At 37.0% G+C, this 835,052-nt stretch overlaps 2 protein-coding genes and 1 long non-coding RNA gene across 18 annotated transcripts; 1 reads left to right on the top strand and 2 right to left on the bottom strand.

Moving 5' to 3' along the window:
- Positions 1-15,663: 15,663 nt before the first annotated feature.
- LOC144283985 (uncharacterized) lies at positions 15,664-236,653 on the bottom strand. Its single transcript, XR_013352468.1, has 4 exons — positions 236,175-236,653; positions 72,223-72,325; positions 38,079-38,176; positions 15,664-16,432 (listed from the first exon to the last, which is right to left on the bottom strand). It is a non-coding gene; the product is annotated as an uncharacterized LOC144283985 (long non-coding RNA).
- A 60,255-nt stretch (positions 236,654-296,908) lies between these two features.
- C15H8orf48 (chromosome 15 C8orf48 homolog) lies at positions 296,909-330,080 on the bottom strand. Of its 3 annotated transcripts, none has more exons than XR_013352788.1 (3): positions 329,098-330,080; positions 302,261-302,463; positions 296,909-297,061 (listed from the first exon to the last, which is right to left on the bottom strand). XR_013352788.1 is itself a non-coding variant. In XM_077848968.1 (3 exons), exons 1-2 carry the CDS (start codon positions 329,862-329,864, stop codon positions 326,428-326,430), a joined length of 933 nt encoding a protein of 310 aa, XP_077705094.1. In that variant the 5' UTR covers positions 329,865-330,080; the 3' UTR covers positions 308,571-308,833; positions 326,425-326,427. The 3 variants fall into 3 exon arrangements, 2 of the variants coding, with proteins under 2 accessions (XP_077705094.1, XP_077705095.1); XM_077848968.1 differs by lacking the exons at positions 296,909-297,061; positions 302,261-302,463 and adding exons at positions 308,571-308,833; positions 326,425-326,593; XM_077848969.1 differs by lacking the exons at positions 296,909-297,061; positions 302,261-302,463 and adding an exon at positions 308,571-308,833 and having other exon boundaries at positions 329,098-330,079.
- Positions 299,047-795,006, top strand: DLC1 (DLC1 Rho GTPase activating protein). 14 transcript variants are annotated; one of them, XM_077848956.1, is made up of 19 exons: positions 299,055-299,161; positions 329,133-329,199; positions 399,153-400,292; positions 489,785-489,934; positions 501,116-501,256; positions 589,334-589,367; positions 764,836-764,907; positions 769,944-770,025; positions 776,573-776,636; positions 779,295-780,718; positions 781,176-781,352; positions 784,465-784,624; positions 784,739-784,937; positions 786,637-786,850; positions 788,355-788,469; positions 789,050-789,268; positions 790,275-790,492; positions 791,480-791,653; positions 792,412-795,006. In XM_077848956.1, the coding sequence occupies exons 3-19, from the start codon at positions 399,276-399,278 to the stop codon at positions 792,530-792,532; spliced, it is 4,581 nt and encodes a 1,526-aa protein (XP_077705082.1). In that variant the 5' UTR covers positions 299,055-299,161; positions 329,133-329,199; positions 399,153-399,275; the 3' UTR covers positions 792,533-795,006. The 14 variants fall into 14 exon arrangements, 12 of the variants coding, with proteins under 12 accessions (XP_077705084.1, XP_077705082.1, XP_077705083.1 ...); XM_077848958.1 differs by lacking the exon at positions 329,133-329,199 and having other exon boundaries at positions 299,047-299,161; XM_077848957.1 differs by lacking the exons at positions 299,055-299,161; positions 329,133-329,199 and adding an exon at positions 383,447-383,813.
- The last annotated feature ends 40,046 nt before the right edge of the window (positions 795,007-835,052 follow it).

An 835,052-nucleotide genomic window follows, 5' to 3' on the forward strand; every position in this document is an offset into this window, starting at 1 on the left:
CACAGCTTTAAAAATCTCAGAAAGGTAGCTCTCAAAATGTACAACTTGCTAACAAGCATAAAAATGAAGGATATGCTAAAAGGTCATTTCCACTATAAGCTTTCATCTGTTCAAAGACTAGCCCTGTGGGAACATGGGGTGTCTTAAAAGACAATAATATTTTGATGATTCCAGGAGTTAGACTGGAAAGGCAAAAAACCTAGGAAACTGCAGTTTCACACCAAATTCACATGGAAGAGGAATTAGAGACATGTTTCAGAACCAATGCAATGTCCTTAAAGCATGGAGATACAAGTTTATTAATAACACTAGGGGCTCATATTTTCCAGTATGTGGAAAGAAAGTCAATTTAGAGGAATGTTCAACAAAGTGATCAACCAATGGCTGATTTACTGCATTTCAAATCTATTTGATCAAGAAAGAATTTGGCACAAGACTAATGTGTGCATGTGTGTGCATGCCTGTTTAAGCTGGCTAACTAATTCATTTATTTTTATGTTGGAATATTTTCATTTGACTCTATTTAAGCCAGGGAAGGAAGGAGACATAAAAAGAAATGGAACTCTTCAAAAGCAGTGATAGTTATTTTTTTTGAATCCCCCTACAATATCATTTTTCCAGTAAATAGAAATGAGAATGTACCAGCTGAGGGTTTCTGTAGCCTGGGTAGAGAAAACTTAAATGAAAAAGTATTGAGTCACCTTCCTTTGAGTTGTATGTTGAAGTTATTTATGTTCAGTTACTGCCCTGTATTCAGAATCAGCCTTTTATTTGAACTGTATTCATCACAGAATTGTGATGGCCAAAGTTTTCTTTTTGTATCAAAAATGGCATGGGGCAGGGAGAGACCATAGAGGAAAGTGTATTCTTCCAGGGCAAAAAATATCTACTCTACAGGAGGAAATCCCACCATGGGTTATTTATGGTTTTCCATTTAGCATTTCTCTGCACTCTTCTTTTAAAAACCTATATATCCCTAGATAGAGTTACTCATGCAGACTATAAAATCTGAGAGTGGATGAATTTATGGGATCTGTGTGGGGCAGCATTGGAACACAGAACTAAAACACATAGGAACAAATGACAAAAACAGGGGGAAAATGTCAGAAATAGAAAGTAGAAAAGCAGTAGACAAGAATTTTATTATTCCTAATCCTGGCATGTATCATTTCTTTAATTAACTCATTGTATAAACTCATGAATGTCCACATTTCCCCCTCCCCCAAAATGAAAGGTGAGATCTCTGTAACCCCAAAGATCATTTTCAGCCAAAAATGTTATGAAATCAGTTTACTTCCTTATATTTCCTGGTTTGAATTCTGCACTGCTCTAATTCACTCTATGAGTTCAGGATGGATGGTTATGTGTGTTCAGGTGTTGCCCTGAAGACAGAGCCTGGAGCAGATAGCCCACCAGAGAAGAAAGGTACAGAAATGGCTCCTTACCTCTAAAACTGAATGACTTAAATTTTGTTACTTTACTAAGAAGAAAGGAATATATCATTTAGAGTCTACTAATAAGCAGGAAGACATACCCTTCAAGCATGTAAAAATTCCCTAGTGGCCTGAAAAAGTTACTGCAGGGTCTAAAGACAGTTTGATACAAGAATATAACATATACACAAGAAGAGCTTGACTCACCGCTTTGTGAAAGGCTGATCAGCATATTTACACAGAGTGCACAAGTGTAAACTAGCTGATTTTAGCTTTTTTCAGTTTTATTGACACAGTTTTCTCCAGGTTTTTCCTTACTATCACCAATTAGAAAACAACAACAACTTGTTCATATCTCTGAAAAATATAGTTTCGTGTTATAAGGGCAAGTTAAGATTGAGCAGGGTAATGATGACTTTCTGTAAAGCAAAACTTGGGCTAGATAAAGTTAAATAGGAAAGGAAGTTTTTTTTTCTTTAATTTATGATAGTCACACACAGAGAGAGAGGCGCAGAGACACAGGCAGAGGGAGAAGCAGGCTCCATGCACCGGGAACCTGACGTGGGATTCGATTCTGGATCTCCAGGATCGCGCCCTGGGCCAAAGGCAGGCCAAACCGCTGCACCACCCAGGGATCCCCAGGAAAGGATGATTTTATTGAAGGCTATTCCAGTAGGGTAGAGAAGCCAAAGCTCTGTCTGAGCTCAGTTCCACTAAAACAAGGATTGGAGAGCTTTTAAGGCATGAGGTAGGGAGGGGTGGGTGGGGAAAATTGTAGGCCATCTATATTTGCTAGTTGATCTTACCCCCAAAAAAGTAATTTTTTCATATTTTCATGACAATAGATAGTTTTTACAACTTAGAGCAAGGTACAGTGGGCTAGGGTTCTACTGGCCACAGAAGATATGAGAAAGGGTCAAGAAACTTCCTTGATAATTACTTGTGAAAGAGGTAGTTCCTAGTCCTTGAGAAAGACAACCTCAAGTTTTAAAACTGGCAGGAGATGGGGTACTTGGTAGCTCATTCGGTTAAGCCTCTGACTCATGATTTCAGCTCAGGGTCATGGGATTGAGCCCCAAGATGAGCTCCAGGCTCAGTACAGAATCTGCTTCTCTTTCTCTCTGCTCCTCCCCACCCCCAACCACCCTGCTCTGTCTCTCTCTCAAATAAATAAATAAATAAAATCTTAAAAAATAAATAAAATAAAATTGGTAGGTGGCTTTTAAAATTATTTCCATCTGGGGGCAGCCCTGGTGGCACAGCGGTTTAGCGCCACCTGAAGCCCGGGATGTGATCCTGGAGACCCGGGATCGAGTCCCACGTCAGGCTCCCTGCATGGAGCCTGCTTCTCCCTCTGCCTGTGTCTCTGCCTCTCTCTCATTCTGTGTGTGTATCTCAAGAATAAATAAATAAAATTCTTTAAAAAAATAAATAAAAAATAAAATAAAATAATAAAATAAAATAAATAAAATAAAATAAAATAAAATAAAATGATTTCCATCTCAAAGGGGCAGAGAAAGAATTTACGATTATTACTTCCCTAAAGTAAATGATCTAAGAGAAGAGAGATCAGGGTTTAGGGGCAGGAAGAAGCCTGTTGATTAGTTGAGCTGAAGGTATTGGAATCTAGTTCAGTCAAACTCCAGATTTTTTCCAATAATGTCTTTTTTCAAAATCTTAGAGTCATAATCATCACTAACATCAGAAACTAGCAAGCTCAGGGGGTTTAGTAAATGCTAGATACTGTACTATGATTTGGATGTGAATAAGTATAAAGTGTGGTTGCTCTTCTCAAGAGGCTTTTAGTCTAGAGCATCAGGGGGAAATTAAAAGATTAAATGATCAATACAAGGTAAGTTGGTATATTTTAAATACCTAATAAGAACATTGAGGGTCAACTATAGCCAAATTAAAAAAAAATAAAGAAAGAAAAAGAAAAAAGAAGTATGGCTAGAAAAATCTCTGAGAACTCAACAAGGAAGAGGTGAGTCAGGCATGGAAGTGAGATTGTATACATGTGAGGTTATGTTGAATTAAGCTTTGAAAGGGTATTATTTATGATGTCATAGGCTCTTTATAAATATATACTCAACAACAACAAAAACGGGCCAGATATTCTGGATGTAAGTATAACTGACTCGATTATGGGTTTCAAACTGAGTTCCTGGAACCCTGGAGTTCCATGGAGTACCAGAGCGTCACAGAGGAATTCAGATGGAAAAGAGAACATGGAGTTTTAGTGCTCCTTCCTCACAACATAGTGGCTCTGTTTTCATGTCTTCTACTTGGGGGTGATAAATTTCTCTGGAAAAAAACAGATTTCAATGCTTTAAGAAGGAGCTGAAAGCTGTAGAAAACAAAACAAAACAAAACATTCCACGTTGAGGAACAATTATGTGTAAAAATAATCTTTGTGGAGATGTTCACATTTGTAATTATGAACCTCTGCTCTACCTCTTTTGCACAATCCTTGCCTTAGGCTGAATAACTAAACATTTTTCCTTAATAATTCATGTCCTACCATGGTATGATGATGCTGTCTTTGGTGGTCTTCTGAGAGGCAGGGATGTGGATAGAGAATGAAAGATATAAGCACAGAGTCTGAAAAATATCAGAGTTATACCTGTAAGTGGGTCATATCCTCAGAGACTTCCAACCCTTATTGGTACAATAAAAGGCAATGGGACCTAGAGAGACCTAGAGGACCTAGAAGTATCGTAATTTAGCAGCTGCCACCCCACCAGCAACAATTCACAACTGATGTATACTCATACACACTTCATATATGAATTGTGCTGCCAAATAAACTGAATATAGTAGAAATGTAGGTTAGTACGATGGGAAGCTGTGATGACAGGGCTGGGGCCCTTGGGTCCATGTGCACTTCTCTAGAAATAAAACTTGATTTTCAAAATTCTCAGTGAGATCTAAAGTTATAGGTAAAGGTTTTTAAAAATAGGGTTGGGTTGTTAATAAATCTACTTATTTTACAATGGTATTTTACTGATATGTCCCAGGGCAAGCAGATTTTGAATATAAGAAGAATTTAGAGAAGAAGAAAAAAAGAATAATGTGGACTCATTGAACATCCCATTGAAAAACTTTACACCTATCCTGACACTCAGACGTTCTCTTAGGGTTTAGGAGAGAAGAGATAAGCCAGGGGCAAGGAAGCAAGTTAATCTTCTTTTACAACTTTTCTTTGGGCAGACACGTGACTGCTTTTGGTTTGAATAAGAACCCAGACAAACTGACAAAAACCCATCTAGAAAAATGATCTCAGGCTAGTTTTATTTTCTAAATTCCTTTCTGTTTTTCTGATTTCTAGTATATTGTTCCTTTCTCCAAAAAAGAGAATGTAAAGCACTAGCTATTTACCAGGAGGCAAAATGAGCAGGTTAATCTCCTTTCTCTCCTGCTTCCCTCCCTTATCCCCAGACTCCTTCACTTTACCTCGCTTCTTTTGTGGGAGGTGGTATATTCCTCAAGCAAACTCCAGGCTAGAGTTTCTGCACTGTCTTCATTTAAGTACCGAGGAATGAAAGGAACACACGCCCCAGGAAGTTTAGCATTTTGCCTCTCTTGCTACCAAATATAATTCAAAGCAATGACTGATTCCTAAAGCCTCAGAAGTGCAGAAGCTTTTCAAACTTATGGGTGGCATCTTTCTCTCTGCATCATCATAAACTTCGAACTTTTGCTAAAATTGCTCACATCTCTTGATTAGAGAACTTGAAACTACAGGGCAAATTATGCTTTATCATATCAGTTTGGCAAAGCCCAGACCCCCTTACATTCATTCAGAAGGGGGTTTCAGACAACTCTTTTGTAAACAATCTATTTTATAGGTGATTTCAATACTATTTGATGTTGCTGGTTTTGTTTCATGGGTCCTTTTTAATTGGTAGTATTTGGCGTCCTGCATTAATTTCCTAATGAAGGTTGCCACTTAAGAAAAATCCAATAAATAATTAACTGGCTGAAATGCAGTTGAGATCTCATTATCTATATGTATTTCAATGGTGCCAGAATTTAGCTTCTGTACAGTGTTCACTTTCAGCAATGCCTTTAAAGGACCCAAGGTGCTTTTCATTTCGGAGTGCTCATAAATGAAGGACATAGTACCCCTCCCTCTGATTTTCTGAAGCATGGAAAAGACAGCACTTTATGTGTGGAGGTAAAATTATACATTCAGAAACAGGATCTTCTCCAACACAAAAGGCATCACTAAAAGAAAAGTCATCCCCTGTGGCCTTTTCATTTTGGATGATTGGATCATGTGGTGTTAACCCTCATTTACTGTCTTTGTAGTGGTCTGGTGGGGTTAGGAATATGCAAGAGATGACTTAAAATAGAAGAAAACAATATTGCTGGTTAATATCTACTTCCTCCAAGTTCCTTTTTGGGTAGGAGATTCTCACAACCTTAAACCCAGGTAATACAAACTTATATAAGAAGTAAGAGAACAGTGAAGAAATTATGAAGGAGCTAAAATAGTAGCAGGCTTTATTAAGCTAAGTCTTTCTTCTTTTTAATGTAATTTTTTAAAGATTTTATTTATTTATTCATGAGAGACACACAGAGAGAGAGAGGCAGAGACACAAGCAGAGGGAGAAGCAGGCTCCATGCAAGGAGCCTGATGTGGGACTCAAAACTGGGAACCCAGGATCATGCCTTGTCCCAAAGGCAGACGCTCAACTACCAAGCCACCCAGGCATCCCTAGCTAAGTCTTTCTTTTTAGAAATGGAAGAATCAGGGATGCTTGGGTGGCTCAGCGGAGGTGGAAGGTGGAAGAGTGGATGTTACTGTTGAAGTCACAGGCGACACCTTCGACGTGGGGGCTGGCATTGCCCTCAATGACCACTTCGTAAAGCTCATTTCCTGGTATGAGAATGAATTCAGCTACAGCAACCGGATGGTGGACCTCATGGTCCACATGGCCTCCAAGGAGTAAAAGCCTCCTGGACCACCAGCCCCAGCAAGAACAAGAGGAAGAGAGAGGCCCTCAGCTGCTGGGGAGTCCCTGCCCCAACTTAATCCCCCAACACACTGAGAATCTCCTGACCTCCAATTTACATCCTAGACCCCGAGGAAGGGGAGGGGCTTGCGGAGCCCTACCTTGTCATGTACCATCAATAAAGTATACGGTACCCAGCCAAAAAAAAAAAAAAAAAGAGAGAGAGCTTAATAAAGCCTGCTACTATTTTAGCTCCTTCATAATTTCTTCACTGTTCTCTTACTTCTTATATAAGTTTATATTACCTGGGTTTAAGGTTGTGAGAATCTCCTACCCAAAAAAAGGAACTTGGAGGAAGGAGATATTAACCAGCAATATTGTTTTCTTCTATTTTAAGTCATCTCTTGTATATTCCTAACCCCCCCAGACCACTACAAAAACCTGAAAATTTTAATACTGTTAGGATAAATACAAATGAAAACTAAGAGGCTTAATTCTCTTTTTTTAAAACAAGGGAAGATATTTCCTTCCCTTCCCTATTCTTAGTAAAGTCTCTTCTCTTTTAAATACATAAATCTTTTTGAAAACTAGATAGGCCTTTCATCAGCTTTATGACCTAAGAATGTCTTTCTCAAGGACTTTGGAGCCACTTCTTTGAAATATAAATACCAAGGGAGATAGCACCCCTACCTTCCAGTTTCTCTGGCAGGGTAGGAGCCTAATTTTAGTAAATATGTTGCTCCAAGTTACAAAACTACCCCGGGATCCCTGGGTGGCGCAGCAGTTTGGCGCCTGCCTTTGGCCCAGGGCGCAATCCTGGAGACCCGGGATCGAATCCCACGTCTTGCTCCCGGTGCATGGAGCCTGCTTCTCCCTCTGCCTGTGTCTCTGCCTCTCTCTCTCTCTCTCTGTGACTATCATAAATAAATAAAAATTTTAAAAAAATTAAATTAAAAACAAAACAAAACAAAACAAAACAAAAAAAAATACCCCTGTCATAAAGGTGTAAAGAGTTTGTTTTAACTCTGGATAAAGTCAATTAGCCAATGCAGATAGTCACTTTAATTACCAGGTGAATTTAGAATAAACTATACATGACAAATGGTGCTATCAACTTCACTTACTAGAAAACTAGTTATCTTGAAAATATCTATATAGTAGGTTGTATCTGCTTGACTATATTAAAAGATGAGATTTCTTTCTGTCTTTGCAATGTTTTAGCTGATTTCTTGACATACATCATATTCTGATCTAATACTTATTCAATAATAATACTGTTTTCTTTTTCTGCTAGCTTTTGGAGAGGTTTTCTGGATAGGTTGAAGATTTTATTTTGGATTATATTTCCCCAACAATGCTAACCCATAGTTTATATGAATGGAGATAACTAAAAGAGTCATCAATCATTTGTTTCCCATTGACTAGAGAAGGCAATACTTGGAATTTACCAGCATTCTTATCTTTTGGGATGTTTTCTCACATTTAATTATTTCCTAACATATTTAGGCTACAATGTGTCTTTTTATGCATATATTGAAGTTCATCAAACTATGTGGAGACATTTTCATAGTCAACTGAAGTTGGGTTAGTAATTTTCCTTTGTGACACAATGACATTTAAATCCTAACTGAAACATAAACATAACACTAGAGGTAAACACCATTCTTTTAATCACTACTAATTAACTCTACTCTGTCATTTTCTGAAAAAGATGAATTACTGAAAGTACATCCCGAATTCCAATTAATTTTGTGACTAATTGTTGTTATAACTCTGGATAAATTATGGTTCTGCAGTAAATAGTTATGATTTACAAAATTAAAAGACACTATTGAAAGTGGAGACATAAAAAATAGGCAGAAATTTAAAACTATGAAATATTTCATGAATTTCTAGTATACAGATGCTTTATTTACCTAAGTTGTTAAGGTGCTAATCATAATTAATATTAATTGGGTATCCGTGGTATATAGCCTTGCATTGCTTTCTTTTATATTTTCAGCATAATTGTAATATTAGTGATACTTTAAAAAATTCAGTGTTTTTTTCAATGTTATTATGAATATATACATTTCTCCCAAAAGATGTTGCCATCATGTGAAAGAGTTTTAGAATTCTATAGAACCCACCACACATTCTCTTTTGGTATTATCTTTTAACTGATGATGCTCTGGAATCAACTGCTCGTTTGTTAAAGCCAAATTAGTCTTTGGGGAACACAAATTCAATGAGGACCACATCTGGCCTATCAGGGGAAACACGGTACAGAATATTACTATTCATTTAAAACTCTTTTGAGTGATACTAAATAATAACACTTTTTAAAAAATCATGTGATTCTTTGACTCTGAAACTGGTAATTCTAATTGAAGACACATAATATCTATGAGTTAGGCTCCCCAGAAGTAAGTTGCAGCTATTTTTTTTTTTTTTTGGAGTAGAATGAAGAAATAAATAAAAGGAAAAAATTTAAGAGCTGCAAAGAAAATGGCAGAGTAATCTTGGTCTTCATGTTCAGACATTTGGAAAACGTATATACACATTTGTACAAAATCATATTAAAGAATCCTATGTGCTCCTTATCCAGCATATAAGGAGCTTGCAAGAAGTCATTCCATTCTAACAATAAACAAAAATCTATTGAGTGGGGAAAAAAAATAAGCAATTTGTCTCAGAACTGTAAGAGAAGGGATAGGTCAAACCAGTGCTTGCAAAATGGTAGAGACAAATAGGCAGATTCAGGGAATCACAACTTGATGGAGTAAAATCCTACATGGAAAAAACTCAATGAGAGTGAGTACCAGAATAGGAAACTCTAAACTGTAGATGAGGAATTGCTGAAAGCTTAGTATGGATGAGTAGAAGAGGTAAAAACTCCAGAGGTGCCCAGTCATGCCAGGATGCCCACACACTTTTGTGACTATTACCTCTAGAAAGTTCTACAAGGTTCTCACATTAAATAATGGAAAAAATCCCCTTGGCTTCCAGAAGCAGGGGAGGAAAAAGTAAGTCATTTTGAAATATGCTATAGCATTCTGTTATTCTTAACAAGGCCTGCCCTCAAGAAAAAAACTGGTTTACCAGAGACTAATTTTTTGTGGTTTTCTCCAAGCCTAACCAACCTGGGAGAAAGGAAATACTTAATTCTATTCCATTTTAGCCATCCCATCCCACATAGGGGGTTGAGAGAAAAGCACTGGGAAGTATGTATAAAGTTCACAGTCCGGAAGACAGTCTTACTAAGACATGGAGGCCCAATTATGATATTAAAAATGTGTTCCCTCCCCCACACCTTACAATGATATCCCTAAAGGCCAGTTTACTGGAGTTTCTTTTTCCCAGTACATCATGTCTGGCTTCTAGCATATATTACAAAGCATACTTAAAGACAATGAACACAGGTATAAGATGCAGAGCAGGCATTAAAACTAGACTCAGATATGGCAAGGAAGTTAGAATTAGCAGACTGAAAATTTAAATTATAAGTGTCATGCCAACGGCACTAAAAGAAAAAGTAGACACTATGCCAGAACTGATTTGTAATGCTAGCAAAGAGGCAGAAATTTTTTTTTTAAGGGCAGAAAATCTAAGAAAGAAACAAAAAGAAATGCTGGAGATCAAAAATACAGTAACAGAAACGAAGAAGGATTTTGATGGGCTCATTACTGATCATAACTGAAGAAGGAATCTCTGAGTTTGGGGAAATGTCAAGAGAAACTTCTAGGACTGAAAATCAAAGAGAAAAAAAATAAAATGGAGAAATTCAAGCATTATACAACAACTACAGAAGGGTACATTCCTAATGGGAATACCAAAAGGAGAAATGCAAAAAGAACAGAAAAAGTATTTGAAGCAATAATAACTGAGAATTTCCCAAATTAATGTCAGACATCAACCACAGATCCCGGAAGCCTAGAAAAGCACCAAGAAATCTTGGTTATATATATATATATTTATATTTATATTTATATTTATATTTATATTTATATTTATATACACACACACACATCTTATATTCAAATTTGTCAAAAATGACAAAGACAAATCTTGGAGAAGTCAGAAGAAAAAGACAACTTACTTATAAAGGAACAAAGATGAAATTATATCTAGCTTTTCTTTGGAAGCTATGTATACAGAAGAGAGTGGAGGTGAATTTTTTTAAATGTTGAAGAAAAAAACCTCCACCAATCTAGAATTCTGTATCCTGTGAAATTATCCACCAAAAGTAATGGAAAATAAAGTCTTTCTCAGAAAAATAAAAGTTGAGAGAATTTGTTCTTCAAAAAAATGTATCTGCCTTATAAGAAATATTACGATTTTAATATTTTAGTTAAACCTGCCTTGCAAAAAATACTAAAAGTTTTTCTGAGAGAGGGAAAATTATATAGGTCAGAAACTCAAATATATTTACAGAAAAACCATTAGAGAAGATGTAAGTAAAAGTAACAACTTTTACTTCATTTTATTTTTCCCATTCTTAATCAATATAACAGATAATAGTTTACTTAAAATAATAATAGCAACAATTTATTTGATGATTATCACATATATAAGTGAAATGAACTACAGAAATGATACCAAAGATTATAGGGAGGAATTAGGAATTCTTTGTTTTATGAGCTACATATACCACCTGTGAGTTAACATATTATTATTTGAATCTGGACTTGAATTAGTTACAAATATATATTGCACACTCTAGGACAACTACTAAAAATTTTTAAGTATAATTTATATGCTAAGAGAGAGAAAATAAATAATATAAAATACTCAAAATGACAAAATGCATTAAAAAGCATGGAAGATAAAAATAGAAACAGAAGAGGACAATGAACAGAAAACAGTAATAAATGTGGTAAAGATTAATCCAATTATATCAATAATTAGCTTTAACAACAATGCCTGAAAACACCAATTAAGAGACAGGGGCTGTCAGTAAATCAAAAAACAAGTCCAACTTTATGTGTCTATAGGAAATACACTTTAAAAGCACAAGCAAGTGAAAAATATAGGGATGGAGAAAACCATCCCATGCTAACAATAAACAAAAGAAGAGTAGACATATTAATTGCAAACACAGCAGATTTTAGAGCAAAAAAAAAAAAAAAAAAAACAAAAAACAAAAAAAAAGAAAAGAAAAGAAAAGAAAACCTATCATGAATAAAGAGGAACATTAAATAATGATAAAGGGGCCAATTAATCAAGAAGACAGCAATCTTTAATGTGTATGAGTCTCAGAATGTTGAAATATTTGAGACAACTGATAGAACTGCAAAGGGAAATGGATAAGTCTACTCTTATAGCTGGAGACTTCAACATCTCTCCATTAGAAATAGCCAGATTCAGCAGGCAGAAAATTTGTAAGGGTATAGTTGAAATCACCAACATCATTAATCAATGGCATATAATTGACATGTATAGGCTACTTCATCCAAGGACAGCAGAACACATTCTTCTCAGTGTCACATAAAATATTTATCAAGAGAGGCACATTCTAGGCCAAAAAACACACCTTAACACATTTAAAATAATAGAAATCATATGATATATGTTCTCAGACTAAAAGAGAATTAAACTAGAAATCAATTAGCAGAAAGATAGCTAGGAAATCCCCCAATATTTAGAGATTAGATAACAAATAGGTCAAAGTAAAAATCTCAAGGAAATTAAAAACTATGTTCAACTACATTAAAATGAAAATATAATAATGAAACTTGTGGGATGCAGTGAAGGCAATGTTTAGAGGAAAATTTATTACACTGAATGCTTATCAGAAAGGAAAAAAGACTTTAAATCAATACGCCTCCACCTTAAGAAACTAGAAAAAGTGATAGCAAATTAAATCCAAAGTGAGCAGAAGGGAAGAAATAATAAAATAAGAACAGAAATCAATACAATAAAAAAAAATCAATAGAGAAATCCAGCAAAATCAAAAGCTAGTTCTTTGAAAAGATCAATAAAATTGATAAGCAAGTGTCCAGGCTAATTAGGAAAAAGAAGAGACAGAGACAAATAGTAATATCAGAAATTAGAGAAGAGACATCACTACAGATTCCACAGATATCATAAGGATAATACATAATAAAATAAATGACTCTATACCCATAAATATGATAATCTAGATGAAATGGATCAATTCCTTAAAAGACACAATCTCCCACAAGTCACATTAAAAAGAAATAGATAATTTGAGTAGGCTTGTATCTATTAAATAAATTGAGTTGCTGACATGTTCCAAAACAGAATGCATTAAGCCCAGATGGGTTCACTGATGAGTTCTACCAAACATCAGAAGATAAATGCAGAGGGAATACTACCTAACTCATTTCATGAGGCCAGCTTACTCTCATGCCAAAACCAGGCAAAAACATTGCAAGAAAAGAAAACCATAGGCCAGTAGAGCTCATGAGATAAATGTAAAAATCCTCAACAAAATATGAGCAAATTGAGCCCAACAATATATAAAAAGAATTATACACCACAACCAAATGAAATTTAGTCCAAGTATGCAAATTTTGTTCAATATGAATATTGGTCAAAATAATCCATCACATTAACAAGCTAAAGAAGAAAAATCACATGTTTGTATCAGGAGAGTAGAAAAAGTATTCAACAAATTTTAATACCTATTTGTGATAAAAGCTCTCAGTAGAGTAAGAATAGAGGGGAACTTAGTAAACTTGGTAAAGAATATCTGCAAAAAACCTATAGCTTATGTCATAGTGAATAGTGAGAAACCAGAGCTTTTTATTAAGATCAGGTACAAGACAAGAAAATCCCCTTTCTCTCTTCTTTTTGTCATCATATGAGAAGTCATAGCTAATGCAATAAGATAGGAAGCGCAAATAACAGATACATGGATTTAGAAGGAAAAAATAAATCTGTAGATGAAATGATCATCTATATACAATGTCTAAAAAGAAATATGAAAGAACCAACAAAAGACTCCTGGAGTTAATAAATGATTACAAGAAGGCTGCAGAATACAAAGTTAATATACACAATACCATTTATATTAGCACCCCCCAAAATGAAATACTTAGGTGTGAATGTAACAAAATTTGCAACAAAAAAATGCAACAGAATAGGGATGCCTGAGTAGCTCAGTGGTTAAGCATCCGACTTGGGGTCAGGGCATGATCCTGGAGTCCTGGGATCGAGTCCCACATCAAACTCCCTGCATGGAGCCTACTTCTCCCTCTGACTATGTCTCTGCCTCTCTCTCTCTCTCTGTGTTTCTCATGAATAAATAAATAAAATCTTTTTTTTTTAAATGCAATAGAATAGAGAGCCCAGAAATAGATCTACACAAATATAGTGATTTTTGACAAAGGATCAAAAACAATACAGTGAAGCAAGGTAGTTTTTCAACAAATTGTACTGGAACTACCAGATATCCAGAAGCAAACAAACAAATAAAATAATGAAAGGAAAGGAAGTAAATCTAGACACAAATCTTGCACCCTTCACAAAAATTAGCTGAAAGTAGAGAATAGGCCTAATTATAAAATTCAAAACCATAAAACTTCTAGAAGGTAACTAACATAAGATAAAACCTAGATGACCTTGAGTATGGGTATGACTTTTTAGATATAACACCAAAGTATGATCTATATAAGAAATAATTGATTGGCTAGACTTCATTAAAATTAAAAACATTTACTCATGAGAAAACAGAGGCAACCAGGATGTCCTTCATGGAGCGAACAGATGGATAGACTGGGGTATATCTAGACAATGGAGTATTGTTCAACAAAAGGGAGAGGTGAGCTATCAAGTCAGAGAGGAACCTTGGATGCACATTGCTAGGTGGGAAAGGCCAGGCTGAATGGGCTGCATATTATGGGTTTCCAACTATGTGACATTCCTAAGAGGATAAGGTTATGAGAACAGTGAGGATTGGTTGCCAGGGCTTGCAGGGAAGGGATGAATAGACTAAGCACAGAAGATGTAGGGGAAAGTGAAGCTCTTCTGTAGGATTCTTTAAGAGCAAATGCATGTTATTGTGTATTTGTTGAGACCTATAGAATGTGCAGCATTGGAAGTGAACTTTAGGTGGTGATGATGTGTCAGCCTCAGTTCAGCAGTTATAACAAAGCTACTGCTCTAATGTCGGCATTTGAACGTGGGGCAGGCTGCACATGTGTGGAGGTAGGAGGGCGGATGGGAAATCTCTGTTCCTTCTGCTCCATTTTGCTACCAAGCAAGAATAGCTCTAAAAAATAGTCTATTTAAAATTAAAAATCATATATATGGCCTTCTAAAAGTTCAACTTGCTCCAGAATAAGAGAAACGATGCTTTATCCAAGGAATATATATATAAGTACATGTATATGTATATATACATATATATATATTCCTTAAAATCACTAAGACAATGTTTCAAATAATAATTTCAAATAATAAATTAACTGGAAAAATAAAAAAGTCTAACATTATGCCTTATAATTAGTATTATATTTCAGAGTACAAAATTCAAAAGCACTAGTTTCCAATATCATCTCTTTTTGTTGAGCCATTAAAATTAGATCCTAAATTTATTGCCAGTATGCACAAATTACTCAAAACAGGTATAGGCTTTCTGAAATGTTTGAACAGAAGTTGCTTAAAGGATTTGATTTTCAGTCATGCTGCTGGATAAAATCTCTGACTTTTAAAATGGAATATTAGAAGTCTTTGATCCTCAGAGAATAGAATTTAATCAGATTGAAGCAAGATAACTGTGATGGACAGTTATTTATTTAAGAGCAATATGACTTTTTGGTTTTGATAAGCAGAGTTCCCTCTTTTAATATTAAAGTTGACAACTGAAGTGAACCTACTTTTAAGTTCAGAAGGTAAGATAATGCATTTTTATAGAACCCTAGCAAAGATTTTATGTTTCATACTGGGAGAAAAAAAAAAAAGTAACTAGACCACTTGAATACCAATAAGACCCTATCATGGAGTTGTTTTTAGGGAATTTTAAAACCACTCATTGAGCACCCTGAGGCCCACCAACCTATTTTAACCCTACTTGGTTTCTCAGTATCTCATGAAACACTTGGCTCACAGGATGTGGTCAAGAAATAATTGTTAACAGAAAACAGAGCAAACCAGCAAAAATACAGAGTAGCTGTAGGACATGCCATCTCACAGGGATATATTTTTGTCACTAGAGGTAATAATGAAGCCACAGTTAGGATAAATAAAAAGGTCTGAAAGCAAATACAAATATCAGGTATATCATCCTATGAATAGGAAGGAAAAAAATGGAGAAACAATAAACTATATACTTTTTAAAAAAGATTTTATTTATTTACTCATGAGCGATACAGAGAGAGGCAGAGACATAGGCAGAAGAAGAGGTAGGCTCTCTGAGGGGAGCCTGATGTGGGATTCGATCCGGGACCTGAACCAAAGGCAGATGATCAACCACTGAGCCACCCAGGTGCCCCTCTTTTAAGCTTTCTATGACGACCGTCCAAGACTGCTTTCCGTAAGGTTTCTGTCTCTCAACAAATAAAGTTGGGCTGAAAGAATCCCCACCAAAGGGACAATTTATAGTTTTTATTTTCCTGATATAACCATAATAACAAAAGTAGTTAAATGGTGATATTTTGCAATATTTTCCTTCCACGTCCCCCAAAAGTAGTATGTGGAAAGGTGTATATATAAGCTGGAGATGAAGGAAACACTGAGGCTCTAGCAAAGAGAAGCCCTGCGTGGCAGCTGGAGGTTGAAGGTAGGACTCTCTCTGGTCTTCCAGCAGCTTTGATGTCATGTGCAAGGTGAAGCTTTTAGAGCTGATTAATGAAAGCCACTTTTGTCAATGCCGCAGTTGTGCTCTCTGGAATATTGAAGACATGTTGGTAAATGAGAGATGAGTCTCCAAATGTGCATACCTAACGCTGTGCATGCAAATGGGTCTGATGTGCCAGGGAGTCTCTTTATGTTTTGTAGTTCTGAAAAATGCCATGCCCACTTTGTACAGAGCTGTCAAGACTGGTTCTTCCAATTAGGCTTTCTAGTTCCACTTCTTCCTCTGAAACTCTCATATCCCTGGAAAATAGAGAAACTAGGTCATGAAAAGTTAAGATTAATAAGTGTATAGTCCAGACTTCTTTTCCACCTCTGATAAATGAGAAATGCAAAGAACATAGCATTAGAAACCTGAATGTGTTCTTTTGTACAAGTTGAGTCATTTACTTCTTCACAAGGAAAATGCAGTCAGTGGCCTGGTTTAGCTCTGTCTCCTACTATATTAAACTGTCTATGGTTCTAGATGTTCTTCACTTTATAAGCTTTTCTTTCAGCTTCATATTGTAAGTCATTTCAACCATCATCTACTACTCTCTCCAAAGTGAGTGTATGTCTGAGATAATATTAACCAGGTTCTCTAAACTCTACATTATATTTACGCCTCACTCCTGCCTTAGTCTTTATATTTATGAAGCTTTCTGTCTATATGAATCAGAAATGTCATAAATGTAGAGAATAGTATTAATTTTGCATGGGATGATAAGGTTCTTTAGAAATATTTAAGAAAGTATCAAGAAACTTCAAGATTAAATCATCGGAATATCTTAGCTATAATTTTACTCTGTAGGGTTTGAATATATTTGTATTTATAAATACATCAAAATTTATTGATTTGTTTTTTCCCCTTTATTATTCCCCTTCAACAAAAATTAAACAGCCCTCAGTCTCATTTCTAATGTTTTGTACTTACTTTTTAGAAATCACAGATTTCTGATTCCCCCAGATGGTTTTACAATATTTCATATTATAGCTAATGTAAAAAAAAGTATATGTATGTATATGCAATTAGAACATACTCTACTATCCTGCTGTCATTTTGTTTGACAGAATTTGGGTTGAGATGGATAGTTGTTTTATGTCACTTCTAAAATTCTCAGTAACATATCACTAAATATCACAGTTTGCTAGAAATTTAATAGTGACTTCAGAATAGACAACATAAATATTCTGTTTCAAGAGTATTTTATTTTAAAACTGAAAAAAAAATTATACCACCCCTCGCATTCTCACCTTGACATCTCTAAACAAAGCCAATAACACAAGGCTGCTTTATTTACTAGTGACATTCCCAGAAGAGTAAGCATTGGCAAGGTAATTGAGTTCTTCAACTAAAGACAGATTCTGTAGACAAGCGCATATACTCTGTATAATAAATAACTTTTAAAAACAAAAATTGTTTTTTAAATTATATATATATAAATATTATGTAAAAAATTACCTTTGTAGTCAAATAACCTTTGCATGCATTTTTCTAAGACTACTCTTTTAGAGAAGTTTAAGGGTAACATCAAAATTGATAGGAAGATATAGAAATTTCTCACATGTAACTTTTATTCCACACATGCATAGTCTCTCTTAATATCAACATCCCCCACCAGAATGAAACTGTTACATTAGTGAATTGCACCTACATTAATTCATCATAATCACCCCAAATCCACAATTTATATTACTGTTTATTCTTGATCTTGTACATTCTGTGGATCTGGACAAATATATAGTGATATGTATATACATATGTATATGCAAGTTCTATTGGTTTCTATTAATATTGGTTATATTTTATTTTTCCTTAGAAGGTCAATGCTATTATGATTTAAGAGTTTTTATAATCTTCTCTTGATTCTCAGTGCTCAGAAATTTTTGTTATCCCACCCTCTCTTTTTTTCTTACATTTTAAAGTTTGCTTCTATTTCTTGTTGTGCTTCCATTTTTCTAACTTATTTTGTTTTTTCCTATTAGCTATAGTCTCTGTACTTAATTTTGGAGGCTTTCCTCTTTTTCTTAGTCTCCTTGAAACTTTATTCATAGTTAAGAGTAATGCATTTAAAATGTTAATAAAGAAATTGATTCCATGTCTACCACAGCAAAACAGAGATGAAGGACCCAGGCTCTCTAGATGATTCTATACAAAATATCGATAGAAGGCTAAATCACAACATTTATGTAAACATTTAAAATTATAAAATTTAAGGATAAGAACACCAGAGATTGTGGCTTAAAGATTGTGAAGATGTGGGAGTAGCCTTTTGTTGAAGAACTAGGGGCATACTCAGAAATGCCATGAGCCAGTTAAAATGATTTTCATTTTAATGTAAAATAATACAAATCCTGTTTGTAAAAAAGATAATAAAAATTCTGATGCAGTATTTAAAATGTGTGATACTTTTGATGACAAAGGAAAGAGCAATTATAGAATAGCCTGAAATTACTGCAAGGAAGAAGCCTGGTCAGGGAACACCAAATTTAGTTTTCACTAAGGAAATTCAACATAAAATTTCTAAGTTTCTTATTACTTCCCAAACTAGATTTTATTTACTAATCACTTACAAGAAAAAACTAATGAGGGATACCTGGATGGCTCAGTTGTTGAGCGTCTTCCTTTGGCTCAGGGCATGATGCCGGGATCCTGGGATCAAGTGCCATATCAGGCTCCCTGTGAGGAGCCTGCTTCTCCCTCTGTCTGTGTCTCTGACTCTCTTTGTTTCTCATGAATAAATACATAAAATATTAAACAAAGAAAAAAGAAAAAAAAACCTAATGAGATGGGGTTATCTATACTGTTTTATTCAGTTGTTTGTTTTTTTATTTTTTATTTTTTTATTTATGATAGTCACACAGAGAGAGAGGCAGAGACACAGGCAGAGGGAGAAGCAGGCTCCATGCACCGGGAGCCCGACGTGGGACTCAATCCCGGGTCTCCAGGATCGCGCCCCGGGCCAAAGGCAGGCACTAAACCGCTGCGCCACCCAGGAATCCCAAGTTGTTTGGTTTCAAACAAATGCATATATTTGTTGCCTTGGAGATATGAAATTCATTTCACTGATTTTGAAAATGATAGTTTAAATTTGGCAATTTAAAATCACATAATTTTATGCTTCTTAAACAAAGATCACTGATGCCAAGAAGTAACATTTAATATTAGTCTTATATATTGGCTTGGGGTTTTGATAAAATCTAGTCCAGATATTTTGTTAATATTTTGAGGGTAAAGTGAAAGTAAATATTTTACTTTAACTTTAATGTATTCTGAAAATAAAAGCCTTAATCTTATTATAATGAAAATATTACTTCTGTTTTACAGGGAAAAAATAAGATTTTCAATAAATTTCTCCTTATGACTATGACCACTAGCTTTTTTATATAAAATATAAAACACATATTTTTGAAGACAAGGTAAAGCTACCATGACAACAAGAATTTGATGAAGGATAGAAAAACAATGAAGAAAAAGAAATACCAAAGAGGTAAGTTCAACAGATGGCTGAAAGTCTGAGAAGCTGATGAGAGATTTCAACAATCTCATGAGGCTATAGAAATAAAACTTAGATTTCAAAGCCTTCTAAGGAGAAGAAACTTTGGTAAAAAGTTTATTTGGCCAAATGAAGGGATATCCCTTAGGAGTAAGGATAAACTAAAAGTAAACGTATCCTCCTGAAGGCTAAAAATCAGGTATGAATCAATTTAATCTTAGAGCTGCTGAAGATATTTTGTATATATTTTAAATAGTACTAGAAGCAAAAGTAAATTCTCTCTGGAGCAAAGTAGCAGTATCCACAGCCTCAAATTATCTATAGAATATTTCATACCTGATATGAAAAAGAAAATAACTAAACATACCAGGAGACCTAACCAGAAGACTAAAATTAAAATGAACAAATGTTAAAGCAGAGGCCGACAGTTAATAACATAACTTTGTGATCAAAGTTTTTTAGATATGTTCAGGATATACAGAATATACAAAACAGTATGTATAACTGCAATATTTTATATATAAACAGATGGTAGAAATAGATAAGTAGACAGATATATACACATCATGAGAACTCTACACATGAAAAATAATTAATGCAATAAAGATATCAATAGATTAGTTTCACATATTAGACACAGCTGAAGAAAAACTTAGGAAGCCAGAAGAAAATATCTGTGATTATATCTAATGTAATGCTACACCAAAAACTTTTATTATTTTTTTAAAGATTTTATTTATATATTCATGAGAGACACAGAGGAGAAGAGAGAGAGAGACAGAGACAGAGACACAGGCAGAGGGAGAAGCAGGCTCCATGCATAGAGCCTGACGTGGGATTCAATCCCGGGACTCCAGGATTACGCCCTGGACTGAAGGCGGCGCTAAACTACTGACCAACCCGGGCTGCCCTAAAAACTTTTATTAAAAATGAATATTGTTTGGTTGTTGAAGACATGTTACTATGAATTACTTATAAGAGCTACCCCTTTTATATTTTTAGATATGCTGAAAGATTGTGTCTTAGCTAGGCTGCCATAACAGAATACCATTGACTGGGTAGTCTAAACAGCAGAATATTATTTTCTCATAGTTTTGGAGGCTAGAAATCTGAAATCTGGATGCCAGCATGGTTGGATCCTGGTGAAGATTCTCTTCCTGCCTCACACACAACTGAATCCACACATAGCAGAGAGATCAAGCTCTCTGGTCTCATCTTATAAGGGCACCAACCTTCATAACCTCATCTAAACCTAATTATCTCCTCAAAACCCCAGCTCCTAATACCATCACATTGTGGGGTAGGGCTTCAATATAGTAGCTTGCGGGGGTGGGGGGGGGGCATTCAGTCCATAGAAGAATGCAAGTAAAATGATGGAAACTATATCAATATATGCCCCAAATAGAGCTTATATAACTATCCTAACAATAGATAAAAATAGACTTTAAAAATATATTTTATAATGATAGGATAATCACTCTACCAGGAAGATATAATTATTATAATTTTGAACATAGTTAATTAAATACATAACAACTTCAAAATGTATAAAGTACAAAATTATGGAAATAAAATAATAATACAATAAATTCACAATTAGAAATAAAGAAGTAATATTGAGCAAGTCATTTTTTACAAGGCCAGAAAGATCTAAGTGATAACACTGCAAAAAGGAAAAATTACAAGGTTATTTCTTTCATAAACATAAAACTTCTAAAAATAATATTTGCTAGACCTACTACATATAAAAAATGCATCTGTTATGACCAAGGTTATTGTTTCCTTAAAGTTAGGATGGTATAACTTAGAAAATCAATCAATGTAATTCCTTATAGTAACAAAATAAATGAAGAAATCTTATAATGACTTCAAATAGATGTAGAGAAATGTAAGATAAAATTTATATATAATTCATGAAAAAAAATCTCAAAAAAATAGAAATTGAAGCAAACTTCCTCAATCTGATTTTAAAATACCCTTTTACACTAAACCTATAGAAAATATTATACTTAATGACCAAATATGAAAAACTTTCCCCCCTAGATCAAGAACAGAGAAGAATGTCTGCTATAACCACTATTATAAACACTGTACTATAGTGAGAAAAAATGATAAAAGATTCAAATGGAAAAGTAAAACTGTCATTATTTACAGACAATATTATGCATGTTGAATGTCTAAAAGGATCTACGGATTATATTAGAATGAATAAGTACATTTACCAATGATCTATATATGCATGTGTATATGCATATGTATATATCAGCAATAATTTAAAAATAAACATTTTAAATTCAATTTACAATAACAAAACAATCATAAAATACTCTGGAATTCATTTAATGATAGATATGTAAGACTTCTACATAGAAAACTATAAAACATTTTGGAGATAAATTATTAAAGATCTAAATATTTTAATTTTTTAATAAAGAGAAAAAGGAGGAAGAAGCTTTATAATTCATGGACTGGAAAGGCTCAGTATTGAAAAGTTAGGAATACTCCCAAAATTTATTACAAATTTATTGCAATTCTAATCAAATTCCAGTTTATTTTGTGGTAATCAACAAGCCTATTTCAAAGTTTTAATGTAATAAAAGTGCCCAAACAATCTTGAATAAGAAGAACAAAATTGAATCCAAGATGACACAAGAGGCACAGAGTACTAATTTAAAAGGTCATAGTCCATTAGCTTGTTAAATAATAATTTAAAATATCGACCATTGTATAAAATCAGAGATGTCCCTATTATGAGAGGATGTGACAGAAATGAAAAAAGGGAAAGCATTCAGAGATGTTTACCTGGTGAAGAAAAGTAGGCTTATGGTTTATTTGATATAGGGCGGAGAGATTCTACTGGTTATTTATGCCTGATAACTATCATTTCCAACTCTTCTATGCCTATACATACCAATGTGAAATATTGAGTATAAGCTTTGAAGGAAGAAATATAGGTAAAAGTATAATTTTAAGTGTAGTGTCAAAAATATGAAGGTCACCACTAAAACAACTGAAACGGGTTGAATTTCAAGAGGAAGAAGAGAAAAGTATGAAATAGAAAACCTGGTCTAACAGAAGGCAAGAGCAGTGCAGAAATCAACAGGAAATATGGTTTAATTCGCATATGATGGTACGAATAAACCCACACATATCAGTTATTATAATAACTGCGAATATGTTACATTAATCCTGAGAGAGTGTTGGAAAGAGATATTCTAAATAGAGGCTTGTATAGGCATAGAAACAAAGCCTTTTCCTAACCAAGCTTAGCCCTGAAAGATAATGAGTGTCTACACTGACAATAGCAAAACATTATTTTTCAGGCCTACCAAAAAGCTGTAATTGAGGGACCCCTGGATAGCTCAGCCTTTCACTCAGGGCGTGATCCTGGGATCCCAGATCTAGTCCCACATCCGGCTCCCTGCAGGGAACCTGGTTCTCCCTCTGCCTGTGTCTCTGCCTCACTGTGTGTCTCTCATGAATAAATAAATAAATCTTAAGAAACAAAAACAAAATAAAGAGCCATAGCTAAAAAAATAAACATTCTTTTCCAAAAACTTTTAGTTTATGAATGTGGAATTAATGGCAGAATTATAAAACCATGATTTTTAATCTATGAAATAATTAAGGATATGCTGAAAAAGCAGGTCTCAAGAAGAAAAGCTCTGATTTGCAAGATTTGCTCGTTTTTGTGTAAATTCTCCCATCATAGCCAATTTTAAGCCATCAACAAGAAGTCTTTGAACACGGAGTTGCAAAGAAATGTACATAATTGGTTCTTATGAGATAATGGATGTTGGCCCTAGCACAACACTAGAAATAACTGATTTAGGTAAATTTTTACCAGTGGATGAAACCATTAGAAGACATTCATAGAGAATTTTATAATGAATACTTAGGATTTCACCACCTAAAACTTCTGATCTGTGTCAGCATTGCTAAGAATGCTACCACCAGATACTAAGTACCTTCTGATAAGCCTATGAGGTACATAGGACCTCCTTGCTATTGACTATTTTGCCAAAAAAAAATTGAACTGGGTCTAATAAAACCTTTAGAACTAATTGGAAGATTACAAGACAAACAGAAAAAAAAGGAACACAGTAAATAGGTGAATACATCCAGACTATGGAACATTCTATAGGTTAGTTGGCCTGGCTTCTTCAACAAATAAAAAATATGAATTAGAAAAATTAAGTTGTGAGCACTATTTAGAAAAAAGGAGGATAAGGAGACATGATTTTCTAATACAAAGGATTGATCTTGTTTGGATCTTGAATCACACAACAGATGATAAAATAACATTTTTTAGATTACTGAGGAAATCTGAATTATTTAGGTACTGAATGACATCAGTTATTATAGGTGTTGCTAATATTTTTGTTGTGATAATAGCATTTTGGGGTTATTTAAGAATGTTCATATTTTTAAATATGGCATAATATCTGGACTTTTCTTTAAAACAATTCAGAAAAAGGAAAATATATAATTTTGGCAAATGAGTGGCAGGCAAATTGAGGTTAGTTATGTTTTGCAGTCTCCCTATGTGCATGTTTGAAATGTTTCATAATTAAACTTTACTGCAATTGAGCAAAAGTAATAAATAGTATAAACCTCAAACGTAGGAATAAATCTGAAAAGTTGTAATACTTATATCATGACAATAATAACCTTTTTATTTTTTAAATTTTTATTATTTTATTCTAATTCCAGTGTAGTTAACATACAGTGTTGTATTAGTTTCAGGTGTACCTATAGTGATTCAACATTTTCATACAGTACTCAGTGCTCATTATGATAAGTGTACTCACAATCCCCTTCACCTATTTCACCCAACCCTCCACCCACCTCCCCTCTGGTAACCATGAGTTTACCAGTTCTCTTACATAGTTATGAGTCTGTTTTTTGGTTTTTCTCTATTATTTGTTCATTTGTTTTGTTTCTGAAATTCCACATGTGAGTGAAATCATATGGTATTTGTCTTTCTCTGACTGACTTATTTCACTTAGAATTATACTCTGTGGATCCATCCGTGTTGTTGCAAATCACAAATTTTGTTCTTTTTTATGGCTGAATAATATTCTGTTATTCATCCAATATTCCACTATTCCATAATGGAATGAATATTATATATATATATTATATATATATATATAATATATATATGTATATATACACACACACACATATAAATAGGATTTCACCACCTGAAATTTCTGATCTGTGTCAGCATTACTAAGAATGATACCATTTTATACACACACACACACACACACACACACACACACACACTGCATCTTCTTTAACTATTCATCTATTGGTGGACACTTAGGCTGTTTCCATAGTTGGCTATTGTATGTAATGCTGCAACAAACATAGGAGTGCATATATCCCTTCAAATTAATGTTTTCTTTTTTAAAATATCTTATTTATTTATGAGAGAGAGAGAGAGAGAGAGAGAGAGAGAGGCAGGCAGAGACACAAGCAGAGGGAGAAGCAGGCTCCATGCCGGGAGCCTGGTGCGGGACTCCATCCCCGGACTCCAGGATGATGCCCTGGGCTAAAGGCAGGCCCTAAACTGCTGAACCACCCAGGGATCCCTAATTAATGCTTTCATATTCTCTGGGTAAATACCCAGTAGTTCGATTACTAGATCATAAGGTAGTCCTGTTTTTAATTTTTGAGGAACTTCCATACTATCTTCTACAGTGGCTGTCCCAGTTTGGATTCCTACTAATGACACATGAGAGTTCCTTTTTCTCCACATACTCAACAACACTTATCACTTCTTGGGTTTTTTATTTTAGCCATTCTGACAGGTTTGAGGTGATAGCATTAAAAAAATACTTAAGAGTAAATATAAATAGTGAGAAATACTACATCTCCTTATGGGCATAGTCAGTAGTAGTTAGTTCTAGGAAACAGAAGTGGTTGGTGTTCAGGAAGAATAAGACAGAAAAATAAAACCAAATGCATGCTTGCATTACTGAAGTTGCTACTTTGGAAAATAGAAACATACTAGGGATTGATGAATGGCACCCCGACAACACTTTGTAATGAGATCCTCACTACTACTTCTTCAGCCTTCTAATAAATTATTTCCATTGCATACCCTGGAGATAGGTAGTTAAGTATTAAGTTTCCATAATTGATTTCTTACTCTCTAAATATGTCTTACATATGTCATCTGGCAGCTACTTTAATAACCTCTGTCCAAACTCTAAGAAAATAAGAAAAAAAGCTCTTATCATCCTATTCTGTTGTATTTCTAGTAATTCATATCAAAATACTAATAGCGAATTTGGTAAGTTGAAGTCTACTAAGGCTGTTTCTGATGGAAAGGCCCAATTTCAACCAGTTTTGTACTAAGTTTTAACTTGATGGCCCACTGACTTTTTCCAGCAGTAATTAAAAATTTAGGAAACTGGAAAATATTGAGTATGCTGGGCTCAAGTGATCCAATATCATTATAAAATACAGTATGACATCCAATTAGTGTTGTAATATCTTAGTCAACTGTGCAATCCTAAAAGAATTTGACATCTATTGTTTACACAGTATATTGAAGTTACTTCAAATTATTTATAGCAGTGCATAGAATATGCAAAATATTAAAATAAACCGTTTATCTGTGAATCTCTTTATTCTGTTTATTCCATTATTGAGCTAACCTTCAGTTAAGCAATCTCTTTAACTGTATTTCCCAACAATGCTGGGGAACTGTGGTGTTCTTATATCTTTAACTTAGTAATATCTTCTATGTAAGTTCATAAACTATGTAAGTTTATTCCAAACTCTTCCAAGTGATGGAAATGAAATCTAGAATAAATATTCCTTTGATTTGGCCTGCTTTATAACTATATCAATATAGGCTAGACTTTATCAGGCTGCCTGAGAAAGAATATTATAATGCCTAAACTTTAGATTATTTTATCTACTCTTCCGCAGGCCAATTTAGATTGTACCATTTCTATCTTAAATGATTGAGGTATTTCTGACTTTTCAATTGCTCCCTAACATGAAACACATAATCTGTTCAAACTGTTTTGGAGTGCTTTTGTCAACCGCCAAACTGCTGAGGAGGCTTGAGTGCAGATTTTAATTAACGTGCTTTATTGAAGTCTTTCAGAGCAATCAACTTTCCTGTGGTTATTTGACATAGGTCCCTTGTTGTTTCAAATATCTTTCTCATTTCAGAAGTCTGGAGTTGGTCCTGTAATTCAAATTCAGCGATATGTAAACCAAATTATAACTCATTTTTCATTTTTGAGGTAATGGATTTCCCTGCTAGGTTTTACTGGGAAGAAGAGAGAGATAAAAAGACAAAGTATGAATTGTGGGTGCAATAAGATGTTTGAAATAGTTTCTCTTTTACAGAAATAGTTGGTACTGTTAGTCGCTGAAATTTCAATTAAATATGTTGCTGTAAGGTTTAATTTGAATGATGATGCTATCTCAGGAGGTAAACGAGAGGGAAAATTAAGTTTAATCATATGAGGGACTCTAATGAGAAAACATTGAAGGAAATTAAAGGGAACTTTGGAATAATCATAAACTAAGCTTTGTGACAGTTAGATGGTTATATTGCCACTCATGTTCTCTGGTGATATAAGACCCATAATTAGGGACTTTTCAAGTACCAGGTAAATAGAAGAGCACAATATAAGAAAGTAGCTGAAAAGTCATGTTGGGGAACTCATTGCACTATTGCCTCTTAAATTCACGGACAGCCTTTTCCTAGGTGTTTGAGGATGGGGCTGAGTGAGAAATAAAGTCAATAAATCTGTACACTTGGCTATAGAGTGCAGGTGAATGTGTGGAAGAGTAGCAATTCATATTTTATGATCACTTATTAAGAGCCAAACACCGTCCTGAAAGTTTTGCATGCATCATCACATTTAATCCTTGCCACAAGTTTATACATTAGGATCTATTAATTTCCCTATATAGGGATAAAGACATTGAAGCAGGAGAACTGGGCATGGTAACCCAGGTAACCTCTGTACTAGCACAGGACCTTACCGGTCTCATGTACACCAAAGCAATAGTTATTAAAACAGTGCAGTATTACTATAAAATCTCTCCTTTTATAACCACAAACCAACATGTAATTCAGAAAATTTAATTTTTTTTTCCCTTGGATGTATTTCAAGAGCTTGTCCAGGAGATTGGAAGCTGTCAGACAAATGAATGCTTTTCCAGGAGCACACATTAGGATCACCACCTTCACTATTCCAGCCATCGCATCTAGATCTGTTTTACAAAGTTCCTAAAAAAACAAATTAAATAAACATATCTGGGAGAAAATGTCTGAAGATTGTTAGAATCACTCTGCTGACAGGGATTCTCTCATTATCGATTGACCTGTCCATTTGGATCTCAGCAGAAAATGAAAAGCACACTCAAGATCACTAAGATAATTTAATAAAAGGTGTGGGAAGGTTTAAAGTAACCAAGCAAAGATGTTGCTGAACCCAGGGACTAGCAACAGCAGGAAGTTATTACCATCATTAGACTTCTGTGTGGCGAAGAGAAGAGTGTTTCTGAGGGTAAGCTGGACAGTGAATGAGGGGATGCTCACCAGAACCTAAAGATATAAAGGCAGTCACTACCAGGACTGTGACTTCTGTGGCCAGTCACTGCCAGAAATGAGGAAGGATGTAGAGAAAAAGCACTCTCACCACTCTTTTTTTCCCACTCTATAATCTCTGCTGCTGCCCTCAATTGGCTGAATCCAACATGAAGCCAGAGGGCAAGAAAATCCAGGTAATGCAGTCCACAGGGGTCCATGCCTTAGAACACAGAACAGACAAAAGAATAGCAGAAAATAGATATGCTGTGTCAGAAAATGGTAAGGGACAGCAACACAACAAATTACTACAGCTTAAAAATTAATCCTCTCATTTGCTTGTCGGTTCTGTAGAAGAAGAGTTCAAAATGTCCAGCTAGCAGTCTCATCTTCCAGTTTAATGGAATCATGGCCTTGGCCTAGGCATCTCTCTCTGGATAGTAGGACTGCCAATCCAAGTGAACTCAAATTTATGTGGATAGGAAGAAAAATATTATGAATGGATTATTAGGTATTATAGTGAGAGGGCCCTCTTCTCTCCACCTATTGGTGTGATGACTATGAGGAAAATAGCAAATATATAGTATACTACTCTAAGGCACATGTCACAACCTATAATATAGGACTTCCCAGATGGCACTGCAATTGTGTCATCAGTTGGCCATTTCTACCATTTTATCAGGTCAGCTGATTTTGAGTGATGGGCACATAGTAAGCTCCATGAATTCTGTGGCATGATCTCTGGCACACTTTGTAAGTGGTAAAATTAATTTCTTAATTAGAAATTGACTAAGTGGCAAGGGTTAGGCATTCTATAAGTACATGAATGGTGACACTGGCAGAAGTAGTATCGGAAAGGATTGTTAGTCTGTGTCCAGAATAACTCTTTTTATGTGAGAACAAGCTATTCCCTTTCATGACAGATTTTGTATAATCAATCTTCACTTGAGTGGCTGGTTAGTCCATTGGAAGATGGTGCCAAATAGGCTCAGCATTATCCTTTTATTAGTCACATGGGCACAAAATAGATCAGCCTTGATGAGGGAAAGTCCATGTTATTGAGCTCGTGAACAGTCCCCATCCTTGCCAACAGAGCTACTTGGTATATTGGTCCACTGAATAAGAAGCAAGAATCTGAAAACAAATATTACTTGTTACAAGTACACATAGAACAAGACCATAAATGGGTCATCTTGTCTGATTATTGAGATTCTCCTCTAATGGATGCCCTTTAGGATATTTAAATATGACACACCTATCTGCACTTTGTTCCTATTTTGATAAATCAATCCACAGAATTTCCTTCACCCCCAATTTCCTTGTCAGCAATCTACCAATCTTGTCCTTTCTAAGTCCTTGACAAGTCAGCCAATCAATCCATTAGGCATTGCTCAGAAATTAGTATAGAATTGGACCTTTCCAAAAAGTGAACAGTCAAATTTACAGCTCAAATTGCTGCCAACTGGAAAGATTTCCCTTCTATCCAACAGGACTATCCCTGTGTGAAGCTAAAATGCAGCTGCCTACTTCCAGCTGGTGATTGCTGCACACTGTGCAGACCCATTGGCAAACCAGGCCTTCCTGAAATCTTCATCTGTTAATTGGTTAATTGTGTCCTCTTCTGTAGTTGAAAACTGATCATGATTCCATAGATAGGAGGTTGGAGAAGTGACAGTAAAGCAGTAAGGAAATACAATAAGCCACGTGCTATGCAATTTACTTGTGTCCTCTAAAGCTGCTCAGGCCTGATGTTATGTATAGCATTCCCACTAATAATGGAATGCTGTTGCACATCATTAGCTTTGTGATTTGATAGATTGAAAATACTGGATTATTTGATAAATTGTGGTTGCCAGTTACTCCGGTAACTTGATTTTCCATGGTCAGGGGCCCAGTAGCAAGCTAGGAGCTGCTTTTTGAATAGAGAATAGTTGTAGGCAGAAGAGATTCTCATAGCTTGCTTCAAACTTCCAGGGGTGTGCATTGCAATTTCTCTTTAGAGGTTCCATACTGCTCCCCATCTGTCACAGATACTCCAAATATCACTGAATGCTCAGCCGTAAGACCCAGACCTTAAGACAGCTTGCACCACACATGGATGGACCTTATGTTAAGTCCTCTTTTCTCCTGATTCCCACACAAAACCGAATCCCTTCTAAGTTATCCAGTAAATCGGTAGGAGAACCACACTCAAATTTGGTGTATGTTGTCTTCAAAATCCAAATAGTTATACAAAACATATTGCCTCTTCATGGTAGTTGGTGAAAACTTCAGCTAATGTTTCTAAACTTTAGAGGATATATACCCACATATATCAGACAGCTGAATGATTAGAAACTTCTTTATAGGACAGCTTTCCATTTCGTAGCGTTTTTATTTCACCCTCTAGCACACCTATATCTTATTGAATCCTGGATTCTCATTCCCTCTCTGTCATCAGATTCAGTGAACAAAACATCATTAATGTAATGGACCTGTGGTGATGTTCTGTGGGACATACGATGTTTAAGGACACTCATCATTACAATGTAGGATAGCAGGTTATAGCCATAAAATAAGACATTAAATATCTTCTACTCTATCACATAAAGGTGAACCACTTCTGAATATATATATATATGCTCATTTATACTCATAAATATATATATATATATTCAGAATATATTAGTATATATATACACTCATATATATACTCATATATATACTAATATATTCTGAATATATATGAGTATAATATATACTGATATATTCTGAATATATATGAATATATACTCATATATATGAGTATATTAGTATATATATATGAGTGTGTGTATATATACACACACACAAACACACATACACACACACACACACACACACTTACACACTAAACTGATTTCTTGTGTATTTGGTACCAAGGAATGTGGCTTATTTTCTCCAGTAAAGATACCACATAGTCATCAAAACCACTTAAAATGTATAATCCACAATAATTCCAAGAACCATCTGAGTTTTGCCCTGGCCAAATATGTGAGTTAATCAGAAATATGATCAGTATTTATCAAGTCTCTAATTTTGGTATGGGATTAAATTCTGCTCTTGTTTATTTGCCTGAGGATGACAGTTCTACAGACTCTCACTTGGTTCTTCTTACCAATGTGCCAGGAAACCACTCTGTGGACTCCACCAGTTACTAAGTACTTTTATTCCAAGTGTACATTCAGGGACTGGGGAATAACCACAGTTTTTCATTCAAACTGTGAAATTGGCTGATCTCCACTCATCGCCAGATTTCCATAGCTCCTTCCCCTCCAAATCCAACCTCAGGACAATAGTGGAATTGTGGGCTTCTGGGATTTAGTGCCAAATTTCAAATAGCATCTAATGGCCTCTGGAATGCCTAGATATTCTCCCTTTTTAAAGGATACATTCAACCCATTATATGAAAGCAGGTTTCCTGGGAAAACTTTAAAGGAAAATGTGTAGTATACAAGGTGGTCAACTTTCAAGTTTCTTCTATTATAAGGATATGACCCCTCTTCAATAAAGGGGTGATAGGTCTGAATGGACTAAGCTGAGAACTAGGTAAATAGTCATGAATAACTACTACGTAGATAATAATCAGATTTCTGACAACTGGAAAAATAATTATACAGATCAAGTAATTATTCCATAGACTATTCATTATGGATAGAAGCTTATTAATCAACTAGCTGTGACAATAGATCCCTGTGGGTCAAAACATATTACTTCATACTACTCCACATCATGCTTATTATGGTATTGCACCCACTCTGTCTCTGAAGATTAAACACCACTATTCCAGGATCTAATTCCATTGAAATCATTAGTTTAATTCCATGGTAGCATCTCCTAGAGTTTTTCTAGGATGTTAGTACTCCCTTCATCAATGTGTGTTTTTATTGCTTGGTAAAAAGAATGCCCTCAAAGAGGGCCCCCTTGAATGCTATGATTAGCATATGGCTAACAGTTTGCACATAGTAGATGAGCTTGAGCATTCTCATATTTCTGAGACTTTGTACTCTTTCCTCTGTAGTATGCCATGAATGTCCCAACATCTGAACCTTATTGAGTGAAGGAGAACTCTGAATCTGGGCTTCAATCAATCAGCCTTTCAAAATATTAATATTGCTCCAAGGACTTGAAACAATATATTACAACAAATTCTGATTAAGTGCATCCAAAATGATAAAATCAGCCAGATGAGGCTTTATATTTAGCTGTTTTAGTCTAAAACCATTAGAACCCATTCAACACATTTCTTCATTTATTTGTTTGTTTTTTGGTCACTTGGTGATCAAATTTGGCACGATCTTTCAACCTCATTAACTGTGTCCTTTCTTTCCTAAGAAGGGGTTTTGCAATTCTTTTTCTGGTCCTTGGAGAATAATTAGAAAAGTTAGATGAAAAAGTACCTGGTGGGGATCCCTGGGTATCTCAGCAGTTTAGTGCCTGCCTTCTGCCAAGGGTATGATCCTGGAGTCCTGGGATCGAGTATAACGTCAGGCTCCCTGTATAGAGCCTGCTTCTCCCTCTGCCTTTGTCTCTGCCTCTCTTCTCTCTCTCTCTCTCTCTCTCTCTCTGTGTGTGTGTCTCATAAATAAATATTTTTATTTATTCTTTTAAAAATTTTTTAAAGATTTTTTTTAAAAAGAAAGAAAAAGTACCTGGTAAAACTACAAGATTCCTTGTAATGATCACATTGACTCATGTAACTCAAGAGATTCAGCAGAGAAATTGACAACCAGTTAATGTAGCAGATGACTAGCCACTTACCTATCTTTCTCTGGGTGGATATCCTCCACTGATCCAATTGACTATAGTACTCTATTCCTTCTGTTTTCTGGAAATTGTATGACATAGGCTCAGGGCCTAAACATTGTTTAATATTATGCCATCAATCAAGCATAACCCACAGTTTTTGCTGTTACTGCATACGACTTGCACTAATATTTAATGAATGTTTTTCTTTAAATTTATTCTTATTTTTTACAGATACACATATTCTGGCCTTATCCTGAACAGTCCTATCCTTGAATCTTGGTTTTGTTCACTAACTATTATATTTTTTTCTATCAAATAGAAGTGAAAATAAATACCTATTATTTTCAAATTAATCCATTTTCTACTGAAAATTCCATTATGCATAAAGCAGTGACAATATATTAGGTTTAGATGCCTCATATGGAAAAATGTCACAAGTGCTAAAGAAGTAAAAGGAACTACACACAAAAGAGTTACAGTAGACTGAATGTTTGTTTTCCCACAAAACTCTTATGTTGAAAATCTAATGCCCAATGTGATAATATGAGCAGGTGGAGCTTTTGGGAGGTGATTAGGTCATGAGACCCCTCATGAAAGTAATTAGTGCCCTCATAAAGGGAACCTGAGAGAGCTTCTTTGCCCTTTCAGCATGTTGAGGTCACAGAGAAAACATAGCAGGCCAGCAAGCAAGACTTTCTCACCAGAAACCAATCTTCCAATACCATAATCTTGTACTTTCCAGTCTCCAGAAGCATGAGAAATAAATGTTTGTTGTCTATAAACCATCCAGTTTATGGTATTTCTGTTTCTAACAGCCCAAATAGGCTAAAATAAGCATGTATTGTAAGATTACATCTTATATATTAGCATTTATATAGAGAACAAAAATACGCAAAATCAATCTAGGCTTTTAGAAGTTGGGTTATTGGCTATCTTTGGTTGGGAGAGACTTGTATCAGTCATGAGAATAAGGACTACTTTTTCTTAATCTAGGTGATGGTTTCCACAAGTGCATTCAGTTTATGAAAAATCATCAAATTGTGTACTTAAGATCTATGCATTCCACTGCCTTTTCCTTTGTTTCTAATATTGCTGATTTTTCCCCTGATCTTTCTACATTTCAAATGCAGGATGGTCTTATTTCCTTGTGCACTGTCCCTTTGCATACCCAATAATATGCTAAGTGCCATCACCATCAGTTATAGCATGTTAAAAAGGCAATAAAGCAAGAGTGCTTTGCACTTTCAACCTAGGGTTATTAATATTTTACAAAGATTTTAGAGAAAAAATCTTTACTTAGACCTTTTAATTTCCACCTGTCTCTAAAATTCTCACATAAGATCTTGGCTAAGACATACACACAATTCAATTCTTTTCTTTTTCTGTTCCTGGTCCAGGTTGCTTGGATCATACACATGTATCTTGATATTCTCTCCACTTTTTCTCTGAACTTTCTCAGAATTTTTGTTCCTTTATTTATTTGATTTCCATTCTCCTTTCACTAAGGTGAAAGTGTTATATTCTCAAATAAGAACTGCCACTTCTACCACACATGTGATTTGGATGAATTTAATGACTACCTTAGCTATATTCCAATTCTAAAAGTTAATGAAGTACCATTAATATATTTAAGAGTTTGTTAACTAAGTATTACTTATTTGATCAAAGCTTTGCTGACTCTTTACTCTTTTGTCAAAAGCATAGTAAGCTCCCTGCAAGTATTTGATAAATAATTACTCAAGTGATGTCACTTGAGTAATTAATTTTAAAGGATTCTTTAAAGAGTTGCAATGGTGGCAATTTTATACTCATTGCTGACTATTTATTTTTAAGTACCATTTAAGTAAATTGTGCAAATCAAATTGGTCCTGTGTGTGTATTAACACAGTTCAGGAATTCAGGAATTAATCATAGTTAATTCAATGATGACAAGACCACAGTGATTATTAGAATTAAATCTATATGCTAATTTGTATCTTATGTGTCCTAGCAACTTTTGCATTCTGCTTTATTATAAAGAAAATTGTGAAGAAAAGAATATGCTTAAACCTGAAGTTTCCATATACCTAGAAAGTTTAGGAATGATAGCACATATTAGAGTTGGTTCAACTACGTGATTAACCTGATAAGTATGCGGAAGAGAACTCTGAAATTGAATGGAGAGACACCTGGGTGGATCAGCAGTTGGGTGTCTGCCTTTGGCTCAGGGTGTGATCCCAGTTCATAGATAGAGTCAGGCATCAGGCTCCCTGTGAGGAGCCTGCTTTTCCCTCTGCCTCCCTTTCTGTGTCTCTCATGAATAAATAAATAAAATCTTAAAAAAAATAAAATTAAATGGAAAAAAAGAGATTTGATTCAAAGACAAGTATTGATGAGCCCAGGATTCTAATGGTTATAAAATTAATTTTAAAAAGAGTATACATAATATTCTTACTAGAGATCTTCCAGATACTTCTCTAGGCAAGGTCAGTTTAAAGGTGGTTTTTGATAATGTGTCATTTGAGACTAGTGTTGATTCTCAAACGACAGATGTAATTGGCTATTTTTTTAGCACGATCATGATTTTTGTCCATTTGAGCCATTTGAGAGACTAGATCTATTTTGTGACATTTTGAACATTTTATTGTTGTGTTTCAAAGGAAATTTTTGGATACTCATGTGAACCCCTTGATGACAGGATCTAGTTCTCATTCAACTCTGTGATATAGGCCTAGTCACTTATAAATACACAGCAATGTTTAATGTCTGACCTCTAGAGTATGGGAATCTACATAACGATTACTACGATCTGATGAGGCTCGGATATAATGTGCAGACAAGTTTCGTGACTTTTTCTAGCACTGTTTGCTTGTTAAATTTTACCACAGTTCTCAAGTTTTTTGCATCATGACAAGATTCCAAGTCTAAAGTTTTTGGCAAAATGACATAAATAAAAAAATTTAAATTGAAAAACACTCAACCTATCCTTTTTATGTTACATATATATTTTCCTTTTTAAGTGAAGGAGCTGACAATTTTGTGATTTATAAGTATTTAAGCTGTCACTGGCCACCCAGTGTCTTGCTAATGATTTTTCCCCTTTAGATGACAAATCCAACTGATTAACTGTCCTAATTGCAACTGTGCGTATCTTTCCTTAGCAGGAGTCTGAGTAATTTGGAAGACATTTTTTAACTAGAAATTTGCTTGAAACTTTAAAATGTAGACAGAAAATGTATTTACAAATATAATCATAATACTTAAATATACTATGTGGCTGAGTTAAAAGGACAAGTAAACTTGGATGTGCTCAGCAATTTATTGGAATAGTATGAGTGTGTTGAACTGACCAGAAAAATGTCTATAATATGGTAGAACTCATTAAAAACAAACATTTTTGAAGAATGACTAAAGATATAACAAAAAGATGTATTACTCTAAAGAAAAATTAACTTAGACATATTTAAAAATTAGTTTCATGGATGTAAATTCTATATAGTATATCTCTAACATTTGTCAATTCATACAACACACTGCAAAAATTGCATCGATTAATTAAAGGGGGTGTACATGACCAAAAAGAGGATTATTGAAATTTTATGTATCATCTTATTTTTACAACTAAATTAAATAGTAGATAATTCTCTTTCCTTTTTTTTAAGATTTTATTTATTTATTCATGAGAGACAGAGAGAGAGACAGAGACAGAGACAGAGACACAGACAGAGGGAGAAGCAGGCTCCCTGCAAGGAGCCCGATGTGGGACTCGATCCCGTGGCTCCAGGATCAGGCCCTGAGCAAGATATGAAAGCAACCCAGTGTCTACTGAGAGATTAATGGGTAAGGAAAATGAGGTATTGTGCTCACTTTGGCAGCACATATACTAGGAAAATGAGGTATCTATTAAATATAGTATATTATATATTTGAAAATTATTCAGGCTTTAAAAAGGAGATCCTACTATTTGTGATGACATGGGTGAACCTGAAGGACATTATGCTACATGAAATAAGTCATAGGAAGTTAAACATTATATGATCTTGTTTTTTGTACAATCTGAAAAAGTCAAGTGCATAGAAGCAGAGAGTAGAATGCTGATTGCCAGAGACTGGGTGGTGGGGGAAATGATGAGATGTTGGCCAAAGGATACCAACGTTTACTTTGCAGGATGAATAAATTCTAGAGATCTAACATAGAGCACAGTAACTATAGTTGATAATACTGTATTATATACTTGAATTTTGCCTGAAGAGTAGATATTAAGTGTTCTTAACACACACACACACACACACACACACACACACACACACAGAGTTATAACCATGGGAGGTATATATTTGCTGGTTAGCTTGATAATGGTTATTATTTCACAATATACACAGAAATCAAAATGTCAGGTTGTATACCTTAAAAATATGTAATTTTTAATTGTCAATTATACCTAATAAAGCTGGAAAAAGAAAGACAAAAAAGAAAGGAAGGAAAGGAAATGCAGATTCCTTCCATGTGTTAAATGGCAGAGCCAATAGGTATTTCTCTACCTTCTACTTTTAGCAGTTATACTTTTAAGGTCATGTCCTAGAAGCTTTCTCCTGCCACCATAAATGATTAGGGCAACAAAATTAAATTCTTATGGAGATAAATAGTTGTATGTTTTTGTAGGCCAGAATTCATGAATCGCTAAAAGGTTTATCTAAATTACTCTAATTTATACTAATTTACTCTTTATATCTAATTTATTACATCTAATTTATTCTAATAAATGCTGTCTCTATTGATATCCTAAGACCTCACCCAAACTCTGACATTCACATCAAAACAGCTTAGTTTATGGATTTGTAAGCTAGTGTTATTTTTATTTAAACATCTCCTCTGCTGACAACTCAAACTGACTCATGCCATAGAAATTTCAGTAAGGTCTCACACAGCAAGGTCTTCTCCAACTCTGGAAAACAGTCTAGAAATTTTACGCTTGTCCCAGGCAGTTGTTAAATAATTCTGTATTTTGGCATAGAGAACATAGTGTGTTACTGAGAATATAACACAGAAATTATTTTTTTTTATTTTTTAACACAGAAATTATTACAGATTTAATTACCTTCAAATTGAAGAAAAATAAGTCACTTTATTTTCTCAGATCCAGGAGTTTCTGATGTTAATTTGTTTTCTTTCCTTTGTAGTCCTTCAAATTCTCTCCTGGGAAAAAAAACAAGAGCCTCATGTGTGGCAGTGATCCTCATGATCCTCCTTTTATCCTGGCTATGATATGGTATGTCTTTAATTAGTCTGAATTTATTAAATGAATTTCTTCACCTATAATGAGCCTATCCTTTTTAAATAGTACAACAAAACAATATTGGCAAAAGCAATATTAGATACTTAATTGATGATAATGTAGCATTGTTGCTGAGATGTTTAATACATATAATGAATACATATTTATCCCAGTTTTGAATCAACATTACAATAAAAAGTCTTTACACTATAATCATCCCTCCAAGTAATAGGCAGATATTTTAGGTGGGTAATTTGATATTTTGGACAAATAAATTCTTCAAAGACCCAATGAACCAAACAATTCCATATATTATATCTATGGAATCCATATCCATATATATAATTTCATATACATTAATAAATAAATATAATATTTCATACACATTAATTAAAGTAAAGAAATTGGCTCAAGTGATGGGGGGATTGGCAAATCCAACTTCTAGAGGGTATGGCAGACGGGACTGGAACTTCAGGCAAGAATTGATGTTGATATTTTGAATCTGCAATCTGTAAGGCAGGCTGGAAACTCAAGCAGGCATTCTTGGAGTTTTTGAGGCAGAATTCCTTCTTTGCCAGGTAATCTGTTTTTATTCTTAAAGCCTTCAGCTGATTGGATGAGACTCAACCTTATTACTGAAGGTAATCTCCTTTCCCTATAACCAACTGATTATAGGTGTTAATCTGATATACAAAATACCTTCACAGTAAAATCTAGATTAGTATTTGACCAAACAACTGGTGCCATAGCCTAGCTGAGTTTATCTGTAACATTAACCATTACAGACATATATTTCACTTGCAAAAATTTGACAAATATTAAAGGTGATATAAATGATAGTGCTGTTAAACTGTCTTATGGTCACTAAAGTCAATGCCTAACCTCATTCTTCCCTTTGAAGGGTTCTGAACTCAATTTTGGGACTCTCTGACATTTACAAACAATACATATATTCACAAACCTGTTTCTTCACCACATTCATCATGTAGCAGTGACCCTTGACTCTATTGACTATTCTGGATCTCATGTGCACTGTCCACAAAGTCACTTATAGAAATGGTAGCAATGCCATTGTCCATGAGGAAAATGTGAATGTTTAAGCAGATATCAAAGCTTAACTATAAAACTGGAGAACACTCTTTGTCTAGAGGGTATAAAGTCAAGCACTTTGTCATCTTAAGAGCCTCATACTGTACCAACTGAGGTAGCAGGGCACTTTTGTCATCTTAAACTTACAACATTGGTCTCAAAATATTTGATCTAGTCAAAACAATGAATTAAAAAAAATTCATGCTTCACTTAGTTGACAGTATCTAGATTAGCTCTTAAATCTGTTTTTATATATGCAACAGTCACAAGACAAGAGTGAAATTAAAGTTGAAAAGGGGGGCAGTCAAAAAACTTTCATTTCAGATTTTGAATAACTGTTCAGAGAAACACATCTGTGAGCTAATAACTTCTGGAAGAGAAGGCTATTACATAGACCATATGTAGATTTTGACTGTCTTTTCCTGAGAAAGTAGGGGAATTTACAACTTACAACTTATCTGCCTCAGATGGTGATTGTATTTCTATGTAATGATAACAAAATAGTCATTAGTCCAATCTGTGAAATAATAATAAAATTGTTATTAATCCAACCCTATCATCCATATTTGACAATTGCTCTAATTGTCCAAGATTGAAATTATGTTCTGGCAGTATATATGTATATCCACTAAGAGGAGATAAAAGGGAGGGAACAATCAGAATTCTCTCCTTTCAACCTAATTAATTATGAAAAATCTTTCATAACAAATGCTGTATGTCTACATCTTACTGTTAACAATTTACTCATTAATGGCTTTGAAAACATTTATGGTTGGATAGAAATTGTCCATTTAAAAAGCAATAAGAAAAATATATCAAGCATATTGACAGGTTGTTTTTAGAGACTTTTTTTTTTTTTTCACTGAAAAGAAAGTGAAAACAGTTCATTCTAATGGGGAAAAAATTCTGTAGTCTGATTTGCATGTTAACTCTTTTAAAGTACCATTATCTCAAACAGTTGCTATCAGTTGCTAAAACAAACAAGCAAACAAATAAAAATCGGTTGCTACTATATTTCAAAAGGTTCTGGCAGCTTTTTGAGTTTTATTGTTATTTTGGTGTTTGCACTACAAAGAGTTGCAACTGGGAATTTAATGGTGCTTTTTAACAAATACTTCTGAGCACATTCTAACTTCTCAGAGACACCTATATCTTAGCTGTGGGAAGAAAGCAATTCTAAAATCACGGAGAATTTTGGCAAAGGCAACTCTCAGTGCTCATGTGCCACCTCCATTCAGCGTGTTCCTTATGCGTCAAGTCTCAGAACACCAGACTAAAAATTTGGAGTTCTCTTTTGTAGTTCATATATTTGATTTAAGAAAAAAATATTTATATAATAGTCCAGAACTAAATTTTGGTAATTACGGCGGCAAAAACACCTAGATTGAACAGCTTTGTATTTGTCATTGAATTATCTCTACTGTCAAATGAATGACTCCTAGGAAATGAAGGCTAGCCAGTTATCTGGGGGACATATTAAAAAAATAAGTATAGATGTATATATATGTGTGTGTGTGTGTGTGTGTGTGTGTGTGTGTAATAAGACTACTATTCTTTATATATAACTACTATTATTATTTTAATTATAGTGATGGTAATTATTGAGTCAAAACTATTAATGAACAAAATGGAATTTTAATCTAAATACCTGGTTTTGAATACCAGTTTCAAATTTTGTAACAAGGCAAATTAGTCTATCTCTATACTGTTCAATTATTCATTTATCAAACTGTACTTCCCACATAAGGTGTTGTCAACAAGAAAAGTATCCCTTGCTTCTCATATTGGTTTCCATGATTGGATAAAGTACAGACTTTACTGGCAAACTGAATGGATAAAAACTGCAAATGGTTCTCTACTTATATCAGGGTAATAGCAACTATCATTTAACATGTTTGTTTACAAACACATTACTTGTAAAATTACTGCTCTGGCTCTGTCTCTCATTTTATACATATCCAGCAGTCTTTTTGGTTTTTAGACATATATACTGGATAGCTCGATAAAAACCTAATTTTTCCCATTTAGCTGTTTTATGCATATATAAAATTTATTGAGAAAAAAATGAATAGGTTCCAGTATGAAAGTAATATTTAAGTAAAAGTGATTTTTTACCAATTCATATAGTAAATGGATTCAACTTTGAATCAAATATCTATGTAAGTTCTTTCTTCTAAATGCTTAGTATTTTGAATTAAGCATATTTAATTCTGCCTATTTTCAGATTGAATAAAATGATAAATTTTCTTTGGATGATATTAATCAAATCTAGAATTTGACACTATAGGTGGGGAACCTAACTCCTAATAAAGTCACTTTTAACTTCTACTTAAAGAAAAAAATATTGATAAGTGAAATTATTTTTTTAACAAAAGAAACTATAAATTTCTAATAAGTATTAAAATTCATTTAATTAAAAAAAATTCATTTAATTTAATAGCATGTTGTGTCACATGCTATGCACATAATTTTTATGAACAGGTTATAAATCAATGAATAAAACAGAACTGATTGTTACATGAGTAATAAGTAAATTTTGTATGTGTGCTTTAAAGTGACTTTTTACTAATTGATATCTGATATTATCAAAATTTTAAATAATATAGAAATCTGAATAACCTTTTATCTTATCCAAATGAAAAATATATAAATTAAAATAATTTTCTGAATGTATATACATTCTTTTTTGTAATAATATATATGTCATTGTTTTCATAATATATAACATAGGCATATGAACAAATATTATTTATATTTTTGCTTAAACACTCTGCCAGTTCTGAGCAAATAGCATAGCATAAACATAGTTAAAGTTTATTTCACAAATGTAACCAAAATACATTCATATATCTAAATCAAATGAAGACAATTTTCCATGAAAACTTTGAAAGTGGAAAAAAATTGGTTTGAATTCCCTGTATACACAGAAAGGGCTACAGGATGCTCTGAGCATTTAATGGCCACCTTCCAGATGGATGGAAATATTTGAATAGACAAAAATTTTAAGTTGTATTAAAGTGGATAAATGCTTATATTGGTTAGAAATTTCTCTCTTGCAAGCACTGGACCCAAATAATAAAATGGTATACTTATATGAGCCTTAGAATGAGGGCAATTTCAGGCACATATAGCTAAAAGTGGAAAAGTCTAGACGCTGAGAAGGCTTCAGTCAGGCTTGAGCATCTTCAAAAACTACAATTTGTTCCAATTTGTCTTCTCTGTAGTTTATTTGTCTGCTTCATGCTAAGGCTAGAAACCTTATAGTCATGGACTTCCAAAGCTATAGTCTTTTTCATTCAATTCCAGCTAATGAAATGATTCTCTCCAAATAACTTTTGTTTAAATTTAGACTGCTTATTCCCAAGAATCATGTATAGAGAATATATACTCTACTTATATGTCATTGACTTTAATGGGATCATGAGTCAATCCCTGAACAAAACACTAATGAACATCTTGGAGGGATGTGGATAGATGGGAAGAAAGATTTGTGGATGGGGATCCCTGGGTAGCTCAGCGGTTTAGCACCTGCCTTTGGCCAAGGGTGTGATCCTGGAGTCCTGGGATCTGGTCCTGTGTCGGGTTCCCTGCATGGAGCCTGCTTCTCCCTCTGCCTGTGTCTCTGCCTCTCTCTCTCTCTGTGTCTCTCATGAATAAATAAATAAAATCTTAAAAAAAAAAAAAAAGAAAGATTTGTGGATAGGGTCAGTTTCCACAGTTACATGGACTGCCTGGGGAGGGACTGAATGTCTGGAAAGCAATTCAGAAAGTATTACCAAAAAGAAGGGAGAAAGGATGATGGTCAGCCAAAACCAATAAGTGACTTTTTCTAAATATTTTTTTAAATATTAGTATGTCTATAATTCTTAATGGAGAAGATATAGATAGTATTATGAGTCTACATGAAAGTAATAAAAAATGCTATAGGTATTCATTTCAAATAGGAAAAGTATATACTAGAGCAGAAGTAATGGGTTTTACCCATCAATAGTTCTTCCCCTTAACATTCTAAACAACGATAGAAAAATTAGATCAGTAGAAAAAATACACTAGAAAATTGTTGGTGTAAATTTGAAGGAATAAATCCACCATATAAGATTTTAATGTAACTAGATATTTTTCTAAGCTAATCTGAATTGAACAAGGGATCCTCATGAAGCCTGAAATTTATGGTGTTCAGCAGGACTGTTTACAACCAGAAATTAAGCTCATTTTGGTGTAAGGAGCTTTGCATATAAGCTGATTTTAGGGACTGTTGAAATTCAAAATGTAAATGCGTTTAATCTAATGGTGTCCCTGCTTTGTAATACATGCAGTCCAGCCTGGCATCTTCATTTCCCATTAATCATTGATGTTTTCAATTTACTTTGTTAAGTCCCAAACTAGCCAATATATTGGACTACATACATTTCTCAACTCCTTGGCTCACAGGAGTTTAATTCCTTTATGGTAAAGATATCTGTGTGGATGTGGTGATAACTCTAAATTAAAAAAAAAAAAGAAAAAAGAAAGAAAGAAAAAGAACTGTGTCTTAGTTCACATACCTGGCTGGTGGTTACACATTTCCTATCAGATATCAGGTACATAAATAAATCTGTCTTCTTTTTTAGGATTCTAAGAATTATTAAAGATGTTTTAAGAATTTATTTCTAAATTTCTTCAAGGATCTTCATTCATCTTTTAGACACCTAAATCAATATTTTCTCTCTTACTTCTATGACTATGCTATTAATAATCCTTTCCAATTACTCGGTGCCTAATATGTTCCAGAAACCATGCCAGGAGCATTATCTACTTTATCTATAATAATAGCAATTTTTGTTCAAGTTAGGGATTATAGTCTTCATTTTAATTATGGAGAAACAGAGACTCAGGGAATTTTTTTTTAAATCTAGTCAATAAAGCTAAAAAGAGGCAAAGCCTCAATTTGATTTTAAGAATGTGAAATTATTTTCTGGACTATAACCTTTCTATCTGATTATACTTTTTGCTTTTCTTTGTCATATATGTAGGTCAAAAATGAATGCTAAGAGGGAAGAATGCCTCTTGCCTCTCGGTATTGTTTTAGAGATGTAGTTCTCTAAGTATCTTATATGGAAAAGTAAGCAAAAGGGAAAATATTCACAATTTTCATAAACATCAGCCCTCTGATATGGAAGACTAAAATATTTGGGAATAAAAGAGCTTATTTTCTTAGAAAAGAATAGAATCAACAAGTAATGTTGAACATCATTGTATATATAGAAGAGGAAGAAACCCATGAGGAGCATAGAAGAAAAATATTAAGATACTAGAGCTTGCTCTATTTTTTGTCCTTTTGGGCTAGTACCTACACTAGGTATTTTGTGTTTGCCCCGCTAGAAACACTCTCTAGACTTTTCCTGCTGTGTCATGGGAAGCTGACCTGTATGGACTGTATCTCCTTCCTCTTACATATTTAAGCTTCTGTTTGGGTTCAGCCAATGAAATGGAAAGTCCTGACTGAAAATGAAAAGATAGGAAGAGGGAACCCTGGGTGGCGCAGCGGTTTAGCGCCTGGATCCAGGGCGCGATCCTGGAGACCCGGGATGGAATCCCATGTCGGGCTCCCGGTGCATGGAGCCTGCTTCTGCCTATGTCTCTGCCTCTCTCTCTCTCTCTCTCTCTCTCTCTCTCTCTATCATAAATAAATGAAAATTAAAAAAAAAAGACAGGAAGAGATTGAGGTTAGTTGTTTGTATACAGATTCCCATCTTTTAGGGTCATTGTTGGACACCTGCATCCCTGTAATAGAGTCGTTCTTTTGAAAGAATCCCCTCAGAACATCTACTTACCCTGGGTTTAGATAACTGATGTCCCTTCTGTCATTTGAGATCAAAATATGAAAAGGCTATCCACTTTTGCTAGCTTCAGGGTACTACAGTATTCCTCAATGACTTCTTTATATGCTGCCCACACTTTAGTACAACATCCACTTATTAGACTTTCCTCAGTCACTCACTGTGAGTGTTCCATCTTTTTCCCACCAAGACATTAGCTAAAACAGTAATTGGCTTTTGTAACAGCTTTAAGAGAAAGATCTCTCCACTTTTCAGGGTTACAGAGTCATATCAAAATAAGATTCCATGATTGAGCTGCTCATATATTTGAGAAAAGAAGAAATAGTCTCTTTTCTGGGAGTAATGGACCAATGGTAATTCTGTGGCATGTGGTGATATCATGATAACTCAAATTATCCCCACTGGTAGCATGGGATGAAGGATGTTGTACAGATGGAGGTCAAGTGGCTGACACACTTGGTAACTATGGTAATGATCATAATTATAAGACTGTGGAGTCAGTTGGCTTTTTCTCACAAGCCTAGAAAGCATAAATACTGAAAAGGACAAACTGAAGTCTTTAAATGCCCAACTATGAACAAATTGAGGAAAAAAGTCAGAAAATCTTTAGGGCCATTTTGAAGAGGCTCTCATCTCCTAGAGTTGCCACAAATGTATGCTGAAAGCTGCTAATTTACAGCAACAAGTAAATATCAAATCTTGAAAGAATTTTATGCTAAATTAAAGTCACGAATGAGAAAGAAAATAAACCCTGAAACAAGGTGGGGACATTTGAGAAGAGGCAGGCAGTGCTAAAATCCAAACGGCCAAATATCTCTGAATCCACTTTGCCAGCAAAAATATCCTCCCTCCATGCCCACACCCACCCAATACACACACACATACACACACATAAATGCACATATACACACATTGAAGAGACTAGCATCCTTCTGCATAAAGATTTTATGGTTGATCCTTGTATTAGCAATGTCTTTTATTTTCTATATTCTGACGTTTTGATGTTTTAACATTTGGAATCTTGTTGCCCCTGGAGAGACTGCCTTCCCACAGTTAGCCAGTTCCTAGAGATAGTAAATAATTCAAATGTGAGTGTACTTTTTGATACAAATCAACTAATCCAAAGCCCACATTGGAACCACCTCCTTCTTTGGGCTTTCCCACCTGCCCTAATCACCCCAAGTGCCATGTACCAGACAACTAGCAACAGTGGGTATACCCAAGAAATTACTGAAACTATTCCAACTGGCCAATCTTAAGCCTGCTTATTCTGCTTCACCAATTCCTTCCTATGAAAAGCCCAACAGAGGTTCTTGTACACAGTTCCCCTTTTCCCTCTGCCTTGTGACTCACCCTGTTGCTTCCCCCATTTGATCCCTCATAACATAGCAAATCCCCTCCTTTTAGGAACTATGGGTTATAAGCTGTCTTTTTAAATGATAACCATTTCCTGATCTTTTGGCCTTTACTCTCACTCAAATTTTCTCATAATATACTATAATATAAAATAGTCCTCATGCTGTTTCCGCAGAAGAGGTCGTTGACTCATCTCAGGGCATAACTTCACCTCACCGTTTGGCCTTCAAGTCCATAAAATATTAGATATTCATAGGCTAGATGGCTGTAATGATAGAAAAGACCAAGTAGAAGCCCTTGGATCTGTGCATTCCTGCCAAGAGAGTAAATGAAAAACCAACCCAATCTGGGACAGATTTGCAGAGATTAGTACCAACTACAAATATTTTGAAGATGTAGGGATAGCAGTTGCTACCACATCCTCATTTACTTGCTTGTTAACCAGTGTGAAACAGAAGGTCTAAGGAAAAACTATAGATTAGAACAAAATCAATCTGATGGGGACAATCACAGCTAAGTCACTGAAGGTAGTGTATGTATTAGAGTCGGCCAGCACACCCACTCTCTTGTGCATATGAGCTTTCTTTTTCCCATGCCTGTCAATAAAATTAAACCTAAAACATTTTAAACTTCATCAGCAGTGATGTCAGCATACACTTAATCTCCTGACTTAGGGCTATGTCGTAATAAATTTGAGAGATTTCTTGTTCATGCTATCTCATTACTGTTATTCTATATTGATGACGGTGTTCTAATTGGATCTGATTATGAGAAATTAATAAACCTTCTATACAAAAGAATGGGTTTAGATCTTGCAAAATTTAAAAGATTTGCAACCTCAGGGAAGTTTCCATAGATTCAGTAATGTAGAGAATATCTCAGAATATCCTCATTAAAGCACAAGCAAGTTGTTTCACCCTGCACTGCCCACCATAAAGAGTTTCAGTGCTCTTTGGGACTCTTTGGATTCTGAGACAATATGTGTCATTTATACATGTACTTCCATGACCCATTACTGGAAAACCCATAAATCTGCCAGGTTTTTTTTATAAAGATTTTATTTATTCATGAGAGACACAGAAAGAGAGGCAGAGACACAGGCAGAGGGAGGAGAAGCAGGCTCCATGTAGGAGCCTGACGTGGGACTCAAGCCCAGGAATCTGGGATCAGGCCCTGAGCCAAAGGCAGACACTCAACCACTGAGCCAACCCAGGTGTCCCAATCTGCCAGTTTTTAATGGTGCCTAGAATAAGAAAAGACTACAGCAGAAAAAAAATGCCCTGAATTTGGATTCAGTCAGCAGAACTGATGGTATGAATTTGGATTCAGTCAGCAGAACTGATGGTATCAAAAATGTTTACAGCAGACAGAGATGCTCTGCGGAACCCTTGGAAAGCCTCAACAGGTGAATTAGCACAGACCCCTCAGATATGAAGGTAAGTCCTGGCCCTCTCAATCACTAACTCTTCTCCATCTGAAAAGCAACCTGTGACTTTGTGCTGGCCCACATAGGAACAAAATATCTGACGATGAGAAAATGAGCAATCATGCTCCCTACCTGCTCATAATCAACAGGATGTTAGCTGATCTACTGAATCATAAAATTGGATGACTATGGTAGTATGCCATTCTGTAATGGAAAGGGGATTTATGAGACTGGACCTAAGCAGGTCTGGAATCCACAGATAAACTGCAGAAGAATTAGACTCAGGTGCACATATTTTTGCTGTTTTACCATCTCCCTCTCAACCTATATCTATGATTAATGTGACCATATAGTTAACATCCAAGTCAGGACACTTTTGAGAGTAAAAAAGTGGCACTGTTAATAATTAAGATGGGACAGCAGGTGTAAATCAGAAGTGTCCTGGCAAACCAGGATCTATCATCACTTTACTTATGACCATTCTACAGAGAAATAAGGGAAAGAGAGCAAATGTGAAGGTTTAGTTTAATAGAATAATGTTTACTTTGTGCAAGAAACAGAAATGGATAGTTCCTACAATACAGCCCCATTCAGGAATATCATTGAAAGGCTATAGTGTAGCCTTTTCCCTCTAATCAGCAGATTTTTGGGATGTGGGAGTATGCTGCTTCATATTAAAGGAAAGGTAGCCTGGGAAATAGATCTCCTTCATATTAAAGGAAAGATAGCCTGGGAAATAGCCTGGGAAATTATTCATGGACAATGGTTAATGGGTTGGTGGACTAATCAGGGACTTGAAAAAAACAAAACTGGAAGATTAGAGACAAGAAATTTGGGATGAGGTACAAACCTCTCAAAACAAGCAAAGAGTATAAAAATAGTTTTGACCCCTGTGAAAACCTTCCAGTGGGCTCCCACTATGAACAAAGCTCTTGAAAATGAGGTGGAGCATGCAAAGCACCCTGTGACTGTCAGCCCTCCAGGTGCTTTCTCAATGGGACTATTTACAAAGTGGCTATTGACGGTGGAAATGGGGGGTTTGAACAAGAAGTGTTTCCTCTCCCAGGCTGATTTGGCTATGACTACTGTGCTCAACCTGCCAAAAGTAAATGCCAGTGTTTCATTCCTAATTTTATTTCATTCCCTGGAGGTACTAACTGGCCACCTGGTGACATGTTGATTAGCTTGAATACCTCATAACATGGAGGTGTTTATTAGGTAGACTTTGTTACAGTAAAAATCAATCTCAAACTATCAGTGGCTTAAAACAGTAACAGCAGCAGCAAAAACTATTTCTTGTTCACGTTACGTGTGTTGACTGCAGGTCTGCTCCATTTGGCTTCTGTTCCATTATTCTAATTTGGAACCCATGGTGAAGGAGCAACTCCAATTTGGTTTATCCTACTATTATGACATAGGGAAAAATCAGAAGAGGTTGAAACAAATCAATCACATAATTCATTAAAAGTCTCTACTTTCCATGTGCAAATGGCATAAATAACATCCACTCATTTTCTTCTGACCAAAACAATCTATATGACTAAGCCTAGCAATGGGGAGAGGGAAAGTATGCTCCTTTGGCCATTTACCAGAAGGATGGGCAAATCACATAAGTGAAAGGCATTAGAATATAATCTTCTAATAAGGGAAAGAGCTGATATCTGTGACGGTAATGCAGTCTGCCACAAAATGAGAAGAAACCACTCCACCCCACCCTGTACATACACACAGGAATAGACATAGATTCCAGAAACATATTTACTATATATACAGACAATTCTTCTGTGAGGCTAGCATATATGTGATCATAGAATATCTGATCAATTGTCCTGGTATTCCATTAAAAATATCATTTGAACAAGAGATATATGGTATAGCAATGCAAAGGTGACACACAGAATTCAAAGGTCTTACTATATCTTCCATACCCACAATATGTTTGATAACATATTTAATGGAATATAAAATTGGGATGTCAATCAAAAGGATTAATATATGCCTTAAATCAGTGGTCAATCTATAGTGCAATCTCTGCCAGAGATGGGATGAATGTATTTAAGAACTAGAGTAGAAGTGAGGCTGATTTCTCTCAGTATTAAAATCATAACCTATTAGAAGGACTTCATCTCCCATCCCCATTAATAAGGGTTTTCTTGGTATTTATATTTCTGTGCTCACAAAAGAAATACTTCCACCAGGAAACACCATCATGACTTCACTAAACTGGAAGTTGAGACTACGCTCTGATCAGTTTGTGTTTACTCCTATTGAACTCACAGGTAGAGAAGGGATCACTGTATTGTATTACCTGAACTGATTATCTTGATTTCCAAAGAGAACATGTCCTGATGCAACAGAGTGGGGTAAAGAAGTACAACGTCAGGAACCCAAGTAATTCGTGATCCAGAGGCTCCCCTTTGTAGTGTTTTGACTAATAGTTGGGGTCAGTGGGAAAATGCAGGAAGATAAATAACACCTTAAATACTGTAGGAATAAGGATTTGAGTTATTCCACCAGATAATAATGTTATTCGATTGGGAATATGACTAAAAGACAAACTATGGCAGAAAACACCTGTAATTACCAGCTTGAGTGTCATGACTAATAAAGTATGAACTACAGCATCTATATTTATGGTAATTGTTTCTTTACTTTACTTTTCTTTTCTTTTTTTGGTGGTAGCTAGTATTTCACATTCCATATTGCTTCTAGAATTTTGTATGTCCTTTGTATTGTGGTCTCTATTTTTCCTTTTTATTTTTTTTAAGAAAGGCTGTTAGTGTACCTATTTTTATTTTTTTTTTATTTATTTATTCATGAGAGAGAGAGAGAGAAGCAGAGAGAGAAGCAGGCTCCATGCAGGGAGCCTGACATGAGACTTGATCCCAGGTCTCCAGGATCGGGCCTGGGCTGAAGGCAGCGCTAAACCACTGAGCCACCCAGGCTGCCCTAGATTTTTCATTTGCCATTTCCAATATACTATCCATTCCTTCCATTCCTCCTCAGTGACAAGATGTAGATTTATGAGAGTAAACACAAGGGTAGAGATCTTGTAATTGCATTTTAACACTTACCAGTGAATATCTTCCACCAAGGAGGCATTAAATAATTCAGTAGACAAAAAAAAACCAGCCAGTTGGTATCAAACGGCCTCAATCATCAGTCACGGCCAGCACTGGCAAGTCGCCCTTATATGGATCAGCCATGGTGTACTGATGTGGATGGAAGTTAGGCATGGACTGAACAGTATGGCTCACTCACCACGGCTGCACCAGCTATTACCACTGCTAACTGTCCAAACCTCTAGCAACTGGAATCAGTTCTGAGGTCTCAACAAGACAACACCCCCGGAGACCATCTGGAGTAGTGAGTGTTGTAGTTTGTCATACTTACCTTTCTCTAGTTATTTTCCCAAAGAAAGAGACTAAACTATTGTTAGGTTGATTTCTGAGAATAGTATGTTATGTTCAATTTGGTGTAATTATATTAAGAATTTTTGCCTCCATGTATATGCATTGACTATAATATTTTTCTTATTATTTTTTTCTCTCTGAAAGGTTTTACTGTATTTTATTTATCCTGATGTTGAGAAAACATTAAAGTTATATGACCTAATATGGGTTTTTCTTCATTTATGGTAGAGATTTAGCAGATCATTTCCTTTTAAAGATTAATATTTTTCCATTCTGTGGAACTTTCTCGTTACACTTCTTGGATAATGTCTTCTTATAATTTCCTCTTTTTCTTTATGGAATTTATACCACTTGGGTAGCGATTACTTTTCTATTTTCCATCTCTATCTTTTTCTCATTTTTCCAATGGAAAGTTGGTAGTTGTAAAGTAAAAGGTTTAATTAATAGAGCCAAATTTAAGAAATTTAATATATAACTGGGCTTTGGAAATAAAAATTGTCAGTATTACCAAATAATAAGATTTTAGTTTTTAAGAACTGTTTAGATGCTTTATTGATGCATTGGCTGACATAAATAATGGTGGGGAAAAATAAGGATGCCAATTGAATCACCAATTCAATACTCCATTTATTATTACAAGGTTACATATTTAAATTTTGTTCCTGTATCTCATTATTTTTTACTGTGAAATACAGCATACACACAAAAAAATGTAAGAAATGTTTGTGCGTGCTCTAAAGAACAATAATGAGAATATATGTATAAGTAAGACCCTGGACAGAAATGAAACAGCATGGTGTCTGAGAAATCATTCTACCCATCATAACTTTACTTTTTTTCTCTATGAAAAGCAAACCTATGATAATCATGAGTTCAGTCCACCAAATATTTTAGATTCTTCTCTAAGCAGATGGTAGGATTTCTTATACCATTCCCTTGATGTTAGGTGTGGCTTTAGCCAGTGAAATGGGTACACAAGTAATGTGTATTCTTATAGGCAGAAGCTTTAAGAGCCAATGTACAATTCAGTATCTCCTCTTTCCTTCTACATCAACCACCGATGTTCAAAATACTGGGGGGTTTATCATTTTGCTGAGATTGAGGGCAATATGATACAAAACTTCTCTGTCCTTTCCAATAGAGCATAAATGAGAAATAAACTTTTGTTCTTTGATATCCTTGAAATTTGACATTGTATGTCCAGGGCCATCCAAAATGATCAGGAATGACCATTATTAAATGAAGTTGAGGTTTTGGGTACTTGTTGCAAAAGGGAGACCACACAGATGAAAACCATGGGGAATGTCAGTGCAGGGATTTTGGAGAGACAACTTTATAGGATTTGGACTTATATTAGGTAATTTGGAGAAGGTTTCAAGTAAGCAAGCTCATCTTGCTCCGGATTGGGTGTTCTCAGTAAGCATAGTTAATTCTGATGATTTGACTGTGATTTAGTATATCAATACCTTTTATTTAGAAGGCAATAAGAAAAGAGGGAAGCTGTAATTGGAAAAAAAGCAATGGTTATGTAGCTAACCAAATGGAGGAGGGTGGAAGTTGTTTGGGTATAGTCATGATTTGCATCGAGTTCTTCTTCTTCTTCTTCTTCTTTTTTTTTTTTTTCTTTCCTGTGCCCAGGCATGACCTCTGAGTGGTTTTATTTTCACCTTGCTTTAGCCTGGTTAGAATAACCTTGTCTCATGTTGGTGTTCTGTGAAATTGTTTATGCTCAACCAGAGAACACTAAATCCTAGCTATTAGAGTCAGGCCAGCTTCCAGTTGAGAACAGTCATGGGCTATTTTTAACCTTTTCCTTTTCTAGTCCTCTCTTTTGTCCAAGGCCAAAGTCAGGAGGCAGGACATTAATTCAAGCTATCTATGTCTGTATCGTTGCCAAAATTTTATTGATGAAGAGTTTGACTAAATAATGTGTCTGTTGTTGGCATGGAGTTTCCCTCCTGCTCCTTATTTTGAGGGATAAGCTGTCTAATCATATGACTTGACTGGCTGAGTAGTTGCATTTAAGCCTCTGTATAAGATGCACAGACTAACTGCAACACAGGCAAATACTAGAAATAAAATTGTTATGTTAGTTATTGTTAAAAAGCCACAAAGTGAAGGAACTATATTATTTTAAAAAATGAAAACATGTCTGGAAATCTGGCTAGTTTCCTCTAGACATGGATTTCTCCTGGACCCTAGTCATGAACTATTTTATTTGACATATATTATTTAAATATATTAGCAAAAAGTGTTTGCTATAGCACAACCTTGCCCTCCTTGACAAGCTAAGAGGCACTCATGTGATTATATGGACCCTTGCAACTATATTGGATCCACTCAGACAATCCAAAACAATCTCCAATTTCAAAATCCTTAATCATATCTGTGAGTCCCTTTTATCACATAAGGTAACATATTCATAGGTATCAGGGATAAGGAATTGGACATTTTTGAGGGCCTGGGGAGGCCATTGTTTAACCTGCCACCATCTGCCTTCTGGCCCTCAAGTAATCACATCCATTTCATATACAGTATACATTTGTCCCATCCTGAAGTCCTGAGTAATTGGGACACATTACAATATTAGATCAAGTCCAAAATCTCATGTAACTATCATTAGTTCAAAATCTCTAAACTTCATTATCTCAACCATCTAAATTAGTTAGGTGGGCTCTGGGTATATTGCATCCTGAGGAAAAATTTCTCTCCATCTGTCAGTGAAACTGGAAAATAAGTTATTTACTTCCCAAATAAAAGTATGAAATAGGGATAGAATAATAGTAATAGATATTCTTATTCAAAAAAGGAGAAGATGAAAAGAATAATGGAATCATCAGCCCCAAGAAATTTCAGAATCTAACAGGGATAATTATATTATATTTCAAGGCTTGGGAATAACCCTCTGTGACCCATGGCTCCACCCTCTGTGCCCATGGCCCTGCCTCCGAGTCATCCTTCTCTTTGCAGAAAGCTAACATGTATTTGCAGCTCATTAGCTTTAAGAACTCCATGTATATTATATGAACATGTGTACACTATAAAAATGCAAACAATAAGAAGTGTGTGATTAAAGATCTAATATACTTATTATTTGTACCACCCCAATAGCAGCTGCTTCCCCTAAGGAAACACTGAAGCTATGAGTTTGATTCTCTTTATATCACTTTATGTATACATATGTAAAATGTGTATAGATAAAGAGAGACAGAAAGAAAAAGACAATTAGCTCTGATACTTTAGATACTATAGGAAGATAGCATTCAACCAGTTTATTTGCTAATGTGTTCCCTATGATCCATAAGAATATGAATTTCCACAGAATATGTCAAGATAACTAGTTAAGAATTGTTAATTTTTTAGGATGTTCTGTAGAAAAAGGTCAAGATTTCCATATTTATAAAGTGCTTCAAAATAATTCAAAGCATCCTATTTTTCCAGCTCAGTCTTCTTTGTGCAATAATCATACTTTAACCCTATTTTGCCAACATCTCACCTGTTTATTTATCTCTAGTCCAAGGACAATTTCTAGTATCACTCAGGGGTGGTATATATCATAGATATATCAACTCCTGACAACATGGAAGACTGCAATATTCATGATGCTTTCCATATATATATTTTTTTAACAGCTGAGACCCAATAATTTAAAATAGAATTGGCAGCTATGGAGTGTGAAATCAGTGTTGGCATCAACACAAGAATTTTTCATATTGCTTTTTAGTCACAGTCCTGGTTTTCCCTCTTACTGCTCTGGTGTAAAATATTCTCTCTCTCTCTCTTTTTTTTTTTTTTTCTTTAACAGGTGTTACTAAGAGTCAATTTTCATGCTATATTCTTTGTTGAATTTTTGAAAGATGTTTAACCTGAACAGGGATTTTGAAGAAAGGCTTCTCTGTGGAAACTAAATGTTATTTTACATTAGCTGCATCAGGATTCTTATGGTTATTTTCCATTTTGTGCAATTGTAGAGGTCTTAAGCAGCAGAAAGTAGAAGGGCCGTGTATTCTAACAATGCCGGCTGTTTAAATTGCCATTTCCACTACATTCATATTCTTCAACACTATCGAATATAACTTGGTACAAATTGTCATAAATGGAGTGTGCTGTGTTGAAAGAAGTTTAATCAGAAGGAGTAAAACATCTCTGTTATTCTTCATGCATTTATTCTGTTGTGTGAGAAATACTGAACTTGAGGGACAGAGGAATTTATTGGAAGAAAGAATCTCTGTATCAAATTTAGTGAGTAGAAATACAAGCAGATGTATTAGTAAATTCAAAAGAATCATATATTTCTGTTACAAACTTATGGAGAGAAAGAAAGACTCAAGAAGGAGAAAACACATAGAACCAAGGATGGCCCTCTTAGTCTCTAAAGTAAGAGGAATCAACAACACTAAAATTTAAACAAATGGAATTACATTCCCTAACATCTGCACTAATACACATAAGTGAATTAAATAATACTTAGACTGAGGAGACTCATACACAGTCCAGGAAGCTCCACACCCGAGAATATGGCAAATTTAAGTGATACATAAAATGTATGCTTGAGAGAGCTTTGGGATACTCCAGACCCATGATTCTCCCTTATTTGATTAATATCATCATAGGCTATAAATTATATAAGTGCTTATTCATGTCTTAACTGTTCAAATTCCTCACACTAAAAATCCACAGAAGGTATAAGGGATGAAGTTACTGTCCTGATGACTTGTATAAGGTGGTCTAGAATTGGAATGGTTTGGGCAGCTTACCACTTAGATTTCTATTCGTGCCCCAACTAATACCAAGGAAACTAGATGCTAACACGGAGACTCACCTATTTCAATCATTTATTCCTTTATTCAAGAAATACTACTATGTGACTATAATAGTAGCACTTTCTATTTACTAATTAAACTGGACATTTATTTTCATTAATAAAGCTATACCGGTTATTCTTCATAATAAAAACTAGAAAAAAAAATACACAGTGGAAGCAGAAAACAACATAATGATAACAGGAGAAAACTAAATAGGTGAATTAAAAGAAAAACTTGGAAAAATCCACAGAGCCATGAAAAAGGGACAGAAATTAAAATATGAGGAAAATATATTTTAAAAGAATAGATATAAGAATTCCAAAATACATGTAAGAACAACAGATATAGGAGGATAAAATATTTTTGGGGTTGACAAAAGGCAAGTTTTCAAACCAAGTGATTCAATTTCCTGGGTGAACTATTATTCTAGTTTTACCCTAAGAAAGTCAAACTTCAATAAGAAAAAAATCTTATCAAAATTCAGTTGGGGGAAAATATCACACACACACACACACACACACACACACACACACACACTATATTCATATAAGAAGTAATCAGCCAGGCTGGCTTAATACTTCCCTTATAACACAGGAAAATCAGAAGATTATTCAGCAACATAGGATGAGTTTTGAGTGGAAAAAAATTGCTACTCAAAAAAAGAATCCATACAATAGAAAATCACTTAACCTTCTTGAAGAATTTCATATAAAATTCACTTCAAGATGAAATTCATAACCTAACATAGGCCCAATCACTTCCTACCAACTTGGCTGCAATATCCATGTACCAAGCCATCACTATCCTTTACCTGGATTAGCACAAACACCTCTTGACTGGTTTCTCTGCCTATAGACTTTTATGTCTGTGGTCTATTCTCAACAAGTATTCAGTGATCCTGTTGAAATGTAAGTTAAAATGTGTCACTCAAGTATTCAAAGCCTTGTAATAGGACTATGTCTCAGAGTATAATCCAAGTTTCTCAAGTTCTCCACTGTCTCCACCTCCCAGAAGCAGGGTCTGGTTCCACTTCTGTTCCTTTACCTCATCTACTCTTCACCCCCTCTCCTTTCCAGCCTAAGCCTGCTAGCCTTCTTGAACATGCCAGATCTAAACTGCCTCCATGCCTTTCTATTTGTTCTTCCCTCTGTTTGAAATATTCTTTACTCAAAATCCCCTTATTCGCCCTTATTCACCTCGGGTTTTACTATAATGTCACCAGGCTGGACTCTCAGTTTACCTTTCCAGACATTCTCTGTCTCCTTTCCTTCTTGTATTTTCACTATATGTATTTCCTCTTAACCTACTGTATATTATATTTAAGTATTGATTTTACCCAAATGTTAGTATGTTAGTCTCGGAGGAACAGGGACTGTTGTGGCTTTTGTTCACTACAGTATATAAATGCTTTCAATTTTAACTAAATATTCATTAAAAGCATGAAATTTAAAAAACTAACATCTAATTCTCATACATTAATTAGAAAAGTAGGATAGATATGGCCTTAACGTGATAAAAAAAATTCCTATCTCAAACTAACAAAGTCATCATATTTAGTAGAAAAAATGGTAGTTAGATTCTAAACTTAGTGATTACAAACTCCAATCTGGAAATATGATAGTCAAATTAGTGGTCTTATTATCATTGGTATTCAGATTTTACACTAAGATTTATAACAGATGTAACTAGATAAAGAAATAATAAAATTTCTATAAAAAGGAGAAAATACCTTCTTTTGTGCATATGGTGATCATCTTCCTTGAAAAAAACTAGTGAGATGTGTAAATAGAGAAAATGATCAAAAATAAACACTCTGAGGACTCCCAGAGCAATTTGGGATGAATTTGAGAGAGGCTAAAGTTTCTGAAGAGAAGGCATAAGTGTAAATAGTAAAGTATTTTATTCTGTATTTTTATTTAATTATAATTGACATTGAACTATAATTGACATAAACTAATATTATATATATTAGTTTCAAGTATACAAAATAGTGACTTGATATTTTCATACATTATGGAATGATCCCCGCAATACTTTACCATCTGTCACCACACAAAAAAGTTACTGCAGTATTGTTCCCTATGCTGTACATGATATCCTCATGACTTATTTATTTTATAGCTAAAAGTTTGTACCTCTTAGTCCTCTTAGCCTATTTCACCTATGCCTGTGTTCCCCTACCCTCTGGCACCAGTTTATTCTCTGTATCATGAGTCTGTTTCTGTTACATTTTTTGTGCATTTGTTTTATTTTTTTAGATTTCACATGTAAGTGAAGTCACACAGCATTTATTTTTCTGTGGCTCAATTCACTTAGCATAATACTGTCTAGGTCCATCCATGTTGTTGCAGATGGCAAAATTTCATTATTTTTTATGGCTGAGTAATATTCCATTATATATACCACATCATATTTATTCATTTATGTATTTATGGATACTTAGATTTCTTCTGGTTGTTTTTGCTATCCTTTCAAAACACATCTCCCGGTAGAAGTAGCCTGGGAAGTGTTGGTTATTCTATATGATCTTTTATGGTATACTTTAGTTTTTCTGATTTTCCTCACACAAAGCCCTCTGATTTCTTGGGGTTTTTTTTGGTGTTAGTTCTCCTTTGAAAAACTTAGTTTTCCTTTCCCTTGTGCATTAATCAGAATTTCAGACAATATCAGGACATTGTGGTTGTATGGGGCATGTGCAAACTCAGAGCAAGGAGCAATCTCTTTGTCAGAATGTAGTAATAATGTATTTCACTCAATGTTGGGTGAATAAGATCCCTACTTAGTCACATGAAATGAATTATTTTCAGAAGTCAATGATTAACAGGTTAGAGAGAAGTTAAACTGAATTCAGTTAAACTACATCAAACTTAGCAACCAAAATCAGATTACTCTGATATCCTACTGGGTAGTTTTGTTTGTTTGTTTGTTTGTTTGTTTGTTTGGAAAACAAATACTTGCTTTTATTGTATTTTTCTTTACACTTAGATCTTATCGATTAAATTATTTTCTCTGGGAGACACCTGGGTGGCTCAGTGGTTGGGCGTCTGCCTTTGGCTCAGGCTGTGATCCCAGGGTCCAGGATCCAGTCCTGCATCAGGCTCTCTGTGGGGAGCCTGCTTCTCCCTCTGCCTGTGTCTCTGTCTGTGTGTGTGTGTGCGTCTCTCATGAATAAATAAATAAATCTTTAAAAAAATTATTTTCTTTGGAATGCTTTAGAGGGAGTATCTTCTCTATTAGAAAGCTGACTTTAAATATGATAATATATTATACACTGATTTACAAACACAACTTTCATTACTAAATAGTCACTGCTCATGACCAAATTGCATGCATTTCCTTTTGTATAGATTCCAATTTGCTCTAAGAAGTTAATTCACTATGTTCTGTTCGTGATTCATTCCCTCAAAACTGTTTCTAATTATACCTCCTTGATTTATTATTATTGCTTTGACTGATATGTATATAGCTCTACTTACCTTTGGCCTATCAGTTCTGTGGTTTGAATTGTATTTTTCTTTTCTAAAGTAATTGCAGTCCTATTTCCCAACATAAGTAGTTACACAGGTTTAATGATGAACTGATCATTCTGTTTTGCTGTATTAATTTTTTAAATGAATCTTAAATTTAAAATGTGCTTATTGATGCCAAAAAAACCACAATGTAAATTGGAGTGTACTAATTTATTAATTTCATCTCTTCCTTAAATGTAAGCTCATTTTCACAAATTCAAGCTACCGCTTTCTTACAGTCCCATGCATGTACACACAAACACACAAACATAGATAAAGGCATGATGTGTCATATATTTTGGCTAAAATTTTTAAAAATACTAAACATCATATACCTATGTTAAGTTAAAATAATGTGATTGGGAATATAATTGGAATAAGATAAATTTTAATTATTGCAAAAAAATACAATTGTATATCATCATCTAAGGAATTGGCTACAAAAATCTAAGTGACTCATGATGGAGTCTAAAATTTATGTGTCATCAAAAAATAATATAAGTAAAAATATCAAGAGCGATGTTAAACATTTAAATTCCTTAACAGTTAAAATTCACAAAAATAACTTCAAAAAGTATTTCAAAATATATTTGAAAGTTATGTACAGTATTTTTCCTTTCATTGAGATATATTTTGAACACATTTATTGCTAGTATATTTAAAAGCAGAGTTGTAAGAGAAGAAGAGAAATTAAATCAGTGTACTGCAGAAATTCAGTGCACTATATGAAGAGTACACTATAATACAGTACACAGTAATCTCAGAGTGACACAGTAATGTCAACTGTAAAACCAGGTCAGCATAGAGGTGCCTGGGTGGCTCAATCTGTTAAGTGACCAACTCTTGATTTCAGCTCTGGTCATGATCTCAAGGTCATGAGATTGAGCCCTGTGTCAGCTCTGCACTGGATATGGAGACTGCTTAAGATTCTCTCTCTCCTTCTCCTTCCTCCCCTCTCTAAAACAAAACAAAACAAAACAAACAAACAAACAAAAAGAATAGATCAACATACATTTCTCCTTTCTTTTTCTCCTGTTTCCTATAACTATCTTCTTGTCTGTCTTAACCTCTATTCCTTTCTATTATAGACCATTAAAAAAGTTAAGAATGGAGGCTTTGGTGTCACACTAATACTCATGTAAATTTTGTATTATCATCTTAAATATTTCTTTTCTATAACCTCAAAATAAGTATTGTAATTCATATGTGGTAAAAAATGTAAAGAAAAAAAATTAGTAAAAATATGAAAGTCTAACCAACCTGAGATGAAGAAAATGTTCTGTTGACATGACTGACTCATAAATGCATGTATTGATTGTACAACTGTATTTTTATTCTAAGATCAGAGAAAATATTCTTTCTCAAATATAGCCCAGCTAGTTGATATCACTGCTTAATATGCAAAATTAGGTAGAATTCCTTAATACTTCTTTTTTTAATTTTTAAACTTTTTTTTAAAGATTTTTTATTTATTTATTCATGAGAGACACAGAGAGAGAGAGAGAGAGAGACAGGCAGAGGGAAAAGCAGGCTCCATGCAGGGAGTCCGACGTGGGACTCTATCCCAGGTGTCCAGGATCATGCCCTGGGCTGAAGGCAGCACTAAACCTCTGAGTCACCCGGGCTGTTCATCCTTAATACTTTCTGATGAGATTTTCTTTGCTAAGAAATAAAATTCAATATTAAAATTTAAAAATTAAAAACTACTAAAATTTCAAGGATGAAATTTTTAAAAATGTAAATAAATGGAGATATTTGCCAAGTTCCTAGATTAGAAGATTAAATGTTTTTAAAATGTCAATTGTTAATTATTAATCTAGAAATTTATAAACTGTTTCTAAAATACACATGGAAAATAAAAAAATGAGATTCAATGACAAATGAATCTTGAAATAAAAGGATAAATCAATCTTGAAAAAAAGAGATAGTAATCTCTGAACTTAAAGCTATAGTAGCCAAAGCAGACATATATGGCGAATAAATTTTTGACAAAGGTGACAAGGAAATTTGATGAGAAAAGGCTAGTTTTTTGTGAAAAAAAAATTAATTCATAAAAACGAAGTATCATATAGAAAAGAAATTAATTAAAAAAAAAAAGAAAAGAAATTAATTATGATCCTTACCTCATGACATACACACAAGTCAATTCGAGATGGATAGCATAACATAAAGATTAAAACTTTAACTTTTGGGGAAAAAGCATAAAATCTTTGCCATTTTTGAAATAGGGAAAGATCTTTTAAAGGTACAGAAAAAGCAGTGACCATAAAAAAAATCATTTTAGAATTCTTCAAAATTAAAACTTTATCATAGTCAGACCTTAAAAAATGAAAAAGACATAGAGTAGAAGAGTAGAAAAAATATTTGAGATTATAATTATATATATATATATATGTATGTATCAGTGTTCTTGTCTTATACTCAGAATATATAAAGAATTTATACAACTGAATAATAAAATAAGAAGTAGTTCAATTAATAAGGGGGACCAGGGGAATCCCTGGGTGGCTCAGCGGTTTAGTGCCTGCCTTTGGCCCAGGGTGTGATCCTGGAGTCCTGGGATCAAGTCCCACTTCACGCTCCCTGCATGGAGCCTGCTTCTCCCTCTGCCTGTGTCTCTGCCTCTTTCTCTCTGTGTCTTTCATGAATAAATAAATAAAATCTTAAAAAAAAAAAAAAAAGAGGGACCAAAGACTTGACAGATGCATTACAAAGAAGATGCACAAATAGCCAGCAAATAAGCATATGAAAAGGTGACATCATTAGCTAACTGGTAAAGAAAAAAATTTTAAATGCAACACCAAAAAGTTCAAACTGTAAGTATGGTTAAATTTGAAAAGATTGATAATATCAAACTTTGTCAATATGAACCACTGGTGAAGCAATTGGTACTCCTGTGTATTGGGTGGGAATATAAAATAGTAGAGCCACTTAGGAAAAATTCAATGCAATCCTACTCTATAGCTTAACACCTCTACTTCTACAGAAATACACCACCAAAATTTTTGTACAACAGTGTTCATTGTAGCTATTCATCCTAACCCCAGACTAGAAACAATTCAAATGTCCTTCAAATGCTGATTGGATGTATAAATACAAATAACCCGGCAGTCATATAATACAATACTATTTGGCAAACAAAAGAAACAAATTAGTGTTACACTTCAGAAGATGCATGAATTGATACAACATACTTAGTGAAAGAAGCCAAATCCAAAAGAGGATAAACTGTCTGATTTCCATTCACTCACAGTTAAGAGCATACAGAAGTAACTTATGATAGCAGTAGACCTGGGAGTAGAGGTTGCCACTAGGGCCAAAAAAAAAAAAAAAAACAAAAGACCTCAAAAAGACAAATGGAAACTTTCTTGGGTGACAGAAATGTGTATATTAACTCAAGTGAAAGTTTCACAGACTATTACATTCGTTGCAACTCTAAACCTCTAAACCATATTTTTTTAAATTTGAATTTTATTGCATATAAATTAATAGAGAATAGGATTCAATGGAAAAGGGAGAATGCAAACACACAGGGACTTGCATGCAACATGAGAAAACACTGTGTCCAAAAAAAATATTTAAAATGAAAAAGAACACAATATCTATTGTTGATAAAGAAATAGAGTAATGGAATTTCTCAAATAAGGCTGGTACCAATGTAAATTGCTAAAAGCCCTTTGAAAAACTGGCAGTCGAATACCTTCATTTCTATAACCAAGCAGTTTTACTCCTGGTTATATTTCCAACAGGAATGTGTACACATTTTTACCACGAGTCATTTGCTAGAAGATTTATGGCACCACTATTGGTAAAAGCCGAAAGTTAGAAAATAACCAAATGCACCCAACAGTAGCATGCATAAGCAAATTATGATATATTTATACAATAAAACTTTACATAATAATGAGATAAATGATTTACAGCAACTACATAATGGGCAAATTTCCCAAAAATAATTTTGAGCAAAGTCAGTCCGAAGGAAGAGTATATGTCCTATATGTATATAGCAAAATAGCATATATAATGCACAAAACAAAACAAAACAAATCAAGCCAATCTACACTCTAAAGAGGCAAGTAGGGACACCTGGGTGGCTCAGTGGTTGAGCACCTGCCTTCCACTTGGGGCGTGATCCCACGGTCCTGGGATCAAGTCCCACATCAGGCTCTCTATGTGTAGCCTACTTCTCCCTCTGCCTGTGTCTCTGCCTCTCTCTCTGTGTCTCTCACGAATAAATAAATAAAATATTTAAAAAAGATAGAGGTAAGTAGTGACTTGGGGCAAAGAAGGAAAGAGATTGACTATATGTGTGTAAAGGAGATTCCAAGTGCCGAACAGCAAGGAATCTCTCATTGGTCTAGCCCTGGACAAATGGGCAGCCCCAGTGGCGCAGCAGTTTAGCGCCGCCTGCAGCCCAGGGCGTGAGCTGGAGACCCTGGATTGAGTCCCACGTCAGGCTCCCTGCATGGAGCCTGCTTTTCTCCCTCTGCCTGTGTCTCTGCCTCTCTCTCTCTCTCTCTCTCTCTCTGCATCTCTATGAATAAGTAAATAAAATCTTAAAAAAAAAAAAAAAAAGAGTAGTCAGCACATGGAAATTTATCAGGCTCTTTGACCTTAATCCAGTCTTTAAAAAAATACTTTTTGTGAAGTTACATATTGAATAATGCAAAGGGATAGTCAACACCCTAACCCAGAAAAAAAGCAAACGTCACAGGAATGATTTTAACATGTTAATTGGTTCAGAAATCCTACCACAGAGTCTTGGAGGCAACGTGGTTTTTGTTGTTGTTGTTGTTGTTGTTGTTGTTGTTGTTAAATTCTGCACCTGGGCTCAGAAGCCATTAGATTCCTGACTGATTCTAGTTAAAATGAAATTTTTTATCTGATTAATATTTTTAAGCATTAGCATTTCCACCCATGAAGTGAGAGTATTATGTTTGCTCATCTATATGATTATTTCTACCTGTAAAATTCTTTGAATCTGTTGTACAAGATAGATACAGTAGTTTAAAATATTTTAACTTTTCATGCAATTAAAATACAGAATGTTAATATTGTAATGTTTTTATTTAATTATAAATAATCTCTTAAATATTTACTAAAAGAGAAAAATAATTTGTTGAATTCTTCATCCCATTGGCCTTGGCAGTAGCTGACACTGATTAAATCGTAAATGAAGTCTATTGAAAAGCAAAGGATCTTAAGAGTTGCTTAATGCCAGCAGCATTTGTTGGGTCCACGTTTCTCTAAATTTCACTGTGATTTCATTATATGGAGTTTAAAATGTGCATGTAAGGCTTCTGTTAAGGGGTACAATTATCCCATCTTTATTTTTATGATTTCTAAATGCCACATTAACTGCATTGGTATCGATTCAGATAATAAAATGGCAATCAGTATTCAATGAATTGGATAATTTTCTTATGAACGTGAGGACATAGTGTCTATCTACTTTTATATTCATGTTTTTATTTCAGCTCCCAGGACACCTTTCTTTCACAACTCATTAAGTCTCTCAGTGTGTGGAAGCTTTTGGATTATTTAGCTTCTAATAAAATACTCCATTCAATATAATCCCTAGAAAAGGTAGACCACATCTAAAATGATTTTTATTTATTCCTCCTTTTTATAGTAATAAAATGATGTCCTCTGGTTCTACAAATGCACGAATAAACATTTTTAGGAAAAATTTTTAGGCATCATGACTTTTAATTTTTGTTCTCATTCTCGAACCAATAAATTTATATAGTAGGATTCTTCTCACTGCCAAAAAGACAAAACAAAACAAAAATTAAAGGTCTCATACCCAAAACTACAAATGTTAGGAAAACAATAAACTTCATGGAACAAGAACTATTAAAATTTATAGCAGGCATCCATCATGAATTTTCACTCTTGAAATCGACTAACCATTCTTTTAAGCAGAGGATTGCTGTTTCCACTAATTTAATTTCTTGGCTGCTATGGGCCTGAGTTGGTGGATTAGAAAAAATAACCATTGAGGGACCCATTCTTACCCTGTCCTGTCATTTCCTAAGGCAGGTTTTAAAAATCCAGGGTCACATGGAACTGTAAACTTGGAGCCATATATTCATCTTTTTTACCAACACCTGTACTTTAAAAGTTTCATGGTCACAAATCTAATGTGCACAAAACAGAACTCATCTTCTCAAATCCGTTTATACTGTGTTCACAAAGGACTCAATTTGCCTGAGTTCACGTTTCCACGAGAAAGGACCAAACTAGGGTTCATACTTCTGCTTCTCTCTTTCTGCTTCTTATATAATTGCTGTATTTGCAAGAAACCAGATACACTTGGTTGAGCTCCTTCAGGGCATCTGTTTTATTCAATCTCCCTGCAGGGAAGATGCTCTCAGATTTGCTTTCCCACAATACACCTCTGAGGGAGATGTCCCAATAGCAATTCTGCTTATGATTGCTTGGGTAAATCTGTTTAATTCAGGGGTAGAGATTAGAAGTGCCCACATATGTAATTGCACACTTCATTTCAGCCTTATCTACAGTATAATTACTATTTTGAACTCCAGTCACTCTATTCTTATCTTTCTATTTTAGGGAGAGAGGAGAATGTTAGGCAAACAGCAGGTTTACCATATCTGTGTGTATGTGTGTGTGTGTACCTTTTTTTTAAGATTTTATTTATTTATTCATGAGACACAGAGAGAGAGAGAGAGAGAGAGGCAGAGACACAGGCAGAGGGAGAAGCAGGCTCCATGCAGGGAGCCCGACGTGGGACTCGATTCCGGGTCTCCAGGATCACGCCCTGGGCTGAAGGCGGCGCTAAACCGCTGAGCCACCCGGGCTGCCCTGTGTGTGTACTTTTAATGAGATAAATCAAATACCTGATATATCACAAAGTTGTGCAACGATCACCACTACAGAATTCTAGAACATTTTCATCATCCTGCAAAAGACATGCTATACCCATTAGCACTTATCCTCCTGCCTTCTCCTCTGCAGCCTGTTAACTAATCTACTGTCTGACTGGATGGATTTGCTTATTCTAGACATTTCATAAAAGCAGAATCATACACTCTGTGGCCTTTTAGGTCTGGCTTCTTTTACTTAGCATCATGTTTTCCTTTTTTTTTTTTTTTTTTTTTTAAGATTTTATTTATTTATTTATTTATTTATTTATTTATTTATGAGAGACACAGGCAGAGAGACACAGGCAGAAGGAGAAGCAGGCTTCTCGCAGGGAGCCTGATGCAGGCCTCGATCCCTGCACTGGGATCACGCCCAGAGCTGAAGGCAGAAGCTCAACCACTGAGCCACCCAGGCATCCCAGCATCATGTTTTCAAAGTTCATCCAGGTTGTGGCATGAATCTGTACTTCATTCCTTTTTATGTCAAAAAATATTTCATCATTTCATCATATCATTCATAGATATACTCATTTTGTCAGTCCATCAGTTGACATATATCTGTCTCTATTTTGGATTTTATGAATAATGCTATGAATATTTGCATACAAGTTTTTTCATGGACATATATTTTCATTTATCTTGGGGGTATATATATATATATATATATATGGAATTTTTAGGCTATGTGGTAACTCTATATTTAATTTTTGAGAATTTTGAGAAACTACCAAACTCCTTTCCAAAGTGGCTATGCCATTTTACTTTCAAGATACAATATTTGATGGTTCTAATTTTTCCACATATTCACTAATGCTTGTCCATCTTTTTATTATAGCCATTCTAGTGGGTGCGAAGTAGTTTCTCATCATGGTTTTGACTTCTATTTCCCCAATGATGTTAAGGATCATTTATGATCCTTACCACCACCATTTTTATCTTCCTTGGGGAAATCACTATTCAAACTGTTTGCCAATTTTTATTTTGAATTATCTGGATTTTTTATTGTTAAGCTGTGATGATTTTTATAATTTTTTAGATATCAGATGTAGCATTGGCCATTATTTTCTCTCCTGTGCATTTTTTACTTTCTTGACTGTGTGCTTTGAAGTACAAAAGATATTATTTTAGATGAAGTATGATGTATCTATTTGTTGTTTGATTGCTTGTAGCTTTTAGACCATATCTAAGAAATCATTATTTAATGCAAGGTCATAAAGATGTACACTTAAGTATTCTTCTAAGAATGTTATATTCTGATCTCTTACATTTAGGCCATTGGTCCATTTAGAGTCAATTTTTGTATATGGTGGGGGAAAGGAGTCCTTTTTTGTTTTTAAAGATTCTTTTTATTTGAGAGACTAAAAGAGAGAGAAGGAGAGAGCATAAGCACATGAATGGGGGCAGGAGCAAAGGCAGAGGGAGAATCAGACTCGCTACTGAGCAGGGAGCTGGATGCTGGGCTCAAACCCAGGATCCTGAGATCATGACCTGAGCCGAAGGTAGATGCTTAACTGATAGAGCTACACAGGTGCCCTGAGAAAGGAGTCCAATACCTGTATTTTAATCATTTTCAACTTGAGAGAGAAAGAAAGGGCTATTATTCACCGGTCTCCTGTAAATTCAACAATTACAATATTAATGCTAATGACTACAACTTTTTTGCTTTAGTAAATCCAGTCTTCAACTCTCCTCTAAGTTCCTGTTGTTTCTATGTAACTTCATACTTACATCCTTCATTGGCTATTGGATGCTTTCTATACCTTTCAGTAAATCATATGGCCAAATTCTAGGAATACTTTCAAACACATTTTGAGTTAAATACCCTATTAACAAGCCCTGTAGTCCATCACACCACATTTTCCCCTGGGGGACTGATGTTGCCTCTGAACTGGGTCCATATTATCTTCTTATAGCTCATTCTCCAGAAAAGCCAAATCAACACTTTTTAAACACACAGCAAATCAAATAACTCTACTCTGTTAATTACTCCATGACTTCCTCCCTGGAGAGTGATTTTGTCTCTAAGGGGAAATGTGTCAATGTTTGGAGATGTTTTTTATAGTCACAGTGAAGGGAAGGTGCTATGGGTGTCTCATATGTAAAAGATAAGTATGCTGCTAAACATCCTAAACATCCATTTTCTGGCCTCAAATTTTGGTAATACCAAGCTTGAGATGCCCTGTATTTCACTTAGAATAAAACCTGAAATCATTACTGTGCACTAGAGAACTCTACATAAGCCTTGCCTACCTTTTAGATCTTACCTCCCATTTGCCACCTCACACAGTATACTTTAACCACATATCGTGTTTCTTTAAAATACAAAGCTATTTTCTGAATCAAAGTCCTTAAAGTCTTTGCTCTGCATGGAATACTCTCCCTCTAGATTTTTTGCCTGGTTGACCCCTTGCTATCACCCAGGCCTCTGTTCAAACATAACCTCCTTAGATTCAAGCCCTCAGAGCCACAAAGATAGCATTTTAGAAGCGGGGATTTTAAGGGGATCACAGGAAGAGAAACTCATGATGAAGAAAATGGAAGAATTATAGACTGTCTTTATAAATAGCATAGGTTGAATAGCTGAAATATGTAGTGAATGCAGCTGAAAGTTCAGTTGCCTGAGATGGGCAATGACATACCTAAATAAATGTTAACTGAGGCACCTGGCTTAGTAGGGGTAATTGTCCAATTCTTGATTTTGGCTCAGGTTGTGAGATCTGGCCCTGTGTCATAGGGCTCCACACTGGGCATGAAACCTGCTTAAGATTCTCTTTCTTGCTCTCCCTCTGCCCCTCTCTTAAATGAATGAATGAATCAACATGTGTATGTATGTACATATGTATGTATTATGTTTGTTAACTCATGGCTGGGAATTGCTGGGTAGGCATGATAGAATGCCAATAGGAAAAAAGATTGAGATTCCCATTAGGATCCAAATTGGATTGGAGGAAGGGTGAGGGGAAGTGAAGAAGGTGCTTATGGAGTGTAAGAATTATGAAAAGGGGGTCATTGAGAGGACTATTGAAGGTAACAAGTAGGGCAGGAAAATGTTTCATAAAAGCAAAGGGATACAGGCTGTGGACAGATAATTATTTCAAAGATTCAGATCTTAAAGGCAGTAATTCCCACTGATAATTAGATACAATGGTAGCTATCCCAGTGAAGACAAAAATAGAATTACATGGAAATCCTTGGAGCCTAAATGATTAAAAAAAAAAAAAAAGCAAACAAACATAAAAACTATGTGCAGGAGTGGCAGAGGAGTTAACACATAAATATCCAATTCTCCAACTATAAGGACAAGAGATCAAGGTGAGAAGACTTCAGATTTTAAGCTGAAGTCAATCAAGAAGGTATTAATTGGGACCGGAAGTTCTTGTTACAAAGTCACATCAATTAATAGTTGCTGCCTGGAACACTCATTGTAATGAGAATGATAGGACAATTTTAAGGCTGGACCAAGTTCAGCAGGAAAGAGGGTCCTTAAGAATAGAGGGAAGGAAGAAGTGGTGGCATCTCTTCCGGGTGTTCCTAGTTGTTATTATAAGAAAGACCTCAGCAACTGAAAGAGTACAAAGGTATAATAATAGGGAATGAAAATCCTAGACTGTAAGAAGTGGGGAGCTAATCATCAGGCAATAACATGTGAAAGAAAGTGGAGAGGAGAACAAAGAATGTTGATTCTCTTTTCTGAAATGTATGCAGTGTGTTCTGAGATGCAGGGCTTCTGTATGAGCGAATTGCTGGGGAATTGATCAAAGTGGGGTTGGAGAAGTGGAGGAAGACTTGGATTCAAGTGACAAGGAGAGGTAAAACTTTTGAGTACATAGGTTAAATAAGATTGACCCTTTGGACAACATATAACCCAGAGCCTTTTATGAGAGTGAGTTTTGGTGTGAAAAGCCAGGCCTCTTTCTTGTCATAATGTAATGTGACCATGTGTCAGAGAGATTCTTTTCTTCTCCACATTCTCCTCAAAGGGCGAAAGAAGGATTTTGTTTGTTTGTTTAATTGCAATACAATATCTCCCCCAGACATCCTTACCCTCTGAGTCAAAGTTGGGTTTGACACATAAGTTATCATTAAGCCCCATTACTTTTTTAAGCTGTTTTTAAGTTGTTTTGTGTTGCTTTCCATTACATAAATACTATCAAAGAAAAGACGTAGGATTTGATTATCAGTTAAAATGTCAGTTGAACTGAAAATCAGTGGGTGGAAAAGCTCAAGAGCCACTTACGATTTTAAAACTGAACAGACAAAGCTAGTTGAGTAAATAAATGTTGCTTTTAAACATCACATTAATTTTGCTATCTAGACTAAGGGAAATGATATTATGGATGGTCCTTCTAGTACTGAAATTACTGTTGTTCATAATTTTGACATGTCTTTCTAAAACACATGATGCACTTTAGAGAGAATCCAGCCTGGATGTACTTCCAGTATCTTACATCGATATAAAAAGGTCATAAAGGACCTCCACATTTGTATTCACAGATATGTAGCTAGCTTCATACCATATAAACCATTGGCACCTACAGGACAACGATAACAAATACCTTTGGTGAAATTCACTTATGATATGATTGGCATTATTTTTCCAGACAGATCTCGTAGAATGAGGCCACTCTCTACTATAGAGAATTTCCATTGGTAATATTAGTTGTTTGCAAAGTTTTTCCTAAAGTTGAGTCAGATTCACATATTTTTCTATCATACAGACAATTACTTCCAAGCTCCTGGGAGTGTTGTCACTAAGCACTTTCTCTCATGCCCACACTTCATGAATTCCTAGGGAAGCCTCATGTTTATTTGACCATAGAAGAAATATATTTAGCCATAATAGAAGTTATATTTTCAATTCCCAAGAGGTAAAAAAGATAAGTCTATCATTACTAGCAGCTTTCTCATCTCTGCATACTACTCAAACACATAGCATTACCAAGATACATGGTTGTAATTTTCAAAGAAATAAAGCATTATATAACATGTAGAGATAAAACAACATTAACATACGATACAATAAAATATGAACTATGTAAATAAATTTTACATGACATTGCTTATCATTTTATTATTTAGCATCTCTTCAGAACGGTTAGTGAGGTAGGAGTTATCTGTCTCAATGGAATACTACACACTCACATCTATTTTCACTAGGAATTTATATGTAAAATAATCTAAGGAAGGCAATTTTGAAAATTCAAAGCATATTGGATTTGGCACACACATATAATAAATATGCATCTTATAATACTGGAGATTCATTTAAAATTTTAGGACCTCATTAAAATGAACAAAGTAGAGATTCTAGCAGAAAAGATCAAAATCACAAGTCACATGTATTATGCTTCAGTTACACATCAAACATTAGGGAAGAACTGTGGATTTACTCAGAGTACCCAATCTGAAGGACACAAAAGCCACTTATATGTAAATGTGTAAATTCATATCTTAGTTGTTCAGCTAATGATAGGTATCAGATGGGAAAGATAAGTATTAGATTCCTGAGTTGTGTGTACTTTAAATTTCCATTTTCAAAGTTAACAAAGTACTTTTTTCTACCTTGTTTAAGATCCTACTCAGTGCAGCCTAAAAATGATGCAATAACAGTTGGCAACAACATTTCAGTGGCTTACAGTAACATGCACACACTTGTCACTCACGCTGCATGGCCATGCACACTGGCTCTGGCTCTCCTCCTAGTTACTGCCATTCTAGGGCTCAGCCTGAACTGGAGGCCCCTCCTTCTGGGCTCATGTAGGTCTCCTGGAAGACAGAAGAGAGGGTGGGGAAGGAAATGGCTGTGAAAAACAAGACCTTAGTGTGATAGGGAAAAGATCCTCTCATGGGGAGACCTCATAAAGTGAAAGTAGATCTATAAACAGTAAATCAACCTAGCCCAATATATTCATATAATTTTTACTTGAGCCCTATTCTGAGTAGGGAGGCAGAGAATTTGGACAGAGTAACTAAAATGGACAAATTTTAACTGTTTATTTTTAACCTTGTCTGGCCCATCTCCTCGGTTTTTAAGTTGTCTTCTTATTTACTGCCTCGGTTTTTCAATGAAATCCCTCATCTCTGTGTTTATGCCTTTTTCTGATAAACTGGCTGTTTTCTGTGTATGTCCTCAGGGTAGGGATTTGACTTCACTGTGGTTACTCTGATAAATCTACCTAAAACTTCTCAGGAAGAAAGGGCAGAGATTCTCTTTTTGGCATATGAATGTGTTTCAGTATTATACTACAAACTTTGTGGTTTTTCTCTTAAGGTCCATTTATAAAAATAAAAAAGATCCATTTATAGAATTATTAGGAAATATTTTTTTTCTGAAACAAATATAATCTAGAGTGAAAAATCTCTCTATTGTAATGTCATCTATCATAAGTTTACACAGATAAGCTGTGGAGCTGACCTATTTTGTTGGTCCCAATGGATAGACTTTCACAAGCAAACTTAGAGCTCTATACCAAATCGGTAGGAAGCATTCTTTTATTTAAAAATTGAGTATTGACTAATACATCTGGAACAGATACTTTCCAAGAGTTACAGTACTGGCAGGTATTTTTGCAATAGGACAAATTAAGGAATATCAAAAACTAAAATGGAGTATGACTAAAAATGGCCTTTTTTGTACACAACTGAATTATTGTACTTAGGTTATTTTTGTAATGAGAACACATAAAATAATTTAAGCAAAGAAAAATGAGGAGCTCCTGGGTAGCTCAGTTGCTTAAGCCTCCAACTCTTGATTTCAGCTCAGGTCATGATCTCAGGGTTGTGAGATCCAGCCTCACCCCACCCCACTGTCCCCCCAACCCCCACCCCCACATCCAACTACACACTGGATATGGAGCCTGTTTAGGATTTCTCTTTCTCTGCCTCTCCCCACACTCCCTGCCCCAGCTCGCATGCACATGCTCTTTCCCTCTCTCTTAAGAAAAGAAAAAATAAGTAACCTGACTCATGACCTACATAGTGTACCTTTTTATCTGACCAATAGTGTTTCTCTAGGAACCCTGGTGACAGGCAAGGACTGTTATGGGGCAGGAATTACCCTTATTCCTCCTGTAGCTTCTTTGTTCTCAGAAATCAGAAGCTTCATTTTTTTTTTTTTTTCTGTACTCCAGTGTATGTTATTCACAACGTAAAGTAACTATTACCTATCAAAGTTATTTTCAGCTGGTTAGAATGGCCATGTGCTGTGGATCCCAGGTGGGAGGAATTGGGATGCAATGGATAGAAGACACTGATGACCTCTTCACTATAAGTGTCGGTGTAATTTTCCCTAAAATTTCCTATAAATTTAGGCACATTGCTCAATGGACAAATAAAACTTATGGTCTCCTCAGTTTCATTACCCTGTTCATTTTTCCCCCTTTGCAGAACTAGAATGTATTGATTTGCAAAGTGACCCTCAGTATATGGAGGGCAAGGAGAGATCTAAGAAAGAGGCAGTCCCTTCCAAATTAGTAGGGGGCAGGTTTAACACGGGAGAGAACTTGCATGAGGTTTGTCTTGGGCAGCTATGAGATGAGTAGATCCCTACACCTGCTAGCCAAGGTCTGTCTCTCTCTCTTTCTCTCTCTCTCTCAAGGTTATGACCCTAAAAATGGCTCTGATTGTGGGAATGGTGGGAAGACATACATTCCAAGGACAGGAAGGGAGATAAGGAGCCTCCAATCGCCAGGATCCAGCTCCCAGGGCATGGATAGCCACATTCTTTCAATGCCTTCCTCCAGCAGAATGTTTTGAGTTAAAGGGCCATCTGTTTCCGTCACAATCCTGAGTTATAACGCAAACTAATGTAAGTTCTATTATCTTGAGATAATGTCTGTATCCAGTGCTTCCTTCTCTAAATTTGATCTCCATTCAACAATTTCATTTAAAATATCTTTAGGATCCTATAATGTACAGGCACACTTCTGTACATTGGGGATATAAAATAGAAGCCAGAAAAAAAATAAAAACAAAACAAAACAAAATAGAAGCCAGCAACATTCCTCATCTTTATCTTCTGTTTGGGAGTAGTGGTAGGGAGCAGGAACAGTGTCAAGAAAGAAGTGTAGTTCTGCTATAGTTCAAATGGAATTTCTGAGAGACCATTCTGGCTAAGAAGAAAGAGGGTGAGCATGGGGGGAGTACCTTTGACCCTTGAACAGTGGAAGTTAGGGGCACCAACCCCCTCCCCCCCACACAGTTGAAAATCTGCATTTAACTTGATTCCCCCCATATTTACCTACTAACAGCCAACCGTTGATCAGAAGCCTTACCAATGACATGTACAGGCAATTAACACATATTGGTTATGTTATATGTATTATATAATATATTCTTACAATAAAATAAGCTGAAGAAAGAAATGTAGAGAAAATACATTTATAGTACTGTATTTATGAAAAGAAAACACATATATGTGGACCTGCCCAGCTCAAAAATGTACTGTTCAAGGCTCAATAATATTTTACTGAAGAGAAGAAGACTGAAATGGTTTTAGTAGATTTACTTCTATCACAGAAACTATTTTCATCTGTCCTATTATTTTTAGTCCAATAGCATTCTCTGAGGATTTTCCATACAAATTCCACCAAAGCTAATTTACTCATTAGTCTCATAAAATGCACATTCATTTGTGCCTTGACTCATCACTTCATACTCACTCTCCACACACACAGTCTCACCTCCACTGGTTACTTCTTTCTCCAGAGATTGGTTCATATCCCCAGTTCCTTCATTAAAGCTCCCCTGGGCATTTCCACTCATGTTTATCTCTTCCCATTCATTACAATCAATAGCACCTCACACTTTTACGTAAATACTGGAGTATCTGACTTACACATTTTCCATCCTTACTAAGGCAACAGAGTAGGTCTCATATTTCTGGGGGTTTTTTGTTTTTTGTTTCTATCTGATAATGCCTTTGAAATATCAAATAACAACTTAGTATCACTGTGCAGGTCAACCCAATATGAAACACCTGCTCAGCAAAGTCACCAATAAAATGTCTCCCCAATGCATATGGCATCTGCCTGCCACTGGTGGAGGTGGTCTGTCTAACCTGTGACTGCGTGATTTAAAAATACATTGAACATTATGTCGTTTACGAATAATATGTCTACAAAAACAACAAAGTGAAATGCCAAAAAATTTTAAGTTAATTCCCAGTCATAAATTTTCCCTCTATTATCAAAACCCAGATGACCAGAGTAAATAACTTATATACATTTTAGCAAGTGCATCTGCTGTTTTACTTGCAGTTGTTTAGGAATGATAATAATGATAAATTTTAACCATTACTACTACTGATGACAGTGATAGCAAATGCTAGTACAGTACTTACTCTTCTAAGTACTTTATATACATTATCACATGTCATCCTTTCAACAACCTTACTATTCCCATTTTACAGAGAGGAAAAGGAAGGATAACAAAGTAAAATAAGTGACCCATGGCCACACAGCAGCCAAGGTTGGAAGGGGAACTCACGAACCAGGTTCTAGAGCCCATTTTCTGAAACTACTAGGTCATATGGCCTCTCTTATTACTCCAAGTCTCCTAATTGTAGAAATGTGTGTCAGCTCTACTCAATGTCATTTCAAAAGTCAACAGGAGCTATTCGGAGAAGCATCTATTTGGCCCCTTTATTATGAGTAACTATACGTGCACTTGGTTACACACTTGAGTGGGTGAAGGCAAACACTTAGGATGGTGACAAATTCACACAGGCATCTGAAGAAATATAACCATCTACAGAAAGGAGGAAAAGCAAGTATTAATGCTAGCACACATAATTCACCTTCTCTGCATATATTTTTATATAATGCAATGGAATAAAACATAAATATCATTGCTTAGTGGACACTAGCTATAATGTGACACTTTTTAACAACGTGGACAAAATTATCACATTTGGCAGTAAAAGTTGCCAATATGGTTCTGAGGCATTTATAGACTACTTATGAGGTGTTTTGGGAAGGTGATAAGCGAAAGTGTACTTAAATCAATAGAAGTAAACATAAAAGTATGGTTGTGGGCCTCAGAAATTACAAAAGAACTAAACATAATTGAATTCTTGCTATTTTTTTCAGATGAAAATGGCTATGCTTACTAAGACATCCAGTTATTGAACAGAAAACTAAAAAACTAAAGTTATCAGTATACCACATATTTCATTATAATAAGCAATGGAAGAATGTTATTGGTCCCACAAATCAAAAGAAGAGTTGATTCCATCCTGTCTCAGGTGCCAGGAAAACAACAGTCAATTTTTCTAATTTTTCTTCAGTAAAGTGGGAAGGGTTTTATTTTTTTGTCTATAAAGCAAGTAAAAAAATTCCCCCCATCCTTGTTTTTATTTTCTTGAAATTGAATGTCTTGCTACATTTACTTTCATCCTGTTTTAGACTTCAAAATTCTTAATATAAAATTTTCTTCAGTTCGGTCTGATTTGCCAAAAGCATTTATTTCTGTTCTGTTGTTGTTTTAATTCTTGGGATACTCCTGCACTTTTTTCTAGAATTTCTTGCTTTCTCTCAGTGTCTCTATCTCCCTCTACTTCTCCCTTTCTCTTTATTTCCCTCTTTCTCTTCCCTCTCTCTTCTCAGAACACTGGATTCCAAAGGACATTTGTCCCTTAATTATTCCTCTCTAATTCTTCTTTATTTTAAATAGGTAACAGAGTAAAGAGCATACTCTCCCAACTCACAGACTACCCCCTAAATGATCAGTTTCCATCCTGGTACCATACACCCTTACTAGTTTTTATGTACTTTTTCAGATTTTAAAAATTTTATCCTTTGAAAATTTAAAAACACATAGTTCTGTATTTTTTAAAAAATATAAGTAAAATATAATATTTTGGACCTTGCACTTTTTGAGAATCTACCTTAGAGCTTTGTCTGTGTCAGCCCATTTATATATTCTCATTTTTAATCTTTCTTTTTCACTGGTACTATATTTAAAAAAAAATTATAATCATGTAATATTATACAAATTATATATATAAAATACTTATTTTTTTAAGATTTTATTTATTTATTCATAGAAATGCAGAGAGAGAGAGAGGCAGAGACACACGCAGAGGGAGGGAGAAGCAGGCTCCATGCAGGGAGCCTGACGTGGGACTCGATCCAGGGCCTCCAGGATCACACCCTGGGCTGCAGGTGGCGCTAAACCGCTGCGCCACCGGGGCTGCCCATAAAATACTTGTAAGTAAATTCCCATGAACTTTCTGTCATACGTAGTAATAAAATGTTACATATAGCATTCCATCTACTAATGGGCTCCTTCCTTATCCTCTCCCATTTCTCCCCAGAGAGAATTATTCTCTTCATCTTTGTGTTATAGTCATTGTGCTTTTGAAATTTTGTTCTAATTTGTTTTTACTCAGAAACAATATTTTTCAGTTTTTAAAGCTTTATTTTATTTTATTTTATTTAAAGATTTTATTTATTCATGAGAGACACAGAGAGAGAGAGGCAGAGACACAGGAGAGGGAGAAGCAGGCTCCATGCAGGGAGGCCAACGCAGGACTGGATCCCGGGACTCCAGGATCACATCCTGGACTGAAGACAGTGCTAAACCGCTGAGCCACCCGGGCTGCCCCTCAGTTTTTAAAGCTTTATAAAAATAATATTATATTGTAAACAGTATTCTAAAATTTACTTTTCCACTCAATACCACATTGATACTAATAGTTTTAATTAATTTACTCTAATTGATTATGAAATTCCATCCTGTGAATATACCACAACTGATTTATTGACCTTTCTGTTGATTGACTTTGAATTGTTTCTCTTTTTTTTTTTTTTCCTACAATGGGCAAAGCTGCTTTTAAATTCTTACATGTCTCTAGGAAACATCAGACTTTATATAAGGTATTTGAGGCATTTGCCTATATGAGAAAGAATTGCTGACTTAGCATGAGAATGCTCAACTTTAAAAGATAATGCCATTTTTTTATTCAAAATGGTTGTACAGGTTTATACTGCAAATGTATAAAAGGGATTCCTTTCATTCATATCCATTTCAACACTTGGTATTGCCAAAACTCTTATATCTGTGTCCATTCCTCTTAGATGTATATTTAAGAGTGAATTTATGAAGTCACAGGTTGTTGTATATTTAACTTTAATGGAAATCACCAGTTTTCCAAAGCTGTTATCTATCTTCTTTTCCCTGAAAAAAGTAATATTGTATAATCTATCTCTCTGCTTCTATTCCTCTAATTTCTTTCGTGTGTGTGTGTGTGTGTGTGTGTGAAAAATGATGTTATTATAAAGTATTTATGTCAAACTATATTGACTCCAGGGATTATGACTTTGTTGTGAATCAATGATTCAATGATTTTGATAAATAATTTTGAGATCTCCAGCTGTGTAGGCACAGGGTAGAGCTGCAAATCATGTGACCTGATTTGCGTTGTAGTCAATTTTATAGAAACTCTTAAAATAAGACATTCCCCACTCCAATTCAGCTTCCTTTTTAGTAATTTGTGAGGATTTCAGTCAATGGTCCGAGAGCTCTTATATACTATAATGGGAGCTTTTTTCATGTTGTTTCTCTCAGGATTCATCATAGCATTGTAATATCACTCCTCCCCTTCCTAATTTAGCTGTTATCACTGAAAATGCATTTTCTATAAAACTTAAAAGTAAATAATTTTATCAAGTGTTAAAGAAAAAAAGTTTTCCAAGCTATTTAAGACAAAAATGTATGCTGAACATAGAAATGCGAGAAGTTCAGGAAACAAAAAAAAGAATCAGATAAAAAAGTCAATTGATATAAGTAAATTCAACAGAAAAAAAAAATGATGGGAATATTTAATGATTTTTTTGTATGTTAGGAAATATTGTTGATCATTAGCCATTTTAATAGAAGGAAAATAAAGCCTTTTTCTACGATTATAGTGTCTCTGAACCATTCTCTCTTCTTCTCTCTGCTTATTTATATACTTAAGACAATTGGCAAGCACTAATTTGATCTTAACAATATATTCACATTTACTGTTTTAATCTACTTCTCTGACTTCTCTGAATTTATTTCCATTTGTCCTGTCTTTTAGGGAAAACAACTTCGAGAAATGACTGTGTATTTCAGACACTGTTTTACCTCTACTATATGCACTAGAACTTTTGCTCCCTACTTACGTGCAACCTGATTCTTTTCAAGACCTATGACGTTGCAAAAAGGTGTCTGGATGTTACTTTCTGTGGTCATCAGGCACCTATATAAAACACATGAGCAAGGAAGTTTGTTGTGGTAATGGATAGTTGTTTTTCCCAAAGATATAGTAGCACAATTCTAAGAAGTCTTCTTTTAAATTATTGTAACTTACCTTACTACTGATTCTGTATTAATATATGGGGAATTCATTATTAAGTGCCCATCCAACTGAACATAATATATGAGCATTACACTCTATAGAAACTATATCCAATGCAGTTGACTTAGTAATAAATGGTGTTCCTCAAGATATCTATGAAGCTCTGCAGGCAACCTTTGTGTTGGTTATAGAAGGCACAATTGAGACACCTCTATATACCTGACAAGTCTGCAAACCAGCAAACTTTTTGAAACTATTTTATTATACAATATAGGACAATGATCATCTTGAGTTCTTGTTCTGCATGGCACTGAAACATGATTTTATTATTTAGCATTTATTTACTTGTCTGACTCACATACCTACTTTCTTGTTAAATTTTAATCATAGGAGAGCAGGGATATTATCTGCCTCATTATATTATCCCTAGCACCCAGAACATAGAAGATGTTCAATAAATGCTTGTCAAATTATTAGTAGAATGGAATAAGGAAGGAGCAGAAAGATAGTAAAACATTCATGTCTATCTTTGACACCAAAATTGTAAATGTGTTGCCTTAAAATATAGGAACTATGTTTTGTACATCCATAAAACCACAACATGCAGTCATCTGGTGGATTCTACTTATAATATCCTTAACCAGTGCTACTCTTACTTAGCTAACGAGTTAATTAAATATATGGCTATCTTTCGTGAGGGCTACAATTTCCCCAGTTTATAATGGTGTACATATTTATTTTAATACAAAAGTAATGAGGGACAGTGGATATGGGAAAACAAATATTTAAAGACATTTTGAAGATACATTAGCAGTTAAAATGGAGAGAAATTTACATAAATGAAAAAAATCTAGTGGCAAATTGGTAAGACAAAATAATGGATCTGAACTTGAGATAATGTTGAAGTATCAAGGATACAACCAGAACAACTTCTCATTTGTTCTCTGTATAAATGGCTAATGACTAAAAAATATAGGTCACGCTGAGAAAATCAGGTGAATTGGTCAAAAGAATTGCTTTTCAAAATTTGAAATTCTCATAGTTCACACCTGGACTAAGTTGATAACTGGAAAGTGTGGGATTTCTGTGGCTACTCCCCTTCTTATTTCTTTTTAGAAATTAGCATCTCAGTAGTCAAGATGAGGAACTGATACTATTTTATAAGAAACACTATCCTTGGGGCAGCCCTGGTGGCTCAGCAGTTTAGTGCTGCCTTCAACCCAGGGTGTGATCCTGGAGACCCAGGATTCCGTCCCATGTCAGGCTCCCTGTATGGAGCCTGCTTCTCCCTCTGCCTGTGTCTGGACCTCTCTCTCTGTTTCTTTCTTGAATAAATAAATAAATCTTAAAAAAAATAAAAAAAGAAACACTCTCCTTACTAGATGTATATATCTTCTAATGACATTAATAATTTTAACTTTGTCATCCTATTTTTACATCTGTAATATATTTCCTAAAAAATTTTGAGTATCTAATTAGCTTTCTAAATTAACTATAATTTTGGTTTTTCTAACATGAAAGTATTTTTGATTAATTATTCAGTTCTTGTCAATTTATCACTATACTTTTTTCCATTTTTTAAAACATTTGACAGCAAGCCTATCAACTTAGGATTTTACATATTAAAAAACTGTATTCTTATTCTTACTGAACTGGAAATACTATTCCAATTTTCAAAGTAAGACATTTTTGTACATTTAGGTCCAGTAGGAATCGTTTTTGACTTGTGATATGTTGTCACTGGTGTAAAATATAAAGCTGATTCGATATTTTTTTATTCATGTCCCTAATATCTTTGCAAGTTTTCCTGAAAATGTGGCCAGGCCTAAAATCATTACTCTTTCAGTCTCACTTGGGATATAAAAAGCAGCTTCATGAGTTGCAAATCATTAAAACATACATATTTCTTCTAGAGTATTTGCTAAGTCAAAGAAATTTTTAAGCCAGGTAAACTCTTTCAAAAGGTGTTAAAAATGACAGTGAGTGCCATACTGTGAATATAACACAGTAAAAAAAAATGCGGATCTTGCTGAGAGAGTTGCAGTCAGAAAAACTAAACAAGAACCTAAATGAATAAAAACCTTCACATCTTATCATTTATTTCCTAATCAGCCAAATCTTCCTATTGACAAAAAAAAAAATTTCCCTTACATTCAGTAACATTAAGAGATTTAGCAAATGTGATAACTCATGGATGTGCATCTTGTTAACTCTGAACTTTGAAATCTGTTTTTGTTGTTATTGTTTTCACCTGTTTGACAAAGTCTGGGACTCTTAGCCTACTCACATATACTGGGGGACAATTAAGCCAAAAAACAGTGACAAATTAGGGTCTTTGTTTGGTCTCTTTGTAATGTATTTTTATAATGTAACTAAACTTAGGTATAATCATATTTCCCACAACATCTTCATACCCCTTGCAATAGATTGAGTTGTGTCCTTCAAAAAGATATGTCTGAGTCCCAACCCCCAGTACTTGAGGATATAGTATTAGGAAAAGGAAACATGCAGGTGTGATTAAGTTAAAGATCTCAAGAAGAAATCATCTTTGATTTAGAGAGGGGCCTCCATTCAATGACAGTTATCTTTATAAGGAAAGGGTAAGAGACAGACAGACACAGAGAGGTCTGAAAACCATGCTGAGGATTGCTGGCAGTTACCAGAAATTAGGACAAATTCTCCCTCAGGGCCTTCAGAAGAAACTAACCCTACCAACAACTTGACTTTGGACTTGTGGCCTCCAGAATTTTGAGAGAAAACATTTCTTTCTTTCTTTTTTTTTTTTTTTTAACATTTCTGTTTTAAAGCCACCAACTTTGTGGCAATCTGTTATAGCAGTCCTAAAAAACTAACACATCCTGTTATGACTTCTATGATGCATTAATTTTTTTGTTGTTGTTTAAATCCACTAGAAGCACTATAAAACATGGTAAAGGTTGGGACACCTGGGTGACTCAGTGGTTGAGCAACTACCTTTGGCTGAGGGCATGATCCTAGATTCCTGGGATCGAGTCCCACATTGGGCTCCTTGCATGGAGACTGCTTCTCTTCCCTCTGCCTGTGTCTCTGCCTCTCATTCTGTGTCTCTCATGAATAAATAAATAAATAAATTATATTTTTAAAAAGAACATGGTAAAGGAAATATGCTTTGGAGAATATTTTTCTAGTTGCAATCCTGGCTTAGTTGCTTACTAGCCTAAAAAATATACATATTTAATGTTCCAAAAAATAGTACAAATGTCATTGGGTTTGTATTCAGATTAGGTAGAAAAAGTACCTAAAGCTGCTCACAGATATAAAGGAATTACACAATAAATATTGTTAACAGCAAATATTCCCTAGAGAATATTGATGGTCCTATAACTGCATTATTCATCCTTAATTCAATTTACTTCATCTATTACATTAATGAGAGGCCTCTCATTAGTCTTAAAATTCCACCATTCCTAAATTTTTTAATGATGTGGTTTTAGGCTACAATAGAGAAGTGTGGATGGACTTCCCTTTGCTTAGAAGCCTTTAACACAGGCTTTAACATGTGGATTAATTCTTTTCTCTAGAATGTCAATATACTAAAAGAGGAATCACTGAGCTTTCCAAAGGGAATTATAATTTCCTGAGACACTCATATTGTTATTACAACACACCAAATAGGTTTTAAGGACTAAGATGTCATGTGGTTCTGTCCCTAGGGAACCAGATAGGTTAATTTATCTTCTCCAGGATCCACTGGACACCTGTCCTCATGTGTCTGAACTGTGTCAGACCACTCCTATGGAGGAGGACTCTAATATCTTTGTCTTCTCCCTCATAAAAAATAGTTCTAATTAGAATGCCAAATTATTTTATTTTTGTTTTCTGTTTTAAAATATTTCAGAAAACAATTGGTAACTGTGGCTTTAAAAAGACCAGGATAAGGGTATTAGGGATCTGCTAAAGGATTACATAAGTCAAATATTTGAAGGACAGTTAAAGTACTCTAAAAAGTTAAAATGATTTCCAAGAGAAGTTACTGTATTTGAAGGGACAGTATATACTACACTAGAGGATGAAAGATTCACTCATTTAAGGGAACTCTTATACTTATAGCAGCAGGAAGACTTAGGCAGATTTTTTTTTCCCCCTGTAAATCTAGTTCTTGGGAATTTATTTAAAATGTCATTATATTTAAGAAATAAAACAAATGAGCCAGGGTGGGGGGGGGGGCAGTAAAAAAGAGAGGCAAACTGAGAAACAGATTCTGAACTATAGAAGACAAACTCATGGTTATCAGAGGGAGGTGGGTGGAAGAATGGGCTAAATTGATGATCAGGCTTAAGGAGGGCACTAGTTGTGATGAGCACTGTGTGTTGTATGGAAATGTGAAATCACTATATTGTACACTTAAAACTAACATTATATTGTATGTTAACCAATTGGAATTCAAAGAAATTTTTTTAAAAAATCCATTATTGAGTAATTACTATGTGTCACACTGTGCTACATACACAATACTAAGTATAAGTTTTATATGGGTCTGGAACATATTGCAACTCATCTCAGGAAAAAATATGCCTACACAAAAAGCAAGTATCTATACAGACAATGTATATGTGTTTGTTGATGTATAATTGAGGTGAAGAGAGATACACAAGCTTTGATTTCCAATTAAAATTCATTATTTGCTATAATAACAATCTCAGTAAAACATATGCCTTATGTTATCCATTCAATAAATGCATCTTCTTCATATGTTTGTGTGTGTCAGCCATGACTTTTAAATGCTGGAGATAAGTGAGATAAACTGGATATAGTCTTCTGGGGAAGATAGATAAAATAGTTAAAGTAAATTGAGTGTTCAGTACAGATTTATCAAATGTATATATTATTATTCATTTGTTGAGCAATTACTAATAAACAGGCTAGTGATTAGGGATACACAATATAAACGTATTACAGTTCTATCCTTAAGGACCTCATAGTTTAACTTTAGAAAAAAAGGACATGCATGTGGTAAAACATGGTAATATATGTAGTGATTCCTTGATGGACTATGCAAACACTGGCAGTAGAGCAGAGAGAAGGATACAAAGCCCAAATACAAAAGAAGTCAGGAACTTTCGTTAAAATGAGGCTAGAGAGGGGCACCTGCCTTTGACTCAGGTCATGATCTCAACATGCTGGGATGGAGCCCCATATCTGGCTGCCTGCTCAGCAGGGAGTCAGCTTGTTCCTCTCCATCTGTTCCCCCCACCATGCTCTCTCCCTCCCTCTCTTTCTCTCAAATAAGTAAATAAAATTTTTAAAAAATAAATGAGACTAAAGAAATAAATAGTAGCCAGATTGTTGATGGATTTAAATATCATGTTAAGGAATTTAAACATTGCTTTGTGCTAATGGGGAGCCACTAAAAGGAACTAAGCTCAGATGTGACATGGCCTGATTGTGTTTTGAACAAAGTATCCTGGCTATAGTGTAAAAGAATGAACTTAAGGGAAAAAGGCAGAAAGGCCAATTAAGAAACTGTTGCTATGGTCTACATGAGGGGAGATAAAGACCCAATCAAAGAAATGGTAGTAGGATAAAGAATGGGTGCAAAAGTCAGCTAAGTACTCAGAAGGGATTGTTAACTGAACACAGAATGAAATTTTGACTGAGAGAAGAATAAAAATGATGAGTATGTATGGCTGGAGCAAAATCAATTAAGAAAGGACATGATGAAGTATACTTGGAAACAGAAAAACAGAGTGAATGTATTTTCCACGTGTTAATTTTTGTGGAACATATAAAATAACCATGTGGATGATATGCAACAGAAGAAAAATATGTCTAAAGTGAAAAGAAAAAAATTCTGACTTACTGGTATAAATTTAGGAGTTGACACAAGATCACAAGAAAGAAAGGTTATTAACTGGGAGAATTGTTCCTAAATATCAACATGTAGGGGTAGGAAGAGAAAGAGAAGGCCATCAAGGAAGTGGAGGACAATGAGAAATTAAGTGACCAGAAGAATACAATATCATACAATGAAAGGAATTAAGAAAGAGAGAGTAAACAATAATGCTTTAGCAGTTAGGGTTCATGCCGTGGAAGGACAGAAAACATCATTAAGTCTTTTAAGCAGGAAAGTACTTAAACTGATAATAGGGTTTTTACAAAATTGTTAGAAATCTTGAAGGTTCCAGTTCAGTTTAGGTTATCTAGAAAGATACTCAAAAATAAATAGTATCTCCCAAACCATCAGAATTATGGAGAAAACAAGTAGGGACTGGAAAACTTTCACAATGGGAATGCTAGAAAATGGGTACACAAAGCTCAGATCACTCTATGGCCTAGAAAATTAGATCAAGAGTTTGTTGCTGATGCCAGTTCTTGACAACAGGATGTGAGACAAGGGGCCCTGGGACACAAGTGAAAGCAACCATCCCTTTCCCAAATATTGTTTGCCAGCAGCATAACCACAGGCCATGAGGACAGTTTTCCACTTATTCTTTCCTAACCTTGCTTGAGTGCATCTAAATGGAAAAACCCAATTCATAACCAAAATCATAGCTGTAAGAGAGCTAGTGAAAAGAAAGTTTTTACTTTCCTGCTTTTCTAAATAATAATGTGAGGAGTTTCAGAAAGCCACTCTGAAGAATACATCCACAAGTCTCAAAAACAACATAACCTTCCACCAAGAAAAATATCAATTGAGTATATCGATTAAACATCATCAGTGGCATAGTAAAAAGAGCTTCCTGAGGCATGTGGGTGGCTCAGTTGGTTAAGCATCTGCCTTTGGCTCAGGTCATGATCTCAGGGTCCTAGGATTGAGACCCTTATTAAGATCCATGCTCAGTGAAGAGTCTGCTTAAGATTCTCTCTCTTCCTCTTCCTCTGCCCCTCCTCCCACCTAGAGCACACACTCTCTCTAAAATAAATAAACCTTTTAGAAAAAAACCCACGAAGATATTAAAGCATATCTGTGCATTGATGGAAAGTTACCTATAGAGATAAAGGAGATTCAAGATAAAATAGTTGAAAGAAGAAACTATTGAGTCGGCAAGTCACTCATGGGAGTGAAAGGATATTAAATTAAGGGAACCTATAAAGGTGTTTATATCAACAGAAACAAGAAAAACTTATCTTTAAGACTGATGGAGAAAAGAATAATGAATATGGAATAGATATGTTTCCAGGTGTGTGTAAGAGGAATGAGACTGTCACTAATGGCTCCAAACTTTTCTTGTTCGATTGTTTTGTTTTTTTTCTCAGTAAGAATTAAGATCATCCAGAAAGAATGAGAGAGAAGGGAATTGAGCTAAGTATATAGGAAAGTAATGAAAGTTTAGAATAATCATTGAGAGAAAACAGAGATAGAGCTAACAAAGAGCAAAGCTTGTTGAGGTCCTAATCAGGCTTACTGACTTTTTATTATCATTGGTATGTTATTTGTCTCAGCAACACTTACTCTACTAGGAATTTGAGCAGAGATTGTAGATCATAGCATCGATTCAATGCTGGTTTTGATGGATGAAAGTGGCAAGGGATACATTTACAGGAATCTGGGTTACTGAAGGAGGTATTCAGATACTTGACCCGAGATTCAGAAAGGTTAGTGAGAGAAGAGTGATACAGCATCTGTCAGATTATAGAAGTAAGATAGCAAGGCTTGGGAAACTTTGATGTGCTAAAGTGAAGGAAATAAAAATAAAATTGCTGAAAAAAAAAAATAAGTCATGATCTGAGAATAAGCACATGATGTTTTCAAGTTCTGAGCTTGAGTAGTTCAGGTTAGGATCTGGCCTGGTAGGGAGGATGCTTAATGTGATGATGCTAAAGGCCATCTGAATAATGAAATGATGTTGTATAAATCTGAAGTATGTGATCCACATATAAAAACCTACAATCAATGTAGAAGATGACCATAATAGCTGTAAATAATACATGAAGAGGGTAATATAATGCTCAAAGGAGTTGTAGTTTTATCATGGAGTGGGATACTTATCTGTAAGTATTGTTGGAAAGCTAAAGAATAACAACCTTATTTCTGACACTGGTGAGTGCAGATAAGCACCTGAGTGGCTTAGTGGTTGAGTGTCTGCCTTTGGCTTGGGTGGTGATCCCATGGTCCTGGGATTAAGCCCCACATAGGGCTCCCCACAGGGAGCCTGCTTCTCCCTCTGCCTATGTCTCTGCTTCTCTCTGTGTGTTTCTCATGAATAAATAAATAAAATCTTAAAAAAAAAAATTTCAATGTGATGATTTTGATGACAATGCCAAAAACAAGAAAGAAAGAGAATCAATTTTAAATATTGGGCAGGAATAGATTCTAAACTGGTATAATTCTACAAAGAAGTATATTTTTACAATTTTTACTAATATTAAAAAGAATTAAAATTTTAATAGATATAACATTGTGATTTGTTTCATGAAGTTGATTTTTATCTTCTTAGTAATATACATCCAAGATTTTTGGAGTTCAAGTTTTTTTTGTTTTTGTTTTTTTGTTTTTTTTTTAATTTTCTGAATGGTAGCAATAATAGGAGATGATGATAGCTTTGCAGAAATTCTTTCCTAAAAAACATGTTAACCTCAAAATGTTTTGTGAAATTTTACTCATTTGTGGTATCCAGCATTCTGAAAGCCACTTGCAGAAGAAAACTCTTTCATAGCATCTTGGTTCACAATGAGCCCCCTGTATTTCTTTGTCTTCCAGAGCTATTCACTCTCATTATGTAAATTTTGTAAATTTGTAAATCTTACAAATCTCATTATGTAAGATGTGGCCACAGACTCTGTCCACTTGATTAAACAAGGTTTGACACCTGTCTCTGGTTGGTTCCCAGGCAGTAGACTCTAAGATGAGCTTATCATGTAGGCAAGGGGAGGAGAAATGGTTGGACAGAGTATGACATGAAGCCATGATGTGGCCCCAATAGAGGACTCAGTGGGTCCCCCTGAGAGCTTTGAGATTGGAAGGGCCACAGAATTGTTTTGAGTTGGAGATAAGAAGGCCAGGCCTCTATATCCCTTTATTAGTGAGTCACTGGATGCAGTCTACCCTCAAGGGAGGCATGACTTTGGGCAAGGTAATGTTCTTCAACTAAGATCATCTCAAAAGAGGGGTAAAGCTGAAAAACCATCTTTTACAACCTTCTTGACATCTGGAAGAAAATAAATCCTACATTTCTGAGAGGGAATCTGGATGACACATTATAACCTCTTCAGAGTACCTGAAAAACCCAAGTTAATCTAAGGCCATTTCCAAAGGATTTAGTATTAGAACCAGTTCTGTCAACTAGGTAGCTGTATCAGATATTCTTAACTAATACAATCTCCCTATTATTTATTATATTCAGCTGATATGGATTTGGAAGGTTCTGGCCAAAGGTATGAATAGGACTATGTGAAGTACATACAAAAGTTGAGTAAGTTTAAAAAAAAAAAAAAGTTTAGTAAGTTTAAATACTGAGGACTTAATTTTTTTCTTTTTTTGTAGCAAGAACTTAAAAATAACTGCCTAATACATGATACATGCTCAATATGTACTTGTGAAGTGTATAGCAAATGATTATAAGGATTAAGTCTAAATTGTTGCAGCCTATTTAGAATTATTTTGGATGAGTCAAATTAAACTTTAATTTACATTATAGCCAATATATAAATCTATTTTAACTATTATTAAATACAATGGCCAAAACTTTTGAGTGACTCCTAATGTATGATAATGCATATCAAATCAAATGACTTTTTCTTTGCCCTTCAAAATCATTAAAGCAAAGATGCCAAGGCCTAACTAAATAGGTTTTCAAAATAGCTTCTATTTGTTCTCTTTACAAGGGAACTTTCCTTTTGACATTTAAGTTTTATATATCTTCAAACTGATAGATTTCTTCACAAGGTGTATCAACTGTTATTTGCAAAGCTTTTATCCAGGGACTTTATGGGTAATTCTCTACAGATTTTTTTATCCTCTTAATGAGTCAACAAACAGGCTCTGTAAAAGAAAATGAAAATGTGCACATTAGATTTGGTGTCTCTATAAAAGGCAACATTACAGGGTGAGGAAATCAGACTTTCTGGTTTTAAATAACTAGAGATAGTTGTACATTAAATTGTTAACAACAAGAAGTTTTACATTTCTAAAGGCCTATTAGGAAAAGAATTTCATCTTTCATTACCATAAACTGTCAGTTGATTCTCTCAAAACACCATATATAAATTAACCATTGTAAATATTGTGAAAATCATAGTCTGAATAGTCTTATAAATCATATATATTATAAAACTGCTTCATATATTGGCAAAAAAAATGTTAAAGAAAGCTCCTGGTGTCTGGTGTTTAACAAAAGATTTATTTCAAAGACTACAAATCAAAGTGTTTATTTCTATGCCTGTTTATATAAAAACACACATCATGCTGTTCTAGGGAAAGTATGATTATTCCATATTTCTAATAACTGTAATTTTATTTAATAGTACTACATATTTTTCATAGCCTCTTTGTGTCACTTATATAGGAAGAAGTAATATTAACAACATGAAGTTTTCTAGATTCTATTTTAAATATATTTTAAAAGATAGAGAAAAATTGTGAAAAGAAAAATTGTATTTCAGAGTAGTGTGACTTTTGGAATGGTAGTGTGAAGAGCCCCTTAGGTAACCAGCAAATGAAAAAATATTCAAGGAAATTTGCAACATCTCTGTAAGAATAGGGACTCTGGGAGTCTGCAGCCTTCAAGCCATAACCCATTCTATCCCCACTTCCCCCTCATCAGCTCAACATTGCATAAGCTCTAATACAGAGTGGGAATGATCAAGAAATAGGTCTCTCTCTTCCCCCAGCTTTCCCAACCTTCCTCATCCTCCTGGCAATGTGTTGTTGAGTCTAAATTCTAAGCAAGTGTCAAGGACAAGTTTTATCTTCCACCACCTAGTTCCTAGTCAGAAGGCAGCAGCTCTACCCGAGTCATGTTATGCCAAGTATATCAAATGGCTAGATTTTTCCAGATCATTTATATAGGGAAGGTGCAAAATTGGGACAAGCAAGTTGCAAAGATGATAGGATAGCACCCCAACACAGTTTTCTGCTTACAAAGCAGGAGCAACTCTTCCAGAGACATGGGTCACTGTTGCTATCCCAGCTTTGGAGATAAATTTAGGGATTTTGCAGAGGGGAAAGGCAAGCCTTAACAAAAGGGAGCTCTGAAGATATCTCCAAAGGAACTGACTTTTTGTAAAACAGAATATGGGGAGGTTTGAGCCCAAGGATGCTTTTAAAAATAAATAATGGCAACTTTAGTAGTAGATATTTAAGTGGAGGGAGTCTGGTAGTTCCATTAGATCAACAGGCTAAAAACCATAGGCCAGCTAGTTTAGTAGAGAGAATCAAGAACACAGCTAAGAAGAGTAGTCCTGAGATCAGAACTAACTTCAAACGCTGGCCCTTGCAACATGGCATGCATTTAATGCATCAGACCTTAGAAAAAGGTACCCTAGGTCATTGTCAAGAGCAATTGAACAATCAGCAGGCAATCAGTGAAAGCTAATAGCTATGTCTGATACCAATAGAAGCAGACAGAATTTAGCAGAGAGATTAAGAGAAAGACTTAGTAAGTGACAGCCCTACCAAAATCACCATCATCTCAAGGTGATTGTCTGAATTCCCAAGGCTGTACCTCTGAGTAAGGACACCAAACACTTCACACTTCAAGGAAAATAGACTTAACTAAAATAATCCAGGAAGTCACTAAACAAAGAAGCAAACAACAATAGCAATTCCTGGAAGGGTTGGGAAAGGGGGCAGTACTGCTATAATGTATTTTCTAAAATAGCCATTTAAAAAAACTTATGTGACATACAAAGAAACGGTGGAATGTGACTTATATATAAGAAGAAAAGCAGATGACAGAAACTGCTTGTGAGAGCCACCATATGTCAAATTTAACAGACAGTAGCTATTGCAAATATGCTCAAAGAACTAAAGGAAACCACGATTAAAGAAGTCAAGTAAGGCATGATGACAATATTGCATAAAATAAAGAATATTAACACATATAACTTATTTTTTGAAGAACAAAATGGAAATTCTAGATTTGAAGAACAAAATAACTGAAGTAAAAATGCATTAGGGGATCCCTGGGTGGCTCAGTGGTTTAACGGCTGCCTTTGGCCCAGGGGGCAATCCTGGAGTCCAGGATTGAGTCCCGTGTCGGGCTCCTGGCATGGAGCCTACTTCTCCCTCTGCCTGTGTCTCTGCCTCTCTCTCTCTGTCTATCATAAATAAATAAAATCTTTAAAACAAAGTTTAAAAAATGCATTAGAGAGGCTGAGTGGTACATGTGAGCAGAAGAAAAATAATAGTGAACTTCAAGATAGATAAAGATTATGCATTCCAAAGAACAGAGGGAAAAGAGAAGAATGGAAAAAGAAAATGAAGAGTTTCAGGGAAATGTGGGATACTATTTAACATACTGACATACACACAATGAGAATGCCAAAAGAATAGAGAATAGAGCAGAAAAAATTCAAAGTAGCAATGGCTGAAAATTTCCAAATTTAATAAAAACATTGTGTATATGTCCCAAGTAAGATAAACGCAAATAGAACCACACACAGGGGAGTCATTGTACAAATGCTAGAAGCCAAAGATAAGAAGAAAATATTGAAAGCAGCAAAAATTAAACAAAATAAATAAATAATGTGTCACAAGAGAATACATAGTACAAATGCTAGAAGCCAAAGATAAGAAGAAAATATTGAAAGCAGCAGCAAAAATTAAACAAAATAAAAAAATAATGTGTCACAAGAGAATACTAATAAGATTAGCAGCTGATTTATCGTAAGAAGTAATGAAAGCCAGAAGGCAATAGGACAATATATTCAAAGGGCTCAAAGAAAAAATTGTCAACCAAGAATACTGTATCAGCAAATCTATCTTTCACAAAAGATGAGTAAAAATTTCCCAGATAAACAAAAACCAAAAGAATGTGTTGTTAGAAGACCCATCTTATAAGAAATGCAAAAGGAAGTTATTCAGGTCGAAAGCAAGTAACCACATATACTTCCAATCCCCAGAAAAAAAGCAAAGAGCACTATTAACAGTGCAAGAAGTAATTATATAATATAAAAAACATCATAAATGTATATTTCCCTTCTTCATTTTAGCTAACTTTAAAAGCAGATGTACAAAACAATTTGTATGCAATTGTATATACATTACATGACATAAATAGAAATATGTAGAATATAAATGTTTTATATGAATATGATTATATAGTCATACAATATAAATATACTATTGGACCTATCACATATGGAAATGTAATGTATTTACCAGTAGTAGCATGAAAAAGATGAGTGGAAGCAAAGCTATATTTTGACCAAGTGGGTCAAATTAAGAGAAACAAAAATGGTAAATTATACTAGTTGAACACTTATTATAAATATATACTTTCTCTATTTTTCCCTCATTTTTTAAATTTTTTTTTTATTTATGATAGTCACACAGAGAGAGAGAGAGGCAGAGACACAGGCAGAGGGAGAAGCAGGCTCCATGCACCGGGAGCCCGACGTGGGATTCGATCCCAGGTCTCCAGGATCGCGCCCTGGGCCAAAGGCAGGTGCCAAACCACTGCACCACCCAGGGATCCCTCCCTCATTTTTTTAAAAGAAAAAAATTGCAAAACAATAATCATAGTAACTTTTGTTATATGCTAGCTTAAAACATATAGCAATAGTAACACCAAAAAGGAGCAAACAGAATAAAGTTATTAGGAGCAATATTTTCAAGTCTCACTGGAACTAAATTGGTATAAATCTGAAAAGATTTTGATAAATTGAGTACATAGTAACTGCAAGAGGAACTAATAAAAAATATCTCTAAACAATGTAGTGAAACAATTATTAAATGTATTCAAATTGGAAAGGAAGAATTAAAGCTATCTGTATTTGCAAATGGCATAATCCTATATGCAGAAAAATCCTAAAACACACACACACACACACACACACACACACACGTTTGGAGCTAAAAATGGAGTCCAATAATGTGCAGAATACAAAATCAATACATAACAATCAAATATCTTTCTACACACTGGCAATGAACAACTCGAAATTAAGAACTTATTTCTGTTTATAATAGTATCAGAAGAAATAAGATACTTGGGAATTAATTTAACCAAAGAAGTATAAGAATTATATTCTGGAAACGGGATCCCTGGGTGGCGCAGCGGTTTGGCGCCTGCCTTTGGCCCAGGGAGTGATCCTGGAGACCCGGGATCGAATCCCACGTCAGGCTCCCGGTGCATGGAGCCTGCTTCTCCCTCTGCCTGTGTCTCCGCCTCTCTCTCTCTCTCTCTCTCTCTCTCTCTCTGTGACTATCATAAATAAATAAAAATTTAAAAAAAAGAATTATATTCTGGAAATGTGTCAATTTTGTATTTGAAAATACAAAACATTGTTGAAAAAACTTCAAGAATATCTAAATAAATGAAGATAGAGCCCATGTTTGTGGATTGTTAGATTTACTATTATAAAGATGGCAATATTCCCCAAATTGATCTATAGATTCAACAGAATCTCAATTACAGTCCCAGTCAACATCGTCATAGAAATTGACAAGCCAACCCTAAAATTAATATGCAAACTTAACGGGACAAAAATAGTCAAAACATTTTGAAAAGAACAAAATTGGAGAACTCACACTTCCTAATTTCAAAATTTACTACAAATTTATAGTAACTGTGTGGTACTGGCATAAGGTTAGACACATAGGAAATAGAATGAAACTGGGAGTCCAGAAATTAGTTCTAACATTTATGATCAATTGTCTTTTGACAAGGGGCCAAGACATTTCAATGGAGAAAGAATAATTTCAACAAATGCTCCTGGAACAATTAGATACCGATATAAAAAGAATGAAGTCTGACCTCTACTCACATCTTATATACAAAAATTTACTTAAAATGCAAGAGGTGAAGTTATTAACAATCTTAAAGGAAAACATAAGAGCAAATATTTGTGACCTTTAGTTTGGGAAACCCTTATTAGATGTAACACTAAATCTTAGATAAGCAACAAAGGAAAAATAGAATAATTTGACTTCATCAAAAGGAAAAATTTCCGTGTTCAAAGAATAACATCAAGGAAGTAGTAAGAAGATGCACCTGCATGGCTCAGTTGGTTAAGTGGCTGCCTTTGGCTCAGGTCATGATCACAGGGTCCTGGGATGGATACCCTGTGTTGGGCTTCCCTGCTCAGTGGGGAATCTGCTACCCTCTCTGCCCCTCCTCCCTGCTCATGGTCTCTCTCTCTCTCTCTCTCTCACTGTCTCTCATTCTCAAATATATAAATAAAATATTTTTTAAAAAGGTAATAAGAAAATCCACAGAATAGTAGAAAATATCTACAAATGATTTATCTGTTAAGGGACTAGTGTGAAGAATACATAATGAACTGTTACCACCCAGCAATAGCAAATGACTGAATTCCAAAGTGGACAAAGAATATCAATAGACGTTTCTCCAAATAAGATACGCTAGAAATAGTAAGTACATGAAAAGATACTCCATATGACTGGTCATTAAAGAAATGCAAATCATAACCAACTAAAAGGAGATATCACTTCAATACCCACAAAGATAGCTATAAATAAGACTGACAATAATTAGTGTTGGCGAGAATGCAGAAATATTAGAACCTTCAAATGCTTCTGTTTGAAATGCAAGATGGCTCAAGTGCTTTGAAAAACAGCCTAGCAGTTCATAAAAGGGTTAAACATAGAGCTATCATATGACGAAGCAGTTTCACTCCTAGTTATATACTCAGGAAATTGAAAATGTTTATCTAAACAAAAGCTTATACACAAATGTTCATAGCAGTATTACAATAGCCAAAAGTGGAAATAACCTAAATGTCCATCAACTGGTGAATGTATAATTAAATATATTTAGAATTAGTACATCATCATAGCATGACTCAATCCCTCATGACTTATTTAAAATCCAAATATAAAACTATAATTCACAAATTCAGAAATATAATTAACAATTACCCAATACGACCTGTTAAAAATAGATGTGCAAATTAAAAGAAGGCATTTTAATTTATTATTTAACACCTTTAAAAAAATCATCACACCCATATCTAACTAGGTGTGATAAAATCAACAATCTACCATTGCTGCCAAAAAGATAAATTTTGGGGGGATTTTTCATTAAAAACATTTATAGTTTTGGCCTGCTGTGTACACTTTTCATAATCAAGACCAAAAGGAATCAAAAGCTACAGAGAAGCTTTATACAATATATGTTTTATATACATATATATGTGTGTGTATATATATATATTTACACAATGAGCTACCATTCATCCATAAAAAAACAATGAAGTGCTGATTCATGCTGCAGTATATACAACCTTGAAAACATGATGCTAAATAAACCAGACACGAAAAATCATATATTGTATGGTATCATTTATATAACATGTCTAGAATATGAGAATCTATGAAGACAGAGCACAGGTGAATGATTGCTTAGGGCTAGGGTGAAGGGGTGGGATGCAGTAGGGAATGATGTAATGGCTATTGCATTTCTTTGGGGATAATGAAAATGTTCTAAAATTGATTGTGGTGATGGTTGCACAACTCTGTGAATACACTAAGTGCCACTGAATTGTATGCTTAAATGGGTGAATTCTACAGTATATGAATTATATGCCAATAAAGCTGCTATTAGGAAAATGATTTAAGAAAACTACTCATAAGTTAACTTTGAAAAATTATTTTATTGCTATAATATCCTCTTCTACTCTAATTTTTCATATTTCAATTATATGGTTGTATAGTTTATCTCTTAATTTAGGTCATTTTAAAAAGGCCAATGAATTATGTGAATGAGCCTAGAGATTATTACTCTCCTAAACAAATAAAAAATTCTACCACGAATTTTCCATCATTGTTATTACTTTTCACTGTGCATCCTGTTATTAGCATGCTGTGGCACTTTATTTAATAACTTTGAATATGAAGAGAAAATAAAATAGAAACTGATCATCACTTTTTAAGTTCCATGTGACTTCTGGTAGCTTTCACCACTTTAAAAGTCTTAGTTTTTGGTTTTGTTTTATGGACCATATAGTTAGAAATTTTTCTTTAAGTAAGTAACTAATGATGTTACAATGTGGAAAATATTTTTAAATCCCAATATTAATAGCATAGTAAATATGATTCCTGTCAGTTCTATAGAAATAAGGTGATTTATTAAAATAATACCAAAATTTGGTGGAATATTTATTACAAAAATGATTTTAAGGAAATAATCTAAAAATAAGATTTGAAGGTAAATAAACTTATAAAGTTGTTACTTTACCTATTATTGGAACTAGAATAATTTTATTAATTTACATTTGGGATTATACCATCTATATCATATCGGAGGTCTGGCACTGCCCCGTAGTACAACGGCTTTCTTACATCACCACCATCCTTCTCTTTCTTCTTTCAGGTATGCCAACCTCCTAGCTTACATAGCTTCCTCACAACATACTAAGAACTAAAAGCACTGTTGCTCACTGGTTTGTTTTATCTGACTATAAAGATGGTCACCTACATGGGCATACCTGCCACTCCTTCAGGTCCAGTCTGCTTGACAGTTGCCTCTCTGGAATAAGCTATAGTGGAGAACAGGAGTCGCGCATAGCAGAGCAAATAGGATGGTATGAGGTACAGTTAGAGAACAGAAATGAGTGGACCTAGCAACAGAACTTGGCTTCTGGGCTCCCGTGTCTGTCTTTGTGAGCAGTCCTAGGAAATCTGTTGGTTTCCTTGCCTCTGGATGAATTTCCATGGGGCTATGGAGAAAGCCTAACTGTCTCTGTCTCTTTGGTTGGTCAATAAGGGGCTACACCTCATAATTTATGAGAGAACAAAGAACCTTTTTCCTGGTGCTTTGATAATAAACTGGCAACTTATCATTGATACATTAACACCCAATAGGATCAGAGACTGCTCACCTATTACTTTTTGTAGATTTGCTCAAGATGTCCTCAATGATCTCAAGAAATAACAGATCCATGAAGAACAAAACTTATAAATATCTCTCGAAGTCCATTCCCTAACGTCTTCTTTTGGCAACAAAGCCCCCAAAATTTAGCTGTATAATGATAATCATCCATAATGCTTGGGCTTGTTTGAGCTTAGTGTGCCCAAGGGACTAGTGATATAACAGCATATGAGCAGAAATGATGTGTAACTTTCAGGTCATTTCCTTAAAACAAACTTCTTTCTCTGGACTACCACAAAAACATACTAATCCTGGAGGAAACTGTCAAGAAAAAAATCAAAGATTGCTTGTGGATGCCCTCAACTGTTCCAACCAGTAGGAAAAAACTAATTTCTGCCTTGTTCAAGCCACTCATGTTGGGTACCCTTGCAAAAGCAGCTTGGGCTATACTCCAATTAATATATTAGACAGAGGAGATAACAATGCACCTACAATAACTAAGCTATCAAAGAAACAGAAAAGAAACAAAATACAGGTGGAGTACTCCTAGATAATCAAAATTACTGGTCTAGGAAGATTTCAACTTATACCAAACATGGACAATCGTACTTCCTATAGCCAAAATGCAAAAGTTTATTTTATTTTATTTTTTTTAGTGGAGGGGCACCTGGGTGGCTCAGTTGGTTAAGTGTCTGACACTTGATTTCGGCTCAGGTCATAATCTCAGGGTTGTCATATTGAGCACTGCATGGTGCTCAGCAGAGTGTTTTTCTCTTTTTCTCTGCTCCTCCCCTCAGTCATGCTCTCTTTCTCTCAAATAAATATAAATAAAATATTTTAAAACATTTTTAAGTGGAGTAAATGAATTAAGAAGTTGATGGTTCCTGCCATGACTTGAGTTAGAAGTCTGCATGAAGAGGAAATAATGGGTCATACTACTGAGAATATAGATTCCAAATTGAAGGAGAAAAAAGTGGGAAAAGCAGTAAACATTGTAATAGATAAATATAAATTGATAAAGATGGTGCAACTGAAAGTTTTAATCTACATGCCACATAAATATTCTATGATAAGATTCTATAAAAGCTTAATTAAGACACCTATATCATCTTAGTAAATCCTTGGAGTTTGTCTAGAGAAGGGACAGCAGACATATTTTAAAAGCTTCATTTTACATAAAAGTGAGGTCAACACGTAGAGATCAGTGCACCTTGGTAGAAGGGCAGATGGCATTTTGCTTATACTTGTTATTTTTTAAAAGTATTTGTACAAAAGAAGAACAATGAATTAATAGCAACAGATAGGACATCAAAGAAAAAGGAAAATGAAGAAGAAGATGTTATAAAACAAAGAATAAACCCAAAAGATGGAATGAATTTAAGACATCTATGTTAACTGAGTATTAAGTTCAATGTCATTCAATTCTATTGGATTAAAAATCAAAATCCATCTATGTTGCTTAAAATACTTCTGGAAGGTCTTTCGGCAGCTTAAATATAAAGATAGTTTGACATTTAAAAAAATGGGAAAAGATATATCATGAAAGAGTGCCAAGAGAAGGCTTGAGTGACTATATTACTGAGAAAAATAAATTTTAAGACCTATTATTATAGAAAAAGAGAACATTTTATCCAACTCAAAAATCCCAATTCAATGTTTGTAGAAATTGCTATCCTTATTCCAAAATTTATATGGAAATGACAAAAGATATATAATGACCAAAACAATTTTTTGGTAGAGGATCAAAGGAGATTTTCATTACCCAATTTCAAATTCTAATATAAAGCTAAAGTCATCAGGATTGTGTGGTGTTCACATAAGGTAAACAGATCAATGGAACAAACTACAGTTAAACAGCAAATGCATAAATTGTTTTTCAACAAAGGTATCAAGGTGATTTGTGGGGAAATAGTATTCTTTTAAAAAGAATTTGCTGGAACAAATGAATTATGTGGAGAGAAAAAGTTGGCCCTTATTTCACACCATACACAAATATTTTAAAAATAAAGACTTGTCCTAAAAGTAAAATTGAAAACTAAATGCCAGATAGATTATGTTTTCACTTTTTTTCATTTCAAATATATATTTAACTTCCTTTGTTATTCAATAGCTCATGGGTTATTTGGAAGAGTATTGCTAATTTCCAAATGTTCATTGTTCTAGATATCTTTGTCACTAATTTTTTAAAACATTTTTTAAAGATTTTATTTACTTAACCCAGAGAGAGAGAACAAGTAGGGACAGAGGAAAGGGAGAAGCAGCCTCCCCACTGAGCTAGGATCCCGATGCGGGGCTCGATCTCAGGGCCCTGGGATCAGGACCCAAGTTGAAGGCAGATACAACCGACTGAGCTACCCAGGTGCCCTCTGTTACTAATTTCTAACTTAATTCTGTCAGAGAATATGTCCCATAAGATTCCATTTGTTTAAAATTTCGGAGACTTGTTTATGGCTCAGAAATTGGTCCATTTTTGTTAGTGATCCTTGAGAGCTTTAAAAATATATAAAATATTTATATACATACACATACACTGTGGTTTTTGTGTTTCTTTTTATTTGAGTATAGTTGACACACCATATTTGTTTCAGGTGTAGAGCTTAGTGATTCCACAAGTGTATACATTATGCTATGTTCACCACAAGTATAGCTACCATCTGTCCTATTGTATCACGATTACAATATCATTGACTCTATTCTTGATGCTCTGTTTTGTTGTTTTTTTGTTTGTTTTTTTCTTTTTTTTGGTTTTTGTTTGTTTGTTTGTTTATTCCCATGACTTACTCATTCACTAACTGCTCGTCCCTTCACCAATTTTGTCCAACTTCCCATATCTCTCCTCTCTGGCAACTATTAGTTTGTTCTCTGTATTTATAGTTCTGATTCTGCTTTTCGTTTGTTTATTCATTTTGTGGTTCCATTTATGAGTGGAATGATATTTCTCTTTCTCAGTTTGGTATATTTCACTTTGCATAATACCCTCTAGGTCCATCATGTTGTCTCAAGTGGCACAATTTCATCTTTTTATGGCTATGTAATATTCCATTGTGGGGATCCCTGGGTGGCGCAGCGGTTTGGCGCCTGCCTTTGGCTCAGGGCGCGATCCTGGAGACCCGGGATCGAATCCCACGTCGGGCTCCCGGTGCATGGAGCCTGCCTCTCTCTCTGCCTGTGTCTCTGCCTCTCTCTCTCTCTGTGTGACTATCATAAAAAAAAAAAAAATTCCATTTATAGATCCCCTATTTTCCTTATCCATTCATCTATTGATGCACACTTAATTTGCTTCCATGTCTTTACTATAGTAAATAATGCTGTAATAAACATAAATCTTTGCATATATATTTTCAAATTAGTGTTTTTGTTTTCCCTAAGCACCCAATAATGGAATTAATTGAATCATATAGTATTTCTATTTTTAATATTTAAAGGAAGTTCCATACTGTTCCACAGCGACTGGATCAATTTTCATTCCCACCAACAATGCATGAGGGTTCCTTTTTCTCCACAGCTTCACCAACACTCGCTGTTTCCTGTCTTCTTGATTTTAGCTATTCTAACAGGTATGAGGTCATAGTTCATTGTGGCTTTGATTTGCATTTCTCTGATGATGAGTGATTTTGAATATCTTTTCAGGTGTCTTCTGACCATTTGTATATCTTCTTTGGAGAAATGTCTTTTTTAGGTCTTCTGCCTGGTTTTTAATCATATTGTTTGTGTTTTTGTTTTTTTTTTTTTGATGATGAGTTGTATAAACTCTTTATATTTTTTGGATATTCACCCCTTATCAAGTATATCATTTACAAATATCTCCTCCCATTCAGTTGGTTGTCTTTTCATTTTCTTCATGGTTTTCTTTGCTATTCAAAAGCTTTTTATTTTGATATAGTCCTAATAGCTTATTTTTGCTTTTGTTTCTCTTGCCTCAGAAAACATATCTAGAAAAATGTTCCTCTGGCTGCTATCCAAGAAATTACTTTCAGTGATTACTTCTAGGATTTTTATGGTTTAAACTTTGTGATTTATGTCTTTAATACATTTTGAGTATATTTTTATCTATAGTGTTATAAAGTGATCCAGTTTCATTTTTTTACATGTAGTTGTCTAGTTTTCCTGGCACTGTTTATTGAAAGGATTATCTTTTCCCCATTGCGTGTTCTTCCCTCCTTTTTGTCATAGACTAATTGATCATATAAATTTGAGTTTATTTCTGGGGTTTCTATTCTGTTACATTGATCTATGTGTCTATTTTTGTGACAGTACCATACTCTTTTGATCACTAAAGCTTTGTAGTATATCTTAACATCTAGAAATGTGATAGTTTTAGCTTTCTTCTTTCTCAGGATAGCTTTGGCTAGTCAGAACTTTCTGTGGTTCCATACAAATTTCAGCATTATATGTCCTAGTTTTGTGAAGAATGCTGTTGGTATTTTGATAGGGATTGCACTAAATCTCTAGATTACTTTGGGTAATATGGACATTTTGATAATATTAATTATTCCAATCCATGAGCATATATACTGTTTTTGCGCACATGAAAATAACATAGGATTATATGTCAACTAGACTTCAAAAGTAAATTTTAAAATTATATAGGTATAAATATATATATAATATATATAAAATCAGACATTGTGTGAAATGTCTGATGATTATTGATTAATGCCATTGTTAGAGTTGCTGTAGTCCTCTATAGTCTTACAAACTACTGGTTTTCAGTCTAATACTTTAAATAATTATGGAATGAGGAGATGGGAGAGAAAAGGATATATATCATGTAAACATGTATCAGAAAAATGTGGTGTTACGTTAGTAACCTAGTCATACCACTTTTCTTAGGATTAGTGTTTACTTGATGTATATTTTTCCATTCTTTCACCTTTGACCTCTTTGTATTTTTTACTTAAAATGTGTTTTCTGTGTACAATATAAAGTTGAGTGTTGCTTTTTTATTTAGCCTGACAGAGTCTCCTGTTCCTTTGGAGTATGACTTTTCATGTTTAATGAAATTATTGATTTTGTTGGACTTAAATCTACCACCTTGCTGTTTGTATTCTATTCCCACTATTTTTTTGTTATTTTTTCCCAGTTTTTCTTGTCTTTTGGATTAACTTACCACTTTTACTATTTAATTTTATTTCCACTATTGCCTCATAAACTGTATTTCTTTTTTTTTTTCAAGAGAATATTAAATCATTTATTGATTACACATGATAATGGACGATACACAAGCTTTAATCCCATCTGTAATTTTATCTGATACCATAATTCAATTTAGATATATTGCATAGGATGTGCCAACAATCATAATAACCAAATAAACTCCAGGACTTTGCTTGGGTGACACTTTTAACGGTGAACTCCAGGTCACAACACATTAACTGTCAGTTCAACCACACCAAGGTTTGTGGAGACAATGGCTTCTGTGCCCAAGCAGGTTGCAAATAAATTTCGAGTGGAACCTGGCATCACCCTGAAGGAATTCTAACTTCACACTGTTGGGGTAGTTTACCAAGATGGCTTCAGAGTAGACTAACTTTACACAGCACATTTAAAAAAAGACACATTTATTCAGCGTCATGATCAGACTATTACATTTAGCAATCAACAGCATGGGTGCAAAAAAAAAAATCTACATTAAAACCCTTTGTTGGAATGCTTTACACTTTCCACAGAACAGAAACTAAAATAACCTGTTATACGATTAGTCACAAATACAGTCCTCGAGTTTTTTGCCCATACACATGAGTATTGTCTAAAACATGTCTTCTTTGTAGCAGCTAGGCCCTGCCACCACTGTGCTTGGCTGAGTTCACAAATCTGTTGTAACCTGTAGCTTCCCTGTCACTTCTCTGGCTCTCCTCTCCTGCTAAGCTTTGTTTCCTGGCAGTAATTAAAACCTTCTGCCACTGCCATAGCTGCTGCTGCTGCTGGAACCGCCATAACCACCTTGGTTTTCTTTTTTAAAAAAATTTTCGTAGTTTATTCTAAAGTTTACTATATGCATCCTTAACTTATCACTATCAAATTTTAAATAATATAATACATCATGAATAATATAGTGATATAATACTATAATCCATGTCTCTCCTTTCATCCATCTTACAGTTGTCATTCATTTTAATTGTATGTATGTTTATAGAATGCACCTAATGTTTCGTTTTTCATTCAATGATTTGTAATAACTTTTAAAAATTGAAAAAAATTGTTCATATTTACCGTCATATTTGGTATTTCTAGCACTTTCCATTCCATGACATAGATACTGATACCTGGTATTATTTTCTTCCTCCTAAAGAACTAGAAATTCCCTCAGTGTGGATTGTTATGAAGATGTCTTTATTCCATCCTCTCGTTTTTTTTAGTTTTTCCCCACTGACTATAGACAGAGTTTTTTGGTTTTGTGTGTGTTTTTTTGTTTGTTCGGTTTTTAGAATTTGGATTTTTTTTTTTTTTTTAACTTTCAACATTTTAAGGATTTCGTCCTGTTGCTTTTTGGATTTATGTTGAGAAGTGTGGCATTTTTTTTCTCTTTGTTGTCATAAAATTGATTCCTGGGGTTGTTTTTAAAACTTGTTCTTTGTAGTTATCTTGCTTAATATTTTGAACATCTTGGATCTATGAGTTTGTAGTTTTTCTCAAATTTAGTAAAAACTTCAATCTTTATTTCTCATATTTTTGTTCCAATTATCCACATTATAGAACTCCTAATATTAACTTAGATTTCACTTTTTAAATTTAATTTTACTCTGTCATTTAGTCTAAATAGTTTCTATAGCTAGTATTCAAGTTCACTAACTTCTTCTGTAATGTTTAATATGCTCTTGATTCCACCCAGTGGATTTTTTATTGCAAAATTGTATTTTTCTGCTCTGCAAGTTACACATTTCTACTTTGTATTTTCCTTTTCCCTTTTCTTCATTTTCATAGTTTTTAAAAATTCCTGAATATATTTCTAATAGCCTTCTTCATTCCTTTTCTGATCTAACTGTAAGTATGTCTGCCATTTCTGCATCTATTTCTATTGATTATTTTTCCCTGTTTATGTCTCACATTCTCCTGCTTCTTCAAATGTGTCATAAATTTCAATTGGATGCTGGACATTTTGAATTTTGCATTGTTGAGTGTTAGATATTACTGGCTTCCTTTAATGGGTGTTGGACTTTGACCTTTCCAGCAGGTATACTGCTTACAGATCAATTTAATTATTTCAAGCTTTTATAAAAAAAAATTGTTACATCTACAGAGATTTTTAATATTTGTTTAATTAAGTGATCTGTATGCCCAACATTAGGCTTGAACTCAAGATCAAGAGTTAATGCTCAACTGAGTGAGCCAGCCAGGAGCCCTATAGTATGCCTACAGTGATATTTACTTTAGGACTACTTTAGTTCTATTACTAAGGTGACATATCTACATTGTACCAAATGGCTTGTGAATTCAATGATCCTCCTCTAGCTGGTTGGAACTCAGTCCTATATGAGCTCTGGGAATTGGTCAGAGTATAGCTTCATGGTCATACTTTACCTAATCTTGTGATATTTCACCCTAATAAATACATTGTTTAGTATTCAGCAATGAACAGTAGAGTTTCCAATCTGATTTCTGGAACTCCTAATTTACATAGCAACCTCTTTTCCAGTTTTGCCTCTGTGATCTCTTATCTCAATCTCCCCAATTCAATAAGACTGCCACTTCACATGGGTTTACTGCCCTTGCAGAAAGTCCTCCAGGCAGAAATCTGCATGATTATAAGATTCACTATAATTGTTTCTTATCCCAGGGGCCACAGTCCCATATAGAAGTTCCCCCTTATCCATGGGGATACATTCCAGGACCCTCAGTGAATGCTTGAAACAATGGATAGTAGTGAACCCTGTATTGATTATGCTTATATATATATATATATATATATATATATACACACACACACACACACATATATAGAAAAGCATAATTTTCTTCAGCAAGGGCTTTTTTTTAATATGCAAGTGAAGTTTTAGTAAAACTGTTTCATAAAATATGATAGTAAAAAGGCAGTATTTCTAATTTAAGACATTTTTGAGGGGCCTCTAGCGTCTGAGTGGTTCAGTCGGTTAAGCAGCAGACTCCTGGTCTCAGGTCAGGTCATGGTTCCAGGGTTGTAGGATTGAGCCTCATGTCGGACTCCCTCCTCCAGGGAGTCTGCTTGTCTCTCTCTCTGCTCCACCCCCTACTCGCCCTCTTTCTTCCTCAATAATCCTGTCATGAATTTGCAGGCCTCCGTCCTTGGCTGTGGGCCCACTGTCAACTATTTTGGATACAAAGATTCCTTCAGCGGACGATCCATCTTGGTTGTCCACACAAGGCCGGCCACCAATAATATTGAATCCCAGGGAGCCAGAGTCCCAATATAGCACGAGTCAGACTTATATATTCAGCATATATATTTTCTATATATATATATATATACAGATATATATTAACTGTATAATATAATATATATTTATAATATATAATATAGTAAATAGTATATATAATATATATACACTTAATATATATAATAAATATATATATACCTATATATGATGAAGTTTAATTTATGAATTAGGCACAGTAAGAGATTAACAACAATAATAAAATAAAACAATTATAAAATTACATTGTAATAAAAGTTATGTGAATGTGTTCTCTTTCTCTTGAAATATCTTATTGTATTGCACCCTTACTGTTCTTGTGATGATGTGAGGTGATAAAAAGCCTTTTGTGAAGAGAAAGTTAGGTGAATGATGTAGGTATTGTGATCTAGTATTAGGCTACTGCAGACCTTATGATAATGCATGAGATGGAGGATAATCTGCTTCCAGACTGTGGTTGACTTGGGTAACTGACACTCTGGAAATTGAGACAGTGAGTAGGGGGAACTACTGTAGTGCCTCTTGTACATTCTATAAAAATATTTACTTTATCTATTTTTTCCATTTCTGCAATTACTTACAGTAGAAAGGGCAAGATCGTTTCACTTACTCCATTTCAAAACGTGGATTTTCTGAAATAAACTCTCCAAAGACATCATGGATATAATACATTCTGAGATTAGGATATTGTCCTTCAAAATGCATTTTATACTTAAAATTAAAAGTTATTAAATGATTCTGTGTTCCTAAAATAGGTAGAACACATGCATCTTAGAACTGAGAAGTAGAACAGTCCTTTCCATTTTTCTGCTACTGATCCTCTTGGGAAATTTGTTCACCTTGTTTCTGAATATAAGTCTCTGCTAGAATAGATGTCTGGTTTCAGAGGTGTGCTGTGCTTCTACTAAAAAAACATAGAAGGAGTTGTACTAAACCTCTATTTTTATGATTTAGGTTAGACTTCTGCTAACTTCTTGTCTGTTTATACAGATTAAGTAAGAATTCAGTAGACTTCCTATTAATTTCACTTATAGGAAAACCATCACCACCTTGCCAACATCATAAGTCTGATGAGTCAGAGTATTCTGTTTGTTGTTTTGACTCTGTTATCCACTATGGTGTGTGCAAAACCTGATACATGACATTGAAGAACAGTAGAGAAAGTATAGAATTTTCAGTTAGCTGTGCTAGGACAGTTAAACATCACTTAAGAGAAAAGAAAAGGTATCTAATGCTGCAAAAAAATCAATTACAAATGAATGAAAGATTTAACTGGAAATATAAAATCTTGAAAAATGCAAAAGGAGAATATAAGAGAATATTGTTTTTACAGGGAAAGGGTAAAAGATATTTTCTAGACAGATGCAAATCTTAAAAATCAAAAGGAAAATATTATTATGCTCATACCAGAAGAGATTTGTAATACAAAATTAGTTATCGGAATACATTAATAATTCAAGTAAGTTAGTAAGAAAAAAAAATCCAAGAGAAAAATGGGCAAAAACACCTCACAAAACAATGTTGTCTTGGAAGTTAAGTAAGAAGCACCAGTATTTAACATACCCAACCTAAATCCTACCCCAATACAATCCTACCCCAATACCCCAATTTAATGTTTTAAATCCAGTGTTGTCTGTCTTGAATTCTTTCTTTTTTGAATATTAGCTGAAAACTTTAGGAGTATATGAGATTCAACAATATAGACTGACTTTGTGGAAATTACATAGTAGGAATAGTAGGAGAATATTTCTGTTTTGTAAAGTGACATGTATCTCAAAGTTTTTTAATTGTTGAATATAGTTATTTCCAAATGAAAAAATTATCAAAAATGCAATGCATATTCTGATAGAAAATAAAATGGTACTTAGATAAAACTCAGTGATAGAAATATCTGTTGTCATAATGGAAAGTAAAATATTCAGCTATCAGAATCTTGTTTTTTACATATGTGGCTAGCTCTTCATCTTTGATATAATATCCCTAGGTATATATTTTTGCTTTCATTTTCTTGTGAGCATTTCATCTTACCTATCCTTTGATAGTTAATGACTACTTTGAATTGATAGTAGTATACTGTCTGATCTTTCAGATAAAGATTATGTCTTTCTATCTCAGATAAACTCATACATTAATTTAATGATTTGAATTAAAAACAACATTACTATAAAGTTTAAGCAATTTTAATTTTAATCCCTGAAAACAAATCCCTAAATTCTTGTTTTAAAACATAAGTGAGATATTTACAATATGCATTATAAAATCATAATCACCCCTATCATTTTAGGGGACAAATTCCAACACATTTTTAATATCTCATTTATGTTTCTCTGGGTTGGGGAATGTTATCAATCCAACCTCATCAGTAGAACAATGTAACTAAAATAGAACGGCAGATGAGGTCAAGTAAAGAGTCTGTTGCAAAGCTACAACTTCCTCTCTAATCTTATGGCATTTAGCAGCAACTTCTTGTCAAAGAGTTGGCTTTGTTTGTTTTCTTGGCTGTTTTTTGGAGGAGAGGTGTTTTCAACTCTTTATGCTTTGAAAATCTTTATCTTGATGTCTTAGACATTACCCAAGAAGCTCTAAACCAAAATTGCATACAGCAACTTCACCTGCCCTAATTTGGAGAACTATATACACTAAAGTTATTTTAAGAGATTTTGGTGGGTTGCAGACTTTATGCAACAAACAGTTTAATGCCAGATCAAATTGTCCTGTGTGGCTCTAAATTTCAGGTTCATGATGTTGTTCCTCAATTAGATCATGTAAATCTCCAAGGAGTGGTTGTAGAAAACTAAGCCTGGATTTAAGAACTACCACCTGCCCAGATAATCTGTGTTGCACTCCTGGTGCCACAAGATGTTTTGGAGTTTGGAAGGCAATTATTTTGTTAGCCTAGAACTGGCTCAACCATAAGTTGTATTTTTATCTGCACTTCAAAAGTTTCAAGGTGCATACAGCTTAATATATTTGTTTTATAATTATTATATAAAGTGTAATTAGTGAGACACCTGGGTAACGCAGCAGTTGAGTGTCTGCCTTCATTCCAGGGTGTGATCCCCATTCCAGGGATCGAGTCCCACATTGAGCTCCCTGGGAGGAGCCTGCTTCTCTTTCTGTCTATGTCTCTCTCTCTCTCTCTGTGTGTCTCTCATAATAAATAAATAAATAAATAAATAAATAAATAAATAAATAAATAAATAAATAAATAAAATCTTAAAAAAATAAAGTGTAATTAGTAAAATTGTAATTATACATTAATATGTATACTTCCCTTCATTTAAAAAAATAGTAGAAAGCCAAGAAATAGTATCCTAGACTATTCAGTTAATAAAGAGATGGCAATATATGTGGATGCATTTTTGAAAATAATTTTGTATTTAATTTGAAAGATTTTGAACTGCTTGAAATTTCTAAAATGTGATCATTCAAATTAAAAGAAAATGTCCAACACTTCATATTTCTTTGGTACTATATATATTTTTTTAGACTGAAAACTTATCTGCTTGAGATGACAAGCATCTCACATTATTCTGAGTTGTGATAACTATAAAACGGCAGATTCAGTCAACCTATAAGATGTAATAGGATTACTGCAGAAATTTTATCCCCCTAAAGAATATACATTTCCAAAATTGAGCAAATATTATTGATCAGAAAGCATAGAATGTTATAGCAGGAAGAAACCTGTCATTTAAAAACTGAGAAACTGCAGTCCATGGAGGGACTTCATTCTCCTCCCTGATGCTATTTCCTTGTAAGTTCTGCCCTTCTAATACATACTTTTCATATGTGAAAGCCAAAAATATTTATTGAAAATTATCTTTGTCTATTACAAGATGCTGAACACACAGAGGAAAACAAAATAAGTAGAGCAGCTGTCCCTTAGAGCTTCATAGGGAAAAGGGACATAACATTAATGAGTATTTGTAATGACAAACTATGGCAAGCTATAAAGGAAAAGAATATACTGCGATGTCTCAGTTGAGATCAGAGAATGAGTGAATGGGAGTAAAATAGGGAACAAGAGAGGAGAGAGGTAGGAAAACATGCTGGGGAGAGCCTGAAGTACAAATGAGCACAATAGACTAAAGGAACTAAAAAATAAGTCATTAAAAAAAAAAATCCTAACAGGCAAAAAGTACAGACTAATGGGGAAGGTGATATGAGATTATGTGCAGCCTTGGTCTTTATCTAAAAGCCAAAAGAAGCCAACAAAAGATGTAAAGCAGTGAGACTCTATCATTAGATTTGCATTTTATTAAGTTGAGGAACAGAGTTGACACAGGGAGGACTGGCTATAGGGGAGATGAGTTAGGGGACTGCTGTAATATTCTAGAAAAAGGTGTTGGTAGATTGTAGACCTACTGAAAGGAACATAGGAGAGAGAGATGAAAAAAAATGTAAGAGGAAATCAGCTCTTAGTAATTAGTGATTAGAAATGAGTGAGGAGGGATCCCTGGGTGGCGCAGCGGTTTAGTGCCTGCCTCTGGCCCAGGGCGCGATCCTGGAGACCCGGGATCGAATCCCACGTCAGGCTCCCGGTGCATGGAGCCTGCTTCTCCCTCTGCCTATGTCTCTGCCTCTCTCTCTCTCTCTCTGTGTGACTATAATAAATAAATAAAAATTTAAAAAAAAAAAAAAGAAATGAGTCAGGAGAGGATATCAAGGAAGGACCTGATGAGCTTTTATTTTGCAATGACAAAGACTAAGCAACAGAATTTGGAAGACTATGGGATAAGTTACAAAATTCTGTGCAAAAAAAAAAAATCAATTTGAGATGCATTTGCAACTTCTTAGTAGAAATATCAAAAAAAATGCAGTTAAACCTGCATGTCTACATATTAAAGGAAAAAAATCTACACAGGAAATAGAAATCTGAGAACTATTAGTACAGAGATATTTGAAGCCATAGGGATAAATGAGATAACCTGTTGAGAAAGTACTAAGTAAGAGGAGAATGGAAAGTCCCATATTGGATGTTTAAAAAATAAATATGAATCAGCAATGAGATTCAACACAGTAGCCAGGCAAATAGGCAGAAAGATAAGCATGTGGTGAAATGTAAGTGAAATTCAGTATTTCAAAAAGGAGAAAGGAATTAATTGTGTCAAATTTTGCTAAGAGAAAAAGGGATTGAGTTTGGAAGTTATCCATAGAAGTTAAATGGAAGTCTACTTCCTTCTTGAGTCTATCCTTATGTTCTTTATGACTTCTAATCAAAGTAATTTATCATATGTATTATTGGATATGATTTTGGAAATTTTCCCTCTCAATGAATGTGACATGGCAAAGTTGACATTATACTTTTAATCTGTCCTTTCAATTGGTAAAAATTCCCAAATGAAACTTCTTCATTGAAGGACTCATGACCTAATAATAATGAAGTTCAGTTTTTATAAGTTTGTTTTGTTAAGAATAACAGTCTATCCAACAGTTTGATGCAAATTTGAACTGGTCATCTGAAATCATCTATGCTTTATTTTTATTGTCTTTATTACCATTTAACCTTTTAAACTTGGTGAACATTCGCTCAAAAAGGAAATGCTATTTTCCTACAATTTTTGGCTTATCTAGTGTCTCTATGAATATACATATATATGTGTGTATATGTATATGTACACACACACATATACATCTTTTGTCAATCTATTTTCTAGTTTAACTACTTGAAAGTTTGTAATCACATTTATACCTAAAACTATTAGTCTTCACAATCACCACTAATTTTTGCACCCTCTTATACCTGCAATAATAAATAAACATTTGGAGTACATTTGACTAATAGAACTTCAAAACCTAAAGCACATAAGAATATTTTCTCTCTTAATTATATCTAAAAAGTTTACATAAAACTGGAGGTAAATAATTAGATATTAATAAAAAGTGAATGACATGCATCATTCAGGTTTGATTAGGCATGATGTTAACCTATGTGTTCACTGTTGGCCAGTAAGATACAAGTTAAAGGATGTGAAAAATGACACAGGAGTAGTTATTCAAATATTTGGCTTTCCACTAGCCAAGACTGATCCAGAGCTTAATAGCAGACTTCTGTTAAACTCAAAACCAAAGTCAAATTTTGGTGCTTAACATCGAGATAGTTACATAGTAGAAGAGATGTTGTATAAATACATGATAGCAAGCTGGTTAGATAGATAATACTCTATGATTAGAAAAACTCTGACTACATATCTAAGTGTACTTTAGTATGACTACAGTTGCCTATGAGACAGAAATGAGAATGGAAGGCAAAGTGTACTTTTAGTTTTCTACTCATATCTTTTTTATTGTTTGATTTTTTTATAATAAATATATTTTATATAAGGAAGGTATGGAAAATGCTAGCCAATAACTCACATTTGGTAGTTTTCTATATTCAGGGTGGGTATATGTGTATATATGTGTGTGTATAAGTGTATAATACATATACTTAAAAAGTTCTAAGTAAATATATAAATTATCACTGAAGATCTTCAGAGAGAAGAAATTAAAAGAATATAACTTCCATATTTAAATCAGATTAAAATCTCAAAATTTTATCATATAAAAGAAAAATATCATTTGTGGAAGGGCAATCAAAAAATTTACCGACCTATCTTGGTCTTTTAAACAAAAAGGCTATTTTGTTTAAAGAGATGGAGGACTTCCATAAGCATAGTTAAGACCTCATCCCCTCAAGAAGAAGGAATAGAAAAGGTATAGAAAAAGTACTGACATTATTTCTCTTTTAAGAATTCCACGGGAAAAAAAGGAGTATTCCATAATCATCAGTAAATTGTATTACTATGCCAATTTTAAGCACTCTCAAAGAAATTAAAAATCCACAAATAGACATACAACTACTTGATAAATGATGTGACATTTCATCATTGCTCCCATTGGAAGGCTCAAGGTGATATTTTCTAGTTTTATGTGTTAGCCCAATCAGTACATGAATGTTATTTGAAAGATAATTGTTATTGAAAAAAGTAGATGTAACCTCAGATTTTGGCATGATGTGGTAGTTATATTTCATTCTATACCTAGGTACTAAATTAATCATACTTGTGAACTGGCCCTCTTAGGATTTAGTTTATATAACATCATTGATCTCTCTTGCTCCTACTCATCAATAATTTGCATTTGTAGGCATGAAGCCATTCCAGAAGTCTGGTTCCACAGAGCTTTGCATTTAGCTTCCTGATCCAAGTGCTTGGTAAGCAAAACATTTTCATTCAAACGCTAAGCTTAAGTCAAATAAATGCTACATTCATTCAGATATACCCTTTAATAAAATTCCAATAGTTACCTCTTAGACCCTTTAACTAAATATTATCACTGTGTACTTAAGTGTTTTCAAACATATTAGTTCAACTTGTGACAGAGTTTCACTTTTATCACACCAGCTATTGATGCTGTTCAATAAATGCACAGTGAACCTGTAGGGCATTTTTCTCTGTTCACAGTAGCATATTCCATTTCCATCTTTTCACCACTTTAAAAAACTATTACAATGTCTACAACTGAGAATTCCTAGTTGCATGAAACAGATGTGGGAGTTAGAACCATCCAAGTCATGGGAAGGTAGCATAAGTGCCTGCAACTGAAGTCCGATGTTGTAGTTTAGGTTTTATTACAATAATAGGAGAACCTTAAGGATTTTTCAAAAGCAAGTTTAAATTGCTAGACCACTGAAACCTATGCCAGATATGCCCTTGAAAAAGCAGTTAATGAAATCTTTTGGAGCGTGTACATTCAGGTTATGATTAACCTCTGTAGTGGAGAGCACAAGTGCTTTAGATCTGCCTCCAGCAATGGTAACTGGGGCAAATCTCATCACTTTAGACCATCTAGAATTCTCTTTATGCCCTTGTAGTTCTGCAGTGAAGCTCTAAACCTTCCACGCTCACATTCTCATCAGAAGTCGAAATTGCATCCTCTCTTCAGCAAAATTATACTATGGGTCTTCATAATAGTTAAAGAAGGAAGGGAGAAAGGGAAGAAGAGAGTAAAGGAGGAAGGAAAGAAGAGAGGGAGGAAGAGAGACCTGGGAATGAGACCTAAAACAGATCCTTAATGCCACTTTATTAGCCATATGACCTTGTGCATTTTGTTTCTGTGACTGAGAACTTTTCAGGATGTCCTCCTTTGCAGTCACTATTATGCAATCTCTTCCTTTTCTGGTTTTGGATATATGCATCTCTTATTATTTCTTAACTAGCACTCTAGCATCAGTGAAACTAAATGTAGACGGGAGAGAACAAGAGGACAGATGGGCCTTTCTAGTTTTCTGGCCATCTGTCATAGAGTGACAGAGCAGAAACAACTATGGTGAACTTCGGAGTGGAGGGACAATGTGGTACATATTTGACTAAACACAAATTAAAATCTGACCTAATGAAATGGCTTCATCTGTGGAATATAAAACTCCTACCTTCCCCTGTTCTGCAATGGGAGAGTTTGGGAAAATTTACAGAATTGGGAAAGGCATGGGATGAAAGACAGAGTTTGTTTCTAAAACATAACCACATTTTGTTTAATTTGCAAAATAATGCACTGCTCTCCACACAGCTTTCTCCTCTGAAAAGCTATTTGCCAAACAACCTCAATGGTTCTAAATAAGTCTCTTAGATTTAAGAGATAATTGTTTAAAATTCTTTTTATCTTTTTAAAATTTTGAATAAACATTTGTTTAACTACAGTAATTGAAAAGCTGTTTTTCAGCAACCCTCTTTAAAGCCCTAGTGCCAAGATATGAATATAAAAATTTACATTATAGTGAACTAAAGGTGAGGTTATCTTAAAAAGCTTTGTGTGAGCTTGAACATTAGCTTCTCACTTTCTCTCACTCTATTTGGTAGTGGGTGGAGGGAGATAAAGTACACAGGTTCAGGCCTGAGTCAACAGCCAATGGCTGGTTCTCTCTATACTTCCAGCTGCCAGCTAGGCTGCCCTCCCTCAATGCTGGTCACCTCCAGGATGTCCTGGATGCAGTCTCTCCATATATATCTCATTTTACACGTTTACCAACATTAGAGTAAATAAAGAACAAGCCATGATTATCTTAACTTTCCTACTACTTTATTGTCCACACAAATGCTATGATATATTGCCTGGATATATCAGACTCTACTAAAGGACTAGTCAACTTTAAGGGAATAAAAATAAGAGAAAAAAGTTCTTTATGTAGGTCCCATCATAGGCACACTCCAATTTCCCAGCTAAGCTTTAAAGGCATACTAGAATCTCAGAAGGAAAATGTCAAGGAGGGATATTTTAATATTGGGGAGTCTGGCTCAAATGGTGAAAGGCAGGCCTTTCAAACACAAGAACTTGGTTGAGATTGGGCCAAGTTTCTGATATAGTAGTGAAGCTCCTAAAACAATTCATTGACTGCTAAGCAAGCTAAGCAAGCGATTTTCCAGGTGAACAAGATGTTTGCCCCCGGCATCAGTTTGCAAACATTTGCCTATGCGGACGCTAAAATAATTTATTGGTTTACATCTTTATCTTCCTGGGGAAATATTTCCCGGCTTTGAGAGTCAACCCATGTGGACACAGATGATCTCAGTTCTCAATCCCAATAATTCTGTTTTACTGATGTAGTGTGTCTTAGTTCTGAGATCTGTCTGCTTCTGAGAAAGGACTTTCTCACAGCTTCTGGAATGCAAATCGCCATCCCATCCTCTTTAGAGGGGTACACACCCTGTTAAACACTGAACCTGTTTTGCCTTAAGATCTTTGCAGTACCATTTTCCAAGTCAGAATTGCTTTATTAAGAGTGATGAGAACTTTTTGTGGGAGGGCAAGGATGGCTGAAGGTAGGCATCAGAAGGGTTCAAAAGAGGTGTCTAGGGTAGAATTCAGTAGTCCAAGCCATACTTCTTTGACATTTCCCCACAGATGTGGGGTGCTTTCTTTTTTTTTAAGATTTCATTTATTTATTCATGAGAGACACACAGAGAGAGAGAGGCAGAGACACAGGTAGAGGGAGTAGCAGGCCTCATGCAGGGAGCCCAACGTGAGACTCAATGCAGAGACTCATGATCACACCCTGAGCTGAAGGTGGCATTAAAACACTGAGCCACCCAGGCTGCCCTTGGGGTGCTTTCTTGTAACCCAGTGGAGGCACCAGTCAGTACTGTCCTCAGACTTTGGCAAAAGTGTTACTGATCTGGACCAGTGCACCTGGTCCCATGTAATAAGGAGTTTGAGAGGGGTCTCACTTTCACAGAGCTCACACTCCTCCTTTCCGATCACCTTTGGGTCAGAGAACTTGGGGAATTCTTGACCCAATAGTCCCTAAGCCTATTCTAGGGTTTGCATAGCTTCTCTGAATATGTCCTGCTGAAGTCAAAAATCATGCAGCCAGTTTATATACTCTTAGGTTTAAGGTGAAGGTAAACGGTGGCTTTTTGAGAGGAAAATGAAGAAGGAAGAGGAACGTGAGCAAGATGGTTGTGGACAGTTAAGAATCATGGCTACTGCATCTAAATATAAGGTTTCTGAGACACCTGTGGTATGCCAGAGGGGAGGAAGAGAAAAGTGGGCTGCAGGCTGGGCGTAGGAGTGGCTTTCCCTATTTGCCAGGTTTAATCCTGATCTTCAAGAGCTCTGAAAAATCTAAATTTGAACCTGGTTATCCAGGTATCTAGGAAGTTTTATTTGGTAAGATATGAAGATAGAATATATTTTTTAAGAGTTTAGTGACTTTATATATAGCTTAGAATATGTAGACATAGGCACATAGTCATGTGAGCCTCCATTTGTACCCAGTTCCTGATCCATAAATGTTAAAGGTAGCTCGGTCTTAGTTCAAATATATTCATGCACATGTGCAAATGTAAGCACACAGATACACCCCCACACAGGATGGTCTAGACCAGAGCTTCCACAGCATATTAACATTCTTTAAATAGGAGGACTGGAGTGCCTACATATAGATCCCACAGCTCCCCGACTGGCAGGGTCCAGTCTGCAAACTCTCCTGGCCAGTTCCCTGAAACAGCAAGCAGCTTCATCCCATTTGGCCAGTCATCACCATATACACTTCCCTTTTCTAAATGTACTGGAATGTAAAGCTCACAAAGAAAAAGATCTTTGTTTTGTTCACAAATGTATCTCAAGGTCTTAGAACAATGACCACCAGACACTAGGTTCTCAATGATCATTTGTTAAATTAATGAATGATATGAAAAAGTTGGGAAACACTGGTCTACTATCAATAGCAAGAAAAAAAAAAAAACTCTCAATGAAAACTTTTCCCCACATCCTTACCCTTGTGGAATAGTGCTTAATATATCTACATGAAGCAATATATGTGCCTCTACCCAACAGGTATTAATTACCACACTACAGCCTCTGCCTTCCGGGCTGGCTTTTAGCTTGCACTACAACTAGTCCTGGAGCAGGACAGTCTGCCCATCTGCCAAAAGAAGTCCCAAAATTATTTAAAGAAAGATTATTTTAAAAATACTTTGTTTTGGGGCACCCAAGTTGCTCAGTTGGTTGAGCAACTGACTTATTTCAGCTTAGGTCATGACCTCAGGGTTGTGGGATTGAACCCCATGTCTGGCTCTGCACTCAGTGGGGAGTCTCCTAGAGATTTTCTCTCTCACCCTCTCCCTCTGCTGGTCCCTCAATTTGTATACACTGTGTCTCAAATAAATAAATAAATATTTTAAAAACTACTTTGATATTAAGTAGTAATGTTACTGTATCTCGGGCCAGACCTCCCTGTGAAGGCACCCGCCACTATTCTCTATACATAGATTCAAGGAAGCATAGGGGCCCTCAAATCCTTTTCTTTTCTAAACTGAGTTTTTCTCTCTATGCTCAGATTTTACTTTCTTCTTTCATACAGTCCAAAACATATTCCTTCATGTATCATTATTCCATTTTCTTCTTTAGACTTCATATACTTAAACATATGAAATAAAATATTTTATTTTATTTTACTTTATTTTATTTTATTTTATTTGAGAGAGAGCATAAGCAAGGGATGGGGAGGAGCAGAGGGAGAGGGAAAGAAAAGCCCAAGGAGACTCCTCCAAGCCCAGTGCAGAGCCCTAGGATGAGCTCAATCTCAGAACCCAGAGATCATGGCCTAAGCCAAAATCAGCCCCTCTGAAATAAATTATTTTGAAAGTCATAATTATACTTCTCTCCCATTCCCAAACACCTTTCTCTTTCTGAAATATGCAGGGTTAATTATGGCCAAGTCATACCTTCTTAGTATATTGCAAGATATTTTTGAAAATCATTTTCTGTTTAGCTGTATTGCCCTTTCAGTGTCCAGTCCAGAGTAGATGCTTAATAAATAGAAAAGGGAACACGGAGGGAAAGAGAAGTAAAGAAATATGGAAGCCATGGAAGTTATGCATCTTCTCCTTTTATCCTCCTCACATGCCAGGAATCTTTCCTTGTCTGAGTCCATTGGGAGAACTCTCATGTCCTACAGTCCACTCTCTAACAAGTATCCTTTTGAACTACTTCTTTCATCTTGTGTGTGTGAGAGAGAGAGAGAGAGAAAGAGAGAGAAGAAGGAGGAGGAGGAAGAGGAAGAAAAATGAGGAAACACAAACATGCTTATAAGTAAATCTAACCAATCAGACAGATTCTTCCAGTAACCCCAATAGATAAAAGAAAGTGATAAAAGCATAAAGTGTGGGAAGAATATCTTCCTCTTTGGCCCAGCCATATAGTTTTAGCCAAAACACTGATGTTACTGCAAATAGCTGCAAGAAAAGATTCCTTGAGTGGCTGATTCCATGATGGGAGTTGCTTCTCCTATTGGCAGAGTACAATTTGGAAACTCCAAATTTAAAACATAAGAACTAGGTAGTGATGTCATGTATCTTTTCTAGCTGCAAACTCAATTATCCCTGCGCAGCCAAAATTTCTTTTCCTTTAGGATTGGAAGGTACAGGAAGATCCAGAAGCACATAAAAAAATTATTCTTCCTTTCTTATCTGTAAGAAAGCTCTATCTGGAAACCACTAGGTCAAATGCAAATTGAGGTCATGGATGTCTCCTCAATAATGGCTTTTCTCATCCTAACAAATGACCTAGGAGGGAGAAAACTGAACTGCTAACTGCCACACTTAAAAATCTCATGGTTGTCCAATTATATTAAGCCACAACATATGCAAGCTTATTATTGTTTTCCCATTATTATTCATGACAGGAGCCTCAGCAAATATGTTCCTAAAACAATCAGGTTCTTAAAGAATTCATATTTCTGACAGCCAGAAGATATTGGACACTGGTGAATAGATAATGCTACGGTGGGTAACTTAGATATTTGCTGTTAGTGATGAACTGCATTTTTTACCTTTTACCTTCTATTTATTAATGCATTGTGCTACATTCCTGTGAAGGAGTGTTCCAGGACTACTAGGATTTTTTTTTTTTAATGAGTAGTAAAAGAACCTCTGTATTTCTTCTTCCAATTTGTTTTCTTGTTATTCAGACAACAGCATGGGAATGAGTCACAGCACTGTTTCTTCTGCTTTTTCGTCTGACCTTTGGAATTATCCTTGGGATGCTAACTAAGCTATCAGCAAGATGCCAGCAGACAGAAGTGAACTTAGCACTTGTGTGTCCTTCCTTTCTTCCAGCAGTCAAGTACAGTCCTTTTTTGAAATTGCAGAAGTCTTTCATGCATATAATTCGTGGCTTCCAATGAGTTTGAACTTCATGCTTGAAGTGATGCACAAGTAAGTGATTTAATTCATGCACCTGTATCTGGATTTTTTCCAGACATAATGAAATGGGTAACCACTTCAGGATTTACCTAATAAGCATTGCAGCAAGACATCAGAAAGGCACTGATTGGCATATTTGGGCAGGAAAAGGAACAACAAGCTTCCAGTCGAGCTGTGATAGACATCTGGGTTCAGCCCTTGGGATAAAAGCTGAGCATTTCTTGGCTCCCAAGGCCAAGCCCTTTGACTTCAATGATGTACAATTTTCTCATTACAAATACTATTGTACCCAGAGGAATTCCTGTCAGGTTTCTAATTATTTTCTCAGTTTGAAGTAAGACCTTGTCTTTAATGAGAAAGAAGTTTTGTCATGTGATTGTTTTCGGCATCGACACACAGTGCAGAGAACAAGACCACAAGGGGAAATAACAACAAAGCCTCAGAAAAGGAAGAGAAAGACCTTTTCAAAAATAAGTGCAAATCATTTTTCCCACTGATTATCAAAATATACACAACTGTGCTGCCATCAAGTACAGTAGTCTTTGGCTGGAGACTTAAAAAGTAAAAATAGTTGCTACTGGTAGGGTTACATAAACCCTAATCAAGATGCTTTGGATTTTGAATCCATAGTCAGTATATCCACATCACACATCTTCCATGCAATCTATAGTCTCCATATATTCTAATTCACATAGAAAATCATCTTTGCAGAGATTATAATTATTCTTAAGTATTTTTAGAGATTTTATTTATTTGAGGGAAAGAGAATGAGAGAATATGAGTGTATGTGTTGGGGGGGGGGGGCAGAGGCAGAGGGATAGGGTAAGGTAGACCCTCCACTGAGCAGGGAGCCCAATGTGGGAGTTCAATCCCAGGACCCTGAGATCATGACCTGAGCTGAAGGTAGACGATTAACTGACTGAGACGCCCAGGCACCCCTGTTTCTTGTTAAGTATTTTTTATGGTCAATATTTTAACAATGATCCCAGGCTGGTTAAAAACTGTATTTGCTTATTTTGTATTTTGCTATATTAAAAATTATATTTCACTCATGCTTCCTCTTCCTCAAAAAAAAAAATTATCAACAGGATTTAGTATTGCAATCCTGGAAATGGATCCAAACTGAGAAAATAAGATGTTAAGGAACAGAAGTGAGGAGGTCATGGGTAATATATCACTAATGTTTAATTTAATATAAAGATTCACTGGGTAAGAGAACCCAAATGATAGCATGTTGGAAATTCTGGCAACAGAACCCTACTAGCTAGGAGTCCCTCTAGCATCTTTATGTTTCTTTCATAGCATCTATTGAGAAGTCACAAAACTTCAAGACTTCAATTTCCTTGTTATGAGCAGAGGGATAAAGGCATGGCTCTGTCTCATCATAGCATATGACCAAAGGAAAAACAGTTGATTAATCTGGAAAATAAAGTTAAGGTTTTCATTCACCAAAATATATTGACCATGAGTGCCAAATATTGAATAAGTGATAAAAAAAAAAGTGAATAGAGAATGTGGGAGAGATTTGAACAAGAAGATAATAGACTTACGAGGGATATGGTGAAGAAAGATCTATTTGAGAAACTATCATATAAATTGAGACCTGAAGAATGAGCCAGCTGGGTGAGAGTGAGCTGGTAATATTCCAGGTAAAGTAACAATGTTTGAAGATCCTGAGCTAAAGCAGAGTATGATACGTGAGAGGAACTCAGAGATGAGTACATGTGTGCACAGTCATAGAAGGCAGTGCTTACGTTGGGGGTTTTATTTTAAAAGCAACAGGAATCCATTGAAGAGGCTCAAGGAAAAAAAGTAATAGAATTAGGTTTATTTTTGAAAAATATTTTGGAGTAAGTGTAGAGAAAGATGGGAACAGATCAAGAGTAGAGCTGACAATTATGGATCACTGCAATAACTAAGATTGACTTGACTTGGAGATTGCCTAGGTGTAGGCATGATAACAGGGTAAACTCCAGTTTTCTTTTCATATAGCTGAGTGGATGATGGTGTGGCTGACATAGTTAGGGAAGGCTGAAAGATAAGAAGATGATTTGCATGTTTGGGGGAAGATGTAAAAAATCCCTGTTCAGTTTTAGAGATATTTGTTTCAATCATAAGAGTCTAGGCAGAAAATTAAAAAATAAAAATAAAAAAGGACCTGGAATACCTCAGTGTATAAACAGAAGTTTAATCCAAAAGAATAGAATCCAAGGATGTACTGAGTGTAAAGAAGGAGCAGTGTCAAAGGAGACTGAGAAGTTGCTCTGAGGCAGAAAGAAGTGTGGCAGCAGGAAAGCTAAGGAAAGGATATATTTTGAAAAGCAATAAGTAGTCAAGAGTGTTGAATCCTGCTAATAGAACAAGTAGGATAATGGAAAAATATCCATTGAGTTCAGCAACACGAAGACCATGGTGACATTATCTAGAGTAACTTGATAGCCAAATGTGAGTAGCGAAGCTGAGGAACTAAACTCTTAATTTTTGAAAATCTAATGAGCACAAATCACATCTGATGAGTGGCTACATATTGGACAGGACAAATGGGCCGTCGGGAAAATGGCAGAATTTAGTAGATTGACAAATGAAACTAGTCATTATATACAACTTGTTCATGAAGTTTGCTTCCAAAGCAGAAGAGTGTAAAGAGCAGATTGTGGAAGGGAGTAGGAGATCGAAAAAGGGTTATTTTAAGTTAGACCAACTTTAGAATTTCAAATGACAAGGAGCCAGTGGAGAGGGAGAAGTTGAAAGTACACGAGAGTGAGAGGCAATGATCTTAAATTACATTATACCCAAAGGAAAGAACAAATTCATACGAATGAATAAAGTCAATTTTTATATTTGGTGGTAGAAAATTAAGGTAATTTCTCTTTGTAGTCTTCTATTTACTCTGTAAAGTAGGAGAAGAGGTCATTGGCTAAGGGAGCAGAGGAAAGTTATAGGACTGAGGGAATCTGTGATGCACATCCAGAGAATTATATGTCCTCCAGGCTGGCTCACACATTTGTAGCAGAGATATTTGATTATAAGGTATGATGTGAGGAGCAATGAAGATCTACCTGCCTAAAAATATCTCACTGATGGGGCATCTGGGTGGTTTAGTCAGTTGGGTATAGGCTCTTGATTTCTGCTCAAGTCATGATCTCAGAGTCGGGGTGGAAGTTGCTTGAGATTCTCTCTCTCCCTCTCATTCTGCACCCCCTCCCCACTCGCATACTCTCTTAAAAAAAAATCTCACTGAAGAAACCTCAATCCATCCTGTATTTCCTACAGGAATCCCTGTGCCACTTTTTGGGAAAACACCTATTTCAATTAGGATAATACACCAAATGAAAAGTGTAGGCATTCACATCATATTGAGACCCACTAGTTTATCTGATGAACTCTTTAGGAGATAGTATGGAAAAATTCAAATCAAGGAAGAAGTAAGAAAAATTTCTTTTTTTTTTTTTTTTTTTGTAAGAAAAAAATTTCTGATCATGGAAACCACTAAATCCTAAGCTTCTGGGTGGCCAGGAAGAAGTCCTGATCTTGAGACAAATAGACTGGGATGGTGCCAAAAGGACAGACAGACAATACTAAAACTAAAACTTGGCCCATAATTCTTCTTAAGGACCATCTTCAGCACTGAAGGGCACATTCTTATATCCAGTGTCTAATCCCCATAAAGCGCCCTCTGCGGTGGATTGGTCGACTTGGAACTAAATTCACAGATAATAGATGTGGCAGGCTGAGGAGAAAATGTGTAGCTCTTCTTGCAGTGGCTTGGAAGCACCGCTGTGGAAGAATGTCAAACTGATGCCATGACTTTTACAAGGTTAAATGCAAGGATAAAGATTGTGGAAGGAGCGAGAACCGGGCATCTAGTAAACAAGTTAGAGTGAGAGTGAAGCAATGACCTCGGTCGGTGACAGATTCTGAGAGCCTTGGAAGTAGGAGTGACTATTAAAGTTGCAATGTAACAGGAAGAGCACAAGAGGATAAACGTGGAGCCCCCACAGAACACTACCCTGTAATTCAGTTCAGGTTCAGTTGCCATTTATTTTCGCTTAGTCTCAGCATGGCATAATTCTCGGCTTCTTATGGGAACTATGGCAGCTTTTGACACCAACACGAGAAATAGAAGCAATATCCGTGCTGCTCAGGTGCAATAAGTGCATGTTATTTTCCTTGGAGTGATGCTGTGTAACATATTCAAGAGCGGGAAAAGAAAAGAAAACAAAACAAAACAAAAAAATCAACAAATGACCTTTGGACCCAGAATAATTTTAACAGTCCTAAACCTGAACATGAACACATAGCCCCCAAAACTCTTGTGACAAAATGTAATGCTATTAAAACATTAAATTCTAGTTAGTTAATATTTTCTTATTAGATACAGTTAGAATCTTTCTTATTAGATTATCCTAGTTCAATAACAGAGACTATAATTATTCACCAGAGTTCACCAAAGCTTAAAATATGCTTCTCCTTCACTTTACAACTGCCCTGGTCCTAATTTCAGCTTTCTCTCATTTTTTAATTCTACTTTCTACTTTTTATGACAGAAATTGAAGACAATTGTGTTTGAAACTTTGTTTTAAGAATATCATCCTTAGATATTAACAACAAGCCCATGTACTTAATATTCTAGAAGCTGAAAAGAGAAACTATAAGCAACATTTTTTCTCATACTCACTGAGAACCCAAAGATTCATGTCCAAAACCAATGGCCATGATGAATGCTTTCAAGCATACTCTTTAATGAGTAAGTCATAAAACTCTTTATTGGTCCATGTGTTTTTAAATTCTTCCCTATTTTCAACCTGATTAATGATGATGAGCATGCTAATAAAATCACCAGCCTGTAGAAATATAGTAATAATTTTGTATGATTCAGAGTCAATATGTGTCTAATTCAGTGGTCTTGACACAGCTTCCATAAGTCACAAGCCTAGTGGCCCATTACAAAAGTTTTCTCTCCTACAAGAAATTTGCTGAATATGACATTTTGAGTTTAGCCCATACTCAAGCACTTAGGTATTAATCTACTTCTTACCTAGGCAAACTTTATGTGCATTAAGGTTTCATTGGGATGAAATATGTTAACTAATCATGAACATTTACGGAAACATCCCTACATTTATTATTTCTGGTTGGTTATAAAGTGATTATTACTATTTATAAATTAATATTTGTAAATTTCTTTATAGTTACCACATCTACAGTGTCCTCATTCCATAATATTTCTCAGTTGACTATTTTGGCCAATTATCTCAAAGTCTTCCCGTGAAAATTTTTGCTTTACTAGGGCAGTAATGTTTAATTTGCAAGTGTTTATCTTTTTTGATGGAAATCCTCACTTCCATAATGGTTTGCCTCCAGAATATAATTGCCTATAAATGTGTTAATTACCCACTTGTAGGGGTGCCAGGTTTAGCAAATAAAAATATTGCATGGCACATACATATACCAAAAAAGTTATTCATCATTTATATGAAATTCAAGTTTAAATGAGATTCCTGTATTTATCTGTCGACCCTCTATATTTGATCATTTTTATGAATAACATGCGTGAATTTCCCTTTGAGAGTTTTTAGTGGTTTCCTTCCAGAGGATTACCAAAAGAATAAATCACTACAGTTTTAAGTTACTGCAATCTTCCCTGGAAGGGTTAAGTCAGAGGGATCTTACATATAGAAACTGAAGTAGGGTGCACCTGGGTGGCTCAGTCAGTTAGGAATTTGACTCTTGATTTCAGCTCAGGACATGATCTCAGGGTCATGAGATAGAGCCCTGTGTTGTCCTCCATGCTCAGCAGGGAGTCTGCTTTAGATTCTCTTCCTCTCCCTCTATCCCTCCCCTCCTTTTGCTCTCTCGCTCTCTAAAATAAATAAATAAATCTTTTTTCAAAAAGAAATTGACGTAGAAATATTTCTCCATTCTTCAAAGTGATGCAAGTCACACTGTTCCCTCTAACCTTTCTCTTGAACAGAGCTCTATTCTCAACTATTTAGTTGGTTACTTTTCCCTAGGTGTTCTGAACTGAATGCTTTCCTCTCTCAAAATATATACGTTGAAATCCTACCCCTCAGTGTCATGATTTTTGGAGGTAGGACTTTGGGGAAGTTTTTAGGGTTGCATGAAGTCATGAAGGAACCTTGTAATGGGGAACAGGATCTCTCTCCCCTCTCTACCATGTGAGGATACAAGTAATAGATGGCTGTCTGTAAACTAGGACTTCACCAAAACCTCAACCATGCTGGCACCCTGATCTCAGACTTCCAGCTTCCAAAACTGTGAGAAGTCAATGTTTGCTGTTCAAACCACCCAGAGTATGGTATTCGGTTCTTGCAGCCTGAGCTAAGACACCAGGCTTAACAATAGGAAATTCACTTATTTCCTCAATATTTGTGACTTATATCCTTGAAGATTACTAATCAAGATTTCATGGAAATATCCTAAGGACATTCAGATTTATACAGTTCTACCACATGTCCATTTTGGGCACACTTCTTTGAGAGTGTTCAGGCATGTCTTAGTCTTCTGGGGAGGGAGATGGGACAGAATAATCTTTTAGTGTCACTGCCAGAAAGAGAAAAATTGTAGAGAGAATAAATTCTCTCTATAAATTATTGTAGAATAAATTGTATTTATTCAAAATAAATTCTAATAGCCTTGCTCTTCAAAAGCATATTTGACAATATGCTGAGGACGAAAAGCAGGAGAAGAGGTACAGCTGACCCAGTAGTGATTTATTTAATTATGCTAAAGCTATAAACCTTCTTGAACATATATCCACTGCTATATGACATATATGTCCATCTTACATACAGTCAAAGCTGTGCATGTTTCTTGGGTTTGTGTGTGCTTATGAGTCATCACTGGGTCTGCCTGTGGTATATACATGCTCCCAAAAATGGTGTGTAAATGAATAAACACATATATGTATACATACATACATATATCCACAGCCTCCTTATTATTCGTGCCATGCAATTTAACAATTATTTATACATTATTTAGACTTTGCAAATTGGTATATTAAGTCAATTTAAATTCCAAACTCCTAAGTAGTTAGACCTGTCACAGTCACACAGAAGAATGAAGCCACTTAAGCAAGTGGTAAAGATGGGAACAACCAAATAAAATCAAGGTCCAGGGGTGCCTGGGTGGCTCAGTGGGTTCAGTGACTGGTTCTATCAAGAACGAGGTCAGCTCAGGTCGTGATCTCAGGGTAGTGAGATTGAGCCCTACATTGGGGCTCCACATGCAGCAAGGAGTCTGCTTTTTCCTCTCCCTGTCCCTCCCCCTGCTGTCTCAAATAAATAAATAAGTAGATGATGATGATAGATGATAGATAGATAGATAGATAGATAGATAGATAGATAGATAGATAGATGATAGATAGATGATAGATAATTTATCTTAAGAAAAGAGGGGACTGGACACAAAGAAGTTGGCAAAGTGGGAAAATCAGTTTCATGAGACAGATGGAACTGGGCACACAAGATCCATGCACAAAAGTAATGGGAAAGTAGATTTCAAATGCAAATAGAGGCCAATAGGAGACTGAAAGCTCATGGGCAAACCTGACACCACGTGAGCCAGAACTACAAAGCCAGAAGGCAGGGCTTAGTTGTAGGCCTGAAAATGGCAGACACTAACTCGTGTGACTGGTCACTAGTTACCATGAAGAAAATTAGGCCTAGCGTTCTGCTTCTGGACAGATTTCTGTCATTTTAAAGACACACTCTTTTGCACAGCAATTTACTCTTCTTTACACTCCACCACGCCCAGCCCAGGGCTAGTGCATTAACTAAATGTTGGCTGTTAGAGTCACGTTAACATTTGGGTTCTCAGTATATGCTGTTTCCACACATTATTTTCAGTGACTTTTGGAATTTATATTGTAACAATAATTCTCATAAAAACTTTAATGCATTACCTCTGTGCTTTGTCTGAAATACAAAGTCTAATTGGACAATAAACAGGATGCAAAAAAATCATGTTAAGGCACATATCTATAACAATAAATACAAAAGGTCATATTTGCTTCTAGTTGGATTAATCTCTACATGTTACTCTGATAACTGTTCATAACATATGAAAGAAAAATGACAACCCTTTCTGATATATTGAGGGGCCTGATAAAAAACATTTGCTTTATTTCAATAAAATATACTGCACATTGGGTAGTTTGACTATTTCATAGGCCTGGGAAATATGCATAAATATTCAAAAATAAAACTGAAATAAACATGGACATAATCCTATCCAACCTGGAATATATTCCAGTCAGACAATAATGTTCTTGCTGTTTCTAATTTGATGCTGGTTTTTAATTATTGGTTGAATTTCAAAGCATAAAAATCCTGAAATTAGAAGAACTTTGAGGTACTAAGAATTGGTTATTTGACATCCACAGGAAACCTGGCTTAATTTGACAACAGAATGTCACCAACTGCACATTAAGTGATGATGGTCCTCACAAGTCCCATACAGTACTCCCCATAATAAAAGGGAGCATCTGCTCACTTTAGGAGGCAGAGAGGTTTTGGAGCTTTTCCATATACCTCTCTATATCTGTTTAGGTATGTTTTAAATATATTTATACTCCTCAGTGAGGCAAGTTTGGTTAGATGGATCCTTTGGAGAAAATAGAAAGTTTAGGATAATGGTCAAAAGTTTCTTCCAGATAAGGAATATATCACCTTTCATGAGCCATAAATGTGAATAATCTTAGATTCAAACCCATAATGATCAAGTCATAGTATGATTTGTCATTTACAAACAGTGCAGTTTCATAGCATTTGAAACTATGAAAGCCAGAGCAGGAACGGAGGTCAATAATAACATAGCACAGGAAACTAGTCTTTGAATGACTAATACAAATAATGCTAGTGAACATTTTTTAAGCTGTCAGGTATGATGCCGTGTGTCAGGTACTGAGTTTAGGAAGAATTTATTCAAACCTCAAAACAACCCTACAAAATAAAATGGCTATTGAAATTTCCATTGGGAAAGGCATGTTAAAAGAGATGAACTAATTTGCTTTGTCACATACTCATAAAGTGGTAAAGTCTAGATCAAACTTAGGTCAGAGACTCCAGAAGTCTGTGTTCCTCAGCATTAAATGGTTGTTTTATTATCACCTGGGCTACTGACTACATGCAGGCACTAGCTCTTATTTCATTTATTTCTTCTTGCCGCCTACTTAGAGGAACCCAGTATGCCAATTTTCATAAGCAATGTAAAAGATGTTTAAAAACTGAGTCATTTCACCCTCTTCTGGATAAGATGAGAAAACTAGCAAGGCCCATTTGTCATTCATACAATTTTTCTCTAAAACTGCTTGTGATGTTGGGTAATAATCCCCAGATGGAAGTCATTAAATTTTAATTTGTATGCATATGTGACATCTTGCTTTTCAAAATCTTTCTGACTTTACTCTTTCCATTACTGAAACTAATTGATACATATATGAGAAATAACTAATTAAAATGAGTGTAAAGCAGTTTTCTCAAATATAAAACATGCTATAAAATGCTAATAAAACCATAAAAAATATATGGAAAAATCTGTCAATTACAAAATTAACTTTGGATGGGAAGGCAAATATCATTTATCCTTTATAATGTCCAAATAAGTGGCTTGTTTGGCAGCTAAATGCCTTTTTGCTAATATTAATAAAAATCTCAAGAATAAGAGTGGTTTTTCTTTCATAATGCCCACAAGAATAAAATTTTGGAGACAGTCATTGTAGTTATAAATTAAAGTTGAAAAAAAAAAAAAACCTCTAAATGGCTATTTGCTGGGACCAGATCTTATGATTAAATCAGTGTAAATCACTGGCTGGCAAATCACATCACAGTGGAAGAAGTTTTTTCCTCATCTTTATGAGTGACTTACAGCTGGGTGATGGGGTAGAGACAGGATGCTACATAGAGGAGAGATCACTCAGTGGAAGCAGACACACTGCATCAAGTGGGCAGGACTAATGCTGCCAGATGGCCCGGGCTGTAAAGAATCAGAGGAGGCAGGCTTGGGAGGCCACTGTTCTTAACTGAAAAAGATGCAGCTAACATTCACCTATAGACGCAAATTAACAAAGAAACTGGCTTGATTTATGTACATCCTTGAAAAGAAAGATTAGGGAGCACGTGGGTGACTCCGTCTGTTAAGTGTTTGCCTTCAGCTCCGGTCATGATCCCAGGGTCCTGGGATGAAGCCTGAAGATGCATCCAGACTCCCTGTTCGGGGAGCCTGTTGCTCCCTCTCCCTCTGCCATTCCTCAGACCCCCATGCCCACCCACCCCCATTCCCATTGTGCGTGCCCGCGCTCTCACACCCGCTCTCTCTCCCTCTTGCTCTCGCTCTTGCTCTATCTCAAATAAATACATAAAATCTTAAAAAAAAAAAAAAAAAAAGAAAGAAAGAAAATTAGAAAATGCAGCCCTGGAATGTATCAGTACTTTAAATAGAATTCATTCAAGCTATCTGCTGTATTTCTGAACTTTTTCATAACTTGTTTTAAATTAGGGGGTTTCTTGTATCAATGACCTTCTGCGTTTATTTCTTCATCTTTTTTTTTTTTTTTTTAAAGATTACATTTATTTATTCATGACACAGAGAGAGAGGCAGAGACACAGGCATTGGGAGAAGCAGGCTCCATGCACCGGGAGCCCGACGTGGGATCCGATCCCGGGTCTCCAGGATCACGCCCTAGGCCAAAGGCAGGCGCCAAACCGCTGCGCCACCCAGGGATCCCAATTTCTTCATCTTTTTTTATTCACTCATTTATTCATTCTCCTACAAATATCCATTGAATGTAGGTTATATGCCAAGTAAATAATATTGTAATTAGCCCCCCCCCCCATTCTCTCCATGGTACCTGCTCTCATGTTGAATGCAAAACACAAGTATTTCACATATAATTATTTAAGCAATGATTTGAATATAATTTTGATGAGTTCAAAAATAGGGTGATGCACAATTCTAAGGTAACAACCCTGATCCAGCCTAAAGTCACCCTTTAGTAAGAGCAAGACTCAAGTCAGGAAGCTGTTTGGACCATGAAGCCTGTGTCACTGAGTGGAATTTCTGGGTCATGGAGATTGCAATTCAGGGGAAGAAATTTTCCAGGTGATTCTAAGGATAAGAGCCATCAAAATTTATTTTAGTTTCCTTGTTCCTTACATAAGATTCTTAGCTGGAAGTAAGATTTACTTATAAGATTACTTATAAAAACTCTGTTTTTCCCACTATTAGGAAAATACATCAAAAGTAATGTTGTTGGGGAAAGACTACCATTTTTTAAAATTTCAGTTTCAGTATAATTAACATACAGTGTATCAATTCGAGCTGTACAGTACAGTGATTTAACAATGCTATACATTATTCAATGCTCTTTGTGATAAGTGTACTCTTAATCCCCTCACCTATTTCACCAATCTCCCCACCCACCTTCCCTCTGGTAACCACCAGATTGTTCTCTGTATTTAAGATTCTGTTTTTGTTTTTTCTTCTTTTATCTTTGTTTATTTCATTTTTTAAATTCCACATGTGAATGAAATCGTATGGTATTTGCCTTTCTCTGACTGACTTATTTCACTTAGCATTATACCCTCTAGATCCATCCAAGCTGTTGTAAATGGCAAGGTTTCATTCTTTTTTATAACTAATATTTCATTGTATGTATATGTGTGTGGATAGATATAGATATAGATACAGATATAGATAGATAGATGATAGATAGATAGATGATAACCTCACTTCTTCATCATTCATTCATCTATCAATGGATACTTGGGTTGCTTCCATAATTTGGCTATGTAAATATGGTACAATAAACATAGGGATGCATATATCTTTTCAGATTAGTGTTTTTGTATTCTTTGGTTAAATGCCCAATAGTGAAATTACTGGATCATAGGGTAGTTCTACTTTTAATTTTTTGAAGACCCTCCATACTGTTTTCCACAGTGGGCGCACCAGTTTACATTCCCACCAACAGTGCATGAGGGATCCTTTGCTCCATATCCTTGTCAACACTTATTTCTCATGTTTTCGAATTTAGCCATTCTGACTGTAAACTGAAGTCTCATTGTGGTTTTGATTTGCATTTCCTTAATGATGAGTGATGTTGGAATTTTTTTCATGTGTCTGTTGGCCATCTGTACATCTCTTTTGGATAGATTTCTGCTTATGTCTTCTGCCCATTTTAATTGGATGGTTTTTCAGATGTAGAGTTTCATACTTTTTTTATATATATTTTGGATATCTGCCCTTTATCAGATATGTCATTTGCAAATATCTTCTCCCACTTAGTAGGTTGCCTTTTTGTTTTGTTGTTTCCTTTGTTGTGCAGAAGATTTTTATTTTCATGCAGCCTCAATAGTTTATTTTTTCTTTTGTTTACTTTGTCTATAGGGGATATATTTAGAAAAATGTTACTACTTCTGATGTCAGTGAAATTACTGCCTGTTCTCTCTTTTAGGATTTTTACAGTTTCAGGTGTCACATTTTAGTCCTTAATCCATTTTGAGTTTATTTTTGTGTATGGTATAAGAATTATGTGCAATTTCATTCTTTTGCATATAGCTGTCTAGTTTTCCCAACGCCATTTATTGAATAGACTATCTTTTTCCCTTTGCATATTCTTGCCTTGTTTGTTGAAGATTAATTGAGAATTTAATCATGGGTTTATTTCTAGGCTTTCTATTCTGTCCTGTTGATTTATGTGTCTATTTTTGTATCAGTACCATACTGTTTTGATTACCATAAATTTGTAGTATAAATTGAAATCTGGGCTTATGATACCTCCAGTTTTGTTCTTCTTTTACAAGATTGCTATTCAGGACCTTCTGTGGTTCCATACAGTTTTAAGATTATTTGTTCTAGTTCTGTAGAAAATGCTTTTGGTATTTTGATAGAGATTGCATTAAATCTGTAGATTGCTTTGAGTAGTATGAACATTTTAACAATATTCTCCTAATCTATGAACATTAAATATCTCTCCATTTGCATGTGTCACCTTCAATTTCTTTTATCAATGTTTTATAGTTTTCAGTTTACAGGTCTTTCACCTCCTTGGTTAAGTTTATTCTGAAGTATGTTATTATTTTGGGTGCAGTTGTAAATAGGACTGTTTTTGTAATTTCTCTGCCACTTCATTATTAGTGTAGAAAAATGCAACATATTTCTGTATAGTGACTTTGTATCCTGCAACCTTAGTTAATTCTTTGTCAGTTCTAGTACTTTTTTTTTTTTTTTAGTAGAGTCTTTAGGTTTTTCTATATATGGTATGATGTCATCTGTAAATAGTGAATTTTTTACATCTTCCTTACCAATTTAGGTGTCTTTATTTCTTTTTCCTATCTGATTGCTATGGCTAGAACTTCCAGTACTATGTTAAATAAAAATGGTAAGCATGGACTTCCCTGTCTTGTTCCTGATCTTAGGGGAAAAGATTTTAGTTTTCCCCCACTGAGAATGATATTAGCTGTGAGTTGTTCATATAAGGCCTTTATTGTGTTGAGGTAAGTTCCCCCTAAATCTACTTTGTTGAGTGCTTATTATTAATGAATGTTGTACTTGGTAGAATGCTTTTTTTGCATCTATCAAAATGATCATTTGATTTTTATCCTTTCTCTAATTTGTGTGATGAATCACATTGACTGATTTGTGAATATTGAACCATGCTTGCATCCCAGAAATAAATCCCACTCGACTGGGTGAGTGATTTTTTTAAGGTATTTTCTTTCAGATTTGATTTTCTAATATTTTGTTGAAGATATTGGCAGCTATTCATCAGAAATATTGTCCCGGGATTATCTTCTTTTATAATGTCTTTATCTGGTTTGGGTATCTGGGTAATGCTGACCTCATAAAATGTATTGGAAGATTTCCTGCTTCTTCTATGTTTTGGAATACTTTGAGAAGAATAGGTATTAACTCTTTTTTAAATGTTTGGTAGAATTCACCTATGAAGTCATCTGGTCCTGAACTTTTGTTTTTTGAGTGTTTTTCGATTGTGGCTCAATTTCATTGCTGGTAATTGGTCTGTTAAAATTTTCTACTTAGTTCTGGGAATTATTACTAAGTTTCTAGGAATTTTTCCATTTCTTCTAGGTTGTTTGATTTGTTGGCATATGGTTTTTTTTTTTTTTAATTTTTATTTATTTATGATAGTTACAGAGAGAAAGAGAGGCAGAGACACAGGCAGAGGGAGAAGCAGGCTCCATGCACCGGGAGCCTGATGTGGGATTCGATCCTGGGTCTCCAGGATCGCGCCCTGGGCCAAAGGCAGGCGCCAAACCGCTGCGCCACTCAGGGATCCCAAGCATATGGTTTTTCATAATATTCTCCTACAATCTTTTGTATTACAGTGGTGTTATTTGTTATTTCTCCTCTTTCATTTCTGATTTTGTTGAGCCAGGCTAAATAAAGGTTTATTGATTTTGTTGACCTTTTCAAAGAGGCAACTCCTAGTTGTATCAATCTCTTCTATTGCTTTTAGTTTCTATTTCATTTATTTCGGATCCTATATTTATTATTTCCTTTTTTTTACTGGTTTTGCATTTTGTAGATTATCTTCTTTTTGCACCTTTAGGTATAAGGTTAGATTGTGTATTTAAGATTTTTCTTGCATCTTGAACTAGGCCTATATTGCTATAAACTTCCTTTTATTTATTTATTTATTTATTTATTTATTATTTATTTATTTATTTATTGTAGTCACTAGTCATAGAGAGAGAGAGAGAGAGAGGCAGAGACATAGGCAGAGGGAGAAGCAGGCTCCATGCACCGGGAGCCCGATGTGGGATTCGATCCCAGGTCTCCAGGATCGCGCCCTGGGCCAAAGGCAGGCGCCAAACCACTGCACCACCCAGGGATCCCTATAAACTTCCTTCTTAGAACAGCTTTTGCTGCATCTCAGAGTTATTGGATGGTTTTCATTTTCATTTTTCTCCATGTAATTTTTTAAAATTTCTTCTTTGATTTCTTGGCTGACATTTAATTGTCTAGTGGCATGTTATTTAATTTCCATGCACATGTGTTCTTTCCAGATTCTTCTTGTGGTTGATTTCTAGGTTCATAGCATTGTGGTTAGAAAAGATGCATGGTATATCTTCAGTCTTTTTTAATTCATTGAGGCTTGTTTGAGGCCTAATATGTAACTATTCTGGAGAATATTTCATACGCACTTGAAAAGAATATGTATTCTGCTGTTTTAGGATAGAATGCTCTGAATATATCTATTATATCCATTTGGTCCAATATGTCATTCTAAGCCACTGTTTCCTTGTTGATGTGCTATTTGGATGATCCATCCATTAACATAAGTGAGGTGTTAAAGTTGCCTACCATTATTGATTGTACCTATCTATTACTTCCGTTATGGTTGTTATCACCTGCTTTTATATATTTTGGTGCTCTCATGTTGGGTGCATAAATAGTTATAATTGTTATATGTTATATGAATTGTTATATGCTATATGTATATAATTGTTATAAAGGGATTTTTCCCTTTGTGATTATATAGTACCCTCTTTGTCCTTCGTTATAGTCTTTGTTTTAGAATCTATTTTGCCTGTATAGTATAAGTGTTGCTATCCCAACTTTCTTTTCACTTCCATTTGCATAATAAATTATTCTTTTATCCCTTCACTTCCAATCAGCATGCATTTAGGTCTGAAGTAAGTCTCTTGCAGGCAGCATATAGAGTCTGTCTCTTCTATCCATTCTGTTACCCTATGCCTTTGATTGGAGAATTTAGTCCATTTATATTCAAAATAATTATCAGTAAGTATGTACTTCTTGCCATTTTGTTACTTGTTTTATGGTGGGTTTTTTTGTTTTTGTTTTTTTTTGTTTTGTTTTGTTTTAGTTTTTGTTTTTGTTTTTGCAGTTCTTCTCTGTTCCTTTCCTCTCTTGCTTTCTTTTCAGTGTGCTGGCCTTCTTTAGTGACATACTTGGGTTCCTTTCTCTTAATTTTTTACATCTCTATTACTGATTTTTGTTATTTGTGGTTACCATTAGGTTTAATATAACATGTTATACATATAACAGTCTATATTAAGTTGACGGTCGCTTAAGTTTGAACCCATTTTACAAGCACTTTTGTTCTTCTCCCCCCTCACATTTTAGATATATGGTTTCATAATTTACAAATTCTTATTTTGTAAACCCTTGACTGATTTTTATAGATATATTTAATTTTACTGTTTTTGTACTTCATACTTTTTTTACTCTTGCTTATGGTTTTTCCTTTTTTTTTTTATTTTTTTTTATTTTTTATTTTTTTTTATTTATTTATTTATGATAGTCACACAGAGAGAGAGAGAGAGGCAGAGACATAGGCAGAGGGAGAAGCAGGCTCCATGCACCGGGAGCCTGATGTGGGATTCGATCCCGGGTCTCCAGGATCGCGCCCTGGGCCAAAGGCAGGCGCCAAACCGCTGCGCCACCCAGGGATCCCTGGTTTTTCCTTTTTTAATGAGTCCCCTTATTTATTTCCCTAAGGCTGGTTTAGTAATAATGAATTTCTTTAATGTTTGTTTTTCTGGGCAATTTTTTATTTCTTCTATTCTGAATGATAGCTTTACTGGTAGAACATTCTTGTCTGGCATGTTTTTTTTTTCTTTCAGCAATTTGAATGTATAATGCCATTTTCTTCTGGCCTGCAAAGTTTCTGCTGAAAAAAATAAATCATCTGATAGCATCATGGGGTTTCCCTTGTATATAACTCTTTTGTTTTTTCTAACTGCTATAAATATTCTCTCTTAGGATCCCTGGGTGGCGCAGCGGTTTGGCGCCTGCCTTTGGCCCAGGGCGCGATCCTGGAGACCCGGGATCGAATCCCACATCAGGCTCCCAGTGCATGGAGCCTGCTTCTCCCTCTGCCTATGTCTCTGCCTCTCTCTCTCTCTCTGTGACTATCATAAATAAATAAAAATTAAATATTCTCTCTTTGTCACTACTTTTTGCCATTTTAATTACTATGTGTCTACATGTGGACCTCTTTGGGTTGATTTGGGGGGGCGGGGGCTCTGTGCCACCTGGCTCTTTATTTTTTTTTGTTGCCTTCTCCAGATTTATGAAGTTGTGAGCTATCAATTCTTCAAACAAATTTTCTGATTCTTTTTCTCTCTTCTTCTTCTTCTGAGATCCCTATAATGCAAATGTTTTTATACTTGATGTCACTGAGTTCTCTTAATCTTTTTTCTTCTTTTATTATTCATTTTTTCCTCTCTCAAGTTGAATGCTTTCCATTGCTTTGTCCTCCAGTTCACTGAACTGTACTTCTGCTTCCTCTAGGCTACGATTTATCCCCTCTAGTATATTTTTAATTTTACTTATTCAGTTCTTCATCTCGGATTGGCTCCTTTTTATGCTTTCTATCTCTTTGTTGAGGGTCTCCATATTTTCTCAAGTCCACTGAATATTTTTATGACCATTATTTTAAATTTTTTATCAGGAGTGAAGTGTGTGGTGTTAGCAAGGTTTTTCCTGGTTTCCTGCAGGAGGGGATCTGCAATTGCCTGGAAAAACTCCGCTCAGGCCTAGATGGCAGAAATATCTTCAGAAAAATGGGAGTGGGGAAGCATGCTGTTAGCCAGCTGGGTGGAGAATGCTCATGCTGTGCTGATTCCAGGTGTTGTCAGTGTATGGAGGCTAAGTGCTGGGAATGGGAAATGGTGCACGTAAGCTCTTTCGTTGTTGTTGAAGTCTTCCAAAGATCTGTTCCTCCAGTACATGCTCTGAGATTAGTAAACACATCTCCCTCCAGTATACCTCAGGCGTTTACAAAGTGCTGCTTCTATTCTGTATCTCAGCAGAGCTGTTTGTCATGCTGTCTCTTTAAGGGTAGAGTCTCAGTTTCCTATCACCCTCAGGCTCTCCCAGAGCTTTGCCTGCTGATTTTTTTTTTTTTTTTTTGAGGTTCTATGTGTTAAGCTTCACTTCCTATAGGAATTCCTGACATTCAGCCCCTCTAGTTTTCAAAGCTAAATGTTAGAGGAATTTGCCTTCCTCATGCAGGGTCCATATACTTGGGGTGCCTGGCATGAGATGTGCTCCTCTCCTCTCCCTGTGTCAGCAGCATCCCTCCCTGTTCTGGATAGTCCTGTAGATCAGTTTGGTTCCTAACCATCTCTCTGTACTTTCTACCCTTTTCAGTATAGCCTCTTGTTTACATTTACCTGTGGAAAGTCTGTTCTGCCATTCTTTTGGTTGTTTTCTGAGTTCTTTGCACTGATGTAAGTGTTATCTAGTTGTATCCATGGAAGGAGGTGAGCCTAGATCCTCCTCCTCCACCATCTTCCCCGGAAGTCCAAGAATAATATTCTTGTATTCTCCTTGGGATCATGGGTCCCTATCTTTTCTTTGTGGAGGACATTGCACTTTTGTAGCACATCATCACTATTAATGAGTATATTTATGTGTTTGCTAACAATAATGCCCAAGAGACAATGAGACAAAATGGGACACAAGAGAAAAGTGAGACTGCTGAGTAGAATGTAGTTAGGAACATTACAGTCAGTTATAATTCTCTCTTCCTTGAGAGGCCAGGAAATCATGAGAAGGATGACAGATATTTTATAATAACTATCATAGAGTTTTTAAAAATATTCCTTAAGCATATGCAAACTACCATTTGAGATCCCTCTGTTATGGGCTGAATGCTTGTGTCCCCACAAAATTTATATATTGAAACCCTAATCCCCAATATGATGGCATTTTGGAGATGAGGTCTTCAGAATATAATTAGATTTAGATGAGGTCATGAAGGTGGGTCCCTCATGATGGGATTAGGAATTATAAGAAAATAAAGAAATACCAGACATCTCTCTATACCGTATGAGCACACAGTGAGAAGGTTGTCCACACGTCAGAAAGTGGGCCCTCCCCAGACACTGGATCTGCCAGTACCTTTATCTTAGACTTCCTAACCTCTAGAACTTTAAGAAATAAGTGTTTGTTTAAGCCTCCAGTTGATAGTAATTTGTTAAAGCAGCCTGAACTCCTGATCCTGATATTCTCATAGAATTTTATTAGTATTCAGAGCAGTAGCCAACTTTCCTAGTACAATAAAAGTTATTTTATATTGCTTTGCAAAGCCACTATATTCATTTATTTTTAGGACCAGATCAAATATGAAATTATATTACAATATTCTAAATCCAGAAACTGTTTCCCAAAATATCTGGTTTCTTATTTTATGCATAAGCAGGCATTATACCCTTAGTAAGAGTTCAAATAGTTCTAAATAATCAACTTGTTTGGGGGGAATTAATGAATCAGGACAATTAGGGACTCTGGGCTACAGGAATGTGTAAGCAAATCAAAGATAAAAGTTTCTTGTCATGTAAGTTTTCTTGTCACTCTTTGTCATCATGACCCAAAATTAAAAAATAAAATAAAAAATAAAAGTTTATCAAGAATGATTTCCTTCAAGTCAAAAGCTAAAGAAGAAAACATAAATATATGGTTATGAGTAGAACCCATTGGAAATTTATTATTAATAAACACTCTAGCTTTTCATTAAGACTTAGGCTAATGAACACCAAAGAGAAATGTTGATGACAGAAGAAAATATGGAAATGTAGAAAATTCTATTTCTTTAGAGATGAATAAATGGGAAAGTTCACTTTAAATTTATCTGAGCTTCAGACAGAGAAGTAAAGAAGATGTTGCCAATACTTTTCTTAATTATTTATAAACCTAGTAAATTTTTTTCACCCTATTGCACCAATTTGGGAGTGTCCTTTGCTGCATAACCCTGGTTTCTGTGCCACCATGGGAATAGCAGCTATGCATCTCTGTTTCCTCCCAGCCCACTCCCAATCCACCTAAACATGGAACTTCTTGTGACTTTTGAAGTTCAAAGAAAGAGATATTGAACTTCCCAGCTATGAAGAATTCAGTGCTCACTCTGCTCACATCCCATGGTGGTCATCTTCAGAAGAAAGTTTCCATTTGCCTCCTAGCCTTAATAGCTCTTAAAAACTGAATTCGAGAGCATTAGTGAAAGATATTTTACAAATTCAGCTCCATTCAAATTCCTTTCCTCCAAGAGCAAGGTATCCTGAAGGGGATCTGCCCTGAGCACCAAAAGACTATCATCAAATTTATATTTTATTGCTCTTTTCTTATATTCTTTGGACTACAAATTCTTATCATGACACTGCAATAAGTAGGTATCCGATGTTAGTCTTTTAGCACCTAATCAAAATCATAAGTGTTGATCCTTATTTTCCCCCTCTCTGGCTGACAAATTCTAGATCAGGGGAAATGGACTTTTAAAAACAAACTGTTTCTCTGTGTTTATAGGTTGCTGTCAAGAAAAAGTCATAAGTCTCCCAAATCCTAATTCCTCTTCAGTAAAATAAATATTTGTTAGCCATTTTCTGTACATGAGGCCTTGTATAAGAAAACAAAATTTTCTCAAAAATTTGCATTATGAAAATGGTAATATTTCCTGAGTGCATATCACATGTCAAGACTTGTACTAAGCAATGGATTACTTATTTCATCCTCTGAATATAAGGAGGTGGATACTTTTCTTTTCCCCATTCTGAAAAGGAGGCTAGAGAGGTAAGGAGAGGTGTCCTATGTCAACAAACTTAAGATGCTATAAATTTTACATTACACATTAATTTTATGTATAAATAAGAAAAATGTCAACATACCATGAAATACCACTTATTTTTTCATGCACCCTAATTAGAAATGTGACAAAATGTGAAAAATGTTTATCTTATAATCAGTGAAATAAAGTAACTTGTTCAAGGTCAAGTATCTCCAGACTTAGGGGACTAAGATGAGAATTCTCAAGTGAAAAACTTACACAGTTTGAGACAATGCAAAGGACCATAACTAGAGAAGGTGGGCTGCCTTCCAAAACAGATTCCCAGAATAAGCATTTATCTTCCAGAATTTGCCACAGTTGTGGGTCTAGCATCTGCCCTAACAACTCAAAAATTTTATTTTATTGATGTTCCAGAGTTGATTGGCAAGTAAATGCTGATTTATGTAACCAAAACACACAAGAGACTTTCTAGAAAGCCAATTTTATTAATTTGTCATAAGAAATATATCTGCCAAGTCTGTCTAATTGAGTGAACCTGATCAATTTATTTTTCTCCAAAAGTAAGTTATATAGGAAGACAAGTTCTCAAGAAATTGCTTGGTGAGCAAATGTTATAAGCTGAATTATGCTCCCTTTGTCTAATTCATATGTTGAAGTCCTAACTCTCAGGGCCTCACAATGTGACTGTATTTGGACAGAGGATGTTTAAAGAGGTAATTAAGTTAAAAATGAGGCCTAAGGGTGGACTCTGATCCAATCTAACACATGTCCTTATAAGAAAGGAATAAACACACAGAAAGACTCTAGGGATGTGAGGACATGGCAAGAAGGTAGCTAGCTCTCTGCAAGCCAATGAGAGAGACCTCAGAGGAAGGCAAATCTGCTGACACTTTGATCTTGGTCTTCTAGCCTCCAGATCTATAAAAAAAAATAAATTTCTCCTGTTTAAATCACCTAGTCAATGATATTTTGTTACAGCAGTACTAGCAAACTAATACAGAAAGAAAAAAGAAAAGATACTGTAATTAGACATATAAATCAAATTTTAATGGACTCAAATTCTATGAGTTAGACATTTTTCCAGTGAGGCTATTACTGAAACTCATACCAAGGATGCAACCTATCTTATTAGTAAAGGAGAAAACTTATCCTGTCAGAAGTTATTTGAATGGATCTTCAAGTAGAAATCTCTCAAAAAAGAGACATCAAAAAACGTTAATGTTTGCAGAACGCTAAATAAACACAGTGCATCTACATTCACTCCACTTCATGAAAACCCTTAGGAAGCTCTCACTGAGGGTATTTTGCTAATGTCTAATGATCCACTATATCTTGGTTTCTAATATTTACTCTCAGGCATCATGTTTTCTTTATGATTCATCTCTTATATGCATGTACAATCTGTAAGACAAGCATGGTTACCAAACAGCATAAGTGTCAAACAATCAAAGAACTACATAAAGCCTTCAGAAAGACAAACTTCAAAAGACACAGAAAAAGATTCCTGGAAAATAGTCTTGACAAATGGGTTAAATTTCAATAAGATGGAGATTAGGGGACAAGTTATTTAACACTGGAAGAAGCCTTATAAAAAGAAAAAGGAAGTAGTTAATATAATGACTTAACAGAACACAGTCATTCTGATTGAAATCATACAAGGAAGAGAGCCAAGGGAACCATGGCTACAAGTGGAAAACATATTGTAATGGCCCTTGAATAGCAGAGTATGAAAGGTTCATGCATTACGGGAGATGATGAAGTAAATGGAAGTACATCGTTTCATGGATATACTACTCAACATTAAAAAGAAAGAAATTACTGATACTTGCTACAACTTGGATGGATCTCAAAGGTATTCTCCCGAGTGAAAGAAACCAGTTCCAAAGGATTGTATATTGTAGGATTTCTTTTATGGCATTCAAAAGAAGACAACTGTGCAGCCTGGGTGGCTCAGCGGTTTAGCGCCGCCTTCAGCCCAGGGCATGATCCTGGAGACCCAGGATCGAGTCCCACATCAGGCTCCCTGCATGGAGCCTGCTTCTCCCTCTGCCTGTGTCTCTGTCTCTCTCTCTCTCATTCTGTTTCAAATAAATAAATAAATAAATAAATAAATAAATAAATAAATAAATAAAATCTTAAAGAGAGAACAACACTTTGAATAGAAAACAGATAAATAGTTCTTAGGGGTTAGAAATAGGGCAAGGGTGTGATTTCTAAGAAGTAGCATTAAGGGTTTTTTTTTTGGAGTGATGGAACTGTTCTGAATGTTGATGATGATTTTTACACAAATCTATACACGTGCTAGAATTTGCAGAACTGTACACTAGATGGACAAAATCTATTGTTACAGTATTTTCTTTAAAAATTACTATAATGTGTGAATTAGAACGATAACTTTCATAAAGGAAAGAAAAACAGATGTGAATACAATATTTGAAAATAAATTACTGGGTTAAACTAGTCGGTTCAGCATAAAGGAAGAGGGAAAAAGAAATTAAGATTATTCAAGATTATTCCTGCCTAGGTTGAAACCTAGGCAGGAAGGTAAGTATTTCTCGTGATGTTAATAAACAAAAATAGTGAACTCAGAAGGGATTGCCCTGGGTACAAGGAAAAGGATAATTTTGAACTTAGCATTTTTGCCTGCCAGAAAATGGTCTAGAGATTATCATCCATCAGGTGGAAATATGAATCTGGAATGTAAAAGAGAATTTTAACAGAGAAGTCAAGTTAAGGACATAGAATTTAGAGTCTACCTGCTTGAAAGTGCTAATTGAATCTATAGTTATGGAAAAGGACACTTTGCAAAGACCATAAAGGAGCATGATGAAGTTTTGGAGATGTCAACTTAATAGGAGAAAAGCGGTGCTAATGAAAACTTCCCTGAAAGCACCAGCCTAGCATGTGCTCTTTTCGAATGTCTTGTTATTCATTTGGCATTAGGTATCAGTTTAATGTTTTTTAAAACCAGTATGTGCTCACTTTAACAAATTGTATTTGAACTTGAGGACTTACCCAATATGTGTACACAGCACACCTACAATGTACAAGACAGTGCCAGATGATTTAAGTGACTATTTATGACTTGGAGACAGGCCTAGATTTTTTATTAAACTCTGAGCATCTAAACAGAACAAATTATCCAGGTTTTCGAGCTCTTAGCTCATTCTTGCACTGAACAGAGGTGATAAATTGAAGTGCTGAGTGTGGGAGTGAAGATGCAGGGTGTAATGTCTCATCGATTGGATTTTGGGCAGATGGAACTGTAGACTCCTTTACTATAGTACTATATTTTTTTGCAGAAAATGTGCCCTAAACTTCACTAACATTTCATTACTTTTGTTATAAATAATCCCTAAGAGCTCCTCTATTCTTATAATATGAATCTTTAGGAGAAGCCTGCATCTTATTTTCTTGTTTCTCCATTGCTCCTGTGCATTTTAATGAGTCATGCTGGCTACAAAGTCAGGTTGAATTCCCCAGTCAGACTCATGCAATTTCCAAGAATGTATACATGCTGTAAACTATCTAAACATTTAAGAATGGATTTACTTTTCATGTCGATGCCTTTTTGTATAGGAAGCCTAAGAAACAACTAGAAAAGCTCCTCTTCTGAGTTGTGATCAAAACCTCCAAAACTGCACGTTGGGGGTAACTTTAGGACAGAGTAAGTTACAGGAAACAATTATAGAGATACACCGTTGTGTTCCTGCTTATAAAAACACAATAAATTTTATGAAACAAATCTTGTTTAATGACACCAGGAGCTCCAAAATGGAAGGAAAATGAAGTGGTGTAACAAATCCTAAAGTATTTGGAAGATGATAGAAATAACACGTATAGATTCCCATAGAATTGTTCTTCCCCTTTTTGCAAAGAACTGTTGGATACTATAGATGGGTTTATTCAACCTGCATTTCACTAATCTTCTCACTGAGGACTTTAGAAATGAAAACAAATAGGAAGAACACATTTTCCAGATTCCATTGAAGGAAGGGTTCTGGAGGCAAATTAGATCTGCCAATCACCTACATGGCAGGAGACTTGGAAGGCAAAATTGAGGCAGAAACCTCACATCTTGTCTGCTTCTGCTTAGAAATACTTGGGGGAAACAAAGATTTCTCTCTAGCAGTAGAGCAGCGTCCTCACCCAACCCTGCATAGCTCAGTAGTCTGTGGCCCCATGTGGCTACTGAGCACTCAAATTGAAGCTAGTCCAAATGAAGATGTTCTGTAACTGAAAAACACACAGTGGGTTTTGAAGTTCTTAAAAAAGAAAAAAAAAAAGTGAGCGAGAGAGAGGGAATAACGTATTCCATAAATTTTTATGACAGATTATATTTTGAAGTGCTTCAATTTTGGTTAAATAAAACAAGTTAAAATTAATTTCGCTCTTTCATTTTACCTTTTAAAAAATCAGGCTACTAGAAAATTTAAAATGAGAAATGTGCCTCTCATTATATTTCTTAAACAGCACTGCTCCAGCTTCCTGTGTATAGACAAAGTTATGTGGCTTCTCTACCTATCTGTCTGGTCCGGGGGTGGCAGCTATGATATCAGTTCTCTAGCTCCCGGGCTGTTCAGAGGCTGTGGGAGTAGGCTCCAGATTCTGGCTTAGCTTCAGTAACAACCTCAGAAGTGGCTTTCCTGGATGAGTCTGATGTAGTTTTGGAATCCTGGTGAGGTTTGGTAGGGAGAGGTCAGGAGCCCATGGTCTAGAAAGAATTCTTGAGGGATCTTTGGTGCCGAATGGTGGTTTTAGTAAAGCACGGGGACAGGTCCCTTGAGCAGAAAGAGATGCTGCTGCCTGCTACTCCCTGCTGCTCTCTGTTCCCTCATCATGTCTATTCTGAACTGTTCTAGAAGTCATCCCTACGGGTCCTGCTTAGGTCCTTTCCTTCAGCCCTTCTTCCTATTTTGTAAACAGCCACTTCTTTGTACAGTAGTCCTCTTTATTTTAGATTTCTTATTTCTTCTTGCTTAAAATCCTAAATGTGTTTTCTATTTCTTAAAAGGAACTTTAATAAAAAGGGAGCAGCTTGCAAAGTAGGAATAATTTCTGGAATGGAGTTTCTTTGGTTTAATTTTTTAAGTTTCTGAGGAAAAAATATATTCTAATGGCAAACTTTCTAAAGCTATGGGAATGTTCCAAGTATGTGATATTGGGAAAGGTAAGTCCATCTTTCTTGCCTAAATATAGTATGTATAAAATATACCTATATTTGCATATTCCAAACAAGGTACTAGCCTTGAAAACCCTACAAATGATTGAAAGGAGATGCCTCCTCAAGTAACACTGCTTTTGGAAAAGAAAGTTTAAAGAGAAGGCTGCAATAAAGGGAGACAAAATCAGATGGCCTCAATCTGAGACCGTGAACCATTCTCTGGTCACATCTGATTTCCATGATAAGGGTTTACAAAATTACTTGCCATTTTTCTCATTTTCAGCATATCTTGAGGTCATCAAAATGCTGACCTCCCTTCCCATGTTCCTGTGTTTCTATTGTAAAAGTGATTTATTAATCTGCCTGGTTATCACTGGGATCATTCTATTTTATATAGAGGTTGTTGCCTATTTCCCATACAGGCGTCTCCTTGCAGTATTACTAGGCATTCAGTGATGATATCACAGCCTCGGAAAATTGCTGCCCTCACTAGTGTATCTCTCTAGGTTGCTTTGGCAGTTGGAGGAAGTGCATGTGTTATCCCCAGCTGTGCAAGGTTTTAGATGTAAATTAATAAAGCACCAGCCTCTACCTGTCACAGTGGGGAAATACAGGAGTAGTTTAAAGCCAAAGGCAGTATAATAATCATTTCGCCATATAGTTGCACGCATACAGGCACAGAAATGCACACACTCACTTATGCACACATACACACACGTATACGCATACACACACAGGCTGTATTCATTGAAGACAAGTTCATTTTTCACCTGGCTTATCATATCACACATTTGGCAGTGCACTATGATTTTTCAACCAGGATTTGGGAGAAAAGGACTGGGAATTGCTGAATAGAGTTTTCAGGTTTGATGGTGCTACTTTGTAATCTCACATTTTAGGTTGAATTAGCTTAGTCTTTCTTTGGTTTTGGGGTTTTTTTTTTCTTTAAGATTTTATTTATTTGACAGAGAGAGCTAGTGACAGAACACAAGCAAGAGGAGCAGCAGAGGGAGCAGAAGGAGCAGACTCCCTGCTGAGCAGCTCGTTAGGGTGCTCAATCCCAGAACCCAGGGATCATGACCTGAGCCAAAGGCAGATGCTTAACCGAGTGAATCACCCAGGTGCCCCTAGCTTAGTCTTTAGCTACATTTCTTGGCATGCCTTCCAGCTAATGGATTATATGAGCACAGACACAGAGTAAAAAGCTATGTTGCAGTTGGCAGGAAAGGGGCTGTGGTCACCTTCAGGGCTGGGCTCAGCAGAGTGTTAGGCTAGGAAGCTCTCCAGATCTCTGATTGATCTAGAGACATATCTATTTTTGCATTAGGTATTTTATTTAAAAAATACAACTATAAGTCTGAAATAAAGGCATCGATTTCCTTGTATATGGAAGGAGGGAGAAAACAGGAAGGAAGATATAGAAAAAAAGGGAAAGAGGAAGATGATGGAATGCAGAAAAGTGAGAGGGAGATAAGAAAGGAAGGAGGATTAAATAGTGGAAATAAGAATGCAAACAAGGAAGGGAGAAGGGGAAAGAACAGAATAGAAAATGAAGAGAGAGTGTGCCAAGACAGTCGTGAGGAACTCGTCTTTGTTAAATTAAGGATTCAAGTGCTGTGTTCTTTTCCTCTGTGACTACTCTTTGGACAAATAAAAACAGAAACAACAAATTCTTGAAGTCTATCACTCCCCCAGGAGGCACAGAATATTGACAAGGAAGCAGGACACAACAAATTCCATTTCATTCCATCTGCCCCTCATAATACTGTACCCTGGACTCATGGGAGACCTGAGTGGAGGAGAAGGACCTCCAGACAGGACTCCAGCACCAGTTGCTTATAACCTGGGACAAGGAGGGAATTTCAAGATTGCAGAGTGGAGTGGATTTCATCTAATGGGCTGGAGGAGGGTTTGAAAAAGCTGTAGCTCTACTACAGTGCCTCGTGTAACTGGGCGTGAAAAGTGACTAAAGATAAAGTGAAACCAAAAAAAAAACAAAGCAATTTCATGTATGTAGACCCCAAAGGGCCAAATCCTCACTTCCTCACATGTGTTAACCACAGCTGACTTGTGGCAGAGAAAATATTTGTGATTTGCAAGAGTCCCCGGGAGTCCACAGAGTGAGAGGCACAGGTTCCTGCAGGGTGAAGGGATGTGCAATAGAGGAGACTTTTGAATAACTTACAAAAGGTGAAGGAGGATGAGACTGTCTCAAAGTTTTTTAAATTTGAGAAGGAAGAAAGCAATACGTGTGTTTGAACATTTATTAAGTACGTTCACATTTAATTCTCACAATGGCCCTGTAATTAGGATATTATCATTCCAATTTTCTGTTGAGCAAACATAGATTTACCCAAGATAACTCAGTTGATGTTTATTAACGTGGAATGTAAGCACAGGATTAGCTGATTGCCTATTGCACTTGTAATACTCCATGCTGCTCCATGTTCCATTATTATTTGCTAAGTGTTCATTCCAAAATATTGAGTTCCCATCATGTGTCAATGTTGTGCTAGATAGTTATCAGGACAAACATCATTTTTTTAAAACGATTTTATTTATTTATGAGAAAGAGAGAACACAAGTTGGGGGAGGAGCAGAGGGACAAGAAGACTCCCTGCTGAGTGTGGAGGGAACAGGGCTTGATCCTAGGACTCTGAGATCATGGCCTATGCTGAAGTCAGATGTTTAAAAACAGCCACCCGGGCACCCCAGGACAAACATTTTTAGTTAGTTAGTTAGTTAGTTTTGAACATTATTTTTAAATCATGGAGCCTGTGATCTAATGAGGAAGACAGATATTAAATAAATATCCATGCTGCATTTTATGAGAATGTGTAAGAAGTGAAACCTAAATTAGTCTGAAAAGACTAGGGAGGAGGTAATATTTAAGCTGGAATTTGAAAAGTGAGGGATTGGATAGACTAAGAAATAGAGTTGCCAAATAAAATGCAAGCCACCCAGATATAACTTGGGATAGGCTTACACTAAAAAAAAAAAAAAAATGATTTGCTATTTATCTGAAATGCAAATTCAATAGAATATCCTGTATATTTTTCCTAAATCTGGTAACTTCACTAAAGAGGAGCAGAGAATATGTTCCAAGAATAAAAAGAGTGCATATGGAAAGTTTAAGTACAATACACATGGCAATTTGAGGAAATAAGAGAAGGCCAGTGCAGCTGGAGCAGAGATTATGGAAGGGAGGATGGGTTAAGATGACGATTCTGCAAAATGACCTGATGCATTGCCTTGTTAGCCACTTAAAGATTTTAGGTTATATCCTAAGGACAAGAGGAAGCAATTGCATAGCTTTAACCAAGAGAACGAAATGATCAAATTTTAACTTGTAAGATATTACATTGGCTGAAATGTGAATAATAATGGATTTGTAGAAAGCAAAAGGCTAATTGAGTGTGATCTGGTGGAGAAATGATGATTTGAATTCAGTTGCAAGCAGCCAGAACACGGAGAATTAAATGAGTTTTAGAAATATTTTGGAAGTGGGATGGGCAAAACTAGATGTGTGTATGAGGGACATCTATTCTGGTATGACTCTGGATTCATGGCTTGAGCAACAGCATGCAAGATGGCACCCTTTACCAAGATATGGGGTACGGACAACAGACAGTTGTGCTTGACAAGGGGGTGGGAGTAGGTCACTTTAGACCATATTGAGAACAGAACATCTCAGAGATGGCTTGTGATACCCCACAAAACTTTCCCTCAGGCCCTCCTGGAAATCTAGCTTCTCTCTGTTATGATCTGTTACCACCCAGGCTCTCAATGCCAGACCTCTGCCTCCAACTCTGACATGGTCTCCCACTCTCTCCTGTTAGCAATACTTCCCTTCTTCAGAAACTTCTCTTTCTGATGAGCAAACTATTCCATCCTTAGTCTTTGCTTAGAAGTGCCCTTTAAGTGTTCTTGCCTTGAATGACACTTAACTAATCCTTGAGACAATTTCAAGTGGAATTTTTTTCCCTGAAATTCTGCACAGCTATTTTTCAGCCATGGCTCCTCTTCTCTTTAGCAAACCGGATTAGCCCTTTGAAATTCACATCCTTCAGATAGGATATCACCCCTCCTCACTGTTACCATCTATTGATCTCCTGGTCACTACTTATTCAGCTCTTGTCAGTATTATCAGTGTCTTTTGTTCATGTTCTATTTTTTTTTTTAATTTTGCTGTTGAGTTTGAGAGGTCTTTATATGTCCTAGATACTAATCCTTGGTCAGATACGTGATTTGCCAACATTTTCTACCACTCTATAGCTTTTCATCGCTTTAACAATGTTTCTAGCAGAGCACAAGTTTTTAATGTTGATGAGGTTCAATCCATCAATTTTATGAATTTCATGAATTTTAATTTTGTTGTCAGTAGTAAGAACTCCTAGTCCAACATCCTATATTTTCTTCTAAAAGTTTTATAGTTTTACATTTACATTTAAGTCTGTGATGTATTTTGAATGTTTTTGTTTTGTTATTTTAAAGATTTTATTTATTTATTTGACAGAGAGATAGAGCCAGAGAGCACAAATTGGGGGGATTGGAAGAGGGAGAAGAAGTAGGATCCCTCCTCAGCAGATAGACCAATTTGGGGCTTGATCCCAGGACCCTGGGATCATAACATGAGCCAAAGGCAGATGCTTAACCAACTGAGTCACCCAGGCGCCCCTCGCCCCTTGAGTGTTTTTTTTTTTTTTATAAGAAATGAGGCTTAAGTTGTGGCTATTCCTTTTTTGCCTGGAGATGTACACTTCCTCCTTTATCAAAAAGTCTTGGGGCATATTTGTGTGAGAAATGTGTATTCTTTGAAATAAAGATTTTAATGCCTCTGTTTCCATGAAGGAAATATCAAGTGGACAATATCTTGAGAGTAGATAGATGAAGTATAGAACAAGTTGTGTGTAAAAAAGGGAATCACTGAATCAAAAGCCTGAGTCTATGGTGGCAGGGAGTGATTATCCATAAGGATTTTTTTAAGATTTTTTTTTATTTATTCATAAGAGACACCGAGAGAGGCAGAGACATAGGCAGAGAGAGAAGCAGGTTCCCTCTAGGAAGCCAGAGGTGAGACTCGATTCCAGGATCCTGGGATCGCAACCTGAGCCAAAGGCAGACACTCAACCACTGAGCCATCCAGGCATCCCTATCCATAAGGATTTTAAGGGTAAGTATGATAGATGAAAGAAGAGCAAGAAAGTAGAAGTCATTATTTCCCAGAGAGGAATTACAATAATAATGCTTTATATAATTTAGACTGGTAAAGGTGGCAATGTGAATGAGAGAGTAGTGGGGTTTATAAATATAATATCTCAATTATTAGTAATTGTGACTCCCATTGAGCTCTCCGCTCAGTGGGGAGTCTGCTTCTCCCTCTCCTTTGCCTGTCCCCCCAACTCATGTGAGCATTCTCTCTCTCTCTTTTTCTCTCAGATAAATTAAATACTTTTAAAAAGAAGAAATCCAGAAAAAATACACCATGTTTTCTCTCTTTTCTCCAGAAACTCTGAACATTACTAGAAAACACACACACACACACACACACACACACACACACACACACGCTATTTTTACTTTAAATTTATGATAATAAGTTTAAGAGCACAATACCACATGGCAGTCTTGTTATAGATATAGATACCCCAGAAATATTAATTTTATGCCTCCTTTCCCAAAAATCTCTCACAACCCTCCTACAACTCTCACAATCCACTGAAAATGTCACATCATATTCAATGAGGTAAGAGAACTACCTGATCTGAACTCCCTCATCTTCCCACCATTGCATCCAAACCTACCTGCACACCCCCTCATCCTCTTCTCCATTTCTTTGAAAGGCCAGACTCAACCTGACCTCTTTATCCCATCTACTTTCACATCATCTCTCATCTCTCATCTCTCATCATCTCTCTCTACATCATCAATCTCTTTGACCATGGATCATTCACATAAGCCTAGATTCATGTTCTAATGCTTTCCACATTTCAGCAAGGCCAGGTATAAACCCTTACTTGCTTTCACATCCTCTCCCTTATACCCACCTGCCTCCCTTCTTACAAAACACTTTGAGAGAGTTCTCTGCTGAATCAATCTCACTTTCTTACCTAGATCCATGCCAATCTGCCTGTAACTTCTATGTACACACGCCACATTCTTGGGGCGCCTGGGTGGCCCAGTCAGTTATATGTTCGACTCTTGATTTCAGCTCAGGTCATGCTCTCAGGGTTGTGAGATCAAGCCCCATGTGCGCTCTTCACCCAGCAGGGAGTCTGCTTGAGATTCTCTCCCTCCCTTTCCTTTTGCCCCTTCCCCCACTCTCTCTCTCTCTCTCAAATGAATAAATCTTTAACAAGAAATGTCTTGTCAAAGCGTCTCCTGCCTCTATCTTTGCTAATTGTTACATATAGACTGTCTCTGTCATTTTTCAGCAGCATTCAGTTGCTTGCTGATTCTTTCTCTTGAAACATTACCCTCCTCCTACCCCATTCCTGGTCCTTTTGGTTTCCATGATACCTTAATTTCAGAGTATTCCACCTTGGGTTTTTGTTTATTCTTGTCTTCTGTTCCTGTAACCAGTATGTATCTAAGTGCTGATGCTCTGCTAGATGCCCCTTTGATGCTCTTTCCTCTCTAACACTAATTTCTCTCTTGATGATGCCTTCCATTGCTATGGCCTTCTTTGCCATGCATATCAGTAGCTCTGAATACTGACTCTACATTGCAATTACCTGGGACTTTACAAAATACCCATGACTGAGCCTCTCTACCTCATGACAATTCAATCCAAATGTTCAGGGAAGGGTTCTAGGAATCTGTGTGTGTGTGTGTGTGTGTGTGTGTGTGTGGTGTGTGTGTGTGTGTGTGTGTGTTGAGGGAGGAGACATTGCTTTTTCATTTTGTTCTCTGTTGTTCTTGTTTGTCTGTTTCTCCATTCTAATGGCAGTCAGGGTTCAGACACACTATACTATACCATATGGCAGCTTTCACATTTGTGTTGCCAATTCATACTTCTCTTCTCATCTACAGATGTTTTCTTTCCTTCCCAACCTATATCCAATCCATCTGCAATTGCATTTAGTTCCTCCATGAACATATATCTAAAATATGTCAATGGCACATCTGTCTCTCAGCTACCACTCCTGGGTGAGCATTAACATTTCTTGTCTCAACTAGTAGAGCACCCTCCTAACTGATCTACCCTTCTGCTCCTTAACCTTTTCCTCAAAACACAGAGTATTCTCCTTAAAATCTATACCAGATCATATTATTTCCTCTTAGAAACTTCCAGTGATGTCTCCTAGTTAGAGAATGGAAATCTTTGTAGCTGCTCTGAAAATAAAAGTCACTATTAAAGCTTTGACAGCAGGAAATCCAATCTACAGTTTTCCTCCTTAGCTATGGGAGACATGGTATTAATGGGCGAGCTAGACAAATGGAGGCAAGGGATGCATATATTGCCCATGTCAACTTTAGTGCAATTGAGGGCAAATGATTATTTATGCCCTGCCATATTTCTGTTCACAACCATATGACATGATTCACAAAGACCTGAATTATAATAATTCTTCCATTGTCAATTTCCGATATTCTTCCAGATAATAAAACTGTAACTTTTTATACAGTTTTGACACAGAACACAATTAAAAGCCATATTCAAAAGTTACAGCAAAGAGTGGAGATGAATTTGGATGTCAAAGTTTTCAATGCTATGTTGAGGATATAGAGTATCAACAATGAGGTTTGAATGTTTAATACATTATGTGTATGCAGTAGTACCTTACTGTGTTAAGTTGCAATTTCCTGATAACTAATACAACAGAGAAATAATATATTTATTCTCATTTGTTTATCCTCTTGTATGAGGACCTATTCTACTTTTTTTCATTTTCTATAGGATATTTATTTATTTATTTACTGATAGGGGTTCTTTTTTTTATTCAGCATGTAAGGCTTTTGTTAGATCTATGATTTATGAACATCTTTCACTCTTTGTACCTTTCCTCTTTCTCTTGATGTCTTTTGGTGAACAGAAGTCCATTCTTTTATGTATTGCAATTTACCAGTCTTTAGCTTTATGGTTAAAACTCTTTCCCTGTTCAAGAAATGACTCCTCCTCCAAGGTCATGTACATATTCTTAGGTATTTTGTTCTAGAAATATTAGTATCTTAAATTTCACATGTATATCAATGAATCATCTGAAATTATTTTGTTAAGGGTGTGAAAAATGATTTTTTTAAAACTAAATGGACATCCACCTGGTTAAAGCAATTTATTGAAAAGACCATCATTTTCCAGTTGACTAAAGAGTCACCTTTATTTAAATCAAGTGATATGCGGATCCTCTATTCTGTACACTGGTTTTGAATTTTCTATTCCTGCACTATTAACTTTAACTAGAGCTATGTCTTAATATATGGTTGTCTAAGTCTTTCAACTTTGTGATTATTTTTCTAGATTGTCTGGTCATTGCTGGTGCTTTTATTTAATATGAAATTTTTACAACAGATTGTAAATTTTCAAAAACTGCAGCTGAAGTTTTTCATGGTAATGTGTTGAATCTCTAGACTGATGTGGAGAGAACTGACATCATAAAAAATTGGTTCTTCCTATTGGTTGTGTATCACATCATTCCTTAGACCTTTTATAATGTCTCTTGATAATTGGTATTTCTTTTCTGTGTAAAGGTTTTCTCATCTAGGTAATGATTATTTTTAAGAGCATTCCTTTTTTAAAAAAAGATTTTATTTACTTGAGAGAGAGAGTGAATGAGACAGAGAGAGCACACAGTGGGGGGTAGGAGCAGAGGGAGCACAGATTGGGGCTTGATCCCAGGACCCTAAGATCATGACCTGAACCAAAGGCAGATAAATGCTTAACTGACTGAGCCACCCAGACACCCATATATCAAAAGGTTTGAGATATGTATATGCCCATGAACTCAAGATAATGAACATATCCATCATCTCTAAAAGTTTCCTCAGATCTCTTTGGTCCTTCCCTTCTACCCATTGCTCCCACTCCTTCCCCATTCATAAGGACCACCTTAATTCCCTTAATTAATAACTATGAATTTTTCCAATTTTATATAAAAGCCACCAGATTAATTGGTATTCTTTTATGTCTTCCTTCTTTTATTCAGCATAATTATTTTAAGATTCATTCACATTATGCATTTATTAATACTTCATTTTTTTAGTATTTATTATGTAAATATATCACTGTTCATCCATTCACCTATTAGTGGACATTTGTCCACATTTAGTGGACATTAGTTGCTTCCAGTTTGTGGCTATTACAATGAAAGTTACTATGAACATTACTTACAAGCCTTTATATAGTTATATATTTTAATATATAATAAATATTAGTATATACATTTGTAATATATAAAACATAATAATATTTATCTTAAGTAAATATGTAGGAATGGAAGAGATGGACCATATGGTAGATGTATGTAATATTTGTATTTTATATTATATTTTAATTTTTTTAAAGATTTTATTTGTTTGATACAGAGACAGAAGAGAGCAAACACAAGCAGGGAGAGGGACAAATGGTGAGGGAGAAGCAGACTCCCCACTAAGCAGGAGCAGGAAGTAAGGCTGGATCTCAGGACCCCGAGATCATGACGGGAACCAAAGCAGATGCTTAACCAACTGAGCCACCCAGATGCCCCATATCTAGCATTTTTAAAATACCAACTTGTTTTTGAAGGTGGCTGTACTAATTAGCTTGTAAATTATGCTGTTGTTGTTGTTTTTGCTCTTTTAATGTTTCTCTGTGATAACTTGACTTATCGCCATGTTGTAAGAACTAACAAATTCATTCTCTTCTAAGACAATGTAAGACCTTCAACTCTACCCACTTCCTGGCTTCTTCTTCTTATGTTTAATTATACGTATGTATTTAAACCAAACAAGACCTTATATATAACTGCTTGGTAGGGTTATAACTCACTCAGATCTGGTGATGCCTTCACTCTCTATTCCTCCTCATTCCTCCCTGTCTTTCCTTGTTTCTTTAGGGATTATTGTCCCTCTGGCTTAGAAATTCCTGTAGTTTTCCTTTTAGTGAAGGTCTCCTAGGAACAAATTCTCTCAATCTTTCCTTTTTAACTTGTAAATGAGTTTATATAGCCTTCACTTTAAGGGATACTTTCTCTACTAAAGAAGTCTAGATAGGTATTTGTTTATTTGGGGGAATTTTTTTCAGCATTTTGCAGCTATCTTTCCATTTTTCTCTGGACTCTTGGGAAGTCACTCTTTGTGAATGCATTCCATCTCTTTTCCCTAATCACTTTTAATATTTTTCTGTTGGTTTTTTTTTTTCCAGATTTTTACCCTAATGTATCTGCTTCACTCATGGCTTTCAACATTTGTTGTTTTCATAGCTTAACGTTTATTTGGTTTTAGAGACATTTAGTTGTTTCTCTTCAAATCTAGATTATGCTACATCCTCTCCTTTCTGTTTGGGCTTCCAATTCCACATATTTGCCTCCTATACCCTTATCTGTATGCCACATCTTCATTTGTTCTCTGTGCTTCTTACTGGACATTTTTAACATTACCCCATTATCAGGCTCATGAATCTTTTTCTTCTTTCAGTATGTGGTTAGTATTATCTATTGATTAAGTGCAGTTAATGTATTATTTAATTTTAGAATTTCCATTTGATCCTGAATTGTATATTCCTATTCTCTGAGACTCTGTATCTTGAATATCCATACTCTTAAACATGTTAACATGTTAAACATGAATCTCCATCATAGCTAGAAAGTGGTATCCTCCACTAAACTAAAATTATAACTTAGAAAAAGCCAGATGGCAATTTTTTTTTTATTTTGAAAAGTCAAGAATTGACCTCTAAGGAATTTTTTTTTTTTTTTAGAATTCTTAAATATTAGTTGACCATAAAGTTCAGGGTCCACTTCTGGGTTCTCTATTCTGTTCCATTGATCTATGTGTCTGTTTTTGTGCCAGTACCACACTGTCTTGATGACCACAGCTTTGTAGTACAACCTGAAATCTGGCATTGTGATGCCCCCAGATATGGTTCTCTTTTTTAAAATTCCCCTGGCTATTCGGGGTCTTTTCTGATTCCACACAAATCTTAAAATAATTTGTTCTAACTCTCTGAAGAAAGTCCATGGTATTTTGATAGGGATTGCATTAAACGTGTATATTGCCCTGGGTAACATTGACATTTTCACAATATTAATTCTGCCAATCCATGAGCATGGAATATTTTTCCATCTCTTTGTGTCTTCCTCAATTACTTTCAGAAGTGTTCTATAGTTTTTAGGGTATAGATCCTTTACATCTTTGGTTAGGTGTATTCCTAGGTATCTTATGCTTTTGGGTGCAATTGTAAATGGGATTGACTCCTTAATTTCTCTTTCTTCAGTCTCATTGTTAGTGTATAGAAATGCCACTGACTTCTGGACATTGATTTGTATCCTGCCACGCTACCAAATTGCTGTATGAGTTCTAGCAATCTTGGGGTGGAGACTTTTGGGTTTTCTATGTAGAGTATCATGTCATCGGCGAAGAGGGAGAGTTTGACTTCTTCTTTGCCAATTTGAATGCCTTTAATGTCTTTTTGTTGTCTGATTGCTGAGGCTAGGACTTCCAGTACTATGTTGAATAGTAGTGGTGAGAGTGGACATCCCTGTCTTGTTCCTGATCTTAGGGGAAAGGCTCCCAGTGCTTCCCCATTGAGAATGATATTTGCTGTGGGCTTTTCATAGATGGCTTTTAAGATGTTGAGGAATGTTCCCTCTATCCCTACACTCTGAAGAGTTTTGATCAGAAATGGATGCTGTATTTTGTCAAATGCTTTCTCTGCATCTAATGAGAGGATCATATGGTTCTTGGTTTTTCTCTTGCTGATATGATGAATCACATTGATTGTTTTAGGAGTGTTGAACCAGCCTTGTGTTCCGGGGATAAATCCTACTTGGTCATGGTGAATAATTTTCTTAATGTGCTGTTGGATCCTATTGGCTAGTATCTTGTTGAGAATTTGTGCATCCATGTTCATCAGGGATATTGGTCTGTAATTCTCCTTTTTGGTGGGGTCTTTGTCTGGTTTTGGAATTAAGGTGATGCTGGCCTCATAGAACGAATTTGGAAGTACTCCATCTCTTTCTATCTTTCCAAACAGCTTTAGGAGAATAGGTACGATTTCTTCTTTAAACGTTTGATAGAATTCCCCTGGGAAGCCATCTGGCCCTGGACTCTTGTGTCTTGGGAGGTTTTTGATGACTGCTTCAATTTCCTCCCTGGTTATTGGCCTGTTCAGGTTTTCTATTTCTTCCTGTTCCAGTTTTGATAGTTTGTGGCTTTCCAGGGATGCGTCCATTTCTTCTAGATTGCCTAATGTATTGGCGTATAGCTGTTCATAATATGTTTTTAAAATCGTTTGTATTTCCTTGGTGTTGGTAGTGATCTCTCCTTTCTCATTCATGATTTTATTAATTTGAGTCTTCTCTCTCTTCTTTTTAATAAGACTGGCTAATGGTTTATCTATCTTATTAATTCTTTCAAAGAACCAACTCCTGGTTCTGTTGATCTGTTCCACGGTTCTTCTGGTCTCGATTTCGTTGAGTTCTGCTCGAATCTTTATTAACTCTCATCTTCTCCTGGGTGTAGGATCTATCTGCTGTTTTTTTCTCTAGCTCCTTTATGTGTAAGGTTAGCTTTTGTATTTGAGTTCTTTCCAGTTTTGAATGGATGCTTGTATTGCAATGTATTTCCCCCTTAGGACTGCTTTTGCTGCATTCCAAAGATTTTGAACAGTTGTATCTTCATTCTCATTAGTTTCCATGAATCTTTTTAATTCTCTCTTAATTTCCTGGTTGACCCTTTCATCTTTCAGCAGGATGCTCCTTAACCTCCACGTGTTTGAGGTCCTTCCAAACTTCTTGTTGTGATTTAGTTCTAATTTCAAGGCATTATGGTCTGAGAATATGCAGGGGATGATTCGATAAAGGAGGAAAGACTATCCATTGGAAGAAAGACAGTCTCTTCCATAAATGGTGCTGGGAAAATTGGACATCCACATGCAGAAGAATGAAACTAGACCACTCTCTTTCACCATACACAAAGATAAACTCAAAATGGATGAAAGATCTAAATGTGAGACAAAATTCCATCAAAATCCTAGAGAAGAATACAGGCAACCCTTTTTGAACTCAGCCACAGTAACTTCTTGCAAGATACATCCACGAAGGCAAAAGAAACAAAAGCAAAAATGAACTATTGGGACTTCATCAAGATAAGAAGCTTTTGCACAGCAAAGGATACAGTCAACAAAACTCAAAGACAACCTACAGAATGGGAGAAGATATTTGCAAATGACATATCAGATAAAGGGCTAGTTTCCAAGATCTGTAAAGAACTTATTAAACTCAACACCAAAGAAACAAACAATCCAATCATGAAATGGGCAAAAGACATGAAGAGAAATCTCACATAGGAAGACATAGACATGTCCAACATGCACATGAGAAAATGCTCTGCATCACTTGCCATCAGGGAAATACAAATCAAAACCACAATGAGATACCACCTCCCCCCAGTGAGAATGGGGAACATTAACAAGGCAGGAAACCACAAATGTTGGAGAGGATGCGGAGAAAAGGGAACCCTCTTACACTGTTGGTGGGAATGTGAACTGGTGCAGCCACTCTGGAAAACTGTGTGGAGGTTCCTCAAAGAGTTAAAAATAGACCTGCCCTACGACCCAGCAATTGCACTCTTGGGGATTTACCCCAAAGATACAGATGCAGAGAAACGCAGGGACACCTGCACCCCGATGTTTATAGCAGCAATGGCCACAATAGCCAAACTGTGGAAGGAGCCTCTGTGTCCATCGAAAGATGAATGGATAAAGAAGATGTGGTCTATGTATACAATGGAATATTCCTCAGCCATTAGAAATGACAAATACCCACCATTTGCTTCAACCTGGATGGAACTGGAGGGTATCATGCTGAGTGAAGTAAGTCAATCGGAGAAGGACAAACATTATATGTTCTCATTCATTTGGGGAATATAAATAATAGTGAAAGGAAATATAAGGGAAGGGAGAAGAAATGTGTGGGAAATATCAGAAAGGGAGACAGAACGTAAAGACTGCTAACTCTGGGAAACGAACTAGGGGTGGTAGAAGGGGAGGAGGGCAGGGGGTGGGAGTGAATGGGTGATGGGCACTGGGGGTTATTCTGTATGTTGGTAAATTGAACACCAATAAAAAATAAATTTAAAAAAAAAGAGCCAGATTACATGTAGCTTTGTAAGTATTAAAAAAAATAGAATTCTTAAATATATGCTCAATTTTACTGATTTTCTCTGTTTATTGAGTAAATTCCCCAATGCAGTGTCATGAAGAACTTAAGCATAAGAAATATGAGACTAAATAAAATTTAAAAATGCATAACTTCTTTGGTTAGGTTTGTTCCCAGGTATCATATTACTTTTGGTGCAATTGTAAATGGGATTATTTTCTTAATTTCTCTTTCTGCTTTATTATTATTATTATTATTATTTAAAAATGTGACACATTTCTGTATATTGATTTTGTATCCTACACTCTTACTGAATTCACTTATCAGTTCCAGCAGTTTTTTGGTGGAGTCTTTAGGATTTTCTATATATAATATCCTATCATCTGCAAATACTGAAAGTTTTACTTCTTCCTTACCAGTTTGGGTGTTTTTAATTTCCTTTTCTTGTCTTATATCTGTGAGTAGGACTTCCAGTACTATGTTAAATGAAAGTGGTGAGAGTGGACATCCTTGTCTTATTCCTGACCTTAGGGAGAAAGCTCTCAGTTTTTTGCCTTTGAGAATGATGATAGCAGTAGATTTTTCATAATGGCTTTTATTATGTTGAGGCCATATATGGCCTTTATTATGTTGAGGTCCCTATAAACCTGCTTTGTTGAGTTCTTTTGTCACGAATGGATGTTGTACTTTGTCAAATGTTTTTTCCACATCTACTGAAATGATCATATGTTTTTATCCTTTCTCTTATTGATGTGATGTATTACACTGATTGATTTGTGAATATTGAACCACCCTTGCATTCCAGGAGTAAATCCCACTTGATTGTGGCAAATGATTTTTTTTTTTTAATGTATTGTTAGGTTTGCTAATAATGTGTTGAGGATTTTTGTATCTATGTAGTTTTATTTTTTGGTAGTGTCTTTATCTAATTTTGGTACCAGGATAATGATGGTTGCTTAAAATGAATTTGGAATATCTCCTTCCTCTTCTATTTTTTTAATACCTTGAGAAGAATAATTATTAAATCTTCTTTCAATGTTTAGTAGAATTTACCTATGAAGTCATTTGGTTCTGGATTTTTGGTTTTTTGAGTTTTTTTATTACTAATTCAATTTCATTGCTGATCATTGGTCTGGTCAAATTCTCTAGCTCTTCTTGATTCAGATTTGAAGGTTATATGTTTTTAGGAATTTACCCATTTTTTTCTAGATTGTTCAGTTTATTGGCATATGATTTCTCATAGTATTCTCTTTCTTTTTTTTATTTTAAAGATTTATTTTTATTTATTTATGATAGACATGACATAGAGAGAGAGAGAGAGAGAGAGAGAGAGAGAGGCAGAGACACAGGCAGAGGGAGAAGCAGGCTCCATGCCGGGAGCCTGATGCGGGACTCGATCCCGGGGCTCCAGGATCGTGCCCTGGGCCAAAGGCAGGCACCAAACCGCTGAGCCACCCAGGGATCCCCCTCATAGTATTCTCTTATAACTCCTTGTATCTCTGTAATGTCAGTCGTTATTTCTCCTCTTTTATTTCTGATTTTGTTATTTGAGTTCTCTCCCCCCCCTTTTATTTTGAGGAATATGGGTAAGGTTTATCAATTTTGTCCATTTTTTCAAAAAATCAGCTCCTGGTTTCATTGATTTGTTCTTTGTTTCTGTTTATTTCTGCTCTAGTCTGTATTACTTTTTTCCTTCCACTGTACTGGGATTTTGTTGGTACTTCTTTTTCTGGTTTCTTTTTTCTGGTACTGTTAGGTTGTATTTGAGATTTTTCTTGCTTCTTGATCTAGGCCTGTATTGCTATAAACTTCCCTCTTAAAGCAGCTTTTGCTGCATTCCAAAGATTTTGGACCATTGTGTTGTCATTTTCCTTTGTTTTCATGTAATTTTTTATTTCTCCCTTGATTTCCTGGTTGACCAATTCATTCTTTAGTAGCATATTATTTAACTTCCATGTATTTGTGTTTTTCCCAGATCTTTTCTGGGGATTGATTTCTAGTTTCATAGTGGTGTGGTTGGAAAAGGTGCATGATATAGCTTCAATCTTTCTGATTGTTGAAATTTGTTTTGTGGCCTAATATATGATCTATTCTGGAGCATGTTCCATGTACACTTGAAAAGAATGTATAATCTGGTGTTTTAAGATGAAGTGTTCTGAATATATCCATTATATCCATCTGGTCCAATGTGTCATTCAAAGCCACTGTTTCCTTGTTGATTTTCTGTTTGGATGATCTATTCATTGGTATGTGGGGTGTTAGTGCCTTACTATTATTATATTACTATCAATTACTTCCTTTATGTTTGTTAATGGTTGATTTATACATTTGGGTACACTCACGTTGGGTGCATAAATAAATAAAATTCTTCTTCTCGGATTGTTCCCTTTATGATTATAGTGTCCTTCTTTTCTCTTGTTAAAGACTTTGTTTCGAGCACCTAGGTGGCCAAGTGGTTGAGCATCTGCCTTTGGCTTGGGTTGTGATCCTGGGGTCTGGGATTGAGTCCGGCATCAGGATCCCCACAGGGAGACTGCTTCTCCCTCTGCCTGTGTCTCTGCTTCTCTCTGTGCCTCTCATGAATAAATAAATAAAATCTTCAAAAAAATACTGTTCATAGTTTATTTTGTGTGATATAAGTATTGCTATTCGAGCTTTCTTTTTGCTTCCATTTGCATGGCATGACAAATGCTTTCTCTGTCTCTTCACTTTCAATCTGCATGTGTATAGGTCTGAAATGAGTCTCTTATAGGGAACATTGAGATGGGTTTTGCTTTTTAATCTATTCTGTCACCTATATGTTTGATTGGAGCATTTAGTCCATTTATATTCAAAGTAATTATTGATATGTATGTACTTACTGTCAGTTTGTTACTTATTACTTCTCTGTTCCTTTCCTTTCTTGCCCTCTTCTCTCTCAGTGTGCTGGCTTTCTTTAGTGCTAATTTGGATTCTTTTCTCTTTATTTTTTATTTATCTATTCCTAGATTAATTTGTTAGATTTATATATAACATGTTATGCATACAGCAGTTTATGTTAAGTTGATGATCACTTATGTTTGAATTGAGTCTTTACTCCTCTCCTCTCCTCTCCACATTTCAGGTGTATGGTGCCATACTTTACATCCTTTTATTTGCATATCTCTTAAATTATTTTTATAGATCTACCCAATTTTACTGATTTTGTGCTTCCTACTTTTCTTATTCCTACTTATGGTCTTTCCTTTCCTCTCATGAAGTCTCCTTTAGCATTTCATTAAGGCTGCTTTAGTGATGATGAGTTTCTTTAATGTTTGTTTGTCTGGGAAACTCCTTATATCCCCTTCTATTTTGAATGATAGCCATACTGGATAGAGTATATTTGTTGCAGGTTTTTTCTTTCAGTAATTTGAATATATCATGCCACTCTCTCTGGTCTGCAGTGTTTCTGCTGAAAAATCATCTAATAGCCTTAAGGGGTTTCCCTTGTGTGTAACTGTTTTCTTTTGCTGCTTTTAATATTTTCTCTTTATCACTACTTTTTGCCATGTTAATTACTATGTGTCTTAATGTGAACCTCTTTGAATCACTTTTATTGGGGGCTCTCTGTGCCTGCTGCATCTGGATTTTGGTTTCCTTCTTCAGATTCAGGGAGTTTTCAACTATAATTTCTTTAAATAAATGTTCTGCCCCTTTTCTCTCTCTTCTCCTTTTGGGATCCCTAAAATGCAAACATTATTATTCTTGATGCTGTCACTGAATTCTCTTAATTTATTTTCATTTTTAATTTTTTCTACTCTCTTCTGTTCATCTTGATTGCTTTCCATTACTCTGTCCTCATGTCACTGGTCTGTTCCTCTTCTTCCTCCAGCCTATTTATTCCATCTGGTGTTTGAATTTCAGTTATTGAGTACTTCATCTCTGATTGGTTCTTTTTTATGTTTTCTATTTCTTTGTTAAGGGTCTCACTGAGGTCTTTCATCCTTATGTCCAGTGAGTATCTTTTATGACCTTTATTTTAAATTCTCTCTGAGACATATGTATCTCCATTTTGTTTGGCTCTTTTGCTGTGATTTGTCTTATTCTTTCATCTGGGACATATTCTTTTGTCTCCTTCTTTTGCCTAACTCTCTGTGTCTTTTTCTATGTGTTAGGAAAGGCAGTTACATCTCCTGCTCTTGAAAGTAGTGGTTTATTAAGAAGAGGTCCTTTAGCATCTTAAAGTATAACGCCCCTTGTTCATCAGGAACTGGCACTTCTGGGGTATCTCCTTATGTGCTTCCTGCATCCTGCTACTGTGGCTGAGCTTTTTCCTTCAGTTCAGACATCTGCAATGGCTCTCTTTACATGTTGTGGGCAGGGCATGGTCCCTGGTTGCTAGCGGACCAGTCTGGGGCCACCATGAGCTTGAGTTGAATCAGAACAGTTGTTTAACAGAGATGTAGTACCACTGAACTGCAGGGTCTTTCTCTGTGTTGTCCTCTGAGAAGCTTTCATTGACAGGTGGGGCCTGCAATCAGATCAGATGTCTGCCCCCAACTCACTACTGGGTCCTCAGTGGGACTGGTGTGTGTGATTGTCTCCTCCTCTCCCACCAGCAGGTGTCACTTAGGAGTGGTGCTGGTCCCTATTGGGACTTCTTGCACACTGCCAGTTTTGTGGCACTACTTTGGATGGGCTCTATCCAAGGGCTTATTGAAGGGGTCTTAGCTGAGAGGTGGCAGAGGGATCGCATTATCTGATTTACTGATAGTGATGATTCTAGCACATGTGAGGTGATATTTCTCTGGTTTTGATTTGCATTTCACTGATAACTAGTGATGTTGAACATCTTTTCATATGCTTTCTGGCCATTTTTTTTTCTTTCTGGCCATTTGTATATCTTATTTGGACAAATGTCTATTTAAGTCCTTTGCTCATTTTGTAGATTCAGGATATTTCTTTTTCTGTTGTTGAGTTGTCTTTCTCTATAAATTCTGGATATTAATGCCTTGCATAGTTTGTCTTTGAATTTATTGTGTATTGTCTAGTTTCTCTGAAATGTGATTACTTTTTATGTAAGTCTTTTGCCTCCTTGGTTAATTTATTCATAACTACCTTGTTCTTTTTGAACCTATTTTACATGGGATTATTTTCTGAATTATCTTTTTGGATTATTTGTTGTTAATTTATAGAAATACAACTGACATGTGTGTGTTAGTTTTTTTTTTAACTCACAAATGTGCTAAATTAGTTTAATAGTTCCAACAATGTTCTCATAGAATCTTTAGGGTTTTCTACGTATAACATTATGTTATCTATGAACAGAGATCATTTTACTTCTTTTCTCATTTGTATGCCTTTTTTTTTTCTTGCTAAATTATCCTTGTTAGGATTTCCAGGACCATGTTGATTAGTAATGGCAAAAGCAGGTAATTGCAATATAAATGTATCAAATCATTATTTTCTTTACATTAAATTTACATCATGCTACATGCCAAATATATCCCAATTGAAAATAAAATTAAAGACAAGATGTAGCCAAACAGATCCATCCTCATACCTACCACCAGATCACCCATCACCACACAATCCAAATACCATGGAAAGGGCAGGATCCAGGATTGACAGATGAGGCTCTCCAGCTTTTTGTTGGTTCTGCTAGCCATCACCCCACAAAAGCAAGGAACAGCTGCCCAGGGGAGACTTTCAGACCCTCCCCACTGTGCTTCCAAACCTTCAACCAGTGGATCAAAGGGGACCTAGATGATGGGGAAGCAAAGAAGTGGGAAAGGTCTTCAGCTCAGCAGCCCCCAGAAAAAGAAAGAAAGAAAGAAGAAAGAAAGAAAGAAAGAAAGAAAGAAAGAAAGAAAGAAAGAGAAAGAAAGAAAGAAAAAAGAAAGAAAGAAAGAAAGAAAGAAAGAAAGAAAGAAAGAGAAAGAAAGAAAGAAAAAAGAAAGAAAGAAAGAAAGAAAGAAAGAAAGAAAGAAAGAAAGAAAGAAAGAAAGAAGAAAGAAAGATCTTTGCCTTGTTCTTGATCTTAGTTGAAAACTTTCAGATTTTCATCATTGATTTGTATGTTAGCTATGGGCTTTCCATATTATGGCCTTTATCATGATGAGGTAATTTCCTTTTTTCCTACTTTGTTGAGTTTTATAGTTACCATGAAGATTACATAATATTTTATGGTTATAACAATCTATTTTAAACTGATAACAACTTAACTTCAGTCATAAACAAAAACTCCTACTTTACATCTCCCTCCCCACTGATGTTATCAATATCACAAACTTATATCTTTTTAGTATTCTGTACCCATTCATTCGTGGTTCTTTTGTTTTGTCTTTGTTTTTTTTTTGTTTTGTTTTTCATTTAAATGCGGCTGTTCTTGGTTCTGTGCTTGTCTGGGGTACTGAAAATTCTAAACTGCTTTATGGTGTTCTCATTAAGGTTTTTGGACTATACAGTGTTGTTACATCATTGTCTCTGGGGTATGAGGCCCAGAGATTCCTATTCCATTCTCTTTCTGATGTCACTCCTATAAGTCTGCTTTGAAACATACTTTTATTCTTGATAAAAATCAGGGGATAAAAAAAAAAGTCGGGGGATAAAATTTTGTATATTTTCCAGCAAAAACATATGTTATACTGCTGTATCAAATTAACTGCAAAATGTCACATGTTTAAGACTGCAAATGTTTATTTCTCATTTTACAACATGTTTATTGTATGTTAGTTGATGACAGCAAGGAGAGTAAGAGGTGAATGGTTTCACCTACTGATTTAAAACCTAGGCTGATAGAATTTTGGACCAATTGTAATGCTGACAATAAAACATATGGCTTCTCTGGTCACCAGAATATGAGAGAAGAGTACCAGCAAACTCAAATATATTTTCAACTGCCCCCAGTTGGAAGTACCACATATAATTTTGCTTACAGCGTAAGACCCAGAATTAACAACCTCAAACTAACTCTATATGAATATAGGAAACATGTGCCAATATATATTTAAATGTATTTGATTTAGAATATTGCTAATTAGCAAGCTAAGGATTTAACTCAAGTAATTGGTGTGTGTGCATGTGTGTGGGAGGGAGTGGCTAACATATCAAATTATAGCTCCCTGCAGAAGAAGAAGAAGAAGAAGAAGAAGAAGAAGAAGAAGAAGGAAGAAGAAGAAGAAGAAGAAGAAGAAGAAGAAGAAGAAGAAGAAGAAGAAGAAGAGACATAAAAGAAACTAGTGAAATATAAAAAAGAATTAAGAGAAACTGCAATAAAATTAAAACCTGGCTTTCTATAGAGGCTAAACAAATAGATACACCTATTTCAAGTTTGAGCGAGAAACTCATTAGGGATGAAAATGGCCATAGTTAAAGACAGAGAAGAAATTTTAAAAGTCATAAGCTGTACTTAAAGAGAACATAATCTAATAATTTAGAATTTTAGATGTGACAAAGAAACTATGCTTTGTATTCTATAAATCATAAGCAGGATGAAGTATAGTCTTACCCTAAATGAACTGACCACTTCTGGGGGAAAATTACTTTGTCTCTATTCAGAGTCAATATTTTGGATGGGCAAAGAAATGAATCAATAATAAAACCAATGCATCGGTGATGACATTTTCAATATGTATAAATAAAAATGCATATATTTTATTGACACTGTTTTTTTAAAAAATGATGTATTTTTTCAGATACCAAAATATTTCTTCCAGTTTAGATGGAAAAATGTTGCATTGCAATAAACTTCCACTTTCAGGTATGATGAATAAACAGGATCCAGAATAAACCCTATACTCCAAAACCCAGAAAATTTGACAAAATATGCTTTACCAAATGATTTTAAGACATTGGAAAACAGGCAACATAGGACTGTAATCTAAGAAAAAGAGAAACACACAAGATGAGAAATATGACTGATGGCCTTAAATTTCTGCCTAGAGGCAATTTCTAGACTGTAGTGCAGAGAGGTGAAACTCAAGCAGAGTCTAATAGTCTCACTGAGTTAAGGAGATAAACATCAGAGTTGTGAAAACAAAGGCAGCTAAGAATATGCAGGAAATAGTATGGAGAAAAAGGAGTTAAACAAAGAAAGAGCTCCAGAAATTAGAATTCCACAGATTTCCATTCAGTCTTTGAACACTAATCTGTGCATGCCTAGAGTGAACACCCACAACATGGAACAAAAAACAACTTCTGGGAAAAGAACACATATGGGTGAGCTATAAATTGAGTAACTCCTGGAACTCATACAAGACTAGAAAACTAGAAAAAAATTCAAGTTTCCAACAGACAGAATGGAAAAAACTTGATAAATAAATACAGGAGGTGTTCATTAGTAATGTGTTAGTAGCATAGCTAAATTAACCTGAGAACATGGGCTACTCTGAACCCACCCCTTAAGGAGCTTAACAAGTCTTAAAACTAATCAAACCAATACACATGTAACTTAACTCCCTAACAGGACAAAATCCAATGCCCCTTAAAAGAAAACAACCATATCAAGCGCTCAATAACCTTAAAATTGGGATGTCTGACATCTACTCAATAATCTCAACAATAACCGAGAAGCAGAAAATCTGATTCATAGCCAGAAAAAAAATTGGTCAATAGAAATGGACCCCAAAATGTCAGCGAGGATAAAATGGCATAAAAGAACTTTAAAACAGCTATTATAAATATGCTAGACACAGACTTTATATCTATCACAAAAATTAGGTCAAAATAGGTCACAGAACTAATGTAAAACACAAAAGTGTAAAATCCTTAGAAGACAGCATAGGAAAAAATCTCTTGGGATTGATGATGACCTTTTATATACAACACCAAAGGTACAATCTATGAAAGAAAGGATTGATAAACTGCATTACATGAAAAAAAATTTATTCTTTGTCTGCAAAAGACACTGTCAAGAGAATGAAAAGACAAGCTACAGACTCAGAGAACATATTTGTAAAAGATAAATCCAATAAAAGACTGTTATCTAAAATATACTAAGAACTCTTAAAACTCAGAAATAAGAGAGCAAACAACTTGATTAAAAATGAACCAAAGATGGGATGCCTGGGTGGCTCAGCAGTTGAGCGTCTGCCTTTAGCTCAGGGCATGATCCCGGGTCTGGGGATTGAGTCCCACATTGGGCTTCCTGCAGGCACAGCTCCCTGCCTGTGTCTCTGCCTCTCTCTGTGTGTCTCTAGTGAATAAATAAATAATTCTTAAAAAAAAAATGAACCAAAGATCCCAACTAACACCTCACCAAAGGAGATATACAGATGGCAAATAAGCATATAAAAAATGTTCCTTATCATATGTCATCAGAGAAATCCAAATTACAATGAGATACCACTATGTACCTATTAGAATGGCTGAAATCTGGAACACTGATAGTACCAAATGCTATGCAGGACATAGAAGAATAGGAATTCTATTCATTTTTGGTGGGAATACAATACAGTACACCTACTTTGGAAGATAATTAATGTCTTACAAAACTAAATATACTCTTACTATATGATCCATATCAGTATTTACCTAAAAGAACTGAACACACTTACATGTATATTTATACTGACTCTATTCATAATTGCTAAAACTTAAAAGCAATCAAAACGATCATTAGGTAAATGGATAAACTGTGGCATACCAGGCAATAAAATATTATCCAGCGCTGAAAAACAATGAGCTTATAAGCCATGAAAAGCCATGGAAGAAACTTCAATATATATTACTAAGTGAAAGAAGCCAATCTACAAATGCTGTATGCTGTATGATTCCTGCTGTATGACATTCTGGGAAAGGGAAAACTATGGGGACAATAGAAAGATCAGTGGTTTCCAGGAATTAAGGGAGAGGAAGGGATGAATAGGCCAAGCACAGAGGTTCTTTTTAGGGCACTAAAACTATTATAATGGCGGATACATATCATTATACATTTATCCAAACCCATAGAATGTACAGCACTAAGAATGAACCCTAATGTAAACTATGGACTTCAGATGATAATAATGTGTCAATGCAGGTTCATGAAATTTAATGAATACACCGTTCTGGCAGGAGATGTTGATAATCGAAGAAATTATGCAGGTGTGGAAGCAGGGAGTATATGGGGACATCTCTGTGCCTTGCTCTCAATTTTGCTGTGAACCTAAAACTGCTCTAAAGAATAAGTATTATTTTTTAAAGTTTATATGATTAAATATTATAGAGTAACTAAACTGATTTAATTAGAACCACACAAATCAACAGGGATGAGTCTTAAAGCATAGAGTCAAATTATGAATAAAAACAGTTGCAGAAGTATAGAGTATGACACCAACTCTACAAGGTAAACTAAACTCAAATAATAATGTTTTATATACAGATATATCCATCTGAGGAAAATCATAATGATGAAAATGAAATGAATGAATGCAAAATAACGAAAGGCACAAAATGTAACTGAAGAATTACTTCAGGGGGAAAAAGTAGATTGGCTTTGTCAGGGGCTAGAGAGAACATTAGCTGCATAGATAAGGCTCAGTAGACGTTTTACAAGTGCTAATTTCATTGTCTGTTTCAATGTGTGTTATGCTAATTTGTATAAATGAACATGTTATACCCACTAGATATGCAAAATAATATGATTTCTAATACTTTATAAAACATATTTTAGAAAACCAATTACAAAAGAAAACAAAAAAAGATTAAATTGTAGATGCTTAAGATAGCTTTACTAAATCAAATGTGTCCTCATTTCTTTTCTGAAAGAATTCACAATTATCCTACAGTTGTGTAATAAAGTAGAGCATAGTTAAATTTAACCTCTGTTGGGAACTTATTTCAAACTGATTAATCAACTAAGTAAACTCCTTTATTTAACCACAGATTTCTTAACAGCTCATAGTGAGACCTCTCAAAGTATACCAGCTGTAAAATGTTTGTTCTCAGAAAATTTCTTTTTTGTGTGTGCCTAAGGCTTTTGTCTTCTCCTATTAATCAAGTTGAGGAGAACTGGGGAACACAGTGTCTTTAATTTTTATTTTACCTTTGTCTTAATAAAAGGAAGACATATCTCTTGTTTCACAATGTTCCCTGGGTGATTTTTAGCACCACCCTTTTTCAAAATTAGTTCTGTAGGGGATAGTTTCATTCTACTTTGATCCCCTTTTCAACTTTTTCCAACTACACATTATATGATACTTGTCCAGATTAGTGAGATGAGCCTCTTTTCATTTTATTAACAATGCTATTTTATTAGCATTATAGATACTATGTGCTAGGTGTGTTTCCAGTCCATGATTATAGGTTCAGTCCATGATCATATATGTATTTTAGGATTTTTACTTTTAATGACTAATCACACCATAGTTAGATTTTAAATATCTGGAATATATAGCATTTTTTTCCAGTGCATGTATACCATTTATTTCCAATTAGACTACACATCCATAGTTTCTAACCAGGATAAAATTCAGAATCTTTTTTTCAGATTTGTTTTTACTGAAGTTCAATTTGCCAACATATAGTATAACACCCAATGCTCATCCCATCAAGTGCCCTCCTTAGTGCCCATCACCCAGTTATTACTATTCTATAAAACCTATTGTTCTGTTAGTCAAATTTACTTTGTAATTTATAATAAAGTATTGATTGTACTAATTTTGACTAGCTCTAAAATGTAAGCCAAATATCTAATTTCCAAATTTAATTGGGTTATTTTACATGTTGCGAAAGTCATAGTCACAAACTGATCCAATGCAGTTATGCCATACAGCTTGTGTTCCATTTCATTATGAATAATCATTAGAAATTTCTGGTATCGGAGACTTCAAATTTAGAGCTTTGAAGTATATGAGAGCATGTACCACATACAAACATTTAAGTGTTCTGGATTCTCTTTTATTCTGAATTCCAAGACAGAGACGTCATGTAGGAACTTTATTGGGGAGTCTACTAGAGACAACTGTAGAGCAATGAGGAAAGCAGGACTGAATAAATGGAGAAGCTGAGACCTGCATGGGAAACACTGACGTGAAGGACACCCATATTTTTAATAGAGTTTATTGCCCAACCTTTAGAATGTCTGTATCTTCACAAGATCTCCAATGTACTTTCCACTTCTTGCTGATCCAAAATTAAGAGAACGTCACTGATAAACTGGACTAGTATTGTACGGAAAATCTAGCTGGGCCAGTTCCTTTCAGATAATAATTATTAAATAATTATTAATTAATAATTATTAAAATATTAAATACTTTAAAAAGGCAGGAGAATCAATACAGTTCTAAATAAGACTATAAATAGCTAATTACATAGTATGCAAAACTCTTCAAATGCTCCTTCCTGATGGGTATGGCAAAAACTCTGACAGGTTCTTAAATGCATCGTCATACACTTAAGGCTTTGTTATCCAGTCTAGCAGATGCCATATCTGTCATCCTGAGTACACATGGGGCTACTACTTGTTTAAATTTGCATTGGTCCACTGTTATTACCCAGAAACCAGGATCCAGACTGGCGAATTAAGTGGAGATATAGTGGGGTGCCTGGGTGGCTCAGTCAGTTAAGTATCTGCCTTCAGCTCAGGTCACGATGTTGAGTTCCTGGGATCAAGTCCCACAACAGGCTCCCTGCTCCATGGGGAGCCTGCTTTTCCCTTGTCTCTGTCTCTCTGTCTGTCTGTCTCTCTCTCTAATGAATAGATAAAATCTTTTTTAAAAAGTGGAGATATAGTGAAGACCATTAACCTGCATTATTTACATCATTAAAGGGAAGAACACTAATATCTGCCATTCTTCCTGGGATGCAATACTGGTTTTGATTTACCAGTTTGGCCAGACTTATAATACCACTACAATTGGTCTTACGCCACAGGCCAAAAAACAGTTGTGATGTTCCATCGAGTGCATGATTTGTCCATTCCACCTATGCATTGGACTAAAGAAATGTCCACTCCATAGGTGCACAAACCCAATGAACCTGTGAACCAGACTTTCTAGGATTCCATTTATTATCTGGATCCCATAATTCCAGTGTTTAATAATAAGGCTATAACAATGCTTTGATTCCCACAGTTAACACCTCATACTCCATATCTAAAAGTTTTGGAAATGACTGGGTATTCTTCTTTCCCTGCTATAGTTATCCAAATTAATTCTGTACTTCCTTTAGGGAGGTACTGGGGAATCATTTTAGCATATATTTGCTGTGTTACAGGGTTCTTCCTGAGGGCAATGGTTCCAGGTATGAAAACTGGTTCAGGTCCAGAAACTAAGCAATAAATTCTGACTTTTTATTGGAGCAGTGGACTTAAGATTACCGACATTGATCTATTCTGCATCCTAAATGTTTTTGATGTGCATTTTTAGCAACTCTTACATTGTCTGTCCATCTCTCTTGCTCCCAGGTATACCATAATCTGAGACCTATCTCCAGAACTTGCAGCAAGTCAATTTTCTTGGTCTGTGACTTTGACATTCATATTATATGTGTGTCCACCTCATTACCTGATGATTAAGTATCACTGCCTAGACTTTATTATTTAAAGATTCCATTGTCCACAGTTCTGTAACAGCATTTCCTATCATCAGGTCCAATCTAAAAACAATAGTCACCACTGAGCTTCTTAAAATCCTGGTAGCACTCTCACCAGCATATAACTTAAAATGTTGGTAACTGTAGGTTTTTCTAGGCCCTCCTATATGCAGCATAGTTGACTGATAAATTTTCTTGTTTTAGGTTGTATATCTACTCTAGTCTGCCTATTTCTCTGAAATATTGATGTCTTATTCCACCATCTACCATGGCATGCCTTATCTTTCTACTTCATTAAGTGTGTCTTTATTTTTTGTAAGCTTTAAAGGGCCATCATAGCAACATGTTATCACTTTCTCTTAAGTTCTCTTCCCTAGGTATTAAGTGGAGTGTCACTCCACTCCAGTGGAGTGTCTTCCTGTCAATAAATTCTTCCTTATCGAAGCGCACATCAAATCCCAGTTGACCTCACATCCTCATGTTTCAATACCATGCATTAGTCTTCTAATTTCTGCTGACACATGTTAGCTAGGTCCTACAACTCTTTTAGAGCATAGCTTCCTTCTTTCCATAGCTGATCTAGTACTTCATCAATTGTCACTGTCATTTGACCTTAACTATCATTCTGGTGACCAGGAAGAAATCTAAGGGTAGGTCACAATGTTTTGCAAAGCAGAAGCTCCTATGTTGTTTTACATTAATGGGGGAAGTGTTAGCCTTCAACATAAAACAGGCCCAGTGGTCTCAGATTCAAGGTTCAATGTACTTAAGTACATTGACCTGGATATCCCAATTCCAAATTTGTTTCCCACTCCATCCAAATTAAGGTCTTGACCCTGTACACAAGCTTGCTGAAACTGATAATTAAATTTTTTCTTGAGCTCAGCTACCTTTAAAATCAAGCCCTGGGCCTAATCCTCTGCTTTTTCTTTCCTCTGAATGAAAAAGATCAGGTTCTCTTTATATACTGCCAAAAGGTCTTTTGACTTTCACATTTTTCCTTAAATTGGTGATTAATCATATTCAGCTTTTCATTGTCTTTTTTTAGTGCATTGATCTTAACCATCTGCTTTCTTAATTCTTAGAATTATGTCTTCCCCCATACTTCTCAAAAAAAATGAGTGATTATATTCCATTCAGTTAAAAAAAAATAGTGAGAATTTTAACAATTGCACACTAAGGCAATTGTTTGGGAAACACCAAAGATCAGGTCTTTATTGCTATCTAACTGGTGAGTGATCCATTTAGCAAATCTTATTTTATGCCTACTTTCTAGGATAACTTCTGATACCAACTATCTTAGATAAGTTTCCCTGGAGAGTCTAAGAAAATACTTGTTTGCATTGGAAAGCACATTCAGGAACAATGTATATAAGAAAACAGTGACAGCAGCATTGGGCAAAGGGGAAATTTGAACTCTGCTATAGTTATAACAGAGGCCTTAAAACATACCTTGGGTAAATTAGGATCTGGTATGGCCCTTCAGATTATGGCAAGGTCTTTGCACCCACTGTATCAACCAGTCATTGGCTATGACTGTCCTGGGAAAAAAAGACATGAACATGGATGAAGTAGCTTTCTCTGGCTGAGGACCATTCCTGATGGCAGAAGGTATCTGTCAACCCTTAGCATCTACTAGAGTGCCTCACATCACAGCATCTTCTTCAATACCAATATGAAAATTAAATGGACATATTTTCCTTTTGTCATGAGTATGGACAAACAAGACATTAATGGTAACTAGATTTGAACTCTTACCTTGGGATCAATCTTAATCAGTTTATATTGACAAATCTTTGGTTTCATGTGAAAGCCATTGATGGCATACAAAAGGAAAGGGGAAATGATGGAAAGAGTAAAGTATGGTTAATGATGGAAAAAGTATGGTTAACATTCTTCTTCACTCTATGAAGAAGAATGCTAAACAAAATATCTATACCAGAGAGACATTTATATTCATATATTCATATACTAAAAACCTCAGTCTATTATTTGATAGATTTTCTTTTTTGACAGAGCTGATTCCTAGAATGATTATCCTATATTTATGCTATAAGGTTATTAATATAATGAAAAATGGTTAATAAATCACACAGGGATGACCGGTACAATCACAAAATATTCAAAAGACTGGTGTACCTAGAAAAGAAAAAAACAAAAGTCAAGTAGTAAGAAATGAGGTGAGAAGTAATGAAAGTGTACAAAGCATAAAAACAAAACAAATGTACAAATTGCCTTTGGGAAAACAGTTTTCTTTGCTGATTCATATTCCTGAGTTCTGATTTTCCCTTCAATTTCATACAATTTCATGTAAATCTGTCAGGTCTTTGTTTCTGCAAAGGAAGTATTTAAAATTTATTTCATCTGAAGAGTTCTTGTTTACAACAGGACATTTGGTATGAATAACCTATTTGACCATCTTGGAAATGGAAGTCACAACAGTTCATTTTTCAAAATCATGACTTGTCATTCTACTGTCCCAGCTGACTCTGGCTGATGTATGTAGTGAATGTGTAGTTGACTGTCTAAGGTGTGACAAACTTCTTTTGTAAATTGATATTTAAACTGAGTACATATGGGGATCCCAAACAGTTGTGGTTTTGTTTTTTTTTTTTGACATTGACCATGTTAGCCTGTACTTCTGAGTAAACTAAATACAATTCTGAAACTCTCATGTAGTTATGAAAACAGATTAATATGAACAACCTTTCTTTTCTGGATGAAATCCAAATATATATTTATAAAATGCAATTTAGAATGGAAATTGATCTGCCTTTCTTTTCTTTACAAAATAATCTACCTTATGCGTTTACCAAATTGGGCTAGACTGACAATTCTATTGAGCCATGTTAGAAGATTGGAAGCATACAAATTACATTTTATTATTTCTATCATTTCTCTTTGCTCTTGTATGTCATTCAGTGATTTCTATGAGTGAAGAGGAGGAGAATATCCTTAGGTGACCTATACAGTTCTTCAAGGGTCATAAAAGTGATTTGTTACAAAGAGTTTCTTTTAGTCTCTGAAAAATTCTCTAAGCATGGGGCCTGACCTTTCAGGAAAAAGATAATTTATTTTTTATGCACAGGATAGTTGTTCAGGAGTGGCAGCCTTCATTCAAGTAAAAGAGGCTTAACAAATAAGGCATGTCTCAAGATCTCTCCATGACAATAACTATCCCTGCTCAGAATGCTGGGCACTTCTGAATTTATTAATGTCTTGTGACTATGGAAGGCAAAAGGTATTTTGTGTCATAAGAAGCAAACTTAGGATTTTCTTAAGTGTAGTTTTGTTTCAGAATCTCTATGATCTCTTCAGGTTAGAGAAAAAAATGAAATAAAGGCATCTTGTTTATAAGCCTCTTTTGAAAAAAATGCTAGTGGAAGATTAATAAATATATAAGGACAGAATAACAAGAAGCATTATATCATCCACATCTCTTTGAGGATTTGAAAGAGAAAAAGGACTTTCTATGTGGCCTTGTAGTGCAAGTATCCTGGAAGCTTTGATATGAAAAATAAAATGAAACAAATAAAAATCTGCTAGTAGGATGAGATGAGGCAAACTAAAAGATGGAACATAAATCTACAATTGTGAAATAGTAGTAGGTACGATGCATAAAAAACATAAAAGCTAGATCAGGGACAAATAGACGAGAAGGCAATATTACTTCATTTAGTGCCCAGAGCTGTTACACAAATAAAATATGTTTTTAATTAATCATAGGGGTATTGCAATGGCTCCTCATCATAACTGTCTTTTTTACAAGAGAAATTGGATTTACATGCTGAATGTTTTCCTGTTCCGTTAGCCACAAAGGATATTGGAGCAACTTGGGAAAGGAGTCTGAAATATTTAGTCTGGTGATCACTGAATGAACAACCTCATAATCCAACCATATAAGCACAATGAAACAAACTAATAGGAGATATAAAAGTCAAGCATGGGGCCTGACTTTCATTGTCACTAGGGCAATAAACCGTGGGTATGGACTCCGTTAAGGAAGCAAGCTTTGAGAATTTTTACTGAAAATTTCAGTATATTTCATCTCACATCTAAAAGATGGTGGCCAAACTTATAAACACAGCCTTGTCCTTTTTGTAATGGGTAGCAAGCAATCAAGAAAGAAAGTATTCAGTAAAACGCGCACTTGTAGGGCAAAAGACAAAATGTGTATGTCATGAAAAACTTCAGTTAACAAGGAAAGGCTAGGGAATCTTTATTTCTAAGAATGGAATGTCTTGCATTGTGTTGATACTAAAATGTGTGTTAGTAGCATGCAAGAATGTAAAGCCTCAATTGTTCTAACAGCCATGATGGAGCAGAGATGAAATTGAAACTCTCTAGAATATGCTAATCAAGAATAGAAAGTGGGAGTTCAATTTGGGCATTTGGCCTATCAGAGAAGTTAGGTCTGGGAGCTTCCCTCCTCCTGTGTTTGCCCTCATAACCCTTCTGTGGTCTCAAAGAATTTGGGTTTTAGAGCTCTGAGTTCGGTCTTATTTTCTTTTTCTTATCATGGCAATCCCTGCCAGTTAAAGTAGGTTATGATATTAACATCAGTTGATGGGGTTTTCTTGCCAACTGATATAGATGGATCATAACATTCTTGAGTCTTTAGTGGTGAACTGTATTCCAAGAGAGCTACTGTTGCTTCAAAAATACTTTCAAAAACATCATCTATGCCAAATTGTTTTAATTAGAAATTGCTTTTACTCTTGTCTTACAGTAAATTGTCTTTTCTTATTTTGTTTACATCAATAATTTTTGTTGAATCAGCCCTTTTAGAGCATTTTCTTTCTCCAGCATCTCATAAGCAGCTTTAGCCTAAATAAATGATCCTGTGGTAAGGTCAGTGGAGAGAGGGACCTCTCTTCCAAGATTCTGAGATCTCCTCTGTGAGACTAGAACAAGCTGACATGGTCTCCAGGGCTTCATAACATATTTTAGAGCAGTTCAAGGTGTTGCAAAATAGATCTATGAATATCTTCTTTCTCTAGATGCCCATGGAGCTGGAGAGAGGCTGTCAGAAGGCCTAGCACCTTGGTGTCTAGGGTGCTGGTGATTGCTTTGGATTTAAAGTGTATTTGACTCTTGAGATCATGATTCCCAGGCAGGTAGGTTAAACTGAAAAGGCAGCATGACATGATTTCTCCATTCAAGGATCAGGGAGCAACTCAAGTGTTCTAATCCTTATAGCAAAAGCCAATACAGCCCAGCAAGGACAGCACACTGGACCATCATAATTGTTAAGGTAGATGACTTCCAAATAATAGAATTGAAACACAGCCACTTTACCCTTCTGTCTTCTGTTCTTATTAACTAAATGTAGTCATTTTGAGATATAGATCAGTTGGAGTAGGGATTGTTTGGAAGAAAAAAATACTTTCATTTAAGGATTATAACTTTATAACTTTTTCCTAGAAGTCTTGAGACTCCTCCTTGTTCACTATTCATGTGGGTATTACAGAGCTCCTCCTTCATAAACTGAAGCAGAGGATTGAACCAGATGCATTTTATTTTATACTTTTGAGATTGTTAGTTTTATCTAATGCTACACACTGCTTATCTACATAACTCTGAGTTGCCAACTTATTTCTCAAGGAATTTAAAAATACTGTGACCATAGTATATTCACATGTAAGTAGGGATCCACATGGATGGCATATATACTTGCTAGCAGATTTTCTCCATATTTCAGTTGAATCTTACACACACACATTCACTAGCATCTATAAATATATCATTTTTTCACTGAAGGAACTTGGACAGGGAAACAATTATATTCATTTAACAGGAGGCCTGGAATTCTTGCTCAGAATAAACTCACAGGGCATTTCTTATTGTTCTAAGGTTATTTTTAAAAGACATTTAAATAATAGGAAAAACCTGTGTTTTGTTATTGGTTGAATTGTATTAAATAATAGGAAAAACCTATGTTTTGTATTTGGTTGAATTGTATCCCACAAAATAATATGTTGAAATCTGAATATCTAGTACCTTAGAATGTGACTTTCTTTGGAAATAGAGTCATTACAGATGTAATTCAATAAAATAAGGTCATACTGGAGCAGAGAGAGCCCTTAAGCCAATATGCCTGGTGTCCTTCTTAGGAGAAGAGACACAGGGATGCAGAGATGCAGAGACATAGTCACACAAGAGAGACACCATGTGAGAGGTTGAGCGATGCACCCACAAACCAAGGAACACCGAGTACTGTCAGGGAAGCACCAAGCCAGGAAGAGGCCGGGGAGAATGCTTCTTTACAGGTTTCAGAGAGAGTATGACTCTGGGATATGTCAATTTTGGACTTCTAGCCTCCAGAACTGAGAGACAATCAAGTGGTGTTTTAAGCCACTCTGTGGTGCTTTGTTAGGATGCTCCCGGCAAACAAACACATGGATTTACTCATGTGCTTGCAATTTCCCATGGTCTTCATTTTGGGAGTCAGGGGTGGGTAGATCCTTATTTCAACTGGTGTCCTTTTCCTTTGGTCTGAAGGGTTTCCTTTAACATTTCTCATAACATGCGTCTGCTGGTGAAGAATCACCAGCATTTCAGTTTTTGAATTTCTGAAAAAAAGCCCTTATTTGCCTTCATTTTTGTAAGGTGTTTTGCTAAAGATAGAATTCTATGATGATGACTTTTTTTTCCTCCCAGTACTCTAAGATGTTACAGATCTCTCTTTTTCACTTGCATTGTTCCTGACAGAAATTCTGCCACAGTTTTAGGTCTCTTCCTCTGTACATAATGTGTCATTTTCTGTTTGCTTTCAGATTTCCCTTTATCACTGGTTTTGAGCAATTTGGTGATTATATGTATTGGTGCCATTTTCTTCATTTTCTTGTGCTTGGATTTTATCGAGCCTCTTGTATGTATGGATATACTTTTCTATAAATTCAGAAACAGTTCAGAGATGACTTCTTCAATATGTTTTCTGTCCACCTCCTCTACTTCCTTTGTGGACTCCATTTTTATGTGTATTATGTTGCTCTGTTCAATTACCTAATTAGTGTTTCATTTTGGATAATTGCTATGGCCATGTTCTCATCCAGTGTATTTTTTTTATTATTATTATTATTCATTGTGCTTTGCCAAGTCAGTTTTAATTGATTGGGGTTTATTTGCCCTCCTCTTTATGGTTTGTATTTTCCTACTTCTGTGGGTGCCTGGTCTTTTTTTTTTATTGAATGTCAAATACTTTGAACTTTAACATCTTAAGTGGAAGATATTTTTATATTCCTGTAAATACTCTTGAGTTTGTTCTGAGTTGCAGTTACTTGGAAGATTTTGAAAACTTGGTGTTTTGTTTTTAAGATTTGTTAGGTATGACTGGAGTGGTGTTCAGCTTAGTGTTGATTCTTCTTCACTACTAAGCCAAGAGCTTTACAGGTGCTCTATGAATCATGCTCTCCAGGGCTCCATGAATCGTGAGGTTTCCATATCAGTCTGCTAGGGACAAGCTCTCCTCCTGACCCTATGTGAAAGCCAAGGATAATTACTTCTAATCTTTTCAATATTATTCTTTCCCCAGTCAGGGGTAGTTTCCTTACCTGAATGCACCCATTGGTACTTAGCTGAATTCTCCAGGGAGATGTCTGGAGGTCTCTAGTTTTCTATCAACATACCTCTTTCTTTGGTATTTGGTCCTGTCTATGCTAGCTACCTTAATCTCCATAAACTCTGAACCCCATCAGCTCAATTCAGGAAATCTTCTGGGATATATTTGGGATTTCCCTCCCTGCTCTGTGTCTCAGAAACTCTCAATGCATAAGTTAGGCCAATCATTGGGCTTCCTTCATTTGTTTCCCATAACATAGAAATGCCTGTCATTCACTGTTAATGTTCAGTGTCTTTAAAACTTAAAATTGGGTTGGGTATTCTTCTTTGAGTTTATTTTTGCTTCCAGTGTGAGATTTACAGAATATTAACCCCCCAAAGATGCCCACATCCTAATTCCCAGGATCTGTGAATATGTTATGCTAATGTTAAAGAAGAACTAAGATTTCAGATGAAATTAAAGCTGTTAATTAGGTGACCTTAAAATAAGAAAGTTTTCCTGGATTATCTGGGTGGGCCCATGTGCTCACAAGTAAAGAGTGAAAAAAGAGTATAGTAAGAAAGGCTTGGTCAGCCATTACTTGTTTTAAAGATGGAAAAGGACCATGAAAAAAGAAAGTGAGGAGCCTCTGTAGGGTAGCAAAGGCAAGGAAAGAATACTTCCCTAGAACTTCCAAAAAGGAATGCAGCCCTACCGAGATTTGATTTTAAGTCAATAAGACTCATTTAAAGTTTCTGATCCCTAGAATTGTAGTAAATTAAATTTCTGAAGTTTTAAGCCACTAAATTTGTGGCAATTTGTTAGAGCACCAACAGGAAATTAACAAAAGGAGGAAAGTTAATTCAACCCCTGCTACTTTATAATGGATAAACAGTGAAGTCTAAAACATGATTTTTAAATTAAAAAAATGTATTAAAACCTTTTAGAACAAATTAATTATCTATAACATTAATAGTTTAAAAAATATTTTGGGTTGCTGGGGTGGCTTAGTTGGTTAGACATCCAGCTCTTGATTTTTGGCTCAGGTCATGATCTCAAAGTTGTGAGATCGTGCTTCACACTGGTCACGGAGCCTGCTTAAGTTTTTCTCTCTCCCACCCCTTTTGCCCCTCTCCCCCTCAATCCTTTTCTAAAATGAATAAATAAACTTAAAAATTAAAAAAAAAATATTTTAAGACTATAAACCACCAGCAACAAAGTTGAATAGATACAGATAGTAATGTATAATCTTTTCATCAATAGATAATAACTACAAAAATCTAAAATGTGCCTAACAAAACTAAAAAAGGAGAAGTAAAATATTTGTGGTGATTGTCACACAATTTTACTGAACGATGTCTTAGATTGGATTCACAGAAACAGTCCCTGAGATGGAGACCTGTGTGCAAGACAGTTTCTAGAGTATATTCATAGGATCAACAACTTTACATTTGTGAGGACAGGAAGACCCCATAGAGGAAATCTTGTGATGCAGCTGTAAAAAACAACTCAATCAACTATGAGCAGTTCTCCTGCTGGAACAGTCCTTCAGAGATTTCCCAGAGTGTGGCAAAAAAGAACATACTATGTACCCACTGGTTTACCAGTAATTGGATATGCACTTTCTCTGAGAAGGAAGCATAGCATTTGGTGAAGCAGCTCTCTTAAACTGAGGGCATTGCCTTGAGAGAGACATTAGCATGCAATCCATTAGCTCGAATCCATTCACATCCCAACCTGCTGACAGTTTGGGGAATGAGTGCTTCAATTCTTGAATAGGGGATGTACTCAGTGTCCTATAGTATCCACCAAAATCACTCCCTTTGGCGTCTCCTGTTCACTTCCTTGGGATAGTAAGTTCACCTAACCTGGAATAGGTCTCTGGGATTCTGGTTTATTCTTTTCCTGAAAAAATTATAAGAAAAAAGATTGCCTGAATGAATTCATCCCTCCTCCTGCAGCTGGTCACAGAGATGCAACTGATCCTCACTTCCTCCCTCCTCTATTATCCATTCTAGAAGCTCTCCAGCCTTGCTAGTCCAGATGGCTTGCTGCTGACGTATCTGACTCTCTGGTCATAATGCCTTCTCAGTTTGTGATTTCTGCACTTCTCCAAACAGATGCCAAATATATTTTTTCCTGAGCTAGTTGAATACCCACAGTCCTACATCATTCTGATAAGAGCCAATTACCCTGATAATTGGGTGACACCTATTTTCTTGACAGTAAAATGCTCTTCTCTTGGAATTAAAAAGCCTTAAGTAGAGAAGCAATGATCTTAGCTTAAAACTTAATATTATTTCTGTCCCAGCTATGGTAAAGTAGTGATATTAGAATAACTGTCCTATGCATAAAAATTACAAAACTGTGGACAATATATAAAAATCATCTATCTAAAGGTATTAAATAACACCAGTGGGATGCCTGGGTGGCTCAGCAGTTGGGCACCTGCATTCAGCTCAAGACATGATCCCAGAATCTGGGATCTAGTCCCACACTGGGCTCCCCGAGAGAAGCCTGCTTCTCCCTCTGCCTATGTCTCTGCCTCTCTCTGTCTTTCTCTGTGTCTCTCATGAATATTTTTTTTTTTAAAAAGAACACCAGCAAGGAATCTGGAGTGGGAAATGCACCAAGTGAGAAAAAACATGTATGATTTTTCTTGAAGTAATTCTGCAATCTTTATCAAGCAAGGCAGATAGAACTGAATCAGAAAAACTTCAGTCTTATTGGCTTGATGTGTCAGAGAACAGACTAAGGCATTGCAGAAGAACTGTAAATCAAAGAGAAAATGCCAGAGAGAATGGGAACAACAAAAGGATTCCCAAATCAGAATATAAACAAATATAAGTCCTCCTCCAAAATTTTCCTGAACTCTGAATTATGTATGGGAGAGAGTCCATGTATCCCAGGAGACTCAACAGTTTAAAGGCTGAAGGAATTGAAGAGCGACTCACACTGTAGGAGAGACAAAGTTTGGAGTTTAAGTTATATCACATTATAGACATTTAGTAAATACCTCAGACTTTTTACAAATTCACACTAACAAGTGTAAAATCAAAACTATAAATTCAAGGATCTCAGTAATTTAACTGCTTGCTAGAAAAGAGCATTATATAGAGAAAAAGAAATCTCCATAATCTATAATACTTAGTATAGAATTTTTTAAAATACTAGACTTGAAAAAATATGGAAATGTGAATTTTAAAAAGCCAATGAAAATAGATCCTGACATGACACAGATGTTAGAAGTGACAGATCAGAATCTTAAAGCAACTCTTTCAAACATATTCAAGGACTTTAAAGAAAAGGTACTCAGATGAGTGATGGTGAACCTCAGCAGAGAAATTGAAACAATAAAAAAGTAAAATTTGAGACATGAAATTCTGAAATAAAAATGAATTATTTTAACTCTGAAATCAACAGAAGAAAGGGCCAGTTGACTAAAGACAATCTATGTGAATCTAAAACATTATAAAATTAAAAACAAAACAAAGCCTCAGTGAGGTGTGGAAAAAGTGTTATGCATTCTAATTTGAATAAATTGATTTTCAAAGGGAGAAGTGAAAAAGAATGGAATGGAATTTTATTTATAAAAAATGGCCAGAAGTCTCCCAAAATTATTGAAAAGCAACAACTTAAAAATTGAGGAAGCTCAACAGACAACAAGCAGGTGAAATAAAAAAATAAACTACACTTAGGCATATACTCACCAAACCACTGAAAACCAAAATTAGAGGGAAAAACATTAAAGCAGTCGGTGAAAAATTAAGCCTTACATTTTGAGAAGCAATGACAAGAATGGTACCTGATGTCTAATCAGAAAATAATGAGGCAATGGGCTACCTGCAGACTCAGGTAAGCTTCTGACTCTTGATTTCAACTCAGGTCATGATCTCAGAGTCTAGGGATCAAGCCCCACATGAGGCTCCATGCTGAGCATATAGCCTACTTAAGATTGTCTCTCTCCTTCTCCCTCTCCCCAGTTTATGCACACTCTCCCTCTCTCTCTAAAAAAAAAGAAAGAAAGAAAGAAAAGAAAGAAAAGAAAAGAAAAAAGAAAAGAAAAGAAAAGAAAAAAGAAAAGAAAAGAAAAGAAAAGAAAAGAAAAGAAAGAAAAAAGGAGGCAAGTAGACATAGATCATCTTTAAAAGTGCTAAAAGGAAAAGAAATAGAGATCAAACAATGCGATTTCCAGTAAAAAATATCTTTCAAAATAAGAATGAAATAAAATGTTTTTGTTTACTATTTATTATTTTTTGAAGATTTTTACATTTTTATTTATCTGAGAGAGAGAGAGAGAGAGAGAGAAAGAGAGCACATATGCACATGCGGGAAAGCAAGAAGCAGGTTCCCTGCCGTACCTGGAGCCTAGGGTAGGGCTCAATCCCAGGACCCTGGGATCATGACCTGAGCTGAAGGCAGATGCTTAACCAACTGAGCCACCCAAGCATCACAACAAAATGTTCTTGTTGTGATAGCTGGGGTAATTCATTGCTAGCAGTCCTGCATTGCATTAAATGCTAAAATCTTCCTTCAGACTAAAGGTAAATGACTCTAGAGGAAACTAAGAACAACTGAGGGAATGATGGTGTTTTGACTGTGGGTAAGTGTAAAATGCTCTTCTCTTTTCCATTCTCCTAATTTCTCTAAAAATTAACACATTGTTTAAAATAAAACTATTTTGTACTAGAAGTTTTAAATGTATGGAAATCTAAAGTATATAACACAAAAACATCAAAGAAGAAACATGCTATTGGAATTTTTAGAAACTTCTAGATTCTATATGAGGTAACACAACACTAACAAGTTAGAGCATAATGGCTGGGTAAATACAATGGCTAAAATTCTAAAAGAGAAACTAAAATAAAGAAATTAGGTTTATTTTTAGTAAGCAGAATCATCATATTAAGTGAAATAAATAGTGTATTTAATTAAATATGCTTAAACAAAAAGAAGGAAGAAATTTAAAAACATAGGAGATGAAGGAAAAATAAATTGCATCACAATAGTCTTAAATATAAACATGAATAATTCATTAAAAGAAAAAGTAGTCAATGGTGCTCCTAGGTGGTGCAGGTGGGTTAAGCATACAACCTTTGGTTTTGGTTCAGGTTGTGATCTCAAGGTTGTGAGATCAGGCCCCGGATCAGGCTCTCCTTGTAGCATATGCTTGAGATTCTCTCTCCCTCTCCCTCTGTCCCTTCTGCTCATGCTCTCTCTTGCTCTCTCTCAAATAATCTTTTAAAAAAATAAAATGTAAGAATCACAATTAAGGGATAATCTGAATAAAAATATAAATGTAACTAATCTGCTATGTATAGAAAACATGGCTTAAATATGCAGACATATATCTTGATTAAAAGTAAAAGAATGTGCCATGTAAACATTAATTATGAGAAATTAATCAAAGGAAAATTATAAACCAATATCACACATGAATACAGATATTAAAAAATCCTTAACAAAACATTAATTCGAGAGTGATATTTAAAAGATAATAATAATACATAATGACAAAGTGGATTTTATACAAGAATACAAAGTCCGTCTATCATTTGGGAATCAGTCATTCTAATTCCATAGTAAAAAAAATAAATGAGAAAAAAATCACATGGTATTGTCGATAAACATAAAAAAATTACTCAACAAAATCCAACAGTCATTTATGTTATACACTTCAATAAACTGAGAAGAGAAAGAGAAACAGCCTCAGTCTGAAAAGAAGCATCTATGAAAAATAGATCTGACATCATCTTTAATGACAAAGTAGTCAACACTTTGCTTCTCAGATTAGGAAAGAAAAAAAAAAAAAGAATGTCTTGTTTTCACACCTCTATCAAGCATTTTCCTGGAGATCAAGTCCAGTCCAAAAAATCAAGATAAAAAAAAAATGGTACATAAAAATTTTTAAAAAGAAGTTAAAGAAACCTATAGATATTCCAAAAGCTAGCATTAAGTGAATATAGGAAGATTATGAGACACAAAGTATAAAAATAAATTGTATGGAAAGGAAGAATATGATACATAAAATTAAGAATAATTTCACTTAAAATATTATTGAAAATTGAAAATATTTTAGGAATATATCATACAAAAAACATGTAAGAACTTTGAAAACAAAAAACTGCTGAAAATTTAAAGAAATCATAAAAAATCCATCTTTCATGGATTGGAAGATTCAGTAATGTTGAAAGTTTCACTCTTTCAATATTTATGTATAGGTTTGGCTGAATCCCAATAAAAATCATGCCAGTAAGTTGACATCTTAGAAAAAATGGGGGGAGGGGGGCGTCTAGGTAAGCTCAATTAAGCTTCTGCCGTTTGGCTCAGGTCATGATCTGGGATGGAGCCCTGCATTGGGCTTCCTGCTCAGTGGGGAGTCTGTTTCTCCCTCTCCCTCTGCTCCTCACCCCTGCTCCTGCTCTCTCCCTCTATCAAATAAATAAAGAACCTTTAAATAAAGAAAAGACTAGAAAAAAAAATGAAATGGAAAAATTTCTTAAACATGCAAGACTTTTGTAGAAACTAACAGGATATTTCTGTTTTTAACAAAACCTCGAAAGATCTAGAAGAGCCAAAACAATTTTGAAGCAGAATAAAGTTAGGGGACATACACTTCCAATTTCAATAATAAATTGCAGTAATCATGATCATGTGGTATTGCCGTAAGGATAGACGTATAGATCAGTGGAACAGAATAGAGAGTGCAGAAATAGATATGTGCACATATGGTCAACTGAATTTCAACAATGGTGAATAAAAGATTGCTTTTCAATATACTTACACTTTTTCTGGAACAACTGGATATCCACACAGAAACAATAAACTTTGACCTTTAACTCATAATATGAACAAAAAAATAACTAGAAATATACTTAAATATAAAACTCTATAAGTTAATGACCAAATATTTAAAAAGATATTTTGCCAAATAAGATACTTGAAATAAACTCATAAAAGATCATTCAACATCAATAACATTGGTGTTGATGAGGGTAAGAAGCATCTGGAACTCTCATATATTATTGGTGACAATGTAAAATAGTACGACCATTTTAGAATATTCTTTGGGTTTTTCTTTTAAGGTTAAATAGGGATGCCTGAGTGGCTCAGTGGTTAAGCATCTGCATTCGGCTCAGATTGTGATCCTGGAGTTCCAGGATCAAATCCCACATTGGGCTCCCTCTGTGGAGCCTGCTTCTCCCTCCGCCCATGTCTCTGCCTCTCTCTGTCTGTGTCTCTCATTAATAAATAAATAAAATCTTAAATAAAATAAATAAAGGTTAAACATATACTTGCCATATGGTATAGTCATCCTTCTCCTAAGTATTAACAGAAATAAAAACAAAAATAAAGAAAATAAAAACATGTCGAAAGAATTTGTATACATAATATCTATATTAGCTTTATTAACATAGCTAAAAAGTGAAACCAACCAACATGTCAATCAACAGATGAATAGACAAAGACATTTTAATGTTGCATAAAATGGAACTTTACCTAGAAGCAAAAGGGGATGAACGATTTATACATGTGACAACCTGGATGAATGTCATAAACATTATGTTGAGTGAAATAAGACAGACAAATTTGAGTACATATTGTATGATTTCCTTTTTTTGTTTGTTTGTTTAACTCTAAGGGGAAAACAATAGGTCTTCATTGAGAGAAAGCAGATCAGATTTTGTTAAACCAGTGGTGGTGGGTATGAGGTGCTGAGTGAGGAAGAGGTTCCAGATACCTTGTTGGGGTGATTTGAATGTCCCATATCTTCATTGTGACAGTTGTTTCAAAGCAGTTATACGTTTGACAAAACTCATCAAACTCTTAAAAATAGTCTGGTTCTCTTAGATCTCCACAGTCTGTAAGATATACTGGAACAGGTGCCAGTCCTGGGTCCCAAGAGCTTAGGGTCACCCATGGGCCTGAATCTGTCACTTCTCTGGGAGGTGGGGTGAATATGTTTGCTAGCCTTGAGCCCAGTTAAGACCTCTCTAGCCCAGTGGTGTTCTCTGAATTTTGAGGAAGCATGAGTGTAGGGACTGTACCTGCAAAGGACTCCAGGAACTGAGCTCCCACAGCTGGGTCAGTCAGCTGCCTCCCTTCTCTGCCCAGTGCTTCAAGCATAGAGCACTTGATGTCCCAAGCAGGGAGGTAGTGGTCCCATTCCACGGTCTCTCTTGCCCATCCCATAATCTAGGGACCCAAGACCCAACCCCAGGAAGGTGTAATTTTTTTGCAAACAAATTATACTTCCAAGAGAACTGACAAAAATAACTTAACATTTCATGCCCATCAAATTTACAAGCATATTGCCAAGGATGTTAGGATATTGGAAAGCTTACACACTGCTAGCAAGATTATAAAATGGTACAACCAACAGAAAAATTTCCCAATATCCCATATGTCTAAATTTGTCACATCTTATGACCTAACAATCCCACTTCTATTTATTATAGTTGTGTGAATCTCTCATTCATATCATACCAAATAAAATAAAATACTTGAATAAAAATCAAGTATTTTCATTGAAGCTTTCTAAGTACAAACAAATAAGTGGGTATTAATCTGGTTTTCAATAGTGAAATGAGTAAATAAAGCTATGGTATTTCCATACAAAGGAACACCACACAGCAGTTGAAATGAGTGCTCTAAATCTTCAAAATGAATAGATCTTGAAAAATATAATATTGAGTATTAAAGAACACAGCATAAAATGCTAGATAAAATGAAGGCAGCAGAAAGAACCAGACAATCAAATAGAGTAAGGGGAATTTTGTTTTGATAGGGCTATTATAATTTCTTTATATCAGGGTGATATCGATCCAAAAGAAAGGGAAAAAAATTTAATGTTGCAGAAATGACAGTGAAGGGAGGGGCAATTTTCAGTATGGATTCAATGTATAAAAGGCAAGCAAGGTTGTCATAAACCTAAATGGTGATATCTTTTTTATGTCGTGCATATAAAACCATTAAATTAGAAAAGAAATTTAAATTGAAAAATGTAAAAATTAATGTTCAAGTAAGCAAATATCATTTTGGTTGAAGATACATTCAAAATGAGAGATGAGACAAAAAATGGGATGGCTCATTGAAGGAAATTTTTACTAGATATCAGTATTTGGATTTCACAAGTGCAGTAATAAGGAGCCATTGTAGATTACTGCCACAGTAAAAGTATTGCTTTTAAATATCCTCCTAGGTTATATCCTTCCAATTAAAAATTTTGCAGACTCAGGTTTATGAAAATACCTGAGGCAAAGCTTTTGCAATCATAATCCATTTAAGACTCAGTTTTGAGTCCTTCCCACGTTGGTCTAAACTTGCATGATTTAAAATACAGAAAAATCAAGACTATTAGCGAATAGTTTTAGCTCTGTGGGGATATGTATGGTTAAATTAGGATAATCAGGCTGACTACTAGTACATTTAGATTCTCAACTTATTGATATGTGATTAATTAAGAAAGCTTCACCTTCAATTAGTTCTCGGATATAACCTAATGTAGAGGTAGAAACATTGCTTAAGTAATTAGGAAAATCCAGTTTTACTTCTGATCTCACATTATTCGATAAGCTTGTAAAAAAAAAGTTGGGCACATGCATAAGAACTATAGATACATTTACACAAGATGATAAAATGAAACAGTAATTTTACATTTAAGAGGCCAATAATCCACACATTTTAGTGTTTCCTTTATATAAAATAAAGCTTATTTCAAGTAATTCCTTTAACGTTTATTTTTATATTGTTTTACATAATAAATCCCAAAGGTTTGGAAGAGAAAGATTAATAGCTAAATATATAATATATTATTTTAATTTTGTTTCAAAACGTATCAAAATATACATTTACATGGCAAACTATGAGAGTGCTGAAGAAACCATTATATGCTACTGAAATGGACTAATGTTGCTTTTCTCAAGGGTTTCCAAAAGGATTACTTGTGAGAAGAAAATAGCTTTTATTCTGTAACACAAAGACCCCTTTGGGCACTATACAGAAACTATGAATCCATGTGAGCACCACACTTTGTCCATAAGCTGATCCACTCTATCTTGCACACTTTTACATACTGCTGTTTTTTTCCCCAATTATCTAGGAACTATAAGATTAGTAAAATGAAATTTTAAAATACTTGTAGGTTTTAGTAAGTCATTTATCCCCAAAACGCATAGCCTTAAAATGCAATTGCTATCAACTGGAGGGTTTTAAAATTTATTTTTAAATTTTATAATGGGGATTGCAACTACTCTAAATCATATAATCTCAGTTAAGTTTGCATCATAATAAGACTGAGCACTAGTATTGCCTTCTCCCACAGGCGTATGACCATGTTAATAAACCTTATTTACTCTCTTCCATGACCAAATGGTCACCAATCCCAAATGTCTCTTAAATTCATGTCTCATGTTCCTTTTCTACTGGATTTGCCCTAAAGATCCTTTATATATCTCACTTAGGGATTCTACCTGTTATGTATTCCTCTCATGCAACATACACTAGATGAATCTAACACAATGATTCTCTATAGTCAGTAAGAAAAAATCAAACATGAGAGTATTTAATGTTTGGTACGATTATCTTCTGTTTCATTAGTTAGAATCAATCAAATTTTTGCTGTGTGTGTAAGGTATTTTTCAACAGGCTTTATCTGCTTTACAAATACCTGAAGGATTTTTAAAAAATAGCATCTCTCTTGGTGAGTGAGTGGCCTGTGTTAGTTACAGCCTACCTGTATTCATTCATCAAATATGCATCGATTTTTTATTAGTTAACATATTTCAAGAGTAGTCTGGTTATTAGGAATACAAAGCGAATAAGATAGTTCCTGTTCTTATAAACAATGAAACATACACTTTCAATATAGTTCGATAACATACATATGGGAAAATTTTAAAAATTACTTAGAGCACAGAGTACTTTTGAGATAGAGAAGAGAGAAGTTTTCTCTGTGTGTCTCTCATGAATAAGTAAACAAAATCTTAAGAAAAAGGGGAGGTTATAGGGTGAAGAAATATTAGCCTTGTAGTAGACAATTGGGGGAACAACATTCGAGGTAGACAGAAATAGTTTATGTAAAGGCATAGAAGATAAAGGGCAAATTATAGTTATCCCACCTTATCCACGGAGGAGATGCTACAAGACTGCCAGTGGATGCCTGAAACCATGGGTAGTACTGAATCCCATATATGCTATGTTTTTTCCTATACTTAATGTTTAAGTGATAAATTAAATGATAAAGTTTAGTTTATAAGTTAGCACAGTAAGAGATTAACAATAACTAATAATAGAACAGTTATATCAATATACTGTAATAAAAGTTATGTGAATATGATCTCTTTCAAAACATCGTATTGTACTGTACTTGCCTTTTTTCTCCTTGTGTTGTATGAGATGATAAAATACTTATGTGATGAGATCGAGTGAGGTAAAGCACCGTGACATACTATTAGGTTACTATTTGACCTTCTAATGATATGTCAGAAATGAACCATCTGTTCCCAGACCAAGGTTGACCATGGGTATCTGAAACTTCAGAAAGCAAAATCATGAATCAGGGGGATGACTGTATAAGTGCTTTGATATGGCTAGAATGGGGCAGGGGGGTGAGCTTTACCGGGGCAGTTGGCAAAGTTGGAAAAATTGGCAAGGACCAGGTATAGAAACACATTTATGCCATCATGAAAATTGGATATTATACTGATGGCAAGAAGGAACCATTAAATGATTTTAAATTGATGACTGATGTGGTTAGATTTGTTTTTGTTTTGGCTTTTTAAGAATATTCTGGTTGTGTTTTGAAATGTGGATTTGAGGAAGAAAAGCTGAAGGCAGTGAAGCCTGTGAGGAAGCTACCATGGGAAACACAAGAACAATAATAAGGGGATCCCTGAATGGATCAGCGGTTTAGCGCCTGCCTTCAGCCCAGAGCATGATCCTGGAGTCCCCGGATCGAGTCCTGCATCAGGCTCCCTGCATGGGGCCTGCTTCTCCCTCTGCCTGTGTCTCTGCCTTTCTCTTTCTCTCTCTGTCTCTCCTGAATAAATAAATAAAATCTTAAAAAAAAAACAAGAACAATAATACAAAATTATCATAAAATAGATGCAGAGGAGATAGTGTTCATAAAACCGGATACTCAACTGGAGGCAGGAGCATTTACTGATATAAATTGGGGAGCAGATTTTAAAGCATTAGATCAGTGAACAAAGTGTACGTTTTGGTGGTAGACATGTGAATTTTAAGTGCCAATGATAACCTAAATGAAAGGCAATTAAATTAATTAATTAGCAATTAAATATGCAGATCTAAAATCAAAATAGGGACTATTCACCAACTCAACCCAAATGTGCACTGGCCCATGTCTAACGCAGCATCACCAAGCTGGTAGGGGAATAAATCCAACAAGGATTGCTATTTCTGGCCATCTCTCCATTTCAAGGGGGCAGCTTACAACTGCTGCCAGAAGGGTCAGCATTCCACTGACTTCTCAATGTTTCCATTTCTTTGGCACCACAAATTTCTCTACCTTAAATCATCAGACACATTAATCTCTAAGGCTGCTTCTTTCACTGCCGCATTATTCTTTCAGTTTTGGCAACTGCAGGAGCTGTCCCTGATAATGCCAAGTAACAGACAAGCATTTTAACAATGTGTTCTAATACACATTTCATTTGTACAAATGAAGAAGCAGGTTTGTGGTGATAATTTGTTTAGACAGCATTAAAAAAAAATACATCAAAATAAGGGTAATGGATTTTATAAGTCTGAAAGGTATGATGACCTTGATGAAAGATTGAGCTAGAATCTCTTTGTTGGTGTTTTAGGGAAGTGATGACCATTTGATGTAGCCAGGGGATGATTTAATGCATCGCTAATGTATTTAACCCTGGTGAAACCAATCCATATTCCCCCAGTATCTGTTATTAGGAAAACTTTAGCAAAAACAAAACATTCTTCTCTGAAGAGCTTTGGTAATATAACAGGATAATTTGATAAGTACTGAGTTGATAATATTAGCATATGGAGACCCTCTTACATATCTTTGACTCAACCTGAATTTCTAAAGTATCTGGTCATAATAGCATCCCTTGTTATATTAGACACAGACTGAATCAAACCCAGCTTTCTCTGCCAAGTTTTCAAATCCTTTCATGATCTGCCCCACTCAGAGGCAGATTTACCATGAGGGTAATGAAGTTTAATATTCAGGGCTCCCCACCTGCACATGAAGACTCCCCAAGTCTGTGCGTTCACAGTATCAAACATGAAATTGACAAAAACAAATGATCTTTTTTACATAGTTAGGATCCCTGTCCTTTCTGTCCCTCGCTCCCATTTGTCACACTTGCCCTCATGTCAAGTGGTATTGAAATGACTAGGAATTTGGGGAACTCAGCTAAAGGGAAGGTGAGCCGACAGCAGGACATTAACTTTGTGTTTACTGGGCTGTTTCTGTGCAATTCAAAGTCACTATAGTGCATAACCAACATTGCCAGCTACCAAGAAAGAGAATGGCCTCCAGGAATACTTCTGCCACCCACTGTCCCAACTTACCCAATGTCACGACAAGAAATGCAGGGCCAGACGATACATAGATATCCTACAGTGCCTGCAATCAAAATATGAGTGCAGTGGAGGAGACACAAGGTTGAAATGTACCAAGGAACATTATGTGTAGGAATTTCCAATCCTCAGTAATTTACAACTGTAAGCAGAGGGTTTATTTCTCATGGGCTCCTAATCTAACTCATCAATAGTGACAAACAAAATGTTCAGGCTAAAGGAAAGGCAAAACTATCTTTCTACTTTTCCTATACAAAATGATACTTCAAAATCACTATCATTTGAAGAGGTGATTCTAGAGAATTAAGCCAAATCATGTAGGAAAAAAGTGTCATAGAGGCATGTCTGGCTCTAAGTAACAAAAAAATCATACCATTTTTCTGGATTTTCACTAGCTTTTCAGATTTGTGGTTTGTTGTGGTTACTTTTCTTAATCTAAGTAAATATTTCATGTTATAACTGAGACAATATACCATCGTTTTGTCACATTCGACTCCTAGAATTCAGATATCACACCTCACAAATAATTTTGTAGATTAAGCAGTCGTGAAGCAGAGACAAAGCAGAGAAATATCCAGGACTTCTAATGCAGCTCCCCAGGGGCTTTGTTCTTCCATCTGGGTCCAAGTTAATGAGGATAACAATAAGCAAAGTGTGCAATCCCTCACATATAGAGAAACTCATTTGATCCTAACATATTTCCATTTTATGCATAAATACACAGTTCATGAGACATTTTCCAGTAAATTCGTAGACTCCACGTTTATTTGCTGTAAGGGCTCTATAAAATCAACTTCCTTATGCATGTGGTTAATCCCTCCCAGTGACTTTCCACCCTTAGAAAGTTTTTGAATACACCACTGCCACTTTATCACTGATTTGCTGGCTTCTCCATCCTTATTCAAATTGCTTTGACATCACCCAAGATATGATGGGTATTTCTCACCTAAGACTTCTCTGACATGGGTAGTGTTCACCACTGCCTGGTGATAAGCTGACAACTGTTTTCTAAGGGTCTACAATGAACAGCTGCTTCAGGCAGCTGAAAGGCAAAACCCAAGCTGTCTGCTATATTTGATTTCTGCCAAAGTTTTGGTCTATGTATAATTCATATGTAGTTATGGTTCATAACAACCAAATGGGACTGCCTGCACCATCTTCTCTAATTATTTAATCCTTACTTCTGTTCATGACCCTCTTCTTGCCTTTTTTCTTCCTTCCTTCCATCTTTCTTCCATCTTTCTTCTTTCTTTCTTTCTTTCTTTCTTTCTTTCTTTCTTTCTTTCTTTCTTTCTTTCTTCTTTCTTTTCTACTGATTTTGTGAAGATGGGCCATCAGGATACTAGAAGAGGAATATTTTGCCAAAATCTGAATAGTCCTACTGGCCTTCTAAGGTCTCCCTTATTGGCAGGGTTTGAGAACTTGTCAGTTACAAGCAAGAATGTCCTCAGTTGCTCCAGGCTACATAATTCCCAGGAATTTCACAGACTAAGCCAAATCTTGAACTTTAGCTGGATATGTCAGCCAGCCTCTACTTGTCCTCCAGAGCCTCTTCAACTGAAGCATCAGTGATAATCATGTCATCAGTGCAGCATACTTACTTTCTCTAATGGTTATCAAGTTCAAGTCCTACCTCATTAAATTGTGGCCAGATGCCTAAGAATTCAAATTTCCCTGTATCAAAACAGTGAATGCATGCTGGTTTCCATGCCACAAGACTGCAAATTGCACCTGGCTGGCCTCCAAATCTGGTATGAAAAGAATACATCAGCCAAGTAGGTAACATCATATCCGTCCCCACTGGCCTACTGCACATCCTGGATAGTCTCTACTATATCAAAGACAGCTGAAGCAATCAAAGGAGCCACCCTGGCTAATGTTCAGTAGTCTAGTATTAACTTCTAAACACTGTCTTCCATAAGTACTGGCCAGACAAGACTATTAAAAAAGGGAGATAGAAGGATTAAAACTCCCACCCCAACCATTTCTTAATGAGAGTAGCAATTTCATTTCCCTCTTAGAATTCTCCATAGCTTACCGTTTATTACAAGGAAGGCTTGGTTCCAGAGATTCCCATTTACCATGGCCAATTAAAAACACATGAAAGATGAGTTTAGCACAGTTTTGTTTTGTTGTTTGGTAAAGAGTAACATGCCCGATTTGTACCTAATACCCATCCCAAGCATACATTCAGGAAAAGGGAAAGAAATTATCCTGTCCAGTCACATTTTCCAAATGTGGAAATTTTCCAATTCCACCCTCGCTTGGTTCCCTCCAGCTATACCTCTAGCATACCATTTGGAGCACAGTTCCTACACCCTTTCCCCTACCCAATCCCAACATAGGAATTACTTTATACTGGGCACCCATATCTAATATTCCTAAGAAAGTTTTGCTTACCAGCTCCAGGCCACTTGACCTAATCATTGTGCATAGTTTAAAATGCCTTACCAGGGATTAAGCAAGCAGATCTTAGCCTTTTAGTCAATGTTTTTCAGTATTTATGGTTTAGCCTTTGACAGAGGGATTAAATTTCCCCAGACAGGACACGTAGAGAAAATTTACCGTAACCCTTTAAGAGGTAAGAGTAAAGTTGAGTAAGCTCTCTCACCTTCATTCACTACAGCTTGTTGGTTGCAGACCATCCAGATACATTTGCTCATAAAAGTTCTCAGTCGCTTAAGCATCAGCCATAACCTAAATAATCACTTACATTCAGCATTATACATTGTCAGTTGCACACCTCCTCATTGCTATTTATTTATTTATTTATTTATTTATTTATTTATTTATAGCACGAGTTGGGGGAAGGGCAGAGGGAGAGGGAAAAAGAATCTCAACCAGACCCAAGTGCTAAGTGCTGAACGTTTGCAGGGTTGGATCTCATGATGCTGAGATCACAACCCAAGCTGAAATCAAGAATCCCACACTTAACTGACTGCGACATTGCTATTAGCCAATTGCTATTTTTAAGTAAATGTGCCAATAATTATTCTCCGGGCCTTTATATTAGTTTGCTTTATTATTATTATTATTACTATTATTATTATTATTATTATTATTATTAGTTTGCTTTTAATTGTTCTAATGCTTGAACAGAAGGAATGCCCTTTGGATTCTGCAGTTACTAAACCTGGTCTTAGACACATATACAATTTTTTAATTAATCAATGGCCCTGAGTTACATTGCAAATGAAAGAAACATGTATCCTGATTATAGAAGAAACATGAGAAGCTTTCTAGAACTAAAAAAAATCTGATCTTATCCATTTCATTTTTTCTCACTGCCCATCTACTCTTCTTTCATAAGTCTAGCTTTTACCAAGGCTGCAGATAATGGCCAGGAATAGAATATTTAATTAATTTGCCTTTTTCCTGTTATCCCTTGTTTGCTCATTTAATCATCTCCACCACATCTAGAAGGATTTCCTACAAATTCCACTGATAAGATCTATCCCACTAATATGCTTTGGGTTTTCACCATTTCATATAAAGATCAATAGGCAGTTAATGTGGCATCAAGTTCTCATCATATTTTCCCCTTTTTTTTGACAAAATAATAATAAATGGCTATTGTGATTGGTGGATCTGAAACATAACCCTGTTTAATGCACAAATCTGAAATAACTTGAAGGATCACATTGTCAAATTAGACTCACACAAAAAGGGATGTTACCTGGTATCAAGCTTTACTAATAAAGAATTTGAGTAAACATGAAGCTCAGACAAGCAAGGAAATCTAAGGCCACCAATACAGCTGCCCATATGTGTTCTGGGCCTATATTAATAAATGAGAACTCCAGGTGATGTGTGTAGTCACACCTCTTACACAGGAGGCATTCTTGGCATTAAAATATCTCCATTTTACATTCAGATAGCTACATTCAGACAGCTTTCCCCCAAAGCCATCCCATAAAATTCAAACTTCCATTTCTGTTGACCACAAGCAATCCTAGAGAACAAACTTTATCCTTTAAAAAAGCATTCCAGGGCACCTGGGTGGCTCAGTCGGTTAAGCATCAGACTCTTGATCTCTGTCTAGGTCATGATCTCAGGGTCCTGAGATAGGGTCCAGCTTTGGGTTTTACATGCAGCAGGGAGTCTGCTTGAGATTCTCTCTCTCCCTCTCCTTCTTCCCCTCTGCCTGCTTGTGCTCTCTCTCTCTCTCTCTCTAAATAAGTAAAATCTTAAAAAAATATAAAAAGAATAAAAGAGCATCCCAAACCTAGTAACTCTCCTGCTAGCAAATACCACTGGTTTGCTTTCTAAGAGACATGCCATTAGTAAGTTTCCAGTGAAATCTGTTGAAGTCACCATCTTTCTTTCCTAGAAGCAGCCCTTTGCCCTAGAAAGGGGATAGAATGGATTCTAGACCTGCTGCTTACCATTTACTTGACTGTGCCTAAATTTGTATCTTGAAGGGTGTTTTTTTCCCTAGAAAAGGAGCTCCCAAATGATATCTTTCAAATCCCGCCAAAATAGGATTGATCCCCAGTTCTGCTATATGCAAGAGAAGAGTTAAGATACATTCCCATCCTCTGTCTCAACTCTGTTCTGATATTCCTTTCCTGCTACACTCCATCCAGCCTCCTCCATGCTTCGTTCACCCCATATGCACTTCACCTTGTGCTCCCACATACTAATTGCCTGCAGCTATCTCCTTTCCTGGGGAAAATCATTTATAGCTTTCAAACTTCAGTTTTCTTCCCAGTTTTCCCTACACAAACTTTATTTCTGCTGTGCCTTAAAAAAAATGTATTCTTTCTTTGAAATTGCATTGCTTATGCAAACTATTTGGAAATAATACTAATAAAAGCAATATCAGGACAACTAGGTGGCTCAGTCAGTTAAGCACCTGACTCTTAATTTTGGCTGAGGTCATTATCTCAGGGTTGTGGCCAAGAGCCCCCTATTGGCTCTATGCTGAACATAGAGGCTGATTAAGATTCTCTCCCTCTGCCCCTACCTGCTCCCCACTCATGTTCATGTGTGTGCACTCTCTCTTTCTCTCTAAATTAATTAATTAGCTAATTAATTAATTAAAAATGTAAAAATCTACATCAATTGAGTGCCTATGATTTGCCAAAACTTCTCTAGGCAACTTACAGGATTGATAATAACTATATCAACTGTACAAAACAGTAATATTATGCATTTTATAGTCACCCAACATCATACCATCAGCAGGTCGTGTGCTCTAAATGCAGATCTCACTTTGTGTTTAACTACCTTCAAAGCACAAGATCCTTTCACCATTCCACGGTGTATTGACCTTATCCTGCTTTGCCATTTTCTCTAAAGGCTTTATTTTCATATTTCCTAACTTTCCTATTAAATAGTATACACAATCCCAGCAGTATCATGCATTTTTTCTTAATATCCCTCTTCACATTTGATAATGTCCTATCCATGTTATAATAATTTAGTAATATCTATCGAATATATACATGAATAAATGAATTAGATAGTAAAAGTAAAGGCTACTTTTTTTGCTTATTTTGCCATCTCTGGAGAAGAATATAGTATAAATATATCTATAACTTCTTGTTGGCCTATTGATTACATGTTTAGATCAATATGTTTATTATTTATATTTACATATGTGATACATATGTTGTATAGTTATTTTTGTTTACTACATCAGTAAACACCCCAAAAATGCAGGGACTTGAAAAATATAGAAGTTTTATTTCTGTCTCATATAAAGCACTGATCTAGTAGGCTGCATTTTACCTTTGGTCAATTAAGTCATCCATGGACCAAAGATATGAGGTAAGCTCTGTCATCTTTTACATGAGGTTTTCACACTTACTGTAGACATCACCATTTCTACCCAGGATTGAGGTAAAAACAGTAGCCCAGAGAAACAAATACCTTTCAAATAAGCAATATGGAAATTGAATACATCAATTCTTTTCCCATTCTCTTGGAAAAAACATAGTCCTATGACTATATGGACAGAATGGAAAACGTAACCCCTGGCATCTCTAGGTGACAATATGCCAGGCCAAAACTTCATCATTATGTGTAGGCTAGAATAAGTCATGTTATCCTCAACTCTGAGTGGCTCAGAAGAACAGTTTTATTTTTTACCCATTCTCCATATTCATCAGTCAACTGGGAGCTCTGCTTAATATTTTCTCTCTGTCCTTACTCTGAAATCCTCACTGCTTATACAACTGTTTTTTGGATCTATGCAAGATACTGAAATAGGACAAAAAAATCTTAAGTCTTTCATTTATATGCTCTGGCCTAATAGTGATGGATCTTACTTGCATTAATAGATCACTGGCTGGGATGCCTGGGTAGCTCAGCAGTTGAGTGTCTGCCTTTGGCTCAGGGCATGATCCTGAGATCTGGGATCGAGTTCCACATCAGGCTCCCTGCATGGAGCTTGCTTCTTCTTTCTATGTCTCTGCTTCTCTGTGTGTGTGTCTCTCATGAATAAATAAATAAAATCTTAAAAAAATATATCACTGGCAAAAAAAAAAAAAAAGAAAGAAAGAAGAAGAAAGAAAGAAAGAAGAAAGAAAGAAAGAAAGAAAGAAAGAGAAAGAAAGAAAGAAAGAAAGAAAGAAAGAAAGAAAGAAAGAAAGAAAGAATCCAACTATTGGGCAGAACTAGTCTCAAGTTCTTTGCACCCAGAAGATAGAGAGCTGTTGATATTCATTAAGCAGCAATGATGTTTACCACAGTTTCGAAAAGGTGAAAAATGGATTTGGTTTATAACTGACAATATTCAACACTGCCTATTCCTGCATCTGAAAGAGGTTATTTTTTTTTTAAGTTATATGTAAAGCATAGGCTTTCACATTTTAGAATTCATATGGTTGACAAGAAGACTTTTATATGGGATAGTTGGTAATTGCTAGTCTTTTCTTCAATATCATATCAGCCTGAAGATTTTCATTAGGGAATAAACTTCCACTATACTGAACCATATGGTTTAGATGTATTGAGTATTTACTCATATCCAATGGTAGACATTTACTGGTCTAAATCAAGTCAGCATAATCTTATCCTCTTGATCATAGTGATTTGATTCAGAAGTGGGCATGTAACAAATAATTCCAATTACCATAAAATAAAAATTTTAATTTTAAAGTTGAAGGAAGACATACTTTCCCATTATAGACAAGATAGAGGTAGCTTTGGCAAATGTTGAGGATCCATCTTTTTTGAAAGGGGCCACCGACACATAGAAATTAATATTTTTAACATTCTTCAGCTACTAAATTAAATCAACCTTAAAGTTTCATTACTTTATAGACTTTATGTCGAGTATTCTGTTACAACATAAAGTCCTAAGCAACCAATTTGGCCTTCAAAGCTTTAGCAACTTGCATTGATATAATCATAAGAAAATAAGGGTTTAAAAAGTCAAAATAGAAGAATATTACTTACAAAGAAGTGACACCAGAGCTTCTCTTAGCAACAGTGTTGAAAAATAATTTGATGAAATAAACCAACCACTGCTTTTAACCTGTATCTCTCTGTTTTGGCAAGTTTTTCTATAGGAGAACTAAATGACTCTACTAATTACAGAGGAGAGCATTTAGAATTCTTAAGATAATCTGAGATAAAGATAACAAAAAGAAATAGAACATAGAAAGATAGAGGATGGCAAAAATTGCAAAAATCTATGGGCTCTGCAACAGGCTCTTTACTGTAAACAGCTGACCCCTCCACAAATTATATTCGATAAACTCCTCTAACCGGATAAATATATCCTATCAGATATTTATTTCTGTAATTGAGTTCCTTCTCATGGTTTAGGTAGTGTATTAGCAAAGCTCCACGTAGAGAAGCCAGAGAGAGCCCAGGAAGCAGAGAAGGCCAAGAAAACACAATTGTACCTCAATCTGAAGAATTAACAAAAGTTTGTGTGAGGGCTTTGGACTGAGGCATGAGAAAAGCTGGAAAGAGAGGAGTTTGGGTCCTACAAGAAATTAAAACCTCAAGGAAACATCTAGATTACTTTGTAAGTTACATGAGTAGAATGATTTTACTTTCTCCACATTCTTCATTCCCAGAATCAACATAAGGGAGTGAAGAGCATTAAAATCAGCAGTGGTTGTTCATAAAGCCAAATGCATGCAGTGTGTAAACACTGATGAGAAGTAGTGGTCCAGAAGTATGCTTTCAATGAGCAAGGGCAGGAGTCAGGAGTCTTAAATACTCTCCAGGTTTGCCATTAATTAGCACAGGGAGTCTTCCTGGGCCTTACGTGTGAGGGCGCGATATAAAGTCCCCTTTGGCTCTACAAATCTATGAATATAAATAACTTGAATATGTGACTTTTAAAATTTATCTCACGCTTACTATCAATGCCAGTTACTTCGCTAGCCCTACCATATACTATTAACCCATTTGTATATAGCATTCTAATTTTCAAATCCCTTCCCATATACCCAGGATCTTCCTTGTAGAAAATCTTGTGCAATAGAATGATGAATTAATATCATGCCCATTTCCCTGATAAAGAAATTGAGCTCGAGTGAGCACAAGGGATTTGTTAGCAATAAATTAACATTAGCAATAAATGGCTGAGCCAAACTAGAAGCCAAGACTTTTTACTCCAATTTAGGATGTTGGAACAACAATAACAAAGTACCAAAATGCTTTTTATTGCCCCAGAAAGAATAATGAGTGATAGAGAGAATAAATGCCCTGTGATGCTCTGAACCAAAATGGAGTTATCCTGAAGGAGCAAAAATGCTTAAAAGAAGAATAATTTTGTCCAGGCAGGCAAGTTTGCAACACATATATGCCAGCATTTTTATGAAGGAATAATATCTCCAGTCTGACTGAAGTAAACCACCGTCATAAATTACAGTGCCTGAACTTCAGTGAATTTTTAAAAATATATCACCGACCATAGATTAATCCCCAAGGTCAACAAGCACTGTTTGAAACATAGGAGAGCAGTCCAGAGACAGATAACTCAAGGAGAGCAAGCACTTCAAGACTTTGAATGGTGATGGGTAAGGTGTCAGGAGGATCAATATGAAGACCACTTTGGCTCACTTTTTATTTCAAAGACTGGGGAAAAAGTGAGAAGTAAAAACAAAGTTTACAAATGCTAAAAAAGAAAAGAGAAAAGAAATCCTGAAGTGAAGGGATAAGCTAAGAGAGCATACCTGAATTCAGAATAACTTTAACAGAACTGGAGCCCAGAGAAATAATTTACTGACTAATGTAACTCAGCATGAGTAAACAAATATGAAAAGATAAGGCTAGTGACAAATATAGCATAACAAGCAAGACATAGCAATTATGTACAGAATCTGTATCCTCTTGAGGTTTTCAGGTACCCAGAGAGAGCACTATAGTAAATAATCCAGACACTGAGAGCAGAGGTATCAATGCATCAATATTGACTGTTTGGGACACAGAATGAAAAGTGGCATGGTTCTGGAACTCTATTGCATAGTCTAAAATTTCCTTGTTTTATTTTTGCCAGCTTTTCATTTTTGCCCACTGTATCCTTTCATCTGTAAAATATTTTTTTATTTTATAAAAGTCACAATGGAAATTTAAGGAAATTAACTTTTATCAAGTCCAACAGCATTGCTTTATATGTGGAGGAGATTGAGGTTCCAAATCAATTCTCTGTAAATTTAGGAGATAGATTAGATAGTCACTTTGGTCCTATCAGGATCTCTGAAACTTTCAAGAATCAGTGACTATCATGCCACATGCCTGTCTAGGACTATAACCTAGTCGTAGAAGGCAGTAACCAGGGAGTACATTCCATAATATGGATGCTTAATCTGTGCTACAGGGAATCCTAGATTTATTCCAAGGGTCTATCATACAAATGCTATGTCTACATTCTTAACTGTAATGAACATTAGTTTTGTACCTATATTCAGTAAATGGAATTAACATTTCACCTGGAATTAGAAATGTCAGATTTGATAGCTTCCTCAAGAATATACTATTTGCTATAATTCAAAAGTTTCCTTACAATTTACCATGATGCTCATTACAACCATGCTATGTCTAATCCCATTTCTGTGTCAAAGCTACTTCTGCTAAATAAAAATAAAATCACATTTTGTCCATTTCAATGAGGAAGAGGACAGCCATCCTTGGAGGTGACTACAGCAGGAGCAGAAATCCAAAAGCACTGAGAAAATAGCTCTATTTTATCCTTGTGACAGCAGCACCTCCTAAAGAGTTATTCTAGGTGAAAGGGCAATGGGAAGTGGAAGTTTGGGGGGAACTATGGAGAAGGATGTGGGAGATGAGATTGTGCATTATTGGAAATCTCTATAAAGAGTAGGCTTAGGGATGCCTGAGTGGCTGAGCAGTTGAGCATCTGCCTTTGGCTCAGGTTGTGGTCCCAGGGTCCCAGGATCAAGTTCTGCATTGGGCTTCCTGCATGGAGCCTGCTTCTTCCTCTGCATGTGTCTCTGCCTCTCTTTTTGTGTCTCTCATGAATAAATTTAAAAGATCTTAAAAAAAAAAAAGTAGGCTAAGCTGAAAATTTGTTTGCCTTCCAGTCTCTCTGGTACCCTCCAAATCCACTGAAACTCCATCAAGTAGTCCTATATCTAGTCAGATGGGGAATACCTGACAACAAGAAGAGACCAGTAGGGCTACCTCGGTGACTCAGTCAGTTAGGTGTCAGACTTGATTTCAGCTCAGATCATGATCTCAGGGTCATGGGATTAAGCCCTGCTTTGGGCTCTGTGCCCAGCACAGTCTGGAATTCTCTCCCTCTCCCTCTGCCCCTCTGCTGGCTCTCTTAAGCATTCACTATCTCTCTAAATAAATAAATAGATCTCTAAAAATAAACAATAAGAGTCCAGTATAAGCAAACTGAGCCAAAACAGGTCCCCTTTACCCCGTAAAAGGGAGCCCTCTATGGTAACTCACATGGCAATGGGGACCTCACATGACCAAACCTTAACCTTTATATTTTATTTTATTTTTTGTTTTTATTTATAAATTTATTTTTTATTGGTGTTTAATTTGTCAACATATAGAATAAAACCCAGTGCTCATCCCGTCAAGTGCCCACCTCGAAAAGCTGCAAATATGATTCTTTAATATAACATATATAATTTTTAAGACATCAGCAACCAGTTCAGTCTTATTTTTAAGGTATTATATTGGCCAAATGGCATGTTTCTGTAAGACACTTGTGGTCCATGTGGAAATGTATGCTAGCCCAAATTCTAACTTATAATATAAAAATATATCTACTTCAAGCCAGAATGTGTTAAGAGAATCTTTTTCCTTTATTTTTTTTTTAAATCTTATGATGGTCTCCTCAATGGGGAGTCTGCTTGAGATTTTCTCTCTTCTCCCTGTGCCCCTCCCCTTGCTCATTCTGTCTCCCTCAAAAATTAATAAATAAATATTTGAATAAATAAATAAAGATTTACTTTTTTTAATTTTTTTTATTTATTTATGATAGTCACAGAGAGAGAGAGAGGCAGAGACACAGGCAGAGGGAGAAGCAAGCTCCATGCACCGGGAGCCTGATGTGGGATTCGATCCCGGGTCTCCAGGATCGCGCCCTGGGCCAAAGGCAGGCACCAAACCGCTGCGCCACCCAGGGATCCCAGAAGATTTACTTTTAAATATTATTTTAGAACTTAGCTGGAATAACATTTCTTCATTTGACACTTGTATTAATGTTTGAATTAAAATCAACACTATGAAAGCTAGGTTTTTAAATTTTATTTTATCATTTTGTACCTTTTTTCCATTTCTTACATACTCAAGTCAAAGAGAAATATTTGGGTGTAGAATATTTACTTTTTTCTGTTCTTGGAACATCTCTTTTAAAAAGAGTATCAAAGTAAAGTTTAAGAGTAAGAAGGACAATAATTGTCAATATCTAATTTTAAATTTACCCCTGAAATTAGTATCATTATACTAGTTATTGCATTTGCATGATACCATAGGCTTACAGTCCAAAGAAAATTAGTTTGAAGTCAGAAAAATCAGCTTTCAGAGATAAATGTTATAATAAAAATGTAGTTTGACTTGCAGTATAGATAGTTTTTAAATTGTTGTCATTTCTTACTGTGATTTCTCATAGTAACTGGAAGGAAAGTAGGGAAGATATTGCAGGTCTTCTTGAAGGTCTTTCCATGTGGCAAATCTGCTCAATGAGATGTGATCACAAGTGATTTGTGCCACTTTTGAGCCACACCATTAAAACTAAGTGTTGCCTTCTTTTTTATCTCTTCACCATTTCTTTAGGTAGATTGCAGACAAAGTTATGGGCCACCCTGAACTCTGTGATAAAAGGCACTGCCTTAAAGATGCTGTCATAATGACGTAGAATGAACGTGAATTCCTGGTACAAGGCCATCTTTATGCCACCCACCCTCGCCTAGGTGTAGCCAGACCACATATGAAAGAGAATGCAGTGCAAATTTAGGTCTTTTTTTACAGTAACTGAGTACCCTAACAAATACAAAATTTGGTTATAAAAAATTCAAGAATATCTAGCAATTATCATCTAGAGGTCAGTTGTAACAACAGAAACTGCAAAAAAAAAAAAAAAAGAAAGAAAAAAGAAAAGAAAACCAGTGTCCCTATTATGTCATGGGGAAGCATTTGGGGGAAATTATCTGAAATTGTTGGGAGGCAGACCATGTGTCTCTAAATTCAGAGAGATGATGTGGGAAATCACAAAATTGGTATGTATTCTTTTTTTTTTCTTGGCACCTTCAACAAAGTTGAACAAGAATGACTAAGATTAATGCAACCAAATGTATGTGTTGAAACTGAAAGGAATTCAACTCTTTTCTAGAGAGATTTTCTCAGCCCTGCTGTCTGAAATCTAAGGTGACTAAGAATCTGGGAATCTGGGGCATTGCAGAATTAATAAAGCCAACTGCAATAATTTTAAGAAGTGGCTCTGAAAGATAGTTTTAGGAAGAGATAGGTCTGTGGCCCAGACCATACAGGCCAAACAATGTGAGCTAATTGAACAGCTAAAATTCAGATTAAGATTACTTCTTTATCACTCCCTTATTACTCAGTCTATTTTCAGATGGCTGATTCTTTATTTATGTTCACTTTGAGTGTGACTTGTGCAGATTCATTGACAAGGAAAAACATTCCAGACAACAGTATCTGGGATCACAGAGAGCAAAGAGCAAAATAGATTCTTCCAAGAAGCAAACCAGATGGCCTAACCAAGGAATTTACTCAACTGCTAGCTCAGGGCTCTTCTATTCCTGTCCAGTAGTCTGGGATATTTTATATGGATCATTGATTGCTGGTATTTTCCATTCTTGCCTTTTCCAAGTAGGAGCTTATAGTGTGGTTTTCCTATTCCATCATCATTATATATTGGATGTGTTGGTGGTGGGGGGGGGGCAGATAGCTTGTCATTTAATTTAACAGTGATGCACTTGGTGGAGCACCTCTCTCAAATATCTAACACTTTTAGTTGAAGATGGCCCTGGTACAGAAATTTGAATTGTATTTCTTGGGGAGGAGTGACTTTACACGGGAAGAAAAGAGTGCATCGTTATTTGTGTAGTCAAAAGAATGCATTATGGTAAAGACTATTTGTTTCCAAATACCTGTCCTACCCTTATCTGAGGGTAATAGATAATTAGATTTATTAATAGATTTTTAGCTGCCATTTTTAGTTGCCATAATCTTTCTAAAGTTTCTCAATATCCCCAATATCATTATGATGAAGCCTGAGCCAATGATGTATGAGAAAAAAGTAATATGAACCCTTCAGAAAGCTCAACATTAAGGTACCATATGGCCAAGCAATTGCACTTTTATGTATATATCGGAAAGAATTGAAAACATGTCCACACAAAAATGTGCACATGTTTGTTCAGAGCAACATTATTCATAATAGCCAAAAAGTAAAAGCAATCTAAATGCCCCTTGACTAGTGAATGGATAGATAAAATGCAAGCGCATTCATATAATGGAATACTATCTTGCAATAAAAATGAATAAGGTCCCAATATATACTACAACATAGACAAATCTTGAAAACCTTCTGCCAAGTGGAAGAAGGAAGTCATATTAATATAACTCCATTTATATAAAATGTCCAAAATAGGCAAACCCATAGAAAAAGAAAGTAAATCAATTCTAGAGCTATTAAAAAAAAGCAGAAATCAAAAAATAAAAGTAATAATTTCATTTCTGGGGAAGAAGGTGGTGGTTTTTGGTGAGAGATGATGGAATAGCCTGCAATTAGGTGATGGTTGCACAACTCTGTGCATATACCAAAACCCATCGAATTACACATTCTACATTTTTTAAAAGATTTTATTCATTTATTTGAGAAAGAGAAAAAGCACAAGCAAGGAGAGGGGCAGAGGCAGAGGGAAAAGCAGACTCGCTACTGAGCAGGAGCCCTAGTCAGGACTCAATCCCAGGACCCCTGGGATCATGACCTGAGCCGAAGGCAGACGTTTAACGAACAGAGCCACCCAGGCTCTCCACATTCTACAATTTTTTTTTTAATGTAACTTGTATGTTATGTGAATTGTATCTAAATTTTAAAAAGAAGAAGAAGAAATACAGGCAACTTCCAAGGTCTCTGTTTGTTTTCCCTGCAGCTACCTGGCTGGAATGTAGACATGCTGCTAGGATTCTCTTGGGTATAAAGATGAAGGCAACTCACTAAGCAGAGAGTAAGACAGAAGCAGCTTTAGGTCTGTAAGCACTGCGTTAACCAAGCAGTTGTAGACTGCTCCCTAGACGGCCAGGTGGAAGATAATTATGATTAAGTTTAGCGTAAGCCTTTGATTTTAGGGTGCCTGTTATAGACCACAAACCTTTGTTGGGAATTAAAAGGAAAATTACATAACTTTCTGAATTGCTAGTAAATTATCACTATTATCTTTTAATTTCTGTCCAACTGTCCATACAGAGGTTGTGATGCTAAATGGAAAGCATTTCATGGAGGCAGAGTAGTGCTGTGTCTGGTGGGGAAGCTTCTACATCAGACAACACTACACCAGAGTCCAGCTCTGACACTCACTCCCCATACGACTAAGTTACTTAATTCCCCTCAACTATATCTTTTTCACCTGGAAAAGAAAAATAATAATAACATCAGCTTTATATCTAACAGAGACCAAGGGCTCAATTAGTAGTAGATTTTTAGAAACAGCACTCGCTTGGGGTATTGTTCGGGGCTTTGATTTTTCTTACTATATGCAAATTTTTCTCCAGGGAAATTGTTACTTTTATTTATCTTCTGCTTTTCAAATTCTCCATAGCTCTAAAATTGATTGCTGACCATACAATGAAAAACAGCTTTTTGATTAATATTCAATATTTCCGATTAGGAAATGAATAGTAGTCAACAGTTACGATTTGCTATGGTTAATTATATTAGTAACTAAATGAACAGGTAGAATAAATCAGATATATTTATAATAAGCTATTTTTTCACATGACTCAAATTAGATAGCTTTTTGTATACACCGTCTGGGGATAACAGTGCTCTTGAAAAGTTGTTATTCGTGCCCATGAGACTTGCAGAAACCAAACTGCAGTCTCCAAAAACCTGTGTCATTCAGCCTGATGCATGATGCCAAGTCACAGTTGGCAGTCAGGGGGAAAAAGTGCTAAATTACTGTACTGTCTGACACTTTTAAATGAACCTTAAATGAACAATTCATCTCTTGAGCTCAATATGCTGTAAGCATGTTACAAAAAGAAACCTAAGGAAATACTGTCTAATCAAGAAATTTTCCTAGCCCAAATAATAAGAATTATTTCAAATATGCATTAAACTAATGTATAAGCTCAACATCTTATGAGACACCAATTATTCAGATGGAATCTTGTCTATTCTAATTCATTACAATATTGTTAAGCCATTTTGTGTATCTGGAGGTTCTGACTTTAAGATTTGGATTTCTATAGATTATTTTTGCATAAATATCATAAATTGCACTATCATATTGAATATAAGGAGGAGTAGTGGAGAAACAGAAAACAAATTTAGGTGGTTTCCCACTTCCTCAAACTCTGAATGAAAAGTAGGGTAGGTTCATGGCTCCTTAAGTCACTGTTTGGTTCAAAGCACTTCCCATCACCGTGGTCATTCAAAACACAGACTCAGCTCAGTAATTAGAAAGTGAAAGTCAGTGTAATAACTTATAAATTGCAATTTCATTTAAACATGTAGCTTGTTAACGAAGCACAAACAAAGAATAGATTCAATTTGTCCCCCTTACTCCTTTCTTCACTTTTATTAATGATGGCTCCTTGGCCCTTCCTGACGGAGGAGTGGGAAGGAACAGGGAGAAACCAGAAAAATGATGAGCATTTCTTCTTTGGCTTCTTTGGATGTAATAGTGATCTCCACTGGTGCCTTCTAGACCAGAGGTCTTCAAAGTGGGTGCTTCCCTTCTGAGGGATCAGTCATTTGAAGTTTTCTTGATCCATGCAATTGTATATTTATTCCAGTTGGCCACATGTCTATACCTTCTCAGAACTTAGATAGCTGATGGTGCTTCTATTTTTTTTTTTTTTTTCTGCTAAGGTCTTTTGCTTCTCAAGGCTGCTCCCCTTAGAAAATAAGACAATTCTATTCCATGTATTTCACATCTAAGGCCCTCACAAAGTGCATAGGAGGGACCAGAGCATCCTGTGCTCTATCACTCTCAAGATTAATGGGAAACACTCTCCTTCTGCTATCAGAACAACTAACCAATCATGTGTTTTCACCCTTTTGATTTGTGAAGCATGAATTATACATGAGTTTAGTGTGTCCTCCAAGCTCCAGGGACATACATCAAACTTTTTGAGTGATCTCCTTAGCTCCCTGTCCCCAGTCTGGAGGTGAAAGGGTCTGACACTCAGCACACTGACAGAGGTCTCCCAAGGCTTCCTTAAGTTCCCATTTTTTTCTCCAAATTATTGCATAGACTGTAAGTTAGTGTACAGCTGTGATAGCACAAGCAATTAGGAAATTGCCTTGAAAGTTCTGCGGGAAGCCCCACACCTCACCTTGAAATAAAACAGCTATGGCCTGGAGACCTTCACTGGAACTATAACTAAACTAGTTCCAGTCTAACATTATTTTTACAAATGCTTTTCTTTCTCTCTTCCTTCTTATTTTTTATCAGTCCAGTTAATTTTCACGGTTAGATTCTATATTCTAGGTGACCTACTAGTACTACTCCTACTACTTCTGTGGCTAGAGAGAAGGTAGGCTGGTATTGAGAAGTGGGACATAGGTCAGTGAAATATAGCCTCAACATCATGTAGCTCTTCATGGGAAATATATTGTACTATCTATCTTGTACTATCATTAAAAAGTACCAAAGCTTGGGTGCCTTAAAACACAGAAACTTATTTTATCACAATTCTAGGGTCTAGAAGTCTGAGATCAAGTGCTGGCATGGTTGGTTTCTTTGGAAGCCTCTCCTTGGCTTGGAAATGGCTATTTTCTCCCTGAGTCTTCACCTGGTCTTAACTCTGGGCTTATCTATCTCCAAATTTCCTCTTCTTATAGTCAGATTAGATTAAGGCCCACCCTAATGACTTTATTTTAACTTAACCCTTTTAAAGATCCTAATTCCAAAGACATTTATATTTTGAGGCACTGGGAGCTAAGACTTCAACAATATCAGTTTTTATGGGATGCAATTCAGCCCATAACTAATAGCAAAATAGCCATCTTTTAACTGAGATTGATTACTATTTAGAATATCATAACTTTTAAGAATTATCACCCCAAATCATCTTGAGCCAAATGCATCATTAATATATATACAGCACACACATATATACCTACATATCCTATGTGTATATATCATATCCTTCCTTATCTTCATAAACAAGAGTTCATTTTTCTGAGTTTTACTTTCTGTTGATACAGAAAGGATTAGATAGCTAGTTCTTCTCATAGTCTTTTCAAGCAAATAGTTTTTAAGTATATAATAAGCCCATAACTACCCCCACCATTATCCCATCCACCCCTACCCACCCAAAAAAAGAAAACGGTTAAAAATTGGCTTAAATATATTTGGCTTTTATTAATATCATTAAGTCTTGGTTTTCCCCATTACCACATTGGTATTATAATGCCTAAACCTTGCTGTGAGCCTTAAAAGAAACTACTATGTAAGAAAAGTGTTTAGCCTCATATCCAGCACATAAGAGGTTGCTCAATAAATACTACTTATTTTTATTATCAATATCACATACCCTTTTGACCATGACATTTACTTTAATAATAAAAATATTTGAATTTTAAAGTATTAAATAGTATAAAATATTTAAAAACAATTTGAAATACAAGCCATGCAAAAACTAGGCAATAGAAAACACTTGACACAGGACACCTTAGTTGAGTAGTTCCTATTGCAGACATATTTACTGCCCTCTGGTGGCCATTGTCCTAACAACAGAACTATTACTTAAAAATTTTTGAAACATGAGCTTTCAGAAAATATGAACAATCAAAAGGATCATTATATATAAGCAATTATACCCTTCCATTTGATCTGAAAAACTAAAAATCTCTACCTTATCAAAACATGGTAATAGAAATTTGCTTGTAAAACAATGCATTTGGGGAACTTTCAAATTAAAGAGTCAGGATACTTTGACAAGACTGCAGTTTTGCTATCATCTGAACACTTTCCCAACTGAGATTTGAAAAAAGGGCTGAATTAGGTCAGTGTTTTCATAAAGGTTGTTTTCTTTACACATCTGGCCAAAGTTTCATGGCTGCTTTTAAGGATCCATATGCCAGTCTTACTTTACATCATCATTATCATCTTTTCTCAAGTGCACTTCTAGCCTACTTTCAGCCCAATAGTAAATCACACTGTTTCCATAAAATTTTCATATTACTGTCAATATCCCATACTTGAAGAGATTAAAGAAAAAACCTTAAAATATGACTTTGTGTTTTCCATTAAGGCAAATCCATCAGTCTTGGTAATTTTAAAAAATACAAAAAATATAGAGAGATATGTAGAATATTGGATTTAAGAGTTAACTAATTTTAAACGAACTAGGGGTGGTAGAAGGGGAGGAGGGCGGGGGGTGGGAGTGAATGGGTGACGGGCACTGGGTGTTATTCTGTATGTTAGTAAATTGAACACCAATAAAAAAAAAAAAAAAAAAAAAAAAAAAAGGAGACACAAAAAAAAAAAAAAAGAGTTACCTAATTTTTAACTAATCCTAGAAAGCTTCTTTAAAAAAATATTGAACTTAGGTATCAGGAAAAACCTGATACACTCTAGGGAACTTTCTTTTAATTAATCTAAAGAAATCTTTATCTTGCAATTTTCTTAAATATTTTATTTATTTATTCATGGGAGACATATAGAGACAGGAAGAGACACAGGGAGAGGGAGAAGCAGGCTCCCTGTGGAGAGCCTGGTATGGAGACTGGATCCCAGGACCCCAGGATCATGCCCTGAACCAAAGGCAGATGCTCAACCACTGAGCCACCCAGGTGTCCCTATCTTGCAATTTCTAATCAAGTAGTTTCTATTATGAATTTTAAATATTATTGTTTAATGATGTTTTTAATTTATATAATTGAAGAGTTTCAGTGGAGATTTTCTAAAAATATTCTTATACAAAAAAAAATATTCTTATACTATTGGTATGGTTTAAATGAACACCTCCTAAAGGTTAAGAAACACGTACTAAATAATCTGGCCAGGCTTTCAAAACCTGATTTTTTCTTTAAACTAAAAAGATTTACATTTTTTGTGTTTCCTATATAGAATCCAGTTCATATATTTTTCTTAATGACAATTTTATACAGACCATATTGAAAGCAACAGTGTTTACTGTAATGGCTGAGCTCTCTTGTTTGCAGTTAATCTCTTCAATCTCTGTTTCTTCAATCTCTCTCCTTTTGTAATGTGAACTACTGTTATAAAGGTATAAACATAAATCAGATAAGTTTTTAAAGCTCTTGCACGTTTATAAAACTTTTTAATAATAAAAAATAAATGAGCAGAACGCACAAAACTAATTCAAATTCAAATTAATCTCACAATGATCACTAAACTGCTAGTTGAAAATCAATATAATACTGTTTAGAGACAGGTCCTTTGAAAGACAGCTGGTCTACCCCACTGTAAATTGGTTAAGGACTTAATTTTCTTACTTTCCCTATCCAAACCCTTTTCAAACCCCTAAGAAAATTTGTTTCATGTTAAAAATCTCAGCATTCCTTAAAACTTTGTTGACAGATAGATACTATGTTTTGTCTACATTCATTTTCTTATCCTTTCCTCTGAACTATTATCTCACCTATAATATCTCCACTGATAAGACTCTGATGAGTAATGAATTAACTAGAACGCCATCTCTGTGTGTATCAATCTGTATGTTTATGCTGAGATGCCATGGTTGGCTTCTTACTAAAATTACAATGTTGATGATGCAAGTTAATTATTATACCTCATGACCCATTTGGTAAATATATATATCTTACCTGTAGCAGTTTTAAAATATACTCACAAATTCTTTGATAACTCATTCCATTAAGTTACGGTGCCTATATCCCCTCCCTCTGAATCTAGGCTAGCCAGTCACTCAGTAGAATAGAATCATAGAATTCAGTAGACGTAACATCGTGTGACTTCCAAAGCTGGGCCACAAAAGATGCGCTACTTTTCTTCTCTAGTCACTGGAATACTCTTGGTCTCTGGGATTCTCATACTTGGAGCCATGAGCCACCATAAGAACTGCCTTGATGCTGCCGTGCTTTGAAGAACTCCAATCTACCAGAGAAACCATGGATTTTTCAACCATGCTCTGGTTGAAAGATCCAATTGCTCAATTTATTCACATTAACTTTTGCACATTAAATTTTATTTTAGAGTCACATAGCTTAGTATTGTATTGTTAAATCCTTCCCCTGTTGGTCAATGCACTTTCTGAGACTTCATCAGGAAAAATAGTTGACCACAAAAGAACAATTTTTCTGAAATTCCAGGGTGGCTAATTACTAATAGAGTAAATTCAAGAGTGTTAACAAAACACAATCTGGTATAGAACATTGCCCAGGGGCCTTTCACACCCTCTGGAGGACAACTTGGAGAATCCAAACAAAAATCTTTTAAAAAGCTGATATACTATTGTGTGGTATGTTTAATGCTAAATATGTGTCTTTATCTAAAAAGGATTGGAGACTGAAGGGAAGTTTTTTGTTTGATACTTTTGACATGCATTATTAACTTAGTCATTTGGACTTCTATGTGTTTAGCAACTCACCAAGGAAAACTTCTTGTGGGAATTACTATATCCAAACAGCTATAATTTGACTGAATTAAAAAGAAGATAAACTTGGAAGAGATGTAACCATTCCACTTTCCCAAACTACTTAAACCTAGGTAGTTAAAAATCATTATGCAGGCTTTCATTATAATACTTAATGAGAATAGAATGTTGGAATAAGCAAATTGTTCTATACTAAAATTATGAGAGAAGATATTCTGAATCACTTTTGGCATCTGGTAGCCTTTTTAAACTTTCAAAATATGATTACACACATGCTGCCTTTCTTCAGGAGGCCAAAATTCCAAAAAGGAAGAATAAAATAAAATTATTCTCCTTAAAGCAAATGGATGTTAATTGATTGATTATAATTGAAAACACCTTCCCTCTGTTTGTCTAATCAAATGTTTTATTCTTTTCATCATCCAAACATCATCCAAACATCCAACTAAATTTGTCTTCAAAGTACATGGATTATGTTATATATATATATATAGTTTTGTCTAGTAATGGTATAAAGTCATCTGTAAGCAAATGTAGTCCTAAAAACTTTGCTTCTGTGGGATTGGTGTAAACACGTCTCCAGTGGCACCAGTGACCCCAAGCACAGGGCTGAGAGGCAGATGGTGCCAATCCAGTGACATTCTCTCAGACGGAGAAAACCAATACCCTGAAGCACTGGTCAGCCCCCAGTATGAGGTGTGCAGGTTGGAACTTCAGGCTTCTGTATATGCTTGCGTGTCTGTATGTGTGTGTGTGTGTGTGTGTGTGTGTGTGTGTTTAAACAAGCATCAGTGCAGTGTCTTGACTTCTCCTTTCTCCTGCTCAGCACGAACATGATCATGAGAAGCAAACATTTCTGATATTTTGTTCTGATATTTTGTTCTTCATGATTATTATTATTAAAGACAGACATGTCAAGTGTTATTTACTTAGTATCATGTATGCACTTCTGTGATACTGGACTAACCATTTTAGATAAAGCTCAATCGATCCTGAAAACCCCAATTTTGCAAAAAAAAGAAAGTAAGCTTTGCTGAGATTACATGAATTGTCTTTATATAATAATGATGTGATGTGACAAAAAGAGAAGTTTGAACCTCGCTCTTTCTGATCTCTGCCACATTACACTATAAAATAATTTTAATATGCAGTATTGGTCATGGTGACAGCCTTTTGTTTGCATCAACAAAAATGTAACAGAGGAGCCTGCGTGGCTTAGTGTGTTAAGAGTCTGAGATTCTTGATTTTGGCTCAGGTCTTGATCTCAGAGTCATAAGATCCAGCCCAATTAGAACTCTGTGCTCAGCAGGGAATCTGCTGGAGATTCTCTCTCCCTTCCTCTCTCCCTCTGCCCTCTCCCCACTCATGCTCTCTCTATCTTAAATAAGTAAATAAATCTTTTTTTAAAAATGTAACAATCTCTCTGAAAAAGGTTCTATCAATACTGTATTTTACTTAAATATGAAACAGTTTACCTTGCTAAGTCCTCCTGGGTTCATGCACCCCAACTTAATTCTTCTCTGTAAAATCCATCAATGTGTAGTTTTTCTGTCAGTTTCTTACCTAGGCTGGTCTATTTCAGGTGCCGAGGCTCTAAAGCTTCATACTGAAAATATTATTCATACATATTATTTATCCATATTTCTGTTGTCTTGTGAATTAATCTTGTCAATATGACTTCACTTACAACTGAAGGTTTTTTTTTTCATTTCGTTTTGAAATTTTCACAAGACAACAGAAAGTTGGGGTGCATCAACCTAGGAGGACTTAGTAAGGTAAAATATTTCATATTTAAATAAAATATAGTATTGATGGAACTTTCTTCAGAGATTTTCTGCTAGATTTTTTAAAAGATTTATTTATTTATTTGAGATAGAGAGCATGAGTTGGGGGGGGCAGAGGAGGAAGGAGAAAGAAGGGAGAGAGAATCTCCAGTAGATTCCCTGCTGAGTGCAGAGCTCTAATTGGACTTGATCTTACTACTTATTGAACAGGAATATGCAAAGAAAATCCATTTTTATAAATCCAGTGACAAATTTTCCTAAATTAAGGCTGAAAAACAGAAACTTTAATATTATCCATTATTATGACAGATTAATATATAGAAAATAACTTTTTAATTTTTAAAGAAATGTATTGATATAGTTTACAAGTATCACTTGATCACTTTCCCCTTTTCATATTTTAATATGTATCTAATTTTTAATTGTGATTTAAAAAAATTTTACTGGCATTATTATATGTTAAAGAGTCAGTAAAAAAGATTTGTCTGCTTTTTTTTCTGGCCATAATTATTATTTATTTCATCCCATAATTTTTTTTAAAGATTTATTTATTTGAGAGAGAGATATTGAGAAGCAGACTCCCTTGGGACGCCTGGGTGGCTCAGGGATTTAATGCCTGCCTTCAGTCCAGGGCGTGATCCTGGAGTTCCAGAATCGAGTCCCACATTGGCCTCCCTGCATGGAACCTGCTTCTCCCTCTACTTGTGTCTCTACCTCTCTTTCTCTCTCTGTGTGTGTCTCTCATGAATAAATAAATAAAATCTTTAAAAAAGAGAGAGAGAGAAGCAGACTCCCTGCTAATCAGGGAGCTCCAGGCAGAGCTTGACCTCAGGACTAAAATCATGAACTGAGCCAAAATCAAGAGTCAGGCACTTAATTGACTGAGCCACCCTGGCATTTCTCCTATTACAATTATTATTGTAAGTAATCATGTCATAGAGTAAAAGAAACACCAACTTCATTAAACATACCACTTCTGTGAGGTATAAAACATGCTTTTAATAAAATCTTTTTTATATTTAAAGTAGTCAGAATGGATTCTGTTATTTGCAAATATGAACTCCAATCTATATGAAAGGATAATGAAAGGGATTTGTTTAAAAGAGATTTCAAAGACCCAGAAGACACTCCAGAACTGCCCTAACAGTAGGAAATAAAGGAATGGCAAGAGTCTTGTATAATTATGCTTTGTCTCTAAGACTCAAATAATATTACAATTCCACCTCACATTTACTTTTAAATGCTAGCAAATACTTCAGAGTCTACCCTTTCCAAATTTCCCTTTATCTGGAAGACCTCTATCCAACCAAGTATTGATAGTTATGCTAAGTATATTGAGTCTCATTTGTGTGTCATATGTTAAAGCAGATACTGAGTTCAGAAACAGAAATAAAGCATACATTTTTGCCTTCCAGGGATTTACTAAGAATTTGTGCAGGAACACATATATTAAAAAGCAAATTTAAAGTTGCATGGCTCAGAGGGTAATACACAAATTTGATAGGATTGTTCTAAATGTATTAAAATATTGAAAATTTTAAAAATATATTATTATTAACTTTCCCATTATTCAACATGCAGTTTTGCCATTAGGCACAAAGTTCTATGGATATTTGTTTTGTATTATAAATAATAATAATAATGATAATAGCTAATATTAATTGGCTTTCTTTTTTGCTACATACTCTTCTGAGTGCTGCAAATGCTTGACTTTATGAACTCAGATTATTTTGAACCTTGAGGTAGCTTTCAATCTTAAAAAAAAAAAATCAAATCAATCAAACAAAAAATACAACCCAAAATCATGGGAGTATAATTGATTAGGGGTAAATAAACTTATATTTCTTGTGCTTTATAAGCTTGATAAAAAATAATTTGTTTAAAATATAATGTTCTTTAACTTTATTTCTCCTTTTCTTATGTTTCTGTTTCGCAAATACATTCCACATTTTTTTATTGAGCATCAAAACACTCTCCCTTTTACAGACATCACATTCTGGATGTACACCATCACACATTGACCCTATAAAGCCCTGTATATGGCATGATTCCCTGTTTCCCTGGGTTGTCTCCATCATTTGTGAAACAGTATGGATTATTATAAAATGCCCAGGATATAAACTGCCTTAAATAGGAATGGACAAAAGTGTCATCTGCATTTTAAAAATCACTTTCACCAGGTGGAAGGTAAGAGTTTCTTTCCATAATCGATTTTACTTAATAGTTCATTTTTTTCTCCACCATGGTTATTAAATAAAGAAGCTCATAAAATTTAAATAAATGAATAAGTGCATTGACAATCCTCTCAAACAAATGCTCTTTAAAGGTAACACCTTTTATAATCAATATTATTAACTTCCTAACTTCTGTGGATAGCTTTATGCATTATGAATTCATTTGATGTTAATGTAGGTGCTAGTTTTTCTGTAGGGCAATGATAAACAGGCAATAACAAAATAAGGAGGTATGCTTTTGAAGAGACAAAGAGATCACAGCTTTAATAAAAACAATGCATTCATTTGGTAACCAACAAAAGTGGGAATATTAAATGCTGAAAGGCCCACCAATATTTAGAAATAACTAAGAAAGCAAATATCCAATCTTTGAGTATCTCTGTTCATTCTCTCAAAGAGGCTCAAAAAGGGCTTATATAGGAGATCAAAGTTTGGAAGTAAAATGCACTGAAATATGCTCTTTAGCAATTCTTGTGTCTGCTTCTTGAGCATTTTGCCACCCCTCCTATCCTTCTCCATGCAGACACCTAAGTGCCTTTGAACTCCCAGCTCTGCTCTTCCCCTCAAAGCCTCCCATCATAAAGCAACAGATCAATTTGTTTACTCAAATAATAAAATAAATAATAACACAAGTGTATGTATATGCATTCCCCCTTTCATATTAAGTGCTTACATTTTTTTAAGTTATCCACATAAGTCCGGTCCATTGAAATTTTTCCAAACCAAAATTACAAGGTAAATTTCACAAGAAAACTTTTAAGAAAATTCTAAAATTCAAAGTTCAGAAAATAGCAGCTGAGTTTCTGCTCTTGTGAAAATATGACCTTCACCTTGTTGGGATCCCTGGGTGGCGCAGTGGTTTAGCTCCTGCCTTTGGCCCGGGGCGCGATGCTGGAGACCCGGGATCGAATCCCACGTCGGGCTCCCGGTGCATGGAGCCTGCTTCTCCTTCTGCCTGTGTCTCTGCCTCTCTCTCTCTCTCTCTCTGTGACTACCATAAATTAAAAAAAAACAAAAAACAAAAAAAACAAATCCCACTCTCTCTTCAACCTCAAATATATCAATTACCTTGAAGCTTCAGTATTCCCCATAAGCAACAGGAAGACAAATCCCCTCATGTCAGCCACTGCTACTTCCAGTTATTCCTCTTCAATCTAAGTTAAATTCTTGCTACTTTGAGACTCGTATTACTCATGCAACAGCTTTTATCCTCCCTCCTTAGCACTAGCATCCATATCATTGAAAGCAATATTCTTTTTCTTTAATTTCTAGCATTATCGTCAGTGACTTCAATATCCAAATTAATGGCCAATACATAATCCTGACCTTGCAATCCTATGCTCTCATCTCCTATGGCCTTTAACTGTTCTCTATCCTGTCTCCTATTCACATGGACACTCTCTAGTTACAGCTTTCAAGGTAACTCTACCTCTATAATCCAGACCTACAGCTGTCTGGCCAAAATTTCCATTCTTCCCAGTATTGTTAATCAGTTATTCTCATTTTATGTCATATTTTACCTATTTAGTTCTTTTATACTTCTTACTTTATTTATATTTGGCAGCCCTTACCTATCTTAACCTTTTTTCCTATAGAGCAAAAATTCCACACCCGATCCCTTTAATAGAGCTCCCTCTACACAATTTCTTCAACTTCCTTGCCCCATTGGACCTCTGCCACTCCATTTAAAGGCCAACCCTGTCTAATTGCCTGGTTTCTTTGTTTACGCCTGCATTTCTGGGAGCTGCTGGAGAATATGTCAGATAGATAGTTCTGTGCCTCTGTAAATTTGTGGTCACTGACCTCACCAAAAGAAAACACTTCCCAGAAACACTTATTTCCGACTTGGAATCTCTTTAAAGTTCCCATCTTCATCACGTTTCCATCAGTCTCAATTTTATCTGACTTATTACTCTAAAATACACAACATAATAAAGTACCTTCTAAAATTCTGGCAATAAATATATACATTCAATTATCTCTTCCTGCCCTCTGCTTTTATAAGAGAGCCTCTTTCTGTCCAAAATTTTCATCTCATGCTTATGATCCTATTTCCTCCCAAGTCCCCATGCACATATTCAGCTCCTTAGAGACTTCACTTTTCAACCACCCATTTCCTCTCTTCACTGGCTCCTTATTTCCTCTCAGATCTACTCAGTTCTTCCTCCAATCAAAAATGAAACAAAATTTATCCTGCAGTCCCCATCTCCCTCCTCCCTTCAATAATCAAAGTCTCTAAAGGATTTTCTACATGTACTCTTTGTAATTTCTCATTGCTCCTGCTTCCAATTTTCCATTTCTCCTTCCAAGTTTCCCAGTGACATAATAGAAGCAGATCCACTGATTCAAGAGAGCCAGTATGTGTTTCTCTTCCCAGTCATACCAGGATGTAATACTGGTGGCTCAAATATTTATAATAGTGGAAAGGTTTACCCCAGAAAAACTGGCAAATTGCTATAAACCTATGAATCAATTTTGTTTCTTTGTTTACTACAGCTTTGTTAACTGCGGTTTGTCGTCTTCTACCACCTTCCAAATGCCATTTCTCAGCATTTATCAGATGTTACTGTATATATGCTAACTTTTCGTTCTTTCTTTTCATTCTCAGAAAATCAACAGCTCACAATGTACCACCAGCCCCAAACTCACTCACAAATCCAATCCAAATTCCCAATGTTCCTTCCCATTTAAATGGCTTGGGCACATGTTAATCAACTTTGATATTTCCAAAATGGAGTTCATATCGTTTCTTTTATAAGATTGGTCCCCTCTGTAGGCCTTCTTTCAGTAAATGACTCAGTTTTTCATGCAAGCATTTGTGTTTTATCATTGATTCTTTGATCTTCATCCACCTATCAGTGTAATCTACCTCCTAAGCATTTTGGACTTCTTTTCAACCCTACTACGGTTGTCCTATAGACATTAGCTATAATCTGAATTACTTCAACAAGCTTTTATCTCGTTTATTTTCATCCAGAATTATTGCAACCCGATCTATTACCTTCACTAGAAGATTGATGTTTTTTAAAAACAAATATAAAGATCATGTCAGTCTCCTACTTAATACCCTAAAATGTTTGAGATAAAGTTCAAAATCCTTTCATAGTTCATAAAATATCATTTACTCTGGCCCCTAATTACCAGATGCTTGGGTTCATCTCTCTTTTAGTTCAGTATATGTACGTCCCAAATGTTGACATACATTTGCCTCTTGCACTGCTTTTCTGCTTGTTTTATGCCATTGCTCTTTACCTCCCAAAGTCCTCTGCTGCCTTATGTCATTACTCATTGCCTCTGACTTTTAATCCACTAATAGCTCTTCTTTCTAAACTGTTATATATGAATCCTGTGTTAACTTTCTATTGCTGCTAATTTCCACAAATTTAATGGCTCTAAATAACACAATTGATTGCCTCACAGTCCAGTAGGTCAGAAGTCTGACACAGGTCTCCCTGGACAAAAATCAAAGTGTCAGCAGGGCTACGCTCCTTTCCTTAGGCTAGAGGGGAGAATCCATTGCTTTGCCTTTTATAGATTCTAGGAGGCAGCCTTGGCTTGTGGTCTCCTGCCCATCTTCAGAGTCAGCCACAGAATACAGAATCATTCTCACATAGTATCACCTGATCTTGCTTCTTTCAACATCTCTTCTTTCCTGACTGACTTTTCTGTCTCCATTTTCCACGTTTTGTTAATATACTGTTGGATTCAGCTTGCTAGTAGTTTGTTGATGATTTTTGTTGGTCAGAGATAATGGTTGGCAGTTTTCTTTTTTTTTTGGAGTATCTTGGGCTTTGGTACCAGAGTAACACTGGCCTCATGGAAGGAATTTGTAAGTTTTCCTTTCTCTCCTATTTTTTGGAATAGTTTGAGAAGGGTAAGTATTCTCTTCTTTAAATGTTTGGTAGAATTAACCAATGAAGCCATCTACTCCTGGACCTTTATTTGTTAGGAGTTTTTTTATTCCCGATTCAATTTCATTGCTAGTAATCAGCCTGTTCGAAATTATTTCTTCTTGATTCAGTTTTAGAAGGTTATATGTTTCTAAGAATTCATGCATTTCTTCTAGGTGGTTCAATGTATTGTCTAGGTTGTTCAACTTTTTGGCATGTAAGTTTTCATAATATTCTCTTTTAATCCTTTGTATTTATGTGGTGTTGGTTCTATCTTCTACTTCTGAGGACTTTGTGATTACATTGGGCCTACCCAAATCATCCAAACTAACCTTCCATTTTAAGGTGTTCAATTTAATGACTTCTGTCAAGGCCTTTTAACTATGCAATGTAATATATTTATAGGTTTTAAGGATTAGATTATGCACATCTTTAGAAGCCTACTACAGTGCCTCAACTATATCTTCTCACCAAAGTTCTGTGTGCCGAGGATATGTTTGTGAATATTCTACAACAGTACTTTCTCACCTAATTTAAGGTAAAACCCTACAAAAACTCTAAATAGTTTGTAAATACCTAGGCTTACAGCTAGAGACACAAAATATCGCAGTTCATCATTTTTATTATCATTAGTAGATTACCCACGGCCATAGAGAGCTGGAACAATGTCCAGAGGGTATGGTCTACACAGGGCTGTTGCATCTATGCTTGCCTAGATTGACCAGAGAAGAGAGAAAATGTCCTCTGAAAATCTTCTAAAATGAGTAGTACTTTTAGTTGTTTTTTTTTTTTTTCTAGCTGTATTGAGCTATAATTGACATACACATTCTGTGTCTACATCATGTTTCTTATGTGTGAAATTTCAGACTTCATTAAAGTGAGTGAACAGAAGACATAAATTAGAAGTTGTTTTTTGTTTTTCTTTTTAAGATTTTATTTATTTATTCATGAGAGACACAGAGAGAGAGAGGGGCAGAGAAACAGGCAGAGGGAGAAGCAGGCTCCATGTAGGGAGCCTGACATAGGACTCGATCCCAGGTCTCCAGGATCAGGCCCTGGGCTGAAGGTGGTGCTCAACGGCTGAGTCACCCAGGCTTCCCCATAAATTAGAAGTTTTCAATTAACAAAACTTGTTTCCTTAAAAAAAGCAGGGGAGGAGGGAGGGTAAATTTTAATCTGCTTACTATGGCTCAATGAAGGAGCTCCTAGTTCTAGAATTCAAATATTTAAATGGTACTTTTTTTAAATGTACCACTGTCAAAGCAATTTAATATGAGATTGGATTTTAGGGATTCTTAATATCAGAATCCAAATGTTCATTCATTATTTTCTGATCATTTTTGCAATGTCTTTCATATTTATTAGAAACTCCTAAATTTGATCTACAAGGGTTATATAGAGCCATATTTTATTTTAATAAAAATTTGTATTAAGATGTATTAGTGACTTTAATAAATATGAAATTCTCAAAGTGTTATTTTTTTCTAGAAGGAGGAACTTTCACAGTTATTCCTGAATGTCACTAAAATATGTTTTTAAAATTTACTTCTACTGTTACCAGTACCAAAAAAATGCCTTTCAAAACAACCTGGAAAAAAATATATATATAGTTTGGAAATAGTTGTTCGATACCAAAATGAAGGATAGTCACTGAAATATTTACACACTTGATGCATGCTTTTTCTTAAATTGCCTAAAGGCAAATGTGGTACTTGAAACAGAGTCTGGAGGTAATCTGAGTGAGGTAACTAAGTTATTGTGCTTGTTAAGAAAGTGTATATTTATATCACTGGAAAATATTCAACTTCATTCAAATGACTCTACCATTCACATTCCCTTTTCAATGATAAATTTTGTCTATAAATTATTAGGTTTATATTTTGTTTCCTGGTGATAGAAATTGTCCAAATTAGAACCAGAGTTTGAATCTAGTTACACTATGATAGTCTATGTCCTTTTCAGACAGTGAAATATGATAAGCAGACATGACAAGAGTGTAGTGCTGCTATCTGTTGAGCAAGCTTTTATTTCTTGAGATTTTTTTTTTTTTGCTTTTGTCTTGAATGGTACAAAGTTTAGAATAAACCTTTAATAATGATGTCACTTCTTCACTTACACTTGACGGCATAAAATTTGTGTAAATAGTCACAAGGCAGGAAATGCTGTAGCTATCAAGGTAATATGTTCCAAAATTCAGGAAATGGTAAAGTAATAATCAATGGCTAAATCAAAAGCTAGGAAGAAAACACTATGGACTGAAAAAAAAATGATGTTAACTTTGTCAATTCATTAGAAAATCTGCAAAATGGCAATACTGGGTAAATTCATTATTTTGCAGAATATTGCTTATAGAAATGAGATTTCTTTACAATTTTTAACTCCATTAAGTGAGTATAGCTTGAGGTCTTTAATTATTTTTTACTGAAACTTGCAGTTTCTAGTTTGTGAATTCTCCTCAAGTTATAAAACATTAATGATCATTACAAGCACTATTTCACAAAATACAAATTAAAGTTCTATAGCATTTTTAAAAAGCCTAAGTGCTTACATTTCCAATTACAAAGCAGCTATTTCAAACAGTTATTACATGAGAAGTTTCTAAGTAAAATTACAATGGAAAAAAGGTAAAAATTAGCCATATGATTCCAGCATCCCTGAAAAATGTCTGAGATGTGCTGACATCCAAATCTTTCCATGGAAAGTGGTCTTTATGTCTCCCAGTATCAGATTTTGTTCCTTGTTTCTCAAATAATCTTTCAGAATCAATATGTTACTAAGAGGAGGAACACCACCACCACCACCCCCTCCCAAGAAACTGGAGAAGTTGCTTTTGGCAAAATTCTGTCAAATAATAAAAAGAAATGTTTCTTTTTGCATTCTGCATCCGTTCGTGAAGGTTGCAAGCATTCAAATGACACTTGAGATACAAAGCTACAGTAGGGTATAATTTAGAGTTATAAAACTGAGGGGTTTTTCCTATTATCTTCCTTTTCCTTTTTGAAAATGCAACTGGAAATTGAGTCTGTATTTCCTGTCTTAAAGAGGGCTATCGCAAGAGAGAAAAGCAAAAGGGGCTTCCAAATATTTCCATTTCTGCCTCTCACAGTAAAATATGCAATTAATTATGTGTCTATATGATGCTTTAAATTAAATTTTCAGAAAAAGGATCAGTTTTTTAAAATGAGATTACTTACATGGATCAGTTTGCCATGAACTAAATATTGAAAAAAATAAATATTTATGTAAATGTATGAAAGATGTTTATGTAAATATGAAGAATATTTCCTATTTTCATGTGGAAAATGACCACTCTTACCTTTTTCATTAAGTGTCTAATAAAATGTTATCTGTATCAATCAGGGCTTAGTTAGGAAATAGCAACAAAGCCAGTCATTTATCCATGAAAGACTGAATATGAAGAATTATTAGTTTATAAGAAGGAGTTAATAATAAGAAGGTCAGAGAGACTCCAAAGAATAAAGCAATAGTAGATCCAAATGGCAGTCACTTCTAGGGCTGAAAGGGAGTATCCACAAGAGAGAATCTCAGAAGAGAACCACATCAAGTCTGATAATATTCAGAACTGGTTGGTGCCACCTGATGGCAGAGAATTTTGCTGAGGAATTGCACTTCTCGCCTGGCAAGCAGACACTACCCAAATGAATTCCAGCAACATTCACTGGGAAGTCACCCGCTGGGGAGGACCGGCTGGGGTAAGAACACTTGCCAGGAAGCCACCTCTGGAATGAGAACAAACCTCACTAGAAAGCTACCTCTAGGGTTCTAGCAAAACTTGCTAAGAAGCCAGCAGCAGGGATGCCCACCACCCACAAGCGAGTGGCCCGCCTGCTAGTGGCAGTTTGGTGGCAATATCAGCAAAGCAAAAGGGAAAATCCACTAGATTCAAGAAGGGAAAACCCTTTTTACCTGTGGTACCCTTCCAGAATCTTCTACCATAATGCTTGACATTTGCAACCTATTAAAGAACTGTTTACAGAGTCCAACTCCAGTATCACAAAGCAGGACAGAGAAGGATGGTTTGGAGGCAGAGAAGAACTCATTGATGACAAGCACACTATACTTCCAAATCACTTCCATTGTGATTCTGTAGCCATAAAAGAAGACGAGCCAAAACTCTGCATGCCCATCTACCATTTATACGTATTTTTGTGCTGTGCTGTGTGTGTGTGTGTGTGAGTGTGGTTAGTATCAAAGAATGTATGCTTTAGGCCTTCTCATTTCTAGGATGAAGCTGCATGTCAATAAACAACAATAGATAATAAAAAGCAGTAGATACTATAGTTGATAAACACTGAAAATCAGGATAAAAGAATGACTGCAAGCTTTTTTCATGTGATAACAGAACACTATTTAACAACGCCACCTATGAATCATCTGAGCCTCTAGTGGAAAACATTCTATGTGCTATTAATTAAGGCCTACACTATGGAGTTAGATATGAAATTGAAAAACACTGATGAGATTCAAATAATTTTTGCCTTGTAGAAATGATTTTTGTATGGTAAAGTAGACAAACGCAGACTCGATGGCTTTATTTTCCTCTATAGGCCATTGTATCAGTTTGGTATCTGAGGAAACTTATTCTGTATACACATATATGCATTTTTTAAAAAATCCTTTTGCCTTATTCATATTTCAAGATGAATTTTTACACAGACTAGGTAAGTTTTTTTTTGAAAACCAACATATGAATTATACATTTTGAAAATGATTTAAAATGTTTCCTCAACATTTTCAGAAAAACAATTTATTTTGTAGTCTTAGCCCAAATTCACTGAATTTCTGTCACTGAATTCATCCAGGATTCTTAAATTTTTTTTTCCATACATTGAATTTCTAAAAAATTAATGAACTGGATTTCTGGTAGGATTTCAGGTAAGATGTGCTTAAAGCCAGAGCTCTTCCTCAGTGTTTCATTTTTTCCAATATATTTCTTCAATACAGATAGGTGCTGCGTTTATATCTACTGGTTTAAGTTCTGTCACATTTCACTTTTAGACTTTTAATAAGGCACATCGTGTTTTGCTTTCAATTAAACATCGGTAATTTGCAGTATCTGGTCAGAGCCAGGAAATAGTTTTGTAACTTAGCAACCAATATTTGTGTATAGTTTCCTGTTCTTAGGATGTTTTTGTTTGGTTTGGGTATCAGGGTAACACTGGCCCCATAGAATAAATTAAGAAGTGCTCCCTCCTTTCCAATTTTGGAAAAACTTGTGAAGGATTAGCACCGACTCTTGTTTAAATGTTCGGTAGAATTCACAGTGAAGACCTTTGGACCTGGGCTTTTCTTTGTGGGCAGCTTTTGTTTATTTTGTTTTGTTTTGTCTATATTAGTTCATTATGTTTATTTGTGATAGATCTAATCAGAATTTTTATTTCTTCTTGAGTTTGCTTCAGTAGTTGGTCTTGTAGGAATTTATTCATTCCTTCTAAATTGTCTCATTTATTATCATGTAACTGTTCACAATGATTGTTTAAATCATTTGATTATGATTAGGTACATAGTAATATTACCTCTTCATTTTTGGTAATTTTAGTCTTCTTAGTCCATTTAGCTAAAGATTTATCAGTTTTCTTGATCTTATTTGAATATAGTTTTGTTTTCACTTATTTTCTTTTGGTTTCTTTTATTTTCTCTACTATTTTTTTTATGATCTCATAAACTTCTGTTCTAAACTGTGTTATTTCCTTTCTTTTCTCTTTGAATTTATTTGCCTTCTTTTTCTGATGTCCTAAGGTAGAAAGTAGTTAGGTTGTTAATTTGAGATTTTTTTTCTTTAGGCATTTTAAGCTATAAATTTCCCACCAGGCATGGTGCTACCTGCAACTCATAAGTTTTGATGTACTATGTATTCATTTTTACCCAGGTTAAAGCTTTTCTTTAACCCATTAGCTATGTAGGAGCATGCTGTTTATTTTCCACACATTTTTGAGTTTACCAAATTTAGATTAGTTTCTAGTTTTATTCCATTGTCTTTGAAGAACATACTTGGTATTATGTCAATTCTCTTACATTTTCTGGGGCTTATTTATGGTCCAGGATATCATCAATCCTGGAGAATGTGGACTTGAAAAGAGTATCTGTCATGCTATTATTGGGTGGAGGATCACAGTCATCTGTCCAGTCTGATTTGTTTATAGTTGTGCAAGTCTTCTATTTCCTTGTTGATCTTCTACCTCCTTGTCTATTATTATTAAAAGTGGGATATTGGGCAGCCCTGGTGGCACAGTGGTTTAGCGCCGCCTGCAACCTGGTGTATGATCTTGGAGACCCAGAATCGAGTCCCATGTCAGGCTTCCTGCATGGAACCTGCTTCTCCCCTTGCCTGTGTCTCTGCCTCTCTCTCTCTCTCTCTCTCTCTCTCTCCCCCTCTCTCTTCCTGTGTTTATATGAATAAACAAAATCTTTAAAAAATAAAAAAATAAAAGTGGGATATTGTTGAATTTCTATTTCTCCCTTTGTCAGTTTTTGTTTTATATTATTTTGTTTGTTTATTTTATGTTACTGTCAATTTTTGTTTTATATGTTTTAAAGCTCTGTTTTTAGGTGTGTACATATTTTTAAGTGTTTTGCCTCTCTAATTAATTAACCTTACTATCATCATAAAATATTCCTTTCTATCTGTAGCAATACTTTTTGTATTTGTATTCCTCCTTTACTCTGAGTATTTTTTCATTAAATGAGTATTTCGGTGTAAGATTTTAATTTCTTTAATGATTTTTTTTTTACTTTGAAAAAATTGTTTCCTCAGTGGCTGTTCTACGCATTTTTAAATATGTCTTAACCTATTAGAATCTAGGTTAGACTTATATTATTAAATTAATTCCATTGAGCTATAGAAACATTTTTCCTATGTAGATTGATGTCTTCCCCCTTTTTGTAGAATTATTGTTTTACATATTATACCTACATGTGACACAAACCCACTTATACATTGTCATATCACTTTATATAATTTTATTTATTTTAAAGAAGTTGAGGGAAGAAAAGAGAGCAAGTATATATTTATAGCATTTATAGTGTATGTATTCATATCTTCCTATATACCATTTCTGGTCTTTTTGTCCCTGTGGTTTCAGGCTACCATCTGGGATCTTTTCCTTAGCCCAATGCAACTTTGCCTTTATTCATTTCATTTGTGTAAATAACATTTCTGTCTATTATAGATTAAACAATATGATTATATACATACTATTTTATATGATTTTTTTTAAAATCAAGTAAGAGAAGAAGAAATAATTCTTCACCACTTTTAGACTTCCTTAACCTTCAAGAATGAAACCAAATTTTGTCTAAGCCTTGAATTATGGGTCTGACTGACTCACCAGTTGAGAATTCATACTTAGATGTTTATAAAGTAAGACCAACTTGAACAAATGAGAATTCAAAATAAATGCAACCATCTCCATTTGTCCTCAAATCATGAAGTAACTTGCAATTTGAACGTGTTAAGGAGTCATGTCAGTTAATATTTTTCAGTAAGAAAAAACAAAACAAAACTTCTGTACACTGAAGGTCCAATGACTTCAGTATAATTAAAAGTCTAAATCAATACCTTCACAATGTTGTGTGTTGAATAAGAAGCATTAGATTTTGATGTCACAGAGCAGCATAGAGATTTCAGACCCATTTCCCTGGCTGATTTAACAGCAAATTTATTTGACTGTAGAGGGAGAAAGTAAATGATCTGTAAATGCATCATCTAGTCATGTATTTCTGTGACTTCCATAGTCACAAATATTACTGCTTTGTCTCCTCAGTTTTATTCTATATTTTGTTGAAATGTTAAAATCAGATAGTATGTGTGAAAGAATAAAGCTTTTATGGAAAGGTAAAAAGAGGTTTTATCTGAAATAAGCAGCACTTCTCATTTTACAACCATGATATCAAAAGAGACTTACACCCTGACCTTGCATTTGAAAGGAAGCTGTCTGTAGTGTGATAAAAAGTCATGGAAAAATTTAGCAGGCTTGTAGGTTCAGGCACTTGAGTCCAAGGGTAAAAGATGCAAAAGTAAAAATATTTAAAAAAAAAATCCTGCCAAAGTAGAATGACTCCTTCCCTCTGGCAAAATCATTGCCGCCCTGAAATAAAATGTAACATCCCAATTCTTTCAGGGGAGACCCTCTGATTTTTCCTCACCATAGCCCTGGGGCCGTACCTAAAGCCATCCTCCTCTTAATAAGGTATCATCGTTACAATTTCTACTTGAGGAGCAGAAATACAAATGGGAATCCCTCTAAGTTAGAAAAGACTGGTGAGGAGGTCTACAAAGGAAGGCTTAAAAAGCCAAAAAAATAAATGCGGTGCAACTTAGACCAAACAGAAAGATATAAATTCAATATATTAGAAAAAAAACAAAATATGTTTCCTTAATTTTTGACACTTCCTAACCTATAGCTGAGGAGAATCTGAGAGCTCATCTAATCTCACTCCTCAGTTTTCCAGGTAAAGAAATTTGAGCCTAGAAAGGTTAAGTATTTTCCCATGTATATTATTTGAGATTCTTCTGAACCTACAGTTTCAGAAAGAGTAGCAACTAAATAGAAAACTAACACAATTGAACGGGTAGAGGCAGAAGTTCAAGAGAAAAAGGTGTTTTAAGAATAAAACAAATTTAAATCTCTATTACTTTTAGATATATCCCAATTTACTAAAAGAAAAAAGAAACATCAAACATTAATTTTTTAGATGTTTATTGTGGCTTATAAAAGTGTTTATAGACTAGAAAAGGTCACAATATCATTTTAGGAAAGGACTACTTGGTTAATGTAAAAATACTGCATTTTATTTTTGATGTGGTTTGTATGCATAGTACCAGAAAATTTCCACTAAGGAAGCAGGATTACTTTGCAATATCTTTTTTTTTTTTAATGGACAAATGATAACTGTTTATTTCTGACAGCTAAAATTGAAGAGGTTGATGACGAATTTGAAGAAGATTCAACAATTTTAATAACATAAAATCACACCTACTAAGATGGCTAAACCTAAGGAGATTATTCAGCTTTATTTATTTATTATTTTTTTTGATTATTCAGCTTTAAAAAAGGAAAATAGGTCTTCAATTTTCTAAAGGGATTTTACACGGAGGATGACTTAGTATCTCTTTACCATTAAAGAAAACACAACAACAGAATTGCTGTTTACAAGATAATAGAAAATACAGGGTGACTATAAGGAGCATGTATTAAAAAGGTCACTTTCATGGATCCCTGAGTGGCTCAGTGGTTTAGCGCCTGCCTTTGGCCCAGGGCATGATCCTGGGGTCCTGGGATGGAGTCCCACGTCAGGCTCCCTGCATGGAGCCTGCTTCTCCTCCTGCCTGTGTCTCTGCCTCCCTCTCTCTCTCTCTCTCTCTCTCATGAATAAATAAATAGAATCTTAAAAAATAAAATAAAAATTAAAAGCTCACTTTCTGTACCTCATCTCACAGTGTATTATAGATATTTTCAGTTAAAAACCAAACAATACAGGCAGGTACATACATGTAGGCAGAAGTATTGTGTTAGTGCCTACACTTAAAAAAACCCTACAAATTCTAAATTATTGTTTTCCCCTGGAGATATGCAGAAGTAATGTCAATAAGAGGAATCAGGTGGTAATTATCTTTCCCAGGATATTTACTGGTATATGATGATTAAAATGTATGATGGTATAGGGATGCCTGGGTGGCTCCTCGGTTGAGTATCTACCTTCGGCTCAGGGCATGATCCTGGTCCCGGGATCGAGTCCCACACTGGGCTCCCCACAGGGAGCCTGCTTCTCCTCTGCCTGTGTCTCTTTCAATCTCTGTCTCTCATGAATAAATAATATATATATATGTATATATATATGATAAATAATATATATAAGATTGTATATTATTTAAGCACTAAAAGTTAAACCTCAAAAATGTGACTTATGACACTCCTAGATGGATTTTCCTATGCCCTCAGCTATCTCTTAAAAGTATAAAATCTTCTCAAAAATCAATGGGAATTTATTCACATCTTTAAAATCTAGGCTGGCACACCATGTTCTAGATGTGTAATGACTAGGACATATTAGAGATTCCATAAATATTAGATGAAGTCCTGGGCCACGCAGAATTATTCTTTGTCTATTTTGAAGGGATAAAAGGCCCTATTTAGCTGCAAGGAACGCAGCAAATGTGTTATTATAGCTGCACATTAACACTCCCGCTAAGAATGGAGTTCAGTTAGAAAATCAGGAGACCATGCACATTAGATAAGCTGCTAACATAGCCTCTGACACATGCCTCATTGTAATAACAGCAATACCCACTTCCTCACCGGCAACGCCACCTAAATTGGGTCACTCCTTTATGTTTTTATTAATATTACTACTATTCATACCAAAATAAATCAAGTTCACACTCCTCTTTCCTGAAATTCTAAGACTTTTTTTCCAGTTGCTGCTTCACAATCCACATCACTGTGGCAAATAACATTTGCATTTTAAGAATTTTTATCTGAGAACAGAAGCCAAAATAATGTCTCTAATTAGAACAACACTGGATTCTGAACTATTAAATTAGAATGCCCTATGATTTCAGAAATTGTCTCAAACGGTTCTGAAAAGAATGAACAAGGGACATAAGGGATTAGAACTAGTCATTTGATTTGTTTATATAAAGTCCTTTGGTTAATTTAATTCTGCTTTTGCAATCACAACAAAATCCACTGTTGCACATACATACATTGTATTATGTACACCTCTAAATTTCATAGAAAGTTAATAGGGAGAAAGTCAGATCAGCCTACATTCTAGCTTTAATGGTTATTCAGCAAATAGGCAGACTTATTTTCAGCATCTCCAAAAGATATAACAATACCTGGGTGATTTTAGGTTGGTATACACCAATACGCCCCTCCGTGTTGTTTATAGCCAGCATCATTTCTGATTGGTCAGTGCTCATGTCATTTACATTTTGGAATATTTTGAATTGTTTGAGAAATTAAATAGATTTTATCTATATAGTTTGAATAATTAATTAATTTCCTCCTTTGAACCACATTTATTAGGTAATATGTAACATGTACTAAATTAACATTGCACTTGCAATACAAATTGTATATTCTTTTCTTTAAGATATGAATGTTGGAAGAAAATAATCATATCACTCTGAATATCTTTTTTTAATATTTTAAAATATATTAGAGAGAGAGAGAGCCAAGGGAGGAGCAGAGGGAGAGAAATCTCAGGCAGACTCCCCACCAAGCCCAGAGCCTGACACGGGACTTGATCCCACCACTCCCAGATCACAACCTGAGCTGAAATCAAGAGTCTGTGGCCTAACCAACTGAGCCACCTAGATGTCTCTCACTCGAGTATCTTAAAGCAGTAACTATCCTCTTACAAATATATAAGAATGAAAGTTCAGTCAATGCCTCTCTAAAGAAACCTAAGTGGCTACTTAGACTTAGGGCTATGAAAAGAAACCACATTTTAATATATTCTTTACTGGGTAAATATTAAGTAAAATAGATTCTTTTTCTACTTTATTTATTACATTACTTGAAACGCTCATGATAACTCATAAATTAGAATTGTAACAAACATATTTCAAATCCAATTGCTTTAGAAGTACTATCCTATTAGATATCATACTTCTCTATATTTTTGGTTTTCCAAAGGTCTTATACAGTGCCCCTGAAATGGCTGTGATTTAATAATTCAGACATATTGCAAAATAATGAGAACTGTAAAGTACATTGGCTTTTTAAAACTCAGAATACTTTCCAAAGATAGCCATCAGCAGTAACAAGCAGAAAATTGTAATTCATTATTTAGAGTTTGACTGCCACCTACAGGGCTATTTTAGTCTTGTTTTCTGCCATTTGGCCAACCAATATGATTAAATCTTCTCTAATTAGATAAGTTTGGGGGTGAGGGGGAGACTTGTGAATGAAGTCATTCATTCCATTTAAAGACTGCTCTTAAGAAAATTTAAATGATCACTCTTAAAGCTCTCTCTATATATACTTCTACATTGATTTAGTGTTTATTGAGATGTGGACTAATGAATCTCTTTTACATGATAACATGCTTTAAAAGTTCATTTTAGGACCACAGTACAAAACCTACCTATCAAGTGACCCCAGTTCAGTGCGACTTATTCCTGTAAACCTTGAAAATCTTAATTTTAATAAAGCTTCAAAATGCTTTAACCAAGGGTATTGATAGGCAGCGGACGAAACACAGTTATACAAGATAAATCACAAATTGTTTGAAGAGGAATAATAAGAAAATACTTCCTAGGAAATATAATAATGTCATCATGACCTGGAATAAATCAAGTCTATTATACATACTGCATTTGTCGAGGCACAGCTAAAGCCACTGTGCAAACCACAAGAATATCAAACATCCTCCTATGGAGGCTAATATGTGCCACTGCTGTTTCTTTACCAATTACAGCTGTGGCCTTTCTGTAGTCCTCCCTTCTAGACAAGGTTTATTGAGATACCTGGTTTCCTGGCAGCATCCAATGCAGAGCCCAGCATCTCTTCCTTGCGCTGTCCTCCAAACACATCCTTTCTAACATCCACTGATTGAGATGCTCCAACGGCTCCTCTTGGTGGGTGTTTCCTTTGCTGCAACTGAATAATAAGCCTACACTGATTCCAGATCACAGAAGGTTTCACTTTTCAATAAATCACATACTCTGGTATGCTAAAAAGTAAACTATATTCTTTATTCAGGAGATCCCCTACTATCTTTTCTTCAATACCTATGCTTTCACCCATTTCTAATTATTGCACTATAATTTCCATTGGACCGATTTGTCACTGTGGTAGAATTTTACAAAAAATAACCACAATTATTCACCTCCCTGAATATGAGCTCCTGTACAATGTGACTTTTCAGCTCCTCCTATCAAGAGGTAGAGTTTATTAAATGTCCGCTGTGTCTTGTGATTTGCTTTGACCTCTAAAATGTGTCAGAGTGCTGCTGCCAGTCCCAAGCCCAGCCTTCCCAAACCGCAAGTTGCACATTGGCGTTCTCTGGCTTGGAACACTCTGCTGCCATGAAATCAGCTCTGACTCGGTAGTGAATCAAAGACCAGGAGGAAAAAAAAAAAAAAAAACAAGACGAGTAGAAGTAGAAACAAGCCATCAGGCCATGACCCAGCCAAACTGGCTACTGACTGCAGATGTGTAAATAAGCTTAAACAACATAGAGGCAGCCAGACCCAATGAGCCCAACCCCAAATTCCAATCCCCCACACCCATGCAATAAAAGGTTGATTCTCAGCCACTAAATTTTGTGGTGATGTGTCAGATAACAAAAGTTATTTGCTATAGTCTCGGCAACCAGTTTCTAGTTTGCTAAATTTGTGATTTCACTTTTATCAAATTCACAATTTATATCTACTTCCTTGGTAATGTATCACGTATTAGTTCAAACAGAGTCAACAACAGAAAGCAAAGGAAAAATGCCATACATATCACATGTCCTATCAGTTGACCTTGTGTCAAATAGTCAACATGAAAAGTTAAAATTAACATACTTCTAAAGAAAAGGATTAGCTATCTCTGGAAACTGAGTAGCATGGGAAATAGCCAGTTGCAGTAATTTACTCATTTGCTTACTTAGAATAACCTATAACTGATGCTTCTTTCAGATGTACCATTGTGATTTGCTTCATATCTTTTGGTATTTTTATTTTAACTTATAAATAGAAATGTATGGTTTATAAATAGTAATAAGCAAAATGGTGCATTGATACCATGGTGGCACTACTTTTAATCTCAAAATTGTAGCTAATCTGGAATTACCAAGCCACATTTCAAAAACGTTTATACCTTTGACACACAGCATTATGATGCTGACAATAACTCACTTCCCACAACCTACTGTGAAGCCCAAACATGGCACAAAGTGTGATGCACACAATTATTCTTTGCTGAGCAGGTGGAGATCATGGAGAATGGAAAACATAAAGTCTAGTGAATCTAAATGCTTTAAACACATCTGAAAAAAATAAGAGTTGTTATGTTAAAACCAGTGACTCACTGAAATCTGTTCTTTCAATGTCAGATGAACAAAAACGATGTGGTTGTTTTAGGAGCACAAGTTTGTCTACTTGAGGGAATCAACCAAATGTTCCACTCTTCTTTCACTTGTACTCTCTCCTTAGAAGTCCAACATTTGGGGTCCCTGGGTTGTACGGTCCGTTAAGCTCCCATATCTTGGTTTAGGCTCAGGTCATGGTCTCAGGATCTTGAGATCAAGACCCACCTCAGGCTCCGGGTTCAGCAGGATGTCTCCTTAAGACTCTCCTTCTCCCTCTTCCCCTCCTTCAACTGTTTCTCTCTCTAAAATAAATGAATAAACTTAAAAAAAAAAAAAAAAAAAAGCCCAACACCTGCTCTCTTCTCCTCACTCTCAGGTAAAGATTTGCTCCCTATTGAAATAAGATTTCCAGAAGGTCTCACCATCACATCTTATCTCTCCTTGAAGCTGTGCCCATACATTCGGCCTTCTCAATTACTGTGAATGAGCTCCTATCCCAAATCACCTCCTCTAACTTCTACATTCCTTCTGTGAATTTCTGCTAGAATTTCTTCATTATCTAGAACTCACTCCTCTGACATGGAGGAAAATAGTCTTAGGCCACGTTCTTAGGCACAGTAATAGTGAAATGTTGGCCCTCACAGCTGCAACAACAGTAGCAGCCATTTCTCTGAGCAATTTGTAAAGAATGCAGATGGATGACCTTACCCCGCCCCCCCAGGCTTATAAATTGGAAACTCCATGATGAAGCCCAGCAATTAACAAGCCCTCCAAGGGATTCTAATGTACCCTAAGGTTTGAGAACAATTGTTCTCAATGGGCAATTGGAAGCAACAGGCTTCCATCTATCCCATAACAATTGCCCTCTCTCCACTAGGTCATACCATCAGCACAGAATCTTGTTTTCTTCTCTCCTATCCTCATCTTAAATAGTATCACTCCTGACCCCATGTACTATGCCTCCTATACTCATCATTTTTTTCTTCTCATATAGAAAAATCTTAAAATTACTAACTAGAACCAACTTTTCTCCTTTCATTTCTATAGAATTCACTCTAGTGAGGCTCCTATTGATCCCACCCCACTGAAACATTTAACAAGTTCTCCAGTGACCATACGTCATCCAATCTAGTGGACTAATCTCAGTCCTCAGTTTCTTTGGCCTATGGCAAGATTTAACGCTGTCAAATTCTCTCTTTCTTGGAATACTTTTTGATCTCTCCCCACTTGGCTTACAGGACATCACTCTTGATTCATTTCCATAATTCAGTGGCTTTTCCGTTTGTGCCCTTTGCTGTTTCCAAAGCAGCTCATCAACCACTAAATATTTAAATGTTCCGGGGCTTAGCTCTAGGATCTCTTTTTTATATATACTCACTTCTTGGATGGACTTATTTCGTTTCATGGCTTTAAATGCTGGCTGTGTGCCAACATCTTCCATATTGTTTTTTAACCTGGATCTTTCACCTTTGAATGATGATATTTGATTAATGTATTGCATAAAGCATATTCTAATTACAAATTTTTTTTAAAGCATGATGTTTTGTGACTTAAAATATCATTATGAGCTCTGATTTCATGCAACTATGAAGGTGGATGGAAGTGTCAAAGGCAATCATTCTAGCATTTGGGAAACACTTTGCCAAACAGAATCGTTTACTCAAGTAAACTACTGAGCCTCAGAAAAAAAAAAAAACAAAAACAAAAAAAAAACTACTGAGCCTCAGGTAAGAATAGCATTAGTGTCTGGAGTTCTTAGCTGGGGCTCCCAGGCCTCCCACTCCCCTCAGGCTCTGTCAAGGCAACAGTTTAACCAAGACAGAGCAAGCCATGAAAACCAACAGATTTGCAACCTCTGCAGAGCTTACCTGATTTAGCTTACTTCTTACCTATTTAGTAACAATCTCAGTGACAAGTGAACAGGAAGGCCCAATGGCTCTGCTAGCCTAAGGTTATCATCTACTTTGGGACAAGCAGCTAACCAGTTAGCATTATGCCAACATAGTGGGGTGCTGTTCAGCAATAAAAAAGAATAAAATGTACGGGGGTATCTGGGTGGCTCTGTCAGTTAAGTCTTCCTTCAGCTCAGGTCATGATTTCAGGGTCCTGGGATCCAGCCCCATGTTGGGCTTCCTGCTCAGGAGGGAGTCTGCTTATTCAGCTCCCAACCCCCTCCCCACCCACTTATGCTCATGTTTGCACGTTCTCTCTCAAATAAATAAATAAATAAATAAATAAATAAATAAATAAATAAATAGAATCTTTAAATAAAAAAAGAATAAAATGCATGTTAACAGGGATGAATCTAGAAAACATTATGTTAATGAAAGAATATGTATGCAAAAGAGTATATACTGCATGGCTCCATTTTTTGTGTAATGCCCAGAAAAAACAAATTTATAGAAACAGAGAGCAGACTGGCAGTTGCTTAAGGCTGAGGGTAGGACTGAGAATTGACTGATTGGGAACAGAGGAATTTTTTTCAGTGATGAAATGTGCTCATGTTCAATTGTGCTTTTAGAAAACAAGCACAAATACTTTTTTAACTCAGTGGCTTTCAAAATGAGCTGCTTAGTTATCTCCTAAAAGAATTCTGGAGATCTCTATACTGCATCATACATTTTTAAGTTAATACCTACAATTCTTTATCATAAACTTAAATCAGTTCAAAGGACTTCTGAGGTAAGGGAAATGCTGGCATTTTAAAATAAAACGGATATCTCACTCCTTTAAACTTTATCCACTGGACTCTAAATTCAGTTTAATTATACATTTGGCAGAACTAGAATAGCACATCAACAGCTGTAAGAGAAGAATTAATCCCCATTAAACGAAGCCAATTTTTTAAAGTTCAGGGGCATTATGCTTAACATTGCATTAGGGAACATTTTGCTCCGTATCTCTTCACAAGCAGCAGTTCTGATTTTATGAATGCAGTTTAATCTACCTTGTGGAAATTAACAGCAAAACAAGGGAAAGCATCAGCCCATGAGTAAGAGAGGGGCTAAGCAAACGGTGTGTTGATAGTTGTTGCTAAGTGCATTGTTTTAAATATTATTCACAATGTATTCTCTTAAGGTTAATATAAATCTAGTAAGTGCACAGAAGGGATGAAGCACTAAGTAGAGAAACTGTTGATGGTTGACAGCAAGCAGAAAACTTGCACCCAAATAAAACATAAATGTGGATTTCATGTCTGCAGCAATCTCTTGGAAAAGGTAATGAAGAAATATGTCCAGGAACTAAACAAATTTTTAAGAATACAACTGATTAATTTATAATCTGTGTTATTTCTGTCTGAAGAAATAACATTGATCTGTCATAACTGACATGGAACATCTCCTCTTCTATTTCGTGAAATAATTTGTAGTCTGAAATTGAGATCCAGACAAAGTCTCACCAAGTGCTTCCTTACTATGAATATGATAAAAATGCAGGGAGTGCACTTGAAACAGATGGGATATCTTGCATCATACTGTGTTTTTTTTTTTTTTTCAGATCTTGAAGTTTGTAGGATAGACAAATGGATGATTCATGGAACCTTGAAGTCAGTTTGCTTCCTAGAAGAAATAAGATACTTCTAGTCTTTTACTATTTTTTAAATGACATTCTCTTTGCTTTTCTCAGAGAGAGAGAGAGAGGAAGAGAGGTGGAGGTAGAAAAAGCCAGACTGGGTGAAGAGGGACACTGGACTGCAATTTAGCCCCAGCTGAACACACGGGGAATCTGGAACTAAATTTCTTGTCAGTCTTGGGATGGGCATGACCTTGAGTAGGGAACTTGATGGCTAAAGACACTCTACCAGAAGCCCTCCCAGATGCTAGGGCTCATCTTTCTCTCATTGAAAATCGGAGTAACTCATCATGTTCATCACTCTATACATGGAACCCCTTTGAAAGTTCTTGGTAGCCCTAACAATACATGTACTCCATTTGTGAATGCTATTAACACCTCATTTCTTTTTTTACAGTAAGGAAGTCATTTTATCTAACTATGCACATAGGTTCCTGGATCTGGAGACAGACAAGATTAAATGTGGTAGAAAAAGGAGGGCCAGTGTGAGAAAGAGGACAATTACTGACTCTCTGATTGTTTCTCCATGTTTCTCTCTGTCTCTTTTTTTCTCATTATCTCCTCTATAAAACAAAAGTTTAAATAGCAGAAATCTGCCCTTAGAAAAAGACCAAGACTAGAGTTGGAGAATACAGTGTGGGGCCTTGCCAATAAGACAAAGTGTTCTTTTGAGAAGGTGGTGCAAGAGTGAATTCAGATGTCAGAGACTGCTGAGAAGAAAGGATGTACTGATGGGATTCTATCTGGGGGAACAGAGATAAATTTTGAAAACTCCAGGAGTCAGGTACAACCTAGTTATTTGAAGATTTTATTCTGAGCATGATCTTATTCAAATTATATAGGTTTAAAAATAAACTTTTCAGTAGTGTTAAAGATGGATTGAAAAAGACAGAGTAAGAGCAGAAAAACCATTAGGATGCCAGTGTCAGGATTCAGGGGAGCAGATGAGGGCAATGAGGGTAGCCAAGAAGATATATTAAAATCAGTAAGACATCATGATCTTTTGGAAATGAGAGGGATGAATAAAAGGGATGAAAAGTCAAAGGAGATCTAAAATTTCAAATCAAACAGAGGAAATGGAAGAAGAATACCCTTTTGGAGGGAAATAGGATATGTCTAATTTTAGACATACTGAAATTTGAGTAAAACAAGTCAACTGCAAACTAGGCATAGATCAGGGCTTAGAAGAGGACAGGTCTGAAGAAAGATGTCTTAATAAATAGTAATCACATTGAATTATTCAGTGGTTGAGCATTTGCCTTAGGCTCAGGTCATGATTCCGGGGTCCTGGGATCAAGTCCTGAATCAGGCTCCCCAAAGGGAGCCTGCTTCTCCCTCTGCCTATGTCTCTGCCTCTCTTTTTGTGTCTCTCATGAATAAATAAATAAAATCTTTAAAAAAAAAGAAACAGTAAGTTTTTAAAATATACATTTCAAAGTACTTTATTTTTCCAATTTATACTGAAGGAAAGATAATGGACCCATAGAGATGCCATTAATAATGCTTCATTAAAAAAGCTCTAGCCAAGCTCACTTCTCTTCTAGTCTTTCAATCCTTAAACTTCAACTATCAGTATCTTAATTAACCATAACTTAATTATTATTCCACATTAGAATTAGTCATGTTTTGTAATTATACTTTCATGCGTAATAAATCAAAATAGGTATAAAATACAATCTTTAACTTATAACTTTGATGCATTACAAGGTGGGAATATAAATTTTTGAAATTTGACAAGTGATTATAGATTTTAATATTAATTCCATTTAATACATTCTTGTTAACTATAGTACCATAAATTTGCTCTTACCCTGATGTTCAACAATTAATAAACAATGAATATAATGAGTTTAACTTTGGAATTAAAGGTCTTTTGGGCATTATATGTGTATCAAATTCTGACTGCAGACACATAAAAAATACTTTCAATTATTTTTTAAGTAGAGATAATCCTCTATATGCATCCTATACACTTGATTAAAGCAACACACTTGATGAGAGATTTTAATCATTCTCAAAGATAAAGAATTATTTTCATTATAAAGGGGTAATTTCACTAATTGATTTATTCTGCAAGTAAGGACTGCCCTTGATTGAAGTCACATGGAATTCGGAAATATAAAAGTGTTACTTCTAGAAATGAAAAAACGCTTTTTTGAGAAAGAATCTAAATATCCATCAAAGTCCAATGATGGATTTATTAATGGGTTTATCTTATACTGCAAAGCTAACATTGATTTGCTAACCCATATGCACAGATGTGGCCTTCTCTAAAGGAAATCTGGTTGAGCAGAGAGAATTTTAGTGGTTGCTCAGTACTCTTCACCCCCTTTCCTCTATAAAACAAAAGTTTTGCTGAAGTCTGATCAGGTAAATAATAAATGGGTACGAAATGTTCACTTGTAAAATATGAGTGCTGTATTTTATTTTATTTTTTAAGACTTTATTTATTTGAGAGAGAGAAAATGAACATGAAGAACGTGAGGCAGAGAGGGAGAGAAAGAAGCCAACTTCCAGCTGAGCAGAGAGCCAGATGTGGGGCTTGAACTCAGGACTCTGAGACCATGCCTGAGCGGAAGGTGGGTGCTTATCTAACTGAGCCACCAAGGCACTCTTAAGTGCTGTATTTTAGCTCAGGGGAAATAATATAAGATGGATGTGTAGTGTCAATGTCTGAGAAGCTAGAGAGAAAATGCTGGGACTTCTACAATCCCTATATCCATGTCAAAAAAAAAAAAACAAAAAACTTGCACTTAAAATCATACAGAAAATAATTCCAGATGAACTGTAGCTCTCAGTAAGGAAAGGAATAGAACAAAACTTCCGGAAGATAGTATAGGAAATATCTCCGTTGCTTGGTATAGGAGGACTTTTTAAAATATATATACAAGAAGCATTAACCTGGAGGGAGGAAATCCATGACACGAACCACATTAAAATTAAGAACATCTGTTCATCAAAATATATCATACAAAATACTTCATGCAACATAAATAATCAAGGAAAGCCTCATATCAATGCCGTTTGAAAAAACTCCTATGAATCAATAAGAAAATGTATAGCCAACATTACAGAAAAATGGACAAGAGGTGCAAAGAGACAATTGAAAATGTGTTCAAACTTCATTAGTCATTAGGAAATTCCAATTAAAACGTAAATGAGATATCAGTTCATAAGCACCAGTGTGGCTGAAACTGCACAGAATGGCACCACCAATCATGCTGACAACTTGGAACAATAGAGACTCAATATTCCTTGCAGGAGAGTGGAGGGGTATAGCTATTTGAAAAGAGCATTTTATTCACTGCAAATGTGAACAGACACATAGCACCATAGCACACAGATCCCACAATCTACTGCTAGGTATATTTCCAACAGAAATAGACGTATCTACATCTACACATGTATGTATACATGATAACTCCAATTAAATATGTTTCCAAGGCAGAGAAAATGAAACTGTTCTATTAGAAGTCAAGATAATGGCTACATCTGGGAAGCAAAAGGGTTTAACATTTGGGAGGGGTCTTAAGAGGTGTCTCTAGACTGTTGTCAACATTCTATTTTGACTGGGGCAGTGGTTACATGGGTGTTCATTTCATGGGAATTTATCAAACCGTACATGTATATTTTTGTGTACTTTGCTATCCTGAGGAAAGGTATTTCCAAACTAGAAAATATGTTTAAAATTTAACAATTTTTCTTTTAATAAATTTGGATCTCTCCATTTGCAAATAAAGATGAAGTTTTCTTGCCTGAATGGCGGATATTTCAGGTTTACAAAATACAGAATTCTTTCAGAGTCTTTTTTTTTTTTTTTAGATTTTATTTATTTATTTATTCATGAGAGACACATAGAGAGAAGCAGAGACACAGGCAGAGGGAGAAGCAGGCTCCACACAGGGAGCCCAACATGGGACTCAATCCCGGGACTCCAGGATTACACCCTGGGCTGAAATCAGGCACTAAACCGATGAGCCACCCAGGGATCCCTCTTTCAGGGTCTTAAGTGGAATATAGGAACCCATGTCATCTCACAAAACAGAGACCTATCTTCTGAATTTCACTAATTAAAAGGGTAAGTCTGACATCAACAAGACAGAGTAAAAAGAATTCCCATGCCAGTTGGAGATCATCTGAGCCCTTAACCATATCTTATCTCCTTCATCGAAATTTGTTTAATTCTGTGAAGACTGTTAATTCCAAAAATGAAGGATCTCCAGAGTCTTCAACCTCAATGCTGCATTGTTTTTGGAAACTTTTATTAAGAAAGTTATTTTTCCCTTGTACTGTTTGATATAAATCCTGCTCTTAAAAAAAAAAAAATTAAGGCCTTGGAGTCCAGTTCCTTTGAGAAACACAAATTAATATTTTTAGAGGCCAAATTCATTTCATGTCAGAGCATACTGCTGATAAGCAGCAGATAGGCAGCCTGAAAGTTTGTGTTTAGTAGATTAACCCGAGTCCTCCAAAGTGCCACATGCCTCTGAAACATTTCGTGAGGTGAGCTGAGAGCTATTAGTTTTTGGTGATGCAATTGGACGCATCAGGACCTATACTTGTCTCTGAAGTAAGACCAAAGACTGAATTCTGCTCTGAGCAAAGCAAATCAATGTGAAAGCAGTCCCTTTATTTTGTTTTATACCCCATGGGTAATGGTAAAATGTTGAGTGAAAGCAATGATGAAAACCCTTCGAGGTTATTAAACTGCCTATATTGCCCTTGAAACATGGGTCCCAAAGTCAGTTATTTCTGTAGGACAGAAAGTAAAGTCTGGGCTTTGAATTTGGGGCTTAATAGAGCATTAAGAAATAAGGTAAGTGAAGAGCCAGCCAGTTCTTGAGCATGAGCCAGAATGGTTATTGGAAGAAATCAGACCCTGTCCGTAGGAAGTATTCAAACCAGAATGAAACCAAATTGACTTCCCAGACCGGCCCAGCCCAGCCCAGCATTGCAAAGAAGCAGAAGTCATTGCACTCTCCAACGCAGGTCACAACCAAAGCAGCCAGCCAAAAAATAGATTCCGTGACCTTTTCTGCCCATAAAATGTAGTCTGCTATGGTGCTGAATTGCATAAAACATAAAGAGAAATCTATTTTTTTTTTTTGAGAAATCTATTTAAATTAAAGAAAACCCCGAAGTGGTGAGAGAATGCTTGTTCTGGTTTGTAATCCCATTCTTAGTTATTATCAGGCAGGCCATTCACACGTGAAATTTTTCTCCAATTCAGAAGTTACCTCACCGTCCAGCTGCCTCTCTGGAAAGAAAGGATGTAAAACTGAGGAAAGAAGCTCCCTTTGAGACCCCTCCCAAATAATCAGGATTAGGTACCTCCTCAGTACGTCAACCCACTTGGGGCTTGCACTTTCCTGTCTGAAGGCAAAATATGGTTGCAATTTGCTTTAGGAGTCTTAAAGAAGAAACTCGGCAACATGTCCAGTGCTTCTCTGGATATAGCAAATTGCAGGAGATTTTGTTTCCCTGAATTACTCCCAGACAATTGCCGGAAATCTCTACTGCGGAAATACAAGCAGGGCTTTAGTGTACAAACTCATAACCATCTGCTGTCATTGTTACCATAAGTGGAGGTCTATTTAATATACTGCAATGTATACCCCTGAAATTATATCTCCTGCTGTTGAAGATTTTTAAAATTTATTAATTTAGAGAAAGAGAGAGAGCATGCACACACATATACATGAGTGAGGGGGGGTGAGGGAGGGGCAGAGGGAGCAGATCTCAAGCAGACTCCCCACTGAGTGCCCAGCCCAATGCAGGGCTCGATCCCACAACCCATGAGATGACCACCTGAGCCGAAACCAAGAGTCTGGTGCTCAACGGAATGAACCACCCAGGAGTCCCAGCCTGCTGCTGAAGATTTTAAATCTCTCTCTTTTTTAACTTCACCAACTAGATGTGTTATTATCAATCTATATAGTTAATATTCGTTTAGTTTATACCCACAGGTCTACCATTTTCAGAGCTCACTATTCTTCTCAAATCTTCCTGCAGGGATCCTTTGTCTCCTTCATGGACTACGTTGGTTAAACATTCCTTCAGTAGAGTCTATTGATAATAAACTTTCTCAGTTTGTATTCATCTGGAACTGTCCCTCATTCTTGAAACATTTGTCCCAAGTCTATAATTCTAGATTGATATTTTCCCTCACTCTTTTAAATCTATTATTCCACAGCCTCTGGCTTCTTTTGTTGCTACTGAAAAGAAAGGCATCAGCTTCACTACCACTCATTTCTGTGTAACCCATTTTTCATTCTGACAGCTTTTAAGATCTTTAATTTGTTTTCTGCAGTATTTGTTTTACATAGATGGCATTTATCTTAATTTTACTTGGTATACATTTTTCTTCCCAAATTTGGAGCTTATTATCTTTAAGCAGTCCTGGATATTTACCCATTTTTATGTTTGTATTTTTACATGTTATATATTTTTCATTGTGTTTCTTCTGTCATTTATTCTCAGAATTCAGATGATACCCATATTAGCCTGTCTCACTCTACCTTCCAGTTCTCTTTATCCTGATGGAAAACAAGAAATAAATGGCTCACTCAAATTAGAAAAATTCAAAGAAGACAAGGCTGTATATAAAATATCTATTTTGGGAATCCCTGGGTGGCTCAGCGGTTTAGCGTCACCTTCGGCCCAGGTCATGGTTCTTGAGACCCGGGATCAGGTCCCATGTAGGGTTCCCTGCATGAAGCCTGCTTCTCCCTCTGCCTCTCTCTCTCTGCGTCTCTCATGAATAAATACATAAAATCTTTAAAAAAATAAATAAAAAATAAAATAAAATAAAATAAAATATCTATTTAAAAGCTGGACAGAGATGCCTGTCGGGATCAGAGAAGCATGGGACTCTTGATCTCAGTGTTATAAAGTTTGAGCCCCATGTTGGGTGTAGAGATTATTTAAAAACAAAATATTTTAAAATTTAAAATTTAAATTTAAAAAAACTGGTTAGAAAAAATAAAAATTAAAAAATTAAAAATCTGGTTAGATAAAGGGGGACCAGGAGACAGGCAGCAGCCAAATCCAGCAGTAGCAGACCTAGTAACATTGTAGGTCCTAATGAACAAGGAGATGGAGTAGTTTCCAACACTCAGAAAAACAAGAAGCTTTGTGTTGCAGTCCACCTTGTGATAAGCAATGACTTTCTGTGGAAAAATAAAGTTAGACTGAGTCACCCTGCTAGGAGAAGTCAGAGGATTAACTCTCATTCCATCTTTTTTCTCCCCCCCTACCATCCTCTGCCAAGGCTCCACCCTGATTGGCTCCAACTAAAAGCAGAGGGCATGGAATATAGTCCTTACAAGTCATCCTGGCACAGATACAAGGGTGGAGTGTGTCCTGACTTTCTCGTGCTTGTGTTTTTGTGTGTGGGTTTTTTTAAATTTTTTTTGTGGGCTTTTTATTCCTTGAAATATTAACTATAGGAGTTGTTTAAGCCTGCATTCAAATTCCTTTCTTCTAGATTAAGTGTGCCCTTGCTTTACCCAGGACGATCTTATCTTTTTTGGGTAACTGCTGTGGTCTGAATATTTGTATCCTCTCCAAATCTATATGCTGAAATCTTAACTTCCAAAGGTCTTGGTATTAGTAGATGGGGCCTTTTGTTTGGGAGGTGTTTAAGTTAGGAGAGTAGAACATTCATAAATGGGATTAGTGCCTTATCAAAAAGGTCCCAAAGAGATACCTTGACTCCTTTTGCCATGTGAGGCTACAATGAGGAGTCTATGACTGGAAGATGGCCTTCACCCAATCATGCCAGCACCCTGATCTCAGACTTCTAGCTTCCAGAACCGTGAGTAGTAAATTTCTGCTGTTGATAAGCCACCCAATCGGTGGTATTTGGCTATTGTAGCTCAAACAGACTAAGACAGAAAATTGGTACCGAGAGTGTGGTGCCACTTTCACAAATAGCTAAAAAATGTAGAAGTGGCTCTGGCATTGGATTATGGGCAGAGCCTGAAGAAGCATGCTTGAAAAACACTGCGCTGCTTTGAATAAACTGTTAAAGGCCAAGCTGACAAAGGCTCTGAAAAGTAGATCTCTAGAGAAGGCCTCCATCTACTAAAGAGAGTAACTAAGATGTCATGAACGGGATGTTGGGAGAAATATTAAAAGCTATTCTGATGAGGTCTCAGAAGGAGATAAAGAACATGTTATTGGCAACTGGAGGAAAGACGATCCTTGTTATGAAGTGGCAAGAAGCTTGGCTGAATTGCACTTGTGTCCTAGTGTTTTGTGGAAGGTGAAACTGTGAGCAATGAAATTGGATATTTGGCTGAAACTACTTCCACGCAAAGTGTTGAAGGAACAGCTTGGCTTCTTTTGAATGCTTACAGTAAAATTCAAGAAAAGAGAAATGATTCTGAGACAGAATGATTCATCAAAAAGGAAACAGAATTTAAATATTTGGAAAAATTTCAGCCTCTTCCTATTGAAAGAAATAAGAAACTGTGTTCATTAGAAAATGCAAAGGTTGTGGCCAAATTTGACAGAGATTGGTATAGATTGATCATCTCAAAAGAAACTAGGAGCTATTCATCAAGATGGTAGGGAGACTGGTCAGCCATTTAAACAAGTCAAAATCTATTTTCTAAGCCAATGAAAGAATGACCCAGAAGGCATTTCAGAGATCTTTAGGGCTCACCCTCTCATCACCCATCAGTGGAGCAGAGTAAAATGAACCCACAGGGGAAAAAAATTAAAAAGAAGAGCCTCTGTGGCCCCTAGAGCCACCTCACATCCCTGGGTTCAGCTCTAGAATTCCAATTCTGGCACCACAATCCTCAACTGTCCAGATCTGGTCTAGTGATGTGGCTGCTCCTCCAGAGGGCACCTTCTCCGCCAGCTTACAAAGTGTAAGGGCCATGAAGGCACAGCTGCCTCCAACTAGATTTTAAAGAATATCCTCAAGACAGCCTCCATCCATGTAGAGGGCTCCTGTAGGAGCCAGACGGCTGCAGAGTCCCCTGTGGGGCATTGCCCAGTGGGGCCATGGGAGCAGGGAATGGTCATCACAAACCCCACACTAATAGATCTGCTGGTAGGTGATTCCAAGCCCAACTGTGAGAATTGCAGCATGAGCTGGGCCTAGAAGAATCCCAGGGGCAGTCTCCCAGAGCTTTGGGGGCTCAACTGCACCCCCAGTGAGTCAAGAGTGTGGGGCACAGAGTCAAGGTGGACTGCTCTCAAGCCTTGGGGTTTAATGTTTTTTGCCTTGTTAGGTTTTGGTCTTGCTCTGGACCTGTTGCTGCAATCCCCCTTATCAGTGACTCCTCTGTACTTGTGGTTTTGCTTTCTGCAGTTTCATCATGAACTACAGCTGGAAGCAGTGCTCCTTTTTCTGACAAATCATCAGAAGGTCAATAGTCCCCTAACTTTACGTCACAATGTGTCACTTACCTCACTTCTCATCACTTGGGCATTTTATCATCACACGGAATCACAAGAATGGTGAGTGAAGTACAATTTGTTGTACAATTTTATTATTAGTTATCTTTATTAATCTTTCACTGGGCTTAGTTTACAAACTAAAGTTTATTGTAGGTAGGTAGGTTTGTATGTATGTAAGGAAAATACATGGTGCGTAAGGAGTTTGGTACTAGCTGGGGTTTCAGGTATCCACTGGGGGTCTTGGAACAGATCTTCCGAGTAAAAGGAACTGCTGTACTCCAGCTTTCTTTCCTATTTCTCCCTTTAGAATGGGAACGTCCATCCTCTGCCTGGCCACTGTTATCTTTGGAAGCACATAATATTTTTATCTGAGTCAATAGTTTCATAGCTAGAGAGCAATTTGCCTTAGAATGAATGGTATTTTGAGTCTCCCTCATATCTACTTTCAAGGATATGTAGATGAGACTGGATGTAAACTTTTGAGTTGATCCTAGAACAAGATAAGACTTTGGGTGCTCTAGGGAGGAAATGAATGTATTTTACATGTGAGAAGGACATGAGTTTTGAGAGGCCAGGGGCAGAATGCTATGGTTTAAATATTTATGTCTCCCTCCATCAAATTCCTGTGTTGATATCCTAATGCCAAATGTGATGGTATTAGTAGGTGGAGTCTTTGGGAATTAAGTCTTTAGGTAGAACCCTAATAAATGGGATTAGTCTTCTATAAGAGAGGCTCCAGAAAGATCCCTAGCCCCTTCCACCATATAAGGATTCAGCAAGACAACTCTGGCTATGAATCAGAAAGAGAATCCTCATCAAAAGGATACCATTCTGACATCTTGACTTTGGAATTTCCAGCCTCCGCAACTGTGAGAAATAAAAGTCTGTTGTGTATAAGCCATCCAGTCAGTGATGTCTTGTCATAGCAGCCCAAATAGATGAAGACAGGAACACCAAGCAGTCCAGCTTGAGTTTGTTCAGGCCATACAGCAGTTATGAAATTTGACTCCAAATATACATATGGATGGGAATTCTGAGGGAATAGTTCCATTTTTTACTACTCCACTCAGAGACGAGGCTGGGATATGCAAATACTCATACCACTTCCCTCTGTAGGACAGACTTACTTTACTACATGTTTATGTTTCCTTTTGGGGACTCCAGCTTATTTGCAAATCCTTGATTCCTCATCCCAATCTACTTATACCCAAGCTTGGTACCCACTGCCTTATTTGTCACACCAACGTTTGACAAATATTTTCAAGACTAAAGCTGCTGTCTTCTTATTTTTTTTTCATCTTTCTTGGGATATAATTGATAATGGAAATTGTGTATTTTTAAGATATACAACCTGATGTTTTGATGGATGTGTACACTGCAAAATGATGTCACAGTCAAGCTAGTTAACATATCCATCACCTCATCTAAGTACTTTGTGTGTGTGTGTGTGTGTGTGTGTGTCTTTGTGTGTCTTTGTGTGAGGTGAGGACACTTGAGATTTACCCTCTTGGCAAATTTCAAGTATACACTACAATTTTGTTAACTGCAGTCACTATGTTGTATTTTGGCCCTCTGAACTCCATGTTTGGAAACCTGTTAGAATTTATACTTTCTCACTATTTCTGTCTATAAGGAATTCTCTTACATTCCTGCCCTGCTCACCTATGCTCTTGGTTTTGTTGTTTGTTTATCTCTGTGTTCAACACTTGTAGGAACACTGAGGTGTGACAGTTTCTCTGAACATCCAGTTTGCCATATGGCTTGAAATAAAACTCCACATTCACCTTTGAAACTTAGTAAATGTATTTGATAAACATACTTTGAAAAAAAATGCCTGCATTCTCATTTCTATTATGAGAATTATATATATTTACTATACATAATGGCCAAAGGGAAAGTATTTTTTACTTTTTTTAGTCCATAGTTCTTTCCTTGTTTCTCATGTTGATCCTATTTTGCAATGTCTGGACTGTCCTGACAAAGAATCACAGACAGTCATAGTGATGGCTTATTCACCCCAATCACAAGAAGGCTGTGGCTCTCACTATCACCCACAGTCTGTGGTGGACGGCTCCACCTTCCTGGTGGTGGTAACTTTCAAAATGTGGTCAGGAGACCATCTGGTTCACAATTACCTGGGATCTTTATATAAGTGTAGATCCAGGGTCATAAAAGCTGATAAGGATCTTTACATTTAGGAATAGGTCCAGAAATCTTCATATGAATTCAGTCTCCATATAATCAAGATGAGTCACTGAATTATAGGATAAGAATTATATGCAAGCACCTTCATTCTCTTTCCTACTAGGTGCCTTGGAAAGGACTTAAATATTATTAGGTGGCAGCAATCATGACTTTCTACGGAAAATAAGAACTTCTAAGAATCCCGTGACTCTCCTGTGGAAAATGATTAAAGGCTCATTTCCAAATTCATCTCTCTCTCTCTCCCTTTTGATAAAGCATATAGGTATTGTTCACACTCTAAAATTAAAAAGCTATGAAAATATCACTTATTTAATGTGGTAACCTATCAATACATTTTTAAAATCTAAAAATCAATGTGACAGAGACCAGGGGAGAAGGTTTCATGAGGCAAGTGGGACTTGAATCAATCATAAGTGAGGATGGGTGAGAAAGGGTGTCAAGGAGGGGGATCAGACACATGCTGCAGAGGCAGGGATACTCATGCAGCATCTGAAGAACAATGAATGATCCCAACTGGAGTAAAGAATCCTGTTGGATGAAATAGAAAATCAGATAAGGCTGGACTATGGAGGACCTTAAATACTAGTTTGGCATTGCACTTTGGAATTTTAGTGTCTGGCAGATTCTGTAGATTAGCTGAACCACACCCAATCCCAACCTTCTCATTCTTTGCTCACTTCCAATGTAGAGGAGTATCAAAGATGCACACTTACTTCCCAGAATCATGGTTAGAGGTGGTCAGGTGAATTCAAGTTCTTGGTAATGAGGTATAAGTAGAAATCACCAGGAGGCTTCCAGAACAGCCTCTGATTTCCTAAGAAAGGAGAAGAAGGAGGGGACACAGCCGCCTTTTCCTCTTCTTCTTGCTCCAAACACAGACAATATGTATCCATCGTGACCCACCTTGTGACCATAATATTGAAAACATTGACATGAAGATAGAGCCATCCTGCTAATTTTGATGGGCAGACATTGGAGATCCGCTGAACCAGTACCAGCAGCTGACCTCTGAACTTGATATCATGTGAGAAAAACACACCCTTATGTCTAAACCTCCCTTGGTTGAGTTATCTGTTATATGCAGCCAGACACATTCCTAAATCATACTTTATGAATGCTGAGAGTCTGACTTAATCTATGACACCAGTGGGAAAGAAATGTCACTTTCTTCTTATTTTTCAAAATGGAATTTAACCTGCTTCAATCTCCCAGATGCCTGACTGGTAGAAAATTTAATGTCAGCTATGTTTAGGGGATTCCAACTTTTACTTTAAGTCTTGTAAATAGTTATAAACATTAAAAGAAATAACTTATATATTCCTTTCTCAGTAGTTGTCAATAGTATGCTTCACATACATGCCTCAATGGTAACCTTGGCCTTGAAATCTTCTATTGTAGCTCTAAGGGCACAGGTCCTACTCTTCATTGTCTTCGACATCTTGCAACAACACTAGAAATATTGTCATGAAACACTGCGTGAGATCAGGGAGTTGTACTTAGGTGCTCACAAAATCCATAGAAGTCTCATGTGACTTCTAAGCTGAGGAAAGGTCTCCTACTATCAGCCAAACTATTTCAGATCTCCACCCAAATAATACTTGCCTCCAACCCATCCCTTCTGGAATGATTGTCCCTAAAACCGCCTCAGTATGCAGAAGCTTTGAAGACTTGGCTATTGGTAGCATTTAGCTTCCTAGCAACTTCATTTTGGCCCCACAACATAAAATCTTCTAAAGTCCAGGCCAAAGGAAATTTCAGTTACCTTCTGGAGATGAGGCAAATAGTGGTGGGAAGAAAAATTAAAGAGAAGAAAACATACTCCACTATCTTAAAAAGTTATTGAGTCACACCCAGGTCACGCAGATTCATCAAAGATGTTTTAAGCAAGTTAGTAACATTTTAAGGATGATTAACCTGGTGGTAAGTAATAGCATGAAATCAGGAAGGCTAACTCAGCCTTTCTGATTTGTAAATGTGTGTTTTTGTAAATGTGTGCTTCTATTGGAGCAAAAGAAGATTATTAGTTACACACAAAAAGAATATCCGAATATGATCATCTACAAGTGCTGTGATACACCATAGAAAAAAATGGGAAACCACCCAAAAGTCCATCTATAGGAGAAGGGATGAGCAACATGTGGCATGCCCACACACTGCACTATTGCTCAGGATTTTAGAAAAGGAACAAGCTAGTATATGTTACAACATAGATGGATTTAAAAATAAATATGTTGAATGAAAGAACGTAAACAAAAAAGAAAGTACATGCTGTCTAGTGGCATATATATGAAATTCTAGATTATACAAGGTAAATTATAGTGACAAAAAGCCTATCAGTGGGGCACGTAGGAGATAAAGCTAGTTACACCATAACATTCTAAAACTGGTGGAACTTTTTACATTCAGATATAAATTCATGCATGTAACAACCTGCTGTATTTTTAGATGAAGTTAATAATACACACTCTGTTGGAAGGCTTATAACAGTGATTTCATAAAAAATGCATAAGTAAACAAATAAAGCCTGTAGTTAAAAGATAACTCATGTGGAAAAATATGTGGGGTATAAAATTCAAATTTGGAAAGGGTCACCCTCACATCCTAATTTCTCTTGATACTTAGATCTTATTTTTCAAGCAGTTCTCTCTGAAACTCTTAGGAATTTAATTCGGAGTTATTATTACCAGCATATATTAGTACCATACATTAGTATTTAGTATATATTAGTAAAATATTGTGAAAATTTATTAGTAGTAATAAAATAATTATATATTTATTTATTGTTTTTTTCTATTAGCATAATTAGTATGTAATGTATGCTGCTAGTTCTGAGGAGCTGAGGATGAATAAGACCTGAGCCCTGAAACTTCAAAGTAGGGAAAGTGACAGAAACACACAACACATACACAACAATCACATGCACATGATCTTAGTAACTATGAATACTGGGTACTTCATATGTGCTTCCTGACCTATAAGCTTCAGAAACACAAGATCAATAATGTTATCTTCATTATACAAATAATAAACTGAACCCTAGATGTTAAGTAATTTTCTCCAAGGTCACATAGCTAGTAGCAAAGCCTGTGACTATGAGCTACCTACTATAATTGCAAGAAAGAAGTGTCCAAGTCTAAAAACTACACAAGAAATTGTTGAGGACAAAAGGACAGCATATTTGAAATCATGGGTTTTTTCTTGGAAAATGTAGGATATGTTGTTATAGTAACTATGCTGGAGCCAAATTAACATAAGTAGTATAAAATAAATACAGACAGAATGTGAGAGGAGCATAAAGAAAGGAGTTAATAATACCTTAAAAACACATTTACTAACATAATTTTTAAATATGGGCAAATATAGAAGTGAAGCAAATGGCCTCCAAGTCAATGTATATAACACCAATTATTTTATTAAAAATAAAATAAAGTAAAAGTAATAAAGGTACAAGGTAGAAATTCAAACAATATAGACATTTTTAAAATAACAAACCTTTACTTCCACTAAGCCTTTTGCTCCGAAACAGACAGTGGTAAGAGTTAAAATCTCAACATGTATAATGTCTTCTACTAATGCAAATATATGCACTTACATACACTTTTTGCATTGGAACTCAAACTGTAATGCAATAATAATGTTCTGTATCTTGTTTCTTAGATTTTCTAATCTTAAAACAACTATCATTTCAGAGTTATTTCACTGCTTTAAATACTACAGTGTCTTGCTGCATGGGTATGTCATGATATATAAAGAGAATGAATCATTATTTCAAAAGCAAGCTGATACTTCCTTGTAACTCCTAAGAGCGTAATTATACATCTCGGGTCCGCTTCAAGTCTTTAGTGCCAACCTTCTGAAGTTCCAGCAGATGGCGCCCTGACAACATGCTAGGAAATGGGACTTGGCTAACAGGATGCCAAACTATTTAGAAGTCAGCCAAAGGACCGTCTCCTTTCCAAAACAAAAACAAAAACAAACAAAAAAACAATTTCACAAATGCTATTCTTTCATAATTTGAGGGTAATTCTGAACACAGTAGCATAACAATCTGTGCTTCAATCGTTTGTTAGTTTAAAAGCCTTGTAGGGGAGCCTGGGTGGCTCAATCAGTCAAGCATCCAACTGGGTTTCAGCTCAATCCTGATCTCTGGGACATGGGATGGAGCCCCGCATAGAGCTCCAGGCTCCGTGGGAGTCTACTTGGATATTCTCTCCTTCTGCCCCCTTCAAATAAATAAGTAAATCTCGTTTAAAAATATAATAAAAACCTTGGAAGGGGGTCCTAACAACAGGGAATGGCTCAGCTGAAGGATCTGAGCACCTGTAGTGAAAGTAGTAGTGGTTTTTAACGGCTCACTATTAGTGACAAATCATTTCTACTTGCAATATCCCAATTGATCCTTGTAAAGACCCATGAGGCAGAAACTCAAAAGTTATCTTTATTATACAGACCAGAAAACTGAAGTTCTTCTGCTTTGCAAAGCCTTAGTCCTGAAACAGGGCTCAATGAGATTCTTCTTTTTTAAGATTTTAATTACTTATTCAGGAGAGACACAGAGAGAAGCAGAGACGCAGGCAGAGGGAGAAGCAGGCTCCATGCAGGGAGCCCGATGTCTGACTTGATCCTGGGGCTGCAGGATCACACCCTGAGCTGAAGCCAGATGCTCAACTGCTGAGCCACACAGGCATCCCTCTAATTTTTTAAAAAATATATATTTTATTTTATTCATGAGAGCACACAGAGAGAGAGGCAGAAACATAGGCAGAGGGAGAAGCAGGCTCTCCTAGGGGAGCCTGATGCAAGACTTGATCCCAGGACCTGAGATCATGACCTGAGCCAAAGGCAGATACTCAACCACTGAGCCATCTAGGTGTCCCTTTAATTCTTTTCTTTAAAGAATTATTTATTTATTTGAGAGAAAGGGAGAGAGAGAGAGAGAGAGAGAGAGAGAGAGAGAGACCAAGCATGAGCAGGGGGAAAGGCAAAGGGAAAGAAAGACAATCTCAAGCAGACTCCCCAACTGGATCCTCAGTTTCAAGACCCAAGATCATGACCCGAGTCAGAATCGAGCTGGGTGCTCAACTGAATGAACCACCCAGGCACCCTGTAACTGCTCTAATTCTTCAGTGTTTTTATGTAGATGATATGTGGTGTGTGTGTATATCCAATGTTTGACAGGTATATATTTAATATTTTAAGTTAATGTCACTTAAAAATGGGCAGACAGAACTGGGTTCTTCACCAGATTTTGCCACTATGAAGTGAAGGTGAACAATTTAATCCTCTTAAATCCTATTCCTCATCTGCAAAACTGAGACTTTGCAAATATACACTGGTTGTAAGTCCTAAATGAGATCGTCATGTAGCAGGTGTGCAAATGCTCCTCTTAGTCTGGCTGATACACAACACCCATATATTTTGGTATTAAAACCCTAAGCCTGTGCGATCTGGCCCTTGTTTGTTTCTCCAGCCTTATCTTGTCCCAAGATCATTCCAAATTTGAATACTAATTCTTGGTTGCATCCTAGAAAATCTCGAAGCTTGCTTTAATAAACAGAAAGTCACCTTGTAATTTGATGCTTATCATTGTTTAATATGAAATTTCTGCCATGTTCCTTGATGTTGGAAAGAAAAGGAATGAGCAAAGCCTCCATGTCGATTATCAATCTGTTTTTTATCCCAACCCTCTCTCTCTCTAATGTTTCCACTTGGATTGCAGCATTCCCAAACAGTACATGAGGCGTAGAGCTACAGTGTGGCTGCCTTACATTCCCATCAGTTAAACCGGAAAGAATAATGAATACAAACTGAGGCACAGGATAGATTTTCCTTGCCCTGAAATATGTAGGGATTCTAATTATGACCAGCATTCCAAGACTGTAGTTGTTTTCTCTATCTTTAATAGAATGTTACTTTATTTTGGGTTCACAAATTAAAAAAATATGCAAGGGATAAAATGCAAATACATTAGCACACTTTTGTAAAACCTTCCTAAGGCAGGAGTGTCCGTGGTATAAAACTTACCACAAGGTGGCACTCGTTCTTAACGTAAACTTTTTTGAAACCCCAATGCACATACACACATCCTTAAGGCTAACATGTGCCTCGCCTGTCTCTATTTTTGACAAATTTTTTTATTCTCTGTGATAAAAATTACAGTAATTTGCTTAAGCTTTTTTAGTCGAAACCTTTTCTTTGGATTATCAAACCAAGGGAAAAATATATATAATATTTAGGATATTAGGAAAATCTATCTCATATTTAGTCTAACATCTATTGAGTGCTTACCATAAGCCGGACACCTATATTCTGTATGCTTAAGAAATACCAGTGAACAGAGAACAGTATCTACACTAACAGGGATCAGATAATAAATATGTAAATAGAGAAAATAAGGTAGTGTGGAAACCAAATAGTATAGAGTGGTTAAGAAGGCTTCTTTAATGGGTGATATTTGATTTAAACCTAAATATTAAGAAAAAGACAAGCTTGCCCAGATCTGAGGGAAGAGAATTACAAGAATAAGGAGCAGCAAAAGTCCTGACAGAGCAAATCTCTTGAATGGACTGAAGGCAGGAAAGAAGCTAATGTGATGAATCAATGAGATAGTAGAGGGAGAAAGATTGAAAATGCGGGAAAAGACTGGATCATGTAGGGAATTGAAGATTTTATTCTGAGTTGAGATGTCTCTGATTCTAAACTGAAGAGTAATTTAATCTTATTATTTCATGTATATTTCAAATTCATAAACATGATATAAATAATAAATGATTAGCTTGCAATGCTTAGTTATATGGCTTAATAATTCCCAAATCAAAGTATGTTTGTAACCAAGAGAACCAAAAGCATCATACCTTCTGAACATTTATGAAGAATAAACATTTGATCCTATGGGTTCAATATAAAGAGTTATGAGGAAACACTTTTCAGACCATGAAGAAAACATTGTAAATACTTCACAATGGCATTAATATTCCTCCCACACTATACATTTTCTCTACTCACCAGTAGAATGTAAGTCGAAGTGACATTTGTCTCTTCTGAGCCAGGGCCTGTAGGTAGCTGATGAGTTTTCTCCATCCTGTTTTTTCCTCTTCTTAAACCAGAAAACAAAGGTCTCCTTAGACCTGAAAGGCTGGGGGAGCCGTAAGATGGAATGACTCATTTCTCTGAATTGCTGGATAGAAGAAAGCACCACACCAAACTGGAACACAGTTCATGAAGCTGTTTCTTTACTCCAACTTCTCCCTTCCCTCACTTTTCTGCTATAAAGATATTTTTCTTCCATGAAGTTCTATTCATTGCCTGTAAGATAACTACCACCCTCCATGAGCCACTGTTCATAATCATTCTACTCTGTCAAATCTTAGCTTTCTTATGTGTCCTGCATTTCATCTCAGAACCCTTTGCCTCTCTTTCCTGCCCTAGAGAGTTGAGGATGGTGAGGATCTAAGAGTTTTGTGATTTTGCCTGAGGGATTCTTTTTTCCTCCCTTTAGGGATCAAATGCCATTCTTTTCTCCTGTCTTATGCCTGCTAGCAAGGGAGTCACATCTGCTTTTGTCATGAAACAAATAACTAAAACTGACTGACAAGTTGCAGACAATTCTGGGGCTGATAGAAATCCCGTCAACTTGGGATAACTCCGTGGTTGAGCATCTGCCTTTGGCTCAGGTCATGATCCCAGGGTCCTAGGAGGGGAGACTGCTTCTCCCTCTATGTCTTTCATGAATAAATAAGATCTTAAAAAAACAAACAAACAAACAAAAAACAAAGAAGTCCCATCAATTTTTGTAGGATATCTCCGCTATCACTGCTAAAGCAGGAGGTCAGGTGATGAGAGTTGTACAAAAACTACGATGGATGTTCTTTTACTTGTTGAAAGAGATATTCATATCAGGAAATCCAATGTTGAATCAGATATGTAATAAGGACATCAAATGAGCATCTGAGAATTTAGAAATACAATGAAGTCATCTCCTTGAAGAAACCCAATATTTGACCACAAACTGAGGTGAATAAAAGAAATCATACAGATTATTGCAGATTAAGGCAGATTCCAGATATTTCCCACATATCCCTGCTAGAAGGAGTCTATTCTAATCTTCAAGGTCCTAGACTGGATCTCTGAATAGACCAAAGTTCTCTGCTCATGTTTTAACATGTTCAAGGGGGAAAAAAGATTAATTGGAGGAAAGATCAAGGAAGATATTAGAGAAACACTCGAAGGGGAAGAGATTTCATTAGTGGTTAGTAATAGTAGATGGTAAGATTTATGAATCCCCGCTATCATATTTAATACTCAAATTACCATAATGTCTGGCACTTAATCGATACTGAATATATGAGTGTTGTGTGAGTAAATGGGTGGATGGATGGATAAGTGGATGAATCAGAGATGACTGAGTGAATTAATAAGTCAAAATTTATATTGTGAGCTCGCCAGCTATCAACATGGCAGAGAGAAGGAAATGGAGCTACTCAGATTCAACCAATCATCCTCACTTAAAGATTTGGATATTCCTCTGTCCTCGTGCACCGTCCTACTTCTTTTGAGAATCAGTCTTCACAATTCATGTTGAAATGTTAGGGAATGAAAGCAGAACACCGACAGGTTTAAGATTACCAATGTGGAAGGAGAAGGAAGTGTGAAGTAGCATCTTAAGTCATCCGGATCCAAGGTTCTAGATAGGTAATGAGGACTAAGACATAAAGAAAGAAAATATATATAATTTAGCCTCAAAAAAATGAAAACTGAAAAGAAGTTTTTGAAAATATGCAAAACTATATTTGATGTTAAATAAAAACCCATTTCCAATTCAGTGCCTACTTTACATCCAACTCTGCCTTTGTGAACCACCTATGCATCAAGACTGCATTCGTTTTTCTCCACTAGAAATATTAAGCATTTCAACACAATAGTATGGTAAAAAAAAAAAAATGGCCTATGACTTCCTATTAAGAATAGCTGTCTTTCAAAAGAAAAGTATGCTTCTACAACCACTTAAATAATTTTTGGAACACAGCCAATAACTAGATAATTGAAAATTGGCTTATAAATACTTGCTTAACAAATGCAAATTTGATCATCCTAGATATATGAAGTGCTAATCTTAGGAGAAAACAATGCAAATCAAATAGTGAATATTTTTTTTACAAAAGAAAAAATTTAATAAATTTAAAATGTATATGTGGCCAGAATATTTTAAAAATAACCTTTTTTTTTTTTTTTTTTTTGAGAGAGAGAGTGTGTGTATGTTTGTGGTGGTAGAGGGAGGGCAGAGGGAAAGGGGGAAAGAATCTTAAGCAGACTCCACACCCAACACAGAGCCCCACTTGGGGCTCGATCTCACAACCTAAGATCGTGGCTTGAGTGGCAATCAAGAGTCTGATGCCTTACCAACTGAGCCACCTAGGTGCTTTCTTAAATAGTGAGTTTAACCCTTTCTTAAATAGTGAGTTAAAGAGTCCTTAGCAATACTTCCAGGCAACTTATCTGGTGTATATTACGTACAATGATGTACTTAAGGAATATATTTTTAATTTACTTTCCTTTAATATAATAATATGTGTAAATGCCTACCCTGAATCTAGACGTTGGCTTGGCGATGTTGATCAATTCTCTAGATTACCCCTAGATGGCGATATCTAATTGAAATTATAATAGTAGTCACAAGGTTTCTATCTGCAGTAGACCCTGATCCCAAAAATCCTATTGAATTAAAGTGCCAGATATGTAACCTCTGTCTATATAATTTGTCTCTTAAAAGACTGAAAGAAAGGCAGATCCTACCTAACCAGCGAATTAAAATGGAATGCTCACTCTGAGTCCAGGTTGACCAGCTATGGATGGTTCACTCATGAAATTTCACAATGAATTTTCAGTCATTGATTTGACCACACTTGGGCTTACCAAGCTTTTAGTTCAATTTTCTTTTTGTTCTTTGCAGTAAAAACTAAACGTCCGTTTTAAGATTGTATTTCCCTTTGGATCCCCAAGACTGATTTTAGGTTTTCTGGTAGTCTGTGGATTGTATAGCCAAAGTGAATGACCTCCTTGATCATAGGACACCAGACAAAAGTGGATTGGAACCTTTGTGACCTGAAGCTACTTACTGAACCTTTCTAAGTTTGGTTTCCTTATTAGTAAAATCGGAATAATAATATCTAATTTGAAACAGTAATGGTGAAAATTAATGAAGTAGTGCATGTAAAGCAGTAAACAGTGTCTCGTACATTAAATAGTAGCTCTTATATCTCTTACTAATTTTCAGTGTGACTCTTGCCTAATTGCCACCAAAGAACTAATCTAACTGAATAGCATGGGATGCTCCTCTTACTCCTCATCATTTTACCTGTCACCTTACATCTCCATTCATTCTGCGGGAATCAGCTATAGTTTTTCTGTTGAAAATTTTCTGAATTCCATAATCAAATTGAGCTGTCCATTCCCATTGCTCCAACCAAACTCTGTTGATACTTCTGTTGCAACCTTGCCATGGTATATTGTTATTTAACCTCTTTGCACATCAGTGCCTTCCAACTGACCATGAACTTTGCAAAGTCAGAAACTATATTTTATTTATCTTTGCCTTCCCAGTGCATAGTACATAGTATGGCACATAGTAGGCTCTCAGTAAAGGTTTGCACGAGTGAGTGAATGAATACCCTTTCACAGACCCCATCTTGACCATGTTTCATATCTCATAATTCCCACAGTCCTTTTTGAGTGGATTGCAAAATCAGTCTGCTCTGCACTTTTCCCAGGATAGTGGGAGGAATTGCTTATCTAGTCCCTTTGATTTGGGGCCAGAAGGAATTACTTTTGGGAAGATTGCCCTGCTGGAAACAGTAAACCTTTTACTTTTTTTTTTTTTTTCTTGATTTCCCTTTCAAACCCCCTTTGTCCTATCAGGCTGAAAAGGATGTAAGCCATGTTTCTGTGCCCATTAAATGTTCCTGCCAAAGATAAGAAAGGAATAGACAAAATTGGAATAGCCTTGTTAGATTTCTGGCATTATGAATAATTGAGCTTTTTGTGATATGATTTAATTTTTGCAATTAAAAAACAAAGAAGAGAACTGCCAGGAGTTGAAAAATCCCCACTTCTCTATTAAAACCTATTTTCTACTCTGCCAAAAATAATCTGACCAATAATGTGTTGAAAAAAAAAAAAAAGATGTGGAAGTTACCTGGCATTTTGGAGATTAAAAGATTTGATTGGTCGACTGTTTCATTTGTTTGCTTTTTCTTTTTTTCACTTTTCAAGTAGACGTTGTATGTTTCACCTAATAAGATTCAGTCATTTGGCTAACTACAGAAATACAGTCAGCCTTTCTGTGTTCAAATAACATCATTAATCATAGCTTTTTAACTGGTTGAGATGTTAATTATTTCCTATACCTCATACCTTCCTGATTGTAATCCAAATCTATTATCTGGTGGAATGGGTCATGCCATAGTACATCTTGGCCAACATTTTAGAGTGGCTTGGATATATTGGAGTGGTTTCACAGGAACTTCCTCTGTCTAACAGTGTTGCAAAAATAATTTATTAAAGGAAATTTCAAAAGTTAGAATTAATTCCAAATGGAAAAGAGATTTTAAGAGTAATGTGGCATAATAAGAAATTCTTAAGTGTACACCTAAAGTAACAAGTATACAGGGGTTGGTAGCCAGCTTCAATTCCATAGGGAAGGCTACCTGACTACAGATCATCATGACCTAGGCAAAGGCACAGAGCACGCATTTCCTGCAAGGATGTAGTTCATTCCAGCAGTTGTCTCAGAGTACGCCTGCAAATAGATGTCCCATAAGGAGTGATTGTTTAACCTTTTAAAGATTATGTTCTATTTTTTTAAATTGACTCTAAGTGGTTTGGAGGCACCTCCCTCTGTACTCACTTTACTTGCCAAGCCATCCTAATTCTAAGTTACAAACACACATGTCATGCATAGAAAAAAAATTTAGGAAGTAAAAAACTTTATCTTCAAACAAAGGGTTGACTTCTAAGGATCTTGTCTAGGGTGTTCAGAAAGTAAGCACATTATCATATTTGATAATCTAAGCAGATTATGCACATGGTCTTATTCTCTCCTCTTTTTGAGTTCTCAATGTTTTTTACTTCTGCATGTCTTACAATTTGGAAGTTACTAGTATGTAGCTATGTGAGAAAGGCAATATATTTCCCAGTAATTGGCTCTAATTGATATTATTCTAGATTATGCTTCTCCCTAAGACAAAAAAAAAATTGGCAATTTGATGCAACTTAACTGAAGAGAAAAAAGAATACAGAAAGTAAGTGTTAGTCTAGGCCAGTTTCCTAGAGCAAACATTCCTTTCCCCATACCCCAACCATTTGGTGTTTTTGTGACTTTCACAAATTTTGGGGTCATATACAATTATCTTCTATGCAATGGAAGTATGTTGTATTAAAATGCTAAAACAAATTGAAAGAATAACTTACTCAGAAAGTACCCTTGAGTAAGTGCATGGTGGTAAGTACTTCATAGTTAATCACTAAGAAGATTAGTTGAGATTTGAATAATACAAGTTTTATATATAGAGATGAAAAACAGTAATTGGGTCACAGGTCAGAGAAAAAACAAGGAAGTCACAATAGAGAGAATCAACCTGAAGCATCAATTTCATAATGCTTTCCCAAGGCAACTTAACCAAAATTAATTTCCAACTATATCCTGATTTGAGAGCATGTTTTAAATGTCTAGAAACTAGATAAAAACAGAAGTTTAATAAAAATTTACATTTTTTAAAAAAAGTAAATATCTCTGATCAGAATTTGCCTGTTCCTTTCCTTGGTCCGTCAGAGATGTAAAACCTCTTGGATTGCTTTCAAGTTCATGCTTCAACAGTCACATGCCAAGGAAGTTATTATTAGTTAAGAAATAAGAACAGGACAATCCATTTTGTGCAATCCATTTTGTGCTCCAGAATATAAAGATTGCCAACCATATGGACATATTGCTACAAATAAGATTATATTTTTTCGAATTTATACAAGTTATTTCAATTAAAAATCATTCAGAGGTTAATGGATAATCTGACATCAAGAAAATGCAACACATCAAACTTCATTGATTATTACACTTAATAATATAAATTATTGCTATGTGATTTATCACTACCAACTATTGAGTATTTCTAATATATGGTGAATTGAAACCTCATGCTACTGAATAATTATTTGATGTTAACAAAGAACAGATTATATTCAGATCTTGTGCAATTTATAGTACATGTGATTTTTATTAGTGCTTGGCTTGTTGCATCCAAAATTCTTCCAATTTTTTTTATTAAAATTGTTCTGAATTGAGTTTAGTGAGCAAGATGAGTTCTCATTTTATAATCAAAGTATCCAGCACATAATAATAAAAATCTGTGATGTAATTGTATAAATATCTCCATTGCCTGGCAATGAGAAAGAACATACAAATAAGATAAATAATTATCAACTGAAACTCACTCCAGAAAATTATCACAGTGTTTTTCTTTTATCAATTCTGAATCCATTACTTTTTTTTTCACCAAAGGTAATAGAAAATTTCTATTTGGATACAGATATATGTTTTATCATATATTTAAAATATGTGATATTAAAAATATATTTAAAATATCACATTGATATTTTTAATACTACCGAGAAATTATTGGACAGACATGTTAGAGATGTTAGGAAAAACAATTCATGACAATTAGAAGTTTTTCAACATACCTTATTTTTTAGAAATTATGTTATTAATTAGCAATAATAGATCTTTAATGAAAAAAATGTTTATCCAAGAAATATATGAAATATACATGTGCTTTAAAAATGTAAATATTTCTGAAAACCTTAGGATGAAAACAACTATCTGCCTAATCGCTATTTCCCTCTTGGCTTTCAGAGGCAAAAACTCTTTGTTGTTCTGAATTCTAGTAGTTCTCTTCATTTCTGAATCATTGTTCTTATTGATGCTCTTAATTTATTGACTGGAGACATTGTTTATTGACTTTCTGATAGGAGATGGGAGAGTTTAGCTCATATGAGCTACATTTTTCTGCTCTTTCCTTCATCGTGACTTCATTGCTTACAGATGCTTCCCTGATTACTGTTGAAGTTTAAGTAATCACCTTGAACCACCTATTATTGATCCATTAATCACAGCACCACTTCATGCCTCACCTGATAGAACATCACTCCTACCCTTCTACCCCTGCCCATTCCACATCTGATGTCAGCTATGCATTTACTTTCTTTATATCATCAGAGTTGAAATATTCATGTCCTATCGTGTCCAGTTAATCACTGAAATGGATCAATTAGTGGAGTTGAAAACAAAAATTTTCCCGATTGCCACTTAACCTTAATTACATTCTCAAGTTTTTCTAAAATTTCCATCACAATTTAGATTACACTGTTTTCTCAGAGAGGTGATTCTTAGATCATTTCATTAACCTCTCTTGTTCTTGCTTGCTGGACCAACGACCTAACTACCATCTAGGAGTCCCATTACTTTGGGCTGGAGTTATTACTTCCTGAATTCCGAATCTTTCATGTTTAGCTACAGGTCATTCTCCAAAACTCTAAGGAGATAGTATAAAGTAAATTTACTGAGATTACACATATCTAAAAGTGACTTTATTTCACTCTCATATTTGATTAGTAGTTTGTCTGGGTATAGAATTCTAGGCTGGAAATAATTTTCTCAGAATTTTAGGCACTGTTGCATTATCATATAATAGTCTATACTACACATGAGACTGATATTGTCTGAGTTTTGTTTCTTTCTAAATTATCTGCATTTTCCCTTACAAAATTATAAGTATAGAACACTATTTTATATCACTTGTACTTGTCAGTTTTTAAATTTTTAATTTTTAAATTTTTAAAAATAATTTGAGATTATAGTGATGCTGGCTGGCAATTATTTCTAGTCTTTGTCTTGCACTCTGGATGTACCACAATTTATTTCCAAAGACTTCATTTTTATCTTGCTAGTTGTACTTTTATTACCCAGGAGATTTCTTATTTCCTAATTGTGCTCCCTCAAAAACATAGCTGAGAGTACATACATGTGTCAAAACACATGGAACTTCAAATGTGTGCATTTCATTGCATGTAATTTATACTTCAATAAAGATAATTTTTATTAGGAGGAAACTATCCAATTAACTCTATTTCCATCGTTAATCTCTCTTGCTTTCTCATTCTTCTGAAATCTTTTTCTTAGTGATCTCTTTGCTTCTACCTTTATCAATCTTGAAAATATCCTCCCCATTTAGTAGTAAACAACTTTTAACACTTCACCCAGATCATGTTAGGCTTTGGAGTGGACACAGAATAGTATCTAGAAAACTTAGCATAGACCAGGAGGTCTATTGTCTCCCCTTTCTCTCTGACTTCATTTCATGGATTATCTCTCTTATTCACTAAGTTCTGATAATAGAGGTTTTTGATTTTTGTTTTGTTTTGTTTGAGGATGGGTTGTGGTGTTTTGTTTTGTTTGCATGTCTCTCAAAATGCTAAACCTGTTACTTCAACCTGGAACTCATTCCTTTCAGTTGTCTGCATACCTGGCTCCTTCTCATCATTTAGGTCTCATTATATCTCACTTCTTCAAGGAGGCCTTACCTGACCACCTTATGTGAAGGTTTCCTCCATTTACCACTCTACATTTACATTTTCTTTATAGCCCTTAGCACTATCTAAATTAAACTAGCTTTTGGCAGCCTCCCAGCAGAAGAAAGCTTCATGATTGGTAGTGTTCTTTATTTACACATATCTAACATTTTGTGACATGCTGTGTATCTGCATCTAATCAGCATCCACCCCTATATTACCTATATTAACCAAAAGATCATAGACAGAGTATGCATAGTTTTGGAGCCAGAAAGATCTTTGGAGGAATTCTGGGTCTCCACTTATTTTGTGACCTTTGACTGAGTTTGCTTTGTCTAATCAGCAAAATGAAAATGAAAAATTATACTTGCTGTGGAAAGCATTATTTGAAGAAATCATACAACTCTTTTCCTAGGTAGAAATAGAGCAGGTGCTTAATAAATTTAAATAGCCATCCCTATCTGCACTTATCCATTCCCAAATATTGATAGAATACCTATTTGCCCTTGGAGTTTCAAGTCTTCATGATCATCCCTAGTGCAGGAAACTTACAACTCTCCAATAAAAAGTGTCCCATTTTGAATCAATATTAATGTTAGGATGTTTCCATTTATGTTAATGGGAAATTTGACCCTTATTATCTTCGCAGATTCGTCCATATGGCAGGCTTGTGACAATGCTCTGCTTCTTCTAACTCCTCTTTGCCCCTGCTTAAATATTCCCAATTGCAATAAGCATTCCCCATATGATGCAGCTGCTATTTTCTGGATGAATTCCTGTTTATCATTTTTCCATGTAGTGCTTATTGCCTAGAACTTCACAAAATTCCCCATGTGTTTTCACACTAGGGCATACTGGAACAAGACTGTCATCTCCTGAATTTATTTTACTCGTCATCACATTAACTTTTATTTTTTCAAGTGGCATCATATGAAGTCTCATGTTGAGAGGCTCCTAAATCTTTCCACATATGTTTCTGTTAAATAATGTCATATTAATGTTGCACTTTTGCAGATGACTTTTTGTGCCTCAATTCAAGATTTACAATTTCCTTAATACACTTCAGGCAAAAAGATTTTACCTATATCCTATCCTATCTAATTTTCTATGATTTTAAATGAGCAACAAGTGTAATAGTGGAGAACATTCTCAGCTTTTCCCCAGAATTTGAATAATGTTGAATGCCAACCATTATGTAATACATATGTGTGTTCATCTCCACTCACTAAAAATGAAGTTTTGAAAATATTGACATCTGGGCTTTATGCGTGTGTACTTGTACCATCTGGTGGATGTTATTTCCTTCTGGAATAAAAGAATTACATAGTATTCTAGGAAGGCAAGTTTGGCACACATAACCATAAATATAGAACAAAATGAAAGGAACAAATTGGTCAGTAAATTTTAAATCTGTATTTATTAACAAGCAAGTAATAAATGTAAACATCTGGAATGTGTAACCACCGAAACAAATTTACATCTAATTCTTAAATGCATCCTTATTTTATTTTCATTAAAATCAATATTTTTGTGGTATAAACTGTTGTATTTTATGTTCATATTACAAATTCAGAGCATTCATTGGGATAGTTTTATGTTCAAATAGATTATTTTTATTCAGTGTCTTTAAAAGCAGCAATTGCTCTAAGGTACTTGATAAACAATATTTTTATGTTTACCAATACCTTTATTTTTTTTTCTTTCCAAGTTTTTATTTAAATATCAGTAACATAGAGTGTAATATTAGTTTCAGGTGAAGAATTTAGTCACTTATACAAGACTCGGTGCTTATCACAAGTGCCCTTCTTAATCCCCATCACCTTAACCCATCCCCCTAGACACCACCTCTTTGGTAACCGACAATTTATTCTCTGAGGTAAGAGTCTGTTTTTTTATTTTCCTCTCCTTCTTTTCCCCACCCACTATGTTCATTTGTTTTGTTTCTTTTTTTAAAATTTTTTAAAATGTATTTATTCATGAGCAACACAGCACAAGAGAGAGAGGCAGAGACACAGGCAGAGGGAGAAGCAGGCTCCATGTAGGGAGCCAGACGCGGGACTTGATCCCAGGTCTCCAGGATCACAACCTGGGCTGAAGGTGGAGCTAAACCGCTAAGCCACCCGGGCTGCCCTGTTTTGTTTCTTAAATGCTGCACATGAGTAAAATCATGTGGTATTTGTCTTTCTCTGACTAACATATTTTGCTTAGCATAATACTCTCGAGCTCCATCTACATCACTACAAATGGCAAAATTTCATTCTATTTTATGGCTGAGTAATATTCCACTGTATATACATACCACATCTTCTTTATCTATTCATCAGTCAGTGGATACTTAGACTCTTTCAACAATTTGGCTATTGTTGAAATGCTTCTACAAACATTGAGGTACAAATATCTCTTCAAATTAGTACTTTTGTATCCTTTGGATAAATACCTAGTACTGTGATTGCTGGATAGTAGGGTAGTTCTATTTTTAACTTTTTGAGGAACCTCCATACTGTTTTCCAGAGTGATTGCACCAGCTTGCATCCCCACCACCAGTGAAAGAGGATTCCCTTTTCTCTACATCCTCACCAACACCTGTTGTTTCCTGTGTTGTTAATTTTAGCCCTTCTGACTGATGTGAAGTGATACCTCATTGTAGTTTTGGTGTGCATTTCACTGGTGATGAGTGATGTTAAGCATTTTTTCATGTGTCTGTTGGCCTTCAAAATGTCTATTCATGCCTACTGCCCATTTTTTAATTGGATTGTTTCTTGGGTGTTGAGTTTGATAAGTTCTTTATATAGTTTGGATACTAACTCTTCATCAGATATGTCATTTGCAAATATCTTCTCCTATTCTGTAGGTTGCCTTTTAGTTTTGTGGATTGTTTCCTTTCCTGTGCAGAAGCTTTTTATTTTGATGTAGTCCCAATAGTTTATTTTTGCTTTTGTTTCCCTTGCCTTGGGAGATATACCTATTAAGAAGTTGCCATGCCTATGAAAAAGAGGTTACTGCCTGTGTTCTTCTCTAGGATTTTAATGGCTTCCAGTTTCACATTTAGATTAATAAACATTTTTTAAAGGTTTATTTATTTACTTTAGAGAGAGAAAGAAGAGGGGGCAGAGGGACAGAAAGAATCTCAAGAAGACTCCTTGCTGAGTGTGGAGCCTGATGCTCAATTCCATGATCCTGAAATCATGGCCTGGGTTGAAATCCTGAGTTGGATACTCAACTCTAGGGATGAAACTCAACTTTATACAAATTTTTGTTGTTTTCCCTATCTCCTAACCCTGAAGGAGTCATATATGAGTTGCTGAATATATATTCACCTAAAGTTTATTGGAAAATTATGAAAAATAAATTTTAAGTTTTGGTATATGGTTGACATCTGTTTTTTTTTTCCTCACCTATTACATATTTCATCAATTTCTGCTAATAGCTTGATTTTCCTTTCGTTAACCTCATCCACCTCAGTTTAAGTCCATACAGATATGTTGGGAACACCTCATCCAGGCTCAGTTTCAGTCCATACAGATTTGTTGGGACCAAACCTATCCCATATTCAAAGTATAGGAAGGTGATGTACACCTGGACAAAGAGTTTATCCCATCCTCTTAGCTATCATGTATAAGGAATAAGCCTTTGATAGAAGTTAGAAAAATAAGCATCATTCCTACAACTTTTGCTGAAATAGGGAGAGAAGATCCACGTGTTTACTGAAATTACCAAGGAAGTAGGATATAAGCACAGGCATGTTGGAGAGTATTTTTGAAATCATGGAAATTATACCTACATATGAAAGACCACAAACAGAAAAATGTAGTTGAGAGATGGAGAGATATTTCTAAAGATATTGTTTCATCATTCAAATCTTGCTATACCTGAAAATCTATTTCTGTACTCTCCAGTTATGTGAGCCAATAAAGGTCCTTTTTTTCTCCTTAAACCATTTTTAAATTGGATATCTGCCCATTTTTAATGGAAAGGTGCTGATTAAAACACATTGTCGCTCTCCAAACATTCACAGTTTTCCCCAGGCCCCAGCCACACATCGGACAGGCATTTCCAGGATAGACAGTTTATTTGCTATGCTAATTATGTGTGGCTTTCAATACTTGTCCCCACTCCAGAAAAATATAGTTAGAGTATATCAAGATAAAAACCAATTTCACGACATTAAATTAGTTACACTAACAATTAGAAAAAGCTGCAATCCTCATGAGCAGGAGACAACAGAAGCCATCTATAAATGAATATTTCAGCTTAATATGGTGGTCAAAAAACTATGGACCATGAACAAATCTAGCCCACCACCTATTTCTGTAAATAGCTTTATTAGAATATATCCTCAACCTCCTGTAGGACTGTTTTTGTGCCTCAATGGGTGAGTTGAATAGTAAAGACAGACACTCTATAATCTGCAAACCTGCAATATTTACTATCAGGCCCTTTATGGAAAAAGTTTGTAGATACCTCTCCTGGTGGATCACCAGCTGCACTAAAAAGGGATCAAATGTGACCTTTATGAGCTCATAAGTAGCATTTGTATGATCTCTGCAGCCCAGAATACAAAACTATGCTGAAAATGTGTGAAGCTCAAACAGTGGTCAGTTATCTGCATTCATATTTTAATAATCACAACAAAATCAGTTCATCGGAAAACTAAAGGGATGGAAATGGTTTTGCTTATAGCACAGAATATAAAAAAGTAATAATGTATGTTATTTCAACAATTGCATCCAGATCATTAAATAACCGATAGTCTAAAATGGGAGTTTTTATGGTGTCCATATCTGGCAGAGGAACATTCAGTGCCAGCCATTTTAAATGGTTTTTATGACTCCCAGAAGAAAAAGGAAAAAAAATAATTTATGTAAAACTATGTTGGAGTTATATGTGCAGTTACACAATGTAGGACTTCCCACATTTTTAGTATGCAGGGGGAAAGAAATACTGGAAATAAATTTCTTATGATATAAAGGTATCTAGAAATTGAGATCCCTGAGTATTTTAGCCCAGGACTTCATTCATCTGGCTTCTGTCCTGCCAGTAAATCTGTCTATGGTTGCAAGAATACAACATGATTTTAGAACCCTCTATTTACAGAATATAAAACAAACAAGACCATGAAAATCTAGTGTGGTTTTTCTTCTCTGTGACTCTTATGCTTTTTCTGCTTATGGAAATCTATCAAAAAGGACAATTTATGAGATCTCCAAAAAAAATGTCTCATTGATACTTCTCTTGGGAAATTTTCTGCTACCACCTCCTAGGGGGAAAAAAAACATCTCCAGATTTCCAGTCTAATGATTAGGAATTTTCAAATTTTAATGTCTATAATAATTACCGGGTTCTATGTCCATTTTCAGGTACCTTCCCCCAAAGATTCTGATTCAGTGGGTCTGAGATGTGACTTAGCCATCTGCATCCTAACAAGACACTGAAACAATTCTGACGTAGGCGCTGGAAAGCCTCTGTTTTGAAAAACTACTGTGTAAACTTTCCTGCTTCCAAACTAATGAGGTTTCATATGTAGTTGTATTAGTTAATTTTTGCTGTTTAACAATAAAATGCAAAATCTCAGTGGCACATAGCAAGAAGCATCTATTGTTTGAATGGCTGGAATCAGCTGGGTGTCTCTGGGTAGCTCTGTGTATGAAGGCTGGGCTTGCTTGTGTGTCTGGGGTGGTCCGGCCAATCTGCTTACCCAGACCGACCTCAGCTGACGTGACTGGGCACCTCTCATCCCCCAGCAGACTAGCTCAGAGATGGCCCCATGGTGATGCAGAGATGCTGAAGAGCAAGTAGAAGTACTGTAGGTTTGTAGGCCTGGGTTCAGAACAGACTTGCTGCCACTTCCACCTAAACACTATTAGACAAAGCAAGTGACACAGTCAAACTCAGAATAACAGACTAGAAAAGTCTTTTTTGACACTTTAGTGGGAAGAATTGCAAAGTAACCTGACAGAGGGTATGGCTACAGAGAGAGGTGAAAAATTGAGGCCATTATTGCAATCAGCCCCTAAGAAGTACTGAAAAAAATTCGGGGCTAGAAGTGAGTAGTGAACCATGAATTTTATTTAGGGGGACCTGGGTTTGTGGATATGCTGATTCAAGGACATTTCTAGAATTTTATATACAATGGAAATGGAGCTACTTCATCTCTTCCTATCAAAATACTTACAAAAGCCTATGCCGTCTTTTTTTTTCTACTATACAGTTTTGTATAAACTGCTGTGCAAGTTCACATTGACTATAAATACCTTGAGTATTATATTAACCTTGAGTTTATATTAACATAATGTAGTACTACATGTCTGACATGTTTGAGTTCATGAAGCCATCCAAGGAATCCAAGCAAATAAATAGAGTTTTGTATGAAATATTAAGAGTCTCAAGCAATAGGTGTGAACATTTTAAAATACCAGCCATTTGAAAATCAATGACTTCTTATTGTGAAAAATCTTAAGATTACACATTTTAGAATGCATAATATCCTGGGATAACATGAGCTGAAGCTCAAAGCTGCAACTGGGGCACCTGGGAGGCTCAGTCAGTTAAGCGTCTGCCTTGGGCTCAGGTCATGATCCCAGAATCTGGGGATCAAGCCCTACATTGGGATCCTTTTTCAGCAGAAGCCTGCTTCTCCTTCTCCCTCTGCCTGCCACTCTGCCTGCTTGTACTCTCTCTCCCTCTCTCTCTGTCAAATAAATAAATAAAATCTTAAAAGAAACCCAAAGAGCTCAAAGCTATGATATTTTCAAAGCAGGATGTGAAATGCTAACAACACATTATTTTAGAATTTTTCTTGAATTATTTGTATACTCCAGATAGATATTAACTGTAGATCACCTTACCTATTAAGCTACATCATCTCGAGGCTTTGATCCCTGATAATTGTATTCCTTCTATGTAAAGGCATATTAAAATCATAAGGCTGGTTTTCTTTTTCTTTTTTTTTTTTTAAGGCTGGTTTTCTTTAAACATTTCCTGAAATCGATGTATCTAAATTCAGTCTGGTTTTTGTTTTTGTTTTAACTAATGTGGATTAATGGAATTTTGCATTATAAAAATACCAATATATCTTTATTTTAATGAATTACCCCAGTACTCTGAAAATTGAAGCTTCTGTGTACATAACATGTAAATATTTAACAGAAATCATTTTGACACAGACATAAATCAGTACTGGGAGAGTCACTGTTCTCAAAGTAAATACAGAGAGTGAAAAGATAAATTCTGATTCTTGTGCCTGCTCTTGTCGTGGGAGAACATGAGGACCTCATTATCATAAATAGACAACTCTTTCTTGTAAACTCACAAGATTTCAGACATTTATAAAAATAGAAATTACCGGTGATAAATACTCTTGACTTGGAATGCCACCAGAGACCTCCTGCTTAGGATTTCTTTTTCCAAAGTGCTAAGTTCTACTAATCAAGGAAGTTTCTAAGAACAAACTTGGGAAGGGTCAGAAGGTCTGATAGGACTGGATGATGTAAAATCAAAGTTTTCATTTTAAGAATGTGCCCATTGTTAATAAGAATACAGCATCCTTACCTCATTTCTGTCACCTGGCTGGAGGTTTTACTAGCATTCCAAAAATGCCAAGGGCATCCCCAAGGGTATGATAAATTCATTGATTTGTTATTATGGACTCAGTAACATCACAAACAAAGTGAACAATGTAAGAAGGCCCCTATTAATTTGGAGCTATTTCATAATGGATTACCTAAGGCAGGTCCCTAAACCAAAAATGACAACCACAAACTCCCTATCAAATCACCATTTTACTTTACTTCTTAATGATTTTGAAAGGCTTTATGATTTTTTTTTTTGTTATTTAGAAAAGTTACTTTAAAAATCTAACAGCTCCTACGGATCTGTCCTTGAAGCTTTTTATGGAATTACATTTGATACTTAAATTAATATGCTGATACAGGATAGATTCCAGGCTAAAATGAAGAGATTTCCAAAGAGATGTGTGAGAACAACAAAAAACACATCCAATCTTAACTAGAACCAAATGCAGACTCTCCAGCAGGAGGCTCTTCTGCTGTTTGGACAATAAAAAGACTGACCTCAGGTTTATGTGCCATTCATATTGGACACCTTTTTTTTTTTTTTTTAAGATTGTATTTATTCATGAGATACAGAGAGAAAGAAAGAGAGAAGGAGGCAGAGGCAGGGAGAAGCAGGTTCCCCGTGGAGCTGGGAGCCTGATGTGGAATGGAACTCGATCTCAGGACCCTGGGATCATGACCTGAGCTGAAGGCAGATGCTTAATGGATTGGGCCACTCAGGTGCCCTGTATTGAGCACCCTTAAATGTATATGTTCCCCAAAGGAGACTAGGACAGTGTGCTTTTGCACTGGTTGGCTTATAAGCAGTAAATGATAAGTTCCATGAAGCTGAGAATTTGCTTGTTCACTTCTATATCAACAAGACCCAAAATTCTCTTGGCAAATAGTTTGGGCATGATAAATAATTGAATGAAGAATTACAAATTTTACTTTTTTTTTAAGTTCTCTATAAAATTGGTGATTTTATAATAAATGTAAAGTTCTCATTTAGAGTTGTGCTATGATTGTATAGTTATTGGTTTGAGACAAAGATTTAAGGCATTTATAACAGGACCCTCTTAGAAATAGGGTTTACATTTAATCTTGACAGCGTGAACATTTGCTCTTCCTCCACCCACCATCACCAAGAAAATATATTTTCCATTTTTTATATCATTATTGATTAGAAGGAAAACAAATCAAAGCCATCTGACCAGTTTAATAATAATGTTGTCTAACATTCTCTACTGACTTAGTGTATTCCTGGGTCTGAGTAATGCAGCTCCGTATATATAAGCATATCCTATAATTGATCCTTCATTAAAGCAATGTTAAGAATACATGGAGGGCTAAGGCTGCCCAGAGAAATTAACATGTACTTAGGACAGACATTAATGCTTCTAAAAATCCTTTTATACTTCTAAACCATACCCAAAAAAGCACATGTGGACCTCAAGAGAGCCATCCCCCATAGGGCAGTTTCACTGGTGACTTCAAAAATAAAAGCCCCTTGAAGGTCACTTCTCCTTTCTATTCATCTTCCTGTGGTCCAGAATCCATGATCCTTACCCATATCTCCTTAAGGGCTCTATTCTTCCATATGCTAAGTGAGTCAATGGCTAGTAAAGACTCAGTAGACTTCCCTGGAGTTCTGTATCCACACTCCACTTCCCCACTTCTCCTTGCCCTCTACAATCTAGGTTTTCCTATCTACTTATACTTCTCTAGGTAAACAACAGCTGGAAGTGGGGAAAATAGTTAATCTCCTTTGAAAGATTTTACCTCTTTTTTCCTCTATTTTCCATTTGTCCCTAAACAGCCCCAAGCGAAATATCTCCATTATCGAAAAAACAAAACAAAACAAAACAAATTAATAACTTTAATTAAGAGTTTTAAAACTCAAACTTGACACAGCTTTGATTTTTAGATCACTTTATTGAGGTACGATTGACATACAAAAAGTTGTAGATATCTAATGTGTATAACTTGATGAGTTTGGAAATAGTGTACACCATGGAACCATCACCACAATCTATGTCATAAACATTTGTCACCTCCAGAGGTTTCCTCCCTCCTTATTGGTTGTTGTTGTTGTTGTTATTATTATTATTATTACTAGAAACAAAAAGTATAATGGTGATCTCCAGGGACAAGGAGGCAGGGAATATATAGATGCATTAGTCAACGGATACAAAGTTTCCATTACGTAGGATGAATAAGCAAGTCCTAGAGATCTTCTGTACCACATAGTGCCTATAGGTAACAACACTGTATTGTATACTTAAAAATTCAATAGATGAATAGATCTTTTTTATATAAATATTTTATTTATTTATTCATGAGAGACAGAGACAGAGAGAGGCAGAGACACAGGCAGAGGGAGAAGCAGGCTCCATGCAGGGAGCCTGACATGGGACTCAATCCGGGGTCTCCAGGATCACACCCTGGGCTGAAGGCGGCGCTAAACAGCTGAGCCACCCGGGCTGCCCAAGATAGATCTTTTATTAAGTGCTCTTACTATACACAAAAAAATTAACTGTGATTTGTATCAATTCTTTAGTACAGCTCTGTCATGATTTTTAAGTGAACAAACTGCAATGAATAATACTAGAAATGTTTGCTTAAAAAACACTAAGAAATGTTGGCCTGTGTTTATTCTTTTTTATTTGGCCATTCCTTCAAGAAAAATGTGTACTAATTTAGAAAGGGAATTTGATCCTCAGAGGAAATACATAAGGATGCTGAGGGAGAAATGAGCCAGGCACTTGGATTAACTTAGCAAAATCTAGAAAATCTGTAGTGTGGGAAAACTAACAAGCAAAGAAAAACACATGCTCTGAATATTTTACAAGTTTAAAAGCCAATTGTTGACTGTGAAGGACTCAGTGCTGGCTGGTAAATCTCCAAGCTTCTCTGCTTTCCATTTCTTCAGGATAAATTTAACAAAACAAAACAAAACATGAACTTAAAAACTCTGACATCATGTTATTTTCTACAATCTAGTATCATACTTTTATTCTACATATCATTAATATTGTAGAGTTTCTATCACATATTTTACACTATACCATAGTGTGTTCACTTCTTTGTACTTTTCTAATATTATGAATTGAAATACATTTACATTTTCCTGGTCGTGAACATATTTCTAGTCTTACAGATCTAGTTATTCGTTGCCATTGTCTAGATAGCTGACTGGTCCTTTTGATTTTCCTTGAATGGAGAAAATTCTCTATGTATGCATAAAGAAAAGAGCATCAGTCCATCTGGGGCATTCCTATGTTTCTCTGTTTTACTAGATCTTCTATCCACACACCCCCAACTCCCCAATCCACTCTTCTCCTTCAGCTCAGTGTGGATGTCAGAGAAAGATCCCTAACTTTCTGATTCCAGTTTCATTGGAGAGAAGAACATGAGCAAGAGGATAAAGGAAGGGAAGAAAATAAGGGTAGGGATTTAATCTCCCTTTTCCCTTTCCCGGAGGGTCACCTTGGAGACTAGCAACTTCTTTCAACTAAAGAGATCATAGTTAATGTCAGGACCCCTTTTCACCCAAGCCTCTCCACATCTGTGTCTCTCCCCTCTTCCCTCCCTTCCCCTATCTTTCTCCCTCTTCCTTCCTCCTACCTGACCTCCTTCTCAATACCATCATCTTAGGTATCTTAATGGCCCTGGGTTTCTCACATGCTCTAAGTTCCCTTACACCTAACATCTCTTTGAAAGTAAGCTAAATATGCCTCTCCCCTAGTTCTCCAGCCACCACTCTTCTTCCTTGCTCTAACAATCAGTAAGAGACATTTACTTATTATTTTTTAAAGATTTATTTATTTGAGAGAGTGGGGGTGGGGGTGGTGGCTGAAGAGGAGAAAGAGAGGGAGAGAGAATCTCAAGTAGACTCTCAGCTGAGCATGGAGCCCAATGTGAGGCTCAATCTCAGGACCCCAAGATCATGACCTGAGCTGAAATCAAGAGTTGAATGCTTAACTGAGCTACCTAGGCTCCCCAAGAGCCATTTACTTATATTTTAAAGATTTTATCTATTTATTTATGAGAGACAGAGAGAGAGAGAGACAGAGACAGAGACATAGGCAGAAGGAGAAGTAGGCTCCTGGCTGGGAACCCGATGCAGGATTTGCTTCCAGGACTCCTGAGCCAAAGGCAGATGCTCAACCACTGAACCACCCAAGTGCCCCAAGAGCCATTTACTTATTGAAAAAATAATCTACTTCCTCTACCTGCAAGTCCTCACTGCCCATCACTGCCCCTCTGACCTGCTGTCAGTGGTTGTGCTTAGCCTCTACAGGTTTAATCCTCTAAAAATAGCCTTCTTTATACTACTTGTGCCCTTTGAAGCTATGGAGAACATTATTCATGCATTGTTTTACATATTTTTGGTTCAGCTTCCAGCATAACACTTTCTTCTTCCATCTCCTTAGATGCTTGTATCTGATCCTCCTAGCTTGGATGCTGCTGTGCTGTAGTCATTGCCCTAATTCTATATGATTGCAGTGGAAACTATGGTTTTTAACTACCTCTTACATTCTGAGGCTTCATAAATTTCTAATTCCAGGTGTTTTTGCTAATTCAAGGCCCATGTATTCATTGGTTTCATGGTCAGTTCTGATTTGATACTTTGGATACCACAAATCAAACATGTCTCTTTTTTAACCCATCTTTATCCTCAACCTATCTCTTCTCCCGAATCCTCTAACATTAAGTCAATATGAGAACCATCTGCCCGAGGAACAGAAGATGAGAAGGCAAGAAGAATGGATTCTGGGATGTGTCATCCAGATCCTCCTTTTAAGACCAAGATATGTGTTTCCCTTGTTGCTACAAGAATGTGGATAGCTTATTGATAAATCCCTCTCCGGAAAGTGCCCTTAGCTAAAGGGAGCTCATTTGCCCAAACGTATAGCCCTTTCCCAGGAATAGCCCATATCCAGGAATTGTTAAGTGTGGAGGAACAAACAACAAAAAAAATGAGGATGACTCTGATGGGCTATCCCAGCCCCATATCACCAGTAGGCTCAGTGAAGTCCTCTACTGCAAACACATCAGAATTCAACTCTCACTCTGCCCAATCCTGTTTTCTTCCATCTCTTGCAAGCATTATTCCTGAGAGCACTCCCCACTAAACTGCTTGCACAAATCTCACCTCAGTGTCTCTCTCCCAGGAGACCAAACCGAAGGTAGCAGGAAGCCAGTGCCAGTCTTCATGACCCCATCTTCCTTATCTCCTTCCTGCAATGGGCCACACAGTCTGTGAATACACTCTTCTGAATACTCACCCTTTCTTTGAATCGGCCTTAGTTTAGATCTCCATCATTTATTATCAGTATTGCCACGATTATCTGCTAACGGTCTGCCTGACTCCAGCTTCTCTTTCTTCCATCTTATCTCCACTCTGCTGCCATTGATAAACTTTGCAAATCATAAATTCCATTACATCACTCTGGTTAAATTCCGCCAGAGTCTCCTATAATGAACTGAATTGACTACTTGCCTACATCTGCAGCATCAAATTCTTTACTTATCTTGCTACCACCGTTGTTCCTACCACTACTATTACTACTACTACTATTGACGTGGTTTCTACTACCACCATTCCCACATGTACACACTCACTCAGAATTTAAAAAATGTCTTGTAGCTCTGCTTTTCCAAATAGTTCATGCTACTTTGTGCTTTGATGTTTTTGAAACGCTATTTCTCCTCCCTGGAGTGTCTCCTTTAGTGTACCCTATACTCCATCCTTCACATATATTTTCTCTAGTTCTCAAAGTTTCATATGTGGCTCTTGTTTGAAATGTAGGGGCTGCAAAGTTGATGCTGCTAGTGAGGGCCCTACAATAAGGTCAAGTTAACTCTTACTCATTTGTTAGAAAGCAGACATGTAGAGCTATTGTTCTGTAGTAGTGACATCTGAGGAGGAGCCTTTACCCTGATATAATGAGTTACTGGATACTATTCACATTCTCCTATAGTCCATTGACAGGGAACTTGTTCAGCCATAGGGGAATATATCAAGAGTTTCTGAGATGCCTCTTTGTAGCTGGTCATAGTTCTCCCTGCTGGCAACACCATTGGTTGTTAATTATTTTATGATGGCTGGAAGTGGTCTCTAGAAGATCACTCTCTATCAGCATCACCTATGAAGCATCACTAGTAACAAAAAAAGAAAATCAATATGCAAGCAAAAAAACAAACAAACAAACCTAGCATTAATTAAAAATATCTCAGGCTGGTTAGAGGGATATAGCTGCAACCTGTCCCAAGTTAAATGAATATCAGAATTAAGCAGCCTGTAAGGGATACCAAACCACATCTCTTCTAGAAATTAGTGACCATTACCTTAAAAATGTCTTGTCTTATTAATATGACATCAGACAAGGTACTAGACTAATGCTGTCATCTTTGGAAATTAATGAAGTCTGAATTACAGATTTAAGTTCTTTTAATAGTTCCAATAACACTCATATATGTCATCTTAGTAAAACCATCATATATTTGCTAGTGAGGTTTTTGCAGTAGGTGTTCCAAGGAGAAGATGGAAAAAGGATAGATCACAGAAAGACTAAACTGGAAAAATAAATCAAATTTATAATAATAATAATCATCATCAAAATACTATTATTATAAAAATATTAGAAATAAAAATAACTATGGCAAAAGAAATAATTCACCAGGGCTATATGATGATTCTGAATCTGTATGCATTTGAAAACATATACCCCAAACACATAATAGAGTAAGAACCAATAAAAATCACCATGAGAAATGGATAAATTCATTGTCATAGTTAGAGATTTTAGGATCTTTAGATTGTCAGAAATGTAAAGGTCAAGTAAAGAAAAAAGAGGAATATTGAATCGGTTTTAGTAACTTTGGGCTATATCTTGCGAAATCTCCCTCTTTTGTTAACAGTACTGTGGTGGTGACAATTGGTTGGTGTAATGTAGAATCCTCAGAGGCCCCTGGAGTGAGTCTGTCTGCTAGTGGTGGACCTAAAGAGATTTTCGGTGGTTGTTTTGAAATAAAACCATCTGTAACTTTAGCTGGGGCCCAGCTGGGTGCATTTGGCCTTCAGCCAATTAATATGGCTATTAGAAGTTTTTCCAGTTCATCTTTACTTGACTCATTCCTTGAATTTAACTAGACTTTGACTTTTTTTTTTTTTTTAATACCAAAAATTGACCTTTTGAGGATGGCCCTGAATAATTGGTTTAAATCTTGAATGGACAGAGCAAATTGCTTTCCAAATGAGGGCTTCCTCTGTTTTTTGAGTGGGGCTCAAGCTAAGAGGCAGCAACTAAAAGAGGATTTTTTTTTTCTGAGTCTTTTCTCTGTCAAGTTAGGAGATCAGTGAGAAGCGCCCTTCCTCCAGGATACTCCTAGTGCCTGCCCTATTACTGACATCGACTCTACCATATGACCCTAAGACATACCCTTGTCAGGTACCCAATAAAGGGGGACCTCCACTTGGAGAGGTATTTCTTTCTATTTACACCACCTGTTACATATGAATTACCAGTGTTTTTAAAAGTTATGGGGTGTTCTCCCTTGAATAGAACCCCCTCTCATCTATTTTACTAGAGATTTTGTTACAATAACTGTTTGTATGGTCTTTGGATATTACTATTCTTCATTTTCTCTACCAGGCTAAGGCCATGTAGCTTTTCTCCATAGACCAGTAGGCACCTAAAGGCAAGTTGATTTTATTCCATATTTATTGAGGTACAATCAACAAATAAAATTGTGCAAATTTAAGGTGTATGACACAATGATTATATATATGTAGTGAAATAGTCACCATAATAAAATTATTTAACATATCCATCACGTAGTTATCTTTTTCCCTTTGTGATGAGAACATTTAAGATCTACTCTATTAGCATATTTTGAGTATATAACACCATATTATTAAAAAGAACCACCATGACATATGTTAGATCTTCAGAACTTCTTCATTTGACCAACATCTCCCTATTTTTCTCATCTGCCCCAACCCCTGGCAGCCAATGGAAAGAAGATACAGTGGAAAGAAGACCACTCAGATGTAAAGATAAATCTGAATAGGTTTGTAGGATTTGTAAGAAGATGCAAAATAGCTATTCTACATCACAAAGATTATCAAAGTGGAAGGTATTTCAGTGAAGCTGCTCAGCTCTTAAAATGTTCCATTCTCTCACCTGGACATTGACTGATGGTTTAAATAGTAGATGAACCCCTGGACTACTGGCACCAACTATTATATACTAATCTACAATGGGAGCCCATTTTCTCATTTATCTGTGGGTCATACTATACCGTCTTCGGCACTCCAGACTCCTGCCTTGACAGGTAGATTTTGCTCAGTACTCTAAATCTGCCATCCTCTCTCCCAATACTCCCTAAGCCCCCTTAAATTGAATATTTAAAGCTAATGCCCTTCTCTGCCATCAACTTAGAAAATCTATATAAAGGCAAGCACACAAATACACAGACCTCACATGAATACAACTAATCTACTTTATATGTGCATGGCACTAGCACATAAACAACAACTGAAATATTTTTATAGCTCCTCTGAACTGAAGGTGAAGTCATTGTTCAATCTCATGGGTAGAAATATTTCCCCCTAAGCCCTTTCTCACATTGGCAGAGGGAAATAATATATCAGAAGCAGCTAGTGGAAACTTTTACATCTGGAAATCCAGATATATCATCCTTACCTTTAACCCAATTTAAAATTCATAGCCACTTATGCCACTTTTGTTGAAGAACATAACATGTTTATTGATTATGTTAGGACAGGAAAAGACACTGTTCTATTTTCTGATTCTGTCATCCTAAAGCAGTCAATTAAACTTTTCTCAGAATTAATTCTCCTAATTACAAAAAGGAGCTAAACATTTTATTTTCTAATGTTGCTTAACAATAAGAATTATGAGGGGATCCATGGGTGGCTCAGCGGTTTAGCGCATGCCTTTGGCCCAGGGTGCAATCCTGGAGTCCCGGATCGAGTCCCACGTTGGGCTCCTTGAATGGAGCCTGCTTCTCCCTCCTCCTGTGTCTCTGCCTCTCTCTCTCTCTCCACGTCTATCATGAATAAATAAATAAATAAATAAATAAATAAATAAATAAATAAATAAATATTTAAAAAAATGAATTATGAAAGCACTGCAGTTTGAGTCAGATATATGATTTTTAGTCTTGAATCTGTATTACCTAGTTAGATAGTATTGATCAAGTTATTTCCTTCCTCTGACCCTCCATGACCACTCAACATACAGACAGGAATATATAAAAGTATCAGACTAGATTTTTTATTGTTCATTTCACAATCTCAATCCATTTGAGAAGAAAGTCATTAAATCATTCTGACATACAAAAGGCACAAATGACAGTAACATAACCAACTATGTACTTAATACCCATGTTAGAAACACAGTTGAGGTCTCCTGTGAACATCCTCCCAAAACATTCCCCAGCCTCCGCCATAGAGTTATCCCTATCATGGATTTACTTTTCATCATTCTCAAGCATTTCTTGGTCCTTTACCATATATGTATGTATCCTAAACCATCACTTCCTATGAATCATAGCTTACTGGTAAATCCCTTAACAATTCACTGTTTCCTTCTTAACATAATATTTGTGAGCCCCATCCAAGAGTATATATTAAGTCATAAATAAGTCATATTGACTCATTTTTCACTGATGTTTGTATTACTTTTGGTGGACATACCACGATTTATCTGCCCCTTCCCCTATTGATAACATTTCATTTTTCTGATTTGCTAAGACTCACAATACTACAATGATCACTGTGGTATAAGTCCCCTGAATGTGTTGTACATGTGTCTAGGGATGAAATTTCTGGGATATATATATATATATATATATATATATATATATATAAAATCTACCAGATTATGACCAGCTGCTCTCCAGCCTGGTTAAAACTATTTATATTTCCTCATCAGTAAGAAAAAATCCTGTTGCTCCATATCCCCACTATAACATTTGTTATTGTTGGACTATTTAGATTTTTCCCAGTCTGAGGGCTGAGGAATGTCATCTCTTTGTGACTAATTTGCATCTCACTGATTTCTCATGAGGCTGAGCATTTTTTCATGTGTTTATTGGCCATTCGTGTTTCCTCTTCTGTGAATCACCTTTTATATCTTTCTCTGTTTTTCTACTTCATTGTTTTCTTTTCATGTTTGATTTGTAGCTTCAAAAGCCTATTTTGAATACTAATCTTCAGTAATTTTTTGCATTCCAAGTATCTTCCCCCAGACTGCCCCGGTTTTTTTCATTTTTTGTTGTGTCTGTTGCTACCCAGACATTTTTAGTTTTAACGAATTTACTAATCATTTTCTTTAGCATTTTTACTTCGTTCGTCGTTTAAGAAATCCTTCTCTTCACCCCATGTTTTCGTAAATGGTCTACTTTCCTTTATTCTAAAAGCTTTCAAAATTTTTTTCTTTTTTCATTCTTTCTTTGTTTCTTTTTTTTTTTTTTTTTTTTTTGGAGGAGGTGGGTATTTGCAATGTGAATCTTGTCATTTATAAAGTTTCTATATATGTCAGAGCCAATTCATGGGATTCTTATTTCTCTCCTATTGGTCTATTTGTCTCTTTTGTCTAATATGGTCTTATTCAATAAAACTTCATAAGTCTTGCTACCATAGGACAAGTACACCCACTAGGTTTTTCTTTTTTAAAAGTATCTTATCTCTTTTGAGCTCTTTGATCTTTTTAAATGTGTTTTTAAAGTCATCCTGTCAAATGCCAATCAAACCCCTATCAAGATTTCTATTAGAATCACATTACCGTGTGGCACCTGGGTGGCTCAGTCGATTAAGCCTTTGGCTCAGGTCATGGTCTCAGGGTCCTGGGATAGAGCTTGCTTCTCCCTCTCCCTCTGCGTGCCTCTCCCCCTGCTTGTGCTCTCTCTTTCTCTGTCGAATAAATGAATTAAAATTAAAAAAAAAAAAGAAAAAAAGAATTGCATTACCTTTACAGAGAGAATTGGTAAAGAATTAACATTGTTATGAACTTGGTTGTTTTTCACCAGGAACATAGAATATCTCCATTAATTTTGAATTCTTTATATATGTTTATTTTCTTCCATAAATTTTAGTAAAATATTATACTCTTGTCCAGGTTGTTTCTCTGATCGTATGACTGATTTTTCTCTAGGTACTTTATTTTTTTGTTGCTATTATGAATCATATATTGTGAAGTTTATGTTTTCAATTTTTTTCCTTGAATGTAGTAGATTGTTTTTGTAGATTGAATATCTAGCAAATTTAATACATACATAAATATATATCACTAATTTATATTTCATTTTAAGAATTCTAATATTATCTCTGCATTCTCTTTTTCTTTTCCTTTGAAAAAAATCTTCCATATTTGACTACTTTTTGAGTCTCTTTAAAGAGCCAACTTTGGCTTTGTTAATCCTCTGTTGTAAATTCTATTTCATTAATCTCACACTCATTTGTTATTATTATCTTTTTTTCTACCACTTCAGGTCTATTTTGTTTCTTCTATAATTTCTTGACTTGGATTTTTATATCACCAATTTTTAGATAACCTTCATTTCTAATATTTGCATTCATGGAAATATATTTTTCTACATTTACTACATTTAATATGTGTTAAAAACAAAATTCAGCTGAGTAAATTTGAAGATCTAATTCACCTTATTAGTGACTTATGTATTTGGAAGCATACCATCTGGCAAGTAGAGGGGACCTCTGAGAAGTTGTAAAAAATAGAAATTTTGGTTAGGAAGGAGGATGGGCAAGGGGTTATCAGTAAATGGAAAGGAAAGGATTATTTTAGGCAAGGTTACTTTCCATTATTAATGGGAGTGGTATGGGGGCTTTTATGCAGAGTGCCCCATCTTCCTTTGGGGATGTAGAGGGTCCAAGTAAAAGATTACCTCATTGGTACTTACCAGACAAATCCAGAATCATTGGCTTAAAATTCCACTCTAGGAGAGGTTAAAACTACAATTAAGCCTTGATTTGCTGTCCTGGGGGCAAGGGACTCAACCTTTGGGACTGTGGTTTTCTTTTTAACATAATGCAATAATTTACTATTATTTAATCAGAAGCATATTATGTAAATAGGCATATTTACATAATGATATTTTGTTTGTGAATAGTTTAAGAGAATATGCTTTTCTTTTTTTCCAGTTATGTCTGTTTCATAAGCTTGTTAATTGTGCTGTTCTAATTTTCCTTATGCATTTTTAACTGCAGTGTCTATCATTATTGAGAGGTGGATGTTACTTAGCTAAAGAAGAATTTTCCAATATTTTCTTACAGTTCTAACAATTCTGCCTATAAATATTGTGATTGATAACTACAATCTAGATTGTAGTTATTATATTTCTTAGTGAGGTTGAACTTTTTATGATTATGTAATAACCCTTTTAATTAATTAATTAATTAATTAATTAATATTTATTCATGAGAGAGGCAGAGCCATAGGCAGAGGGAGAAGCAGGCTCCTTGTGGAGGGGCAGATGCAGGACTTGATCTCAGAACCCTGGGATCACGACCTGAGCCAAAGGCATATGCTTAACCACTGACACACCCAGGTGCCCCATAATATCCCTTTTAATACCCATTTTACTTTTTTGTCCTAAAGTCTATTTCCTTACACAAATCAGTCAGTCCAGTTTTCCTTTGTTAGTATTCACCTGACTTATCATTGTGCCCTTACTATCAACCTTTCTCATCCTTTAGTTTTACCTGGATATTATGTATTCAATCTAACAATCTCTCTCATAACTGACAGGTGTAGTCCATTCATATTTACAGAGATTATTGATATTTTTGGATTTATTTCTACTGTCATTACATCCAGCTTAGTTTTTTCACTATTGTCTATTTCCTAATACATATTTTGTTAATTTTTTTAGTGTTATTTTCTTTATTCTTTATTTTGGTCTCTTGGCCCACTGATTCTTTAGCCTTAGAAGCTTCACCCACTTCATCTGTGGCTTGTATGGATTTATCTTACTTTTTAAAAAAATACATGTAATGTGAACTCAGCTATGCACTTGACTTTTTAAATTTTTATTTTATAAACAATATTTGGGGGTTTTTTTGTTTTGTTTTGTTTTGTTTTGTTTTTGTTTTGTTTTTTTTTTTTTTTTACTGTTTTGTTTGTTTGTTTTTTCATTGGGAGGGCTTTTCCTCCATACCAATCCATTCTGTTAGAAGAAAATCTTCACCTTGTATTCCATTTCCTGTTAATGTCTCCTTCAAACTGACCAGTTAAATAATGAGGAGGATAACTTCCACAACCAGATAATGGGAATTTTCAACGATTATTAAAGACCGAAGGGGGAGAGTAAACTTTTCCTGTCTTCTGACCATCTATACTGATAGCAGTAATCAAAGCTTATATGGCAAAGTAGCTCTCTAAAACATTTTGCTCAACTCCTGTCAAAAATGTTGGTCACAATACCCTCTAATAGACCCTGCTTCTCCAAAAGAAATGAAAATATGTCCTAGGGGTGTCTGGGTGGCTCAATTGATTAAACATCTAAATCTTAGGCGTCTGGGTATCTTGGACGATTAAGCATCTGCTCAGCTCATGATTTCAGAGTCCTGGGATCAAGCCCTGCATGAGGCGCTCTGTTCAGTGGGGAACCTGTTTCTCCCTCTCTGCTAGCTTTCTCTCACTCTTTCAAATCAATCAATCAATCAATCAATCAATCAATCTTTAAAAAGATTCAACTCTTGATCTCAGCTCCGGTTGAGATCAAGGTTGTGAGTTCAAGTCTTGCATTGGGCCCATGCTGGGTGTGAAGCCTACTTAGAAATTAATTAATTAATTAATTAATAGCTTAGATGACTTATAAAAGTTGCTCATCTCTCAATTATGTTAAGTTGAAAAAAAGAATTATTTTATGTACTTTTTCTGAAAAATCATTTTTAGAAACTGTTCTTGGATTCTAGGGCATAGAGAAATGATATTTTCTCCACTTTGCAGCCACCTACCATATGTCAGCATCCCTACTGTCTTTCCAACAGTTTGAAATCTATGCTTGGAGGGCTGATGGTGGTGGCAGAGACAGCTGACTGCCAAAGTTTCATGTTCCCTCGCATAGTATAGAATAAGCTCTTGGAAGTGGCTGAGCAATGGGGAGCTATATTCTCTCAAGTTCTCTCTCCTTTGTAGGTAGGTCAGAGAATTGAATCTGTTTCTTGTCAATAGAATATGAGTGAAAGTGATAGATATCCATTTCTAGGCTCAGGTAGTTAGGTATCAAATGTGGGAGATTCTGCACTCTTTCTGCCTTCTAGAATGTTGATGGTGCCAGGGTTATCTTGAAATTATAAAATGATAAGATCACAGGAGGGAACTCTGAATCATTGCTTGGAGGAGAGCCATCTAACTTACCCTTGACTGTGATAGATACAAGAAACAAACATTTTTTTATATTAATCCACTGAGATTTGAGAGATGTTTATGATAGCAGTTGCCTAATCTAGCTTGTACCGTGACATTTTTTTTTCAGCAGGAACCTAATACCGTAAGCCTCCAAAATTAATTACCATTGCTAGATGTTTTTGGGTAAATATCCCCACACAGTAGGTGCAATAGTAGAATGTGTTCTTAGTGAAATATTTAGTATTTTTTAGCTTTCGGAGTTGTTTTTTTATGAGATCCCTTCAAGTGTAATACACACACACACCCATATGTTTGGAGCTGTGTTTGGAGTTAGAAGTATTTTTTAGTGTATTTGGATATCGAAGAAAGTAAATTTGTTATTTGCATTAAATTTAAATTTGCTCTGAGTTAATAATAGAGTAAATTAAATTATTGTTCAACGTGGTGGTAAGTAGAGCCAATTTCATTATTTTAAGTGGTACTTAAAATGCTTCTAAGTCTTTAATCATTTATTATCTGAGACAGCAGATAAAAATATGCTAGTTTTTCTTTTTTTCCTGTCAATGCTTGGAAAAGTAAGGGACAACTGTGTGTAAGAAATTAGCTTTAAAATAGTCTAATAACTGTAATTTTACTTTTTAACAGTTGGATAAAAATTAACTTCACATTTAAATAAATGCATGAAAATTTTCTCAGTTATGTAATAATATTCTAATTATTTTATAGTTAGAATTTTATGTGACTAAGAAAACTATTTAAAAAATGATTTAGTCTATTAAGCTGCTGGTGCAAACCTCCCTCTGGGCTCACTCGATATTCTAAAAAGGAATGTGTGAAGATTTTTCCAGCCCTATGCTAGGTGAGGGTGTAACTTATACCACATACTACTCAAAATAAAACTGTTTACCTCTCTACCAAGGTCATGTTTAGAAACTATATTTTCCTATCAGATTTGAGGCCTATTTTACAATATCAGGATATAATATCCATAGTGCTTACTTCCATTGTTTATTGTAAGTGGAGCCACAAGGATGGATCATATGGCTGTTGCTTAGAAATCCTGCTTTTGTTTTATTTTTATTTTTTTAAAGATGTATTCATTTATTTTAGAGTAAGAGAACAAGAGAGAGCACAAGTGAGAAGGGCAGAGGGAAAGAGAGAGAATCCCCAAGCAGGCCCCACTCTAAGCCTGAGACCCACACAGGGCTCAATCTCACCAACCTGGAATCACCACCTAAGCTGAAACCAAAAGTCAGTCACTTAACTGCACCACCCAGGCACCCCACAAGCCTACTTTTAATAGCAAGCAAGTATAGAATTCACTTACCGTATTAATACACCAGATCCTTAATACACAGGATGCTAAACCCCTATAAGTGATGATTTGTCTGCCTTAATGAGAGTATTATAATGGAAAGCTAGGCATTTTACAGATGGAACATGTACACCCTTAGAAACATATAAGATCATAAGGTTTTGTTATGATGAAATGAGTATATTAGAGCATAAATTAAGGAGTTACTGTCATTTATTAGGCAGCTTGATATGTCAGGAGTTGTGATATATGATTTTTAAGCATAATCTCATTTGGTGTTCAGAGAACCCTGCAAGTTGAATTCCTATTTTATGTACACAAATGGAGTTTCTAAAAGGATAAACAAATTTCCAAAGGTAACAAGGTTAGTTAACAGCAGAATTAAAATTTGAACATTGATATCAAAGCTGTTGCATTTTCCACAAAAGCACACTGCATGCTTTTCCAAGTATTCAATACATTCCTATTATGAACTGCATATTTTATATTTTATTTGCAGAGTTTAAGTATTTTTTGTACTGGTGTACTGATCCTATCCCAAATTGATGGAAAAGGGAAATACTATAATCATTACTGTTGTTCCAGAAGCTGTTAACTATAGTGTTCTGGGGGATTATATATTAAACTATTACAAGACAAAATTATAAATCTGCCTCCCAGTAGAAAGAATCCTAAGCAGGGAGTCCCATCTGATGTGACACCTCTGACATCGGCCATTGCCAACCAGTATCAATCCTCTTCTCTTTCTCTGCTCACAATTCCACTGGTGGAGATTCCTTAATTTTAGAGATCAAAGTGGTCACTACTTGAGCCCCTAGGGATGAATCATTAGTACTGTAAGCCAATTCTAGTAACTTCTTTCTTTTTGAGAAGTGGTTGGACTCAGTCAAGTCTTCCAGAAGGGCTTCGCTTTCCTCAAGTCCATGTGATTTCTTCAGATGCTGAGATCTTGGGGTGGGTATGAGAATGGACAGCATCTAAGGATGGCCTCACGGAAGGTGGAAAGAACAGCTTCAGGCAGATTGATAAAACTGTGTAATCTTTCTCTGCTCCAGTGTTCAGATAAGTAGTCAAAACTGGCAATACTAATTATTTTAAATTCACAGATACCATACACACACACAGCTGTTCAGAAGATAAAATTAGAAAATAATCCACTTGCATATTTAGACATCAAAATACACATTTTATAGACTTAATTTTCATTGTTATTTTAATATTTCAAACAAAAAAATCAGCAAAATAAAGTGAGATTTTTCCTGGACCCACATTAAAATATGAGGACCAAAAGCAACATTTTCAATTCATTCTTCTGCCTTGGGGCTTTCTCAGTATGTCTCTCTAGGACCTCAATAAATAAAATGTATGCTGTTCTCATATATAACAGCTCCTTTCTGCCAGCTGAAATTCAACACAGTGCAAAAGTCACTTGTCCCCTTCCCCCTCTACCCACCCTGGTCCCCTCTACCCAGTGAAGCCAGACTAGCATTAGAAATGAAGAGGGTAACTGGATAATAAGGAACAAAGTAGAGAGGAGATTTCTAAGACAGTGGGCTTAGAAATTGGGCTAAAGGAACTCTTTACCATACTTTTAACATCCAGATAACTCTTTAAATCCAATTTTAAATAATATCATTAATCCTGTGGCTTAGTCCAGAAGGGGCACAAAAGATCCCTAAGATAATAGGCTTTATTCTAGCCTTTAGACACAAAGGGCTTCTAACAAACCCAACACCATGTGGAAAGCATTCTGATATTCTTTTTTCATAAAGAGAAACTAAAGACACAATCACATACTTATAATCCTCAAAGCACTTTAAAGTAAAGGTACTGTGAAATATAAATTGTCATTTTTAATTTCTCAGTATTCAGAGAAAACGGCTTGATTTCAGACCTCCAAAAAAATAAAGTTCACTTGCCAAATATAAAATGAGCCTTCCCCCAGGTAGAGAAATGAGTGCAGTTTTTTTCTGGGACACAGTCTCAATTATGCAGTACGTGGTCTTTTCTATCATACTGCAGACTACATCTGAAGTTAGAATGACAGCTGCTAACCATGCAAAAAAGATTTTCCATTTTCAAGGAGAAGGCATATTTTATGAATTTAATTTTCTCTAACAGAAAACATAATCCACCTACAAAATGGAATATGATGATTAAATTAACATCTAACTATACCTTGGCCACTAATGGATACAATGTTCCTTAACCAGTGTCAAATTCAGAAAATGCTCCTGCCAGATTAAACCTCTCTAAAGGAGATTAAGAAAATATATGTATCTAATTCATTTATATCAGGAGAAATGACCTGGGGCAGTAATGTTATTTTCTATTAAGGTAATCTGGAAAGTGGATGGGAACCAGTTGGACAGTAATTTAATAGAAGCACAACACAGAACTCAGAAATGAACAAATTTATTCCTTTACTGAAGAATAGTTAAATGGTACCTTAAGCTTGCATTTGATCTGAAAAAATTATTTTCAAAGCCTGGAACATAGTAATTTTATGAACACTATTTCAAAGGTTACTGAGAAAGTATTCCAAAACAAATATAAAGGACATAGTTCCTCTTTAGCGATGATAAAAGTCATTAGGTAAAAAAAGAGTCATTAGAAAGCCATCACTTAAACTTATATATTTACAGTTAAAAAAAATTTTAAGTAAGTTTAAGAGACTTTTACTAGGAATCAAATATCTGTGTGGTCGGGAGAGGAACACATTTGATCTGAGCTACTCAAGAGCTCTGAATGCCCTCATGCAGCTCAGCACCTACACTGTGACTCTGTCTCTGTAATCCATGAAATCAGAGTAAGCAAACTCCAGGACCCTGCTCCAAGGATTGTGGCCAACATTCATTCCAATTAGTTATTGCTTCAAACCTGCTGCTAAATATTCTGAATATATCTCCTTTATCTAAATATATGATTAGTAGATGATAGATGATAGATAGGTAGATAGATGATAGATAGATAGATAGATAGATAGATAGATAGATAGATAGACAGATGATATAGAGAGATAGAGATATAGAGACATAGAGACATAGACACATGGACAAATATGCTAAAATCCTTGTTGTGATACAAAGCAAAAATATTTGGAAACAGTTTGTTTTAAAAACAACCAGGATTCTGGTATTGTTTACTCTCTGGTTGGCTTACCAAATTTATAGCTACTTCCATATACTAACATGTATGTATATAAATATCTATATATAAACATTTGGGCCATTCTGCAACTATCCCAATCCTAAGCTTTCTACATCCCTGACTTCTAACACAATAGCTTTCATATCACCTCCTATATCTTGATATATGACCTATCAGAACTTTTAAAACTTTTACAAATTGATAGAGGTCTTTTACAAATTGGGAGGTACGTGTGGGTGGCATCACTTTCCTCACATTGTCTGGAAATAACCATTAGAATTAACTGAAGGTGGAATGAGAAAGTGAAGTCTCACTTTAAACAGAGACATTTTTATTTGCGTGCTTTTCACAAAAATGACACCTCATATTTTAGATTTAGCTTTTAATAGAAATGTAGAGATTTTCCTGAAATGAATACAGAGATAATTTGATTGTGAGACAGATATAAATTGAGACCTGTAGTAAATTAGTGCTTCAGAAAAACCTTTGCATTAAAAAAATTAAATAAAAAAGGCCTGTTAAGAGCTTCTCAGAATCTCCTGAGAGACTGTTTGTAGAAAGAAACCAATACTTATGCAGGGAATATTTTCTTATAATAAAGGCAATTAAGCCAACTGAATAGGAGATCAAGAAAAAAGTATCCATAAGTTCAGTGCAGTCCTGCCTGGTAACAGAAGATGAATGAATGGTGAATGTTATGAGTTCTTCAGGTTCTAAGATTTTAGGATATGTTTGATGGTTGGTTTACAAGCCACACAAGCCATTACAGTAAACCCCCACCCCCTTATCCACAGGGCATACATTCCAAGACTCCCAGTGGATGCTTGAAAGTACAGATACTACTGAACTGTATATATACTGTGTTTTTTCCTATACATACATACCTATGATCAAGTTTTTTTTTTTAATTTTTATTTATTTATGATAGTCCCACACAGAGAGAGAGAGAGGCAGAGACACAGGCAGAGGGAGAAGCAGGCTCCATGCACCAGGAGCCCGACGTGGGATTCGATCCCAGGTCTCCAGGATCCCTATGATCAAGTTTTAATGTATGAATAGACACAGCAGGAGATTAGTAACAATAACTAGTAATGAAATAGAACAATTATAACAGCATACTATTATAAAAGTTATATGAATGTGATCTGTCTTTCCAAATACCCTATTGTACTGTACTCACTCACCTCCTGATAAGTGAAATGATAAAATGCCTACATGATGAGATGAAGTGAGGTGAACGAATAAGCCCTGGGATGTAGTGTTAGGCTACTACTGACCTTCGACAATTCAGCAGAAGGAGGATCATCTGCTTCTGGACTGAGGTTGACTGTGGGTAATAAAAACCTCAGAAACCAGAAAGTGAAACCATGGATAAGGAGGCACTACAGGCATACCTTGTCTTATCATGCTTTGCTTCATTACACTTACAGATCATTGTTTAAGGTTTGTTGCAACCCTTTGTGGAGCAAGACTATTGACACCATTTTCCCATCAGGATTTGCTTAACTTTGTGTCTCTGTGTCATACTTCAGTAATCCTCACAATGTTGCAATTTTGTCATTATTATATTTGTTATGTGATCTGTGGTCAGTGATTACAACTCGCTGAAAGCTGAGATGATGGTGAGCAGTTTTTAGCAATACAGTATTTTTAAATTAAGATATGTACTTTTTTTAAGCGTAACACTATGGCACAGCTAATGGACTAACATGTAATGTAAATATAATTTTTATGTGCACTGGGGAATCAAAAAATCATGTTATTATGATATTGATTTTATTGCAGTGGTCTGGAATCAAATCCTCAATATCTCTGAGATATACCTGTACTGTAGATTGATATTTTGTTTATTCCATCAGATTTTATTGATTAGAACACTGTATGAAATGGAGAAGGAAGTAAAGCTTAAACATACATTCACTTAAGAAATATTTTTTCCAAGGTCCCTGGAGGGCACAGTCATTTAAATGGCAGACAGTCAGTTTTGACTCAGGTCCTGATCACGAGATTGTGAGATGGAGCCCCATGATAGGCTGTGTGCTCAGTGTGGGGTCTCCTTGAGATTCTCTGTTCCTCTTCCTCTGCTTACTCTCTCTCTCTCTCTCTAAAATAAATCAATACATCTTTATTTTTTTAAAAAAGTAAATACTTTTTCAATGCCGACTCATTGCAAAGCCCTGTTTAGGATATTAAGATACATCAGCAAATAAAACAAAATCCTCTTTCTCATGGAGTTTATATTCTATTGGATGAGATAACTAGTAAACAAACACATAAATAAATGCTATCAAGAATAAATAAAGCAAAGTAAGAAGGGTATGATGAAAGGTGTATTTGCGATTTCCATGGGTGGTCAAAGAAGATCCCACAGTATAGCTGACTTTTGTTTGTTTGTTTTTTTTTTTTAATAATAAATTTATTTTTTATTGGTGTTCAATTTGCCAACATACAGAATAACACCCAGTGCTCATCCCATCAAGTGCCCCCCTAGTGCTCATCACCCATTCACCCCCACCCCCTGCCCTCCTCCCCTTCCACCACCCCTAGTTCGTTTCCCAGAGTTAGGAGTCTTCATGTTCTGTCTCCCTTTCTGATATTTCCTACCCATTGCTTCTCCCTTCCCTTCTATTCCCTTTCACTATTATTTATATTCCCCAAATGAATGAGACCAGATAATGTTTGTCTTTCTCTGATTGACTCATTTCACTGAGCATAATACCCTCCAGTTCCACCCACGTTGAAGCAAATGGTGTATTTGTCATTTCTAATGGCTGAGTAATATTCCATTGTATCCATAGACCACATCTTCTTTATCCATTCATCTTTCGATGGACACCGAGGCTCCTTCCACAGTTTGGCTATTGTGGACATTGCTGCTATAAATGAAACGCCGGGACACCTGCACCCCGATGTTTATATAGCTGACTTTTGAACTGAGAACTGAATGCAAAAAAATCCATGTGGGGGAGGGTTACTCCAGGACAGTAGTCAGGTCAAGTTCCTGAGGCAGGTGTGCAATTGACACCTTCCAGGAATGACCGGAAGGCCAATGTACCCACAGAGTGCCAGGAGCAAGTAGGGAAGTGGAAGAGAAGAAAAAAGAGTTAAGTGAGGTAGAGAACTGGGCTGAGAGACCAGGCTGCTCTAAGCCATCTACGAGATTTGTACTTTATTTTAAATGAGGTTAGAAGGTATTAGAGAGATTTTAAGATCACTTATTAGAGTAGGATGCCATTTGGAGGGTCAGGAGATGAATATGATCTGACTCCTCTTTTAAAGGATTGGCCAGTCTGCTCTATGGAGCATAGACTGCAGGTCAGCAGTGTAGAAAAAGGGAAGCCAGTTAGGAAAGTTAGCCAATGGTCAGCTGTGCTAGGCAGTCCTGGTCCAAGTGTTGAGAAGTTGGATTAAAGCTATATGCTTAAAAGAAATTGACAGAACTAGGTGAAGAAAGTGTGTCAAAACAAGTTAGAACTACAAAACTGGAAAATGCAACTCCCGGATAAATCAAACAAAACTATCTGATTTGTAATATAGACGTAAGATGTATAAATTTATATACACTTTTGTTGAAAATATTATGCATCAATAACCATAGTATAAAGAAATGTCTCACAGGTGACACTGTCCTGAGTTGAATAAGGTAGTTCCAAAAATAGTGAGCTACTCCCATAATTAAAAGTTTCAAGGCGGAGACTATGTGCATCCCTCCACAGTGGTGTTCTAGAGGGCTCCGGTAGCATCACATGAGAGATTATATTTCTTGGATTTAAGCCTTTTTTATGATTTTCATTCTACCGGGGGGGGGGGGATTAGGAGAAATGAACATACAATGGAAAAACTTCAAAGAAATGAAAGATAAGTTTTATTTTCCTGTAATCTTTCTTTCAAAATATCCTTAATACCATAAGCTTCAGTGAAATATATGTTGGTTCCTTCACTGATGCATGAATACACCCACAGCAGATTGTACATACAAAACCTCCGTCAACAAATAGAGAATGGTTTCATTGTCTGCAATAGCATTCCCTGATTGGAAGCAGTCCCTTGGGTATTCATTACTGAAGATAAATCCCACCCCCTTGAAACTGCGGCTGCCCTTAGCCCTTGAAACTGCGGCCACCACTCATGATTATCAGACAAGACATAGCTGGTGAATCCATTTGTTCTATTCAGCTTTAGACCAACACAGGTGATTAACCAGGTAAAACTCTTATTCTTCTTCTTGTATTCAATATCATATATAGCAATATATCTATATGCTAATGCTATTATGGGAGAGGTTTGCATATTAACACATTTCTGAAAATGTAGTCCTGATACTTTACTCATAAAGGAAAGTTCTCTAAGGGGAGAAAAATGCCTATACTTAAGTATACATTTTTTTTTAAAAAATTGAAATGCATAGGGTCACTCTCTTATATTATTTGAAGTTGCATTCATCTAAAAATGTAATGCTTTCTTGTGGAAGTATAAATTTTGAACAATAATTGATAGTTGCAATGCTCTGATGTAACTATCTGAAAATATGATTTTTGCTGCATAGTTCAAAGTGAAATATTTTTTCAGTTTAACGCAGACGATGTGGGATTTGCATTTTCATTTTTGTTTCCATCTCATCATTTTATTGAATAATTTCAGTACACAATATCATAAAGTTAGCATTGCATTTTGAAGTAATCTTTATGAATGCTTATAGTCATTTCAATTAGAAAAATTAATTTTATAGTGTTCTTTTTATCAGAACTTTTTCATAGAATTTGATCAAAAGCTATTAAATAAATCATGTGTGTCTCCTGACAATTAACTAATGTGCCAAATAGATCCAAGCATTCCCAGAGAAATATGTTAGCAAGGCTATATTTTCTAAAGGCATAGCTTTTTCAAAATGCAGAGCTGCTTGATCAACAATGTTATAAATGAAATGATTGGTTGCCTTGAGGTTGAGAGCTAATTGAATGAACAGAGTGTTTCTCCTTACAGCAACCTATAACACTAATGGATAAGCTAATTCTTTCTTCCCTAAAGTAATTGCACAGTCATCCTTAATTTAAAATCACTTGCATTTACTCAGTTGTTTTCAAACAGGGCAAAGGTCCTGAACAGTTGTACTGGAGAGATTTAAATTGTCAATATGACGTAGAGTGTAGGACCTTTCAGTGTAAGTAATTAAAATTTACTGTGCATCTTTTTTTTAATGTTATGTTGAATACACTATCTACTATGATTAGCAAGAAAGCTAATATTTCTACAAATTGACCTTATAAAACCCTAATTATGATCTTATTAGGTCTCTGGTTGATTCAATTGCCTTTCTGTTTCCGCATCATGTAGGAAATTCTGAATAAAATATTGAAGAAAAATTTCAGAGATTCTTATCAGTCAAACTCTGCCTAGATTAGTGAATTGTATTTATTATTTTTAAAAATATTGCTAAGATTCCTAAACCAGTGAATGATGTTAGAAACATTATATAGATATGTGTGACAGTAAAAGTCAGTACCTTAATGTCTACATGAGAAAACCAAGCCCATATTTCCATTACTGTCTTCATGCACAAGAGTAAATGATTACAAGCTAAGTATTACTCCATGTTTTTAGTATTTCATATTATAGACAGTGTACAGAGCAAGATTATTTTTTGAATTTTATTAAACATAACTTCATTTTTCAAACCATTTATTAATGTTCTTAAATTTAGCTATCTTAAAATTTAGCATGTTTGCTTTATTTTATTTTAATAGCTATGCTATCTAAAGTATTGCCACCCAAAACTCCTAAGAAATCTTAATTTCTAGAGTCTTAAAATAAGTTGAAAATAAGTTTTCAACATACCTAGCAAAAAGGCCTATGCCTTAAAATCCAATTATATTATTATGTATGGTGACAGATGGTAACTACACTTAGCATGGTGAGTGTAACAATGTATACAGAATTGTCAAATCACTATGTTGTAACACCTGAAACTAAAATAATATTTTATGTCATCTATACTTCAATTAAAAAATTCAATTATATTATCAGTACAAGTAGAAATGGCTTGATGACAGAAAATTAATTGCTGCAGATGCTTTTATCTAAACAGATTTTTAAAATACAGGAGAATACAAAGGCCTTACGTTGAAACCTTCACAGAATTGGAAAGTATAAAAAGCCAAAATTCTTAGAAATAGTAGGAATTTGAGATAAAAGTGGTTTTATTTTTGTTTCTTTGTTCAGTAGCCTGGAAAAGGCTTGATTTTGCCACAACTTAAAAAAAAAAAATCTATGAAGAATTTTGAGCAGACACAAAAACAGGCAGAGTAGCATAATGAACTTCTAGGTAGCCTGGACTAAGTGTTAGTAATTAACATATAGGTGCATCCTTGCCTCATACATCACCCTTCAATCCGTCCTAGTTCCTCTTTTATTTTGAAGTAAATTCTAGGCATCATATAATTTCATCTGTAGGTATTTCAGCATGCATTGCTAACAAACATTTTTCTTTAAAATGCAATTGACCCTTGAAGAAAATGGGTTTGAACTACATGGGTCCACTTATATGTGGATTTTTAAAAATAAAAACAGTACAGTAATGTATTTTCCTTATGATTTTCTTTTTTTAAAAAGATTTTATTTATTTATTCATGAGAGACACAGAGAGAGAGGCAGAGACACAGGCAGAGGGAGAAGCAGGCTTCATGCAGGGAGCCAGACGTGGGACTCGATCCCAGGGTCTCCAGGATCAGGCCCTGGGCTGGAGGTGATGCTAAATCATTGAGCCACCCGGGCTGCTCAGATTATGATTTTCTTAACATTTTCTCTTCTTTACCTTACATATAGGAATACATTATATAATACATATTATGAAATATATGTTAAGCTACTGTTTATGTTATTGTTAAGGTTTCTGATCAATAGTCAGCTATTAGTTTTGAGGGAATCAAAAGTTATATTTAGATTGATTTTCAACCATGGGACAGGTTGGCATCCCTAAATCCCAAGTTGTTCAAGGATCAACTATACTACAACAGCATGATCACATTTTTAAAAAAATAAGCATCCTTAGTTATCACTACGTATATATTAAATGTATAACTATCCTGTAGCCTCCTAAATGTCATTTTTCAAACATTTGTTTAAATCAGGATCTAAATAAAGCTCACACATGGCAATTAGTTGATTTTTTTTTAATCTATAAATTTTCCTATCTCTTTTTTTACCCTTGCACTTTGTTGAAATATCTCTAGATTTTTGTCTTGTAGAATATCCATCTGGACTTTCTAACTATCGTATTGTGGCATGACTTAGCATGTTTCTTTACCTTCCACGTTGTATGCTGTCATTTGCGTCTAGAGAATCGCTCAGATTCAGTTTCCATTTTTGGCCAGGAACTTCAGGGTTAGTTTTGTGTTCCTCCATCAGGAGACACTGAGCGTGTGGTTGTTTTCCTTTTGGTGATACCAGCAGGCATGAGTGTTCGATGTTGTATATTTCGTTTTGAAATGTAAAAGCATACAGTGAATTCTGAAAAATGAAAATTGAAGATATTTAATGAAAAACAACCCAAAATGAAGTATGAATATCACTTCTGGGTTACTTGGCTGGCAAAATCTGGTGATTTTGCCCAGAACTGCAGTTTCTAGAGCTTGAAATTCGTATACAGTAAAAATTAAATATTTTATATTTCTTAGAAATTGCACACTCAATTCCTTCCTTCTATTCCCTTTTCTCTGTTTTGTTTGTTTGTTTGTTTGTTTCTTTGTCCTACTACTCCAGCTCTTCAGGGGACACTCAAACAAGTTACTTAAGTTGTCATTTCATGCATGATCTTTATTGTTGCCATCTCATATACTGATAATTCTAACAATTACTTGCCTATAAATATTAACTTGGTTATATAATAGTTATGTTTCTAGGAATCAAAAAGAGGGCATGTAGCCTGAAAAGTAATATTTGCTCTACTTTTACTTACCTAAGAAATATGACTCACATGTTAAAATGACAACTTTTAAAAAAATTTTTTGACAACTTTTAAAAAAAGATTTATTTATTTATTAGAGAGAGAGTCAGGAGTGGGAGGAGGGGCAGAGGGAGAGAGAGAGGAAAGCAGACTCCCCACTGAGTTGGGATCCCCATGAGCATGGGACTCCATTTTAGGACCCTGAGGTCATGACCTGAGCTGAAACCAAGAGTCAGATGCTCAACTGGCTGAGCCACCCAGGCGCTCCAAAGCACCAGCTGTTTTTTTTTTTTGTTTTTTTTTAAGTTATATTTATGGGATCAAATGGCAGAATAATTTTTGATAATTTTCTCAGACAGGAACTTATGCATTAAAGTATAAGAAAGCATCTGCTTATTGGAAAATGGGAATCAGAGCTCAAGAGCTAGTCAGAAACCTGATTCCTGGAAATAAAACATGGGAAGCCAGTCCTAGAGCAAAGCTAACTTATTGGTGGAAGGCTAGGCATTATATTAGCACTGCTTGAAGCTGTCCCCGAGAATAACATTAAATGGGGCACAAGGGCATCTTTCACGTGGGATTTATATGAGTTTATCTTAAGAGATTAGATGATAGGGCATCTGGGTTGCTCAGTAGGTTAAGTGTGCCTTCAGCTCAGGTCATGCTTCTGGAGTCCTGGGAGTCTGGGATCAAGCCCCTCATTGGGCTCCCTGCTCAGCAGAGAGTCTGCTTCTCCCCTGCCCCTCACCCTGCTCATGTTCTGTCTCTCTAATAAATAAATAATCTTAAAAAAGAGAGAGATAGATGAGATGAAAGTGGAGTTCCAATTTTAAAAGTGTGTAAGACCCCAAATAAATAAATATGTATTTATCAGGAAGTACTGAACAAGCAAAAAATGAAATACAAGTTAAATCAGAAAAAATATCCATGATGGTTTTACAAAATGGATTTTACATATAGAAAGAATATATTCCATTTAGAGTAGTTAAATGAGTTTACACTGCAAATAGGCAAATGCATACAAATAATGGCCCTGATCAATTGATGCTTATAAATGTCTATATGTATATAATATGAAAATAAAATAAGGAAAAAAAACTTCATTTTGGGTGCTGTTTATGCCAATTCCATTATTTTATGCAAAAAAAATGTATTTACTTTGAATGAAAAAGAATTCTTCAACTACCTAAGATTTTGAAAGGCAGAAAAATAAAAGGAAATCTTTATTGGGAATAAAGATAATCATACTTTACATATGATTATATAGTTTTATATTGTCACTTTTCCTTTGTTTTAACTCTATCTGTACTTTCTGATTTGAGTCGAGATGATTTGCTTGAGAGTTGCCTAGTAATTGACAAAATACGTAAAATTTCTTAATGTTGAGTAATTTTTACACTTCCTTGGATATCCCATTATAGCTAATTTTCTAAGATTTAGATAATGTGAGTGACTGTAGAGGTATACCTCATTTTATTGTGCTTCACTTCATTGTGCTTTGCAGGGAACACATTTTTTTGCAAATTGAATGTTTATGGCAACCCTGTGTTAGGCAAGTCTATCGTGCCATTTTTCTAACAGCATTCACTCACCTTGTGCCCATCATATTTTGGTAATTCTGCAATATATCAAACTTTTTAATTATTATTTTATTTACTATGGTGATCTATGATTAGTAGATAAGACTATTGTAATTGTTTGGGGTACTATGAAAGGAAGAGTCTCACATCTCTCACTTTAAATCCAAAGCTAGAAATGATTAAGCTTAGTTTCGAAGACTTGTCAAAAGCTGAGATAGGCTGAAAGCTAAGCCCCTTGTGCCAAACAGTTAACCAAGCTGTGAATGCAAAGGAAAAACTCTTGAAGGAAATTAAAACTGTCATTCCAGTCAACACAGGAATGATAAGAAAGTGAAAATGCCTTCATGCTGATAGGAAAAAAGTTTGAGTAGTCTGGATAGAAGATCAAACTAACCATGTTTCCTTAAGTCAAAGCCTAATCCAGAGCAAGGCCATAATTCTCTTCAATTCTATGAGGGCTGAGAGAGATGAGGAAGCTGTAGAAGGAAGTTTAAAGCTAGCTGGGGTTGATTCATGATGTTTAAGAACAGAAGACATCTCCATAACATAAAAATGCAGGGCGAAGCAGCAAATGCTGTTGTAGAAGCTGTAGCAAGTTATTCAGAAGACATAGCTCAGATAAATTGTGACGGTGACTACACTAAACAGATTTTTAGTGTAGACAAAAGAGCTGTATTTTGGAAGATGATGCCACCTAGGACTTTCATAGCTAGAGAGGAGAAGTCAGTGCCTGGCTTCAAAGATTTAAAGTGCGGGCTGACTCTCTTGTTAGGGGCTAATGCAGCTAGTGACTTTAAGTTGAAGCCAGTGCTCATTTACTATTCTGAATATTTTAGAGCCCTTAAGAATTTTGCTAAATCTACTCTGCCTGTGCTCTGGAAAAACAATGCCTGGAGGATAGCACGTCTGCTTATGGCATGGTTTATGGGATATTTTAAGCCCACTGTTGAGATCTATAGATCAGAAAAGATTACTTTCAAGATACCCACTGCTTATTGACAATGTATGTGGTCATCCAAGAACTCTGATAGAGATGTATAATGAGATTAATGGTGTCTTCATGCCTGTGAACATAAAATATATTCTGCAGCCCATGAATCAATGAGGAATTTTGACTTTCAAGGCTTATTATTTAATATAAGACCACTGCCATAAAGAGTGATTCCTCTGATGGATTTAAGCAAAGTAAATAAAAAAATCTGGAAAGGACTCACCATTTGTGATGCCATTAAGGGTATTCATGACTCAAAGGAAGAGGTCAAAATATTAACATGTACAGGAGTTTGGATGAAGTTGATTCCAACCCTCATGGATGACTTTGAGGAGTTCAAGACTTCAGTGGAGGAAGTTAACTGCAGATGTGTTGGAAATAATAAGGGAATGAGGATTAGAAGTGGAGTCTAAATATGGGACTGAGAATTGCTGCAAGCTCATGATCAAACTTGAGTAGATGAGGGTTGCTTCCTTCCTTCCTTCCGTTTTTATTTTTCTTTCCTTTTTAAGTAGGCTCCATGCCTAGTGCAGAGCCCAACATGGGGCTTAAATTCATGACCCTGAGATCAAGACCTGAGCTCAAGAGTCAGATGCTTAATTGACTGAGCTACTCAGATGCCCCAAAAGTGTTTTTTTGGTTTTTGTTTTTCTTTCTTTCTTTCTTTCTTTCTTTCTTTCTTTCTTTCTTTCTTTCTTTCTTTCTCTCTTTCTTTTGATGGAATCTACTCCTAGAGAAGAGGCTGTGGAGATTATTGAAATGACAACAAAAAATTGAGAATATTCCATAAACTTAGCTGATAAAGCAGAGGCAGGGTTTGAGAAAATTGACTCCAATTTTGAAAGAAGCTCTACTATGGGTAATATCTATTAAACAGCAATCTATTTTGCAGAGAAATAGTTTGGGAAAGGAAGAGTCAATCAATGAGCGAACATCATTGTTGTCTTATTTTAAGAAATTACTGCAACCACCACCCCAATCTTCAGCAACCACCACCCTGATCAGTCAGCAGCCATTAGCGTCAAGGTCAGGTCCTTCACCAAAAAAAAAGATGATGACTTATTGAAACTTACATGATGGGTAGGATTTTTTTAGCAATAAAGTACTATTAATTAAAATATGTACATTTTTTAGCTATAATGTAGAGCATATTTAATATACTACAGTATAGTGCAAACATAACTTTTATATGCATTAAGAACCAAAAAATTCATTTGACTCGCCTTATGGCAATATTTGCTTTATTGCTCTGGTCTGGTACTGAACCTGTAATATCTCTGAGGTATGCTGATATACTTCTTTAGTGGAAATGTTGAGCCTCACTGAGACATTTTAATTACTTTAGGTTTTAATTTCCCACAAGAATTCCCTAATTTATTTCCTCTTACTTAAGTTTTCAATCAGTGAATCCTATCCAATCTATGCCTTAAGAGAGTTTGTAAATTAATTGAAAGGTTATCAGAGGAACAGACATGTCTCCTCATAGTACACTTACTTAAATATAAGTCCATAAAGAAATAATTGAGAATTACATGATTTGGAGCCCCTTGCAGCCTGAGTTTTTGGCACAACTCCTAAAAGAAGAGAAGCATTTTTTTTTTTATTGCCTTCTAATGACAAGGCTTAAGGGTTCTTGAGATATGGCCATCTGGATGAGTGCCTCCAACTAATAAAACTGGGTAGTGCCTCCAATTCAGGCTAGGCTCATTTGCGAATGGTGCACATGATAAGGACGCTAAACCTGATCAGATGTCCAATAGGTCCGTAACTTACACAAGCTGATATGTACATAGTAAGTTTGAGCTTTGTTTTGCTTTCTCAACTGTATTTTAGTTATTATTTAAGGACATTATAACACTTTTTCTTTCTTCAGAATTGTACTAGCTATTCAAGGACCTTTATATTTCCCAGTTGAGAATCAGGTTGTCGAGGTCTATCAAACAAAGAGATTTTTTTTTTATTGGGACTAAACGTAAGTATAAATTGGCTAGAATTGACATTGCAATATTAAGTCTTCCAATCTATATACTTAGTACATGAATCCATTTACTTAGATCTTTGTTAATGTCTCTCAATAATGTTTTATAATTTTCAGGGTAAATTATTTCTGCAAATTCTGTAGTTTATTACTAGATATTTATGTCCTTGGTTATCCTTAGTTCTTACCTTCTTCATCAGAATTTGGCAATAAATTTATAAAAGAAGATGTTCTCCATCTTTTTGTCATCTAGAATAATTTGACTAATAGAACAATGTTAGTAAAAACCACCTGAGCCCAGCTTGTATTTAGTGATAAGCAATTAACAAAATTTTCCTCATCAATCTGGATTTGTTTTATTGTATCCAACTCACTTTTAGTAGTTTATTATTTTTCTAGGACATTATTCTTTTTATATGAATGTATAAAATTATTTATAAGAGATTGGCCTAATGATTTTTACAATTCTTTAATTTCTCCTGCTCTGGTGAATGTATCTGCTTTATTACTTCTAATGTCATATTTTTCTTTTCTTTCTTTTTGTTTTGCTCACACATGACAGGTGAATTTTTATTATTGGTATTTTTTATATAAACAGATCTTTTCAGTCCATATGCTTGTTTTCTAATTCACAATTTTTTTTTTTTAATTCACAATTTTTAAAAAGTATCATCTGTGTTAATTTAGTTTGCCTACTTATTTTAGCCTCATTTCTTGTACTTAAGTTAAATGTTTAGTTTAACTTATTTTCAATTATATCTTAGTTACAGAAAGTTATAATTTTCTTAGAGTGTAACTAAACATGAATTATTTTTTACATTTATATTCTATACAGAATTTTATATTTTCTTATCCAGAATAATTAAAATGCTAGTTTTGCAACCATTCCCAATGGCAAAAAAAGTTTATTTCTCAAAATTCCAGCTTATTCATGGTGTGAGGCAAAGTTGATATAAACATATATATATGCAAAGAAGTTGACTTGGGGTTGATAGGTCATTTGTAAGATCACTGCCTAAACTGATTTATTGCATACTGGTTATTAAAGCAGAGTAACAAAAATAATAATGCAATGATAATAAAGTTTACTTTGAGTCATTTGAAGAAAAATACAAATGTGTATTTTGTTTGCAAATGTAAATTTATTAATATCAGCATATGAATTGAAGAATAATAACTCACTTTATGTTTTATTTAGCCATGAAACTCTTTCTTCACAGAAAATAGGTATTGAATATATAATAATAAAAATAAACAAAGCAGAACTACTGTTGAGTGGGCTCATCAGAGGTGGGGAGGGATGGGTTTGTCCAGATCTCCCCTCTGCCTACCCAGGAGAAGGCAGCTCTTGACAGGTTTCTTAGCAGCATGCAGAAAACACTCATCTATTTGAAAAATGATATGAGGGGAAAAACAGTAAAATTTTAGTTGGATTTCATTTTCTTTGTTATACTTCTCTGGAGTATCATACTTATTCTCATTTGACATTGTAATAATTCTAATTCTACATAAAAATCTGAACTAACACTCCAAAAACTCGAGAAAGTAACCTCTATAAAATAAGAAAGTGGAAGCCTAGTAAGAGATTTGTTTAGACAGAGGCCAGACCATTGCTGATGGCAGAGTAAAATTAGTAGTCAGACTCTTGATAGTTCTTTACTTTTTCTATATAAACATCTCTAACTCCTGATAATTTATTTAAGTCTGCATTCCATGCAAAGTTAGCTAAATTTAGTTGCCTTGTGGCTTTCTTATTCCATATATGATGTAATTTCAAATCTTGCATATAACAATTCAAATTAAAATAGATCAGAATGTGTCTATAAGTGTTTTCTCAGTCCTTCTATATAGTTATGAAGTGTATTTTGAGTAGAGACTTCTAAGAGAGCAAGATGTTGATTTTGAATAAAAATGTATCCCTTAAATATATATACTTCATGTATCATGATATCATTTCTTCTAGCCTCATCAATGTCTCTCATGTTTGTACATACTACAATTCCATTCAAGCTTTTATCTATCACACATGTATATGCACATACAATGATCGTTATCCTATTGTAGATATGTAAAATAAGATTTACTCGCTAAAATGAGTAAAATATTTCAATTTATCAATATACTGAAAAGAATAGCCCCCCAAAATAGGATGATGTTTCAGGAAAATTGTTTTAGCTTTACCATGGTATTAAAACTCGTGCAAGTGGCTACAATTAGCAGTCTTAACAAACATTGCATGATTAATTCTCGTAAGTAATGGGAGAAGCAAAGCAGATGGCCCCATCATTTTTTATGTCATTCCTCTAGTTTAAAAATTGTCCAAAGTCAGCTATAATAAAAAGCCAAGATATAAGCTGGAAGTGCATCCATCATTCCTCTGATTTTTCTTTACAAATTAAGTGTGGATAATTTGTTTCATAGTGTTCAAAAATAATATCAATAAATTTGGTAAGAACTTTGGATCCAATAAAGCAACTATAACAGTATTAAATTTTTGGCTAACAGAAGTCCAAGGGAGCATATAATATGGAAAATCTAAATTTTCCTGGTCCTTGCTGGACTTTTTATGAAAAACAAGATGGCACCATTCTTCTAATCTTTTCTTCAAACAACTGAACATTGAAAAAAAGAAGAGAGTGTATTTACATCTGAATTTAGAGTTCAGAGTTCTAGAAGCACGCTTTGGCTCTCTTCTCAATAAGGAACAAAGTTTGTGCTGAAGCAGCCACCCAATCACTGACTATAAAATGTGATACTATTGAAATTAATTTATTTACTATTTTAACTTCCCCCCACAGTCTTTACCATTTGAATCTCAAAAGAACTTATGCAAAGTGGACCATTTACTATAGGTATATTTAAAAATATGTATTTATATATTTTAATATTTATTCATTTATTTGAGAGGAGAGAGAGCTAGAGACCATGTGCAAAGAAGGAGGAGGGGCTGAGGGAGAGAGAGAATCTCAAATAGACTCCAGGCTGAGCACAGAACCCAACTTAGGGCTCAATCTCTCGACCGTTAGGTGATGACCTGAGCTGAAATCAAGAGTCAGACACTTAAACAACTGAGCCACCCAGGCACCCCTAAGTATATTAAGAATATTTAACTCAGGAGGGACTCCTAGGTGGCTCAGTGGTTGAGCTACTGCCTTTGGCTCACGGCACAATCCCAGAGTCCCAGGATCAAGTCCCATTTCAGGCTCGCTGCAGGGAGCCAGCCTCTCCTTCTGCCTATATCTCTGCCTCTATTTCTGTGTGTCTCTCATGAATAAATAAACAAAATCTTTTAAAAAAAGAATATTTAATTCAGGAAATTATTAAACTTATCAGATATATGTCTAGAAGATGTACGTGTACATACATGTAAGAGTAGCATATATAAAAAGAAGAGATTTCCTAAAGTTGTATTTTTCTGGATAATTTTTGAGTGACATATTTTGAAATAAAAAGTCCAGTGCCATAATATGCCATGATCCTGGGTTTCTCACAATATTAAGTGAAACCATTTTATTTAGGTTGATTTAACATTTGTGAATCTACAGAGAAAAAAGTACAGTTCTATTTAAAGATCTTTAAGATACAGAAATACAACAAACCTCAGGCAATGTTTGGCACTGTGTTAATGACACATATTTTCACAATTGGTAATCTTTCTCTACTTGAGAGGATGTTTATGTTTAATATGTATCTCTAATAGTTACCAGCATTATCTTTCACCAAGATTTCTTCAACTCAACAAGAGTCAAAACTGTTAAACAAAGTCAATGTGTTTCTTACTTTTTTCCTTAATCACTTCTTTGATGATTGTAAAGTATCTTTGAAGACTTCAAGATTAAAGATAAATTTTGATATTTATTTAATATTCATGTCATTCATGCCAGGCTATTCAAAATGCCAAAGGTGGGACATTTTGATGCATTTCTCTTTATCAAATTCCAAATATGACTTTTGAAATACTGAAGTATATGGTATTTCTGTTTACCTAACTGTTATATCTATTATTCCAAGTATTCACTGATGTTGGTTTCATAGTTAATATACTTTCATGAAACTGAAAACATTTATGATAAAACAGTCAGGAGGATTGCCACCTGACATCTAGAACACTACTCTCTTTCAAAAAGAACATGCTTGTGATTTTTACTAGCAAAAAAAAATGTAAGTTACTAAATGTGTCTTTGATTGGGGAAGAGGGGCTAGAAGCATCTCTATCATTTCTTTCTTAGTGATCTTAATGCCTATGACTGCAAAAGAAAAATGACGATTTCACCAATGACCTTTAGTCATTCCACTCAGATTCTCTATGTGTCTGAAGAGATAGTCTGTGATTCAGACTATCCCATTTTTGCACAAGAAAGATAAAAAGACACAATAAAATAGGAATCAAAAATTGAGAGTCAATCAAATGTTAAATTTGAAAGGAGTTTTCACAGTGCACAAGACCGAATGTGATGGTGACATGAATTGTTGACTTATACATCCTGTGTATGAAATTTTAAAAAATAATAAAATAAGAGAAACCTGAAATCAATCATTGCTCCTAACTTGTTTGAAAACCTGAAACAATCTCTAGATTGCAAGTATATGTTTTAAAGGTGGTCAGAATATTGTTTTGAAAAGCCAATGATAGGGAACGCCTAGGTGGCTCAGTGGTTGAGTGTCTGCCTTTGGCCCAGGGCATGATCCTGGGATCAGGGATCAAGTCCCGCATCGGGCTCCTTGCAGGGAGCCTGCTTCTCCCTCAGCCTATGTCTCTACCTCTCTCTGTGTGTCTCTCATGAATAAATAAATAAAATCTTTAAAAAAAAAAGAAAAGTTGATGATAGGAGAGGTAAAGACCCTGGGTTTAGAAAAAGGGAAATGTATCATGTGCAATGAAAATGAGGATTATAGACACTTAAGAAGTATTGAGTAAAAAATTGAAGAGCTCTGTGAAACACAGACTTGTGAAATTCTCTCAGAATGCAGGCAAGAAGGTGGAAGTGACTTGAGAGAGAATTTGATACAATGATAGAACAGACAGTAGTGACAGAAGCAATGTTCCTTCAAAATAAATTGAAACATTGGCTATAGAATAAACAATTACAGAAAACTCTTCTAAACTGAATACAGGCCTAAGTAAAGCCAAATCACTCTCAGCAAAATCAGTAAAACAGGCCTATACCTCAGAAGGTCATGAGGATTTTATTTGTTTAAGTCAGGAAGTCTTATATTTGGGTTTCATGTTTATTTTTATTCAAGTTTTATTATTATCATATGGTGAGAGAATCTTTACATGAGTATTTTCTTTCCATTTCTTGGCTTGTGCTTCTCACAATATGACGATTTCACCCTGGTGTACAACAATGTAACCATCATGAGCACACACACATGGATGAAGCTCTTTGTCCCCAGAACAGCCTTTCCTCATGGTTGTGCAGGACTGACTTCCTAATCAATTTTTACTGTGTCCCTTCTAAGTCTATCTAAGAGCACCAAGTCTTCTTTTCTAAAATCGTCAAATCAGGTTAGTCCCATAGAAGTCCACTTTGAGAAACTCAGTTTTGCCTCAGTCAGGAGGTGCCCCATGAGACTCTAATAGTAAATAGCCTTCAGGGCACCTGGGTGGCTCAGTCAGTTAAGTGTCTGACTCTTGGTTCTGCTCAGATCATGATCACATGGGTTGGAAGATGGTGCCTGGGAGTCTGGGGCTGGCTCCCAGCAGGGAGTCTGATTGAAAAGTCTTTCCCTCTGCCCCTTTCCCCTCAAATAAATAAATCTTTAAAAAACAAAAACAAAAACAAAACAAAACAAAAAAACCTTCTTAGGTAAGTGACTTAAAACAGCAAAAGGTTTATTTCTCATCGAAGGCACATATCTATTGCTCTCTCTCTTTTAAAGATTTTATTTATTTGAGAGAGAGAGAGAATAATCAGTAGGGAGGGGCAGAGGGGGAGAGAGAGAGAGAGAAGCAGACTCCTCGCTGAGAAGGAAGCCCAATGTAGGGCTCATCCCAGGACCCCAGGATCATGACCTGAGCCTAAGGCAGTCGCTTAACCAACTGAGCTTTTGCTCTCCTTTATGTTGGCCCATCGCCAGTATCCAAGCTGGCAGGGCAGCCACTATATAGAAATGGCAGGTTGGTAAAGAGTGAACCGATACTTAAAGCTTCCATCCAGAAGGGACACACATCACTTCCATTCAACATTTCACCGAAGAGCACAAATCAGATGGTCACAATAGTTTCAGGGGAGCAAAGAACTGCAATCCTACCATGTACCTAGAAGGAAAACTGGAAATATTTGATGGACAGAGCTAATGGCTACCACATGTTCCCAGCTGAATTTAAGCAGTTAAATTCTCTGGTGCTCCTAAAGTGGGTATGCTGATAAAAACAACTAAGATCCAGGCATTTGGAATTAAGGATGCCAGATTCCCTCTCCAAAACACCTTTGCTTGGCCTGCTGCTCACGAAATTGATGATGGCTCTTATTAAAAATCACATCCAACTGGAACATGGATTGGGTGAGGCACAGTAGAGGATACCATAGTGAAATGCAGAGAAATGTGAACAACTTTGCTACCTCAGGCCATAATATCTTATTCATATACTGAAGCTAAATCTCTTAAACAGAAATAAAAAGAAATAGCACTCAGGCTTGAAATATTTGGAAGGAAAAGGGGGGGCCAAGGGTGTGACCCTATTTAAAAAGCATAACTCAATGAGATTTCCGGGATTAATTATAAGCAACAGATTCCAATAGAATAGTTGGGAATCTAACATGACCAAACCTGGTTAACAGAGATTGATCATTGCGTAGCCACTAAAAACAAACAAACACACGAATAAATAAAACCTAAAGCCCCCCAAACTATACCGTTCAGAGCTGCAGTTTCAGGCAGTAGAGTCTTCTGCTGAACTTGCTCCCAGGGCCCTCTTACAAGTAGTACTCAGAGACTTCATGAGAGAAATCTCCTCAGTGGGAAGAACCTTGGCCACAAGATTGGCTAGCCACGATTCATTTCAGAGTTTCAGCATATGTCTACTGAGTTACTACAAATGCACCTCAGATGAATTTAAAGAGCCAAAGTTTTTTATGACTTTATAAAAATTGAGTAAAATATATTGGTCAAAATTGAAAAACATGTATTTTGGATGGACAAGAGCACTTAAAGCAAAAGAAAAGAAGCAATGAGTTATATACTACCTTAAAAAACTAGTAAGATTGGGGAGCGCCTAGGTAGCTCAGTTGGTTAAGTGTCCCACTCTTGATTTCCGCTCAGGTCATGATCTCAGGATTGTGACACTAAGCCCCAAGTGGGCTCCATGCTGAGTGTGGAGCCTGCTTGAGATTCTCTCTCTCCCTCTTCCTCTGCCTATCCCCACCCCCACTCACAATCTCTGTCTCTCTCTCTCTCAAAAAGAAAAATTCAATAAAAGCTAATAAATTTGACTGCAAACAATGAGGGAGGTATCATAATATAAGTGAAACAAACAAAAGACAAATAGTGATATGGAATTCAAGCATTATAACAAAGTCTCTATGTCACTGAAGTATGAAAAGTTTTTATAGTTCAATAAAAAAAATCATAAAATCACTCAATAGAAAAAAGCAGGAGGAGGCAGACCTACTTGAATTAAAATTTTCTTTTTTTTTAAATGATTTTATTTATTTGACAGAGGGAGAGATAGAGAACAAGAAGGGGGAGCAGCAGGCAGAGGGAGAGGGAGAAGAGGGCTGGGCAGGAGCCCAATGAGGGCTCCATCCCAGGACCCTGGGATCATGACCTGAGCCAGAGGCAGATGTTGAACAGACTGAGCCACCCAGGTGCCCTTTGAATTAAAATTTTCTGAAAGTCATTCCGAAAGTCAATAAATATCAGACCTTTTGCCCCACATGACTGGTTTTTGGGTTTTGTTTTTGTTTTTGTGTTTGTTTTTCATTCTAAGTGCTTGGTCTCCTTCCTCTATTTGGCTTCTGTTGGATTACCCAGGGGCCTTACCCTTGGCCCGTTTGTTCTATCAATAGGCGCTCTCTTTGAAACATCATCCAATTGTAAGGCTTTAATCCCCATTTGCCAATGAATCGATATCTGATCTCTCCCTCCAAAGTCCAGATATTTATATCAAACTGCTGATTTTAGATCTCCACAAATATATTCCAAAGAAGCATGCATAAGCCTCTGGACTCAGAACAGTTAAGTTTTATAAACTAACACCAGCCTGTTGTTTAGACAGATGAAGGATGGCCTAATGAAGAATATGGATCATGTGGTTAAAATACAAAGAAAAACTTGGCAAGGACTAGCTTTGGTATTTGACTTCTCACTGTGCACTAGCAACCCATAATTGTTATCAGATTCTGTTTTATGTTGAGTGGATATGGTCCAGAACTGTGAAAAATATCTTCTCTTATAGGAATGTGAGGGCAATCTGACTCCATCTGTCACCTGGTCGACTGCCCTGGGGTAAACTAGCTTGTTAGGCAGGTGACCCTCTCCTTTCTTACTTATCTTAAAACTATGTGCTTGGTCACAAAACAAAAGAATTTCCCTAATGTGGAGCAAAAGAGTAGCCATGACCCCTCCTACCCCCCCCCCATATTTCTCCTAGTCTAATAAATATCACTTAAGCATGAAACCCAAGTCCATATCTTTAGTCTGTGAAAACAGCTGCTGAGATAGTCAAGTAGCCATAATTTCTGAATCATTTGTACATTGAGCCAAAAGTTCAAGGTAAATGGTACGGAGATTTTTATTTGAACTTTTGTTTAATACTGTTTCTGTCATTTTTATGGAAAATACTTTAATTTTATTGCTTTATTATCCAATAAAATTGGGGGTTTTAAATATGCTATACCCCTAGGCTATATTTTTTGTAGCACAGTGAATTTATATTTAATAGTCTTATGTTGGTTGAACATGGCAATTATAATTTTTTACTGTCTGCAAACCTTTTATCTTTCCCTCTCCTCTCTTTCCCTGACTCTCAACAACTATGGAGTAAATATATTCACCTAGATGTCATACACAAAATTCAAAATAATGATTTCTTCCTTGTTATGCCAAACCTCTCTCTTTCCTGGATTCTCTCTCTCTCTCTCTCTCTCTCTCTCTCGAGTAATCCACACAGTAGCTAAATGTAGATATCATACTTGATACCAGTTTCTCTCTTTTAATCAATTGGTCACCAAAATTTACCCATTCAATGATCCCTATTATTTTTCCATTTTTCATCTATTTTCTCTGCTATCACCTGACTTCAGACCCTCATAGCTCATCAGTTAGTCTAGAACAATGAGTCTTTGCAAAATATACTTGTAACTGGAAGAAATGCCATTTGAATTAAAGACTGAAAATCTGGGATCAAAGTCATACCTATATGCTGAAGGTCAAGGATTTTGGATTTTAGTCTCCACACAATAGGAGTGATGTTACCAAAGCAGTTTTAAAATGTTAACCTAGAATGATAGAGATGTATTGAAATAAAAGCATACTGCAGTCAGAGAAAGAATGAAAAAGTTATTCTAGTAATTAGGGCATGATGAGATAAGGGTCTAGCTATTGGAGTTTCAACTGGAAAAGTTAAGGAAAAGGATGAATTAGAAAATTACAGAAACTTAAAAGGTTGACTAGCACATTATTTGTCTACTTATTTTATTTAAATATCAACATATAATAAAAGATTTCATTTTACTTCCCATGTAAATAGGGCCTAGTGATTAAAGAATCTTCATTGTAGTTCACAATATCATCCAATTTCAAATATAAAGTCACTGCCACATCAGCCATCAAAAGCAAACTCTATTTGTGATGTTCAAAGGTTTAGTTTTATGTTTGAAAAACACCCCAATGCTTTGAATTCTATAAAGCTCTTTAAGCAAAAAAAGAACATACATGTCTCTTCCACATTTATCATTTTGTTCAGCAGAGTTTTGTTTGGAAAATGTCTGTGATATCCAATAACAAAGTTCCAGATGGAGGAGGTGAAAATAGACATATGTTCCAGCTGTTTTTAATCTCTCATTTTTTTTGGCTGTAGTTAAAATGAAACACACCCTTTAAAAGACAGAATTGTCACTTCAAATGTGAGGGGTTCATATAGTGGCCACTCACAAACTTCTGAATCTTCTATTTTGTATCTGTGCTTGTACATTCTTGTGGCATATATGTGCATGCATGTGTGAGTATGTGTGTGTAAACAATTTGCCTGAGTAGATCTTGTTCTCCAGGTGGAACTACATGCACTGCTAACACTCTGCTAGACATAAAATCTCCAGTGTAAATTCCTGGGGCACCTGAATGGTGCAGGTGGTTAAACCTCTGACTCTTGGTTTCATCTCAGGATGTGATCTCAGGGTCATGAGATCCAGCTCCATGCTCAGCGCAGAGTCTGCTTGACACTCTCTCTCCCTCTCCTTCTGCCCCTCCTGCTCATGTTCTCTCACTCTCTAAATAAACAAACAAATAAATCTTAAAAAATTCCCTTGTGTACTATTACATTAAGGTACCTGATATAGGTGGATCTTACTTAGCTTTGGCAGATTTCTGGTACCAAGGAGTGATCAAAACTAGGTTCAGAACAGTTATTTATGGAGTTCCACCTTAACGAGTCTTATTTGACCAGTATCTACAGGCATCTCAAAGTCAGTGTACCCTTGTGGTAATAGAACTGTTCTGTGTCTCCACTGATCAGTGTCAACATCCAGCTGTGATACTGTATTATAGTTTTGCAAGATGTTACCACTAAAAGAAACATCAAATCTCTCCGTGAATCTACAATTATCTCAGAATAACAAATTTGTTAAAAACTTAGTCATTTCAATTATCATGCTCTGCCCCAAGAAAACAAATGTCTTTTATCTTTAAAATCTGCTGGTGACACCGGACATGTACCTGATGGGAACGTAGGCATCAACTTTGTTCTTGCCTACCACCCCCCATATTCAATCAGTAAATCCTGCTGATTTACTTCCTGTTTCTAGAAACCATCTATCTCTTCCTCTTTCTCTTTCCCACTACCTATGCCATGTTTCAGAGCATTTTTAATACTTTCCTTGATTAACAAAACAGCCTCCATTGGTCTTCATGCCTCAAGTCTTATTATTTCAGAAAAGTAATTCTAAATGCAGCTGCATATTATACTTTCCGGGAAGCTTTTTAAGAATAAAAACACAAACAAAAACAAAACTATTCCCAGGGGCACCTGGATGGCTGAGTCGGTAAAGTGTCTGACTTTGGCTCAGGTCAAGATCTCAGGGTCCTGGGTGTGTCCTTCTCCATCTTGCTCTCTCCCTGCCTCACTCCACTCTAACTTGTACTCCCACTCTTTCTCTCTCTCTCTCAAATAAATAATAAAATAAAATAAAATAAAATAAAATAAAATAAAATAAAATAAAATACTATTGCCAGATATCTCAGATATCTACCCCACAACAATTAAAGGAAAGTCTGGACATTGGTTTACTTTGAAAGCTTCTCAGGTAATCTTTATGTGTAGCATGGTTGAAATTATTACCTTGAATATCTGTCTTCAACTTAAGATTCTAGAATGATTTAACTAAAATGAAATTCTGGGCATTTCATTCTTCAGCTTTGCCACTCCAAAGCCAGGGTTTAATTTGTGTCCCACCCCAAATTCACATATTGAAGTCCTAATTGAAGTACCTCAGAATGTGACTTTATTGGGAGATAGGGTCTTTAAAGAGACAGTCAAGTTAAAATGAGATCATGGGCTGTGCCAGTATGATCAGCATCCTTATAAAAAGGGGAAATTTGGACACAGACATGCACACAGGAGGATGATATGAAGGCAAGGATTGAGGTGATGTGTCTAGACGCCAAGGAACATAAAAAAAAAAATGTCAGCAAACCACGGAAAATGAGTCAAGAGGCAGAGACAGATTCTCTCACACAGCCTTACCCCTTTTTTCCCCTAAAGAATCAATATTTTGCTAAAGAATTAATAAGTTTATCTACATCGGCAATACTGTCAAAATGAAAATATTAAATATCTTATTTATGGTGTTATCTTGAAGATAAATTTGTGCAAATGTTTTGTTTTTGTCTCTCTCTTTTTTAAGATTTTATGTATTTATTCATGAGAGACACAGAGAGGCAGAGACATAAGTAGAAGGAGAAGCAGGCGCCTCTTAGGGAGCCCGATGCGGAACTTGATCCCAGGACACTGGGATCACGACCTGACCTGAAGGCAGATGCTCAACCACTAAGCCAGTCAGGCATCCCTCTTTTGTTTTTGTCTTAACACGACTTCATTGAAGAAAATCTCTCCGGGGTATGTACAAATCATACATCCTGACTTGGGAAAAGCTGCTATCCTAGAGCAACCTGTGATGACCTCTAGAGGCTATAGAAACTTTTTTCATTTAAGAAATGAAGTTAAATGAATGGGGTGCTTTCCCCAAATCTTTCTCCTGCATGGGGCCTAGAATTTTTTCCATCTGTTCTACCTACTTCACGTGTGTGTGCGTGCACACACACACACACACACACACAGATGGTGGTTATTTTTTTTCTTAAAGATTTTATTTATTTATTCATGAGACACACACACACACACACACAGAGGCAGAGACACAGACTCCATACAGGGAGCCCGATGTGGGACTCCATTCCAGGACTCCAGAATCACGCCCTGGGCCAAAGGCAGGCACCAAACCACTGAGCCACCCAGGGAGTCCTCTGGTGGTTGTTTTTTAATAAATTAAATTTTTTCTAGGTGGCTTTGTTGTGTGTACTCCAAATTGCACAAAATATAATATTTTTTAAGATAAGGGGACAAAATTAAAGACAAAAAAAATAAGGAAGAAAAGAGGGAGCTCAAAGAGGAAAATAGGCATTTCAAGGCCCAGCACCCCTGGTTAAATTCTTGAAAATTATTCCTTAGGCTGATGGCTTTACACTTTAACACTGTCAAGAAGCAGCAGTTGCCACTCTCTGTAGCCACAGTGTTAGAACAAAGCCCAAGATCTTTTAGGCCTTTTTGGGATTTGAAGACCACAGAGTCCTAATCTACAAATTTTACTTAAGTCTATTATGCTGTCATTTACAAATTGGCCCATCTCAAATTGGGAGCCCTCTATAACAAAGAGCTCTAGAATCTGTTCAAATTGCAATAGAGCAGTCATTCCATTAGTGGTCCCTCTCACTGCCCCAGAGAATTATTTACTGAAGAGGCTTTAGTAAGCTCCTTTCATACTTCTCATACTTCCTAAAATTTCTGGGCCACCCATAGATTTTTGGTGGGGGGGGAAGAACTCCCTTCTAAGTTCCATGACAGTGGCAACTGCATACCAAGCTCTTCTGGAAACAGAGGTTCTCACAGGCCCTGAGCCTGTGAATCTCCATATCTTTCTGATCGTGGAGGCAGCGTTCTACAGTCTCTGCACAGATAGCATGGCCTCCTTGTTAAGACAGAAATGTTACCTATAAGATACAGTGAAGTCTGGACCCTTTGGAGTATTCCACCTATAGGAAAGGGAGGCTCTTCTGTCCTCAGTGGCTTGCCAGTTGATAGGTGCTAGAGGAAGCTACTTCTCCCTCGAATCCCTAGCTATTTGGGTAACCCTTTGATCAAATGAGTGAACAGCAATGGGAATATGTATCCTTTATGGACTGCATCAAAACTACCCACAATGGAGCATACTGGAAAGCTGCTGCTTTTAATTCCTCAACATGAACACCCTTGGTAAAGAAGGGTAGCAAAATTAGCTGAACTTTAGGTAGTCCTGTTACCCTGGTCAACAATTAGCTCCATCTGTGCATATTTACAGATTCTTGGGCCACTACCAGTGGTTCCACCAATGGTAGCAACAGCAATTACTTTTCCAAAGTTTCTCTCTTTGCTGAACATAATTATGGGAATCTCTTGCCTTACAGATAATGTAAATCAAGGTTACATATTAAAGCCATGGTAGAGGCCTCACTTTATCCACTTTGGAGCTCTGAACATTGTTAAAAGTGACTATTTCACTTCTAAAAAATAAACAATGCAGGGCTCTTGAACAAGGTATCCAGTGGAACTTCCACTGCCCTCACCTGGCAGGCTATAGGCTTCATGCTGTCATTATGTATGCTTTAGCAAAATAAAATTCAAGTAAATGTAATCTAGTGTATTTGCATATACCATACACCAGTCAGATATCACGGATGGATTATAATAGAGTCTGATTCTATTTTTGATGTTTGATAGTCAAGTTTCAAGCCCTACCCTTCTGCCCTGAGTTTGGGCTAGCTAATATGGAAGCCCAGGTGTTCCCTCATTTGTTACTGGCAGGAAATTCAAACCATGCTAGTCCCAGCCCACAGGTGGGAATCCTTACCTCAGTCCCACTCTAATCACTAGAAAAACCAAGCCAGTTTCTTCTCTCTTTTGGAGCCATTTTTAGATCTGCTTGGGAGCCTGCCCTATGTGCCCTCAAAAATCCCTCATTGTGTGAATAATAAACCTTTTCATCCCCTCTCAGACATTGTGTGGGGTCATCAATCTTGACATCCAAAGAGAGTTTTTGGTAGGGTGATCCACAGCGTACTTTCTCCTAAACCTCGGTTATTAACTCAACAGAGAGCTCAACAAAACTAGGCTTTAGGATTATTTGAGTCACTCTGATAGATTTTTGCATTTTACCCGTAATTTGAGTCTGTTGCAAATTGGAAAATCTCTGAATTCTTTATTCCAAAGGGTATTATCAACTAAGAATAAAAGTTCAGCTGTCTTTTCCTTTTCTGTTTCTTAAATTAACTATTTGTGTGTGTAATTTTCATCTGTCAATTCCAGACAAAATTAGGGGAGTACCCACACCTACATAGAGCCACAATTCCTATTTCCTTGCAAGTTGTTAAACTATGCTGCTGCAGAAACAACTAAGTTACTATATTAGGTTTCAACATGAAATAAACGAATATGTTTAAAACTGGAGGTATTCTGAGCTGGGTGTCCCAAACATTCCTAAACAGTTCTGAGATTGGAATTCAAATGACTCAGATGTTCAGAACTGAACTTTCTTTCCTCTCAAGTCTGGCACATCATTTACTTCTGTTTCAAGAATTTCATTATTATAATGTTTGTTATATGCATAGAGATTTGCAGATGCAGAATTTTTTGATAAAAGTTCTAGACGACAAAACATAAACTAAATAGATGCATATTTATATAATCTGTATATTACAACTACATAAATTCCATATTTGTATAATCCTCTCCAAGTTGCTGGATACATTTTTAGTGCATTGGGGAAATATGTGGTTTCTTAGCATTTGATCTGATGGACTTTCCTTTCCAGCTGTACTGGATTCTCTTGAGTGCAGCTATAAAGAGTTTGGAAAAAGGATATTCATTCCTTTTGAATTTATTCAGAGACAATAAAATATTTTGTTCAAGCTTAGCAGCAAGAATTTTTACCACCCTTCAAAATTGCAGAGAGTCATGAATTATCTTTAAAATTAATAATTCAGATGATTTTTGTCTATCCGAAAATGTGGATTCCAAAGAAATATTTTTATATTCTATAAAATGAATTCTGTATTAATTGGTCACATACTTCTGGAAAGATGTCTTATTAAAAACATTCTGCTAATTTGCCACTGGGAAAATATATGTATATTCATGATAAAAGGGAATAAAAAAAAAAAACAACAACAAAAAGGGGGAATCCAATCCATGAAAAGAGAAAGAAAAATTATAGAAAACAACAACACAAAAGCAAAATGTTGACACGAAAGAATATGCCAGCAGATTATTTTTCTTATTTTGTGCAAAAGACCTTAAATCTCCTGATTTTGATGTATTTATTTTTTCATCCATAAAACTTTTGTTTTACACCATCATGCTCTACTGTGCTAAGTACCATAGACACAGTAGAAGTCTCTACACTTGAGATGCTCACAATCAAGTAAGGAAGTAAAATACATTAAGGCTCAAGCATCATAATGTGAAGCTGTATTAATGCCTTAGGAGCGTAATTAATTCTGACTAGTCATTATTTTAGGGTTATGAGATGAATGTGATGAAGATAAGGTTTGAGGTCAAAGAGTACACCACACAATGATCATCTCAATGATACAGAAAAAAAAAAAAACCCAATCATTTGACAAAATCCAACTTTTTTATGGTAAAAACATTTGATACATTTAGAAGGGAATTTCCTCAAGATAAGAAGTCGTTTATTAAAAAACACAAAACAAAAACAAGAAACCCCACAACTAATATCATACTCAATGGTAAAAGATTGAAAGGTTTTCCCCTAACACCTGGGACAAGGCAAGGATGCCTGCTTTTACAACTTCTAATCATTATAGTACTGGAAGTTAGAGCTAGGGCAATTAGGCAAGAGGAAAAGAAAAAGTATCCAAATTAGAAGACAGAAGTGAAACTATCTCTGTTCACAGATGACATAATCTTACAGCTAGGAAGCCCTAAAGAATCCATTTTTTAAAATGTTAGAGCAAATAAATGAATTCCAGCAAACTTTCAGGATATGAAATCAATGTACAAAAATCAGTTGTATTTTTCTGCACTAGCAGTGGACATCCAAAAAGACACTGGATTAGAAAAAAATTCATTTACAATAGAAAACAAGGGAATAAAATATAGTATTTGGGAATAAATTCAACAAAGGAAGCACACAACTTACACACTGAAAACTATAAAACATTGCTGAGAGAAATTAAAGAAGACCTAAATTAATGAAAAGACATCTTGGACATGGATTGGAAGACTTTATATAGTTAAGATGACAATATTATCACAGCAATTTACACACTAAGTGTAGTCCCTATCAAAATTCCAATAATGTTTATGACAAAAATAGAAAAACCCCCATCCTAAAATTTATATGGAATCTTAAGAGTACAGAATAGCCAAAACAGTCTTGAAAAAGAATAACAGAGATGAAGATTTCACACTTACTGATTTCAAAACTAACTACAAAGCACAGTAATGAAACATTGTGGCACCATGATAAAGGTAGACATATAGATCAATGGGATGGAACTGAGTGCAGAAAAAAAACCCTCACATTTATGGTGAACTGATTTTTTACAAGAATGCCAAGACTTTGCAATGGGGAAGAACAGTCCCTTCAATAATTGCGCTGGAAAGACTGGATATTCACATGCAAAAGAATGAAGACTTATTTCACACCATAAATTAAAAAAAATAACTTAAAGTGGATTAAAGACCTAAGAATAATACCTAAGACCATTAGAACACTTAGAAGAAAACACAGGGACAAATATACATTGCCTATTAGCAATGGTTTCTTAAATATGATACCAAAAGCACAAACGGCAAAAGAAAAAATAGACAAATTTGACTTTGTTAAAATTAAAAACTTTTATGCAGCAAAGAATACTATTATGAGACTGAAAAGGCAGCCCACAAAATAGGAGACAATACTTGCAAATCAGATATCTGATAAGAGTTTCATATTCAGAATATACAAATGACCCTTGCAAGTCAACAAAATAGTCAACCCAATTGATAAACAGGCAGAGGTCTTTGAATAGACATTGTTCCAAAGATGACACATACATATGGCCTATAAGCACATGAAATGATGCTCAACCTCAGTAGCAAAATGCAAATCCAAGTAAAATGAGATATAGTTCACACCTACTTGGATGGTTATAATTCTTAAAAAATGGAAAATAACAAGTGTTGACAAAGCCACAGAAAACCTGGAACTCTTATACGTTGCTGGTGGAGATGTAAAGTGCTGTAACTGCTGTGGAGACAATTTGGCAATTCTTCAAAAAGTTAAACAGAATTACCATGTGACTCAGCAATTCTACTTTTAGGTATGGACCCTAAAGAATTGAAAATAGGTGTTCAAACAGGTATTTGTATGCCAATATTCATAGCAGCATTATTCACAATAACCCAAAGTGGAAACAACCCAAGAGTCCATCAGCTGATGAACAAATAAATATACATGTAATGTACATGCACACAATGGTATAATTCAGCCATAAAAAAGAATGAAATTCTAATACATGGTACAATATGGAAGAAACTTAAAAACAATTTTCAGTAAATAAGCCAGACACAAAAGAACAAATATGATTTTATTTATGTGGAATATCAAGAATGAGCAAATTCATAGACACAGAAGTACATTAGAGGTTACCAGGGACTGGGAGGAGGATAGAATAGGGAAGGAGGTTATTGCTTAATGGATCTGGAGTTTCTGTTTGGGGTGGTAAGAAACTTTTTGCACAACATTGTAAATGTAAATAATGCCACTGAATAGTACAATTAGCCATGGCTAAAAATAGCAAACCTTATGATTTATATGATTTATATACACATATATTATCACAAAAATAAACCAAGGTACAAAAGAGAGTATATCATAAATTATCTTTGGTGTTTATATTTACATAAACACTGGAAAGATATAAGAAACTAATATAAGTGCCTACTTAGAGTTACCATGAATATTCAGCTCATACACACTAGTTAGGTTGTATTGGCTAAAATATAAGAATACTCTGTCCTGGGACACTTGGATGGCTCAGATGTTGAGCATCTGCCTTTGACTCAGGTCATGATCCTGGGGTCCTGGGATCAAGTCCCACATCAGGTTCCCCACAGGGAGTCTGCTTCTCCCTCTGGCTGTGTCTCTGCCTCTCTCTCTGTGTCTCTCATGAATAAATACATAAAATCTCAAAATAAAAAAAAAAAAAAAAAAAAAAAGAGAATACCCTGTCCCAATTGGTAAGTGGCCACTCCCCAATTCCCTGAATTTCTTCTACCTCTGCTCTCATCCTGGGATGCCTGATTGTCTCATGATCCAGCAGGAAAAGAGTTAACTCAAGCAGGCAGGGATCTGGCAGGCCAGCCTAGAAGTGCAATGGTTATAGGGTGGCAGGGAAAGTACACACTAAACCTTGAAACATCCCTTTGATTTTTGAATCATGTGACTGTATTACCTATTTACTATGATGAAATATAAAAAAAAATTAAAAAGTATACCAGCTATAAAAGACGATTAAGGGATCCCTGGGTGGCGCAGCGGTTTGGCGCCTGCCTTTGGCCCAGGGCGTGATCCTGGAGCCCCGGGATCGAATCCCACGTCGGGCTCTCGGTGCATGGAGCCTGCTTCTCCCTCTGCCTGTGTCTCTGCCTCTCTCTCTCTCTGTGACTATCATAAATAAATAAAAATTAAAAAAAAAAAAAGACGATTAAGAGAATTTGAGCAAAACAAATGCATACTTGTAAACCCTAGTGGCACAAAAAAAGAAAAAAAACAAGATTGCTCGGGGAAGTGCAAATTTCGTGTAGAGGCTCAAATATGGGGGCAACAGGGGACAGGTACAGAATGAGTTTAGATAAATGAACATGGACCAGATACGAAGGAACATATGGCATTAATTATTTCATATGGCATTAATTAATTCAAGCTATTTCTATTGCACTGATAAATCATTTCTTATTTTTTTAATCAAGGGACTAACTTGAACAAGTCTGTGTGTTAGAAAAACAGTTCCGACAACCGTATAGGTAATGGAGTGAAGAGGAAAGAAGCCAGGAACAAGAGGGCTGAGATGATGAGGAAAGTGGTAACAAGATGGAAATAAAAAGTCATGGCCAGAAGATACTCAAAAGGAATGATCCAATGGTCTTGCCGGAAAAGTTAGCTTGGGCAATAAATAAAAAAGAGGAGAAACAAATAATGATTCTAAAATTTCTAGCTTAGTTGACAAAGAGGGGTGGATTATGACCTTTAATGGGGAATCCTAAACAGGAAATTATTTAGAATTTTGGTTATGTGAAATGTGAATATACTGAGATGGCAAAGATAAGGCATTACATTAAGGTGGATTTCAAATAAAAAGTTACTATGAAAATGGTAATATTTTCTATTTTATTTAGGAATGATTTACTAAGAGGAAATATGCTAAATTCTACAGGACAGAACAGTATCTTTGTATATAAATGAAGGTCTAAACTCAAAGAGTACAATTGGAATATGATACAAAAATATTTTGTGATTTTTACAAATTTATTTTTGACTGCGAAAGCTTCGGTGTTAGACATGTAGAACAATGACCTCCAGACACTGTCGCTAATTCTAGGATTCATATTTTTTATACAGAAATAACAGAGATGGGGATCCCTGGGTGGCACAGCGGTTTGGCGCCTGCCTTTGGCCCAGGGCGCGATCCTGGAGACCCGGGATCGAATCCCACATCGGGCTCCCTGTGCATGGAGCCTGCTTCTCCCTCTGCCTGTGTCTCTGCGCCTCTCTCTCTCTCTGTGACTATCATAAATAAATAAAAATTAAAAAAAAATGTTTAAAAAAAAAAAAAAAGAAATAACAGAGATGACTTCTCAGAATGCCGTTTAACACTTTCCCCATAAATGTATTTTCAAAATATCACGGTATTTTCCAGGGGGTAATATTGTTTCATTAGACGAACAAGAAAAGTTCCATAAAACCTTTACGAACAAAATCACTTTTTAGAGTATTCTCTTCAAGCTTTCTTCCCTCAATTCTGTATCTACCTCCAGCTACCCCCTCTCTCCCTGCACAGCTAATCTTCTAGTAGTGTGTATTCATAGTCCTCTCCTTACATTCACTCCTCAGTCCACTTTGCTCAGTTTCCGAAATAAGTGAAGTGGCTGTTGTTGCTAAAGCCAACAGAGTCCAACGCGTAACTAACTTATCTCACAGGAACTCTCTGTTGCATTAGCATACTTAGCCCATCCTTTCTGGAATGTTCTCCTTCTTTGATCTCTGTAACACACACTTCTGGTTTCCTTTACCCTTCTCTGATCATTTCTTCTCAACCTCCCTTGCTGGTTGATTCTCTTCCACCCAGCCAGGAGTTGCTGAATTTCTAGAAGGTTACTCCTAGCCCCTCCTCTCTCAATCTGCTCTCTTCTAGGAAAGCTTATCATATCCATGACTTCAATTTTCAACTATAGATCAGGGATTCTGCCCCATGCTTTATCTCAAATCTCTAGGCTTGCCCTCTTCTCTAGACTGCAACCACAAATACCCAACCTCAACCTTTGTTTCTCAACCTGTCAGTGTGGATGTCTCAAATATACCTTAAACTAACCATCCAAATAATCACATTCTCAATCACTACCATCAAACGAGATCCTTTTCCAATGCTCCTATCTTAATGACAAGATATCTTTCACCCAAGGGCACAAGTCAGAAACTCAGTCACATTCTTAACATTTACCTTTTATTAAATCCCATATCCATTTCCTCACCAGACATTGTTAATCATTACTCCCCAAATACCTCTTACATCTCCGAACTTCTTTCTACCTGTGTTGTCAAAACCCTAGTCTCCACTGCCAACATCTCTCTCCTGGGTTGTTGTAAGAACGTGGTAGTACACCAACCACGGCGTTGCCATCTATAATCTGGGGGGGGGGGGGGGGGGAAATGTACTGAGTGGCAAGTTTTTAGTCCAGTTATCTGAGAAGGAAGCAAAGTAAAGCCTTCGTTTCCAAAGTGCCTGCAAAAATGAGGATTATTCAAAGACACAACAGAAACATGTATATCCACATTACACATTATCATGAATAAATACTATCTCCCGGTTGGAGTGGTTTGGTCAAGTGGTGGAGAAAAGGTTTAGGTGACAAGCACGTGTCTCATTCCTCCACACCTGCTCTGTATCTGACCTTTCTGAGTGTCTGATCTGACTTTGCTCATTCAGTCTCTTCCAGATTATTCTGGGGTCATCTGAAAGCCTGGGAAGACCTCGATGGGCGTCTCCAATAAGGGTAAGAAGGTCTTTGGTGTAAAGATGCTTGTCTATTTTGTCTTGGAGCAGAAGGGACTCCAGGAGAGTCTTTTTTTGTCTCAGAAAGGCAGCTTGCGCCAGTTCTGCTCGTTTTCTGTTGCAATGGAGACACCGCCAAGAAATGTGTTGCTTGGCTGTCGCCCCCTGTTTGGGTGCTGTCCTCATGTTTTTTAAGTAGATTCTGTTCACGAGTTCATCGGGGACCGTACAGGTTAAGGCATCTCCCTCTGAGGCCCCGGCCTCCAATCTAAGCTGTGGCTTTTGGCGTCCGCTGCTCTTTTTCTCCTTAGAGTTCGCTCTATGCTGGATCAGGTTTATCTTAACGGCACAGAAAGACTGGAGGGCATTCAGTTCCTCATCAGGCACCCGCGTGCTTTCTGCTTGGCGTCGAGCGTCTGATCCGTACTGTCTGGAGCTCGTTTCTTGGCCCCTGAGATAGCGGATCCACTTTCTAATGAACGTCGTTTCATTCTTTTTGGAGCCCGAGAGCTCGGCTTGTTGGTCTCCATGTTCCACGTGCGCGGCCCTTCCCCGCTCAGGCTGGCTCCCAGAGGCCCGGGCCCGGGGCTGCGGTCCTCCGGGGGAGCTGGAGGAGCTGGATCTCTGCGCCCCATCAGCAACGGGCCCGTCAGGAAGGTCGGCCATCGCCCCGACGTCCGTGTGCACCAGTTCCCCTTGCTCTTGTCAAGCCGGGGCTTCCAGGCGGCGGGCTATCGCTCTGCATCACGCTCCGCTTCTCAGCTTTGATCCAGGCAGGCTCCCGAACCAGTTAGGCCGGAGCCCCCCGCGCTCGCGGCTCCCCGCAGACGCAGCGGGGCTCCTCTTCCGGGCCACGCCTTCCCGGCTGCCTTGGCAACGAGGGCGGTCATGCGCAGTGGACGCCGGCGCGGCGCTCCTCCTCTCCTCCCCGCCCCGCCCCCCGGGCAGGCTCTGTGTGCGCAGGCGCAGAGCTCGCTGGGGTTGCAAAGCGCAGGCTCCGTTCGCTCTGCGGCGGCTCCTTCGTGCTATTTTAAGTCCAAAAATCTGACCATCCTTGAGAAAAGCGAGCAAACTGCTTTTCTTCAGGGATCACACAGGAGAACGTTTGTGAGGCCGATGGGAATAGGCGGCCATTTAATTCCAGAATGTATGCCCCGCCTAAATTAAAAAAAAAAAAAATGCTGCCCAAAAAGCGCAAGCAAGAAATGCATCTGCAGATCACCTCTTCGTAGACCCTGTCTTAGAATAAATATCGGACTACCGAAAGCATCCTACAACACTTCGCATGCACATCTTGCTCACATTTTTTGTGCTCCAGTATTGGGACCACATTCTGTGCTCTGGTTTTTCCAGACACGGGTTCTCAGGTCTTTGGTTCAGGCAGGTCCCCTCTGGCTGGCGCGTCAACCCCCCTTCTCCTGCAGGATTTATTACTGTTGCTCTCTCTCTCTCTCTCTTTCTTTTTAATGGAGTTCAATTTGCCAACGTATACTATAACACCCAGTGCTCATCCCACCAAGTGCCCCCTCAGTGCCCGTCACCCAGTCACCCCGTCCCCCTGCCCAGCTCCCCTTCCACCACCCCTACTTCGTTTCCCAGAGTTAGGAGTCTCTCATGTTCTGTCTTCCTCTCTGATAATTTCCCACTCATTTTCTCTCCTTTCCCCTTTATTCCCTTTCACTATTTTTTATATTCCCCAAATGAATGAGACCATATGATGTTTGTCCTTCTCCGATTGACTTACTTCACTCAGCATAATACTCTCCGGATCCATCCACGTCGAAGCAAATGGTGGGTATTGGTCATTTCTAATAGCTGAGGAATATTCCATTGTACACATAGACCACATCTTCTTTATCCATTCATCTTTCGATGGACACCGAGGCTCCTTCCACAGTGTGGCTATTGTGGCCATTGCTGCTAGAAACATCGGGGTGCAGGTGTCCCGGCGTTTCATTGCATCTGTATCTTTGGGGTAAATCCCCAGCAGTGCAATTGCTGGGTCGTAGGGCAGGTCTATTTTTAACTCTTTGAGGAACCTCCACACAGTTTTCCAGAGTGGCTGCACCAGCTCACATTCCCACCAACAGTGCAAGAGGGTTCCCCTTTCTCCACATCCTCTCCAACAGTTGTTGTTTCCTGCCTTGTTAATTTTCCCCATTCTCACTGGGGTGAGGTGGTATCTCGTTGTGGTTTTGATTTGTATTTCCCGGATGGCCAGTGATGCGGAGCATTTTCCCATGTGCATGTTGGCCATGTCTATGTCTTCCTCTGTGAGGTTTCTCTTCATGTCTTTTGCCCATTTCATGATTGGATTGTTTGTTTCTTTGCTGTTGAGTCTGCAAGTCCTACTCCCTCGGGAAGAGCTTCACAGCCATCCTGCCCCAAATTCCTTAGAGCCTTCTTACCTGGTTTGCAGAGATCTGATAACGTTCCCACCATCACCCCACTAGATTAAAAACTCCATAAGGGCAGAAACCATGCCTGTGTTGCCCAGTGCTCCCCAGGTATCTGACACATAAGAAGGGTTGGATAAATCAGTGAAGCAAATGCATTGGATGATTGTGAAAACAGAAACATAACCTCACACAGATCCAGTGTAACCAGCCGAAGGAACTTTAATCTTTATCTTTCTGAACGTGCCCCGCCTGGCCCCCATTTACTCTTTAACCCATGGCATGTCCCTTTAAAAGAGCCTTTTAAAAAAACATGGTAGAATTTTATTAATAACTGTTGAATTATAATATGTTGACTCCAAAGATTGACTTTTTCTAGTCTTAATAAATATTTGAGTCTAGATCTTAGTAAATAAATATCTGAGATAATTTCAGGAGAATGGGCTCCCTTGGTCAGTTCCCTTCCTCCATGTGTGTTGTTATTAAAGTCCAGAGAGATATATTTATAATGTTATTCCAAAAAAATGAACATGTTTTGGCAAAGAGTCAAAAGTCTGAAATGTTCATAAAGCATCTCCCAAATATAAACCAGCCTCTCAAAGTCTCAAAGTATCACACTGTTGATACTTCACTTTGCAACTTCATTTATTCAACCCAGATAATATTTTATCAAGTAATGTTAGTCTTTAAAAAAAAAAAAAGGTAGCAAAAAAAAAAGTAGCAGATAATTGATGGGTAGCTCCAAGTGATTTCCAACATCTCAAAGGCTCAAGATATTCATTTTTTTAATTTTCATTTTAAAAACCTTCCTTATTCTCTGAATATTTATACATAATTCATTATAACCCACATTTTCCCCAAAAACATTGATCAAAGAAGCTATACTTTCAATAAAGTATAATCATATCTTCTAATATGCTAAATATTTTTAAGAACCTAATACTAGAGGATCCCTGGGTGGCTCAGCGGTTTAGTGCCTGCCTTTGGTCCAGGGCACGATCCTGGAGTCCCTGGATCGAGTCCCACGTCAGGCTCCCGGCATGGAGCCTGCTTCTCCCTCTGCTTCTCCCTCTGCCTGTGTCTCTGCCTCTCTCTCTCTCTCTCTCTCTCTCTCTACGTCTATCATGAATTAAAAAAAAAAAAACAAACAAACAAACAAAAAAAAAACTAATACTAGAAGCAGATACATTGGGGGAAAATATCCTGTAATTAACTTTTTTTTTTTTTTGTAATAAGCAGCATGTAATAATCAGTAAATTGTTTAATACTCTTAACATGATGTTTTCCAAGGTACAGCCAGTCATATTCCTTCTAGGGTCTTGACAAAATCCAAGGTTGGTGGAACTTGTCAAAACCTCTCCTGGCTACTTTGCCTGTGCTTTGGGCATCCTTGGGTACCTGGGCCGCCTCCTATAGGTTGGCTCTTTTTCTTTCAAAAGCATGCTTGAGAAGTGCCAGGGAGAAAGTGCTTTGGCACATGCAGCAAAACACTATCACTCAGGTGACTTCCTCTGGTAAGTTTTTCCTCCAGAAACGTCAGGCATCTCTTAGGGCTGATGGGAATGTTGGAGTTCTCTACAGATGGAATTGTGGCTGAAGACTGGCTGGAGTGGGGTGGGAGGAGTAGGAAGTAAAGAGATAAATCAAATGCTCCTGGCTTAACCATGTGATGGCACTACTTTTATTACCTTGCGGACACTGTCTCTTCCTTCAAAGTTCTTAATGGGAGGAGGGCAAAACTCTTTTTTCCAGCTTTTCTTCAACAATCAAATATGCTTTATAGCTATGGGGCTTAACCCCAGAGAGAGGAGGTCAAAATAAATTAGTCTTCCTGTCTGATTCTTTTTCTCTCTTGTTTCTCTTCTCTTGGAGGGAAAAGGACACTCTCTCAGTTTCTTCCTGTTTGGCAAGCACTTCTCCCCCCAGGTATCATAGCTCTTCCTTCCCAGGTGGCATTTGGCCTGCACCCCTTCCTGGAGCCATGGTGGTGTACAGGGTACCAGGAGGGAATCTAGTTTATGAATAGGGGAAATTAAGTTGACAAATCTTTCAACAATATCCTACGCTTTACATAAACCTCCCAGCCCTGTACTTGGTTCTATGGATCAAGCAAAATGAAATATTATTTCTTCTCCTAAGGGTCTAAGATCAATGAGTCAGAAATCTCACAGTGAGAAACGATTTTTGCAGAGTAAAGAATCTTACATCACTCATGTTAAAAAATTATTTCAATTTACAGGACAGTACTGGTTCTTCATTTCTTTAAAATGTTTTTCCCTCACAAATATCTCAATCTTTCCATTCTTTTTTCCATTCTTCTATAATTTTTCAGACATTGATTGCCTTACACAGAGTTGCCTTTTTCTTTAATAATTATTGTTTTGCAAAGGTAACATATGTACTTTAAAAGATACGGATAAGCCACCAGTATTGATTTTAAGTAAAAGTTACCTAAATTCTGACCTCCCAAAGATTATACTACAAACACTTATAAAACATTTTCTATTTTTCCTAAATAATTTTTGTTAACAAAAATGTGGGTTATATTATTATTTTATAAACTATTTTCTTCAATTAGTAATAATGTGACTTTTCCATTCAATTTATAAAAATTCTTTTTCAACATAATTTCAGCATATTTGATTTATTTAATTAATTAAGTTATTTAGGCACAAGGTATTTCCAGGTATTTGTGCTTCTAAAAATTATCAGAATAAATGTTTCTCTAGTTAAATCTTTATATACATTCATAGGTATACATTTATGATACATTCCAGAATGTAATTGATGGTCATATGTGTGTATAATTTGAAGGCTTTTAAGATATCAATTCTTCCCTTTTCACTTTTTACCCCTTACTGCAATATGCAAAATCCAAGATATAATATTATTTTTCCATAAATACTTCAGTTTATAACTTCAGTAGGTGAGGCATTTCTAAAAATAAAAACCACATTATGATGATTGTCACATCCAAAACATAATAATTCCTTAATATCATCTAATAACTCTTCTGTATTCAAATTTCTCTGTGTCAAAAATACCTTTTTGCAAGTTGCAGCACTTGTATTGAGATCTGTTCACCACATTTAGCTGATAGGGCTCACAAGGCTCTTTTACTCCACAATTCTTCACAAGTACAAACAATCTTAAAAAAAGGAAAAAGAAAAAAAATAAGCAGCCATAAATTTATTTTTCTTCTTTGTATCTACTATTATGTTCCCTATAGACAATCATTAAAGTTTTTTTATTTATTCTTCCAAGTTTCTTGTTGAAATTACACATCAATATACATTTGTACACCCTTTCTTAGAAAAAAAATGTATCCAACATATGCTGGTTGGACCACAGTTATTCCCACATTTTGATGAGCAATTTGGTCTTATAAGGAATCAAATTTTTCTTTGTATATGTAGAGGTATATCTCCAATAAGATTTCTAGGAGTAAGATTAACAAATCAAAAATTTAGACATATGTAGTTGTTGAGTTTTGGGGGAGTTCTGTTTTGTTTTGTTTTTTACATATTTCCAAATTCCCCTCTATAGGGGGGTGTACATTTTGCATTCCTGTCAGCAATGTATAAGAACAATGGTTCCCAAGAGCCTGGCCATCAGGATATGTACTCAGATTTATGAATTTTTGTGAATGTAATGGATGAGAAATGGTATCTCAGTGTAATTTTACATTGAATTCCTGTTATTATAAGTGAGATTGAACACCATTTTATGTATATAAAGGCCTTTTACATTTATTTTTGTATGCGCTATTTATTTTGCCCATTTTTCCACAAGACTTTTTAATTTATTCTTCTGAATTCTTAAAAAGTACTTAAAATCACTTTAATATTGGAAATATTAACCATTTGTCCATGAGATAAGTCCCAAACAATTTTCCCACTTTGTCTTTTTATTTGCTTGTGCTGTTTGCCATGCAAAAGTTGGATCTTTCATTTCATATGATAAATTTATCAATCTGTTTCCTTAGTGTTCTAGAATTCTTAATCATATTTAGAAAAATTTTGTCCACTCCCATGTTATAAACTCACACATGTTTTCTTACAATATTTGTGATCCTTTTTCTTCTCTGTGTTAACACTCTAATCCTTTTATAGTTTTCTTTTTTTCTAATGTGAAGAATGAACCTACTTTTTATATATTTTTGTATGGCTATCCAGTGATTCCAATAATACTTACCAAAATGTTCTTGTTTACTCCACTGCTTTTAGATACTGACTTTATCAGAAATTCCCATACATAGTTTTGCTGTGTTTTTTTTTTCCTGGAATTTCAAATGTAGTATATTGGTCTGTCTTTCTATTTCTATATACCAATACTATACTGTTTTAACAGACTTTATATTATATGTTTTAATTTCTCATAGGGCCAGACCTCTCTTCTTTGTTATCAGGAATTTCTTGTATGTTCTTATTTCTTTATTTTTCCAAATGAACTTTATAACCAATTTGTCTTGCTTCAGGATAAAAGTAAAAAAAACAATAGTCTTGGAATATGCTAAATTTATAAATATTGAGGATTTTTTAAATTGGACCTTCCTATTCAGAAATATGGCATTCTTTACAAGTACTCAGGTGTACTTTGGCATCTTGCATGTAGTTTCCAATATAGGTTCTGTCTACCTCTCTTTTTCTTAAGCTTATGGATTTTATTTTGTTTTATGTTATATACTTTATGCTAGTCATCATAAAGGAAGTTACTTCTTCCACTATATCTTGCAACTGATTATTATTTGTATACTAGAATGCTGTAGACACCAGTATTTTTATTTTATAGCCTGCTACTTTAGTAAATGTTTATTGTTTAGAGTAGTTGTATCTTTGTCTTAGATTTGTAAAACATATATAAAATTTCTGATAGTTTAGAATTGTTTTTGATGATGAAAAACAAAAGTCGGAATGATCTGCATGACATATAATTGTCCTATAAAATGCTACTATAACAAAGCTCTGATAGGTAAATAGATAGAAAGATAAAATATTGAGGGAATTTATCAATTAATTTTTTATTTATGTGGTGTATTAGTTTGCTAGGGCTGCTGTAATAAAATGCCACAAATTAGTGGTTTAAACAACAGAGAATGCCTCACAGCCTGGAAACTAGAAATCTGAAATCAGGGCATGGATGGGATTGGTTCCTTCTTAAGGCTGTGAGGGAAGACTCTGTTCCAGGGCTCTCTCTTTGACTAGGAGATTGCTGTCTTCATGTTCATATGGTGTTCTCCCTGTATGCATGTCTGTATGTTCAAATTTAACCTTTTATAAGGGTACCAGCCATATTTGTGTCCAATATTGGATCCCACCCTAATGACCTCATTTTAACTTGCTTACCTGTGTCAGAGACATCTCTAAAGGGATACACATTCTGAAATACTGGGGGTTAGGACTTCAACATAAGAATTTGGTAGGGATGCAATTGAACCCATGGCATGTGGTTTTTATGAAAAACAGATTAAAGGTAAATTCGATAGTCTGCCTGCAGGATAGACTTTTACTGTTAAACTGCTTGTGATCTGCTAAGTGAGAAAAATGGAGTAGTTAAATACAGGGACTTAAAGAAAGACAAACTGCTTTATAGGTGTACATAGAGCTACATTCTGTGAGTAGTTTCAACTTTATTTGTCTGTTAATAAAGAAGTATTTTTGTTTTAGATGAAGGCCCTTGAGGACCTTGTGAATACAATTTATATTCTCTGACACTACTATAAATGTGACTGGCCAGGCTTTAGAGATATTGCTCACATTTAGTGTTTTAAGTAAGAAATTATTGTTCTTCCTGGAATATGAGAAAATTTAAATTTTTAATTTTAAACAGATCTTTTAAAATATTTTTATTAAAAAAAATAAAATAAGAGTGCCTGTGTGGCTCATGTGGTTAAGCGTCCACTTTCAGCTCAGGTCATGATCTCAGAGTCCTGGATTAGGCCTACCCCTACCCCCCTGCTCACGTGCTCTCTCTCTCTCTCTCTAATAAATAAATAAATAAAATCATTTTTAAAAAGAAAAAATAAAATATTTTGATTGGTTTATTTTAGAGTTTTTAATGTCTTTAAGCAGTTATTTCCCACTGTTCCATTTGAGTATCTGGTGAAATTCCAAACAAGTATAGGGCAGAATTTGTTATTTTATAAATAAGTATCTCTAATATATTTAAGTGTATCAATGGTGATATTCTTCACAACAAATAATGCCAAGCATGAATTTGAATTGTATGATCTCTTTTGTTATTTTTCTTGAAAATTCTATGATAACAACATAATATATAGGTTTTCTAGTCTTATTTACTTCACCTTCACTATACTTCAAATTGAGAACCATTCTCAGCATCTTTACGCAATTTTATAAAGTTAAGTCCCTGGGCCTTTGGGCAATACTACTTAATACTGACATTGACATCTAGGAAATTAATATAAATCAGAACCTAATTGTAATACATTTCTCTTCAAAGCACAGAGGATGTATGAAATGAATCCAGAAATGGGTTTTCTTGAGGGACAGAGGTCTGTGACTCTGGATGTTGGGGGAAAAGATTGGAATTCACAGTGGTTTTCCTGAAAACTACTACATAGAATGATTTTTTCTTCTACTCAATATCTTTGCAAAACATTTTACTGTAATTTTCCTACTTACAAAGTAAGCTTTCACTGTAAAATGAATATTCATATGATTGCATAGGGTTGGATGACATAGAAATTGCAAATAATTTCATTTGAGACCAATATTTCCATAGAACTATTTTATTGAAGTGTTCAAAGCAATCATAAAAATCTCACTATGCTCTGGAAAGACATCTAATGTAATAAATTGAGTTCACAGACTCAACTTATTTTATCTCCTTATTTTAGATAGGCATTTTCCAAAAACAAACTCTATCACTCAAGAATGTAAGACTGTTTCTTTAGAGCCTTCCATGCTTAACTTGAAAGCTGTCAACCCAGGAGGCTGAAACAGAGCAAGATTATGAAACCTGAGTGAATAGCTCATTCTTTGCGCCCATGCCCTTGCTGCGTGCTGCCCCGTGGTACAAGCCTGAGAGGTATGCACTATGATAGCTAATGAAGCACTTCCTTTATGTCTCACTGACCAGAACTCTTATTTGAAGCCTGTATATTATGCCACTGAAATCTCACAATATCAGCCTTTGTTCTAGCTAGCAGAGACTGTTTCTTGTCTTTCTGTGGCTAAATTTCATGCATCAAACTTGTTAGGCCCTTTACTAATAAGTGTGGCTATATGCCATTAAGCTAGTTCTTGCTGTTTATAAAGTTGTAAAGTTTATTTTACTTTGTTTTTATTTGACCTTTTTTATTACCACACCCCCCACAAAGCCAAGAATTATAATTTTGAGATTATGTGGAGATAAAAACTTGGAGGTGAAAGCCACTGAGCCTCCTGTAAGTTCCTCTTCTTTGTTAAATATCATGATAACAATGAACATTATAAGAACAAGAATATGAATAAAATTCATCCAGAATGAAGAGAATGGCATTAAATGGATCAAAACTAATCGGATTACCTAATCCTAAATAAGAAGTATTAAAAATTGTCCCCTTGTTATGTTTTAACATATTTTTTTCATACTTTGTTATCTGATTGGGCATCTTCCTTCTCTCAACTACTATTACATCAATAGGCCCCAATGCAAGCTTTGATAAAGTGACCTAAAGGAAAATGGGAGTGACTGCCACAGCTGCTTATAGAATATGGGCTTCAGTTAACCTAAATACAAACAAGAAATGTTAAAAGATTCCTTAGAGCTTGTAAATTTTAGGAAGAAACAATTATGAACCTCTTCTCCAAACTCAAGGTGTATCAGCTCCTTCATTTTTGTTTCTTGTAATATAATAGGGATAATAGACACCATCTCTTGGGTGCCATTTAATACCCATAACTTGGCTATTAAATAAGGTAACATGGGGGTCCCTGGGTGGCGCAGCGGTTTGGTGCCTGCCTTTGGCCCAGGGCGCGATCCTGGAGTCCCAGGATCGAATCCCACATCAGGCTCCCGGTGCATGGAGCCTGCTTCTCCCTCTGCCTGTGTCTCTGCCTCTCTCTCTCTCTGTGACTATAATAAATAAATAAAAATTAAAAAAAAATAAGGTAACATACACAAGAGCTTGTTACCCAATACAGAGTTCTTATCACCATCCTTGCAATTGCAGGATAGATTTAATAGGGAACTAAATACTGAGATCCTTTTTCTTAATATTTTATTTATTTATTCATGAGAGACACAGAGAGAGAGAGGCAGAGATACAGGCAGAAGGAGAAGCAGGCTCCATGCAGGGAGCCCAATGTAGGACTCGATTCCGGGTCTCCAGGATCACACCCTAGGCTGCAGGCGGCGCTAAACCGCTGCGCCACCAGGGCTGCCCACTGAAATCCTTCTAATGGGCTTCTTCTTATGAGTACACTAATTTTTACCAAGCATTCTACTTTCCTGATTTTGTTTTTTTGCATTTGTATTCTATCTACCCAATAAGACTTCTCCAAAGCACTAAAACAATAAATGTGTAAAAAGACTTTGAAGAGCAAATAACCACAAACACACAAGTTACTTCCTCAATAATAAAAGTAGAAGTAATTAAAACACAGAAACTTTTGGGGTGCCTAGGTAGCTCAGTTGATTGGGCATCCAACTCTTGATTTCAGCTCAGATCATGATCTTAGGGTTGTGAGATTGAGCCTTGTGTCAGACTCTGCACTGAACATGGAACCTATTTAAGATTCTCTCTCCTCAGCTCCTCCCCACGTAAACAACAACAACAAAACTGGAACACCTTGAGCTACTATCTCAACATTTCTATCGTCTTCATATTTTTTCTGGTTGTCTGATCTCCCAATTTTAGTGGGATTATCAAACTTTTCAGGTCAACAGAATATAAATGTGAGAAAAGTTTATCTCATAATGCCAGCCATTGTTCTAGCTAGTAGAAGCTGAATTATTTTCTTTACTAAAATGCATGTACCAAATTTGTTTAACTCTTTAAGTGTGTATATGTTTCCCCACATAGAATTTATTTTGCTTTCCTCCTCTCCTCTCTTCATATTTTTATTTTTAAATGTTTTCTCTTCATATTTTTGGTTTAAAAAAATGTTTTCTATCAAATTAAAAATTAAAATCAATTTATTTTGAAGTGGCAATTATTTGGAGTGGGAGTTGAAAATTACAATTATGTTTTCTACCAACTTTTTAAAGATTGTATGTAGATCTTCATTTCTAAGTATTTCACTATCATAGAAAAAGATATCTAGGTGTCTATTTAATACTTGACAAATAAATCTTAACAAAATTATTAACCAAGGTAAAGACAAATTCCATGACATTGTCATGGTATTTTGTCAATATTTTTGGCAAGTTATGTTTGAGGATTTTTTTGTTTTGTTTTTTGTTTTTTTGTTTTTTGTTTTTTTGTTTGTTTTTTTTTTTTAGATTTGACTTATTTATTCATGAGAGATACACAGAGAGAAGCAGAGGAGAGGGAGAGGGAGAAGTAGGCTCTTTGCAGGAAGCCCAATGTGGAACTCGATTCCAGGACCTGGGATCATGACCTGGGGTGAAGGCAGACTATTAACCAGTGAGCCACCCAGGTGCTCCAACGTTTGAGTTTTAAATTTTTATCTTGATTGGATTTTTTTAAAGTAGGTACTATTTTTTCCATCTATTTTCATGTCCACCCTACCCCCATCTCCCAGCATCAAGCTTCTCACAGTCAGTTCTGCTATGGCCCAGTGACCCATCAACATTGTATTCTAAGGCACACAGAACAAAAAGAATGCCCACCGACATACTTCCACTTATGTAGTATTCTATTTCCCATAAAAAGACAGTAGATTTTTTTAAATCAAATAATTTTATTTCCTACACTTTTTCCTACTAAGTATTTAGAGATACTTATGCCATCAAAAGTCTAGAATTACTAGATACTAATTAGACAATAACAGAAATTGAGTAATAGGAGTATGGCCAAAAAATGATGGGTATGAGATTAGAAACTTATGAAACTCAGGGAAGAAACCTACAAATGAGCCAAGGAGTCTGAAGCCTTGGAATCATTCACAAATCCTTACTCTCCCCAGATCCCTCCAGTCACAAAATCCTGTAATGACACACCCTGACCCCCAACACACTGCTTCTCTTCAGTCACATCCCCAGTATTGGACACAGATATCCTTCACTGGATCCAGAGCACCTGTCTTCAAGTTGACCTCACAACCTCTAGAATTTTCCCAAACCCTTCACTTCCTTTCTCCCTTCCTTCCACTCCAACTCCTTTCCAAATAACTATCCACATTGCAACTAGAGTAGAAAACAGCTCCCCTGTTTCATGTTTCTTATTTCTTCTCAACAGTTTGGTCAGGAACAGACATAAGTGACAGAGTGACTCTTTCAGATTGAAAACAAAACAGAACAGTGAAATATTTAGGTATTAGTTACTAAAGTCTTTATGTAAAAATACTTGAGGAAGAAGGAGAAAGGAAATTGTTTAAGCAGCTGAAAATCCCCCTGAGAAAGAGCCTAACACTTAGTATTAAACAGCAGCTTTTCCATTCTCCTTCTCAGCCTACCCATTCTCCTCACTGATTATTACTCATCCTTCAGGTCTTAGATTATCCATCATTTGAGACAAATCTTTCCCTTAGACATCTACTACTCTTGCTTTCAAGAAGCAGAACATGCATGCAGCAAATGACACATTATAAATAAGTCTAGAATGGTGTTAAGTGGTTCGTGGTAGGTCATACTGATAGACTGTAAGCCCTACCAGGACTGGAAAAAGCCTGTTTTCTTCACCATTAAGTTACATGTCTTGTACCGTCAATACATTTTGAAAATAATAGATGAATTAAATAATCAAATAATTGATTTGAGACTGAAGAAAGAGAAATTAAGGAGTCAGTCCCATTTACAATTGCACCCAAAAGCATAAAATACCTAGGAATAAACCTAACCAAAGAGGTAAAGGATCTATACCCTAAAAACTACGGAACACTTCTGAAAGAAATTGAGGAAGACACAAAGAGATGGAAAAATATTCCATGCTCATGGATTAGAAGAATTAATATTGTGAAAATGTCAATGTCACCCAGGGCAATATACACGTTTAATGCAATCCCTATCAAAATCCTTGGACTTTCTTCAGAGAGTTGGAACAAATTATTTTAAGATTTGTGTGGAACCAGAAAAGACCCCGAATAGCCAGGGGAATTGTAAAAAAGAAAGCCATAGCTATCACAATGCCAGATTTCAGGTTGTACTACAAAACTGTGGTCATCAAGACAGTGTGGTACTGGCTCAAAAACAGACACATAGATCAATGGAACAGAATAGAGAATCCAGAAGTGGACCCTCAACTTTATGGTCAACTAATATTCAATAAAGCAGGAAAGATTATCCACTGGAAAAAAGACAATAAATGGTGCTGCGAAAATTGGACATCCACATGCAGAAGAATGAAACTAGACCACTCTCTTGCACCATACACAAAGATAAACTCAAAATGGATGAAAGATCTAAATGTGAGTCAAGATTCCATCAAAATCCTAGAGGAGAACACGGGCAACACCCTTTTTAAACTTGGCCACAGTAACTTCTTGCAAGATACATCCACGAAGGCAAGAGAAACAAAAGCAAAAATGAACTATTGGGACTTCATCAAGATAAAAAGCTTTTGCATAGCAAAGGATACAGTCAACAAAACTAAAAGACAACCTATAGAATGGGAGAAGATATTTGCAAATGACATATCAGATAAAGGGCTAGTTTCCAAGATCTATAAAGAACTTCTTAAACTCAACAGCAAAGAAACAAACAATCCAATCATGAAATGGGCAAAAGACATGAAGAGAAATCTCACAGAGGAAGACATAGACATGGCCAACGTGCACATGAGAAAATGCTCCGCATCACTTGCCATCAGGGAAATACAAATCAAAACCACAATGAGATACCACCTCACACCAGTGAGAATGGGGATAATTAACAAGGCAGGAAACCACAAATGTTGGAGAGAATGTGGAGAAAGGGGAACCCTCCTGCACTGTTGGTGGGAATGTGAACTGGTGCAGCCACTCTGGAAAACTGTGTGGAGGTTCCTCAAAGAGTTAAAAATAGATCTGCCCTAAGATCCAGCAATTGCACTGCTGGGGATTTACCCTAAAGATACAGATGCAGTGAAACGCCACGACACCTGCACCCCAAATGTTTATAGCAGCAATGGCCACAATAGCCAAACTGTGGAAGGAGGCTCGGTGTCCATCGAAAGATGAGTGAATAAAGAAGATGTGGTTTATGTGTTCAATGGGATATTACTCAGCCACTAGAAATGACAAGTACCCACCATTTGCTTCAACATGGATGGAACTGGAGGGTATTATGCTGAGTGAAATAAGCCAATCGGAGAAGGACAAACATTATATGGTCTCATTCATTTGGGGAATATAAAAAATAGTGAAAGGGAATAAAGGGGGAAGGAGAAAAAATGGGTGGGAAATATCAGAAAGGGAGACAAAACATGAAAGAGTCCTAACTCTGGGAAACAAAGTAGGGGTGGTAGAAGGGGAGGTGAGCGGGGGGTGGGGGTGACTGGGTGATGGGCACTGAGGGGGGCACTTGATGGGATGAGCACTGGGTGTTATTCTATATGTTGGGAAATTGAACACCAATAAAAAATAAATTTATAAAAAAAAATAATAATTGATTTGATGGTCTACCTACAGATGGCAGCATCTCTGATAGTTTCCTCCTCAGAAGTAAGCACAGGTTTCCCTACTTCTCTATTGCATATTATGTTGGTCAGGTACTTGAAATAATTGACCAGCCAGGCCTCATTCAGTAAAAAGCATATCAGTTAAATGTCCACCCTTTGTCTGCATTTGAGTCCTAATCTTTGGCATGTGGTCTGGCCTGAGCAGCAGCAGCAGCAAATGTTACAGCCCAGTGACCTCTGCCCCAAAATCCCTCAGAAGGAGACCACAGGAAACAGACATCCTGAGGGAGTCCACAGAAGAGACAGTGTGCCAGGAAGGCACCAGATCTGGAATCCCCCTATAGTTCTTCTCAAATTCTGCTGTGCTTTAAAATCATCTTTTAAAATATTGGGTGGTATCCAGGCCACCTCCAATGATAATTAAATCAGAAACTTTGGGGGTTGGACCCAGACATCAGTATTTTCTATAATGCTCTTGGGGATTCCACTGTGCAGCCACAGCAGAGATCCCACATTTCAGGATCCTGTTATCAGTGCTTTAAGACCAGGAGCATTGGCATGACCTAGCAGGAACACACTCCTCTCAAACCAAGTGAATTTGCATATTAAAATAAATCCTTCCATTATTCCTATGCATGCTGAGGCATGAGTAGCACTACTTTATGACATCTGTCCTAAATAGCCTTTTATAAAATAGCTATACTTCCCATTATTACCTAATACCTGGTCAATACTCTTTTTCTTCTTTCTTTTTACCATTTGCCCCATCTGTGCTCCAACCATTCAGACCTACAGTTGCCTGATGTACCACCCTCTTTCATTCTTTGTAAATTGGTATTTTTAACATTATAAAATATTTTAAACATTCAGAAAGTTCAGAGGACAGACACAACTAGAACCCTTGTACCTACTATTAACATGTAACAAAAATGACTGGATCCTTTATCATTAAAAAAAAAAATGCTACAAATAATAAAATTAAAACCACCTGGTCATCCCTATATAGTTTTATTCCTTACCATTCCTCCCCAAATGTGTTCACCATTCTGAAACTGGTATAGTTTTTTAAAGATTTTATTTATTCATGAGACACACACACATACACACACACAGAGAGAGAGAGAGAGAGAGAGGAAAGAGAGCAAGAGAGAGACAGAGATAGAGACACAGGCAGAAAGAGAAGTAGGCTCCATGCAGGAAGCCCGATGTGGGGTCCTGGAACTCCAGGATCACACCCTGAGCCAAAGCCAGATGCTTAAACCGCTGGGCCACTCGGCCGTGCTGAAACTGGTATATTTTGTATTTTTCCAAACATGCTTTATTCTCCCCATTTGGAATAACATAAATAAAACACAAGCTTGACCTCAGACAGCTTATATTCTACTGTGTGAGGATGTATTATACACATAATAAATAAATGAATTACACTAGAATTTTACACTAGAAGGTGGTATGTGACATGAAGAAAAATAAGGCATGAAGAGTGTGAGGAAGCTCTGAGGAGTTTTATAGTTTTGGGAAGATCTTTTAGTTTTGTTTAGCATTTTCTCATATGCTTGTTGGCCATGTCTATGTCTTCCTCTGTGAGATTTCTGTTCATGTCTTTTGCCCATTTCATGATTGGATTGTTTGTTTCTTTGCTGTTGAGTTTGAGTTTAATAAGTTCTTTTTTTTTAATTTTTATTTATTTATGATAGTCACACACACAGAGAGAGAGGCAGAGTCATAGGCAGAGGGAGAGCAGGCTCCAAGCACTGGGAGCCCGACGTGGGATTCGATCCCGGGTCTCCAGGTTCGCGCCCTGGGCCAAAGGCAGGCGCTAAACCGCTGCGCCACCCAGGGATCCCAATAAGTTCTTTATAGATCTTGGAAACTAGCCCTTTATCTGATATGTCATTTGCAAATATCTCCTCCCATTCTGTAGGTTGTCTTTGAGTTTTGTTGATGGTATCTTTTGCTGTGCAAAAGCTTCTTATCTTGATGAAGTCCCGGTAGTTCATTTTTGCTTTTGTTTCCCTTGCCTTCATACATGTATCTTGCAAGAAGTTACTGTGGCCGAGTTCAAAAAGGGTGTTGCCTGTGTTCTCCTCTAGGATTTTGATGGATTCTTGTCTCACATTTAGATCTTTCATCCATTTTGAGTTTATCTTTGTGTGTGGTGTAAGAGAATGGTCTAGTTTCATTCTTCTGCATGTGGTTGTCCAATTTTCGCAACACCATTTATTGAAGAGACTGCTCCAAAGATATGAAATTTGAACAGACATGAAGAAGGTAAGGGAATGAGCCATGAACTTGTTGAGGAAAAGTATTACAGACTGAGGGAACAGGAGAGTAAATGTCCTCCATTGAGAGTAGTCTGGCATGAGGAAAGACCAGCAAAAGTGCTTGGGCTGGCTGGAGCAGGTTAATGGAATTGAAGTTTAATAGTGGAGCACAAATTGAGAACCTAATCTTCTAGGGCCTTCTCAGCTATTGTAAACTCTTTGATATTTTCTGTAAGATAAATAGCCATTAGAATATTTTGAGCAGACATTTTAACAAGATATCCCTGGCTGCTGTGATAGATTTTAGATGAGGAATGGGGAAATGTTATGGTGTGGAGTACAAAGATAGAAGCATAAGTCCAAGCAAGAGATTATGTATATCGAACCAGAATGGTAGCAGTGAGAGTGGTAAGAAATAGTTCTAGTTTGGAGACATTTTGAAATTTGAACTTAAAAGATTTCTCAATGGCATTGGGCATGGGATATGAGGAATAGATGAGTCAAGAATGAGAAACTGGGGGCAGCCCCGGTGGCTCAGCAGTTTGGTGCCGCCTTTAGCCCAGGGCCTGATCCTGGAGCCCCAGGATCGAGTCCCGCGTTGGGCTCCCTGCATGGAGCCTGCTTCTCCCTCTGCTTGTGTCTCTGCCTCTCTGTCTCTCTTTCTCTCTCTCGAATAAATAAAATATTAAAAAAAAAAAAAGAATGAGAAACTGGAAGGATTGAGTTATCAGTAATGCAAATAGAAAAGACTAAAAGACAACCATTTGGAAGGGAAGACTGGAAGAGCAATGTTTGAGATGCCTTTCAGATACCTAAGTGGAGACGTCGAGCAGCTAATCCAGTATATAAGGCTGGAAACTGAGAAGAAGCCGGATGGTAATATAGAAGTTTGAAAGTCATGTGTGTATAGATAGTGTTTAAAGAGGCTAGATGAGATCATAAGAAGAGTGTTTATAGATGAGACGATAAATAAGTTCTGTGTACTCTAATATCAAGAATAGGGATGTGAGGAAGATCCAGCAAAGAACACCGAGAGGAGCAGCAAGGGAGATACAAAGAAAACCAGGAGAAGGTAGTGTTCTGGAAGTCCTGTAAAGAAAGTACTTCAAACAGAAGGAAGTTGTCAACCATATCAAATGTCCTTAAGTAAGATAAAGGCTGAGAATAAATAAAAATCTTTATTAAAAAAAAGAAATGCTTTGCTATAAAGGGAAACAAAAAAGTTGAGAAATAATTGGAGGTACAAGTGGACTCAAGAAAGGATTGCTTTTAATATGAAAGAGAAATAGTACGCAAGCATGCTGGTGAGAAATCCAATCAAATGGGAAAATATGCAGTTGCAGGAAACAGGAAAAGAAAGGCAAAAATGATGTTCTACCTACAGCAGGTGAGAAAGGAAGGGATTTAATACATGCATGGAAAGGTCAGCCTTAGAAAGATGCACAGATATTTCATCAAAATAACAGAAAGAAAGGTGTTGTACACATATATAAAAGCTGCTATTATGCAGCTTTGCATTTGTATATTGATTTGCAATATAATGATTTATAAAGGTTACTTCATTGATCATTAAAAATCAGTGGCACATTAGTAGCTACTGCTATGAAAACTTACTATGTTAAAGTTCTGTGAGTACTGATAGCTATTTGCATTAATGAGATTGATATCGTGAGCTGAAATAACAAGATTTTAGTTTGCTGTTCTTATTCCTAACTCTTGGCATAGCCAATGACAGCCAACTAAATTCCCTAACAACATACTGCTTTTCCCTAAATGGAAATCTTTCCTCCAATATACCATTGTATCCCTCATTGCAGAAGGGGATGTAGGAAAGGAGGGAGTAGCCCTGCCCCCATGACCAACCCCCAGACTTATTTGTAGACAAATCAACTTTAAGAAAGAAATATGAAACCTAGATTTCCTTAAAACTCTCTGTGCCTACATATGTTTAGAAAATCTTTCTGTGCTTCCAGAGATTGTGTGCGAATTGAAGACCATTGTTTGGAGGAATGAGTGCTAAATTGAAAAACTAAGAGCTCAGTTCTGAGGTGCCTGGGTGGAGCAGTCATTTAAATGTCCAAATCTTGGTTTCTGTTCAGGTCCTGATCTCAGGGTCATGAAGTCACATCCTGTTTTGGGCTCTGCGTTCAGAGCCTGCTTGAGAGCCTCCCTCTTCCTCTCCCACTCATGGTCTCTCTCTCTCTCTCTCTCAAATAAATAATCTTTAAAACTCAGTTCTTAGTCTTAGCTTACTATAACTGACTGTGTGACTCACTTAACTCACTGAATCTTAATTCTATCTATGCAAAGTAAATGAGTAGGGCTAACACAATATTTTCCAAAGAGTTTTCAAATTAAAATTCCCCATGAAGTATTCTTAATCAAAGAATTTTGGGCAGTACTATGAACTGCGCCGTTTTTGCAGAAAACACAATGCACATTGGTAGAATAAATCCACTGAGAATTCCTGCAGGAGAAAAACTTGTTTATCTTCATTTAATCTATTGATTTCTAGACTATTTGACCATAAAAATGTGGTTTTTTTTTTTTTTTTTTTTTTTGCATTAAAGAACAGACTTCAAGGATCTCTGAACCAGAGTTTTCTGTGATTCTTTTTCTAACTGTATAGTTGATTTTTTTTTCAAAAAATATTTTTTTATTCAAGTGTAATTGAAATACAGTGTTATTATATTAGTCTCAGGTGTTCATATAATGAGTCAACAATTCTATACATTCCTTAGTGCTCATAATGATAAGTGAACTCTTAATTCACTTTACCTACCTCACCTGCCCCTTGCCCCCAACCTCCCCTCTGGCAACCACCAATTTGTTCTCTATATTTAAGAGTCTGGGGTTTTTTTTGTTTGCCTCTTAATTCTTTGCTCATTTGTTTCGCTTCTTAAATTCCACATATAAGTAAAATCATATGGTATTTGTCTTTCTCTGAGTGACTTATTTCACTTAGTGTTATATCCTTTAGATCCATCCATGTTGTTGCAAATGGCAAGATTGTACTCTTCTTTATGGCTCTATGGCTCCATGATTAGACATGACACATGCAGCTAGATTCAAGTCATAACTGTAGACACCAATCTGATTAAATGGCTTATCTACTCTATAGAGTTTAAGCTAATTTTAAGATAGCCGAAGCTGCTCTAGAAATAACTAAAGGAATGTACATAATATTTTGCTTTAAGATTCTATTATTTCATTTATTTTCTCTTTCTACAAAGTACTTCTGCAGAAAACCATATGCCTCCATATATTTATTTCTTCACAGTGGGACAGCCATGAAGATTATCCTCAAATTTAATATTAAAATTCAAATTTCCCTTAAACATTTCAAGCAGATCATGCAAAACCTTAGTCTGGGTTACTGTTTCTCTATCGTATGGTCAGGGTAGCTGTCTGGCTCTCAGATTAGATTCTGGAGTCTCAGGGATGAAGATACATCACTTGTTTCTCTAATCTCAGTACCTGCCTGGCACTAGAAGGCACAAATATTTCCTCCATGGATATAGCTGTTTCTGCCTATCCATATGTATTTTAAAAAGATGCTAGATGGCCCTCTTTGAAAACAATGGAAAGAAAAAAATTAAGTATAATGTACTGCTAGACTGACTTTAAGCTCCAGTACTTTCCTGTGATCCTTGAAAATGTGAATATATTACATCCCTGAATTGCCTTTGTCTATTTTGGCAGTAATACTCTCAGAGTTCTTTTGGAGATTAGTTTAATATGACCTTCCATTCCTGAAACCACGCAGGCCTATTTCAATCAACCTGTTCTTTTCCAGATGTTTCTCTACCACATCCTTTAACATGGTTTAAAAATTTAATTCCTCTGATGTTTAAAGTATCAACCTTTTTAGACTAATTGTATCACATACATGAACCAAGTGTGTTAGCTACACAGTAATGATTCTGCATGATTTCACTGGATTACTTCATGGGTGTGTGGAAGCACAGATAGTGGAAATGTAATTATAGGGTTAAAACAGTTAAATGTGCTTACCTTACTTAGTTCTTCGTGGTATGTTTTAAAGAATTTTCAACTCAGATGGAAGTACTTTCTAATACAGTTTGTAATTTTGTGCAGGATAATGAGCTCCTAAAGAAAAGACTTTTGAAAAAGGTATTAACTTTCCTATAATACAATTTTGTTACCTGACCTTCAGTGTTTTCTCCTTATACTCACAGACTTCAAATCCCACTAAGACTGATTATTGAACATAACACACTTTAGAAGATTTGACTTAATTTCTACTTAAGATGTTTATTTCCTTGCTGAGTTTTTACTGCTAATTTTTACCAGCCCTAGAGTAAGAAAATCAGTCTTTTTTTTAAATAAGTGGAGACTTATTTCTTAATTTTTAATATAGTTATTCAATTACAACTAAATTTAAAGGAAGGGGAAAAGTTCAAAAAATAAAATAGACTTCTTATATTTTATTATTGGAATAATAAGGTATAAAAGAACAAAGAGTTCTTTTACTGAAATTTAATAATTACAAGTGTCACTCAATACATTCCAATATTTTTCCGGAGCACAAAATAATATTTCCTGAAAACAGATATTCTTCTGTCAAAAACTTGGAAGATGCTCCCTATAACTAACCTAAAAAATTAATCAACAATAATATCAACCCAAATAAGCTAGATTGTGTTGGTTACTACCTGTCTTGTTGTTTACCAATATATTATCATAGAAATATACCATATTTCAAAAAAATTAATTAATAAAAGAAATATATCATATTTCTATGCTATTTAGAAGTGGAATCCTTTTAAGATACGTATTATCTAAAGTTATAGTATTACTAAATCCATATAAAAGCTGACAAGAGTGAGTATGGTTTCCTATACTTCTACTATAATTTTTATATATCAAACTTATTTTTCCAGAAGTGGTAATATTTATGCATATTTTTATAATTCTATTATTGTGCTTAAGGCAAATATTTGACATCATTTAAGCATCAATGATATGCTAGGTGATTACACTAAAAAAGAATTACCTCAGATTTAAATGAGATCTTCTTTCTCATTTCTAAACAAAGCACATTAACTTTGAAGAAAAATGTCTTAGCAGTAGATATAAGGCAGTTGAATATCTCTAATGGAACTGGAGTAAAGGGATGGAGTTTAACTCATTAATTTAATAATTATCTACCATTTTCAGATGAATAATCCTTTGGGACATCTAAGTAAATGTCTCAAATATCCTTTCTTTTACTTTTCTAAATATTTATTTTATATTCCTTATATCTTTTTACATTTCCTCTTAAAAATTCTTAATGTGCTCCATCATCTTCACACTTACTTTTGTATTCCAGGCCTTTATATATCTCTCCAAATCTCACCTTTTATTTTCCCAGTTTAATACTGGATGTTTGGCTTACAAGAATGAATAAGATAGTCCCAGAAAGACAAATATTAGTCAAGTTGGGTGAGTGTTAAAAATGGCCAATATGGGAGTACAGAATGCTCTGGAAACATATAATAGTGATAGCTAATCTAATGTGTGATAGGGGGACGGTATTTAGGGAGGGGATAGTTAAGCTTAATATGAACTAATAACAACAGCAAACATTTTGAACTCTATGTCCTAGTTACTATGTCAATATATATATTAGCACTTAATTTTTAGCATTCCATGTTTGGGGACCTCATATTAGCATTTCATATTTTAAGTGTTTTTTAATCAATCTATATTGAAGTGTGGGGTGCTTGAGAAAATTTTAAGGAAGTATTAACAATTGAATAGAATCTTGAGTATGACAAAGTTTCATTTACAAGACATAGGAGAGATATTCCAAGAAAGGAAGCAACCAGTGAGAAATGAAAGAGATATAAGGATGTTTTGGGAAATGGCAAGTATTTCAAATGGGTAAAATGTCTATCGAGGTAGGCTCTGGGAGCAGAGGTTAGCTAGAGTAAGATATATGAAGGTGAGAATTGAGGCAAGGATACAAGTAGAGGCTAAACATTTAAAAATTTTAAGTCAAGCTAATAAATACCTAAACTATGTTATATTTCCCAACCTCAACAAATATGCCTTCTTAATTCATGAGCTACATCTGTCTCTGCTACCAGCAGAGACAAAACCCATAAACTTTTGTGACATTGAGAGCAATAGGATATAACCACCTTTTTCTGGAGGATAGAGATAACAGATGGAAAGAAATATTTCCTTGGTGCCTGAAGACTATTAGTCAAGAGAGTGATATTTACAATTACAGGTTATACTATATCACTGATGGAAGTTCCCATTTTTTTCTTTGTTAAATTTAATAAATGTGACTTGTGATATGAGTAGCCCTTTAAATTTTCAGTCCATGGCAAGAGAGCTCCTCTCACTCAGGGCTATATGAGGACAATTTCATATAGTTCTGAGGGTTTTGAGTTCTATTTGTAAAGCCATGGGAAGATCAATATTGATCAATAATAATGGTTAAGAATCTCCAGAAGGTTATAAAAAATCTGTTCAGTTGTTTTTCATGGGTTCTGAATTAAAAATACTATTATTTCCCAACTAAACTGCTTTTGATAAAAGGTAATACTTCTGTCATTATATCATCAAATTTCTGTCAGATAATGTAAAATTTCTCTCATTATTTAAGTGAAATAGTCATATGCAATAAAAGCACTTGATTCATCAAAGGCTTTTAAGAAATTACATGTCATAGGCATTTAACATACGATTATTATTAAGCTAAGAGTATGTTTTTTTCTATAGAATTTAATTCAAGAAGAAAGACCTTCTCCCAAGACTTTTTCACTCTAGGATACATAGAGTGTCTATTTCAGGAAATGGAGGGTTGTTTTAACAATATACAGCATTCCAGAGACTCTTGCCAAGTTATGACAGAAACCATGATTGATGAATAAAATATGGAAGATGGAAAGAAGCCTAAACCCAGGATATAATATTCCAAAGTGATTAGGGCCAATTACTAAGATGTCGATTCCATTGGAAGCATGGTCTATCTTCTAATGCTGGCTTTCATTATCAAAAGGCAGTACAGACTGAGTGGATCCTACAATAAAAGACCCAAGAGAACAGAGGGCTTTGGTATTTCCTTGGTTTGCGTGAAACTTCAATGCGGAAGCAGAATGACACGCTGGTGATTCATGGATGAACCAGTCATAATCTATAAATGAGACATCTGGAAGGTGATTTCAAGTTGCACCTTAAGCATAATCTGGTAAAACTTTGCAGCTAAATATGGCTTTTTAAAAAGTTCCTCTGTTGATTCCAATATAAAGGATGTAATTCAATCCTGTTATGGCTTTTTAAAGTGTTCCAAAATACTTCATCATATTAAAATAGTTTTTCAAGATTGAGATTCATAAACATTTTACATTGCAACTGATTAAAAGAAAACAAATTCTTGAATTCTTGGTCTATTTTTAATGTTAGAGCATTAAATTGCAGAATAATTTCAGACCATGAAATTCCATGGGTATTTAGAATTTATGGTGGTCTGCAATTATTGCTGAAACAAAGATTAATGACCAATATGAGAAAACCATTACATCTGACAAGCTGACCATGGGCCTATAAATAGCACATCCTTTATAGGATTTTCAAAACTATTTTTGACTTTATAGAAGATAAGAATTCCAAGATACCATAAAAAATTGTTTTCTTAATCCCTTCCCCTATTCTCTTCAACATATCTTCGAAGCCAATGCACACATCTAATGACTGTGTATGAAGTATTGTGCTTGGCTGGTATCCCAATGTGTCTTTTATAAAAATTAATAAAGTTGTGAAAATGGTTAATTTTTAATATGTTTAACAGGGTTTGTAGCATTTTATTCATCATAAAGTATGGAAACACTGGATTCTAAATTACTTATTTACTATCCAAGATAGCATAATAATTCTAAAGTACTTTTAACCTCATAGACAAAAGATACCAGGCAAATAGTCTTTTTTTTTTTCAAATGTGATATCATTTATCTTAGCATAAATGGTTCAGCCAGATGTAGAATTTTAATCTGCAGATTCCAAATTCAGTGTCTTGTCATCATTAGTATCATCATCTGGCTAAATGCTCTCTATATATGGTATGAAACTAGAACTGACAAAGTGTATTAAATAGATAGAGTCCAACACTACCACAAAGCCGACTGAGGTTTTAAGAGAAGAGAATGAGAAGGATAAACCTTGTCCATGCCAAGTCCTGTGATCGAATCCTGAGGAGGCAGGAAGCCACTCTGGGCCTCACTTTTGGCCAGGAAAGAAAGAACTGGCAAGCAAAGGCAACTTAGAAAAAAACTCTAAGCTTTCCTCCATGGCATTCATAAAGTTGAAGCTTTCCTAGTTCTTTCCTTTATAGGTACATGCCTATTACCTTTTAGTCAAAGTTTCTGTTCTGATTTAAACAGGATATCTGGAAAATTTTTATCATCTTATAAATGGGCACTTAATGAAATCTTAGCTCAAATATTTTGTTTCTAAACAAGTATATGTAACTACATTGGCAAATTCAATGTAGTTACATATGCTTACATTCATGATCAATAAGAAAATGTTATTAAGTGCCTACTATGTGTCACAGGTTGTCCTAGTACTGGAGATACAATAGTGAACAGAATAGAGACTTTAAATCCTAGCCCATGAGGACAGGACCGCAGTCCCGCACGATTCCAGGGGGAGTGCTGTTCAACTGTAAATCTATGTGAATAACATCCCCTGAAGTCGGCACTGTACTGACCATGTGGCCCTTATGTGTGACTTCTCTGCTTGTGGATACATCACATTCCTTGTTTAGGCAGCATTACTGAACAAAGAGACGGTGAAGCATATTGTCCAAGTCAATCTCCCAAAAGAAATAAAGCTTACTCCAAAAAGTGCCAAAATATTTTTAACTCTTTTAATGGACAGCTTTTTAAAATGGATTGTACAATTCCATGCCTTGTTAAACAGAATAGACTGATTAAACTTAACTTATTCTTAATGACTCCATTTCATCATCTTGAACATAGGCTATTAGACTGTGCTAAAATTCAGTGATTATTCTCAGGGGTATGAATCATGCACAATAGTATGCAATCACTGAGCAGCCCCAGCTGCTACACTTTTCAGTTATTTTGTCTGCTTTCTGTAATCTCTCCCTTTATGCTGTTGGCTCTCAGATCCTCCCACCTCTGCACCTAATGCAAGTTTCATTTTCTCATACGAAAGTACTGTGTTTAATCTACTTTGTAGAGATAAGCCACAAAATCAAACTTGGTCCAAGCAATTATATATACCATATACCAATTATTTTTTTAGACTTTTAAAGGAGATTTTATTTATTGAGAGAGAGAGAGAGAAAGAGAGCATGCATGAGTGGGGTGAGGAGCAGAGAGAGAGAGAGAGAGAGAGAGAGAGAATTCCAAACAGACTCCTCACTGAGTGCTTAGCCCAACCCAGGGCTCTATCTCAGTACCCTGAGATCATGAACTGAACTGAAACCAATTGAGCCACCAGGAGACCCTACCATGTATCAATTATTAAGACCATGAGGAAATACGTAAGGAAAATTACTGATAAAAGTTTTTCAATCTGGCTACTCCAAGACCTTAATAGTATTACTGAGTTGCAGATTTTTGGGTTTGTCAGTTAAATGCCCAATGTATTAAGGCACTTCCTATTTGCATGTGTGTGTGTGTGTGTGTGTGTGTGTGTGTGTTCATCTGTATAAAAGAGAGTCATAGAGACGATGATAGACAAGAGCAAAATTGACTAATTTGTGTGCATATTTACAATTTATGTATCTACTATACATGAGCAGCAAATGATATAAAATAACAAAATAATTGTATTTGCCACCCTAAAATTATCTATTGATGATATTGATTACTGCATTAGCTGTTTGATCTAAATTATCTATTTCTGAAGTTAAGTAAGTTTACAAAACAAAATATCACAATTCTACAAGGTATTACTTCAGGAAAGAATACAAAGTTATATTTTCTCTAAGTCCAACCTTTCAAAAATATTTTCCTGATTTTCATTTATTTTTTCAATTACGTATATTTAAAAATAAGTTTTCATTAAAAACTAGTCATATGCAATTATTAGAACAAGCAATATTAGTTGCTGCTTCTTTAATTTAAAACATCATTGCCAAGTAGAATTTATCCACATGTAAATCTAGTTTTTTTTTTAAGGTTTTATTTATTCATGAGAGACAGAGAGAGAGAGAGGCAGAGACACAGGCAGGCAGAGGGAGAAGCAGGCTCTATGCAGGGAGTCCGATGTGGGACTTGATCCCAGGTCTCCAGGATCACGCCCTGGGCCAAAGGCAGGTGCTAAACTGCTGAGCCACCCAGGGATCCCTAAATTTAGTTTATGATTAGAAAATTGATCCATGTAATTTATATTAAGAGCAAAAAGAAGAAAAACCATTTAGAATTATGATAAATGTAGAAATATTTGACATATGTTGAGTAAAGCTGTATTAATAGAAAATTCTTAACAATACTCAAAAAGCTATTAGAATTAGTAATTGATATAATCATGTATCAAATTATATTAATATACAAAAATCAGTTGTGTTTTATATATTAGCAACAATCAATGGAACTATAAAGAACAGCATCAAGAATATAAATACTTATGAATAAATTTAACCAAAAAATGCACGCCTTATAACCTGAAAGCTATAAAACATTGCTGAATGTTTAAAAAGACCTAAATAAGTCTAAAGACATCCCAAGTTTATTGATTGAGAAATCAAATGTTATAGAGGTATATTTTCCTCAAATTAATGTACAAATCAAAATTACAGAAGACTTTGTTTTCAAGAAATTAATAGACTGCTTCTAAAATTTATATGAAAATTCAAAGGACCTAGAATAGTCAAAACAAGTTTTTTTGGGAAAAAAGACATTATAAAGTTACTATAGTAAGGGCAGTATGGATTGTTGAGAAAGGTAGGATAATAGACCAATGGACCAAAATACAAAGTGCAGAAAGAGACCCACACATATATGGTCCACTTAATGTTAACAAAAGTACAAAATCAATTCAGTAGTCTTTTCAACAATCCTTTATTACTAAAAAAAACCCTGTATATCTATATGTGATATAGATAGATAGGGTAAATAGATAGATATAGAGAGAGAGATTGATCTTGGCCCTCACACAATACACAATAATTACCTCTAGATAGATTATAGATTTAAATATAAGAGTTAAAGCTATAAAACTTCTAAAAAGGAAACACATGAAAAAATGTTAGTGATCTTAAATAAATATTTATTATATAAGATGGAAAAATCTCAAACCAAAAAAGAAAGAAAAAAAAGAACTTCATCATAATTAAAAACATTTGCCCATCAAAAGATACCCAAGAAATAAAAGGAAAGACACAGGCTGGGAGAAAATGCTATGAAATATATGCCAATAGAGGATTTATATTCATAATATATTAGAGAGTTATACTCAGTAATAAAAAAAAAAACAACACCCAAGTAAAAAATGGGCAAAAGATTTGAATGTATAATATTTGAATATACTATATACACTTTACCAAAGAATATCCATGTCAGATAAGTACATGAAAATTTAGAAATATGAAAATTTAGAAATATGAAAATTAAAATCAAAACTAGCTACCACTACACATCAATTAGAATGACTCAAATTTATAAATCTGGCCATACTAAGTGCTTTCCAAATATAGAGCAACTGGCTCTCTAAGTGATTGTTGTATAAGCAAAATAGTTCAGCCACATTGAAGAATAGTTTTACCGTTTTTAAAAATAATTAAACACACACTTAATATATGATCCAGGGATGCTATTGTTACTTATGTAACAGAAGGAAAATATATTTTTACACAAAGACTTGTGTATAATGTTTGTATTAGCTTTGTTATAACTAAAAACTGGAAACAATCCAAATGTCTATCAACTTGTAAATAAATTGTGGTATATCTATATAATGTGATACTCGGAAATAAAAAAGGTTGAACTACTGCCATGTACAATGATCTAGATGTCAAAACATTATCCTGAATGAGAGAAATCAGATCCAAAAGAAAATATAATGTATGATTTCATTTATATGAAATTCCAGAAAAAGTAAAATTCTTTCTGACAGAAAGAAGACCAATAACTGCCAGAGCCAAAGATTGAGAGAAAAGAATTACTATTTACTAAGGGAACTTTCTGGTGTGAATGAGACATTCTATAGCATGTTTTTGGTGATTATTATAGGAATTTAAATATTTATTAACACTCATTAATTATACACTTGAAATTGGTGACTTTAATACTATGCAAATCATACTTCAACAAAGCTAATAATAACAATAAAGAATTAGCCTATTAAATTGTTCACTTGATAGCACAGTGTGACATGGAATATAGGTTAGAGAATTGTGATGTTCTAAACAGTTAATATCCTGCATTTATTATATAAAAATCAATAGCATGGATTTGCTAATCCTGAGAGGACTATCTGAACTCCTGTCCTGGTTTTCATCTGTGATCAGTGTCTCTCCTGACATTCAAAACTTGTCTTTAGATTGCTATTTGAACAAATCCCCAGATGAGTGATTGGCATCTCCAAGGCTTCATTGGTTAACTAGTTCAGGTTTCTTATCTTGTCTTAGCCTCATTGCTAGCCTCCAGGATAATTAGTATAATACTTCAAGCCTACAAGCATTTGGGGATAAGAGGAATTGATTGACTTGAATGCATGCTTTTTGATCAATACTTGCAGAGGAAACATGTGACATGTCCAAAGCCTATGATTTGTCCAAGACACCCACTTTGTGAAGGATGGTGCTTATCTGGTTTATTTAGTTCAAGAATTGGAATGTTGAGTGGGATTTTCTGTTTAGTAACAAAGTACAATCACCTCGCTTTAATCATATCTAGAGAGCTTCATTAAACTTGGGATTTCATAAAGACCACAAAAGCTGTTTGCTTACAAGAATTGAAATTTTACTGTTGGAGTAGAATGTATGGATGAAAAGTTTAAGTGTAAACCTATTTTTAATTGTAGCAATCCTTTACTGAGATAGTAGTGAAATGCTTACCTGAGGCCATGGATATGTAAAGTGTGTCTCCCACAGAGTTTTAAAAATGTGCTAGTGGCTAGTGTTATAAAAATATCTTTCTTCTCCTTACTGCTGCATTGGAAAAGATTTGAAAGTTTATCATAGCTTTTGTCAAGAAAATAAAAATAATTTCTAAATCAGCACTTTATCACTCCATCCCTCCCCAATACTTAGAAATCATTTACTCTGTGGAGTCTTTCAATATTTAAATTTTAAAATACACCCCCACATCCACCCTGCCACTCTTCAAGAATACCTCATCTCCAGGAACAGAAACAAAGAATAAAATCTATCACCGGCTGACCTGCAGAGGTTGTGATAGTTAAACTGAAAGGCATTTCCTTGGCGCTCTGCATCAGTCACTGGCTAGGGGAAGAAGGCTCCCACCTTAAAGGGGCAGATTGGAGGGAGGTCATTGAACCTGCTCCTCTTAAAAGTAGCACTCAGCTTGCTGATCTCATCTGAGTTTTCACCAAAATACAATTAAGAGATGTATTGAACAAAAGCAGAACTAAATGTTACCAATAATCAATATAAATGATGACTCTGACCAAATATGATAGTAAGATGTGAAATTATTCAAAAAAATGATATTTTAAAGATAAAGACCTATATGAAGAATGAAACAAATATAAGTGACTAAGTACAAAGCACAAGGGCAGTGTTTAATCGGCCTTATATTTTAAGTCTGAGAAGCAAATGTAAAAACAGGAAAGATTTTATGAGATGAAATTATCTTTTGAAGACAAAAAAAAAAAAAAAGTATATTGTGATCTGTGTAGCTGGGCCACAGAGGGAAGTATGTACTTTTAAGCAGTATGTACTTTCTAAACACTGGAGTCGGGATCCCTGGGTGGCCCAGCGGTTTGGCGCCTGCCTTTGGCCCAGGGCGCGATCCTGGAGACCGAGGATCGAATCCCATGTCGGGCTCCCGGTGCATGGAGCCTGCTTCTCCCTCTGCCTGTGTCTCTGCCTCTCTCTCTCTCTCTCTCTCTGTGACTATCATAAATAAATAAAAATTAAAAAAAAAAAAAAAAAAAAAACTAAACACTGGAGTCAGCCAGCCTGAGGTTGAAACCTGTCTCTACTACTTACTACCTGAATAATGTTAGGTAAACTGTAGAGTGACACTAAGTCTCTGGCTCTCCATCTGTAAAATGGGATATTCATCTCACCTGCTGCAGTGTTTGGGGAGGAGTACTGATTGAAGACAGCAGATAGTCACACCCACTGATACACCCCACATACACACCCCTGGAGTGAGTGCCTCACTTAACTGGCCAGGGACACACTTCTAAAGCAAAAATGCCACACAGCAGTAAAAGCAGCCACACTGACTTTAGTATCATAGGTGCCTTCAGATTTCCTAACAAGGACACAGCACTGTTCCTGACACCAGCTGCAAAGAGTAGGGTCTTACCAGATCTGGAAATCCTGATTCTTGATATGCTTCTGTCCTATGCTCGGTGTTTATCTCACCATTCCAGCAGTGCCTACCCAAGATAGATGTCTTCCTACTTACAGAAATGTTTATAAACCTTGGGTCCTCCAGGCTCTTAAGCCATCTCAGCAAATCCCCTTCCTCACCTGGAGGGAGAAAGCAGTCCCAAGGCTCAGGAGCAATATCTCTGCTCCCACTTGCCAGCATTTCACACTGTGGTTTATAATACTGTACTGCATATTCGAAGGTTGCTAAGTGAGTAGATGCTGAAAGGTCTCATCACAAGAAAAAAAAAAATTTGTAACTCTGTAGTGACAGATGTTAACAAGGCTTAATTGGTCGGTCATTTCACAATACAAATTTCAAATCATTATATTGCGAACCTGAAACTAATATAATGTTATATGTCAATCAAGAAAAAAAAATTCTTCCCAGGGAAGGTTGGAAGATTTATGAGGATTACATGACATAATCCCATAAAGCCTTAGGCACAGAGTAAGTACTCAATATCAGTTATTTCATAATAATTATTAAATAATCATTCAAATTATACTTAAAGTAATATTAACTATTTTAAATTTTACTTCATGGAGTCTTTATGAAATTTAAATGAGCTAATTAATGTAATGCACCGAGCCCAAAGCACGGAACACACTCAACTTTCAAGAGTTAGCTATTACTACCATTATGGTTAGTACTCTTCTTGCCGCTGTTGTCATCAGTACAAGCCCTCACCCCGCACGGATCCTCTGCCTAATGTGTCTCAGTCTCATACCCTGGGTGCACTTTTTCACTAAAACTTGACTCAAGACTTGAGATTGTTTTGCAGCATTAACAACTTCTACTATTTTTGATTGAGGAACTGAGTGGGATCCTCAGCTTGCATTTCAGACATGTTCAGTGTTGCATTATGCTCTGGAGGAGGACAGGAGAAAAATTGGTGTGATTCAGCAGTGCTGTTCATACTATTTTACAGCACTGTGATTAAGCCTGCCTGACGCTGAATGTACCATGTGATCACAGTTTACTCTGGAAGGTATAATGACAGAACCAGAACACAGGTACACAAAGTGATGTGTTAATGGAAAGAGAGTGTTTATCTTCCTTGATTTTGTTCTCTTGATCTAAAAACAAGTGAGACCTTCTAGCTTGAGTTTGTGTATGTATTTTCCATTATGATTTTTGCCTAAGGATTTAATGTGCTTGAAGACTCAGAAATATACTACCTTATTAACTGCATCACTCCCAATTTTTATAGATTCTGTCAAAGGATATTGAGGACTTTATAATAAAGATGCTAATTATTTAAATTCCCTTATCTGATAATACCCAAAATGATGTGTTTTCCAAAAATATTGTAACTTTGGGACTGATTATTACTTACGTGTGTGGAAACCATTTTTGACATGCAGATGGTCTAGTACTTCATAGTTACAAAGGATTGATAAGAAGAATGATGATGCTCTAAATATGTGATTTATTTCAGCATGTTATATAGATATGCAATATCCCTTCTCCAAAAGTTGCCATTGGCTTATGGCTCTAGGTCACTGTGCAAAGTTGCCTTGTGATTTTGCAATTCAAAGGCCACCCAGAACAGTAGGAGAAAGCTATGACCATGAGCAGTGTAACCTGGGTTAGTCCTGCCTTGTAAGTCACTAACTGCCTGTCAGGGTGCAGGGCATTTAATCTGTCAGGGCCCCACTCTGATCATTTATAAAATAGGGAATGGGTGGAACTGACTTGCTTCTTTACTTAGGTAGCAAGAAATGCCAACTAAGCAACTCAAAGAAACTTGTATCTTAAAACTTTTAGGGATGCCTGAGTGGCTCAGTGCTTAAAGTGTCTGCCTTTGGCTCAGGGTGTGATCCCAGGATCCTGGGATCGAATCCTGCATCAAGCTCCCTGCATGGAGCCAGCTTCTCCCTCTGCCTCTCTTTCTGTGTCTCTCATGAATAAATAAATATTTTTTAAAAAACTATTTTTATTCCTCCTTCATTATAGTTTCTCCTAAAAATATGCATATCTTTTATCTATCTCTCTGTACATTAAACCAAAGACTTGAAGTTCATAATTCTGCCCTATTTATCACTTCTAATCCTTAGAATTCTCTGCTACTCCTAATTTCACTTATCATTTCTCATGATAGAGCATCCTGACCACATTTGCTTCTGTGCAGTCAGATTCTCCTGCCCTCCATGTTATATAGTACATGTACCTCTCATTCTTCATCAATCAGTAGCTACAACTTACTTAGTTGGACATCACTAGTGTATAAAGAGAGATACTGTTTATTTTCCTTTGCTCTTAGTTTCGGGGGTAAAATGAATCTCCTTTCCTCCAAAATCAGTTTGTAAGCTACAAGAGAGCCAGGCTCACTTGCAACCTCTATGCATACATAGTATTTTGGGTTTTAGGGACCCCAAAAGATCTTATTATACTGATGTAAATCTGCACCTCATCCACACAAGTAAACATATAGCTGGTTCTATAAGGAACCATATAGAATGTTGAGTTCTCAAAATCTAGTGACCAGATAAGCAGAATTATACAAACCAATAGACACTGTATAATTATTAATAACATACTTCAAAATACAGCATACTGCTTTGTATAATAATCCCTAAGATTTGTCTCACAACATATAGCTTTTTGGTTGGTTTGTTTTATGCCCACTGCCTCATTTAAATCTTACTACAACCCACTTTGATAGTTTCAGGTGACAAAAGCCATGTCCCTGAGGCTTACTTTCTGAAGGAAATTATTGTTTAGACATATACTCTAATGCTTAGATGTTAAAATTTGCTCTTATAAGCATTTTCTTGAGAAAGCCTACTCCATTTCCTTATAAAACAGTAAACAATGTAGCACAGGAGACTCAATTTGTGTCTAAGATTTGTCCACCCTGAATTTCAGGTCTTCTTCTCTGGTGGCATTTATAGTTCCTTCTCCCTTATTGTGAACCCCTTTCCCCAGCTTTTGTTCAAATGCCACTTTCACATGGGCTTCCTTCCTGATGACCTATCTAAGATAGCACTCAAGTGCACCCACACAGACATACACATAGTGCACATGTATACAGCACTATTTAGTCCCTTGCTCTAACTTATTTTTGTTTATATCAACAGCTTTTGTAATTAATATGTACCTACATGTCTAATGTCTGTGTTCTTCTTTAGAATATAAATTCCAAGGGGAAAGGAGCTTTGTCTTATTATTGATCTGTGACCAAAACCTAGGTCAACGCCTAGCCCCTAATGAATTTTCAATAAGTGTATTGAATAATTGAATGGATGATTATGAAGAAATAAGGCAGCTCCTGTAATATATATGAGTGGGAGTCAGATAGATTAGGTCAGTTAGAAAAGGGTGAGCAGCATTGCAGGGGGTAGATGAGATGTTTGGTGTAAAATCACTCAGATTTTCCTTCGTTACAATCCCCAAAATTCATAAAGGACTGCACTAACAAAACTATTTTAATAAAAATGAGACTCTGTGTAAGACTAAAGGAACAAAATACTGGAAGAATCAGTCTTACAGTTTTCACCACTGAGAGAGGAGTGGCTTTGGGGTTGACCATGGCTAGCTCTGGCTGTGACAGTGACTGGTAGATATCCCCATGAGCATGTTCCATGCCAGGTCGGTGGGAGTAGTAGTGCCTTTCCTGGAGATCAGTACCTTAACGTCCACTTAGGATCTGTAGGACAAAGAGCCACCTCATAGCCTTATTTGAAGCGGGAAAGGAAACAAATGGTACTTGCCCTATGGGAACCAAGAGTTTGCAGGAAATCCACACCACTTTCTAGAGACTTCCACAACAGTATATTCTAATTGTGTCCCCAAATTGATGTACTCTGCAAAATCCAAGTTACAATGTGCTGAACCTTCTATTGAATTGCAATTGGTGAAGTGCATATGTTTGTGTTTAAGAAAAAAGAGGAGAAAAATACAATCAAGAGAAGATATCGTCTTTATCATTAATGAAGTATAGCAGTACAAATACATAAGGTCTTAATATCTTCATTGTGTGTATCAAAAATGGCAAAGAGACACAGTCAACAAGGCTCATCAGGAAAGGTTTTTGGAGACATGGATGATAAATATTCTGGGAGTGCTAGCATAAATGGGAGTCAACTAAACAAGAGCTAAAAAGCTTGGAAGGAGTTTGGAGACAATCTCAAAAGGATGACATTAAGAAAAGGAGTCATAAATAATCAGAATTATACAAACATAGTATATGAAATAATTGTGATGGAGGAGATTTTTAAAATCCTCCTTAGAAATACATGGTGTTGGTTCTTGGTTCTCACCACCTACAGTTTTTTTTTTCTTAAGTATTCAGAAATGCAACTTTCTTATCCACAAAGAATAAGCTAATTCCATTTTTTCATGATTACTTGGAAGATTTAAGAAGCTAAAGGAAATGAAAGTTACAATATGATATGTGGGAGTTATTAATATTTAGACCCTGCCACTAATTTTACAAATGCGGAAATCGATTAAGTTAACTCTTTATAAATACAATTTCCACTACATTTCAGATATATTTTGTCCTCTCTTTACTATGTACTAACTATAGAAAGCAGAAACTACTAAAAATTAGAAAATATAGAAAAATATAAGCAAAATTCTATTGATCAAAGAGAATCACTGTTATATTTTTGATAGATTTTTCCAGTGTTGCTCTCTATGGATAGATTTTTGCGAGTTTTTGTTTTTACTTTGTGATGGTTTTATTGGCTAGTACTCCTGTTTAGAGTAATCGGCATTCTAAAATAAGTATTATTAAAGGTGCAGAGCCTTTCAACTAATGTATATTTCAAGTTTCTCTGACAATAATTCAACAGATTCTTTCCAAATTTCACATGGAATTGTGCTGCTGTAAACAACTTTGGATATAATTTGGAAATAATTGGCATTTTTGGTATTTATTCCTTCTATTTACTTTTATTACTTTAAATTTATAAAATTGAAAATTTTCATTAATATATTCCAAAGACCTTTGTAAATGATTGAGAACAGTAGTTTAGAGATGGGGAGATGAGGGCCAGTCAAGAGGGTGAGGAAGTATAGTGAGGAGTAAACACAAACATGTGGAAAGGCAGAGCCTGCAACTTAGAGTCTGACACTCTTCCCCATGTAACAACTTTGACAAGTTCAGCCTCAGTTACCTTGTCTACATAGGAGCATATTAAAAGATCCTAGTTCCTAGGATTGTTGTCAGGTTTAAATAGCAACTCCATACAGCCCTGAGAATAGGGCCTGACTATTAATGAGCTCTCAATACTAATCTGTTATGATTCCCAATGTTTTAGTAACAAAAAACAGAGTCAGGGCTTACAGGTCCAAGTGGAGACAAGATTGAATGATGGCTTCCTCATTTTAGAAGTTGACGTATATATACTAAGTACAGAAGGAAAGAAACAAATAAAGAGGGACACTCAGAGATGAGTTATCCTTAAACTATTTTTTAGTTTGGCAAAGTTGTGTTCAGAAAAAAACATTTTCACCAGTATTCTCTTTCCCTTTCATTTTCCTATTTCAGTAAGTGAATAGTTCAGTGCTTCTTGTCTCAAGGGAGGTGTGAGGAGAATGCAGGAAAAAGAAGCCTCCTTTGGCTTTTGCAAGAAGCCCCCCAAATCTTGTTTTCTTTTATTTTATTTGGCCTCTTTGGGCACTAGTTAGGGGAATCTTAATGAATTCAGAGCATAGGCAAAAGATCTTGGAGAAAAATATCACAGACTAGAGCTAGGTGTCTTCCCTGAGACAAGAAGAGCTTTTCTTGGACTGGGAGGAAGGTGTCATGTCACTAACCAGCTGAGCAACTGGACTAGTCACCTAACCTCATTGAAGTTCCATAAATGGATGTATTTTTTAAATACCCGAAATATACAGAGCTTTTTCCCTTTGTAATATATGATATGTCTTTATAAAAATAAGTGGGCAAAATATTTTGATCTTCCTTAGAGATAGCAGAGCTGAGAATGGTTTATGTGTTCACTATATATAGCACCGATATTTAAGATTAGAGAGAGGATAAAAATCTCATCCACATCTTAATTTTCTCCCAGGGATTTTAGCACGAGAGAAGTAATAACTCATTAAATTCCAACCATTATTATTAATATTACCACTACCACCACCAGCAGCAGTGCCACCACTTCTACTACTAAAGATACTAGAAAATTGAGTTTCTAGTATCAAGTTTTACTTTAAATGTAGCTAAATGAACATCTCAAACTTGTGAAATGCTGGCTAGTTTTCTTGAGCCGCTGTCACAAAATACCATAGGCTGGAAAGCTTAACAACAGACTTTTATGTCTCAAACTTCTAGAGGCTGGGAAGTCCAAGATCAAGGTGTTGGATGGTCAGGTTAGAACACTATTCCTGATGTACAAATGACTACTTTGTGTCTGTGTCCTCACATGGAAGAGAGAGAGCTCTGGTGTCTCTTCATTTTCTCATAAGGGTACTGATCCCATTGTTGGGCTATGAAGAGCCCCATCTTTGTGGCCTCATCTAAACCTAATTCTCTCCAAAAGGCCCCCTCTCCAAATACCGTCACATCAGGGGTCAGGGATCCAACACATGGATTTGAGGTTGGGGTGGGTGGGGACTCAATTTAGTCCATAGCAAATGCCAAAATATGTACATATCAAGTTTTTTTTTTTTAAAGCAAACTGCATTTGGTGACTCCAATATTAAATTCTGTAATAGGTTGGATCTGAAACTAGATTTTGTTTGTATTCAAAAATCTTGATAGAACACACTCTTCCTTTCCTTATTAAAATATGAGTACTAATGTAAAATTGGAACAATATGTCATCTGATTTACTATATTTTGGGTCAAGTGGTGAAAGAACTATTCAGACAACCTGCCAGGTTCTGTTAGGTTACACCCAGAGCTTCACGGTTTAAGACAAATGCAGGCTGAAATATTGACTCATAGACATGTGGTCTGGCTGAAGTTGTGCTACATGTTTCTGGAAACACACACACACACACACACACACACACACACACACACATATACACACACAGCCAAGAAACACAGAAATGCCTTCAGAGAATGAAAGCAAAAATCTGAAACTGAGTATCTTGTCCTACCAATTTCCACCATCTCTTAGAGAAGCAATTAGGTATTTCCTTTGTGGTTTGCATTTCAAGGAATTTTTAAAATCAGCAGTAAGCGAGTTTCTTTCTCTATCATCTCATAATTCCATTTTTCTTGAGAAATGGATGTGTTAGCCTTATGGCACCAGCAGTTGGTAGATAAGCATAGAGCACTTAGAGAAAGCATATGAACATGATATGGGAAGAGAAAAATAACACATTGGTCAAGTCCAAGTAAAGTTGCAAAACAGCCCTCATCTCTTGGCTTTTGCCTTCATTCCCTCAGATGCCATAATGTTTCCTCTCAGTTTCCCATCAGTCCCCAAAGTGTCTTATAGAACAAATGCTCAGGCCCTTGGTGCACAGATGTGCCCCTTGCTCTAAATTACCCCTGCTTCTCTCCTAGCCCCTCCCTCTCCACCATCTGCACTGATCAAAATTCCTGTTCTTTCCAATGTATGGACAGGAGAAAATGATCTAATTAAATTAATGCTCAAATGTGATTTCCTGATAGTCTTCCGTCCCCTCCTTCCCTAGCTCTTAACTGTGTGGTGTTAAGATTAGAACTATAAATAAGACACAGCCTTATGGGATGCTTGGATGGCTCAGCTGTGTGGCTGCCTTCAGCTCAGGGTGTGATTCCAAGGTCCTGGGATGGAGTCCCACATCAGGCTCCCCCTGGGGAGCCTGCTTCTCACTCTGCTTATGTCCCCCCCTCTCTCTGTGTCTCTCATGAATAAATCTTAAAAAAAAATACGTGGCCTTGCACTCATAGTCACAGAGTCAGATGGGATTCAACCTAGCATGCAAGCCAGTAACACATATTTACAATACAGGAAAAACCAGGACCCTGGCAGTGACATCCCCATTGATTTATAGGATTTAGTGGTTTCATCCTTCCGGCAAGATAAATATTCCTTTTATTCTTCTCTATTTGCCTTCTTTTGCCCCGAAATTCTTCTCCTCCTTGCAGGGAATGGCCTTTCTAACTGTGAATATTCAGCTCTGGTTTAGGACACTCCACTCATAATTCTTCTTGATGATAGTCCCCAAGCAAAAGGCATGCCTGAATGGAGGTATAAAGCGTGAGGAGAAAAACATAAAAGATAGTAACTAAGTATAATTTTTGGATCATCTGGGAAGGCATTCACAGAAAAGAGTGAGGCCTTAGGCAAACAAAGATCTGAAATGGATTTTTTAAAAAGATTTTAGTTATTTATTCATGAGAAACACAGAGGGAGAGGCAGAGACAAAGGCAGAGGGAGAAGCAGGCTCCTTGCAAGGAGCCAGAAGCAGGACTCGATCTCAGTACCTCAGGATCACGCCCTGAGCCACAGGCAGATGCTCAACTACTGGGCCACCCAGGCATCCCTGAAATGGAATTTTAAAACAATGTTTACTTAAAATGGAAAATAAGACAATGCCAAATTTTTATAGGGTGCCATGCATGTCTATGTATTTATACAAATATCAGATTGTAAAGTAATCAGTGCAGTTAACTTTAAAGGATCACAGTGCTCTTCAAAATCTTTAACAATACTGAGTCTTGTAGGTGTTCGAAAACATTCTTTGTGTTTAATTGATCATCTTTATTCTAATAAACATTTGAAAAAAATAGATTAATGCTAACCAAACCACTTGGCCCACTTGAAGAAAAATATGTCTTCTAATTCACTTATTTCATTCACTTACATATCTTGCACAGTCTGTGTTTTCTATCTTCTTGGTGCTTAGCAATAATTATCATTATTATTATCTTCCCAACTAGAAGAGAAGCAAACAATCATCTTCTCATGGCTCTTCAGACATAAGCTAAAACAATTTTTCTTACATGCAAATTTGAGGGCATACATGCCAATAATAGCAGGATCTTTTCTCGAGAGCTTCAGTACCATCAGACTGGCTTCCCTGACACATAGCCCAAAGGAAACAGAGAGACCATCGCTCAGGGGATTCCATTTCAAGTTCAGTAAGTCTGTTGCTCAAAATGACTTTGCATGTGGAGTTGTTTTTGTCCTAAACTTTAAAGTCAAATGTCTGTGTTTTTGATAGTTCACACTTTCTACTCAAAACCCAAAATATTATTTTAACTCATTAAAAATCTTGCAGCTCAGCAAGGTCCCAAATAAAATAGCTACTGTGTTCCTGTGATTCATTTGTCTACATAGGAACTTGGCAACCATAATCGACACTCTACTTTGGCCCACGAGTAACTAATATAAGTAGAGGAAACCCTGCTATATTTTATTCCACAATAGGATTATTTTGGTAGTGAAATTCAACCTTCCAACATAAGGATAGAAGAAACCTATTATGACACATGTTTTACAAACTCTTTCAAACTGTGTTTCTAACATTTGAATTTTGGCAAAGCTTTAACTACATTCTGCCCAAAATATTTTTCTCCAACTTAAAATAAGATAATGTAATTTCACAAAAGCTTTCATTTTAAAGACTTTTGCAAGTTTTCATTTTTCATACTAAATGGAAAACTCATCATTGAAATTCATAAAAAAAACACTATTGTGTATTGTTTTATCCAAGAAAATAATAAAGACTAGGATATAGAAGTGATACTATATAAATATATATACATCCTACTGGCTATTGAATAGAATATCAACATTTTTCAAGAGTTTAACAAAGAATTGTTTCCATAGTTTCATTAAAAGGCAGTTCTGGGCAGCCCAGGTGGCTTAGTGGTTTAGCGCCGCCTTCAGCCCAGGGCGTGATCCTGGAGACCCGGGATCAAGTCCCACATCGGGCTCCCTGCATGAAGCCTGCATCTCCCTCTGCCTACCTCTGGGCTCTTTCTCTCTCTGTGTGTCTCTCATGAATAAATAAATAAAATCTTTAAAAAAAGGCAGTTCTAATTGTGTTCTTTATTTTTAATGGTTAACATACCACTTCTATCAAGGCTGATAATTTATAAGCAAAATAGTGATTATTATTGGATGTCCAAGTAGGCATATGTACTGATATGCTTACACTTAAAAATGGGTTGAATTTAATTGTCAAAAATTTAACTAATATCGAGTTAATATTCATTTCAAATATAAATGATTATCCTACTGGTATGAAGAGTTTAAATTAGATAATGCTTAAAAATTCCAAGACCAGGGCGACCTCTGTTCCAGGAAATATTAGGTTGCTCAATAGGAATCCATTGGAACTAAGGACTATCTAAAGATATGCTTCCAGTTTATATAGAATAGGTACTATTTCTTCCTTCTTGGAAGATAGTGGTGAACGTTTTTCAATTCTCTGGACCTTGATCAGATATTTCATCTATGAAAACATAATGCAAAAAATAATGCACATTCTTTTTGAAGGTATTTGCCACAATGGACCATGTGTTTAGCCATAAAAGAAGTCTCAATAAATTCAAAAATTCAAATTATCCATAGTATGTTTTCCAGCTATAATGGAATTAAAATCGAAATCAATAGCAAAGTAACAAGAAGATAGCAAACCATTATTTATTTTGAACACAGGATGCAAAAAATCTTAACAAAAATTTCGCAAATTCAATTCAATAATGTTTAAAAGATAATACATCATATCATATATCATATGAAAGATAATTATACACCGTGACAAAGTATCTTGGGAATAGAAAATTTGTTTAACATTTGAAAATCAGTCAGTGAAATGTGCCATTATTAACAAACTAAAAAAGAAAAACTTTATACCACTTTAAAGAAAAATCTTATTCATAAAAAATTGAGAGGGCATCCCAATACCTTTCATGATTAAAAAAAATATTCCTAGCAAACTAGAAATATAGCAGATTAGGATTTCTCAACCTCATCATTGTCAACTTTTTGAGTCAAATAATTATTTGTTGTGTGAGAAGCTATCTTGTGAATTACAGTATGTTTTGCAGCCAGGAACACCACTCTGCTCCAGTTGTGATGACCAAAAATATTTCCAAACATCTCCAAATATCCCTGGGGAACAAAATTTCTTCCACTGGAATTGAGGGAACTTCCTTAATCTGATAAAGACATCTACCAAAAAAACCTTGCAGCTAATATCATAATTAATGGTAAAAGACCAAATGCTTTTTCCCTTAGATCCAAGAAAAGGCAGGAACATCCACTTCACCAATGTTATTCAACATTGCAATGCAGATTCTAATCCATGGAATAAAGCAACAAACAAAAACAAAAAATAAATAAAAAGTATTCAGGTTGGAAAAGAGCAAGCAAAACTGTCTTTATTCACATAAGACATAACCAATTAGGCAGAAAAGCTTAGCAATTTTCAAAAAGCTACTAGAACTACTTAGTGAAGTTTGCAAGTTTTCAGGATATTAATCAATATACAAAAAAAATAGATGTGTTCTATATAACAGTAATAAACAACTAGAAATGGAAATTTTAAGACCATTTACAGTAGCATCAAAATAAGAAATATGTATAAAGAAATCTGTCAAAAATGTGCAAGACTGTTACAGAGTAAAACATAAAACACTGACAAGAGGAATTAAAAACCTCAGTAAAATGTGAGATACATTATGCTCATGGAACAGAAGAGTCAATATTATTAAGATGTTAATTCTTTCTCATTTAATCTATATACCAAATTGAACAAGATCCGGACGGGCTTTTTTTGGTAGAAATGAACAAGCTGCTTCTAAAATTTGTGTAGGATTTATCCCTGGGACACAAGGCTGGTTCAACACCCGTAAAACAATCAATGTGATTCATCATATCAGCAAGAGAAAAACCAAGAACCATATGATCCTCTCATTGGATGCAGAGAAAGCATTTGACAAAATACAGCATCCATTCCTGATCAAAACTCTTCAGAGTGTAGGGATAGAGGGAACATTCCTCGACATCTTAAAAGCCATCTATGAAAAGCCCACAGCAAATATCATTCTCAATGGGGAAGCACTGGGAGCCTTTCCCCTAAGATCAGGAACAAGACAGGGATGTCCACTCTCACCACTGCTATTCAACATAGTACTGGAAGTCCTAGCCTCAGCAATCAGACAACAAAAAGACATTAAAGGCATTCAAATTGGCAAAGAAGAAGTCAAACTCTCCCTCTTCGCCGATGACATGATACTCTACATAGAAAACCCAAAAGTCTCCACCCCAAGATTGCTAGAACTCATACAGCAATTCGGTAGCGTGGCAGGATACAAAATCAATGCCCAGAAGTCAGTGGCATTTCTATACACTAACAATGAGACTGAAGAAAGAGAAATTAAGGAGTCAATCCCATTTACAATTGCACCCAAAAGCATAAGATACCTAGGAATAAACCTCACCAAAGATGTAAAGGATCTATACCCTCAAAACTATAGAACACTTCTGAAAGAAATTGAGGAAGACACAAAGAGATGGAAAAATATTCCATGCTCATGGATTGGCAGAATTAATATTGTGAAAATGTCAATGTTACCCAGGGCAATATACACGTTTAATGCAATCCCTATCAAAATACCATGGACTTTCTTCAGAGAGTTAGAACAAATTATTTTAAGATTTGTGTGGAATCAGAAAAGACCCCGAATAGCCAGGGGAATTTTAAAAAAGAAAACCATATCTGGGGGCATCACAATGCCAGATTTCAGGTTGTACTACAAAGCTGTGGTCATCAAGACAGTGTGGTACTGGCACAAAAACAGACACATAGATCAGTGGAACAGAATAGAGAATCCAGAAGTGGACCCTGAACTTTATGGGCAACTAATATTCGATAAAGGAGGAAAGACTATCCATTGGAAGAAAGACAGTCTCTTCAATAAATGGTGCTGGGAAAATTGGACATCCACATGCAGAAGAATGAAACTAGACCACTCTCTTTCACCATACACAAAGATAAACTCAAAATGGATGAAAGATCTAAATGTGAGACAAGATTCCATCAAAATCCTAGAGAAGAACACAGGCAACACCCTTTTTGAACTCGGCCATAGTAACTTCTTGCAAGATACATCCACGAAGGCAAAAGAAACAAAAGCAAAAATGAACTATTGGGACTTCATCAAGATAAGAAGCTTTTGCACAGCAAAGGATACAGTCAACAAAACTCAAAGACAACCTACAGAATGGGAGAAGATATTTGCAAATGACATATCAGATAAAGGGCTAGTTTCCAAGATCTATAAAGAACTTATTAAACTCAACACCAAAGAAACAAACAATCCAATCATGAAATGGGCAAAAGACATGAACAGAAATCTCACAGAAGAAGACATAGACATGGCCAACATGCACATGAGAAAATGCTCTGCATCACTTGCCATCAGGGAAATACAAATCAAAACCACAATGAGATACCACCTCACACCAGTGAGAATGGGAAAAATTAACAAGGCAGGAAACAACAAATGTTGGAGAGGATGTGGAGAAAAGGGAACCCTCTTACACTGTTGGTGGGAATGTGAACTGGTGCAGCCACTGTGGAAAACTGTGTGGAGGTTCCTCAAACAGTTAAAAATATACCTGCCCTACGACCCAGCAATTGCACTGTTGGGGATTTACCCCAAAGATACAAATGCAATGAAATGCTGGGACACCTGCACCCCGATGTTTCTAGCAGCAATGGCCACGATAGCCAAACTGTGGAAGGAGCCTCGGTGTCCAACGAAAGATGAATGGATAAAGAAGATGTGGTTTATGTATACAATGGAATATTACTCAGCTATTAGAAATGACAAATACCCACCATTTGCTTCAACGTGGATGGAACTGGAGGGTATTATGCTGAGTGAAGTAAGTCAGTCGGAGAAGGACAAACATTATATGTTCTCATTCATTTGGGGAATATAAATAATAGTGAAAGGGAAAATAAGGGAAGGGAGAAGAAATGTGTGGGAAATATCAGAAAGGGAGACAGAACATAAAGACTGCTAACTCTGGGAAACGAACTAGGGGTGGTAGAAGGGGAGGAGGGCGGGGGGTGGGAGTGAATGGGTGACGGGCACTGGGTGTTATTCTGTATGTTAGTAAATTGAACACCAATAAAAAAAAAAAAAGAAAGAAATAAAATTCAAACTAAAAGCAAAAAAAAAAAAAATAAAATTTGTGTAGAAGTGCAAATGATCTAGATTATCCAAAACAACTTTGAAAAGGAAGAACAAAGTAGGAATATTTACAATACTTGAGTTCAAAACTTATTGTAAAGCTACAATAGTCAATACAATGTGATATAAAAGAAATAAACAGGTCAATGAGACAGAGTTTAAAAATAAACCATACTTCGTGGTCAATTGATTCTTGTAAGAGGGACAAAGACAATTCTTTGGAAAAGGATTATCACAAAAAAAAAAAAAAGAAAAGGAAAAGGATTATCACAAATGGTGCTAGGATAATTGGATATCCATATTTTTTTAAAAAAGAAAAAAAAACCCTTTGCTCTATACTCTCGCCATATAAAGAAATTAAATGTTATTATGAAATTTATAGCACAAAATATAAAAGAAAATCTTTGTGATCTTAAGAAACCTAATTTCTTTATCATGAGACTGGAAGCATAATCCATAAAAGGAGAAAACTGGTAACTTTTTAATTTATCAAAACTAAGAACTTCTATCTCCAAAAGACACTTAAAAATGAAAGACAAAAAAAAAATGAAAGACAATCTAGACTTGGAGAAAATATTTTCAATTACCTGATAAAGGACTTTCATGAAGAATATATAGAGATTTCTCATGACTGAATAATAAGGAAACCAACAAACCAAATTTCTTTCATGAACAAAGTATTTGAACAAACACTTCTCTGAAGATATACTGTTGTTAAAGAAGCATAGGAAAAGATACTCAGGATCAATCATTAGGAAAATGCTAAGGAGATACAACTATACCTATATAAGAAGGGCTAAAATTAAAGAAATGAAGCATACCAAGTGTCAGCACACACGTGGATCAACAAAAATTCTCAGAAACTTCTAATGGAAATATGAAATGGAACATCTACCTTAGAAAACAGTATGGCAGTTCCTAAGAAAGTTAAAAATCTGCCTACCAAATGAATCTACCATTCACTCCTAGGTATTTATCCAAGGAAATGAAAGACCATGTGCATACGAAGACTTGTACATGAATTTTCATAGCAGTTTTCTGTGTAATAGTCAAAAAAACTATGTCTCAATGATATTGTCCCAAATGTGCATTAGCAGATGAATGGATAAACTGTGATTGATAAATGCTTGCAATTAAATACTATTCACCAGTGAAAAGGAATGGGTCATTGATACATGCAACAGCATGGACAGATCTCAAATGATGATGTCAAGTGAAGAATAAATCCAGAATATATCCAGAAATAAATCCAGACATATGATTTCATGGAAATAAATACCTAGGCAATTTAAACTACTCTGCAGTGACAAAAAGCAGATCAGTGGTTGCTTGGTGGTAGAGAGGGAGAAAGTGGCAAAAGGGCAGGATAACAGGCACAAGGAAACTTGGAGGTGATGGATACAATGTATTCATTATTTTCATGGTGGTGACTGCATCATAGGCATCTGCATTTGTCAAAACCATCAGTTTGCAGGTTTTAAATATGCAGAGTTTATTGTGTGTCCATTATATCTCAATAAAGGTAAGAAGAAAAACACAAGACAAATGCCAAAAGCAACAAAAATCTAGAAAAATTGAGAGATGAATTGAGAAATAGATATGAAGAAATTAGCAAAAGGACTCAGCACTGGAAAACAACAGCAGAAATACACTCTCTGAAGATGAGACACAAAAGCAGGACCTTTGTTTGCAGCTTTAAGGGCCAGAGATGGATTGTGGGGTGTCGGGGGGAAAAGTGCTCCTTCACCTGCTAGTACCATGTTCCATTAGAGAAATGCAGGAGGTGGGATTATACTATTGTGGAGACAAGCATATTTGCAAAATTTTCGTAGCTTTTGCTCATCAGTTACACCTATGAGGCAACTCTCTTATGGGTATAATTTTTATGAGACTAAGAACAACAAAAAAATAATTTTAAGTTGAATAACAATGAAAGCCATAATAGTGGCTCACTGGAGTATGCCAAATGACTAACTGAATCACAGCCACTAACGTTTTCCCCTGTATCACCTTCCCCTGTAAAATCAGTCTCTGGGCCCTTAGATCCCAAGTTCTCAAAAGTCCACCTCCAATATTTCTCCACTCCTCTCATCATCAGCTTTTCCCTCCCATTGGGAAGATAGCATACTGATAAAAACAACAACATAAAACAAAAATTGAAAACATCCTATTAATTTTCCCATCCTAATGGAAGCTTCTCATGGCCCCACATCATTACTGATACTGTGTTTGCTTTCTTCTGCAGGGAAACTTCAAAAACATTGACTCAACTTGTATCTCCATTTCCTTTCCTCAAATTCTCTTTTAAAACCTGCTAATTGGGATGCCTGGGTGGCTTAGCTGATTAAGCATCTGCATTTGGCTCAGGTTGTGATCCCAGGACCCCTGGGATCCACCCTTGCACCCTTGGGCTCCCTCCCTTAAGGGGAGTCGGCTTGTAGCCTCTCCTTCTGCAAAATTTGCCCTACCTACTCACCCTTGAGTTTCGCAAGAAGCTTTTCCATCTCCTCTTTTCTTCTTATGTAACAAATTTAATTCTTCATGAAGTACTTTTGGGGCTAACTACCGAAGAATAATTTTATACCTGAACTTTCTCACCTCCATTTGAGCCACCATCCATGTCTCTCACCTGGATCATCATAGTGACCTCCTAACTGGCCTCCCCACTGTGGCCATCAGTTCCTTTCAGCCTATTCTTAATGCAACAGCCAAAGTAACCATATTAAAATGTAGAGCAGACCTTACACTCCTTTGCTCAAAACGTGACAAGGACTCTACTTCCTAGTCAGTCGAAGTCAATGTCACTACAGGACACTACCTCCTCCTTACCTCCTCAAGTGCATCTTCTAGCTCTCTACCCCTTTCTTCTTCTATTCCAGCCACATTGATCCCCTTGCTATTTTTTGGAAATGACCAGGCACACTTTTCCTTGAGACCTGTCTACTCTGCCTGAAATTCTGTGATGCCTAGATACCTGTATACCCATCTCCCTCATCTTTTAAATATATTTGCTGAGAAGTTCTTCAGTGATCCCTACCCTGATATCTTTCATTTCATGCTATAACACTATTGTCCCTCAACCTTCACTCCCTGTATTCTTTTTTTTTTTTAAGATTCTATTAATTTATTCATGAGAGACACAAAGACAGAGAGAGGCAGAGACACAGGCAGAGGAAGAAACAGGCTTCATGCAGGGAACCCGATGTGGGATCCGATCCCGGGACTCCAGGACCACACCCTGGGCCAAAGAAGTGCTAAGCCACAGAGCCACTCAGAGATCCCCACTCCCTATTTTCTTTATCACACTCTATATTTTCCTCTCTCCATAGTAATTATCCATATACTAGATAATTTGCTTATTTATTATGTTGATTGCTGATCGTCAACCTCCTACTTCCCATTTAAGCTCCTTGAGGTCAAAGTTCTTTCTTTTTTCTTTTTTTCTTTTTCTTTTTGGTCTGATTGTTTTTAATGATGTATCCCAAATATAGAACAGTATCATGAATATAATAAGTGCAAGGAAATATTGAATGTGTGGATGGATATTAAGTGTATTTCCTTGTTGTGTATCCTGAATCTCTCAAATGGTTCTATTTTAAAGGGAAAAATAGAAGAGTATATTTATATTTTTATAGATATGGAACAGATATTCCTTCAAAGACACAAGCCTTTGTAACAACTTCATGACCTCCCCACCTTCCTCCACTGGAAGGCTGAGGATGTGGCCTGGACTCTAGACCAGGGTATGGTATAAACAGTGAGGTAGAATGACTCCCAAAGGACAGAGGTTTAACTGGACCTTATTTTATTGAGGAGGAGGGACTTGAACAGAGGCAGTTTCACCTCTTTCCCAGGTGAACAGAGCATGTAAGAGGCAACGCCTGGCCGGGTTTGAGAGCACGGTGAGACAAGTTAGAAGAGTGTGAGCTCTGGCCCAAAGGTAAAGAGGGAACTTTTTTTTTTTTTTTCCTTTGGAATAGACTGAAGTTACAGGGACATTTTTAGCCATGAAATGAGAATTTCGGAGAATGTTATCATAATGATAAACAAGGATGCTGAAGTGTGCTGTATGGTGATATTAATAAGTTTTCATAGAGAACAAATTCTTTATAAGACATAAGAGCCTCAGCCTCTACTGGGTAGGTACACTCAGGCCTTTCTAAAACAAGTCATGATTGGCATGCACCCTTCATGCTTCTGAGAGTATCCTGGCCCTACCAGACAGGCAAGGAGAATTATCGGTTTCGAAAACCAAATATACTATTGGGTTTGTGCCAATTTTTTAAATTATAATTAAAATTATAAATAAATTTAATTATAATTTAAAAATTATATTTTTTAATACTTGCTAAGGTTTTTTTCCAAGTTATTTAAAATTTATCAAGAGACTTTATAGTTATTCTTGGATTGTAATAATTTTCAATGGAGGGAAGCAATGAACATAATAATCCAAGAAACAGGTACAATTAGTTTTGGAGAATTTATAGACTTTGATCCTTTCCATTAGTTTATCATCAAACTTAATTGTGTTCCTTTAATAAATACTTCTGAATGAATACTTAATGTTTAGTTAAAGTGGAGTATCACAAGTTTGACAAAATTGATTTTAAAGAACTAATAATGTACATTCAGATTTTTATATGCAAACTACAAAATTGTATTTTTTTTTCCTAAGTGGGTGTATATCTATCCTAATGAACCTATTGGAAGAAAGTACACATAAAAAATAATCTTAAAAATTAACTAGAAATCCTGTCAAATATATTCAATTTTTATTGCTTTGACATACATGTGGTAACTCTAATAAGCTGCAGGCTAAAGTTGTTAAATACAGATTTTTAAAATTTAATTTAATTTTTTTTAGAAAGACATTGTGTCTTCACCGATCAGAAGTCTTTTTTTTTTTTTTTAAGATCTTATTTATTCATTCATTAGAGACAGAGAGAGAGAGGCAGAGACACAGGCAGAGGGGAAGCAGGCTCCATTCAGGGAGCCTGATATAGGACTCGATCCTGGGACTCCAGGATCACACCCCCAGCCAACGCAGGCACTCAACTGCTGAATCACCCAGGCGTCCCTAAATACAGATTTTTAAAGGATTAATTTTCATAGACAAAATACTCGTACATTTATTACACTAAGTGTACATGTTTGGTACTTCAAAAGTGCCTTAAAGACATTCATTCTCCCCTTGTGTGTATTAATTACCAGTTCATCATTCTAATGATGCTATTCCTTCCTAAAAATGGAAAGAATCAGAGCCTACTTGCACTCACAAATGTTAAAAGTGGATGCTGAGCTAATGACATTTGCTACTCAATATTTTTTTTAAGATTTTATTTATTTATCCATGAGAGACACAGAGAGAGGGAGAGAGATAGGCAGAGGGAGAAGCAGACTCCATGCAGTGAGCCCAATGTGGGACTCGATGCTGGCACTCCAGGATCATACCCTGAGCCGAAGGCAGATGCTTAACCGCTGAGCCACCCAGGTGTCCCTGAAACTCAACTTTTAAGAGTAAAACATTCTTTCCCCAGTGTGTATCTCACTTTGCACAGCTGAGGGGTTGTTGGACTATGTGAGAGTCTTTGAACAATCCTGTAGAAGAAGTCCAGGTACAGATTTACTGAAGATGACAGGGAATTGGCAGGTCTGTCATAGCTGATGTGTATTATTTAGATTATAGTACCTGGGAAGAAAGTTGATCTTCATAATAACTTCTAAGCCTTATTCTGCTAGCCTCCTTTTTAAAAAGTACATAATTCTTCCACCAAAAAAATGGTTCCAAATGCATACATTTAACTCAGAGCTCAAAAGATTAATAGATTTTTTTTTTAGTTATCACAGAAGAGCAATATATGAATGGGAGAGGAAGATAATTTGAATATCAAAAAAAATGTAGTTAAAAATGAATACTGCATCAGCCATAATGTCTAGTGGCTTTATGTGGACTATCATCTCTAATTTTGGAAAATCCTTATATCCAGAGGCTAAAACTGAGGCTTACACAGCTTAAGTAACTTGCATGGGCTCATCACAGTGTTGGAGTCAGACTCCTATCCTGATCCTCTACTTTCAGCTTTCTAACTGCCTCTATGCCTTATTTTATTAGTTTATCTAGCATAGAGTCAGAAGCAAACATTTAAGGAAGTGATGTACTTAGATTTACATGCAGAGAGGAGAAGGGGACAAATACTTGGGACCCTTTCTATGTGCCTGACACCATGCTAAATATTTAAGAAATTATCTCAGTATTTATCTTTATACTCATATTTGGTAAAGCCTTTATGAGAATGTAAGTTCTGAGATTTGTTTGGAGTCAGGCAACTGAAGGATGAAAAATAAATAAGAGTGATTAAAGATTTGGGAAGTAATCCTTCTAATAATAGAAGAAAGCAGGAAGTCTTATTTGTTTAGAGAAGAGAACATTAAGGAGAAAATTACTATTAAGAGTGTCTAGATGTCTATAAACGCATTTATAAATGCATGTGAATAGGGTTTTGTTGTTACCTCGGGCCAATGTAAACAGGAAGGAGGCTAGATTGCATGAGGGGAGATTATAGCACTCATGAGGAGAATCTAGCTGAGAATTAGCAGTGAGTTAATATTTATTGAGCGCCTACTATCTACTAGAAGACCAGAAGACTAGGGGCAGAGATAGAGATGGAGATAAACAAGTTATTTTAGGAAAGAACTTACATCAATTCTCATTCCATTCTGCTCCAGTGTTTTCCTCAGGGAAATAAATACAAATTTATAAATATATGTGTATATAAAGCAAATTCTGCATTCCAATCTGTGAGTTATGTGGAGTTGTCCCTATTTTTAAAGGGGTATTCAAAACTCAGAAAGTTTAAGAAGTCTCCCCAATTTCACACAGCAATTACGTGTGAGTCAAGAGAGGCAGGCGAACTCTCAGAGGGAAGGAAAAGACACAAAATTGAGAGTTAAAATCTGAGTTCTGGTGTGGACTTGGCCACTTTCCGTCATGTGATTGTAAGAAAAACAATTCCACAAACTTCAGGTGCTTTATTTTTAATATAAAATAAGAGCACACACACCCAGATTATTGGGAAGCTTAAATGGCATGGTTTCAGTGAAAGTATTTTCAATCAATATGAATATAGTAGCTCTTTAAAGGATTTATGAAAGTGTGGACTTCCTTCTTGCCATATGGTTGTAGGTTAAATTAAAGGAATCTAAGTGCTCATTTTTAAATCAGTAACGTTTTGATAAAAAATTTTTAAAACTTGCTTCTGCCCACATGTTTTTGTGTGAATGCTTCTCATCTTCATATTCACATGCAATATGTTAATCTTGCCATTTCCTATTTCTCTAGTAGTCCATACTTTGCATTAATTTTGAGAGATTTTAGTTATCTAATAAGAAAAGAAATAGTAGGTGTCACATTATACTGCATCGAATCACCACCTACCCAGCATTCTTTGAGGATATGAAAAAGATGGCCATTGTGATATCCAGGTATCTGTCCGTCTTTATAAAAATGAGTCAACTGAAAATAAAAGTGAACAACGAAAACTACTTACAATGTCAGAGACGTACAGGGTGGGTCTTGGGCTAAAAACTTTAATATCTCTTGTAGCTCTATGTTATTCATTTATCATATTGAAATTAGAATTGTTCTTGTAACTCCCATTATGGGAAATCCCTAAGAATTTGTAAACTGCGCATAGACCCAATAATCAGATTAATCTAATCACCAGTCACACACAAAAAAAATGCTTAAGTCATAAATAGCAAGAGAATCCATTGATTGTAAATAAAGTAGAAGGGAGACATTACAGAGCAATTTCACCCAAGCAAGATAATTAAACTCAGAGATACTGTTTCCTGTTTCCCTGGTATAAACAACAAAGCTGCTCCACTGGCCTCTGCACAACCTGGATGTCCCAAGGCCACATCCCTCTTCTTTCCTTCCACTTTCCCTCAGGAGAATTCTGGGTCATAAAGAAATGAGAATTGGTATAACTTCTTTCCTGAAAGGACTTGAGCTTCCTCTGTGTTGACATTTGTGTCATCTTATTATAAGACGAGCTAACATCTATTATTAATTGATGCACTAATTAAAGCCATACTTGCAGTTTCCATTAGCTTATTCCCTAAATTCTCCAGAGTTGGCTGTCTGGTTTTAATCAAAACCAAATGGTAGTCCAAGTTCCCAGCCTGGAGCAGCTAGGAGGAAGTCATTCAGTGGAGGCACAAGAAAGCAGAAAAGATAAACAGATGATAGTTCACAAAATTTGTGTCGGACAAAGGATGCAGATACCGTGAGCCGCTTTGGAGATGTGATTCAGGGACTCTGTCATGCTAGATGGAAGAAGTTGCAAGTGGTTAATGTCAGCAGGACTGTAATAGGATCAAGATGGAGTCTGTCTTCTGCTTTCCCAGCCCTGTGTTTGTGTAACTGGAGGATTCTGACTGGAGGTAACGCTGCATGTGCCATGACATGAACTACTTTAATTCTTTGAAGGATTCCTGGGATTGGAGAGATTTGAAGACAATGTTCTATCTCCTGGCTTCTTGGGATTTTACTTACAGATCCTCTCAGGTACTGTATGTGGGGCTGCAGCATTGTAGATTGTAAGTAGAGTAAAAAAAAAAAAAAAAAAAAAGGTGTTCCTCTTTGGGGGATGACAGTTTTAAAACTCTAAATTCATCTCCCTCTCCTAAGAGATCTTTTGAAAGGAGAACGGGCAAGGGTATTTTGAGTAAGCTGTGCATATACATTTAATACAGTGGGGAAGCTGTAAAGGAGGGAGAAAATTGTTTTCCCCACCCCACCCCCCTTTTTTTTTTTTTAATTCATCAGCAGTGGGGGATAGAGAAAGCTCTAGGACTTTATGACTCTCCAGCTAATCACCTCAAGAGCTTTGACAAACTCACTTCAGTTCTGTGTAAAATCAGAGCTCCTCAATCGCCCAGGCGGGCTCTGCTCTGCCCCCCTCCCTCTGCTTCGTGCACTCTTTCTCACATGCACTACTCAGAGGCAGGAAATGCTTCCCAGGCAATCTGGGCCTGCTTGTGGAGGCCCCTTTCGCAAAACATCAGTCTGAATTTAGTGGACAGAAGTCACCAGGAACGCCTTGACAGGCTCCTGCTTTAGCCAAGGCTCCCTCCAGCTGCAGAGGGTGTTTTTGTTAGAATCACACTCTGCGTAGAACTGCTTAGAATAGAGCCATGATCTCAACCACGAAAATGTGAACGTATATTTTGGAGGACCTAACGGGGACGGACTTCTCTCCTAGCCTGAGTGTTGAGCGATGTCATGCCTGGGCGTTTCAGCTCCTCGTTGTCTAGGTAAGACGCTGTGGACTCTCTGCTTTATATTTCCAGGCAGGCTTTGAAGAGGCAGAAAGTTGGACAGAAATGTTAGCATCTTGCAAGGAGTGGTGGTTTCCTAAGTCTGGGAGCTAAGCTCTGAAATTAGAAGTGGAAAATGTGTAGGGAGGAGAAAACTGCGAGTCAAATTGTTTTAGCACAATGTCAGTTCTAAAACAGGCTCCAGAGAGATTTTACTCTTTTCCTCCATAAACTACGATTTTATTGTGATCCCTTTTTATCTTTACTTTCCTTTTTTTTTTTTTTTTTTTTTTTTTTATGAATTAGACCAGGTTTCCTATTCCAGGGCATAATACAAAACAAATACATATTCTCACACTTAAGTGCGAGGTGTAAATGATTTCTTTCGATCCCCCCCTTCCTTTGCCAACAGGGAGAGTCGATGGCACCAGAGTGGCTTTTCTTTATAATGAATCTCCAAAGAATATTCTATGTGTCATGTAAAATATGAAGATTGGACTCCTCAGTGTTTCCCTAAACCAGTTTCAATCACAGTGCAGGCTGCTAATGTACAGCTTAAATGTTTCATTTAAAAAAAAAAAAGAGTCAACACATGAAACTTCAAAAATTATTTCTAGCCTATATAGTAGTTAACTTGATTTTCAAAAATTTAAATATTAGAATCCAATTTACTTTATATTTACTTTCCTGGATTTACTTCTCATGTTATACTTGTGTTGAACATTTTTGAAGAATTGAAGTAAATCTCAATGACAGCAACATTCAGTTATTATTATTTTAAGGCAGCTGGAAATCACTGCAATCACATGAAAAACCAATCGTATATTCATAATTCATATAATCATAAAATTAGATTTCCACTGGGCTCTAATCTCTTTAAGGTATCTTAAATGTTTAAATGTGCTATCTATGAAGAAAGAAATCTAGCAATGACTGAAATAAAATGGACTTTTTAATGCATAACATACTGTTGCATTTATATTTCTGAAGATTTAAAAATGAAAATAATTATTTTATAGAAATTATGTGGAATGGTATGTGAAAGGGATAAATATTCATGTGTATTTCCAAATCAATTAGATGAACACAAAATATAATAAATGAAAGATGAGAGCTGTTTGACAGTTGGATCATAAGAAATCAAATGTTTTAATTCTAAACTTTTACACAGTACAAGGTGACCATTTGTGGTATTAGCCAACTTACTATTGAATTCTATGCTAGAATAAGTTATTTTAGTATATTTTTAACTATTCACTAACAATTTAAGATGTCTTAAAACTTTTAAATATGATAAAAAATCTTTTGTTCAGCACATGCAAAATAAAATGCTGACTTATCTAAATTATGATTTGGTAAAATCCCTGAAAAGAATTTCAAGGAAGGAAAGAATATAAGAGATCACTTCTTCAAACACTGTCCTGAGGTTGACACAAGGCAGCTGAAAAATGACATTCAAAAGTGACCTGTCCAAGGTCACACCACTAGCTAGTGGAAGAGATCACAGTGGAGTGCTCCTTCATAATTCAGATATCTTTATACTACTTCATCTTGTTCTCAAATAATAATTATGCAGAATGAATTATGAATATATCCAGTGGAAGGCTAGTTTTAGACAGAAACTGTAGTACTTCTTTAAAAAATAAGAAAGGCTCAAAGCTACTACCCATGTACAGTATGGAGGGAAAAATCATGATTTAAAAAAAAAAAAGAGCCAAATTCACTAAGTAATGAAGTTTTCTCAAATGTAAAACTTTTCTTACGCCTTTGACAAACACTTCAGTGGGGTAACTTGTTGGTGACTGTTTTATTTCATGTTTATGCCAAGAAAATCAATCCACATGCTAATAATTATAATAATTTTAAACTGATGTGTCTTAAAAATGTAGGGCTAGAAAGGAGCTTGTCCGATTGATATATTCAAATGCTATCATAACAAATCTATCCTGACCAGCGACGTTCAGAGATTTTACTACCCCACCTCAGAATCGGTTTAAGGATCTCATGTACCCAGACATTCTTTCTTTTATATAACCTAAATCTCTATTGCTCTAGCCTATTTCCAGTTTTATGGGATTTTCCTCGGTGGAAATATGGAAAATCTAAATGAACATATGAAAACATAAGTATACATTTGTGGGCCAAATAAAGCCAATGCCTTTCATCTTCCCTTGTACAGCTTATTTTCAATCCTTTAATTGGTTCATATATCTACTCTGAGCCTTCTACAAAGTTTTTTAGTTGTAGAATATAGAATTTCTTACAGTATATAAATAAATGTCTGACTGGTAGAGTGTAAAATGAGAGAGTTGGCTGCTTAAGCTGTATCATACTTCATATATGACAACATATGTTGCTATGCAACCTGAATACTGCCCTTTCCAAGGCAAGAAGCTTTCTCATAAAACTAATATATGTCATTTCTACTATATGCCATTTCTTAGACAGAATGTGTGTCATGATCCTTTCTTTTCCCCATTTTTATGAACTAGATTGAATTTCCTGATGTTATTACATTTAAAAGACACTTCAACACTTTCAGTGTCACCATCCTACACAATATTGGAATGAGGAGTAAATTCAGTAAAGCAGTAGCCTATGTAACTGACTGCATGGTTACTTAGAGAACCTAGCAAAAGAGAATACATCATTTTATTTTTTTTTCTTAAGGATCTTATCATTTCAAAGGATGATTTTTCTGACCACGTTTAAACCTGCCCATACCATACACCTAACTCTAAAGATTTAGGCATACTTTAATCTCACTCATAGAGGATTGGGTCTTCTAGGCTTTAAACAAGTTTACATTTGGGACATTTTAACTTAATCCTTTGTTTTGATCTTGTTTCTTCTTGAAGAATGAATGAATTAGTGTATTATCTTACAATAAGAATCTTTCTGTAGAAATCACCACAGTACAACAAATTTCCAAAAAGATAACCTAGATCTGGATCAGAGAATTTTATTATGAAAATAGAGAAATGCCAGTAATTGTACATGCGAATTTAAAGAGGATGAGAGATTTGAAGGAGTTGGCATGACTGTTGTACCCTCTTTCCCCATATGAATGATAAGCACCCTAATCCCACAACTTAAACCAAACAAGACTCCAGATTGATTTTGGTGTTAATATAGGAATGCAGCATTTATTCCATAGTTCTATTTTAACATTAAGTTGCTAGTCAGTTCACAGAGTTTTGAGAAATAGATGGACTTAGTTTAATTGAAATTAAACAGAATAATGGTGAAGTGTGGACCTTGAGACCTAGTTAAAAGAGATTATTGATTTTAATTCAGTAGATTATAGAGTTTGTAAATCAATTGGAAAAGATTAAATAAGGGCAGCCTGGGTGGCTCAGCGGTTTAGCGCCGCCTGCAGCCCAGGGCCTGATCCTGGGGACCTGGGATCGAGTCCCACGTTGGGCTCCCTGCATGGAGCCTGCTTCTCCCTCTGCCTGGGTCTCTGTCTCTCTTTCTCTCTCTCTGTGTCTCTCGTGAATAAATAAATAAAATCATTTTTTTAAAGAAAAGATTAAATAAGGACTCCATACAAAAAATAGTGGGAAGGCGCTGTAAACACAGTACATATGAATGTGCTCATTAATTAAGATAGATGGGTAGAAAAAAATTACCATACTAGTTATATATGTAAAAAGGTTGTTTTGTATTAGACTGGATTAACCAAGTGTTCTAGCAATACAGTTCAAATAATTCAAAGAGAACATCAGTCCAATAATGGAAATGAGATAGAAAGGAAGTAGGAGGATCAGAGAAGTTTAGAAATTCAATTGTTTCTTTTTATTCTCAGTTATCAATTATCAAGATAGCCTAACACATCAGATGCTCTCCATACCTGTTTGTCAATAAATGTTTGTGGACTAAATCAGTAGGAAAGAGGAAAGAAAGGAAAGCAAAACTGGTCATAAAGAGTGGGATTGTGGGACTTTTTTTTTTTTTTAATTTTCCAGACATCCTGTGATGATAGAATATTTTTTACAGGGGAAAGAAAATAAGAGGTTGTCAAGAATCGTCAGAGCCTGAGGCCAAAGGTTAACAACATTCTCATAAGATGACATTACAAATTCATTAAAAGCCAGAAGGAAGCATGAGCATCCAGAAATAGTTTAAAATTAAAATTTACATGAAGCCAGTGACAGCAGAGCACTAGTGAATTTTCCACTGTTTAAATAGTATGGTGTACTGAAAAGCTCATAAGCAGAGTCAAAGAACCAGCTCTGATCTGCATCTTTGCCACTTGATGTTCTGTGATTTGAAAGATGCCCCATAATTACTTTGCGCTTCTGCATTTTATCAGTAAAGTGAGGAAGATAATGAAAACAGTTATATCCCTGGATCATTTTGAGCATCACATGAGATTTTATATAGGCAAATTGTTTGCAAATTGTATAACAGACAAATCTGTTTCAAAAAGCATAGGTCGGGGGATCCCTGGGTGGCTCAGCAGTCTAGTGCCTGCCTTTGGCCCAGGGCACGATCCTGGAGACCCGGGATCGAATCCCACATCAGGCTCCCAGTGCATGGAGCCTGCTTCTCCCTCTGCCTATGTCTCTGCCTCTCTCTCTCTCTCTGTGTGACTATCATAAATAAATTAAAAAAAAAAAAGCATAGGTCAATTAGTCAAGGAAGAAAGACTCATGGTGTTTCATATTTTGGCCAAGTCACTCATCTATATTGAAACAACATGGGCATGCAAGGCATAGTGCCAGCTCATACTCAGCCATGGATTCTGCAACTAAGATCAATGAAAACCAAAATAGTCATCGTTGTCAGCAAGAGCAGCATCACCATTAGCATCATCATTATGTCCCTGAACATCTATCTAGTGAATTCTACAAGATGCGATGGATTAAATGTTCTACACGTATCATTAGCTTAGTTTTATTATTTTAGCTTAGTATTATTATTTTCCTTTCAATAACTTTTCACTCTTCCCTTTATAGAGGTGAGAAAACTGAGGAAAACAAAATTTAGGTGACTAATCCAAATTACTGGCGGGGGGCGGGGAACAATGGTTCTCTAATAGCCATCTTACCTTCACAAAAAAATGGAGATAACTTTTGCCCACTAGTAGGTATTTGACCTTGAGCTAGTTACTAAGTTCTGCCAAAATTATCCCTATAAAATTAGGGCAATGATAGCAACTACTCCATGGAGTATTTATGAGTACTATTACCAAGGGAGATAGTATAAATACAGTACCTGACCCACAGTAAATGCTTAGTAAATAGAAGTCCTTTATTACTATTACTATTATCATGATCATCAAAAGTTTTCAATGTGCCTGCTGTTAGTTGGGTATAGAGAAGAACATGTGGTAATAAAAAGCAAGCTCAACTGTACATAGATAGGAGGCAAAATAAGATGAGGATTATAGATATTAAGCACAGCAGGAAAAGTTGATGTCAGAGGCATCAACCCCTGGTAGGATGCTGACCTAACAGAAGTAGCTAAGTTCCCAGTGATTTCGTGTTCCCAATTTCAGTGAAAGTCATACTTATTTGAATCAGTGAAATCTCAGTATCCTGTTGGCACCTAGGAATCCAAGCACCTGTGTGGTTGTAGCCATATCTCTTATTTGCAGTTGGTGATTACTGTGTCTACCGTTAGAGGGTTCTTAGAAATGATAGCAAAGCTAAAAATAGAAAGTGACCACTTAAAGCAGAGACACATCTCACCATGCTGATGATAAAGCAATATAATCCATGTCCCTTGTTGAATAGAAATGTTGCTCTGCCATTTAAAAAAAAAAAAAAGCAACCAAGCTCTTGATGACAAATTTAACTCTAAGCTATTTCCTATTGCTTGAAAAATTTCAACTGAAACAAGTTCAGAGCAAAGGCAATACTTTTCTTTGGTTATGAGGGGTTTTACAGGAAAAAGATAGGAGGGCAAAAACCCAAATGGTTAATTATTAATAAATGTATTTGCAGAAATATCTAAGATTCAGTGCAGCTCTAAAGGCTCAAAGGATTCTGCATAGGATTGAACACTGTCATTGAGAATACAGTGTACTTTTAAAAAGCAAAATAGAAAAACCCAAAGAAAATACACATACCTAGAAATTATTGTACCATGATGCAATATTATTCCCCATGACTGTGTTAATTTTGGGATCTTTTGGAATCCAGTTATCCCCAAAAAGGTCTTAGTGATATCTGGCAAATATTATGAAGTATTCCAAGATTTCCTCAAATTACATGTGGGTTACTTAAGAAAATGTTAAGAGAATCTGCAGACCTCGCTGACCTAAGCTATAAAGTGGTAGTAAGTCAAACACTGCCAGTACCTGGGCTCCTCCCTGCAAAAAAAATTAGAAATTACTGAGGCTGCATTACATAGCAAGAACCTGATGATAAAAATAGAGCACCACAGAAATAATAATTTATAATTTTAGAAATCTTTTTAATAATGAGCTGACTTCTAATGAATGACAGAGTTAATTTTCAGGTTTGTCTAATTCCTGGAATCTTTGACTCTGAAAGCTAAGTATAAGAAAAAAATTTACCAAGCTTAGTAAAGCTGAGATATACATAAAAATAGATAAGTCTTAAAAGAATATTTTTAAATTGGGTACCTGCTTCTTCCTTTTTCTTCTAAAGACCAAAAATGATGGAAGCTTGGCTGTGTCTTTGGAGAAAGTAATATACTTCTTATTCCGCTTAGTTCATTATAGGCAGTTTATCCTATGATTTACTATTTTTTTTTGATATCCAGAAAGCCTAAATACATGGAAGCTATTTCATATATATTATTTTAAGCTTCACTAAACAATTTGCCAATAAAGAATTTCAATAAGAGTTTGTTTTCCACAGACAGCTAATGAGGCATAATGAGTAAATTCCAACACCTGACAAAATATGTGAAAGTAGATGGATGATGATTTTGTGAAGAATCAGGACACAGACTGCTACGAAAGAAAGAAAATCTGCGTGAAATCATATGAAGAAAAATTCACGCATCATATTATTAAGATCTCTCCCTCCTAAAGACTATTTCTAGCCCTGTCCAATTTGGATTAGACAGCATGAGTGTTTTAAAGGAAAAGCGCCAGTTATCTTCTACTAAAAGTTGGCTACTCTGACCCCTGACTAGACTCATAGAAATGCTTTTTAAAATGTGTTATCTTTTTGTGGCTATTTGTTCATACATTTACATAAAGGAATTAAGAAAAGTCATATCTGCCTATGCTTTCTTAGTGCTCCTGAGCATCTTGAATATGAGACATCAGTCTGGCAATGAAAAGCATTCCTTTTCATGTTATTATTGAGCTGGGGAACAGTGGGAAGTTGCCCAAATGTGCACAGTTTGGTTTGCTTGGTAATTTGTTCCTTGACAGCTCCATCAAGAAAATGAATTTCATTTTGGCCTCTGCAAATGCTCACTGTAATGAAGATTTCCTTTGAAACTAGTGAGCCTACATTTGAAGAACTGTATTAAGTTGTGGTCATGTCAATGTTGTTGTTTCTGTTCCAGTTGTCTAATTCAGTTCATAAGTGGTTTGGGGGCACTTTCTACTTGCAAATGTGACTCCTTGAGAGTAGGCTAAGACACATTAAGATTTCAAATCCTGATAGGGTGTTCAGATTCCCAATGTCTCCGTTTCACTGACTTACCATATTAGCAACAAAGTGGGTCAATGTGGAAATGTTCTTTTCTTGGTTCAAATGCATTCTTTCTTCTTGCAAGAGTGCATTTTAGAGAGCTGAAACTTTTGAATTAAAAGGAGATTATTTTCCCCATATCTTCTCTTCTTTCCCACAGTGTCTGAGAATATGCCATGTGGTAGATATTCCACATATATATGCTTTAAAGCAGTTGTAGAAGGAAAACATGACCTAGAAATTTAATGTGGGATGGGTAATTAAGAAGAAAGACCCTCAAGGAAACCAAAACAACTGTGGCCACCTAAGGAAAGGGAAAAATAAAGTGGCAGTACTATTATGTTTTCATTTTCCCTTCCATTAAATACATAGAACCTGTATGAAGGTGTTTAAAAACAGCCTACGAGCCAATCACGTGTGTGTGTGCATATATACTTATTTTTCAAATTTTTATCTATGTATATGTATGCATATGTATGTCTATGTATGTCACCTGTGTTCTGAAAGGATAAAATGAGATATCTACACTTAAAGTTTTAAGGGGTTGAATGAGAAAAGTTGCCATCTTTCCAAGTACTATGATGAGGTGTCCAGGAGAAGTTGCAATATAATGCAATGGAGAATTCCTCTTTTCATATTCATTTACTCAATTAAGGTTATTTGCATCTAATTTTCTGTATCCTAAAACTTCTGTTAAGATAATATTTTAGAAGGCTATAGCTAAGAGGATTACCAAGAATATTTATCTTGACTTGCAGGAGTTCCTAAAAGGGTCAGGGGAGGAAAAAGAGCCATTAAAAAAAAAATCACTGAAGAATCTGATAGAAAACTACAGGACATTTTTGGCCCAAAAATAAATACCCAAACTGGCACCTTTATTGTGCTAATAGAAGGAAGAAGATATATGTGTACTTGTCAGGGGGTGATATAGTGAGTGGGGAAGAGAATACAGGGAATATTTAGGTCCTATTGGATATATTGCAGAGGAAATGCAGACATATTTACATATCAACTTAATCTTAAAATTACTTCTCTGGAACATATTAAAATTTAGATTAAATGTAGGTTATTATTTAAGATGCTTTCTGAGATTCAGAAATTTTTCTTTATCTCAAGCAAATAACACAGAATTATAATAATTTAAGTTTTTTAGCTATTTCTATTATTTCCATATTTCTAAACAATGATTACACTATTTTTTTTCCATTTTAGACATTTTCTGTTAAATTTCTATTATAGAAAATGAAGAGTTAGCTCTCTGAGACTATTCTTCCCAGCATCCCTAACCCTATCCCCTATAAAAATTTTATGCTTCAAAAAATAGTTGCTTTCATAATTTTTTTATTAAGTCCATATTTACTGCTTGCAGTATTTGGCTATCCAAAAATTTCGTAGCTAAGCCAGATAGTGTACTATGATTATATTTCCTTTCTTTTACAAGCCTGTTTCTTGTAGATAATAATTGATTTTTAGTTTTCTATATAATTATTACTACTTCTTTCATCTAATATCATCCAACTTTATTATAAATTCTTCTCAATGTGGTCATATACCTCATATAATCAATTATTTACATGTGTGGGTTTTTTTTTTCCTTAGAGACATTTCTTGTAGAGAACTTTAGGGTTTATGTGAAATGATTGCCCACTAAGTCTGTAACATAAATTTTATCCTGGAAAGCCCATTCCCTGGTTTTTGTGTTGAATTGCTGAGTCCCTTGTTGCCATGTCTTCTTCATTTTATTTATTCTCTTATTTGGGTGGAACTATACTTCCAGCAGCTTCTTCAGCAGATGAGAAAAATTTTTAAGGCTCTTCACATAATTTTAAGGTAGAAATAATTTCCCATCAGAATTTTGAAGATATATTTGACTGTCTTGTTTCCAATTTTGCTATTAAAAAATCCAATAATATTGAGATTTGTAATAAATAATATATAACCTCTTTTCTTTCTCTCTCTGATAACATTTACATTCATTTGCTTACCTCTAAAGTTCTGAAATTTCATAATAATGTTTCTTAGTGTGTTCTATTTTTATTTCTTGTATCACTGCATACTACACAGATTCCCTTGAATCTGAAGACAAGTCTGTGAAAATCTGAAAAAAAAAATTCTTTTTAGGGACACCTGAGTGGCTCAGTGGTTGAGCATCTGCCTTTGGCTCAGATCGTGATCTGGAAGCCTGGGATCGAGTCCTGCATCAGGCTCCCTAAAGGGAGCCTGCTTCTCCCTCTGCTTATGTCTTTGCCTCTTTCTCTGTGTCTCTCATGAGTAAATAAGTAAAATCTTTTTAAAAAATTTCTTCTTAAATCTCTCCCCTCAACTTTCTCTGAATGCATTCAAGAAATGTGATTCCTCTCCAAGATGTCAAATGGGTTTTCAAGTTGCAGTAATTCTCTGGAGTTTATTGTTGCCTCTGCTATCTTTCCCAAACAGGTGATTTAGAACAGTGAAACTCTGAACCTCAGCTCTCATTTGATCTAGAAGTCATGGAGGCAGGAAATTTACCACAGAGGACTTTATTTAGGGGTTTTCTCCTCTGAAGCATTACCTAATGTTTCCATCATCCCACACCACTCACTGTTTAAAAAGAAGGAAGGAAGGAAGGAAGGAAGGAAGGAAGGAAAGGAGCAGAAGGAATGCTGGAGGGAGGAAGGGAGGGAGAGGAGGAAGGAGGATGAAAGATGGAGGGAAGAAAAAAGGGAGAGAGGGAGAAAAGGAAGGAAGGAAAAGAAAGAGAAAGAAAAGACAAAAAGAAGGAAGGGAAAGAGAGAAAGAAAGGAGAGAGAAATTGATGACCATCTGCTTTATGTTAAACTTTACATGGTATTTGTGGCATGAGAAGACTTTTATTTTTCTCTACATGAGTTTCTCCTTTTTAAAAAGATTTTATTTATTTATTCATAAGAGACACACAGAGACAGAGGCAGAGACAGAGGCAGAGAGAGAAGCAGGCTCCATGCAGGGAGCCCAGGGCAGGACTTGATTCTGGGACTCCAGGATCACGCCCTGAGCCAAAGGCAGGTGCTCAACTGCTGAGCCACCCAGGCGCCCCTACATGAGTTTCTCCTATAAAACTGTAAGCTCCTTTAGGAAAGGTGGAATACATTATTTAGATTTTTATTCCTAATGTTTAGCAGAGTCTTTGAAGAAACAAGTATTGAAGAATTGATCTTGGCCAGGCAATGTTGCTGCCAGTTCTTCAATACCGCCCATTCGATTTCAGCCACAAGTGCTTTATTTGCATCATGTTCTCTCAGACTATAGAATGAGCAGTGGTGGGATGCCTGGGTAGCTCAGAGGTTAAGCGTCTGCCTTTGGCTCAGGGTGAGATCCTGAAGTCCTGGGATCGAGTCCCCCCGTCAGGCTCCCTGCATGGAGCCTGCTTCTCCCTCTGCCTGAGTCTCTGCCTCTGTCTGTGTCTCTCATGAATGAATAGATAAAATCTTAAAAAAAAAAAAAAAGAAAAGAAAAGAAGGCAATGGTGATTATCATTGGGATCTCCTTCTCTAAGGACAATTACCAAGCCAAAGTACATAGTATGTGTTTATTTCAGAAACAGGTGCAAAGGAAAGCATGATTGTTTGATATGAGATATAGGTCAGTGATTCTCAAACTAGAATGTCTCCAGATATTGTCATTTAGCATAATAATGTTTAATTTCATTTAAGTTTAAAATACTGGGGCAGCCCAGGTGGCTCAACAGTTTAGCGCCGCCTTCGGCCCAGGGCCTGATCCTGGGGACCCGGGTCGAGTCCCACATCTGGCTCCCTGCATGGAGCCTGCTTCTCTCCCTGCCTGTGTCTCTGCCTCTCTCTCTCTCAGTCTCTCATGAATAAATAAATAAAATCTTTAAAAATATATACTGTTTAGCATAAAATGCCAATGTTAAGGAATGGTGTTACAAAATGAACTCAAGTAATAAACTTGAAATTCATTCGTGTTTAAACATTTTATGCACTAATATTACAAAAAGCAAATTTGGACATTTTACAAACATTTTCCAGGACTGTTACATAATTAGAGGTATATAGAGTCTCTTGTAATATTAATATAGTGGTGTTTGAACACATGCATTTAAGAAGTGAAAAATCCCCATGGAAATTCACTTCATAAAATCAACACCCCACAATGACCTACACTTTTCCAGATCCTTCATCCAAATCCTCAGGAGCTGAGCTCATTCTGAATGAAAATGCACAAAAGGATTATCAAAAAAATGTAATGGAAATTTGCAAAATAGTCAATAGTTAGAAGTACAGTTAGAAAGAGAGCAATCTGGTGAGGAGACTGATAGGGAAAAATCAGGTCTTTTACAAAGACATCTCAATATTATAGGATGGATTATAATCAATTCAGATGATTTAGAAAATGACGCCAATATGCTCAGATGCAACTGACAATTATCCAGTACTCCTTCTTAATACTCTGTTCAGCCATTAGATCGTGGAGGCAGATTTTATCTTATAAATAGAATTTAAATAGGAAGTGTGAATAACGAAGTTTGGAGAGAGAACATTTTTAAAAATCTGTCAGACCATAGGATATGGAATGAGCACTGAAAATGTAGAGGTGATGGTCAGAAAGATAATCAGGATAATTATGTCTTTAAAAATATAGACACTATGCATTTACAGGAATGATTTGGAAGTGTTCAAAGAACCTAAATGAGCAGGACAGAAGGAGTTAATGCTTCAGTGTGTACACTCTACCTAATTTACAATCTCCCTTTGCAACTAGATGGCTTCAGAACTTGTTGAAGTGTCTTCCTTTGACATTATAAAAACACTAACCTATTTGCCAAAGTGGAGTGAAATAAATTAATATGGGAAGGTCCTAAGGGTAAAACTTTTATGTAATCTGTCCCCCAAGGAGTTAATAAAACTCCATTTCTTTTTAGTAAAAAAAAAAAATGAATCCAGAATTTAATCTCAACTTAAATGTAAATGTGGCTTAGGAATTACACAGTAATACCACTTGGCATTTCTTAAGTTAGCCTGCTCTCTCTCTATACTGGATAAAAATAAAGAAAAGAAAGCATCTAAAACAGAACCGCCCTATTACAACCCAAATTTGCCCATGAAAGCAGAAATTTTCTGGCCTGCGTCTATGCGTTTTTTCCACTTTCCGTAGCCTCCCACACTATAATGACTTATGCATGGAATTCAGGGACTTTATATTTTCTTTTGAGTGCAAAATGAATGCCAACATGGAAAATGTGCAGGCTGACCATTTTCAAATGGTCACAGACCTTTGAGGGAACCAGATAGCATCCAGAAAGATATTTGGTCAGGCTAGGGTACCAAATTCTAGTACATGCCTTAACTCCGCTGGTCTTCACAGGATGGGAATATTTACCTTTCTGGCAAGTGCTTAGTCAGAATAGCTTGAAATTTTTGGTAGGGATTCAGAAGCCTTTTCAATAGACTGAAGTGACCCAAAACCAGCATAGCAGTTCATCTTGTTTATGGCTGAGATCAATAAGCCAATCCATTTTTGTGCTGACATTTCTTGTGTAGAGGAAAAACTAGAAGTGTCTGCTCTTTGAATGGGATTTTTCTTTTATGGTCCAATAATTTGGTTTCATTATGGAACAACATTTGGTTAGTCCTTTTTTTAAAGTTCAGTTTACCTTGGTATAATTTGTTTCCTTGAACTAAGGGTTTGAATAATTCAAGGCAAAAAAAGGAGAAGGCTACCTGGAATGTGTTTATAATCTACCTTATCTTAGGGCCTGGTTTCCTGGTTTACTTAGATTTTTATGGCCAAATTCTAATAGACGTATACAAACTAAACGCCTTAGAAGCGAAAAAGAATGCTACTGAAATTTCTGAAGAATTGTACCAATTATTTTTACCATGTTCACATCTTCTTTTTGGTTCACTGAATTCCTGCATGAGGAGTTCACATTTTATACATACTTAAAGCTATGTGGAGCAGGGCACCGGGGTGGCTCAGTGGTTGAGCGTCTGTCTGCCTTTGGCTCAGTTCATGATCCCGGGTCCTGGGATGGTGTCCCACATTGGGCTCCCTGCAGGGAGACTGCTTCTCCTTCGGCCTGTCTCTGCCTCTCTCTGTGTCTCTCATGAATAAATAAACAAATAAAAATCTTTAAGCTAGGTGGAGGGGAGGGGCACAAGTAGAAACTCATTCCATGGAGACAGTGAAGTTTGTTGGCTACCTAGTTAGAAACAGGACCTGGTTTGAATCCTGGTTTACTTCCGGGATATATGACCTTAGGCAACTTATTCAATGTCTCTGAGCTTCAACAAAATGAGCTTGCTAGCTAGTGGTAGCAGTGATCCATGAATGCAAATGTATTTATCCTAAGGCATGGTCAATGGTGTGTGTTATACTTTCTTGTGAATTGTGTGTTAATAGGAGCTAAACTAGATTATTCCATGTTTCTTAGTCACTCCCTGGAGTAAATACATCCTGGTAGTTTGGGATCTGTATTAGCTCTTTCCAAACTAAGACATGTGCTGTCTCTATAGCTCATGTCGTGCATGAACAGTTCCCTGGTGGCCTCTGCTGTGATTCAAACCAAACAGCAAATAGATCTTTGTAAGATCTTGTGTTCACAAAAGTGGAGCAGGAAAGCATGTATGCGAGAGCAACAGGTTTCTTCTGGTGAATTTTGTTAAGTACTGCAATGCAAATGTGTTCTTAATGGAGTTTCACACATTCAGTACTTGGATCGTCATTCATTAATAGGTCAATCAATTCAGCTGCATTTCAAGTGTTGTCAGTGTTTTTGACCAGAAATATTAAATGCAAAATTTTGTTCTAATACTATGCTACTTCTTAAAGAAGTAACATCATTAAAGCTAAGGAATAGAAGCTTTTAAAATCTCTTACTTAATCTGTTCATAGCACAGATTAAATGTGCTCTTTTCTAAGATGTATTTTGGTTTGTTAATGATTATCTTGAACTATATACATATATTTTTTTAAAAATTTAATAGGTGGTGAAATGACAAAACGCTCTCTTCTTCGACCAGTGGATATGAAGTCATCTTTCATCAAGTCCCATCTCCTTTAGTCTCATATGGAACATATCTCTCTATCTGTTGTCAAACTACGATGACATGTCTGTAGCTATCAGAAAGAGAAGCTGGGAAGAACATGTGACCCAATGGATTGGGCAGCCTTTTAATTCTGATGATCATAACCCAGCATGTCATCATGGACTAGTAGCTGACAGCTTGCAGGCAAGTATGGAAAAAGATGCAACTTTAAATGTGGATCGTAAAGAGAAGTGTGTTTCACTACCAGACTGCTGCCATGGTTCAGAGATGAGAGACTTTCCTGGGAGGCCAATGGGTCACATTTCAAAGGAGGTGGATGAAAATGACAGCCATGAAGATGAAGATCAGTTTCTTTCTCTGGAGGCCAGCACAGAAACACTAGTACATGTTTCTGATGAGGATGCCGATTCTGATCCATATATTACAGATGATAAGCAGATTTTAACTACCCAAGGACATAAAATATCAGACCAACATAGCAGCAGAGGAGCAGGCTCCTTAATAAAGACACTGCCCATCATGGAAGGTAACCAAAGTAACTCCTGGAGAATGGCTGGTGGAGCTGACTTAGGACTGGTAGAAGAAAGGGGAGAGAAAAAAGTTACTGACATTGTAAGCAAAAGCCTGGAGCTTTGTAATGATATAGGTTTAAGTGAAATAAAAGATGCACCTCACATAAGTGCATGTGACTCTTTGACTGTGAAAGATATTGTGCCTGAGAAACAATTGTTTAATTCTGCTGTGATTGCTCAGCAACGGAGGAAACTTGACTTCCCTAAAGATGAACATGAAAGAAACACCTGCAGTGTAGTACAGGATGAGTTCTTGGCTGCTCCTTGCACGGACAGAGGACTGCCGTTATTAAAAGCAGATTCTGGAAGCTGCCTTCTGCAACCTCCTTCCTGCCCTAGTGGAATGTCAGCTGAAAATGGCCTAGAGAAGAGTGGTTTCTCAGAACATCAAAACAAAAGTCTCCCAAAGGTCAACTCAGGAGATGGCATGCAGTGTTTACACTTAAAGGAAACTCTGGCCACCCAAGAACCCACAGATAACCCAGTCAGGCTTCGCAAAAGAAAGGTAAGACACATGCACAGATTATCTGGCTTTTGGGATTTTATAAATATCCTTGTTGCCATCACTTAGTATTTTGCAAGGATTAATGACATGTAAATGCTTCTTTTGCCTTATATTGTAGCTGTATAATTCAAAGAATATCTTATTGTACAAATCATCAAAATATACAAAAACTAAAATTTATTAATAACCTATTCAGTTCACTAATAGAATTTATAATAGTTTGTGAACATTGTATTTTGGAATTGTGTTGATGACAAAATTGGTTTCATTTCCTCCTTTTGAAATTAAATAGCCACCAGATAGCTCATAGGTCAAGGCATATCAGAAGAGTGTTCTCTAACTTTTAGAAAGACAGAAAGTCACAGTATTTACTTTATTTAATGTCAATTATTTGGGATTTTTTTTCCCTTTTTTGTTTTTTTTTTATTTTTTTCCCTTTAAAAGTATGTTTTATCATAATTAAAGTGCTATGAATCACTGTGAATAATGACTCTTTTCACATACAAAGGCAACAATATCTCAAAATATGCTGATAAAATTTGAAATAATATCTTGACACATTTGCCATCAATAGATGTATCAATCTTTCTGTAACTCTTAACCAAAAAGAGCCAATAGCTGAAATTATTTTTTCATGCCAAACTCCCTTTGACTAATCCTGTAGATGCCATACTCCTCTAAAAAGTTTCTAAGTGAGAGAAGCAAAGACTGGGGTTACATGAAGCATGGTTTAGCTAGGAGACTTGGCCAAAGTTTTCTTATCTTTGGGATTTTCTCCAAATTTTTCCAACAATGTAGTGCTTTTGAATCCTAATGTAAATACAAATATAATTTCTTCTGTAAATCCAACATGGTCATTGGTATTGAAAACTCCCTGCAGATTGGACAACATCCTTCTCCATCTTTTGATAAAATATTAATTCTTCATTGCAATTCTCCTAACATAAAACCAGTGTTCTTAGTTCTGTTCAACTAGGGCTATTGGCAATGAGGAAATAAATAATCTCTAACTCAGTGATTCAAAAAAAAAAAAGTCTGGTTTCCATAAACTGTGGTTTTGCTAACAAACTAGATCAGTTTGGTTTAAATGAAGTCAAAGACTTGACAGCAAAGATCAGTGTGCTTGAACTATATGACAACAGAGAATTCCATGCTTCTGGCAAACTCTTCCTTATATATTGTATTAAAATATTAATTCTCCATAAAGTTGTTATGATTGGCATGCTTGGGTCACTTTTTCAGAAATGTGCATTTATTCTATCAAATCTGTTGGGAATGTAATAATGACATAAGAAATTATTAACTGACCTATGACACAGCTCCCCTAAAATAAGACAAACCCTGCCCAACTGCCGACAGAAACATTAAACATTCCAGAAACATATGCTCACCACTTGGACATTTATATCAATACTAAGAATGCTGGAAAGAATTTGCTCTTGGACATGTCGCTATAGCATGGTTCCATTATGAGAGCTGTAATTATAACCTATTTACAAGTTCTAACTTAAATATTCTATTTTAAGCATTTCGTCATTCTAAAGTGTTATGGCACTGTCTGGTGGAATATTTGCTTTGACTCTACAGCATTTGGGATGCTTTGTAATAAGAAGATTAAATGCAGAATTTCAAGTTTAGAATCTACTCTGGAAAAGTATGATTATGGGAAGCACTTATAATCAAAGTCTTTAGGAATTTCTGTTCTATTTTATACTGAATGAATATTAAAATATTTTTGAATTGGCAACTAGCCATTTTAGAACTTTACCAAAGAATATGGTAAAAAAAATCATAAAAATATATGGGCAGAGATATTCACATTATATGTTATCACAAAAAAAGAAATAACCTAAATTTCCATCAATAAAGAATGTTTAATTACTGTCTATTATTGGAATGCTACATAGACATTAAAAAGATAGAGTGAAATCCATGTGCATTAACTGAATAATGCTCATTATATGGTGTATCTGGGAAAAGGCAGTGGCAAACCACTTTGTATAGCACATACCAATCTTGTTTGACAAAATCTGTGTATATAGATATAAATATTAATAGGGACAGGGGTATAAATCTCTTTACATGATTAAATAAGATGATGAAAATTCTGACTAAATAGGCATAAAAGGTTAATAGCAGTTACTTTGAAAGAATGGAATTAAAAACATACTATATGTTGGCAAATAGAACTTGAGTAAAAAAAGGTAATAAAATAAATAAATAAATAAATAAATAAATAAATAAATAAATGTATAGAAGCAAGAGATTCTCACCTTTTATCCTATATATTTTTTATGAAAGTTGATAAAATTATGGATGAAATGCATACAATGAACAGAAGTACAAAAACAAAGTAATATTAGATACATAAACTATTTGGAGTATTTTCTGCATGGCACAAAATGACCCTTTATATAATTATTATGATTATCATCACTTCCATTAAATGGAAACAAGTATTTGTAAAGTCTTTCAAAATATCAACAAGAGTTGCAATCAGCTACTCCATTCCTAATGCCAGTGAACATCACTTAAAACAGGTAAACTTCTTGGAGAGACACACAAGCCACATTTTCATGTCTAAGGTATTAGGTACTAGATGCTGAAATGAATTTGCTTAATTGTCTATATCTGTAAAACTATTCATCAGCCATGGTGACAGCTTTAAGATTAGTGCATGGAAGGTGAAGTAGAATATAAGCTAATGAAATTTTGGTGAGAGAACTTTAATCAACTTATCATCCAAAGGCCATGAGTAAACCAAATCCTTCACTGAATTTATGAGCATGACTTTTTTTGAGGGGTAGGGGTCAGGGTATAATCAAGAGTCTAAGACTTGGGAAAAAAAATGAAAACTAAAGTAGAGCTTCTAAGAGTGATCCTCGGAATGTACTGAAATAGCACTGTACTAGAGATATCATTGTACTCTAGATATACATTATCACTCCTTGAAACCTATAAATCTTGGCAGGCATTCATTGTTTTGCATGATGTATTTCTTGTTGTTTTCCAGTGTTATTTCTGGCCACCAAGGATAGCTACACATATATTTATTAAGAGTCTCAAGAGAAGAGGACTGCATTTGTAGTGTATATAAATATTAACTTTTAAGCTAATAATTCTAAATATGATGAAATATATCATTAAATTGAAGCCACTGAAATCAAAGGAAAACCAAGTAGATTAGGAGCAGACATTAGCAAATGAGTCAGAAGGCCGTGTGGCATATGACTTGCGCTTATAGAGCGTGGGTGGGTCTTTGGGGTAAGGCAGCTGGTTAAGAGCAATTCTCAGAGACAAATTCCACAGAAATCTGGAGGAGGGAGTCAGTCTAAGAAGTGGTCTCTTTAAACCAAATGAGATGTGAAGATGGAAAATATGTAGGGAAAGACTTGAGGTTAGACTTTTTTAAAGAACTAGTGTATTTGTTCTTGATGGTGGTTAGCTAATTAAAGAGAGTCCAACATTCAGTCCTCTCTAGAGACTATTTAAATTGTTCCCAAAGTTTTGCATAACCATAATAGTTATATAAATGTATGAACATATTTTTATTTGCTCACATAAAACATAATCCATATTACAAAGCAATATAAACTGCAAAATCTTATGCAAAAATGATCTGAGCCTTGAGAAGACACCTAATTCCATATTCAAACAAAAATCTCACATGCCAACACTAAATTAAACTGTATCTTTTATGCTGTAGTTTTGACTGCTATTGTAGAAAACCAGCATAAAAGTGGCTTAAACAGTATCTTTTTCTCATATACACATAATAGGTGAGTATAGATAGTTCTGGACTAATATGTAGCCTCTATATTTTCAAAACCCCTGGCTCCTTTGATCTAACTGTTCTACCATTTTGATCCCTTATCAATTTTAAAGTCAATGGGAAGAGTTGAAAGTGCAGGAATGAACACACCCCTGTGTAAAGGCAGTAGCCAGAAGGGACACACTTCTTTTTCTCTCATATTTCATGTGCTAGAATTTAGTTCCATGACCACACCTAGCAATAAAGCCTAAGAAATTGAGTCTGTATTCTGGGTAAGCAGGTGTCTGCTAAAATTTCTATTATCAAGGATGAAGGAGAAATTTTATATTGAGTGATAACTCATAATATTAAATATGTTAGGAACAACACCCTACCATAAATTTATTCCAGTGTATAACCACATATTGTGAAAGGAATAAACAGTCTGCTATATGTTCTGTGGCATTTTCTATAATTTTTAAAATTTAATTTCACACTACAGAATACCTTTCCATGGTAGGAAACAATTCAAAATGATGATGACCAAATGCTACACTTTTTTTATGAACCCCCCCCCCAGGAGCAAAACATTATACTGTATATACTGTACTTTATCTCTGGGCAAATGTAATACATTAATTAGAAATGACTGATAAAATCAAGTATTTTCTCCTTATCCTATCTCTAAAATATGTATAAATTCAGTAAAAGTTCACTCATATTTGAAATGACCTTCTCATTCCTTTCTATGACCTTCTTTTTTTCTTTTTTTCTGTCTCCTGAATGCCTCTGTGGGAGCCTTGTAGCATGAGGAGGCTGTCATTGACCGATGGGTGACATAAAGAACATAGTAAATTATGCAGAAGATAGAATGGACTGAGATAGGAAGCCAGCTGGAAGAATATAAAAAGGAAGGAAAAAGTTGTCTAAGAAATAAAAACAAAAGGATAGTTAAGTTAAAGCCCTAAGATATGTTGAATGAAAACAAGGACTAGTGGAATAATTAGAGATTGTTAATAAGCCTAGTATCATTTGATGAAGAGAGAAGGAATAGAAAGCAAAAAAGGATATATAACAGTATGATTTTATACTCAGTTCACATGGGTTTTATTTTTATTTTTTATTGGAGTTCAATTTGCCAAAATATAGCATAACACCCAATGCTCATCCCATCAAGTGCCCTCCCTCAGTGCCTGTCACCCAGTCACCCCAACCCCCACCCACCTCCCTTTCTACCACCCCTTGTTCGTTTCCCAGAGTTAGGAGTCTCTAATATTCTGTCTCCCTTTCTGATATTTCCCACTCATATTTTCTCCTTTCCCCTTTATTCCCTTTCACTATTTTTTATATTCCCCAAATGAATGAGACCATATGATGTTTGTCCTTCTCCGATTGACTTATCACTCAGCATAATACCCTCCAGTTCCATCCACGTCGAAGCTAATGGTGGGTATTGGTCATTTCTAATGGCTGAGGAATATTCCATTGTATACATAGACCACAGCTTCTTTATCCATTCATCTTTCAATGGACACCGAGGCTCCTTCCACAGTTTGGCTATTGTGGACATTGCTGCTAGAAACATCGGGGTGCAGGTGTCCTGGCGTTTCACTGCATCTGCATCTTTGGGGTAAATCCCCAGAAGTGCAATTGCTGGATAATAGGGCAGATCTATTTTTAACTCTTTGAGGAACCTCCACACAGTTTTCCAGAGTGGCCGCACTAGTCCACATTCCCACCAACAGTGCAAGAGGGTTCCCCTTTCTCCACATCCTCTCCAACATTTGTTGTTTCCTGCCTTGTTAATTTTCCTCATTCTCACTGGTGTGAGGTGGTATCTCATTGTGGTTTTGATTTGTATTTCCCTGATGGCAAGTGATGCGGAGCATTTTCTCATGTGCATGTTGGCCATGTCTATGTCTTCCTCTGTGAGATTTCTGTTCATGTCTTTTGCCCATTTCATGATTGGATTGTTTGTTTCTTTGCTGTTGAGTTTAATAAGTTCTTCATAGATCTTGGATACTAGCCCTTTATCTGATATGTCATTTGCAAATATCTTCTCCCATTCTGTAGGTTGTCTTTGAGTTTTGTTGACTGTATCCTTTGCTGTGCAAAAGCTTCTTATCTTGATGAAGTCCCAATAGTTCATTTTTGCTTTTGTTTCTTTTGCCTTCGTGGATGTATCTTGCAAGAAGTTACTGTGGCTGAGTTCAAAAAGGGTGTTGCCTGTGTTCTCCCCTAGGATTTTGATGGAATCTTGTCTCACATTTAGATCTTTCATCCATTTTGAGTTTATCTTTGTGTGTGGTGTAAGAGAATGGTCTAGTTTCATTCTTCTGCATGTGGATGTCCAATTTTCCCAGCACCATTTATTGAAGAGACTGTCTTTCTTCCAGTGGATAGCCTTTTCGCATGGGTTTTAAAGACACAGTCTTGTTGAGTAGATTGTATTGTTTTTAAACTTTGTTTCTCTGGGTTGAGGATTAGAGATGGCAGAGAAAAATCATTACCTGGTGGAAAGTTGGCATGCAGATAACACAAGGTCTTCCCAGCCATATTTTAGCTTGATTTGTGTTCCAGGTGAATCTGGTAATTTTACAAGTAACTCATTTTCGTATTCTTAGACCACTGAAAACTATCAAATTATTTTATGCCACTTAAACAGATTATTGCCTTATGACTAGAAAGCCAAAAACATATTTGGAGATATTTGGGGCTCAAGTATTTTGCCTCATTATAAACACAAATAAACACAATTCCCCTAAAACCACGTATAAATGCTAGGAAAAAAACTCATTTAATTATATGATAAAGGATAACGTCAGATACGGTGTCCGATAAAACCAATCAGTAATAAATATTGAGCATTTTCAGTATCCCAAGCCCTATACCATGTATCTGGTACACCACCATGAGCCAGATAAACTGTGAAGCAGTTATGTGAAACACTGTTGGAGTTCCCAAGTAAGACTTTTGTTTGCCTAACATGTAAGGCTAGCCCCAAGGGAGAGAACGGTAGTGGTAGAGAATGAGAGAAGGGGTGGGGCACAGGAAGAGGAGGAGGTGGAGGAGAGAGAGAGAGAGAGAGAGAGAGAGAGAGGAACAGAGAGAAGGATAAGTGGTGATAGGATACCAAGAAGTCCTAGTTAATTGCCAGGAAAAGCAACAATACAATTCTTTGACAAAAAGTGGGTTTGTAGCAGGCTGGAATCAGAACCTTTTCCAGCACGATGCAGTTATGGTTATCTCCAGCAGGAATTTAATGAGGAGACAAGGAACATGAATTTGACTCCAGTGATTACAGAGCAGGTGGAGATAAATTATTGTTATTATAGGTTCACATGAGGAGCTCTGCTGAGTAGAGCCATCTCCACCCGGCTGAGAGGTGAAGCCCCAATGAGCTTGTATTTCAAGATTCTCAGCTAGTGTCACTTGGGGGGAGGACTTTCCCAAATTTCCAAGCCAAATTAACTGCTTGATTCTATCTTTACTCATAGAAGATTTATCTCTTTTATAGTGTTTACTGTCAAATCATTTGATCCCACCCTTGCTAACTAAAACATAAGCTTAGTGGGGGCAGTTTTGTGTCTGTAGCCGTTCAAATGTGTGTCTATTTCATTCAGCCTGGTGCTTAGAACTCTATTCATAAATGTTTGAATGAATGAATATTTCTGTCATGGTAAAGGATTTATTTACAGAAGACAAAATCAGGTGTCTAGAGCACAAGTATAAAGACGCAGAAGAAATGGAACCATACAACCCAAATCCGAAACCAGACATCTCATTCTTTGTACCATAATCTCCTCTCTATGCTCCCTACTGGTTCTGTGCTAAAACAGAGCATAAGGGAAGGGGGAGAAAAGAACTATATAAAATATGGGTCTCTGAGGCAACCTTCAAGTTATTATTACTGTTGGTCTCAAAATAACTAATTAATTGTAACTAATCTAGGACATAGAAATCTGAGGGAAAAATGTTACTCAGAATCCTTAGTTGTTTCCAGAGAGGAATAGGCAAAAGTCAGTGTAGATGAGGAAAATATTAGAATATCCATTCACGTTTGTTTTTAATTTATCCTTTAATTTTATACATATTTTATAAGATATATGATATATTAATATAAAAGTATATATGTTATAGTTTATAAGTAAATAACATACACACACTCCTTGAGGAGCCCATGACCAAAAATGTTCGGAGGACATTGGTTCAGAAATTCTCCAACTTCTCTGGTTCATGTCATTCTGAAGAAGTTGGGGATAGAGTGGAGGGGAAATGACAGGAAAAATAGAGTAAGAGATTGAAAGACAAATGAGTAGTAGAGATTAAGAGATTTGTTTAGAAAATGTCAGACGATAGTAAATTTCTTTGTAGTTTATATTGTGAAAACCACATAACGTAGGGAGATTTGCTGTCAGGTGCCTCTAAGGCAGAAAAATAGACTCTGAATGAAAGCAATTAGATCTGGATGTTTCTTGTTCCAGATATTTTTTTTAAGTAGTTATGATGTGTAGCGGGCTTCTGATCAAGCAGTGATTTAGACCCAAATTGCAAATTTACATTATTAGTAACAAGATCATTAATAAATCCACATTAACCCAACATCAGCTTTTATTGGAGCAAGAATTAATACACATTTATGATGTTATTTTAAATAATTAATGGGTATTTCAGAGCCAATTGCACGTTAGAGGCTATCGTAATAGTGAAACTGATTTAGTTTCTTCTTCATGGATTTCTGTTACTATAAACCAGGACCAACTTATTAATCTTTTAATACCAACAAAACCACCAAAAGTTTTGGCTTCCTCCCTCAAACAAATGCCAATATCCACAAAAGTTGGGATAACTAACATAGCCTACAGAACAGGGCCCTGCCTCTGTTATCTGGGCACTAAATGCAGTGGTGCCAACAGAATCTGTTCACTTCCTGGCTCATATTCTTAGAAATAAAGTGCTTATCCCCATTGCCAACAAGATGTCTATTCCACAGATAATGTTCTAACTGTCAAGAAAATTATAGTGCTACTTTAGAGATAACCTTACAATTTTCAAAGGAAACATAAGCAAATAGGAAAATACACTTTCACTTTTTTTCAGTTCTGTCTACATTGCCACAGGAATGAAACTAGTAATTAATGAAACTCTTGAATTTAGGGTTCTATTTTTTTTTGAGCCACTAGAACTTGAAAAGGATTTTATATACATTAAAAGTTAACCTAGAGGTTTTTTAAAAAATTGAAATAGCATTATTATTGGGTCTAGAAAATGAATGGCTTGATCTGAGTTTGATTTTCTAACTGAGAGAATAAGCTGGTGATGAGGAGAAAGAGCACAGTACAAATTGCAGGGTGCCATTTAAGCTTTGTACAGCTTATATGTCCCTAAAATAATGGAGACAACATTCCCTACACCACAAGGTTGCCAGAACATTAAATGATACAGAAAACGTGATTAAACAAACTACCTAGTACAACTCCTGTAACAATCCACTTTTTACCAAAACTCAAGGTCAATTGACAGTTGCATAACTGAAAAATTGCAGGCAGACTCTGTACTCACAGCACAAACAGCAGCCAGGGTCAGTAGCTACTCTAGTTGTAGATTTCTGGAGTGCTGCAGGTCCTATGATAAACCTCCACACTGTCTACAGTATGGGTATACACAGAACCAAATAATTAAGCCAATGGACTCTGAAACCAAGCTGCCTCTCTCACTTGTAGCTTTGTAATCCTGTATGTTATTGATTTTCTCTGTGCCTCAGGTTTGTTTGTTTGTTTTCATCTGTATAATGGAATACTTCACTCTGGTGTTAGGAAGATTGCATGTTAATATATAGAAGTAATTAAAACAGTGCCTGACACATAGACAATAACAAGGACTTGAGCTATTAGTAGCAGTAGTTGTTGTGGTCTGCTGTTTGTTTGACTAAATTGTCCTTGTTCTAGATCTGAGAGAAAGCTGAACTGTCTGGGAATAGGTGTGGGGAAAGACTGACAAGTTTTTTTTTGTTTGTTTTTTGTTTTTTTATAATTGATTCATGAGATACATAGAGAGAAAGGCAAAGACATAGGCAGAAGGAGAAGCAGGCTCCATCCAGGGAGCCTGATGTGGGACTTGATCCCAGAACTTCAGGATCATGCCCTGAGCCAAAGGCAGACACTCAAATGCTGAGCCACCCAGGCATCCCAAGACTGACAAAATTTAAGAGAGGATTTAGAAAATAAATCAACCTTCATGGACATCTTTGCTACCTAAATATCATGACAGATTAAATCCTGTAATATGAATCCATTGACTAAATAAATATTAAGTGCCTTCCCTTTCCCAGCACTTTGTCATGTGTGGTATAAGATCCAAATAAAAAGCATATGTACATCCTTACCTAAAGGAGTTTACATATTGAAAGGGCAATATAACATAAATAACAAAATATTCCATTAAATTGACTTTAATAACCTTTCCTTTTAGAACCTAATATAATGAAAAGTTTGGAGTCACAAGTACAGTAACATCATGCTTCAACCTAACCCAAGGTAGAAAATATTAAAATCTATGGAGCTAGAGCATTACAGGGTAGGAGAGGGACTCCATCCCTGTGAGGAAGTCAAAGAAGATTTCACCAAGTGATGCCAGAGCTGAGAGAATGAAGGAGAGGAATCTCTCTGTCCCTACTTTAACTGTTCTTGAGAAGTAAAATTTTACTGTTTTTAAATACATAGATTTCAATGTTAGGGAGTCAGTGAAATAAATACATCAAGAAAGCTATTTGGTAAACAATCACTTTTAAATGCTAAGATGTGCTTTGCAAACTATTTCATGGTGATATAAACGTCAAAAGAGGACAGTACTTCATATGCCATACTTCAGCTTAGGCAAAGCAGCTTTCTGTTTCCAAACATAGATTTTTAGCTTCATAACTTCTGGGCTCACTTTGCGATAGATAGATGATAGATAAATAGATAGATAGATAGATAGATAGATAGATAGATAGATTTCGACATACTAATGAGTCCTGAACAAAAACTCTAGCTGTGTTCATTTGCTCCCACCTAGTATTTGATTAGTTTGCAGAAAAGTGAAATGAAGAACATGGACATTTGATTGATGACTAAAGCATCATTGGGAGGTGTACTCACAAAATGGTTCAACTATAAAATGGTGATGAGACTGTGATTCTCAATAATTTTCATACGCTCATAGATATGTAAGAATCATCCTTGGAATGCTACTCATTAATGTTCTTATGATGGGCAATCATAGCAAGGTGATTAAAAAGCATAATTGACTAAAACTATAAGTAAAAAAGCAAGAGAATATGGGCACTGGGTGGCTCAGTCGGTGAAGCATCTGCCTTTGACTCTGGTCATGATCTCAGGGTCTTGGGATCGAGCCCCTAAGCAGAGAGCCTGCTTTTCTCTCTCTGTGTTTGTGCTCTCACTTGCTATCTCTGTCTCTCTCTGTCTCTCTCTCTCTCAAACAAATAAATAAAATCTTATTAACAACAGCAAGAGAATAATTCCTGTTTGTTAAGAATTTAATTCTAATTATGAAGTTTCACATTCTACTCACATATTAGCCTAATCAACAATTGGAAATTTTCCTGAGAGTCACTTTGAAGTGGTACCAAAGGTATTTGACAGAGTATAACAGAGGAGAAATGTGCTTCATGAATACCTGATAAAAGGTCAAATTTCAATTTGCATCTTCCTCCAGTTTAAATAAGAATTTTTTAACAATAAGAGCCCACAGTCTCTATGAGTGATGTGAATTTTCTGATGGTCAACAATGTGTGCTGAGGACAGCACCCTGACCATGCCGTTCATCTTCTGTTGTTACACAGTGAAAGATTGCTGCTCACACACTCAGTGTGCTGATGACAACCTTCATTTTTCAGCACCATTATTTAAATATTGTTTACATTAAGTGTCAATTTGCACCACAAAATCCATTTTATGAATTTTTGAATGAGTGAAATCTTTTCTTAAGCTATGAGGTGTGTAAAGCCTATAGCAGGAATACTAAAGATAAAATAAATTTACTTAACAAAATATTGCATATGTATATACACATATAAAATAATATGTATAGTACATATATAAAACTTTCATACCTATATAAATTTATTTGCAACATCTGCAATCATCAAGCGCAATCTGAAAGGCAGTATTTGGCTTCCTTCAACAATGTAGTCTTTATTGAGACTTGGAGTAGAGGATGTGACAAAACACAGAGGAACTAAGTGGTCATGACCACAGAGACATTTGCATGTTGGCTGGTGGTGGTCTATTCCCACATGTTTCCAGGGGAGATGTAAAAGGAAACCAGATGCAGGCAAGGCCTCTGTGGTAAACGTCATCTTCAAGGTCTATGGACTATTTCTCACCTCTCCACCCTCCCACTAAGAGCATAGGGAAGGGAAGTGGAGTTTGGCCAACACAGCAGACCAGTGCCCACATTAAGAAACAAACAGTTGAGCTCTTGGGTACAGAGTTATTTATCACAGTATGCATTTGCCTTTGGGTATGAGAACTTTAATTTTGATCCATGTCTCAACAACATCCCTTGCATTTTGTCTTCATTTTACTGTAACATAGTAACATGATGTTTAACGTCCTATCACATCTTCCTTTACCCAACAAGCCAGACGTTGTCCACTTGACTGTTGTAGGCAGCATCCTACAAATATGGGATGGGACGCAGAATTTGCTTTTCATAGGTTCATGGAATGTTCCAGCTGGAAGACACTTTAAACATCCTTGCATTTCACTTTAACTGGAATAATGTGTGTGTATTGACAAGGCCAAGGAGCTATAATTTAGAGTGTTAATAGTGGTATGTCCTGTTACCAATGTAAAGTTGCTTCCCCACGGAGAAGATGCTGAGTTGCATATTATCATGGAGAAGCTATAATTTAAAAGTAATCAGAAAGAATTGGCCAACATCAAAATGTAACACAAACCTAATATTAAGGTTTTTTTGAACGATGAAAGGAAATGTTTTATCCTTCTATTTCAGACATTTGTCCTCTTCGTGTGCAGAAAGAAAAAAAAAACCACAGCTTTAAGAATTTAACTACCATTTCAGGTATCTACTGACAAGAATATGAAATAAAATTTTGAAAACTGAAAAGAAGATGAAGTAAAGTTTATTTTTCTCAGCTTCTCCTGGCTTCTAGCTTTATACTAAAAAGTTACTCTTTCCTGAGGCATGAATTTTCATTTAATTCAATTATTCTGTATTCTTTCCCTGTGATCAGCATAGACTTTCATCATAAATATTATCTCTATCCACTTAGAAGTTACAAAGTGGTTTCTCTCAGATGTCTTCAATGTTTGGGTTGAAGCAAGATAAATTTTAAACAAGCTGAAAAGTATTTCAAACAAGTTCCATACTGTGAGCAATCATTAAGGAGGCAAGGAGAGAAAGGAAATTAGCCAGCAGATTTCAGTATAATCCTCACCCAAATTTTTTAAACATATTAGTGATTATGTAAAACACTGAATTTTTATACTTAAAATTTGACGTAGACTAGAAACAAAAAACATGCTAAGCTGTCCATCACCCTATTCTGGGCAACCTAAAATGGAAATAAATCTATTCAATCACATGCAATACATTACGGTTATTGTAATCCAAAATTTCCAAACCTGACCACCTAGATCGTTTATTTTATTAATAGAGAATAAATAGGCAGTAGCCAAATTGCTTATAGGAAGCCAATTGATTATGAACTTTAATTGCTAACTGTCACATAAATCTTTTCATTTTTAAAAAGGGGACCAGATTTACTCAGGAGATGTCAATAGATAAGTCACTCTGCTGATATGATGACTTATGTATGTGAGCTGCTGCCCAATATTTGTGCCTCCAGTATTCCCTTCTTTTTTTTTAAGATTTTATTTATTTATTCATGAGAGACACAGAGAGAGAGAGGCAGAGACGCAGGCAGAGGGAGAAGCAGGCTCCATGCAGAAAGCCCGACGTGGGACTCAATCCTGGGTCTCCAGGATCACGCCCTGGGCTGAAGGCAGCGCTAAACCACTGAGCCACCGGGGCTGCCCCCAGTATTCCCTTCTAAAGTCAGAGGACTGTACAGTACTTAGCCGGAGCTCCAGTTATTGTATAGAACATTGTAGCAAAACCTGGTGACATAAAGTTTTTTGAGGTAAGGCAAGATGCGTGAGGTTGGTATAAAATGGACAAGGAGCACTGCAGTCTCCAAGAAGGAATCTGTACACTACTGTTATCAACATACACTGAAGTCATGTAAAATCCACTGTTTATGATGAGAAACTAAGATAAAATATGGTGAATAATAAAAATGCCCACATTGAGGTTTCCTACATAATATGAGGGTTCATGGAAGAAATATAAGAGTCAATCTCTACTAAGAAGCAATAGTAGAAGTGTGTTAATAGGACCTAGGAACCACTGCCTGTTGGAAGGGAATGTATTTAGTCATGCCTAACATACCAAAGAGGTGTAGCTAACACGCTTAGAGCGAATAATAACCTTCAATAGGGATTTTTGTTGTTGTCGTACCGCATTTCAAATCCAAGGAGTTATCCTTGACACAGTGTTTTCGAGTAATTATTACCATTTCAGCCACTTAACAATAAAACTTGATTCGGCAAGAATTATTAGCAAACTCACAAGTATTTTCCCCTGTCCTGGGCAGTGGACACCAGTGGACACCCAAGTGAGAAGCAGCAGTCAGATTTTCCCGAAGCGCACTACTGTTTGCCCTGAGGAACTGCTTATATTCAAAGTGACATATTTACCTTCTCCTAAGGCTGCCGCCTCCGTTCCTTCTGCACAGAATTCCACTGCCACTTTGATAACACCCTTCTGCATTCCTAACCGTCTCATGAAACTTTTTGAAACCAAAAGAACTAAACAGGTGCATATAATTAAGAGTGAGTCATAAGGAATATCCACCCTCCCAAATGTGTAGTCCCACTTTTTCACTTAAGAAGGGGTTTAAAAGGTCAAATTTACTTTGAAGCAATGCAAATTAAAGTATATTCACAGCTCTAAGAACTGAAAGAAATCAACCCATTTGTAAAAGATATGCTTCAGAAATTCCAAATGTTTGTTTAAAACTGTTGCCAGATCCATATTATCACCCCTTCTCCCTCCCTCTCCATTTCTTTCTCTGTTGGCAAGTCATAGTGGCAGAAAGAAAGCTCAGATGAAAAGTTGAGAGCTTTGGAATCTCTCTTCGCTTTAGAAACACTGTAGAAATGCACCTGTGAGCTTAGCTGTAACTAACAATACTTATGAATATAATATTTCTACATCCTCAATATTTCTCTTCCCTAACCCCTTAATCCCCTCACCATCTCTTGCTCAAATTACTGCAACATCATCCTGATTTCTTTGGCTCCAGTCCTAAACCCCACAATTCTGCACTTTATGCTGCACTCCAAATTATCTTTATCCAGTCCACATCTGTCCCGTTTTCCTCTGTAGCTTTAACATTTCAATATGCTGGACAAGGATTTCAAGGACAGTTGCGTTCTGGGCAACTGCTCACCTTTGTAGTCTCTTCTGTGCCACACCTCATCTCACCTTTTATAGCCACATTAAACTCCTGTCAGTTACCTAAATTCGGAATACTCTCTCTCTCTCTCTCTCTCTCTAACCCAGAAAGCTCCCCCAGCCCATCTTCCTACCCCAGGCATTCCTCAGGTCACATCTCACAGGTCACTTCACTCAAAATCTTCCCTGAACCCCTCAGACTGAATTGGGACCTCCTTCCAGGTGTCATATGTGCATGCTATCACCCTCTGTACCTACCCTAGCATAGCACTTAGCGCACACTGTGTTGGACTTACCTGTTCACTTATCCATACTGCAATGGTTGAATTGTCGAGGCCCCCAAAAAAGCATGTGTATATCCTAACCTGGGAACCTGTGAATGTGACCTAACATTGGGAAAAAGGGTCTTTGGAGATGTAATTAAGAATCTCAAAATGAGATCACCCTGGATGACCTGGGTGAACCCTAGATCCAATGCCAAGTGCGTTACACAAGACAGAAAAGACAACAGACGGAGCAGAAGGCCATGAGAAGATGGAGGCAGAGATTGGAATTATGCAGCCAAGAAACACCTGGAGCTGCCAGAAGAGGGAGAAAGCAAGGAAGGGTCCTCTCACAGAGCCTTCTGAAGGAGGATTGCTCTGCCAACACACTTTGATTTCTGGCCTCAGGAGCTGTGAGAGAAAAAAGTTCTATATTTGGCAAGGTATTTGGGTGGCTCAGTCAGTAAGTGTCTGACACTCCATTTTGGCTCAGGTCAGGATCTTAGGGTCATGGGATCAAGTCCTCCTCAGACCCTGGGCTGAGCATGGAGTCTGCTTAAGATTCTCTCTCTCCCTCTGCCCCTTCCCCCAACCCTCTCTCCAAAAAGAAGGAGAAGAAGGAAGAAGGAAGAAGGAAGAAGAAGGAGAAGGAGAAGGAGAAGGAGAAGGAGAAAGAAGAAGAAGAAGAAGAAGAAGAAGAAGAAGAAGAAGAAGAAGAAGAAGAAGAAGAAGAAGAAGAAGAAGAAATTGTTCTGTATTTTTAAGGCACTAAATTTGTACTAATTTATTAGAGGCAGCCTCAGGAAACTACAGTAGTCCAATATTCCTCCTTATCTGAGGTTTCAGTTACCAGCAGCCAATTGCCTTCTGAAGCAGACGCTCCTCCTCTGATGCGGCATCTTGACGTCATTAGCCTCCAGTGTAGGTCCCAAAGGCTACGTCATCACCTCACATAATCTCACCATGGGGCATTTTATCATCTCACATCTTCCCAAGAAGGGTGGGCACAGTACAATAAGATATTATGATAGAGAGAGAGAGATGATACTCAAATAACTTTTACTACAGTAAATTGTTAGAATTGTTCTATTCCATGATTAATTGGTGTTCATCTCTTACAGTGCCTAATTTATAAGTTAAACTTTATGAGAAGTATGTATGTATGTAGAGGCAAAACCAGACTTACAGGGATGGTACGATAGGCGGTTTCAGGAACCCACTGGGGGTCTTGGAACTTTTCCCTGGTGAATAAAGGAAGGGGGTGGGTAATGTGGTACATAAACCTACACATCTTATGAAATTTCTTGAGAGCAGAGACTAGCATACTCATAGCTTATTCACCATTCTCTCTCTAATGCCTAGTGTGTGCATGGCATACAGTGTGCACTTATTACATTTCTGTAGAACGAGTGATTGAGGGAAGGCTGGCACAGCCCATTGAGCATTACCTTCATGTACAGTAATAATTCACACTACTTCTTTACTGTCTTCTTGTTCCAGTTAAATCACTTAATCACCTCACACTGTATTTCCTCATCTTTAGTTTTATCTGGTAGTTCTTTGAAAGTTATAATAAAAATAACTGTAAACTATAGCAGATAACATGAGGACACTTCTACATAAAATGTGGCTTATTTTTTTGAGACATAGATGCATTCGGTAATCATAACTAATTACATGATGTAAAAATCTCTGAATCAATTCCAAGCTTTAAATTGTCTCACTGCTTAACTTGAGAAAAGATGCTGCCAGTAAGATAGCATTGGTTTATTTACCAACTCCATATTTTTATTTTTTTCTAAGTATATGTGATACATGCAAAAAAAAAAAAAAAGTATAAAATGAAAGTTAAATTTCCTCTCTGACTAGTCCCATTTTTCCAAAGACTACCATTGTCAACTGTCTCCAATTCTGGATCATTACCTAAATGACTATAAATATTTGCTTTTAAAATATTTATTAATTAGTGACAGTACATAGAATCTATGATGTTCACTTGTGAAAGACATTTATTTCCTTCTATTGGCTATTCCGTGCCTCTCTCCTAGCTTTGGTGGTCTGATGATTATTTTTAGTGTTTCTTGGCTTGTGAACTATCACCTGATTGACTAGGACATGAGTCACATGGGAACAGAGGTCCATCCTACACAATGACTTCATAAATTGTCAACATACAAATTTGTGGGGTGGCAGAGTCACAATTTGATCCATAACAATTGCTTATATTATGCTAAGCACAGTCCATGTAATGGACTAAAACCAATGGCTGACAAATTTTCTATCATCGAAAAATTACTTTCAATGGAATTTAGTGTTTTCATACGTAGTTCAAAGATTCTCCCCTATACCTACTGATCTTTATTGTTTATGTATTTTTATTTTTTAATATTTATTTATTTGAGAGAGAGAAAGCATTGTGGGGAGGGGCAGAGGGAGAGAATCCCTAGCAGACTTCCTGCTGAGTGTAGGGCCGGAAGAGGGTCTTGACTTAAGGACCCTGAGATCATGACCTTAGCCAAAACCAAGAATCTGACACCTAACTGACTGAGCCACCCAGGTACCCCTATTTATATATTTTTAGTTCCTCTGGTATTTGCCTTCATGAATATGCCTCCTAAATAAAATGTTTATTTGTTCATTTGTTGATTATCCATTTTAAATAGTATTTTATTTCCATTTCAAAGGTTTAGAAAATTAGTACTTATGTCTTGGTGTATCTCTTACCCCCCATTTTGTCTTCTGATTTTTGTTGATGGTATTCTTTTTATATTTTCAAGGTTTTAACATATACATTCTCTCTTGAGGCTAAAATTAATTGTTCCATGTCTAATTATAAAATTCAAAATCCACAAAAAGCTTTATAGTATGTAAATAACCATTCCAGGAAAACAACAACAATGAAATTGGACCACAGAGAAGCAGATGTAAGTCTTGTCATTTAAAGGAAGATCACTCAGGCATCAAGATAACAGATTTTAAAATCCTTCTGAATTGCTTCCATTTTCTATATCACGCAGCTTTTGTGTATCCATGTTCTTTAGCTTTTTACATTTTTATTTATTTGGTTGACATATGTCCTTGAATAACTTTATCGTATAGTTATGATTATTTATTAAGTTCTTTTATATCCATAAGTGTTGCTATTTTTCCCATATTTTAATGATTAAGCAGATTTAGAACTTTAGGCTTTTTTTTTTCTTGTCTTTCTTTCCTTCCTTCTTTCTTTTTTTTCCTTTTGTCTTGAGAAATTTGATGACATTCCTTGACTCTCCTGTGACCCAGTATTTAAAATATGAAGATCTATGTCACCCAGATAACTTGTTTTCTATTACTTATTTTTAAATCTCTGGATCTTCTTAAGATATATTCTTTATTCTTGGAGTTATAAAATTTAATAGGTTGTGACTATGAATATTTTTGCTTCTTTTGAATGCAACCTACTGTTTACTAAGATCATTCAATCAGAAAAGCTGTCTTTCATCAGTTTAAGAAATATTCCTTGCGATATTTTAATGAGTACTGACATCTCCCCTTGTTTCTGTTGCTTCTGCTCAGAATTCTTATTATATGTTTTTGAATAACCTGTATCTATGTCTCTTAACTTCTATTACTTGGCACTTTTTTGTATTTTTGCATTATTTACTCTGAGATTTTTTTTTTTCTTTTTTGACTCACTGCACCAAATCAGCACTTTGGTGTTCAGGTAGATGCATTTTATCATTCATTGTATGTTAAAACATTTATTGTTTTACTCCTCTATTTTCAATTTACATAGCTCTTTGTTTTTGTTATTTAATTACCTTGTCGATAAACAGTTAGTATTTACTGTGTGCCAACCACTCTTCTGGATGTACAAGAAACAAAATAACATCTTTGCTCTCAAGGACCTACTTTCTAGTATAGGAAAACAGAAAATAAATCCAACAAACGAATGGTAAGCCAACTAAGGAGTAGAATGAACAAAAGAAAGAACAGAATCAAAGAGTAGGATCTTAGAAGCAATGCAAAGGAACTGTTTCTAAAAGGAGAGTGAAAGAGGATATTTCAAATGCTGTGGATAATATCAAGAAGAAACGTGGCATTTCACAACATAAAGTCTATTGGTTGGCTTGTTCATAGTTTGGTGAAGGGAGATGCTTGCTTTCAGAAGGCTCAAGAACAAAAGGGAGGACAGGAATTAAAGAAAGTAAGCAGAGCCAGCTATTAAATCATGATTTAATATTTGCTGTAAAAGAACATGAAGGGAGAGGGTAAAAGCCAGAAGAGGATGTGGAGTCAAGAGAGAATTGTTTTTAATATTTAATGGGAGATATTTAGGCATCATATATGGAGAGTCAAAAAATGACCCAAGAGAAGAAATACCATTGTTACAAGATAGGAGGTAGCTCTAAGACTGATGTCCTTGAACTGATAAGGGAGAAGGGAATCCAGTAGAGGGATTGGGTTTAGACAGTGCTAAGACTTCATGTGTGCAACAAGAGTGAAGGCAAAGCATATGGAATATGTTCTCTGCCTGCTCTTTGATAATAATGTGTTCATGTTTTATAGATGGAGCACTCTGAGAACACTAATTATAGAGATAATTTAATGTGAGGTTTAGAGATTTTTAATGTGGAGCTGTATTACCTGAATTATTTCTTTCTGTGCAGAGTCTCTTTCCCTGCTATTGATTTTTCTTAACAATTTAGTGATTTTTCCCCCTTCCTTGTTATGACTAAGAAGAACTGGATAGAGGGATGCGTGGGTGGCCCAGCAGTTTAGCGCCTGCCTTCAGGCCAGGGCGTGATCCTGGAGTCCTGGGATTGAGTCCCATGTTGGGCTCCCTGCATGGAGCCTGCTTCTCCCTCTGCCTGTGTCTCTGTCTCTCTGTGTGTCTCTAATGAAAAAATAAAGAAAATTTAAAAAGAAGAAGAAGAACAACAACAACAACAGGATAGCAAAGGTGACCGGTGTGTGATCTCCCTATGATTTTTGTAGAAATCCATAATTCTCGCATAAATCATATATCTCCACTTCTCATGTCTCCATCCTACCCACATGCTCATCACAGCATTAAGAAGTACTATAATAAATGCCTTTTTGGCTGTCTCCTTGGATCCAGTTTTTTTCTCTTACTCTAGTTTTTTCTATACAGTATAATCAGATATGAACTTGTTAAGAAAGCACCATCACCAGCTTATTCCCCTTCATGAAAAACTAACCTAATCTCTTGGTTTTTATCAAATGGAGATAATATCCCTAGCCTGTAATTTAAACTTCTCTATTAAGTTCTTGTTAAAAATTTTAAACTTACTCTCACTATTCTAATGATTCTTACAGAGACTCATCACAAATCCCTGCTCTCTGTCCACGATGGACTCTTAGAGTCTCTTAGTTACTCTATACACCTAGTTGCCTCATTCCAGCATTTACCACCTAACTGTTTCAAATTCATTTTACTTTCTTTAAGTTCCCAAAGCTACCTCTTCCTCCCTGAAAAAGTCTTCGCTGGGAAAAGAAGTGAAATGAATGAAAGTTAATCTTTTTAAAAATCTTGTTTGAAAATGAACTAATAAATGCCCTGATATGGTGGTACTGTATGCACATTGAGGTCACTATCTATGTCCTTTGTGCAGTCTTGGTGATCAGTATGGTATAGTGAGAAACGGAGTTGTCTAGCAGGTAGATGGAAGGATGGGATAGATGATTGAGTGTGTGTATTCCCCCAGCCATTGCTGACTACAGAATTGTCTCCATTTTCAGTATGGTAGGTGTAAGAGAAAAGAACAACTTCCCTTGCTACATATATGGATGAAAGGAAGAAGATTTCCTCATTGTGGTGTCTTCACATATCCTTGAGTCTGCTGTGTTAATAGTTTTATGAACAAGAAGGAGTGTATCCCACAATAAAATTGTAATTGTTTGTGTGAACATCTACTTTTGTTAGTATATTCAGTCATTAATTCATTCATTCAGTATTGTTTTTACCATCTAATATTTAGGCATCATGTTGGTTGCCTGGGAATCAAAGATGAAAAAGTTTCTATCATTTTCCTTAAGAAACTCAAAAAATTTGAAGAATAAAGTTCCATAACTCTAACTTTTAGGGAATATGCTCCACCAGTGTGATAACCATTCATCCTTGTTTGTCTGGTCACACTGATTTACGCCTGTTGTCCCTACCTCCTGCCTACTTTGCTCCCCCTTGTACTTTCTGAAATGTCTCATTTAGGTGATAAATTACATCATCAATATATTGTACTAACCATACTAAAAAGGATTGGGCTGTGGATGTGTGTGTAAAAATAAAAACGTGCCTTGTCTCCTCTTCTAAATTTAAACTTCTTAGTGGCATAAAAAAAAATCCTGCTGAAATTAGTAGAATATATTTGCTTTTGTTTTTAATTTTCCTAATTTTTTTAAAAACCTTAACCAAATCTGTATTGATAGAGATTAAGATTTAGATGACTGGCATATGGCTTTTAAAATATCATGGAAAATAAGGCTCTTACAGCTGTAAATTCACAGAAATCTATGGAAATGCTAATATTCACAAAACAATAAATGATACTAATTATGTTCCTGAAACAATGCTAAAATAACATTATGTATTCTATTTGAAGTTCAAAAAGTATAAAATACTTATTACTTTTAAATTGATAACATTTCACCCATCACAATTCCTCTCTATAGATTCTTTTTGCTTTGGGAGGCAACCTACTCCTTTTCTTATTCCCTTGGAAATGATAAATATGCTAAGAACTGGTCATCCCATAGAAGTTTCTACACTACCCATTTTTAATTCAGTGGAGAACTGGTTGTGAAATAATGACCCAAGCATATGAAAACCACAAAAAAACATAAGATGGAAGGTAATGATAAGTTTCGTTTCATTCTCTTTTAAAAAATAATTTCGCTCAATGCTAATTAGTTTTCAGAGATGAGATCCTGGTCTCCTTCCCATCAAGGGATAAGTTCTTAATGCCACATACACAGCACTTGTCAATCAGCCTCAGGGTTTACAGTTCCCCAAATTTACCTGAGAGCTGAAATACACCAAGGAGTCTCCTCATCTCTGGGACAGATTCTATGGTTATGGTAGTGTTTTTCTTTTCATTTGAAACTACTACTGTTTATAATCTCTATTTTCTGTGGTTGCTATTCATAAAAGCTTCTTTTTTCACTTTCTTTCTTTAATTCACTAAGTAAGTCCAAAAATCTCCATGGCTTCTGGGCACATGCTAAGAATAACAGAAAATTCATTATTATAACCACTATGTTTTAGCCAAAGCCCTGATAGGAAAGAAGGCCTTTGCTGGGCCCTCAGAATCAGAAGACTAAAGTCCTTTTGAACCAAACTAAAAAAATCAAGGCTTTCTCCAGACTAAGGATTTTCATAAAAAAAACTTTAATTATTACAATATCTGTACTGTATCATAAAAAGCACCTTTTTTTCAAATCTTTGAAGAACAAATTCAATGATACAACATTGAATTTAAGTCAATGTTGATACAACACATTCAGGTCAAAAAAAGGAAAACCAGTTACAAATATTTCGAAATTTACTACCTTTTTAAAACTGAAATTATAATTTGTTGTTGTCTATTAAAAATGCCATTATGTTATATCACTATATAAATATGTTCTCATTTCATTATTAATACCTGCACTTTGATGTGGTATAAAACCACAGGAGATTTAATGATCAAAGAAAAGAAAACCAAGGGGGAAAATTTAAGCAATTATTCTCAGAGGTCTTTTATTCCCAGTAAGGGAAATTGACAAATTTTTGCATAAATGCTACAGAAGAGTAACATGAAACCTGTTATTGTTTCTTGTATTCTAACGGAGGAGGCAGAGTTAGCTCCTGGAAGAGTGTTCTCATTTCAGTTCTGACAACTCCTACGACCTAGAGCAAGCCTTTCCCTTCCTCATTGTTTAAGGGAGGATACTGAATTCAGAAATATTTCTATTCCTTCCAGTTCCCTATTTTTCTGATTCCCACATACTTGTTGGTTAGTAAATTGTGTTTAGGTTTCAATATATTGACTGTTATTTATTTGTCAGTGTTTACTTTCAAACATTAGAATTTGTCACACACATGAGTTTGTCACTGCAATGGAAAGATGATAACCATGTCCCTAAAAAACAAGTACTTCAAAAACTTCCTTCTAAAAATCTGTCTTCTTGTTCCATGTGGATGGTTTAATCATAAATTTCATCTGAGCACTAAGTGTCTGTCTTAGTCTGATAGGCTGCTATAACAAAATACCATAGGCTAAGTGGTTTAAACAATAAACGTTTGTTTTCTTATAGTTCTGGAAGCTAGAATTCTGAGATCTGGGTGAGAGTGTGGTTGGATTTTGGTGAGAATTCTCCTTCTGGTTTATGAATAGCCACCTTACCTTGGCAGAGAGAGGAAGCTCTGGTTTCTCTCCCTTTTATGAGAAGGATGTTAATTCCATCATCAGGGCTCTACCCTCATGACTTCGCCTAAAACTAATCAATTCCCAAAGGTCTCACCTCCTAATACCATCATACTGAGAATTAAGGCTTCAACATAATTTGGGTGGGTTGAACAAGATATTCAATCCACAGAAGTATCTCTCTTGACATATCTGGTCAGCATATCACTATCCACTCTGATGTTCAGCATCACACAGTTTGGCTCTTGGTGGTTCTCTAATTCCTTCATGTTTGTCTCTTCACTATAACCTTTCTAAGGCAAAGACAAGTTTTTCTTTTTTCCTTATTTTTACAGTGACTAGTATTTAGGCACTTAGGAAATATCTACTGATTGATAAGTTGATATCTCTGAATTGCTGAGTAAAATATTTACTAAAAAAAGTTAACAAATATGTAAGGGCTGTGTACTTAACACTCTATTATAATACCCTCACCAAAACTACCAGTATGTTATAGCAACTTAATCATTTAATAGCCAATGTTTGTGTTTCTTATGAATAAGGAATCTCTACTACTAGAAGAAATGTTTGCTTCACCCTGATTTAGCAAATGGCATAGTTTCGTTTAAAACACCAGACTTCCGTGCCAATTGCAGTCCAGGGATGGTTTTCCCCAAGGAAGCATGACCCAGCAAATCATAAGGGGGTTCAGCTGTGTCCTAGGAGACTTCAGCCCTGAAGATTTTTGGAGACATGGGCCAAGTCTAATAGTCTATAAAGAATTCCCAAGTATTAATGGTCATTCGTTCAAGATATTTAATGAATTCCTAAGTAAGCATGAGTTAATATTATACTGTTTAGAGTAAGTTATAGAAAATTAAACATTGAACTAAAACATAAATATTTCTTCAAAATTTACAGCTTCTCAGCCTCTCTCTCTTTTTTTAAATTATTTATTTGAGAGAGAGAGAGTGAGCGAGAGAACATGAGTAGGGGGGAGCAGAAGAGGGATACTCTTCCCTGAGCAGGGAGCCTGACATGGGGCTCAGTCCCAGGACCCCAAGATCATGACCTGAGCTGATGGCAGACACTTAACCAACTGAGCCACCCAGGCTCCCCTCAGCCTCTCTCTCAGTCCCTTCCCCCAAGAAAATGAACAACCACTCTCTTCATTCAGTGTACATATGTATATATACATATACGTATGTATGTAGTGAGAACGGCATTAGTTTCTTCTGGAAGGAGACTCAGATTCCTAAGGTGAAGGACACTGCTCCCAGTCTCTCAACTATTCCCTGGGAAAGTTAAAAATAAGTCAGTTGAAAAAATAAGTTGGCACTTGTTATTTGAGAAAATTGCTTTATTCCAGGAACTGCCTCATGTAGCAGAAATTTATTTACCATCTGTGTGGACTTTAAAATTTTTCCATCTTAACTGATACACAACTGAAATAGAAACAGACTTTCCGTGCGTAGGTTTTCCACAGGCCTCAATTTTTTAAAGGGTGTTAACTAAGAAACTTTTGGGATTTTTGTGGTCCCCAGAGTGGGAGAGCCCCATGACTGCCCCTCAGGTCCAAGATCTCCTTCTGGAGACAGGCCCCAGACTGATGTCACTAGTGACTTCAAGTTGGGGTGGAAGGAGTGGAGGGATCTGCTAGGGAGCATTCCAGGGACTTTGCTGAAAGGCATTCTTTATTTTAAATGGCCTTTAGAACAGTTACCTAGCACATTATGTTCAAATAATAAAATAAAATGAAAATAAAAGTCCCTTGGGCAATAAATGACTTCTTCCTGAATTGCTTTTAAGTTATGTAGTCAGATAAGACAAATGTGCTTTCCTCTTTTTCAGCTGTATCAAAGGATTATTTTATTCAAATGTTTTATTAAATTTTTCCACAAGAGGAAGTAACTTTGTTCACTGAGGGAAAAAAATGAGGTTGAATGGGTGGCTGAACACAAGTAGATTTATTGTTAGGCAGTGCTTTATATAAACTACAGAAAAATCAAGGGAAATCCAATTGCTACTTTTTGTAGAAAATAAGCTGTCTGCCCGGATATTTTCCTACAATGTTGAGCTATTACACTGTTATTTTGGAGGATAGAAACTGGAGTTTCTCTATATATTTAATTCTTTTCACAATTTATGCTTTCACTTCAAGAAAACTCAAGAGAAAACTCACTTGGATATCTGTATAGACTTTAGCAAAGCAGTGTCACACTTCTCCAGACATTCAATGTTAACAACTATTAGAAGGTCAAAATCATGTCACATTATGTAGGGTATGTATTTCAATAGCTTCCGATCATTTCTTATTGCAAATTTTGATGTTAATTTTAATATCCAAACATAAATGTCAATAAAACTTCTAAGATATGGAAAACTACACAATTTATTTATAATTTACCTTTTATAAATTCCTATAATTCCTATGGCTATAGCATTTAGATTCTTTATATGCATTATCTCATTTAAATGTCACAAAACATACAAATTTGGTTAAAATTGGTAGATGAGAAAACCAAGGCCTTGACAAATAAGTAACACACTTCCAGGCCACAGAGCATTTAAATATCAGAACTAGTATTCAGAGCTCAGCAAGTCAGGACTCCAACACCCATTGTTCTGGCCATATCATAGGCTTTAGGATTTGGCATTAATGTGAAAAACTCAATTCTAATGGAATACATAGGATTTTTTTTTTTTTTATATAGGATCTTTTTAAACAACAGTATTGATCTCAGCTTTTAAGGCTTTATTTAAAATATAGATGATGTCAACACTTCGAAGACTATTGTTTATTTACAAAATTGAAAGGGAGGAACTTTAACTCTTTGATCTATGCATTGGAAAGTGGGCCTGTGAAAACTTAAAAAGCAGCATTGCTATTCAGACTTATAATCCCTGTCCAGTTCTTTCTTGTTCCCAGAAAACAGTGCTGCTGCATAAAATCCATAAAAGAACGAGTAAGAGAGTGGATTCTGGAAATAGGCAAAATTCCATTTGATTCCTGGATCTCACCATATGTTAGATAGTGACACCAAGAAAGAAATTCAATCTGTTGGTCTGTCTAGCTGTAGGATTGGAGTTAGCATTTAGACATAAGTATGGGAGATGATTATCATGAAATCTGTCACAGAGGAGGCAAAACTGATGATCTGACTCATGGAAACTGAGGGGCAAATGTACTAGGAAAATATGAGAAGTAGTACATATGTGACTGTTGTGGTTGCTCCTACAACTACAAAAACCCTGCTCATGTCCTTATTCTACCTCCTTTCATCATGAGTGTGTCACTGCTTTGTACACTAGTTTTCATGTTGTCATAGTTTTAAGGTAAAAAAAATGAAATTGAGGTAGAAAACAAAATCAAGAGTCCAGTCTCCCACTTAAACTGCTGTTATATCTTCTGCAGATTAACCTCTCCATGTCAAAATTTCTTCAAGGTAAATGTAGTGGTAATAATTCCAACTTTGCTGCATTATTAAAATATTTGAAAGGAAGATTTCGGCTTACAACAGTATTGCTCCAAAGAAACTTCCTTTTTTAGTTAAACTAAACTCTGGAAAGAATAGATTCAGATGTCATTAGATTCACAAGGAGTAAGAAAATCACTAATGAAACACTCTCTAAAAACATGCCAACATGAGCTAGGGATAAAGGAAGACCCAGAACCCTGGTAGAAACCTGAGTAGTGAGCAGACAGGAAGAACAGAGTGGCCCAATCAACATGGCAACTAGGAAACTGAGTCTTGAGCCAGTCAAGCTGAGCCATGCTCCTCAAGTTTAGTAGTTCTCCTAGCTAGTGGCAGAAGTAAAAAGTCCCTCTGGCAAAAAAAGTGTTTCCAATCCCCAACTTAGGCCCACAGAATTCCCACCTATTAAGATCAAGCAATGAGCTTCAGTTGCACATTACAAAACAGAAGGCAGCTGCTAGAGCTGAGGATAAATCAAAAGTTGGGTGATCAGATTTTTAAAAAGTCCAAGTTCCTTATTACACCTTTGTAGAAAATGAGGGTTGCATTAATGCATATTTTTATATTTTATTATAAAATATAAATAATATTAATGCATATTTTTATATTTTATTATAATGTAAATTTGCCATGCTAAAAATTAAGTGATGGGACACCTGGGTGGTTCAAGTTGGTTAAACATCTGCCTTTGGCTCAGGTCATGATCTCAGGGTCCTGGGATGGAGCCCCACTCAGGCTCCCTGCTCAGTGAGGAGCCTGCTTCTCCCTCTCCCTCTGCAGCTCCCCCCTGCTTCTGCTCTCTTTCTCTCTCTCTCTCTGTCAAATAAATACATAAAAACTTAAAAAAAATAAAAATAAATGATGACATTTCAAGGATAAAGGAATAGAACTTGGGTAAATAAGTTTTAGGGAACAAAATGGGATACAAGCAAATAAAAACATCACTTAACAAGCAAATAAAAGCAAAATATTAAAAGTGAGATAAATAAAATAGACAAACATTATAACAGGGGCACCTGGGTGGTGGCTCAGTTGGTTAAACGTCTGCCTTAGCTCAGGTCATGACACTGGGGCCCTGAGATAGAGCCCAAGTTGGGCTCCCTGTTCAGCTCAGAGTCTGCTTCTCCCTTTCCCTTTGCCCCTCCTTGCCCAGCTTGTGCTTTCTCTCTCTCAAAGAAATAGTCGAAAGAAGAAAGAAAGAAAGAAAGAAAGAAAGAAAGAAGAAAGAAAGAAAGAAAGAAAGAAAGAAAGAAAGAAAGAAAGAAAGAAAAAAATAAAATAAAAAAAAAAGAAAGAAAGAAAGAAAGAAAGAAAAGAAAAGAAAGAAAAAGAAAGAAAAAGAAAGAAAGAAAGAAAGAAAGAAAGAAAGAAAGAAAGAAAGAAAAAAGAAAGAAAGAAAGAAAGAAAGAAAGAAAGAAAGAAAGAAAAATGTTAGAACAAAATCCAATTATATCAATAATCACAATAAGTGGAAATGGATTTCAATAATCAATTAAAAGTTTATTGAATGGAAAACACTCCAAATGCTGTTTACAAAGATATGTAATGTGTAAGGATTTTTAAAGATTACAAGGTGAAGGAAAAGGGAAAAGAAAAAGAAAAGGTAAATACAAATGAAATATAACTTAAGACCAGTTATTAAAATCACCACATAAAATTATATCACCAATATTGATAAACATTTCAGTTCACCATGAAGACAAAATAAGTTTAAATTGTAACAACTAAAATGGACTAAAAATATATAAAGAAAACATTAATACACTAGATAGAAATTTTGAAAAATCTATAATCTGCAAGTAAAAAATTAATAAATCACTGATGATTTAAGCAATACAATAACCAAGCTTAATCTGATGCACATATAGAACTCTGCACCCAATAATCAGAACATATATGTTGTTCTCATCACATATGGAGCATTTTGAAAACTGGTATTGTAGACTATGAAGTATGTCTCAACAAATTTTAAAAATTGCTGTCATAGAGACCACATACTCAAACCACAGTGCAGTTAGGTTAGACAATTAGGTTAGAATTTAATAATAGGAATTCCCATATATTTGGAAATTAAAGCATATTCACACCAATAATTCAAGAGGTAAGCAATCATAACTGAAATTTTAAAGATAATTGAGTGATTAAAAAATTGTTTACTTCTAAACATGTGGGTTGCAAAAAAAGAGCTACTTGTAGGGAAATATGAAAACCATAAATGCCATTATAAAGGAAGAAAACCCAAAAGATAATAAAGCAGGTATCTTAAGGATTAAGACATATAAACCCGATTCAAGAAAGGAAATACTTTATGAAGTCAAGAGAGAGGAAAACAATATTACAAATAGAAAGTGGAATATAATCACTGATAAAGATTAATTAGAGAATATAATGCACAACTTTAGGTCAATGAATTTGATAAATTAGATGGCATAGACAAACTACTAAGAAAAATCACTGAACTCAACCAAGAAAAAAATAATCTTATAGCACTTTTAAAAATAAAAAGCCTTTAAAATTCTCCTACAAAGGAAACACCCTATATAGATGATTTTATAAGAAAATTGTGGTTAGCTTTCAAAGAACAAATAATTTCAATCCTTTATAAACTCTTCCAGAGATTAGAAAGGAATAAATCTCACTCATGGACATAGATGCTAAAACCTGAACAATTCAGCAGTACAAAACAAGATAAAACATCTTAACCAAATTATCTAGGAAAACCAAATTTAATCCTAGGAATAAAAGAGTACTTTGATATAAAAAGATCTGTATGTCATTTTAAATAATCATCTGTGGGTTAAAGGGGAAAAATTATGATTATCTCAACAGATTCACAAAAAAACATTTGGCAAAAGCCAAATCCACTATTTTTTTTTAATTTATTTTTTATTGGTGTTCAATTTACTAACATACAGAATAACCCCCAGTGCCCGTCACCCATTCACTCCCACCCCCCGCCCTCCTCCCCTTCCAAAACCCCTAGTTCGTTTCCCAGAGTTAGCAGTCTTTACGTTCTGTCTCCCTTTCTGATATTTCCCACACATTTCTTCCCCCTTCCCTTATATTCCCTTTCACTATTATTTATATTCCCCACATGAATGAGAACATATAATGTTTGTCCTTCTCCGACTGACTTACTTCACTCAGCATAATACCCTCCAGCTCCATCCACGTTGAAGCAAATGGTGGGTATTTGTCATTTCTAATAGCTGAGTAATATTCCATTGTATACATAAACCACATCTTCTTTATCCATTCATCTTTCGTTGGACACCGAGGCTCCTTCCACAGTTTGGCTATCGTGGACATTGCTGCTAGAAACATCGGGGTGCAGGTGTCCCGGCGTTTAATTGCATCTGTATCTTTGGGGTAAATCCCCAACAGTGCAATTGCTGGGTCGTAGGGCAGGTTTATTTTTAACTCTTTGAGGAACCTCCACACAGTTTTGCAGAGTGGCTGCACCAGTTCACATTCCCACCAACAGTGTATGAGGGTTCCCTTTTCTCCGCATCCTCTCCAACATTTGTTGTTTCCTGCCTTGTTAATTTGCCCCATTCTCACTGGTGTGAGGTGGTATCTCATTGTGGTTTTGATTTGTATTTCCCTGATGGCAAGTGATGCAGAGCATTTTCTCATATGCATGTTGGCCATGTCTACTATTTTTTTAATTGAGAAAGTAGAAACAGACTACAGCTATTTTAACCTAACAAAGTCATACTTATTTTTTTTTTAAAGATTGCATTTATTCATTCATGAGAGACACAGAAAGAAAGGCAGAGAAATAGCCAGAGGGAGAAAGAAACAGGCTTCCTGTGGGGAGCCTGATGTGGGACTGGATTCCTGGACCCAGAATCACACCCTGAGCCGAAGGCAGACACTCAACCACTGAGCCACCCTGGCACCCCTGTGTTACTTTAAAAAGAAAATCCTACAGCAAATAGTATTTCTAATGGGGGCATATTGTCATGTTCTCTCTTCAACTTTATGCTGGAGATTCACACCAATAGGGGGAGGGAAGTGGCAATAAAAGTCTAAGAATCAGATTTTCTCTAAGAACATCTGACAAAAATAGTCAAATTATTAAGTTTAGCAAACTCACAAAAATTTATAAAATGTATATTTTAAAATTTACCACTTAAAAAAAAATAAAATAAAATTTACCACTTATGAAAGCAACAAGAACTATAAGTTACAGAGAAATAAGTCTTTATGTGATGTACCCTTACATATTATCATATGCAGGAAATTATAAAACTTTATTGAAAGATATTAAGGAAGATCTAAATTAAGTAGAGGGATGTATTATACTCACAAATAGAAAGATCTGGGGTGCCCTGGGTGGCTTATTGGTTTAAGTTTCTGCCTTTGGGTAAGGCTATGGTCCCAGGGTCCTGGGATCAACTCCAGGGATTAGGTTTTCTGCTCAGGGAGGGGCTTGTTTCTCCCTCTCCTTCTCCCTCTGACTGGTGCTCCCCCTGCTTGTGTCCTCTCTCTCTCTCTCTCTCTCTCTCTCTCTCCATTAAATATATAAACAAATAAACAAAATCTTGAAGTAAAAAAAAAAAAAACAAAGAGAAAGACTCAATATTGTAAAGATACCAATGCTCCCAAAATTGATTCATAGATTATATACAGTTGAAATTCTGTTTTTCAAGAAACTTGACAATTGGATTCTAAAATATCAATGGAAAAGCAATGGACAGTGTATAACCAAAAGATTACTGAAGAAGTCATGCAAGATAGCAAAACTGGCCCATCCAAATGTCAAAAAAATTTAAACATATTGAATGAATATAATGTGATATTTATGAAGGAATAGACAAAATAACTAATGAAACAGATGAGAAAGCCCAGAATAATCCCATGTAGGTAGAAATTCAATCGTATAGGATAGTGTTCTTGAAGGAAAGGGGGCTGATTCTTGGAAAATTAGTTATCTGTATGGAAAAGGATAAAATTAAGTTCACTCTCCTCTCCTCTCTACAGTTCTAGATGCAGGATTAATGATTTATATGTGAAAGAACTTGAAATATTTTATATGAAAATGTGAACAGATAAATTTATGGCAAAGAATAATAAGGGATTCATCAACAACACAGAAAATTAATTACATAAGAAAAGATGGATATCTTTTTATGTTAAAATTTAGAAATTCTTGGGATGCCTGGGTGGCTTAGCATTTGAGCATCTGCCTTTGGCTCAGGACATGATCCCGAAGTTCTGGGATCAAGTCCCACATCGGGCTTCCTGAATGGATCCTGCTTCTCCCTCCACCTATGTCTCTGCCTCTTTCTCTCTCTGTGTCTTTCATGAATAAATAAATAAAATCTTTTTTAAAAAAATTTTAGAAAGTCTAAATTTATCAAAAATCAGTAGAGAGAAAGCATTTTATTATTTTTTTATTCTTTTTGTATATTTTTTATTGGAGTTCGGTTTGCCAACATATAGTATAACACCCAGTCACCCCGTTAAAAAGTGCTTTCAAATCAGAGAAATGCCAATAAAATCACAATGATATTATATCCTCTAGATTAGCACCAATTAAAAAGTCTAATATGCCAGGTATCAGAGTTGATTAGGATTAATAGCAAATTCTATACATTCTGGATATCAATATAATTGACACACAATTTTAGAAAACAAGTTGACATTATATCTTAAGGTTAAATATCCCCATATTCTAAAAATATTATCACTCCTAATATATACCTGAGACACAATCCTGAATTTGCCCCTCAAGAAATGGGTACAAGATCATACATTGTATTAATGTTCATAACAACAAAAAATTAGAAATAAACTAAGCATTCATTTGTGGGATAGTGGATAAATACATTGTAGAATACCAACACAATGGCATATTGCCCAGATATCAAATTAATTAAGCACTTCAATCTACAACACTCAATGTTCATTAAAAAAAGAAAAAAAAAATTGGGGCCGCCCAGGTGGCTCAGCGGTTTAGTGTGGCCTTCAGCCCAGGTGTGATCCTGGAGACCTGGGATCGAGTCCCATGTTGGGCTCCCTGCATGGAGCCTACTTCTCCCTCTGCCTGTGTCTCTGCCTCTCTCTCTTTCTCTCTCTCTCTCTCTCTCTCTCTGTCTCTCATGAATAAATAAATAAAGTCTTTTAAAAAAAAATGCTGCTGAGAGTAAGGGAAGCATGTTTCAGAAAACTACATAGGGTTCAATATAGTTATAGAGCTCAAAAAGAGAACTAAATAATAGCTTATTTAGGTGCACACACACACATATATATATACACAATTTAAAGCCTCTACTTTAAAAAAAAAAAGCAAAGGAATAAAAAACTAAATCAAAAAATCTTAGCAGAGTAGAGGAAGGAAGGCAAGAATGAGACAGGAGAAGAGCATATAAATGGACTCAAATCACTGCTAATGCTCCAGTTCCAGGGTGAGGGGGGTAGATTCACAGGGGAGTCACTGTAATAGTATGCTTTACAATTTGCATATCTGGGGCACACATTTCATATCAACTGATATATTCCAATACAATAAAAGGATGCTTAAACACGGTAACAAATGCGAATATGCTTTTACCATAGAGATTTAGAGAAATTTTTATTGCAGTGTTCTAAATTACTGTATTTTAGACCTATTGTCCCTAATTAGATTGGAAACTGCTCAGAGTGAAGGGTTATGATGGAATTCTGAGTGACACTTGGTGAATATGGCACATGGATGCTTCAGGTTGATGAAGAACTAAAGAGAGTGTCTACTGTTTCCTTTTGTTTGCATGTGTTGCTTTTTCTCTTGTATGAGTCTAGATTACATCTGACCATGTGCATTTGGCCACAACACATTTACCCCTCCAGAATAAGACAAAGGTCCCTCTTCCTAAGGCTCTCCGGGCTTCAAGAAGCTTTTGTTCTCTGTATCCTGCAGCACCCACAACACAAGTTGCCCATATCCATGAGCCTGCCGTTTTTACCCACTAATAGCCTTGAACTTGAGTCTTGACTCTGGGGAAAAACTTTCCACCATATTCAAATTTCATCTTTTTTCTTTTCTTTTTATTTTAGTTTATCTCTTTCATTTATTTTATCCCTTGGGCTGCAGAAAAGGAAGTGAGTTAGCTGCCATTTTTCCTCCTTCTAGCTCTTTTGAGCTTTTTCATGTCCCCACAAATAGAACTGCAACTCTAACTCCCAGATGGCTCTCTTTCCCTTAGAGACAAATCTCTGGGGAAGGTTGATAATCCCAGTCTTTAAAGACATAGGTCCTGGGAATCCAGCAAAATGTCAGGTTTCTGTTTCCTCATCAGAGAATAATAAGCCAAAAATAATAACTCTAAACAACTATTAGAACAATGTTGCTTCCTCATGACCAGAAATGACCAGTCTCAATTTAGAGACAATTGAGCACAAAAAGCTCTTTTATCTAATTTACATGAAATCTACCAAATTCACTAGTTTCAACAGGCCTCTCCAAAGCTAAACAAAATTAAAGCTTTTTCATAAATAAGTATCTATAACAAATCAGTGGGGAAAACAAAGTAGTGAATATCCATGTAGTATGAATATGTATCAGATTAATTACAATCTTTTACTCTTTGAATAGATCTGAAGAATCTATATTTTATCAGGTCATTTTTTTAAAGATTTTATTTATTTATTCATGAGAGACACGAGAGAGGCAGAGGCATAGGCAGAGAGAGAAGCAGGCTCCCCAGAGGGAGCCCAATGTGGGACTTAATCCCAGAACCACAGGATCATGCCCTGAGCCAAAGGCAGATGCTCAACCACTGAGCCACCCAGGAGTCCCTTAGGTCATATTTTTAAAACATTCCCTTTCTACGATTACTCTCTGTTACTTTATAGCAGAGTTCAGAGTCACCCCCAGGCAGTTATTCTCTGCAACTAATAGAACCTGAAATTTTCAGTCATAATCAAGGCCCAGATTCCAGTTCTCTTATTCCCACATCATGGAAAACCTGGTACATATTCAGTCATACAAAGTTGCCATGCTAGATAACAGTCTTTAGTGTCTCTTGAATGCTGGCAACCAGATAAAAAACATCTCCTGAATCCCTTTGCTTGTTTTTCTAACATAGAAGAAGCTGTCTTGGATAGTCACGATATTTCAATTCAAAACTGCCAGATGTATATTGCCTGCAACGACAAAAAGAAGGGCCAATTACGTATGATTTATTTTTATTCTTTGCACTAGTGCTACTAGTAGTGCATCATAATGCCCAACAATAAAATTATAGGGTTATGGGAGCCCAGAAGAAGTACTGCAACTAATAAAACATGTGTTCAATGCTCTTCTCTAAACACCATGGGTACAGTGAGCTTCAACACTTTGTAAAGTTACTTTGATTACAACCCTGTTCATTTCTGCTTTCAGAAGCGTAATATATTGAGATGTAAAGAATAGACACATCTGTAGGAAGAACAAGTTACTAAAATCAAGAATACAAAGGTATTTTATTCTTTCTGTTCAGGATACAGTGCCAACTAAGTTCTGGAAGAAAAGGTCCCAGATGAATGTGAGCTTTCTAATTATTCTTGGCACGAATGATATCTGTTACTATAGACTACGGGGTGAAACGGCAGCTAAAACATTGGTAGATTTTTAATAAAATTATCTTGAGTAGATTTGGATAGAATTTGTAAGGAATAAGTTGAAAATCTATTTGCTGAATGGTAAGACTATATGTACCAATGGCCTTGCAGCAAGTAGTCATGAGCCCTCGTAGGAAAAGGAGAACAATAAGAGTGTCATTCGGTCCCATTTGTCTCTATAATGTGGCTTTCTCTCTTATGGTGCAGATACAAATCAGGGTGGAAAGAGAAAAAAAAAAAAAAAAGAGAGAAAAAAAAGAAAAAAAAAAAAAAAGAAATCCCCCAGAACTGGGCTTTCTTTCCACTAGTGCAAATGAGCTAGATGTTAACAGAAATAAGTGTCCCACTGATACAGTTGTTTCTGGATGCACAGAAGCATGGCACACTATGTCTTCAGTAGCATTTTTGTATACCATGTCTATTGATATATATATAAATAAAGAAGGTATTATGGTGTAACAGAAAGCACATTGTCATCAGAGATAAGAGATAAGCCTCATGACAGCTCTACCACTAACCTGCTCTGCAATCTTGGGTAAGTCAGTGAAATTGCTCCTTAACTTGTAGAAAAAGAGGATTGAATATAATATTTTGCAAGGGAGAAATGCCTTCTCTGCAGGATTATGCATAGTTTGAAATCAGTAATAAATATAATTTTGTAGTTAAAAAATATAAAAATAAATAAATAAATATAATTTTGTAGTTGAGAAATTAATTTTTTAAGACTTTTTAAAATTTGAGAGAGAGAGAGAGCGCGCACAAGCAGGAGAGGCAGAAGGAGAGGAAGAGAGATTCCAAGCAGACTCTGTGCAGAGCATGGAGCCAGACACAGGGCTTGATCTCACTACCTTGAGATCATCACCTGAACCGAAACCAGGAGTCAGATGCTTAACTGACTGTACCACCCAGGCACCCCTGGTTGTTTTAAACTACAAAAACCTAGCTTGGTGGATAGTGATTATGACCTGAAGGCAGAAACATGTCCAGGACAGTGCAGGGTTTGAGAGAGAAGGCCAAGAAGAGGCTGCAGATATGAATGCTTGTTAAGGGTGTGGAAGAAAATGACTGTACATGTATTTAAATGTGTAGAAATGCTATGTGGACTGATGTGCTGAATTTTCACATAAAGAAATGGTGAATTCATCCCAAGACACCTTGGTATGAGATGCTGTCTCGCTGATGTCTTATATCATTATGACATTATTTCTACACATATTTTTACATCCAACGGACTCTTTTTTTCATTCACACTGTGAAACATGACCACCATATTCCGTCGAAGAAATGAATGGAATCTGTCTTCAGAATCGGTGCTCATAATACTAGTGTTTGTTGTTTACATTGTGATTCCTAAAAATGCCTGGCCTTAGTAACAGACATCTACTCATATGTGGTAATCCTTTTTATCTTTGAAATAACAAAAGTGTGCTGTCAGAAAACATGGGAGGAGCATTTCTCCCTGTGTTCCTTCATTTGTGATCCATACCATTACCTCCCCCAAGCATCTCCCTAAGCCTTCTTTTGTCTGCTCTCAAAACCCTATCTTCCAAGGCCATACTCTCATACCTTTAGAGTGACACTGATTATCTTGAGCCATAAATGTTTATTTGCTTTGTCCATTCCCTGGTAGATCCTCCAAGGTAGAGACTTTTTTATTTCCCTTTGAACTCCAGCACATAATCAGATCTAAATAACTGTGTCATGATGACTAAATGAATGGATGCATAGAACATTTACAGTGAGTTTGAGGAAAATGGTTATGGAAGTCTTTTAATTATACAACCAACATTTGCTGAGCTTTTATCATGAACCAAGAAGGCAGCTCACAAGTTTTTGTAGAAAATAAAAAAGCTGCTATGAAGAAAAGAAACACACCCCTTTAAATACTATGAGACAATTAGACAAAAAGGCAAGGCTTTTTCAGTTATAAATGAGTACAATACACCATATTTTAAAAACCTGCAAAGGTTAAAAACAATATATATCAGGGTGAGGTAACCTCACTGGCTGCAGACATACATTTCTCCATGTGTTCATCAATTCTTTATTGAGTGTGAAATAAATTCCAAGCACAATCCTAGATGCTAACCAATCCTGTGGCAGTGAGCAAATCATCTGGGCAAGTTTCAAGAGGGGGCAGTATAAAGAATTTCAATTTCATTGAAGGATGGGTAGGCTCAGGAACAGGCAGATGGAAATTGAGATGGCATTCCAGGCACATGTATATGAAGCAATATTGGGTGAGTGGAGGGGGTGTTCCCTGAGGTCATCCTCCTCCTCATAAACCTATAAAAAGAATTGGGAAAAAATCTTTATAATTTATAGAGTATGTTATGTGGCATTCTAGTTTTAATATGCTTATTCACAGGAAGCAGTTTTTCCATAACATTTCCCTTTTCTAGAAATCAAAGGGGTTACTATTTAGATCAGCTGAGAAAAGGAAATCATAATAGCAACCCTTCATTAACTTCACTGTGCGGGAGAAGTAGTTCCAGGGTATCAGCATCCCATACATTGATGTCTGTGAGCTGAGGGTCCTGTGGACAGGAGAGCTTGTTGCTTGCATTCCCAGCCCACAGCCCTGCCCCATCAGGAAAGCACAGTGCACTTTCAATGAACAAAGAGATAATACTTATTTCTCTAAGAGCCTGCCCAGTAATTAGCCTCAAAGGAGTCACTTGATCATTTTACAGCTATGAGGAGGGAGGGGAAAAAAACATTTTAGAACTCATTTATTGACACAGTTATCTGAAAAATAAAATCAGGAAGAAATCCACAACTAGGAATCTTTTTGAAAAGACCACCTTCTGACATTGGGAATGATCCAGATGAGGTCAACACCCTCAACTTCCTGTCCCAGAGAAAGAGGGAAAAGAGACAGAGAATGAAAGAGGGGGAGGGCAGGAAAGAAATATGAAAAACATAGAGCTTCACAGAACTTAGAAATTCTCTAGAGATAAAGCAAGAAAAAAGGGGACTTTCAAGAGAATTGCTTTTTAGAGAACTCTTAGAAGTGCTACATTTAGAAATTCAAACTATAGTTTGTTGGTTGTTTAAAATCATATTCTATTAGGAAAGAATTCTTATTCATTAGCTGGACACAAGAAATAGACTGATCTGTGGTAATGGAAGAGTATTGAAGGCTAGCATTTTTAGCTGATTAGTGTGTTACTTGAATTTTATTCTTCAAAAGAAGTCTATATTTTATATAATATGATATTTTATAAAATTGGTTACCAAATTAATAATAAATATGCTTTTTGAGGATTTTTACCAAAATAATAAGCACACCTTTTTTTTCCAAGTGAAGAAAAACTATGAGCTTGATTTTTAGTATTCTTTACACATGATGGGGGTATAACAGTGGTAGAAATGTCACCAAATCTGGTTTGAGGGAGAAAAATGTAATTATAGAGTTAGTCTCTATTTTGAAAGGTCATTTGAAGTACTTTGAACTACTGACATATGAAGTGTCAGCAACATCTGTGATTTCAAAATTGTAGTAGTGACTGAATATCAGATCACTGTTGTCATATATTGTACAGCATGAGCTCTGTGTAACAAGGAACAAAGTATTACTTTGGAGTTTTAGCAAATGCCAACTTAGCATTTCAAATAACAAGGGAATTCTTTAACAGACTCACCCCATGTTAGAACATTTTATTGACTATAACTTATCAAAGATCCAGAAAGTCAAAACTTCAATTAGTGGAAATTGCAGTGGGCTGGGAGTTAGGAGCTCTGTGTGTTTTAATTTTTACCCAATTTGACCCTGGGAAACTCTAACTTTGGTATAGATATCTCCCTTATCTATAAAGGAAGGGAATGCGACTAGATGATCATTAAAGCTCTCTCCAAGTCTCAAATAATCTTGCCAAAATTGCCCCACTGAAGTCGCACACCACACCTAATGGTAATAGACTTATACTACTTAAATTTTGGCCAGAATTTAAATTCTTAATCGATGACGTTTGATGGTTGTATATCCATATATGACTTAAACTTTGTATTCTGAAGTCCCTCGAATCATCCTGCTTTGTTTTTTAAAGGGCCTTGTAGTAGCCCTCTCTCAACATTGGAGGATTTTTCTAGTGTCCACTGGTCACCTAGTGACTTGCACGGAGGGTCACAATTCTCATACAACTGTTACTTTCCTGTTCAACCTTGTAGTTTGTGTTGGTTCTCTTTGAGCCTATCCTATACTTTAAAAAAGTGTTTTGGAGAAGAAGATAAATGATGATAATTTTCAGAAATGGTGAATAATTCCTCTTTTCAACTATTCTCACAGAAGCAAAAAGTAAAGGTTGAATTTCTTCTTGGTGGGGGTGGAGGGGTAAGTGTGGCTAAAACCACGAGATTCCCAATGAGGGCTTGCGTGAACTTTGTTTTTACTTCCAGTCTCACTTAGCTTTATTTGTTTATCCATCCATTCCCTCTGGAAAACTCCTTGTATTTTATTCTCAGTATCCTTAGAATTTCCTATAACACCAAATTCTTCAAGTAAAGTAATTATAATTGCTCTGCTCTCTTAAAAATAAATTGATATTATACTACTTCTCTCTCTTTTTTTTTTCTTTCAGGACTGATACATTTATAAAATAATTTTCTACTTCACTTGATGTCTTTTGCAAGATACATCTCACCTCTGGCTTCATCTCTCTTGATCTAATATCTAAAAATCTTCTAGTCATTATAATAACATAATGGGACAAGATTATATTTCATAACATATAATCATATTTGTTTGACAGGAGTATGTTTTAAATAATCTAACAAAATAGACATAGAAATGGTGGGCTTTTAAAATAATTTTGTTTTGGGGAATCTGGGTAGCTCAGTCAGTTAAGCCTCCAAGTCATGGTTTCAACTCAGGTCAGGATCTCAGGGTCGTGAGGTTGGGCCCCATGTGGGGCTCTCTGCTCAGCACAGAGAGTTTCTTGAGTTTCTTTCTCTCTTCCTCTCTTGCTCTGCTCACATGCTCTCTCTCTTTCTAAAATAAATAAGTAAAATCTTTAAAAATAAATAAAATAAAGTAATTTTGTTTTATTCTTTTATTCAGTAAACATTTATTAAACAACGTGAGTGGGACATAGTGCTGGATTTAGATAAGGAGTTCACAACTCTGAGGAAGGTGGATGCATTATAAAATACTAAATGTGGCTCCATCTGTTAAACACCCAACTCTTGGTTTTGGCTCAGGTCATGAGCTTGTGGTTGTGGGATTGAGCCCTGTGTTGGACTCTGCACTCAGCATGGAGTCTGCTTCAGATTCTCTGTCCCTTTCCCTTTCCTTCTCTCTCTCTTTCTCTCTCTCTCTCCCTCTTTCTCAAATAAATAAAATAAAATGCTGAGTGCAACCAAAGAATCATGCACAGAAATAGAAATGTATCAAGAACAAAGATTTTAAATGCAATTTTTTGTTAATGCAGATCAAGTAAGCCATAATTAAGGTCGTATTCTAAAAATGGGCCATGTTTTCAACTATGGCAACTAGAAAATAAGCAGTGATCCATTCAAATCTATTGATAACACTGCAGGCTTAATTATGTTGTCTTAAACTGATTTTCTGCAGCTTAATATAAAGGCGGACAGTCTGTGCAAGTACCTAGAACAGTATTGTGATAGGCACTCAATCAACGTTAGTGAAACTATGTTTGGATCTGATCCCAGCTTTCAGACTTGAGGGATCACAGAAACCATATTATTTGAGATATCTACCGCATATCAAGTCCCATATAAAAGAAATATAAGCACATAAATCTTACTTTCATGGGCAGTATAGGCAAGGCTGAAACTTTACATGTGAAACTGTTGGTCTGCAAGCACTGATATGTGATGCTGGTCATGAAAGCAAAAATCATTGCAAAGAAAAGGGCAAAGTGATCAGGAACAGTGAGGGATACAACATAAGGGGACCACCTAGAGAAGAAGAGGCCCAAATGTTTATAAACTATATAGAGGTATCATGCAGTTCTTCTGCAATTTCATTTTGCCTGGGTGGCTTTATCTACCTTGCTCAATATCTCTACTTGATAACATTGAAAAATTCAGTGTCTTGAGCACTATTAGAAATGCTATGTCTACAATATTAGGAAGACCCTTTTGAATTCTTTGTGGAAGTACCTCATCTTCAGAAAGTAAAAGCAGTGAAAAAACCTTGGACATAACTGTGAGAACTAGGTCAAATTGCTTCTCCTCAAACATCGGTCCCCTTGCCAGGGAAATGAGGAGAATAGCTATTTACCTTTGTAGACCTCATTGGTCTGCTAAGACAATCAGATGTAAGTGACACTGTGTAACAACAACAGTTGGGAAACAACCATAGGAAATGCTTGTCATATTTTGGAGATCACCACCTACTGGAGGCAGGGAATCCGAAAATAAAATTTTGATAAAAATCAACTGGAAATTTCTTTCAAAACATAATGTCTTAGGTCAATCTTCCAGAGATTCTGATTTCAGTATGTCTGGGCCCAAGAGTATACAATTTTTATAAGCACCCCCTCACCTTGGTTATACCACCATAGATGGTAAAGAGACCATACTTTTGTAAACATTGTCTTTGAGTTTTCTATAGCCTCACGGAGGCTATAGTGCATCTTACCCATGAAATAAGTACTATACATAACAAAATTTGGCCCCCAAATATATAGGTTCAGAGACCCCTTCTAAAATTGTTAGGGATCCATGTACTCCAGATTAAGAGTGCCCAATGTAAGATTTTTCTGCTATCAAAAACTCTGTTGCGTGATACCTGGAAAAGAAATGATGTTTTTCCTTTTTTAGACACAAAGCTATTTTTTTTCTTTTTAATTATTACCATTTCATTTAATATTTATCATTTCAATCAATTTGCATCTTTTACATGTTTGGAAACAAAAGTTAACCAGAAAGCCCCCCAATTTTTAAAAATTTGGTTTACCTGTTCATTTGTTCTTTCATTAATATAGTATATGTTGTATTCTAAACAACATTTGGTTTAGGATACAAACAATAGACAAATCAACTACAAAACAGACAAAAAATCTTACTGTCATGAAGCTTACATTGTAGAGGTAAATATAAATAGAATATGTATTAAAGTATATCACTATATACTTATCACATGAAAAAAAAAGGCAGGAAAAATATAGGAAATGCAATTTTAGACAGGGTTGCCAAAGAACGCCTCAATGAGGTAACATTGGAGTAAAGACCTGAAGGACACGAGAGAGTGAGCCAGCTTTGCTGGTGTGGATGTGGGTAAGAGAGCTGCAGAGTCCACGTGCCCAGCTAGCAGGAAAGGCTTGAAATAGCTGTGGGGGAGGGGACAAGTGTGGCTGGAGCAGAGTGAGGTAGATGAAGCCTGCAGGAGATAAGCTCCAAGAAGTGAGGATCTTTGGGACCCAGGGCTCTTACCCTAAATGTCATGTGAGCCTTTTGAAAGTTTTGAAGAGAAGAGTAACATGATGTGATACTCACATTTTAACATGCCAGTCAAGTATGTTTCTGTGTAGGCAATGATTGTACAATGTGGGTATCTGAACACAAATGATTCTGTTTGTACAGCATGCCATCTCCTTCCTTTTCCTTTACCAAGGGAAAATATTTTCATGCTTGTGATAGTTGTTTGTCATACTTGCTATTATTAACAGAGGGGTCATTTTTTTTCAATTTATAAACAGAGGAGTCATTTCACCTAATTTGAGGTGATGAACTGTGTACAAATTCTGATATCAAATCAATGATCACGCCTTTGTCTAACTAGTTTGTTTATTTTTACTCATTCAATCATTCAAGAAGTAATTGTTGAGAGTCCTCCACATGTCAGGCACTCGGCACACAGAACACAGGGATTCAGTAGTGAATGAAACCACCAGGATCCTAGCCACACGTGTCTATCCTTCATAATCTTTACCACCTATCTCCCCCTTAGCAAACTGTCCCAATACTGCGTATTCCACAAATATTAAGCTCTTTCACTCTCTCTTTTCGGTTATATGCCCCTACCCCTCAGGCAGTTTTTTTCCAAGGCTAACTCCTCCTTTTTCTCTGTAATACTGCTGAAACATGATTATCACTATGTGAATATGTTTGCAAATATAGTATTTTAAGAAGACAGTAACTTATTTTTTCTAAATAGATGTTTCAATCAACAGAATCAAATTTTTCCCCAACCACTTTTTTACTTTCTCACATTACATGCTAGTTTGCTTTTATAAGATTTTTTTTTTTTTTATGCTCTTGAAACTATGACCTTGTATAAGTTTCCCAGGAGACATGATTCTCAGCATTTTGTTGGACAAACATTTGTTTTTTGGAACTACATGAACAAGCCAAACTGCACGTAGTCCAACAAATAATCCTGCCTTTTTCACCACACTCTTTTAAAATGTCATATTCAAGAAATGCTAGTATAATGGCAACTAACACATTTTAATTTTATCATTTAACCATGAAGAGAATTTTAAACCTTAGCACATAAAGTAATTTAACAATCTGAGAAAACTTTTGCAATGTGTTCCCAATTTTTGGTTGTCAGCTGAGTGGACATGAAGAAAAATGAAGGCAGTCATATTTTACATGTATTTATTTGCTTAAACAATTAGCCGAAATTAATATCTCTTACACCCTGATACATATTTTAGCAGATATTCTAATATATATTTCAGCAGATAAAGAAGTCATCTTTGCAATAACATTTAACTATAAAATAATAACATTTCTACAATGGTAATGAAGCACTATTGAATTTCAAATTATAGGAAGTTGAATAAAAAGAAAACCTAACCAGAGTAGTGGCATTCCTATAAATTCTTTTGAGAATAGTCATGAGATTTCCAATGAGATACGCTTTCTTAAACCAGACAAATGAATTAGTGGTTTAGTTTAGACTCAGTAAACATTTCTCTCTGGAAAAAACAAAATACTCTGGCCCATCTATTCTGTTAGTAAGCATATAAGGAAATTCTCTATTTTCATAATTTAAACAGACAAAAACTGGAATATAAATGACTCTGCTTTATGAATCTTTTCTGATAAAATGATCATTTTAGTTATTACATTTACATAATTATATTTCATTCCTTTTTTATTTTACAAATAGTTTTATATTTTAAACATATTTTATATACAGATTCTGATGGAAATACTGAAGAGATTCATTGTGATGTGGGCTAGTCACTTACCTATTTTTCAGTTCTTCTGTTCAAATAAGGATTAAATTGTCAAAAAAAAAGGATTAAATTGTCTGATAGGTTATTGTGAAGAACAAGTAATGTGAAAACTGAATTCATTCTGAAAGGAATAAAAGCAAGAAACTATAAGGCAAAATTGTCGTTTCATTATTATTACTCATATTACATTCATTCTCATTTGGAAGATACAGTCAGCTTGGCTATGGATGTAGCTGAGCAAATACAGCTGTGATAGACAATCTTGTCATTGGAATGTCCCACTGAGGTAACCCAGAAGCCCCAGAACCACCAAGCATGTATGATTGTAGGTTTACACTAACTGTGAGACTCAAGATTTGGTCAGGTGAGATCAGCATAGTTTGAATTGATTATATGTGCAGCTAAGTCAACATTCTCAGGTCTTGGTTACCACTGTTGCTACATGCAAGGTTCCAGGGCAAGCATGCTTGAATTCTAAGATGATTTGGGATCACTGTAGTATACGAGGAAGCAGCTCAAATTGGAGAACATAAAAATAATTTCATTTAGCCACTTTGTTTTCTTCTGGTGCTTATATGATAGCTATTTGTATCTAATGCTTCAGGAAATGGTTGAAAAGTAAAATCTGTAGCCATCACATTGTCAATTTGACATGAAGATATCTGGATATTTTAATATCAGTTGAAAAAGATTTCAGTATCTCCTATACCCTTACATAAAATAACATGAGTTGAGTAACTCTTTTACTCTGGGTGATGTTTAGTTTTCAGAACAGATGTAAGGTTAGTCAAATTATTGGCAGATGTAGGTATAACTATGATCTGGTACAATTTTCAAAAATTAAATTTTAATATAGTTATAAAGATATATTTATAAAGAAAAGTTATTTTAGGGTGCCTGGGTGGCTCAGTTGGTTAAGCGTCCAACTCTTGATTTTGGCTCAGTCATGATCTCACGGTTGTGAGATCAAGCTCTGCCGCAGGCTTCAAGCTTGGAGCCTGCTTAAGAGTATCTCTCTCCCTCTGCCCCTCCTCCATACGCCTCCCTCTCTAAAAAAAATAAATAAATAAAATAAAAAAGTGATTTTGTATCTTAAACTTCAACATCAACTGCACCAAAAATGTTCCAAAGTTCCTTAACTTTTTCCATTAAATAACCCTTCAACCATTGCTGCTGGAGTCTTCTTTCATCTTTTATTTAAGATTTCTAAAGCTCTCAAGCAAAATTGGAGGTTGGGTGCAACTGAAAACAAGTCAGGCTTAATGTCAGCAAAGTCTGATTAATAAATAGCAAATAAATGAATTTAATGTGACCTAAATCAGACAAATGAGGGATGCCTGGGTGGCACAGTGGTTGAGCGTCTGCCTTTGGCTCAGGGCATGATCCCAGAGTCCCGAATCAAGTCCCACATCTGGTTCCCTTCATGGAGCCTGCTTCTCCCTCTGCCTGTGTCTCTGCCTCTCTTTCTGTGTGTCTCTCATGAATAAATAAGTAAAATCTTTTTAAAAAAATCTGACAAAAGATAATTATATATTTTGTTTTCTCAAATTTATTCAATCTGTCTTCCTTTATCTCAAATAAATCTTAAGAAAATCTGACATATGTATATGTATAGCTTTTCTTTTTGTTGTGATGATCATTTTATTTGGGAAAAAAAATTGTTTGTGGCCATTAATTTTGCAAGACTTATTAAGGAAAACTTTTTACCCTGAAAATAAAAAGTCATCAAAACATCATTAAGTTATACACTAGAAAAAGAAAAAATGTTCAGAAAATAAAGTTTATGATTTCAGTTAAAAATAAATCTACTTTTCATATTCTAATTCTCTTTTAAAACTAAACCTGTTTCATTACCCTGATTTTTAATGTTTTGATGTAGAATTTGTCTTTGATTTTTTTTAATTATGTTTTTAAGTTTATAAAAATGTGATCGTAAGAGTTGTATATTATCATAAGGTTTGGGGAATAAAAACTGACAATCCCAATAGCACATACAATTATTGGGACTTCCATAATAAATGTAGAGTTAAAGAAAACTGTAATCTGGTATTACAAAGTTATATCTGTCATTACATTGAAAAGTATTCTTCAGTTAGAGAATATTCCTTTGTGTTTTTGATCAAGATTTTTATTTTTTATTCACATCACATAACACATAACAACTTGCCATTAGTATGTAAACCAAAATTGACAGGCTTCGCATCTTTTGTGTCAGATTCCTGATTTCTGTCCTATGTTTGCATACAATATCCACTAAATAACAGATAAAAGTTGGAAATTGCATTTCTTGCGTTAACTAAAACAAATATCAAGACAATCGCCTCTTTGAAAAAACAGTTATTCCCTCAGTTGACATTGGAAATAACGTCTCATGAATTCCAAATGGCCCTTTCTTGTTATTCTTCTTGCAGAGGCAAAGGTTACTTCTATTTCTTTCGATTATATCAACTTCATTGGAGCTGAGCTATGTGCCAATCTCCACATCTCCAAAGACTATTATTTGCTCAAGTCCAACTGTATACTTAACTTTCTACATAAAAAGAGTCTTTGTTAAGGCCAGTGATCTCTGATTCTAGGTCATTTCACAATACTAGGATGATTTTTCTTAATTGCCTCATAAGGTTAACCTCTGGAATGGTTGTGGCTTGTAAGGTACAAGATGCTCATTAAATTGGCTTCCTCAGTAATCCATGAAATGCCTGCAAATGAGCCTCAGTTGCCTGTATTCATCCTGGTCTCAAAAGAAAATAGCTAAAGGGACTCATAATAGGAAAGCACAGATGCCCCCCAAACCCCCTGTAGTTCCCAGAAAATGGTCAAGAAACAATGTTGTTACCCTTATTTGTCAAGTCTGCTATTGTACATTTCTGGCAATATATTATAAACAACATCAACTGCACCAAAAATGTTCCAAACTGAGATAGGATTTCTGAAATTAAAAGGAAAAATTAAACACTAAACATTATGGAGGAAGGATGAGGATGGGATTAATTTTAAGGATAATTTAGATGATATTCCAAAAAAACATTTCAGGAGATACAGGAGACAAACTATTTTTCAACCCTGGGAAATCCCATGTATTTTGCTTAAAAGTATGCTTATATTCCAGGGTTTCATGATTCATTACCAACCTTTTTTTCCATGTGAGTGTAAGTAGATATCCACAGTGGCATACCATGGACTGAGCAATTGCAAAGGGAATGAGTCACCTGGTAAGAAGCCTGCCCAGTCATAATCACTGATGTTGACCAAGTCGACTAGAAGTAGCTTTCAAGATGAGTTTTATTTTTAAAATCCTGTTCTTCAGAACAAAAAATTTATTAACATTTACTTATCTGTGCTGTCAATACCCTGAACTTATATTTCAGTATACTGGGGGCAAAGTTTAGAAGGAATTACATGTATAGCATTCTAAATTCTCTTAGAACCTGAAAGAGTGTCCATGCTTTTTTTTCTGAAAAAAATGTTAAATAAGTAAGCAGGACACTTTAATGCTATAATAATTCACAAAGTATTCTCAAAATATCATGAATATCAATTTAGCTGTGCTGACTGGAAAAAATAAAACATAAAAATAAAAAATAAAAGACAAGTAAATACTACAACACCTATTCCAAAATGGCAGCCAATATTAAAGTTTTCTTACATGATCTTGTACTTTAACTCTCAGCCTATTCTCTGCATAAACCAAAATTGACAAGATCTAGGAAAAAGATTTTGTTGTAAATTTATGACCTAGAAGGAAAAAAAGACCTAATATCTAATAAACAACTTGCATTTTTCTTTTTTGAAATAATATTGAGAGGTAGTAAAAAGTAAAAGCTCTGGAGTCAGATTGCCTGGACAATACTCCTGTCTATACCACTTACTAGTTGAGTATTAGAAAATGTATTGCAGACCAATTCTTCATAACCACGCATTCACCTGAACCAAATCCAATTTATGCCAAATAGATATTATGCAAAGTCACAAAAAGAACTGATATTCATAAATCATATACCTAACAAGGAAATATAAGAATAAGATGATATTAACAGCAAATGCACACACACACACACACACACACACACACACAAATGTTTAGTAAAAAGCATATATTTTAATATCAATCCTAGAGTACACTTCCAGAGTGATCATTTTATTTCTGCAGGAAATGAACCGTTTTCTGATTCCAAAAATCAACATTTTGAGAAACCATTGCTAGTAAATCAAGATTCATAGCATACATCTTAGTCAATGCAGTTGAAAACTTGAGCCCTGAACACAGTAAAAATTTGGAATAGTGTTTTAAAGTCAAAAGAGACATGAGAGCTGAGTCCTAGTTTTCTTTTGTTTTTTTCTTGTACTTGTTTTTGCTTTGTTTTGTTTAATTTACATAGGGCCAAAGGTTTCTGCCTCCAATGTATTATGATTTAAATGTTAGTCATAACTAAATGAACAGTCTTGGGCCATGGTTTCCAACAAGTTTTGCCCATTGGGAAGGGTTTGTGGAAATCAGAAGATGAAAATAAGAAATGAGTGTTATTTTTTCAATTCTCACAATTTGGAAGTAACAGAGAAGGAAAATAAATCAATGTATTTTAATGCCCAAAGTTGTATATTATGCATGAGATTAAATTCTGTTATAGTCTTGCTGAAATACATTATATCCTATATTTCACATCACTGAAGATTATTGCCTAAATGGTACCATGACCATAAGAGAGCAAGGTAGAAATTTCATTAGTATTGAAGGCAAATATTTTCTGTCTCATTTTCATGTTTCTTTTTCTCAGTTATAGAAGACTTGTCTATTTTATTTTTTATTCGTTCGAGAGTTTACCATTCTTTCATTGAATACCATAAAGGTAATTTAGGGCCAACTAGCCACTGGGGACCTATTTTTTTAATTTTATTTTCATTTTTTTAAAACATTTTATTTATTTATTCAAGAGAGAGAGAGAGAGGCAGAGACACAGGCAGAGGGAGAAGCAGGCTCCATGCGGGGAGCCCGACGTGGGACTCGATCCTGAAACCCGGTCATCAGGCCCTGGGCCGAAGGCAGTGCTAAACTGCTGAGCCACCCAGGCTGCCTGATATATATATATATATATATATATATTTTTTTTTTAGGAGACAAATCAAAAGATTCTTGTTTTAATATGACTTTCCTGATTTATAATTGATCTGCTACCAAATCTTTCCCTACAGCCATGTACCAGTAACCATCCCTTTCCATAATGACTTACACCATTCCCCAGATCTTTTCTTAAAATTCTCTAAGTCTTCCTTAGAAATGAAGTATGTTAAATATGGACACAAGGGTTTGAAATGTGTATTTGTTTGTATTTCTCAGTAGCACATTGCTATGCTGAATTAAGTCTGGCTCCCTGGAAAAACTCCTGGGTGCTGAGTATGCAGATTCTTCAGGTTTTTAATCTAGAAAAGGAGCGACGTCTGGGTTATTTTTGTTTTGTTTTCCTTTTTCAGCTGTTACACCTCAGAGTAGGATGATATCACTCAAAAAAGAGGCCTCCCTACAATAATGTCTGGTTAAGTCTGTAGTCACTGGCATGTCATAGATACTAATCTTGTCCCTACTCATTACTGTGGTTTTTGTGGAGCTAACCAGATGTTCTACTCTTTTGGGTTGTTCTAGGTGATGGCTTTAATAATTAGTGGCTCCTTACTCTGTGTCTATATATAGGGTAGAAAGGCAGTTACTCTAAGCTCCGCAGTTATTGTTCCATTCTCTGGTTTACAAGTTCTGTGAAGATAGAGACTATGTATTTGTACTTTTATCTCTGAAGCACAGGCTTGTGTTTGTTAGTGCCTAGAGCTTCCTGCTTCCTTCTTCAGATCACTGACTTACCCTCCCTCCTCTTCTCCAAAACAATTCTGCTTTCTTTTCCTGGTCAAAGATGAAATGAATATAGCAATCTGGGGCCAACTGCTTACTGATTTGAACAGAAGTGGAAGACACCAAGAGCTTGCAATAAGATTAAACCATGAAGCAGATAAACAACTGTCTCTCAATCTCTCCACCTGCTTCCCTCTCGCCAAACAGTCCCCAAATTAAAATCACTCAGTTCACAAGTTCCACAAAAAAAAGTGAAAGGAGTAGGACAGGCTTGTATAAAATCATGTATTTCCCCACATAATGTTGATTCAGCTGAATTTCTATAAAAGCCAATCCAAAATAAAGGTATTAAAAGACCACCAATTACTTGAAACTTATCTTAGAAAATGTTAAGGAAATAATCTTCTTCTCTAATTATATTTTCACATATTTTTCATATTTTGCCTTTGTCTTCCATAGTCTCATTTTTTCCGGTAAATTTTTCCTAAAGATACAATGTATTTATATTTTAGGTATCCTTTTTACTACATTCTAGGATTCAATATGTATACATTCTTCTGGAACATCAGTTTAATACTTCAGGTCAGGAACCTCGTTCCAACTTTTTCCAAAACTGTGACAAGGTTTAATTTTTCAAGTTTTCATTAAGTCTATGAGAATCTGCCAACTTAAAACCACATAGAGATTTCAAATTCTGCCTGGGATAGAATAGCTTGTAGCAAACCAATGTTCCCACCAAAAATAATAGTAATACTAGAAAACAAATACAAAAGAAACTCTACATATTTCAAAGACATCAAGGAGCTATTGAAGCAGGTAGCGATTAGTGTACAAGATATCAGAAACAAGGTAATTGAGGAGAGGTGGCCCCAACTGCTGTAAGGTGATGTTCTTCTCAGACTATTTCCTCATCCTTTCAAGCATTTGATGAGAGAAAAGAGAGAACAAGGAAGACAGCCACTGCTAAAAGGCAAGAAAGCAGCAAAATTTTAGCAGTCTCATATTAAAAAATACAACTAATGGCAATGAGAGATGTCACAGCAGCCAGGACATGAGGGATATATGCCATGGAGAAGGGGGCACAAGATAATGGGCCTGACACTCAAGGTTTTATATTCAGGGCATTAACGAATTATAAGCCTAATGGGGCACCAAAGAGCAAGAAGTGAAGAAGAGCTTCCAGAAGTCATATGGTGCTGAGAGAAAAACTGATGTTCAAGTTTAACCAAGGAGAAATTCCTTAATAAACCCTCAGCTCTCATTTGGGACCCCTGGAGGGTGACATACTTGGAAAGGGAGAGACTCAGGGACAATAAATCTTATTAAAACTTCAACTCATCCAAAAGATAATTCAGTTCCTAATTCAATTAATGTGATTTGTCCCCACTATAGATGCATACCAGCAAATAGGTTGAACTCTCTCTGGAGGAAGAAACTGTTATCCTGAGTCTCTACAATATTTCATTCAAAATTTCTAATAGATTATCAGAAATGTCCAGGAACCTCTGGGAAACTCACACTGGAGTTATCTCCTATCTAATAGACTATGAAAGACAAGTTAACTTTGGGATGCTATAGAATGGTTTGAAAAACTAGAATTATTAATATCTGGATAAGCAACAGAAAGCATATTTAATCTGATAGGCTTCTAACACCTTTTTCTAAAATCTCATAATGTATGCACATGCTGAATAAACTATACAAGAGCTATTTATGCTGCATGCCTTCAAAGACATAATACAATTTATATGTATGTTTTCTACAATTAATTTTTCCAGAAACTTCAAATGAAATGAAGAAGAGATGACTATAAAAATGAAAAAAATCTTCAATCCATTAAAAAAAATTTCTAGGCATACTGAGAAACAGGAAGGAGCAAAGGAAAGCAAATAACAGGAATAGAGCCACAAGTGATCTAGATAGATCTAGATTTAGATCTAGATCTAAAGTTATCAGTCATAAACTTTTAAACACTAGTTAGAATATTGAAGAGAACAAACAATAAAATATGAAATTTTAACAGAGATATCCATAAAATTCACCAGAGACATCTATTAAAAAGAATCAAATTGAGGGTGGGGGCACGTAAGTGGCTCAGTGGATTAAGCATTAGACTCTTGATTTCAGTTCAGGTCATAGATCTCAGGGTTGTGAGGTTGAGCCCATCCTCAGGATGGAGCCTGCTTTAGGTTCTCTCTCTCCCTTTCCCCTGCCTCTCCCCGCTAACCACTACCATTCATGCACACACTCTCTCTCTCTCTCTCTCAAAACAAAATCAATCCTTTATAAAAAAATTTTTAAAGAATCACATGGAAATTCTAGGTGTAAAAACCTATGTGACTGGAATTAAGATTTTAATAGGCAAGTTTTACAAAAGATTTAACTAAGTGACCTAGAAAATCACTAGCAGCCAGACTTATTCACAGATAAAACAATAGAATTCTTAAAAATGTGATATTAAAATATATTAGCAACAAATAATTTAATTTCCAGAGGTGAGTTGATGGAAAAAAAAGGACAGAAGCAAAAGTTGAAGACAATATGGTCAAGAATTTTACAAAAACAGATAAAAGACAATTTCAAAAATGTTACAAATAGTAAGAATAAATACAATGATATTCACTTTTAGGGACGTTGTAATAAAACTTAAAATTCAAAAAGGTAACCTTAAAAGCAAGGAGAGAAAAACAGCCTTACAATCAAAAGATCAACAATAAGACCTAAAAGAACAAGTGACTCAGCAATGAATAAATACATATTCCCTGCACTGTGTTAGATACCATGGAGTAAACATTTGAGGAGAAATAAGGGAAAAAGTCTAGAATCATATATGAGTATTATGACTATTGGTTTATGAATGTCATGTCAGTGAAGAAAAATGGGACTACAGATTTATAGAGCCTCCAGTTAGAGAAATGAAGAAAATGGAAACGTACAAACCAATAAGAAATGTAATTAGAGATAAAGCAATAACTTACTACTAAAGTGAGATGACTGTTTTTCAAATTGCATTGAAAATTTTCATAAAACATAACAGTCATTAAATACTGCAGTTAATCACCGTGAAATCTCTTCTAACACCAAATAATAGTTGCTTGTATTCTTGTAATTTTAGAGTGCAGAGTGCAGTGGAATGATATTTTTTAATAAAAAAAATAACTGGATCAAGACAAATTTGTGAGAAGAAAAATATGGTAGCTTGTATTAATCAAAAAGTCAATATTATTTTGGTCTTAAAAATAACACATTAAAGTTTTTAACAGAGATTTTCTTCATTCCTATGAAAGTGTAGAATGCACCTAAACCTACCACATCAATCTTTGGAAACTTCTCTGTCACTCATTTGATTTGATCTACCAGAGACTGGGAATTCAAAGTCTATCCTCTGAGTTTATGATTCTGAAATAGTTTTGCTTTGCTTTTTAAGAAGAATTTGTGCATTATGAATTTACATTAAAGCTTACAATATATATTTGTGTATTTATATCACAGACTTGACTAATATAATGGCTACAGGATATTGGTGGCTAATCTTGCACCTAAATAAGAATGGTAAATCCTGGGTAAAAGGAAGGAGAGAAATGCCAAATATTTTATATTAGCTTAGGGAACAGAGACACTCATTAGCAAAGACACGCAATAGAAATGCAACACAACAGCTGCCATTTGTATAGTCATAATGCTCACTATCATACAAAGGCTGAGAGTGTATTACATCTTCTCAGGGTACCTGGGTGGCTCAGTCAGTTAAGTATCTGCCTTCGGCTCAGGTCATGATCCCAGGGTCCCAAGATCGAGCCCCCCTTTGGGCTCCCTGCTAAACAAAGTATTGGCTTCTCCCTCTCCCTCTACCCCTAGCCCCTGCTCCTGCTCTCTCTTTCATGCTGTGTCTCAAGTAAATAAATAAAATCTTTAAAATATATGTACTACATCTTCTCTGAAAATATCTTTTTGTCTGTATTTCTCTAATTAAATAACCCCTAGAATCCTTAATATTGATTCTTAGTTAATATTGATATTCTTTGAAATTAATATTTGCTTGAACACTTTGATAAAGCACTAATGAGTCTAGAACTTGAAGCTTCCAATGGCCATCGGGAGTGATTTTATATCAATTCAGCATAATTTAACAAATCATGGAGTTGTAGACAAATGTGTATAGCAAACAAATTCAAGACATTAGAATTATAACATGTTCATATATTATTTCTCTAAAGTTTTTGTTATAGTTGTTTTGGAGGTATTTCTAGCTCTAATTTTTTTAATACTAAAAGAACTGTAGGTAATGAATGTTAAAGGGAAAGCAAACCTAGTTTCCTGAAATTACTCTCATATTTTCCTTTAGTTTCAACTCAAACTGGGCAATAGAATGGGGATGAAGAAAATTTATACAGAATACTATGTTTCTTCTGGCTTCCAAGTCCTGCACGTTTATTTGTCCATTTGGGGGCTTTGAATATACTGAAGATGAATGAAATTTTTCATAATGAAAGTTCGGTAGAATTATCCCAGGATATATTTTAAGTTTGAACTGTTTGTTTATATCATATATCATTAGAATTCACTTTCTGAGGAGGTATGAATAAAGTACTGTTGTTAGAGAATATCTGAGCATATATATGGATAATGAATAAAGAGTCAAAGTAGTTTGACACAAAATGCTAAGTAGTAAAGTGAAAAGGAAATTACTGTTGAAGAGAAGTAGTGTCACTTCTCCTGTCTTTTTAAATTGACTTCCTTCCTTCTTACTAGTCACAGCATTCCTCAGGTGTACTTTTTCATCTAAAGTCCCATAAACACTCCTCTCTTCCTGAGCTTTCATTCTTAGGACTCACCACTATGGCTAACTTTGAAATATTGCTATATTATATGGAAAAAGAACTAGACTGATTCATTTCAGAAAAAAAAATAAGTAGAGCTCCTTTAACTTTCTACTGAAATTTTAAGTATGTAGAAGTAACATCACTCTTTGTAGACATTAAATTGAGATACGTAATTAATCAACAAGAGCTGAGATAAGAATGTTGAGATTTTTATAGGCAAACTACATATTTCTTTATATTTACTTACATGTTTTCAAATAATAATAATAATAAACAAAGCAATTTGTATCAGTAGTATTTGTGAAACTCAATGATACCAAGGGAGCCTTCACAGATTATAAATAAATTTTAGTGAGCATAGAATTTGTTTTCCTTAAGTTAGATTTCATGGAGCCCTGTGTCTGCAAAATACACTGTAAGTAAAACAGGTTTCTATGATCAAAACAGAAAGGAACTTGCGAGTACTCTAGCTCCAGCTGGAGTATTTATGAATTTTCTTGAAACTGACAGATACTTGAAAAGTAGCCATATATACTTTTACTAGGATGTTCCAAAAATCCTGCAGTAAAGAAACAGTGTCTCCGAAATTTATTTGACCAAAGACTTCTTCCATTCTCATACCTATGATCATCCCACAGATCCAGTGTTCACTGGAATACACTTCCAGGAACACTGAACTCTTTTTATGGTTATGTTGTCCTCCTACTGGGAAGAATATTCTTAGACTAAGTTCAAAGAGCTTAGGTCAAGGAAAAATATCATTTCTACCAGGTGATTGTGTCTAAAGCCATCATGAGGTTCTTTATCACAAATGAATTGTGAAGGGAAAAGCATTCTGTCCTGTACTAAACAGGTTCAAGAAAGGCAGAGGCACCAAGAATGCCTCAACTGGTTAGTACCACTAATGAAATGATGTAACACTTCTTTCTGTGAAATCACAAACTAATGGTAACTTTAAAAAAGAAGAAGAAGAAGATTTTATTCATTCATGAGAGACACAGAGGGAGAAGCAGAGACATAGGCAGAGGGAGAAGCAGGCTGGGATCATGACCTGAGCCAAAGGCAGACGCTCAACCACTGAGCTACTCAGGTGTCCCAACTAGTTGTAGTTTTTTGATGTCAGATATGCTGCAAGTCCCCTAAAGTGCTAGAATCTACAAGAACTTGAGTTTTAAGTTGGGTTTTAGCCCTGAAAGGAATTTTGACTCAAAAAGAGCATACAAGATATATATTCCTAATAGAAACTGAAAGAATGCTGAAATTGGTGCAAATACTAATTACACTTAAAGTTTGCTAACTTGCACTTGGATGCATTATTAATTTGGAATTTTTTCAAATAGAGAGGGTGTATCAGCAACAGAAAACGTAGTACCTAAACCCTAAATATGTGGTAGGACTTCACTGATTCAGCAGGGGTCAGCAAACTACTGGCTGCTTGCCAACTCTGACCCTCTACTTTTTCTTTAAATACAGTCTTATTGGGACACCATTGTGTTCATGTTTACATATTGTCAACAGCCGCTTTTGCACTGGAACAGAATTGGGTGGCCATGACAGAGACTATAAGACACATGAAACCTAATATATTTACTCTCTGGCCCATGATAGAAAGAGTTTGCTGCCTCCTAGTTCGCAAAGGGTATTATTGTAGTTATTAATTAAGTGTAATGAATCAGGGTAAGTGGATGGAGAGTAATCATGGAGAGGAGGTGGCTGTTTTGGACAGGAAACATCTCTGCACAGAGATGACATTTGAGCATAGACAGACCTGAAAGAAGGGAGAAAACTAGCCTGTGAAAATCTGGGAAATGGTTTTCTTGACAGAGGCACCCCACCTGGCCGTTGGAAATGGCCAGAAATGCAGTGGGAAGAGTGATGTGAAAGACACATGAGTGGTAGGAGATACGGTCCTAGGGATCACAACTTCTCACCACAGTAGATTCAGACTGACTGGTAGGAAGCCTTTGAACTGTTCTGAGTTAGAGAAGTAATATGAACTCAGTTATCTTAAAACAATCATTCTGGCTGTTGTGTTGAAAACGAATTGTAGAGAAACAACTAAGAGTGAAATAGGGCAACTTTGGATTTAAAAAAAAAAAAACAAACAAAAACTAATATTCTACTATCAGACTACAAAGATACTATTTAATGTCACCAGTAAAGGCCACATATGAGAACAGTAGTTTCAACTCCTGTAGCATACTAAAATCTCCTTGACAGCTTTTAAAAATACCAGTGCTAGAGTGCGGAAAGAGATTCTGATTTAATTTTTTGGTTTTTGAGATTCTGATTTAATTTAATTGAGGTGGGGTTTGAGATGTTTGTTTGTTTGTTTGTTTGTTTAAAACTCTTCAGATGTCTCTAATGTGCAACCAGGATTGAGAATCATTGCTTTTAGAGAAAAATATTGAAGACCGACAAAATGTCAATTTTATGATAGCTAATTATACGGTGCCATAGAGGACAACAGATTGATGTGCAATGTAAGTTATCCAGAAGTTCACTCTTCCTGTAGGGACTTTATAAGAATCTCAAAACTGTTCAGTGTCCTGGACAACTTTAAAATCAGATCGGGGACCTACTTGTCTGAAGCAGGCATGACTCTGCTTGGATGTGTCAGTATCAAATGGCCTTTAGAGATTTCAGCAGCTTCCCGATTCTGTTATTTGAATCAATTTGTACTACATTTATGACCTGATGGTGTTTGCTGGCAGGGAATTTCATAGGTTGGAAGTTTTAAACATAGTCATCTGCAACCAGACAACCCCCTTAATGATAGCCACAGAGGCCCCTGCAGATCTGCCTACACAGTGGTCCCTAGGAGCTAGTTACCAGAGTAATACAACAATATTATTTGCTATACGTAAGCATGTGGACCTTCTAAGCCTGAGGCATAGCCATTACATGAGGTCATGTATGCTGATGTGATTTGTTGAAAGAAATAAACATAGAATTAATCATGAGAAAGAAGACCTTCTTACTGTGAAAATGATTCACTTGGCTTCGATCATGTGTAAGATAGAGTTCTATGTTTTGACTGTAAGAAAATAGAAGTCATATTTTGACATTCAAAAGATGCTCCATTGACTAAATGCTCACAGGCATGCCCTGGAAACAGAAGAAATCAGTGTGGACCTAAAAGAGAGCCAGCAGCATGTCTAATGAAAATCAGGCGGCAGGCTTTAAAATACACTATCGCTCCTTCATCTCCTTCCCTGTTTTTGTTTCACCTTGATTAATGCTTTCATTCAAGAGAAAACTGGGTCTGTTGGCTAGAGCCTTCAGTTCTGCGTTTGTCAAATTGAGGAACAGTAGAAATGCCATCGAGAAGAAGAGAGCAAAAAGGTGGGAGCTACATATATTTTGAGGACAAAGTAGGAGCTCGACAGACCATCTGAGCTTTTTGGAAATCTTTGAGACATGATAAAAATGATTTCAGTGTTTTAGGGTACATGCTTCAAGATGATTAACTCAAAACCCCTATGTCTATAAATTAAAACATATTCTCTCAAATTTTGCATCTTAACATATATTTTTAGAAATGCAGATTTTTATGACTATTTTATACCAGAAACCTTCAGTCTCCTTTAACACAAGAGCTAGGTCACATAATGCTAATTTTCCCCGTAAAAAGTACAGATATAGGGAAAGTTCCTTTTTTAAACCTTAAATCTGTGAGCATCCAGTGACCAAATACATTCTCACATTTCTAGTAGTATGTGATTTTTTAAAAATGTTTTATGCATTTTGGCAATGTATCAAACAAATAAGCTATTATAGCATCAAGCATCTTTTACATGGCACTGGATCTTACATGATAGAGCCATGGAACAGAGCTCTGGGAAAACACAATTTCCTCCTCAGCTTGTCTGTTTTGTGCATTGTCCAGTTGCTGTGTGTTAAAAACCTGCTTAAAAAATAGAAAAAAAAAGTTTTTTAGTTACTCCTGAAGGGACTTTTAAATTCTATAAAGCCCCAGTTGTCCAGACAATGATTTAAAAAAAAAAAAAAAAAAACTAAGAATCTGTTTTTATGAGAAAGTCTGGAAAAGTGAAAATAATGAAGAATGAAAAAGGGTGAGTGCTTTTGGTGTGCTAACACAGTTTCTGATTTCAAGGATTAGCCTTGATAGGTAATTGAATACTGGACAGTAAAATTTGATATAATGTTATTTTCAAAAAAAGCACAAACCTGCTGACCTAACACAATAAGTCCAAATCAGGAGTTGTAGTCTCTTTTTCCAATTTATCTCTACAGAACACATGTTTCCCATATACATTTGGACAATATGAAAGAAAAAAAAAAGAATGGGAAGCAAGATACCTGGATTCTGGTCCCTGCTTTCCATAATTGGTTTGGGGAAAGTCATTGTTATTTCTGTAATCCTAAATTTCCTCATTTATAACTGAGAAAGTTGTACCAAAGCTCTAAAATTCCTTATCTATAGCTCTTTCTTGATTAACTTTCCATTTGTATTTCCTTGGTAGATTCACCAAAAAATATGTCTATTTGTTTCCTAGGGCTATGTAACAAAGTATCAAAAATTGAGTGGTTTAAAGCAATAGAAATTTATTTTCTTAAGTTCTGGAGGCTAGAAGTTTAAAATCAAGGTGTTTGAATCTAGAGCTTTCTCCCTCTGAAAGCTGTAGAGAAGAAATCTTCCTTGCCTCTTCCTGTCTTCTGCTGGTTGTCAGCAGCCCTGGGTTTCCTTGTCTTGAAGATCCATTGTTCCAATCTCTGCCTTTGTCATCAAATGGTCTTCTCCCCTGTGTGTCTGTGTCTAGACCCCAAATTTTTACTTCTTATAAGGACACCAGTCATTGGATCAGGGCCCACCATAATCCAGCATGACCTTATCTTAACTTGATTACACCTGCAAAGACCTTATTTTCCAAATGAGGTCATTCACAGGTACCAGGGATGAAGACTTAAGCATATCTTCTGGGGAACACAATTCAACCCAGAATAATGAGTATGAAATTACTCAGTTACCTACGATTATGTTTGCTTGTTTGTTTTAAATATTCTATTTATTTATTCATGAGAGAGACAGAAAGAGAGAGGCAGAGACATAGGCAGAAGGAGAAGCAGGTTCCCTGCAGGGAGCCCAATGTGGGACTCAATCCCAGGATCCCGGGACCACAACCTGAGCCAAAGGCAGATCCTCAATCACTAAGTCACCCAGGGGCCCCTTAAGATTATGTTTAAGTGAGATATAATCAGAGTATTTACTCTCTTGTCTATACTTAATGCCTGTTTGTTTGTCATGTCCAATAAAGCAGCCAACAAATTAAAGGAATAGTTACATTTATTGACAGAGGCAGAGAGAAATCTCACCTCATTTTTTTTTTTAACAAAACTCAGTCCACTCCAGCTCACTATTACCCAGTAATTTATCAAATACTGCTTTACATTTTTACTTAAAGTACTTGAGTAATTATATATTAAATTCCCAAATATTAAAAGGTATTATATTTTTTATCCATCCCCCCGTCTAGTCTATTTTCTTATGTATCACAGATATTTAATAATGACTTAATTGATAAAATATCACCATAGTTATGGGATTCAACTTCATCCTGCCAACACCTACCCAAAGTCGTCAGCTACATCACCCATCTATCTCTCATTCCTTCTTATGCTGACCTGCACATGCACATGTGTGCACACACACACACACATTCTCAGTACATTCTTATTATTTACTCCTATGCCTGCACAGTTTTACAGCTCCAAAGATAATGCTAATAAATTTTATGGATTGAGAAAGAGAAACTAAAACTACTGGTTCCCTTATTTATGCTTAAAATCTAGAGCAATGACATGCTCGGGTAATGAAGATCTATTTTGTAAAAAGAGCAGTGACTTAGAAATCATTATTATACCCCAAATCTGTTGTTAGCTAGTTATGGGAGCACCATCTGGAATACCATTCCCATTTGTAACACTCTAGAATTAAATTAGACTTTGTTATCAAATCCGTGATTAAATTAGAGCTTGTTATCAAATCCATGATTCTGTAGGAACATCCACTTTTCTTTCTCCTTCCAGTGAGCACAGAGTAATTAGAGAAAATTTTGTCATCTTTTATGTTTGTTCTCAAAAGAAAGGGTTTCTTTTTTTTTTTTTTTGAGTCAGTAGAGCATGTCTTGTAAAATTTATAGGACCAAAGTACCATGACATCATACATAATGGAAGATAACAGCCTGAATATGATTGCATAATCTCATTTCAGTATGTGAGTTTTAGAGATAAAACAAGGCATTTACTTGCCATTTCCAAGGAAGAAAGCTTACGAGTCATGCAACTTATAATAGGATTTACCAACTTAGATATTTGACAATTAATCAGAAAAACAGACTTAGTTGTTAACTCTTCGCACATGGGATAGACATTGTGATTGGTTTATATAAGAATAAGTCTTTTTTTAAAAAAATTTGTTTATTTATTCCAAAAAGACAGAGTGTGTGTGGGGGGGGTAGGGGGTGGGATTGGGGGTGAAGGGAGAGGGAAAGAGAAAATCTCAGGCAGACTCCCCTCTGAGCAAGGAGCCTGAGGCAGGGCTCAACCCCAAGACCTGATCGTGACCTGAGCCAAAATCAAGAATCCACCGCTTAGCCAACTGACCCATCCAGGCACCCCCAAAATAACTCTTAATCCACAGTTTTTCCTGACATTGGGCTCCCTTCATAGAAATTTGCTTGGTGAAAATGTGACACTCTCCACCTCACCCTCCAAGTGGCATTCCAAAGATTACTTTCACCACTTCCCTCAAGCCTTCCTGGGCACCCTTGCCCCCAGAACACCCTCACACACTTTCCGCAGTGAAACTTGACTTTTTGTTCAAAGAGAAAATTGAATCATGGGTTACATATTTCCTTCAGGTTTCTGTCTTCTCCCCACAAATATACATGTCTTTTCATGTACCCTCTCATTCCTACCCACAACTACCTCTTCCAGGCCTTACAGATGGGTAATCATGACACTCATTCTGGCCAGACAAACCTTATCCCCTTGGCCACAGTTCTACAGTTTCGGGTTTTTTGTTTTGTTTTTGTTTTTTGTTTTTTTTCCGAGAGCACTTTTATAACAGAGGCTGTTTGGAAATTATCTTGAGCTCGGAGCAAAGTCTTGAGCCCCCGGTGGCCGTATTTGCCATCATACTGGGACAGCTTACCTGGACATGAAGTTGTCACACAGACAAGAGAGGAAGAGCTGTGATGACTTTGCTGGATTCCTAAATATACCTGGGCCAGAATCTACCTCTTAGACTTCTCAGTTATATCCACAATACTTTTTCTTTCCTCTTAACCTGGTCTTAGTGTTTCTTTGAAGGACAACTAAAATAACTCAGACTAATGCCATAGCCTAAATAACCCTCACTTGAACTTTGACTGACATGGAAGAATTAGTTGTGGATTTTATAGCTCATCTTATTTGTTCTGTGTTCATTGTCTCCTTGCTTTTCATTTATCAATGTTCTTCATGCAGCTAGATATGGCAGCAATTAATTGCATATGGCATGTTATAATACCTTTAAACTTAAAATTATATTGTGAGGTTTTTTCTACCTCAATAACTATGTATCCATCATATAATCTATTGTTGGGAATTTAGTGGCAATAAAATACATTTTTTAAAAATCTGGTCATCTAAAAAATTCTGTATTTCATAACATTTAGTTTTAAGATTGAGGATTTCTGAGAAATATGATATTGATTCTTCCCAGCCTTTCTGTTGTCTGGGATTTTTAAATCAATCACTAAGTTCCATAGACTGAAGTATTTCAGGTAATTTTGCCTATTTTTTCATTCAATGAAGAAAATACATTTCCAAGTTGAACTTCTACTTTTTACCTTTAAAACTGCAGTAGAGATTTTTAGATAGTATCACCTCAAATCTTAAAAACCATTTTACTTTTCCTCCCTCCTTTCTTTCTTTCTTTCTTTCTTTCTTTCTTTCTTTTCTTTCTTTCTTTCTTCTTTCTTTCCTTTTCTCTCTCTCTCTCTCTCTCTTTCTCTCTTTCGTTTTTTCTGAGAGAGAGCAAGAGCGAATATGTACATCTGGGGGTGGGGGAGGGGCAAGGGGGAAAGAGAATCTTAAGTTCCATGCTGGGCATGGAGCCTGACACAGGGCACAGTCTCATGACCCTCTGAGATCATGACCTGAGCCAAAATCAAGAGTCTGACACTTAACCAATTGAGCCACCTAGATGACTAAAAGCCATTTTCTAAATATTGACTTAAAGTGTTCCAATGCTCTGTGGCCCTCAAGTATATGTCCTGTTATACCTTAATGAATGAGTCAGGGACCTCTTGGATTCTAATATATAATTGTTGCTTAGCCTCTATCACAAATTAAAAGTCCAATATCATATCTACCTATTGAGAGGTAATAAGTAGAATTGGAAATAAAGATCACATTTTTGCTTCTTATACAAGCATTATTTTTAGATTTTAGGATCCATTTAATTTTTTTCATGGATCTTTATTTCTCAACAACTACCATTTCAGATAAACCTATTGGATCTGAATCTCAGTTGTAGGGGAGTGGAGAATTTGCATTTCCAATAAACTTCCCAGGTAACTATCATGCATTCTCTAATTTGAGAACTATTGGTGGAAGCAAGAACCTTAGATTCACATTGGAATTACTTAGGGAACTTTACAAAATATTGATGCCTAGATCCCATCTCCAGAAATTCATATGTAATTTTTCAAGAGTGTAGCCTGAGTATCAGGATTTTTAAAGGAATTTTTAAAATCCTGGGAGGTGAATTCTAATGTTTAGTCAAGGTTAAGAATCACTTTTGTGTTCATGCAAGCATCAGGTAGCATTTAAATATGGTATGTATAACTAAAAATGAAAGTTACAAAAGCAAATGGAGACAAATGGAGACTTAACCTTTGAACATTTTGTTACCCAGTTACTAATAAAGTATTTAAGCATTATTAAATATCAGTATATTGTCCAAACAAATATTTTGGCTTTTTTAGAGTTATTCTTAGTTGATAATATTTTCATGTGAACTTTTTGAGCAAGTAGAATTTTTTTTAAATCTAGAGGCCCTATCATCATAAGAGTTACCATAAAATGCAGGAGTGCTTCCAATAAATAAAAATAGACTTACTGAGTATTACTGTATGCCTTCCACTATGATGGGCATGGCAAAAAGATATGTCCCTTTTTCTCCTTCCCCTCTAGGAGGCTCAAAGCTAAACTTGCTGCATAATAACAGCAACTGTTTATCTCTAAATTATTGGTATTTTACTTTACACTTTATCAGTGGTCTGTCTCAACCAGAAGTACACAGAGAATCACCACTGAAAGGTTTTGTTTTTGTTTTTGTTTTTGTTTGTTTTTTGTTTTTTGTTTTTGTTTTTTTTTAAGTACAGATGACTGGACCTTGTCTTATCCAAGATCTTTTTTTATTTTAAAGATTTTATTAATTTGTTCATGAGAGACAGAGAGAGAGAGGCCAAGACACAGGCAGAGGGAGAAGCAGGCTCCACACAGGGAGCCCCGAAGTGGGACTTGATCCTGGGACCCCAGGATCACACCCTGAGCTGAAGGCAGGTGCTAAACTGCTGAGCCACCCAGGGATCCCCTATCCAAGATCTATTAAATCAGAACTTATAGGTGTAGCAGCCAGATATTTGCCTTATACAAAACTCAGTAGTTAAACCTTATGTGTGCCGCTGTTTAAAATCATTACTCTACATCATTGGGTTTGAAACTTCAATGTTTCAAGTCATCTAGGGCACTTGGTAATCTGCAAATGCCCAATCTCACCAATTATGATTTGGTAGGCCTTGAAGGAGATCTGTGATCTGGCATTTCTAAAAAACATCACAATGTTCCTGCCACAGCTGTTCAGTGAGCCACACCTTAAATACCACTGTGGTGTGTGCATTGTATCTTACAATTTCATTTCATTTGTCATGACATGTTTGCCCATTTTATATAAACCAGCAAAGTTTCTCTAATAATTAAAATCAAAGTCTTAAGAGTAATAAAAGGTCTTGGACTTCATTGAACCCAGTGGTTTTCTGGATTCCTGTGTAACTTTATGCTTAGGCAGATATTCTAGAGTAGAAGGACAGAAAACAGGAAAGTCTCTGCCTTCCCTTAGCCCATCATGTAACCCTACAGCCCCACCTTTGACCTTATTCCATATACTGGGTTATTGTGTAATATATTATTTGAAGAAATGATTATTTGTCTTCAAGAAATATGAAAACCACATATTAGTCCAATGTTTTTATTTCATAGATGAGACAACCAAGTCCTTAGAGAAGTTTTCTTTGCTGCCCATGAACACAATACTAGAAAATGTGAAAGCCTAGAAAAGCAGAAAACAAGAAAGTAAAATAAAAATTTATAAAATAATAATAAGATGTCCCCTATTCTCAAATAAAGTGTAACTTTGAGACAAGATGGAGGAATAAGAAACACATAGTACTAATGCAAATCATATTCTGTAGTATGTGCTTAGGGATAATTAGAAAAAGCCTTGTAAAGAAAGCATAACTTGAACTAGACTCTAACCGGAGTAAGAATTAGAAAGAAAGAGAACACATGGATGTGCCCTTGCATGAAGGAGGAACTTAGCATGGCACTTTAGTAGGCTAAGAAAGAAACTAGACTACATGGGCCTATGAGCTCTGGGTTGAGGGAAAGAAGAAAATCAGGTTGGAATGATGGCTTAGGATCAGTGTGAAGGAACTTTTGAAGAACAGTATGAATAGTTCCCTTCTAACCTGTTTCTTAATTTCTTAGACTTCTCAATTCTTCTGTAACTCTATTTAGAATAATTATCCTAAACTACTGTCAAATAAACAGAAGCAGATGACCAGTAGAACACTCATTGGCTTTCTGGCATGGAATATATTGGGGAAAACTCAGACTTAAGTGGCAACAGGTGTGCATTTCCACCACTGCCCATCACATTCAAGTACGATACATTGGAATCCAGGGGGAACAGACATTGGATTCTGCAAAAAAAACAAAGCTGGAGACAAACAGCCATATGACATTGCAGAACCTTTGGCCTCCAGCCCTGTTTTATCATCCTAGCATTCCATGCTTGGGGAGCATCAGCCCTTCCCCTGAAATGATAATGGGGCTGGGGTCCATGATAGTCCAGTCATTTCCAGATCTTTTCCACCATCTCAACATTCCACTCTCTTGCAATTCAAGGAACTTTCTAAAGATCAATATCATTAATATGACCTTAAAGCTTATTAGAAATTCATAATCTCAGGCTCCAGTACAGGCCTAGTAAATCAGAATCTGTATTTTTAACAAGATCTCTAGGGTATTTGGCTGTCCCTAAAAATTTGAGAAACTCTACTTTATTAAAATTGATTAATTTCAGGGCACCTGGGTGGCTCAGTCAGTTAAGCATCTGACTCTTGATTTTGGCTCAGGTCATCATCTCAGAGTCCTGAGATTGAGCCCCTTTTTAGGCTCCATGATCAGCTTGGAGTCTGCTTGAGATTCTCTCCCTCTGCCACTCCCCTCACTCACATTCTCTCTCTCCCTCTCTCTCAAATAAAATAAATAAATGAAATCTTTAAAACTGATTTATTTTGGCATTAGCTATTGCCAGTCTCTAGAGAGCTCTTTGAAGGCTATTTCCACCTGGACGTCCACCCTTCAGGAAATCCCTCTTGGACAATTTAGTTCTTACCTCTCAGAGACTTAACAGAGGGTACCCTATAATCTTCTGGGGAGCATCTTTTCACTCAAATTCAAGTCACCATAGGGTATTTGGGTCATCATTCCTCAAAGGAATATTCTGTGAAAAACAAAGAGAAAAAAGGTGCTACACTCAGACATGATTGAGAAATGCCTAATTAAATAAAGCTAAATGATTTTATTTACTTCAGGAATTCTCAAAGCTTTCAATATGCTTATGGATGTTATGGTGATTCAGAAAATGAGTACAAGAAAGCAAAAATCATAGAAAACAGAATTTCACAAATTTATTTGATTATGTAAACATTTCTCTCAAGTCACAACTCCTAACATCTTGAGTGAAATATCCCTGCTAAAATCTTGAAGTTCCAAAAATAAATAAATAAATAAATAGATAAATAAATAAATAAATAGATAATAAATAATCTTCAAGTTCCAATTTGGGGGACATTAAACTAGGCCCATGTGTGTGCTTGAAACAAAGTTATTATTAAAGTTAAAGCACACAGCATCTCTTGCCAATGACATATTTTCTTATCTCACAACCTGAGTGGACCCAGAAAATGTATTTGTATCTGCCATCCCTCTGTTCTCTTTTTACCACCTTATCTGTTTGCACTAGCACACACTCACACAAAGACCTAGAAATCACTGAGATTAAAAGACTAATAAGGAAGACAAAAGGCCTTTCCTTTCTGAGTTCTACATTTTAATCATAGCCCTTCCCTTGTTCTCAAAGAAGCCATTTGTGCAGAAAGTCTTGTCTTTCTGAGACCAAACTGGGAACTCTGCTACCAGATTTCTGGCCAGATGGTCAAGCAGTTAGTATATCAAGTGACCACCATGTACTTAACATGTTCTTAGGAACTTTGAGGAGTGTGAAAGCATAAGAAGACATTATTCCTGCATCCCAGAACTTTAGTCTAATAAAGGATTAAGAGTTTGTTTCTAACAAAGGCAGAAGTTGTGAAAGGCTCTGGAAAAAGAACACATAATTGAAAGGAACAAGATTTATTCCTGACCCCAAAGAGCTCACCATTTTTTTAAGAAAATAGACAAAAATGACTATCACAGAACAAGATGCCTATGAGGACAGTGTGAAATGGTTGATTAATTCTAAAGGAAAAGGGACTAAGAAAGAGTCATAGAGAGGATGACTAATAAATTATGCCCTGGAGAATGGATAGGTTATTTCCACATGGAGCAGGGAAAAGAGGTGGATTCTAAGCTGAAGAGTAGCATAGATTTTAGGCTGACAGAGACAGAAATAGATTGAGAAAGATTTGTTTAATTTTTATATATGTTAAGAAAATTGGATTCTGTGCAATTAGAAACAACTGGTGTGACATTATGTTCCTGTCATTAGGCTAGATACACCTTCAGAGAAAGGAGAAATGAGTGAATAGTGAACTGGCCTCTTGTCTTTGGATGAGAAGCCTCAAAGATGTATGGGACAGCCCAGTGTCAGGACGGGGGCCCTAAGAGCCAAGACTACGCAGAGAACTGTGGTAAAAGCTGGAAGGGAAGGAGTAGTGCATTGGTAGCTGTTGAAAGTTTGGGAAAACAGCTGGAAATCTGGGACTTTGCTGGAAATCTGGGACTTTACCTAGAAAGGGATGCTGAACTCAGTAGATAGGAAGAGAAGCCCAGTGCCACTCACTACCTTTACACAATCACAAAAAAACAGTGCAAGGGGTGTGAGCTCAAAGCAAATAGCAGGAAGTCCTAAATACAGATTAAAGTCTAGGCCACATCTGCTTCAGAAAAAAGCTAGGGGACTTATTAATACTTCAAAGTGGCAAGTTGTAGGTGAAAACCAGACAAAATTAAAACAAACCCATGATATGACCAAACTTTTCTGTAGCATCTCATTGTGAGTAATCATGAGGTAAATTCGAATGACTGTAGGGAGAAATTCAAAGAAATCCCAGGGTAAGACAAATGTAGGCAACTCTTTAAGAGAAGGAAAAATGTAGAGAGAATTAGACACTGGCGCTATAAAAATAGGAGCCCCTATGTGAGATATGAAGGATATAGAGAAATGTTGGGACACAGATCTGAGAGTGGGAATGACTAATTTCTCCATCTACCTTTTGTCTACTAAGGCTCTCCTTGGCTTTAGTTGTCATCTCTGTTTAAAGTTACTCTATGGGCAGCCCTGGTGGCCCAGTGGTTTAGCGCCACCTTCAGCCCGGGGCCTGATCCTGGAGACCCGGGATTGAGTCCCATGTCGGGTTCCCTGCATGGAGCCTGCTTCTCCCTCTGCCTGTGTCTCTGTCTCTGTCTCTGTCATGAATAAATAAATTTTTTTTTAAATTACTCTAAATGGTCTCTAGTCCTCCTTCAAATTTAAGTTCTGTGATCCTCAGAACAAAGATGGTAGAGTAAGAAAATGAGGCAAAGAAGCCAACTAAAGGTTTACTTGAATATAGAGAGTGTTGTCAGAAGTGTTTTCTCTGAGAAATGAAAGGAAAGCATTTATCAAAATATAGAAGTAAGTATGGAGATAACAAAAAGATACTGGTTTACCGTTATCAAAGCAATCAAGCTAATATAACTAATCACACCCCTTCACCTCTCTAAAACAATATGTAATTTAGAAAATGCTATGAAGGCTCAGAAAAGAAAGGAGGCATTTGTGGATTGTCTACTGCTTGTTGGCTTTACATCAGATGGTTATATACTTAATAGCTATAATCTCTTTATGAAAAAAATTGTTACTTAACAATTACCTGGAATATTGAACAGGGGCCTCTATTCAATTTGTATACAATTGAATCGGTCCAATCAAAAAAAGAGGGAGAAATTGTTTTCAGGTGTTTTTAGGGGGATAAGGTTGTTTTGTTTTATATACATTAAACTACAGTTAGTATGCACGGTAATGTGGCATATTTTTGCTTCGACAATGGTATAATAACGATACTGACCTGATATTTCAAAAACTTCAGCAACATGCAACAGCCTCATTCACCAGGAGGGCTTTGTAATACCGCATGTCACCTTCTGCCCAAACACAGCCCCTGTGCTTCCCAGAGATTTCATTAAATGAAAGATTGATTGAGGTAGCGAACCACTTTCTCACTATACATGAATCTAAAAATGTCAGACTGTTAGTGTTGCTGGTATCATTCCCACTGCTGTTTGTTTGTTTTCTGAGTTTTCCTCTTTGGCTGAATAAAAATACTCAGTCCTGTGAACTCTGAGAGCAAGATGTGCCATTCTCTTGACCCACCACACGGCTCCATCAATATTGATTTGAAACAAACCCTCTAGGGCTGTCTGTGTTCCTGGCAACGTTTCAATACTAACATGTGGTTAATTTTTTAGAGGATTTTTCTTCCCTTTCCTGTGCTCAAGAGGAGCTGTGGATTTTGTGGGAAACAGCAGCTTGCTTCGTGCATCTGTGGTGCTTGCATATTTCCCTTAGAGATAGTGACCCTTTCTTCCTAACCCTTCTTCCTTTGCTGCACTTTGTGTTCCAGGAAGTGGAAAGAAGCATATTCTAAATGCTTAGAAGGCTTTTAAGACAATATTCCTAGCGACGTGGTATGTGAGAAAATTCATAGAATTCTCACTACTTTCTCACAAAATTTAGCAGTTAAGGCATATTATCATATTTACAGCCATTTAAATTCAATATGCATGGGTGCATTGTGTTATTGAATGCAGAGGTTGTTAGAAATACTTGTTCAAAAGCAGGTCAATTCTATTAACAACTAATTTCTGATCAAGAGCACAAGAAATATCTTAAGGCAAATAATAGAGATATGATTTACTTTTTTGCCACTGCTGTTATTTTTTTTCAGGGACTATGAGTTGTTTTGTTTTGCCTTAATTTCCAAAATTCGTGAGAACTGTCTGCCAGAAGAGTATTTCTATATTTCTATTTTCAATAGCGTAAGGAAATATCTCCTTCATTTCCTATTAAATGTAATAAAGACATTTCTTAGAATTACTTAATTTACCTACCATTTTTATGGCTATAAGTTTACATTTGGGTTATATTTTTTCTGAGCAAATAACAGAATCTTAAAATATAAGGAGATCACATTCTTATTTTCCCCTTGGTTGGACTTTCTAAGTCTGTAATGGATCAATGCTTTCAATCCACAAGAAGATGCTTAGAATAAAAATAGCCAGTCCTTCCTTTAACTTGCCTTCAGTAGAAGAACATATACTTTGAATTATTTTATCAGTAATGGTGACAGGTGGTACTATAAGATCTGTGCTTTCTCATGTATTTGACCTTTTAGTCACCAGCAAGCATTTGTGGTTGAATACAATTTGAATAGAATTTAGTCAAATTGAATAATGGCACACACCAACGCAGAAATTGTGTGGAAATGACATTTCTGATTAAATAGTCACCAACTGTTTAAGAAGTGCCCATTAATTTGATATATATATAAATGTATTATTCTTACTCTTTTATACTAGGACTCAACTATTGCCACAGAGAACAATGAGGTAGAGCTTCACTGACCCAGCAGAGTATCCTCTTCACCAGATTATAAAATATGTCTACATCTGCAAATTACTTAAATGGCAAATTTAGATTCACCTTGAAACAAACAGAGGAAATAATTGTGCCACTGGAGACCCCATACAGAGGTGACCCATACAGGAGCAGTAGGGATTGCAGACAGAGCACAAAGGATGCACTTATCTTTTTTGACTTTCAACGTTTTTCAAAAATACAATTACTTTCCTTATAATAGTATAATAAAGACCAGGAAAAGGGGAGCTGTTGGGTGCAGAGAAAAAAATAGATAGACACATGCCTGGTAAGCCTGAGAGACAGGGCAAACCTATGAAGTTCAATTCAATTGAACAACTTTTTATGTGTGTTTAGTTTATATCTTTTACTGCACCTTGCACAAGATTTTAGCCAGTGTTAATCTCACACCACTCTCAATTCAATCCATTGCAAACTTGTTTTATTACCATGTTTCATATCCTGTTCCTAGCATACCTTGCACTTCATGCCTTCCATCCTTCATATTCTTAGTCAGTTTTCAAGGCTCAGTTAAATTGTGGTGGTCTTCTCTGTGAAGCTTACCCCCATATTATCCAATCAAAATATCTCTCGTTTTCTCCCTCTCTCTCTCTCTCTCTCTTTTCCCTCTTTTGGTTGCTTGTTTGCATGGCAATCTGCTAGATGTAATATAAACTTCTTAAAAGAAGAGGGATTTGTCTCATCTCTTGTACACAACATAGTGTTAATTGATCTAATAGTTGCTCAATAAATATGGAAAAAATTACAAAGATCTCTCTCGGAAACCACAGCTAGAGAAAGAGGGATGAGCTAAGAGTAAGTTAACTACACAAAAAGAAGAGATTTACAGCTGCCAAAATACCCTTTTGCTACCTATCATATGCAACAACCATGTGTAGTTCTCCTTGGTATATTTTAACCTTCTTTCCAATTAACCTTCTCAAGCAGTCAAAACCTAGTAAGTCAATTTTTTCTTGATATTATTCATCTTAGGTTTTTTTCATTGCTTAAAAAGCTACACATCTAAAGTACTCTCCAGTTCTAAATTACTACTTTGTGGTTTGTTTCATAATTTTACCATGAGAGTAACAGAATTTTAGCACTAAGTAATGTCCCATCTACCTTGGACTTCTGAAAAGAGTGATATTGTATTCTCTTAAACCTTACCTTTTGAAAACAGAAAATTACTTTTAATCATTTAACTCTCAATACATATATATTCTCTATATACATATCAAACAATATTTTTTTCAAACAATATTTTAAAGGAACGTGAATCCCATTTTAAAATACTATTGAATATTCTTAAGCTCTCTAACTTACTAGCTTTATCAGTCACATTTTCATTTGTGTTTATTTTTGACTGTACAAATGATAGCCAAGGAATTACTACCCATCATAGGAAAAAGGTGCAAGTCAACACCACAGGAGATTCATATATTATGGAATTTAGCCATTTTAATTAGAAGCCACAGAAACTTATTGGTCCCTTTTATGGGCACATAGTTTATATGGAGAACAAACAAGATATATAGATAAAGAAAAATTTTTCTTCAATGTGCTGGAGAGATTCCCCAGGCAGAAATTTGGGTTAAGAGTTATTACCATATTGGGGAAAAAAGAAGGCATTGTTTGGTTTCCTTATGCACAAGAGAAAGGCAAACAAACAGGTCTTAATGATCTCAGGGAATTGGAGGATGAGTAACCTCAATATTTTGGAAGCAAAAGGCTATTTTTCAAATGTCCCTTTCCCTCAGAAGCATTATACCACAAAGACGTTTTTGAGTTTCTACTAAGTCTTGTAAGGACACAAATAATGACCTACTCTACAGCCAACACATTTTCTAATCAGTGCATCTAAAAAGTTCTCTTCAATTGAAAAGAAAAAGCAATGTTCCATAGCAGTTGTTGATGCTTTCTTTCTGTAGAAACCGACTTTTAGAGATTGATCATACTGTCTAGATGCTCATTAAAGACTGGAACTTAGTACACAACTATTAATTAATCAAAAAATACTTTTGAGTTCCACTACATTCGTTCTCTCTGCTGGGTCCTTCAGTGGTTTCAGGGAAGCCAGATGCTCCATCTCCTCTCATTCAGGCTTTCAAAATATTGGGAGACTAATGTGTGTGAAATGCTTAATAATATGAGGGAGCTACTACTGACTGGTTATTCCTTTTTAATTTGGTAACCAACACAAAGACATTAATGAAAGAAATATCTATACTGAAAGGAAACTGTGTACATGCTGGAATTTAATTGTCAATGATTTGTGTTCATTTTGATCAACATTATTGAGGAATAATTGACAAATATATGTGTATATTCAAAATGTACAAAGTGATGATATGATATTATACACATTGTGAAATGGTTACCAGAATTAAAATAAGCAATGCACCCATCACCTCTTATGATTAACTTCTTCTGTGTGTATGCATGTGCGTGCATGTGTGAAGAATGTTTAAGATCTACTCTAAGCAATTTTCGAGTATGCAGTACTATATTAATAACTATGGTCGCCATGCTAACTATAGTTACATTAGATTCTCAAAACTTATTTTTCTCATAAGGGACAGTTTGTACCTTTTCCCCTACATTTCCCCATTTTCCATCCCACAGCCCCTGGAAACCACCATTCTAGTCCATAAAATCTACGAATCCATAAAAATCTCTAAAATCTTTAAAAATATATAAAAGGAGGTCTTTTTTTAAAAAAAGATTTCACCTGTAAGTGGTACCATGCAGCATTAGTCTTTCTCTGGCAGGCTTCTTTCACTTAGCATAATGTCCTTTGGCTTCATCCATGTTGTCACAAATGACAGGACTTTCCGCTTTTTTATGGCTGAATCATATTCCTTTAGGCATGGTCAGTTCTTTAGGGGTGGTCCATTCATCCTTCAATGGACATGTAGGTTGTTTTCATATCTGGGCTATTGTGAATAATGTTGCAGTGAACATGGGACTACAAATAATCTCTGTGGGATACTGATTTCATTTCCTTTGGATATATTCCCAGAAAAGTATTTTTGCTGGATCAAATAATAGTTCCATTTTTAATTTTTTGAGGAGCCACCATGTTGTTTTCCATAGTGGCTCTACCAATTTACATTCCCACCAACAGTGCATACAAGGTTCCCTTTTCTCTACATTCTTTCCAATATTTGGTTTCTCTTGTCTTTTCTACATTAGTCATTCTAACCAGTGTGAGGTAGTATCTTATTGTGGTTTTAATTTGAATTTCCCTGATAATTAGTGACTTTGAGCACTTTTTCATATACTGGCTATTTGTATGTCTTCTTGCAACAATATCTTTTCAGGTCCTTTGCCATATTTTAATCAGATTATTTGCTTTTGGTTATTCAGTTGTATGAGTTTTTATATATTTTGGCTGCTAATCCCTTATCAATTTATGATTTTCAAATAATTTCTCCTATTCTGTAAGGTGTCCCTTCATAACAGATTGCCTAATAACTTCTTAAAAACCCTTACAGGGACCCCTGGGTGGCTCAGTGGTTGAGCGTCTGCCTTTGCTCAGGGCCTGATCCTGGGATCCCAGGATTGAGTCCCACAATGGGCTTCCTGCATGGAGCCTGCTTCTGCCTCTGCCTATGTCTCTACCTCTATCTCTCTCTCTCTCTCTGTATCTCTCCTGAATAAATTAAAAAAAAAAAAAACTTAAAAAAAAAAAACAAAAAAACCTCTGACACATGTTCACTTAAATCGCCATCTGGGTTAAGTATTTATCAATAGTATTAACATTTTTATTAAATTCTACCCACCATTTGCTTCAACGTGGATGGAACTGGAGGGTATTATGCTGAGTGAAGTAAGTCAATCAGAGAAGGACAAACATTATATGGTCTCATTCATGTGGGGATATAAATAATAGTGAAAGGGAATATAAGGGAAGGGGGAAGAAATGTGTGGGAAATATCAGAAAGGGAGACAGAACGTAAAGACTGCTAACTCTGGGAAACGAACTAGGGGTAGTAGAAGGGGAGGAGGGCGGGGGGTGGGAGTGAATGGGTGACGGGCACTGGGGGTTACTCTGTATGTTGGTAAATTGAACACCAATAAAAAATAAATTAAAATTAATTAATTAATTAATTAATTAATTCTATCAAGATACATTGCATAGCACTAGCTGCTATGTGACTTAAAAAAATAAAATTTTGGGCAGCCCAGGTGGCTCAGTGGTTTAGCGCCGCCTTCAGTCCGGGGCGTGATCCTGGAGACCCAGGATCGAGTCCTAGTCCGGCTCCCTGCATGGAGCCTGCTTCTCCCTCTACCTGGTGCTCCTCTCTCTCTCTCTCTCTGTGTTTCTCATAAATAAATAAAATATTTTTTAAAAATAAAATGTCAAATAAGAATATTTATCTTAATTCATTGCAAGTATGTAGCTAATCCCCTAAAACTTAGCCTTAAAATCACATATAGCATCATCTACATTCTATTTAATATGCTCACTGACTAGAGCTCTGTAAATCTTAGCAAGTGTGGAATACCATTTTATCATTTCTCACAAAATGTCAGTTTGGCTTTACGGTAGAGAGTCAAGGTCATAATGGTACTCTTTTCTATTTTGGGGCTAAAAGAAACAGTGCAGCTATTCAGGAATTTGTCTAAGCTGTAAGAAGAGAATTATAACTCTGGTGAGTAACCAGGAACACCAGGAATAGGTCAGTAGTTCCAGCCAGGACTCAATATATTGAAACTAATGGTCACAGAAAGAGATGACCACCAGATCTCATCTGGCTGCAGAGACTGGCACTCAGGGAGGTAGGTAGAACCAATGGCCAAGATAAATCATCTCTTCACGTGTGAAAATTTAGTAACTTTACGATTTAGTAAACTTATATACTGAATGTGTGGACATCTTTCCATATCGCTAATGAGGGTTTTCCATCATTAAGTAAAAGGCTTCACAGTATGACAATATATGGATATTCCAAACCTTTAAAATCATTCACAATAACAGAAAAGGCGGGGGGAGAATGGTATTAATAAAGTGTGCTATTCAGTTTACTAACAAAAATTTTTCTGGGTATTCTGTTTGTGGTATTTGCCATCTTTTTAAAATTGTAATTTGTAGTGTTTTATTGTTTTTAATAAATATTTACTTTTTTACCTAATAAAAAATGACAATTGCTGATGTAATTCACAATCATAAACTCCCTATAGGAATTTCAAACTATATGAAAAAACATGGGTTTCCTTTGCCTCCTCCCAGTTCTACCCCCACTCCCAAAGGCTAGGTATCTTTACAGATCTTTGTGCATCTATATATATGCATATCAAAATACAGAATTTTGATTCAAGTCTGTGTTTGTGTGTGTGTGCCTGTGTCTGAATACTATGCATGCACATATATATGTGTGCTCATTTGGTACCTAAAAGATTTCATGCTATAGGATATTGTCCTTCACATTTTTTTCCATTTAATAAACCTTCTTGGAGTGCTTTACTAACGAGTAGCAGGGCCCCCAGTACAATTATACAGGTTGTTCCCTGCACAAGGACACCAGACTAAAGTGAGAATTCCTGGGCAACCGTGTTTTACTCATCGAGCAGTGTACCCTGCCATGGGGCTGTATCCCTCCAAAGAGCCACAGTTTCTTACTTACGTTGAAGAGCTGACTAGGTTACTTGTGTGTCAGTGCACATGAACCTACTTCATATTTGCAACTAATGGGTAATGGTCTAAGAAATAATGGTACAATAATTTATTAAACAGTATTCTGCTTATGACTGCATAGGTTATTTCCAATTCTTTGGCCACACACAAAAAAAGTTTCAGTGAATAGTATTGGGCATACTAATTTTTGCATGTTTACAAGTAATTTGTAGGATGTATATCTAAAATTAGAATGCCAAGTTCAAGGACATGTCCTATTTTAATTTTAATAGGCCAAACTGGCCTCCAAAAAAGGCAGAGCTTTACATTTCTGAAGAGATTGTCAATCTCAAATGTGGTCAAGCTTTTTTTTCTTTTTTGACAGTCTGATGGATGAAAAATAATTTCCATTATTTATTTAATTTGCAGTGCTTTGATTACCACTGAGGTTTAGAATTTTAAATAATATTCATTCTTATATAATAGCTTTTTTGAATGCTTTTGCCATTTTTATTGTTTTTAATAATTTCTTAGTTCTTCATTATACATGCTCCAAATATTTTCCCTGTCAGTTGCCTTTTGATTTTTATCAGTCTTTTCATTTATGGATTTTAGTTTTAATTCCTGTAGAGTTAATATACAGTGTTATATTAGTTTCAGGTGTGCAATATACTGATTCAACAATTCTCTAGGTCACTCAGTGCTCATCATAAGTGTGCTCTTAATCCCCTTCACTTCTTCACCTGTTTCACCCACCTGCCTCCCCTCTGGTAACCATCAATTTGTTCTCTATAGTTAAGAGTCTGGTTTTTTGTCTCTTTTTTTCTTTGTTTTGTTTCTTAAATTTCATTTGTAGATTTTTATACAGTGTCAAAAAATGTTTGAATTGTTTTGTTTTAAGATTTTTATAATTAATACTCCCTCCTTTCCTTTTACAAGAGAATTTTAAAATCAATTTATCATACTTAAGCATTTGTGAGTGAAATATAATGTCAGGAATTTATCTAAAATATTGTTTTTTAAAAAGTAGAGAGGAATACATAAAATAAAATTAACAAAATCCTGACAAATTTTAATTTTAATTCAGCATCTAAGTTTATTAAAATATTTTTTTGTATTTTCATATATGTTTAAGGATATTTATACTAAAATGTTTTGTTTCCTTTGGGACTTCTTCATTTTTGTTTTTTTAAGAATCAGCTTTGCAAGTTTCATTTTAAAAATCCTATAGGAGTTTCGAGTTAAACTACTTTGGATTTAAAAATTAATTGAAAGACAATTAAGATTTCATTCATTCATTCATTCAACCAACATTTATTTTATGATATCATGTGCCAACCACTGCTCTAGATTCTTGGGTTACATCACTGCACAAAACAGGCAATGATCATTACATTCTAGAGGGGAAACAGACATTGCTTTAAAGTATGTTAGAAGGAATGTTCCTATCCAAAACAATTATGTACCTCTCCATTTGTTGTCTTCTTTTACATACTTTGGTGACATTTTTAACTTTCTCCATAAAAATATTGATTATTTCTTCTTGTTCAGTTGCTTCTAGATATTTTAGATTTTTTTGTCACTGTGATTTATTTTTCTCTATTCTGTTTTTTTTTTTTTAAGATTTATTTATTTGACCAAGATAGCGACAGAGATAGTGAGAAGCACAAGTGGAAAAGAGAGGGAGAGGCAGGCTCTCCGCTGAGCAGGGAGCCCAATGCAGGGCTCCATCCCAGGACCCTGAGATCATGACCTGAGCTTAACTCAGGTTAGACGCTTAACTGACTGAGCCACCCAGGTACCCCTATTCTATTTTATAAATGGCTAATGATAGTGGACAACAATGTTTCTGTGTTTTCCTTTGTTGATTCTCAGATTATTCTCTGGGATTTTTAAAGTACAAATTCTCTTCCTCTGTAATATAATTACCTCTCCATTTTGTTGTTGTTGCTACTATTTGTTGTTTTATTGCTTCAGCCAGAACCTTAATCACAACATTAAATAAAATGAGTGATAATGAGTGTTCTACTTTTTCTTAAAAGTATAGAAGTGTTTCTAATATTTATCTTCAAAACTTGCTATAATTGCCTTTTAAATCCTTGCTACCTGAGAGAGTTTTGGTTGTTCTGCTTATTAAATCACTAAGAAGTGATTTAAAATAGGTCTTGAATGTTATAAATATCTTTTTTGGACATTTATATGTTGTATTTTTTTTTATTATTCTGTTAATATAAGAGATTAATGGATTTCTTGCTGAACTTCTTAAAAACACACTGGTTTGGCCCCACCCTACACCTATGAAATTTGGAGTGTGGAGCCTTAGAATGTGGAAGTTTTCAAAGCTATACAAGTGTGCTTACAATCAGCCACTGTTGAGAACTAGTACTAGTATGTGGTTCAGAGTTCTTAAAGTGTAGCCCCCTCCATAGAGCAGCAACATTATTACCTGGGAACTTGTAAAAAGTGCAAATGTTTCATTCCCATTAAAGACCTACTGAATCAGCAGCTATATTTTAACAAGCTATTCTATTCAGGTGGTTCTGATGCCTAATCATATTTGAGAACCACTGATAGAGTGAACTGTTAACAAACAAAAAGAAGGAGAGACAGAAGGAAGGAAAAAAGTGAAGAAAAGAGGGAAGGAAAAGAAAACAAAAAGCAGATGGAGGGAGGGAAGGAGGAAGAAAGGAACAAATCATCAATAAGATGATGTTTCTTCTAAACTTGTAGATTAATAATATGAAGATGCCATCCATGTGAGACTAAATTGTTTTTTCTAATCTACACGTATTCATCCCAGGTCTTTCAATGCATATGAATTTGTATGGGCAATATGTCCTCTTGGGTCACCTATAGAGTTGAAGAAAGTGCCTGGTAGGTCTAATAGTGTTAATGCCTACTTAGGTAACCAGAAGTAAGGATGAACGCAAGAAACCGGGATTTTCCAATCCTGCCATTAATCTAAGTTTGTAGCTTGGGAAATTCTTAAATTTGCTAATGTAAGTCATCAGGAAAAAAATGAGAGGACGGAGTTAGATAAATAGTTTCCATACTTTTTCAGTGTGAAGACTCCTCTTTGTGCCAACAGAGCCACAGACACATTGCACATGATAGAAGTGAGAAAATATACAATAGCAAAGGATTCAATCTGAAATTACTCATTCCTAGAAAATTTCATACAAAATATTAATAATTCAAGTAAATTTGCAATTCTTAAAAGATTAGCCTCATGCATTTTTCAGATTTTATTTTGTTACCACAGAAAAAAACAAAATGGGAAGTCTTAGATTTGCCTAGGATTATAACACTAAATAACACACTAAGAAAAGGTATTTTCTATTCTTTGAAGTTGCATATCTTAAGAGGCAATTACTGTTCATTCATTTAAGGAAACAACTTCTGTAAGACCTCTCCATTGGAGTGACACTATACTCAAAACAAAAGGTTTCCTCTGATATACCCAGGCAGGGGAGATGTATGTTAAGCCAAAGGAGAAGGATTCCATGGATCAAAATAGAGTTGCGAGATGAAATTCAGGATGCCTAGTTGAACTTGAATTTCAGATAAACAACATAAAATGTTTTAGTAAATCTCAAATATTGCATGGGCTATCCTTATACTACAAAACCTTGTTTATGTGGAATTCAAATGAAGCTGAGTATCCTATATTTTTATTTGCTAAACTTAGTAATCCTGGTTGCAATGAGAGAGAGCATGGCATATTCAAGAAACCAAAATAAGTTTTGAATTTCTAACTAAGCATTTCCTAAAATGTAATATAATTTATGTGAGATTATATCAGATAGTATAGTGATTTATTTTGATAATTTTATAGTTTAATATACAATAGGAAATATAAAATTATAACTGATATATAGCATGAATATATTTTTTAAATTATTTTAACTGTAAAAAATGTGAATCTAATTAAAGAAAAATATTAAGAATTATGTAGTGGTAGTCCTCAAGATGACTGTCATTTGAGGAACACCAGGCATTATGAGAAAGAGTCTGAAAGGTAAAACTAGGAAAGTTGACAGATTCAGGTCAATACAAGACTTTTTTTCTAAATTAAGTCATATATTTTTATGGAAAATGAGGAAATTTTTACTTTTGTCTTTCTTTGTTATCCACACCTAAAGAAAGATGATCATAATATTCTTGAAAACAGTAGATGGAATTTTAATGTTAAATGGATGTTTTTCTTGTTTTCATACCAGAAAGAATCATGTCTCCTTCAATATCTGAACCCAAGGAGAGAGCTACTGAGAATTGTAAAAAGAAAAAAAAAAAAAGTAAAAACTTCAAGGATTTGCAGATATCAAGCAAGCATGATGATAGAGAATAAATAATCAACCCAGAAAGGCTGACTTTGTATCTATAAATGTACTAAGTAACCCTGAAAGTTAATCTCCAATTTTAGCACTTAAAGACTGATTTCATAATGTTTATCGAATTATTTAAGTAGAAATTATATCCCACTCCACAAAATGGGCCTTTAAACCTAGTGGAGGAAGTCATCCTCAGATTTCCTTGGAATAGAGAGGAATTACTGCCCACACAGTTCTCTTCCCGACTCACACCTGCCACTTCTGAGCACTCCTTAGGACCAGCTGCATAGATGTGCTTTGAAACTATGCAGGAGAGTGTGTAAACTATTTACAGAAGTCCCAACATAAAAATGTTCTATTTGAAGCCTTGTTGGAGTTTAAAAATCAAGCAGAGACCGGTTTCCTCATCATGTTTGATGAATGGGAGGAGATACATAGGAAATGAACATAAACACTTAATATAAAGCCATAATTTATATATCAGTTAAAAGATGCCTTGTAGTAACTTTGAATGAGGATATTATTTATCATTCTGTGTCATCTAATATTAAAATGATATTGGCACATGTTACTATTAATTTAAGGTAACATGCAAAGATTTTGTGGTTCAACAGACGATATCTGGCAAATAGGTGTTAGTTCCTGGTTGGTTTTATTACCTACCTCTTAATCTACATAAGTTTCATTTTGAAATGCACCAGAATAAAAATTAAGATTGACTTATATAACTTGCCTAGAAATTCTGACATAGGATAATTATATTATCTTTAGCTTCTGACCAGCTATTCAGATGAAAATTTTCACTGCTTCTGAAGAAAAAAAATTAATAACTTTCTGGTTCTTTAAACAGGATATTATTTTAAGAAAGGAAAGTCTAGGGTGAGGAATTTATTGTCAAATGAAATGTATAACACTAATATGAGATTTCATCCTAGTCCAGCTGGCTGCAGATCAAATAATTCAAAATGAAGTTGGGCCAAGTCTTTTGCTAAAAGGTTCTTTTCTACTATGGGTGAGCAAGGAGTATTACCAGCCCAGAATAGCCAGTGAGATCCGTATAGAATCAAAGACAGTGTAGGGGCCAGAACCTTGGATTATGAATCAGGAAGTCTTAGTTCTATTCCTGGCCTACTATTTAATTTATTACGGCTGTCTATGTGATGCCACAACTCATTGACAAGCAGAACATTCAGGCACTGCTAAATTTGCCGAGCCAAATGTCCACTATTTGGAGGCATTCTGGTCTTTTACTGAATTTCTTTGGTTTTCTTCCAAATGCTTGGCATTAGGAAAACAGAACCTCTCTCTGCATCTTTAGGGGAGCATCCTTTTCTCTGGACTTCATATTTTGCCCAGTCTATAAAATGTCTGGTAAATTTCACCTCCTCCTTACTACATGTATATGTACTGAATCCTGTGCTGTTCAATAAAGACCATCTGGAGAAAGAGGAGGGTTGGAATTATCTTCCCCAGATAGAAGGAAAGAAGGGTAGTGGAGTCTCATGTTCAGAGAATTCCTTTTCAGACACCTGGAGAGAATGACCCCCTAAAAACTCTGTTTATCTCCCTCACATTCCACTGTAATCAAAGTGACCTCACTGCCCAGGGACTAAATAGCTATTGGAGGTAAAAAAAAAAAAGGCGGGGGGGAATCTTTCAGATTTCCCAATGGAAAACCATGTGGGTTGACCATTTTAGCCTTTTGACAACAAATCAAACTGAATAGTTTTTCTCCAAATTTCCTTAAGTGTGCACTGATGAGTTTAAGAAAGAAATACAACTGGAATTTCTTCCACAACTGTGACATATATTATCTATACCTTGACAACAGCCGGTTATAGTGTCAAGACAACAGGATGTTTCTGTTCTTACTGCTACACAGGCATATATGGGGAAAAGGAGACATATATCACACTGTTGACTCAAGGTCAGCTCACAGGCAAGTAAATAGCTTTTCCTCATTAAAAAAGCAAACCATGGCAGTCCCATTAAGAATAGCCTATTCATGTTCTAAACAGGCACTTAATTCTTAGCTGTGTTAGAGAGGGTGTATAGAACATGGGGAAATACTTGCCTACTCTGCCCTGGTCAGACAACATGTAGAGTAATATATTTAATTCTGGGCACCAACCATTAATTGGGTCATTGACAGAATTATGTCATATACAGAGAAGAGTAAACAGAACTAATGAGGGTTTGAAAACATGTCATATGAGAAATCATTAAGGGAACTGAGGATGATTCACTTAGAAAAGGAAGAAAATGGGCACAACAAAGTTTTTCAAATATTTGAAAGACTCTTTCATGGAATAGACACGACTTTACTCTGTCTAGTTCTGGAGAGAGAAACTGGGAATTGCAGAAGGCAGAATTTGACTCCATGGTATTTCTAAACATTATAACTGTACAAATATGAAATAGGTGGCTTCCTAGGGAACAGTGCATAGCACACAGGAGATGGTCAATAAACATCATGAATGGTTGTTAAATAAAAGTGTAAAAGAACTAGCTTAGGTGCAAAAGTTTTGTGCATTTAATTGTGGTTATTGTTGTTCTTCGTTAACATAGTTTCTGTATATTGGAAGGATTGGAACTAGATTGCGGGAGTTGAGGAGAGAATAAATGATACTAAATGGAATTAAATTAATAATTGCATCCATGAAAGAAAAGCAAACTGGAATACTGAAAAAGATCAGGACAGAGAGTTGGGAAATATGGGCTCTATTCTATTCAATTTGCTAACGGAGAAGTAATCTGGCTTAAAACCCCCTAGAATTTACTTTCTTCTGCAAAGTCAGGACACTATGGAACCAATAGCCATGGTCCTAGGGTTCTAGATTTCTAGAGTGTTAAATTTTGAAGAAAATATTCAAATACATAATGAGTTACTCAAAGAAATATGTTTGACTTACTTAAGTAAAAATACAAGTATAAAGATGTATTAATTATAATGAATTTTAAGATATTTTACAATATAAATAATGGATAGTGCAAGGAAAGCAGTTTAGTGAGAACTTCTAAGAACAAAAAAAGTCTCCAGGAGAACACTAAATTTAAGCCTGCAATTTATACTGAACTTTACCTGCAAAGGTTAAGGAAAGTACTATCATTAAATAAATAAAATGCATTATTTCAATATGTTAGTACATTGATTAAACCATAATTACAACTATTGGTCACCAGCTCACATAAGCTCGCAAGAGCAGTCTTGGAGCATCTCTTCCAATTCTGCATTCAATAGTGTCTATTTGGTAGCTGGAGATCAGCCACGGCAGTATTTATGTCACAGAAAAATTGACACATGCTGCAAATCAGGACTTTCTTTTTGGAATCTAGTTTCTAAACATTTACCAATATACCACTCTCTACCTCCAAGAAACAGCTTCCCAAACAGTGCCTTCTTCTTTCACTTTGATCTCAAAATATGTAAGGCCATGTTATAAAAGTATTTATTTTTTAAAATCCACTGTAGTTAACACACAGTATTATACTAGTTTCAGGTGTACCAAATAGTGATTCAACAATTCCATGTATTATTCATTGTTCATCAAGATAAGTGTGCTCTTAAATTTGTTATTTCCTTATAATTACCATAATGTGGATCCGACTCAGACTTCAGGAGGGAAAAAAGGACTATAGGACTAGAAAATAATCTTCGGATAAATGGAACTTATTTAACATGTATTAGTCACGTGGCATCACTGGATGTAAAGTAGGGTGAGGTTTCTAAAAATGTTTAGTTGTCAGTACGTGGTGAGAACTCTCTAAAAGTTTAAAACACATATCAGATCGTTAATTTGCTGACATCCTGCCAGTGGCCCCACTGCAAAGAATAATTTGGACCTCTTTACAGTGACCTTCATAACAGAATATAATTTAGCTCCTGTTTATATTCAGCCTCACATTGTCCTAGCACTCATTCCTTTCCCTGTCATTTTCCTTCCTGGTGTTCCCAACCTTTTATCTGATCCTTTTATTCATCCAACTCATTCCTGTCTCAGCATCTTGGTGTCACTCCACACTCTGCATGGAATGCTGTTTTCCCAGATTTCCTCCTTCTTTTCTCCTCATCCTGTTCCTTTCCTTTCCTTTCCATTCCTTTCCTTTCCTTCCTTCCTTCTTCTTCCTTTCTCTCTCTTACTTTCTTTTCTTCTTTCTCCACCACTGTCTCTCTCTTCTACCCCATTTTTTTCATCCCGTCATGATTTAGCCCTCACTTCCAAAGAAAACTCTTTTCCAACCACCCTATACAAAATGGGACAATCCCCTTCAGTGACTGTGTAGTTTCTTTCCCTATCTATTTGCTTCTTGCACTTGTTCCTATATAAAGCCATCTTACTTGTGATTTGTTAACTTCTGTTATCTGCCTTCTGATGGTTGACTATAATATTCAGGAAATCAGGGATTTTTTTTAAATCTCTTTTTATTGGTGACTATATTTTCCCTTTAATGGTGTTTGGCCCACAACGGTTATGACTACAAGAAAGAAAGAAGGAAAGATGGGAAGGAAGAGAATTTAGCATTTTGGCCTTGATTTGAGTGAGTTAAGTTATTGAAATACTGAGAACTTCACTAATAGGTAGCTTCATTTATTAAGAAGTTTCTCTTCTTGGACTATAGGGAGAGAATGAAATAAAAGCTTCACTGTATAAGTCAACCTAGCCAAAATCTGCAAATATGAAGCTCTATTTTCAGGCATGAGCTATTTGCTGGAGTTTAGCCATGCACATATGAAAGGTTAGAACAGTAGAGTATTAACATCTAGGTTTTAAAAACAAAGACAATAAAATTTATCCAAAGAATCTGATTTGTAGTCAGTTCTATTTTGTGAGGTTTTCTGGAACCCAACACAGGATACTGGTCTGTGTACTTGACACTTCAGGCTAAGTGTAATGGTTGGTGAATAAGGAAGCATCCAGGAAGGAAGGGGAAAGAAATAGGCTTATTTCTCTAAAGGAATATTGTAGACCAAGGATGTTTGGTTTTATTCCTTTTGGCAGAGCATTTTAAATAATTTGATGCTCAGCCCATGGATTTGAAAATGTTTTTAAAGCACAATCTCAGCATCCAGTTAACTCAAAGACAAATTGTTTCTGAGACCACTGCTGGTAGGTCTAGGACAACTCAGGACATACTTCTTTATCCAGCATTAACTTAGTAGCTGGAAAAATATCAAGATATACTTTCTATGGCTTTGGGAGATGTTGTTTTACTGCCTTATATTGATTTAATTATTGTTATTATTCCTGAAAACATATTGCATATGCAGTGTATAACTTGACTCATCTGCCAGGTAGAAAAACATAACTTTTTGTGCTTGAGGATGTTATAACTGGGAAATGAAAATCACACAAAAAACATATGTGGATATAGAGATGCAAAGAACATTGTCTTGCCAAACATAACTTCAGTTTAAAAAAAGAAGGAAATTATACAAGCAAATACATTGGAGAAGAAGTAATTAAGAGGACTTTGAGTCTCCTATTAGTCAGATTTTCCATTTTCTGGGTATTAGGAAGAGAATTAAACCAATTATCTCTAATATTTCTAGGACTCCATTTTAAGATAGAAGCAGGATTTTACTATAAATAATACTTTTTTGGCTTTGTTGTTGTTTGCTTTTTTAGAAGGGGGGGGTGCATGTGCAAGCAGGGCAGACAGAAGGAGGAGAGAGAGAATCCCAAGCAGTCTCCAAGCCCAACGTGAGCCCCCCATAGGTCTCAGTCTGACAACCCTGAGATCATGACATGAGCTAAAACCAAGAGTCGGGCACTCAAGTGACTGAGCCACCCAGGCACCCCAATTAGGCTCTTTTGAATAAAACAAAGGTCTGTAGCACCGAAGGATATGATATATAGTAAGGTTTAAGTCTGTTTGTAAATACCCTGGACACTCTTAAGCACAAAGCACAAACCTTTATGATTACAAGAGTCTGTAATTATGTCAGAACCTCATTACATGTTTTAGACAGCAGGGACAGTGAAAGGAGATTTAAGTAATAATCACAGAACAGAAATATGAAGTAATTAACAAAACAAAAATTATTAGTTTATTCTCAAATTTGATGTCTTTGTGGAAATAGGACTCTTTCAATTTGACATTAGTCTGTTAAACCAAACACAAGTTCAGCTTACCCAAATAACTGATCATTAGCTTAATTAATGATTCTTTGAACAATTTACTTGGATAAGCCAATTATTTGACATCTGGAAAATAATGCTCTGTAATATTAACAATCTGCTCTAAGTCTTGTGGGTACAGAGACTCCTATAGAATTAGATTAATCCATGAAATTACCCTAGTTAGTCTCTGCTCTTTGGAGATCCTTCCTAATGATGGCTAGAGAATTTAGGGGATTAAAAGAAAAATGTCAAAAACAAAAGGTCTGATTCAGGCAGTCATCCTACCATCCTACTGCCAATATCATCACCTGCTCCCTTGTACCCATACCCCTCAGGCTTCTGTTATGATATATTTTCCCTTTGAGATCTCCACTGGTGTTTCTTTCAAAGCTGATTTCATCCAGATAAATATCAAAGACAGATGAGAATATGGCAACATGAATGAGAAATGATGATTTTCCTCAAAAGGGCTACCCCTGAGTCTATTACATCTCTCAATAGATTTTGATTCTGAAGAAACTTACTGTGCTTTCCACAGCCTTTTTTCTCCCACACAATACTCTATCCAACCTTGATACCTTACACAACACACAGGGAATCTGGAAGATTCCTAATATTAATTAACTTGATTTGAATATGCAAGAATAGTAAGCAGTCATGCCCAAATAACTCTATATGGTCAACCAGAAACTTTAGGTTTTCCTATAAGCAGCAGTATTTCCATAAACATATCTCTGTATTATAGGAAATTTAGAATAAGAAACTATGATCATTTGCAAAAAAATATATACAATTGTGGGACTTTTTTAAAAAAATGTGTGAAAGCAAAAGAAGTTTGAAAAGAAATATTGACGATACAGCCTGAAGTGGCAGTAGGTAAATGGCCGCATGCAAAAACAAAACAAAACAAAACAAAAACAAAAAAACCTACCCACTGCACAAAATAAAATCCTGCCTTCTTTGATTATTTTCCCATGTTTCACTATACTCAGAAGCATTTTTCAAACATATTCTCTTATATGGATCCTTAAATGTCTAACCACAAACAGTAGTATGTCATAATTGATTTGTACCATGAAAAAAGTAATGCATAACTTTTCCCAAGAATAAATAGCTGAAAAGTAGTAAATATGTATCAATACTCGCTAATGTTATACTTCTTTTTCATTGCACTTTTTTCCAGAAGATGTATATTTAAAATTCAAGTAAAACGTTTCTTTGGCAGTAGGTCAGTATCTTCCCAATGAAGAGCCCATTGATGATACAGAATAGAACTTCCTTTTCCCCTTGAGTAGAAGGCTGCCTATTATTCAGTGTCCTTTTTGTCACATTGAAGAACAGGGAACTTTTTATTCTTTCCAAGAAATGGCCTTTCAGATTCAGTAACAACATGTTCTGTTCCTCAGGAAATAAGAGAAGATCGAGATAGGGCACGGCTAGACTCCATGGTGCTGCTAATTATGAAACTGGACCAACTTGATCAGGACATTGAGAATGCCCTCAGCACCAGCTCTTCTCCATCCAGCACACCAACGAACCTGCGGCGGCATGTTCCTGTGAGCTTTCCTCTTTCCACTTCTTTTCCCATGAGAATGATAGCTCTTTTTATCATATAGTCCCTCTTGCAAATGAAACATCTTTGATGGTAACATGACCTATATGTGGTCCTGCTAATGTTCCGTAAATATCACTCAAGTAATTCTGTGCTTTATGCAATATTATTTAAAAGAGTAAGTGTAATTTAAAAGGAAATGATTATTATTAGCTAGACAAAAAAGAAAGTCATCTGGGGAAATTATGTTACCTAGAGATCAAATCGTCTTCATTATACTTGTTGCTCCCATTGTAAGTCTTCTCTGACATCCTATAAACACCATTTCCAGTATCCCACAAATTTACATTGTATGTAGAAGATACCTAAATATTTGCTGCATGCACACATGCATGTATCGATGTTTGGATAGATGGGTGGATGGATGGATGGATGGATGGATGGATGGATGGATGGATGCTGGACTAACCCAGCATACTACTATCAAGAAATAATCTAGATGATATTAACCTGAAAACACTCTAGAATTCACTCCATGAAACATAATGAATTGTCCAGAGGGGAGAGTTTTATTCTACTGTGCATTAATTTCATATAAGACAGACACTCAAAAAAAAAAAAAAAAGACACTCCCGTATGATTCTGACATTTGAATTAAAATTTGGAAGACAGATTCCAGGACTGACTACACACTTTATATATTTACTATTAGTTTTATATTAAATGGCTTACTCTGTATAGATCAAGCAAATGTGATGGTAGATTTACTTATAATTAAGCCATGAATCTCTTTTCAATTAACCTATTACTTTTGCTATGTAATAATACATAAAGTGAAGAAATTATGTATTTATCTAAAATCAAAGGGGTGAAAAATCCTATACATAAATCTGAGAACCTACCAAAATAGAAATACTCTGGATCAGATTCTTTAATTAGTATAGTTCTATCACTGACTCTGGAGTTATTCAAGACTTATTCTGGCCATGGGGCAGGATATTTCAAAGTAAATAAACAAATTAAAATGATAGCTAACCTTGGCATATGCTAGGTATTATTCTAAATGATTTATGCATGCTAACACATTCATTCCTCACATTTTTTTAAGTATGTGTCAGAGCTGGAGTATATACCTAGTGAGTCTTGATCTAGAGCCATTTCATATAACCACTACACAATACTGCTTTCTCTAGCAGACTATGGTCGATACCTTAGAGTGTAAGCAAATTATAGATGATAGATTGATGAGAGAGAGAGTTAGGAAGGAGGGAAGGTGGGAGGGAGGGAGGAAGGGAGGGAGGGAAAGAAACCAGATGCTTCAACTTAAAAGCTAGTAGAATGAAATTTTTGTGTTTTTTTCTGTGATCCTCTGGATAATTTTTCTTACCTTTTAGGATTCATCTCATTTTTACACTGAAATCTTGCTTAAATCTCCTTCTATCATCCCAGAGAAAATCAATTACTCCTTGCTTGGTGCTGTCAAAGTGCCTTACACATACTTTAGTAGGAAAGGCATCCCAATGGAAGAAATACAAAGTAATCTGAAGACCAACAAAGAAGGGTGTTTTAATCTTGTTTATATATGAAGGGTGTGGAGAATAATTACACTTATCTACAACACTTTTAAAGCCAGAAATATTTTTCAGTAAGAGGTATTTCTTAGTAGTTTTTTGCCATGAATGTAGGCTTGGGATATGTTTTCTCTTTGGAAGTTGTCTGGTGAGAATTATTATTTCCCTATTTTTTTAATCTGTCCACTTTTCCATCTATATTGAACTTTCCTCAATCCCTATGTATTTAGTGGGGAAAAAAACCCAACCCAAATTGCTGAATTCAACTCCATAGTGATGTCCCCATCTCAGAAAGCAAGACAGCTTTTATCTGCTAGACATGTTTCTTTGTTCAATGGTAAAGGCAAAACAAAAACAGGAACAAATTATAGGTGCTGATTTTAGGATTCACTTATATCTACATCTTTTGCCTCCATTTAAAGTATAAACTGGATTTTATGTTGCATGTACTGTCTCATGGAATATCATCACCATTGCTGAGCAGTGGTTGATTATATAAATAGTGATCCATTTCTAAGTTTTCAGTTGAATAGATACTTGGAATAAGCAAAATTATACCATAGAAACCTTATGAACTTCAGAGTTTACAGGCCTGGCTTCAAATATCACCAGCTCTACAGCTGAATATCTAAGAATACAAGAAAGTTATTTGACTTCTCAACTTCAGGTTCATATAAAAAAAGGCAATATTATTTCCTGTCTACTGATTCATTGGAAAGAATAAATGAAAGAATATATGTTAAGATGTATTACGCAGATCTGGCACATATTTAGAATGTATTATTTCCTTTCCTTCTCCCATGTACTTACTCACACCAGGCACTGGGCTAAAGATAAATAACATATAGCCTAAAGTCCTCAAAACATCTTTTTGGTCTTTATGTTTTTCTAGGCCATCCCTTGTTCTTTATTTCTCTTCCTTTGCTAATTTTAAAATTCTTTCATCATCAAAATTTTTTCCACAGGCACTTTCCATTTCTTTTGATAATTGCACCATGGAATAAAGGGATTATAGCAGCATGATTATGACCTTGATCATCCAGCAAGGAGCAATGTCCCAGATTCAGATGAGAAACTCCCTCTTTCACACCGTTACATTCCACTGTGAATTTACAGTTTAACAAGGAAGACAAGACATACAATGAAAAAGTGATCTCAGTTTGAGATTAATTATGAGAAAATGCTGGAGTGAGTTTTCTACCTATAATAAAGGATATAAAAAATAATAATAGACTAGGGTCTTTAAGAATGGCTTGAAGATGAAAAATAAGAATAGAAATATAATAAAAATAAAGAATAGAAGTAGAAACAGAATAGAAATAAAGATTTAAAGGAGACTGCCTGGATAGAGACTTGCGAGTTGGGGCACCTTGGTGGTTCACCCCAACCCAGAATCTGGTTTCCTCCTCTGGAGTCCAAATACTTGATTTTGTCCAAATATCCACTGCGTGCTAGTCTCTTAGAGCTTCCAAATGATGGCCCATCTCATGGAAAGAATGCAAGTGGGGAATGAAGAAGACGGTAGTACTTACTGAGCACTAATCTTTATTTATGTTACTTCATTTACCCTCAACAATCTTAAAATAAGAATTGAGCTTCAGAGAAGATGAGTAATTTACCTAAGTTCACACAGGTGGGGAATGGCAAGTAATTTACTGAAAGACAGACAGAAGATAAGATTTACTTCCACATCTGTCAGACTTCAAAGCTTGTGCTCATTCCACTCTATTATAACCCTCCCCAAGATGCAAATTGTCCATTCACAATGGAATAAGTGCCATTTCCAGAACCAGAACCTACTTTTCTGACTGTCAAGAATTTTTTTCCTGATAATAAGGTACTCTGAATATTAAGCTACTAATTGTGTTTGAATTAATGTGTAAATAAGGCAATCTTGAGAATATCTTCTGATATTTCATCTTTGCCATCGAGAAGCTTAAGAAACATAAAAACCAGAACCACTTCACTACTTTTAATTGAACCTCCTGCACTGTTTTTACAGTATTTTTTGGTTTTCCTGGACCTTTTACCATAGTTCAATGCAGCTATTCAAAAATTTTACTATTCTTCCCAAACCCTGCCCAGCCCTTACACCTATCTCTTAGCAAACATCTTTGTGTTCTTCTTCACAGAGAGAATAAACAAATGACAGGGATTTTGCAGCCTCACAATTGCAAATATCTGTAGGTATTCTTTTTCTTCTCTGTTTTCCTATGACCTCCTTCATGAGCCAAGCTTATCTTCACCAAGTATATATTCCGTGATTTAATTCTTATTTATTGCTCCATCATCTCTCTGCAACTCACCTCCTATCTGAAATATCCAGTAGTAACTCCTCAGTCTTCAGCAGTAGCATTTGATGCAATTGAGTATCCTCTCCTCCCTGGACTTCACAATTCCGTTGGCTTCTGGCTCCTCCCTTTCCTTTTCTTCCATATCCTCATCAGTTACTTTTCATATACTTCAGTGATTTCTCTTCCTATTTTTGACCCTTAAATCTTATCTCTAGAATTTAAACTCATTTCTCTCTACATCTGATAGAATATTCTCCCTGGAAATTACCATGAATTCCATGACTTCCTGCTTATTGAGGGTCACCAGTGAGACCTTTTTTTCTATCCCCAGATCTGTATATCCAATGAATCACTAGCTACCCACTTGTTTATGTCACAAATGTACTGTGCCTGCATCTCTACTATAACACATCATATTATGTTCCCTCCCATAGGGGGAACTACACTAAGATTTTTATATTCCCACCCCTGGCACAGTTGAAGCATGGGGTAACAGTGATAAATAGAGCCTAGTAAGGAGATGATGCAGAAGATGAATTACACAAAGCAAAGAGTAGTCACAGGAAAATTATTAGATGGCAGTTGTAATGATAATTTAGGGCTGATTAATCACTTAATTTGGGTATGATAGCAGTGGAAAAAGAAAAGAAGGAATGGATGTGACAGATTCTGAGAAAGCTTGCATGTTATTTCTCATAATGAAGAGAGAGGAAACAATAATATAAAGATTTGTACTAAACTACATATTTGTGACCTTCCTTAAATCACTTATGTGGTTGTATTTTATGCCCCCACCAGAACATCTCAGTAGCTACTTAAGGAGTTTGAACTCTGGAATCTGAAAAATCTGACTTTTAATGAAAGCCCTACTGCATAATGTGAATTTGGTTAAATTACTTTTCTTAAGCCTTAACTACCTCATCTGTCAAGTAGTGATGATAATACCTTCCACAAAGGGTTGGTGAATATTGAAGCAGGTAATTGCTGTGTAGTATTGTCTTTGAAAGGTAGGGACACAATAAATGATAGATTTTTTTAAATATTTCTTAATTTGCCTCAGAAATATTTTATTGTTAGAAAGGCAGAATATTACCCTGTTAATCACCTAATCAAAGTATAAACAGGAAGGCAAAAAGAATGCTGCTATACATGTCAAATATAAATGGCTTATAAATTACTTGCTACTTATGACTATGAATCTCATGTTGATTCAATTTGAAATTTTGCTTCCAATTAGGATGACTTTATTTTTCATGCTTAATTGCTCTGGCTAGAACTTCCAGTTCTGTGTTGAGAAGGAGTGATGGGCGTGGGCATCCTGGTCATGTTCCTGATTTTAAAGGAAAAGATTTTATTTTTTCATCATTGAATATGATGTCAGCTGTGGCTTTGTCATACATGGCACTTATTATATTGAGATATATTTCTTCTATACACAATTTGTGGAGAGCTTTTATTATGAGAAGTTTTGGAATTTTGTCAAATACTTTTTTTATAATATATTGAGATGATTATATTTTTATCCTTGATTCTGTTAATGTGATGCATCTCATTCATTGACTTATATGTGTTAAACATGTTTGCATATTATTTGATTATAGTGTAACATGCTTTTAATGTACTGTTAAATTCTGTTTGCTAGAATTCTGTTGAGAATTTTTTCATCTATATCAAGGATATTGGCCTGTAGTTTTGTTTTTTTTTTTGTTTTTGTTGTAGTGTCTGCATCTGGCTGTATATTAGGGTAATGCTGGGCTTGTAAACGGAGTTTGAGAGTATTCCGTTCTGTTCAGTCTTTTTGGAAGAATTTGAGAAGGATTGGCATAATTCTTCTTTAAATGTTTGGTAGAATTCATCAGTGAAACTATCTGCTCTTGGCCTTTCCATTGTTGGAAGATTTTTTTTAATTAAGATTTTTATTTATTTATGAGAGACAGAGAGAGAGAGAGAGAGAGGCAGAGACACAGGCAGAGGGAGAAGCAGGCTCCATGAAGGAAGCTTGATGTGGGACTCGATCCTGGGTCTCCAGGATCACACCCTGAGCCAAAGGCAGATGCTCAACTTTTGAACCACACAGGTGGCTGCAAATTTCTCTTTTTAAAGATTTTATTTATTTATTTATTCTAGAGAGAGATGGGGGTGGAGGAGCAGAGGGAGACGAGAGAGAGATTCTCAAGCAGACTCTTCACTGATTGTAGGGCCCAGCGTAGGTCTTGGTCTTATGACCCTGAGATCATGACCTGAGCTGAAATCAAAAGTCAGACACTTAACCCACTGAGACACCCAGGTGCCCTCTCGTAGCAAATTTTAATTACTATTTTTAATGTAGTCTTATCAACTGTAGTCACCATATTTAATACTAGATCCTCAGACCTGATTCATCTTATAGCTAAAAATTTGTACCCTTTTGCCAACTCCTCTCTATTTCCTCCTTGGATCCTTTCAATGCTACTGGTGATTTATAATTTCATAGCAAAAACTATAAAACTACTTTCATTGTGAGAAAGAGATATTGATACTTTTGAGTCTAGGTATTCTTTTTTTTTAAGATTTTATTTATTTATTCATGAGAGACACAGAGAGAGGCAGAGGGAGAAGCAGGCTCCATGCAAGGAGCCCGATGTGGGACTTGATCCCAGGACCATGGGATCATGCTCTGAGTTGAAGGCAGATGCCCAACCGCTGAGCCACCCAGGCATCCCTATTCTTTCTTTAAACAATATTTTATAAGCATGTTTTACATGCCAGGCACTATTCTAAGATCTGGGGGGTATATCAGTAAATAAGATAGATGAAGTCCCTCCTTTTGTGATACATAGATTCTAATAGAGGGAAACAGATAAGATTAGAAAAAAGAGATGAGTAGAAGATGAATGGTTGGATGGATGGTCAGATGGACAGAGGAATGGATGGATGGGTGGATGGAAAGATGGATGGATGGATAGATAAATAGGATGATGGGTGGATATAATTGATATGTGATAGATAAACAAGGTATTATGAAATAGAGAATTATATGCTGTGGAGTTTGAAGGGAGGAAACTCCTTTAGCTTGAAATGTCAATGAATATTCATGCAGAAACCTGGTTCGACCAGAGGGGACCGGCAGAGGGAAATTCTGAGGCAAGAGACAAGAAAGACATAGTTCCTGCCATAGAAACCAGTTTGATGTTTTAGAACTGAAAAACAACTGTATGGCTGAAGCACACCAAGAAACAAGAGAATGGTAGAACATAAGGCCAGAGGGCATAGATGTAGTGTAGATGATATTCGACCATGTGGGCATGAGAAGATTGACATGTGGAGAGTAGGCACAGAGGTATTTAACGCATAATTTTCTCAGGTTAAAACTGTAGAGTGATACGTGCCTCTGCTGCCTCTCTTTGGGATTCCCTCCTCCCCAACTTTCCTCTATGCTCTCAGGCTACCTTATAACACAAACAGAACATTTGATGGATTAAATGCACTGCCTTTGGAGAGATTACCAAGTAATTGCATTCACTCAGCAGACATGTCTTATATACATACTGTGTACTAATTTTAAGAAGACATAATGATATTAATAATAATGTTTATGGTAATGGCTAACATTTAATGAAAATTATTAAGTACAGTTTCCATGTACTTTGCATATATCTTGCTTACTCCTAGAAACTCTGAGTGCATGCTATTATTATATCCATTTCCTTTTTCAAATTTGAGTATAGTTGATACTATACTGATACTATATTGATACACAATGTTACATTAGTTTTGGGTGTACGACTTAGTGATTTGACAAGTTTATTTATTATGTTATGTTCACCACAAGCATAGCTACCATCTGTCTCATTACATTGCTACTACAGTCTCCCTGATTGTGTTCCTTACGCTCTGCTTCTTATTCTCGTGACTTACTCATTCTATTACTTGTTCCTGTATCTGCTTCTCCCCTTTATCCATTTTATTCAACTCCCCACCCATTTTCCCTCTAGCGACTATCAGTTGGTTTTCTGTATTTATAGTTCTGATTCTACTTTTTGTTTACTCACTTTTTTATTCCATTTATGAGTGGAATCATATGGTGTTTGTCTTTCTTGGTCTGACTTATTTCACTTAGCATAATACCCTCTAGGTCCATCTATTTTATTCAAATGGCATGATTTCATCCTTTTTAATGGCCATGTACTATTCCATTAGACATGCACTCACATTTATATATATAAATAAATGTGTATTTAATATATAAATTGGATATAATTACATAAAATAGTTTTATATAATTATATAAATTAAATATAAATTAAAATTATATAAATAAAAACATATTTATTTATATATAAATATAAATCACTTCCTTATCCGTGCATCTATTGATAGACACCTAGGTTGCTTCCATGTCTTAGCTATTATAAATAATACTGCAATTTACATAGAGGTGCACACATCTTTTTGAGTTACTGGTTTCATTTTCCCTGGATAAATATCGAATAGTGGAATTACTAGATCACTAGATCATATGATATTTTTATTTTACATTTTTTGAGGAACCTCCATACTCTTTTCCACAGTGGTTGCACCAGTTTGCACTCCCACTAACAATGCACAAGTGTTCCTTTTTTTCCACTTATTTGTACCAACACTTCTTGTTCCTTGTCTTCTTGATTTTAGCTATTCTAATATGTATTGGGTGATATCTCATTGTGGGTTTGATTTACATTTCCCTGATAGTGATGTTTAACATCTTTTCACATATTTATTGACCATATGTACGTCTTTGGAAAAATATCCATTTAAGTCCTATGCTCATTTTAATGAGCACAAAAATTTTTTCGGTATTGAGTTGTGTAAGTTTTTTATATATTTTGGATGTTATTGGATATGTCATTTGCAAATATCTTCTCCCATTCAGTCAGTTGTCTTTTTGTTTTGTTGATGATTTCTTTTCTGTGCAAAAGCTTTTTATTCTGATGTAGTCCCAATAGTGTATTTTTGTTTTTGTTTACCTTACCTTACTAGACATATCTAGAAAAATGTTGCTATAGCTGATGTCAGAGAAATTACTATGTTTCATCTTTTCTAGGATTTTTATGATTTCAGGTATCACTTTAGGTCTTTAGTCCATTTTGAGTTTATTTTTGCATATGGTGTTAGATAGTGGTCCAGTTTCATTCTTTTACATGTAGTTGTCAGTTTTCCTAGCACCATTTGTTAGAAACACTGTCTTATCCCCGTCATATATGCTTTCCTTCTTTTTCATAGATTAGTTGACCATTTAAATGTGGCTTTATTTCTGAGCTCTCTATTCACTCTGTTGCCTCTATATATCTATTTTGTGCCAGTACCATGCTATTTTGATTACTATAGCTTTGTAGTGTAACTTGAAATCTGGGGTTGTAATGCCTCCAGTTTTGTTCTTCTTTCTCAGGATTGCTTTGACTCTTTGGAGTCTTATGTGTCTCCTTACAAATTTTAATATTCTTGGATTTAAATATCTATTTCCCTCCTAGGTTAGGTAAGTATTATTTTTTCAAATAAATTTTCTACACCTTTTTCTCTGTCTTCTTCAGGGATCCCTATAATGCAAATGTTTATTCACTTGATGATGTCCAAGAGATCTCTTAATCTATCCTCATTGCTTAATTTTTTTTCTCTTTTTGATGATGAGCTTGTGTGCTTTCCATTATGCTTTCTTCCAGATCACTTATATGTTCTGCATCCTCTCATTTAATGTTGATTCCCTCTAGTGTGCTTTTTATTTCAGTTATGGTATTTTTCAATTCTGCGTGGTTCTTTTTAATATTTTCTATTTCTTTATTGAAAATATCACCAAGCTTTTCCATTCTTCTCTCTGCCCCTGTGTATATGACTATGATCATTGCTTTAAATTCTTTATCAAATACATTGCTTATCTGTTTCATTTAGTTCTTTTTCTGAGATTTTTTTGTTGTTGTTCTTTCTTTTGGAGCACATTCTTCTGTCTCCCCATTTTGCTTGACTTCCTGTATTTATTTCTATAGATTAGGTGAAATAGCTACTTTTCCTAAAGTTGAAGGAGTGGTTTTGTGTATGTTATCCCCTATGTGACTGTGTGTGCTGTGACTTTTGCTGGCTGGACAGAACTATGGCTATATATGCTAGTTATTTTTTTAAGCCATGGCATTTACAGAAAGAATAAAGAAAAATAATAATAAAAGAAAAAAGAACATAATGAAATAAAAGAAGAAAGAAAAGGAAAAAAGAAAAAGGAAGAAAAGAGAACAAGAAAAAATAAAACAATAAAATTAAGACAAATCTTAAAAAGTAAAAAATAATAATAATTAAAACATTTTAAAAAATAAGATAAGACACAAAAATCATGGCTTGTTTTCTGTGCCCCAGTCACAGGATGACTGGTGTGAGCTAGTGGACATTGGATTCACTGAGATCACAAGCTCCCTATGATGACTAGACCCTTCAGTTATGTCATCAGGACCTGCCTGATGTGGCATCAGGCCGCTCCATTTATGGTTTATGAAATTTCTTTTTTTTAATTTTTTTTTTATTTTTATGATAGTCACACACACAGAGAGAGAGAGGCAGAGACACAGGCAGAGGGAGAAGCAGGCTCCATGCACCGGAAGCCCGACATGGGATCCGATCCTGGGTCTCCAGGATCGCGCGCTGGGCCAAAGGCAGGTGCTAAACCGCTGCGCCACCCAGGGATCCCGGTTTATGAAATTTCTTATGGCAGCCAAATCCTGCTCTCAACTGGAACTTTAAGGTTGAGGGGGAAAGAGCATTCCCACAGCTCTTCAGTCCTTTTAAACTCCAGCTTCTCTTTTCAGTGCACCAGCATGACTCTGGCTGGTGTGGGCTTGCAGACCCTGCACTCACTGGAGTTATAAACTCATAGAGATGACTGGACCCACCCATTTTGGTGTCTGGATCCTGCTGCATTCTAGGCTTTTAAGGTGGGGTGGGACTATAAACCAGGATGTTCTTCAGTTCCTCTGACCTGGAGAGCTTTCTCGCAGCTTCTCCCCAGCTTGGCAGAGTTCTAGTGTAGTCTCTTTTCTGTGCTAGTTGCTCTTTTAAACCATGTGTTTGTGTTTTTTTTCCCTGTGCTAAAAGAGAAAGGGATCTGTTCCTGATCCCTCAACACTATCCCTCCTCACTCCATTTGTAGTTGTTTATTACAAAATCCATGGTTGTGGGTGACGAGTCAGTGTCAGTTGTCAGCAACTCTTTAGCATGTCAGTGTGTGTTGGGAGTAGGAAGAGTTGGAAGGATGCTGGTAGCAGGGGGAAAGGCCTTCAGAGAGCATGGACATGCCTTTCATATCAATATATTTTTTAATAGGATCTGGAGTCAGGATCTGAGAGTGGAGCAGATACCATTTCAATAAATCAGACACAAATAAATCTGTCTTCTAACACCGAATCTACTGACCTATCATCGTCCACCCCAGTGGCCAGTTCTGGAACCAAACCCAAGTCTACGGTAAGTTATAAGTGCTACCAGTCAATTTTAACATGAAATGCTGATGATGGTAAGGGTTGATACCTCATCCATTCAATATAGAAGAAATACTCTTTTAGTCTTAGTTGCAGTGACATGATAGCATTTAACTAAGTACAATCCAACATATGTTGCTTGTTTGCTTTATAAGTAATTACACAAGTACTTCACTAAAACAGATCATGTTTCTAGAATTATGCAATTTTATGTTATCAAATTTTGCTGCTGTATACTCATCTTTAAAGAACCAAGAACAAAAAATCTGGAGATGGTTCTTCTTGAATTATTAGCCTGACCAAACTACTTACCAGTCAGAAAATTGCCTCTCTAAGACTAGACAGAGAGAGAGAAAGAGATAAAATCACACACATCATAAATGTTATGTGGATATTAAATGACATAGCTCATGTAAACTACTTAGTGAAATGCTTGGCACAGAATAAATACTGAATAAATATAAGCTACTATATCATGATGATGCTTCATCAACTTTACAGTGCTACCAAAACAAATAAAATGAGAATTTTCACATATAGTAATATAGCATAGTGAATTGTAAATAAAAGACATTTTCCTTTAAGTAAAAAGTTGAACTACTACAGGAAAGCAGTATTTGACTGTAAAAGGTAACATTTATAGAGGAAGTAATTACTACTTCAAATATCTGAAGTCCCAGCTGCTCCAAAATAACCTTTCCTAGTTTAGTGAAAATCATAGTGGCATATTATTTTTTTTAAATGCCCATGTTAGTTTAACACAGAGAAACAAGTTTGGATTGCTTGTTTGCCTGACTTTAAAATAAAAAGCAAATCTGAAATAAGACTCAAAAGAGAATACTCTGAATTTAAAACGTGGTAATATGTTCAATTGCAAGAATATCTAGAGCATTTTTAATAGAATAAATATCTATTGAACACCTACTACACACCTACTACATGCCATGCATTCTGCCAGATAAAAGAATGGGAGTGGAGTAAAATGTATTTTCTTTCTTTAAACATTTCACAATCTAGCAAAGGGGAGTAGGTGAGTAAACAGGGAAATGCAGTATCATACTATATGGTAGAGCTGTGTAGATTGGAAATGGCAAGAACCACTGACAGACTACATATAATGCTGTTCTAGGTACAATGAAAACATAGGGTCAAAAATAATATGTGTCAACAGGTAGACTGAAATGAAGTGGTGCTCTTCTTTTCCAAAATGGGTTAAAAAAAGGTTAAAATGTAAAATTAAGGTATGAAACCAAATGATTTCACTTTACCACATTCTTGTTGAAGTAAAAGGTAAAAGTCAACAGTTTTAACTTGAAGGTTTAGGAACCATTGGAGCATTGGCTTTCTGAACATTGAGACAAGGTATGGGGCTGATATATAAGAGAGAAGTAGAAAGGAAGGTGAATTCCCTTTTTAAACGTATTCATGCTTATATTCACTTTTTAAAGTACCTGCTATTATCCTGAAGTGCAGTTATTTTCTCTCTGATATTTATTCCACATTCATCTTTTACTTTAGAATAATTGCCATTGGTATCTTCTTTTTCTTCCTTGAAACATACATATTTTAATATGTGGTCACCTTATAATTTGTAGCAATTTATATAACTTTGTGTGTAGTTCCATCATTTTTCTTCAATAACCTCATGTTTATAAATGTGCTCATGTTTATAAATGTGTTTCCATTGAGATATGTCTCTATATTTTTATGATAACCATCTACAGTAAAGTTTTAGAATGAGAAACATAAAACCATCAGCTTTGGGGGGACTGTAATCCTTTAAAATACTTGAAGATGGGTCTGTTTTCAAATTTTTCATGTTTGCCATATCAATTGACCAAACTATTCGCCTCACAGATAAAATTAAGAAATACTAAAGTTGGGGCACTTGTATTGTTCAGTGGGTTAAGAAAAGGAAAAAAATGGCACACATAGAATTTTTAAAGAAAGTTTAAGGGGCACCTGCGTGACTCAATCATTAAGGGTCTAGTTTTGGCTCAGATAATGATCTTAAGGTCCTGGGATCGAGCCCCACGTCAGGCTCCCTGCTCAACCAAGAGTCTGAATCTTCCTGTCCCTCTGCCCCTTCCCCCACTGGTTCTGTCTCTCTCTCTCTCTCTCTCTCTCTCTCTCCTGAAATAAATACAATCTTTAAAAAAAAATACCTAGGTGAGAGCACAGGGTGTTATTCTGTATGTTGGCAAATTGAACACCAATAAAAAATAAATTTATTAAAAAAAAACCTAGGTCAATTATTGAACAGAAACATACTTTTTCATGCCCCTAAAGCAAATATTCACTGAAAAGTTGTCAACTTCAGGTAAAATTGTGTCTATCTATCCAGCTGTTCAGGTGTGACTTGTCACCTAGGCACTGTCACAGTTTCGTAGTGATGCCATCACTCCTAAGTCAGTGAGCACTGAGAATCATTATGCAGTGGATTGAGCCTCCAAACACAATATTCCACTTCAAGACAACCAAAAACTGCTTAACCCATCTTGACCAATACCACAGGCAGTTAGAGAACTGTACATGGAACTCTGTCCAGCTACTGAACTATAATTTAGTAAAATTCTCCAGTAGACCATGAGAAGGACCCAGAAAGAAACACTCCACTGTCAAAGACAACTGACTTTTAGGAAATTTCTTGAAGAAATAAAGAAAAGAAAATAGCTTGAAAAGCACGCTTTTGTTTCAGGGGAAGGGTTGTTTTAATGTGTGTATACATCTAATTTTGTTGTTATTGGTGTTGATTCTTTTGAATATTGTTCCTTTTTTACTACAGTTTGGAGATAATTTAGCTATGGATCAATTCTAAGTTTTCAGTTGTTTCTGGGTGGAATATTAGAATGAAGAATTTTACCTATTTTACGAGAGAGTAAACATATACTTCCCCCCCTCAATCTGGAGCTTGGGAAATAGATAATGTGTAATGTCAGTCTGGCTGCTTTGTGAAAAGAAAGAAGACACCAGTACCCCACAGAACCATTCTTTTCACCAGGAAATAAAATTTCAATTTTAATATTAAGTAGAAACATTAAATTCTAGAAACACCTACTTCTAACATTCACTCATAACAAACTAACCTTCTGCTCCATAATGTCATATTTTTACAAAATGTTTACTTTTATTTCAGAATTATTTAATGTTACATTTGATTTGCTGCTGCAAAATCTATTTATAATGGTGACTAGCTACCACAAATATTTGGCTTTCCTTTTGTATGAAGTCCTCTGGGTTTCTAAGTGCCTATTTTTTCAATAATATTTCTTATTTTTATATGTATTATTAGAACAGGACCAATGAGTAATCTTCAGATTTTTCACGAAGACTATGTATATATCATGCCAAAAAGTAAGCATTAAAGTAGATTTCTGGGATGTATTTCACACAAAAATGAAGAAGTTGAAAGGTAGGATACCCCATACCAAAAAAAAACACATTAGAAAAAATGAGGTCTAGTGCTTAATATCCCAAAAATCAATGATTTCTCTCCCAAAATCTTTGTTTTGTCCCTTTGAAAATCTTTGTTTTGTCCCTTTGAAACACTTTCACAAACAACTCGTGATCAGTCATATTATTTTTATACCAAGTGCTCTGACTCACTATAGAATGGTATCCTGGCATCCTTCTGGCCATGGCATCAGTTGCTTGAGCTGTTCCTCTCTGCATGAATATAGGGTTGTTACACGAAAGATTTCGAAGCTGGACATTAAACCTCAGGGTTTTGTTGTTTTCCCTGAAGATACTTATAAATATAGATGCTCATTAAATTACTATCAATCATACATTTATGAAGAGAGAAACCACGCTCCAGGTAACAAAGGAAATAACATATCCCATTTATAGAATAAGTACTGGAGGAACAGGGACAGTCTAGCATTCTGTAGAATAACCGAGAGCATCACTAAGAGTAACGCAAGGATATGTTTTCAATTTAGTATAAATTCCCCTTCCCTCTTTGTCCCAGAAACTCTTTTAGTTGCCTTGTGATAGAATTCTAATAACAGTGATGAAACCCTCAATCATTTGGGCATGTTGGAACCACAGCTAGACAGAGCAGCTTTGAGTATGTCTTAAACTATCTAAAGGAATTTTGGAACATATTAGCATTCATATAAGAATGTATTACATACTGGAAAATAACCCTTTTATTGAAGACATAAAAAACTGCAGAAATTATTAACCTTCATTACTGTAATTGCTACAGAGTAAAAAGACAGATACATCTTATTTTAGCTTAAGGTGGCAACAGTAGGTCTAATTCCACAGATTGAATACACCCCTCATCTTTTCATCATTAATACCAAAATAGTGATGGGACAGATGAAGGAAAACAGCTGCTGGAGGGATGGGAGCTTTAGGGCAGGCAGGATGACGCCCAGCCAGACTCTGCCAACCCCTTTAGAGAGCGGTTCAGAATAACTCTTGCCTTCAGTCTGCCACGGTGTGAGGAAAATAGAGCTCAGGAGTATGCCCTGACTACAGTTCAGGATCATTTCTCGATGACTTTTAAAAAGACTCCAATACTACAATCAGCCTGAAAGTCCAGCTGCTTTTACTGACAGTTCTAAAACTTGCATGGTCAGTCTATTCTATTGTTGAAGAGGACAGTCTCTCAAGATGACCCCCAACACAACTGTTTATGCTATAGTCAGTTTAATGAGGCATTCACATACAATCTATTATTTTCCTTCCCTCTGCATGATAGAAGCAAAATAGTAATTTTCTGTTTTGGCATTCGCTTGTCAATAGCATTGATTTCCCTAAAGGTGTAAATGTTTTGGGGTGCAGGGAAATGGAGGGTGATGGCACTACATAAGAATTTTGACTCATTATTTTTAATGAACGTTATTTAAGTTCAAATCATTACAAAAACAGAATCTCACTTTCCCTTTTTCACCCAATGAGATATGGTCTAATCTATATTGTTCTTAAAATTATCAGTTGATATTTTGGCCACTGCCACTGTGCATGTGAGAACCATAAATTGTCATTCATAGTATTTCTACGGATCTATATTTCTCTATGGTAAAAGCAGAGACAGAGAATGAACAGGAATATGAACTTTAAGAAAGACTCACAAGTTTTATTCAGGTAATAATTATGGAGAAAAGTATTTTTGCTTATGTAATAATAATAATATCAAATACAAAAGGGACATGTATAGAGTGCACTCTATGGGCAGATATATTATGCACTAGCAGGGCATATAGTTCATTGAATCCTCAGGACAGCCTTTTAGGTAGATGCTATGATTTCCTACAGTTCATAGATGAGGAAACTGGTTAATCTGAGTTGCCTATGACCTCACTGCTAGGAAGGAATGGGGCCAGGAAGGCACCCAGATCTTCTGTGCTCCTAAACACTGCTTTAGGCAGAGATCCACCTGCCAACCACCTGGCTTCAGAATCAACATCACTGGTTTGAGAGGTTATTATGTCGGAAACAAATTGTCACTGATGTTTGAATTATTAGAGTGCACAAGGACAGTTTCATTGCACAATAAAGAGCTAGTTCATCAGAGCATGGCATGGGTGATATTCTTCTAACATCATTTTCTAAATCATCTATCTACCATAGATTTTTTTACAGGTGTTTGTATGTTTATACACATACAGATTATATGCATACATATATGTGTATACATATATCAGAAGATATATACATATATTTGTGTGTATGTATATATGTGTATATATAGACGTACATTCCCTGGTGTTATTTTCCAAAATGTGTGTTGAATAATTCTTACCTATATGGTTCAATTTTTAATAAAACCAAATTAGTAATTATTAAGTTTTTATATAGTCATGAAATTATTATCCAGTATAAGTTTATATAATGTCTTTATTAATTTTGTGTAAGACTATTTCTCAGGATAAACACAGAAACTACAGAGGCAGATTTATTCACTGTTACCAGGTGTGGGGTGTGGTAATGTCTGTATCTACAATAGGAGATTTAAGGTTGGAAAGGTGTGAAAAAGAGTTTCTAAAGAGAAGCTCATAAGGTAGCAGACAGAGGTTAATGGACATCTTTGACAACCAATAATCAACTTAATTATTCTTTCTGTTGGGCAGCCCGGGTGGTTCAGCGGTTTAGCACTGCCTTCAGCCCAGGGTGTGATCCTGGAGACCTGGAGATCCTGGAGTCTGCTTTTCCCTCTGCCTGTATCTCTGCCTCTCTCTCTCTCTCTCTCTCTCTCTCTGTGTGTGTGTGTGTGTGTCTCTCATGAATAAATAAATAAAATCTTTAAAAAAAATTATTGCTTCTGTAAAAAGAGGACTTCCACGTAAGCCTGCTTAAAAACAAAAAATATAAAGCTCATTAAATACTGTTTTTTTTTTAATTTATTTGTGATAGTCACAGAGAGAGAGAGAGAGAGAGAGAGAGGCAGAAGGAGAAGCAGGCTCCATGCACCAGGAGCCCAACGTGGGATTCGATCCCGGGTCTCCAGGATCGCGCCCTGGGCCAAAGGCAGACGCTAAACCGCTGTGCCACCCAGGGATCCCTAAATACTGTTTTGACGGAGAGTAATTTATTAAAGATGTCGAGGACAGTCTGATTGGGAATATGATATTAATTTATGATGAATTAGCCACACAAGATTAAAAACAAAATTCTTAACACAGAATTTAAGGATGAATTTAAGAGGTTACCTAAAGTCCTTGAAGTTGTATTTTAAATTGTATATGCACACCAGCATTGACACATAGAAAGACTGTCAATATCTGCATCAGATTCTCAAAGACTCTCCAAACCCCCCATAAAAAAATGCTCTTTTGAGTTTTGATGATTCAGTCAGTTATCCGTGAAGAAACCTGATGAGCATGAGAGAACCTTTGTTACAAATAATACACTTCAGGCACATGGACTGGAATTATTTCTTTCAGCTTTATTTCCTAGTGGAGAGTTCCACAGAAGCGTTTTTGCAATAAACTAGGCTATGCTTTATAGATATGTGAAAAGCAATTCTGCTACAGAATAAAACACCATTGGCATTTGTCTCAATTATACAGAATTTCAATAAAATTAAAAATGATCCAAGAAAGAAAAAATCATCAAAGGTTTCCTTAATAGTTTCAGTGCAAATCAGGTTTCATATCCAAATGCAATCACATATCTTATACATATGATCATGAAGCTAACCTCATTATGCCTGTGATACAGTAAATGGCAGGCATTAAAATTGAAAACAAGAATATAGATTCTGGAGTCCAAATCACATCATTTAAAAACCCAGTTCCTGCATAGAATTTTAGCACTGTCTATATTTTGTTTTACCAGGGTACTATATACTATATTTTTATATTATATACTATATTTTTGTTTAAATGGTTGTCAAACCGTTATTTTCAACACAGCTGGTATTTTTCCCTAATCTTGTCCACTATTTAGAACAAAATAGAGGGATAAAGCATTACTGTCTTTTTTACAAAGAGGAACTGCAAATACTCCTTTTTTCTGAAGTCTGGGAGAAAAAACACAAGATAATATATAAAATTAATTAGAATTTAACAGTATTCCATAATGTCATATATAATAAGTAAAGAAAATAGCGTAGCAAAGGAAAAAATGTCACACATTGAATTTTAAAGAAAGTTTAAGGGACATCTGGGTGGCTCAATCATTAAAGTCATGATCCTAGGGTCCTGGGATCCAGCCTCACATCAGTCTTCCTGTTCTGTGGGGAGCCTGCTTTTCCTTCTCCCTCTGTCTGCAGCTACCCCTGCTTGTGCTTTCTCTCTCTCTCTGTCAAATAAATAAATAAAATCTTTAAAAAAAAAAAGAAAACCTCTTCTGAAACATCAAAAAAATTGAATTAGTACAGTTTACCATTAATAAATGCAAAAATGTAATGGTCTTAGAAAAATGCCTTTGATTGTAATGCTTTTGAATATGGCAATCTTACTTTGACATAGAAAAGCAATAACATTAAAGTATGTGGATTTTTAAAGAAATATTTGTCTTTGTTCACTAATCTTTATTGTTTATGAGAAAGGAAAATAAAGCAAAATTTATAGCTTTTTAAAGAAAAACTGAGCCACCAAAGAACTGGAAAAAATGTTTTTGAAAAGGACATCATTCTGTGATTATTATAATGAGATATTTCTTAGAATTCTATGATTGTAAAGCATAGAGGAATCCATTCACATATCCTGGATTTTGAAATAATAAATATGTAATTCATTAACCTTGGGCTTTGAAAAATAGCAACATTTTTATAGTTATTTGCTTTTATATTGAAAATAAATTCAAAATTCTCTCATTCCTTGTGTTTGAAGATACTGTCATCTGTTTCCAATGCATTTACAAATTAATTCATGACAGTCTCATTTGGGATGGGTTATTTGATCTCCACAATGACCGCCTCACGTCAGCCTTTTCACTTTGAACCTAAGAGTTTCATTTTGTCAAAAATAAGCATAACTTATACCCAGATACACTGATTCTTAACACTAAACACTGAGTTCATGGTATTGAAAGAATTTTTCAAGTTGGCAAAATTGTTTTTCTATTTTGCTTGTGTTTAGTGTATAATAATCTAGTTAATTAGTTGTCCAGAGCAGAATTCCTAAAATTAAAAAAGGGGGGTAAGGGGAAAAAGAATACCTATGGATCATGGAACAGTTTGAATGGAATAAATTCCGTAAGGGCAAAATAAAAAATCATCTCTGCAATCTAAGGTTTAGTCATATGAATAGTACTTTTGTGTGTTATCATCATTACAATGAGAAAAATTTAGTTTTTCCATGTGCTGATGTTACTTCTCGAATCCAGCTCATATTTTTGTCCAAGAGCAATAACAACTTCCAGTTATTTCTGGGCAATGTAAAATGGCAAGCCAGCAGCATGCCACATCACAGCAACCAAGAATATAATTCATAGCACTGAGCAGTAATAATAACCACTAAGTCATTTTCACAGTCCTCTCTCTCTTCATTTTAGACTTCGTTGTCCCAAAGCTCTAATTACATATTCAATACGTTCCCCTTTTTTTTTTTAACTTTTCCACTTTGATTGATAATTAATTTCAGCCCTAGCATTTGTTGGTCTCAGCACTCACTTCTTATAGACAGTTGGAAGTCAGATGAAATGTTGAACCAAGGATTCCATGGGAATATTCAGTAGCAGTTACACGAAGTTTACAGTTGGGGCTTCTTTAGCTCTAGTGGTGAGCTGTCTACCACATAGCTAATTTCTAAATGAAAAAATATAAACATCTACCATGTTGTTAAGTATTCTGAACATCACACATCTAAACATTTGGAGTCTTATAATAAAAATAGGAAAGTAAAGGAATTACTTACTTTCGATTCATGATGTCCTAAAACACCATCACTTGAAAAATATCGATATCCCTGACTATTCTAGGTATTTAATGAACATTTTATGTGCTAGTTTTCTTTTTTTTATGTCCATAGTTCATATTCTTTACATTATTGTCACCACTGCCATTTTTAGTGTTTCTCTTTTCTTTCCATTCTAACACCTTAGTGTAATCCTGATGAATTCTGGGTTTGTAAACTCCTTCAAAGTAAGATCAGTTGATGTTCCTGAAAATGACTCTCATTGTTTCCTGTTCACTGTAAATTGCTTTATCCATTTTATTTGTTGTTGTTCTGCTGATCCATTTTGAAGGTCCTATCTTTGTATGTAAATATTATAGTAATTCACCAAATGGCCACTTACCAAATTATCCATAATGCAAAATGCAGAGAATCATACAAACAGGCAAAACTAACTGAATAAATCAGTGCTGTTCAGACTGTGCTCTGGAGAATCAGAGCCTTCCTCCACCTGCCTTCCTCCACCTGCCCCAACCAGACTTACTTACTTTTATCTCTTTTACATATTGGCTTTATGAATGAGATCTTCTTTGGTCAATCCATAGCATAAATTTTGTCCAAATCCTAGACTAAACAAACTATAGGAGTGAGAAAATGTTGAAGAATGTTTTTGTGTGTGTCCAGAGAGCCTCTGATATATATCTACTCTATTTCCAAGATCATTGTGGTGAAGCTGCCCCTAGGACTCCTATGCTCCAAGGGCAAGGTATTCATTCCTAAAGCTTCATCATCACTGAGTCCTGAACTCTGGGAGATAAGAAACAAGAAAGTGTAAGAGGGAGAAGACTCTGTGTGAATCAGAACAATTTGACTTGGCCTGGGCTTGGGGTTCTGTTGGCCCAGATCATTAAGGTGGTAAATACAAAACAAAATCTATACTTCACAATATCGGGTTGTAGATGAATATGTTTGTTTGCTTTTTTGTTTGTTTGTCTTGTTTAATTTGTTTCTATTGGGGAATAAAGTCAGAATTTTAAATAACTTTAAATAGGTGAATATTTAGAACTCAGAACTAGTAGAATTTTAATTTAGATATATTTCCTAAGGAAATATTAGCTAAGTATTTAATTTTTACATTTGGAATTTTGTGGTATCAAAATTTTACAATCATTTCCTTACTTGTAAAACATTTATAGTATACATATATGTGTGTGTATATATATGTGTGTGTGTGTGTTTATATATATGGGCAGTTCTATATACATTTTTGTCTGCATTTCTAATATTTATTTATGTAGTTTCATAGACCAAAAAAGAATTGCATATTTGCCAGGATATTTTTTATTACTAGTAATATTGTACTTTTCTTATATTTATCAGATATTTGTACACCTTACTTTAATAAAAAGATATAGAACAATATTAGTAGCCATGTGTAATAACTGATCTATTCATGTCTTCATAAAATTATCCTACATCTCCCTTAAAAAGCAATTCTAATTTATAATGTAGGTGAATTATAATACTATTAATGTTATGAACATTAATTTCATGAAACCCAATTCTTTGTTTTTTCAAGAAGCTATAAGAACTCGCTATGGCTATGTGTAAGCCACTGTGCTAAGCGCTGGAATAGAACTTAAGAAAAAAGTGTTGGAGGGAGAGGATGTGATTGGAATCTCTGGAATCAGACTCTGGGACTAAGAATTGCCTGGAGAAGCTGTGTTGTTGAGTGTTTCTGAGAGATAGACATGTATGGAAGTGAGGAAGGCCAAATTGGATAGAAGACAGAGTTGCTTCAGCTGCAGTGCAGTAACAGCTGTGGCCTCAGGTGATTGTATGGAGATCCCTGGAGCTGGGTGTCTCTCCATGTTGTCCCAAAGTGAGGGAGGGAGTTAGACCTCTATCCTTGCACCAGCCAATCATTGGTCCTAAGCTGCCCCTAGAAAGTGATAAAACTTTGAGTGAGGCAGTTCCTTGCTCCCAAGGCCATTTCCCAAAGGATATTTCCCAAATTGGCAGCAGCAAGAGAGTTGATGCACTGACCCTGAAGAGGGAATAGCTCTGCAGTCTCCACCACAGATGCTATGACCTTCGCCTTCAATGGGTGTGTTCTCTGGTGCAAGTAGTAGATACCCAAACATGTGGATATAAAAAGATGTAACAAGAACCAAATTATAGTTATTATTAGGACCCTGAGGGAACAACCCTAAGGAACAGGAAAAATGAAGACTCATATTTCCCATTTATGATAGAACTTACAGGGTTTCGAAATTGACCTTATACAAAGGATTAGGAAAAGGAAAAAATTAAAAGTGGATTCAAGAGTTACATCTTGAAGAAGTAAGACAATGGTGGGGTCATTGACTAAGGGAATAAAGAAGCAGAGGTAGGAATGAGGAGGAGAAAAAGCAAAGTTTTTAAATCAACCTTATTTTAAGGTATAATTTACATACAATAAAATATGCCCATTTTAAGTGTGCCTACCTCCAGGATGTTTTTGGTAGTAATGAAAAGAAAGAAAAACAAAGGATGCTAGCAGAGGAAGTTTTAGTGAAGGAAGTTATATTATCTTTTTTTTATTTTTTGCATTGTTTTACTGTTTTCCAGGAATGTGATCTTAGCTAAATATGCACAACCAAATAGAGTGAAATCACAAACAAATTAATTTTTTATTATACCTTCCACACCAAATACCCAAGTCAGTTACTTTTCTCCCTCCTTGATTAGACAAAAACTCAGAAACTCCCATGAGTCTTACTAGACACTCTTAAATAATACAATCACTTTATTTTTTTTTAATTTTTTTTTTATTTATCTATGATAGTCTCACAGAGAGAGAGAGAGAGAGAGAGAGGCAGAGACACAGGCAGAGGGAGAAGCAGGCTCCATGCACCGGGAGCCCGATGTGGGATTCGATCCTGGGTCTCCAGGATCGCGCCCTGGGCCAAAGGCAGGCGCCAAACCGCTGCGCCACCCAGGGATCCCATACCATCACTTTAAATCCCAAAACATAGCATTCATGAATTAGAAATGAGAAGGTTTAATTTCTGCAATAGTCAACATTGCAATCTTCCTTTACCTGTAAGGCTCCTCTCTCTCCTAGTCTGCCTGCAGCCAGGGAAGGTTGGGAGTGGGAGTTCAGCTTCCTTTTCCTTCCTCTCTCACCAGATACATCACTAGCTAGCAGCTGTGAAATGAGAGGTGGGATGACAAGGAAAACAGAAAAGTTCTCACTGGGTGCACATGAATGCCTATGAGTCTGTAAGAGAAACTGTTACCTGCTATTATCAGTTTTCTGTAGCTATGTAACAAAGCATATTTAAACTTTGTGGCCTACAATAATAGTTATTATTATTTTTCATGGTTTCCAATAAGTTCAGTATCTGAAAGAAACTCTCATCTTGGTCTCTGCCTATAGAGTTTGGAAGTTCCAAAGCCCTGCATTGGTTCTGCACTGTCAGAATCTTTTGATCTGAGATGAAGGTGTTTCTGCTAGTGCAATCTCTTTGAAATTTTGTGCATCTCCTATGTGTCCTATTAGAGCTCCAGTAGACAGAGCCAAAATACAAATCTCCTCACGATAAGTCTTTCCCTACCTCAGACTCCTACTGAGGCTTCTGAGAGGCATGCCCTGATGATTCTTAAAACTCCTGTTGTTTAATGTAGAGGATGTGTGATGTACCTTCTAAACATCCCTAGTGACCTTTTTGTGTGGACAATTCTCTGAGGCATTGTTTTAAATATTTTTGAGACTTTGGCAAAGAATTTTATCTTTAGGTATATTTTCTTGGCTGAACCTTGATTTGATCTTACCCTGAAACCATTTCTTTAAAAAAAAAAAGATTTTATTTATTTATTCATGAGAGACACAGAGAGAGAGAGGCAGAGACACAGGCAGAGGGAGAAGCAGGCTCCATGCAGGGAGCCTGATATGGGACTCGATCCTGGGTCTCCAGGATCAGGCTTGGGCTGAACTGCTGAGCCACTCGGGCTGCCCAATTTCTTAACTTTAGTATCATTTATTGTCTGGAGACCCTGTGAAGAAGTCTTTCTCCCTCTTTTTACATTTTAGTATAAGGAACAAGAACTCATGCAATGCCTTTAATCCAGCCTGGAAATCTCATTTGCCAGATCACTAAATACCTTACACGTTTTCTGCTTTCCACAGCACCACCACAACTATACTCCTAAACTTTCTGTCACTAAATAAAAATGATTCTTTTCTTCTAATAATATTTCTTTAAGGTCTTACCGAAAGCCTCCTCAAAGGCTATTCAGCTAGTGCTAACAGTATCTTTGGTGTCAAAAGCACTCTCCTCAAGTCCAGCTAACATTCACCTGCCACCTAATCCCAAAGCTACTCCCACATTTTGTCATTTTTTTTACATCTTTTTGTTATAGTAGCACCCAATCCTTAGTACCAAAATCTATTAGTTGTCTGTTGTTGCGTGACAAATCAACCCTAATTCAGTGGCTTAAAACAATAGTAATCAATGTATCATGGTTTCCATATACTAGAAATTCAGGAGTAGCCTATTCATGCAGTTCTAGTATAGGGTCTCTCATGAAGGTGCAGGTAGGTGTTGGCAAGGAGTGGAAGATCTCCTCCAAAATGATTAATCAGCCACTCTGGAAAACTGTGTGGAGGGTCCTCAAAGAGTTAAAAATAGAGATGCCCTACAACCCAGCAATTGCACTGCTGGGGATTTACCCCAAAGATACAGATGCAACGAAACGCCGGGACACCTGCACCCCGATGTTTCTAGCAGCAATGTCCACAATAGCCAAACTGTGGAAGGAGCCTCGGTGTCCATCGAAAGATGAATGGATAAAGAAGCTGTGGTCTCTGTATACAATGGAATATTCCTCAGCCATTAGAAATGACAAATACCCACCATTTGCTTCAACGTGGATGGAACTGGAGGGTATTATGCTGAGTGAAATGAGTCAATCGGAGAAGGACAAACATTATATGGTTTCATTCATTTGGGGAATATAGATAATAGTGAAAGGTAATAGGAGGGAAGGGAGAAGAAATGGGTAGGAAATATCAGAAAGGGAGACAGAACATGGAAGACTCCTAACTCTGGGAACCGAACTAGAGGTGGTGGAAGGGGAGGAGGGCGGGGATGGGGGTGAATGGGTGACTGGCACTGAGGAGGGCACTTGACGGGATGAGCACTGGGTGTTATTCTGTATGTTGGCATATTGAACACCAATAAAAATAAATTTATTATTAAAAAAATGATTAATTATCATTTAATCATTGGTTGGCAAACTGGCTTTTCCCCCACGTGGGTCTCTTTATGAGACAGCCTTAGTTTCTTCATACCATAGCAGCTCGCTTTCCCCACGGTGAGAAATCTAAGAGACCAAGGCAGAAGTTGCAATGCTTTTTATGAACTGGTTTTGAAAGTCACACACCAATATATCTGTTGTTTTCCTTTTGATTATACAATACTAATCGGCGTGGGAGGGGACTCTCCAGGGCATGTGTACCAGGAAGCAAAGATCACTGGGAACCATCTTGGAGATTAGCTTCCACATCTCTAATTCCCTTAATGCAGGAATTTCTTTATATAGGAATATAAATATTTCTAATTTTGCAGGTCATCTAGGTTTTTTTTACAGACCCCAGGAATGCAGACGCTTTTATCTTCTCCTGGCTGAAACCTGTTTATACCTCTAGTCAGTCCTCTAATTAAGCCATGCATATATCTCGGATCCATAAGAAATACTAATACTGCCTTTCCTGAAAAATCTAGGAATCCAGCTGATACTAATACAGCCCATCTCCTTTGACTCCTCACCAGCTAGGGAGCCCAATCAGGCCAGATCAGTTTCCTGTGTCCCCCGTGCTGCAGGGACACATATCAGACTTTCCATGTCTGGAGGGTATGTTTGAAGTCGGTTTAACCAGCCTTGAAATGAGAGCAGACACCCTATTTACTAACACTTCTCTGTAGGGCAAGATGTAGGGGAGGACTCATAGCAAACTAAATTCTCTTCCCCAAGTCACTTATTCCTGATTCTATTCTATCCTTTGTGGGGTGGGGGTAAGTCAGTGTTCTCTGATACATTCTCCTCAAAATATTTGTTACAACCTCTACATTTTTGTCTTTATCACAACTCAGTTTGATATGAAATCTGTCACCTTAGAGTTTAGGTCCAAACCTCAATTTTAATACCCTATCACAGAGATCTGTGTCCTGGGCTGTGAACAGGTGTGCCAGGAACACATTTGCTCTCTGCTGCCATTTGAGAGATTAAAAACACTTTGAGGGAGATAAAATCACAGATTCAAGGTTATGGTAGTTTTTTGTTTTGTTTTGTTTTGTTTTTAATCATTCACTAAAACTGTATTCAGACAGGACTAAAGATAAGGTACATACTACCCAAAGTTGGTTGACTACCACCCTTCAGTTCCTTAATTGACCTGCTAAATGTAGAGTTTATATACCCCGAAGGGGGCGGGGGGATATTTAAAAATTGGTTTTCCTTAAATCCACTGTTGGAATACATGCTGATAAGGTAATGTGTTAAAACATCATAAAATAATTTGTATGTTGACTTACAGGCAAAACATAGATTAACAAATTTGAACGATTAAAATGATAATGACAGAGATAATAGCAAATCATAGTATTTCTGCAGGGAGAATAAAATATCAATTTGCCTAGACTTAAACTTTTTTATAATTTGTGTTCTACATGGTATAATCTTTATGGGGCCTGGTTTCCTCTTCAGCTCCAATAAGAGCTAAAGAAACATCCTTCTACACAAGTCAGATTTTTAGGGGAAGTGTAATGAGGAAAAGGCCTATGACAAAGGATGGGCTCTATCTGGCCAAAAGTTCTGAAAGTTCAATTTGGGGCTGAGATCTAGGAGCTTCAGCAGCTTCTGGGGATGAAGAAGGATTGATTTTAGCAATAAGTACTCCTACCAGGTCTCAAATGGTCAGATAGGCATGAGTGGAGGGAATTAGGTCAGGTTGGCTCCAGGGGAGGAGCGATGATAATATTCTGATTTAGTTGCTGCATGGACAGCAGGAATAGGTTCCAAGAATACATGCTTAGATTTAGACTTAGGCTTAAGGACTATTTTTCTTAAACTTTTGGAGACAATAGAATACAAAACCATTTTTTTTCTTACAAAATTTCTGAAAACTTTCATCACAATATTGTGATCAAACCAGATAATATTGCATAGAGTCCCTGGGTGGCTCAGTTGTTTAAGCATCTGCCTTCAGCTCAAGTTACGATCCTGGGGTCCTGGAATCAAGACAGACATCAGGCTCCCCACTGAGCAGGGAGCCTGCTTCTCCTTCTCTCTCTGCCTCTGCCCCCAGTCCTGCCCCCTGTGTGTCTCTCTCTCAAATAAATAAATAAAATATTGTTTAAAAATTACTGCATATATGGCAAAAAAACTATATAATGCCACTTAAAAGCTAGAGATACAAATTAAAAATCATTTCAATATTTTATTACTGTTAATGTCATATATTTATTATTTTTCCACATTTATTCCTAGCATATTTCTGAGTTACACAGAGTAGATGTTATTCATTAATTGGTTTAAAAGATATTGTCACATTAGATTATCCATGATTCTGTTTGCTGTATAAATTAAAAGGGGCATTACAAGGACACGACTATAGGCTCCCCTGTGCATCTTTTTAAATTAATTCAATTAAAGTTGTCAGTCAGTTGGCACCTAAGGGAAGCCCTATTCCTCTTGCCAGCTGAGAAAGAACTTTCAGTATTGGTATAAACAAAAAATATATGTTAAATTTAAAATAGATTTAAGATAAGAGCACATTGCTTTGAAGGGTTTGTAAATAATAAACTATATATAATATATAAAATATATATAATATATATTTTTCTCCATGGATGAAACTTTTCATGTTTTTAAATTGTATTTCTATATAATGTATTTCACAATGCATAAGAATGTTCTCCACCACCCCCCACCCAAAAAATATGTTCTCCACCCCAAAAAGATTCATTGGAGAAAAATTCTAACACATGTAATCTTTTCTTTGATCATAAGTTTGGTTATTAAATATATTATTTTCAGATATTATATTTTACTCCAACAGAAAATTAATATGCCACTGACTTAAAATTCTGTAGCCTTCAGATGATTGTTGGATCTTTCAAAGGACTTTCTTCTTTGGTGACAAGATAGTACAGGTAGGCTCCTACAACCACTAAGTTATTTTTCTTAAAATGAGGGCAACTTACACCTTGAAAAAGGATAATATACCAAAAAAAAGAAAAAAAGATTAACACTAGTAAAAGTAACGTCATCATTAAAACTTTGAATAATATAAAGCAAGGTAGTTGCAGTATCTTGCTTTTTATTTTGAGGTTTGCTTTCGTTTGTTTCTTTTTTTCTTTCAGAATGCTGCCATCTTCTGGTCAAATTGTATATTACTTCACACACAAAAGATCTACAGCAGAGGCAATTTAGGTTTATATAAATTCATCTTTTATCATTAGGAGTCACCTATTTAAGATTTATGCCTCTAATGTTCCAAAACTAGAGAACTTTAAATAATTTTCAAGAACTTTAGGGAGTTAAATTCACAGAAGATGTTTCAGGATTTGTAATGCTATCAAAATATATATTGCACAGTAAATGCATATACAGAAGGACAGATAAGGCAAAGTGTCTCTAGGGAATATTTGACTTGTTCTATTTCTGTAAGAATCTATGGCTAAGAATAATTAAGCAATTTTGACATATATTTGCTATATTCATTTCTACAAACCATTTTCTAAGTAATTCATTTTGAAAGAATATTTCTATAGTATTTTATAAAGACCCTCAATAAGTGTTCCCCTTTCAGTGAAGAAGATTCTTGTGGGACACCTTCTTAGAGTTGTTTATATTTGTACTTCTTTTAGAATTATTTATTAAAAGATACACAATTTAAAGAGCTTGATTTGATATTAACAAGTATATGTAACTCCTTGTATGTATACTTCTACTCCCACACTCTAGTTTTTATTCCTTTTTATTGATTCATTGAAAAAAAAACTGAAGCTCTTACCATGTGCCAGTTTCTTTGGTAGGCACTGAAAATTCAAACAGAAGATGCCATCCTTAGACTTAAAAGCATGCAACTTAGTGGATTTCTTTAGCCAAGTCCTAGAAATCCTCACTGGACTAATACAAGGACTAATTAATCCTCAAAGGACTATTAGTCCTTTACTAATTAATCAAAAACATTTTAATCTACCAAAACCAAAAACTGGTAAATCACAGCACAAGAGTAGGAAGCATCTACAAGACTCATGAGCTGCTTCTTTTTGTCACTGATGGTTTCTACCAAATTTTCTCCCTCCCGCCCCGCCATCATATTTACAATTTGCTGACACATACAATTCACACCAAATAGCCATGAAATCAGCACAGTAATCAATGTTTAAAAGGTGAAGAATCTTGGCACACTGAGACCCACTCACTTGAGTTACTCAATGGTATTGTAGCTGTACTGCCAGGGTAGTGCTCAAAAATTGCCTGGTTAGAGAGGTTGGTTGTGGGCAGGGAGAAGGGAAAGGAGTGCTGTGCTCCAGAGCAGGATATGATCTGGAGCTGACCCTGTTCCCTCAGACAGCACCACGTTGCATGGATGACTGCTCAATGAAGAGCCACTTTATAGCTCAGAGGAATGAAGAAAGCATGCATTAGCAACTCCCCCCAGCTTTGCCTTGTTTCACTCTTGGCACTCCACTACTTTTCCCATTATTAAAAGGAAACAGGTAAATGATCACATGTATTGTTGAGCGGTATGTAAGAGATTACATGAAAATGCTCCTGGTATTCTCTGTAAGAGAAAATAGTGAACCACTGCACAGAACGTATGCTTCGGAATTCATGTGATCAGTTCCTCATAGTTAAACTATTCTCTGCACCTAGAAGACCCAACTAAGACTACATAGGAACAGCTTTTCTTCTTTTGGATGCTTTTTCTTGGAGCAGTTGTTAGAGTACAATTGAAACTTATTCAGGCTCCATGCATGATAAAAGTTAGAAAATCTATAAGTCACTCTTTTAAGTATCCTAGATATCAATATTTCCTGCTATTTGGGGGCTGGTATATATATATATATATATATATATATATATATATATATATATATATATATATTCCTGTGTTTTCAAACCCAAGTTTAATACATTATGCCGTAGTTACATGTACTTTTTGCTCTTCTTTGAATGAGAATGGCAACCAAGTTGTGAAGTATACACATAATTTTTTTAAATTCTCATCACAAAGCAAAAATAATAGTTAGGATAATAGATTTAAAGAATTTGAGATTGTGTCAGCATGCCTTTCATCCTCCTGGTTCAGAAGTTAAGTGAAAGATTGGATTCAGTAGTTCTCTGAGCCAAATCACTGTGGAGGGTCTCAGTCCTAACAAACTATACCATCATTGACACAGCATTCCTATTCTGTTGAGAACTATTTAAAGAGGAAAAATTTTAAATATTAAAAATCACAAATTAAAAATTATACAGTTCTTTCATTTATAGCATTTTCATACATATCCCTTAAGCAGAAAATATTGCCTTGAGGTACCTATTATTTGTCCTTCATTAATGCTTTCCCTATTTTTCTGTTTTATGAAATTCTTTTGGAAATTGATTAGATTCAGATTACATTTTGTTAAAGCAATCCAAGCCTGGAAACGATAGTAAAATTTTCATAGAACAAAGCAATACAGACTTAAAATTACTCTTAACATTTTATAAAGTTAGGCACACTTATGTCTTTTCTTTTTTTATATTTTTAATAAAGTAGTTCTAAAATATTTTCATTTCAATTAAATAATTTAACTGGCTCCTTTTAAATGGCATTAAACAAGATTTCATGATTTGTGGAAATAAATCTCTTAGTAGAGTGCTCAATGCATAGTAATCCCTCCACCAATGACAGTCAGTATTATACTTCAGTATATACAACAGACCTGTTCTTTAAAAGGGACACTTAAAATTATTTAAATGATGAACCAAATAATATTTTAACTAGTGTATTTGCACTTTGCCTAAATTCTATATCAAGTTGTTCTCTGAGCCAAATCAAATTCTAGTATTTTCTGTACTAGAATGAATTAAGAGGCACCATCTGTAATTGAAAAAGGGCAACCCAAGACAATTGAGTTAACTACCAAGATCAACAGCCCAGAAAGGACATCCTTGTCCTACATGTCCTAGCATAAGATAAGGAACGATTTACAGAGTCAGATTCCCAGAAAGATTGGAATACCCAACAATGGGGGAAAGTGAAAAATGAAGGAGCCTTTTTATCATCAAGAAAAACCCCACAGCATACTTTTGTATTCAAAATGACACTAATGAATGTGGTGATTATCTGGGAAGACAGGGATTATGAGAAAGATGAATAATTCAGTCACCCCTCTTTGCATCCATCTTAATAATTGTCATTTGGGTTTCGGCTATAGTCATCTTTGCTACTTCTGTTGCTATACGGCTTGGTTTCTGCTTTCCAAGCCATCTCATGGTGGATGCCAGGTCTTGGTATTTATTGTACCCTAATCATCTTTCTTCATTGGAAAATTTCCAAAGAACATATATTATAAACTAGAAATAAATATATTCCTGGTAAATTTGTTTTTCTGGCTTAGCTTAATGCACAGGCCTCTTTCTGAGCAAAAATCTTGTGCTCAACAGTATATTAAGATGAACTAATAAGACTGATTCTTTTAAAACAAAGTCTCATATACCTCTATTGATTTTCCTGTTTTGTTTTGTCTTTTATCAATGGCATGGTTATCATTTTTTGGGCTTGAGAAGATGAGGAAATACTTCAGTATTTGGTTAAAATATGACAGAAAGTTCATGAACTTTGTCTTGCAATTGTAATAATTCAAATGGCAGCAAGTAAACATCAGTTTTCATCAATGATGAATATAAACACTCAAAGAAGGGATTTCTGCACTGTGTTGGCGCCTCTGAAGAAATGATGTTCTTTCCACATCACCATAGAAGAATTTGTTTGGACATTTTCTTGGAATGCTAGTGTACTGACTACCAATCATAGAACAATGCTGCTGTTTGTGTACAAAGTGGTCGTAAACAGGCTACCCACAGAAACAATGATTTATACTGATTGCACATTTCTCTGTAAATGTTTAATCTTTATTAGCAATTTTTAGGGAAAGCATGATTTTGAACCCTTGACTTGGAATTTTCTGGGGCTTTAAAATGATCCAGGATAAAGGTCAATTCTCATTGGCCCCATATTTCCAGACATTTAGTATTCCATTTCCCATTATCAAAACACACATGCACACATTTTTTGAAAGAAGTAACAAATGCAATATAAATGGTAGGGAGATATGACTATTGCCCAATAAGCAAAATCTCAAATCTCAGATCAAATGAATGATCCTCAATCTATTGTAAGGTGTTCATTATCTGTCTCCATTACTCTCCAGTGAACATAATCTCAAAAGGACTTGGCTCTTGAAAATGAATCATTAAAGCAGCACAGCTTTTATTGGATCCTTTTATAATGTACTTGCTCAGTAGAGAAAATGCTTTTAGACACCTCCTATTACCTGCTGGTTATTTGACATTTTATTTCCTTATTTAGTAATCATTTCTTGAGTGCCTACTGTGTGCCAAGCATTGTGCTAGATACTTGAGAAACAATAGGCTTCCTCACAGAGCTCAGAGTTAAACAGAGAGACACACTAATAAACAACTAATCTCAACTCAAGGGAGGCAGGGAAGAACACCTAGGCTAGTTGTGAGGCAGTTGGGAAAAGTTGGTATGCAGTAGGTGCTCTCAAATATTTCTTTAATATTTAAAGACAGATGGTTCTACCCTGGTGAAGGTGTAGAGAGCAAAGAGAAGAGATTTCCAGGCTAAGCAGTGAGTGAGAGCAAAGACAGAGGTGAGAAAGCCCCCCCACACACACACATGTGGAGACTAGCAGATGGTTCGGTCTGGCACAAGTGCAGGAGCTTTGAACTCAACACAGAGGCTGCAGAGGCCAGTTAGAGTCAGATTTCAAAAGTGTCTCCTAGGGGCGCCTGGGTGCCTCAGGCAGTTAAGCATCTGCCTTTGGCCCAGGTCATGGGCTCAAGGTCCTGGGATTGAGCCTTGCATTAGGCTGCCTGTTTGGTGGGAAGTCTGCTTCTCCTTCTCCCTCTGCTCCTTCCCCTTGTTCATTCTCTCTCTCTCTCCCTATCCCTCTCTCTCCCTCTCTCTCTCTGTCTCCCCGTCCCCTTCTTTCTAAAATAAATAAGTAAACCTTTTTTAAAAAAAAAAGTATCTTCTACACTATGACAAGGTGACAAGGAAAATGAGTGAATTCCAGCAAAGGACATTGGGAAGCAGGGCGATCATTCCTGCATTTTGGCAAAGTTTCTTCTGAATAGAGAGGGAATGCATTGGAATGGCTCTAAGAGAGGCACTATTTTGAAGGCTTTCATAGCAATCCAGGCACAAAGTAAAAGATGGAAGCCTCCATGGTAGGAATGCTAAGGAGGAGGCATGGATAGATTTAAAGTATATTAAGGAATTATAATCTCTATACAAAAGTGATATGGTGGATATAAAGAGGAGAAAGGAACCAAGACCTCATAATGACTGAGCAGCTAGATGATAATAACTCCAAGACAGGGAAAATCTTTGGCATCCTTGTTCCCTTCTGCTGAAAACTACTGCTGATTTTCATTTGAGGATCCCTCCACAATACCCAGTTTATGTGAAAAGGCAAGGTTGCCCCCAAGAGTACAGCATGTGATCCAGATCAGAGCCAGGGCTGCAGCCAATGGCCAAAGTGACGTGGGAGTGTGTGTGTGTGTGTGTGTGTGTGTGTGTGTGAATGTGTGTCGTCTGTGTTGCTGATGGCCGAGTGAGGGAGGCTGGGATCCACATGCTCTATGCTAGTCCAGTTAGGGTTTGAATATGAGGAATTTTCAGGACCTATGGAAAACAGGCTTTCTCCTCTGCATGGGAATTAAAGTCATAAGAATATGCAAATGCAGCTACTGTAGCCATCTTGCCCCCGCCCCCCCCGCAGCAGCAGAAACTAAGAATGTAGACAATCTAGAGAAGCAAGAACAAGTAGGTTTTCATAACATTGTGTGACCCCTGCTTTCTGCCACATCTGAAGACAGTCGTACAACGGGACTTTTCAGTTATGCAAGTCAACATGCTTAAGACATTTGTAGGAGAGAGTCCTAGTGAATGCAAAGGCCAAGAGCAATGTCTAGGAGGCAGTTTAAGCTTAAGTGTCTGGAGCTCCAAGGAGAAATCTGCCATGGAGTGTTATCTGCAGATAACTGATTTTAAACATGAAATGATTGCCCAGTGATGTAAGAAAAGATAGAAAACCCTGGGAAACACCAACATTCAGCCACTTAGTCACTCAAAAAATGCTTACGGAGCATCTTTCTCTAGAACAAATACCACATCAATAGACAAAAGTGATGGCAATAATTATATGTCCCTGTTCTTTTAGAGCTGATAGGAAATGGAGGGAAAAGAAAACAACCAGAAAAAGCATATTTGAATTTGTAATAATGATATGTTCAAGGAAAAGAGAGGAGGAAGGAGTAGAATGTGGGTGTTCAGACAGTGATCAGGGTGGGCCTCATTATGAAGTTGACTGTTTAAGTAAGGATTGGAAGCAAATAGGGAAGCAAACCGCATACGTGGCTGAGGAAGAGCACTGCACGTGCAGGAACAGAAAGTGAGGAAGGCTCAAGGCAGGAGCCCACCCACCCTCTGTGCTGGGAAACTCAGCAAAGGGGAGTAAGCTAGGGCCAAGTGAGCAAGGAAGAGGGACCAAAGCAGGGAAAGCCTTGCAAGCCACAGGGACAACTTTCACTTCTATTCTGAGTTAGATGAGAAGCCTAACCCTCCTCCTCATATGAGGAGGGTTCTCAGGAGAGATGTTTCATGATCTGGTTAGGCTTCAAGTGGCCCACTCTGCCGGCTGTCAGAATAGCCTTTCAGGGCAAGGGCTTCAGAGAGGCCCCCAGAAGGCACGCATGACCGTCCCGGCAAGACAGGATGGTGGCTAGGCCTTAGTAGCAGTGGTGGTGGCAAACACTGGCATATTATAGATATATTTTTAGGGGAGAACAAACAGAAATTCTGATATATTGAATGTCATCTGTGAGAGAAAGAAATCCAGGATGACTTCTGAGCTTTTTCCCGGAGCTACTGGAAGCATGAGAGCAGTCTACAGAGGAAAGTCAATTGGGGTATCTATGAAAGCGCTGTCACAGACTACAGAGGGACACAGCTTTGGGAAGGAGGGCCTGGTTAAACTTTTAAGTGCTGCAGAAGAACCAAGGGAACTAGATAAGCAGTGAAAGTTGCCTCTTTGACAACAACAGAAAAACCAGTCTTTGATGACTTTATTGAGAATGACTATCATCCTTTTTTTTTTTCCCAAAGTCAATAGTACTGAACTCACTAGACTATAAAAGGAAGTAAATCAGTAGATTGAATAGAAAGAGTGAACCGATCTGAGGCTCAGTCCAATTCAACACATCTACATTATGCGCAGCATGCTGGGAGATAGAAAGAGGTCGAAGGTTGAAGACACAATATGTTCTGTAGGCACTTGGGAACATGGATAAGGCAGCCATACACAGCATTGCCCTGCATGCCCGCATGTCTAAACATTGTCAGAGAACAGTTGAGCAAGAAAAGCACTGCTCACTTCAGTACCGCTTCTCTTTGCTTAGGAAAAATCCAATACTCTCCTAACCACCTGTGAGGGCTGTTTAGCCTAAAGGCTCAGAACCTCGTGTCCATCCAGTCACTAGGTCCCCCTCCCAGGACTGGACAGGCCTGCCCAGGATACAGTAAGAACAGCTTGAATGGAACGTGTCCTCTGATAGAACACTGGCATTTCGTAAGAATTTTTTTCCACATTGGAAAAAACTGTTTTGCATTTTCAGGTGGGTAATAATCCACTGTCTCAACCACAGGTCCTTCATGATCTGTCTACAGTAAATAATAAGTGTGACCTTATTGTTGTGACATCACATGACGTATGAAGGCAACACTTCAGTCTGCTAGAGATGCCCCCTACCGTGAAGGAGAAGATGCCAAGGCTCTGTGGGAAGAAAGAGACACCACATGACTCGGGGTTTGGCGTAATGGAAAATAAACTGCCCCAAGGAGATAGAAGACGTGGTGTTTAAGGGCACTTTATCACTGTGGGACATTACTCTCTCAGCTCAGAAGTGAGGATCAAAACCTAATCCATTTGAAAATTCCCTATCATTTCTTCCAAAACAAAACAGCTCTAATCCTTCCCACTCTTGACTTCTGTCTTACTGGAATCAGTTCAGCTGTTTGGAACACAGAGGTCACTTGAAGCCAGGGTCAAATATCTGGTCTTTGACTAGCTTACCAGCTTAACATAGAAAACAGCCCTAATGCCATGCACACTTATTCAGACCCCACACAATCATTGATCCTAACTGGGGCTAGAAGAGAATGTGTGTGTATTTCTATAGCATCGCTCTCTAAATTGAAAACTTTCCCAAGGCTCTTGTTCTAATAATATCACATTATCCTCATTTGCAAATTTAACTCTGAGGCTCTCTTGCAACTCTCTTCTCTTCTGCCTTCTTCACAATGGTGCTGGCAGATAGGCCAAGGCTGCTGCCTTCAGCCTCCAGTAACTCAATTCAGATGCAGAAAAATACAAAAGAGATGAATAAGTCACAGAGTGTGATTTCCATAAACTGTGTCATTAAATCTTACAGAGAACCTGACCTGTAGGGTTAGAGGGCAAGGAAAGATTCAGTATGTTAGTCTGCATTAAAAAAAAAAAAAAAAAAAAAACCTTTTCAAAACCAAACAGGCAACATTTTGGTTTGCTGCTGTAATAAAGAAACAGTGCTGCACAAAGAAATAGTTCAGGAAAAGATCTTTAGTAGGTGCAGGCTGCTTTTTGCTTCCCTTCCATTGAGGATAGAGATGTGTGAGCTAATGTGCAGGCAGCTTCCCAGAACAGGATGCTGAGTGTGTCACAGGATCTTTGAGGACAGTGTGGGATCATGACCAGCAATTCTCTGTGCCACATTTCCTAGCAGGTCAAGGTCTGGGCTGGCTGAGTAAGGAGCTCTCCACATCCTGAGTTGCAAACATTGCAGGTCGCCTTTCTTTATGTGAGCCTGAGCAGAGCTAACTTTGCCAGGAGACAGGATCACAGATGCTGTGAAGGGGGAGAGACACACAACAGGCAGGTCAAGTGACCAGGACTAAAGCTGAACTCTAAATTAGAAGAGGGTGAGAGATCTTAAGCAGAGAATGAGAGAACAAGGCAGAAGCACAAAATCAAAAGAGAAATAAACGGAATTTTATCCTACCTCTCTTCTAGTTTTCAGCATTATACAATACAGTAACATAGCCTCAAGGGAAAATAGAGAGGAAAGGGGAAAGAGGCAAAGTCAGTGGTTTGGGAGAACGAGCAGGCTGGGATGGGGGCTGGAGAGAAAGTGTTGCCTGTTCATACAAGAAAGGAAGGAAGGAAGTGATGCAATTCAGCGAGAATGCAAGAGAGTCCCAGCAATTTCACAGGGATGACTGTGTAGTAGGGCCACATGGATGGAGGGGGACTGATGAGGGCTCCCCTGGGATAAACTGCAGCCAGATGACCTCCCCTCAGAAGGGAAACGGAGACATTGGTCTGGGAGGGACAAGGCTGTGCATCTAATCTTCCTCATGTACAAGGTTGGGTGGATGTACAGCCCTGACTGCATCTTGAACAGAGCACTCAAGATGATAGAAATGGAGATAAAACCGTGTCAGGGGAAGTTCATGGACCAAAATTCACATCCTCTCTAGCTGAGCAAATTTCCAATTTTTAAACTTTGTTCTCTTCCTGTTTGAACTGGGAAGGAATAGCACTGGAGTGTAAGTCAAGGCCTCTACATTCTGTCATCAACTCTTCAGCTAATTAGCCGTAGGACTCTATCTCTGAGCGTCAGCTTATTCATCCTTAAAATGAGCATGTTGGAACACCACTCAGGATTTTAACAGTAGAAACTCCCTATTCACACACCTCCCACCAGCCCACAAAGAACCATGCACAGACCACAGGCCCCATGAGGCCATGTGTATCTAGATCATTACCATGTCACCATAGTTGGAACAGTGCCCAGCACATCGTAGTAGTAGATGCTCAATGATATGTGTTAAATGAATTAAAGCAGACCACAATCCATGATGCAGATCAGAGCTGTCCTGGCCCAAGCAATGTGGCACCCCACTACCTCAACCGCCCTCTTTCACCCCTGGGGTCCCCATAGGAACAGCAGGACTGTGAGATACCCAGTTTGACCACCAGAGGCTTCTCTTCCACCAATCATAATTCTTTGGTTTCTGTGTAGCACACAATGAGATGAAGTGTAGAAATTAATCTGGTTTGGCCTAAACTCACCTGACTAAAAGATCGCTTTTCCCACTTCACACTCTACTTCAGAGCCTTGGTCTTTAAACCTTCTGGCTATACATCCTCCCCCCCCCTTCCTTTGCAGAAGATGAAAGCATTTTTCCAGACAGGCCTGCTGTGAGTGACTTCATGGAAATGAATATCTTGCGTCCCTAATGTGCCTCTCACACGGGGAACTCCTTGTATTTATTTATTTTTAAGAATAGGGCCGGGAGGTTGACGTTTCCATTAGCAGTTGAGTGATATTTTTTTTTTTAAATAAAAACCCTACTCCGCTGTGAGACATGCCTCACATTCCGGCCTCCCCACTTCAGGCAGTTATGTGCTACTAAATATGCGGTGGAAATGACACATGTCTGGAAACCCAGAAGCAACACCGTCTCGCAAGTGCTTGCTCAGTGGTATACAATGAAGGTGTTGTGAGCGGTTAATTGAGGAAGGCAGACTCCAAGACTCTCAAAAGAGAAATCTGTGGCACCTTAGGCATCTGGCATTTGTCCCTCCAATGTGTTCAAAGGGGTCTTATGTTTGCGGGCCAATCACACCTACAGCAAGGTAAAGGCACAGAATCATCTGACTTTCCAGAGGATCCTAGAAATATCTTAGTATCTGGAGGTGAACTGAGGGCAGTAATTCCACCTACAAGGAAGGATAACACACAGTTTAAAGAGATGGATCAGCTCTTCATACATAACTTTGGATACTAGCAATCCATGTGGGCACTTGACTGATTATATCCGGTAGCCTGGCGTGGACAGAGGTAATCATTTTAACTCGGAGTATTTTTCTCTCAATTTATGTCAACAAAAGTATCCCTACAGGGCATTCTCTTGATCTAGGTAAAGGCTAGTAATAGGATAGAGATTGGGAAATGGAAATTAAAGGTGGAATTGGATGGCTAAGGATGATAGTAATAAAATACAGATTGGATTAAATGTAGATTAAGTATCAGAACAGGAAGGCATTTGTCCCAGTTAAAGAAAGTGTTGAAAGTCTTTGGGCACAGATTTACCATGCAATCTCAAATATATCAAGAGTTTAATCCTTGGCAAAATATGAGATTCATTAAATATGATGGGAAAATTCTGCAAGTGCTTTAGACAACAGGATTTCTTAGATGACAGTTCTTATTGTTTTGAGTTAGACATGAGACAATTTTCCTCAAAATACACATATTTTTATTTATACAGGTGTTTACTTTTGACTCATCTTTGAAATGTTTGGAAAGAAGTTCTAGCATATGATAAATGTATAAATCACCTATCCCTATCCCATAAAGGGAATCCATGTGAGCTTAGAGATTTATGTATGTGCCAGTACTCAGGGCCACCAAGCAAGAGGGGATGTAGGAATAATATTACCCAGGGGCCTAGAAACTTAGAAATAATGCTTGACTCTGAGGAGGAATAAACCATGAGAGCAAGTCTGAAGAGAAAGCAATGGGCTGCTGTTCCATGAAGAGTTCAGTGCGTTATTCGAGACTATGGACCAGAAACCACTTTAGTAGTTGTTTTCTGGTTTCCCTCACTCTCCTGCCTTTCCTTTAAAACTGGAATCTGGCACTGTGTTATCCATGATCTGGAAGGAGAAGTCCCAGGGGGAGAAAAAAAGAAGAGATGAAAGCATACATGTTTGCAAAATACACATCTGTGCATGTGTATACACACACACACATGCATGTACACACAAACACACACCCCCTCCCTGCTGGCATTCAAGTCATAAGTAACAAAGAAATCACTGTAGGACTTCCTTTCAAATTTCTGAGAACTTCTTAGAGTAGAGAAAGAGTTAAGAGAGCATATACCTTTGTACCTGGTTTCCTTTAGCCAAGTAAAGCAAATGCCACACAAGCATACATCTTTGTTCTTGATCTTTCAAGTTATCATTTTGGTGCCAAATGTAAAGAGATCCAAATGAAATCCAGTTTTGCAATCACCAAACACTAAGAAATACTTGAGCGTGCTTGGCAAGGTTCGATTTTGTTGGTCCCACAATGCTACTGGGAAATGAAGTTGTAGGATTCTTTTGCATGATAGTGGGGTTTTTTGGTCTGTTTGGTTTTTTATTTTGATTTTATAGGGAAAACATGTGAAAACAATTTAACCAATGAGTTTAGTTCTACATTATAGTAAAACAACTTATAATAACTTCTTCTTTTGACTTTTCTATGCCCTTTGTATAATGAAAAAAACAATGACTTGAAATAATAACTAGGTTCAATTTCAGTTCTGTCACCAGCTTTATGACCTTGGATTAATTTCTTATCTGAGTTTCTTTTTTTTTCTATGCTTCTTTTTTTTTAATTTCTTTTTATTGGAGTTCAATTTGCCAACATATAGCATAACACCCAGTACTCATCCCATCAAGTGCCCCCCCTTCAGTGCCCGTCACCCAGTCACCCCAAACCCCCAACCACCTCCCTTTCCACCACCCCTTGTTCGTTTCCCAGAGTTAGGAGTCTCTCATGTTCTGTCTCCCTCTCTGATATTTCCCACAGATTTTCTCTTACCCCTTTATTCCCTTTCACTATTTTTTATATTCCCCAAATTAATGAGACCATATAATGTCTGTCCTTCTCTGATTGACTTATTTCAGTCAGCATAATACCCTCCAGTTCCATCCACATCTGAGTTTCAATGCTATTAATTCATGATAGGGATAATTGAACGTAGTTCGCATGGTTACCATGTTTTTGAAAGAAAGAATAAATGGAGATGTTTAGTATCCATTTATTCAATGACCTCAAGTCTCCAAAGCATGCTTGCTCTGGGGCTAGGATGCAGAACTGGACACAAAGCAAAGATTCTGCCCTCAGGGAGCAAATATTCAAATGAGAGATCAATAATAAACCGCAGAGAAATCCCACGTGAAATACTTGCCAGTTAGTTCCATGGGCTCTCATTTGTAGATATTAACAGAATTAGGATTTTGCAATTAGTTTTGTGATTAATGTTTATGTCCTCCACTAAAGTTTAGGCTCTGTGGTGGTAGAGAGCAACTATTGTATGCCCATACCATGCACGGAGGTGGCAAATATGCACAATTACAGAAAAATGAATGAAAGCATGGTGATAAAGTAATGAACAGAGGGGTGTAATTGAGAAAACAGAGATATGAGGGAGTAAATCATTTGATAGGGTAGTCTAGAAAGGCCTCTCTAGGAATCTGGAACATTTAAATTATGAGAAGAAGCCAGCCCTGTGGAGGAAAAAAGCCAGGAGAAGAGATTTCTAGACAGGAAATATCCAGGGCAAAGGCCCTGAGACAGGAAAGAGTGTGGAATGCTGAAGGAACAGGAAGAGGCCAATGTGGCTGATGAGCGGTAAGCAGCTAGATCACACAGGGCCTGCAGACTCTGCTAAGTGTGAGTTTCATTCTAAACATAATGTAAGTTCCCTTTCCGTTTTCCACGCCTCCCTTTGTTTATAGTTTTGTTTTGGCAACAGGGCTAACATATATTTAAAAATTAGACACTAGAGAGTGGATAATTAATCATGGACTATGAGGAATAGATGCCCCTCTTCAGGAGTGGAAGAGATGTGAGCTAATGCATCCAGGAAAGGTTAACCTACACCAGAACCCACCTCTAATTTCAGGCTTATCCTTGAAATTATTGCATTGTCAGGCACTTGGCTCCCCACTTTAGAGAGTACCCAGAAATTTAACTGCACCAAGACAGAGTGTTCTAATTTCATACTTGGTTTCCTCCACTTTGGAAGAGGTCAAGGAAATTTTCCCAAGACGGACTTTACAAGTCTCCCAAACACAAGCTCTTACTCCACTTTTATTGGTTGTCTGCTGGCAAGTCAGCTAGGCTTCATGTCCTCTAGGAGCATCAAGTTCACCTTCCCCGTAGATTTTGTCTGCAGTCTACTACATGCTGATTCATTTCTGCACTGTAAGCAGATTCAACTTAAGCCACATCTTACTACTTTCCTCCTTTGGGGCAAGAAACTGGAAAATTCTGTTCATTTTTCAAAATGTTAGTGGTTGGCATCTATTGTGTCCAGTGGCTTTATGGCTGTGAGCTTGGATTTATTTCTCTGGTTTTAGGACATTCTTGATTCCTCTTTCTGCTTCCTTGACTATTGGAAACCTATCTGAGGTCAACCTAGCAATAAAATCGTTGCCTGAGCCCATGCCCAACTTCTAATGCCATGACTTCCTTATAGAAGATAACTTATAAATAAATGTGACTGATGAGGAGAACTGGGGCAGCAGTACTGTTGTCAGTCCTCGGAGTTCTGTCTAGAACAAGAACATTGAGTCTATTCCTTCCTACCCCACCAGGAGGGACATTTAATTTTGGTAGGGGGAGTTTGCCAAAAAAGTTCCTAAATAGTTTGTCCAGAAATTTCTTTGAAATATTCAAAATAATATGTAAAGGAGACGTTTATGCCACTTCTTTATTTTTTTAAAGATTATATTTATTTATTCATGACAGACACAGAGAGAAGCAGAGACATAGGCAGAGGGAGAAGTAGGCTCCCTGTGGGGAGCCTGATGCAGGACTTGATCCCAGGACCCTGGGATCATGACCTGAGCCAAAGGCAGACACTCAACCATTGAGCCACCCAGGCACCCTTAAGCTACTTCTTTAAAATGATACTTGAAGGCAGCCACAGTGGCCCAGTGGGTTTAGTGTCGCCTTTGGCCCAGGGCATGATCCTGGAGACCTGGGATCGAGTCCCACGTCGGGCTTCCTGCATGGAGCCTGCTTCTCCCTCTGCCGCTCTCTCTCTCTCTGTGCCTCTCATGAATAAATAATCTTTAAAAAATAAATAAATAAATAAATAAATAAATAAATAAATAAATAATAAAACTTGAAATGTGTATTAAATTCCATGGAAAATGCTTGTGTTATAAAGAAAGAAAAGGAATATAATATTATATAGAACATGAGCCCAACCATGTAAAACAGCATACAAAGAAGGAAACAAACCAAACTGTTAATGATGTCAGTATCTGGGCAGTAAGGTTATAGATTTTTTTAATTATTATTTTTTCATGGTTTTCAGCATTTAATAATTTGTTAGGATGTGGATTACTTGCATAATCAGAAAAATTAGATTCGTTTTAAGAGAAACACACTATGCAACCAAAATGCACAGAATAAGTGTTATCCTCCTGATTCTATGTGGTCTTCAACCTGGAACACATTAGAATTAACTGGGGGAAAATAAATTAAATAAATAAAGGGTTGGAAAGAACTTTTGGAGGTGATGGATATATTTATGGCCTTGACTGTGGTGGCAGTTTTATGGTGTATACTTATCTCTAAACTCATGAAGTTGTATATCTTAAATATGACAGTTTTTGTATGTCAGTCAGATCTCAAAAAGTGAGGTTAAAAAAAATTAACTGGAGAACTTTTTAACACTCCCAGTTCCCAAGGTAAGCCTTTTACCAATTAAATCAGAAGCAGTAACCCAGGCATCAGTATTTTTAAGTTCCCAGATGATTTCAATGCACAGCCAAGGTTAAGAACCATTGGTAGACTAATTGGATAGCTTAGTGGTTTGCAACTCTGGCTGCAATTAGAATCTCCTGGGGAGTTTTTATAAGACCAATGTATGGTCCCTAACCCCAGGTTCTGATTTTAATTGGTTTATAGTAGAGCCCTGGCAGCAGTATGTTCTAAATTTTTCCAGGTGATTCTGATGTATAGACAGGGTCACATGCCACTGTCAGGTAGACTACTATGAGTTGAATATTCACTCTGGGAAAGGCTCTGAGCTGAGTGTTTTATGTGCATTGAATTCTCAGAATAATCCAGCAAGGTGGATAGTATTATATTCATCTCACAGAGGAGAAAACTAAGACTCAGAAATATGAAATAAATTGCTCTAGCAACTACCTCTTTTGAACCCAGGTTGTGTCTCATATGAAGATGGGCAAAGAAAGCATTCTCCCCAGTTTTGGGATAAATGGGGAAACTGGGAGGAAGGCTTTCTAAATTCCCGAATATGGAGATTATGGCATACTCACTTTTTTTTTTAAGATTTATTTATTTATTCATTCAGAGAGAGAGAGAAGGGCAGAGAGAGAAGCAGGCTCCATGCAGGGAGCCCGACGTGGGATTCGATCCTGGGTCTCCAGGATCACGCCCTGGGCTGGAGGCGCATACTCACTTTCAATTGTTGGTGCAGTAGCTCTTCATAACAAGTCTTTCAACTAGCAGTTGTCGCATTCAATTTCCACGTAGAACTCTATCATGTGTAACCATATTTGCAGTCTCTGGGACATTCTGTTTATTCATTCCCTGACAACCTGAACTGTATTAGTTAAACTTCACATGTGTTCTAGTACATACTATAATGCTTTAGAATGTAAACCTCCAACTTGTTAAAAGTTTCAATAGTATTTCATTGCCTCACTTTATGACACTGCCCATCTTCTGAGATCATGGCATGGTTGGTATTTTTATTTTATTTTAAATCTTTTTTTGGTAATAAATAGTTAATTGTATTTTGAGACTTTTTTAAAGCATTTTGCAAAACTCCTTAGATAATTGAAGGCACTCTTGGATGTCACAAAAGCAGCTTTAGGATTACTGTTCCAGACAGATTTCAACATCACTAGATTTGCTGAGATCTCCTCTCTGATGCTTCATTTGGAATGAGTTCAGTTCTGCTGACTGGCTGAAAGTACACTTCACCCCTTCAGATAGTCAAGATTCCCACCACCCTCAAGCAGAACTACAGGTGCACATCACCAACAGAACTGGCCTTTTCGCTTAAAACCCGAGTCCCAGGTCTTTGAAGTAAAATTCATTTGCCCTGATTTGTATAGCATTACCTGAACGTAACATTACCCAATAAAGCTAAATTGATGGGTTGAGGATACAAAATAATCCATTTCAATTACCAGGAATTCCAGATCAGCTTATGGGGCAAGTTTTGTGAGACCACAAAGAGACCAGAGAACAAATACTGTTTAAAAAGATCACTTGTAAATGTTTTGCTTTTGCATGATAAAATAAGCATTACCTTTCAGATAATTTTGCAATCAAATACTGTCCACAAACTTGCAGCAGAATATAGTCTTAAGTTGAATAACTTTGGCAGTGAGTGTATACAAAAAGAAAAAAAAAAAAAAAGAAGGAAATGACCATCTTAGGTGCTAGAATTCATATAAAAGGAAAATCTTTTAGCATTTATTATTTGGTTAGCATTTTTATTTGGCTCCTTCCTTAGCAGGAATTTTATGTTGTACTATAATGGATAAAATGGAAAAATATTTTAATGTTTATTCTTTCAAAGGAAAAAGGGGGCAGCCCGGGTGGCTCAGCGATTTAGCACCGCCTTCAGCCCAGGGCCTGATCCTGGAGACCCGGGATCAAGTCCCACATCGGGCTCCCTGCATGGAGCCTGCTTCTCCCTCTGTCTGTGTCTCTGCCTCTCTCTCTCTCTCTCTCTCTCTCTGTGAATGTGTGTGTCTCTCATGAATAAATACAGAAAATCTTAAAAAAAAGAAAAAGGAAAAAAAGGAACTCATGATATTTCTCTCATGTACTATAGATCAGGAGAAAACATAGGAAGCAAATTAACGATAATCCATATTGCTAAAGAAACAAATAAGAAAAAAATACTTACCAGAGAAATCAAGGACTTTTGGACTAATGCAAAGCAAAGGTCATCCCTCATCCTTCTACCAAGAAAGCACTTAGACTTTGCAGTCTCAGGAAAGGAAACAAAACTGGAGGAAACAAAACTGATAATTTGAGATGGAAGCTGATTAAAGCTTTAGCAAAGTTCTTCAGGTTACTTTATCATTTATAAATAAAAACATCTATGTACATGTAATTTTATATATGGGTATATTTTACATGTGGATTTTACATATGTGGGAAAGAGACTTTCTGACACCATCAGTTTCAATTAACTAGTGAGTTGAATTTTTCTGACTTACAGCTGTTGGCTCCAGAGAAACTTAAAGTAGATAGAACAATATTCGTTATAAAAGTAACATGCTATAGAAAGTTTAGCCTTTAAAGATTTACCTGGGGGAATTACAGAAAATTCTTATCTCTTTCAAGATAAAACCTAATTTATGAGAATATATATGCAGGTATTTTAATAAAATATGTATCCTAAGTGGAATTTATATATTTTTTATTATCCAGTTGCCCTCTTCTAATTTCTTCCAAGTATTTTTATGTCATTAGAGAATTGCAAAATTTCTAATATGTTACTAATCCAGGGTACTCACATGGCATTGAAAAAAAATAGGTATTTTTCATTCATCCCAATTTTCTTAAGAGTTTGGCTTATCTATTACAAAAATATCTCAACTATTGTAATTCTCAAGAGAGAAAATTCTGAAGAATTATGATTTGACTCACAAAAGGAGAATCAACATGTCTTCTTGAGCTTTATTCAGCATTTCACAATCCTTGCTAAACCATAAAGGAAAGGCCAAACACAATAAAACGGCAGAAAACCAGTAAGAATGTGCCAGAGTTCAGAGAACAATTGCTCCAGGCTTAACTTCATTGACCTTTAATCTCTTCAGGGCATCGGTGATTTTTCTATAAGGCATCTTACAACGTGACCAAGCTCAAGCCTTGCATAGTTCCCCTGCAAGCTGGAGTCATAACAACAAATGTCAAACTTGGCTTTTGGTGCCGAGTAGTTGGGTAAATTTGCCCAATAAGAAATATAACATTTTTCTCTGGGATGGCCTATTTGAAACACGTAGGTTTCAAACACGTGAGTTAGGATATAACCTCTGACTCAGGGAAGAACTTTTCTGACGCTTCTCTGACTTTTGCTTATAAAGTGCTTTGACCCAGAAGATCTTCTAGAACTCTAAAACTAGCATCTTAAAAGTGAAATACAACCTAGGAGGGAGAAAAAGAGTACCAGTCAGTACTTCCTGACTGGTCAGGAAGTCAGAATTCCCATTATTAATGCACCACTTATTATCCATGTGATCTTCAGAAATGAAGTTTGGAAATCATTTATTAAAGTCCTGTACTATAGGTTAGGACTGGTATTATAGGGTAGGACTGGTGCATATACAGCCAGTTGCTGACTTCAAGAAGCTCATAATTTAATAGAAAATATAATTTATACAAATTATGATGATATACTTTGAGAAATGATATGCAAGCCTTTGGAAAAATTCTGAAGAGACAGGGAGAAATAGATAACTAGTTTTGTTTGAGGAGTGTTGGCAGAAGCATCTGGAGGGGTTTCAATTAGGACCATGAAAGGTAATCGCCAGTAATCTGGTATGACGAAAATACACAGTGTAGGAGAAGGATACTTTAGATAAAATGTAAGTTGAGACAAATTGAGAAAAGTTTTGAATAACTTGCTAAAGAATTTGGGTAACACAGGCTGTTTGGGACTAAATTTCCTCATCTTTGAGTAAGGGAGCAGACGGGACCATATCTGAGTTCATGACCAGGTCTAAAGTCTAAATGAGATTACACTAAAAGTTCAAGAGGAAATGCTTTTGTATGAAATCTGGCCAGATACTATCAATTCCTGTAAAGATAGTACCAAGGTAGTTGACTGTTACTCCCAATTTTAGAAGAATAATCTTCCCTACATCATCATATCAGGGCTTTACTGGGGCAGAGGGAGGTGGAGGGACTTTTTTTTTTTTTAATGGACCAACACTACTTTGTGTTATACGTGCAAAAAGAATACTTTCCAGACTTTAAGCTGAATTACTTAAAATGTTATCTTAGAATGATAAAGCCACAGGACGAATTGGATCACCCAAAATTTGTATAGTAAAGTTCTAATCTCCAATGTGACTATATTTAGAGTAAGAAAGCAATTAAAATGAAGTCATAAAATGAGCCCTGATCATATAAGAAACACCAGAAAGCCTGCTCTCTCCCAGTGTATGTCCTCAGAAGATGGCCATGTGAGGATACAGCAAGAACGGTCATCTGCAAACCAGGATGAGAGTCCTCACCAGAAATCAAATCTGCTTGACCCTGATCCAGAAGAGTGAGAAATAAATTTCTGTTGTTTAAGCCACCTGGTCTATGGTACTTTGGTCACTCTAGCTAATACAGATACCAAATAAATGATATTATTACAGGATAGATTTTTTATGTTTCAGTTAAGATAAAATGTGATTGCAGTTTTTAGAACTTTTGAGTTACTAGTTCTTTGTAGTAATTATGAAGCACTAGAAAATACTATAGTTTTAACTGGTCATGCAACTATATGATGATTATAAATATAACCCTTTCAAGGGCACTTGGGTGGCAAAGTGGGTTAAGCCTCTGACTCTTAGTTTTGGCACAGATCGTGATCCTGGAGTGGTGATCTTGGGTCGTGATATTGAGCCCCGAGTCGGGCTCCTTGCTCAGCAGAGAGTTTGCCTGAGATTCTCTCTCCCCCTCCCTCCATCCCTCCCACTCATGCTCTCTCTCTAATATATATAAATCTTTAAAAATATATATAACCCTTCCAATGATGTTTTATTTCTTTCAAACATCTTTTCTTCATATCTGAGCTTTATCAGTGAGCTAAGTATTAGTGGCATTCAAAGAACTGGGCTAATGAACTTGGTGCAGAAGTGAATTTCAGACCAAACAAATTCAATTCATTTTTTTTCTTCTAAAGGAGTTCTGTTTATGTGCATGCCTATACTAAAATCTCTGGTAATTATTTTGGTATTCACTCAACACAAATCTTTTAACAGCTGCTTTATGCCAGATACTATGTTGGGCCCCTGGAATAGACAAAGGTGGAAATGATTCTCTGCTTTCCCTAAAGTTCAAAGTCAAGTCCATAAGACAATGAAATTGGCAATGACAAACAATAAAGTATGCTAAGGGCCATTATAGAAATACAGGTTGCTGTGGAGCGTGGACGAAGAGCTTCTAACTAGTTAGAGAGCCAGGAAAGGTTTCCTAGAAAAAGTTTGTTTCAGCAAAGCCTGGAAGGAGGTTGGCATCTATGAGGTACCAGTAATGTCAAATAAAGGAATTTTAAGCAGTTGGAATTAGCCATGCAAAGAGGTAGGGAATGAGTTCTTAGGCAAAATAAACATCGCGTTTGAAGATCTGGAGTGAAAAAGCATAGCCAATTAGAAAAACAAAGAGAAGTTCAATATGGCTGGAGGAGAGAATCCCAAGAGGCTGAAACATAGAGAAGCAAGTCTCCATGAATGAACCCCTTTGCTCAATTCGCTCTCAACCATCTTTGAATAAATTAAGAACTGTGCCACTGTGTAGCATAGAACATTAGAGTTGGAGGGAGCTTTCAGAAAAATAATCCTTTGTTGTTTCAAGTAAACAAGCAATAAAAGGTTGTGAAACTTTTTATAGGTATTATGTAGAAGTTCTAACATATTTTCTTCACCTGGCTGAGAAGAAATGCCACCTATACAGTTGAGAAAGAAAAATTCTTCAGATGATCTGAAACCCCTGACCAGAACATTCCCTCCTCTCTATATCCTCTCCCTGGGAGTTTCTCTTCCAAAGAACTGAACAGGGCAAGCCTCACCATGGTTTAACTTCTACACCCTGTCTGCAGTTTTGCAGTTCCAAGAGCAAAGCTACCTCTAGCCACCCTTCAGGACTAAGTGGTCTATGTTAAAGACAACTAAGAAGTCAGAGTAGAATCATCTGGAAAGTGAAAATTGTATCATATCCTAAATTAAAACTCTAGTTGAAAAACATTTATCCAAAATGGGCTATTACCCATCTCTACATATCTTAAAATCAATCATGTTTTGAATTGAAGAATAAAATTGAGTTTTCCAGATATTTTGATTTAATGAAAAAATTACTCAGCTTATGGTTCTAGACAACTTGTTCAGATATCAAACTTATCTATAATGTTTTGAATATATATATTAATAGTATAAATAGTATATTATTATTTATCACTTAATTTTGAAAACTAAAAGGACTGATATCTACACAAGTGAACATTTCTATTTTTAAACCTATTTTTAAACGAAGGATAAAATAATTCATCCCATTTTACAAAGCAAGGGTTAATGTTTAGCCAGTGGTAAATATTTATTTGACCTCGTTCTTATCTGCTTGGTATCTTACACCACCTCAAACAATGTCTCTTAATAAAAATGCTAAAAAGTGAAATCCATCATATCTGTTCCTTTCTGCAAACTTATGTGTTCATAAAATTCTTGAGACCTTACAAATCCTTTCATCTCAGACACAGAAGTCTACAGATGAGGAAACCAAAGCCAGAGAGAGTGAGTGATCCATCCAGCTGAGTGCTTCTGTGTGTAGCTTGGGTAGGAAGTAAATAGTGTAGCAGGGTTTGAAGGCAGACAGTCTGGCTCCATGACCTGCCTTCAACCACAGTGCTCCATTAGCTCTTTCTAGTTGCATTTAGTATTTAACTTTTTTTTTTTTATCATAAGGCTGTCTCTACGTGATTTCCTTTTATCTCTTTATAAGCATATGGAGCCATTCAGCACGTAACAGGAAACACATTCTACGGGTAAAATTCAACAAAATTAATCACTAATAAAGATTTATTGATTTCTTAATGGTGTGCAAAGCACTCCATTGATGTTTTTGAGAGCATAAGAACTCTCTAAGTTCTTATGTAAAGAATGTTACTGAAGTTTTTTATTTTACTCTTTATACATTCCCATGTTTTTAAAGTTCCTACAGGCAATGTCTGGCATATGTGAATTAAACATTTGTTAAATGGTTGGATATATGTTATTATATGCATAGAAATTAATGTAATTTAAAATAATTTGAAATAGTGTATATTTAATTTAATATAAACTACTTCAACTGGCTTTATTTGGAATTTCTTTTGAAAAATGTGTCAGAACCTAAACATCCAGTCATCCAGACTTACTCTTCTAAGTTGGTGTCAGCAAACTTTTTTTAAAAAAGGGTCATAAAGTAAATATTTCAGTTTTTGTGGGCCACTGCAAAAGTAGCAGGGACAATACTTAAACCAAAGTATTGGGATGTGTTCCAATAACATTTTATTTGTGGACACTAATATTTCAGGTTTAATGTAATTTTCACATGCCATAATATATTTTCTTTCTTTGTTTTTCAAACATCAAAAAATGTAGCTTACAGACTAATACAAAAACTAAGGAGGATGGATTTGGCACAAAGACATAAACATGCAACCCCTTTCTTAGGGATTACATTGGAAAAATTAACATTACACTGATAGTGTAGCATATCATCAGTGGAAGTATATGGATTTGGGATTGAACCCCAACTCTGTTTCCTAGTTTGTCACATTAATTTCTTCAATTCTTCGTGATTCAGGTTCTTCATCTATAAAACAGGAGTAACAATAATACCTTCCCTATTAGTATGTTGTGGGAATAAATGCATTAATATATGTGAAGCCCTTACCGCTGTGCTTGGTATATAATAAATACTACATTTACATTTAGTAAATACATTATCTCATTGTTTAAAAATACTTAGGACTCCTTTAAAAGACTTTTAAAGCCAAGTTACAAATCCTGGAAGAAAACATCACCACACTATCATTACCTATTTTATTCATGGAAACTGCCCCTAAATTTGTTCATTTCAAAAAATCTAAATCAAAGTCAAAAATTGACTCTGAAACTTGTTACTACATTTGACTGTTGCAAAATATTATCTTCTATTTTAAAAGAAGATACCAAAAGAATGAGTACTAAGTCTGAAAACAATTACACAGAGGATTTTCCTGGTAAGGTGGGAGTAATAGAATCATTAAAGTTTGTGGTCCTCTAAGCTTACTATCCTAACGTAAACAATTCTCATTTATTTATAATCCTTCGAGTGCTTTTCTTTATTATTACACTTCACATTTTCACATAAGGAGCTTAAAATCTTAGAGAGGAAATATACACACTTTAAAAATTTCAACTCCGTGCCATAAATGATAAAGAACATAAAAGTAATAAAACAATGAGTACTCTGGAGGAAGGCTACATGAATACCAATTGAGGTAGGTATAATATCTACCATTAGAGTACATTTGGTAGTGGGCCTTGGAAGAAGGGAATCCAAACTTTAAGAGAAATTAGAGGTGTGGTGTGAGGTGTTTTTGTCCTCCAGACACCTTCTCCTAGTAACAGATCTGGCCTCTGGCCACAGAGGGGAGCACGTGATCTGGCTTCGCTCTTCATAATAGCTCCAGAATTTCTCAGACCCGTCAAACAAGACTGCTTATTTTACTTTCTGGTCACAAACTAAAAGATGTTATTTTCAATGTGTTTACAGTCATGTTGCCCACTGAATGTAGAAGCTGGGGTCAAAATTATTCAGCAAACCAAAGACAAGCAAAGGAGAGAGTCCTGATACAGTTAGACCTGGTCATCCAGAGGCCACATCTACCTGCAAATTCAGGATGTCTGAAATGCAATATATCTTCTTTTTCCTCCCCATATCTCTTGTCATCAAATATCTCCTCCTTTCTCATAGTCAGCTTCATATTACCTGATAATTCACCTAGAAAACTAGGAGTTGGTCAGGTTTCCTCTCCTCCCTCACCTCACATATACCCAGTCCACATCAAATCCAGATCCTTTTGCCTGTTTTTCTTTGTAATATTTATTCCTTATTTGTATATTTCTCTAACAAAAATGAGCAAACCTGTACTCCATCTCTCTCTTTCTCCTGATTTCTGTTCTCACAACCTTGAGACCATGACCTGAGCCAAAATTGAGTTGGATGCTCAAGTGACGGAGCTACCCACATGTCCCTATTTCTACATTTCTAAATAACATGCTTAACTGATATTTCTTGATTTTTTTCCCTTTTAGTTACTTAGCTCTAGAAGATAAGATTTAGCTCTCCTACCCCACCCACATGTACACACACACTGTATTATATTATTATATTCTCTTACTTGAAATTAACTTTTTTTTTTTTTTGCCTTTTAGTTGCTTCCTTTGAGTGAGACAGGGCTTATTTTCTACATTCACTTCACTTATTCATTTTCAGACTCTCTGCCAAAACTATAAAACTACTTTCAGTGTGTTAATATTATTGATTTTGTATCTACCGAGTTTGCTTTATCTACTTTATTTTTTTCTCAAGGATATTACTCATCGTGCTTTCCATTTTTCTGCTTCTTTGTGGACTATGTGTTATCTATTCCTCTTCCCATCTATCAATCTGACATCATCATCCAGGGTATTCTCTTTGGCTCATCCTGGGTTGGATCCCTTCTTTTATAGAATTGATTCATATTTCCCTATTTTGGTTTACTTCCTTGTTATGATGGAGCAGATTCTCCAATGACTAAGAAACAGTGCAAGGAATGTAATTTTTGAAATTAATTTCCATGTTTGAAAATGCTTTCAATCTGCCTGGACACTGGATTGATAGTTCAGTTAGGTATTGAATTCTAGGTTAGAAATCATTTTCCCTAAAAATTTCTAGATATTACTTGATTGCTTTGTAGCTTGCAGTTTTGCTCTTGAGAAGACCAATCAATGTCTCTCTGAGTCCCAATTCTATATGCTATCTATTTTCACCTACTTTATCCAAAATTTGAGTCTTCTACTTATCTCTAATGTGGTGAGAATTTACAATGATATACTTTAGTATTAATCTCTTCCCCTTTCTATTTTTTGTCACTTGTTCATCCCTTTTAATCTGAAAACTCATTTTTTCTTTTCTGAAAATGTGCATGCATTTTTTATAATAAATTTATTTTTTATTGGTGTTCAATTTGCCAACATACAGAATAACACCCAGTGCTCATCCTGTCAAGTGCACCCCTCAGTGCCCGTCACCCATTCACCCCCATCCCCCACCCTCCTCCCCTTCCACCACCCCTAGTTCGTTTCCCAGAGTTAGGAGTCTTTATGTTCTGCATTTTTAAAAATAATTAATTCCTCTTGCATTTTGTGTTCTTTTTTCATATTTCCTATGACTTGCATTTTGGACCTCTTGGACTTATCCTCTATTTTTATAACCTTTGTCATCTATATTCTAGGTCCTTATTATTTTTAATCCTTCTGAGAAATTTTATTTTTCAAAACCTCTATCGAATTTTGGTATTTCTCTTTTAAAAAGACACCTGAGGCCATTCACGTCCTCTGCATAGTCCTTTTCTATGACATCCTGATCTTGTTATATTTTTTGTCACTCACTTTTATATTGATTCTAATTATGGGTTCCTTTGCATTATCACTGTTTCCTCCAAATCTCATGTTTTATATGTATTCTTTTTTGTCTTGCCTTTCATGTTAGCAGCCTTCTCTATATATCTGGTGAGCTTTGGCTCTGTTTATATAAAGATAAGTCACTAAAAGTGATTTGGATGCTGGGGCACCTGGGTAGCTCAGTCAGTTAAGTATCAGCCTTCAGCAGGGTCATGGGATCCAGCCCCATCTGGGGCTCCCTCCCTCCTTGCTTCTCCCTCTCCCTCCCCTCCTGCTCATTCTCTCTCTCACGCTCTCTCTCTCACTCGCTCTCTCTCTCTCATGAATAAATAAAATCTTTTTTTAAAAAAAAGTGATTGGATGCTGTGCATTGGGATGGGGATGGGAGAGCAGTACTCTAGGATTTGTTGGCAGACTGTTAGTAATCTGGTTGAGACCCAAGTCTTTTTGAGAAGTTTTTCAAATCTTGACTTCTATCAGTCTTCTCTCTTTGGATGACAAGTTTCTCCAGAAAGAAATTCTCCAGCACTTCCTAGGTAATGTCTGGCTATCAGAATTCAAGTTGCTGAGCAGAAGGGAATGCTGACTTTCACTTACTCTCTATTTTCACTGCTGCGCCTCATCCTACCCTCTGCTTTGCCCAGTATCCTTGGGTCCAGAACCTGTCAGCTTTGTTTCTCTGGAGAGCAAACTTCCTGTCTCTTGCTGAAATGGCAGATGGGCAATTAACTGGCTGTACAGCATAGGGTTTGGGATCTGGGGATCTGGGGAGCTGTTAGATATAAAGTCGTTCCTCCTCTTTGCATCCCCATATACCTGTCCCAGTCTTCCAGAGTAATTGGTACCCCCAATTCCTGAGCACTCTCAGGGTTTTGTTTTGTTTTCTTAGCTCAATGAATATATTTCCCTCTTAGTGATTTTCCCCCAGGAAGGCTGAGACCATGGCTTTCTACAACCTATAACATAGCTTCAAACAGTCTATCTTTCCAGAGTAAGAATATTATTAATATGACTTTTATCTTATCTGTATCTTCCTGTCACCTTCCTTTCCATGTTTCCCCTTGTATGTTCTTTTTCTTTCTCTCTGTTTGTTTTTTTTTTTTAACTATTATATTTTGGGGAGGCAATCTAAGTTAAATGAATGTGCTTATTCAGTCATATTTAATCAGAAGTACTTAAACTTTTTGAATTCAAAACCATGCTCTCCATTCCCACTATCTATACTCTAACAAAGAGTCTTCATAAAGTCTTAATCATCTTTCTTATGGACTCTTGCAACGACCTTCTAAATGGTATCCTTTCCAGTCTGCCATCTTTAATTCTACTTCCAACACACCTCTCTGTTCATCCATCCAAAATGCAAATCTCTCCATGTCACTTCTATTTGAACTTACCAGCTCTCTATGCTCTAGAGAATATCTCACTTCCTTAGTATGGCTCACAGCCCTGAAGGATCCCTTCTCTCTAGCTTGGCTTTGTACCCCTTGCCACATCATGTACCTTAAGCTCCAACAACTTGGAGTTTGTGCCCAACCACCAAACACACACAAATCCCCACACGGAGTTCAGACTCTCTCCTACCTCCTTGCATTACTATGTACTTTTTTTTTTTCTCTTTCTCCCCATTTACCCCATATTTCTGTAAGTCATCTCCAGGAATCATTTGTTTTTAAATTGCCTCTCTCTCAAGGATTGGGAGCCCCTACTCTGTACTCATAGAAATCACCTTATCCATATATACTTCATATACTGAAATGAGATTCTCATCTTCTGTGCCCATAGAATAGGAACTGTTACTCAGTCATCTTTCCTGATTTGCTTATGACCTAAACCTCCTGGACATGGCCACAGACATACTCTTGATGCTTTGCTTCTTTCCTCCCTCCCCTGTCTACTTTCTGATACTTAGGACTAACCTCTAACCCTCAAATTGATTTAACTGAGAGTTAAATCTGCACATGAAGCATGGCCCCAAATGGGCTGTATATTCAGAAGAAATTAAATTCCCAGGCCTGCATCTTTCTCATGCTACCACCTCCAACATGGCTACTTCAAAGATGTCCAGCCCTGTCCCTCTCAGTCTCAAAACACTTATACATCCTTAAGCTCTATTGATGACATACTTAGGGCTGTATCTGATTTTCTTCAGAAATGTATATAAAAGCTTTCTTCATCACCATTATTATTAAAGTGTGAGTCAGGTTTTTTTCATAAAATAAGAGAAAGGGATGCACTTAAAAAAATTGGTTTAATAGCCACCTGATATTTTTCTCCCTTTGTTTTCTAAAATATTCATAAAATACCAATATTATGGTTTTAGATATTCCAAAAGAATTAAAACCTTGTCAGAAATATCTGCTGCACCTGGGAAAAGGGAAGCAAGAGAACCAATCACAGGGCTTGCAAAATAAAAGGGAGAGTGTGAACTGGGGTTTACACTGGCAAGACCACCCAGCCACTCCATTCCCTCCTTTCTGGACACATCCCCACTGTGGACAATGGGCAAGTCAGTGATTCCATTACATTAGAGGAACTCTGCACTTTGCCATCAAGTTCTTGTACCTGCAGCTCATGTTACAAAGAACTAGAAAAACAGTTAAACTTTATGTACATGATGGCTTAAAGGGATTTTGTGAGCAGACCTGGTAATCCAGCCACCACGTCAGTCCTTTTGTCTATGAAAAAATGATTTCAGAGTTCTACACAGCAGACTTGAAAGTGAAAATTTAGACCACAACTTGTTTACAAATTCAAACAAGTCTACATTTCATTCCTGCTGCTGATTGAAATCTTAGACTATGATTGCGAACAATTTTTCTCCCCTCAAAGCCTTGAAATGTGGTTCAAAATTCTAGCTGAATTGAAAGAAACTCTTCTAAATGCTGTTGTGAATCTCTTCACATAAGAAAATATGTACACTCAAAATTTAGCCAAGTTTTAGAGAGTAACATAATATTCTCCAAGGATAGCAGTATATAATCCCAAAGTACAAAACTCTGGACATATTTTGAAAGAGGTTTTCTCAATGTCTGAGATTCTTGTGAAGTCATTTCCTAATGTAGTAACAGGTATCTAGTTTATGTAGCATGATATGGAAAACGTGCAGCACAAAACACAAATAACAGATTCGAATGGTTTTCTAGTATTTATATGAATAACACCTTAACAGCACCAAAGCTTTAGAAGTCCTTTTCTAAGGTCATCTTTCCACCCTAACTCATTTCTGACTTTGAAGGTGTGAACGAAAAACTTCACCTAGCCCTTGATTTAATCATATTTGTACATTATCTCTCCCAAGAGATCCCTCATCCTCCCCAGCCCAGACCTCTGAACTGTCTCTTGGCTTCTTCCCTACCTCTCTCTCCCTCCCAAAGTAGCCTTTAACTACTGCTTCAAAGAGATCCATTTCCTTGACTTTCTCTGCAATGATTACTTTGTCTTTTCACTCTCGGCCAACTGAAATCAACGGTCTTTTTAATTCTCAATTTGGATGTTACCACTGCAACTCCTGACATGGTAGGCTCAGTGTATGACAGTTGGATATTGTTGAGGAGGGATAAACAAGGTTACAAGTTCTGTCCCCAAGATTTCCTCTCCTCTAAAATTTTATCCCAGTTTCTTCCACTAGCTCTTCTATCATTTATGAACAAATGTGTTTCCTCTCTGAGTATGACTCTCCTCACCATTTGCCAAATAAGAGGGCTCTAAATTCCTGTTCTGTTTCACTGTTCTGGAATTATATCTATCCACCTTCTCAGTGTACTAGAATAGCGTTATCATTTCTCATTATCCACCTATTATTCAGTTTGACAAAATAATTACATAATTAGAAATTGACTAAACTTAGTAGGTCAAATGTATGCACACAATTAGGTTGTTTTCTTTTCATACCATATGCAAACTATGTCTAATGACAAAGTGAAGACCACTTCTATGAGTTATTACTTTCTTTCCCTTATTTCTGAGGCCCAAGGGAAAAATATCTACCCAAATGATTTTATCTACACTTGCTTTCCTGGCATGTCAACCTGACTTGTATTATAATGATCATAGTCATTGTAACAACTACAGAGAGACAGTGGCTAATCATGTGCATTGTTGTATCAGTAACCATTTCTACCACCTTTTTTTGCAAAAACTGTTTTGCTGGCACTACTCTGTGGCAGACATGAAAAACCCCTTCTCACTCTGTACTCTGTCTTCCACTTATTTACTAGAATTTCCTTCTACATTGGAAGTACTATAAGTGGAGAACCTATAGCTAATTTATCTTTGTACTTTACTAAATATAAAATATAGACTTTTGGTAAAATAAGTGTTCAATAAATATTGAATGAGTTAATGAGTAGATGAATGAATGTTTTATAGGACAATAACATAAATTCAGAAAATATCAAAGCAAAAGAAATCCTAAGATTCTGAGAAACCCTCATCATTTTCCCAAAGGGAATAGTACTAACCAAACATCTTGATGGCTTAGACTGTTTGTGCTATAATTCTGGAAACTTTTGCAACTGAGTATTTAAAATTTCGATTCATTGTATGTCCAAGTATCATGAAATATTGACTTTAGATTCACTTACTGTAGATTTATTTTCAAACCATTGTCTAGAAAAAAATACCTCTCTAAGAAAAATCAGGATGGTATATCAATATATTGAACCAATGGCACTAAAACTATGTTCTGTAGGGCCAGAGTCTAACTTTTACCTAAAGAGAATCCAGTATAGGAAAAGAATATAGGCTTTGGAATCAAATATGACTCAAATGCATGCCTTTTAATTTACTAACAGTTTGACGTTGGCAGGCCACTTGTTATCTTAGACCCTCTTTTACTTACCCAGAAAATGGGAATCATTCTCTTCCTCCTACCCACCCCCTCCTCCTCCTCCTTCTTCATCTGCCTTCAGAATGTTTAAAAATCAAATAAGATTATATATCTAGGTTACCTGGCATAGTGCCTTGTACAGATTAGACAATAAATCCTCCCCCATCTTGTAACTTTTATTTAAGAACAGTTTAGCTCTAAATGTACAGAAACATGCAGTTTTAATGCTTTTTTTTCCATTCAGTGAACATAATTGATTAGCAACACCACATTGCATAATCCCAGGAGTTGTGTAAACGGCAGCCTTGTACATGATGTTCCTGTCTCAGGCAATGAGCCATCACTTTCTGGTCAGAATAATCACTTGGTGTAGTTACACTTAGGGCTGCTAACAACATGAACAACATGAAATAACTGCAGGAAGCACAATAGTGGATGACCCAATATCTCAAACCACTCAAATCACTGAGGAATCATAAATTAACCTCTCCTTGCATCTTCTAAGTAAAGGAAATTATAGAAAGTGCAGGTATATGTGCTTCACAGAGATATCAGTAATAAATAGTAAATAAGTATCCCTGCTTTTTGGTGGGTAAAGGGTGAAGGCAATAGAAATTAAGAGGGAAATTAAATCACTCTCAAGTAGTCAAAGTAAAAAATGATTGTTGAGTTCACATAGTCACATTAAAAATAGAGTTAACACCTCTACTCTGATTAGTCTTGCCTTTGATATATACTGTGTTAGTCAGAGTTCTCCAGAGAAACATAACAGAGACACAGAGATACAGAGATAGACACAAGGCAGACATATAGACACAGGTAGAAACAGAGAAAGGCTTACTTTAAAGAATTGGCTCTCGTGATTGTGGGAGCTGGCAAGTCTGAAATCACTAAAGTAGACTGGGCAGGCTGGAAATTCAGGAAAGGGTTGATGTTACAGTCTTAGGTCCAAATTCCAAAGGCAGCGGGTTGGAAAGCTAGACAAGATTTCTGTGTTGCAGTGTTGAGATAGAATCCCTTCTTCTTTGGGAAACCACAGTCTCTGCTCTTAAAGCCTTCAACTGGTTAAAAGAGGCCCACTTACCTTATGAAGTATAATCTGCTTCACTCAAAGTCAACTAATTTAAATGTTAATCACATCTAAAAAAAGGTCTTCACAGCAATATCTAGACTCCTGTTTGACCAAACAACTGGATACCACAGGCTAGCCAAGTTAACACATAAAATCAATCATTACATATCTCTCACCTGACCAAATCGTTTGCTTTTCTTACCATTCTAATTATATAGAATCTTCCAGAGTCTCCTCCATATTTGCTATGTATTTTAAACATTTTTTCCTGAAATATGAAGTAAAAGCTTCTTAGCATCTGCATTAAATAGTAAATTTTTTATATATTAAATTGCAAATTGTAGTAAATTAAATTGTAAATAGGGTAGTTCCTATAACCTGTCATGTATTATTTCACATTTAACACATTCATAGAGAGAAAGAGTAGGGTTTTACTTTTGTTTTGTCATACCTCATCAATCATATTTAGAATCTTTATGATTGGAAATGATTTTTAGTTTGGAATTCACAGAGTGAAAGCAAATTAACTCCTTTAACTCACACTTGCCAGATGTATCTCTTGATCTTATATATTTAAATTTAAAGAGCGTCTTTATTGCTAAAATAAGTACTACCTGTCTTATAAAATGGCTTTAAGTTTAGGCATTTTATTATTTTACTTATTGAAAGATTGTTCAGCTGACAACTTGGCTGATCTCATGTTCACATGTGATTAGAGAATTTGATGGATGACTTTTGGTCCTTTACACTCGGGTACAGATGTAATCAGTCTGCTCTTGGCTGGCCTTGATGGGGCCTGTTCCTCCCTGGGGCACCAACCTAAAAGCTGCACAATGTTTGAAAAGTGTCTTGCATCTCGGCAGCTGCATACCAGGAAGATGAGCCTGCCTTTTACTTACTGCAGTCACCATCTTGACTCCCCTACTTCAAGGCTTCCTGCAAGGATTCTTAGTAACATTCCAGCCTCCATGACAGCCTTGTGGTGCTTCAGTCAGAGACTCCCTGGAAATTCTTCAAGCCAGCGATTCTCAAAATGTGATCTTAGTAGCATCAGCATCACCTAGGAACTATGAGAAATCAAAGCTTCTGAGGCCCCTGAGACTACGCCTGGGGCCCAGCAACCTATGTCTCAACAAGCCCTTTAGGGGAATTCCCAATACACTTTAGAGTTTGTTCTAAGTTAGATGCACAGCACGTGCCCATACCCTAGGTGCGAGTGAGTTCACACTCAGAGCTGTATTACAGGTTCACCTAACTTCATTCCTGTCTGCAGGTTGGTCTGTTTTACAGAAGGCTGGAGACACTGGACAATTCCCAGTGGTCCTGCTATATATGATTATATTTGTGAAGGTGTCCAATTTCTTGAGGGCTTTCTTTTCCTTTCCTCCATTTCCTTCTCTGGTATTTGTTTATTACAGATTTTTTTTTTTTTTTTTTGCAGAGTGTTACAATTATAAACTAGAGAAATTGGTTCAACAGGAAAAACAGTGCTTTTGCTGAAATGTGATCCTATGTTCATTATTTTTACTCAGATCCCACCAGATACAATGTTTGCCCTAGCGTAAGTCTCAAAGGAGCAACAGCGATCTTGAGTATCCCTATAGTTTGATGAGATTATGCCTTTGTCAGTGCCACGGCATGCGGAACCCTAAACCTTCAGACGGAATCAGTGCTGCTAAATTACCCCAAAGAACAAGAATAGTTCACCTGCAATTGGATATAGCCATAGAGCCAAGTTTAACATTCCAAGAAGTTTATCACCGTCATATTTTAAGCTCTTCAGAAGCAAAGGCATACATTTTACTTTGTGAATCTTTGATGGGTGAATTAATTATGGAGTTTATGACTTAGTCCAGATGGTTACTGAATTTAGGAGACCATTGAAATGTGAAGTTTACAGCAATAATAAAACAAGAATAGGCACTATGGTGTGTTAACATTTTTTTTTTTTAACATTTTAAGGAATCATCAGCCAAACAACCTTATTTAACAGGAGAGGAAATTGAGGGCAAAAATTCATATCTATTGGGTCTATGACAGAAAAAAAATCAACAAAAAAAAGGAATAACAAAAAGTAAGCAGTACTATATGAAAGGGAAAAGTCAACATACAACATTGAAGATGAAATCTAGCCTAAAAGGGTACCTGGAATGCCTTTAAAGGATATGTGGATGGCTTTCTCCTGCCCTTCATTCAAGTATCTGTTCTGAGGACACCTCACCAGAGAGGTTTCCCTGAACCCCCATCTGAAACCCTGCACCTACCTATCATGCTCTACCCGAACCTCTGCTTTCTTTCATAACACTCGTTATTACCTTATATTAATTGCTTTTCTCGCTGATCTTATATTTCATAATTGCTTTTTGTCCATCTTCCCTCCATAGAATATGAGTCCAATGAGAACTGAAGGGATTTTACACATTTTATTCACTGCTGTATTTCTGTTGCTCTAAGCACGTAATAGACATTCAATCAATATTTGTTAAGTGAATGGAAAAGGAAAGAAGGAAGAAATGAATATGAACCCATAAGCCACAAATGAAACACATCATAAATTATAATTGTTATAGACTTTTTATACCAATAATTCTTAATTTGAAGAGAATCACAGTCCCTTTGTGTATTTAATAAAAACTAGAGATTGTTTTCTTAAAAAAATAAATGCGCACATGCACAAATAAATTTGGCATGCAATTTTAGGGGTTCAAAAACTAGGGGGTCCCAGGTTAAGAAACTCTGATTTCTATTTAGATTTAGTTTTGTAGAAATGGTCATTTAAATTTAAATCAGAAATAATCTCTGATATTTAAGAAAATTTTCTGGAGATGAGAGCAATTCACTTGTTTCAAAACTGAAACAAGGATAGGGCATCTCTTCCCTGTATCAAGCTAGAAATCAAGTATGATTTAAAAATACACACAAAGGGCACCTTGGTGGCTCAGTTGGTTGAGTGTTCAACCCTTGATTTGAGCTCAGGTCTTGGTCTCCGGGTTGTGGGCTGGAGCCCAGGCTCTGTACTTAGTGGGGAGTCTGCTTGAGATTCTTTTTCTCTCTTCCTCTGCCCCTCCCACTCATGTCTGTGCACTCTCTCACTCCAGCTTTTCTCTGTAAAATAAATAAGTAAATCTAAAACACACATACACACACAAATATGAACAAAACATCTCAAATACTAAACTGTGATCTGTTGTCTGATATGATCATTCCTAAAGACAGACTTTCTAAAAGGGAAAAATGGTAAACTGAAACTAAAGAATTACAAATACTCTATTTTTTAGCACTTCTTATTTGCTGGCACCCTGCTAACTGCTTCACATGCATCAACTCTTTCTTATAAATCTCCACCCTAGAAACGTTGTCACCAGAGGCCAGAAAAGTCATACACTGTGCCTTGTCCTCTGACTCAGAGGCTGATTACTGAATCACTTAAGCTATATTCATCTCTTTGTATAGCTGTTTTAACTTTGAAAATTGTTCTTATATGCATCGCTTCATCTTTTAACCTCAAAGAAACTCTATGATAAAGATAGTTTGGTCTGTAAAATTCCTATTTGACAAGAAAGAGAATGGTTCATTCATTGTCATTCTGCAAATAAATGAAGAAGCCTAACTGGTCAAAATTGCATACAATTAATATTATGGGAAAATATTTCTTTTCATGCAGTTTATATCAATAGCAGTTGAGAGAATGGGACTCTTTTTTTTAGTATTTTATTTATTCACGAGAAACACAGAAAGAGAGGCAGAGAGATAGGCAGAGGAGAAGCTCCCTCCCCTGCAGGGAGCCTGAAGCAGGACTCAATCCCAGAACCCTGTGATCATGACCTGAGCTGAAGGCAGATGCTCAACCACTGAGCCACACAGGTGGCTCAAAATAATGAGACTCTTAACACTAAGGAATTCTTCTTTAATTCAGTCATTTCCTTATACTATATTAAGTTTTTCTTTATTTTCCTGAATCTGTCTCTATTAATCATAACTTTTTTTTCTAGTCTGATTTTACCAAAATTTATGAGAAAGGTGCTTTGTAGGTATAATTATACATATACATATTTTAATATATACGTATCTTGGAAGTTCAGGTTTTTTATTTGTCTTATCCACCTAAATTCTCTCATACATATGCAGTAAATTTGAACAATGTGTAGGACATCAGAACCCTTCCCATTACTTTTCTATCTATTTACAATCCATGATGCTAATATGATTATTAAATCAAATCAATGCATTAAAAATAATTAGAAAATATGATTTCCTAGAATATGTTAATACCTTTGAAAATATTGGACCAATTATTTCATACAACTATGAATGAATTCATCCTTAATTAAAAATGAGATAATTAATTATTCTGAAATGAGGCAGATAATGGGTTACTTGATTTAAAAATAGTCCTTATTGAGTCAAAAGTATCTTTACTTGAATTGAAAAAGCATATTGCCAACATTTAATGTGTATTATAGAAATAGTATCCACATAATATTCTCTTAATAAAGACCTCCTTTCATGAGCTACATAATCAAGATTTTAGCATAGCAGAAATAAAATGAAATTCAATGTTCTTATACTATTCTGGAACTCAGTTCTATAATAAAGCGTTGTCAAGGAAGTATTTTAACAAGTCTTCATTCTATTTCTATTTTTTCCTCCAGAAAAAGATTGTAGTTTACCTTTTGCTTTTGACTACAGATAATTGATTTTGTTTTTATATATTGTTTACATTTTTCTTTTTATTTCTTTTATCTTTAGTGAATATTTAGCAAATCATCACTTCTGATTTTATATTTAAAGTATGTTAGAGGGATGCCTGGGTGACTCAGTGGTTGAGTGTTTGCCTAAAGCTCAGGTTGTGATCCCAGGATCCAGGATTGAGTCCCACATCGGGTTCCTTGCAGGGAGCCTGCTTCACCCTCTGCCTGTGTCTCTGCCTCTCTCTCTCTGTGTGTCTCTCATGAATAAATACATAAAATCTTTTAAAAAATTAAAAATTAAAAAATAATAAATTATGTTAAAAAAAGACAAATTTGACACCATGTTTTGACTGTGTCTTCTTGAGGTACTATTAATGTCATATAGCAATAATTCCAGTATATATTTGAGTGGCATACTACATAGTGTCTTCAAATTTCTTAATTAATCATCACAAGAACTCTACAAATACTGTTGTTATTCTTATAAACAACAACAACAAAAAAGATGAGACTGAAGCCAAAAAGCATGTAGCTAAGAAGTGACAGAGCTTGTATTCACTGCCATTCTTCTGATTAATCTAGTTCTTTTTGACCATATAGCAGATCCCCACAATAAAATATATAGTTTAGCTCTGTGGGCCAACACAATTACTCAATCTTGACTGCCTTTTCTCTATAAGGTCTCAGTAGCTATAAACATAACTGTAAACAACAAGCTAATTTCATTAATTGAGAAAACTAGAACTTCTCTTCTGGAAAGTTAAAAAAAATCCCCTGGAATTGTTACATAGTCTGAAATATTAAAATACTTTAACAAATATCATAATATGTATTGATACATTGTAATTTCTACCATTGCAATTCTACCTGTGGTCCCAATAGTAAACCATACTATCTCATAGTCAAGCAATTTCACCTTAGTATTGGGTATTTGTTAGAAAAATAAACTTTATTAAAGGTTCTGCTTCCCTGTATTTTAGCAAATAATAGAATATACTTCATAGATTTAGATGAATGGTCTCTAGCTCCATTTAAAAGTTTCAGAAGAAAAATAACTCAGTTTTATTTTCAAAAGAAAGATGAGCCTTTGGAAATATGCACTCTTTGCAATTTTTGGAAGGATTCTGAATAGCATATCTTTTCCTCTGCTAGCTAAAATTTAAGTACAATATGTAATAAACTTCACCTACATAAATGAAAATATGTAGTATTTTTTATAACTTCCAAACCAAGTATTTATTAAAACCTACCCTCTTGTCAAAAAAATCAGGTTGTTTTGAAATTAATAAAGTTATATTTATACATATTTTAGTATAGGTCCAATGAATAATTATTGATTAATTTTGTTTCTTTATATTGTAATGCATTTTTAGCAGACTTTATATTGCATAGATAAATTGGCTAGTGCTGTGGTTCTATAGAACAATAGATCCAGATTTGGCTTGTTCAAGCATTTGCTTGTTGTTAGTGTTTTCCTTAAGGGAGAATATATAATATATATTGTCCTCTACTTCTTGAGGCCCATTCTTATGAAGAATAGGGATTTCCATCAGCTTGAGGAAGGGATGACTTTACCATGAGGAAAAACAGGATGTTTACTTAAAATATGCTTTCAGAAATGTCAGTCAGAGTGCAGACAACCCTCCCTTGATGTCTTCCACCCTACATCAGAAAGTTGAATACCTTGATAGTAAACATGAAGTTATCTGAATTTTCTTGAGTGCTCACATTGTTTTCTCTAAAAATATTAGAATTACATTGAAGAAAGTGTACCCCATATCCCTGGTTTTCATATTATCTGAATATGATTGTTTAAAAAGAAAAAAGTCCTAGGGATGCCTGGGGGGCTCAGTGGGTTAAATGTCGGACCCTGATCGTAACTCAGGACTTGATCTCAGGGTTATGAGTTCAAGCCTCACTTTGGGCTCTACACTGGGCATGGAGCCTACTTTAAAAAAAAAAAAAAAAAAAAAAAAAAAAAAAAGGTCCTATATATAAACTCTGATGAAGTTGAGAAAGATTCTATATCCATATGCCTTATTTCCTCCAATCACACCAGCTGCTATCTCTCATGCTCCTCTACTCCTCCTTCTTCAAGAGATCTCTAAATTGTTGAAGGCTCCAAGACACTGTCCCCAGTCCTATCTGCATGCCTTCTTTGGGAGATCTCATCCTGTCCCATGGTTTTAAAAATACCTCATAGGCTGATGACTCTAAAATGTATATTTGAAACTTAGATATATCCCTTAAACCCAGATTTGTTTCTCTTCATTCAGCTTAGCACAGTGACAACTGGCCAGGTTCCCTGAGCCAGGTTTTCTGTGGGCTAATTTGGATTATGCCATTTATTATAACCTTAGCAGTCATAATAGCTGTCTGTACTTCCAGCTATAGTTGAAAGGAATGAATTATATTACACTTAAAAAGGCTTAGAACAGTGTCTGGCACATAGCAGGCACTAATAAAACATAGCTATAATTAGGACTTATCTCCCTTTGCTTATCTAACAAGTATCTCATGCTTAACAAGGCAAGAGCAGGACAATTGGTTTCTTCTCCCCTACACACCCAGTTTCCAGCCAGTATCTCAAGCCAAACACCTAAGAAGCCATCTTGATTCTATTTCCTTTAAATGACCCAGCCAATACATAATGGAGGAAGTCCTGCCAACTTTACCTATAAAAATCTCTTGATATTTTCTCCTTACCTTATTCTTGCCTGGAGATAATTGATATTTGCCTTTCATAACATCAGTTCAAGTCACCACTATTTCCCAGTATCCATTCGCATCTGCCTTTTCTCCCACCCCTGCAGTCTATCCTCTGCACAGAGTAATTTTTCTAAGCATGCATCACATCAAGCTACTCTTCCTGCTTAAAACCTCCCAGCTGCTTCCCATTATAATCAGCAATTTAGCCCACAAAGGCTTACAGCTCTGGCCTGTGCCCTGCTCCCTGACCTCTTTCCCTTCTATCCTGCCTCTCTCTTCCACTCTGCCACAGTGACTCTAGCCTTATCTCTGTCCTCTGAGCACACCAAACTCCTTCCAACTCCAAGGACTTTGCACACTCAGAGCTCTTGCTGCTTCCCCGTATCTGTGCAGGCCTTCCTCAGCGTTCAGGTGGCAACTCAAATATCACCTACACAAGAGCTGACTTCCCTGATTACTTTGGATAAAGCTACCTTCTCTGCCCTCTCCAAGCCTCTGTCACTCACAAGCACACGGCCTTATCTTCTCATTTTCCTCACATTTATTTGAATATGACATCACCTTACTTTTGTTCATGTTTTTAGTTGATCTACCCAACAGGAAAGTTAGCTTCATGAAAGAAGGGGCTTTTTTGGTTCTGTTCATTATTATTTTCCCCATACTAGAGCAGTGCCTGGCACATAGAAAAGGCATTTGAAAAACGTTTTGTGTCTAATTCTGTGCTTGCTATGATCTTATAATGAGTTTCCTACTCTAAAGTAGAGCCTAACACAGTAAATGTGTTTGTAGGTAGCTGACAAATTGATGGTATGTAATGAAAAAGAATAAGTCGTTCTGGACCATTTAGAAACTCACATTTAACTTGAGCTGCTGTGCATTTTGTTTTATGTATTCTAAATAAAACCATGTTTTAAATGGGAGAAGAGAAGATATGAAGGACATTTTTGTAACAAATTGGAGACCCATTTCCCACTGCAGCTTTAAATTCCTCCTTTGAGAAAGGAGGGGAACTGAGTGGGGAAAAATTAGAGAGGAAAACAAACCAAGAGAGACTCCTAACTGGGAAACAAAGGGTTGCGGAAGAGCAGTTGGGTAGGGGCATGGGGTAACTGGGTGACAGGCATTAAGAAGGGCACATGATGAGATGAGCACTGGGTGTTATACTATATGTTGGCAAATTGAATTGCACTGCTGGGGATTTACCCCAAAGATACAGATGCAATGAAACACCGGACACCTGCACCCCGATGTTTATAGCAGCAATGTCCACAATAGCCAAACTGTGGAAGGAGCCTCGGTGTCCATCGAAAGATGAATGGATAAAGAAGATGTGGTTTATGCATACAATGGAATATTCCTCAGCCATTAGAAATGACAGGTACCCACCATTTGCTTCAATGTGGATGGAAATGGAGGGTATTATGCTGAGTGAAATAAGTCAATGAGAGGACAAACATTATATGGTCTCATTGATTTGGGGAATATAAATGATAGTGAAAGGGAATAGAAGAGAAGGGAGAAGAAATGTGTGGGAAATATCAGAAAGGGAGACAGAACATAAAGACTCCTAACTCTAACTCTGGGAAACGAACTAGGGGTGGTGGAAGGGGAGGAGGGCGGGGGGTGGGGGTGAGTGGGTGACGGGCACTGAGGGGGGCACTTGACGGGATGAGCACTGGGTGTTATTCTGTATGTTGGCAAATTGAACACCAATACAAAATAAATTTAGTATTAAAATAATAAATAAATAAAAAGGTGATAAACAGAAAAATATTAATTAATTAATTCATTCATTCATTAAAAAAACACAAAACAAAACAAAAATAATTAATTAATTAATTAATTCCCCCTTTGAGCAGTTTGGGTCTTAGAAAATTTTTATTCTTCATATCAAAGAAAATTATTGGTATGAGAAGGCTATTTTGTAAGAATTTTTCATGCATTTAATAATAAGGCAGACAACAAAAAATGTTTTTTCAATTATATATAAAGTTGTACTAAGTGCTATGTGAAAAATACTATAATCTTTAAAAATACAATTAATTCAGTTAGTTATTTTACTTAAATAATCTTTCTAGAGTCCCAGTGCTATAGAAGTTCTATATAGATGATTTACCCATTTCTCTGCCTCAAGGAAGATAAATAGAGATCTCATTTTTGTAAATTTCTTGACAAATAGCAGAATCATAGCTTCATCCTTATGCATTCATTTCATTGGAGACTCAGTATAATTCCAAAAAGATCATATTTAAATATATTGTTCTAAATAAACTGTCTTAATTACCTAAAATATCAGTAACTTGTGTTCATTGATAGGTTAATCAAGTAACCTGTAAGGCAAAGGCAGAGAATAGTTAAACCCATACCTATATTTACTGTTTCAAGCAGCTTCCAGGGTAAGCTGTGTGTGCTCTGCTGCCTCTGTGGCTTTCGTGAAACTAGAAGGTGGAATATGAAACTCAGCTCCTTAGAAGCCAGAAGCACTGCAAGAAATAAAATCTTTAAAAAAGATTGCATTGTGTTCATTATGCTTTGTTTACTAAGGCAGGAAAATATCCCATCCACTTTACAACAGTTTTCAACAATGGTTGAAAGTAACTTTTTCCTTTTTGAAATTTAAAGCTACATTAAAGAAAAAATGCAATTTATGTTCCATTTCCAAAACATTCTGGTCAATCAAGGTTTTACCGTGTGCAATTTAGAGATCATTAAAAATGCTGAAGCTAAGTCATCGGTTTAAAATGATTTTTGTTGTTGTTTTATGGAGGCTGATGTCAACCTAACATGGTTTGAGTCTTCATCTTCAGAAGTTACACACATTACACTGTGGTCACATTCTCAGTGCATTATGTCAAGGAACAGACTAACAAAAAGGAGTAAGGCACAGAAAGGATACTATTAAAGCCACTTAAAACAAGGAGCAAGGCCTGACTTGATGCCAATATCAATATTTTACTCTTTTTGGTATGTAAAAATATTTGTGCTTCTGAAATCTCAGAAATTTAAAAAAATAGGTTGTATTTTTAAACAAAAAAGTGTACATCCTGAGTTTTAGGGTTTATATAAAAATTTTTTTTGGTTTGGGGGTTTGTTTATTTGTTGATGTTTCTGTCTGCATCATTTCTGAATTGGGACACGGGTATTTTAAATGTGAAAACATTCTATAGTAAACAGAATTCAGCTAAGTGACAAAACAATATGAATCCTCTTAACAAGTCCTTAGTTTGGACAGGCTTTATTCTTGATCTTCTGTGGAATTTCACCTTTTACTGAGTCAGACTTATTAAAATACTATTAGGCTTAGAACTTGCTCTTCATACATCTAGGCCATGGCTTTATGACTTTTATCAGCTTTCTGAGCAAAAAGGAATCCTACAAATTGGAATTGCCACCCAGGAGAAGGACACATTTTCTCCTATCAATTGTTGCTTTCCACGTGAAACCAAAGAAAGCATCTTTTTTAAAAGGTAACCACCGCTCACAAGGCCTCGGTTTAACTGTCAAGAGAGGGACTTATTTTTTTATTGCAATAAAAATCATTTCCGTTAAAAATAATACCTCAGAATTAGGGTTGACTCAGAGAAGAAAATGCCATTTGGCTTTTCTCCTATTGTTTATAAACACATTAAGCTAAAACTAAAGTAGGTATTTGCCATTAGAAAATCAGCAACTTGGTACTTATAAAATTATAAATATTAAAAATTAAATTAAAAGTTTAAGCTTATTTACAAACCATTAATCCATAAAATGTTGTAGCACAACCAGTGTGAGAACCTGTTTACTAGGAAACTGGTATAATAGAAGTCAGAAATCCACTGAAACCTCAGTGAGCAGAGGAACCTGACTCAGAGCAAGTCATAAATGAGTGAGTGAGCTTCTCTCCTACTGGCTCATATATCTTTGTGGCTTATTTTAAGAACTTTTGGGCATTTTCTTCACTTTACCTATACTTTTCATATCTATTTTATTCATTTTAACCTAATTTCAGGTATGTAAACATTTTTCAGAGAGAGGAAACCCTACCTATAAGGCGGACTTATTATCCATATTCATGATGCTATACATGTGAGGAAAGTCCCTGTGATTAGCTGTTGTGTCACAGAGAGTCTGGAGAACAAATTAAACAAACTAACAAAAAGAGGTGTATAGTGAGGAAGACAGATGTATGTAATCCTAACCCTGACTAGACAGTCTCCTCTTATCCTCACCCCATTGCTCATCCAGGATCTGGGGCCTGGAAACACGATGCAGAAGCAATGACCACACAATAGAAAGGTCCCCAGTTAGTAAAGGAAACCTGGAGAAAGGTAGCTGATGACTGGTTTGAATGTGTTGACCTCAAAACAATTAGCTATAATTAATATTTGCTCAGAGCTCACAGAATAGGCAACATTCTACTAATGGAAGCTGGCTCCAAAAAAAAAGAGGCACAGACCCAACACCAGTTTCAGTCAGGAAGACCTTTGTTTTCAATCAAAAGTTCACAAGTATTGAGTTAAATATCTAATCATCAATAAATAGATTATGCGCACGTAGTCTGCTAAAGCTCCACCTCAGCCAGATTTTGCCAGGCTCTTTAAGTATCAGATGAGTCTACCAGCCAAAGGCAAAAATCAGTCTCAATTTTAAACATTGGGTAATCAAACAGTGTTCCTCTCTCTTGTACTACAAAGCCTGAGCATCATATGTGGACTTTATATATCTGTGTATGTATTAACCAACAGGCATCATTTACAACATGAAAGATGCTACAATGGCATAGGAAGAACAAAAAGAAAAAATATATATTCATAAGTCCCATCCTGAAGGATCTTAGAATTTAGTTGGAGAAGATTGACAGTATAAATATACAAGAATATATAAAAATATTTTTAAATAATAATATATATCAGATAGATTTTACATTAGTAGTGGTACTATCTCCTAATCATAAAACATACGTGAAAAAAATACCCGAAAGTCAAGCCACCCAAAAACTCAGTAGAAATATCATTATTTGTGGGAATCTTTTCTTTCCCCTGGGCCTTTTGAACTATCATTTTGATGAGAAGAACCTAGATATGAATAGAACTGACCACACCTAAGTTGAGGTGAGGACAAGTGGGATCAGTCTGGAGATGACTGGAATTCATTTATCCTGCAGACTGGAGCCAAGGTCAGGGATAAATTTTTCTAGGATACAGCCCCAGCCTTGAGTAGCCCTTCCAGTTAATCCAGTGTTCTGCACTAATATTATCATTTTTCTATGCGTGCCTTGATATGAAAAATTTGGGAAGCTCTGTGACACCATCAGATAGTCACAACTCCGGGAAGTTGTACTTGCTTGAGGAAAGTCTGGGAGAAGGAGAAAGGAGGTGTTTTCTTGTGGTTCCCACCTAACCAGTAATGATCCACTCCAAGGTGGGAGCCTTATTCTTCATCTTTTCCCCAAGGTTGCAATGCCTCTTGCATAATATCTGTTTAAAATTGAATTGGATGAATCCACATCTGACCAATGATTCAGTTAACAACTGTCTTGGCTTCTTTCCCTGCCCTTGATCATCAACATGCTCCAGTACAGCTAGCTTCCTGTCCCCACAAGATTTCCACATCTACCATGACCAATTTTCTCAGCCACCTCCTTAATTTCCATGCTGCTATATCAAATGATCACGTTTTCATTCTCATCTGCCATCTCCAGAATGCCTCTCTAGGTTCAAAAATCTCTTCTTTTCACCTGTGTGACATCACAGCCTTCTGGTTTCTCTCTTTCTGCTCTGACTGGTCTTGGTCAGTGTGCTCTGCTGGCTTCTTCTTGACCAAACTTCAGAGACTAGCAACGAGTCCCAGACCTTCTATGTCCTACTCTCACATCATGAGGACTCTTCTCCCTAGCTTCAGGCCCCAGCAAGTTTATACTAGCTCAGAACTCTCTTCTGAGCACCAGCAGTTTAAAGACTGAAATTGTTGTCCAAGACTGAAACAGCTGTCCAAAACTGAAACTGGCTCCTGCCACCTCCCCATCCTAGCTCCTTGCAGCTTTCTCCACCTGCAGTACTTCATCCATTCAGTGTCATAGGACAGGAGGCTAACCATCTTCTTTGGCAGCTCTCTCTCCTGAACTCTCACAATCAATCCATAACCAAGTGTCCACTGATGATTTTCCTCCAAAAATTTAAGTTTGGTCTGAACACTTCTGCTATCTTCATCCTATCCCATCACTGCAGCCTGAGCAACAGTCATTTCTCTTTCTTGAACCGTCATGTCTTGCCTGTTGATGCCATCTCTGGCCCTCTTCTTTCCCCATGCATTTTCCTCTGAGCAGCCAAAGTGGATCACATCATCACTAATCTACCTAACCCCACATGTAGATGCTCTGTGCTTACCAGAAATGACAAGCTCTTGTATAACCTGGACGCACCTAGTTCTGTAGCATCATGTCATGCCACCCTTTCTGTTACTCACCAGACTCCAGCCACTGATTCTATTTTCAGAACTACACCCAAACCAGTATATTCTTCTAACACAGCAGTTCTGAAAGTATGGTTCCCAAAGCAGCAGCAGCAGCAGCATCTGGGAACTTAGAGGAAATAGAAACTCTGGAGCCCCACCCTAAACCTATTGACCTATTGAATCAGAAAACTCTGAGAGCAGGGCCCAGCAGGTGATCTGATGCACAAACAGGTTTGAGAACCCCTGATCTAACTAATCAGAAATAGGAATGCCTGAGGTCCCAGTTTTACCTTTTTTTTATTACTTAAACATAACCGATTTGGTAGGCTCTTTTAATGGACTTAGGGGAGCAAAGATATTAGGAGCAAATACTGCTAATCCAACTTAATAAACTGTCTCTGGTGGCTTTTGGGTTATGAATAGTAAGATATGTACATTTACATACACAATTTTGTGACCCTTTGGATATTCTACTATACTATACCATATCTTGAACACTTTAATTAGAGGTCCACTGATACTTGTAGAATTATGGTCTAAGTGTAGGCAAACCTTTCTTAAGTAAAAAGTTAGACCTTCTTATTCTCAAACATCACCTTTCAGTTTTGTGACTCATTAGTGAAATTTGCATATAAGTGTCTTCTCTCTCTTAAATCTTAAATTCATTGAAACTAGGACTTGTACTTCAAATAACTAAAATCTTTTTTTTTAAAAAAAAGGAATTGTACTTCATAATTTGTAATATCCTCCTCATTGCCTTGCAATACTAAGTTTTAGGAAGTTGATGAGAGCCATTTTCTTACTTTAAGTTGGAATAAATATAAACCACTGTGTTTTAAAATGTGATGCAAGAAGACAATCTTTTCCCTTGGTGTTTACCTTTCCCAGAGAATATCCAGTCCTGACCTTCATATGCGATAATGCCAAAAGTTCTTTTTCTATGCATTCTTAAATCTCTGTAGCATCTTCCAAAGAGTTCCAGCAGCTGTTTGTCTTCACATGAAAGACCAATTATTTACTGAGAATTATTCACTGGCAGCCCGCTTCATTTATGTCTCTACCTATGATCAGGCCTCAGAAGCCACCTACTCATCAGCCTCCTTTTATTTAGCAGAGCAGTATTTATGGCCTTCTGAGGTTTCCTCTGTGAGTGTATAAAATTATTGTCCCAGAACATGTTTAAGTGTTTGAGAAATGCTATAAAGTATTGTGCAATTTTGTATGACTATTGGAAGCAAGAAAACGTTTTTTCTGTGTATCACATTATCCCTTCTTGCCATATTTGAACTAACCTAACAGTCTCCTCTAGGGATGGGCTCTGGTCTGAAAGCCAAGTTCATTAACCTTACTTCTACTTCTCTCCAGGCTTTTAGGGCTCTAAACAAACTATACAAGCAAAGACCCAAGACTAACCAACTTCTGAGATTTCTCTTTTCTTGTTTTTTCCCCCCAGTGTTATAGAATACTTGCCATAAATTACAAGATTCTAAAAAATTTTGTTATGATCCTCACTCTCAGTACTTTTCTTGTCTTTTTCTATATAGTTAATTTATAAGTGTATGTAATGTGAAGAAACTCAAAACAGTTTTTAGCATATGATGGTATAATGTTTAAACAGATCAATCACTTGAGGCCAAGTGATATTTTGGTAAATAATCTTTACAGATCACCAAATAGTTATCAAAAGACTATTTGATACTCTAATTGTTGCCTAAAAAAATAAAACATACACACACACACAAACATACACACACACATTACACACACAAATAAACATAACACCTTTGAGATTTATTAAGAAAAGCACAACTATTATTACATTTTGATTAGTTTAATTTCCAAATTTTTCAAGTTTAGTAAAACAGCTTGCTATGGAATAAGATTCTGATATGGAAAAAATCTTCCAATTTTCATTTCATAAGTAAAAGTATGGGTTTGAATTTGGTTTGGAAGCTAAGGGCTTACTCAGATTTACACAGAAAGAAAAGAAAGTTATATCCTACTAATAAAGTTAGCGTTTTTTTAAAGTTACTTTTAAGAAATTGCCCTAGAGACATGTCTACTACATGTTCCTCAATAACGTGAGTGACTAAAAAATCTTCAGTTTGCTTTTTATAATATTTCTGGAGAGTTCCCTTGTTAGCACTTTTTTTTTTTTTTAAGATTTCATTTCTTTATTCATGAGAAACACAGAGAGCTGAGAGAGAGAGACACAGGCAGAGGCAGAAGCAGGCTCCATGCAGGGAGCCCGACGTGGGACTCGATCCCCGGTCTCCAGGATCACGCCCTGGGCCAAAGGCAGGTGCTAAACTGCTGAGCCACCCGGGCTGCCCTCTTGTTAGCACTTTTGAGAAAGATCTGCAACAACATAGTGTTATAAAAAGCAAAACTACAACAGCAACAACAAAAAATTTTTAAAAGATGGCCAACTTTCTAATGAATGATTTAAAAAAAAAAATCAGTCTGCTATGTTAGATTCTGTATTCATTGTTCTCAAGTAACAGACTGGTCCTGACTGTGCTCAGCAGCACCTTCTGGTAGGCTCTAATGAAGCCACAGAATTAAATGTGTTAAGATACATTAACTATCTCACATAATTCTTAGGCCAGCTTGCTGGATGATTTACAGTAACACTGCACAAGGGTTATCTTTCCATATTATCAAAGTCTCTAAAATACATTTATAACCAGAAAAATATTTATTTCAGAAGAAATAATACCACGGACTAGTAAAATTGTTTATTTTATGTCTCCTGGCATTACCGTGAAGATTAAGTAAGATACTATGTATTATAAATATTTAATTACAATAAGGTATTCATTTTGTTGCATTACCTTATCTCTGTGTATATCAATATACCATATCAATATGGTATGAATACCATATGCCTGCCTACATATGTTTACATCATTCTTTTTTTTAGTAATAAATTTATTTTTTATTGGTGTTCAATTTGCCAACATACAGAATAACACCCAGTGCTCATCCCGTCAAGTGCCCCCCTCAGTGCCTGCCACCCAGTCACCCCATTTACGTCATTCTTTGTTGAAAGCCTTAAGTTCCTTAAGAATAGAAACTAATTTTATTGTGCAATATATGGTTCCTATTTTGACTTAAAATACACAGGGAAGCTCAATAAACACAAATTAATAAATGATGACCATCAATCCAGGCAGAAAACTTAACTGCAAAGAATGAAGAAAGAATAATAATGAAGAGAGGCCAGCTTTCTGCCCGTTCTCATTAGGTCTGCCACAAAAGGAAGCGCTGTTTAACTGTGACAGGGGAAATTTTTGTACTAGGAGTATAGTAATACCTTTAAACATGAAATAATCTTTTAAAGGAACTTTCAAAAACTTAGTTCCCTGGGAAATAAGATGAACTTTAGTTTAGCTGCAGTTTTGCCGATGTTTACAGAAATTCCTCATTTAAATATATAGGTAAGTGTATTATTTATTGCTGCATAATAAATCACCCCAAAATTTGGCGACTTAAAATAACAGTGAACATTTATACTCTCACAGTTTCTGTGTGTCAGAAATTCAGGCAGAGCTTTATAGGTTCTAGCTCCAGTTCTCAGGAGATTGTAAGTAGAATGTCTGAAGTGTAACTAAAACGAAGATTCTGTTTCTGAACATACTCATGCACCTGGCTGTTGGCAGAAGCATCCATTTCTCTCCAGGTGAACATGTAGGGTAACTTGAGTGTCCTGGTAACATGGGAGCTAGCTTAGCATGCCATCCTAAAAAGAGAGAGCAAGGAAGAAGCTGCCATGGCTGTTATGATAAGGTGTCGGAAGTTACACAGTGTTACTTCAGCCATACTCAGGGAGGGAAATGAGGCTTTACCTTTCAAAAGAAGGAATGTCAAAGAATTTGTGGGCATAGATTAAAACCATTACAGTAAGCTCTATGGGTAATGCCATCTCTATGCAGTAAAGAAATATTACCTCCTAGAGCTCATATGGTTTCAGTTTGACTAAGTATTTTACTAACAGACATTTCCAAGAGAAACTCAGACACTTCAGCACAAATTAAGAATTATTTAAAATTTGGAACTTGAAAGATAAGCTAAAACATTATAAGTAAGAAAACTATGATCTAAAATGTTTAACCTTCTTAAGGTGACAGGATGAGATCTGATGTCCCTATTAATACCCACTGTAAATTCTATAGGGTTTCATTACATGTTAGAATGTCCAGCTCTCTATGGATTTCAAGGTAATAATAAAAATTCAATGTAACAGTTCATGAAAGTTTGAAAGTTTTAAAGGCGGTACAAATAGATAAAAAGATAATAAACAGTAAGCTAAGAAAGTTTTATAGGGAATGTAAATAGATAAAATACGATAGTACTTGCCCTCAAAGTGCTTGCACTTCAGGTAGAACAAAAAGCTTCCGAACATAACCATAACAAATAAGACTATTATTTGTTTATTTTAGCAATTAAATAATTTCCTTTATTTATTTATTTTTTTTGGCTGTCTTTCAGAACCAAAATGATTGAGGGTATTCAATAGCAGTGGGTACCAGTTAAAAGAGCCAGTAGATAGTATCTGAAATGTTTTGATTAAGAAATTAAAGCATTTAATAAAAGCAGTTTTGACTTATTTTCTATTCGGAAGTTTGTGCATTATAAAGAAACATTCACTAGAGTTCTTGATAAAAACACATGTTCAAAACCCAGTGGAAATAATGCTTTTGAATAGAAATATTTCTCAGGCCTACTCCAATAAATCTTTAATTTTCTAGTATTCAAGGTTCACAAAGTAGAGAATATGTAGAAAAGTTCCCTTTGTTAATGGAATTTTGACCCAAATACTAAAAAAAAGAGCTGTAGGAATTAAAAATAAGCTTGCCAGAGAATGTAGCACATTTACTGAATTCTTACATAAATCACCTCTTTCATCTGGGCCACGTGGATTTGCTGTGCAACATTATCTGGAGAGCCTACAAATATCAGACACTTTTAAAAGCCAATTTTTGTTTGTTTCTTATCAAAAAAGGGTGGGGGGAGAAGAAGAAGAAGAAGAAGAAGAAGAAGAAGAAGAAGAAGAAGAAGAAGAAGAAGAAGGAGAAGAAGAAGAAGAAGAAGGAGAAGAAATTTCCTGAAAACTAGATGAATTATCCCCCTGATTCAGGACTCATATAATAACTTCTTATAGAATAAACAGTGGTTAATTGAAAAGAGGAAAGAGCCTCATTAAGTATCTTGTTTTGGAATCATTTTACAGTGTCTAGTTTCTTTGCCTATTTCCCTGTTTAGCACATAGATGAATAAACCTAAACTTTTTTTAAAATGATGATTCTTCCCTACTATGAGATTTTGCATTTTAAGTTATTGGACGAGTTCAGGATCCTGCTGTATTGTAATCCTTTAAAGAGGGAAAATAGGACTTTGTTTAACTATTTTTATTTTAAAACATGCTACCAAGTATCTTCTTTTGTTAATTACAGAAACTAGGTCATTGGACAAAGTTGTACCCAATATCAAAGTTAAGAGTTATGCCAAGAGGAACCTGAGTTCTGAAAGTGAAGAATTGATAGGGCAAGTTTTTAACCCATTTCATGGATAGCAGAAATCACAAGAAGGCCATATTACATCCCAAATTTGATTGGAACACAGTTTAAGATAATGAGGTAGCATGTTGTTGATATTTAGAACTAGAAATCATTTGATCTAGTGCCAATCTGATAGTTTGTTTAAAACCCAAACCAGCCCTTTGGCAGCCCTAAGCATCAAGTCTCAGGAGAAGTTGGAGAAGACGCTGAAAGGAGTATAGTTGGGACAGCAGACAACTGAGGAATAATGGGACCTCATTTATCATGCCAAGTTAGTCTTTAGGGTCAGGTGTCTATATCACATGCTCCCTGCATTACTTTCACTCTGAGAGAATGTTTTTTATTTTGTTGAGGTGCCTATAATCATAAACAGTCTTTTAAATGAAACAGCCACTAAATCAATTACTTTTGACCTTGATGAAAGGCATACCCATTACAGGTATAAATCAGCCCTTTAGCATCACTGATGATTGATGGAAAAAACTCCAGGTCTGCAAAAGCTAGCTCCATTTGAAGTGGTCCTTGCAGTGCACAGCTTTAGAGTGAACCTCACTCCGTTGTGTTTCTTTGGGAGAGAGACATTATGTGAGGCTAAACTGCAGAGCATTCAATCTGCCTCGTGAAAGTGTATAAACATTTTCTAGTGTGGTCATAAAAATTAAGTTACTTTTCCTTTTACCCCAGTAAGTGTACTCTTAGCCAGTAATGTCTGCCTGAGAAAGAAGAGGGGGAAGGGGCAACCAGCCCAGGACTGACAAGCAGAAAAGGGAAAGTGCCAGGGCTTTGTGTTTAACTTTATATTCAAGTCCCCTGCTCCTTTAGAATTTGCACCTATTAGGCATTTAAAAAAAAAAAAGATGAATGTTCATTATTCCTGTAAGCTTACATTCTGTTAGGTTCTTGTTTCCCAGTAAGTAAAAACAATACCAGTATCTTTGGTTTCTCACTTATTTTTTTCTCTTGTTATCTATGGTAGAAGATATTTACAGAAAGAGTAATATGTCAGTCCAGAGAAGCTATGTAGAGTAGAGGTTAAGAACATACACTTAATCTGTGTTAAAACCCTGTGTTCAATTCTTGGCTTGACCATTTACAAAAGATGAGAATTTGGCAATAAGTTACTTTGTCTCTACGTGATTGATTAAATCATTGTCCATTGGCAATTGAACTCAATCTCCAGCACCTCTTCCAGCCCTGGAGTTCCAACCCTCTAATCATTTGGTTGGCTCCACTAGCAACCCGCCTCAGTTCCTAGGTACCAAAGGGTCACCTCATTAACATAAAAAGACACCTTTATCACTCTTACAATTTAGGAAATTACAAGATTTGTAGGAGCTCTGTGCCAGGAACAAGATAGAAGACCAAATATATATTTCTTTTTATAAATCATAATATCACACACTTATATCCATTACTGGGGCTCCCCATGGGCCTAACCTACGAGGAGCTATGAGGCATAAGACCCTATTGATGAAATCCATACAAAATGGTTTCATATAAGTTATCATCCAAACTGGGATACGTTTGAGAGTAAAAGGAGCTGCTTAAATTAATTGTAATTACTACAAACAAAATGCTTCCCAACAATTATGCAACTACTGTAGATGTTTATACTGTACATTAAAAGATGGGACAGTAATAGGAATGCCTCTACTACTCTATGCATTCTATGGTAAGACTACTCTATTACCCACCCCCCATATTTTCTGTATGTATAGCTCTCATACACCTAACCCACATTTCCCTCCTACCTCATGAGGCTCTGTGTGTCCTGCAGACTGTAGCAGGCACCAGAGCAAAACTGGCTGGTATACCAAGTGACCAGTAGAGCAGCAGTCGGTCCATTCCATCATCACTGGAAGGCTGATCCTAGCCACTTGTGTCTGAGTGTGTTTTGTTAAGCTAGCAAGCAACATGCATGCTGTGCTCAAAGGCAGGTATTTGTTAGACTATGTCTGGAAAGGGTGAGGGAGAGAAGCTGTTTATCACTAGTTGTGTTTCAGATGTAACCATATATTAAAGTGGAAACTTTGTTCTCTGCACATGCATATCACACACTACTAGATAAGACTATAGAAGCCAGAAAGGTAATTATGCCCTGACTCATATTAATACAACTGTTCATAATTTTGTCATTAAAAAATAATATTCCAAAACCAAACATACTATTAGCATACAGTCTAGCAATTGCATTCTTTAGTATTTACCCCAAGGAGTTGAAAACTTGTGTCCACACAAAAACCTGTACACAGATATTTATAGAAGCATTATTCATAGTTAATTGCCAAAACCTGGAAGCAAACAAGATGTCCTTCAGTAGGTAATGGATAAATTAGTACATCCAGACAATGGAATATTATTCACCACTAAGAAATGAGCTATCAAGCCATGAAAAGACATGGAAGAAACTTAAATGCATATTACTAAATGAAAAACAACTAGAAAGGGCTTCATACTCTGTAATCCCAACTATATGATACTCTAGAAAAGGCAAAACTATAGAGAAAGTAAAAAGATCAGTGGCCACTTGGGGTTGGCGAGAGGCTGAGTTGAAAAGTCAGAGCACAGGCATTTTTAGAACAACAAAACCATTCTGTATGATTTTATAATGGCAGATATATGTTATATATTTGTCCAAATCCATAGAATATACAACACTAAAAGTAAACCCTAATGTAAGCTATGGACTTTGAGTGATCTTGATGTGCCAATCAATTAACAGATGTCACAAATGCACCATTCTGTGGAGGCTGTTGGTACTGGGGGAGGCTGTGCCATGTGAGGACAGCAGGCAGAGAGGCAATCTCTGTACCTTCCACTCAATTTTGTTGTGAATTTGAAACTATCCTAAAAAATCAGATCTGATTGTTTGTTTGTTTTTTTAAAAAAGGAACATTCTGAGACAAATGCTAAACTACCAGTATGCCCCATATAAATTGGGACTATCCCAGGTAAAGCAGGGCATATGGCACTCCTTCCCATCCAGGTCAGACTTCCTGTACAGATAGAGTAGAAGGGAAATCTAGAAGGCCAGATGATAACTTATCAGCAAAGAAGAGGATTTGAGTCACTGGTGTGGTTAAAAAAATTGATTTGGGCTCCAGGACCTTGTGGTCAGTGGAGAAAAGTCCTAGAATATTTGTCATGTTATCAACAGCAGGTAACTGAAAGGTCCCTATAGGCACCCGGGTGGCTCAGCCAGTTAAGCGTCTACCTTTGGCTTGAGTCATGATCCCAGGGTCCTGGAATCGAGCCCCACGTTGGGCTCCCTGCTCAGTGGGAAGTCAGCTTCTTCCTCTCCCTCTGCAACTCCCCCCTACTTGTGCATTCATTCCCACTCTCTCCAATAAATAAATAAAAAAAGAAGAAAGAACCCTACATAACATTCATCTAAATTAACCCATCTTTATTCCTCGTAGGATAGACATCTCACATTTTATGACTTAATTCAGGCATATACTTCAGAAATGCTAACAGGCATCTCTACTGCCTATGTTAGACATTCTCTAAGAGCAGAACGTTTTTAAATATCTCAATGTTCAGACAATTTACAGCTTTAAAAGGATTAAACTTTTGGTTATTAGTTGATTAGTATCCTTATTCACAAGACTTTGTGGTTTTTTGTTTAATTTTTATTTAAATTCCAGTTAGTTAACATACAGTGTAACACTAGTTTTAGGTGATTTTTTTTTTTTTCAGTTTCTACTTGTTCTCTGTTACTCCAAGTTTTGTCCTTAAGTTCCAGTCAGATTTAGAGCATTCTTGTTCTTGCTCAGGTCTATGGTTTATAGCACACATAAAATACCTATTTCAAATCAATTTTTGTTAGTGAATACCACTATGATGAATATCTTCCTGTAACAAAAATGTTTCTGGCCTCCAGTCAAGAGCCCACTTAAATGAAGTAATATTTGATAAGAATAAATTCCAATTCAATGAACAAGGTTATAATTTGTCATAAACAGATTTATGTATATCATTGAAGTAGTTTTAATCTATATTCTTTTTGCAGTTATGACTTAGTGGTATATGTTTTGAGTTTCTATCAAAAGTTAAGTTCTGCCAAAGGTTTTAAGTTGGAAGGTATGAAACTGTAAGAATATTAGTAAATTTGGGGTTGAATACAGGTGAACATATAAGCATTGAATTATTGATATGAACCTAAACTTATATTGGGATATAACTGGTAGAAAAGTAGTTATAAGCAAAATGCTTCTTTATCTCTCAGCCTTCTAAAGACTAAGTTCAAATATGACAAATATACTCATAATGCAAATTATTTTTTATAAGCTAAATACTATATGCAATTCTGTGTTAAACCATTGACAAATACTTTGCCTGTATATTTTTTTAAATTCCAGTATAATTTTTTTTAATTTTTTTATTTATTTATGATAGTCACAGAGAGACAGAGAGGCAGAGACATAGGCAGAGGGAGAAGCAGGCTCCATGCACCGGGAGCCCGACGTGGGATTCGATCCTGGGTCTCCAGGATTGTGCCCTGGGCCAAAGGCAGGCGCTAAACCGCTGCGCCACCGGGGATCCCAAATTCCAGTATAATTAACTCAATATAATGAATACTGTGTTATATTAGTTTGGGTGTACGATATTGTCATTTAACAATTCTATACATTACTCAGTGTTCATCACAATAAGTGTACTCTTTTATCTAAAGATTTTGTTTGTTTTGTTTTTTTAGAGAGAGCATGAGCAGGGGTGGAGGGGCAGAGGGAAAGGGAGAGAGAGAATTTTAAGCAGGCTCCACACCCAGTGAGAAGCCCGACAGGGGGCTTAGTCTCAACAACCTTGAGATCATGACCTGAGCAGAAATCAAGAATCAGATGCTTGACAGACTAATCCACCCAGGAGCCCCATAATACGTGTATTCTTAATCCTCTTCACCTGTTTAACTCATCCCCTCACCAACCTCCTCTCTCTGGTAACCATCAGTTTGTTCTTTATAGTTGAGTCAATTTTTTTGTCTCTTTTTTCTTTGTATGTTTCTTAAATTGCACATATGAGTAAAATGATATGGTATTTGTCTTTCTCTGACTGACTTATTTCACTTAGCGTTATACCCTCTAGATCAATCTATGTTATTGTAAAAGACAAGATTTCATTCTTTTTTATGGCTAAGTAATATTCTATTGTGCATGTTTATATGCATGTGTATGTATATATACATACCTAATTTTCTTTATCCATTCATTCGCTGATGGACACTTTGACTGCTTTCATAATTTGGCTATTGTAAATAATGCTACAATAAACAAAGAGGTGCATAGATCTTTGTGAATTAGTGTTTTCATATTCTTTGGGTGAATACCCAGTAGTGGAATTAGTGGATCATATGATAATTTTATTTTTAATTTTTTGAGGAACTTCCATACTTTTTTCCACAGTGGCCACAGCAGTTTGCGTTTCCACCAACAGTGCAAGAGGATTCCTTTTTCTCTACGTTGTCCCCAACACCTGTTGTTTCTTGTGTTTTTTATTCTAGCCATTCCCACTAGTGTGAGGTGATATCCCATTGTGGTTTTGATTTGCATTCCCTAATGATGAGTGATGCTGAGCATCTTTTCATGTATTTTTTGGCCATTTGTATGTCTACTTTGAAGAAATTTGTGTTCATTTTTTAATTGGATTATTTGGTTTCTTTGGTGCTAAGTTGTATATGTTCTTTATATTTTTTGGATATTACCTCTCTATTGGATACTTCATTTATAAATATCTTCTCCCATTCTGTAGGTTGACTTTTAGTTTTGTCGATTGTTTCTTTTGCTGTGCAGAAGCTTTTCATTTTGATATAGTCCCAATAGTTTATTTTTGCTTTTGCTTCCCTTGTCTGGGGAGACATATCTACATAAATGTTGCCACTGCCAATGTCAAAGAAATTACTGCCCGTGTTCTCTTCTAGGATTTTTATGATGTCTGGTCTCACATTTAAGTCCTTAATTCCTTTTTACTTTATTTTTGTGTATGGTGTAAGAAAGTGGTCTAGTTTTATTCTTTTGCATGTAGTTGTCCAGTTTTTTTTAACAATAAATTTATTTTTTATTGGTGTTCAATTTACCAACATACAGAATAACACCCAGTGCTCATCCCATCAAGTGCCCCCCTCAGTGCCCGTCACCCATTCACCCCCACCCCCCGCCCTCCTCCCCTTCCACCACCCCTAGTTCATTTCCCAGAGTTAGGAGTCTTTATGTTCTGTCTCCCTTTCTGATATTTCCCACACATTTCTTCTCCCTTCCCTTATATTCCCTTTCACTATTATTTATATTCCCCAAATGAATGAGAACATATAATGTTTGTCCTTCTCCGATTGACTTACTTCACTCAGCGTAATACCCTCCAGTTCCATCCACATCGAAGCAAATGGTGGGTATTCATTGTTTCTAATGGCTGAGGAATATTCCATTGTATACATAAACCACATCTTCTTTATCCATTCATCTTTCATTGGACACCGAGGCTCCTTCCACAGTTTGGCTATAGTGGACATTGCTGCTAGAAACATCGGGGTGCAGGTGTCCCGGCGTTTAATTGCATCTGTATCTTTGGGGTAAATCCCCAACAGTGCAATTGCTGGGTCGTAGGGCAGGTCTATTTTTAACTCTTTGAGGAACCTCCATACAGTTTTCCAGAGTGGCTGCACCAGTTCACATTCCCACCAACAGTGTAAGAGGGTTCCCTTTCTAAACACATCCTCTCCAATATTTGTTGTTTCCTGCCTTGTTAATTTGCCCCATTCTCACTGGTGTGAGGTGGTATCTCATTGTGGTTTTGATTTGTATTTCCCTGATGGCAAGTGATGCAGAGCATTTTCTCATGTGTGTTTTGGCCATGTCTATGTCTTCCTCTGTGAAATTTCTGTTCATGTCTTTTGCCCGTTTCATGTTTGGATTGTTTGTTTCTTTGCTGTTGAGTTTAATAAGTTCTTTATAGATCTTGGAAACTAGCCCTTTATCTGATATGTCATTTGCGAATATCTTCTCCCATTCTGTAGGTTGTCTTTTAGTTTTGTTGACTGTATCCTTTGCTGTGCAAAAGCTTCTTATCTTGATGAAGTCCCAATAGTTTTGATAGCACCATTTTTTGAAAACATTGTCTTTTCCCCATTGCATATTCTTGCCTCCTCTCTTAGAGATTAACTGACCATATAATTGTGAGTTTTTTCTGGGCTATCTATTCTGTTCTATTGATCTATATGTCTATTTTTGTGTCAGTATCACACTTTTTTTATTATTGCAACCTTGTAGTATACCTTCAAATCCAGTATTGTGACACCTCCAGTTTTGTTCTTTTTCAAAATTGCTTTGGTTGTTCAGGGTCTTTTGTGGTTCCATACAAATTTTAGGATTATTTGTTCTAGTTTTGTGAAAAATGTTATGGTATTTTGATAGGGATTGCATTGAATCTGTAGATTGTCTTGGGTAGTATTGACATTTTAACAGTATTTGTTCTCCTAATCCATGAGCATGGAATATCTTCCCATTTCTTTGTGTCATCTTCAATTTCTTCCATCAATGTTTTATAGATTTCATATAGCACAACTTTTTTACCTCCTCTGTTAAGTTTATTTCTAGGTATTTTATTCTTTTTGATACAATATAAATGGGACTCTTAATTTCTCTTTCTACTACTTCATTATTAGTGTATATTTCCATCTATACTTTTATCCAGACTACTAGTCAGTATTATATTACGTATTACCTTTATATATATTTATATATAATAAATTTATATATAAGTTTTTATATATAAATTTATTTTATTTGTATATATATATATATATATATATATATATATATATATCCAACAATTTCTGAATCATGTATGGAATTCAATTTAGTTCAGGGAAGTTTCAGTAAGTGATAAATCCCATTAAGAGTTCTGGTTAAATATGAGTGGTGGCCCTAGATATCTCCTATAGTTCAGAAGTCACAGAAAGGTCCCACAAGTGCAGAAGAGAAATATTCTACATTTTGTGATACAGATGTGACTTCCACATATGCCCTTAAGTCCTGCTGCTCCAGGTTGCACAGAACTAGGAGCCTGTTTTCGGTGTAAGGACCCAAGAAGAATAGTGTCACGTGTTGACACCTAAAGGGGCCAAGAATAGAGCTATCTAGTAACAGTTGGTGACAGTCTCCAAATTAAAGGTTAGGTATGAGGATGATAGCTTCTGAACTGGGTTTTATAAAACTTAAAGGAAGTAGCTGACCAAAAACAAGGAAAAATATTTCTTTCAAAATAACACAGAAAATAATAATAAATAGTTCAAAATAAATAAAGGAGTAATGAACCTGAGGAAACAAGTTAATCTGACAGAATGAAGTGGAGGGGGCAGAGACAGACAACCTATGCTTCTTTGCATTATTTCAGAATAAATATATAGTTACTTTCTTATATCATGATAACAAACCCAACAATGAGAATACTTTACACTTAGGGAGCAGTTGAACAAGTACTATAATAATCCTCTTTTGTGCAGCATGCCATTGAATCATCAAGAATATCCCTGAGATGTAGATACTAGTTTTACCCTCTTTTTTAGAGATGAGGGAACTGAGCTCAGAGAGTTCTAGAAACTTGTACAAAGTCACAGAGCCAATCAGTAGCAGTGAGGGACCCAGTATTTGTTCATATCCACCTCAAATTTTCTATTTTAGTCTTATGTCTTGAATTCATAATTAGATTATTTCTTTTAACAGCATATCTTTTTATTTCATTTAGTGCCACCACAGCACGTAGTAAAGAGCTGTGCATTTGGTGGGTACATAGCATGTGTCTATTAACTGAGTTGCTAGAACTAGGCATAAGAGGATGAGAATCTCAGAGCACATGACTAATGGCCGGGCATTCCAGGAGGGGGTTGGGGAGAAGGTCATCATTAAAGCATTTTAAGGAAAACAGTGATATAGTAATACATTTTATCAGGGCCAATTGCCTTTCTAGTGCCCATCAGATACAGAGAGGAGGAGGGTAGCACCAGCAGAAAACTATGACTCAGGCTAAAAAAATGAGGACATGGACAAATGAAAAAAAAAATCCATTATGAGGGATACTAGGAGGAGTAAAGGGCACACATTTAACACTGAGAAGCAGATGAATTGCTGGTTAACATTGTCCATCAAGAAAAATAATCAGCAATTCAGGGTCAATTGCTTTCTGAATAAGTCACTTATCTTGAGTATCATCTTTACCGAAAATAAGTCTACATGTCTATGGTGCTCCTTAATTGAGAACTTTCATTAATCAGAAAAAAAAATAAAATAAAAATAAAACAAAAAACAAAAAACAAAGCCTCCTTGAATAATCAATATTTCTAAATGGCTACTATATGCAAATCACTGTACCAAAATATAAAAGAATCTTTTGAAGAACTCACAAATTGATTTTTGAAAAATTTGCAAATATCCAAGAAGGAAGAAATAATACAATTTTTCTAGTGAAATTTATGAACATATTCAGGTACTTCAGCAATGATTCTTCTTTCAGAATTACTAAGGTTGACATAAAATCAGATGTTTTAGAATACATACCTTGCAAATCACAAAAATAGAGTAACTTACAGCAAGAGTCACCAAGTAGGATTAATAAAGTACCAAAATTATATAAAACCATGTAAAAGGTAAAACAATTATACCAAAATAGTTCCTTAAATTAATGCATTTGGCATTGAACTTTCATAATTACAAGGTTGGGGAGGGAGACAGGACTTGTTAAATATTGAAAGGAATTTATAACATGAAAATGTATCTATCTGATATGTCATTTGCAAATATCTTCTCCCATTCTGTAGGTTGTCTTTTAGTTTTGTTGACTGTATCCTTTGCTGTGCAAAAGCTTCTTATCTTGATGAAGTCCCAATAGTTCATTTTTGCTTTTGTTTCTTTTGCCTTCGTGGATGTATCTTGCAAGAAGTTACTATGGCCGAGTTCAAAAAGGGTGTTGCCTGTGTTCTTCTCTAGGATTTTGATGGAATCTTGTCTCACATTTAGATCTTTCATCCATTTTGAGTTTATCTTTGTGTATGGTGAAAGAGAGTGGTCTAGTTTCATTCTTCTGCATGTGGATGTCCAATTTTCCCAGCACCATTTATTGAAGAGACTGTCTTTCTTCCAATGGATAGTCTTTCCTCCTTTATCGAATATTAGTTGACCATAAAGTTGAGGGTCCACTTCTGGGTTCTCTATTCTGTTCCATTGATCTATGTGTCTGTTTTTGTGCCAGTACCACACTGTCTTGATGACCACAGCTTTGTAGTACAACCTGAAATCTGGCATTGTGATGCCCCCAGATATGGTTTTCTTTTTTAAAATTCCCCTGGCTATTCGGGGTCTTTTCTGATTCCACACAAATCTTAAAATAATTTGTTCTAACTCTCTGACATATCAGATAAAGGGCTAGTTTCCAAGATCTATAAAGAACTTATTAAACTCAACAGCAAAGAAACAAACAATCCAATCATGAAATGGGCAAAAGACATGAACAGAAATTTCACAGAGGAAGACATAGACATGGCCAACATGCATATGAGAAAATGCTCTGCATCACTTGCCATCAGGGAAATACAAATCAAAACCACAATGAGATACCACCTCACACCAGTGAGAATGGGGCAAATTAACAAGGCAGGAAACAACAAATGTTGGAGAGGATGCGGACAAAAGGGAACCCTCTTACACTGTTGGTGGGAATGTGAACTGGTGCAGCCACTCTGGAAAACTGTGTGGAGGTTCCTCAAACAGTTAAAAATATACATGCCCTACGACCCAGCAATTGCACTGTTGGGGATTTACCCCAAAGATACAAATGCAATGAAACGCCGGGACACCTGCACCCCGATGTTTATAGCAGCAATGGCCACGATAGCCAAACTGTGGAAGGAGCCTCGGTGTCCAACGAAAGTTGAATGGATAAAGAAGATGTGGTTTATGTATACAATGGAATATTACTCAGCTATTAGAAATGACAAATACCCACCATTTGCTTCAACGTGGATGGAACTGGAGGGTATTATGCTGAGTGAAGTAAGTCAGTCGGAGAAGGACAAACATTATATGTTCTCATTCATTTGGGGAATATAAATAATAGTGAAAGGGAATATAAGGGAAGGGAGAAGAAATGTGTGGGAAATATCAGAAAGGGAGACAGAACGTAAAGACTGCTAACTCTGGGAAACGAACTAGGGGTGGTAGAAGGGGAGGAGGGCGGGGGGTGGGAGTGAATGGGTGACGGGCACTGGGGGTTATTCTGTATGTTGGTAAATTGAACACCAATAAAAAATAAATTAAAAAAAAAGAAAATGTATCTAAAGGATATTGAGCTCTCTCATGAATAATATTAAGTGATTTATTGGAAATACAGAAGCATTAAAATTAAGAGCATCTATAAATTCTGAGAAGAGTTAATTCAATGTGACACAGCCATGGATTTTTCTGTTTATCTAGCTTGCTAAAGAAATGTTGTCCCCCCACCCCCCAATAAAAAGGATTCCTCAATATGGCCGACAATTCCATTAAATAGGACATGTCAAATTCTTTTTGGAAGTAAGGATGCACAATTACATTTCTCAGGTAATTATACATACATTTATTTCACTTCACTTTGATATATATATATATATATATATATATATATATATATATCAATCTTCCTAACACATGTCTCTTCCACTGTAACTGAATTTCCTTTATCTTCCATTGAATGATTCAGAAGCTAAGTTTAATTGAAATCATAAATTCTAGGGGGTAAGACCTTGGTGACCTTTGACTTCATCAGTCTTAGGAATTAATGTATTGTAGACAGTGCTTTCAGAACCATATTCTACTCTAATCCCCAATTGGCCTACTTAAGGTCTATAACATCCAGTAAATCATTAATCCCTCTGGATCTCAACATCCTTATAGGCAAAATGACAGACAAAGAACTAGATCAGTGTTTCCCAGGGTTACATAGATTATTGGTAAACATCAGCTGACACAGGGATAATTATTTTAAATTTTAATAGTTATTTATTTTAATGTGTAGTATGAATAATACAACCAAAAATTCAAACCATAAATTCATGTGTTTTATTTTTGTTATTTAGAACAAGGCAAGAAAAATATTTATTTAAATATAATATTTAAATTTTATTAAATAAAAAATTTATAAGTGATATGTGTATGTAGTTAAAATTGAAAAGGTAGTATTAGAAGTAGTTTGGGAAACACACCTAAATGATACCTAAGTCCCCTCCACCATGAAGAGCCTATATATATATATATCATAAATTTTATATATATATAAAAATTCATGATAGACATATATATATAGAGAGAGAGAGGCAGAGACACAGGAGGAGGGAAAAGCAGGCTCCATGCATGGAGCCCGACGTGGGAGTCGATCCCGGGACTCCAGGATCACACTCTCGGCCAAAGGCAGGCGCTAAACCGCTGAGCCACCCAGGGATCCCAAGAGCCTATATTTTTAATAAAAGAATGGTGACTGTCAAAATGAGAGAAATACTTTGTAAATCAAAACAGGTGATATCAGTTGCCAATTAGACACAGCTTTTCAGTGAACTTCTTTGTTCAAGTGAGATGACATAGAAATCACTGACTACTAACAGTATCACATACTGGCCTGATTTGAAAAGAGTTTTTAAATAAAGAGATGGGAAATAAACTCATTTTTCAACTTACCTTCTTTTCTTTTATGTTGTCTCCTATGTCTTTCCCAAAATGTGAAGCTCTAAACTCTTCCTGTTACCCATTGTGGCCACAATGGGCTCTTGCGCCCTCATTTGGGACAGAGGCTGCTCCATCACTGGAGGATGTTTTCCTGCAATTTCTAAGGACATGATTACCCATTTTGAAATCTGTCTGTAAAATATTTTTGTGGGAACAAAAGTGAATGTTTTTGAGGGGAAGGAATAAATTACTTTGCACTGATTCTTGCCGTTTTAGAGGCAAATGAAGAGAATGCTTATAAAACAATAGAGAGGGGATCCCTGAGTGGCGCAGTGGTTTAGTGCCTGCCTTTGGCCCAGGGCATGATACTGGAGACCGAGGATCGAATCCCACGTCGGGCTCCCGGTGCATGGAGCCTGCTTCTCCCTCTGCCTGTGTCTCTGCCTCTCTCTCTCTCTCTCTCTCTCTCTGTGTGACTATCATAAATAAATAAAAATTTAAAAAATAAAATAAATAAATAAATAAAACAATAGAGAGTACCTTAGCCATTTCTGTGTGAACATGTCTAATAAAATATGCAAAACAAGTGCTGCCTATAAAGAGAGAAAATACAAAATCAATTGTCATGCTTAAATTGTCAGTCTAGCTTAAAGGCCCAGTGATTGGAAGATAGGCTTTCAAAGCGCCTTCTTAATGGTAGTTTTCTATGGTTCTGATTCCAAAGAACTAAGAGAGAAATAACTTATATAAGTGAGGGACATGGCATATTATGAAAATAGCACATTAAAGAGGAAAAATCATACTCCATTTCCAACTGAAATCATCAAGAAGAAATTAGATCAATAAATTGCCATTGTACAAAAATGAAGCCAGATATGACATCTATTACTTATGTGACAGCATGTTAGCAGCTTCTGTGTACTTGTTTAAGTTCTTAAAAGGTGTCCAGCTGAGGTCCCTCCTGTAAGTGTAGAAAGTCATTCTAGCAGCAGACCGAAAGAATCAACATATGTCTACAACATTTCCGGAAGGCATGTCAAAACCAGCATTTCCCGTAACCATGTTTCACGTCAAAAACATAAACAGACACACACACAGTCTAAGCTCCCACACACAGCTTTAAAAGACCTCATTAAGAGTAAGAATTATTTACTCCTCCTTTCCTAAAATGCTTTCTCTTTAATGGCTTTTTAAAATTCAATTATAAAACACCTTCACAGATCAACACAAATGAAAATCTTGACTTGTAGGGAACTACTGGAGGGTCAGTACAGCCATTAAAAAATATATATAAGATTGTTATCCTATCATTTGTATATTGAAAAGAAGAATAACAAGACACGAATGGTGTTTTTCTCTCATTTGGAAGTTATTAGTAGACTTCCCTTTGTTCCATTAAGAAATAAGAGAAGAAAATATGAAGTTACAGCGAACCCATATGGGCAGCAGGAAAATCCTATTTAATTGCTTTATTGCCAGAAATGTTAAATCACTTCCTGAGGATACAGTTCAAATGAAACATATGGTAACTATTAACAAAAACCCCTAATGAATTCAAAAATATGCTTTTTATAGGAGCTTTCTCATAAGCAATAGTCATACATGTTTCTTAAACTGTATATATGGATATGTGTTTGGTTCTTTAATTCCACAAATGTTTGATGAAACCTACTGTGTACCAGACTATAGAGCCACCTTGCATGGACTGTTTTGTTTCAAGCACAGAAATAGATATAACACTATGGAACCTGAAGATCTGAAGCCCAGGGCACCTGAGTGGCTCAGTGGTTGAGCATCTGCCTTTGGCTTAGGTCATGATCCCAGGATTCTTGAGTCCCGCATCAAGCTCCTTGTGGGGAGCCTGCTTCTCCTTCTGCCTATGTCTCTGCCTCTCTGTGTGTGTCTCTCATGAATAAATAAAATCTTAAAAAAAAAAAAAAGACCTGAAGCCCAAATCCAGCCATGCCTCTTCTCTGAAGTCAAAGGCAAAAGACCAATCTTTAGACCAATACTCCTTCCGAAGGGTTCAGTGCCCAAGAAAACCATTCCATTTCTACCTGGATAGTTCTACTTATTTACTGTCTTCTCACTTCTTTTGATGTCACATCAGTGATGATGCTAATCCTTGCCATTGAGCATCCACTGTATGGAACTGTCCTGTCTTTCATGTATTCTTCAACTGGAAGAAACTTCCAGTTGTATTCCACAACTTGTATTCCACAAGGAAGGAACACTTGGCCAAGGGTTTCTATACATAGGATAATGTAAGGCATGTAATTTAGAAATCAACATATAGCTTTAATTAATTTAAAATGAAGTGTCAGCATTTTAAAAATTTACTTCTAAAACTTTTCTAGAGAGACAATTCTCCCTCAAATTCAAAGATAAACCAAAAAAAAAAAAAAAAGCAACAACAACAAAAACAAAACAAAGATAAACCAGCTGAGAGACATTCAGCTGTTGACTGTGTGGTTTTACTTTGAAAGAGCAGTTATAAAATTCTAGGTGCATTAAACTTTGACTCTCCTACCTCCACATCATGCAATTATTTCATGAAAGTGAGCCTTGGAGGCTTAAAGCATCATACAGAATATAGTGATATTCTAAAGTAATAGGCACTGGCTCCGTGGAGGCTAAAATATTTTTGTTTTGTAGTACAACTCATTGTTTAACATTTTTATTAAATATTTACTTATATGTGTTTGCTATACACTTTGTAATCAAATAGAACAAAATATGGAAAAGACTTGTTGCTAGTCAACTTGTGATTTGGGGCAAGACATTCAATTCATCTTAAAATGCCTTTTTTTATAAGAAGAGATGGCTTATTTAGATAATTTATAAATACCTCATACAGATATTCCTGCACAGATATTTTGTGATCTCAGTCAATATTTTAGCATGGAATCTCTCCAAATTTTTCTTCTCCTTTGTTTTAAAAAGACTCTAATTAGTATTTTCAAACTAGTGTTAGTGACCTCAGAGGCCAGCATGCCAATGGTTGTGTCCTGGCTTCCATCACTGACTGTGGCCTCACATAAGTTACTTCCCTTTCCAGGACTCCATTGGTTATTCTAAGGATTCAGTGAGTTTATGCAGGCGAAAGCTGAAAACTGTACCTTGTACATATTCAGAACCTAGTAAATATTTTCTATTTTTTTCTGAGGCACTTTCTCCACGAACATCTTTTAACTGCTTATCACCAACCTTTACCAACATTTACAATCTTCTCAATGGAAGGGTTTTGGCTTTGTTTTATTATTTACTGGTCACAGAAGAGAAAATTTAATCTGAAAGACCTCATCTCCAGGCAGGGAGGAAATCTAGGGGCTAAGCTTAAAATATAACACACAGTGTGAATTTAAGTCCTTTTTTTTTTTTTTTTTTTTTTTTTTTTTTTAGAGAGAGAGAGAGAGAATGCACACAAGAGGGAGGTTGGGGGGAAGGAGAGAGAGAATCCTAAACAGTCTTCATGTTCAGCATGGAGTCTGTTGGGGGCTCTCAATATCACACCCTGAGACCATGACCTCAGCCAAAATCAAGGGCCGGATGCTCAACTGACTGAGCCACCCAGGCGCCCCAAATGTAAGTTCATTTTTAAACCCCTCTCAAAAAAGATACATAAGAAGTAAACAAATATCACTAACACTGTGTGGTAATTTTTCTGTAAAGGGGGAAACAGTTTTTCTAAACTGTAGAATCACAGCAGTTCTTCCTGAAAGAAAGAAAAAATAGATGACCCAGCTATAAATGAAAGGATGCTGAAGGAGATACCTAGAGCCTATGCAATCCCTTCAATGTCCTGGTCTCTGGACATGACTTTCCACCCTGCCATGTACTCACCTGATACTCTTCCTCACAGCTGCACATTTGCCAGGATGCAGAGTCAGCATTCACACTCAGAGAACAAGAAGTAAACAACTAAATGTAGATAGAGATTGAGTCAAAATACACTTTCACTATGGATTAATATTGCCAAAATAAAAGCCCCCTCTATTTTTACCCAGAGAGATATTTGCCCCTTATTTGGAAATTGTATCAACCTCCAAATTCCCTAAGTTCCAAAGGTCAGGGTCTCAGCAGTAATCAATATCTCACAAAGATACATAGATATCTTGATATTTGATATTTCTGGAAATGAAGATTGATGCTATTCTATTTCCGTAGGCGTATCTGCAACCTAGGTGCATGTGAAATTTCCTCTCTCTTCCTCCCTCCCTTTCTCTCTCTCTGTCTCTCTCTTTCACACACACACACACACACACACACACACACACACACATGCACATACATGCATGTACAACAAAATTAATTATCCATTTAAGTCTACTTTTCTTACCCCAACTCTGAGGACTTTGTCCCGAAAGAGAAGGAGACATGTCAGTTGTAGATATTTTGTTTGGTCAGTGGTTTTGGGTAGAAGGTATCAAATCCCAGTGGCTCAGATGTATTGAAGTCTTCCAATACAAGTTAATACCCTCATGTGCATGATATTGTATACATGAATAACTCAGGTGAATGGGAAACAGAAATTCAACTTCCTTAATTTGTTTTAGAATATCCACTGAGAGTAGAACTAGACATTTATACGTTAAACTCTTTTGTAAACATCTCCTGAACTCTAATTTTTAAACAATGGTAGTGATAGATGATAGTTGCTGGGAATGGAACTTCTAGAACACTCCTATTAATAAATTGACCCATTGGCCTAGAGCCCATAGAAACAAATAGTAACAGCAGTTACCTTTTCCTGAAGACCTCAAATGCTTTATCAAAGCTACCACAGTTGGTCCTTTAAGCAACCTTAAGAAGTAGATGTGATTGTCCCCATCTAATAAAGGAGGAATCTGAGCCTCAAAGAGATAGGGCAGAGATTTGAAATGCACAGAAACTCACCAGACAATTTACTTTTTCTGTCTTCCAAAACAGGACAAAGAAATTGAACTAAAAAATTCTACCCAAATTCAAAGAATGTCTTTGGTTTCATTTATTGCCAATATGTTTTTAGGGTTAATATGTGTTTTCAGGGAAGAAAATAATTACATGATTAACAATTATTATACCTGCGTCTGATAACATTCCTGATAGTTCCTCAACTTTCATTTTTCTTTTACTTTTCTTTTAAGCTTTATTGAGGTATAATTGACAAAATTGTAAGATATTTAAAGTTTTCTATCACAATAATTGGAATACATATACATTGTGAAAGGATTTCCACTTAATTACCACATTCATCACTTCTCATCTTTTTTTTTTTTGTAAAAACACAAGTTCTACTCTCATAGCAAATTTTAATTATACAGTACAGTGTTATTAACTATAGTCACCGTGTTATACATTTGATCCTCAGTCCTTGTTCATCTTACAACTGAAAGTTTATATACCCTTTTACCAAATCTTTCTTATTTATCCAGACCCTCACAACATTTCTACTCTCTGATTCTAGAAGTTTCACTTTTTCTTTTTTTTTTTTTTTTTTTTTTACATTCCACATATAAAGGATACCATACAGCATTTGTCTTTCTCTGTCTGGCTTATTTCACTTAGCATAATGCCCTCAAGGTTTATGTGATTGCAAATGGCAAGATTTTCTTCTTTCTCATTCCTGAATAATATTCTATTGTGTATATACCACATCTTCTTTTGCATTCATTCATTGAAGGACATTTATTTAGGCTGTTACCATATCTTGGCTTCTCTCAACAATGCTGCAATGAATATGCAAGCACAGCTATCTCTTTGATACCCTCTTTTCATTTCCTATGGGTATATAACCAGAAGTTTGGTTGCTGGATCATACAGTAGTTCTTTTTTTTTTTTTTTTTTTTTGAGGAAATTTCATGCTGTTTTCCACAATGGCTGTGCAGTTTACACTCCCACCAACAGTGCACAAGGGTTTCCTTTCCTTCACACCCTTGCCAACACTTATTTTGTGACATTTTCTTGATTACTATTTTAACAGTTGGGAGGTAATATCTCATTGTGATTTTAATCTACATTTCCCTGATGATTAGTGATGTTGAGCACCTCTTCATGTACTTATTGGCCATTTGTATACTTTCTATGGAAAGATGTCTGTTCAGTTTTTGTGCCCACTCATTTTTCTACTCTTGGGTTCTATTTAATTTTTGCTCCATTTATGGTAGTTCATTTTGTTCCTGATAATGTTTTGGTGTTTCTTTCTAATAATAACAATTCTGTGACTTCTTTTTTTTTTTTTTTTCAGACTATTCCAGGCATTTCAGACAAGGAAAAGGCTGGTAAGTGGACATTTGGTTATGTTTTTCATCATATTCTAGAATAAAATTCCATCTTTGTGTAGACATTTCATTAAATATCAAAAGTATATATAGCTATTTAGCAGTATCATGGGAGATTAATAGGGACTGATGAGAAACATGGAAATGCGAAAAATTAGACTTGGATTGGTGGTTTCAGGTGCTTTTAAAAAAATCTTTTGAGCTTCCTCAATACTGCTTTAGGTTTTATGTATAATAATAATAATAATAATAATAATAATAATCTTTTTAAAAAACAGATTGAAGATATATTACCAAACTTGAAACATAGAACTTAGAAATTAGATATTTGTGATTTTTAAGAGCTGCATTCAAAGTTTATAGTGTCATCTAAAAGATAACATGATTTAAATGACTTTACCCATCAAACTTAATGATTAAAACATTAGTTTTAGATTATTTTTATATGGAGAATACTCTCTTTCTAGTTCAGTGATCTTACTTTCACTGCTAGGTGGTTTTCACACAAAAGTTTTCATAGTTTATATGCTTCTATGAGCTAAACTTTTCTCTCATGTTTAGGCTGTGTCTGATTTCTTTACTCTAATATGTTGAAAAGTAGCCTTCAGAACAAAAGAAAAATATTGAACTGGCATCTTGTGTCAGTTCAAGAGAAAAACTGTTCAATTTAACAAGGCAGTGGTATTATATGGATTAGTAGCATGTAGTAACTGAATCCCAATTATAGTCCCAGTGCTCTAATACCAAAAATAGATGTATTCACTGTCTAGTTGGGACCAGAAATAAATGGTTAAGTAACATTTGCATCACAAAGAGAAAAAAACTTAGCCAAAGTCATGCTTTATCTTGGGTTGTGACATTCTCTGTAATTTCCAAGAGTAGCTGCAATTTAAACAAAGTATATAACAGAGCAAAGCTGTCATCTTATTCCAGAACGTCAGCAAATTCTTTCATACCCCAAGGAGAAAATTAAGATGTGAATTCTTGGCTGGTGGGGAAGGGGAAGAAGGGATGGAAATGCTACTGCTTGGGGGAATGGAGAGGCAGAAATATCTTTAAATGATTTCCGTTTGATAGGGAGAGGACCTTCAATTTTTCAAGCTTCTCAAATATTTTAAAGATATGTTTATAAAAACAAAGAACTAACTAAACAAAAAGTGTAACTATAATGTAACTACCGCATTTTATCGTAATTCAACTGCAAGAAACAAAAACAAGACATTGTTACTTTTCAATGCTCTATTTGGGTCATTTCTATAATGATGGGGCATGAATGAAAAAAGCTGATAAATTCCATTCAAAGAGATGGAATCTCTTTGAAAGTAGGATCTACCAGTTGATACAAATGACCTACCCAGGTCTCAGATGCTTAACCCAGATGGACTGATTTGAATAGAACCTGGCTTCTGTGTATTAAATCATTAGAGTGATAGAATGTACTCCACCATGGAGTTTGATATGGATTTCTTAAGAATGTACTGATTAGCTTAGAAGGAAATGTAATTTTGTTTGATAGTATAAGAAATAAATGATTTTTTTAAAATCAGTGAATTTATGTGTCAAGATAAAGGCTTGTGTTTGAATATTTTGTTAATAATGGTAAAGGATTTGACAATTAAAACAGAATATGACTTATTTCAAGTTTTAAAGGACCATAACAGACTAAGCAAACTAATTCTTATATTTCTAAACTTTATTATGACCCTATTTAAAATATTTTCAGTATTATATACAAATATGAATCTCTTTATTCCTCTTTATGAATCTTGGATTTTAAGCTCGGCAAGACAGAAGAGTGGCAATGAAGAGAGAGTACCTACTCAATCTTCTGAGGGTTAATTGAGCTCTTAAATAGGATTAAGCTTCATTCCCGCCCCTAAGGCCTGTTATTTTTTTTCTGTCTTGTTAAATGAATGTAGCCTATTGTTCCATATTAAGAAAGTCTATTTTTAATCTGTGTGACCTCTCATCCAAGCCAACTGGAACCAATCCCACCAGGCCTTGTGAAGCTCTAAAAAAAATCATTTTGGGTACATTCCATTAATAATTCTTGAGATACAGTTGTGTGGTTGTTTCTGTGTATGCTTTAAGTAGACATCTTCTATTCTGATCCATGTTGCTATATAAATACATCCTGGTGGAATTAATCCTGCTGCTCATCTTCCACCTTGTGATGACAAAAATTTCCAAGGAGAGGCACTTTGAAAGAGCCTCCCATTGGTTCGTTATTCCAGAAATATACGTATTGAACAGCAACATATTCTAGGCATCTTATTAGGTTATATCAAGGAAGCAGTTTACCAATAAGGCATGTTCCTTGCCCTGAAGGAACTCAATCTCTAGTCAAGAATAATCCATTGGCCCAGCATCTACCTTTTCTTCTTCTAAATTGAGAATTTCTTAAACCACCTTATTCAGAAAGTTCCCAGGAAAAGAATCAAAGTATTAAAATGTACATTCTCATGATCTGAAATAGAATCCAATTAATTTGCTTTAAAAAATCATAATCACATAGTAATGTATAATCATATCCAACATATAGTATTTTCATATAACCTCCTCCATGCCACCAGCAACTGTATGCCCCTAAAGAATGGGCCCAATGCCTTTGGTATATTCTCTAGCACATCTGCTTCCTATCTGTGTGGCCTTAAGCAAGTTACTTAACCTCCTCATTTTCTCATTTCTAGAGTATAAATAAAGAAGCTGCCATGTTGTTGTTGTAAGGCAACAATGCTTGGCACAAAATAGGCCCTAAAAAATGGTAGCTGTTTTTTATGATAATTGGTTGTGCTTATAATTACCATGTGTACAAGCCAAATAGAATCTAGCTGTGTTACTGCTGCCCATGTCTGCTCTAAGAGCTCTTAAATGCTTCCTCGGGGCACCAATTAACAGTTAAGCAGCCGTCCATGTGGAAAAAAGAGATCACTTTCTCTGTAACCCTCTGAGTAAGTTAATTCAGACAGAAGTTATCATAGCATAGGCAGAGTTGGTCGTATTTTAACCTCTCATTAGAAAGTCCTGTCTCTATTAGGGTGAAATTCTCTCTTGTGAACAGATAATCTTCAGTTTTCACAAACAATTAGTCTATGAGAAATGTATACCCTGCATCCTCTCTTCCTATGACTACATTATCCACTGCATCCTTAATCCCGGGGTAATTGGATCCTATCTTCCCAGCTCCCATCCTCACTCCCTCACCCCCTGTACACAATGCTGTCAACACTGCCTTCTAATCAACCATCATCCCTTCTCCCTGCCATTGCATTAATGGAGCCCTCCACTTCCCACTGGACTTTCACAACAGCAACCAGAACTGCTTTCCCTGCCTCGACCTGTCATTACATCAGTCCACTCTCTAACGGTCACCAGAGTGATGTTTGAAAAGCACCACCTGGTCATATCAATTCCTGCCTGAACATTTTCTTTGTCTCCCTGCTCTCCACAGGCTAAGGTCAAACTTCCTGCATGATACCTGGCCATTTGTAATCTGGTAGTAGTATAATTTATCATACTAGATATGCCCTTTTTGTCACTGAGATCCACTGCTTCTTCCCAGCTCTGTGCCCTGGAGGCTTGACTAGTGTGGACAGAATCAGTGGGCTGCCCACCTTTTTATCTTCCCTATTTCACCAATGAGGAGCTGGAGGAAACTGGGAGGAAAATAAGGCAGGGCATGACAGTGGGACTGTGAGGTTGGGTAGTTAGTTCCCATCTCTTTCCCAAGGAATCACTGCTGGCTTCTCTTAGGTGACCCTTTCCACCCAACTTAGCAGGTGCTGAAAATCATTCTCCTCTTGCCCTTCTGGCTTCCCTAATCTTTATAAATAGTTCTGTTACCAAGCTTTCCTCAGTTTACCCAATATACCATCTGTTTCCTGCTAGGAGTCTCTCCAATATATCTACCAGTATTTTCTCTTATTTCTCTTCTCTTGTGTTGGTTTGCTGGTTTGTTCATCCAACTTTAGCCTCTTCATTCAGTTATAGAAACTTTTCCATTAGTATCAAGTTTCTACTTTTGCCTGGATCATGCAATCACCTTTCAAAAAAATACGGATGATAGGCAGAGATAGAGAAAGAGAGAAATGGTTTATTCTGGGGGAAAAGAGGATATGGACCATGTTTCTCTTCATCTTCAATGAATATAGTTTCATTTAATTGCATGGGAGAAAAAAATTCTACATTTATGATTTAGAATCACCCTCTATAGATGTATATAAATTAGAAAATTAGCATTGCATTTTAGTCACCAAAATATGACTCTCTGAGCATATTTGAAAAGTAGTAATATTGAGTAATATGAAATCTCTCATTCTAAAATAAAATCACAGAACACCTTGCAAATTTTGTCAGAATGCATGGCAGCTCTGGAAAATAGACCATAATTATTGCCAAAAATGGCAAATTTTTTGCCTTGCATATCTTGAAAATTATACTTGTTTTATTAGATCAAATATTAGATCCAAATTTATTATATCTCCTTAATGATTTCCCAGGCAGAGTTAGTCATGGATTTTTCTGTGCTCCTAGAAATCTCTATAGGTTTGTTACAGCAATCTTTATCATCTTGCTTTGTTGTATGTCCTCATCTCTAGGCCATGAACTTTCCTAGATAAGGAATATTGTCTTTGTGTGCCCTATAATTAAAACAGCTGATAAGCACATAGTGAGTGTTCTGTAAATACATGCTAACCAATAAATTATAATTACAAAGATGCTTTAGCTTCAATCTTGATGATTTAATGTTGATATGGTTCTAAAAATTTATTTAACTGCCCCTACCACCCAGTACTCCTACTACCCCCACAACTGCCAAATATTTCAACTGGATAATTAATTAATGGTGTTATTTGGGGATCTATCCCACACAAATATGTAAAGGGCACCATTGAGAAAAATGACTTAGAATGTGACTTTGGTTGCATTCCTTGGTCATTTTTCTTAGAATGTTTGTATTCCTGCCTCTAGGTTAGTTCATTGGCAAGAAAATGTTAAAATCAAGATAATGAATAATTGTAGCCTGAAACACTCGTGAAAGATAGCTTTCAGAACCATATAACAGATTCACAGTCTCTCTAAACTTTGTGTTGTGGCTACTAAGGCAGAGCATAGAAATCAAACACTTCTTTGTGACAAATATGTGAGGGGGAAAAAAATCAGGGTTTTTCATAATTTCATTCCAAGTTCTTGTAAACATACCAATAACAAAGCCCAGATTTGGTGCCTTTTGGTATTAATTTTCTTGACTGCCTTTGATCACTGAGAAGGGGAATACAGACAACAACAACAGCAGAAAAGAGCTAAAATGCAAAGATGTGCTCCCCTTTCCAATCTCACTATCATTGCTTGATACAGACTCATCCCTGTGATGTGTTCCACTCTAAGTCATGTTTCAATATCTACTGATATTGAGATTTAATGAAAGAATAAAAATAGGTCTGCTGTATTTCAGTTTTCCTTTGAAAGACTGCTCTATGTCATATCTCTAGATCACACTAGTTTTAGTGCTGTCTCACTAGGCTGTAAGCACCTTGGAAGACAGAATTTTGTTTTATTCAACTCATACTCCCTATGCCTGATGTTAGGGTAGTTCCTGGATGTTTGGTAAATAAGCGAATAAATAAAATCCTTTTTTCAAAAAAAAGCAGCAAATGCTTTACTCCATATGCATAATACTCCTAGAGCCAAAAGCAAAATCGTATCATTCTATTCTAAGTGAAGCATTTTCTGGGACTGTAAAGACCCCAAGCTGTTTAAAAGGGTTCGGCAGGAAAAAAAAAGGGGGGGGGGGGATTCGGCAGGATCTGAAAATTGTCTTTATCTGACCAGGCAGGGCTTTGGCCAACATTCCAAATTCTTTATTCCCTTTAACTCTCCAAAAATGAATTTCATTATTTTTATACTAGTAGCTTATAAATATTCACTTGCTTCACTTTTCTTAGTATTATGGTTTCTGCTTGCCTGCTTTTTTATGAGGAAGGAATTTAGGGTATGCCCACACATAACCTCTCAGTTTCTCTGAAACCTAATGTAAACTAATCCATGAAAAGTTGGCTGTGGTCGACTGGGCTGTTGAGAGGAAACACATTAGCTTTCAGGTATCAAGGAATTCATGAAAAATATAAGTAAGCTATTCTTAAATGCCAAAAATCTTGAATTCATAGGATATTTTTCAATACAAATAACTTTCTGAATCTGCTTCTAAATGTTCTGTTGGTATTTCATTTATTACCAGGTAGGAAAATAAATCTACTGTATCACCAGAACCAATCAAACATATTTCCTTTTCTACCCAATCATATTTCAAGTGACACGAGTACATGATAATTCTCTTTAATGAGTTCCAATTTGAACCATTTTTCTTCTACTTGGCAAGGTCTTCCCCAGGTCTCTATAGCCAAAGGCAGCTATATCTTTCTATGGCATATCGTGATACTTGTGATGTATTTCTGTTCATGAATTATCTTCCATATCACACTGTAAGCTCTTAAAGGCCTAAACCCCTCAATTTCATGTTTGTCACCCCACATCCAGTGTAGTGTCCTTGCACAAGCAGATGCCCAAGAAAGATGGAATCAATCTATTTATTTGACATACCCAGCAACTCCTCCAGGCGCTACATTAATCTCCAGCTTATCAATAACAATAACTTTTCACATTTGATGAGCTTAAAATTTCTTCCTCCAAAAAGTCTTGTGCATATTTTGCTCCCTACTTTATCCCTTGAAAGAATGGCTATCAGGACTGTGAAGGAGTAGCTAGGAACTACCAGCCCAGGCTAATGACACAATTTTTCATTTTGGTATTTTAATTGACATTGACTTTTTTTATCCCTAGAAAAATTAATTTGTCATTTCTGATCTTCCCTGAAGAATAATTTATTAAAAGGCCCCTTTGCATTAGTTGTATTTTATAGAGCAATAGAACTTTCATTTAGTTTGAAAATTATATCTGATCATTTTTTAGATGCTCTCAAATATTTATCTTTATACAGTTTGCAATGCACAATTTGCAGTTCAGTTACTTTTATTAATAATACGAATATAAACACATATACTCACAAGATAACTGTACATTGACTCTGCTTTCTTCAAAGAGGTCCACTGACTTTGGAAAGGTAAATATGGCAAAGTATTACTTCGACCTTCTGAGTATGAAGTGACCTACAAACTCTACTGGTAGGACTTTGCTTTCCTTTTCTTATTGAACCTCACTTGATTTGAAGGACTTTGATTTGTTTTTCTATGGACAAAAGTTTAAGATCATCTTACAGATGGATTTATAAGCATTTCTATTATAAACTAAAAATATGATTTTGAGACGTGGTTTATCTTAAGTAGGAAATCCAAGATAGTTATTAACAACCATAACAAATTTATTGATGCCCAAGATAAGGCTGGTGCCCATTTTGTTGTATGAAGGCTGTGCAGAACACAAGTCTGGCTATGTCAGAATGGACCATGGATTTAAGAAAGTATTTTGTCCTGATTACTGTAATCAGGTAAAAGAGATCTTATAAATTCTATAAGTCAAATTTAAGCAAAATGATCTCCCAAAGCCCTTGTTTGCCCACCACAATGTGGTTTTGGCTTTGGCTTTAAGATCTTTCTAACCAGAAGACACATTCCAGTGACTCCCAACTGCTAATGTTATAAACTTCTTAATATAATAATCAATTCTTTCTTATGGATTTAAGCAAATACAAAAAGGATAATAGTACAGTTTTCACTTTAGTTTATCTGCCTTTTTAAGTCTATGGTCTTCTTGGATATATTTACCCAAATGTTTTCCCCACTGTGCGCTGATCTCCTACATTTTCCCTGCATCAGTGTAATCTCAGCCTCCTAGAAGGTTTTTGACTTAACGTTTGTCAAATGAATGGTTGAATAAATGATAATAGCAAGTGTTTACTCTGCCTGCACTTTTCTGAGCACTTTATATATATGAGCTCAATAAATCCTCTAGCAACCTTATAAGGTTAAGTGTTACTATTTTCCACATTATAGAGATGAGGAACCTGAGACTCAGAGGTTTCCTAAAATACCCAAAGTCATACTTTGTTCAATGCAAGACTCAAAGCAAGCAACACAGACTAGAATGCATGCTCCTAACTACTATGCTGTGTGTAGTGGTTAAATGCCAAGACTCCTCAGGCTGATGAACAAATTTTTCCATGATCCGACCCTGGCCTTCCTTCCTAACCTTATCTCCCATCCTCTTCTAACATGTACCTTCCGCTGTAACCATGGTAGCAACACTTTTTGCCTAAATTTGCTTCTACATAACTTGACCTTTGATCCTCCTGTTTCCTTTCAGAAATTAACTCCCTCGGCTCCCAAGGTCTCATTTAGGTCTCACCTTCACCATGAAGTCTCTATGACAACTTCTGCTCATATTAATTTCCTACTTTTTGAAATAATGCCATTTTCATGTTTAATGATATGTGGGTTGTCATTGTGTGTTGAGTGATTTCTTTGTCTCAGCATTGCCTCCAGTAGTCTTAAACATCTTATTAAAAGTCATTAAGTATAGCATTGTACACTTAAAAGGGTTTATTTTAATAAATAAACTGTTTTGGGGGGAATAATTTTAGATTAGTGGAAAGTAATCTCCTTTAGTGGAAAAGTAGAAAAATTTAGTGGAAAGTAGAGTTCAAACATATGACATTCTTTTAAGGGCAAAGCTATGGATATGGTTAAAAGTTCAGGGGGTTGCAGGTAGGGAGGCATGAATTGATGAAGCACAGAGGATTTAGGGTCAAGGAAACTATTCTGTGTGATACTACAATGGTACAGCATGTGGGCTTTTCAGTTGGTGTCTTTCACTTAGTATCATTTAAGGTTCCTCCATGCCTTTTCATTATTTGACAGCTCATTTCTTTTTAGCAACTAAGTAATACTTCATTATATAGATATACCTCAGTTTAAAGAGCTTATTTAATACATTCTTAGTGTAAACACTTTTTAAAAACTCATTAATCATAAAATAATTGCACACTCCACTTATATTTTTGTCTTTAGGCAAAAAGTAATTCTATTCTTTTAGTCATTGATTTCAATTACTTCATTTCTTTCCTGTGGAATTTCTTCAGGTTTTCAAATGAAAAATACTACCACTCAATATATGTATTACAACAGCTGTTATTTGTTGTGTACCTAACATGTAGTTTCTGAGAAGAGAGCTAGACCCTCCTAATACTAAGCTACATGGTACATGAATCCCTTGGGCTCCAAAGCTGATGTTTTATCTACCTCTTTATGCCTAATATCACCATTTTTCCACCTCTAATGGTCTAACGAAAGTATGAGTTCACATAATTTATATGATCTACATATTCCTGTCCTTATGCCTTTGCTTCCAAAGTTTACTGCCCCCAAAATACTCTTCTATTCTTTTTCTCCAAACCATACTTTTCCTTTAAGGACTCATTTGAATGCCACTTTTTCCACCACGCCTCCTCTGACTGCTCTACTCTTCAGTTAATTCTTCCTTTGAATCAGACAAGTTTCACTGCTCCTAGGTCACAAGGAACATCCTAGGTCCATGTGACCACCTATCCTAACTCATGCAAAGTCCACTGGACAAGAGACAGGCAAGTAGGGGTTGGGGAGGGACACACTTGACTCAAGGTCAGAGAAGAGATGGGCAGACCAATGGACAATCTCTTTCTGTCTTTCTGCCTCTCTCTCTCTCTCTCTCTCTCTGTTAAATTATGAGCTGAAGAAATAGTCAACCTACAATAGGTGTTTTGGTGAAAAGTTCACATGGACTGTGAGATAAAGTAACAGAGGAAACCACCTTGCAAAAAAGAGAATAATGGCAGAGTTGGGCTAAGACAGAGAAGTGCAGAACAATGCAAACTAGAGAAAGAAATGAAAAAAGTAGCTTCTTTCATTCCAGATGACTCCCTAGGTGCCAACTTCAATTCTTAGAAGGTCTATGTCCCATATCTGCAGAATATTTCTGTATTCTCATGCCTCCTCAGGCTTTTAGTTGGACTAAACATAAATTAGTTCCTTACACTCAGATAATTAGACATCTTTCTTCAAATTCAGATTGCATGTACAATTAGTATCAAAAATTGTCTATTATTTAATTTTACCCAATGTCTTACATCATTCTCTGCTTCTTACATATGTGTCCCGTCCCCTAAAATATGCTATAAGCAGCCTCAATGAAAAGCCATCACATATTTTTGTTTAGTTTTAATCTATAAGACCTACCATCAACTAAGTATATAGTGAATGTTCAATAAAATTTTAACTTTTCACAGCTATACTGCCTTTTTAGTCTACAGAGCTATCTTACTACTTCATAATTACCTGCAACCCATAGAACCTTTCCTAGCTCTTTTAGCTATACTCACCTACATCAGCACCATCTTATCTTGTATTTATGAGATTCATGGATTTTCTCTTTCCTCCTGACCAAATAAATTATCTCCTTTTTAAAACCACTCAACTTTATCCTGAACACGCCATTTGGCTTTTGATTTGCATTGTAATGTGTTTGAGTCAAGTGCTGATACCCTCAACAATTTATGTTCAATAGACTATATCACATTCTCCCATTCCACTAAACACAGTAAGATATTAAATAATAATAGCTAACATTGTAAAACCAAAAGAAGGAAGAATAAACAAATAATTGAGGGGGAGACACTTGGTACATTTTTTTAAATAAAGTATCTTTATGAGAAAAAAATCAGAATTCTCCTAGATATATCTATATTCTATGACTTAGTATTTTTTAATTTAAAAAAATTACCCACATGGTGGGTATTTCAGTGATGTTTCTTCCCCTGAGACCCTAATGGCTATATTCTAGCTACAATGATAAAGAAATTAGCTTTCATTTTTTCAAAGAAAGATCAGCTAGGTGACTCAAAGGGGAACATGAGGCTTTTCTTCTTTTATAACTATAGTGAAGTGGGAAGCTGGCTTGTTTATTATATACAGAAACTTTCATCATTTTGTAATATTTTTGAGCACCAAATTTGGGGGCCTTTAAAAAAGTCATCTCTGTCTAACTTGTGACCCTGACACTGAGATGGCACTCATCATTCTGCAGCTAATCAAGAACCATCCCCCCAGATGGTCCAGGACAACAGAACATAAACAGAACAGTGACCCCTCATCCTCACATGCAGGCAGCACCCTGGCCTTTTTGTGATGCAGACAAGAGGACCGTGATGTAGAGATGTTATAAACGTCTTTCCAAATGGAGAAATTCTGACACACATACAAATATCTTCAGGCATTCCAAAAGCATTCCCATCTACAATGTAAGCTTAGTTTTGAAAAATAACCACAGATCACAGATATCAAGACATTTTCCTAAAGGAAACACGATATAAAATTTCAGCAAAGTAGGTTTAGTTAGATTACAGATAGAAGTTAAAAGGAAGCCATAGTTCCTTTTTTTTTTTTTTTTTTTTTTCCTGGTAGAACCTCAGTAAGCCAAGCTAACAGCACTGATCCATAGAAAGAATTCCACATCTGGAAAATCTTTGCTCCATCCGTGGTAGGTTTTCAGCCTTTTGCTCTTTCTCTTCCATTTCCCGTGACTTCAGCTTACCTCTCTTTTGTTTTCTTTAGTTAAATTATTCAACCCTTAGGGGTTTCAGGGTTTTATTTTGTTTTGTTTTATTTTGTTTTGTTTTTAGGAGGAAGGAGAGCAAGAGAATACCTCACACTGTCTTCGTGATTTTCTAGAATTTAGTCTCACTTCTATTTCTTGAAGTGTCTACATAAGTAATCTAGACAGTAAAAAATACAAATGTCTTTTCAACTCTGGAATTATATGTTAGAAATGCATTAGGTTAGATAGTGATTTTTACCTTTTTTAAATTTTTACTTTAATAGTTTTAATATTGTAAACTTCTAATTTAAGAGTCTTATTTTGTTTGTATCAAATGATAGAAGTTAATATAATAGAACAGGTTAGATAGCGATTTTTACCTTTTTAAAATTTTTACTTTAATAGTTTTAATATTGGCTTTAATTCTAATTTGAGTCTTATTTTGTTTCAAATGATAGAAGTTAATATCATAGAACACATAGAAATAAAGTTACATATTTGTATCATAGCACTCACTGATATGATGTTTAGTATAATTAAGAAGAGATGTTTACTGTTAAATTATTATCTCCCCAAAAATCCTCCTAAACCCTAAATACATTATATGGCATTGATGTTTGGATTTTCTTTTATTGTCTGTCTTTTCTTCCCTTACCTGCCCTTACACATTCTTACATGGAATCTCACCAAACTAAAGCTATATCTCCACGATCTCCAGCCCTAGCCTATCAGCCAAGCCACCTTTCTCATGTTCAGCAGCCCCTGAGACTCCATCACAGAAATACCCACCCTCTATATCCTGCAGTGTTTTTGCTAATACTGTTACCTTTCCCAGGAACTTTCTTTCATACTGTTTCCAAATTTCTATATTTATCTCCCCTTTAAAGCCTTCCATGACCACCTCTGCTCTGAAATCAGCCCTATTCCCCAGAAAGCTCAAACACTAAACTCGAAATTCTCATAAGATTTTTATTCCTTTATGTTCCTTATGATTACTAAAGCTTATTCTCCCTATTATATCATAAAATCCATGTCCAGTTTATCTTTAAATGTCTTCACCTAAAGGACACCCAATTATTTTTTGCTTGAAAGAAAAATAGCATTTTTAATTTAAAAATAAAGGCATACGGGACGCCTGGGTGGCTCAGCAGTTGAGCATCTGCCTTTGGCTCAGGGCGTGATCCCACCGTCCCGGGATCAAGTCCCACATCAGGCTCCCTGCATGGAGCCTGCTTCTCCCTCTGCCTATGTCTCTGCCTGCCTCTTTCTCTCTCTGTCTCTCATGAATAAATAAATAAAATAATAAATAAATAAATAAATAAATAAATAAATAAATAAATGCTCGGTTGGTTAACCTCTAACTCTTAGGGTTTTGTTCAGGTCGTGACCACGAGGTCCTGGGATTAAGTCCTATATCAGGCTCCCCACTCAGTGTAGAGCCTCTTTGAGATCCTCTCTCCCCGTCTCCCTTTGTCCCTCCCTTTACTAATACTCTCTCTTTCTCTAAAATAAATAAGTCTTTTTAAAAAAGAAAACAAAGGCATACCTATTTAATGCAATGTTTGTTAAAATGTACCTCATAATTTTCTTAATTTCTTGAAGAATGCTTCCTTAAGAATTCAGATTCCTAGATAACTCCAGGCCTGGAGGCTCATAGGCCAAAGAATCTCTAAGATAATATACTCCCCAGAGAGTTCTTGTCCACAATAAAGTTTGAGGCATCACTGGTTAATGTTAATGATAGTTTCCCATTTATTCTTCCTCCACATGCTTGCAATCTCAATATGTACCTCAAAGTTTGTACTTTGCATAACAAAGTCCTAAACCTTAAGACAAATGATTGTGACACTGAATGACTATATTTATATTACATTATAAATATAACCAGAAATATCTCTGAATGTCTATTTTTAACAAATAGTGTACTGGACATATAAAACTATTTAAGATACTATCCTGCAAGAGCTTACAGAAAAGGTGAGAGAAAAGATATGTGTGAAAAATTTATTGAACAAGCAAAGTAATCAAAGATGCCACATTATGTCATATAGTCACAAATTTGCCACTAGTTAACTTGCTCATCCAATCAACTAAAGATAACAACATGTTAAAGTAGTAAATGTAATTTTAAGTCCCACCCAGAGCAATTAGGCAGAAGAAGACAGGTGGGGGAGGGTGAAATAAAAGGCATCCAAGTTAGAAAGAGAGAAGTAAAAATGTCACTACTTGCATATGCTGTGATGTTATACGTAGAAAACCCTAAAGATTCCATTAGAAGACTGTTAGAATTAATAAATGAATTCAGTAAAGTTGCAGGCTACAAAATTAATACAGAAAATTCTGTTGCATTTCTATACACTAATAATGAGCTATCAGAAAGAGAAATTAAGAAAACTATCCCTTTTGCAATTGCATCTAAAAAGATAAAAGACCTAGGAATAAATTTAACCAAGGAGGTGAAAGACCAATGTATGGAAAACTACAAGACATTAATGAAAGAAATTGAAGAAGACACAAATAGAAAGCTATTTCATGTTCATGGATTGGAAGAATTAATATTGTTAAAATGGCTATACTATCCAGAGCAACATGCAGATTTAATGCATTTCCTATCAAAATTCCAGTGGCATGTCTCATAGAAATAGAACAAATAGTCCTAAAATTTGTACAGAATCATAGTAGACCCCAAATAGCCAAAGCAATCTTAAGGAAGAACAACAAAACCAGAGGCATCACCCTCCCTGATTTTAAACTAATTACAAAGCTACAGTGATTAAAACAGTGTGGCACCAGTATGAAAACAGATAAATAGATCAATGGAACAGAATAGAGAGTGCAGAAATAAACTTACATATGTATGGTCAATAAATTTGCAATGAATGAGCCAAGAATATACAATGGGGAAAAAGATGGTCTCTTCAATAAATAGTGTAATTGGGAAAACTGGATAGCCACATGCAAAAGAATGAAGCTGGACTACCTTCTTTCACTGTACACAAAAATTAACTTAAGATGGATTAAAGACTTAAATGTAAGACCTGAAGCCATAAAACTCTAGGAGAAAACATAAGCCAACACTCCTTCACAAAAGTCTTGGTGATGACTTTTTTTAATCTGACTGCAAAAACAAAACAACAAAAGCAAAACTAAACAAGCAGCACTATATCAAACTAAAGAGTTTCTGCACAGCAAAGGGAAACCATCAACAGAATGAAAAGATAGCCTACTGAATGGCATAAAATATTTGCAAACCATATATTGATAAGGAGGAATTATCAAAAGTATATAAAGAACTCCTACACCTCAATAACTAAAGAAATAAATAAATAACTCATTTAAAATATGAGTAGAAGATTTGAATTTTTTTTTCAAAAAAGACATGCACATGACCAATGGGTACATAAAAAGATGCTCTACTTCATTAATCATCAGGGAAATGCAAATCAAAGCCACAATGAGATATTACCTCATGCCTGTTAGAATGGCTATTATCAAAAAGAGTAGAAATAATAAGTGTTGCCAAGGATGTGGAGAAAAGGGAACCTTGTATGCAAGTTCCTCAAAATAGGTTCCTCAAAAAATTAAAAATAAAACTATCATATGATCCAGTAATTTTGCCTTGGGGTATTTATCTTAAAAAGTGAAAATGCTGGGGATCCCTGGGTGGCGCAGCGGTTTGGTGCCTGCCTTTGGCCCAGGGCGCGATCCTGGAGACCCAGGATCAAATCCCACGTCGGGCTCCCGGTGCATGGAGCCTGCTTCTCCCTCTGCCTATGTCTCTGCCTCTCTCTCTCTCTCTCTCTCTCTCTCTCTCTCTGTGTGTGACTATCATAAATAAATAAAATTTAAAAAAATATTTTAAAAAAGTGAAAATGCTAATTTAAAAAGACATATGCACCTCCATGTTCATTGAACCATTGTTTATAATAGCCAAGATATGGAAATAGCCTATCAATGATTGAATGGAGATATATATATATATATATATATATATATATATATATATATACAACTCAGCCATAAAAAAGAAAGAAATCTTGCCATTTGTGTCTACACCGATGGACCTCAAGGGCGATATGCTAAGTGAAGTAAGTCAGACAAAGAAAGATACTGTATAGTCTCTCTTATATGTGGGATATTTTATATATATAAATTTTTCTACAGCTCTATACTGTCTCCTAGAGCTAAACTTCCTCTTGGAATAGCCCAGCAAGTATTATCAAGAACCCATATAACAGAATTCTGATCTCTATGAGATGAGGGGAGAGTGAGGGTGAAGAAGTAAACCACCACGCAGTGGTGACTCTGGACAGTCAGATGGCAGAAGGCAATGCTTTAGGGAAAAGGAAGAGATCTCAAGTATGAAGCTGTTCAGTGAGGGACATGACGAATGACACAAACAAACATTACCTAATTTGTAATTTTGTAATCCTAGAAACAGCCCAAGTGACCCTGAAAAATCACTACCACATATTGCTGAAAACTAATATGTTTTAATTCTTTAATAAGACTACAATCCTCAATTTGCCCTTAATGGGATGTATTTTCCCTTCTCCAGGTTAACTCAAGTCCAGCCAAATGTCAGCCCATCCAATTCTCTTTGCTACCCTCTTACTCTCTCACTTCCTCCCTCCTCCAGTAGAAAGCTGAGGGCCAGGGGTTAAGGGTACAAGGGCTAGGAACAAGTGATGTTGCTGTGAGCTGTTTTTCGTGCTCCTCTTGTTGTCTAAGAATTTACTTGGTCTAGACCTTGAGAACCCATCCCTTCAGAATGCTTCCAGCCTGCCGAGCAAGATAAGTTGTAATCTTAGGTGGCAAGATACTCAAGACACTCTAGACATTGAGCTGAGAGAGTTCACTGGGCTGGAGTGCTCCAGAGAGGATATGGGGGAGAGAAAAGCCTTGAAAACTGGGAATGGAGATCACAGACAATTCTAGGCATGGAAAACTGTTGGCAAAGTTAGAGTAGTGGGAACACACATGGCTCGATTATGAAATTGTGCAGCCTGGCCAGCTGGAGCATGGAGTTTGTGTTTGGAAGGAGAGAAAACTGGAAAAAAATAGGATGGGTCCAGACTCAGCAGGCCTTGAAGAGTGATTATAACTTTTACTAAGAATAGTAAATCTTATTAATCAGTGGTACTATCCCAGCTGCAAAGATCCAGACATCCTTATTCTAAACTCTATAGTCAGTAGTAAAGGAAAAAGAGGCAGAAATTGTGTTTTTATTTTTTTAGGGGTGGGGAGGAGCAAAGGGAGAGGGAGAGAGAGAATCTCAATCAGGTTCCACACACAGCACAGAGCTAACCTAGGACTCCATCTCACAAGCTTGAGATCATGACCTGAGCCAAAAATTCCAAATTTTTGGACCTGAGCCAAAATTAAGAGTCAGATGCTTAACTACCTGAGATACCCAGGCACCCCCAGATTTTTTTAGATGATGTACTACAATACCAGAAACCTATTAGATAATAACTACAATCACTGTTCATAAGGACTTTTAATATGTATATATTACAGGGATTAAGTAAATGAGGTTGGAAAAAAAAGTCAAAACTTTTGAGTTGTGTTTTTGCTTTTGGTGATATGTTTCTAAAAACTGAATTCTGCTTTATTATAATTCAACTATTGCTCATGATAATAAATAACAAGTTATATCATTAAGATAAAGAAGAGATACATGAATTTAGAGAACTAATGAAAATAGTCTCTTCCAAAGATCTCCAATTTTCAGATTTTAGAGCAAATCATCCTCCTAAGAAATGCTAACCATTTCCTAAAACTAATTAGATAAAAAGGTTTACTTTAGAATAATTATATTTTACTCTTAAATGACAAATTTGCCTGCTCTATTTCCTGCCACCATCCACCCTTTGTTTTTCTTTGAATATTTCAGTTTGCAGTGTTCTTGCATCACTGATGATCTATAGTCTTGGTGCCAGATGTGAACCACTCACTATGCATGAAACTGCAAAAGCAAAAATGCTTCCATTTCCTTTAAGCATTTTTTTTCAATTTCCAAGTTGAAATATTAAGAATGCTTACCCTGTTGCTCTTCCATGTAAATAACAAATAGTAAGAAATGTGCAAATACCAACAATTGTTTAATTCAGAGGCTGATTAAATGCTGAACAGAAGAGTGTTTTTATCTTTTCTCTCCATCTAGATACACTGGAGCTAAAGTACCACCCACTGAAACACTCAAGTAATTACTATCTCTAGATATTTTATACATATATTTAGAGCAAGTTTTCCTAAACTGTTTATGGTGACCTCTTTTTTCCCATCTCCTGCTGACACATATCATTTTAAAATATAATGAAAATAGAATACTAGAAAATAAAATTGAGAGGAAAAACACACACACACAAAAAAAAATAGAAGCCCAAGTGTTTTATCATTAGATTCAACAGTCATAAAATTACTTAAGGAAGTAATTCCAACTACTTTGTCCAATTACTATAAGAAGTTTCTAAATGTTTCCTCTAGATTTCTGTGCTCATCTCTGGCCCATTCATCCAGACTCTGACCAGCCATTGGCCTCACATTGAAAAGTCTCAAAGACCAAGAAGCCCAAGACAATAGTGAGTGTGAGGAAAAATTAGGGTCAGAACCCCCTGAGTCTCCAATTCAAGATTAGGGAAACAGTGCAGGCACCATGTTTCTAAAGTCTGTTAATGGGGGTGTTCCCTCCACAATACATACATACATACATACATACATACAATACATACAATAAATACAATAAAAAATAAAGACAAAAAAAGAAAAGGAATTTATCCAAAAGAAGCACTTGCTAACAATCTCCACTGCCCTTCATCATCTGCTTTTTTCTTCAGTAAGGAGTATGCTCAACCTTCTCTGCAGATTTTTTTTTTTTTTCAGGTGAAGTTTGCAGACTGCCACTTCCTGTGCAGCGTAATTTATGCAAATAAGTTCCAGCTCCCATAATTCTATTTTTCCTTTTCTCAAGGCTGTTCTTTTTTATTTTCTTCTCCTGGCTTGTATTTTTTAGCTTTTCATGCCAGTCAGAAAAGTAAGAGTTTCATATTTTTCCTATTTTTTTCTCATTTAAAATATTTGCAGAGTTTTTTGGCTTACTATTTATCAGGAAGAGTGTGAAAATTATGTGTTTTTTCTGCTAATGTTAGCAAAATACCTGTTTACTTAAGTAATCATATTTTTAAGATTCCATTAGTGCCCCAGAAAGGAATATATATCCACACAAATGACATGTCCTAATATAATAGTGGAATCCAAAAGTAACCTGTCATTATTGAGTTTAAATCTTTTTATTGTTTTGGTTAATAACATGCCAATACTAATAATATTGAATGAAATTATACTAATAATCATTCAACACAGAGTTGAGTCTTTAATGATACCATTCAAATAAATTTTATTATTAATAATATCTGAAGTGCCTTATTATAAAATTCTCATACAATTTGATCCAGTAACACAGCACTGGGATATTATTTTCATATGTACATTCCATACATATTCCAAGCCAGTGATCATGCTTTAAGAAGCATATTCCCTCCCTGTGAAGACATATCTCCCTGTGAAGACTTATATCTGATTCTCAAAGAGTTTTAATGATTTGCTTTTATTCTGGAATTTTCAGTGACATCAAAATTTGAACCCTGAGCCTCTATTTCCCAATTCTTTCACCTCCATATGTTCTGTAAAATGCTTACTCGTAAAATCCATTGATTTTTTTTTCACTTGGGTTGTTTCTATTTTGCTTTTTTTTATTTGTAGAAGTGCTTAATATAGATATTAACTCTCCGTTGGTTATTTATGTTGAAAATATTTCATTTTGCTCTTTTTCATCACCCCTAAAATAACCCTTATGTACCTTATAGTGAATCTCACCCCACCTTCACCCTCATCCCCAGCCTCTGACAAGCACTAAGCTAGTACTTTATCACTGTAATTGTGATTATAGAATTATCTGTAAATGGAAGAAGGTGCTGCCAATATTAACATACAGGTGTTTGTACAAACTATATTATCATTTCTTTTGAGTAATACCTGAGTAGATTTAGTTGGTAAGGGTATGTTTTAACTTTACAAGAAACTTACAAACTTTCAAATTGATTAAACCATTTTACATTCCCACCAGCAATATATAAGATCTTACCCAACACTTGATATGGTTAGTCTTTTTAGTTTCAGTGTGTAGTAGTAATGCAATGTGATTTTATTTTCCATTTCCCTAATGACTAATGAGATTGGATATCTTCATGTACTTATTAGCCATTCATATACCTCCTTTTGTAAAGTGTCATTTCAAAATTTTTGTCCATTTGTTAAAATCTGATTGTCTTTTTATTAAATTAAATTATAGGGCTTTTTCTATACTAGTAATTATATATATTCTGGATATATTTTCTCCTAGTCAGTGACTTGACTTTTTCTTTCCTGTGCAGCTTTTTTAAGAGGATAAAGGAGTTTTTTAATTCCAATTTATCCATTTTTTAAAATGATTGATGTTTAATGGATTCTAAGAAAGCTTTACCTAACTAAGGCCACCAAATTTCTTGTATAACTCTTATAGTTTTATTCTTAAATTACTACTATGTTCATGGTTCATTTAGAGTTAGTTTGCTTAATGTGTGAGGTAAGAGCTAAGGTTCCTGTTTTTTCCATATGGCATCCAATTGTCCCAGTACTATTTGTTGAAAAAAGATTATTCGTCCCCATTGGTTTACCTTGGCATCTTTATCAAAAATCAACTGAACATGTTGTATGGCCTATTTCTGAAATCTTTATTCTGTTCCATTGGTCTATACCTATCCTTAAATCTGCATCATCCTGTTTTAATTACTGTAGATTTATAAGTCTTGAAATCAGGACGTGTAAATCCTCCAACACTGCATCTCTTTCTCAAAAAAATTTTGGTTCATTTAGGGCCTTTATATTTCCATATTAATTTTAGAAAGAGCTTGTCAGTTAAAAAAAGAAACTTCTGGAATTTTGATTGGTATTGTTTTATAGATTAGTATGAGAAGACTTCACATCCTAACAATATTGATTCTTTAAATCCATGAACATGGTATAAGTCTCTATTTATTTAGGCATTTAATTTCTTTTAGTAATGTTTTATAAAGCATTCAGTGTATAAATTTAGGTATACATATTTGTTAAATATATCTCTAAGTATTTCATATTTTTTGATCATGTTGTAAATGAGACTTACTAATTGTTCATTGCTAGTAGGTGGAAATACAATTGATTTTTTTTATATTAACCTTAAATCCTGTTAAATTCACTTTTTATTTCTAGTTAATCTGACTAGAAATTAATCAACTTCATTGATCTTTCCAAAGAATCATCTTTTAATTTCTATTGTTTATTTTCAATTTCAGTTATTTCTACTCTTATCTTTATTTCCTTTCTCCTGCTGGCAGTTCCAGAGCTGCTGTTATTCTAAGACTAATTTAGTCCTCCTAGAAAAGAATAACCCTTCTAGGGATTTCTACCTTAGGCCCCGTATTACGTGAGGTCTCATCATGCTGACTGGTGGAACAGAAACTAATCCCAGCCCTGTGTGAGCTTTAGGATGTTATCTGCTCATTGACTTCCAATATTTTTTCCCCAAGTTTTGGGAAAATTCCTTCCACATCTGTGCAGATCAGTATTCAGTAAAAGCCTGGGGAGACTTCTCTGCAAATTTGCAGAGCTTACAATGTTGCTCTTTTTTCTTTGGCACTCTGACCTGCAAATTCTAGCTGCCTCAGTCTCCATAAACTCTGATGTCTATCACCTCAAGTTATGTTTGATTTTCATCTTTCTACTCTGTGGCCAGAAAATAAGGCAGTAAGCTGCAGCAATGGTAAGCTCATCTTTTCTCTCTCTCTCTCTCTCTCTCTCTTCCAGAAATCACAGTCTGGCATTACCTATTATGCAATTTCTGAAAAACATTGTCTTATATTTTGTGTGTGTGGGGGGGGGGTGGTAGTGGTGGTGGTATACCATCAGGATCACTTCATGGACAAAAACTAATGCAACCTGTAAAATAACTTTTTATGAAAACATTCAAACCTGTTACTACTGGCAGTGTTTTGGGGGATCTTTTAATAAATAACATTTATTAATAATATGGCTGAAAAAGTATAATCAATAGGTTGTATTAACACAGAAAATATATTTGTGTTCCTCTTTGGTCTGATTTCGGAATTATCCCTGAATGCATATGCTTGAATATACCATTAAGTCATTAACCCAAATTGCTTTTGATTTTATTATTAATATAGCATATTATTAGAGGCTATTGATAATTGTTAAGATCCAGAAGATAATCACCATGTGGCATTCTTTATAGAGATGTGGCAGTGAGTTTACATGAAGGTAAAATAAAGCATTTGAATTTTTTTTTTCTTAGAAGGAAGTCTTATAACTCAGAATCAGTAAGAGGTTGATTTTTTTTGCAATGTCAATATAAAGACACATATAAAACTAGTATGAGCTGAAATAAATGCAATTTAAAAGCAATTCAAGTGATGCCTGGGTGACTTAGTGGTTGAGCACCTGCCTTCAGCCTGGGGCATGATCCTGGAGTACTGGGATCGAGTCCCACATCGGGCTCCCTGCATGGAGCCTGATTCTCTCTCTGCCTATGTCTCTGCCTCTCTCTCTGTCTCTCATGAATAAATAAATAAATAAAATCTTTAAAAAATAAAGAAAATAAAAGCAATTCAAGTAATCATAATATACTCTAATTCTTAGTAAGCAGAGAAATTACATTACTGTAATTCTATGTCATAATGTTGGACTCCTTTAATTCATAATACACTGGAATTTTATACTGTGAAGAATAAACAATAGGAGAATAGAATGACAAAAGGAAGAATAAAAGGAATAAAAGAATATGAAGAATACAAGCAAGGAAATGTCCTTGCTAAATATCTTCCTAAAGTTTTAACTGTGTCTAAAATTTATTTTACCAGTAGATATTCTATCCTTTGTTAGACAATATAAATTTTAGATATATTATTTCTTTGTACTTGTATTGGTGATGTATCCTTATTGATTTTGCTATAGAATTAAAAATATTTTAACCTTCTGAAATCATGACACAGAAAAAAATCTGAAATCATTACATTAAAAAAATTCTGAGAGCATCACTACTTCCTCTTCCCATTCTCTAGTACTTTTTCTTTCCTGTCTTTCTTGCCAAAATTACTAGTATAGCCAACTAGAGCCGAGTGGTCAACAAAAAATAGAAAGGAAGTAATTGAGAGAGTAAACCAAAACAAACAAATGAACAACTCCAAGGAAACATATTCGAAGCAACTTGAAAATAGCTTGAGGAAAGTATACAGAGGGACAATTAATTTACTAATAGGTAAGAGTCTATGGGCATACTTTTTAGAAGAGGAAAGAGACCCCTACCCCAGTGGAGCTGTTTAACTTTTTTGTTCCACTTCAGCAGGACAGGTCCCATCCTGTGTGAATCTGTATACTTTACTTCCATCTCTCCTTCCATACCAGAATCAGGGATCTACTCAATCCCCTTTTTAGCAATTGTGAAAATGCTGTCCTAAGATCACAAAGCTATTAAGGGGCAGGACTGAAATAAGGTCTGTCTCTGCCTTAGTCTATTTGGACTGCTTTAACAGAATGCCATAGACTGGGTGACATAAACAGCAGAAATCTTCTTTCCCAGTCTAGAGGCTGTGAAGCCGAAGATCAAGGTGCCAGCAGATGTGGTGTCTGGTGAGGATTTACTTCATGGTTCATAGACACCATCTCCTTGCTGAACCCTCACATGGAGAAGGGGCAAGGACTACCCCAGGTTCTCTTTTATAGGGCACTAATCCCATTCATGATGGCTCACCTCTCATGACCTAATCACCTCCTAAAGGCCCCACCTTCTAATACCATCACATTGGGGATTAGGTTTCAACATGAGTTTGGAGACAAACACATTCAGTATATAGCAGTTTCCTTTCTCACAGGTAAGGTGACTTTTCTCAGCCCAGGTGAAGAAATTTATTTCAGAAAGCATAGTTAGTAATGAGATTCAGTAGTTAAAAATGAAAGAAGGTACTATTGTGTTAGAACGTTTTTCTTTCCTCATATTCACTTCTTGTTTTATTATACCCTTGCCCCTTACACATTTATTCAACAGTATTCCCCCAACAGATTGATTTTACTCTGAAAGATAGTGTATATATTTGATACATATCAGGAGTTGTAGAGAAATAGTTTCTGAACATCTTTGATTGCTAATCCCATTAGCAATCTTTGATTGCTAATCCCATTAGTTTCTGATATATACATTTATTTATAAATACACATACATTTACTTATAAATTTTATCCATAAATCACTGTGCTCTGTATATTAGAAAAAGAGAAAGTTCAAAGAGCTAAGTAAATAGACACAGATTCTAAGATTTTCTTCTTGCCTTCCAAGGCAATCTCCACAAGTGGAGATTGGAGATAACCAATTTGAAGAACTGTGATCTATTGGTCTATCAAGCATTAATAGATATCTAATTGATGGTGCAAACAACCTTACCTTGAACCCTTTGGTTGAAAATACTTAACAATTTATCACAGAGGAGATTCTCAACCAAACTGAATGTAATCCTAAGGGTTCCAATTGTAGGAGCAAATTAACAAAATTGCCACTCGCACCAGAGCAAATGTACTCAAGACGGTCATGTTAAATAAACAAAATTCAAAATGAAAACAGAGATTGGCAGCATGTAACCCATATGCTAGGTGTTATTCATTGGGAAAAATAGAAACCATCTATGTAGTCCTCAGAGTTACCAAACTTTCATACTACAAATTTCGTCATGGGCTTTTGGATACCTAGATACATAATGGAAAACTCCTTTTGTGGAGTTACAGCCCTTTAGGCAGACCTATTATGCCAGGGTAGGCACTGTCATTCACTTAACCTGTTGTGCTGTTGCAGGGGCTAGGTCTCTCACAGGACTTAACCAAATGGGGTTTTAATAGTTTCCTTCCTGTTCCAAAGACCCAGATCTAAGCATGGCATTGACTCTTAATAAACATTTCATTTCCCATCATTAGTCATACTATTTCGAGAGAACCTACTAGCTAGCACTTTGGGTAATCCTAATGTTCTAAGTACTCCAAAGGAAGCTTAAATGAGTTGTATCAGCAAATAAGAGTGGCCATAAGACCACAGGCTTAGAAAAGAAGGAGTCCCTAACATTAGATCAAAGTGTATGGGACCTAGAAACATTATAACATTAAAATTTTTGCTTGCATTAAGAAAATTAAAAACTATAAATTAGACAAAATTAGATAAAAACTATAATACATTATCAAAATGGGATGGTTTTCTTAGATGGACAATATTAGGGACATACTTGCATGAAAGTCTCTACCTTAATACACAAACAAGAGTCCCCCAGGTCAAAGAGCAGCTCCACCAATGGCTGAAACTAGCTTTTTATCACAAGAAAAAGGAACTAAGAAGCAATCAACGCATAATGTTGCTATCCTCATTTCTTTTATAATTCCCAGCAGGATCTTGAAAAAAATCAATAAACTTCTCATATTCCCACTCTCCCCATCTGCCAAATTGAGATAACATTAACTATGATATACAATCCTCACCTCTCAGTCAGAAGAGACTTGGATTATTTGAAATTTGTAGAAATAAAACTTGAGGGATTATTCTATAAATGGTGAATTTTGAAAAGCACTTCTGCGTGGAATATTTCTTCTACTACAGAACAAAAACAAAAAATAAAAATAATTTAAAATTGGCAGTGTATTAGATGGTTTTTACATCATACCAATGATATGTGGCTGAGACTCATTTATAAGGAGTCGAAACATCTTCACAATGAAATTTGATGTAATGAGTTTTTAGAAATGAGGAGTCAAGTTGCCACCCCTACTTTGGAATATGGTTAAATCAATAATTAAAGCCCACCTCGCGGGCAGCCCCGGTGGTGCAGCGGTTTAGCGCTGCCTGGAGCCCAGGATGTGGTCCTGGAGACCAGGGATCAGGTCCCACATCGGGCTCTTTGCATGGAGCCTGCTTCTCCCTCTGCCTGTGTCTCTGCCTCTCTTGCTCTCTGTGTTTCTCATGAATAAATAAATAAATAAATAAATCTTTAAATAAATAAAGCCCACCTTGCTTGAAAATATATAGCTGTGCTCCACTTCTCTGAGGTATAAAAGTTACATTTATGCTGGTAAGTTTCCTTTTGTGTGTGTGTATATATATATATATATATATATACACACACACACACCTCTTAGGAGGTTAGGTCTATGGACTGTTCTATCAAATGGAACCTGTGCTTAGAATAAGTAGGCTTTCACTGCTGAGATGAGCTACAGTGAAATACTAGGAGGATTTTTTTCGAAAGAGCATGTCACAGAGGAGAAGGAGGGTATTTTAGAACACTTTGGAGATCAGACTTGAGTACCCTATTATTAAACAGTATGTGTTGACTAGGCCTTGGTTATCTTGACTCACTGCCCTTCAATTTTCATAGCTGGGATCATATAAAACCCATCTGAGACTCAGGCTTCTTCCACACCATGGGCCCAGTGGCCATTTTATTTGACTAAGATTAAAGAGCTTTGGCCTGTAGCTTAGTATCAGCTGAGCGCACATAAGCCCTAATGGGTCATTATCATCACTGTCATTAATTTATGAGCAATCAAGTTGATCGGGAGGCTAATGAGCTTTGAATACAGACAGCCCTGGGTATGAATCCTAGGTCTGCCATTTACTCTCTGAACGTTCTCACACCTCTTCTTTCTGCCCTCCAGTTTCCTCATCTCTAAAGAGGAAATAATAACACCTCTAAGGGTCTATCTATCTACATGTCATAGGTATTCAACAAATGCTGTTTCCCTTTATTGCTCCCTTTCTTTTCTGTGTTTAGGTATAAAAAGACTTCATGCCATTACAGCCAGTCACTTTGCATGACTCATACAATCAGTTATTGATATTCATGCTGGGAATGGTTTTATGTTGTAAATCTAGACTGGAAATTTAGGTGAGGTTGGTGTTTAAGAGGAGCTAGGAATCCAAGCTACCTTTTCCTTCTTGGTGCTCCTATAACGCTTTGTACACACTTCTATCATAGAACATGTGACACTATTTTGAAATGATTTGTGGTCAGTGGGATTTCTCCTCAAAGACAGAGTCAATGTCTTATTCATCCTCAACTTTTCCACACCTAGCTCAGAGTATATAGTTCACTACTTGTGCTATGGTTACTTCATGCTGTTCCTCTACAAACCAGACCTGCCTTGGTCAACCTGACCAGAAAATGAGTCAACCTGTTTCAAGATGCCCAGACCTCTTTGAAGGAGAAACACATACGTGCACACATGCACATGCACACACAGATACATGCACACACAGACTTTTGGTACTTTGGCAGTCCAATTTTTTGAGTTTTTTTTTTTTTTAATGGAGAGTTTTGCCTCGGAAATGGCTCCCTCGGGCACCGAGGTCTACATACCTCAGTTAGTACTTGTTGCCTCCTGATCTATGACCACCCCAGTGATAAGGCAAAGAAGACAATATTGATCAAGACACACATTTTCAGTTGGAGAGACTCATGAGCTTTAATAATTTGGGAACAACATGATTGAAAACACCTGGGTTACTAATAAGCAGTGCCACTAGTGTTCTAACTTGTGAGCACAATCACGCTATTATAATGATCATCCTTTGTATAATTAAGTTGTCAAAGCTGATGGGAAAGAGGTTGCAAGCTGTAGAAATTTGGAGACTCTGGAGATCAGTGTGGGTTGAAAATGATTTCATGTATAAAAATAATTATGTTAATAATTAGTACTCACATGGTACCTTGCAATTTACAAAGTGCTTTTACAGCATTTTCTAATTTTGCAAAGGTTATGAACTAGCCCTTAGATAGTATGTGATGCCAACAGTAGGCCGCCATGCCAAACCTTGAAAGTTAAAAGATGGCATTTAGGGGATAGTGAGAGGGAAGAGGAGCAATGCTGCACTACAAAGCAGAAAATCAGCCAAATTCATTGGCAAAGAAATAGATTTACTCGGCATTTTAGAAAGTCGAAAACAGATCTTGTAAAAGAAGCAGTTGGCCCATATTTTGATTTCACGGTGCTCGGCAGTTTTATTCTTTGGGGCAGAGTTTTGGGTGTGCAATTATAACGATGACGTTGGCTTCGTTGGAGCTGAAAGATTCCGAAAACCGGGGGACATGTGGACCTTCTTTAGAGGCAAAACCTAGAAATGTTTGATTAAACCACTTAAAGCAGGTAGAAGCGTAGTTAGAAGGGAGACAGGAGGAGGTGACTAATGTTTCCTTTAAAACCCAACATCCATTTCCTAGAGAGAATCCAGACAGATCTGCAGGATGCGCACTGCAGCCCTACCTTCCCTCCCTCCCCCGCAACCAAAGGTTGAACGCTGGAGGTCAGAAACAGCCTCCTCTACAACCGCGAGGCAATAAAACCCCAAGACGAGTGGGTCACATGCAAACGTGGATGCGAATTCACCTCCCTGCCGCCCCTCGCGTCCCGTCCCCCCCTCCCCCGCCCGCGGCTCTGCTTTCCCCCGGGAATGCCAGGTGGAGCTGGATCGCCCGGCCAGGAGGCAGGTAGTAGAGAGGCGGGCGGCCGCGCCTGCACCGAGCCCAGTCGCTGGCGCCCGCGGGGAGCCGCCGCCGCCCCCCTCGAGCCTCGGAGGCCGCCGGAGCGAGCGCGCGAGCGTGCCGCGGGCCCGCCTGCGAGCCCTTCCAGATGGGGCCGCCGCGCGCGCCTGGCCGCGCTCCAGGAGGCCGCCCGCAGTCGGCGCTCCCCGGCCGGGCCGCAGCGCGAGCCGCGGGGCCGGCGTCCTGAGGGCGCACGGCGGTGCGCGCCCTGCCCCGGGCCCGCCGAGGGCGCCCGCAGCCCGAGCCCGAGCCCCAGCCCCAGCCCCAGCCCCAGCCCCAGCCCCAGCCCAGCCCGACGGGGGCCCCGGGGCGCGCGGCATGGCCCGGCCCCCGAGAGCCCCTCTCCGGAGGTCCTTCAGCGACCACATCCGAGACTCCACCGCTAGGGCCCTGGATGCGATTTGGAAAAACACCAGGGACAGAAGGCTGGCAGGTGAGGGGCGAGCGGGGGCGCGAGGGGGGCGTGCGGCACGGCAAGCCATCCAGGGCCCAGCCGCAGGTACCAGCTCCGGTGACTCAGGGGCTCACGGGCTGCAGAAAAGTTCGTCACTGTCACGCCAGTGCTTTCCAGCTTTCCATCTCCCTTCCTCTGCTATTTCACGTCGCTGGGATGGTTGTGGGTTTTTTTTTTTTTTTTTTTCTCTAATGCCTCTCTGGTTTCTGGCCTGCTTATTTCTAGATAAGGTTTTATGGGAGGTGTGTGTGTGTGAGTGTGTGTGTTGTTCTTTTTTTTTTTTTTTTTTTAACCTTGAAAAGAAAAGCAAGGTCCTTTTGAGTGTCAGGAAATCATTGGCGATGAGCAGCTGCAGCGGGAAGCACCGAGCTCTGTAGCCCTGGTGGGGTCCCCCGTGGGGCTGGTGTGGCCCCAGGTGGCCTGGTCTCTGCAGGAGAGCAGCCTGGAAGGTCTGTGTGTCAGTGGAGTAATCTGCGCTGCTGCCCGGGCGAAAGCCTGCTGGTATTTCCTCTGGCAGCCTGGAGCTGCTCTGAGTTCCAAGAGGGTGTCAGGTATGCTGGAGGCAGGCGTTTGAAATATAATAAAACATAAATACAGTGGTGCAATTCAGATGTGCTAGGGCTCGTGTGACATTGCAACCAAATGGCAGATGGTGTTTCAAGGGGGACACTAAAGAAACAAGGACTTCTGCTTTGGTCCTGGTATTAAGAGTATGAATTGATAGAAAAAGCAGCTAGCAATAAAATAATCTCTCTGAATTCTAGAAACGTATCCTACTCCCGTTTCATGGCTCCTCCTTGTTGGCTCTGCAAGTCCCTGTATTTATGTCATCTACGTGAATCGGTCAGAGATGATATTTTCTTAACCTTTTTGGTTAATCCAGTAGTTTTTCATACTCGCTGTGAAGTTCTGAATTGTTAAAAATATTACACGTGGCCTCCAAGTGTCAACAGATTTCTGTGCTGTATGTTCTTGATAAAAGGTCCTTTGACTTTCACATCACAGTCCTGACGTGACTTGAAGAGAAATTTAAGGGTTGTGATTGTGATAACCGATTATGAAGATAACATGCTAGTTATATTCGCTTGTGAGGCTGTAAGCTTGTCCTTAATGCTCATGAAAATCTTTCTGTTTGTTAAACTAAACAATATTGCCCAATACAGGGCAGGGTAAACAATGTCAAGTCTAATCATAAAGTAGGGGAGACAGGGCAAGATATTTTAAACTTAGCCATTTTATTATGGTTTCAAAATAAATATGATACCTTAAAGAAATCCAACTTTCTGATAAGTTTTTTTTTAAGCTGTATTATCTAGTGATAACAGTTTGCAATTGGCCAGAGGAAGTTTAAGAAATAAGATATAGGACTATAAAATCTACAACTATAACTGGTTGGCTCTTTAAAAAAAAAAAAAAGTAGATCTTTCATTGCTGTCTTCTTTGACAGATCCATTGTCACAAGTGGAAAGGTTCCACAAATAACATCTTATTAAAGACAACACAAAAATATCTTGTGGTTTGGTGTTTCAACTCAAGAGTAAGACTAAATCAAACACTCCTGCCTCCCAAGGTTCCTCTTATATTTTCATAAAGGATGAGATTTTGATAGCTGTTGACCTCCTAGAATAAGGATATTATCCCTGGAAAGTCACTTCCTCCGTCTTGTCATTTGTCTGCATGTGTGTATGTATCTATACACACACACACACACACACACACATCCATACATAGAGTGTATATGGGCTCAAAAATGTAGCAGCAAATGAAAAACACTTAAAAGTAGTTACTTTTTATGTATGATGAAAATTAAACATTTCCACAGCTCTAACAGCAAATAGAAATTTACCTGCTCCAGGTCTGCTGAAGAAAGAAATTCTTTATATTGCCCAGCTTTCCTAAGATGAATATGACCTATTAGGTAATTCACACAGTAGAGAATCCAGGTACTATACTTGAAAAGAAAGAATTTTGGCTTCTACAACTGACTGATTACTGCGGAATTGGACCCTTTTCATGCCTCCCCTGTGCTTGGCACATGGCTCATAGCTCAATCAGTGTTTGTCAGATGGAGACCAATTTGGTGCACATCCAGAGCTCAAGAGCACTTACTTTTCTCCTTCCCCACAAACTTCTCTGTACTCGAACTTCCTCCTGACCAAAGGCTAACTAAAAGCTGTGAATTATCCACAAAAAGTCACTTCTCTAAACATCAGATATAATCTTTGTTATACATCGTACCCCTTTGCCCTCTGTTGCAGATTGGAGGGCAGTAGAAAGTCCAAATCTCCTGCTTCACTTGATGTTGTGAAATTAATGAAGTGACAGATAAATAAGTGTTTTGAAGCCTCTGAGGAAATACTTCTTTTTAATAGTACCTGAAATGGTATTTTCATGATGACCATTACTTTGATGACTTTCATCAAATCTCTCAAAAACTAACTTGAGATTGCAGTTTCTTCCAGAGGTTTAACATGTTTGGCCATGGGCCAAAGTTTTAGGTTTCCTTGTTGGGTATTTTCTCTCTCAATCAATCAATTTCACTGGCTCTCCGTGTGTGTATGTGTGTGTGTGTGTGTGTGTGTGTGTGTATCCCTCTGTGTCTCTCCCACACATGCAAATACACACACTCTCCATAACGCAACTGTCCCTAGTTCTTCTACCCCAAATGATGTCATGTATGAAAACCATCACTTATATTTCCTTACCTTAAAATCCCTTACATATAAAACAAGGAGTCTGCCTATTATTTTCAAGGATCCCTATCCTTATGTAAACAAAATACAGAATTGCTGCTAGGAAAAGACCTTCAAGCTGTAAGGAGTGATGGAACAGACTGTCTTAATTGTATCCTCCTTTACATGGAATTGCCTTTCTCTGTCCAACCACAACCCACAGGGTTTCCTTTACTCCTTTTCTCTCTCTCTCTGACCATTATTCCCAAACCCATAGGTACACAGTCTCTCTCCTAAAAGCAGGAGATGGGGCCTCATCTTCTGGTGACTCAGCTGGCTAAGCATCTGACTCTTGGTTTTGGCTCAGGTCATGATCTCAAGGTCTTGGGAGTGAGCCCTATGTTGGGCTCTGTGCTCAGCAGGGAGTCTGCTTGAGATTCTCTCCCTCCCTCTTCCTCTGCTCTTCCCCCCAAAAAATAAAAATAAAATAAATCTTAAAAAAATAAAAGCAGAGAATGGCATCTAGTTTTCAGGAAATTACAACTTTGAGGTTAACAGTGGGTGATGGAAAAGGTAGATAGCCCTACTCTGGACGAATTGTCCATCCATCATGAACCTCTTCCTTGCCCCTCACAGCTCCTCTCCTCCCTCCTCCCTCCCCTTGGGTACACAACTCCTAGGCTTTGGGGTGTATTTCAGTCGTGAAAACCTGTTACCATTATAATACTCTTAAATAGGGCTTCTTAGCCTTTTTTGTGCTAATGGATCTTTTTAGCATTCTGGTGAAGCCTGCAGATCATTTTTCAGAATAATATTTTGTGATGTATAAATAAAATACATAGAATTATGAAGGAAATCAATTATAGTGCAATATAGTTATCAAGGTATTCCAAACACAAAATTGTGGTATAGTAATAGAAAATGAATGAGATTACATAATAGACTCTGATGTTTAAAATATAGGGAAATAAATATAAGTTAAATATTTTGTAAAGATACTAGTGTACAGATGGTTATTGTTAGCTAGAATAAGAGCATTAAACTCTACAATAGTCTTTGATTCATCTCCTTGTCACTAACCATTATAGATAGAACACTGGGGAGCAGCATCCATATCTAGGTCAGCAATGTGCAAACTTTCAACTTTACTGTTCGGTGGCTGAATGGGGCCAGCAGTGACGTCATGTGAACATCTGTGGATGTCCATTGCACAAAACCCACAATCACGTGTGATCTGGAGCAAGTTTGTTAACCACCAAAACTGTGGAGTAGGAATGAGTATAAATGATATTTTGTGATATTTTCATCAACTGTGTCTGATATGTGAAAGTCTGGTTTCTGTTGGTGACAAGTCACAGGGACAGCTAATACCATTGTGCATGAGATGAGGGGAGTTGACAGTTTGTCCACATTCATAATTTAAAGAAATGGTAAATTCCAATTAGAGTTTCATGCAAATAAAATATGAAATTTGTCTTCATCCAAGTTCCTAGGCACTCTGAATTCTACTTGTAGACCCTAGATTCAGAATCCCTGCAGCGGTTTAGCACCACCTGCAGCCCAGGGTATGATCCTAGAGACCCGGGATCGAGTCCCACGTCAGGCTCCCTGCATGGAGCCTGCTTCTCCCTCTGCCTGTGTCTCTGCCTCTCTCTCTCTCTCTCTGTATCTCTCTCTCTCTGTCTCTCATGAATAAATAGATAAAATCTTAAAAAAAAAAAAAAGAAAAGAATCCTTGCTTTATCCGTATTGTAACTTCCAAGTACTTCTAGTTAGACATTCTCATAGACTGGGATGTTGGGCTCTCCTATGTGAGATGGCTGGAATACATTGATGTATGTCCAACAAAGCTCTGCAATCAAGTTTGGACTGATGTGCCAATAAGACTTCCGCTAAGGAAAAATAAGAGACACTAACATTCAGACTGGAGAGAGAGAGGCTAAAAGAAAGACAAAACTCCCAACTACACACATGTACAATAGCTTTCACCAGTTTGCAAAGTGGAATAGATAAATAAACCAAAAAAGAAATTAAATATCAGCCTTTATTTAATGGCATCCAATAAGGTAAGAACAGCTTATACAGCGTAAGCCACATTGGTTGTTTAAAAAGTGTTCAATCTAGTCTGTAAGAGAAATATGACATGTGAGGGAATAAAAATGTAAAAGCCTCAGCCTGTTGTGGGGCATGTGTCACTACTTCCAAGGCTAAACATTTTAAACAAGGAAGAAAACTGAATTGTCTATGAAGAAGGTGGGAAAATTTAGACAAATCTCAATCCAAGTGAGATTCAATGGACATAGAATAAATTCAGGTATCTACACTAGGTTGGATCCCATGGGGTATTCTGTTGAGTGTTCAGTATCTTGTCTTTTGTGAAATAAAGTTTTACATTTCAGCTGACCAGGTCTCCAATTCACCAACAAAACGAATGTTTGACATGCTCTGTAGTACTTTGGCTCTCAATTCAATGGGGCATCAGGAATTCTGGCCCACTTCCCATGATGAGAAACCACAAACACTGACTTCTGTGAACTGTCTTCTGCTCATTGGTTCACAGTGAAAAGCAAGTAAGGGCATATATAATGCCTTTTAACCAAGAATGATGTATGCCTCAAAGTATGCAGGCTCCTCCAGTAAACAAAGACTTCCCTGGGTGTATGCAATACTATGTAACATTTTAAAGGGTCTGAGAGACCACCATTAACGTGCTTCATGAGACCCTGTCACATTTCTGGAGGGTAGATGTAGCATGTATCTCTTAAAATAGATATTACTCTTTCAATAAAAGAGAAGTGTGTTGATGTCGAGGTCAGCTTTGATGAGAGAAAACATAATATATTGGCTAGGAGAGCTGACTATGACATCAGACTTCCGGGTTGGCTCTTGCACTGGATAGCTTTGGGCAAGTCAGTCTGTTTCTTACCAATATAAAGAGGATGAACATAGATAGTACTTATGTCATAAAATTGTTTCAAAGTTTAAATGAGTAGAGTACTTAGAAGAGTCAGTGGCATATAGTTAAGTACTTCATCAGTTTGGTTATTATAACGCTTCTTTTCTTTTCCCTGTGCCCTAAATCCATAGAAGCTTCACCCTACTAGCATGATACCGCTATAATTTGTCTAAGTCTATTGGGCGAAAATAGTTCAACCAATCCAAAAATAGAAAATAAAAGATAAAATATCAATGCCAAATGGAATTTATTTCCGTACCTCTGGAAGGAAAAAAAAAGAAAAAAAAGAAAAGAAAAAATCTAATGAAGGTGACTTCTGTGAAGACCTTGTTGAATTCCAAAATGAGATGACTGGTGAAAATAACTGTTTTTACACATCGGTGAAGAAATCAGCCCTTGCATGTGACTTTGTCAAACTGCATATACAATATCTGAACATCTCCCCAAGCGAGTTGGAACCTGCTTTGAAAATTGCTATATAGATGGAGCCAAACATGGAAAAGATCAACACAAGCAGGCTGGGGTTTCAAGCACGTGGCGCAGCTGTGGTATGGGAAAAAAGTATGCTAAATGTCAGGGCTGCCACTTGAAAGGGATATTTGGCCACCTCCCTTTCTGGAGCAAAACTTCTACGACTTTCTTCATTTAAAATAGTATGTGTAAAGCATCTGCAAATTTTGCCAAAGGTCCGTATAATTATAATAACAAAACGTGTCCAAGGTCAAAGGCATGGTAGAAGGGATCTATTAATTAGTCACAGGTATGCTTAAGGATCTGAAGCTAAATAATAAAGTCAAAACTTGACCTAAAGGAATACTCTACTGCAAGTTCTCTATTTAAGAGGAATTAATTAAGGTATAGATTGAAGTTACACTTGTTATTGTATATGTTCTCCAATTTCTGATTATAGTCACTTTCTTTTAATAATAATTTATCATTCTTGTTTATTGAGGTATAGCTGACACACATTGTTTCATTAGTGTCAGGTGTATAATATAGCAATTCAGTAGCCCTATGTGTTAAGCTGTGCACAAGTGTGGCTACTGTCTGTCCCCATACAATGCTGTTATAGTACCATTGACTATACTCTCTATGCTGTACCTTTTCTCCCCATGACTTATTTATTCCATAACTGGAAGCTCCCCTTCACCTATTTTGCCCATCCCTGTGCCCCTGCCCCTCTGGCAGCCATCAGATTGTTCTCAGTATTTATGGGTCTATTTCTGTTTTTTATTTGTTTATTCATTTGTTTTGTTTTTTTAGATTCCATATATAAAAGAAATCATATAGTATTTGTCTTTCTTTGACTTATTTCAATTAGCATAATACCATCCATATTCATATTTTCTCAGTTGGCAAGATCTTATCCTTTTTTATGGCTAAGTAATATTTCATTATAGATATAATAAATATCACTTTATAATATATATATATATATATATATATTTGCCACTTTTCTTTATCCATTTATATATGACTGGACACTTGGGTTACTCCCATATCTTAGCTATTGTAAATAATGCTGCAGTAAACATAGAGGATCATTTGTCTTTTCAAATTAGTGTTTTAATTTTCTTCGGATAAATAGCAATGTAATTACTGGATAAATACCAGTGTAGTTACTGGATCATATGGTATTTCTACATTTAATTTTTGAGGACTCTCCATACTGTTTTCTATAGTGGCTGCACAGATTTACATTCCCACCAATAATGCATGAAAGTTCTCTTTTCTCCACATTCTCACCAAATATATTTCTTGTCTTTTTGATACCAGCCATTCTAACAGGTGTGAGGTGATATCTCATTGTGGCTTTGAATTGCATTTCCCTGGTGATTAGTGATGTTGAACATCTTTTCACGTACCTGTTGGCCTTCTCTGTGTCTTCTGTAAAATCTGTCATTCTTGAAGGAAGAGGGTATACCATCCAGAAGGTTCATGCTGGAATTGTTTGTGAGTGATAGTGATGATGAGTTTGCACTTTTCCTTCTGTGCTCTTTCCTTATTGCTTGTGAACAACTTGTGATACTTTTGAAGAATTTGCTTGGAATTATTGATGAAGACTTAACTAAAGTTAACTGAAGACCAAAGTGATCTATCCCCTTAATCATTAAATTCATGACTGTAGTGCTACTATTGCACTTATCAGGCACAGCTAAAGATTGAGCACAGAATATGAACTAAATGTGGCACTTGGCAGTAGGTGGTCATTACCATTTGGATGCATTCTTTATGACAAATACTATAATGACAGTAATTAAGTTGTCATTTGAGTGCCTACTAAGTGCCAAAACCTAGGCTGAGAGCTCTAAAGAATTTTCTCGTTTAATCTTTAAAATAATCCTGTGAGGTATACACCACTATTTTTATTCCCATTTACATATTTTTGGTAATACCTTAAAAACCTATTAGTGAGTATCCATGGACAAAAATGCAAATCTGTCAGTCATTATTAATTAACCTCACAAAGATTTATCGAAAGCCTATTGTATGCAAAACAGTGTGCTAGATAATGGTTAACAAACAAGGAAGACGCAGTCCTTGCCTGCCAGCCATGAATATCACACCTGAATTCTACCTTGGAACTCGAGAGAGGACCTACATGGTAAAGTGAACTCCATCATAGTAAGAAAGAAATACACAGTGTCTCTTGGACACTGAGGGATGTTTAAAACTCATCAGTGGTTTGTTCTTCAAACCAGTGATTGTTAGGGAGAAGACACCCTTGTTAGGGACAGTATCAGAAAGAGCATATGTACTTTTAAAAATATACTCAGTTTATTGTTTTCATAGCACAAAACGCTGAAAATAGAGAAGGAATACATGAGTGAGAGGGATGGGATGTGAGTACCAAGGTTGAGAACCACTGGTTTAAGCTCCTCTACCAGTCCCAATGGGTCCAGCTCTCTTCATGAGCAGAAAATAAGTTGTACACGTAAGAAATCGGACCATCAGGGTGCCCTTGAGGGGGAGAGCCTCTCTGCAAAGAAGGAACAGACAGGTTAGTACATCTTCCCTCAGGAACTGGCCATTCTCCTCTCCATAGGACAAAGACTCATTACTTCCAAAGTGCCATGGAGTCATATATTTAGTCATTTTTTAAAGATGCAATGTTGACCTTTTTCCAAAGTTTGAGTAACCTAAAGCCTAAAATACATCACTGGCTAAAATAAGGTGCTCTTGATGGATTCAGAAATTAAAATTAACTAAAATTGGAAGTTGTGCTTTAAGTATCTCAATTTGTGGAGGAAATTACTCTCAGATTTCAAAATACATGGGCTATAGAACTGAAATAGATAGTCTAAGTCTTTTGTGATGCCACAGAATTTCTTATGGAACCAAACTGGAAGTCAGGACATCTTTTCTTTCCATCATAATTTTAAGAGACAGTCATATTGCATTTTTAAAGGAAAAAAATAATGATGGGTGAGTTAAATGAAAATATGACTTATTGGGCAGCCTGGGTGGCTGTGGTTTAGTGCCGCCTTTAGCCCAGGGCGTGATCCTGGAGACCCAGGATCGAGTCCCATGTCAGGTTCCCTGTATGAGGCCTGCTTCTCCCTCTGCCTGTGTCTCTGCTTCTCTCTCTCTCTCTCTGTGTTTGTGTGTGTGTCTCATGAATAAATAAATAAATAAAATCTTTCAAAAAAAGAAAATATGGGATGCCTGGGTGGCTCAGTAGTTGAGTGTCTGCCTTCAGCCCAGGGCCTGATCCTGGAGACCCGTGATCGAGTCCCAGCTTCTCCCTCTGCCTGTGTCTCTGCCTCTCTGTGTGTGTGTGTCTCTCATGAATAAATAAATAAATAAAATCTTTAAAAAAATATATGACAATATATTATTAATTGTTTACCAGTAACCAAAATTATGTCACACTGAGAAGAAAAATAGTTGAGGTGATAAAATTCAAGGATTAAGTATATATCATAGGGAACTCCATATATAAGATGATCTTTAAAAATTCTAGTCTATTTTGATGACACTCTAGAATGCTTTCAGTAGTTTGAAAATTAATTATCTATTCAATGGAGAGATTAATGAAATCGATGAAAACATTACCAAAAAAGGTATGAATTTGCATTAATGATGCTTCCAACTCTTCATATTTTTAATTAAAGCATATTTTGAATATTGACAATATGTTCATGTACCTTGGCCTTATTTTCTCTTAGGAGTGATTTCACTAGTAATTCCAAAGAATCTCGTTAATTTTGGCTTCTTGGTGTGGCCAGGTAGAGAGACTGAGGATGAAAGAAAGCAGGAAAGGTTTTCAGAATGAATGTTTCACCTTCAACTAAGGGGCTTAGAAACAGAAAGTATGGGACATGGCCCAGACACTGAGCAGTCAAGAAGGCAGACAAAACATCCATCCAGTGATGCAAAAAGTAACAAAGAGGGGCTTTGTACTGAATGGGCATAATCTTTTATTAACTCCAAATTAGCTAATACTGATTGTGCCCTCACTATGTGAAAGACAGAATGCTAGGTGGTAGAAAAGACACAAAGACAAAAACTCTCTGGACTTTTTTTTTAAGATTACTTATTTATTTGACAGAGAAGGAGAGAGAGCATGGGCATGCAAGCAGAGGGAATAGCAGAGGGAGAAGCAGGCTTTCCACTAAGCAGGGAGCCTGATGTGGGGCTCGATCCTAGAACCCTGGGATCAGGACCTGAGCTGAAGGCAGATACCTAACCTACTGAGCCACTAGTTTAGAGTCTATTTGGCAGGAAAAGTGACCTACAGAAAAACAGGTATCTAAAACCTAATTTGACAGGTATCATAGGGTACTTGCTGAGCCAATCAATACTCCCCCCTTCTCCTCTCTGCAACATGAATTTGCCTCTGATCCAAGTGCTGTATAATGAAAGGATATCCACACTATTTTATTAGCACTCGCTTTTCTGCATTTTGTCAGTCGTGTTCATTTGTACTTCAATGAGCATTATTTTTAGTGAAAGTTTCCCTGACACAGCTAACTTTTATTTTTATTTTTTTAAGATTTTATTTATTTATTCATGAGAGAAAGAGAGAGGCAGAGACACAGGCAGAGAGAGGAGCAGGCTCCATGCTGAGGGCCCGATGTGGGACTCGATCCTGGGTCTCCAGGATCAGGCCCTGGGCTAAAGGCTATGCTAAACTGCTGAGCCACCCGGGCTGCCCTGACACAGTTAACTTTTAAAGTCATAATTATCACTTTTCCACTATTGCTCATGGAAATGAAAGCACTTGAATCATTGCAGCAAAGAGCCTCTATGCCACTATGAGGATATGACTGTGAAGATGTGTGTGTGTGCGCGCGTGCATGCACCAGGAAGGTGGTATGAAGGCAAATACACATATTTCAGATTAAAATTGTTTTGCATAGTAGCACTCATACGTTCAGCCAGGTAAGTTATTTGGATGTTCCTCAATGTTTAAGAAATTCTTGTACTAGTAGCTGGACTGATTCACCTGGCTGCTCCCTCCACTGAGTAAAAATTAAAACAAAACAAAAGAAAACAAAAAAATAAAGGACTCCACTATGATTTTACTCCATACTTACTTACCTTAGGAATCAGTAAGGTTTGCCTTCTTTGAGACAGTCATTGACCTATATCTTGTATTTAGTACAGCTTAAGAGTGTTCGAAATCAGAAGTTCAGTAAGGACTTGCAAGTGGCAGCCAGGAAGCGGAGAGTGAGAAGAAGACATTTTTATGATTTGCCAGGACTCTGACTCTGACTCTTGATCATTTGACAGTAAAAAATGTTAGTGTTGAATTTGATGTCGTGACAGAGGTGTCAGTTCTGATTCTCCATAGCAGGAATCTCCAGTCACTATTTCAGTCAAGAACTGAGACACTCTCAATAAAAACTAATGAATGACTTCTAGACAAAACCACCAAGACATAGTAAAAAAAAAAACAAAAAAACAAAAAAACATGGCAGCTTATTGCTTGGCAAAATCTTGTTTGGTGATCTCTAAACAACCTGACACTATATATCACATTTCTCTCTCTTCTTTCTCTGTTTTTAGGATATTTACTTGTATGAGCATATCTAGGCAATTTCACACACACACACACACACACACACACACACACACCCCTCAGGAAGCCATCATTTCAAGGAACTCCTCCATAAAAAAATTGAGGATTCCTGATTTACAGGATGCTGATGTAAAAGTCACAAGGTAGCATCTGGTTGTTGACAACTTGGGGTGGAGGTAGGAGTACAGCACATTTAATGATGTCTAGACTTTGTTTTATTTTGTAGATTTTTTGTGACATAGTTAGCTTTTTTTGCCGACAACTCTCAAATCACTGACTCAGCATTCAGTGTGGTTCTGTTTATCATGATCCATCATCTCTAATCTGGTTTTGAATAGCAGGATGTTGTAGGTCCAGATTGAAGTGTGACCTCTGAATGTTTTCCAGTCATGCTTGATTACTATATCCTAGAGGTCTAGACAGTGTTATTGGTTTCTCACCAACATAAACATCTGGCAGAAAAAAAAAAAAACTAAACTAGATGAGTAAGAACATTCCTAATCTACCTTACAATATGCTGTATTTAAAATAAAACTTTTTAAAATGAAGCCCATCTCAGGTTGAAAAGGATGTCATCAAAACATTTTTTCAATTCTGATAAGACAGTCTTTGTACTATAATTTTTCACTGATGAAAACAAGTTTGAACATGTAATTTCAGGCTGCAGTAGAAACATCTTTCCTTTGTGCTATTACAAGAAGCTAGAATTTCATTTAGTGAATTCCAGCCAAATGAAATTAATGCATGCATGTTGCCTCATGTGTAGCTCACGGATGGACCGATGAGGTGACAAACCAGTGGGGACAGGAAAGAGAGATGATAGGACCAAACCCACAGCAATGTGGATATGGGTAGAATATAGGTCTTCTCAAGTTTTATTCTACATGGGTTGATTGCCATATTCTAAGAGTTATTATTTATATTAAAACTATGCAGAGGGATTTTTTTGGAAAAAATATTTATTTATTAGAGAGAGAGCAGGGGTGGGACAGAAGGAGAGAATCTCAAGCAGACTCCCTGCTAAGCATGGAGCCCCACATGGGGCTTGATCTCATGACCCATGAGATCATGGCCTGAGCCAAAACCAAGAGTCAGATGCTCAACTGACTGAGCCACCCAGGCTCCCCTGCAGAGGGCTTTTTTAAGAGCCAGAATCGACCAAAGTACTATGCCACTGAGTCACAGGGGGAAACTGAGGCCCTTCTTCTATGTTGAGGCCTCAGACAACATCCAGACCATCACCAACAAAACATGCCTGCAGCCATGAGCACCAGGTTGGAGAATGTTGAAGGATGCCAAGGCAACCCAAAGTACCTCACTCTTGTCTTTTGTATGCAGATGAAATACAGTAATACTGTGAGAATAACACTGGGAATTTTATACTTAGGATATTGTAAATTTGTGAGATGTCACCAATTCCAATCTATATGCAACACTTTGTGCAGCCTCTTTATTTCTGGCTTTTTGGTTTTGGTTTTGGTAGGGTATAAAGGGAAGATAGAGAAACAGTGTCTTTAGTCCTTCAGTGATCACTTTTATACATTGATGACTTAGAACCCAGAACTGTGTTTCCAGCCAAAGTTCTTTGGCAAGCATAATCATTGCACAACTGAAGATAAACATAGAGGGTAAACTTCAGAACAATTATTTCAAAATGGTGCCTGAAAATCTATTGTAAATGCCTTTTGCACCATTTAAAACAATAACAACAATCTGTGACCGGCCCCTCTGTATATACCCCGAGGATTAGCCGGCATGTCAGAGCCAAGTTTAGAGTCTGGGAAAGGGGCAAATAAACGTTTAATTTTTTAAAAAAAGGAAAAAAAGGAAAGGAAAAAGGAAAGCATTAGTCGGGGAAGGGCATTACCAGGGAGGTGAGGGCAAACCGCCGCCTGTTGATATTCCCCTCTTGGAGACAAGGACAATTGAATCCCAGCCACATACCCACTTTCTCAGCTACCGCCACACACATTCCAAGCTCCCATTCTTGTGAAGCCAGTTCACAGAAAGTGTTTTTATTTCTGTGACCCTGCACATGACTCCCACTTTGCTGTGTAAAGTTTCCCCGAGTGAAACTTTGTGGCCTTATGTGATTAATCCCTACCACCGACCCACACATACCCCCAACTCTCAAACTTCTTTATGATTATCTGCTCTTTTTCTTTACCCATTTTGTACTTAAGTGAGATACTGAGCTTAATAAGCTCACAATGCATAATTTGTCCTTGTGTGTGCATGCTTTCTTTTCCTTGTTCCGTATTCTGACTTATAATATTTTTAACTGATTAACAAAAGACCATAACTTGAGCGGTCCACTCGTCTCTACGTAAAAGTGGATGTTTTCAAGTCACAATAACTTATGTAATGTCTCTGTTTTTATATGGAGTCTTGCAAAATAATGTTTGACAACTTTTATTAGGATAGCAAGAAACTGACCCCAATACTTTGTACCAGTTGAATTCTAAGGGTCAAAAGCCAAGTGCTTTTAATAACTTTTGAAGAGCAGGTAATCCTTGCTCCCTTTGAAGACTGAACCATGTACTAATTGCTTTTGTAAAATGAAGGTGATGTTGCTCTAGCTAATGGTCCATGCGGTCATACCCTGGGAAATTTGATCCCAGTATCTCGGATGGCTTAAGTTGCTGTTTCCATAACATATTCATTGTTTTTTTTTTTTTTTTTAATTCAGTACAGTTTGGGTAACATTTGAAATTGGTCCCTTTGCTTTCCAAAAATCTTTTCTCTAAAATTATCTTTAGATATGTTATCAATTAACTAACAGCAATATTACCCTCACTAAATATTTTAGACATACAAGAAAACTCTGTATCAAGCACTAATTTAAGTAATAAAACATTAAAATTACTGTTTAAGAGTTAAAATGTAAAATTACAGGGTGTCCCTCCTGGATAATATTTTCCTCCTTCTTTCTCCCAACTGCCCCCTGAAATTCTCCAATCTTGAACTTGGTGTTGAATCATTCTCCTACTAGTTTTATACTCTTACTACATAGTAACCTAAGAAAATAATAATTACTGTTTTGCACATTTCAAAGACACCATACTGCAGGTATCTTTCTGCAATTCATTTTGCTCAGAATTCTATTTTTGAGATTTATTCATATTGAAACATAAAGATCATTTATTCCTACTCCTGTTCTGTAAATACACTATTACTTACTTATTCATTCTCCTGTTAGGAGACATTTAGATTGTTTCCAATTATGTGCTGTTACAATCACTTGTTATTAGTAATACTATTGTTCATACCTCCATATACATATGTGTAGAAGTTTCTCCATGGAAGAGTAATTCATCTAAGGAGGAAACTTCATAGTCTAAGATACGCACATCTTATATGGCCAAAGTGTTCAACATGTATTACACACTAGGCAATGATATATATAATACCCAATACAGAAGGGAATTTTTCAAATATTATAAAAAAATCATAGAATATTTACTTTGAAAAACATGAAAATGTAAATAGTATAGGTAAGATAGTAATAGTTAAATTTATATATATAGATACATGTGAATATGCATATATACAGATATAAACATACATGTATATCATATATAGCAGCGTATCATGGAAAGTTTTTAAATTTTAATTGAATTAAGCAAAGAATAGATGAGCAAAGTTTGGAATAAAGATTGTAAATAATAGGGATCCCTGGGTGGCGCAGCGGTTTGGCGCCTGCCTTTGGCCCAGGGTGTGATCCTGGAGACCCGGGATCGAATCCCACGTCAGTCTCCCGGTGCATGGAGCCTGCTTCTCCCTCTGCCTGTCTCTGCCTCTCTCTCTCTCTCTGTATGACTATCATAAATTAAAAAAAAAAAAAGATTGTAAATAATAAATAATGTTTCAGTTTAGCGTGTTTTTATATGTAGGTCAAGCTAAAATGTAACTTAGTATCTGTTTAAAGGTGATAATAACTAATATATGATATATATGTATATATTGGATATTATCCAGCCATAAAAATGAATGAAACCATGCCTACAGAGAAACTGATGGCTACCAGAGGGGAGAGGGGTGGGGGGATGGATGAAATAGGTGATGGGGATTAAGGGAGGCACTTGTCATCATGAGCACTGAGTGGCCTATGGAAGTGTTGAATCACTAAACTGTACACCTGAAACTAATATAACACTATATGTTAACTACACTGGAATTAAATGTTTTAACAGGGCAGCCCTGGTGGGTCAGCAGTTTAGCACCGCCTTCGGCCCAGGGCAGAATCCGGGAGACCAGGGATCGAATCCCACGTGGGGTTCCCTGCATGGAGCCTGCTTCTCCCTCTGCTTACATCTCTGTTTCTGTCTCTGTCTCTCTCTGTTCTCTTGTGAATAAATAAATAAAATCTTTAAAAAATGTTTTAACAGTGATAATAAACAGTAAGTTCATTTATGCCATTTTGACCCTGTATTTGGGTACAAATGCAGCTGAGGTAGGTGATGAGAATAGAAAATGGAAGGAAAGTCTAAGAATGAGAAGAAGTGAAAATGTGATTCAGAGAGAACATCCTCCCAATAACCTATATGAAGAAATGCTTACAAGAACACCTAGGGAATACCTTCCTCCACCCATCCCCCCCCAAAAAAAATCTCTTGAAGGCTTTGTGAAGACCAAAGTTTCCCTGGAACCAAGTATGAAAACCTGGCAAAGGGGACCAACTATTTGAATGTCATTGAAAAGCAACCCTGTCCTCCAACAATAGATAATTGTCTTTAAGTGGAGGAAGCCTTAATTTGCAAATATAGGCATAGATTTTTTTTTAATTCTACCATAGTAGAGGAGTAAATAGTAATACTTTATTTTTTAAATGTCTTTTTTTTTAGATTTTATTTATTTATTCATGAGAGACACACAGAAAGAGAGAAAGAGAGAGAGGCAGAGGGAGAAGCAGGCTCCATGCAGGGAGCCCGATGTGGGACTTGATCCCGGGACTCCAGGATCAGGCCCTGGACTGAAGGTGGCGCTAAACCACTGAGCCACCCGGGTTGCCCTATTTTTTTAAATGTCTTTTGTAAGAAAAGCATCATGTTTTAAAATGATGAGCATGTTAAAAACCCGTGTCTCTGCCACAACATTTTACCAGACAGATACTTAACTCATGATGGTTCTTCGGTCTTGAAGTTTAAACTACCAAATAGGGGCATGGAGACCTCCGCTTTTGTATTCATCCATCTACCTAGCCATTTTTCCTTTCATCATATGGGTAAGTTGGAAGCAGCAGACTTAGATGGTGTTGGGGAGATACCAGATATCATCTTAAAAATGGCAATATAATTAGCCCCTCCTAGTTGCCTGGAAATACTTGTGAGTTTATAGTTTCCTTAGTTAAATAATCTTTCATTTTACTAAGGTGACCACAAGTCATTTCTTTACAATGTAAGGTCCAAAAAGAGAGAAGTCACACTTTGTAGAACAATGTGTGGATTTTTCATCAACACATGATTATTGCTTTTCCTCCTAATTTTAATACCTTTTATCATTTCTCATGGGATATATTCCCTTCAAGTAATTCTTTAAATTCTTTTTTCTTCAAAATATAAACCATTTACTATTCTCTCTATAGTCTCTTGATTTCAGCTTGAACTTCTCTCTGATGACCAAGATTTCTACAGCTCATTTACTTATTCTGTCACAATCACCATCAGCATTATTATTATTTTTAGCATACATGACATGATTGACATTTAGAATGTTCACTCTCTCCCATAACTGTAGCACCCATATCCCAAAAGAGAGGATGGAGAATAAATTGTTTTTGAGCCCTGCCCTTTTTTTAAAGATTCAGAAAGAATGTGAGATTGAAGGGTTTTTAATTTAATTAATTAGTTAATTAATTCCAGTACAATTAACATACATTGTTATTATATTAGTTTCAGGTGTACAGTATTGTGACTCAGCAATTCTATATGTTATTCTGTGCTCATCGTTGATAGTATGGTCTTAATCCCCTTCACCCATTTCACGCATCCTCCCACTCACTTTCTTCTGGTAATCACCAGTTTGTTCTCTATAGTTAAGAGTCTGTTTTTTGGTTTATCTCTTTTTTTCTTTGTTTATTTGTTTTGTTTCTTAAGTTTCACATCTGAGTGAAATCATATGATATTTGCCTTATTTGACTAATTTTATTTAGCTTTTACCCTCTAGATCATCAATGTTGTTGCAAATGACAAGATTTCATTCCTTTTTATGGCTGAATAATGTTCCTGTGTGTGTGTGTGTGTGTGTGCATGTGTGCATACCACTTCTTTATCCCTGCACCTATGGATGGATACTTAGATTACTTCCATATTTTGGCTATTGTAAATAATGCTGCAGTAAACATAGGGTTGCATATGTCTTTTCAAATTAGCGTTTTCATATTCCTTGAATGGAATTACTGGATCATATGATAATTCTATTTTTATATTTTTGAGGAACCTCCATACCATTTTACACAGTAGCTGCATCAATTTGCATTCCCAGGAACAGTGCATGAGGGTTCCTTTTCCTCCACGTCCTCCCCAACACTTGTTGTTTCTTGTATTTTTTACTTTAGCTGTTCTGACAAGTGTGGGATGATATCTCGTTGTGGTTTTAATTTGCATTTTCCTGATGATGAGTGATGTTGAGCATCTTTTCATGTATCTGTTGGCCATCTGCATGTCTTCTTTAGAGAAATGTCTGTTCATGTCTTCTGCCTGTTGTTTAACTGGATTTTTCTTTTTCTTTTTTTTTTTTTTTTTTGGTGTTGGGTTGTATAAATTCTTTATATACTTCGGATATTGACCCCTTATCAGATATATCATTTGCAAATACCTTTTCCCATTCAGTAGGTTGTCTTTCTGTTTTATGAATTATTTTCCTTGCTGTGCAGAAGCTTTTTATTTTGATAAATTCCCAATAGTTTATCTTTGCTTTTGTTTTCCCTGCCTCAGGGGTATCTAGAAAAATGTTGCTACAACATTGTCAGAGAAATCACTGTGTGTTCTCTCTTCTAGGATTTTTATTGTTTCAGGTCTCACATTTACATCCTTAATCCATTTTAAGTTTATTTTTGTGTATGGTATATGAAAGTGGTCCAGTTTCATTCTTTTGCATATAGCTGTCCCATTTTCCCAGCATCATTTGTTGAAGAGACCGTGGTTTTCCCATGGGATACTCTTTCCTCCTTTGTCATAGATTAAAAGGTTGAAATTTTTCTTCAATTTCTTGATATCTAATTTTAGCTAGATACCTAACATGCAGTGCTGGCCTCTGGTCAGTTTTCCTTGCACTGTTATTTAATACTTACATAACCCTATGAAGTAGATTCTGTTATAAACCTTGTTTTACAAATGAGGAAACATGTCCAGGGATGTTAGGTATCTTGCCAAAAATCACTTGATATTCCAAAGTTGAGCTTCTTCACTTTCCCGTAAAAACTTGTCTTTTTCATCTCAGTTCATGGCAGTCCTCTTTGACTCCTCTCTTCTTTCATACCCTACATTCCTTCCATCAGCCAATCACGTCAGCTCTACCCGCAAAATGTGTGGAGAATCCAGTCACTTGTCACCACCCTCACTGCTACCACCCTGGGCCAACCCACTGTCACCTCGAACCTGTATCCTTAACTACCTCCCTACTTCTACCCTTACCCCCTCCTATAATATATTTCAAATGTGGCAACCAGAGTGATATTTTTAGACATAAATCATGTCATGTCACTCCTCACCTGAAAACCTTCCAATATCTTCCCCTCACATTTAGAATGAAATCCCTTCTATGGTCAAGAAGTAAGTCAGTCGGAGAAGGACAAACATTATATGTTCTCATTCATTTGGGGAATATAAATAATAGTGAAAGGGAAAATAAGGGAAGGGAGAAGAAATGTGTGGGAAATATCAGAAAGGGAGACAGAACATAAAGACTGCTAACTCTGGGAAACGAACTAGGGGTGGTGGAAGGGGAGGAGGGCGGGGGGTGGGAGTGAATGGGTGACGGGCACTGGGTGTTATTCTGTATGTTAGTAAATTGAACACCAATAAAAAAATAAATAAATAAATAAATAAATAAATAAATAAATAAATAAAGAAGTCCTTACCTGCCCCAGGCCTGCCTACCTTTCCTACCTTACCTTCTTATATTCTTCCCCCAGTTTAGTCCATTCTACACACTTTGGCCTCTTTGCGGTTCCTTGGCAATTGCTGTTCCTTCATCCTGAAAAACCCTTTTCTCAGAGTCACAAGGCTTTCTCCCTCACTCCATGCAGTGACCCTTTGTGGGTCACTCTATTAAAATCACATTCCTCTATCGACCTAATGTAATCCATTTATCCCAGAATGCTATATATGCTTGTTTGTCGTCTCTCCCTCCCTCTAGAATCTAAGGTTCTCTTGGAGGCCAGGAACTCAGTATTGTACACCTAGGTATATCTAGTGTCAGTGCCTGACACACAAACATTTATAGAATGCTTTAATCAACAGACAGTTGTATAAACCCAAATGAACACACACATACTGCCAATGCAGAAATGCATAATATTGTATATTAAAATACAATACATTTTTTGTGTAGGACAACGTAGAAGGGAAAACAGATATCAAGGAGTAGAATAACATGTCTGCCTCACATTCTTTTTAAACCAACCACAACACTCAGAAGCTGTTTGAATCAGTAATATCTCCCTTATAATCACACTGCTTTTTCATAAGTTATTTCTGGATTATATTCTTCAGTGTTGATCATTCCTAAAGTTCAAATGATATGAGAGTTATACTTGTATTCTTCTATTATCAGTCTTTTTTTTCTCTCTCTGTCTCTCTTTCTGTGTCCCCCTACCTACCTATCCACCTGTCTTCATCTGTCCTATTCATATCTTTACACTCTGACCCTTTATCTTTAGTGATCTGCACGTGCTCAGTAAATGTTGGAGGTCTTGCAACATCAGATTCAAACCAGTTCCAAGGTTAACCTCATTTTCTGTTGCTCAGAGTCTGTTCCTCTTCTACAAGTTGCCTTACTTCCCCTTCATTGCTTATATTAAGTCAGTCACCAGATCCCGTCACATGTACCTGCTGTGTGCCTCTGTATCTGTCCCGTCCCTGCTAGTCAGTCCCACGTGCACCATCATAGCACAGACCACCTTGAACCCTACCTACATAAAGTCAACGTCTCCTAAGCTTCAGCCTGTGACTCCAGCATCATGTAGGCTGTTACCATCTTCATCTTGTCACTGTTTTTGCCCAAAAACTTTCAGTGGCATGTGATTCCAGGAACAAAAAAATCAAAACAACTCTACCTGCTTGTGATGATGCTCTGTTATCTGGCTATACTTTCTTCCTCCACCGTACTTGTCTGCTTACAGCTCCACCAAAGCACTGGGTTCCTGTCTCTATGGTTTGTTCCTGTTCTTCAACAAATGTTGCATGATCCCCTTAACCAAAATCTTCACTTTTCAATTCTCTTGTCTTTATAAATGTTTAGAACAAAGTCAACCTTTACTGTTGTTCTTTTTATCTGAAGTCTTATAGCATTTACCAATTTTTTAAATGTTTGTAATTAGTTACATGCTTTTTTTAAAAAAGATTTTATTTATTTGTTCATGAGAGAGACAGAGAGACAGAGAGAGAGAGGTAGAGACACAGGCAGAGGGAGAAGCAGGCTCCATGCAGGGAGCTCAGCGTGGGACTCGATCCCAGGACTCCAGGATCACACCCAAAGCCAAAGGCAGACACTCAACCGCTGAGCCACCCAGGCATCCCAATTATATGCTTCTTTTTATTTATTTCATCGTGCTGCTGTTTCAATGTTAGTCCTCTTCACCCAATTAGATAGGAATCTACTTGAACAGAAAAAAACATCTCTTGTACTTGTGTATAGTGCTGGTATGCGCCCGCATAGCATACCAGAATTTTTTTTTTTCAGGCAGCATACGCATACACACCAGTTCAAATAAGTCAACATTCCCATTGCTTACTCAGAGAAAACAAGTTTACATGCCAATTCAAGTAGGGCGGGTGGGAAAGAATTGAGGGAAATGTGATTGGTTTGGAGAAGTGAGATTGTTTTAAGATTAATATCTATATGATGTCAAAATGGTAATAATAATAATAATAGCACTGATTCCCCACACCCCCATGGTCAGGCAGATTTTTTTTTAAGATTTATTTATTTATTTATGATAGAGAGAGAGAGGCAGAGACACAGGAGGAGGGAGAAGCAGGCTCCATGCTGGGAGCTTGACGTGGGACTCGATCTTGGGACTCCAGGATCGGGCCCTAGACCAAAGGCAGGTGCTAAACCGCTGAGCCACCCAGGGATCCCCAGGTCAGGCAGATTTATAATGAAGCTAATGAAACTTCAAGGTCCCTTACTTACCCATTTTCCGATAAGCTCCCAAGGGACCCCTAGCACTATTCACATGTTTTTGTAGAACTTATAAAGATATTCTAACTGCTCTTAATTCAGATCATCATTATTCACAGAACTGGATTATCTATGGGCATTCTGCATTCATAATCTTTCATGTTGGATGGTACTGAGGTGTCCAAGACCATTTGTATCCATAAATTAACATGCCAAGCATCACTGGAGTGACTTGAGTGAGCATTTTTTAAGTTATTTTATGCTTTTTATTGTCTCATTGTTTCCTTAGTCACAAAATGAAATTGGGCATTCTATGGCTAGCTCTAGACCATCTCCTGTCCTTATGAGAAATAACAGAACCCCGAACAAACCCTGGACGAACAGGAAAGGGAGTGTCAGAAGAGATAGAAGTGAATTTTCATTGAGGACCTACTATATCCCAATAGTGTGCATAAGTCATTGATCTCTTTGAGTGCTGTAATAACTGTTTAAGGCAGATAATCATTTTCCCCATTGACAAGTGAGAAAACTCAAGATCACAATGTTAAGTAACTTAATCCCAAGTCACCTAACTGGAAAGAGTTTGAAGATGGATGTGAGTTCAATTCTCCTGAATCCAAAGCCCATGATATTCCTAAACCTCACAGGACTGAAGCAAAAATGAGGAACTAGATGTTACAAATCAATCCATATATGGATAACTGTTCTAAGAAACACACAGATCTAAATACCCTCCTATGTACATATTTTTTCTATAGTATATTTATGTAAACAAAACGTAAAAAAGTTATTTCTTTCCTGTACTTCTCTGTATTCTCTTGATCTATTACTTCAAGAGATTCAGAGTAAAGCTGCAGTTTCCTTTGTGAAGTCAAGGATTTATAATTTGTCAGGCCCTAAAGAAAAATGTGAAGGAGGGGGAGTTGAAAGATCTGAAGAGTTTGGAGTGTGACGCCTTGGCTATTTATCTTCAGGTACTGGAATGTTGTGTTTCTGTCACCCTTGCACTTGTGATTTGCTGTGTGATTCCATTTGAGATAGTAGCCACTCTAGAGCAGAATAAATGAATTTGAACTTGCTGTGTTTTAAGTAGTTACTTAATTGTGGCTCCCTGCCATGTAACAGCCTGGGAGAAATCTGTTGTTAGTACTTACATATATTTTATTTCAAGGTGACTTTTGATTATTTCCTTCTTGTATTTTCATAGATACTTTCAAAGCTAGAAAACAGCTTTGTCATTGCTTCAGTAAAATGAGTACAAGCTTGCTACTCAGTAAACACATCATGAGACAGAGAGAGGCAGGAAGATTGCTATTAAATTCCCATGCATTCAAGCAAGGACAGCTGGTTAGGATTAGGAGAATGTTCTACCTTCAGCATACAGCTTTCCCACAGCTTCTTTCCTCTTTTTATTTTTTATTTTTTCTGTAGCTGACATAAACAAAGTCGGCATCATATCCTGTATTCAGTTAACATTTTTGATACAATCAAGATATTTCACTAACTTATTTTTAATGCTGAGTACAGCAAACATTTCATTATTTAGAGATCTGCCTTTTTAACCAGAGCAAATGTTCACACAATGACTAAAACATGTAAAATAAATTATATCATACAAGATCATCTCTAGCAATAGCCATAATGCTGTTTACTTGCTCAATAGGCATGCTAGACTTTTTACCCTTTTTTTAAAAGGTAAGCATATGTGATCCTGGGAACTGCTTGATGAGATTAGTTAGATTTGGGGTGCCTGGGTGACTCCGTTGTTTAAACATCCAACTCTTGATTTCAGCTCAGGTCTAGAAATAGAAATCTCAGGGTCTAGAAATAGAGCCTAGCATTGGGCACCCACTGTGTGGGGAGTCTGCTGGAGATTTTCTTCCTCTGCCCCTTCCCTCACTCACATGCTCTCTCCCTCTTAAATACATACATACATACATACATACATACATATTTTTTTAAAAAGACTAGATAGAGGGACACCTGGGTGGCTCAGCAGTTTAGCGCCTGCATTTGGCCCAGGGTGTGATCCTGGAGTCCCGAGATCGAGTCCTGCATCGGGCTCCCTGCATGGAGCCTGCTTCTCCCTCTGCCTGTGACTCTGCCTGTCTCTCTGTGTCTCTCATGAATAAATAAATAAAATCTTTTTAAAAAGTACTAGATAGGTAATTCTCATGAGAGAACTTGATTTTATGACATAAGTGACCACAGTTTTAGGATGTCTAGGTTGCAGTGCTATAAAAGTTTAGAAGGGATCTTGGTCGCTGATTATATCTTCCAATACAAACAGGACAGCACACGGACTACAAATAGTAGTGGGCCTCAGAGCAAAATGTATTTAAAGAATATCATTCATTCGATACTAATCAGTATGTTACTGGTAGACATTATTTACTCTAGGTTACCTATAACCATCACCAGAGAGCCTGTCCTTGCCTCTAGACTAGTTAAACTATTGTAGAAATCTGTGACAATAAGTCATTGTTATTGTAATAATGTAGGCTAAGTAAGACCTTGTTTGAATTCTTAGGAATTTAGAAAGCTTGAATTAAGTAGTAATAAATACATATGATCACTTAATAAGCTACCTTTAAGACTTTTTTTCTTTCAATCCATTCAACCAGAAGTCATTAGTCATGAGTTTCGATTTGTATTCCCTACTCTGGAACTAAATCAGTTCTGTGAGACAAGCAAGTCAATACCTTATGTAATCTTCATGTTCTTCTTCTGAAGAAACGGGGTTATTAAAATACGCTATATGCCCAAATATTTGTTCATTGCTGTGCTGCATTGTAGTGAAAATTATAAGACACAGGCTATACTCTCAAGACAGGTACGTTAACCATTAAACATCAAAAAGGGCAGTATTTCCTCATTTAACAAATAAAAATTGAGTACTTTCTATATGTCAGGCATCCTGCCACATGCCGCAAAGATGGCTCCAGACAACATTAATGCCCACCAGTACTGTGGGGATTGCAAAGAAGCTGTGCCTGGAGTTCTCTGGAAAGTGATCATGACAGAGGGGATGGGACTAGATTAATAAATTCAAGTAAATGAGACAAGGCACAAGGAGATATAACTAATTATGTCATTTATTAAGCTTTTATATTGTAGATACTGCCGTAGACTTTTCATACAATTATCACTAACTCACAAAAATATAGTGAGGTGAGTATAGTTTTCCCCATTTTATAGTGGATGAAATTTACTTGGAATATTTTAAACTCACCCCAGCAGGCTTTAGCTCTTCCAAGATTATACAGTAACTGAGAGTGTCAGGATTTGAATCCAGAGTCAATGCCCTTAACCAGCACTATTCTGCCTTCTAAATATTTGTTAAATGAATTCCAGACACTTTGTTAATATGAAGTGATTTTTAGTCATGTCACAGCCCTAGCATATGAAATCACAAAAAAAGAATAAGATTATATTCAGACCTTCCATCTATGAGTAAGTCAGAAATCTATATCCATTTTCCTTACTCCTAGAGATCCTTTTTTCTTTCTTTAACTGTAGTTTGGTCTTTGTCCAATCAGCAGTTTTTCCAATGATATCTGGTAATGGAGGGTGTGGTGAGGTTAAGAGATCGCTAAGGAAATTTTATTCCATCTTATTTCAATCATCATCCTACACATGAGTGCATGTAGCATAGCCTCATTAGCTATCAACTATGAAAACTAGACCAGCCATTATTTACACATTCATTCAATATAATGACCAAAGTTGGACAAAAATTTAAAGTATGATTTATCTGCATTTGAATGTCTTCTCTTGTTCTTCAACTGCCTAGAAAATGTGGAAGCATATACATAAAACATAAAAATCAGGATGCTTCTCCTGCAGGCCACAACTAACTGCCCTCAAATGAGTGAGAAGAGCAACCTGACTTATATTCACATATCTTCTAAGGCTCAGCACTCATTACTTCTCATTTTTAAATTCAGTTTCCCTTCTGGCTGTTTTTTCTAGGTGGTTTTTTTTTTTTCTTTATCTTTTTTTGGTGGGCCATGGGGAGGTGGGGAATGGATTTCCAAGTGAGAGACCACAACATTCCGAGGAGATGAATACACCTAGAAAGCTGGTGTATTTGTGTAATCCCAAACCTGGTCTCCTAAATATTTGGTAGACTACTTATATCCCTAAGCTGTTATGTTTTCAAGGATTTTTGCAAAAAGGATTTTGCAAATTAAAGGGAAGACCGCGTTCACCCAAACTTTAGATGGTTACTATAGTTAACATCTGGGCTGTGTCCTGACGTCAGTGCTGCAGTGATGAAGTCCAGATGTTATAACTTAGCAATGTTTTTGTTACTTCTAAGCATTTGCTGCCTTTGTTGTTTTTTTTTTTCAGACTCTAACATTTTAATACAAGAAGGTATTAGAGTAGGGGAGATGAAATTAGCATATGGCATGGACCCAGAGTAACAGAACCCTCCCCTTTTGAAGCACACTTTCTGGCCATCACAGAACATGCAGCCTATGGGAAGGCAGGTTCCAGAGCCTGCTCAGATAAGGATATTTCCATTCTGTTGCTATTTTCAGTTAAAACAGGCTATGTGATAAGCTTTTTCAGGTTTAATACCATATAGTAAGGAAACAGGAAAAGGAATTAAATTAGTAATGAATATTCTAAAATGTTTATAGTTGTCTTTTCCTTTGATTTTAGTGCTGGTTTTTAAAATTTTTTAAAGATTTATTTATTTATTCATTCATTCATTCATTCATTCATTCATTCATTCATTAGAGACAGAGAGAGGCAGAGACATAGGCAGAGGGAGAAGCAGGCTCCCTGAGGGGAGCCTGATGCAGGACTGGATCCTTTGACCCCAGGATCACGACCTGAGCCAAAAGCAGATGCTCAACCACTGAGCCAACCAGGTGCCCTGATTTTAGTTTTATATATCCACATACATACGTATCTATACATATATAAGCACTGCACACACATGCATAAACACACACACACACACACACACACACTGTGTATTGTTCTACAAAAGGAGAATCACCACTCACACAAAAGCAACCACATTGTGGCGGAGCCATGTTGCAATGAGCATCCAAGGACAGGTTGCAAAAGACTGTTACTCCCTAACATCCATGTAAAGGAAAATCACCAATAACAATTTCATCCTTCAAAACCCATTTTAGTTCTATATCCATTCATTTATCTAAAATATTCATATGGCTAATCATATTTTTAACTGATTTCACTTCTTATGCTAATGAATTCCATATGCATTCCAAACACTTTATAACTTGGTGTAAATAGCTCAGCTTTGGTTTAACCTGGAACTATTCTTACAACTTGCTAGGAGTTACCCGAAGTTCTGTTCTGTTACTGCAAGGCTTGGGGAATAGATCATATGATAACTTCCCATTTTTCTCTGTCCTCTAGATACCTTCGTGTGAACATTTTGTAGCTTCATAGTATTGTACTTGAAGGTGTACAGTGTGGTCTAACAGTGAGAATATTGGTCCAAACCTGAGTGAAATTACCTTTCTGGTTTCAGTTCTTGAAGAGACTTCCATTTTCTGTAAATAAATCCTGAGACTCAGTAGTGGTGTGACCATGGGCCAGGTTCTTACTCTGTCTCTTGAGCCATTACTGTTTGGTCAGAATCCTTAACAGGACAGTTGTCATGGGACCTTTCTTTGGAGCATCATGTAAAATCTTTGCTTACTTTTCTACATGATGAACTGTCAGATATGTGAAAGCAAGCAAGAAAGACATCCTCTTATCTCCAGGATATCCTTCCTTAATTTTTTCAGCATTTTCTTAAGTAAGGTCTTTAAACAGTCTCTTTTAGGTGCTTTCTAGTTTGTTAATAGCCTTCTTTAGTAAACAAGATACCCTGCAAATGCTCTGAGCAAGGTAGGATATGGTAGGAATTCTTCCTCCTTTGTTCTAGGCCATATGACAATAGTAGTATAATCTATAATTCCAAGAGTAAATGTAATTTACTCTTCATATTTTTATCACCTACACCATATTGGTGGTTCATTTTAAGCTTGTGATCATGTAGAAGCAGGAGATCTTTTTAACATGAAATAGAATCCTTAAGTCTTTTCTCTTTTGCAGCAGGTTTTTTTTTTTTTTTTTCCAGCCTGAGTATAGGGTTGGCATATGTCCCAGTTAAACCTAATCTTGTTTATTTTACATATACCTTCCCTTACCCATCATTTCAGCCTATTGAGATAATTGAGTCTTTATCTCTTCATATATTAGCTCTTTACTTCAATTTTGTGACACCTATAGGCTTCATAAACACGCCACTTGAAACCTTTAATCAGGGACCTTGAGATTAATTTAATCAAAATACTGCTTAGGACATGATCAAGGATAAAATAGAGATCTCTCTTTAGGCTCATATTCATTTTTAATTGTTAGTACACCTAAAAGGCAGTTGCTCAGCCAAAATATGACTCCATCTAATTGTTCCAGCACCCATTCATTCTAAAAGAACATCACTAAAATGTTGCAAAATGCTTTGCTGATATCAAGAGACATGCCATTTCTCTGATCTCCTCATCTAATAACTTTATAAAATGGAATCAAGTATTATTAAGAATTGCTTTTTCATTTAATTCTTGCATGTTTCAATATTTTTAATCCAACTATGTTATCTCTAATTCACGTGTACCTTTATTTGCATAGTATTTTATACTTCAAAAAATACTTCAGTGTTAATCAATCACCCTCATAAAATCCTTTTAAATAGATTAAGGAAACATATATGATTATCTTTTCTTTTTTTTAAGTTTTATGTATTTATTTTAAAAAGAGAGGGGAGGAGGGGCAAAAGGAAGGAGTGAAAGAATCTCAAGCAGACTCCCTGCTGAGCAAGGAGCCCAAAACGGGACTTGATCTCACGACCCAAATCAAGAGTCGAATGCTTAACCTACTGAGCCACCCAGGCACCCCTGATTATCTCCATTTTAATGATTAAGAAACTAAAGCTCAGAGAGGTGGCTAGAATCCAGATCATGTTATTTTAAATACAGTTTTGCTTTTCTTTTCCATAACACCACAGCTAAGAGGATTCAATTGCATTCTATTTGCATGGTTAGGTGCTCAATGAATATTTTTAAATAAATGGATAAATTTGTTCAAAAAGTCTTTCTGTCCGAGGACTTTGCCTCAAAGCATTTTGCCATTTAAAAGAGCAGGCCAGGGCAGCCTGGGTGGCTCGGCAGTTTAGTGCCAACTTCGGCCCAGGGCGTGATCCTGGAGACCCGGGATCGAGTCCCACATTGGGCTTCCTGCATGGAGCCTGTTTCTCCCTCTGCCTGTGTCTCTGCCCCTCTCTCTCTCTCTCTCTCTCTGTCTTTCATGAATAAATAAATATTTAAAAATAAATAAATAAATAAATAAATAAATAAATAAATAAATAAATAAATAAATAAAAGAGCAGGCCAATTTCTGCAAGAACAAAGATTAAACTCCATCTTACTGACAAATACAGTAACAAGAGTTAAATATATAAATAAATACAATAGGTAATTTTTTCAAGAGTCTGTATGTGTGGTATTTACAATATTCAGAACAGTGTTTTTCAAATCCCGGCCTACAGACTGGTGCCAATCCAGGTTGAAATTCCCAATGATCTGCAGTAAAATGAGAAAATAAGGGGCAATTATTAGGCACTAAATGGTGACCTCTCCCCTTTCATTGTTGAAGCCTTCACCTCTACTGCAACTGCATTTGGAGATAGAATCTATAAGGAGGTAATCAAGGTTAAATGAGGTTGTCCTTATTAGAAGAGGAAGAGATAGTAGGAGTATGCTCACCAGAGGAAGGGCCATGTGAGGACACCATTGGAAGCAGCTGTCTGCAAGCCAGCAAGAGAGCCCTCACCAGAAACCAACCCTGACAGCACCTTGATCTTAGATGCCCAGCCTCCAGAGCTGTGAAAAAATACATTTCTGTTGTTTGAACCACCCAGTCTGTGATCTTCTGTTATGGCAGCCCCTAAATGAGCAACAGTGATGTACTGAATTTTTAATAGCATCAAATGTATTTAGTTTCAAGCCCTGTCTTTTTTCTGCTCTTCTTACTTTTTGTTTGTTATTAACATATCCTCACTTATGAAATGATGGTGATGATAGAAGTTGGTTTTAGGTGATGTGGATTAATACATTCACTTAGGATAGTAAAGGTTAGCAATTCAATTCTGTCCCCGCATAGTTTGGAAATTTTACTAATCTGTGACATCCAAAGTGTTAGAGGAGACCATGTGAGTGTAGAAATGATGTTCTGTTGGCCAGCTGACTTCAACCAGGAGAACTCTGATCTACAAAGAACTAAGATCTTTGTGAAGCTTAGTGAAGCAGATGGGAACAATATTGTTCTGGCAGGGAGCAGCAATATTTTGGGTCAGAAATGATCAAATTGTATTAAAGCAATGTAGAAGCAATATGAGTGGAACAGAATCATTTGGTAGAGCTTTATATGGAAACATTTTTTCAAGAAATACTTATTGATTTTCTCCCACATGCCAGGTATTGTCAGGCAATGAGGATACAACAGTGAACGTGGCACATCCCATGCACAGCAGGGTCTCCCTGTTTAATACTCAAGACAGTGAGGGAAGTGCATTGGTAGAAATGGGGCCGGTGTCCCAAAGCAATTCCAGATGAGGCCCTGACCCAGCCTCCAGGATCCTGGCAGGCAAAGGTATTTCAGGAAGAATGGATGGCATATTGGAAGGCAGGATATGGCCACGTGTGTGAACAAGGTGATGGCATCAGTGGAAGTTTATCATTTGGAGATATTTGCCTGAAAAGGAAAAAAGAATGATAAATGGGGATAGTTTTGGGTGGGAAATAATGGCTTCAGGGTATGTTCTGGTTTTCTGTTTCTTGCTGTTTTTGTTATTTGGGCTTGGGTTGTATGTCTTTTAATCAGGGTCAGAGAGACTGGCTGAGGGGAAGTTGCCAATTTATGCAGGGGGGCAGGGAGAAATCAAAGCTGAAACTAGGAGTAAGGACTAAGAAAATTATTGACCTAGTAATGCAAGAGATGAGTAAAAGGCACAATATAAGAGAATCTTCGTTAGGAGGCATGCAGCCCCACCCAGAGACTGGTGGAATTGGGATAGAGATTGCTGGGACAATGGATAACTTGACACGGAGGGTCTGAGGAGATGAGATAGATCACAACCCATGGCCTCTGCTTTCTTACTGCAGCCCCGGACAACACAGTCTGCTAAAAATGGATCAGGGCTTGAGATGAGTGGAGGAGGCTTAGAGGAATCCTGAAGAAATGGAGAGGGTCCAGTCCAGAAATGAGTAAAAGAGCCCCACAGAGGTTAGGGCACTTAAATGGTAATGGCTGTTACTTGCAAAGCATTGGCATTTTTTTCCAATGGTAATTTGCTACCTTTTCAGGGGGAGGGAGGGAAGAAAGGGTGAATTGCAGCTTTAATTCAGTGTAGAGGTTTTCCTGGTTGAAGGCAGTGAAGAAGCGAGAATCCATCCGAGAATCCGGGGAACTGAAGATGCATGCCAGGACTGAATGATGAGTTGCAACCAGAGATCCACTATTGAGGGAAGACAGGATGGGAGGCTGAGTCCAGAAGGTCATGTCACAGTGGAAGATTTCTGAATGATGCACTCTGGGGAATAAAATGGCATAGATGGATGGCGGGTGATGGCCTTGGAATTGCAAGGTTGCAGTGTGTGCAGGCTGTCTATGGGGACCCTACCTCCTCTGATGAGGCTTTTGCAGTTGGAGGGAAAGGGAAGTTTGTGAACCAAGGGCTGGTCTTCAGGGAAGAAAGAGGAGCAATGGGAGATGTTTAACTGCAAAAGAGATTGGAGAATGAAGATTGGGAGACAGCAGCTGAGAGAATTTCTCAGAAGCCAGAGAAAGCAGAATAAGAAGAAGAGGGGGCTGGGGTGGCCCAGGGATTCCATCAGGACCAGGATGTAGAGAAGCTGCTGCTGAAGTTGGGGATGTGAGAGAGCACCCAGAACAATGAAGGGAGGAGTCTGTGGCCCAGGAACTGGGAGTGTGAGGAGGGGAAGGCAAGGTAACAGGAGTGAGGGAGTGCCGGGCTGCAGTGACCTTCTGAGCACCTGCCCTGGGCAAACACAACTGATGACCAAAACTAAGCAGGTGCCAACCTTCCTCGAGCTTCGGTATCAGGTGATTGGCCTTTCACTTCATAACTAAAGATTACAGAGAGCAGAGGCATGGTCTTGGGTCATGGCAAAGCTACAGCTGAGCCGTTCTTTGCATGTTACTTACCCCATTTGCCATAAGCAACATCCCACTAAGATGAGTGCAAACCAGAAAGTGCTTTCAGCTTGGAGCAGGTCCAGGTGGTACTATAACGCTTATTACATTATGAAAATATTGCTCATTTTAGTTAGAAAATTATTCTAGAACCATTGTTAGCCTGACGTCTATGATAATTAGTGTTAAATATGAGGCAGGTCTATTCTTTGCCCTGTTTGAGCATCCTTGTAACAGATCTTGGAAGTCAGGCATTTGTGCTGATTTGGGGCAGTCATGCATAGTGGTTGTGACAAGTAGCATTGTGTGGCAATTAAGACTATCTGGTGGGGTTTTCAGTTCCCATTCTGCCACTTATAATAATGTGGGTAACTACAGACAGGTTTCCTTAACCCCCGTGTGCCTTAGTGTCCCCATCTGTAAAATGGGCATGATGTCAACACATCTGCCACACAAGGTTGCTGTGAAGATGAAGTGAGTCACAAAGACAAAGCACTTAGAGAGCTGTCTGGCACATTGGAAGTGCTAAATAAGTTACCCATTACTATAATTGCATATAACGTGACATGCTTTAAAAGGTATCATATCTTCTATAGTCAATCCTACTGGCAACATATTGGCCGTACTATCTTTGCAGTTGCAATCCTGACCTAGTAACAACTGTGCCAAATTGCACAAGCAGATAGTAATGTTTGGCAGGGCCTAAAGTTTTGACTGTTAATGGAACAACTGGAACTGACTTTTACTTGGCACCCAACCAAATAATGAATCCTTGTCATCATTTCAGCAATATTTTTTTGCCTCTTGTCTCTTTATTTGCAGTGGTCATGCATTAAATACCTGTAAAAAGCAACTTACTTCTTTCTGGACGATAGGTGAGACTCCTTGCAATGTGATTGAGGACATGGGATATCTGGATGGTATGCTTGTTAACAGAGGAGTCTGTTTCTGCCTGTTTTTAAGAGAGACACTCAGTCTGGGTTTTGTTCATTGGAGTTTTGCAATCAAGGGTCACTTCTAGGTGGGGCACTGTACTGACAACAAAACAGGAATGAACAGTATTTATGGTCTAAATGATGAGATGCATTGGCCTTATGCACTGCTTTATTCATTCAGCAAATATTATAAATATGTTTCAGGCACTGTGCTAGGCCCTGGGACATAGCCCCGCTCCTTAGACTATTCTGCAGATATGAACTCTGACAAGTGTGTTAAAGAGATGAGTGAGACAGTGGTATGCAAGTGAGTGTTGGATGATGGAATGTGGTCGTGTGAAGAAAAAATCATTTGACTTACTCTACTTTCATAGGTATCTTTTTTTTTTTTAAGAAACAGACTTTTTTTTTAAATTTTTATTTATTTATGATAGTCACACAGAGAGAGAGGCAGAGACACAGGCAGAGGGAGAAGCAGGCTCCATGCACTGGGAGCCCGACGTGGGACTCGATCCCGGGTCTCCAGGATCACGCCCTGGGCCAAAGGCAGGCGCCAAACCGCTGCACCACCCAGGGATCCCTACTTTCATAGGTATCTTTATTACAAACACAGTTGGAATCTAGATTGGTGTGGACTGCTGTCTGTGAACTCTTTGGCCAACAAGATTTCTGAGTGGTCTTCATTTTGAAATACTTTTGGAGCAGCAAATTCTATTTCACATGAGGTGCACACACATAAGCACAATTCAGAATGCTGTCATATGACTGAATTTAGCCAATACCGGGAATACTGGGAAATGTTGGAACATTAAGTACTTCACTCTATACTAAAGATATTTCCGTTGTCATCTTAATTCCTAATTGTCCATTGGCCAAATCAATCCTATCTAAATAGTTAGCTGAGAATCCTATAGAAAACGAAAGTCTAAGATATTCACAAAAACATGCTTTCAGACCTTTGGAAGCAAAGTTTTTTCTCCAAATGAAAACTACTGCATAAACAAAAATGTATATTTAACTTCAGCTTCTTCCTTTAATTTGCCATTGTTGCAAATGGCCTTTAAAAATCTCCGTTCAGGACGCCTTGGGTAGCTCAGTGGTTGAGCGTCTGCCTTTGACTCAGGTCCTGATCCCAGGGTCCTGGGATCAAGTCCCACATCAGGCTCCCCGCAGGCAGCCTGCTTCTCCCTCTGCCTATGTCTCTGTGTCTCTCATGAATAAATAAATAAATGAATTTTAAAAAAATCTCCTCCATTCCAGGCAGAAGTATTACTGGATTCCTTCAGCCTGCCCAACTGCCTTCTCTAATAATTATGCTTCCTCAGGACCACTTTCTCTGGTCCAAGTTTCAGCTCCTTCTGTACTCTTTTAAAGTGGTATTAAAAGCACCTTAAAATGTTTTACATCTTCCTGAATAATGTCTAATGGCGGGGTCAGGAGTCTGGACAGTATCTTAATTTGGATTTCCCTTTTAAGAAGCCACTGAAACAATGATTTGGGTGAATGGAGCATATTTAGGATGTGGCCCCAGAGGCGCACTGAAAGAATGAGGAGGGCTCCGTGCGTGAAGAGAGCCAGGGAAGGGCTGGTGAGCAGCCTGCTCGGGGGCTGTGTGCTCTGGCTGGCACTGCTGCAAAATCGCCCTGGACACCGGACTGTGGGTGTCAGGAGTTGGGATGGGCACAGGGGCTCTGCCTCTCAAGGTCGGGGTCCTGGCCTGGAAAGTTTCAAAGGCCCAGATGCCTCCACAGCTAGAGCTGGAATCACCTGGAGGTTTCTTCATTCGCAGCTGGTGGTCAGTGCTAGCTGTCAGATGGCACCTCGGCCGGGCTCAGGAGAGCACCTACATGTAGCCTCTTCACACAACCTGAACCTCCTCCCAGCACAACAGCCTCAGGGCAGTCAGACTCCTTACAAGGTCGAACAGGGCCCCAGAACAAAGGCCCCAGAGAACAAGGCCAAGCAGCCTCTACTCTTCTAAGCTAACCTCAGAAGTCACACAGTCACATTGTGTTGGTTACAGGCCAAGGGATGACCCTGCCCTGATTTAAGGGGAAGAGGAAAAATCGAGTTTAGTTCTCAACTGAAGTGTGTCAAAGCATTTCCAGCACCTTTTCTAAAAACAAAAACCGGGCAGCCCAGGTGGCTCAGCGGTTTAGCGCCACCTTCAGCCCTGGCGTGTGATCCTGGAGGCCCAGGATCGAGTCCCACATCGGGCGGGCTCCCTGCATGGAGCCTGCTTCTCCCTCTGCCTGTGTCTCTGCCTCTCTCTCTCTCTCTCTCTCTCTCTCTCTCTCTCTCTCCCTCCCATGAATAAATAAATAAAATCTTAAAAAAATAATAAAAACAAAAACCAAAAAAAATTGTCACAGTCTGGGCAACCATCTTCCCTCTCGACTAGAAGAATCAAAGGGAGGCAAAATATGAATTAACAAGCAATTACAATATAATTCACAGATAATTACAATATAATATAACATACAGGTGATAAGAAACAGGTAGGTACAAGGTTTAATAGGATCACAGAGGACTGGCCCTTAGCTTGGTCATGGGTTCAGAGACGATGGATTAGTGTCAATCAGATGAAAGTAGGGAGGAGATTTCAAGTAGGAGGAATAAAAGCAGCCGCTTGGTGTGTGCAGCTTGATAAAGTGGAATGTGGGGAGTGGCAGGTGAAAGTGGAAACGGAAGGTCGTGAGAAGTCTTGAATGTCATATTAACAGGTAGGGACTTTATTTTTAGGCAATGGAGAGTCATTAAGAGTCCTCGTAAGCATCTAGAGCAAAGATTATGAAAGCCTGAATGGGATATAGCTGGAGCTAAATAGTAGGAGGTGGGTTTGAGAAATATTTAGAAAGTATTTAGAAAGACTGGGGGATTAATTGGGTGTGTGGAGTGTAGGTTTACCACCAGATTCCAACCCTGGATGCCTGGCGGCATGCTGGTTCCAGTGAGAGGAGGAATTGTGTGGGATAAATTGGTTAGGGAGGAGATGGTGAAGATGAGACCCCTGTGCATCCAGGTGCATGTACGTGGCCATGGTCGTGTGCATGTCTGAGTTTCAACTTGGGATAGAAGGCAGGGCAGGAGTATCAATTTGGGAACCATCAGCAAATAGGAAAAGAAAGAAAAAGTCTAAGAAAAATACATGGAAAAGACAGCTTTTTTTTTTTTTGACTCCAAGAATGTAGATGTTGCTAATAACTTGAAGTAGTGCATATGTGATCACCTCAATTTTCTTGATGATGAAGGCAAAGTTACCTTTTTGGGAGAAGGTGGAGCCCAAATACTGAGAACAATTTTTAAAAGAAAGAGAAAAAACAAATATGTATCCTAACATAGGAAAAGAGTTTTTTCTCTGTTGGTACTGTGCAAGTCTTTGTAATTGTTCCTGATGTTAGCATGCCCTCTACTTGTACTCAGAAATTCTAACCCCAAGTCCCATTCACTAAACAGGCAAAAACATTGCTGAAAAATGTGGTAGGGTCATACTCTGTACAATCTCTGTATAATCTTCGGTACCCTCACCATGATTTCAGCTCCTTCTGATTCACATGCAAATTGAAGAATCACTAAACAAGAAAATCGTTAACCACCTTCAAATTTAAGCCTTCACAAATGGAACCGTCTATAATGAAATGAAAAGAGGTTCTTTTTTCGTGTTTCCCTTGGTGTTTAGTATTCGTTGTTCAAAAACATCTCAACAATCCGTGTTTGTGTGTTAGTATGAGTTTCCAGCAGATGATAGATACCAGGCCTCCTCTGTAAATCTTGCTTACTTTTCCTAAGTCTGATCACAAAGAATTCAAAGTATTGATGCCCTAGGAAAGATGTTTGTCCAAGAGGAATTGGGAGGGGAACAGAACGTGTTTGAAGACCAAGAGGACAAGAAGAACAAGCCTTTCCTTCACATGAGCATGTGCTTACCTTAATAGATACTAACAGTATAATTACTGTCATGTCATGCACAAGTTTGGAGTTTTTGCTTTTGGTTTTGTTTTGTTTTGTTTTGTTTTACCTGTGAAAGGGCTTCCCCTAGTTAAGAGTTGGAAAACCACTGGTTTAGATAATCCTAATCCACGGATAATCCCCACATCTTCTCTTCAATGGCTCCAATTGCCTTCCCCAAGAAAGCTCCCATCAGAGCTCCTAAGGGTGAGCCAAATGGACAGATCTGAGCTTTGCCCCTCTTAATGAAGCATAGCAAATGACCAAAAGGCAAGCTGCTGAAAGAGAAATGAAAGGAACCCAGGGTCTGGATATTCCAAACTAGCTAATTGGCCCCTGAAAGATAGTGAGCAGTGTGCGAATACCTCTGACTTCCTAACAGCTCAGCAGGACCTCCTTGGAAGAATCCAGCACCAACTGGGGGGTCGTGGCAGAAGGGAGATTCTCAACTGGCGTCCTTTGTCCCTGCTGAAAGGACTGAAAGCCCCTCTTCACAGTGTCATTTTGCCATTTAGAAGACTTGGGGGTAAGGGAAAAAAGATAGAAAGGGAAAAGCTTTTACATTTTCTCTATTACGTTCCTACAGATGTCTACCAAAATATTAATTTTCAAGATCTCTTCCTTTTATGGTCTTGCATTTGATCCTGATCTAGAATAAGAAAACATACAACAGGGTGTGATGAGCTTGGAAACCAGAAACCAAGGAAAGAGAAAAACGTGAGCCAAATCAGGTCGAGAGTTTTAGCCTAGGAAAACTTGTATTTTCTGTGATATGGCCTTCTGCACATTCACACCAAAAGTGTTTACAGTGAATATTTGCATAATAATATTCTCCTAAGTGGCCTTTCCTGCACTCTTAATTGAAAGTACTTCTCACTTCTTTGGATAATTTGTAAGCATCTGCTTTTGTGTCAGGCGAAGAGAAATTCAGAGTGTGCATACAAGGATAATATAAATCCATAATTTGACCTCTCAGAGCCCCCTTATGGAGGGATAATATCTCTCAACTGAACGTCCAGTCTGTGCAAGAATAACAGAGAAGAGCCCTGCATCTTTTCTCCTTAATCTCCCTAGGTGCCTCCCTCTCTCATACATTTACTTCCCTTTTTCTTTGGCCTTTTCTACTCTCTCTCTCTCTCTCTCTCTCTCTCTCTCTCAGCCTCTGCAGCCTCATTAGAAGCAAGAGCCTAAGGACACCTGGGTGGCTCAGTGATTGAGCGTCTGCCTTCAGCTCTGGTCATGATTCCAGGGTCCTGGGATCGAGTCCTGCATCAAACTCCCCAGAGAAAGCCTGCTTCTCCCTCTGCCTATGTCTCTGCCTCTCTCTCTCTCTCTCTGTGTCTCTCATGAATAAATAAATAAAATCTTAAAAAAAAATAAAAAAGAAACAAGAGCCTAATACTATCCAAAACAATTTATAATTTAATGCTTCACATGCCAAACCGCACTTCCCAGCTGACCGTGAGACAGTGTGACACACACAAATAGCCCAATCTGTGCTGGTAACACATAATTCCAGGAAAGGTTCAGATTTTACACATTTACGGGTTTCCCCATTCAGCACAAAGATATTTTCAAATTAATTAAAGATATTTTCAAATTTCAAAGATAATTTCAAAGATATTTCAAATTATTAATTAAAGATATTTTCAAATTTCAAATTTTCAAATTGTTTGAAAAAAATAATGGTCATCAATAACTTGGTTATCCAAAGTACCTTTAAAAAAACACACAAACAAGTTCACCCAGTGATTGTTGTATCCTTTTCCCCTACCAAAATTGAAAACATCTTAAGGAAAGGTAAATGAATGAGTCCATGTGACCATCGCATGACAAAGATAATGGTCATTTTTATGTCCCTTTGAACCGTACCTTCAAATCTGATTAAGCTTCTTACTGGCTCTAAAGCCTCTAAGTCTAAAAGGAGGACATCCTATGGGAGAAGAGCAAGTCCAGTCTAGTAAACAGCACAGAGGGTGCACTGGTCTCCAGAGACATCACTTGAAGCAAAACTTCCATAGTAGGCTGAAGTCTGTTCCTTTGGAAGTTTCCATAAAGGGCTGAGAAAAAAAAAAAAAAAAGTCTCCCTAATCTTGTTCCCATGCATTTACTGTTCATTTGAAAATGAAGATTATTTATGTTTAGGGGGCACTACGGCCCCTTAGATGGCTCTCCAGAGGCAGAGGGCCGAAGGGATGCACTAATGTTTATCACTGGCACCCACACAAGCATCGCAGAAATGCAAGCTCCTTGGCTTGCCTCCCAAACTCTGCGTTCTCTCTGACTGACTTCAAGCCACTTTGTAAATGGTGTTGTTGTTTGAGGAGAACATTTCTCTCTGGGTTACAGTTCTACAGGAGTTGATATTTTAACACTGGAAAACTTCCCATTTCTAGTACTTGCCTTCATTGGATTCCCCTTTGAAGTAGGAGAACATGGCCCAGGCCTGAGATTACACATCAGGGTTGGTTCTCTCTTGAGGTTTGTGCCCATGCACGAGTGTGAATGTGCGTCTGAGCTGGTCAGCCGTTTTGTTGGATGCTCAGCGTGTGGTATAATGCTGGCCAGGATCCTGGATTCAGTCCCTGAACATTCCACACTGAAGAAGGCTGCTCCGCAGCTATAGATCCAACTTGTATCCCCAAATGATATCAAACCATTTGGCAATTACATACCTGTGGTCAGTCAGAGAAGATGGAGTGACGGACCCCAGTCTGGTCTTGTCCTGCCTGTTCCGGTTGTATAACCCAACATCGACACCTGGCTTTGGCTGTCTTGGATTTGCCCCTGTTCCACATACAGCTATAGCAACTCTATCTTTGTGCCTGTGCCTGCACAGCATCCCAGGACTGGAACATTCACCCCGGTCTTCACCACTGATTTGATACTATGTGATGTGATGTGATGTGATGTGATATTAGGAAGCCTCCCAGCTGGTTGCAGATAACTCTTATAGTTGTTTCTTCACGGTGAGCACTAGATAAAACATTTGCAAGTTGCTCTTGTAGACTAGAGATATAAAGCCTATCACTCCAGATAGATAACACCCAAAATCCTCCTGCCGGACCTCCTTGTTATATAAAGCAAGAAAGAAAAACCAAGCGGTTATATATTCAGAAACTGATTTTCAGATCACACCACATTGCCTGGTTTTGTTTTGACTTTTTGAGTAGACTGTGCTCTGAAGGCAGGGACCTCTCTTCATGTAATTATACATCCCCTACCACTCAGCAAAGTGCAATGCACACATGAGGCTCAGCTGATGCCTTGCTCAGCTTTTGATTATTCTAAAGTAAGTACATGCCCCTCCTGAAAGTACACCTCAAAGTGCACGTACATCACTGGGGAGGAATGACTTTTATGCGCTTCCTGGGAATTAGGCTGATTCCCTTTGCTAACTGTGTAACCCAGGGCCTTAAGTGGGCAGGATATGCCCAACTCCGGGCTCCAAGCCAAGAGGATACCTAGGAACTTAAGTCCAGCTTGTTCTCAGGTCTCTGAGCCCTGGGTGGGGGAGACAGTTCCACCTGAAGAAGGGAAGCCTTTTTCTAATTTGTTAAATGGTGCTGATACTCACCAAGCCACAAACCTATGGGGCAGTGTCTCCTAAGAGGGCACCTTTCCCCAATTTATGGTTTTGTGTGGGTTAGCAAAGTATCAAGTATAACATAGGGAGAGGAAGAGTGATCAAATTAGTTTAATGAGCTGAGAGATTTCAGCTTTCTATTATCACAAAGTCTATATAGATTTCTTTTTCAGATTTCCTTTAAAAATATAAAATCATACATCTATCCACCAACTTGAATGCCTGTGTTAACATGTATATTTATACACATACACACACGTACACACATACACACAGAACTTGATGTGGGGTAAAAATGAAGATAAATACAGACCTAAATGTTTAAGAGCACAGAGATGCCCAATATTTATTAACTTATGCTAAAGGATGTCAGAATGATATGTTTTTACTGTTTATTATTCCTTCATTTATTCACTTATTCTTTCAATAGATGTATTAGGTTCATACTATTTAAAAATAATCAATTAAAACCTATGAAGAGACATGTAGCTTTATATACTCCACTCTGGAGACACAGCAAACATTTCTCCATGTGGTCAGAAGTCCAATGAAATGCTGGGGAGCTGGATCAGAGGAAAGTTTTGTTCTCTCCTTGTGTAATGGATGTGAGTCTAGCCCTGGATCATTGTATGTGGTTGCTGATCCCTGATCAGCAGAACTCTTGAAGCCATATAAGGACTGCTATATAAGAATAATTTTTGTATAATCATAAAAGACTATGGCTGGAAGGGACCTTGTAGTCTCCTAAACATCAGTCTCTTCATTTCAAGAGAGAAAATTTAAATCTGAAAACGTGCAATGATTTGTACTTTATTTCTTGTTTGAGGAATATCAAATTATTTCGGAAACAACCATGTCTCCTCTTTTCCTCTGAATCTTAGAAACCAGAAACATCTACCATAGCTTTATTTTAACAGCACTTAGCATTTCACCTGGGTAAGAAGTAAATCCTTTTAGATAGAGATAATCTCATAATACTGATCTCAAGTGGCATTGATTTCAAGAAGCTCATAATAAAAAGGGATAATCATTGCACTGCCCCCAATTTATAAGTATCCCTAATTTATTCTTTTGGTTCCATCCATCTCCAAAGCAAGTACAATAAGATTTACTTGTCTCAGAGTTGTAACAGGAAGACTGTTAGAGTTTAATAGTTTTTTTTAAAGGGATCCAAGAATCTATGGTTTGATATACTCCAACGAATTACTATTTTTCTTTTGTTCACTGTCGACATGATTGTAGGCAATTTCCTGTGGAAATGAGTAAAGCAACTGTATGACAAGGTTGACAGGCTAATTCGTGGGTTCAAGATTTTAAGTTTTAATTCTGTTTTTGACATCACTTTACAAAGAGCAGGAGATAGAATCTTGTAATCATATCTCCCATTAGTTGGGATAACTAAACAAGAAGGCCATTCGCTGATGTCAGTCAACTCAAACTAAGATTGTTATAAAGGATTGATGTAATAAATGTAATCCTTGAAATTTACAGAAAATCAAGATAATCTGTAACAGTAAGTGTTGGAAAAAATGGATGAGATTTAAAGAACGTACATTCAAAGAAAGTTTGATACGCCTTGATCTTGCAACATTTTACTGGAGATACTGCCTTTGACATTTTTTTAGTTCTTATATTTTACATAGTTTCAAATGTTTTGTGTTCACAGAATATATTTTTGATTTACTACAAATAAATTATTCAGAATTTCAAAAATGGGTTCCACATTAATTTAGAAAATGGGTAATAATCTTAATTGCATGAGTTTTTTTTTTTAATTTCACTTTACCTTTTACTGCTTCTTCCTTCCTTCTACCATTAAGGTTTTGTATAATAAGCCCCAAAAGTTCTAATCTTCAAACAATCCTTCTGAAGACTGTCAGCTATTTATAGTTCTTTCTTCTCTATTTTACTTTAATGGATGCTTTTAAAGCTGTTAGAAATTAAAGGTCGGTGAGGCTGAGGATGTATGTGGCAATTTGTCCAAATTAACTTATTACTGTGGCCTGGTGGGTGATGATGAGCCATCTGGCTCCATTTCTTAGGAAATGTTCTCCTTGAAAGTGATTTCTGGGAGCAGGTTTAATTTACCTTTCATCTAAACAAAACCTTTACGTATCCTGTGGATTAAACCTGTGGATTAATTATTTTTAAATTTTAGTTTAGGGGGACCTGTCCTTCAGTATCTTATCTATCTATTTTTACTACACAAGAAAATTGACACAAATTAGCCCCAGGATAGCTATTTTTATATGTGGATTTAGAACAATACACTAAAGAAATTTGTCATTCTGTGAAAATGAAAAATGATAAAAATTAGAGATACTGAATATGCAAAATTTTTAACCTTACATCTTGAGAATTCAATGTGTCCTCTCTCGATTTTTCTTCTATATCCCTCATGGAAAAAGGAACTGCTTGAGACCCAGCTTTAACCTATCTCATTTTGCAAATGTAAATAAGGTAGTATCATCCTTGCCCCGTTGAATGGCAGTCCACAATCAAAAAGACATTAGATACTTCATTTCATCTGTAAAATTGGAATGAAAGATAAAGTACACCTGTTCCTTTTACTGCCGCATTATTAAGTGGGCATCCCTATAAAAATGCAAGAAAACTCAGCATGCTTCCATTATTAAATTATTGGGTACAACTCTATCACAGTAAAATGACAAGAAGATAACAGCCTTTGTAAATTAATTGGCTATTGATGAAATGTATTATATGCTTCTATACAACTTACTTACATGCTTTAAACTACTGGTTTTTCTTTGGGGAAACTTCTGACAGATATGATGCGGCAAATGTTAAAAGTATACAAATTATACCATTTTCAAAATGGTTCTTTTTATTGCTATAAATTTGTGAACTTTACCTGTTGAAATTAATATATCATAGTAATGGGCACTTTTAGTAGGACATGGACAATAATTACATATTGTCCTACTCATATAGTACAAATGAGTCCTGAAAGGGAGCTTGCTGTAGGCCAGTATTGAGCATGGGGTTTGTAGTAAATAAGAGTTGAGTTCAAATTCTGTCTATGCAGTTCAATAGCTGGGTGACTTGGCAAGGCACTTAACTTTCCTGAATGTCAGTTTTGTTGTTCATTTCAAAAATAGGCATAATAATATCTCACTTATAGCATGATAATGGTGTTTAAAGGAGACAACTCAGATAAACCACTGGCTGCTGTAGCTGGAACTCAGCTTACACTCTGGAAATGAGCTTTCCCTTCTCTCTACTTTTCTGAAGAAAGCAGAATAAGAACAAGACTTCACAGACAAGACTTGTCAAGGCCCCAGTATTCAGTCTTGTCTGTCTATACCTTTACTAAGGAGCTCAAAATATCTTCTGTTTTGCCTTCTTTTCAAATACTTTATTTACAAATCAGTTGCTTTGATTTTGGATTTAAGACCAATGTTTCTTAGCCAAGATTCCATGCCAAAGCAACCCCCACTACCCCAACCTCCGCCCAAATTCAACTTTTCAGCAGTCGTGTGCTTTATCTTGTTTGGTGTGGCTTCAAAAAATAATCCATACAACTCACCAGTGTTCATTTGACAAATGTCACTGACATGCACCATTGTTTTATTTTAAGTGGAGCCTAAGGCAGATCTTTAGAGGAGAAACCAAGCAAAGGTGTTGTACCACTTAACCGATACTATCCTGGATAGTCTCCTTTGCTCTAAGATGGTAGCACTAAGAAAAAATTCTCTTCATTTTTAATACTGTTTTTGGATTTCCAAGTGTATGGAACTTTTCTTCATAAGCTAAGTGTGTTTGTCTTAAATTAACAATGTAGCTAAAATATAAGTAACAAGTCTGATTTCAGGATGCTAATTAGAATTGGACTTGGATGCTTATGCAAATGGTAGGTGGACTTGAAATAGACCTGCATTACCCAGCTACAAGCTAAATGTTTTACTGGAACCTGCATTTGTTTTCAGTTGATGGATGAGGGACCAGTATCTAGTTTAGAGTTAACCACTCATTGTTTTTTGAAGACAAATAAAAAATGAAAATATGAAAAATAACCACAGGAATGCCTGAGTGGCTCAGTGGTTGAGCATCTGCCTTCAGCTAAGGACAGGATCCCGATCCCGGGGAGCCCCGGATGGAGTCCCACATCAGGCTCCCTACTGGAAGCCTGCTTCTCCCTCTGCCTATGTCTCTGCCTCTCTCTGTGTCTGTCATGAATAAATAAATAAAATCTTTAAAAAAATAAGAAAAATAACTACAGCATGATCCAAGGTTTTACACTGACTTGAATATATCCCCATTATTCTAAAAATAATAAAGGAAACAGTACTTATTACAGCTTATGAGTGCATGAAACTTCTGAAGCATTCGGTGTTATCATGTTAGCCTCAGCAAGAGATGGTCAACAATAGAATTCATCTCCCTGCAACAAGATCCTCAATTCCAGACTCTTACTCTGAGGATTTATGGTATATGAAGGTTTTATTTATTTAATACCAAACAGCTGGATGAAAATGAATAAGTCAGGCATATCCAAGTATTAAAACATTGTATTGACAAGATATCCAGAGGACAGACCAAATTATGCCACTTTCATTAATGTGCTTAAATATTTTATTGAAACTGAAGCAATGTGATAAATGATGAGGTACATATTGAGTATGAGATTATAGGACCTTTATTTGAAATTCCTATGGAGTACATTCTTGTCCTATGCAATTTTCCCATATAGAATATACTCTGTGATCCAAATAAAGTATTACAAATGATATTCAGTCTTTAAAATATCTTGGTTATTTGAGAAAAAAATTAACTATTAGGAAAAAATAAATTATATTTAAATGTACTGAAATTTCTCTCAGATAAAAATAAGAGTATCTGTCTGAAATGAGGCTAAAAATCGCCATGGACTATAAACAAATATAGGGGGATCTCTGGGTGGCTCACCAGTTTAGCACCTGCCTTTGGCCCAGGATGTGATCCTGGAGTCCTTGTTTTGCTTATAATGCCATTATTTTTCCCAAAATAGTGTTGCTTCTTCTGAGAAAGCAAACAAATAAAAAGAACCAGTAAATGAAAGATCTTTATTTTCTTTATATTAAAAAAAAAGTTTTACCTATCACGAAGGAGACAATGTAATGAGACAAATAGTTATTTCTAAGAATTTTGTTTAATACAATATGATATTTTAGGCATGAACTAAGTTGTACTTGCATTTAAAGCTCCAAAAATGATGAAGTAGACATAACTCGCTTAAAATTGCCAAGGCAACATTAATGTCACTTGAAACAAATATGGGTAGTGGGGGGCAGCTTTTTAGCCATGGCTTTCCTCACACACTAAGACTCTAGTTAAATCATCAGGTTGGAATAGGAAAGAAATAAAAATGACTACATATTTACTTTGTGTTGTATGGCTAATGAAATCCCATCCCAGCCTCAGCATTGACTGGTCCAGGACTATCTATATTCCCCCACTCTTTCCTCTCATTATACTATTTTGTCTCTAACCCCATAGTAAGGCTGCTGTAGATCAACGGCTGAGTGAAATGGGGCCACCTCTTTTTTTAGGAGAATAGCTGCCACCACACTGACTAAAGAACTAAGGACCCAAGGAGGGCCACTGTGAAATCTAAGTGAACAAAAGTAAACAGTGGGTTAAATTGGATGGGCCAGATTTGCAGGGATTCTTGGGTTATTTGTTTTCTGCAGACACCAACAGTTGGACATAGAAATCTATATTTAAAGATTTATTTATTTATTTATTCATGAGAGACACAGAGAGAGAGAAAGAGAGGTAGAGACACAGGCAGAGGGAGATGCAGACTCCATGCAGGGAGCCTGACATGGACTCGATCCCGGGTCTCCAGGATCACACCCTGAACTGAAGGCAGTGCTAAACCGCTGAGCCACTGGGTCGACCCTAGAAATCTATATTTAAAAAAAAAAAATCTGCAAAATTTCCCTTTGTAAAGAAAATACAACTCAGCATATCTACATATTTAAAAAAATTACAGTTCATTATTCATCCTCCTGTAGAGAGCTTTCAAGGTGAAGTTCAAAAATTTTATTTGCAACCAATTATAGGACAAGATATTTTAAAGTAATTGGAGCACAGTGATGTGGTCAGTAAAGTATGTTGTGTGACCTTGGACAAGTCCTATCTCATCTCCTCATCTGTTAAATAAGAGGTTGGGCCAGGTTACTTCTGCTGTATCTCCCTGTGCTATCAACCTTTGGCTGGAAGTGTACTAGATTATAAAGAATTGTGGGCCAATAAAACTGAAAGAAACTTCCAACTCTTTGCTTATCTCTGTTTTTTAAATTTTCTACAAGAAAAACAGATTCCTTTTATAAATTAGGAAGTCATAACTGATCTGTATCCCTTATTTTTAATATTTAAAATATACAGAAATAGAAATCTTAGAGATCATCTCCTTTAATAAATGAGGTCACAGAAAAGGAGGAAGGTTGAGAAATTTGCCCAAACATACAGTCGTCAATGATGAATCCAGGATCCTGACCAAATTCCATTGACTCCCAGGCTAGCGCTCTTTGGTGATACATGGGAAGCATTAAACATGAAATGGCAGTCATCTCTATCAGTTAACAGGGATAAAAACCCTCCCTTGATTTTTTTCATCTTCCTATCAGTATTTAAAAGACAGGGAGGACTTAGCAATAAAACCAAGAATTTAGAGGACTTGAAGGTCAGGCACTGATTTGTAAAGTATACAAGTTCTGCAAAGGCTAGCCCCACTTTGGGCCTAGCAAAGTGGCAAGGGCCCATACCCTTAGGCATGGATTCCTTCAAAAAGTAATCCTGAAAATGCTGTGCTGTATCTGGATTGAAGCCACCTTGACATACACTCCATTTAGGCGGCCAATCTCCCCTCAGCTCTCCAAGTGCTAACACCAAAAAAAGGAGTGGCATCAGGTCTCCTAGCTGCTTTGCAACCAAATCTTGCTTTACAGTTTACTTTTAAAATTCCCAGTATCTTAAGACAAACAGACGATGACTTTTAAGTTAAAAAAAAAAAAAATTCACTAAACTAAGTTTTCTTAAACTAAGAAAAGCAGATTGCTGCAGGAGTCTAATTAGGATTTCTAAGGTGTCCTTCACCCGTGGCTGTGACCCTTTCTGGCATGCTCTCTGTTCACACCAGCGAAGATTGAATATCATATTTTTGAAGATATCCTATAATCACTATTTACTGGCTGAGAGTGCAAGAAATGGTTTATTGGCTAGTATTAGTTAAACATCAAAGTCCTTTCTTAGAAAGCAGTGCTGTTTCCCGCCTGTTTGGTGTGCATGAAATCAGTGAACCTAATAAAGCAAGGAGGGCTCATTAGGAAGAGCAACAAAGTTTCCAGTGTCCTTTATGACCGTGCAGCCACCACAGAAAAGATCAAAGCCCCCGTCAGTGGTGTCTGTACATCTGTTTTCTTTTTATCCAACGTGTTATTTGGTTAGTTGTTTGACAACATCAAAGCTTTTGGCCATTAGGTTCTTTGGTCCACATGGGACCGAATTTATTTTACTAATCCATCTGGTCTAAGATATAAACGTTCCTAATAAGTGCAGGTCAGCAGTGAGTGAAATGAACACTTTCGGTATTTATCATTAGTTTTCAGGGGACAAGTTCTCTTTACCAGTCTGGAGGTGGACAGCCTCTTAACTCATGCATCTTGTGAAATTAACCGTTTTCCTTTAAGGAAATGTCATGTAAACTTTAGAATCCAGGAAAAAGAATTCTCTCTCATTCTCTTGCCTTTTCTCTCTCATTCTCTCATTCTTTCAAGATACACATATATAATTCACCCATTTAAAGTGTACAATTTAATACTTTTTATGTATTCAAAGTTGTGAAATTTTAGAACATTTTATCATTACCAAAAGAAACCTTGTTATGACATCAACACACTGTGCACCTTAAACATGTGCAATGTTATGAGTCAATTATTCCTAAATAAAACTGAGGGAAAAGAGAGAAGGAGAAAAAGAAAAAGAAAAAGAAAAAGAAAGAAAGAAAGAAAGAAAGAAAGAAAGAAAGAAAGAAAGAAAAGAAAAGAAAAGAAAAAAAAGAAAGGAGGGAGGGAGGAAGGAAGGAAGGAAGAAAAAGAAAGAAAGAAGAAAGAAAGAAAGAAAGAAAGAAAGAAAGAAAGAAAGAAAGAAAGAAAAAGAAAAACTAACTGCACCCATTAGTTGTCATTTTCCTTTTCCCCCCAAATTTCCCTCACCTCCACTCCTTGGCAACCACTAATCTATTTTCAGCTTCTATGGATTTGCCCATTTTGAATATTTCTTATAAATAAAACTATCCAGTATGTGGTCCTTTATGACTGGTTTCTTTCACTTAATATTATGTTTTCAAAGTTCATAGTGTCATAGCATGTGTCAGTACTTTATTTCTTTTTATTGCCAAACAATATTCAATTTTATATATATACACACACACACACACACACACCACATTTGATTTACTAATTCATCTGTTGATGGACGTTTGGGTTGTTTCTCCTTTTTGGCTATTATTATTAATGCTGCTATGAATATTCATGTACAAGTTGTTGTGTGTACATAACTTTTCATTTCTGTTGAGTATATACTAAGGGGTGGAATTGCTGGGTCATATGTACAGTAGCTCTGTTTAATCTTTTAAGGAACTGCCAAGCTGTTTTCCAAAGCAACACCATCATTTTTCATTCTTGCCAGCAATGTGATGAGAGTTCCAATTCCTTCACATCCTCACCATCCTCACCAATGCTTGTTACTGTCTGTCTTTTTTTTTTATATATATATAGCCATCCTAGTGGGTACTGAGTGGTATCCTTTTGTGGTTTTGATTTGTATTTCCCATTCTATATGCATGACTAATGCTGTTGAGCATCTTATCTGTGCTTATTGGCTATTTATATGTCTTCCCTGAAAAAGTGTCCAGATCATTTGCTTATTTTTTAATTGGGTTGTCTTTTTATTATTGAATTTGAGTCCTTCATGTATTCTATATACAAATCCTTTATCAAGTACATAATATCTCTCTTTTTAATTTTATCTAAATGCTTTCTGGGAATTGTGCATTTCCTGTTTATTTGAATAGGAGACTCCTTAAAAAGGAATCATGAGTCACAATAGAGGAAATAAAGTCTATTTCAGAATCCTCCTCTTGCCATACAAAATCAAAGAGGAAAAAAAAAACTAATAGTAATACTAGAACAAGAACTTAGTAAGTTACTGTGGCCATTTCAGTGTTGTAACAATAATGATTCATGTTTGTATACACAATTAGAGTTTACGAAGTACCATGATATACATAACCTGTTGTAATCAGCTCTGTGAAATATTACAGTTATCTCATTTACTAATAAAGAAAAAACAGGAAGGGAAAAGGGTGGAGACATTTAGTAAAGTATTTTGTCACACTTAAGACTAAGTTCAGCCTAAACACCAGCTACATAAATGCCAAAATATTCAGGCCAAAGTTCACTAAATGAAATAGAAAAACTATCAAAGCAGTTGTGCACGTAATTTTATTTTACAATTTATCCACATTTCCAAGTGATATCTGAATATGAGATGAGAAGTAAAACAGCTGCCTATGTCATGATAAATTAGCCATAGTTATAATTACAAGATATGAAACACCCGAAAAACTTGAACTTTTATCATGTCTTGCAACACCTAGGTCTTTTACCCTGACAGTATGCACTGATGTTGGGGAATGCAGTACAACCACACATGCTGTATCTTAAGTTTTTATCTAACAGTGATACATATACTCTCAAGAATAGTACACACTACAATGCAGTTAACTTACTGTGTGACTTTAGGTAATCCACGCTTCTCCCAGCTTTTTCTTCATCATCTAGGAAATCCACTAAGATTCCTATTCCTGGGCTGTCTGGCCTGAAGGTTTCTGCTGCGTGATCTCTGAGATGATATGGACTGGCGCCTAAATACAAGGGGGAAGGGGCATAAGAAAAGATGTGACCTGCTGGTATCTGAGTAGGAGAAAGGTAGCAATAATGACATGGTGTTACAGGTCTTGTTGACTGGTCACTGTGTGAGGCTCTATGTAGAAGTAGGATGAATTGTTTTTATTAATATTATTGCTAAAGGAAGCAGACAATACAGATTAAGTGCAGTTGGCAGTCCTGTCCCCATCCCCCCTTGACTCTACAGAGTAGTAATGAACTATTTCATTCGTGCCCAGTTTTTTGCCACATTTATAATGGAAATGACCACCTCACAGTATTAATCCACAGAGTCCTAGTTTAGTCTTATACCCAGGACTGATTCAAACCCCTTGAAAGAGGCTTAGAAGTAATCAAGTCTATACCCAGAACAATCTACTAAAGTAGACCAGGATCGTTCCTCAGATCAAAGCCCAAGCATTTTCCAGGGTTCCCAAGGCTCCAGAGTCAAGAGAGACTCAAAGTTATAGTAGTGGCAGAAAATCAAATAGCTTCCATCCACAGAGAGAAAAATACCCTCTGAAATGAGACAGGTCCCATGTCTGATAATAAAGCATATTGTATATATAGACTTTCCTAGAAAATCTAGGTCCTATATTGCCATATTTTTGTGACTTCCAAGAGATGCCATTAGCATCTTCCCCAAAGGACAGACTAGAGGCTTGGGAAGCAAAGGTCATACTTCCAGAATTTAAGTTCTGAGCTTGACCATGCAACCGGACTATGCAGTCAACTGTGGGAAAGATTAGCTACTCTCTGAGTCAATTTTAGTCAGTCTCTTGGAATTTATGAATGTCAAATAAAACTATATAAATGTGTATGCTATTCACTGTCATGTAAGAAGCACTAATTTCTGTCTCTATCAGAATATGAAAGCATATGTGAAAATATCTTTAATTTTCTAGAGAAAACTAAAAATATAAATTGAAATTAATACCAATCAAGAGTGTCACATTCAAATTGATTAATCAATTTTTGGAAAAATAACAATTTTCCAACTATAGAAAAAAAAAGAAAATCTCCATTGTTTTGGTTTGGTTTGGTTTGGGTTTTGGCCAAAAATGTACTATTGGACATGGAAACCTCACCTTCTATGTGCTATACATTAATTTAGAGTTCTAGCTCCCTTTCTACCACTGGTGAGGTCAGAAATACCTTTATAGGGGGAAGGGAGTGAATGAAATGTTTGCCCTCTCTACTTGTAGGTGACAGCCAGATTGTTCACATTCCTTCCTGAACTCTGTTGGACAAACCTCTTGACTTACCATGTCTGGGAAATCTTCAAATGTAAATGTGATGATGACATTGGTTGGAGTGCCTGGAGAAGGAAGCCTTTGAAAGCGTCTTAGGGCTCCTTCAACAATCCAGGGGAAACTTGCTCTTAGTCAAGAGCCACTTTGCAAAAGAAGTATGATATTCTTAAAGGCAAAACTCCCAACTTCACATAAGAATATCAGCTTTCTATTTAAAATCACACAGAGGTGTAAAAGAAACAGATACTTCCGCAGACACTTCCGCCCTATGCAACCCATGCAACAGACTTTAATTTCTTGAGATTAAGAGGCTGGACTCTCCAAGAATGCTTCAGATTGGCCTTTCATTTCCTGATATAAATAGGAAAACTCATTGAAAACCTAACAAAGAAAAGAATGACGGGGCTCCCAATCCAGGAGCCCGTCTACTGTAATTACCTACAAAACTCCTTAAGAAGCTTCCAACTTTCAGTTTTTTTGTTTTGTCCTTGGTGGTTAACTTACCGAATGTATAATACCGTGTTGAGGTAAGCAAGTTGGCCATTGACCATGGGAGGAATAGCAATGGTAGAGGTAGTAGGAAGAGAGAAAATGTATAAGCAGTCACTCCTATAGCTACTGTCATATCTCACCTTTACACCCCATCCTGAGCTAATACTGGGGAACTGAGGAAATATTGTTTAGGAGGAAGTAGCTCCTTGAGTAAGGAAGTGGGCAGTGCAGGAAAAACAAATCAGAACCTTCCCAGAATAGAATTCACCTTTGACTACCACTTAAAGCTCCCCATCCCATGTCCAAGTTTTGCCAGACAGGGATACACATGTCAAAACCTGTCTAAGCCTGCCCTTCTCCATGAGCAATCACAGATATTCTTCTGAAATTAATGTTACTGGCATTTGTAGCTCTCAAATGCTACTTAGACTCTCGAGTCCTTAATGAACAGATGAGTCTGCACCATTTGTTCTCACTTTGCAAAGAATTTGATGTGCTCCTAACAGCAGCAGAGAAGCAAAAAATTAATGAGATTTAGTGGCCATTTATTTCATGGAAGAGCTGTTTGATCAATAGGACTGAAGTCAGCTTGTAGACAATGAGATCCTCTAGGAAATAGGCTCTGGTTTAGTATACACATCTCAAAAAACCAAGATATTTACTGTTTTTGTAGAAGATTCACTATTTTTATAAAGGCTTCATGGTTGCTTTATAGAGCAAACAAATTTAATTTCCCCAAAGAATTTTAGCTTCCTTGGAAGAGTAAATGAGTATTTCTTGTGTTCATCTGGCTCTAAGTAACTTCTTGTTTTGTTTTATTTAATTTAAACAACAAACATTTATTCTCCTGGTTCTGGAAGCTCAAAAGCCCAAGATCAAGGTGCTGGAAGCTTCAGTGTCTGGTGTGAGCCCACTTCTCTTTTCTTTTTTCTTTCTGCCACCAGAATCACCCTTAATGGTCCATCATGATTGTTTTCGCTTAGTCTTTTTCTAGCATACACCTCAAATCGTTCCAGCCTCTACTAATACCCCAGCTCTAGTCACTTCATTTTTCTGCTCACAGACCTTCCTCCACTGTTTTTAAAATAAAATTCAAATGCTTCTGCTTGGCACTGAATGTCTCCATGATCTTGACCACTGCTTTTCCATCTTCCTCACATTTCTTATATCCTACATTCCATTCACCCTGTCATGCACATTTTAGTATACAGCATTTTTCTTACAATTTTTTCATGGCTAGCCCTTAAAGACTCCTTAGAGATGTCGCATTAGCCAACGCAAGCCATATAGACATCTCTGTCTTCCAGGAGGTAGTGAAGGACAAATGTGACGTATGCCCAATAAAAGAACTAGGGCACTGGTGAGTAACCCTAGTGACCGCCACACTCTAAAATTTTCAGGTATTAAATGGAGAGTTGGGACACCTGGGTGGCTCAGTTGAGCATCTGCCTTTGACTCAGGTCATGATCCCAGAGTCCTGGGATCAGGTCCTACATCAGGCTCCCCACAGGGAGACTGCTTCTCCCTCTGCCTATGTCTTTGCCTCTCTCTATGTCTCTCATGAATAAATAAATAAAATCTTTTTTTAAAAAAGATAAAATTTTAAATGGAAAGAGTTTATGTAAAATACTAAATAACTTCTAATCAAAAGATACCAAGCGTTTTTATAACAAAACAAAACAAACTTGTTCGTGTGTGTCACTTATTTTATACACCTTCAGAACATATAGTCTTTCCAAAAATTACATAATCTGATCATGGCAATTCAGAGTAAAATAAATTCAAAAAAGAAACAGCTTCTTACACATACTTTAAGTACATTTTGCTTTTTATTAGAGTTGGTTTCAGACATTCTTCACATTTTTAGGAAATCTTTTGATTTGTTTCTGTTTTACTGTGTAATTTAAAACTCTCCACCTTTTACTGAAATGTACTAACCACTGAAAAATTAAAAGCAATATAAAAATAGGAACAGTTGAAGCCAGTTTTAAAGACTTTAAGGCTAAAATAAATTTTTCAAATTATAATACTCTACTTTCATATATATGTATTCCTCACAGACCAATAAAATGGAGTGCTCATTGTTTATTGGAAATTGACATTCCAATGGTGTTAGCCAACTAAGTAATTCTTTTTTAAAGTTTCCTGTGCAAAAATGTGTACAAAGAAATGTTTCTATACTAATTAATGTTGATAGTTTGGTTTGGAACATTACGTTAAACTAAAGTTAGTTTTATGTGTTCTCTTTTTACTATGTTTAATGAATATCATTGGTGGTCAATTTTTTCTAGAATTTTTAATCTTTGTTGCATTATAGAAAAATAGCAAAGGAATGATCAAAAATAGGCATAACAAAAAGCAAGGTTTCACAGAGGTAAATAGAGTATTGAGTTTAAATAAGCATTTACCATTCTTTAAAAAAAAAAAAAGCATAGTTGGCTTATGTGCAGAGATGCTACATAAAATATCAGACACCAACTGAGGGATTTGAGAGACAGAGACAGTTCCAGTCTGATGGACCAGAAGAATGAATTTTATTGAGTTTCTACTATGTGCACTGCTCTGTAATACATGTGGTTTACATAGTCTTTCACACTATCCTTTAACAAACCTATTAGTGTTACTCTCTCCATTATGCAAATGAAGAAGTTGAGGGTCAAATATTTAGGAAGATTGCAGAAGATCACACAATCAGTAACTGATAGAAATAGCATTTCAACCAGGTCCTGAGCTCCTCTCATGACAGAAAAAGAAGGTGCAGGATCTAGAAAACAGAATGGCACAGAATAACAGTATCATAGGAAAATAAGCAGCAGAATTTGGAGAGAAACTATAATGAGAAACAAGAGTTCTGGAATCACCAGGTGTTACTCAGATTTCAGAAACAGTTTTGCAATTTTAGAGAGTATAATATGGGTACTTCTGATGATGGAGCAATTTCAATGGCAAGGTCTGAGCAGAAAATCAAAAGAAAAAAATGTAATATCTTACTGTCTTTTCAAAGATGTATCTAACTTACATGAAACACCAGTATACTCAACAAAATGCTGATGTAGAATGTGATTTTCCTTTCTCAAAACACGTTTATCGTAATAGTTGAAAACCTAATAGAGGGGCCGCCTGGGTGGCTCATTGGTTTAGGGCCGCCTGCAGCCCAGGGCGTGATCCTGGAGACCCGGGATCAAGTCCCACATTGGGCTCCCTGCATGGAGCCTGCTTCTCCCTCTGCCTGTGTCTCTGCTTCTTGTTCTCTCTGTGTCTCTCGTGAACAAATAAATAATATCAAAACAAAAACAAAACCTAATAGAGGATAATTTACATCAACCACCTTTATAGGTTTAACTTTCCTCCATAAACTATAGGGATTTAAGATGTAGCCTTTCCTTTAGCCTTTTTCTTACTTTTGATAACAAGAATGGGTGATAAAGAGATTTAATAAAAATATTTTTTGAGGGTAGCCCTGAGTTTTTTTTATGGAATACAATCCTCTGAGATATATTCTATTGCACAATACCATGAATGCCAGAGGTGGCCAAGAGATATTAATTGATGAAAATAATAAAAAGGCCTTCTTAGATATCATAGTTTCAGCCCTCTTTGCTGTCTCTAAGAAGAATAACTTGAGCTTAACTTCTACTTGGCAATGCTTTCCTTGACATTAAGAAATGGAACACGTTTGGAAGTGACTTTTCCCAGTGAGTAGAAGGGGTGCCTGAGTGAGCATTCTGGTTGACAGCCAGTCTTCCCAGTCTAGGTGTCTCTGTTTGGGTGTGCCACCAGCAGCAATCATCTGGGTCAGTGGTGTCTAACATCCCCCCGGGAGGTGGTGGCACAACAGTGTTTGTTTAGTTTGTAGGGAAAACTTGTGAAAGGTGATGACCTTAGTTTAGGGCTGAGAAAACCCAATGAGTTTAAAGTGCCTAAGAAGTGAAGACTCAAAAGATAGTCCCTTCAGCTTCTGCGTGGGAGTAACCTCCAATACTCCTGTGGCCCAAGTCAATGCCGTTAAGTTTAAAATGCTTATCACCTAACACCTTCTGTGCGGCTGCCTTTCATCACTCAGCCAGCAGCTAGCAGGTCTTACTGACATTCTCTCTGCTGTGACTGTGTGACTGTCACTGAGCTTCCCGGCGGGGCACACAATCATCCTCCCAAGGCTGTTGAGTTCCACGTAAACAGTTAATGATCCCTATTTCAAACTCTGTATATTTCAGGTTGTACTTTAATGCAATAATAAATCAACAAAAGTTGCCTGTATTTAGTTCCTAAAGCAGTGATGTATGGATTCACTCTGGATATAGAAAAAATAAATATGCTGTGTGTGTTCCCCACCTCTCTCCTCCACAGCAATGCTGTCTTGTAAAACAAATGTTGTAGAAATTGATGAACTGTGAGTGATCCCAAGGGATATTTGCCTCTTTTCTTAAGAGCAATAAGAACATAATATCTGATTATAAGATCCAAAGAATATAGGTCATCCTATTTTATGTGTTTACTTGTTGATAGTTAAATTCAACAATTGGGAGCATTTGGTCTCTTGTGAAAATATGCTTTGTGCTTTAAAGCAGTTCCTATGTGGATCCAAATTATAGAATGTAAGAGATAGTAGACAATAAGAACACTTTCAATGTAAAGAGCATTTCCAAATGAACCCCACTGCTACAAAAGCCATTCTGCTCAGCTTCCAACTTTATCTGAGCCCTTCTTTATCTTATCCTTCTTTCCTGAAAATTTGAATTTTATATCTTCTTTGAGCTCAGAAGCCTACCTTGTCCAGAAAGGCCCTTACAGATACCATCACCCCTGAAGCATTCAGTTGGGTTTATTGTGGTAAAATATACAAAATATAAAATTCATCATTTTAATCTTTTGAAATATATAATCCAGGAGCATTTAGTATATTCACAGTGTTGAGTAGCCGTCATCGTTATGTAGTTCCAAAACAACCTGATCACCCAAAGGAAACCAGCATCCCCATTAAGCAGTCACTCCCCATTTCTGTAGGTTCCCAGTACCTAGAAACCACTAATCATTCAATCTCAATGGATTTGCCTATTCCGGATATTTCATATAAATGGAATTAGTATGTGACCTTCTGTATCTGGTTTCTTTCATTTAGCATTACCGTTCCAGGGTTCATCCATGTTGTAGCATGACCAGTACTTCATTCCCTTTTTATGACTGAATGATGCTTCATTGTGTGATTATACTACATTTTATTCATGCATCCATTGACAAACATTTGGATTGTTTACACAATTCCACTCTTGTGAAAATATATTTCTCATGAAATTTGTCGTATTTAGCTATTTTTCAGCTGCTATGAATATCCTTATACAAGTTATATATATATATATATATATATATATATATATATATATATATATATATAAATGGGTGTATAAAATGAACACCCATTTTCTGTTCTTTTGGCAATATACTTGGGAGTACCATTATTAGGTCATATATTTTTAGTTCTAACTTAATTAGGAACTGCCAAACTGTTTTTCACAGAGGCTGTACCATTTTACATTTCTACCAACAATGTATGAGGTTCCAATTTCTCAACATCTTCACCGACATTTGTTATTTTCCTTTTTTTTTTTTTTTTTTTTTATTATTACAGCTATCCTAGCAGGTGTGAAGTGGTATCTCATTGTGGTTTTGATTTGCATTTCCCTGACAGTTAATGACCTGGAGCATCTTTTCATGTACTTGTTGCCATTTGTTGACCTTCTTTGGAGAAATGGCTATTGATTTGCAAATATTTCCTCCCATTTTATAGGTTGTCTTTTTACTCTTAATAGGGCCCAAGAGTCTTAATTTTAAGTCCAATTTACCTAGACCTTTTTTGTTGTTTGCTTGTGCTTTGGTGTCTTACCTTAGCACCATTGCCAAATCCAAGATCGTGGACATTTACAACTGTTTTCTTTTTGAGAGTTTAGTTTTAACTCTCGAATGTAGATCTTTGATCCATTTTGAGTTAATTTTTGTATATTGCATGAGGTAAGGATCCACCATCATTCTTTTGCATGTGGATATCTAGTTGTCCCAGCCTCATTTGTTAAAGAGACTATTTTTTCCCTGAACCATTCAGTTTTGAAAGCCGAAAGTGTTTTACTTAATAGTTATATACTGCTTTTTTTTTTTTTAGTTATTCATGTTTGTCTTCTCTCTATAAATCCATTCAAGGGAGGAGATTGACTTCTTTAATGTTTCCTATATTTTATATAAGGGCTAAAATGGGTTCCAAGGTGAGAAAAAGGAAGTCAAAGAGAACTCAAGGTTTTAACCCAGGAAAATCAAGGTAATTTATTTAAAAGATAACTTGTTATCTTTTTAAAATATAAAATTAGTAGGACAGTCTCTTCCCTCAAGATGTTCATAGCCTAATGGATGAAACTAGCCCATCTGATAGCCACCAGACACATGTGGCAATTGCACACTTGAAATGTGCCTAATTCTAATTGAGATTTATTAAAAGAATAAAATACACACTGGATTTCAAAGGCTTAATGCAAAAAGAAGAATGTCAGACATTTCATTAGTCATTTGTATATTAATTACTTTTTGAAATGATAATTTTTTGGTATGTTCGATTATGTGAAATACTATAAATCTAATTTCACTGGTTCCTTTTTACTCTTTTAATGTGGCTTGTTTTATATTTTCACTGGAAAATACTGACATAGATAAACAGAAAATCAAGCAAGTGTCTCACAGAGACCCTAATAAGTGAAAGAGGTGATATTTATAGCCATTTCTTAAAATTCTGTAACCTAGGTTTTTAATTACTATGCTATCCAATTCAAAATCAACCAGAAATATGACGATATGATTAGTGGTTCCAGTTTGAAACTGGAAGGTAAGACAAGGGTCTTTAACACATATTGAGTGCAGAACATCTTCAGGAATACAAACAAAATACAAACATCCTGCCTGTACTTCAGATCTCAGGGGCAGACGTACCTGACCCACATCATTCAATTAGAAAACAACTGTAGTTTAAGCCAGTGATTCTCAACCAGGGATGGTTTTGGCCTCCGGGGGACATTTGGCAGTGTCTGAAAACATTTTTGGTTGTTATAACTGGAGGTACTACTAGCATCAAATGGGTAGAGGCCAAGGATGCTGATAAATTTCCTGCAATACACTGATGGCTCTTGAACAACAAAGTATTCTTTGGTTCAGTGGGTTTATAATTCTAAGGTAGAGAAACCCTGGATTGCACTTTACTAGGGTAAATATTTCAAAGAAAGAAGAGGCGAACATGTGCAGGAGCTCTCAGGAAGATTCTGGGAAGGAAGGGACCCTTCAGTGAGTGGGCTCTGGAATGTGGGCAGTTGCTATTGGGTACAGGCATGGGGCAAAGTCATCAAGAGAGCATCACCAGTCAGGAGGAGTGTAGCCAGTGGTAGAAACGTGAAATGGATTTGAGCCACCTGGAGCAAAGAGTACATCATAAAAGGAGAAGAAGAAACTAGAGAAGTCGTTAAGAATTCAGATTTGGGCTCTAACCCTTTTTATTTCATTTGGCAGCTGAGCTGTTTTGAGGAGATCGGTTGACCTTTCTGAAATTCAGTGTAACCCTCTGTCAATGGGGATTTAATTTAATTTCATTTAATCAAATGAGATCCTCTATCTACAAACAGTTGTATAACTGAAAATACAAAATATTGTTAACTTTATCCTTGTGGTTATCACCAGATTGAGTTGGTACTAGATAGAGTGTGAGGGCTTTGAAAGTCCAGCAAGGAGAAGGGGGTTGGGTCTATGGGACCATCCAGAGCAGGAAAGCCGTTAGAAGTGAGTGATGTTGTGGAAAGTTCACTTGGATACAGTGTGCAGGAAATATGGGAACAGGGAAGGTGTATAGTGAGGAAAATCATCTAGGACATCTAGAATGGATGGATGAGAGGAGCCACAGGGGAAGCAGCTGGTGGGAGGTCCTGTGCCACCATGTTCACAGGCAGCTGCATCCCCAGTGGACTCACATCAGCAACCTGGTGGCAGTGAAGTGATTTGAGCAGCTCTTCCAGGGACACACTGGGGATAAGTCATGGCTTTTGTAGAAGCAGAGAGAAAAATAGGACCTTATGCACTAGTCCTATGTGTTGTGTGAACACTACATGTGGTTTCTAAGACTGAGCATTGAATATTTTATAGTCAATGTGGAACTCTAAGCAAATGGTGGATTCTGAGTTTTCCTTGAACTTTGTTTCACCTTCAACAGCACTACCATGGTAATATTTTTTGAAGCATATGTATAAAGGAATGCCTTTTCTAGCTCTTCGAGGTTTCATTTTCCCGCATTTAATATTTGAGTTCAAATTCTCCCAGCCTGGCACCAAGGCAGGGAATTTCCCATCTTAATTATTTTTTCATTTAAAATAATTTATTTTATAAGAAATTTGGGAAGTGGCCCAGAGGTTTTACTGTCATAAGAATGTCAAGAATGTAGAATGTGGGCTCCATTAGCATGTAAGCTTCCAAAGGGCAGGGGTTTGGGGTTGTTTTGTTCACTGCCTTAATGCTAGTGCTTAGAACAGTGCCCGGCACAGGATAGCACTCAATAAATTATTTGTCGAATGAGTGAGAGAATGTCCAAATAAACAAGAAGCACACGTTGTTTGTGCACTCACTCTTCCTAGACGGTCGTGTGATTGATCAAGTGCCATGTGCCTCTGTGGTGCTGGGTACAACCGTATCTGACCCCCGGTCATGGCTGTTATCAAAGCTGTCTCACTGAGGCCCATCTATTGTCACTCATGCCTTGCCACAAGCACTCAAATCAAGTGTTTTCTCCTCTCCTTTTTACCTCCTGTGGAACCCAGCAGAGGTAGATCAGAAAAGCTGAAAGTGGAAGAAGATAAGAGAGAGCAGAAAGGGATCAAATCCCACCCCTACCCCCCCAGCCCCCGGAAGTGGCCATTGGTTTGTCTCCTTACACCTTCCCGCAAGAGTGGCCTTTCCATGTTCCTGAAGAAGAAAACATCTCTGGGGAGGGTGTGCTTCTGGCAGGACTGGTGTGCTCCAGTCAGCTCTGCTGCTGCAGAAATAAGGGCTCTTCAATGAGACTTGATGATATGCCAGTTCCAACGATAAGAAAAGCCTGAAACACCAGCATGTCACCACACACCATCGGCCCTATTTCCCAATGTAGGGCAACGAGGCCACCAAACAAACAAATAGGACAGCTGTTCTCAAAGCTTGACAACATAGTTGTGGACATGTTGGAAAAAGAAAAAAGCTTTCCTAAGGAACTGTTATAACAACAGAAGAACACTAAATAGATTATTTACGGGTGCCCTCCAGAGTTAGGAGGTCCCTCATTGGCACCTTTTCCATCCTCGTTAGCCATCTTGAGTATTTCCTTGTCCCAAATAACGTTTCTTCACTTTCCTCATCAGCGTGCAAGGGGTTCCTTATGATACTTAAGTCTTCATTTGGTAGGAGGGAAGCCCAAGGATATTTTACTCAATATATAACTTCTTATAAGGGAAAGCAAGCAAACAAAAAAGTCATTTATTCTGAAATGCGTTCAGTTATCAGATTTCATCAAACATTGATCTGAGATTTTACTGCACAATGGGAGCCTTACTGCAGACATAGTAAGACTCCTAAGAGATGAGATTTCATTACTGAAGAGGAGCTCAGGAGAGGAAGGAGTATCCCATGGAGTTTCTCTTCACTGGAAATGGAAGCCCCTCCAGTTTCAGAATTGATTCATGACAAAAGCCAACCTTATTAGTGTTCTATTTCCATGCTGTGTCCTTTAAAATAGTATATTCTTGCATTTAAAACCCATAATTCTCTAACATCTTTCCAAGCTGAATCTTCCATTTTCTGAAAATCTGGAGCCTTGATAAATTCTGTGAGACCTTCCTTTTCAATGTTTATATAGAAATATAGGAGTATATGTTGTTAAGTGTACATATTTCAAGAATATAAAGTTTATCCGAGATTGGAGTAGTGTCCTAGAAAGTGTGCTATGCACACCTGTGAGCCATGTGCAGTGTGCATGGGTGTATGTAGGTGCAGTCACTCTGCGTGCATGAACTACCTATAGCCAATAATCCTTCCTGAGGAAAATTGTGTTTTTAAGTTCATTATTAGGACGTTTGTAATGTTGATGCTGTCATGCAGAGTTGTTAGTAAAAGTCTTTCACCTTGTCTCTGAGTGAGACTAAAGAGAAGGGTAATAAACTAATACAATTAATGTAAACAAATTGATGTTATTTGTAACTGTGAAATGACAAGTAAATTGTAGCTGTTAAACTCCCACACCTTTGAACACCTCTTCTTAAGACTCAAAGATTTAAAAAGAAGGTAGAAGCCATTTTTTAAAAATTTCTACTATAGCAAATAACAAGCTACACAAATAAAGATGAAAACGGTGCCCTAGAGTAAAGCAAATGCTGACCAGGTCAAATGAAAATGAGCCAAGTCCAGAACTAGAAAAAAAAAAAAAAAAACATTTGGTCAAATGGAAAACATTTCTGGACTTCTGTCTTTCAGGCCTGCCTGCCTCCCAAGCTGTTATATGGTGATATTGAAAATATTTCACGTATCACAGAGATAACATGAGGATGAAAGGCATGTTTGAAGTTCTTGAAACTATTCTGAGAAAGCTACTTGAGAAAACATAAGCACCGTCAATAATACCATTGGTGCTGTCCATCGTTAATACCAAGCAATCACTTTTTATGTTTCCTCTTTCTCTTATAATAGTTTTGACCAAAAAAAATAGTTTTGACATTAAAATATCACACTATAATGAACATTTTCTAAGTCAATCTTCTTTTGTAAAATGAGTACCAAAAGTAATACCAAAACCAAATCTTCAGGAACCAATACAAACAGAAAATATGGTTTTAGGAAGACAACAAACATGGATTCATTCATTCAGTCAGTCTTTCATATCGAGCTGTGGTAGACACTAGAGACATAATAGCCAGTGCAGGTCTAGGGGAGGATCAGGGATACAGATAGGGATAGAACTCTGGAAGCTTGAAGGCCAGCATGGCTGGCCAGCTTATATGAACAAAATAGAAAGAATGCCATTTATTCTGTTATTCAACAGAGATAGAAGTCTTTGTAACATTAAATTCTCCATAAAGTGTTTACATATTTATACTGTCATTTGTTTAAACTGGAGTCACTGGCTATTTCTTGAGCATCGGGCATGGTACCAGCTGTTTGTAGGAATGACTTTTCTGTGATGTGTTAAAGTCCTGGTTATGATTTACATAACCTCACTATTGATCAGCTTTACTTTGCCAACATACAATCTGTATATGCTGTTAAGTTTCCATTCTAGAATGCTGATATACACACTACATAGGATCATTTTATGGACAGAGACTTCATGGAGATACATGGAAAAAGAAACACACTCCTCAGTTTATGAGTTTCTTTTGTTTTATTTCCCTTTCTTTTCTTTTTAATGCCAGGCTACTTTTTATTTCTGTTTTATAGCTATCATGCTGTAACATATATTTCAATTACAAGGAACTAGAAAAAAGAAATTGACATTTCTCCTACCAATCCTGATGTGGTATCATTATATTACTTATCTGACAGAGAGAAAAAACATGACTAGTATTGGTTGATAACTAATATAGTAGCTTACAATGAATTTTAGGATTTTAGATCAATATTTATCTTAAAAGTTCCCTGAAGAAGATACTGCTCTCCTTCTCTTACCTTTTATCACCTTCACTATTTTTTGCTGGGTAGTTACAAGCCCATAAGAATAAGAAAACTAAGACTCTATTCATATCGGAGCACTATTATTCCTACAGATGAAATGACCTAGAATAAATACATTACTTAAGGCTTCAGACTAGAGAAAGATTTAAAAGCAGCAAGAATGACAAATGCTGTATGTGGTCATCATTTTGAAGATAATGAAGGTATAAAACAATTTAATCAAAATAAAAATTTATTCAAGCCACTAAAAGGTGGAAAACTTAAAGTGGTTCTATTGAACCACCTGGTACCAAATAGCAAACAAGGACCATGTGCCTTGCAATATCAAAGTATCACTTCCCTTCTTTCCAGAAGTCAGAAAAAGAGCGTTTCCAAAGCTGATTTAACACAGCAAATTTGCAGAAATGGTTTTGAAATATGGATCTCTATCAAAGATCAAATTCTGTTACTTCTGCTCACCTTCTGTTCTTAACATTTATTAGCAGGCTTAGCGTATTTATTTATTTATTCTTTTGCAGTTCTGACACCATTAAATATTATAATCCTCGTTGATAGATTTCAGTGCTGTAACCTTTGATCTGCTCCTTTAACGAATATTTGTGTATTACGAAAACAGCATGTAAAAATAGCCAGAACTGGACAAAAACAAAACAAGACAAAAAAAAAATTGCTGAGGACAAAAGAACAGGAGAAACTGTGGGAATGTGCTGTGTTTTCTTAACTGTTTTTTTAAAAGAAAATAAAGGCAAGAAATTAGCAAGCAATCCATGACAGATGGGCAACAAGTTTGCTGTTCCTTCCTTACCTGTCCTGTAGCATTTAACTTAGAAACTTGAAAGGAAAAAACAAAATGAAACAAAATAAAAATATTTATTTCCTCCCTGCCCACTACCCCTCAAGACACAGTAAAATTTATCAACTGTAATCTTTGCATTTGAAAGCCCATAATTGATTTTAATTCATTGCCTTGGACTTCCTATTCCCATATTTAATATTTATAAGATTCTGGGTTTTTTTTCAATATTTTTTCTATGGTATTTCTGTGAGCAGTAGCATATTCTATAATCTCAAATAACCTTTAATTTTGTTGTCGGGGAGACTACTGGGCAGAAGTCATCTAGCTCTTGAGTGAGTTTAGCCAATTACCCAACATCTCTATCTCATCATGACCTTATTGTTCTCTACTTACAGTTGCAGATTCAGTAACTCTCCTGAAAGGACTATGGTTTTTAAGGGGAAAATTATACACAATTGTGGAAATTAAGACCGCATTGTACTCATAAAAATGTTTAGATACTCTTTGTAGATATATCTACATATATCTCTAGAAAGAAGGATTGATCTGTATATCTTTTTATAGATATACATGCATACATTAATATATATCAAATAAAAAATAAGAGCCTTCCTAAGCAGGTAGTTAACCCCACCACTACTTCCCAAAGCATTGTTTTTCCAAGAGAGTGTTTTCTCTTTTGAATTTACAGGCTTTAGAAAAAATAATTAGAAAAATATAAGTCTTCAGTGACCCTTAACATTCTTTTTATTTTCATATTCAACATTCCTTATATTTTTTTTAAAGATTTTTATTTATTTATTCATGAGAGACACACAGAGAGAGGCAGAGACACAAGCAGAGGGAGAATCAGGCTCCCTGCATTGGAGCCTGATGCAAGACTAGATCCCAGGACCCTGGGATCATGACCTGAACCAAAGGCAGATGCTCAACCACTGAGCCTCCCAGGTGCCCAACATTTCTTATATTCTTTAACATCAAAATAAAATATATTAAATATAATTAATACAAATAATATAAATGGCATTTTCATAACTTAAGCTTCAAATAATAAATACTGGACAATTATATTTTCTTTTTTCATAGGTTTTTATGATCTTTCCCCCATCATCAACTCCTCCAGGTGTTAAGGAAATACTTATTAAACTATCTTGCTTCTTTGTATTTTTATTAGGCATACTAAAATGGATGTGTGTGTGTATGTGTGTGATCCTATATTCAAGTGTCCATCGCTGTTTTAATTTTGCAACTAAGTTTCTAAATCTCTATTCCAAAGTCATGATTCATCATTGATCTGAAACTCTGAACACTGGCAAGGAAACAGAAGTTTGATAGAATATCAGATAAGAAGAAATTAAAGTTGGAGAGCCATCAGTGTACCTCTGGGCAGTTTTAATCCCAAAACCATGCACTGAAGACATGGAAACTAATTGTACTAGCTTTTTAGAATGGAAACTGTGAATCTGAAACTGTTTTTAAAGATCTAATACTCTTTTACTGAAAAAAAGTGATTGATAAGTACTAAAAATTGTGTTTATCTTCACAATATTCTTTTGAAGACTGACTGAGAGAGAGAGACCGGGAAGAGCCTGATAACGAGAATCTTTAGCTGTGTTTCTAAATTCAGTCCTTCTCCGCCTAGAAACTCATAGGTGATAAGATATGAATAAGTTTCATGAAATTCATCTTAGTGCCCATACTTTAAGATTAAATCTTTTGAACTCTGCATGCAAATGTATATATAGCCTTATGAAAATTTAACTTTATCTTATATAGTTTGATACTTTAGAAAAATAATAACAAAACAGCTGAAAAGATATTGTGCACATGTGGGCTTGATTACTGACTTCTTCTCTAGTCAACCCATAATTTATAACTCACATGGGTAAAAATGAGGTGAAATTTGAATAAAAATGCTATGCTGAGTTAGAAAAAATACCAAATACTTTGCACTTTGAACCAAATAGCATATCAACTGATAATTTAACTTCTCAAAAGTCATAATACAGTGGATAAAATAATTTTGTGCACAAACTATATGTATATTAACATTCTTACACTACTAGTGGAAATGTAATCTGGTGCAGCTGCTCTGGAAAACAGTGTGCAGTTTCCTTGAAAAGTTAAAAATAGAGCCACTCTCGTCCCAGCAGTTGTACTACTAGGTATTTAAAAGATACAAATAAAGTGATCTGAAAGGGCACCTGCACCCCAGTTTTTATAGCAGCCCACAATGGCTAATGTCCACTATATATATATATATATATATATATATATATATATATATATATATAGAAACTCATAGGTGTGTGTGTGTATATATATATATATATATATATATCCACATATCACATATATGAAATATTACTCAGCCATCAAAAAGATGAAATCTTACCATCTTCAATGACCTGGATGGAAACTAGAAGGTATTATGCTAAGTGAAATAAGTCAGAGAAAGCCAGCTATCATGATTTTACTCATATGTGGAATTTAAGAAACAAAGGATCATAGGGGAAGGGAGGGAAAATAAAATAAGGCAAAATCAGAGAGGGAGCAAACCATAAGAGACTCTTAACTATAGGAAACAAACTGAGAGTTGTTGGAAGTGAGGGTGGTGGAAGGATGGGGTAACTGGGTGATGGACATTAGGGAGGTCATGTGAGCACTGGGTGTTATATACAATTGATGAATCCCTGAACTCTACCTCTGAAACTAATAATAACCTATGCGTTAATTAATTGAATTTAAATAAAATAAAATTTTTTAAAAAATTCATGTATCTCCAAAACAAGGTTTTTCAGCCTCTGCACTATGGACATTTGAGACCAGATCATTTGCATGGGGCCTGTCCTGTGCATTGTAGGATGTTAAGCAGCTTCACCAGCCTCTAGCAGCTACAGGTTAACAGTACCTTTCCCCATTGCAATGGCCTGAAAACATCTCTAGACCCTGCCAAATGCCCCCTGGGGGGCCAAAGTGTTTCTCTAAATCATTTACATGTAATTCTATACTAACATATAAAGCAAACATAAAAGATGTCTATTTTTAAGGTTGAGTTTTACTTTTTAGTAGTGGCCCCCTAAAAATTTTTGCTTTCCTTTAAATGTTACTAATAATTTTCAGAGACAGAATTGTGACAGATTATGCTTCAAATTGTCTTTTCAATCTTTGTTTAACAAGAGGTGGCATCCTGATTCAAACTTCAGTTTGTTTCAATCCTTGATTTAAAGGCATCATGAGAGAAAAAGATGTGCAAAACTTGATATTGACAAAATGCAACTTTTTAAATAAGTCATGATACAAAATTTACCATCCAGTCTAACAGTTATCCAGAGAGTTCTGCTGAAATTTTACTAATAAATCTCTCCCTTAATGTCTCAAATTCAAATAGGAAACTGCATTTTTATATTTTTAACATGTATGTTTTAAAATTACTGAAATTCTTCATTTACAAAAAACTGAGCTGGTGAGAAAAACCTGTATTAAGATGTTTAATGTTATTTATAGGAGTTTTAATAGGTGATACATACACATCATTTTCAATAACAAATTCATATAACAATGCACACATTTCTAAAATATTTTAAGAATGCTTTGTACATAACACAAGTTGTTGTTTGTCTTATAAAGCAGTTACTTCCTCATCTATTGTTCAAATGTCACCTTTATCTTGGTGAAACACATTATATATCGACTTTTGAAAAATGTATGCTCAGTTAACATAACAGTGACAGCTATTTTTCATCGCAGAAATGTCAGCAAATTTGAAATACTTGCTTTTTGTTAAAGAAAAATGAATAATTTATCTTCCAGTTCCAGGTTCTTTATGATGAGATAACCAATGAGTCTTTACACAGTAAATGGTTTTTCTGGTCACTCCCTACCTCGTTTCAAATACTGTAAAGTATTCGCAATAGTTTGTTAATTTTTAAATTAAAATATTAGAATATCAGTGTCAACCTGTAGTATTTTGTGCACTTTTGGCTTTGACTTTTTTGCAGCTTATCTATTAATTTTCCAATGTTGTCTCTATAAACATAGCCTAGAATTCTTTCTGTGGTTAAATGAATAGTTTTTCTGCAAAATATGATTTTTATTGAAAGAGTCATTTATTGAGAATATCACCTTATTGGTTTTTCTTTCCTTTAGTGACTCGTAATAAAAGTGGGAAGGTAGTCATTTATATTCCATTATTGAAACAAAATTTAGTAAATATTATAGTCTGCGACTTGTTAGAAACATCTACGCTTGGGATCCCTGGGTGGCACAGCGGTTTAGCGCCTGCCTTTGGCCCAGGGCACGATCCTGGAGACCTAGGATCAAATCCCACATCGGGCTCCCAGCGCATGGAGCCTGCTTCTCCCTCTGCCTGTGTCTCTGCCTCTCTCTCTGTGTGACTATCATAAATAAATAAATAAAAATTAAAAAAAAAAGAAACATCTACACTTTCATTTAACTATATCCACCAAACCTCTTATACTACATAATTTGTTAGAAAACTTGTTTTCTAATCTATAACGTCACCAGTGCTTTCTACTAAAGGAATGTATTGTGGCTTGACATACTGTTTTTCAAGAATTCTTTTAGCCATCTTTATCTTGGCATGAAGAACAAGTGTTTCCTTAATGTACCTGTAAGTCATAAGTGAAAGTTTTCAAGTGTGGCTTCTAAAATTTTAGCATTAAATGTTAGGTTAAGCACCATATAACCGTATGTTATGGAAAAAATCAAGACTATATTTTGGATGTGTCAGCTTAAAATTCTTGCTAAGCATGATGACTTTGTTCTGTCCTTATCTGATACTTCGAGGTACATTTGTCACGCAGATCAAGCTTCACTCTGAAAAATAGTGAATGTATATTAATATTTTCATAATCCTTATGATAATTTCATGGCAGAGGGGGAATGGAGGCGGCATTTTACCAAATCTGGTTAGACTGTCAACACATCAAGAGATCATACTAAGAGTTGAAGAAATATCAACTTCTTTCTCTTCACTATATATGAACTAATCAGCATTATGTTCAGTGAAATTTCTTTTCAAAATAATATATCTTTTAGATCCATTAAGTTTACCAGTGTTTATCCATTGGTAAATTGAAACTTATATGTATATTCTAAAAGCAAATGAGTACCAGAAACTGTCAACTCTTCCAATCCATGTAATTCACAATCCTCCCTCAGCTGACTTAGAGTGCTGTCACACATGACTTGTGGAATAAAGGTGTGAATCATTGTCAGTCTACATATTAAATATTAGCAATACTTAATTTCATTTTTCGTTAATAAAAAGATAAACTATAAATAGAGGTTTTCGTATTTTCTCCCTAGACCACAAAGGATCCTCTTGCATACTTGCTGGGATGTGAGATTGGGTCTTTCAGGCCTCTCTGCCTTAGAATGAGTACTAGAACTCTTAAGAGGTACAAATGATGTGTATTAGACCACACTGCAGACTGACATGATCTCTATTTTCCTTAAAACCTGCAGTGCAGTTTGTTTTTTCTAGTGTGACCACCCAATAATGCCATCTGGTCTATAACAGTTTCATTTTTACATGTGATCACAAAATGCTCCATTGCAAGACTGGCCAAATTCAGGCAGTACGATCAAAAAGGTACTAAGAAGCAAGCCAATTAGCATCATAGTTATGGTTACAGTGCAAAATACAAGGCAGGTGCCTGTACCATTAACCAATTGAAAAGCATTCTCTCCACTTAGTCATATGTAAAGGCAATGAAGGAATTTGACCACAAACATTCTCATAAAATTTTAAAAACAGTTCCCTGGCTGAGTTAATAAATGAATGGAATGGTTCAGAATTTCCAGCCAAAGTGTGACAAGTAATTGGTGAAATCAGCAAAATATCTAGTGACCATTTAAAAAAAATGTTATGTTTTCAGATGATTAAAGTGCAGCATTCTTTTGCCAGTGATTTATTTCATTTGTAAAGTATCCTACTCATAATGAAATGAAATAACTATGACTTTAGCTTAATAAAATATTTTATTGCTTTTAAAACCTGTGAGGAGATTATATATATATATATATATATATATATGAATATATATTTGTGTATATATATAGGAATGGGTAAAAGTGCTAAACTGAGCCTAAAACTGTCTACATCTCCAGTAATTTATTTCTGTGTAGAAAGTTGTTTGTTTTTGTTTTTTTTTTAATGTGGAATTTGAGCTTTACCTATATCAATACTAATCAACAGAATACTAAAGCTGTCTTTAAAGTCTGAGGGGAATAGTGTATTTAACCTAACCTATGCTAGGGGTTCTTATTACCTTGACCTTCAAATAACTGAAAGTAAGTGAGCTTTGTAAAGACATTCACTCATGTCAGAGGTTAGCACTACCCACAGGTTTTCTGTTTTCCAACCTCCCAGCCCACACAGACCCTATATGTTAGCACACACAGCAGAATGTGTTAGTACATGGGTCCATTTGTCCTAATCCTTGAAGTTCACTACACTGAATGTGGACTTTGGAATTATTTCTAGCTTTATGGCAATATATCCCTTAAAAGAATCACTTCCCCCTGAGCATTTTTGCGCCTCCAAGCCTCAAGACTCTTTTCAAAGCCATTCCCATGATAGGCATACTACAATGATTCTGTTGACCAAAAACACATCAAAGACCCAAGAAGTTAATAAGGCTTATGAGTATGTGCAAGGCTTGTTATGGAGTCTCGCTTTAGGGTAATAATAGCGTCAGGAAAATGAATCAGCACAAACCATTAACAACTCCCCCAGTGCAGAGTTTGGGTTTAAAATTCACACAAAATTACAGAGTTGTTTTCTTATCATGTTATTTCCCATCCATTCTCTTTTGTTTCCCAAAAGGTTTATTTCATGCAAGGGACAAGAGTCCTATCGCAAAGTTATTTTAAAAGGAATTTCCTCTTCTGCCCATAACCCTGAGGAACCCTTGCCTTAAAAAGTGAGAGCCCTTGTTGACAACTAGTACAGATGGAGGGGAAAGATATTCTTAGTGTAAAACTAGCAAAAAGAGAGGATGAGACCCCAGCCCACTCTATCAAGTCACTTTTGTTCACATACAGCTGACTCATCGTTGAGACAGGACTGTACACAACCTCCAGCTTTGTTCAGCTTCTTCTTTTTTAGAGAAAATTGAATCTTCATTTCACTTTCAGGACATGTCCAAAGTTAGAAATACAAATCCCCAACATAATTCCAAAATCGATGGAAGGAATCTAGACACTTATCCCCTTAACTTCCCTCCCTTGTTTATAATTTCATAGCAAATTTCCTATTCATTATCTTGGGTGAAGAGAGCCCAGGTATTGTTTGAAAAAAATAAATCATCCAAATGAAAATTTTATAAGAAGATGGTGATTATTGACACTGGATGCTAAGTTACCTTTAGTATCTTATAACCTAAAATGGAAACCATAGAAACCAGTAATTGTACAATATGTAAGTGGACACAACCTAAATACTATGATGTCAACACTGTCTTTGGTTTATAAAAGAGCAAAGAGGGATAAAGTGTGTGAGGTGAGTGTTCAGGAGAAGAGTAGAAGTGAATCTCACTTTCCTTATAATTTTTTATGAAAAAACTGACTCTAAAACTAAAATCTGAGGCTCTCCTTGAAAAGGAGGAGAAATGTATTAAAAGAGAGAAGCTTCTGTTTTGATAAGAGTAAAGTCATAGTCTGGAAAGTGAAACAAATGTTGGATGGACAGACAGACGGACAGATGGGTGGGTGGGTGGATGGATAAGGAGTGAAAAGAAGAACCCCAAAGAAAAGTGAAGGTGACAAGCTGGTTAGTAAATATAAATAAAAGAAGGAAGGTAACTTAAGATCTGGAGAATAAAGACACAGGTCATTTGGCCTGTGTTCAGGAATACTTCATATACAGCATTCAAGATGTATTTTAGGGAAACTATTAGAAACAAGTAGGTTAGTTGTATAGAAGTTAGACAAGAATGTTCAGAATATATTCTAGAGATTTTAGAAACTCTGAAAACCTCAGCGGCATAAATTGTTTTTCTTCTTAATTGCTGGACTACAATAGTATTTAAATAACTATAATGGTGACTGAATTTTAACCTAATATGTTAGGAATTAGAAATCTTTCTTCTTAGACACATTCTCAGGTCCTTGTCTTAGGGTCCTTGTCGTTGTTCTATATCATCTTCTTAAATTTACTTTCTTAATGAAGTAAGTTCTTGATTGGTTATTATCACAAGGCATAAAGTATTTATGAAGCACTTGTTTTTAGTCAAGATTTTATTTTGTTTTTTATCCGGGTTTTATATTGAGGTGGTCTTTACAATGTAAAACCTAATGAATATTTTTGTTTCATTTTTATTGTTTTACATGTGGAAGTTTCTTAACATAGCTTGACATTACATATTTTAATTTTTTTTTCATTTCAAGTTATTTCAAAAGAGAATGGCTGCTTTTGAACATTCTGAAATATAATTCTGAATGCTTCCTATAACCTTGAATGAAGTCCCAAATAAATCAGAAACAGGTTGTTTGGATTTTTTTCTTTTTTCTTTTTTTCCTTCAATTGTCAGTTCGCTTTATTATTTGAAGGGGAGTAGGGGGGAACAAAACTCAAAATAAAATCCCTACTTGTTTCATAATGACTATCCACATGAAACCCAATGTATTCAATCATCGGAATCAACTCCATCTGTCTTCTGTGCTCTGTGGTTATAGTTGAAACTATAAATGGAGAACCACAGCCAAACCTTGGTCTCATGGTCTGCACGGTGTCAAAATGGAAACCAATCTTGTAGACACTGTTCATGTCCAAAGCTTCACTGGGGAGAGAAAACACCAATGTTTCAGTCTACTTTCATTACAAATATGGATTCTAAAGCCAGACTACCGCAGTATGAATCACAGCTCTGCCACTCTTTAGCTGGGTGACTTCAAGCAAATTATATAACAATTCAGCACTTCCATTTCCTTATCTATAAATTGAGTAATTTGCAATTATTAATAATCTTGTAGGATTGTTACAGGAACTAAATGAATTGATACATCTGAATCTCTTAGAATATTGCCTGGCATGTTGTAAACACTTAAGTAAATGCAGGCTGTTAGGGCCATTGTTACTTTTCTTAAAATGTTATGTTTAATTGCCACAGTTTTAATAAACAAAAACATAGTGATACTTGTTATAGTTAACAAAATTGAGCGTCATAGCATACTACAAAGAGTGGTGCTTTAGAATGGAAAGAGCATGAGCTGGAGACAGAAGACTCAGCTTCAAGTTCAGCCTCTAACACCAATCAGCTCCATGGTTTGCTTTTTTACCCATTTCTCTGAACTCTATGTTATCGTTCATAAATACATAGAAATAACATCCTCCCTTCCCTGTCTTGTGACATATATAAAGATAATTTTAATGTAAAATAAGAATTTTTTAATATAAAATAAGAATGATTTAATAAAAGTATATACACAATTGAATGAGAACAAAGAGAAGGCACTAAAAAGTCTGGACTAGTGGAGCAGGAAGAAATGATCCCTAAGAGAAGTGAAATTTCAATGGTGGTTCTAAGGAATGAACAGAAATGTACTAGTCACTGTATTCAATGGCATTTTAAAAAAAAAAGTCATGTTTGGAAATCAGTGATTAGGATGAGTTTATATGTGAAAGTCCATTCAAAGCTACAAATCGCTATTAGTGGTAAATGCTGCTTGAACTTCATGTTCTAAATACCAGGCCAAGGAGTTGCAGCTTTATCTGAGTTCCTGATATATTGGGAGAGGTAACCTCTAGAACCAAAGCAACAACTCCACTTTGCCTTTCTAAACGGTGCAATTCAAAACAAACGGCCAACCTATTGAACGTGAGAATTACTGGTGTCAATTTAGTGTGAATGGGATTTTTTTTGCTTTATCCCTTTGCCAACACTATTTTAAAAATTGTTTATTAGCTCAGACCATGTTCCAGATTTTGAATCTCTTCTAGGACTTACATTAGTTTCCAGAAGATCTTTTATTTTGAGATCTTTTTTCTTAAATCTCACCTCCTTTTTTAAAAACATAAATCAATGACTTAAATACCTACTAATTAGGGACTCTGATCCACTTATGACAGCTACTATTAGCAAACTGTGTTGATATAATTACATCCAAAAGCAAGTAAGTTGGACACTTTTAGTTAGATTTCTTGAAGCTTTCTGAAATGTTGAAAATGGCTTAATGACACATCACTCTCTTTACTCCACTAGAGATTCCACCTAGACCCTAGGTTAGAAACTATTCCCAGAATTAGATAAAAACGTCTGAAATAAGTAAGGACAGGAACTGAAATACTTCATGGGTACTCATTATTCAAAAAAAAAAAAAACAAAAAAAAAACTACTGAGTATATGTCATAGACCAGGTAGTTTGCAAGGAGATGTAAAGAAAGACCAATTAGAGAAAAAATAAATTGGAGGATATTCTGGACTGGTTTTTAAGTACTCTGAAGTAGTGAAATCAAATTAAAGTCCCACCTGTGCCCCCTCTCCCAAACATCCCCACCGCTAGAAATATTCCCAGCTCATTTCAAGCCATGATTATAGGTGACTTCACCTAAAGAAGTACTTACGGAGGGACGCCTGGGTGGCTCAGTGGTTGAGCGTCTGCCTTGGGCTCAGGTCATGATACTGGGGTCCTGGAATCAAGTCCTCCATTGGGCTCCCTGTGGGGAGCCTGCTTCTCCCTCTGCCCATGTCTCTGCCTCTCTCTCTGTGTCTCGCATGAATAAATAAAATCTTAAAAAAATAAGAAGTACTTAAGGATATTTTGATATTAGGTATACAACATAGTATACCGTGACTGTGAAATAGGGAGAAGTTCTCTTAGCCTCACATAATCAGCACAAATTATCACAGGATTGCTGAAGAATAGTTTCTTTCTGTTTTCAGAGAAAATATAAAAGCTGAAAGAAACTGTAAGAGTGGTATCTGCTGAAAATTAAGAATCGTAGAACCACAGAATCACAGGATGGGAGGAAGCATAAACATGGTAAGCCTGTAGGATACAGCCCATTGTAAGCCTGTAGGATACAGTCGATAAATGAATAGTCATCTATCCCCTAAATAATGGCCTGTGAATCAGCACTAATGGACAACACAGCTTACAGTGGTGGCTGTTGAAATGAGAAAAACCAGGGCAATAGAGTAAAGCTTGGTATTTTGTTTGAGAGGAGAGAGCAATTATTTTAATACAGAAAAATATAAAAGAATAATATAACAAACATCCTTGCATCCTGCATCCAGAATTGACAAATACAGACATTTTATTTTATTTGTGCTATTGTTTTATTACATAAAGAAATAAAATATTGAGGACAAAATTGTCCTTCTCAACACCACTCCAGTCCCTTTCACCTCTCTGCATCCAGAGGCAACCATGCTCATGAGTTGATATTTCTTCTTCCATCGGTGTACGTGCGTGGATGTATCGATTGCATGTTTTAAATTACACAAATGATATCTCTTTCATAGAACTGAATTTATTTACTATTCAAGAACTATCTGTTCTTACAGTATTTTCTATTCTTAGCTTTTTTAAAAAGATATTTATTTATGTATTCATTCATTCAAGAGAGACATCATGAAAGAGGCAGAGACACAGGCAGAGGGAGAAGCAGGCTCCCTGCGGGGAGCCCACTGCGGGACTCGATCCCAGAATCCCGGGATCATGACCTGAGTCACAGGCAGACTACACTCCAGCACTGAGCCACCCAGGTGCCCCCATTCTTCTTAGCTTAAAACATTTTTTTATTTCAGGGGATCCCTGGGTGGCGCAGCGGTTTAGCGCCTGCCTTTGGCCCAGGGCGTGATCCTGGAGACCCGGGATCGAATCCCACATCAGGCTTCCGGTGCATGAAGCCTGCTTCTCCCTCTGCCTGTGTCTCTGCCTCTCTCTCTCTCTCTCTCTGTGACTATCATACATAAATAAATAAAAAAAAAATTAAAAAAAACATTTTTTTATTTCATTAAATGGTGCCAATTAATATAACTGGCAAACTTGAAAAGCTATAGCCTGTGTTTCTACAATGATCCTTTGCTTTTATTTATTTATTTGTTTGTTTGTTTATTTTATTATCTCTGAAACCTAGAAGAATGGGAATGAAATCACAGTATACCTGCCACATGGCCCACAAGCATCCACTGGGACATCTCTAGGGAAGGGCACATCACTTGGTACCGTGGTGTCATATCTAAGGAGCTGTTAGAAAATAGTCCCCTGAGTGGGTCTGAAATCTGTCTCCATGTGTCTTCTATTCTATGCTTTGCATCGTATACTTTGAAGTCCCACAAGGAAAAACAAGTTTAATTCTTCTTCTTCACAAATGTCCTACCACTAGAGAGAGAAATCATAGATTTTCTCTGAATCTTCTTTCCTACAAAGTTGAGTATCCTTATTTCCATCAACTATTCTTCACAGAACATGGTTCCAGTAATAACAAGCTGCATTCATAGTCACTTCAGCTGGGTTGTTCACCATTGATAGGAACTGTTTATTTATATATAAAGGCTCAAAACTGCCACTGCAGCTGTTGCTACTTGTACAAACATGTTTGACGAGGCAACTCATCTGCTTTTGATCTTGAAACACAATGACTGCCATCCCAAGTTGCTGACAAAATTTGTTAGTCGACTTCAATGGGTAGCCCAAGGTATCCAGGTAACTCCAAAACTACTCTGCAAATTGGTGATAAGTTTGGGATTAGAACCCAAAAACTTTGAGGTTCTAGCTATTTCTACCCCCATGTTAAAATATTATGATATCAGCTCTGGCCAAACGAATGAGAAATTGCTGTACCAAAGGGGAAAACCACACTCGGTGCTTTTCTCAGTGTGTGTGCACCAGGTTTTTTTAAGGAAAGGTTGATTTCCCTCGGTTTACTTTCTTATCCGTAACAAAACAGGATAATTCAAGTGTACAATGCCCCTTCAAGTTGACCATGAAGGGGATAAAATTCATCGTTTCTTTTTAATCCCCAAAACAGAGTCCTTGTGCTTTTGCCAGCACTGACCGGCCTCTGCCTGTGACAGCCTTCCAGATCAGGTGTGTTGATTCAGACTCAAAACAGCATTTGCAAACGTTTTTGGAACATATCCAGTCGCAGCATACACAGCTCACCAGGGCCTGCTTTTACTCCAGTCCTGATGTCTGATGCCATCAGGAAAAGCATTCTTCACAAAAATGTAAGGTATTATTTTCATATAATATTCCAAGGAGATCAGTAATGATATGTGCAAAGGGCGAGAGATGATTCATGACTGCCCACTCAGCTCCCAAGGAAGTTTCTGAGGCTGATGAATCATTCCGCACGGCAATTGGCACGAGGGCCTTGGAAGCTATTCTGATGGCAAAAGCAGCACTCTCACTTTCCTGAGGATGGTGATGGATGTCCCCCCGCCCCCACTCTGGGGACCTGGGTTCCCTGGAAAAATATGGCATTTGATAAATATTTTGAACCCAAATATGTTTTCTTACTGAGAGAGTAATTGTGCATTTCCCTGTGGGAAGCTCTTTTCAAAAGTTTACTCATATTCTGAGACCAAGTGTCAGCCACTCTCTGTCACCCACTCTCCAATGAATTGCTATAGTATATTTAGTGCACATTTAAGCTGGCACAAAAAATACCAACAAGAAGCATGGTTTTCTGAAGCTGTGTATCAAGCATGTTTGTGGACTTTTTAGGGGGCACAGATATTCTCTACAGATGACCAAAATAGATGTTCATTTCCTTCAGCGTCTTACTTAAAATGGATTGTTGGTTGAAATCCAGTGCGTGCTGGCAGATTTCCACCTCCCAGGGTGCACCATAGTAATTACAACTTGTTGGCATTCTTTTCAGCAATTTCAGAAGGGATACCAAGAATTGAGCACGCAAGAGGTTGAATCATCCTTTCATCCCTTGAATGTACTCACTTCCTTTGGTTCTGGCCAAAGCTTTTTGGAAGATACTCCGGTGAACTTCCGTTGCTGGTGTAAAGTAAGCAGTAGAAAAACAGAAGGCAACAACCAGGAATGGGTGGCAACAGCAGAAACAAGGATCAGTACCTCTGACCCACTGGCCAGAGGGAGCCAGGGACTCCAGCCATCACCATTGTGATGCTGTTTCTGTCTGGTTAGTGCAGTAGGCAGGTCAGCTTTTAACTTTGAAAGTATGTGGGGGTTTTTTAAGCTTTTTTTTTTTATACCATCCTACAGCCCTGAATGGGAACTCCCCTCTCCTAATTCCAAAAAGATTATTCAAGAAATGTTAAGTTTGGTGTTCAAGTTTGATAAAAGATACTGTCCCTGATAATCTTCAAAGGATTCACTTAGTGAGGGCAAAAAGATATTATCTGTAGAAAGAGCACAAGTAATACTACATGGTAATAATATAAGAGCCGTCATACAGAGACTCATATTCACTTGCCAGATGAATGTGAGTCCGTGAGAGTTCGTGTGCCTCGAGCCCCAGAGGTTTCTCCACAAGGAAGATCTCAAGAAGGAGGGAAGGCTGGATTGGGTTGGATTGAAACAGCCAGAGAGCAAGAGGGTGCTATTGAGCAGGGGATGAGACAGTCTCTCGACAAAAGTTTTATCAAGAGGCTAATTGTATTTGTTGCTCTGGCTGTCCTAACAAAGGCTAGGTGGCTTGAACAATAGAAGTTTATTTTCTCATGGTTCTGGAGGCTAGAAATCCAAGATCAAGGTGTCAGCAGTGTTGCTTCTCCCAAGGTCTCTCTCCTTGGCTGCAGCCTCCTTCTTACTGCTTTGTCCTCATGTGGTCTTGCCTCCATCTACTTGTGCCCTTGGAATCTCCTTCTCTTTGCACAAGGACACCAATCAAATGAATTAGGACCAACGCTAATAACTTAATTTTAACTCACCTCTTTAAAGACCTCCTCTCCAAATATGATACCATTCTGAGGTAGGAGGGGATAGGACTTCAACATATGAATTTGGGGAGACACAATTAACCCTGAACACTAATGAAACTCACATTTCGGAGACCCTAACTTAGATGGGCCTTTGTGTCAGGAGTTGTGTTGTTCAAGGCAGGTAGGAGAAGCTACACTGGAATCACTTCTATGTTAATGTGTCCAGTAAATTGCCAAGAGATATCAAAAGAGAAAAACCTGAATCGTCAAATCTCCAGTAATTCCTTTTCATATCCTCTCTCATGAATGAATTGATATTCATTTTCACACATAACTTTGTATATTAGTTGCTGGTGCTTAAAGGGGGCATCACCCAAAATTGTGTAACATTAGGTTTCGCAGAACCTGAGTCCAGTCTTTGGATATAAAATACACACCAGATTTCAGAAACTCATTATGAGATAAACAATGTAAAATCTCTCATTATTGATCTTTATATTGATTACCTATTGAGATGATGATATTTTTGGATATGCTGGGTTAAATAAGCTACATTATTAAAATGAATTTCACCTGTTTCTTTTTTAAAGTGGCTACTAGGAAATTTAAAATAAAGAAGTGGCGGGCAACCCTGTCAGGACCCCTCTCACTTCTAAGAGTTTTCTCTGTGTCTTTACTCAATAAACTTCTGTCCCTTTAAAAAATAATGAAAATAAAAAATAAAATAAAAAAGTGACTATGTCATATTTTTATTGGGCAGCCATGGCTGTCTCATAACACACCTGTTCTGAGCCAGATGCTTCTCTGATGCCTTGCTGAAGCCTAGAGCTTGTAGGGAAGAAAAGACCAAGAGCCCTACCTTCTTCTTCTTCTTCTTCTATTTTTCCTTAATGAAAGTATAGTCAACACACAGTGTTACAATAGTTTCAGGTGTACCACATAGTGATTCCACAAGTTTATACCTTTGATTGTGCTCACCAGTAATCCTATCTTCTTTTGCCTTTATGCTAATTGCCTTCTTAATTTGGATCTGACTGTATTTTTACCTAATTATCATTGCATTTAGTGATGAGGGCCTGAGTATCATCGCTAGAAATCCTTGTGTCAAATAGACTTTTTCTGTCTTGGCTGGAATTCCAACGATGTTGGTGCTAATAGAAGAGTATTTTGAATTTGAAACAAATGACTAATAAACAAGTGTATCTGTATATAACCTCACAGGAAGAAACTATTTTAACCTCTATTGTTGAATAGCTCTTACATAAGAGTCATTCACAGAGAGCCAAAATGCTTACAATTATTTTATCATGGAAAAATTTTATGCTGTAGAAGTGACTTTGGTGAGTTGAAGTCTAATGCACATTAAAGATCTTTAAATAATTTGAGAAGAGTCTTGTCCAAGGGAGCAGTTCCTTTTTTAATATTTCATAAAAATATACATTTCATAAAAATCTATAAAAAGTAACAAAATGAACACCCTTACCACCCAACTTAAGAAATTAAGTGTCTCCAATACTTTAGGAAGTCCCTCCCATTTCCCAGAGTAACCGCTGGTCAAAATTTTATGCTTATCATTATTTTCCTTTTAGTAGGAATTTTACTACCAAAGGAGCTGTTTAAAAAGCTGGTTTAGCCATTTAAAACTGCCTCTGTGGTATGGGCCTGCTGAAAATACTTATCCTGGATTTTATATAGCAACGTAAACTCCCAAAGCAACTGTTCTATTTTTACGAATATTTTTCCATTAAGGAGAAAGAGGTGGAGGGAAGGAGGGCAAGAATAAAAAAATATTAACTTATGTGATTGTGCTTTTATATAAGAAAGTGCCACCACAGAGAGAAATGCAATTATTCAGGCTGGAGCTGGAGGGTTGAAGGGCCAAGAAAACACTGGTGAGCCGCCACTGGAAATTGCATCAAAAAGTCTGGCACATAATAAATATTCCACAAATGTTAGTGGCTCTCCTGAAGAGGGAGCAACGTTGAATGCTTCCAATATTCCCAGGTGATTATGATTAATTTCCTTACCCCTACTCTCCTAATGGTAGAAGTCAAGAATCTCCCTAGCTTCAGCTTATTTCCCAAATACTATGTTCATTCTTACATAATGTAAAATTTAATATTTATGTAAGTGTTGGTTAACTGACTTTCTCTGTATCTCCTCTGTATCATCTATGTGGTCCTCTGCCATCCTTCTATCCATCTTGGAATGCATACTCAAACAATTGTAGAGTGTTTTTCTTCCGCAGCTCACCTCAACAAATATTAATGACCACCTACTCTTTGCCAGATGCTATATTAAACTTGCAAGACAGAATGATGAATATGACATGATCCCAGCTCCAAGAACTTATATTCTAGTGAGAAAAGCAGAGAGGTTAAAGAGACTTTTTCACTCCACAGATATTTATTGAGTACCTAGTAGGTGCCAAATGCTCTTGGGTTCCAGGGACACATCAGTGACTGAAACAGACAAACTTTCTGCTGTCATGGAGCTTGCATTCTAGTGATGAGAGGTAAACAATCAAGAAAATAAAGAAGTAAATTATATGTTGTGTATACATTATTCTGTTAGAAGTCAGGAAGTGCTGGGGTGAAAAAATAAAGCAGAGAAGGGGACCACTGTAGAGGTGTTGAGGGGAAGAGTAACGTGAGTGACATTTGGAATCAGGTGTTCAGGGAAAGAGTCTCTGAGAAGGTGACACTTAAGCAGAGACATGAAGAGTAAGGCAGCAGCCATAGGGCTCTCTGGGGGAAGAGCTTTCCAAGCAGAGAAAACAGCAAGTACAAAGGTCATGAAGTGAAAGCAAGCTGTGGGTCCCTTCCCCCCGACCCCACCCAGATTCCTTTTAAAGAAACATCAAAGTGGCCAGTACAGGAACAGGAGAGAGTAAGGGAAAGGTCATAGAAGAAAAGGTCAGAGAGGTGACAGAAGGAAGGGCACGGTAAGCTACCGAAAGGACTTTGATTTTTATTCTAAGTAGAATAGAAAGCCAGCAGAGGGTTATCGGAGGAGTGATGTTAGTTGACTTAAGTTTTAATAGGATCCATCTGACTGCTGCACCAATAATGACTCCAAAGGGACAAGGGTGGAGGTAAGGAAACTAGGAAGCTATTGGAATAATCCAGGCTAGAGATGACATTGGCTTAGACCAGGTTCAGAGCAATGGAGGTGATGACAACCGGTTCACTTGTGGGTAGATTCTGAAGATTGAGCCAACAAGATTTGCTAATATTGAGTCTGGCACCTGAGAGAAAGACAGGAGGCAGGAAGGATTGACTACAAGATACTTTTTAAAAATGGAGTTGTCAGGAACCAAGATGGACAAGACCAAGGGAAAAAATAGGTTTTGAGTGGGAGATCAGGAATTTTTTGGTTCAGTCATTAAGTTTTAAATGCCTATTTGACAGGTAGAATTCAGGGAAGAAGTTTGAAATAGAAATATGAATTTGAGCGTTATTAGCATATGGATGGTATCAAGGCCATTGCTAGATGAGCTCACCAAAGAGAGAGTTTAATAGGAAAAGATGTCAAAGGTGTCTGAGCCATTGGGCACTCCAACATTAAAAGTCTGGGGGACAGTAAAACCCAGCAAGAGACTGGAAGGTCATGGCAAATGAGATAAGAGGAAAACCAGGAAGCATACAACTGAACATCAAACAATACAGGTTTGGTGCACCAACCCCTTCATAGTTGAAAATCCAAGTAGAACTTTTGACTCCCCAAACACTTAACCCCCAACAGCTTACTGTTGACTGGAAGCCTTGACAATAACAGAAACAGTTGATAAACATGTATTTTGTATGTTATATGTATTATATACTGAATTCTTATGAGAAAGCATGCTACAGAAAAGAAAATGTTATTAAAGCCATAAGGAAGAAGAAACATATTTATAGTACTGTTCTGTATTTATCAAAAAAAAAAGTCCGTACATAAGTGAACTCATGTAGTTCAAACCTGTGTTGTTCAAGGGTCAACTGTAGGGCTCTGGAATCCAAAAGAAACGAGTTTTTCAAAGATGACTGAACATGATTAAGTTATCAAATAATGCTAACAAGTCAAGAAGATGAAGCCATGAGAAATCACCATTGGATTTGAGTGACTCCAGATGAGCACTTCTGGGGAATGGTAAAAAGGAGAGCCTCACTGGAGGGGATGCAAAGGAAAAAGGGAAAAGTGGAATTGAAGACAGTGTAGGGTAGAAGACTCTCACAGTTTCACAGTAAAAAGGAACAAATAGATGAATGGAAACACCTAGAAAGGGAGGTGGGCTCAAGAGAGGGAAGTGGATTCAAGAAAAAAATTTGGTGATGCAGGAGGAAAAGGGGAGAATTTCTGGAGTCCTTAAGTGGGCAGGAGAAGGTGGGAGTTAGTCTTTGCTTACCCTTAGATGACTGCGTAAATGAAATTAAGGACAACTTGGCAAATAAGCACATGATGAAAGAGATAAAGATGGTAGGAAATTATCAAGCTGAAGTGTTTCCCTCTCTCTGCTCCACTCCTCCACCCCCAAAAAAAACACCCATTTTTATTTACATCTTCCCTTTTAAAACTTCCTTTTGTTCCCATTAATTATTTGAGCCACTATGAAATCCCATACCAGACATTAATAGATGCATATTTCAGCTAAAATAGAAACTCACTGCTGATAAACTGAAAATATATATGTATTTTCAATAGCAAAATGAAAAGGAGCTATCAGTGCATAATAAGGAGAAATTTTGAACAAGAAAATAAAAATTCTTATCTGTATTTTATGTCTGATAGTAAAAGTTTGGATTTGCCGATATGGGTGGGCATTTTCAGTGTTTAAATGCAACAGATGTTCCATGTTCATAAAATTAATTTCATGTAATTGGGTTTTAGTAGGATTCTTAATGAGATGCTGGTCAATACAGGACAATACAAGCCTGTTAAGAACTGAGATGAGTTGCACAATGGATAAAGGTGGTATAACTGGTGTTTATATGTAAATGAGTTGATTTAGTGACCAATCCTACAACATTCGCTTTAGAAACCTCTCTAACTCAACTTGATGATTCTCAGTGAATGAATTGTGCTCTTTCTACTCACGGTGTACTAGACAAAGACTCCCAAAAGTGCTTAGTTTGGGGCTCACAATTATAATAGTTAACCTTTACTGAGGCACTTAGCCACATGGTATGTCTGTGGGAGGTAGATTGTTTTTAACATTTTAAAGTGAGAGTCCCTGAGTTTAAATAATGAGTCTAAGATTACACCCTTGTGGAAATTCCTGGGACCCTCTACCATAGAACATAGGCTATGGCTACAAAAACGAAAGCCTTGAAAATCAAAGGTGACACCGATTTAAATTCTGAAAGCCACATAAAATCTTTTCAGTGTAGTCATGTTGAAGAATAATTTAAAAGGCAGGCCTACTATTGCACATTTGGAAAACAGCAAAGCATTTACTTAATCTTCTGTGGTCATTGAAGAATTTTCAAATTTACTTTATGTTTCCTCTGTAAACTTAAAGCAAAGCGATAAAAGCTATTTTCCTTTAGGTATATAGTTTAAACTCTTGCATCTAACAACAATTTATTATTAAAGAATTCTGTAGGGAGAGATGATGCCAAAGAGAGAGGGAAAATATAAGAATTAATTATCAAAGTGCTCCTTCTGGTTCTTTTTATCCAAAATAATTCAATGAATTCTATTGGTGATGAGGTCATTATTTAGGAATAAAGCTGGGTAGCTGGATCGATGGATGGATGGATGATTAATAGATATATATTTAAATATTTCTTAAGTGAAAAACTTTAAGAAAATGCTCAGTTTATGTGCATTTTGCTATACCCCTTTTCAGGCTAATTCCTTCTTTAATTTACAATTCATCTGTTATCTGTTCTAAAGCTGTTCAAGACTCCAGAGTCTTATTGTGCGAAAGCATGATCTTTCATGCAAAATAATAAGGAACTAAACAAATAGTTAAGAAGCGTGTTCTGTGAAGAAGAAAATGAATTTGTATCCTGAGCTCTGCTTCCACAGATTTGTTCATCTACTGCCTCCCTTGCTTCCATGGATTCTGACATTCATAAATAAGTAATAAATTCTTGACAGGACCGTGTCAATAAAATGAGTAATCTGGTCATGCCTAAAGCAAATGTCAATTTTGGCAAGGTTCCTTTACCTGAATTATTTATTGATTTATGGCATTGGTCTGTGCATTTCTTAAGTAGAGCATCAGAAACACAACCAACACAAGCAAAGCATACCCTCCTCCCGTCTGTCCCTCTGGCACAGACTCTGTGATACCTTATTTGTTTATATCATATGCATTTTGCTGGAGTTTAATTATAAATCTTATTTAAAAATACAGAGCAAAAAAAATAAAATAAATAAAAAATAAAAATACAGAGCAACAAACCCAAAGCTTATGCTTAGGTTTGATTTTTAATAATGTCTGGCTTTCAAAGGCTACAAATCTAGAGTACAAAAGGCAACCTAATATTTATTTTGTATCTGGTATGTATAAGCCACTGTGCTCTGTGACACAGAAAAGATGCTTGCCCCAAGGAGCTAACAATCTAATGGATAAGATAGGTACATAAACAATGAATTAAAACTTCATAAGTAAAGGATTCAGTGCTGTAACAGAGGTACCAACAAAGCACCATGAAAATGCAGAGCTGAGACACCTGGGTGGCTCAGTCGGTTAAGCATCTGCCTACAGCTCAGGTCCTAATCTCAAGGTCCTGGGATCGAGCCCCATGTTGGGCTCTCTGCTCAGCGGGGACTCTGCTTCTTCTCTCCTTCTGTTCTTGCATTCTCTCTCTCTCTCTCAAATAAATAAATAAAATCCTTTAAAAAAAATGGGAAATGCAGAGCAACAATGAGCTTGGACTAAACACAATAGATAGGCCTTAGGAAAGACATATCCTTTAGTGGGCACCTTGAACTATGAATTAAGGAAGTAAAGAAATGTCTGTAAACACACAATCTGCATTTGATAAGTACACGGATTACTAATAACCTAAATGAGTTCACCACAAACTCAAGGTTTACCTCTGGGGCTGCCACTGATACTTAGTAACCAATAGCAAATCTAGTATCACCAAGCCAGTGATGTGTTCATGTTTTAAACGGAATCACCTGGGTGGCGCAGCGGTTTGGCGCCTGCCTTTGGCCCAGGCGTGATCCTGGAGACCCGGGATCGAGTCCCATGTCGGGCTCCCGGTGCATGGAGCCTGTTTCTCCCTCTGCCTGTGTCTCTGTCTCTCTCTCTCTCTGTGACTATCATAAGTAAATTAAAAAAAAAAAAAATTTAAAAAAAAGTAAATGGAATCAAACCATGTAGGGACACCAAGCATGTGTGCTGAGTAATTGACTTTTTAACTTATTAATAAAGAACAATATACATGCAGAAAAGTGCTTAAGTGTAAAGCTTGGCAACTTTTAAAAACTGAACATACCTATTTAACCAAGAACCCACGTTAAAAAGAATATTGCCAGCTTTGCAGATGACCCCGTTGGCCCCTTTGCAGTCACCACCACTACCAACCCCCAAAATTCCTGATTTATTTTTTCTTTTCCAACGTTCCTGATTTCTAACAGTAGAGACTCATTCCACTTTCACATAAATACAGTCACACGGTGTGCACAGTTTTGTGTCTGTCTTACCTCACTCAGAATTATGCCTGTGAGACTCATCCATTATTGCTGTGTGTGGTTGTTGTGTGTTCATTCTCATTGCTCTGTAGCATTCTGTTGTATGGATATACTGCAATGTATTTATCCATTCTACTGTTGATGTGTGTTTGGATGCTTTCCAGTTTGGAGCTATAACAGACAATGCTGCTATGAGCATTCCAGTGCTTGTGTTTTGGTGAACAGATATATACATTTCTAATTGGTAAATCTTATTTGATATACATTTAGCAGAATTGCCATATCACAGTTGATAGACACTACCACATAGATTTCCAACTGTACCCATGTACTCTCCTACCAGCAGTTTATGAGAGTTGCATTTGCTCTACTTCCAACACTTGATATTTCCCATCTGTTTCATTGTAGCCATTCTGGTGGATGTATACAGGACTGTCTCTTTTTCTTACTGATTTTTAAGGGTTCTTTATATATTCTGGATTCAGAACTGTTGTTGGATATATGTATCGTGAAAAGCCTTCTTCTACTCTTTTAATGGTATCTTCTGATAAACATAAATTTTTAATTTAAACGTCAAGCATCTGTCATCTTTCTTTTATTGTTAGTGCTTTTTTGGGTTATCTACAAAGTCTTTGTCTACTTTTAAGACAGGAAGAAGTTCTACTTTTTCTCTAAAAGCTGTATTTCTTTTTACATCTAGAGCCACAATTCATGGAATTGATTTTTTAAAAACTGAGTTGAGGTCAGGGTTGAGATAAGTTCCTTCCCCCACCCCCTATGGATATCCAAGTGACTCAGAACCATTTTATTGAGATAGGGAAGTATTTTAATTCAGTTAAGATGTATTATACCCACTGAAATAAGTAATAGCCAAATGTATCCTATCTTCCTAAGTATTTCCTATCATCTGAAATTATAGTTTGTCAGGGGTGTGTGTGTGTGTGTGTGTGTGTGAGAGAGAGAGAGAGTGACTAACTCAAATTTCCAGCAAAGAGAAGGGAGGAAATTAGAGAAGGAATAAGTTAATTTCACTACCATAAATCTATTCTACAGATACTAAATTGGGGTAGTTTTACTGTGATTCTGCATTTTCCATTCTGTCCAGAACTAGCACTGGTTTTTACATGATTCCCAGGCCAAGATCCAAAATTTCTCCTGGTTACACTAATGATCGGAACAGTATCTGAAATATAAAATAGCAAAATGGATAGGAATGCTGGCACCTTTGCCCTAGGCGACCACAATTTCATTTGCAGCCCTTGCTCTCACTGTGTGTTGCATCCTTCAAATTCCATTTGAAAGAAAGATTGCTTGGTGATTTTTTTTATATCAATAAACCCCCAAACCTTGGGTGTGTTACCACGCATCTTATATAGAAGTTTGAGGGAAGGAGATACTTTGTATCATTCTGACATTCAACTATAAAAAAACAAAAATTTAAAAATTATGGGAGAGTTAAGAAATTTGAGCATTAAGTAGCTATTATAAGAAGCTATCATCATTTTTGGGGGGTGTGATCATTGTTACATTTTTCTGAAAATTCAGCTTTGGGAGATATATTCTAAAACATTTGTGGACAAAATAATGGGATGTCTGGGACTTACTTCACCATAATCCTGGGAAGTTGGGATGCAGTAGATGAGATATGGACAAGACACGTTTGACAATGAAATGACCCTGTTGAAGCTGAGTAATTGGTACATAGAAATTGATTATATTACTTTTCTCTATGTTTGCTTATGCTTGAAATTGTCCACAATGAAAGTTTCAAAAATGTTTTACTTCAGATACTCATTAATACACTGAAGCAGTAGCTATTTCTCATTTCTTGTATTTCTATTGAACTACAGTTTAAGGCTTTTCCTGAGTTCTATCAGTGTCTCTCATATATGTATTGTTTTCCTAAAATTGCCTGAGCTGTCCCATTTTGGAAATTTGTTCTTCTACCTAATTTAAAAGTAAAAATAATAGGGCACCTGGGTGGCTCAGCGGTTGAGCATCTGGCTTCAGCACAGCTCATGATCCTGGGGTCTCACATCAGGCTCCCTTCAGGAAGTCTGTTTCTCCCTCCACCTATGTCTCTGCCTCTCTCTGTGTGTCTCTCATGAATAAATGAATAAAATCTTTTTTTAAAAAAAGGTAAAAATAACAACACATAAATATATGTCTGCATATGTTACATATAAAATCATATACTCACTACATATGGACACACAACAAAGGTGTGCTGATGCCACAGAAATGTTAATATATTAGTAGTTCAAATAGGAATTATTTTTTTAGTTTTGAGGGCATTTTGCATAAATCCTTTTGGCATAGAGGTTCAGTAAGCAAAAAAATAACCTGCTACGAACACCCTTAGTTTGACATATTTGTTAAACCTACTTCTACTCCAAGAGAAAAACAAACAAACAAACAAAAACACTGTGTTCGATAACATTTCAGGGTTTTTCCCCATTTATTTGCCCTGGCCCTCCTGCCCTCCTTGCCCATAACTGGTCTGCTTTTGTCAAAGGCATTCGTCCTTCTAATTAGAAATAATGGTTCAGAGAAAGGCTCCTTCACTTATTCAAAGAGAATTCTTTCCAGTTTGAAGATGTAGTTTCGTTTAAACTTTGTCTTTAATGAGGAGTAATCTAGATAACAAGGCAAGTGTGTATTATGGATGATACATAAGACAGTTTGTGTGCTTCCATAATTATACCCCTCAGAGAAACATCTTCTTTGAGCACTCATTGTAAATATAATTTTAAAAAGCCAGAGGACCCAAGGCAAGGCCAGTTGTTACTGGACACATTTTGGGCCTCATGACTCCTCTATGACTCTCCTCTCTCCATGACCAATGACCAATCCAATATTTTGTTCCTAGAAATCACCACCTTTAGCCCCCCAACACATTTCATTCTTATTGATACCAATAGGACTCCTGCACAAGTAAGCTTTTATCTTATGCTGTTTTCTTCTTGTTGCAACAACTCTTTAAACCTCTAGCAGAGCCAGTTGACTTCTACTTCTTTAATAAAAATAGAAAAGTCCTTGCTTCTTCTACCACACAATTTTGACACTGAAGAATTTTATTTCCCCTCAAGAGTATACAGTTTAGAGTTGCTTGTGTTCCTTTTGCACACGTGTCTTGGTTACCCCATAGGCGTCATTCCTGGCAACCATTAGACAAGGGAATCCTGTGAGTATGTAGCAAGCAAAGAACCTAAGCAAAGTCCTCACCTGAAACATTTCAGTGTCCTATAGAACCTGATGACTTCCTCATTACCAGTTCATTCTAATTTTCTTTCAACTCAGACCTCTATTCCCACATCTGTAAAATAAAAATCGTAAGAATACCTACCTCATTGGGTCTTATGAGGATTAAATAATCTAATTATTTAGATTACTTAGAACAGTGCCTGGTACAAAGTAAGTTCTCGGTAAGTATGACGGAAGCTGCTGCTGCTGCTTGATACACACCATCTGCACCTTTGTGAGTTCTACTCATCCTTCCTGGCCTAGCTCCTGTCTCTATTTCCAGGGAAGCCCTTCGTGAGCTTCCTGCCTTCACAGGTCACCTTCATCACCCGCTACAGGGCTTAGGTCTTAACAAAAATAGAACCCTTATCTATCTTCTACTGGAATTGTTAATTATGGCTTGTTCTGCATGTGAATCTTATCTTTGGAAACAGAGTTGTAAACTCCATGAGAAGTTTTTCTTTATCTCTCATGGACCTAGCACACTGCTAATTCATCCAGGAAGTATTGGGTACTGAACAAAAATTTGTTAATGGATGATATGCCGGAAGTAAGTGTATGATATATTTTAATTCTTAGTAAAAATAGCATGGCATCTATTTGTTTAGTTTGCATTTAATCGAGATTATTTAAAGCTGAGTTCCCGATTGCTTCCTCAACATTTATTGTTTTTTACAGGAAGGATAATTATGGAAATATTTTAAGGTTTGAGGGTATCATTTATAATAAAACCTCTATTCAGAGTAAGCTTCTTCTTCTGCCCTAATAATTTAATTTAAAAATAATAGGTCTTTGCTTCGACGTGGATGGAACTGGAGGGTATTATGCTGAGTGAAATAAGTCAATCGGAGAAGGACAAACATTATATGGTCTCATTCATTTGGGGAATATAAAAAATAGTGAAAGGGAATAAAGGGGAAAGGAGAAAAAATGAGTGGGAAATAACAGAAAGGAAGACAGAACATGAGACACACCTAACTCTGGGAAATGAACAAGGGGTTATAGAAAGGGAGGTGGGTGGGGTGTGGGGGTGACTGAGTGACAGGCACTGAGGGGGGCACTTGATGGGATGAGCACTGGGTGTTATGCTATATGTTGGCAAATTGAACTCCAATAAAAAAATTAATTAATTAATTAATTAATTAATTGATAGGTCTGCCTCCCAACAGATCTTCTGTTAACGCCATCAGTCTAGACAGACAAAATTTTATTCTGCTCTTAAAAATCACAGAAAAATATTTCTACAAAATATCTCCTTTAATCGTTTTAGGATTGCCCATTGAGTTCGTTATCTGTGACTTCATGTGACTTTCCAAGTCTGTGTCTTAAAACAATGTGAATTTATTATGTGTGTAAAAAAATTACCGCAAACCTTTAAGAACACAAATTTATCATCTTACAGTTCTGGAAGTCAGAAGTCCAAAATGAGTCTCGCTTGGGCGCAATTCAGGGTGTCATCAGGGCTGCATTCCTTTCTGGAGGCTCTAGAGGAGAATGCTTCCCTTGCCCTTCTCAGCTTCTAGAGGCCGTGCACCTTCCTCAGCTCCAGGATGCTTCCTTTATCTTCAGAGTCAATAGTAACCATCGCATGCTTCCCATACTGCATCAATTCCGACCTCCCTTTCTACTCCCTCACCTACAAGTAAAACCCCTTGTAATCACAGTGGCCCACCTGGATAATCCAGGATAATCTCTCTATTTGAAAGCCCACTGTTTAGCAAACAACTCTATCTGCCAGTTTAATTCTCTGTTGCTGTGTAGTATAATATATACATAGGTTCCTGGGCTTAGGACATGGACATGGGGGTGGAAGGGGCAATAATCTGCCTCCTACAACCATCTTTTTTATAGGGAAAGACATTCTCATTTGTAAGCAATTTTTATCCCTCATTTTTTTTCCCTAGAGGAAACAGAGTACCAATGAAAAGCATATTAAAATTTTCTTCAAAAGCTATAAAACCAAACCAGGTCCTGACCTGATTGTAATATATTTTATTTTTATGAGATAAAATAAGAAAGTGCATATCCAGAAAAGCACAGCAAGCTAGAAACAAAATAAGGTTCTACAAAGTTTGACTGTGAGAGATTCATGTCTAAAAGTGGATACGTTGATTCTTTGTTCCTAAGAAACAAGTGACATATACCATATACTCCATTTATAGAACGTTCTGTGAAAGACAAACATAGAAATAGAGAACAGATAAGTGACTTCAGAGGCTAGGAAAGTGGAGGCAGGGTGTGACTTAATAGGAGCAGCAGGACAGAGATCGCCTGTGGTGATAGAACACTTTTGTATCTTTTTTTTTTTAATTTTTTTTAATTTTTATTTCTTTATGATAGTCACACAGAGAGAGAGAGAGAGAGGCAGAGACACAGGCAGAGGGAGAAGCAGGCTCCATGCACCGAGAGCCCGATGTGGGATTTGATCCCGGGTCTCCAGGATCGCACCCTGGGCCAAAGGCAGGCGCCAAACCGCTGCGCCACCCAGGGATCCCACTTTTGTATCTTGATTGTGGTGATGGTTGTATGGATCTATACATACACGTGATAAAGGGTCATAGAATCATCCACAAAGACATTGCTTAAAAATGAGGATGTGCAAAAATTGTGAAATCTGACTAAAGTATACAGTTTATTGTATTATGCCAATCAATTTCTTGGTTTGGGGGAAAGTTGAGTGATAACTATAATTTTGCAACTTTTTATGAGTTTATAATTATTTCAAAAACATGGTGATTTTAAAAAAATACATCTTTAAAAAACAAGAAGGAAGTGAGAGTGTAGGCAGAGGGTTAAAAGATGAAGATGAAACACATAAACATCCATCTGCAATGTTTAAGCTAGAAAAAGTAGACTTTTCTTATGACTTAGCATTTGGGTAGAGAAATGGACCAGCTCAATTAATGTCAGCTCCCAAAACACATTCTATTCTCAAATTATCCCAAACCTCTAGTTTCAAGGATACTTTAAATTTTAAAAACTTACTAGCTTTATCCCTAATCCAAGAGCTGGAAAAAAGAGGCAGAACAAAGAAAGAAAGGGAATTGTTACTTGGTTTCTTGGGAAGAACCAAAAGTTAACAAATCAGATTCGTCTGAAAAAGGAGAATACTCAGAAAGCTTAGATTTCCATCCCATGTGAACCTTGGGAAGAACTAGAGTGTGTCCAGAGGATTTCTTCCATTAGTTTGCAAGAAGCCAAACATCTGATGGGGAACTTTCAAAACAGGGCTCAAATATTTATTCACTTTAAGATATTCAAGACAATTCCAGAAAGCATCTTTCAAAAATATGTTGATTTTAAAAAATGTATTTCCTCAAAGCTCAAGACACTTCAAAACACTCATCGTAAATGTGCTGGAAAGAAATGCAGTATCAATTACCATTAAACATATGGGGGAAAGAAAATATTTTATACAGACTAATGCCTTTTCTGTTACTTAGTGGGGGTCTGAGGTCAGAGAAGCAGCTACATCAATTTGAGAAAGTTGGAGAAGGAGAAATTAACAAGAGACAAGGAACTCAAGATGAGGGTATTCTGGAGTTTGTTAAATTGAATCTTGATGCCTTGGGACGATTGTGGGAGCTGATTCCTGTGTTCTTCTTGATACAGGACTTAGTAAACTCCTGTTAGATCAATTAAGCTCCTGAGGAACAGAACTTCCATTTTTTGATATTCAAACAACAGTACAAATCTGTATGAGAAGTTTGTTCAAAATGGTACATATGCCTGATTAACTTCTGGCAAGTTCAAATCCCTACTTTGTCACTTGCTAACTATGTTAGGAAGTCTCTAAAAGAAACAGAGTCAAAAAAAAAAAAAAAAAAAAACAGAGTCTAAATTGTATCTTCTATAAAAGGGAATTACAGTAGTGGCTGACATATACTGAGGGATTGCTGTTTTCCAAGCCGGATCTAAATGCTTTTATATGTATGGCCTCATTTAATCTTACGGTAACTGCAACAGTTAATGAAATACTACTACTTATCTCACAGGAAATGATTAAATGTGGGGAATAAATGAGCAACAAAGCGTTAAAATCCTAGCACCGCATATTAGGAACACACTAGGTACTAAGTAATTGGTGATTTCCTTCCTTTGGTTTCTCTTATTCAGATATTTTCCTAGCAGTGATTTTGCTTTGAGGAGCCGCTGGCCACACCCTGTCAGGGGTCACTATTAGTGAGGTTGAAAGTGTGTTACTGTAACATCTGCACAAGCACCTTACAAGGCTAGGAACTTAACTCTTAAAATAAATAATTGCCTCTTTAACTCCCCAGACTCTATAAATTAGTTATAAAAATAGCACCCCCAAATGATGTCTATAAAAGGTACATTTTTCTCAAAAGAATGGCGCCATATATATGAAGCATAATTATTATTCTTGTTGGGTTGGTGTTATTATGATCAACTTTTTTATGGGGTTGATCACGTGTGGACCCACTTATCTTCATAGACTCAGTTCTGAGCCTATAAACTAATCCCAAGCTCTGCTCTACTGCTCCCAAGGACAGGCATTCTTTTATCTACAGCAGTAGGATACTATAAGCTCAAGCTTCTTCCTTCCTTCCCTCCCCAACAGGTCCTGACCTAGGGCACCACCTACACTAGAAACACTGACTTCCCTGACGGGATTTTGAGCCTTAATGTAATCTTGAGCAGTACCCTTTGCAAGTCTTAATTAGATGTTATATGTTAGACCTTCCATGGAAACCTACTTTCTCTTGCACATAAACTGTTTTAAAAGAAAGTAGAGCACCTATGGAAACTCAGTGCATTTTTTCAGAATTTAAAAATTCAGGGATCCCTGGGTGGCGCAGCGGTTTGGCGCCTGCCTTTGGCCCAGGGCGCGATCCTGGAGACCCGGGATCGAATCCCACATCGGGCCCCCGGTGCATGGAGCCTGCTTCTGTCTCTGCCTCTCTCTCTCTCTGTGACTATCATGAATAAATAAATAAAAATTTAAAAATAAATAAATAAATAAATAAATAAATAAATAAATAAATAAATAAAATAAAAATAAAAATTCACTATTTTGGAATACCAGGGTGGCTCAGTGGTTGAGCATCTGCCTTTGGCTTAGGGTATGATCCCGTAGTCCTGGGATCTAGCCCCACATCAGGCTCCCTGCATGGAGCCTACTTCTCCCTCTGCCTATGTCTCTCCCTCTCTCTCTGTCTCTCATGAATAAGTAAATAAAATCTTTTAAAAAAATAAAAATGGGATACCTGGGTGGCTCAGCATTGAACGTTTGCCTTCTGCTTAGGTCAAGATCCTAGAGTCCTGGGATCGAGTCCTGCATCGGGCTCCCTGCTTGGAGCCTGCTTCTCCCTCTGCCTATGTCTCTGCCTCTCTCTCTCTCTTTGTGTCTTTCATGAATAAATAAATAAAATCATAAATAAATAAATAAATAAATAAATAAATTCACAATTTTTAAAAATCATGTGAATTAAGAATAAGAATAAATTTGGGTCAGTTTAGTCACTTTAGCCTCCATGGCATAAATTGTATCATTCATGGAAGTCTCCCTGAGTGCTTTATAAAAACCTTTGACACTTTATTGGGAGGAGATGGCAATTTAGTACCAGTTCTATCTCTTTGTCTCCCGCATCCCAGTGTAACTAGAGAGGGGGAGGGGAAATCATGTGTTTCTCCTGCACCATTGAAGGATTCTGAATCTTTGATAAGCTTAGCACTTCACTCTCTCCCACTGCTTCAGCAGATTCTGACATGACCACCCTTGCATACCCTAAAAATCCATAAATAAAAAAAAGTGAAATTAACATATTCAATAAATGTGAACTGAGTTCTCTTTTGTCAAGTCACAGAATTTCAGAGTGGTAGGAGCCCTTAGACACAAAGTGGTCCCCTGTGGACCCTCATGCTTTTGAGCAGTGTGTAAAAGGTTAGATCCTCACCCTAAACCCGCAGGTTAAAAGCCCATGATTGAGACTACCTCTCTCATTTTTCTCACCAGACACCCTAACGAACTCTATCCCTCAGGCACTAGATTTCTGCGAAATAGTGTCAACTCCTGCTTACTGTAATGTATAAAAATATATTTTCAGAGTGATCTGGAATCAGTAATGCATGCCCCTTTACATCTTACTCTCGGTTCATAAAACACATTCATTTCTAATTCCTTTGAAAGACTGTTTAATGACTATTCTTCTCAGTGACTATGATTGCATTTTAAATGAGACATTCTGTGTCTCATCCTACAAGGATTTCTGGGTCTTCAAACATTAATACATAAAATTGTAAACATCGTATCTTTTAACCCTAACAAATTTCACTATATATACATCAGTGGCCTTCTCTAGCATAGCATTGCCTAATAACAATTAACAAAAATTAAAATTTATGTGCAAAATAAGCTTGAAATCAGTTGTATTTCATAAATCACAGAATTTTAGAGTTTAGGACACTGAAATCATGAAATGTTCTTTCATGTTCTTAATCCCTCGGAGAATTTGATGAAAAGCAATAAACCAATAGGCTTTTTTTTTTTCTTTTTCTAAGCCCTGATTTATTTTTAAAGATTTTTTTTATTTATTTAAGAGACAGCATGAGGTGGGGGAGGGGCAGAGGGACAAGCAGGCTCCCTAGGACCATGGGATCCAGGACCATGGGATCAAGACCTGAGCCGGAGGCAGACGCTTAACCAACTGAGCCACCAGGTGCCCCTTAAGTCCTGATTTAGACCCTCTCTTTAATTTTTCAGAGAAAGCAATTGATATTCCACAGACTAAGACTCAGCCAGAGCCATAAAGCCAGTTTTATCACCCAAGTGTGGACCGAAACCCAGGTACCCTGACACCTGACCAGTGTGGTTTTTATTAGTAAAAAGAGCTGTTCTCCCCTGAGATTTCCACTAAAAATCTGGTGATGGTCCAAGATATTTTACGCATATTAGTTATAAATGTAAAAGTAATCAGACTCCAAAAGGTAGAAATTATTTCCTATTTTATAAAAACACTCACATTTGTGAGATTAAGCAACTTACCCGAGTTCTTACAGATAATTCAACAACAGAGCCTACATTTCAATTCCTCTATTTTCCAACTCCAAAGGCGGGGGTGGAGAGTACTACGCTCCACAGCTTCCTTTTAGTTCTGGTTCTGAGATATTAAAGTATAAACATTCTGAAAATAGCATCTCATTGGATAAAGTTGATCTCTGAGAAACAAACTAATCAAAACTTAAGAACGAATCATGTTGAACTAGGTTCTAACCTTGAGCTATCCAGTAGTAAAGCCCCCAAATTTCCAAATACTACACATCACATTTCCTTCTGACCCATACTGCGGTGAAGATAAAGATATATGCCCATATGCTATTTCTGGACTAATAATAAACTTCACAGAAAACTCTAAATCTCACTTCCTATACCCATGACCTTTTCTATAGTGCACGGAGGAGTGTGCGCTCCCCCTAACATTATCATAATAAATTAAACTTTTCTATCCAACGGTCTTAACCACAGGGTCACCATCAGGAAAAACAGAACTCTAATCATCGAGGCCATTTCCTGACTGCTGCGGGGGATTTTGGGGCCTCCTTAGGAAAGCAGATAGACAGAATGATGAGAAGGTCACTGGTGTGGCTCGCTGACCGAAATAATGCCCCTCAATAATTGGTTTAGTGTGGACTTCACATTGAATTTTAAAAGCAAATGCAAAACAGCCAGTTGTTTATTTCTCCTTTTTTGCAAGAGGAAGATCAAAAGGAGGCTTATCAGGACTGGAGACAGTTTATTTCCATCTCAGAACAAAAGACAAAAGATATTGTGCCTTTTCCTTCTTTTGAGGTCCTTGTGACTGTTCCTTTCCACTCCCTTTCCTGATTGGCAATAATATCCTGACCATTAATCTATGTATTTTAAGCATAAAAATCAATTTCTGAGCTTGTCTCATTTATTTTCATGACAGGAACAATAGAAATAGCTTCAAGGTGCTGCTGGGGGTAAAAGAGACTTAAAATGCCCTATTAGATATTCCTCTTTGACACCTGATGTTACGATGAACTGAAATGTATCTGGGACAAGATCTAGATGCAGATCAGAGCTCTGGAAAGAAGAAATTCATCTAGGAAATAATACTGGCTTGTCCATGCATTAAAATTGTGGAAAACGCTCTAACATTCATGTTAATAACTTCTTTACAGGCTTTCAAGAAAAGCCTTAAAGATACATCTCTTTTTTTTTTTTTTTTTTGTCTTACACATGGCCTCATAAGAATAATAAGGGAATAAGCCATGGAGGGTGCGTACAGTGTGGCAATGTTTTTAGAAATGCAATCACTGTGGCATAAAGAGACCTTCTCTGAGACAACCTCTAGCATGAGCCTCATTTTCAAAAGCTTCATTTTCCTGAGAGCCCAGAAAATGAATAGAGAATGTGGATTTGCTATTTTTTTTTTTTTTTGGAAAACAAAATAACATTCTACAAAAAGGAAATGGTCCTCGCTGTGTATTGTCAGTTATAGACCAAATTCTCTGATTGAGCAACCCCAAAATAAGTTTAGTTTTTGCTTTTGTCTTAAGTGATGGTTTCATGAAACAGCAAATGTTAAGTTAGACTGCCCATATGTTAAATAAATATGGCTAAAATAATGGCTAAAATAATCCATGCAGGTGATGCCATTGGCAGGACTGTATGGATCAAATAAACATGGTTTAGGGGGCTCCTCCTGGAGTTACACCACTGATACAATGGTGGTTGTTAGAAAAAAAATTCATTTTCGTGGCTGCCATGATGACTTCTCACATAGCGAGGCTCAAGTGAAAAGCTGTGCTCTCCTCAGGAGCTAGACTCTTGATTTCAGGCATCATCAATCAGGAGACAAATAACAGCATCAAGACCCAGTAGATAAAATACCCCACCATCCCCACTGAGAAGCCATTCAGTTTTAATCCGTAATCCTGAGGAAAATGAGTGTAAGAACCTCAGGTAAATCCAAGGGGAGCTATGGTCCAGATCACACACATAATATATATAATTCTGTGTAATCAGAGTCGCTTACTAAAGAGTCCCCAAATCCCTAATGTACAGATTAAATTCCCTTACAACCTTTCAGAAAAAGTCTTGACCAATTAGATTTAAGAACATAGGAAATGTTAAGACAAAGGGAGGCTTAGCAAAGTCTACCTCAGTTAGCTTTTGTACCTTTTACCCCCTTAATTCCCTTTGTAACCATTTGCCAAATTATCCTCTACCCAAGTGTTTACCCTAGAATGTACACAGATTCCTTCCACTAGAAGAGGTCCTTTGTTTATTTCCTCTAGTTGTGTAGCTCAGCTCACTTGGAGTCTTTTTATTATTCATTCAGAGTCAGTCCATTTTTAGGGTTTTAGTTTCTTTGAAAGGAGACGAACTGGACAAAATTTCTCTAACTTGCTCATTTTCATCCTATGAAAATGGTGGGCTGATGGCTCAGGAAGCCTCCCCACTTCCCTGCCAGCTCTGACAAATAAGGGATTCTCTCAAGGGCCACAGGGCAGCAAATTCCCAGTGGCCTCTGGAATCATCCGTTAGCCCCCTCCTGGTTCTCCGTGACTGTAGTTTTCCTCTTCTGTAGCCAGATCCACTTGGTATGAGATGTGGAGTTTTTGAAGGATTTTAAATAGCCAAGCACATAATCAGAGGTGTGCTTGAGAAAAAATAATTAGTCTGAATGAGTTGGCTTATTTAATCAGTTTTAACTTTCTTTTTTTTTTTTAATTTTTATTCATTTATGATAGGCACACAGTGAGAGAGAGAGGCAGAGACACAGGCAGAGGGAGAAGCAGGCTCCATGCACCGGGAGCCCGACATGGGATTCAATCCCCGGTCTCCAGGATCGCACCCTGGGCCAAAGGCAGGCACTAAACCCCTGCGCCACCCAGGGATCCCTATTTCATCAGTTTTAAAAAGATGGCTTAAAGAGCAGAGAAGTCAGGTAGAAGAAGACCTGTCAGTGGCCCCTAATCCTGATGGAAAGTAGTGATGGCTTGAATGAGGGTAAAAACAAGGACATGGGAAGAAGCACATCAGAGGAAGAATGTGTCAGGCCTAATACCTCATTAGCTGTAGGGGAAGAGAATCACATTAAGGAGTAAGTAGTCAAAAAAAGATGCCAGGGTTCTGAGCCTGCATACTTAGATGATATGGTGTCCTTAAGGGAAGGACTGAGAAGAAAGGGGGGGGGGATGCTATTTGGCCATATGCTTTAAGGTGCAGAGATATAGCTCCTGCACAACCCCAGGGCCTCCTTCCCACCTCTAAGGAAATTAGCCCTGGCTCAATGGCATAATTAGGGATAGAGTATCAGGACATACCACGAGGGGATATAATATCGGTAGACCTAGACTTAATGCTTTTTCCTCAATTTGCCTTTCTCTGCACATCTAGCCACCTGAGTGAAAGAAATGGATCCAGGGAAGCCATTCACCTTACTTCTAGTCAGGACCACATGACCAAGTGGAAACAGAATCACTGCCACTCATCTGTGGTCAGTTCATTGCTAAAGTAGAGGAATACACGAAGGTGTGGAGGCTAATGTTTTAATTAAAGTGGCCACTGCTTTTGCTATACTCTTCAGGAAAATGTAGCTGAAGTGGCAGCTGTTGAAGTTTCAGGGACCCTGGCCAAATCTTTCTTTCCACAAGAGCCATGGCAAACAGAAGTCCTGGCCATGTGTCCACCTGAACAGTGGACTGTGAGCAGTACTGTGTTAGTGGTGCCAATAGAACATAGGAGTAGAGACCACTAGCCAGCTGTGGAAACTAAATACTCAGGACCAGAGCACTTTGTGACAAGGCTAGAGTATCTCTGGAAATATAGAAATACTGCTGCTTGGTCCATGTACCAGCCACCTGTCAGTACATCATGCCCAAAGCACTTCAAATTCTTTGCCTACTTATTCCCTTTCTGAATTAAACCACTTATCTTTCCTTCATCTACTTTTTTTTAACTTAACAGTGAGAATCCATTAAGATCATAGTATAAAGTAGACCTATGAGAACTAGCAAAGAAAAATACAAAAGGCCCAGTAAAATTTGGATTTCAGATAAACAATGAGGTGTTTTTTAGTATAAATCTGTCCCAAATATCACATGGGACATAATTACACTAAAAAAAAAAGAATAGCCATTTCTCTGAAATTCAAACATCATTAGGAATCCTGCATTTTATCTGGCAAGCCAAGTACAAAGAGAAACCAATAAGGATGCCTGGGTGGGTCAGCAGTTGAGCATCTGCCTTTGACTCAGGGCGTGATCTTGGAGTCCTGGGATCGAGTCCCATATCAGGTTTCCTGCTTCTCCCTCTGCCTGTGTCTCTGCCTCTCTCTCTCACTCTCTCTTTCTTTCTCTCCCTCTCCCTCTCTCTCTCTCTGTCTCTCATGAATAAATAAATAAAATCTTTAAAAATATATATCTTAAAAAAACAAAAACAAAGAAAAACCAATAGAACCAATCACAGAACCAGATTTCTATCCATTCTACAACTTACCTATTCTGGTGGTGCTCCCCTTTCCTGACTTCCAGGGTTATCACATGCACATTCACTTGCACCCACAAAATATACAAAACCCACCAGAAAATGGAAAATCCATACTCACAGTCTGCTGATTTGGATTTAATTTTATAGCCATCATAGCTCCATTCTCACTAATATAGTTTTTCAGGCTATTCCTCTGAATTATCCAAGCCAACAAACAACTTTAGTCAACACAAATCAACAGTTTCTATGCGGGACATTTGCAAAAGCTCTGGAGGGAAAAGTCCCTGAGTTAAACCATAATTATGAAAAGAGTTTTCTCCTGATGTTTAAGTATGAATGTTTACTCTGATTTTACCTTGCTAACTCCAGAGGGATGAAATTCAAACCACATCTCACACTGTGTCCCATACAAATGGTCTCCAGTTAATATTTTCGTATACATAAGGGCTGGTTCAAGTCAATGCCACAGAAAGCCTTTGAAAAGGAATATCGGGGGTGAGATGTCACAGAAAGATCCTAGAAAGCCAAGGGGCTTGGTCATTGCCCAATGACCAGCCCAACTGGTTTGATGGATGAATAGTGGACCATCACATTGGACCACAATGAGTACCATCTTGATCTTGCTAGCTCTTTCTTCCCAGACTCAATAGTTTCAGCCATCATATTCTAGATGTAGTCAGCACCTTCCTCCTGCTTCCTTCTGATTCACCCACCACAGTGCACCACTCCCCATGGCCTCCCCACTGCACTGCACACATAGAAGGGGCACCACCACTCTCACTAGGGTTACCACAGGCATCTGGCTATATTAATCCTTCACATGAGATTTGAAGAAACCACTCCTCCTCTACTTTACTGTCTGCTAACCTTAGAATAAAGAGCTTTCCATTTTCAAAATCATTTCTTGATCCTGGATACTTTCTCAGATCCAGTGCTAAGCACTAAATGAATTATGTTCCTTTGTTCCAACTTGGATCAACTAATCGTGCAATTTACCAATCAAACAATCTCATACTAACTGAATGCAGGTGAAATGTGCTGTGAATGAAGGTATGAATTACTCTTTGGGTTTTTTTGTTTTTTTTTTTTTGTTTTTTTTTTTTTTTGCAGTTTTAACTTATATTTAAAAAGTATGGTAATACTATGAGAGGAGGGACTCCAGCTGACTGCTAGCTAGTTAACAGAAACTTAGAGTTGAGGCTAAAATCATAGGCTGCCTGGCTGTCCTTGAGCTGGTCATGTATGCATGTTGGGAGTATGACTGTAATAATAATAATACCTGGTTATTGCTTAGGGAGGCTCAACGTCATACTTCAGGAGGCTATCTGGTATCAACCTCATTTACAAATGCAGACAATGACCTTGAGAGAGATCTGCCAATTTGATAAGTATCTATGACTCCCAAATTCAGTTGGTTAAGACTATTGCCTACGACCAGTTAGTTGCCAAGACAATAATTGCTTTTACTTTGATATTCTTCAGTCTCCAAAATCGTTTTCAGTTTCTCTGCCAGGGCCATTCCTTGTTTCTTTTTCCTGAACTCCTTCTTATGGTGTTTCCATTAAGGAGGAAAGCTGTTCCAATAACAGTAACTACAGTGTTTGTTTTACTAAAAGTCTCCGAATCTAGGCAGGCACTCTTCCACGGTGGTTCTCCGCCTTCCAGGTATTAATTCTTTATTAAAGAAAAAGAAAAACTTTTGTAATTCCCCTCAGAACTCTATCTGTACTTTTATTCTTTGTTGATTGAAATATAATACAAAAGAAGCTGCTATGAATTTAGTGTACTTTGAAATGAATTTGCATTTTATTCATCACAAAAGCATCTACCTGTGTTTTGATAACAGTGTGGGTATCTGAATGAAATAGTTTGTCCCTTCAGTTTATATATGCTGCAAATATGGATTCATGAACACTCCACAGGAAGTGCAAGCCTCCCGCAACAGGCCAATGTTCCACAGGTTAAGAAGCACCGTGTTGTTCTATATGTTCTTTGTGTCCTATATCTCAAGAGGTATCCTGGCCAGGGAGTAGTCTCTCTAAAGGAGGTGATACACTTCCAGAAGTAGCAGAGGCACATGAACCAGTCAACCTCATGCCAGGGCTGGGTGGGAGCTGGGAAGGAGTGAGGCTATAATTTAGGATCAGAATTAGTGCCAGGACTTTTTCTTTGAAAAAGTGTCCACACGGTTATGCCAAAGGATTGCTACCACTTGTTCACCCTATTGAAATACCGAGAGCTGCTCCTGGAGTTTTCAGCTTTATTATTTTTGCAGTCATCATGCCGGAGTTGTTAATACACATATTCATCTGGGTTTCTGTGCTGCCTTGTGTACACATAGGTGGTGTCTTTTGCAGGAAGAAAAGAGACTAGCTGAGATTGGGTCAGATATAGAATAATCTTTTATAGGTGCATCTCCCCCACTGCCACCACCCCCAATCCATCCTGTTCACCACCTTCTCCTGCACATAGTGTTTCCCCAAAACATTAAAGGACATCGACAATCCTTACCTGTTCTTCTCCCCTCTGTGATAAAAGCCCTCTCTTTTAAAGAGCGCTAGCGGGCATTAAGCTTTCTCTGGTCTCAAAGCCAAATCTTTCTGGAAGTCTAACAAATGCCAAGTAAGAGAGAGAGAGAGAGAGAGAGAGAGAGAGGAAAAAGCAGGGAGACATTCCCAAGGCCCTCTGAGTGAGGTGAGATGGAGATGGGACTGCCTAGCCACCCAATCCAGGAGGAAGCACCCCTGAAAACCATGTGTAGATGTGAGAAACATGTCAAGGTTGTAAGTCAAGCTGGGACAGGTACTGGAATATTCTCTGAGTCAAACAGGATTCAGTCCACTCCTCAAAGTCATTCTTTATGACTCAAAGGTTTATAGCTAAAGACTGGGGCTACAATGCTTGTGGTCCTCCCCTCTCCTTTCCTTGCTAGGTTTCTACTCCTGCCCTCTACCCCTCCTGTCCTTTTCTTTGCCATTTGCCCATCAGATTCACTCACCAATTGGAAGAACATTCCAAGGACTGTGCATCAGCTAACCAAGCGGGGGCTCCAGGGTGGAGGTAAACGTTGCCCTGGATGCCGCCTAGAGAGACGGTGGACATGTGTGGGATCTGTTCCATAGGACCTGTGCCAGCTCACCCAAGGAAAGTTATTAGATGATGGGAATGGGGGTGTGGGGAGGGAAAGCCCCTGTCTGGGTTTATAATTGAGGTGATACACCTATAGGTTGCACAATAAATAAACAAAAGAAGGGATGTTGAATGAGATGGTGCCTCAAGCAAGGGAGGGGGTTCTTAAGCTTCATGTCGGGGCACAGAGTAAAGAGAGCCAACTAAGTCCCTTCTCCACCCCTAGAAAGACCTCAAAGCAAGAATGTGCAGCTGTCTCCCAATTCCTTGATAAAGACAGTGCCCCGGAGTCATTCTGAGTGACCCCGGCCAGGCCCTCTGGGGTGGCTAACACCACTACCTGACAAGAGGAATAGTACCAAGTGCCCAGCTTTGTTTCCCCTATTTGAATTTCACTTGGGAACTGTGACCCAAAGATTTGGGGAGTGGACGCATGAGAATTTGCTGCCTCGATCTCTTATTAGTTTCTTGGGCTCCTGCCACAGGACTGGTATTTGATTTAGAGGCCTAAGAGGGAAATCAGTCCCACGTGGGTAGATAACAAAACACTCTCCACCTTGGAATCATGAAGTGGAATTTGAATCTGAAGCCAAAAATCCTATCACTGCCTGCTTCGCTAATTACATAAATTTCCTTGCTAGATTCTGCAGCTGTTTATGTGAATAGAGCTCTGGTTCCCAGAAATGGCACCTCTCAACACAGGGGTTCAGGGCACCCATGCCTAGTCTGGAACTAAGACTCAAAATTTTTAGTCCTGTTTCTGTTAACAATGTTAGGTTACCCTGGACTTATTTTACTCTTTGATAAAATGAAGCCAGACAACTGCCCTACGGTACAGAGATGTCAAAGAAAAATGAGAAAGAAAAAGAGAGAGAGATTGAGGGAGACAGAAAGAGAGAGAGAGTGAGTTTGGGGTGTGTGTGTGTGTGTGTGTGTGTGTGTTGGTAATGAACAGTAACTAGCAATAAATAATCAGTGCAAAAACTTCCAGATTTCACTATGGGAAGGATCATCAAGCTTGATAGGTACCCCCTAGGATACCATTTGACCTGAGGAAGAACAACCAGATATTTGGAGATGCATTTCCCCCACTCTCTTACCTGTCCCAGAGCCTCAACGCCTTGTCTGGCAACACCTTCCACCTTTGCTTTCCGTGAGAGGAGCTAGGAGGAAAGTATAGTTGAATAACCATGAATTTTCCCCCAAATGCACAAATTATTTCAACACAACTGTTTCTAAATTAAAATGTAGCCTGGTTATTCCATGAAGAGCAAGTGCATTGCCTGCTTCTTTTGTTTATTACATGCCTTTTAATAGAAAAATGAACCAGTTTGACTAAATGTGATTCCCATAAAAAATTCCATGCTTAACAAAAGTTAGACTCAAATTAACCCCTCGTGATGAGATGAGGTGATTAGGCAGGGAACCTAGAGACCTACTATGGTTAAAAATATTAAAGGCTTTTTATATGACATACAGATGAACCAATAAAAATGTGACCTCTTGGCACCTGTAAAAAAAAAGATATCTTGGGTTTCTTTCAGTAAAATATTTGAAGGCTTTAAAATTTTAAACAAAGCCCAGCTGGTTTGTATGCACAAGTTCCAAACCCTGAAATATTCTCATGATATCTAGTTTCAAAGAATCCAACTACTGTAAACTAGTGAGTAAACTAAACTGGTATGAGATATTTTCTTTTTAAAAAATTTATTTTTGTTACCAAGCATTACATATGATAAGTAAAAATTGAGGGGAAAAATGTAAATTGATCTGGTAGGTAAGGAAAGGCAATATAATTGTCATCCAAATGTAATAAATATTATAAAAGCTAAGTTCCCACTCAGAGTGTGAAAAGTATACCAGAAAATCTCCTGGGATTTACATTGTAGGTGGAATTTAAATAGAGTCAGTATGTTACCCATTTAAATTCTGAAGCTCAGAGCAACATTTTTAAAGAGTTTCTCCTTTAGGGGTGCCTGGGTGGCTCAGTGGGTTGAGCAACTGACTCTTGATTTCCGCTCAGGTCAGGATCTCAGGGTCCAGGGATGGAGCCTCAGGCTCAGCAGGGAGTCTGCTTAAGGATTCTCTCGTCCTTCTCCCTCTGCCCTTGCCCCTGTTCGCCCTCTTTCTCTTTCAAATAAATAAATAAATCTTTAAAAAATAAAAGAATTTCTCCTTTAGGTCACTATCCCAGTAATATATTTATTATTTTTGTGAGGGGACAGACCCCTTTTCACTCAGTCAGCCCAGACTGAGCTTAGTTAGCCTGTGATTCAGATGCCCATAAATAGGAATGTGGTGATTACCAATGCTTTGTTAGTTTTCAAATGCTGAATAAGCTTTAATCACTTCCCCTTCTTCTTCTTCTTCTTCTTCTTCTTCTTCTTCTTCTTCTTTCTTCTTTCTTCTTTCTTCTTTCTTCTTTCTTCTTTTTTTTTTTAATTGCTCTTCCTACTCCTATCATTCCCTCTAGAACTGACTAGTGGCAGGGTCTATGTTGCCAAAACATATGTCCTTCTCTGTAGTGAATTTTCTTCTCTTCCCCAGTCTTCCAAGTTCAGTGTCACTCCCAGTTTTGCTTCTTTCTCCAACCCCATCTCCTCAAATAGCATGTCCGTTGTTGTTTTTTTAATTTTACCACCAAAGATTCTTAATGTCTCAGAGTGTTGCAAACTGACTTGATCCTTTCTACCAAAAAGGGGAAAAGGTAGTCACATGGGGTAACTGGATTTGATTTGTTAAGTTATGGTGTAGAGAAGTCTCCTGCCTCTTCTGACTTAGGCGATTGAGTTTACAAGGTCAGTGCGACATGCATGACAAGTTCCAAAGAGCTCCCCGTAAATCCCTCTGAAGGTTCTGTGTGAACACCAATCACACAGTTGTTTATACTTCCTTTCTAGGAATCAGATTCCAGTCACTGCAGTTAAGCCTGCCCTTTTTAGTCTAATCTTCCTACCTGAAAAAAATTATTCCCTCCCAAGAGCAATTCTTAGAAGGTGGCTATTCTTTCTATCCCTTGATGTATTCTCTTAAAATATGCATTGACTTCAAGGAGGCTTTCGCTTTCAGAGGGGCAGAGGCATCAGGTTGCTCCTGAGTAGATCTTGTAATAATAGTTCTTACCTACTGACCGCTTCCTACCCAGGGATGCTCATAGCAAGCCGTTCGCCTAAGCATTTGAGTTGCCAACATTCCCTTTAAGCCAGATCAGATACAGGAACATTTGGACTTTTCATAACCTTTCATTCTAGAAGTTTATAAATGTGGGAACCCACCCTTTCCTCCTCCTAATGACTGTGATTAAGCCCTGGAAGGAAAAGATGGGAAGTATGTGAATACATAGCCCACCAATGATTCAAGAGTTAGAATTTCCGAGAGAGAAAATATTTGATGGGTTCCTCTCAGCTTTGATGGGAAGGAAGAGACGAGTTTTTCTCAGGGCATCTCACATGGCAGAACAATGTAAGGCAAAGTTAGAGCTAATATATAAAAAGCATCTGGTGCATCCAGCACACTCTAACCTCGTAACCTTGTAATCATTTGGCACAGTGGGAAGAAGTTCAGAACAAAACAAACTATGTACTCAATATCCTTTGTGTGACTATAACTTAGATCCTTCGGGATGGCCTTTTGGCCATCATGTTGATGGAGGAAGTTGCTCTAGGACCCAGCTCGCCATAAGGTTGGTTAGCAGTGAGCTTAATAATGGTTAACAATGAGCTTAATAATACATTAATTGAAACTAACTTCCCAGTGGAAAGGAATAGTACTGTATTTTAGAGACTATTCGTCTTGAATAATGTAGCCACACCTTTGCTGGATTGCTAGGTTGATTCTCCTTGCTGATTAAGCAATGCAACAAGAAAGTAAATTGTCATATTTCCTCAAATTGTAAAAGTCAGAAAAGGAGGGATGCTCTATTCAGAATAAATCCAGAGGGCATATTACTTTTGAAAACATCTTAAACATTAGGAATCAGAAAGAAAATGTAAACCAGACTAGTTTCCATTTCATCTGTTTAAAAATATTTCAATTTTATAAAACAAAAGCTAGTTAGGAATTTCTCCTTCCATTTTATAGGCTTTTGGCTTATAGTTAATATATTCAGATAAAGTTACTACTGACCTGTAGCTTTGGCTTCTTTAATTTCTCAGGTGAACTATTAAGTGGTATGTTTACTGCATTTTCATCAATAAGTATTTATTAGGAGATCTCAAATTTGGGGGTAATTCTAAATTAGCAAGATATTTAGCATGATGAGAGCCTTCAACTTACAAATTAATACAGTAAAAAAAAAACAAATTAATACAGTAAACAATATAAATTAAAATATATGGGAACTTATAAAACAAATATTAGAATATTGAAGCTTTATTAACTAAAAGCATTTCTCTCAATGTTTTATAAGTGAACCTCCTTTTTGAAAATGTCTGATTATCTGATTTTTATAATGTCTGATTTTTATAAAAACTTAAACTTAAAAAATTATAATGAAGACTTTGTTTTAATTACCATATTTAAGATTCTAAGATTAAAAAATGCTGATGTTCAACCACATGTAGTCTCTTTTTCTTTCTGCTGGATTTTAGGAGGAGGTGGTTTTGTCATGTGTCCATGATGCAAAAGCTACCACACCAGAATATTCACTGACAGAGTTGTAGCAGTAAAAATGGGACACATTATGTATGTCCATCAATAGAGGGTTAGTTAAGTAATTAGTGTATAGCCATATAACAGCCACATACAAACTTTAAAAGAAATTAGGTATATACCTAATGACATGAAGACATGTATGTTATATTGCATGTATGTTACATTTTTGGTAAAAAAAAAATAAAGCAAGTTGCAAAGCAACTTGTCATTTCACTAAACAAAGATCTTTAACACTTACTTAATATACTATTGAAACTAATCAAATATATTGCCATTTCTTTTGCATATATATTTATATATTTATAAATTTAGAATTCTTGTGTTCTGTTTAAAAACTTGCAACGAAGCCAAAAGAAAGATTTGTTTTTGTCAAGAAAAGGACACAAATTTGTCAACCATTGTTAGCAATGACCGACTCCTAATCTTCTGGATCACTTTAGAACACTTTTTATGGGCCAGGATATGTGAACTGCAGAAAATGTGGCATTATTGCCACATTTCGGAAGCACTGAACTAAATTCTCCAAAAGATCAGCCTCTGGGATGCCTGGGTGGTTCAGTGGTTGAGCATCTATCTACCTTTGGCTCAGGTCGTGGTCCTGGGGTCCTGGGATCGGGTCCTGCATCGGGCTCCCCGTGGGGAGTCTGCTTCTCCCTCTGCCTATTTCTCTGCCTCTCTCTGTCTCTCATGAACGAACAAATAAAACCTTTAAAAAAAAAATCAGCCTCTGCCCCACAAAGGATGCCTCAGATTCTAGCACAGTCTCTCACTCAAGTAAATCAGATGCTATATTTAGTAACCTGGAGGAAAATTCATACTGTTCAAATAATGAGAAACTATAGAAAGTGAACCATCTATAATATCACATTAGAAATAACCACAAGACAGTCACATTTTTCTGGGGCAGAGTAAACCTCCTCAGAGATCCGTTCAGGAACAGATCTGAATGCCACTAGTATTTGTTTATAACACACGTGCACACAGTAGGGAAGCCTAGTACATTTACGTTATTTTCTTTTTCTTTTAAATAATTAATTTTAGCAGACAATAAATGGCAGTAGTATAAAGTTTAAGTGCCTTTCCCCCAACATCTGTCATTCAGTCACTCATTTCTTTAGATGGTTGTTGCTTCCTTTTACATGTTTTAATTTTTGATACATTTGAAAAATACTTTGGTATAAAGAATGGACTATGGTCCAACTTTGTTTCCAGATGGCTACCTCTGATATCAAATAATCATCCAATGATGTGCAAGGCTACATTTAATAAAAATCTAGATTTCTGTATTTGTGTCAATTTCTAGACTCACTATTCAGTTCTGTTGGTTTGAAAATACTGATAATGCTTAAGCTACAGTCTGAATCCTCAGGTTTGAATCTCTGTTCTGTGGTTTGCTGGCCGCATGACCTTAGGCAAGTGGCTTAAATTCTTGAATGGGGAAATGAATAATCATAAAATACTATTTAGGAGATGAAAACACTCAGAGAGTGCATGACATAAGTAGAACCCAATACATATTAGTTATCATTATTCTTAAAACATACCCCTATTGTTTTTATTGATATTGTACTAAATTGATGGATTAAGGGAGAACAGACAGGTGTAAATACTGAGTCTTCTCAAATAAATATCACGTGTTTTTATAATGTATGTGTCTTCTTTTGCATCTACTGTCCTCGGACATCTGCTACAGATTTTTATCCATGTTTTATAAAGATTCACATTCCCTTTTCTATAGTTCATCTTCCCCGGATATTTCTCCATCATATGGTTCCAATCCGTATAATTCCTACTTATTGCTCCCAATTGCCCTGCTCCATTTTTAGACATCTCTTATTCAAGACTCTTAACTGAGGACCTTGACTACAACCTGTCCCTAATGAGGTGTAACAGGTTGTATTTCTTTAAAGCAATTAAGATTCGATATTACATATAGAGGCTCATGCATTTTTAGGACTGGTATTTTTCCTGATGAAAAAGTTCTCCTTTGAAATATTTTTCATGTATACGTGAAGCCTGAGTTTGTAGAAAGCATCTTGAGAAATCAGACCCTTCAATAAGATTTTATGCTTGAACCCTTTATCTAAGTTTTCGTTTCATGCACATTAAACTGTTGCTAAAAAGCATGGGTCCTTTAAAGTTCAGGAGGAAAGTGTTTATAAAGATCTAAGACTGAGCTGAAGACAAAGCTATAGCCAGAGGCCTGGTTTCCTGAGAAGGAAGGAGTCCCCCACTAATCTGTCATGCTCCTGTCTAACAGGATATTAAAGCCATCCCAGGCTCCTTTCTTTTACAGCCCTGTGTCTGTACCAGCGAGCCACATGATCAGGGTTCCACACCATGGCTCCCCCAGAGCTCCTTGTAAAGTACAATGTATGAGGAATTCGAGTATTGGTGACTAAAAAAAAAAGAAAGACAATGAAACCCTTATTATTAGTTACCATCCTCCCAATCACTGCCTGATGTAATTAGAAGAAAAAAATATATACCTTTAAGGGAATACTGGAGCCTGCTGGGCAAGCCATTACAATTCTTACTCTCTTTCGGTTCCCTTTGGTTATGAGGCCTTCATTACATTAAAGGTGAGATGATTTTTAAAAGAAAACACTCATAAATTTTTTTCTAATTAAAGAAATAGGTTGTTAAAAATAGGTGCATATAATAAAACAGGTCATGGAGCCTCCCCCAACCCAATGCATAGTCCTGTCTTAACCATACATACCTCTGAAACTATCTGAGAAGGTCGAGAGAGATGTGAATTAATAGACATACACACAGAGAGACACTCATGGACATGTATACATCCCAGACCACAAATGGCATTCAGGTGGTTTTATGAGCAATACTACACTCTTCAGAGATGAATGGCTGATTTAATACTGGCCCAGAGCTGAGAGATTTTGAAACAGGCCTATGACATCCTTTGGAAGAGTTCTATAAACAAGTGTTGTGGTTACCAGCAGAATGAAATCTCAGTTTTGGACTTTGAGAGTAATTCCCTCGGGCGAGCCTTCCCAAACCAAGTGCAGACAAGAGGCCCCATGACCCCAGTGACTGTTAATGGAATCTTTTTTTTTCTCACAGTCCCCAGTTTTATTACAGCCCCAGTCAGCCAGGACTTCAGTTTCTCTTCTATGTCTTTCCTTCCTATGTACACATGTGTTTCCAACTGATGCTCAGGCAGGCCAAGTATATAGGACCTCTTTGCCTTACTGAGGATGGAATAGAAAGGAATAACTATCAAAGAGAGCTTGATGAATGTGAGTGCTGTCATTGCTTCTCTGGGAAGGGCAAAGGAGCGGATCAGCTTCTCTAGAACTTCTCTAGAGGAGTAGGCGAAGAGAGAACAAATATGAAGATTGGATGACAGATAACTTTGAGTCCATTTGTCCCTGAGAAAGAAAAAGACACTCCAGAGAGAGTTCTCAGAGTAGGAAATGAGGAGATCATGAATGTCCAGAAGGTAATGGGACATCTTAGCCACAGTGTTTTTGGAATTTGGGGAAAATTAAAGAAGAAGAATAGGCTTCATATATGAGCAAGAAGCTAGGAAAAAGAGCCTGATTCTGGGGTGGGATTGGAACTGGGAAATGCGAACAGGAGGGCTTTGAAAGTTTGCTTAAGCTTTGTCAGGAATGAGACTGCCCTCTGTGTGCTGTTCTGCTGAAATTTCCAATCAGTATCCTAAAAATATTAAAGAGCCATCACTGACCACTGGGTGTTTGCTGGCCAGGAGATGCCTGGAAGAATGAGAAGTGAGAGCATTGAGCCTGAAAACTCAAGGTTAGGTCTTTAGGAAAACATCTCGTTTGTGTATCACATGCACATACATGGAAGCACCTACATACACGTTGCATTTTAGTCAGAGAATATGACAGTTCTAGTTATCTGTCTCTGCATAACAAACCTCCCCAAGACAGTGACATAAAACAACAGGGAAGGGAGATGCCTGGGTGGCTCAGTGGTTGAGCATCTGCCTTCGGCTCGGCGTGATCCCGGGGTCCTGGGATCGAGTCCCACATCAGGTTCCCTGCAGGGAGCCTGCTTCTCCCTCTGCCTGTGTCTCTGCCTCTCTCTCTGTGTCTATCATGAATAAATAAATTTTAAAAATTAAACAAAAACAAAAAAAAACAAAACAAACAAAAAACAATGGTGATTATTTTACTCATGGATCTAGGATTTGCCCAGACTCAACTAGGCAGTCGTTCCTCAGGGTCCAGTGAGCAATTGCAGTCAGATGGTGGCTGGGCTAAGGGTCTCTCAAAGGCTTCTTCATTCACATGTCTAATATCTCAGTTGGGACTACCCAGACAACTATGGGCTGAAACAGCTGGAGCTCCTCTGACATCAGTCTCTCTCGGGCCTTTCTAATTATACTTGCACATCAGGGCCTCCGGGTAGCCAAACATCTTATGTGGAAGAATCCAGAGTGAGTGATTATCTTAAGAAATATGGCTGATGCCAGAAACTGGCTGAAGCCACAGGACCTTTTCCAACCCATCTTGGAAGTAAATCAGAACCACCTATGCCACATTCTAGTCATTGAAGGCCACAGGACTGCCTAGGTTCAAACAGAATATTGACCCCACTTTTTGAGGAGAGGATTGCAAAAGATTTTGTGGACATGTTTTAAAACCACCACAGTGATCAAAATGATAGCACTTTGAAATTTGTTAAGATTGGCTTTATGGCTTAGTATATGGTTAATGGTTTTGTTTTGTTTGTTTGGTCTTAATATTCTAGTGCAAAGAATGTATATTAATTGATGGGTACAGAAATCTACACATGATCATTAAAATTTTTGTATTTTACCTTTTCTTTTTTTTAAGATTTTTATTTATTCATTCATGACAGACAGAGACAGAGAGAGAGGCAGAAGGAGAAGCAGGCTCCAGGGACTCCAGGATCATGCCCTGGGCCAAAGGCAGGCGCTAAACTGCTGAGCCACCAGGGATCCCTGTATTTTACCTTTTCTTTCTTTTGTCTGCTCAACTTATCCAAAGTTGAGAGAAGTCTGTTGAAATCACCCACCATGATACTTGTCAATTTCTCCCTCTAATTCCACCATTTTTAGTTTTGTAAATTGTGAGGTAATTTTATTAAGGGCCCACAGCTTCAGAATCATTTTACTTTAGTCATATAATGAACATGTTTAGTGTTGTGTAACAGCCCTCCTAACTACTTGCAGTTCTTTTTGAATTAAAGACTTCTCTTTTTTTTAAGAGGGAAGGAGGTGCAGAGGCAGAGAGAGAATCTTAAGCAGTCTCTTCACCCAGCAGGGAGCCCAATGTAGGGCTGCATCTCACGACCCTGAAGTCATGACCTGATACAAAACCAAGAGTCAGACACTTAACTGAACCACCCAGGCATCCCAACTTTTATTTCTATTTGTGTAGCTACCCTAATTTTCTTTTGCATTTTTCTCTGCGTATCTTTCCATATGTTAATGTTTTTGACATAACTCAAGTTAATATATAGCTGGATTTTTATTTTTGTTTTTATTTTTATGGAGACCAACATGATCTACCAGATTTGACTTTTAAGTGGTAACTTAAGACCATTGATATTTATTACCATTTTTGGTAAATAGTGATCTATTTGGTCATATATGTGTGTTTTTAATTTTACCTACTCTCTCCTATGTCTTTATCTTCTGCCTTTTTTACTTGAAAAAACTTGAATCTCTTTGTTTTCTTATTCCAATTTTCCCTATACTAATTTAGAAATAATACATTATTTCAGTTTTTTAAAGATGATTCTTGAAATTTTGCTATGCATACTCAATGAATAAATACAAGCACCTTAGAATACTGTACTCCAGTGATTTACTCCTGACTTACTGTTATCTCTATAATTATCCCTTTTAAAGTACCCAAAATTAAACATATTATTTTTTAAGATTTTATTTATTCATTCATTCATTCATTCATTCATTTTAGAGAGAGAACACACATAAGCAGGGGGAGGAACAGTGGGGAGAGGAGAGGGAAAGAATCTCAAGCAGACTCCATGCTGAGCTACTTAATTTGATGACCCTAAGATCATGACCTGAGCCAAACCAAGAGTTGGATGCTTAACTGACTGAGCTGTCTAGATGCCCCTAGACATATTATTATTATATTATTATTAATATTTCTATTCTCTGCAGACAGGGTTTTTTTTTTCAATTTACCTGCATTTTATCATTTTCTTTGTTGTCCATTCTGTCTTGCATCTCAAACCTTAGAGATCATTTTTCTTTTTTTTTAAGTACATCCTTCAAAATCTCCATTAATAAAGTTGTATTGGTTATCAACCCACTCTATTCTTATTTATCTGAAAATTTCTTTCACTTTCATTCATGAAAATTTTTTCTGGGCATATAATTCAAAGTTATCTCCTCTCCTTACTTCCTCAATTTGTAGATATTCCAGTGTTCTCTTGCTTGTGTTTTGTTGTCATAATGTCATCAGTTTAACTCAAGTGATCTTTCTTTTTTCTCCAGTGCTTTTAAGATGTTTCTCTTTTTGAAGTATTCTGCTGATTCACTAAACAGTGTATAGGTATGGACTTCTTTGTATTTATTCTGCTCAGTATGCTCTATGCCTCCTATACTTTATGAATTTATATTTTTCATTCGTTTTAAAAGATCCTCACCCTGGGTATCTGGGTGGCTCAGTTGGTTAAGCATCTGCCTTCAGCTCATGTCATAATCCAAAGTCCTGGGATCAAGCCCTACATCAGACTCCATGCTCTGCGGGGAGTCAGCTTCTCACTCTCCCTCTGCCCATCCCCCCAATCATGCTCTCTCTCTCAAATAACTAAATAAAATCTTTAAAAAAAAAAAAAAAGAAAGAAAGAAAGAAAAAAAAAATTCTCAGCCACTGTGAACTCCAAGGGTTGCCTCTTTGCTCCAGTCTTTATATTAACTCCTTCTAGAACACCAAAATGTTTATGCTTGACCTTATCATTTAATATTCCATATTCTACTAAATCCTCTCCTATATCTTTAAAAGGCTTTATATTTTCCAGAAGATTTAGGCTGACAACAAAATTGAGAGGAAGGTACAGAGATTTCTCCTATAACCCCAAACCCGTTGAACACGTTTGTTTGCCTGTTATATCGCAGCTCTTTTACATTCTGGAAAAAAGTAAAACTATGGAGATAGTAAAACAATTGCCAGGGGTTAGAAGAGAGGGAGGAATGGATAGGTGGAGAACAAAGGATTTGTAAAGCAGTGTAACTGTATAAACTATCATGGTGGCTATGTGTCATCATACATTTGTCCAAACCCATAGAATGTACAACACCAAGAATGAAGCCTAATGTAAACTGCGGACTTTGAGTGATCATGATGTGTCCCTGTAGGTTCATCAAATGTAACAAATGTACCTACGCTCTGGTGGAAAGTATTGATAATGCAGGAGGCTGTGCTTATTGGAGGGGACAGATGGTACGAGAAGAACATACAAAATATCTTGCTCAATTATTGAATGTTCTAAGAAATAAAATGTGTATTTAAGGGAACTCTGCAAATATAGAATATTATTACGTACCAGTTACATAATGACTCTGATGTAGAAGGTTGTAGTGCAGGAAAACAAGACAGCCAGCACATGTATTGCCTGCCACTTTTTATTAGTATGGTAGTTGTTTCAAAAATGTTTATGTCACTTCAAGGGAGGGCTTTAATCTAAAGTGTTCTTTATTTTTTTAAAAAAATATATTTTATTTATTTATTCATGAGAGACACAAAGAGAGAGAGGCAGAGACATAGGCAGAGGGAGAAGCAGGCTCCTTGCAGGAAGCCTGATGCGAGACTCCATCCCCAGACCCTGGGATCATGCCCTGAGCCAAAGGCAGACCCTCAACCACTAAGCCACCCAGGCATCCCAAATCCAAAGTGTCCTAAAAGTAATATGTTGGGATGGTGGTTGAGTATTCCTTTCTAATAACTACCAAAGGTTTCTTCAAAGGAAGAATACACTTAGAGATTAAGTGTATGGATGTTGGGAAATGACTCTTAGTGAAGAGTGTGAAAGAAATCACACAAAAAGTCATATAAGCCTTCCATTTTAAAAGTCTGAGTGGGAGAATTAAGATCAAAATATAATTAGCAAATCAGAGCAGTGGCTCAGAAGAAAAAGAGGAGTTCACTTTTAAGAGGATCACCCTCAAAATTCTACCAAAATTTGTAGGACGCAAATTTCATTAGCAAGTATACAGACCAAAACACGTACCTCCTGAGGCCTCCGTGGTAGCAGAGGAAGCTTGCCCAGAAAGAAGAGCATGACTTACAGATTTATGAAACATGTGGTTCTGGAACAGATCCAGGAGACCCAAGAGACTGGCCCTCAAGGGGACACAGTTCTACCATGGCAGGTACAGTCCTGGGATTTGCAGCCGTACACTCAGCGGGCCACCACGGTTTTCTTTTCTGAATTGCTGTGAGGCATGGTAGCCCACAGAGAAGATGCCTTTTCCTTTCCAACATTTTTGTGTTTAATTAGTAGCATTTTTGAATGCTGGATGTGTTTAGAACCCTATACAAGGAAGTAAATGTGAATATAAATTCAGTGTTACTCTGTGTTTCAAGACAAACTAGAACCTAAAGCTGAAGGGACCTAAGAGAACATCTGGTCCAAACCCTTCATTTTACACATGAGGGAAGAGGAGACCTGAGACAGTGCTTCAGACTCACATAGTTTGACTTTAAAGCCCTGGTCATAATCATCATCGCAGAGATTCAAGTTTTGGCTTCCCTAATTATTAAAAGTATGATATCAAGCAAGCTATGTAACCTGAGTTGAATTCCTTATCTGTAATGATACTATTTATCTCCAAATTAACTTGTTTCTACAACTTAAAATCCTGAGCTAAATGTTCCAGTACCCCTCCTGTCATATAAATTATATCTTTTTATTTATATACAATAAAATATATGATTAATATGTAGTATATTGTATATAATATATGCATTTTAAAAATAAACTAAGGAGCAAGGGATTTATAAACAACTCAAGGCCACTGATGGTGATTATGAACAAGTTAGGGACATGATTTATATATCAGATCTCTTTCCTCTATACATGCATGGACTTCAGGATTCTCATAGATTCATTTTTTTAGAAATTCAGAACTGGAGCACTCAATTATGAAATTCAATAGGCCTTTTCTAATTTTTTTTGCCTTTTATATGTCTGTTTTGTCAATTCACCCAAAATATGAAAATAATCAGTACAGAAATAGTTGTTTGTTTAACAGCAGTATATTTGTATTGGAGAGATCCAATCCAGTCTATTCTCTTATAAGTCTTCAAACATCAGTCTTCCATAATTCATGAGTCTTATTGCCAGGTCTACTTTAAAAATGTATCATTTTTGCCTTGCAGTTCCCCAAAATGCAGCTTACTTCAACTGAATCCATAAGAGATAATTGACCAAATTGGTTATGCATGAAAAACCAAACTTGATGACATACTTCAGGCCTATTCTCCTGTTGCCTATTAAAGTAAGCTAATGATCTGGAGCTGTGTAGGAGTTTCCAGAAATAACACTGTAATGACCAACATACTGTAGTTCGCAGCTAAGAAAAAACTGTTTATTTTTTTCAGACATTGCTCAAGCCCATGCCATACTATCATTATTTTATGACCCAATCTACTATAAAGAAACATCAACACATTACAACTTAGATGAACACAAAACATCTCCTTACTGAAAAAAAAAACCTCATATTTTCAAAACCATGGTAGATAATTTTCTTTGAGCCAATGCTTTAGAATGACATCTGGATATTGATTTAAAAGTCAAAGTAAAAAAAAAATAATAGAAGTCAAAGTAGGAGGAACCACATAAATGGCTCCTTTACTTTTTAAAACTTTTTAATTTTAGTTTTTTGAGTACAGTTGACATACAATATTGAATTAGTTTCAGGTGCACAACATGAAGATTTAACTTCTCTCTATACCTTATGCTATGCTCACCACAAATGTAAGTACAGTCGGTCACCATATGATGCTGTCACTGACTGTATTCCTGATGCCATGCCTTTTATTCCTATGACTTACTCTTTCTATAACTAGAAGCCTGTATTTCTCAGTCTCCTTTACTTGTTTTGCCCATCTTCCCCCCCACCCCGATCCTTGGACCATCAGCTTCTTCTCTGTATTATAGGTCTGATTGTGCTTTTTGTTTGTTTATTCATTTTTTTTGATTTTTAGATTCCACATAAGTGTGCAACCTGTGTTGTCTTTTTCAGTCTCACTTATTTCATTTAGCATAATTCCCTTTAGGTCTATACATGGCAAGACCTCATCCTTTTTTATGGCTGCACAATATGCTATTATATATTTTATATATACACACATTATCTTCTTTTTCCATTCATCTATGGATGGACACTTAGGTTGCTTCCATATCTTGGCTGTTGTATATAATGCTGCAATAAATATAGAAGTGCATATATCCTTTCAAATTAGTGTTTTGTTTTGTTTGGGTAAATACTCTGTAGTGGAATTACTGGATCAGAAATAATATGATATTTCTGGATTTTTTAAAGGAACTTCCATACTAAAAAAAAAAAAAAACAAAAAAAAGGAACTTCCATACTCTTTTCCACAGTGTCTGTACCAATTTGCATTCCCACTAACAGTTTGTGAGAGTTTTTTATTCTCCACATCCTCATGAACACTTACATTTCTTGTCTTTTTTTATTTTAGCCATTCCGACAGGTGTGAGATGATATCTCATTGTGGTTTTGATTTGCATTTCCCTCATGATGAGTGATATTGAGCATCTTTTCATGTGTCTGTTGGCCATCTGTATGTTCTCTCTGGAAAAATATCAATTCAGATTCACTGCCCATTTTTAAAATAGATTGTTTTGTTTTGATGTTGAATTGTATAAGTTCTTTATATATTTTGATTATTAGCCCCTTATTGGATATTCATTTGCAAACACCTTCTTCCATTCAGTAGGTAGCCTTTTTGTTTCCATGATGGTTTTCTTCATTGTGCAAAAGTTTTTTATTTTGATGTAGTTCTGACAGTTTATGTTTGCTTTTGTTTAATCTCTTGCCTTCAGAGACACATGTAGAAAAATGTTGCTACCACGGATGTCAGATATTACTATCTATGTTCTTTTTTAGGATTTTTATGGTTTCAGGTCATACATGTAGGTCTTTAGTCTATTTAGAGTTTATTTTTGTGTATGTGTCAGAAAGTGGTCCAGTTTGATCTCTTGCATGTTATTGTCCAATTTTCCAACCACCATTTATTGAAAAGACTATATCTTTTTCTCATTGTATACTCTTGCCGCCTTGGTCATAGATTAACTGACCTGATAAGCATGGGTCTATTTCCAGGCTTTCTCTTCTATTCTACTGGTCTATGTGTCTATTTTTGTGCTAGTGCCACGCTGTTTTGATTACTACAGTTTTGTAGTGTATCATAAAATCTGGGATAGTGACACCTCCATCTTTGTTTTTCTTTTCTTTCTCAAGATGTCTGGCTACTCAGGATCTTTTGTGGCTCCATATTAATTTTAGTATTATTTGTTTTAGTTTTGTGAAAAGTGCTGTTGGTATTTTGATAGGGATTGCATTAAACCTGTAGAGTGCTTTGGGTAGTATGGATATTTTTTAACAATATTAATTCCACCCATCCGTGAGTGTTGAATATCTTTCCAATAAATGGCTCTTTTGAACAAAATGGTAGAGAGCAATACTAAAAATAGTTTTCTGCCCACAAGATGAAAGGCCAAAATGGCCACACTGGTATTGTACTTAGTTCCAGAAAAACTCAGATATCCTAAGGTTTACTAACTAGTAGATAGATGTACACACATACACACACACACACACACACACACACACTACACTTAGGGAGAATTTGAAAGTTAAAAAGTGTCTCAAAAATTCAATGCCCCTTGGTCTCCATCTGGTACTCTGACCCTGCTAGCTTTTTTGCAGAGGCTTTTATGGAGGCCTCCCTCTATGCAGAGCATCTCTATGTGAAGTTAGGGAAGATAGGAAATTAAATAAGACTGCTAGACTCGTTGAGTAAATAATGAAACCTATCATTAAAAATAAAGCAAAAAATGCCACATGTTAAATGACCTTGTTTTGTAAGTTGATTTTGTGTCAACATTTCTGGCTTCAAATTATATAGAGAAAACTACTTAAGTAAACTCCTAGTTAATAATTGAAAAGAACAAATAAGTAAGACCTTTGAATTTTGTTTTAATCTTGTTTTTTTATTTTTATTTATTTTTTTAATCTTGTTTTTTTAATACCATAATTAAATAAGCTTAAAAGGCAGATGGACAAACTAGTAAAAATATTTTATAATATTTTAATATTTCTTTTTTTAAAGATTTTATTTATTTATTCATGAGACACACACACACACACACACACACACACACAGAGGCAGAGACACAGGCAGAGGGAGAAGCAGGCTCCAGACAGGGAGCCTGACGTGGGACTCGATCCCAGGACTTCAGGATCATGTCCTGGGCTGAAGGCAGGCACTAAACCACTGAGCCACCCAGGGATCCCTATTTTAATATTTCTAATGTGTAAATAATATTTCAAAATCAGTAACAAAAAGAAAAATCCCACCCAGGGGATCCCTGGGTGGCTCAGCGGTTTAGCGTCTGCCTTTGGCCCAGGGCACGATCCTGGAGTCCCAGGATCGAGTCCCACATCAGGCTCCCGGCATGGGCCTGCTTCTCCCTCCTCCTGTGTCTCTGCCTCTCTCTCTCTCTCTATGTCTATCATAAAATAAATAAATCTTAAAAAAAAAAAAAAAGAAAAATGCTTCATTGAGGGGGGAAAAAGCTATAGGACTAAATAGACAATTTTTTAAAACACAGCTAGTTAATAAATATGAACATTTTTCAACCAGTGTAACAAAAGGACCAAAACCAAAAGAATAAGTACTGTATGATTTCACATATATATATGGTACTTGGAATAGTCAACTTCCTAGAGACAGTAAATAGAATCCTGGTTCCAGAAGGCTGGGGCGTGGGGGAGAAGAATTATTGTTAAAGAGATACAAAGTTCCAGTTGGGGAAAATGGAAAAGTTCTGAAGGTGGATGGTGATGATAGTTGTACAACAAGGTTAACAGACACAATGCCACTACTCTGTACATTTAATAATGGCTAAAATGGTAAATTTTATGTTATTTTACTACAATTAAACAAATTCAGCCAGTTTAGTATTCAAACAAATGTGGACTTAAGCAGTAATGAGATAATACTTTTTTGCTCGTTAAATTAGCAGAAGGAATGGTAATGACAACACTTTAATGAAGAGAAATGGGCACATTCAACCACTGATTAAATGTAAAATAAGCACAAGGTTTCTGGATGACAGTTGAGAAATATAAGTCAAATGTCCCAATACCATTTGGGTTATTAGTTTAAAGTACCTAAGTGGGGACACCTGAGTAGCTCAGCAGTTGAGCATCTGCCTTTGGCTCAGGGCATGATCCCAGGGTCCTGGGATGGAGTCCCACATCAGGTTCCCCACAGGGAGCCTGCTTCTCCCTCTATTTCTCTGCCGATCTCTCTGTGTCTCTCATGAATAAAAAATAAAATCTTTAAAAAAAAAAAAAACAAAGTACCTAAGTGAATTTGCTTAAAGAAATTATCATTCTTGCTCTTTAAAAATTTTTATATGAGAATGTTCATTACATAAAATGCTGAAAAATTAGAAATTCAACATTGGTTAATCAATACGTGTAAATCCATAAGACAGATCATGAAGCAACTATAAAATGTCATATTTATGTATGTATATAAAATGAAATAAGACATTACAAAACAATATATACTATGATCCCAATTTTGTACAACAAAGTATCTGTACTTAAAAATTTGACGGAGAGGATAGACATAAAAATGGAATACAGGTGTCTACCATTGTCCCTGATAGTAGGAGTATGAGGAGGTTTTATTTTTTTCTTTATGCTTTTCCATATTTTCTAAACTTTCTAACAGTGGATATTTTATAATCATAGAATTCATATGTACTATAATTATTAAATATTAATAATATTAACATTATTATTAAATAAGAAAGCAAAGTATAAATATTAGTTGCACTTTCGTATTTGTAGAACTTAAAAAATAATGTTGTCCATTATTCAACTTGAAATGAATTACTTGCTACAAGCCCCAAAAAAGTACTATTAAATGGAGAACAATGTCAGAATAGACAAAGAATCAAAGCATGCCATTAAAATTGGCTAATTCGATGGGAAAGTAGCCCAGTTTCTTTCATAGAATCAATTTTTACTTTTCATTGGCTTAATTTTTATAATGTCAGAGCCCACATGAAAGAACCAGAGCAGTTACTGGTGAAAATCCAATGGAAATTGGGGGCGGCGAGAGCTCTGACTTGGTGCCATTACTTCTGGGCACCCTCCTTCCCTACATGCTGAGCCTTGAGGCACTGGGCTAATTGGGTACCCAAGCTGCTAAGTGGCATTGCCTTCAGAAGGAGACTCTACTGCAAATATTGTAATTATCTCAGGAAAAAGTGTTCATTGATTTATCATATCGGGAATGAGAATTCAGTATTTTCAAATCCTCCACTCAACTATTACAGAGCTGTATCTGTACCTCTTTCCACCTATGAATTTTCTCCTCCAAGCCCTTTCTTCATGTTTTATGGGGGTGGGAGGGGGGGCAGATATTTACCGAAGTATTTTTTAATTGAGATATAATTGGCATATAATATTATGTTAGTTTCAGAGTTGAAATGTTATATACATAGCAAAATGATCACCACAATAAGTCTAGTTAATATTGGTCACCACACATAGTTACAAAATACTTTTTCTTGTATGAAAAATTTTTTTAACTTTTTGAGAGTGAGTGTGTAGGGGAGGGGGAGGGAGACAGAGGTAGAATCTTAAGCAGGCTCCAAGCCCAGCGCTGAGCCTGAGAGGAACTCGATCTCACAACCCTGAGATCATGACTGAGCTGAAATCAAGAGTCAGACACTTAACCGACTGAGCCATCCAGGTGCCTGCATCTGTGATGAAACCTTTTAAGATCAACTCTCTCAGCAACTTTCAAATATGTAGTACAATTGTATGAACTATAGTTACCAGGCTGTACATTACATCCCAAAGATGTATTTATTCCTGTTCATTTTTGTTTCACCAGCACACTGCCTTTTCCAAGGTCTAATAAATAATTGTTGCATGATAAACATATTATGTCCGGCTGGTTCATAATTGGGGTTTAAGTGATTGCCCCAAAAGTAGATTTATATTACATTACGCAGGAAGGAACAAAGGACTCCTCCCTCTTGACTAAAACATCACTGGTAGACTAAGTCACCTTCCCTGTATTTTAAATTGTTCAAAAGAAGTAGTAAAAAAAAAAAAATCTGACTGAGGATGCCTGGATGGTTGAGCATCAGTGGTTGAGCATCCCTGGATCCTGGGATTGAGTCCCTCATCAGGCTACCTTCATGGAGCCTGCTTCTCCTTCTGCCTATGTCTCTGCCTCTCTCTGTGTCTCGCATGAATAAATAAATAATATCTTTAAAAAAGGATCTGACTGAACAAGGGAGCTAGTCTAGGTAAAACTAAAATGGGATGAATCTGTTTCATTGCCCAATCCTCTTTTCCTCTTTCCCCATGTGATACCTCCAGCAATTGGATTTTAAACATTTCTGAAAAGGCTAAATACAAGGGTGGATAGTAGGGAAAGAACCCAGATGTGAGTCACGGAAACTTAAACATAAGTGAATATTTTAGGGACAACCATTACATTTCAAATTTAATTATTTCTCTTCATTGAATACCGTTTAAAAATGATTTTCAAAACTTTCTATTATTTGCCATATTTCCTTTGAACATTACAAATAAATTTTTTTCCACACTGATTTCCCAACGCTCCATTGAACACAAATTATATTACAACATTTTCCACGCTCAGGAGGCTTTTAGTTCCTGTGGGAGAGAAATAAATTTCCAAAGACATCGCTTGGCTCATATCACTAGAGCAGAGGTTTTAACTAGTTGCCCTGGAGCTAAATGAAGCCCAAAGTTGAAATTACTTGGAATGGGTTTAGATTTTTTTTTAATTAGTTGCCAGCATCTAAAAATTGAGAGGTTTGAAATAAAATTATAGAAAGCTAGGAGGCTCTAGAAAAATCTTTAGGGCAACCCGGGTGGCTCAGCGGTTTAGCGCCACCTTCAACCCGGAGCCTGATCCTAGAGACCCGGGATCAAGTCCCACATCAGACTCCCTGCATGGAGCCTGCTTCTCCCTCTGCCTGTGTCTGTGCCTCTCTCTCTCTCTCTCTCTCTCTCTCTGTGTCTCTCATGAATAAATAAAATCTTTAAAAAAAAAAAGAAAGAAAGAAAGAAAGAAAGAGAGAGAGAAAGAAAGAAAGAAAAAGAAAAAAGAAAAAAGAAAAAAAGAAAAGGAAAAGAAAAGAAAGAAAAGAAAAGGAAAAGAAAAGAAAAGAAAAGAAAAGAAAAGAAAAGAAAAGAAAAGAAAAGAAAAGAAAAGAAAAGAAAAGAAAGAAAAGAAAAGAAAAAAGAAAAATATTTAAGCCCAGAACCAAGGGGTTGCTCTGTTAACACATGCCAACAGTCAAGTGAGCCTTACTGACCCTGCCCCTTTGGGGAAGTTCTGGGTTCCCCAGTTCTCCCTACCCCACTGTGGCTTGCCTTCTTCAGCAGTATTATCTGAGTACCTATAGACACTTGAGTTTTACTCTTTTTAAAAAAAACACATTATAGTGGAAAAAATGCTAGAGGATGACCTTGGGTAGTATCAATGATATCTAATATCAATCAATATAGAGTAGGAACCAGAGAGGTGACCTCTTAGTCATTTAGCTTTTTGTCACGCAGTTTAGGAATTACCCATCTGATTTTCTTGCCTTAATACACAGTTGAATGTGAAAACATCCAAATAGAGTAGTATATCCTATGAGTAGCTTCCGTGAACCTGATACCCAAACTGAGAAGAGCATGGCAGGAGGTAAATATCACAAGTCTTTGTCTTTGGGTCAAGTTGTAGCCACAAAATCTGATGTAATTTGTAATGGTTTTTATCATCATATTTAAAGGGATTTTGGAGGACCATAGACTTCTGGTGGGGAAATGGGCCACTTAATCCCTGCCTCTTAGAGTCCAGTGTTAATGCAAATCAGCTAACGAGCCTAGTCTAATGTCATCTGCCCACAACAGAAGCAATGAAACATTGGGTGATGAGTTGAAGGTTGAATGAAGAAGAAGGAGTCTGAGCTGTCCTGTGGACCCTCTTTTATCTGGTAAAGCATTGCTGTTGATATTCTTAATGCCTTTTTCACTCCTCCCTTCCCCCAGTTTGTAAAAGCTCCTCAGATTTGGAAAGGTTAAAGTCAAGGGCTCACTTTGTTTTGTTTTAATCTACTCCTGATGATTATTTAAATAGAAATCTCATGTTTTTGTTTGATGTGTTCACTTAGTAATATGTAATAATAATGGCTAACATCATGTGCTCATTATGTGCCAAGCACTTATGTACATTATCTTATTCAATCTTCATTAAAAACCTCATAAGATAGGCACTAGTTCAACATCGTTTTTTTAAAGATGAAGAAACTAAAGTATCAGAGGCAAAATAATGTGTTCATCACACAGCTAGTAAGTGGCCTGCTACAAAAGTCCTGCTTCCATCCACTATTCTGCAAGTGTAGCAGCCTTCAAAATGTAGCGTGTCCATTTCTAAAGAGGGTAAGAATTAAAACTCTGGGGGCACTTGGGTGGCTTGGTTAAGTACCCTACTTTTGATTTCAGCTCGGGTCATGATCTTGGGGTCTTAGGATCTAGTCCCATGTTGGGCTCCACACTGGGCGCAGAGCCTGCTTAAGATTCTCTCTCTCCTCTCTCCCTCTGCCCTTCCTTCCCCTCCCCCACCAAAAAAAAAAAAAAAAGAATTAAAACTATGAAATTGAGATTTGGCCCAGGGCACAGGTTATGTCGATAAACCAAAGAATGGAAGAAGGTGATGAGATTCAGTGAAGGCCAAATGCAAAACAATATCTCACTAAGGAAAATGTTTTTGGAGTTATTTGATATTATTAGATGATGAGCTAGCTATCCACATAGCAGAAACCTCCAGAGAAATAGGATGAAATTAGAGAAGACCCAGAAAAGACATCATCAATAATCAAGGAGAAAGGAATGAAGTTTGAACAAAAAGAGACAAAAAGGGCAGTATGTTTTATTCTGAAATACTTAGTGGGGGCTGGATGTATAGGGATTGCACAAACTCCTAGGAACCTAATTAAATTGAATGCAACTTCACCTAACTAATGAACATTAAGAACTTATTCTAAGAGTTGATATGTTTTGGAGAAGATGCTTAGAATATCTGTATTTTTAAGGTTTGAATTTTTAATAAATAAGTGAAATTAGTATGTTTAGGATATGAATAGAAATATATTCCTATTTTCTAAGCTTAAAGTATACACTGCAACCTGAGTGGTTTTCTCAAAATGCAGATCTGCCTATGGGATGTCTTCATCCATTAACATAGCTTCTCACTGTTTACAACCGTAAAGGATAAAACAATCCTTAACACAGTCATGCAGGGAATCAGAAAAGTTCTTGCCCTTACTTTTCCAACTTCCTCTTGAATCCCACTCCAACTTGTTGACAACTGCGAGCGTTTTGACAATTCCCCCAGCATCCAGACTTCAGAGAGCAGGTCTTTCTTGTTGTCTTGGGCTCCACTTCCTGCACATTCATAGCACCTCATTTTCCACAAGGCCCTTGTTGCTTCCCCACCAGACTGTACACTCTGCACAGGCAGAGGTGGACATACCCTTGCTTACCTTGGTGTCCCCAGCAGTTATAAGTAGGTAAAAGCCCTAGAACTATTTATTGATTAGATCCCAAAACCTGAAAGTCCATTCTCCAGAGCCAGAATTCTGATTTGGGTACATTAGAGAGCCAGTGGAGTTAACATTTTTATTGTTGTTTTAAAAAAAAAAAAAAAAAACTGGGGTAAAAAGGAGTCTCCTCTATGTGAGCTAAGGAATGCCTAGGAAATCAATATGTTTTTAAGCTATAATTAAGACAGACTAAAGTCTCCGGTTTGTATTTAACCCTATTTAAATAAACTGTCCCACAACTCCTCTCTCCCCTCCCCTGCTTTATGTTTCTCCATCTAAGACACTATAAATATTTCATGGTTTACTTTGTTTAGTGCATCTTCTCCACTGGGAGATAAATTTTAGGAGGTAAGAGAGATGTTTGGATTTTTTTGCTTGCTGCTCTATCTCCAGTCTAGAACAGTGTTTGGCACATAATCAGTGCTCTTGATACATATTTTTGAATGAATGGGTGTAGAGGTTTTCTTTGCGCAGAGGTAATAGGCAGAAAACACCAATTAGCCCCAGAGTAAATTTTCATGAAACCCTGCTCTGAATTTTTAAAAATCTTACAGAGGTCATATTGTGATCTTTAAAAATGAGACTTCCTGTGATATCAGGGGCCCCCAAATTACAGAGCCTCCAAATCACCCTAAGGTTTGTAAAAACGCGGATTATCACCATCAGAGATTATAATTCTCTGATACAGAGGCCAGTCCTACCGCTTGCAGGTTGCATTGCGTTGTGGTCTGAGGTCCATAGTTTGGAAAATACCGACCGTGAATGTGCACACAGTAAACTCCACACGTGCTGACTAAAAACCGAATCCCTCTCTAGAGCAGGAATTGAATAATATTAATTATAATATACATTATATTTAATATTGATTAACATAACAAACTTGTATTTGTTCTCTATCCCCGCGGGGTTTAGCAATGAATGATGAATGTCCAAGGGACAGGTATTATTCTCCCCATTTTACAGCAGAGGAAACACTGATTCACCCCTACCTCCCGCTTCCCCTCGGTTCTGAAAATTTATGCGGTTCCCACCGGGACGTAAGGGAGGGGGGAAAAAATAGAGAATTTTTTTTTTTAAGTGTGCAAAGGTACCAAAAAAAAAGAGGGAAAGTGCGCGGTATCCCAGAGTCCAGCTCAGAGTTTGCGTGCACCCCTGAGGCCAAGAGTTGGAGAGCTCGGGGCGCTTCCCGCTGCGGACGGGGAGGACACTGGAGACTATTCCTGCCCGGGGGCAGAGAGGGCGCGGGCACGGGGCGGGGGGCGGGGCGGGGGCGGGGCCAGAGCACCGCCTGGGGCTGTGGTTGGTTCGCCCAGCGGCGGGGGCGGGGCGGGGGCGGGGCGGGGGCGGAGCCAGGACGGGCGGGGTCCGGGGCCACCACCCCGGCGGCGCGACGGCGGGCACGCGGCCGGCCTCGCCCCTCCCCTCGGGGGCGGGCCCTGCGGGAGGGCGCGGCCGGAGGGGCGCGCGGGCGGCAGAGCGCTCCGGCCGCCGGCGCGAGCGGGGCGCTTAGCTCGGAGCCGGCCATGGCCGACCTTCTCGGCAGCGGGAGCGAGCGCCCCGGTGCCTCTCGCCCCTCGCCCTGAGCGCGCTCTCCTGCCGGGCTCTGGAAACCCCTGCGTCCTTCCCGGGGCCGCGGCACGGAGCGGCGAGCCGGGATGCGCTGAGGAGCCGCCAGCGCGCGCGTGTCGGGCGGCTCCGTGGGTCCAGGCGCGGGAGCTGAGCCGGCCGGGCGCTGCCTCGACTTCCCTCCCGCGCCGCCGCCGCCCCCCGCCGCAGTTGATGTGCAGGAGGAAGCCGGACATCATGATCCTAACACGTAAGCTAGACCCGTGCCTTGCCGTCGGGCCGGCGGCGGGAGCGAGCTGCGCAGGGGCCTCGCCGCGGAGGAAATGTCACCCCGCCTTGTCAAGCCGGTGCCTGTCGTTCTGTGCCTTTAAAGGGCTTTCCGACGCGGCTCGGGACCCAGTCGTCCAGCTTTCTCGGAGTGGAGGAGGAGGTGGAGTGCGGGGGGGACGAGGGTCCGGGGCTGGGGAGGGAGGTCCTCATCGCGGGTAGTGACCGCTGGCCCCTGGGCTTGGGGCCGCGCGACCCGCAGGCCTGGGGGCGCCCCCGTCGGAGGGGGCGGGGGGCCCGGGGTCCCGCTGTCCTGCGTCCGAGGGGCGCTGGCCGCCGCCTTCCCTCCTTCGGCCCCGCGGCGACGTCGGGGCTCGGGGCTCGGGGCTCGGGGCTCGCAGGCCCCTGCTCTCCAAGTCCAAAATCGGACTCCCCGGGACTTTGTGTTATGTAGGGGTGTTGACGCCGCGGGGGCAATTTGAAAATCATTTTTGGGGTTTTTTTGTTTTGTGTTTTGAAACTGCTTGAAAGTAAATTGCGGGGGGGGGTGGAGAATGGCTTTAATTTCAAACTGGTTTTTCAAATACTGGAAACGCTGGAAAGTAAGTAATTCAGACTCAGGAGGGCGGCTGGCGGCTGGCGGCCCTGGAGAGTGTTGAAGGTGTTTGGCAAAGCCCCCCTCGCCACCACCACCCTGGCTTGCAGGGCGGGGGGTGCCTTCACGTGCCGGGGCGCCGAACCGGGTTTCCTACAAAGCCGCGTGGAGATGCCCACGCCCTTGGCCCCGGAGGAGGCGCCCGCGCGGGCCGAGCGCCTGGGCCGCGCAGGGAAGGAAGGAAGGAAGGAAGGAAGGAAGGAAGGAAGGAAGCAAGCGCGCCTCCCGACCCGACTTTTTTCGCAAGGAAGTCACGGCCTTTGGGAGCCCTGCCCCGCTCTGCCTCCGTGCCCCTGACCCCGTCTCCCGACGTCACGGCTGACACTTTGATCCCGCCGAAGGAGTTTCTGCCCGGGCCGAGCCAACTGGCCGTGCCACGTGTGATTTGCAGATTACGGTTATCAGTGGATCCGTTCGTCCTCCCAGAGCACGGCCCCTGTTGCGAGGGTGGTCGGGGCGGCCCCGGTGAGGCCGCGACGTGGGAGCCGTGGGTCCGCAGGCTGCTAGCGGCGCGCATCTGGGAAGTGTTGAGGCCTCTCTGCGCCTCCCTCGTCTGCAGCTTGGGCTTGAGAGGATCAAAGGAGCTAATGCGGGCGCTTAGCACGTGTCTGGCACTGATGTTCCACAAATACCCAGTTTATGCTAATTACTGTAGAAGGAAACTCCTGCATGTAGTTATTAATCTGCACCGTGGAGGAAAACCTTGCTGCACGCTAGTTTCTTTCTTTTTTTTTTTTTTTTTAAGATTTTATTTATTTATTAGAGAGAGAGGCAGAGGGAGAAGAAGGCACCACGCGGGGAGCCCGACCGGACTGGATCCCGGATCCCGGGTCTCCAGGGTCACGCCCTGGGTCCAAGGCAGACGCTAAACCGCTGAGCCACCCAGGGATCCCTGCACGCTAGTTTTGAGTGAGCCTCTTTACACCCAACAGAGCTAGCAAATGGGTTCATTTTCTTTTTACACCCACATGGGTTCATGTTCGAGATTCAAAAGCTCTTTTCATCCCTTGTTGGTGAGATGGAGCGGTGTAGCCTAGGCACAGCCATCCATTACAGAAAGAGTCATGCGGGTGGCATATATGACGCATTTGGATTAAAAAAAAAAAATCACAGCTCTGGACAAGTTAGAATACTGAGTCTCAAATTACATTTTTTCCCCCAAACTCTGTTTGCTGAAGGGATGAGGGAAAATAATAGCCCAGCAGAACTCCGAATGTAAATCTATCAGCAGCTCCAAGAGGTTGACTAATTCAGCATCCATCTGGACTGCAGGCTGGTCCTCTGCAGAGATAATTTGCAGACCATAAGTGTGGAATTAATGGAGGCACCCAGTGCCATCTTGGCTTGCCGGCTGGAGCAGATGGTCAGAGGGGTGCCCTGTAAGTCAATAGCCCCCCTAATAGAAGAACTAAAATCCTGGGGAATGAGTGTCAAATAGTTAGCAGATGTGCATTCAGAAGTTATTTCAAGACATTTTCTGAGAAAATGTTGGCAATTGCGTGTATTAACTTTTATTGTGGCATGCCAGATTTACAGCGTGGCCCAAGCCCGGCTGCATATTTTTTTCATTAGCACTACTGTTCAGAGTTTAAAATGAAGCACAACAGACTGACTTTCTCCTCCAGCTGCTTTAAAAGTTTGCTTTTGACCAAAAAAAAAAAAAAAAAAAAAGAGAGAGAGAGAGAGAGGATTTTATTTTCATTCAATCTGAGTGACACCTTATACCAAACTAGCCAGAAGCTCAAGAACAGGGACTGACCTTGTTTCCCAACTCCAACTCCACAGGATCAAAATGAGTAGCTTCCAACTTAAATCTTTCCCTAGAGTGGATGAGAAATAGGGTTTTGTTGACTTGCCTGTGACTTTAGCTTACCAATATTAGATCTTAGGAGAAACACCAGTTACTCCTTAAGAGTGAAAAGTTTGCGCAGTTAGGCAATTGATTATGGCTAATTGAAAGCAGTGTTCCAAGTTTTCATACACTGGGCCAACCAAAGGATTTTCCATAGTTCTGGAGGGAAGGTGAGAGGCCAGATGCCCTTTAACCTAAAACCGTTTTTGTTGTTGTTTTATTATTTTGTTACTGGTTAATATTATGGCTTGAAGAGCAAAGATTAAGCAAAATGTAAGGGTGTTTTTACATTAAAAAGGAATATTTGGTTGCTTCTGAAAAAATACCAGATTAATAGAAAAGCATATTATGATTGAATGTTATTACTGGGAAGAGAGTGAGAAATGTATATAGTACTTCAACTCTTTCTTGTAGAACCAGCATGGGACCTAGAAGGGATATGGGAGGCCCCATTATGATGCCTTCCAATCAGAGGCTTGGTGGGATTCCAAGAGGTGGTTTGGAATACAAAAATAAGTACTTGAGTTTCCCTTGGTGTCCCCATGGAGATTTTAAGCCATGATGCAATGTTAAAATGAGAGTGGTATTTTTATGACTGAGGCAGGTAAATATGGCATTTCAAAATATGCAGGAACGGGTGATTTGATCCACAAGAATGAGGGCATCCAAAGTACAGTGGGTGAAGTGAATCGTATATTTTTGGAGAGAGCCTTGTACTGGACAGGATGGTCCAGTATTGTAAACACGAGTTTCTCATGCTTAAATCTCCTTCCTAGCAACAGGAAGACGGAAATGAGGCCATGCAAAAAAAAAAAAAAAAAAAAAAAAACCTGAAGGGCTCCAGACAATACTTGACCCACCCTAGCATTTTCCCTGTACAGCTAGAAGACTTGCAAAAGTAAAAATAACTTCAGATGTTTCCCCTTCCTCTCTGGATATTACCAGATCACTAAAGACTGAATTCTTGGAGCTTTAGAACACTATAGTCAAACCTGGCCTCATGGTATAATGGGCATCAAGGCTCATGTCATGCCAAGGCTGTTCTCAAAATTATAAAACAGACCTGGGGAGAAAGGTAATCTTAAATTTTTCTGTTTGCATAGTTCAGTGATGAGAATTCTGTGAGTTGGGACCCAGTAGAGGAAAGAATTTAATTTCTAAACATGGTCATTCTTCTGAGTTTAACTGAGTGCTCATTTTCACAGGATTTAACCTTAAGATACTTTGGAGTGGTGGGATTTCAGTGCAAAGGAATGATGCATGCAGCATTCAGGACCTAAAAAGTTTTCCTTGCAGTGGTGATCAAGGTGAATTAATGCCCAACCAGAACATGTTAACATCCGAACACCATGTCCCGAAAAAGCGAAGTCCCCAGTTCCTCTCCTGAAATTAAGAGGAAAAATGCTCTTCTGGGGCAGTTTTCACCATTGTCCTTCTGTCTGATTCTGGGCCTTTTTCCTCTGGAGGAATTCTGAGAAGTGAGGGTCATTCTTCCTTTTTTAAGAAAGACAGTGCTGCTGGGCATCTGGGTGGTTCAGTTGGTTAAGTGTCTGCCTTCAGCTCAGGTCACGATCTTAGGGTCCTGGGATCCAGCCCCTCTTTGGACTCCCTGCTCCCTCTACCTGCTGCTCCCCTTGCTTGTACTCTCTCCAGCTTGCTCTGTCAAATAAAGAAGTCTTAAAAAAATATTTTTAAAAAGGCAGTGCTGTAAGATTAAAATTTGCCTTATAGGAATGGGTTACTGGTATGAGTGCTGTCAGTGGTGTTTTCTTTCAACCTCAAATTAGTCAGAAATCTAATTAATGGAAAAGGGTAAGATTCCCAGCCTAGAAGGGCTCTTCCTGTCTCTGCCCCTTTCCTTGTGGGATCCTGTGTTATTGTTAAGGATTATCATGATCAATGATAAGGAGTTGGGAGTAGTCCTGCTGGGGGTTCTCTAATTAGGTCTACTCTGCCTTAACATTTTTTTCAGTCTACCTTCCTTGCCATGGTGGGCCGGAAGAAAGCCTTGCGTATTTAGCTTGTATATTTTTTTTTCCAAAATTTTTTTCCAAAAATATACAAAAATTTGTATATTTTTGCTTGTCTCTCACAAGCAACGGTCAACCGTCTTTAGTATGAATGTTCCTTTTTCGTTTTTTATAAAAAATCCACAGACTTTTGACAGAATACTAATAGTATTCTGTATAGAATATAGTATAGAAGCAGAAATTCATCGCCAAGTTTGCTCTTACTATCACGTTTCACCTTCGCCTCAGCGACCCTGAAAAAGCAGATGGGATGATTCCCCTTTTACAGATGAGGAAATCAGGTCTTGGAGATCCCTGGGTGGCGCAGCGGTTTGGCGCCTGCCTTTGGCCCAGGGCGCGATCCTGGAAACCTGGGATCGAATCCCACGTCGGGCTCCCGGTGCATGGAGCCTGCTTCTCCCTCTGCTTGTGTCTCTGCATCTCTCCCTCTCTCTGTGTGACTATCATAAAAAATAAATAAATAAATAAAATAAAGGAAATCAGGTCTTGGGAGAGAGAGTTCCATTCCTTGCTTCAGATCACTCACTGTCCATGACAGAGCTAGGATTTCTACCAGGTGTGTGTGGCTGTCGTGTGCAACTCAGGGGACTCTGCTTGGCTGGAGTTGGTTCTGTTTAGAAGACAATATTGTGTGGCTCTGGAGAGCCTCACAGTTACTTTGCAAGTCTCCTAGGGGGCTCGAACTCCTGGGTGGGGAGCTGTAACTTCAGGGTCCAGAATTAACCAGTGAGAGGTTTTTGCATCCTCTCTCAGGGGCCTAGGGCATGGACACCTGAGCCTTTGTCTTTAACATTTCAGGAGGGAATCTGGGATTCCATTTCCTAGCTTCTGTGGACTGCCCTGAATAATGCTTTATTCCATAAAAGTATCTGAAAATACTACTTCTTTTTTTTTTTAAGATTTTATTTATTTATTCATGAGAGACACAGAGAGGCAGAGACATAGGCAGGGTCCCTGTAGGAGGATCCTGATGCGGGGCTTGATCCCAGGACCCCGAGATCACAACCTGAGCCAAAGGCAGATGCTCAACCACTGAATCTCCCTGGTGCCCCTGAAAATACTACTTCTAAGGGGATATTTTCTTCTAGATGTCAGTGAAAACCTTTGAATAGCATCTTGAGAATGGCTGCCTGTTAACAGATAATGCCCCTGGACACCAAAGGGTAAAACTTACACCTGACTAAGTCCCTCTCCAACAGTGCTCATGTGGGAGGTGATTTCTCTTAATCATTCAGCCTTGTATTTTATTTTGCTACTAAACCGAGTTTCACAGTGGAAAGCATACCCCTTTTCCATTCACACAAACCTCTGCTTGGTGGCCTTTTCATGTCTTACCCCCTCCTGTCCCCAGGAGGAAAATCAAAAACTCACCGAAGGCTGAGGTCAGTGAAGCTGGAGTCCTCAGATGCCTTTGACACCTCCCATCCACATTTTGTTCTCTTCCTGCCCCACCTCTGAGTGTCCCGCAGAGAGGATTGGAGGCTGCTTCCTGAAGCTTGTCAGAAAGGCGCCTTCCTTCTCCTTGCAGGAGTCTCTGGAGGATGTGTGAGGGACAGAAGGTTTCCACACCCTGAGGTTGTCGCATTTCCGAGGCTGTGAGCACTGAGAAAGCCACAAGGAAGGGACCCTGGAGGTGAAATGGCTGCGCTACAGCCTCGCCTTGCCCTTGGTCACAGCCAGGTGACAAAGTAGATCTAAGATGCTAGAATTCTGAAATCATCTTCACTCCTGAGCCTGGAGAAACTAAATGCATAGGGGACCATCTCCACACAGCTCCCATGTTCAAACTGGATAGCATGAAAAAGGGATCTTCCATGATGCCTGTGCATTTCTAAGTCATTTCAGGGGAAATTCCAGAACTTTGCAATGGCAGCCTGGAAAAACATCGCCTCTTCCCCAGTGAGGGGCAGCCGAGAGGCCTGGTAGTTCAGTGACTAGGCCAAGGTCATATGTGTGTTTAAACAGTGTTTCAGACCCCTTCCTGCCCACATGTGTGAAAAAAGACAAAAAATGGGGAGAACAACAAAATGAGGGCCTTAATGTCTGGAGGAAAAATGTATCCATATAGAAACAGAAGCCTTTCTAAATAAACAGATGGACCCGAATTAAAGTTTGACCATTAGGTCATGTGTGTCTGGGGAGCTGGTTGTCACCAGCATTTTTAATGAAAATAATTCTTTAGCTCACCTAAAAGACAATAGGCCTTATTTTTTCTTACACTTGTTGGCACAAAACTGAGAAGGTCCAATTATACAGTGTTTCCTGCTTGAGGTTAGACATAAGAATGCCTAAAGGCAGCTTCCATTCACCAGTGTCTACCATGTTTTTATTTTTATTCGTCTTTGTGTAAGGCAACTTAATGTTTTGTTCTATTCTTTTTTTTTTCTCTCTGTTAGAATGGCCTAAAACCTGAGTGGACAGCCTTATTTTTTTTTTTTTTTAAGATTTTATTTCTTTATTTGACAGAGAGCACAAGCAAGGGGAGAGGGAGAAGCTGGCTGCCCACTAAGCAGGGAGCTCTATATGGGGCTCCATCCAGGACCCTGGGATCATGACCTGAGCTGAAGGCAGACACTTAACCCACTGAGCCCCCCAGCCACCCCCTGAGTGGACAGCTTCTCTAGAGTTCCTCTCTACTCCCTTTCTCACTTAAGTTGACAGAATTATTTCTGTTTCCCTCTCTAGGGCAATGTTGAACTTGGGGCAAAAGCTGAAGGTTGGGGTTGGGGGCTACTTAGTAGAATAAAATTTGCTAACATGTAAATGAAAGAATTGATATGCCTGCAAACCTTTCATCTTGGAGATGGGAGGGGCTCACTTCAGGTTTGTTACCAGGTATTTGCCTTGAATCATAAGTTATAAAGGAAGTGAATTATATAATCTTAAAACATCTGCTTCATTTTGTGAAAAAAAAAAAAAAACTCAGAAAACTAAAAGCCCTTACAAGTATGTTATTTAGATTGTTTCCTTTCTTGAAATGGTTTTCTTAATCTATGCAATTATCTTTAAAAGGTTTTATATTTTAAGAACTGTTTCAAGTCATTTTTCTTAGCAAGGCATGCTTGGAAATGCATAAATATTTGTTGTAGAATACTATAAGTGTGTGTGTGTGTGTGTGTGTGTGTGTAAACCAAAATTGTTTTTTTTTAATCCACCCCACATAAAAATGAAATAGAAAGAGGTGATGATGCATTATCCATTTCCTGAATAGTTTATTTTCACTTTAGTTTTGACTTCTTTATGCTGGGTAGTAAGTACCAATTTCCGATTAGCTGGGAGGTATTTTCAGTTCCTGGAAGTAACTGGATCAGTTTAAGTCTGGAATACCTGAGTTCAAACCATGTCAACCATGGGATCAGATGAATACAGATCCCTTTGCCTTTGTGAGAGAAGAGCGCATATTTCTTAATATGAAGAAACAGTATTTTGCAAACACTTGAACTAATTGATCCCCAAAGGGGATTTCAGTTGATTTCATTTCAGCATTGCTGGAGTTTCTCTTCAAGTGCATAATCCCAGGTAGAGGTTTGTAGGGTGTGTCTCAGGGTTTTCTTCTTTCAAGGCAAAACCATTTATTAAGTTGTCATCACATCATTGGGCAAAATGGGTCCTTTTTTTCCACTTTATATTATTTCTAGGAATGTTCTTTATTAGAAAGCAACATATCGGCCTCCAGACCTCAAGCAGGAGAAAGAGAGAGAAAAAACACTTGAAAACTTTCACAAATTTGCAGTTTTTCCTTGTACTGAAAAACAGTCTGGTGATTTAAAAGTAACCTTTGCAGGCAGTTGAATTATGCATAAAGTGGTCTAGCTGGGGAGAGCAGGGTAGTTCTAGAACCTTAAGCAAATTACCTGTACTCTGAATCAGCTTCCTACTGGTTCAGAGAAAAGATGAGGAGCTCCAAGAAGCATTTCTGCACCCAGCCCACTGATTCTGTAGAAGCCAGGATGCTGGCGAGGGGAAGCACAAACATAGAAGCTCAGTAAGCAGAGGAAAATTCAGGGCTTTCTCTGGGTTTCCTAAGCGTACTCCTCCTATTGAGATGAATTTTAGTTTGACAACTGTAGACACACACATAAGCAAAAATATGTAGAGGTTTGAGTTCCCTGTAATATGAGCACAGGCTTCATGAGACAAACCAAGGATTTAATGTATTAAATAAAAAAATTATAGGAATTAATGTATTAAAAAGCAAATTAAAAATTTTCACAATAAACCAGTAAATCTGCAAAATTGGGGAGCTGAACTGTTGATCCAGTTTCTTGAGGGAAGAAAAATCTCTCCACGTGTAATTGATGATGAATCTGGAAGCTTAACAGTAGAAATGGAACCTATTCTAAAGGTTGTCTCAGAGAGAAGGGGAAATTGGCATAAAGGAAATCTCAGAAACGTGGGGAATTTACAAAGCCTCTGGCAATCCCAGATTTGTAGATGAGGAAACAGGTCCAGAGAGATTATTTTCTGAAGGCTACTTAACAAAGCAATGCATTCTTTCCTGGACCTGTTTTCCTCACCTGTTACAGGTGATACGTCAGCCTCTTTCTGTGATGAGTTATCAGACTCTCAGATGCAAAGCTGTTTTACATCTGAGGAACTGATGTTGGTTGGCTGCGCCATGGGTAATCAGGCTAAGGGGTGCTTATATGTGCTCTGTGGGATGACCTGCTTTCCACCCCACACTTCCCTCCCTTTGTCAGTGTTACAGTAAATCCCACTGCTCACTATTCTTTCACAGACACCTGTGCATCAGCACCGCTCCTCCTGACTTACACTGTCTCCTTCACCGCGGATCTTCTCTCCCCCACCCAGTCTTCTATGTGATATCCTAACCCCTCCTTAAATAAAGACCGAGCATAAACCAGGTGCTCAAGCAGCCCAGCTCCCACCTCTAAGTTCAGGCTGTCACATCGCCTTCTCCTCTGTACTATATTACGTATGGGAAGTTCCTAGTTTGCTTTTTTTTTCTTTCTTTGTAAGAAAAAGCTATAGTGTGAGAATAATACATTTCAAACCAGTTGCTCTGGTAGGGCACAAATAACCATTTTTTAAATGGAATAGAAAAATGTAAGGATGCATTATGTATTTTAAGTGTTATTTGATGAAACTCGTTTCAGTTGGCATTGCTTCTGCAAACACGTGTTTGTGTACGTAAATAATGCGTGTGTGATACACGCATGCATATGTACAATTGTGTACCAGGTTATAATGTAAACTGTATTTCTTATTATGGATCCTGGTCAGAAAAATTAAGACCACTTTGCAAGAAAAAAAATCATGCTGTATTTATGTAATATTTCTTTATCAAGCAACTACGTTGTGTTTTCCACACTACTGTGGGTGCTTGGGATATATCAGAGAGGAAAGTAGACAAACTTGCCCTTTCAGAGCTTACAGAGGAGAGACAGAAAGTAAACATAATAAATGTTTTGGAAGGGGAAAAAATAAATCAGGAAGGGGAGTACAGGGTGGGTGAGAAGAGGCCAATGTGGCTAGATCAGATAGCCACAGGGAGATGGGGTGACCAATGTGGTGTATGAAGAAGCTAGAGTGTGCAGGCCATAGTTAGGACTTGGGCTTTCACCTATAACATGGGGACTCGTTGCTGCCTGTACCAGGTCACTTGGGACTTAACAAACACAAGGGCCTTAGAATAGCCCTTAGGAAACCAGATCTTTCCTTAGTAGAGAATCATAGGACACCATGTACTCAACTGTGAATTACCTTTCCATTTGGCTTCCTGCTTCGGGGCAGGAACCTGTGTCTGATTATCCCTGACCACAGCTGACAGCACACTTAGTAGATGTTCAATAAATTAAAACTGAGTAAAGGGGAAAATGAAGGATGATTGGCTTCACTTAAATGTATGACTATACTAGAATATACCTAAAGGTGGACCTGGGTCAGCTACTGTTGGGCTAACAGCCTTAGAATTAATATCAACTGGTCTTCCAGAAGCTTCCTAACTGGTTTATTTCAGAATATGCACACCAGATGTTTAGAATGTTTTTAGGCATCTGAGAGTAGGAATGTTGTTAGTTGCTAGTCAAAATCTTTGCTGTGATTAGATAACGTTAGAGTGTAATAAATATTAATATATGCATTCTGCTATCTGACCTAGCCCATCTCGGAATTCATTTTACATATAACTCCTGATAACTACTCTTTGGCAGTTGTTTCTGTTTAACATTTATTTTTATTAATTGATAAAGGAAAGGGGGTCATATTATAGTTCTTAGTCTGTTTTTGAAGGAAGGATAATCTTAATGGATTCTCTTTTCCTTCAAACAACTATATTTGTGCTTCCAATGTAGAAGAGTCATCTTCTCAGGATATACAAATGAATTAAGAAGCTTTTGATAGGTGCACCTCACCCAGCATGGGGGGGAAAGATGGGGCAGAGAAGTTGATGGGATAGAGAGAAGGGGAAATTTGGGGTGGTAGTGAGAACAGATTAAGAGCTCGCAGCGTGAGAGCATGGTGTCTCCTAGGAACCCCAAGGAGTTCGGGAAGATGAACAAAGCTTGCATTTGGAGGCCTTCCAGGAGCCAAATGGAAAAGGCAGAGGCCAAATGAAGGTTGTGGGTCTGCTGAGAAGTTTGGATTGTATCTGGAAGGTGACAAAGTCATTGAAGAATCAGAAGCAGGGGGCTGACATAATGAATTATGTGCTTCATAAAAGCGAATCCAGGGTTCAGGTATTCTTGGACTAGGACAGATTTATTGTGGACAGGGAGGGGCAAAGCTTATCACCAAATTTAGTTGGGACACTATTAAAATAATCTGGGGAGAAAGAGTTCCTGAAGCAAGAATACAGAGCAGTGTAGTCTGGATCAGTTGTTCTCAATCCAGGCTACCCTTAAATTTACCTAGAGAGCTTTTTTAAAAAGGTGCTTCCTGGGTACTCCCTAGACTGAGAAAACCCAAATGCCTGGGAGTGGGTGGTGGTTGGTGGTTTTAGAAAGCTCCCCCAACATGGTGCCTATTGCATACAGAGCTGAGAACCACTGAGATCAGGGTTTTAAAGCCATGGTGCGCTTCTCCAGTGGGCTGACATGTGAAGCCCACCTGCCCAGTATATATGGGCCCAGCTGCGTGGCAGTCCTGTAAACTTGGCCAACTCATTGGAGGCTGGAAAATCGGTAAGAACAATCTCCTTCTGTTGGAATTAATCTGTGTGACCAGGGGAGAGAAATGAATTTTGTTTTGGATTAGAAAATACTACATGCCTTCACATAGCTTAAGGAGCTGCTCTGTGGTTGTAAAAGCATCAGCATTTCCATGGATCTTTACCCATAGGTCTGTCATATTTGGGGGAATCCAAGGAATCTGGAAAGTGCTTGAATTTTCTTGCATTCCTCCAATTCCTTAGACTTTTAACAGCTACATTCTGTGTAGCTGTGGCATTTGCCTTGAGTCCTGATTTTGGTAGCATGTTGTCAAAGAAGGCAGAGAGCCTGACAGTTCCCACTGTGAAGGTAGGGCACACAGAAGATGGAAGTAATCACATCCTGGACCCAATTACTGTTGCTCAACCGGTTAAGATCAGCGGGTTCAACAGAATGATGACGGCGCTGGGGGATTTCTGTTTAACTCACTGTTGAGGGGTAGGGGGAAGATAGGGTCATCCCATAGTGCCAGGAAATGTGCAAATATGGACTAAATGGCTCCCAGCCTTACGCAAAAGAGTCTCCTGGACCTCATTCATCTTATACAACTAACCACTAAAGCTGTTTCCAATAAATATTTCCTGTTTCCTCCTTAACACATTTTGTCTGTTGTTTGCTCAGAGAAAATCCAGGTATTAAAGTGACCTTGTATTTCCATTGTACTTTTAGTTTCTGATTGCATTTTTGCCTGGTGGAGAATATTTTTAAAAAGTCATCCTCATAGTTGCATATACTGAAGAAAAAGTCATACCTTAGAGCCAGGGAGAGGCCTCCAAAAACAGACATCGGGATTTAGTGACTAAGAAATGCAATATGTACATGGTTTTAATATGTTAAATGTTGCTTGTTGTTCTATATTTTTTAAGGGAAGAAACTGTCTTGCTCATGGGAGGGGTAGAAGGGGAGAGAGAGAGACTTGTAAGCAGGCTCCCTGCCCAGTGCAGAGACCAACACAGGGGTCTCTCTCACAGCCCTGAGACCATGACTTGAGCCAAAATCAAGAGTCAGACGCTTAACTGACTGAGCCACCCAAGAGCCCCTGTCTTGTTTATTTATTAGTCTTAGTTCTCTCTGTACTGTGGTATTTGAATGTAAAGAAAACCCATTCTAAGAAGTTATTTCTCGAGGCACCTGGTTGGCTCAGTCGGTTAAGCATCTGTCTTCAGCTCAGGTCATGATCTCAGAGTCCTGAGATCCAGCCCCCAAGTTGGGCTCCTTGCTCAACTCCTTCTCCCTCTGCCCCTCCCCCCCCCGCTCCCGCTCTCTCATTCTCAAGTAAATAATTTTTTTAAAAAAAAGAAGTTATAAAAAAAAAAAAAAAGAAGTTATTTCTTTGCTTAGTTCCTCACCTCTGTATCTTGGGGATGATATTAGTAATCTGTGTTTTAGGATCAACGTGAAAAGGAAATGAATTAATATGCCTTAAATGCTTACAGGTCCTTGCAAATAGTAAGCACTCAATAAAAGTTAGCCATTGATAGAATTGTCAAGAGGCATCTGGGAGATCTGCTTAGAGAAGGCAGCATTTGGGATGGATGGACCTTGAAGGGCGAGTGAAATTTTACACTGAGAAGATGGGAGAGCATTTCATGCCAGGAAGTCACGGTGATGTATAGTGAGATGAGCAGTGAGCATCCTATGACTAGGAGATAGAGTGAATACAGGGAGCTGAACAATTAGGTTGCCTGCCTCATGGAGAGCCCAGAAAACCACACAGAGCTATTTAGACTAGATTTTCCAAGCAATGGCGCTCTAGTGAATTTGTGAGAGAGAGACAAGATCAAGGCTGTAGCTTTGGAGGTGTGATGGTTTCTCTGAGAGAGGAGAGAATTGAGATGTGGAATTTTAGTTGAGAGACAGGAAGGAAAGTAATGGTTTGCATTGGGCGGGGGGTGGCACGTGAAACTAGGAAAGGTGTTCTCTACCTGACTTAGATGTAGACATAGGTTCATTTCATGTTAAATAAAATGAAAATACTGATTTTTTTTTAAATCAGTACTTGCATTCGAATGTTATTACCATTTTCTCTTGATAATTGGAAATGAGTAGGAGTAAAGTCAAGAACTATTCCATTTATTTTTTAAAAAATGACAACTTTTTACAGTTTTTCCAGTGTTTTCATTCTGATTTCTACAGACACAGTGTGTTGAGTTTCCATTTGTTCTGCAACCCAAGTTTTCATGAGTGGGCATTCTTAAATGTAAGAGAGATAGAGACTTGCCTATTTCCCGTGTTTCATATCCAAAAGAAAGACACATTTTCATCTATTTCAGGGTAGGGAAAAGGAGGGTAACATTTCTGGATCTCTGAAGTTCTTGAAAATACTGATTTTTAGCCATTGTCATCCTTTAATTAGATTATCTGCTGAAGATGCAAACCTTTCCCTGCTCACATCAATTCTTTCTACCCACGTGGCCCTAAGCGGAGTGGCTATTTGGACATAGCTTTTTAAACGAATTTGTGGTCATTTGGCAGCTTTTCATTTTCCTTAGTGTTGGGAAGTGAGTAAGAGAATGACAATTCAGCAATAGGCATCTGTGGGCTCCTGAAATCACTCGGGGCCTTAAACAAGCAATATATATGAGAATGCTTGGTAATTTGTAAGGCATTATATAAATAAATGTAAAGGTTTTTAAGAAAATACCTCATATCTTAAGTGCCTCTTAGCAGGAAGCCATTTTAATCAGAAAATCAGGAACATCATGGTCTGAAGAGGTGACAATATTAGCTGGTAAAGTGTGTCTAATTAAGACTTTTGTGCATATGCTGACCCAGTGTCATGTCTGAATATAGTCAAAAAAGAGTGGACATTGAGAATTTCTGGTTACTCACCACTTGTTGAGTAAAATATTAAGAAAGCAAGAGCATATACTTTTTGATAATCCATTGTTCAAAGTCTAACAATCTGTTCCATGGAAATAACCTCCAAATAGTCAGGAGTGAGTTATTTAAAATATTTTTTAAACAAACACTTAGCCTTTTTTTTTCTTTCCATGTCTGTCTTTGAGCAGGGGCCACAGAGATAGAGAAAAAAAGTTTCTTCGTTCTGTAAAATAAAACATTGAGCTTTTATAGGTTTTTCCAGCAATACAGTTTTCTGGAAAATGTTTATTTTATGATTTTATGTAAAGCTGCTTTCATTCCTTTCTGAGACAAGGTATATGTCATTACATTAAAAAATGTTAAGTACGGGTAATTCATACTGGACAATTCTTTTTTTGTTGTTTAGATTTTATTTATTTAATCATGAGAGAGGCAGAGACATAGGCAGAGGGAGAGGCAAGCTCCCCATAGGGAGTCTGATGTGGGACTCCATCCCAGGATCCCTAATCACAGCCTGAGCCAAAGGCAGACTCTCCACCAGTGAGCCACCCAGGTGCTCTTGAGTGTTTTTAATTGCCTTTCTTTACAGGCCAAGGAGCTCATGAAATAATAGGGAAAAAATACTTCGAACTGTAAAGTTACTAGGCAAAAGTAAGATATGTATACTTCTAATATGGATTGTGCACCTCCATCTGGCTTAGAGGAGAGATGCTTAATAAAGATTTGAATCCAGAATAAATTAAGCAATGTTGAGACATTAATAAATGAGTGAATCACCTTATACACCTAAGTACTCTAATGGCCTGAGGAAGGTGGAAAGAAGAATTGAAAGGATATTTTTTTGTGCAAGCAGAGAAACTAATGAAGGTGCCCTGGACCGCCTCTCTGAGTCAGTTTTAACAGGATTGTAAATATGTGCTTGAGTGAGTTTGAACACAGTGTGTCAGTTGCTCTTTCTTGGCCTTTCTGTTTATCAATACTATCTACAAGATGTTAACCACAAGGAAGTAGAGCTTTATTAGGCATTTCAGTCTGCCAAGACTGTGGGATTTATTGACTTAATGCCCTCTGGGTCACCTGGCAGCCTGGCCTCTACTGCTGGATGCACCTAAAGGCACATTGCCATGGCACCTGGGCCTTTTCTGTGCATCCTCTTGGGGGAAAGTCTGTTCCTTTGGGCAGGTTAGTCTTTTCCAGGGTGTCACATGTATTTGTGGCCATCTGTTGATGTGAAAAGTAAACCAGGTTAGACCATCTCGGCTCCAAAATATTTAATCCCTCTTCAACCTGCTTGTTACACCCTATTTTCATAGTCATTTGTAACCAGAACATAGAAGCAGCACAGAGTAACCTACTGCTAGGACCCCATTTTTATTTTTTAAGGAACGATAGATAAAAATGCATTTTTTAAAGTCTAAAAAGATGCACATTTTAAACCATTTGAATTGTGTGTTTGTTTGTTTTGCTTAGCCATTGTCAGGTGATGTATTTTGTGTATATAGCAAAATCAGAGTTTGTTAAGGAAGAAAGCAGGCTGAGGTACACATGACTGACATTTTTGTCTTTCTTCTGTTCTGTTGCAGAAATTGAAGCCAAGGAAGCTTGTGATTGGCTACGGGCAACAGGTTTCCCCCAGTATGCACAGCTTTACGAAGGTGAGTAGGGGAATGTTATTTTTGTTTTGTTTTGGTTGTTTTTTAATTAGCATGTTCATATCCTTGGTTCATGATATCAGTGATCTACAATTTATTTTCCGATATTTTATCATTTATTAAAATATTTCATTAAGAAAACAATGGAGCAAGTCCTAAGACCTCCACCACTCAAAACAAAAGCTAGGACCTTGATAATAATGCACCCAATGTGTTGCCCCATTAGGTCCCTCCACTACCCCTTGCCCAAAGTAGCTGTCATCCTGAAACTTTTGTCATTTTCTTGCTTTCCTTTTAGATAGTTTTATGGCATTTTCCTAATATATAAAGTTTTATAAATTTGCTTTTACCCTTATAAAAGGGGTCTTATGCTCTATGTAATCTTGTAAGATTTAATTTTCTCCACTAATTGGTATATTAAGATTCTTCTGTACTGTGTGTCCCTCTAGATCACTTGCTTTGAATGCTGTGTAATAGCCTGTTGTGTGAGTAGACCACAGTTTATTCTCATTCATACTCTGATTGGTGGGCATTTTGGCTTTTTCTGTTTTGCTTTTATAAACTGTAGGCTTATGAACATTCTTGTACTGTTTTGTAGTCTCGTGGTACACCTGCAATAATTTGTCTTGTCTGTATACTGAGGAGCAGAATTACCATGTAATAGAAAACGTGTATGTTCAGTTTTATAATCCAGATTTTTCAAAAGTATCTGTATGAATTTTCATTCCTATTAGTAATATATAAAGATCCTGTTCATGTGCTTTCAATACTGGATATTGTCAGACTTTAATTTTTGCCAATCACCAGATATATTTTGACTTCCAATTCCCTAATCATAAATGATAATACTCGTTTCTTCATATCATCTGGCCATTTGTATTTGCTCTTCTGTGAAATGTCTGTTGCCCGTTTTTCTCATGAGCTGATTGCACTTTTCATAATGATTTATAACAGCTCTTTATTCTAAGTAGTAAGCCTTTCTTGGTCATGTATTGCAGATAGATAGTTCCCAGGTTATAATTAGACTTTTTATTTTTGTTTAGGTTGTCATTTAATGAATATTATTTTTTCTGTGCCATTCAAATTTTTAACTAAGGAAAAGGGACCTAAAAAAAAAGGAAAGATCTAGGCCGATTTCCAATTTTTTACTCCTTCACTTCGTAATCAGTTCCCTGGGGGTCATTCAGATAACTGTGGCTGAGGATGAAGAGCTCCTCAGGTGTGACTCATCCTGAGCCTCTGGCTGCCCATAGTGGGTGGAGCATACCATACACGTGGCAAGATGAATAGGATGTTCATTAATGTGGGATTTTTTTTATCATACTCTATGTGAAGTCATTTAAAAAGAATTATAGTTGTGAACCAGTGAACTCCATTTTTATGGGTAATTTTCAAGCAAAAGTGAGTGAATAGTGAAGTGATTCCTAAATTGAGAGTAAGTTAAATGACTTCTGGAGCTTCTTCTACCTTGAGCATTCTTTGTTTCTTTAACTCTACTGAGAATTATAGTTGTGAACCAGTGAACTCCATTTTTATGGGTAATTTTCAAGTAAAGGTTGGGTGAATAGTAAAGTGATTTCCTAAATTGAGAGTAAGTTAAATGACTTCCAGAGCTTCTTCTACCTTGAGCATTCTTTGTTTCTTTAACTCTACTGAGATGATGACACTACATGTCTCTCATTCATTGATTCATTCATCCTATCCATCCCATCCCATCCATTCAACTAATCAACAAGCCACTATTTACAGCAACAGGGGTGCTCAACACTGTGATGAATGTTACCTATTTTATAGAAATAAAAATATAATTCAGACATCAAAGAATAAAGGGATTGCCAGAATCTCAAAAAAAAAACATAATTTTGGTTGATTTACATCTAAAAAATACATCTTTTTCATCAGCTTCTTAGGAAGGGAACTGCTAGGAGATAGCCACCATGTGACAAAATTTCTATACGATTGAATTGAAATGATGTCACTTAAATATTTTCACCAAAGATGTTCAACTTTTCTCATAATAAATAGTTTTAAAATCATGTCTTTTACTCTTCTCTTCTTGTAGGGTAATAACAATCAGACTACTTCCTGTAACAGTGGCATTGGGCTCTTGGGTAGAGCTAGGGGTCATTGCCAACCTTCTTTAACACGCGAACAAAAAGCCAATACTAAGAGTGGGTATAGTTTGCAAGTTTGGTAGTGCTAGACATGATCAGCAGGCTATCTTGAGGAGCTATGGGGTGGGTGGGTGGGCTCCCCAGAAGCAAATCCAGCAGAGACCATAGAGATCATTTTTATTTTCCTAGCTCATTCAGCTAAATTATTTCATTGCCTAATTTATAATGCCTAGTCTTCCTCATTGTAGCCCAGATTGAATGTGCAGTATTTTCCCATGAAGTTGGATTCAGAATTGTTTTATTGCTAGACTATGTAAAATATCTTTATTATTCCTGCATTATAGGGAGTATTTCCAATTCCTTTTTCCTTTCTCTCTCTCTCTCTCTCCCTCCCTCTCTCTCTCTCTCTCTCTCTCTCTTTTATGGTACTTGGTTAACCTGCATGCTTATTATGGTGGAGTTGCTTATCTTTCCTTTAGAGAGAATTTCTGACCTAATAACATTTACAGTATCTTTGTCTTTCAGAAGGGCTTGGAGGTGGGGAGGGTTGGGGAGGGACCATTCTATTGCATTCAATTCACAGCTCCACTGGAGATGGGGAAAGATAATTGCATTTGCAGTGGCAGTAAGGTGGCTGTCCTTCTGTTCCTTTTGTTCTCCTGTTTAGAAATCAAATTTCCTTCAATTATGTTCATTTTTGGTGTTGATTTGCTGCCAAGCAGCACTTTCTTGTGAGTGTATGTTTGCTAAGACTCATTTCCAGTCTCTGTCTTACTTTTTGATGAATCCTAACATTCAGACTACCTTTGCACAGAATATATTTGGGATCTCTTCACATTTACAAGTCTTTTGAACTTGTATATATAGGGATATACTGTATATAGTTCTGGGCAGTAATTTCTGTCCTTCGTCCTGTGTGCAGGGTGAGTATACACACACTACACACCAACCCACACATTCCTGGTCTTCCTGTTTTGCTTTAGTTTGGTCTTTGACAATTTATACTTCCTGCCCTTAAATCCAAGCTGGAAGATTAAATCCTAACCTGAAGAACTTCTATACATTAACAAAGTATATCTTTCAAAAGCCAGTCCTTTCAGAAGAGTCTAGGCAAGTAAGAGAAAATTATGCATTTAATTATTTCGCTTCTCTCTTACATTTAATCCCTACCTACCCAACAGTTTTTTGGGGTTTTTTTTTGGTTTGTTTTTTAATAGAAATTTATAGTTACACAGTTCTGGGTAAGTTAGAATTGTTAAAATAAGACAGTCATGATCTCCTGGATACTTAACAGACATGTGAGCTTTTCATTTACATTTATAGATCTGATGTTACCCTTCAGAAGTATTCAAAATCTATTCATTATTATCAGCTCTATTATTTAATAGCTCAAGGTGAAATAAAATGTCACAACCTTCAAAGAGTTTCACAGTCTGCCCTGGTTGTTTACATTCACTATATGCCAATAGAGTTGGTCTATAAAATAATGAAGAGATAAATTACTGCAATACTAAATTTCATATATGTCTTTGTAAATCCTGGGCTGCTTCCTTGGTCTGCCTATGTTATTCAGGGAACAATAAAGGTAATCTAACTCTATGCCTTCAACAAAAAAAAATTGGACTGTAACGCTAATTATGTTGTTTCCAAAATTAAAAAAAAAAAAATCACTCTGAACCATTATCTCTAGCAAAGAAATTGTTAAGAATAAGGAGCTCCATTCTGTGAAACCAGTAACTGGAAGTTGGAAACTATGAAAATCTAACAGTCAACCCAAGAACTAGAAAATTGCTAATCACTTGCATCTCCAGAACTCCTAAGAGCCTTGTCTATCCCAGTATAAAGCATTAGCCATTTCAGAGGCCATGGGGTTGGCTTTTTGTTTTTTTGTTTTGTTTTGTTTTTGTTTCTGTTTGGTTATGGCAATCCCAGTTTCCTGCTGTGCTGACTTATTTTGCCCATTCCTGACCCACAGAGGTGTACCTAAGAACTCTTACTCATCATATTATGTAAGCATTCTACAGGAAAGACCAATTATACCCTAATAGCTGGGACTCCAAAGAAAGTAACTTGTTTTTATCTAGTGGCAGTTCCAGAGCTGTTGTAAATTTCCACAGTGGTGCTGCCAGTCTTCTTCTCCTCTTCTTGATGCATTTATCAACAAGGGATAAAAAAAAAAAAGGGAATTCTTCTATCATGTTGACTTTTTCCCCCTTTCTCCTTTTTGGTTCTGATATACCTCCTAGTATTCTAAGAGCATTGAACTCTCCTAGAGATTAAAGGATTTGGGCTTCTATTGTTCTACAGCAGCTTTGTAGCTGGCCTTTTGTTTTAGGGGGAGTTATATAAACTCCTGAAAAGCCATATGGAAGTGCTAATATTTGTTTAAAAATAGCATATCCTGAATTCTCTTTAGCTTTTGATGTCATGCAAATGGTTAGATTCCATTTACTACCACTTGCCATTGTTCTGTAGACCTTTCCTTGGCTCAGTTTTCCATGACCTCTTCCCCTGATCAAATGTGAGCAGACACACACGAAGGACAACCACCACCACCACCACCACCACCACCACCACCACGTTGAAAGGAAGGATCCTCCTGGTGTTGATTCTGGCTTAAACTATAATTTATAGCAGGGCTCTGTTGCCTGACAATTTGTTTAAAGGTGGAACAGTGTTTTGAACTACTTATCTGACAAGAAGGGATATTTATTTGAGTCTACAGACCGCTTTACATCTAAGCTCCTTCAGGACACTGATGGACTACTCGAAAGTTGCTTTATTCTCTCATAGCGCTTGATAGGAAGGGAGGTGTCCTGCACACAATAGGTATTCAAGAAATTACTTTTTTTTGCCCTCTGCTAAACCGGGCTAGATTGGCAAGAATTTAGGTGTTCAGTAAATGCATTTTTATTTTTCTTACAGATCTTCTGTTCCCCATTGATATTTCCTCGGTCAAGAGAGAGCATGACTTTTTGGACAGAGACGCCATTGAGGCTTTATGCAGGTAAATGGAAATGTTTTCTTTTTCTTTTTCCTTCTTTTTTTTTTTTTTTTTTGGTTTAGGAATGAAATATTATCATCAAAATGTTTTTTGCTTACCCTTGTTCTACTAATTAAGTCAGTAACATCTTGTTACTTATTATTGCCATTAAATGACACTGACCTAGGAGGTACTTAGACCATTGCATATTCAATACCATATGATTGCTGAAACAACATTCAAATGGCCTGGAAACTTGGAATAGAGTTTTTTAAAAAGCAATGTAACTGAGTGTACAGTCCCAACCAGGTGCCCTATCAGAGTCAAAGTTGCTGTTACATTGAATGAAAATAACACATTCAGAGGAATAAATAGAGGTGGGGGAGTTATGGCGTGTTAGAGTCAAAAGAACCATTGTTGGAATTCCAGAGAAGCTTCTCTGAACCTCTTCAGCTTCCCCAGGTACAAAAAAGTAACAATAGGATTAAATAAGTCTGTAAAATAACTCAGCACAGCTTTTAAGCTACAGTGGACAGGCAGTAAATGAGCATTGATGTGAAATGTGAATAAAACTGTCAGAAATCCTTGTTCGTTGTGCTGGTAGGTCTTCAGGCTAAGGGGCAGCTGGTGGGTTTAATGAAGTGGAAGTGATAAAACATGTAGCAGACAATGATGAGACACTGATAATCCTTTCAAATGCTTCATGACATTTTATTCATTTTTACGTTATTCATCCTTCGTCATTTTTCTCAAAACTTATAAACTATAAAAGCTGAATTTTGGGGGACAATTATACACAGAAAAAAATTCGCATCATGATTCTATGCGTAAATTCGAAATGAATTTTCTCTTATCAGTACGTATTTTAACTTATAAAAACATCTTTAAGGGGATCCCTGGGTGGCGCAGCAGTTTGGCGCCTGCCTTTGGCCCAGGGCGCGATCCTGGAGACCCGGGATCAAGTCCCATGTCGGGCTCCTGGTGCGTGGAGCTTGCTTCTCCCTCTGCCTGTGTCTCTGCCCCTCTCTCTCTCTCTCTCTTTCTCTCTCTGTGACTATCATAAATTAAAAAAAAAAATTAAAAAAATAAAAAAATAAAAAAAACATCTTTAAGGTAGAATGACAGTATTTATTTCTCCTTTGTAAGCAAAGAAAGCATTGCAGTTCAGCAAAAGTACTATTTTTTGCCTTTCTTATGTAAGGCAATTTGTGAATCTGCTAACTTAAGCAGTGGTTAGGGAAAGATAGGTAGGCTCTTTAGAACAGTGTAGGAAATAGACTAGTTCTCATGGTTGACGGGGAAAAAATGCCGTATTAACCACGAAACCCTGTCACTTTTCAAATCCAATTAAACGGCTGCTTAGAAATGTCCAGGGTATGTACACATTTTCTGAAAGCAATGTGATCCCAAGTCCCACACTGTAGTGTGTAATGCCCTATGTCATTAGGGAATGAGAAAGTGTCACTAATACAGTTTGGGAGAGAAGTCAACATCTGGAATGTAAACGACTCCAGACATTTTTAAAATGTTTTAATGCTTAGCTGTGGGGTAGAATTAATTTATTTTTCAATTCATCATTGGTGATAACGCATATAAATGAGGTCACTCATAAGATGGATCCTAGGAAATATTTACGCACTGAGTCAGATCAACCATTTCACACATTTTATGCCACTTAGTAAGTGGGCCCTCAGAACAGCAACAACAGCTTAGGAATTTCTGGGTCATAAAAATATCACTGCAACATTGCAACCCAAACTAGTCATAATTAGATTCTTGATTTTTTTTTTCTTTTAATATCAGTTTGAAATTTAGTTGCCCTCCTCTGAGGAGACAGTCAACCATGGCACATTGTGATTTCCACTAGCTCTCCGTTCTATTCCAAAAGTCACTTCTCTTTAAAGGGAATAAATCTGTGTTTCTGGATCTTTTGTGAAAAGAAAAGCATAGAAACAGCTAAACCTTCATCTGTATTTGGACTCTGCAGTGTATGCTAGTTGGGTTTCCATTTTCGTGGGTGCAGAGGATGATGTTTCAGAGGTTAAGTATGAGGAGGAAATGAGGTAATGGGTGTCAAAGTGCTTTGAAAATTATTAGGCACAGGGATGCCTGGGTGGCTCAGTGGTCAAGCATTTGCCTCTGGCTTAGATCATGATCCTAGGGTCCTGTGATCGAGTCCTGCATCAGTCTCCCCACAGGGAGCCCGCTTTTCCCTTTGCCTATGTCTCTGCCTCTCTATGTGTCTCTGATGAATAAATGAGTAAAATCTTAAAGAAGAAAAAAGAAAAGAAAATAATTACGCCAAAATTGGAGGCCCAGATTTGAATATGTGGAGAAAGTATTGAGGTTGGGTTCTCTTTACAAAAAAGGAAATGCTCCAGAATTCATAGTAACGGTCATTACCTTGTTTGTAATGGAAACCTTAAGGGCTCTTGTCTGTGTTCACCAAGACTGCTCAAGGCAAATTATTTTCCTTTTGAGAGACCTAAACAAATGTTCTGAAGAAAACGATGAGGGCATCTTCTTTAGAAATGCACTACAGGTTCTGAGTTGTTAGCACAGCAGTGGAAGATAGCTGTTTTCCTGATGATGTGATATTCATCTCCTTAGCTATACTCACCTCTTCCACATAGTTTCTCAGTCCATGGAATTCGAGGGCCAGTAAATCATGAAGCTGTAGTGTGGTTCGAAAATTTGTAATCTGTCAAGTTCTCTCCAGAGGGACAGACTTCTTATAGACCTCCATCTTTTGCCCTGTTGAAATATTTTGGGAAGTTGGTTTTAAATACGTATATGGTAATAGGATTACCCAAACTCAGTTGCCAAGTATTACTTCATAAAATATTATTAAATATCAATTTTAACATTTTTACCTTTAATAAAATGTTTTTAAATTTGTTTAAAACAAAATAATTTTTTTGGTTTCTCTTTCCTGCTACCCTCCCCACCTCTACACCCACACACAGATGTTAGAACTGCTCCCATGTACACACTAGTGTTCTGCTTAAAGATATATTATAAACACTCAGAATATTTGGTGATTTCTTAGCAGACTCTACTTAGGGGAAGGCTTGTATACTTAATGTTTTTTCTTTCTCTTTTTTTTAAAAAAGATTTATTTATTTGAGAGAGAAAGAGAGACACAGCATGAACAGGAGGGGCAGAGGGAAAGAGACAGAGAATCTTAAGCCGACTCCCTGTCTCACAACCCTGAGATCATGACCTGAGCCGAAACTAAGAGTTAGACACTTAACTGACAACCACCCAGGCACCCCCAACTTAATGTTTTCCTGAGGATCATGGTGATCCTTAATACAAAGTTTGATAGTGACCAAAAGTTAGTTATGAAACTACCACATTTTTTGGATTTGGATCACTCACCAACATTCTTACCCATATACTTATAAGGGATTTTTGTATTTATTTCCTTGGAGGGATCAGCTCTTGTCCCAGTCTTGTTGGTTTTGCTATATAATCCAACCCAATGATAAGGCCAAGACCGTGAGAAGATCACATTCAGTATTAATACTGGGGGAGTGAAAAAAAAAAATACTGGGGGAGTGGTTTGCTTACCTTAAAGTATATACATAATAATGCAAATCTGTGACCTACTATCAGAACATGTCTTCTGAAATGATCTTTGTCTTTGGTCACCTGGCCGGCTCTATCAGAAGAGTATACAACTCTTGATCTCAGGGACATGAGTTCAAGGCCCACGTTGAGTCTATAGAACATTGAAATGATCTTGTCTCTTTTCTGAAAAATATTCCGTATCACTGTTTTCCTTTGGAGTTAACAACCGACTCCTATCAACTCACCAAAGAATTATGTAAATAAGGTGATAATCTTATAATGATAAGTACATAGCCCAACTCTCATCTTCAGTCCCACACTTTGTTGTAAAGCAGCCCTTGAAACCCCTCAGCTAGGTCAAGCAGCCTGCCACATGGTGGATTTCATCTTTGTTACTATTTCTGTTCTATTAAAAGGAAGCAAGTAAATTTTTAAAGCAATTGTGCTAATTCCAAAAAAGTATTTTTAAGAACTGGAACAATTTTTGTCAGGTCTGACTTGGAAAATTGTTCCTTTTTCTTTTCTTATATGTCTCTTGTGGTTTTTCCTCCATTTCATTTTAAATGAGGCCCAAATGCCTGCCTGCTGTGCTTTTATCAGGGTGCTTACAGCTCCCTGCAGCCAAAGTCATGAGCCTTTGACAGCCACCTTGTCCCCCCTCCCTCTTCAGAGCAGGGTACAGGCTGCCCAGCAGATAAGCCTGACGCATTCCTGTGGAGCTGGGCCCCGGTGAGGGCTCTGGGGGGTTGGAGCAACCCCGCCTTCCAGACAGATGGTGCGTGATACCAGTGTGCTGCCACTCGTTTGGGGAATCATATATGGGACATAAGCTGCTCCTGTGTATTATTAGCATCATTAAGATTAATTTTGGAAAAGAATGCAGGATACACTGTTTTTGAGTGTCAGAGCCACCATGTTTTACTCTTGGGGCCTTGGACAAGATTCATGACCTCTCCAACCCCCCCCCCCATGTCCTCATCTATAAAAGGAAGGAAAACAGTGATATCTGTGCCATAGGGTTGTTGTGGGGACCAGGGTGAAATAAGACCTAAGAGGTGCCGAGGCACGGTGCCTGACCCAGAGCGAGCCCCCTTTCATCCAGCTGTGACTATTTTGTGTCAGTGTGATCCCTCTCCAAGGAGCTAAGATCTCACCAGTGGGCATTCTTTGGAGGTCCTGGGAATAAATGAATCTTACAGAAACTCCAGGGAATAACTTCTAGGCTTCAAAATGGAACTGCCATTAGTTTAGTGCTACCAACAGAAAAAAAAGATAACGTTGACCTTTATAAAACTAGCCTCCAGGGTCTTTTTTGTTTGACTCAAATCTAGAATTTGTGAAGTGAGTCCCTCCCCCCGCTGCCAAAGGCTTCCATGCCTAGTAAACCTGGTTATAAACACCACTCAACCATTAAAGCCAAATGAAGTCAAGTGGGTATTTGATTACAGGTTTGATTAATGAAACCCAGACCTGAGACTAACTGTAACCATTCCGGATTCTTTAAATCTTGAAAACATTTGAGAACTCAAACACTGTGGATCTAAGTCATTTAGGTAATGCATGCCCCTTTAGGGAGGGACCTTGCATCCACTCATTTCAAAGTTTGGGCTTTTTCTTAGTTACTTGTTTTCTTTCCCTCCCCGTCAACAGAGAGCATTTTTCTGAACACAGGCTACACAGGCGTTCTGAGTTATCTTTGTTTATTCTATAAACAGGCTACCAAGTAATCTATGAAATCAAAGCCAGTCTTATCAGCAGGCAAAAATACTTTCTATCCTCCTGCATCAAGTTGTGAGACAAGTTGCAAGAGCAGAATCCCAAAGATAAAGCCTACCAGCAGCCTCCTGGTCAGTTTGAATTCATGTGAATTAACTGTTCTTATCCTATGAAAAAGGAAGAATCACCATTGTAGGAAAAACTGGATAGCTGGCCTTGGAAGACAGCAGATATGCTGCTGAAGGTTTATTTGAGGAAGACTAAGTGCTGGTCATCTGGAAGCTGTTAGAGAGGGCTGTCCTTCACACTTTTACAGACTGTGTATTTCTGTACATGTAAAGGGGTTTCTCTTTTTCAGCTATTTCATTATTTCCTGATGAGGACTTTTATTTGGGGGTGGATTTTTATTTTGGTTTTTGGTTTTGGTTTTGTGTTAGCATTTCATTTCCAACAAACCTAAATTATTTCCCTAATTATAAATTGACATTACGTCTTGGCAGGGGTAAAAAGTATTCAAAGTGAAAATACGACTCTTGTTCCAAAGAAGAATATGATTCAAGTGCCTAGTCTTGAACTCTGTAAAGATTTTAACCCTTAAAGCTGCTGAATAAACATTTTTCCAGTAATCATTTGCACTATTGCTATGACTGTACTAAACATTATCTTGTCCCATATAGGAAGGTGTAAAAAGAATAGGGTATTAAAGAGACTCTAATTTCCTTTCTGTGTAAGAACTCACTAAACTTTTGAACAGAGTGCCTAAGATTATTATTTGTTACAGATAATTGTTTGTTACAACTAAAAATTGGTTTATTTTTCTATTTGAATTTTGATTTGAGATAGAATATACCTTTATTTTTATTTACCAAGAACACTGTTTGGTTCCTTGTTAATGTTCCTGTTTCTATGAAAGGAGAGAGACATCACTTGTTCTTATTTTGTGGTAGTATGTGGAACTACCTAATGGATCGACCTAGGTACCCTTGGGAGAATAAATTTCCTCACTGAGAGTTGTTTGTTCCATGAAGAATAAGAAGCACCTGATAGGACCATAGCAATGTGTCATTTTACTATAAAATAGTAATACTTAATGTAAATGAAGAAGCTTAAAAAACAGAATGGTATTTTTAAGCCATTACTTTTTAAAGAAGTTTCTAATACTCTTCTAAATTATAGAATAATCTTTTATAGAATAAAGAAACTCATTAAATAGGTCATCTGTTTGGAAAAAATATATATCAAACACCCATATATTTGCTAATATTATTTCTTTGCCCTGTAGGCGTCTAAATACTCTAAACAAATGTGCGGTGATGAAGCTGGAAATTAGTCCTCATCGGAAGAGAGTGAGTATATAAAATGTATTATGGGATGAGAGGGAAGGAGGCAGACCAAAAACTGGTTTATGTGTTTTGTAAGAGGTTTTGTCTCTCTTGTCTCTTTCTTTATTGCTTCCTTGTTCCAAAAATCTACATTTTTAACGTTATAATCCAGTCAAGTTTACCAAAGACCAAGTAGCCTTACGTAATTGAAACTGATACTTACCCAATAATTCGTGATTTTCCTACTGTTTTTTTTAATTGAGATAAAATTGACACACAATATTAGTTTTGGGTATACAACCGAATGATTCAATATTTGTATATATTACAAAGTGATCACCACAATAAGTCCATCACCACACATAGTTAGAACATTTTTTTGTTGTGATGAGAATCTTCAAGATCTACTTTCTTAGCAATTTTCAAATATACAATACAGAATTATCAGCTATAGTCACATGCTGTCTATCACATCCCCAAAACTTATTTATTTTATAACTGGAAGTTTGTACCTTTTGACCCTTGCCTCTGGCAACCACTAGTCTGTTCTCTGTATCTAAGAGGTTTTTTTTCAACTTTCTGATTGGAACAAATCATCTATTATTTTGCCTTGTTAATTCAATGCCTACTACAGATTAAAGGAATGAGGCTTAGGAAATCCCAGTGAATCCTCCATTATTCCCTGCAGAAATTAAAACTACGGTTCTTTGGGAACACTCTGTCTTCCCACATACAACAGTAACAGTAACAGTTTCAGAGCTACAGGGATGGAAGAGAAGGCTGGCTTGGGGGCTCCTGAAGAATAGTGAGAGATTGGAAGGAAGAAAAGCAGTGGGGAGGATGCAGGGAAGGGCAGGAAATCCCACACATTCTAGTCAAATGGTGGTATATAACTTCTGTGTATGAAATGTGAGAGCCTTTTATGAGATCTTAGGAGAAGAGGTGGGTGTAGTCCTGGGAGTGAGTGTCACAAATTAGAGTAAACAGGAATAAGTTTGGTCAAAGAACATATTTCTGACTGTTCAGAGTACCAATTTTAATTATCCTAGAGTCCTTGACTTGCAACAAGCTGCCTTCTTGGGGGAGTTAAACCTTTTAAACAAATGAACTGGAACCTCAGCACCCACTGAGCTATGGAGAGTCGACAAGTCAGTGTTTAATGCTCTCCACTCATGGTCCTGTGAACCAGGAGTCATGTATTTTCCACACCACTGGGAAAGACATGCATCATACTGAATCGTGCCTTTTGAAATCCCACCTTAAAGGCTCAGATACAATATTTGTGACGCAGCGTAACCCCGAGTCCTGCCCGTAAATCAAGCATAATCAACAAAGCTGTTACTTCATGTTTTTGAATGTTCCATGCTGTCAGGACTGGGTATTTGTGAAGCCTTGTTGATTGCCTGGAGCGTGTCTGAGGTTGAAACTTCACAGGACACGTGTGGCATTAGCTCCCCACTCCCTGTCTGGTAGGGGGAGGGGATGAAAAAGAACAGGTAAGAAGCTGAAAAGTATCAGACTGAAGAGATGTGGGGGGCTTACCTTGCTCCGTGTCTCCACTGGTCTGTTTGGAGACCTTGTACACTTTTAGGGTGGCCACATATTTTACTGTCCTTAGTGTCTGAAAACTACCTTTTTAATTGCAAAAGAGAATATAAACACATGCTATCAACAGACAGCAAAATTGGAGGCAGACCAGAGGGAGTCCTCCCCGTTGCTGACTCCAGTTCAAAATATTTTGGATGCCTGGAATTTTCACAGATTTCAAGAGGGTTTCCTCTGTGAGCAATTAAAGAACAGCCTATGGATTGACAGTTTCTACAAAATAACTCTTATTTAGCCTAAAACACTTGATCAGGCTTTTTTCTGTTAATGTCCTGATGTACACGTTTGTAACGTAAAGAAATAAAATAATAATCATCAAATAATAATAAATAATAAAGATATAAAGGGTGGATTGACACTGATGGCATAAGATGAGCTGGGTCCTGTGCCTCCGGCCCCCAGGTCATGTCCTGCTCCCTGCCCTCCTCCTCCTCCTCCCGGCCCTCCTCCTCCTCCCCATCGCCCTCCTCCTGCCTGTCTTCCTCCTCCCCGCCATCCTCCTGCTCCCTGCAGCCCAACTCCTCCTCCCAGCCATCCACCTGCTCCCGACCCTCCTCCTCCTCCTTCCCGCCCCCCCACTATCCTCCTGCTCCCACCCTCCTCCTCCCCACCATCCTCCTGCTCCCCACCCTCCTCCTCCTCCCCACCCTCCTCCTCCTCCTAGCCATCCTCCTCCTCCCCACCATCCTTCTGCTCACTGTCCTCCTCCTCTCCCCACCCTCCTCCTGCTCCCCACTCTCCTCTTCCTCCCTGGCCTCCTCCTCCTCCTACCGGCCTCCTCCTCCCCACTGTCCCCCTCCTCCCAGCATCCTCATGCTCCCCACCATCCTCCTACTCCCCGCCATATTCCTCCTCCCAGCCATATTCCTCCTCTCTGACCACCTCCTCCCCCACCCTCCTCCTGGTCCCCACTCTCCTTCTCCCCACAGTCCTCCTCCCCACCGTCCTCCTCCTCCCACCCTCCTGCTCTCTGCCATCCTCCTGCTCCCCGCCATCCTCCTCTTCCCCACCCTCCTCCTGCTCCCTGCCCTCCGCCAGTCCCAGCGATGACCGAATGCCTCCATTCTGTTTTTGCAGAGTGAGGATTCGGATGAGGACGAGCCTTGTGCAATAAGCGGCAAGTGGACCTTCCAGAGAGACAGCAAGAGGTGGTCACGGCTGGAGGAGTTTGATGTCTTTTCTTCAAAGCTGGACCCAGCCCCCGGGGCGCCCGCCGAGGCCCCCCTGAAGACCGCGGCGAGCCACGAAAGCATGCTGACGGAGCTCAGCGAGCGCCAGGAGGTGGCTTCGGTCCTCAGCCTCAGCAGCACCGGCAGTCTCCCCGTGCACGCGCCCCACGCGGGGGACGCGGCAACGCCCCGGACCAACTCGGTCATCAGCGTCTGCTCCTCCGGCCACTTCGTGGGCAACGACGACTCCTTCTGCAGCCTGCCCTCTCCCAAGGAACTGTCCAGCTTCAGCTTCAGCATGAAAGGCCAAGAGAAGAACGCCAAGTCCAAGACGCGCAGCCTGCTGAAGCGCATGGAGAGCCTGAAGCTCAGGGGCTCGCCCCACAGCAAGCACAAGGCGCCTTCCAAGCTGGGGCTGATCATCAGCGGGCCCATCCTGCAGGAGGGGATGGACGAGGAGAAGCTGAAGCAGCTCAACTGTGTGGAGATCTCCGCGCTCAACGGCAACCGCATCAACGTGCCGGCCGTGCGCAAGCGGAGCGTCTCCAACTCCACGCAGACCAGCAGCAGCAGCAGCCAGTCGGAGACCAGCAGCGCCGTGAGCACGCCCAGCCCGGTCACCAGGACTCGGAGCCTCAGTGCCTGCAATAAGCGGGTGGGCATGTACTTAGAGGGCTTTGACCCGTTCAATCAGTCCACATTCAACAACGTTATGGAGCAGAACTGTAAGAACCGCGAGAGCTACCCAGAGGACACAGTGTTCTACATCCCAGAAGATCACAAGCCTGGCACTTTCCCCAAGGCCCTCTCCAATGGCAGTTTCCCTCCCTCAGGGAATAACAGCTCTGTCAACTGGAGGACTGGAAGCTTCCACGGCCCCGGCCACATCAGCCTGAGGAGGGAAAACAGCAGTGACAGCCCCAAGGAGCTCAAGAGGCGCAATTCCTCCAGTTCCATGAGCAGCCGCCTGAGTATCTATGACAACGTGCCAGGCTCCATCCTCTATTCCAGTTCAGGGGACCTGGCCGACCTGGAGAACGAGGACATCTTCCCCGAGCTGGATGACATCCTCTACCATGTGAAGGGGATGCAAAGGATAGTCAACCAGTGGTCCGAGAAGTTTTCAGACGAGGGGGACTCTGACTCAGCCCTGGACTCGGTCTCTCCATGCCCCTCCTCTCCCAAACAGATACACCTGGATGTGGACAACGACCGAGCCACGCCCAGTGACCTGGACAGTACGGGCAACTCACTGAATGAACCCGAAGAGCCCTCAGACATCCCGGAGAGGAGGGATTCTGGGGTTGGGGCCTCCCTGACAAGGTCCAACAGGTGAGCACTTTGCTTCTGTCTGGAGATAGGGGAAGGAGACCAGGAAAGGGACTGCTTCTGCTCTTGGGGGTGGGTAGGGGGGTGGAATGGGTCACATCTGGCATTCATAGCCCTGTGGGTCCCAAAGAAAAGTGATAGACCAGAAGATCCCAACATCCAAAACCATGGATATTGTTTCTGGGTATAGAGTTTCAGTTTGGGAAGAGGAGGTAGGTCTTATGGATGATTGGTGGTGATGGTTGCACAAGGGGGTGGGGGTACTTAATGCCCCTGAGCTGTACACTTAGCAGCAGTTAAGATGATCATGTATATAATGTGTATTTTACCACAGCGGGGGGAGGAAAAGAATGGAATGAAAGTTGAGTCCTCTCTGTTCCAGTGAGCAGCCACTGCTGATTTTGCATCTACCTGTTGAAAAGTCCTTGTACTCACTCCCTCCCCTGCTCTTCTCCTGCAGGCACAGGCTGAGATGGCACAGTTTCCAGAGCTCCCATCGGCCGAGCTTAAACTCTGTATCCCTGCAGATCAACTGCCAGTCTGTGGCCCAGATGAACCTGCTGCAGAAATACTCGCTCCTAAAGTTAACTGCCCTGCTGGAGAAATACACACCCTCTAATAAGCATGGTTTTAGCTGGTAAGGATTTACTGTGCTCAGTAAGCTATTGGCAATAGTTTGGGTCCCCTCCTTGATGCTGTTCCAATACTGGGTATATGACAGTTCTATCCTTTATTATACCTTTAGACTATCATCCTGATGTAATTTCTGCATTCTTGAGGCTATATTTGATACTGCTCAAGCTAGTCTAACTTTAGGAAATAAGCAAGGGGATTGGTTGAGTGAGTTTCAGCTCTCAGGTATCAAATTGCTGGTTGTTGGTGTAAAAATCCATTGCTGTTCCATCACACTGTTTAGAGGCCTCCTTCCCAATGTTAGACAAAGCCCACCAGGGGCGCCTGGGTGATTCAGTCAGTTAAGCATCTGACTCTTGATTTTGGCTCAGGTCATGATCTCCAGTTTGTGAGATTGAGCCCTACATTGGGTTCTGCACTCAACAGGGAGACTGCTTGAGATTCTCTTTCCCTCTCCCTCTGCTCTCCCTCGCACTCTCTTTCTCTCTCTCTCTCTCTCTCTCAAATAAATCAGGAAGGAAGGAGTGAAGGAAGGAAGGAAGGAAGGAAGGAAGGAAGGAAGGAAGGAAAAAAGCTAGGTAAATATATGTACAGTATCCAATCATACTTATGGAAGGAAGGAAAGAAAAATTTTGTTCAGATCATAGGATGTTGAGACCAACTTTGACATGTCTGATGTACAGTCCTGGCCTTACAATGCTCTTTCTATATGCTTTTAAAAATCATTTTTGATGTAAATATTTGTAAATATTTGAAGCATCACTCAAAAAATCTACCTGTCCTAGAAAATTGAAGTTATGTTATTTCTAAAAAAAGGCTCTCAGAGTGTGAATAATAAATATAAGGGAATTCACTGTTGTAAATTTTTTTTTTAAGATTTTATTTATTCATGAGAGACACAGAGAGAGAGGCAGAGACAGGCAGAGGGAGAGGCAGACTCCCTGTGGGGAGCCCGATGCGGGACTCCATCCCAGAACCCTGGGATCAACACCTGAGCCTAAGGCAGATGCTCAACCATTGAGCCACCCAGCTGCCCCTGCTCTATGTATTGTAGGCTAAAATATACACTAAGGTAAAATTCATCAGATGAACTGTCCATAATTACTTTAAAAGATACGGCTCTTGGTGTGTATAACATGAGCTGGAGACCATTAGGCTGGATGGGTCACGGATGTGACCTAATGTGTGCGTATCTTACTTTTTCTGCTGTCAGTGCAAAGCAGAGAACTATCTCCAGATTGACATCCAAGTGCATTTCACAGTGTCAGCAGGCTATCCTTAAGCCTTTCACTCATATGAGTGTTTCATCCCAGTTGCACAACCTCTGCTTTTAAAAAAAAAAAAAAAAAGATTTTATTTATTTATTCATGAGAAACAGAGGGGGGGAGCAGAGACACAGGCAGAGGGAGAAGAAGGCTCCATGCAGGGAGCCCGATGTGGGACTCGATCCTGGGTCTCTAGGATCACGCCCTGAGCTGAAGGCAGTTGCTAAACCACTGAGCAACCCAGGGATCCCCACAACCTCTGCTTTTTAGTACAAATCAAAGAAGCAGGCTGTTTCCTTAGTGGCACTCTGGAGCAAACCAGAGGTGCCCAGGAGAGTCGGCAAAGCAGCGGAAATGTTCTTTTTCTCTCCAGCTCCCCCTCTCCTCAGGACTCTATGAGTTTAACTTCAGCATCAAAGCACCTCCCGTTCAAAGGCTGTTATTATGTGAGCCTTGCTAAATACAGAAGTTGTTTGTTCTGAATGACAGAAATAAGTATTGACCGGTTTATCCCCACATGCTTCGGATTCTCGGTGGAGATCGTAATGTGTTCTTTGCACATTCCGCCGCTGGGCTTTTCTCCCCCCTCGACAAAGCGAGTATTATGCACACTCATAGCCATGATACCATATACTTAACTGTATGGAAATACACATTTGGCTCTGCACTTCAGTCTTACCTTTCGTAGAGCTATAAACAGTAACGTGTCGTGGCTGCTGGTGAGCGCTCAGAAGTCAAAGCAGGCTATCTTCTGCAGTGTTCCTCTGTGCTGAGAGTCATATTTTCCCTGCTGGCTATTTAAAAGTGCATATTTTACATTCTCATTTCGAAGTTGCCCACCCCCTTCCCACCAAAACCCTCAAGAATCTGAAAGTCCGTAATACTTCTTGAGTTTTGGTCAGTTTTTCCAGTGAGTCAAAACCAAATGTAAAAGCCTCACATTGTGGGATCCATGGAACAGGAGAGAGATTCTACACAAAGTTATTTTCCTGTTTGGCCTCGCCCTTTCTTGTCCCATTTAGAGAGGTCACTTGTAGAGCTGAAATTTCTGCCTGACAGCATTAAATGCATGACATTGGTTTCCTGCTGTTCCACATACTGCTGGGGCTGGACCTGGTTTTAGGACTCCAGGGAGCCTGGGGTAGGCTCACAAAACCTTCATTGTTCTTTTCCATCTTCTTTTAGAAACCTAAAGATGTTATGCTCTCCAGGGTCATCAGCAGGAGAATTTATTTTGACTTCAGGTCATTAGCTTGGCCCCCCTCTGTTGAGCCTTGGAGTTGGTTCTCATTATGTTGTACCAACATCATGTATTTTCTGTTTTCTCATCCAGCATTACACAATTCTTTTATACCCTAAATACTTTGAATCTCATCAAAAACTTAGAAATCATTCTTATCTATTTACAGGACAAGTGGGAACATGTTTTTCAAATTCTGTCCAAAGTGCCTAAGTAGGATCTTGAATGTTGTTCCTTCCAATGCTGCCATTTTGTTAGGAAGCCCAACAGCTCCCTTAAGAATATAGACTCAGTTCTCAGAGTTAATAGTGGAAGGAGAATCCCCAATAGAGAAAATGTTACTGGGCTTCGGAGCCCCAACTCTCAGAACATCCAGAATAGCACTGTCCTATGGAACTGTCTGTAATGGTGTATATGTTCTATATTTGCTCATATGGTAGCTACTAGAGTGCTTGAACTATGACTAACACAAATTTATAATTTTATTTAACTTAAATAGCCACCTTACCAGCACAGATCTAAAGCCCACAGGGTTTACCTACAAAGATGGATAAGAGTATACAGACAAATAAACATCCTTCCCATCCCCCACCCTACTATTCATTAAATAGGGCTGTGCCCAAGTTCATGAAAAGGATCAAGGTTCCAGACTACAAGGACCGGAATGTATTCGGGGTCCCTCTGACAGTCAATGTGCAGCGCACAGGACAGCCCCTGCCCCAGAGCATTCAGCAGGCCATGCGCTACCTCCGCAACCACTGTTTGGATCAGGTGAGAACCGCTGCTTGCAGGTCCCACCAAATTGTGAGACCTCAGATTCATGCCTCTTTTTATAATTTTGTAGAAAATGTTGCTTCTATCCTGAAAATGTCTTTCTTCTGACAGGTTGGGCTCTTCAGAAAATCAGGCGTCAAATCCCGAATTCAGGCTCTGCGCCAGATGAATGAAAGTGCCATAGATTGTGTCAACTATGAGGGACAATCTGCTTATGATGTAGCAGACATGTTGAAGCAGTATTTTCGAGACCTTCCTGAGCCGCTAATGACGAACAAACTCTCAGAAACCTTTCTGCAGATCTACCAGTGTAAGTGTTCTTTGATCTTAACATCATTGGCCTTGGGAAAAAGTGGGACCAGCTGAAACCTGTGGCTTCCTTTAATGCCATTCGTTTGGACCCATGCGATGACCTCTTGGAAACATAAGTCCTCAGTTTCTTCCTTTTCTCCATGCTTGTGAAACAGGTTTCTGTATACCTGTTGAATAACGCAAAAATAAACTTCCCTTATCATCATTCTCTAATTACTAGAGGAATTACACATGTGTACATTCTTTTTTGGAGAGTGGAGGTTCCAGAGGGAGAGAGAAAGAATCGTAAGCTGGCTCCATGACCAGCATGGAACCTGAGATGTGGGGCTCCCATCTCCAGTCCCTGAGATCATGACCTGAGCTGAAGTCAAGAGCCGGATGCTTAACCAACCAACTGAGCCACCCAGGCGCCCGCACATTCCTACCTTCTGATCCAGGCTCTTGCTCTGTTGTTTGCTTCTAGAACAGTGATCTAAGATGCTTAGAAGAGCAGATACCTTCTCTCTAGCACGGCCTGTTGTGTTTAAAACTTCACAGGTGTCTGTGTGTTTTATCTTGCTGTGAAATGAATAAATAATCTTTTTCTGTTATTCATCTCAGCTTCTGCCAGAAATACTTGGGAAAACAATACTCATGCCCTTCTCACTTTTAAGTAAAGCTTCAAGCAAACAGTTGTCTAAATTAATGATCAAGATCAGGATTATAGCTTTTACAGCCCCATGTTTTTCTTGGCTCAGCGTGGTGTTACAGAAGTGTAATATAAAAGCAGCTTCTCTCTGTGCTCAAATTGTCTTTAAACCAGCGCAATGGACTGTATTTTATGAGAAATGGAGCTGGTCTGGATTATTTCATTATTTGTTTCATCCTTTCAGATTTTATGAAAACACAGGTCACATTTTCCCCACTACGGTATTTGTTAGGTATTGTAACCATGGAGCTGTTTTAATCGGTTTGTCCTATGGAGCTGCACTTGGGTGACTTGATTTTTCCACCACATGCCTCTTAAAAGACAGATTTGCCTCGTAAAGGAGGCCCGAAGGTTGAGCCCAGCATTTTCTGCATGTATGTTATTTTACTGGCTTATTTCTCAAGCATATATTTTTATAATAGTCTCTCAGCATGCTTTCCAAAACTTCAAGAAATTCCTAGTAAAAATATCTGTTGTTTCAATTGAATATTTTAGCAGCTTCCTTTCTGCATTTTACGAATAAGCAGATCTGTTAGAATTATGGAAAGTCCCCAGAGATACTGAACATCTTGTGTAAAGCTTAAGAAAGTTTTTATGCCTTTGTACATATTTTAATTAAGATAGTATCTGACACTGATCAAGGTATAAACATGTATAATGTTTTCAGTCATTGAAAATGGTAAACGGGGGATTTCTAAAAAAAATACTTAGGAAAGAAAAACGAATTCTGCATCATATCTGCAGTTGCAGTCCGAGGTGGATTTAGGAGGATATTGGCATGGTGGGTGTTGAAACATTTTTACCTCCTCCACAGGCAGGAAATACTTGAGGGTAGTGACGCTGGTGGCGGTCCCTAATTTCTTCCATATTAACCTCAAGTACACTTTCTGCAAGTGCTTGTTCAGTACTGGGTTGAGGTCGCTGGGGCTGGGTGTTTGCTTTGGGACGTTTCCTCACAATGTGCATGGAAAAGCACTGAGTTGATGGGGGAAATGCTCGTGTTGTACAGGTGTGCCCAAGGACCAGCGCCTGCAGGCCATGAAGGCCGCCATTATGCTCCTGCCTGATGAGAACCGAGAGGTCCTACAGACACTTCTTTATTTCTTGAGCGATGTCACAGCAGCCGTAAAAGAAAACCAGATGACTCCCACCAACCTGGCCGTGTGCTTAGCACCTTCCCTTTTCCATCTCAACACCCTGAAGAGAGAGAATTCTTCTCCAAGGTACGGGTCAGACGAGGTGTGCATGTGTGTGCTCCGTTCTTCAGACCTTGGCGTCACGGTTGTCCCTCTTTTTTTCTTGGATTCACACCTGAGTTAAGCAAAAAGAAGTCTGCCTCCTTCCTTAACACCACCCTGGGACTTTGCTCCTTTCTTCTCACCCCTGGGGGTGTGACTTTGTAGACAATCTAGTGGCAACCACGTTTTGAGGGAGAGAGTTGAATATGTGCTTTACCTTGGCAAGTGTTTGCCTTTGTCCTCCCCAGCACCCTCCATGACATTGCCATCAAACCTTCTGCCAGCCCAAAATCATGCAGATTTTCTGCCCTAAAAAACAGGGTGGGAATAAGGAATAAGTTCCTTGCTGTCCTGGCTTCTGCAGGGCCAGGGAAGCCAAGCCCCCAGCCTGTGCCAGAAGTCATAAGGTAGTCAGTCAGCTGGCTGTAAGAGAAGTAAGGATAACGTTGAGCCTCAAAGCTCGGACCTGGCCTAAGCCAATTGTGTGCAAAGTTTCTCCTTGGATGTATACAAGCTGGGAGTGGCTGAAGAAGTCACAGGGCCTGGAAATATCAAAGGCTGATATTTGTTCAGCACTCATTCTGACCCAACCACAGGACTACGCCCTTGACATTCATTCTCTCATTTAATCCTCCTAACAATCACAGGAGGTGAAGATCCTGGCAGGAAAGTGAGACTGGAGAGAGGGTCCGTTTAATAAGTAACTTGCCCACCTCTGACCAGGGGAAAATGGCAGGGCCAGTTGGGGCTTACTGATGAGAGCATTTCACAGACGCTTACTGTAAGAGCCTCACAGCAGAGTAGTTAAGAAAGGAGCTACTAACTGGACTTAACCCCATGCATCAGACCCACCCAGCTGATTCATTTGCTGGGCTCAAATATTCCTTAGCTACAGGCCAAGGCCTATGGTGCTAGTTGAAGTTGGCTTTGCTTCTGAAGGCCCTACAATACTTGAAATATCTTCTAATCTAGTACTCTGTGAACTGAGGCATTCCAACTTCAATAGGACGGGTGCTTGAGATGACCAAAGAGAGAGATCAGATAAGATTAAGACAAAACCTCTAAGAGACAATAGATGGTCCCCTCACCTTCAGGAGGGGATTTTATTTAAACTGTGAAGAATAGTGACACTATTTACCATGACATACAGTGCCTCCTCTGCACGCACCCCCTGGAAGCTGCCTTTCTTTCATCCCACCAACGTAGATATACCTTCCAAGCTGCCCTATTTAAATAGGAACCTGTTTTACGTGATGGCTTTAAATAGCCTCCATCTGAAAACAGTCCCTTTCGTGGTTTTTGTGCTTTGCTGATAAAACTGAGGAATTTTACTGACCAACATAAAGCTCTCCTGAACCTCTTAGTAACAAATAGGCTCCGGTAAAATAGATTTTTTTTCTTTCTCTCCTTTGGATTTCCTACAATAAAACATTAATTAAAAACATATAAATATTTGAATCTTTTCCCCTCTGTTATTTCTTCTGCCTAGGGTAATGCAAAGAAAACAAAGTTTGGGCAAACCAGATCAGAAAGATTTGAATGAAAACCTTGCTGCCACTCAGGGTCTGGCCCATATGATTGCTGAATGCAAGAAGCTTTTCCAGGTAAGGAGTTGGGGAACTTTGTCATTTGTTAAGGATAATGTAAATAACTGGGACAAAAATCTTAGGCACATGTGCTTGTTCACATGATACCAAAAGATCTTTCCACAGCTGGAGATTATATACATAGCTCGTGAATGTCTTTTTTTTCCTTTTCTAAGAACATCGTATTTATTTATAATGTATAAGTGCATAAGAGTTACTGTGTTGAGTGACATTTGCCTATCTCCATATCCCTGTACTTAAAAAGCAAAAGTGACAAATTCTCTGAAATAAATTCTGTATCTGAGAAGCCTGTCCTCATCCACGTAAGCCCTATGTTAGTCATTTACCCTTCTCCTGCGACTTTCCAAGGAGAATACCTGACATGAGGACAGGCTCATTTAGATACTTTGAAGGTGATCTCTTTGTATCTTCATGATACCAGGTGAGATCGGCAGGCCCACTCCTCTGTCTACTAGAAGCTAGAAGCAGAGTAGTTGGAGTGCTCGCACTGCCCTGAGAACCCAGTATCTGGCCCCTGTGCTGTGACTTCCACTGATGAGCACACTCACCTCATTTTTGTTTCTTGTTTCCCCAACAGGTTCCTGAGGAAATGAGTCGATGTCGGAATTCCTACACGGAACAGGAGCTGAAGCCCCTCACTCTAGAAGCATTAGGACGCCTGCGTAATGATGAGTCTGCTGACTACCAGCACTTCCTCCAGGACTGTGTGGATAGCCTGTTTAAAGAGGTCAAGGAGAAGTTTAAAGGCTGGGTCAGCTACTCTACATCGGAGCAAGCTGAGCTGTCCTACAAGAAGGTAAGTCTTGTCCCTGTGGTCAGCCGACTCAGTTCCCATGGTCAGGATTCAGGTTCATCAGAGGTGAGACCCTGTGGCAACATAGTTTCCCACAGGGATCTGTCACCTTCCCTTTGTTCCTTGTAGACCTGGGCAGCCAGATGATTCAGTTCCCCAGTTAAAAGTGGAAGCCAGTTCAGCAAGGAATAATCACCTCATGCCAGTTGTAGGGATCAGACCATCTAATGAAATCCTTTAGTTCCACAGAATCCCACTATACTTCCCTGGAATGTTTTACGAGAGGTATTGGCTTTAGGACATTTTATAACATGCTTAGATTTTTCCATAATTTGACCAGAATCCCCTTATGTCTCCTCTAATCTCAGCCATTCTTCTCTTGGCCCTTTAATAAGTGAGGATTACTTGGGAGAAATGAACTTGTTAGGATTAAAAGCCCCTTGAGGACAGGGACGTCTTTGTGCTTTGCTGATAAAGCTTAGCTTGATAGTATTGCTTGATCCTGTCTTTACCACCTTGAAAAAAAATAAACAAGGCAGCCCTGGTGGCTCAGCAGTTTAGTGCCTGCCTTCAGCCCAGGGTGTGATCCTGGAGACCCCGGATTGAGTCCCATGTCAGGCTCCCTGCATGGAGCCTGCTTCTCCCTCTGCCTGTGTCTCTGCCTCTCTCTGTGTGTCTCTCATGAATAAATAAATAAAACTTTTAAAATAAACAAACAAATAAATAAATAAACAGAGCATCTGGATGGCCATGCAGGCTTTAAGATGCAGATAAATGATCTTCCTTTATTGCATTGACCCTTACATGGGTCCCAAGAAAATAGATGTTCGTAATTTTGACCAGAAAATTGGTCAAAAGGCTGTCTAGCCTGTTCTTGAATATATTTGGGGACACCAGCATATAGGTAATAATTAGCCTCTAAACACATGACCATAAATACAGCTGGCAATTTGCCTTCAAAATATATTTGTGAATTGTCTGGGCACTGAAAAATATATCCTCTTTTCAGGTGAGCGAAGGACCACCTCTGAGGCTTTGGCGGTCGACCATTGAAGTCCCTGCAATGCCTGAGGAAATCCTAAAGCGCCTACTTAAAGAGCAGCACCTCTGGGATGTAGACCTGTTAGATTCAAAAGTGATTGAAATTCTAGACAGCCAAACTGAAATCTACCAGTATGTCCAAAACAGTATGGCGCCCCATCCCGCTCGGGACTACGTTGTTTTGAGGTGAGAGCTTCCAAATGGATTAACAGTAGCAAGGATGAGCCTGCTATCACTGAATGTGCCAAGATAGTAAAATTATGTAAAATAGAAGGTATGCCTCTGACATAATATCGAACCCTTCCAAATAGGGAAAACATATCTCTGTATATTCCAGCAGTGTGTTCATCCCTGAAAATAGTTTGAACGCTTTTGGAATCAAACTCAGAAATTGAAGCACACTTGGGACATCAGAGTGGCTCAGTTTGTTAAGCATCCGGCTTGATTTTGACTCAGGTCATGATCTCCAGGTCAAGAGATCGAGCCCCACCTCAGGCTCTGTGCTCAATGCAGAGCCTGCTTGTTCCTCTTCCTCTGCATTATTCCTGCTCATGCTCTCTTATGCTCTTTCAAATAAATAAATAAAAACTTTTTTAAAGATTTAAGAAAATAAAGAATTAGAGGCACATCCAATTGAATATGCTTGTCGGTAGCAGATTCTTGCCCCTTCTAGGACAGTTTTTCTTGCTAGAAACAGCTAGTGAATGCATAAACCAGGAAATAACATTTAAGTCCCAAGTGAGCTGTGGTTAAAGCTGAACTATATGTAATTCATAAATACTCTGGAGACATTATTGAAAGAGGAATTCCAAAAATCTTTGAGGAAATGGCACATCATTAGTCCAGAGCTTTCCAACAGAGCAATACTCAACTGGATGTCTATGTGCTATAATACATTTGTGAAAGGTAAAAATGGTTTTCATTCACCCTTGGTACTAGTTCTCTTTCAAAGAACTGATGTGTGAATATATCCCCACTCTAATGGCTCTGGATGGAGTTGCTTGTCATTCAAGAGCCCTTGGACAATAGTTCAGAAGATGCCATCTATCCAGGACTGGGTCACACAGGAGAGGAACTCATCCTGCCCCTCAGCTGTCTCTTCTGACAGCAGGACCCATTTGAAACTTGGCTTCCAGGAAATTCCATCCTTTGCCTCTGGTTTTGTTTCTACAGAACATGGAGGACTAATTTACCAAAGGGGGCATGTGCCCTTTTACTCACCTCTGTGGATCACGACCGGGCACCTGTGGTGGGGGTGAGAGTCAATGTGCTCCTCTCCAGGTATCTGATCGAACCCTGTGGATCAGGGAAATCTAAACTCACCTACATGTGCAGAGCTGACTTAAGGTAGGTTCTGATTCTGATTTTTTGCCGTGGTGAGGGGTCATGAAGAAGATGAGACTTTTTGTCTGATACAGAGAATGGCCTAAATGAACACATCATTGTATCTTGTCTGCTCTCTAAAGAGCAGTCTTTATAAAGGAACACCTTCATGTTTCTTGGTACTGTGGAAATTGCTTCCTAATTCTGATCCCTTAGAGAAAGTGGCACTAAAGCAATATGAATGTACTGCTCCTGCCGTGAGTTCATAGCCATAGGAAATGAGAGTTTGAGCTAGCCAAGTGGACGATTCACATTTTATAGTCAAAGGTATTTGAATATATAACATGCCCTTTTAGTAATTAATCAGGCCTGCACCCTGTGTCATTGATGAATGTGGGTTCATATCAGAAAACTCATGAAATTCAGTAGTATAGACAAAAACACGAACCTCTTCAAACTTTCCAAAGTGATTACATTCTCATTTGAAATCTTGGCATCTGGGTACATTTTCAACTCTCTATGTGATCTATCTTTGTTCTCTATGCTAAAGCTTTCCCTGAACAATGCACTCAAAATCTGAACTCAGTACAGTTTCCTTGAGAAACTTCGCATTCCAGACATATAATGGATGTGCCACGAGGTTACCTGGGAATAATTGGAGTAATAGTCTTTACTTCCATGGCTTCTGGATCAAGAAATGAAAGTGTCTTCAGAACCCTCTCCGGCTTATTGCAGTGCTTTCCAATCTAAAGAACCCCTCCTGCTTTTCCTTTCCATTGTAGGGGCCACATGCCAGAGTGGTACACAAAATCTTTCGGACATCTGTGTGCAGCTGAAGTTGTGAAGATCCGAGACTCTTTCAGCAATCAGAACACCGAAACCAAAGACACCAAATCTAGGTGATTCCTGAAGCTAAGCGGCCACATCTGCCATCTGGATGTTTGTTTCTGGAAGCCCATGCCGGTCCTTGAAAGAGTGGATTCTGAGTCTAGTCCTGAAACAAAGAAAACTAATTTAGAGTGTGGGGATCAACTAGCAATTGAAGACGTTTTTAAAGCTGCTTCCTGTTTGTTGAAGGTCTAGATTTTAGGCCTTGACTGGAATATATAAGACTGTGCACGAAAAAAAAAAAAAAAAAAAAGTATTCTTATTCAAATTGCTTCTGAGAAGCAAAGCTATAAATACATTACAGAAAATAATGAAGATACTTCATTCTCTTGTGATACTGGTGTATGTGTACCTATGTCATTTTATTTGCAGCGTGTTGAGGGACTGTGTATCCACTGGAATAGTTGGTACTCTTTGACCTGTTTCTCACTGAGATGAGCAAAGAAAGGTTTGCACAGAGGAGTGTGTGTATGTGTGTTTGTTGCTGGTTGAATGGCATAGTTGTATAAGTTGGAACGCAGTGTCTGGCACACTGAGACGCCTCCAAGAAGGATTTTGATGCGTCAGGTTCAGTTTAACCTGGGATATCTGACTGCCCATGGACCCATCCAGAAAGGGGACCCAACATCCTTGTTCACTTATTTTTTTCCAAGTTATTAAGCACATTCCTTTTTTTTTTTAAACCAACCTCCTCTTTCCTTAAAAGTAATTGTAGTAGGTTGATTCCAACCCCTTCTCAAACACAGCATGTCGTTAGACCGGGTTGCAAATAGTGATATAGTTTTTAACCAGTATAGATTAGTTCAAGGAAGAAATCACCCACCCGCCCCCAGCCCTCACTAGCTCAGAAGCATAGTTTTATTTGGGGTTTTTGTGTCTGTTTTTTAAGTCAAGATGTAACAACTGAACACTCTAACATTTATTCCTGAATCAAGCCTCAGAACTTCTTACCTGTTGGAATTCTTTGCATTGTCGTGTTTATAACCAGAACTCTGGAAGACACACTGAAAACAGGAAACTATGTGTGTCCCAAGGAAATCCCTGTAAATTTAACCCAAGTATTAAAATTTGACAAGTGTTGATTGTTGTTATCCACAGTGTTTCTGGAAGCTGCACATACATAGTTGTTTGATTTGTCCTTTTCAGCAAATAGTTTTTCTGGTTTTGCAACTTTTTTCTTTTTTTTGCTTTTTTTTTCCCTACATTTCTTTTTCTTTTCCTTTATAATGATGCCCTTGGACTATATTTTAGTGGTAAAGAAAAATAGTTATCGTAGGAGAAAAAAAAAACAGAAAGCATCAGCAGAGTTTTTTGGAAGGGTAGGTGGTCTTTGTACAGGTTTTACTGTAACCCTAGAGATTGACTCAAGAGACAGTATTAGTGAATTTATTTTGTATGGATCAAAAAGTGAATAATGTATGAATGAGAGCTGTAAGAAGGATTTTTATTTTGTTATAATTTAGTTACCATTGTCAGTGTTATTTCAAAGGTTCTTTGAAGAATTTGCAGCAGAGGGAAGATTAGAGTTTTAAAATTTGAGTATTTTGGTTATCAGTGTTCCTCATGAAGATATACTTGTATATTCAATTTTAATAGCTTTCAGATTTGTAAGATTGTATGTTGTATATACCATTCTATTAAGATAAACATGTACACATGTCCACTGTGCTTTCAAATATAGATAAAGCATGATAAAAATTATTATTTAAAATATACTTGTATTTATACCTCAGATATTCTTTTGGGTTTTGTACCTCAAGGCTTTTTTTTTTCCTAATGTAAATACACTTTACATGAAAACAGTCTAAGTGAAAAAAAAAATAAATGAAGAGGTTTATAACTTGCTCTATATCTGTACAGAATATAATCCGTAAGTGCACTATTAAATGTTTAAAGGGAAAGGTCTGGCCTGCTTTCCTGTGTATTGCATCTCACTCCTACCCTTAAAACCATAGATTGCAAAGCATATCATTCTAGCATCAACTAAGATGAAAATCAGATTTGCTGAAGGAAAAATCGGACTGCAAATCATTCCAAGGCCAAACTGCCACTGAGCCACTCACTAAACAAACAGGAAACCCTGGTGAAGGTTCAGGAAGCATGGAGACTCTCTCCTAACAAAGGTCGTTGGGAAACGATGCTGAGAAAGTTAGAAGACTAAGGAGCCAACAAGAGAAAGATGCTCATAAGCAAAGCCAAGGTCACCATTTCATTCCACGAAAGGTCTCTTTCCCACCGTCCAGCTTTCCTGTGGAAAGGATTCCTTAAAGTTTGACAACCGAAGAATTCAAAGGATGTGAATGTTCCAAGAACTCTGTGTGAGTTACCTAGAGTGATATTGCCGCAACTCACTAATTGTGACTAATCACCTAGATTGTACGCTCTCTGAGGGCAGGGCTCTTCTCCTACACATCTTTATAATCCCTACAGCAGCTTTCCGTGTTTTGTACTTGTAGGCATCTAATAAATTTATTATTTGCTAAATGGAACTCATTGAATTAGTTTCTGTTATTTGAAAAAAGAAGAGAACCCAGGATGCCATCTGCTGGAAGCCCTCACTTCCGTGTATCACTGCCCGTTTTGAGATTGCAGACAGTGGACGTTGTTAAACCTAATGGAATCTTAAAAGTTTAAATTGGTGAAGACACATGGATGCTGTATATCTAAAGAGTTCTTTGTGATGGAGTTTCAATCGATCTTGTTTCTCAGAAACTGATACTCATTTTAGAAGAGATTTTATTTTGACTCACTCTGGGGATAGGGTAGGGGAAAAACCAAACATAATTCTTAAAAAGACAGAGACCAAAGCTTTTTTTTTTTTTTTTTTTTTTCCCCTCTACCTTCAGATCTGGTTTCCTCAGGACTAAATAGAATAAAGATGAAAACATACGTCTTAAGCCTGAAATACCTACTGCTTTTGTTGTTTGACAGGCTGCAGGAGGTTATCCGGTTAGAGGAGACATCCTTATGGACACCACTGTAGATTCAGTTGGCTTTTGACACACTACCCATTTCCTTCTTCCACTCATCGAGTAAATTATTCAGCATCTACTATTTATCTCACACAGTGTTCAGTACTGAAGGCACAGCAATGAGCGAAATGTCCTCACCCTGCCATCGCAGAACTAAAATCTGCTCACTAACAGAAATGGTTTGCTTCTTACAGACTGAGGACAGGCTCCTATGCATTCAGGAGGGGTGGCTGAAGATCTTAATTGAGCAAAACTCAAGGGAGTTACACTCAAAGTATCTTGCTTACCAATTTTAAATAGAATAACTTGGAAAATTCTAACAAAATCAGATGTTTTTTTAACTGATTTTTTTTTTCAGAGCTGATGGAGACAAGTGAGATTTTGGAAGAGTAAAAACTAAAGAAACATTAAGGAAGATAATCCAAATCAGTGCTTTCTAACATCACTAGTTAGAGGTGAGTGTGTGTGTGTGTGTGAGAGAGAGAGAAAGAGAGAGAGAACAGAAACAAAGGCTATAGAGGTTTTATATTCTTAATATAAAACTAAGAATTTTTATAGCACCATTCATGGGTCTTTATTTCTGTCAAACTTAAGCTTCACATGTACCCCATAAAGGGTAAGTATTGTTCAAAAATAAGGATATACCTTAGAGGTAGTGACAAATGACAGTACCCAGAGCCAGAAGAAGGAGCCAGACTCCAGCCCAGGTCCACTGCCTCAACCACCTCTCATTTAGGAGGTAAATTTATCATCACAGCAGCCAATCCACATGGCCATAGCATCAGAATTGAGAACTCTAGGAAAACGAAGGTTCATAGCAAAATAATCACATTAATCCAGGTCTCAAATTATCCCTATTACTGAGATGCTTACAGTGATATTACGCAGGTAAAAATAAATATGAGGCAAAGTTTAGCTTGAAGTTAATGCCTGAAAGAACTTACAGTTCTGTTTGCAAATTGAATATATGATCTGAAATGTACGGAGACTCCTCTTAGGCCTCCCTGTGGAACAGGATGGACTCTGCTCCATGTGCACACGCAGAACAATTAGATATGTGCTCTGATTGCAACCTGCCCAGCCCCTCTGATGTCACATGGCCCCAGGGATACAAGGAGAACATCTACCTACAGGTGTCTTAACTTGCTGCCCAAGAGCCAATCCCCAGTCTTGTGACTTTCTGCAATATTTCATTATGCCCTTCCCAAAACAAAAGCACACCAGAAAGTACAAGATCTCGGTGAAAAGGTGCTTTGAAGAGCAAGGGCTACTGAAAGGTAAAGGAGCTTTCCTGAAAGCAAGGTGGGATTTGGCCCAAATGCTTTACCTCACCTGCCTGTCGGAGCATACATTAATGATTGTAAAGCAGAAATCCTCAACAATGAGATCATGGCATGCATGTCATCTTGGTGTTCCATCAGGATGAAATTTGCCTAAGGAATTTAAATTCCATTTGCCTAAGGAATGCAAATTACAAAAGACCTCAAAGAGCCTGTGGCAGGGGAAGCTCAGGTAGGTCTGTGCAGTTGCAATGAATTTGGGCCCATTCTCCAGGGGATGATCAGTGCTTTGCAGGCAGGGAGTTTGCTAAATCATGTTGGCAGCTGTAGCCCAAAGTAATTACCTTTGCTGTGTATACACAGTTCCCATTAGAGCAGCAGTTTGCCCGTCTGGGCCCAAGGCTGTGTTGACACCTATAGTATAAACACCTCTTTGCAGAAATTTTTCATCTCATTTGACTGAAAAAAAAAAACAGGACTAGAAACATTGCTCCTCATTGGGGATTTTCACTTCTTTCTCTCTCCTTCCTATCAAGATACAAAGCATTTTGGAAATCAAAAGCCTTCCTCCCTTTCTGACTCTGAGAATGGCTCTCATCAACCACAGGGAGTGACTTGATCCTGTAAAAATAGTCTAATTCCCAAAGAAACTGTTTCAAAAAGCTTTGTAGGTTACAGGTACCTTTCAAGTACAAGTGTGTCTAGCTCAAGTCCCAATGGACTTGTTGAGCTATCATCTATTAAGCAGTATAAGGTGTGAGGTAGTGGGATGTGTGCATTACATATAGTTAATGTCACATTTAAATCTCACAGCAGCCCTTTAAAGGAAACCTTTTAGGCTCAATTTATAAATGAAAAAAGCTCAAAGAGGTAGGGAGGCTTAAAGAAGTAAGGTAGCTACATAATGTTTGCAAAAGGACTCAAGAAAGTCTAGAGCAACCTATACAAAAGAACATTCTGCTGGAATGGAAATATTCCCTCTCTGTGCTAATAGGACATGTGGCTACTGGGACATGCGGCTATGAGTACTTGACATGTGGCTAATGTGACCAAGGAGCTGAATGCTTAGTGTCATTTAAATTTCTTATTAAAGTTAAATAGCTACATATAGCTAGCTGTTACTGTGTTGCTGCTAGTTCTATTTCAAAGATCAAAGAATGAAAGAATGCTTCCAAAGGATTCCAATTCCCATCTCTTCCACCTATAAAATCCTCTTAAAAAAGAAAAGAAAGAGGAAAAGGAAAGAAAGAAATATGGTAAATATTTATTAAAACCTCCCTGGCCACATTTCAGCTCAGATAACACACTCAAAATTCCACCAGTCACAAGACTCAAACTGCATCTCCTCCAGCCCATGGCCAGCTTCTGATTGTCTCAAGCTTGAGTTGATTGACCTCTTTCCTTTGCTGTACATTTCCAAACCAGAGATAAAGATGTAGCTGACCTGAAAGAATGTTTAATAATTCAGATTATTCTGCTCTGTTGGCTGCAAGCAAAGGGATCCTCACAGATGGGACAAGCAACAGTTGTCCCTTCGTGGTCTGAGCCTGTCGCCTCGTTTCCTCATCTCTGATGTCCAGGCTTCCTTTCTTGTTGGTGACACTGGCCACCTGGTGACAGTTGTCAGGGCCCAGGGGAGCCTTCAATGATAGGGGTTCCTGATCTAGGTTTGATAACAATGGGATGTCTAAGGCAAAATCGGTGGTAACAACCCCAAGACAAGGGTAACAACCCCAAGACAACCCCCGACAAATGCTCCTACCACTTTGCCTCAAAGGGCTATTTCTTAACATGCTCCATCCTTTTTCAAAGTTGCCAAAGATTTGTCATATTAAACAGTGTAATTTACTAAAATAATTGATTTCTTTTGTTATTTTCAGTGAAAATGTATATTATTTATAACTGGTAATCAAAGCTAGAAGCCTCTTAGAAAAAAATGTGAAATAACATAGATGGTTCGTGATCTGAGCATGTTCTCAGGGAAGAGAAGCTTACAAAGGTTTTTAAGGCTAAAGACCATCCAAGGCCAACCACCCATCCCATAGAAGCTCAGTGAAGTTTCCTCACCCTGTTCAAGCAAGCCCTTGGCACAGGAGATAATTAATCAAGGAATTGGGGGATTTAATGTCACGCTCTGGAGAAACTAGTTTTCCTGACTTCTAGGGTTGGCTGATAGGATGTATTTTTTCCAATAACAAAGATAAGCCACACTTTATTTTGAAGTTCACACAGCCTGTAAAGATTATTAAAGCAAAAAGAAATCTGAACCCCCAGGACCACATGAAATGTTGCAGTATCTCAGAGAGATGGAGAATATTTAATTCCAAAACCCCAGAACACTGAAAATGGAATATGTTTCCTGCCACAAGAAAAGAAGATGAGAAATTTCCAGAAGCAAAGTGACCTGGCTGGGTAGGTAGGATAAAGGTATGGCTGTTGTTTTATTGGCCTGTTGGCTCGTTTTTTAACCAACTTAATGCCACGCACACTCCTGAGTCAGATTGATCTTGCCTCAGTGCTACAAGTGGCCATCTCCTACCTTGAGACATCCGGCAAGACTATCCATGAACTCCCCTTTTGAATGACTTCAGTGGATAGTTCAGCCGGACATCAAAGGACCAGGGGCCATTTCTCATGATTTTTGCCTTTTCATGACACAGCAGACCCAAGAGAATAAGATAGCAATTTCGAAAACTAACTCCATTTATTTACTTTCATCCGTGTTCTAGTTTTCTCTGATCCTAAACCCGCTTAATCCCAAGAAAAGTACAAATGGACATAAAATCAGGGAATATGAGGGACAGTGCTTCCAAATAAAACAAAACCTTCGTTTAACAAAAGAAGAAAGAGGCAGTCTGAGAAGGAAGCAAACAAAAGGAGGACCCATGCAGGGTTTCTAGTTACTAAAATACAGTCATACAGTCACTAAAATCCTAAAGTCAGGATCACCCCTCCTGCATATGCCCCTGGGTTGTGGAGATACCCAAAGAGCAGACTCTTTTATGTGGACTGATGAAATGCCCTTTCTTACTTCACTTTATACCCTAACTTCTTGGCCTCCTCTATTGTCCTCCTGTCATGTGGATCTGCTTCCCTCTGGCCATATTTCTTCCTGGTCTCCCCCGTGACTTTTCCCTCTGGATCCTGCAAACCAGCCTTGCTCCAGCGCCTGCCCCTGGCCTCCCAAGTTGGCTGTTCCCTCTGTCTTCCCGCATTTCTCTCTTTTTCTTCATTTCTATCATTTGTCACACCTGCATGTGCCTCCCCGGCCCAACCCACATCCTCCAAAAAAGAAACAAAAACAAACCCTATAAAAAAAAAAAAACTTTTAAAATTATTTTCAGGCTCCCTTTAATCTGCAAAGCAGAAAGATCACTTTGTGTTGCTCTTGCTTCTATTAACACACGGAAATTCAGCCTATCTCTGCTAGACAGTCTCCAGGATCTTTATCGTTGGCCTGCTTTGGGCAGGGAGGGCTATCTAAATTGTTCTAGAGGGACTATTGTTGGAGGTAGTAAGGCATGGGGGTGAGAGCTAATAGTCACTCAGCAAGTCTGGCAGGTAAAGGAGGCAGCCACGGGGAGGTAGAGAAAGTAGGTTTGGGAAAATTTTTCTAAAGTTCAGGGGCACAAAGGCATGGGTCTGAAGTGACTAAGGGGTGGGAGTATATAGGTTTGGAGACAAAGGAAGTTCACCAACAGGTAGGGAGGGATACGCAGGGCATCAGAATCCTCTCTGGTGGGGAAACCATGGGCTCGCTGGGTGGAGGGTGGCTTTCAAAATGGAGGGAACAGGCCTTCCTCTGGGATGACAAGGAAGGACAGGCTCTGAAGTCTCTTGGTGACTCAGAGCCTTGGGGCCATGGAGTCAGAGAAATGTGGAACTGCATGGGACTTTTGAGATGGCCAAATCCAAGTACCTAACCCTCCTAAAGCAAGAGCAGGGGTAGAGGGGCTTCCCCAGGTCTTCAACCACAGGAACACCTGGGCTAGGACTCTTGTGTGGGGAACAGTCATCCCGGAGGGGCTTCTGTTTTTCTCCCCAGTAAAACAGCAGGTGCGCTACTCAGTGTCAGCCCTTTGAGGAGCCCAGGCTCGCAGGCTCACACCTGGCTCTCCTAGAGCTGGGCCAGCCCGCACTGTCTTCTCCTGTCCCCATTGTTATTCCCAAAAGCTGGGAGTAGCCCTTGGGTGGCACAAGTGATTGTCCATTTCAGCTGGTAGTAGGTCTGCCCAACTCTGGGTTTTCCATGTAATATCCTATTTAATCCTCACTGCAAACCTGTGAGGTTGGAAGGCGTTATTATCCTATTTTGCAGAAGAAGGAAAACAAAATGCTGGTTCCGTTGTCAGGGTTCCCACAGAGAAATCACATAAAGAATTTAGAACAGGGATCCCTGGGTGGCGCAGCAGTTTGGCGCCTGCCTTTGGCCCAGGGCGCGATCCTGGAGACCCGGGATCGAATCCCACATCGGGCTCGCAGTGCATGGAGCCTGCCTCTCTCTCTGCCTATGTCTCTGCCTCTCTCTCTCTCTCTCTCTCTCTGTGTGACTATCATAAATTAAAAAAATAAAAAAATAAAAAAGAATTTAGAACAGAACCTGCATGTGGCCCAGGCTATGCACTCGGGCTCTGTTAGCTGCTGGTCTTATTAATATTAGTCTAGAGCTCGTATTATGTCCCACGTGGGAGCAGAGAGTCTGGACAGATTCTCAGAGATCAAACGCCCATTTATACTGATGGTGGGATCTCGGGGAAATGGTTAGTTAACCTCAGTTTTCATATATATAAAATGGAGATAATCACAGTACAGATATTATAACTGTGCCCAACGTATTGGAAGCATCATGTAAGTATTATTACTTCTGAATGTCTGTTTCTTATTCTCTCCTCTTCTAAACCCTCTTCTGCTAAAATAAACTATACATACTCCTAAGATTAGTATTTTTTAAAGATTGACTTATTTTATTTTAGAGAGAGAGAGAGAGAGAAGGGGGAGAGGCAGAGGGAGAGAAACTTCAAGCAGACTCCCTGGTGAGCACAGAGCTTGACTCACGATTCCATCTCACGACCCATGAGATCATGACCTGAGCCGAAACCAAGAGTCGGACCCTTAACTGACTATACCACCAGGTGCCCCTCAGATGATTCATATTAATTATGATTGATCCTGCCCAAGCTTCGGTGGGCAGGCCCCGTGGTAAAGGCCAGACAGCTTCATTTCTTTATGAAGTCTCTAGAATCCAGCACCACTGGCCCTAGATTTTTACTTGGTTAATCATTCAACAGACATGTGTTGAGTCCCTACTATGTACCAACAGAGGAAAGGCTCAAAAGTGTGTCACCCCTCTTGACTTGAAGATCCTGTAGTTTTGGGGATCCCTGGGTGGCTCAGGGGTTTGGCGCCTACCTTTGGCCTGGGGCATAGTCCTGGGGTCCCGGGATCAAGTCCGGCATTGGGCTCCCAGTGTGGAGCCTGCTTCTCCCTCTGCCTGTGTCTCTTGCTCTCTCTCTGTCTATCATGAATAAATAAATAAAATCTTTTTTAAAAAATTTTAAAATTTTAAAACCGGGAGCTGGGTGTTGAAGGATGCTGGAGGGGACGGGGAGGCCTTCTGGGCAGCTTGGAGGAGTCCACATGGGGAGGAAGTGGGAGGGCTCAGTGAGGCCAGCCAGGGGCCTGTGTCCGGGAAGGTTTGGCAAGAGAAGGACAGAGAAGCAGGCATCTGGGAGATGGAGGGGGCCTTGCATACCTTTCCAAGGAGTCTGTGTGTCACCCTGCAGGCAACAGGAAGCTTTGGGAAGCTCCAAGGAGAGGGGCAATACAGTTCTGTGGAGTCTGCAGGCGGCGTGGAAGGTGGATTCCGTGGGAGGCCCCAAGACATGGGGACACGGGGACAGAGTGGGGGGAGCCGCTGAACGCATGTGGCCAGGAGGCCCACGGAGCAGGGTGGGTGTCAGCCTTCTGGGGGGACTGGCCGGTGGGCCTGGCACGTGGTCAGCACGGACGCCGCCTTCTGAGCCAAGCAGTGCGGGGGTGGGGGGGGGGAAGGGTCTGAGAGGAGGGTGGACAGGCGGGCAGCCTGGGGGTTGCAGGCGTCTAAGTGCAGCTGAGCCGCAGCCAGTGGAACTCTGTGAGCGGCCTCCAGGGAGAGCCCGGCCCAAGGCAGCTTGAGAGGGTGATCGGAGGGGGCCTGTCCTCGGGCGCCCCTGCCCATGCTGGCCACCCGGACTGCCGGCCACGTGCCTCCAGGTCACCCTGTGAAAGATTCCAGGACCCTGGGATAGGGAGATGCGCTCCTTGATAATGACCAGGGACCTACGAGGTTGGTTTCTTGTTTTTGTTTTGTTTTGTTTTGTTTTTCCTGAACTGGATGTCTTAGGCTCCCGAATACTCTAGTTTATTGGAGACAATGAATTTTGTTCATGAATCCCTTCCACAACAGACTGGAGGCTTCATGGTGAAGGGAAATGGAAAAAAGAGTGACCTGTGTTGACCAAAAAACGTAATTAAATAAAGTGTGCACATCGGTTTAAAAAAAAAAAAAAAGGTCAGAAATTTGCCCTAGATTCTCTGATACTCAGACACAGCCCCTGATTCACAAAGCTCATGTGTACCAGTTACTACTTTCATATCTTTAAAAAACAAAACCGAAAAGGACCAAAAAAAAAAAAAAAAACCACTGGAGCCAATCATGTTTTAGCACAATAGATCTGTACAAATTAATTAAAACACTTTGCTGGTTTTTTTTTTAAGATTTTATTTATTTATTCATAAGAGACACACAGAGAGAGAGAAGCAGAGACACAGGCAGAGGGAGAAGCAGGCTCCACGCAGGGAGCCTGATGGGGGACTCGATCCTGGGGCTAAACCGCTGAGCCACCCAGGAATCCCCCCACTTTGCTGATTTATAAGGAACCACACCTTTCCTGGTATGGTGTCATTTGCTCTCCTGTGATAATGAGAAGCTTCAGTTGGTGGTAACAGGTAGTTTGGATAAATTCTGAGAAACCTAGTTAAGTAGGTTTGCTTTATGCACTTTCATTGACCAGATGTAGTTTCCAACATGTGAAGTCACTAAGGGTTGAAAAACAAACCAAACCTATGTCCTGGCAGCGGGGGACCCCCCAGCACTGCTGTGCCCCTACTCACGGCCCCCTCACCGACTTGGGCGCCACCCAGCAGCGCCACAGGCGTGCCCACAGGTGACCGAAGGGTCCTGCCGCTCACATTTCCAGACGCTTCTGTGAAGCAGCAAAGTGGAAAATTGTAACCCTGCCTCGCTCACTCTAATTCGAGCTTCTAGAGACGCTAAGAAGGCTGGGGGGTGGGGGGGAGGGAGGGGCGAAGCGTCCTTTCTCTGGGTTCTCTTTTGCCACAGTATTTTGTCATCGTCTGGATTTGTGCTTTGTTTTGTTTTGATTTGTTTGGGTTTGGGTCTGGGCTGCAACTCCCAGACAGTCACCTCGCTGAGGGCAAACATTACCTTACTTCCTCTCTCTCCTCAACACCTACCCCGAGGCCTGTCCTATGCCCGGAGCTCCGAAAAAGCGTGGGGCGGAACAGAGACAATCTGCTTTACAACAAGACTTGCCTTTGAAGACAGAGGATGAAGAACTTGTATTTTCTGCCAGGAAAAGCTCTGGCTCCGGCTCCAGGCTCGCAAGCACGGAGGGGCAGGCCGGCCGCCTCCCGGGCATCTGCTGCATGCGGGGATGCGGGGATGCGGGGAGGCGCCTCTCCCTCCAGGCCGCGCCGGCAGCACCCCGGGGAGCAGGTGCACCCCGGTGAGCGGGTCCCAACACCGACTAGAAGCGAGGCTCTGCCGTGGCACAACCAATAGGCGAGCCTTGGAGCTTCCCTCTAATGGGGAAACAGAAATCTAACAATTAGAGAGAGTATCCTGGGGGCTCTCAGAGTGTCCCCCCCCGCCCCCCCGCCCCCCCAGTGACAGATGCAGAGAGCGGAGAGGGACTAGATGGTGGGTGTCTTTCTTGTTATCGGTCTGGACTCTGCAACTCCATCAACCTCAATAACCTCAATAAGCATTTGTCTTCCAAGTTAGGATTAATGGAGCCTGGAGGAAATTTTCTTTTTTTAAAGATTTTATTTATTTATTATTACTCATTTTTATTTTATTATTTATTTGTTAAATTTTCTTTGTTTAAAGATTTTATTTATTTGTTATTACTCACTTTTATTTTATTATTTATTTATTAAATTTTCTTTGTTTAAAGATTTTATTTATTTATTTATTTATTATTACTCATTTTTATTTTATTATTTATTAAATTTTCTTTTTTTAAAGATTTTATTTATTTGTTATTACTCACTTTTATTTTATTATTTATTTATTAAATTTTCTTTGTTTAAAGATTTTATTTATTTATTTATTATTACTCATTTTTATTTTATTATTTATTAAATTTTCTTTTTTTAAAGATTTTATTTATTTGTTATTACTCATTTTTATTTTATTATTTATTTATTAAATTTTCTTTGTTTAAAGATTTTATTTATTTATTATTACTCATTTTTATTTTATTATTTATTTATTAAATTTTCTTTTTTTAAAGATTTTATTTATTTATTCTCTCTTCAGAGAGTGAGAGGGAGAGAGGCAGAGACACAGGCAGAGGGAGAAGCAGGCTCCTCACAGGGAGCCCGATGTGGGCCTCGATCCCGGGTCTCCAGGATCACGCCCTGGGCTGAAGGCAGGTGCTCAACCGCTGAGCCATCCAGGTGTCCCGCCTGGAGGAAATTTTAATTGGGACGAGGGTGGACAGACATATTTGCATTGGGCGCTGGGTCTTCCCTTTTTTTTCCAGAAAATGACTATCTAAATGCTCCCAAGGTATGTTTCTCCTCCTTTGGATTAAGATCTCAGTTATCCAGCGCCTTCCCAGAGCTGTTTGTAATTGCATTCCAGCTCTCTTGGCTTCATAACACTCTGATGATCTTCCTTCGGACTCCGTTTTACGTGCGTCCTGGTAGGTGTGACTGTCCCTGAGCCAGCTTTTCCAGACATTTACCTACTCAAGCACCTCTCCTTTAAAAAATAAAAAGCAACAAAATCAGAAGATATTTATTTCACTGAGCGCAAACAGCTCACAAACAGAAACTGAGACTTCAGCAAAATCTTTGAACTGTCAGTCAGACATCAGTCTGTAATGGACAGGAAGCGTATTATATGTAATTTAATCACCAACCGCTGCTTTCAACCCTCCCCCCCCCCCCCCCCCCCCCCCCCCCCGTCTCTCTTCCCAGATGAAGGGCCTCCTCTCCCACTCCCTTATCTTTGCCTAAAGCCTCACCTCTGGAGAAGCTCTGAGAAGCCATGAAGAGAGTTAATTTGCTTGCAACAAAAAAAAAAATAAAAAAAATAAAAAGACGTAAATGAGGTTGACACACTGAGGTTTTATGTTCCGACTCTTGAGTTGAGACGCATACCTTTTCAGTGCTTCCAAATGTCAACTGCCAGGACCACGAGAGGGGCCACATCTTGGTTCAAAGGTGCGATTCCGGAAGGGGATTCTCCACCCCAGTCCACAAGGAGAGTCTGGGACCCCACCAAGCCAGGAGGAGACCCCTGGACTTGACAGATCCCTTCAAATTAATCCCTGACATGAAAGGGCTTACGGCCTACTCGTCCGATCATATTTTTAGCATTATCTTTAGCACCTGCTTGGTCTCAGGTGTACAGAACCTCTTAGGAACCTGCAGACACTTGTGACGGAGGGCAGGGGTTGGGGAGGGAGAGGGGGGAGCAGGTTACAATGTAGAGATGCCCACTTCAATGACTCCCTGTGGGATCCCCCTCAAGTGAAACCCACTTGGTAAGATCCAATGCTCAGGTGGATTGTTGACTCTTTAGGTGGCTAGGATGATGAGTTGTGATCCCCTGGGAGCACTGGCCAGGCCACGGTGCAGTGGGGGAAGGTCGGTGTATGGCTGGGCTGAGCTGCCAGTGGTACAGTGTGTGTGCTTAGAGGGTGCGGGCGAGCACAATTCTGCTGTCCTCCAACACACAGCCTGTTCCTTAATATTTCACATGTGGCTACACTTTGATACCACTAAGCACTGGTAGCTGGCTGTAATAGCACGTGACTGATGGAAAATTTTAGAGGGATCAGAATTCTAGGATTCCAGTCCTTCATCCATCTGAGCCTCTGTTGCCATGTCAAGAAATAGGAAGAAGAACTACGCCTCCTAGACGAGGGTCAGGGACTTCAGGTATATCAGTGTCCATGAGGGGCTTAGAAGACACACACTTCTTTTTTTTTTTTTTTTTTTTTTTTTTAACCAAAGAAATGTAAGCATTGCTGGGATTTTTTCATGGGGTGGTGGCCTTTGAAAATCTTCCAGGATGAAATCACCTCTAGCCCTCCCTGTAGAATAAAGCTGTGACTTGTTCATGGCTAGGGTGGGCCCGAACTGTTTCCTGAGAAAAGTTCCTGGCTTTGCCTGCTGGCCCTTTACAGCCCACAGCAGTCTAAAATTTCTAGTCTACGGATTGCCCCTCAATTAACAACAAACGATGGTCTCTCTCAGCACTGAACTAATGCCTTCCAACCCTTAGCCAGAGGCTGGGTGAGAACGTCCCCCATGAAGGGCTATTTCAAAATTATTCAGGGCATCACTCTTCTTGATACTTTAGGTTCTTTCTTTTGGGTACAGCCAGACATGGGAAAAGTAAATACTCAGACATTTAGCATTTAGGTTCCAAAGAAAATATGGAGTTGCGTTTCCACCATGGTAGGAAGCAGTTAAGCATTTGGTTTGGATCTGCTTGAGCTTGTGGAGCTGGGGGGCCCCTGCCGCTCTGGGTTCCACTCTGAGAAACCTCCCATCAGGAAACCCTTTCACTCCTAAGGACTGCAGAAAGCCCTTTGTCCATGGAGTTTGCACTTAGAACGAGATTTTCTCTCCCCCATCCTGAGTTTTTTTGAGATGAGAACCTCAGAATCAAATTTGAAACTCAGTGTAACACTCCCAGGGCTCCTAGGGACTGCCCGCTGGTTGTATTGCACTACTTATTAGGCCTCCCCTCCACCTGCCCTGCTGGCCTCCCTCGTCCTGATGTTAGCAGATGCTTTGGTTGTGAGCTGTCCCAAACCTTTTTTTGCAACCAGAAAGTCGTGACAAGCAAACAAGCGTTTACAATAATCTGCTTCAGGGGCACCTGGGTGGCTCAGTAGGTTAAGCATCTGCCTTTGGCTCAGGTCATGATCCCAGAGTACTGAGATCAAGCCCCACATCGGGCTCCCTGCTTAGTGGAAAGTCTGCTTCTCCCTCTCCCTCTGCTGCTTCCCTTGCTTGTGCTTGCTCTCTCTCTCTCTCTCTCTCTCTGTCAAATGAATAAATAAAACTTTTTTAAAAAGCAAAACTTGGGGATCCCTGGGTGGCACAGCGGTTTGGCACCTGCCTTTGGCCCAGGGCGCGATCCTGGGGACCTGGGATCGAGTCCCACGTCGGGCTCCCGGTGCCTGGAGCCTGCTTCTCCCTCTGCCTGTGTCTCTGCCTCTCCCTCTCTCTCTCTCTGTGTGTGACTATCATAAAAAAAAAAAAAAAAGCAAAACTTAAAATAATCTGTTTCAGAGGCTGCTTGTCCATGTAGATACAATCTAAGTGTATGGTAGACTGCCCAGGCTCTTGTTTCAAAGTCTTGTCTCCTCTACCTGCACTTCATTGCTTTAGTTCTCAACACACTGACCAAGTAAGAATGTTACTAGACACTAGGGTAAACTAGACAGTGCAGACCCATGCAAATTAGAAGGTGCTGGAAAAAATATTTGTTGAATGAAAACCAGAAGATGTGCAATGAGGAGAAACTGCCCTACAGTTTAGAAATTGTTTCCACCTTCAGGTCCAAGAACTCCCAGTTTCCTGACCTCATAACCCATTTCATTTTGCTCTTCCTTATGAGCACCCTCTAATTTGAGCACCATCATGTGTCCCTTTGTGCCGGTTTCACTCCCTTTGGGCGAAAGGCTAAGAACACTGTATAGCAGGGACTGGCAAACTTCATTTATGAAGGACCACCCAGTAAATACTGTAGATTTTGCAGTCCCCAGGGTCTCTGCTGCAGGCACCGGAGATCTTCATTATTCTTGGATTCCGTACTTATGAATTTGCCCACTCACTAAAATTTATTTATAACCCCAAAAGCAGTAACTGTGGTGCCATCGCAGTCATTCATGGACATGTGCAGAGCAATGAAAAACAGGAGTCGCCTGACACCTATGTTCTCAGCTGTGAGGTTGGACAAGGTGACATTTCGTCTTCTCATTGCATCTTCTCACACTGAACATAAATGTCCTGTTTGTGGTCCATTCTGTGTCATTTGTGTGTGTGTTTTGTGAGTGATTCTGGTGTTTAAAATGGCACCCAAGCATAGCACTAAAGTGCTATCTTATGTGCCAATGCACAAGATGGCTGTGATGTGACTTAAAAGGAGAAAATGTGTGTTAGATAAGTTCTGTCCAAGAGCAAGTTGGCCCTGAGTTCAATGTTAGCGAATAAATGATATATAAAAATAACATTTCTTTAAATAGAAATATACCTAAAATAAGGTTATCTATTCATCTGTTGGCAAAGATGTTGTGACCAGGGGCTTGCAGAAACCTAACCCCATATTTCCCTCAGGAGCAATGGTTCAGTATTTGCTAATTCCGTAATCCCGATGGCTTTATAGAACAGAACTATGGTGTATAATGATAATTTATTTTATTCAAGTCGAGAAATTAGTAATCTGAAAGCAGGCATAGATACAAAATGAGCATGGATATGTTCTAATAAAACTGTGTTTATGACAACAGAAACTTGAATTTCATAAATTTCACGTTATGTTACAAAATAGCCTTTAAAAAAAAAATTTCCAGGCAGGCTGGGCGACTCAGCAGTTTAGCGCAGCCTTCAGCCCAGGGCATGATCCTGTAGACCTGGGATCGAGTCCCATGTCGGGCTACCTGCATGGAGCCTGCTTCTCCCTCTGCCTCTCTCTCTCTCTCTCTGTCTCTCTCATTAATAAATAAATAAAATCTTTACAAAATAAATTTTTAAAAAATTCCCCCAACCACCAGAATATATAAAAACCAGTCTTAACTTGCTGGCCCTTCATGGGCTAGATTTGTCCCAGGGGCCATAGTGTGCCAATTCTTGCTGTGTGACTTTGCTTTCAGTGAATCCCACCGCTTTAGAGCCAGATCACAGTAGCTTAGAGAGACCCATATTGTCATTCCCCTGGAAGTCTCTGCCATCTGAGGACTATCACTCTGATGGGACCTGAGAACATTTGTGATGTCTAGAGCTTTTGAAATAGGAGACAGTTTTGAAGTTGGAGTTCAGATAACTGGGTTTGAAAGCCAGTTGTATTATTGCCTAGCTGTTTCATGTGAGGCAATTTTTCTGAGCTTTATAACACAAGACAGAGAATCATGGCCATCTCCTCTGGCTGTAATACAGCTTAAAGTGCACAATGAGAAGGGGCTCTGCAATGGGATTCCTATAGGACCCTCAGGACTCCCACCTCAAACCAGTCCCACAGCTGGACCTCTACACTTGGGGTTCTTTGACCATCACCCAAGCCTCACAAAGGAGACAAGCAGACAATCAGATGCCAACAAATCTCATTCCTTTCTACCCTTCTTACCGTTTTCAGGGGTCAGGGAGACCATACAACCCACCCAATAAAATGAGCAAGAAGGGATTTCCCTGAAAACTGTACCCCCCATTTCTGTGGCCTCACGACATACTATTTAAAACACAAGGGAGGTCCCCCCAGATTATCCCCTGCCCCTTGTTTAGGCTAATGTCAGTCAGATAATTTTCAGGCATAAGCAAAAACCTGCTGGTGAGAAAACTCTCAAATGTCACTGCTTACAAAGGGGGGAGGAAAACAGAAAACTCTGTTTATTTTCCTGACCTAAAAGATAACATCACTTTGCCCTTTCCTTTTGTTTAAGGTCAGATCGGGAGCATTCTTTGAAAGTGGCTCCAGAAGAAGGAGTTTCATATCTGTATATTATTGAGCAATTTACGTTCCTAGTAATAATGATTGCTAGGATTATAAGATACACTGTTAATCCCGTCACCTATAAATGGAGGCAATGATCTGGATCCCAGCCTACCAGTTAGAGTGATTGGTAAACTGCACAGGAATGATGTTACGGTTATTTTGTCAAAATCAACACTGATGCTAAAGTGGCCTTTCGGTGGCTTTTATATGCCGTGGGTGACATAATTAAGTCGGCACTGTGATCCCCAGGACCTCGCGGCGCTCTGCACACAGTGGCGTGGAGAAGCAACATTCACGGCTTTTCAGCTTCAGACCTCAGAGCTGGAGGGGCCGCGGGGTCCGGCCAGGGCGTAGACTAAGAATGAGGAAGCAGGGCTCGGGGGGGGGCGCCGGTGACCTTGCGCGTCCCGGAGGGAGAGAGGACACGGAACCGCGCACCTGGCGGAGCCCGCGTCTGCGGCTGGCGCCTCCCGGACCCGGGCGGCGGGGAGGGCGCGGGAGGCCGGCGGCGAGGCCCCGCCCCTAGGAGCCCCTGTAGCCACGCCCCCCGGAGCCCCGCCCCCTCGGAGCCACGCCCTCGGAGCCACGCCCCCTCGGAGCCACGCCCCCTTGGAGACCGGACCTGGGCGGCGGGAGGGCGCGGGAGGCCGGCGGCGAGGCCCCGCCCCCTCGGAGCCCTGCCCCCTCGGAGACCGGACCTGGGCGGCGGGAGGGCGCGGGAGGCCGGCGGCGAGGCCCCGCCCCCTCGGAGCCCCGCCCCCTCGGAGACCGGACCTGGGCGGCGGGGAGGGCGCGGGAGGCCGGAGATGAGGCCCCGCCCCCTCGGAGCCCCGCCCCCTCGGAGCCCCGCCCCCTCGGAGTCTCGTCCCTCGGAGCCCCGCCCCCCCGGACGCCGGGCGCGGGGCGGCGGGGCCGGCGGGAGGCCGGGGGCGCCGGCGGGGCGGCGGGGGGCGCGGCGCGCGCGCAGTCACGTAGCCGCCTGCGGACCGGCTCGCTCGGCGCCACGTAGCGCTCGGCTCGCGAAGCTCAGCGCTTTCGAGGGAGGCGGGATCCAGGAAGGGAAAGCTCCTCCTGACCCTGCCTCTGTTGCATCTTTCTGGAAATTGGGACTCCGGCTCCTTCGAACTTGTTAGACTTTTCGAAGTGTCAAGGCGAGAGAGAGCGGGAGAGCGCGCGAGCGCGCAGGGGGCCGAGAGCACGGGTTTCTCTCGTCTTGCACGGAAGGAAGCAGGTGTGGCCCCACGCGCGGGGCGCGGAGCGCGGAGGCCTCCCTCCCCTTTACCCGCACGCGCCGCCCTGGCTCCGCGCCCCGGCCTCGCGCGCCCGGCGCTTCCACTCGACCTGGTGGCTCAGGACTCCCAACAGTGCATCGCGGAGGCCGGCGGCGTGCGGAGAGCTGACCCCACCTCTGCCACCGAGGGGGGCGCCTGGGGCGGATCGCTTCACCTCCTGGGACGCGGAGGTTGAAACGGGAGCTCCGGGCCGGTGTGCCGCGGGGCGGGAAGCACACCCCGGTGAGGTGGGAGCCCCAGCCGAGGCCCAGGGTGCGTCTCCATTGCACCGCGCCGCTGAAGCCGATCCAGAAAACCTGCCCGGTTTTGCAGGTGCCCCTCAGGGCCTTGCCCGCCCGCCCTTGTGGGGAGAGGCGATGATGGACTCAGACTTCCTGAGTCTCTAAGGCCTCCGTTGCCAGGAGAGATGGTTTTCGGACTAGCGGTGGGATGCAGCCTTCGGAGGAAGGACCAATCAGCCCGATGTCTGGGGCTGGGATGTGGGAAGGTGAGGCTAGAACACACCTTTGCCATCCTGCCCTCCCCCCCGCCCCAATCAGGTGGCCTGGCAGGTGTGAAGCCCTTGAGCTCTTCAGGAGACAGTTCAGAAATCACCATCGTACAGGTTAGGGATCCTTAGCGTGCTCTCCTCAAAACCCTTTCCTCTCTGGCCTCAACCCCCGTCCCACGGTCCGGACACATAGCGACACGATGCCCCTTCCCCTTGCCCACTCCCCGGCTCCTGGGTTCTTTCCTCCCTGCTCTCTCTAGCACGTTCTGCACACCTCCCGCGTGGCCCATGGTGACAACTCTCGTGCCCATTTCTCAGGCCTTGAGCGGTTTCGTTGTTGCATTTGATGCCACGGCCACTCCCACGTTTTTGCAACTCTTCCTTGAACTTGTGGAATTCCAGCCTGCTCCTTCCTGGGCTTCTGTAATGTCTTCCTCTGCTCACCCTTTGAGGCTTTCTCCCAGCCAGGGCTCTCTGTTGTTCTTAACACACATCCTTCCCGTGTGACCTCATCCAAACCCTCCCCTAATACATGAACAATGTTGGTGCCTTGGTGAGAAAGTCAGGGTACACGGTGGCCATGCGGTATCCGGCCCCAGCTCTCCTCTTTGTCTCCAGCCCCTGCCATTCCCCTGCGTGTTCCCTTCTCCAAGGTCACTCCAGATGTCTCCCACATTTAGAGATTTTCAGCCCTGCCTTCGCACGTGCTTGAGAGGTAGCGCATTAACTGTTGGCGAGAAACAAATCCCCACAAAGACTTCTTAGTGGCTCACAGAAACAGGAATCACTTACTATGTCTCTTGGTTCTGGCTTAGGCTCCCTCACGAGTTAAGAGGGTGGCCAAGGCCACGATCTCCCGTGGGGTGGGAGGGGGAGCCACGTCTCAGCTGATTCACATGGCTGGTAGGAGAGCGCTGGCTGTTGGTGGGAAGCCTCACTTTCTCCTCGTGTGCGTTGTTTGATATCTTCATGGCCTAAGAACTGGCTCCCTCCAGGTTGACAAGGAATCCGAAGAGTAAGATAGAAGCTGCAGGGATTTTTATAATCTAGCCTCCAAGTTCAGCCAGTGTTATCTCTGCCATTCTCTCTTGGTCACTCAGAACAGCCCTGACCCAGTGGGAGAGAAGGCTACCCAAGGGTGTGAATACCAGGAGGGAAGCATCATTGGGGGCCCTCTTAGTGTGGGCCACCTCGTTTAGTTAGCCCCTTTCTTGGTGTAAATAACTGAGTCTTCTGTCCATCCTCAGCTCACTGACGTACAGCCACTTCCTTTAAGAAGCCCTCCCCGTTGCTGAATTTCTTCTGCTGCTTCCATTAGACCTGGGGCATATATCTCCATTCCCCCCTGTTCTAAGCTGCACTGAAATTGTAGATTTACTTGCTTCTCTCTTGCCTGGTCTTTGGGTTCCCTGAGGAATAAGAGAATGAGGAAGAAGAAGACAATTTAAAAGCACAGGGTCCAAAAACAATGGTGCACAGCAGAGTCTCAGTATAATTTATATAAGGAGTAAGTGAATGGATGAGTAGCGTTTCCTTTCCCCAACTAGAAATGTTTTGTATAGCACTTAATTTCTGTCACACCCCCATTCAGTTCTCTGCTGATTGCTTTTCATATTGCAGCTTTCATATTACATTTCCCACCTGCCTCATCGCAGATGAGCTCTGTTCTTTGATTCTGAAATTTTTTTTACTTAATTATACATTTAAGAAAGATGTAGCTACAGTGACCTTCACTGCTGTTTGCTTATGATGTTTCACTTTGTAGAAAACTGAATTGCCAGAAGTAGTGATTTGATTAAATAAGTTATAGGGACGCCTGGGTGGCTCAGTGGTTTAGCCTCTGCCTTCGGCTCAGGGCGTGATCCCGGGGTCCTGGGATTGAGTCCTGCATCCGGCTCCCCATGGGGACCTTGCTTCTCCCTCTGCCTGTGTCTCTGCTTCTCTCTCTGTGTCTCTCATAAATAAATAGATGAAATCTTTGAGAAAAAAATAAGTTATATAAAAAAACACTTGTGTAGCCACTGAAATAATAATACAAAAAGATATTCGTTGATATGAAAAGATGTTCGCTTGATATTATTAAATGAAGTAAAAGAAAATTGTAAACATTATAATTTAATTTTTTTATTATTTTTTAAAGATTTTATTTATTTATTCATGAGAGACACAGAAAGAGAGGCAGAGACACAGGCAGAGGGAGAAGCAGGCTCCATGCAGGGAGCCTGATGCGGGACTTGATCCCAGGACTCCTGGATCACGCCCTGGGCTGAAGGCAGCACTAAAACCACTGAGCCACCCGGGCTGCCCAATTTAAATTTTTTAAATTGCAATAGAATACTTGTAACATACAATTGATCATTTTAGCCATTTTTAAAGTGTATAGTCCAGTAGCATCAAATACCTTCACATTGTGCAGCCAATGTCCAGAACACCTCGTCTTGTGAAACTAAGTCTACACCATTAAGCAACATTCCTTCCTCCCCACTTTCTTTCCTCTCCTCCAGCCCCTGGCAACCACCGTTCGACTTTCTATGTCTATAAACGTAAATACTCTGGAAACTCTCGTAAGTAAAATCACACAGTATTTGTGATTTTGTGCCTGCTTATTTCACTCAGCATACTATCCTCAATATTCATCCACGCTATAGCATGTGTCTGAATTTCCTTCCTTTTTGAGGCTGAATACTGTTTCATTGTATATATTTTGTTTATCCACTCATCCACTGAGAGGATACTTGGGTCGCTCCTACTTTTCGGCTGTTGGGAATAATACTGTTAGGAGCATAGGTGCACCAATATTTGCTCAAGACCCTGCTTTCAGATCTTTTAGATATATACCCAGAAATAGGATTGCTAGGTAATAGGGTAATTCTGCTTTTAATTTTTTGAGGAGCTTCCATACTGTTTCCTATAGAGGCTGCACCATTTTCTGTTCCCACTAACAGTGCACAAGGATTCCAATTTCTGTACATCCTTGCTAACTAACACTTATTGTTTTCTGGGCATGTACACGTGTGTGTGTGTGTGTGTGTGTGTGTGTGTGTGTGTGTGTGTTTCATAGTAACCGTCCTAAAGGGTGAGGTGGTATCTCACAGTAGTTATAATTCACATTTCCCTAATGATTAGTGATGTTGAACACTGTGGGAGTTCTTTAGATATTCTGGATATTAATCCCTTATATATGGGATTTGCAAATATTTTATCCCATTGTGTCATTGTCATTTCACTCTGTTGATTGTATGGAAAACAGTTTTTTAAGGAGAAGTGTTTATACAGACAGATGCAATCAGGAAAAAAACTGGGAAAACAGCTGGAAAGTTAGGGTATAGACTATAGAGTTAAGAGTAATTTTAATTTTCCCATTAGCAATTTTAGCATAAACATAACTTTCACAGAAAATCTTTGGGTAAGTAACATCTGATTCTAATAAAGCATAGGTCACAGGTCTGTCCTTTGAAGGTTTAATCAAGATATGAAATCGAGAGAATATTCAGGTTGTCAGCATCCTCCCAATGGGATACTGAGTCAAGGAGTGACAAGTGGCTTTACTTTGCTGAGTTTCATTTTCCTCTACTTGAAAATGTGAGATTTCTCCAGTCCTGGAATTCTTTATTCTGAAGAATGTACATACATATAATATCTATAATTGATTGTCCTTAGGAAACTTTTTCCAGTGTCCTCTCTGCTTCAAAAGGCACTCGGTCCTATTTCTATCAGATCCATCACCCTACAGTGTGCCTGCGTCCCTGTCTAGTTTGGGACGTCCTCAAAATTCAAGGCCTACTCCTCTTGGCAATACCTGCGAGCACAGAGGTTGGCATACTAGTTGACTAACATTACCAAATCCAAAAGGCACGTTTCTGTTATGCAGCTTCCCAGAAGCATTTGACTCAAGAGGATCACCTGGCCACTTCTTTCCATTGCAGCCATCTCCTGTTTGCCCTTCTGTGACACCTCACTGTCTTGGTTTTCCTACTCGGTCTCTGGCTACTCATTCTCAGTCACCTTTACAAAGTCCTCTTTATTCTCTACCTTCAGAGTTCTTCGTGGCACAGTCCCTTCTCATCTGCTCTCCTTCCATGACCTCAACTGTTGCCAAAACTTTAATTCCCACCTATGTACCAATTATTTCTAACTGACCTAGACATCTCTCTAGAGCTCCAGACTTGTGTATCCAAACGTCTCGCGCTGTGTTTTCTGTTTGTCCTTACAGATCCTCCCCTTACTCGTGCTGACCCTCCTCTCTGCCCTGGCACTTTGACCTTTGTGAACTACATCAACAGACTCTCTGACTTCCAGCTGGGCTTAGCCATAGAAGTTTCCAGCAGAAGATTGAAAGGTAGGAGGAGAGTGAGGTCAGTAAGTTTATTACCCCAGCTCCCTCATTGTGGCTCACCTCAGACTGACTATATCTCTCTACTGAAGGCCACAGATCCTATCAGAAGGCCCTCCATCCACCTCCTGCCCCCCCCCCCCCAGCCCTCTCTCTTAACCAGCCCTCTCTCTTAACCCTTTTCCTTTGCTTCCTCAGGCCAAGTATGGTAATGCCTCCCCACTATACCTAGCTTCAGGGCACTGCACAATCTTCTTGCATTCCCTCAGCTCTGCCCATACTTTTGTAAAGAGTCTTTTTATTAAATTCTCCTCCCCCTGCCCTGGTTTCCTGCCAGGACCCTGGCTCCTACACACCTATTCAACATCTACCCTTGGAATTCTCACAGTCATCACAAACATGACATGTCCACGACGTGACTTTTGATTTCCCTTCAAGCCTCTCCTTCTCCCTACTTTCTGCCATCTCTGTGAATGTTAGCACCAGCAGGCTGGGTGCACAAGGCAGATGCCTTGAAAGTTGATGTGATTTCTCCATTTCCCTCAGCCCCGCTGTCCTCCATTTTACCTATCACTGCTTCTGGAAAATCACCTCCACACATCTGGCTACTCCTCACTCCAATTTTCAGCTTATATATTGTCTTCTGAAAAAAATCTTCCTCTACACAACCAGTTAAGGGCCCTCCATCCCATTATTTTCTCTCTATGTGCCAGTTTGTTTGCTTCTTAGCAAATAATATCACTTCTTAATATCACTCAAGAAGTGATTATCTATTTCACTCAAGAGTTATATCCCTTTGGTAGAACAGGATGACTCTGAGCTATGAAGGATAATGAATATAACTCTTCAGATTTATATTCAGATCACCCAACTCGAAGTGATTTTCCAGCCACTGTTTCCTGAGGTCAGTCCAACATGGCATGGTTAATCTCTGAAGTTCCAAACCTAGGTCGTCCATGCTAACCTCTTCAAGGTTCAGTATACCCTCAAAGCCTCATGGAAAATGAACCATTAGCTTTATTTATCTAGTCTACACTGGCAGAAATAAATTACATGACATCTAGGGTTTCATAAGAGCCCAGTTCTATTGGCTCCACGTCCAAGGATTTATCCTTGACTACAAATTTGTTTCAAATAAACTCCACATATAAAAACAACTTTCAAAAGATGTAATCTAGACGCCTAAAATGTCAGATTCATGATTTAGTTACTTAGTGCACTGCAAGTTCAGAAAACAAAGCAAACAAAAATCTAAATGAAAGAACACACTTCTATTTTTTTAAAAAGATTTTATTTATTTATTCATGAGAGACACAGAGAGAGAGGCAGAGACATAGGCAGAGGGAGAAACAGGCTCCCCACAGGGAACCCGATGCAGGACTCCATCCCAGGACCCCAGGATCATGACCTGAGCAGAAGACGGACGCTTAACCACTGTGCCACCCAGGTGCCCCAAAAGAACACTTTTCTAAAGCAAATTGCCTATCTAAGTCCTCATACACGTGGAGTCAGACAGAAAAGAGAAATAGATCTTTGTATTAAGTGAACTGAAATATTTGCCTTTTTTCTCTTTGTGGAACACTGCATAAAAGAAACACCCATCAGGTTTGATGTATGGATTCAGAGCTGAGAAACCACCACAGTATTTAGGGGCTCCTGTCTGTTGGTTCTGTTTGAAGCCTTGGGGTTGAACCACACCAAGGAAATCATTACTATGGATGCTGCCTCTGGGCAGGGATTCAGGAAAACAGAGATGGAGAAAGGATGAAAGGAGAGGATAACTGGCCCATTCCATGGAGATGATTGAGTGTTATGGACCAGGCACTGCTTTAAGGTTCATGTACTGACTGTGGTTTGAATCTCATTCCTCCTCAATGACCCTCTTCCAATCATCTTCTAAAGACACTGGACATTATTTCTTTCCTGGACTGGTTAAAAATAAAAACAACAAACAGACCAGGAGTTAATGGCTGGAACTAGTGCCTATTTTTCTATAAGCCTTTCCTTGAGCTCCTGGAAATTTTAGAGGCATTTCCTTCACTCCTGGGTTCTAAATTCTTAAGCAGCCTATTCACTGTGAGAGGAGGAGCCCTTCTCTTATGGAGAGCTGGTGATTTGGACATCTTAAGCAACTTGAGTCCTGCTCCTGGATGTGGATAGGCCGAGAAAACCAGGACAGCAAGAAGACAGCTCATCGGATTGCAGAGCTTGGTACAGTAGTCCCCATATCTGTGGCTCTGCTTTCTGCAGTTTCAGCCACGTGCTGTCAGCCATGGTCGTGAAGCAATGATCCTCCTTCTGATGTATCGTCAGGAGGTCAGTAGTAGCTGACCTAGGTCAATGCCAGGTCACACCACCTACATCTTTCACTGCACTTCCTCTCGTCACGTAGGCATTTTATCATCTTACACCATCACAAGAATGGTGAGTGCAAAACAATAGGATATTGTGAGAGAGAGAAAGAAGCTACATTCATAGAACCTCTATTACAGTATAATTGTTCTATTATTTGTTATCATTGTTAATTTCTCACTGTGCCTAATTTATAAATTAAACTTTATCATAAGTATGTATGTATATTATATGTAGGATTCAGTTCCACTAAAGGTCCTAGAAGGTATCCCTGGAGGATAAGTGTGTGTGGGGGACCACCATATAGTATTTATTCTATTGCTGCTGATACTGGGGGCAGCCACCATGGTGGGGAGAAGGTGTTATCATCTGATTTAAAGTTCTTCAATTAATCTGAAGAGACCAGAGTTTACAGGTTCTCCATATTCTTAATATTTAAATTTTTGCCCTTGGCCTACAAGAATTGGAGGAATGAAGCCCAATCCCTACATTGTTCAGCTGAAGAAAGAGTGTCTTGGGGATATATTTTGCCTGGGGATACATATCAAATCAAATCATTTTGTTGAGCACCTACTGTATGTAGATGGTTAATTTTATGAGTCATCCTGGCTACAGTGTGGGATCCAGGTGTTTGGTCAAACATCGCTCTGTGTTTGCCAAAAAGATATTTTTTTAGATATTAATGGTTGTTGGTTTGTTTGTTTTTTTTAGAGAGATTGATTGATATGGGAGGAGAGGGGCAGAAGGAGAGAGATAGAAAATCTCAAGCAGGCTCCACTCCCAGCATGGAGCCTGACTTGGGGGCCAACCTCACAACCCTGAGATCATGACCTGAGCCGAAATCAAAGAGTTGGACACTTAACCAACTGAGCCATCTAGGTGCCCTTAAATATGATGAACATTTAAATGAGCAGACTTTGAGTAAAACAGATGTGTTCCATAATATGGGTGGGCCTCATTAATTAGTTGAAGGCCTTAAGAGGAAAGAGAAGGTTCCCCTAAAGGGGAAGGCATTCTGCCTCTAGACTTCAGAGTCAATTCTTTCTGGAATCTCCAGCCTGCCAGCCTGCCCTACAGATTTTAATCTTGTGAGCTCAGTCAAATTGCATGAGCTGAAAATCAATCCCATTTTCTAGATACAGCTTATCCATTCTGTTTCTCTACAGAGCTCTGTCTGATGCATAAGGAGTGGGGAAGGTAGGGGATGGACAGGTGATCAACATCTGACTCTCAGGTACCTGGACTCTGCTTTGATGGCCACTTCACCAGACAATAAACCAGAGTAGATGTTCCGCTCATGGCCATGTGTTTCATGACATTGTTGGGGGAATAAGTGCTTGTCTTCACACTTTCAGCTTTTGGAGTGACAATTTAAAAGCGCCATAAGCCAAACGCAAAATTAAATCCCTCAAAATGCCTTTGGATGTACAGTGTTCCTCTTACGGAGGAAATAGCCTCACCAAATCCAGGCAGTTTATTGCTGAAGCCATCCATCTGCCGTCATCCCAGTGTGAGTGCCATGTGTTTGTCAAGTACACGTGTTATGTTCCTGCCATACACTCAGACTCCACATTCTGGGAATTAAGCTGAGGAAAATTTCCGCTTTCTTGACAGCAACTGCCAGAGCATGCTTGCCCTAGTATGCAATATAAATGCAAACTGGGTGTTCTCAGGAGAGCTGTCTGAATTCTTTGTTCTTTGGGTGTGCAGAGCCAAAGAAAAATAACCAAAACGTGAAATCTCAGCTTTTAGCTAGCATTGTCAATGTTTACCACCTTCCATGGAGGCCTTAGGGAGGAGGTTACAGAATAGGATACATTATCATCTAAAAATAAATGAGCTGATATTACACAGTACAAATTACATTAATTACAACCTCAGCTCCTTTTATGTCTTTTCTCCATGAGTTTAGTTATACTGAAAAAGTGAAATGGCAACGTTGAAAGAAAATATTTGAACAATTAAGATTTAGAACACAAATATAGCCTTAATTGTATTCCCTGAGCAGCTTATTTCTGATCAGATCTTTCTTAAAAGAAGATTTATTTATTCTAGAGAAAGAGAACTTGAGTGGGGAAAGGGACAGAGGGAGAGAATCTCAAGTAGGCTCCCCACTGAGCTCAGAGCCTGACATGGAGCTCAATTTCACAATCCTGAGATCACAACCCTGAGATCATGACCTGAGCCAAAACTGAGTCAGACACCACCCAGGCACCCCTTGACCAGATCTTTCGGATTGTAGTCTTCTTTCCTCCCCTGCCTGCTGCTGCTACGAGGCCAGCCTGCAGTGACAGAGCCAGTGGTTCAACAGAGTTCTCAAAGGGTGAAAGGAGATACTCAAAGGATGGGATCCAGCAGACTCAGTGAGAAGGAAAGAACATTTCAAGAAGCTAAGAGGTGGATCAAGGCTTGCGGAAACCAAAGGGCTGGAATTAGGAAAATAAAAATGAGAATCTGAAACAAAAAGTGACCAACTAGAATGTCTTGGTCTTCCTGCTTCACTCTGCAGTGTATGCATTTACTGTAAACTACTGAGCTTTCAGGAGAATGGAAAAAGGAAAACTGGATAGCGCCTCCTCAGCTTTCCTGTCTTCTCTAGGATTTCCTGCTAGCTTTCCCCACCCTTGGTCACCACCCATCCAGAGAACTACCATCTATCCCCGTCCTATTCCGGTCAATAGGCACGCAAGGCGCATTACTCACGCATTATATAGGGTGCAGAACTGGGGGAGGCAGCTGGGAAAGCCTCCTGGCTCCCTGTGACTGACTCGCCCTTTCCTTATTAAAATATGTTGTTTCCTAGAGGGTTCCCCAGGGGCCCCAAGGGAGGCTTTGCTGTGATTCATGTGACTTTAAGTGTGATAGAAATGGAGGACCAACTTGTTAAAGTTTTTATGGGGATCTATTTTCAGGAGACAGAATGTAGCCAAGACACACGTCAAAGTTCAAAAAGGAAGGCAGAAAAACAATGATGAAGAGGCGGTCATTGGGACAGGACATTGAAGCCGGGAAACATCAGATGAAGTCTTTCATGTATCTCATTCTTAAGACACTTAGGATAAGCCCCTCGAGAGTTGCTAAATGTGGCATATACATTTGGCTTTAAGGACTTTAGAGCCAACCCGAGGGGACCATGGAAGAAGTTACATGATTGGGGAAGAGTGGTTGTAGCAGAAGTTTTGATGCTCTTGGAACAGAGATTAGAGCAAAACCCACCCTCCCACTACACACATGGCCACCCCTCCCACCCAGCTGCCTCTGTGGAGTAGAGTGAACCACATTTTCTAGCACCCTTACAGTAAAAGTATCAATGGTTTGTAAAGGCTGGGGCTATAGGAGTGTAGTGACAAACAGTAGTCCCTGCCCCCCCCCCCCCAGCATTTTATGTTTTACTAAGAAGACGGAATATGCTGGGATTTAATGGGAGGGAGATTGGATGGCCTTGCATGGGCACTTCTAGAGTGGAGAGATTTTTCACATTTTATGTCAAATTTCCACCATCGGTATAAAGTGCAGGATTCTACACAGAGATCTACAGCCTGTCCAGTATATCTCCTCTGAAAAACATGAAGTGGTTGAAAGAGAAAGAACTCGAGAAGGGGCAAAATATACCTTTGTTGGGGTTATGAGAATTCATACACTCAGGGAAAAAGTGTGAAAGGAAACAAAATCACGGCTCTAGAGTGAGGTGTGGGGGGAAGGGGCATCAACGCTGGCTCACGGGGGGAGTAGAGGGGAAAGATTGAACTCAAGGAGGGAACAGATGCCTCCCCTGGACTAATAAGAGGGGTTCATCAGAAGAAAACACCAGAAATGTGCCCTGGAGATGCCAAGGACACATGCCTCCAGCAGGAACAGCAGGGACATCTTGCTACAAGCTTATATTTACCTGATAACACCTACTGATGGTAAAGAGGAGAGGAAAACAGGGCACTAGTTGATTCTACAGAAGTATCTCAAGTGAGTGCCATAATATTTTCTCCATGGCACAGTGCTTTTCGCAATGGGACCTCCAAGCCATTCTTTTGAGTTTTGTGTGATTTCTCAGTTTTTATTTTTGTTTTTGCCCTAGATAGCTAGCTTAGGTGACTACTGGTATAGATGAAAGATGTTAGTGTGCTGTAGACGTGGCTCTGTGATACTCTGGAGCAGAAGTGATAGCCAGCCTCTGGATGTTGATGTAGCTTGGGTATGGCAACCAGAGCAATGGAAACTTCCAGTTACAAATAAACCTTGTTCCATCTTTGCCCCCTTCTCCTACCAGCCTCTGGGCAGAACAAACAGCAACTAGTAACATCAGTGATGCTGTCACAGCCCTCACAGAGCAGATTGGCTTCTTGTACCAGACCCAACTGCTCTTCTCCAGACATTTCCACCATGCCCTGCTACTTCCTCGCCTAGGCAATGAGGTACTGTACTCTCCAGAAGGGGTAAGATGGCACTCCTTCCAAACACAGAGAACCATGCCTTCTTTCCTCTTCCTTGCCGTAGTTTTTCAGGGGAATTCCAATTTTACCCTAGCCGGTCTACTGCAAACTTCACCTATTCTCATTTCTACCCATGAAACACCATTATTCATACCAGAGTACAAACCTGACACCCCTCATTTTGGGGTCCTCTCACTGCTGGCTCACCTTTGGTCACATCAGTCTATTTTTAATCATTATAGGAATTATGTCTTGTGCATTAATTTATTTAAAAGTTTATTGTCCATTCTAGAATATGAGAGCCATGAGAGTAAGGACTTGTTTGTTCCATTGACTAGTATATTTTTCATGTTTAGAATAGTGTCTGGCATGTAATTAGTATGCCAAATGATTTATTATTGTTCAAAATAGAGGGTAGAGTCTATTATAAATCAAGAACTTTGGGAAATAAAATATTCCAATATTAATATGAGAATAGTTTTTACCTTACAGACTCAGAGACACCTCCACTCTATTGAATGCTGCAATAGGGAAATTTAGAACAGCCAGAAGTCACCAGGAGTTGGAGAGGATAGAGGAGTACTAAGGGGGTATCTCCAAGACCCTTTCAAGGAGTCTGTAAGGTAAAAACTATTTTTTTAAAGATTTTCTTTATTTATTCGTGAGAGAGACAGAGAGAGGCAGAGACATAGGCGGAGGGAGAAGTAAGCTCTCTGAGGGGAGCCTGATGCAGGATTTGATCCCAGGACCCTGGGATCATGACCTGAGCTGAAGGCAGGCACTCAACCAGTGAGCCACCCTGGCATCCCAAAAACTATTTTCATATTAATATGAAGGTGTTGATTTTTTCACTGTGGTGATATTTCTACTGATGATGCAAAAGCAACAGAGAGCAAAACTGCTGCCTCCTTGGCATGTGGCATGTGGCACCAAATTGTCACCACATACTCACAGTAAAAGAGACTCCAGTTTCATTAAGAATGTCCTTGATAGGGATGCCTGGCTGGCTCAGTTGGAATGTGCGACTCTATCTCGGGGTTGTGAGTTCAAGTGCCACGTTGAGTGTAGCGATTACTTAAAAATAATATATATGTGTATATATATATATATAAAGTCCTTGATAAATCAGTAAAAATTATTAATTTTGCTAAGTCTCAACCTCTGAGTACATGTGCACTTAATATTCTCTATGATAGGGATGCCTGGGTGGCTCAGCGGTTGAGTGCCTGCCTTCAGCTCAGGGTGTGGTCCCATGGTCCCGGGATCGAGCCCCACATTGGAGTCCCTGCATGGAGCCTGCTTCTCCCTCTGCCTGTGTCTCTGCCTCTCTCTCTGTATGTCTCATGAATAAATAAAGAAAATCTTTAAATAAAAAAAACAAAACAAAATATTCTCTGATAAAATGGGAAGTACACTTGAAGCATTTCTGCTATATAATGAAGAGTGTTGGTTTTATTTTTTTTAATGTTTTATTTATTTATTCATGAGAGAGAGAGGCAGAGACACAGGCAGAGGGAGAAGCAGGCTCCATGCAGGGAGCCTGACGTGGGACTCGATCCTGGGACTCCAGGATCAGGCCATGGGCTGAAGGCAGCACTAAACCGCTGAGCCACCTGGGCTGCCTGAGTGTTGGTTTTCTTGAGGAAAAACACTCGGCAATTAAATTGTGAACTAAACTAGTCTTTAATTCCTCCTGGAACACCACTGCCCTTTAAAATTTTAAAGAATGAAAGACAAACTATAGTTATTTAGAATTGGATATTTGATTGATACTTTGTCAAAATGAATAAAGTGAGCCTGCCCCCTCAAGTAGAACGACTGACAATATCAGTTTGTCAATGATAAAATTTTAACTTTCAAAAAAGGATTAGAATTATGGAAAACTTGTATCCATCACAATGAGCTTGACAGCTTCTTTATAGACATTATTCTGATGAAATTGGTGGCAATATATTAATAATGTGATTTGGGGGGGATATGTAATAAAATATGTCAGAATTTGGAAGATCTACGTAAGTCAGTCAGCCAATATTTTCCAAATGTTACAAAAGCATGCATGGATAAAAGATCCATTCAAAGTGCAAAGTAGACCAATGGGCTTCATGTAAGAGAATTTAAAAAGTTCATTGATGAGGTTCCAGGTTCCACATTAAAATTAACTTTAAAGAAACTAGCACTTACTGAGTTTGCGTGTAGTATAACGGCTATGTGCACTTATCTTTAAAACCTATTAAAATACTCGTCCCTCATGCAGAGGCTGATTTTTCTTCATAAACTTTTATCGAAACAAGATACTACAACGGACAGAATGTAGAAGCAGGGCAGATAGGAGAATCCAGCTGTTTTCTATTAGCCAGACATTAAGGAGATTTGTAAAACGTAAATGACATACATGGTGCTTCTCACTGAACGTTTTCTGTTTGGGAAAACAGTTATTTGTCATAATCTACACTGCTGTGTAATGCATTATGATTGTCACTCGTACATATTGTAAAAATGTCTCAGCATTCATTTCTAATAGGATCAATATTGATAGCCCACATTGAAAAACAAAAAGCAAAACTATTCAGAATCCTCGGTTTTTTAGAAGGTAAGTGAGTTTCAGGACCAGAATGTTCAGAGAGCCCCTGGCCTGGATAAGACTTGAGAGAATTCAACAATGGCTCCAAAGAAATTGAGGCTCCCCCCCTCCCCCCTTTTTAGAGGCCAGGTTCACGGTATGAGCGACGAAGTGGATTATGACATTAAACTGAGGGCAGGAGGCTGGTACTTCCCGAGGATCCTTTGAGCCATGGAGCATCTTGCCTCGTGCCCTGGTCGGAACCACCCCACGAGGTACCATGATTCGGGCCATGATGACAGGAGGAGGAGGCGGAGGAGGCGGAGGAGGCTCGGCGGCAGCTAGTTGGCTCCGGGGACTAGAAGCAGGTGGCAGGACCGGACCACAGCTCTGCCAGCACTGGCCATCGGGCCCATACATCTGATCGTGGCCGGAAACGCTTAGGCCCAAAATACTTTCACCCAACGTCTCAGCACAGTTGAGCTTAAATAAGGCTTTTCTGCATTCAGAGCTCTCCCACTGCTTGCTCTGGCATGTCCCCCCCCCCCCTCCCCGGGCTGGTGAAGACCATGACATCACGGAGGAGGTACCAGACTTCCTGCCAACTCTGTAAACCAGCTGGGGCTCTCCTTAAACTTCTTGGACTCGCTCTTCTTCCTAAGGAAAAGGGTGGTGGGTGTTTTGGTCGGGTTTGTGTGTGTGTGTGTGCACGTGTGTGTGTTGTTCTTTATTTCCTTTTTTTTTTTTTTTGCCTTCGGTCTTTGTCCCGGCATTCCTTTGTGCGCCTGGAACCGATTACTAAAATAGGGTCAAACAGCCGGCGCTGGGCTTCCTGTGTGAACGTGACCCGCGCCGATTTCCCGCTGTGCGTTTGATCTGTTACCTGCGCGGCCCTGGGGTTCCGGAGGGCGCCCCTCCACCGCCGCCGGCGACCACGGTCTGCGCGGCTCCCGCAGCTGCAGCTGTTCCCCTGCCGCCAGGAGGCCCGCGAGCGCGACCAGCCCCGCCCCCGCCGGCGACCACGGTCTGCGCGGCTCCCGCCGGGTTGGGTCTCGGCGCAGCCCTGCCTCGGCGCAGGCCTCCTCCCGGCCTGGACACTGGGGACTCGGGGCTCTGCTCCGAGCCTCGTCCTGACGCCCCACGCTGGCTTCGTTTTGAAGCATTCCCGGGTTTTCCTCCGGCTGCTTCACATCCCGCGCGTTCTTTGCCCTCGTTCATGTCCCCCTTTGTACCCCCGCATCATACCCCCTTATATTTCAGTTCTTCTAGAAATAGCCCTCCTTCTCCAGCTCTTAGTGCCCAAGGAAGTATTACGATGGTGGGCTTTTGCTTAGAAAGGAGAGCCACGGGGGACACCTGGGTGGCCCAGCGGTTTAGCACCGCCTGCAGCCCAGGGTGTGATCCCGGGGTCCCAGGATCGACTCCCGCATCGGGCTCCCTGCATGGGGCCTGCTTCTCCCTCTGCCTGTGTCTCTGCCTCTCTCTGTGTCTCTCATGAATAAATAAATAAAATCTTAAAACTAAACAAAACAAAACAAAACAAAAAAAAGAGCCACGATGCATTTGCTTCCCGTTCTGTTTCGAGGATGGTCTAGAACTTGGAGATGGGCTTCAGTCAGAATCCTCCCTCGCCCTGGAATGCGAGCCAGAGAGGCTGGGCTGGCAGCCACTTCTCCAGTGGGCTCTGCTCTATTTTTATCAAAGTCATTTAGGATTTAAGTATGCGGGATAATGGCAAATTTAATTCGTCCTCTTTCATGTTCGCGTCTGAACATTTAAAATGCACCCAGGGCGCTAGACTTCCCGGGTTTGCACCAGCCCGCCCCGGCGCCCCTGCGGCCTGCCCGCCTCCTCCGCGCGGGGTGCGGCGCCACCTGGTGGTGCGATGCGCGAAGGCTGTTCCCTGCGAAGTCCAGGCAAAGCAGGGATTTATTTATTTTTCCTAATAATAAATTTATTTTTTATTGGTGTTCAATTTACCAACATGCAGAATAACACCCAGTGCCCATCCCGTCAAGTGCCCCCCTCAGTGCCCGTCACCCATTCACCCCCACCCCCCGCCCTCCTCCCCTTCCAACACCCCTAGTTCGTTTCCCAGAGTTAGGAGTCTTCATGTTCTGTCTCCCTTTCTGATATTTCCCACACATTTCTTCTCCCTTCCCTTATATTCCCTTTCACTATTATTTATATTCCCCAAATGAATGAGAACATATAATGTTTGTCCTTCTCCGACTGACTTATTTCACTCAGCATAATACCCTCCAGTTCCATCCACGTTGAAGCAAATGGTGGGTATTTGCCGTTTCTAATAGCTGAGGAATATTCCATTGTATCCATAGACCACAGCTTCTTTATCCATTCATCTTTCGGTGGACACCGAGCCTCCTTCCACAGTTTGGCTATTGTGGCCATTGCTGCTATAAACATTGGGGTGCAGGTGTCGCGGCGTTTCACTGCATCTGTATCTTTGGGGTAAATCCCCAACAGTGCAATTGCTGGGTTGCAGGGCAGGTCTATTTTTAACTCTTTGAGGAACCTCCACACAGTTTTCCAGAGTGGCTGCACCAGTTCACATTCCCACCAACAGTGTAAGAGGGTTCCCCTTTCTCCACATCCTCTCCAACATTTGTGGTTTCCTGCCTTGTTAATTTTCCCCATTCTCACTGGTGTGAGGTGGTATCTCGTGGTTTTGATTTGTATTTCCCTGATGGCAAGTGATGCAGAGCATTTTCTCATGTGCATGTTGGCCATGTGTATGTCTTCCTCTGTGAGATTTCTCTTCATGTCTTTTGCCCATTTCATGATTGGATTGTTTGTTTCTTTGCTGTTGAGTTTAATAAGTTCTTCATAGATCTTGGAAACTAGCCCTTTATCTGATACGTCATTTGCAAATACCTTCTCCCATTCTGTAGGTTGTCTTTGAGTTTTGTTGACTGTATCCTTTGCTGTGCAAAAGCTTCTTATCTTGATGAAGTCCCAATAGTTCATTTTTGCTTTTGTTTCTTTTGCCTTCGTGGATGTATCTTGCAAGAAGTTACTATGGCGAAGTTCAAAAAGGGTGTTGCCTGTGTTCTCCTCTAGGATTTTGATGGAATCTTGTCTCACATTTAGATCTTTCATCCATTTTAAGTTTATCTTTGTGTATGGTGAAAGAGAGTGGTCTAGTATACCATGGACTTTCTTCAGAGAGTTAGAACAAATTATTTTAAGATTTGTGTGGAATCAGAAAAGACCCTGAATAGCCAGGGGAATTTTACAAAAGAAAACCATAGCTGGGGGCATCACAATGCCAGATTTCAAGTCGTACTACAAAGCTGTGGTCATCAAGACAGTGTGGTACTGGCACAAAAACAGACACATAGATCAATGGAACAGAATAGAGAACCCAGAAGTGGACCCTGAACTTTATGGTCAACTAATATTCGATAAAGGAGGAAAGACTATCCACTGGAAGAAAGACAGTCTCTTCAATAAATGGTGCTGGGAAAATTGGACATCCACATGCAGAAGAATGAAACTGGACCACTCTCTTTCACCATACACAAAGATAAACTCAAAGCAGGGATTTAAACAAAATACTGGGAACGTTTGCAGCAGATCACTTAGTATGCCCAGAGTTCGAATTTGTTATTAACCGTGCAAATGTGTGTGAGTTATAGAATCCCTGGAGCCATGCAAAGCGAAGGTTTATGGGTGTGTTCACTTCAGAGAGGGGTCCTGCTGAGTTTTTAACTCTTCAGTGGGATTCTTGTATGCTTAGTGTGGGATCCACATGTTGGGTGTAGTGATTTACGCTCCTGTGAAAAGCATGGGAAAATTGCTTGATTTTTCTCAGTCTCAGTTTCTCCTTTTGTCATCTGCAAAAGAGAATTTCTAAGAACCTTGCCAATCCTTTAAAACATTTCAACCCAGCACCTGAGTGGCTCAGTGGTTGAGCATCTACCTCCAGCTCAGGTTGTGATCCCGGGATGGGGTCCCCGCATCAGCCTCCCCGCAGGGAGCCTGCTTCTCCCTCTGCCTATGCCTCTGCCTCTCTCTGTGTGTCTCTCATGAACAAATAAATAAAATCTTAAAAAAACCATTTCAACCAACTACAAATATTGCAGTTCCATGATTTACCTTAGTGACTGTACATGCTTCACGCTAGTGACTGTACACACTTAAGATCCATGATTTTTTTTCATCTTCCAAGAATTTAATGTTAACAGGTAGTGTAGACATAATACCAATAATTGTCATTTTAATATATTTTCTTTAAATTCAATTTGCCAACATATAGTATAACACCCAGTGCTCATCTTATCATGTGCCCTCCTTAATGCCCATCACTTAGTTAATGATTGTCATTTTTTAAAAAAATATTTTATTTATTTTAGAGAGAGGACAAACAGGAGGGGCAGAGGGAGAGAGAGAGATTCTGAAGCAGACTTCCTGCTGAGCATGGAGCCCAACCTGGGGTTTGACCCCAGGACCCTAAGATCATGACCTGAGCTGAAACCAAGAGTCTGATGCTTAACCAACTAAGCCACCTAGGCACCCCAGAGTTGTCTTGTCCTTTACCAAGTCCTGCTATGTCTGTGGTATTGTTTTAGGCACTTTACATATGTTTGCCTTGTTATTTGATCTTTCAAAAATTCTGGCTGACAAAATTCTGCAAGATAAATATTATTATGCTCACAGATTAGGAATCTAAGGCTACCACACCTTACTCTCCCTGTTTACAAACTAGTAAAGAAGATAAAAGAAACAAGTGAAAAATATGGTATTATCATTGCAGTTCATCATACCTCTATTTATGTGTAGAGCACAGTGCAGCTTGCCAGGTTCGGACAATACCAAATGTCTTCAGGCCACATAAGAGGAGCTATTTCTCTGTCTTTAATATGTTCATTAAGCTGCTGTCATAATGTTATTGTTAGAGAAGCAGTTAAAAACTACATATTCCAAGGATCGAGGGGAAAACTCCTATTTATCAAGCACTAATATGGTGCCCAGACCTCTTCTCTGTGAGGTGAGCACAGGAGAGATGGAGAATTGGGTCCTCAGAGGTAATTGCCATGTCCCTGCTGCTGATTCGAAGGTGGAAGGTGGCAGGAGCCCATTATCACATGGCAGGAACACCTGTGGGGTGCCCCCCAACATGGCACAATAACCAGTCTGTTGTTTTTGTTGATTGGTTTGTTTGAGTATTCCTTTCGAAAGCTAGAAAACCTTTCCCAAAGTGTATTGCATGGAATTTTGTGTGGAAAACAGAGTTTCCAGATCAAATAGTATGGAAACCACCGGGTTAAATAAAGTTAAATGGGTTTTTGGCTCTAGTGGAGGACTTCTTGAAGCATTTTATATGTCAGTGTGTACTTTTTATTTAATTGAATGTATTTTTTTTAAAGATTTTATTTATTTTTTCACAAGAGACCAGAGAGAGAGACGTAGAGACGCAGAGACACAGGCAGAGGGAGAAGCAGGCTCCATGCAGGGAGCCTGACGTGGGACTCGATCCAGGGTCTCCAGGATCATGCCCTGGGCCCAAGACAGCACTAAACCACTGGGCCACCCGGGCTGCCCTAATTGAATGTATTTTAATGTGTAAAATCAACCCCGATAGCTAGAGATAAGGCAGAAAGTAAGTCTTGTCCCTATGCTAGAAATCCTGTCACCTAACCACTGTTGATTTGTGTGTGTGTGAATTTCCAAGAACTTTGGGGCTCCTGGGTGGCTCAGTTCATTGAGCCTCTGATTCTTGATGTCAGCTCAGATCTTAATCTCAGGGGAGTGAGTTTAAGCCCCATGTTGGGCTCCATGCTCAGCATGGAGCCTACTTTAAAAATTTTTTTGAAACATTTCCAAGAATATTGTAATAGCACCGTTAATTCAGATGAATGTTGGAAAAAATGCTCTGTAGCTGTCACCTGGCAACCCTGAGCTTTAGTCCTACAGATCAACTGAATGCCCAGTCGCTCTGCCCCCTATGGAGGCAGGGTTGCACCATCCACCTTGCAAGCTCCTCCTAGCATCCTATCCTTAGGTTGCCCACCTAGTTCCTGTAAGCATTGGTGTTTGCTATCAATAATCAACCCTACACTGACGTGATGTCCAGATGGACTTTCCTATGTTATAGAAACTAGGACATAAGTTATATGTTTGAGAAATCCGTTAAGGGGGTTCCTGCCTGGCTTAGTTGGTAGAGCATTCAACTCTTGATCTCAGGGTTGTGGGTTTGAGCCCCATGTTGTGTGTCAAGATTGCTTTAAAAATAAAATCTTAAAACAAACAAACAAAAAAAAGAAGTCTGTGAAGAATTCCTAGGTTGCTAAACACTTTGAGAAATCCCATATCCTGACTCATGAAATCTTACCATTTTATTTTATTTTTTTTAAATCTTACCATTTTAATAATAATATCTTTTCTATGTGCTGAGCACTTTACATATTGCTAATTTGACTAACTGTTCCAGCAGCCCCATAAGGGAAGTTGCATGCAACGTCTATATTTTATGGAAGAGGAATGGAAGCAAAAATTGCTTAAGCACCTTTCATCCCTAGGCCACAACTTCTAGAATCTCTTAGCACATCCTACTATCTCCTTGCATTGGTCTCTGATACTCTGTAGGACCTCTTCTTCTTGGAACTTTAACTGATCATGACAGAGAGTTGTTGGGTATTTATTGGCTCATAACTCCCCCTCCTTCTACCAACTCTCCCCTCCCACTCTGGCCCCCAGCTCACTAATTTGAGCATGACACACACAAATAGTTTCAGTGTCAGACTCTGTTAAATGTTTCTATATTAGGATATAAAGTGAAAGAAACAAAAAGTATACTTTTATGTACACTCCGACTTTAGGAGGAGAAAAGTGCATAGAAAAGCCTAGAAGGAAAGATGGTGATTGTATAAGAGTTTCAGGGTAATGGATGATTTTTTCTTTTGTATTCTTTTTCTGAAATATGATTATATACATTATTGAATGGGAGAGATTTACCTTTCTCGTGCATTTACAAATATTTCTCCAAAGACTGAAAGACATCTATCAATTCAGGTGGTTACCATGCAATACCATGAAATAATCTTTTCAGTAATTACTTTCTATCAATTAATTAATAACTGCTATTTACCTTAAATATAAAAGCTTGAATTCCCATAAAAACTCATCAAAAAAGCTATTATTATGCTTTTTTGAAATTAAGGAAACCAAGGTAAAGAGAAAGACCACATTGCTGGAAGTAGAATTCACTATTGTCAGGCTCATAAGACTTCAGAGTGCCCTCTCAGATAAACATATGTCTACAGTGCTTGGATTTCTGTGGGCTGTTTTCACACAAATCCTTTGGGTCATTTTACTGGTCTATCATCATCATTCATCTGATAGAGACAGTTATTACTTAAGATCCCTGTTTTCATAGTACTGCCAAATTTTGTTACTGTATTAGGATCATATGAAGAGTGGCAAACACATAATAAGAATCTACAGCTTCTGACAGTGCTCCTAAGTCCAGCTTCTGACATTAATTCATTAGCAGGTGTGTTGGCCTATCTCCAAGATGGTGCTCAGGGAGCCCTGCTTCCTGGAATCATGCTCTTGTGCTGTCCTCTCCCATATCATATCAGAGTTGTCCTATGAGATCAAATGAACATAGCAGAGGTGATGACCTGTCACTTCTGAGACTCGGTAATAAAAAAAATCATGTCTTCCCTCTTGCTTGCTCACCCTTGGATCACTTAGCATGGGGGAAGCTAACTGCCATGTCATGAAGACATTTAAACAGTCTGTGGAGAGGTCTGCATGAGTCCTCCAGCCAACAGCTAAGTCACTGAGTGATCTTAGAAGCAGTTCCTCCAGCCTCCTCAAGCCTCTAGATGACTCAGCCCCAGCTGATTGACTGAAACATCATGAAAGACTGATCTCAGACCCATCCAGAGCCATCCAGAAAAACCACTTCTGAATTGCTGACACACCAAAACTGAGATGGTGTTTGATGCTTTAAACCAGTAAGTTGTGGGGTGGCGTGCTACGTAGTGATGGATAACTAATTGATATTTCAGTTAATGTCTTTAGTTCACAAGACCTCAGACAGAGAGAAATTGTACTTGGAGATCTGCACTTAAAGAGAATTTCCTACACTGGGACCTGATTTAAATGGTGACATCCTGGACTTAGAGCTGATGCTGTACAGGGGTGAGACTTTGGGGCAGCATTGGGAAGGATGGGAGTACTTTGCACATGGGAAGAATATGATAGTTATAAGTATGTCCACAAATTCTTTAACATTCTTCTAAAAAGAGCCTCATTCCCCTCAATCATGAAATGGGCAAAAGACATGAACAGAAATCTCACAGAGGAAGACATAGACATGGCGAACAAGCACATGAGAAAATGCTCTGCATCACTTGCCATCAGGGAAATACAAATCAAAACCACGAGATACCACCTCACACCAGTGAGAATGGGGAAAATTAACAAGACAGGAAACCACAAATGTTGGAGAGGATGTGGAGAAAGGGGAACCCTCTTGCACTGTTGGTGGGAATGGGAACTAGTGCAGCCACTCTGGAAAACTGTGTGGAGGTTCCTCAAAGAGTTAAAAATAGACCTGCCCTACGACCCAGCAATTGCACTGCTGGGGATTTACCCCAAAGATGCAGATGCAATGAAACGCCGGGACACCTGCACCCCGATGTTTCTAGCAGCAATGTCCACAATAGCCAAACTGTGGAAGGAGCCTCAGTGTCCATCGAAAGATGAATGGATAAAGAATATGTGGTCTATGTATACAATGGAATATTCCTCAGCCATTAGAAATGACAAATACCCACTA

This window comes from Canis aureus, chromosome 15, assembly GCF_053574225.1.
Source record: "Canis aureus isolate CA01 chromosome 15, VMU_Caureus_v.1.0, whole genome shotgun sequence".
NCBI classification, from domain to species: Eukaryota; Metazoa; Chordata; class Mammalia; order Carnivora; family Canidae; genus Canis; species Canis aureus.

Bases quoted from the DNA above. Each gene is read 5' to 3' on its own strand.
- C15H8orf48 (XM_077848968.1), bottom strand. From the start codon at position 329,864: ATGGCCGACCTTCCTGACGGGCCCGTTGCTGATGGGGCGCAGAGATCC. The intron at 326,594-329,097 runs GTCAGATACAGA...TATTTATGATAG, and splicing joins CAGATCAGACACTCAGAAAG to TCACAGAGAGAGAGAGAGGC.
- DLC1 (XM_077848958.1), top strand. From the start codon at position 399,276: ATGTCTGTAGCTATCAGAAAGAGAAGCTGGGAAGAACATGTGACCCAA. The intron at 501,257-589,333 runs GTAAGTTATAAG...TTTTTTTTTCAG, and splicing joins GAACCAAACCCAAGTCTACG to ACTATTCCAGGCATTTCAGA. The intron at 788,470-789,049 runs GTAAGGAGTTGG...TTTCCCCAACAG, and splicing joins AATGCAAGAAGCTTTTCCAG to GTTCCTGAGGAAATGAGTCG.